Source organism: Pseudopipra pipra, chromosome 4, assembly GCF_036250125.1.
Source record: "Pseudopipra pipra isolate bDixPip1 chromosome 4, bDixPip1.hap1, whole genome shotgun sequence".
In the NCBI taxonomy this organism is placed as follows: Eukaryota; Metazoa; Chordata; class Aves; order Passeriformes; family Pipridae; genus Pseudopipra; species Pseudopipra pipra.
In genome coordinates this window covers 21,927,685-23,081,117 of record NC_087552.1, presented here as the reverse complement: position 1 = coordinate 23,081,117, position 1,153,433 = coordinate 21,927,685, and the positions used below count along the sequence as shown (strand labels likewise).

General features: G+C 38.3%; 6 protein-coding genes and 5 long non-coding RNA genes across 33 annotated transcripts; 4 read left to right on the top strand and 7 right to left on the bottom strand.

The window, feature by feature from the left end:
* Positions 1 to 19,052: 19,052 nt before the first annotated feature.
* PDLIM5 (PDZ and LIM domain 5) lies at positions 19,053 to 145,700 on the bottom strand. Of its 12 annotated transcripts, none has more exons than XM_064651929.1 (14): positions 145,587 to 145,700; positions 142,636 to 142,772; positions 104,050 to 104,201; positions 74,559 to 74,601; positions 72,885 to 73,309; positions 68,293 to 68,310; positions 67,830 to 68,002; positions 66,410 to 66,446; positions 46,111 to 46,289; positions 34,392 to 34,566; positions 28,177 to 28,357; positions 27,028 to 27,148; positions 22,910 to 23,025; positions 19,053 to 22,274 (listed from the first exon to the last, which is right to left on the bottom strand). In XM_064651929.1, the coding sequence occupies exons 2-14, from the start codon at positions 142,729 to 142,731 to the stop codon at positions 22,185 to 22,187; spliced, it is 1,806 nt and encodes a 601-aa protein (XP_064507999.1). In that variant the 5' UTR covers positions 142,732 to 142,772; positions 145,587 to 145,700; the 3' UTR covers positions 19,053 to 22,184. The 12 variants fall into 12 exon arrangements, with proteins under 12 accessions (XP_064507999.1, XP_064508000.1, XP_064507998.1 ...); XM_064651930.1 differs by lacking the exon at positions 145,587 to 145,700 and adding an exon at positions 144,366 to 144,483 and having other exon boundaries at positions 142,636 to 142,771; XM_064651928.1 differs by lacking the exon at positions 145,587 to 145,700 and adding an exon at positions 143,456 to 143,583 and having other exon boundaries at positions 142,636 to 142,771.
* A 28,772-nt stretch (positions 145,701 to 174,472) lies between these two features.
* On the bottom strand, positions 174,473 to 219,768 carry LOC135412924 (melanopsin-like). 3 transcript variants are annotated; one of them, XM_064651927.1, is made up of 13 exons: positions 219,297 to 219,768; positions 218,637 to 218,817; positions 216,918 to 217,668; positions 213,155 to 213,335; positions 196,881 to 197,023; positions 194,460 to 194,593; positions 192,751 to 192,954; positions 192,150 to 192,321; positions 189,818 to 189,973; positions 189,071 to 189,178; positions 184,523 to 184,697; positions 180,565 to 180,714; positions 174,473 to 177,908 (listed from the first exon to the last, which is right to left on the bottom strand). In XM_064651927.1, exons 5-13 carry the CDS (start codon positions 197,012 to 197,014, stop codon positions 177,528 to 177,530), a joined length of 1,614 nt encoding a protein of 537 aa, XP_064507997.1. In that variant the 5' UTR covers positions 197,015 to 197,023; positions 213,155 to 213,335; positions 216,918 to 217,668; positions 218,637 to 218,817; positions 219,297 to 219,768; the 3' UTR covers positions 174,473 to 177,527. The 3 variants fall into 3 exon arrangements, 2 of the variants coding, with proteins under 2 accessions (XP_064507997.1, XP_064507996.1); XR_010430032.1 differs by lacking the exons at positions 213,155 to 213,335; positions 216,918 to 217,668; positions 218,637 to 218,817; positions 219,297 to 219,768 and adding exons at positions 179,943 to 180,029; positions 212,327 to 212,664 and having other exon boundaries at positions 177,820 to 177,908; XM_064651926.1 differs by lacking the exons at positions 213,155 to 213,335; positions 216,918 to 217,668; positions 218,637 to 218,817; positions 219,297 to 219,768 and adding an exon at positions 212,327 to 212,664.
* Positions 219,769 to 222,381: 2,613 nt separating this feature from the next.
* On the bottom strand, positions 222,382 to 249,459 carry LOC135412922 (uncharacterized). 2 transcript variants are annotated; one of them, XR_010430028.1, is made up of 9 exons: positions 249,179 to 249,459; positions 241,100 to 249,070; positions 239,713 to 240,154; positions 233,445 to 234,403; positions 232,041 to 232,101; positions 231,814 to 231,948; positions 229,832 to 229,982; positions 225,396 to 225,497; positions 222,382 to 224,394 (listed from the first exon to the last, which is right to left on the bottom strand). It is a non-coding gene; the product is annotated as an uncharacterized LOC135412922 (long non-coding RNA). The 2 variants fall into 2 exon arrangements; XR_010430029.1 differs by lacking the exons at positions 232,041 to 232,101; positions 249,179 to 249,459 and having other exon boundaries at positions 241,100 to 242,356.
* Positions 242,419 to 271,612, top strand: HPGDS (hematopoietic prostaglandin D synthase). 2 transcript variants are annotated; one of them, XM_064651924.1, is made up of 6 exons: positions 242,419 to 242,519; positions 253,986 to 254,127; positions 264,601 to 264,693; positions 267,237 to 267,346; positions 270,518 to 270,616; positions 271,266 to 271,612. In XM_064651924.1, the coding sequence occupies exons 2-6, from the start codon at positions 253,995 to 253,997 to the stop codon at positions 271,428 to 271,430; spliced, it is 600 nt and encodes a 199-aa protein (XP_064507994.1). In that variant the 5' UTR covers positions 242,419 to 242,519; positions 253,986 to 253,994; the 3' UTR covers positions 271,431 to 271,612. The 2 variants fall into 2 exon arrangements, with proteins under 2 accessions (XP_064507994.1, XP_064507995.1); XM_064651925.1 differs by lacking the exon at positions 242,419 to 242,519 and adding an exon at positions 243,080 to 243,098.
* Positions 249,473 to 263,020, bottom strand: LOC135412923 (uncharacterized). The gene is made up of 3 exons (XR_010430030.1): positions 262,474 to 263,020; positions 250,802 to 250,907; positions 249,473 to 250,214 (listed from the first exon to the last, which is right to left on the bottom strand). It is a non-coding gene; the product is annotated as an uncharacterized LOC135412923 (long non-coding RNA).
* Positions 271,613 to 274,196: 2,584 nt separating the features above from the next.
* On the bottom strand, positions 274,197 to 316,685 carry SMARCAD1 (SWI/SNF-related, matrix-associated actin-dependent regulator of chromatin, subfamily a, containing DEAD/H box 1). 2 transcript variants are annotated; one of them, XM_064651922.1, is made up of 23 exons: positions 316,405 to 316,685; positions 308,593 to 308,767; positions 305,218 to 305,395; positions 302,143 to 302,206; positions 297,586 to 297,674; positions 295,552 to 295,641; positions 294,841 to 294,922; positions 292,996 to 293,384; positions 287,049 to 287,251; positions 285,890 to 285,980; positions 284,616 to 284,715; positions 283,021 to 283,080; positions 282,740 to 282,815; positions 282,174 to 282,309; positions 281,026 to 281,163; positions 280,625 to 280,720; positions 279,640 to 279,757; positions 279,261 to 279,382; positions 277,912 to 278,100; positions 276,936 to 277,054; positions 275,861 to 276,043; positions 275,077 to 275,186; positions 274,197 to 274,760 (listed from the first exon to the last, which is right to left on the bottom strand). In XM_064651922.1, exons 1-23 carry the CDS (start codon positions 316,601 to 316,603, stop codon positions 274,699 to 274,701), a joined length of 3,069 nt encoding a protein of 1,022 aa, XP_064507992.1. In that variant the 5' UTR covers positions 316,604 to 316,685; the 3' UTR covers positions 274,197 to 274,698. The 2 variants fall into 2 exon arrangements, with proteins under 2 accessions (XP_064507992.1, XP_064507993.1); XM_064651923.1 differs by lacking the exons at positions 294,841 to 294,922; positions 297,586 to 297,674; positions 302,143 to 302,206; ... (1 more) ...; positions 308,593 to 308,767; positions 316,405 to 316,685 and having other exon boundaries at positions 295,552 to 295,616.
* A 538-nt stretch (positions 316,686 to 317,223) lies between these two features.
* Positions 317,224 to 329,264, top strand: LOC135412918 (uncharacterized). Of its 3 annotated transcripts, XR_010430027.1 has the most exons (3): positions 317,224 to 318,953; positions 325,249 to 325,326; positions 326,162 to 326,456. It is a non-coding gene; the product is annotated as an uncharacterized LOC135412918 (long non-coding RNA). The 3 variants fall into 3 exon arrangements; XR_010430025.1 differs by lacking the exons at positions 325,249 to 325,326; positions 326,162 to 326,456 and adding an exon at positions 328,596 to 329,264; XR_010430024.1 differs by having other exon boundaries at positions 325,249 to 326,456.
* A 69,815-nt stretch (positions 329,265 to 399,079) lies between these two features.
* Positions 399,080 to 404,085, top strand: LOC135412917 (uncharacterized). The gene is made up of 3 exons (XR_010430023.1): positions 399,080 to 399,652; positions 401,312 to 401,434; positions 403,812 to 404,085. It is a non-coding gene; the product is annotated as an uncharacterized LOC135412917 (long non-coding RNA).
* Positions 404,086 to 410,217: 6,132 nt separating this feature from the next.
* Positions 410,218 to 411,941, bottom strand: ATOH1 (atonal bHLH transcription factor 1). Its single transcript, XM_064651921.1, has one exon. The coding sequence runs from the start codon at positions 411,831 to 411,833 to the stop codon at positions 410,964 to 410,966; it is 870 nt and encodes a 289-aa protein (XP_064507991.1). The 5' UTR covers positions 411,834 to 411,941; the 3' UTR covers positions 410,218 to 410,963.
* Positions 411,942 to 412,201: 260 nt separating this feature from the next.
* LOC135412915 (uncharacterized) lies at positions 412,202 to 415,992 on the top strand. Of its 2 annotated transcripts, none has more exons than XR_010430021.1 (3): positions 412,202 to 412,492; positions 413,538 to 413,630; positions 414,462 to 415,992. It is a non-coding gene; the product is annotated as an uncharacterized LOC135412915 (long non-coding RNA). The 2 variants fall into 2 exon arrangements; XR_010430022.1 differs by having other exon boundaries at positions 412,203 to 412,486.
* Positions 415,993 to 425,354: 9,362 nt separating this feature from the next.
* Positions 425,355 to 1,121,307, bottom strand: GRID2 (glutamate ionotropic receptor delta type subunit 2). 4 transcript variants are annotated; one of them, XR_010430019.1, is made up of 17 exons: positions 1,121,207 to 1,121,307; positions 980,731 to 980,886; positions 715,495 to 715,779; positions 698,018 to 698,223; positions 648,255 to 648,308; positions 640,194 to 640,367; positions 634,997 to 635,158; positions 626,286 to 626,405; positions 572,737 to 572,838; positions 559,424 to 559,621; positions 551,978 to 552,290; positions 530,686 to 530,824; positions 519,282 to 519,477; positions 494,427 to 494,593; positions 432,081 to 432,321; positions 430,115 to 430,510; positions 427,986 to 428,077 (listed from the first exon to the last, which is right to left on the bottom strand). XR_010430019.1 is itself a non-coding variant. In XM_064651918.1 (16 exons), the coding sequence occupies exons 1-16, from the start codon at positions 1,121,292 to 1,121,294 to the stop codon at positions 427,655 to 427,657; spliced, it is 3,024 nt and encodes a 1,007-aa protein (XP_064507988.1). In that variant the 5' UTR covers positions 1,121,295 to 1,121,307; the 3' UTR covers positions 425,355 to 427,654. The 4 variants fall into 4 exon arrangements, 2 of the variants coding, with proteins under 2 accessions (XP_064507988.1, XP_064507989.1); XM_064651918.1 differs by lacking the exon at positions 430,115 to 430,510 and having other exon boundaries at positions 425,355 to 428,077; XR_010430018.1 differs by lacking the exon at positions 430,115 to 430,510 and having other exon boundaries at positions 428,012 to 428,077; positions 430,915 to 432,321.
* Positions 1,121,308 to 1,153,433: the final 32,126 nt, after the last annotated feature.

The following is a 1,153,433-nucleotide window of genomic DNA, read 5'->3' as shown; positions in this document are numbered from 1 at the left end:
CAGTGTATGTCAAAACTGGTGCACACTGCATGGGGTGACATGCTTGCAGTCATATATGGTATATACTTGCATGTGGTAGGGAACACGAGCCAGGCTATGGAACTCTTGTGTCATATGGCTTTTTCTGCTCCACTTTATGTCTCTTACCTGCTAAATTAGATTGAAATAAATTCAGTTATTAATGAGCAATATTAGCATATGGCCTTCAAAACAATTCAAAGTACCTTTTACAGCATGCCCTATGTCTCAAGGCAAGAAGTAACCCACTCCTAGCATGGAATTTAGCATCCAAACATCTCCTCTTGCTTTTCCATTTGTGATGAAATTGCTGGCTGCAGTTTATATAATGTACAATATTTATTCCCCCATTCCCTCATGTCTCCTAACCTGAGTTTGTTCAACTTGCTCTTGACAGTCTTGACAATTGGAGTTATCTGAAACAAAAACTCTGAGCTCCCCTAATAAACAGAGTGGGAATCAGCAGAGGCTTATAAAACCCTAGTAGTTACTACATACATATCCAACCATCTAATGCAGTATGTACCAGTATCACATTTAGATCCCTCAATACTGGTTTTCCATCGGAAAAATCATGGCCCATACATATTTTAAACAATGATTACTATTACTAAATTTTATTAGTTCATCTAAAAGCCAAAGAAATTTTGTCTTCTAAGTGGCTTCCTTGTGGTCGTCAAGTCATGAAGGATCTAATTTCACATTAGTGGAATGTGGAGAATTTCTGAAAGGTGGAAAAGTATTAAGCACAGATGTTCTTCCATTCATTGTCCTCAAGTCAAGGCATATAATATATTAGTCAGTTTTGGAAAACATCTTGCCAACTGTTGATGTACAAGACAAACCTGCAGATAATTTAGTGAGGATTGTAAATGGGTCTGTCTGTAGTCAATCTGGGACACTAACATCTGCTTGAAGAATTTTTAAAAAACAATGGTATACAAAGCTAAGGGTTAATTTACATCTTCCTCTCTAAAATGCAGGAATGGAGTAAGGAGAAAGACCTTTTCTTCTCACCACTGTCACACCCATGGGACATAAAGATATCTGTCCCAGGATATGATCCAGGAACAGATTCCATAAATAGAGCTAGACAACTAGGGACACAGTGAAGGACTTTGGCAAAGCCCCATAGGTTAATGAGCTAGAACCAGTACCTCACCACAGAGTGAGAGACTTTAGGGTGTCAGGGGGTGCTGGAGTGAAAGCAGCTGAGACCCAACAGAATGAGGAAGCAGAGGGTGGAGTAGTCTCAACCCACCCATAATTCTTTACTTAAAAGGTAGTTATCTTAAGTAGGACCCCTGTCATTCAATAATCAAAGATGGATGCAGAGGAAAGAAAGGCCCACCTATGGATTGAAGGACTCACTCTTGCAACTTGCCCAAGGTCTGGTTGCTGTGACTACACAAATGACCTGGGATAATGAGATGAGAACTCAAGAATCTTCATGCATCTCATCTGGGCCAGTGATTATGGAATTATTATTTTTATTTTGCTCAGAGACAAATTAAACCAAAACAAAAGATACAGATTATAGCATAGGCTCTAGGATGCTTTTCAGAGATATAACATTCTGACCTTTGATTCTCTTCGGTATGGGAAGAAACGTCCTCTCGCTTGCTGAATAATCTGACTAGGATGCTATTACAAAAATGATGGCCTTTGCTCTTCCTCTATGTTTTAGAGGCAGTGGCAGCTGTGACTTCATTTTGTGAGGAACCTAATCCTATCAGTATGTATTAGGCACTTTTTGAGAATGCAAAACCACTAGTGGGGCACTGTTTTTATTTGTCTTTTTGTTTGGTTTGGGGTTTTTTTTCCTTTTCTAAGGGAATCACTATTTATGGGAGTAGGTACCATCACTGTTAGCAAAACCTGCCAGCTCTATTCAGACTTGCATGCCCCTTTGAAACAGCTTGCACAGCCAACTCTTATGCTTCATTTTGGGGACACCTATGCTACAAGATCAATTGTTCCTGATGACTTCAGGGGAAAAAAACCCCACTGTTTAAAGATCTTGGTGTGTTTTACTTCCATGCTAACAGCTGGGTTTCTTATTCCTATGAAGAGTAGGGTGAAATGTTCAGAGGTACAACCCTAAGCACCTAGAGAACACAACACCAAGCAGGAAAGCTCCTAGAGACAGCAGGTACCTCCAGAGCCAAGTTGCAGCTTAGCCAGCTTTTTCAGAGCAGTTTTGAATGGAGGTTCCTAAGCTGTTTAATAGCCTTTACCACTGCACTTCTTGCTGGTAGCAGTAGCAGACAGATGGTTTTTGTGAATTATTATTAAAAAAAAAAAAAAAACAACAGAAAACATGTCATGTCAGTTTTCATAGAAGTTCTTTCCAAGTTTCTGAAGCATACAACAGTTGGCACCCCCATGAGCATTACCACCTGTAACTTCTTTTTCATTATGCCAGCAGTGAGATTGAAAACCCAGACTATAGTCTCAAAGCCCCTCATCAAATGAAGGGACCTCATCCATTAGCTTGGAACAGCGGTCACCCTTGGTACATTAAAGAGGAGCTGTGTAATGTGTTTTAGCAGTACATCAGAGTCTGCCCACAGTGCAAGAGTGTGTAAATGGAGAAACCAGACTAATACTGACAATAGCTATGACTATTCTCAGAGAGGATAGTCCTGAGTTGAACTTAGGCAGGAAAGGACTACCATGACAGTGTGGTTGCACCAGGACAAATGTTTTCCCAATCATTCTTAAGGTGGGGGAGGCCAGTTTTTTATCACATCCCCTCCAGAGTTCATTACATCTGGTTTTGGTTTTATTAAATTCATGATGCCTTTATTGCCAGAAATCCAGTCTTATAGTGATGGTTATATAGTGGTCACCAATGCATGCTTGTAGCAAGGAATTCTGTATCTCGGGAGATGCATCTGCTACTCATTCCTAGGCAGTCATCTGATGCTGCTAGATTATATAATGAATTTGGATCTGGCAAGAATGAACAAGAATCCTATAACAAAACTGGAAACCTGTTTCACATACTCAAAACAGGCAAGAATGATGGAAAGAAACTTTTGAAATTGAACTTCACACATTCCGGTTGTGAAGCTTGGCAGACTGTCAAGAGACTGAGTGGAGACTCTGGTCTGGGAAAAGGGAGTACCCTGTCACAGCAAACTCCACAACATCACAGCTGATAGCCAATGGCACAGACTCCTAATTGAAATAAGGCTCTCAGTCATGCATTAAAATGACTGTTTGTGAGATGACAGATTCCAAATGTCAGCAAGAACCTGATTGCTTCTTTCACTTGTCCGAGCAGAGACTGGCTCTTCAGCAGCAGCACATGACTTTTTGGACTGGCAGTTAAACAGTCAGCAAAAGTTGATATGCTCTGATTTATGAACCATCATATTCCACACTGTGGATCCCAAGCATGCAAGGATGGGCAAGGATTATAGATATTCTCGAGGCAGGGAAACCAATGACAAACAGGAGGAGCTTCTGACCTGCTTCTTGGCTGTGCGCTGCCCCACAGCTCTATGGGAAATCCAGTCCTTTGGCAAAGCTACTCCAGAGGGGTGGTTTGACTAAAGATGTGAAGAGTAAATCCTTAGCAATGAAAAAAGTAGTTGATGCTGCGCTTACTCCTCTCCCATCAGTTTAGGATATCATATAACATGAGTATCTGACTGCAATCTCGTTATTTTCGCAGCAGTTTCTTCCAGAACAGATGCACAAGTGATACTTCACTGTGCAAGTGAAGTGGCCTCCTACACATTTTACCTTCACTTCTAACTTCTTGGGTATCTATATATGTATGTATTTATCTGTATGATAAATATGCATGTTCACAAATTCTATATATTCTTCATCTATATTCATAACACACACCAACAATTCTGGAATTATTTCTTTGTGCAACAGAAGGCATCTAAAATGTAATGGATATATCTTGACCATTTTGTTTCAACAGAATGGAACCATATTCAGTAAGACCAGGCCAGTAGTGAATATATCTTTTACGCTGGTCCCTTTCTAAGCACTGGACCTTTTTAGCAAATTATCCCACATTTGGGAATAGCACTAAACTTGAAATCACTGAGCTATGTAATATAGTTGCTGTATTTATTATTCTGATGGAGCATTGGATTCGACCACTGATCTTACTAGCACCTCTGTGTTCTCTATATGGTAAGAGAGAGGCTGAAAAAGTCTGAGGTCAAACCATGCATCTGCTGGTTTTCTCCATATGCAGAGCTCCAGCTTCTCAGCACTGTTTGAGAGGAGGACTTGTAGCCTACAGAATAACAGTGCTGTTGGCCTCTTGCTATGTCTTCTTTGCCAAAAAAAAAAAATCCTTACAAAGTACATATAGTGGTGAAAAAGAGATTCCAAATAGATTCCAAATACTGAGGAGCTTGTTGCTGTAGCTGCCCCCTCGACTATTGAAAGGTAAAGCTCAGCACAGCTCAGAAATGAAATCTGACTCTGAGTTGTTATATCCATGAACCATTTCTTTCTATGGAGCTGTGCAACAGACTGGAACTCAGGCAGTAAAACTGCTTGCGTTGCCACCCACCAGGTGTCTAGAAGGTGGTCTACTATGCTCACATTCACTGAATTTGTAAGACTACTATACTTAGAAAAGTCAGATAGTGATACCTGACTCCTGCATAGAAACAACCAACATTTCAGTGCAACTCCTTATGGATTTTATAATCAAATCATAATTACTGATCAATCCTCTTAAAAAATCTACATTGACTCAAGTACAAATCAGAATATTTAATTGGCAGAATTAAAAACACAAAATCAAATAGATAATGGTGCAAACAGAAACACAGACAAGAGATATGATTTTAGTGACTAATATGTTGCCGCTATTTTCAACTCAAAGACCAAATACATACTATTTTCCCCTTTGCAGCATATGAGAAAATCCCGATTCTATGCACTTGAATTTTCATCAGTTTCATATAAAACAGTTCACTTGCATTTCTCACATAATGGTAAAAGTAAGGCTAAGCTATTCAGCAAATGACTGTCACTTCCTGAGTCTGACCCTTCAGTCTCATCTCAAACTGTGTCCCATTACAACTAAGATGGTGAAGTGTCTGAGAAGTGATGGATCAATCCCTTAACTGTTCAAAGAAAAACTATATTTTCCTTATTGCATTTGTGAAAAAAAATGTGAAAACCAGATTTTGAGTAATTTAAAAGTTGCCAAACCAATTTCTTTTAAACTTAACTAAAGCAAATAATGATTGGCACCTTACTGGGACATTTGTATCAGGACACCCACTGGGAATTAAGTTCTATGTCCAGAATGTAAGCCCCTAAATATATGGGCACATAATGGAAGGATTGATACATCTTTAATGATGACAGTGCCAAGGTAATAAAACCTAACACCACAATGTTACCTCTTTATACCAAAAATACACAGAAATAAACAAATACAACATGCTGAGAAATTATACAGAAACTCTGTTAAACATTTTAAAGGGTAATAAAAATGCCCTTGGCCCATTAAATGTACTCTACTGACTATACGAGCCAGTGCCAAAAAGTACCAAAGCTTTTACACAGAGAAAGAAATAAAAGAAAAAGGTCCAAGAACTTGGTAGTGTATGTTCTCGCTGAATAATAAAATGAATGTGCTGGGCATAACCCAGGAAAAAGCATATGGGCCTTTTCATCTTACAGAAACACAGGCACACACATATATACATGCACATATTATTACTGATATATATGTGTGTGTGTATATATGTATATATTTATACTCACAAGAACACTTGATATGGGCGTAAGAACCCTGGCATATGATATTTTGCCAGGAATACGATACAATCAACCAGCATTTTACCCAAATCTATTTAAAAATGCAATTCTTTTGACTTTCCCTACAATTTAAAACTTCAGAGTACCTTCTAAAGTTACTTTAAGAAACCTGAATCACCTATAAAAAAATCTTTTCCCTTTTCTCTATTATTTTTACGTCTAGCACTTCGGCAAGTTTCTGCCCAGATGCAAAGAAGTGTCTCAGTCCCAAAAGCGATTTCTGAGCAATGAAAAGTCCTGAGATATTGATTTTTTTCCAGTTCTGCAAATGACAGACACTTAGAAACAAGTATTTCTTATTTTATTTCAGAACTTATTTATGGCTAAAAAAAATTACATATATTAACATCTGTATCAACGTGTATTTCTCTGTCTCTTGTGCAGCAAATATATAAGACAAAATCCTAATCCCAAAACCAACCATGAAAATGACACCTATTGTAAATTCCTTCTCAAAAGTAAACTTTTTATTCTAGAGTATATTCTATACCTAAACCTAGGTCTACCTCTTTCTAAACTGCAACACTTTGGGCTTTAATACTATACATATCTCTAGTTGCAGTAATGAACATTTCGACCCTTGTGATTGTATTTGCTCCGGTATCTCTTCATGTGGCCAGAAGAGACAGGACAGGCCCTGAGCATTAACTAATAATAGGAAAACAATATGAATCAAAATCATACTTACTTTCAAGCTTCCTAGGTCATCTTCTCTGCTTCGCATCCTCCTTGAAAAGATTGTTTATCTTTTATCAAAATTTCAGATGCCCTACTAAATGAAAATAACAACCAACAATGTGCCAAACTCTCTGTCACATATGAATTACAGTCCATTAGGTTTAACCTCTTGGAGGATGACAAAGGGCTCTTCTGATATATTATTCTCAAGTCAGCTGCCTTTTTAAGGATCCAAAAGACATAAAGCATCTCCTGGAGCCACTCTAACTTAGTTTGGATGCTTTTAGTATCAGAATTATAAAATAAATCAGTATCATGAAATAAGAGGACTTGGGTAACACTGTGTAGGTGAAGGGGAAATTGATGACTTGCTTAGAAAAATCCAAAGACAAAAGAAACACACATGAAGATTTTCACTTTGCTATTTGAAACAACCACAAAGGTTGAGAAGTCAGACTGGGATTACTCCTGTGACTGTATACACTCCTCTCTTTGTGCAGGAACAGTAATTTAATCTATTTACAGTGACTTCTACCATGACCTCTGGAAGGCGTCACAATAAACTCAGAATGGATCTATGAAAAACATGTTTGAAAAATTCATATCTAACCACATGACAAAAAGTTTGGCTTCCTGCTTGAAACAGATGGAAGAGATTTCACATAAAGCCCATGTAGTTTCATTTTCTTGTGTTCAAACCGAAAACAGCTGAGGTCTAAGTGACTTTGAATCACTAAATAGTCATTTTTTCCCTTTACTTAATTTCATTTTTCTCTTGCTGTTGAATTTATGCATCTTTCAGCTGCTAAGCTAATATATGGCATGTTACCTTTGTGGAGTTTTCAATGAACATTGCTATGTAGGACTGGAGTCATGTCAAAACAAGTTGTATGCACACATGGAGGCAAGAATAAGCATCTCTCCTAAGCTTATACAGCTTCGGCCAATTGAAACAATATTTTCCTGAAGAATTTGAAATGCTATAAATGACATAAATGTAAGGTTTCAGATTCAGTCTCTTATACATCCGTTTTTCTTCAGGTATATTATTGGAAATGTGTAAGTAATAATAACACAAAGTAATTGACAGGAAAAAGAATGGTAAAATATGGATTAGCAGCCCAGATACTGTCTTATCAGCCAAACCAAGAATAAGAATAAAGACATGAGTAAGAATGTCATAAATAACATTTGGCAGCTGGCATAAATCATAGGTGGGATGAATGAGGTGCACCTAGAATTATTCCAGATTGGGTCTTCTGCTTTAGCAATAACTGAAGAGCTCATAATGTTGGTTGTGCAATAACACACATAGCACAACCTACTGAGCTAATATAGCTCACACTACCCTGTTAATTCATTTGCCAAGCTACTCAGTCATTAACTGCTCTTGTGTTTCGTCATTTATTTAACTTCCACATTTTGTAATATTTTCATTTGCACCTAAGATCATAGAAGGCTATTAATGAAATGGAAGGTTGTTTGATATGATATTGTCAGCTACATTTCCTGGAAAGTGTGCAAAATTATATGTGAATTCAGTTAAGTCCTTGCTTTCCATCAAGAAGAGCATTTCTTGCACACAAACACAAAAAATTTTGCCTAAAAGTGTGAAATAAAAGTCATCCTCCTTTGTCTTCTTGATAAGATCACAGGATAATTTAATTTGGAAGGGACCTGAGTAGGTATCTAGCCTAACCCCCTGCTCCAAGTGGGGTCACACCAAGTTGATCAAGGTTTTCTTCAAATGGGACTCAAAAACCTGAAAGAATAGAGATTACACAACCTCTCTGGGCAACACAACATTCCAATAAGCTAGAAATTCTTTTAATACAATGCAATAAATTTCGTGGGCAAATCCATAAGTCATGATCTTTTCAAGATGTACATCCTCTTACTATATTTCCCTAAAAGTAAGAGAATTAAAAAGAACTAAAAAACATTCCCCTCTCAGGTCTTCTATTTTTCACACATTTGATTTTTTTATTAGTTGAACTCTATACAAACTATCAATGTGAGGCTTTTCTTATTTATGATCCAAAATACACATTTTTGAAAATGAGTAGGGTTTGTTTTTTTTTTTTTCAAATGAAAGATATTTCTCTCATCAGTTCAATGTGAATTTATCTGAAACTGCTGTGATTGCACACACTGGTTCCAGATGTACCTCTATTTGCCCACAGTGTGTGATAGCAATAATAAGAGCACCAGCCTGGTGCCTGCACCAAGACTGTTGCTCTCCCTGTGGCCCACTGTAAATGAATACAATTGCTCAGCTGCCATTTCCCGTAATCTTGAAAGCAAAGCTCAGCTAGACCATGACTGTTCAGATGTTACCAGAAAGATCACATAATTTCAATTCTTTCTGCTACAAGAGACTTAGTCTGCCCATGATAGTGTTTTCAGTTTCTCCCCAAGGATAGTAGAAAAGGACCTGATTAGGGCCATGAAACTTCTGCTGGTTGCAGAGGAGTTTTTAAGAAAGGTCCTGCTAGTTGGCTATTTTTATTTTCTGGCATCATTAGATGTCTGGAAAAATGCCCTGAAAAATTGAGTCCAAGCACATTGACTTCAAAAATTGTTATATATTAACCAGAAATTTCCTCTTTCCCCACCTACTTTTAAAATTTTTAATAGTGGAATATATCGAAACATGTAGAGAACTGTAAAATAGCCAAGTAGACTTACATAAAACTCACTGAAATTATCCATTCTGCAGTGGAATAAATCAGAGGAAATATCAGCTAGGAAAGAGGATATCCAAAGAAAGTGACTGCAAATTGCTAGTTAAAATTGAAGTGCAATATCCCTTTCAATTCCCATTTTTCTATTCTCAAATAGCCACAGTTAATTGGTGTGCTTTCAGAAAGACTCACATTAAATTCATTTTACTCTATAGAAACAAACAAACACACAAGTCATACTTTTCCTTGAACCAGCACAGGATGTTTGCAGGCTGCTTACTTCAAGGGCGGATTTGTCCTTCGGTGTTGCATTCAAATGCAGTCACTTCAAGTTTGGTAACAAGTATCTCCTGGCAGATGTGACAAGTTTTGAAACGTATGACAAACCTCATTCATCTGCCAGATCACTGCCCCCCGAATTTTATAGTCCAGCATCTTTTGTCTGTGGGGAGGAAGGGAGTGGAGTGCCTCAAAGATGAGGGCAAAGTTGGAAACTGTGATCAGAGCCCAAATGTTCTGGCATGTGTTACAAGTACAGGGAATTGAAATGATATTTCTGAGAACTCCCATTACCGTTTATAACTATGTATTCCAAGAAAACTCCCAATATAGTAGCCATCACGAACAAAGACTGCAGGGTATAAGCCACAGATGAGCTAACCTTTCTGTCTTTTGGGGCATATTTTCTTTGGCCGGGAGCTGCAGGCAGGGACAGCTGCCCTGATGCAAGGTGCAGGAGGCACTGGTGGTGAAGGGGGAGGAATGGCTGGCTCCTGCATTGCCTCAGAGAACAGGGCACAGCTGAGAGCACAGGACTGAAGCGTTCATCAATGACACAGCAACCATAATTGGGCTGCTCCCACCTGCCCCACTTCCATAGTTTGTAACGTTCAGCAAGGGTGGGAACACTCTGGCAATACAATTAATGAGGTCTTGGCTTCAGCTTCGACTGCCCAGGTAGGCTGTGGTACAGAGTGGACATGCTCCTTTTTGGCTCATTTTCTGCCCAAGGACAGGTAGACAGGGAGCCCAAAGAGACTCTGCACACATCCCGACCACCTCTCTTGTTCCAGTTTCTCAATGTTAGCATTTCAGAAATAAAAAAAACATGGTAGTCCTAGCCCTGCTGATAATCCCAGCACCCAGCAAGCAGCAGTGCAGCAGTCACTTTTAACTGCTCCCCTCGAAATACTCACCAAGTCTGAGTTTTGGCTTCACTGGCATTTGACTAATCATATCAAAGTCCTTACCTACGCTTTCGGTTCTATTTTTATTTCCTCCTGTAATATTAGCTTCAGATGTCACTGTTTTGCTTACTTTTTCATTAAAGACTTTGACATTTCGAAGCCACTTTACATTTCCTATCTTGGCAATATTCAAAGAAAGACTACACAGATGGGCAAATAATCATATTGAGATCTGAGGTAGCGCTTCTCTTCATCTTGGTCCACTTGGGTAAACTCACACCACATGCCAGTGTGAACTATTCTTGTAACAAGGGCTGTAAATCCCTGCTGAAACTTATTTAGGAAGGGTAATTTTGGCTATGCATAAGTGCCATACATTAAATATATTACAGGTGAAATCTGATGGGAAGGGCTCTGACATTTGCAAGTTAGACAGACGGTACATATTAGAGAGGCTCCAAATTCTGAGCAAATGTAAGATAATATAATTTTATATAGTAATTTTACCTGCAGCCTCTTCAGAAAGAAACACCAAACCCCTTTCAATTCTATGGTCTCCAGCCTTTACAATTAAATAATTTCCATTCAGTTATTCCTAGATATTCCATGTGCAAATGCACTGTAATGTTATCTCATTTCTGAAGAGGTGTTTGGAAGGCTTGGACAGTATCTGTAACATGAGCTGTGCAATGATACAAACATTTACTGTCTCCTCTGCCTTTTACAAGGCACTGCATGTATCTTCTTTGTGCTTTTCCCAGGGAGAAGGAAAGCTTGGAGCACCACAAAACAGCAATGGCAGCCTGAACTATCCCCAAAATGCAGGCATTGACAAATGGGATGGGGCTGATCCTACCTTGCATGGACATGAATTAGGAACCACAGTTATAGAACCAAGTTTCTTTGCAGATTTCCATGTCCTTCTTGGCCGTCTTGCAAAGATTTTACGCCAAAACTGGCAGGTTATCCCAGCAAGCTCTGGGATGTCTATTTTGTTAGAGTTATTTGCCACTGAATTAAGTTTCTCTATAAACCTTTTATTTCTTATTGTGCTCTAGTGTATTGGGGGCACCTGAGATTCACTTGTAAAACTGCAGGCAGCGGGTTTCTTGCACACAGTGTAATTCTCACATGGAGTTTTAAAAGTTATAGCCAACTCTCCCACATGAAGGTGGTCTAATTCCTGACAGGCTGCTTGGCCCTATCTGCACACAAACTGTTTTGACACATTGTACTCCTTTCCACGGCACTGCCTTTGGCTCCTCTGTGGAGCTCGGCACTGCATAAGGCAAACCACACCTGCCACGGGCAGATGGATGAACAAAGCTGAGGATGTGATGCACGTGATGCATGGAAACCCTCTCCAGCTCGAGCAGGGAAACTGCCAAAACACAAGGGTCTTTAAGATATCCCCTAGAAAAACATCTGCTGTTTGCTTATAAGAAGATGAAGTGGTTACTAGCAGTTGCAGCCACCTAGGCCAAGCCCAGTGGCGATTGCACAGTGCCCCTCTCTGCTGCTGCTGTGTCTGCACCAGAGATCAACCTGACCAGCTTCAGATGGCCTGTTTTCTCTTCACAGCATCTGTAACATTTATTGCCCCCTCTAGTTCCAGCATAAATCTCCCTTAGCTTGAATCTGCCCAGTTCAGAGACGTGTTTTAGGTTTGACATCTTAAACCCCCGTGCAACAAGAATTGAGAGGTCACTGCTGTTTACTTGAAGATAGCTTTGTTACTCCACAAAGGGTGCATGGGATGTAGGTAAAGACTTGGGAAGCAGCAGGATAACACAGTCCCAAAGACTGCAGCTATATTTAGCTATGCAAACACATAATGTCAAATACTAAATAAGTCCATGGTCTGGAACCAAAAATTGCCATTTGCTGGGTCTCAGACAGCCATAAATTTCAGAAGATTCATGCTGGAACTAAATGCATGTAAGTAATTGTACTGATCCAAGATCACTTAAACTTGTTACTGTCCTCAAATTCAGCCATGCAGAGTAATAATAATGTTATGAATCATTTTGATAAAACCCATCTTCTACTCACAGTGACAAATGCAGGGAGCTTAGAAAGTGTGCAGATTGCCTGGATCTGCAAGGAAGAGAAGTAGCCTGCTCAATTTCAAAACAATAATAATTTAAAAAAAAAAGTTAGGAATATAAACATTGATAAACTTGCCTTACAACTATTATTTTACAGATGGCTGTGACAGACTGCTTGAAGCCTAATAAAACAGTTATCTTCAAGGGGACTCCTCGACATGTTTAAGAGGAAGCACGTGCTTCAGAGCTTTGTTGTATTCAAGGCATGTTGTCTTCATAACAAGCATTTTGCTACCTGCAGTCTCTGCCTTATTCCAACGGGCATTTCCCTCTGTCCAGATGCCAGGCCAAAAGGCTGGGAGTGCTGTAGCAGAGCTCCTCTGGCTGGAGACAATGACCAAGAATGAGAGAAGGGCTGCACGTTGCATTTTATGTTCGACACCTTTATGAGGCAAAGCAGAACATTTTCTATTTTTGCATGCATCTGCAGAGTGTTATCCATAAGACAACTATAACAAAAGAAAGAAAATTCAGAACCAGATTGATTGGAATTAATACAAAATAAACAGTTTGTTTAATATCTTGGGCTAATTTATCGTCGGACAAAAGTGAACCAAATGCTTTCGTCTAAGATGGGGAGTGTGGTGGAGATTAGGAAAAAAGGAAAATCTTTAGCTTACCTCACCTGAAAGCAATCTCCTGTTTGAGCTTGTTTGGCTTGAACTGCCTGCACCGGTCTGAACCGATCCGAACCAGTTTGAACCGGTCCGAACTGGTCCGAACAGGTCTGAGTCGGTTGGAACCGGTCGGAACTGGTCTGAACCGGTACCATTCTTCTAGATGGACAGGAACTTCAAAGAGGGCAGCACTGACAAAATCCCAAAGGGGAGATCAGGCTGCGTATCCTCACGGAGTTACCAGTCTCCAGCTGATATAGAGTAGGATAGGAAAATCTATGCACTGGGCTAATGCTGGATAATGTACATAACACCACAAGAAGCAAGGATTTGTTTATCCACGAGCTACAACAAAAAGCTTCCAGAAATTTGTCAGCTTCCCGAGCAGCTGAACGCCCCTTGCACTGGGGCATGCTTTACTCTGGTACTCAGTGCCTCATTGAACAGCAGTTTAGACAGCATTTGGAGAAGAGCAGCTCCAACTTTCCCCACAGCAGTAGGCAATTAATTTTAATGATTAGGTGAGGTTTTGCAATCTATTTCATTCCCTTCAAGTTATGGTACTGCACCAGTGCTGCAGCAGTTCAAGGTGCATTCTGTTCTCATAGACCCCCAGAGCTGCTCTGCAAAATCTGAGTGGCCTTAAGCAGATGTGGCCATGCCAGGAGCTGGAAGAAGTACAGAGAAGAAAAGCCCTGGGGGAATTTGAGAGAGGGCTGCTACCTACAGACAGGATGGGATGGTGGAATTTGAAGCAGCAGCCAGCACTGGTAAAGTTAAACAAATCTCACTTCAGCCCCAGATCAGATGATGACAAAAGAGGGTTTGTTTGTGCTCCCACGTACATCATGAAGATGAAAGAAGCTATTTGACCTCAAAGAAAATGCTGGGAGAAGAAAAATGCACACAATTTGGTGATGAATATAAATGTAAAATAGCGGGGGAGAGAAAAGTCCCCTCCCACGAGGCTGTAAGGTCTGTGCACCCTTTAGGTCCCCCTTAGGAGCATCTTCAGCTCCTGCCTGCTGTTTTACCTTGGCATCCCCCAATCATCCCCCTTTTTCAGATCACACACTCCCGAGTCTCTGACAAGAAACAACTGACAAAACGGCCTGACTTGCACAAGCTCTTGGCCTTTTTCTAAAACTGTTTCTTACTGTCACTTCCTCTTTCCTCCTGTCACCATGACTCAAGTCCTGCAGCTCCACTGCAGCTCTCTTCTGTCTCTACAGTAACTGAAAGCACAACTAAAAATTGCTGCTTAACACACTTTTTCTCCCTTCCAGGAATAAGACAGGAGCTTAGTGTATATCATGGGAAGACATAAAGGACAGGACAGAAAACATTGTTACTATTAAAAAAACCTGATTTGGACTACCAATTTCCATCCTTGTTGACTTTGCATCAAACAATAGCATGCGAGATTTATATAAAATTTTGCAGCTTTATTGTAGTATCATTTTACTCCCACTGATATACACCGATTTATTTCAGAGAAAGTCCAACCTATATTCTTCTCCAGACACCACTTGTCAGAATTTCCCAGTAATCCTCTACTGATGGTCAGCGAGTACAACATATGGAAAAAACAGTCACACAGCAAATTAACTTCATTGCAGTTGTTTAAAGCCAAGTATAAGTCCACAATTGGACCCCAGGTAAACATTAAGTTGTTCTATTTTATACCTTACCTGCCTCCCACAGGCACAGATTGAGAACGTACAGAGAAGAGCAGGCCATATATAAACTAACTAAATAAATAAATAAATCCCACCCTATGAAATGTAATTTATTGTTTGCACACAGTGGGAGAGAGTGATCACTTTAAGTGTCATGATCAACACTTCCAATAATGAAAGTGAATTTGAAAAAAATCGGAAACATCTGAGCAATTCTCAATCCAACTTTAAAAAGCACTTTGAAGGTTTTACATAAATTGAAGGAACACTGCTAGGACAACAAACATAAATGGCAAGAAATGCTGAAGAACTCTTATGTGAGTAAAACCCACAGAGAGTACCTCAACTTAGTGCAAATACCAATAGTTTGTCTTTCATGCAGAGCCAAATTATTTATGAATTCACCATCCTTTTTATTCTCAGAGAATGTTGATCCAAGCACAGGATGAATACAAATCTTTTATGTTCTATTTGAGTAGAAATATATAACAATTTCATCAGATTTCACCAAATCAGCAAGGTGTGAGAGCAGGCAGATTAGTATCAGGGAAAGATTTTCCCTTTCTTATATAACCTGTTTTGGTTCATTCAGAGACACTAAACATCTGAGGTTTGAGTAATGAAATATACAGTTAGAAAGCAGACTTATTTCTTGTAGTCTGTTCCTGTCTCTGGGTAACATGGTACTCATCTGTTTCATTAATTTCCAAATGAGAGCATACCTTCAAGTAGATTTGTGACACATAATGGAAATCCTGCTAAAACCAAGGACCAAATCCTTAGTTTAATTATGATCTTACTCACTGGACAAATGTAAGCATGAATTTAATGTAGCTTTGATACCAGGCATGTTTTTTTATTTGGAGAGGAATAAGTTGAAATCAGTGAGGCTGTATCTGCTCAGGGTATCAATGATTTTGGCCCTACACTTGTTTTTATGTGTTTCCTTTTGCTTAATGGATTTCAAGGGAAATAAAGACTTTATGTGCGATATAATTACTGTTTTGGTCTAGTATCTCGAGTTATTTTTCCAGCGGAAACTTCTGGGTGGGAAAACTTGACACTTTGGAAAGAGTGCCAAAATTTAGCGCAAGTTTATATTTACCAAAGGAACATTTGACATTTCGTTGATGCATCACAAAGAGAAATAAGGGACACACCTGACAGGATTATCTTGTACTGAAATCCTTTAAAACAAACAATGGTACTGCTGAGCAGTAAGAAAAAGCAAAGCAAAGGCATGAGTACTGAAAAGGAAACAACTGTGATCCTATGGAAAGTGTGAATATTACTCAGAGCACAATGACACAATCCTTATTTTTACAGTATAGGAGAAACCTTCTAAAGCATACCCAAAATACTGGATATTTTTAAATAGTTTAAAGTATTTCCAGTGTAAATACAAAAGTGCTTTATTACAACTTGCATACCCTACCATCTGAAATATTTAAAAAGAAAATCTTATGGAAAATATTTTATTCCAAATCTCCCGTGTAAATTTTAGTATGGTGATTTTAAATTTCTTGAGACATTTTTGCTTCCACTTCACCTTATTATAACATTCCATTCTCACACAACTTTCATGATATCCTTAAAAACAGAGAGTGGTTTTCTGTCCCCAAACTGCCATACACAAAATAGATTGGGGGTTATCAGAGATTTGCTCTATTTTCAGTTTCCTATCTATGCCAACCTCAACTTCATCATCATGGCAAATGATGATGAAAAAGACCATTAGGCAAAGCAATAAAGAGTAATATAAAAGCTCATTATAAGCCCAATTCATAAAATTACAAGCTGTAGCGTGCAGTATGCACAAGTAAAACTGAAAACCAAGTTCAAGCATACCAAATGAGATTATAAACTAGTTGTTGTTTTTCTGTCTGAGAAAAGCCATTCTTTAATGAGTTTGGAAACGCAGCTAAATATTTTCTTCCATAAATTCAAGAAAAAGCCATACCACTTTTGAGACTTCTGCTGGGCAGCTTTTTCTCCTCCCTCTTTTCCTCTTTTAAATTTTAAATACTGCATAGGAACCATTTGCTCTGTGAGGTTCCCATAGTTAGGACCAAACCTTCTCAGAGGAATTTTGGCACCTTATTAATTAGTTGGTTATGAGAAGGAGCTGCACTCTTTCAGTGACTCCTATTTTGCCATCAGTAAAGTGTGATCCCATAATAAATTTCCATCAAGCAAACTATTTCTGGTAATTCCCCCTAATTAACACCAGACTGCTAATAATAAATTAGGCTCTATGTGTTTTTGATATAACCAAGATCTTGTCTGAGCCCAAGATATTAACCAATGTCCCAAGAAAGTAAAACTTGAACCTAAATTAAGCCTTTGCTGGTAAAAGGATTTATATGCAATTTTGTGAGAAACCCTTTGAAGATCTCATACAGGGCATTTTGACCAGCAAATATTTTGAGTGACAGAGAGATTTGTTCTGTGCTGAGCAGTGAAAGTGGATTTATTGTGAAAACACACCATTGAGTTTTAAGCCTATAAATCTTACACTGGATTACAGCATCTTAATGAATGAATGACAGATCTCTTTTTTTCTTGTCGGTGCATTTTAATGTTACATGACGTTGTGATTGATAGAAACCAAACCTTTGCCATTAAAACGTCAAATGCAGACTTGATGCCTTTAAAAGTTTGGCTTCTGGAGCTTAATATACTGTTTGCAAATAGACTTGCATTTGTCTCATTCATAGCCTAAACACTGAAGGGGAGGCAAGTTTTCTGTAAAGCTGCCTCTAAATTTTATAGAGCTGTGTGCAGTGTTTTCCTTTGCTTGTGTCAATAAAGGTAGAAAACAACAGTGCATTGGCCTAGTTAAGAGACACTCAGCTAAGGAGATTCTTACCAGACTAGTATTATCATGAAGTAATTGGCCATGTTATAGTAGACAGTTAAGTATCCCACGATGAAAGTGGAGACTGCTGGGTGCCAAGGCTAAGTACAGTATCAGGGAATGCTTGCCAGAGTAGGCAGTATTTCCTTGGACAGTGTCAACTTAGGAAAAATATTAAACACTTCTAAACAAACATTGCAAATTATTCTAGATGGGCAGTAGAATGAACTAAAGATATCAAATAAATAGTAATTGGCCAAGATAGAGTTTTACACTGTTATATAGTCTACAGTAATCAATAGACTATTTACATCTTTAAATCCATCTTGAGAAAAGATGGAGAATCAGAGACTCACCAAGATTGGAAGGGACCTATAGAGATGGAGGACCTTGACTAGTCCAAGGGCTGTGTCCAGCTGGGTTTTGAGTATCTCCAAGTGCAGAGACTCCACAATCTCTCTAGGCAACCTGTGGCAGTGTTTGACCATCCTCACAGTTGTTCTGTCACTATCTACCACTGAACCAAGTCTGGCTCCATTTTCTTGACTCCCCTGTCCAGATATTTGTACACATGAAATTTCCCCTGAGCCCTCTCTTCTCCACGCTGAACAGTCCCAGCTCTCTCAGCCTCTCTTTGTATGAAAAATGCTTCATGCCCTTAATCATCTTCCTAGCTTTTTACTCAAGTACAGCCATGTCGCCTGTACGGATGAGACCAGCAGAGGACTTGGGTCTCCAGATGTGTCTCACCAAGGTTGAGCAGAGAAGGATCACCTTCTCCAATCCACTGTCAATGCTCTGCCTAATGGACCTCAGGAGGCTGGTGGCCTTCCTTGTCACAAAGGGGATATCACTGGCTGGTGGTCACCTTGGTGTCCACCAGGACCCCCAGGTCCTTTTCTGTAAAACTCCATTCTAAAACCAAACCAAACCAAAACCAAAAAACCCAAAAAAACCCCAAAAACAACAAAAACCAAAACAAAAAACACAAAAAAACAAACAAACAAAAAAAAACCAAAAAAACACCCAAAAACCAACCCTGAAGAATGAGCAGCTCAGATGATATCTATTCCTGTATACAATCATGGCTTTCTTTTACTGACTATGATTCTGGACAAGAAAACATCCAACAATCACAAAATAACTGAGGACAGATAGATAATTTCAGGTTTTGAGTAGGGTTTATTTGCTTGTTATGTTTTTCAATCATAATTAAATTTGCAAATGTGAACAGCCAAAATTTGATGCCAAAGATTATTAAACACGAGTAAAAGAAATCACCGGGACTTAACAGCTAGTAGATCAGCATAAAATAATGTTTGCAAAGCAGCTCATATGGCCAGATGATGCAAGTAGCTCTGTGAAGAATTAGGTACATAATTGAACAGACCGATACACACTGAACCACAATTCAACTTTTGCTTTTATGTTTATTGCATGTTATATTAAGCATTTATATTTACACATAATCCTGAATTATTTAGTTACAATATGCTGAAACTGTCATTGTGAATCAATTATTCACTTACAAAGACCTTCCACCTTCAAACAGAGTTAAGCCCCATTCTCTTACAGGCAGTTTTGGAAGAAAAACAATTACTGACTGAAAATGCATGCAAAAAGCTACAGTAGTTATGTTACTAACACGTCTCTCCTGACTTTCTAACATTCCCTCAAAACATGAATGTTATACATGTGTTGTATGAAAAACACTTGGGAGTCTCACGAAATCCAACAGTGATGGAACTGTGCTGACTTCTGCTACGTCAAGTCTGCATTCAAATACACGTATATATGTATGTCTCTCAATGTACATGTATATGTGTGCATGTATAGAGAAAGTATATATAAACATGCACACATACACACACTCACACCCCAAAAGATTCTAGAGGTAAAGGCAGTCTTAAAAATAAAACAAAATACAAAGATACCAGGATGAAATAGTTCTAAATAAAAAAAAAAAGGTAATAAATATTCAGTGAGAAATATGGCATTATTATAAAGTGCTCTACTATAATCTCACTTATTAAAATAATGATAAAAATTATGTTCCTTTTAGTTGATTTATATAATTTGGTAAAGCCATTAAATATTCATTATGTATCAGTGACTCTATGCTTCCTTTTAAATTTTAAACAAACAGATAAAAGCAGAAATTAAAAGGCAAAGCAGCTACATGAAGCAGTTCTATTGAAGCCTTTCAGGCTTTTGTCCTCAAATTCATTAACAACTGAAAAATTTCAAACCCTAGAGCACATAGATTAAAAAATACAATTCCAATTAAAATTATGAAACTAAACAAAATTTAATTGGATTTTAAGGACAAACTTAAAAGTTTCTATCTTACATTAAAATAGCAAGGTTTGAATTGCAGAAATTACTGAAGGCCTTATCCTGTGCATTTCCATCCTCTTTCCTCACACATGTGCAATATAGCTCCACTGAAACCTAGTCTCCAGGTTTCATTTTTCCACATTCCACCTAATTTCAAAAGCAACCTGGCTTATATATTACTGTATTTTGTCCAGTCTGCTTCTACCCTTCTGATTTTCAGCCAAACTCACAGAAGGGTACATCAACGAGAGTGTAAACATTTTAAACAGCTTTATACCGTACCACTAAATTTCTTCTTATTTACAAACATTCACCAAATTTACCAAACTTCTTCTGTACCACCAGAACTTAAAAAAAGAAACATGGTAGTATTGAAGAAAAACAACTTCAGGAAATAAAGTGAAACAGCCCCACAATGTGAACCTGCCCTGCTGAATTAATAAGAAAGCCAAATATCTTTTCATATTCAAGTACAGCAATTTTGGTTTTCTTTCCTCCTCTTTTGCTGATGTTCCTCATTACAATTGCTTTAGTCAACCATGGTGATTTTTTGTGATTTTTCCCCATGGTTTTATGGATAAAACTGTCCTTTGTATCAAGACACCCTCCCCCCTCTGCCCCTCCTCCCAACAACAAGAACACTAAATGATTTTTTTTAATGTCTATTAGACAGAGTACTAAAGACTAACAATTCAGCCCTGATATCTCAGCTGAATAAAATAGCATGTAAATTCAGTTTCCTTCAGGAATCTGCTCTGATCCCAAGAGGACCCCCTTCTCTGTTGTGCAATTCTGCTGGAGCAAAATTCACCCTGTGCAGAGGGGCACCACCTTTTCCCTATCTGCTTACAGTTGCTCCATACCACTTAAGCCCTAATTTGAAGTTAAGTAGGGACTTAGCTGGTGCACAGGCCTTGTGCTGACTCTCTGTGTGGATGCAAAATTCATATTAAGCCACAGAATTGGCTGGTCTCCTGGCTCACAGTAAATGCATAATGACAGCATTGTCTCTCTGCTCCCTTCCAAGATCTGAGAGATACTGGGCTGCTTAACTCAATGTAGTATTATTCAACAATATATTCCCTACATCTCGAAGAAAAGAGAGAAATAAAACCCAAACTAATAAAAATCAAAACAGCTGAGCAAGAAAGTTAAATTTTCAGTATTTTACCTGGCACACCACCAATATACATATTCATGAGCTACATGGTAAAGAATGTACTGAGAGAAAAACAATGTCCTCATTTGCACTTCAGCAGTTGCCCTCATTCAATACCAGAATCTCACATTCTGGATATAAAACACTGTTACCTACAGATTCAGTGCAATTTCCCCTTTCCTTAAAGGAGAAAGGCACTTAAAGCTATCTAAAACCTGAACTGCAAACAGAAGAGTGTAAATCCCTCTTCCCTTAAGATCTGATCTGACATTTCCATCCTGTCAAACACACCTTCAGCAGCAGGATTTTTTGGCCAGTGTTCTGATAATACATGAGTTAAGGAAGAGCATCCCATTTATGTTTTCTTCTAAGTGGCATCTTCTAAACTATTCTTTTTCACCAGTATAGCCACTGGCCCACTTAACTGCTTTGTAAAAATCTCTGTCCCTTGCAAACCCATCAGAAATTTAACTGCAAAGGCACAGGTACATGTAGTTGTGCAGGAGGCTTTATGTATATGAATATCAGATAAAAATATTAGTTTCTGAATTATAAATTTTGTGTAACCTTTGCTTTGTGTCCCTTTTAATGGAGTTTAGCTGCAATATTTTTAGACACACTTTAAAAACATCACCGCAATAAAGCGATCTGGATTGCTGAATCCAATCTCCTTTTATTTGTTCAAGAGCAGCAAAACCAAGACTTCTAATATCAGGTATTTATTTTTATAGATACTTCACTTCTCATACTGAAACAGATATAAATGTGGTCATAAAATCATGAAACTAGTACAGTAATGTGCCAAGTGTAGAGGTAAAGGCACTCTAATTGTTTGGCTTGGGTGCAATTCCTGATTCCTCTCTTTTTATGAAGCAAAACCTTAATGATAAATGCTCTGAAAAATTAGTTTACAATACCTCTGAAAGTTTCCCCATCTCTCTTCTATTTTAGAAAAATTGTATATAAATAATTTTAACCGATTATTGAACACAGACATTTTAACCTTTCTGCTCAGTACATTTGTTACACACAATGAGCTCCAAGCATCAGATGTTGATAGAATGAGCGTGTTTCTTGCACAGTGGCTTGTCCTTCTTGGAGAAGAAAGTCTGGCCCTCCAAACTGTCACTACATACCTGAAATGGGATAAAAAAGAACAGATCACCCAATTCAGATGGATGAATTTCACCACAATTATTCAGAATGCCAAATCATGGTATTATTATACGCACAAATATATTAAAAGAATAAGAATTACCTTTTTCTTAAGGATACTCTTTTTGATGCAATACTAGTGGTTGGTAAGCATAACCTTTCTTTAAGACAACAGGTTTCTAACTGGGAGCAGAGTTAGATTCAGCATTAAAAAACAAAACAAACAAAACAAACCCAACCTAATCATTAAGATTAGGGTTGTTGGTTATTTTTTTTTTGGTCATACAATATTAGCAGGCAATACCTTGGCTACAGTGTCTTTATGTCAAAAGCACTCTTGCTACTTTGGAAACGCAGCCCATTCCTGTATGACCTTCAACACTTTCTCCAAAGAAGTAAACGTCATGGGTTAAATGCTAGGACACATGGCTGCAATCCAGGACAACTTCTCTTGGACCTGTGCCGAAGGCTTACAATAGCAACACACCTTCCAAATAACTTTTCGTTTGGGCCCAGGGGACTGAAAGAGGTTAGAGCTGTTAACTCCCATATTGGTCAGGTTAGCACAAGCACTGCTGCCACAGGTTTGTTTAAAATGTAGACTAGCTTTACTTACGGAGCATACAAAGCAGGTGTCGTGCCAAGTGTGGCCCAGAGCCTCAAGAAACCTGTCTCCAGCTTCAATGGGGAATTCACAGCCATGGCACATGGTACCAAAGAGGGCATAATAATCTGCAAAGAGATACAAACAGATTTTAAAGCATATGCAGAAAAGCAAGACTGACCCTTTGAAAACTTTGAAAGGCAATATCTTTATTACATTTAACAAAAAGTATCACTAAGGTGTCAGGATGGTTATTAGTAACCAGACTTTCTGAAGTGTATTTGCACCATTCATTTTTAAGCACTGGATTGACTTGGAGCCTCTGAAGGCTTCCTGGACTTAGCAGAGAAAAACTCCTCTAGGAGTATCAGGGAGCAGCAGGGACTAAAACAAATGGCACTGAACCGTTCGTATTTCTCAACCAAGCAGAGCTTCAAAAAGAGAGAGCAGAGCAGACTAAGAGAACAAAATACATGTATAAAACTGGGTGGGAGGCACTGACCACTCACCCCTATCCCCACAGTCTTGGTGTGTGACACTACTTTTGCCCCATCTCAAGGGCTGCAAGTCACTCCTTTGTTGCCCACCTGTGCAGGCCTAAATTTCACCTCAAGTTGTCTGGTCTTTTTCACTTATTTCAACTCTCAAACACCCCATTCTAGAAAGGAAACGTTTTATTCCTGCACAGAAGACAACAGCATTCGTGCTATAACGTGAGAGCATTTGGGATCAGCACACATCATGCAAACATTATGTCTTCGTAAGATGAACTACAGACTGACAGACATAATGAAGCTTTGGACTCCATCTACCAGTAAGTAAGTGTTACTACCATAGTAACACTCTGCTCTGACAGAGAAATTAGATGCCAGGGGTTGTTTTCAAAGGATATATAAGGAATGAGAAAAGGGGTAGAAGTGGATTTTGTTTCTCTCTAGATTATACAGATCTGCTACAGATCTGCTGAAGCTCTAGCGCTTACTGCAGCAGAGCCAGTGGAGGATTATAAAATGTGTCAAGCACAAGAGCAAAGTCCTGTTTTCGTTTAGTGAGACCGTGTTTTGTGTGATGATCTCCCTCAAAACGCACTATCACAGGAGACATATCAACAGGATAGGGAACACAAGTGCTCTGGAAAAGCAAAGCCCTCTGGCTGCCAGTGGCAAGAAGTTGCTTCACTGATCACCTTCATTAATCCATGCTACTGGGATGAGTTGCAAATGTTTAAGCAGAAGAAAGACCATAAAAATATCAAATGTTAGGTCACGCTTGTGCAAAACCCCTGAAGGACATGATCTCCTGACCATACTGTTTCAGGTCTTTGCCTTTGCGTTCACACAGAATCTTACTGATATTTTCCTGGTGCCAGGAGTTAAAGCCTTTTATAAGTTGGCCTGTGGTTTGTGTTGATAAGTTTATTCGCTTTTCTTTTGAAGAAAGGGCAATAGATAAGGCAGAATGAAGGACATCAGCTTTCTTTTGCTTTTGCATGCTTGAATTGCGATACCACAGAAGCCTTCCAAGTAAGACTTGTCATACAGTGACATATCAGTGCTTCCTGCATACTGCATTTTCAAAACTAGGTTACTAACTCTGCACTTAAAAAAAGTTCAAAGTTGTAGATATTTGGACTTTTAATTTAATTTTAGCCCTGACATCCAAACCCAGAACATTTTTCAGATTAAACACCCTTAATACTAATAGCTGATGCTGTTATAATTTCAAATACAGATTTAAAATTAGAACCCTCCTTTACACTAGGAAGCAGGAAAGTTGGAAATGACATTTACTCTTTATTTCTTTAAAATTATTCTTAGACTCATAACTCCAGCTGGACTGAAAATCTTTGAAGAATTAATATATCTCAAATTAACATCTAGTTAGAGAACCAGAGACATTACAAAGTATCGCTGCCAATAACACCTCACAGAACGTGTCTACATTAACTTGTGCTAGGAACTTTCTATCTTAGAAATAAACTCTGCAAGAAGTGTAGTATACTTGACATTTTATCACAGTTTTTCCTGGTCACAGTATTGAAATACGCACATTTGTGCACAGCAGTTGTAACAGTAGCACAAATCAATGCACCGCACGACATATGGATTATTTGGTGGCAGGAACAAGAACTGAACCTTAACAGAACAAACCCGGTCACAAGCTTTCCACCCAAAGGGGAGTTATTGATTCCTCCAGTACTATTTTTGAATCATCAAATGGTTCCAGGATTAGGGGCTTCAGATTGCTTCAGGATGAAATTTCACCATGCTGTCACATTGGAGGATGCTGCTCGTATACCCGTATCCTCTGCTGCTCCACGGATTCAATAGGAGCAACACGTTACCCTACTTGTGTCACCAAGTTAGCAATAACCTACTGTGTCCTTTTGTATCTGCCAACACCTCATTAAAGCTGCTCTGACAACAGAAATTTTGGATAAATTTTGCCTGCTTTCTTTATCCTTACAGCATCTAGCATTCTCCATGGCACCCACTGCAAACAACTGTGGGATCAGCCCAGAAGGAAATCTTAGTTCCAAAGAGGTCATTAGAATTTCATTGACCATTTCCTGGTCAATCCATTTCTACCTCTAGTTAAACTGTAATGCTCCTAAGAGTAGAAGGAAAACGATAAAAATGGTCCAACTGACAGTTCCAACACAGATGTAAACAGCATGCAGTGTGAAAGCAAATAATTTTGATACATTTTTGTCTCTTTTCCATTTTAAAAGGAATTGTTTTACAAATTATTTCTTTCTTTCCTAGGCCAGAGGGGTAGGAAAGCAAATTAGGAAATTGACATAAATAAAAACTGTTCATATTAATAATAATAGGTTGACAAGAAGCTCAACATGACTTGGCAATGTATGCTTGCAGCCCAGAAAGCCAAAAGTATCCTGGGCTACATCACAGGAGAAGTGGCCAGTAGACAAGGGAGGGGATTCTGCCCCATCTACTCTGCTCTGGTGAGACCCCACCTGGAGCCCTGCATCAAGCTACTGGGCTTCCAAGATAAGATGGACATGGACCTGCTGGAGCAAGTCCAGAGAAGGTCACAAAGATGCTCAGAGGGCTGGAGCACCTCTCCTATGAAGGAAGGCTGAGAGAGTTGAGGTTGTTCAGCCCAGCAAAGAGAAGGCTTCAGCAAGACCTTACAGCAGCCTTACAGTACCCGAAGTGAGCCTACAAGAAAGCTGTAGAGGGACTTTTCACAAGGGCATGTAGAAACAGGACAAGGAGGAATGGTTTTAAACTGAAAAAAAGCAGGTTTAGATTGGATATTAAGAAGAAATTCTTCACTGTGAGGCTGGTAAGGCACTGGAACAGGTTGCCCAGAGCAGCTGTGGATGACCCATCCCTGGAAGTATTCAAGGCCAGATTTGGTGGGGTTTTGAGCAACTTGATCGAGTGGAAGGTGTCCCTGCCCATGGCATGTGATATTGGAACTAGATGATCTTTAAGGTGCCTTTCAACCCAAACCACTCTATGATTCTATAAAAAAAGTTATAATTAGCTGGAAGTGCTAAAAAACGATCCAGAATCCCTCTGAACTTCTAAGCCACATCATTCATGTAATATTGCTCATCAGGCTTTCAAGTGCTATAATTGTTTCACCGTATTTTTCCTGACAGCCTGTTTGTTTTTTTTTTTTATCCCAAGTGTATGTACAACAGATGTTATCCTTGATCCTGCAGAAAACTACCTGGACAGACTGCTTTCTCTTGGAAGTCCCTCAGGCTGTGAATGAGGCTACACTGGCATTTGCTTGTGTTTAGTAAATAAGCAGATTTACATAAACTTCAGATTATTTTAAACCAGAAAGTCACGCTAAAATTAACACTCTGATGTATCACTGATACCTACAGCTGAGGGCTTAACAAGAAAAGGTAAAATCAGTGACATGCTGCTGTCAAAGCTGATGAAGAAATCCTCATCAACTTCTCCTGCTGCAAACCCAAAGTGTTGTCTACAGCAGTTGTTGCTACTTTGAATCGACATATCAAAGTTACATGAATCTGCTGGGGCACTTCTGATGTGAGGCTTGAGAAAAAGAATTTATTTTTTTCCCAGCCTTATTGATCTCTGCTTCCCCACACAGCTGCAGCAAACTTTGGTTATGTTGCTTCTTACCCGTCTCACAGTAGGGATCGCCATCTTCTAAGTGGAAGACATTATTGCGGATGGGGTTATGACAGGCCACACACACGAAGCAGGAAACGTGCCAAGTTTGTTTCAAAGCATTTATTACTTCCTGTGGGGATTAGAAAATGTGTTATGAACACATTATTTTGATGTGATGACTAGATTGTGGTAACCATGCCTCCACACTTGATTCATTTCAAGAATACTTTGTTTCCTACTGCTACTTTGAAAGTGGGTTGTGCACAAAAGTTCTGCGATGTTAAACTTAATGAGGTGCTTTATTTATGGTACATCTACTTATTTTTCATGAGCAATCTTTCGGGGTTTTTGGAAGGTTCGGCGTAGAGTTGGACCGGTTTAACAACTCATTTGTTCACTTATTTAATTTTAATTAGGGTCTCACCTACAACAGTCCCCTGAAATAAGAAAAGCAGCATCTCTGCTTTCTCCTGAAGTCTGTGAAGTTAATCAAAAGACATCACATAGAAAATTATGACTGCTCTGTGTTGTTTTGGAAGATGCTACAGTGCCAAATATGACTTGAGAATTGTGCTGCCAGAGCCCTGCATGACCCCAGTTACACAAGAATCCAGACACGTTGCTGTCTGCAGTAAAACAGCGGCCGATCAGCTGGCAGGCTCAAATTAGCAATATCAGTGCCGAGTAGGATAACACGTCTTTCTATCTGCATTACCACTGGGAATATTTCAGTACTACACATCTAGCCAACCACTGTGTTCTTCAATGCTCAGCTCAGCTAAGCAGATTATTTCTTTTTATTCCCCTCTGCCCCCATTCTGTCAAAAGCTGCCAACTAAAAGCATTTTGCTCAAGAAAATTTGGTAACCAGAAAATTTGGTAACCAGAAAATTTGGTTAACAGCTACAGAACAGCTTCATGAAAACAGGAGCTGAACTTGGAAGAGCCAAGGAGACTACAGCACCTTTTCTCAAAGAGGTTCAACATTAGAAGAGCCAAAACCATAATTTGTATGTGATGGGAGCTAAAAAGGTATGTTAAGAGTATGTTTGAAAGAATGCAGACTGGGACAGATAAAAGAGAATTTCATTGCAGAGACTCACTGAACACTGTTGTTATTGTTCCCACCAAAAAACGGGCCACTTGCTGGTCACTTACCCCAAGGATCTTCCTCTGGCACTTTGAACACTCAGGGGCAAAGAACTTCTCATAGCAGACCTCACAATACAGCATCCCTTTCTCTTCCACAAATCCAATGTAAGCCATGGAGGTTTTGCAATGGGCACAATTGAACTCCTCTGGATGCCATGACTTTCCCAAAGCCACCAAAAAGGGTCCTCTGATCGGAAAGAAGAGATATTGTCAGCAAATACTTCTAGATTGGCTCTGGCAAAAGCTGCTAATAGGCTTAATCTACAATACCTCTGAGTCATTACTACAAGTATATACCATTGTCTCTATATTCATCTGAAAATATATTCAGCACACTAACTTCTTTAATGACCATATTTACTTTAGTGAGGTATCTTCAAGGTCCCACTGACACTCAACCTTCCAGAATACAGGTTTCAGGTGAACTTTGTGGTTCAAGTTTATCTCCCTCACCAGAATTCCTGTTTTTTTCCAAGGCCAATAAAGATGTTATTCTTTCAAGAACTGCATCACTTTTTTCTGATCTAATACTTCACTGCAAAAAAGAAGTGTAAGGTACTAATATCACCACCTGCTGCTAGACATTTTTTTGGAAATCAAGTAAGCTACAAGAATGTTTTCGTGTAAGATTTTCATATGAACAAAGTAATAGCAATAAAGAAAAGAAAACAACAGGAAAAAAACAACAACAAACAAACCCCCCCAAAAAACACCTTGAAATTTGCTTATGTTGACTCCAAGATAGGAATACAAGCAGGGTGAGAACAGAGGGCACCTTCATTAAGGGTAGAAGATAATTATTTTTATTTCTCTTCTACAATTTCTCTGGTAACATTATGTATTTTTAATAGGATGAGAAGTCAAAAACAAGGGACTCAAACAGATTTAGGATAACTCAAAGGCCTTGTAAGATGATGAACATATATGTAATCTGAGACAGTTTCTTCTATTCACCTCTGATTATTGGAGAGAACACAGTGAAAAATGGCTCCTGGAGAGAGTAGCCTGTAGCCCTTTAAGGAGGAGCTGGGGCTGAGCACAGCTCTCCAGCCCCCTGCTCCCAGCGGATGCCTGAGCAGTGCAAACACTGACCTAACCCGATACCCTCCCTGCTCTACAAGCACCTTTTTACATCAATGCCCTTTCAGTTATGTACTGATCAAACAATACAAGCCCTTATGTACAACAAAGTGCTCTCAGTGCGCCGTGTCAGCACAGGCTAATTTAAGAGATTCATTAACACGGGGCTGACACCAAAAAGGCTCTCCCGGATCTAGGTAGTATTGAGTTTCTGGCCATCTGCACCGAAATGATAGGCTCAGTTAGCTCTGCAATGGAAAGCAAGTGTGCTAGCAACAGGAGGGGAAGGAATTTTTACATCTGCTGCATTTAGCTCTCCAGAGTTTACAGCTCTGACATGTTGAGGTTAGCCATTCAGGACAGTGCGCAGGACCCCAGACGGATGGGGAACAGCCTGGGAGTGCACCTACAGAGTTCCTTTCCCAAAGTCTCCAGACAGCTGTGGTTGTGCCCTGCACAATGTCTATGAGGTGTTCCATTAGCGGACTGGCTCCCTGTGCACACATGTCCAGAAGAACACTTCCTAAATACAATTTTACTTTCAATCAGGCTGTAGTTTAAACATGTCAAGCTGATACTGCAGCCTAATGATACCTGCAACCTAAAAGCTGCCCTAAAGCACGTGGAGAAAAGGAAAAAAAAAAACAAACCCAAACCAACACCTGCCACGTAAAATACACTAAAACATGATATTCAGAACTTGGAGGTGTTCCCAGTCTCAGCATAATTTTGCCATCAAAATGATAGTTTCCAGCAATGAAAGGTATTTATTTGCTGTATTAATTTGAAAAAGAGTTTAAAGTCCCAATTTGAGTAAAGAGGATGCATGCCCACACTCATGCAATGCGACAGGAAGTAGACAGGGGGATGAAATGTTAGGAAGATGGCTGCAGATGGCTTCAACATTCCTTCTCCATTTAAAAACAAATCCAATAAAAATCCCACATGCCTCCGTCAACCAGAACATATTTTTAAAAGTAGTGCTAAAAAACCATGCTCCTACCATCCACATGGGATATGAGATGACAGTTGGCTATGAATGTGCCTCTATCCCAGGCTACTTTGACATGTTAAGCATTTCTGAACAAACTTCTGACAATACATCTAGGCCGCATGAAATGAACTCACAGATGAAAACGAACTAGTCACTTATTTATTATTTTTTAAAAGGGATTTTATTTTAAAAGGGATTATATTTTAAAAAGGATTATTTATGAGAGTATTTACAGAATCTTATGCCCCAAAGGATCACTATGTACAGAAATTTGGTAATCACCTCAAACATCTGGGCTCTGCATGTAGCAACGATATTGGGAAAAACTGGAAGGAGAATTAACATACAGGGAATATAAGTGCAATTTCAATGTCTTTACACTTGTAGCTAAATATAACTTCATCGGTATGGTCGTGATGTATTATATTAGTATGCCAATAATCTAGTTTCTCATGTGGTTTGTATTATGATACCAAGTCGGAACTGAAATTTGGCGGTAGAGAGATCAAAAGGATTTCCACATCTGCCAGGTAGGCCAATCACTTTACATTTAACCATACAGCAGTCTATAGTCTTGGAATTGTGTTCCTCTCCTCACCTCAAAATGCCACAGTATACAATTTGTGTACAAGAGATGCTGAAGGGAAGCACCATTTGTACTTTTTCCCTTTTGCCTTTTGAAACAATTAAGCTTTATGAAAAGGTGGAAAGCCAAATCATCATTTACAAGCAGACATGCCAAAGAGTATGTTCTCAGTGGAGATCCAGTGAAAACACATTTGGACTTCAAAGAAAGAGCCAACTCTGCAGTGCAGAACTTGGTAAGACTGCCTGGGAACCAGAAGTCTTTATCAGGAAATGCCAGAAGTCTGCCAGACTGTCACAGCGAGCAGATCAAGAGAAATTTACTTTGCCTCCAGCTTTGATTCTACATGGAAAGAAAAGCTTACTTAATGTAGCTTTGGGAAAAAAAGGAACCTTCAGACAATCACTAAATGAATAATAAAAGACATATTAAAAAGTTATAAGGTGTCTCTATGAAAGGTTTTGCCTTGACCAGCCATGGTTATTCTATGCCCGAGTGTAAAGTAACCAACTCCAGAATGCATTTTGTTCTCAAAACAGATGTACAATGTAATGTCACTTGATCCTCCTCCTACCTTTTCATAGGTAATACTACCACTGAGGGCATGAAGTGTAATTATGCTAAAACTTGAATTAAAATGCCACTGCAATCTTCCAAATTCACTGTATGCTGTGAACATGAGGCATATTTGGCATTGATTAATGCACATCAACTCATCCTCCAATGGAAGAATGTTTGCTTTTAATAATCAAGTAGGCATTTAACATATGAAGAATTTAAACATCACCAGCAAATTACAAAGAAGTTAGACGTAGGTATCAGTTGCTACTCATGAAAAAGGTGTCACTTACAATAGGTAACAATGGCTTAAGTACTGTCAAGTAGGGCTCTGCAGTTTCTCCTCATGTATCCACTACAGAGTAACTGTTGCTCCATGGAACAATACACTCCCCTACTTACAGGGCAGCAGCTCATCTCTTTTTTAATGGTGATCGAAGCGGGAAAGTGGGGAGTAGCAGAGAGTGATTTAAAGGCCAAGAGGAGAGGCTGACTGCTCAGGAGTCATCTATAAGCTATGCTGTGAGACCCCACAGCACAGAGCATAAGCAAACCCTGCTAAACCACTGGTGCTGTAAAAGGCAATGAAGCCTCTTGCAGGAAAGATGCAGCACACAGTCAATTTTCTATGTTTGGTTTTAAACTAAAATAACTGTAACAAAAAGGAAAGTGAATGGTTGCTTGCATATTATTTACTAGACACAAATCCAAAGCCCAGGGAACAAAAAGGTCAGCATACTAGAGACAGAATTATTATACAGGCCAAGCTGTTCAAGGAATCAGATGAATCTCATCCCAAAAGTGTGTATACCTTTTTGATAGTAATTTTTCATTTTGCAAAAAGAAAAAAAAATGGATTAAGAAGCAAAGGTGCACTTGTATTGGGAAATTGTATAGATTTCTTCTATTGCTTCAAAGGGATTCTGATCATAGATTTTTATCTCTTCAACATATAGAAGTAGGAATAACTTCTCTGAAACATCACAGGTCCATTAGTAAAGAGTGTTCTAAAATTAACCCGGTATTAACTGAACTGGTAGTGAACTATCAGACAGAAACCTAATGGAAGCAAACAAGCTGGACTCAAATGAACCCTGGAGATCAAGTGATTTGTGTTAGCTGCTGCTTCTGATGTAGAATCCAATCCAGGGCTCAAGAGGGTAAAAAAGCCCATGGTGGAAAAGCTGATTTTGTATTATACTGAATGAAAATTATACAGCTTATAGAGTTCCTTATTTTTCAGAATTTATGTTTTCTAATAAAAAGGTCTCTTTCTTAAACCATGGTGAAACACGGGGCAGGATCTCGTATTTTGTCCACTGAAAACATGGGGCATAGATAAATAAACAACTATATACTTTAATGCATTACTTTCCCCTTGTAGTTCAACAATAAAAATGACTGAAAAAGCAAGAAGAAAATAATTTTAAAGAGTATATTTCTTCCAATAATCCTAGGAGATCTCTATTTTTGGGAAGAAATAAAAAGTGAAATAGATGAAAATCAGGATGATTTGCACATCGGCAATAAAAACAATTATAGCTCCCTGGATGAGACAATCACGACTAATTGTCAGAAATCACTGACTGAACAATGCAACCCAGATTCAATTCTTCCTCCATATGAAATTCTGACTAACAATAGGATATCTTGTGGGCTCAGCAAAATTTATTTAACTTAATGTCATTTGGCAAACTTGTGTTTGTGTTGCTTAAGATTTTCTACCCCTGTCATACAAGTCAAGGACAGTAGCTACCATAATATCCAAAGGCAGAGAGCCCATCAAAGACTTTGAAATCTAGTGGTGCAGGAAATTATTATTAATCCAATCCTAGTAACTGTTAAAACATCACTTCATGCTTTTCTTCTGTTATTCTTCTTCTTCTCAGGTAGAAATTATGATTTCTAAATCAACATTTTTGAATAGTCTTTATAGGACTATACACTCTGGTTTCCAATTAGGTAATATTCCCAATTCTACTGGAATGGGTGTATAAGTGAAAACGAAGTTGCTTGCTTTTGTTTAGTTTTACTTTTACTCTATAACACCCAGCTTTCTGATTCTCTGTAAAATGGGCTGTAAGACTGTGACTGTATACAGTTCACAATATTTTTCCTCCAAAGTATTCTCATTTTTGTTAGAGAAACCATGCATGAAAAAAAGTGTTCTGCCCTATTGAAATGAAGCCTTAAAATACTTGTGATTAAAGACTCAAAACCCATGAAAACAAGACAAAGCCCTGCTGTGAGAGAGCCTTCAGGATGAACAGGATCACAGAATCCTTTAGATGGGAAAAGACCTTTAAGATCATCGAGTCCAATCATTAACCCACCATTAAGCCATGTTTGTAAGTGCCATATCTACATGTCTTTTAAATATCTCCAGGGATGATGACTCCAACAATTCCCTGTTCAAGTGCTGGACAACCCTTTTGGTGAAGAAAGTTTTCCTAATATCCAATCTAAGCCTCCCCTGTCACATCCTGAGGCCATGTTATATCACTTGTTAACTGGGAGAAGAGACCGATCCCCACCTCACTACAACCTCCTTTCAGGTAGTTGTAGAGAGTGATAAGGTCTCCCCTGAGCCTCTTTTTATCCAAGCTGAACAACCCCAGCTCCTCCTAATCAGAGTTGCATTCCAGATCCTTCACAAGCTGCATTACCCTTCTCTGGACATGTTCCAGCACCTCAATGTCTTTGTTGTAGCGAGGAGCCCAAAACTGAACAACAGGATGCAAGGTGCAGTCTCAGCAATGCCAAATATAGATCAACACTCCCACCCAACTTGGTGTCACCTGCAAACTAACAGGTCATCTCAATCCCAGTGCAGAACATTGATAAAGATATTAAACAGGACTGGCTCCAATACTGAGCCCTGGGGAACACCACTAGTGACCGGCCGTCAACTGGATTTAGTTCTATTCATCACCCCTCTCTGAGCCTGGCCATAGAGCCAGTTTTGTACCCAGCAAAGACTGCACTCAGAAAAGAGGTACAAACCTGATGACTTGATTACAGTGTGCACACATGGGAGTACGCTTTCCCGCTGGAATATGCTCTGCTCTCTGAACCAACGTGTCTTGTTCATTTAGCTGAGGTGCTGTGTCAGGTTTTTCACTCGGGGCAGTTGTTCCAGGTGATTTAATACTGTTCGATGTCCATCCACTGGCAGGAACTGGGGAAAAAGTGCCAAAGCATTCAGAATACCATCTTTTAGTACCAAGTAAATTAATCTGAAATACAAGCAACAAGTAACATTTGCCTAACGTCTTTGTCCAATGTATACCCGCCTACTCAAATGGACAAATTAAAAAGCGCTCATTTCCCCCTCCTCTGCCATTAAGTTACAAAATCAGTCCTACCTACTTTATGAAACATCTGTGAAATAACACAGAATGCTTTTGGCTAACTTGTAGAAGTAGTGGACAAATTTCAGTATGATGAAGAAGTTAAGGAAAAGAATATACAACCTCTGAAAGCATTATTTTGCTTTAGATAGAAAAGTTGAAGCCAAGAATATCAGTGTATGAACAGAGGCAGGAGAGTATGACATACCTACTCAAAACATTTCTCACTGAGTGCAATAGATCATACATCATTACTAACAGGTTAAACAAGAGTACACATTAATACAACATGTACAGGAACTTAAAATAGAGTACTGTATAAGGAAAATATATTTCTAAATTAAAATTATACACTACTCTAGATCACTGGATTCTGCCAATCTAAAGCACTCCAAAGGTCATGTTCACATCCTCCTTATAGAAGTTATGACACAAATAAAACCCTGACATTTTCAGAAATGTACACAAGACACACTTCCATGTCTACTCAGGTTTTTAGAGTTGCAGAATAGACATAAGTTTTTGTGGAGTTCGAAAAATGCATTTACAAAAATGAAAGGTACAGATGATACTGTTGCCCAGGGTAATGAAGAAACAAACATTCCTCTGCTTTTCTTTCTCCTCTATTGACATATCTACCTTGGTAACGTACAAGCTACGGCAACAATAGTTTATGGGAGCAGTTATTCCTGTCAAGTGGAGATACCTTTTTCTTTTTCAAGTACGCTATAAAACCCCCCACATTTCCATAGCCTTTTGTTTGCAACCACAGGCAAAAGAAACCACGAGTGTTTACTCGGTGTCTTGGCTTTAGTGCAGCCTTGCCAAACCTTGTAAATCAAAAAGTGAAATTAAGATTTGAATGGAAACTCAGAGACAAACAACAAAGCAGTGACCGAGACATCAGACAGCGCAGGATGATGCTTCTGCTGCAAAGATGCAGCTCTCCAACACCAGGGTCAAGGCATCGGTATGTAGCTTTGCAAAAAAACTAGTTCGTGGAGCTGGTAATCTTTGTGCTATTCATCCTCTCTCATTCTTCCTATCATCTTGTACGGAAAAGATGAAAAATTCTTTCTCATTATCTCCATTAATGTAATGCTGATCAGCCTCTGTCCTACTGAAAAGTTGCAAATACCTTTCAGGCAAAACAATGCATTCCCTGCTCAAAAGTGGCATACTAATTCACAGAGAAGATGTGAATCTACAGAAAATCCAGCGGAAATGCCAATACTGTGTTATTTACAGAAGTAAGATAGCCAAGCACTACACAATTTAATCAAAACAATACCATGAAATTTAGTTTACAACCTCCTCCTCTACTCATGCACAGGCTGAGGCAACACAGCTGGAAGAGAACTCCTTTTTAAAACCAATACTTCTGTACTATAATTACGCTTGGTGTTAACCTGTTGATATGGGCTCAAAACCTACTTTTGCTTACTCTTTCTATGTATAAAGAAACAATATATTTATACACCTTTTTTTTGTTTAAATGGTTGGTTCATCAAATTTTCTCATACCAGGTCATTTCAACGCTGACATATTTTTGGATCCTTTTCAGAATCTGAAGCAGCAAAAAGTATAACAGTCCATCAGGGTTGATTTTTGTTTTTTTGTGGTTTTTTTTTTTTTTTTTTTTTTTTAATACAAGGCTATTCATTATATTTAATGTATAACTAATTAATTTGCAATGTCCTGAAAAAATAACATCTTAATCTTGAAACATTCAACATTTCTGAGTAGAAAGAATTTAGGAATAGAAGCACTTAATCTTGAACAAGTAACTCTGCTACTGTACTTCAGTTTATATGATAAATGCCTGCTAAGCTGAAAACCTAGGAACAGATAAAAATGAAAAAGGTGGCAGAATGGCTTTGAAGACATGAACAAAAGCGGTGTTGATTAATAGCACTTTCCTCCTCTGTCATCACACATGGCTTTCCAATTTTCAGATCCCATTTCATGAGAATACAGCAATACACACTAAAACCAAATCTGTTTGAAGACCGCTTTTGCCATAAATCAAATTGCAGCATTGCTAATTTCTGTTTTTCTACTGAATCCCAAAGCCCATTCAGACACATCAGCTAGCTTATTTGCACTGCGTTGTTAAAAAAAGTCTGTCTGCTTGCTTACAGTGGAAAAAAAAAGTACAAACATCACAATTGTTCCCTTTTCTTTGGTCTCATTACAGCTTTCATTAATGCTGTTTTTATGAATGATGCTTTTCTGATCACTAACTTCAAAGTTACTGCCGGCCAGGAGAAGAATTTCTCTATGTAAACCTTCTCTACAAAGCAGTTAGATCAGTCATTTCTGAGTTATTTAAAACACTAAAAAAGGAGAGAAGGAGATAGTCCATCATGTTAAAACAAAAATTCTCTTTTAAGCAAATTGTAATATAAACCACACAAATCAGTATCATGCTAAGCAAAAGCTGTGACCTAAGCAAAACCAAGCTGGGCATTTAGTGTTGAGGATCAGCAAAGGCAAATGGACCCACTCCACTTCCACCGAAAGCAGTGCACTGAAGCTCAGTGCCCAGACCTTCAGCAGATGTAGGACTCCTATGAGATCACAATGCCAACAGAGTAAGAAGAATAACAAATAAGCCCTAAGCCTTCAGATCATCCTGTATTTGCCAGAGTATTTCTGGGCACTGGACAAAAACTACGTTCTAAAAGGCTTTCTACTGCCATTTGTGAATTTCTGTCACTATCTGGTCTACTATGATGGGAACAATATCTAATGAATCACTGCAGATGTCATCAGCATCTGAGAACTAAGATAGAAGTTGCCTTCTGCCCAAAAACCCTTGGAAAGCAAGGACTCAAGTTTCTTTCCATTTAGATTGTAATTCCTAAAGACAAGTCTACTTCCATTGTCTTCAGATCCATACTCTGTAAAATACCTTCACATCTATTTCACTGCATTTATTATACTGGATTCTTTATAAACCTTCTACAGTTGTTCTCTAGATTTATTTTTCTTTCACCATAGATCACTATTCCTCTCTCACTGCTTGATTTGTCTCAGTCTTTTATCTTCCTTGTTCCATTCTGAACACCAGCAGGAGGACAGCTTTTATTGGCCACTTTTGTCTTTCCATAGCCCACAAACATCCCTTTAACACTTCAGTAATTTTACCAGAGGTTCATTACTTTCACTGCAGCCCACAGAGCATGTTTTTGTTTGTGGTGGCATTTTTGTTTAGTTGGTTTGCTTTTGATTTTAAAGCCCCCTACTATTAACTCCCTACTTAAATCTATATGAATTCTCAGTATTTTTTTCCAACAATACTCAACCTCTTGTAGCTAGAGAATTTCAAATATTAGGTCTGTTTTTTGTTTAGAATGAACACTGATTTTCCCCACCTATTTTTTATACTTAAACAGCAAGTTTAACAGTACTGGATGAGATGTTTTTACTGCAAACAGAGAGGAAGGAGACATTCTGTGAGTTCACATATTCTCTTCTTCTACTTTCTTTTCCCTATTCCCTTGGAAATCTTTCAAATTGAAACACAACCATTTGATTTAAAAACATCAGGCCCAGAAAACTGGTGCAGGTGGTTTTTTTTCTTGCAATGAGAAGATTTTACCAGGGCACATTAGTAGTGCCAAGGTAGGTCCAACTCATTACACTCAACCTAAGTGAAGACCTCTCTTGGCAATCAGTCTGAGCTCTCCTGTGGTTTGTGCTTTATACTTTGCTTTTTAAATTTTACATAAGTGATCAGCAGCTTTGTTCTCAAAGAATGCTAGGGAGATGTCCTCATATTCGAGATCTGTTGTGGTGCATGCACATTTTTAATTGTGAATAATGACTGCATGGGAGTGGGAAAGGAAACCACTCCAGCTTCCTCACGACACAATTTCACCCCGTATTTTCTGGTTTGGCACCTTTGCTGCTTGAAACAGAACAAAGCACAGCAACTTCTGTGGGTGGTCTGAAGATTTAAAATTATAATAATAAATATAGTTAATAAATGAAAGAAATAATTTATAAGAATTATACACCCCAGCAGGAGCTATTCTGACCCGAGTGCCAGAGAGGTTTGGGTTCTCTGCAAGTCATGAAAAGATCTCTGTGGCCAGATTTTGGAGTTTTGCAGGCTTCACTTCACATTCACTCTCTTTAATTAAACATTCTAAAGCAGTGTTGATTTGCACTAGAGTATTGTCATTACTGTTTTTTTTTTTCTAAAACAGAAAACACACTGTACCTGACCATTAACTTTCTACTTTATTAGGTTAAGTTTAGCAAACCCACGGTGTTTGCTTTCACTAAACTCCTTGGTATGGTTAGTTTAATATTTAACAGTCTTTTAGGCAAGGTAAAGAATTGGCTTTTTAAAATTTTTTTTAAAAATCCCAGTGTGACTTTGCCCTCAATAGTCTAACAATAGGCTGTTCCATCGCTGAGCACATGGATAACTGCAAACACTGGTGAAAGGTTTGGAAGACAAAGGGAGAAAGGCGGATACGCAGTGGTGCCAAAGTCACTTTGACAGAGGTTCTCCGGTGCGTAGCAACAATACAACAGCCTGAACTGTTTAACGCTCACTTAAACATAACATCAGACTTCATGTAATATCTATAAATAACAATGCTACTTTAAGCAGGGGGAGTGTCAGAACTTCATTTTAAAGTGTTCTAACTCAGTGATTTATACACTTCTATTAAACTACTGTATTATAAATGGAAAATATAGAGCTTCATACGTCCAATTTTCTGACTTCTCTTAATATATCTGTGGTGTAGGAAATCTTCCTGTTCCTTCCTTCCAAACCAAACATATGGCTGGATGAAGCAACGTGTCTGAAAAGCTCAGTTGTCAGCTCATTGCAGTAGCTGTATATAACATCCCATCCACTCCCAGGCCTGCAGGAAATCACACATGTTCAATGGAGAATGCTACAGGACAAGTAAGAGGTGAGAAAAAAACAAAAACAAACCCCACAAAAAAACCTGGAACCTCTGTGTTCCATAGTTGTTCCTTTGTTTCTTATGGAGTCTTGGAAACACGGTCATAGCTAAACTCCTTTCACTGATTAAAGGCAGAGCAGGAAGGATTAAATGATTAAACCATTATCATGTCTTTAAATGCCGGGTGAAAGCTGGTATGCACCCGTGGAAAATCAAAACAGGTGCCACCCCGGCCCAATTTCAACAACCCTTGCAAGTAGAGGGAATAGTTCCTGCGTTAGTAACCAGCCTTTCAACTGGAAAGGCTCTGGGTAAATGACTGTAAAGCATCTTAATTAAAATGAGTATGGTGGTTTTGGCTTGCTCAGTCTGTCTCCTTGTGATTTGTTACATCACATACCATCACAAATTTGGCACAACTGGCATTGCTTTTATCGAAAATGTGACTCAAGGAGAAAGAGAAAATGAAGACCTGTACAACAGTGTTTCATTTCTTTGGAGTGGCAGTTTAGAACCTCACTTGGTAGCATTCTGCAGATAAGATATTGCCTCCCTTGCAGTTAGCTCCTACTCTGACCTTGACAGCTTGACTATGCCTCCAGAGAGCATGTCTGTCCAGTTTCATGTAGATTACCTGCCAGTTTCATGAAGCTGATGTTTAACACTGAATACTGATAAGAATGCACTTACCAGAGGAATACCAACTTTTCATTTATGGAACAAATATTAGGCATAATTCTTGGATGTCATACACCTGTGCATCTGAACACATCACTCCTCTGAGTTGGTGCTAGCGAATGAAGAGGAACTAATCTGATGAGTCCATAGCAAGAGGCTAGTTGCTTTTTAACAAATCAAAGAAAACGAGCATCTAGTTTTGAAAGTCAGCGAATGTTCTCACTTGATGCATGTGAAATAACCACAGAGCTAAATAATCTCTTAATCTCTGTTTAAATGATTACATAAAGAAACATGCATCTGTCCGACTTGTGCAAACAATTCATTTAAGTGTGCAGCTTGGTGCAAGAGCAAATCAGCAAATTTAGTGAATTAGTGAATTTAGTAAAATCAAATCATAGGAAAATTGTCTGAGAAAATTTGTAACAGAAAGCTGAGTTCCTATTTAGCAGATCTTGTAGTGAGGTACACCAGGGTATAATGTCTCTAAAAAGTAGGTGGCACACTTCTGCATCATTACTATGGTCTGCCCCTTCTTAGAGATAGACGTTAAAGTTTTAGAAACATATTAATTTTTTTGCCATGTCTACAGGAGTTAAAATTTCATACTGACATCAAGGGTAACATTTGTAAATTACTCTGGTTTCACAATAGGTTTTGCTTGGCTAAGTGACTTCACATTACTTAACTTGTAAGAAGAAACTCTTGTGGTTTGCTGTCACATGATGCACAATCATTTAGATTAGATGAAAAATTAATAACAGTCCATAGACCAGAATCAGGAAGCTTTTGTGTTTTGACCTGTCAATCATAACACTTTTATGGACAAGGCTTTCTGCTTTCATAAATGGTAACTACACCATGAAGAAGCAATCTTTAACAACCTTTTTTGGTAAAAAATACTGGACCTTCTTATATTTTGGGACCGGTTTCCAGCAGAGGCCTTACCAACAATATAAGGATTTGCCTTAATGACTAGTAATGTTACTCCAGTTTCTTTGCCATGTGCAGACCACAGTCCTCAACGGGCAAGTAGCTTTTTGAACTCCAGTAATTAGTCCTGCCTTTAAATTCCTGTACTACAAAGGGAACAAATTAGTATATGAGGGCTCTAAAAACAAAATTGCAGAACTTAATGAAGAAGGTGATGCTGATACAATAGTTTAGTTGCCTTTTCCATGCAAAAGTATTCTCAAAGCTGATGGGCTTTGAGAATACTTACCTACTCAGAGTAGCCTGTAAGGTCAACAGAACTGATATAGAGGCTGGGGCAATTACAAACGAAACACAGAAAAGGAAAGGTGATGAGGACAGAGAGTGTTCAGTCCATCCCTTTATGGACCTTGAGCAAGGACTTACTGGCAGTACAAGCATTTTGTGGTAGCACAATATATCTCAGTGCCTTCCTCCCTCTCCCCATCTTCATACCTGATGGCCAAACTCCACAGTTTGGTACAGTCTAGATTTTTTCCCCATTTCCTTTAGGGAAGTAAGTAGCAGAATAAATAGCAAGGAAGGAGACAAAGACTCAAGAGTGTCAGTATATGTAGAGCAGGATGTCAAATCACACCTAAGAGCAGTCTTTTATTTTCTTCTGCTTTTAAAATTCTAATATTATTGGGGGAATGAGATATAAAAAAATAAAAAAAAAAATGCAGCAAGATAGTTAAAGATAACTCCAGAGGAGGTAAATGAAAGGGTACCAAATACACGAAAACAACTTCAAGGCAATAGCAGAATTTTTAAAACAAAGATGCCTGGGGAGCAATTTTTCTGTGCTTGCAGTCAGCTTCCAAGTGTGTTCCCTCTGCTGAAGGGAGCATGTGCTTAACACATGTGCTGGCTCAGGATTAGGCAACTGACAGTTGTGGGTATTGCAGGATATGCTGACATTCCTTAGCAGCTCTACTGGAAGGGGATTATATATCTCAGTGATATCAGCCTGAGAGAGACCCTGGGAATAAGGAAACTGTCACATGTCAGTAAATGGTCACTTAAAATGTAAGCTTTGAACACTTCTATTGCAAACCTTCCCCATCCCATCCTTGTAACTCAACTGCGAAGCCTAGGAGGAACGGAGGGCAGCAATTACAATGAAACCCTCCTTTCCAAGAAGCAAATCAGCCTTTCTGGCCACCAGCTGTAACAGCTCCCCATGGGACCCCTGCCATCCCACCAGACCCCAGCAAGCAAGCTGCCTGCACAGCACCTGTACTGGAAGGCAGGATGCAGTGCTGGCAGTGCTGTGCCTGGCACACAGTCTCTCTCGTCCCCACTGCCCCAGCAGTTCATCCTCCAACGACAGCATTTTGAAAATGTCAGGAAAGAGAAGGCAATTACATGTGAGAAATGTAACACTGCAAGTCCTGACCTCTTCTGACCATCACAGATCCTGCTACACTTCTTTCCATGACAACAATTCGTCTCGTGGACTTAACTCCAACTTGTGTAGCTGTGTTTGCTGGGCAATTATACTTTCTTAAATTATCCCGGCAGTTTCAATTAGCCTCGGTGCTATTCACTTCCTTTCAAGATGCCGTGAGTGTTAAAGCATGCTGACAAGCAGCTGTTATGTTTCACCCAAAAAGTGACTGCATGGCAGTGGCGAGTGAAAGCCATTCCTGTGCAAGCAACGTATCCTTGCCCAGGACTAGAAAATGCTTTGGGGTTCCTTGGGGGTAGTGATCAATGTTACATAAGTGTAGAGTAATAGTTATCAAAGAGTAGAATAACTCATTGCAATGTAGCTAGGATGCTCTGGGTAATTTCTTTTTTGTAATTTAATATAATCTTGTAAAAGCCTTCTGCTTTTGGTGGGTGAGTAGAGCTTCATAGCTCGAAAAAAATGAAGTGAGAACTATTATAAATTCTAGTCTGTACACTTAACACACAGCAACAGCCACAATTTTACTTATTTCAACAACAGAAAAAAATCAACAACACAGACAAGAGAGGCTGATAGCAAATGAATTATTTGGAAACCATTGTCCAGGCAGATACCACCCCTGCACTGTGTGCCTGCCCCACCTGCTCAACTCCTTGTGCACCCAGTGTGCCAGAGATCACACTTGTTTTGTTCATTTGTCAAGCTAGGCTTTTATCCTGCTTATCCAGCCTCTTACTCAAGCCTTAAAATACTGCATGAAGCAGTCATCCCTCATTTCCTCTACCAAACCACTAGGAATCCTGTAATATCAAGAATTTGTTCCAAAGAAGAATAAAACCTCTCTTACTTTCATAGTAGCAAAAAAAAAAAAAAAAAAAAAAAAAAAAAAAAAAAAAATAAAGCACCATGCTACTTTTAATAGAAAAAAAAAAAAAAACAACAAACAAAAAAGGGGTATTCTCTGATGGCCTATCCAAGAAAGGGAGATTCCAGCTAATAATCAAAAAGATGCTGTCTACCAAATGACATATCTGTGTAGTCAGACAACTTAATGAAATCACTGGTAATATTCATGCCACACAATCAATCAGCAGCTTACAGCTTCCCCAGACACCAACAAAATCCTGTGACATGCTTGCTTTGCTATGGAAACAACTTGATATTATATACAGTATTCATTAGAAGGGTGAGTGGTATCAGAGCTACAAAACTATACTCCCAATATACTTCTGCTACTAATAGCATATAATATACATTTACATAAGATTATATCTTCCTTCTAATTATTTCGTAAGGCAGACTTCAACTTGAAATCAAGGTGGTTTTTTGTCTAAAATTTTTTTCAATGTTTTCAATGCCTGTTTCTCCTACGGCTTTTATTTCTGCTTCCCCCAATATTTTCAGGGAGAGATAACAACTTTGTTTCTTCAGAAGTTAAGCAGTGCATCTCAGGACCCTACAGCAAGACAGCATAAAGCTGACATCCTCATGACCATTTCCTTCCACCAGCTTCTCTATCGATACGACTTTCCTAAACTTTCTGTAAGTTATTTTGGAACATAAAAATTCTCTGTCTGGCTTTCCCCCTCATTTACTTACTTGGTATCTCTAATGTGAAAAACATTTTTAAGTTTTTCACATTATCCAAGAGCATGGACATAGATTTTCAAAGTAGCATGGAATCAAGCACAGTTTAATTAGTCCCTTTAAATCTTTCTCTTTCTTGTGTACGTCTTAAAAAAAAAAAGTCTGTTTCAAACAACTGACTACTATTAATACTACAGTATGCTAGCAGGATTTAGCAGTGAAACACCTACCAATATACTGAAAATGGGTGTAGTACTACCAAAACCCCAAGCTGATAAGTGATTTCTGTGCAGGTAAAATAATTCATCACTTGGTGAGACAAAGTTATGTCAAACACGGAGCACAATCAGTGACTTAACAAAAATGCAGGACTATCATATTCCCACAAACATCTGTCTTACACACACACACTACCAAAAATGCAACTTCAAAAAGAGTTGGGGCTCTTGTTGTTGTTTTCTTTGGGGTTTTTACCCCTATAACGAACGATAGCTAACTCAAAGAAGTTAAACAATGCTAGAATTAAAGTGATCTAAATTTAAATATTAAATTAAAAAATTCTTTACCTTGCCCTTAAAAATACACTTGCTATTTGACAGGGAAGTACAGCAATGACAGTACATTGCCATCTTGAGGCTGGCTAGCAGAACTGCATGTCCCAACCAAAATACATTTATTTTTTTACCAACCACAACAGTAATTTAGCCAGAAGTACCAAAGCCATTATAAAACACATAGCATTAACACCCTATGTTTTTGCTTTATTTTTATGCCAGGAACTCTGTAGTTTCTTTTCAGGATTGGATATACTTTTAAAGGGGGAAAATCCTTAACAGTAGAACAAAAGCAAACAAACAAATAGACCTGTTTAGCATATTAGATCCTGTCAGAAAGAGAATCAAGACTATTCATCTCATATTAGCAAGAAAAATATGAAGTTAAAGCTTAATTAGTAATACAGATTTCCCAGATCCTTGGAAATTACTACTCAAGTTTAGTTCACCACCAAAGAGTGATTCAGACTAAAAGATTACTACTTCATGTAACATTACAAAAACACAGTTACACAGTTACACATTACACATCTTAATACAGATATGTTTATAACATAGGAGTGTTCATAAAGAAAACAGCACGCTTTCCAGACATAAGACTTTCTGGTGTGGGTTTAAAGGGGTAAGAATCACCAAGCTACATTCAAAAGTAGTACCTATGTAAATTGCCCTTGCAAGAACCTTTACACAAATCTCTGTAACACAAAGTGATGCAATAATCTGGCACCCTGCTCAAATAAAACCTACAGACGTCAAATACGTAAACACTCTAATGTTTTAGTCTTTTTTCTTTTATCTTTTTTTTTAAATTAACTTCTACTTCTGAAAAGATTGCTTCTTGGAAAACACATGTCTGTTGATATTCCCAACCCTGAAACAGCATGGACTATGGTTGAATTTACAGTCACACTGGAAGCACCAAGTTGAAGCTGTGAGGTGCATATATATATAATTGATTGGTATTAATGCTTTTAATAGAGGTCAGATACATCTGATTTTGCTTGTTTGTGAAACCAATTACATCTATGAGGCTACTTACAAGGGTTATTGGTTTACTAAAATAGTTACATTGGTTTTTCTTATCCTCTTTGTAAGGATAAGAAAAGTTTTGGCCTGTACTCAAAACCCACAAATGGCCATTTGAAGCCTGTTATTTTTACACCCAAGGTGAAGTATGTTTTCCTGAGCTATCCAGAGGTCTCTAAGCAAACAAGAAAAAGCCTCTTTGAAAGTTACCTGCTTGGTTTGGAGGCTGCCAGCCCTTGGCAGAACCCAGGGGTCCCACTGGTTTGAGGGCTGCAGCAGATGTGGTGTTGGCGGGAGCAGGTCTCGCATCCGCGTTGTCCTGGCAAGCAGGCACGCTCCTTGCTGGGGGGGTCGTAAAAGCAGCGGGCTGGGTGGCTTCCAGGGAATCACTGTTCAGAAATGAGGGAAGAATAAATAAAATGCCTCTTGCTAGAACAAGAGAATTTGTGAAATGGAGATGGGGAGAGATATTCCCTCACCCTGCTGCAACAAAGCAGCACCCACTGCTCTGTCATCACCAACAAACTGTTTTTTAACAACTGGACACTTGACACTTGAGTAATGTCTGCCAGAAGTCAATATAGTCAACTAAATCCCTTCACGATTTCCATTTAAAATAAGTAAATGTCAACATGATACAGGTTAAAGTAGAACCCTTGCTGTAAATTTAGTACACTCACACACATTTATACCTTTTTTTTCCCCTTGGAAACTAGGCAAATACTCATATAGGCAGATTATACTTGTACATCTTAATAAAAATCATCAATCTAAAAGTGACTGAATTAAATGTAATATTGTTCTATAGGCCAGTGCTGCCTCAAACAATTAAATATTTCAAAAGAGTTGTAAGTTTCTTTATTCATTAAACAACATGCACAATATTTTATGTTGTCTCTTTAGAGTAGTTTACAGCTGCTTTTATATTTTAAGGGATAGCAGAACTCTTTTAGCTCTTTAAAAACACACATGATGAAAACTGAACTTAATCACAATTCATGTAGAGTGTAAGTAGCCACTAATTATGCTGCCAACAGGAAAATTTTTCATTTCTCACTTGCTTTTGGGAAGCTGAAAAAAAATATTTTCATTTTAAATATTCAACGTAGAGGAATAATTGCTAATGAAGGTCATTTTCAAACTAAAAGGACCACAAAAACAGGAAATTAACTCAACAATGTTGCAAAATACAGCCCAAACCATTCCAAATACATATTTTGCACAATTTGAAAACCCATCAGTTAACACACTAGAAGCCTTGTATTCTTTCCTCTATTGAAGGAAAAGAAATTTACAGCACACGTGCACCACGCGTATTTCACTGGGGTCATTCACAGAATCATAGATTGTGCCAAGTTCATAAAGTAAAAATCCATGACCTATTTTTACTTTACAAGTGCTGCACATGTACAATATGGCCTTGCCCATACAACATGCAAGAACTTGAACACAACATGAGGCCAAAACACAAGTTCATAACCTTGATTTTTTTTGTCTCTAGATTTACAGGGTAAATAATTCACGTATTTCGAATCTTCTTCTGGGCAAGGGATAAAATATATTATTCACAGTTTAGAGAATATCTCTGGTCAGTTTAATGAGTAACAGCTATTGTGATTGTAGGCCTTTGGTACCAGAGGTATCTGTGTTGAACTTACACTGATGGATTTTCTATACAAAGTGTGCACAAGCCCAGTGAAGCACAAAGTGAGACCCTGCACTTTGTTATGTTCAGATGCTGAAAATTATTTAAAGACATTTGTATAGTGCAAATGGAGGCCCTGAAAGTACACATCAGTCTTCTTAAAGGCCTAGGATACAATTCTTTATTACAGCAGATTTTGAGGCAGTGGAGATACACTGCATAAAAGTGCTATTGCAGACTGAAAGAAAAAGGATAGGGAAACATCCTCTGATGTGAAGTATCAGCTCAGTAGTCAAAGATGACAAGGTAGTTTGGGATTGGCTTCCACTATGAAAAAAATTTGTCTGCAATTTCATAGTTACAGAAATGTCCTTCTGTACTGTTGAGTATATTTGACACATAACCCATCAAACCCTTTCCAGGCCAGAGCCCCACTGCAACTTTAAGAATTCCTCATTAACACTGCTGGTGCTAAAAAAAAAGAAAGTTTCCTCCTTCTCCATCCAAGAGACTCATCACTGTTTGCCAGATCGCTTTTTCAGTCTAGCACCTCTTTACTGACTTTGTCTGGAACACATAAATGATAAATAATACAAATCATCTATCATAAAAAAGGAAATCCTGCTGAGTCAGCAGCTGTCTTGTACAGAAGAGGCTCCTTGACAAGCAAAAATAGATGTAAGACAATCAAAAAGAGTACCCTGCAGGTAGAAGGTGGTGAGGAAGCAGACTGACCACATGTCCACAAGGTTGATTGTAATGCTGATTGGAAACTCACTATTGCTATTTTTGTGGTTTATTTCTAAGGCTTGTGAATGATGTGGCATGCTAGTTCATAATATATTCTGAGTTGGAAGGGATCCACAAGGATCATTGAGTCCAACTCTTAAGTGAATGGCCCATATACGGATCTCCTGAAGAGATTATTGGAGACACTTCATTTAGAAATTCAGTGAAATCCTAATGACCCCAAACTAAAAGACGACTATAAACCCAGGTATAAACTACCCGTGATTTTTTTTATCACCTCTGGCAGCTTATGTGCCAGGAGCCTATTTTGACAAAAAGCTTCTCAAGGGAAAATCTTGAAGCCTTTATTCTGACAGAGAGGATCATGCTGGCCTCAGGGCAAAACTTCTGATAGGTCTGGGACATCCTTTGTACCCTGTGTCTGGTTCTTTCAAGCAAGAGTTGAATAAACTCAGGCCGCCACCATATTTCTTGAATTACAGCCTCCAATCACAGTTGCCTGAGAGTGCACATGCAGTGTTCTCTGTAGAAAGATTTATCCATCTTTGTCTTCCTTTCAAAGACATGCTGCTCCTTTAGCAGAGTCTCCCTCATGAGAGGTTCAACCTTTGAAATGCTCAACTTCAAATTCATGCTGCAAAATTAATTCCTCAACATTTTACTTTATGTTCTTCTACACTAAGAAACACTCAAATTCCAATTATTTGTATCCATCTTTATAAATATAGCGAAGGATCTTTTCAGAAGCACACTTACCTTCTACAAAGTGGCTGTACAATACCCACAATTAGCTCCACTAATATTTTGTAACTCAGTAGGATATTGTAAAATGATGACCCAAGTTTCACTATCTAGAAACTACATGATTTGAAGAGACAAAAATATGTACTGAAATTCAAGGACATTAACAGGTTATGGAAGAGAGCTCCCATCTGCTTTTCAGTGCCATTACTAGGAAACCGAGGGAGGAATGGTAAACCTTATGTATTTACCAAGTTCCATGTGAGTACTTTCTCAGACTTTCCAGCTGACACTCACTGGTCAGGCTCAGGTCAAGAACATTTTGATATCAGAACACTTGTACTATTATTAATGACACACCTACCTTCTGTCTCTAGTATTAACATTTTAACTCTGTTTCATAACTCTGAACAACTCCTTCTCCAGCTGATGAATACTTACAGCAAATGTGAAAGTTTTCCATGATGAAAACTAATGCAACCAAGAGTCACATCCCTGCAAGACAACATTCCCTGCAAGGTGGGAATGCTCTGCTGTCAAGCTTTGGGCAAGGAGTTTTAGCAGTGCAAGAATGAAGGAATGGTGAAACATGAGTCTGATAGACTCAGTCTTGCATCCTGAAAACCTATGAGAAGTTTGATTAACAAGCTATAGGAAGATTAGTCAAAATAATTCTGGAAGTGAGTTGCAAGGGAAACAGATTGCAAAAACAGTCCCAGAAAGATTCATGGCAAAGAAGCAAGCCAAAGATGCCTCTCTATCTTTTACATATGCTAGCTTGCACATAACAGACACTGTTGTTCCATGGAGAACAACTCCTATCACACATTGCAGTCTTTTTCTATCAGAGTGAGTACATATATGGAAAACACAACTTTCTGGGGAGCCAGTCTGAAGCCTGGGGACACACATAGGGTTCCAGTGCCAGTGCAAACTTTATCTTGAGTTCACAAAAGGCTCCCTAGACTTACCCTCTCCTGATCAACAAAAACATTGTGGAAACTGGCAAAAAAAAAAAAAACTCTAGAAAAAGTAATAATTCCTCCTCCTGTGTGGGTGTACGTGGGTCCAGAGCACCCATGAAATAAGCACCAGTTTTTCAGAGACCACGTTGAACACATTTCAGAATATTTTAAGAAATTTGCACTGGAAAATCCTTCTGAATGTCTTTAGAGGTTTTGATGCTCTGCCTCTCCATCCCCCCACTCTTGCCCCGAAAAAGAAAAAAAAGGAAAGAGAAAAAAAAAAACAGAAAAGAAAAACTCATGGTCTGTGGCTATAGATGCCTAAACCTACCTCCATCCTTCTATTGAAACTCCTATATAATGCCACTCAGAATTTCTTCAACAAACTTTAGAAAAGCTAACTCAAGCTTCTCTCCCAAGCAGGTTCAAGAGAAAAACAAAACCAAGACACACACAATCAAAAAAAAGGGAAAAAAAATGGTTTCTGGTACAACCAAGCACAATATGATAGCCTTGATTCTGCTTTATGTCTTCTAAAGCCAAAATGGTTTAACAAAAATAAGACTTCCCTTGCACTACATATTGCTGCCTGATGGTTCTCTGTTAACCCCAAGCAGACAACGAGCATACTCTAGAAACCTGAACAAATGCCTTATAAATTATATACACAATGTTTTGCATAGCACTAAAGAGGGAAAAAATAAAAAAGGACTTTTTTAATACAAACTTTTCAAAAACATTTGTATTAATGAAACTTTGCACCTTCAAAGTAAGGAAAGGATGACTTATCTGCCATAAAAACCCTGTAAGTAAACTGTTGCACAAATGTTCCTCCAAAGCTTTGCAGCACAATATTTAAGCTTTGCTGCTTCAGTCATACAAATCATATGATGTATTTTGCCCAGTATTAAAATACATGATAGTTGTGCCTATATACAGGATACCAGAAAAAGGTAGGCATGAGAATTATGACAGAACTCTATGAACAGGGGAAATACACATGCCTTTTTTGCAAGGGTTTTCTGGTGTAACAGTAGAGAAATAGAAGATGACAAACACTGGTGCTGACCAGTGTTCCCACCCCTACTACAAATCCATGGTCTCAGTCAGAGTTTCCTTTTCATGCTAACCTAGCAGTGCTCCAGTAATATGCAAGAAAGAAGAAACGCAAAATAGAGAAACAAAAAGAAAGAGCAGAGAAATTCATCTGGGTGGAGGTTATTTCCATATCAAGTTACAGGGAGGGAGTATGTAACCCTTCTGTAAGCAGTGCTCTAACAGAAACAACTCAAAGTGTCTTTGAGAATAAGTTTCTCTCAGTTAACACCAGTGCTCATCTCACAAGGCCAAACTATCCTTTTTCTAAGGTAATTGTACGTGAAATAATATCAGGAAGATTAACCAAAAGTCATGTCAAAAACAAAAGCCATGTCAACACTCATTCTTGCTGGCATTTCCCAAAATTTCACAGTGCTTCTGCCTTGCAATTATTTTTAAGGCAATAAAATAAGAGCTCCAATTCTTAGACATGAAAGATATTACATCCATCATTTCCTTTCCTGCATATGTGTTGTTTGTTAAAAAACACAAAAGCTCCATAAACTTAAGGTTATCTCTATTGCCATCAGGATGAAACACTTAGCTTAGTGAAAGATTGCATGGCTGTTATAAATCCAAAAAAGGCCATTACTGAGGAGTCTGGTGGGGAAGAAAATGTGTGGATGTCCAGCACAATTTCAGGCCAGTTACTAAGTCAGAAAAAGGTCAAGTTCTCTGGCAGCTACCCAGTACAGAGCAGTTAAGATAGACGGCTTTTTGGAGCAGATGGTGAAGTGAGAGTGATAAAAGGGAAATATTTCTGGAGCAACCTTACTGCAGAACAAAATCAACACACAGTTTTTGTTATGGCTATAATCTTCTTGAGTTTTTCCCCAGAGATAATGCGAAGAAGCCCAAGCTACCTTGGTAAGATAGATTCATTACCTTTTCATGGAAGTTATACATAGAGCCAAAAAATACAAACTCCAAAGCAGTTTATTTACTTGGCTTTCTTGGTTAAGCCAACTTTTTCTTTGAACAAGACAGTCTACTATATACTGTCATATACTCATCTATTGATGAGTATATGGGACATTAGATTTCAGCTCTCCTTCTTTATCAACTGTTTAACTGTGGGAAGAAGTGAGCTGCCATTTAAAATAACATTTCGCATTACATTTGTGTACATATGTAATTAGATGGATTGTAATGCAAAGACATTTTAATACCTAGTTTCTCACACTTAACGGGTATATTTCTCTCAAATCTATTATTTTTTTCTGACATAATCGATTAGTGTTGCTTGATCTTTGTTGAAATTCAATGAGAAATTCACTGACACTACATTTATCTTCTTTTATGTCCTTTTCACATGTTTCTCAAGCCATACAATAAAGACCGTCCTCCTTTATTTACTAGGACGAGACAGCACAAAGCTTCATTTCTTTGGCTCCATCTACTGGTAACCTCTTCTTCCTTACCGGTGCTGGCAGCGTGGGACTAAGGATGAGAATATGGAAACCAGAAATAATTACCCTAATATGTTGTATGACATCTCCAGATCAACACCAGCTATCTTGGGAAAAATCCTTTTAAGAAAATGCAGTTTATGCATAACATTCTCCGGACTAACTATACTGCTACATCACATTTCCCAAATTTCAGGTCATAACCTATTTGAGGTGTCCCTAACAGCCTGAAAATTATGTCCTTCCTTTATGACATTATGAACCAGGGTAACCTGGCTATTGCAATGGCTTAAGAGAAAACTCATTTTTCACAAGTTTAAAAATTACCTTTAAAACCTCCTAATAATCCATGTTTGTTTATTTCAAGCAATTCAACCTGGATCCAATACTGATATGGTCTTTTAAGAAGGCTTATATGGTCTCTGTACTCCCAGTATACCTTCTGGCTCCCTGGCACATCTCTCTCCAGCTCTGTCAGTCGGAAGAGCAACACAGATTAAAACCCTCCAAAACTAGACTTTAACTATGGAAGAAGGAAAGAAGTTCTCTACTGTTTCCTGCCTTTCCCAACAGACAGTCCCATTTACTTGTAAGTGACAGCAACCAAATGGAGCCACTTTGGGAATCTCAGCTTTCTAGCAGGAGTGAGTGAGTGCATCTCCAAAGAAAAATCTTCAAAACAAGGACAATTTCTCCCCATATGGTGAGCAAATGATGGATAAACATAGAGAAGAAAGTTTCCATTCATGTAACAATCTGCCTTTACTTGCAGCTTATGCCATAAACAACACACATTAGTGAGTGAAGGAAGACAAAAAAGGGAAGTCAGAGAATTCATTTTCACCACCATTATTAGCTCTACTAAAGTATCATCAAATAAACATTACAGCTAAAGAACAAAGTCTTGCTGGCAGCACGGCCTGGGCTTCACCTGTAGTGCACAAACAGGTATCAGAACTCCTGGAGAGGTTTTCTCTTTTAATGAGTACCTAAAAAGGTTTTCTAGTAGGTATCATTCAGTGGCAAAAATAAAATTAGTATTCAAAGTTGTGATATATCAGAACAATTCTGTTAATATTCCTTTTTGTTCTTTCTGAAGTAGATATACCACAACATTAGAAAGTTTGATACAGCTTAAGACTGTTTGTGCCTAATAAACTTCTATTTCCCCTCCCCAAGGTTAGGGATACTTTAGCCTTTCCTAGTGACTGAGGTCACCTCGGAATTCATAAACAGGAGGAAAGAACTAATTCTTGTTACTCAGAAGAAGATTCTACATCAAGTGGATCTCAGCTCTACTTATAATTGGGCCTTATCTCTAGAAGAGTCTAACTCTAGTGAAAATGCAAATAAAATCCCACAAATTATTTCATCCTTAGCACAATTTAATACATACTGCCCTGTAAAATAACCAAATAGACTTCTGCCTTTGCAGCTTCCCACTTAAGCAAGAGTTAATGTAGCTGCGGTCAGGAAATGAGAACAAACAGTCCTGTGCACTGAACAGAATCAGCTCTGGAACAAAGGCCCTAGACAGCAAATAATTTTTAAAATAGTGATTTGCTGGACTGCATACCAGTTGTTTGATTTTATTCATTACAAGTGAGTTTTGAAAAATAGCAGCTCTTTGTTCCTGGAGCACCCTTGCAGCCCAACATGCCGCTTACTCACTCAAGGAAATGTTGCAAATAATTCACCCAGATAGATGTTTTAAGCCAGAATATCTTGTTTCTTCTCCAGCTGGCTATTTGGAGCAATGGTGCCTCCCTTGGAGGTTCACAACACAACACAAACAGCAACATGCATATTAGAAGGGCACTTGATGATGGTGAGGAAACCTTCACTTACTACGGTGGACTTGCACAAAAACCATCAGCAGGACCAGGGTGGAGCTTAGTTCTGCAAAGGGGTGAAATCAGTAGGATTTGGGGTTGGTGACCTCGTGTCAAAGACCAGAATAGGCACGCTGCTTCAAGTGTGCAGACAACAGAAACATGCATTGAAAGAGAAGATGGTTTCTTGTGAGTCCTAAGTGCCAACAGTGTACCACACTCGGACAATACCTCTTGCTCTTTGGCAACTCCAGAGCACTTAGGGACTTCCTGGAGGGTCCAATAGCCTGCAGAGGAGGCTTAGCGACAGGTGTGGTGAGCAGGGCATCCAAGAGCGAGTGGTAGACACCAGGTTCGGAGAGTCTAGCAAGTGTGTAAAAAGACCCCATAAACAAGCTAGGTGACCACACAAAGTTCGAGTTGGCTGGGACCATTGGAAACCCCAAAACCCTTAAGAAAAGCCAAGGATAAATGATGTAGGAATTATGCCTAAACAACAAGTCCACAAAGTGGACGTTGCACACTTCAGGAGATGCACAAGACATCCCACTACAGTGTGAGAAGAATTTACTTTTTTTTTTTTACCATTGATAAAGTAAAATAAAAAGTAATTGGGAAATAGTGTTTATTTAATCTTTTTCTTATCTTTTTTTAATTTTCTGGGTTTGTGTTTGCTTTATAATGTATATAATTTATTAGTACATTAGGATATCTATGTAATTTAAAACATAAATGTACACATTATTGCACAATCAAAAATATTTTACTGATATGAATGGATGATTGAAAAACTTGTCAAAATTTTTACTCTTAAGCAAGCCTTTATAAAAAGCAATACAGTAAAGACTTAGATGGAACTCAGAAAGTTGTTTTCAAGCATTGAAAAGTTCCTCGACAATACAGATTATTCTTTGTCACCCATGCAACACAAATGCTATTTACAGTTAATTTACTAACTGAACTGTAAAACAGGCGTCATGAGGAATAGAATGGTAGAATTACTCACCAAGGCTCAGAGTGACAGTCTGGAGGTGAGCTAAAAACAGGGCATGGGAGCCTTGGACATATTCTAATGACTTGCCCACCACACTAGTGTGAAAGAGCTGATTTCACAACCTTGCCAGGGATCAGTTATTCTTGTGTGAACTTGAACTCTCTTAAGCCAAGCTAAAAAACATTCCTTTTAAAGTTTATGTCTACCTGGCCCGGACAGCAAGAGCAGCAGACACAGTAGCAGCAGCCACACTCTTAATTTTTGATCTCTGCTTGAAAGGAGAAAGAACTGAGAGAGGAGTGGGTCCAAGGATCGGCAGACTTCTCGAGGAATTTTCCTGCAGTACTTTTGTAGCACAGAAGCTTTAAGCCAACAAAGGAGAAAACAGAGAAAGCAGGAAGATTGACAGAGACACAGTACAATATCAGACCACATTAATCACTGGAAAGTTACGTGATTGTAGGTTTCCAGCTCACAGAGATGTGAGGCAATGTATTAGCCACTTGAATACTAATATAGAAAACAGCAATTTTGATTTCAACCACAAATAAAACCTTCCCTCCACCACATGAGCATTTAGCATCTGTCAGCCTTCAAATTCCACATCCTAGACCCCGCCTTGCAACCCTGGGTCATTCCCACTGAACCAGGCCCCAGAACACTTCATGTGGATCCACATGAGTCTCCCTGGTATGGACAGAATGAGCCTTGAAGACAATTTATCTTCTCCTCTTTTTCATAATAAACAGTAAACATAGAAAACTTGGGAATATTTGCTGATTAGCTTCATCAGATCCTTTTTTAGCCACCTTTATCAAAACCAGCATGCCCCTCACCCCCTTTTCATTTTCCCTACTTATTATATGGGTGGAAATGAATGTAAACAGCCAAAAAAAATCTGAAAAAACTAGACTGGCACTAGACTGGCTTCAAGGTAAGTTCTACACTAGTGAATCTGTAACTCAGGTTTTTATTTTAAAATTTCAAGATTATCCACTGAATTGCTGTATATTTTTTAAAATAACTACAGAAATCAACGGAACACTCCGAACACTTACATAACTATATATCACTTTTCAGATTTAAATGCAAAACCAGTGCCTGAACACCTTGCTTACACCTAGTGTCTTCTGTAGATATACCTTAAAAGATTTACCTTGTATGACTTATAGACGATTTAGATTGAAAGCTTGAGATTTTATTGAAAGAATTTGCTTCGCAAGTAGGCAGAGATGCTTCATGCCTGCCCAAAAGCAGCAAGAGAAGAAAAGTTGTTAATCAAACACTTATTACACCTCTGGCAATGCTAACTAAAGCTCAGGTGGAATTAATTTAAGGATTTTTTTAAATGCCCTCCTTATCCATAAAAAAACAACAAAAAAACCCCCACTCAACCCCACCCCCAAAAACACAAAACAAAACAAGACCCCAAAAACCAGATATGATTTAATATCCTGTAGTGTTCATTATGGAGGGAAGCACTTTCTTTCACTACTGGTATGTCCCATCACTGCACAAGTTAATACCTGTATTCTCCTCCAAAAACTTCAGGCTATTTGACAATTTAAAAACACACACTCTGTAGCAAATATGACTAACCTTTGAAAGTCTGGTGAATAAGATGTGGAATATCAAAGCACCATGCATTATGCACACTGTGCCTTACCCCCAAAACCTTCTTCCACACTTGGACGCTATATATTCTCCTCATATCACCAACTTTTGCCAACAGAGTCCTTCTACCCGTGACTGCTTTTCCTCCTCCATCAAAGGTCTGCTTTAATTTTTAAATTATTTTTCTAACTTTTGCCTAAAAGCTACTTGAATTTCTAATTATTATGTAAATCGTCAGCAGGTCAGGAGACACCTGTAAGCTGTTCCATCATGACAGCATCATCATCAAAAAATCAGATGAAACTGTATGACTTTAACTAAAAGAGGAGAGATTTAAATTAGATATTAGGAAGCAATCCTTGTGAGGATGGTGAGACACTGGAACAGGTTGCCCAGAGAAGCTGTGGATTCCTCAACCCTGGAAATGTTCAAGGCCAGGTTGGATGGGAATTTGAGCAACATGGTCTAGTGGAAGGTGTCCCTGCCCACGGCACGGGGTGTTGGAACCAGATGATCTTAACAGTCTCTTCAAACCAAACTATTCTGTGCTTCACTGTATGTACAATTACAGTTTCTGATCATGCCTTCCTAACACAGGTGGGCTCGGATGTACCTGGCAAGAGCAGGAGGCAGCCCGAGGACCGTTTCCACACATGGGGTTGCAGAAGGCGGCCACCCCACTGGGTCAGCAGGCAGGGGGAACTCAGCAGTCTGCGTGGCCACAGCACACTTCATGGGGAGATGAGGTGCTTCATCAGCTGGCAAAAAGCTTGCTGCGCCTGGAGCAGGCAACTCCACAGCTATTTTCCTGGTTGATGTTAATTTCACAAGTAGTTATAGTGAGATGAAATATGGAGAAGAAATCTCTCATTTGATTAAAAATACAAAACAGCAATTGACAACTCTTTCTGCCTGGTGTTTTGCATCTTTTGTAAGAAGAATAAGTGAGTAGCAGGTGAGGGCTTTTTTTCCTTCTTTCCTGTGAAGCAAATACTCATTCCCTAGGAATCAGACAAAACTAATTTTTGGGGCACTTTCACAGCTGAAGTTTGACCACTTGTTTAACCACAAAACCAAACTATTTGGGTAGTTTAAAGCAGTTACTCAAAAGACAGCAAACTTGAACAACAGCAAGTTGTATATTAGAAACTCTACCTAGTGTAAGTAGATGACACTTTAGGCATTGTGGCTACTTGGCTGCTGGTATTTAAAATCTGAAAAATTGAATGGAGATGAGGTGTACGCTTGGGTAAGACTTCCAAAAGGTTCTCAAACAAAAGTTCTATGAAATAAAAGGAAGCAGAAGGACAAGTAGCATTCTCAAGAAAGCAATATTTCTCCCCATATTTTACTTCCTCTTGCTTGTCATCAAACCAAAACAACCATTAAAGACCTGACAGTTTTAGTTTGGTCACCCTTAGACCTCCTCTTCTCCCCAGCCTGATGCTAATTTTGCCAATTAAATGAGCAACTTCTGTCTTTGCAAACTCCCTTTTCCATGATGACTACAACTGAGGGAAGTTGTTTAGGAAAACTGATGCAGAAGTGTCAAACCTGTCAAAAAGGAGACCTATCTGAGTTGAAGAGACTACAGCAGCAGTTAACAATTCACGACAAAACAGGTGTATGCGCAGATTCTACCCTTTCCTGGAGTTGACCTCAAGCTCTCCAAAACTTCACACAGCATCGATATGAAATTTTGCAAGTCTTAAAAAGCGTCTTGAAGAAGATGAGGACAAGGCTGATAAGTAACACATGGTATATCCTCCAAAGGGAGAACAAGCTGACTCCAAGTCTTATTGAATACAAACTCGTTGTGTTTCCATTTTTCACTTGATTTGGCAGTAGCTAGAAAAGGACTAAGAAATTACTCTTGGAGTTTTCTGCAGAGAATATTCTTGGCTGTCCACTTGTCAGAAAGTACACAACAAAAATCAAGATCAGTACCTACTATCTAGTACTATGTCTTTGTATTTATATCAGGCATAATTGCATTAAAAGAAAATATGAAAGTAAGTCTGTATGACTGTAAAAAGCATGTATATAAAAAAGCAATCTAAAGACCTGCTAACATTGCATCTGCTTTACATTAGCTATGTGTTTTCTCAGGAAGTGCCAGATTCTGTGGTTTACATGGTCTAAGGTTGCCAGGATTACCTTTTAAGATGACTTTTTGCAGCTTTCTGGAAAGGCTGTAATTGCTCTTAAATATTTTAGTGCTAAACTTAGAGGAGGACACTGCATATATGAAATAGACTAATAATACACTACAAATTATAGTAGTTGGCTATATTGCTATGCTACTAGTTAAGGCTTTTAATAAAGAACTAAAACTACAATAAAAAAGCATTATGAGGTCTGCCTTATAAGCAGTGAACCTAACTTTAATCCAGTAATCAAATCCAGATCCTTCATACATTTCACAGCAAGCTTTCTCCTTCTTGGTGGTTTAGTAGTGGGTGGCACAAATCACAGAGCTTCAGCCAAGGAAAGATGGAGCCCATTAGGAAAATAAGGACCTATGCCAGTCACTGACAACAAATGCAAGGCTTCAGTGGCAAGAGAAATCTACTGACCTTAGTGCCTGACATGGCACTCACCAGTTGCTCCATACAGATTTCCAATAGCTGCCATTTTGTAAAAAAAGGGGGTTTGGAGATCAGATTTGATGTATTTCCCACCCAAAAGAGTGTTATAAAAGCAGTGACATCAGCTCAGTAACAAAACATTAACATCGAATATAGTTGCTTGTCTCATTTCAGGAGAGAATTAAGATTACACAGCTTTATCAAATAATTTATGTTCTCCTTCCCACACTCAATGCTAAACCTTTCCTCTACAGCTCTGCTCAAATTTCTGCCCTTCTTGAGCAGAAAATTCTTATAATCTACTTTTTTGACTATTTGTATAAATACTTTGGCTCTTGTCCTGAACCACCATGAACATATCTGTCCTTTCTGATTTCTCATTTTGAAGCTGCTCTCTGGTTAGGTTAATTTTGCCAAGTAATAAATTTAGAGCCACAGGTTTTGAGTGAGAGAAGTTTTAAATTTCCTTTTCCTGGACTCAGATGCAGAGCTAGGATTTAGAAAAGACTCCTTGGTGCTCAGAACACTATAGCTGTGGTATCTGCAAGGCATCCCTGCAGCTCAGTAGAATCATAGAATGATCTGGGTTGGAAAGATCATCTAATTCCAACCTCCTTGTTGTTGGCAGAGACATCTTTCACTAAACCAGGTTGATCAGAGCTGCATCCAATCTGGTCTTGTATACTTTCAGCAATGGCGCAAGTGGATGTAATCACACTAGAGTTTCATTGGTAGGCACGAAAATCAATTATTGAAGCAGTAATTTTTCCCCTGCCCTTTTCATCCCAGGTTTCCTGCTAAAATAAAAATCCTCACCAGGAGTATTGCCATACATCTTCTGCGTGTATTTTTCATCTTTGGTGATTTGAGAGAACGTGCTGCTGAAATATCACAACCAAATCTTCTTTACTGTATTGGTTCAAACCAAAGGTTACCATGAAGGTACCCACACCACCATCACCCACTATCCCTTCCTGCCCACTGTCATGTTAGCTCATGGAGGTACCTGCTTCTCCCAGACAACAAAAAAAGTCTTCAAAAGATGACCAAACAGACTTTTATTTTGATGTCAGGTTTCTCCTCACCTCTCAGCTAATTGAGACTACTGCTTTAAAGGTGAGACTGTCAATTCCAAATCTTAGTATTAGTTTTCTAGTTGCAGAAAGCCCACACAGGTGTAGGCAATAGTATATTCTTGTATGCTTTACAAAAGCATGAGTTTCTGTCTAGGGGCCTGGCAGGACCAGGCATCGTTAATTTAATTCTCATTTTTAAAGGAACAGCTTTGTTTTCAGTTTATAACTTTGTTCTTGTGCATGTTTAATGAACACTAGCTATCTGAAACTAAAAACCACTCCTGCACAATGAAACACAAACCTCCAGAAAATGTTATTCACCTTCAATAAGAGCATCATAACCCTTCAAATTACTGTCACTGTCTAATATTCATAGATGACCTCCAAACCACCACCAATCTTGCCAAGGTAAGCATCAGTAAAGCTATCCAATGCCAGTGACAGGAAATTTTACAGGTAATCCTGTAGTTTCTTTGATTGCATCATAGCACATCACAGTGTTATGAAATTAATAATCCACATTTTTCTATTTTTAAATTAATATTCACTTTTAAGTTGTTGAGACCACTGAAAAGCTACTCCATCCAAGTGATAGGGTGGGTACCCCCCAACAATGTACACACACTAAATATTGTGTCTTACTGTAACTGGTAACCATGAGACTGTTCATGAATTTCCTCAGCTTCATTTAATTTTTCTTCTTCCTCCTCCTACTATTTCCAGGAAAATCCCTAGTCACAGCAGATTAATGAAGTTTATTTTAAGTGAATGACAAACAACTGTCTCTCCTCCAAGACAGACAAATCCAGGCTAGAACATATAGATAGATTGCTACCTGAATCAACCCCACCCCCCCCCCAGTGAATAATTTACCTCCCAGGAGCTGCTGTGGCAATATGTTCAGAAAGTCTGGGAGAGGAGACACCGCCAGGGCAGGAATCTGCTATTGGCAAAAGAGCAGCTGCAGGTTCTGGTTTAGTACTGTTTTCACTCCAGTCAGACAAATAAAACCAAGTAAAGACACACAGAAAAAGAGATTTTTTAATCCACATTAAAATAGTATGCAGAACAGGAAACACTGTGCATGAAAGTGTTAGTATATTGAAAAAAAAGAAAAAAAAATCCAAACCAAAAAAAAACCCCAAAACCCAAAAACCAACCAACCAACCAAGCAAAAAACCCACCAGACTCCCCCCAAAACCACCAAAAAGACCATGGAGTTTTCAGTAAAATACAATTAGGGAGTATCATGCTTTCAGTGAAGGTTGAGTGTGTCCTGCTGCTTTTAAACTCAGAAAGCCAAGTAGTATTTTACAGCTTTATATGCTTTTTGCTACAACTTCCTTGGGGTGTTAGTTTTGTGAAGGTTAAACTATATGTTTCTCAATATTTTTCATATCCTTTCTTTTATTCAGTTGCGATAGGAAAAAACCCCAAATCTAGAAAATGTTGTCTTAAAGCTCTCTACTGGAAGAAAAGCATCTATCAGACATATCACTGTAATACACAAAAATAAAACAAACTACAATGTAGAGAGCAATCACAGCAACAAGTTTTGAACAGACTGAATTAGCCACAGGGGCAGGTATTGCTGCCGTGGTTTTTTTTCTTATATTAGCACGCAGAATCAATTATCTTAATCAAGTAGGGACCCTTAAGTGCTGAAAATTATTGAACACTTAGGAATGACCAGGGAGCAGACCTTGTAGGTGGTAAAAGCGTGGATGGAAATTCTGGTGTAGGTGGCATCTCCAAAGTCAGGGTAGCTATGGAGTTTTTATTCAAAGTAATACAGGTATCCTGGGCTCCTGCTCCAGCAGGTAGATCTGCATGTATGCTTTACATATATTTATGACATAGGGGAGAAAAAAATAAATACATGATTTATGACAGGTTGTTTCAGGACTGACCAAGAGTAGGACAAATATTTTCCAGCTACTATGGATTAACTAAACTACAAATCTGGAAAATCCAGACACATCTTCACTCAGGACAATGAATTGACTCTATGGTTTAAAGCCAAAACTAAATCTATACCTGGTTGCTCAAAAGGAGATGGCTAAAAGTGAATATGTAAAACAAATTTGGAAATACGGTGCTGCAGAAACAGAACTAATTAGTTACTAAAACACGTAAATAAACTTTATACAAAGGCCAGACACTGTCTTTCTAAGTTTTAAGTAACTGGTTTAAAAGCTGCAATTTACACATTTCAGTGAGGGCTTTCTAATTCTATTTCTTGTCCTTCAAGCTTTTCTCTGAAGAGAAAAATCTATTTTAGCCGCACAAAAATCCCTAGTAGTTTACAGTTTAAAAATAAACAATAATAAAAAACCACACAGAAAATCTCTCTTGGACAATGCCTGCCTGAAAAGCTGAATATTACTAAATTGGGATATTTTTCTGTAGATTACTGATGAAAGAGAAGTTTCAATTTCATTATCATATTCATACTGCTAGGAGATTTCTAAAATTTAAGCTTATTCATTTATATCAAAAACCATTCAGAATATTTTTTCAAAGATCAGATGTATGCCGGGAAACAGACATGAGCTAGGGCATGTCATTCACATGCAAATGAAAAAGTGGCCCACTGTTTTGGAAACAGTAACAGAAAGTCCAAAATTTAACACCAGTAACTGTTGTGCATGGGGATATCGGGTGAAGAAAAGACATCTTTAAAGCAGTAAATGAAATTAATTTCACCATTCATAAAACATTTTTGGAACTAGTGATTTTTTTTTTTATTATGAATTTATAGAAAACTAATAGTTTTAGTAGCCTTTCTCAAACTACTCCTGTATCGTCAAAAGACAGACTTTATCAGAGGTTTCTATTCTTTGGATTATTTAGAGAGGGTTTTTCTTCTATTTCTCCCTAAAGCAATTCACCCTTCGAGGGATAAGAGCTGGTGAGACAGACAAACATAATGGTAAGTTTAATAATGACATGAAAATATTCTCATTACCTAGAGACATCCCCAAAACATAGAAATACTTGAAGGTCAAACCATTCTGCCTTTAAGAAGAAACCTTTACAGAAAGTTTAAGTGATTACCTTTCATAGTTTTCATTGCATTGATGTTCTCTAAAACTCCCATCTGTCTTTCCATTCAAAAAGAAACTATAGAAACCCAGCAAAACAATTTTATACACTACTTCACATTCCTACTTTAATATGTGGTATTCTATCAAATGATTATATTGTGGTGTAAGTGCACTCAGTAACACACTTGGGTTTAGTAACACAGTACTCACTATCAAGTTATGTGATGCAGGGGAGGGCAGAAATCAAACTGATGGGCACTTCTCATCAAAACAGTCTTTAGTGAGATTTTTAAAGTGAATATTTTCTCCCACTGTCCCTAAGGAATTAACCCAAAAGGTGTGTAAGATGTGGTATCCCTTGGTCCATCATTACCAGGGCAAATCTAGTTGTACTTTATGCTGTGCATTGTTAGGCATGCACATTGGTGACTGTTAGTGTTAGATAACTTGGCTATTACCTGAAGTCTCCATTTTCTGTTTGTCTTTTCCTAAAGATAAAATGACAAATACCATAAGCTACTGCTGTACTGCATAGCAGCATAAACCCTCTGAAAAGGAAACACAGGTTTAATATGCTTCCAAAGGTCTCTACTCCTTTCAAGTTCCTAAGTTGTGCAAGAAAAAAACAATCCCCCCAAGTCAGCAGAAGCATCTGTTCACACGACTAATTCCAACAGAAGACCGTGTAGGTCAGCTGCATAAACACCAAACCAATTGCAATGGTTCTCACTGAGCAATTATGAAAGACTGGGCTTTTATATATGCTTTACAATTCACCTTTGAGGTCTGAAACATTAGTCGGTTCAATAAACACTGCAAAAGTCAAAAGAGAGTTTTATTTAGAAGAAGAATTACTCCTGTAGCCCCCCAAATGGGTCAATAATTTTATTGATTTCTGCAAGTCTCGTGTTGATTTTGACAACACAAACACATACCCCATTTTTAACATGATCAGGAACTCTAATCCTGTGATAGTTTTATACAATTCAGATTATTTCTAGTATGCAGCAGGGATTTAATTGTTTCTCTTCCTATAACCTGTGAAGGTGCAACGAAATTTCAGCTCCATGCATGAGAAGACTATCCAAGGAGTCCAAGAGACTCAAAAGAAAAACAGACAGAGCTAAGATAAAAGCAACTTTTATTAAAATACTCTTCAAGCTTCAGAATGCATAAATTAATGAATGTGTAGCTACTATAATACATTATTTTACAGGAGAACCATAGGGCTGTGAAGTTTTTATAAACACAAGAAAGCCTATAAGCTTCACTCTATAATAAATAAATACTACTGTCTTATCTTGTGTTGAAGCTCTTACAGGTACACAGCAACATTCTGCTCAATTATTCTTTTTTTTAAGTTTTCCAAAACATGAATATATTACTAGTCTAAGCAGCAGAATCCTTATATTGAGCTTTCACTTCAATTCACAACATTGGAATATATTTTTTTAATTTATTTTTTCTTTGCTTAAAAGCAGTCTGTCTTCTTGCTGTACTTTGTAAAACATTTACAACCACTCTAAAATTGACCTGCTAATCAAACCCAAAATAATTGTCCTGGTAAGTATGACAGCTTGAAATAAGTGCATACAGTTCCTCTTCATCTTCTTCCCCCAGCCCCAAAATCAAGGTAATACAATTTCTTATTCTTTTGTTCAAAATTTTCTGCTTTCTAACAGCCTACAGTAACTGAAACTCAGCAATGCAAATGACTCCTTTCAGGCAAAAAAAAAAAAAAAAATAACTGAAACAGCCATCTCCTCCCCCACGTTGGAAGATTCAGCCACCCAAGTTGTTCTGTTTTAAATATGTATTTTTTTGTCAACTAATGATTAGCACAAAAACATTTTCATCCCATTTTTTACACGTCAGTAGGAAAGTGTTAGAAAAGTATAGAAAAGGCTAGAATTTCTCTCGCAGAAAGGCTAGTGAAATAAGTTTTCTTTTTTCTCTCCTTTTTTTTTTTTTTTGCAAAGCAGATGGAAAAGAAGAAAAGAAGGAAGTGTTTGTGTTTTGCTTTTGCAACTTGGGTAAGATCACTGGACATTAAGAACACGTGCTGAGACTTCATGGTGCCAGTCACGTAATTTTGTATATTTGGGGCTAATGACGTGGCTGTGAACCTTTTCCCTGTGGAAAGAAGCGATAGAAGAAAAATAAGAAAGAAAGAAAGATTGTCTCAAGCAGTTTCACAAGTGAGCATGCAAACTCCATGCACTATTCCTATCACTTTGTTTTCCTCTCTGTCAAAAAGTTGGATCCAGTGTTAGTCAAAGTCTCGACTTTAAGAATGATTAGATTTAGCTGCTGATTGGTGCTCATTTTGAATAACACTTATTCCAAAGCAAGGAGACAGGTGACCCGCATTTGCAGTCCAGAACGACAGTATTTTCCAGCTATGCCTTGCAATCTGATGAACACTCGCAAATCAAAAACGCCTGGTTAGACTCAGGAAAAGGAAAACACATCAACAAGCTGACCTCATACAGACAACCAAATCAGTCCAAGCTTACAGAAAATCTCTGCACAAACTCCTGCACAAACTTTACTACTGGACTGCACCAACAGATTTAAAAAGGTTTGTCTCTGGAGAAAAAGATCTTGGTTTTTACATGCTGAAGTAAAAGGCAAAAAAGAAGCAATATTTTAAAAACATTGAGATGTCACACAAATGCACCAAACACTACAAGTTAAGAATTAAGACATGCAAAGTATTAAAGTAATAAAAATGTAAAACATCAACTCACTTAGTCTTCTTTGCAGCTTCATTTTCTGGTTCTTTCACTGAAATAAAACAGAAAATTTTTATTTTCTGAGGCACTAAATACACTGTACCACCACACTGAGATTCTCTCCTGTACCAACACATTCACCACAGGAAATTACAACAACACTTGTTAGGACTCTCTGATTCTAAATATGCCTCAATGAACATGAGTTATGTCTAAAACTTCAAGAGCCTCTTTCATAGTAGAATTGCTGAAAAGTGGCTCTGCTGGTCTCTGCCCTTTCCCTTGGCCCTCTCTCCATGCTGGTGTCAAGAAAGGTGATTTGAGAAGGTGAAGATGAATGGAAGTTGAGAGGCATTTCTTTTGGACAAACATCCAGTGGGTTTATATCAGGTGATAATCCAAGCATCTGTTTGCAGTTAGGCTATAACCCATCAAGGTTCTAGAGGTCTGCACAAGGAATAACGTAAATTCCCAGCCCTGATTTAAAGACTGGCAAATCTAGTTGCAGTTATTTTTTACAGCATTTGTAAACATGATAAATTCATCTGTACTGGATAACATGTTATTTGATGTTCAGGTCCACACTCTGCCTTTACAAGGACCAATGAAGAGAATGGAACATAGACAATGATCTGTTAATAGACTAGCACAATACAGTGCTAGAACAAAACAATCAGAAAACTGTCCAAATTCAGACTATTTATCACACATGGACAAGAATCTGTATTTGGGGACATGTTATCACTGGTTTCTAGAGACAGTGGATTTAATAAAATCTGCCCCCAGAGAAGGGGTCCAATTTCCTCAATGCCCTCTTTATTACAGCGTTAACTATGAAAAGCAGCATAATGAAATAATCACAAATCTCATCCAGTGAATTATAGCTGACAGCATAACATGAAATTGAAGTTCTACAATAAAATTATATGACTGGGAATGACCTTCTCCACATCACCTGTTCCAGTCCACCAATGCATGTAATCACACTAGCATAAGGAGAGGATGGAAACATAACCTCGGGATTAACTGAGGAACTATGGATTTGTGTTTCTGACTGGTTAAATCATTGCATTTCACATACTTTTGTATGCCTGACAAAGACTTTCTACATACCAGAAAACACTTAATTTTTTTAAGCATAAAATTTGAACGGGAATGTTGCCATTTTGATAATACAGGGGGGAAAAGAAACAACAAATACATATCTGTCAACATATTTAGGAGTAGAAGTGGAAATTTTAAGATTTACCTAGAATGTATTAATTCAACTTAATCAGGAATAGTGTCCAGTAATGTATCTATCCTGAGCTATTTAGCGATTGCAGGAGTTTTACAATAATATTTTCCTTTTAATACTTCCCCTCACCCCCAGCTTTTTAAACAGTTATCTGTCCAAGACCATTAACTTCTATTTCATTTAAACCAAGCCACTCACTATGATCGGTGCCCGTGATTTGGGCGAGGATGCGGAAGGAGCGGGACTGGGTGGTGCCTGTCCGGGGATGCCAGTCTTCCGTGTCTTCAATCAGGCGCTTCTTGCTGGCATCGCTGTGGGTGGGGGTGTGGTAAAACTCCGTGTAGGTATCCACGATGTGCTTCCGTGGGGGGCTGCGTCAAGCAGAAGAGACAGCAGTGAGCAAAAAGTTTGAGAGGCCACCTGGGTTTGGGTAGCTACAAAGACACGGGCAGAACTGTGACTTTTCACAGCGTTTAAAGGCAGCTTCTGTGTTTAAAGGCAGAAGTGCAGCAGTTCAGGCCCGCCTGAACACAGATTTAGTTCTCTGAACCAAACACAGCTTTATAATCACTCCAAGCTGAATGAAATATGTTTCGCTGATGGAACATTTGAAACAGTAAAAGACAGTATTATTGAGACATTTACATGTTTAAACTTTTACCGTTTTGGTGGGTTTTTCCTTGGTGATGACAGAGTAAGACAGCAAGAGAAAGTTTTCCACCATAAACAGGAAAAGGAGAAAAAGAAAACATGAAATAAAGTCAGAAAGGTGAAACAGAAGTGCAGCTAATTATTGTATTGAATTAGTTTTGAGAGAAAGGGGAATTAAAATCCAATTAATAGTGATATTCTCATTCTACCACTAAAACCACAGAACTCCCATACTTAAATGAAACTCACAGGGATTTCCTTACAGGGATGAGAGGGGAGTTTGCCTTGGTATAGCAGGGTAGTCTACCTTGTTCAGATCAGGTGCCCCTTGGCTGACAAGAGGTAAAGCACAGCTGTGTGCATGTGCAAGGGTCACACAGTACACACCAAGTCTTTTGCACTTGGCAAAGCCTGGATCAGAACCAGGCCATTTGAAAGCATAATGAGCACAATAAGGAGATACCCTCTTTGAAGGACAATAAAGTAGGGTGATTGTTTCACCTGGCAATTTTCCCTACAGTAATCTACATGCTATTATCTCTCCCTGCACTAGCAGACTTGCAAGGATTTTAAAGCTTTGGTTCCAGGAAGTGGTACAAATAACATGTAATGGCACTGATCAGTTTAGGAAAGGGAACAGAAGACTCGAACTATATAAGTTACTCCTAAATTCTACATTTGTTATTCCAAAGTATTCATCTTTAAGACCCTCTAAGTGTACGTTTACTTTTACATAATTTACAGGAGAAAAGCTGCGCAAAACTAGCTCCTAAAACATAAAACTTCCAATAATTATTAAAAACCAAAAGTTTTTAAACCAAAAACTCAACAGAATGTTAAAAGTCCCTTTTATTTTTGCTACTACTTCCTCTCTGTACTTTTAATGTCCATACTATTTCTGGTGAAGAAAGGTGGAAAATATGAGTGAAAATTATGTTAACTGTTAACAAGTTAACTGTTAACAAGTAAGAATTAGTTCCATTCAATGGAATGCATTAGTAAATACTTACAAGAATACTTAATTCTTGAAAGAATGTGGAAGATATGATACAAAATTATATCAAGACACTGAATTTATTGAAACACAGCATTATTGAGGTACATGTATCACACATCAAAGTTCCCATCAGAGAGAGAGGTACAGAAACAAAGACAGTGGTATGTCCAGGATGGAGAACAAAAAGTACATAGAAAAATTAAGTAAAGCATCTAAAGAGTTAATAGCAAAAAATAAAATCTAAAAATTAAAACAGTAGTTAAAGGTGTGGAATACATGAAAATGTAATTATTTACATGCAGTTTACTGCATTCTAGCAACTACCTCAGTGAAATAAGTAGTCTTTCACATTTGTTGAAAGTGATAGAAAGGAAAAATCCTGCTGACTTCTCTTGTGAATCCTACTGGTCCCCTCTTTAAGGCTTAAGAGTCTACTAGTAATTACTTACTGAGGCAACAAGGTGGTGCCAGAGACAAAGGAAAATTCAATGAGACAGGCTCTCCCTTAACTCAGCCTTGAGGCAAGGGGGGAAAGGCCAATAAAACCTTAATCATTTAACATCCTGATATGCAAAAATCACAGTATATGGATGCTAGTTTTATTTTTCCTGTATGAATTCAGAATCCAGTCCTTCATTCTACCGTTCTCAAAGCAATGTTATTTTTATACTGTATTTCACCATTTACTAGTTGTATTACCAACACCAATGAGCCATAAATGCACCAAGAATACGCAAACACCACACAAACGTTTTGTAGAATAAAAATAAGCTGCAAAATGTAGTACAGTGAAAAGCAAAATCACATCATGTCCAATGCAGACAAAATAATCTACTACACTAAGAAAAGCTGAAGCTGTTTTGCAAAATTTAAATATAAAACTCTGTAAGAGCTATAATTTTGCAAAACAAGAATACATGCTGGTTATTCCAACAGGAAAAATGACCATAATTCAAGTCCAGTGCTGTTGATACTAACTTTTTCGCTGCTGTTATCTGCAAGGGAAAAAAAGTATTTGATGTGTTAATTCATTCTTTGCTTCTCAAAATACTACAGGAGTTTCCAAATCCAAGCTCTGGTAAAGCCATATATCACATAAGTCAAACTTACAATCATCAAGAGAACCTACAAGGGAAAATTTTAACCTACCTGCACTTAAAATGAGTGAAGTCTATGAACACCTTACCTGTTTTAAGCAGCAGGCACATCTTCATGCAAGAGTCAGCAAGAAGGTCTTGATAAAAATGCAATTGCACACAGTCCAGTGAAGACAAATTACTTGCTTTCTAAGCTAGGACTAAACAAGGGAAACAAAACTTCCTTTCCCATCCTGAAGTGAAGTTAAATAGTTTATATCCTGAATGTGGTTTGAGGGAAGCCAAAGGAAGGGAGGAAACTGTGAGTACAACAAGGTGCTTGTCTGAAGAACGGCATTTGCTCAGCATTGCCATCTATGAACAAGATACAAATTGCTTTTTTTGTTTGTTTGTTTTGAGAAAACGTATCATGTAAAACACAGAAGCAAAATGGAATTTATTTCAGACTTCAGTGTTTCTGATATTTCATAGATGCCACTGATACAATTTTAAATGGGGATATAGTTTAACATTGCTGTAGAAATTTATTTTTTCTATATAAAACAGAGTAGTGTAGCAGTAGACTAATGCAATCTTAGTTGCTTTTGTCTGCTTGTTTTTGTTTCGTGCCTTAGGACTGCAAGACAGTTAGACAGCCCAAACACACTATTATAAGAAAGATTGCAAAGTAAAGTAGGTTTTTACAGCTCTAAAATGTTTTCAAGCTTTCCCAAACTAAATCTGCAAGGTTGACAGTGAGACAGGGATTTCTTCACCTCTCAGCTGTGATTATTCATCCTCTTTGTAGGTATTATTCATCCTCTAAGTAAGGTAGGGCACATATTAGTGCTTACCCAGTCATCCTATCTTGGTTGTGCCTGCAGCACTTCCTTTTAGGAGACCTACTTTTGTTGCTATTGTTCCTCTTTTTTAGTACTAATTGCTGGTTTTGAATACTCCTTACACAGTTATTTGTTAAAACACTATTCCTGGAAAGATAAGAGTCAGTTTGCTAAAGTGTATTCAACAATTCTACCAGCATTGAGCAAGTCCTTGGAATCTCTTGATTTCATACTTCATTCACTTCATACTTTCACTCACTTCTATGCAGAGTGGATTCCTGCCACCAGCTGTTTAAGAAAGGGCTGGAAGTTACCATGACTACAGTGTGATATAAAATGCATATGGACTGCATTTTATGAGTCCACATATGGAAAATATTCATATTAAAATATAAAGGGAATAGGTACCTAAAGAAGTTTAGAAGCTCAACTCAAACTGCAATTTATCCATTATTTTAGTTGACATGGATGTTTACCTTTATGTAGGGTTCTTCATATACTTTATATGCTGAGAGGCTATCAGAGGACAGAGGCACAAGGCCTACTCTTCCAGCCTCTTTCATTTGCGGGATGGCAAATAGTAACCACACCTTTTAGGTTTTTAGCCCAGGCTTTAAATCCTTAAGGCTGCAGAGAAACCTACAGCTCCTCTCCTGCCCTTTTTATGATGTGATTCAACCTACTGGACACTGCTGCTGGGAACAGAGGCCAGCTGGCATGGGACTGCTTGTGCTCAGCCTCCTTCTCTTCCCACAGCACAGCAGCCACTGGGATCCAGTCCCTGAGGTGCTGCAGCACCCAAACCCTGCCCTGGAATTTCTGGGAGAGATGAAGGCATCCCCAGCCAAAAACCTTACCGCAGGTCTGAGTTCCTAGGACTGCTGCTGAGCCCAATTTAACTTACTAATCTATTGTTTATTAGCCTATGTGCTATGCCAGGTATAGTATAAGCCTTTCATGCTGGCTTACAGTTCCTTGAATGTTCAGTCTCCAATATCCACTTTAACGTACACAATTATTTGAATATGGAAATTAATCAAATTTTAAATATGCACTGCTTTTTAAAGGTAAAGGTAAAATTTAAAGTCGAGGTATTTACATTATAGCACTGCGAAAAATCTGCTCAACCCTGACAACATCCTTGAATACATCTTAGAAAGTTTCTCCTGTGTTGTGCAGAGAAGTAATGAGACATCTGTCCCTTTGCCTCCCTTCTGGGACCTTTTTCCACCTTTTCTGCCAGGGCCACGGTTGGTCTTTCAGAGCATCTGATTCCCAGCCATCCTAGTACCCACTGACACTTCTTGACAGACTGCTCTGCATTTTTAAGTGCCTGCTGCTTTCAGTCACTGTATTGGGCGTCAAAATACACAGTAAGACATGGACACTGAAATTAATACCAGGCTTGCTGTAAGGTCCAGAACACATTGTGTAAAGCATTTTGTGGTCCTTGTTCAATTTAGCCATGACACTCTGCAAACTGATATATCACTCATGAGAAAAATCATCACCAAAAGTCCGGCTTGGCCCTCTGAAGCATCTCTTTTAAAATGCAAGTTCCTTCTGAGGGATTTGCTTCCGGCAGTTAAATGACTTCTCCGAGTTGTGTTTTACTCAGCCCTTAAACAAGCCCAGCTTTTTTCCTGTGAGGAGAGACCCTCACAGCAAAAAAAAAAATCCCACCTACCCATTTTGCTGTTTACTCTCCCCCTGGTTTTCTCTGAATCCTCGTCGTGGCCCCTCGGCTACATCCTGGGCGCCGTCACCGGCAGAGGCGCTCGGGGCAGCATTTTGCGCGGCGGGCTGCCATGGGACATTAACTGCAGGTTTAGCAGCGCTCGGCACAGGCGACCGCTGCTCAGGGTTAGGCTTGGTGTGAACATGCAGTCCGGGCGCGGCAAACGGGGCTGGGGCGGCAGCCGTCAGCGACGGAGCCGACGCCTGGGCCGGGGTGAATGCGGAGGACGGTGATGGGATGGAGGTGACTTTGGAGGAGGTTACAGCTCCAAACGGCCTTGGCGTCTTATTGTAAGCCACGCTCGCTGTGGCAGTGACTTTGGGTGCAACAGCAGAGGCAATGGGCACAGGCTTAACTACTTCAGTAGGTTCTCCCTATGTGAGATGAAAAACAAAAAAAGAAACACACAAAACCACGCCAAACGCATGCACATTCCTCAGCGGGGATTTTCACTGTTCTCAGAGGAGATAACCCACCTAGCGTGAAAAAGGGAAGCAGAGAAGCAAGCTTTATCAAGACTGAAGCCATAAAATGTATGGAAAAACAATCCAAGCCATGCATTTTAGGAAAGGAAACGATCCAAACATACACAATCAATATGAAATTCTGCGATGCTGACCCCTCTCATCATATCCAAACCAGACACCCCACAAATCAAATTCAAGAGAAACTGAAAAACCTCTCTATTGCAAAACCCAGTGGGTAACTCATGTGGAAAAAAACTACTGTTTTTTATAAAAATCCATATTCCATCTCTCAAACCCAATTTGAGATATGCATGTTCCCCATAGACGAATGGACTGTGCATGTGTACACACACACTATACATACTGATCTGTTGGTGAGATCCTTAAGAACAGAACTAGGGCACATCGGTGTTCCCCAATGTCTCCATATACCTTTGTCAGATTAATATATTCAAAAAACGCAGGTTTGGTTTCTGTGGGTTTTTTGTGCTGGGATCCACATTTTAACATTGTGGTTCCCAAACTGTGGCCTTTCAAGTCATGGTCAGCAGAACAGTCATATACTACACATTATTTATGGTCAGTGGAAAGGATTTTAAAGTACAGGCTATTTATAAGTATTTTCAAGGGAGGTTTGAAACTGTTGCATAGAACAAAACATTAGAAGAATTCAAGAACAAATAATTCTCCAGGGCTTTAAGGAAAGTGAGGAGACTTGTTCTCTGAAACTGTAGTATTTGGATAAGCTTCTTTCAAATACAAAGAAAGAACTTAGTGTCCATTAAAACAAACAAATCCCCAAAAACAAAGAAAAGAAATCACCACCAAAATAAAGCCTACTCTGTTTCTCTCTTAGGTACAGAGGGAAAAACATCAGAAATATCTTCCTAAAACAAATTTTCTGAGAGTTGGAAGATAACATTTATTCACTCTTTTTTGGGTTTTTTTGGATAATCATTTGCCAGGTCTTTCCATTTTCTTTAGGAGCAGAAAAAAAGATCCAAATGCTGCAATACTCTTAATGTAACACATGGAAAACAAGCATCTTATACTGAAAGGAAAGTTTGAATGACAGTGCTTATCAATAACAGAGTTGGATAGATGGATATCAGTTAGTGCCACATGCTACATTTCTTCATTGTGAGGATGAACATACCTTTGGCACATTAATAAGATCGGGTTTTTGTACAGAAGCCACTCTGGAAGAGGAAAAACAAACATTATTGTAAAACCCAAATTCTTTAATGTTTAAGCATTTCCCTGTTCCACCTCACCACGTCCATCCACAGATATACAAAATATTTAATTTTATTTCCTATAAATGAACTATTCAAGTTAAACCTAGAATACTGATGTTCACACAAAGAAAAGGAAAAACAAAACTGAATTAATTTGTCCAGATACAACGTTAAGAACTCTGGCATCTATCATCAAGTACTATTTGATTTATAAATTCATAATTCTCTATCACCAGTTAGGAGACTTCAGCTCCAATTTGCTTGCTATTTTCTATCCTTTCACAAGAAACTCTGTCAAATAACTCAAAAGCTCAGGTCAGATAAATTGCATTTTAAATAGTACATAACCTATATACAGGGTTAAAACAGAAAGCTTCCTTTTAGAACAAAAACAAAAACCCTTCTGAGGAACTTAGCAAGTTAAATAATACAGAAACTTTTTGCACCGTCTTTGGTTTTCAAAAGTAAGGTTAATGTCACTTGAATTCTACAGTAGATGGCAAAAAAATTTCTCCCAAACAATGGGCACATTGAAACTACTATGGGGTGGTGGGAAGGAAAGGAAGTATCACAATGGAAATGATTAAGTAGATAAAGAGTTGATAGATTTTGTTACACCTGAAGTGAAATGGCAATGTGTTACAGGTAAAAGACATCTTACTTGATCTAGCTTTTTTCGGATTTGAGTATACTTGTATGCAAAAATACACATGCACACACTAAATTAAAAATATATATTAAAAATATGATACATTAATGTTTTGCTTGAAAACATTGCTGCTGATACACTGGAGTGTTTTCATGCTGTTCTGATAAAAAGTGGGTTCTCGACACATTTCAAAACATTTCTGGCCATATTTGGTGCCTGCTCAGAGAAGCAGTCACCCTTAATGATCCAAGAACCACCAATCGTATCCTGCCTGAAATCACACAACCCTGATTTCCAATATGGCTTTTGAACAACTGGAAAACTGTAGCTGGATTCTGATTTCCAAAAGATAATTTGCTAGGGAGGTAAAAAGGTTCATTTAATTGGACATCAGCTAACAAAGGCTACAATTTTAAAAACATTTCTATTGTATAAACCAGCTTTTCAATTTTTACCAGGAGAACATGGAGAGCTAGTATTAGGCAGACTTGTTACCTTTAACCACTCCTTTTTTTAATTTTCTGTTTTGTCCTCTTTATTTTTTTCCCCTTCTTTTTACTATTTTGTTCACAATATTTACTCCTTTCCTGAGAGTCATTTGGCCCTCAGCGCTCATCAGATTCCAGCAACAGGAATCCTGCTGCAGGTTCAGTAGTTAACTTACAAAAAGCAAAATACATATAATCCAGATGCTACGTTGACAGGGAAAAAAAAAAAAAAAAAAAAGGAAAAAAATGCATAGCAGGAGAAGATCATCTTCTGCACTTTGGCTTCACCACTTGTGCATCGCTGCTGACACACATTATGTCCACATCAACAGCAATTCTCAACAGAGAGAGGGTTTTGTCCGCTCTGGGGAACAGGGCCATTCTCCCCTTTCCCACAGAGCGTGCAGCCTATGAAAAGCCTGACCTCCAGCCCTCCACAGCACTAGGGTGCATCATTAATCACTCCTAATTGCAGAGTTGTCAATTTGCAGCAACAAAAGCAACAAGGAGGAAAAAAAAATACCAATACATATGGAAACTTTTCTTTTTTTTTTAAGACCAGAGTTAGAAGGAAACGTGCATCTGGCTTCATATCTTACATATACGTTTTTTCCAATAAAGTAACTTGAAATGTTTTATGTATTAATTAAGTTGATCCAACAGGAAGATGTAGGAAGACATTTATTATTGAAGCCAACTACCGTATTTCACGCTTGAGAAAAAAGCTTCTCTTTGCTAATGCTGGGCCTTGAGTTTCAGTCTTATAAAAGGAACATACCTAATTTTTTTTTGTTTTTACAAAATAATCATATTTGAGTTTGCAATGGATGAGATTGCTCTGCATTCATCGGTACAGCACTGAGCAAAAATTATTTTAAACCGTTATTACCGGATGACCTGAAAACACACTTTTCAAAATTCATCTTCAAAAATGTCATACAAAAAGAAAAAGAAGGAAAGGGTGAAAAAAAGACTAGATAACCAAAATGTTCAAAATGTTCCTTTTAAACAGTGGAGGCAGACAACATAACGTTACTTTATTTCCCTCACAAACATACTTGAAACAAGGACATAAATTTGTGTGCCCCAGACATACTTCAAGCAGTTTAACTTGGCCTTGTTGACTTCAGACTATAATCAGACTAAAATCTGTGATTTATCCTGTATTGTAAAGAGAAAATGCTCACCCAGCAAACTGAGCCACTAAGATCATAATGTGAAAAATGCACAGTGGTTAGACAAGACAGTACAAAAGGAAATGCACACTTCAAGCTGAAAAGCAAAACACATCCAACACACACATTTAAGAAAATTCCTTCTTCGGGGCTATTTCCTTTAAGACTTTCATAGATACCACCAAATTGCATAGCCAAAAAATAATTAAACTGCAGCATCTTTTACATTTTGTAGCTGTTAGCACTTAATTTGCCACCTAGCAATTAAACATACTAGGATTTCATGCTGATTTGGTCCCATTGAACGTATGAATAACTGATGATAAAGGTTTTCCGAATGAGATGACACACTTGCCCTGTTACTACTTACTAAAAAAAGCAGTATAGCTTGAAGTATGATATTTTCTGAATGATTTAAAACTAGCAGTTCAGCATACTAGTTTATGCAATACTTTCAATAACATACAAAGAAAGCAAAGACATAAAAGCTCAGTATAAAGGCTTATTATAAACAACTCACACAAAAGACCTTGGCAAATGGTTACAGTATCAACCTTCATAGGAATTATTATAAACAATAAAACCAGATGCAGCAACCATCACTTACTAATATACTAATATTGAAAATAAAAGTGCACAAATTTTTTGCACAGGCTTCTACATCAAAGTCATTTATTCTTTCTGTGGAGGGGGCAGAGGGGGCAAAGCTATATTTAGCTTGTGTAAACAGGTCATTTCAACCAAACATGATAAAATTTGCTGTCTAAACATACCACAAGCTATTCCTCTCTGATGAATACTTTCATGACATTTAATGCAATTCAAAACATTCCAACTTCCAGCACAGCCTTATTAGGAAAATGAATTAGTCCACTCTTCACTGTAAGCAATATGCCCAGCAATAACTATTCATTCTTTAAATTCTCCTATTATTCATTCACTTTCCAAGTATTTCTCCCATTAAAAAAAAAAAAAAAAAGACACAAGCAATTTGACAGAACCCTTCTGTAATTACTAAAGCTAAAGCTACAGTTCTTCATGCTTCAGCAGGGAGTACACCATCTGCAGAGACTGATCATCAATGAAAACTCTGTTATCTTCATAATTAGCATTATGGAAGCAAGTTCAATGTAAGGCAGGACTTTTTTGGACAAATCTCAGCTGTCCTGTGTGTATAATCATGCAACAGAGGCCCAAACCCTCAGCCAGTAAATCCCTACATCTTCACTGAACCTAAAATCCAAAAGACATTTCAGAGTTGTCTCTTTTCTGAACTGCATTGAAAGCCCCATCATCCCCTGTCCTTCTGCTCCTAAGTCAAGGGACTATAATGTATTCATAGCTTAAAAGACTGATGCAAAAATCGATGGGAAATTCACAAGAAGGTAACTGTGCTTACATAAACTCCTCTGTAAACAAGAGGAGCACACAATACTGGTATTAACAGTGCAGTTTTCACATCTCTGTAACTTGAAGAATTGCCTAAACTCTGGTGTGAGATACAAGAAGCTGCAACACCTTCATTGAATTACAGAATCATCTCGGTTGGAAAAGATCTTAAAGACTGAGCCCAACCATAAACCTAACACTGTCAAGTCCACCAAATGAAGCCAAAGCTGAAAAATTTTCCACAAAACTTTATTTGTTGTTCTGAACTGAACCTTTCTAACAGAAGGATGGAAGAAAGGAAGGATTCCCTTCCTATTCCCCATCCTGTCCCTCTCATTTCAAAACTAACTCCTTTTTCATAGCTGATCAATCATCAGATTACAGGTTTTGGCAGCAGATGCTACACCCCTGAAGAGCCACTGGTCACATCTTCCTTCCCAAAACCTGATCTTTTAGTGGTTTTGCCATTGTAGTCTGCAGTTCTGTTGGTTAGCTTCATTTTATTTCTGGAGAACGCTCAGTAGACAGGGCAGGAAGCTAAATATGCCTTTCATAAATTAGCCAACTCATGGAATAAAGATGACAAGCAGAAGACATTTAACATATATAACAAGTCATGACTTTCACTAGGGGTTATCTGAATAATAATAAATGTAGACATAATTTAAAGCACAGAAAAAAGAATAATCAAAATATATGTATTTTTTTCCTTAAACACAAGCCCCTTCTTTATCACAGACATAATTAATTTTTTACCAACCTTGCTCTGACTCACAACAATAGAAAAACAAGAACATTGTTAAGCTTGCTTCTTGTTGCAATTTATACAGCATCCAAAATGGTTTCCTTACACACACTAATATAACATACAACTGCATTTCCCGCAGTTTTGTAGAAAGACACACTACCCCGGGCAACACCAGTCGGTAAATCAGCACCAGCAATCTTGCCAGGACATGCATCTGCAGCCTTGAGATTGCAAACCTGTCCACATCCCAACACATGGAAAAGCGGAGGTAGCAAAATTATCATTAAGTATGACTCAATGAAAATTGGAATCTGCTGCAGCCATTGCAAAAAAAGAGATGACTCTTTTTTTTCTGCCTAAAGAGATATAACAATGTTTTCAAATCTCTAGTCTGTCATCATACTTACCAACATCTCAACAGATGGCTGTCAACATTTTATTTCATCAGTCATTCTCTGTTTTCTAGTTTATTATTTTAGTTTACTTTTTGTTGAACATACCAAATTATGTCAAATAATGTTAATTACAATCAAACAATGCAAACATCAGTGCTGACTGCCTCCTTAGAGGAGCAAATGGCAATTTCAAACCAGTGATACAGGAGAGAAAAGATGGGATGCAAAATGGTACTTCAGATACGATACTTCTCCAGGAGTCTTGGTACTAACATCTCCCTCTGCAAACTAATTCTTACATTAAAAATGTATTCTTTCTCCTCTTACCCTACAAAACAGAGTCTGTTAACCCATGATAATTCAAATTCTCATGATTATTCAATACGACATATCAAATCAGGCTGGCAAATGGTCACTAGTGTGGTTCCATAGGGCTCCATTTTAGACTCAGTGCTCTTCAACATCTTCAAAAATGACTTGGATGCAGGACTTGAACGTATACTAGGTAAGTTTGCTGATGATATTAAACTGAGGGGACTTGGGGGTCCTGGTCAACAGCAAGTTGAATAGGAGTCAGTAATGCCCTGGCAGGAGAGCCAACCGTGTCCTGGGGGCATCAGGCAAAGCATCACCAGGTAGTCGAGGGATAGGATTGTCCTGCTCTGCTCTGCACTGGGAATATTGTGTGCAGTTTTGGGCACCACAGTATAAGAAAGATATAAAACTATAAGGGAGCATCTAAAGGAGGGATACAAAGACAGTGAAGGGCCTTTAGGGTAAGCCGTATGAGGAGCACTTGAGGTCACGTGGCTTATTCAGCCTGAAGAAAGGGAGACGGAGGGGAGGGGAGGTCTCATTGCAGGTACAACTTCCTCATGAGGGGAAATGGAGGGGCAGGCACTGATCTCTTGTCTGTGGTGACCAGTGACAGGACCCAAGGGAATACCATGAAAGTGTGCTAGGGGAGGTTTAGGTTGGATTATTAGGAAAAGGTTCTTCACCCAGAGGGTGGTTGAGTGCTGGAACAGGCTCCTCAGGGAAGAAGTCACAGAACCAAGACTGACAGAGTTCAAGGAGTGCTTGGACAATACTCTCAGGCACACAGTGTGATTCTTAGCATGATCCTATGCATGGCCAGGAGTTGGACTTTGATGATCCTTGTAGGTGTCTTTCAACTCAGGACATTCTATGATTCTATGATTAAAATGCAAACAGTGTGAGACACAGTAGTCTCATCATTATTAAAATACTGAAGGGTTTCTGTGGGTGCTCTGTTTGTATGTGAAATCTCAGAAAAGGATCTCTTCTGTCCCATGAACCACTTTAAACACGTAATAACTTTTGGGCTTGATGTACTTTGAGGAGGTATATTTAATGGAGTATTCTTGAGAATACTGGTATTTATGTCTTGTCAGAATAGTACATTGAGATAATATTTCATTAAATTCAGCCTGAGAATATTAGCTCGTGTGTCACTCTCAAAAAATTTCTACACTTTCAATAAGTTTAGAGGGGGAGAATTAATAGAATGTGCATGTTAGCATTTTACATTTGATATACACTACATAATACTTTCACATCCTCACACTGTGCACTCCCCCAGCACACCAGATTACAATGAAGCACTAGGTCAGGTGAAAGAAAGAAAAATTATGTTCTTGCTTTACTGTCTGTTTGATAGTTGGCCAAATCAAATTTAGGTCCCCCCTCTTTAGTTTAAATAAGGTTTGTGATATCATAATTATGTGTTAAAATAAACAGTGCTGATATTTTAGGAAAGAAAAAATCTGCCCTCTGCTTTGGTATTCCTACCCACAAAGGATTAGTTGTTTTTAAGACCTCCCAAAGACAACCACTGCTCATAGTCTCATTCCTGTGGTCTGTGGCAACCCTACCAAACGCATTTGTAAAGAGAATTTAAGTGCAGGCAGATAATATTTTATTCTACTACAGCAAAACCAAAAACCAAACAAAAAGCTAGGGAAAAAATACCAAGGAATTTATCTCACTTACCTTCTGGCTGTCAGAGGCTTTTAAAAACAAGTTTCTTGCTTCCATGAAGGAAGAAGGTTTAGAAACCTGGAGATCCCATGCATATGGTTAGCACTGGACTGGGAAGGCATGTCTGTACATACCTGCCCACAACTCCCCTGATTAGAGCCCAAGCAGGTAAAGCATCCCCAGTACCAAGTATGGATGATGCCTTACAATCCTGTAAGGCGGACTGCTGTCAGTTGTCCTAGAAAAGTTATAAACAGCCTATATACAAGTGGTAGCTTAGCGTTTCTAAATAATCGAGTTTGGTAAGCAGGACTCCCATCTTGTCATGGGGTGGCTTCTCACAAGCAACAGGAAAACTTCTGGCTTGTATATAAGACTTCCTTATACCTTGCCTTCAGTGCCAGAGATAATTTCTATCAGCTATGTCTTGCTATAAACTCGATTTTTTCTTTTCTTTAAGCTTCTCAAGCTGTCTTGCTAAGTAAGAGTATCCACATAACAGCTAAGTGCAAATAACAAGATAAAACAACTATATCCGGGCTTTTAATGAAGTATGATTTACACATTTGATTTTCTTTATGAGTGCTTATTAGATAGTAATTCTAACACAGCAAGCTACCTTTAAAAATAGCCATCTTAATGAAAAGCATAGGTCTAAATGACTTGCAGACCTAGTCCCTCCTCCAAAATTCTTAGGGGAAAAAAAAAAGAAAAAGGGCCCAGCTTCATGTTGACTTCAATCTGTCATCAAATCTAGGTTATAATTTAAAAGATTCAAAACTAAGCACTGAATTATTTTTTCCAGTTCTTTCCACAATATGGTGAGTAATGTTTAAATTACCTCCTTTGTTTAAAACATAGCCCAAAGAAACTTGAAAAGTGTAGTCATATCTATTTTAGCTGGAAATTCACCACAAACAGCTTCCCATCCCCAACATGTCCTTATTTGGTACTTTTATTTTTTTTTTCTCCTTAAGCATGTCCGTGGGAATGAGCATTTTTTTTTTTTCGAATGAAGAATCTGGCAATTTAGAGAGCCACATATTTTAGTCCTTATGGGAGCTAAGCACACCTCTCGTCTGTGAAGCAGCTCACCCATTCATTGCTTCCAAAAATTTTGAGGAGGTTAGTAAAAGTGTAGTTAACCAAACAAGACAAAAACTGTTTCTGAGGTGTCAGGCAGCAATAGCAGAGAAAAGCCCCATCCTTCACTAGGATCATCAGCATGGGAAGCAGTGTCACCCACCCAGACTCCAGAAGCACTGTCCCGGCATCTTTGGCCAAATCCCAGCTGCCTCCTAACACCTTCTGCTTCTTATTGACTTACAATGACAGGGGAACAATATGAGCAACCTAATCCTACAACTTCTGAATTTCCATCTGCTGTACATCATCCCAGCCATACCATGCGGACATGGAGAGAACCCACTGCAATTGTATGGTTGTCAGGAAAATTGTTGAGCCTGGGGCTGGTCAAGAAAAGCCAGGGACACCAATAAAGAAACATGATGCTAAATCTATTTAAAAGGATGAACTTGTGTTGGTTTTGTTATGGGTTTAATTATTTCCAATTAAGGTCAGGAATATCATTAAGGATTTGTCTGACTTCTCAGTGGGACCCACCACTAAACCAGCCAACTGTCTTTACTATTCAGCCCCTCACATACCTCTTTCCTCCCTCCCATGTCACCCCAGCAGCAAGAGTTGAATATCCATCCTTGAGGTGCATGAGCACAGGACCTGACTGGCAAACTGCCACAAAAACTACCACGGGCACTGCAGCCAGCACATAGCTGAACAAGTCTTCCTTGCAGGTGTATTTGAAGGGGCTCCCACAGGCTGTCTCCAAAGAGGACACCACCACAGGTGGTAGTGGCTCTGGACAGCAGAGCTGAAGCACCATAAATCACATGACAGAATTATTACAGGATCAATTTAATGACCATATACTTGCCAGAAGCTGTTAATTTTGCCACTACAGATCCTTGCTTTTGTTGCACCGTATCATTTCCATGTATTGTTTATATGGTTATATATTTAAGGTCACTGGCTTAGCAGCATGTATTGCAGGTCTAACATGCTAAGGAAAGCTATTTATGTCTCAACATGGCTGTCTACTATAGCTTTAGATATCTAACAACTTCAGTTTGGAGGTTTCCTTGTCTTCTTTCAACTGTTGCATCAAGACCTCAAGTTAGCCTGGCCAACAGGTCTCACCACACCTTTAAGGGAAAGGGAAGTCAAAGATCAACTGCCAGAGTATGAGCTGCACCTATAAATTGTTTTGTTTACTGCAAAAGCTAAGCAAGACAAATTGGAAAGCAGCAGTGATCTCAAATAGTTAATTTCTATAGTCAGTAAGCTGGCCAAGGAACCAATTATACTGGATACTAACACTGGTTAAGTAAAGGTGCATAAACCACAGTTCTATAATTCTTCTGTTGTTTGCAACAACTGTGAAAGAAGGGAAAAATTAATAATCCCATCTGCCTCCAACTGATCCAGCTAACAAGTTTTTCCTTCCCACAGTCTAGTTTTGGAAAAAGAACCTTTCATCCCCCTCAGCTCAAAATATTTAGAGGATAACATTCACAGCACACTTACAGCATATGAAGCAAGTAACTGCTTTTGTAGGCAACTAATCACTGATGCAAAACAGATGCAAAACATCTCATGGTCACAAAACCTGTTGGGATTTGTCACAATTCTGCAAACATTACTTTTGTTTTGCCCTATAGCCGAAGTAACGGAGCAATGTTTGACAGGCACAATATGTGTTTTTATTACCTCATGGGGTTTTGCGGTTTTGTGCCACAGAAATGACTTTCTACTGACAATACCCTGGAATTTTTCAAAGGCAGTAACTTTTCAAAAAAATTGATTGAAACAAGCCCTCAAAATGGTGCAGCAGTGAAAGTCAGCTATTAATTATAAGTTCAAGTCTGCAGATACCGCTTACCTTTTTATAAGCTGGTGTAACAGATACATATCTAGTTAAACTTGCAGTGATGGATCTCAATTTGTATTTAGCATTTTTTCAGACCTCTAGAATATCCTGTGTACCTGAAAACCTCTCTGCTTTTCCCAGCATTACCAAACATCCCATCTTTCTTATGCTGTTACACTTTCATGATGCTACTGCTATCTTTCAGGAAGACACTTATTTTCCAAACAGCCAGAAATTAATTTATTCTCATTTCACCCTTTACTAGAGGAAGGTAGTAAGAGTTAATGAGTCAGGGCACTACAGTTTTGATTCTCAACAGCTGAGAACTTGCATGGTAGAGGACAGGTTTTATTTAACCAGTGTCTCATTTTTTCCTGTGGGCTGATGCTTAGGAACAGTTTATCTAACAACACTTGTCAGTTCATGTATTTATTTGCCCTAGGTTTGTTTTTCTTTTTCTACTCTTTACATCCCACATGCACAGAGGTGCAAAATTAACTATCTGAAATTGAGAAACTAACCAGTTACCTGCATAGGTGCTAAATATTCACACTATTTATCCAGTTCAAGCTAACTAGAACTATTTTCAGTATATGAAGGGCATAGTCCATATTTAAACCACGTAAGCTTCTTTTAATCCATTTAGAGACAACTGTCCCTTGACAGATCACCACATATCCTTTTATAATTTAAGAATGCCTGCAAGTTAGCATCATAAACCATGCATGTTGGAGAGATGTGTTTTTCAAAGGAAAGCAACAGGTGTGGAACCCAGTCTGCATTTGAAAAACAAAAGTGTAAATAGAGACAAGCAACATCATTCCTGGCACACAAATAATGAAAAATGGACACAGATTGCTCAGTGGACTGAGATAAAATGGGCATCTCTAGGTACTTTATCAGATTTTGAGCCATATAGAACCCATAGTAGAGAGAATGATGAAAATTATTTCTTTCTCATTCTTAACCTTGCTTCTGTTATCCCAATGTTGTCAAGTTTCAAAAGAAGATTTTAAGTAAGTGCCATTAAGCGTGTCCCACAATCCAGATAATACCACATACAACCTCCCACATTTTTCTGAAAAGGGGGACAAAGGTTTCACTCTCAAATATATTCACATACTATTCAAATTCGCAGGCAAGGAGAGTAACATTTTCAGAAATGTTTAAACTTTCCAAAATGCAAGCTTTTCCATTTATCCAGACTTGGCCAGGAGCGCAGGAAGCACCGCTGCTGACGCATGACTGCCGAGCGACTGCCAAATCCCAAGGCTACTTCAGGTTCTGGCAAGTAAACCAACAGGGCTTTAAAAACTTTTTGATCAGAAATCTTTTGGACCTGGGTCAAATGGCTATTCTTCAAGCTCACAGTCTTTCTGGCAATCTCACAAAACTATTGAATTCAATGGACACTTGACTTAACACTAGCATTGGACACTCAAAAGCAGCAGAAATAAAGTTTTGCCTAACATTTGCAGGGAGTAATTGTTTTCTTGACTTTTTGATATCTTTCTAAAAACACTCATCTGTATGCAACTAGCATACAGAAGAAAAAAAAAAAGATCAGTGTCCCGAAGCACTACAAACAGTACAGTTATGCCAGTCTCAGGAAGCCTTTAATCAGGGTCTTTGTAAATTAGTAGCACAGTCAAAATCAGATCTGTGTTGCTGTTTAGGAAATTACAGTGCACACAACGCACATCAGACTTTCAAAGCAAAGCTCCTCATGCCAAGCACGAGCTTCCCCTGTATTTCCTACTCTGAGACCTTGACAGCTTTGCTCTTGGTCTCCTTTTTATAACATAACTTTCTACAGTTGAATCAGAGGCTGCCGAAAACTTCCTCTAATAAAAACCCCAAGGGAAAAACAAGACACAGGCAGCATGATGACAACAATGATGACAAGACTGGTTTCCATCACAATGAAAGAATTTCTTGAACTTCATGTTCCAGTCCTCAAATACTGACTGGCACAAAACATGCCCCAGCAACAGGCACAGAATAACATTAGCTGTTGCTAGCAATTATTTTTGGACCTGCGCACTGGCATGCTAGCAGAGGCTAGAGCACCCCCAGGATTCTCGTCACCATTTTGTAACTGGTTTGTTACCATGTTAGGCTGGGCATGAGCCCGCAATGTGCACTTGCAGCCCAGAAGGCCAATGGTATCTTGGGCTGTATCAAAAGCAAGTGTGGGCAGCAGGTTGAGGGAGGTGATTCTGTCCCTCTACTCTGCTCTGGTGAGACTCGACCCAGAACACTGCATCCAGCTCTGAGGTCCTCAGCGTATGAAAGGTGTGGATCTGTAGCAGCGAGTCCAGAGGAGGGCCACAAAGATGATCAACAGGCTGGAGCACCTCTCTTATCAGGAAAGGCTGAGATGGTTGGATTGTTCAGCCTGGAGAAGAGAAGGCCCTTGAGTGACCTTATTGTGGCCATTCGGCATTTGAATGGAGCCTACAAGAAAGATGGAGAGGAACTGTTTACAAGGGTACGTTGTGATAGGACAAGGGATAACTGCTTTAAACTGAAAAAGAGTAGTTTTAGACTGGATCTGAGGAAAAAATCTTTACTGTGAAAGTGGTGAGGCACTGGAACAGGTTGCCCAGAGAAGCTGTGGATGCCCCATCCCTGGAAGTCTTCAAGACCAGGTTGGATGGGGCTCAGAGTAACCTGGTCTAAGTGGTTTAGGCCCAGGAAAGGGAGGTAGTTGGAATTGGATCTTTCAGATCCCTTCCAAGCCAAGACATTCTATGATCCACAATACTGTGATAAGGTATTTCTGTAGCAGCACTGTATATTTCACAGATATAGCTAAAGCCTGTGGGGAGGCAGCACTGTACACACAAGCACTGTACAACTTTGTTACAGTGATGTTTGCTTGCTTGAGGCATAAGATTATTTTTGTATATGTCTATAAGCCTCCTTATATCAGGTGCTCCCTTGATAAAATATAATCAAGGACTGATTTTCTCAAATGATTGCAACCCAAATGAGTCTTTGTATCCCTAAAAAAGCATACAGATATACCCAGGAGTAATTTGGACCAAATACATGTATTTGGGGTGTGAAGGAGTTTCAACAGCTGCATTGTTCCGATGTAGCTGTTCACAATTACTGGCATACACTGTGAGGCACTTCTGATTACTGTGTGTTTAATCTATATATAAATGCATTATTTTGCTACTCAAAAGCTTGGCATTGAGATGGTATCTGCAAAGCTTCAAAACTGATGTCTGCCTGTGATGCCCCAGCTGGCTATTTCAAAGTGTGCCAACAGAATTAAAATATCACTAAAGATCATGGCACTCTGAGGTATCTGCGTTATTTTAAGAAGTGAAGATAAGCTGTGGCCAACTTCACATTGTTCCCTTAAATCTTTCACTCAATATATACAGACACAGCTTAAAATAAATACGCAAGGTCAATAGCATCACAATTTACATGCTAGCTAACAAGCCCCTGAACTTTCAAAAAGGTATTGTATGGGTTGCACAGGTTAAACCAGAAGTAGCTAGAAACGTTTCACTTCGGACTATGAATGGCAAATTGCCACCAGTCATACAGGAGAACCTACACACGCTTCCAAAGCTGTTAGCAAAAAAAAAAAAGTCTGCTATTTGAGAACAGATTTGGGGGAAACATTTCAGTTATTTACCTGAAATACAAGAACTTTGAAAACATTGGCTCGTTGACTGCAGAAAATATTAGTTACAAACAGTCAGAGCCTAACTTAATAATAAAAATTATTGTTATATGGATGCTGTTTTACTAAAAGATATTGTCTTGGTAAGCCATGAGGAGGAGTGCAACTCCATAGTCTACTACTTGAAGGGTTTTTTTCATGGGGAAAAAAAGAAGTCATGGGTCTCAGCTGCTTCCTACAACAGCATTTAGGCATGAAAATTGCACTTCTTGATTGATCTGTTTGGACAAAGATGAAAAGTTCAACTGTCCAGACATCTTTTCTTAATAACACATTTATGTTAAGGAGAGCAGTGGCCAATATAATTTTTCTTGGCCCAACTGCTATCTCCAAGAGGAAACATCCATGAACAAGGAGAAAAATATATCACTGATTTGTGAAAGACTTAAGATTTCTGCAGTCATTTGCAAAAATGAGAAAGCATTTCTTTACAGCCCTGAAAAATATTCTGTGTAGTTACACAAAGCTTGGGTTGGGTACCCTGGTTTGGAAACCAAGGTAGTGCTGGCTATCTTCTGGTCTCCACATGTGATATCCCACAGTCATCTTCACTCCAGCAGTCACATGCACAGAGCCTGACTTTTGGAGAGCTCTCACCAGGTTTGGTCCTTGCCTACCCAAGCTTTTCGTACAGGCTTGACCAGCCCCAGAAATACAGAGAGTTTGAAATGATTGTGACTACAAGAGCCCCCTAATCCCACACTGAAAGGTTTTCATATCTACCATCACAGAAATCTGATCATCTTCTGGGTCCCGCACAATTTTGCCCATTTCTGCCCATTTCTACCACTTTTTTCCTTTTGCCTCCCTGTCTGACCATAAGCAATCTACAGTGACCTAAAGCAGAGAATAGTATTAGACCAATAATTCCACACACTGTATTTCCATTTCCTTTTTTTTTACTCACACGTTTAGCAGCTATGTCTGACAAATCCTCTTTAGGAAGAGCAACTCAAAAGCAAACAAACAAAAAAGTCCCAAACAAACAAACACCACTCAGATTGATAGACAGGCAAGAAAAAAAAAAGAATGCTGAAAATGTCAAGAGGTAACAAATTGGTGACTTCTCACAAGAAGAGTTTTCCATGGAATTAAAAAATTACAAAACCAAACAGCAGGAACATGGTGAATCATGAGAAGGATCAGATGAATTCTTTGCATTTTTTAAGAATGAAATCATTTGGGCGAATTATACAATGAACAGGGTAGTCAAGAGTAAAAATCTAATGTTTGTAATAACTCCAGCTCACCCTCATACTTTCTTTTGGCCTCACCCACAGTGCGCAGCTATTCATGATATCTCATCTTAACAAAGAGTCATTTTCTAGTCCTAATGTATTGGAGGGAGAAAAAAAAAACACCACCTCAGCGAAGAAAAGCATAATGATCAAAATAATGATCAAAATGAAAAGAGTAGCTTTAAAATAAAAATTTGACATAAGATTATATCCTCAGACAAAGCCACATAAAAGTTACAACCTTCTTCATCTCTCTTTTGCAAAGAAAGAAAAGGAAAACAAAAGGAATAGTTTCACAGTGTCCTTTCTTCAGATCTTGATCAAAGATGTTCTCTATCTGCTAATTACTAGTTTATGGCAGAAATGGTTCAGGTCCAGCCCTGCAAAGTATTACATTTCTCCAGGAAGGCTGCTTAATGCCTCAGGCTCTATTATCTTTTATAGCAGATGAAGTCCTTCTCATTAAACAAAGAACTGTTTTTTCCCTCCACATTAGGAGAAATTCACAATTTTATAACCATATTTTATTTCAAAATATATTTGTTATTTCTACTATAAAAATAAACACATAAGTTTGGAATCCATCTTCCCTACCAAGATATGTCTACCAGATTAAACCATTAAACCAATTAATGATTTCTCCAACCTTCCCTTCACGCCCCTCACCGGCCTTAAATTATCAACAATAACATTGAATTGATATATCATTAATTTCAGCACTGGCATACTCCCTCCACTCACCTCTATGCATTCTGCACAACAGGATTTGTAAGCAGAATTTGTTCTTTTTCTGCTTGCAACAACTACATGGTGTGTCACAAAAATACTTTAATGGCTACTGTAAGTAAGGATCATTTCCTTTTGATTAAAATTAAAAAATACAGTGACCCATAGATTTTATTCATTGATTCATGACATCAGTTCTGAAATTTATGTCCCACAACCATACTCTCTTTATAAATAACTTATTCAACATTGCTCCTTTGTAGGCAGCTCCAAGAGATGCAAAACAAAAATATTAGTCCAAGCATTCACTTAATTATCACATTAATGGAGCAATCACCTATGGGTTAACAAGATTTTGTGGAAAATGACTGACCTGTCAAGTCATCACCTTCCTTCCAAGACTTGGAAAGGAGATAACTGGGAACTATTTTGGTCAAGGGTCTCCAAGATCAGTATTGACAGCAGGCACACTTAAAAATTTCAGTAATTTAGAGGCCTTGAATGGAAAATATTACACATTTTTGTGCTTGCAAAGACTGCTATATATTATACTTAGCTCAGTATGTGTATTTTAGTGACTCCATGTGTCACTGAAACTTATTGTCTGCTCATATGGAGTGGTTTTGTACCTAAAGGAAAAATAATCTGTTAGCAATCGAGAAGCATTAGTTACCTCTGAAGTCACTGTGCTCATTAAAACTTTGGCTTCCTAAACTTTGTAATATATTCTAAGAATGTATACTACATTCCATTTTTTGATAGAAGCTTCGGAGCTAGAAAGGTCAATAAACTGACTACCCTAGGTTTGGTCATTTTCCCTCCAAAAGACATTGAGTGTTAAAAGTCCCTCCCGCCAACAAAGCTCACATTATTTCTATAATTCATTCCCTTTTGCCAAGATGTTCTCTCTTACAGAGCAGCAATCAGTCATAGGTTAAAGCAAGCCCCTCAAAATAATTGCCATTCAGAAAACCCATTTGATTATTTGGTGAAGACTTTACTCTGAACAGAAAGCAACATCAAACACCAGCTTCAAAAGTCTTACATGCTGACATGAATTGTCTATAAGATTTGTGTCTCTGACAATGGCTTATAACCTCTCATATTGCATGGGTTTTTTTTTATTTTGGAAGATTTTGCCCTCAGGCACACCCACATAAAAATGACTTATCAAATCTTCATGGGGTTTTTTGTTTGTTTCGTTGGGGTTTTCCAAGTTGTATGAAAATTGTATCTTGGCAAGAGTTTAGAAATGCTAGGAAATTAAAGCTTGACAAAACTGTGGGAGAAAAAAACTCAGCAGACATCATAAAATTAGAAATTTAAGGCATTAAGAAGAATAGTGAAGATTCCAAAATATGAAAGCATATAAATCTGTTGTAAATTTAAATGTAAGAGAGATTGACATAACTTGCACATTTCATGCTAACAAACAGACTCTGCTCAGCTTAAACAGTCACAGGAATGCTGGAAAAAAGCTAAAGCATAAACTTGCATCAATGTTTTACAATGTATGCACCAAACACTTTGTTAGCATCAAGTATAATTAAGCCTAAACTGAGAAAATATGCAAGAACAAGAATAATTTACTGTATTTATAAAAGAAGCAGATGTCATTAAGTAAAAACAAACAAACAAATGTAGGTTCAGTTCTGGTTCACGCAGTCCCAAGTCCTTCACTGTAGCTGTGAGTTCTGTTTTGAGCATCTAAGCAAGTGAGGAAACCTGCCCTGTTTTTTAAATGGGCAAATTACTACCCAAAGTGTTCTTGAGATATTTCAATAACTTTTTTTTTCATTTCATCCCTGTAAATTTATTGCTATTTGTTTTGTTTTTAAATTCCCATGGACCAGAAGCAAAGGCAAGTCTTTGTCATCTCTTATCTTTGCAGAAGAGATGCTCACTCAGCGATATGAAGCCAACACTAACATCTGTGCCATGGATGTGCCACTTCTGCTAAAAGGTACACTGTCTTTACTTTAAACATTCCTCATTCTTTGAAATGTAATATTCTTACTGATAGTTGCTTCCCTGTTGCTTTGCCCCCTCTGCTCTCATCCATATCCAGATTCCCACTTCTCCCTGAAATTGGCAGGATCAAACACTTCCTTGTATTGACTAGTTGCCCCAGGGTTGGGGAGAGCAACAGGGAGTGGTGTCAGTTCACGTGGAAGTCAGAAGAGGATTGTGGAGCAAACACCAAACAAATGCAGAAGGTTAAAAGGGCAGTTCAAAACCTTTACAAAGTTGAGATGGGGTCTCTCAAATCTCCTTACTCATCACAGGAAGGAAGGGAGATTTTCTTTCCCGTGCACTTTTTGGGCAGAGACTCAAACTCAGAAGGACTCCACCAGAAGCACCATGAGGTCAGGAGAAAAGCGTGTCCTCTGTGCCTCTGTCCCAGCTGGGAGCCCAAGTCCTTTCAAGACCAGAAATTGCTGTATCTCCATGAATGAAAGAATATGCACATGAGCAACTGAAAAGACAATGCACTTTTTTTTTTTTTCTGATGGGAATAAGGATTCAGCTGTGACTAAACTGAAGTGTCAGATGAAAACTAAAGACCTCCTGTCTGAAGTCTCAGACCACAAAGTTGACAAAGGCTCAGATCTGGTACAGACTGTGCCAAAAGCTGAAAGGGTGCACAGAAAACTGTCTTCTTTTTTTCCTGAGCAGTTCACTATGGATTAGGTAAAAGTGGGGATATACTGTGCACCAAAGCTGGAGGAAAGTAATTGGGAAAAAACCAAACCAATCAGTGTGAGAAAATACTTTCTATCTACACACAGCACAAACACATTGATATTGTTAGCCTGTCTGGGATCAGAGTCCTGTTGATAGATACATGAAACAACGCCTATAAGACCCCAGTTTAATTATTAGTTACAAGTGTTTATGATAATCAAACCCACATCTCTGGGTGTAAGCACCCAAGTTCTCACCATGCAGGGGTTACTAAGGCATGGTTTACTTCTCACCACCCTCCTCCTCTGCTGAATCATCAGATACCAGCCACAATGGGTCTGGATACCAGACTAACAGGTTCACAGATCCAATACACTCCCCTTTAAGACAAAGCCATTTCTGCAGTTTTTCAATTCTCTTGTTATTGGTCAGGCTTAGTGTTCAGACCAAAACACATCCACTGAAACATATCCTATTCACTGTCAGGCCAAAACATGCCCTATTGGAAAAGGTGAGGCAGCGATGGAGATATTAAAAAAAAGAAAAAAAATCAATATATACACAGCTCTTTCTTAATCACCAGGCAAAGCTGAATTTTACTTCTAATACTGAGCTAACAGGAGCATTAGAAGATGAAAAATTCAGGTCTATTTTACCGGGTAGTGAAACGCTACTGTGTTTCATTTACTCAGTGTTTCATAACACCCAGGTGCACACCTTTCTTCTCATTTTATTTTGCTGTAGGAAACTTCACTTCAGGAAATGAAACCTATGTGCACTCTAAGACCTAAATATTATATAAGAGTGGAAAGCAGATATACATCATCAGCAAACTGTAAAAAGAAGTGCAACAATCAATATTTGACTACAGGGCTCTTAACAAAATTAGAGGATTTGAGGGAAGAACACAAATTTCATAAGGAACTAAAAAACCAACTGGTAATGGTCACACCTGATTTGTCATCATGATACTTTATTTTTCTTAGTATCTTCTACTGAATTCCTCAGAGCTTTCATGGTTATCAAGTAAGATCAGATTTGACTGTGTGAAAGGTAGATAAAGGTTATCTGCATAAAAAAAGAGGAAACTTCTAGTTTCAGGAAATAAAACATTAAAGCTGCAAAGCCAAGTCTGCTGCAAATCCAGACACGGAACTAAAAATTTAAAACCTATGTTTAACCACTAAATCAGTTCTGACAAATAAAGTAACACCTGAAATAGCAAGATCACTAATGGAAAACATTTTGCAAGTAATATAGCATCTTAAAATAGCTGTAATTAGCCATTGCATACAGCAGGTAGTATTACTAGGGAAATAAAAAAATATTTTGCTACATTATGCTGCAGTACTTGTGGAGTATCAGTGACTGTCACTGTGAATGCCATGGAAGTCCATTAGAAAATAAGGAAATGAAAGCCAGAATTGCATCAAAGGCCTCCTGGAGAATAATACTTCATTAAAATCACTTCAGATGAAACAAAATATAACAAAAACCTAAGAATATAACTTTTCTAATGGCTTGCTGTAACTCATTAAAGAAAAAAAAACACCCTACACTCCCCTGTGGGAATTAGTTATAAACGGGAGGAAAACAGTTACCAAAAGAGCTTCCTGAAACACAGCTATGAATGTTTCTCTCAGAATAACTAAAAAGCAGGACTTAGCCAGGAAATCACACTAAGAGCAAACAACATTGCCTTCCTATCAGTCTGCAAAATCTGAACTATACAATAGCTCAATTTCTACCCTTTTTTGAAACAAATCCAAACCAAACCCAAAACCCAATGCCCCCTCCTTCCTATCCCCAGAAACCAACAAGCCTTTCAGCAATTACCTGTGGGAAGAGAAAATGAAAATTAAAAAGTGCATGGATTGAACTTCTATGGCCACAACAGGTCTGGAAAATGGTGGTGTAGTCAAAGTACTTGGCATATAATGACTACAAAAAAGGTCAATTTGATATTGCACTGTCAGAGGAGAGAAACCACTTTCCACTCATGTAGAAACCTGGCACTTGTACCCCAAACAGTAGCTTTTTTGTACATCATGTAGGTATTGACAGTCAGCAAAATTAGCTCCTGTGGTTTTTAAGAGATTTTTTAGACTTCCATAATGAAGATTAGCTTAGTTGTGTTCCTGCATTCCTAAAATACATATTTAATGTTTGGGAAATAAATTCACTCCACTACTTGGAGGCATCTATGTTATTAAAGTTCACTTGCCCCTTCATCCCTCTTCAGTGTGGGGATGTTTGAGCATGTATCATGTGTTCTGCTTCCACCCTTCAATAGCAACGAAAAGGCTTTTCAACATTCAGAATGTAAATCAACTTAAGCAAAACTAACTTAAGGAGTTTGCAACCTGGAGATTGCTATTGGCAATGGTCAGACTCCTAGTAAACTGGTTACCACCTCAATTAACCTAGACATTTTTTGTACTAAATTTCAGCTTGGAAACGTTATTTCTTGCTTACAGTAAGAGCATATGAACTGAACAATGTGGAGTACAGTAAGCAATTCCCTGCTGCCCACAAAGGTACTCAACTCAGCTTTTTCTGAATTCTGTAAGACAGAAGAAAGCTACTGGTATTGCAAAAAGTTATTCTAAATCACAAGCACTAGTTTATCATTATCATGTCTTTTACCTATTAGAGCATTGCAAACTGGTCCTCACATCACATACTGAGGCATATTGTCCATCCAGCAAATGTCAAGATCAAGTAAGATTGTATAATTTCCAGACACTTCCTACTGAAATACACAATTTCAAGTAAAACATATTTGACTAAATCTTCACTGTTTGTTCCTGTCTTCACAGACAGAAATCAATCATGTCAAATCTCAGCTAGGATACAGATCAGTTTTATTTTAGTTTTATAAGAGTGAAAATAGGCTTCTAAACTACTGTACATCTAAACATCAAGCCAAAGCTATTACCTTCCTAATGATCTGCTTGTGTAAAACCACTTTTCAAACTCATATTTTTTTTGCACTGTAGTTTTTGATTTTAACAATTTAATCTCTGTTTTTTAGAAGTGTCATTGTACATCAGAGTGGTTTAATCTCTGTAGCAGAACTATAATGGAAGGCAAGTATTCTCTTATTTATCTTAAATACAGGAATTGAAGAATATAATAACAACAGATGATAAATATTTATTCTTTGGCTAGTCCCAACATATCATGGTTCAGGGCCTTACAACGAACATCTATAGGGTCAGCAAAATCACTCTGAAAAAAAAAATCTTTGCTTCCCTGTCTGAAAACAATCAATATTTTTAAGAAACAAACTAAGAGTTAAATTCAAAATTACTTTTTGCCATATTTGTCAGATGTCTGTGCTACACACCAACTTGTACAAAGCAATGGCACAGATATTTCTCAGTGGTTAAGACAAAAAAGAATTTCCCTGGTGGCAAACAAACTAAGAATAAAAATAAATTTAAGAAAAAAACCTCCAAACCAAACCCACATTAAATGTTTCTTCTTCAACCTTCCTTTGCTTAATTTTCTTTGCTTTATTGTTTTTTTCCTTCCTGAGGTGGTATTAACCATTTGGGGGAAAGAGAGGGGATGTAACTGAAGTTAAAGTAAAAAAAATCATCTTTAAACTTAAAGTTGAAGGAAACATTTTCATGTTCAGTAAATAACAATCTGCCTTTGGCACCTGCCATTGTCCACTATCTATATCTTCAACTGTACTTATGTTCCTATGGTACGTACTGCATCAACCTCAAGGAACTGCACAGCCTTTACAACTCTTCTGCAGCTCTAAAGATTCCCAGGAAAACCATAAGGTACACAATGTGAGGAAGGCAGCTATTGCTTAACTAGCTCTCAGCCACACCCATTTTCCTGGCAGATGGGTAGGTATGATTATGTACAAGTCACTGAACTCTGTTTTTACCCTGCAACCTTCCATTTTCATCCCAGCAACTCTCCTTTGAACTTCTAGGCAAGTCTTTAGTTTGTTGGATTCACTTAGCCGGAGCATGTTTTGTGGTTCAACTAATTGCTACCTGACATGCAGCAAAGTGCTACATGTAACCAGAGTTTGAATTTCAGCTGGAAGCAAGAGCTGTACCCTTTCATTTATTTAGTGTGTGGGCAGGCTTTCCAAAGGCATTGCTTAGCTAGCTAAACCTGTTCAGCTCCTAAATTAGGAGCAAAAGCTTTCTAACTTGCTTCCAATAGAAGCACATAGACTTATACAACAACCTTTGTATGCAAAAAAGAAACCAGCCTCATTCCTTAGCTTTGAATTCTTTGGACAATGTTTTAACTCAACACCGCTCAATTTCAGGAGGAGATAAAACAGGAGGACTTAAGATGACTCAGCTGACTGCATTGCAATGCACAGCACAAAAAGACCTTTCAGCTTTAGAAAAGCCCCCGTTAAGGTCAGAGGGTGTGAGCCTGCAAGGCTTCAGGTCAGCTGCCACCCTGCACCTTAGGAACCCACCAGCAGTCACAAGTCTCAGATGTGGTCTAGGAAGCCATCAGTCCATGCTCTGAGGAGAGAATGTGTTATGTAAGGCACCACCGACAGAGCCCAGAAAGCTGAAAACTGACAGGCTCCTGACCAGCAATGCCTCACCTCCAAGTTGACAGAGCTCACAAGAATTTGAAAAGCTTGCACAGAGTCCATGGTATTTACTTCAAAGAAACACCAGCTCAGAAACAGATTCTGCACCTTTGCAGGTTCAGAGCGGCTTCCTCAGTAGCACCCAATTACTGCACACCACGCAGCAGCGCTGGTCCTGCAGGTCAGGCCACTTCCAGGCCCCAAGGTCAGGCTGGTTCAGAGGTCGTAACAGGGACTGAAGAACAAGTCACCCCGTTCATTTAACCAAGAAACTCTGGGGGCCATATTAATTTCATTGCCTTATTACTTTTCTTTCTTGGTCATGCAGGCCCTGTTTAGCAGCCCTAGATGATATGGTTGTGGTTTTAATGGAGATTCTTTGATTTCCATATTTTTCTGTTATTGCATACCTGGATTTGTAACCTGAATGGTTCTTTGGAAACATGGAATTCCATACAAATAATATGATAAAAGAGCTCAGGAATTTTAATGTGCAAAGCAAGGCAGAGCTGTACCTGCATCCTTAAGCTGTTTGGATTCATTTCCCAAATGTCTACTGTTTTGAGCTTACAGACCACTGAAAACTTTGACAACTCATGTGGTTTTTTTCTGAAAAAAGTTCACTGGAAAACTTTGAGGCTTCAAGTTGCTGAAATTTGACAAGGAGGAGGCCACAACTGTTTTAAGATCAGCAGCAGAGCAGAAATCAGTTGTCTTCTATCGAAACTTTCAGAAAAAGTCTGTGGTCAATAACAATGTTCTACAGGAGTGTTTAAAGTCTCACAGGGGCTCCTGAGTGAGCTACCTGGAATAGCTGCCCCCTCAAAGCTTAGTGACATGGCTAAATAAAAAGTGAGCATCTGCTTGGGAGGCACTATTTTTCATCCAGTTTATTTTCAGACATAATTACTGAAAACTAGTATTAATGATTGAGAGTAACAAACTAGTATTGGGGAGTACACTGCCAAAGGTTTTGAATAGCAGTTAAACCACCAATATACAGTTTGGTTTTGTATTCCTTGCCATACAACCTCAATTGAGACAATTTTCTCTGTCTCAACTCCCTCAATTAAAAAGAGATTGTTTCCTTAATCATCCAACACTTAGTTTTGACATCCCTGAAAGAAGTGAAATAAGAATTAACATTACAAAAAGAATTACAGCAAAATAAAATGTTTTCAGATTTCAAAAAAATTACTCAGAAGCTGTAATGGCTTTCAACCAATTATTGTCTCTGTTCAACTTGCATAGGACAATTAAGCTTCTTTCATATGCTAGAGAAGCAAATCACTGAAGAATAGAACTAAAGTCAAAATACCTATGTAAGGGAAATGATGATGGCTAGTAAACTAAAGCTGGGAGAAAAACAAGACTTCCAAATGCATTCTTATCATAGCTTTCTTAAAGCTCATCCTTATATGGTTTATGGAAACAAAATATCCACCCCACGGAACCCATGACTCATAAAACTCAAAACATGAGTTTTAACCATCATCTGAAGTGAAGCCTGTATTGTTAATAGCTTGCAATCCTTTCTATACTTGTATTCTTCTGCTTGCTCCTCTTCTTTTTTCTTACAATAGCCTCTCCTGTCGTTTGATTTAGCATTTATACTTTTTTCTCACCTTTCTGTAGAGAAATTTAGACTTAAAAATTTTAGAACTTCTGATCCCCCTGTAACAGTGACTAAGGCTGGCTCTTCGGATCCATGGTGCCATTCCCTGCAATGCTGATTTTTATTTCTGAGAAATTAAATAGATTACTGCTAGCCTACACTATGGGAATATTTCAACACCTGAGTAGCAAAGGACTCAAGTTTCTTAAAACCTGGTCTACTTCAAGGTGCCTCACTTCCCCATCTACAAAATGGGAACAAGAGCATCCATTATGTCTATATAGTTTGTCAGAACACACACCCAAGAGCATGATTCTCAAAGCAATAAATGATAATATCATTATATTGTTTTCTAACAAAAGCAAAACTGGAACCAATCAAAAATAGTAAGAAAAAAGTATACTGAGCTAGTCTTACTGCTGGATTGGTTAACTTGAAAAACTATCTTAGAAAATAGAATTCAAATGATCCATAACATTTTTTCCCTATTATCCCACCTCAAATCATGAGCATTTCAGCTGTTCTTAAGCTAGAAATCTAGACTTCATGGTTTCTGAAAGAAAAAAACAGAAAGATGAGGGAGAAAAGTATGATAAATATTTGTACTCAAGCAGGCAGGTAAAATAAATGGCTTTTGAGTTTACCAAATGCAGAAGTCAGCCTTAAGGCTCATCTAAATTTTGCCTCTGAGTCCTGTCAACATGGACATCAAAAATGCCCATGAGGCCCAAGGCTCACCTGTGACACTTGGGCAACCCTATGCTTTAAAAAGGTTTAAGGGGGAAAAAGAATACAAAAAACCCCCCACCCAAATAAACCCCAAACCCATAGCCATCACTGAAATTCATCTACTGCTTTCTAACAGCCATGTTCCTCCACTGAAGAGCTGGAAGCAGAATGGTAGTAACTGCTCACTGACAGCTTACTGTACCCAAAAAGATTTCTGAAGCACATGATATAGTGGCAGAGAGGTAAACAACCTTGAGAATCCTCCTTTCACTTCCCAAGCCAAGTGATCTCAGCACCTGAATTTATTACGCAGTAAGACATTCCTTTACAAATCATACTATACCTGTGCAGATCTGTTTTACGAAATAGAGAGGTAAATAAGTTCTATATTATTATAATAAAAGCAAAACCAAAAACTCTCCATCTTTTTTGTTTTACTTTTATCCCTGTATTACTCACTGACACTTTTTCTAGAAGTTTCACAGGTATCATGATCTCATGCATCTGTAGAAATACACAATTCTTTATCTTTCTTACTTCCAAAGAATCATTAAGGCAAAAGTCTAGAGAAACAGTCCCCAAAAATAATATTTTAAAAATAGGTGGTGGCTCATAGCTGTTCAGAAACTTACAGATTTATTTATAAAAGTCCATGCTAAGTTCCTGAACTTGAAAATATATCTGAACTTGAAAAAGCAAGCATCTGGTTTCCATCTGTCCTCATGGGAACCAGGAATGGTTTTAGCTGAAAATAAAATATTGGGGTGCAAAAGAGCAAGATCTCAGGGAGGCAGGAATGAATAGAAAGAAAAATTCTGGGGGAGAAGGAGGGGAATCTATCAAGAAGCTAAAAATCACAGGTTACAAAATAAAAAGAACAGAAGAAAAACACACTCCATAATTTTGAGCCATATATAGTATGAAAAATGAGCAAATAACATGCCAAAAGTTAGAATTTCATTTCACAATTTAAAAAAAAGTATAACTTTAATACCAAACAGTGAAACTTGTTTACAGAACTAATCGATTTTAAAGACATGTACCTGAAAATACTTGCCAACATATGCAAATGTTAAGAACCTCCTACTGCATACATGGCTGGCAAGCACAATATCATCCATTTGTATTTAAGCAATCTCTGAGCAAAGTGGACTTGCAATGGTGACAGCTGCACTTCCAGTCCTTTTCTGAGGCACAGAACAATTCCATATTTAAAAAACAAGCTGCAATACTCTCTTATGCAGGACAAAGGGAAGCTTTTATTCACACTTCAAATATTTTGCCAGCATTCAGTCACAAAACATCTAAATTGGTTTTCCACAAGAGGTACATGCACATCTGCCTCCATAAATATACTACTTTAAACCTGTAAGCAAAGTTATTGAAGATACTGCTTTAAATATCCCTTCCAACCTCCCAGGCAAGCTACTTCTTGCCTCTTGTTTTGTTTGTCTTAATTGTATTTTTTCCGCTTTGCACATTAAGAATAGAAGAAGCCAAGTGAAAACCTGAATAGGTTAACTATCAAGTTAAAATATCTATAATAAAGAATCTGATCATAAAGAATATCCTCTCTCACCTGTGCCATGAAGACTCAGGAAGTTTCCTTCGTAGCTTTAAAAAGGTAAGGTGTTGTCATGCCCTGGCCACAGAATCTGTGTCAAATCATAACTGATCAAGAGTGAAGCAGGCATCCACAGATCAGTGCACAGCACTTCTTACAATTTATTGTGAATAAAAGTCACTTGGTTCTACCACAAAAATGTACCAAATTGAACTTATGGTTCCCACAACTAACTCGCTCAAACTGAGTTCTTTCACACCTTTGATAAACACCACATGGACATGCTCACAGTGCAAAAGCCATTACCTTAAGCCATAATGCTCTTCCATTTTTCTTGGACCTCAAAGTAACACCACTAACCATCTCATCATTGTGTTCTTTTAAAGCAACAGCAAACTAAGTATCTAAGAATTTATGTAGTCTTTCAACTTTCTTGCACTCTAGTTCAAGCTACCAGTAGACTATATGAAAGTAGATAAAATCTGAGAAGTGTAAAAACTAAAGACAATTAAAAGCAGTAATAACTTATCAGATTTCCCTATATGTGGCACCAGCCCGTATTTTGAAGGCCAATTTTGTTTCACATTGACAGCATCTCTTTAGTCTTGCATGTGAACAATAACAGCCTAAAATATTTTATTTAGTTCTGTTTTGATTTGGGAAAAGAGGCAGGAACAGAAGAATTTAAGTATGGAGAAACCTCAATATTAAAATGGCTTATCTTGCCACACTTTTTATACTCTTAAGCTGTCCTTCCCATGGGCAGCCAGCATCTCAAGTTAGCATGAGCCAGTCTGACTCCAAGAAGCATTTTCTTCCAAGCTATAAAGATCAAATAAGCAACCAAAGCAAATCTGTTAAACAGCAGAGCAAGGAAGTTTTCACAGGCAGAGGAGTCAGGGCAGCACTGTCTACAGCTTTGGTTTCTTGGGATCCAGGCAGAATTCAAAACAGCTGAGACCATGAGACTGCAAACCAGCAGAGCCACAAGACAGGACATCTATCCCACCCTCAGATGCTGGGACCAAGGCTATTCCTTTGATCTCTGTTAGTTTGATCCTGACTTAGTCTTCAGCTGTCAGGTAGCCAACAGCGGTGAGTCAGATGCTAGACTAGGTAGGAAGGGTGAGAACAGGAGGGGACTGGGCTAACCCATGATTAATTCGATTTTCAAACCACTCATCTCTGTACCCAACCAGAAGCAGCCTCAGACAAGTCATTGCCTGACCGAGACACACCTTCTATAACTTTCCTATATCTGATATTAACCCTGCCCATCCAATTATGGTGACAGGAGAAAGGGGGCCACCCCCTGCTCCCCTTCATTCCCAGCTGCTTCTGGAGTGACTCAGTGGGCTCCTGGAAAGTGTATTTCTAAACAACCTGCCTGTCTCATTGGGAGTCAGAAAAGCAAATGACATACTAGATACTAGAGCTGGTATAATACCTCTCTTTCATCAAGAAACTTTTAATGCCACCTTTACAAGTTTCGCTCCAGAAGATGCTCTAGGCACAAACCACACCACAAGATACTCCTTTCCTCAGAGACTGAGAAAAGGGAATCCCTTATTAAGGGTAGCTAAGGACAAAAGGACAGGACAACAAGAAAAACAAGAAACGACAAGCAGGGATGAACTGTAGACTCTTACAGAAGAAAGCACTCATACAACCATTCAAATACATGTCACTTAGGGCTGGGAACAGGCACCCCCACCCTGCAGAGATGGATGTTTGTCAGATCTACAACCATGTCACGTCTTCAACGCCAATAAACTCTCAGAGACACATAGTCTGTTCATTAAGGGCAGGATAATTTGCCACAAAAGACATAAGTAACTGGTAAAAAGATATGTTACGGACCTCAACCAACATCCATCAAGGAACTTTGCACTGCTAAAGGCAGGCACGAACAGCAATCATGGGGTATAGCTGCTGTTGTTTTCTTTGAAAACAAGAAAAGATGTTTCCCCCTATGTGATGGATTCAGAGGCCAATCCTCCTCCAAGATGTTAACCCATATCATTAAATCAAAATAGCAGTCTTCTAACAAAAGATAATATTTAGCCCTGGGAGACTTCTGAGAGCTTGAAGGAATTTCTTGCTTGTGCTGCTGCTCTTCCTGCTCCAGGTTCAATAACCCATATGTGAGCATCCTGTTCCCTTCTTCCAACACCTACCAAAACATAGTCCCAGGCTAACAGAGGTATGCTGGGATTGAATAAACTCTATGTTTCAGGAATAAGACTTGACCAAGATGTTACCTCTATAGCAGATTCTTCAACTAGCAAAGGGAGGCTGATACTTTGTGAAATGGTAGTATCACTTCAGGAAAGGTACCTCAGAGACTCTGAGTATTTTCATCCATTTAACTCAGGGTTTAACTGTTTAAATCCATCATTTTGTTTGCCAATAACAATGATGCTGTTGGACTTGACCCAAAAAAGAAATGCCCCTAGTTAGCTGGGACAGGTTAAAAAAAGCCTGAATAAGACCTCGTTTTGCTTAAACAAGTGAATTAAACAAAACTGAAGCTCAAAAGGAACTAGAAGAGATGACATAAGGTTAGAAAAGGTCTTTGTCAACTCACATAATTAACATCTAATGACTTTTCTAAAACACTATAAATCAAGACAGATTTCAGGGTATGGCAGCACATCTTTCAATCATTTCCACTTAATTCCATGTACTTTGGCAAACCACTTACATGTTTTTATTCTCCAAACAACAGTTACAATGATGATCAATTCTCTTTAAATAAAGGTATCTTACCTCTGCAGAGTCATGTTCAAATTGCCTGTACATGCCTTGATCTTGTTTTGTGCTTCTAGATGAGTCATCCCATCTGTGCTTATCCCGTCAATGGTGAGAACCACATCACCTATCCCCACATGTGCTCGGGCTGCTTTGCCTCCATCATTAAGCTGAAACATCACAAGAATGGTAAATGAGAAACTTGGATGGTTTATGTTTATATTGAACACAAAATCACAATATCTTATTCACAGTGCTGTTTCACAGAAAGAAAAAAAAAAAAAGATATCTTTTCTCCTTTGTGAGTCCTGTGAACATATCCCTGTGAAAACTGCTGCAATATTTAAAGGTACTCATTCTTATTTCACTTCAATGACAGGAAAAGTACTGCATAGTATTGCCTGTTTTTCAGAATCAAACTCCACTTTACTGGCTAGAAGCTATGGACATTCACTGAGACACAAGCAGGGACAGGAACTCACAGTCTCCTGCATGCCAAGTTCCAGTTGCTTTTCTCTTCATATATGAAATTTTTCTCACAAGAGGAGAAAGGCTGTAAACCAGCTTTTTCTATTCTAGATTTTCCACTTAAGTATCTTTTTGAAGTTCATTAATTTATTTATCTATAACTGGTCATGTGTGTGGAAGACTCCATTAATAGTGAAGATAACTTTTTCCTAGCTGCAACTACTAGAAAGTCAAAAGTTCAACATTACAGACTGACCAGTTACAGGATACTATTTTGCCTTTCTCTCTGTAGGTTTACAGCCCCCAGTGACCTGCAGTATATTCAGACAAGAATAAGAAAGGCCTCTTGAGCAGTTTGACTCTTTGATCGAGGTCATTGTCGTAGTTCAGCTCAACTGCCTTTGGTCCACTTGAATGAAACAGTCTTGCAACAGAAACCTTTGTAAAGTTCATATTATTGGCTCCAACTGAACAATAAATTAATATTTTCATATGATACCACTGATTTCGACTACCTTCATTCCCAAGAACAGATACAGAAATAAAGCGACACATGGTAAGATCTACGCACTGATTAGTAACCCTGTCTTCAACCTCCTAATCATTTTATAACTGGCTGCAAAGAGCAGTCCTGGATGGCGCAAATTCCCTCTTTTTTCCAGATGCATTTCCTATCTTGCAGTAGAGATGTTGTAGCTGCTGGTGCTGTACATACAAACCCACACAACTCAGTCATTTGCCTGCAAGCACGAGTCTGTTCCTTGAAGAAATCAGTGTTTCTAGGGAAATCCTGCAAACAGCAGAGCTGCTTCATTTCCAGAAGTGAAATTCACCATCGGGCCCAACTGTGCTATAGCACATGACTTGAGAACTGAAGTTGTTTAGCCTTGAGAAAAGAAGGCTGAGGGGAGATATTATCACTCTACAACTATCTGAAAGGAGGTTGTAGTGAGGTGGGAGTCAAGTCCCTCCTCCCAGGTAACAAAGGACAGGACAAGAGCAAAGGCTCTCAAGTTGCACTAGGGGAGGCATAGTTTGGATGTAAGGAAAAATTTCTTCATGGAAAGCACAGTCAACTATTGGAAGAGGCTGCCCAGAGAAGTTCCCCAGAAGTGTTCAAAAAATGTGTGGATATGGCAACTGAGGATATTGTTTAGTAGTGAACCTGGTGGTGGTGGTGCTAGGTTGATGGTTGGACTTGGTGGCCCTTAGAGGTCTTTTCCAACCTTAACAATTCTATGATTCTATAATTTCCCTGAGGTAGGCAGAAGGAAGGCTTTCCTTTCTGCTGTTTTTCACTGCCCCTGTTTTAGGTCATTCAGTAGGGACCAAGAAGTTTTGGTTCCTTGTTGTTCCTTTACAAAGTGCAGTCACCAGTCTCCACATCAATCACGTCAAGAAGAAATGAGGTCAAGTCTTGAAAATTGTCTATGGCAAAGAGGTAATAATGCATGAAACACTAGGGGCTCCGTCTTTGCATTTGTGCATGAATGGTTGTTTGACCAGGTAAACCTGTGGAAAGTGTCCCATCAGCCTACCTAATATGGTTAAGCCTTTCCTGAAATCCAGGAGACTGTGATACACAACAGCTGTGACATCTGTACTGGATGGCATCTGCAGACAAATACTTTAACTGAGAAAAAAGTATTGTGTAATGGTGCAAGACAAATGCAAACGCAAAACTCCAAAAATGTTACCATTTGACAACATATAGACTAAACCCAAGAAATTTCACATTCAGTGGATCACAGCTGCCATTTTTCAACATCAGTTCCATACTTGCTGATTGCAGTAGCAATCTCTAGCAGCTAAAAACAATAGACAAAATTCTAAGCAACATCAGCAAAATCCTTCCATTTGATGTTAGCCTGGTGAAAGGAGAGGCCTGAGATGCAGGAAGACTTGTCATATCTTCAGATTCAAAACAGCAGCCAGTCCCTCAGCATTACAAGTCAACATAGCAATTTTATCCAGAGTTGAAAACAGAGGGTGCAAACAAAGAAAAGTTAGCAGAGCAAGTCCCATGCAAGGAAGAAACATAAAAGACAAAGGAAAAAGGAGATGCTCTGATTTCAGAAAACCTTTTTGACTTGCTAAATTCATAAGAATTTCAAGTTTTATAGTGCATCCTTTTACAAAAGACTTCAACCAAGCCAAAATCCTTTCAAAATTTGGTGTTCACACCCAAATTCTGAGCTAAGAGAGCTGGTTACTATAAAACACTGATCAGGGAACCCCACAAGCATATAGAAAGCTATGACCAACATAGCTATTTATAGGAAAGCTCCTCAAACCTTTGGGTGAGGGGTGGAACCTGCCATAAACAGATCCCTAAAATGATATGTTATAGCATGCTGACATTTGCCAGCAAGGTCTGGAAAAGGGAAAGGAACGTAAGGGCACTAAAAGCTAAAGGTCAAATGGATCGCTGTGCTTTGTGATTCGGCTCCCCAGCTGAATAAAATTTAGCTCTCAGAACATGCTGAAATGCACATGATGCTGACATGTTGTAATTTGTGACGAAAAAAGAAAAAAAAAGCAACCTACATACAACTCAGAAGTAAGACTTCAAAAGCAGGCATCAGGGTAACTATTTTCATGGTGAGGTGGGATGCCTTATCATCCACAGAAGTGTAAATTAAAACAAATTTATTAATTTAAAAGAAAAGCCAAACATTTTTGTTTGATTCTAGTAGCCAACACATGACAATCCACAACTAACCATCTGACTCTCAAGAAGTCATTCCTAAACTGTTGCCTACAGGAAATGAAACTCTTTGCAAGCACGCATGGGAGATAGATATAAAATCATTTCAGCAAACCCCCAGGATGAAAATGCCTTAAAAATACAGCTGGAAATTGCACCTTGGAGATGAGGAAAAGAGCAGATAGGTCCTGAGAAGCATGATGAGTCCTTGGCTATGTCCATGAGTCCTGTCATACACACAGGGAATTGAATATGCCTTGCAGATGAGGCTGTCAGAGACATATCTGGACAAATTACTGGGCAAGAGTGTGAAGAACTGCACATGCAGAGGAATGCCACAGCAGTAATCTCCTTATCTAGGCACAGTGGATAAGACTTCTAAGTAACACCTACTGATTCTGAATAAGAGACCTGACTAACCAAGAGAGGTGAGGTTGATACTTCTAGGAAATCTCAGCCAGGGCATGAGTCTTCTCTGAAAGTACTGGCCAGCATCCTTAAAAGCTATAATGAAGCTACAAGGGCAGTTTTACCACAGATGCAACAGGAATATTATCACAAGAACAAGTATATAAAAATAAACAAACATCTACACTGAACACAGCTGGAGAAATCAGAACATTTGAAATAATTAAGGATATTTTCCAGACTGTAGACCCTGGGAGACTCAGTTTGGGCACTTCCTAGATGCTGCAACTGTGCATTGCCATTACAAACAATAAATTAATATATCTACTGGAGATTACATATGCAAAGCTGTGTACATATTTGCACCAAAACCGCATACATATTTGAAACAAAAACAAAAGAAAGATTCTACACATTCCTTGTCATAATGAAAACTAACTCAATTTATTTTTTTTCCACCTAGATTTTGAAAAAAACCAACAGATTCAGAAGATTTATAAATACCATTTCAAGTTTTCTTATATATTGTCACCTACATATTTATCTCAGTACTACTTTTGTACACCTTTTTTTTTTTGTCCTGTACAAGTTATTTTGTTCTTAAGCTGCAAGTTAACCCTATCTTAGTAACATTATCCTGCATCAGTCCCCCATAAAAGTACAGTACTACCTGGAAAAAAGGCACATCCTTAAAACATGCCTTTATTAAATGTGCCTGTGTCACCACATAGAATCAATACAACAGGATGTATGCGTAGAAGAGTACAGCATTAAAATTATAAAATGGGCTACCTGAGAATCCAACTAACCTCTAAGCACCACAAATATTCTACAAGTCCTTAATGGATCTGTTTTATTTCTGTATTTACAATATGATGCAAGTTTTTAAAATCAAGTATGAATTATGGCTACAAAATAAAGGAGACTTTTTTTCTTGATGTTACACCACAGACTTTAAAGCTAAATAATTGCCAAACCAGGAATGTTTCCTCCTACTTAATTTCATGTTTCTGTATCTCTGGGAAGCTCATTTGGAGACAGAAGGGGAGGCAAGCAGGAGAAACATTTCATGATCAGGCACCTGCTGAGACCAATCACTCCCACAGCCCCCAGCAGCAAACGACTTCTCTGCCCTCAGCAGCAATCAGCTTCACGGCTGAAAGCCAAAAGCCAGCCTATGCCATCCACAGATGCCCATGATGCTTTCTAACAAACATAAGTAAAATAACCCACCTAATATTAGATTTCAATTTTGTTTGGCCAAACAAAAAAAAACACAAACAAAACAAACAAACCCAAAAAATATGTTGTTCTTGTGGTTTTAAACATCAGAATTTCAAAAGTGCAAATATTGTCCAGAAGCACATTCCAAAATGGAGACAGAACAAAAGTAAAGCAGTCCTTGATCCAGGATGAGCTTCCAAAAGCAAGGTGTAAAAAATCAGCGTAGTTCGATAACTAAGGGTTTGAAAAGCAAACAGCTCAAAACACCCTGGAATGCAACTGTTTTATTGAGCTAAATTTTAGCCAGCCCACTATTTTGCTTTGCAATAACCAACAACTTTTTTACTTTTAAGCTTTAATGAGATATTTCAAAAGAGCCTTTCCAGGAAAATTGCATGTATGCACACTCATGTGCATCTATCTCTGAATCAATATAATTTGCAGCCTAATTAATTTCTAATTAACATATAACCATCTATTTTTCTCTCACATGACTAAGAAGAAAACTTGACAGGCAACTCTTCTTTGAGCCGTCATTATTTTGCTTTTATGCAGTAATGAATTACTTAAATTGCAGTTCCTCATAGGACAAAGGTCTATTTGACTAGAGATGGAAGCTGCCTTTTATCTTTTCCAAACTGTCTGCCTTGAATCAATCCTAGCTGCAACCAGCTTGTGTGATAGTGTATCACAACCACTTTCCCAAAGAAACTATTTTGTAGTCTGACAGTAAATAATGTTCCCCCCATTGCACAAGCATCCTTCAATATCATCTGCAACTTTCTTTCAGAATGTAACTCACTGAGCCTGATTTAAAACTCTCTGGGCTAGCTGACATCCCTCCAGCTTCATTTTTACCCTTTGAGCATTTGATAAGCAGTTGGCTATAGCAATTCAGTTTAAAGTCATGAATAATCAAAGCAGAAGGTAACCAGACTTTGTATCACTACTGCTCCTGCTTCTCCTTCAGTCTACATTCCTCCCAATAATAAAGTATTTTAAATAAGTAAAAAGCCAAACCACAACATACTCATTTAGAGAAAGAATATTACAAAAGAACTTTGCAGAATCGCAAAATAAGCAAAGAGGAAAACTCTTTTTTATCAAATAACACTCTGTCTTTTCACGGACATTCAAACCACTTTATCTCCTTGTTACTATACACTTTTTACTGATATTTACACTCATTACCTCTTACTACCTTGCTTATCCCTAGCCTCATTTCACCTGACCAAAGTACCACCTGGCACCGATAACCAGTATTTTAACAGCATCCTCTCAAACATATGTAGAGCTCAAAGTACACTAAAAAGCACCCCTTTGGTGAATTGTTGCAAGAGAAGAACACAGGCTTGCTCCAAAATAAAAGAGGGGACACCCTTATGCTGTACCTGTACCAACTGCATCACACAAACTGCACATGTCTGACCTGACTATTGAGGGGTTACCCCAGCACCTCACAGCCTGCAGAGGCAGCAGCATGGAACACTCAGGGCCAACACCTGAACACCACAAGCACAAATAGGGTAACACTGTGCTCCAGCATGATCTACCTTACAGGACGGCTCACCAAAGCCCTTCCTCACCTGCTTCCACGGTAGGAAGGAAGCAAAAACCCAACTTACACTCCAGACTCCTGATAGGTTTGGGACACTTAGGGTCCAGCTTACAACTTCTGCATGAGAGGGGGAAAAAAAAAAAAAGGCATAAGAGCACCTGCTCTTTGTGGCAAATAAGCTTCCTCTGCACTCAATGGAAACTGAGAGCTGTATCATGTTCCTCACAGCCTTTACAACAGCAATATTATTTGCATAGCCAACAGATTAGCCAGCCAGCCTTGATACTCACTTCCAAATCAAGAACATACATACCAGTTTTAAAGTCCAGATCAAATTTATATAGCTGAGTTATAAGAACTGTAATGACGGGTTTGCTGTGGAAAGCACTGACACAACCAGCTATAAAAAGAGGTTATGAGGCAGTCCTGCAAATAAGCTAAAGCTTTTCCCCAAACAAAGCAACGATCAAAGTTAGCTTAGGTCAAAAAACCTGTTTGATTACCAGAGTACTTTGCTATGTATCATCACCAGGAAACCCTGCCCTCGCCTCACTCCATGTGGCTGAATTCCCACTTGCTACGTTCATTCATTTCCCTCCTTTTTCTCCCCATAACGTGAAAGTTATTTTCAAACTGATTTATAAAGCTGTAACCTAAAGCATGCACAGCACAACAACGATAATCTTTAAAGATAACGTCTAAGGAAAAAAGTGTAAGGCAAAGTACCAACTATACTTCTTGGTCTGGCTGTGGACCCCAACAGCAAGTACTACCCCAGTCCTGGCAAGAGAGCCTGGCAATAGAGCTTCCCTTGCCTCCTGACCTGTCCTCCTAGGTTGTCCAGTTTGGATTCATCCCTTTCCCTCCATATGCAGCAGCTCCCTCACTATGATGCAGCAGTGGCTTAGTTGAAGCAGACCCAAAACAGCCTTTGTACTCATCATAGCCCATGGGAAAATGGGGAGTGCCCACAGGCATTCATTCATTTTTCCAGCAAAGAACTATAAAAACATCTCTCACATTTCATTCTCAGTTCTGACAACAGTAACCCTGACAACAACATGTATTTTAATGTCACTGAGCTCCGTATCCCTACTGTTCCAAACAAAAACCAGTACAAAGTTTGAGCTTTCCCTCTATGCAAACATGGCTGAGCACACCTGTGGGTTCACATTTCAGGAAAAAAACAAACGGTTTCAGCTCGCTTTCTTTTCTCCTTAAAATTTTTTTCTTAATATTTAATATTTATCTAATGCCTCCCACTCCACAAAAAAAAAAAAAAAAAAAAAAAGAAAAGAAACCCCAAACCAACGAACCAAACAAAAAATCAAAAACAAAACCAACCTAACTTGGTTTTGCACTTTAAATGATGTGCTGCATACATACACATCACTCACTCTATCCATCCTTGCATGCACTAAACATAGAGCTACACACCTATGAAGGAGTACAAGAGGACATTAACTACTTAACACAGAAGAGGCACCACATAGCTAGCATAAGTTACTCTTACACACAATTGGGTTGAGGCAGAAAAGGATCCAAAAAATATAAATTAGGTTTACAAAACAGGGTAACTGCACAATGTATAGGCCTTTTGAATATGTGCTCTTTTATTTTTCAATCAACTAAAGCTAAACAAATCAACATTAATGCCAGCAGCAGCCCTCAGCTTCCCTTGCTTGCCCCAGAACACGTTGTTAATAAGCAGGAACAGTTTCCACATGCTGATGCCAGAAGGGTTATTAACTGGTGCCATCTCTCACTTGTCATGGCTTGATTGGATCATGGTTTTGTTGCAGCTCTGCTCTTCCATGAGCAGGTTTAACCTTTGCTACCCCTCTCCCTTACAACAGTCCAAATGCTGCAGGATGTAAGGTAGAAGAAACAATTTCACAAAAGGTGCCTTCAGCTTTAATTTTTGACAGAACACCACTACCTCATGATTACTGCAAGCCCAGTAGCAGTTATTAGGAAGTACAATCCCTGCTTTTGAACTTGCTTCCTTGAAAAGGAAGTAGCTAACTACATATACAGCAATAAATTCTGATAAAATTCACCTCTTTTACATGTAGCTTAAACATTTTATCCAGGCACTAACATACAAAAAATGTGGAAATACCCACTGGAATTCAAAGGATTATTAAAATTCACACTCACATCAATGAGGAATAAAGAAACTATTCTGTTCAAGTGTAGCTCTATTGGCATTTAATAAGACTAAGCATCTGGTCTTGCTTTTTCAAGCCACTTGAAGCATTCAGGAGAACAAAGAGATGAAAAGATTGCAACCAAGATGAGATGGGTAATACTTCTTGAAGAACAAGATACAACTAACGTTCTGACTTGGAGACGAAATAATGTCACAATGCCAAAAAACAACTTGTCAAAAGGACTAAGGCAAAGTAATTCAGACATCATGGCTAAAATCATATTTGCAAGAAGAACATGGGCAAATCCAAAAAAATATATGCTTTTCAAACCCTTGAGTGATGGAAAACAATTTACAGTCAAGTGCCAGAATGTCTGAAGATATTTAAGACCTTAATTTAGAAGCTTTTACTAAGCACTCTCTCAAGGAGCTCAGCCATGTTCTCATGGTGCCAGCATGCCTTAAGAGCCCTATTTATTTTAACTGGCTGTCTTCTCTCGGACGATTATTCTTCTGTTCAGAGAGCTTACAGAACTAATCCAGGTTTCTCTCTGGGAGACTATATGCCAGTGAGTAAAAATTACTGCCTACTTAATTTTCTCAGAGAGACAGAAAATGGAATGAAGATGTGGCTAGAAACACAACACAAACTTTGTATGTCTGCTTTAGCTTTTAGGAGCTGCCTCTAGTCGTGGGGTTGGTTTTGGGGGTTTTTGAGAGGGTTTTTTGCATGGCCAACACAAATTAACTCCACAACTGAGGCACACTGAGTACTTGGGACTGCTGAAGAGGCATCACCTTATGAGCCACACTATTTGCATCAGAACAGAACTTTCAAGTGCCTGTCTGATTTGGAATAAACTGTTTGGAAAGTTACTTAGTAAGTTCTATTGCTGGGGCTTCCCAAACAAACCCAAAGCAAAGCAGAGTTAGTTTTCTCTAATGGAGCCGCAGTGTGAAGTGGCAAAAGGGACTGAGGTCTGCTACTTCCAAAGAAATTAATTTCCATACTGTAAAGGCCATACATATATCTGCAGCAAATAAAATGGTGTGCTTCCTCCCTTCCCAAACAGGGTTATTTTTATTCCTTTACAGATGATAAAATTAGTTCCACTAACTGAACATCCATCTCCTTAGTAATCTTAGTAGCCCAATGTGTCATCTTGTTTTCATAAGGTTTTCATGGTCTATGATTTAGTCCCTCTTAATGGGATACACCTTTTCTGTATCAAATGCAATCTACCCATGCTTGCTAGAACATCCAATTTAGAAATACAAATAGCATAATACATTATACTGTGTAATTTAAAGATAATCTGGTTTTTTTGCCTTTGAGTACCTCTCACAGGACAAAGAGCCTGGTACATGGCAGCAGTGAGAAGGAAATGCAACAAATGAAGCAATTCTACACATGAAAGCAAAGCAGAGAATTAAGTGGGGAGCATGAACCAAAAACTGATCTGACAAAAAAAATAACAGCCAGTGGCAAGAAAATGCTACTGCAAATTGAATCCTTCGTGATACATCAGCCATTGTCTCACTTCCCTTCTCCAGAAACCAGGCATGCAAAAAAAATTCTTGCTTCAAAGAATTGAGAAAATGACAAGCTGCACCATATAAGTAAAAAGAAAATGGAGGCAAGTTCAGACTGCAAGAATTGCTTATTGGCACAAACCATCTGTCCAGGGAGCACAACTCAATTGAATGCCATCTCAAACTGTCACTCTGCAAAAACTGTAGAAGTCCATTTTTGAGGTGAAACCGAAGCGCAGCAATAAGAGCCACCACATCCACTCCCCACAGAACATTTTGACACATTCAAGAGTCACATATTAAAAAAAAAAAAAAAAAAAAAGAGAGAAGAAGAAAAGAAAAGAGCCACTTCTGTTAGCATTATAACCAGCAGCTGAAAAGGCTGGAGATGGAGTTACACTTTCACCAGCTCTCCTTTGAGCATGCAGCTCAGCACTCAAGGAGGAAATGCAGAAGAAATGCATCAAGGTGCAGAAACTTCTCCATGCTACATCAATAGAGGCTTCATATTTTAAGTGTAAAGGCACTAAGGCTTATGCCATGAGCCTTTAGTAACATGGAATTAAAAGGCAATCTGAAACACATGAAAGATGACAACTCATTTCAGACAAATCAGCATGCTCTGAAGCGCATGGAAAGTAACAAACCGGTCATGGCTAATATGCTGATGGTACCAAGACCTTCATGAAAGCACAGTCCTATATATATGTGTCTTTAATGCAATGGAGAGAGAACCCCTCAGTCAAATGCAAACTTCTAGCACAAAGAAATAAAACAGAAACAGGAGACATGAGTAAATCCTAGTGGATACCTTGCCTTTTATAAGTCAAGGGAATATTACAGCAGACATTTATTTTAAGCCAGTCACATATTGGCTAAAACTCTAAAGTATGAAACACTGCAGAAAAAAAAAGTCCAATAAAAAGCCCTCAGAAAACAAGAAACACATTTTAAAGCAGTTGCACATTGTTTAATAGATTCATACAGCTGTTTTTAGCTAAGACAAAAATCTTTATCACAAGCTAATAAAGCTCATGAGAACATACAACAACTTCAAACTTAATTTTCCATTTTGAAATTACAGATCTATGTAAACACACACAATACACTGTTTTAGTCTGCTTGACTTTAAACATCACTTTCACATGATTTGTTTATACAGTTCCAGGTGTGGGGGGTTTACATATACATTTATTTATGTATATATGTAAAACACTGGATATAGTACTGTAGATGGTGATATAGACATATATTTTTTAAGTAAATACTTGCATAGAAATATTTATTTTTACACACCTCTATATAAATAAAAAGGCATCAGCTTTTTTTTTAGGCAGTGTACAACAAAAAGGAGTTTTCCAGAGCGAACAGGGAGCTATTCAGGACAGATACCCTGACCACAAAATAAAGACCCTCATTTTAAGTAGATTTTCCTTACCATTCGATTGCCAAGTGCATTGCAGACATGTAAGACTAAACATAAACCCAAGCAAAACTTCCTCACTATAGCTCCAGAGAGGAAAATGCCTGTGGTACTTGTTGCAGCTATGAACTTCAACTAAATTACTTGCTGATAAATTTTCACCATCTTCTGAGTTTCACTGCTGAGCGCCGCACTGCAACTAATTATAGTAACTTAAAGTCTAAGTTATGCTGCAATATGCTTTTTCTTACTAGGACATCTGGAGACCCAAAATCTACACACACAGCTAAACAATGAATAAAGTTGCTTATCAAATAGCTCTGAAAAAACAATGAAGAAAACTCGACCCTTCAAATTTACTTCCTGCAACAGTCTACCACTTGCTCTCAGCTTGACAATTTAGTGGAATGTGTCCGGCCATTCAAAGTCTGGACTTGCAGAGGAATCCTGTAATTAAGCCTGTTAGCCACGATAGCTCTCTGGTGAATTTTATTTTCTCTTTCCCTTTTTTTTCTCCTCTATATTTGTAGGCACATAGCCCTATACTACCAAAACTAAAATCAGGACATTTCAAAGTTAAGACACAGAAAAAGAAATCATCCCCAAAGGAAGCAGAGTTTACAATGAATATTATCACGTCTAAGGAAACAAAAACTTAAAAATTTTACAGTCTTAAATTTTGGGACTAAAACTAAGACTGCTCTAGCATTCTGAAAAAAAATCCTATATGCATTGGTGGTTACAGGCAAAGCTAGTAAACAAGGACAAGTTAAACAACAAAACACCAAAACACAATATGCAAAACTTCTTCAACTTGATCCAAGACAGATGGTATGGAAAGCCTGCAGATTGGGTTTTTTTCTATTCTTTTTGTTTGGTTGGTTTGTTGTGGGGTTTTTTTATGGTTTTGTTTGTTTGTTAATGGGGTTTTTAATGTTATTATTATTGCTGCTAATAGTACAACGTGTTGATCACTCACATAGGAATCACTGTCCTCCATGTAATTGACACTCTTCTCAGCCTCTGAGGTCTAGATACAGCCTCTTGAATGCTTTCAAAGCTACTTAAGAATAAAAGCCTGACCAACACACAAGGAGGAGGCTTTTGAAAGGCATGATGATACAGCTGACATGCTAAATCCATACAGTTCTTAGGCATGTCACTTCAGGTTTTTTTACTAAGTACCCAACAACAGCAACAAATTTTAGTGTAGGAAGACTCATTCTAGATTTCGGGTAATTTCTAGAAGTAAACTTATTGTTTGTAGAACTGCTGGAAATAAGACTTTGGAAGAATTTTATAAATAAAAAAATAAAATCAGTACTTGCCTTTTTTTTTCATCTTGCTTTTCATGAATTCTGCATCAACTATACCAAATGAAGAACAAAATTTCTGGCCCTTATAAATAATGCTCTTTTTGACCACTGTTTCGCTGAAAGCCACGATGACTTGTTCTTTTTGTCTTGCCCTACTGCCCTGAATGTTACTGAATTTTGTATACCTCAAGTTTGTGTAAGCCACTCATGAGCAAGGCTCTGGTGAAAGCTGGTAGTGTGAGTCATAACTTACCCTTTGGCAGAAGAAAGAAGACATTTTCAAACTTAAAAGGTATTCAGAATAAATCATATGGGATGTTCACTGCTGAAAGCTTATCCTCAAAAGAGATTCTCCACATCGGTCCAAATCCAAGAAAAAATATGCAACTAACACAGCATCTCGAAAGCAATGAAAATCTCTTCATCTACCAACTGAAAAAAGGAAATGGGTCTATCCATCCAAGAAATTTGCAGAGCAGGGCCGGAGAACTGTCCTGGCAGGGCTACTCTGCCTTCATTCTGCTTCCTACTTGAAGGATTACTACTGGGACTGCTGGCAAAACGAGTTGCTCCATGCAGGAGATGCCAGTGTCTATTGCCTAAGGTGGGGGGGAGACAGTAGAACAAGCCTTCACTGCCAGCCTCCACAGCAGCAACCCCTTCCCCTCAGCTCACAGCAAAATGCATCCCTCAGCTGTGACTAACATTCAAACATACAATTTAACAAGACACATCAGCCTATAACTCACTTCAGTGGGACGTACAATTTCACTGAGCAGCAGTGCATTGGATGTTTGCAAAATAGTTCCTCAAGACAACAGAAACCAACTTTTGGCTGCAAAACTTAGGTTGGGGGAGGGGAAGAACCCAACCAAGCAAAACCACCCCCATACACTGAGGTTAGACAGGGCATGCAAACAGTTTCCGAAATCACTGAGGCTCCACCTTTAGATTATGGGAACATTAAAAACAAAAGGCAGAAATATTACAGTCCTGTCTGTTCCCCTCTTCCCAAAACATTATCAGGCAGGATATGTTATGGGAAGGCCATCACAGAATTGAGCTGGTCACCAGAAACAGAACAATCTGATGGCTTCCCACCCAAAATCACCATTCAAGGCACATTTTATCAATCACCAAACAGCAATGGCATCCCCAAGCCTGCTTCTGCAGGTGGAAGGCAGGAATGACAACACACACGGAAGCAGAAAGTGAGACTTAACGTGCAGCCAGTGACCTTTGGTGAGCAATATTCTGGTGTCATATGAACTGGTGACATCAAAGGTTCACGTCACCCTGATCCGAAAATGCACTGTTTGCATATTTACTGCCTGTTTAACAAACAAATTTTAGGGGAAAGCCTTCTCCTCATAAATATATCATTTTTATTCAACCAGTTTCTAAAAGTCCAACAGGTTCAATGGAAAAATATAGAAGCTACAGAAAGATCTGAGCTCTTCACACAGCCATCCATCATGCCTGTCTTGAAATTAACAGCTTTATACGTTCCTCTCTAGTCACCTATTAGAAGGCATCAGATATCTTAAAATTACGCAACCTACCAAAGGAAGGTCCTAGATTTACAGCACATGTCCCTGAGTGGCTCTTCCAGAGACTGAATGGTCTGGAAGTATTTCATGCCTCTCACTAGTGTTCAGTTACAGCCCATAATGGCAATCCACTAAAGGGTCTGATTTTCCAGGGAGCACAGGGATGTTTTCTCTGTCTTCTAAATGGCAACTTAGCACAGTTATAGCAACCAAAATAAGTTTAGGTATGCTGAGAATATAGCATTTTCATATCTTAAATACTAACAAGAGCACACTGTGATAAGAATTTTGAATGAAAGAATTAGCACCAACATGGCCACAAAAAATATTAAGATCTATCCTTACTTGAATTTGATACTGAAATTATCTTAATATGCATAAATTCTCACTTTGAAGTTTTATTTCACTCACATAAAGAAATTCAAGCTAGCCTGGAAACTCCTATCACTTTCAGTAGGAGTCTTGCAATTGGTTATGGTTAGAAATGAATGCTGCACAGGAAATGCCTGCAAAATAGTTGGAGATGGCTTTTTTTCTTTTCCCTCCAGCTTTCCAATAAGATTGTCCTTAAACCTATTCAAACACTAACTGGAGAAGGATGCAATAGCTTTTTGGGCCCCACAGTATTTTGATCATTGTAAAATATGCTACCAGTCACTAACTCAAAAGCCACACGGGCACAAGAACTGAAGGAGGAGATGATCATCTTACACAACCTCTTCTTAAACAAAAATGAATAAGACACAAATAAAGTTACTATCTAGAAGTTTAACAGGGCCAATATTCCACTTTTGATACAACATAGCCTCTCTCAGGAGAGGTTTAGTGCTGCTTTTTCAGTTTAGAGATGAAGAACAAAGCAAACCATACTAGTGAGAGGGAACAATAAGCATAACCAAAGCTGGAAAATTAATTAAGTTGGAAACCTTGGAAGTAAAACATCTTCTCAGAAACATTTCCACTTATAAATGAGGTTAGGAGGAGACCAGGTTAGTGTGGCTTTATAGGTTTTTCTCTTCTCCCATCTACATAAGGACACCTGTGACCAGGCATTTAGGTCAAATGAAGACACTGAAGTTCCTCCTTACAACATGTATATTACTCAGAGCCTGAACTAACACAGCATTCATGGTTTAAGCCTGGAGTTCAGTCCTTTACCACAAGAAAACTCATGCAACTGGCAACCTCTGTTCCAAGAGAAGGATTTGAGGGAGTAAGTCACTGCAGAAATACAGAGTGCCTGAGCCTGGGCACCCTCCACGAGATCATGATGCCAAACTGCAGATTTCTGCAGAGAACTCTAGCTGATGTTATGTAAAGTTTGGGCCAGATATTAGCAAGATACTTGAGTGACAACACATCCATACAGATCTGATATTAACCAATTTGAAAACACGTTGCTGCACATACTCCTAAAGACTGGGAAAAAGTAGTATCCAAACCAGGATTAGTGTGTAGGTGAAGGGGAAAAATCAGCATCTAGCAAGTTTCCAAATAAATGCACACAGTGAACAGATGTGTAGGATGTTGGATATGGGCACTTCTGCACTCTTACTGGGATGCTCATTGACTGGAGCAGCAGTAACAGCGTCAGTCCTACTCTCCCTTGTCTGTATGAGCATGCATGTGAGCTTCCACTACTACTGCTGGCATACAAAGTCACTCATGCAGCAAGGAACGAGTATATGTTAGCCCAACCAAGAGCTACTGCCCAATTGCACCTTGAGTCAGAGTCGCAAAAATAATTCCCATCTCACTTTAGGACCAGTCACCCGGTTAGTTCAAGGTCTCTGTCCCAGGTGTTTTTCCCACTAGCTCCCAGATGTGGTTGGCATCCCTAGTAAAGCATCTTTCTCAAGGGGACAGGCCCTTGTTCATTCCCAGAAGCCAAGAGCCAAGCCACACTCAGTACCTCCTGGCATTTTGCCACCCAAGAGCACCTGGAGAACCTATCCCTCATTTATAGAAGCTTCTCAGTAACATGAATTTCACAAAGTATTTAATTACCTCTAAAGTGCTTCTCTTATTAACTAAAAAAACTAGATGTGCCAAGGGAGAGACCAGCACTTCCAGCTCTGTATTTTGTAGCAATGACTCATATTGAAGAGAACACTTAAGTTAACTGCTGAAGAAGTTACATTTCATGCCCTTGAGATGCCCAAGCAAACTGAGTTCACTCCTTCAGTCCGCTCTATTTAACTGGAATGAGGAAGCTCAAGCCCTTGAGAATTGGAAGCATATAAAATTCAAATGACAGCAACACAAGATGTGTACCAGGGAAGAGTTTCTACCACATTCCTGTTAAATTGAGGGGAAAAAAACCAACAACACAACTTTTCTGAATAAACAAAGCTTAAAGCAGAACATGATCTTTCTTCCTTTCCTTCTTCCAGACTAGTGCAAACAAAAATTAAAAGAAATACCAACCAGACATATGAAAATCCTGGTTGCATTCAAATGTCAATGCGTACAGTGATTAACCTGCCTGAGGTTACACCAGACCTCCCTGCTTCTCTATTACTATCACGAGCACTTCCTAAACACTAACCACAGTGCTCATGAACAAAAAATAGCTGTCATTCCTCCCCCTCTGGCAGAAGAAGACACGAGCATTCTGGTTTTCATCATCCTGAGGAGTAGAAGACTAATGTAAGCAACTCAACAGCAGAAGAGGCAGGTTGGAACAACAGCGATCAAGTACAATCCACTGAAAAACAAAATAACTTGTCACATCCAAAGACATCAAAGCCTGCTAATTACAGCTCAGAGAAGAGAGGGTGACACAGACCCTTCATGTAAAAGGGTGCACAAGAAGATACAGAAAACCAAGAGGCATTGGAGGAAGTAAATATTCGTTAAGTGAAGAATTACTATTCAGATGTGCAATATGCTGTGTAATATCTTCCTTTATATCACCTAATCTAACACAAGTAAGCAACAAGTGACAGTAACTTCCCAGCACAGGTGGGGAAACTTATGTCCCTGGGGCAGGATTACACAAACCTCACCAAAACAAAACAAGAACGTGCTCTAACTTCCAATTTGTATCATTAAACATGACATTTCAATAACACAATGCCCTGCAGCTACAGGTAGTTCTCCTGAAAATAAAACTTTTAGGATACACATATCCCTAACACTAATTGAAAAGCTGATGGTATTACCCACAAAAAATGAAAACAAAGTCTACTTCTCTGCTCTTTTAGCACAGCATGTGAATGGATAAGCAGCAGCAGTAGCACAGGGGCTGGGGGTGGTACATGGGAAATGGCAGGATTGAGGCAATACAGACTTAGGTCAGTGCTCAAGAGCATGCCTCAAGGTTATTGGAGATGGTGCTGAGGAGCTCTCCAACATAAAGCCAAAATTTGTCCTGCCAGAGGAAACACCCCAAGAACGAAAAAGAATTTTGAGAGACATTGTAAACCACGTAACTACACACTCTTGTGAAGGCAATCCCAGGCAAGCTCCTCTAAGTTTCTTGGACACATTGCATGAAGAAACTAATAGAATCATAGAATCATAGAATCATAGAATCGATTGGGTTGGAAAAGACCTCCGAGATCATCGAGTCCAACCCTTGGTCCAAATCCAGTCCATTTACTAGATCATGGCACTCAGTGCCACGTCCAATCTGCGTTTAAAAATCTCCAGGGATGGTGAATCCACCACCTCTCTGGGCAGCCCATTCCAATGCCTGATCACTCTCTCTGTAAAGAATTTTCTCCTGATATCCAACTTAAATTTCCCCTGGCGGAGCTTAAGCCCGTGCCCCCTTGTCCTATTGCTGAGTGCCTGAGAGAAGAGACCAACCCCCACCTGGCTAGAACTTCCCTTCAGGTAGTTATAGACGGTGATGAGGTCACCTCTGAGCCTCCTCTTCTCCAGGCTAAACAACCCCAGCTCCCTCAATACTAGTCACACAGGTCACCAACATTATCCCACAATGAAAAACATTTATATTTACTTTTCCAGCTAATATGAACTTTTATGGCTGATGGAATGATAGGTGGTTTCATGCTGCATAATTAAATATTCCTAAATACTATTTTCAAATTTTAAATAATGTTCAATTAACACATTTTAGTATGGTTGCCCAAAAAGTCTAATCTTGGTCAAATACTGTTTCCCCTGTAAGTACCATCTGGAAGTAAAAATAAAATCACCTTGGCTTAATTTAGTGCTACTAAAGACAGTAGGGTGGTAAGGAACAGGAATGAAATGGCTCTCAGCCATTTATCTACAGACAGACATCATGTAGGAAGTGAGAGCTTTGTCTTCAGAGTTGTGACTTAAATTTGGGTTAAAAACCAAAAAAACAACAAACCAACAACAACAAAGAAACTGAAACAAAACAAGTCTGATGAAAATAGAAATGGAAGAGTAAGTGATAGAGAAAATCCTCCAAAACGGACACAGGCACCCCAGAGCCTACGTGTTGAACAGTGTGCTCCAACTGCGGTGTGCTCTGCCCAGTGAGGGTCTAAACTTTCATCTAGTACTCAGGGGAGATGAATGCAAGTTATTTAAAACCATGGCACATCGAGCTGGCACGTCACTTCAACATGCTGCCTATAGATTATGTTACAGCTGTGCTTTATAATGAACCTTTGGCTTCATCTCCAGTTCTCTGGTGAAATGGAGCAGAGTGCCACTGCTTTGGGGTTTTAAGAATTACAGGAGTTAGTTAGTGCTTCTGCCAAATCCGGATGTCCAGAAGTATCCCAAAGGCAGTGAAAAATGCCATAGGTTCTTGGAAAAGGGTCTCACATTGAACAGAGCTAAACAAGCTGAGTTTGCAGCTGAATTTTACTATGTTTTATGGTCTCCTCATCCAATTTACAGCTCCAGTCTTCACTCTTTTCTAAATGTGAACAAAGGCCTCATTTTAATGCAGAAATAAAAAAAGTATTCAAAAGTATCCACCTGAAACATACTTAGCAAAAAAAAGAAGGGCTTGGGTGCTTTCCCAGGGCCAGCCTCAGCCAGCAATGCAAGAAAATGCAAGAGGTCAGAAGAGGCAGGGCAGGGAGAGTGCCAGTGCTGTGCCTGAAGGGCTGGGACTCCCACACCTGCGGCGTGCACGTGGCATGACGCACAGAAACCCAGGCCAGGCAGGAGGAGGGACAGGCTGTGCCAAAGCAATGGCATTACCTGCACACATACTTCACGTTAAAGGGCAATGTAAAAACAGAACAAAGCACTGAAACATTGCAGACCACTGCTGCTTCATGGGGTAGGTAACAACCACTGTGCTTTCATCAGGTACATGGAACGTAGCAGCCAAGAGGAGAAAAGAATAGGAGACTTTTGACACTTGTCTGTGTTATTTGACAGTGAAATTCATCCCTTCTTGTTGGAGACCACAGTGAGGGAAGGGCCTTGAAAACATATAAACCAGGTTGGTTTTCACTGCATATTCAAGCACAACTTAGCAATCAACATTTTTTGGTGGTGCTGCCAGGTAGAACGGTCAGGCCACAGCAAACCACTGCACGTATGAAGCTGCCCTACAGGACACAGCCTGAGCCACACCTTCCCCAGAAGGTGCCAATGCAGATACTGCTTTTCCTCAGAACAAATTTCCAGTCCTGGATCAAGAGTTGTGGTGGGTGCTTGTAGAGATTGAATCTACCCCAAACTGAACAGCAATTCTCAGCTATAATATGTAAATATATACTGCTCCTGAAGATTTTGGTGATAGGGCTGTGCTGAAAAATTTTTAAAGGCATGATGCCTGCAAGTATTTGTTATCACCTCTGTTTCAGAGCTGGTATGCATCAATAAAAACCTGGGCCTTGCATGACAGCTTTTCAGTGCCTGCTGGCAGCAGGTCAGATTATACTTTGAACGAACAAACTTAGTGTTGCAACATCTCTCGCCTCATCATTCTGCAGCACTAAAATAAAACATGCAGAGAGACGTGCACATACACATTTTTTATGTCTACACTAAAAACTAATAAACCTAAAAGCCTACTTATGTCAACATGACTCTCTTTAATCCTTGCAATAACTTACAAATTGGCTTTTCAAGAACTTCAAGACATTCTTGACTAAAGAAAAAAGCATCTTAAATCAAGTTTCAAAGTTCATTAATAATTCAAAGTATTTACTAAGGAGCAGCAACGTAAATTTTTCAGTGAACTGCTGATGAGGAAGAGCTCATTGAAAGACATCATCTCAAACTCCCCTTAAGGGTGTGACTGTTGTTGGTCTTTGCTTTTTTTTTTTTTTTTGGTAGCCTGTCTTAAGTAATCTAAGATATTTTTTTATTTTATTTTCCTTTTCCTGAAGCAAAAATATTTGAGTTCTGAGGAGAGCTCCAAGTCTTAGAAGAACTGGAGAAGAGAAACAAATTACAGTTTCAGCAGCATTCAAAACTAGCAGTTAAATGGAAGAACAAGGTACATTTGCAAGGAAAATACCACCACCTCATTTCAGCTTTGCTATAAAGGAAACAAGAAAAAAAATAGGGGAGAAGAAAAGTAGTAGAAGGTAAAATCATTATTATGATTGCTTACAGAAGGTGACCATTCCAGACCACGCATATGAATCCCAATACTTGCATGTTTGAGCGTTAAAAATTCACCACCTGTTTAGATATTAAGGCATGATGGACAGTGATGACTGGAATCAGGTATTTGCCCACAAACAACACAAAATTTCTCATGTGCCCTGAAGAAACAAAATATTCACTCAACAGCCAAATCAGCTCTATGCCATATTCTTCATTTGTCTGTAGGTTTCCGAAGCCAAAACACATTAATAAAAGCAAGCAAAATTCTCTAGAAAACCAAGGTTCTATTCATCACTTATGAAAATATTCATTTACTAGTATCAAAATACATTTTAACATGTCGAAGAAACAGGATTGTCTAAGCTTTTCTTTTCTCAGCAGTAACTCTTTGTAATCAGACTTCTGTTTGACCAGAATATTTATGAAACTCTTCTAGGATATACAGGAAACATCAACAGCATTGCAACAAATAAAGTGAAGCATTTAAAATTAAAGGTAGGTTTAGATTAGTTATTAGCAAAAAATTCTTCACTGTGACAGTGGCGAGACAGTGGAACAGGGTGTCCAGAGAAGTTGGGGCTGCCCAATCCCTGGAAGTGCTGAAGACCAGGTTTGATGGAGCTCTGAGCAATCTGGTCTAGTGGAAGGTGTCCCTGTCCACAGCAGGGGGGTTGGAACTAGATGATCTCTAAGATCCCTTGCAACCCAACCCATTCTATGATTCTATGATTTTTCTCAAGTTTCACTTCAGGTTAGGATAAATTCCCTTCCACAAATTCACATATTCCAAATTTGCTGCAGCATGCAAGTCTGGAGTGTCCCAGAAAGTACCCCAAAAAGCCTAGGGACAAGGCAGCATGCCAGTGGAGATCCATAATGCAGCAGAGATGGAAAGCATGAGCTCTATACTCAGAGACGATATACAGGAAATGCTCAAGTAAATTACTGTCAGGGTGAGCCAAAGGAGGAAAGTTCAGGGGGTATTAACATTTTTCTATCTGATGAAAAACAGACTACAAAAGGTATGAGAAACAGATTTGTCACTATACAGCTTTCCACACATATCCAGCTGCCAGCAATGCTAAATGGCACAATTCAAAAAGGAGGCATTGTGCCAACTGCCATATTCCTGTATATCAAGAGTGAACCAAATAAAGAAAGGAAAAGATATTAAGGTTAGAGTCTCTCTTAAGGGGAATGTATGAATTTAATTTTTTCCCCACAACTTGTTAGTTAAAAATCCAAAAGCTAGTTTAACTTACAATATAACTTTCTTGCACTGAAATCCAGTTTAAAAGTCAATGAATTAGACATGCAGATGGCCAATCAAAATTATGTCCCTCTGATAACTGTGTAGTACTGGGCTTACACAGTACAGCCTGTGTTCTGCTCTCAGTTAGTCATTTTAAACAACAGCATATGGAGACAGAAGGTACATATCCTAGGCATCATTCTTTCTCCTCTGCAAAAAGAGAAGTCACGAGTTTACTGTGCAGGTGACTGAGCACTGAAACAGATCACCCAGGGAGGTTGTGGAGTCTCCCTCATTGGAGATATTCAGGAACCGTCTGGACACAATCCTGTGCCATGTGCTCTGAGATGACCCTGCTGGAGCATGGAAGTTGGCTGAGATCCCCCACTGTAATCCCTTCCAACCTGATCCGTTCTGTGAATTCTTGAAAGATAAAGGAAACTCAAAAATTTCTTCACTGAAGGACCTGCTCCACATAGCATGGAAGTTTGGATTCAGCACAATCATGATGGACAAATTACAGAAATAAGTGTATCTATTCATCCTCTCATCTTTTTCACCTGGATATACTGCAGGCAGAAGAGGCCCACCACCCACTCCTTTCCATACACCGGTCTCAACCTCATTATTTCACTACTGCGCCGAACAGGGTACTGGGCAGCTTGTTCACACCTGCATGTTCAGCAATGGGAGAAAATAAATTAGCAGTTCAGTTCTGATTTTGAAGCATGGAGAGACCTTGTTCAGTGTTTCTGGTGAGTCACATCCAAGAAATTCACAAGGCCAATGCTCCCAGCTGCCCACTCCTCCCCACATTGCCAGAATTGACCCCACGGCATGGCAGGTGACATGCTGGCTCCTTGCCTGCAGCACCCCACATCCCAGTGTTCAATGAAGTCCTGAGCAGGAAATTCCCACCACATCCCCACTCCTCCATCCTTTAATGTTCTGGGCCCGCTGCAACTTGCAATGCCTCGTAAAAACTAGTAGAAATATACTTCCCCCAGATTGCAATCTGTCAGAGGATAATTCATTTACGAATTGGCTGAGTGAGTTTCAGGGCACCAGGGGCTTCCTGGCAGGCAGGAAGAATTATTCAATCATTCCACGCACTACCACCACCATCTCTTTTGCTTTGCCTATGCTGCCACCAGAAACTGGAGCCACCATTATTAATCAGCCCCCTTGCCCTACTTATTTTCGTAACACTGTCAAATTCTACCACACGTGCCACGTACTGTTTATTTCTGAAGATCCCTAGCAAGCCAGCTGCTCTGTAATTCACTTTCCTCTACCACATTTACATGAAACTGCATACACCATGTCCCAATAAAACAGCTTTTAGACAGTCAACAACACTCTGGTCACTATGTAATTGATTTAAATACTTGGATTTGATGCACCGTTTTCAGAAACTTGGAGATTTGACATGTTGTCTGTTTAATTATACACACAACCCAGATTATAAGAGATCTGTAAAAATTTGTTTTGGGAATTAGGAAAAAAAAAACGAACATGAGAAAAATATTTGGCCCAGCTCTGTGCCCTAAAGTCCTGAAATATTTACAATGCTACTTGACCAGCTAGCACTGCCACCCTCACACATTCAAAAACCATGAGTCAGGCCCTAGAAATAAGGAGTGTTTTTTAATCTCACAGTCCTAATGCCAAGATACACTCTGAGGTTTTGCTGGGTTTTCCAACTTACTTTTCTTGAGTCTTCAATGCAACACTGAAGGATTATTTTGGTGACTTAAACTGAATTCACATTTTGATACAAATACATGAATGCAAAGGACTGGGAGCTTAAAAGCAGTCCCTCCACAACAGTCCCCTCCCAAAAGTTCACAGTTACTCAAGAACAGCACCAGCAAGAGTAATTCTGGGTTCCTTCTATAATCTTGACTGAAGTGATCCTGGAAGGCCTGCTTTAGGAATATCACTCCAGAATGAAGGAAGACAAAAAGAGGTTAAAAAGGCAGACATGGGTGGTCCTGAGTAATGTCCAGCTGGGGTTACTAGTGCAGATCTCAAAGCAGTTCCTTCCTCCGTATGGGATGACTGGCAAAACAAACTTGGCTCTGTTGTGCTGCAGTGTGGCCCCACTGATTACTTAGATTTTGGCTCCATTTTAGTTCAAGCCTTTCAACAACTCAACCTTTACCCTTCTCCCCAGTGTGAAGAAAAGGAATGAGAAGATGGCCAAAGTGATATCTTCTGAGTGATTTTTAACCAACACTTTAAGACTCCATTTATTGATGAACAGCAATCAACCCGATGAAGTTGCTACTGTGTAGAGAAAGTTTAACATTATCACATTGTAACAGCCTCATGGGCACATGAAACCTAAACCCTCTGTGCTCTCATGAATCAAAATCACCTGAAGCTGCTGAGTGAAGAAAGCCGCTTGCATTGCCATGAACCTGGGAGAGAAGCAGGGGCCTTGTAGCAGGCTCCGAAAGACAGACCCACACACAGGGAAACAAGAAACTGAAACACACAGTTGAGTCAGTTGAGACTGAAGACCAGAAGCCACCTGTAGATCCGTTTTGTCACCTCATATGCAATGCCAGCCGCGGAATTTTCCCTGAAGAAGCTAGCAGTGTTTTTGGGCTTGAAACACAAAGCACGCATATGCTGCTAACAATGTCTATGGTTGTTCAGGAAGCCAGTGGTACCCAAGTGCTCACAAAAGAGCATAAAAGAACAGCTTGTTTCTTGATGCTGAAGCTTTTCCTGCAACTGTACCGATAACGCAAGAACTGCCATAAAGCCCTGATTTTCTGATTAAACAGAAACGCACTACTGTGCACAATAAACCCAGGACATACTACACTCTGGCAAGGATTGGCACAGTAAGGAAAAATGGGAAGAAAAAGGATGGTTACAGACTTACAGTACAGTACTAATGCACTTCAAAACAGAGGCAAGCTATCCCTGTAACTATTTACACCATCTGCTGTAGAGAGTCCAAAGCTCTTACCACTTGTGACTTGGAGCTCTCTGACAAACATACTAGTTTTTTAGTTTGGTATGGTTTTTTGATACCTAGTTTTTATTATTCCTTTTATTCCTATCCTATCATATTCTTTTTGAATCCTAAACTCTGTTAATGCCACAAGTAATAATGGTTCCTGAACTGCACTTCCCTTGAATAACTAACAGCAAAAACTCCTGCCAGACTTATTTCAGCAGTTAGAGAGAGGTTCTCAGGCTATGAAAATCAAGGGCAAAAACTTGAAGGCAGTACAAATTATGTTCTTGCAAAACTACCTTCCTCTTTCTGCTAAAAGAAAAACAGGTGACAAACTGAAAGACTCAAACCTATTTGGCAGAAACTCAAAAAAATGGCACTAGAAAGCCAACTATGATTCAATCTGAGTGGTTAGCTATCTCAAATGCTGAAGTGAGGTATTTCCTAATTGGTAATGACCATTGTTATGCACTATGTTTCCTAGAATTGATACTAATATTACATGAATGTCATTGCATTTAAGTCTAAACTATTTGCATGCTGCCCCTCTCAAGGTATGCTTCTCCTGAAGCACAGCAGTTACCCATTCCACAAAGCTCATGTTTATCCCCTTATTCTGGATAATATTTTTTTCATGAGGGATTCCCTCTTGTGAGGCCTCACCTCTCCCCCATATGCAGCCTCTCTCCAAGTTTTCAAGGTAATGAGTCCGTGCTGGAAGATAGAGGCTGACTTATACTAGGTAGTCATCATCAGGGCAAAGCAGGACAGGGGAATCTCTGCAAAACCTCATTTTGTACCCTGGGAATATGTTCCTTACTAAAGAGAGCAACAGAAGTCAGAAAGTAGGAATGGGAGAATTACTGAGCTAATCAAACAGGCATAGATTAGGATATGCAATAAAAAACCATGTATACATTGTGACAGAGGAGGCATTCAGAGTTACCAGAAGCACTGGAGGCACTCCATCCTGTTGATGAGGTCAGGAATCAGTTGATGTCAATGGCTACAGCATCCAAAGTTGTGTACTTACACCCATGTGTCTCCATCACTGTGCCAAAAGTGTGCCTTGCATTTGCAAGGAGGAAGCAGAGGGAGAAAACCCCAGCAGTTTAGCCTTCTGCAACAGCAGGAGGTTAAAAAGTAAAGCATCAACACCAACTGGTTTGCCCTAAATCCTTCCTTTGACTACTGTAATCAGAGCTTCCTGTGAGCAATTTCCAGTTATTTCATCCCACACCATCCAAGACAGTTATAAAATGGTCTGGGCTGTCAACTGCAACTGCTGCAGTTTTCATCAGGTCAGGTATCAAAACAAATTAATGTTATTTGAAGTTTTAATAATCAGCAGTTTCTACACTTTAAAGTTCAAGTGTAGATGTGTCAGTGGAAGAAAATACTCCCACAGAGCAGCTATTCAACTGGCCAGAGAGTATCACATTCCCTCTGACATAAGAGGGATAGTGATACTTTCATCCAGAGAGATATTGCAAGAATTCAAGCCTCCAAGGTTTAAGTGCACACCTCAAGAAAACCATCTTTTGGGTTTCACATTGAAAGCAAATTGCATTTCTAGACAGATACACAAAATTTATTTTCAGTCAAAAAAGCCTACTCATCTATATTTTGTTCATAAGCTCAATTATTTTAGTAAGTGGTTCAGGAGCAATAGTTTTACCAAGCTACACAGGAAAAGGACCTTCTCTGAGGTACTAAGCTGTAGCTTAAGTGTGCAGTAATTGCATACTGCAAAGAGAGAGAAGGGGATAGAGAATCTCTACAGCATTTCCAGACCACGAAGTAGTAAAGCCACCACACACCTAATATGCAAAGACTCCTTATCTCCAAATGAAACTACACCACTTGATGTTAGCCCTATAGTTTTAGTGATGAAGATTGACTGGCCAGTCAAAGGTCTGTTACTGTTTGAGCTCTCAGGATGTCATACAAACTTCTCTGCTAGTCAGTTCTCTTATTGCTTTCAATCGCTGGCTAATGCATCTTTGAGAGAAAGTTGAAAGTTGTCTGGGAATGGTCAGTTGTCTCCTCCAAGCAAGTCAATGCTTCTTTCCTTCTGGTAACAGTCTGAAGGCCAAAAACTGCAGGGTGCTGAGAGGTAATGTGCATCAACACAGGCCAAGCCTTAGGCAAGAGACATCTTATGGAAACAACCTGTATGCTTAAAATTACACTTCTGCTCAAGTGTTTTTGCAGTGCCAAGGCTTGGGTTCTCAGCATTTACAGGATTACACTCGATCTGCACAATACCGAATTAACTTAATTTAAAAATTGAATATGCTCTCAAAGGAGATTCATGTAAACCCCTGCTACAATGACTTTTGCTTATAGCCAGTTCTCACAATACGACAGCTGAAAAGTGGAGAGAATAGACTCTATTCGTAGTTGACAAAAGCTGTAATTTAATAAGCATTCAGTGACAGTTTTCACAGCTTAGTATGCTGACAGACATGTCCTAGCAAGTCTGGCTTCACCACTTCTAGCCTGTATTGTCCCCAGGTATCTGCCCCCACCACTGTGACAGCAGCCCCAGCTCCCGCCACCAAGCCTGTTGGGCCAAGTGAACCCCTGCTGCACCAGTCCCACCTACTGTCCCAGCTTAGGGCATGATGAAGGAAGAGTTCCATCTGTAAAGCTGGCTTTAAGCTCCATCATGAAGATGCACGCATAGGTTTTCTTCTGACAACCTTCTTCAGCCAGTGATTACTACTGTTTAAAGCCTTAAAAGCCTTCCATTTCCCTAAGTAAAAGCATTAGGCATTAAGTAAAGAAAATTAGAGCAGCACAGAAGGCATTGCTTAGATACAAGCAAGCTGAAGACAAACAATCCCATTAGTTTACCACTCCATGTCTTTCACAATGTGATGCTATGTCTAGAACCACAAAGAGAAGGGGTTGAAATAATTGTCAAAGTAGACACACATTACCCCCACCAAAAAAAAAAAACAAAACCAAAACAAACCCATACACCCCATCAATTCTGAACTCTTACATCACAGGAGAGAATGAAAAGTTTTGCTTACCAGCAGCATTGGACTCAGAACTACACCTGGCTTGTCATACATAAGACACACATTGTAAAGAAAAAACTCTAATAGCAGATGTACTATAAACTTTGAGACTGAGCTGCTCTGTCTGGCAGAGGAAGCATTTACACAGCAAAGCTGGCCTGTTCGATATTTTTTTAAGGGTACTGAACAAAATGTTATAGAGTTTCCATCAAGGTGATATAATCTTTTTTAATAATAAAAATGCATCTTTAAGTCTGCATTTTTTACATTTGCAGCATTTTGCCTTTGCCCTACAGAATTCTGTTTTAAAAATCTCAAATGGTATTGCTACCAATACCATCACCACACTTAAAAGAGACACTTTGATCATTTTCTCCACAGCCTGAAAGAATTTTGGGTGTAAGAATAGCTAAAGATCATCCAATTACATTCATAAATACAGAAGTTTAACAAACAGGGAGTTTTACCCTTCTGAAATTGATACAATCTACATTAATCCAGGCTTAGGATCTAAATCACTAGTCATGCCTTCAAAAGAACTATGAAATAATTAACACAAAATAAAAGTTTCTGTTGCCTTTCCGTGGTAAGTTCTTCACATTGTTCTATTACTTGTTAGGGGAAAAAACTAGATACTGTGTTAGGTCATTCCTTAATATAGACCAGGATAAGTCAAACTTCTTTCATATCCAGTTAACATGCAAACCATTTGACCTTTCCAACAGGACTACTAGAGATCTGGCAAGATCCACATTTTAGCCTATGGGACTTCACACAAGGCATTACATTTTACTTTAGGGCTTTGCTACAGCCACAGCTGACGGCAGTTGCAAGACTTCATATGTTAAAATACTTTCAACTATCTCTTGCTTTTACTTTACTAAGCTTAACTGTTTAAGCTGAAGTTTCCATTGAAAGACTAACTCAAAATGAGACGGTAACTATAAAATTAATCCAAAGTGGAAAAATATTATGGACTGTTCTACTTGAAATTTTCTAGCCTACAAGTCTCTGTGCTCTGTGGCTGCTTATTCAGTAGTTTTGGTGTAAAGTATAGTTTATTCCATTGGTGCAAAACTTACTAATCTGCTTTGAGGGTGTGCATCACAATACAGCCATCAACTTATAGGATGCTATTTTGGCCCCCTTTTACCTCTCTACTTGGGACAGCATACCTAAGAGACTACATAAAACTGCACTGGTGTCTTGAAGTGACAAAACATGAAAAGCTACCATGTGGGGGACACCACCCATTAAGTGACAGTGTTGAAAGGTGAGTGATGAATAAAGCAGATAAACTGGAAGAGACGGAGGGAACTCACGTCAACTCTTCTAAGAAAAGATAGTACATCTCTCTGCAAATTCAGCTTGGGGACCTTGTATAGTAAGGGAACCTGAAGAGGTACTTCTGTCATATTTTCACTACTGTTACTGGCCTGAAGACTTGAGTCATTCAAAGACTCAGGTAACACTGGCCTTAGCAGAGGCCTCCTTTCCTTTTGTCTTTATTCCTGTAACAGCCACCTCTAGAAGTAAACATACTTGATGGAACAATGGGCTGAGGTCAACTGTATGAGGTTCAACAAGGTCAAGTGCTGGGTTCTACACTTGGGTCACAACTATCCCATGTAGTGCTACAGGCTGGGGACAGAGTGGCTGGAGAGCAGCCAGGCAGAAAGGGACCTGGGGGTGCTAGTCAACAGCAGCTGAATATGAGCTAGTAGTGTGCCCAGGTAGCCAAGAAAGCCAATGGCATCCTGACTTGTATCAGGAATAATGTGGCCAGTAGGATTAGGGAAGGGTTCGTCCCCCCATACTCATCATTGGTGAGGCCACATCTTGAGTCCTGTGTTCAGTTTTGGGCCCCTCACTACAAGAAAGATATTAAGGTGCTAGAGCATGTCCAGAGAAGGGCAACAGAGCTGGTGAAGGGTCTGGAGCACAAGTCTTATGAGGAGCAGCTGAGGGAGCTGGGGTTGTTTAGCCTGGAGAAAGGAGGCTCAGGGGGACCTTATTGCTCTCTACAGGTATCTGAAAGGAGACTCTAGTGAGATGAGGGTCAGCTTCTTCTCCAAACAAACAAGCTATAGAACAAGAGGAAATGGCCTCAAGTTGCGCCAGGAGAGGTTTACACTGGGTATTAGGAAAAATTTCTTCACCAAAGGGGTTATCAAGCACTGAAACAGGCTGCTCAGGAAAGCGGTTGAGTCACCATTCCTGGAGATATTTAAAAGACATGTAGATGTGGACATGTCTACATGGTTTAGTGGTGGACTTGGCAGTGCTGGCTTAACAGTTGGATTTGATGATCCTATAGGTCTTTTCCAACCTAAGTGATTCTATTCCTCATATTTGTTTAAACAAATCTCAGCCTCAATTTTCATTCTTTATGACCACTGGCAGGAAGAATATCACCTTTCCCATATTTCTACTGCCTTAGGCATATGAGACAGTTTTCTCTCACACTTTCCCTTATATTGATAACATGAAATCTATTCTTAAAAAGTCAAAACAAATTTTAAAAAAAAAAAAAATCCCACAATGTTATCTCCTGGCTTCATACCAAAGCCAAACAAACAAACCTTTCAACACCATGTCTCTTCTCACAATGCCTTTTGATAGCCATCGGCCAATGAATAATGAGAAAAACAGTTACACTAAAAATAGCATCTCCAAATGGTGGGGAAGTCGACAGAAGCTGTCAGGCCTCCAGGGCCAGATACTTGCAAAGAAAACATGCCTATTTTTTTTGCAGTTACTATTCAATAAATGGTCCAGCTTTTTGGCCTCTGGAAGGACTGCCAATTTTGCATCTGCTCTGAACATCTAATCAGAGTTTATTTTTTCACTACATCTGTCTTTGAGAAATGGATCTTGCAAACAAATACTTTAGTTTTTCCATCATGAAATATTTAGCTTCTACTCCTCATACTGTAACTAAACTGTCACTTATAAGGGGAAAAAGAGGAACCAGCATTTTTTAATGTGAAAAGAATGTGCTCACACATCACATCAGATATCCCTCAGCTACAAGCTCTTTGGTTCCTTTTTCTCCCGGTACAGCCAGCTTCACTTTTGCGGGAATGACATCAGTAGAGGAACTATTTTTTAAAAGTTAGCTTCCTACTCAGTCTGAGGAGGCTGTCTGACAAATAAGGCCAGAAAGAGACAAGATGCAGACACTTTCCTTACGCCTTCTCTTCCCCACACCCTCCCTTCTTCCTAAGCACACTCCAGTGCTGGTCTTGTCTTGTTTTAAACTGCACAGCAGAATATACAAGGCAAGGAAAACAAATGGTATAGGAAAACATAGCCCTTTTCCCAATTTTCAGCACAAGGAGGTTTAACAGGAGTGGGAAAAGAAGCAATCGGGAAATTACATCCATACCAACTCATCTCTCTTTCCACCTTCAAATTAAACCGAGGTGCTCTCTAAAGGAGACTGTTGCCTGCGGGCAACTCTGCAAACTCCAAAGCACTAACTATCACTCTTAGGACTTTTAAAACACTTGCTCATATTAAGCCACTTGTGCAGCTGGGAGCTTTTTAATTATCCAGAGAAAAACCTCTGCTCCTTCAGGACTAAATACAGAGAGGATACAAACTTTGGCACTGGTAGCTCATTTGTCATTCTCAGTGTATTTTTCAGTAAACCACATCTTGTAAACAGAATTAAACAGACCAGAATAACACTTCTTGCTTGGTGTCTTGGCAAATCCCATTCATTTCATAAGCACTAATAGCTCCAGTAAAATAGAGCATTTGCTGCCCTAGGAGCAGCATCAATGGGTAAGTGCTGCACCGTCCGACAGTGTCTGACCCTGTGTCACGAAGTTACAGAATTACGGAACGGTTGGGGTTAGAAGGGATGTCTGGAGATCCTAGTTCAATCCTGCTACTACAGCAGGTTCACTTACAGCAGGCAGCAAAAGATTGTATCCAGGTGGGTTTTGAATATTTCAAGAGATGGAGACTCTACAACCTCTCTGGGCAGCCTAAGTGCTCTGTCACCCTTGAAGTAAAGATTTTTCTGACATTCAGATAGACCTGCCTGTGTTTCAGTTTGTGCCAGTTGCTCCTTGTCCTGGGCACTCCTGAAAAGAGTCTGACACCCATCCTCTTGACACCTGCCCTTAAAATATGTCTTCTCCAGGCTGAACAGGTCCAGCTCTCCCAGACTTTCCTCATAAAAGAGATGTTCCAGTCCCCTACTCATCTTCACAGCCCTCCATTGGATTCTCTCCAGTAGTTCCTTATCTTTCTTGTACTAAGGAGCTCAGAACTGGACACAATACTCCAGATGCAGCCTCACCAGGGCTGAGTAGAGGAGCAGGATCATCTCCCTCTTCCTAATGCACCCCAGGACACCACTGGCCGCCTCAGCCACAAGGACACACAGCTGACTCATGGACAGGTTGTTGTATACTGGGACCCCCAGGTCCTTCTCTGCAGAGCTGCCTTCCAGCAGGTCAGCCCCCAGCCTGTGCTGGTGCAGGGGGTTATTCTTCCCCAGATGAAGGGGAAGAACTTTGCTGAACTTCACTAGGTTCCTCTCTGCCCAACTCTCCAGCCTATCCAGGTCTCACTGAATGGCAGCACAGCACTTTGGGGTATCAAACAGTCTTCCCAGCTTTGTATCATCAGCAAACTTGCTGAAGGCACACTCTGTCCTTTCATCCAGGTCACTGATGAATAAGTTTAGCAGGATTGGATCCAGCACTGACCCCTAGGGAACACTGCTAACTACAGGCCTCTAACTGGACTCTGCACCACTGATCTCTGAGCTCTGCCATTCAGCCGGTTCTCAACCCACCTCAGTTGCCGTAGTTGAATAAGATTTCAGCTGTATTTTGTGCAGACCATCACAAATACAGCTGTATTTTGTGCAGACCATCACAAATACAGCTGTATTTTGTGCAAACTCAGTAATAAACCAAACCAGCACAGCAATGCCATCAGCTGCCAGTTAGGGCTTAGTAGCTCTCAGTAGCTTCCAGGACGAAGTGAAAGTTACTGACACAATTATCACTGGTCAGGTCAGCAGTTGTTCTAGTGTTTCTCTCTTATTTCACATGCCAGCTTGAAAGACAATTTCCCCAGCCCCCCATTAGAATAACTTTTTTCATACTTACACAAAATTTGATTTTACTGGAAATGACACATAATTCACACAAACACAAGAGCAAGAGACTCAGTCAGACTCTAATCAGTCAAAGCTGACATGCCCTACGTCCATTCAAAGCATCATTTTCCTTTATTCTCTTCTCACTATTTTCACAGATGTTAATGACTTTAAACAGCTTGCTTGGAAATATTAAGAAAGCCAGTGGCCAAACCCCTGAATAAGCAACCACAGTGCAAAACCAATCACAGATGCTTCATCCATGTGGACAACTTGCTGGGTAACCATGTACGTACATGGGCAAGAGGGAAAGCAGAAGAGACAACTCCTCTGCTAGTGACCTCCTGACACCAGCATAAAGAATGTCAGCAAGCTCATGTGGGATGAATATTGAGCAGCTGATGTGTTGTACTTTTATTCCTACTTCATCTCAAGGTGGGCTGCTCTTCCACCTACTCCATGGGTGTACTGCTTGCTGACAGATTTATTATGATGAGTCTTCCATCAACTATAAGATTGCAACTTCAACACAGAAAAACATACCTGAAACAGCTGAAATAATGAAAATTGAAAGCATGCAAAAATAAGGGTTATTTCTAAGGAGGAGAGTACTGGTTGTTTGTTTGGGGTTTTTTTAAGAAGCAAATGACCAGTGAAGCAGAAAGAAATGGCGGGGGGGGGGGGGGGGAGGGGGGGGAGGGGGCGGGGAACACACTGAAAGAAGTTGCAGGAGAAAAACTGAGCTGTCAGTCAGGCCAAGCATTTCAACATGGCAGTATTCCATTTAATTCCTACAGGAGAAGAAAGACAAATAGAGAAACACCTTCTGAAGGACAATAGCTAGAGTTGCCTGTTTTGAAGGAGAATAGCCGGAAGATTCAACAAGAAAGTAACTTTAAAATACAAGAAAAAATCCTAGGTATTTGCATTAGGTGGGAAAGTATACTGCATATAGGCTACATTACTGTTCAAACTATAGCTTTGTTTTAGTATTTCCTTGTTTCTAGTGGTAAACTTTGCCATAAAACAGAGAGAAGCACCATTTAGAGACTATACCACAAAAATTTTGATAAGCTACAAGCATATCAAACACATTTGGAACAAATATCCAAACCTCTCACAGATTATCCCAACATAATGAATACATCAACAATACTAAACACTATTTATTTCAATCTTCAGAGGACAGCAGTTTTGACAATTCTGATGCTAGTCATGCTTACTAAGTTTATTCTGGTTATGTTAATCAAGCATTGGGAACTAACCAAGTCCCAAAAAATTAAAGCAACCATAATATTAATCCAAACTATAATGAAGTGTGGATAGTTTTAAAAGCTACTGCATTGCACAGTTATAAATAACATAGATCATGTTGTAGATACCATTGACCCCAAATTCTGTAAATACAATATTTAGCAAGCCCAAGAGCTACTTCAAAAATCCTACCTAGTAGTATGTATGGAGTACCTTATTTCCAAAACTGCATTTCTTTTTTTTTTTCTACTGAATGAGAATAAACTCTTGTGCAAACAAATCTAGGAGGCAAAGTGTAGACCAACATTAGTCCCAAACTGAACATATTCCATGTCAGTTAAGATTTATCCCAGACTACAAATCTACATGGACATCACCAGATCCACTATTATTGGTAATCATGACCAAAAGTCTTTTTTTGACTCATCTGATGTTTAGCAGAATATCCTGAAACTTGTAAATAAATTTTGTTCAAAAATAATTGAGAAACAAGAAGGACCCATGATGTAATTCTCGCAGTGTAGCCAACACTCAGTGTTGGGACAATACGTCTCAAATCTACCAGATAAAGGTGAAGATGTGTATTAAGTAGCTGACTTTTCAGCCACCTGTGTTATTCAGAAGCAATCCATTCATTCATGTGACAACAATCACATTATGACAAATGTCATTTCACATGACTACATATATTACAGGGAAAAAGTCTGAATCTTAATCATTTCCTACAATGGTTACTTTACAGCTAGCAAATCATAACCCTTGCATGTCAGCAATTTGTTCTTATCTGCTCTAGCTCTCCTTTTTCTTTTTTTTTTTTTGTTTTTGCATCACAGCATAGGTCTTTAAGGAATGAGGAGAACAGTTGCTTCTTTAACACAAACCACCATGTGGAAAAAGTGAGAGCAGCAACTGAGAATAATCTAAGTTTGCATACCCTGGTTCTAGTAATTTCTACCTTCTTCACCGTGAGCTAAGTGCTCACAGTTTGCAATCTCTCCTTATACAAGTACCACCTCAGAATTAACTACCTGGAAGCCCTACAGTACAGTCACTTGCAGTGGCCTGAGCCACTTTAACACTTGGCTGTTAATAAAACTCAGCCCACCCTTTATTCCTGATTACTTTCAGAGCAACTTCCTTCCCTCCAGCCCTTCTTTCACGAGAGCCATACCGTCCATCACGCTCCCATCACTGCTCCCATACTGCTTCACCCTGTTGAAGTCCAGCCAGATACGTAACAAGTACCACCTGCATTTGTGTTGTACTGATATATACACACTAGCTGTATATACTTCATACATGTACATGTAACTGTGTGTATATATAGTATACACTTATACTGATAAAACTGTACTAACTATAAGGCTATATCCCCAACATCACACGTATCCCTTACAGTGAAATGTGCACAGCTGTTAAAGTATACAGATAACTTTAAAGCAGGCAGAGAGTTCTAGCAATTAACTGACATAGCCCTGCAAGAACTGCTGCTACTGGTTATGATGTTGCAACTAGTCTGCAATATACTAGCTTATGAAAAATCAAATGTTACTGCTATCCTTGCACTACTGTTACCCTGTTAGACATTAGCTAACCATAAGAATTTCATCTGAGAGCACAAAACAGGCTCCTTTTTCTTTACAGAGGGAACAAGGAATGCGCCCATTTAAACTGCATTCTGTACAAAGTCGAATAACTTACTAAAAACTTTCTCCAAGGAACCATGAGATCTTAATTTGTTCGAATCATCAGGGAAGAGATTAACTTTTCAGATAAACAGCTTTAGAAACCAGTGTATTATCTGTGCTTCATAAACTATACTTTATTTAAACTTAATTTCAAAAGTTTAAACTAAAGCAGGAAATTAGCCCTCAGTAACCCAGCCAGATTCATCTTCAGCATCTAGAGGACAAACTAAAAACAAAACAAAACCAAATAGTCCTCTTTGCCAAGGAACATAATTCTGCTGTCTCATTACTGTTTTGCTAAAATAATTTAATTAGCAGTCTTCGGATACAGGAAGGAATTTATGCTACATCAGGAAAAGAAGGGCTTGGGGGGGTGAATTGTACACACTGTTCTAGCATACCAGGAACATGGTGTTGAATTCTTCCAGCTATCGGGCCAAAGCTGGACTGGCATGCCAGAAGTAAGCACTTTTTTGATCCAAAGTAGGGGGGGTTAAAAAAAAAAAAAAAAAAAGGGCACCAGGCAGTCTAATACTTGCATACTCTGAACTGCGAGTAGGAAGAAACAGCTCACCTGAGGAGCAGTGCCAAGGTATAGTAAGTGAATTGGATATTGTGCTTCCCCCACCCATGCACAAATTAAAGTTCCAAAACCATACTGGTTCCCATCTTTCATTATGTTCTGCTCTTGTGGGCACTGACATTTGTCATTTGGGAATCCCATAACTGAGGCTTTTATAGGTAGCTATTTAGGCCAATTCCCCCAGGCTACTCCATGCAACAGCATATTTGATTCCTGCAATAAAGTTGTAGTCTAGGCTAATTTCAACATATGTTTCCTCTTTTAGATGGGAAGCCTGCTTACAGCAGGACTGCACTCCAGATCTCCAGAACAACAGAGGCCTCTACAAAAAAGTATTACTCTTTCCTGAAACTGGTTGTTTAGTATGGCTTACTGCCTGTAGTGCTTAATTTCTAGTCAGCATCACACACAAGGACCCTATGCAGACAAGGTCCTATGCTTTTGCAAATCTTTGTCATGAAAGCCCTTCTACCATCAAATCAGAAGAGAGCTATCTGCATGCCCAGTTCAAATTTCTCAGTAGTGTACAAGTAACAGCTACTCAACAAGAAACTGAGTTACAGTTTAGCTTGAAAGTCCCTGGAATTCAGGAATAAACTGCTTCTCAATCACTTTTTGTCTCAGATATCAACTGTACTTATCTGCACAGAGGAATCTCTGCAGCTCTCCAGTCCATTTTAGCCACATAAAAAGAATTTTGCAGAGCCAAACTGTATTTTATCCTCACCAACATAATCCATGGGTGGATAGGATAAGCCAAGTCTAAATGAATTGGCAGAGTTTGTATCGCTAGTTAAGATTAGCTAAAAATATCGCCATGATGCATAAACCCAAATAGAAACCTGCACCATCTATCAGAGCAGTATCAATTCTGCAGTCCCAACAGGTGTAAAAAATAATTCATCTTTGTCACTAAACTACATGAATATGTAGGAGGAAGAGAGCTGTTGACAGAGAAGGGGCATTTGTACACAAATTCAAATTTAAAGGCACCAGGGTACAGAGCCATCAGAAGCCAGTTTCTTCACCTAGAGATTTCCAATAATCCAAGAAGCTCAATACTGTAAAGTTTGTCCCTACATTTTACGTGCAAAGTGCTTCAGCCATCTGAGAAAGGCTTTGAAACTCAGCCCACACTGAAAGACAAGCCTTCCCTGAAAACATAGTTTTAAAGTAAAAAACTAGTGAGACAGTGCCTGGGTACAAGGATCATATTTGTTTTGACTTAGTTCCTCAAATCCTTTGAATACCAGTTCAGAGCACATACTCTATAAAACACTCATGAGAAACTGGCACGGGTTTCACTCAGGCACATATTGATGAACTGCTATTTACAACTACTGTCATTTAAGCACCTTTTTATTGCAAAGAGTAGGATTTGTAACAACAGACACAGAAGATCCTCAAGCAGCTAAGAGCTGCTGAACAAACAAGGGTAATAAAAGTGATTTTTTTCCCACTGCTTCCCATTTGAACACCACAGGCTCAGCCTCGCACAGTAAATTGCTTGCTTCCTGTCAGCCTCCAACTTCTGCATCTCTGTTTTCTGGATGGGAGCAGGGAAGGCAATTCAAGGGTAGTTTCTTTTGTTTGTTCCATAAACAAGTGCAGGTAAAACAACCATTTCAAATGAACCAGTCCTTCTTAGGATAATTTTCTTGGAGCCTTCATACAATAAGGATTTATTTTCCCAGCTCAAACCCCTCCTCCGACCCCCAACAGTCCTTCATGCCACCGGGCAAGTTGAGCCCCAGTCTCTGTAATTAATGGCTTTGTCTGAAGGTTGTGGTTTTGCCACAGCAAAACAGATACCCACATGCAGGAAAAGAAGTGAATGCACTTACTCGAGAAATAGACAGAGGGACATTGAAATCCTTGCCCCCTTGAAGTCTGAAACCCCAGGGAGCCGGCCCAACCAAAGACACGCTGTAGTTGCTCATGATGTTTAGTATTCAAGGACCAAATCCAAGGAACTGATGCCTGCAGAAGAGGATCAGAGTTTTAATTTAATGACGATAAAAACAAAAGGTACTGTTTGCCATTTTGAAAGCTCTCTTTCTTTGGCTGTATTCCCCTCCCCCAAAATCAGCCAAAAACCCTACACCAGGTCTGTCATTGTGCTTTTATTCCTCACATGTTTTCCTCCATAGCTTAGAAAGAAACATAACTAGGGAATGGGTAATATGGACTTGGAGAACTCACAGTGCCAAAATATTTGACAACTACTTCTTAGTAACAAAACAGTGTGTGTGGTGAAACTCACATAACATTAAAGCTCATCTTTAAAAAGAGTCAATATTGAGAGAAGCATGAATTGATATATTCCTTAAACCCGAGTATGGAAGACATTAGCACTACTGGCATATTCATTTCTAACAAAATTAATATCATATGCTGCCATGTCATCAGCTCAAAGCTTATTTCTAAATACAACAATGTCAAAACATCCCAACTTTGAAGTTAATCAGAAGAAAATAAAATCCCTGTGAGTTTTTTATTTTTATAGCATAGCTTCAAGTGGTAGAACAATGTCACAGACAAAACAGATATTAAAACCAACCCTCAAATGAAAGCTGTGAACTAAAGCAAAATATCCACAGCTGCAACTCAGTGCTAAGCAAAACCCATACATCTCCCTCTCTACAAATGTGGGCAACAAATTACCTTTAAAAGGCAACCGAGGCACTTAATTGCTGTTCAGCGTCAAAGATAAGGGCTTCAGTTTCACCTCAGATAAGCGATGTTACAATGACATCTTAGGTAGTGGATGCCGTCTATTTTTGTATAGTTGAAGCCAGGCAGGAGCACACCAGGGCGGGCTGGTGTAAGACTACACCGGGGCACAGCCAGATTCCATACTCGTATAGGGACATTTAAGGTGGACCTTCAGTCAAGCAGCAGCGAGTTGGCTGCAAACCCCACCATACTCTTCAAAGCCCGGTTTTAGGTGTTCATACACTGCAGGGCGAGGGGGGGGGGGAGCTGTGTCAGTTTTTTCTAGGTGGTGGATTTTTCTCAAACACAGCCCACCCTCAAGGACCATGAGAGTAGGGCTGTCACACAGCCCCCGCCGGCACAGGGATGTCACTCCCCAAGAAAGCCACCCATAACACACCTTTCTGGGTACACCTCCAATAGCAGCAGAAATCCACACTGCTCAGACTTCGTTCTAAATCAAACAGTGAACTTTATTCACATCGACGGCCACTCAGGTAACCAGAGCAGGGCTGCTGGCATTGGGCAGTACCAGATACATATTAGGAAGCAGAATTTGGAGCTTGTAACAGAGGTGCCTGTGTACCTGGGCCATTCCCAACCTGCCCCTGCCTGTTGGCATCCAGCAAAGGGATAGCTCTGACCCCAGGCACAGACTCAACACACCACTGAGCTCTCATGTGGCTAAAGAGGAAGAAAAGTCCCCACCAAGTCTGAGATAGGATTTTTAGGGGGCTTGCTCACCGCTAAAGTAAGAACTAAGTTTTTTAATTGCCCTGACCAAGGAACTAGTGTAAAAAGAGGATTTAAATTAGTCACAGATTTCTTTCTGCATAAGAATACAAATACTTTTCACTACCCTTAAATGAAATCCACTGCAGTGACAGGTCACTGTAAACTATGAGACTGCAGAAAAGCAAACCACATCTAGTGACCAGCACACATGCAGTTGTTCGGCACAGGCAGAAGGCTTTACCTGTCAGTTGAAACGAAAGCACTTGTTTGCTTGTTTGTTTTAAACTAAGTAACAGCTAGTTACAATTACAGACCCAGAAAAGAAATTGAATTATATTGGAAAGGATACTGTTCTTTTGCATTTGTGGCAACTAGAAATAGGAGACTGCATGCTGAAATACCGTGCATCACTCTCAGCATCACTCATTTTTCCTTTCTCATCCCCTTAATACTGACATGTCTGCATCTCTAGGCTTACAAATACACCAGGAAGGAACGGCAAACGAAGAAGATCCATTCAAAGTTTTATTTAACTAATTTCTTAAAATATGTCAGAGCAACAGCTAACACAGCTAACACAGCTAACAACCCACCAACCCCGCTTCACGTGGGGAGCATTGTGAAAACACACCAGCTAAGGGTCAAATTGTGCAACTCTCCTTTAGATGATCAAACGTTCGGTGGATCTACTTCTGGAAGGGTGAATTTCAAACTCCAGGCAGAAACGCCGGCCTGCACCACTGCCGGCCAGGACACAGAGCAGCAGGGACGCAGCAGTGCCCAGCGGGGCTCTCCCCCCCCCCCTCCCCCCGGGAAAAGTAGCTGTGCCGGAGGAAGGGTTGAGGGGCAGCGCTAGCACAAGCTCCTGTACTCTGCGGCACCCCCTTTGCACAACTCGCCGGGACGAGTTGCCCCAGGGCCACGGCAGGCTGGGGGGACCAGACACCCCACGCCACCCCCCCTAGGGCGCTCGGTCTCGGTTCCAGGCACTCCAGAGGCACCCCAGCGTGCAGCCCCACCTGTGCCACAAAGCCCGGGGACCGGGGCACACCAAAGCCCCACGCCCGAGCAGCCCTACGGGGACCTCAGCGCGCTCGGCTCAGGGCAAGGAGCCGCACCGGTGTCCCGCAGCTCGGGCTCCCCGAGGCGCTGCCCCGGGGCATCCCCGCCGGGCGCTCCGCAGCCGCCACCGACTGCGCGCCCCCGCTCACAAAAATAAAACGAAAAGAAAATAAGCACCGTGAAGCTTTAAAAACCGCGTCCAGCCTACCGACTTTTTGCTCAATCCCCCCTTTCCCTTCCTCCACCCCCACCCTGTTTTTTGCCGCCCCCGGCAGTCACTCACCGGCGGTGAGGCACAGCGCGGAGCGGCGAGGACACCCGGAGCGCGTCTCGTCTGGGAGGCGGCAGCTCCGTCCCCCCGGTCTTGTTTTCACTTCCGTCTCCCGCCGCTCCTCCCCTGGCCCGGCCCGGCCCAGCCCTGCCCGGCAGACACGGGATGGGACGGGACGGCGGAGCGGGGCAGGGGCCGGAAAGGCTCAGGGGCGCCGTTCCCCACTTCTATTGGGTTTTGGTTTTTTGATAGTAAAACGCTCGCTTTCACCCAGCTTTGCTTTACACACAAGTAGCTCAAGGCGCACCTGTGAAACGCAAGGGCGAGCGGGAAGGGGCTGATCCCCTTGTGCCGCTCCAGCTCCTGCTCCGAGGGAAGGGGCTGCTGTGCCGGGCAGAGAGGGGGGAAGCTGCTAGGGCAGCCTGCAGCAGAGCAGGAGACCTTGCAGAAAGAGGCAGTTTGGTTTATTTAATGGGGAGTAATGTGAGGGCTGACAGGGATGTCCTTGCCTCCTGAGTGTATCAAAGTGGGGAACAGCAGCGAGGCAGAAGAGCTGTTCAAGTTAACAAAAAACGCTGGCACAAGAACAAACAGGTATAGAGTAGCCATGGATAAATTCAGCTCAGAAATTAGAGGGGATCTGCCAGCAAGGAGGAAAGGAAGGTTTCTGGCATGACCTCTCCGTAGGAGTGAGTGCAAGAATTGAAACAGGTTCTAAGCTGATGCTTCATGAGATTATGTTATACAACTGTTTATTTAACACAGAGACAGTCCATTTGACAATCTTCAAGCCTGAAGCAGGGCAAGCTGGCTGGGAGAGCATGCTGCTGGGCTTGCCAGTGCCAGCCACGGCCACCACTTTGCAAGAAGTGGGAACAGAGCGAAGATGAAGCGACAGCACTTCTGTGTTGCGTTCAGCTGCACCTCACAGCTAGGTGAGGCTTGAGGTTCCTGCCGTACTTCATGTGCATCAGAAATCATTACAAGTAAAAACGGCTGTGAAAAAAATGTGCATGTGGTTAACAGTACCATTAGTTCTGCTGTGCCTTTTGCAACCGGACGTGCCTATCTCGTATTGGCCTTTTCAGCCACCAGCGCGCTTGTAGCAAACATGAGTAGAGCCCTCCCCAAATCTTCGTTCGTGAAGCCCAGCCATGATGAGTACCATTCAAAGGATTTCAGTCCCCTCTGCAAGCATGGATTTACTGGGGAGGAGTGCAGGAAGAAGCTTTAAATTCCATTTATCACCAGCCAACACAACACACAGTCCTCATAACGGATGGCCCCACCATTCCCCGCTGGCCCAAAAGCACTGTCCCTTGCTCCCTTTGTCACCTGCCCAGCTGAGAGGCTGTGTTTGGCCCTGCTGTGCCCATTTCACAGGCTAATCTGAGTGAGACCCCTCAGACTGGAGGTGTTGCTGGGTTAGGAGACACATGCCCTAGGTGCCTGGGTGTGCATGAAACCAGGCGATGTCCAGTCCTCTGAACCCCAGTTACGTCAACCATAACAAGGGTATTTTAACATTGTCCCACCTCATTGTGTGTCTTCTAAGTTGCCGTGACTAGGACAAATGCATCTCAAACAGTATCTCAAAAATAAAAGAATCTAAACCCCACACTACTGTAGCTGAACCACTCTTTCAGAAATCTTTCTTCTTTAGTCTGCTCTTTTTCTATTACATATCTCTAATCAGGCAAAACTGAAAATCCCCATTACATGCACAGACTGTCTCACATGATTTTAATTCATAGAGGTAAAAATTCCCCCAACACAGGGATTTTTCATTGTGTCACAAGGGCCTTAGGTCAGTCTCATGCTGTTTTATTTATTAGAGTAGAAAAAGCTCCAGGACCCCACTCCCAGTTGTGAATCACGTGACATTTCTAAGCTTGGGTAGCAATCTGCTTTCGGCTCACCGGAGCACACAGCCTGTGGCCATGCTTGATTTTGCACTTTGCCACTTCAGTGAAAAACATCCTTTTCCACTTCAGTTCTCCCAAAGCCTTCAGCTTTTCTTGTTGGTGGAGTAGGTTGCCCAAACTATCTGCACATGCAACATCTCAAGACACTGTTATGTTAACTCACCATGACTGAGGAAGAACTTGCAGGGAGACTTTTACTGGTTGGCATTGCAGCAGGTTTCACCCGTGGTGAGTCCTCATGCAATCTGCACCATCCCCACCCACTGCACCCAGGGCAGTGCCACTCCCAGTTCAAAGCTGGCAGTCTCGTCTTTAAGTCCGTCATCACTTTTCTGCGGCGTGATAAGAAATGAATCTGTTTTCCTTTGCCTCCAGAGACAGGGCACAGAAATAGAGGCAACTCATTAGTTCGAGTTCTCTCCATTCTTGGTCACTTTTCAAATATTCTCCTCTTTGAGAAAAAGCTTTTCATTAGAGCTGAATAGTGAAATAAGAGATAGTAAGTTGAGCAAGAAACCTCAGCAGCAGCTAGAACTGTGGCCTGCCTGTTCTTCCTACCACCACCAGATTTTAGACAGAGCTTGCATTTTTCCCTCTTAACAAGGAAGGAAGACGTCTGGAAATTAATTAAATGCAGTAGTCAGCTAGCCATGCAGATACAACCTATCTCTGAATTACTCAGGCACTTAAGTCTCGTTTAAATGCTAATGAAATGCCTTAGGTGCCAGATAATGGGCACTGCAAAACTGACAGAGAGTATCACCTGAGGTGGTGAAGTACAAAAAGGCGCTTGTAAATGGAAAAAGTAGCCTGTAAATTATGAACAGATTAACAATGCACAGTAGAACTATTCTCAATTAACCAGCACTTAATCTAACATCAGCTTTTTGTGTGTTAAGGCACTGAACTGCGAGCTGTGCTTTTTACTGCACTGCTACTTTCACTTTTGCTTTTCTTCCAGAGGTAAAGCTAATGCAAATATTTACACTCAGCATATAACTGGTGTTCAGCACAAAGTAACCCTCTCTCTAAAGAGGTTAATGTGAATATTATCTATAGCCTAACAGCTTATTTCCAGTTCCAAGACAGCTCTGTGGCCAAAAAATGAAAGAAATCAGATATTTTCTATGTGTTTCTGAGAAGCAGGGGCTGCAGCCAGCTTTTGGCAGGGCAAGCTGTTGCACTTTGGTCACAATGAAGCCCAAACTGCCTAATACTTGTATCACAGAAGGACTTTTATTTTTTCGTTTGTTTGGTCTTTTGTGGTTTTGTTGTTTGTTTGCTTTGGTCTGTTTTTCGTTTTCCTGTCCCTGTTTTGGAAAGGTACCCGGTGCTGAATGACATCTTCTCTCATACATCCTGTCCATCACAATAACTTCAGTTAGCCCAAAGACTTCCTTACATGGGAGGAGCCAGTGATGGGGCACAGAGTGACTGGCCAGAAGTTCAGGATTCACTCAGCTGGGCAGCTACACCCCCCCAGTTCACTTTGGGTTGGCTTTGTCAGCCAGAAAAAACCCCATGATCAAGTTTACTCTTACTTGTCACCTTCCCCCCCCCCCCCCCCCATCTTAGAACCCTATTCTCCCTCCAGATATGCTGACCACCTTCACTTTTCATCAGCCTGTTTTCCTACCAGGCATGTTTTCTTGCATTGCTGATTCTGTAAGCCGTCATCCTCTCTGACTATGGTTCACTCACTATATTGGTGATCAAGACAGTTTTTAAGTCTTTGACTTTCATCAGATTGAAAAGTTAGCAGCACTGGTCTTCTTGCTTTAGATAGTTAGCCACTAAAGCTCTTACTGTTATAAATGGATTTATTGTCTTTTTTGAACAATGATTTCTTCTTTTTTTTAGCCTATCAAGCCTTCTTTAATTTTTCTTTATTGTTCCTTTTCTTTGCAAAGAAAAAGTAATATTTACTAATACAATACTCCTTATTTATAGTGACTCTAGAATCTCAGTAAGTTGCGTAAACAAAGGAAATAAGTGTTTGTTATTACTGGACTCCTTTGTAGTGACTAAGTGGTCACATTGGATCCTAGTCATCCCAAGCTCTAAGCTAGAAAAATACGTTTTATTCCCTCCTTCTCTGGTAAAAGAAGGACCACCTATGTGTATGACACAGCCCATGCTACAGGTTAAACATTTCCTCCTTGTGAGTCCAAATCAATGAACCAGCAACTAAATCTTTTCATTCCAGGAAACATGAGAAGCCTTTTGAGGAACTCAGGGTTACATACTTATCACATTAAACATGGCCCATTTTGGGGACTGAAACCAATCTGAAGCTTCTCGGTACATCACAGTCTGAACAACTTCATCCTCAGCCCCACTGTGAAGCATTAGCCACATTTTACAGATGGTGACCAGAGGCAATAAACATTTATACATGCAAGGAATCAACTGTCAAAGAATTGAAACCAGTTCTTCCAAATTCTTGCACAGCTTCCTAACTACTGGATTACCCTACCTCAGGCTGACACAGCCCTTTCTGCTTCTTCAAATGCAGCAATACATGAGAAGGAAAAAAAAAAAAATCAGAGCCGAGCAAGTTACAGGAGTAATGCCTTCAATCATCCCTGCTCTTACCTCTTGAAGCGAGCTGCCTGCCTTAATTTGCTTTTTCCTTAATGGCAGGGAAAGGTTAATGCAGAAATCTGTGGCCTGGTGTGGTTTAATTACAGTCCATCAGCTGTGCAGGAAGAGCTTGTTGAGTGATGTCTTTGAGCTATGTTTGCCATTCACCATGAATACCAATTAAGTAGGGTTTGGCAGGTAGACAACCAAACTTTCAGAGTGATCCTTGCAGTTATTTATATTAATTAATGTCATGGGAGAAGAGGTGCAGCTTCACCTATAGGTTTCTGTGTAATATATTGCCTTAGCAAGGGAGGGAGCGGGTGCAAGCTGTGGCACGAAGAGCCTGGCAGGTCAGGAGCAGCCCGGCACATGGATTTGGACAGATGCCACAGGAGGGGTGCAGCAAGCTCCCCAGCGTTATTCCTACTGGCACCTCTAACTCACAAAAGCACAGCCTGTTTATAAGACAGGTCTGTTCTGCAGTTCAACACAGGCACTCAGCAGATGCCATTTGTGGCTCCCCCACCACAACCCCGCGTCATCTTCAAGTTCATGTAAGTGACCTGGTACAAAAATGAACGTAGTCAAAACTAGTGACATCCCAGTGTATAAGCAGGTCTAACAATGCATTTACAAGCACACAGAAATAAATAAAGAAAAAAAGAATCAACCTAGCTTTCCAGTTGTGTTGACTTAACTGACTTGAATTTAATAACACCTTAGGTAAATCCATATAAAAACCTGTGCACGCAGAGACCTTTGTAACCATGTCTAGAGCTATATTTCTCTGGGGAAAAAAAAAAAAACAAGCCAGGCATGAGAGCAGTAAGATCTGAGAACATGTCCAGGAGATCTTATTTTAGCTGCTGCCCACAAAAAATATTAAATGAACTAATAGCCATTCCCACAGTAAATAAAATACCTCTAATCTTTACTGACAGAGGAGAATGGGGAGAAAAAAAAGAAACAGCCACTAGAGAAGCTTATATTTATACATTTTAAGAATTTGAACCAAACTTGTACACACCAGTGACATATTTATGTGTGAATTATGTTACTATGATTTATTTGTGAAAACACCAGTTCCTTTTTGGCTTTGCAAGGTTGCCTTGCCACATAGATCTGGGTGTCACCACCAGAAGAATGAAACCTGTGTTGTGCTAATATTTTTGGCTGAAACACTGTACATAAATCAAGATGAGCAAGAGGGACAGAAGGGACCATAAGTACATAAGAGTGTCTTGCATCCCTAGTGGGCAGTCAGAAACTGCCACCTCTCTATGCCCTCCTTGGGTGGATCAAGGAGTCACACAAACTGATGTGTCATCAAGCCTGAGCCAGAGCCTTTCCCTCCTAAAATGCTACAGCATTTCTTCCCAATTGAATTTACATCTTAAAAGCTTTTCTGATCCCAGCTGTTCCAATCAGAAAGCTGTCCTCACCTCTGTTTGCTTTAATGGCCAGCAACCTGCATCTCATTTCCAGACTAAGTTTAGTCACATACAAGTTTAAATAGTTCTTATCCCTCACTGCTGTTTGACTCCTGGGTATTTTTAGAGGGAAACCATATCCTGTGTCAACCTTCATTTTCCTGAGCTGAATAAGTTGAAGTTGCCTTGCCTGCATTTGTAAGGAAAGATTGTGGCATTCCTGGTGATCTCAGTAGCCTTTCTTTACACCTGTTCAGATTTGTATTTTCCATGGTCATGAGACAACAAAATCATATATAATGTCCTAAGGACATGTTACTGATGTCATCTTCTGTTATAGATTTAGTGTTTCCACTGGAAACATCTTGATTAACACATCCCAGATTGACATTTCCCTCTCCAAAGAAAATCACATCAGTGCTCCGCAGGTACTAGGGAATTTCACAGTTGATTAATTCTTTTTTTCTATTTTTCTTCCATTTTCAGCTTACTGACAAATGATATCTGTATGTGTGCTTTTGTTATTTATGCTTCTGCATTTAACTTCATTACATTCTTGTTCTTCTGGTATTTTTCAGATATCTTCCCTCCTTATAGGGTCTCCCAGTTTTTGTCATCCACAAATGTCGTGAGCAAACTTGCAGTTTTTGTGCCTAGTTTAATGATGAAAACATTAGGCAGGAAAGATTCCAAGACCTTTTAATTTTTTAACCATATATTTATATAATTATATACATGAATGCATATAAACTGCCTTTCTGCCTGGTACTTTCTGTTGCAGGATTCTCTGGTTTTAGTCTTCCTGTTCATCTTGCATAAAAATTATGACCTTGAGCGGCATAAGGATTGAAACAGGACATCAGATGCTGTCCTAAAGCCCAGACGAATGGGATCTGACACATTCCTTTTGTTTATAATCACAGTGACGAAGACAGCTGTGAGGTTAGTCTGACACGAGCTGCCCTTGGCGAGCCCAAGAAGCCGTGCTGGGAGGAAAGTGCAGAAGTGCTGCAAGCACAGTCTGTAGAGATGTTCAGACCAGAGCCAGCAGGAGCCAAAGGCCACTCAGAGGTCTGAGTGAAGATGGAAACAGAGAGAGAGAGAGACAGTATTAAAACACTGAGACGTTTCACAATGTCTTAGACACAAAACTATCATGCCAATATGTGCAAGGCAGCAGAAGCAGAGAACTTAGCAGTGTCATAGAATCATAGACTAGTTTTGGTTGGAAGGGGCTTTGAAAGGTCATCTAGTCCAATCCCCCTCCAATGAGGAGGAACATCTTCAACTACCTCAGGTTGCCCAAGGCTCTGTTTGTTTCAAAACAGGACAGGAAACGAAAGATGGGGAAAGCAGTATTTTAGAGCTTCGTTTAAAGATGTTAAAGCAAAGGTAAAATACTCCCTTACACAATTTGAGAAAAGAAGAAAAAAAAAAAGAAAAAGCTGTTGTTGAAAGACAAGCATTTCTCACCCATGCTTCCTATCAGCAAGGTGGTCACCCAGCATGGATAAATCAAAACTGTGGATATCTGGGTTATTCTTTAAGAGCTTATTTACTATACCCACATACAGAAAAATGTATCAGCCATTTCTTGTAGAGGACAGACTATATATAAACAACTGCAAGTGAAGCAGGACCTAATGCAATTGGTTTTACATGCCTGTGCAGTCCACAGCATCTGTGCAGCTACAGGTGGGACATGTAGTCACATTAATCAATCTAGGGCTAAGCAGGAGCTGACAGTACTTTGGAGGAACATGAAGTGCCTGCAATGTATTAGCTGGGCACAGCCCTGCACTTTCCTTCTCTTTTTATGAGGACAACCTTCCAAAGCAAAGGAATACAATCCTCTTTCTCTAAGCTTTCATTTTAAAGAAAACATGACAGTGACAGAAGGGTGACATCAATCACCTTAGGCACAGGGTACATGTTGAATGCATGACACAGATGGCACAGCAGTAGCTGCAGTGTCTCTGCTATGTGACAGAAAAATGTATTAGAGAGTAGTTAAAGCAACAGCTAGAAAACTGGTGGAAGAAAAAACCAGTGAAAATAAGAGGGAGAAGAGTGAGAAGTTTCAACCACCACTTATTGCCTCTAAACTCATATTGTTTCTAAAAATACAAAAGTAGAAAGCTGGCAGGATGTGTTGATGCCAGAAAACTTTCAGCAAGTGAAGGGCCATGCTGGTGCCCAATATAACACTGAGCCTCCTGAGCTCGAGGATTGAATCTGACAGCCATGTCCTAAGCTACTGCTCAGCTCCACCTCAGCTTGACCAAAACTTCAAAGCCTATTAAAATCAAGTAGAAACTTTCTGTGGCTCCAGCTCCTAAGTTTAAAATTGGCACTGGACTTTGTCTCGCATTTCGCCTCTTCCCCAGCCCTGTAGCTCGATACCCCTTGTTAGCCTGCCCGGGATGGTTTCTGTCCATCTCTTTGGAGAACATTTGTCACTCAGGACTGCTCCAGCCCCTGCTTATTTTGCAGAGAAGGAATTTTGGCAGCAATTAGCTGAAGTGAGTTTCAGGACCTTCAGCCTGTTTGTTTGACCTCTGGAAGTAGGTGGCTAATTCAAGGACAATGGAAGCTGTCGTGTTACCTGTTTCCAACATGAAATCAATCAGGGGAGAGCGGGAGTGAAGTCAGCCTTTCTGTTTTGATAAGAGGATGGCCAGAGATCTCTGGAATGAGTGGAACTCCAGCAGCCACTCGGGCGCAGGGATGTCTGCTATTTATACACCCGGGGGTAGGGCTGGGGAACAAAGTGGTTCTTCTGCTCCCATTTTACTTTTATTTGCCTGAAACTGAAGGGGAAGGGCACAGCTCACAAGTTTTATCATTCAGAAGTATGCATGGACAGTTTTAAATTTTTTTCGTCCTTTATGATGAGAAACAAAATGTTACCAGTGTAGCATTGTATCACATATATATATAAACATATATATATTATTATTATGTGTCTAAATATTGTTTCAACTTTCAAAACTAGAGTATCTCTAAATACAACCTTTAAAAAAAAAGAAAAATTAATCCAATATCATGTGTAATAATGATGCACTTTGTCTGTGCTCCACATGTCAGCATACAGAAGACAGCTTCACTCAGGAACCAGTTGCCTTAATGACACAGAGGGACAGGGATATCAAAGCAGAACAGCTGAGAGAGACATGAGGCACACACCGGTTCAGATTTTATATGACAAAAGTCAAAGTAATGGTGTTTTGTAGAGTTTAATTCATGTGCAGAACTATGTCTGAAGCTCAGTTACACAAGTATTTGTGCTAAGCCTCATTGGAAGCAGACCCAAGTCATCCCAAAGTTTGGAATTTTTTAAACCGACTGGAGACATAACTTACACTCATTGCAGTGGTTTTCACCTTTGAGGAAGGGAGCAGTAGCACTTAATTCCATTTAAAAGTGCCCTTTGCCTATTGACAGAGAGAAGCTCCAAGAGAGTTGCATCCAATTCTCCAGTGCTAAATATGACAGAAAAGAGTCATTGGGAAAAGAAGCCCAGCACAAAACCCTCGGGAACACTAATTGCAAGCTTATTTTAAGCATCTTGCATGGTCTGAATAGTTTACAAGGCTGTTCCAGTTGCTGAGAAGTCAGAAGTCTTGGTAATAAAGACCCTTGGGAAACTGATCCATCAGTTTTACAAGTTTACAGTGTTGCTGGAAAAGTGCCAGTGAGCTGGTCCCTGGAAATGAATGAAATATTTCTGTATTACCTCATATAGCTTGCAACACTGTAGTAGCTGAGTAACTTGCAAGTGCTACTGCATTCATCATTGCAGTATCTGAATAATCCAGGGAAGTGGGAATATAAGCAGCTATAAAAATATTTCCACCTCTCTTTTGTGGGCAGGGTTTCCACCACTTCTAGCTCAGCAGGAAAACAAACATGTGGCAAAGGACACTTAGGAGCCATAGGAACTTTTCATTAATAGCTACATGACCTGTAACTTAGGCTTTCTCATAGATTATTGACATTATGTTATTTTTAACGTTAGCAGTCACTGGGTATGTATCTATGTTTTCAAACAAAAGCATGGCTCCAGCCCAGAGGCTCTTTGCAAAACAATTTGCTGCTCCTTCCCCCTCCACCTCCTCTTTTCCTTCCCTCTCCACCCAGAAAATTCACATCCAAATTCAGTTATCTCTGTTTAACCGACAGGAAGTGCCAAAGAAAAAAATAATTTATGATAGATTTAAGAAAATAATACATCATGTATGCAGTACATACACACCATAAAGCACTTTACAATGCCATAAGCCAAAATATGGGTTAGGAGGAGGCTAATCAGACTTATTTCAAAATACCTTGTTAGAAGAAAAAAAACATGAGAAGAGCTGATTGCAAACAGAGAACATTTTCCATGTCTTACCAAAAACTTTGCAAAAAAGTGCTCCTAACCAGCTCTATTTACGAGAGGAAAAACAGCATGAGAAATTACTTTTTTCCTTCTTGCACAAATCAGAACTTGACTGCTGAGAAACAATACACCCTGTCCTGCAGTGTTAACCTTAAAGCCTCGGGCACTCGGCTTGAAATGCCTCATAAAGCAAGCAACCCCTTCTGGAGAGAACCACCTCCTTATCTATTCAAAGAGAAAGGAAGAGGTAAAGGATGAGTGATGGCAGGAAACTCACATTTCATTCCAGTGACGAATTTTGACCAGCTTTTCATTCCTGTTGCTGGAGATGCAAGTCCTTAAGAGGACCACAAAGACAGGGATGAATGTACACAGCTCCTTGTAAGGAGTAGGGAAGCTCTTTTTGGCAAATAAATGTTTCCACTGTTGTTCAGTCATCAGGATCACCAGACAGAGGGTGTGGGCTTATGTTTTTTCTTGTTTTGGGCCTGTCTAGCCAGACTTTTGCATAACTTCCTCCAGCCTGTTCCACTGATCTTTGCAACGATTTGGGCAGTTCGTCTGCACAGTGTTCTGTCCGACCCGATCAGTGATGTCCTAGGAAATCAGCTGTGTCAGGAATACATTGATCCCTGTGTAGGTGCACAACCAGTCCAGGGGCTGGGGCAGGTAGGTCCCCATATCGTCAGGGACGGCTCTCATCACAAGAGCCAGCTAGTGGGGCTGAAACATAGTGGGCATGCCAAACCACGACTGCCAAAATTGCAGACATCTCTAGCAGGCAGGGACTGTGGTTGCTTGAGATGTCAGTAAAGTCTGACCTAAGAGCAAATGCCTGGGGAAAACGGTGAGCTTAACAGCCATATTATTGCAAGTCCAGAAATACGCAGGACTGTAAATAAGCTGTTCATATGATGGAGGTAGATATAGATGTAAATGAAAGACAGGATAAAATGAAGCACATTGGCAAAAAAACAGATGCTGTCAGACTCACTCCATAGCTCTCCTGGATACAAGAATCCCTTTGCTAGAACATAGAAATGAAGTAGATTTTATCTCCAAGAACTTCAGGAAAGCATCAGATCTAGGAGTGCTTAGGAAGCTATAAAACAAACTGCAGGAAATGGGGATGGCTACCAAAAAAAAAAAAAGAAAAAGAAAAAAGAAATAAAAAAAGTTGGTAAAAACCTCCCAAACCGGAAATTTCAAAGGAATGCACAAGTCTGTAACAGTGGTGAGAAGGGATGTATGGAGCTGCAGGAGGGCTTCTTGCACAGTTATTCAGGGTAAGTTTTGAAACACAAAGTATTATATGTCCCATTGGCTGTGCTAATGCAAAAAATCTGCTTTCTTCTTTTTGATGAAAAATAACCTTAAGGGGGTATTCCTAACCCAGAGAGAGGGTGGAATAAGTTAAGGACGGGTGTTGGCAGCCTTGCAAGACTGATATCTTGGACCAAACTTCAGAGCAGCTAGGATAAGGCATCCCCACTGATGCTTCTGGATAGCGTTTTGTCTGTTTACAAAAAAGTCTGGGGTATGAGCAGAGTAGGAAAGTGGTGAACAAGACTGTAACACAAGTTGCCTTGCTGTAGGAGAAGTCAAATTTAAAGAAAATGCATAAATAATTTTACATTATCATTTTGTCTTAAAAAATTGTGATATTGCACATAATCTTTGATCCTTGAAACATTTAGAATATCAGGAATAAATTATTAGTTTATGGCTTTTAGCTCTTGTTTTTGGAAAGTATAGATTTCTCTAGCTAAGGACAAAATACAGGATGTATCATTCCAGTAGTGATCATTCCTCATATGCAGTTTTATTCCAATGGCTACAAACCTGTCTTGACCCTAGCTAAGTTAAAAGGAAGAACTAAAACGAGCAGGAGTTTTAATAAAAGTAACATTGCATCAGGTACACAAACTTCCTGGAACAGCTAAAATTTACAAACGGAGTCATGGATTTTGGCAGAGCACTGGAATGTTTTGATGAGGTCTCTAAGGGTGTAAAGTGACTGAAAGACATGTATTTGATTATCTCTTGAATTTATAGAGGATTTGCTGGCTTGCAAAGAATTTTTAGGATGACTGGCATAAACAATTTGTGTAAGCTAATGGTGTTGGGATTTTATATACAATTCTATTTATATATAAACTGGGGGTAGTTTTGCTTCTTGATCTAAGCTCCTGCGTAGGCAGGGGATGTGAGTCTGCATTTGCTGCTTACATGTTCATTTGGACAGAACCACCCAGCAAATGCCAAAAGATCCCACAGCAGAAGGGCAGCATTCACCACAGACTCCCTGTAACTCCCACTATAGACTCCCTATAACTCACACTGTAGACTGCCAGAGACCCAGTGAACAACCACCATGACAATAACAAAATTGCTCTGCTGAGAAATGGCATAGGCCAGCAAGGAACCAAACAAGATTTATTAGCAGCCTTTATGTAATTGACACAGAAAACTTTGTGTACTCTCATTCTAATAATAGACTATCCAGTGACGAAAGGGGTTTAATGGAAAGATAACTGTAGACCCTTCGTGCTTTAAAAAGCATCTCGTAGTCTCTGAGTGACTATTTCTTTGCTTGTCCTCATCTTTCACTTCCACTCAAAGCTATGTTTTGGCCAGGTACATGTATGTCTGTTAATTATACAAGTCTTAGAGTAAAAGCAAGGAAAAAAGTATTGACTTTAAGATGTGAAGGGGTCTTGATGGAATTATTCTGCCAACGTTTAGTTATGAATCCTCTTCCAGGGAACAATATTCTCTTTCCAAGGTTTCACCACCAGTCCTAGTGGTGAAAAAAGCCCATCTGGTGAAAAAATGATTGAACAAAATCCTTTGTTTTCCCACAGGGTTTCTCAAAAAATGTATCTTGAGCACCTTTAAAGGTAGTTAACTGCTTTCTTCGCTCTGTGGATGAGTAAAGCTACCCATTAAGGAACAAGTCCAGCATATCTCAGCAGGAACAGAGGAATGACGACAAAGGAGTGAACACAAACATTTTCCACTTTAGAAGCAGGGATTGCTTACTATAAAAATGGCAAGAAAGAAGGATCATGCCATAGGGCTTTTAGTTTTTTTTAATTTTGTTTTTAAATGCTGGAGGAAGCAGTTTCACGAGGATGGAAACAACATATGGAGGGGAAGGGAAACAGACTGAAGATGGAGAAGCAAATGAGAATCAGAGAAACAAAACTTTTTACCTGTGTGCTGAATGTAGGGGTGGAAGAGAAGACATCGTGGGGTTTGTAGGTGAATTTGTTGCATTCACTCCACTGCCTGTTGCTCTCTAGCTGAGGCAGCTAAGTGAGAGACCACCCTGTCATTCCTGTAGATAGAGAGTTCAGAATAATAAAAATAAATAAATAAAAATTAAGTTTATTCCAGCTGAATTTAAAGGAGAAAAAAGCAACTGAGAAAAGGCTGAGGAAATGCATCCCATAGGTTCACAATACTTTTTGTGCATCTCTTGTTTTCAGAGAGATTTGAAAGGCCCATTAGTTAGTTAAGGACTATTTTGAGTGCTGAAACAGGCAGAGATGTGGTCAAAGAACTGAAAAAATGGCCAGCTCTACAACAAAGGATAAAATTTAAACAGTGAAGTGCGATTTTTTCCAATCCTTCCTCCAGAAACACTGACCTCCCTAAATTTACTTGGAGTTTATTTGCAGTCATCTTGAGAACCACATTGTCCACCTTCCCTCTGGCTTTGTGAAGCACAGTCAGTGCTCAGCAGTATGTGTGGCTGAGAATTACCACCCAGGGCCATTCAGGCTGGGAAAGTGAAGCAGACTCTGGAGAAAAATCTGTTTCTTCATCAGATGGGGAGATATTAGAAAATTTTTTTTCACTGTTAGGGTGGTCAGGCATTGGAATAGGTTGCCCAGGGAGGTGTGGAGTCACCTCACTGGTGTTTAAGAGGTGTCTGGATCTGGCACTGGGTGGTATGGTTTAGTGATTTAGAGGTTACAGTGGGAGTGCTGGGTGTATGGTTGGACTCAGTGATCTCAAAGGTCTCCTCCAACCTTGGTGATTCTACGATTTAATGAAAAACTGCTGTTCAGAAAGCATTTTAGTTAGGAAGTAGCTACAGAAACCAGATGCTAGCTGCAAAGCATGACACGGGATCATGTTAGCACTGTTCTATGTGGCGGTCTTTTTCCTAACAGAGTTGACTCAAAAACTGGTTCTCCACTTAACAGCAATAGAAAGCTATTTTATAATTTGCAACTCTCTGAGCCGTAGTTTGCCAATATCTATTTATGGCAGCATTCTCTCTCAAAGATGCTGCCATCTTCTCTGTTTACAGCTAATTCCTCAAGCATCACAATTTCCTGAATGGCTTCTTTGGTTTTTTTTTTCCAAGGGATAAGTGTATTCTTATATCCTGTCTAATCCAGGATTTGCAGCAGTAGCTGTGGGGATCTGGACTTGGCTATACGTCTACTTTTTAGACTCTGTAAAGTGAGTCTGCTTTAATTTCATAGATACTAAATTAGATTTTATCTTAAATGTAGGTCTTAGTTTTATAGATGCTGCCACTGAGCCACACTTCTTTTATAGTGGGGGTCTGAGATATTGCCAAAGCTGACAAGGGAGGCAAAAGGGTTTTCATCTAGCTCAGAATGCCCACACTTCTGTGAAATGTGATGTTATAGAGGTTTATGAACCTAAATTATGGCTAAACTCTGTGTGTGCCAGGATTTGCAAGTCTCTAAATGCCATTACAGCTGTCACCTGCAAGAAAGGAATTGAAGATTTGGAGCATCTGTGGTGAGTTTAATCCCTAAACACAAACAGATAAAAATCCCTCATTCCTAGAAGCGCAGAGAGTAAATCTCAAAAAAAAAAGAATATAAAAATTCTAGCTACCTATTATATATTGAAAAAGTCCCCACTTTTTCTCTTTAGTATTAATAATACACATATGTCAAGGAAAAGAAGCGGAAAATAGATAAAATTACTTTGCTCTTTTTGGAATTTGTCTCTTTCTGGCTGCCACCTCCATCATCGTGACTTTGGCACTGAAAATGACCAGGAGGGAGAGAAAAAGAGAAAGGATCATTGTCTAGAATGAAAGAAGTGGCTACCACTTTGCAGTCAAAAAAAGAATCCTTTTTCCTCTGGTCTTTGGAGGACTCAGTAGAGGACAGAGAAGTCATAGCAGAGACAGAAGGAGATTATTTTCCTGCTTGTGGAGTTTTAACCTCTTTGAGTGTTGTTGGGACAGCTTCAGCCTCTTACATTTGTCTCTGATCTCCTTGTAATTTTTATGTTTGTGGGTTTTTGTTTCATTTTTAAATAATTTTTTAGTGAGATTCCTGCCCTTTTTGGGGACAGAAAGTTTCTCTTGGACCAGGAGGCTGAGTTATGCACCAGGTGCACTGCTGTTCACATCTCAAAGACAGAAAACAGCTTCTATGAACAAGATAGTAATTCCCATTTTATTTCAGGGACACTACTGCAACAGGGAGAGATTTGTGTGGAGAGAAAGAGAAACAACAAGAGAGAGAAGAGACAAAAAAGGCCTCAATAAGATCTAACTGATAACTAAAAAACAAATAAAGGAAAAATTTTATTTCATTTGGTATTTTAATAATGTTTTCATTCTTCATAAAAGTAGGCTTTAAAAAAATAGCCTTCTATGCACTTAGAAATAAAGCCTCATCGTGGCATGATTTTCACTGGACAACCCGAAGTCTTGGCTAGACTTGTCTGAGACAGGGATTTCAGGGACTCTTCCTGGCTTTTCTATAAAAATGCATCAGGATCCTGGGCAGCTAGTCTATCAAAAGCATTGGCTGTCGGTTTTCAAATGCATGTTACTGCTGGAAAAATATACCTCACTGATGACACCTAGTGTTTTCCCATATCCCAGTAGAGAAGACTCCAACGGATACCTGAGATGTCTCTACTCCTACCCATGGCCCTGGGAGTAGAGTGCCAGTGGGCAAGGCTGCAGTTTATGCCCAGAGGCTCTCTTTTCCATGAAGAATAGCTACCGAAACCACTTTGCTGCCATCATAACAGCGGGGAAGAAGAGTAAACCTTAAGGAATTCACATATGCTGACAAAGCACAAAACCCCACTGAGATCAACTTTTGCCACTTTCCCAGCAACCTGCTAACAGGATGTTTGTGCAAGAAACATCCTTGCATAAAAACCAAATCACAGCCTTAGATACAGTAACATGCAAGTTCCAAGTTGACTACATTTCCTGTAAAACCATAATAGCCTCTGCTAATAAAAAACACTGGAGGTGCAAAAAGTGGTTTATACTGATCTTCAGTAGAAGAAATGGGCTTCTGGCTGTGGATGCAGGATGAGCAAAAGAACAGAAACTTCTCTTTTTACTAGTTTGAAAAAGCAGGTATAATGAATTGAACAGTGACCACTTTCAGCAGCAGATAACAACTGTGTTTCCTGACACAGCTATTCCTATTTAGCATTTGTACAATAGCACAGTGGAAAAAAAATCTGGACTCAGGCTTTTCAGCTGATGTGAAGAATTCAACATCAACATTAAAATATAAAGTCCAAAATCACAGCTAGGAAAATATGGATTGGGTGCAAGTCCATCATACAGGAATCCTGCTGTTTCCTGCCAAGTGACAAGTGGAAGGTTTTGCTGGATGTGAGGAGCATGGTGTAAAGAGTTAGACATCTTTGTTTCCATTTGCTCCCCTTTGGGTAGGCAGAAAACCAGCCAAAGCAACTGAGAGGATCATGAAAGAAAGAAAGACTGAATGAGTTTTCCCAAATCTCTTAATCCTCAGATACCAACTCAAACAAACAGGACTAGTCACATGTATTGCAAAAGGCCAGTACCCAGACTAATTCCTGCAGAGTTACAGACAGTGGATAAAGTTTTAAAAACTTTTTTTTTTTTTAAGCAGAAAACCAGAAAAACAACAAGTTTTTAAAGCATAAGAAAAGAACACTGAGACTAACCGAAAAGGGAGGAGAACAAAGTTGTATTTGCCATGCACTGTTGCACACAGAATCCTGTAAAATTCAGCCTCAGTCTACAGATACTGAAGTCGAATGGAGAAAGGTATAGAATTTACACTGGGAATGCAGATACTGAGAATAAATCAGCAGAGACATTTCAATAGAGGTACAAGGCTGGCAGAGCAATGCATTGGCACAGCCTCTGTTTAACAAATGAATCCTTAGGGCAGCATATTTCTGGGAAAGCTTTTGGTCATTCCTTTCTCACCACTCCCCTGCACCCCAAATGAAGCAATGACTGAGTTTTTACAGCCTGGCTGTGTCAGAGGGTTGACAGTCCTCCTGATTTAAAGCACAATTCACTAGGAGAAGTGTTTCTTTGAATTATAACCTCATGGCTTTCTATTTATTGCATCTCACTGATTTTCAGTTCAAGTGAACCGGAAAAAAAAATTACAAATAACTGAGCTAGATTGAGTTCTTTCTTGTTTACTCATCAATGGCAATTAACAACCCATAAGTCAAGCTCTGTCTTTTTCCATAGCTGAGCAAACCAAAGCTGAAAGGTTCAGTGTAGCTTTTCTACTTTTGCCTTTTAAATGAAAGAAATGCCTCCCTCCAGAGCTCCCTTCCCTTTAATGTACAGCTCCCCTTTGGCAGCCAGATGCCCTGGAGAAGCTCCAGGGTCTCCCCTGTCAGATACCAGAGAAGGGAGAAGGGGATGCCATGCCAGCTCATTTCTTGGTTATTGTAGAGAAAAGTGAACTTCAGGCACAATTTTAGTGAATGTATTTCCCTCTACTGTTTTTCTTCAGTTTAGCTCCCCAAACTGTCCTGTACACTTGAAATGCCCATTGTTCTTTCACTGTAGTCCTACTCTGCTAGCTATATATGTTGCATGGCAACATAAATCATTAATAACTCCATCAAAGTAGGTGAAACCATGCCAGTAGAAAAAAAAGAAAAAACAGTCCAATTTTCCCCCTATTAATCTGGCCCATGTGTTCTCCATTTTCTTTTCCATTAGGCAAACAGCCATTGAGTATTCAATGCTGTATATAATATATTGCAAAAACATAACCAGGCAGCTCAGTTCAGCTGCTCAAATCATACAAGGCCATCAGCATCTTAGGACTGTCTCTCAGTTTGCCCTTGAACAAACTCAAAGGGGGCTAAGATTTCATGGACCAGAACCAGAGCTAGACACAGAATTGGCTACAGAATTAATTTTTTTATTTTTTCTTTTATTCCATTTTTGCACAAAATAATTGAATGCAGAAAACTGTACTGAAGAGATTTTTTTTTTCCATCAAGGTAGAAAAGACTGAATTTTCTGTGCACTCTTTCCTCCTGCTCACCCCCTTCACTCTGTTACACCCAGAGATCCTTTTCCATCAGTTTGCTTTGTTATGCTGCAGCATTTCAAAATTTAGCTATGTGTAGGAAAGTATTGAAAAACAGCAAAAGGAAAAATGAAAAAAGGGAGAACTACCAGTGAACTGTTACCTTCAGTGAGGAAGCATGGAAACCAACAAAGAATGCATTTTAATATGTAAATACTTCCTTTAGAAGTATTTCATGAGAACTGTGAGACAAACAATCCATTTAAAACAAAGCTTTAACATGTTTAAGGAATCTCAGCCCTGCTTTCTCACAGGAAGCTGAACTCAAACTTTGACCTCCGGTTCCTCAGGCTCTCAGCTTTAGGTAACAGATGGAATCCTGGAGGGACTCTTGGAGCAATGTTTCCATTTTTACCAGTTAAAAATGGAAAATAAAGGGGCTCTGACAATCCCCAAGGAAGTATTACTTCTCTTTGGGCAATATACTTCTATTTATATATTTTTTTTGAATTTTTTTTTTTAAAAAGGGAGATTCACCCTGAAAGAGCACAGCACAGGACCAACAATTTGATTTCCACTTTTCCTTTCCTGTGCTTACTTTGCATTTAGGGTTCTTCTGCAGGTCAGAGCACATGAAACTAGGAATAGAGAGAGACAAGCACCACTTCAAAAAATATATGGTTTTAAAAGCTCAATTCCTCTTCAATTAGCACATAGCTCTTCTCTTGATAAACTCCCTTGTATCTCTGAACATAACCAATAGTGAGTTGCACTCTCTCCCACAAAAAAACACTGAAAGCAGTTAGTGGAAAAGTGAGTAACTATTATTAATATTTACATTTTTTGCACCTACTGCTTCAATAGCAACTTCTGCTGATATCCATTATCTTCTTGCAGCATCCATTATCTTCATACCTCACCCATTATTTTCTAGGCCACAAATAGTGATCAGACTGGGATTTTTTACTGCACTGAAGAATCAGCTCTTGATAGCAGGCAAGTAGCAGACAAAGAGAATGGCAGAATATCCTTTCTGTCTTTTTCTAGATTTTGTCTACCTCCTTCATCTGCCCTCCTAACCACTGCCAGCATGATTCCCATTGGTGTGATTGCAACCACATATTAACTCCAGCAAGAGTTTGGTAACAGCACCCTTCACCAAGACAGCCTTGGTGAAGCACATAAGTTACTGGGATGCAGAGCAACAACCAAGGAGTATTTTGATTAAAAGCTTAATTTGACTGTACGTGTCACAGTTACTGACCTATTAGTGGCTTCCCACATTACTATTAGTATTTCAAAGGTAAGGTTTCAAAGCCACGACAGAAAAAGGTATTATGTCCTTGTTTATAGGATTTAATACTTTTCAAGCTGCTTTTGTAGCAACAAGGATGTTAGAAGTAGTTCTGTACTTGTTGCTAGCTGCATCAAAAGTTATCATGACCTGTGATTTTGCAGAAGAAATTCAACTCACCTATCACCTGCAGCTCCAGTAATTGAAGGTGTCTTATTTTCACCTGGTAGCAAACACCAAGCATATCTGAGTCTAGATGTAAATAAATAATGCCAAGGTATAGTAAAAGTACCAAGGGCTGAAGGACAGACAGGAAAACAGTGCTAGAGATTTTTTCCAGGCCTCATAGTTGTGGCTTATGAATATTTAAGATTGGAAAAAGCACTACACCTGTTCAGTATATACCACACCAATAAATGTTGCTGAGGAACTCTGTAGATGCCTCTAGTACAACAGAAAAGGGGCTCAAATACAGATATGTACTGAAGATTTTCTCCTGGGAAAATGGCCTCGTAATGTCTTTAGCACCATTTTTGCTGGGCCTCGGGGAGATAATTCTAAGCTGGGAGAAAAAAGGAGTGAGGCACCGCACAAACCAAAGCCTCTGTAATCAGGGGAACAACAGAGGCTCCTGTGCCCCCAAGCTCTCCACGTGGCCTGCACTGAGTCATCACAGAGGGGCTGCCAGGGCAGTGTGGCTGGAACAAGCAACAGTCCACAGTAAAATGACCTACAGCATGCTGCTCAGCCAGAAGTCAGACAGAGCACCAGGGGGAAATCAGTCCACCCAACAAATTCTCCCTCATTGCATTAGTCAAGCATATATTTATATATATATGTGCTCCATTTGAAGCACTGGTAGAGACATCCATAGACTGCTGCCTGCTGCAGAGATATGTCTGCAATCACATTATCTGCCCCCTCAAATTTACCTGTTCTTTTGAATCCTTCTTTGCAGTGTATTTGAAGGATTTCTTACTTCACACATCTTGGTTTTTTTCACATTGAGATATTCCATTGTTTATTTCTTGTAGGATCTTGGGGAGGGGGAAAAAAGTGTTATCTAACTTAGAGCTCTTTCTTCAAAGCCTTCCTTTGCAGGAGTCCCCTCACAGCCCCAATTTAAGGGGAAGCAAAATCCTGGTGTTGCCTGATGTTAACTTGAGACACCTGCCATGGTAGCAAAGCTGAGCAGAAGAGTGAAAGAAAGGCTCAAGAGCTGAAACCAACTGTGAATTATTTTCCAAGTCACCCTGCTGTGCTAGTTTTAGGCAGTTCTCATCCTGCCTCCCTTTATTCTGCACTTCTTCCCTACTGTGTTCCTGCTCACTGTTCTCTTGTGTGCAAGTCTTCCAAGTTTCAGTCCATAATGCTAAAATTTTCTCTCTCACTTCTTGGTCCACACATTTCCTGCTTTAAATGCCAACACCTCGGTCTCTCCTCCCAAAAGCGTGTGCTTCTACTATAAAATGGCATTTAGCTATAGCATAGCTTTCAGTTCTGTTGCATATTCATCTTAAAAATTAATTTTAGAAGGCAATGATCCCTGCTACTTTTCCCCTGGACCAAGCTTTGCCAGACACTTTCTCGTTATGTCACTTGGATTCAATTTCATTTTCCTTCGGACTAAATATTGCCACAGATACTTAATACTTTCACTCTGCTATATAAAAATAGAGAGACCTTTCATCCACTTTTTTTTTTAAATTCTAACACTGTTCATGTGTAATACAACAGACAGCATTTCTGGTTTCTCCCCGAACTCTCAACTAATTGCTTGCATTTAGACAGCTGGAGTCTAGCCCTGTGTTATTAATGCAATGAGAAGTGTTTCCATTCAGCCCCATGCCTGGGAGCTGGATATAGCCTCTGCACACCTGAAATCCAAGAGCACCCTTGTGGCATGTGGCACAGGGCATTCTGGGAGCTGCAGGCCACTGCCTCGTTTTTAATGTATTTGTTTCCTCTGAGTGCTTTAGAGCAGTTCCATGAGAATAAAAAGTTATATTTATAAAAGATATCAGTACTTCAAATTGCAGTAACATATGTGGCTTTTTCCAGGAAAATGCTTCCTTGTCCATTGTCTATAAATCAGCCTCCTTGCTTTCACTGCCTCCCTCTTTTGCTGCTAGTGGAACTGGAAAGAAGGGTTTTTACTGGCAAAAAAACCCCCTGAAGTAGGTGTGGAGACACCCATGATGAACTTTGTGTAGAGAGAGGCTCAGTAGGACATAGCCAGGTGTTCAGGTATGATACAAAATCAATAAATTAATCACAAGGAATTGAAAAAAATACCTGAAATAGCCTTGATGTGCAAGGCAAGCAGCTAAACTGCAGGTCCTGCCTGCATGCGCCAGGCTACCTTTGCAGACAGCCACCTGACATATAGGTGAGTGCATTTTGGGTCATAGTGGTGCGAAAGCACCTGGGATGCATCACCTACAGGAGCTGAAGTTATTGGTGGAAAGGTTTTTTGGGTGCATTTTCTGTGTGAAACACTTTTCCTCAGTAGGGGTGGCAGCGGCGGGGTGGAGGCAATAAGCACAATGTTTGACAGTCTGCTCAAACACAAGTCCTGTTTCTCAGTGGAAAATGACCCTTTACTCACCCTATGAATTAGCCTGTAGGACTACACCAGATCCTGTGATATATAGCCACCCTACCAGCACCTAACTGGAAGCATTAGCCAGAAAGAACAGCATATGGAAAAGGGACGCTATAAAATAGCCTATTACTTCATGCAATGGATTCCAGGAAAACACGTTATACTTTGATTACGGACCTTAAGAGCGGGAACTGCAAGTACCGCACTTGAGATAAGGAGGAGGCCAGATGGACTTAAATAGCAAATCTTAGTATGACTCCTTATGTAATTATCAGCCCCCCATCACCATGAGGTCTGCATGTCTCAGGCAGCTAAAAATAGAGCAGTTTCCCCTGCCTTTCTCTCCTTCTAGCCTGTGGGAGGAAAGACCTTACTTAATCACTTGTGTTTGGGCGAGCCCTCTGAGCGCCCATGGGTCACACATGCTGAAGCAAAACTGGTCTCTCCCTAAGCTGCAGCAGACAGAAACAGGAAATATATTCACCCAAGGTTGTAGCTGACCTGAATGGATCAGAGCCTGCCCCTGGAAAGTGACACTTCTCTGTGTGCTGCTGCTCTGGGGAGAGGAATACCTCCTGCTGATATACACCATGCTTATAGTACTTACTTTTTGGATTTGCCGCTCCAAAAATAGACCAAGGGTTTTCCTCATGCACTCTGAGCCCAAGGGAGGTGATGTCTGCCTGCAGCAGTGACCCTGGCAGGACATGTTGCGCTCACGGAGGCAGGACAAGCACTGGGGATAATACTATTCCTCACACTTTCCCAGGGTAGTACAAGGACATTCAGGCAGAATGCTGTGTGTCCTCATCCTTATGCCACCATTAACTGTTTCCTTTCAAAGTCAAAGTAAGCATAATATTGATTTTCTAACAGCATTTTCTTCCAATGCGGACAACTCACAAGATGCTGGGATTTTCAGTGTCATTGCCAATGTTTGATAACTTTGAACTAGACATTTCAGTCACTATGCATAAAAGAAAATGTCCTGTAGGCTGGAATAGAAATGTAAGCTACACTTTTTCCAAATGGCTTATTAAAAAAGTTATATTCTTTGAGAGAGAAGACTTGGAAACCCAGTCCTTAGAAATACAACTTTTATATTAATTTCTGGTTACTGCCATAAAGCATGCCAGATTAAAGTGTGAGGATAATATTAATTCAGTGCCTGCTATTTATTCACGATTCCTGGAGTGATTCCCAAGCATATGTTTTTGTGACAATGCCAGTTGTGCATTTGAATAGGTCATTGAAATTCACCATATTACACAGGTAGAAATATTAAGTGGCAAAATCTGGATCCCAGTTGAGATCCAACATCTTACTTGTTGCATTATTTGGATCTAGGGGATTGTTTTGTATTTTTGATATAATACCTACAGCTGAAACCCAATTATTTTAGTTATTTTGACCACATGTTGCAGTCATGGATGGCAAAGTGTCTGATGTCTGGGCTTGGGCTGCAGAGAGGAGACTGCCACAACACTGCTACTGTCTGGGCACATCACACCTCCTCCCAGCCCCTGATTATGTTAAATGAGGATAATTACATTTTCTTCCCTCTCAGGAGAGCTGGGAGACAGCCTGTTGCTAAGTTATTCCTCACAGTGTTTGCCAATTGCTTAAACAGTCTGTAAATATTTTTGCGGATGCTCTGTAACTGCAAGTACATCACATTTCTGCTCCAAGTCTTTCAGACTTTTGCACAACTTCCCAGCACTGTTGTCAGAAGAGCAGACAGAGGGCAGGGACACACAAGGAGTGGGAGAGGAGGAGTCGAGGGTCCAGGGCAAGGACAAGGACAAATAACCCAGGACGTCCCCTTGGGATTAGCAACCAAAGTATCTTTGCCATTCACCTGTGGTATCCAGTGGTTTCACTGTGGTTCTGTGCCAATGGGATGGAGCTCCTGGATTCAGGTGAACAGAGTGGGACCCCTCAGCTGTGAGAGGAGATAATCAGTGGAGATCGTGTAGCCTCAGTGGGGCTCCAGGGAAGGTGCCCACCAGGCAGTGATCATCCGTTCTCTTGCACCCTGCAAGAACTGGAGGGCACTGAATGCAAAGCGAGGCTCTGTTTTGTGTAAATCACAATTAAATTGCAGAGCCCATGGGATGTTTTGGGGGTTAGGCTTTCACATGTATCCCAAGAGCAATTCCATAAATCCATGGAAGAAAAGAGGTCTGTGGAAGCTTATTAAATACAATTTCTAGTGCAGAATTGCCAACAGTTCTGGGAGAGCAGAGCAGGAAACTATTGGTACCAGTTTTGCTTCTCTTTGTAGTTACTTGTTGCTGGTCACTGTTGGAGACAAGATATTGACTCAACTGGACCTTTGTTCTGAGTCTGAATGATTTTGTTGCTATGTTTGGTTGTTGTTTGGTTTTTTGCTTTGTTTTTTTTTTTCATTTTTCTGAGAAAAAAACAATCTTGTTTCTATCTATTCAGGCTGGAGAGACAAACTTGAAAAGAAGGTCAAGACTTAGGAATATTCACTGTGGTAGTCCTTTGCTTTTTATGCAATTTCATGATGATTTTAGTCTGTCTTGTTTGAGTGTTTGTGATCACTCATCCTGAGCCTCACTGTGCCTGCTGGAGTCCAGGCCCAGATTTGAGGAGGACAATGGAGGGGACTTCTTTACTACCTTTTACCTTGACATGTCCATTGATTCTCACCTACCGACCAATTTTCTCCCTTTTATTTTCCTTGGATTATTGAAACTGCTGATTTTTCTGTAGCCTGTGGTATCAGAGTTTTCAGTATTTTAATACCAGTGATGTTCCAGAAGTGCGCAACAGCCTTTTCTGAAACAGAGGCGTGTGAAGAAGAGAGGTTCAAACCATCAGACTTTGTAGGGTGGTTAAAACCTACTCTTACACAAGTTTGGCAACAGCATCTCAGTCAAAATGGAAACATGCCATGGGAGTTTCTCTTCTGGGAATTTTAGTTGTTAATTCTTGCTGGACAGGAAGAGCTCACCCAAACACAAATGTCTTAGTGCATCAGCAGCACCAGAGTGTGGCAGGACAACTCAATCGCAAAGGAACATCTGCTAGGCACCTTCAGAATTGCTCAGAAGCTGCTCCAGGAAAAATCTTCACATGGGGAAATTAAATCCAGAGCAGCACAAACCCAAAACCTTTCTGAGGAAACATCCTATGCCAGTAGGGATGCATGCCAAGGCATCCATGAAAAAAAAAAAAAAAGAAGAAGAGAGAAAAGAAGAACAAAAATAAAAACCCCCAAAGTAGGCAAGATAGTAAAACTTTGGAAAACCATAGAAGCCCTTTTTTTCTTTTTTTTCCAAGTCCATTTCTCTTGGCTTTGCAGACTGGCACCTCTGGCAAACTAAAGTCTAAGAGGACAAGGCATGTAGGAGAAAGCCCCAGAGGCCTGTCAGGAGTTTCAACACTTGCTGCTGGACTCTGATGGAGCAAAATAAGGTCTTAATCTACACTGTGATTGTAAAGACAGCTTGGAGGAAAAGGCCATACCAGCTCAAATCCCTGCCCCAGAAAAGCATGCGGCTTTTAGGTAGCGTGATAATGAGTAAGAAAATAAAGCACAACGCAGGTTCAGCCCTGCCAGGCAGCTGAAGCTCAAGTTATTTCCACATTACAAAATACCTTAGGGGACAGGCAATTTTTCCACTGAAGTTTACAAAAAGGATAACAGAGATCCTACTGGTCTCTCGGCAAGTTTTCTCCTCAGCAAGTTGGAAGCAGTTACTTGCTCGATGGCTGTACATCGTCAGGAAATTTACTGCATTTCTCCAGCAGGACTCCTGCTTTATGCACTCTCCTGACAGTCACACGTGCACTTTTAAGAAATTTATTATTATTCTACTGGAGCAATCAGTGCCTGAGACTGGCCACTGATGGCTGTCACTGACACTTCACCTGAACATTCTATCTTTCTCCCCAGACACAAGTAAAGACAGCAATCATATCCCCCCGGGTTTTTTCTGCCGGGTTTAACAAGGTGAATGACATTTGCTCTTCTAAGAGAAACTTTTCATTCCTGTTTTCTCCATGTGTGGGTGCCCAGATGGTTGAGTCTTGTCATAGTGACCCAAGTGCGAAAAAGCTGCCATTGTCTCTGAGCTTGTTTCTTTTGGTTTGTCAATAGACGGGGCTAGACAAAAAGACCTGGGTATATTAATTGGTTGGATATAGCTTTTTGTATCTTTTATGAAGATTGAGTTGGCCATTTTACTGCACTCCTGGTGGCTCAGTAATTTCCACCCTAAGATGCTGTTTTCATTCGTTTTACGTTTACTGAACTCAAATGTGTTCAGTTTCACATTTTCCACACTTGTAGTCTGCTCTGGGCTGGATTTTTTTTCTCTGTCTCAGGAAATACGGGTCATTTGTTTCCAAGAACATGCCTGTGGAAAATTAGTTGTTAATGTTAAATACATCCATCTGTTCCTTTGAAGAGATTTGCCACCTGCTTACAGTGGAAAAGAACCTGAAATTTGGCAAGGAGAAACTCTAGGGAGACACCTTCTGCTGTCCCCATGAAAATCTACCCACACTTAGTTCCCTATAAATGTCTGGAAAATACCATTTTCATAGGCACACACCAGCACACATGTCTGACTGTTTCAAGGGGAACAGACCTGCTCCTTGGCATGGAGGGAGAGGTTTGCAGTGCATCACCCTAAGGACTGTGCACCACAGGTGATGGCAGCAGCCCATCTCCTCACCTGTTATTGCCTAGGTCTTTGGCTCATTCAGCCCAGAACAAGGTCCTGAAGATGACTAGGGTCTTCCAAAGCTTTGCTTTAGGGCGAAGAATGCATCTGACCTTTTAAATAAAAATGCCTACGATGACACATAACTATGAATAAAGAGGAAAAATGTTTCAGAACAAAAATAGTCAATATATTGTATAATATGCTATCCCCTATAGAAATTTCCTCTCAGGAGATTTTACCATGGAATATTGGCACCAGGATTGCTGGCATGCAGTTGTATCCTCATGGTGGCATATGAGAGAATTAGTAACAGCTTTTCATGTCCTGTTACAACCCGCAGCACTAACAAGTGCAACCCAAGTGTAACCCAGACACATCGTAAAACAAGTAAAATATAGGGACAGGCATCCCAATTCTTAATAAGCCAAAGTGTATGTTAATATAAGGGTAAATGTGAAATGAACAATAAAGGCATCCCAGCACCAAACTTCTCACTTAAATACTTGTCCATTCAAGGTGCAGACAAAACACTGACTGAGGCTATGGATATGATGCAAAGCAAGAAATAATCATCAGCTTGTGTCGAGATGATCTGAGAGGGACAACTGCACCTCAGCTGCTTCCACCTTGTTTGACTTCATCCTGCAGTTATCTGGTCCATGCACTTGCTGAACCAAAGCACTGTGGGCAGTTTTGTTTGCTCTTATCAGAGAAAGGAGTCCACTGCATAACACACACCTAAGTTTCTATCTCCCCACTAACTCGAATCGCTTTCATGCATTTGTGAAAGAACCAGACAAAAAATATCAAGGATAACCTGCACAAAGAAGCAGTAGAGAGTAGCTGTTAAAAAAAAAAAAAAAAAGGGTGAGGGAAGAGTAAGGAAAATTAAAAACAGGGTATTTTCCTTCCAGTATTTTCCAGTTTTGCACATTAAAAGATAAACTTTTTTCAAACAGCAGAGTGGAAGGGTTTTCTGATTCAAGTGTTCTCCTGAAAGGAGAAAATGGATGGGAACTGAATGAGCTTTCTAGAAGAACGTGGTATTAGATCTTGCTTCATACCAACCCAAGGCAGCAAGATTCATTAAGATTCAAATAAGTAAATTTTCTTATTTGAAAACTTTATCTAACCATTGATTTAACTATAAAAAAATACCATTGTCAGTGGTAAGAGAAAATGTTTACACTTCTAGTCTGGATTTTCTATTACTTATGGAAACTGGAACATATCCTATAACTGTGCTATAGAAAGATTTAGCAGAAAGAAACAATTGCTCATTAACTTTCATTTGGCTTTAGGACAAAGATCAAAGTCTGCCATCACAGTTCTAATGTATTGACTTTGGTTAATTTTTTTCAGTTTCGTTCATCTCATTCCTGACATCCCAGTTAAAGTCATTGTATTTCAAAAGCTGCTGAACAACTTCAGATTTTACCAAGTCAGTGAACTCTAATTTTGGATGTTCAGCACTCCAGTAGGTGAGTGCTTGGTTGCACGTGAGCGGTCTAAATGATTGAAAATAAAGTTATATTTTTACCTTATTATTAACTAAATCAGAGCATGGGTTTCAAAAACTTTGACTCAACTTTTTCATTCTTCCTCCTGGCTTCAAAAATAATGATTAAATAAGAAAAACAAACAATAGATAGTTTGGTTTAACTGCTCAGAATTTTTTATTCCATTTGAGTGAACCAATACATTCTTCTGTGAAATGGGAAGCAACAGTTATTATTGCACATTTTTGTGTTCCATCTATTCTAATGCAGCAACAGAGAAGTTTCCAAAATTTTTCTTCATTGTGGTAGTCAATTTAAGACACATTTACTCCGTGACCAATGTTTCTGCAAAAGTCTCACAGTGACTGTAGTAAGTCTATGTGATATTTCACACTTCATGTTTTATCTCTCTACTGCTATCTCATTTGGTATTTTAGCCTACATCAGTTTAAATAAGCAGTAATCTTGCCATTAGCTGCAGAAACAATGGTACTAATTGTGTATGACATTAACAGTATAAAAGTGAAACACTTCTTTGCACATGCCTCAAGCCTGCTAATTTTCTGAGACACACTAACAGTACCAACACACATGCAAGAAATCACTGGAAAGCTGTCTTGTAGGCTAACAAGTAGAATGTAAAATTTTGGATACTGAGGAGTTTGTTGACTATTTAGGTCTTCCTCTCCTGTCAAAAACTATGGCAATACCCTGCCTGCAGTTTTACCAGTACAAGTTTGTCATAACCTGAGTGCAAAATCTACTCCAGGACACACTTTTACATCATGGAACATCAAATGCATTTTCTATTGTTATTTAGAGTAATTTTACAACAGTAAAAATCAGGTCTAAGATTTGGAAGCCTTATAAAAACACTTGCTTCCTAACGTCTGGCTCAAGAAGAAAGGAGATACTGCAGCTGTGGATATTAAATGCACGTAGAAGTAATGTCACTACACAGCTGACAGAGGAAAAAAACCCAAATCAGAGATGGCAGGTTCAGAAAAAAAAAAAAAGAAAATAATCCAAGACGGTGGGACAATATGTTTACCCTAGGACTGAACCTGCTCTGTTTTCCCTTAAAATCATATTTAATTAATATTCGATTACTCATTGTTGCCAAAACTATGCAGTGGATGAAAGCCTGGCACCAAGGAGCTGCAAGTAAGCACCTCCCTGTCCAAGTCCCTGGAAGCTGTCCTGCACTGCCTGCTCACTGCTCTAGTCCTCAGATGGAGGAATTGCTTTTGGAAATGCTGACCTGATTGCAGATGACTTTGGCATGATTCCTGGCCCTGGCAGAAAACTCTGCACCCAGTGGGCACAGGCCTTGGCAGCCTGGCTGTGGGTACCCCAGCCTGGTGCTGCCCCAGCTGAGCCCTGGCCCTCCGGCACCATGCACCAGGGTTGCACACAGCAGCCACATATATAATGTGGTTCCACCACCCTTTTCTCCTCTTCTCTCAATGGTAAGGAAGTGTGTTGGCCTCATTTCTTATTATTTGAGTACCTCAAATAATAGCAGCATTAATAGTACTAGCATTGCATTAGGCAGTGTGTCTCAGCAAGTGTTTCAGCCCTCTCAAAAGTCTGCTGGCTGGCATCCTGCAAAGCCTCAGGTCTGCAAGTTTGGAGGCATTCTTCTCTCTCCTACACTGCTTTGGGTTTTATTTTTTTCTTTAGTGGCATTCCTGTCTAGCTTGTTGCAAACAAGATTTGTGATATTTTCTTTTGTAATGAAAAATAATTAAAAAAACCCCAAATGTCTGTGCTTTCCATCTGGTTTTTTTGCATTAGGAAAACAGGCAAAGAGAAATTACTTCTTGAGACCAGCCAGTGCATACAACAAACCTGGAAATGCTCTCAGTGATCTCTGCACAATCTAGGATACAAGGGAACAAACAGACTATAAACATTAACTCTCACTCTCTTGTTGAATGTCTGAATGCTATGAGACTCACTGGACCAAATATTTGCACTATTATATCCAGAGGAACACCTCCTGTCTACTAATATATACTGATATTATGTGGAGAACCATATAGTTCAACTTGTTGTCTACATTTGAAAATCAGAGACTGAAAGGGAAGATGTGGACAACATGGGAAAATGAGTAACAAAAGGAAGAATGCAGTTAGGAATAAAATGCTAGGAGAGTCTTGTGAGCCTGAGCCATAATGTGAAACACAGATAAAATGAGTGCAATTAGTAACCACAGTAATTCAGATGTGAGTGCAGATCCTGTAGGAAACACCATAGTAACTGTGGAGTTTTCTCCCAAGATGAGGTTTTACCCACTCAGAAGGCCTCTGGTAAGTGACCTGTAGAAGACATTTGCTGGGTAATTTTAGAGGAGATGAGAAGAATGTCCTCAATAGATAAGTGACATACAGCAGCCAAGGCTTTGTTATTGTCAATGACATGTCAAGCCAGCTGTGAACATTCACCCTTTCAATCACAGACTCATTAGGATCCATATGTATTTAATTAAGACTGTAGCTCTAAAGGTGCTCTAAATGTTTCTATGGTAGTGTATGTTTTAGCACGTAGTACCTTGCATTTTGACATTTAGGTGACCATGCTAATGTTGAGGTAAAATCCAAACTTCTAGCACTAAACTTCAAAAGTTCAGATGTTGGGAAGCAGTCACTTCCCACTTACATCATCAGTTTATCTCTTTATGTTTAGCAAACTACCTATTTAAAAAATGAAACATGGCCAAAAAAATGCTGAAAATTATTTAATTAAAATATAGTTCAGGTCACCTAGCCACCTGCCTTACTGCTGGGGCTAGTGAAAGCTGTGGTCTTGTGATGCTTCCCATCACTGTCCAGAAGACAGCTGCCAAAATAGGAATGCTGTTTCATGTGCAGATAGCAGAAACATTCAGCAGCTGACCCTGCTCTTGGTCATTTTCTCTTCTGCTGGCACCTTCATCAGTGGCAACAAATCAGAGCCTCATGAAGCAGGCAGCCTATCTGACTGATGCCACTCGATTACACTGCCAGATCTTCCACTGCTCATTTCCTGCAGCACAATGTGAAAGAAAGCCTGTTTCCATGCCTGAGCTGGTTTGGACAAAGATAAATCTGAAGGCTGCCTAGTGACTACCATATAAGCATACAAAAAAATCTGATGACCTAACCTACAAAGCTTCAGTTATTTGGTATAATTAAGTGGAGAAGATGCCAAGAAAATAATTGCCGGAAAGTTTTCTTTTGACAAATTTATGATAGAAATTTCTCAACAGCTTCAAGGAACTCCATGGATGAACTAAGTCCTTCCAAGTCCAGCAGATTGCCCTTTTTGTCATTAAAGTGGAATAATTCAGTCTCTTCCTCTTCTTCCCGAAATAGATTGCTCTCTGAGGTAGGAATGATGACGATGCGAGGGACTGCATTGCTAATGACAGAGTCCAGGACTCCATTAGCTTGACTTTCTTGAGTTGCCATCTGTGAAGTACTTGAGTCTCCTCTAGTGACACTGCTGCTATTCAAACCAACAGGCAGAGAAGCTGCTCGCAGGGAGCTGGTCACAAGTGCTGCAGGAGGGCTGTGTAGACCTGGCTGCCCAAGCACCTTCTCCAAACAGCTAGAGGAGAGCAAAACCTGGAGTGGAGACATAAGCTTTAGTGTTCTCATACACCGTATGACTGTGGAAACCAGTACTAGATACTCATTACCACTAGTCACTATTTGAGTCACCAGGCCTATTTTCTAAACACTTGAATTGTTAACTAGAGGGAAGATCACGATGTGCTAACATATACTGTTTGGAAAGCAGAGTGTTAAATGAAGCAAAAGAAGACATGCTCAAATTGAAGCAGAGGTCAAAAAACAAACAAACAAACAAACCACCACAAAGCAAACAAAAGAAGAAAAGCATATTTCTATATCTGACTTATTTTATTACTAAAAAAAGGGAATTACTCCATTTTTAACATGTCTCAGGGTACCAGACAATTACACTTTTCTCTCTTCTCACGGAAGAGATCTCAGATAAGACTCAAGTACACTGTGTTCTTTATTTTCATCATCCTTGTGACAATGCCTGTCATGATGACCCTAAAAAGCTCCTAGTACTGCCTCAGGGAAGTCCGTGGCTTTGCATTCACACTTTGGACAGTGTGAATGCTTCAACAAAGAAGCAGCAAACATCCACTTTGCTAACAATTTCTTATCTACCTATTTTGAGAGAATTCTGATTTCTAACTTGGCCCTGATGGCAACTTCCCTGATTCCTTTCCATAGCTCTTTGTGCACAGTATGCAAACAGTCCCATGCATTTTTATGCTCTGGAAAGCAAAAAGCCTGGGACACTGACTGGCTTCTTTTAAGGATGCAACTGTTCATTAAGGAGCCTTGATCTCAGTCAGCGAAAAGAATTCAGAGGTTTTTAGATGTTTTTGAGATAATCTTCTTAAAGGAAACAAATTATAAGATTATTTTCCTAAAAAAAAAAATATTTTGTTAAGTCAAAAAGGTGACCCTTCACTAAATTCACACTTGTATTTCTGCAGTTGAATATTTCTGGAAGTGCTGTAATTGGAATTCAGTCACAGAAAATCCAGTAATGCTATTAAAACCTTAAAACTAATATCTAAAGATATAGTGGGGCTTCTTTAGTGTTGGTTGGGTTTTTTTTAAGGATAAATGTGTGGTCTCACAGTGAAACACTTTAACTGACAAATAAATATTTATCCTGATAGTATGAATACTGACCTATTGCATTTAGCTAACACAAAAAAACCTTCATACCACACAGGAACCTCTGCTGAAAATATTAAGAAAAGCAAATGAGGCTTTGAACATTCAATTTAAATTAGCTCCTCTTCTGTTCAAGGATTATTTATCAAAGTAATTCAACAGATGTCTTTCAAAGGCAAAGTACAGCATACGAGCCTTCTTTTGGGCTACAAAATTGCTAAATTCCAGAGCACAGAAATATTTGTTTGATTGCTGAACAGTTTTATGCAGATTCACCTCAAATTTACTTCCCTTCTCCTTCCTTGTGCGACTGAAAGCCAGTGGTTCTCCAGAGCCAGGGGGAAGTATCTTGTCTTTGTGACTTGCCTACAACCTTGAACACACTGGACTACATAGCAGCAGAACTGGGTATTAGGCTTGAGCCCATGTTGCTTGCCACCACATTTGAAGCCACTGTTTTTCCATCAGTACTGTTCACAACAGTTTCAGGGAAAGAACAAGGTTTCCCAGGACTCGATCTTAATGAGACACATGGAAGAAGACAGGGTGGATACATGCGGGAACCAGGTTGTCGGACGGCTGGAAATTTCCAAAACAGCTCCTGCTTTAAACTGCACTGTCTCTAGATAATTACCATCAGAGCTGTAAGGCAGCACAGGGGACAGAGGCAGATATTGCAGCTGCCAAAGGTGTGGCTATTTGTAAGCCTATGTCTGTTAAAAATGCAGTGCTGATATGTGCTTGACCTTGTGCCACCCATATAAATACTCATTTCAAAACTGATGTTACAATCTGGCAGAAGCTGACTTGTGGGTGACCTGCTGCTCCCATCCCACTTCCACAGGGAATGGGGTGCTCCTCAACAATATGATGCCAAACCTCAGTGGTTTGGACAATGGGTGTGATGCATCCACAAAAGATGCTCTGAGTACTCACCGTCTCCTCTTTCAGTGAGGGAAGGGTGGCAGCTGCCAGACTCTCCCACACTTAGGGAGAAATGGGAGTTTCTTTCTTGTCTTCCCCCTCAACAAAAATAAAACATTTTAATGTACACTGAAAAGAAGAAAAAGGGTGGCTTCTATTACTTCAAACTCTGTTTTGCAGACTTAACTTTATTATGAAAGGAGGCTGCCACTATATAGACACAAGGGTCAGGATGAGAGGAACCAAAGCTGGGGTAGGTAAACAGATGAAGAGGCAAAGAACTCATCTTTTTACATTTGATGCTATTGATTATGCTTTAACGCAGCTTCAGAGCTATGAGCTGATGCTGGCTTTCCCAAAACAGGCTACATATCATTGGAAAAAGTTAATAAGGCATTCCTGGCATTCTCATTTGTCACACACATACCAAAAAAAAGAAAAAAAAAAAAGAAAAAAGAAAAAAAATAATAACAGCAAGGATGAAGAGGACATTGGAATCAGTATACCTAAAGCCTACAGAAGAAATAGATAAGGATATAAACATATAAAGACTGAATTATCATTCCAGAGATGATGCACTGCAGCAAGATTAACAATAAAATAGAGAGTCCTCAGCTGAGACTTTTTTCCATACCTTTTCGGCAGTTGCTGCATTGCAGCTGCAGCTCTTTGGGAGCAGGTCTCTCTTCTCTTGTCTCAGACTTGTTGAGAAGGAATGACTTCGGCGGGGCTTCAGTTTCTCATGACCAGGCTCCACAGCGTCAAGCTCTACATCGCTCCAAGTCTAATCACAAATTATGAAGGATTTCACACAGTTGCACCCTTTCTCAAATTCACTTACAGAAAATTAAAGCTGTTCTAACATAGGTCTCATACTCAAATCTCCCCTGGGGAGAGGCTTGGCTTTTAGTCTTGTCACTTACCCTGGATTATTTTGCTGAACAAAAAAAAAAAATCTTTTAAATAATGAAAAATTATTCGATCTCTTTTCACCATGATCTTTTTCACACCTTTTTATCTCATTGCTTGTGCTATGCTTATAGATGAAGAGCACCTGAATTCTAAAGATGGGAGCAAGTACAACCAATCTATTTAATATGTCTTATGGCATTCTACATGACTGGCACAAAACCGTGGACATGGACAGATCCAAACCCACATCTGTATATATGCCAGCAGAATATCCAGAACACCTGGGGCTTCTCAGTCCCCATGAGCTTGTTGATTAACCATCATCAGTGCATGGGAAACAACGGGTGGGCTCTGCACTAATTTTCTGAGAGCACGCCAGCAATGAAGCACAAACGTGACATTGCAAACATGCCATTCCATTTACAGGCTTGGGCAGAGGCCGTCCATCATCCCTTACTTTGTGGTGACTTTTTGATTGAGTATCAATGATGGGATCATTCCACTGTTTTCAACACCAGCTTTGAGATATGGATAGATAGATGACAGATAGACAGACAGACAGGGCTCCACACAAGTGGGAAGCTAGTGCATAATTCCTCTGCATCACCTTGCTCATGCATCTATGTGTTGCCACCTGTTTATTTCTCCTCACTTGCCAGATCAAACTGTAAATGCTACTTGATGTAATTTGTATATATGTTTGTTCCTTGCACTAACATGTACATAACACATAGAGGAAAGTGTTGGTGGCAACAGCTGTTGCTGGTGTCATTCTTGCCCATCAATATTTTATTTGAGCATTCCAAAATTTTTCTCAGTCCTGCTGTCATGCCAGTCATCAAGCTTAGCTTTTATTTCAGCAGCTGCTCTTTCAGCTAAAATCTGTACAGCTGCACTGAGATGTCAGTAGCCCCAAGGACAATTGCCTTTGACTGTGTCAACTTGGCACAACGCAGCTCTGGGCATCTCTAGCAGCACGTGTTTTAACTGAGACTCCTAAGCCAAAGTTGTGCCAAAAGCTGAGGTTTCTTATCCTCGTTATCCTGTCTCTTGAAGGAGCACCCCCAACCAAACACACACAGTAACCTGCTAACACGAACAAATTAAGTCCAAGTACTGACCAACGGTGAAGAAGAGAAAGCTTCTTGGATGAGGGCAGATGATGCAGCTGAAATTACTTCATTTGACATCAAACAAAGGAATAATGGGGAGAAAATTTGGGAATAAACTAAGTAAAGGAAAATCAAAAGGTAAAAGGGGCAAAAAAGATTGAAAATAAGAAAATGAGGAGTAACCCTGTTTTAAACTATGTCAACATATTTCCGTGTTGCTATGTGTACTACCTCAACCAGTGAATGAAACAGACATGTAAGACAAGTAGTCCCCTTGATTTCAAGGGAGATACAGATATGTGTGCACACTCTGTTTGCTCAAGCTGCTAAGCAATCCCAAACAAAATATACTCTTCTTTCTTTTAATGATAGGATATTGGCATGTTACATATACTAACCTCATATTGCAAGGTTAATGTGGGTATTTTACAGTTTATGAACAATTACAGTTGATACTCATCATTGTGAAATCAGTGGTCTGTGAATGGAATTAAATCAGCAGGACAGATTATCTCATTCTCCTTCACATTGCAATAGTAATATTAATGCATTTATTTATATATTCAAGAGCCATGACAAACACTAAATTTCATAGCCCATACAAAGTGAATCAGTTTTTTTCCTATCTCATTAAAGTCTTTTGCCCTAACATAGCAGGAACCAGACAAACATGAAAGTGCTCCCCATGGCCTTAAGATTATGAGAGCCTAGGTAAGCAAATCTGGGGATCCTTGTGCTATGCGCTGTGATACAGTAGTGTTGCACTCCACAAGAGTCTCATCACACACTTCAAATTGCTTGGGCTCAAATCTGAACAACAGTATGCTAAAAAAAGGCTTTGCCTAGGCTAAGAGAAGCCTTTCACTCTTCTATTTATTGTTTTAATTTAAAAGAAATTCTACAGTAGACATATTTCATAAAGTACTACAGCAAAAACTTGCCTCTTCTAGACAAAGACTCCTGTGAAGTAGCTCATCCGTTGCATGGTACTAAAACAACTTCTAATTTTGAGTGACACCCCATTTAGGAGATGTCATTATTTTAATTATAATCATTACTACCTGTCTGTAATACCATAACCTGTAGGATGTTTAGTGATAGTCAGGAATGCGGCTGTGACATGTGATATAATCACAAAGTGGAAGAGGATGCTTGTCCTCAGAGAGTTCACAGCTTCACAAACTGAATATCTGAGGCTAACCAGTGAAGTGCAATGTGTTACTTTAACTGGAAGCCTACCTGATATAGCCGTATGGTTAATGTGCAAGGGAGGGAGTTGAAGGAGTGCAAAGTAACCTCTCTTTTGTAACGAGGTAGATTTTGTTTCATTAGGGCTCAGGTACTGAGCCTTCCTTTCAGGCACTTAAACCCAGTGACCAGTGCATTTTTCACTCCAGTGTGTTTTAATGGCATCTGCCTGCCATCAAAGAGTTCAGAAATCTCCCTGTTGCTGTTACCCAAAATGACAACTTCCATTCTCCAGCAGAAAATTTGGTGCAAAATTACCTTGTCTGACAACAGTGCACTGTTCAAGCTGGTTTTCCTGATGGTCCTGAGTCCATTGCCAAATCAAAGACCCCAGTCTTCCCCAAAATACCAGACACAGTCACAATCTCACTGAAGCACAACTCCATGGCTTGACTCTCACCTTGAAAACACTGTCACGTGTAACCCAGGCCCATCCTCGCCCAGATTGCTGGCCCCAGGGGAGAGTCAAGAACTTGCCACTCAGCCTGTCACAGTGTTTTACACATTTGTGAGAGTTTACCAGAGGCAGCTGTTGTTCTGGGAGGTTTCTGATGCCCGAGCTGAGCAGGGGGCAGTACAGGTCCCCAGGACGGCCAGCCCCAGCCCGGACCCTGCCATGCCTGCCACCATCCCCCCAGAGCCACCTTCCCACCACCTCTGCAGGCAAGGCCGGCTTCTTGTGACAGAGAGGCAAGTGAGGTCATGCTGAGAGAGGCTGTGAAGAGTCCTAGGGGATTCTTTTATTTCTGTCTCACTCAGTCACCAGCCTTACTGACACTTGGGGTATGCTTCTTACAAAACACCCCACCATGCTCCAGGGACAGGAATCTTTCGCTCCTCATAGTTAAAACCCAGGGAAAGCAATAAAAAATTTCCCATCCTACACAAAATAGATTTCCTTTAAAATAATAAGACAGCTTTTGGATAGGTTTGAAGACTTTGGATGGGACACTGTTTTGTTGTCCTCCAGCCCAGTCAGATACTAAATTATAGGCAGTAGTTCCTGACACAGATAGTGTCTGACAATCATGCTTTTTAATTCACATAAAAGACTTAACCTGAACATCCTTGGTCCCATTATGCATCTGAACCATGCAGATATGCTGGCCTGGATGCTTTCTCTTATCATAAATCATCATGCATAAACTCCCAGAAATGCTTGGCAGAAATGACCTCACATGACCCCCAACATTTAGTTACACTCCCCTCCTCCCCCTTTTCCATTCTCTAATTTTGAATATGTATTTATAGAGTCACATATTTTGGGAGTCTGAGAAACATTATACTCACTTTCCTTTGTGGAAACAAGAAAAGACTTACAGCTTCTCCAGTAGAAATAGATGAAACACAAGTGCTCTTGGTCCTGCCAGCAAGAGATTGGTGGCTGGAGAGAGAGGTCCTGAATGATGACTCATTTATGGACCCTCTCAGGAGGTCATTCTTTGATATTCGTATTAGGAACCTCAAGCAGGGGACAGCATTGTGGATGGTTTTTCTGAAGGAAAAGTTGAGAATAAAAAAAACAACTGTCACATTGTTGACATGGCTTTGAAATTCATGTGGTAAAAGTACCATCTCTTTCCACCACCTAAATATGGCTCCTGTTTTGATTCACGGGGTCTTACAGATTACACATAAACATCATAGTATATCTAGTGGAAACTACTCAAAAGGCTGAAAAGAAAATAACAAGTGCTTCTAGTCATTGTATCAAAACACATATGGAAGAGCTGCATGGATAAGTAGTAAGAATTGAAAATACCTTGAAGAGCATGATTGTTTTTGATTTATTTAAAAGGTTAACCCAGAAAACTTTCAGAGTAGCTGGTACAAAGATCTTCACTGTGCAAAGGCGCAGAATGAGTAGAAAAAAGGGAAGGGGGAGAAGGCCAGAAGAATCAGATATTGTTACTTATTTGTATCACAACAGCTACGGTAAACTCCTATTGAAAATAGGAAAATACAAGCACAGATGAAAAGCATGATCTAGACCCCAAATCTTTTCTTATTCATTAAATAATAATCTCAGCCATGTTTGTGTGAGTTTACTTCTCATGGCCCCAGCGCTGGCCCGGTGCAGAAGAGCCCAAAAGCCTCCTCTGTGCAATGCCAGCTGGCAGGGTGATGCTAGCCAGAATGCTTCATTTGGTGTAACACCTCTCCAACACCTCCCCAACACCTCCCAATCCTTTATTTCAGCCCAAAAGATGAAGCTAATACTGGCACAAAACTAAATGAACAAGTCAAAAAGTGAGGCAGCAACAAGGCGTATGGGAAAGAACTGATGCAGGGGACTAGAGATAGATGGAGTATGTTGGTATATTGACTTTACACTGAGATGCAAGTCAAGCAGACGTATATTGTAAAATCTTTGCTTCTATAGTTACCAAGTTCATTGAATAACTAGCAAATTTTAAATCATCATTTCTATTCTCATAAAAGATCAAACGTTAAAATTTCAATACAGGATTCTGGAATCACAAGATGAGATCATTAGTTTGTAATCAAAAAAAGAAATCCACTGCCACCAAACCCAAATATTTGTCATCATCACCACTCTCAGTATACCAGACTTCTGCATCTCTTCCCTCTCTACCTTCAGAGGTAAGTGAATAGCAGCTCTGTGTCTACTCTGGAAACGAGGACTGAAGAAAGCTGTGTGCACCGTCATTCCTGATCCTGCCAAGATGCCTACTGGTGACCTGGCAGAGCCCCACTGAGCTGCTTGGGGGAGAAGGCTACTCACATGGTGCTGTATAAAAAAAGATAGTTAATGTTGTGCACAAAATAAAAAGTTCTGAGAAACAGCATGTGTTTACAGGACAAGAAAAAAGGCCAAGTTCCCGTAAGTTCCCTTTCATACTGAAGATCTCAGGCTGGTGCTGAAAAGAAGCTGCATCTTTTTTCCCCCCATGTGTTTCTTCTGCTTCTACCAGAGAAGCTGTAAGTCTGAGAAGCTGAACCTCTTCCCTCTGACACAGATGTAGCTTTTCATGTGTCATAGGCTACTTGGGCCTGTAAACTGTTTGATAAGTAAAAGCTAGTGTAAAACACATCACTCTGTTCATTAAGTGGGTCTTCATGCAGAGATCTCCTAATGCTGGAGGTTCAGGAAACATATGTCTGATGATGAATTTTTAAGGACACATATGAACATTGTCTTGAGGGACCAGAGTTTCAATTTTAGTAATATGTGGGAGGACTACTGAGGAACACTTTTTTGGCTGCAATGAAAGTGTGAATTTTGAAGGGAGTTTTAAATTCTATGTATGAAATACAAAATATGTATAAACTGATGTACTTATTTAATGATATTTTTATAATCTGAAATACAAGAGTCACCTAGTGTAAAATACAGTGTAAAAAACTTCTTGAGAAAATCAGTTTTTTCCACTTCTTGGGTGAAACAAAACTCATACCGACGACTAACCCTGCCATCTAGTGGCATTTATACGTTTATCACATTTACCTCCATGGCATCCCTGTGTTTTGTCAGAACTTTGGACACAGCATCACTTTGTAGTAGATAAGCTTTGAAAGACTTGCAAAAGATCTAGAGATTTGCTGAACAGCAGTTCTGTTACAAGTATTTCTCCTTTATATAATGCAGTATTTTTCACTGCCAGTGTTTCAAAAAAACATTACATACAGCTACGGGAAGAAATTGCACACTTTGAGTTCTATTTCCTATGTAAGGTACAGTTTCTTCTGAGGACATTACTGTGAGCTGTAAAGTTGAAAAAAAATACTTAGAAGCTCACTTAATGCTGGAAATAGGGCTGAGACACAATGGGGTTGTATCCCTTTCCTTATGTTAAACAAACAAACAAAAAAAACAACTGCAAAAACAACTCCACAGAAAACCTGTTTCTGCTGAATTTTTGGAAACCAAGTAAGTTAGTAGTTTTAACAGAAATTACTTATTTTGCCAGTAACGGGAACATACTTCTCAGCTGAAGCTGGGAGGACATTCCTAAATAATATTTGACTTCAAAAAAAGAAGTTCTAGCTTGCTTAGTGTCTGGGAGGTGCACAGTAAGTTTGTCCTTGTTCAGAACCATTCAGCAACTCTTCCCAAAGTACTTTGTAACTCCTTTTAGGACTACATGACTGAAAACACAATCATTTTTGTTCTATCCACACTATGCATGACTCCAGGTCCTGGATGGGTCGAAGAGTCACTGACCTTTCTGAAACACAAGGTGGTTCTTCCTCACACTCTCCCTAAATGTTGGGAAAGGCTGAGTTGATCTCTGGAGACTAACTTGGATGGTTTAGAGAAGTTATCAAAACATATTTTAATGGACCTTCTTCCACTTTCTAAAGAGAAAGGTTTCTGTTTTTTGGAGAAGTGTCTTTTATGGTGTATTATATTACCATTCTATTCACCTAATCTTGTAGGTTTCCCATCAGAGCAACACTATGGAAATCCTTTTTAACAAGGCATTGTTACATTTCTAATAACCTACTCCATGGGAACAAGTTACCTTTATACTCTCTATCCCTCACCTTACTGCATTCAGAGAACCTGGATAAAAAGCAGAATTCATACCTTTCAGCTCAGAAACTCATTCACAGGCTGTGAGAGGCTTGAGAAGGAAATAAAAAGGCAAGAAAAGTTGTCTAAGAATGCAGCTTATTGAGGCTGTTCTGGGTTGGCACAGTATTCTGTTTTAAAATATACAATAATTGATATCTGTAGTAATAAGTAGAATTGTAGTATAATTTGTCTATGTAGGCATAGTTTCAGAAATATTTCATACCTAAAAAAGACTAAAGTGTTTCAGAGAAGTGATCATTACATTTTGCATACTGAACACCATTAGTGTAAAACCTTAAGTTTTTTAAGTCGAAGTTAACATTTTTGAAAACAAGAAAGAGTGGAAAGCCTTTTCCTAAAATAACTAAATGAAACAAATATGAAAAAGCCTTCAGAAGAGATACTTCAGAAATGTTTGCTTTATTTTTTAAAGGCAAATACTTGTTGACTAACACTAGCAAGAGTCATGGCTAGGCTTCGCAAACGAAGATTTGGGAAGGCTCTATCCACATTTTTTGCAGGCATGCTGGTGGCTTATGAGGCCAATCCGTGACAGACATATCCGATTGCAAAAGGCACAGCAGAAAGACTCCTTAGATGGTGTATTCTGCAAGACACGGTTCTTTCTGCGTTGCCTTTTCTCCTCAAGGGTGATCCTGCATGCGTTCTCAAAGGAGACAGCTGCGTTATAGATGGTACTAGCAAGAGTATTAATGAAAAAATAGCCTTTTCTGTATATTTGCAGGGAACTCTTGTCTGCATTACTGGCTTACTACAGCTGTCACTATGCACAGAACTATGAAAATGCTGTTTGCTTCTCAGAAGGCTTCTCCTGAAGATTAGCAACTTCTTTAAATTAATACTGAAGTTAGTATAAAGAGAATAACTTAAATGCTTCAGAAGATCAAACCTCAAACACATGCATATATATCTTCTTAAATTGATGATGATGATGTGATTTTTGAGCCTCTCTGGTCGGCACCTTCTCTATGGAGAGCACTCTTTAGTGGCTATCCCTGACATGACGGAACCGGTCAGTCACGGTGTTGTGCAGCTCCACAGGATAGAGCAGGGCTGTGAGAGAGAAGAAAGGGACTGTTCTCTGTTGGCCACTCCTGAGGCCACATCAGGAGCTTCATGTGCAGTCCGGGCTGCCATGTACCTGGTGCATGTGGCATGGGGTCTGACTACCCAGATGCCATCCTGGGATGGTCATTGCAGGAACAGGCACTGCATGGGGTGAGGCTAAAGGAATGAGAGTAATTCATTCCTTGTAAAGCAACACATTTGAATGTACAATTACACACTTACCTATATATTTACTATACCTGTATCTTGGGTGAATTATTGCATATATGATGGGGTTGTAGACTGCAGAAGCTTTGGCAATAACTGCTGGCACAGATTTGGAATATGGTGTTAGGGTGTTGCCTCGACTAAAACAAAGCAAAAACATTACACACAGCTATGCCATGGATTAATACTATATTAGTAGAACATATTACTCCTTTTGGCTGGTTTTGTGCTGTTATTTCTTTTTATAAGAAATACCCCTGAAATGTTGATTCATTCAAATGCATTTTTTTTCAGATGAAAGGCTTGAATTTGACAACATGTACTTGGTTTCATTCATTTGGAGAAGATCAAACACATGCAAGTAGTTAGTTATCTACTTGAGGATGACTAGGAACACAAAGAATCACCTCCCCTGTTTCTACAATAGGCAAAAAAACCCCCCAAAACTCCCAGCAAAAGAACGCCCATTGTGGTCATCTGCGAAAAGTGAACGGTGATAAAAAAGAAAACAGAATCAAACCTAAAAATCTTCCAGCAGCAACATCTGTGCCACACAGTAATGTGCGTCAGTGACTCAGTTTCAAACACTGCAGAAGGAAGAGAGGACCAGAAGTGGTTTGAAACCAGTGTTTTCCTTTTGATTTTAAGCTCCCACAGTCAGTCAGGACCCTAATTATTTAGGACCCTTTCAAAATGGAGATCTGCTTCATGTGGGTGACAGTACTAACATATTTGCATTTCAGAATAACCTATGTTGTTTGGATTACTTTTCCACTTACCCTGCCCAGGCAATCAAGGTGACACAAGCATATGGAGACCAGGACAAGACAAACACAATGATGACCACGAAAGCAATTTTTGCCAGTTTCCACTCATTCTTCATAGACTGAGAGAGGTGGGAGTTCCGACTGCAGGACCCCAGCTTTTGAACATCTCTGTGAGAGGGGAAAAAATACCGATATTTCAGCAAGACAGTGAAAAAGCTAGGTGCAACATCTCTAATATGTTCTCAGCAATATGCAAAATGAAGTAGATTTCATATTTCCTTACTCTAATTCTTCTTTTGTCCTCTGATATTTAAAAACTCTAGAAGATAATTAATGTAGCAAAACAGTTGCAAGTGTTGTGTTTGCCTGTAAGACTGAGCCAGAACGCCTGGGACTACAGGATGGGACTGCACTGTCCTTACCTAATACAAGGAGGGTTTCAGGCTGCAAAGGTGCAGAAATTAGTACCTCTTGCCCTTTGTTGTTCTCAGAGGTGGAAGAAGCAAAGGCATAGCTGGATGGAAAAATCAAGCCTTACAGCTTTTCCTTTTCAAGGGAAGAACAGCTTGCAGAAAATCAAGTTCACAAGGTAACACATGCTGGGATACCCTGACAACTCTGCAGACCTTGTCCCAAACACTCAGGAGGACATTTTTACTTACCTGCAAATTTATTCACTGGAGAAGAGTATTTTCAGGGGGAAGTACAACATGCAGTCCTAACATTTTTGCCGAAAAACATCAAATCAAATTCTCTTCTCACATCAAACACTCCATTTTTATTTTAAAAAAGTTTGGTGTGGTTAAGCATTTTATATTGCTTAGCATAGAAATAACAATTTTTACATATCAGTGTTGGTAAATGGAGATATATTTCAGGCTGAAGACATTAATTACCAGCCAGCAGGGTAACAAACTTCTTCCTGTTGCACTGTGAACATAGAATAGAATCATGGAATGGTTTGGGTTGGAATGGACCTTAAAGATCATCTAGTTCCAATCCCCCTGCCGTGGGCAGGGACACCTTTCATTACACCAGTTTGCTCAAAGCTCCATCCAGGCGGACTTAAACTCTCCCAGGGATGGTGCAGCCACAGTTTCTCTGGGCAGCCTGTTCCAGTGCCTCACTACCCTCACACTCAAGAATTTTTCCTAATACCTAATCTTAATCTACTCTCTCTCAGCTTGAAGCCATTCCCCCTGTCCTGTCACTACACATTCTTGTAAAAATTCCCTGTCCAACTTTCCTGTACACTCCCTTCAGGTACTGGAAGACCATGATTAGGTCACCCCTAAGCCTTCTCATTTCCAGACTGAATAAACCCAGTTCTCTCAGCCTTTCCTCATAGGAGAGGTGTTCCACCCCTCTAATCATCTAAACTCATGAGTTTTCTGTATTTAGTTAGCAAAAGGCATAGAAAAATCTTATGTCCACTGTGCTTCACATGTGCGCAAGACACCATTGTTTTAAGGATGCATTCTTTGCTCCCTTGGTTGATCTCAAATATGTGTACACAAAGTGCAAAAAACAAGACAAGGCCAAAACTAGAGTTCAGTAAGAACTTCACTTAAGGCATACAGATAAATGTGCTTGGATAAACAGAATTTAGCATTATGTAGCCAAATGATTCAACAAGTGCCTGCAGACAGATGCAGAGAAAAGCCATCAGAGCTGCTGACACTGTGAGCAGCAGGAAGGATTTACAACACCAGCCATGTGCTCATTAGGAGAAAAATAACTGACAGGATGAAGTTACTTTGCAGATCTAACACCCTGTTGATTTTTCATTTAAAATATAGACCAAATTTTTTGTGGAAAAAAAAGTCCTAACAACCATAGCCAGATATTGTACATGTAGTTGTGATGCTTGAGTGAAGTACAAGGATTTCTGGGATGCCTGCCTTAAATAAAGCTGTCAAAAAATATGAAGACTGTTACGTTTACAGAACAGCTTGAAGGCAGAATGATGCCTCCGTTGCTACATGTTATTTATTATCCCTTGGGTCTGAAAACTGCTAAAATATACAGGGACAAAGTTTCTTGTAGTGTAAATCTGAAATACAAATAACTCAATCAAATTATCTGATGCACTATTAGTTACCACACTGGAATAAGATTAAAATCACCAGAGACTTCTTTTTCTGCTCCAAAATCCATACATCCATTCCAGATTTTAAATAGGCAAAAAGTATTTCTCCTGTTGCAGCTGCTAATGATCTATCACTACAGTTCCAAATTCAATTCAGATTAATTTTTGATTAAGATATTTCTCCAGTCAAAGAAATTGATAATATCTTCTAATACAAGAAAAGGGATATGTACTTCTTTCAGCTACATTGCTTACCTGCCAGTACGTCTTATGGCCAGGAACATAGATAAATAGCAAAGGAATATTATTATCAGGGGTATAAAAAACACACAGCAACATAAAATCATGGTGTAACTTCTGTTTGCAGGGGAGTAGGTTACATAGTCCCATGTACAGGATATCATCAAGCCTTCAGGCACATAGGAACCTGTGGAATACATGGAATACATTATTCGCACATACACCCAAAGTTAGCACAGTTGCTGATCCAACAACTAAGCCCTTAAAATAAAGCCTGTACTGTATCCGTAGCCTTCAAGAGCTATGCTGGCCATGTTATATGTGTGGTCTGAGAATGTGAGTGTGCACATGGAGAGGAGGTTCTGACTGCCAGACTCAGAAGCACACCTAATACTCCACCTGCAATTTGTTCTGCTTGAACACAGCCTGGGGGTAGGGGGGAAGAGGGTATCTGCAGTGCAGCAGGTGTTGATGTCTGGTACGACAACAAACCATCAGGCGGTGGCTAGGCATCAACCAAGAACTTGTGAGAAAACTCTTTTTTTTATATATCCCAAGCAAGACTAAGGCAGACCACACAGGGAACGCTAGAGGAGAGAGAGAGCAGACAACATACTCCACCCGAAGAGTGGAGCCAGGCTCCATCCTAGCGAGTAGAGCCACACGACGGCGATGACCTGTATGGTGCGTTTCTTTGAAGTCCACTGTATGGATTGCAGGGGCTTAGTGATCACAAGGTAGCGGTCAATAGAAATAGCCAACAAAGTCATCATTGAGGTTATTCCGAAGAGTGCGCCACAGAAAGCATACAAGTCACAGCCTGAAGCAGAAAATGGCAATGTCAGGGATTTTCTTGAAAAGACACACGTTTTCTCTCAGAGCCCGTCGTAATAAACCTCCCATTTTTTTCCTGGTTCAGGACTCCTCTCTCATTAGAAGAATTTCTTAGCCTCACAATTTCATAGTTATTGTTTATTAGAAAAACACAAATATAAATAAAATACAAATATATGTTTTTAAAAGGTCCTACTCCACTGCAGGCTGCAACTGGGAACCTTTTGTCAATGGAAAACTGCCTCAAAGAAAATCCAATCTAATTAAAGTTATACTTTCCTGGACTGCTGCCCAATATATTGATCTTAACAGGCTGCAGCAGACATCTGTCTGCCAATGACCAATGAGTGTTTCAAAAAATTACTTTGGTTAATGTGGCTTAAAAATACAGAAGTGGTTTAAATTTGATGACTAAAACAGCTGTAAAACAGCTCCAACTCCCATTTTTAATGGCAGTGCTTTTTAAAAGAACCAACATTTTTTACGTGAAAGAGATTTTTTTTACCTCTCTACATTCAGGCATTGCACTACCAGATGAAACTTGTAGAGTTACACTGTCCAGAATTTAGTTCAGAAACCTGTGTCAAAAGATCATCCATTTTTTGAAATGTTGCATTGCCCCATGTGGTTATAGACAAGAGCCTACTAGGAATGGCGGGCAGTCAAAATACCCAATTCAACCCTAAAATAGACTTCTGAAGTCTTTATAAGTAATCTGCAACTAAGGACGAAATCCCACTCAATCCAAATCAATTGCTTTGTTGTGTCAGCTTTGTGTCAGCACAATAATTTACACTGATTTTATCTAAGGGGATGAGCAAGACTAAAATCGAACTAAAGCAGAGTCCCTTCTGGAGTCCCTTCTGTGCTGCTAAAAAGTACATGGTTTCTAGGCTTGCTCCACTGTTATACAACCACTACTTTGTGTAAGTTTTCGCCCAATGATGTGTTGAGCAGAATCAATCAGAGTATCAAGCCTTCTGAGGTTCCTGCTATACTCACATTTCAGCTATAATTTGAGCATTTATCACCTTTTCTTTCTTGCAGTTGGCATGAAAGGAGCCTAAATTTGCAGAGTCCTCAACTGAGTATCGTTATTTATATCTTTTAATTAAATATGAGATTCCTAGAAGCATGCTAATGGATATCAACATACATTTCTAAATAAAAGGAGTAACTACACCTTAAACTAATACAAAAAAACTATTTACAACTTATTAAAACTTTTCTACCTACTTTCTCCCTTACAAGCTAAAGGGTAATACAATTACATGTTGATGTTGACTCCTTCCTTTCCAAAATATGTAAGATAAAAGAATCAAGCCTATAATACAAGACATGTGACATCATGCTGACTGATGATGTCAAGAACTGGGCTTGTAACTCGAGATTTGTGCTGCTGTCTCCACAGCACAAGCAAAGATTGTTATGGCAAAAACAGGCCAAAGACAGCATAGAGCTGGTGAGGTACAAATTAGTGATGAAAAGTACCTATATCTCCAAGTATCCATTTTCTGTGCAGGCTGTTGACAAAGCACATGGGTGCCTGAGAAGCCGACATCAGGAAGTCACTCACAGCTAAATTCATTATAAAGTAGTTTTGGGGTGTCCTCAGCTTCTTGTTGCTTAAAAACATGAGAAATACACGATTTCAAACAGACAAAGTGAAAAGTTAACTTTATAGCTTTGCTTACTAGCATAAACAAATACTGTCCAGGTTGGAATCGATGGTTACTTACAGTGAATCAATTGCTAATCATCAGTCAGCTAATACAGCCTCAGCTGCAGTCATTTCAAACTTATGAACTTATGACTGACAAGAGCAGGAGGGTTAAAATGGATTGTTTCCTCTTCAAACTGAGAAGAGTTTCAGCTGTATTGACAAATATGGATTTGTTCTGGAATAGAGCAGTTCCTTAGGAGTGCTGTAATATTGATTGTGTCTTGCACTGCACACGACCAGGATCTGAAGCAGGTTACTGAGCCAAAGGATCTGTTTTTGGTGATATTTTAAAAGATGCTGACCTGAAGAGTTGGCACATTACCACTAACTAAACGACCTTTTGCAAAGTGCTACCACACAAGCAGAGCATGCACTGAGATTTGGAAAAAGTACTTTTGCTCATACACATCTCATAAGAGAGAATGAAAGCTCTCAGCTGCAGATGAACAGGCAATATTAAATGCCATAATAAGGAGTGTGAAAGCAACAGTCTGCAAGCAAAGCTTATCCAAAGAAAACAAACATGACTTCCAGTTCTTTTACCAACATCTCACCACCTCATGCAGTCTCACTTTCTAGGGATATCTGGAGTAAAAACCTTCTTGGAAAGTTTCAGTGGGTATTCAGGATTACCCTTAGCTCTGTTTGAGAGGAATAAAGATACTGGTAACAAGATAAAGAACCTCTCACTTGTACTTGGAGTTGTTTGGTTGAATATGTTGTTGTTGCTCTAATTAAATATTGTGTCCAACTAGGAAAGTTAAATTAATTCGTGAGTTCAGCTCACCCAAATCCTCAACTGCCACTTTTGAGGGGATATAATGAGAAGGTGTAACATTGAACTAGTAGTCCCCCAGTGTGAACCGCTGTATTGGCTGTATCATGGAGTTAAAGGCTTTGATACCCGGAGTTTGAATTCAGCGCTTTTGCGAGTGTTAGGTACGTATAATACAAAAAGGGGTGACTTGGCATGCTCTGTGAGACACAGGGAGGAGGCAGAATTTTATAAATAATTTTGTTCTTGCAACCTTCAATAGTTTGAAATAATTGTTTCTTTTCCTAAAAAATGTCTCCTTCAGTGTAAGAAGGTGAACAACTGAGGGCTTTCTGATGTGCTTTGCAATAGCAGTATTTGCAGCTAACATGAATTTCTTTCCTCATGATGATAAACAAATACTGAAAAAGAAAGTGAGAAAGCCATCTCAATGCTATCAGATTCTTGGGTCTAATAACTGCCAGCAACTGGTTGAGAGAGGGTGCAGAGTTCACACCTTCCCAGGTGCTCAACTGCCAGTGCATATTTTCCTACTTTGAAAATTTAATGCTTTTTTTTACACCAGCTAAAACACACAAATTTCAAAAACGCAGAGCTTGTGCTGCATTTAAAAAATCATGAAGGTATCCACAGTTGCAGGGAATTTATTTTCTCCATTAAGTCATATTAGAAGCCAGTTATTCAAAATAACTAATTTATTTGTCTTTCAGAATAGGAAACTAACACTTGGTTCATAATCCCACTAGTGTCTCTAGCATTACAGGCCCCCTCTACATCAACATGCATAATGACAGCAAGCAGTGAACACGGAGGATTTTGAAATTCATCATCACATTGTGGGACAGAGGGTAGCTATTTTTTTTCCATGAGATTTTTGCAGTTACTAGCTGCAGTAACTTTGGCTGTCTGTTACTCTGCCAAGAGAGCACACAGACTGACAGAAATCCTATGATCTGCCTGAAGCAGGGAATACACTGGTGGCATGAGCTCATTTCATGTAGCACATTGATTCTTTGGTCCTTCCAGGACATCTGGGCTGCTGGGAGGAATGTCAGTGTTTGTCAAGTATTTCTGCAAATACTACAGGGTAAGCGTCTGCAACAGGGAGACTGTGATTTCTATCATTAAAAGTGCTGAACTGTTCTTTAAACTTTCAATTGGTTCTGTTTATAGAACAAGGTATTTATTTTCTCATTTTCTTTGATTCCTTAAAACATGAGGAATTCACACTAAGGTTATCAGTGATGCATGTGGATGTGTGTGTGTGTGCAGGGTTGCCTTCCTCTCATTCCCCTTCTCCATTTGTTTACATCAGCCTCTGCTTGAAGATTTAAACCAAGAAGAAAGCAATGCAGAAATCTGCACGCATGAACCTCAAGAGCAGTCAGGTTAAACACGAGAGGAATTTTTGTACCTGTAAAATGCGTAGAGAACTAGGAGGTTTCCGATGATGCCAATGGAGCCAATAATGAGAACACAAGTTCCTACAGTGTAAAGAACATGAGCAGGGATCTCTGTCTTGGTCACAGTATGTGGCTGGGTACTCATGTTCAAACCCTAGATGGAAAACAGAGGAAAGGGAAAGCTTAGCCCATTTGGGACACTTATTTCAGGGAACACATGCTCAGCCTGTTGAAGTAAGGCAGAGCATTTGCTTCCATGGTTCATGCAAATCGAATACGCACCTCTGAGTTCTTTTCAGATGCCCTGTAATCAAGTTTCCTCAAGTAACTTCTATTACTTCGACAGTAGATATTTATCTTAAGAAAAGAGCAACAGGGAAAACAGACTGGAAAAGACAACTAAGGAAATTATGATGATGATATGAAAAAGACTTGCTCTGGGTAACTGCCTCACTTTGGGGCACAGAGCTAGCTGACAACACAAACTGACAGCAAGGAATAACCTATCACACTTTGGCTTTATTAGGAGCAATGATATAAAATCCCACACTTACAAACATTAAATTTCCTGGGTCTTCCCAGGCTCACTATCCACTAACTTACAGTGCTGCAACACCTAAGAATTCCCCATGCAAAAGTTCAGAGATGAGAAGTAAAATGGTAGCAGTAACATTGCCTATGCAAGAACAAATACATTAAATAGTCTTGACACCTCTTTCACTGCCTGTATCTCCAGCACATGAATAAACTCTCTACACATTTTTTTTTAAAAATAAAATTCATATTTATCACTGGCTAAATTCAGCAGCAAGGCAGCCTACAGCTAATGCACTCAGCTCTCATTAGTATTATCAACGAGAAGAGTCAGAATTGCCTCATGGAGATTCTTATTTACCAAGTCAAAAGCAGCTAAGCCTTACACTTGTGGTCAGATCTGGATGGCTTGGTCAAAGATGTGGCACCTTGTCAAAGCAAGGGACCTGCTTCACTTCACCACATTTCACCGCTGTGTAGCTCAGCAACATACCATGTATGGGATAAGCCTGATTTTGTCCTCTGAGAGAACAGCTGGGTGACAGAACAGGTTCAAGATGATAACTACTGTCCCCCTGGTAATATTTAAGCATCCATTTTCAAAATTATGAGAACAGCCTTTTTTTTTTCCCTGTTGCTAGCTCCTAATCTTTCATACTGCTGCTTCTCTTTTCTGCCTTCTATTCCTCACTCATCTATGAAGTGCACACACTCCAGCTCCCTGCTTGTACAACAGTCTTAGCTGTGGGGATCATCTCCTCAACTCTGTGACCCCCCTGGGGCACTCCCTGGGGTGGTTGCATTAGGCAATAGAGAGGGCATGGTGAAATGCATTGCACCCCCTGAGTATCCACAAAGCAACGGGTCTGGGGCAGAAATCCTGACAGCAAAGCTCCCAGGACTGAAGTGATGTAGTAAATGGTACAAAAGCTATAGCTCCAAAGCCGAAAGCTACTTTCAAGCCTTCTCAGTTGTCTGACATGACAGGATGTCTACCCATGATAGGATGGCTACTGCCAACATGGCACTTCACCAGATATCTCATTGCTGTAAAAGTAGAAAGAAATGGAAGAGAGCATCTACTGGTGCTGGTTGCACTAGGGATCTGTGACTGTTAGTCCAGTGGTTAGATAGCAATAAAAAATGTCACGGTGAGTAGCATTTACCCTTGAAAAAGGTGTGAGAGGTAGTGTAAGAGCAGGCAGTGCATGGCGAGATGGCCCAGTGAGGAACACAGTCGTGGCTGTTTGGTGGCACCAGACAGAGCCAGCCCCATGCTTTCAGAGCATGCAAATTAACCACGCTAAATTCCTTTCCTCTTCTCTCAAACCCAATCTTCTTAGCAGCGTGTGTGTGCTAAATCGTAACCCTGCCTCATTTCTGGCAATGCATACCAAAGAGGCTAAACTGGGGAAAAGGGAAAAGGATCCTTTTTTTGCTTCCTTTCCAGCTTATCTGTTAGGATTTGCCCCTATATAGAGGTTTATTATATAGAGGAATATTATATAAATGTAATTCAGGACAAGTAGTACATGCCTGTCATACGCATGATACTTTGCTTCAACATATGGGAACTCACTGTTGCAGAAACTCATTTGAGAAATGGACTATGAATTTCACACCCAACGGTGTCTTGCCTTATCTCTCCGATGAAGAGAAGCTGACTTGGATATTTTGGCCTCGTGTATTCATTTACGGGTGGTGAGCTGTGTCAAAAGCTGAAAAATGTCTCATATGACACATTTGTAAACTCAGCTTACAGTTTGCTGGCAATATTAGATGAAATATATTGATGCTTACAGAGTGGAATTTGGAAGGCAATAAATACCAGGGATTACACAGAGCCTTCAATCTCAGTGAGAAGCTAAAGTGAGGGATGTTTAGATTACACAGGCTTTGGATCTTGCCTTCAGGGGAGTCCATAAAATACCACAGTCACTTTTGCTGCAATGTTAATAGCGGTAAGAATAAGTTTCACATCTGAATGGAAAGACAGCAACTCATTCACTCTGTCAGTGATACCAGAGGATGTGGCAGGCATCCAGCTGTTTGAAATGTGGCAAGATGATAAAGACCAAAAACCATTTTTAATGGTAATTGGAATCTGGAAAGACAAATGTGGATGTCTATGTGTGTATATATTTCAGTACAGAACCTCAACTTTGATACAAAATAATTTCATTAAACTAGTGGAAATTTTCTAAATAAAACTGGCTAAATTAGTACAAATACCTGTAGGTAATCAAGGAGAATTTACACCTCATTTTACTCACATAATGTATTTCACCAATTTGGTATAATTTCACAATAGAAAACTTTTAGAATAAAGATTTAAATACACTTAAGGTTGATAATTTAAAACCAAGTCTGGTGAAAAAATGCTGCTTTTCTAATATAGACCCATTCTCAATGCAGAATAACACACAGCTGGAGACAAGTAGCAGTATCATTGAGTCTTTAGACTATTCACTAAATTTAAGTTTTTTCTATTTTCCTACAATGTCACCTCTGAAAAGCTAGCTTTTTGGCAATTTTAATTAACAAGCTGTATGCTTCTTAATGTAAATATTTTACTGTATGGAGGTGAGGACCAGAAATATGAAAAAGAAATTCCAAGTTTGGTGACGAGCTCTAATGAGAAGCTGGTCTTTGTAGATATTCTTAAAAGCTGCTACCACCCTATGCATTTTTTTGTTGTTTTGTTTTTAGTTTCTCACAAGTAATAAAAATAAAATTAAGTTATAGGAGAATATTCCAAGTTGCTATGAGTCTTTTCAAGCCAGGAAAACCCAAATAACTATTACAAGTCTTTAACTTGAAAAGCAGGAGAGCAGCTAAGTACAGCAGGTTGCATTCACTAAGACACTCATGAGTCTTACTGGGTTATGTCTATATCAGCCTCTCTTAGCACCAAAATGATGTATGGTCAATGACAGCTGGCATAACTCAGTAAAAAATTAGTTAGCACTAGGGGAAAGGTCCTGCCTTTTAGACTTACCAAAGTACAGATTTTTAATCCATTGCATGCCCCACTGTCTAACTGCTAGAGTACATTGTGCAGTTATTCTTTGACTTTATACTTTAGACTAGTCATTTTCATTTTAGTAACAGCAAATTTAGACCCCTTGAGAATGTAACAAAAATTTAAAAAGTTTAAGAACATGTTGGGAGATGGTCCCTCAGCTTCAGCTGTTTCACAGTGCCATGGTAACGCACAGCTGACACCAATTGTGTCAATCTCAACCAATTATGTTTATGGATGCTCAGTATCAATGCAGCCATGTAAAGCAGAATGAAAAGCCTGTTCTGTATAAGCCACTGTCTTGCCCCTTCTCTTTAATGATGATAATGAAGGCATTACATTTTATTCAATGAATATACTGAATATTTAACAGGTGAAGTGAGTTTTCAAGGGCTCATGTGAGATATGTTACCTTTCCATTTTTCCCCCAGACTGGCTTTGCTGCCCTCCATTTGTGGTCCTGGGACAGAATCCCGAGCACGCTGCTGAAGATACATCCATTTCCTAAGTGAAGATTTTAAGGGCACCATCCAGAATGACCTGACTCTTTAACTCAAAAATGCAAATGTAAATAAGCAGCCCATGAAGATGCCAGTAATTGCAGCAGGGCCAGCTTCTGGCATACTTGCCGACCCTGTGCTCGCTTTGTTTGACTCCTTCTGAATTAATGCTACAATCACTTGCATTTTGACTCTATGAGATGTTGGACCTGACAACTCTCATAAAACATGATGTGGCCTTACCCTTATACACCAAGTGACTACAATATCAAAATGTTGTCACCTATGAGGCTGCTTGGAGGGCTTTCCTGGCAGGGTAACTATTAGATCTGCAGGCAAATGGAGGATAAAAAAATTAACAGTTGTCCCTTAAGTGTCTGGCAAAGGAAGCAGGCATCAGATATAAAAATAAACTCGGTCTATTTCTCCCAAAATAAAATGGAAAACTTGACAGATGAGGAAAATTATTCTATGAAAGCTTTTGTAACTTGATCTTGAGTGCTAAAACGATGTCCAAATAATTAGAAACATCTATTTCTACTTTCCAGCTGGAAAGATTAATAAAGGCTGCAATGCAGAAAACAAAATATTGTCATTAAAAAAGGAGGGCAAGGGCAGGTCCCCTTAAATGGGTAGGGGTAGAAAATAATGGACTGAATTTAGAAATAGTTGTATGATGTGCATTAGGTGAATGTAAGATTATCTAAAGCTTTATTTATACTCTGATTTTGCTCATGGGTGCAAGCTCATCTTGTGGAAATGATTTACACTGAAATGAGCTTAAGCAAGGGCTTGCTTACATGGGGGATTAATGTGCACTAACAAGGGAATGAATCAACAACATAGCCTCTCTGTGTTGAACTGCTATGTGGATTCTCAGTGTAGAAGTTTTATTTACTGTACAGAAAACTTGTCTATACAGTTACACCTACAAATTTTAAAGAAAAACAGTAAATAATACTTAGGCATGATGAGATAGGAGCAATCTGTGTGTGCTAGCTACCAGATAGTACTTGCCAAGTTCCTTGTAATTTCACTCATAGTCCATATAAGGGGTAATTTCAGTATGAAGCAGCACCTGGTTTGAAATTGCAACAAAATTTGGGAATTAATTAATATCTTGTACATATGAATATCTTGTACATAGGAACTCCTGAAGCAGCAAACAGAAGGTTGTTGCTATGTGGTGACTATAGTAGAACTAGTGATCATCGGATATATTTCAAACTATGATGCATTTTAAAATGAAGACTTGTGGAAAATATTCTTAATAAATTTGGGTATTAAAAAACCCCCAAACCAAATCAAAACAACAGCTATGCATGTTCCAGTTAACAGTACTGCCTTTCAACACCATACAGTAAGTTCAGATTAATTCAGTCCTCAGAAAGTCAAGTTAAACCGCGATCATCCACATGTGGAAATGTTACTTTTCTTGTCAGTCTCCAGGTGACAGCCTTCTTCCACAGCTCGTTCCAATCAGTTCACATGCCAAAGCAAGGAGCACTCAAACACGTATTTATAGTGTGCATTTAATCAAAATGAAAATTGGTTTAGCCAACAGACCTGTGAATTCAATGCAGTCCATCCAAAAGCGACAAAGGGGCACAGAAGCTGCCAGTGCTGTGTGCAACAGGACAAACAGCAAAGCCAGATGGATACCAAAGTCAGACATTTGCTCCAGACCTAGGCAGGTGTTCATCCAGGTTGAGATCATAAGTTTGTGCAAAAACCTTGAGAATTTTTTTCTACAATAAAATATGTATCTAGTTAATTCCATTCCAGCAATTTGCTTCTGGGCTGTTACTGAAATGAACAGCCAGTTGAAGAAAAAAATTAATATTTGATTTCAACACTGATTTGCGGTATGTATGCTTAAGACCTCATGTTCAGCACAGCCTCTGCTTTGACGAGATGCTTTCTTTCAGGCCCTTGATATCTGTGTTTAAACTTCTCACAAGCAATCTAATGACACATGGCTGGGGATGGTAGAAAAACCTCAAAAATACCCCAAAGAGAAAACCATCAAAATCTGATCAAGTTCTCAATACCATGAGAATAAACCGGATGGATACTCAACAAAGTAGGCATACTCAGATGTCTACATATTCAGACAATTGAGTCAATGTAAGCAAGGGATATTAATAACTCATATAATTTATAATTAATAAAATATTATATTAAAATCACGCACCTGAGAATCATACAGCAATCAGAAACAAACAATAAAAGTGAAAGTAATTTAAGTTTTAATATCAGTCTGCTAGTTATAAAGCTGTCTAAGTCATATTTTCAGCTCTGGAGACTTACATTATAAGAACCTTAAAATGTAAAGTCTATTCAGGAAAGCACAGAGACATTGGTTTCTATGTACATCTTCAGCCACACCACTGAAATCAGTGATAAAAGACACATTTGCTTCTCAGAGTACAAAAAACCAAAAAATACCACCAAGAACAAATATCAGCCCAGCTGAAAACAACCTGGCTCATGTTCCAGCTTGAGCACTATCTGCATAGCCTGGATAGGGGTTAGCAAACACGACACCTAACTCAAAGTTCTACAACTTATTCTACACAGTGTGCCTGCACAACGCAGCCTTGGGAGGAACACTGTGTTACTCACTGCCTTGTTTTTTGTGGGGAAGTACTGGCAACTAACTAGTACTCTTTTTTTTTCCCCCTTCCTGAATCCAAGTTACTATAATCAAACCTTGAGGCACTGGACTTTAATTTCAAGACCTGAAAATTTTAAGGCAAGACACCAAAGGCATGTTTGCCGAGAGCATTTCTTTTTCAATACTAGTTGTACTTGCATAATCCAGACAAGGTAGTACTAACCAGGTCTTCACAACATTTTCCTCTACAGAAATTTTAAGTTCTATTTAAACATATACAATTCTAGCCCAAGATCTAAAAGAACCAAATTCAACCATGACTGAAGAATTTTTGAAAAACAAGCAAATAGAAACCCACTACCGGAAGCTGTTAGTACTCAGTTGAGGGCTCAGTGCAACTTTCCCTTATTATCTCTCACAGGCTTGCATGCCAGCACAGACAGTTCCTTAATGTGACCCCTGAGACACTCACCATATTGTCCCCTTGGCCATAAACACCATCAAATTTATCTGGTGCTATGTCCAAGTGCACCTCAAATTACAACACCAGCTATGCACACTTAGGCAGGCAGCACTCTGAACACATCTAATCAATGCTGACACTGCATCAAAATTAGCTGGACTATCACAGTCCAGTGCATATTTGTTTGGCCATGAGGGAACAGACGACTGTTAGCACAGTGCAACAACAAAGCAGTGTGCAGAAATCTCAAGAGATATATTTTTAGAGCCTTAGAGCTTGTTAGAGAAAAACATGGGTGGTCAAAACATGATATAGTGGTTAATTCCTTCAATGTAATAAATTCATAGGTTATTTTTCTCCCTCTGAGTATTCTGCTGCTAACTGCAGTTCTTTAATAGTCACATGAAGTTCACCTAAAAAAAGAAATCCTGTTATTCTATGATTCTATGTTTGCTACTCGGTGGCAAAGGTGTTTTGAACTCACTAGCACTGTAACCCTTGGGGATAACATGGGCTCTTCACCTGAGCTGCTCTCCCTTCTCCACCTCATTTGAGCTCCTGTAGCTCATCATGGTCTGTTTTACTCACCCCAGGGTGCCAGACTACCACTGCTCCCATTTCACCAGCCACAGATTCCTCCGACAAGGATGCTCCTGCTCCAGCCTGCCCACCACGCATCAAAAGCCATTTCATCAGCTGCCACTGTTTGCTGACAACACAGTGTCACAGCATCCATCACCTGCCCAGATCAAACCCTCTCCCACTCCATCAGCCTCAGGCTTCAGGACGAGCAGCAGTGAACTCAGCTGCTGGGTGATGCTCACATGTTACTGGATTTAACAGAGGCACTGAAGAAATGTCTCTGTCCACAGATGTTGGCAACACAACTTGAAATTCTCATCTCTGTCAGTGGTTTCTGATCTCTGCTCTGAGCTTTCAAAGAGCTTGAACATATATTCTGGCTTCTGGGTATCTAGACTTTTATATTTTATTAAAAAAAATATTCTTCCTTACTGTTGATAGCTGAAAGTAAATCCTTCGCCAGCCACCTCTAGCTTTATGCACCTCATCTAGATGTGAGCAGTCTTTTCATTCCACTGTTCAGCTTCTCGGGGATACCTACTCACCTGCTGCAGAAGGTCTGTGGATCTGTGGAAATTGCTCTGAGAAGAGGGCCCTGCATTTTAAACACATACCATGAAAACATGTGCTTATTTTAAGGACTGTGAAAAAAACCCCTATCAGCTGACATTAGCTTTTCAAAGGGTGATTACAAAACGAAAACACACCTCAATAAATCAGTTAAGGCAAGATGTTATTAACTTATACTAATCCTATATAATCTTTCTACTGCTACTTTTTAAAAATACGTATAGCTAATAATTTTCATCAATGTAGTAATTTTGTTCCTGCTGGATTCCCTGCTCTATATTTATTCTGTCAGCTGTGAAGAAGTGTGGTGAATGATGAAGGAAGCACAAATGACAATAGTAGAATTACACTTCCCTCTCTAACTACATTACAATAAAGTTTGTTTACAATTTTTACTAGTTGAGCATAAAGAACTGCAGATTTAGCAAAGAATCCACCTCGCTCTATACATTTCACTATTTACAAACAAACTGATTCTTCTTCTGCAGGAAATATTCTTAACTGAAGGCCTGAAACTGGAGACATTCTAAACTAGGGTAATTTCCATATTTCAACAAGAAATTTTGCTCATGGATGATAGGGTGGGGGTGAAGGGCAATCAAACTTCTTGATGCCATTTGCTTCATTCCATCATGTACATTTGGGAACAGGAAAACTGCTAGAAGTAGTCAGATCAGAGGCCCACCATCTCCTGTGTCTTACACCCGATAGTATCTGGTAACAGAAGCTTTTAGGGGAAGAACATGGGGAATACAGCAAGGGAGCATTCTCAATCTGCCAACTTCAAGCAAATTTTTTATATTAGTATAAACGCTGTAGCATTTAGTTTCTGCTTAGATCAAAGAAATGTCTGATCACTCTAAGCTGAGGTTTATTCCATGTAATATCTGTTTGCTTCTGTTTAATATTCCTCTGTTCATGGAAGTGGGAATGTGCAGAAGGCAGAGCCAGACTCTTCCTGGAGGTGCACAGGGAATGAACAGAGGTAACACATGCAACTTGCAGCAGGCGAAGTGTTCAGTGAAATCCTGAAGCACAGAAACAGGGACCCAGAAGGGCTGCACAATCTCCATTCATAGAGCATTTCAAAATGTTGAAGTTAGCCCTGCTTGGAGCAGGTGATGGGACTTGACAACCACCATTCCAACCTAAAATATTCCATAATACCAGTAATAAAACCTCCAAAACATACAGTTAAAAAATAAAGGTTTAAGCCATAAGTGAAATGAAATATTATTTCAGTTCCTTGAGGACTGGTATCCTGTCTCAGTAAACTGAAAACCTTCCTACCTACCTTATTTTACTTTCAAAAGGAACTGGGAATGACATCCAGAGCCAAGTAAACCTAAGTATGTGTTTTGCACCCACAGACTCTAGACTAATTTCAATTGATAATCTCTATAGAGACCACATTTCCTGGATAGGAAGGCTGCAGTTAAGTGCTCCTCCTCATTTATAACTCTCTTTCCTACTGTGGCTTTAAATCCTGCACGAATAGAACGATTTCCAGAGGTTTTAGGCACTTCACACCTATTGATTGCACTGGTGGCAAAACACCTACTCTTCTCCTGTGGTGTTGAAAATACTCCCTAGTGTTTATCTGCACTGTTAGGTGTGTAAGCATCATGAAAACTTTGCTTTGAAATATTTTATGAATAATTTTAGAGGATTTAACTGGATCACTGATACAATGTTTAGTCCAACGGCCTAAATTTTAGTCTGAGAGATTCCCACTAGACATTCTACATAGTTCAGAATAAAGCACAGGTAATGGAGATAAAGGAGATGACTGGGAAGAGAAAGAAATTGAGTGAAATATATTCAAGATGACCCATCTCTGCAGCAAAAGGCAAGTCTTTATTGCCAAATGAAACCATTTGTCACTAGCACAACTTCCCTTAACTCTCTAAAACAAGAGTAAAACAAACTCTCATCTAGAAAGGAGATCATTGCTTTTCTAGTCACGTGGAGGGTGAAGCACTTATGAATTCCTTGTGGATTTAGCATTGCTAAAGGAACAAAGAGACCAATGTCAAATGAACAAGTGAAACCTGTGGTTCCACTTATCAATAGAATCTACTGCTGTACTGAAGACATTTCAAAGAGTGAAGCAACACTGGCAAACTAATAAGAAACTGCAATATAGGCATAATTAGAGACAAATTACGTCAATCAAAAGACTCCCAGATTTCTAAAACACTGAACTAATGAAGCATGCATTGACACATTTGGTGGGAATAGGTGTGTATAGTAAAAGTAATTCCTGTATCTCTCAAAAAACTTAATTATCTCATGGCAGTGCACATCTTGAAAGAAGAAACAATATCTCACACAAAAGCAACTACCTTTACTTTGGCTTGGAGAGGCATTAAGACAACTTTGCTATTGCAGTGAAGGAGCGTCATCCTTTCCCTCTCCACTGCTCTGTATAACACACTGAAAATAAGGATGATGTAGTTGTTTTAACGTGGTCTCTTGTTTTAATTCTGCAGACCACTTTTCAGGACTTTATAAAAGCTAACAGAAGTTTTAGCATATCTGTAATAGGAAACACCATCTTCCTCTCACCCTTGCCATAATCTTTGGATATGCAGTGGATTTGAAGCAACTTCTATCCTATACTGCTGTTGCAACATCAGCTTGGAACCATGATGAACTACCAGAAAAGAAAATCTCAGCACAAGGCAGCTTCTTTTTCTGGGTTAAGAAGAAATGTACCATTTTGCAAAAATTAACCTTTATTTTTAAAAGCTTCTAAACAAGTCAGCAAAGTAATATGCACCAGAGAATCTCACAAAACAAAAGTAAGTCTAACAAAGCCATGTGCCTGTCTCAAGTCATGTCCATCCATACTAGATTTAAGGTCACACTGGACCTTTCTCTGTCCACCCAGCTCCAGAAAATCATCACATTAAAGAGCGTCTCTCAATGCAAAAACGGGCGAGGGAAAAATTTGCTCACAACAACTATGGGGGTAAAAAAGAAGGATACTCAAGTTTTCTCCACAAGTAAAAGCCCACTGAACACAAATAGTCACTATTAGTTGCAAACTTGCACTGAACTTTACCAAAAGTTTATTGCTAGTTTTCTTGTGATCAAACACTAAACACTGAGCTATTAACAGCATGCAAAGCAATTTCACAGTAATTAATGCTGAACAAAACAATTCTATTACAAATGGGTTATAAGTTCTTTTAATTTCTTTTTTTTAATGTTTAGGTCTTTAAGGGTCTTGAAGCGTAATCCAGGACACCAGCAGCAGACTACTACCTCCTGTGCTGTGGAGGAGGGACCCCAAATACTAGGGGTTCTTGCAGCCCTCCAGCATTAGAGACAAACTGCCTTCCTCATCAGCTGCTTGAGGAATAACTGACTGGCACTTACCTATAGAACTGCCACTAGAGTTATCCAAAGCACCAGCATTAATCCAAGGTCTCCCTGGTGCTCTTGAAGGCACTGCTAACCTTCATTAGCTAATCCTCAGTTTTGATACAATGGTCTCTCCAGTGCCTGGAGGGAGGGGCCTTTTTACTACAGCAGTGGCATGGTGAGCTCAATACTGCAAGTTTCTAAGCCTTACTCTTTCCCTTTATCATAGTAAACTCAACTATATTATTTGAATATTAGTACAAGTTTCAGTATACAAATCGTAGCAAAAGAAATCAGATACATAAGAAACCATGCATATATTTTCATTCTCAACAAAAAGCAAGTAACTCATCGAACGCTAAAGTTATTGGTTGCAGAAAGTTCAGTGGAAGTACTTTGTCCTTTTTATAATTAAAACCCAAATAAATTTCCTTCTCACTCAAGTCCTTTTGCAGACATTGCTAAGTTAACAAGGCAAAAAGAAAGCATGCTCCTCCCTATTGCTCTATTAGTTCTAGATTACCTGTAGCTATTGAGACACTGACCATTTCATCATCCAGTCAGCAAGGGCTTAGTTTCACCTAGTCACTCATTTCATTGGCAGCACAGCTGTGCTGATGGCAGTCAGTTCAAGGTATCAGGCATATATCTCCACCTGGCATTCAAGTCTTCTAGTCTGCATCCTTTATTAAACTTCTGGTTTGCATTCTCCATTAAACTCAGCAGCCTCTCACAGTGCTCTGCCCATTTGCTCAGCAAGAATCAGAAAAGTCAATCTCCCTCTTTCCTCTGCTTTTCTGCTTAGGGGTATGTTTCAACTTTGCAAATGCTGTCAGACAAAGCTGCTAATACCATTCCCTGGGCTGCTCCCAGCAGGACAGCTGGTAACTCCAAGCTCAGACCTAACTGCAACAGGCTGCCCCAGAGGTGTACACAGTGATCCAGCTGCACAGCAGCCCAAGTCTGCACCTTTGAACCATGCCATGCATCCTCCATGTGTCACATCACACTTTCAGCTAGTGACTATCATCTGTATCAGGCATTTCTGACTGCTTAGTTATCTACTTGCTAAGCATGCTCTCAAGTCCCAGTGTCCACCAAAGCTGTATGCGAAGCTTGAAGAGTATCTTTTTATTTCAACATTTCCTAGAGTGGCTGCCCTTTCCACAGAATTTATAAAAGGTGTCTAGAGGCCATATTATTCAGTGCTTTAGTAGAGTGCAATTAGTTTGTGCAAGTCAGTTTGGTGGTTGCCTCTCAGCTGCATTATGAACAACTACTTCAATTCACTTGCACCTGTATACTAAGATTTCCTACTTTTCAAGGCTCAGAGAGCTTGACTTGTATTGCAGCTTCAGTGTCTTATAACTCCATGTTTCTTGCTAAGTTTGCATAACTTTGAAAAACTCCTGGGTACCTTGATACCAAAGGCAGAATCATCTCATCCAGTAACATCACTTTATCATGCTCTGGTGGTTCTGGAGTGTTACCAGCCTCATTTAAGCACCTGCAACAATATGCAGACACATATCTCTATTGTGGGCCCAGTCCGGAGTGTGCAATGAATTCTGCTTCCAACTCTGCTTAGGCAAGGGCTGTTGGAATAAGCAGACCATCTTCAGCAGCCACCTTCTCCCTGTGGATTGGCCCCCCAGATCATTGGAAATACAGGACATCCTGGGTGGGAGTGAAATTTGCAACCTCTGAAGGCACATACACACGTTTTTGCAAAGCTAAGTTTATAGTGTGAGAAAGTAATGCAGGATGTGAACTAGCTCAGAATTTGGTGAGTTATATACTGACAGGGAACAAAACTTGGATTTCCTCAGAAACTTCAGAGAAAATTTTACAGCAAAAATAATGCAAAGTGACATCATGATAAAGATTAAAAAGGCAAAATAAACTAAAAGTTAAGACCTTTAGCAGTGCCAGAACACTCTCAGTACAGTTAAATAATTTGGAGTTATGAGTTACATGCTCAACCTCCTGTTCACTTGCCATTTGTTTATTGCTTAAAATGACTCTATAAAAGGCTTGCCCAACTTTTTTGTGACTTATTCCAGGACAATGACCTGTTGCAATGAGACAAAATCCACAGTTTCCCTCCAAAGCTGAAGTTTCTCCCGTAACCTTTTCTCTTCCACTCTCCAGACTAGAAAGAGAAACAGATATTCTTGGTAGAATTCTTTGAATGATAGGACTGGACTGGCTAATAAAATAAGTCTAGGCAAGTTATCAAAGTTTCAGCAGTAAATTTTCTATCCTAAAATCTCTACAAAATATTGTAATGGTATAAGGTCAGGGTGTACAAGGATGGGGTTATATGAGGACAGAGGTACATAGTTTCTTCATATTTAGTTTGCTGACCTATCTCAGTCTTCTGGCCCAAATCATCATAACTAATTTGTAATGAACAAGAAAATCCTCTTTTCTTTATGAATGTGTTCAAATAATCCTAGCTAATTTTATAAACAATTGACAAGCCTCTCTACGGCACTTCATTTAGGTCACTTTGCATTACATTAATCAGCTCCACAAAAGCATAACAGCTCTGAAATCTGCTTTAGAACTTCATTAATATTTCCTTTTTCATCAAAATTTTCTTTCTATTATTGACCAGATCACAATATGGTTTAATCAACTAGAGCTTGATGATTCAACAAATTTAAGCAACCTCCTGTTACATCCTCCTCTCTATAACCAGTTTTTCCCATCAGCCAAACTCCAAATAGATCCTAAAATCTAAACAGCAGAAAGAAAATACATTTCCCTTTGGGAAGAGCTGGGTCAGATGCGTGCACACGCACACACACACACACACACACACACACACACACACACACACACACACACACACACACACACACATTCACTACATCAAAACACTTCAATGAGATTTTCCTTTTAAAGAAGAAGCAATTCATTTAAACCATTCCTTAGAAAACAAAGAAGAAGGGAAATGCTCCCTTCCATTCTCTCTGCCCAGCTCTCACTTTCTGAAGCCTTCCTCCTGACACGTACTTTTTGGGTTCAGCCGAAAGCATTTCCCTTCCCTCCGCACATCCGCTCTGTGCAGGGTTGCCGAGGCTGCGACTCATCCGAGGGATGCGCTTTTCTATATATATATTTTTGTATTTTTTTTCTTTTTGTTTTTTTTTATTCTTTCATATTTATTATCTTCTTTTTTTTTTTCTTTTTTTTATTTTTTCCCTTCTTTCTTTTATTTATTTATATATCTTTTATTTTTTTTTATTTTTCTATCTGACTTTTTTTTTCTTTTATTTTATATCTTTTTTTTCTTTTTTTTTTTTTTCTTTTTTTATTTTTTTTTTTTTCTCTTTTCTTCTTCTTATATTTTATTTTTTTTATTTTATCTTCTATTTTTTTTGTTTCATTTTTTTTTCTTTCTTTGACTTATGTATATATCTGTCTATATATGTGTAAAACCAGGGTTTAAAAAGCCGCTCGCAAGCCCCTCCTGGGCTGCCAGCCGGCCAGCCCCGGCAGCGTATCGAACCGCAGCGTGAGCCCCCAGCAAACCACACATCCCGTTGGTCAGCCTCACTGGCCGCACCACAACTGTTTCAAGTGCAAAAACATGGGTTTAAACCAACTAACCAACCGCACCCAAACCGAAAAAAAATAAGATAAAAAAAAAAAGATGGACACCCAGAGGAACTCTTTTCCGGGGCAGCCAAACCGGGTACCTCTGCCCAGCCCATCCCGAGCCCCCGAGGGTACTACCCCCGAGGCTGAGCATCCTTGGACAGTGAGTGCCCCGGGCTCTGCCTGCTCCGTACCTGCATCCCGCAGTCCCGACTAGGCAGCCTGGGCAGCCAGGGATGGAGGGCGCCGTCTGTGATTTCTCTTGTGGCCACTCGCGCCCGTGGCCTCTTATGCTTTTGCTGCGAGGAGCCTGGCTCTGCCTTCCTTCTCTGGAACCCCCCTTTAGGTGGCTGCAAACAGCAGCCGGGCATCCCCCGCCGCCCCCCCTTCCCTCGGCCTCTCCTGGCTGGTCAAACCCGGCTCCGGCTTTCTCTTTGCACGCCCTGTGCTCCATCCCCACGGCCCATGAGCACACCCATGGCTGGGTTAGGGCGGCTCTGCCCTACTGCACATGTGAGCAGCCACATGCCTAACTCATAGCTGGGTTTCTTGCAGGGCTGTCAAGGAACTGGGACAGGGTATAAAACAGATGCTTCCCAGCAACTCATTCTGGAGTTACCAAAGTTTCATTTGCAGAATATGCCTTGACATTCAAACATCTCCTGTTCACAGCAGTGAATGGGTCACAGGAATTTCTTACATCAACTTGTTGATGTCATACTTATAAAGCTGAGCATTTTGGAAGCACTGAAACATGATGGAAAGAGCAGGGATCTGACAACAGGCATGTTCTTTGAGAGCCTGGGCAGAAAGACATCAGAAAAATAGTTAAATTTCTACCTCTCTATATATTTTTTTTCAGTATATTAACAGTGTTTTTTACATACGTGGTTTCAGTGCCCCTTATAAAAGGCATGTATGGAGAGCATGTGTGAGACTAAGCTTTGTCCTGAGAAGAAAAAGTTCCAAGTAGTAGAGAGGGGAGTAGAAACAGCAATTAAAACACAATTCCAGGTACTTACATGGCCCTTTCATCTAGGATATGACAGTGGTCACAGCTTCTCAGGAGAATCTTAAAACTCTTTCTGCCCACAGATTAGATCCACCTGTTGACTTGGTCTCTTTGATCTGCTGATTACAGATATGTTTGCAAGTGAACTTCAGTTCTTTCCATTACTTTATATGCTTCAAGTTCAAATCCACCTAATGACACATACATTAGATATTGTTACAGTTATATACTTATTTTTTTCTTTTCTTTATTGCACCTCTCTATTGGTGCACATCTAATGATGTGGTCCATTGGATTATTCCTATTTCCCTTAAAAATATTATATTGATGTTCTAGATGTACCATGAGGCATAAAAATTTTGATTACCTTACAACTTTTTCCATAAAGATGGGCTTTATGAGGAAAATTTATACACAACTTTGGAGCTACTTTATACTTTATTTTCAGTTTCAGACCTTGTAGATTCCCATTTTTTGGCTGATAACATATTTTATCATTAATGTGCTTTAAGTTTTCTTAGAGGCAACAGAGGCCACATGAGAAATGATCAGACCTCTAACATCCACAGATGGGTTCCCTTTTTTCCTTTACTTACAGGAGTAAGTAAAATGCTGGAAATACTGCTCTTGGGAACAATCAGAGACCTGACAAACTGCTCAGATGTCTTTCTAAGGAGTTGTTTTCTTTGCTCGTGTTGTTGTTCACTCCCATGTCTGCAAGGTGGAGCTTAAACTTCTCTGAGGTCAGGCCACTACACACAATACCTCACAGAGCTGGACTCAAAATGAACCCTATTTTCTGTGCGATATTCTGATTAAAGCTAAGAATTGGATGCCAAGGGAAAGTTAAATGCCAACTAAAGCAAACTTCTTCAAGTTTCAGACTTGTTTAGACTGACAGGGGTTTGATCGACAGTTTTAGTTGGCTCCATGAATGACAGTATTTGAGTATAACTAAGCCTCCAGCTAGAGGTTTACTGGACTGCTGTCTCACACATCTCTCTTCCCTGCACTCACACCAAGATTAGTTCTTCATCAGGCCTTTCTATTTCAGCTGTTTGTAATTAATCCTAGGCCATGGGAAAATATAGTAAATCAAGCAAGTACAACCAAAGTATTTGGACTCACTGAGCTTTATGAACTGCGTGTGCTTAAACTCACTGTGTGTTTGAGTATAACCACTGAAAATCAACGTCTTAAAATTACTCACTGGAAACAGATCACTCAAGTAACTGGAGAAGCAGGTAAGGGAAAAAACTGCCTAACAAAGGTCAGATAAATGAGACAGTCAAGACCCTAGACTAAGACACTGATAGTAGTAGTTCAATGTAGAGAATTAAAGAAACCAACCAAACATTGAACAAAATGCAGGAAAGAAGTATATGTGGCTGTTTGGGTTTTTTTTTAAGAAAACGGAGCAAAATCATTTAGGATGAATAATAGCACTTTACGTTTCTATGACACCTTTCATCTCATAGGATCCCAAAGCAGTTGGCAAATTTAACAAATTGAAGGATGTTATCCACTGTACACTGAAATAATTTTATCTGTCACTACAGGCATTCTTGCTGGAGCAAAAATCAGTATCTGTTTAACAGGTTAGATCTGTTGTGACAAACACCATATCTAAGCAAAGCTACAAGGAGAGTATAATTGTCAACAGCTGGAACTAGTGCTGAATCCTGGATTAAGCAGTTGTTAGCAGAAGTCTGCTGGTATTTTTCCAGTTACCACCGGTGATGATGACTTTATCACAGATCTTGCAGACCTGCCATGCCCAGGGCAGGCTTTCTCATGACCCATCTCCTCAGGGCACCCGCCTCAGCATGAGATGCCTTCACATCCCATAGTCCCCTTCCTTGCAACACTTGAGTGTTACATTCACCAGACAGAGAGAAAGCAGAGATGGATTGTAAACATCCAGGCACAAAAACAGACCCAGTGGTCAATCAAGAGGTGCTGTACACTTTGAATCATAGAATAGTTTGAGTTGGAAGGAACCCTTAAAGGTCATCTAGTCCAAGCCCCATGCAATTAACAGGGACATCTTCGACTAGATCAGGTTGCTCAGAGCCCCGCCAACCTGATCTTGAATGTTTCCAGGGATTGGTCATTCACCAAGCTCTCTGGGCAACCTGTTCCTGTGTTTTTCCAACCCTTATTGCAAAAAACCTCTTTCTTCTGTGTAATCTAAACTGGCCACCTTTTAATTGACTTAAGCAGTCAAGGTCATCTTTCTTTCATTGCAATCTTAATTCTGGCAACACAGCAAGCTTCAAATATGTTTTGCATTAAGCAGACCACTCACATATGCTGCTTCCTAAGGCAAGGGTCTGACAACAGCCTTCCTGACCAGGTCCTTGGAAATCTCTGAACAGTAGAGTTTAGCCAAGCAGGCTACATTCAGTTACAGGCTACTATCTATAATGGCAAGGGGAGCAGAGTCACGCTGCAAAGCTCCTGCAGGCTACAGATTCAGTGGGATGGGAGTGAGTTTCATACTCCCCTTGTCTAAGAGTCATATCAGGGATCTCAGTCCTTTTTATGGCCAATTGTGGCCATACTTGTGGTCACCGATGCTATGATCACTGAAGAGTAAAAAATAAGGTGACCACAGCATGATTATTAAAATAAACTGAGGCCAAAACAACAAAAACTGGCAGAAAGAGATACACGTGGCCACTGAACTGGTACATTCTAGCTTTAAAAAGAAAAGAAATAGCATCCAAATCTCTTTCCAGATATGCTGTTTGACTAGGATACAATGTGTTAAAGATTGAAGAATCTACAGTCACATGCTCATTTTGGGATTGCACAGAGGCATGTTTGGAAATGTGGTTTGAGCTGTAGAATAAGGAACAGGGAAATAAAACGTGGGAACAGAATCATATGCCAATGAGCAAAATGGATTTATTCAGCAGTCCATATCTTTCACTGGTTTAAAAAAAAACTACAGGGTTGATCTGGGAATTAATCTCAGGACTGTCATAAACTGCAGTGCAAACACTCAATGTCATCCTGCTGAGCTTCTGACAACTCTGAAAAGTCTTGCATGTTTCACATGGCAGCTGACACATTTTAATTGCAAAGGAAAACAAAGTGTTAGTACGGGTCAGGCCAGCTTATCTTGTGAGTGAAACAACTGTAGAAACTTAAGGGCTTAGAAAAGCTCTCAAGAAATTCCCTGGTCAATTGCTTCTCAGATAGGGTTAGTCATCATGGAAAACCAACAGTTTTTCAAATACTGAGCACCTACATTATAATCTAAGTTTTAGGATATGAATGAAGTCATTAACATCAAGGTGTGGGTTAGACTCAATCACAGAATTAGAATGTGTATCTCTGTGCTACAGTGCTCATGAGGAACAAAGAAGACATGACAGTGCTCATTGAGGACACATCTTATGCACAGGTCATTTCACCAGCAAAAATGTAAATCTGTACAAGCTGGACCCTTTTCTTCTCCTCCCCCACTAACAGGGCATATGTTAACTACAATGGTGGGGTTTAATTATGCATTTGTCTTTTCTTTCTACTTCGCCTATCCCAAGCCTTCAGAAACCATTGCTTGCTATCACTGAGAGGAAGAAGCTGGAGGTACCTGAGGTGGTGGTCCCTGCTGGAACAGAGGCTTCAGCATAATTCCTATCCCCTTCTCCCAGCCCCTTCCTCTTCCCCCACAGAGGCTGATATCCCTCCTATTCCCTTATTTCACCAGCAGCAATGAGTTACCAGGACTCAGAAACAACTTTGCATTCCAGGCTCACCCTTACCTAGAGTCCTTTCCATGGAAAGAACAACTTAGTCAAGATCCACGTCTAATCTCATTCCTCAGGCGAAGACATTCATTTCCTCAGGTACAGAAAAGGATTTTTAGCCATGTCTTGTAGTCTTCATGGCCTTTGAAGCTCCTGCCTCCCAAGCACAGGGTTGTCAGCACCAAGCCACAGCCAAGGAGTGCTATCTCTGTTGGAGACACAAAATGGCAGGGGAAGAATAGCAAGTGTCAAAGGACTAGAAGGCAAGGGAAGAGGAATTCATAGTGCTCTGGGGACACAGGAGTACTGGCTCTTAGTTACCTCTTCTAGTGTACCCTCTGGAAAGGCTGTTTGAACAGGAATGGAAATGGACCTGTCCTGGAACAGGGACCTCAGACCAACATTTTGCTGCACCACCAATACTGTAAACTGACTTAAAATTATTGTTGTCTGATAAAATTTAAGTAACAAAATAGTAAACAAAATACAACCTTTTTAGTTTCAACCCTCATTTTAGTTGAAAAACATATTTCATGACACCAGAGTTTTCCATAGGAAAGACATTCTGATTTTTTACTGACCTGCAAGTTTTTCTCTGGCTTCATTCAATCACAAAGTTTTCTCCAACAGTTATGGAAAAACCCTAAAAGTCACAACTTTTGCTGTCAAAGTCATGGCAGTGACAGTCACACAGACATTTTTGTTGTTGTTATGCTGTTATCTTCCATACTGAAGTTTTCCATTTCTGGCCAAAGGTGACTTATTTCTATAAACAGAAACATTTTCACACTTTACATGCTTAAAACAAAATCTTTTTGTGTAAAAAGCCAGTCTGGAGAATTTCATCCTGGCAGCTGAATGCATCAGAGTCCTATCAATGCTTAGACAGGCTCTTGGTAATGAGGTTAAAAAAAAGAAATCCAAACTTGGTATTGGCTCCCTGACTCAAACACCCTTTTAAAACGAGACACACTGAAACAAGGAAGCTCTTATAGGTCTTCAGTTCCTATATGACAAAGGACAGAAGAATAAACTGGGATGTAAATTGACTATGACCAGCACGTCCTTGAAGAGCCAGAGGGACAACTGTTACAGTCCATGAGGAATACATGTTAGGCAATAGCCATGCTACTGCCCTGAACACTTAGCAGAAAGTGCTCTGCCCTGTTAAGCGTTGGCTCCAGGGGATCCCACAGAGCACCTAACACTGCTCTGATGGTCCCTGATGATGAGGTGACGTGGGCTCTGTGTGCACAAGGCAGCTCACAGGAAATGCTCTGCCATGTTCTAACTATGGCACTTTGCAGAGTGCAGCAATGGAAGCACGTGTGATGTGACCTTTTTGAGCTTAGCCCTACAGATGTCACCTCAGTGATCAAACACCAGTTCCAGCTCTGCAGGAACCTTCATTGTGATCTATTACTTATTTCTCTCAAACTGGGGGAACTAAAATCCAGGTCCCATTAAAATTAAGGGCATAAGATAGTAATACATTTCAGAAGATCTCAGGATGTACTGTGCTGCGAAAAACAATACATAACATTTTCTTCAGCCATCTTAGAGCAAATAATCCTCTGATTTGAATTGTTCTTCATAAAACATTGTTCTAAAACACAGGCCAAACCAGAATAAAATGAAATTAAACTAGAAACTCCTTTAAAAATTTGGTTTGAGTCTTGATTTTAACATCTTCAAAACTCAGTGTCAAATACCAAAACCATTGTTGATTCTTACCTTAGAAAACAGAAGCAAGAGTGTCCAGTAACTGAATTAGATGCATAATAATACATTTATCCTGAAATTAGAAGAAACTTGAATTTCATCTCTGCTTGAAAAATAAGCCATCAGTAATAAATAATACCTTCTGGATGACAATTTGAGGTCTGAATCTGAGATTGGTTTTCAAATGCAGGTGCTAAAAATAAAGAAAAATAAACTCAAATTATTTAATCTTTCTTTCAAATAGGATCTTCTGTGAGTTTTTTATCTTCAGGAATTTCAACTATCTTCCAGAAAAAAAAAAAAAAAAAAAAGAAACACTATTTGGAAGAACATCTTAGAAAAAGATTTAATACTTAAATACAGTTTTTTTCTAGAAGAAAGAGAAAAAAATTGTTACTCAAAACCGTGTTCTTCCCTTCCCTAAACAATCTCTAGTCTATAATTTCTTCTCTGTCACAAACTGAGCCCATTTCTCAGCTTTCTTGGCTTAATGCCACATGAGTTCCTGTAATCCCTATCCCATCTGGTGCAGAAGTCATCAGGAAGCATTTAGCTTCTTCAACAAAATAGATATTACTGAAAAAAATCCAGCACTTCACTGAAATGAAACATTTAAGATAAAACCCCTTGGCCTAAGAGCAGGGCATACAAATGAAAAGACCCAATGAGTACCACAAAGGAAGCTGGTATGGGACTCAGGTGTCTGGGCTTCTTTGACCAGCTGGTGTCCTCCTTTCCTTGGCAAGAGGTGTAAGCAAGAACAGCTACTTCCACATGTAGCTTCTTTCCCACAATTCCCACAGAAACCACAACACAAATGTACGTGTTTCCTGAAAAAAAAGAGAAAAAATGTTGCTTTGTCTAGAAATCATTAATGAAGAAAGCTTTGAAATAAGTTAGACTTTTTCCCACTAACACATAGCAAAAAAGGGACAGCTAGAATGTAAAAGCAGCTGTCTGCTCTAGGTACTTTCAGGAATGGATACTCTTCCTCAAAGCTCAAAATTGCAGAGCAGAGACAGAAGCAGATCAAATAAGATTAAAACAGCAGGCTAAAAGGAGATTTTTGTCAAGAGATGTGGTGAGTTACATAGGACTACTTTAAGAATCATTTCAAGTATAACTAGAAGAGTTTGTATTTCTTTTAAATATTTTAAATAGGGTGGGGTTTTTTAAAACCACAATTTTATGGAGAAATATTACAGAAAATTTTTCATTAGAGCTATAAGCAGGTCAGAATATATACCCTGAATTGCTGGGAGTGTCTGCATGAGCATATATGCATACACACACATATAAAAATTAATTTCAACTAAAAAAACATTTCCGAATACAGTGAACAATTCTCATTGCTGAATTTAAGTGTGTCTTTACTAATCATTTATTCTGGAAGCTGCAATTTTGAACTCTCCATCTGACTGCTCAGCTCAGAAGAAGGCTGGCCTACAGAAAAAAAGCATTTTTTGTTCTTTCAGAAGCATAAAAAGATGTTAGATTGTAAAGTAAGCTGTGCTACAGTTAAATTCAAGAAATATAGCTGCATAGGATAACAGATAAACAGCTTTTCCCAACAGTCTCAAGCATTCTCCCCATCTTTGTCCCAAGTGATACAAAGAAAAGGAACTAAATGTTTCTTTGTCAGAGATACACCCTGGCAGGAAGGCTCCTGGCTTTGAGGTTTAAACACCTTAGCAACAGCTATGCTTCTATCCAAACTAATTTCTAGATGAAAAGAGAGGAGTAGAACAATGAGAAACCAAAAAAACAGACATGAAAAAAATCTAGATTATCCAATTCTCTTTTGCCTACTCCATCAGTCAGAATGGTATATTGCCATTGAAGGAATGACTAAAAATGAATTCATTTTTATAATTGGAATACAAAACTACTAATCAAATTTGCTTCAGAGGAACCAAAACAGCCTGTTGCAGATTCTGTCAGGCAGGCAGCATATGTTTGTGAGCTCTTAGGTATGTTTAGTATTGCAGTATTTGTCCAGCCACACCATTAAGTTCAGTGTTGCAGCTCTACCAGAAAACAGCAGCTAATGCTGAGGAAACACCTCATGCAGCATCATAGCCACAGTGTAACTTCAGAATCCAGGGAGGGAAAAAATCCTGTGCTCAACTGGCAAGATCTGCCATAGTTGTTTTGTTATTAATAAAATAAAAAATTAAATTAAAAAGTCATTTCATCCATCTCAACTTTGTAGAGGCAAATTTAGATTTGGTATAATACACAGGAGAAACACTAAGATGTTTTTCAGCAAAAGCTGTTGATACAAATACAGTTTTGTTATTCTTCCTGTCAGTTTCTCCTTTACCCATTGGGACCTAAGTAACAAATCACTTTAATCATGGAACCAGATTCCACCGTTATATCTCAAACTTCATTTTGGCTTATATATTTGAAATATATAGTGAGAACTGAAGTTGATTTACAACACTGATATTCACACATGCATTAAAAACATAGCTTTATTGTATTTTCACATTGCTAATGAGAGCTATTTCTGGGCACAAATGACAAACAGAGCCTTTACTTTGAGACAATTGGCCTTTCTTGTTCTAACTCCTTCACTCTGATCACTTTTTCCCCACCTAATTTCCAGAATTAAAAGTCTGCCCAACACAGAGCTGTTCTTTGCAAGTCACAGAGTCACAGAATCAATTAGGTTGGAAAAGACCTCTGAGATCATAGAGTCCAACCTATGAATGAATGCCACCACCTTGTCAAATAGATCATGGCACTAAGTGCCACATCGTCTTTTCTTAAATACCTCCAGGGATGGTGACTCCACCACCTCCCTGGACAGCCCATTCCAATGCCCAATCACCCTTTCTGTGAAGAATTTCTTCCTAATGTCCAGCCTAAACCTCCCCTGCCACAGCTTAAGACCATGCCCTCTTGTCCTGCTGCTGGTTGCCTGGGAGAAGAGATCAACCCTCACCTGGCTACAACCTCCTGTCAGGTAATTGTAGAGAGTGATGAGGTCTCCCCTAAGCCTCCTCTTCTCCAGGCTGAACAACCTCAGCTCCCTCAGCTGCTCCTCACAGGACTCGTGCTCGAGTCCCTTCACCAGCCTTGTTGCTCTTCTCTGGACCTGCTCCAGCACCTCAATATCCTTCCTGAACTGAGGGGCCCAGAACTGGACACAGCACTCGAGGTGTGGCCTCACCAGTGCCAAGTACAGGGGAAGAATCACTTCCCTGGTCCTGTTGGCCACACTGTTCCTGATCCAGGCCAGGATACCATTGGCCTTCTCGGCCACCTGGGGACACTGCTGGCTTATATTCAGCCAGCTGTTGACCAGCACCCCCAGGCCTTTTTCTGCCAGACAGCTTTCCAGCCAATCTGCCCCCAGCCTGCATGGGGTTATTGTGGCCGAAATGTAGGACCTAGTACTTGGTCTTGTTGAACCTATACAAGTGCCCTTGGCCCATTGATCCAGCCTGTCCAAGTCCCTCTGCAGAGCCTTCCTGCCCTCCAGCAGATGGACACTTCAACCCAACTTAGTGCTAATGGTGGACTCAATCCCCTCATCCAGATCATCAGTAAAGATATTAAACAGGACTAGGCCCAACACTGATCCCTGGAGGACACCACTAGTGACCGGCTGCCAACTGGATGCAGCACCACTCACCACCACTCTCTGGGCCCAGCCCTCCAGACAGGTCCTGACACAGCACAGAGTGCCCCTGTCCAAGCCATGGGTTGCCAGCTTTTTCAGGAGGATGCTGTGGGAGACTGTGTCAAAGGCTTTGCTGAAGTCCAGGTAGACACATCCACAGCCCTCCCCTCATCCACCAGGCGGCTCACCTGATCATAAAGGGAGATCAGATTGGTCAGGTGGGACCTGGCCCTCCTAAATCCATGCTGGCTAGGCCTGATCTCCTGGTTGTCCTTTATGTGCCATGTGATTACACTCTAGATGATCTGCCCCACAACCTTGCTGAGCACAAAGGTCAGGTTGACAGGTCTGTAGAGTTCCCTGGATCCTCCTTCCAGCCCTTCTTGTGGATGGGCATCCCATTGGTCAACGCCTAGTCATCTGGGACCTCCCCTGTTATCCAGGACTAGTGATTAATGATGGAGAACAGCTTAGCAAGTTCTTCTGCCAGCTCCCTTTATCATTCTAGGATGAATCCCATCCTGTCCCATAGACTTGTGAGCATTAAGTGGCTCAGAAGGTCACTAACTACTTCCTCCTGCATTACAGGGGGTCCATTCTGCTCCCATCCCTTTCTACTAGTTCAGGAGGCCAGTTCTCCTGAGGATAACTGGTCTTAATGTTGAAGACTGAGGGAAAGAAGGGGTTAAGTATCTCAGACTTTTCTTTGTCTTTGGTGACTATATTCCCCCTCGCATCCAATAAAGAATGGAGATTTTCCTTGCCCCTCCTTTTGCTATTAATGTATTTATAGAAACACTTTTTGTTGTCCTTAATAGAAGTGGCCAGATTAAGTTCTAACTGAGCTTTCACCTCTCTCACCTTCTTTCTGCATGACCTAATGATATCCTTAAACACTTCCTGAGTTGCCTGCCCCTTTTCCCAAAGGTGGTACGCACTCATTTTTTCCCCTGAGTTCCTACAAAATCTCGTTGTTCAGCCAGGCCAGTCATCTTCCCCGGTGCCTTATCTTTTGGCACATAGAGACAGCCTGCTCCTGTGCCTTCAAGATTCCTTTCTTGAAGTATGTCCATCCATCTTGGACCCCTTTGTTTTTAAGGGCTGCTTCCCAAGGGACTTTCTGAGTCAGGGTCCTGAATAGCCCAAAATCTGCCCTCTAGAAGTCCAGGGTAAAAGTTTTGTTGACACCCCTCCTTACTTCATCGACTACTGAAAACTCCACCATCTACTGGTGTTTGTGTCCAAGATGGCCTCTGACCACATCTCCCACTAGCCCTTCTCCGTTTGTACACAGGCCGTCTAGTGGGACGCCAGCCCTGGTAGGCTCACTTATCAGCTGCAACAGAAAGTTATCTTCCACAAACTCCAGGAATCTCCTAGACTGCCTCCTCTACACTGTGTTGAGTTTCCAGCAGACATCCCACAGGTTAAAGTCTCCCGTAAGAGCAAGGGCTGTCAATTGTGAAACATCAGCCAGCCACTTATAGAATAATTCATCCATCTCTTCTTCCTGGTCGGGGCATCTGTAACAGACTCCAAAGAAACTCTTTTAAGAGCCGACTTTTCAGTGTAACAGGCACCTTCACCCCATCTGCCTCCAGGCAGCATTGCCTGAGATGCAGCTGAGGCTCTATCTTTTCCCTTTTCTAGTTTCTTTCAGCACCTCTCACTTCAGACTTCCCTGATCCTGTTTTGGTCTAACAGGAACATGACATGGTGAATAGAGCAGCACCATGCAGAATTGTACAGTCTCAATTTTAGCCATGTACCAGCTTGTTTTTATTTCATTTAAGAGGCCTCACTGGAGGCATGACAGTTTCATTACCATTGTAGTACTTTACAAACAATACATCAACCAAAGGATTAACTACATAAACATCCTGTTAAACTTGCTGTCATTATTTCATTGTGATCTGATGATAACTGCATAACTTATTGCTAATACTAATTATCAGTCTTGACAGATTTGGCACATATAACGATTTCTACAGTCCCTTCCCAGCATAGGCATTTTCCTGCTTCTTGATCACCACTGCTTTTGTGTTACTTGAAGAGCCTCCTGCTTTCTCCAGAGAATTTCATAACTCTTTCATCCAATCTCACAGCTGCTCAGCATCCACCTAATTGACATGACCACCTCTGGAAAGGAAATGTAAGGATGAGTTGATAAAATATTCTTCTGGACATGGTATTTCTCAGTAATGTCATACATGAAAAGACTGCAGGTAACATGCCCCTCAGAAAGAATTGAAAAGAAGAATTAAAGTCAAAGAAGAAGAGTTGAAAGCATCTCTTTTTTTCCATTGTGGAGAAAAAATTACAGCCACTCATCTGGTTTACTAGTTGTCTCATTAAAAGGTTTACTACACTCAAGACTCTGAATATGCAGAACTGGTTTTTTGTTTATAAAATGTAATTATTCTAAAGCATTTCTGTTTAAAAGAAGTAACTGATAATTTTAACTTTACAAATGCTGCTACAAAAATGTCTTCCAAAAAACTTTTGCCTTCAAGGTAGGAGAAGCATGTACACAGGCAACTTAGCCTGGGGTTTAGATTTAGTTTCCAAAACTATGGTTTTTTGGATGCTTATACTGAGAGGTAAATTTCATTATTAACTGAGGTTAAAAAAAGCTCTGCTAAACCTTCAGTGGTTTGGGGAAAAGGGTATTTGGTAGATTTTAGAGAAAAGTATAAAAGCAGAACTTCTGAGTGTGAGCATCCTAGCTAGTGCATATCCTTCAGATTTTATAGAAGGCAAAGTATTCCCAAAAACAGACCAACAGTTTCCATGAGTTTCTGGAATCTACGAGTTTGCCAATCAGATTTATTTTGTACCATTTAAAGGATGAAGTTAAGTTTGATTAAGAGCAAAGAAGTATCCATACATATATTTCTGATGTTGACTATATCAAACATTGGTTAAACCTTTAGAGTATTACTACTGCAGTAAAAGCCACATTTCTTAAAACATGCTAGCATACATAGATTTACACGACACTTCAAACTCTCAGGGTTCTTGCTTAGTACAGAGAGCAAGGAAAGTCTGTTAACAAAGCTAGTGTTGTTTCTGTTTGTAAGGTCTAGCATGAAATGGTATTACGTTCACAAAATTATATTCACCTACTGCTTTGCACTCACCCATAGCTCAAAACATGAATACAAAGCAGCATGACTCAGCTAAATATAATGGGTCTGTGATGATTCCACTGGGCTGTGAAGAACTGTTGAAATTTGATTAACCTGTGAAAAGGGAAAAGACAATGAGTTATGGAGATAGCACTTGCTTCTCTCATAGTAAAGTGTCTACCACATTATGATCTTAAAATAGTGCTACTATTTGGGAGAGACATTTCACAGAAGAATTGACACCTTACACACCCTTCAAAAACCATAGCTAGCCAGCTGACAGATACCCTCCCTTAGCAAACGGGCTGCTGAGACACTTCATATCCCAGGGTTAGTGCAACGTTCTTGTTCTCCAGTGGCAAAATCCCATTCAGCCTCACTTTAAAACCTGCTGGCAAATGAAGGATAAATCGCTCTAAGTTTAACACATCTAAAAATGTATTAGCATGCTAGAAATTATTTAAATGGACTTATGTTTGCAGCCATACTTGATTTTATGAGTACTTTTCCCCTTTGACCTGCCTGCTTAAGAACTCAAACTGTCTTCCAAAACATATTCTCAGATATTTTCTATGCCTCATCTCTTGCTTGTTTTCACATTTCCTACCCTGGTTAAAAATTTAAAAGATTTATTTCTGCTTCCTAGTTATAACTTAGAAAGTCAGCAATGCTATAAAAAAACCCCAGTATGATATTGCAGAGATGTATTAATATTACTCAACATTCAAAGGTTTGCTAAACCCAAGAACTCAGCAAAGACTTCTTCAATGTATTTACACAGAACTAACCAAGAGCTCCCTGCTTTCCAGGGAAGCACAGATTTTATGGGAAATTTACTGTATTAGACAAGTCTATTCAAAACAAACAAACAAACAAACAAACAGAATTTCATTTCAGCTTGGCTTGTACAGAAATTAGTGTATTTCATTTTGCTGAACTGACTGATATGACTCACTTCCTGGCAGTTAATAAAATAGAAAACTACTTTTCCCTTTGCCCCAGAACGAATATGTTGACTCCTGTTCTCATCCAGAGTTGATATTACAACTATCTCTCTGGTTGAACTGCTTTGGAGTCATAGAAAAGAAGGTGATTCACTAGAAAATTAATTTGGTAAGAGAAGAATATCTGTAAGATTTCTTTTTTTCAAGAGGATGCTTTTTCCCTCGGCCACCCCTGCAAAGCACTGAAAACGGGAAAATCTGGATAAGTTACGAAGTGCCTTGGGAGAAGTCGTGCATTTTACAAAATTTGAAGCATGAAAATATCTCGTTGACACTGAAAATACCTCTACATTGGTAAATTCTTGGCTTTTAAGAACTTTGATTCCCAGGAAAAGTCTTTGAAACAAGAGCATTTCATATCAGCAAAGCTCTTCATGCAAATACCAGACTTCCTTGTTCATGAGCAATTCCAAATCCTGCTTAGCTCTCATAATAGTCCCCTTCCATCTGAGAGACTTCTACAGCATGTATCAGATGAGTGTAGTTATTACTCTCCTAGAAATTCTTCTATTAACACTATCTGAAGAACATTTCTTCACCCAGGTCACTACTCAATGATACAACTGCAGTTTTCTGGAGGGGAGATATATTGGTCTATAAATCAAAGAAACCTTTTAAAGACATTTCTCGACTACATTCTGATTGTGCAAACACAAATCCATGGGGAACCAAATGGATACAAAATATCTCCCTGGCAGAGAAGCCTTGCCCTCTTAAATTCATCTTTCCAAGGTTGCCTGTTCCATGGAAAGCACCATAAAGAAAACAAAACCAAATCACACCACAGAGCAAAAGCAGCTAGGCATCTTGAATTTCTTTGGAAATTCTGTTCATTGAAATGATTTCAAACCAAAGAAATTTGTGACTCTACTGATGTTTAATATTTCTTCAAAGTACCCTCATGTGTTTACCCACAAGGAGACGATGGATTCACCATTCCAACTTGGCAAAGAACTTTTTCTGTGATCAAAAGGTAAAGCACCCATGAAAGTTTTTTGCAGTCCCTTTTTTCTGATATAAATCTGAAAACACCAAAACAACCACATCACTATTGCACTGATGACCCTTAAGACTGAGCTGTCACTCAAATACCACTTAGTAAAACCTGTCAAAATGTGCTATGGCCACTAAACTAAAACTAATGACTTCACCAGCAGCCCCTGGCCTCTAACAAGCAGAAAATAACATTGATCTTAATCAGATCAGACACCAGATTCACTCAACTCTATCTCAAAGTCTATTTGATTTCATGCTTCATTATAAAATCAATTAATTGCTTCATTGCCTAGTCATTTTATATGTTTCTTATGAGACATATTGTGTTGATATTCAAAAGATAGCAGGCATAGATATTTTGTATTAGCCACACACAGTAAGAGTGGAAAAGAGCATTATTTTTAAAAGATGCAGCATATATAAAACCAATGCCATGAACAAGTTCACCAGACCATGCAAAGCAGTGAGATCAATTGTACCGGCCAGGGGGTCTTTCCTGAGTGCCTAAAAGCCCTGCTTTCACAGGGGCTTCACAAACTGTGACAAGAAGGCAAGCCCTATTAACAAATCTGTCCCCAGCAGCACCTTTTGCCAGTGCACAAGCACTTCCCAGTAGAAGAGCTCAATCTCCTCAGAGCCGAAAGCTGAAACATTTTCAGTGCAGTGAGGCATTTTAGAAGCTGAAACTATACATGAAACACTAAGGTAATCAGCACAGACATGCTGGAGATGTGGAAAATTTAAGTCAAAATGAGGCTCTTTTGTGGCTTTGCAATAATAATTTCATTTTCCACGCAACACGTAAATTTGAGTGGATGTTTATGGAAAATGGGATCGTGCACTCAAGCATGAGTTTCCAAATGAAGTTGATTTTTAAGGAAGTTATTTATAGTTTATAAATAACTTTATCAAGCTTTTCAATTACATCTAGATTTTGTAGAGCACTTAACCATGATGCATTTCAGTTCATGATGCAGTTTCATGAATATATAACTAGAAACATTCCTTTCAGACAAATGGGATTCCAACATTAGCAATAAGAGAAGGAATTTGTTAAGATTCAACCCTACAAAAAGTATGTGTATATCTTTTCTACTGCAGATAGTATTTGCAATAGATGTGGGCTGGAAAACTGTTTTTCTGTTTTTTATATTAACTTTTGTCCCAGTTGCCATGCACATATTCCAAAGAGTACTTTGCCTTAGCTTTCCTGAAGAAGTGCTCCTATAACAAATGCTTGATTTTTTACCTTGGATTTAATTATGTGTGGTTTTATCCATTATTCCTTATGCTTATTCATTGATAATCTGTCATGTTCTCTTCTTCCGTGATTTACAAATATTCTTTGGAAGTGACATAATGACATTAACCCTGCCCTACTTTTGAGGTGTCAATAATTTATAGAAGCCTGTCTTGCAGCGCTTCTGAAACCATTCCTTATTCGTATCGAAGCTGTACAAGTTGCAGGCAGAGCTGAGTTTCACCCAGCACTATCCTGCTTTTGACACTGACCACCACTAATTCTTTCAAAGGACATTCACCAGGACTTACAAAAGGCAGATATGCAATAGCTTGCTGCCCGTAGAATGATTTTTTGCCCTATTAATTAGAAGTAGATTTAGATCTTCTCCCACGTTGTTATTTCATTTAATCAATATGATGGCAGCTTTTTGAGGTTGAATAATCTGTGAAAGCATATACTATTTTCTGGAGTCCCAAAGCCCTGAGTGTGTAGCAGGTCATGTCCAACCACCCTGGGACACCTGCAAAGGCAGTCCACTGCCTTTCTCATGCAGGACATCCGCTGCCAGTCAGTCTGACCAACACCACGAATCCAGCTTCAGTTTGGCGAGAACCCTGCTGGCAATGCAGGGGAATGACTGGAACTACAAGTAAATGACTGGCTTTCAGTAAGCTGAGTAATAGTTACCCAGAAGCCAAGTATGCTAGGGGAAATATTAATCTCAAAACATCTTATATTTTAGGTTTTCATCTGTCTTTTACACAGAAGCAGCCAAAATCCACAGTGCTTCACATTCTTCCTGATAGGTCCATGTCTGTTGGTCAGAGTCTCATTTCTATCCATTCCTGGAAAGTGATCCTGACATAAATGTTATAGTGCTTGAAGCTTCTTCAAGCTACTACTCTGTCTTCCTGTCCCAGCACAAAGCCCCAAGAGCTGCATTTAGTGGCACTGCTTAACTGTTGAGAAATTGCCTTAATCAAATCTGTCTGACTAATGAAAACTCCAAATGTGTAAGTTGAGGTCACATGTGGAGGACCATGTCTTGTGGCAGATATGCCCTTCTCAGTGGGGTGAGCACACTGCAGTGCTTGATTGCTGCTAGCCTGCCTTCGGAGGACACCTTGAATCAGCTCTCATACAGCTGCTGTTCTGACTCTCCAAGGGCCTGATATATTTGGCGTGTTGACTAAAGCCTTACTTACCATGTAGGAGTGGTATGTCAGGAGTGGGAGGCAGAAGAACTTCCATGACACAAGTGTTGGAAATGCCAGCTGGGAAGCATTGGAAAACAGGGTCTGAAGAAATTAATCTCACTCTGAACACTCGAGGCTAGATAAGCCAATTCCTTAGCTTCTGGAAGATGAAAACAATTATTCTTCTGGAATGAGGATAAGTAAACACTTGGACTCACCAAATTACTGATAGTTTCCATTGACTTGGGAGGGATTTGTTAATTTTTTTAAATTTAAACTACGTGCTACTTGAAGATTTTTTTTATTTGAATATCAATTTCCATTATTTCTCTGAGGCATAGAGGACTAATACAGCTCGATTACTTATTCAGCAGTCTTTGCTCTCTTTGCTTGACAGATACTTATCTCTAGGAATTAATACTTCTGGTGAATCAATTTACAGCAGCACTTTCATAAACTTTCATAAGTTAGGCTGATTATATCCAGTTCTCATAAGCTGAGAATCACATTTCCTCATGTATGTCATCCATAATAACACAGAACTTTGTTTCCAGGGTTCTGCCTTCACTATTACAGAATCAAAGAGTGATTCAGGACTCTCTAAATAACCCTCCCATCCTGTGACTAGGAAGAGAGTCACCAATTTCAAACTGAGAGAGGAGACCACTTTCAGGACAGTGCCCCAGACAGAAAGAGGAGAAAAAAATGTGAGAAAACGTCAGTGGTTTTAATATCCACGATCTGTCTTCTCTACTCAGTTTATTAAAAATTAACATCACCATTTGGCACTGCAAGGATGTGCTGTAGGAATAAGTGGGTTTAAGTCTAACATAATCATGAACAGGGCAGGTTGTTCTCACATTTCTGTTATATAGTGTTCAGAAGTCTTTTGTTTAGTGTGAAGAGCTCATACCAAGAGCTATAGAAATTTAGATTGTGCAATACCTTCCTGGAATAAGTCATAAATTTGTATAATTTACATAAGTATTACAATTTTGCACAGATGATAGCACAAGTCCAGAGTTTAAGGTTCTTGCTTCTGGTGAGTGTACCTTCACCAGCTCCAGTACACTTTTTTTTACTGTAAAGGTGGTAAAATAGAGAAAAGTGTTGCCCAGAGAGGTTGTGGAGATATTAAAAACCCAACTGGACATTGTCCTGAGCAACTGGCTCTTGCTGCCCCTGCTTAAGCAAGGGGGGCTTGACTAGATCTCAAGAGGTTCCTTCCAACCTAAACTACTCTTAAGACCATAATCTGCACCAGCAACACAAAAGAGTTATTTTATTACTGACTGCTACGTTCTTACACATGTAGCATCATTTTTTGGATCGTCTGTAGTTTTAATTGGGCTACAAGTAACTGCAAATAGATCCTATCGATTACCCTCTAGTTGGGTATAATGTGAGGAAATGAGGTCAAAGATAGCTTCAGCAATGGAACAAACACGTCATCGGCTTTAGTGGTCAGCTAAAGTGTGTGCAATCAAAGTCATACAAAGGGCAAATCCTCTTTCCAGCAACTTGCTGTACTAAAAGAGATAACCCTTGCCTTGTCTGTGATTACTTTCAGAATTCCTAAGTCTCTGCTTAGGAGTAAAAGGGTCTAGGTAAAACAAAGCTGGTGAGAAAGGTTGGGTTTTGGCTAAACTTTGAGGATGCAGCTAAAACTTTTTACCTTTATTTTTCCCCTGAAGAATGCAAATGCATTTTTGAGCCACTGAGTAACTAAATCAACAATGTACTTCTGCAAGTAACAAAATTCTACCTTGCTTTCAAACATGCACATAAAGGTACTCCTAGATAAACTCTTACTGTACTTTCTTTCCAGAGCACTGTGCTGTGTCTCATGCAGGGTCCTCAAGGCCCTTACCACTTCTGCTTTCTATCAGAATGTAACTGATCCATCTCAGGTTGGAAATAGAAACGTGACTCTTCAGCTTCTCCTGGGGATAGAAACCTCCACAGACAACTCAGAAAAGAGGGATCCTTACCTCACTAGCTAGAGTTCATCATCTGTGACTCTAGTAATTTCCTTTCTCATCAGAACAATCCTCGATCATGGTAAGAGATCAGCGGTACAAGGCATAGCCAGACAACAGTGTTCCTCTTGTTTTTACAGCAACTTCCTGGAATGAATTTATATCTTTAATTTCAGTTACTTTAACTCAACAGCTGTCAAAAACTTGCAAAATATTATATATCAAGAACACAAAGATACCTTTATTTCTTTAATACTGTGCTAAACAAGTCAGAAGAACTCTCCAATACTTTTGCTGCTTCTTTAGAGGAAAAACAGAAGTGTATTACTGAAAGTCTGTATAAAAGCAGAGTTTGGCTAAAAGAAAACTAAAAGAGACTTAGTAAGTTTACTGACATCTTAATGAAAGTGGAAATTTCCAAGCAGAAAGTGCTCAGCAGGGAGCACTTTTGTATGGACAAAAAGACATACATAGTGCAGTGAACCACATTCTGTAATGTTTCCTGCACATATCCTGCAGTGATAAGCAAACAGCGTTCATGGCTCCAGGACACTACACTTTTCACACGCAGCACAGAAGGAAGTGTTGCAGCATCATCTCATGTTAGGGAACACAGAAAACAGGGGAAGAGGATAAGGGGAAAATCTCATCTGAAAAGAGACAGCAGTACCTGAGCAAGTGCGCTCTCTCTCTCTCGGGCATACACCAAGCCTGCAAGCCTGCTTGCACACAGGCCAGGATTGTTTTTCAATTGTCTCAGCTCTCACTTAGCTTCGACTGTAGACTGTGACTCTCTGACTCCAGCCACTGACTGTGACTCTCACAACTCCATGAGGTGGGGTCTTCTGCCCTGTCTGAGCTACTACCATTTGCTTCACAATGGGAAAGAAGGAGCTCTTGCTATTTGTAGATCAGCTGGGACACTGAGATGGATGTGAGGCAAGGTTGGCTTGGGTAACTTCTAACAAACTCAGGAGACTACTTGGATAAGCAAAAACTCCCTGATCACTCATTTAGACAGCTCAGAAGACTGGTAAAGAGGTGAGAAAGCTGCCTGCAGGCAAGCTGTTGGACTGACAGCATGACATTTAAGGTTGGACTAGTACCTCTTTAGCTATGAAAATAGCCTGGTTCAGACCTACATCTGACATTCAACCCCACCCTAACAACACTGCCAGCTCCATGGGCCACTCCTCCTCTCTTCCTGCTGCTCTGTGAATCAGTGGAAACAAAGGGAGTACTGTCTGGATGGGAGAGTCACGACTTCCAGAAAAGCTGAGCAACAGAAAAGAATACAGATACATTATTTTGTCTCCATTTATCTCTTCTCAGTTTCTTACTGCACTTCTGCAGAAGTGCAGTGATTATTTAACATTTAGTGGGCAGAGGGGAGTCTCTATAGCTTCTGGGCTGCTGTATATTCACAATTTTGATGATTAGTATAAAATAGTATGTAAAACCTTGTGCCATGTAGTAAGACATTGCTACATAGGTCAGAACACCACAAGAATTTGCAGGTAAGAAATAAACTTAGTTATTGAAACAGTAAAATAAAAAAACATAATGGAGACAAGGACAACTTACACACGTATTTAACACTCTTGGAAAAAAATATCTATTTTTGCCAAGAAAAATACACTTACCAATAGAGACAATGTTGCAAAAGCCTTAAGATTACAGTAAATATTTTGGATAAGGATCAAAATACTTGTAGTTGAAGCAATTTATGTTTTCCTGCAATTTTATGAGGGTAGACAGAACGGTCCAAAATATGTTCAAATAAACTATTTTACATCACCATCCAAGTATTTTTCCTTCCTGCAATAGAAAATGATGAAAATATCAAAATTTACAACACTACAGAGCTTGGTCTTTTCAGATGATGCACTTGCAAATTTTTCATTTGTTTCGTTTTTTTATTCTGTTAACTAAGGACTTTCAAACACCACTTGCACCCAAACCCCGAACCATATCTGGTGAAATGCAAGTCATGCAAAACCTGTGCAGCAAGCATGAAAAGTGAACTGCTCTGCAAATACCACTGCAGTTTGTCACCAAGAATTTCTGTATTTTAAAACTAACAATGAAAAAAAGTGCTATAAATTTAAGGACAAAATATGTGTAATAACCCTTTACAGTCCTCACAGTCAGTATTTGCTGGATACACGAAGTCAGTTATAGGGCAGCATCTGTCAAAAACAGGAGGCTCTTCTAATTATCACTTCTTAAACATCTGCAGTTTATGGAAAAAAAAGGAGAAGAATGAATAATTGAAGAACACTCACCATTTGAAAGTCTTAATATTTCTCAGAGATTGTTATGCTATTCTGTACCTCCTGAAAAGAACACTGGAAGGAGGAGGGATGGCAGAAATAAGCATTTTCATAATACCATGATTGATGGAGGACCAAGAATTCAAAACCAAAAATCTCTTAGGAAAAACTCACCAAACAGGAATCTTAATCATTTCAGACTTCTGGAAGGGAAGCAGGTGGAATGTGGAACACATTTGGGTTTTGGCAAGGCAATAAAAATACTGATACTGACCTTGAAAAGCTCATCTCTGGAAAGCTGAATGCATTTCGTGCTATTTTCTGTTATCCTGAGGAGAAAAGGAAAAATTCAGGAATCTTGACAGGGTAAGCTCTGGTCTTCATATGAATTAAAGCTCAAATCACTGAAGTTGATGAATAACTTTACACGGATGGAAAAAAGTAATTGAATTGGTTTTATATAAGTTCATTTTACCCCAAAGTGACTTCTTGCAGCTATGTCACTTTGCTCAGTGCCATCTCTGCCCCTTTGTATCTGTGCCATTATGAGCAAATATCTCTGGTTACTTACTGCTGATGTACACATCTTGTCTACACAATAATACTTCCAAATATCTCCCCAGAGCTAAAATGAGCTTATTACCAGAAAAGATAGTATTACTTCCATATTGTCTCTACAGAACCAGTGCAAAGAGAAAGCATTTGAAGTTTTGCTCTGCTCTTTCATAATGACCATTATGTCTGGTTTTCATAGTGGGAACACAGAGTACAACTGCTGCTGGTAACTGCATTTGGACCCAGATCATCCTTTCATGCACCATGCTGGCATGGCTTTTTTATGCTCTCTGGCATCTGAGTAAAAATGCAAACACCCCTCTGTTCTCCAGAGCTGCAAGAGGAGAGTCTGAAGCCAAAGGCAACCCTGTCACTCTCCTGCAGAGCTTTTCCCAACTGATTCTCATTATAATCATGCCTGGTAATTGCTAATTTTTAATTATCTTTGCAGTTTACACCTGTCTAATATCAAACAAATGCTAGCTCCCTTCCCCTTCTGCTGCTATTTAAGCCACTACACAAAAGACACTGCTTTAATATTTAACCTCTGGGCCTACAACAACTACAGAGAAGCACAAGACAGAGATGAAGCAGTAAAATATTTGTAACTAGCTTTAGAAATGTCCTCCAGGTGTCTGCACCTAGCTCTGTGCTTCTTTGCATTCTATGGGCAAATTAGCACCGTAGCGGCCTACCAAACACAGTTACCTGTGACTTTGCACTCAGAGCTTCAAGCCATCAGAAGCAATTACCCTTGAAGGTGTGCCTGTAGGTCTTAACACAGCATTCACCCAAAAAAGGATGTGAGGGAAAGGCTGGGAGGCCAAGTGATTGCACCAAGGGGTGGGGCAGCACACCTTAGCTGAAGTCCCCGTGAGCCCCAGCCAGACAGACAGAAATATCACCTCATGCTGCATGTGGCTCACCACAGCACAGTCACCTCCTCTGGGAACACGGGTGATGAAGCTGCACATGGGCAAGAGCTGTCTGTCTGCGGCTTCAGAAGCCACTGAGCAGATGAATAGAGCAAAGAATAGAGGGGGCTAAACCCCTCTTACCTACCTGCTTTGCTTTTTCCATACCCGGTATAAATTCAGACAAAGAACACCTGAATAACTTCTGTTTAAGCACCTCAGACTATTGTTTAATTCAAAGAGGAAGAAGAACAGCTAACAATCCAAATATTTGTATTTTGGTCTTTGAGAAGCACAACAGGTAGAGTCCCTTTCTGCTTAAGTGTGAAAGAAAAAATGAATACGTTCCTTGCTCATAAATCCAAGGCAATTTTCTGTTCTCTTCTGTTAATTGTGCATTAACTTCCACGCTCAAGCTTCCCTTGTTTTTGAGTTCAAATTTGCTTCTGGTGCACAAAGATTTACCATTTCTTCCTCCTGTCTCTTCAGTAAGTTCTGAGAACTGCCTCCATCCCTTGATGCTAATGCTTCCTCAAAATTAACCCTTAATCAAAGGCATCTAGTGTTTCAGCTAAACAAGTTAATTCCTCACCTGGTATTTTCAATAGAGTTTTCTGATATATATTTTACTTCCTCTAACCTCCTTCACCATATCAATACCCTGGAGACACAGTGAGCTTTAGAGGTAGGCTAGCTATGGAACTGGCTAAGTTCTGTCATCTGGAAACAAATGCAAGCACTCCCCTATTGCATTTATGTTGGCTTTACCAGTACTGGTTTCCACTGTGATTAGAGCAGTTGGTGCTGGAAAGTCACTACTGGAGCCATGGGGAGGCCTTACATCTTTAAAAGCAGCATTCTGGTTTTCAGGCAGGGTGAAGTATTGAGCTTATGTGCTACGCAAGTCACCTGCGGCTCTTTTGTGTGGCAACATAACTAAGGCTTAGACACTGATCCTTTCGTCTTGCTCACTTTGACAGATCACTCCCATATACTTCCAGGAAAATAAGACTTCTCCTATAGCAAAACTCCAGAAAAGAAACAAAAAAATCCCACAACAACCAAGCAAACAACAAAACCACCACCAAAAAACCCCAAACCCACAAAGTCTTTACACCATGTTTTTCTTAATCCACCTTAGTTTTCTTGAGAGTGATTGTGACATCGAATGATTTGTTTTGTGGAATCAAAAAGCATGGCGTGAAGAGATTTTTTTTTTTTTAAGAACTCTCATATTTCAAACAATTGAAGTGAATATTTTCTCTTCCTTCAGCCTTTCAGTTCATATCTGGAACTGAAGTGTGCCCTCCCTGCCCAGGTCCTGTGCCTGCTCAGGACTCCCTGGGAGCTTCCTGATGAGACCAGACTTGTTCATGAGATGAAGGGGCTTCATGTTTTTAAGAGGGCTCTCCTTAGAAGCTTCTATTTACTTGTTAAGTAACACATTTGTGTGTTATCCCTTCTGAAACTGATGTGGATGGAATCAGGCAGACAGCACATGTTACATTACATTATGAGGCTTAACATTTCACTAATTGCATTGACCTCTTTCTGTGAATCACAGATTATCCCCTGCTCATAAAGCACATCTGATTCCTTTACATAGTTGTCCATGCAATGTGATACAATCACAAAGGCCCACAAGGGGATGAAACCTCGTGATTTATCTATCCAAATGTAAGCAGACAGCATCTCCAGTTTTCATCAATACTTTGTCCACATGAACAGGATGAGGAACAAAGCTCTCTTATTTTCTGCAACTTATACACAGATATTTATTTCTTAACTCTTACTTCTCTTTTAAACAGATATAACAAAACATGAATTGAAATAAGAAAAGCAGCTGATGGGCTCTGACTTGGGCACGTGGTTTTTCAATTCCATGAAAAGTTTCTGCAGGATGTAATGGGGAACAAAGCATCAGTATAGAGACCTCAAACGGGTATGAGTCAGCCATCTGCTGACATACCAAGGACCTCCATTCAGCATCTCTATGCTGAACTGCATCTTCTGAACGACGATGGGTCCTCTGGCTACTCATCAAGAATTTTTGCTGAAATGTCATGCATGCATGTAACTCCCTATGAGCTGGGAAGAGCATCATTGCTCCTCCTTACTCCATTGCACTAAGTCAGAGAAGCTATTAGGATAAATGCATTCTCCCTCATAACTAGGTTTTATTACTTTGGCCAATTTCTCATAAACAAAAGTGCTAAGATAAAGCAAATAGTCTGCTAGCTAGCTCAGGACTGAGCACAACTTACATGAAATGCTGAAGCAAATGCACCAGGAAAGGTAATTCCAAATGCTTCAACTAAACGAGCCATTACGGTCCTGCCAAAATTCTCAGTTGCAAAACCAGGACCCGAGACAAGAGCCCACTCAAGTTAGCACAAGTCCTTACGCTGGCTTCAGTGGACTTTGGATCAGGGTCTTTCATATAAAACCACCTGCACCTGTGAACTTTCCTATTTATGAGTAAAGCGAAAAGATCACTTCTGAACACAAAGAACTGTGTCTAACCGACTGCTCTTTATGGCTTTTGCTCTCCATGTAGTAATTTGAAGATGAATATTTCAGCTGATGCTTTTCACTCTCCTACGCACAAAATCTCCCTGCTGCCAGGAGCAGAGGAAAAAAAATGTTATTGGCTAAATTAAAACCCCAAAATTGCAGGCTTGTCTGTAGCTGATTGCTTCTCTAAGCTGCTCTGTTTCAAAAGGAAATCTCATTACTGCTTGTATAATGATCTTATTGATCATTAAACATTGCCTTTTACTAGAGCTACAGTAACACTAGAAGGATATTTGATTAAGAATGGATAATTTCTTTCAAATACATTCATGGCCCTTCTGCACACTTTTTACAAAATATCATAAACAGAGTAATGGAATATGCACGAGCAAAGCAAGCTGCACATGTAGGAACATGCTTGTTTTCTCATAGATGGTCTCTTTAAATATACTAAACCTTTTTTATGGTTATCTTTCAAATGAGGAAAAAAAAGCAATGAGAACACTAATAAAAAGTTCAAACGTGTCAACTTTTTAAAAAAAGAAATACTGGGTATTTTTAATTCTCTCACAGCACTTCTTTGATCAAAAGTATTTCTAAACTTAAGCTACAGAGGTCCAACATTAGGTCTGTCTGAAGGTGTCTTTTTCTGGCTGAATTTACTGCTTGCTAAAGGAGAAGGGAAATTGCTGAGCTCTATTACATATAAATGTAAAAGGCCAAGTGCCTTTGCTGCATTTGCAGGTCTAATATTTTACAGGCCTAATATCTGTCATGAAGGGGATTAAAAATTATGAAACTTGTAATTATTCACTTTCTTTATATTATCCTAAATGCTTAATTGCTCAAGTTTGTAACAGCAGCATAGCACTGTAATTTAAAAAAAAAAAGACAGGGATGGCATGCGGAAATGAGGAAATTTCTAAGGAAGGGAACACGATGACTATATCTAAATTTATAGTAAAACTTCTGACTTGAGTAGATTTATTCTCCTGGACACACAAATAGATGCATTAACTGTGAGTTACCAGTCTCAATAAGATGGTCATGTTTTGTGCAGTACAAAAGTCGACTCAACATAAAAGCCTGGTTGGAATTTCCCATCCAGGGAAAATCCTGCACCATGGTCATGTACTTACTCCCATATCAGCTCCTGTGAGCTGGGCTCTTGTTCCCAAAGCAAGACATCAGGAATCATAGATGTTTTTACTGGTGCACACAGTAAGCAAGCTATCTCACCACAGAGACGTACAACAAAACATAGGCAACAGCATGAGGTACTGCATCTTGTTTCAAATCTTCTGCTTAACTATTAATTCTGGGGTGCAAGGTGGAGCAGCAACTGTGGCAGAAGAAGTGGGGAAGATGTGGCCACAAGTCAATAGCCAGAGTGATCCACAACCCTTAGGGAATCACAGGGCAGGAGATCTGCCCTGCAGCGTGCTGATCCCCGAATAGCCTGGGAATGCTTTGAAAGGGACATCTGCCGAACTAAATCTTGGATTTAAATTTAATCCAAGTGACTTCCTCTGCATTTATCTAGGGCTTTTGAGCTGAGGGGAGAGCTGCTGTGCTGACCAAGAAAGGAGATGTATCATTTAGTTAATGTCTTTTCTTCCCTGGATAAAATACACAGAAAACATCCTTTCACTGACCTGGTGACTCCATGCAATTGCCAGACATGCCTGCAGAGCTGTCCACAGGGCTTGGCTGACCATGAGAAATCTGGATGTTGCTCCATGACCAAAGGGCAAATTGTCAAAAGGCAAACTGCTGAGTTGTGGGACACTTCACCACTCCTCCTATGAAAATGCCTCTGCCACGGCTTGTGGGAAAGGTGTCAGATATGAATGGATGTCTCTGCACCCAGGTTTTATACACACTTGTTTAATACATCATGATCTTGACTGGTTTGTTCTCCCAGCCCCGAAGTTTCCAGAAGCTGGACAGAGGTGAAAGACACTTAAGCAAAGAACCTTGTGCAACAGACTGGTACACAGTCCCAGCCTGACTGCTTACAACTGGCTGTTCAGAAAATTTTTCACGACAGCACCAGGAGTTGCAGGCCAAAAGGACAACAGTAGGGGATAGTTTAATCTGTAAGAAAACATCAACAGAGGAAACAAAGGTTAAATCATTTCAGTGTATCACTAACTCCATTATTTTAAACTTGTAGTATCACTTCCCATTTTAGAAAGCACAGGAATTTATTTGATCTTTCACATGTGCACTGAGCAGAATTTGGCAGAAAGGAAGAATTACTTTTTCTTTAGAAGAAACCTCCTGATATTGTACAGAGCTGCAGTCACCTAAGTAATAGGTGCTCCTGAGCACAGCCTCTGGAAATCCCACTGTTTGCCTAACCACACTCCCTGCCAGGCTCTCAGGTGCTCAGAGCAGCACTGTGGGGAAGGATTAACACCTGCCCATGATGCATGGCCTGAGCCCAACTTCCACCAGATGGAGGCTGAATTACCCATTCAAAATATGAAGTTAAAAATTTGATCCTTCCACCAGACAGGGGCTGAATTACCCACTTAAAACATGAGGTTAAAAATTTGGTCCCGGCACAGTCCTGCCGCAGATTGGAAATCTTTTCCTCCTGATCCACATTAAAGATTTCCTAAAGCAAAGGGAAAAAGGGTTTTTTGGTACCTTGTCAATCATTGAAGGTATAATTGTAGCACAAAGAAGTTCTTGTGCTCCATACCAACTCAATGGAAGGAAATTCTGGATTGAAGCTACAGTTTTAACTCATTAAATACCTCACATCGAAAGTAAAAGCTGGATTACCAATGTTTTTTACTAATGCATTACCATGTATCATCACTGGTAACCTTGCCAGGGTAGGAGTAAACTGCTGTCTGTTGAAAACAATTCCTGGAGAATACTTTCTGCTTCCCTTTCAGAAGGATGAGAACCAGATCCTACAACATACCACTGTGTTCTACACTCTGCTCCAACTTAAAATAAATAAAACTTCTTAGTGGCTCAAAATCTTGCAAACACCGGTAAAATAAATTTGTTTCAAATTCCATTTACCTGAGCATCATAAATACTCCTTCAGTTTTCTGCTAACAACATGAGGAAAATGTCTCAAACTGCTTCTCCGCAAGTGAAGGAACTGTTGTACCTGAAAGAGGTTGCTTATTCAACAATCAACATTTAAAAACTGGGAAAATATGGTATTAATTAGGCCACTTTAAACTTCCCTTTTTGTAATGTACTTGAAACCACCATTCCCAAGTTGACATGCTGGAGAAAAGGAATATTAAATCATAAGTCTGCAGCAAAGGTAAATCCAAAAGCATGGAATGCCACCCTTAAGGTAAGCCTCAGCAATTTAGCTCACTGCTCAGATTACACCAGTCCCAATTGGAAGACACTTTGGGGTTCTTTTTTTAAATTTTCTCTTAGCTATAAAGGCTGCTGGTGATTGAAAAGTCAGCTGTGGACATCAGGGAAAAACATGTATTACATGGAAACAAGTTGACCTGCGGTAAATGATTCATGGTGTGCGCTACAAGGATCTGGCATATCCTCATCCTAGGGGAGAGTGCTTTGGCCAGCACAGCTCCCTGCACCTGTGGAGAACACCCACAACTGTTTTTTCTAAAAGATGAATGAGGCCTCAGAACAGACTTGTGTAGTACATATCGGACCTTGCTCTTTAGCATCAGAAAGCTTGCTCCATTGCTGCTGCGTTCTGGTCATAAGCTCAGTGGAAAGCAAAGCACGGCAGCATTGAACGGCTTTGCTAATGCCAAAGTACAAATGAAAACAAACAGAAAAGCACAATATCCACAACAGATAAGAAGAAATAACATCACAGAGCCCTAACTTCTAATGTGCATTACTCACGGACAGAGCTTGCATGAATCCTCTTTACCCTTCTTCACTGATAACAAAAAAACCCAAAACAAAACAAAAAAACAAACCAACTTAAATCACACTTTGTTCTTTATGTAAAAGTGAGATTGCAGCTATTTAAGGCATTGTTCTGGAATTAGATCAGATATTGTGGGGCTTCACATGAGTTAGAAATAATCCAAGAAAGACATTTCTTGGCTTGTTCCACACTTCTTACATTTAGAAAAAACACCCATCGTCTGACTGAGCTCACCAGGGTCTGTGTTTTAATAATTATTATATATGTTTTTAAATGGCACTTTAAAGTATTTCTTGTCTTTAAACACAGGCTGAAAAACTCCAGCACACATTTTGTTGTATTAGTCCCAAAAGTCACCAACCTTGCTTGTTATCTGAGAAAATGATGAATTTGCTCTGTGTCTGCCTGTGTATGAGAGGGGGGAGAGAGTGAGTAATGAAGGCATACTTGTCATGGGGAGTGGTTTGCATATTAATAAACAGTGCTTGAGCATATAAAAGCCTTTTCCACCGAGGTCAGCCCTCAGAGGGACTCGTGTGCGCTGAGGAAGGGACCACGTATCACCGCACCAGAGTGAGTTCTGTTTCAGCTTCGCTAACTGCTGCAGCCTGGTTCCTCTCTTTCCCCCTTCTTCTTTTGATCCTACTCTGCCCTTCCTAGGGCTACTGTTATAGTGGCTGTGTGGGGGTTAGTTTTATCAGATTATGCTACATGTAGTGCAAGTACTGAGAGTATTTCATTTTTAGATTTTTGTTCAGTTTATTCAGCGTAAGTCTCTGAGTAGTACGATTGGCACAGAGAGGGATAACCAGGAGCACTACAGGGTGTCTGCAAGTATAACTCAAGTACCTCGCCCATATGTCTTCTTTGCTACTTACAGCATCTTTCAACTGCCTGCTTTACTTAAAACATCTGTACAATCACATGCACTGCTAAAATCAGACTTTACCAGAACTGCTTTCTAGAGACAAAAAGGCAGATCAGTAGCCTGTTGGTACATCAAGCCCCTGTTTCTCACCAGTGCTTTATGTAATCAGTACTGAGCTACTCTGGTAATCAGGCTGCGTGTCAGAGTACTTCCCAAAGAAAATACAACCTCATCAGCAAAAAGCTGGAGTGAGGAAGCTCTGGACATTCTTCAGGGAGTTTTCAGTAAGTGAAAAATGATTTTAAATCAATATTCCATTAGAGGTAAAGGCTGACTTATATGCATTCACTTACATAACCAAGTCAAAACTAGGCTAATGTCAGAGAAATTAGATGAATATTAAGCAGCACTAACCAATTCCTCTAGGTCATTTTTGTGCATTGTTCTGTTCATTTTCAAATTCCTGTATTTTGGTTCACCAATGGATTAACATAACCTAGTCCTAATTCCCACCATCATTCTCTAGAGGAAAAAAACTCCTGTGTCTGCTTCCACTGTCTGCATTTTTCTCCTTATCAAAACTCACAGATGTTTTTGCTGTTGATTTTTGTCTTTACTTCAAAATGATACTCTGAATAGCTGTTAAGAATTTTTTCCTTTAAATTCTAACTGCTGTAATTTGCCTGTGTCCATAATCCTCCTGCACACATTTCCTCTATTAAAAGCTATCTTTTGTTCACTGCTCATCTTAAACTATCCCAGTAAACAAACTATCTTTCCTGGGCTTCTGTACTCCTTAGAACTGTTTGTAAACACTAGTACTTTCATACTCAAAAGCTGCAACGTTTGTAAAGAAAACAAAACAAAAACCCCCATAGAGGTCTTTCGCAAGTTTACTTTTGTTTATTCTTCTGTTTTCTTTAATCCAAAATAGAATCCACCTCTCTCTAAAAATGGGTACATCCTGTAAATTATTCACCGCTGCAGATGCACACATGCCCAGGCACACAATCAAATCTATTTGGATAGAAATGAAACTGAAGCTCTCCAAATTTTAAGCTGAAAATGTACACAAAGTTATTCTTTGAGTTCTGGGCTTGTGCACAAGCAAGCATGTTAGCCAGTCACCTTCAGTGCAGCACACTCCTGTGCCACTGACCAACGCGCTGTGCTGCTCTAAGGGTTTGCTCTTAAGGTTTCTGTTTGCTGTCTGTCACACACAAACTTCTCCAGAGCAGTTAAAAACCAGAAGTAATTGAAGTCGGTGCTCACCTTCAAAACACCTTTGATCAAAATCTCACCAGAAAATAATTATACTGCCCAGGAGCCATTGACATACTGCTGGTGTTGGACTAGCAAGGGGCATGCCATGCCACTGAAAGCTATTCACACCAGCTGAAGACTTACATATGCTGCAAATCTCAAACAGGTGATTTTTTTTTTTTACCCTTTTGATAGCTAGTCCAAGAGGGGAAGAAAAATAAAAAGGGAAAGAAAAATCTGCCAAATCCCGCATATACATTTCAAAGGGCCACCATTTTGAAGAACCTTGCTTGTCTGGAGTCAATCTGCTAAAACTCCCCCCAGAAAAGCTACAACGATGAACTTGAAAAAACATGAAATGGCTAATTTTTTATCTTTTTAGCAGGAACTAAAAATGTTGCTGGAATGACTCAGTAAAGCATAAGCATGTAATGGAATAAGAGAGAAAACAAGGGCATTCAGGGGTACCAGACAGTCTTCGTATTATACTTTGGTTTTGGGTAGCAGATGGCAAAAGGAGAAGGCAAACAAAGAAAGGTATACAGAAAAATAATGGTTTGAGCTGTTTGGCAAGCTTTCTTTAGTTGATGTTTGACAACAGGAAAAAATAAATATGGGACACCAGCCTTCGTAATTGTGTGTCTCAGGTAAATGAGCACATTTTTTGAGGGGGTAGGGTACTCTGAGGCAGAGCAGGAACACATAGCAATGGGCACTGCCCCAGAGCCAGACTCTACCTGGTGTTTCCATCAACAAAGGTGAAATTAGCTGCAAACTGCTGCTCAGAAAGTACTTTCTTCTTAAGCATAGGGACACATAGGTTAGGGTTTTACATACCAAACAGGTGGTGACCGTAACTCGTGGAGTCTTGGATGTTTATCCCTTACGGCCAAATCTAGATGGTCTCCAGGTTTTAGGCTGAGTGTTGGGCAGAGCTGTAGGTCCCTGTTTCCCAGAGCTGGTCCTCTCGAGAAGATTGGCAATACCTGCAGAGCATTTTAGCAAGGTTCTGGGTCTCCTCAGGCTCACTCTACCTGAGAAAACAATTCCAAAATATCTGAAAATACTTGAAATCTCTGCCCTGGCCCACTGTGCTGGTGCCTCCTAGGCAGGGTGGCAATGTGCCAGACATCCCAGGGCAGAGCAGGAGGACACCAGGAATTTGTGAGCAGGGGACATAGTGGGGGGTGCTGGAGAACTCTACAAAGTGAATAAAACCTTGCCCAGTCAAACAAGCTACAGGGACCATACATCGTGCTTAAAAGCCTATCTAATTCTTTCTTTTACACCTGCAATTTTATTTTTGGTAAATTTTATAGTGGGTTCACGACATGCAACAGTTCAAGAGCAAAGTAGTTTAGACTAGCGGGGGAAGGATTTGATATTTGTACTTCCCCTTATACATATGCACCCACACATGCAGACAGGGCTGAGATAGAAAAAACCTTTTAAACATCCAAGGAAAGATGTTGGGCAACTAAGACAGTTTTTATACAAATTACTGTGCTGGACAAGCTTGCGAGCTTGGAAAATGGACATGAAATTATCCTGGCAAAACCAGCAGCTGCCTTTGGAGAGCCAACTAAACAACTTAATACACAGTAACGTCACTCACAATCAGGCTCTGTACTTTGTAGGAATATTGTGAAGTGGTGCTGATTCATCTGGAGCCTACAGAGACAGATGCAAGGCATGAATTTTACAGGAATGACTGGTGTTGGCAAGAATTAAGATTATTTAGGCTTTTGTTCTACCACAAGATGCCTCAGGGAATTCTTAAAACACCTGATGAGGAAATGAAGACTTAAACAGTTTCTCCTGAGAAATTATCCTAACCACTCCTTCGTCTGCATCTTTTCTGAGATCTCTCCTCTTGCAGTTTTATTTACCAGTGTTTCACAGTCTCAGGTGTGCAATTTATTCATCTGAAGTTCATCACAGCTTTGGAGGCTGCACAAAATAATTTCAAAAGTTATTTACATAAATCTGGGACAGAAGTAGATGCAAACCAAAAGAGTGAGGATCAGAGAGAAAGCAAAGTCACCACAGATGCTCAGGCCCTAAAAGAGCCTGGCAAGTCAGGCAGAAGGAGCACACTGACGAGGTGGCTGCGTGAATCCCTGTCTGTTACCACCTCCCTGCCTCCTTCTACCTGCTGACATGTAGGAGCTCCCTCACTCCAGTTCAAATTAATGGGGTGAACTTCAAATATCTCAGTTCTTATCAGTTTGACTGCAGTTGCCTGAGGAGCAATCACATGAAGGGCAGCAGCTACCAAGTCAGCTTGGAGAAACCCAGTGGGCCCAGTGGTGATCTCCTTCAACAGCCTTGACAGTGAACACCCATTCATTGTCCAGTCAGAGTGGACTCTCACTTTCAAAAAAATCCTCTCAGAATAAGTATTCTTCTTATCCTCCTCTACAAAAACTCCATAAAAAAAAAAGTGGGTTTTTTTCCTGTGTTCTTTAAGGATTTTTCTAGAGCTCTGATTTTTCATATCATCAAACCAAGCTTGGAGCTTCCTCAGACAGCTAATTTCTTTAATGTTTCATACAGCCCCTTCTCTTAAGCCCACATATTGACAGATCAGGCCTTGCTCACACAGCAGACTTTTATTCATCAGGTCACTTAACATACTCATAATCATTAGTCCCGCTCAATAATCCCAATGCTTTTAAACTTCTCATTTTGGGAGGCTGATTTCCCCCACAGGTCACAAATAAACAGCACACTAGGTAAAGACATGCAAAATCCTTCTAAAAAAAAATTATATGTATATATTCTTGAGGTCATGAAAAAATATCAGGCCACAACCATTATATCTGGAATTTGTTATTTCAAAACACAACCTGCATCAAATTGCATAAACATTTACTTCAATTGATTTGTGTACAGAAAAGGGTGTGTGGATTTTTTTCTCTTTTCTCTCGAAGGTCCAGATTGCTATGTGGCATAGAAAAATCAGAGATCAAATTAAAATGTTTATTTTCTATAACTAGTGTGGAGTGGGAAAAGAAACCATCAATTTTCAGAAAGAGAGTTTATGTCAAACTGACAGCTGACTGGAAATATTTAGAATTACTTGGAGTTTTTACTTGTATTCTCTGTTAAAACAGACTACTATAGAAATCTTACACTGGAAGATTTGTATTCTTCCATTAACCTGCCAATATTCTCGAATTCTTCTCCCCCAAAGGACAGGCAGAAAACGTCTTATTTTCTTTGCTAAAAAAAAGGGATTAATAAAAACATCTTTTAGAAGAAACCCCCCCCCCCAAATCATCAAATCCTTACTATTTTTAGATTTCAAAGGCTGAAAATATCACTTAAATCTCTAATATTTTTGATTCTGTGTTAGAAGCTGAATAAGTTTATGTTCAAGGAAAGGAAAATGAGCATTTTTTGCTGAGCAATAAGAGAGGACCGTCTGATTCTTTAATTCTCTGTTTCTCAGAGAATCCTAAAGTCATTAACTTCCCCAGTTAGGGAGCATATCACATACCTCTCAGTTTTTCCCAAGAAAAGCCAGCAGCTAATTGTCTTAGTGTTACTCACATCCAGATAAACAGCTTGGGTTAAGCCAGTGCATTTGCCAGGCAGATCTGTCAACCTTCCTCAAAAACGAGGAGTGACAAAGTGACTGACAACCATCCCATGGCTGGTTCTTGCTGGCATGAGCCAATTTCTCTGCGTCAAACTTTCCTCTCCAAAAAGCATCAATACATCACTATTTCTCTTTGTACTTTCAGCTCAAGATTTAGACAGAAAATATTAATATATAGAATAACTTTTCACCGAGGGAAAAAATTGAAGGCATTCCTGCAGCAACCAATTTGATCAGCAGCCAGGAGTAGAGCAGCACCACGTCTGCAGGCAGGGCAAGGCTGCTTCCCAGCTGGCTCTTGCCTTTTCAGCATTCTGACCATTATGTTAGGTTGGTTAGCTAAAAGGGAAGTCATGAAAAAATATCAGGCCACAACCATTGTATCTGGAATTTGTTATAGCTGTGGAAGCTTTTCTTTACTTGCCTTCTATAGTAACTATTTGAGTCTTGTCTCTCTGGTTCCTTCCTCTGAAATCTGAAAATTTAAAAAAAAATGAAGGCAGAAAGACTTGGACAGGCAAATTTTTTTTAAAATTGAGAAGGGAGAAAGCTGCTTTAATGTTCAGCTCTCCAATTACAGGGGTGAGGAATTCACATAAATGAGGACACTAAGCAAGACAGGCAAAATTGAACTTAATATTCCTAGTGTTTCTGAGGTGAAACAAGGCAGACTAAGTCAATTTCCTGGTTAAAAAAAATCTTTCTTTGTACTCTGTAAGTAACACAAACCTCCCCAACCCATAAGGATCAGAACCAAAAATCCATGCTTCATACATAGATAGGTCACTCCTGGATAATAATCTACAGAAAATCTCTCCTTCAATGCATAAAGACTATTTTGTCTGTATATACAGACATAGACCCAGCAAGCCCCTCTCCTTTCCTTTTCTAAATTGAGTTTCTTGATTGACATTAGCACTACTTGGCCCTGTCATTGGGAGTAAGAAAGACAGGGAATAGTTTTCCCTCTGAAATCCCAGTGTTACCATTAATGGAAAATATTCAGCTGATACCGGTTATAAGACTTCAAACTTTACATGTAGGACATCACAGAAATATATGAGTAAATGTCTGAATTGGGTGAAATTGCAATTCCCCCTCCACCCCAGTAGGATACCCAAATCAGGCTGTTGTGTCTGCATCTCTTCCAAACCTACTCATTAGATTTTCAGGTCAGCTTTGCAGAAACATCTCATAAAGAAGCAGAAAATGTTTTGAAAACAGCACTTAAAAAAAAAAAAAGTCCACAAAACTTTTCACCTTTAGCTAGTTTAGTGCTTAGAGAGGGCACAAACTCCACTTCACATTTCATAAAGCAAGATGTTTCTTGGCAGAAAGATACCTGTAGGCTTATGTGAGTGGAAGCGGATTTGTTGTTATATTTTCATCCTATAAAATAATGAAAATGGAATACATAATCAGTTCCAGCAACTCAAACAATTCAAATTGATATAACAGCTTAATCTTACAATAAAATAAACAGTAAAATAATCTTACAATACAATAAAGATATCCATTGACTCAGTCATCACTACTGAGTCACCATCATGGGCTGGTTGCAGTTCAAGAGAAGATGATGGCACTTGGCAGCTGAGACCTCCAGCTTCCCTTTTTTGGCAGGCCCCCAGCCAGGGCAGCATTGTGTCAGGTGCTAACTTCAATGCTTTCCATCAGCGACTCCTAAATTAATGAAGAACCCTCATGCTAAATAAATATAAATACAGGGCAATGCATCATCTCTTCCAGGCAGATAGAGTCCAAATTTTTAGAAGCACCCAGATGAACCTTAACCCAACCCTGCTGGTCTTACTTGTTAAAGTAAGACCAGCAGGGTTGGGCTTTCTTACACCCTCTAACAATGAAGAAGCCTTAAGGCATGAAAACCCTTAATTTCTTGCCATGCAAATTACAATTAAAGGGGACTTTGCACCACAAGCTCTTTGTCAGACTTTGGGTGGATGTGAACACATAGCTCAACTTAGCTGGTTTCTCTCCCTCCAGCCCCAGCTCAGGGAAAGTTCTCTCCTGTTTGTCACCTCAAATACTAATAACCTTATACAAGAAAACGTAATTAAGTGTGGCCCTTGGGTTTTTGTTTTGTTTTGTTTTGGGCTTTTTTTTGCATTTTTTTTTTTATGAATTCACATACTGAGTATCTGAATCCAGGTGTCTGTTATTAGCTGAAGAACATTTCCTTGAGGGCTGGATTTTCCGGAACAGAGAGGAAACAATGCTCCTCTACTAAGTCCAGTAGAATTTTGGTGCTTAATCTTATAAGGCAGCAGCTTAGGCTGGGCACATAGAATCAAATTCTGGATAGCAGAGGCTGCCTGTGCTGGGTTGCACGGGGCACACACGTGAAACTCATCCTGAGCAGTTCTCATTCTGCCAGCACTTTTTCTCTGCTCTACTAATGCTATCTGGAACTCAGCATTTTACTTCTCAGAGAATGATGCTGATTTCTTCCTGGGCTCTGTTTTTACACTCTAATCTTGCTTGAAGTTTTCAAATTGATTGTTCAGTCCTGCTTCAACTGGAATAAAAGCACCTCAAGTTTATCAGGTAATACAGTATCTCCATAAAGCCATGAACAGTTTTAAATTATTTGAAATCTGTCCTAAGGTGTCTTAGACACTTGTAACTCCACCCTGAATTTTCACGCATGAGTAACACAGAGGATGCCACCTTTTACACATATTTGACCTTCTCTCAGACTTCCCATTTGATTTTGTCACTGAGTGGCTCCAACAGTTGAATTTAATCATGAGATCCACTAATCTTCAGTTTAAAGGTATGTTAAAGCCAGTTAAGCTGGCTTTCAGAAAGTCAGTTTCAGAGGAAAGTTAGAAAATCAGCTAAGCGGGTCAACAACTTTAAAGTATTAAAGCTAATTTAATAGTGAATTTAAACCAATTGAGTTCATGGCTTTGAAAGCTGTATGCGATAGAACTGGGACTGAAATGCTGTCAGTGTATGGCAGGGGAGGTGTACAGGGGTGTCCCAGCTGTGCATTCATCAGTTAGAAAGTGAAGAAACACTGCTTAGATGGCAGGTTTATTGATGAAAGGTAAATCAGCCCCCTTCTGCATTTATACACACTTGGCTTTGCAGCAAACTCACCTGAAGAGATTTAATAGTGCTAAGCAGGTGGATAAATGCCTGCAAGTCTGGGCACTGAGGTCCACCCATCACCAACATCTTCCAGTATTTTTAAGCCATGACTAGCCTAAAAAAAGAGAAATAATTTTAGATAGTTTTAAAGATTTTACTGCTTCCCCCTGCCAAAAAAAAAGAAAAAACCAACCACAAAATAAACCTCAACCCCAGAGCATGAGCTCAAAGACCTCAAATAGACCTTTTTCCTCTGGAAATGACATTTTTCAATTATTCAATAATTCTGGATGTTTTTTGAATGGTTTTAATTTGTTTCTCATGATCCACTCCTTTATAAAACACACCTGGAAAATGAGGTAAAGGAGGACAAGGGAAAAAAACAAAACCAACTTACTTTGTATGTTTGGCAAAAAGCTATTCTTAACACTACCATTTCTTTCATTTAGAAGCTTGTCTATAACTGTTTAGGAAGCACTACTCCTGACATTTCACAATAAATACAAATAAAAAACAAAACCTACAAACATTTACAAAAAACATGCTTACAATAAAGCTATAAAGGCTTTTAAAATGTCAAGTATTTTTAGTAAACTCTTTGTAGGGTTGGTTTTGGTTTGGTTTTTTTTTTTGGTCTATGGATGGAAAAAAATTCATAAGGTTCAAAGTGACCACTACAAATATTTGATTACTCCTTACGGTGTGTTCATTAGAAATTTGTTTAGCTTTGCTTTAGACAATTCAAACAATAGTTTCCACTGCTTTCTTGACAGACCAGAATATTCCACAATCTACTATAAAGTCCAGAGAGACTTCCTGATCTTCAGCCAAAATTCCTGTTTCTTTACATCATCTCACTACTCCTGAATAGACAAGTCTTTGTATACAAAGTTCTCCCACAGTAGGAATTAGACTCTTTCAACACGCTCACCTACAGAAATGTTAGGCCTCAGTCATCTCCAGCCTGTTCTGTATACAGCAGTCTACTCCCTTCCTTGTGGTTGTACCTTAAAATCTATGATTCTGTGCTTTTAAAAGCCTTACAGCTGCCAACAACTTTTTGCTTACACAGGGCTAAGTGGGCCAGAGGTAGCCAAGATACTGGAGCCATGTGTGAGTGGTGTAATAAGTCCAGGGCACTGGAACTGCTACGGATGTTTATGAAAAAAGCTCTGTAGACACACCTAAAGAAGGGAAGCAGGCACTGGATTTTGTATGTTAAAGTTTGTATCCTCTGCAAATGTAGACTGAATCAGCAGTATTTGCTTGCCTCTAAAAAACCTGAAAAGAATCAAATGGGCTTTTTTCCCCTTTTACTCCCAAATCGCTGTCATGTCTAATTTGAATCTCAGATAACACATCTTCATTTTAAAATGTCATTCCTTGCTCTCAAGTGACCACACCAAATCAGAAGCAGGGACAAATGAGAAGAAAAAAAATGCCCACAATCTCATTCTCTCTTCTTACTTTGGCTTTGTAAACGTATAATCCAAACTTATCCTGCAAAAATACAGTATAATATTATATAAGCACAATAAAGCATAAAAAGTAATAAATCTGGGCACAAAATTTGAAAATATACTTCTGCCACTTACCTAAACCATGCAACTCATTTTGCCTGCAGCGTCCCTGTTTTATACAGTGCAAAGGAAAGCAGTTGACTTAAAACCCAATAATTATAGTGGTGTCTTTGTTTTGAAGCACTTGTGGATATCTCTCCATTAGCAACTCTCTGTCTCTGTTCTGGCTTCTCTACTGGGCCGTCAGATGTGAAAAGTCTCCTTTTACTAATAAAAGTAAGCCTGCTGTGGGTTGTAGGGGAACAGATAACTTTCACTTTTGGTATGATTTTTTTTTCTGCTTTCGTTACTCTGAGGAGAGAAAGCAGATGTTTTGGCTTTTGAGGAGCAAGTGGCAAAGGTAATTTGCTCCTTTCAATGTGAGTTAATGGCAAGCTTTCTCATTCTGAGCAAGAAGATTTTCCTTCTAAAGCCAAAGCTGATGATAGATCTGCCTTCAAGCATGTGTTTTCAAGAGAAGATGACTAAACACGTGGTTGTTTCTATTGCAAGGTTATATAGTAGCACTCATTCACTAAAAAAAGAAGAGTTCCCTTCCTGTCCTAGTGCAGATTATCTGTGTTGCATGCTATCTTACTAGCACTCTGATGGATATAAAAGAATGGTAAATGACATGCAAAGGCTACTTTAAGGCCAAAAGGAGAAAGGTTTTTGCTTTGGGTGAGGAGAGGGATGGTTGTTTTACTATCCTTTCCCCAGCACATTTACACCTCAGCTGAGCTCATAGTTCTCTCTTATTAAAGTGTGTGTAGAATTTAAATGCTTACTTTTGATTTAAAACAACCTTATATGTTCACCTTTCCTGAACCATTCTTGCTGTACAATCAAATTCCCAGATACTTTCTTTTGCTGCCTGTTACACTTAAAAACAAATAGAACCTTCCTGTTACACGAAGTAACAGTCTAACTAGAACTGAAGTAAAAAAACCCAAACCTCATGAAAACCTAACAAAGTAATTTCAAATTTTCTCCTGGTTTCTGTACAAGAAACTGAAAATTCGGTAATGATTCACTCAAAATAACACTGTAGACTGGTTTCCATAGCAAAATTTCTGTCTAAAATAATTTTGGTCAACTGCCTACACAACTAAGGTACTAATTAATGAGAAAAACCACAACAGTTTAGCATTTCTCATGATTTGGCCTTGGATGAAGGTCTCCACAAGCAACAGGGGCTGAGCAGGGCACGCTTGAACAAAACTGCTGCTCAGGACAGCAATTTTTCTGCTACAGTATATGACTTTATATTTGCACTCCGAAAAAAAACACTTTATAAAAATGGCCTGAGTTTGGAGTCACGAGAAAAATAAACGAAAGCTGAAAATTCCTAATATGTCTGTAAAAAAAAAAATCAAGCCATCTTTCTAGAGATCCATAAAGGAGGAACTGCAGGTTCAGCTGTCATTGTGCACGTCTGCACGCTGTGGATGAGAAATGCAGAACAAAAAGGTGTGGGTAATGCAATGATTGCAAAGTACAACACACTGTAGCTTGGTGTAATATTTCCTTTGCATTGTACAAGCCATGTCTGTTGAAAACAAGCGTAGGGTGTGCTTTGGTAAAAAGGAGTTGAGTTACTCCTGTCTAAAGCCACTCGGTGTCTCCCCTCCCAGGGAGCCAGCATGCCGCAGTATAAGCTGACTTACTTCAACCTGCGAGGGCGAGCAGAAATCAGCCGCTACCTGTTTGCCTACTCGGGCAAGAAGTATGAAGACCACAGAATAGAAGCAGCAGACTGGCCCAAAATCAAACCAAGTAAGTAGCACGGGTTCTTACATCCAAAGCTCCGCTAGAAATGCTGTCAAAAAGCAAAGCAATTTAAGAGGTATCTGTATGTTTCATGAGCAGAAATACACTTCATTTCTGGTTTTAATTAAGCCCATGGGAATTTTATGGTGATACAGCCAAAATGTCATTCCTGATGCCCTTGCAGAAGTCTGGATCCAAATCTTCAGACAATCTAAAATGACTTACTCGCTGTCATCCAGCTGGGCTTATACTCCTTATCAGTTCAGTATAGATTTTGTCTACCTAAAGATAGCTAAATGAGTGCTGGTCTTCTCAGCTTCTTTGGAGAATTTGGTCTCAAGGACCACACCTCAGCCTCCACACTGGGTTTTAGAAAGCCAAATTGGAAAGAAGTGTCAGGAAGAACACTCCTTGGTAACCAGAAAGGTTTTCAGAGAGGGAAAGTGATGAGAGAAAACACAAGAAATCAGTTGATAAAGCAAAGGAATAAAACAAAAGGATCAAAAGAAATGCTAGAAAATAATTGTTCCTATGAACAACCCCTACCAGCCTCAGAGTACCCTGCAGGCTATTGTACCCCATCCATTTAATGTTTTTTAGTTAAAGTAACCTCTTTTCAGCTATTAAAGGTATTAATTATTTCTGTTTATTAAATTAGCCTTAGTTCAAATGAAACAGATCTTGAGTTTGAAGACTGAGGGTGTGAAATCAGAGAAATCTGTGTTTTCATTTTGTGGATTAGGCCTGTGTTTTGCTACATGGGCTATGATTTTTCACATCCAGAATGAAGGATAATGCCTTTAGTTTACGGAAAAGGCACAATGAATGCACAAGGTGATTTCTACTAATTAAACAATGTTTGTTGATAGACTTTCACACCATTTAATAAGCCCAGCCAGCAGGCTACCAAATTCTTGTAGGGTCCAGTTAAATTTGTTTTTTCCTGTTTGCAGCGATGAACAACAAATACTCAAGCACCACTGTTCTCCAAGTGGCAGCTGAACCCTTCTGTAGTGCTCAAACCTAGAAAACACTGGCAAACTATCCACAGAGAATAAAGCAGTGGAAATGTACTGTTTTCAGTTAGGGATGACTGACTTTGGAAACCTTTTCTTATAAGAGCTTAAGCCTGTTGACATGTGGTATAGCTTATTTCTCTCCCACTATAATTCTCAGGGAAGCAGGGTAGAAGCTAAAAGTGAGACTAAGAATTCAGATGACCTGAGGAAAGCTCTGCATAGGCCTTTCATACATATTCACATGTATGCACACTCACTAATGTCCTGAAACAAAGTTGAGAATATAAGTAAAGCATAATTTTGTGTAGAGTCTTGCATACTTATTTTTAAGTAAGACAAATTAAAAAGACAAAGCATAATTAGTCAGTTAAAGGCTACAGAGGCATTTATATCCCAGGACAAGATGTTCTAATAGCAGATCTATCAGATAAGGTAAAAGCATTGCACCTCTCTTTGAATGTTGTTGATGTCCCCAATGTCTGAGCCAGCGCAAGAAACAGTGCAGCAAAATTCTTCCCATGCTTTTCTTCAGCACTCACACCATGAACCTCCCAGTGAAGCTTATGTGTACAGTACTTGTTCACTACAGTGTAAGCCCAGCTGCAGCACCATTGCCACCAAAACACTGGGAGCAGAGGCACCCTAGAAATCCTAAAGTATACAGTTTGTAACTGTATCTGCTGCATTATCAAATGGTGGTTAAGTTATTTAACCATGGGTTGTCTTTGTTTCCCTTTCTGTGATGCAAAAATTTGCTAGCAGGTTTACCAAGGGTTAATTAAGATTTTTCATTTTCTCTGCATAATGGCTTTTTGCAGCAGCCTCTATGACTGATCCCTGGAAGAAATTCCAAAGCAGATAAGAAGTTTAGTTAAATGTGGGGGCTGCTGCTCTCAGATTTGTGAAATCAGCTGTGTAAAATTTATGCTGGCCTAAGAGTTCTTTGAATTTCAGACTTCTGTAGAAATCCAGTTAGTCAGAGGATGGGAACTGGAATGCATTGTGCTAATTGACCAGGAAAACATACACCTACAAAGAAATAGTTGGATGCACGTCTGTAAGTGCTATTACATCTTATGCCAGGATATTAAACTTCAGCTCTGGAAGGCTCCCTGAATCCTAGCTCAAGCACCAATGGAATGGTGCCATCTGCCACTGGTGACATCTGCATTACATACAACATGCAGTTAAGAGGTTTGCCAACTAGAACAAGAGTAAAGGTTTCTTATATGTATAAAAATGTAATGCTGCTAAGGAAATTGTCTGGAGATCATGTAACTGATATCCACCTCCTCCTTTTTGAAGCAATAGTATTTCTCATAGTTACTCATGGTATTTCCAGACAAAGTATTCTCCTGCAGGCAAATCATTCAGTAAAACTCTGAATTAAAGGTAGCAACAGGGCTTTGGAGTAAACAGCCTTACACTGTTCAACAAGACCAATAGCCAGGGCCCCGTTCTGCCCCAGGTACTTAAACCCTAACTTTGCAGGCTGTGACTCAGCACAAGAAATGGTTGCCTCCCAGCTAGAGACTAGGTTGTACAGCACAGATGCAGCATTTGCCATATGAAAAAACAAGCCTTGCATTCTCTGGTATCCTGAATTTTCAAAATGTGCCTCGGCTGAGGCACGGGTTAAGGAGGAAAAAGCACCAGGTAACTGGATCCTTGCCAAAAAAGGTTCAGTTGCTGCTGTGTTCAAAAATAAACATGAAAATGAGAGGACCCATCAAACTCATTGCAAATACAAATGCACAGTTCACTGTGCTGAGAATTCTTCTACACTACTGTCATTTGTATTCTGTATTCAGATCTGTCTTATAAAGCTCAGGATTTTTGCCCCCCCATTTTTCCTGAACTAAGTCTACTTCAGAAAGAAAAAAAGTGGCAGATTTCAGCCAGTCATATCCTGGTGAAAACCAGAGTGTGGTCAGTGTTTAGCAATGATAAAGGGAATTACAGCTGCATTTGTTGTAATAGCAGTTAATGTAATAGCAATTTGGTACACCCCTTATTTTGCAGCCCTCAAAAGTCATTAAAATTGGTCCAATTAATGGAACTAATTACTTAATTGTATATTGAGGTGAGATTAAGAAATATCAGACAAATTGCTATGCTCAGTTGCATACACCATCTTTGTCTTTACCCCTTGCCTCTGAAAGATCTGGAACCAGTTTTGACTGCAGTCTGCAAGTAGAACCTGATGTCTCTCTTTTTAAAAGCCTCAAGTATGATGAAGCAAGATAAACAAAAAAATACTTAAGGAAGAAGTTTGGACAAGAAGAGCACTTCAGGTTTCTTGAGCTACTAAGGAACAAATTGAAGAATTCAAGTTTATCTAAGAGCACAAGGAGTCAAGTTTCTGACTGAGATCTGAGAGGATAAGTTTGCTTCAGGAGTTCTCACAAATTAAAGTCAGGTTTTGCAAACAAATACCAACCCAGCCAAATCATCATACCATATAAACCAGAAACTATTATCATTATTCTGAAGAAAAGAGTTTTGTAAAATTGACGGGAAAATTCGTGCATTGAGATTTATGTTCAGAAAGGGCATTTAGAAAGCAGGCTTGTGGCTGACGCAAGTTTAATTTTTGACCTGAACTGAAGAGTGTGGTGAGGTTTGTTGTTTGTTTTGGCATTTTTCATGTGGCTTCCACCAGGAAGCTGTAGTCTTAACATACCTTCAGGTAAATAAATAAGCCCTCCCTCCCGGAAATACTGTCCCACTTGATTTTGTTTACATCTAAGTGGTGCTTTTTTCCTGTAGAAAAGCAAGGTATATTATAAGAAATTATGTTATTTGCCTTATACAATCTGAAATTAAAATTTCTATAACTCGACATTTCTTTTTTTCTCTTCTGACTCTAATCAGATCATCTTTGGTAAAATTTCCAGTTCCTGATTTCAGGCAAGGACTGTAGTTTATAATATAAGCACTCTTAAGCAAACCAGTGTATAAGTAGTATTATTGTCCAGCTTTAGCACAGAATCTAAAAAAAACCAGACAAATATCAAGTAGCAGCTTTCCATAACCCTTCACTCTATATGGGTCAATAATTATTTAAACAAGTAAGCAAACTCATGCTGTACAGTTCCTTTTGAACAGACTTTGACTTGACCGTGCCACTATTTAAAGGGTAGTCAATTTAAGATCTGTAACAGATCTGTTCAAGATCTGTATTTCTACATAATGGGCTCCTCACCAAAAGCATCATAATGGGCTCCTCACCAAAAGTCATGACACAGCAGAAAATCCACTGTAAGGGTACACTTACCATTGCCTTGAGATATTGGGCTGGCAGGCAGTAGCAGCTTTTGATCTGTGGCTCCATCAAGGAATTTGAAGCAATGGCAATAACACAAACTTTATCATCTTAGCAAAGGATGCTTCCATTGCACTGATGGCTGTAAACATCCCATGAACTGTTTAGGAGGTGTAGAATGGTGCTTGAAAGGTCCTTAGGAAACTTGATAGACTAATTGCATTGAAAATACTTCTAAGATAAGAGATAAATCTTGAGAAGATAAATCTTGAGAAGCACCTAACTGCAGGCAAGAATTCCTCAGGGGAGCAGTTGTTCTGTATGCTGAGTGACTTGCTGCTATGTACCCCTAGCTAAGATGTACAAATAGCTATCTCTGGGTAAAAAGTAGGGCTTAGCAAGCACTTTCAAGGAGAATATGAGTTGTAATAGCTACAGCACTAAATCTAGGCTGAGGTTAATCAAAGCATCCTGCTGGTCATCCCTTTCTAAAAGCAACAGATTCTGGATATCCCCAGCTCCAGGCCAACCACTTCCCAGGGGTCTTGCTCCTCTACCAGCCTTACGAAAAATACATCATTCATATATTTCTTATTACAAGATGCAAAGTGTCTCATATATTTGTTTCTCATGACCCAACTTAAATACAAATGGAAAGGAAAAGTTGTTATCTTTAGTTTTCAAGGCAAAGAAGAACTTATTTTGACACAGATATGGTAGTAAAGGAGCATGACTGTGACTTTTATTTTGCCCCATATTTGACCAATCCAGCTGCCTTATTATTGAACCAATCTAAGCTGCTTGATTGCAAAACTATTAATTATTCAGCTTTTGAACAATAATCAAGTGCTTAAACACAGGCTGATTTGGATCAAAGCCATAGATGATTACAAGGTGGGCAGGACAAGTCATGTGGAAGAGCAGGTCAGCTCAGGGGAAATGGGGGAATCTGAACTCGTGACTGGGAGCAAAGATGAGGTAAGTCAGTATAAATGTGGGAAGGATAGAACAGAAATAAGGAGAAGAATAATAATGAAGTTAAGATGAGCGGAAAGGGAAGAAAGAGCTAAGGGAAGGAGAAAATTAAAAACTGTCTGTGTAGGGGAGAACAGCAGTGAGAAGCACAGCACAGCAGAGCACCAGCAGCCAACCAGCCCAGATACCAGACTTGGACAAAACTGCTCAGCTCTATGTTCTGTTTCCCCTCCCTGCCCTTGACAGAGAAACAGTCCCACACAAGCACCATCCACTGGGTTGTGCCCAGGAGGATGAGTGAGGAGCTTGTGTGTTCAAAACGTGAACTTGTGTGTTCTCCTTATGAACACTATTGAGAACCTATAGGCATGCCAGGATGGGAATTGTTATTATAGCTCTTAGGGACTTTTTGGGATGTCAAATTAAACAGATGCCCTTGCTTGTAACACACATCAAGCCTCACCTCACCAACTTAGCATCCAGCAGAGACACATATAAACACCACAGTTCTAGTCCTAAAAGCCAATCAAAACTAAAGTAATATAGAAAGAAATTAATCCAATTTCTAAACATGGCACAGATACTTCAGTGAGTCCTTCCTAAAATGAGAAGAGAGACTGCAGATCAGTCTGATGAATTTACACTCCCCATGAAAAAAACCTTGACAGAGGGCGAGTGTAAAGACTGTCAGAATGCAATGCAAAAAAAACAATAAATAACTGACATAATAGGAAAAGCAAGGATTTGCTGATAAGAGTTCAATTTAAAGAAGACTACAGGTTTAATTATTTAAACAGAATGCTTTTTAAAAACCCTGTTCCTCTTTTCAGTGAGGAAATTTACATTTCAATGTAAATTTGGAAACCAACACAAGCATTTATAGCGCCTTCTACTTCAGATGAGCAACAAAGCAAGAGGGAACTAAAAGGGCAAGGCCATATTTTGTGCATGCCTGAGAAATGACGCTGTTTGTACGATGACAGCAATAGGTTTTTCTGGTTTTCCTTAAAATTTATTTGCTCAAGTGGGAGTTGGAAACATTATAAGACAACACTGTTTTGAAAAACATGGAAAGGACATCCGTATGGATACACAAGGGTATAAACTGACGTAAGCACTAAACAGCCCCCTAACCGATCAGAGTCAAAGAAAAACTAGCAAAGTGACACGCACATCCTTCCAGTCTGCACTACTTTGGCTTAGCTGTTCATTTATAATTGCTCCCCAATACGTGTCGTTTCATGATGTGCCCCCATGACTCTGACTCTACCCAAATGAGATCCCTCTCACACACCAGCTTTTCCCATCCTCAACGAATGTAGGAGCCTGGAAGGAACTGCTCTGCTTATCTGGAGTTGCATCAACCATACCTTTCACCAAAATCATGAAAAATTTAACCAGTTTAGTACAATGTTTATACACACAGGCAATTCGGACATCCCCCAAGGCTCCTTGAACACGTAATGTCAATGAGCAGAGTAGGGCCAAAAGCACCACAGAAAGCTCAAAGCAAGGCACAGAAACCCATGTCCATGAGTCTATGGGTAATACTGCTTAGTACAGTGTTACCAGTACAGAAGCCAGACAGGTTTCTGCTGTAATTTGGAGCCCCAGAGAATATGGTCTGGATGTGGTTTTTGCTACAGGCAAGGCGTCCCGAGGCCACTTTGAGGTCATTTGTCAAACCCTGACCTTGCCTCCAGCAATTGAACTGTGTCCATTCACTGTGAAGGCTTTTTGCATCCTTCCTTAAGATGAACTGTGTGACACAAATCCATCTCCTTCTCTAGATGGAAAAGGAAGATTCCAGTTTTCACAGGGAATGCATTCCTGCCCACAACAGCCAAACTTATATATACAAAAAAATCTCCTGGGTTTGCTATGAGTTTATCAATATAGGAAGTTATTCTTTTAAGTTACAAAAGCAAAAAAATACTTTACTGCAGGTTCCTAAAAATTTTGGTGATTCCATGAATTTTTGATAATAATGTTTCAAATGCAAAGTTGGTTTTTTTCCCTAAATTTTTCCAGACCGAAAATGCAACTTTATAAGCCATTGTATCTACTCAGATATTGCGGATATGTACTATAAATATTTTCTGTCCCTTGACTTTTCCTTGTTATTTTCTTCAGCTGTAAAACTGCCTGAATATCTGCCGTACTTTCTGGTGTGCAAGAATAGCATGCCCTGCACACAAGAAGAAACAACAGATTTTTAAAATGAAAAAAATCACAAGGGTACTTTCTTCAGACCTCTCAGAATTGCACTCATTTACAACTTATTAACTCAATCATCAACAAAAGTCAGTGTAAATCATATACATACACTCTATCAGCAAGAAAAAAATCTGTTTATTTTCAAATCATAATTTTTCCCTTGTTCTTTATAAGAAAAAATTAAATAGCATAGGAAAGGAAGGAACATCTACTATGGCAATAGATATGCTGCCTCCTAACAAAAACTCCCCAAGTCTCATTATGAATCAAAGCATAAATCCTTTGGATATTTAAGGCTTGAGGGACAATGTGCAATAAAATCTGCTCTCATTTATTAATTTTAGAATTGCATTATGCATCAGGAAAGTGTATGTACACAAAACAAAGCTATATTTGTACATTTTTAATTGTAAACTCAGTTTCTTTTTCAGGGAAGAATAACCAAGTCTTAATGAAAGCAGCTCAGCACTGAGGAGGAAGACCTTTGTAGGCATTACTCATATTTTCAAGGAATGAATAGCAATTCCCTTGAATTCAGAAATTACCAGATCCCTGAGAAACAGAATATGAGAAATGACTACCATCCAGCTGATTTTGACACCATAATCCATGTTCTTCAAGTGTCAGAAAGACGCCTCCCCTGTGACCAAGGGTTTCTTAAAAAAAAAAATATATCCATAGAAACCATTTTTCTTGTACTGACCCACAAAGTGAAACATCAGTCAAAGCCAGGACTTTTAGACTTCCCCTGTATGTAAACACAGCAGAAAATGGTCTGTTTGGTTTCTAGATGAAGCAATCACCATTTCCCAACCTGAGTAGCGATCAGCGTGTTTTGACAGTTATTGCTACAGAGACTGGCTTAGTCATACTGACCTGACCAAAACTGCATCAGCTCCATGGCACTCCTCCTGGGGCCTCCAAAACAGGCTGATTAACTCCTTCAGGGGTGGCTGATATTGCTTCTGAGCTGGCTGCACTTGTGTGGTTACCTGTTATCTGTTGCCAGGCACTAGTGTACAGCCCCGTGTGGTCTGGGCGGATCTGAAGGTGGCCCCCACGCTGGCATGTCCAAGGGTCACACGCACTCTCATTCCTCTACTTGTGCCTGCCTGACAGATGTGCTGGTATCCTGCAAAAGCAAACATTATTACACAGCTCTTGCTTTGGAGGCAGCGATGCTCAGGGCACTCTGCACAATTAATCCACAGTGCAGCACCAAGGCTCTTCTCATTTTCACAGCCAGAGAGCTTTTCAGTTAAACATTAAGAGGTGCATCCTTTCCTCTTTAGATTCTCAATGACACAAAACATAGACTCGCCAGGATCTTGTTGCACTCCAGAAAATAAACATACGAAGTCTTCTATGCAACAAGTTTATTACTGTTTCAATAACAGCTAGCAGAGCAATCTTTCTCCCTGGGGGCAGCAGCTAGCGCTCATTGAGCTCTCTTGCTTCTGCTAGTCATCACCATCAAAATTTATACTGGCTTCCTAGTGTGCTGAACTTAGGGAAAAAAAAGGTATCATGAGTACTGTGTTCAGATGCAGCAAAAAAAAAAAAAAAGAGGCACAGAGAAGTCCTGTATGTCTTGTGCAACTGCCAAATTCATTTTGCAGATACAGATTTAACATCTAAGATCCCGTACCTAATGTGATTCACATACTGCATGCTAAACCACAGAGCCATGTGGCAGTGTTCATCATTTATGAAGTTGCTTTGATAAACAGTTACTAATGCATGAGGTTTCACTATTTTGCCCCTTTCACTAAGAACTAAAAATCCCCATGGAATGGAGGTGTCATTCCAGCTGTCCCGTACAGGCAGTTCTCCCGGGTTTTGAAAGCACCTTGCACGTTTCCAATAGTCAATGTTTTCACTTTTTCACTACCACCATTTTACATTACAATGAATTCTTAAGGTGAATATTTATTTACCTGAAGTGGAATCCAGATAAAAATCAGATACAAACCATTTAGTTATGATCAGCACTTGCAGTCACATACTTGGAATTTATAAAATAGCATCCTTTGAGATGCAGAGACTTACAGTTCCTCCAGTGAACAGCACCAGGTTCCCACAAGCAGATTCTCACTGCCCTAAACACAACCATTTTTCCCAGATTAATCTTTGCTCCAAGGTTCCAGCCCCACTTGATATCATGCCAGCAGTTTCTCCAAAACATAGCAAAACAGAATTCCAAGTTTTCACATAACTACCAAATTAATAACTGAAAAATAAGATTGATTTCTTATCTCAAACTGTCTCACAGACATCCATGACATCTGCTTAGTTTTTCTTTCCCTATATTTGAAGTCTGGAGGCTTCTTCCTCACAACTGATGGAAATTTTTTTGAATGTAAGCCAAGTCAAGTAAATTTGACTACCTTCTTAGCATTTGCAGTTCAGTGTGAAAGATATATTTGTCTCAGTGATGACTGTCAAATGAAATGTCTCATCACAATGTAAGTTCAGAAATGCAGATGCTTCCCTGAATCACTGCTTCTGGATTTTAAACAAGTGAAAATCAAAAAGCACCTTGTAGTCTTTACCCAATCTCTTACTTCATGCTCCAGCTGGATCCTGCACAAAGTTTTCAGTATTACTTTACTTAACCTTGGTGGTCACTCTTCTTGGGGTGGGGGGAAAGCAGGGAAGGAAAAACTAATATTCCTCTGAAAAATTTCCCTACATAAAGAATTCTGGAAGTATAGGAGCACATTCAGCCTCTTCAGCACAAGGCTAGGGCATAGGAAACGCAATGCCTGGTTTCTTTGCTATAGTTGCCTTCATACACTGCAATCTGGTTTACATCCTTACCCCTTACTTTTTTATTTTTAGTCCATGTATTTCCCTACAGAAACACTGTGAAACTGTTAAGTGCTATAACAATGCATACCCTCCGAGTGGTAAAAGTGCAGCTGTCAAAGACTCCCACTGTTAATGGCTATGATTTAACTTTTGGCTGTTTTTTTTTTTTCCTTTTTTACTTTCTCCTCCAAGCTATCCCGTTTGGCAAACTCCCTATTCTGGAAGTAGATGGAGTTATCATTCACCAGAGCCTGGCAATGGCAAGATACCTTGCCAGAGAATCAGGTAAGTTATTCAACTATTTTCTTTCTTTAATGCTCAGGAAAAAAAATACATCAGTAGTGAAAATAAAAACAAATCAACAACTTGGCAAGCCCAACCACGCAGAAGTCAACACCAGCATGGCAATCACGGTACTGGTGCTTTTTCCAGGTACAAACAGCTCATAGTTATCAGCCCATTGAGGCATCTGCAGTTTGCCAGTACCAAGTGCTGACCACAGGAATGCAGTGTACCACACAGGATGCTATCAGAGCTGCCACTCAAAAAAGCACTGAGGAGCACTGTGTGGTGGCATGGCCACTTTCAGCAGCCTTCCTTACCACAATTTGGTGACAACTGGGCTCACTGGGTTGGGACTGCTGTGGCAATCCTGATGAGATCTCAAGCTACGTTCCTTGCCATTTCAAGATCAGAAAGAAGAAATGGAGCAAGGCACACCCACTAGGGTGCTGTACAACAGGGTTTAGAGTCACTCAGATGTCATGTAGAAAGTAAAAAAGGAGACCAAAAAAAGGTTCAAAGTAGCAACCTGTAGTGTGAAATGCTATGACTTTCAGAGCTGAAGTCATGTGTTTGAGCTCTGAATTTGCACTGTAAGTGTGTATGCCTAAAGGAAAACTCAGAAATAATCTCTCCCATGTCTGATTGAGTTTCCACTCTGGATACAGTGCCTGGAGTTTGGGCTGACTTCTCCAGCCAATAAACTTTATTCGCCTGCCACTGCATGACAGAAAGTGCATACCTGTGGCCTCCCTAAGGCTCTCAGGGCAGTTTCCCCTGAAGTTAAACTTTGAGCTGCCAGGTTAACCAGAGAGATGACCAGGAGAAGGAGGTTTTGGAAGCATTAGAGATTATCACAGCAGGCAGAGCACTCTGAAGCAGATTTAGGCAACAATTCTGAGCTGGCAGAGAGATTAGAGCAGGTGGTGACATCACTTGCATCTTTAAATACCTACATGCTATGGAAGTACTCAACCAGTTAGATAAAGTGATATAAGACTTAGTAATGCAAGTAATCAAAGAGAGTAGCCAAGCTTTGCTTTAGGTCATCAAGCTCTCATTGAAAACCATCTGCAAATTTGGTCTGGCTGAAGGCAGATGTGCCCATGGTATGCTGAATGTCAGCAGATTGAAGAGGGGTGCTGGGTAGCAAGTACTATCCTACTTTTTTCACACTCTGAGCAAAGGGATGTAACCTGCCTTTCAAAATACCTCACATTTTTTAGTTCAGAGCATTATTCTTCTAGGCAATAGCACAACATATTTTCAAGCATGTCTGCAGTACTGTGTTCCTGCCAATTTCCTTCAGCCTTGATACAATCTACTCCTTGCAAGAGAAGAGAATGATGAGAGTCCACTTGGTAATGAAAAACAATGAGAAAGCCTGCCTCTCACCCACGCTTCCTTCCTCCCTGTCTCCTGCTGGGAGGCTGGAGTTGTGCTCCTTATACAGTCTGAAGTTCTGACTTCCGCATTCCCCTGACACCTTTTCCATCGACTTGCATTGGATACAAATGCTTGGGATCTGGAGCACACTCAGACCATGCTGTTCTCTTTTCAGTGTTAGTCATGCTGTCAGCTACAACAGAAAAAAAAAAAAAAACAAGCATAGAAGGGGAAAAATATATTTTCAACATCATAGTCAAAACTTGCTAGTTCTGCCATTAAGTTTGCATACATGTCACTGATACTTTAAGAAACGACATTTTTAGGTACCTGTCACCAACAACTCTTAATTGAAGGTTCCCAGAACTTGATTCCCAAAAGAAGAGGCACACCCCTCACCTTCAAAAGTAGAGTTTCCGTAAGGGAGATGACTTGGCAGAGGAAAGGTGTACAGTTTGTGGGAAGTAGAGCTTCCAGGTGAGGCTTAAAGAACAGAAAGGAAGAGAAGGATGACCTGAACCTGCAGAGGTGAAAGCATGAATGCACATCTGTGAAATGAAAGTGAGGGGGGAAAAAAGCATTAAGAGAACTGCAGGAAGGCCAAAGGACAACGGGGGGAAAGCAATTTGTAAACAAGATGAAGTATATCTAAGGTACCTGATTACAATGAAATAATTAAAAGCAAATGGAATGTCATGAGAATGTTCTCAATGGGGCTGAATGGGCAGGGTAGAGGGAAAGAGAAGCAGACTTTCATAGATGCTTCGAAGAATGCATTGATCAAAATGAAAAGACCATGAGATGGAGAATGACATTGAAATCTTGGATGGGGTAAGATTAGTGGACAGGAATTTGTGCTGACCCTCACTGAATGTGCTGGATGGTGGAAAGCAGAGGGGATAAAGAAACAATATTTAGGCTGTGGGCTGAGGTGATGGAAAGTACAACTCACTACATCAGATGGCTGTATGAAGCTGGAGAAGAAAAAAAGCGAAGGTAGATGAGATTGCACCTGGATGCAAGGAGTCAAATCCATGCTGTTAGCATAAAAAATCTTGGAGAATAGGTATTTTTATGAAAATATTCAGAGTTTACCTGGGGTATGAAAAGTTCCTGCTGACACTGTTCTTAAACTCCCTTTATATGCTTGCTTCCCACAGGTCTGGCAGGTCAGACGCCTGTGGAACAGGCACTAGCTGATGCCATTGTGGACACCATAGATGACTTCATGACACTGTTCCCTTGGGCAGAGAAAAACCAGGACGTGAGAGTAAGACAATCACTAATTTAAACAAAGATAGCACATAAGCCATGACTGATCATCTCCTCTGGAGACACTGAGGTGTTTCAGCCACTGGGTCCATCACCTACCTCAGCAAAGATGAGCTGGAGGAGCTCTCTGGTTCTTCCTAGAGGCTGATGCAGACAAAGCTGCCTGCTCTCTTCCCTGTCCTATTTCACCAGATTTTTCCATTCTTGGTGGAAAGGAGGCCATCATGATCTGCCTCTCACTGGTTCGCCTTGAATCAAGGACACCATATGTGTGTACACGAAACTGCTCTTCAAAAGGGGAAAGCAGGGACACTTCCACTCCAGCTGGCACTGTGCGAGGCCTTGCTCTTGTCACAAACCACCTAGGCTCAAATCTTTCTCTTTCTGCTAACTCACAGCCCCATCCCATCTTTTAGTACTTCTGCATTTTGATATCTTCCTGGTTTTCAATCAGTATCAGTCTTCCATAACATCCGCTGCCAGGACAACTGCTTTGCAGTGCCCAGAAAAGTATAGTCGCTGCTTAACAGGGGAGGTGGCACATCCCTCACTGTCACTGCAGCTGTCCTCTTCAGACTGCCATGGCCCACCTCAGCCCTTGGCAGTGCTCCTGCAAATACTGACAGCAGGCTAACACACTGCCATGGCTATTTTAACACACATTCATGGGCATGCCTTACAGCATTTGGGGCTTTTTTTGGCATTAGTCCAGTGCCTCTCATCAGAACCCCAAAGGAAAGCATGCAGATCAGCTGCTGGGGAAAGAGTGTGGTGGATGAGTCAACTCAGATGTTACAATGGCTCCACACAGCTCTGACCCAAGCAGATGACCTGATCTTTTTAGGGAAGTGGTAGTGTAACAACAGGTCCTCACCATGAACTACCTACCAGTGCAGTCACCTTCCATTTACTTAAAGGTAACGTTTCAGATCAACTAGGGTATTGTATTACAGAAACCATGGAGTACATAATGTTGCCCCAAACCAATAATTAATAAATACGTAAAAAAAAATGAAAATGCTCTGAAATCTAGTAGAAGAAAACCTGAAAGTGTGTTTAGAGGTTTAGTATTTAACAGCGTGAATTACTTACATTTCGTCGGAATTTCCTGAAGTTTCCTACTTTGGGCAGGATAAGTTGACTCATGAATTTTAATCATTTTGGAACAGCCACACTATTGCTCACGTAAGAGTGCAGAAGCAGCACTACTCCCACAGCACTGCTGCTTCTCCACGGGGAAACGCCCGTGGTAATGCCTGCGTGTGTCCCAGCTCATACTCAAGCACTTCTCCAAATCAAAGACCCAGATCATGTCACCAGTGATTAATTTAAAAGGGAAGAGAGTTGGCAGGCAACCCCTATCTGCCCATATGCACGTATACATGCAAGGTTGTGTGCTGGGGCCAAGGATGATCAAGAAATTTACTTTGCTGGACTCTCCCAATATTTTTCTCCCTGGTGGCTGTTCTCCCTCTCTCTTCTCAGGTCCACTGCCACCACCTTGTGGCAGAAGTGGTGTCTCACGGTCTCGCCAGGCCAGATTTAGGTCATTTACCCTTACTAAATAAAGTCAGAACACCTCCCCAGGCCTGACAAGTGCTTACAGGAACACAAATCCCTTAGAGAAAGGTGAAAGGATGTGCTATGCTATCTAGACAGTAGCAAAGACAAATTAAAGCAAGGTATAGGGAGCAGAGGTGGAAGCTGCCCATGGAAGCTCCCTTGGTTCCAGACACAGCCTCCCTTCACCTTACATTCCCCAAAAACACAGCTGGCATTGCCACAGCTTTGTCACGCACCGCTGCAGAGCTCCAGGGCTGAGACGAAAAGATTGTGCCACCCCAGAAGGGGGATCCCGGTCTTATCCTCACCAGCTTCTCAGCTTGACTGTGTACTCCTGTAGTTGGGGGAGGTCATTACCACCACTATCACATAACAGTTTAGGGTTTTCTTTGTGGAGTGGAAGGGTGGGGTGGAGGATGACTTACCTAAAAGAAAGGAAATACTGCAGCACAGAGTACAGATATGAGATTTCTGGACTGCAAACTTGTGGGTGATATTTGTAGTCACCTCAACCAGTTACTAAGTTCTTAACAGACAGCAGAAAATTCTGTCAAGTTTTCACTGGTGTCTGTAGAAAAACCATTTTTATTTCAGCCTGCATTTAGGTTTCTGTCTCTTCTAAATTTTATTCTTTTTTTCATTAACCTGAATTTCAAAGCTATAGAAATAATTCCATTCCTGTACACCAGTCCTTATTTAACCAAGCCTGAGTATGCTCCTCCAAAATTAGGCCAAGCACATTAACTGCACGAACTGTGCCACATGGGTTGACCAGATGATCACAACAGTCTGCACTCTTGTTTCCCTGCAAGTGAGAAGAGAAAACCAGAAACAGTTTCCCTCTCCAAAGGAAACAGTTTAACCCTTTAAAAGCAGCCTTAAAACTTTCTGCTATGGTGGAACAGCTAGCAGAGAACCACCACCATACATAACCTCATGCTTCAGCCATTAACATGCACATACTAAGGTCTGAGTCCTTTGATCCATACTTCATCCTTTAAAAACACGTTAGCCACCTCAAATCTTATTGTTGCAGAGACAATAAAAAGCAGAATAACCTGAACATTAAAGTTCAAAGATAAACCCGAGTAAAAGCTGAAAACCCAGGTTCTACATCTCACATGAGATGGGCTGGTAAGGACAGGTAACTGATCAGCATCTGATTGACAGCATGGAAAGACTGAGCTTAAGGAATTCTGGAAATCTGAAACTCTCTACACTAGAAAATATAACATTCAAGAGTCCCCCAAAAAATGACTGTGAGACATTGGGAATATATTTTGCAGCTGGATTCTTCCCAAATCTATGGCAGGGCTCCTGCCTTGCCATGGCTGGGTGACTGTTAGTACAGAAAAAGGAGCAGCGTCACCCCAGACATCATGTCTCAGCATTGAGGAGCTCTCAGGTTTTCATTAAAGGAGCAATAGGCTTTAAGTCATGGCTCAGTGAGCCATGAATGCCATGTTTTGGGCATCCAACTTTAATCTTTCACATTTCAGCTTCCTTTTTCACAAATACCCCCCCCCCCCCCCCCCCCAATATTCAGTTTTGTCAGCTGCTGTGCTTACACATTGGTTTGCATCTCTGCGTTTTGTTCTTCCTCCAGAAAAAAGCATTTGATGACATCCTCACCAACAAAGCACCTGAGTTACTGAAAGACTTGGATACATTCTTAGGGGATAAAAACTGGCTGGTAGGGAATTCTGTAAGTATAATTTTTGTTTCTCCCATTCCAATCAGGTTGCCAGAAAGTAACTGAATTTCTGTTTCATGCCAGCCCATGAAACAACTCTCCCACACATTTAACTCTTTATTCTTACCAACACACAATTGGTTGCTCAATTGCAAAGCGAAAATTGTTTTCCATACCATTGCAAAAGTGAGGCTCACCAGGACTAAGATCTGCATTTTCTAAACCAGTTCATAAGAATGTTGACACAAAACATTTTAAAAGCCTCTGTACTAGTGAACAGAAGCTCATTCTGTTTATAATCACTGACCAATTTATAAGGTAATATGAAAAAAACTTCTATAAAAACATAATATCCTTTTTTACCCAAAACTGTTTTAAACACTTTTCTGCAGCACAGTTTCAACAGGAAAAACTAATATTGTAATACTAGTAATATTTGTAGCAAGAGCTTTATTTTAATCAATATTTACTGAAGTCAAGCCTTGCATTACAACCTAATTACTACTCTATAATGATGGGCTTCAGAAAAAAAGCCAAATCAACAACTTAAGCAAAACAGATAAATCCACGTTTCATTTCTGCAGTTTTTTGAGAATACTAGCAGTTCCAGGTTTTGAGATAACCAACAAAAATTTACTGCTTTTTCTCCTACTTCCACTAGGTAACATGGGCCGATTTCTACTGGGATGTGTGCAGTACAACACTTCTGACCTGTAAACCTGACCTGGCAGACAAATACCCCAGGCTTTTGGCTCTCAAAGAGAGAGTGCAAGCACTTCCAGCTATTGCAGCCTGGATCCAGAAAAGACCGAAGACTGTAATGTAGATCAGCTGTTCAGAAAAACAGATACATGTTTAGTTTTCAATGAGACAAGCATCCTAAGTTATTAACTCCAGAATCATTTATGTTAACTTCAGATGGGTACGCTGCATCAAATCAAAACCTACCACTTTTTCTGGGGCGAATCTAAAATACTGATTTGGTAGAGTAATAAATACTGTTTTGAAGAGGTGTGGTTTCAATCACATTCCCCCTCTACTAATACAGTGCTTGATCAAACCAATTAATGTTTTAGCACTCTCAAATGGAGATGAATAAACCTTCTTGGAGAAGTGCAATCTCAACAATATTTTGACCACTTGGTCAATAAAATTCAAGAGACTATAGAAAGCGTTTGAGAAGCTTGAAGTTTATGCTCTGTTACTGAAACAAACCAACCGAAACCTCCAAAACAACCCAAAAAAGCAGCTGTTCAGCTGAGGTGGTGCCCACATCAGCACCAGTTTTCTGTAAGCACACCTGCTGCAACAGTAATCAACAGCTCAGTGTCTCTTTCAGTAAGTAGGAGACACAAATTGGGGGTTAGTGGTGGCAACCAGGTTTAGAACAAATGAAGAGTTCATTCTTCCAGGACTAGGGAAAAGGTGGGTGGAAGTCCTGACAATGTGGACGGTCGTAAGTGCAAGCAGTTTACACAAACTCAAGGGGAGTTTGTGTAAGTGTCCTCAAGTGCTTGCACGAGGACTACACTGTGTGATATAAGCAGATACACCACAACAAATCTGGGAAATCCTCTGGGCTGGAAATGGCCACTGCTGGGAAAGTATTTATCTTCATGCTTGCTTTTCCCTCCCACCATTTGTATTATTTCATTGAATCATGAGTGACACCAACCAACCACTAACAGTTCAGAGACAGGTAAGGTACTGGCAGAACAGAAAGCAAGAACCAATCTTTAGCTAATTCCATTGTGGCATCTTCACCTGCTTTGCAATTCCCTTGCACACTTTGTTCTGGCTCTTCACAGATTTTTCCTTCTTCAGCTCCCATCTCCTCTCTTCTTCAGCAACTGACCTCAGATCATGGTGGGTTTTGTTTTTTTCCCTCTGGACATCTTTCCCAATCACAGAATCATAGAATGGTTGAGGTTGAAGGGACCTCTGGAGGTCACCTGGTCCAACCCCTTGCTCAAGCAGGGTCACCTAGAGCCAGCTGCCCAGGACTGCATCCAGACAGCTTGTGATTACTCCAAGGGTGGTGACTCTACAATCTCTTGAGACCCTAAATTAAAGAGGGTAAAAATAGTTACAATAAATTAAAAAAGGCAGAAACACATATGAGCTTCATAGCACTTAAAGACAGATATTGATCCTGGGGGTCTACAGATATGATTGTTTGAGAAGTAACCACTGCTCAGCCAGACTACATTAACTGATTCCATATACATCCAAAATATCACAAAAACCACCCTAAGGGCAGGGATTTTATTTCAATTCACATCCAAACCAAACAGGTGAGAATATGCAAATACAATGGGCTAAGAGTTGGGTTAGCATCATGCTCGACAGAAACAGGCAACCTCATTAACTGTAGCATTAAACACCCGTGGTTGTCTGTTAAATCCCACTATCTAGTCCAAGAGAACCAGTGAAATTATAGGAGCATGGCAGACAAACTGATTCTTACCCATCTCCTTTCCCATATAATAAAGTATTTCTTCACTCTATTTCACCTGTGCATTTGGGAACATAAAGCACAGCACAGAATATCTGGAGGAAAAGCCAAGCGGTTTAGTTCAAACTTCGAAAACATTTTAAGGGATTTAATCTTTCATCCATTTTGAATTTGCAGAAATAATGCACAGTTGACCAAAACCACCCACAAAATACCCACAAAAATACCCACAGCCTTGACCAAATGAAAAAAAAAAAAAGCATGTCCAACTCACAGATCACCTCATTGGCTTATCACAAGCACAATATCTGAAAGACAGGCTGAAAAACTGAGCAATGATGGACTCCAGCTCCTCTTCCCTCCCTCTTCATAGAACACTGTTTAAGTGCCTTCAAAAGATGAAACAAGTGTCTTTTGACTGTGACAACCAGATCTAGCAAAGGGGTAACTAACTATCAAACCTATATTGCAACCAGAATGAATCTCAGATGCAATCCTCTGAGTGGTTCAGCCTGGTACAGATTTGCTGAGCTCTGCACAGACCATACAGCAGCTGAGGCTTTGACAGAGGGCAGGGGCAGTAAGAACTCCGCCATACTTTGCCTTCCCCCATTGCTTTTTAAAAAGCAGCAGTCTGAATCAACCACTCGAGTTCAAAAAAACAAAAAAAAAGTTTCTGTCTAGGGCAATGAACATGCTCCTCTCCTACCTCCTCAAATCACATCCTTGCTGGCAAATTATAAACTTCAGGTGGAAGCACACCTCATCATTGATACCCCTGAGGCTCTTCATTTCACTGAGATGAACTCGAAATTCATTGAAACTTCAAGAAGAGAGCAAGACAAACTTTGTGTTTAGAACACTTTGTTGTCAGAGTGCAGATCATGTATCTACAACAAGGACTGACAAAAAAAATTACAATTTGGAAAGTTCCATTTGGCAAGAATTCTGTTTATGCAATCAACATACTAACACCACTGTGATTAGAGTATAATGAAACATCAGTAATTAACCAGTGCTGGATAAAGCCAAGTCAGTTCAAATGGAACATTTCAGCAAGTTTGAAAGCTGTCTATTTGATTTATAACATGCAAGTTATCGTCCCCAACCTACCTCAAATAACCACAACCATGAAAATATTTTGTCAATCTATGGAATTTTATTGGAACAAGTTGATACAAAACCAGTACGGTACATCAAATGAACCCAAACAAGCAGAAACAAACAGACTCGAGCATTGTCAAATAAGGCACATATAAAAAAATCTACACATGGAATCCAGTGAAACAGACAGTTTTTATATATATATATATATTTAGAGGTAGAAATAATTACAAAAATACTGACAAATCTTAAGCTGTATCAGATTGGTTAAAACAATTACTATTTAGGTCCCCATTTTGAAAAGTGATCTGTAAAATAATGTTTATTCAGCATCTCTTGTTGGCCCATTTGGGCCATTTATGTTTTTAAGCATCCTAAGAATGCTATCAGTGTTAAAAATTTTCAATACCATGAGGAATACAATAAAGAAACTATAAAAAGTTATAAATGTTCATAAAACTCCTGGTCATCAGAAAGGTAAGAATCCTTGGGGTACAGCATCACCTTTCCTTGAATTTCACAACATATTTACATTTTAGAGACCCAACGAAGCTTTCAATAGTGTGGCTATATCTGCTGGAATGGTTCCTTCTTCTCCTGAGGAATAAAAACAAATATGAGTAGAGCTTAAAATATTTCATATAAACAGACAAAGGTCTACATTCCACAAGACTGTAAAAAAAAAAAAAAAGGAAATCCTCTGCTTAAAGGACTTTTTCACTGATTTCTGGGTCAGACTTACAGGGCACTTACTGTCAAATCGAATAATAATCAGCACAAATACATCTTTCTAATTTAACATAAAAAAAACAATAAAAGGCTTGTCTGCATCAAGAACCTTCTTTTTTCAGAATAATATTTTGCAGCAGCCCTAATTTACTTAAGGGGACATCATTATGTGCAAGACACCTACCTGCATCTGCTGCAGTCATATCCTGTTCTAACTTCAATTTCTGCTGGCTGATTTTGAGCATGGATTCTTCAATAGTCCCCTTACTGATTAGCTTTATGACTTTTACTTCTCTGAAAACCACAAAATAGGATAAATCCGTTTTTATATTTTCTTTGGATCAGTGCAAAAGGGAAGGATGCTACGCCTTTGCTGGCAGTGGTTTAAAGCAAGGATGAGGAAATGAATGAAAGGGCAATACAAAGAGCTCCTAGTTTTTCTCTCTGGAACAACTGTGCCCTGTACTGCCAGAAAACGAGTTTTCTCCTGCACTCTCAGCCACTGCAAAGTCTGGACAGTCACAAAAATCTCTATTCATACAAACAAGTCAAATTCCCCCTAATTCCATATTACAGCTGAAATACCTGTTATTAAACACATTCTGTGGTTTCACTCTTTATGATAGGGTGGCACTTAAAAGCTTAGAAGTCTCTTGAAGAGAACAGTTTGGCCAAACAGTCCCAAAGACTTCAGATCTGCCTTGAAACAGTTCCCAGTACCAGAAATTTGACAATTTTACAGAATTTGAATTGTAGAGAACTAGAAAAAGGAGGAGAGTGTAAATAAGATTTGGTCTGGCAGTTACATGTGCTAAGACAATTACAATTCCTCGCTGACATAAAACACAGAGCTAGTTTACACAAGTCTCTGCTTGAAATGGAATTTTTAGTCATAAAATTTTGTCCTTTTAGCCTCCTTTGAGAGTTTGCCTCCAAGAAAACCCAAGTATAACTAAAAGGAGTCGTACCTTGTCTGACCTACTCTATGGCATCGGTCTTCCGCTTGTTTATCATTGTATGGGTTGCAATCAATGTCATGAAGAATAACAACATTTGCTGAGGTCAGATTAATTCCCAAGCCACCAGCTTTGGTTGACAGAAGGAATACAAATATCTCCATATCTGTATTGAAATTATCTATTAGATGTATCCTGCAGAACACAAGACACCGTGCATCAGACCTTGGAAAAAACACCACACTGGCTCCAGAACTGAATACAGAAGTTTGGATGATGAAAGGACAGTGGCACTGCACAGCAGGTCAAAAGTACAGATGTTATACAGAAGGAAAAAGGGACCAACAGTCCTCAGCAGTGACCAGAGAAACATACTGAGTGACAGATCAATAGCAAGGAATGAAAAAAGGCTTAGAAAAAGATTTTTGATGTTCACAGAACACAAAGAGCAAGTTGGAGGATGGGAAGACAAGTATATGAAACAAATGGGGAGGCAAGGGATGAGTTTTGCTTCATGACTGTCTTCTGTAGTAACTGCAAGGACAGTAACAGACATCAGCTGTAAGGGGGAAGTAACACCATAGCAAGAATCAAATTTTTTTGAAAAGAAGAAAAAATCATCTAAAATATTTCTTTTTTTTTTTAGAATTCCTGCAACAACAAACATGCACGGCTCAAATACAAGAAAAGCATTGCAACATTTTCAGCTGTAAGGACAGACTAAATGGTTTGTCCTAGAGAAACAAAGGGGTTTATCTGGCTATTTTAACAGAAATATACTATACTTCCAAGGAATAGCTACAGGTAAACTTGTGTTATGGCATACTGTCACACAAACACACCGTGAACTGCTGAAGATACAAGCTTTCCATTTCAATGGGTAAGATTGTAACCTGACAACCTAAAACTCATCTTTCAGCCTCATCCCTGCTAAAGTGAACTGAAATACAACATTAAAGCCCTTCCACAGTCAATGCCCAGTGACCACATATTTCTATACATTGGAAAAGAAAAGTAAGGGGTTTAGGTTACCTCCCTTTCTCCAAAACACATTCATTTTTTCATCTTTGCAAAAAGAGTCACATACCGATCAGGTATCTGTGTTTTTCCATCCAACCTGATGTATCTATGTTGTCTGTGTTTTAGGAAAACTTCCAAGATATCCAGCATCATAGTAAACTGGCTAAACAACACAACTCGGTCACCCTGGAAATGACAACACAAAACAAAAGTTTCAGAACATGTCAGCTATGAACTACAGATATTCTTTATTAGTGCAAATAAGCGATTTTACTTTCACTGAAACCCTATTTTCCAAACCGAAAGACTAAGCTGAAATTCATCAAGTCAGGATGGACCTTCATGAAGATATCATATCCAGTATTTCTGCCACATTAACCCACTGTTTGTCAATGCAGTGATATTTTAGTTACTTTGTACTTAGGTGATTCAAGCAAATCACATATCAAATGCATAAATGACAGATCCACTCCATCCATAAACATCAAACTATTTTAATTAAAAACTTAAATTTAAATGATATTCTATATAATTTAGAGCAGTAACACGCTTTTGTCTGAAATAGATATACAGCACACACTTGTGTAAAGTCAGGATCTTCTCAAGCATTATGGTACATGCTTATTTGTAAAACAACCTTGTTTGAATCTCAGGGCAGGACTCTAAGTAGGGACCTCTTCTTACCTTTACACTGGCTTAACACATACGTGATTATTCTAAAATAACAAAATCTTATTCAATTGCTAAAAGAAGGTGAAGTTCATGGGGTGTGAAAATTACTCAAGATCCCATCTATTGATAAAGGAGTTAACTTGGATGAATATTCTGAAATATGCAAAAAGTGGGAAAGTTGTCTCTAAAGTGACATGCATACTCAGAACTACACATTAAAAGCTGTAAGTATTGTTTTGCCCATGCAATAAATCCTATTGTAATACACCACAGCAAAGCATAAGGGTTGTGTATACAGGCATTAATTTAACTAGCTATTTAGAGCAGCTCTTTAGATGGAGAGGAAAAGAAGTTTCAGCCATCTGTAATACCTTTTCTTTAAGGTCAGAGAGAATGCGTTCCAGTGCTCTAAACTTCCCAGAATCCAAGATCTGGTCCATGTCTAACTTGAAGTCACTGATGTGGGAATATTGCTTACAAAGCAAATGCAGCTCAAAATCTGTCATTACTGTCATATCTTCGAAGATAAGGTCAGGGTTAGCATCACAATGTGTGGGTTCCTGTTAGCAAAAAGGAAGGGAAATAATGCAATACACAATCTCACCAGAGAAGGAAAAAAACACACACAATAACATCCAGAATTTCTGAAAGAGCAAAGTAGCACACCAAGATGTGGACAAATGGCAGAGCATGGCTCATGCAAGCAACATAAGATGAATTCTGCAACCCCAGGTTTACAGTAGAGGATCATTACTTCACTGTTTAGCTTTTACAAGCACTTCTACTACCAAAAGCTAAGTAGTATATGCTCAACCTCCACAGCAATTACCTAGTTCCCATCAAGCCCTATGACCTTTACCCCTTTATCAGATCTCTTCCCCTCAAGACACACTCCCTAAAAGGGAGGTCCAATCCTTGGACAGATGGTAGAAGACATGGGAAGCCCAGCCCAAGATGTAGGCTGGGGTAGAGGGGTGTCATGCCTGGAAGAAAGAGGAAAACAAAAGCCACATCTGGAGTGTACGATGGTATGAGTAGGAATAAAAAGGGACAAAAATCCTTCATAAACCAATGGGTCTCTTCTTACCTTCCCTCAGCCGTGTCTGGCTTCACTTCAAAACAAAGCTGAAGAATATTCAAAGCCAGCTGCAACTTTCTTAGAGACCCTGCTGCACATTCAGATTCTTTTTTTTCATACTTTAGATAGAAGTAAAAATTTTTCCCAAACTCCTCAGGCATTAACTCCAGCCAAATTACAAAAAAAAAAAAAAATCCTCAACACTTCAGTACTTACATCTTCCTTACTTTAGTTGTGTACAGTCTAGCTTTCTTGCTACTCAGAACATTATTAAACTCAAGTGTCCACCCAACATTTTTTTTTCCTAAGCACTTAGGCTTTAAATTTTGGGGTGGAGGGAAGAGGTGTTAAGGGGGAGCTAATGAAAAGGAGATGACTGCAGACACACAACTGTTCTCTCCATTCTAATATCTGAGACAAAAATCAGTGCTAAACACAAACAGAGCTTGATTAGAGCACTGATAGATGCAGAGAAATAGAAAGCAGCAACATTTAATTAAGTTTTTGCAAAGACACACTTTCGACCAGAAGACTGACAATAAAACAAAAAACAAATCAAAGCCCAAAACAAAACAACTCTTATTTAAGTTGCATTAGAAATTCTGAGAAATTAAGGACTGCATCTGAATCTCATCCCCTTACCTTGAGCATAAGCATGGACATGGTCCTGAGCTTGTCAGTAGTATAATACTGACGATGCAAGAGAGGGTGATTAGCCATTTTTCTAAGTTGCATCATTGCATTTCCCATATCAGAGTTTTTCTCTGTAAACAAAGAAATAAGGTATATTTAGTAATAATACATAGATGCCTGATACATCTTTATCTGTCAGGAGAACTTTATTTGTAAGAACTGAATTTGAAATTTCACCTATTACCCAAACTTCAGACAAACTCATACAAGGATATAGTTAGTTTAAGAGAATCAGACATTTCTACAAAGCAAAGACTTTGCAGTCATGCTCAACAAATGCCTCAGCACGAAAAAAAATCCACCAAAAGGAAACAAGACCCTTACATACCATTACTTTTAATAGTTTTCTTGAGTCTGTTTAAGAGATCAAAATAGAGTTGTTCCTGTTTCTCAGACATGGCACATAATTCAATGAGATCTTTCTTGGGAGGTAGTTGTTTAAGGACCTGACAAAACAAAATCATACCAGATAAAACCTGTACTGCTATGGACAGTCAGTAATTCTGTATCAGTAATTCTGTACTATCTTACAAACCTGCTTTTAAGCTACTCTACTTATTCTCCCCATCCCAACTCCTTTCATTGGTTGCAACTTCACTAACTCGGTCAGCAACTTGACATATTCAAATCTTGATTTGGATTATACGTCAATCCCTACACCAAGCAACATGGTCTGCACACTCCAGAACTGCATGAAATAATATTACAATAATGGAATCTACTTCCCTGCTAATCAGAGTTACCTTCTTCAGGGCACTGACCACTGAAGTCTGCAAGCACAGATTAACATTTTTTCAGATCAGTAAATTTTCCCTTTCTTTTATAAATGCAATTCTAAAAAGAAGAATTTAAATAGGTTTTGGATTTTTGAATAAAAGAAACCTTTTGATGATGGCAAAATAACAGAAACCACACATTTCTAGTCATACATAAATACATGCACATTCACTCCTTAATCCCTGCAGTTAAAATGCCATTACTATAAAGTCACAAATGTTTTTGTGGTCAATGGGGAGGACTTTTCACTTCTTATCACTTAGTGCACTGAAACACTATTTGGTGATCTTTCCTAACTAAAATTCTCAACAGTAAATAGTCAGCAAATAACAAATATCAAAATACAAAGCTGCACCAGGTCACATTTTTACTTGCAAAAATGTGAAAAATGAAAGATAGCCCAAGTTTCTTGTTCTTGCTGATAAACAGCTAAAACTAGCACTACCAAAAATTTCACCTTATATTAAGCTGTTGGTCTCAAAGATTATCAGGCTTTTTGATAATACGAAACCATTATTTTAAAGATAAAATGTTACCTCATCTTTTACTCTTCTCAAGATGAATGGTTTTATTATCTGCTTTGCATGTGCAATTCTCTCCTTTTCATATACGCTTTGTTCTTCAGCGCTCTTCTAGGAAAATATTGCAAGAATTCAATTACAGTGTGAAGTTTTCAGTTGTGATACCACCACCTTAACTGTTCTAACTTGATGAAAAACCCAGCCAGAAGAGACATATTTAACATGACCATTAGTATTCTGAGATATCTTGTTATGACATATTTTACTTTAAATGGTTTATTTCATTGTTTCATTTTCTAGATTTTCATAATCCCATTACCTGTTTCCCTAAGACACCAATAAAACAGAAGTTATGCAGCAACCAGTCTTCTAGCAAAACAAGAGTTATTTTCAAGAAGAGAATACATGATACTTACTGTTTTTGAAGAGAACATTCTTCGAATTTCACTCGTGCTACTGCTGAACATATGTGGCATGACAAAATTCAAGAGGGACATCAATTCCAACAGATTATTTTGAACTGGAGTCCCCGTTAGCAGCAAGCGATTCTTGGCCTGTTTGTCCAAAGTGGAAAGAACAACAAGAAACATTAGTCAAACAGGCTAAAAGCTATTATTGGCAGAAACAACACAGCTATAGAGAAGTGAGAAAATGAGCTTGGTTTAAATTATAACTACTTAAAGTTACATATTTGGATCTCACAGAATAATTTCCTTGTTAAGTCAACAAAACTGTTTACAGATCTGTGGGGAACTGTGCACATAACAATTTAACATAATTCAAAAAAAAGCCTTCCTGGATTTATTTGGGTTCTTCTCAATTGTCCTGTTTAGGTTTTATTTTGGTTGCTGTTGTAGGGTTTTTTGTTGGTTTTGTTCCCCCCCCCTTAATGACTGTGCTTATTGTTGCTCCCACACTAAGTTCTCTGTTACTTATGCACAAGTTTTGAATTGCAAGTAAAAACCATAGTTTTAGTGCTTAAAGATCAGCTTCTTAAAAAGGTTATTGATGAAAACATCTTGAAAAATAAGTTGCAATAAGTGATATCAAGTTGGACATATTGGACAAATTGGACAAATGCTACAGTTCTAGAGCATAATAGTCAGAGAGCTGTACTCAAATTTTCTTTTTCAAAACACTGTTGACTCAGGCCACAAGCTACAAGAAAAAAGTGGTTTTATGCTAGCTTTTCTTGCACAGTCCTATCAGAGCAGGTCCTTAAATACAAGGTGTCAGCACAAGTAATGAGATTAGCATTTTTAAAGTCTTTACTACTATGGACTAAAATTGGGAAATTGCTTAATACTGAAACTCAACCACTACCATCATTGTACTGATGCTGCAGGAAATTTATGGCCTTTCTTTGAGAGCTTATCTCCTTGAAAGAGACCACAACGAAGGGTCCAGTCCTCAGACCACACCAATGCTTAAATTCACTTGCACATCGTTTGTCTAACATTATGTGTACATGTACTTTACAGTTAATATTCCATTTCCCTTCTGCTCATCACTACAGAACAGAAAAATCAGGAGTTGTCCCCCCTAACCCAACAAAACCTCTTACATTAATTGTCATAAGGTGCTGGTAGCGTACAGAGCTCATGTTCTTGAGCATATGACCTTCATCAAAAATGGCATAGTTAAGCTTCAACTTGCGGAACAGTCCTCGATCTTCTGAGCTACTAATTGCAGAGTTGTATCTGTCAGAGAAAAATATCACTTGCACTTAGCCTGTTTTTTTAAAATTGTTATCACAATCAAATCAAATTCTCTAAAATTGTTAAGAGTTATGGAGAGAATACATGAGGGACAGTGAAACTGCCTGGCAGTAACCAACCCTAAGGCAAGGCCATTTACTCCTGGTAAGTAATTACAGTGTACTTGATGAGCCAATGCTCTCTGTAACACTTTCCAAAAATCTGTGCAAATCTATTAAAATGTAAGATGTATCTGTCAGCATGTATAGAGAGTATTTAAAGCATCTATGACATAGTATCTTACACAATAATAAAACTCTAGTTAACCATTACCTAAAAACCAACTCCCAAAATTGTCTGTTTTGCTGTACCACTAGAGGTCATCAGGACCTTACTAAAGCTCACTTTTTTGTAGTTTTATAACAGCACTTACGTAGTTACGATTACATTGAAATCAACAACTTTATTAATAATGTCCACCCTGAGATGCTTCCTGTCTTCTAGAGATCCTACAAAAGGACAAAACAGAAGTACAATTACATAAATTTATATACATATAAAAATTAAAGACAGTACACGGAAATCATTCATCATTAAATGTGTGTATTTAAACAACTGTCTTAAAACAATGCTTCCATGAGCAATTAATCTTTTCTTCGGCTGACCACACAAGTAACTGTATCACTGGATTCACTCCTAAATTGGATTCCTCACCATAGTAAAAAAGGACGTTCAGTTCAGGACACCACAGATGAACTTCTCTTATCCAGTTATCTGCAAGACATCAGTAAAACAAAAACCAAGTCATTTACACCTTATTATGTCTTACATAACTTCACACCTCAGAATTAAAACAAACATCTGAGTTTAAAGCAAATCCCTTTAAATTCTCCTGAAGGTTAAGAAACATTTTGTCTCAATACTGGAAAACTGGAAATATATAAGAAACTGAACAACGCACAACTGGCCTTTTAGTAACTCTTGCTTAACGAGCTTGCACTTTAAACTTCTACAGAAACAGACCCTGCATGGTCTGTAACCACCACATAAAAATAATACAATGCTTAACTTTGCAGCTTGGTTTGTTCCCTAGACAGTTGATGCTTCAGAAAGCAAATCACTTTATTTGTCAGTACTTGCCTCCAGAAGTGTGTCATCAGGAGAGACAGTGCCTCTGGGAGCAGGCAAGGGAGCCCGACAACCCGACTCAGCTCCAGGTGTGCAGCCAGCAGAGTGGCCACGGGCAACATTGCTGTGCCCAAGGGGAAGCTGTTTGACAGCCAACACCAACCACCTCTGACCCCAAACCACAGCAGAAGGGGGTCTCAGGTAAATGCCATTTGGGTATGGGCTGGACCCAGATCAGGACTGAAGAGACACCTCCAGAAAAGTGTCAAGAAAGCTGCCAGCAGACCACTCTTCCCAGGGGTCCCAGAAGACTTAGGTCAACCTGCCACTATAATTCATAAGCCTCTAAGACTGATTTCACAAAAGCACCTTTGCTCACATATTTATGCACACCTTGGGTTTTAAGCAATATGCACTCTTAGGAGCTATGAAAGAAAAGGTGGGTTCTAGTGGACTTTGAAAGCACACTAAAAATGGCAATTTTGAACTGCAGTTGAACAAGCAGAAGCTTTTCTGATGCGTTAAAAGAAATTTTTGAAGCTCAGTATATTTAAGTATTTTATATTAAAACCAGCATTTACTAAATTCAACTTGCTACTTTCTCCTTTCTATAATCATTCAACAAAACCAAACTTAACTCCATCAATAACCAGTTTCTGCTCAGCCTCATCAGATTTGCTGACATATTTTATTCCACCATATTCTTTCTACTTTCAACTGAGGCCATAAAACAATCAGAACACACACCTAAAAGACAGTCAGCCTCATCATTTTAGGATTTTGATCTGCTTTGACAGATGCTGTGCAGCAAAGAGGAAAAAAGACACTGAATGTTTCAAATGTCATGAAACCTAACCCTAAGCACAGCCTGAAGAGTTGGAATTTCAGCCAATATTTGATAAGTAAAATTATTACTTTGCTACACAAGTTCAAATTCTAACAAGCAGCTTTATTTTTTGCAAAGCATACAGATCACTAAAAAAAAATTCCATGCTAGGTCTAATTAATTCAGAACAAACATGTCTTCAATATGGTTTGCATTCCAATTCAAGTTACTTAAGGAGTTGAATACCACCATAAGAAAATCAAGTTTTCTTTCATTAAATTATCTTTGCTGCAGTCTGTCCATGATTGCTTTTTTTTTTTTAAACAAAGAAATATTTTTGAAGCTTGCAACTTACCTAATGTTGAAGCTGGCACAACTATCAAATGGGGACCTCTATTGCCCTCTTGGTAGAGATAAGCTAGAAATGCAATAGCTTGAATTGTTTTTCCCAAGCCCTAAGAGAAAATAAATCCATTTAAACAAAACTTACAATCTGTAGAACATAATAGTGTTTTGTACACAGAAGACAATTATAGTGTAGCAAAGATTCAGTAAAGATTAGAAATCTGATTAGAAAATTTGTTCTGCTTAACCACACTTTTACAGAAGACAATTCCTCCTTATGTAGAACCTCAGTCAAACTCCATTATCATTTCAGCTTAATATTTGAGCATCAAAGATTCATCTTTTCCATTTATGAAGTTTTTCATTTTAGTGAAAATTCACCCCTCAAATCGTCTTCAAAAATTTACCTTCCTGAAACAATAAAAAAACTCGATGACTAGGAAAGTAAATGTTTATTTCCACTTGCATCAGCTGTACAAAGGTTATTCCAGCTATATCTGAGACGGAATTTAATATGGCAATCAGATTTCTTTAAGATAAGCCTACATTTCTACCAATACTCGCTTTCATGTTTTCTGTATCAGGCCTTTAAAAATTTATCTTATTTATCACAAAATAGGCACATTCTTACAAACATGAAACATACAGAAGTTGAGAAACACTGACTGATAGTGCAGCAAACCAATCCATTCATTCACGGTTCATCACAAGATGAAAGCAGCCAGGATTAAAAGCAACGGACAACACACTTAGCAGTGACATCACTAAGTTTTTTCTGTTGTACAGCTACTGGTGGTGTCAGCCTTCAACAGAACCTCAAACCCATGAGATGGTGAAATGCTGCTTCTGGAGAAGCGGAACAGAATTTAGTTTTTCCTGTACTGTTAACTACCTCTTTTGAAACTGGTGGAGAAATGTAGAAGATAAGGGCTCACTGCACTAAATGTTGGACAAGTAGAGTGAGTTGTATTTATGGGCAAGAAGCTATTAAAAGCATGGTTTGAGAACAACCTCCTGTGGTAGAAACTGTTTCCATTGTATTAGAAGACACCACGTGACTTGCAATTATGAGTGTCCATGAATCTTAGGCTACCTTTGACTTCCAAAATGAAAGTAAAAGCTCAGTCGCTTCTAAGCTTTTGGAGACACTGTTTGCAATTTAAGTTATATTAGTGAAAACAAAGTACTTATAATATGCTTGAGGCTTCTAGGGAAAGAAAGAATTTAACTAAGTACATTTTTGCAAACTTTAAATGATTCTTAAATAATCAGTTTCACACTTACCATTTCATCAGCCAATATGCCATTCAATCTGTGTTTATACAGCAGTGCTAACCAGTTCAAACCAATCTTCTGATATGGCTTCAGTTTCAAACTGTTAAAAAAAAAAAAAGTCAAGCTTGTTACCACCTTTTATTTGTTTCTCCATGAAACAGAACTTTACACTTATGGTAATCACAGAATGTCAAGTGTAGTAACATTGCCTATATTTTAATAGTCTAGATCTCCTTGTGTAGTGAAAAACAAAAACTTTATTTAATCAGTCACCTGAATACAAAGAGTATTTCCAAACTGAGTTTATCAGAATTTTCACAGATCTTAAATGATCAAAATGAGTAACACAATAAATACTTTTTCTCTAAAATCAGTGATACACAACCAGCTAAAAGCAGTTACAGAATTGTTAATTTTAAAAATACACAATAAATTAAGTGGCATTTAGCAGTTGCATCCATAAGTTTCTCTGTTATACCATTACTGGCTGTGTCAGCACCAAAGAAAAACCCAAACACACACAACCCACAAAACACACTCAACAGTAAGTCACCTAGTTCAGCATTTTTTGCCAAAAAAATATCACTAACAAGCTCCCTCCAGACAGTTCCTTCCTCTCAGGTTTTATTTTCATGTAGCTGAGAATTCTTTTGCTATTTTCCACTAACAGTCTAATTCAGGTTGCTACTTTGGCCACTTTTTTCCCCACTTCACCCCTATGCTTCCAAATCCTTAGGATAATCCCTCCTACCATATCCATTTCCATTCCTCCTAAATTCTCTCTTTATTCCTATCCATTTGGAGATTCTTACCAATTTACCTCTGTGAAATAAATCCTTTCCCCAGCACATCCCTGGTGCCACTCCCACTGGATATGAAGTTCCAGATTATTTTGTACATCTCAACTTCCTGACCAAGGTCTTTTGTCCAGCTGATAAACCTTCCAAGTTTGCTCAGATTCATTTCAATTTGGTATGTTTCAAATCTAAGATCCCCCATAACAGAAGCAGGTTTGTTTGGGCTTTTGTTTGAAATAAGTCGACAACTCATGATCCCTTTGCTCAAGGTTGACTTTTACATCCATTAAAAACTGGAGGAAGTAAAACAAGGTCTTCCAAGTACACCTTACCGTCCAACACCCTTGTCAGTATAAAAAAGGGAAAGATACCTCTGATTCAGAATGGAGGGCTGCTCTATGTTCCATCCACATCCTCCATCTCCAGTAATCCTGGTTACTTGTTTTGTCAGTTTATTTGAAATGTCTTCACATTTATTCATGAGCTTCAGAACCACGTCCCTCTCCTTCAGCAATATCTTGCAGTTCCACACTATATCTTCTGACAAACCAGCAGTCTTAGTCATTTTTGTAAACTGCAAAATAATAATAAAAAAAATTCTATGAACACTGATAATAGCAGCAAAAGTGCTACAGTGAAAATCCATGGCTGCTGCAGGCAGTAAGTAATTTAAGTAGGAGACAGCAACAGAATCCTGATCTCCTCTCAAAACTTCAAATACTCCTTACACACTTGACCCACTGCAAACTGTGGATCCACACTGAAGGTTATCATTAGAGTTCCCTGCACTGTAAAACCTGAAATCCTAAAAGATTCAAATTCACTGAAGAGTTTCTAATGAAAAACACAGGAGCATTAGACTCAAAATCTTCGGGGAGGGGGCAACATACAGCACAAAGCACGCTTTGAAGGCCAAGGCCCAGCAAAAGAACAAAACCCCAGAAGGAAGAAAAAATGCACTGAATATCATTAGATATCCTTTTAAGCACACTCTATTACATACTAAAGATTTAAGATGTAAGCATAATGTAGGCACCAAGGCAGACCAATGAACCTATAAAGTAAGTTATTAAATTTTGTTAGGAGTCTGTCTGGGGCTCAGTATTATTCAGGTCCAGTTCTAACTCTATCATGAATGGCACATTCAAACTGGACTTAGGCATACTGAAAAAAAGTGGTAAGAAGTTTCCTTAAACGATGCTGGGTTTTCTGCGGTCACCAAGTACTGACAGCACACAGAAGTCTTTCTTCCACCACTTGCTTCCTCCAATCCACACTAGTTACTTTTTATTTTCTTCCTCTAAACTTCAAATTGCCACTACAATATGGATATTCTCCATGTCAGAGCCAAGAAGTCTGAAGCTGTGTCAAAACAGGCCCTTCAGGCCCATGGATTTCTCCTGAATCCCATATAGTGCCATTTGCAGAAAGTGTAAAACCTACTAATAAATATATTTCTGCAGTAACTGGGATCATATTTGTAATTACAGCATTTTCATGCGTATCTATGCATATTTCACTATAAAGAACAGAAATATTCTTTTATTAATGGATTTAAAGAATTCTTATATTAAAATATAAGTAATTTCCAAACAAATTTTTCTTAAATTTTAAATCACGGATCTGTTAAAATTTAGCACAAAATTTCATATGCATATATCCTCCAAGAATTCCTTCCATAAAAAAAGGGGTTGCATGATCCATCTATTATGTAACTCATTGATATTGCCACACTGAAGAGTAAAAGACAGGTTTTTTAAGGTGAACTGTATAACGAGACCATGCTTTCATTAAAAAAAAACAAAGAAAAAAAAGGAGAAATGGAGTGAGGCAATTACAGTTTGGGGGTGAGGCGAGAGGTGTTTTGTGGTTTTTTCCATTTTAAACAAATCCCAGAAAATTTAGCTACACTCACAGGATAAGGAGAGCACATGTCAAACACCTGCAAAGAAGTTTTCTAAACAGACACTTCTATTTAGCAACAAAAAGAGAACACGGTTTTTAATAGGCGACTACAAAATTTCAAAATTTGTTTTGATGCCTAAAGCTCTGGTTGGCATGAATAGAAATCCTATAATCCATAAATAAAGGTGTGGAAAATTAAGCCATCTGCTACTAACAGAAATTGTATTGTTTCATGTCAGCACATTAACATTCAGCTCCAAGTTGCAACAAGAAAAACTTTAGCCACTGGTTTGCATGTGAAACACAGGGTGTTACCCTGTTGTACAGAACACAAAGCAGATCCATGGGTGGCCTTTGGTTTACTAGAGGTTATGACAGCTTCCCAAGTTCATTTTTTTTCAAATGAGGCCCAAAAATGTGAGACCATCACAGACAAGTGAACCCGTGAGCTCTCACAGCACACTCTGAACTGCCACACCAGCACACTCTGCTTGGGCCTTTACACCACTTGCAGGTGATGCAGGATTTCACTTTACTGCTTAAGGATGAAAGTCAGCCTCAGCCTCAATCAACTAACTCCAGTTCCACTTTAAGCAGTTTCCCATTTCTAACCTGATGCATTTGCTGCTCCCCCTTTCAGTTTGCTTTGGTGCAAGGTCCTTCTGGATTTTCGTCCAATTTGGTTTTTGTAGCAGTTTGTACACGTGCAGCCAAACAAAATGAGATAATAAAAAACCTGAATCTACCCTCCTCTGTATCTCCTCACTGCTCATACATTGCTGCAGTGTACGAAATGTGATGGACAAGTATGTCCATTTTTGTCTGCTCAGTTCTCCCATTCCCCTAATAGTGATATGCTATGTCAGAATTTCCATGTAACATATTGCATCAGTACATACAGTTTAACTTGTGTGTACTACAGACATTGTTTAAATCACAAAATCTTTAAAACCTAAACAGCTTATTTTGTGATGGAATAATACCGTGAATGAGGGAAATGAGGATATAGCAAATCTCACACAGATACATATGTTTTTAAACTAAAAGCAAATTAAAGTAGTTAACAGTTACACGCCTTAAAAATAAGAAACTAAATAGCACTAAACCCTCTCCAGTTCATTCCCTGCATTTACCAGAGGCAGCATGAAACTGCATTGGGCACCCTCAGCAGGCCAAGGAACAGACCACCACCCCAGACATCGAAAGCTCAGCTGAGCTCCTTCGTGAGCCAGTCTTGGCTCTCCCTTTGTTTCTTGGCACACACTGAACACAGGCAGGTACTGCCCTTACACGGCTATGTTTACAGCCTCTCTGCTGAGGAAACAGTGCTGAGTGCTGTGTTTTCCAACGCTGGTGCATTCCACAGCCTGGAAAAGAGAGCACTGTTAAATATAAGTTTTTTAGAGGAGTGAGGATGGGGAGGAAGGGCGATAGGTGTCCAGAAGCGCTTCCACCAAGGAAAGAAATCATGCTATCTGCTGGCCCACAATGTGTGCCAGTGGGGTATCACCTGGACCTCAAAGCAAATGGGAGAGAAAGGTGTGAAGCCAACAGAGGAGACTGAGGGGGGACCTCACAACTGTCTACAACTTCCTCACGAGGGGAAGCGAGGGGTAGGCACTGATCTCTTCTCCCTGGTGATCCGTGACAGGACACAAGGGAATGGCCTGAAGTTGTGTCAGGGGAGGTTTAGGATGGATATCAGAAAAAGGTTTTTCAGCCAGAAGGTGGCTGGGTGCTGGAACGGGCTCCCCAGGGAAGTGGTCACAGCACCAAGCCTGACAGAGTTCAGAAAGTGTCTGGACGATGCTCTCAGGCACATGGTGTGATACTTGGGGCTGTCCTATACAGGGCCAAGAGCTGGAATTTGATGATCCTTGTAGGTCCCTTCCAACTCAGGATATTCTACAACTCTATGAAAAGACCCACCAGGAAGGGAGGTATTTCCTAACATGTGGGTTTACTCCCTCATGTCCTGTAGCTGTTACAGAGCTGTAGAGCTGTATATAGACTATGAAGCCAGTACAGAGCAGGCCTGCACTGAGAGAGAAAAACATCGCTGAACACTGGCCCCTTGCATAAAAACTATGTAACATATGACATCACACCAACACATAGGGAGCTGAACTTTCCTATCCACTCTGTCCTTAGCCTGTTCTGAACCTTTGCTTCACCTTGCCCTCCACAGTCATCAACATTCTCAGTCCTCGTCCCCCCCTCTTCCTCCTGGCTCTCACAGCCACGCTTTCTGCTGACCACCCTTTAGTTTGTCTACCCCTGCATCCCCATCTGCTCTCCTTGTGTTCTAATCCCCTATTCCTGCAGCAGAGCTGCTCCTCAGGAGCTCCCATTTGACCATCACATCTCTTTCCTCCTCTCTCTCAGCTCCATGCCTGGGCATTGCAGAAGCACCTGGAGCCACCCTTCCAAACATTCTGTCTCAGAAAGCAATGTGCAATTTTAGGCTGTGAATATGATGAGTACGGAGAAAGGCAATCTCAGAACACAAATTTTTTTTCTCTGTATTTTAAGAGTTAAACATGTCTAAAATATCAGCTCCAAAGAAGAAGTATTTTGAAGCTCTCTAATTAGTTTCACAGGCTTGAAAATAATTTAAATCCATTAAAAAAAAATTAGACCAACTTAAAAAGGTTGTCTAGAATAAAAAAGACATTCTAACTCATGTTTTCCTGGAATAAAACACTTAATTTATAAATAAGTAGGCTTTAGTTTTAATCTCAGGCTGAGAGCCTTCATATCTTCCTTAATTCTAATAATGAACAAGTGGTAATAACTTCTAGTGCTTTACACTGTGTTACACAAGATACCATTAGAGTAAAGCAGACCATAAAAGTAAAGCCAATTTCTTTAATGCTATAACTGAACCAGATCTCTCTATTACTCTAACCACTCATTAATTGCTAGGAAAAATGTTGGGTTACTGAGCTACTGGATCTTTATAAACAATTAAATCCACACTGATACGAAACATCTGCTAAAATCTGCTGCAAACCACTTCTACTTTTTTTTGGCAAGTATTCACAATACTACATAAACATGTGGTTGCTGACAGCAGCAATCTTTATGAAAGACAAATTTTGAACGCAAACAGGCCCATGCAGCTTTTTTTACTGTTAAATATTTTACATAGAGAAAAGAAGAACAGCCCTGTAGCAAATATTTCTGCAAAGAATTAAGTTCAGGCAAAATCCAACAAGTTTAGAAAGGAATAGCTGTATGACAGATGTTCTGTGAGAAGCCAAAGGCTTGGGGCAAAACGGATTTCTTTTGCAGCATACCTGTAGCCTGTATTTTTTTTAAGTATCCTCCTCTTGTCTCCCCCTTCCCCTTGCAACACAACATACAAAGATCATTTTGTTTTCCTTAAAAAATCTGTTTAGTGTCTCTTGCTATTTTGTGGTAAAATATTTCACACACCGAATAATAAACGTTATTGTTTTACACATATGGAAGAATTTCACACATACATCAGTGGGGGAGGTTTTAAAACAAATACTGATGAAAAAACCACACCAATTACTCTGTAAGAGGGCCTGTGCACAGTTACTGCTTTAAAATCCAAACCACTAATAAATTAAATAAAGACAATCTGCCTTAACAGACTTCAAGTTTCTTACCAGAATATTGCTCTTATCACATTTGATGTTTTGCAGTTCACTGGAACTGTATGAAATGTGAAGGCAACAAACAAACTATGGGAAACATTTGAAAGTAACATCCCAGTGACAGTAGATAAGGTACTTACCAACAGGTATTGCTTTCCCTTCTGTGGTGGATTGTGGCTTAGCCTTCTGATGCTTTATCTTTTTATTAATAAAAACAGAGCAGCTCGCTCCACTAAAAATGGCTGCACTGCTTAGCCAGCAAAACCATGCTAGAGACTAAGCTGCAGTAGGTAAAAAAAAAAAAAAGAAAAAAAAAAGAAAAAGAGAGCGACCGTCCTTGCATGAAACTGAAAATATCCATGCTGGCTCCTTCAGTCATGGAGCTACCCTGGAAACTGCTGCTGCTATACAAGTGTCTGCAGTAAAGGTCCTGCCACGTTCTTCCCTCCTGCATCGGTTTTCAGCTACAAGAGCTCAGAACAGGCTAGCAAACACCTCCTTCCCAAGTGAAAGCTCTAATTTCTTCTTCTGCAGTGAAATCAACCAACTTTCTATGCTACAGAGTGAGTGACAGTAATGTCAGCCAATCAGCTTGAGTTTTCCAGAAAAATCACCCCTTAATTCATTCAAAATCAGGTCATATGACACTATTTGAAATGCTATTGGCTTAGGAGGAACATAGCATTTTAGCCTAATCAGGATAAGGCCACCCATCTAAGCCTCCCTAGGCTGAAGCCACCTTGATTCTAGGCAGGCTGGGGATAGGGAAAGAAGAATGCAGACCTACCAGAGCCTCCCAGCTGTTAAAGGGCCGGAGCGCGATTATCTTCTGAGCCTTTTTCTGAGAACACTGGGGGATCAGAGTCAGTTCACCCGGGGAAGCATCCTGCAGGAAGCTGAGGATTTTCGCTTTGTAGCCATCCTCCATCACTTCGTCGCCATCGCCGTAGTCCTCGTCGAGGGAGCTACCGCCGTCTTCGGAAGCCGACTCATCCTCCAAGTCTTGTGTTTCTCTTTTAGTATTCCAAATGCTCCTTTTGCTTTTGTCCTTTTTCTGAAAGCCATTCTGCTCTTTCTCGGGTTTCTGCTTTGTCTTCTCTTTACTCTCATCACTTGTGCTCTTGGTGGAGGCTTCGGTCAAGTCAGAAGTTTTTCTTCTGAGAGAAAATCCCATTTCTGTGCACGCAATATGGAAGGCAACAAGTCAATGCATACTGGTTAAGGGAGAATGAAAACCCACACTGTTCTTCCAATATAAAACCTATAAGACACAATTCTAGTATTTCATACACAAGAACTCAATAGCAGGTGTTTCTGAGAGAAAAGAAAAGCAAGTCTGTATAAAAAATGCAAGTCTGTATAAAACATGTCAGTAGATCCAACCGTTAGTATAAGATAAGCAATACTCATCTGTATAATGCTCAAATAGCAGAAGGCTTTAAGTAACTATCTTAAAATACAGATGATCGATGCTATGTAATATTTGTGAGCTTCAGAAGTAAGAGCAAACAGTTCAGAACTCTGATGTATCACAAGGATGAGATACTGGTCACACTGCACCCAACTGTGGAGATATTAATTCTGTTGATTCGACAAAACAAGCCTTCTTTCATTATGAAAATGATATATTTTTTCAATTTTAATGCATCGTAGTACAGTATTAGAGGTGGGACAATGAAAACATATACTTGTTAAGGAAACTCAAAGAATGATATATTTCTGCCCAAAATAACCCTACTGTCTTAAAATAAGACAGAAGTTATTTAACTGAACACGAGTAAGTAATTTTCTGAAGTGATTTGTGTGCATTTTTCTTCCCTCATGGGAAGAGAACAGTTGAATTTTCTCATCTGCCCAATCCCAGCTTGCTGCTGATTGATTCCAACCCTGATGTCTACCTTTTCAGAAGCAGCAGTAAGGAGACAACTTCATGCATACTGACAGCTCTCTCCACTTCCAACTAAGAACACTGCCCTACCCCAACTACACTTAAATAGCTGATACAGCAAAACATATATGTATCTGACAGCTGTTTTACACACTGAAAAGTACTCATTAAATAGTATTTGAGTTATAACTTGCAGATTTACTTGGAATGACTGTTTTTGCTCCCTGCCACATCTAAAGCATTGGTATTTACAAATGAGTTGTATAATTTAAGGCCTATTTCTAGTATTTTTCTCTCCAAGAATATATTTTAAAAGGACAAAATGGCATATGTCACTTGTCACCTATGCAGTTATTTGCAGTTACTGATCCAGAAATCAGAAATTTACAAATTACTCCAGTTAAAAAACAAACTTATTTTTAAACAAGCAGGAAGGGGGCAGGTGTCAGCTTTGACACATTTCAAAATACATTTTAAGACATACCCATAGGTAACTACAACTTTTTATGAATATCTGTATTAGCAGGGCAAAGACATTTATCTCTACTTACAGAGCAAAAGATCAAAATACAGAAAAATAGAGTTTCTATCTCTTATCCTGCCCACAATACTAATTTCAAGTATAAGTGCAAGTTTCCAGGCATGGTGCTGTCAGAACTGTCATTGCTGAACATTAGAAAATATTTGCATCACAAGTCTGTTTGTTTTGTCTTGGAATAAAATGGATTATAAATCTGTCTTTACCCTCATCATCTGCAAATATTGTCAGGGCCTCCAGTGCTTCATCATACACCCAGTTATGTTCCTGAAGTGCTTCTCTCAGTTCCTAGTAAAAAAATAAGACATTTTGTATTGTGGTAAGATAAGCATAAGCTAAATTTCTGTGCCTAACAACACTAGGCAAAGAAAACCCCTGTAAGTCAGACGATTCAAAATAAAGGAAATGCAAAACAGAAAACCCCTCAGTTTCTCCTTACACACTCAGTGTAGGCAGAGCTGCACTCCACTTCTGAAAAGTGTTAAGAATACACAAACAAGCTTTGCTTCCAACAATTTAAAGCACAGTATTGAAGGGCCCCGACCAGTTGCTGATGATCATCAGGTATTAAAAGTAATACAAAGTGCACAATGTATCTAGTGGTCCAGGGGAGAAGAATGTGTGCCAGAGGGAGGGATAATTTCTCCATGCATATTTATAAAAGGTCATCAAATTTAACTACGTCAGGTTGTCACAGGGACAGAAAAGAAGGATAAGAAGTTCCATATTGTCCCAACCACATCCAACTGCTCTCAGTTCAGGACAAGTTACATTCCAAAAGCAGCAAAGGCCTTCCTACCCTGGGCTCTTTTTGCAAGAGTGCTGCTGGTGTAAGAATTGTTTTATTCGGCCTATCAACAGCTGCAATTTTCTTAAAAAGTCAAAACGTGACATGCCATCAGGAAACAGGAGCTCACCTCCTTATCCAATCCAGGAAATATCTTTTGCAGCCTCTTCACAAGCATCTCTTGCCTCTCCCATTGTCTTTTGGGTTCTGAGTCATCAAGCTATGTTAAAAAAAGAAATCTATTAGGTTGAATATAAATTACAAGTATAGAAACAGAAGAAAACCTAATCAATATTGTTTATCCTTAAAGAGGTGCTCTAAATGACAAAACCAGTTAAGACGAATTTAAGTTGAAGTGATTCCTCATACCTAGTCAATGATCAAAATTAGACCAAAACTTTCATATGCATAGAAACTGCCTTCAGTCATGATAAACTGGCATTCTACTTTATAAGCACACACAGTGCAGGTTATATACAAAAATGTAAATAATTTAGAACTATCCAGTTTGTATTTCTTTAAAATCAAAAGTTATTAGTAATTCTGGATGACAGTTAAGGCAGAAGATGCCAAGGTTGATGGTCAGATTAGACTACCAAGCATGTAGTATTTAACCCACTAAAGCCTACAAACGTGTCAAACGGTGTGTTTATAGTGAGATTTATGGGTAAAAAAATCCCCAAATACTATGTCCCAGAGTCATGGAGTCACATCAAAAGCTGGCAAAAGTTTTCATCAACAGTAGCTTCACTAACCGCTACTACCAGCCTGCAAAATGGGAGTTGTCTTACAAACAAGTGCCAAAACTTCCACATGCCCTAAGCTGGTCTGTTTTGTATTCACCACAAAGAACTACACAAGTTTCTTCATAGAGCTTTGAATACAAAGTGGTTACAGATCTACTTATCTACAGCAGACATACCAACAGGTTTGATCAATATTTACTTTGCTGAATGATGCTATTTGCTGAAAGAGCACAGACCAGATCACCCAGAAGCACTCCGAGTAAGAGAGGACATTATTCCTTTCCTCAGCAAGCCTACAATGCCATTAAGAGTGCAGCTACAGTCCTTACAAAGCTGGCAAAGTATGTTCTAGTCTTAGGAACTAGAGCCAAAAGCAGGAGTAAGGAAAAACACCCTGCAAGTTGTCTCACTATAGTTGTCTATAATGAGTTCTAAAAACACATGATCCAGATTTGTTTTTTCCAATCCTTCCTCTTTTAATTGTAATAAAACTGTTAAGAACAGAAATCAAACTGCTGCATGAAACCAGGTTCAGTGAAGCCTTGTTTGCTAGGCTGGCTGGGTAATAATTCAGTAAATTCTCCTTTTATAACCTAACCCAGGGGCTTGGTGAGGAGGAAAAAACCCAATGCATATTTCTCTTTTCGGAAGAAGGGGACTTTATGCATAATATTATTTTTGCTTTAATGGAAAACTGCATTTTCTTTATTTGGTTCTGACTGAGGGCAATATTAGCCTAAATTTCAATACAAAACCAGTCACTCTCCACCAACCAGCCTCCAGTATTAACTGTGGAATTCCCTTTATCTACCATAGGTGTTTTTCAAGGATGTCTACTGGGGTGCCTGGGAGATGGCCTAAAGACAGCACTGTAGGACTGTGCAAATCTGCCAAATACCAACCTGAATGCACCAGGATCATGACATAGTTCCTATTTACTAGCAGAGGTCAAAGTAATCATTCCTTTAAATGTAACCAATTCGCTATTTTTAAAGATTTCCCTAAGTCATAGTTTCAAATATATACATAAGCAACATTTCCTCTATAACAAAGAGTAGCAACAGATATTAACTTCATCTCTTTGAGGAAACACAAGGAATGACCTGATCAGTCAAAGTGATTCCCTGTAATTCCCACTGACGCTCACAAAAACTGAATGGTACACAGCACCTCACATTCTGCTATCTGCCATCAAACACTTCCACCAAAGCAGGGAAGTGAGTACTGGGATACAAGTCCACTAGCACTGAGGAACAAAGCAGGTAAATCCATGTAGAATGGTAAGAATAAGAAAGTAGAAAAACCTCACTCAGATGGTAAGAACTGAATTTAAATGGATTTTCTGGTAAAAGACAGACCAAGTTAGGTAGTTCCATTCATTTTACAATGAACAGAGAGAAAAAAACCACAGTACTTACATAACTAGCTTTTGACTTCTTTGCAACTTGCTCCTTTCTGGTTTTGCAATCTGTGGGAGAATCTCTTACTTTCCTTTTACGAGAGGCAGCTTCGAAAAGAATTGAGACAGAAGAGAAGAATCAGTTACTTTCACTATGTTTACCCCAAAACAGTAGGATAATTACCAAGTACCAATACTGTAGTAGCTATTAATGACCTGCACAATGTGTTTATCAGTCTCCATAATAGTTTCCTACTATAGTCCACAGATACATTGACACTTGAAGCAAAGTAACTGCTTGAAAGTACATGTTTATTTACCTCTACATTTTCTTTAGTAGTCTGGCAATTAATCAAGCAGTTGCCTCTCATATACAACATCTGAAATAGCATTTTATTATACTTTTTTTAATAATTGCCCCATGTTTTTGCACATAAGTTGCGTAAAGGTATATCTGTCTGTTTTTATTCGAGCTCATATTTAATCCAGGCTGAATCCCATCTGTGTGTTGGAATTTGTACATCACTGAGAATTCTGAAGTGCTGATGACTGATTTCTGGCTCAGATGCACACCGAAGAGGTTACCAAACACTTGTTAACATTAAATCCAGATGTCTGAAAGAAAACTATGCATATTAAGTCTGTGATAAGGTTATTACTTATGAATAGTCCATATGAGCCATAACTTTCTGACTATCTTTGGGGCCTAGTGATTATCAAGAGATTATCATCTCAGCATTGAGACCTGCCCAGCCAGGTGCATTTTCAGACTGTGCACAGCTCACAAAGGCAAGAACACGTTACCACTGTTACTGCACATCACCTTTTCTTGAAGCAGCATTATCAGAACAAATCAGTAAAAATTCCTAGTCCATGATCTGAAATTGTACTGTGAGTTAAATCTTTTTTTGGAAGAGTAGCTGCCTGCAGAGCTTTCATGTCTTGATATCAGCATCTCTGGCCAAGCTCCCCTCCCAGTCTGCCACAAGAGATCAGTGAACAAGCACACACGCACACACAAAAAGCACACTTGTTCTCCAATCCAAAAGACTGTCTGGATGATCAAAATAGTTTTAGTTTGGAAAACTAAGTAGCCACATCTTTACACAAGAAGATATTCTGTGTAGAAATACTTTCAAAGAAATTTTCTGTCAGACTCATTCACTCCAATATCAGAGATGTGACATATAAATATTTAAAACATAAATCATTAAAACATTCCAAAGGCAGAAAAGTATATGCAATTCTTCCTTAAATGAAGGATCTAGCAAGAGATAGCAGAAAACACTATGATTTTTTTTCAAAGTCTCTGTATTTATATATGTAGGTAAAAATATCATGGAATCATAGAATGGCTTGGGTTGGAAGGGAGCTTAAAGATCATCCAGTTCCAACCCTCCTGCTGTGGGCAGGGACACCTTCCACTAGACCAGATTGCTCAGAGCTCCATCCAGTCTGGCCTTGAACACTTCCAGGGATATGGCATCCACAGCTTCTCTGGGCAATCTGTTCCAGTGCCTCACCACCCTGACAGTAAGGCATCTCTTCCTAACACCTAAGCTAAACTTACTCTCAATTTAAAGCCATTCTCCCTTGTCCCATCACTACATGCTCTTGTAAAAAGTCCCCCTCCATCTTTCCTGTACATTCCCTTCAGGTACTGGAAGGACGCAACACATACAAGAGGCAATTCAAAGAAAGCATCCAGAGAACATGCCAGGTGGATCTTTCTGCCCAAGACCTAATTTAAACAATATCACCAGGAAAAGACATGCTTTTAGCTTAAGTCTGGGAAATGTGTGATGTTCTTGACAGCAAAGCTGAGCTGTCAGGCTGCTGTTGGGTCAAGCACTAGAAGCCATTGGAGGCCTCATGCTATTACTGCTTATGCTTAATTAAAACTGCATTCAGGATGGACAATTCTGAATACAAACAGTGAGCCTGCAAACCTCTTTGCCCTTAAAAAAATACAAGGGCTCCACATAGGAGCATCTCAAAGACTTTCCTGCTTTTACGTCATGGGCTGAGCACTCAACAGCATTTGTCGTGAGCAATTTTAGAGGCAATTAAACTGTAACAAAGGATCTGGATAACCATGGTCTCAGGAACCTATCAACACAGAATTATTTTAAAATAACCTGCGGTCTTTTGAAACTCGTTTTCAAATGACAAAAAAAATGCCAACTCTCTTTAGACATTCACTTTGCAAAGTAGACTTAACTATTCCTTCCCGTGCTAAGGAAGCATACAGCTGAGGGGAAGAGGAAATTCTATTACTGTTAGATGGGAACCATTCCTGGAGTGGAGGCAGGGCACACCAGGCCCTCCAGAGGAATCCTTGTTCTCTCCATCAATTTTATAACTAATAACCAATGAGAAAAGTGAATTTTAGAGAAGCATTTCTAATTACTTCCACTAGTATTTGCTGCTACCTCTACCAAAAAAAAAAATCTTTATTCCTGTGACTTCCTCTGAAATTACATTTATGACTGCTCAAGAAGCAGTGAACATCAGACAGATTTACATGAGGCTTCAGCTCAGAAGCACCCTCAGTGATTTCATGGTTTTCAAGGTATACAGAAGACAGCACGAGAAACAGATCACAAGCAGCAGGTAATACTATAGCTTAATATCTTTCTTCATATACATTTTCAGTGTGTCACATCTAATCTTTGTACCTGTAAAAAGTCTGCAATGCTTCTTGTTTTAGCTATAAATATTGAATTCAAGCTATAAATACAAGTTTTTGTCTTTTTGAAAGGACAGAAAAATTCACGGATGTCTTGGTCAGACTTTTTTAGCAAAGCCATGCTTCACAAGACTGTATCTCACACCCTGACCTCTCGCACAGTCAACATTTCACAACAAGCAAAACATATCATAAATTGACACAGATAAGCAGATGTTCAGTAATGTCTCCATTTTTTAAAAACGTGTCCAAAATGAGGTGATTTATACTATCACTTTCAGGCATGCTTAGTCCTAACGAAATATTTTATACAACAGCTGTGATTAGTGAGAATTTTGCTGCCAAGATTTTTCTGTGGGCTAATATGGAAAGGATGTGAAACAACATTCTTAGATCAACAAAAAAAATGGCCAAAAGGCAAGGCCTACATACCAGAAATCAAAGTGTTTTAGTTCAAACACTGAACTGTGACAAAGTTTAAGGATATGTATTAGCCTAAATTGGTTTAATATTAATCAAAACTCTTGAAAAGTAATCATAGTCTCTTCCAGGAGGGTATTTTCCAGGAACAGAAGTACTCAGAAGTAGTATGCTTCTCAAAAATACGCCAGCATACAAGAAATCCCATCTATAGAATCTGGCCATGCACATATTGATAACCCCAAAACGTTGGTCTGGTTGGGTTGAAAAAAACCATCAAACAACACAAACACAAAAGCAATCTTTCACTAAAATTATCTTGAACGTTCTTAAAACTTTCTGATAATGGTTAAAAATCTTTGAATTTGTACATAAAAATCAGAAGATGAAAATATAGCAAGTACAACAGAGGGAATAGAATAAGCAAAAAATTTTGTACTTTAAAAAGGGAGTAAAACTGTTCTTCCTCAGCTTCCTAGATATGTTGCTTCCAAATCCATAGGATACCGCATGAAGACACGTGAACTGCTCAGAAAAACTAAAATAATCAAGAGTGATCAAAAATAGCTTTTTTCTGTTGTATCCATGAAGATCTCTCATGAAAACCATGGACAACTGAACTGTAAACAGATGGTGGTCTGCTTTTTAAAATGACATCAAAATTCATATCAACCTTCCCCTTCCCCCACCAATTTCAATAAATCAGTCTAAAAGATTAGTATAAGCCAAAAGATTTAATCCTGGACTTGGGTGATGTCAACAAACAAGTGAAGAATTATAACTCTTTACCACGTCTGATACTTTCAACACTTCCACATCATGTGTTGGGTGTTTTGTTTCAATACCAGTATGAGACTGCATAAATTCAGATGCAGAACAAACACCCTTAAATAAGCTCTAGGGGCTCAAAAGCATGGTTTGGGTGACATTTTGCTAGAGAACCTGTCTAATGTTTATAAATAACAGTTCTTATTCAGAATTACAAGCAAGTCTTGAAGTCAACCTGAACAGAAAACTGTGGTGGGCCTTGATACAAAAAATATCTAGTTAGGAATGGCTATATACTCTAGTGTATTTTTTCCATACTACCAGGTTGCTCACCTACAACATTCAGAATTACTACTGCTAACCCATCACTATTTGCCTCAAGTTCTGGGCAAAGAAGGAACCAGCAAGAACAGAAAACACTTAAGGACCCATATGTAAAGCAATCCTGAGCTTCACACAACAGATTTCCCTTTTTGGCCTAAATTATGGGCTCGGGTCCACATCCTCTTTTCATCTTTCCCCCTGCAAACCCTGTAACTTCAGTTTCCTGTTATCACAATAAACAAACAATAGTGTAACTTCTAGCACATAATTCACCACCCAAATGCTTCCCAATCAATTTTACAGAATTAGCTACAGCTTCTGAAGTTTAGGTTTTGTTTTAATTTGGGGTTTTTTTGGTTTTTTTCTTAAACATACCTTTGTCATTGAGCTTCAAACCAGCAGCTACTGCTTCCTCCATTGTGCATGACGTGTCTATCAACTGCAAAACAAAAAAAGTCAATTGAATACAGTTGAACAGAGGAAGACAACGCTGGATCAGCATGAATGAAATACACTTTAAAAAAGCCACCCCAAATACACATGTATTATGAAATCCAAGATCAAAATCAACAGGTATCACATAAGTTGTATTTGGAAACACTTTAAAACACATACTAGAAAACATTTTTAACACAATCTTATTTATTATCACTTTTTCCCTACTTCACAAACACACCATGATGATTTACTTTAAAGGCTTTTTTCAAAGACTATTTAGCGTGACTATCATAAAACAAGAGGATACAAAAAACTAGTTTATTAACTCATAAAATGTCTGTATACTGTTATGACACATTGCTCCATTTCCTGTAACACACATGAAACTTCCAACTTGCCTCAGTTTGTCTATACTTCCCTGGAGTCTTAGATTGTTTCTCCATCCACATATAATTTCAAAATAGATCCTTTTTACAAATTCTATGTTGATACTTTTAGAACGCTTTTTGCAAATGAGATAACTACAACAAAAGCAAATGGCCTAAAGGTTTCAGATATGAAAAAACCCACAAAAAATGAAGTTACAAGGAATCCTGATGTCCAGGAATTCCTGATGTTGTATCTGTCAACATTTGGAAACAGCATCTTACAATTCTGCTGTAAACATACAATTTCCTTTTCAAAAGGTTCATGATTTGTAGTAGCCTTCATCAGTTTGTCAGGTTTGTAAGGTTTGTCAGGACAGACTGTTCTAGATCCTTTAGATCAATAGATTTGCCTAATATTCCTCTGTCCTCCTTCAACACTGCAGCTTTATAACTGTGGATGAAAATTTGCACAGCCTCTATTTCCTACAAAAGTCCTGCTGATACAGGAGCTATCTCACATTCTCCTGAAAACAAACATCACCAGTACTACATACTGCTCAGTAGCTAAGTCACAAAACAGCAGTCAGACATGCCATGTATCATTTCTAGCTAGTTTTTAAGTGACAAAGAACTGTTATCTGCCTCTAGTTCAAATAAATTCTACACAGACAAAAATTGAAAAAAATACAGTCTGGACACATACAATATAAATTTTATTACAATGTTCAGGAGAAAAATTCCAAAACTGCTATTTGCAACCCTTTCCTAAAGTAAAGGAAGCCTAAATATACCACTTGATCCACTGGGAAACAAAACACTCAGCAAGGAGCACCAGGAAAACGTCTGTGTTTCTTTAATGCCATTTCAACAACCAGGAAATATAACAGATTAACTGAAAGACATTTAGCTTTGAAAACTAAGCTAGTGAAAACCTAGTTACATATCAGTACTGAAAAGTAGCCTTGTTAAAAATACATTTTACTGTACTGAAGGTATTTTACTGTAGTGAGTAAGCATAATGTTCTAGTAGATATGTACTGTACATTGGACAATGGCCAAGAGTACCTCACGTTCACATGTCAGCATAATTAGAATAAATGATAGTAAGCTGAAACTTATTCTTTTTCCCTTACTGGAAGTACTAAAGTCTTTGCATGTTAAATGTCACAAATGCAGGGGTGCAATGTTTCATCTACTGGAGAAGATGGCAATGATTTCACTCTTCTGCCTTTAATCAGTTAGCTGCACACCAGCAATGGCAGTTACCAATAGTTATCAACAAAACTAGCTATAATTAAGCTTAAGTGTCACAACGAGAAGAAATAATAGAAAAATGTTTTATACATTGAGGTTTGCTGTTGTTGAACTTACCCAAAGGTATTTATGTAAAGTGTCTGGGTATATATTCTGCTTTTTTATGTATCTAAGTGCCCGTGTATGTACTCACGTGTATATGGAAACATTATGTGGCTATACTTCCCCTAAAATACGTTCCTTTTATACACCCTTTTGATATCAACAAAACAAAATTAAGACTTGTATTGTGTTTGCATAGCAAGGTTTGATAGGAGGGTGGCTATAGGGGCGCCTTCTGTGAGGAGTTGCCAGAAGCTGCCCCCACGTCTGACAGAGCCAATGCCAGTTGGCTCCAAGACAAATCCTCCCCTGGCCGAGTCCCTCAGCGACAGTGGCAGCACCTTGGCAATAACAGAGGAAGGGGTGGGGGGAGCACAGGGGGACACATGCAGCAGGAGAGGAGGGAGAATTCATGAGAGAAACATCAAGGTCCGTGAAGGAGGGGGAGGGTGTGCTCCAGGCACCAGAACAGATCCCCCTGCAGCCTGTGGTGCAGACCATGGTGAGGCAGCTGTCTCCCTGCGGCCCATCGAGGTCCAAGGTGGAGCAGAGATCCACCTGCAGCCAGTGGAGGATCCCATGCCAGAGCAGGTGGGCATCGAAAGGAAGCTGTACCCTGTGGGATGCCCATGGTGGAAGCTGGCTCCTGGCAGGACCTGTGGACCCACAGAGAGAGGAGTCCATGCCAGAGCAGGTTTGCTAGCAGGACTTGTGACCCTGTGGAAGGGACCCGCACTGGAACAGTTTGTGGCTGAAGGCCTGTACCTTGTGGAGAGGGACCCACACCGGAGCAGGGGAAGAGTACAAGGAGTCCTCCCCCTGAGGAGGAAGGAGCAGTAGAGACAACATGTGATGAACTGATGGCAGTCCCCGTGCACTGTTCCCCTGTGTGGGGGGCAGGAGGCAGAGAAAAATCAGCAATAAAGTTAAGCCCAGGAATAAGGGAGGAATGGGGGGAAGGTGTTTTAAGATTTGAGTTCTATTATCCTAGTCTGATCTGATTGGTAATAAATCAATTTTCTACAAGTTGAGTCTGTTTTGCCCAGAACAGTAACTGGTGAGAGATCTTTCCCTTTCCATATCTTGATCCATGATCAAGATATGGAAAGATATCACTCTATTGTCTCTGCTGTCCAGTTCAGCAGAAGAATGACAGAGCAGCTTTGGTAGGCACCTGGCATCCAGACAGGGTCAACCACATGGTTGTTCTCTGTAATAAAGCCAGAGCCTTAGGAATACGGCCTATGAAACAGTCATCAAAATAAATCAAAGAACTGAGCATTATTACTTTTAGTAATTCTTGGTCACTTCTTTGGGGAAAAAGTTCCTTCAGTGTTTGCAGCTTTGAGTCTCTGATGTCTTCCTCTACATCCTTCTTCACAGCTGGCTGCTGATCCCCACCATTTACAAATGCCATCTTGGGCAGTTCATTTTCAGGCTCTTCATCATCATCAGACTGATCAGATCTACAATGTACAGGAGAAGAAAAAAAAGAATTAAAATTTATTTTTGCTTATGAATGTTTTACCCCACCAGAACATTGCTGTAAACTAAAACCAACAGAATTGCACAAAATGTGTTGAAATGCATTCAGTAACACTGAATCAACTTGTACCCAAAGTGGTATCTCTGTTCAGGACAAAGTAAGGCATGTATTAAGTACAATCTTCTGTTTGCAGTAAACACACTTCAACTTAGCTAAGGGAAGAAGAAAGGAGGAACAGATGAGGCAAATACCATGACTTACCCTAATACTGTGCTATAAAAGGTTAGTTGCCAATTTAGCAACAACCACCTGAATATATTTCATCATTTCAGCTACCTGACTTACATCAGTCTACCTCAATTTTGTCTCAAACAGTCTTGCTAGTGTTTATTTGCCCAACAGATAAACAGATGTGGATTAAAGATCTTTGCAAACACTTTCCAGATGCAGCATCAACTGTGTCCTAGTTCTCAGCTCTCTGAGAAAGAAAATTCAAAAGATCCTTATGCAGCATCTTAAACATACAAACATAGCAAGAGCCTTTCTGAAAAAAAACCCCCTGCATTTACTGGAAGAATTATTATGAGAGCTAACCTGCAGGAAAAGCAATTCTATGTATCTCTAACAATATTCAGTTGCACAGACAAGACTGAACAGAAGCACAGGTCTCCCATCCTTCTTCTTTCCATAGACACATAAGAATCTCCTTTTGTAATGAAAATTAATTTAACTGTATGGAGTTGGTCATTTCATAAGGATTTCACCATCAGAAAGGTTTGCCTGCAGGTGTCTCTATACCTTTAGTAAAAGACTAAAAATAAACCTGGTTTTCCTCACTATATCTTTCTTAAGCAGTTGCAACAGGCAGATTGCAACACAGTTCTGGAAAAAATAGTAACATGCCACTCACATAACAGATACACACAGCAAACTGTTCATCATGGAATCCCTTTCTCCCCATTCAAGAGGCATACACAGCTACGTGGGCTCTCTGTTGTGCCTCTTAAGAGTAAGAAAATAAGAAGAAATAACCGAAATTCTTCTTCAGTCCACCAAGCTGTCAAATTGCAAGCCTCAAAAGGTAAATCCCACTTCCACTTTAAAAAAAGTCTTAATGAAATGTCATATTAAAATTCTGTTGGCATATTTCTGATCTTTTTGCATTGATAGAGAAGAAGGTTTCTTTAAAAACTGCATTTAAAAAAAAACCAACAAAACAATCCAATGATTGATGAAAATACTAACATTGCAATTATCCTATCCATTCCTACTAGGGAATAACATCTAGATACTTGTCAACAAAGCCAGGGTTGCACACATCAAAAATCTCATCCTCTCTGCGATTAGTCACATTCTTATCAAGCATGAAGAAACACCCATTTAATTGCTAAACAACTCAGACCCACAAAACTTTGTGTTAGAATTCTGCTTTTAATTCAACAGTCCAGACAGTGACTCCGGCAAAAGTCTGCAGCACGCTTCCTTCTAGGAAAGACGTGCTTTCTACTTTAAACTTTCTGCTTTCTGTTCTATTCCTTGTTCAGAATGAGGGAAGCTGGGATACTTCACAAGAAGAAAAACAAACAAAAGAAATCACAAAACCCCCAAACACTAGGTAACACATGGACTAAAATGCACAATGCAAAGACACTCAAATGACCAATTAGCTGCAAAACTAGGCTAAATTCAGCACAAGCCAGAGCTCCTAAGCCTGGACAAATCCAAGCTAACTCCTGCCACACTCTCACTTTGTCTGTTAAATCAATCAGAACAGCCACTTGTGAGACAGCTTAGGGGGTTCCATACACAACAATTAGCATCTGAGACAACACACGGAGCCAAAGTGCCAGACACTGGGGTGCCTGCTGTAGAAGAGACTAGTGAGACACGCAGGAATACTGAAGAGTAGAAGAGGACGTAGATTTATGTTCATCAATCCCACTAGGAGTCACCTGGCTGTCTCTCTCACTCCCAGCAATTGCAATACAATATAGGAATAGCAAGCTGTGGCTCTGCAAGTTGGATCCTGCACAGCTTATCAGCATTGGTTCCACATGGTATGAAACCACTTGTCTTGCTCCCAGATGGGCTTGATCCCAGGAGCAGTGGGATATTTACACAGCACTGCACACAAGCCAATTTGGTGCATGCAACCACCTGGCCATATCTGCATCCTTGCACAACCTACCACTTAAACCACAGAGAGAAAGAGCAGCTCATTCTGATAACTACCTTTTTTTTCTCCTTCTCAAGCAGCTGCCCTAAATTGAAACTTCACGGGAGATGCATTAAAAAGAAAATTAGAAAAAACAAAGACTTTCAGAAAATAGCAGCAGGAAAAGGCATTATTTCATTTCTGCTAACAAGTCTCAGTAGCTCCAAGCTCTGTGTAGGACTGAAAATCTGACAAGAGACTACACCTGTTAAGGCTGTGATTACCATAAAAGTTTTCTGCAGACTAGTTCAACCAGACTATCAAAAAAGCAGGCTAAGCCATCTTGTTTTGCTTGGCACTGGAACATTTAAGGGGCACAGACAATTCCCACACAGACATGTAACTAGCAAGGGTTTCTTTAAACCATTCCAAATGGTTGCAGGTGTCTGTCTACATCTTGTCTCACCTGCCCTCTCCTTGCTGCCTTTTCAGCACGCACACAAGTGACTCCTGCACAGGGTCTCTTCCCTCCTAGCACATTCAGGAATACAAGTTTCCAAATCACTTATTAAAAAATGCTTTCACTAAGCATAGCAAACACAGTATGCAACTAATACGTAAGTTTACCTCAGGAACTGATACTATACACTGAAGCTCTACTTGCTCTCTTGTCCACTACAGTTTCATTAAAGAAAAAAAAAAAAAGTAAGGAACAAGCTAAAATCAATTCCAACAGTTTAAAATGAATTAAGCAAATATTTTATGGTTAAGCTTTCAAATTAAGAGGATTGCAGAGGAGCAAATGTACAAACTTAAAAATGCATAAACATCACAGAACTCCTCCCTCTAAGAAAATGTCTTAGCTGGATATTTGTTCCTTGAAAATCCAGTAGGGTTTAGTTAGAGGCAGGTAAATCACAAAGGAGTAAACCAGAACCTAAGGTACCCTCTGATTTTCATTCTGTATTTCAACTTAGAACAGCACATCAGGTTGCACAACAGAAGCCTGGTTTAAAGCGTACATTACGGCCACGTCTCTCCTCAGAGCCTTGTTTTCTTTCGCAGCACTGAAGTGTCTTGGTTCTTCATCTTCACTGTCTGAAGAAGTGTCTAGGAACTGCACCCCTCGCTGATGCTTGAAATAGGATTGTTTCTTTGTCCTCTGAGCTTCCGGAGTTTCTGGGATGGTGGGATACTCTGTGCAAGGCATTTCGAGAGGAGAAAAAACAGAAGGTAATAAATTTAAATATTTATTTGTACCTAAAACATCAGGTAGCTGTGATTTCTTCTGTAGATACAGCAGTCATTCAAATAGAACTCACATCCTTATGCATGTAAAATTCCTTTAAGCTGTATTCCTTACAGTGATAACTTACCTGGGAAAGGATCTTCAGCCCTCTTACATCAAACAAATAATTTTTATACTACAAAGTTTACGAGATCACATATTTTAGGTTAATAACTACTGATAAATACATATGTATTTTTGGAGAGAAATCCTCTGAACTACGTCCAGGATGATCAGGACATGGATAGAAACATAGGCATATGACCGAAGAAAGACTGATGCATGCTGTGCTGCACACAACAGCACAACAGAGAGCATTTTCTGTATGAAAGAAATCTTGAAGAAAATAAATTTAAAATAATTCACTGTGGCAGCATTGAATGGGTAAAAAGATAAATTCTAAAAGTACAAGCAATTTATTAACACAAGAAACTAACACGCTTGAAAGGGAAAGGCACCCAGTGAACTAAAACAAATATGATACCAAATGTTACAGAGTGCACTACTGAAAAGGAAGAAAATAACTCAAAGCTCCATAAAAATGGAGGTTAACAGTGGTTAAAGAGATGGGGGTGAGTGTAACTCAAACTTAGTATCTATGAGGAAATGTAAATAAGGGTTCAATGACTATTCAAAAAAGCAATCATTGAAGCCTTAAGACCTCTGGTTGTTAAAGAAACTTCCCTTTCGGACCATCCAGGAGCCACCCTGGCAGTCATTCTTACACCCTCTGAGCTGGGACTGAGGCCCCTTCATAGCTACACACCCCACACTCACAGTCAGACCATGTTTCCCACAACAGAATCCCAGACGTCCAGATCCTTAATATAATTTAATCACAGCACAATAACAGAGTAAAACAGCTCAAACTGGTGTCTCCAAGGAGGGACCCCAATCCTGGGCTTTTATATCCTCACAGTCCAAGGGTGGGGATGTCTGGAGTCATTGGCTTTGCTGTGTCCCTTGGTGTCCAGTCACCTGGCCAGTGCCAGAGTCCCCAAGCCCTTTGATAAGCAAAGGGTCAGCAGGTCACAGCCTCTTGCCTGGGGCTTCTGCCCTCCAGAGCTCCACCTGCAGCTCTCACTGCAGCTGTACACCGAGCTCCCCATACTGAATGGATTCCTCAAGAAGGTGACCTTAACTATGCATAGGAAAAACCTAGGATAAGGGGCAGGAGAGTCAGCTACAAAACTCCAGGCAAAGCTGTGTTTTAGTAGTACAACTGTCAGTGTAAGTCCTCATATAGAAGGATCTTAAATCCTCATAATGCAAATACAGCACCATAGGCATCCTCCCCCCTCTAAACACACTCATCCTTTCTTAAAACTCATGTGCCTATAAATCAAACACCAGTGGTGCTGCTAACTCTGGAACCACAATTTCTGCTGGAAATAAAGGTACTTTCTTCTGACTCCACTCATGCAGAAACCTGCCGAGTCAAATGACTACAGAGTGTAACATCAGTTTGCAGAGCTGATTTGTCAGGAGACACTAGACACAAATGAAGCTAGAATAAATTAATCTGATAATCAAATGCAGAAATGATCTACAGAGTGTCTAATTCCTTCATCTGTGATAAAAGGCCTCAATTTTAATTGAATTATCATAAAATTCTAAAGCTTTTCAATCACTTTCAAAACACAACAGATTTTTAGAAGAAGCATAAGTCTCACTTTGCAAAATTAATCTTGTTATCTTGAAAAGCCCATACATATGTAAATTCAGGAATGCTTAAAAATTATTAGTTCTGAAGCAGTAATAAATTGTCCCAAGACAGACCTCCCTGCATCCAAGACCAACATGTTGGCAGTAGAAGCTTCCTCAGTAGTACCTTCTTCTATCTGTCCATTTTGGAAGGAGATGTGTTGTCCTTGATGCAGTTGCTTCATCTGAAAACCATTTAACTTTTTAGATGAAGACAGGAGAAGAGCAAGAGAGACCGCTGGGAATGTTGTAAAGTTGGGTTAGCAGAGCAAGGGCTATCTCAATAGGACAGAAATACAAGATGCATAAAAAGATGTGAATGGAAATATCAAAACAGGTCTATAAAAAGCATGAGAAATTCACATCTATACTGAATTAACCATTTTCATGATCTTTGCCTTGTAGTTTAGACTTAATTCCCAACATGTTCCTCCTGCAAGTAGTATGACATGGAAATGACAGGTACCCATGACAACTTTGCTAAGAAGCATCTTTAGTGGATTTTAAAACAAAACAAAAACACAAGAAAATTTTACAAAAATAGTACGGTTTAAAAAATAATTTTATTCTTTACAGTATAAAGGTTTATATTTAAATAAAAAGAGTATTTACTGTTTCATTTGGTGATTTCTCATTTTATTTTTACTTTATTTAGCAATCACTGTCCAGTCTTCATGACAACTCCTAACTCCCATACCTGTAAAATGCTGAGTGGCCTGGGGAAAAAAAAAAAGTATTCTCACTCTCAAAAGATCCAGTACTTCCTTCTCCCCCTCCTCCACTGAACAGAATCCTTTATTAAGGGGGGGGAAAGCAGAAATCACCCATGTAATAAGTAGTCCTCATATTCAGAGCAAATTACAACCTTGTAAAGTAGTAAGAGATTTAAGTTATTGCCACAACATGTTATTATTGGAGGTAGAATTTTCTGATCCTAGGCAGTTAAAAAGAACTATTAAGGAATGCCTGCAATCATAAGACCGGTATTTGATTCTAAGGCCAGAAATAAGAACACACTGAAGCATTCCTACAAGTAGGCATTAACACCAAAACCCAACTACAATCCATTTTTGCTATCATAAGAAGAGAATACACTGCCCTGTAATTCTAAACACAACCTCCTACTCAAACCACCCGTCACACTCCGAGAAAGTCAGCACCTTCTCTCCCAAGTAATAACAAAAGAGAGGTAATACTTAGAGGCTTGCCACATTTACTAACACTGTCCAACAAACATTGTTGAATGGAAAGTAACTTCCGCCTAGTTTTGGATAGTATCAAGCATATGCTGCTCAAGTTTACAAGCTAAAAAATACTCCGTTTTCAAAGGAAAGCCTTTTTTATAGGCTAAAATAATCCTAAATAGCAATGTTACTTTAAGGGGCTTCTTGAACCTGCCCTTTAAAAATTATTACTTCAACATATCTTCCCACGAATCCTCAGAAACGTTCACTAGGTACTGCAGTCATCACTTTTTTCCAGAAATATTTTAAGTAGAATTATACTCTGTGAATTGAGACACAGGCAAAAGACAGCACTTCCTCAGACCATGAAAGAAATGACTACAGATGAGAACAAAAAAGTGCAGTCCCAGTGCAAGTGAACTCTCAGCATTATAACCTAAAAGTGCAGTCATTTGGGACTGCATATTCAAACAGCATGGACAGGATATCAACAAAGTCAACCATCAATAACAGAAATATATACTGTAGTTTAATTTAATCTACAACTTTTATTTCAATTCATTGTTGAAGCTTTGTAAGCATGCTTTTCAAGATGTGAATACAAATCTCATTTTGAAAATAATGACAGTAATTATTCTAATTTGTACAGTTCTAATAGAGTTCTGCTCTATTTCTACAATTGGAATAATTTCATTATTTAGTACACCAGACTATTTGCATAATTAAAAACATGAATGAAAATTAAGAAGATGCTTCACTGTTTTCTTAACAGACTAAGATCAACCAAACTATTGAGTAATACTAATTTTACAGAAAATTCTAGTAAGCCACTCCAATGCATTTTTCCAACTCTTTACAGATGTCTTTCAGATATAATTTGATAACTGTCCCCATAGCTGGTTTCTACCACTCAGTTACGTGGTGTTCATAATTACTGCCTACAACTTGCCTGCAAAGTCACTGCAAGCCTGTGCTATTTTGAATACACACAAGAGTACAAAGATGACCAATTCTTCTGGCCATCGTGCCACAAACTGGTTATTAAAGCGTAAGGTGTGTATGTTCAATACAAACCAACAACAAGCATTACATACAGACATACCAGGGGTACAGAACAATCTACCAATATTAGTTTGTTCTCGAAAACAAAACTAAAAAAAGTAGTTAAAAAGATAATGGTGTTTTAAGACACAACAGACATCACCTATTTTTTTCGAAGATGAATGAAATTAAGACAACCATATCTCTTTGTTAGATGCATATTTCAAGGCACTTGACAAAACAGAAATCTAAAGAAATCCCTAGGAAATTATATTGAACTATTTGTGCTCCTGAAGGAAAAAGTCTGATTTTAAAATTCGTTTTATATACACAATGGGATTACATGATACCAAAAGAAATAGGACAAAACCAAGTCCTCAGCTACTTAATAGTTTTTTGTTTGTGTAAGTGAAATAAAGGACACTCTTGTAATGAGTAAGCAATGGTAAAATTTACTCGTCAAAATATATATTGTACTTTTCATATATTATAGCTAATGCTTTGTTGGGACTGGGGAGTTGTAAGCTGTGGAATAGTTAACTGCTGTGTTACTATTGTAAGTTGACTATCCTGCAACTGGCAGTTCCCCTAGTTGGCAAGATAAAGTATTCTGCTTTGCTGAGCACATATATTATATCCTGTTTTTCTAAAAATATTGTCTAAGTGTACTCACTAAAAAAGGGAAGAAGAGAACAAGGATCAGGGGGTCAAAGACAAAGATGATAATTCTCATGGCTAGGCTTCGCGAACGAAGATTTGGGATGATAAAGAAGAGCCAAAAAGAACATCTGCATACCATTCCCATACCCAGCTCCAAGGACATCAGAGCTAATTAAAACTACTGATGGGAAGTACCTGGCAATTAAAATGGGCCTACAACAGAACCAACCAGAATGAAGCCCGCGAACTCAAGGCCAATGAAGAGCTAACAAGTGACTATGGGAGGGGAGTTGAAAAAGTATAAAAGTTACTGTTTGTCTCTATTGAGAAGAGCAGGGGTCTCTCCAGGCCGCCCAGCACACTGATTTGCTTATTTGCACTTTATATAAATCTTATAATAAAATTGCTGCTATATTTTGATTTGGTTTATTTACCTATAACACTCTCAAGACCTTGTTTCCCCAGTTTCTTGTACAGTTATTGTGTTAATCCACTTTGTTTGTCTTCAGAAGAAATACAAGTAATTGTTATCCTCACATGATTCACTGAGCATTAGGGCAAGTCATTTTTGGTTAACTTGGTGTAAACTCCTTCTTGTACAGAAGAACTCAATAGTCTGACTTGTTTGTGTATTTAGCAGTAGAGCACACAGTGCCATAAGCTTATCATGTCTGTACCTTTTCCATGACAATTCAACAACAACAACAAAAACAAAAAACCCAAACAAAAAACCACACCTGTCTGTTTTATTTGACCCAAAGCAAGAAAAAGTCTCTCTTCCTGACACTAGTTAGGAAACAAGAAGGGCAGGCATCTGCTAATCAAATCTTGTCTCCTCTATCACACCTAAGCGCCTCACAGCCTGCAGACAAAATTTGAGTATTTTATTTTTGGTTAACTTCTGTAGATGGAGAAAGTGTGATTTGATTTTCAAAACAGTTCTTAATTCTTTTAAATAGGTTACATAACAATGATGTGATAATAAGTGGGGGGAAAAAAGTCACTCAACCATTCCGTCTTCTTAAACACTCAGTAGCTGTGGAAGATGAAGTATTTCTAAATGCAAAGCACTACTACTTACATCTCTATTTTAAATGCTATTTAGTACCCTGGTTCCAGCATCTGCATCCATGGACTCTCACTTCAGTAGGACGCTTACTGTAACTTTACCTGCACTTGTACTCTACTGTGTTTTACTGTCAGCCACCACCATCTCCCGTGAGTTTCCCTCACAACTAGTCAGCCTTACACTACAGTTCATCTTTTAGGCTGCCCTTTATCCTTCATTATCTGGTATCTTAACTAATAAATTGGATATTGCATCCCTTCTCCTCCACTCCTGTTGAATCTAAGCCAAGGGACACCAGTATTTTGAAAAACAGCAAGCTCCAAAGTTTGTTGGCAGTTGTGGTCTAGCTACGTGCTTACACTGACAAAGTCCACAGGCATATTAAAGGAAGAAATATAATATTAAAATAAAATAAACCACTAAGACAAGCCACAAAACAAGCAACACCATCCCTTACTTCACAACTACAGTCACAGGTCAAGAATGGTCCCCGCACTCAGTAACTCCTAAACAGCACAAGACAGTGATTTATCGCAAACAGGAAGACAACACCTGTTCCAAAGGGCACTTCCTCAGAGTGCCCATTTTTCCATATAACCATTACAAAGCACACACATGCAGAAGCCAGAACTAACAGTTGCTTGCTTTTTCTGATAAAAGATTCTTTTGCTAGTGGACAGGCAACTCAACTTCAGACTGGCAACTCTCAAGCCAAGACTTAGAGGTTTTACATGTATTTTTTTTAAACATAAAACACCGATTGATATTTACTAATGTAAACACGAGAGCACTCCAGTCAACTGAAAACAACCAACGTGCACAAAACCAAAATTAATGGAAGGCTAAATATCCATCTACTATAATTCTGACTTGGCTCAGCTTTACAAGAGCAACGTCTCCTTGCATGTGAAAGGCTCTCTGTGATCACATAGATAAGGCATTATGATAAACTGCTTTCCACCAAGAGGAAGTCCTGTGCAAAACAAATGTAGTTAAACAACATCAAGGGATATTGTTCCATTTCTGAGTAAATGCACAGTCAGAGTCTGTCTGCTCTCTTCAATAAAACTTGTACTTGACCACCGTATCAGAAGTTATATAGACTGTCCGAGATGTATCGAATAATCAGTAGCAACGTCTGTTTTTCCAGTCTTACTCCTTCAGTAACAATGTGATTATGCAGTCAGCAACCATTTCAGTTGTTTATCAGGAATCCAAATGGGATCAGCACACCTCTACTGTACAAGCCAAAGGAAACAAATAAACTAAACGAGCAAGTTTTTCACATTTCCATGAAGACCCCAAGCTTCTGCCCAAAAAGAGGACGAACACTCTATGAAACTATTAACACACACAGCTTGTGAGAATCAGTAGCAGCTTTCTCAGTCCTTTACAAAACCAGGCCCAGTTGAAAAAACCCCTGTTTTTTTGTATTTTCAGTTTCTTCTGTGATATTCCATATCACCTTAGCCAAGGGCTCTACTGAAAAAGTTAAGTCTACAGTGTTGCACTTATCAAACAACTGAAAGCTACCTTTTTGTTTGAAAATCCTGAGATTTCAGTGTAAAATAAGTACCAGTAAAGAAAGTTAATATATAGGAAAACACAACATAACTTCAACATTTAATTTGAATGTTATTTACTCACTTAAAAAAAAAGTAATTTCAGAAGACTTGCCTGTAAATGCACAGGTTCAACTAGAGCAAACATTTTTACAAATGAATATATTTTGGTGGAAATTGTTGTGCACAGAAAAACACATCTGTAAAACAGGCAAAAAGAAAAGAAAAAAAAAAAGGACAAAAACCAAAACAAAAGACAATTATTTTATTTCTAGGAATTAAGTATTGACACTGCTCTGATGCTGCATGCAAAACACCTAACTCACCAGTTATCTCCGTCGCATCCGAAGCCGGGGTATCTGGCCTGTTGCTGTCATCTGTAGCTTCATCCTCCTCCCCTCCAGCGGCACCACCCGCGACAGCAGCATCAGATGCCTCCCCTGGGGCTGCTGGAGGGGACAGCGACTCCCGATCCGCGTCCTTCCTCTTCTCAAAGCGAAATCGGTCCAGATTGTAGAGACTCATATTCTTAACCTACCCCTCCAGTCCGCAGGAGAGGAGACGGGCTCGGCCGGGCAGCCTATGTGGGAAAACCCAGAGAGAGAGAGAGAGTCGGCAGGGCCCATCAGACACGCATCAGGAAAAAGCCGGCGAGGGGACCGGCCGGAGGATCCGGCCCTTCCACCGAAACGCGAGGCCCTCGGCGCTGTCAGGCAGCGGGGAGGCATCTGCCCACCCACCCACCCACCGCCCTCCCTCCTCCCCTCGCGGATCCCGGGCACCGCCGGCGGGCCCTGCACGCACCTGTCGCGCACCGCGGCCGACTCGGCGGAGCGCTGGGAGGTAGAGGCGGCGGGCGGCGGAGGCCCGGCCGTCCCCGGGGCAGGTGTTGCCCGGCCGGCGGGAGTGTGGAAGGGCGGGAGTGCGGGAAGGCCGGCAGCGCGGGCCGGGCTGGAACACTGCGCGCTCCCCTCAACAGCGGGGCGCGGGCATGCCGGCGCGCGGCGATGACGTCACCGCCCCGACCCCGCCAATCGCCTCGCGCGGACGGGGCGCGCGGGCGCGTGCGCCTTCGCGCGTTTTCCCTCGAGAGCGGCGCGAGCCGCTGCCCTCAGGGGTGGGGGCGCGAGCGGGAACCGGCGCCGTTTGGGGGATTTGGGTTTCCCGCAGCCTCACGGGGCTTCGCCGCTCCGACCGTGACAAAGCGGATTTGTACCTTCCAGCCCCCGGCACCGCACGAGTGCCCTTTTAATAGCACACCGTTGTGTATTCGCACCCTGCCTCCCCAGTCCGAAATTCAAAACTTTGGGTGGGGAACCGTGAATAAACCATTATAAAAGATCTGGAGCCCCAAAACACAGGATCATAGAATAATAAGATGTTTTGGGTTGGAAGGGACCTTAAAAGATCATGTATTTCCAACCCCTCTGCCGTGGGCAGGGACACCTTCCACTAGACCAGGTTGCTCAGAGCCCCATCCAACCTGGTCTTGAACATTTCAAAGGATGGGGCATCCACAGCTTCTCAGGACAACCTGTGCCAGTGCGTCACCAGCCTGACAGTAAAGAATCGTTTCCTAACATCTAATTTAAAACTACTCTCTTTCAGTTTGAAGTGGTTCCCTCTTGTCCTGTCACTACAAGCCCCTGTATAGTCCCTCTCCATTTTCTTATAGCTCCCTTCAGCTACTGGAAGGCTGCAATTAGGTCACCCTGAAGCCTTCTCTTCTGCAGGCTGAACAAACCCAATTCTCTCAGCACTTTTTAACAGGAGAGGTCTTCCATCCCTCTAGTCATCTTGGTGTCCCTCCTCTGGACTTGCTCCAACAGGTCAATGTCTTTCCTGCACTGAGGACCCCAGAGCTGGTTGCAGCACTCCAGGTAGGGTCTCACCAGAGGAGAGTAGAGGGAGAGAATCCCCTCCCTTGGCCTGCTGACTATGCTGCTTTTGATACAGCCCAAGACACAATTGGCTTTCTGGGCTCCAAGTGCACATTTCTGGGTCATGTCCAGCTTCTCATCCACAAGTCCTTCTCAGCAGGGCTGCTCTCATTCTGTTCATCCCCCAGCCTGTACTGATATCAGGGGTTGCCCCTAACCCTGGTGAAGCACATTGCATTTGGTCTTGTTGAACCTCATGAGAGTCCCATGGACCCACTTCTTGAGCTTGTCCAGATCTCTCTGGATGGCATCCTGTCCCCCAGGTGCGGATTTAGGGCAGTTTTCAGCTTAGGTTCCTCAACATGCTTCCAGGATTGTTCGCCTTTGGCAGGACAGATGGAAAAACATCTCCTTTTGAAGTCTTGGGTCAGGACCTGCTGCCAGTCTGGATTTCAGTTCATGCCGTGTGATGCCAGGGCACATGCAGCCAGGTCTGCACAGGCAGAGGGCCCTGAGGTTACCTGGCATTGCACAGAAAACCTTGCCAGGGCTGAAATGGTGGCCTTAAATATTGAAGTGGCAGAGAGGTACCGAAACTACCTTTACACACATGCCCTTCAAATACTAGCCACCTGTGAAATAAAGTGTTTCAAGGCCTGGCAGATATGAATAAGTATTATACCAGGGAGCCAGGTGCAGCAGCTATTAAAAACATTCTGCAGTGACTGTACTGGCTAACAGAAAAACAACCAAAAAAGCCACTTCCTCATCCATCGTGCCAGCCCTGTAGTGCTGGGCTCACAGACAGCTCCTTTACCGTTGATGTTATTTGCCTTTTAAATTTCAGCAACCCAAACTGCTGAGCGAGGATCGTGGCTGTGCTGTACGAAGTTGTGTGCCACTGTCAGCATAACTTATTTCCAGGCTGCATGGAGGCAGGGCTCACTGTGTTGTCTGACAAACTGGCTTCATCCTGAAAGCTGGAGGTGATCCAGGTACGTCCAGAAATGCCACCTATACATATGTTACCTCTACCTGGAAATTTCTTTGTATCCAAATCAGTTTCTATCACCAGCAGTTAGCAACTCTAGGGCTTGGCTACCTCCTACTAAATCATGATGATGATGATGATGATCAAGTTTGATTTTCTGAAGGTGACTCTCATGGGCATTGGTTGATGCTTTCTTTGGCACTGTGCATTTTACAACACGTCGTGGTGCTCAGTGGTGGCATTCACCCAGTACAAGCAACTAGTTCAACTCATTTGTGCCTGATTCCAATTCTCCCGCCTTTTCCATCAGGCAAATGGCAGGGAGAAGTGGTATGGGTTTCAAAAGGCTTTTCCATCTTGCACATTCGAGTAGTGTCTCCTCTTACTCCAGCCTCAGGAGTTTGTCATCAGGGTTTCCACTAAAGCAAGAAAATAAAACTCAGTACTGAGCAGGTAGGTAAGCTTTTAGGAGCAAAATGATTTGGAGGAACCATTTGACAAATCAATCTGCAGTGAAGATGCCTTGCCTCCAAATCAAATATTAATCTAACATTTGCATAACAGATGAGTTGAAAGTTGTTGGAATCTGCATTGTGCTAATCCCAAATTCAAAGAAGTGGCAGCTGAATGTGTAAATGGAAGAGAAGACAGATTTCCCCTGCAGAGGTGGATGCCAAGGCACAGGTGGATTTGCAGACTGGCTGGTGTCAGCACAGTGCAGTTCAGAGATCATCTGAGGTTATCCTCTGAGGCTATCCTCTGAGGAGGGAGTTTCCGGGCTAGACTCACTGTTAACATATGAAAAGGGCTTTCATGCAAACAGCAGGTCAGTCTGAAAATGGGACAGGGTTTTGCCTGTCAGAACACGCTCAGATTACTACCAACTTGAAATTCCACCCACTTAAAAGGCAAGTTACCCCCAAAATGGGAATAAAGCACCTTGTACGTACATCAGAAGTTAAGCTGGGTGAGGCCTCCTTTCACTTTGTCACTTGGATTTAGCTCCTTCCTGGGACTTGATAACCATCGCAAAGCTGGTGAGCTTCTTTGCAAAGCATTTCTGCTGCTGTTAGCACCTCTAATGTGCTTGTCTCACACAAACTTACAGAAACACATATAAGCATCTGAAGTTTAAGAACACTGACAAGACTTAGACCACTTTTTCCCATGAGGAGGGGATAACAAACTATACATGTGATAGATTCAAGTCACATTGTTTGACTGACTTCGAGGACACAGTCAAAACAGCGATGATAAATGTAGAGAAATATGGGCTGTGAAGCTGCAAAGCTGAAAGAGTAATATTAGAAAAGCTGAGAAAAGAACGATGAAACTGGAGAAAGGGGATCATATGCTCAGGTCCGTCTGCATTTGCGACTCAACAAAGCAGTCAGGAACACCAGTGTTGGGGGAAAAATAATAAGAAAAAGAGACATGAATTCCAGAAACTGGGAGAGAAAGCAAGTTCAAGATAAGAAAACAATGAAAATAAAAGGGGTTAAACTCAACACTCCAGAATATGTCAGATTTTAAAAGCATTGTGTTAACGGGAATTAGCATGAACTTAGAAAGTGCTGCAGCAGATTTTGTATTTTTACAGTGCTTTGAACTTGAAAAGACTAAGTAATTGGTAGATATTAGTATTATTAACAAGCTATCGTGAGTTCCTGGCAAGCAAGACAGGCGAAACATCTTTTTTGAGGTGCTAATGACACCATTAAGCTCCTGCTTACTGAAGAACAGACAGATTGCTGTCTGCTATTGTTTCGAAGGCTGATTTGTGAGACTTTTTGGAAGAATGGTAGCAGAAATTTGAAAAGAATCTATTTATATACAGAATTGCTTTTACATGCAACATTAGAGCTGTTAAATTTGACTTGTTTTTACTTAAGCTACAGTTCTGTTGCTATGCCAGTGATAGGGGAGCATACCAGATGGTATGTAGGACTTCTGAGATCATTGTGGAGGTTTATAGAGTAGTGATATATAATAATGGCTCAAACACAGAGAGAAGCAAAAGAAAACAACATCAGTTTGAAATTACTCATTTAGAAATTGATGCAAATTGAATTTGCATTATCTTTAGTAGAAGTAAATTCAGTTTTAAGAGTTTGATAATAGGAGTTAAAATATGTCAGGATAAGAAAAGCCACATTTTATGTGAAGTAGTGACAAAGTAGTAAAATTGTTGTTTATTAGTAAACAATGAGCCAAAGCAAAATGTGTCTGCAGCCATTCCTAACAAGTCTCTATTGTTTCAACTATTGTTCTTTTGCCTTTGATTCATGCCCTTTTTTCGCCCTGTCACTTCAAGAAATATTCGCGGGGGTGCTGCTTTGCATTAGGGGAAGGTCTCCATTGACTACAACAAGAGAACACACTGAAGTTTTACTGTGGTATAAAAGCAACAGAATCTGTGACATATATAGGTCCTTACAGCACATCTGCTGGGGCTTGCACGCAGATACTGTACAGCATAGGGGGAAGGTGTTTCTGCTTTGTTATAAATTCTGAGCAACAGTGGACAAGTGGTCAAATGCAGATGGGTTTTTACTCTATAATAATTATTATTATTATTAATAAATAATCATCTATTTAAGTGTTGAAACTAGTTCAGCTGCAGCCGAAAAAGCAATGAGAGTTGTACATAGTACATGACATTGCTGTAGCAACCTCACCATACCTAAATATATAAATATACAAACTATTTTGTTGTGTGAGCTGCACAGTGATCGCAGAGTAAAGCCTCAGGTCGGAACTGTCCCAGAGCTGCCTCTTTTCTCCTTTCCCCAAGGGGGTATTCCTTTTTATTGTCCATTGAATTGTCAGCTTCTTCTATTCAGCAGACAATAAAAAAGAACACCCTTCAGGGAAGAACAAGAGGATGAGACTGGTTTTGTAGTATGACTGATTTTGTATTGGTATTACTTTACACGAGTCTCATTTTTTGGTGTGTATGAAGATACTTTAAAAGTATCTACTGCAGTTCATGTTTTCTAGGAAAGTGTTATCCCAGTATCTTTTGGGTTTTTATCTGAGGTTATTTGAAATAGTTTATTTCAAGTGCTATTATTTCAAGATTAATCTTATGGAAAATATATATTCTTTTGTCTTACTTGTAAAAAAAAATCCACAGTTTACTTTTCTCTACATCTCTGAAGTAGTTAGTTGCTGTTTTTGTGTTTCTGTGTATTTGATTAAGAAACAAGAGAAACTTGAGTGTAGAATTTCAGACACTGTGCTCGTTACTCATTTCATTAATTTGGGTAAATACTGTCTCAAAAATGATGTTAAACATATTCAAAAATCTGACTAGCTCTCAAATGGCTGTGGCTTTTTAGAAACTATGCATCCATGATACTTCTGCTGGGGTTTTTAGTATATTGAGGTTAATCGTTTTCCAGCATGATGCTCCAGAAGAAATATGCAATATGATTCAGTACTTAATCATAGATTATATGGATTCTGCACCAGTAAAGATGGTGGTTATTTCTCCAGAGACTGAAATGGCAGCATGCTCAAGCCTGATATGCGCAACTTGCCACCCTTCCGAGCTGCACTGCCCTCCTCCTGCAAAAGCTCACGTGCATTTTAAGCAGTCCTGATCCTTTGTATGCCATTGTTTAACTTTGTAATTGCTCAGTGAGAAGGTAAACAACTCTATTTGGTAACAATAGAGTTAATGAAGCTTGGTTTCCTATTAATTGTGGTCTTTGCCGTTCAGCTCCTCCTTTCTCTCCCTTTTTAAGTCCTGAATGACACCCTCACCCAGCAAAGAAAGCTGCCTCCCCATAGCATGTGCTGTATTCTCTGAACAACCGATTGTGGAACAGAAAAGTTTTGCCTTGTTGTCTCTGAGTGTCACTTCCAAGGAATTTCTGCTTATCTTTCAAATTTGGTTGAAATGTGAGTGTTCATTTCAGAAGTTTTTGTGGGGATCAAGAGGAGAATTTGCCTGATTGGAAGCTTGTCCTTCTTAGGAAACTGGGCTAAATGTTGCAGCAGCCAAACAGAAGTAAATGTAACAGTAGTAAAAAAAAAAATCCAACATGGTAGTAAATTACAGTCATTTGAAGATGCCATGTTGAGTCTTGGGGAAAAGCCTGAAGGGCACTTCTGGACTGTTTAGGTGCTGAGAGTTTGCCTTAGGACTTAGTGCCTTGCAGGATCATGGTAATGTACTGAGGTTAGGAGTGCAAACTCAAGTATTTGCATTGTCGAGCTCACCTGGGCATCACCTCTGGCCTTTGTATGCAAGGTCTTGGAAGGGACACAGAGCAAGCTCATGCCTACACCAGCGGAGTTATTCTTTCACCAGGTGTCACCTACTAATGCTCCTGCATACTCAGATAGGCTTTCCTCATTGTTTCTGTATCTTGCTCTTCATATGTAATATGATTCTTATGAGCTTTCCTACACAGAGCAGGAATCACTCCTGACACATGCTAAATGTACTGATCGACAGGAATAATGCCCAATCTATTGCTGATTGCACAAAGAGTAGAAATCCACTAGTTATTTCCAAGAAATACTTTCTATTTATGAAATAAAATTTTGGAAGCATATATTTTATCAGAATATTGAAACATTTATAAATCTTTTCCTTAGAAAAATGTGAATCTTACTTATAAAGTGCTTTATATTTCCTCAGAGTCCATTCATGACCTTAAAATAATTAAACTATGTGCAGTACCAGCACTGGCGTTATTACTTAAATAAAGGATTCAGTCCAGGGGAAGCAAAAAAAAACCCAAGACTTTACTGCTTTCCATACCTGTTGGAGTCGCAATTTTATTGTGAGTGGCAGCTACAAAGATTGGTACCACTTCCATTTAATATACCTCTTAAAGGTGTGGACCTTATGATATTACAGTTGACATTTACTCTTGTTGTTCCAAGTAATGAAAGCAGGCTAGTCCAAACTAGCCTTGTAGGTTGCCTGGTGGAAAGCTTAGTTTCGTGAAACACGTTTAGATCTATGGTTTATACTAGAGGAGTTTCTTCTGCTCAGATCTGTTCCTCACAACACCCGCTGAATTGTAGATAAATCTGCCTAAGGCTGGAACACCAGTTTCATTGAAACAATCAGGGTGTTTCACATTTCATTCTGCTCCCACAGCAGATCATTCATGCAGAGTTCCCCACAGGACTGCAGACTATCTTTAGATTATTTAAAACATTCATGATAGTGCATAGTCAGGGCTGATCATCTACTGCCCAATTTGTCTTCCCTCAATACCCCTGATTTAGTGGCATCATACATCTTCTGAGCACTTAGAATCTACATTGGGTCAGAAAATGCTAGAAAGGGGAGCAGTAGTTGCTGTTTCTTTAATACTTAAGGAGTTACATACATTTGAAAAAAATGCAGCTTCATCAAAATCACTTTTGCCTGAACTCCTAAATATATGAAAGAAGGGACATAAGTATTTATTCCTATAAGTAGTTGCTGGTGTTATTAACTAATGAAATACATGGTATAGTAGTTAGCTTTGCCATTAATTTATAACAGCACGGTTCAGGAAGCACACTGGATTACATTTTGAAGATTATTCTAATGTTAAGATATTATTTTGCATGTTTTATATCATAGACATTTGCATTAAAAAAACTGCTGTAATAACTGAGGATGTTTCTTTTAATACAGATCAGTGGCTGACAAAACCTGCTATAATGGTTTCTAAACTCTTGGTTTGCTAGAAACTTGACATATCTTAAACCACCCCCCCCCGGCATGTGCTTAGGATTTGATTCCACCAGATGACCTCAGGAAGCTACTGCAGTGAGCTTAAGTTGCTCTTTGTAAAGTTGAGAATGGAGCCAGAATGAGACCCTTACAAAGGCTTTTTGGAGACACTTTTCTACATACCACCTTCATTTGCTAAGTTACATTGTAAAGAATGCCCAGAGTTTATTAGTCAGATACAGGTCTTCAGCAAGGCAGTTTCAATTGTTTATAAATACCTTTTAATTTCCATCTATACCATATTCAGAGTGTGTCATTACAAGGAGAACTACTAGTATGGTAAGGCTGTCAATAACAGCTCAAGGTCAATAGCTGATGACTGAAGAAATAACCATAACAAGCTTTAGAAACAATCTAGTCAGTGTAAGAACTGGGTTTCAAAGGTGATAGCAATCCTGTAGACATCAGTTTGCCAGTCCTCAGGACTTTGAAGGGATCTCAGGGTCAGAAGTGTATGAACATGTATCATTCTCAAGGATCTTGGATTGACCACCTGCAGCTGAGACCTCCCATATTATTTGCAAATCACAGATAAATCACTTTTTTGTTTCAGGGAACCATTTTGCAAGGAGCATAACCTTGAAAGTGCATGCCAAAAGGTATTTTTGTCCTTCTGAGCCAATTGAAACAGGTACATTTCCAGTGTGTGCTTGCATGCTTACTTTTTGGCTTACTGCTATCAGGCTACACTGCTGTAACGTAACTCCTATACTGTTGCATTTTTGACATTGTGTAGTACATAAACTGACAGAGTAAAAATGAACAGGAAATTAAAGTTCTTTGGCCCAGATTTCATATAACTGTCCCTGTAACTCATCAAAGCAATATCACAGGGACTTGCATAAATAAATACACATGAACAGATACATATTTGCACCAAACATTTTTACACTTTTTTTTTCAAATTGTATTTATAAAACCTGATCCACCTACTTTTTCCCCAGCTACTTTTGAGAGAGAGAAGGATGACAATTTTCTGTCCTATCTGTGTAGTGAGATTTTGTATTTACTCTAAGGTGAAAGATAATTTTCAGGGCTGTGACACAACCAGCTGAAGCTTGAAACACTTTCAATGAGAGAGATTTATTATGCCAATAAAATGCCAAGAAGTTGTAATCACTTAATGCACACCCACATGCTCGCCCCACACACACACCTAGGGAGAAACAACCAGCATGGATTTGTGAAAATCCAATGTCAAACCAATTTAACTTGTTTTGAAGCAGAGCAGGAAGGTTTATGAACATGGAGAAAACAGCAAACGTTATATATATTGACTTCAGTAAGGCTTTTTGCAGTGTGACCTTCTGACATATCAATAACTTGGGGTATCCTATGGCAGAAACACAATCCAGATTAAACACCAGAACTGATTAATGGCCCAATAGTGAGTGTTCAGCATAGAAGAATATATCATATGGGATGTGTTCTCATGGCTTTTGTCCAATCCTGTATTTACCATCCAGGTCAGGGGATGCAAACTGCATGTGCCCAGCCTGAAGATGACACCAAACAAAGACAGGACTGTAAGCATGCTGGAGGTCCTGCATTGAAATTAAGATTAAAATTCAAAGTGATCTTGCAAATTGAAGAACATGTTTGAAAAAAATTACATGTTATGCGATAGCAAAAATCACCATTCCACACAGGACAGACAGAAAATAGCCTACATAAACATTCTTCTGCAGAAGCAGAACAGGACATGCCACTATGAAGACTGGAAATGCCATGTATGTTTGTATTAAAACAGTACATCCCAAAGACTGCTCTTTTCTTTGAGTAGAACTGTTATATCCAGTGCTCACTAAGGCAAGGAAACTGTGTCCAGTTTGGGACACAGTTTGAAACATACAGCTTGTTTTATTGTGGTTGGAGATAGTTCAGAGAAGACCTCTGTTTATTCTCATTTCTCTAGATCATGGCCTTTAAGGGAAGGTTAAATAAATGGGACGTGTTGAATATAAAGAATACCAAGGAGAACATGTCTTCAAGTACACGTAAAGATACAGCAAGGAGGTAGAGAAACAGCTGTCCCCTATTTTCATGAAAAGCAGAACAAGTACTGATTGCATTAGGCTTAAGAAATTCTTTCAAACCATAGAGGTAATTAAACATGAGAGCATAACATCTGGTGAGGTTATGAATTCGTCATCATTAGAAACTTTTAAGAACCAGTTAGGCAAACATCTGTCAAAGCTGACATAGTTATAGTTGATCCTGCCTTTAGGCAGAGAAAGAACTGGATGATCTCCTGCAGCCTCTTCCAACTACATTTTAAAAATTACTATTTCTCTTTCTTTCTCTCTTTCCTTAGTATGCTTTTCCTGGTTCCTTAATCTGTCTTCTTGTGTCCAATTTTAATAAGAACAACAGGGGACAACTCAAAAAGTCATGCAGACCTCATAGAAGCTGTCCTTAATTTGGCCTTTTAATTAATTTTTACCATGTAAGACAAAAATATCACATGAATAATCACATGAAAATATCACAAGCCCATGCAGTTGATTTTAATACATTACAGTTTTCTTTGGTCAACATGTACATATGTCAAATGAGAAAAAATGATGTTTGAGCCTATTTACAGTGTGGGTTGTAATTAGACTACTAGGGATGTAACAAACTCCCAAATTCCCAGATCCTGCTTTTAAGGTAAGAACAAAAAGAAGGAAGAGGTAAATGTTGAATAAGGGACTGGTTCTCAAGCTATGATGAGCCAAACTACAGCTTCTGGAGATAGGTATTGTTGCCTCTAGGTACCTGCTGCTTCTTCCTGCCATGGTCTTTGCCTCTGTAGTGCAGGGATGAAAGGAAAAACAGCCCATGGCTGTGCAGGCGGAGTTCACAGCCCCTCACCATAACTGCAGCTGTTGCTGAGGTCAGATATTTACTGGTCTGCTCAGGGCTGGGGCTGGCAGGAGTTCTCTTATCCCAGCTGCCAACCCCACTTTGTGATGAACTTCAGAAGACGGACAGACAGACAACCATGGCCAGCATGGAAAACAGCAGTTTTCCTTCTCCTCCAGAAATCCTAGCAAAGCCAAGAGCTGTAGCATGGAGATCATCCAGCTAATGCATCTCTGGCCCCAGAGGTGGGAAATCAAGCTGACATAGCAATCCATACAGCAGGTATCAGCTGAGGGCCATGGCCCCATATAAACACAGTGTTGTCCCTGGTTTGTTCCTGGATCCTAAAAAGGTCCTTTTTTCACTGTGAGAATCAGCACAAAAGGAGCTTGGCACCACACAAAATTAATCTCCAGAGCTTTTCCAATTTCTAACTCTTTATATTCACCTCTTTTTGAAGGGCAGAGCAAAGCGGATGGTCAATAAGGGTTTCTGAAGACATGCTTCACATTTTAAGGCTTTGTTGAGATTTTCAGTTAAAACAGAATAAACCTTTTGGGATGAAAACAAATGTGCCTCTTAATTGGCATGACACATTGAAGAAAAATCAACACATTATGTTGCCTACATAGCATAAGCTATTTGCTAAGTATTCCCTAGCAAGTACTGTGATGCCTTATTTTCTAACTTTCTGATATGCTGACAGCTCAGTTTTCAAACACTCATGAAGTCATTACCATTTTTATAATTTCTGGCTTAGCTTTACCAAAAAAAATGATTTTCAAGTACATTCTCTCCTTTAAAAAGATCAAGAATAATAAAATACATATTCTTAGGCCTTTCTCTTTTCTATGGCTACTTGGTTAAAAAATCTAATTATGACAGAATTTTTTACCAGAGCGAGGCAGGCTCCATCATCTGCGTGTCAAGAATTTAATTACTGCTCCATTAATGTCTTGAGTGCCGCTCTGGAGAAATCTCTTGCCATTGCTATCGATAGCAAAGAACAAGTTCTGTGCTAAGTGCTGGCCCACTAACAATTTTCATTTTCCACAGAAGTCTGGTCGTCAGGCTCCTAAGGAGGGAAACCAGGAACAGGGATGCTGCCGATGTAGGAACGGAAGGAAGCTCATTCTCCTGGCCACCAGGGGGAGAAAACTGCCACTGGCATTTGTGAAGCACTCAAAATCAACTTAAAGACGCACCTATTTTCTTGCTAAGGCTTTTTGAGGCTTAGGTACATCAACTGTCTTACTGAATTAGTTATGAGAAAACTATTCATTTTAGTTTTTTTCTAAAGTACTGTAAACCCCCTAATGTAATACAATTTTATTAATTAACAAATATAATTTAATTATTACATGGATCATATTCTCTCCTTCTCTAAATGCTGCAAATTACCTTATTTTAAAATTAATCCTATTATTTTTAATAGGACTGAGTGCAAAGTAAGATACAACTTAACATGAGTAAGTACAGAAAAATACTGCTCTAAGTGAAAGGAACAAATCTATTCAAAGTAGCTATGCAACATGACATACTTGCTTCTTGGCCTCAAATAAACTCTGAATAAGAATAGGAAAGGAACATAATGCATATAAACGTTGACTTGATACTCAAAGAGAGTGATGTGAGTTAAAACTACTTTCAAAATGGAAGGAAAGAAGAAATGTAGGGGGGTCACATCTTGTTGGAACAACTAATGAAAATATATTTGAGATTAAATGACAATAATGTGAGTTCTTCCTGTAGTACCTTTTACAGATATTGTATCTCGTATCTCTCTTTCTGAGCAGGTTTTCAGCATGATTTCATGGAAAACATCTTTTATTCCATATGTTTGCATTCACTGTGGGGAAAATAACCCACAGAAAATGGGATGTATAGCACAAAAGCAAGTTCCACGATGGAACTATTTATAATAGAGCTCAACTTTTTAAGTAGCAGCTGGTCAGATTTAAGAGTTGCGATCAATTTTTTCCCATAATTAGGACTAGAGCTGACTACACCTTGCGGTCAGGCACACGAACTTAGAGTTAGGACCAGTTTTGGGGTGGTGTGTAGGTAGCCTCCAGCTCTACTAACCAAAAAGGCAGAAATGATGCAACAGCTAACTGTCCACTAGATGCCAGGCTTCCTTTGCGGAGCAGAGCAGTCGCTCCGGTTTTCTGCACGCTTTATACCGATGGCCCCTGCGATCCCTTTCTCGCTGATACTGTGGACAGAAGCTTTAGTGTTTAGCACCAAAACCTGATCCCGTTCAGGCTGCCTCCGGATTTATCTCTGTTATTTCCCACAAATTTCCAAGAGAGGCAAAATGCTTTTCAGGAGGACTGAAAATAGAAATTGTCTGTAAGAAGAATTGGGCATTTTCCATGTCCCTCTTTTCTGTACAAGCAGAAAGCTCCCAGTGAAGAGCATGGGATGAATTTTGTGATTGACATACTCAATCTGCAAACAAACCTAGTTGAACAATGGCAAGGAAGATTGCTGACTCTGCCTCCTGTGCTCCTGCTGCCGTCGTCAACAGGTAGGTGACCTCCAACCTCTGGCTGTCATCAAATAGGCCAACCAGTAGCTCAAAATATTGACTTTAAGCTACATTGGGGCAATATTTGCTTTCTGACTATCTTACTTCTGTATTTGAAAGAGGCTGCCAGAGTGCAAGCATCCCTCTGCGTGGGGGGAAAGGGAGATGGTGGGCAAATAGCCCTACCACCAGGAGCAGTACCTGGGGCAGGGCACACTCCATCTCTTGTGGTGGACCAGCCAGAGCACCAGCATGGGGCAGACTATGCTTCAGCAGGATTGCACACCTCTCCAGGAGGTCAGCAGCTGTTGACAGTGCTACCCCTGCATGCTGGCACAAATTCAGGCTTTTCTGTTGGGATTTGGGTTACTTCTAAAAAAATGGCATGGCTATTGGAAGACACACTGGCTCCAGTTTCTGAAGAGACCAAAGTTGTGTGGTGCTTGTGGTCTTACTAAATGGAGGGTCTGGTGCTCTGACTCCCTTATCATTAGAATCATAGAATGATTTAGGTTGGAAAAGACTACCAAGATCATTAAGTCCCACCATTAACCCAGCACTGCCATGTCCATCACTAAACCATGTCCACACAGCTTTTAGATACCTCCAGGGTGGTGACTCAATCACTTCCCTTGGCAGCCCGTTCCAATACTTGACAGTCCTTTCCATTAGGAATTTCTCGCTAATATCCAATCTTAGCCTTTCCTGGTACAACTTGAGGCCATTTCCTCTTATCCTATTGCTTGTCACTTGGAATGAGAGACCAACATCCACCTCGCTACAACCTCCTTTGAGGTAGTTGTAGAGAGCAATAAGGTCCCCCCTGAGCGTCCTTTTCTCCAGGTTAAACAACTCCAGTTACCTCAGTTGCTCTTCATAGGACTTACTCCAGACCCTTCGCCAGCTTTGTTGCCCTTCTCTGGACATGCTCCAGCACCTCAATGTCTTTCTTGTATTGAGGAGCCCAAAACTGAACACAGGATTTGAGGTGTGGCCTCACCAGTGCTGAATACAGGGGGATGATTCCTTTCTTAATCCTGCTGGCCACACTATTTGTCATAAGTTAGTTCAGCTCAGTTGTCTGCTGTAAGCAGGCACCTTAATTTCAAGGAACTGCTTGCAGGAGAAAATACCTGATTTGAGTAAGGGCCTCTGGCAACTTAGAAGCTACAATAGTTAAATTACCTATTTCTAACTTACAACATTAACTGTGCAAAAATTACTACCTATATTATTTAGAAAGCCCTTTCTTGAATTCAAAATAGGATAATGGATATGAAATCATTCTGGAAACCATAACAGACTAATTAATTTGAGAAAAATCACTAGTGGAAAATAATAACAAATGTTTGCTTCTGTCTAGCATAACATAATTGCTACTAACACAGTTTCATTAAAAAAAGAGACATTTCTTCATTCATTAAAGTCAACTTTTGTGAATGGACCAGTTTACAAGTATTCAGTATTCATATCCGTGTTTCTTCTCCCCACTCCCAGATTTTGCCTCTGACTCTGCAGGCCCTGTGTAGCTTTATGCCATGATTTGCAGAAAGCATCCTGCCTACCTCCTACAGACTCTGAACAGAGATCCAGGCACTCAAAGCTTTTGAGCAAATCCCTGAGTGTAGCAGTTCTCTGCTCACCTACCAGCTCTTCACGATAATCCTACCATACACTACTTGCTGGAAACAATTAGGAGGGATAGAATAGGGCACTCTGCCACTTTGCCTGTCATCGGCTTCCCTGTTGAGATCAAGTTGCATAAATGTTAATGGTCCAGCCTGTCTCATGCTCAGCATTGTCGCATCCCCGAGCCCAGCAAAACTTTGGTTTTGAGTCAGAGCAATCGACATACATGAAAGGATTGCTGCGGTGTTACAGTTTGTCAGCACCATAAGCTGGAGATTTATTTTAGAACTCAATTCTCCTTCTGAGTAAAAAGGAAAAATGATGAAATCGGTTACTTGTATCACATACAGGAGAAAATGTTATTCTCTAAACACGTTAGAGGAACCAGGCATGTTACACTGGGCAGATCCACGTAGATAGAGACATTTCTTTATTCATGTAACTCAGTGAGTGGTAAATGAGGCATGCTCACAGAAGTTATTTGGGATGGAAATGAGTCTAATTAGTCTATCCAAGTTAGGAATAGCACTGTGAGGCAAGTCTGGGGAAGATGGGAGTTAGCAACAGAAACAGCAGTGGAGAAACAGAGTTATGTGCTTTCCAAAGTTAACCAGGATATTTATTTGAGATTTCACCTGACAGAATAAACAATAGATAAGGGACAGTTCAAGCAGGCAAACATTTCTCGGAAACTAGTTTAAAAACATTCTTATTTTAATTGCAGTGCCTATAAGTACCCTACTACATATTCCTACCTTAGTTTTCAACTTCATAGTTTGTTGTACAGTAAACAGTAAAAAACAACTCAGTTACTTCAGAGCTTTCTCAATAGGGCAGGGGCAAATGTGCTCCAAACTTAAACATACTAATAAAAGTTGGTGTCTTCTAGGGGTTAGCAAGGGCATAACAGTGATTTTAAAATTAGCTGCTAGAATATGTACATGTATTTTATGTACTGACAAATCTTTTAATCTGCAAGAATCACATCTAGTAATGAATCGCATTCTTGGAGTGAATAATTCAGCCCTTGACGCCAACCTCTGAGGGAGAATATTGTGGTCATGGTGTCTGAACAGTGTGGTAGCTATGGCTACCTATATAATTCTTAGCAATGGAAAAAAAAGTGACAATGACATTAAATTTAATCAGGTTCCCCTTTTCTGTGGTTCCCACTGGGATGAGCCACTAGTGTCTTGCCTTAAATATTCAAAGCCTTCAAAGTTTGCATGTGTTCATATACTGGGACAATATCCTGCTAATACAGAACAATGGATCTGTCATGTATTTCTCCTGTGGGTAGCCGTAAGTCTGAATTTAGTTAGTATAGGGTATTATGATTGCTGCTTCTTTAGTGATTGTCTTTACATTAGTCTTCACTTAGAAGGAAGAAGAGCAGTAATGAAATGTAGCAAAAATACAATGAACTTGGCTATTTTGGTTTGGAAATATGGAGCAAAGGACTGTGTCTTCTTAAAAAGATTCAGCTTTATTTCCAGTCACACTTCATCTGATATGAATGAGCTGGTACTACATATCACATGGCTGAATACATTTGGGAAACATGACCTAACATATATTTAGGAAAGAGAGCTTAGAATCAAACTGGAGTAGTTGAATGCACAAATTCTTTGAATTCTCATTTGGTAAAATTCATTAATTCTTTTTGTGTTTTGTTGACAGAATTGTGAAAATGTGACTTTTATTAATGCTGACCAGTGCAGGAACTTACATTTGGATTTCTTAATCTACAGTAAGAGTCAGCAGTGAAAAGGTTGAAACTGACTTAAATATTTGTGAGTTTTGATTTGAAGTAGATATTTTAAAACACAGTCTTGAAAACGATTTATTTTGTTTATTTGAAAGTGGGAAAGGAAAATAAAGAGGTATTTGTTGCTGGTAATTTGGAGACAAAGTTTCACTGAAAGAAAATATGCCATGGTGAAAAGCTGGTGCCTATAACTCTTTAAGTTAAACAGATTTGATGGAAAATTTTCAGCTCAGTTTATATTTCTTTGAAGAGTCCCTGTGATTAGAAAATTACCAGATCTTTGATGATTTTATATTCTTCCTCTGACTTTTTGGTAGCTTAATGGTGTTTATCTCTGTTTGCATGGCATAGGAAACCCAGTCCTACTCTTAATACTTTCTCAGAGGATCAGAGCCACGATTTTGAAAGCATACCTAGTAAGGTGTGCCTTCTCTCACACACATACTCATAAATGAATACTAGTAAGTAAGTGAGCACACAAGCACCTGCCATTATGATTATGGCACCTGCCATTATTTGCACATGCAAACCAAAATACTAGAGAAGAGGTGAGTACCTCTGCACCCCACAGTCTTACAAACTATATTTCATTAAATAATGTGCAAATAGGACACCTATTTGTCACATTGGAACTCAAACTAAAGAAAATGCCACTCTCTTTTCCAGTACACTACATCATAAATGAAACAGGATGTCATCCACCTTTATTTATTTTTCCGGGTTATTGTACAGTTGTATATTTTCCTCATAAACTTGCAGCCTGAATGCTTCTCATAGTTGTGATGTAATACATGTGCAAAAACCCCCAACTTATTTCTCTTGCCCTTTCTTTGCTTTGTTCAGAACAGAATAAGGACCCATCTTTATTTTATTTGCTTTAGGTAATTTAACAATAAAGAGTTAGATGTATATTGGTCATGCAGCAAAGGCTACATACTTTTCCTTTTATTTTTACATCTTAAAATTCATTCCGTAGGGAAAAAAAGAATCCAAAATCTTATATGAGCCAGTGCAGTTTGTATCCTAGCTAGAAAATCAAGCTCCATAGTTTGACCAGGAGCATCAGTATCATCAGCTTCAGTCTCTGAAGCTGCAGCACACCAGGTATAATCTGAAGGTAGAACTAGACATTTAATTTTAATTGAAAATTACAACATCCTTTTAGACATAGTCTGTCCCTACAGGATCACAGAAATTCTTGCCCAAACATTAGCAAGAGTAGGACTGTCCATGTTCCCCAGACACACTTGCTTTCTCCACTTGGAGATTTTCTCCAGGTGGGATGCAAAGACTCTGGCCTTTTGTCTAGGTTTTTACAGGCTACCCCACTTAGCGTGAGCCTCTTGTTCTGAATGCAAATTTCACACCAGTGGCTTTTACACATGCACAGGCTGATGACACAGCATGTGTGCAGTAGTTACAGTTCTTCCTCAATTTAACACACACATGAAGGTCGGACATCTCAGGCTCCCCATGGGTGTGTGCTGCAGAGCACATGCCTCTATCTTGGATATGCCAGATAAAAATGGCAAATCTGCTCAAGACCTCTGGGTATCTTCAAGGATGAAGAGAGAAATGAATTCAGCCTGCTTCTCTGTTCCTCCTTGCTCATTACCCAGGTGTTCTTGATGATGGTTGCCCAGCCCTGCTGCATGTATACAGATTTTAGGTTGAGATCCATTCGCATTTTAATCCTATGTTTGATCCTGTTGTAGTAACATTGATTCAGGCTTTGAACAGAACTAGATAAATTTATGGTTTTGAACATCTATAGGGCTAGAAATCCAGTTTTAATTTTAAATTTTGCTTATAATTGTCCTTCAAACAAAACCAACCTCCCCTCTTTCTACCACTTCAAAAGCTTTGCTTTACAGATTGTATCATCATTGTATCATCATGATATGATGATGCCAGGAAAAAAGGCTTAGGAGAATAATAACCCTAAACCTGTTGACACCACAAAGTGATGTCTGGTCTAAGTAAGACCTAATAATGAGCTACATGTTAAGATATGGAATAATAGAACCAAGTCAGGAAAACTGGGGTTTACCCCTTGCTGAGTGAGACTTGTTAACTGGACAGTCAAGTGCAAGAGACAACATCTGCTTTGACAAAACAACTTCTGCATCTCCAAAAAAGTGACAACCAAACTTAATCTACTTAAAGAAGCACCAGATCTTTCTCTTAAACACAGCAGTAGCAAATACATGACTACTTGGTAGCACATTAAAGAGATCAGTAAATAAAGGGCTGGGACAGTTGGTTTAAAATTACCAGGCCCCCAAAACTGGCCACAGGCCTCCGACCTCTGTGCTGCACCAGGGTTTCCCCAGGAGCTCAGAGGTGTGAGGTGAGTCCGCTCAGTTTTCTGATCCACCCGAGGCCTGGGAAAAAAATTGCATTTCACATTTAATCTTGATACAAGTAGATGTGGTGTTTTCCTTTGTCTGTATTTTATGAATATTTGGAAACGTAACAGCTAGTCACTATGCCTTAAACAAATATTTTTGTTAGCATTTCCCCTGGAATAAGTAAAGGGTGAGTTCAAAGTAAATTACTATTAACAAAATAGTTCTTACCCAACCACATGGCAAGTCTACAAACTGGGACACCTAGATATGATAACTCCTGCTACTCTGTATGTTCTTAGATGTACCCAAACGATAAAAAGAAGTTTCCCCACAGAAATTGCATAAACTGGTTTGGAAGCAGATATATCTCAGAGGTTGAGAGGAACAAGAGTCATCAAAGGAAGTGGTAACAGCAGGAGGTTTCACCAATAGTTAGCAAGGTATGGGCACCACACCTGAACCACAGAGATGCTAAGAGGAATTAGCATAATCATTAATATATTTCATCAAAAAAACACTATTCTCTCTTGCCTAGACAGATCTCTTCACTGATGGCCAAAACACCACTCCTAACTGCCTAATGATCACTAATTGATAACTGGTTGTCACAGCTATAAATCTGAGAATGAATTTGTCCTAAAGGCTATTTAGCTTTGTTGGGTTTTTTTTCTGGCAGTAATGTATATGGGTGATAGTACACACTAATAGGCTTAGTTGCCATTTTAAATTGAAGGATATACCACCAATACCAGGAAACCAGCAAACTGCCAAAAGAACAAATGTACTGTAAGACAGAGTAGAAAAGCAGGTTGTGACAAAATACTGTGCTCGATACAGAGACAAAAATTCGAATATTGAAATATCGAAATATCGGTTTGAATTTTGTCAGAGATTCCTATAGCAACTGCTACAAAAAGCAAGAAAGTTATCATTTTCAGTTTTTCCTAAAAATTAGTACTGGGCCAAGAGAGAAGTGTCAGGGACATTTTTTCTTCCCTCTCCTCTTGAAAGCCAAGTCAGAATCTGAGCATTAATGCAAAAATTACTTCAGAGTTAAACTTCCTTTGTGCATTTAGGGAAACAATGATGTTGCCATCCTGCGTTTTCTTTCTGGTAACACAGTAAGATCTTAGTGCAGATTCCCAAGTAACTGCGTACTTTAAGGGATGTTTAAAGAACACACCTGTGAAAATGTTTAAACTATTTTAAAAGTATGGATAGTGGGATTCATTCTGCTATAGCATGATACCTAAACTTAAGTTTTGATGCATGTTCTACTTCCTGTGATTATGAAGAATGTTGCAGATGGTTCACTTATCTTCGTTTGACTTAAAATTACTCAGCTGACTGCTTCATTATCATAGCTTTAACTTCAAAGTCTTAAATGGGTCCAAGACTGAAATGAACATCAGTGTACATATATTTACACTCAAGAATCCGTGCACATCTGCGTAAGTATTCGGTCCCAGTATATCAGCTTCACTCCCAGCATTTTCACAAGAGGCACAAAATGTTTTAGATAAAATACCATTAAATGCTAAAACTGGCAAACGTGAGCCCCCAAGAGGTAAAAGCAAATGAGACGTACCCATAGCGACCACTTCCAAGGCACTGTAACAGAATTTAAAATAGTCACATCGTCAATAAAGCCATTTAAACCGGAGGGAAGACTGATCATCCCAAGATTTAGTAGGAGAGCTCTGTTACAAAATAACATTACCAATGAATGATAAAAACCCCAAACAAACCAAAAGGGCCTTTCCAGTCAAGGCAGCTAACAAGAGCCAAGGGACTTCTTCTTGACCACATGGTCAGAGAAGATATAGACTCAAGCAGAAATAAGGGACTGGATCCCCACTGTCCCACAGGAGCTGAGACACAGGATAAAATCACGTTACGTACAATAAAGACTTAAAATTATGTGGTTAATGGGCAGCAAATTAACACTCTTTTCTTAGACTGATAGTTCCTCCAGCCCTGTTGCAAAAAGCACACATGCCCTAGCTATCTTTTGTATTTTAGATGCATTCCCTTTTTCATGCAAAACTCAATCATGCAATCCTATTTGTGTATGATTAAAATAGTGGCTGATCAAAATTAAAAGCTCTTCCTTCAACTTTCTACATTAACCCCCGGGAAAACCACCTAACTCCCTTTCTGAGGTATAAAAATACTAACTAAAAATGATGCTGTTACAAAGTGAGGCTATGCAGGCTTAATTGAGGTGTGGGTTTTATTGCTTGATTTTCTGGATCCCTGTCATAGCTCTCCAGAGAGGGAGCAATATAATAAAAAGGGTAAGCTGATATGGCCCTTTAGAATAAGTCTCCTTAATTACTTTATGCATCCCTTCCATGGGATCGCCTCAGGGGAGCACACCCTGTTGTCAAACAGCAGGTTCTGTAATATAGGTATTAAACGGTGATTCCAAAGTGCACCAACTTGCGTGTGCCGGGCAGAGCCCAGCTGATCATTTATCAGCTCAGCACAGGGGTGATAAGGTTATTCATCACCCTGTGGCACAGCAAACTTAGTTGTAGCTGATTCTAAAACATGTTCCTGTGAATCAGTATAATATTTATGTTATTGAGTGTTGGAGCCATGTAAAGGCTGGAGCATGAGCTACAAATCCGAAGCTGTGAATGTCCTTCTGAGCTAATGATACCTCTGACCTGGTGCCAGGTGTGGCCCTGTTTAATATCTTATATCCCTTCAAAATGAGGAAGAGCTTTCCTGGGGTGCTGGGATATTATTGTTGTCACAAACTGAAACATACAGCACGACATCTTTGGTGCTCTCTTCTTGGGGAGGATTTGGTGACAAGCAAATATTCTACCTTTGTCATTGTGACAAAGACTCAGTGTTCTACCTATTGCGCTAAAATAAACCAGCCAAGTTGGCACAGTTGGGTTTCAGATTCCAGGGGACAGTGAGTCTCACTTGGGAGAAACTGTTTTTTATTTCACGGACTGAGTGACACAGACAGTATCAGCTGGAGACACATTGATTCTGTTTAGTTTTTCTGGTGTTTGTGAATTGGACTGTAAACTCTGCTTGCTTCAGAAGCCAGTCATTCTACAGCTTGGGGGATTGTGTAGCTTTCTAAGTCTCATTAGGTACCAAAGTCCCAAGCTTGCCATTGTGATGTGAGGAATTTTTAGCTGCTGCATTTGAACTAAAAGAATCTCTGAGAAATCAAGGAACACCTGAATCAGTTATGAACAATTAACACCATCACATTAATTAAGGGTCAAAGGGGGGAGGTATCTACAATATGTAACTTTAGAAGGGATATTACAGGCTAAGGATAATTTAATAACAGTTTACATGCTGCTTTATACAATTTGAATAGACGCCACAAACTCAACAAATAATTTACAAAAGCCAACCTCCCAAATAAAAACGCCACTGTCCTTCAGGAGGGTAACTGCTGGCCAATTAAGACTCTCATACGTACTTTTCCCCAGTGTGACTCTGTGCTAAAGGCCAGGAAGTAAAACTTGTAACTTTTCTTCTCAGTGTAATAACTGAGTAGATGACTGGTGGCTGGAATACATTTGCACTGCCCATTCCTGTCCGTGACCCTGCAAGACTAAGGTAGCCCTGATGGGAGGAGTGGATTCTGCACTCTGCTGCTGGGCAGCTGGTTGCAATCACCAACTTCCTTGACTTTGCACTAAATGTATTTTAAAGGGAAGTAAAAAAAGGTCTACCCTCTTCATGATGGATCCTTGTGAGACTGAACACAGCATCTCTATTTTTTTTTTCTCTTTGAGACTGAGAAAGTATTCCATGGGTGATTCTTTCTGGCTTTGGGAGAAAGGCAACTTAGAATTACAGCTTAAGATGACTTGATCAAGATTGGTGCTTGCATGATGGCAGAAAAATCTATGCCAACTGCTCCTGGAAGCCATAAATAACATTTTCACTTTCCAGTGAAGTAAGAAGGCAGAGCTGTGACTAAGCAATGAAAGAACCCTTCCTTAATTCTTGCAAACAGACATTTTGTGCCCCAGTATGTATGGCAGGTAACATTTTTGCAGCTTTCATAATTTGCTTCCTCACACCATAGTTCAGAATCAAATGTTCATACACTCCTTGCTCCTAAAAATACTTTCCTTTTTCCATATCTTATATACTTACAAGCACAAATTTAGTTGAGGAACAGGGAAAATTTTTCTTATAAGGATAAATAGAGAAAAGTAGCTTGCTAAAAAAGGTGAGCTAAAAAATTGCCAAGGACTCACCAAAATCCATAAGGATATTTTTTTTCTTATCTTGTAATAGCTTGTTGGTTTGCAAGTACATTCATCTTTCTTCCTTTATGTCACTACACATTACTGAAAATAAATGGGTTTTTTCCTATATTCAGAGTTATTATGAGCTAATTAAAATTTGCCCCATTAGGAATCTCTGATCTGTTCCTGTATTGGATTGATCCTGTAATAGAGCAGACACCCAAACAGTGTGGCATCTCATGTTATACCTATCACAGCCTTTGAACCTGCAACTTTGAAAAGAAGGGCTGATGTAGGAGTACAGAGAATCTCCGTCAGTCAGGTAAGATTACTGGTCCAAGGGATTTTGTTTTTTTTTAAGATGCATTGACTCTTTCTGACACACCTTAATGCTGTTTGCTTTTGCATGATGTCGAGGAAATTCTTCCCAGTAAATAATAAATACTTAGTGAGCCTCCCATAGATTAGCTACTTCAGCATGTGGATGCTTGAACATTCGAAAATGGAACAGGAAAGAAGGGGCTAAGTTTTCCCCCTAACAAAATCATGCATTTCAAAAGACAGCTTGGGTCACCAAAACTGGCAAACACAGAGCCTGTAACTTTCCTGACAATTCTTCTGGAGCCTTTCAACCCTTTTACCCCTGAAAGAGTCTCCCAAATTGCGCAGATTAATGTGAGAAATCCCGCAGCTGAGTTGCTCTGTGCGTGCAAACCCCGGAGGAGCAGGGGCACCTGACTGCTGCCTGCTGCCGACGTTGATGGATGTCCCCGAGCAGCGCCGGGTTCAAGTGCTGTGATTCCCGGCGCACAGACCGTGCGCTGCTCCGCTCTCAGATGCCGTACCAGGAGCTAATGTGGCGACAAGGCGCGCCAATCCCTAAGGCTCAGTGTCTGGTAGTTAGACTCATTACAATTAGTCAACTTGATATATTGTTTACAATTTACACCAAACAAGCTTGGGGCTAATTATGACTTAGCTAGTTTGTCTCTTTGATGTCAAGATCCTCTGCAGGAGGCCCAGCTACTGAACAGCAACTACGTTTAGTCTCAAGCCCAGGTACAGGGAATCAACACGGCCTTCAAATTCAACTGTAGCTATGTAAAGCCCTCAGACATTAAGAATTACATTAGCGCATCTGATAAACTTGCTGTAAATAGATTTATTTCTACATCCTCTTAAAACAGCTGTCCAGGAAAACAGCGATTAAGATTCACAGCTGTGAATTTCAGCCATTCCTTAGTGTGTTCAATCACAGGAAGAATCACACAAAATGCAATGAGAGACTTACAAATATTCCTTCATTGCACTGAAATTTATGGCTGCTTTTCTGGTTTAAGTTGTACTGTTGTGAAAGCTATAGCATAAAAGATAGATGGCTTGACCCACTCACATAGAATTCTAGGTTTACTTTACCACTGTGTTGCTAAAATAATATTGTATAAATGAAAGCTACATGATCAGACATGCCAATGTATTTAATCTACAGTTTCAAATTACAGAAATGAATTAGTAAAGTTTTTAAGGAAGTAACTAGATCTAGCCAGAAGTGAAATAAGAAAGTCAAGGGTTTCCAACAGAACACAGTACTCCTTCCATCGATGAGAAGAGCGAGTCACAAAAATCCCCTTTGCCATGGACACCACTGTCAGATCATTGACCTTGACTCACTCTCACCTTTGGCACTGGGTGCATAACTCACACTAGAACCAATTACCCCATCCACATGCCCACAGTGGAAAGAAATGCTATGGTAAGAAACGTCTCATATCATATAAGCTCTCTTAACAACTCCTACAACAAATTTGTAAATTTTATATCTTGGTAATAGCTTGGGGATTTTTACCCTAATTTTTTTTCAGCTTAACATAGGAAAAAGAGTGTCATACTCCTTTTAACTTGGTAGCAGTAACAAAGAAGCTGCAGCTAGGTTTCAACCAACGACTGTGGTGGTGAATCACGAGACAAAATAGCATTCCCTTTGTTCTTGTGTACTTGGATGAAGTCTGCCCTGCCTCTCACAGAAGCCAAAATGTATGTCTATCCCCGCAGTAAGGCGTTGTGCTGGAGTGTAAATTTATCCACTAATTTATGGTTTACAGTTCTAACTGCACTGGGATTATAGACAACTTTTAAAAACTATAACCAGAATTCTTATTTTCACAATACCTAACCTTGCAGAATCAGTTCTGAACAAATCTAGAAAAGATCTCAGGTCTGGCCTAAAAGGTGAGAACCTCTGGGTGACAAGTGTCACCAGTGTGGGGGATGGAGAGACTGAATTCAGTGGAAAAAATCACATATCTCTCCTTGAAAAGTTAAGTAAAAAGTAACAGTAATAACTGGGGATTTCCCAGTAAACTCTACTCTGTTACTGAACAGTAATTTTATCGATTAATACCTAAGCATTTGAAAAAATTGAAAGACAGGTGCAAACAAGTGTTAGAAAAAAACTCCAAATAGTCTGAATTTTACAGTATGTTCCCAGCCACTTTGTTGGTTTTTTTATCTTTATCTTTATTTTTCTGTAATTACAGCAAAATTTGTTTGACTACTGAGGCTAAATGAGGTTAATGGATGGCATAAAACTTGTGATCATGAAACCATTAAAATAAGAGTGGGTGATCAGACAAGATGATACCTACAAATGCCACTTTCCTTGTCTGCCTGCAAAAAACCACTTGTGAGTAGCACTGATGGGGGAGAATCACAGGTGGAGTCTCTGTAAAAAATACCATGCCTGAACAAAATCAACCCACTTTTGCAGACCTTGTTTTCAAAAGGTACTTCAGTTGTGGATTTATCCCTTCAAGTGTTAAAAGAAGAGATATGCCCCAAACTTGCAATCTGAAATTGGATGCAAACTTCTCCCACCATTTTAGACAGCCAGTCAGCTTATCCAGATATGGGCATTAATTGCGACTTTCAGACCCACAGTTTGCATTAATCTATCTCTGCTACACAGAGAAACCTGCAAATTGTCCTAACCAGCTTCCTCACAGGACTTGAGCGCAAAAAGAAAAAGGAGCTTTGTACTGGATCCCTTTGGGGAATTGTACAGTGAATCAAACTCTTTACGTAGACCAAACTGAAGCCCTCCTGAATCCTCACATGCATATCTGAGAGGATAACTGGAGTCACAGCAGTTATATCAATATGGAAAGAACTGTAATGGAAAATTTACTAGCTACAGATGGGATTTTCTGTTCCTTTTGAAGCTGAGGGACCATTGTGTGGCAGCTATGGCTACTGTTATCTGCTATGTTTATTCCTCTTGAAAATCTCTGACCTCTGCATTCCCTGTGTCATAAAAAGAACAAAGCAGTGAATATTGATTAATAAAACTCTTTGACTCTACTAGCAAAGCCATTACAAGCACTGGGTATTTGTTTGAGTTGAAGAGTATGTCCTCCAAGACTCAACACCTCTAGCTTCCACTCTTTTGACCCACAGGAACCTGCTTCTCTCTCTCTCAAGTGAATAAATTCACCTAGCCAGGTGGCAACAAAATTGTTTCCGTTCCTCCCACGATAGAAGGATAAAGATAAGGGAATGTTATAATGCCTTTATAACATGAAAACCAGTGGTCAATCTGAACCACCTGCAGGACAGTGATAAATGTCCCCTTGAAGTGCAGAGATCAAGTGCTGGGAGAGCAAGGTCAGATGCTTTACATGACATCTAATGTGACTGTCATTTCTCAGGCTCGGTAGCCGATGGAAATGTGGCGACAGGATGAACCAATCACTAAGGTACCATGTCTGGCATTTAAATAGAGTGCAGCAATTCCAGCAGTGCCAAATGATTAGAGATCTAATTGCCATTGTCTAATGAATCCTCTGCGGTGTGGTGTGCATGTTCAAAAAAGTATTAAGCTAAGTCCAGCAAGGTACTCTCACTAAAAATGAATTTTTAAAAGATTAAATTCTAGTTTTCTACTCCTAAATAGTCTCATGAATTAATAAAAGGTTTCATACAGGCATATCTATAAATAATGAATGACCATTTGGCTGTTTTATTGGGAATTACCTTTCTATATGTTCCAACATTTGGCTCTAGGGAAATACCACTCTCCGTATTAAATGCCCTTCCAAGATCATGAGAATTATAAAATTCAATTTTTTTGTTTAAAAATCATTATCAACTTCTTTTCTTTGAAAAGTATATCACCTTATGATTGTTTCAATGTACTAGTGACAGATAAAAGATATAAAGTATCTATTAACGGAGTGGAAAATATGATTTATTGGGAGACTGAAGACCTCCCCGTATTCAAGTTAAGGTGATTTGGTTACGTCCTCTGCACATCTCTGGTGGAACAGAAATTTCATGACAGATTGCTCTTCAGCTGATTTAACTCAGGCCATTACACCATCCTGTGGTGTCATATAACAAGTGTAACTTGGGTAAACTTGTCCACAAAATTAGATGCCCCTTTTTAAAATGGGATAGTAGCAAACCAGTCACACAGTTCCCAAAGACTGTCATGAACTTTCTGCTCCTGCTGATGTCTAAACACAGCATTTTCATTTTCTAGGAAGCTATGTTCTCTTTCAAAGAATTATGCACAAAGTCAGGCAGTCCAATGGGCTGTGTAATGCCAAGGAATCCTGCGAGCTACAGAGGTGTGATTCCCATCTGCTCATGTAACATAAACCTTTCCACTTAGATTCAGTTTTTGACACTGGCCTGTGCCACCTCCCCTTACAAAAAAAATGCTTTTCTCTAGAATCCTGATTTTGACTCGTTCCTATTCCTGAAAACTGAAAAAATCATGGGAACAACAACAAGCCTCATAAACTGAACATCCACTACAGAGGGGTTTTATCTGCCACTGAAGTCCACTTTCTTCGTAAATGGTGAGGTCTTCTAATGCCTCTCCACGCCACTTTCTGATCTCCTCCCAAAGGTCAGATCAAAGTGAAGAAATGTAGGCAGATAAAGTTGAATGCAGAGGGGTCTGAGCTTTTTTCAGGTCCTGTGATTGACAGCTAAGGCCTTGCACAGTGACAGTGTCACTTGAGAGACCCTACACTTTTTTTCCCAGGTTTTCTGCAGTCTCTGGTGTCACAGGGGGACAGCCCCCTGTGGTAATGCCAGGCTCCTCACTGTCAGAGGGCTAAGACCTGGACTAATTCATTGCGGTGCAGTTTAATTAAACTGCACCGGAGTTGTTTCCCTGGTAAAATAAGTGTGGGAAGAGAATGTGTGTCAAAAGAGACATGCCTCTTACTGTGTGTGCTTTATTGTTACACCACAGCTAATATATTGTGGGAATTCCCATGGAGTCAATGATAAACTATATTATCAAGCTCCATAAAATAGGCATTCTACTAGTGAGGGTTACTGTAGCCCACAATTCCATTAATCCTCCTAATTTATTATATTATAGCTGTATGTGAGGTCTCATAAATTTATTATGCCCCTTTCATCTTGATAAAAATGCTTGTTTCTCCTCTCAAATAAAAACACTTATTATTTGTTGTGTCTGTCTCTAAAAAATAAACGTATCAGCCACTTGCAAGAAAATATGATTATTGGCTGAGCAATGTAAACTGCACTTGACATGTCTTCTGCCATAAAATTAAAGAATTTTATTAAATCTTGCTTTCTGAGTACAAAAACCAGTATATGAAGGCCCATTGAATTTTTATTTGCTTTTGGTTTAGAGCATTACATTCTCTTTTATATATATATCTTTACAAGGTTTTGTAATTTAAAGCCACAGAACCTGCATCTGCCAGCTTTGCCTTTTATGAAGGCAATTTCTGAGACTCAGCATTACATACCTCTTGGAAATTGATATGGGTGGCAAATAAAATCATTCCCTCTTTTAGGACATTTCACAAGTAAAATATTTGCTAGGTTATGTCGCAGTAATCTACACTGAAACACTTGATATATGCTAATATACTATGCTAATGTACTGTGTTAGGTGAGTTTATACGACGAAAATAGCAAACTTTTCCCTTGGAGCTTGTGTCCCAGAAAAGGGGTCAAAATGGCCTTTGTCCTTCCCTGGGACTCAATGGGTGGGATAGAAAGCTTGCTTCAGCCATGGTCTACAGAGAGGAAGTCCTCTGTTATGTTCAAAGCAAAATATGAAGATGATCTTGATTTAGTGGAGTTTCATGATAAGCAATGTCAGGTTTGACTGGGGAATACAGGAAAGACTGTGCTGATTCAGTCCAAGGACCTCTCCAGGCCAATGTCTCTGATGGTGGCCAGAAGAAGGTGCCAGACTGAGAAAAGGGCAGAGTAAATGACACTTTCCCAGCTACTATCTCAGACTGCTTTCAGCTTAGATTTCTTGAGTGATGTGATTTGCCTTATTTGCTAATCCTCCAGGGATGTGTTTTTTGAACATTTCTTTGTTCTCCTCTTGAACCCATGTAAACTCCTTTAAATCCACAACATCTTTTGCCAAGGCATTCCAGGCAGCTTCTTCATCTTGGGGTGAAGAAACCATCTCCTTGCATTCATTTTAGCCTGATTCTTCCATGATCTGAGTGCCCTAGGTTTTATATTAGATGAAACAGCAAACAGCATATTCCTATGCATTCTTTCCATATTGCTCCTTGTTTTGTTGATCTCTGCTATCCTCCCACTGCATCCCCTCTGTTACAAGCTGAAGAGCCCAAGCCTGCTCAGTCATTTCCTTTCACAGCAGCCACTCCTTACACACCTACATTTTAAGAACAGGATTTCCTCACCCTCCTGTATCTTCGTCCTTTTTTGGATTCTACTCCTAGTTATCAAAGTAAATTACAAGCTTTGTTAGATCATGACCACCTACTAATCCAGCTCTCCTTGTAAATCGAGTGCAAGAAAAGTTCTTATGTCAGCTTTATCAAGTGGATAATCCCTCTTCTTACTCCTTACAACAAATAAGGCTACCAGGTTGGTCGATATTTGTGCACTCATTACTGTGGTGGTGTTTTTTCCCTGCATACTCGATGCGTTGCACTGTCTTTGTTCTAAGATGTGCTTCTGGCATCAAAGACTTTTGTCAATAACTTGCTGAAAGAATCTCTCCATGTGACCTCAATCAGACCTTAGATTTACACTCAAATACTGTAGAGAAACAATTAATAAGCCCCTTACTGCCTGCTCAAAGCTAAGAAACTGCAGAAATGGGGGCCCCAGTGTCGTATAAGATGTACTCAAAGCTAGAAGGTCTTTGTGAGGAGCTTGCAGGATCTCAGCATTAACCTGGCTCAGACTCAGATTACTCCAACAGGTCCTAGGCTTTCTGCCACAGTAGTCAGGAATAAACTAAAGCTGAAGTCACCTGAAGCACAGGGAGCCTATGCTCTTAGCCAGTGCTCTTTACACTGGAAATACCTACCACCCAAGGTACAGCCCAGGGCATTCACTATCAGGAAACATAGTACCAAAATGTGGTTCCAAATCCCAATTCAAAGATTTGGACATAGAGAAATTATACTGAAATCCTACTGAATAGGAGACTTCCAATACTTGGGATAGGACAGTCTAAATGAGTCAACTAAATGCAGATCTTCCCTAGGCCACATTACAATAAATGTCAAAACTAGCACATCCTGTGGATATATAAATTGTGAAAAGTTGCGAGTGTTAAAAATTACTTTTAAACATAAACAAAAAGGCTGACGGAAAAATTTGGAAGTGTTGTGATATGATCTTAAAGGAGGAATTGGAGCAAGGATAAGGCTAAGAAATGCTCTAGGGAGAAACTCTATGGTGAAAGAGGACTCAGTGTTATCTCAAAAACCACCCAAGTTTCTCTTTCAACACAGTTTCCAGTTCCAAGCTAGAAAAAGTCTATTATTTCAAAAAAACGTGAAACTGTTGGAAGCGTCTGATTTAGTGTAATTAACCACAATTCAAGAAATTAACATGAAGCAAATGGTTTCCTTGAGAAACTGGGAAGACAAAGAGTATTGTTTTCATAAAGGCATGAAAAATAAGGTATTTCCTAAGCATGCCTTTGCCGAGATCCTTGGGGAAGAAAATGATAGAGTGCAGCATCACAAGCTTGAGTAATTAGTGACAACAGAAACTGTGCTAAGAGAACAGCACCCAGTGTCCATGCAGGTGCTTACCCGGTTATGGTGGGTAGGAGGTGAAAAAGGCTCCTGTTGTCCAAGACAGTTGATATGCTTCGTCACCAAGGGGGAAAAAAAAATCTTTTCCCTCAAGCTGTTCAGAATAGCCTCATGAAAGTTGCTTTCTATAAATCTTTATGAAAGCCCTCAATGTGGAATGTTCGAGTCTGAGACAGGACTCTCTCATTTCCATGCTGATCTGCACTAGAGTGCATGTTTGGACAACACAACTAAAACTAACCACAATGGCATTTTCTTGAAAGTGACAGAAATACGAATAAGAAGAAAGAACTTTCAGCTATTAAACCAAGAACACATTATTAGTTCAACATTTAAACTCGTCAGCCACATTTCTGTTCCTACTTCTGGAACCAGAGTGAGACCTAACTTCCACAGCTGCAATAGGCACCACAAGAGAGAGAAACAGTTGTGGAAACCTGAAGTAGATCATAGGTTGGCTGTGCCATGAAATGTGATACTCTTTGTCTGTCTATCCACTCTTATTAAAATTTCAACAAACACTGTAAAGCTAAATTAGAGTGAGATCTTAAGCACAGAGCTGGTATGTCTTGGAATACTGCTTTGTAGAGAAACTCACTGTTCAAATGGGAACATTTCACACACACTTCCCCACCTTGACCCTTTCCTTTGTGTCAAAAGATGGTCTTTGTTCTTCAAAGATCACAAGTGATGATGTTATTGTGCCAAGTTGTTTTCTCAGTTAAGGACATCCTCCTCCAGTGTCAGGTATGGATTTCCACAAGCCAGCAGATTGTTCCCTACCTAAAGATGCCTGTTTTTTTCAAATGCACGTATCCACATCCTGCTTGTAATTACAAAAAAAGAAGAAAAAATCACTCTGAGCTGCTAATATGAGCTAGTTTCTCATTCTGAATTGCAGAAATTGCTCCTTTAACACTGAACAGTGTTCAGAAGCTGTTCCTTACACTGCAATCTTAAATTTGCAGTCCTATTTTCAGTATTTCGCTTAGTCATATTTAGCAGCCAGATGGTGAAAACAATAGAAGTCTTTAAACCTCTGTACCAATGGTATCCTCAAACACGAGCAATTTTGTTCTATACCATATTAAAGTGATCCACTTCATATAGGGAAACTGATCCCTCAGAATTACTGACACAAAAAGTGTGCTTCAAAATCAGTTTAGTGCAACAATCGTTACATACAGCCACAGTTTATGACTATTACCTTAACAGACTCTTAAGCAGTACGTATTTGCCATTTAGTTGGAGGACATGCCACTGTTTTCACAGAGAATACTTACTGCCTGTCTTTCTTTTTCTTTTCCTTTTTAAACTACATGAAATTTAATTTGATATTTTGACTTGCCAAAACCCAGTATTGAAACAGATTGAACCTGAATATGACATTTTATCCCATTTATCCTTTTAGCAGTATGCTAATAAAATTGAATAACATTTGCTGATTTTAATGGACATTGCCTGATTTGGGTGTGATTTGCGTTCCTCAAATGTTTTGAGATACCTGTGTGACTACTGCCATCACTGTATAGTGGCAGAGGAAATGGTCTTCACACAAATTGAGTCTTTGCATTTTTCTGCCTTAGTATATGAATGTAGAAAATCCTGTAGAAAATACTTGGCTTAATTTGAAAGCTGAGCTGCATCGGCTGGAGGAGCATATACACACTAGCCTGCCTTGGCTAACTTCTGCCACTGACAGAGTAAGTAACACTCCATTAGTCACAGAAAGAGGAGATATGCTCAGGAGAGAGCTTAGTGTGCACATAACCCAGTGCAAAGATAGGAATCAGATTCACACCAACAATATTTTGGTACCAACTGCCATTAATTGCAATAGAGGTGAGGCACTGAGGTAGTACATGGGTGTGGGTAGCAATACTTCTGTATTACAGTAAGATTAATGAATATGCAAAGACAGTAGCAAAACCACTGTGGGACAGTTTTCTAGGGGTCTAACATAAAAGGATAGGCTAGAGGGAGACTAGGACCATGTGGAGACTGAAGCTTTGTTTTCTCAGGAAGGAAGAAACAAAATTCAGTAGGATTTATCATGTACAGCTAGAAAACCACAGTTAATGATTTTCACATAGGTCAGCAAGAGAGCACAACCTCCCTCCCCCCTCCCATTTTTCACCAGTGTTTAACTCAGCTCACTGAAACCTGTACATTATTTTACTTATCAGAACAGGTCCTATTATTAGTTAAATAACTTCAGAAAATACATGGCATTCCATTTTGTAAGCCCCCCTAACTCTGTAGGCTCATAGGACCCAAACTGAAATTAGAGAAAAAAAAAAAGATTAATAAGATGTTCAGGGAATTAATCCATTCTTATCAGTAGGATGATTTGCTATAGTTGACTAAATTGGAATTAACCTGCCATACGAGACAATTGTCCTTAAACTGGAGTGGACAAGTATGAATCCATCACACAGTCTGTGCATCCTATCTTGTTGACACATTGAGAAACTAAAACAGCTACACATCTTGTCCAAGAACAGAAATGCACAACAAACTAATGAAGTTACCTCCAGCCCAGACAGCAATCTAAATCTCAAAGCTCACCTCATATACAAATGTTGGAAGAACTGATTTGAATCATGACCAGAAGGTTGACAGTGGAAGACACTGGGAGAAAAGTGAATGCTGACAAAGAGAACATTTCAGAGAAACAAGCAAGGTTTCTTGTCCTGGAAAGTAAAACTTCTGTTCTGAGTCTTTCATTTGGCTAAGCTCAGATGTAGCATAAGGGGAGAGAAGGGATTAGTGCAGGTTAATGGTACAACTTTTATATTGCTTTCTATTTGAAGTCCAGAAATTTAGTTGTGAAAAAAGATCAGAGGTTTACCTGACTTAGCAAGGAAACAGAGATTCAGGATAGAGAGGTGTGCAGGCAGGGAAAGGGTCCAAATGTGAGTTACTCTGACAAAGTTGAGAAACAGTGGGTTCATACAAAGTTCTTCCATGTTGATTGGCAGCAGTCCTGAATTGACAGCGTGTAGTGAGGCTTGAATTTAAATCGACTTCAATGACAGCAACTGGAAGAGGTTGTTCAATCTTAAAACAAAACAAAAATAAAGCCATTACTCTCTTTTATCTGCAGGAAAGTTCAGGGGAAAAAAAGGCATGAGAAAGCTATATAAAGTTGGTCAAGGTGAGGATGAAATAGAAACACAGGACACAGTTTCACAACCTGAGGGGGGACTTTGTTGGGCTTTGGTATTTTGCACTACTGCTGTAGCTTGCAAGTACTATTGTCATAGCTTAAACCTAGTGAACAGGTGAAGAAAATTTTGCCCCTGCCTTCCATTACTGTGGTGTGTTGACCTTGGATGGCTGACAGATACCCACCCAGCCACTCTCTAACTCCCCCTCCTCAACAGGACAGGGGGCAAAAATAAGATGGAAAATTTCATAGGTTGAGTTAAAGACGGTGAGAACTCTTGCCAGTTACCATCATGGGCAAATCAGAAGTGACTTGGGGAAAATTAATTCGATTTACTGCCAGTTAAAATAGACTTGGATGGTAAGAAACAAAGATGAAATTCGAACACCACCTTCTCTTCTCTTCATTTTCCCCAGCTCAACTTCACATCTTCATTCCTGACACCCCTACCTCCCCAGCTCTCCTCCCCAAACAGCAGAGATGGAAGGATCTGGGCAATTGTAGTTGGTTGATGGCGACACTTCTCTTCTGCTCCTTCCTCCGTTCACTTTTCCCCTGTTCCAGCGTGGGTTCTCCATGGGCCACAGTCCTGCAGGATAAACCTGCTCCAGCACGAGCCCTCCATGGGCTGCAGGGGGATCTCTGCTCCAGTGACTGCAGCACTGCCTCCTGCTCTATCTTTCATCATAATGCTTTCAGGGCTTCTTCTTGCACTGTTTTTCCTCACTTTGCCCTTTCTTAAATACATTTTCCCAGAACCACAGCTGTACCCTGCAGTAGGTCCATTGGAGCTGGCTGGCAATACCTGTTTCCAGCATGGGTCAGCCTCTGGCCTCACCCTGCAGAGGCCACCCCTGCAGCCTCCCACTGCCAGTGCCTGGGCACCTGTGCCCAATACTACTATGCCCAATACTGTTACTCATGAAATTTCATTGTTAAGGCCATAATTATAACTTAATTAAGTTATAATTAAGTAAACCAAACCAAAAAAAAGAAAACCCACCAAAACCAGCAACACCAAAACAACACAAAAATACCTCAAACAACATTTAAAGAGGGCATATGGCAAGGGACAGAAATCCATATATATATGTGATATGTAACAAACAACAACTAAAATTTGTCATATGCCAAAGGATGAAAATTCATACATGTGTGGTCTCCCTCCAGCACCTCCTGCTTTTCCCACGTGTGACTGCCTACACTCCAAATTCCTCCTAATAACCTTAAAAGGGATATGTTAACACATTTGCCATTGATAACTAACCGAGGCAAAGCAATTAAAAATTATACTGCAGATGACAACCCTGCCTCTTGGCATTCAAGGAGACCTCTCCCAAAGGCTTTTTAAAGGTTCCTGGTGAACCACAGTCTCAGTGTGGGAAAGAAGGACTCCCTGCTAATGATCTCTGTGCTTGCCCTCAGGCAGGATCCATTCCCATACTAGCTGCAAGCACAGCCTGCTCTGCAGTAACCCCAAATTCGAACACGCCTAACACAACCCAAGTCCCACCAGACATAAATTTTACTTTCACATCTCCAGCCTGCCGCCGGGGCTGGTAGGAGCCTTGTGTCTACACTGAGGATGTGCTTCCAGGGGGTGGTGACAGCTCTCAGAAGAAAGCAGTGACTGAAAGGGGAACATGTCAGGGGCCCTGTCTGACATGGACCTTAGCAGCATGGGAGAGGTTGCAGGGACGGCGGAGGGAGTCAGCGCAGCCTGGCAGGGGATGGGGCAGTCGGCATTAATTCTCACCCTTAGACAGAGCCTTCTACCAGCAGCTCAAAAAGGAAAACCAGAATCAAAAAGAAAAGTTTGCTTTTAAATCATAAGGGAAGTTTCAAGGTGTTAAAAAAAAATTGTCCACCATAAATAATGTAAATTACAATAAAGGAACATTTAAAATGGACTAAAGTTAATACATATTTCTGATCGAAATGAAAATTGTTTACCTCAAACTGCTCACGCACGAACTAGTATTTTTTGGTGTCGAGTTCACCTTCTGCCTTGACTGTTTATGTATTTTATTGATTTGTTTGAAAGTCTGGTTGGGGACTGTTAGGAATTTGGAGTAAAGCAGCGTGTTGTAGAGACCAGAAAGACAGTGTGTATGAAATAACCGAGTGCGCCTTTTAAAACCCCAGGAACTGTCTAAGAAATAACATGAACATTTTCAAAGATAAGTTTTCCATTTCCATAACTAAGAAATGCAAATTAAAATCAGAGAGTGCAGGCAGTGTATAGTTAAAAGCTGAGGCTCAGCTTTTATGCGTGGATTAACTTCAGCAGTTGTGATTGATTACCCGAGTCAGAGAGCAGTTTTGCTTCTGCTGTGAGCTAGCTTCATCACTTACAGAATTCATCTTTGCTTAAGTGAGAAAAATGCCAGTTCACAGGTAAGAGTTGAACCAACCCATACACACACTGGAAAGAAAACAGGCAGTGAATGTGTAGGCAATGTCAGCTTTCAGACAGGAGGACTTGAATTCCCAGGATTTCATGTTGCTCTGCCTGGTGTCACAGACAGAGCAGGCTGGTGGAGCAGTGGCTACAGAGATACACACTCCCACATTTGTCCCACAGACACAGCCTTGAATGGAGAAGTCTGAGTGCTATTCTTTTGTTCTTATTTTGCTGGGTTTGCTTTGGGGAAAAATAGCAATGCAGATCTAACATTCCAAGATAAAAACTATAGTACAAAACAGTAAATAAGGGCTGATGGTTTTCTCTGATTTGGTCTGAGAAAAAGGGGAGCTGGCAGTCATTTGAAAAAGTAATATCTTTCAGAGATGTTCTTTAAGAGTATTATTATGAATTGAACTCTAATGACTAGTGAAGAGTATTAAATGTAGGACTTATTCATCTTTAAAGAGTTCTTTAACTGTAGTAGCATAAATTTCAGTAAGTTTTAAGGTCAGCATATATTAGAAATATGCACTTATTATATCACAAAGTTCAATCAGAATTCAACAGGAGTTTGCCATGAAGCAAAACCACCAGTATTTTTAATGCAAATTTTTGGAAAATTAATTCTAAAACAGCTTCTAAAACACATATCTCACTTTTTTCATATGTGTAATCAAGCAGTGAACATCTTTATTAAGTGCAGAACACAGTCTTAATAGGGAAGCACTCTAAGCTAATCTGAATAAAACCCACATTAAAGCGTATTTCAGAGACATACTGAAAGTATAGGTCTGAGTGTAGCTCACATTGCCACATTCAGAAAGCCAAACTGAGTCCCAGTATAACCAGGCTGTAAGATCTGTGAACACTGCCAAGATAATATCTTAATGCTGTTGGGAATAAAGCATATCACCTATCAGCTATCATCTTTGGCCAGCACCTGGAATAAACCAAAATAGCTCTGCAAGGGGCTTCGTGAAAGCCTCCTCTGCCATAACACAGGGCAGGTGGCAGGAGAAGTTGCACAGCAGCCTGGAAATCTGTCTGGAAAAGAAGCAATTAAGAATAAGAAGCAGCTGTCAGTCACTGACTGTGCCATCAGGTCTTTCCTGAGCGTGCCTTAGTAGGCTGTACATGTCATAGCTGGCATCCTCAAATGTTTTGCTTGGCTACAGTCTTTTAGGAACAGAAATTCAACTAGGACAAAATCAGGGTCCATCCTGAATGAACAGGTATGGAAATACTGTCTCACAAGGGCCATTCTCAGAAGTTATAACGTGTGAATTCACATAAACATGATCCTTCATTGAAAAGGAGCTAACACAATTGCTGGCACAGACCATCTTGAGAAGGGAAGAGCTAAGAGGAGAAAGTTCTTCCAAAAAGAGGCTTACTCAGTCAAAAACCAAATCAAACCAACCAACCAAACAAAAAACCAGATTCACCAATCTAGCCACTTTGCAGACAGTTCCTATTGCAAGCCAAAATAAAAGTGAATTTTTAAAAATGTTACCAGAAAGAATTACAGGAGTGGTAATTCTGAGGGTTTGGGCTCCACAGATGTACCCTTCTTTTAGAGAAGTAAGGGAAGGGCTATTGGTGCTGTGGCAAAACTCGGTGCAGGTAACTCCATGCTGATTACTGTCCAGGTAGTGTCAGCTGGACCTCCATGACTACATGAGATCACAGTCCCTTTTACAGGGAGCTCCGGGAAAGATCTGTCTGAGTTAGTCTTGCAGGCACAGTTTATGATGCTCTATGAGGTCTTTCAGGTTCTCTAGCACATATATTGCAACTGCAGAGCAGATATTGTTAAAAGACAAGTAGTTATTTAGCAAAGTGTAATGTAGTAATCACTTGTTTTCCTTATAGATCACTTAGACTATAAAATAGAACTTTAGGCAAAAAGTATCATTTCTAGCTCAGTAGATGAGAAATATTTGTGGTACAAAGTGAATGTGGACCGCTGTCAAAGTGCAGTATTTTGTCCTGTCTTTTTAAAGATATCAGAGAGGAAAGTGCAAAGGAGCAATGCCCCTAAGGAAAGCTAGATAAACTCTGCTCATGTTGAAAAGAGCCTGGAATATAACATGGTACCAGCTTTCTGAGCCAATCTTTGTGTGAGGAAGTAAATGTTAAGGCTTGAAATGGGAAACTGAAAGAGGTCACTCTGCTTTTATTTTGCTTTTCCTTCATGTCAAACCAGCGGGTTGTGTGTTATACTCCTCACGGGTCACTGATAGCCTATCACAAAGCCTCTCTGTTTGGATACCATCCCTGAAACCTCACCAGCCAGCAGAGCAGAAACACTAAGGTAGAGCTACCGTCCAAAAAGCTTCCCAGCACAATAGCTGCTGCTGTCATGGTAGGACAATAAAGTGGATTTTATGCTGGTATATTTTTCTCATCATATGCATGACAGAAAGTCTAATGGGCCTTGCTAGTTTCTTAGTGGCTTTTAAGGCCCTATAAAATAGCCCACTATCGGTTTGATCTGTGTTCTCAAGATGTCTGCCTGAACATCAGAGAGCTCCAGCAGGAGTTATGTTTTTATTCCCCTAACCTTCATGGAAGAGATAAGATAATTAGCTGAGAAATTAGAGAGGGAAACTATTAGCATCATAGAAGTGAAACTGAAAACACTATGAGAATTTATAGATGGAGAAGACCTACCCAACCTACTACTCTCTAAGGTCTGGAGGGGTTTTGTTAACATACCTTTTATTTTCTAGGGGAAAGCAGTTCCTGCCAACACTCATGATAAGCTAGGAATTTTTTAACGTTGATGGAGAATGTTTAATATTTATCCTTCAATAGTCTACTTGCAGTTGGACCTCCAGCTTTATGGAGTTTAAAAAGGAGCCTATTTCTAGAGGACGAAAAGGATGAGCTTCAAAATTATTGGTGACAGAAGCTACAGAGATTTGGATAAACAAGCAGAAGGGGAAATGTTTCTCTTCTGACCAATAAATTGCATCTGGCCACAGAAGTCATACCCCTCTCCCTTCTTTCTAAGCAGTGTAGGACTGTGCTATGTCAATTTGCTTGGTGCCATCTCCTTTTGTGGGTCTGGTACATCCTCGTCATTATCCTGGATCCATTGTTACCCTTGATTCGTTATTTTTCCTCTCTCTCAGTCTTGGTTATATTGGGATGACCAACTGCAGCTGAGCCCACAGAAACAGTACTTCAGCAATAGAAGGCAGATGGATTGCATGATCTTTTTGCAGCATAACTTACAAACTTCATTCTTAGAAGACAAAGAGATTGATTTCTTCTGTTTCTGTTCACTCATTATTCAAAAGATGCAACTCTGAATATATCTTCTGCACAAACACACACTACTCTTTACCCAGATTCTGCCAGACTCCCTTGCAGTTAGGGATACCCTCCTTTGCAGAAATTTCCCACAGATGGAGAAAAGCTTTCCATGAAGTAAACCTCATATAATTTGGACACCTTTTGCAGAGTAAGAATGGTGGTCTGAACAATGCTGAAGTTTCGCAGACAACAGCTATGAAAGAGCTCACTTGAAACTTCAGACTTTGAAAACTCTCAGGTTCGGGTTAATGTCCACAGATTATTTCCATAACTGACATTTTTCCTACCTGAAATAAAGGCTGAAGAAAATGTTACACTGGGGTGGCATTTATGTTGCAGCAGCTTATATTTGGACCTTAAAGACTGATGGCAAAATATAGCTCTACCCTGCAAGCAAGTGCATCAAGATGATGAAGTTGTGCAGATAAAATACAGTCACATGGGTTTTGATGATACAAAGCAGAGAAAAACTGGACCAATGAAATTTCTGTCTTATCTTAAAAAAATGCAAAATTTAAGTTACATAGCCCCCATATTAAAAAAGTAGGCAAAACATGTACAGAATTAGGGAACGTCCACCAGATATTTCACACAAACTAATCATATATTTAGAAAGTCAGTTGCAAAACACTTCAAAATTTTAACTTCTTCCCTGAGAGATACGAAAACATCCTTGACTCTAAACACTGCAGAAATCAAGCTTGGTGGTAAAAAGAAACTGAGAGACAGGAGCAGACCTCATCTACCTAAAGTCATTTCTCTCAGAATTTTCACTCCTAGCTCTGACCACAGTTCTTTCTGACTGAGGAGATATCTTTCCTGTCACATCTCTTGACACATCTCTTTCCTGAATTACTTTACAGAAAGCTCCAGACTTCTAAGGGAGGTAGTACTACAGGACCTGCTCCAGGCTGCCCTAACAGCACTTCTTCATAACTATTCCTATGTTCCATTCTTGCTGCTGGAGTAGTTCTCTTTGTTTCTCTTCCCTGTCTCACAGCAGATGCATTCCCATAAGTAGATAAGTACCAAACTCATTCCCTTAAAGGAATTTAAGAGAACTACACTTCTGAATAACTTCTTTTTTCCCCAGTTTCTTTTCAGGAAACTTCCATACAATAAAATGAATGCAACAATCAATGCTGTGTCCCTTTCCACTTAATGTTCCTTTCAATACCTTCCCTTAGATATGTCAGGCTTCCTTGGTGCCAGTTCCTGGAGTTCCGCTTGCCTTCATATGGTCCCACAAATGCAAGTGACTATCAAGGGAGAAAAAGCTCCAGGACCCAGCTGACAGAGGGAAAGACGCTGTTTTGCTGCCATGGTGAATTTGACCACAGGGTACCCACATACCCACACCACTTCTGCTTCAGGTTGAATGCACATACAGCCACCCTAACTCTGTCACTGTGCACAAGACTACTCAGCTCAGGGAGGTAATTACACGTCCATTTTGTAGCTACATGATGGGAACTTCCTACATTACTGTATACAACAAACCCCTGCAGCAACTGCCAGGGCTCTCCCTGCAGTGCCATGAAACAGGGCACAGGCAGAGACCCAGGGAAGTGGAGACACAACTCAGTTTCTCCAAGGTCAGAAGGGATGAGTATGCATGACAGGCGGTTTTTCCTGTATATTACAGTGGTACCTGGCTCTTTCACAGACATCTGGGAACAACCTGACTTCTTGCACTTCCCGCCCCTCTCCTACGCATTGCAGTGTAAAGACATGGGTTTATGTGGCCCAATGTCCCACAATAGTCCCTTTGAAGAACATGGAAAAAAGTAGAAGTTAATAAAACTCTCTCAGTACCCTTTGAAAAGACAAAAAGGTTTTCAGCAACTATTAAGGAAATGTTTCTTTTGTTGATTAATACTTGCACTAAACACATATACATTTACATAAACATTTTGTATATTTACTATTGGTTTTGAGAAACATGATATGCATGTCACTGAGGTCAATAACATTTTAATTCTAAAGAATTTTTTTTTTTTTCAAAGCCACCTGGGAATGGTTAAAACAGGATATAGGGCTTTTATTCCTGCCTGCCTTCATGAAGTGAGCTCCATTCCCTGCTGTACACACGATAGTTGCTATGCATACAGATAGAGCCTTAACAATGCCATTCTGACATTTAAGTATTTCACGCTCTGTGCAGGACAGCCTGTTTGTATTTTTAAACTTAGTTCTTGGGCCAAATGCAAAGAGGCTACTGTGTGACTCTGGGCTTATCTTCTATGCTCCCATCTGAAAAGTTAATGCTTGGGTGTGTCGGGTATCATCTGGGGATTTAAGCAAGAGGCTTTTTGCAGTTAACCCAATCCCGTGACCTGCTCTGAATTACCTTTGATTTGAAGGCAGTTTCGTTAAGTACCAAACTGCCCCTTCCATTAATTGGAATCAAATTCTCCTGAAATGTGGGCACACAATAATTCCTATTTTACCTCCTTAATGGCTCTACACATACTCTGTTACACCTTAAAGCAAAGGTACTGGTAAGACACAGTTGGAGAAGGTTGTTTTGTTGTGTTCACCTTCTTGAATCTGGTTTTCTTTGCTGAATGTTTTCGAAGTATCAGCATCTATTTATCTATATGACAGTTGTCTATATGGAGATTAGTGCCTCCTTGCTAATAGTGCTTTCTCATCATTAAAGAAATAGTTTATTCATCACTGGTTTCTCTTACACTATGATCCAACTCATTTTTGTTCATCTTTCAGCTTCTGGAAAAACAGGGTAACAGGCATTAGCTTTGCCTCATTTCTCCTCATTAGGGATTGAGAAGTCGATATCCAACTTGTGTACAAAGTATGTTTGCATGCCTGGTTTGCAGGCTGAATAAAATCTGATATATTAAGTTATATAGTCCTCAGTCAAGAGCTCCAGTAGGTTCTTGTACTGATACCACAAAAGAACTGAGCAGGTAATAAAGGAAGAGTATCTTTATAGAAAATTGTACTAAATGGCATAGGTAGTGGCTAAGTTATCAGCTGGGTTTTAGACTCAGGAAGAGAGATCTGGGGGATTTTTCTGAAATGATTACTGGTTCAGTGACCCTGCCAGACAAGTATATTATCCCACCCTCAGTTGTTCTACACTATCCCTGTGTTAACACACAGGCAACTGTGGCTGCACTGACGTGACTTGTGCAATGCCCTACAGCATCCATGAGATCGACTATCCTTGTGGGTCCCTTCCAACACAGCATATTCTGTGATTCTGCAACTCTGCTACTACAGCCAGGATCTCCTTCTCTTGCGAGTCAGATTATTCCATTGCTCTGCCCCAGTGCCTCTTTATCTCTTGCCACAAACCGTTGCATTGTGCAGAACAGGCAGCTGGAGGATGATTTAAGAAGTTGTGCCTCAGAAAACAGACATATTTGATGCAAGTGGCAGTTACTATCAACAGTTTGCCAAGTTATAACTGTTTTATAAATCTGTACTTATGACAAGAATAAATAGGAACTGAAGAAAGAGCATCAACTGGAATTGTGCCTTGAAAGCTGGTGTGCTTCCAGACTCTCCATCCTTCGCTGTACCTGCTGATTTTGTCACTTTAAGAGACATGTGGCATATATGCCATCTCTTCCTTCTGCAGGCTGACTTGCCCACTTAGGGAACAGCGTGTATGATAGATATCCTATGTCTTACTTCCACTACTGATGCCAAGACAGAGGCTTCACAACAGAATCCCTTATGTTGACCTAGGGGACACATGGACATGTGTGCATACAGCAATTGTTATTATTTTGCCATTCTAATCATTCCTTGGGGACTAGTGTCTTGTGCTTATTTTCCTCTAGGTTTTTAAAAGCAGCCAGATTACTGGTTATGTTTAAGACACACATTGAATACAACTTTTGATAATTGAACAACACCTCTTGAAAATCCTGCTAGGAATTGTCCCCAGGGTATTTCCTTTGGGAGAACCTAACTCAGTTTTGGTGATTTAAAGGTTCTGCCTAGTTCTTTTAAATATTCCTTTGACGTTGTATTGCTCTGCTTGTAATAGATTGTTATTGCCCTATATTGAGTTTGCAGAGTGAAGGTAAATCTTTTGTGATGTGATTGTGCTACCCCAAACTCAATATTGTTCAGAGGTCCTTTATAACTCTCTGGTTTCACTGCAACAAGCGGGACAAATTTTCATTTTTACTCTTTTAGATTTTTATTCTCTGTTCTGAAACTCTAAGGGACTATATTTACAGGCAATGTCTAGTGCACTTATCATGAACTGAGAACTCAAATGCCACGGTGGGAGTACGGTTATTCCCCCACCCTGATTTACAATATACTTAGGAGAGAGAAGGCAAGAGAGACCATGTATGAGTTCTGGTATCCTACAATAGTATTCCTAATAGTGTACAACCCAAAAATGCTTCCAGTTCTGGTATTAAGTATATCATGGCAGCTCTTGCTTTAAAAATACACAATGTATACATTTTCATATAATATCACCAGCCTACTTCCCTATATTGGTACTATAGGTATAGGAACTGGCTACACACCACAAAAGCCTTGTAATGGTAATCAGTACACCAATAGTCAGCAATCACTAATCAAGTTATCAGCCATCAGTACACTATACAATATATAGCTATGCTTTTTCTATACTGGATCTATACATGCAAATGCATACAGAAACACACATACAGTGGAAAATTTGCTTACTTTTATGGCTGCCCAAATGTGTTTTTTGATGGCCCTTCCTAGATGGATGAGTGGAATTTTGCAAGCATGATGTCAGGTCCAGGCACATGATACACGTCAGGAAACCTTTCCTGTTTGATGTTTTGGACCCAAAATGTTTTGAAAGCATTCACAACCTCTGAGTGCACAAGTCTCTGGCACAGGTCTTGACTATCTTCCTAGGTTGCATGCACAGAGCCAGCAAGAGTAACTCCCCAGCTCCTGACTCAGATTGCCAAGAACTGTCTGGGTCAGAGAGCAGCCCTAAGACCAATTTTGAAGTAGTCTTTGCAATTGCATTTCAACAAGTGTGTATGACAACCCCACTTCAAGGGCACCATCCCTATGCTTGCTGTTGTTCATCACACCCCTTGTGTCCAGAAGTTTCCCTTCCTAATTTCCTCATAGAGGTTTAAATAAAACCAAGCAAAACATTAGAGACAGATCACATTTCTTAAATGAGTCAATTGACACCAAATTTCCTCTTATTTCTTTTCAGAATATTTGGGGGTTTAAAATTTTGTCAGAGAATTAGTGTATTTTTGCATGAGAATATTTTCATTTCATATTCTGCCAACTAGCTTCCTAGACAAAAAAAATAAATTAAAGACAATTCTGAGCTTATAGAGGGATCATTTTAAACATCAACTGTCCCCAAGGTCTTTCTGTTTCCCTAAATGCTTTGACTCCTTTTAATGTGCAGGTTTAATTTGGAAAGCCATGCAGACTGCAGAGAGTGTTTCTTATGAGGAAAAAAGGAGCATTCTCTTTTTCTCATCATTGTATTGGCAAAAAATATCTGTACTGCCTAAGGCTATTTAAGAGAGAGACTCAACATTTATACTGGTTAATAAAGCAAAGAAAGAAAATAGTTTGTCGCTATTGTATAGGTCTTCTTGTTTCATTTCAGTTTTCATTTGAGGAGTCTTTTTTTTTGTGTGTGCACATACTTCTAGAGAGGTAGGATTTCATTAGAAATGCTAAAGAAAACCAATCTTAATTAGTCTGAAACACATCAGTAAACCCAAGCTTGCTGGCTCAGAGTCGTGTAGTGTGAAAGACCGATACACTGGGGTCACTCATGGTGAGTTAGTGGTTTAGCAAGACTCCCATGAGTCTACCTCTCAAAACTATAAGCGGTCAGCAAGACAAAATAGCCTTGATCAGCATTCAAAGTCATGCCTCTCTGGACAGGATGGTTAGCTACAGTTTTCTGCCTACTAATGTTGCAATTATTCGTGGTTCCCTTTGTATCCTGGGTCTCTTATTCTAAAATGTTTGGCTCAAACCCTTTTCCCAGGTGAGTGCGCTTTGACTTTCTCTGAGTTAAAGGTCCTTTGTGAGATGTGGCTTTGACTCAGAGAACACGATCTCCAACCATTTTATAAGACACTTTGGGCTAAAATCAATTTCCAACCTTCAGGCAGACACCACATGGAGTACAGACAGTGCTGGCCAGGCCAAGAGATGTACCTGCAGTGTACCAAAAACCTTGGAGTGAACTAAGCTGAATTTCATTGAGACACTCAAAACGTTTAGAGCACAACAAAAAAGTTGTTGATTGTTTTTTGTTCCTCTCTTTTTTTTTTACATGCTCAGCTGAAAAACCGAGATTTCGTATTTGTTGGGAAACTTTTAAGAGACTAGAGAATGACATTCATCAGGAAACGAAGAAGCCAGTGGGCAGGGAAATCCCATGCTGGATGCAGTGAGGGTGTCTGGTTTGGCACTGTCCCACAGATGTTACAGAAGGGGATATTGTCCTCACTCAGACCAGTAACTTGGCCAGACTCAGTCCATTTCAAACACTGAGATTCCATTCCAACAAGAACAAGCCTCTTAAAAGTATCTTGAGGGTATATTTTCTCATTTGGTGACTTTCCTGTGGTCACAAAACTGAAGGTGTCTTGGGAAGGAGGATTAAAAGAGAGATTGCCAGATATTCACATGAATTTTGGAGCAGAGGCTTGAAAACAGAAGTTTCAAAGCTGTTCTCAAAAATTCTAGGTTCTGCAATAATGTGAACTGTGAGAAATGCCTGATATCAAATAAAAATATATCAACATTGTGAGACACAGAGCAGCACTGCAAAGCATTGGCAGCTGTAACCTAAACAGACCCATCTAAGATAAGCATCCACAAAACACCAAATGTGTTCCAATCCTACTTGTCTATTTCCTGAACAAAAGGAAATCTACTTGTCAAAAAAACCTAAAAATGTCCTTGCGTCCTGAAGAGTTTCTGCTTCCCCTAAGAGGGCAAAGGAAGAAAAGCCATGTTCTGGTGTCCCCGCTGACCTGACCAGAGGAACCACATAAACAACTCTGCAGAGACCTTAGGGGGCTGCCCAAATTACTGCAAGGAACAGGGTAAAAGTGCAAGATGCTGTTGGAGACAACCCCCAGCACAGCCCGGGAGAGTTAGGCTCCCGGGGAGGCAGGGAGAAAAAGGGCCCCAGGGCCAGTTTCGCCTATTTAGTAGTTTGGTTTTTTTTACTTCCGTATCTATGTGGAGATCTCTCTGGCTGATGTTTAGCTTTCTTTGTAGCGATTTTATCGCTGCTACATAACACATCCCAAGGCATTAACAAAAGAATAAAGCTTCTGGGACAACCCAACTGATCACCGGGCTCTGATATGCAGCGGTGCCATCATCTGTCTTTTCACCGAGAGCCTTGACTGAAAGCAATCTGGAAATAGGAGGCGAGGAGCCAGTGCCCAGTGACATTTCAGGGACCACAGGAGGAAGATCACCTAACGCACTTTGCTTTCTTATTGTTAGCTTTGTCTGATCTCGGAGTACAGGTGCTGGTAGGTGAGTTTTCCGAGGGTCACTCCCCTCTTCACACTCTGCATTAACTCCTTCACTGCCCTGTGGTGACAGCTCTCACACGCCCTATGTAGAGCACTTTGAGAAGTTATGTGGAAAATTGACAAAGAATTTAAAAAAATCTTTCAGTGGTAAAGAATTTGGAACGGAAAAGTACACTGAAAACAGGAAAAATTGTACTCTCAGTCTTCCTGGAGCCTGGCTCCTTTGGGTCACGTATGCGCACTAACGCTTAAGAGGTGTCGTCTGTTAAGGAAGATTGTAGCTTAATTTACACAAACCACAGTTTCTGAACCGTTAAATTATTCTTTCTGCAATGAATAGCAGAGTGACAAAATCAAGCATCATCTTTCCCTCTGTTGCAGGTCCTTTCCCTCTCTCGCCCATAATTTATGGGATCTGTTTTTCCAAAGAGTTAAACTAGGTGGTTCTCAGGGGTTTACAACAGGCATAACTATTCCTGAAAAACAATCTGATACATTCAACTTAGCAAGGCCCTGCTCTTTCCCTCTAATCTTTCAGCAGGACCCAAGGGAGGCTAAAGCTGAGATCAGCCTATTCTCCCCTCGAACTTTGATTCGCTATTAAATTCCGCCTAATGACGATGACTTTGCCATCTCACGTTCATCAGTGGGCTACGAGCAGAACAATGCGGGCCCAGGGGCGTATAGAGGGACATTGTTCCTGCCTCCTGGTTGCTCTGTTTGAGCAGCATCACGTGAAAATCCTCATACAGAAGGGACATGTAAAACCAGCAAGAAGTATTACTCTCCAGGGTGCAACGGTAACTCAAGTCATACCTTGTGCGTGGGCGTTTGTATTTATGTGATCTCCTGTTGAGTTTACAAAAACAACAACAAAACCTACAAAAGAATAATGCATAAGGAAATACCAGAGAACTTGGCGGAAGGTGACACGCAATGCTGTGATGGAGGAGTCTTGTTCATGTCCCCTGCTTGAGTGACTTACTGATCTGTGCTAAAATCCTACACCTCAATTTGTACATCTATGCATGGCAGAAAACAATTTTTATAGCTTTCTAAATCCCTGATTCCTGACTTCTTTACAAATAGCACAGCCTTTAGCAAGCCAGTGTGTTCCCCATCACTACTAAACACCACACAAAAATTCACATGCAGATTTCTATGCCATTTGACAAAAGTGCCCCAGCCAGGAACAACACTCATTACTCCAAATAGTAACTTGTTTTCTTTATTATCCTGAGAGCTTATAGATCTCTGTCTGAGATTGCCCAAGCAGATATTCACATATGAGTGTATATGTCGTGTGACATCCACAGGGTGCTGCAGCCCAAGCCACATGGATTGTGCCATGGGACTCTGTACACACAAGGTCAGCACACCTAGCAGCACTATCCCTGGGGTTAGGGGACAGCAAGAAGGTCAGGCAGGCGGCCAAAATCCTCTTCTCCATCTGCATTATTTCACCAGATACCAGCCCTACCATACTGTAATAAGCACAGCATTTCTCAGTAATTGTCCTTTTGTTTTCTACATCCCTATTCTGCATTTCCAAGGTTGTGTGTAGGCCATTACAGGTGCATACTGTAAGCAGTAAGAGCTGAATCTTCCATGTTACTTAAGTAGACACAAGGCAAGAAAACAACAAAAGCCTTGTGTTTTCTAAAACTGCTTCCCTCTTCACACACTGTGTAACTCTTTCACTGCTCTGCTTCAATAAATAACATTACACAAACATTATAAACTCTCTGGGGAAAAACCTGTGACTGGAAAGCTGTGGTCCATGCATGAAGAACTTTCCATGCTAGAAATTACTTGGGAACAAGGATTCTGTGTCTTTCCATCATTCCCTCAGCTGTCTCTTAAAATAACTGTACATCTTTAACAAATTCCATTTCATCATTTCATACATTTTTCTAAACCACTTTTGCAACTATATTAATTAGGTTAGTTTCCTATGCACTGAAGCATATACAGCCACTCAAACTAGGTGTTTTTTCGAGCTGATGCCTGAATATATTAGTTTGGGTTTTACCAATCAAGCCCAAAGAGTATCCACTGCAAACAGGAGTTGTGTGCCCTTTATTTATCTTCTTGCTTTTTTTGCACTAGCAAGGACATTTGTAACCATTCCATATAAGACATTCAACCCAAAGGAGTAGTTTATTACCCAACGACAGCAGCAAAGCAAAGTAGAAAGCAAGTGAAAGAAAACCTCTCTGCCACATATCACAAAGTGTTAGAAATTTTGAAGTTTCCCTGCAGGCATACACGTCATCCTGACTCAGGAACACAATATCTAAAGTCATGCTAGCATCAACATCACTTAGGGACAAAGAAATTCATTCCTCAGTGCAAAACTTAATCTGATTTTTCTCACAAAAACTGTTATGAGGTTTTCACTTGAGTCAATAGAATAAACAGACGCAGACATCGAATCTGATGCTTGACACAAATTTACTGAAAATCCAATCTTAGCAGATTTGCGAAAGTTTAATATACAGTAATTAATATCCAGAATAAGTCATCAGAAATAAGTGGTGAAAATAGAACATTATCCATATCACTAAAATAACCAAGGTTGAAGCTACCTGCTCATTTATGAAAGGACTTAACCTAGGCTCACACTTCATGAGGGCACTGAAATTTGTGTGCACTAGAACACAAAATACTGTCATGATATTACCCTAACACGGGAAGAGAAACAACTTCAGAAGCTAGCACTTCTTTTATTATTGACTAAAAGGTCTTTTAGTCCTTTTTCTGATTATACCAACAAAAGAACAAAGAAAGATCTAAGTACTGGCAAAGAATGTTTTAACCCATGTTCCCATCAAAGGGAAACAAATTACTCTGCCCTTATCTCTGAAAGGAGATCCAGTCTCAGAATAACTTGGCCTCCTGCGAGGATGTGCCCAGTACCAAAAAGGAGAGTTCCAGAGTGAAAAGAAAACCTTTTGGCTTTGTGATTATTTTTATTACCTGCTACATTCTTTTCCATATCAGGCACACACATGTTAGGATACATTTACTTAACTGGTCACAACTTATTTCCATTTTTAAGACAGTGAAAAATAAGCCTCAGCTCATTTGTGTGCATCTCTTAGCCATTTTGAAAGACAAACTATGGCCCTCCTGTGGGATTATCACTCAGGTTTATCCTTTGGTTTATCAACCAAAGGCCAGAACAGAGAGGGCGTGGGCTAGAGACTGCCAGGAGCAGCACCAGGAGCAGTGCCTCATCACAACCTGCCTTCAGAAGTGAAGTGCCCCTGTGAAACACCTTTGATTCTGTGGTTGCCATTTCGTTCTTCTATTTGCCTGGTTTCTCTGATCTTGTTTCACAAGACTGTTTTGTGCTCTGGAAGATGATGCAGTATGCTGAGCCACCTATCACACCTGCAGTCTTCGAATTCTAGCAATTTAAATTGGATATCAGGCAGCTCTGTTAAAGCAGTGGATCTGCAAACCTCACACAGGTGAGTCCCTGCCTGCAATGTGAGGAGTTACTTCCTCACCTTCCCTGGGACCAGAAAGTCCCACCCTCAATCCTAAAACACCCTGAGTTCTACCCCACACACCTTACCCCCAACAACTTTGTTGGTGGCCTATAAAGGATTTCACATAAAAAATTAAATTCCAGTATATCTTGTATCAAAGCAGCATCCTGTCGTGAATTCTGCTCAGTTCACACCACCTTGAGCCATGGTAACACACCTTGACTTGTCATTGTGGCAGAGGCAGAATTTGGTATTTCTTTACTACATACAAATATATAGACAAGAGCTACTTAGAGTAAATGGAGAAATGATTCCATAATGTCTAAAGCGAATCCACACTGTCTGCAATTACTCTGAAGCCAAGACAGGTAACAGAAACATGAAACCACATTGTTGGTCTATAGGAATCAATGTACATTTTAAGTGTAGATCACTTTTAAAAATGTCTTTGAACAAAATCTAACTGCTTTGGTCTAAAGTATTTAAAATATTTTTTTTCATTTTCTTTGTTTGTTTTGGCAGAAGTCTTTGCAATCAATAATTATTTCATAAAGCAAATGTTATTTCAGATAGAAGGTAAATTTCAAATCTCCAGCTGGCCTATTTGTCATAAAAATCTCAAAATCCTAAACTTTGGGTCAATTGTTCACTGTGCAAGAGAAGCAAAAAGACTGCTGTAATATCATGTTTTCTTCCATCTTTCACTCATCTTTCAAAACTCGGATGTGAATGGATTTTTCCCCTCTCAAAGCCTCTCCCCTTTAAATGCTTGTTGTCTCTACCACTGATCAAGTTTCTGAGAAATGACTTTATGTAAGAGATTGAGCAAGATAAAGTTGCCACATTTCGTTTTATCTTTTTGGTTGAATTATTAGGACTTAAAGTTGTGGTGACAAGACTGCTACCTTCTAATAGGCCTTGTTGCCATGGGAGTGGGCTTTTTGAAAAGAACAAGACCCACGGCCACCAAGACCTTTTTTGCTATTATTTCCATCCTCAGCCAATACAGAAATCCTTAGTCACAGACAGGAAAATGTGGTGTAGTATACACGTTAACACTTGCTGACAGTGAAAAACAAAAGGGGTGGAAACTAATACTGCAGAAAGCTGAATTGCATCACAGCCTACAAGCAAAAGCATTTCTCTTCTGTAAAAGAAATGCTTTGTGCATCCAAACAATTCCCTTGCTCTGGGTCTCTTCAGAGAAAAAAGGAGAGAAGGCTGTCAACGTACAGAGGAGGCATTTCAGAACTGATAGGAATTTATTTTCCTCTAGAAGAAGAAAACACCATGCAGAAAAACAGGCAAACAAGCAAAAAAATCTGCCAGTGGTCCCCCAGCTCTAGTGCCGGGCCACCACCTACACCTGGAGTGGGATTAGCCCCATGGAGAGGATTAACAGGGAAGGATTGCTGTTCATGCTTACAGGAAGACCTGCTTCTGCCATCCCCGCACAGAGAAATGTCTTCAGTCACATAGAGGATATTTAAAGCCCAGCTGTTTGACTCTGTCCAGAATCACCCATGGGAATACAAAGATCAGGGACAGATTGGAAAAATCTGGTACCTTTCTGTAGGCAAACATTGTCTGCACAAAGTTAAACCCTTGATGTCTGCACAAAGTTAAACCCTTGATTAAAGAGGTCTATCAGATAAAGCACTGACTGCAAACCAATTTTTGAGATTTAGTACGTTCTACATGGCTGAAAATTCTGAAATTTTTCTGTAGTTCAGCAAAGTACACTCCAGATTTCTGGTAAGAGAGGTGTAAACATAGGGTGGTGGCTGGTGAAAAGAGTTCACCTGTCTGACAGACATTCACTATTACTTCCTATGCCCAGAAATTAAAAAGAAAAATCAGTTTTATTAACACCTAAGAATTCTTCTTGAGGAATATACTAATTTAGCTGCAGTCTAAGCAAAAAAAAAAAAAAATTAGAAAGATACAAAAGGAGATCTCCATGTATTGTGTGAAGATAGTTATCCGTGCATTCCGGCTTTTATAAATACAACAAAAATCGTAAGTATATTCCACTCCTGAGGAATTTCCCATATCAAAAATGGGCATGTAAAAGCTCAAAAATACTTTTGAAAGAATGCATCAGTAGAAAATTTCAACACAGAAAGTGACAAACATGCATGCCCTTTCCTAAGAAGCTTATCTTTCTAGACTAAGGGTAAGAACAGAAATACACAAACAAATTGGCATGAAAGGGTACCTTAAATTGTAAAATGCATCTCATTTGGCAAAGCCAGGTTGCTCTCAAAAAATATTCTACTTGTTTTATCCAGTCAAGTTTTAAATTACGTACTTACTCCTCCCATGCATTGTCAGCACAGCTCTGAATATGGCATGTTTGTTTGAAAACAGATATCATGGCAAGAAAAGACTTAATTTTTTCCCCAAAACCACAAGTTAAAATCAAAATATTTCCCAAGGAAACCATCATATTGCACACCTTTATCAATTTTCTTATTCTTTCCAGCAGATTCCAAGAACGAGCAGTTGGACCACCCTCTCCTGAGCAGAGGTTTGCTGTACTGAGTCCAGCTAAAGCCCAGTGTAGAAGCAATGGGTAACAAATCACCTCTGCCTCTCATGTCTTCAAGGATGATTGCCTTGTTTGAAATTCAAATCCCACAATTGGGAAACAATATTCAAAACTGAACAAAATATAAAGAAAATATATTTTTTCCCCAAACTACGGTCCTTAGTTTCCCCAGTTTAAAGCAATAGCACCATGAAGAAAACTCTAATAAGCACCTTTACTTTACTATTGATTTTTGGAAGGTGAAAATTGTTTCATCAGTCTGAGATAACCTATCTGAAATGTGAAAACACCTTATTAAATTAGCTCAGTTAAAGCCAAGTTTATTCAAAAAATTTAAAAAAAAAGCAAGCTTCATTAATATAATTGCAGTGTGGCTCCTTAACCCTTAGCTCTGCCTATTTTTGCTAGTTGACAATGCTACTTCTTATCAGCAGGAAGGGATTTTTCTCTTTCCATGCCAGAAAATTTACTACCAAGTCCTCTGAAACTGATTTGTACACAGTGGCGTTACTCCAGTTTTCACTAGAAGAAATTCTTTAGGATGTCACCAAAGGACATAGTCCTGGAGAAGAGTTTAATCAGACAAAGTTACTGCTAACTGGTAGTTTGTTATAGGAACTCCGAGAATGTACAAATGTGCAGGTAAATGAAGCTGTTCCCTTGATATATCTGTGGATCTATACTAGTTTAGTTGCTCTGTGTAGAGCAAGTGTTTAGTTTAATACTCTGTCTTGAGCAGCCTTTATTTCCTATGAGAAAACAAACAGTTGCATTGAAATGAGAGACACATTTTTAATTGGAGAAGTGAGCAGCTGATATTACAGGTCAAGGTAGATGAATCAAAGCATCTCAGCAGCTCTGGAGAATGGGCCAGAGCACGTCTCCTGCAGCTGAGTCAGGAGGTGGACACGGGTGCTCCAGGGAAGAGATCCAGGGATCGCAAGAATCCATAAAAAAGGAGGTTTCTTTTCCTTTCTCTCCCCATTTCCTACTGCTAATCTGCAGTGCTTCTGCAACGCCCTCCTCCTCATCTCATGCATGGGATGCCCACCTTCAGTCAATGCCTTTTGCTCAAAGAGGTGCTTGTATTTACACCCCTACAAAATGTTCTCTTCATTCTCAGTGAGTCCAGTCCATCCCTCAGTCACCTTCAGGCATCTACCGAGTTTTTGGGAAAAGGGTTATTAAAGGGATTGGGACTCAGGGGAAAGAAATAGATACACTATTAAGTGAAGGGTTGGGACCAAAGGACTTTCTACTGCTGTATCCATAGGAAAATATATATGATAGCTGTTGATGTTCAGGATGAAACGTGAACTACTGGTATTGCTGTCAGCTATTATATATATGACAAATTCTTTACGACTGTAAATAGAGAGTTCATAATGAAACAGTGAGCTATCTCTGAATGCCTCATTAGTGTTTAACAAGTTTACATTTGGACTCAATGATTTTAAGGGTCTTTTCCAGACTAAATGATTCTGTGATTCTATTCTATGATTCTGTGAATACATTGTTTAATCAAAAAGTGCAAACAAAATAATTAGGCAAAATAATTCTGATGGCTGTCAGAATCTATTTTCAGAATATATTAAATATGCAAGCAAAATAAAGTCTCTCAGTAATGACAAAGCTCATAAAACATGAATAAGTCACTCAAAACATACTGAAGAAGGACACACATTTTAAGGATGAAGAGATTGCCTAGGAAACTGAGGACTGCACGGACCAGTAAGATATTCACTTTCTAAGGTATATCACAGTTCTCTACTTACTTTCCTTTTCTTCTAACTATAAAGATAAAATCAATTCATTTCCTGGAACATCTGTGCGAACAGTGTTATTTCTCATATACACAACATTGTTCTTCCTACTATTTCATATTAGAAATACTTACTAATATCAACAAAATGCCAGCAGTTTTCTCTAATCCTAAATTTCATAGACATCAATTTAATTTATGTAGGAGAAATGTCAAGTGCCCATGAGAGTGGACCTCCTGGGAAGCATTCAGAAATGTAGATGTAAGGCCCATGCCTGTTCCTATTTAATCACATACATCCTTAGAAGCAGAGACTTGAAACTGAGTAGGGGTATTCTCTTAATCATCAGTGTTTTTCAGACATGTATTTCAGAACTGTCTCCATTTTTAGTAGTCAACTTACACTTAGTATCTTTCTTCTAAGATAATTTCATAAGGATCTGGATACAGTGCTCTGTAAAGAATATTGTCAAGCAGACATCTCTATAAATACCACAGTAATAAGTTCAAATGATATTTCCAGCTATGCTCAGGTGCCTGAATATTTATACCAGACTCTTCCTAACTGACCTCAACTGCACCTCCTGTGCAAGTAAACAGCTAAACAGATCTGCATTTCCATCTTACCTCCTGCCTCAACATTCCTACAAGCACGTGTTTTTACACCAACTTTTTTCTTTTCTCTGAGGGGATGGTGTACTGGGGGGAAGCACAAATAAAAAGCCATGGTCTTTAAATTTGATTTGAAGGTGGCAAGTTTTGTGGTGGTTTTGATCTCCTCCAAGCATTCCATAATCGTGGGCCAAGTTGCCTAGAGATCTTTGTCTCCCACACTTCCAAGTCTCTCTGTTGTGGCTGACAGATCCATTGTTTTGGAAGCATGTAGCTGTCATGGGAGGTCATGATCTCCCAGGCGTGAGGCAGTCCCTTCCCTACTTTGGGTTGGGCTTTGAAGATAAAAATGGTAAATTTGAACTTGGGCACGAGTGAGTTTGATAGAAAGCCTTTCCTTGCGCTTCAAAGCTTGTGCCAGCAGGCAGTGGACATTGCAACAGCAAATTGCAGATTATGATGATTTTTATTAATATTATGTTTTAATAGCTGAAGTCAGCTAGGTCAGGGCCCATAGTGTCAGGGATAATGCAAACACATAGTGAGTGGCAGTCGCTTAGCCAAAGCACTTACATTTGACCTTTATATTCCTTCCAGTGCATCCCCTCATTTGTCACCAAAAAATGTCTGCAGTGACGTTGGTGTAATGTCAATGTGGTATGGCCTTATAAATTTAATCTGAGAATGAAATCTGGAAGTTCCTGAAAGTGAATCCCATGCAAACACTTTAGAAACATAGACATGAGGCTCACGCTTGATTCTATATGATAAAATTAAAGATAATCAGCACCAAACATGTTTACATTATACCTCTGGTATGGACGCTGTGCCTTCCTACATTATATCTGTAACATACCATTTTAGGGCATATCACTTCCCTCTGCAGAGGGGAGATAACATAAATATGAGTAGAGATATTTGCTACCACTAAACGGACAGGAACATGCTCAGGTGGTCCTGACTGAGCCCTTCCTAATATTTTTCTCAGGAACCAACCCTGCCGCGTGGTGTGCAACTTCAATTATTAGTTTTTTTTTTTCCTTCCCGCACTGATACTCTGTCATCTACGGGTACCAGCAGAGTGGATTAGAACTGCCTGTCAGCTTTCTCTGCCTGTGTGAGCTCACAAAATAGCCTGGGCTCATGGTGCGCTGGCCCTGCTCCTGCTCCTCTTGGCAGAGAATTAAGCTCCAGTTTCTGGCAGTGCATCCCCCTGGCACACAACAGATGTGGGGCTGCCCTCACCCCAGTGCAGTTGGACAGCCTAACAACAAGACTGGCCACGTGGTTGCCCAGCTTTTTCTGCTCTTACAGCGGAAGAGGAATAAAACATATTCATAGCGATGTATCAGTACATGTACAAAGGATTGCACAGTGCAACCAGGGCACTGGAGTAGAACATTGTAAAAGGGACAAAAAGAGCAACAAACAAATTCTACAAAGTTTAAGGCAAACATCTTTAAAAGAAACGAAGTTATGTTGCTCAAAACCCAGTTAATGCTGCCTGCACCCAACGTCACACACCTGCCTGCTCCCCAGCCTTCCCCAGTGGCTTGGGCTTTACTGAACTCTGACACTTGGGCATATAAACAGAGAGCCAGAACTGGGAAAAAGAAAGCTGCAAAAAAAAAAGCATTTGTGCTCCAATGTGCTCTGAGATACCTGAAGGAAGCTGCAAGACAACCTATCTACTGGCCTCTTTCACACTTGAGAGCCACTGGATCTTCGCTTTCAAAACAGAGTCCTCCAGTATCTACCTTCTTATGTTGAGGGTCACAGCTGGACACATTAATGAACCAACACTACCTAAAATGTAAATTACTGCTGGAAAGGCAACCTGTTGCAGGTCTGCTATCCTAACAGGCAAACCTCACCCTTCAGGGAGAGCTGGTGTGTCATACTGGTTGTGCAGGAGGCTGGCAACCTGCTGGCATGAGACGTCACTGCCCAGTACCATCACGGGCACACAGTGCACCTGTGACAGTCCTGCACCAGAGGGCACTTGGGAAAGAGCTGGTCACTAAAAACCCTTGGTATCCTCAACTGTGCCCTGAACAGCAGCATACAAAGACCAAATTCCCCCTTGGACAGGTAGCACTGCAGACTCACAAAGCAGCAGAGAACAGAGGCAGATGAGAACATTAAATTACAGTGGATAAAAACAGTCATCTCAAGGGTTAGTTTTGGTGAATTAGGAGGAAAGGAATGGCCTTGTTTGTCCCATGTTCACACATAAAAAGTTTTAATTAAATAAGATTCCAACCACTACCTATTTATATGGTTTACAAAATCCATACATAATTTGTCATTTAGAGATGGAAGGATTGTTAATCATATTAAAACTGGAACAAACAAGGTACTGAATCATTTGTCCTTACCAAGAAGATGTACCTAGCAGATGTTGTAGGTAGTACAAGGTGCTAAAGGAAGCCTTACTGAGACAACTAGAGCCTCCCAGGAGGTGCACTTGCTAAACTTCCCAAGATGCACACTCGTTCTTAACTGGAGGCGGGTTTTGTGGTGCTTCTTCTTGCCCAAGTGCATTTCTGCAGAGAGGGAGTTGCTCTCACAGAAGTCCAGAGCAGCCTTTTGCCCTCTCTGGGCAGTGTTTACAGGTCAGCATGCTTGTGATAGGGTACCTGTACCATGAGTGAACTGTCAAGCAGGAACCCCAACTGAAATACCCGTCAGCTGCTGGAACAGAGAATTTTGACTCAGGAGCAGACACTGTAGGTTTAGGTTTTAATTTCATAGAATTTAATAAAAAATACTATGGAAAGAATTAATGAAGACATGAAACCTTAAAAAGCCCAAATCATCTGCATTTCTTTTCAAGAGAAGGGGAATAACAGCTTGTGCCCAGCTTTGCTTGCAACACTATCCACCAGGCATGAATGGTACAATGTATCTGCTTTTTTTTCTTCTGTCTTTTTCTGCTTATACAGAACAGAAGCGTTAGTACTTGCAAGTACAGTGAGAAAAAAAAGAACTGCTGGCAAAAAATTAATATCTTACAAAGCTGAATTACTTAGTGCAAAAATTGTCATTCCCGTTAGCAATGTTATGATTTTTTAATTTCAACTAGATGATTATTTTTTAGATTAAAAAAAAAAAGGATTAGCAGTGAGTTTTAGATTTTAAAAATTAAAATTCATCTATTATTCAAGTAATTAATTACTTGATGAGTAATACTCCCTGGAAGCTGCTTCATTGCATTATCATTGTTTCTATTTTATAATCACATCTTCTCCTGCTGTTTTATGGCATGAGAAAATCAGGCAGCTTTAGTAAGTCCAGGGTCTAGAGTTTTCCAGGGATGGGAGAAGACAAGAATTATCATCCAGCATGAAAAAGGACCCTGAACACTGGGGAAGAGTTCACATATTAGTGGTTGAAGAGCATGGGGTAACTGTGGTGAAGAAGCAGGGAAAGGAAACCTGACTCTGAGGAGATGATGCCTTTTGTGATATCCTCATGAGCAAACAAAGGGACCAGGTCAGCAGGGAGAGCTCTCAGCTACAACTCCCAGTGACCCACTTGCTCCAGCAGGGCCTGAATTTGTTGACCTTCAGTGTCTAATTCAAATGTTAACTAAACATTTAGGCTGTGTGTGAGGAAGATGTTTGGAGGGCTTTGTGCTTTGAATTTTTATTTTGTCCGTTTATTCGGTTTGGTGTCTTTGGGCTTGTAGCACTAGTGAAGATCAATACTGACAGGTTGCAGTGCAAAAAAAAAGATAAATAAAAAAACAACTATTTTGAAGTGGAGACTGGGAAAGGGGAGTCTTTAACACTATGGGACAGGAGAAAACAGGAAAAAGTAGATCAAATCTCAACCATGATAGCCATAAATGACTCTCTTAGTCTCTGCTTTAGTTTAGTGTGCTTTAAATGCAAAAATAATTTTCATAGATAAAGTCAAGAAATGCTGATTATTTGAGAAGTAGGCTGGGACAAGAGGAAAGGAGCTCACCAGACAAAGTACAGTGGAGAGATTCAAAAAATAAATGAAAGAGAGAAAAGAAACTCAGAAGAGGGGGATTGGGACAGGTCTTCCAGCAGGACTGGTATTCTGAACATCAGGCTTTTCAGATGTTATCTTTTATGTATCTTTCAGTTTTTTTAAAGTAATTCTCTTATAGCCAAAAGGGCTTGGGAAGTTTCCATACCTAAAACTCAAAGCAGACAAAATGCTTTCTCCCTTTTAAATGGAGGGGAAAGTGATGCACAGGTGCAGTCATTTGTTCAAGGTCCCCCAAGGAAGTCACTGACAAAGTCAATTAACATCTTGTCCACTCAACCACAGTGCCCCGCAGAGAAGGCAATTCTACGTGATGTGGGTCAAATTCATTACATGAGCCATACCCACAGACATTTTAAGTCTGTTCCTCAAAAAGATGGATAAAGCACAGATAACTTTTTATTTCCAAGTATTCCAAAACTTCATCTTAGCTCAGAGCTTCATCTGGTGCCAGTGTTTCACCATCATGTGTTACATTTATGTAGATGTATGTATCACTCCATAAAATATACTGATGATGCAATATTTCTATTGTTAAGCTGTCAGTGAAATGTTGACCTTTGCTCTTTCTAAAACAAACTTTCTTGTCAATCAAAATCTTGTTACACATGGATATGACATTAGACCTGCGAATAACAATCTTGTTGATGGACAGCTCATCTGCAGCGACTCTCTTTAAATTGCCCAGAGTTTAAAGCCTTGAACAGTCAACTAACTACACTTCCCTCTAACCTGAGAGCTATACTTGAAAAGATACAATTAATGGTCATACAGATTGCAATTTTCACAATGCAAACAAGCAAGCTGAAGAGTTGTAAGCATCTGAGGCTACACCTGAAAAGTAAGGAAAAGAGAAAATATGCAAGAAAACAGAAGAAGATTTGGTACAGCTTTCTGCCGTCCCGCCTCCCCCAAGGATTCTGGTATTTTAAACTGGGAAATTCTAAAAAAATAGCTGATTTCTAAACCAAGAGAGTCAGTGATAAAAATCAGGATCATCTGGGGACTACTGCAACTTCCACCAGCTTGATGCAGTGACTGTAGAAGACCTCACACATTTTTTATCATAAAAGTAGTAAGGAGCTACCACCATTGCTTAACATGAGTTTTTACCACTCAACAGCCATGTATTTACAGACAAACTCCTTCACTTCAGGTCACAGGTTAATTTGGGTTGAAAGGGAGAGCAAAAGCTGCCTAGTCCAACCTCCTACTCAAATCAGGGTCAGCTAGGAGATCAGACCAGGTTATTTGGGACTTTGTCCAGTCGGATACTGAAAACCTATTCATTTTGGTTGAAAATTTTATCATTACTAGAGTATTTCCATGAACCACGACTTCTAAAGAACTCTGCCACTCCTGCCATTTATCAAATACGGACACCAAAAATTCCTGTGATAGAGAGAGGGAAAAAATCATTCATTCATCAGGATAAATCAGCGAGGATATGGTTGTTTGAGCCAATCATTATAGCTTCCAAGTAGACACCTGGTCACATTTTATGCCATTTTACTCATTCTGCTGCCGGAAGGACATCAAAAAGGCTTATCTGTTTCCTGCTATACCATTCATATGCTCCTATCCTTCCTGTAACTAGAAAGGCTTGAGATAACTTGCCAGCAATAATTCAGGCTTATCATCTTCCTTTAAAATCTCCAACACAGCAAAGCCTTGTAGGAATACTGAAGCAGTGGAACCTGCCCACACCACAGTTACCCAGCATCCAAAACTCCCCCACCTCCTGGCTGCTCCTGCCCAGCCAAAAAGATCCTGCCCTCTCCCATGCACCAGACACAGACAACTACAGCAGAAGAGAAAATTATATTGCTGCCAGTTTAATGCACTGAAATAGCTTAGGAGAAGAGCACTAAGCACTAGAGGTAAGCAGAACACCTTGCTCTGGTATCTATGGGAAGCTTTCAGCATCATTCAGTCACGCCCCAACCAACAGGACTCTGGGGAGAATAATTCTCAATAGACACAATATGGTGGAAAAGACCCAACATGTGTCAGATGCTGAATGATGCAGTAGCACCACACTTATTAAAGCACCCTATCAGACACTCATATCAACATCATTTATGTGTGCCAAGACTATTTAACCCCACAGCTTCTCTTGAAGCACTAAGGATTCCTTAGGGTGTGCTGGGATTAGGAACTGGGTTATTTCCTAATAATCCAAGAGGTCATAGTGTAGCTTTCCCTTCTGTTTTTGCTTTGTCTTTCTCACATATTCTCTTAGTTCTAACTATAGTTTCAAAGCTATGGAAAGGGAAAGCTTTAGATAGCAGAACTCAGCTTGCTGATTTGCTTTTCTCCCACTTCTGCCAGCTTTGCAAAGGTAACTGATTTTTTCTATGTTAATGTGACTTCCCTAGATATAGGGGAAAGACAACACTCCTTAGGTTTATATAGGAAGAATGAAAGTTCTTGGGCTCTCCAAAGAATAAAGGGTTTGGGTTTAGGAGAAGACTGTGAAGTTAAACCCCTTGCAGGAACTTGCTGAGTACAAGGATATCTCTGCCCTTGGTCAAAATCTGGAGTACAATGACTGGGGATTCTCTCAAATTGCTCAAGTTTTGACTCAATACGCACTTTTTGATGACTGCTAAGAAATTGGATTTTGGGGACAATTATTGTTATATTAGCGCAGTTTTTGTTGTATAAAGTACTAAAATTGAAAAGCTCTTTGACATTACCAGATCCATTCCTGCTTCTGTGCAAGGCAACAAAAGACATGTTCCATCCCCTACAACAAGAGCAGAATCAGATACAGCCAGGTGGCTTGCACGACAGGTTTCCACATACCTACCCCAAATGCTTAGCCATGGGGCTCCTCCAGGCACACCACTTCCCTTTCTGCAAACCCCTTCTCAAAAAAAAAAAAAAGTCTCATATCTCAGGCAAAAGAGAGTCTACATTATTCATCAGGGCCACACCACAGGCCCATATGATTTACAGATCCCGTAATTTAGAAGGCGGCAGTGAGCGGGGGGGAGGATTGAAAGTGGAATCAAGAAAGAAGGAAACATTATGCCTATTCTACATTTAGTAAGTATAATGCTGTAGAAATAATACTGTAAGAAGCAGTGCTTTGGTGTAACATCAGAGAAGATTCACTTCTACTAATTCAAAAAGTTTTGAACTGATGGAAGTTTCCAATGAGAGTTAAGAACTATACCCCACGAGGAATCCAAACAAACAAACAAAAAAAGTTGAATGCACAGAATGTCATACCTGAAATATTAAAGTTGTGTTGTTTTTATGGGTGTCGCTTTCAGATTTGGGAAATTACAGGCACCGTGATAAATATTTCAGGCAGCTGATTACAATGAAAAGTAATTAACCCAGCTACGACAACAGGTGTTGTATGGGGAAATGCTGGCTTTTATCATGAAGTTGTGGGTGCATGTGCTAAATGCATTCGTCATTTTCTCCTTTCTTTTATTCAGAGAATGCCCTGGGGAAAGTATTCTAGTGCCAGCATTTATAGGGTATAATGAAAACCCATTAAATATGTATCTGACTGCTAACAACTGTGTAGAGAAAGAATAACTTAACTATGGTTATGTAAGACTGTCCATTCAGCTGGCTCTGGTGGTGGTAGTAGTAGTCCTGTTTGATCTCATTTACTCTGTACTTAGCTGCTGCTTTTGAGTTGAGGGGAGAACTGTTATTTTTTGTGTCACTTTATTTCATTTTCTAATTAACAAATGCACAGAACAGTATTCAAAGTTCTGCTTGCTTTAACAGAAATAGTCAAAAATTACCATTAAGTATGAACATGGTTGTTGGTAAATAATTAGGAGAAAATGTTCAAAGTGAAAACAGCAGATGTTCAGAGAACTAACACACAGCACACACACAGGTTTGAACGATGTTACACTTGTTCGCTCAGAGCCCTCTCCTGACAGCCAGGCTCAGGCACAGACTCCAGAAATTGGGAAGGGAAGGTGCTGTAGCCACTGTGAGAACTGAATTCAGATTTTTTATTCTCTTTTCCTGCAGAAGTCACCCTTATGTAGAAAATGCCAACAGACATATTGCAACCTCCCCCCCCCCCCCAAATAATGCAAAATATATGCAGAATCTTCACTCTTCTGCTCCTATCTGCATTTGGAAGGAGACAAAGGAGCTGTGAGAGCCTGCTCTTCCTGGTTTCCTCTAACCTAATATAACCTCCCCAGGCTCTGAGAGTCTTGAACAAAAGATGAAATACATGTAAAAACCAGAGCAGACAAGACAGGTGAGCTGCTTCTGCAAAATGGCAGGGGAAAACCAACACTGGTTTTACTGACCCAAGCAAGTCTTCTCTTCCAGACAACAAGAACCACATTGCTTTTTTTGCAAGAGATGTCTTGGGATGCCTGGGCCAGTGCATGATTGGAAACTGGTCGGGAGAAGTAGTTTAGCACAGGGCTTACTCTGTGCATACTGACTCCTCACAGCCCCTGGGGAGAGGTAAGCTCTCAAGTCTTACATGAGGAAACACATACAGACTGTATTGGTGAGCTGCAAACTCTCTGAACTCATATACTTCGCATTTTCTTTCCCCTTCACAGGTTATTTCTCATTAGGACTATGCAGCAACGTGGAAAAGAAAATTATCAGTATAGATTCCTATCATTTTCCTCACCAATAATGAGCTTAGCTGTGTGCATTCCCTAAAGGAAAGGGCAAAGGAAATAACATTTATGATGGCACTTGTTATTTTTCTCCAGTAGGAAGAGATACAAGGGGTGTGTTTGCAAGGCGGGTTTGTTTGTCTAAAGATAAACAATTGTCTCTCTTAAGACAGTTTCATGATTTATGAGGGAAGACTTTTCAGCCTCTAAACATGCTCATAAAGTGCAATGTTCCTCCCGTCTGAGGCTGTGTGAGTTCAAAAGTCATCTCCCACTTGTGCAGAGATGGCTGCTGCCTCATAAACTGTGAATTTACGGGGAACAGGTTACATCCACTGACCCCCAGAGACAAAAGCTGAACCTGACACTGATTATTTAATATCTTACTGACAAATGCAACTTAGTGCAAAAAAAAAAAAAATCTAAATCTGGGCATTTTTAAGTCTGAGCTTTCAGGTTTGGATTGGACTTTAAAATTACGTTGTTTCATTTTGGGCTTTTTTTGTTAATGCCTGCTCTGTTATTTTCCATGATCAAATACAGACAGGAGCATTTTATTAGAAAGAAAAAAATAAAAGGATATTTTCCTTATTACAAATGTAAGGTGATTCAAAAAAAGCATCGAGTTCATATGAAATGACTATGACTACTTATGGTGGCTTTGAGAGTACAATTTGTCAAGTTGAAAAGAAAGAGCAGACAATATGAGGCAGGCAGAAAAGCTATTTGAGGGTAAAAGGCCTGTTGCCACTAGCAGCTTTGGGTTTCCATGTTAAGTACCTATCTTAAACCTGCTACCTAAACAGAGACAAGCAGCTTGCAATCCAAGTGCAAACACATTTATCTGTCAGAAGACTCTTCTTGGGAAGCCCATGCCTTGACATCTCGAGATTGACTGATAATTTTAATAAAGTCTGTTATCTGGCAGGGAGTTGTTTACCCCTGATATTCAGCCACACCGCATCGGCGCGTACGTGCACACGCACACCACTCATGTGCCAAAAACACGGTCATCTTCTGGCACCAGGAGTCCTTCCCTTGCAGAAATACCAGCCCCGTGCTCAGCATGTCCCGCCGTGCCATCAGCTCCCTAGCATGCCTGGGGCTGCCCCTGCTCACCGGACCGAGAGTCTTCCCAGCAAGCTGCTCTCCCACTATGAGGAGTGAGATACAGAATTGCAGGAGAGTAGCTCTCTTTTTGACCAGACCCAAACACTGGCACTGAAAGGGAAGGATGATGTTTCCTACAAAGGGCCTGGCTGCCCAGTGTTCCCCATGGCTAAGGCTGTTCTGTCACACTGAATGAGATCTTATGGACATTTCTGCCCAGAGGTTTCTGCACATCACCACATGAAGCTGACAGCCAGAAGGGCTGCTGAATATACTTGCTGTTCCTCTCCCAAAAACACATACCTAGAAATTAAACCCAACATAGAGCAAACTAATTACACTAAGAAAGCAAAGTAGTTGTAACTATAGGAAGTGCCAGGTAGCTGCTGAATAAATTCCATGGTCTGAAGCTAATAAAAGACAAGCTATTTAATGTCTTCAGGGATATCTTTCTCCCTGTTTTATAAAGGAAAAAATTACAAAAATTTCACCTAGGGCCTGTTTTAGTATCGTGCATGACATAATTTTGTTCACTTTTCCAATTTATGTTTGGAAAAACCACAATCACAAGTGGGATTTTTGGCAACAGCTTGAATAATAGCAAGGCTAAGCATCTTCAGTTGTAGTATCTCTTGTCATACATGCAAAAGCCCATGTGACTTGACCAAATTACATGGCACTGAAAAACTCTGCTTGCAGAAGTTCAAACTGTTGAACAGACACGCTCTCTGAGCTACTGAAAGGGTGCTGCATCCCTCGGCTCTAGGGACTAAATAATTCTGAAGAGGCTCCTCTGCAGCTGCAGCCCTGAGGAGGGGAGCTGAGGGATGGGACACAATGCTTGCTCACACTGATGCCTCTCAAAAAGCAGAGAGGATGGCAATGAGGACAGCTGGGACAGCAGTGATTGGAGAAGGGAAGCAGGTCAAGCACGGGAGGAGCTGGGCTGCTGCAAGGGCAAGCAGTGGGAGCATGAAGTCCTGGAAGATGGCTTTGGCTTCAAGAGCCTGAACACTTCCCTGGGGGCAGCAGAGACTTCTGAACCCTGAGAGAAGAATGGACTTCTAATCATCAGTAATAACAAACAGCAATAACAGTTTCCTTCCATCTTGAGACTTAGCTACTGTTTCCTGTGATTTGTTAGCTAAAGGCAGAGAAGGATCTAGTCTTGCTGATGGCCAACATAAATGTTAATGTGAAGATAGTAAACTAGAGCTCCTATTTCCTAACAACTTAGAAAGAAACAAATGTAGAAAACACAGTGATGGCATTTGAGGGTGCAACATCTCAAGCTAAAAATTCCAGAGGTACTAGACTTGCAGTTGCTGTTACAAGCATACTCTGCAATACCTCCTGTTAGCATGGACCATTCTCTTTTTTTTTTTTTTTTTTTGTATACAACAATTGCTTCATTTGATGCATTTGGGGAGCAAATCAGGATTGTGTGGCAAGGAAGGTTGTCACCTGTCTCAAGGGTTGCAGAAATCACAAGTGGTCTGGAAAGCCAGCAAGGGGTGGCAGAGTGGCCTTGCACTTTAGAGCAAGCACCAGAGACAGCCCTTCCTAAACTGTAGATCCATCCTCTACTAAAAAATACCTAACACTCAAGGGAAAGGAGTATGGCCAAATTCTTCACAGGTGGATGCCATTTCTCTCTCTCTTGGATAACCCTACTTCTGAAAAGCAGGCTAGCAACAGTGAAGCAGTGATAGCTGTGATACCTGCTACAGGACCATAAGTGTCTTGGACTGAACACTCCAAGCTGGTCCAAACTTCAGGCACAGTCTCATTATTTCTCTTCCTGCCTTCCCCTCCCCAAAAGAAAACCAACATCCCATCAGCCACTGCCTTACCCCAAAAAGGAGTCTTGAAGCTAAACTGGTATTTGTGAAACATTTGAGATACTGAAAAAAGCCTTGCAGAAAAAAAATTAAAAATCACAAATAAAATAACTGCTTTGTGTACAGAACAAGAGATAAATTGCATACAGTAAGAGGTCAACTGAACCATCCATTAATTAGGTCAGAACATACTCTCACAACAGCAGTTACCCAGCAATTTAACTAATTAACTAATATTTGTATCTTGTGCAGAAGAATTGCACTCTGTGATCATGTAATTTAAAATAAATCTCTTGAGCATTTAAAAACACTAAAACCTTAGGAAGTGAATCATCACAACAGTTAATCTGACACCATGTAACTTATGAAATCTTTGTCTTTCCACCTTTTACACTATTTATAAAATATGTCAGATAGTTAGTTTTTTGTACATGACTGAGTGTGCAGAATGTCCTATCAGAGGGGTGCATCAGCTTGACTCCCATACACAGTGGAGTTATATTGCTTCTGGGAACCACCTGCTAGAAGACTGCAGAACTGCAGGGTTTTTTTTTTCTTTAGAGTGTTTATAGACAGCAATTTATTTCTAAAGATATTTTCTAAAGAGACCGCTTTTGGGTTGGTTTTAACTAAATGAATAAAAAAACCCAAAATCACTTCCATTGGTCTAGACTTTACTTTTTATTATTCAGAAAAAATAAAAATCAACAAGTGGACAAACAATTCTTTTGTGACACAGACTCTAATTTAAACCTCATTTTAGCTAGGCAGAAGACAAGAATTTGTGCTACAAGCTGCTGAGAGATGCTGAAAGTGCAGCCTTGGCAAAATAAAGGTTTGAGGGAATCTATCTGTAGTATTATTTACAGACAGGACAGCTGTGCCGGTGACTGAAGTAAAACACCCTGACTAAATATAATCTGAAGCCAGAGATAAGTAAGTGTTTCAAAGCTGCGTCCCTACAAGAGGCACATGTTTAGCTTTTCATGCATCACAATGGATGTCCCACATGAACTTTTTTCTTCTTCAGGTTTCCTTCAGCCCCCGACTGTCCCTGTCACCCTGTGCCAGATGGGAAGTGAGAGCTAAGCCGATCCACCTCTTTGTGGTGGAAACCCCCCGAGCTTCGGCTACAGGTTACTGAAGCCTTCATGAAAAATTCAGAGCTGGTATAACAAGCTTGCTGAAAGTAAAATGCATGTCACATTATCCACCCTCCCTTTCTGCTAGCACTGAACTACCATCGCTGAGAGGTAGAAAACATGCCTGTAACTAACTTGTACAGGGATTTAGCAGCAAAAATAAGCATTAAACTCAGTCCTCTTTCCACTTTTTATTTTAGGAGTGAAGTTAATATAGTGTGGCAACTAAGGAGCGATAAAAGAACACAGAAAATTTATTTATAGAGACACACAGGGGAAGCAAACACTGAAAACTGCTAAGCTGCTTGAAAGATTGGGATGTGGAAGTAATTCGTGCCTTTCTCAATAATTAAGTCTTTGTCATTAGATGCCATTTATGAGTGGAAGCAAATTTGTGAAACTATTTCAGAGCTAAATTTAGTGCCTTTTAAAGGTGTTATTTGCTATAAGAGATCAAGCAAAACAGTTGAAAGCGTAATGGCCTGAGTAGAAATCAGCTTTGTAATTTGGCCCAACTTTCCTATTGGTGCTTTTGCCCTGCAAATACAAGAGGACACACACTCCCAGCACTTACTGTGGGTCAGTGTGCAAGCTTGTCCCAGCTGGCCAACACCCAAAATTCTTGAGATGGGCCATGGAAGCAATAGAAACACAGCACATGGTTTCATTCATTAAGAGACTGTGGGCTCAGTGAGGTGGGGAGCAGCCTTCTCCTCTCAGCCGACTGCCTGCCATGTTACCCCCCCCCACCCCGGGGTTGTTACTTCTTGTCTACATACTCTGTATGAGAGGATTTGTAGGAAAAAGCATAAATAAGAGTGATCGACCAGAGAGAGACCATATAGAGATATAACCAGATTTAACAAAGAAAAGAAAGGTCAAAGAAGGTGTACTCCCCCCAGTAAACAATGCTGGAAAACTGGTAAGAAGGGATGAGAAGGCTGAAGTACTCAACAACTTTTTTGCCTCAGTTTTCAATGGCAACCTCTCTTCCCACACCTCTCAAGTGGATGGAGAGTAGGATGGGGACTTGGGAAGTAAAGTCCCTCCCACTGTAAGATTGGGTTAATGACCGTCTGAGGACCTGAACGTACACAAATCTATGGGACCTGATGAGATGCATCCCAGAATCCTGAGGGAATTGGCTGATGTAGTTGCCGAGCCACTCTCCATGATGTTTGAAAAGTCTTGACAGTCAGGTGAAGTCCCAGGTGACTGGAAAAAGGGAAATATTGTACCCATCTTAAAAAAGGATAGAAAGGAGGACTCTGGGAACTACTGATCTGTTAGTTCTCTCTGCCTGAGAAGGCCATGGAACAGATCCTACTAGAAGCTATGCTAAAGTACATGGAGAATGGGGAGGTGATTTGGGATAGCCAGCACAGCTTCACCAAGGGCAAGTCTTACCCGACCAACCCAGTGGCCTTCTATGAGGGAGTCACTCCATCAGTGGACAAAAGAAGGGCTACAGATGTAATTTATCTGGACTTCCATAAAGCCTTTGACAGGGCCCCCCACAACATCCTTCTCTCTAAATTAGAGAGAGATGGATTTGAGGGGTGGATTGCTAGATGGATAAGAAATTGGTGGGACAGTCACATCCAGAGGGTAGTGGTCAATGTCTCAGAGTCCCAATGGACATCAGTGACAAATGCTATCCCTCAGGGGACTGTACTCAGACCAGTGTTATTTAATATCTTCATTGATGACACAGACAGTGGGATAAAGTGCACCCTCAGCAAATTTGCAGATGACACCAAGCTCGGTGGTATGGTTGTCACACCTGAAGGATGGGATGCTATCCAGAGGGACCTGAACAAGCCTGAGAAGTGGACCCATGGGAATGTCATGAGGTTTAACAAGGCCAAGTGTAAGGTGCTGCGTCTGGGTCAGGGCAATCCCCAGTATCAATACAGGCTGAGGGATGAACAGATCGAGAGCAGCCCTGCCAGGAAGGACTTGGGGGTGCTGGTGGATGAGAGGCTGGACATGACCCAGCAGTGTACGCTTGCAACTCAGAAAGCCAGTCATGTTCTGGGCTGCATCAAAAGTAGTGTGGCCAGCAGGCCAAGGGAGGTAATTCTCCCCTCTACTCCGCTCTGGTGAAACCCCACCTGGAGTTCTGCATCCAGCTCTGGGGTCCTCAGCACAGGAAAGACATTGACCTGCTAGAGCAAGTCCAGAGGAGGGACACCAAGATGATTAGAGGTATGGAGTATCTCTTCTATGAGGAAAAGCTGAGAGAATTGGGATTATTTAGCCTGAAAGAGAAGGCTTCGGGGTGACCTAATTGTGACTTCTCAATAGCTGAAGGGAGCCCACAAGAAAGATGGAGAGAGACCTTTAACAAGAGCATGCAGTGACAGGACAAGGGGGAATGGCTTGGACAAGGGGGAATGGCTTCAGACTGAAAGGGCATTGTTTCTTTCCTTAGCAAGGCTCCAATTTCCAATACTTGGTCCCATGTCTGTTTGTCACTCAATGATATCCTTCTCCAAACTAAAATTGAGCCAAGTATGTCTCTAGGTGGTATTTCTCTCTCACACAGTGGAGAAGAAAGCCAAATACAGCGGGAGCTTCATATGCTACCTCCAACTCTGTCTGCTGGGAGTGTCCCAGGACAGGCACTCACTCAGTTCGGTGTGGAAAGAGCAGCAGAGTCCCAACTCTGGTCTTTTGAAGAAAACACAGTTCCTCAAAGATGCAGTTTGTCCTTCACGCATGAAAATCTCATGGAAGTGAAGTGTAGGCAGAGAGATCTCTATGTTCTTTTCAACACTTGACTAAAATCTGTGCTTCTTTCAGCCCTGATGGCAACATGCATGGTTCATTTTGGGATAGGCACAGCAATTCATGGGGCTCAGGTACACTTCAGAGTCCTTGGAGTAATCAGATTCTGTTGAGCTGTTTCAGAAGTATTATCAAACTACAAGATTACAAGCAAAACAAAAGCCATACAGCATCTACATAATTTGAAAATTGATTATCAGAAAATAGCATTAGTAGCACTAACTGTTTAAATGAAAATCACATTAGAAGAGAAGAGAGAATAATCTCAGGGAAGTTTTAACGTTTGGCAAGGGCTTGACCCAAGTATGGCGGAGATACAGAAAAAAATTTAGCATCAAAACACAAACAAAATTTAACAATAAAATTCCTTCTCGCTGGGCATATAAGTTGTATTTCTAAACATTCATTAAGTATAAGACTCTGAGTCTAAGCATCATCTCATAAAACAGCTCCCACAACAGCATCCTCTAGGGCAGAATATGTATGATGAGGTTCAGGATCATGCTTCATCTCTTAAAGCCCTCTCCTGCTGAAAGCGTTATGCATTTTCACTCCTCACATCCCCTATGTTTTATGCTTTCCTTTGCTGCTTGTCATGTGAAAATATGGAAAAATTAGGACTCGTAGTCCTAATGCAGAATAATTTAAGGGAAACAAGAGTGCCACAAACTCACCTAACATACTTTTTATAGCACTGATATGGTAGCATGTTACCTTGAACCCTGGGGCTATTGGTGGAACCTAGAATTCCTGGTTTATATTTTATTTGTAGTTTGTAAAATTGAAGGGATGGTGGGAGTTAGGGTGGAGGGGACCCTTCTCCCATTCCTTCCCCATTAATTCCTTACAAGGGCTGGCATAGCAGACAGGAGGGACCCAGGAAGAAGTGGTTGCAGCTGCATGATGCCCTCAGCTTTTGCTGTCCAGAGAAGCAGAATTCAGTGGAAAGAGGTCATAGCAGTGGCTGGGCACACAGCAAACAGTGGATTTCAGTACCTCAGTATAAAACACAGGAGATGAGCATGCTGTGTGCAGCACACCCCAACTTCACAGCAGGGTAAGCAGTAGTCCCCTCGCTTGCTCTGATCCCTTTTCCCTTGGAAGCAAACATGGGTGCCTAGCTGGGCAACTGAGGTTCAAGATGCAGAGCTCCCCTGCTTCCTGAGCAGGGAGCGGCACCACCAGGCTGGGCAGCCCTTCGACCTGCTAGCTTCCCTCAGCCAAGCCAGGACACCACATGCAGCCCTAATAGGCACCCCAAACGCGATCTCTCTAACAGTTAAATTGTGCACGAGAAAACAGATTCCTGGAAAGCATCTCACTTACTTGTAGCATATACAGTCAACAAGTGCTGCTCCATGGCATTTATAGCAATTACTTTCTGTTGGAAAAACAGACCTTTGTCGTTATTAAAGAGCATTTGGATTAAGTCATAAGTACATGCTTGCTTGGGGAGTTTAGATAAGAGGTTTTAGGCTAAAAGAGTAGCTTGTGCAGATATGTTATTTCTAAATGTGTTTCTTGCTTTTTCAACTCCTTGTCGAGAAAACTTCAATGTAATAATTTCTGCTTGAGTACTCACTGATAGGATGCCACATAAGACTGCTGTGTACACTGAGAGCATGTAAGTAGTATCAGATACTGGAAAGAAAATCGCATGAAACAGAAACTCCTATAGCCACATCTGTCTTTCAAATCACTACTTCCTCCTCTTGCTAAACTCAGACTTAAAGAAAAAGCAAAATCCTAAGCATTTTTTGTCTTAATGAGCTCTGAGGTTTGTGACATGATTTTACTCCAACTTGACATAAAAAAATGCTTTCAACCGTTTCCCTAAGTTATGTCTTTTCTATTGATATTTTGTAAAACTCCAGCTTTGAATTCGTGTCCGTCATATCCTACTCTGTCGTCAAACACTGGTGCAATTACTTTAGTGGAAATGATTAATAATTTACTGGTGTTTTATTTTATGATATAGGAAGGCTTGCGACAGTTATTCATAACATTCAGGTTTGTTTGCTAAGGATTTTTTCCTTATTTTCCCCTATCTCTGTTATCTTACAACCTAATAGTCTACCTACCTGCCCTGGGTGCTCTTACACTCCTTCATTGTTTACAAAATGAATAATTAATGGTTGATAACCTGCAGCCAAATCCCTCCCTCCCTATTTCTCCTGCTTGGTCTATGCCATTTTCTAGTTTATTCCAGCAGCTTGGTTTACAGAACTTCATATCACTTACATGCTTGAAAGAGAGAAACAGGAGCAAATAAAATTGTAACAAGGTCAAAGTTCATGTTAACCTGAGCTATAATACTTTTGTAGGTCATTTTTGTAGCTTTTGTTATTTAGCAAAATTAAATATATCTAGACCTATCTTTATAAAGTAATACTAAAATGCACAGACCTTCTAAAGCACCAAGAAAATCACTGCAAATGCCTTGTCCAGTTTCTGAAGCACTTTTCCCATTTTCCAACACCAGTCTACATCATCCCTGCCCCTCAGGGCATCTTCCCAGCATCCACAAATGCCACTTGAATTCTCCAGCTCTCATGGCTCAGCAAAACACTCACTTCCACTTATCACTTGTATTATCATATTTTGTCAGTCAATGCACAAATGTCAAAAAATGATCTTTGCCCCAACCAGTGAGGGACAACTTACAAAGTCTATGAAGCAGAGCCATCTCATGGGCACACACAGCCCTCCGTGCAGGGACGAGCTTCCGCTTCCCTGCACAGCGACAAAAGTTGGGTCAGGGGATGCTCATTTTGACTTTCCTGTGATGGCCCTGACTTCTGAAGACTCATTTTTAATTTGATTTTCCAGCTCAGCATCTAAACTAAGACCTCACTGCCTTTTTGCTTTCATTAATTTGCTCTAGCAGTAATTTTGTTCAAGTCATTTGTGGGCATGAGGGTGCAGGTGCTCAGCTTGTCCTAGATGTGTTCCTCAACACCTGCACAAGGAAGCTGAAGCTACCCAAACTGCAGGTGAACAATAAAATACATAATTAAAAAAAAAAGTTCCTGTGATCCAGACTAGACATGCCATGAAATTCAAATACTTGGCACCTGATTTTCAAGTTGAAGTTGCACATATTTGTTTTGCCATCAGAGGCACCAAAACTTTGTAATCAGGAGCATTCAGATACCTGTGCTAGCAATGAGTGCACACCAGTCTAGTTTAAACCAACTGAAGTGGGCTTTTCCATGTGGAGTAGTGCTGATGAACTTCGTGTTGTTCACACACAATATCCATTCAGCTGGGTTTTTATGAACCAGAACAGTAAAGCATGTGCCCTTCTTTTTGCTGATGGTTCAAAAATTTAAGACAACACACTTTTACTGTTCTCTCACTAATACATTTCGTGCAAACAACTACAAAGCCTGTTGGAATTGATAACATGTATAGTATTAAATGCATCACATGCTGTAAACTTATCGATGGAACAGGATAAAATGAATTTGTGAAATGCAAAAGACGAAGTTAAAAACTATTAAAATGCATGTAAATCGTAAAAAATGGTAATTTACAGTTTATATTTTTTCATGGAAAAGTCAAATTCATGACTGCTAAATAATAAAGGACAACTCTCTCACAATTAATTTGGGTCCTGATCCTCTGTGATGCCCTTAGCAGAGGGCAGAATCAGATTTCTGGATATTAGCAGCCCTTTCACCAACACAATTAGTTACTGGTAAATCCTCTGCTTTTCAAGAGAAGGAAATTAGTCAAGCTGGCTGGAAGATAAATGCTTTGAGACTTGATTTTGTTCCAGTGCCCATGCTCTGGAAATTCAGAGAGGGACATGATTTTCAACATGCCACCTCCAAGTTTCTAAACCGAAATTTATTTTTCACAATGCCTGTGCAATGAGAGAAATGAGTTTCTGACAGCCTCTGCCCTGCAGAGTCCTAGGCTCTGGGCAGATTCATGCTTGGTGCAGACACTGCCACCGTGTCAAACCACTTTTCTTTCAGGCTCCCTCAGGATAACCCAAGACTCACAAATGCAGGGTAGGGAACGAAGCTCTTCAAAGGATTTCAGAACAAGCAACACTAGTCTAGTCCAGTCCAAGCACTATTTGTCTAGTCCAAATCCCAGATGCTAAAAAAAAAATTGGAGAAGAGGAAGGTAGATACACATGGGGGGGGGGAAGAGTAATGGTATCATCACGACAATAAAATAAATCAAAGAATAACATATTATTTAACGTAGTAAAGAATCAAAGTATTTTTGTTGGAAAATCTCATATTAAAAATATGCATAACTGCTTAATTTTCAATTAAACCCAAGAGCTAAACCTTTCAATTCTTTTCATTAAAAAATTAAATACTGACAAAACCACTTCTAAGAAATTTAATATGCTAATCCTCTCGAGAGACTTTTATAAAAGGATTTTTAGACTCATCAGTTAAACTGTTTCCACCAATGAGACCAGAAATACACAAAGGTGTTTTGAAAAATTATATCCACCTGTGTGTTGCAAGCAGGATTTGAGGCTATTTTTTGTATTCACGCTATTGCCAAAGTATCTGAGAAATAAAAAGAACCTATTAAGAAGCAAAGTAATTTTTTCCTTTTCTTTCTCTGACAAAAGTTTTACACAAAGGTTCAAGAGACAATTCTTTCTGTGTGTTTTATTTCAGCCATAAAATACACGTTATAGTAGTGCTGAAATGCTACAAGACACTTATGCTGTGCTCACATGGCTTTATGCCACCTAGCCAAGAGACATTGGTAAGGCAGTCAAGCACACACCCTGTCGTGTGTACTCAGTTTTTATTGCCCATTCAGAATGCATTGTTTTCGTCATTTTGAAATGGAACTGAACTCACTCCAAGAAACCCCCAACCTGGATAAAATTAAAGCCAAAATGCAAAGAAATCTGAACACCAACCTACTATGCTGGAAAAATATTCAGCTGGTTCATTGACTTTTCCATTGCCATGCTGTAACCTCCCTGTTACAAGGAGGACTAAACCTTTCAGAGCTAGTGATATCACAGGAAGCTGCTTCATGTAATATCCTTTTCTTAGGAACTACTTATCCTCTCTATTCAGACTGGAAGATGGCACACACACACAAAAACACGTGCAGCTACCTGAATTTTCAAATAGCCCAGCAATAGGCTGTGCTTAGTACCAAATGCTTGGTACACCACTCTGCTTGCCCTCCCAAACCCCCAGCTGCTAACTGAATAGGGGTCATTCGTCTAGGGGGCTTTTGAAACACCCCTTATGGCTGCATAGGAAAGGGCAGACACTCACTACAAACACCATTGTTTGGGGGCCCTCTAGTAGATGGTTCACACAGAGTTGTAGGAGCAGCCCTCTCAGTGGGCAGTTCCTGTGACAGAAGAAATTGCTGAGCTGGCAATTTAACAGTTGTGTCTGCTACAGAAATGGTAATGAAATAAAATCTTTTTTTAAGTGGAGGTCTGTCCCACATGACCCAACCAACAGAAAGGCTTCTGGAAATAAGTACTGTGCAGCATGAAAGGGAACCTCAAGGCACTGATCACATCAGTTCACCTGCTATAATTGGCTTTGGATACATTCATACATTGAGTACATAAATGATCACCAGACATTCAAAGCCAGGCCTTACCACCCTTATCTGAGTGATCACATTAGAGTCCCAAGTGAGACACCCATATGGCTCCAGCTATGTTTGTGTGAGCAGGGCTTTCCAGGACCTAAAGATGCCCATGTGAAACCACCAAAACTAGAAATACATGGCAAAACATCAAGCACCAATGTGTAACAAGCCAAGAGTGTTTTAAGAATGTTTTATAACATCAACAACAAGGGCTTTCCCTTCATGCATAGGATCCTTGTTTTAATTATGTTGGATAGGTTGTTTTAGTTTGGTTTATGGGCACATCCTGTGCACTCTTGCACAATTGAGCAATCCCATTCAATTCCAAAGGCTTACTTATGAGCATAAAGATGACTTACAGTAATAAAGAGCTCCACCCTTGTCGTTCCAGTGTTCACCTGCTTACGGATAATCTTATCATAATACAAACAATGAAAAAAAATACATTCAGATTCCGTTTTCAGCCATGCCTGAGCAAAGCACAAGTACCTAGAGAAGGATAAACAAGGATCCTCCCCCAGCTTCCAATTCCTGTACTGGTTCAAGCTGAGAGAAGGAGATTCAAACTACATTTCTTAGAAGGATGAAATGTTCTTGTTTCATTGTGTTTCAAAGACACACACTTCTGCCATTTTTTCATTCATAGCAATGAAAAACCTACTTTCAAATGCATTATAGTTTTGCAGGAATTGGGCTTTTTTTTAATCCTTGCTTTTGTTATATATTTTCAGTGGTTTTATTTCAACCAATGACAAGTTTCCATACCTGTCTTACTTTTTTTCCACACAGAAAATACCTCTGCCCTATGCAGGTTTTCATTCTGTTTGCTTCTTGTCGCTCTCAGATGGAGGCCTTGCTGCAGCAGAGGACAGATTAACATCCTGTGGGTAGAGCCAACTCAGAAGGAAACAGGTCTTTCCCTGCCCGTCACAAACTACTGGGAATTTTCCCTACACAGAGGTAATTCAGGGAGAGGCTCCTGCCAAGATAAATCCAATTGGGCTGTGTAAACGGAGAAAAGGACCAAAGACTATAAGGTCCAGAGAGAGGTTGCTTCCTTGTGATAAACTAAGCTAATAAATAAGTTTTTAAAAGACCAAGATCTGAAATGTTGAAAGCTTCAAAGAAGGATCAGGTTATGCAAAAATTTTGGGTGACATTTTGGGCACAAATATTACTTTGCATTGGCCAATTGCATCCTTGATTTAGGCTTCAAAGACTAATAAGAAGGAAATCCTTTTAAAGAAAGAAGGAAGAGAGTAAAGGCCTTGCCTATAATACAACAGCTTATCCCTGCCAGAGCAACAGACTACACTGGCATGCCAGAGCCAGATACGGAAACACTGGAAATGTCTGTCCCCTAGTTTGTGCCACCTGCTAAGTCTCCTAATTGATATGAGCTTACAGCAGAAAGCTGCTGTTTTGTATCAGCCAGCAGAGTGAGACATTGAAAAGAGCAAGTGGAGACTCATTTTTTTCTCTGGAAAAGGTGTGCTGAATTTTATGTTGATGCTTTGGGTCTATAACTCTGTACTCTGAAAATATGATCCATGCCACACACAAATAATTAATCACTAGTTACCAGTCCTGTCTGCTCATTGTATATCTCCTTCATGTGTGAAAAATCAGCCACTCAAAAGCTCAAGGGATTTACTTTGATATGGTACTTTTTTTTTTTTTTTGGATGAACAATGTTGCTAATTAAATCACCAATCCAGAGAGCTCTCAAGGAACAGCATTCCTGAAGAGCCAACAGTCCTCATGCACCTCAAATTCTCTGTTAAATTTTAGGTCTTTCACCACAAGAAAGACATTGAGGTGCTGGAATGTGTCTAGAGAAGAGCAACAAAGCTGGTGAAAGGTCTAGAGTAAGTCATATGAGGAGCAGCTGAGGGAGCTGGAGTTATTTAACCTGAAGAAAAGGAGACTCAAGGAGGAAACCTTATCGCTCTCTACAAAAAGGAGGCTGAAGCAAAATTGGGGTCAGTAAAAAGTGATGAGAGGAAGTGACATCATGTTACACCAGGGAGGTTTAGATTAGATATTAAGTAAAAAATTTTTACAGGAATTGTTGTCAAGCACAGACTGCCTAGGGAAGTGGTGGACACACCATCCCTGGAGGTGTTAAAAAAAATATGTGAATATATCACCTGTGGACATGGTTTAATGGTGAACATGGGGGTGGTGCTACATTGACAGTTGGGCTCTGTGTTCCAACCTTAATGTTTCTATGGCTGTATGATTTTTAGATTGATTCTTAGCACAGTTATTGCAAGAACTTTTTATATTTCATTCTGAGCATTTCTTCAGTATTTTGTTTCACATTAAAGCTCATAAGTTGAAATAGAGATTGGAACAATATTGTCTGTGTTCAGTTATATCATAATGAAAATCACCTTGCACAGTTTATACAAGTGAAAAATTGGTAGACCCCAGAAGAAATTACCACTGTGTCACCTGTGTAACAAGCCAAGATTCTATGCTTCATATATTACTCCGGTCTTATAGCTAAGAATGATATATAGATTAAAAATACACACTGCATTAAACAGGGCAGAGTGAAAAGGTTTTCACTGAGGTGTTTGGGGGGTTGTTTTTTTCTAAAGTCAATATTAGCAGGAAGGGACTAAACTAAGGGGAGGGAGGAGAAAGGGAAAAAGGGGGAAATTTTTTAAAAAGAAAAAAGTTTAAAAAAGAAAAAATAATAAAAAAAAGAGACATATTTAAAAAGTAGAGAGAAAACTGAAGAAAATAGGAAATAAAAGGAATAGCAACGACAAGCCCCCCTAAGGTCTCTGCCCGGGAGCCGCAGCTACCATGGACAGAGCCCGCGGTCGGTCCGGCTCCGCCCGGAGTGGCAGTGGCGGCGGGACCTGACGGGAACCGTCCCCGCATCCCATCGCGGTCCAGAGGTCCTGGGCCCGGGCAGAAATGGACCCACAGGACAACACTGCTCCGTGCAGAAGTTCCAGCCAGGCCGCCGGTGCCGGGAGCGGCGTCACACGCGGAGCGGCGCGTTTATGAGCTCTGCCTAAGGCGGTTTTATGGCGATGTCTGGCTTAGGTCGGACTTGCCTCTGTTGATTCAGGGCATCCTTCGGAACACCTGCCTCCGAGCAGTTACCGCGGCACTGTTAGGCGAGCGCAAGAGCCATGAAGTTCAGTTGCAATAAAATGTTAATAAAAGAGTTTATTGCCGGGTGTGTAAACCTAAAATTTTAAATTAATCAAGAGCAGCTCATAGGTAACTTCAAAGCCCATTTTTTAAAACATAACATTATCCTATCATTTACAACACAAAAGCTTTGTTAAATACATTTTGTTGGACAAAGTGCTCTTCCTGCAGAAGGGGAAATCATGACCCCTGATGGATTTTCATTTTGGGTATACAGTCTACTCAACACAGGAATTTCCTATTACCTATTTTGCAGCCCATTATCTCTGAAGAATGGCTGCCAGTAACACCTATTTTTCCTAGATAATGTGACGCTAAAGGGAAATCTGAATTTGGACACACTGCAGTACATACAGGGGAAAGGTATGCAATGCCATATAAGCATGGGATTAAGTGTTTGAGAGGAGAGAAAGAAACATTGAAAAAACCTTAAGAGAGCTTATAGAAAATATCCCAATTCCTTGATTTGTTTTAAAAACCTGGCTTTAGTAAAAATGTGAATTCATTTCAAAAGAAAAGCTGTTACACTTGATTGTGATAAATGTGAGCTCAGTAATGTACTTGAAAGCAAGAACATTGCTGAGGATGTTATTTCATGACACTACCTACATGCTTTGGAGACAGTGAAAAATTCTGAATGTATTTAGCTGGATAATGGGATATTAGCATGATTCTATTTAACATAGATAGGGTTTCAAAAGATATTTTTGACATTTCCTGGGAATTCCCCTAATTACTTAATGATGTGAAACCATCTACTGGTGTTTGACTATCAAGAATACATTTTTTTGTGTTCAAAAAAGAAAAAATAATTTGAGAAATTACAGTCTTCTTAATGATCTCAAGAAGAGCATGCAAATGGGCATAACTATCTTGTGTCTTGGGTTAGGGCAGGAAAGACTTTAAGCATGCAAATTAAGTTTATTTTTAAAGTGTTAGTCTGATACACTTTTTATCACCTGTTTGTTTTAGGTGTTCAGACCTTGACAGATAGGATGTTGTTATCTCCATATACCACCTTCTATTCCTATAACATACAAGCCAGCAACATTGATGGTTTTATGATAAGTGCCTAAGTGACATACAGATCAACATCTGGGATGCCTATAGGAAGCTTGAATTTAAATCCCATCTTTCCTCTTAGTCACTCCTCTGTTCTACTTTACTGGACAAGCGTCTCCAAGGACTCTGAGCCCATAGAAAAATACATTTTGACGTGTACTAGCTTAGTTGATCTTGGGCCTTGTGGCCCAAGACTTAAAACTTCAGCAATTATTTGGAATCTCATTCCATTTACAAAGTATGTTTTTTTCTGTGCTAGCTCATCCTGGTGAAGGCTGCTTAAAGAGACTGCCAGTAACAGTAATTACTGCACAAGCTCCTCCAGAAGGGCTACAACTACTGATGATAGAAACCACCAGCTCTACAGAACTGGCTGTGGAATGGTCACCACCAAGAAACCAAATGGTAAGACATTTGTATTTACTTTTGTAAGTCAAAGATACAACAGCATTTTTTCAAATCTAGTTAGAATATCCTTTTCCATGTGACATAAACTGAGGATGAAAAAAACACAGTCTTGATTTGCCAGTCTGACATTAAATGTATGGCCAAAAAGAACAATGGCACTCTGGCCTGTATCAAAAATAGTGTGGCCAGCAGGACCAGGGAAGTCATTGTCCCTCTGTACTTGGCACTGGTGAGGCTGAACCTTAAGCACTGTGTCCAGTTCTAGGCCCCTCACTTCAAGAACAACATTGAGGTGCTGGAGTGTGTCCAGAGAAGGGCAATGAAGCTGGTGAAGGGTCTAGAAAGTAAATCTGAAGTGATTGCCAAGAGATGCTGGTTTAACATACATAATAATACTTTAGGGTTTTTGGATCTGAGAAGGTAGCTGTTGTAGGATACTTTTGTGATACCACAGATTTTACTGGTAAACACTATCTTTTAATATATGTGCAATGGTGTTCAGTGAACTTACACTTAACATGGACAACCATCTGTGCATGTGAAAACAAGCATTTCAATCTATTCATAAAATGGGCATTAGTGTCCCAGGCCACGACGGAGGAGTTGGAACTAGATGATCTTTTAAAGTGCCTTCCAACCCCAGAATGCCTGTGTGTATTTAGAGGGGCAGCTCCTGCAATGCAGGTTGTGATCTTTGCTGTTGGCACATATACTCTTCATCGCTTACTCCATAGCCATGACATGTATGTAGTGGCCAGCCAAGCAGATTTAAGCAATGCTCTCATATTTCTTTTGATGTCAGGTCAGATTTCCTGGCCTTTCCAAAGACAAAGAGAGAAGCTGTTTCTCCCAAGCAACCTGTCCCGTTCTGTGCATGAATACAGCCCCAAATACACACGTTATGGTAATTAACTATCTCCTGGCTTTACTGTGTCTCTCGTCTTTTCCATTTGGGAAATGTCTGGTCAACTTCACTAGTCTATTCTTCTGGTTAAACCACTTCCATAATACAACCTAGATCGTGTTTCACTTCATACCACAATATTGAAGATGGTATTTTTTTTCCAAAGTGGTGAGATGTTCTTGATTAAATAACAGATTTACGCTGATGGAAAATTGACACACAGACACCCCTCTCCTATCTAGTAGTATGTTCTAAAAGATTAGCATTAAACTGTCACTCAAAATTTTCCTACTTATTGTGTAAAAAAAAAATTAAATATCTCTTTGAAAAATCAGAGGCCTGAAGTAATTTCCAGTAACATTTGATCAGAACTTTAGGATATTGGCTTCCAGTGAGGGCATTAGAACTCAGACAGTAGTTCAGCCATTCATTTTCAAATCTCAAAAATTCACAGAGGGGAAAATAAAAAGTGTAATGAAAGTATTGTTAAAGTGAGCATGTGGATAAAAATAGCAGAAATAAGTAAAACTTCTAATGCTATGTTTTCTATGATGTTTATTAGCTGATCCTTAGCTCACTAAACAGACTGATGTTGGTATTTTAGTAGAATTCTAAAAATCCTTTAAATGCACTGATTTTTTTGGCTTCCTTTTTTTCTGTAGGCATAATCATAAGATATGAAATTTATATGAGAAAAAAAATTAAAGCTGGTTAGGAACTTGCTTCCCCATGAAATTCATATTTTCCAATGGTTGATGGCTCAGTCCTCAAACAGTTGCAGAGTCTCCTAATGAAAATGCCCTGGCTTCCCCACAGACCAGTACCACAGCTGATCTAGAGCCATTCACAGACCATGAAGTTTATGTGATAGCAGTAAACTTGGCAGATATCATATCTTCAGACAAGATATCAGGACAAACAGGAGAGAATGGTAAGCAGTGGTTTGAATTTGTTTGATAAAAATTAAAAGAAAAATAAATTAGAATATATTCTTAATTTTTTTTTTCAGGCAAAAGAAAAGCTTAAATGGATCTTCTGACACTGCACTTCCAATAATTTTTCAAAAAGCTCCAAAAGCAAATATCTATAAACCTCTCAGTAAGGACCATATGCTGACAATGTTAATCTAATCAATGAAGAATCCTCAAAATCAGAAACTGAACTCAGAGGTAGAAAGAAAAATATGTAAAATCATGTGATGCTGCCCAATAGTAAAATAAAATGTTTCTTGCCCTAACTGAAGGGTTTTCTGAGTGTATCAATTTTCCTTCCAAAACATTAACACTCAAGTAATCTCATCAAAAAGCCGGGGATCTTAAAAACAAATTAACCAAAATGTGAAAACGCATTTAATTATCGGATGCAGTTTGCTTCATCTTACCATTAAGATTTGCAGGAAATGCAAATGGGCCATAGCATTGATCAGAATTGCCTCTAATTTTTCCTTTCAGCCAAATAGACACCTTGACGATGTTTTGCATTTACATTTCTCAAATCTGACTTTTTGAAAATCAAGAAGAGCCATCAAAATTGATATATTCAGGAAGAAATAAAAAAAGTTGTCATTTTTGATAATTTGTTGGGGTTTTATTTGAATAAACAAACCAAAGGTCTATCAAAGGAAGACATCAAGCTATTTGTTCCTAATGTTTCCTGCAGACCTTGGAGAGCCTTATTCAGTGTTGCCTGCCAACCCTCTGTATCAACCACGATCCTGCACCACCATCTATTTCAGGAATCTCCAGGTCAGATCCCTACAACAGCTCCACCAACGTTATCAAGGTGTGTAAGCGTAATAAGTACAACTCTAAAATGCACCAACAGATATCACTCCAGTATTTCAGTAAGAGGCCAAGTTTTCCTCTGCTGCTATGCACCCAATTGCCACAGAAACAACTGAAATCCTCTGAACACTCAGCAGCTTTTGAAAACCAAAAGTCTTACATTAGATGCTCATCCTTCATTTTTGTTCTTTCTATTTTGGGGAATAACTTCTTCTTGTTCCTGGTTTTAAGAACACTTGAAATTATGACCGCAGAGTCTCTACAGTAAATTTTGACCCACTGTTTTCAGCTGGGCCAGGATGATGCTCTTCTATTCACACTTCTTGATTAGTTGGAAAAATGAAAGGAAAACAAAGATAGAAGTATTCTTTCCAGATGTCACTTCCTCCGGGGGTGGGAATACTAGTGGAAAAACTATGAATTACTTTTTAAACTCCTGTTTAGCCTGAGATATACAGAGGTTAGTGTCTCTTACACACATCTCTGTAGTAGAACAGCCCCACACAGGCACAGACAGGGACCCTTCACCACAGGAGTGCATAAGGCTGGTTGTGCTCTGGGGCTGCCACCACCAAAAGCTCCGGTTGTGGAAGAGCTGCAGGTGCAGGCCTAGGAATACCTCTCAAGGGAGTGTCACCGAAGCATCACAGCAGCCTCAGGCAGGTGCATGGCAGTACTAGGAACTTCCTAGAACACTGCCAGTCCCTCACAGCTGCCTCAATTCCACTGGACCATGCCCCAGCCCCTGGAGCAGCCCAAACCTGCAGGCCAAGGCTGCGAAATTCCCATTAAAACCACAGCACAAATACTTCACACCTCTAAAGGAGCCCAGCTTAGAAGTGGTTTCATTGCAGATATACCTAGTGGTCTTTGTAGAATTAGCTAAACAAATAAAACTGCCTTTCCTCTAAAACTACATTACTCCTTCACCCTCAGCTTGGTATACTGTTCACTGCAGTTCCCCTGAGGGTGTCAGGGATGAGGTCAGCAGTCACAAGCAATAGCAGCATCTGAGTAAAGTAATACCATTACTTGCTAATCCCAAAGTTACAGCCAGCAATGTTCCTGAGCTTCTATGATCTTTCCCAACAGGCAAACTCTGGGAATCCAATGGAAGTTCATAGCCTTTCTTTCCCAGCTTCTACCCCCAGAGCACTAGACTTCTGTTTTTCAAGCCTTTTTAAACAAAAGGCTCTCAAGATATTCTGCAATGCCAAAAGGAAGCAACCAAATTGTAGGGCAGGGAAGAGGGTTGATTGGATGCTTTGCTAGCCAAGTAATAGAATCACAATCGATTTAATCCAGAAGTCCTTCCACAACCAGAGATGAACCACACAAAAATTTGCTATGAGAGTTTTTTTGCAAGACATTCTGGTAAGCAGTGAAACATAGCAATACAATTCAGGCTGTATTTATCACGGCTTCACCACAAACATTAAAGTACAGCTAATTTCAGAAAAACAACACATATTCTTCCTACCTGAGAGGTGATCAAGGATGGTACTGCATGTTCTGCATGCCAAACTGTGCCTTACAGTCTCACATGCCCTGGAGAACTACCTCAGGTTCATATTCTCACCCGCAGCAGAAAGGAAGTTCCAACAGGAACAATTTATGCAGTTTCAAACCTAATGAGGGAACAACCTATGAGTTGGGAGAATCATTTTCCTTGCAGAAGCCTGCATCCAGTTGCCATCCTTCCCAAGATGCTGCTCAGCTTTACCCCACAGCAGAAAACTCCACCTCTCCGTCCCTCTCAGCCCACTCAAAATAAAAGGCTACAGCTGGGGCAAGGTAACTGCTCTGCACCCTGCTTCCTCGGGCATTGGCAAAGGATGACCCTACCAATAGGCATGGTGAACCATCTGTGCAGGTGAAAAGCCAGTCCCTGATGAATATCCTTTGCTTCAAGCAAAGTCTTGCAACTGGAAATGTTTTTGAAGTAAATGGAAAAAAAGTGTGTGGTGCAAGAAGGTGTTGGCACACATCCTGCACTCATGCCCTGCCTTTGGTCTTGGGTTACTGTTGTCCACAGCAAATCACTTAACATTGCTGGGCCTCAGGTCTTTCTCCACAGATGGGGTAATACATTCCCAGGACACTGAGAGGCACCTTAGGGACTGAGAACCATATACGTAGTCCCCTATATGAGCTTTAGTCAAGCTCTCAGCTGTACTGTTTCTGTGGGATCGAGTCATAGTTATGACAGTCATACTACAAATCACCACAGCTTATTGAGAGTTGGAATTTTGGGGAATATTCATATAACACTGGCCCTCAGTTTAGCATTAGTACTTGCATGAGAAAAACATAATAATGTAATCAAATATGTGGCTCATATAAAACAAATACGACAGTAATACTTTTTCCCACAGCAACTGAAATCCAAAGCAGACAAGCTGTATGGAAGTGCTTAGCCCACTTTCCATTGCTTTTCAAAAGGGAGTACAAAAGAGCCCCGTGCCCACTCTGACAGAGGTCCCTGCTCCTCCTGCATCCTGGCTCTGCTCTGACCCTGTGGACAGTCTATTCCTGCTCCAACGGAAACCATCAACAGGACTTCTCCCAGCCCCTCCACCAGCAGTAACTCTGCCTGCAAAATACTTAAGTGAAAGAATTAGCTCTTATATGTAATAAATAAATACATAAATATATGTCCTCCCTCCTTTTTTGAAGGGGACTTCGACGAAATGATGTTGCAGGAGACATTATCATGCACGGTTCTTTCAGAAGCTGGGCTGGTGAATTTAACAAATGAATAAATAAATAAAAGACCGATCTCCTCGCACTGCTCCCAGGGAGAAGCAAGGGCGGCCCCAGCTGAGGGGGGCCGGTGCCCGCTGGCTGCCGGGGGAGTGGCGAGGGGCCGGGGTGTAGCTGCTAGTCGCCGATGCCGCCCCAGAGCCGGGAGCGAGCAGGATAAAAATGTTGACTGTAGATAAGCGATGTGCAGGTGGAGACTGAGGGCACGGCGGCGGCTCCGGCCGGTCCCCGAGGTTTGCTTTTGGGGTTTATAGGAAGCAGGTGCTGCCGCTCAACGGTCTCGGGCTTATTTCAACGTGTCCCCTGAACCAGGGTTCAGTCAGTGCACGTCGGCGGTGCAGCCATCTCCCGGCTTGGCAGAGTCCTGAGGGGAGGAAGGGCTTGCAGAGTCAAACGTTTTCCCTTGCCCGGGGCCGGAGCTCCGACAGCTCTGCTGGGTCGATGTCGGGACGCAAGCCAGAGCTGCCGGGGGACTGGGTGCAGGTTCGGCATCATCCCCGGGCTCACCGGCCCCGGACGGGGTAGAGGGACCGGCCACCCCCCGGCGTGTCCCGTCCCGGTGCGCCGCCAGCACAGCGATCACCGGCAGCGGCGACGGGTCCTGCGCTACCCACGAGTGTCGGAGTCCTACAGGCCGGGGGGCGACATGGTGTCCATCCCGTCCCGTCCCGACTCCCGCACCTGCCGGGCTCCGTTACTCTGAGTCAGAGGGATTTTGCAGCGCAGCGCAGTATTGCCCTACAGCCCGTACGTGATGCGCTGCTCGCTTCCCATCCTAGGCACCTCTTGTTCCTGACTGAATAAAACTGTGTTTCTGAGCAGCGGATGGGAACAAAAAAAACAACAAAACCCAAAACATCTTGAAACATAAAAATATCAGTGGGTGATTGGAGAAGAAATGATACGAGCTGACCCCATAGGATTGAGGGATTTGCTTGTCCCAAACAGGTCTTGTAAACACCAATCCGACAAGCCGAAGAGGGGTTTACCGTGCCGGTGGCTGGGTGTCCGGTTTCAGCGAGTCACGTACCATTAAAGAGGCACTTTTACAAGTTTGCGGCGAGGCGCCAAGGCATTCAAAGCTGCTCGCTCGGGAGGAAAACCCGCGGCAGTAGCTTGGGGAAAGGGTTAACCCGCTGGCCGCCCTGCCTGGGAAATGATGGTAAATTACCCGGCGCGTTCTCCTGGGGAAGAAATTAGACTTCAAAAGGGCTGGAGCCCTTCTGAATATATATCAAGCAGATGGGCTGATGCGCTGTCTCGCTGATGTGCAGTTGATTAACCGCCCCATAAAAGTGCTGCAGCCCCGCTCGCCCGCGGCGGGTGCGCGCCGCCGCCCGCCTCTCTGCCGGGCACCCCGGCGGCGGCAGCGCGCCTCTCTGGGGCTGCTGCTTCGGTGTAGAGCAGGGGAAAGCGGGTGGCCGCCACAAGACGTCGGAAAAGGAAGATAGGAAGAGGTCAGAGCGGGGAGAGCCGGAGGAAGAGAGGAAAAAAAAAGGAAAATATAAAAACTGGGGTGGAAATGGGATGAAATACAAAAAGAAATTTCTTCAGAAACGGAGGAGATTTGATCTCCCATCTTCAAACCTCACTTTCCGTGTCAGCACTACAGAGAGCCCATCCCCGCCTCGTCCCAAGCTCCCAACTCACGTCCCAGCGACCCGCCGCGCTACAGTGGGTGAGGCGGGTCGGCACCCCCCCACCCCAAGCAGCCTCGGTGAAACCGAGCTGGGGACGAAAAGCTGCGGGGAGCGGTAGAGGAGCTAAGCTCTCCCCGCTCTCGGCTGCAGGACGGGGCAGAGGCGGCCGCTCCGGCGCTGGCGCCCCGCGGGGAAGAGCTCGGCTGCGGCACCGGGCTGGGGGGCCCCGAGGGCTGAGGGGTGTCGCACCCACCACTGGAGCAGCTCAATAAAAACGCCTTCTCCCTCCTCCCGGTTCTAAGCGGGGAGGGAGAAAAGCACACGTCAGAAAGCCACCTATTGTAGCATTTAAATGCTTCACCGCTCAAACCGCCTTTGACACGCCTTGGCTGGGCTCCCGAAGGCATCCTAAGCCATTCGATAGTAGTTCAGAAGAGGCCTCTCTGTCTGCTCTGCTCTGTGCAGCCTGGAAATAGCCAGCGCCCGCAGCGGCAGCGCATCCCCCGCACATGGGCAGCTCACCCACCGCACAAGGGCAGCGCAGCCAGTGGAGCCGCGCTTCCTCCTACCCACTCCTGGTCGTGCAGCAGCTCTGGAAAACGTACTTAGAGAGTGTCCGCCTGAAGTTAACGGGGGATGGCGGCAGGGCAGCACATGGCTTCCCGAGGCCCGAACCCAGCTCTGGGTGCGCCCCGGCGGACACACAGCCCTGAGCAAAGCCGCGTTGCAAGGACTTGGCCGGAGTCAGACAACTTGCCCCCTTGTCCCCTGGGGTTCGCCGCCCCAGCCTGGGCGCTGCGGGGCTGGGTTGCCAGTGGAGAGGTTGCTCCCCACGCCGGGCCGGCAGGGTTCCCGCCTCACTCACGCACAAGCCGACCCCTCGCCACTCTCCCCTGCACTTTTCTCTACTGGACAGGCACGTCACGGGCAGATGCGACGGGGGGGGGACCGGACGCAAGGACGGCTCCTGCTGGGTACCAGGGTCCGTGCCCGTGGGTGGCATTGTCAGAGCTGGGGCCATCGCTGCCGGGGGCGCACAGCAGCACACGGGCCGGGAGGTGCCCGAAGCGGGGACGGGGCTGTGGGGCGGAAAGCTGCCTGGGCGTTTTTCTCTGCTCCCGCAGGGTAGGAAACGGAGGGTGTCTCCATCCCTGTGGCAGAGGCTCGGTCCCCTGTGAGCGTGTGCAAGGATGTGCACGCGTGTGCATGCCCGACCTCCGCGTGGGCTCGCCCGTCCCTCTGTGGGCGCCTGCCACTCCGCACTGTCGGAGCAGACACGCTGGCCCGTTCCTGGGTATCCTTTTCTCCTCTTTTGTCTCCCTTTCTTTGGCTTTGACTCTTTCAGGTGCCCCGGCGGTGCCCTCGCGTGCTGCTGGTTGCTGGGAGGTGGCGTGGCTGCCACTGCGCTGCTGTTGTGCGAGGGGAGGGAGGGAAGGGGGCTTGAATGCTGGCTGTTGTGCTCGGCTGGGATGGGGGCCGTCGAGGAGGAGGAGGCCGATGATGATGATGATGGAAGGGAGGGGGTGACGATGGAGCTCACCGCGGGCGCGCAGCTCCCTGGGGAGCCGCCTGAAAGGCCGCTGCGCTCACCAGCTGACAACGCGTGCTCTGCTCCAGACACGGCGCACCGCGGCCGGGAGCGAGGCCAGACCCCCTCCTCCGCCCTCCAGCCCCCCTCCTCCGCCCTCCAGCCCCCCTGTCCCCCGCATTGTCCGCCCCAAAGCATTGTCCGCCCGCTCTAATTAAGAAACACTGGCCCCACGGCTAGCTTCGGCCCCCCCCCCCCCCCCCCCCCCTCCGCGGTCCCTGCGCTTTTCTGGTCTCCCCTGGCCCGGTTTAACCCTTCCTCATCCTTCCCTTCCTCTTCCCTCCCCGAGGCCAGAGGTTGAGCAAACAGCAGCCAGAGAGCTGCAAGGCAGCGATGCGCCCCGGCCGTCGTGCCCCCCCCCGCCCCGTCACCGCCGCGCCTCGCCCCTCTCCGGCCCCCCGAAATCTCCGCCGCCGAAACGGCCGGACAGAGCCCCCACACCGGAGCCCGCGGTTGCGGTTCGTCCGGCTCAAAAAGGCAAGGGAGCCGCCGTGCGCCTCGCACAAAGGCGACCGCCTCCCCGAGCCCCCCCAGCCCCCGCAGTTGTTTCGCACACCCCAGAGGACAGTTAGCGTTCAGCCAAAATTTAACGCTCGGATAGTGCGCTTCTGACTCGCCCTTTTCAAATAAAAGCCCGTTTAAGATGATAAAACCCCACGAAGCAAACCGGGCGAAACTGCTTCCAGGGGCTGGTGCGCGTCCCCGCTCTTGTTAAAAAACTTTGCGGTAGTCTATACAAAACAAACACTGTCGCGAGCTCAATAAAGCGATTTATCCATCTTCATTACTTAAAGAAATGTTGTCTCTTTGTTTGTTTGGGAGATATTAAGCATGCTTAGCTTGCAACACATAGTTGATTCCTTTGCTAGTATCTTGGATACTTGGATCTGACTTTGGAAGGTAGGAGCTAATTGCTAATAATGGAGAGAAAGGAACCAGCCAGCATAGCGGGAGTGGCCTGGCATATGGGGAATGAGCGGTCTGAAATACTCAATATTCAAGTTTCCAAAATATTAATGAGATTATAGCAACCTGCAGCTATACGTTACAGCTTGTTAACGGAGTGTAAGAGAGGGGGGCTGCCAAGCGGTTGTTATGCAAACTCTATAGCTGAACCTTAAAATGGGAATGCGGCTGGGTAACCCTTTCAAAGAAGCGTTAAAAAAAAAAAAAAAAAGAAGAAGAAGGAAAAGCCCCTCAGACGGCGAGTGCTGCGCTGCGGCTGCGAGCACCAGCCGCGCCATGCGGTGCGCTCATCTGTCGGGGGAAGGGATCCGACAGAGAGAGCGGGGACGATTTTGCTGCGCTCTTTTCCACCACCTCGCGTGTTCGCAGCCGCAGAGGCAGCGCCCGGGACGGCTTGGCCGAGGGAGGGTGCTCGCACCCTTTCAACCCCTGGCAGGCACCCCCGGGACCCCTCCGCGGGGTGCTGCCCCGAGGTCACTCACGGCGGCGGCCGCCGCTTTACCCGCGCTGTGCACATACCCAGACCAAACCAAATAAACAAAACAACACTCCCAAAATTTGCGATATTTTGCTCCGCCGCATCACTCCTGTGCTAGGACCCCACGCGTGCCCCCGAAGATGTGAGACCGGCTTCCACAGCCCAGAAATCAATGCCCGTAAGAAACGGTGACCCTCCCCGATAAAGCAGTCTCTTTTTATGAAGGGAAATAGCCCTCCCAGTGAACTTTCCGCCCTGCGAGACCGTACGCCGCTTCGGCAGGTACGGGCGGTGATCGCGGGTGTTGACGGCGGGTAGGGCAGTGCGGCAGCCCGGGGTTATCGGAGGGGCAGGTGCCCTGTTTCTGGAGGGGAAAGCGACACCCTCATGGGCTTCGCTCCCGCAGGGGACGCTCACCCGGCCGCGCCTGGTTAACTGATCACCCCTTAGACACCCCCTTCCCAGGTGTCACCTGCTGAACTCAGCGGGACCCCGGCAGCGACACGGCTTCGGTTTAGCCCCGGGTCTGGTGTCATGGGCAGGCTGGGCAAAGCATCATTCCTCCCCCCCCCCCCCCCCCGGGTTTAACCCGAGCCCAATGGCCGTATCCTGATCCCCCGGTGACCCACTGCGCTGCTCGTGTGTCCTCCAAACCCTGCCGGCTTCCCCGCTCGCTCCTAACCCTTTCCGCCCGGCTTATCATGAGGCTCCGTGGGGGGATCCGCTCGTGTCCCCGACCGGGGGGGGGCAGGTGTAAGAAAGAATGATGTGACTCGAGCGGCGGTGCAGGGACAGGCGGCTACAGAGCAGCGCCAAGCCCCTCACCCTGCACTTGTTGTAATTATCCCAGTTCCGCTGGGAACGGCGGGACGGAGACTGGGGCACGGTCCCGGCGGCGCAGGCAGCGGAGGCAGCGCTGCTCCACGCGTGGCACAGCCCCCCCCGGCCCCGGGGCCGCCAGGTCCCTCTGCAGGCAGTCGGGGCGCCCCGCCGGCTCCCTGGAGCATCGCTCCGAGGCTCTGTCTGTACCTCTCAGTCCCGCTGCGGGGTTTGACACCATCCCGGATGGGGGAATGCGAGGGGAGAAGCTGAACCGGACCACGCTTTGAGGCTGGTTTTGTTTTGGTGTTTTGTTTTGTTTTGGGTTTTTTTCCCCACGTTTATTTGATCTCAAAAAAAAATTTAAAATTAAAATACATAAAACAATGGCAGCTGGCTTTGCTAAAATTAAAATAAACGAGTCTCGTCGTAGAAAAGAATTTTTAAAAAAGCAGAAATAATAGCAAACACTGCATAATAAATACGTTTCCTATTACCACAAAAGGAAAATAAAACGGACATAAAAGTTTGACACGACAAAGCTGTTTTCGTTTTTAGGAGAGTTCGGATTAAGTGGCTTAATTAAATATCGGTCTCCAATTGGCGGTTAGTAGCTTTCCTCTTGAGACTGCATCTCCAGCCGCTGATAAAGTGCTTGCGCCAAGTTTCCCCCCAAAAAGACGCCGAAATGGTGCTCTAAGGAAAATCCAAATTTTCTCCGCTATTTACAGGTCAAGGCGGTGCGTTATTGACTTTTTGTGTGTGTCTGTGTTTCCACAGCAGTACGACCCAGGGCAGAATCGGTGTCCTGGAAAACGGGGGTGTCAGGGCGGGTTCACGGCCGGGTGGGGATGGCGCCGGCGGCACCCCGGCACCCCCGGCAGCGGGGCCAGGCTTTCTCCTTGCGCATCACCTGCTCGCCGGCAGGGCAAGCCAGGCTCCGCGCTGCGAGGTGGCGTGTTGGCAGAAGGGAACGGCAACGACTTCTAGGCAAAAGAAACTTTTAAAGTGGTAACTAAAAATGGAAACAACCAACTGACCCTGACAGACAGGGCGGGTACAGTCACTCGCTAACAGCCATCTCTCCTGGACAGACCCAGGGGCTACCGGGGGTGGGAGACGAGGGGGTGAATTTCAAAGCGACCAAGGGGAGCTGACGCCGTCCGAGGCAGCACCGCGGCCAGCTGCTCACCCCACGGCGGAGTCTGTGCTTCTAGGGGCGGCCGCGGCCCCGGGGCGGCCGGGGGGTTGCGGGGGACGACCCCCCCCCGCCTTAGCTGGCCTCGTCCGAGTCGCTGTAGTGGGAGCGGGGCGAGAACTCCCCGTCGCTCCTGTGGGACCGGGGCGAAGTTTTGCTCCTCTCCTGCGGCGGCTGCCCGGACTGCGGCATGAGGAGGGCGGGGGAAGGGGCTCTCTGTCCCATCAGGGCGCCCTCCGCAAAGGAGGAGAAGTGCAGCGGGTCGAGCTGCACCGAGTAGCCCCCCGCGGCCGGCGGCGGGGGGAAGCGAGTCCTGCCGTGCCCGGGCGGCGACGCTCTGGGCGGCCCCGGCGGCGGCGCCGGCGGCCCGGGCGGCGCTCCTGCCCCGGCGGCGGCGCAAGGCGGCTCGAAGGGGGCCCCGCGGTGCTCGGCCTTGCCGGGGCCGTCGGGAGGGGCGGCGGGGCCGTGCAGCAGCTCGGCCAGGGCGCTGATGTAGATCTGCGCCATCTGCAGCGTCTCGTACTTGGAGAGCTTCTTGTCGTTGTTGAAGGAGGGGATGACATTGCGCAGCTGGTCGAAGGCGTGGTTCAGCCCGTGCATCCGCCGCCGCTCCCGCGCGTTGGCCGCCAGCCGCCGCTGCTTCTGCACGCCGCTCACCTGCGCCCGCAGCCCGGCACCGCCGCCGCCGCCCCGCGGCCGCCCGCCGCCCCGCGCCCCGCCGGGGCTGCCCCCGCCGGCCCGCGCCGCGCCGCCCTCCGCCGCCGCCTCCTCGTCCTCCGCGGGCAGGAGGTAGCGCGGCGAGGCGGCGGCGGGCAGGCGGGCGGCGCAGCACACGCCAAGCCACGAGCCCGGCGCGAAGCCGCCGCACCCGCCCGGCTCCGGCCCCGGCCCCGGCGGCGGCTCCGGCGGCGGGTCCCGGGCGCGCTCGGCCCAGGGGAGGCTCATGGCTCTAGCGCCGCGCGCACATGGGGCGGCGCGCGTGGCGCCCCGACGGCTCCGGTGTCGGAGCGCGCGCCGCGCCCCCCTTTAAGGAGCGGCACGCGCCGGGGTCCCCCCCCCGCCCCCTCTTCCCCCCCTTCCCTCCCCTCACCTCCCTCGCGCCCCACCCCTCCCGCCGCGCGCCCGTCACTCGCGCCGGTCGCGTGTCGGCGCGGCCAATGGAGCGCCCGCGCGCGGGGCCGGCGCGTGCGGGAAGCCAATGGCGCGCGCGGGGCGCGGGGGGGGGGGGGGGGGAGCGGAGGTTGCGGGGGGGGGGTAAGGGAGGGGTGATCCCGGGCCGGCGGCACGCGCGGCCACGCCCCGCCCCGCCCCGGCACGGCGCGCGCCGGGCGGGCGCCCCGCGCGCGGCCGTGCGGGACCTGGTGCGGGGGGAGCCCCGACGGCGCGGCCGCTCCGCACCGGGGAACCCAACACCCGCCGGCACCGTGCCCTGCCCGCCGCCTCCCCCCGCTGAGGATGCTCCGTCGCGCCGGCCAGGGGAAACATCCCTCTCCTTCCAGCCCCCGCTGGCCAAATCCCGGAGGCTCCGGTAAATGCCCTCCTTGGCCTCCCAGCGCCGGACAGCGGTAGCACTTGGTCCGCCTGCGACCCTGCCCGAGGTATCGGTAAGGGAGCGCTGCCCGCCCCGGGACGGCCGGCGTGCACGGGACCGGCCGCGAAGCCGCCGAGGGTGTGCCCTCGGTTTTAGAGCGTTAATCCCGGAGACGCGCGGGAAGCCCGCGTGGGACCCGGTAGCTGAGACACGCTGGCGTTTGCAGCCGGGACAGCACATTGCCCCCGGAGCTGCCACGTGTTCGGCAGGGTCCCGATCCCCCGCGAGCGAGTCCTTTTGTTGGGCCAACAATAGCTGCCCAAAGGTGGTGCAGAGGGAAATAGCTCCGTGCACGCATCTTAACTTCCCTTCCGCGCAGCCTCCCCTCCCGCCACCGCCGCCTGCCTGGAGAGGAGAAGTGGAGGTTTGCCCATGTGAATAGGCGTGTGGAGAACAAAGTGATGGGCACAGTATGAGGTAGATATGTTTTTTCAAAAGTGAATAACTCACGAGCCAAGGAGGGAGCGAGGGAGCCCAGCAGCTCAAAGCTGAGTGGCGGTGACATGGAATGAGCAGCCTCACTAGTTTAGGAAGCTGGCTGGGCACGCTTGGCGCATGGCCACCTTCCACAAACAACTGGATGTTTTTAGACAAACGGGACGCTGATGGTTTGCTTTCTTTAAAAACAAACTGAGGCAAGCCTTTGCTATTATTTTTTTCTTTTTTTTTGGCAGTTCTGTTTCAAAGGCAAAAGCTGCTGAACACCCCCAAACCAAATTATCAATTTCTAACCAAAATGAAAACGTTTACTTGGTAAGAAAGATGATAAGGAGCAGAAGTTAATACCTTGTTTCTGTATATTATCCACAAAGTTGCCAGACTATTTGTATCTAACAACAACTCTTATATACTCCTTTTGTATTACAACCCACACATAAATGCTTATATCACAAATGGAATAAAAAGTCCTCTGAACCTCTGAACGGTGCTGTTCGCCAGCTAAACACCCAGCCCTCCAGATTCTCTTTCAGTCTGCAGCAGGCACTGCGTGCTCTCTCACTGAGTCCCCGTGGCACAAGCAGGCTTTGCCAGCAGCCCTGTTGCACTCTCCTCCCCAGGGTTAAGCTTGAGCGTTCCCCTTTCGAGCGCCAGTTGCTGTGGCTGGGAGCTGCTCCATGCAAGGACCGCAGACCAAAGCTTGGAAATGAGAGGTAGCCTTGCTAAGCAATACCCATTGACACACATTTCCAGAAGCCTTACGAGCTCTCAGGCATGGGGAGAGCCATGATGGTGCAGCGTTGAAGTCTTAAACATCTCGCTCCAGGCTGATGGGCCATGGGGCTCTTGGGGCCTCCTTGACAGCAGGGCCCATCCTTCATCCCACAAGCCACCCAGTAGACCCTGGGCATAGAGAGGAGCAGCATCCCATTAGCATCTCATGTGGATGTGAGGTGACTGGTGCCCTGGAGGGGCCCTGGCCTCTGAGTACCCTGCACTGCTGGCTGGGCCAGAGCTGCTGTCAGGTGCTGGTGGGCTTCCCTTAGCAGTACTTCGGTGACTTCATGGAGCACTGGGGAGATCAGCCTAACACCCCAGCACGCTCTTTGGATGGTCAGCACGGCTGAGAAACACTACCAGCTGCTTATTTTTCAAGCGCATGTTTTGTGAGCGCGTGCACGCTTTGAAACTGGAGGCATCTGAGACTCACTCGAGAGTTTGCCTTTGAAAGGACACACACAAAAAGCTATTTTCCCCACCAACACCACTGCTCAGAGGGGGAAAAATGTTTCATTGAAATCCAGTGCTCTCCATATGCCTGTATCTGCTGTGCGCGCTCAGAGTCAAAGTCAAAGGCAAAGAGTGGTTTATGTCAGTGCTGGGTTTAGCTCTGCTCTCCCAGAATAAGATAAATGTAAGTGATGAAGAACTCCTGGGGCTGGCTGAACTCATTTTGTATTCAACACTGCCCGGCCCTTTTCTCTTCCCTTTCTCCCTCTCTTTGTATGTTCAAGCCTACTTGGGTTTCTTTTTTTCTTTTGTAGAAGTTGGTTCTTTTGAAGCAGTTCGAGGCACACCCTGCTGCAAAGGGGACTTCATGGGAGTCGGAAACACAGGCACACCGGTCTGAAACACTTACTGTACAATAGCAGGAATGTAGGAAGCCTTGAAAATGAATCTGCTCTCTCTAAGAAAGTGTCAAAGCTTTCAGAGGAAAACAAACTGAACTTATCCCTGTATCTTTATGCAGATTTCCCCTTGATGCTCCTTTCCTAATCCCGAGCCTGGTTAAGGGCTGAGGCAGTGGTCAGGCACATATTAGTGTTACAGAAAAATGGGTTACAAAAGGGGGGAGAACAGACTTACAAAAAGCCTCCTCTGTCATTACAGCCAGAGACATTTTGAAAGCACACAAAGCACATGGGTCAGTCCTCAGCTTAATTGTACTCAACAATCTAGGTGCTCATTCAATCCCATTTCAAGATCAGCTGGCTGCTCTGCAGGCATCACCACTGGTCAGGAAGTATTTTACTCCTTCTCTTCCCTTGCCCCACTTTCCCCACATTTTCTCCCATGTCCTTCCTTCCTTTTGAAAAGTAGGGGATGCACACAACCCTCTTTCTACCTCCCCTGGTCTTCAGGCAGTAAAATACACGAGTGGGTAGAGATCAGGTTGTGAGTCTCACTGAGATGAGGTAATCTATGCTGAATCTCAACCAAAACCTGGCCAGGCCTCCAGCAGGAGGAGGAAAATGGGATTCCTGCCCACTTGTGGCTGTCTTGCACCCTGGAATGCCCAATCCCATCTAGAAGCTACTACAGTGAGCAACAACAAACACATAAAGACAACATACAGCTGAATAATTCTCAGTCTCATCAACTGCATCATCAGAATAGTCACCCAAATAAAGTGTTCATATTTACATTATTCAGAGCAAGATTGCTTAAAGCAGAAGATGGTCCAGCAGCAAGTCTTTCTTAGTCTCCTCCTACGACCAGTGCCTGATGCTTTACTGTCAAATGTGTTTTAAGTAGACATTAGAAGTGATGACTGCAAGGAATGCAAAAGCCCAGGGAAATCACTGCAGACTTCAATGTTTCTGAAACCTGCCCCTTTCCACTCAGGACAACCAGGACCATGGTGCTGCTGAAGAGAATGTGCCCTCATTTCTGCAGAGTAATCTTCCTGGGCAGATCATTACGATTACCCAATGTCATTTGCTTCAACACTGAGGGTTGGTTAAACTAATTCCCATTTCTTGGTGACATTTACCCCCATAAATATCTAGTGCAGACTTAAGCTGTGGGGCTACCCCTGAGGACTCTTGCTGTTGTGTACAGTTAATTCTAGTGTAAGTACCTCCACTGCCTCCAAGAGAAATGCAAAGCATTGCTGTAACAATACCTACCTCCTGCAGTCATTGTAAGGCATAGTGAATTTGGCTTTGTAATATGGGAATCTTATCAATGGAATTTCTACCTACATACACTTTGCCTAGTTATTTAAATGGCTATAAGTGTTACCGAGACTTTAGTCTATGCTCATCTTTTAAAAATAAAAAGCTTCATATTCAAGGAAGTGTCACTCATAAAACAATTTTCCTTTGGTCACTTTGTTTTAAACACCTCCTTTTATTACCCTTGGCTTGTCAAGGAGGTTCCATTAAAATTGCTAAATGCCTTCAGTCCCACCAAAGTCTTGGAGAGTTCAGGCACTTCTCAGCTGTGTGACACTTTGAAAAACAGGCCTCCAGAAAAACCAAACCAAACCATCAAGGCTCACCACACAGGGTTTTACAGGGCTGTTGCCATGGTCTGATGCATACTGCCATGGCCCCAGACAATCAGAGGACCTTGTTGGGAAGATGGCAAGCAGTTTTCTCCTGTCCTACGCTGAAAAAATCTGACTGCAGAGGTCTGCATTGGCTTGGACACTGCTTCTGACAGGAACTGTAACCCAGAGTGTGGGCAATAGCTCAGACAAGCAGCTTTTGGATTAGGATGTGTATAACTAAGCAGAATCCAGAGCTAAGCTTTTGGAGGAAGAAGGGTTAATGACCGAAAAATATTTATACACTGCACAGAATTGGAAGCATTTCCTTGCAGTGAAAGACTGCTTTAATGTAATGGGAATACTAATATCAGACCCAAGGGATCTGCTTTTGTCGGAGGCTTTATACCTTCCCAATCCTTGAGCTCCTCACGTCTCTAACAGTAATGTTATTCCAGGTGTAGTTTGTTCGCCCATTGCAGCAGGAACAATTTTGCAGGGCTTGTGCGTGCTCACATGCACCACCCACAGGTCCATCATTTTAGTCACTCTTGAAATGAGCAGTAACAGAACACTAATGACCATCCCTACTTTATGAACAAGTGCTATCTAGCATGCTTTCATTACGCTGCTAGTTGGGATATTTTACTAATATAAATCACTTAGCCAAGAAAATGACCAGTGCCATCAACAGTTTTACAGCATACGAACAATACTTCATCTGCTTTAAGATCAGAGAATTAACATCAATCCATCCACAGAGATAAGACAACATATTCCCTTCAAATCACATCTGGTCACTTCCACTTGCTCTCACCGTCTCTTGCACAAGAGCCCAGGGAGTGTAAGTACTCCAGATTTGCTGGTACTAGATTTGGGTTTTTTAACTGATTGCTACAGCATTCCCTCCTTCACTCTCACTTTAGCCATCACACAAAGTACAGTTATAAAGGTTTGCTCTGGAAAAACATTCTAATCATAGGCTTGAGGTATAAACTAAAAAGTTAGCTTGAAGTCTCTCTGTGGCACAGTAATAACATATCGATGGACAAGTCAGGAAAAAACAACAGCTGATGTAAGCAAGAGGAAGAAAAGGAAAAAAACCAACATCTGAAACAGTCTGCCTTGCAACAGCAGCATTACTTCAGCAGTAACCTGGGAGCTTAGGGGAGCTGCTTCAATTGTACTGGGCCTTGATCATGTTCTCACATCCATCACCCACAAAGCTCTTGACAATTAGGCAGCCCTGTGCCTGAAGGAGGTTTCTTAGTTGTGGAAAAGCCAGCTCAGAATTTGAACCTTTCGAGGTCTCCTGAGGAGAGAAGGTCTCTAAAATGTAAATAGTAAATATTTACAGTTACACAAGCCAAAATAATGTGGAGAACAGCGGTCCCTCATAAGGGGAGAAAAGCAAGTGAATAGACCCAAGCTGGTGCTGCTCAGCAACTCAGAGGTATTTATCCACGAAAGAAAACACTTGTCAGCCAAGAAAAAATACTACCTTGCCATCCACGGGAAATCCTTCCATTTAATCCCTGACAGCAAAGAGCAAAGTGGCTTCTAGGAACTGTCCATTTCCAACACAGCAACAACAGAACTTTCAGGAACTACCCTTGTGAAAGGCTGTGAAAACAAACCCTTCTGAAGATATCTTCATCTGGTTCTCTACCTTGTAGATTAGGATGTCTTAAGAATTTTTACTTGCTAAAAACTAGAACCATTTTTTTTCATGGGGTTAAGACAGAAAGACATACACAAAAATTAAGCATTTAAGGGAATTAAGCTTTAGGGGCATGTCAAAATTCCAAGCTATGCAGAAGACTCTCTTCAGTCTATTAGCCAACAGACAGCTTCAGCACAGCATTGCTTGCAGTGTTCTCATCAGTGACAGTGTTCTCATCAGGTTTGTTCAAACACCAATGCTCAGTTGCAGTCCTGTAGCTCTTGGGAAGCAGTTCTCCTGTGACAGTAGGCTTCCTGACTGCAGCAAGATCCATACTTCTGGCATCTGGCATACCCATGATCTGCAGACCTGCTTGGTCTGGAGCTGGAGGGAGACTTGTAAGCATTTTTATTTTCCAGGCATGCAGGATGCTTTGAACTCCATAACAGTTTTAGAAACTCCCAAAGGGTGAAGCCTAGTGTTCATCTGCAGTGTGTAAAAGCTCCGTTGAGGCAGAAGGTGAGGCTAGACACAGCTGATGGTCTGCTGAGGCTTGGGACCTTCCATCAGGAACCCGCAGTTTTCAGTAGCCCAGGTGTATGGCTCTCACAGTCTGTGTGACAACCCCTACAGGGGTCACACAAGAGTTCAGTGTGAGAACCAGAGTTGTTCAGCTTTGGAAGGAGGGATGGTAGGAGTAACAGAAGTAACAAGCATCCCACCCTGCCTGGTTCATGAAGCAGAAAACCCCACAACTTGCTTCAGCACAGTTGTTGCATCCACACTATAAGAAATTATCTCTGCTGTAGGCCTGTGTGCCTTTGCATCCTGGTGAAAGCAAGGGGAGGTGACATCCATGGAAAGGCAGCACACAAGCAACGTCCAGCAAAAGCTGCTTTGCTTAATAAAAGCCTGGTGTCTCCACCAGGTCCTTGAGTGCCCTGCCACCGCCGTCTGGGATGGACACGAGGGCATTTCTCTCCTACCTCTCCCAGCTCGGGGCACCTGCCCTGGCAGTGGGCAGTGCTCGGTGGGCACCACTCGCCAGTCGGGCTCACACAGCCCACGCCACGCGGCTGAAGGTGCCCCGAAAAGCTTCTCCCCGGCGAGACGGCGGTGAGGCCACCACCCCGTCCCCTCGGGTGGGGTGTGCGCCCCGGGGCCGCCCCGCTGCCGGCAGCAGGTTGAATATTGTAGGTGTGGGCGATTAAAGTGTCGCCGGCACAATGGCGGTCTGTGTCCCATTCTCCACGCCCGGGCTCCTCTTTGGAAAGCGCACACAAGAGGTGACACGGCGCTGGCCCTCGCCATTATCCCGGCGGCATAGCGGCGCGGCCCGCCCCGTTTCCCGGGAAATGGGGCTCCTCCGGCCGCCGCGGGACCACCGCGGCCGCGCACGGCTCCGCGACACTCCCACCCCCGCACCGGGGGAGAGGGGCACGGCGACGGGGGACGAAAAGCCGCCGGCGGCGCCCCCGAGGCACTTGTCGGGGACAAGAGCCCCCCGGCCCCGGGCTGCTCCCAGGCCGATCCCCCCCTTCCCCCCCGCGTAGAGGCACCGGCGGCACCGAGCGGGCCGCGGGCGCCAGGGCTGTGCCGGAGCGGGAGGCGGTGCCGCAGCGCCACCGCCCGGGCGGCGCCCGGAACGGCAGCGCCTCCAGGGCAGGGCAGGGCCGGGCCGCCGGTCCCGCCGCCAAAGCCGTCCCGTGTCGCCGCTCCTTCACCGCGGCTCTTCCCGCCGGCTTCCCGCCTTTCCCCGCCCCTGCACCCCGGCTCCCTCCGCACAGATCCCCCGTGCGAGGCCGCCGGCAGCGGTGAGGAGCCGGATAGCGCCCTCGACGAGCAAACGCCGTGGATATCTGAGACAGAAGGTGTGCGCGAGATGGTGGATAGCTGTAAATTCAAGCCGGGCTAAGATACAAGGACAAATTTAGCCCCTTCAGTCTGTCATTGCCTCAACCAATCAATGTTTGAAAATTGAGCAGGTTAAAGCCAAAACTCGCCATAAAGGAAAAATCCAGCTAGGTGTTACACAACTGTATAAAAATAGTATGCTGTGTTCGGGGGCTTCAAACTCCAGCAGCAGAGTAATCAGTGCTAACAGTGGGTTTTTTCCTTATCCCCTTTCACTTGTTTGGTGGGGGTTTTGTTTGTTTTTGTTTGTTCGTTTGTTTTTAAATTTAATTTTATTTTTATTTTTGTCCATGCTTTAGCAAGTGACCACCATTTACTCAGGAATACGAAGCGTGGGGTAAAGGATGGAGATGTGCATGCAAATGCACCAAGCCTGATAGTTCCTTACATGGCTTCAACCCATGAAATAGAAATTCCTGTCTGTACTTCAGGTTGACTTCTATTTATACTCCAGCAAATTATTATATGGCATGGATAATAACTGTCTGGCTGTAATGCCATGGATAATAATCCACTGGCTGTAAGTTTTGGAAGGAAAGCTGCTTGTATGTGTCAATACTTATGGAATAAATGTTTAAGAGTATTTATGGATATGTTTTCCCTTTTCAAACAACTCATACAAGACACAACAGACTTAATATACATATGAATAGGCCTACATTTGTCAGATGATGTAGCACATCTTTAAAAGTGAAGATGACAGTGATATTTATTGAAAACAATAAACGTGTTTATGAAAAGTCAGATTTCCAGGTGTATCCCCTCTAGTTCTACCTATCTTTTATCTTGATGTAGGAAAAACAAAGATCCCTGTGTCCCAAATCAGCTATACCTTCTGTTTTGTATAGAGAGACTGACATGATAATTTTTAGTCACATAAAGGGGTTTAGGGAATTCTGTTTTGCTAGAGGGGGGGAAGTAAGAAAACTTCATCTGCAGTCTCCAAAACCTGGGGAAATATAAAACCAATCCAAGCAACAGCAGATATTATTCAGAAAGGTCTGTAAAAGTTAGAGCAAGACAAACCAGTCCAGTGTTGCCTGAGCACTATTTCATAAAGTAACATGCTTTTTTGTTACACTGCATCAATTTCTTGCTGTGTTAGCTGTCATGCCACAGAGACTACTCCTTAAAAATGCGTCAGATAGCATGAGTAGCAAGTAACCACATTATTTGCATTGTTCACAGTATTTGCTTTCTTTCTCCCGTTCCCCCGTGTGTAAGGAAAAGAATTAATTAGTAACAACATGGGTCAGCTGTGATTACTCTTACTGTGGTCCACAGTGAATATTCATATACAGGGAATATTCAAAACCAAACAAGACCTCCCCACTGTGTGTGTGAAGAAGCATGTCCCTGACCAGTGGGGGAGAAAGGCAAGCTTACCAGCGGTGGCAGGGCTACAATGCACTCACAGAGCTGCCCGCTCCTCCTATTTTTTCCCCTGGCATTTGACAGGGACATGAGCTAGACTTAAGAGTGAAGCAAATACAACACAAATGACCTACAAGAAGGTGGTTTTTTTCCAACTGTGCTTTTTAATTTCTAGCAGTTGTATAATATTAAGCACCTTCACACCAGACTCCCAGGAAAAATGCTCGCATCAGAATCTCCTCTCTGCTTCTGATTGTGCTGAGTAGGAAAAGAGGGTCTCTCTGCAATCAAGTAAGGGGAGTAAGTGACATCTCTGAGTCTTTATTTGAGTGGCAACAAAGTTAGATTCAGGTGGGGCATTTTCCTATATGTAGAAGGAGAGTATGGTATTTTCATCACGAGGCTGATTCTCGTGGATATTTGCAGATGGGGCTTTGATCCAGTTGATGATGCATCCCATGCATAATGAGTGAGAGAGCTAACAGGAAAGCTGCGGAATTAGAAGAGGCAGCTGAGAAGGAAGGGGCTGCTTTTCACCTCCTTGCTACACTTTTCTGGTGATGTCCCATCTATAGCTGTGTACCAGTGTAGGGGACTGGGGATACTGCACCCTGTGCAGCAATGCTGCTGCTGCAGCCCTGCAAGAAGGGGAAAGGCAGGCAAAGCTTGGCTGTCCTGTTGGGCAACCAGGTATGAACCCTCAAATTAAGTGGATGGGTGTGTCTGTGAGCATCTTTGCCAACAAACTCAATACAGCTGCCAGTTTTCATGCCCTGTGAGACCAAGTTTACTATGATGCCACATCATCTGCTGCAGGGGCCAGGAGAGCAACCTAGGGGAGCCCCTGCAGCTAGGTGGCTGCTTCAGGAGCTTGATGACTGTCTCATGCAGACATAAATGTGCATCGCCCAGGCCTTTTATTAATGGGTTTGACTTTAAACTCTTCATTTTGATTTGGTGGGTCAGTCTTTTAATGGATTATAGCTAGATTTGCAAATGAACAAAAAATTATCTTGCATTGAAAGAAATGTTGGCCTTCGTAGTGCTGATAGGAATAATTAGCTACAGAAGCACTGAGCTGTCATGTCGTGGTGAATGGGTGTCCTGAGCGTGCTGGCCTGCAGGTAGCTTTCTTTTTCCACTGGTGTGGCAGTTACTGATCCCAGCTATTTGTAGAAGGGCTCATATGGTCACTGTACTTGTTCATATATGCCCTACTTCAGGCAGCATGACCAGCACACCCAGGGAAAGCTCGCTGTGGGAGAATAACCTGGAGTACAAAGACCTCCTGCCCTGACATGTGGCGTCCTCCAGCTGCTGGTGGGATCACAAACCTGTCTGATAGGAGCTAGGGAAAAATACACAACCTACATCTCTGCCTCTATAGACCTGCTTATGAGCCTCAGGTGTGTACATAACAGCCCCTGCTCTTCTTAAGGGGCCAAAACTGGTCTGAAATGACTGCTGGGGCAGAAGGAACAGTGGTGAAAGTGTATCTCTGCCTGTGAGCAGGACAACCATTGCCCCTTCCTGCTGCCAGCCCAGCTGGGTGGTGTAACCCTCTCCTTGGCTCCCTGCTTGCATCTCAGCTAAAACCCCATCTCAGCATGTGGGGGAGGAAAGATTTATTTTTTCCCTTATATGAGTGTACTGGCTCTGAGATGCTGAATTCTTCCTCCTGCCTCAAATTTCCTGTGTGACATGGAGTACAGTAGTTAATGACTTGAGAGTTCAGTTTTCCAGCTGTAATGTTTTCCTTTCTTCTGACAAATGTTACAGAAATAGATTCTGTAGTACACACAAAGCATCACACTAGTGCAATGAATGGGAGTGAGGGGGGCAGATTTTGTAAGTTCTGAGAGATAATAAATTTATTTTTATAACTATACCTCTTGAAAAGTATTTTTTCGTTAATTAAATTCTTGAGTCTTGTAATTTTTGGTCACTGGTGCAATTTTTTTGGGTTAGCAATTTGTTCAGCTGTGAATCATTTTGCCTGTTCTGACCTTCCTTTGGAGGCATCTATTTCTGACCTCATGAACAATGCCTTGGGTGAGACATGGGAACCTGATAAATCGTGATGATGTCTTCACAGTTGTCCACTGCTCCTGATATGACATGTGCATGTGTGTGTTCATGTCACAGTGTTTATCAAAACCTTTGTCTATGATTCAAATTAAGGGATAGATACTTGGTTTTGACTTTTATTTCAAAATAGCTCTGCAGAGTGAAGATGCAACATGGATATTGGGACTGAGAGAAAAATGGTTAAAGCAGGGCTATGTTGGTATGATGCCTTTGTTGTTTTGAGGACTATTTTTTCATTAACTACAGCATAAGCCTGCACATGGGAAGCTGGTTTCCTTTTCGTGTCATTACCTTCATGCAGAGTTGAGAAATTAAACTTATCAGGGGCATTAACCTCCAGTAAACTGTATTGACCCAGCTACTGTGAGTGTTTGAAGAAAGGCAGCTTTATGCTCTCATTTCATAACATCCTATGGAAGTCAGAAATAAAAAGGTGCTTCTAAAAAATCTGATTTAGTTAGGGACACAATATGATCACTTTGTTTTGTGAAGACAAGACAGAAACACAGGAGACTTTGTCCTGGTCGTGCTGTGCTGTGTCAGTGACGGCTATAATCATTCACTTGATTGGCTCAGCAGGACTATTTATCTCCAGGTATTTCACCACTGGTCAATAGAAGCATCTTAATAAGTGATTTTTTGAAATCAGATAAAAATGTTTTCTTCCACTGCTCTCTTTTTGTTTGCAGCTGGTATCTCAGAATGGTCGTATGACTGCAATCACCATGTAAACAACTCATCTTTATACAGCTGGCTTGTATCTCCACTGGAGATACTGCAGCACACACGGCAGTCTTTAACACTATTACTTCACTGGATTTTTATTTAAAGAAAAGCAAGTGTCACATAGGGTTTGCCTTGATGTAGCCTATTACAGAGAGTCTGTATGTAGTGTCTGTAAAACCACCTAGCTCTAGAGAGGTGTGTCTGTGAGTGTAAATGACATGGGCAATGCCTCTGTTTAAGTGAATGACTTATGATACAGGCAAGACAACACTTTCCAAGGGGTTATGATTACTTTACAGATCAGCAGTAGTCTAAAACTAGGGCCCTGATCATGCAAGCGTCCTTGTGGTTAAGGGAATCCCTACTAGATGCGCTGTAAGGTGCATGAGGGCTTGTAGGGTCAGTGCCTCAGTTTGCCATAGCTCTGACTCATATAAAGTAATTAGAGCTTGTCTCTTGGTTGATTTTTTATGAAATAATAAAAGTAGCCTGATTATAAAAGCTTCTAGCATCCTGTGGCTAGGTGTTTAGTGCCCACATACTTACGAGCCTATTGGCATTATTACACAGGCACCTTTAAATTGTAACCTCAAGTCACTTTCAATAATCTAACTTCCTTTAGAGTTTTAAGTTATCTGTATTCAGATTTTTCTCATGTAGCAATGAATTGAGGACTCCTTCCAATGTACTTTTGAAACTATAAAATGAAATCCCCTGAATGCCTGCTAAGCTTAATAGAAAACTGTAAGAGGTCAAAAATATTATTTAAGTAAATAAAATACACTGAATGTAAAAAGCCAGCAGACAAATTTTGGATGCTGAAAGTTAAATTGTCATGGCTGATGTTATTGAAGTGATTCTGCACAGCTTGCTAATGACTAGGTCATTAAGGTTAACGTGTTAATGAAACTTAAAAATTGAGAAAGCCATCATGAATGAAATATGGGCTCCCTTCTCTCATGCAAAAACTTTTGTTGTAGGTAGTGTATGTCCAGCTCCAGAGCAAACTAACCTCTGTACAAATAAAGATGGCAGAATGTGATTCTATAAAAATAAATGGTGTGTTCCAAGAAAATGCCTACATTACACTAAAACAGATGAAGGTGGGATGGAGTATTTCTGCAAATCATGTCCCATACATGTTATTGCTGATGAACTCCAAAATCATTCTCCAAAATGCTGTTTGTAAATGTTTTCTGAAACCTAAGTCTGTCATTGATAAACGTGGTAAACCTTGGATGCTCTTCAATGAGCTGACTCACAGCAACCTGGCAAGCTCATCCCATCTCCATGGGCTAAATCCCCTTCAGTAACAGTGCAGCAAAAAAATTTATAAGTGGACACTTTGACCTAGGCTGAAAACCCTATAGCACTCAGCAATTAAACAGGAAGAAACACAAGTTTAGAAAACAATTTTATTAGACAAATTATTTAGACAAATTATACACAGAAAGCTCTGCCACTTGTAACTGAGGCCTCCAAAAAGTGTTTTGTGTATCTGTATAATAGGCAACACATCAAAATAGGCCTATTTTAAATATCGTACATGGTTAACAGGTTTTTTAATAGCTAAAATCACTGCAACATCTGGTATGTCCCTATGTAGCTCGTTGGAAAGAAATTTTCTCTTTTTTCTCTCTTTTTTTTTTTTTTTTTTTTTTTTTTTTTTTTACTCAGAAGTGTGGATGAGTTCATGAATGTTACAAGGGGGAAGCAAGTTGTGCATGCTTTTAGACACTTGCTACCCTGGAAACAAAATGGCCTTTTGCACGATAAGAATTCGTTCTGCCTTACACAGTAGACAATATTTGAAGATTTAGTACAAAAAACAGTGACAGTACAAGATGCTCCCCCAGAACAGAATTAGCATCAAAATAGAATAGATCTGAAGAATATACCTTTTAATTTATCCTAAAGCAAATCACATAGGCTGATTCCTATTAATCCTAGCCAAAGAATGAGTTAGATTAAAATATGTGTATGGTTGCATTTAAAAGAAAACCAAACCAAAAAACTCACAGGATAAACTGCTTGCTTTCTACTTAACCGCATTTTTAGTTTTAAGGATTACAAATTGAAAGCTCTTCCTACGTTTCTAACAGGTAACAGTGTTACTTAAAAAAGCTGGTGCCAAAGTGGGCACTGGTTTTGCTCTCACTGCTGTTCTTTTTCTTACTCTATACAGTTGGCACTAATGTAAAAAATACACAGCTCCTCTAAACCTAACTTAACATAGAAAGGGTTAAAATGAGCGCCTGTTCATATTTTTTTTTCCTTAGAACAATACATGATTATAATTAAGGCCACATCTGTATATCTCAAGGGCTTATTTTTTTTTCTCTACTAACACCATTATTGTATTGATCAACTGTACTGACTTGGAAAAGGATTTATTAACCTTTGATCTATGTTTAACTTCTCTAGAGCTATATTAGTTGTTCATGAGCATGGTATACCTAAGAGAGAGTTCCATTTGTCTAATTAATTAAAAGGAAAATTATCAAGATTAGCCTTATAGAATGCTCAATAGCCAATGCAAAACCTAACCAAAGGAGTTACATCTAGGTACAAACGTTAAATTGCCCCGGATGTTCTAATAAAAAAGTATAAAATATGCTCTGTTGGCAAACGATGCAAGTCAGAATAACATTAAAGCAACCCGTCTTTTCTAAATGAAAAGACACCCTGCACTGTACATCTCTCCTGTATACAACACATTTTTACTAAAGCTTTATTAAATGAATTGCAATAGCAACGGCTGCCATTTTATAGCTATATATACATGTATATATATATACACATACCTTTGTGTATATATGTATATATATATATGTATGAGATACTAATTTATTTAACACAACAGAGGCTTCTGCCATATGATACAGTTTACTGTACATAAGAAAAACTTTTAACACTGTACAATCAATAAAGGTCATATGCACTGTTGCAGTGCAAAAGTAGATTTAACTGTAGTCTTTACTGGCATAGTAATGGCTTTTTGTAATCCTACAAAATTGCATTCTTATATTATGGGGCCTGAATGATCTTTTAACTTCATTTGTTTTCCATTCTTTTTTTTTTTTTTCTTCTTTTGTCTTTTTGCCTTTTTTTTTTTAAATTTTTTCCATTTTTTGAACTGCAGGGTTTGCCTTTGGTCCACAGTTAAAAGGACACACAGCAGTGGAGCGCTGACCGGATGCAGCAGAGTACATGAAAAATACTTAAGTTATTGCAATTATAGTAAAAAAAGGTGGTGGGGGAGGAGGAGCAAATGCCCTTCTGTAAAGTAATCCTCAGGGTTTTTCTATGCATGAATCGCTGCACATTTCCTATATTTAAAGTATATGAAAAGCCTGAAGTAACCAAAACCTAACGCGGTGATAAACCAAAGAATAAGTGATTCAAGTAGTAAAGAGAATAAGGGGAGACAGAAGAGACCAGACTGAGAAAGCAGAGAAGAGGAGGAGGAAGAGTTGCTACTAATAATTCTGATTCTTAAATAAAATAAAGGAAAAAAACCCCAAACAACCCAAACAGAAAATAACCCTCAAACAAATAAAAAAAACCCCAAACCACAACCCTCAAAAACAAAAAATAAGGAAAAGAAGAAAGGTTACATCCATGTTAGTCCCACAATATTACAGCTGCTCCTTGCAAAGGGAGTCCTAAATAAGAAACAGTGAAGAAACTTGTTCTGGTGCTCAGATGGAGGTGCCTCGGTCTGGGTCACTACCAATATTCAGACCCAGAGTAGGAGTTGGTTGGTAAGGGATAGATGACATTGTTTTGATGGGGCTTCTGAAAAAGCCACCGTTGGGTGCCCTGTGCCTGAAAGGGCCAGTTCGGTGCTCGGGCACGCTGCCAAAGGAGAAACCCGAAGCGGCTTTAGCAGACAGAGTGCGGCTCAGAGTCTGGATCTGCTCTGGTATGAAGGTGGTTGTGGTGATGTGAGTGTTTCTGAAGTCACTGATTTGCTCCAGTGCCTGACGTGTGGGTAAAGTGTCAATGTCCAGCGGGGTCAAGTCAATCGATGAGGTGGAGAACTGTTTATGGGGACTGTCGTCGTCTGTGCAGAGGCTGTTCACACGCCTGTGGAGGTGCTCCAGGTCGATCTCCTTGTCGTCCTGGGGAATGAGAAAAACAAGAGGCACCACTCACCACCGCCGTTTGTGCTGCATTGAAGTTTCACAGGGTGATCAGAACGGCTCGGGAAGCACAATGCACAATTAACTAGAGCTGGCTGTTGGCTCACGGTGTCTCTGAATGTCACCAGCAAACACCCCGTCGCCTGAAGCCAGGGGGGTGAAGCCAAACCGAGGCAGACCCTTACACAACAGCTACCTTCAAACCCTGTATCCAAACAAAAAACCTCAAAGCACCACTGGTAGATTTTCAGGAAAAGCCAGGCTCGGAGCTAGGTGGGTTAGACTAGCAACAGCTGAATAACAGTAAACGGCATAATCTCAAATGCCTGGAATGATGCCAGTTCTTCAACTCCGCAAGGAGAACTAAATTTGGATGTCAATATGGGAGGCTCTGAGGGATCAGGTTGCCATCTTTGTCATCCTCTCAGGATTCAAGGAAGGGCTAGAAACATCTCAGGTTCCTTATTGCCTTTGTAATGTAAATTGCGGTATAGAAAAGCTGAACATACAGAGGAAAAATCCAGGTGCTGGTGACTCATTGACATCACACAGAAAGGAGTACACCAGCGGATTTTAAATTACAATGCCAACAGAGGGATTAATTATCTTCTTACCTACAAAGAAGCAGTTCCATCTATTCTGATGGAATTATACTTTTGTGGGTGAGAAGGCGGCCTGATTATTTATCACAATATATCATCGCTCCTCTTACCTCTGTCCCTTTTCCTTCTTAAATCTCTCCTCCCAGAGAACTCAATTAAACAGGTTTGTTTGTTATAATTGAGAATTTAAATGAACAGAAGTTAAAAAAGAGGAGGAAATCCCAGGTGACCCAGTAAATCACCTGTATTGCACATACATATTTCTACTTAACTGCAAAGCTTAATTCAAAGCAGCATTAAGTATACACGTACAGGGGTATTCCCTCAGTCTAGGTTGCACAGCTCATTCAGAACAAAAATCAATTTCAACTAACCTTAAAATTTACCTTAATCTCTGTGAAATTTACTGGCTCTTCCAGGCCACTAGAAATATCTCACACTCTAGGACCTCACAGAGGATAATTAGGCAGCTGATAGATGTGCACTGATGACTTCCAGCCTTGATTACTGAAATTCAATGACTGGCTTCATCCAGAGCTCCCTGAATCAATGGCAAAACTAGTATACCGAATGGGCTTGAGATCCCTCCTTTGTCTAGGAATGAAGTCAAGCACTCTGAAAAAGTCCACACCTAGAATAAACTGCAGGTGTTCATCTATTTAGCGAAGTGGATCACTGAACATTTGCACTGGTACCACGCCGAACACAGAGCCCAACTGGAAGGAGACTGAGAGGCCAGCTCCTCTCTGGGATTTTACCCTCCGAAGGCAAGGACAGGGAGGCAAACCAGGGGAAAAGGGGCAGGGAACAGGGCATCAGGGATCTCCCAGGGACTGGATGATCACTGACCACAGAGGCTTTGGTTTGAGCTCATCACGGGAAGGAAAAAATGCAGTGCTCATTTCTCGGACTTAGCTTTCTGTCTATAGTTTATTCACATGTGACATAGACATGGATGCACATAACAACCACACAGGTGACATCAAATCCAAACGCATTCACCAAACACTCTCTCCTAAAAAATTTGGAGCTGCATATGGATGCAGGAGAACTGGGGCCACATCAGAAAGCTAAAGAAATATACAGAGGCTCCATTAGCACGTGCAAGTCATGACTATGTCTCTGAGGGACAGTCCTAAATATTTTTCTCTTTTGCTTGGGTTTTGTTTGTTTGTTTTTAATTTTAAAAAAAACATACAAACACTTTGTAATTTAAAATACCAATTGGGAAAAGATTGGAATTTCATAATTTCTGAGCCTCTACAAGTTACTCAAAATAGTCCTCTTTCTTTTACAGAGATGCATTTGGGGCTAGGGTCAGACCAGTGAAAATATATAAGCGGTGATACTCTCCCATGCTTAGCCCACAACCCAATCTCCACCCAACTGATACACCAAAATGAGACCCACTCACAGTAAGATTGTGCATATCTCCATAATATGATCTTTCCTCTTCTCTCTTGTGTGATCAGTAGTGAAATATTCAGCAGTTTTCACATTTAAATTATCATCAGGCTTCAGAGTCAACATCCCATTGAGATTACTGGGGCGGTTCATACTTCTCTCAGAGCTACTGTTTAAGGCTGTCTGCAGACTCAGGCAGACATCATTGAATGGGTTACTTCTGGCACGCGACCGAAATGTTATCTTCGCAACCATAAGACAATTTTTTTCAGTGTAAATGCTTGCATTCTGGAGCACAAGATGGCAGCCACCAGGAAAAAGGGTTGGCTTGCTGACCACAAAGTGGCCCAATCTGACCCCCGATTCTGGACTAGTGGCCTGGAAGAGCCAATGGATTTCATGGAAGCTAAAATGAATTTTAAGAAAGTTAGTTAAGATGTATTTCTTGCTGAATGACCCCCACATCCAGGATAATGGGGACATTCAGCACATACGTCCATGTTAAACTCAGTTTTGAGCCAAGCTTTTCAATTTAGCGTTGAGATGCAATTTTAAATGCTAAACTAATGACCATATAGCAAAGATCAAGGAGGCCAAATTATACCATTTGTGGAAAGTATACACTTGAATTTCTCAGCATTTGAAAATTGAAATAGAAATTTTTTAGTTGTATAAAATATCTGTGTGGGTTTTTTTGTTTTCCTTTGTTATTGATTTTCCTGTTTTGCATCAGATAAATATGAAGTATGAAGTTCTGAATGTTTGGATGAACAACAATCAAGTAAATTTTAGGTTTTTAAAATAATTTACCAGTTGAAACTATATGGTTTCCACTCCTGAGAAACCCAATTTAAAGACTAGAGATTCCTTTTTTTTTTTCCTTTTAATAATGGTCCGGTCCAGATCTTGAACAAAAAAAAAAAAAAAAAAAAGCTTGGGAATTAAAACAGGCAAGAAAAGATTAAACGTATTTTAACATCAGTGCCAATGCTGTCTAATTAGGTAGGGTAATTAATCCTTTCCTAATATACAGCATTAGATTAGCAGGAATAAACACAATGGAGAAACTGCAGAGAAAGCAAGACCACTGCACACAAATTAACAGCAATACCCCACAAGCTACACAGATGTGCCTAAGCTACACAGACAGAAAAGCTATATTTGACAGTGTGTCATTAAAGCTCATATTTGGGTTCAGCTTTGGGTGTTGCTGCCAGGTTTATTTTAATAAATTGTTTTGTCCCTGATTTTTTTTTTAGTATTTTGTAGATGTAAATACTTAATTAAAAAGGTAAGAAATTTGGTATAAAGTTGCATAAGGCTCAGATGGCTGGTAAAGGGACAGGTAGGTTACCACAGGAAGGAAAGCATTACACATGCAGGTGTAGAAGCAAACTCATCTCAGATGTAAAATAACATATCTCCCTGTGGCCTCCGTCCAAGATTTTCTGAAACAAGTCTGTAGTAGATTTCAGAAATAAGCCTGGCCTGAACCTGAAAAATCTAATGTAGCCTTACTTCCCTGGACTTCAGATGCAATAATGAGAACTGAAGTTCATGGAAGTCTCAAGAGGTCAGTATTTCCGAAAATGGGGACAAGACTCAGCCATTGAGCTTAGGGGATATATTTTTCAAGAAGTAACCAAGAAACCTGGTGAGAATTAGCTGTCACCAATGGGAATAACGAACCAAATATTGATGTATTAATAATGTACTATTCTACAAGTAACAGATGTGTTTTACTCAGAATAGTTGCATATTTATACATCATCAACATATATTTATTTCCATTCAAATAATTTATTTCTAGAAAGAATAGCTTAAAAGGTTTTGAGGAACACAATTTATCTTAAAAAATCAGGAAGCTAATGAAGTATCTCAAAATTTGATTACCCACCCTCTCTAGTGCTACAAAGTCAAGGCAGCATTATTTAGGGTGCATGAAAATTCCCCAGGAGAAATGGAGGGTCTAATACCTCTTTTGATGGAACCCGGGAGCCTTTCCTTTTATTCCACCACGTTTCCAACATTGCAATGAAACAGGATAGGACAATCCCTGCAGCGAGGATGCAGAAAACACCTGCAAAACTTTTTATGTCCAGGGCACCTCCTTTCTGTTTGGTATCCACAGATGAGTAAAGATCACACTGACCGTTCTTCGGCCACCATTTATGCTTCAGTATGTCCATGTCGCCATTCTGCTGCAGCTCCAAAATCCTGGAGGGGAAAGCACAGAAGTCAGTGGTTACAGTGGGGCAGTGGACAGCGGCACCTGAGAGTGTGAGGATGGAATCTGACTACTTGCAACCTTCCCATATGTCTTCGAAAGCCAAGAAGCGGATGAACCCAGGCAGACTGATTTAGCCAGAAAAGAAAGCTTGAATATGGGGTTGCCTGTTAGACTGAGCACATAGATATCCATGTTCTACTCCAGATACAGGAAAGCACACACGACTCTCTCTTGTCTTCTTTTATCAACCTTAATGAAAAGGCTTTTCTTCATATACCGTATTTTCTTAATTGGCTTTCACTACAGACTATGTCAGTAGACTTTCGTAGTGCATTATATATTTGACAATATTTTGCATTTTAATCACTGGAGAAGAGACATTTCAATTAGAAAACCCCCCAACCAGAAGGAAAATACAGTCCAGATGGATCACAAGTTACACTTTATTGATCCTAACTGATCTAAATTGATCCTTATTAGGTTACCTACTTGCTGCTTTGGAGAGAGAGAGAGAACAAAGCCATCTTATTACAGTCAGTGGCGACCTAAACTAATCTTGCTTAACGTGAGAATGTGACCTGATGATAAGTGATTCCACAGGAAGGTTCCTTGCTGTGGAGTTCACTTGTCCTTGGACCTACATATCCAGCCCATGAAGATTTACTGGGCAGCTTGCAAGGACAATGCACTTAACTAGACTTCCTGTGGGATGAGCAGTTTGAGAAATGAGAATTTTATTTGTAAGAAGATTTTCATATTTAGTTCATTTATTCCTGAGGAGAGTGTTTTTTTTAAAAACATCCAGAAATGACTAGAGTAACAGCTGGGTGTCTCTGGTTATCCAAAATAAAAAATTCAGTGATCACATCTAAAAAGAATAAAACAGAGGGAATGTTTTCCTTTATATAATAAATTTGTTTTTCATTTCAGTGTTGGAAGACAAACAATTACTTGTGCAATCATTTGACACAGCATGCAAAGAAATCCAAGTGCACACAAAGCAGCAGAGGTCTGGGATGTTGCTGCCAGAGACTGTACTGCATCAGAGGGGGAAGAAAAGCTGTCCTACTGTCTCAGGGCTACCATAACAGCTCAATGCAGAGGTCTACATCATCAGCCTTGAAAGGGAGTTTGAATGCACCTTGGAAGCACAGAGCAACTGCTCTATACAGAATTTACTCAGTCCCCCATGCTGCTTGAATAGGCAGTTGTGTCAGTGAAGTCACCTAATTTTTTATGTCACATCCAAATGACCATATATTTATGCTGTGGTCCTACCAGGAATGGGAGACCTGACACAGCCACCAGTGGCTGAAATCTCAGCACAGCTCTGGAATGAGCTTCCACTTCCTACTGAGTAGTACAACTGGTGCCTGAGATCCTCACCTGTTCAGAGGGGAACTGCTTGTTCACCTCTGTGCTGTACCAAAGGGAACAGTGCCCTCAAGGAACAGATCACAGGCAATACACATGTCCTTGGAGATGCCAGAATCACCTTGTTCGTATAGCTTTGTGTTTATAAGAAGTGGGACAAATTCTGTGCAGTGCCTGCTGACACTACATCGCTGAAGGTCCAGCCCTGGAGAGGGGCAAACAAGGTCACAGTTGCCTGGGCTATATTTTGAATTCTCCCAAACTCAGAGCCAACTTGGGGAAACCTCATCCTGAAGCTTCCTGAGGCAGCAGGGATGTGTCAAGGGTGGGAGAATTCTCCATTCTGTTACAAGAGACAGAGTAGCTGTTATGAGACATCCATGTTCGGAGGAGCTTTGGAGGCATGTGGACCATACACAGGAGTGCTGTCATTGCTGCCTACAGCTGCCTATTGGGAGTGTGTAGAGAAGCTGAAGTTAGACCCAGTGACAGGAAGAGATGCAACTGGGATAAACCAGAAGATAAGAAATTCCAACTAGATAAGAGAAGAATAGGAGAGGTCAAACACTGGAACAGAGAATTTATGGCACCACCACCCTTGACAACATTCAAAGACCCACTGGGAAAGACCCAGAGCAAACTGACCTAACTGGACCTGCTCTGATCAGAGGGCTGGACTGGAGATCAGATTACTGCTCTGCAACTGCAAACACAGTCCATGCGCTACCCTCTATCCTGGCATACAATCCTTACAGAAAGAACTCACCATAATCCTGGTTCCTGCTGCCCTAGAATCCTGTAATAGGATTTAGGTGAGCATTTTGCCCAAATATGCCAGTCTGACAGGTTAGCAGGAGCAGATAGTAAGCACAAACAGAACCTTTTTGTATAAGTTCTTGTGGAATAACAGTAGATTAATTTTCAATGCCTAATCCAAACATACGTGGTTTTATATTTAGGAATTACTGTACTATCTACACAAGGCAGTAACAGAACAACATCCATGGGGCTTATTTCTTCCAGCAGTGGCTGTAATCCCTGAGCAGGACTATTTTCTCTGTTTTATTCAGTTAGGAATAGAATGAACTATCCAAATGATTGCTCTATTCTCATTAATTAAATGATTCTTCACTTGTCAGTATAATTCTTGATTACACAAGACATCTTTTTAACAAAAGACATTTGCATAAAAACACTGAGCTTTGGCTTGTTCTTTAATGGAGATTTATTCCTAATTGTACTCCTGGTAATTATTGGCAATTTTCTTTATGGATGTAACATATAGTTCAATTATTTAAAGGAAAACATAAAAAAAGCAGCAGAAACCAGCGATAGTAATGGTATCATTACACGGAAAAGCTTGAGAAGTCAAAAGCTTGTAGTAGTCAAAAGCCTTGTAAAACTGCAGCTTAAAACAGATGTTGAGGGATAAAATATATATCAACAGAAATGATAAGAGCACGAATATCTAACTCTATTAATGTGATGCAGAGAACAAGGAAGATCATGCTTCTCTTAGACTTCGCAAACACTTTGTTCTGGAATTCACCTGTATGCGGAACTAAAATAATAGTTAACATACTAAGAAGATTTAACACTTCTGACCTGTTCCTAGTTATGAAACTTCCTATTTTAGTAGCTCATTTTCATAAACAAAAATTGTACTTTAATGAAAATTCCAGGAAAAACACAGGAGGATGGGAGTATAGCACACGAGTACTGCTATCCCTGCGTGCTGCAGGAGCCTCCCACACGATGGCACTCTTTCCATAAAAATACGTGGTTTTGCGGCAGCTCCTGGTGGGTGCCCTGATACACTCTAATCAGATGTACCTGTTGGGTGGCAGACACTACAATCAGTTTGATATTTGATTTTCAAACTTAATAAGTGACTAAAGTAATAACGCATTAACTAAATGCTCTGAATGATAATGATGTTCTAATGCTATAATTCCAGCAAGTGCCTCTTTTTCCAAGTCCCAGATGTTTAAAACAACTTTTTCCTCGAGAGACTTGGCTCCTTTGAGCCTGCTGTATTGGTGCAGAGTAGTATTGCAACACGTAAGCCAGTAGAAAGAGTTGTGGAAAGTATTAAGTAGGGGGCAGGAGTTCCTGCTGTTTTGAAATACCACAGTCTCAAAAGGCTTACAAAAGAAGCCTATATATTGAAATAATCTGATTTGTCCAAAAAATACCATGATCTCTAAAACTTGCTTATGGATAGAGTGCAGATCTTAATATATTTTGCTTTAGCAGGCTAATGTTAGAGTAACATTTTTCAAGGCAATGACGTAAATTTATCGAGCTGCACAAAAGAAAATGTCTCCATGCAGTTTAATGGATTTGGCTCTGAATTCACAGTGCCAAGTGATGTCTAGAGGATAGAAACATAGAAAACTAAACTGCCTGTGGTTTCTAAATCTAACAGGGATGTGAACAAATCCTACTGAATCAATGGGAATAGGGCTGGATTCCACTCAGTAACTACATACTTCACTGCTGGCAGTGAAATGTAGTTACTCCTCCAAAATACCCACAGATAAAAAGCCCCCAACTTAATATGATAGCAAGGTGTCACAAATGCTACACACTTGAGACTTCTGTGACAACACTTTTTTGGATGCAATTTTATTATGAGCTATCAGTAGTGAGCAAAAGATGACAGGACACTTACAATGATATCAGAAATGCCAGTGCATGTTCTAGGATGTCAGAGGTTACTGAATATCAGCTTCCTGCACCAGGAACATGTTATCCAGAGGGATAACTTCACCATTGGCACTGATGGGGAAGAGGAGATGATGAGGTGCTATTCTGTCCCTAGTCAGAAGATCAGGGTGCAGTAGAGAGCAAATGCTCAGAGTTGTGTGATGAATGCCCACCGTCGAAAGGGGGAGAAAAAGTAAATTAAAAAAAAAAAGAAAAAAAAAAGAAGAAAAGAAGTGGCTATACTGGTATACCTTAGTGGGGTGTGCCTTGGGGGTCTGAGCCAAGGTCCCAGGCCTTGTGCTTGCTCCTAGGGGGCTCCTGGGAAACTGTTGTGGATTGCATTTGGGAGCACTTGGTACTTGCAGATGGGGCCAGGTGGTTACAAGACCTCTAGTAGCTTCTGCAGTGGTTAGCCAAGAGTCAAATCCCTCGGGCAAAACCTCTTCACTGGAGTTTTTCTAACAAAAATCTGGTATAAAGTTTTTGCAAAATTTGGTTTTCTCTTCAAATAAGATATAAAACGAAGCTTATTTGTAAGCATCCTTCAGTTATCAAAGTAGACAGGTAGGAACCCACAAGGAGAATTTGTGGTTTGTTTGTTTTTTTTTTTTATTTCAGTGAAGCAACTGCCTAATCTTATTCACTGCAATAACTGGAGTGATGCCAACTCCTATTGCATCTCCCATTGCATCTCCCAGAGCAAGCTTTAGGTTTTGGCAAAGCAGCTTTCACCAGTGCCACCTGGAAGGCTGGCTCAGGGCTTTGGTGCCAGAGAGGGATGGCTGCTGCCCAGCCTGGCTTGCTGCCTCCTGACAGGGAAAGAGGCAGTCCCAGACATGGGGAAGGAAATGGGAAATAAGAATGGAGACAGGGCAAATAGTAGACTCTTGGGGTCCTTTCCATCTCCTCCTCCACCAGTGGCACCTCATTATCTCACTGAGACCTGATGAGTTTTCATATTTTGCCCTTATCCTTGAGGCCTTGAGGGAGACACATGTTGATGCTCAAAGCCTTGACTTTTATGCTATAAATCATGTTTGCATCATATTTCAGCAGGAAAAGCATGTGTGGGAAGGTGGAGGGCAGAAGTCATTGTTCCCAGGTGAAAGAAAGAGGGGAGCAGTGCCAGTGCCTGCTCCTGGGTGGACTGAGGTGATGCTAGGAGAGCTTGCCAGATGAGCCAAACACCCAGAGGCAGAGAGATCATTGCTATTCCAGTCCTTTCTTTAACTACAGATCTTGATATCTGTGAGAATTTTTGGGTTTGAAGAGACTGTTTTCTGTGTGTGGATTTTTTTTAAGCCAGCTTTTTAATGAGCTGCCAATCACGGGCTCCATGAGAGGAAATTTTTCGTGCCAGCCAAATGCTGCCAGATTAGACGAAGCGGTGCTCCCTCTCCACCCATTCCCACCACTTAACCCAGCAAAAGAGTGCCCTTGGGTCCAGCTGCAAAGCCTGTTTTATGGCAGAGACTCCAAGCAGATTTAAACCCAACTAGCTTGTGGCCCATGAAGGCAGGCAGGTGGTTGTCTTCTGATCTGCCCTTCAGCAGTGCTCGGCATCACAGTGCTGTCACTAGGAAGTCAGTGCACAGAAACAAGGATAAGCATCTCACCTTCTAGAGATAGAAGAAGCAGCAGTAAACCAGAAGCTGCTGTTCAGCATTAAGGATTTGCATATCAAACAATATTAAAAGAGAGAAAGCAGTTGACCTTCTGTTTTGCTCAGCAACAAACCATTAGCTTCTAAAGATGCAGCACTCATGACTCAGATCCCATAAATTAGTATCACTTTGTTCAATTTAGTGAACTTCTTCTTACTTAAATCTTTTCGAACTTACATGGACACTCTCAAATACAGAGGGCTAACCTTAAAAGAAGTGGCATCTGCAGCAATAAGAAATGAGATATTAACTCTTTTATATGACTGGTGGAATTTTATGAGGACAGCTCTACAATAATTTTTTTCAAGCTGCACAGCTTTGCTGAGTACATACTAACAATTCAGAAACATAGATAAAGATGAAAATCAAGTTAATAAAGATCTTCTGCTTACTTTTTATATCGAAAAATAGAGGTGAGCTTTACTGGTCTTTCATTGTGAAGAACTTTTCTGCTCAGGAGAAAGCAGCAATAAAAGTATTAGTACCTATTTATAAATCCCAAATGACAAGAGAACATCTACAGACAGCTGCATAAATATCATGAGTTCATTAAGCTCAGTGCTGTTATGGTAAACACCAAATTAATTCATTATGGTGAGTCACGGTACACCGCCAACCTTATTAAAACAAAGAAATGTACTTTCAAGGTACATTGGTTCCCGTACACTACCCATATTCCAGTCCTCTTTTAGAAAATTACTTGAGAAATGATACTTACTAAGCTTTATAAAAAATTCAGTACTTCATGGCCACATGAACAGCCGGGACCTAATTTTTCTTTTGCTTTCATTACCATAAGCCAGAAGCAAGTGCAGGGACAGCTCATGGAGTCTGCAGAAGAGCAAAGCAGACTTTGATGCTCTCCCCTCAACTAGGACAGCTCTGTACTCACTCTCCCTGGTCTGCACCAGGAAAAGCGTCTTGCTAACTGCCCATGTTTCCAACACTGTCTCCAAGATTCAAAGATCAGGTGTGATGTGTGTGACTGCCATAGAATGGAGACAGTGTTCATTCCTAAAATTACACTTTCTTCAAACTATCCCCTACAGTAGTTCTTGTGAACACCAGAGGCAGTCAGAAATGATATTGTGGCTATATGTGAGTAGACTGTATGAATACACATATACAGCTTAAGGACTTGAGTTGCAGGTCCCAAGCAGTGTGTAAGTAAATCAGTAGCAACTTTCTCAACTGTAATAATTGATAATTTCACACAAAACCAAGAAACCTAAATGTCCAAAGTCATCAGGATTTTCATCATTAACTTACAGACAGCAGAGCCCAACATAGAGCACACCTGGGAACCCCAGCCCTTCTGGATAGGCTGTGAAAAAGGCATGGCATTTTTCTGAATCAGGATACCTAGACTAGCCCAAGATGGAAAGCTTGAAAAGTGCCTTTTCAGTCACCACATATTTCTTAGATGTCTTCTCCCCAAAATCTCACCTCACTGAACATTTCCTCCAGTGTCACTTGTCAGCTGACCCCTGCCTGAGCAGCCCTGTGGTTAACAAGCCATGTAAATAACCATTCTCCTGCTTAACAGCAGAAAGAAAACAGTTGAAAAAAACACTTTAGTTTGACTTTGTTATTGGTTTTTTTCCATGAGTGAGATGCAAACAGACAGTTATTAGGCTCAATTACTATTTCATCTAGTGCATTCTCAGATTTTTTTGGACACAAAGCAATAAATCAAACACTGAAAGTTTTCATTAAGAAAACATCAAAATGAAATACTAAAATATTTGTCTTTTAAGGAATTATTATTTAGTTAGATCATAGGGAATAACTTTAACTAATCTGTTTAGATCATCTGCTGATGTCCTGTCAGAAGGATAAATAAATCAGTTCACTGACCTAATGTAGCACTGAACGAACCCACAAGTCTTGTCTTCAGCTGAGAAGGAATTGCCTTAGAAATCAAATTATTAACATGATTAATCTTAAGAGTTGCAGTGACTAGTGAACTTCAATTTTTTTATGTTGTACATGTTTATGCCACCTTTAAAAGTCAAGCACTTATTATAGCTATGACAATATGGTATTTGCTAATATCAAAATTGGACTCCAGCGAATCGACAACAGGCAGAATGAAAGCAAGCCAAAGAGACGCAAGAGAGCTGAAAAGGTAAAGACAGTAAGTCCCACAGAGACCCAGAGCATATCTGCAGTCAGAAAGGCAACACCTTGGGTGGTCTTTGAAAATGTCAGCATCATCCTTAAGCACACTGTGATATTTGGGTTATTGGGTGCAGGAAAAGATCTTTCATTTTAGTGTAAGAACCTGGAAATTATTATCTTAGCTAGGAGTCATGCTTTGGGCAGTGCAAAGCCTCACACTATACAAACTACCTACATCCACATTTTGAGAAATACAAGACACATCAGTTACACTAAGTCCTGTTAACTGACAGTCTAGCATATCTCTTTTATGAAAGTAAGAGATCTAGGTGGCACTTGCATATTTGACATTTATTTGCTATATACCTAAGCAAAAATGACAAAAGATATTTTGTTATGATGGTTCTCTCAAAATATATAGCCAATGATTCTCTCATGTTTTAAACTGTTTGTACAGTGCTTCTAAGACAAAAAAAACTAAACCCAAAATCTTCAAAATTTTCTTTTTGATAGTGTTTAAATGCATGATTTACATAGCTTGATTTAAATATCATAATTTGGATTAGAAAGACCTCAAATCAATAGCTTAAAGCTATCTCCAAGGTGAACAGAATTGTTGATAGAATAGGAGAAGCTAGACAGATAAATACAGAGTCTGAAGATCAAATCACAGTAATATGCTTTGTGTCTGAAATTTGACATTTAAAAATATCTCAAATGCTTTTATCTTGGTCCTTGGTTACAGCTGTGAAAGCTTCCCAGATTCATTCCCATCCAGGGTTTTAAACACATTGAAGTTTGAAACCAGTACTTCTGTACATGAACACTGTAATAAACAACCTTGTAGATTAACATTATACTGAGGAGAGCCCTCTCCAGACAACCCTTTGGACAATGAAAGTGAAAATGTTTAAGATTATTGTATATTATTGCCTTAAAATATATTATTGCTTCAAAATTTAACTAATTACTTTGATTTGCACTCTCAAGCAAATCCATTTCATAGAGGAACCGTTTCTAGAGACACCTCCAAAATATGTTCTTTCTTTAAAGCCTATCTCAGATCATATAAATACTCTTCAAATATTTACATCAGTATAGTGCTATCTGGGGAAGCCTAAGGAATAGCCACAATTTTGCCTTAGAAAATTATGAGACCTTGCCAAATTTACTGGAGGCACTGAAGAGTGGATTGGACCACACTTAAAAAAAATAATATTTCTTATTTCACACCTTGAGGTTTGAGGAATTCTACTCCTGCTCTTCAGTCTAAACTTGTGTCACACCAGTCTTCTGACACAAGCCTGGCCCAAGTTACAAACAGATCTGCCTGAGATGGGTGCCCTGGATATATTATATTGCCTAGGGCACCTCGGCTGGTCTGGGGCTCACTCTGCCTACTTTCCCTTCTAATATGCATCAGGTAAGCCTTCCTCAAAGACATGAGATCATAAATTTCTCTACTTTGATGAGCATTCACATTTTTTAACATCCCTCCAAGGAGGGCTTTAGCCTGTCTTAAAAAGAAAATTATGAAAGACAAGACAGTACAACTTTGCAAGCAAGAAGCTGCCTGACTGCTGCGCTACGGTCGATCTGTGCACAGCACTAACCAATGCGCCGTGTTGCTGATCCCTTTTGTAACCACGTTGCTCTTATGTATGGGGAGATAAGGTAGGAACTGGTGTAGTTTCTCTTCTTCACCAGACTTAGCGATCACTTTCAATAACGCATCAGCGTGTCACGCTGACACCTCTGTGTATGCAGGTTTTGCACCAGCGGGAGAACATACTGGCAATCAAAGCACCTTTCTGTGCTCTTGCAGGGCTACCAGCAATGCAGAGAGATGAAGAAGCCTGGCAGAGAAACCCTGCTAGCTACTGGTGGTTATAAAAGTTAATAATTGATGATTTATTGCCCACCTTCCACTGCAGTGTGTGTCCTGGGGGGTTGCAGTCTACCTTGCATGATAGGAATCAGGGCTTTAAGCAGCACGGTGTTTACTCGAAGGACTCACACTACCTGAGATTTCCATGTTATGAAGAAGTGTCTCGATAAGAACCAAGTGCCATTCAATCCAGATAACAATCTGCAGGAGGACTGAGTGTTTTTTCTGTTAATAAAAGCATCTCCCTAGTAATGCTGCAATTTTTCAAGAGTCTGTGTTCTTGTCTCACAAACTTTGCCTAATCAGGTCCTCTGGTCCCTTCTGCATTGCAATAAGCAAGGGCTGTCTTCACCTGTTTGTGATGTTAATTTTTAAATTGATTTTATTTCTTCAGGATTTTAGTGCTTTGGAACAGTGCAGAACAATCCAAACCTACCATTACTTTTGCTGCTGAAGGAAGCAGAGCAGAAAGGAACCGGCGGGAGGATCTGAAGTTTCGCATTTCACCTCATACCTTTTTTCCCCTCAAATCTAGGCCCATATTATTCACACAAACTTGAGGGATGTCTGTTCTGTGCAAAACAAGTTTGTTAGACAAAACATGCAAGCCTATAAAGGCAGTAGAATACCTAAATCTTCTGTCAGAAATTTCAGCCCAGACAGAACTGCTTTTCTTTGCAACCGATCTATCCAGATCAAAACTGAGACTTTTACATAAAGTAGAATAATATTCAATTCTTGCCACCTACAAGGACATACCCCTCTAATGGCCTTTATTTCTAATATTTCATATTGGAGCATCCAAATTTTAGATTCAACAGCAAACATACAGAAGCATGTTAGAAATTATGTAACCATGAAAAGTTTCAAAGGATAATCTTAAAATTAATTCTTAAATTGAACATTAAAAAAAAAATCAGCTTCCTGACAGAGCAATATACAATCTAAATATTTTTTAAAACTCAGAATGATTTTGAAACATTTGATATTGTAATAAGACTTAGTGATTTTCATTATGAACCCTGTCTTCGTTCACTGCATATCTTGATTATCAAGTAAAACATGGTTAAATCAAGTAATTTTCTTACATTTTATTCTTAAAAGTAAGCAAAATTTCTGTATATAGTTTTTCAGTCTTGGAACTCCTAATTGTTTCTCAGTGTTTGAGAGGTTTCTATGTCTTTAGAGGTGTGGGATTTCCCCCCCTACCAATCTGTTGGTAACTGACCTGAACATTATCTTCTATTCAGCTCATGGGAATAGGAGAAAGGAAACATAAGCTTGCATAGCAATGACAGCAGACATCACTTGTATCCTAAAAGTGTTTTACAGCTTGACCAAGCAAATCTTCAATTACAGCAGATGCCTTGGAGCAAAAATCTTTCATAGTCAGCCAGACCAGATAATGGGCTCATTTGCCCTCTGTTATTGTACCTACCGTCACTTCTTTCATAAAATTATTAATCCTACTTGCAGTTTTGCAATTTCTACCATGGAAACCTCAGAGGAGGAACCTTGGGAACAAATAAATGATCCTTTCCCTCCTTCTCCCTTTACTCCCTCTCCAGCAGACACAGCTCATGAAGCAACTTTCCACAGGGACCACTGAGCTGCGTTTGCTCATTGTCTCATGACACTGTGCCACAGCTGACTGGCATGGTTCACTACTACTGACAGAGGGCAATGCCAGGATTTGCTGTGTAACATTAAAAAGCACATCCCATCGTTTTCCTGTGCACTGTGCCAGATAAACTGTGGTTGAAAGAAATAACCCCAGAAATAAAATGTGAGGAACTCCCAGGTGCTTTCTATCATCTTCCCTCTGCAGAATGCCAATGGCTTTATAGGAAATTTAACAATTTTATAGCATAGGTCAAAACCAAGCAACTTGGCACTGAGATTCAATTTGGATAAGCCCATGAGCCTGCTCAGTTGATCTGTGCATATCTTTTTCAAGACCAAGGACATGAGGGCAAATTCTGCAGCTCTTTTTCATACAACAGGGAAGTGAGCTCCTTTCTGCTGGCAGAGGCAGATCCGAGAGCTGGGTGAGGGCTCCTGTTGCTGTTATGCTGCTTGTTGCACAGCTCAGAGCATGGGGCAAGTTTGGTGAAATTCAGGTTCCATCATCCCTAGTAAGGAGAGTCAGATGTAGAGTAGGTGCAATCAGATGTAGAGTTTAGAGGAGAGACAAGAAAAGGGGAGACATATTAAAAAAAGTCACCCAAGTTTAGAGGAAGAATCAAGACCATGCCAACTTCTCTTGAAAAAGTTGTCTGGCAGAAGAGGTGGGAGCATGAATGGCGGGGTATTCTCAACCCTGATTTCCCAATTCCAGAAAGTAAAAGTTTATTTGTGGGAGGGCAAAGGAGGATATTAACAGGTTTTTATTTTTATCCAGCCAGTTCACCTTTCTCTACCTCTGTGTCAGACTGAAAATTAGGACTCCACCAAATGGCCCTGTCGCCATCCTGCAAATTCACAGCTGCAGAAGATGACACACAGTAAATCACTGTCCTCTCACTGAGAGCTGCCATAAATAATGCCACAGGAGTTTCCCCCCTGCAACCAGCAGCTGCCTGCAACTGCTGGGCACAAAGCTGTAATGCAGCCCCCAGGTAGGGAACAGAGAGAAGGTAAAACAGAACAGTCTGGAAAATAAGATCCTGGCATTTATCATCATGTTACTTGTAAGCTTTAAAAATATTTGTCTCTTCTACAGAATTTCTATATAAGTTGTCATAACTTCAGACAAATTTCAGGAATGCCCTATGTTAGTTTTTTAAACGTACCTAATCTTAAAAGATTTTCATTAACAACAAGTTTTACCACTCTGCCTGTACAGAGAAGAAAGCTGAGTCTGAGTCAGAGACCATGATCAAACCTTAGGTGTGGGGTGAAAGCAGTGGCTGAACCCAGTCCCTGCTTTCTCTGTTCCTTTTTGCAGTTGGTATATTTATTTGTTTTCCTAAGAGAAGTCTAGGGCAAAAGAGAAGGCAAGGAAAAGAGCAGTTTGGAAGGCTACACTGACAGGTAGAAAAGGCTGAAGACGTGAAAGTGCATTAGCCATGACTTCCCCAGCAAGCAGCTGGCTTACTCTATTGCTCAGTCTCTACATCAATGACAGCTTTGAAGGCTTGTGCTGCAGCATAGCCTCTCTCTCATAGGCATTTCCCAAACATAGGAACAACCTTAGGGTTACCAACAGGGCCAAGCTTTGGGCAGGACTGGCCCACAGGGAAACTCCAAAGCACTGATCTGTAGAGAACTGGAAGGGACATGGACTTCATGGCAGCTGGGCAATATCACAGCCCCTCTCCAGCTCTGGAGGGATTAGAGCAGCACCAGTGGGCAGGGACATAAGGGGGTGATGGAAGAAGGGATGAGATCCTTCTTTACATTGCCAGCAAAGCTGTAACATTTCCCTGCCCTTTACAGCACCACTCGGCATGTCAAAGCTCTGCACCATTTACACCTTGGATAACACACTATCCATAACTACCATTTCTTCACCTAATTTGGGTCAGACAAGCTCCAGGGGATACTTCTCTCCCTGGGAGCACTTCACTGAAGAGAGAGATCAAGGATATGTATTGCAGTACATCTCATGGACGTTACCTGCAGATGGGGGTAAATAGCTAAAATTCTAAGGTAATGTCAGATTCATTCCTATCCTGTTTGGGAAAAGTAGGAGCAGGGGCTTTTTCCTGTTCTGTAAATACATATTATATAAATACATAAATAAAGATATATTCAAACACTGACAATTGGTTAAAAAAAAATGCTAGGAACATTCAGATATGAAGATAAGGTTATGATTGACTGTGGAGATTATGATGATAGAGGGAGCTTTACATGGAGATTGTTGTGTGGATATTTGGGGTTGAGCATATTCCAATGCAATTTCATGTTGCTGTTTGTTTTTTTTGTTTTGCCTTTTTTAAAAAATTTTATTTTTTAGACTAGTTTCTAATTCTGATTTAAATTATAAACTAAGAAGACTAGTGTTGTTTTTTCTTCCAGTCCTCCCTTTTTGTTTGCATTTCAGATCAAACTGGATATTCTGATCCAGTTTCTCAGAGAGCAAGACACACGCTCAGGATGTGGGCAAACTGGGCTTCTATCCTGCTTGCCTAATTCAAAGCAGGGACTGGAAGTGAAATCACCTTTATAACAGGGATTATAAGGTAGAGAATTCATGACAGAGACAGCAGTAAGAGTCTCTTGCCCCTGCAAGTAAATCTCTAGCTTAGGAAGCTATTGCAGGGAGCAGGTAAATCAGATACAGGAACATGCCTGCATTAAGGAAATCTTAATGCAGACAGGTTGGAAAAAACTGATACTGAAGCTTAGGTTTTTTCTTTTTTTTTCCCCTTTGAAGCAGAATGTTGTTTTCCATGCAGCTCTTACAAAAACTGGAATTAAATACCCAGCACAGCATATCTCTGTTGGAAAGGGGCACCTTCAGCCGTACTGCTGTTGGACCAGAGCCTGCAGCAGCCACTCATCACCCTCTCTGGCAGATGCAGGACATGGATGCGAAAAGTCAAAGCTCACCCACGCTGCCTGTTTAAGAAAAGCTCTTTGTACCAGTTAGAAAGATTAGAGAAGGGCAACAGCAGCACTGCTGCTTTTCAGAAGCCAGAGCAAACCCTCTGACACCTACCTTCTCTCCATTCCCATCCCTTCAGATGAGCACAGTGCTGCAGCCAGAGAGATACCAACCAGCAACATGTTGAGCACGAGGCCCTGCCCGAACTGTGGGAATGAACCAACACCTGTTGCCCAAGGAGCCTGTAATCACAGCCTGTGACTTCTGATGGTGTAATTCCAATTACAGATGACTGGGATCAAAGAAAATGGAACTACCTGCAGAATAGGGCAGCAGAGATTTTCCCCTTGCTGGAAACAGAAGGCAGTGGGTAGGAGGCATATTTTGTTTTATTGCTACTGCTGGCAGTGAGGAAAGCCAGGCCACGCAGCCCAGCACAGAAAGTCTTTGCAGGCAAAATATACTGGCTAATTTTCTTCTTACACCTATTTTGCTTTAGAGCAGTAATGCCGACAAAACAGTTGGTTCTTGTTCACATCTACAAGAGAAGTCAAGTTTTACTTCTTTTCCTGATGGATAAGCTCCTTAAGACTGTGCACATATTTGCAAATTGAATTAATATTTAACATTGTATACTTGATTTTTTTTAACTTATTTTTACTGAAAGCTTTGAGTTTAACCAGGTTTTAAGTGAAGCCTTTTAGAGTTCAGAATGAAGTTCAAAGTTACTGCTTGTTCTTTGATTACTTTTCTTAAATAAACAAAGCAAAGAACAAATGCCAAGTGAAGACTCACCAGCTGATAGGGGAGTTCAGTAGAAATAGAGATTCACATTTAATTTTAAAATAATTTTTAGGACACACTGTGTTTGCGAGGGTTTTTTTGTGATTTTTGCTCAGAGGACACAAACCTGGTTTGCATTTGCGACTATTACCTGTCTTCCCAGTCCTGTGCATGGCCCTGGGGCTAGAAAGAGAAAAGTGGCCACAGTAACAGTGGGTTCTGGAATACCTGAGCTTTGCTTGTCTGCTTAGATTTTTAAGTCAGAAGAAGGGCTCTGCTTTCAAGGGACAGATTAAGATCATAGGCTTACTTGAAGTCTAAACACATGGAGAAATCTCCATGGCTCCTTGGACACACTGATCCTTTGCATTGGCAGCATGTTCAAGTCTCCTAATAAAGCCTTTTCACTAAAGTACGTGCTGAGAAAGGCCAAACAAAATTTCAGGTTTGCATTTTGTTAGCTGTTCACTACTTGCAGTCTGCCTTGCTGTGGGGTAGAACTGCCACAGTATCACTCTAAGATGCTTGAACACCAGAGAGGAAAATGAAAAATGAATTTCCTTTTCCTTAAATGTATTTCTTTTGAAAAGCCAGTATCTGTTTTTGGGTCTCCGATTCACAGCTTTGGGGTATGCAGTGTTTTAGACCACCACTACTTCTCTTCAGCTTGCAAATATGGGGGATGTAATACAGCCCTGTTTACCTCATAATATTAATTGCCTTCTGCTTTACAGATCACAGATTAAAAATGAGGCAAAATAGGTCATACACAAAGCTAAGAGAGGTTAGAAGACAAATGAGCTGAGGCTAAGACAAGCAATCCTATATGTAGGAAAGAGATGCAAAGATGGGACACGAGTGGAGACTGCAAATACCTGGCAGATAGCAGAGCAGCTATCAGGAGGTGATTGGGCTGGTAGAGATAATTGAGTGGCTGAGCTGAGACAGGATGTTTAATAAAGGCCCCCCACAACAGGGGAAGGAAATCCTGGTAGAGGACAGGAACCTTTGGCACTAATCCTGGAAAAATGTCCCTTACCTGAGGGAGATGTCCCCAGGTTGGGAGGCTGGGCACACTGTGGAGGCATGGTGCTTGCAGGGTCAACAGCAAATCTTTCCCTAACCAGGGCTCATGGACCCATGGACATCCAGTGTTTAATTCACTGTCAAGGAGATTTTGACCTTCTGTGCCTTATTGCAGCTGCTCTCCACAATTAAAGGTTTAGTGGAGGGGATGGGGTTGTCAAGCTGATTGACCTCATTCAGCTGGAGAGGGAATGGTGACAACATGGGTAAGTAGCCAAGGAAGGTAAATGGGATAATTTTAGTCTCCCTGCCTTCTATCACAGTAAATTATGTATGAGGGCTTTTATGGCAGTCTGATAAAAAACAGAGTTACCTGGTAAGTGGCACTGGAGAGACAGGTGCTCATGAGCTCCACAGAGACATGTAAAAATGGCACATAGCTTGTTAGTCACTGGGCCTTAAAATGTAATGAATTTAATTTCTTTTCATACTGACACAGAGCACATAACGTCAGTACATTATCTTCCAAGATGAGAATTTCAGGCAGTATTTTTCAAAGCAGCTAAATAACACAAGCATCTCAGGCTTTTGCAAAAATACACCATAGGTTTGGGCAATTTTACCTTTCTTGGCACATCATAAACAGGACCCAGTCTATCTCTAATCACTAGAACAAGCTCTGCCTGTCACTGAATCACTATTTTGTATGTCACTATATTGCAGCCAGTGGAGTGGCAGCATATTTGGGGAACAGAAGCACCTCAAAGGGGGTGCAACTAGATCACAGGGAGAACATGTTATAACGTTTCCTCATGTGCAGATGCTGTTTTAAGAGAGACGAACATTTCTTGTGCAAGAGTTTTTTGCTTTGGTATAATATGAGATCCCAGTACTGAGACCACCAGAGACATGAACATGGCCCTGTTAGAGCAGAGTAGCAGGCAAATTCCATCATCTTTATGGAGCATGCAATACTACATGTGGCAGCCAAGCAGCAAAGCTATTTTTCCCCTTGTAATTACTTACAACAGCTCCTCTTAACCTGTACAGCACAGTCCCCTCCCCATCCTACCCCACTGAAATGCTAAGAACAGCAAATGAGGTGTAAAGCCCTTACCTCACCTCAGGAGCCATCAAATATGATAAGGTACAACAGGCTCTTAATTAGGCTGCCATGGTTTATAGGAACAATTTAACACACACAGATCTTTCGAGAAGCTCTGAGAGAGAGGTCCCTGTCTCCTAGCGCTCATACAACATGAGCTCCAGGTAATTACTGACCTTGACAGAAAACACAGAACAACTGCCTATCTCCCTCCTGGTTACAAGGGGCAGGTGGGAAGAGCAGCCATAAGAAGCTGTACTGACAGCACCACATTTTCCTCCAACATACAGTACCCACCGTGCAGAGATAACAAGTAGCGCAGCCATAGCTATGTTGCTTAGCTCGTTGCCTTTATGGTTTGCATCTGACAAGACACTGGTTCAGAAAAGGTCCCAGCACAGATACTTCATTAAGAATGGAGACCATGGCCTTTCAAACATGGAGTCTTTCTTATTCGCTAGATTATTATCTGTTTCCACTGGGATAAGTTAAGCAAAAGCACCCTTCAGCTGACTCATTTCAGCACTCAACAGTTGCTCAGTTTTCCTTATGAGCACCTTCCAAAAGATTTTCTAATGTGTTTAATTTCAAAAACCTAATAGTAAAAAAAAAAAAAAAAAACTAGCTAGAAAAATAAAATAAAAGGCAACTATAGAAAAAATAAATGTCTTAATTACACAGCAGCTTTGTCCTAGAAAGATGTTTATTCTGAAAAAATCACATCAGCTGAAGTCACATAGAACAAAGCTGTTGCTTTGCATGTTCGGAAATTCATTAAGGGCATCTTAACATACTGGATGCCTAAGTGGCTCTGTCCAAGGAGACCTGCAGCAGATTCTGAAGATACTGCACTATTTTACACAGCTCATAGCCTAACAGAAACAGCATTAAAGCAGTTATCTGCTACATTTTTTCCTGCTGTATTGTAAATACTCAAATTCTTTATTAGGGTTATTGTTTTAGAAGAAGAAGAACTTGTCCTTTTCAGATTTTGCATAAAACTGTGCTTCTCCTGGGTGGGAGTCAAGCCTTGGAGAGCATCGGATTAGCTCTGAGACTTGAGGCCATCTCATAAAACTTAAAGGGGATACACAGGCTGGAAGATTCATGCAAGCCTTAAGCTGAAATCTTTACATGGGAGGTGTTTCTGATCGACAGTTGCTCTTGAAAGGTACAAGGGCAGTTTATAAAAGAGATATTCTTTTATAAAGATTGAAATGCACAATAATAGCTTTGAGGAACCCGTTGTCATGTATGTGATTAGAATGAGAAGATGTGACAGCTATGAAGATTCCTAAAAAACACTGAAGTGACTCAAAAATTGGAAGCTACTTGAAGATTCAGAGCACTTCACAGTCTGGAAAAGGCATTTTGTTGCCACCAGTTTAGTCTAGTAATCAACATTACCAGAAAGTTCTCAACTTCCAGCAGACTTTAGCTGGCAGAGAACACGCTTCATCCACTTGCTTGGATGTAGATGGGACAGAAAGGAACACCAGTGCTGAAGGGCAGAGCCACAACTTCCCAGGATTATCTGTAATATCCCAAACAGGAAGTTGGAGGTATTGTCTGACGTCACTACTCATTGCAGCTGAAAAGTATTTCTTGTTTGCCCCAGTAGCTCACAAAGACTTTCTGTCAAAATGAAGAGAGGGCTGAAGCACAGATCTGATGTTCTGGGGGTATATCTGTGGGAGGATGCTGGATGGATGGTCCCAATTTTGGTGCCAAAAGTACTCTTGAAGCTTTCCAAAGTGTCACTGTAGAGTGCCACAGAAGCAACTAAAGGAGGCCTAAAGTATATTTCCCAGCAGGCTTGTAGTCAGGCTTAGTGATCCACACTACTACATCTTTCTTAAATATCCAAGGAGCTAGGCTGAAGTATATCCCCTGTTGCACCACGAGAAGAAAGGATCCTTGCACAAAGGTGACCAAAGCTATCATCAGAAAGGCTGTCCAAAGAACAGCCTCATGGAAACATACTGGCAGCTTTCAGACTTGTGGAAGATCTGAAGTCGGGTCACCCTGCTCAGAAAAGCCTTTCCCAGCTGGCACACATGAAAGGCATGACCGTGGCACTGTCATGGGCATAGATCCCAACCAGAATCTCAAGCCACTCATCTCTGGCAGACCCTCAGAGATAACAGAAACAGGATTTCCACCTTCATGAGAGGCAGACAGAATTTCAGGTGCAGCACTGTGTTGAAAAAGTGCACCTCCTGAACCTAACAAGAAAAGTTAGGCCCTAAGGTGCTTTTCCACTCAATTTTCATTAATTAGGTTTTTCTCTCAGTGTCCCAATTCGAGTTCACAAGACAACTTATGACAAAGACATTTCCTTTTCTGTCAAGAATGCATCACCCACCGCGGACCCATTATTGATATGGACAAAGCATAATAAGATTTATTTCTGAACTTAAGCACCACTTGGTGAAGTAGTTGCAATTCTCTTAATTTATCTATGTAAAAAAAAAATGTATTAATTCACCTGCCTAACATCTGTTCAGGATTCTTTTTGATAAAAGCTATCTGTGGTGCAACATAAATAGGAAATCTAACTATTCCATGCAAATGTCAAGGCACTCTCTAAATATTGTGATCTTACACAACGCACAGTGTCAACTGTGACAATGAAGGCAGGATTTACTGCTCCTGGTAAAAATACATAAGCCACCATTAATTCAAGTGCTGCCAGAAGCTGATCTACTTTATGTAGAAATATTACACTCAAATGTGAATCCAAATTTGAGCTATGCAAGCTGAGCTTTCAGAAAATACTGGAAAATATATAGTGCTGCAATGTTAAAATAATGACTACAAATTGTATTTTCAGCACCCAGCTTGGCATATATAATTGCCAGTTTCGGAGAAGAGAGTTTGGGTCAATTTTTGATAATTTTAGTGCAATATTTTAGTCATATGGTGGCTTGTGTAACATCAGTTAAATGAGAATGCTCGTACTCGCAATTCCTCTTTTTGTTCAAATAGAGCTGCTCATACTTGCAATTCCCATTTTTGTTCATGCACTTGCAGTCATGGTTTTCTTGCAACATTTTTTTCCTAGGGATAGGTGTAATATTTTTGAATATTACCATCTGTAGAAGAGCTGGCTCCTTCTTAAAGATTCAGAAGTAATAACCAAGAAATACAGATTCAGTTCTTTACCAGGGAACAGCCATCCTGTGCTCTCATATAGGAGAGCCTGATTTGCAACCTTGTTGAAGAGGAGACAATGCAAAGTACAAATCGATCTTTTATTCTGTGCTGCCAGGGAAAAATACATTTCCACTACAAAAACCTAATTCCCTTCAGAGTTTCTATGTCCTCATTCAAATACAATGAACAACCAATAGGCTCTATCTACACTCCTGTCGTGATCCATAAATATCATTGTGGAAAGTGTTTCTGCAAAAAAACTTTGTCTTAGAGATACTGCAAAGCCTGATTCTCAACTCCAGAAAACTGGGTTCAAATCTTGGAAATTAAAATTAGGTCAGTATAATGTTGACATAAATTTCTTTCTTTCTGTTCAAGAAAAACTTAAAAAACCTATCTCCAAAATTGAGAAGACAGTCTCTTAAGTCATGAGTCAAGTCTGGTCATTCTTCCTTCGGTCAAAAATTTAAGTTTTAGCAATAAACAATGTTTATTTTGAAAAGTAAAACATGCCAACAAACAAAACAAAAAAGCGCTGTAAGAGACAGTGTCAAAGGCTTCAGTAAAGTCCAGGTAGACTACATCCACAGCCTTTCCCTCATCCATTAAGTAGGTCACCCTGTCATAGAAGGAGATCAGGTTGGTCAAGCAGGACCTGCCTTTCATAAACTCAGGCTGGCTGGGCCTGATCCACTGGTTGTCCTGCACATGCTGTGTAATGGCACCCAAGATGATCTGCTTCATGTTCAAAAGAAAAACATAAACCCAAGCTTTAACTCATGACTGAGTTCACCTGGCTTCAATTTCCAACCTTCAGATTTTGCTATGCTTTTCTAAATGAAAGCACCCTATTATCAATTTTTTTCTTCCCATGTAATCACACTATAATCACACCAGAACTGATCACCTTTTCCCTCTCATTTTGATAAACTGAATAGCTTGAGCTTCTGACATCTTTTATGATAATCATGGTTCTCAGATTTCAGACTGCTTATATAGTTCTGAATTTTTATGATGTATCTGTACCAGAAATGAACTTAGTATTAATGACCAATAAAAATACCACCAGTGTTGCATAGAGAAACAACAAGTCCTTTTTCCCTGCTCAATAGCATAAAACTTGCATATTCAATTCCTGTTATTTCTCCTCAGGACTCTCCATGTAATTAATTTTTCTATTACTTGTAATAGAAAAAGTTAATTTCATTTCTAAAAAAATATTTCATCTGGCCTAGAGTAAAATGCTTTATTATAGACTTAAGCACCTAAGAACTTCCATTTTTTTAAGTTGAAATAAAGAACAACTAGATTTAAAAGTATTTTTTAATAGAAGAATTTTTATTCGCATTTTTATGTCAATATTTATAATTCCTTTTTGGGCCAATTTCTGAATAAAAAAGAGGTTTATGTCACCATCCCAGTGTATTTTGTCTCCTTTTCCCTCTTGAAATCATCTCAACAATTTCACAATTTCTATGAGGACTAACTGCAAAACCAAGCCACAAGGACTACAAATGTCTCGTTTCTATGCACTTTATTCCACTTCAGAGTGAATCAAGTTAAATAAGAACACCAAAACTTTAGAGAAATAATCTTCACACACACACAGAGTCATTTAGATGAAGGTGCGTTGTAGCAACCTGAATGCAGGGCCCCCATACATGCCAAAAGAAAGGGGAGTGCACTCAAGGCAAGATGCAGTTTGGAGACACTTTATTAACCGTGATGCTAAGTTAGCACTGAGCTGGCTCGGGAAGCGAAGAAATACACCTGTTTGAAACATGAATACCACTGATTTGAAAATTTCAAAAATTATAAACACGGGACTCAGAAGTGTCATTTTATAGCTAATTTTCAGAGACCTAATACAAAAGCAGTCAATGCCGGAATAAGCCACCACACCTCACTGAACTATGTATTGCCTGAACAACAGCTGTGATACACTCCACCCTTATTCTGGAAAACAGTCTTAATATTGCTTTTTAAAAGGGTAATGAATGCAATAAAAGGTTCTCAGCCACTGCAAGAGCAATAGCAATATTAATGTAATTTGAAAAGATGGTCAAAACACTTTTCTAATGCTCATGAATCATCAGCTGCTTTTGCAATATAACTGCTGTGTTTGGAAATTGCATTTCCCCACTCATTCATATTATTCCAATCATTATTCCAGTCTGTCTGTTTTTTAAAGAGTCATCACATGTCCAAGAAACAGCAATCATGAGCCTTGAACGTGCTTTTATCCTGCTTTCATTACAGAGAGGGAAAATACAATTACAGGTGCCCCCTCTGAGCAAGAAAACCTGTCTTCCCTGACAAGCAGCTCTGCAATATGACCAGGAGCTGCTGATGGAGTTGCTATGGTTATAAAGAGGTCCTCTGTGGGAGACATCTTCACTTGTGCTTAGGTTTTGACAGAGACAGAGGAATGCTTGATGTGGAACGAAGGAAGGATAAAAAGAGCTTCATCCATTTTATTGATGTGAAAGTGGAGTTACACAACATCTGAAGTGTTTTTGGAGAAACCCCAAACTTTGTTCCAGACATACAGGGGATTTCCATACAGGCCAGAAGCAACAACCACACACAGAAATAAAACAAGGAGAAGTGGAGTAGTTCCCGACCTATGGATTTTCCTGCAATCTCATGCAAGAGGCCACTACACTCTGCACAGGGCAATGAGACTAAAAATAAACCTAATAGATGAGCAAATCCCTGGATGTGGCAAGGCCTAAGTGAGGGTTTGTGCCCCTGCACGAGAAGCACTAAAGGAAAACAGCATTTGGGCTTTTCATCCTAGCTGCTTCCACTTTTGTTCCTGAAACAGTGCCTCCTCATTAAAGCAGGCTGCTAACGAGAGGAAAGGCAGAGAGAAGCCAGGGAAGATGGAGGTAGCCTATGCTAATTGGGGCAGAATTTAAAGGAGTAAACTGCTGAGCATGAGTCTGCAGCACTTACAGACTGCTGAGGAGCCTGGTTAAATCATCAAACAATAAAACACCACTCTTTTTTTATCTCCCCATGCCTCTTTTCTGACCTTTGGGATGTAGCCCCTTGCATAACAGTCTTCCTCTCTTCCTGCACACTTTTTTCCATCCATCCTGCCAACTACAGTTGAGTTGGTGGATCATCTGAGATAGCATGGGAGGGGAAGCTACGCTCCACTTTGCCGTTTATTAAATTATTTGCTTTATCATATAAAATGTGTGAGTTTTCTTCCCTCTCCCCACATTCTCATCTTAGATCTTCAGAGCAGACCTTTCCATGGGAGAATGAGATTGGAGAACTTCATCTGATACAGCAAGAATATATACCCTTGTAAAAGGCAAAAATGAACCAAAATCTTTTTTCAAGATACTAAGAGATCTGAAACACCAACAAGCAAAAATCATTTTGAATGAAATCTTAGTGAAATAAAGAAGGCTGATCAGAACAGTTCAGAGTGTGAAAAATTGTGACTAATAAACAATATGAGTTCTGTTTTACTATCAAATATTATCACATTACAAAATCGATCCTGTGAATCACCCTTGATGATGGCAAGCAGACTCTGTGTTCAGAGCACCAAGTCTGTACTGTTCATAAATATTATTATGGCCAATAAACTCAAGGCAATGACAAGGGGGATGTAAAACCATTGAGGGTACCATACACTGCAGAGGTTGTAAAAAATGCTGTAAAAGTAAAATGATCTTTTATGAAATCTTTTGTTTGGGAGGAGCTTTGTATTTTAACAGGGCATTTAGCACACAGGATAGCTTTCCAAAAGCAGCAATCTCTCTGCCCTTAAATTGGATTTGAAGTCCTGTGTAGTCCCAAAATTACTTCATCCAAGAGGGCTGAAGATGGCCTCATCCCCATCTGAAGAAGCAGGATGTTCAGTGCTCACACAAAGATCAGCTCACCATCCCCTCTTCCCTGGTCTTTTACAGCTTTTATCACACTTGATGTAAGACATGCAGTAAAGACTCTAAGGTAGCCTTTTCTGCTCCAGTTTTGCTTTCAGCAAATGGGAACTCCAGTTTGCAAACCTGCTCTCTACCCAGCCGATGCCCAAAGCCAGCGTGAAGCTCCACTGCAGGCGCAGAGGCAGGAGCAGACCCCATGGTACAGTGCACCACGTGCAGGGTCACCACTGCTTGCAAAGGAGCTACTCCTGAGCTGCTCCTCAGGGTACGTTTGACAGCTCAGAGTCTGCGGATGGCCTATGGGACACATCCCCTCACTGGTACCAATCAATCCATAGTTAGCAAGGCAAGGCAGTGCGTGCCTTTCACTTGCAATGAATTCAAGCGAGAGTGCAGACTGCTAAGTCTGCCTGTAGTTTTCTATGTTCTCAGCTGAGACCAAACCTTCATTGCCTCACTCAAATATTTTTAATTCAAACATGCAGAAGTTTAGGAAAAAAAATATTATCTTCTTCAAAAAGCTCAACACACAAGTGTAAAAGCTCAGTATGGGAACGCAAAGTCTGACATCGAAGAAGCTACACACAAGCCAGCTAGAACTAAACCCCATCCCACTTTATCCCACGTAGCCAAAGGCAGTGGCAGCATAAGAGAGTTGTGTGGGGCCTGATGAGTCAACTGTTGTGCTGTGGCTTAGTACCACAGCTGATAACCAGGCTTTTACTGCTCTTTTCCTGCATCTGGAAGCACTCTGAGGTGTCCATAAAAATCAGAGTGGTGGGGGGTTTCTGAAGTGCATCCTACAAGATGAGGAAAAAATTTGGTCTTGACCTCTAGGGTGTTTCTTCATCTTAAGGCAAATACTAAAGGACCTCCAATGCCCTGACCAGAGTGGAGACAGCTCACATAAAGACACAGATATTATAAAACTCAGTTAAACTGCCTTCAGTTCAGGTATCAGGACTGACAGTATTGTGACTGAAGCAAGGGAATTTTAATATTAAAAAGCCAGAGACAGCATTTTCTCAGACTAGACAGACAGATGTTGATTATTTAAATGAAATAAAAATATATTGCTCACAAAATAAATTAATATTTTAGATAGCATTTGTCAACATATGCAATCATAAAGAAATACAATACGCTCTAGAGATTAAGTATGACTCTTGTGTAATGCCAAATGAGTACTTTGGGAGTTGTTTTTACATATTAGAGGTTTAAAACTTGCTCCTAAGAGCATTAGTATTTCCTTTGGAATAACACATTAACAGCAAATCCAGCAAAATCCTTCACAGTACACTGTAAAACACATCTAAAACAAACTCTACCCTTACCCACAGAGAGGTTCAATCTTAGGATAATTCCACACTCCTCATTCTTATTAAAAAATTTTTTTCAGATTGACATGAATTCAATCTGTATCATCTTTTCTATTGCAACACAGTCTCTCTATATTAGGACATCCAGACTCTAATCAAACACAAATGTTTGCTTAAGCCAATCAAGCTCTGTGTATTTTGTACTAAAGCCAGCATATCGTATCTAATTAACCCTTCTGCTTTCCTGGCTGTGTTGCCTGCATTGCACTGAACTGAGCACTAAACCCATGACAATGAAATTTAAGTAAAGAGCTCATGGGGGGAAAATTGCACTCCATTCACCTTAGCCTTCTGTCGCATAAGGTAGTAATATTTTTAATACGGCCTGTATTCCACCAAAATGCATCCCCAAAATACTTCTGCAACTGCACTGAGGGGGAGGAGGGCACCACTACTTCCATCCAAACAAGATTTGCAGAATCACACTATAGGATATAAGAGCAGTATTTGCTCCTGCAGGCACAGTAACTGAATTTCCAGGTTATAATTGGATGATGTGGCTTGCACCATCTCCAGAACCCCTTGATGGAATTACATCTGCCTGATAAATTATATAGTTTTCAGAACTGTGTTTTACACAGTGTGTGGAGCCCTGTGTCCTAATGTCTTGATGGGTATCATCTACCTTCTGCTCCTGACATCCCAAGAGAGGCTTAAAATAATATGAGCTGCCCTTTGCTCAGACATGAGGCAGAATGGGAATGCCCATGAGCTCACGGGAGCCTGCTCCTTGCCAAAGGGTCTTTCCTTTTGCAGACTGATGTTCATTCTCCCTCCTTGGGCTAATGAGAGAAACAGGAGTTGGTGGGGAAATGGGATGTCTGCTGTTGCCTACAACTCCTTTTCTTCCCACAGAAGAGCAGTACAAATCCACAAAGCATCAGCCACTGGGTTTTAATATGCTTGGTAAACTGCAAGCATGACCAGCATCAGGGACAGGCTGCTGAGTTTGGTTTGACCCTATAAGTCTTTGTTAAAGAATCCCAGTATTCTTTTACACCTGAAATTTTAATGTGTTGAAACAAAGTGGGAGTTAAGCAGGATTACATTTTGGCTTCCTCTGATGCCTTTAAGTAGAAGACAGTATATGCCAAGGGAGTGAATTTTAATCTTAGAATATAGAAGGAATTGAAAAATAACCTATATATAACTGCAGTAGTCCTAACGGCAGCCTAAGCCCCTGAGAACTGATGAAAAAACAGGGTCTGCCTTCCTCTATCTATCCCCTGACTAAAAGAGAATACGCGATGAGGTTGGACAGAGAATAAATGAATGAGAAAATAGTCATTTAGTATACTTATTTAATTAGTTCTTTCTGCTTCTAATGGTAATGTGGCAGAATACGAGACTGAACAGAACGAGGTAGCTGCCTATGGCATAATTAGGCCTTTTAAGGAGGGAGAAAAAGACATCAGTCTGCAAAGGCTGGTGGGGAAGGCAACTTCAGTGAGCACCCAATTTCCATAGCTGGAAACACACAGCTACTTTAATGAATGCCTCTGACAAAGCATTTAGTTTTTTTGTTTATAATTTTTAAATAAAACACAACTGTTACCCGTCAGTTGAAATACACTTATTAGGCTTTTCTTTGCATTTCTGGAGTACCCAAACCTGGGGCTCTCTGGCCCCGAACGTGTAAAAGATCACTTTAACACCTGAATGTTTTTAACAGGATGGTGAGTAAGAGCAGGTCAGCAAGAATGGAGGTCCCCAAAAGGAAGCATGGCACCAAACCTCCTTTCTCCTTCCCCTCCCCCTCCTTAGGGACAAAAATCACCACTTTGTACTCTGAGTGCCCTGGGAGCCGAGTGCTCTCGCTTTTCTAATACACAGCAAGGGGCATCCTAGCACACAGCCACATATGCCCCACTTCCAGCCCTCACTCAGATGATTTGGATACCAGTAGCTTGTATAACAAAGGTAGGGTAGGAAAAAAAGCTGACCTTGTAAAAGACGGTTGATAGATCTGCATGACATGTTTGACAAATACATCCATGTATCAGGACCAAACATGCCGTTAAAAATTCTGGTTACCATAAAGAATCAGCCTTAACTAAAACTCTTAAATTAAAAACACCATTTTGTGCAAAACATAAATATTTTTGTTGAGCCAAAATGTATAGGCATACTTATATATCCTCATCTCCAGGTGAAGTGTAACTATTATAACCCTACATCTGTAGCCTTATAATCTAGAGACACACATGAATTGATTTTTTAATGGATTTTTGGTCTCTCTAAAGAGTCCTGCCCCAAATGTCTTTGCTGAGACTTCCAATGTATCCAGGCCCCAGAGAGCTTCAGTGTCCATCTGTGACATATGCTGCAGCTTGGCAGAACTCTTTCCCTTTAACTAATCAAAGTTTTGCTCTAACCTACACTTGTGTGAGATGTAGGACAACTATTATCTTAAGTGCATCTCTGTGTATTTAATAGCCTAATTTAGGGTACAATAAATACACACAAGCAGAGATCAGGATCATATCTGGTAAGAAACTGCTCTGACTGAAATTGATAAACACCTAATTACTGATTTTAGTTGAAATTAGATTTAACTACCCAATAGGTCAGTAAAATTAGTATTTACTTGAAAATTACTGTAACTACTCCAAATTGTCACAAAGACTTGCATAACATTAATTCAGAGGATCAGATGAGGAATTAATGCCAAGACACTAACAAAAACCTAGAAAGTAGCATTAAAAAATATAGTCTGATGGTGACAATATTTATTGCTAATCCAATGACATTAAAGTTTATGTCTTTCTTAGTATTAATAAACTTGTATTTCCCTGAAATACGCTGATCCTTCAGTCTTATTTATCAGGTAGATAAGCATTTAATCAAATTTTTTTTTTTTTTTGCTTAGGCATGCTTTGCACAGCATTGCCCTTTCATCAGTTGCAAGCCTAACTATGCAATTAGGAGGTTTTTTCCTTCTCAAAAATTCAACTCAGCCTTGTACTTCGCAAGTTATCTTTATCTGGGGAGATAAATAACACCTCTACTTAACTTTTATGGTTAAACTTTCAAAGTTTGATGCTGTCGAGGTTATTCCTGGCAGGTGTTTGCCATCAGGCTTGCTCCTGTAGAGCAGGTACCTGGGTTTATCAGCCTGCAGGATTGCAGCTGGCCTCCCCAGCTGCTAATAAAGCACAACATCAGGCACCTCCACACTAACTTGCCCTGGTATCTCACCATCCAGGGCTTGGGCTTGGCATTTTCAGTCCAATTGGCACACAGATGAGAACTGCTGTGACCAGAGGCCGTGCACCTTCATGTAAACACAGGAGGTATTGGTTGAGCACCTGATGGTCTGACTACATACCAAAATCAGTCTCTCTGGGTCTCATAATGATGTCCACCACACCTGCATAGAAGACCCAGAACTGCACTGGCAGTAGTTTTCATTTTATCTTATGCATGCATTGCTTTGTATAAGCCTTGGTGCTGCTTCTGCAAATACCCTGCTATACCTGATTTTCAACATATAAAGTATAATATCTTTGGAGAAGAGAGAGACAGTTGATAACAACACTACTAACCCACTGAATGAATATCTTGCAAAAAATATTAGTGTCTGAAGTGACTTCCATTCCTTTAATCATACTAGTTAAGTTGGAACAGAAATTTTGCAATTTTCTAAGTGAGATTTGCTCACTGCTAAGAATGAAAGGTGACCACAGTTAACATCAGACTAGGCATTGCACCTTCTCAACGGTTTCTTTCTTACTGGAAGAAAATAGTCATGTTTTTCTGATCACGCTCCTCGGACAAGGAGCAGCTCTTTCCCTTTCAGATGGGTTTTACTTACGACGACATATTTAGTGTTATGTGTACCAAAGTGAACAAAGTTATAAGTAGGTTCTGGGGTTTTTTTAGTCAGGTACAAAGCATCACTTTAAAATTGCTGTGCCCAGCATCACTTTAAAATCAGAAAGGGTGAACATGGCAGTATTGTTTACAGGCATTTTTTTATCTAAGAGACCAGGATACTGGGGGTTTTTATAAGTGGAACTTTCAAATCTCAGCATTATATAAAAACTGAGATCTGCTGAATGAATTAATGGTTTTTTTACAATATCTATTCAGTGTATTTATTGTAAATGAATGTTTATGAACGACACAATATCAGTAAATTGAAGAGAAAAATTATTATTAGTGATCATTACGTTACCTCTTTTTTACTATTATTAAAATGATAACAAGTACTATGTGAAATAAATTAATACATAACATGTAAACATTTTTTTAAAAAATACATAATAGTTATTATTTACTATCAGCAGAAATAGATGCTATCAGTGTTGGGTTCACAGAAGTCAATGCAGAGCCATGATCTAACCCGAATCAATAAGACCCAGTAACTGGCAGCATCTTTCTGAATATGCAGCATTGATGCCAAACCAGTCTGATGGGAAAAGCACCCTAAAACTATTATTCTTTAAAAGGAATTTGGCCCATGGGTTTCATACAGTAGTATCTCCATTTCTTCTGTCCTTCCTTGTGTTTCCTGCTCTTGCTGCCTGCAAGAGCCTAGCAGTGCATGTGATGTGGCTGTTCAATAGACCAAAGTATGAAAAATACTTAATAATGACTTTTCTCTACCATGGTTAGCATGCATGAAATGAATGAGGCTTCCTGCACAAGGGATAAATCTATAACTAAATGTCAAAAACTATAACTCTCTCTGAAGGTAGCTTATTAAGGATTTGCTATGGTTCATTTTACAGTGACACTTCCATATTCAGGAGTGTCACAGTATAGAGGAGCAGCCTGGGATCAATTCATTCTGACATTAAAAAAAAAAAGAGAGAGATTAAAAAAAGGGGAAAGGAGGGAGAACAGAACTGGTATCTTACAAAGCATCTGGACTCATTCAAAGATAAAGAAGATTCAAGATTCATTATTGAGCCCCCCAGTCCCAATCAGACAGGCTCTGTGACACAGTCAGGGTGATTATAGCTCACCAGAGGAATGCATAGCAGTCCTAAAGCCCAATTTGCTTAAACAGCACGATATGGTTCTTCCTCCCAAATCACATATGAAAGCTTTATAGAAAAATAGCACGAATGAAATACACAGTATGCACATGACAGAAAAGACCAACAACAAAGCTGTTGGGAGGAAAGTAGACTATAGTAAACTAAGGTTTCTAATACTATTAGTTTTTAAAACCAATACTGGAAACAATGCAAGGTTTTGCTTAAATGTAATAGCAAAAAGCAGATCTAATTCTGCAAATTGAAAGACAGCAAGAACATAGGTTTGGGCTTAACAAGTGAAAAAAAAACCAAAACAACTGTTCTAGGGGCTGGCGAAAAAACTTCAGGTGAAAACTTCCCTTCTGGAACATGACATCTCTGTAGCAGTGTGACAGCCTCGCCAGAACACTGATGGGGAAAGCTTCCACACCACTAGAAGGGAAATGCCTGCCTATACTGCCTCCTCCAGCACACAAACTTGATCACTGTTTGTCATCATCTTCCATTTGGAAAATGAGGAATGGGCATTTAGAGAAGCTTTTAGACCTTTCTAGACAAAAAAATTGCAGTGGAGCCAGGCACAGCTCAAGGGAGCACCGTTTAGCTCGTTTGTTACCTCCGAACTGCTGCAGAGGAAAATGAGGAAAATGAAGGGGAAGCATGAAAAGTCTCAGTGTGTCCCTGCTGGCTCCGTCAGTCCCCAGGAATGTGTGGCAACAAATGGGTGGTTCTGAAGGCATTTATCTACGAATTTCCTCTCACAATAGCTGTCTGACAGCTTAGATGGGGCAGTTACCAAACTACCTGGGTGGTTATTGTCAAAGTACTCAATAAGAAGGAATAAGACAAGTTCTAGCAGCTCTGTGATATGCAGCAGTATTCCTGGGAACTACCACCTCTTCATTAGAAAAGTCTGAGGTCACCTTGTTTACCTTTCAGTACAAACTGGAGAAGAAAGCCTGAACCAGAGATATTTGCAATATATTTTGGCTTTGTTAAGCTCTCATACTTCTCTAGCTCTGGGGCAGTTTCCCCACTTACGTATCCTAGTTCCAAGTTTTTACATTGAGCTTTACACCCTAGTATTTGTAAATATTAATAATAATAATAAAAAAACCAGCTATCTCTTAATCCCTTTTATCTTTTGGGGTTATTTCTAACACCACATCAGAAATGAAACATATCTTCTAATGAATTAAAAGCACCAGCACTCCCAGATCTGTACATCTTTTATGGAGGTTGGTTGGTAAGAGACAGTTTATGAGAAAGAAAATTACTGCCTGGCCCAGAGCTTGGACTCTTGGGTTCTGCCTGCCTATAAATTTGCAGACTGTCCACAAGAAATAAAAACCACAGGGAGAAGAAATTGGGATGATCTTAAAGATTCATACAAGCAATGGTAATTGCAGACCACCCAACATACTTTTATGGTCTTGGGGGGGGATAATGTTATTAGTAAAAATGCACAGGTATTTCTAATAAACTAGCAATTTTCTCTTGGGTCCTCCAAGCCCATTGCCAGTGTCTCACCTCCATAGCTCTGGCTTTGGGTGTCAGTAAGGTTGGATGTGACCTGGAAAGGAGAGATGGTGCAGAGTTGGGAGGAGGCCACAAAGAAACAAATTTGGGGAGAAGTTAATAGCAAGGGGCTCTTCTCATCTCCTTTTAAAAAACTGTAAATATATGTAAATACGAGGAATATAAAGTCTGGTCATGCCACGAGAAGTTACCTCTGATTTCTAACGGGCAGCTTTTCACTCTCTCCATTGGAGAAGATGCCTCAAATGGATCACAGCGACATTACCCATGCAAGAACAGCTCAAATGCTGCTGATTTTTCTGTCCTTATGAAAATGAGCAAAATCTGATGTTAAAGAGTCATCTGACATTGCCAAGGTACTGCTGCTGCATCGAGTGCCAGTTTCGCAGATGCTTTATACTGTTTATTAACGAAGAGAGAAAGTTAAAATAGCTTGAATATTTTAAGCAATGAAAACAAGTCAACAACTCTCTACCGCAAATAAATACAGAGAGATCAAGTGAAAACAACAACAACAAATAATTAAAAGAAATCATTATTTTAAAAAGGATGTTTAGATGTGATGCTAAGGATTCTCCCAATTCTGGGGGAGAATCCCCATGTCCTCATGGAGGATGCTAGCATCTCTAGTGCCTGAGTACCTTGCTGCTTGGAGACTGTTGCTACTTGGACCATACTTAAAAGCTCTCTGTGTTTATTCTCGTCTGTGTAAGTACATTAACCTGGCTTCCCCTCTGGCAGCGTGCTGTCCTGCTTATTTGCTCTGTGCTCCTCGGTGGCTGGAGCTGACTGCTGGGTCATCAAAAGCAATGTGAAGGGCAGTGCTGGTTAGGGGATTGTCTCAAGCCCTGTGCTTTTTGCAAAACTCTTCCAAGTGCATCCCATCACAGCAGCAACTATACTCTCACCCAAGTCCTTAGAAAGAAGTGCTCAGAGAGGGATCATTGTGGTTTAATTGATGAGGGGGGTGTGAGCACTTCTAATGCCCTAATGCAGGATAAGAGTCTTCTTTAATAACTCTACTGATGTCAAAGAATGAGTCACATCAGAAAAGTTAATCACACCAGCACGTGCTTCAGGACAAAGCTGAAAAATGTTAGATAAATACTGCATTTTATAACCCTTCCACTTATGTTTTTTTTAGTGGCTATGGTCTATTATAGCACTTTTGCACATTTTTAATCACAGTTTTTGAGTACAGAGAAACAGGATATATAATTAAAATATATTACACATATACTACATTTCATATTAAAAGGATTAAAAAGACAGCTCTGATGCATGTAATGCAATAGTGGGTCTGTTCTCCCTCCAAGAGGTAAGGCAGGAGATTTTTGCTGGAAATTTCTGGATGGGAGATAGTTACATTTGCAAAGGAACAAACCGAGAAACTCTCTTCTCCTATCACCTGACATGATTTTCTGCCTGCTTTCGTCTGCCTGTTTTAGAAGAGAGGCTTTCTTGCTTGCATAGGGAAGAGATAATACCTCTTATTCAAAAAAGCTCTCATTTTAATCATATTAGCATTAATGAGCAGAAAAATTTGATATTCTAATGATGATACTAATTGCTTGCAGAGATCTCAGTACCTTCAAAGCATTTCATGAGAATGAGTAGAGTAATGCATAACTGTGCATGCCTTTTATCAACTCCAGTATTATTTGATGTTCATTAAATATTTTCTTGAATTAAAATGCATGGTACTTGATAACTGACAGCCTAGTTTTTTATAAGAATAGAAGCCACAGAAGTAGCTTTCTGTGATGGAAGAAAGTTTAATTTTCTCATCAGAAGAACAAAACATGTTTAGCTTAGCGTGTTTACTGTTTATCTTATTATTCCAGGGAGCACTGTATATTGCAGTTCTGTGTCTGTTTTTCAGAGGGACTGTGGATAAGTAGAGTTTATTAAACCCTGCTGAGGCAATCTGTTGTGTCTGTCTGTTTTAATGTTGTTATAAGTCAGTTAAGCATGTACCATACTTGTTAGCTGCATATATACTAATTTAATGTATTGATGGGCTGTCAGTACAAATACCTAATGAATATTAAAATACAAACTCAGATACAGAAATGCAAAGCAGAGCCAGCATGTGGTCAACATTTTGAGGGACAGGCAGAGAAAGGAAAAGACCAGAGTTCAGGGTAAATGACAGTAAACACTCATGAAATGAACCTGAAAACAAATCACTAGCAGCTTCCCAGGAAAGATGGAGGAAAATAATAATTAACGGTCTCAAAAACATGTGCTCTAAATATACACTGCGAACTTTGTCTTCTGCCAGCTGATTTCAATATAAATGAAACAAAGGGCGGTTAGAAGACCAGTATGCCAGTAAGACAAAGAGAACTAGAGAAGCCAGAATAAAGACACTGTACCAGGGGAGGCAGGGGAGGGGAGAAGGAAAAATCTCCCACTGTCTTTTCCATGATGCTAATTTTCTCTTGAACAATGACTCTAAAAATGGATAGCAGTCGATACTTTGCATGCTCCGCATAATATCGTCTTTCAGCAAAAGCATGTACGTACAAATCTCTTCTGCTTCAAGTGAATGTGGCAGGAGTTTGCTGGGCATGTTGCTCCCTATTAGATCATATTCAGAGTTGCAGCCAGCTGCTTGTTAGAGATTCAAAGCCTTGTGCACCATTCAGACCGAGCTCAGAGGCATGCTGTCTATCCTTCACAAGGTTTGAAGTGAAAAGCGAATTACAAAGAGAAAAACCCTTGGGCCAGAGGAGAAAATATCAAACCGCTGTGAGTGGGGAGGCAGTGGGATAGAGACATGTGAGCAGCCACAGGGCTGATGAAGCCAGGAGAAACAGCCCAAGTAATGCAGGATCTGTCTGGGGTTCGATTGCTGCTTCCTTCTCCCTGTCCCACCTCTACAAAATCATACAAGTGTCTCGAGGGTGACAGGGAACTGGCACATCTACCAGCTGTAGAAAAGGGAAGAAGGAAAGAGCAGTTAAATAGCAGGTGAGCAGGAGGGAACTCATGGTGGGCTACCATCTGGGAACACCTTGCCAGTGCAGCAGAGTCACTGGAAAGGGTCTGGTCCAAAAAGCTAGCTCCTGGTGGCTACCTCACAGGTGGAAAAGCCTGCGTGCACCGTCTGCTTCCTTCCTGTGGGATGGTGACCCACTGCCACCCATCCAGCAGGGATTGTAGGGATCTGCAGCATCCCGGGAATGAAGGGACTGCAATGGAGATGCTGCATACTCATCAGTGTGTGGGGACATGGGGAGGTGTTGGGAAATCTCTCACTCCACGGGCAACAAGGGAGATGCAAAGCTGAAGTGGTCTCCATCTGCAGTCAGTAGGGAGAGTGGTCAATTTTGATTTAGAGGTGAGTGACATTTCTCAGTGGAGGCCTTTATGCAGGACAAAATGAAGGGGGAACCTGCAAATTTATCTATGGCAGAGCTTTCTTAGTTTGCAGCCAACAGCTATGTTTATTGTTGGGGAGGAGAATACATCTTCATAGATCAAATGCATAAAGATCTGTCAAAATTTCAAGTGTTACATAAACACCCAGCAGAAAGACAGACAGCAAGACTGAAATGAAAATGAAAATCAGTGAAATTGTAAAGTTCTGTTAAGAATGCAAATTCTACATTACATTAAGTGTACACTTCCCTAGTGGCATCAGTCACTAAAAAGATTTAAAAATAATCAGATTTAAATACAACCTAATATGATCAAATACTTCACCTTATCGTTTGAGCTAGAAGGGCAAAGATATAGTTTTCTTTGACATCTTTGTGCTCCTCTTCCCTGGTTTCTTTTCAAATTACTTCAAATGACTTTAAATGTCCCCCTATAATGCTACGAGGTGTGAAAAGCTCTTTGCTTCCCTGTTCAGTTGGGTTCTGGCTGCTCCTCCTCCAGCCCAGGAGAGCAGCTGCAGTGGTGGCCATCAGAAATCTGTCTGAGGAACTGCAACTGGGTGGCAGGCTGGGATAGTAAAGCAGAGGAGGAAAGATTACCCTTAGCTTGGCAAGACGTACTTCATCACCTTTATTTTGTAGGCAAGAAATCTTGCTGGGTGAAGTGGTGCAGGCAGGGACATTCCTGCTAGTAGAGAAGAATAACCTGCTGGGAAACATCAGGAAGAAATTATTCTGTGGTCCACTGGCAAACATTGGGTAGATGATGCAAAACTCAACTACAGAGATCAGGCAAGGAGAAAGAGCATATGTTTTGAATCCAAGGGGAACTACATTTTGGGATGGGGAAGAGCAATAGTTGGCACTCATTAAAGTTTTCTTACTCAAACCAAAATATGTGTTGTGGAGAGCTCAGTGCAAAGCCACCACCAAAGTTTTAGTGAAGAAAAGCAGGATCTGGACAAGCACTAGCACCTAGGTCCAACCAATTTGTAAATCACCCTTCTCCGAATTTCCAGGGTTTTTTTTTTTTTATTTGCTTTCTGCCGTCAGAATAAGGCCTGGTACACAAAGGTAGATGTCAAGCAAACATTCAGTTCAGTTTAATAAGATAGAGTGTAAATAACACAGGCTCTACTTTTGACGTTCACTAAATATGACTGCATTATTCCTGTCTCTTGTGGTTTTTTTCATTGCTTCTGGCAGGAAAACATAGAAAGGCAGGAAATCACTTACTTTGAGGTAAAGGCTTTGCTTCTGTAATAACTCACTAAAGGTCTAATTCTGTTGAGATTGAAAGACTTTGGTAGAACAAAGGATGTTTAATTTAATCAAGTATTAAGGTCATGTGCAAAACAAAAAATAAAGAAAATTAAGATGAAATAAAATGGAACCCTTCCACTAAGAGGCTGAAGGCAAGACAAAGAAATAATAGTCTAACTGATGGCTTCATGGATGAATGGCTAGAAATATCTGCTATGCCCAGAAAATAACTGAAACATATGAAATCACCCTTTAAAACAGAAAACAGCTCCTGCTGCTGAAAATGGACAAACCCATAAAATGCTTCACTGCGCAGAACTGAGCAGTGGTGCAACTGCAAGAACAAGGCTGCAGTACCAATCAGCCCAAAACCAGGGAGGAGAGGAGGAATGCAGGCTCAGCTTCACATGCCTCCACTCTCGGGGAGGGATGGTGTCTGCAGCACACTAGCACAGCTCCCAGAAAGTGCAGCTAGAGGGAGAGAAGGCTGTGGCACTGCAGGGATGTGCTGAATGAGGCAGAATAAATCCCTGCTCAGGAGAAGCTGACCTGGTGAGCATGGGGAGGTGTAAGTGTGCCCACTGGGGCGAAACAATTCCAAATTCATGCAGCTGTCCACACATCTATCATCCAGGCACAGGGGCAAGGAAAGCGACCTCTTTTTCCTCGCTCAGTCATCTTAACAGGAAAAACAACCAAAAAAAAACCATCCTGAAAGCTTGGCTTAGCTAATATATGCAATCTGTACTTCCCACCAGTGTCACTCCTGTCTGCTGCCTGCTTCAGCCCTGCCACATGCCAGGCCCATTTGTCTTGCCTTGCTTTTACCTACATAGTAGGTGTAAGGGTTAGCTACTGTTTCAAATGCAGACTCAAGCATCATGTGCTGAGAGTTTTCAAGATATCCCTTTTTTCATTGCTCTGGCCTTGTGATTTCTGTGTTGCTTAAGGTCCAGAAAATAAAATAGTCTCTGGCACTGTCTTTGGAAGAATTGAAGAAATGGAAATGGATTGCAACTAAATTTCACATTTGAAGCTATGTAAAGTTAGTTCCAATCAGGCCATCACTTGGCAAAAATTAAGAGAAGGCCATCATTAGGCCTCATTTCAGCTGGTTTGAAATTAGTAACTACCTTTGTACAGAAAACAGATATTTTGCAGGGAATCAGAGATGACATTTTTACATGTGATGTATTTTGTGAGCCAAAGGAGTCTGCATATTGACAGTAAACATTATGCCAACAAAACTCTGTATGTTGGAATAATCTTCTGCCTTAATTGGGGGTGGTTTTCAACAGTGAGGATACTAAAGCTGAAGTAAGGCAACACATTTAAACTGCAGTAAGCAGAGCATTGGCAATGAGAAGTGTTTTTATTAACCACTAGCAGAAATCAGAGAGGAATAAACATAGCAGTGATCAGCACTGCCCTGGCTGAGAAGCCTTGATCTGGGATGAAGCAAGCAGGGAGGGAGGCAAAGTGACATTAGCCTATCACAAACCCTACATTATGGGGTCTCCAGGGTAGGAATGCTCCAGCTCACTCAGGGGCTTTGTTCTTGCAGGGATCTCATGCAGACCAGACCGAGGAGCAGTTGTAGGCTACAAATCTGCTGGCAGACCTTCCTGTGTGGTGACACCGGGGTTTCTTTGTAACTACAGTGACCAGTTGCATTTGCATGGGTTGGTTAGTTGTTCCCCACTTGCCTTTTTTCAAAAAGCTGGGAATTTGAGAAATTACAGAAAAGCCTATCTTATCTCAAGCCCAAAAAACACTGATACAGAGTAAAATCAGCAAGCTCTGTAAAATGCTGCAACTTGTTCAAATGAACATATCCCCATGCACAAGTGTATGTATTAGGAATAGAGCTGACAGTCATAAATCATGGCAACTCACTGTGCATACTGAAAGAGAAAAGAAAGCTGTCACTTTGGTGCTTGACAGTACAGTGATGGGCACTGTACAAATGGATAGCGCTCATCTAACATAAATTAGGTAGTTGTTGCCTAAAAGATTACCATTAGGGAGTACAATGCACTGAAACTTGGGTAAACCAATAATATAATATTTCCTGTAGCAAGAAAGACAGGAGTGCCATGGGAGAGTGAAATTTTTCTTATTAATGACTAGATAAAATACTTGATTCATTCCACTTTGAAAAAAACCCCAAGACAGCAGAAGCACAGGGAAATGCAGAGGACAGATGAAGCACTGGGAAAGACAGAGACAGATCTACTTTGTCAGTCAGGGAAACAAACTGAGTGATCTAACAAGCCTTTTCCATCTCCAGTTCCTGTTCCTATGTTAAGGACAGAATTTTCTTCAGTTTGAAGAACTGCCTCTGCCCCAGTCAAGGCAGTGTGGGAGAAAGCACACTAGGGGAAATTTCCTGGCCTCTTTCTTGGAGGGGTAAAGGCATGTGAATCTGCTAACCTGCACCCTCACCTCATCTCAGAGGGTCTCAGCTGCTATGGTTCTACCCAAGCACCAGCTCACCCTTTGCCACTCCAGATAAGGACCAAATTGGTCGCTTTTATGTTGTAAAAGAAATTTAATACAACCAGGAAAATCAATTTTATTTTATTTTGTTCCAAACAAGGATCTACTAGCTGACATGGATCATTAAGTAAAGTAGAATGAAAAAGTACTAGGAATGACTAAAAACCTATTTAACAGAGCAGCAGCACTACCTCTAAGGAATAACAACAAAAAGACAATGCAAAGTATGTAAGGTGGTGGATGACATTTTATGTTCATCTCATCATGCCAGCATACTCCAGCTATTCTGAAATTTGTTCACGTAAATAAAAAAGACAAACAGAACATACTGTGGCAATATGCAAATTGATGAGAGAAAATTAAATTCCGTGCAAGAGCGACGCTCAGCACTGTTAAGAAAGTCGACCCTTGGAATGTTTTTTATTATAATCTCTGTTCTACTAGGCTTTGAAATGTGGCTATTAAAAAAAAAAAAAAAGCTCCATAATAAGACTTGGCACACAGCACAACAAGATCTTAGCCCAAAAAAGAGTTGTTGATTTCCTTTCTTCTCTGGGTACAGACCAAGTCCTAAATTCACTTACATAATAAGAACATATAAATACATTTTCATTAGAGATGAATTAAGCATGACAGTTTGGCCTGTCTTACACATAAAAGAGAGAAAAGGAGATTGTTCCTCATTTAGAAATATACTGCCTTGTGCCACAAGGGCAGCTGGAACCTAAACATTGAAACCTGGCAACTGATTAATTGCTTAGGGTATTTAAACAAGTTCTGTAGCATACAGGATAGCTATCATTAAAAAACAGCATTTTCTTTCTTAAATCTCCCTATTATACTTCATCTGAATATGTAATCAGAACTGGCCTAAAGCTGTTGAAGCCTGTAAAGTTGTGAGATTTGTATTTCCACTGGGTCATGTGAGTAATTCAGCCCAAAGAGACGTTGCAGCACTGGGGTGGGATGTTGCTGAGACAGAAGAAGAGCCCCATAGATCCTTCCAGGTAGTACACCCTTGTTTAGTCTACTTTCCCAACAGGGACTTTTTGCAGGATCTGAAATTTTTCTTCCCAAAGAGAGGATGCTTGGGATGCTGGAACAAATCATAGAATCATAGAATTGTCTGGGTTGGAAAAGACCTCCAAGATCATCAAGTCCAACCCTTGATCCAACACTGCCATGGTTACTAGACCATGGCACTAAGTGCCACATCCAGTCTCATCTTAAAAACCTCCAGGGACAGTGAATCCACCACATCCCTGGGCAGTCCGTTCCAATGTCTGATTACTCTCTCTGTAAAAAACGTTTTCCTAATATTCAACCTAAACCTCCCCTGGCACAGTTTAAGACCATGCCCTCTTGTCCTCCTGGGAGAAGAGCCCAGCTCCCACCTGGCTACAAGCTCCTTTCAGGTAGTTGCAGATCTATGCCAAAAGGCAAAAAATCTTGAAGGAATAAGCAGAATAAGCAAACCAGGGAATAAAGTATTTTCTACAAACATCCCATTTGCAGGCTGACTTATACAAAAACTCTTGCTTTGAGATGACCAGAGCCTGAGTACTGCTAACTAGAAATGATTTGAGCATATTTATAGTCACTAAAGAAGTGGCTGTCAAAGACAAGTATCAATTTCAGCAAATACCTAGTTGCTTCAGTAACAAAGTGCACAAACGAAACCCCCCCAAAGTTGCTGCACTGGGATCTCATAGGGATCCAGCCAATGAGAATAGGTGAGAAAAGAGTTGCAAAATTCTGAATTATCCCTGCCTTTTATCCAGTCAGTCTGGAAGGTGATGTTTTAAAGCACTCTTTTAAAAAAGGGATAGAAATTAAAGCTAATTTTGCAGGACATATGGAAAAATTTAAATTCTGAGAAATTAAAATACAGTTCTCCTTTTTACAAATGTGACAGTGCACAATGTTAAATGCTTTCTACAGTTGCTCATGCATGATTACAAGAGATTGAAATAGCAGCTTTATGAGTTTCAATGAAAGCTAAAGGTGTCCAACCTGTGAGACTGCTTTGGTCTCTCTCCCTGCTTTTGGCAGGGATCGTACAAAAGCAGGAATTTTCTAGTAGGACTGTGTTGCTCAGTATATATAGCACAGACTTTTGAAAAACAAAGGAGAAAACCTCCTTCATTTGGTGAATTTGATTCCTGGCTATTGTCTCTCAACTTTGCCAATGGCTATTATATGCAGGTGTCCTTTATGTAATAGATCCCTCTAATACATTTTATTTCCTTGGCTCCCACCAACAGTTTCTAGAAAGAATGCACTGTTATTCACTTAAATTGGACAATTCAACAATAGTGGAGGGAATAATGGAGAGGAACCACAATTTCTCAAACTGATAATAACCTGCAGAGATATTTCACTTCTCATTTTTAAACCAAAACCTGACATTTCTCATTATTTCAGAGTGCAGACTACCTAATCCAGAAGTATATCTATCACAAGTAATTCAGGTACAGAACTGACATTGCAATTATTTTTACTAATACTACCCAAAAGTGAACTATGTCTCAATGATCACAGATCAAATCTCTCCTACAGATATAGCAGTATACCTGCATTGAAAACTTCAAATTATTGGAAAGAGAACATACAGTTGTCTATCCAAAGAAAATGTTTAGGGAAGAAAGGGTCCCTGTTTGACTCCATTTATTACTTTCCAATAGCCTATCCCTGTCAAATAACGACCATACTTTATATGTTATTTAAGATGTAAAAATCCATCAGAAAGCATAATAAATTTATCTCTCAAGCAGAAATAACAGTAGTACTAGTGCAAAATGATTGCAATAAAATTTCAATCCCTGGGAAATGCGCTGGAGTTTGGCTTTTGTTGGAGACTCAAAAGCATGTCTGGTTTTGCTAAAAGCTTCAGGACGTGGGTGAAGAGCACTGAGGCAATTTGGTTTTCATCTCGCAGCTCTTACATGAAACCAGTTTCCTGGTGGCAATCAAAAATACTACCTCTGACTATAAGAAAAAGAGAAAAATAGACTTCGTTCAACTTTTACCAAGGCTGTTCAGCATTTTTTTTGCAATGAAGTACAGTAAATCTCAGTGGCACCATAGAAAAATTCAAGATTCCTGTAATTGTCCTACTACAATGAATAATCAGAGACCAAACATTGTATTATTATCAGTTACATCTCTGATGCAATCTGCATTTATTATTCTCCAGGTTTGCAAAGAATAAAGACTTGCTTGGAAGAAATGCAAGCTTTAGTTTACAACAATGGCATTTTCTTCTGTGCTATCATTCCCTTTATGCTGAAGGTGTGTGGGTGTGAGAGTGAATGGAATTGAGCTCTCTCTCAAAAAAACCCACTGAATAACCAAATAATTTTTTTCTGAACTGGAATAATACATTTACATTAGGTCTTTTCCTACACATGTGAACAAACGGGTATTATTACATTGTTACTTAAGTACATGATGGAGATTTTTGTACTCTTTGGTCTTAGAGTAAAACCAAAAAAAAAAGGCAAAACCACACCTATATTTATGCCTACTATATTTATATTTTTGCCAAGGTTTAAGCAAAAAATATCTACCACATTTTGAGGGTTGGAGTGCACAGCTGATGAAGAACAGCTCACCATACCAGCTAGGCATTCATCTCTTGGACATGAATGAGGACAGCAAAGGTTGGGGTTAAATTGTGACTAACAAGCACTAGCACAATGAAGTTGCAAAATGGGCAAATGCTGTGCCAGAGTACATCAACCAAGGTATTTCTGATTAAAATTCTGGAAAGTACATGTGTGATCTCATCCAACACACTCTACACGACTGGCATTTACCCACTCTCAAGAAATCAGAACCAGTGAAGGTAAGAGATACAGGGATGAACAGGAGAACAGAGCTCTTATCCCAGGAGAATAAAAGCCTTACTGACATGCATGAAAAAGGAGAACTGAGAGTGAGAGAAGGCAGAAACAGAGAAGAGCAATGAGAGGGAAACACCAATATTAACAAAAGCTAACAGTTACACACTGGCTATGAAGAAATCTGGACTGTAAAGAAATGCTCCTGGGAGTAATAGGAAGAAGGAAAAGCTTCCCAGCAGGAACAGCACCAGCAAAACAACAGACATCCCCGATGAAAATGCTCAACTGAACAAAAATCCCCCAGACTGGTATTGAGATGGCTCCTGAGGAAGTTATAAAAGGACTCATATGGTGTGCTTGCCTATCCTAGCAGGATAATGGATTCGGTGACCCAGCAGATCCCTTTGATTCTTATGGTCATATAAAAGCAATAAAGCAAATTGCCTGTAGCTTTGTCACTTGGGTCATCTATCAGAAAAATGAAGATCTTGGACTGCGGATCTAAAACAAGCACCCCAGTGCAACAGTAACTGGTTTTGTCATGCCCCATTGGTGTTCCCCAATGGTATGAGAGACATGTGGATGAAGGACACCAGGCCTCTCAGCTCGTTGCTCCTCCCCCTCTCTGCTCTGTCCTCTGGACAGTGCCCCTTGGTGCTTCCCCCTCCGTGGGCCTGCCTGGGGAACCTGGTGTGGGGAACCTGGCTTGCCCAGCTGCAAACCCCAAGCCTAGCTCCCTGGACAGCCAAAATGGCAGAGGGATCTTTGCCCAAAGACCATATTAGAGGTCATTTGGAGCACCTAAGGGAAAGTAACCTCTGGAGACTCTAGTGCGGTGCAACAGCTGCCCATATCTGGCTTTTGAAAACAGTTTAACTTTCAGTGGCCTAGAGTAAGTGGTCTTTCTAAATAAAAATGGCTATGTAATATTAAGGAATCATAACTTTCTTATCGCCAACCAAGCTTACTTAAATATTATTATAAGTGAGCACATAAAGAGCTAAGTAAATAAGAAGTTATTTCAGACTTCCACAGGGGGTATTAATAATGATAACTTCACTGTGGTGAGACCCTGAAGACTCTACTGAAAAGTTAAGGTTTCCTCAGTAAAAATACACTTAAGGCTTCCTAATCCAATAGAAATCTATTTACAGCAACCCACTTTTAGTATGGAGGACTTGTAACACTATTACTCTAGCAATATTATTAGTGGGTAAAACACATATACTAGTGAGCTGAAGGTAGAATCCAAGTGTTTTATGGATGAAAGGTTCAGAGACCAGCCCTCCTTTCTGTAAGTATTCTGCACTCTTTACTGTGCTAATTTGTGATACTGGGAAGCAATTTCTTTCCTTTCACTCATTACATGTCCACAAAGGAATATAAGATTAACTCTCACTTCGCCAGCCCTATAAATACCTGTAATCTCAAACTGCTGTCTCTGGTACCTTTTGGTGATAATAATCCTCGATATACAATGTCAGCAGAACTGTGAAATTAAAGCACGTTACGGCAAAATGCCTTCCAACACTGTTAAAAAGTTTTGGCCTCCCACATGAAATGAATCATTACAGTATTATGTTTCCTTTTAGCTTTGCCGTCAGGTTCTCTGTACCAAAAAGCTGCTAAAGGGTTTTATAATGGCTCCTGTCACCTTGCACCCGACCGCCTCAGAAACACGTACTGCTGACTTCATCCACTGCTTTATCCATAATTTCATCGTAAACAACCCCAAGCCCATAAAAGCCACAGAAGAAAAATTCCCACTTTATTATCATATTGAACATGTCATGTTCTTGAAATAAACCAGCATCATGAGGCTTTAATCCTCTTTCAACTTCCCCTAAATGTCATCAATCAGAAAACTGTCAGCTCAAGAGTGACAAAAAACCTGCTTCCACTCCCCTGAGACTCTGGTGAAATGAATATTATTAGCCCATTTTTTCCTTTAAAGGGGACTGTAACAAAAGAGAGAAGCACTAAGAAATGCAGTCTCCAGCACAAGATCAATATTGATACATCCCCTGTTGAGAGTTTTAAAATGCTTCCCAACATATGGCAAAAACCTTTGAGGCTTTCCAAAGTGTGTGATTAAGAAAGGGGCTGGAAAAGTGGCTGTGTGACTTCAACAGGCATGTGAGAGATCCTCCTGGCCACAAAACTGAAACATGTTTGTGACAACCTGTGTGCAAAGAACCCTCTTTTCCCTCCATTATCAAAGCCAGACTCTCACTAGAGAAGTAGAGGATGATTGTCCAGACTTTTGCCAATCAATTAGCTAAAGATCCTTCTTCTCGTCTTTGTCTAAATATAAACTGACCATCAAGCAGCCTGGGACATTTCAAAACATCTCTGTTTGTGTCAAGTTGCTCAGCAAAATAATAAATTCATACCAAGATGTGCTAGAGACACAAATTTGTCCCGTTAGGAGTATCTGACTTGGAATGGCTGTGAAACATTTTCTCCAAATTTTGTCAGAACTGAATTTGATTTATGAAGCTATGAACTGAGAAAACTCAATACACACTTCTCCTTTCCAGACTTATTTTTCATGGAAGGGGTCATGTCATTTTAAGAAAAGATTCCAGAAGAGCATATTTGGATAGGTATATATTGTAATACTGCTCCAAGCCCCCACTCTACTAATTTTCTCTGTCACTGTTTTACAGCAAAGAGCATTGATAGATTACTCATTCTAGTATGTTTACATAATTTTCTTTATCTTGCATTTTCTCTGTCAATTTATGTCTATTTACAAAGACTTCAATTTCCTCAGTCAATATAGACAAAATTTCCAGGGGGTGAAGAGGTTTAATAGTTGAGGGTATGAAGCTTTCTATTTTGTATTTCTCATCTAGTAATGATAATCCATAACTCAGCAGTAATGGTATACTGTTATCATATGTGGATCTTCAAGCTTATGTGAAGAAATATTCAAAGTAAGTTTTGCCTCTGCTTCATAAAAAAAATAAATAAATAAACCAAAGGAACCCATCCATGGTAGAAGCGTCAACAGGCAGGCCCAATATTTAAAAGCACTGAGATGGAAATACCAGCCTGTAGGCATAATCCACAACATAACCCAGTCAGATGACAGGAGATGTGTGGTTAGTCTCCATTTCTGCCATCTTTTTTTCCCAGAGCACCAGGAATGCTGAGGCGAAGCATTGTGGAGAGGCTAAGGGACATTAAAAACAGTCCATGTTTTTCCAAATATCTTTTGGGGCTCCTTTGTAAACTATTTCCTTGTATAAAATGGCCAAACTGCATGCAAGATTGGCAGATGCATGACTACTATAGCAGCTTGAAGAATGACTTCATAGAGAATGACCCATTTCTTTCATCAATCATTTAAAATGTCACTGTGGTTCTTAAAAACCAAACCAGTAACATTCATCTAGAAGCTAATGTGGAAGACACAGAGGATCAGATATCGACTGAAGTCAAACCATCTACCAACCACTACAGCCCCAAAAATTTTGGTCCCTAAGCAGTATTAGTAACTGACATTTTATGCTTCTTTGAACTGCTACTTCTTCTGGCCATCAGCTTTCTTCCACTCCTCCAAGCACACAAGCTGCAACCATCTGACAGTAATTGCCATGACAACTGATGCTGGTCCCAAGAGTACAAAAGACAATACCGCCAGCAAAATTCAATAAGCAATGTAATGAAGTCAAACAGATCACAGGAAGTTAGCTGTGGTTTCATGGTATGGACAGCAAGCAATCTGGAGGACCCCTCAAGTGTCCCAGGGCTACCAATATGCACATATGCTGCTGAGGGTGACCTTAGTGGCCTGAATAGGATGGAGCGATGCAGCAAAGGAGCAAATTATAAGCTTGGAGGAGAAGGAGACAGCAGGGTGATGGTATTAAAATGAAGTGATTTGCAGACAGTGGGGCTGGAAAGGCCATTATAACACTTAATCTGGTCTACAAAGAATCTCACACTGATGTAGGAAAAGCCAGAGGAAGATTTTCAGAGCACAACTCAGGATTAAGCACTTTTCTCCCACACATTTTCAATTTCCTAAACTTTTAGCTTGCTGGCCTTTCCATCCCTGCCACAAAGTAATCATCTGAAGACAAAAAGTTATAAGAAAAGAAGAAGAGAGGGAGAAGAAGAGGGAGAAGGAGAGGGGGAGGGAGAAGGAAAGGCAGGAGAGGAGAGGAGCACCACTTGTTTTTATCTACTCAAGTTTTAATAACTAAGGAAATGCCTTAATTATAAGCACAGGTTAACTGCATGGCATCATTATAAGGCTGATTTGGAGTTGGCTGATGAATTAACTTCATCCCTTACCTTCAGGTTTCTTTGATGTGGAACTTTAATTCAGACTTTCATCATTTTGTAATGACTGACTCTGGAATTATTATAAGAATTCTTTTATATTTCTTTCTATCAAATAATAAGTTTCCACTTTCAACTTTAACAAAGATTTCAGTTTCTAATGACATTCAACTATCCAGTTGATACTAGCTAATTTAGCTAACTACAGTGTTAGTATGGAGCAGACAGGTAACTCAGGAGAAGTGGTGTGCTAAAAGCAGCAGTTCTGATTGACAAGGCCTTGAGCTATCTCCTCATAATTTTTAATTTGTTCCCTATTTTGAGTTAAAAAATAATCCCTGAATATCATATAATTTCCTCCTTTAAGCACAAATTACTCATTTCATTAAAATCAAGTCCAAAACCATTGCTAAATTACTATGAAAGAAAACTCAAGTTCAGAGCGGGTAATAAACCCCCAGCCAGGAAACAGGTCTCTAGAAAAAGGAATGTTGCAAGGAAAGCTTCCTGCAGCCCTGCTGTCAGAGCACTGTGACTCAAGGCAAGCACCACTACCGCCCAAATGAAGGTGATGCAGACTGCCAGAGAGAACAGCAAACAGAAATGAGGAACTTTTTCACCCAGATGCAATGTTTATATTAGTGCTGGCAGTATAGCAGGAGGCTCATGAAGTCCAGCATCAGGCCTATAGAGAAAAAGACTTCACTTTGTAGGCACACCAGGTATATTGCCATATCCATGAACAGTAAATCATCAGTTTTACCTGCAAGCACCACAAACTGCACTTTAAGAAGGCATTTCCAGATAGGAGCAAACTATCCTGTTTATCCAGCTCAATATATCAGTGCAGACCTGCAGCATTTTTCCTGCTGCATAAAGGAGATAACCCGCACCATTATTATTAAGATTCAGCCCTGTGATAATTTCAGCTGTATAGGATAGGCTAAATGTACATTAGTGATCCAAACTATGTAACATTTAAAAATTTCAGCAAGGAGTTTATCGTTGCCTAGGAAAGATGAAGGACTGGCATCTCTATTTTTTCCTCAATTCAGAAAAAGATACTAGTGGGTATACAATGCCTGTGGGGGATGAGAAAGCTTCTCTGTGAGCAAGAAATCTTCAGAATTGAACAGGAAATGCAGCACTGTGGGAATCATCTTGAATTCCAATAGGCTGAAAGGCACACAGCATGGTCTGCTACCAGTCCTGCCAGCCTAGGACAAAAGTTTCCTGGTGAGAGTCTCTTACCCAAGTTTTATTTCCAACACAAGCAAAAAGATGACAACAGTTCAGCCTCATGAACGGACAAACCACTTACACTTCATAGAAACAGGGGAAAAGAAAGGAAATAAAAAATCCTCACTTCTTCCCAATGAGCAACAGTACTGACCCCAAACAGCATTTTTGTTTTGGAGGTGGTTTTGATTGCACCTACACTTCTTGCTGAGCCCTCTCAGCACCTCCCAGACCCAGATGGTGCCCAGCCACTCTGTGGGTCGCTCCCTTGCACCCACCTGGTGCTTAACCCTGTGGGGCCCCACTGCAGACCACTACCCCTGTTTGGCAGTGCAGGGGACAGCAGGTTTCTACACAACACTGAAGCAGCTGAAAGGGCCTGTGTTAAATGAAGCAGCAGTAGGAAAACACTTTGGGCAGAAAAAGGAAAACAGCTGGTGGTGCCAAGGCACCAGGTAATTTGAAATAAAGCTGGCAGGAGGGAGAAGAAGGAAGCTGTGTCTGTGTGCAGCTCACAGCTGTGCGAGCTCTGCAGCCTGCTGCCTCCCTTAATCTCGGCTATTGCAGCTCTCCATGAAAGCAAAAAATCTACTTCTCCTAAACTCAGCCCTTAAAAACACTCTAACACCAAAACCCTGGATTTCTTCTATGAAAGAAGGCCTCAGAGCAAGTAAACTGGTAAGCCATGTGGCCTGCACTAGGAAAAGTTGAGAAAATGGGCAGAAAACAGCTGGCGGGAGAAGCAAGGGCTTTTTAGGCCATCCAAGTGATTTGAGTAGTCTCCTTGGATGTGTTGTTCATCCCCCCTGTGCCTAGTTTCCCATTGCAAGTTGGACTGATAGCCCCTTCACTTGTAAAGCAGGAGAGGGTATCGTTACACACTATTCTGCTCTGTGCTGCCAGCCCAGCTACACATGCAAATATTTCATTTTTGGGGTGAGAATAAAATATAACCACTGCTGACAGCAGAGCGACTTACTTATATATACAACCATGGATATATTTGTTCTTGCACTAAACACCTGTCAGTGATTCTTTCTAAAACTGCTTATTTTCAAGGAGTCTATTATGTTTAACCTAGTCCAAGATTGCTACTCTCAAAAAAATTAAAAATGACAATTGTAGTTGTTTCTAATTTAAGAGGGACATGAAGAAGATCAACAAACCTTCACTTCCTCTGGGCTTTAACGATGCTTCTTTTTTAATTTCCTCCAGATTTATATAAAATGGAAAAAGAACACAGGGGAATTTGGTGCTGTGGGTGAACCCTGATGGCTTTTTGAAAGCCCTGATTGCTGCCCAAGAGTGACTGTCAGAGCTGACATGTTTCTGTAGCTTTGCGTAGTACTTCACAGGCAAAAAAAGAAATGAACATAAATTCCCTGTTTCCTGGGGATGTTAATCTTGAGCCTCACATCTAAATTATTCCAAAGACATATTTATAGGATTAAATTCTCTCATCAGCTAAACCAGTATAAATCTGGAGTAATTCCATGATGTGAAGATCCACCGCTAATAAACTAAATCCCCCCTAACCCAAGGAAATTAATACAACCAAACAAAATTTAAAATAGAGTATTTATTTCTCAGCTAACTCAAGGCTCAGTTCTTCATTCTTTCTCTCACAGGTTGCTCTAGGAATACCCCAAGCAAAGCCAAAAATATCAGTCCTGGGCCAGGAACTTCTAATCCCTGCTCTCAAGGCTGCAAAACAGTGCTCACAACTCCTCTACTTTTCTGTCCAAATATTACTGTAATGGAGTTTGCTTGGGTTTTTTAATTAAAAAAAATTGAAATTTTAATTAAATAAACAACAGCTTATCCATCTTATTGGCTTTCTGTAGGACTCGGATGTCTTTGAGATACCAGTGACCTCTTTGGTCCTATATAGGCATTCCCACCTATGAAACTGCAGCCAATACAGTTATTTTTCCCTTCCGTGCTTGTTACAAGCTAAAACCTTTCTGCTATGGTGGGAGCAGCTGTACCATGTAGTTATCTACAAAGCCAGGTAGTTAGGTGGCAGCTTTTCTTCACTGCTTTGGAAATTCAGCTGTTGCACTATTCTTTCAGCTGAAGAAAAAACTAGCACATACAAGGAGAAAAACAATTTTAATTGCAATAAGCATAAAAGAATCATAACCTTTCCAAACAACTGGTTCAGTCCTAAACTGTAAGGGCTTTAAGTGAAGCTTCTGCATGCTATTAAGCATATGCAAGAGGGAAATGTGCTCATGTGCCATGACAAATTAACACCACCAGGACTTAATCAGGAGTGTAAGCACATGTTCAGGCTAGGCCAAAACCCCTTGTTACATTCTACTGTGACTATAATGGACTGATTATTAAAATCCTTCTATTGAGAATGATCATTAGAAGAATATGATAAAGTATTTGATTAAGAGAAAGTCCAAGTATGATGTACTTTTCTGACTCACAGGCAGCCGAGGGGAACCATTTTCAATACCTTGCATACGAACTTAAAAGACCAAACTTTTCCTAATGAATTCTCTTATATGGGGTCATAAATCCTGCCTTCCAATTCTCTTCTTCTCTAAAAAAAAAAAAAAGGCTGGTCATTTAAAGCATCTATTTCTGTTCATTTACTCTAATTTTATTCTGTTTTATCTATTGTTTTTTTGACAAATTTCAATATTCTGGTTCTGTATAAGACTTTTCCCTTAGTCAAGAACTGCAGTCTGTAATAACAGCAATCAAAGCAGTTCATTCTGACAAATGTATGTCAGGAAAGGACTGCTGTGACTTTGAAATATTGAAAGTGACTGATAACATAATGTGTGAAGCAGAATAAATGCATACAAATGGAAGTTTTAGCTGAGCAGTCCAAGTATGAACTAAATACAGTGTTAGAGCTCTGCCCTGAAAGCTCTCCATGCAGGTGATTACAAGGGCAAACTACTAAACGCATTTTGCAAGAGTGTTCTATGAATAAAGTGGCAAACACAGTTTTTCCTTGGCCATGTCATTCTTTTGTCTGCTTGCACACCATGTTGGAGTAGAAAACCTGGGTCTGGAAAGGCACTTGGTTTCTGGAAAGTCATCAAAGTTACGATGGCTGGGATCAGGGCCCTGCTTTACCTTGGGCTAACTTAACACAACTGGCACTAAAGTAGCATATAAAACACATTGTTGCACATTGTGCAACGAGTCTCTATTCAGCATATCCACCTGGTTCATGTCAGCAAATGCTTCTGTCTGTTTTGACGCTGCAAAAAAATACAGAGCCAAGGCGTGGTTGTTTGGGAGGTCGTTCTGAACCAAGTCTGTGGTAGAAATTAAGTCTGTTAAACGTTTCAAGGGAAATGGGGATCAGTTTGGCACAGCCTAGTTAAAGCACACCTGCTCCCTATGCCTGGGTTTTGATGTGCTGCAACCTCATACTCCTTGGTTTTGTTTGTGCCAGGACAAGCTGCAGCAGCTCTACTTCTCTGCCTGGGCAAGTCAGAGATTCTGTAACTCCTGCAACAGCAGGACAGCAGGATGTGTGCTCCAGATACCTACATCCCTGCTTCCCATGACTCAGACCTTTGGGGCTCTGGAATGTGATGCAGCCCAGCTGGGCCACGTGGTAACTGAAGCACACAGCACAGAAGTTTTCCACAGCCACTTACTGTTTACTCCATCCCAGACAAAAAACTTGACTCAAGCCTCTCTGACACCACCAAGTGTTTGAGATTTGGACAGAGGTCAGTCTTTCAGACTTTGTGATACCTTATCTCCAGACATTTTTTCCTCAAGGCTACTGAGGGCCCATATAATCAGAGAATAAAGGCTTCCCTACCCCATCTTCATCTTCCAACTAATCCAAACCTCTCTAACCACCACACTCAAACATACTGGTGACACTGTTGGGGAAACTGGCTCCTCCTCCCAGTTTTGTCCTGATTTCTCTGGGGAGCAACCTACCCCATGGGCTTGCTCTGAGACACAGCAGAAGGCTTCTCTGGGTAGTTTCCTTAGATTTTTCACTTTGTTAAGCTCCTCTCTGCATGGAGCTGAGCAATAAGGAAGGCTCCATTTATTCCCCCTCCATAATCACTGAGAAGCACTCAGCTCTTCAGTGTCTCCTCTCACTCCCTCTGTCACTGCAGTGAGCTTCCTTCTTCCTTACGTCCTATTTCAGCAAGGGGAGACAACTCTGCTAGAAAACCTGCTATCACTTTTGCTTGGCTCTACATTCTGGAGAATTTTCACACACTCTTTTTTCCTTTCCCTACTTCTGAACTCGACTGAAGTTGTAAAGCAAGGCTAGCACCTTCTTTGCCTACTGACAATTCAAGGATGGGTGACAAATAGAATCATAGAATCACAGAATATGCTGAGTTGGAAGCGACCCACAAAGATCATCAAGTTCAACCCCTGGCTCTGCACAGAACCATTCCAAAGAGTCATACCATGTGCCTGAGAGTATTATCCAAATGCTTGAACTCTGCCAGGCTTGGTGCTGTGACCACTTCCATGAGGAGCAGTACCAGCCACCCACTGGGTGAAGAAGCTTTTTCTAATATCCAACCTAAACCTTCCCTGACACAAATTCTGGCCATTCCCTCAGGTTCTGTGTTTTACAGCAGAGGAAATTTCTGCAGGCTGAGGTAGCTTCTGTTGCAGCAGTTTTATACTGCTCCAGTTGTCATACCATCAAGTTCACTATTTACTAGACTGTATTTCTCTTTACAAATAAGCTTTTTTTCCAGGCTTTTCATTTTTATCTGGAAAACAGGACTAGCTGAAAACAGGATGAGCATTATGGTCCAGCTAAATGTTAACTACCTTTTAAGCCAGCAAAAGGGGTTAGCAAAGACCTATTATTCTTTCCTCCTTTGCTACTCATCCTCATTTTAACTGAAATATGTTAGCCAGCATTTTGAGAACTTAGGTCAAGACTCAGGAATGGGGTAGGTGTGCTAAACATTTACTTGTGTTTATTATGGTTCTGTCATGACAGCTGCATGACTGGGTCCTTCCTATTTCCAGGGAAATCTCCGCATTCATTTTCTACCCCACTTTAAAGGCAATGCTGCTGCTCAACTGAGTCAGAGTGAGTAGTTAAACCTGTTCCTCTCAAGACTGATGCACACAAATGTAAGAGAAGGCAGCCAGAAAAGAAAAAATATACTAGGGACAGTGAGCATTAACAGCAAACCTAATCTCTTCTTTAGGAATTCATAAAAAAGCAAGTTCTTGGAGGGAAGCCACTTGATGAGACTTCTTTTAGCTTTACTGTCATCAGATTTATAACCAAGCAATTTCAAATTCTGCAGCCATGCACTTACTCACTCCATAAAACTTTAAAGCACACGAACAACTCAGCTTACAATAAATGTTTTTTCCACATAGTTGGATGAGCGACACTGTTTCCACTGATTGTACTGCACATGTGGCTGGGTAATATGTGACCATTTTACATGCCAAGTCTGAGGTGCCTAAGGCTAGAGAAGTAGATAGAAAGTAGTAAGAAATAGCTTGCAAAGTGATATCTACTGGGAGCTTAACACTTTACAATTATACTGTTTTCTTTGGGGTGGTTCATAGGTAATAATAGGGAATTAATATGAATAAACAGATTAATTGATTTGCCTTTCTGAAACTTTGAATGCGGTGTCCTTTCTGAAAGGGAGCATTGATTAGGAAAAAGAGAAGGCATGAAGCTTCCTTTTTCATGGCATTTCTTTTTTTGCATGCAGCAACTCCTTCACCACAGCAATGCTTGGGATGCAGAGATGCCTTCCCATGGTGAAGCAGGTGGGCAGCTCTTTGGTTCTCATAGTTCTATGCTGTGTGAATGCAAGAAGATCTAAAGCCTTTCCCTTATGATTTTCTTTCTCATGCTTCTTCTCAGTGCTGCTACTTCGTGATTCTTTAACTTACCCCATCAATTAATATTACAGTATATTTAAAAAGCCCAGTAATCTGCTCACTGCCTTTATATGTTTTCATTGATTAATTTTCCCTTATGTATATGTTATAAACTTCAGATCTGCTGGAGAATCCTTTAACCCATCTCATCGGTTTAATATCACAGCAGATTAAGAAGTTGCTAAAATCTTGTTTCTGTAGGTGTCTCCATCTTTTTCAACTTCTAATCATGAGTTTACTGTGAGACCTGCCAGCAGCAGATGAACACCATCAGGAATCAATAAAAACATTTTTCCTGTTCTCACAACATGATGTGTGGGAGCCACAGTTTCTCTACAGTCCTACAGCCAGCAGCCTCTGCTAGGAAGCAAGATGGGAACGGATAATAAAGCCAGGAAAAAATTCTGATGACAGCGCAGGAATCTTCAAAACCTGCAGCTCTGCATTAGGCAGCTAGTGGAGTAGGATGCAAAGGGACAACGTCAGATCACCTGGTCCTTGGGAAAAGCTATTAGCAATGTGCTCATACAGGATTACAGAACACTGTCAGCGTGGATCACATGGTTGTGGGCTTGGTAGAAAAAAGAATAGTGGTGGGACGAAAGCTTTCTGTTAGGCTTTTTTATGAAGTAATGGATGCCATTTTTAAAAATCAGAACGAAGCTACATCTGTTCTTATAACCCATTTGAGGTTACAGGTGTTCAGCCTGGATCCAGTGGCCTGGGATTGAGCTGTGAAGAATGTGACCACTCTGCAGCACCACGGAAGCAGGGAGCTGGCTGAGCAGCACTTTTTCAAGGTGAGTTTCCTGGCATGAAGGGCAATTGCAATTTGTCTTTGAGGACCTGGGTCAGCAAAACCAGAGATGGACGTGTTTTGAAACCTACGGCCTGGTGCAATTCCCAGTTTAGCTCTGTGAGTCTAACATAGACAGCAAAAAAATAAGGATAGACTGCGCTATTTAGGATGGTGTGGTAATGAAGATTTTTTTGTTTATAATCCTGCTTATCTGAGAAACTATCTTGTCATTATGTGCTACTCTACAGTTAAGGCTTTTATTAACAATTACTATATCTGAATCAAGTAAGACTGTGTTCTCGTGTCTGATTGCTCAGAAATCTGAAATTCTTTTTGGTTTTTTCCCCCTTTAATGTAATTTCAGTTATATGAACTTGTGACATGATCTAAAGGCAGACTCTCAGAATTAAACTCTTCTATTTAAATTCAGGAGTGTTCTTCAAGTCCGATAATGCTCCCAATTTGCAGAGTCTCTTAATTTTCTGGAATAATCAGAAAAAAAGTGCTTTGGGTAGAGATTTTACTAGTTTCTCTGACATTTTTCAGAATGTTATATATACAGCTCAGAATAGGATTTTGATTCTAAGCGAACTACCGAGGCAAAGCAAAGTTGAGCTTTTACTAAGAACTATTCTTAGTATTTATGATCACTGTATTTAATAATGAAAAATCCAATTAGACCATTATTGTCAGTCCCCTGCAGGGACAGGGTATAATCCAAACCTCTTATTTTCTCCGTAGCTGGTAAAAGATAAGTTAGAGAGTGAGGGGAACTTTATTGGGTTTTCATTAAAAGAAGATTAAAAAAAAAAAAGAGAGGGGGGAAATCTTCTCAAAGAAAGAGGTACATGGTCCCAAGGACAAAGAAAAAGAAGCCAAAGTAGTCAGGAAGGAAGTTATTTTCCTTATGTTGGAGTCTTTGGACACAAGTGACCTCCAAGACACAATGAAAATTTAAGGAGAGAGAATTAATAGCGAGGAGACAGGAAGAACACATATTTATGGCTCAGGGCAGGAACTTTCTAAGACTCAGGGTTTTGCTGATGAGATGTAAAAAGGACAGGAGAATATCCATACCATTTATTTAAAGCATATGGCTAATGAATTGCTTAGGGGCAGTCTGAAGCACCATGTGATGTCTCTGTTCTTTGCCTCCAAATTTTTGGATGTCTGAAAGTACAACACTTGCTACTAGTGAGGTGTCTTTAATCTGGCCATGAGGAAATCATTCCTTTTCCCCCCTAGGACAGAAAGATGTGACTGGCTTCTCTAGCAGCAGCACAAATTCTTTGTGACTTTTTGTGATGAATGTCAAATACAGTCTGAGGTTTCTGCATAAGCTATATGGTAGTTGTACCTTCCACACATTATGTCATCACATACCCCACCTCCCACAGTTGACCACCAGGAGGTATGCAACTGCTGCTGCTGCTTTTGTTGGCACACAGACCACTTGAAGTGTCAGTGAGCTTGTGCTTGGCTGAGATGGTGCATTTGCAGAAACACAACTGATGAACAACAAGTAGGAGTCCCACACTGTGCACTCTGAGGGAGATTTTTTTCATTTTTTTCCTTTTTTTTGGTGTATTATCACTGTTTCCTTCTATTTAAAAGTGAAGTCTTTGGGGCAGAACGCACATGGATACTCTTGGGATATGAGGAATGCAAAATAACTACGGCTTGATTTTTATGGTTTGGTTTTGGGTGTTGGCAGCTTCTAGTGACTTAAGTGAAAAGCTGGCTGCTGGCCTCTGCTGAGCATGAAATTAGTGTTTCCTCTCCCTCTGGCTCTAGCGTGCTGTGTGGCCAGGACCGTAGTGCAGCAGAAGAGAGTCAGCCAGCAGAGGAGGCAGGGACATGAACGGGATCCGAGTTCTTTGCTGCCACCCCTCCTTGACCTCCACCAAAAGCCAGCCACCAGCAGAGTGCCTGAGTCATTGCTGCAGCACTGTAGGAAGTGCAGACATCCTATGTAATACCATCAAAAGAGTTTGCAATTATATTTATACCTCCCAGGGGTGCAATGGAAGTTTTAAGGTTTAGGGCTGAAAAGAATTCTTAACAGGTGTCAAATTTAGCGTCAGCATAGAGTTCCTTGTGAACCAAATGACACACCCTTTTCAAGCTCTCCTAGGAAATTTGGCAGTTCCTATTATTACAGTCCCTGTCACTAGCTTGAAAGAAAAAAACTGACATGCTGCCTGGAGGCTGCTGGTGCTCAGAAGGTTAAGTCTTCATGGCAAAGAAAAGAGGACAGCAATCTACCTGAGCACACCAACTGGCTGCCTAGTGGCAGGGCCAGTTGTGTTTGTTAATGTCTGCAACAACATGAATGAAGTCATCAGGATGCTATGACAGGCCTATCTTTCAAATGTTACCCCGATTATTTTCTATATTATTTATGTTACAGACACACACCTATTTTCAGGATGGACTCGAAGTACCTGTTTTCAGAGAAAGCATTAGGCAGAGAATGGTCACAGGTGCCATGTGGGACCCAGCTGGCCACTTTGCCATCCCCATACAGCAAAAATCCAATCTCATTCTGCAGTCAGACCACTCACTGCTGCACATGTCTTTGAGAACTTTCTTTTTCACATGCAAAAACCCCATCTCTTCTAGATCAGAACAAAGACCAGTTTCATTACAGTGCTTTTGATTGGTTACTCTTCTCCTTCACTAAACTACAGCTGCACAAAATTCTTCCCTGAAGGCATATATAGATAATGCACTTTGAACAATAAAACTTTTATCATCCAAAAAATTTTGTTCATTCCCAAAATTTTAGATTTTCTCGAGTCTGAAAAGAATAATCCTGAACAGGGTTTCATCTCCTGTGGTATGTCTGGAATCAATTATTTAAAATTCCAGGAAAGGTACATGAAATTTCTAAGTGATACGCATTTTGCCACACTCTCAGCTAATATTTCATTGTAGCCAAACTTGTATTTGTAAGAATAACTCCAATTTTAAATTCAAATACATGAGAGTGCTCATGCTTCTCTCTGAAGGGTATAGTCAATACCTTATACTTGTAAAGTTATAAAAACAATATGAACCCATGCAAGCAAGTGTACCTCAATGACAGCACATTCCTGTATGATACTTGCTTAATTGCATCAATTTAAAATCAAGTATATATTGAACCTTTTGTGTTAATTTAACTGTAGCCTACACTAAGCATTTTCACTTTCTGGTTCCTTGGTAATTGGAGCCTCATTCCGTACTGGTACGACAGCATCCCGTGAAAATACACAGGCACAAGGTGGCAGCGGCGGTTTGAAGCTGGGAGCACGGGCTCTGCACTGTGCTTAGGGCACTGCAGCTTCTGTGCTTCTTCAGTGTGGTGGGTACCAGGCAACCAGGTGGTCATCAGCTGCAGTCCTACATCCCAAACATGGCTATTAGAACCATTACTGCAGCTTTGGTTCCCACTAAGTTCTTGGTTGCTTCAGGCTTCTTTTAGCATCTCACAGACTGCCTGGGGTATAAGGGAGCCCGCCATCACCATCAGTTGTGGGAGGAGATTATATCAGGGAATTTAATTTTTGCAATGCCCTGGATGTGTTTTGATGGCACCTCAGCATTTCAAACTGATCTCAGTCTTAATGCCTTTCTTAAGTAGCCTAACTGATGGATAAACTCCCATAAAGACTGAATACTTCACAGAGCAGGTGAATATTGTTGCAGTCCCCAAAGGCCACAGCATTTTACACGTGTTAATCCCCTGGAGAAAAACATAGAGCACATCTGAAACATAAAGTGCTTCTGAAAATCCCAAATGCCTAAACTTTACCACAGTGTTACCCTGACTGCAACTCACACCCCATAGCACTGGAGAGAAGGGGTGGGTGTTTACACTTCTCTCTCTCTTTTCCTGTTTCTCTAGGAATCACCTGAATGTTCAGAAAAGGTACTGAAAAGCATTAAACTCGTGCCCATGCTTTCTGTACAGAGAACAAAATTTCCTGTAAGCCTGCCAGACCTTTCACAGCTGCACCCCAGGGATTTAACACTGTGCAGCTTATGAGTTTATATGAAATTTCATAAAAGATAAGACCTGTATTTTCACATAAATATATTTATTTTGGGAAAGATCAAGAAATACCAATATATTTTAAACCAGTTCCCTGCTGCATTAAAGAATGTGAAATATTCAGGAGAACATTTGCTAATCCTATACAATGAAATCTATTTCCCTCTCTATTTAGCATGCAGGCTGCAGCTGCTGAAGGTTGTTCATCCTTTTCATCAGAAAGAAAAGTAAGGATGATGTGTAATAACCACATGATGTGTAAACTTAAGGAGCAGCATGGAAGGGTGTTTAGAACAAAATGTTGTAAGCTACCTTGTAAGCATGATTTCTCCTTCATATGCTTGTTATATTGTGTTTCACTGCTTCAAACTGTAAATTTATATTCATGGACATAATTAGAAGTGATATATAATATGCTCTCATCGTACAGAAATAAAAATATAAGCACAATAGCACATACATTTGCAGAATATATATCTATAAATTCTCCAGTAGGTAGTATACTCAAAGCAAATTCCAGTTTTTCTGTTCAACTATTACTCTTGCTAATGTAATGAGTTACTTTTTCACTAGTGCTAAGTTCTGCCTATCCTTCCAGATCCTCCTGTAGTCCAATATCTGACAAATAATCCCTTTCTTCATCTACCTGAACTCTGATAACTATAGCAGGAAATTGAAAATGAGTGCCTATGATTCCTGAGTCCACCAGGGGACAACATATGACCTCGGGAATTCATTTAAGTCTCCTGTTGCTATAGATTCCCTAAGCATTAAATGGAAATGGCATTTACTTTCCACTGAGAGGTGTTAATAGTTAAATATTGCTTCAAAGACCTTCAGATAAAAAGACCTATATATGTGCAAATTTTTATGCTTCTTCCTGCTTTCCTATAGCTTCAAGATATAATAATACACTGAAAAGCTGAAATTTTCTTATGAAATAAAATTGTACTTGGAAATGTCAGGCCTGCACAGACCAATGATCCAGAAGCTGCTAAAGGCAGTGTATCAGAAGTTGTAATCCAGCCTCTCCGGGTACTGAATACTGCGATGAATATATTCACTTACCAGAACCAGCCATAACCATTTTCCCCATATACCAAGAACTATAACCAGTATATAAAAATGTCAGGAGCAGTCTCTGAGGGTCAGTTTGGATACATCCACCCTGATTTGGAGAGCAGCAGTGGTGGGCATGAAGAATGCTCATCTGTGTGGGCATGAGCCATGACATGCCATGCCACTTGGCAATTTCACTGTATTTAGTATTAAAGACAAAGACTATAAAATTCCCCAGTGTCTTCAAATTTTTGTACTCAAGCTTACGTGGATAATGCTGTGAAGAGGATGACTTAACACCTTGACAAGCATCTGAGATCTCTAACAGCTGAAAGCATTTCTTAGAAAGATTACAGGAAGAAATTTTACTCCTTTGTTTTGTGTGGAGACCCCAAACAGTTCAGTGCCAGAGATTTTAAGTGAAGTCAGCCTGATCATAGCTGGAACATGAAAGTATTAAAGTATTAAAGTATTCAGTAAATATTGGCCTCTAATGTTCATTGTAAGATACAAAGCATATATATGTTTCATTGAAATTAAATTTTTCTATGATCCTGTGGACTTTTTTATTATGTTACTGCTATGCTAGCACAAAATTCAGCCATATCGCTCCCAGCATAGAACAGATTCAAAGAATTCACCTCTTCTCTGTTCATTCAGCATGTATAAGCAGAGAGTGATTCCTCTGAATCTGCATACTGTTACTTACCAGCCACTTTTCCCCCAGTTCACTCTATGGACTGAAGACAAAGGCAATAGTCCAAAGGAAGCTTATTTGTATCTTTACATGACAAACACACAGAAGAAATTCTATCACAGCAATAGTAAAATTTTGTTACATGCATCTAATGCAAATCAATATAAACTAGATTGAGAGACCAGATTCAGAATGAAAAAGGCTCATGAGATTAGCCCATGTCTTCTCCTAAATGCCAGACTGCAGATACTACACTTTTAAAAAGTTTGCTTGTTTTTTCATATTTCACACACATCCCGATTTAGGAATCAATACTATAGTGAAGCACAAATACTGTAAAGGCACAATACATGCAATGAAGTTAGTATTTCTGGTCCTAATAGAAACACAGTACCAGTATCATCTGTGGAGATGTCACTTTTGTAGCCCAACAGATCGATTTGTGTTGGGATAAGCATTTATGCTTTTGGGTACTAACAGGGGTCTTTCCACCAAAACATCAAATGTTTTTATTCATCTCCCTTGAGTTTTGCACATGAGGGTGCAAATTTACTTTTTTTTTCTTTAAGAAATGGCTTCTCTAACAGGAAGGTTTGAGTTATGGTGACTTTCTATGACAAATAAATCAACTCTTTCCTCATTTTCCTGCTAACAAAGTTCAGTTTCTCTCATTAATGTTTTTCAAAAGAAACAAGGACAATTCAAATAACAGCAACATGAAGTGTTTTTAATGCAGTTTCTAGAAAAGTGAATAATTCAATGTCTCAGAGAAAATGAATGTCTATGTAAAACATGAAGTGGACTACAAACACAAGATGTTTCTCCTTCACTGAAAATTAAATTAAAAGACAGGCCCAGAGCCAAGAGAAACTTTCTCTTAGGACCTACTCCTCTTACTCCAAACCCTTACCTTTGTGAGAAAGCATCTCGGTAGGGGCTGCCATGCTGCAGTGCGATCCCATATCCTCTGTCCGCAACAGTGTTCCCGACTGTGTAAAAAGAGCACTCTGCATCGTTGATGGCCACATACTCCAGCACTGCTGCATCCCAGACAAAGGCATAGTTTCCGTATTTCACCTGCAGTAAACAGAGGAAAAGCTCAGACTACGGGCTGTGAAGTCCAAAAGGAGGCCAGTGCGCCTGAAAACGTGACAGTTTCAGCACAGTCTGTTCTTTAAGGAAAGGGAAGTTTGGGTGCCCAGCTGCCGCCAGCAGAAAAAGTCGCACAGTCACTGGTGCCATGCAGTGCTTTGGTAGAGCACCTCACCTGAAACGGAAGAAACGTGACCTGATAACAACGTGCCATCAGTGAAACAGCGGCAGTGGAGGAAATCTGTGGACTGTGGAATCTGTTTCCTCTTCAGGGAACAAAGGAAACATCACGGTCCCTCCATCAATGCTAACTTCCACGTGAAACCCCCCACTGATTTTTCTTTGAGCCTTAAAAACAACCATTTAGATGGAAGGTAGGTTCAGTTATGCACATTGGGAGGGTAGGCATGGCTATCCAGATGGTTAGCCATGGTCCACATTTAGTCATGCTTCAAGTTGTGATAGACTTCATGAACACCTATTTGTCTTACGGATTCTGTGGGCAACATCACGCCAACTAGATTTTGGGGGGATTATTATTCTCAGCATGAAGTGTTTTCACATGTTTTCAAAGACTTTCATAGAGCAAGATCATGTAAACCATTTAAACTGTTTGACTAAGATAAATCCAAAGCTTTTAAAGTAACATTTTCCTAACCATTCACATTTGAAACAAATCCAATTTTTTTTAATTTAAATATATGTGATGTATATAAAATTTCAGCATTTATTCACAAACAAGCCTTTAAAAACAGAAATTCAGTCTAAACAAATTGTTCCCCATTTCAGTGAATTTCCGCTTTACAGTCAACTCATGTTTTTCTGAAAAGATAACTATCTCTAGCTGCTCTACCAGATCCAGATCTTTTATGAGTTTTCTGTTTTGTTGGTCTCTGTGTCAGACCTGAAGAATCACATTGCTTTTTTCCTGACCCTCTGCTTGGCTTCACTCAGTGCTTTCCCTATGCTGTATTAGCCAACTAAACTGTAAAACTAGGCTGAAGCCATTGACTTTTTACATCTAATGGGAATAAATACGTGACAGCTAAGTGAAAAGTAAACAAAACACAAAAAGGCCATGTGGGGCCAGGCAATCCAGAGAGAATTCAAAACCAAGTCAGCATATCAAAGTAAGCAATGTCAGTACATCATTTAGATTAGGCTTTGACAATGTAGATTATGTTTTTAAAGACTGTTTACATATAAAAGTTACTGAAGCAAGCCACACCGTCTGCTTGCTCACTAGATGTAGTGCACAAGGAACGATTGCTTTTGGGACACATTGCTTTTTACTGCAGGCCTGGCAAGGGAATATTTCCTATTTCCATCTGTAGGCATGGTAGGGGGAGGATTTGTGCAGATTTTGGAGCAGAAAGGGAGCCATATTATCTGTGGACTCCACACGACTTGCAGGATAAAGAAAATTCTTTTCAGAGTGCAGACACACACTGGATTGGGTCATTTTTAATCTTCGGGCTCTGAAAAGAGTCAAGAAGGGTTTTTCTTTCCTCCCTGTGGAGGTTTAGGTCTATCTAAACAGCCAGGGAATAGGGGATAAAAGTGAATTTGCAGTTAACAAACAATACAACTTGTATGCTTGTCTTACAGGCACTGCCACTCACAGAGCTCTTCCTAGCATGGGTTATTCTGATCTTCCTACAGCCACCACTTGACTAGGAAATAGCATGACTGAGAAAAAAGCCCTTCCTAGGAGAATTTAAAAGGATAATGACTCAGCCTGAAAAAGGATCATGATGTGCAGAGGACAAGGAAGGGAAATAGGAGACAAAAGCAGAAGATCAGAAATGGGGAAATGAATCCTGAAAAGGATCAGATGGATTTTCTGAACAAAAGAATTAAGAAAAAGTGGGCTTCAAAAAACAAGTAATTTTACATGTGGGAGATAACCTTTGAGGTGGTGGAAAGAGCAGAGGGTTATGTTTTGACACCTGCTTTTGTCCTAACCCACACTTTTAACATCCTAGTGTATTGAATTCATCTAAGTGCTTGTAAAGAGACTTATCAGCTGCTCAGCTGGTCAGGAAAAATTCTCTTGATTTGGCTGCCTTGCTGTAAAACAACTCACAATGAGAATATATAAAAGTGGTAAAAGCACTTACTGTCAATAATATCTGTGATGAAGTGGTATATATAAGATCCTTAGAGTAGACCTGATAATATCACAGTTCAGGTTCCCACGAAGATATTACTTTTCATAGATAAGATCACAGTAAGCCTCAGTTAAAGCGCATGGGGCACAAAAGAGATTGAAGAGTCAGAAGGGATCATTCCAGTCATCTACCTTCAACACATGGTTGCTCCATGCATTAAAATACATACTTTTTAGCATTTTTGCCTTATTCCTTTACAAATCTAAGGAATTCAAATCCATGGAACAAACCTAAGTTTGTAATCTTTGTAATCCTTGTAATCCCCCTCTTTATGGAACTACTTCTTGGTCTAACATTTTTTTGTTTCTAATCAATGTATTTATTTTCACTACTTATTTTTTTAATAGCTTTCTTACATCATTCCTAGGTATTTTTATTTTTGCAGTTCTAAATACTCACACTTTGATGTTGACACCTTTCAATTATTGATGGATCTTTCTATTACGTAGCTGGGCTGGATACAGCTTTCTTTAATCTTTCCTTGCAAATATCTATCAGTTCAGTCCTCCCATTAGCAGTGACACTATTTTTGAACTGTCTCCAATTCTCAATTTTTAAGTATGGGAAAAACACCTGTCTCACTAAGAGAGAATCATTTATCTGGCAGCTCTGGAGGTATGTGATTTTCCTTTTAGTATACTCTTCTGAGAATCATAGTCTAAACTGTCTGCCCATGGATCTTTCACACAGTTTAAAAGAGATTTTAGCTTAAAGAATTAAGAATAAAATTTTGCTAGAGTATAGCATATCTGGAACACTGCTGATATTTCAGTTTTATGCCTACAAATGAGTAGCTATACTGTGAGAAGGGGGGATGACGCTTTCTGCAAAATCACAAAGGAATTCTGGAACAAAGTGTCAATCAAAACTTATGTCCTTCTCTCTCTCCCTCTTAATATGGGAAGCACATATTTTGCAGTTTTCCAATAGCTATGCTGAAGACTTCTACTTTGGACCAGCAAAAATTCCAGCTCTGCATTATGAGAAGAAGTTAAGGAGCTTACATTCAGTCAATTATGGCGGCTAAATGAAAGCAAAATCTCCTTGGAGAAAGAAACAGTTCCTTGTAATACCTGTAACTCACTACTCTAAGAACTGCATTCCTGATTCTACATTTTCTCATCATTATATTGGCATTTTGTGTAGAGGTAATAACATTTCAGGATGGTGGCAAATCTGAATGCTGTTCACATATGACCATACAGCCCAGGATCACCAGGGAAGCATTTGTAGGAGGAGGGCATATTATCATTCAGCAGCAATCCCAGCTTTCCAGGCCATCAGGGCATGGAGAACTGACACTTTGGTCTCCTTCCCTGTGGCATCCCGCCTGTCAGTGTGGCAGAGCTAAAAAGATTTTTTGAGTATCTGATAACTACTGTCATAGGGGAAAAAAAAAAATCCAGGCAAAATTGAACCTTAGTTGTTCATCAGGGTATTTTGAACTCATGCACTACACTGGTCATTAAGTGAAACAGGGAGGTATGGTACTATACAGAAATGCTTAGTTTCACTTCACAGTTCTGTGAGCAATTTTGAAGGAGTTCCTGTAAAAAGAGTTGTTACACAGAATAAGGATCATCAACACATAGATGTTAAAACTATTTCTATAGGGCTGTTACATTTCTATTTTCTATCACTGAATATTTATAAAATTTTTATTTGCTGGAGTCTTGTCTGTAGATATTAGTTAAAATTTATCTTTGGTGATTCCACCAAAAACTAGTTGAGTTATACAAGAAAAACATTTAAAGCCATTAAACTGTTGCATATGCACGTATTTTATGCCAACACGGATGTGGGTAGTATTTCTTCTTGCAGCTAACCCATTCATGCAGAGTAGGCTGAATAATGTATTTGTGTACAATTCTGGCATTCTAAAAGCACATTTCTAGGTCTAGCAAATGATAAATTTCAGAAAAAATAATTGTAAATAAACAGAAACCAATTACTGCAATTTTTCATACTTAAATTCTTGGATAGTATCTTTTCTGTATTTTAAATTCTGTTATAAAAGAAATACAAAGAATCCTCATGAAAGAAAAAAATTACACAATAAATTTCAGGTTAAAAAGAGCTGGCAGTTATTTTTCCTGCAGAACTCTTTTAAATATTTCATGGTATATAAAATGTATTAACTGTTATAAAAACAACAGAACTTTTAAGGCCAGGGGAATCTCAAGTTTCAACTGATTGAAATGATAATAATTCTTTGGAAGAAAATCTGAAGATTATTAGATAATGCTGATGAAGCCCATGTTCTGAACATCCTGTGCCTATAGCCTGGAGACACAGTGATGATGCTTTTTCTACTCCTTCCCATCACGAGCCAGGTGCCATCCTTCCTCTCCAGCTGCTGTACACCTTTCACCTGCTCCATACAGCAGTTTGAGGGTCATATTCTCCAATACAGACCATTCCATTGCACTAACTCCCCAGGGGAAAAAAACGCCATTGAATGCTGCTAGCTAGACCTGTGCCCACCACTGAGGACCTGAGACTTGGGTACATATAAATACATAAATTAATTTTTTGACATATTCTTTGCATGTTTAGCAAGAGTGCTGTAGCTACAGCCTGCAGAGGGCTGTGCTCCATTCTACAAAACAGCCTTACCAAGGATGCCATTACATGAGGAATGAAGAAGAGGGAGGAAAATTGAATGAACTTTTGAAAAATGTATGAGAGCTAATATACATAACGTGAATATCATACTCCAAAATGGGAAAAGGCAAAGATACAATCGGTGGTGGAAGCTTAAATCTAGATTTTCACGTTGTCAGATGTTGGCAAACAGCTTGATGGCATTCACAAGAGAGGTTTTTCTCAGCAGAAGGAAATGGAAACACTTTGATCTCCATAATCCATTTCCAAGAGGCCAATGAAGTTGCTGTTTATGGACTGAAGCAGAAGTCAGATCTTCTGGCTTCAGAGAAATTCTCATTTGCTAATTTGTTTTTCTCAGGGGACAAAGGTTTCAAGTCTTGGTTTTTTTCACAAAGGGCATAAATTTAGCTAATTTCCATTTGGATCCCAGTGAAATACAATCTCACATTTCAGCTTCGTTGAATAGATCCCACTAATTCACACTTCTCACAAAAGTAATCTTTCTGTACACCCAAAGTACAATGTTGGAACTTCTTGCCTCACACTCCCTTGCAGTCCAGCACATGTGGTTTATCTGCATAACTTAAGAGTGAAATGCAGTCATGCACTCAGAGAATCTGAATCTGACCAACAGCTCTCTGCAGTGCATGACAGGAGCTGGATTCCCATGATGGTATTAGAGCACAGAATAAGAATTCATATATATATATAAAACTCTTCTCAGTCATCAAGACAAGCAGTTAATTAAATAATAATAATCCTCCCTCCCCCCTTTAGGATGTCATTTTGCAGAGTCTACAGAAAGTTATTTAAATTCAAGAGGCACTATTTGACAAACATTGAAAGTTATTCTTTGTACTTATTCAAACAGAAAAGTGTGGAATAGTTTCTAAAAGCATTATTGAGCTAGTGCCCAGGAGCGAACAGCAGCAGGAAATGAAACACTGGGAAGCTTAGGGGAAGAAAGAAGAGGTTAGAAATCCCAGCCTCATCTCCTCTTCAGTATGAAGTTTATCTTACATTACATTGTCATATCAGCTTGAATGGCATGTCTATTTGCTCCACATAAAACTTAATCAGGAAAAGCATTAATTCCTCATATGCAACCTGCCATCAACTTCTTGAGAAAAGTCTTATGATCACATGTTCACTTGTTACGCCGGGCAGACCTTGAATAATTTGTCCAGAATAAGAATTACCCAGCTATGAGAGCTTTGTAATGAGAGAGCACCTCTGTGTCAGAATTTTCCCAGCGCTCAGCATTTTGCCATTGCAATTAAATGGATCTTGGAAGTTACAAGACAGGAAATAACAAGCAGAGCAAAACAGTGGAGACCAATCGAAGGTGCATTTCTGAGGGTGGTGGGAGAATGAAACCAGCTGCTTCTTCAGGTGATCACAGCAAAGCGCTAAAAAAAGCAGCAGACCATAATGATCACTGACATGCAGCCAAACCAGAGGTTCTCTACCACAAACATTAATTTCAGATAGAAGAGAAACAAGAGGCAAAAAAAAAAAAAAAAAAAAAAACCAGAAAAAAGTCTCAGCAAAGCAGACCTTTGAAGGGTAAGGAAGCATTTTTTTTATGCCAGCTTCTCATTTATTTTACGACAACTAAGTGCTTCAGATAGTAATGCGTACTATTTTAAGGGTATCACTAGTGAAGGTCATATACAGAAATTATATGAAAGCACTTCAGGTTCCTCAGAAAATCAGATCTGTGGTAACCAAGTGGTAGTGTCTATAATGAGGCGAATTTAAACTAAATGTTGATAAAGTGAGTTCCCTCTTCTGACAAATTTTTGTGGCAGTTAATTCTCAATAAAAGAACATTTAAATGAGGAAATGTACATGGATCAATACTCTACAACTGGGTGAAAAAGTAAAATTTTGTGGATTAAACTACCATGAAAAAGTTTAACAGAGAATTTAGAGAAGCAGTATCCCTCTTTAAATTAAATCAATCCAGTATGACACTCACTGAAGGGTTCTTGTTCCATTCTTTAGAATAAAAGCAGAGTCAATCTAACTGCAATTCTTGGGCGTCATTCCTTACTCAAAGACACACTTACTGAATACCAACTGCAAGGATCAGAAAATCATTAAAAGTCAAAAAACTACTCATCAAAACCATTCATCATCTGAAAAAGAACTTTAACCAGAAGAAAAGTCTTTGCAAAACTACCAGCGAATCTGAAAAATCCTTCAGTAAAAGCTCATTGGAAATAATAGTTTCATTTTAGAAATTTACTTTAAAGAAACTGACTTATCTTTCAGTTTTTTATATTCCTTGTACATGAGCCCCGACTTTCATAGTGGTAATAGGATTCAGGATGTCCCACTACTCACACAAAAGAATTTAACTATCTTCTTTTGAACCATTGTACTCTTCTCTTTTTGATAAGCATCTCCTGCCCAGGTTTGGGTGGAGCAGACTGGTACAGCAAATCTAGACCCAGTATCCTGAAGCTCCACAAGAAATGGTTCCCAGCCCCTCTTTTTTTCCCCCTCTGAGATTACACTGCACAACAATTTAGCATGTTTCCCCTCAATCTGATACTTTGTAGGAGACAAGAAACACTAACTGCTGGTAACTTGCATCAGCCTGGGCTGGGGCATGAAGGAACAGGTTTGGATCAGGAGGCTCAGTGCTTCCACATCAGTTCGCTTTCATGTAGACTATGGTGGTCTCAAAATCTGCTTCTTCCTCTGGAAAACCTGCATGAAACCACCTATCATCTTCTTTAGCAGTGAATCTTCGCCTTAAGTGCAGCAGCGTGTGTGAAACAGACTTGTCACAGCTCCCTCAAGTTTTGGCCTTTCAGTGACACCTGGCATCCCCTTTTTCTGAGAGTTCAATAAGGGATATGACAGGGTGGTTCTAAGTATTTCTTTCAGAAGACTGTAAGTTCAGGTTTCTGCACAGACTGGTGCTGTGGACTGTTTCCATCAAAGCACTCTGGAGAAGCTCCACACAGGTACTTCTGGTTTACGGTATCTGCAGCTAAAGAAACCACTTTAAGCCTGATCAGGTCTTCTACAGGCAGGTCAGTCTCTCCTGACCATGCAGCCCAGAAGGCTGATGCTGCACCAATAAACACTCCTGTATCCCCAGGTCCTCTGCAGTTTAGGACCCATGGAAAACATTAGGAGCTGTGGGAGGGGGAAGAAGACCAGTGCAGTCTCAGTTTTTACTCAGTTCAGACTGCCTTCTTGCTATCACCATGCAGACAACTGAGATCACACAATAGAACAAATTGTCACATAAAGTACCTGTAAGTCTTAAAACCCAGCTTCTCTCTGCTGCTGCCCTCCTTGCAGCAAGCTTACAGCCCATTTTGTGCTCACAAACTAGGAAGTCAAATCCCTTGTGTAAGACAGTTAATACAGAGCCTACTGTTACAGTCATTCTCAATGCACAGCTAAGACTGTCAGGCAGAGCAAGTCCAGGTAAAGGAGCAGGCACTCAAGTTCTACATGTACAAAGGTAAATAAAGACATAAACAAGTATCCAGAAGGAATTTCAAGTTCAGACAGCACCCAAAACAGTGTAACATGCATCTGGGTACTTTCATGTCCAACTAAGGATTTTATATGTTTACTGTAACTCTAATTTCAGGTGACAGCTGGACTTCTGCATCCTTATAGAGTGAAATATTTACAGCCTTTGCCTTCAAGTGTACACAGACTAGTTAATCTCTGGCTACAGTCTGCACAGGCATTTCCACTTATCCAAGGCTGTAACATTCATTTTGCACACCTTTGTAAATAAAAATGAAGTGCAGGTCACAGAGTCCTATTATATCTGCTTCTAATTCATCCTGACCTGCCCACACCACAGCTCAAATGGCAGAAGTCAGTTTACAGTTGATAGAACTGAGAAACAGCCACCAAACATCAACTAAAAAAAATAAATTATTATTGTAAACCAGTCACTTGTGCTGGAGGAGTCATTCAGGACTCATATTTTTCACGAAAGATTTCTCATCCCTTCTTTCTCCTGAAGCAGGAATCAACAGAAATTCGTGGGCAGTACACTTGACACAAACTCAATAGAGGTAATGTTAAACACAAAAATTTTGCTTGATGAAGGTGATAAATTGAGCTGGATGGAAACTAGCTACCTTTCTGCACAAGGAATCTGAAGATTTTGAATTAAGGAAAAGTATCACAAATTTTGAGACCGAAAATAGTAAAGAAAATCCAAACTGGAGAATATTTTATTCCAAAAAGTTGACTTCAACCTGAATTACTTTCTCTGCAATGGATTAATATTTAAAAATGAAAAAAACCCCATATTTTGATCAAAAAGAGGTAATAATTCAATACAGAAATACACTATGAAGACATTTTGACAATTTTAGTGTCTTTAAAGCTAAACAGTGTTTTATAAAAATACTTCCATCATTACACAGCTTCAGTTTCAATTACTCTAATATTTCATAACTAATATTCAGTTATTCTAATGACAACCCACTCTGGTTTACTTATGTTTGTAGGTATCTTATAAAAATCTAAATACATAAAAATAGAATCATTAATACAATAAGCAACTGCATTTCCAACTTCACTCTAGATTTCCCACAAGTCTAATAAATTATGGAAACTTATGTCTCTTTATGTGTTGCTCCAGCCTCTCAGATTCAAACTTGGATAAAATACACACAGAAATCTGATTATATCATAAACAAGAATAGTTCTGTAGTAAACATACAATGCAATTAATTAGTCACCCAATCTTATTTATTTTCTTAATTTGAATTTGATGCCTATACCCTGTGTCACTGGTGTTCTTTTCAAAAATATAATACAATTGGGTTAAAACCAAGTACTTGTTCTAGCCTTACCACATTAATAAAAATGCCGAGGCATCTTTGAGATGAGTAATGAGAAAAGTGGAGTTAAAATATTTATGGAATGTAAACAATTTTAATCATGAAGATACAATGCAATCAGCTGATTTGCCTGCTCAAAATGAAGTAGCATTTCACCTACAATTAGGAACATCAACTGAGATTTTCTCAGTTAGACAATGCACTTGCAAATCAGGTATTTGTGCATGCAGTGTGGACAATTAAGTGCTCAGCTAATCATGTACATCAGTAAACATCTTATCGAGTGAATGAAATAATTTCATTAGTTAACACCAAACAACGGGAAAGGAAAATACAATAGCATCATAAAATCATGAACTCCATATTCTAGCACTTCATCCAATGTGTAGCAGGTATCACCTACGATCTGTGTGGGGATGGCTTGACGAAGGCCTCTACCTTGTTAGGAAATGTACTCTCATTCAGTGTTGTGTTATTTATTTTCCTGAAAAACAGACTGGACCTTGTCTATGTAAAGAACGAATATCTAAGTTGATGTTGCTTGTTAGTTACATTTATATCATTACCTAACTTAAAAATAACTTCTCTTACAGGACTCTACCATGAGAGGGATAGTACGTTGAACACATATATACTAAAAGTGGGGAAGAACTGCAGTTTTTCTCTGGCTTTCAAAAAATTAGAGAGAAGCTGGGGTACTTCATTGCACCTGGGAACATGTGAGCTGCCCGCACAGCAGCAAGGGTGGAGAAAGGCCTTAACTGACTGCCAGAGCAGAAAAATAATATTTTTTTCTATCCAGGTCTATATTATTTGCACACACTTCTTGTTCCTTCAGTATGGATTTTTAAATGGAAAACAATGAACACAATTTTCTTCTTCACTTGTTAAGGGAGATTATAAGGGATGCTACACAGCTTCTGACACATTGGTGATATATGCCTGACCAAGTTTTCAGGAGAAGTGCTGTATGCCTGCATCTGCACACACAGCCCACACAAACAGCTTTGCAGCTGTGCAGTGCTCTGTGTGCAGATACAGCTCCTTTCTGTGTTTAGTTATATTAAAACATCATACACAGTGCAACTGCACACACATGGGCTCTTCTTCTGAAAATATGATCCCTTAAGACACAAATGGAAAACATATTTCCTATGAATGGACATCTATGTCAAGTCCAATATAGCATCATTGTTGTTACACCATTAATGTTAAATTTTAGAAAAAGTTTAATTCACAAGATGTACACAAGAAAGCAGAGTAAATACAATGCCAGAAAAATATATTCTCCTTTATCTTATGTATGACATATCTATGAAGAACATATTTTATTGTAGCCGAAGAAGATAAAACCACAATTATATTTTCTCTTGTCTCTTTTAAAACTTCCTTTTAGTTGTGCTTATTCTTTTTGTTATATTTCAATTTATTTGGAGCTGAATAATGCAAGTCCAATGGGAATCTAAGGCCCAGTACAGGCATTTACACTTGACATCTAGTGAATAATTAATAGTCAGTTCAGTGGTCTTACTCTGTACCTACGTAGGGCACACATCAGACATTAGGTCTAGCAATGTATGAGCTGAATGAACTGAGATAAATCACAGACTGTAAAAATATGGCAACAGCATAATAAAAAATAAAGAAATCTACAAATTGAGAACAATATGATAAAGATGAGATCAAGACTGCAGTCACAGAATGTACATAAAACTTGTCATGGGGTGCTAGGAACACCTCGTAGCTTACAAATTATATAGAGTAGTAATAAATACAACATACAGAAAGCTGTATAGGATGTGTGCAATATAAATCCTGAAAGGATACAATACAATTTGACACAGTATCTGTCAAAAAGCGTACTATGTAAAACTCCATGGGGACTGAAGGCACTCCATCAGGCCTAGCACTAGCATTAGAAAGAAGTTCAAAACAAACCTTCTGCAAGTTTCTCTGCTATTGGATGTGATTTGCCTTTGTTCAGCTAGGAATGGATCTGGATGTTACACAATGTTATGTAAAGTAATTCTTGCTGTCATGAGATTTTCCCTTCATGTAATTCTGCTCATGAGGTCTGGAAAAGTTAAGTCAGCTCCTAAATTGGTGGATGGAAATACAAATTGAGGCAAAGTCTACCACTGACTGCTTTCAACGGATGCCAAATTTGAGCTAATGATTTCTCATGTTGGATGTAGGGAGAAATTACCTCTGAAGGTATGAGAAAGGGTGTGATAGATATGAGGCAGGGAAAACCTCCGATGGGATGTTCTAGAAAGGTGGAGAAGACAGCTGCTGAGAGGCTGAATAGGGAGATTCAAGATCTTGAAAAATGGGATGCCAGTTTGGGAAAGGAGAGGTACAGCAAGAAGCATAGTAAAATCCATCAGATACAAAGAATTTATGTGATCTTTAGCTATATGCTTGGCTGATGCTTCCACTCCACAAAATCAGTATAGTGTCTGATAATGTGAAGAGGCTCTCACCACCACAGGAGAGGATGTATTCAGAAGCATGATTCTCTAAATCAAGATCACTATTGGTATCTATACAGCCAAAAAAGAAAAATTAATACCCTGAGTATTTTCCACAATTGTGATTCACAAACATATGTTATATGTCATTATATTAGCCAGAATTTTGGTATGAGCTCTTTTGAATTACTTCTGGGTTTGCCTAGTTTTATTCTCTTCTGAAATCTCATATTGTTCTGTTCTCTTTGTTGTGTTCCATCTGCTGCTCACTTTGTTAAATCTAAAATGATTTAATGATTGCTCTAATCAAGAATAAGATACTGTTTAAAGAAAACCATCTCCTTCATTTAGCTTTCAGCACAACCATAGCAAAATCAAAGAGGTTCAATTTAATAATAGCATGATCTGAACGACTGAAAGCACTTTGCAAACATTCATTAACCGATGCTCACATTTTCCTTTTGTGAGAAAACATTCCTGCCTTTGCTGTTTACATCTGCCCAATCTGCACCTACAGTATTGTGTGTTGCCTCCTGACTATGCTGTGAACCACAATATTTGGACTCTGAGAGTCAAAAATTATTATTTGACATTATTTGAGCAAAATTTTAGCACTTGAGGCCAAAACCTATGAGTTTTTCTACTTTCACCCTGCTGATTCTCTCCCTTATCCTGACGTTGAGGGGAACAAGCAAGTGGCTGAGTAGGGCTTAGGGGTTGGCTGGGGTTAAACTGTGACAGTATTACAAAGAAATCCTGCTCTGAGGTCAGGGTGATAAAACAACACAATCTTCTGCTCTTTGATTGATGCTATGACCAGAACCCTTTGGTACTTACAGACTTTTATAATGCATCTGCTTATCTATCTACTGGGTTTTTCATTACAGATGCATTGTATTTTCCACCCATCTTGATACAGCCCCTGGGATGGATATCTCTCCGTCTCTTACATTCAGCAGGGAATGGGGTCTGTTTTATTTGATTAAATAGCTCTTCTGCAAACAGCCATAAACACCAATCAGCCCCCATACAGCGGGAAAGCTTTAGAGCTGGGAATGGTAAACAACTCTCTCCTGCCATTGTAATTCAGGAAGGGAGTTGTGCAGCCTATATAGAGTGGGTATTTTACGCAAAAAAATAGAAGAACGAAATGTGGATACAGCCTTGTTAAAATGCTTCTTAAAATACTCCACGTGGCACTTTAATCGTCTTTTCCCATAGCTTGGCTATTGAAAAGAAACTCATTTATTGTAGTCACATTTTCAAATCGGACAACTCTGCCACCTAATTCAAATGCAAAGAGGCATAAACTGCTTGATGGTAATTTAACTGTAGAGAATAAATGGTGGAAAAAAGCAATTATAATTAATCTTCAGCCTAAGGAAAGATTCTGCTTCTTTAACAGAAGAATTTTAGCTTTATTTTAGGTTGCCACACTTTAGGAAAGCCCACTTGCCTACCTGGTACACCTTCCTTATAACACTTTCAAGAAACTAATAAGATGAATTGATTGGAATAAATCAATAAAATTATATATTCCAACAAGATGCAATTTTACTAAAATGTTTCCTACTATGTATAATGAAATGACTGAGGACAATGTCAAAAAGCAGCCAGTAGCAAAAGCCTGTTCAGTCTCTAGTCTCCCAGACCAGGTATTTTCAGATAAGACAATAGACATCTCTCTGGCTCTACAACCTGTATGTACATTTAAATGCACATAGGTATTTAGAAGTACAGACCTAGAATTTGTAAACCAACCACCATTCTGGGGTAAAATTTTGGGTTCCTCTTCTGTATTTGAAAAATTAACCTTTTCTGTGCTTTATTGCTCTATGTGGTATCTTAAACTGCTCTGGACTTCCTCCTCTCTCATGTTTTGAGGCTAGGATGACTTTAAGGGCAATCATCTGTTTTAATTAAATTTTCCAATTCTTAGAGGCTTGATATTTATATATGTTAGAGACTAGAAAGGTTGATTTTCCTAAGTATTCTGCTAGTGGTTTTTAGTTTGCAGCTTAATTTTCCTGCACAGTTCTTATTACTTCACTAGTATTTAGTTGCCTACCAATATGTTTATTAATGTATTGACTATTTAAGGATGATATTCTAAAAATTTGCTATCTGAACTTGATCTATGAATCCCATTTCTTTTCTATGACTCCAGCTGTAAGAGTATTAGAATGAAAAAACTCTGAATCATTTCATGACAAACTATCAAATGTCTTACAGTGGAGACTCGCTACAGGTCTACTCACTGCAACTGCATTTGCCAGTCTCTGGAACAGACATTTTGTTTGTTTGGTAACAAGCTTTCTAAGAGAAATTATCTAAATCTATCAAAACTGTTTTATAAACAATTGGTATAGCAGCTCCAAAAACATGAAACAAGATCCCTCTGTTACCTCTTATGCCTCTCTCATGATTTTAGACTCACAGCCTCATAGTCAAAGTCATGCTTTAGGGCTGGAACTTAGGGCACATTTTATCAATCCCCTTTCTCATTATTTCTATTCATTTCTTTTTTCTGTTGCACATATCCTTTAAACAACCTTACATTCAATCCTATCATTTGCATTTGTTAATGCATCACAATATATTTTGGTATTATTAAAATATGTTAATACAAAAAAAAAAGATAGCTGGAAACATTTAAGTAAGAAAGTGAATACATTACCAAATTCTGTGCCTGGAGCAAGAGTATGCTCTCCTGTCTCCATCTATTGATCATTAGACAGAGTCTGCATTTCCCTCATCTGTGTGTGATACATCCCCAGAGCAGCACACCACATTATGAGTCTGCAACTGGGCTTCAAAGTGACAGTCAGAGTTTTTGGAACACTTCATCTGATTGCAAATGGAAAGTCACAGATTTCATTGCACAGACAAACAGCAAACAATGTAAGATGGAGATAACAAAGGGGATGTGTAACTGTGTAGAGAGGTGAAGGGTGGAAAGAAGAAAGGGTTCAAGAGCTGGGGAAAAGCTGGAGTAGCTGTTATCCAAACAGAAGGGACAGAGGGTCAAAAAGCAGAAACATGAAAAAGTAAGAGGGAGGAAACAAAGTGAAGTGAGAATTCAGAAGAACAAGCAGAGGTTGCTGGAGCAGCGTAGGAGTCTGTGTAGTCCCCAGACAGTCTCAGGAGGGTGGTGCTATTAATCTTCATGAACCTGGAAATGTTACAGAACCTCTGTAGGAAAAGTATGAAGTTAATGGAGATAAAATGGAGCAACAAGAGCTCATAGGACCAGAATAACAAATGCCTTATACCTTTCATGTCCCCTATAGCCAAACAAGAGTGCTCCAAATGCCAAACTACTCTTCTCTGTCAGGCATTTTATAGAGTTTTTCTTTCTTAGGATAACGAGAATGCAAAACGAGGTATCAGTGCATGGACATGTCCCTCTGCCATGGAAAGGGGTACAAGCCACAGAGAGGCATGATGAGGGAACTGCGAATTAATACTGCTTTTGTACGAGTGAGTTAATAAAAGCAGGGGGACAGAAGGAGAAGACCTAATCCAAATTTCTATTTCTTCCTGTGGCAGCAATTTTTGACAGATCTTTTCAATTGATTTTTTTAAAAAGGAATATGGGACTGGATTTCGGCACAAAAGAAAATGTATGGTTGTTAAACTGCACAAATTCCTTTGTCATCCTTCCACAGGAAAATGGCTACAAGAAGTGACCTGAAGAAGTAAATGAATTACTTCAAGTAGGACATTTTACTCACGCCAAGGTTTGCTTCCCTTTAGGTTGCACAGACATGGCCCATATCTGATGTTACCAGACTAGAAAAGCATATGTGTGGGAGTGTGTAACTTTCATCAGGAGTCTCTCTTGTTTAATAAAGAGCACTACTCAAAAATCCTAAGGATATATCCCTCCACAAGCTGCTGACACACGGGAGGAGATTCACTGCTCTGTTAACATCTCAGCACAGCATGCTCATCCCTCTCCAGTTTTTGGTCTGTTGGTCATAATCTTTTTCACCAAGGCGATGCCATAGGTGGAAGAGCTTAGGAAAGTAGTATGTACAATGTTAGCAACAGCATTAGAAGTAGATTTATGGGTTGGAAAAAGTAACAAGTAGCATAAGTGCCCAAATGACAACTGACACCTTACAAAATGGACCCCTCAGTACCTTTCTGCCCCAGAGAATCTGCGTCTCCCAAACCCCTCCTGGCCTCTGCAGCTGATCAACAGAAGGGGAAACATAATTTGGTTTTGGTTTTAATTGAGAGAGCAACATGCAGCAGAATTTCCATTTTGCTACAAATATACCTGTGAAGACATTTCCAGTTTTGTACTCTTAATCCTGTAACAGCACCCATGAGAGCTGTTTCTCTTTCAGACCTCTCCTGTGCTAATGCATAATAAATGCACTTATCACCTAGTAACTACTTTTAAACCTTTTCTTTTTCCAGTATTTGACAACAGCAATGCTCTGGTAGATCCAAATATGCACAAACTAAGCTACTCATTTGTAGGGATGAGTTCAGCATCCTTTTCTGTTTATACAATCCTTTAACAGATGCCTCCCTAATACTGAGTGTGATCAGCTGAGAAATATTCAGCAATAAATAATACTAGCAAAAAAATTTTCTTTAAGCATTATCCTGACATGCTCATGCTCAGCTTTTACAACTACTGCCTGAAAATGCACCCATTTTCTTAAATTATTTTCTAATTGTCAGTTTTCTTACTCCCTGCTACGTTCCAAAATTTTCCATCTCCTAAAAATCCTGGCTTCAGGACAGAGCTCAGAATTTCTACAATTAATCGCTTGCCAGTGCAAATGAAAGCAGCATCTATGCTGTTTATTTATTCAGAAATTTAAAGTCTCTCATATATAATGCTTGGGATTGCGGTATTCAGATGCGATAGGGCCATGGAAACAAATGGGGATGCACATGGTTCTGGCAGCAATTCCCAAAGTGCTCAGTGCCAGAAAAAGGCACAAGAAGATATAAGAGGGTTAAACTAAGCATTGCCAACTACAAAGTCCTCATACACGTAGCCACAAGCAGTTACTCCGCGTGCTGTGGTCTAGGTACACTTGCCATCAGAGTGTAGTGTTGTGTTCCTACCTGTCAGAAATATCCAAAGTTCTCCAGAAACTTACAGTGGCAGATACCCACACACAGAGCTGGTCTCTGGTCTCCTACTGTCAGGACAGGGATGCATGCCAGGTTTTTCACTCATAACTTCATCCTAATTAGTCCAGTTCTACAGAAGAGAAACGTCAAGTGAAATCTCCACTTAAAAAGGAATCAATTTTCCCCTCTGGACTGTTTTGCCATATAAAAAGATGACTACAGGGTTAGACGCAGACTAAGGTGTGAAGTAGTTAACTTTGTATTTGGCCATCAAGATGAAGGATTGGGACCCTCTGCGTGGGGCCCACCCCTTCCATTCCATGCTTACTACTCAAAGGGCTGTTAGCTATCCTTTTTCCAGCTGAAAAGCTGGACTCAGCTCTCTGCAAAATGCAATTCTACAGAATTGAAGCAAAATTAGTTCCTCAGAGCATATTTTGCTATTTCTTATTTTTATTGGCATTTCTAGTCATGGAATATGATCTTAGTTTGGTAGGTACTGTACAAAATAAGCCGACAAGAAAAATAGGCACTCCTGACCACTCTAGAGATGCAAACTGTCTGTCTTCAATAGCTAGGAAAGAAATTTGGGCACCTAAATTAGGCACCTCAAGTTACACAAGATAGGGGCCATTGACAGATCTAGGTGAAGCAAGGTTTTAAGAGAGAAATATCTTTGAACAGAGGAAGGGATATATCTGTGGGGAGAGCCCTAAATAACCAAGCTTTCAGGCCAACAAACATCTGAAAATGAGCAGAAAACTTCAAGATTAGAAAACTTCAAGATTAGAAAACTGTCTTTCAGACCAATGATGTTAATCCACAAGAGAATTCAAAAGAAATATGTAGGTGGCACCACTGAAGCTGGAGAAACTGAGAGATAATAAGGACCAATTGCTCAATAAAATCTTATTTTCTCCCTATCTTTTTATATTGTATTAGACTGTTTTAAACTTTAGTTCCCATGCTCATCTTTTGAAGTTAGGCTGTAGCTCTCCTCTCAGGATGAAGGCTGGAAAGTCAGACACAGAGAGGTTGTTTTTGGAGAAATACTCTTCATCTGATAATGGTGGTGTTCATTAATTTAGTTCATTCTGGGTTATAGTAGTTCTTAGGTTTCACATCACATCTATGCTAGTATTTAGATGACTATAGTGTGAGTTCTTCTCTCTCCTCTGGTTCGGCAGTTATAAAATAAACCAAAGGAAGGGAAAGAACATAAAGAAATAACAAAACAGCACTGCTCAGCTGATGGGTAGTGATCATAGTACGCCAGAGACCCAGTTGTCAAGGTTTTTGTTAGTGTAATAACAAAGAGGAGTGCTAAGGAGTTTGAAGAAAAGAGAAGACCACTGACTTGAGGGAAAACATACATTACAGAAGAGTCCTTGGAGAAAGCATAAAGATGCTTGCTTGAAAAAGGAGTTGCACTGGAAGCTCACACAAGTGATTTCCAATTCAGAAATGAGAAACCTACAGGGAGACTCAGAATCCACCATAAAAAGCCTTGAAAGCCAAGACAACTGGTTTTGGGTGTGGTTTTTTTTTTTTTTAAACCCAGTAGGATTTTCAATGGAACTAAATGCAGAAAGGGTGCTTTATAGAGGTCCCGGAAAATAACACTGAAAACTCCTGAACCAATGGACTGGAGGTCGTATGGGTAAACAGTAGACATGCTACAGAAAGGAAATTGGGAAAACTTCAATAGACACAGCAACAGAATGCCACAGAAAGAAAATTCGGAGGATGAAGTCAACTACTGTAGGTTTTATGTTGACCTAAATGAGTGGTCAGACATGAACAGACAGCAGAGGAAAACACACAAAGTTTATTTCAGATGAATGAAGTTCAGTTCAGTTTAAGAGAAGCAAAATTGCAAGTTGTCTCTGTGGAACCAATTTGTTTGGATTTAAGAATAGTCATGGATAAGCTACAGATAGAAAAGACCATGGTCTTGGATGTAGGGTGGCCCACAAAAATTTCAGAATGAGTCTGGAAAATTCTCCAAAAGAATAGAGAGATAAGAGAGAGAGCAAGCAAAGACAGTCAAAGAACGGCACAGCACCACAGCAGGACATGCGTCAGTGACATCTGAGGTTGTTACAGTGACTGGCAGGCATATGCAGACTGACCTTTGAACAGAAGTTATGAGTAACTTGGATGGCATTTCAGTGAGAGCAAAAAGGGTGAGGTACGTTCTGGAGCACGTAAGATGAAAAAGGAGAAGACGAACTCAGACAAACTTTCCTGAAAACTTTGGAGACAAAGGGAATACAGCCATAGTTGGATTGCTTAGTTGCTGGATGAATACATGTCCATGTAGATCCATTTCTTGATATGTAGGCCGACTCAAATTTTGACTTATGTATTCAGCTGAATAAAGCCCAGCTCTGCAGAAAATAACTTTTACAGGTGTTTTACTCAAGATAAAACCTGTGAAAACTCTCCAGAAAGTCAAAGTAAGATCAGACTTTAATATATGCTCAGGAGTGTTGGTGAGGGAGAACAACCTACCTTGAATTCTGAGAAAATGAGGTAGCAGGAAAAGAGTTTTATATTTCATTTTTAAAGCTATGCACAGAATCTTCTTCGTGTTCTGTTAACAGTCACAGACCAGTTATTATACCTCCAAAACACACTGACCTCCTCAGCCAACCCAGATAGCTATTAGCCTCTTGATATAGCCTGAAAGTAACACCACACTGCATTTGCAGTGCTTTCTGGTCAGGATTCTAATTTTTTACACTGCTGTAATTTTTTTTAAGCCCCATATATGGAAGCAAAGATACACAGGATTGCAGGAAAGAAAAATAAACAGCCAGACCACCCACAATAATAAAAGGCGAGGGCAGTAGGTGCACTTGTACCCCCAGGCATCTGTCAGCTCCAAATCATGGACTGTGCAGGAGACAGTAATTGGAAAATAGATGAATTGCACCTTCAGCTGTGGGACTGAACGTATCAAGTTCTTAGGGGTAGTTGTGAACCTTATTACTCGTAGAGCTGACACAGAACATCTCAGCTGCCCAAGAAGCATCACCTCCAGAGGCAGAGGGGAGCCAGGGAACAGTGTCTGGGTTGATAATTAGCTTGCTAACCAACAGCTGCATAGTGTAGCTGATCCTCTTGTGAATTAAGATGTACTGGAGTACTGTCCCAGCATTTTTATATGCTCTTCCTTTTTTGCTTCCTATCCCTATCTTAGCCACCGTCAAATTGCTGAATCATGGTACAGATCCAGTCTCCCAAAAGTCTGTCTTTGTTCTGTTTTTATTTCAGTGTCTTTTCATTGGGCTACTCCATGGTCAGAAATGTTCACAACAAAGATATATCAACTTCCATATGTTAAATAATTTTATGTGGTGTGATCAGTGTATCTGCCACAAGAATGGCAATTCTGATGACAATTCTGTGGGTATATCAGGATAATTAGTTAATTCAGGAGGTTTTTTGGCCCACCAAAATAAATCTTCATACTGTCGCTACTGTTGTAAACAAATTAAGAATGTCCATGTTTAGTTATTAATGATTCGTTCTAGCACAGAATCATAAATTGTTACTACCCCTTTCTTTCACGGAGGAATCACCTTAACAAAACTTTGCTATGGTCTATTCATAAGTAGTTTAAACAATATTTTACTATTACAGTATTTTCGTGAGGGTAAAAGTGCCATCCCCAGTGTCCAGGGAAAACAAATGGGCTCAGCAGTTGCAAGCACATTTCCACTGGCAGTGCAAGTAGGATCACAAGAAAATCCAAATCTCAAGACCAAATTCCTTTTGATGCTGTGTGCAAGTTGAAAAGGAAATACTATGAGCCTATGAGCAGTTTCTCTTAATGCAACATCTATAAGCATTATTTCACCTGACAGTCATTCACAAGTTTTCTACCAACTAAATATTTTGCAGATAGAGTTAAATAGGCAGAGGTTTCAAACACATTTGGATTTTGCCTGGGAAAGGAATTTTCCACTCTGTACTACTTAGAAAAATGAAGACGCTGTAGGCTATGGTATCATGTTCAGAGGAACAAGGTGGGTAGGATAGGGCATTAGGCACTATTATACTCCAGGGAAGAAAGAGCAGACAGGGGCACAAAAGAAGCGCTTCATTATATTTTAAATGGGAATAGTTCCAAGGATAGGAAAGCCTGTGGTGCTTGTAAAGGATTAAACAGGGTAATGTGCTTTTTAAAAAGACATAAAGAGGTATGTAATGTGATATGTTTAAGCCTAAATGATTTTTCTTGGAGTCCTCAATGAATGTTTAAGCAGGCATGACTTGGGCCTCTGTAAATCCTCTCTGAATAAATAACTTCTGCAAAAATAGAGTTTCCTTAGACAGAATGAGATGCATATTTCATAACCTATGCAAAAAAAGGAAAATCAATTTGAGACACATGAAACACTTAAGAATAATAAAGAAAATGGGAAGATAAAAGTGAATAATCCAAGCTTATATAAAAATACAGCTACTTCCCCAACCATTTTGATTTGACAGTGAAGGAAGACAACTGAATGAATGCTTCCCTACCTTAAACTCAGACCTTCAACCGCTTTTTGCTGGTTTTTGAGAAAGGAAGAGACAACAAATGAAAGAAAATACCTAAAGCACCTGTGCTTTTCAGGCTGTTTCTTTACTCTGCTCTGTCTTCAGGGTAAATCTACTCAGCTGCTCTCTAACCGGACCTGATGGTACATATAGCTGTTCATCATGGATGGAACAGGAGCACACACGGTGAGACATGTGCACCTGATTTATGAGAATAACAGGACCAGTAAATACCAAAATCTGAAAACTTACAGTGGCATGATCTTCCCATCCTATTCCTCTTGCCTGTCCTGCTCTCCTGCTAGGAAACACAGGTCAAAGCAGTAGATTGCCTGATGCGAAGTGGGACTATGCAATCATTGTCATTTGGCTGTACTGTATTTTCACTCACATGGGTACCATTCCCCATGAAGTCACTGGTACAGCAAGCACGCATTCCTGCTGAGTGAGAGGGGTGATGTGTTGAGTAAATCAGTGGTTGATCCCTCTCCCCTTCCCCCTGTTTATATATACATTAATACAATAGTGCCAGCTCCTCTGGAATTGTCAGAATAAAAGCAAGACAAAACTAAAGAACTATTATGCTTTAACAAAAAATTTTGGGGAAGGCTCTGCTGTGAAAGCTACTTGTAAACCCCATTTAACCTCTGAGATGGTGCAGCAGGGAGTGCTGTTAAAGCTGAGCATGTCCACTGCACTCAGACATCCTTTCAGGACACATCTTTTCCATGGTGGTCCCTCCTATCACAGTACATTCATGGTCATTAGTCAGCTGAGTGGAAATCCCTTTCCCTGTACCCATTTGGAAGCACTCTGTAAGTCTCTGCTCTCTCACTTGGCACTCCAGGAACATGTGCCAAGGTAATGGTACCACAGAGCTTGGACAAACTGCTGTTCAGTCATGCTTTAGGAAGGTAGAAACAAAATGAAACACAGAGGAAGACCAGTTGGTTTAGTTTGTCCAGAGTTATATTTAGCTTAATAGCTGTGATGTGGCCAGTTAAATTCATTAAAGACCCTGAAGAATATCATGAAGCATAGATATAGGCCTAGGAGGCCCATGAATTTCTTTCCTCTGAAATGTTTTCATTTTTTGAAGTGTGTTACAGAGATTATAATCTCTGCCTCTTATCAGCTACCTTTTAAAATATTAGTTTTCTTTGCCTAAGATTAGCTTTTAACATCACTTTCTTCATCCAGCTTTCTTCCTGAGCAGGCCAAATACAATCTCCCCAAAGCTTCTGTGTGAGCAGCAGCTGGCAAATAATCTTTTTCTGTGTCATGTCTTCCTGTAAACTGAAGGAAGGGGAGAAAATGCACACGTAGGTAAATGTGTATGTTCACTAGAATCAGGCCTAAGATGTCTGATTTTTTTGAACTGGAGGGTGGTTGGCTTCTTCACATGGCACAACTTAGTTTTTCAACATCATCACTTGCAGGTGCTTATTCCTGGGGAGCAGAAATCATGGGAAATTAAAGAACTTAGATATTTCTGGGTTTGTAGGTCTTAAGATAGCAAATGCTATATTTCCAGGAACAAGAAATCAAAGACTGTAATCTGGAATTACCTGCCAGCATGCTACACCATTTGTTTGGGTTTTTATCAGCTAAAAGCCTTTAGTCAGCACAGCTCTGTTTGATGTACTCTGTTTTTTGATTCTTCTGAAACCCTTTGTATAACTTGGGAAGGCAAACCAAAAGGAGGGTAGTTTTTTAAAATATATATATATATACAAAAGTCAAACCCTAGCTTTATCAGCCCCTTACAAACCAAGCTAAAATATGTTTTCTCAAAAAAAGCAATTTCCTCTAGCCTATAAATCTTCAGACTTTTTTTCTTGCTCTTTCAGCTCATGACTTTATCTAAAGGGGTTTCAAAAGTGCAGTTCCCCAGGGCCTCTCTTGCCTCTTCTTTTAAGCTGTTTAGTCCTCCAGAGGAGAAAATATGATCCTGGTTATCCAGAGGTTGGATCGGTGATTTTAGAACTCCAAAGAATCTTTGTTATTTTGTAGTTCTTTTATTATCAAGAGATCACCAGTGATTACATCATTCTTTTTAACACACTTTTTTCTCTTGTCTGTGTTCAGTGTGAAAATATCAGAAATTACAGGTTTTCCTGGCAAATGGATTTTGATGGAGACAAAAGGCAGAGTTTTTCTGGATTTTTAGAAGTCTCTAAATCAAGCTTATAAGAAGTAAGCACACAATTCATAGATATTTTGTCTAATCAATTTTCCCATTTTGAAGTTCAAAATAAAGTTAACAAAATATGATAATTTTTGATTTGATTTAAAAATCTGAATATAAAGATAAAATGGTAGGCAAAAAGTTTGTATACAGTCACTCATTATACTGAATATTCACTCTTATAATGAATCCTTTCATGGACTAGTGTTTCTATAAAAGCTGTAGCTGTCAAACAAAAATTGGGAAGGAGTTACTGAATTCACAAACATGTTTACAAAAATTGATTCCTACTCTCAAAGCCCACCACAGAAAGTGGCTGTGAGACTGTTCTTTAAAGCCAGATCATCTTTTTCTGCCTTCCTCTCTCAAAACAAACATGATTCATAGCTACAACTGAAAGCCAAGATTTTCAGCATCAAGAGTCTACAAAAATAAGATAATTAGTGTTCTAAGACCAGTGATCCTATTCCCATTTTGCATCCTGATAAATGCACTCATCTCCTATAAATACACCTATAAGTCCTTTTTTCGGCAAACAGTTGAGGTACTTACATTTTAAAATGCTGTTAAAAACAAGCTACACAGCTGAGAAGTCCCAATGCTCTGTGCTGATGCAAAGGACTTGCAGAAATAGGTACCAGGCACGATCTTTAGCTGGGTGCAAATGCATCTCTTATATTTAAAAGCAACAACTAAACAAATGTGGAGTCACACAGAGCATCTCCAATGGGAAGCAAAATGTAAGCATACCTTTTGAATACCTGCGGTCGACTCCACGACGTTGTTCTCTGAGCCATTACTTCTGTTAATCATCCTCCACATTTGGGAATACATGCCATCCCTCTCAAAAGGATTCATCCCTTTCACTCGGACGTGCTCATAGACTGCAGAGTCCAAGACAGTGCCATAAGGAATATCCGTCTGCCTCGAGAGATCCTGGAGAGACCTTAATTGTTGGTGAAGAAAAGAGACACAGGAGACTTGAAGCCACATTTTCAAGAGGAAGGAGCTGCAGGCAAGCAAAGGGCAATACATAGGAAGATAGCTGTCAAGACACCTTCTTTAGTTTTTTTTTTTAATTATTTTTCCTTTTCTTTTTTCTTGAAAGGTAAAGTGAGACTGAAAAAGGGGTGGAAAAAGTGAAAATGGATGGAAAGAGAAGAACAGAAAGAGTAAGAGGATCCTGTCAAATGCCAAGATCCTTTTGGCAGGGGCAAAGGAGAGAAAGGGAGCATTGCAGTTTCTCCAGCTGTATGCAGGAAGTTCAACAGAAGCTGGGTAACAGCCTACATGAGTACAGTGCAAACACAGACTCTGCTGCTGGGGAGCTGGAGTGTTGGCACTAGAACTCACCAAATCTAGCCCAAAGCACCTGTGCTGAGTAACTCTATGTGCTACTGGGTTACACCACGAAAGGCAGTTTTGTCGTGGTATTCCTGCACTGAACTGTGCATCCATCACATAGGTCACATCCTACATTATTTTCAGCAATTAGATTTCTGTTGTGGTTTCACAAACTGATTTTTCATCAAAGTTCATGTTATTTAGTCTAATAAATATGTTCTGCTTTACATGTTATCTAGTTTTACCATTCCTTGTAAACAAGAAAAATAATACAGTCTCTAAAGGATCACAACTGCAGTATTTTCAACCCTGATTTGGACTTAAAAAATGTATATTATAACCCTTTAAAGTCTCCTTACCTCTTGGCCTTTATTTTCCTGTCCTGTGGAATTCCTCTTCCATACCTTTGATTCTTTAATGGCATTCATTAAAGTTTCAAAATAACTACTGCCATATGTCTCCTGCCTAAAACCCATTAAAGCTTTCCCAGCACAAATTAACGGTATAAACTGCACAAATCTAGGGGTTGACACATAAGGACAAATCAAGGGGTAGAACACCATGTTAAAGAAGGCAATAGCAAACTGTAAAAGCTCATTGCAGACACAGAAAAGCAAACACAAATGTAGGAAACTCATCAAATTCCAAGTTGTGTTTCTGAAACATGTAAACATGGTCGCTAGTGAAAATGGCCCTGCAGGTGGAAAAAAAGGAATTATTGGGTGTTCTGGGGTTGGCACTGAAGAAAACAATAACCAAATCTCAAAAGATATTTATGTCTCTGAACAAAACAGAAAGCAGGAGAAGAAGAAATCAATAGAGCTCAATGGCAAGGGTTCAGAAGTTAGATAAGTAAAAAAGAAATCCTTTGAAATTCAGACATATGGTCTTAGAAAAACACTGAACAAGAACTAAATTCTAATCAGATAACATAGAGTAACTACAAGGAAGGGATAAATTTAATTTTGATGAGTAAATAACCAACAGTATTAACCCCCCGAAAATCTTCTCCTCTTTCTCCAACAGGATGACATTCCTCTTCAACAGCCATCCTGCAAACAATCAGGACACATATGGAATCATCAAAGATGAGATGGCAGTTGTAATGTGAATTTCCTGAAAGCAACTGTATTGGCCTTCTACTAGAGGACCAAGACATGCCTTTTTCTAGGAGGAAAAATATGAGACTTTAGTAGACTAAGGCATCAGGAAAATAAGTACTGCGGTTAATTTGTAATTGAAAAGTAAAAAATAAATTATCAAGTCCAGATAAACACCTATGAGTTCTGAAAGATTAAATATGAAATGGCTGAGCTGTTAGTAAAAATAGGAAACCTTGTTACAGCTGTGAGCGAAAGGGAAGCAGTAAATATTTTAAAAAGTGGCAATCAGGGGAATTGTGAAAGTAAACTACTTAGGTGATATTTTAGGTGATAAATTTAATAAATATAGTGAAATAAGTTTTGATACAATTTTAAAGATCAGTCCTGAAGCTTAGACATAGCCACCAGGCAGGTTTCTCCAGGGAAAGAAATTCAATCATCTATTACACTTTGAAATTACTAAAAAACCCCAAGAATTTCAAAAGGGCCTTCATCTCATCAGACAATATACAGATGGTGGAAGATGCTGGATAGTCTTCAAACGAGGAATTTAGAAACACTTCCTGGAAACTCTGGGTAGCATTAGAAATACTCAGCCAGAGTGGATGTGCTTGAGGGATTTCAAGGGTAACAAGAACAGCTTTTGCAGAACTAAAAGCCTAAACAAGGAAAGTGTGAAGCTGTTGATGGGGACAGCAGACACAGCTAAAGCTGAGGTGCTCAGTGCTTGCATTGCCTCACTCTTCCTCAGCAAGGTCCCCCAGCAAGGTCTCTGGGAATAGAGGCAGGGTTCAAGGGGGCAATGAACAACCAGCAGGAAGTGGTCAGGTAAATCCCAACCAGACAAGGCATGGATTGACTGGGATCACCACACCCACAGAAGCCTATGGGACCTGGCAGGCTGCATCAAAGTGTGCTGAGAGAGCTGGCCAATGTCCTTGCAGGGCCAGCTGCTTTGATTTTTGAAAGGTGAAGGAGATCCTTGGCTACTAGAGAAAGAAAATGTCCAGACTATATTCAAAAAGATGAAAGAGATGATTCATGGAATTATAGCTGGTCATCCAACATCATGGAGTAAGTCTCTTTAGGCCACATTTCTGAGCATATGAAGGAGAAGCAGCTGACTGGCCACGGTCTACATGGATTTACCAAAGCTAAGTCATGCCTGACCAACTTGGCTGCCTTCTACAGTAAAATTACTTTGTGGACAAGATGAGAAAAACACACATAGTTTACCTCAGCTTTATCAGGGCATTCAGTACTGGCTCCCAGTACTGAATCTAAATTCTTGAATATTCTTGAATCTAAATTAGGTCATTAGGTATGTCTGGGTGGGAAAACGGTTAAATTCCTGATTGGATAGTCACACTCACAGGGTAGCTCACATGGAGGCTGCTAACAGGTACCACAGAGGTCTAACCTGGGACATGTCTTTACCAATAACCTGGAGGAGGTAAGCAAGGACCCTCTTGTCAATTTTGCTGATGACATGACATTGAGGGACCAGCTGACTGCTCAAGAACAGGCTGCTGTTCAGATGGACCTAGAAAGGCTGGGGGAATGGGGTGTGAAATTCATCAAGGACAAATGCAAAGCCCTGCACCTAGGGGTGAATAACTCCCTGTAACAACCCAGGCTGGGGCACAGCTCTGCAGAAAGGCACCCCCATAGGCAGCAGTGGGCCTTGGTAAGAGCTTCGTTCTATTTTACCATTAGGCAAATTGTTGTGCAGAGTAGTGTATTACTGTTGTGTTGACTGTCTATCTGTCAAAAGCATCACTGATGAAAGGCACTAGATAAATAGAACATACATCCATTCTGTGTTACTGCTGCTGCTGCTGCCAATACACTCCTCTATCTGGCAGTGCTCAGAAGTGCAATGAACTGTCGCAGGATGCAAAATGTAATGTCCTGTGATTGTCGTGTTATTTGTCATACTAGAAAAGTATACAAAAAGTATTTATTGAGTCTCCAATTTCCAGTGACAACACCTACCAAAACTGCAATCATTACTTTACAAGTCTATGTATAGCCATATAATTTCTAGTATAATAAGCAACAGAGAATTTTTTGGATATATTATTGCTACGTGGTAAATAATTGATATGTGTAGCTGCTGCCACAAACCAGTATGGTTACAAACAGCACAAAAGAAAACCAGCTCCTCTGTATATTTTGTGGCTATAAAAGCAACTCTGCTATTTTCAGAAATGCAAACCAGCACAAGACATCAGCTGTCAGTCTTGAAGTGTACTACAGTCAGATATGGGAAACATATTGCAAACAGGCTGAGAAGCAAGAAAGAATGCTATCACACACAAAGGCACCACCAGCAGGGAAATAACAAGGAGAAGAATTATGTCAATGCCTTCAGGAAGGCATGTTGTAGTTGCCAAGCCTGGCATTAACTACAGTCTGCAGTTTCTCATGGTTAGATGTGCTATCCTAAAACACCGGATGCCTCTCAGCTGCCCTACTCTGCATCTTTACACAGTTGCAGGTGAAGCTCCATGCTGAGAAAATGATGGCAGGAGGACAAAAGCAAGACAACTATAAATGTAAACTCTATGGATGTGCTAAACACTGTTGTTGGTAGTAAACCTCAAGTTTTGGTTCACCTGACCATACACTGAGGAACAAGAAGTTTCAGAACCTTTGACATGTATATATGTATATTCTGCTGCATAAGCAAGCTGCAAAAGCAGTAAAGATCTATCACATCAGTGGCTCCCTCCCCTCACACAAACATGTAAAATGGGATCATAATATATATGACCTCCTTCAGATGCTGTTTTTTTTATAACCTGCAACTCTGCAGACTACTGGCGTGACATTCAGAACCTAGAAGCTATTGTACAGCAAAACAAAGAGAAATGACAAACTTTGACAGAACTAACAGAATTATTAAACCATCGAGGTTCCTTTACCGAAGAAAGAACTTTTATAGCTACTTTGCCTCCAGCCTGGTTTTATAAGTTACACATTGTTTGGAGTACCTCTATTCCTGTATTAAACAATTCATTCTCTTTTCAGACAAATGCATTTAGTGCATACACAAATCCTCAGCCTCACTATGTCACCCAATCTCACCACACAGCTGCCATACCAGATCTCAAAATAAGGAAAAAGTATTTGTCAAGCTGATTAATTCCTAGGGTACAGGGTATCGTTTGATGCCCAAATTCTGATACTGTTATCCCCACTGAAAGTTAGTTTTGTGATAGTTCTCCGTTGAGCTACCCGCAAAGCAAAACATACAACTAGTGCGAGTAAGAAAATTATAGTCCAACATTTTAAAACTTTTATCTCCTTGAATTTCTAATTTTGAAGCAATAAGGTGGCAGCCACTGATCTCTCCTCTGTGGTGAGCAGTGATAGGACCCAAGGGAATGGCCTGAAGTTGTGTCAGGGGAGGTTTAGGTTGGACACTAGGAAAGAGTTTTTCACCCAGAGGGTTGTTGGGCACTGGAACAGGCTCCCCAGGGAAGTGGTCACAGCACGAAGCCTGACAGAGTTCAATGACTGTCTGGATGATAATCTCGGGCACATGGTATGAATCTTAAGAACGGTCCTGTGAAGGGCTAAGGGTTGGACTCGATGATCTTTGTGGGTCCCTTCCAGCTCAGTATATTCTGTGATTCTGTGAATGATGAAAAAAACATAAAAAAGCAGATATACTTGAAAAAAAAGGTTATAAAATAAAATACCTTTAACTGAGTTTGTATAAAGACAAATTCTACTTCTAGGGAAGTGACCACACAGTCAGATCATAGTTCAGTTTATTTTTGGCTATCATTCATGCAGCATTTTGGGGAAAAATGTTATTTGTGGTCTTAATGGTATGTTTTTTTATCACTGCAACTACTGGGATAATGCAAATATTATTGCAATATCAATATTATCTCAAATTAACTAAGCTAATAGGACTATTCTGAGGATGATTTGAGTAATTTGAGGATGAATTATTAACAGATACATGTATTTTCCAGCATTTGTTGATCTTGTTTAGTATTCTGCACCTTAATTAGGCAGCAGTTTTCAGATCACTTTCATTTTATGGCTTAGAAAAAATTAATTATTTTGTAATTAAAAAAATTATCTCTGTTTCCAGCTAGAAGAGAAACATAGTAGGATTGGGATATGTTTCTTTCTCCAAAGCACACTCTCTTCTGTAAATTCAAATCCTAGACTCAGAATTGGTAACGTTCACATATGTCAGCCAAAAGCCTTAAAAAAATACACAAAAAATGTTGAAAAGCTAAAGGTCAGCTCCATAAAGAAATAACCAAATTTCTTTTTAGATGATTAAACACCACTGAGATCAGATACTTGGGCATCAACGTATCTTTGTAGATCTGGGTTATAGATCAATTTAGGCTAGCTGTGTTAGACTTCACTGTTGCACAGAGCTGTGTCTAAGAAGTAGTCACTAAATTTTAGGCAAAACATAACTGATGTCATGGCTTACACTGAAGTCTTTATTTATGAATAATTCAGATAAAGTTTTCCAGTTATTTTTTTATTTGCTGGTTTTATTGGTTGGTTGGGCTTTTTTCCTAGGACAGTAAGGATTAATTCGCAGGTAGACTTACGCTTAGGGAACAGGGCACATTAAGCCAAGAGATTTAACTGTTGGCAGGGACAGCTGTGGCAGAAAGTAGCAATAGGGCTTGCTAGCCAGGTTGAAGTTCTGGGTGAACCATGCTGAAGGAAAGATTAAAGAACATTCTGTTTTTCAGCATCAGGAAATATCTAATTATTGAGTTCTCATGTAACCCTTGTAGTCAGTTGCACTGAGCTGTTTAAAGCCTTGGGGACATCTTAGCTTCAAGTGAATCATGGTTTAGAAAAATGTCGTGAAAAGAATGACTGGGCAAGAAAGACAGGCTTTACCTCTATTCCTCTGTTATTTGGAGGCAGAGGTCTCACCTATCAAATAAGATATACTAGTTGTAACATGGAGAGCATTATGTGAACTTCTTGTTTTACAGAAGACACAAGATGCAGACTCTTCCCTTAACACGTACAATCTGAAGTCTTAAGCTTCCACACTTTTAGGAGGGGATTAAACTCAAAACCACCTAACATTGGCTTTTCATATGACAAATCGTTTGACTCCTCTGTCAACCCACTCCTCCAACCTTCCTGGAAAATTTCAGTGCCCATGAGAAGGTGGTGACACCCTCCTCTAAGCCAGAAAAAACAGTGCAGTAGTTTGAGTAAAATCAATCTCTGCCCATGGACTCTAATTCTGTCCTAAAGGAATCATAAAACACAATAATGTCAATAGTGGCTCACTGATTAAATTCACAGCATCAGCACCTATGAGAAATAGCTCACGACCTCCAAATTTATTTGGCATTTACCAAGGAAAGCCACTCTTAATTACTATTAATTAATGTTGCATTTGAGACAGTGATCTTAAGATTTAAGGAGAAGAGAAATTATGCTTTGCTTTGCTGCCACAATGTTTTGGCATTTGAAATGCTGAGTGTCTTGATTTAAATGTCATTTGCAATGTGGGTCAAGTGTGAACAAAAGATGCATCCAGGAACTACTTTACAACTTGAGTGCCTCTACTCTTAATATTGTGTATTGGTAGAAAATGAAAAGCTGAGCTCCTGAAGGTATTAAAAGTAGCTGTTAGTCTGGAAAAAGAGATTAATGTCCACTCTTTTCCTTCTAGTTCTTCTAAATCAATTTAAAAACTGTAACGATTTGATTCAAATTGAACACTGAAGCAGGGCACGAATGCCATCAAGTGAGGTTATACAGAAAAGATCTACTTCAAGACTCTCTAGGGAAAGGGTACATTTAACTAGTCCTCCCTAGTGCACTGACTAACAAAATTTTGCATGCTTTGCTTCTCAAAATAGAATTCTGGATACCATGAGGAACTGACTAGGAAGAATGACCCAGCCTTCATACCAGACAAGAAAGGGAAGCTGCAAAAGCTCTGAACACAAACTGGCTTCATATCCAAAAGTTGAAATGCAGTAACTACCAAAAAGTTTCACAGAAATGGAATATGCTGTGGACTGCTTGAATCCTCCTATCTTTGTAAAAGATATCACAAGGACCATACCTTCAACAACACACTGCAATATCTGGTGCTAGCTGGAAATCGGAAATGAAAACCTATTAACTACTTGTTATATCTGTGCAAACCTACTGACTTCAATTTCTTTCATTTTTCTGACTTCTCTGAAGCTGGCTGGATACTACTACAACCAGAATCTCGATTACTTTCTCCAAATGCTCATACTCATTTCCATTCTGGCCTTCAAGGCTCCCCAAGGTACAATTTGAACTGCTAAAAAAAAAAAAAAAGTGGAGCATCAGCTTTTTTCTTTATTGCTTATTCATGTTTTCCACTTTGCAGTAATTCAGCACGGTAAACAAACAGCTTCTCTCTTATGTGCTGGTTTTAGTTCCAATGTTGGCAGTTTTGTAAACTAAAGTTTTACACTCCTGCCATAGTTAGGATAACTTCATTCCCTAATGGATACTTAACACATTTAATTACTCTATTTTTGAGCTGAAAGCGCTGTTGAAAAATGTCTCTGTTCTTTCATTCCAGGAGCTCTCCAGCTGCAACATTTTCTACTGAATAAAACATTTTCAGTGACTTTGCCCATAAATAATACAGCACAAAGACCAATGTAGTCCCAACTGTACATAACAACCTCAGATTTCCACTGAGGGTTTTCTAGTGACATCATAATAAACTGCAAGAAAAAGCTGAAGATGTATTAAATTATAGTTTGGGTATATTTTATTCTTTTTTTTAGACATGATAAGAAAACACAGACATTTTTCAAAGTAATTTGAACATTTTTCTGGACTACTTCAAAATGAGAAGGGGCATGATTTTAAAACAGGATGCAGAGGCATATTTCTTTCTTGTAAGGACAAACTGAATGACTGAATATATCACTATTATTTATTTTGCATGTAAAAATTCTCATGCTTTTTTCTCCACAGTCCTTACTCAAATTTAAAGCTTTTTAAACTTAGAAAAACACCCAAAACCCCAACTTCCCTCAAAACCTCTTGCTCAGTGTCGACAAACATTGACACAGAATATCATTTTACTCCTCTATACATTTTGAAGGGATTGTAATTGAAACTACGGAGTCAAACAGTTGGGTTGTGTCAAAGTCCCCTGCAGCATTCCATGATCTCAAAGTCTGTTATTCAGAACAAAAAAGAAAATGATAACTTGTTTTCATTGTTTAATAATTTGCTGATGTGATTTTAGACTCATTTACATACCTCTGTCTTAGAGTATTTAGCCCTCTAATAGAGGAAAGTGTTGGGGTTGTTATCCCAGAAAGGAAGGGTAATGAAACAGCCATAGCAAATTTCCAGTTAGGAATGAATAAGGACTGATAAAGTCTGGGCGACTTGGGCCAAGGGACACTCAATAAGCAGGGAGAAAGGGTTCATGAAGTGCAAGAGGATGCTCCTAATGGGGAGAGTCAGGAGACAACCAGGCACTCAAAGTTAGGGACTGCTTCTGCTCTTGGTTCTGAACTTCATCTTCCAAATGAAACATGCAAATGAAACTTGTCTGCTATTGCAGATGTTTACTTGCCTATGTGCCATGAAAGCCTGGATTGGTTTTAGTATGTAGAAAATCCTCACCTAGAGGAAAAGTGCCTTGGTGTGAGCATGGTGACCAGCTGCCATGCAGTGCTTCTTGATCCTAACCTATGAATTCACAGTAGGCCAAGGCTCCCCCTACCCAGTCTGCAACAGTGACTTGCTGTCTCAAGGGGAATTTCAGAGAGGTTTGGAAAGTAGCTGAATTAGAGGCAGAAAGACCTTAGAGGATGATACACAGAAGTCAGGGACTTGAATCAACAACTGAGAAAACTGAATTTTCCCTAAAGCCACCATTGAGCCTGACTTGAAGGTCAGGTTCTTAGCTTTCTGGAGGAAGAAATACAGCAGAATGTGCCTCTTTTGCAAAGAAGGATATATGGGAAAGGCTAACTTTGTCACTCCAACATACTTTCATGGAGTTGTTGCCTCAAGATTAAAAACCTGCTATGAAGAAATGGCCAGCTGGCCCTTGGAGTGCTTGGCTAGCTAATGCTTCACTGTATTTTCTAGTCTCTGCTTTAAGCCAAGAGTGAGCATTTGAAGGTGGAGGAGGTCACTGGTGCATTGGGAGTGAGGATAACTCAGCATGCAGCTTTCTGAAGGAGAGGAGACTTGTCCTAGTTAGAGCAGCCGGGACCAGTTCATCACTGTGTGGGTGTAACCCAAACCCTGTATTCTATACCCTCTATGTCGTTTCCCAGAAACTGTTAACAATAGACCATTTGCAGCAGCTGCCCAGAGCACACCTGACCCCTCAGGCTATAAGCTGGGTGAGATAGGAGGATGTTCCTGTCCTCACACCAATGACTCAGGTGTGATAACTCCCCTCCAGGGAGTCATTAGCCTAAGGGGTCATGTTTGCTAATGGGCCACCAAGGATTCCAAAAATATCTCACGACTCACAATCACCCATTGTGGAACTCCCTGCCCCGGGGGAGGTACTGGACATTCCCACTCGAACCTGAGAGTATATAATCTTGGGGTTTTGGGACTTCAGGGCCCACTCGTCGGATCCAGAGGAGGACCAGAACTCAACCGGACTGCAACTATCACTCTTGAATGGACTGCGATCACCATCCTCAACCAGACTGCGACCAGCACTCTCACCAACAGGTCCTTCTTTTCCTTTTACTTTGGACTCAGGGGGACCATGTGGGGCTCAGCTCAGAACACCATTCTGTTTGTGCCCCAGGGCGCTGGGTTATACATCTGGGTTTTGAGGGTTAAAACTAATTGTTTGTCTGTATAATTGTATTTATTTGTATTATTTTTATTAAATTGTAATTCTGACTTATAATCTCTTTTGAGTTGGGTTCATTTCTCCTGCTGGTTTACCCTTAAATCAGCACAATACTGGAGTACAAAAGGTCAGAGAGAGGGTAGGAGGCCTAGAAAGATTCCTGTGATATGGAGAGATGGTCTGCAAAAAAGGACTGGAATGTATGACAGAAAGAGAGTTCACTGTAAGAGGGACAGGAAAAGACAAGGACACTCATGTTAGGGAGGCCTCAAGCAAAAGAACCAATAGATAAAAAAGAACAATGTGATCTGCTTGTGTGGTAAGAGAGCACCTGAGAGCAGAAGGAGCAAAGCTAACTAATGAGTGAGTTTTTTATGGTTTGTTAGTGCCAACACATCTTTGCCTTGGCAAGAATAGGTGAATTCAGCTTTGAGCTCTCCACGCATTGAAGAAGCATTGGGTTCTTCCTGACCAAAGTGTCAGAACACAAGTATTGTGGGATACGCCTGAATAGAAAGCATAGCTGGTATACACAGCAACAATTTATACTTTCCCATTTCGAGCACTAATACACTGGTTATCTCAAACTCAATTGCTTCTTTCAAAATACGTATGTGTGCATATATACATATGTATGTGTGCCACAGGGAAAAGTATCTGCTGGAGGCCAAAAATTTTGATCCTGAAAACAACGTGTCTCCAGGGAGACTGACAGTCTATGGTATATTGTTATTTTTCCAGCTTCTCAGGATGATAAAAATTTATTCCTTTTATCACATTTAAGTAGAACATTCATACCCCTCTACATGTATATTTATGTTCGCCCTCCTTTCCCTTGAATCATTCTTTATCAACTTACTGGATGGAGTTCTCAATGCGTGTGATGGTGAGGAAAGCTGCTAGGTTTGCTGTGTAGGAGGAGATGACAATCAAAGCAAAAAGCCACCAAGCTCCCATCATCAGTCGGGTTGCCAGGGTTGTGTATGGAACCTCTCCTCCTGTGGGAAAGAAGGAAAAGCAAGAGTTTTCATTTGACAGAAGGGAAACCCAGATCCTCATTTTTCATGCATTGCTCAGGAGAACTAGACTCCAGGGTCAACAGGGTAAAGCAGTTTACTAAAGTCTGGTGCAGGACTTGGAGCCACACTTTCTATCCAACAAAAGGACTGAAGGAAGCCCACACTGTCAGTTATCATTTCTGTATTTAATCTCTTTTGCTGTTGTGCCTTTAATTGCAATTCATTTGCCAGTCCTGTCCAGTAATGGAAATAGACTTCAAGATCTCAGAACAAAACCAGCAAAAGTAAATTCCTACAATGGTCTTTCCTTAGAGATCTTATCTAGAAACCTTAATTAAGTTTTTCTTTCATTCTGGGGAACATAAAGTTAAAAAACCCCATCAAAACACAATTACTTTTCACAGTTCTCTAGGCAGGCAGATGCTCATGAGAACCATATGTATGCGTACAACTTGCTGCAAGTGAACTTGGACATGCAGGAAAAAAAGTCCCATGTATTGAAGAAAAAAGCAAAAATTGTTTTGTATTCCCATAGTTGCTTTCCTTTAAAATCCTACTGCCATGAAAACAGAACATTAGCAGCAAATAAACCTGCCAGGATAAGCTGCATAGCACCGCTTGTGTGACCAGAGCCCAGTTAGGCAAGCCACGAAAAGCAGCATTTTTTATTCAAATAACTGCCCCAAAACACACAAGTTTGGAGTGTTTACAAGAGCTCTTTCAGTTAAAAACATATGAATCACAGATTTTTAGATGAAGGAAAATTAATTTTTTAAAAAATGAATTTAAAAATTATGCATGCAGCATAAGTTTTGTCACAGCTACAAGTAATTAGGGGAGACAGTGAATACAGCAAACACCCACAGTCAACTGCTCAAGATGTTCACCCTTTTCTTCTCCCTTGACACTCAGCAATTTGAAAAGTTGACATTACTTTTGAGGTAGCTTTCTCAGATGCAAAATGATGGTACAATACCTAGGATTTGCAAAGCAGTCTGTTACTGATTCAGTCCTCTGTAAGAAGTTTTTTTTTTTACTTATGTAATAACTCCTTCATGTTTCCCCAGCAAGTAGGTTTAAAGGGAATACAAATTACAATTATTCCCACTCCACAAACAAATAATTTTCAATTATATACAGAAAATAGATATTTAATAAATGTTATATATGAAGGATCATCTTACTTTTTTATCAGTTTGTCTTACCTACACAAAGCACTGGGAACTCTGCATCACCATTCAGATTTGAAGCTTATGTGCAGTTACTATATGTGAAGTAATAACTGACTCCACTCATTTATACTTTTGGTACTTAAACATTGAAATCCTTTGCCTTTTGAGAATTCCAGCATTGAAAGACAAAATCTATGTTAGATCAGCGCAGTTGGAAATTAATTTTCTTTTATTTCCAAGATGCCATGTAATTGTCTGAAATAAGAATCTACTGATCTGATTGGGAGATATTATTTCAGTATAAGGATTACTGAAGATGAACACTAACTTCAACATCTGAAGATTTGGTTTTCACTGCTGCATAAATTTTAAATTATTTTTAATAGATTATTTCTACTTTACAACAGTTTTTGCAATGTCTTTGGAATACGTAATTTAAAAATGATTTTTTTAATAAAATGAAAAGAGCAGACAGTTATATTCATTTATTAGAAAAGGCTGTTTGTCTTTTTAACTTTCAGGTGCCAATCCCTGCAGATAATCTTTACATTGAATTGAAATGGGTAGCGTGATTAAGAAGAAGCCAAAAATCTCCTGGACATCCTCGCATTTTTGTTTTTCAGCTTAATGAATAAAGCTCTAAATTGCCATATTTTTAAATTGAAAATAAATGTCAGAAAAGAGAGGACCATTGAAACTGACACACCTGCCTTCTGGTTTCCAAGTGAGGATACTGTGCAATAAATGAACATGAAAGCCATTACAGATCCCTAAGCTACAGCATTTCCTACTGTTCATACAGTGTAGCTTTCCCATACATCAGTAAGGTTGTTTCCCCTATTCACTGTTACTTTTTCCTTCTTTCCCCCATGTCAAAAGTAGACTTTAAAACCCATGAATGCCGGTTAGCCCAAGTGCTTTTAGCTCATCCAGGTGTTTGTGTAGTCTTGTTCTGAATTCAGTCATACCTCGTATATCAGAAGTCAATAAACGAAGCTTGAGGCCAAAACTTGTATCTGAGTACATGTACAGCAAACACATATCAAAATAATTCAGCACTCCTCTAAAAATCCTTGCACTGAGTCTTCTTAAACCACCATTTCTAAAGCAGGGCTGACACCACAACTGCATAAGTGCATGACTTGTAAGCTGTACAGGCAGGGTACTTCACCTTTTCCAGTGGAAGAAGGATAAACAAAAATCAAAGGAGATCTTTTACTGCCATGGTATCATTTCTTTGGTATCTATTAGGAGACAATGTGATACAGTCTTGTTCCATTGTACTGTTTGCTAAAACACTTCCTGCAACATGACAATTCACCTTAAGAAATCTCTTCACTCTCCCCAGTTTTGTTTCTGGGGACAAAGTTTCCAAAGTTTTCTTTCAGTCCAAATTTACATGTTTTCTCAGTGCAAAAGAGTACCAATTCACTCATGAGAGCAACAATCACTGTTTTTCCATGAACATTACCATGATAAAGAGCTACAGACCTAACAGACACTATTCTTGACTGTAAATGCAGAAGGGACACGCGTGCAAACCTCCCTGAGCTCTGCTTTCCTATATGTAGTATAATTTTTAGGTGCATCAACATCTTTATGGATGACAACATATTCCAGTTACAAGGGGCTATGCACAGCAAACACAGTGGGGGAGCCAAGAAAATGGAACAAATCTTTGCCTGTTATTTTATTTTGTATCACACCAGCAAAACTTAATAACCCCTAATGGCAAAGGGGACCACTTGGTGCCATGTAAACACACACTGATGACCAGAGTAAAATCTGTTCTATCATACCTCATTCCTATAGCAAAATTCATCAGTGGGAGTTAGTATACTGGCTGTGGTTACACTAAAAACATTACTGTTGTAGCATGCCAAGCAACACTTTAAAGTACTGAGCTCCACTCATGAAACCAGTGGAAATCAAAGAAGACAGTCAGCAGTCCTGGAGTTGCTTTGTCATCTTGAGAGAGAGATCTCAAATGAATACAGAAGCTATATTATTCTTTATCTTGGCCTTTCCAATATACTGGCAGAAGGGTTTAATGCAGCACAAAATGAACCTGTAGATCACCTATGTTGTGGCTACAGCTCTGAGTATAATTCATCTGACACTTGATGTGTGCTAATATCCCTTAAAAAATCTAATCTGCCTTTAAAATTTTCAGATTGCATATGCAGGAAGGAAAAGACACTTTCCAGAGTAAACTGAACTAGAAAAATCAATCTTCTTGGTAGTTTCCTGAAAAAGTTGAATTACTGTAGAAGTCAGAGTGAAAGAAATTACTTTTAGTCCTCCCAGGCTCACCTAATGCAGCTCTCCTTCATCAATCCTAGACTACTTAATGCTGGCCTACTTCAGATGACAGGCTTAGACTGCAACTTATAAATTTTTGTTTATTCCCATTTTTTTCCAAGTGCTTCAAGCTAAATAGAAGGCAAGAAAAATAATGCATTGTCTTGACAATGCAAACAATATAATGCATAATTATGACAGATTTAAATATCAGGAAAAACCCACCTTAGGAGATATAATGTGAACCTATACAACTCCCATACAGATTTTTAATATTTTTAAAATTATTCTCCCTCATTAGCAGTCAGTTTAAAAGTTTCTTCAAGTCAAAAATCACAAGAGAGGATTACAGGCAAGAAGGAGGGATGAAATCATGGGACAAATGGGCAAAATAGGGAAATTGAGGATCACATCCTGGAGATCTTGGTATTTCATAATTCTGGACTAAAACTGAAGAATTCAAAATGCATAGGCTCTTTCTCCAAACATCTTTTTCTCAGGATTTGTCAGTTGTTTGCTTGAAGAAAAACTGTGTTCATCTGCATAGTTCAGAACTGTAACAGTGTTTCAGATGGAAACGATAAAAATTCTCGTTTGTGGACAAAAATAAATGGTGCAATGTTTTTTGAAGCAGTTTCAGCTGCAGTTGGTAAATAAAAGGGTTCAAACCTGGTAGCAGCCATCTTGTTGAAAAGTGATGCAATTCTTGTTACTATTCAATTCAGGCAGTAAACATGCAAGGTAAGTTGTCTCCCTCTGATTTAATATCAGGTTAAGAACTTCATTGTGATTGCACAATACTTATAAATAAAATTCCTTTGCTTAACAGCTCAAAAATACTGTTTTTACTATTATTAAAGCAAATAGCTTGGCAACATAGAGCCCACAATGTTGAGATATTCTCAACAGAATTGATTATGAGAAATGAGCCTTTTGAAGATTAATTATTGAAATGTACTTTATAAACAACTACACATGCAGAGAAAACCCATAAATCACCATTATTCTATGTCCTGGATTTCATAACTAAACTAAATGATGTTTCTGAGGGGAATTGAAAGCTGGACTGGGAGTCTGCTGCAGCTACTCCCAGAGAAGGCTCTATCCTTCCACAGGAAGGACACTACACAAATCATGGCCTCTATTTGTGATAACCACAACTGCCAGGGAAATACCAGGGACTAGATTTTTATTATAGGTAAAACCCAATTTGTCACCAGTACTTACCATCAAGGCTACCTTACTATTCTCACTGTAAGAATGTATCTCAGTTATGAATAACCTTGTCAAATTTCAATCACCTAACCTGCAATATTCTCTGCAAGAGGTCTGGAGTGACCTGAATTTCTGTGTAAGGAGTTTTCCAGATAATTTAGAGAACCATGAAAAACACATTCATTGTGACTGTTTTGTTGAGGAGCTGTAATACTATCAAACTTGAAAGCAAGAATCTTGACTGTGCTTGGAAAAGGAAGGTGAAAAAATAATAGGGTGGGTTATCTGGGGACAAAGTTTGATTTTGCTTTTTCTTACAAAAAATTCTGTCCACATTCAGTGAATTATTGGCCTTTGGTAAAAAAACACAAAGGACTGGGAGTTGGCTGCAATTTAGCCTTCAGCTTGTTAGAACAGTCACATCAATTATGCTGTGCATCTGCAATTTCCATAAATAAAGAAGTGTAGACTTCTGTTGCAAATAGTTTAGATCAATGTACGTCTTCTGTTTTCTTTGTAAAATGGACATTAATAGAGAATGGGTGTAAGGGAAGTAGTTTGCATTAACAAAAAGGCAAAGGCATTTTATATTTCCACTATTTCTTGCTATGAGAAACCAAACCTAAAGTTTGACTGAGCTCTGTTATCTTTACAAAACTCTGCAAAGCAGAGCTCTTCAAAGGCAGAATCTTTCAGGGCATTAGCCATTGCTATTGTTCTGTTAAAAACTTCCTTGATAATATAAAATCTCTCCTGTTTTCAATTGGAAATTTTCAATTCAGTATAGGACAAAAAATACTTTACAGTCAACGAAGCCTATACCTATTTCTACCAGCTGTGAAAGAAATGCAGCTTCAAAGTTGTCAGAAAGTCTCTCATCATGAATTTTTCTTCCTTTCTTTTCATTTTTTTAATCCATATTTTCCCATTCTTCCTTGAACTATGCAGAATGTGTTAATTTCCATAACATTTAAGCTGGCATGTCATAACTTGAGTTTGTAATATTACATTTTGTGCTGAAGTTAACACCCATTGACCACAGCAGGCAGAACGTATTATTCTACAGGAGAATACAATCCCTTGAATTGTAATGCCTTCCAAATAAGCTTGTAAATCAGTGGCTGAATTCCCTATCCTTGCAAATATTGGCAGATTGCAGAGGATTGAGGCTGGGGAAGGAACTGATCATGAGGCAGGGCTGGCAGCCAGATTCTACAAGGTCTGGACAAGTTCGAGAGCCAGGTATTGCTTTTATTCAACCCACCACCTGTTCCTCTTCTAGCATTTTGTTTTTATTAAAATGTAGTGTTGTGTTTTGTTTCTTTTTTAAAATTATATATGAAAATAGACATCCAGATATTTTGTTTCACACATGAAATATTTCTACAGGTCTTAACTTCTTGAAGTGAACTGCATCTAGGTATTATAACTATACTTTGATAATACTCCAGATATATTAGGAATTGCTTTTTGGGTTCCTGGAAGGAGTAGGATTGAAAGGGAAACAATTTTTTTTTTTTTTTTTTTTTACTGAAGTGATTCTAAAAGTTTCCATCAAATCCCAAAGTTCAAGTAATTTTTTTTAATAAAATAGTAAAAGTCATGTGCAGTGGGGATTTGCATTGTCAAGATATTCTCACACATCAGTTTGCTAAAAATAAACGTGAAGTAAATCAGAAAAAAACAATTTCTAAAGAATGAAACAGTTAAAATGAAATATTTAGAAATGATCCTATTTTCTTCTATTTACAAAGAACCAACTTAGTGGAGCCTTTGTAAATTAATGAAAATTTAGATATTCATTAATCTTAAAATATGAAATATTAGATGAACTTTCGATGTCTATCTTCCTAGCAACAATTGATAGAGAAGAAATTTTCATATTCCTACTCCAACAGCAGCAGAGCTCTTCTGAGTTTATAGCTGGCCTATTCTTTTCACTGAACACAAGTCCTTCATATGTCACTGTGCTTAAGGCACAAACCAAACATATCCTAACTCTGTCTATAGTGAAAATCTCCTGTGTATTCTGTTTTTCATTTTCCAGCATTATTCTGTCTCTTCAAGTACTGTGCATTATAAAGCATTTTTCTCTATGCCACTGGTATACTTAACCATAGACATGCTTAATTCCTTTTTCTACAGCCTTCCTCTGCCTTTTCTGGATGATTTTGAGAAGGATTGTTGTTGCACTCATTGAGAAATGCTAATGTTTTGCATAAATATGTAACTTCAATACCAGACTATTTTAATGGTGATATCTTTTGGAACTGTTAAGTGTCTGTTTATATTTGTTAGGTCTTCCAAGTTGTTACATCTGTATTTTAAGATAGAATTAAAACTTGAATTAAAGGTTCAGTTTGATCTTTAGGTATACATTAGACTTTTTTGTCAGCTTTCTAAAACCTGACCAATGCTCCAAGACTCAAATCAACTCACAGATATCCTGAAAGCTACTCACGAAGCTCCCTTAAAATTTTGTTTTTTAAATTTGTCTGAATTTGCTGATTTGAAAATGTCTGATGTCGGTAGCTGCCATTTAACATTCACTACATGGAAAGTATTTAATTTGCTTTTCAAAAATACAGAAGAGATATATTTATTGCCTTTCTGGCATAACTATTTTGAATAGCATCACCTTCACCTAATGCACCAATGCCATTAAGGTTTCTTTAGCTCCTAGTAAAATTTTCAAAACCCTCCTTCCTGTTGTTGTCAGCTTTGACTCACCTCTGTGTACACTAGCTCCCCTTGTCATTTTCTTCTGAAGTCAGTAGCGTCTAACACTTTCGTGCAACATTCCTTTTTCTTTCAATATGCTCTCTATGTGCATCCCAGGTTCTTCAGCATGGGGAGCTTGAAACATACACCACTCAGATTGAATGCCCCTATTATACCTCACATTTTCCATTATGCATTACAGATATGCACTATGAGAGCCAATCATCCTCAACTCCAGTATAATTTCGTGGTCCACAACAGACATTGATTCCCACCTCGTTTTGTGCTCCAGCCATTAGCACACAGTCACAGAAAAAAGCGAAGATAAGTTCTTTCCAATCTCTCAACCTCTGGAATAACTAATGCCATTTTGACATAGTGACACTCTTCTTCCCCTTTTGCCCACCTCGTCCATCTGGCTTTCAGTATTTCAAAGTATCATATGTTCCCACTAGATTTCAGAAACACCATGAAGACCAAATCTATATTTATATGAGTTTAGCTGTTCGTGTTTATTAGTCAGATTTCTTACACTGGTCTATAGGCAATTAAAGAGTGTGTCGACTTTATCATTTGGTGTCCTGATTAATTTTCTTGCCCCTTAACGTCTTACTTCTGAACTAAACAATCACTCACTCTCTCCCATTTGTTTTTGTTAGTGTAATGATCCCCTGACTAATCTCATTACATTTGCTCCCTGCAAGATTGTTTCCTTTCAGCTGGGTGGGAAGCACTGTCCTCATTGCACTCCCAGAAGGGAAGCAATGATGCACAAAAGAAAGCTTTCCTCATTTATTTCTCCCCTTTATGTGACAGGGAGAAAATCCAAAACTATGAGTCCTCTCCTTCAGGCTTATTTCAAATCACTCCTAGTTATCTAAAATCTGTGAAGGAGTCTGAGAAGCTGCATCTTATACATGCTTAAAGATCCTTATCACCAACTCTGAATCCAGCTAACCTGAGGGTATATGCACAGCCTTGTGCAGGCAGATGCAGTCTTTCCCCAAACTCCTACCAAGGAGCTCCAGTCTGAAAGAGAGATTACCATGCTACCTTGTCACTCTCTGTTACTGATGGCCAGTAATCACCTCCAAGCTGTATTTCATATCTTGAAAACTCCCTCTGAAAATCCTGTGTTTGATAATGCTGTGCATCTGTTTGGATATGCCCCTGGCATTTGACTCACATACTGCGGCTCATTGCTCAGCTCTGTTTTCTCATTAATAGAAAGAGATTACCCATGCTGAGATTTCAAATGCTGGGACTAATCAAGGACTAGTGGTAATGCCACTAAGCCCTTATCAAGTTATGGCATCAGTGTACCCATCTCATAAATCTGGCCAGAAGGCCTTGACATGCTACTTGATGGACAAATACAAATATCCAAAAGATGGAGCAAATCACTACTCACAAACTATTCTGCCTGTAACACAGGGTCCTCAGTCATATTTAAAACTCTCCTCTTTGAAGCTAGAAAATGCTCTGGCATCAAGGAAAGGGCTAGAGCTACCCAGTGCAAACCATTTCAGCCTCCTACAGCATTGGCTCACCACTGGTTAGCGACCTACAGTGTTTATAAGTTGAGTCTCTGCTGCATCTATTGTCAAATTATTTTTCTATCAGTCTTCAAATACCCAGCCTGCTTAACCTGCTGTCTCTACTGCAACAGCTTCATTCTAGTGGCAGAGGGCTAATCATCTGGCCACCAGGCTCCCTTGTAAAATTCTGCCAAGATACAGCAGGAACTGTCAGACATCCTTGAGTAAAATTTTGTTTGAAAATTAATCTATCTGCAGAAGTCTGTCAGACACACCGTTTCACTACAAGCTTCCAATCACTTGTTTATGCAGAGCTCCCCTTTTCTCCCTGGGTCTAATTTATATACCACAGTAGTTAGTTAGAGGCACTGCAAAGATGAAAAATAGTTTGTGACAATAACACTCCTAAGGGCAAACCAAGGAGGGCATCCAGACAAGATACCTTCAGGTAAATGGGAGCTTTAACTTTAAAGGTCAGCTTTACCTTTGTCTTAACCCTCAGGTACTGAACACGCTCTTTCTATAATGTTCACCGTTTCCACTAAGCTGTGACTGGACCGTGCAGGATTCAGCCTCAGAATAATCTGGATAGACCTGCACTCTGTCTGCTACTACTTTTTGAAGCTGCTGTGTTTTTATAGCTGTAAAACTATTCCATAAACCAAACTCCTATTCCTCCTAAACATAATGATTCATGTTTGCAGAGAGGAAAGCAGAGTATGAAAACAGAGAAAATTTGTTTTATGGGAAAAGCAATAGCAAGTCAAACACAAAATCTAATGGACTTTCTTTAAGGCTATTTTAAGCAGAAATTCAAGCCTCTATTAAAAAGGAGAACAGTACAATGATGAAAATTTTAACTTGCTTTTTTCATTCAGAAATTTTTAGATAAAACTCAAACATTTAAATATATACCAAAAGTATAAAAAAGGGTCTAATAACTACATTCCAGTAGAAAGGGATCTAATGTGATAATGGAAAGTCTAAACTCTTTTCAGCTGAGCTGAGATTCCAATTTTCTGCATCACTAGCAATGATAATGTTACACAAACAGTGTTCAATCATTAAATTAATTCTCATTAAATCAATGTCCTTAAAGGCCAAACAGTCCTTTGATAATTACCTGATTAAAGTGATGTTAGCATAACATATTAGTTATAGTATATTTATAATTCCCTTCACAACAATAAATCATTTCTTTTCACCCATCTTGAAGAAATAGTGACAATAATGCAGGAGTTGGGAAAGGAAGCATGCCATAGCACCATGCAGGAAATGGCTGTGGTCTAGCTTCTCCTGGTATCTGTGATACTTCAATAACATACATTAATCAGATTTTCATTTCTATTAGGTAGTATTTACAGTATGAATCTTCAAAGTTATAAGAATTAATTCCTGGCTTTTAGGCCTAGACCAATAGCTTAAGGACTTATTTCAGATATTAGCAACTTTGCAGTGGTCAGATTACATCTTTCTGTGGAATTAGCAAAAGATGTTTACAACTGAAAATCAAAGTTTATAATAGATAAAAGTTACAAATAATAGTATGCACTAATTTAATGCCAATACACTATAGTGACTTGTGCAACATAATTACACAGATAGAGAAGGGATGGAGATATTTTACAGTGCTTCTAAAGTTCTGGAAAATGTATCATAAAGTATATTTTGTTTTTCCCTTATGTTGTCATTATAAAAGAGAAGTTATGATTGCAGCTAAAGTTTAAAAATGGAAGTATCTACTTGTATTAACTTAAGTTACTGAGAGCTCTTAGATGAACAATTACTAGACTTACACTACACATATCCAGATGCTGAAATATCCTACAAGTCTTGATATTTGAAAGTGCATGTTTTGATATCTGTAACTGTGACTACATTGGAACTGTGAGGCTTGCTATCCACCTCTAAAGAATCTGTCAGCTGAAATATATTGCATTAATGCTGCTGAAGTGCATTGGTTTATTGGAAGACTTAACAGGGTTTCAAATTTAATTTTTGAGTTACCAAACATGGTACCATTAAATTACATAATCATAAATAATTGTGTAATAAGCCTAGTCATTTTACCAACAGTTCTCTGCTAAAAAAAAATTCTGTGACCAGATCATTGTTTGTTGCCACTTTTACAACATAGGACAATAATTTTGCATGATATAATTACTCACACACCTGCAAACATGGAGATAAACACAGACTAGAGCTCAACATGCATGTGCAAGAAACACAAGGAGCTTCTGGGGATCCTGTTCTGCAGTGCTGTGATATGTGCTTTAAGGTTGCGCTTGACTGCGTGCCTGTATAAAGGCACTATTTGCAGCCACTGTGAATGCATCAAAGTGATATATGCTTGCTATTATTTTACAGGATATTGGCACTGGATCTTAACAAATAACCTTGCACGCTGACAGCATTTAGATTAGATTTCAAGAGATGCTGAGACCCAGTCTCTCAATTACTAATGGCTGTATTCAAATGCTCTGAAGCCTCAAACAATGAACCACAATTATCATCTGTGAAAAGTATTCGTAAGTGGCTAAGAAGCTCACTGTCACATACAGTTTGCATAGTGGTGGTCTTTCCATAGACTACTGACAGTGTTATACATAGTACCTTCAGGGACAGAAAAAAGAACTGTGCACAATGGACTGAAAACAGACCATCTGTAGATAAAATTAACATTAAGCTAAACAATGTCATTAATGAGGTATAAAAGTGTGGCTTTAGCTAAGAACCTGTCAGGGAGGACATTATGAATATGAGGGATAGAGTCCCCTTTGGCTGAAAATGAGCAACTACGAACCAAGCAAACAAAAAAATAATGCAGTGAGACCATAAGGACAAACAGTTATTCCAGTAAGGCCTCCATGTCTTTTGACAGGTACTTTTCCCCATAACCTTTTTACCTCTACATAATTCTGTGATCCCCCAAGATTTTGGGGGTGAAGGGAATTTAAAAGAAATTACATATTCAACAATAGGTTTTTGTTTGAACTTTCAAAGAATTATGAAATGTTTTATAAATCTGTTCTTCTAAGATTTCCAAGCATCCATCATCATAGAGTGACACCTGACTACTTCAGAGGCAAATGAATCACAGGCATCTTGGATACATTAGTTCAGTTTCCATGTCACTAATTCTAACCATCTTTTAATTTTCAGAGTGCTTCTCTGCAATGAACTCCTAACCTTATAGAATTCAATCATCACTAGTACAAGAGTTATAATTATTTTCCCAAATAACACATTTTAACGTTTAGACTAAAATTCCACTTCAGGTACTTCCTGTAATGTTGCCATCAAAGTGATCTGTAAAACTCAGATGACCTAAACTAGTATTATGATAGTGAAAACAGGACAGAATGAAAACCTCATCCTTTTAAGTTTCACAGAGAATAATGCTATAATGTCATTTATTGATGAAAATCATTAATACAAATGCTTATGTCTGAAAGGTGAATAACCTGCTTTCTACTGCAAATCAGCTATCACCCTGCTTAAGATCACAACTTAGATTTTTTAGAAGTGAAAAGCTACTTCAAAGGTGACTTTACAGGATAGCAAGGATTTTCATCTTTGGGGATATAGAAGTAAAAGAAGCCATTGTAAAAATGAAATACATGCTTATAGCTAAAAATGTTCTATTAGCAAGTATATCTAGGAATGAATAATGAACACCCCACTCAACAGATTTATTATCACTGTTCCTTAAAAGCCTGTTTGCAGAAGACTTTCTTTCCCCTTCATTGTTACCTTTACTCTGTCCTAGTGTGGGGGAAGAAGAATCTTCAGCCAAAATCATACGTGTTCCTTCATCTTACTTTTTGTCTGGTAGGTGAGGTATCACACATTTTTAACCCAACGCCATTTCTAACATCAAAAGCACTGAAAAAGTAAAGGCCTACTTTAAGATCTCTCCCTCCACTATTGAGAGTGGAAGAATAAAAATTAAGCAGCAGGAGGTTCCTACACCAGCGTGCTGCTATAATGAAGGTAATCCCCTTAATTTGTACGCTGGGAAGCTGACTAAATTAAAAAAAAAAAAACACAAATAAAAACCCCAATAGCTCTCATTTAGCTCTCATTTTCCCAGATTTGCTAAGACTCAACAATCAGAGAAATGAACAGGTTAGTTAAAAAGAAATAATCATTTGGTAGCATTATTTGTTTCCTTTCAATATTAATTTTGGTCTACTCCTTTTATGAAAATCTTAATATTACAAGAGGTCTGAGCTAAAAACCCTCAACTGCTGAAGAAGGGAGACTTTCCTGTCAGCAGCTTGAAAACCTCTTTGATGCTCCTGTCTTTAGAGCTTTCAGGCAATTTTCCTGGCACCTACCCACCAGCTGGTGTTATGAAGAAGATCCATATGGGTGGAAACAGCTATGGAACAGCTGTTGCAGAGGAGGGACTCCCCACGGAGCAGCAAAGCAACAGAAAACTACCATGGGTTCCCTTCAAAACTCATGTTCATCTGGTACCTTGGACGTCCTCAGCTGAAAAAGGCTGATCGGTTTGTGGATGAAACTGCTGTCATCCAAGCAGAGGGGGAGTATTTTTAATAAAGCTAAAACTAATTTCTCACTTCCTCCCTACCTTAAACAGCCAAGGTTGCCAATTGAAGCGTAAGCTTCCGTGCAGGAAGATCAAATAACAGGACAAGTAAGGCTTGCCTCTTCAGCTTCTAAATATCTTTGAGGATAAAAATGGGGGTTACAATCCTCCTCCATGCAAGCAACACTCCATTCCTGACTAAATTGCTCTTCCATGTTTCCTCAATGAAGTATATATTATACAAAGGTGAACCCTGAAAAGTCAAAATTGGTTACTTAACCTGAATCTAACTTATCCATTCTTTACCCAACTATAGCATAAAGTCATCTTAGAAGTTATAACAATTAGAGAAACTGTTCTGAGTAAAACTTTTGCCTTAGGATGCTTTTGAAAGAACACAGAATGATGGACAGATGCCACAGACATCTGATTCTACTTTCCTTTTGCCTCATTTGGTCTTGATTAACATTTATACTATAGCCAGACAGACATTACCTTCTCACAGTCAATTAATCAGGCTTGGAGCTAGTCCTGGGGAATTAAGGTGGTTTTTGGGCTTTTACACTGCCAATCATTCTCCACCTCTTCACAGAAGGTGTGTCAGACACAACATCTCTAAATATACTGCCTCATGTACCTGGTACTATTACTCAAGCAACGAGGCGCAGAGAAGATATAGAAATGCATTTTTTCAGATGCCTCTAAGAACTGCCTGAGTCTTAACTTCAAATTAGGGGAAAATCCAAGCATAACCCCTGGTTGTTTAACACAAGTGATATCATATTGCTGCAAACAAATGCCCACACTACTGAACATATTACTTGGAGCATGGTTATTCCTTGGAATTACATTTTCAAAAAGAGACAATCCAATAAACCTTTGAACGTACACAAAGCTACATCCAAGGTTTACAAATGTGTACTGTATACATGGCAACAACTCTCAGTATATGCTGTCAGCTCCAGTAATCACTTGTAGTTTCCAGACACATTTGAGACAAAGGACACAACTGCCAAAATTTACTCATTTTTTGATGGTGTCGAGAAGACTGGCCAAACCATTGAGAGATGCAGAAAAGGAACATGGGTACCCCAGGGCTGCAGTACAGAGAGATGACTGTAGGGAGGTACTAATACATGAGCCTAGATTTAATATAATAACATGAGAATTTGGGGGGTTCATATTTAAAGGTGGAGCTGTAATGTCACAAATATACCTGCTGGTGTATAGGGTTTGCTTCCTAACATGTTTGGTATCTGACTTTCATTTTTCCAGCTTAGTGCTGTGCATTTTAAGCTCAGCAAGTCTGTTCCCCTTGCTACAGGAATATGTCAAGGCTGGCATTGGCTTGAAAAGCAACTACAATTGTTAATTAATGAGACTGGTATTTAAGTTTTGCCTTATATCAGAAGATATAAAACACGTTTTTATGAAGCAAGATGGGTAATATCTCCATTTTACAACTGACAACAGATATCTAAGATATTAAATAAAGTTTCTATGGTCAGCCAGCAGATCAGGTGCAGAATCCAAATTAGGAATTAGGTCTTAGTCCTAAAGTCTTTATACTGGATCACTAGATCTTTTTTGATTTTCTAGACTTAAAAAAAACAACGAAACAAAACTAAAAGAAATCAGGCTTCACCACTAAATAACACATGTGAAGATATACTTGATTTCTAACACTATTTTTTAAAAATTATTTTAGAGTTTTTCTCTGAATATTAAATACACAGAGTTTGTTGTACAGTTAATTAAGAGAAAATGTCGCTAAGAAAATTGTCACAGCATAATGGTTTCCTGCTGATAGGGAATATGCCCAGAGCGAGATAAGCAAGATGGAGTAATTTATTAAGCAACAGCAGACTCCAGGCAGTGCATTTCAGGAGGATTATATCACACCTTGGGTGGTAATACAAGGAACAAGGCAGAATTCTGAGCAGTATTATAATGACTGAGAACTGCCAAGGCTTGGAGTCTGTTTTATTGCTCTTATGAAATGTAATTTAGGCAAAGCAAACAGTAAGATTTGCTCATTTACTGGGTATTATGAACATAATTGGCCATTACTTACACCACTGATGACCAATCAAAAACTCCAGTTGTGACCAGCATTTGAAACAAACCAAAACATAAGAGGATAAAAAAATGGTCTACCAGTGATGCTTTAATATAATCCACTTCATAACTTTCCTAGGTTAAGCAAGAATATTAAGATCTCTGAAGAAAATAATACTTTTTTGGGCAATACTTCAAGCACACATTATCCTATGGTCAAATTCTATTCATAAAATTATAATGAATGTTTGTTTTGTTTCAATTACAGAGAAGTGATTAAATCTTGAATGATTCAGCCATTTAAAAGGTATTTCCCTATATAGCAAAACAAAAAAAATAATCATCTCCCCGGTTCTCTTTCTTACAGACATTTCCAAGTGAAATAGAGCCTTACATCTTTACCTGCATAATCTAAAATCCTGCTAGGCTAGATCAGAAACACCTCCTCTTACAGAAAAATTCAAAGCAAAATGAGTAGAGTGGGATAAGAGATAGACTAAGTCTTTTACTGTGTCTTTCATATTAAATACAAAACATTGTAATTTTCTGTAACTTCATTACTTTGCCTGCATTCAGTTGAATTCTATTAAACTAAGTAAGCTTATCACTGTATTCTGAAGCAAAATTTGAGAGGCTCCTCTGAAAATAAAATCCTCTAGAACATTCTTCTTCAAGTTCTTGGTAAAAATTATGCAGCATTTCACCTGTCTCAAAAACTGATCTATTATACAAAAAGAGTTGGGAATAACTATATATTGAACTTCTGTTTCTTAAATCATAGGTTTTCTCCAGTAATGGTGAGAGCAGAGAGCTTCCTAGAGCATTTTGTGACAAGAGCCCCTAACAGGAGGCTAATAGAAAACCTTCAGGAGATTAAAATAGGTTCTCAGCAAGTATAAATTTTGCCATTGCAGTGAGTTGATTCAGGTAATACTGATGAAGATTTTAGTAAAGTTTTAGAAACCCCACGTTTCTTCTCCAAGACTGTTCCTTGGTTCCTGTTCATATGGCAGGTTCCCAATATTGGCAAGTTCTTGTTAGGGCAAAAGTTGAGGGAATAGCAACAATACCATGGCTGAAGAGAAGGCAAAATGTTGTTGTATAGAGTAGCACAAAAGTTAGAGCAAAGACTACATAATAAATCATTATTCATGTATCACTCAGACTCATTGAGGTAGGAAGGGATCTCTGAAGTCATCTTGTCCATGCACATCCTGCCCAAGCAGGGCCACCCAGAGCTGCTTTCCTAGGGTGGTGTCCAGATAGCTTTTGAGTAACTGCAAGGATAGAGACTCCACAACCTCATCAGACAGCATGCACCAGTGCATGGGGTTGTTCCTCCCCAGGGGCAGGACTTAGCGCTTCTCTTTGTTTAACTTTGTTGAATACATATTAACAGAAGCCCGTGAAGGAGACAGGTCAATGGAGAAGAGCAGGAGAAGCAGGACCTGTGGGGTTAATGAGTGATATGCAAGTAGAATGCTACATCAATGGTGACCACCAGCTGCAGTGTGAGACAAGCGGAGAAAAAAACCTGTGAGGAGGGGCTTGAGAAGCCACGGGGAAATATAGAGTGAGAGAGATAGGAAACCCACTTGAAAAGGAAACTGTAACAACACTTTCTGTCCAACTGACAATAGGTAATTGTCATAAGAAGTGAAATACAGAGCTTTAGCCACTTAGTTTTCTAGGATAAACAAGTGGAAAAGAACAAATTCAGAAGCCGTGACACTAAATTTCAACACAAGTATAATCCTCCACAGTCTGAATCTACAAATTTGCTTCATCCTTAGACATAAATAGACAAGTTGGAGATAACAGATATTGTCTGAACTACTCATGTCTGAATGAGTACTTCAGAGTCAGAAGCATTTGTTTTTAATGTAATCCACGGTAGCATGGCCAAGATCACCTAAAAGTCTCTGCCTTCTTAGTGGTCACAGTATATTGCAGATTCAGCGGGTATATTGGGTGGTAGGCCAAAGCATTTCAAAGCACTGGTCACTCTTTTTTTTTTTTTTTTTTTTTTTAAATGAAGGTCTGGAGTACAGAATAAAAAAAAAACACTTTGCAGTTTATACACTTTTATATTAATTGATCCTCCCCAGTTACATTGCAGCTTTATCCTCAAAATTGTCTCTTCTACTAAAAAAATCACATGTATCTTACAAAAGTAATGTATATTATTTTGAGCAATCTCTGTAATGATTGAACATCAAATATAAAGTGCAACTTAAAACATACATCTACAATACCAGAGTCTCAAAGATTGGTCATTGAAACATGAGGGGAAAAAAATGGAAGCCAAGTTCAAGACCTAAGTTTAAGTGATAGAAGTAGCAGTGACATTAGGTTTCACTCTACCTTTAAGGAAGCAACTAAAAATACTTAAATTTTGCAACTCAGTATGACAGTAATCACAGACCTGTCTTCAAAACCATTGGATTGATCTGTGTTGACTTTTGTCTATAGACAATGACACAGTATTTTTCTCTGGTGTTTCAAAAATTGCAAAAGGTTAAAACTTGTTAATAGAATTTGAACAGGACATCAGGGTAAAGGCTGAACAAAAATAAAAAGGGACACAGTGAGCTAAAGCTATTTGGTAACATATGCAGGTTTTAACTATTTCAGAAATAATGAGCAAAACATCCTTTTTGTAAAGAATTACTTGTATTGTTGCACCAGAGGTCTCTTTTGTCTTCAGAGCCATGGCAGGTCTGGAGCCAGTCTGTGTTCTTGCAAATTTTTCCTCTAGCTAAAGGAAAGGAAGAGCAGATGACACCAGAAAGCACTTGCTAGCTCCAAACAGAGAATCCAGAACTATCAAAGCACTTGGTTCATGCTGCTTTGTTTCTGTCAGCACAGGATATAAAAGCATCTTTGGCGGTATGTTTTGATAACAGAAATGAGTACCTTGTCATGCTTTAAATCAGCAGCTGAAAGGCTTCTTAAGTGAACGTGACAGTATTTGAAATGTCCCATGCTGCCACACTTAAGATATGCCAATCACAATTAATAGCAACAGATTTGGTATTCCAAAACAAATAAAACCTGCAGAGTTTTTCTGCTAAATGAAGAGCTGATGAGTGAAAACAGAGGCAAAATTACGACAATAGTCAGTTACCCTGTCAATGAAAATTACTTTCATTTGTCTGTATTCACAAGGGTTAGTAAACAATAATGCTTCAGCTAATATAGTTTTTGTTATATTCAAATTGAATGTGAAATACAGGCTGACATTATAAATGGATCTCTTACTCTTTTACACTGGATTTCTGAGATCTTCTAAGCTTTTATGTTTAAATCAGTCTGTTTCATACATTTTCATATCAATTGATTACTAAATGTCTTTCAATTTTCCTTCTAGAAAATTAAGGACAGTACTGGGTGTTGTTCGAAGGAGAGATGTATCTATAGCTTTCCGTCACTCAGGAGCCAAGGGAATGTTTTATATTATTCTAGTGGACTCTATAGAGATGTGTTGAAAATCCACTCAGTAGGGAGGTAAGATCTCTCTCTCTCTGTAAATAATTATTCTCACCCTCCAAGGTCTGTGAATTTCTTTTTCTGAAGTCCTACAACAGTTTCCGTGCTCCTAGATGCCATGTACCACCAGCAGGTTTTAATAATAATGAGTTGCACCTCATGTCCCTCTTACCACAAGAAGTGGATGCAGATTTCCTTAAATAAATTATTTTTATTTCCTTTTTTTCCTTTTCTACTGAATTCTGCTTTTTTTGTCACCTGATCCCACTTACTTTCATCTAACTTCTTCCTCAAGTTCATGCTGAATTCAAGGTTTCCCTCTAAGCCCTCCTTAAGCAGTCATTTTCATTGACTGGTCAAAAAACCCTTTTCTTTTTAAGCTGAGAATGTATTGAAGGGCTCCCTTATGGGCTACTAGTCTGGATCTATGACTTAGGCAACTTCAGGACACCAAGCAACACAGGCTTACTTGGATAAACATAAGGCAAACAATTTGGATAAGAATTCCTCAAATTGAAGTGTGTGATTAAACCAGTTTTGCCTCCTTTAAACCTTTCCTGGGCAGTCTCCTATAAAGCTTTTAGGGACTAATGTTGGGATTACAGCAGGGATGCTAAGGCTAATAAACCTACATAAAATGATTCGCATTCATGCAGTAAAGAAACTAATTCACAAGTTCTAACTTAACAGGAAGACAGATGTAAGGAGTCTCGTTCTGTAACAGACCAACTGCTGTCTCACAGTTGGATTCCCTAAACAGTTACACTGGGAATATTTTGGACAGAAAGAAAACTTTATAAACCCACCCACATACATTCAAAAAACTTCTATAGCTCTCAGTTGGCTCTTAAGTCTTTGGTTGTATTAAAAAAAAAATTCAAAACAAACATGAAACAATCTCTTCAGCTTTCCTCAGCTGGTTATCAGTGCTCAATGCAAGAGATAATTTCAGAAGTTTTGTCTCTAGGTTTATGTGAAAAGCCTCAGCTTCAGCTTTTCTTCCTTTTTTTGGACAGTGACATTAATTTAGCTTTTTTCCCCTTTTAGGAGTTTCATACTTGATTTTCATGGATACCTTTACCATTTACGGATGTCATCTGATTGTTTCGAACAGAGAACAATGTAATTCTAAAATTACATGTTGCCAGTGTTACATAAATATGATACCTTTACCTTTACCATTCCATCCAAATTCATGTTAAAATCAAAAAATAATCTGGGAGTTTTGAAGCTGCAATGGCCATGACTCTTTGTAGAGCAGATGCTCCGTGCAATTACAAATAGGTGTACCTGCAGTGCCAGTAGTGACTGATGAACAAAAACATGGATAAGCCAGAAGGCATTCGTTCTGTTTTGTTGTCAAGGTTTATTATCTAAATCTTCTTTGTTTTTATATTAAGCTGTGTTTTCTTATTCCATTTTGCATTACAACTCTAACTTGCAGACCAGAATTCTAAGCAGTATATACCCAGCCAAGATCTGAAGGCCCTGATGTATTTAGGACACATGTTTAAAGTTCTGCCAGAAGAAGTAGATTGTGAAGGACTTGGGAATATAAGTAGAATTGGGGAACACCCTGGGCTACACCAGATGCTAGAGAGGATTAAGAAAGCAGTCAGGAAGGCCAGAGAAGCTGGAGTCTAAACATTATAGAAGATAACTGAAATAAATCAGAAGCAGGATGAAAGAATATCAGGTACAATCAGACCATTTAGCAATGGTGACAAGTCTAATTCAAAATCCAAATGCTAGGGCATTTTCTATCTGACTGTGTAAGAACATAGCACTCATTAACAACGATAATTCTCCAGCAGATGATGAGAAATACCTTTTCTTTTTTTACCCAGAGAAAAATCACCTTTCTCTAATGACACAACAACAAATCACAACAAGCTAGCAGTAGTGCCCTGAACTTCTCATGATTCCCACACTTGGGCAGTGAAATATCTAGGAAACCTTTCAGCACAAGTGCTCCTGTTCCTTGTGGGCTGTGAGAGGGAGATAGGGAAAAGGAAGGTCTCTATAGCAATATGGAGGGTATATAGGTTTTCTCTTGGAGGCAGTCTCCCCCTCTGTCTCTTACCTTGTTGCACAAAGGATCCATACACAAACCACATGGAGTTGTAGAGAGTTGTAGATGTCATGGATCCCATCTGAAGGCGTGGGGGGTTGAGCCAATTCAAGAGGTAGACCAGTAGCCCTACTAAGAGCACAGTGCCAGCAATGCATGCCCACAGGGAGAGGTCAAATGGTGCCAAGCAGGCAAACATGTCCACTGTCTTCTCTGCCTTCCGAAGCAGCACGCCCACCGAGTAGTCCATGTAACGCGTTGTGAAGTCCACCACATTCTCCCTGTCCGGGGTGATGGTTAGGGCAGAGATCCCTATATCAGCTCTCTGAGGAGAGGGAGAGAGAACAACATGCATAAGTAGGAGCTACAGAAAAGATCTTTATTCCTCTGTGATTTAGCAGCTAAACTTACGGCTAAGCAGATGCCAAGATCAACGACTTCAGCATCATATATGTGAGCACAGAAACATGACTAAGGCTTGAACAGAATAGATATACCATGTGTCTCAGTTTCTGCAAGCAAACCTCACTTAGTGGACTCTGGCACATCAGCTATCCATGTTTTTATTTTCCAAGAAATCAAAATACTACAAATACAGGTAATACCTGAAGGAAATCCACTTTTGGTCATTTTTGTCACTCTGGCTTACTAAAGCCATCAATGCAACTGTTGCAAAAGGCAGATTTTGTGTATAACAGACCCAATCAGAGGAAATTAGTTGCCTGATAAAGCCATCTTGTATCCAATATTTTGATGATCTGATGATCATGACAAAGGGCTACTACACTAGGAGCACTTGAAATACCGTAAAACATCAATTTCGTCTGTAAAATCTAAAGTGCAGAAGAGCAGATACTGCATGCAGTTCCTTTACTATTTATTCCTCTATATCCTCCTGACAAGCAATTTCTCCAGCAATGCCAACCTGTCCTGCAGCTACCTTCGACTTGCTTTGTGCCACTTACATTTTTTGTGTAATTTAAAGAATCCATTTCTGATGAAAAGAGAATGAATAATATTCCTTGATCTAATCATAGTATTTCACAGCATGTATTAGATCTCTAGAGACACCAGGTACAATTACAGCAGGTGCTACTTTACTTTTCATGGGTACAATTAGAAGTGCAGTGAAAACAAGAAAGGTTATTTAAAGCAGACACATGGATACCATTTTAAAAAGCTCAAATACAGAGCAATAAGACTGTGAATTCTAGATATTTTAATATGAAAAAGAGTACTTAAAATATTTAAACTGCTACTACTGTGACTTAATTCCTTTTTGTTCTGCCTAAAGCAGTGTGGTCCTTTGGAAAGGGGTGAGGAGAGCAGAGAGGCTTGAAAGTCAAATTTTATTAACTCTCTTGAATGTCTTTCCTCTTGCCCAAAGAAGACAGAGATTACTAGTTCCTTAGAAATGTGATATGAAATACCGAGTGGGAAGGTATGGCGGCTAAAACTGATTAGAAAAATTTGTAAATTAACTGGGCCATTTTAATGTGATGCGCAGAACACTCTGCAGCCCGTAGTAAAAACATACTTCTAATCACAGTGCACATAAGATTTCAGTCTAAATGATGTTAATTTAAGTTTATATTGATTGTTCATTGGATTGAGAAAGTGGCAGGAGATAGCTGGAGGCCTGATGATTTGGACAAAAAAGTGTTTGAAAATATTGATTTGCTTAAAAGCTATGAATTACAGCTTCAGCTTTAATTTGTGGGTTATAAGTGTCATAAGTGAAGTTGTGCTGATGAGCACAGCTGAAAGTATGGCTTCATGAAGTCACTTCATGTCCCTTCCTAACACATTTTTGTGAGTGATGATTTAACTGTCCTTTGCCCATGGGCAGCAGCAAACTCAGTCAGTAATTAGAATTGTCCATGGAAACATTCAGGTTATTTGAGTCTCTCTATCCTCTCACGATAAAACTTCTGGTCAACGAGTGACTCTAGTGATTCACAGTATCTGCTAACTATCAAGTCTGAGCTCCAATGAGAAAACGTAAAGCAGTCAGCATTTGAACTGTTTTCCACAACTGTGACTATAAGTATGTTTTAAAATAATTTACAAATGTATAAGTCCAATAACTGTCAAACAGGAAATTATTATTGTATTTAATGAATAGCATTAGTTTGGGTTTTTTTCTGCTGAATGTATACCAAAAAGCAAAATGGGAATTCAGGGTTAAAAGAGGGCATATGGAAACAAAAAGTCCTAGACTTATCCTCTGCTCCTTAAGTTTAGCTGGGTGTCAATTATCAGCATGTTACTAAAATATTTCCCTACTGCATTAAGTTGCTAAATCAAGTTGCATTGTTGTAAGATGCTTAAAGATTCTCCACTGACAAGCAACATACACAAGACACTTTTACCAAATAATAGTTCACTGTATGACTAATAGAATTTTTTTCTGCTTCCTCCCCGTCTTTTACAGTGAAACATATTTTTTTCCCCTTAAAATACATTGACAAGCATTGCATGAAAAAAACAGACCATATGATATTTATGGAAATACGACTTCTAATTTGCATCTCTGGGAAGCAGTCTCTCTAAATTCCCTGGCGTTATGGTTCCACTCTGGTTATCAGCCAACTATGACAGTGGAACGATATCGTCCTAATGGAAATGTTGCATTTCCTTTGTTATATTGCAGCAACAATAGTGATATAATTATGTCTTGCTACTTTATATGTTACATATATAATTAAGGCTTTGAGATGACCTAATTGCAGCCTTCCGGTACCTGAAGGGAACCTACGAGAAAGATGGAGTGACAGGACAAGAGGGAATGGCTTCAAACTGAAAGAGAGTACTCCTCAGTAGTACTTCTTAGTACTCCTGTGTTCAGTTGTTAAAGAAAAAAAAGCTACGCTGAAATACGACAACTCATATTCTTAACTTACTAAATTGGGTCATAAACACCAGTGTACCAGAAAACTATATGTCTAGCACAAAACCAAGCTTAAGCTTCACTTGATATTTGATTTACTGATGGTGAGCATTCTTGATTACATATAGATTCTGTCAACTTGTTTCAAAATTGGAAGATGAAAAAAAATTAAATGCTTGTCATTAACATGTCACATTGGATCAGAGAAGACATCAGTCTGAAGAAGTAAAGGTTCACTTAGTGCTTCTGAGATAGAAAGGCAAATGCATGCAATTATGTCAATATTTAGATATAAACCTGCCAATCTGAATTATAAACATGTATAGCTCTTCACTCACTCAGTTTTTACAGTGCCAAAATCAACCAACTATCATATGTCTTACACGTTTCTCATGAATGAAACTATGACTTTTGAAATTGACTGAAAAAACAGCAGAGGGCATTGTTTTGCTCCGTGCGACCTGCTTAGGAATTTATATTTATCTTATTTAGCAGCCGTTCTCCTGTGGCCACTGTAGAGCAACATTACTAGGATCAGAAAATCCAAAAGAAATGACCAAATGGGTCTGATAGAATTGTTACTGGTGTCAGAGAACCAGCTCATCAGCAAAGCCTAGAAATTCCTGAAGTGTCCCTAAGCTACTGCTTAAGCAAGCACATCTCGTACACGTGGAAAACAATCTTCTGATGATTCCTGTAATTCATGATCAAGAACAGGGAAAATAAATGAATCTACTCTAAATTTCTCCTGTGAGGCCCTTCATTTTATCCATTTTCAATGTTAAATCAAGTTTCAACAAGTGCTAGAAGCAATAAACCGCAGTCCCACATGTTACACAATTACTAATACGGACATGCAAAAACTAATCAGAGAGACATTGTTACTCAAGTTAACACACATACATCCAAATAAAAATCTTTTTACTCAGATATTATTTTTTTCTTCTCACTTTGCCCTCTCAATATGCTTGCTTCCTTCTTATGCTACTCCTCTTACCAAGGTGCAATAGAAAAACAGCCTCATAAGAGGCTTCTACTTGGCTTTTTTCTGTTTGGATGGACCTAAGCGGAATCAGGAAGTTTTCCCTATGCTGTTTGCTTCCTGAGGGCTCCTCCCTGGAAAAAAATCCTAGCAACCAAGGTAGCATGGTGAAATGCAGAAAGTCCAGAGTCATGCTGGAAAGCCTACTGTTCTTTCCCAGAAGCAGCATTAGTGACTTCTGTTGCCTGTCACACAGGCTTATCCCTTAGGCAATGTGGAGAGAGGGCAACTAAAGGAATTACTGCGAAAAGACACAGATAATTAACAGTAAGAGAAAGATTTGTGGTAAAGTGCTGCTCCTTTGAGATGGTTTTAGCCTCTCTACAAAAAGCTGCTGCTCTCTGAGCTAATTCTGCTGGTGAGATGAAGCTCTACAGGATGCAGTGAGAGCCTTGGTCATTTGACAGGAGAGGGAAAAGAGCACCACGTGCTTCTCTCAAGAAGCATTTATTCTCTGAAGACGACCTGGTTCAGGTGCTTAGCAAACAGAAAGCTTTACACAGCAAGGCTACTTTCAGTTTATTTTGACAAGAAAAAGTGTATGGACCAAGTGTGTACCTAATATTGGTCTTGACAATCAAAGAAGGAGAGGCTTGAATCAGTTTCCAAGTTCAAATTAAAGACCAGTTGCTTTGTTCTACTGATTCCAGCTCCTACTTTAACAGCCAACAGAAACCTTGTCTTCCAAGCTGAAACAGAGCGAACTTGGCATAATGTCATGTCTGCAAAGCCAGCTGTAGATCCAGGGCATGTACTTGGCACAGCTGGGCTTCTACCCTGCCATCCAACTCAAGCAGGGCTGCTGCAAACAAGTTCAGCCCAGGACTGCTCTCACTGACAGTAGAGACTGCTGCATGCTGAAGATGGTTAATGCAAACAGTATATATGGACCCTGAACACAGAAATCATATGCTTGTTACAGAAATTGCTATTTCATATGGCACATCTGTAGCGGCCACAGACACCTTTCTCAATGAGATGCTCTCTACAATTGCCCTCTCAAGTACCTGAAAGAAGGTCGTAGTAAGGTGGGGGTCGATCTCTTCTCTAAAGTAACAAGCAATAGGACAAGAGGAAATGGCTTCAAGCTGTGCTAGGTTTAGATTGGGTTTTAGGAAAACTTTATTCATTGAAGAGATGAGCAAACATTGGAACAGGTTACTCAGGGAAATGGTTGAGTCACCCTCCCTGAAGGTATTTAAAAGGCAAGTAGATGTGGCACTTTGGGACATGATTTTGGGATGGACTTGGCAATGCTGGGTTAACAGTGGGACTGGATGACCTTAAAGGTCTTTTCTGATCTGAACGGTTCTATGATTCTATGCACACAAAAAGAGAAGGCAGCTATTTGCCATTACCTTGAGTGAGATTTGTCTTTTGTAGAACTCATTTCTGGCTGACACACTAACTAAAGAGCACTCCCACCGTTTCTGGAATTCCTCTACTTGTTGGCCAGACTATCTTGGTTGGGAAAACAAGGAAACACTGTGTTTCAAACAGGTTAGACCTTTCACTTAAAACTATTCTCTGCTCTTTTGCTTCCCCTTATAAAGTTGCCAAGCAGATAGATATTTGAGTTCTGGGAGCAGAACTCGGTTCACAGTAAATAAGAAAGCCGCCTTTAAAGAACAGCTTGCACTTGGTAAGGGGTAGATATACACTGGCTGCTCGCCCAGAGGTTGTCTTTTGCCTTTAGAGGGACAGAGAATGGGAGAGAAGGACACAGTGAACTTTACTGTTAATTAATTCTCTAAGGGTAAGGAAGATGAAAAATGATACAATGACATAGTATTGGGAAAACACAGTTTTTGAATTCCAAATGCAGTTCCATTAACTCTTCATACTTTGTAACCGTACAGAAAGATTTCATATTCATTAAGACTCATTTACAGAAAAATCAGACCAGATTACAGATTATAGCAAAATCAGACCAGACTGGTCAATCTGTTGCACTCATGACACTGATTTACAGATCTGGGTGGTTACCACCATAAGCAAGCTACTAGCATTATTTGAATCCCTACCTACCAAGGGGACAAGAATGCCATACATATTTTTCCAGTCAGCCGTTTCAGTTGTTACGAGTTTTGCCTTGTCAATCATTCATTGCAAATAAATAAAAAAAAACATTCTAGGTCCACTTTCCTTTCAAGAGCCATCTAGGACTAAGATGCCTCTTAGCCTGTAGACTCATACAGTGATCTGCTGAGTACTGTAGAGAGTAGAGTGTAGAATAACATCAGATTTAGGAGGAGAAAAAATGGTTAAAAATAAATCAGTGGGTCGTTGTGGTGTTACATCTCCTAATTAGATGAGGGATTTTTAGTTGTAAAGTTTAGAAGATGAAGGAAAATACACTTTTCTAAGTGTTTCCAGCTTACCATCTACACAATTACACAATTCCACCTTCCAGCTTCATAAGAACATAAGGAGATGGCAAAGGAAGTTTATTACTACAATGTAGATATATGAAATATGCCATGGGTAAAGATTCCTGCTGCTCAGGAAGGCAGAATAGGTTAAACTTATCACAGATTTTTAACCCATGGGGATAATAATTTTTTTTCTTTTTTTTTCTTTTTTTAATTTTCTTTTCCAGCATTTTGCTGACTTTCAGCTGGGTCCTGTATCTGACCGTTCTGCTCCTTACTGTTTGCTGTGCTTATCAATTAAATTCCGCCTGCAGGTTTGTAAAAACACTTCTATAACCAATGTATAAATTATTTACATGAATATCTACTGCAGTTATTTAAAGAATCAAAACAAATGTAGGTCTCTATAGTTGTAAAAGCTGCCTCTCCAGGTTAACTAAGAGCAAATAAAATACATATACTCATGGTACAAATGAGGCATCAGCAGAATAGAGTCTGCCTAACTTTTTCTCTCTCAATGGGAGAAACTGCAAGCAGACAGGATGTGAGGAGTGGGAAAAAAAAAAGGAAAAACATTGCATATGAATTTGATTTAATTTATTTATGACCTAATATTGAACATTTAATGTAAAATTAAGTAGACTAAATGGTTTATTAATGACAGAATAGAGAATATATTACTCTTGATTCAAACATCTACATAATCTGTTATTATGTATCAATAAAACATTTTCTGTTGATTATATACTTTATGCATTCATCACCCCAACATTTTTCTAAGTGTTATACATTATTTATGTAATGTATTGCTAATTACTGCAACACCAATTCTTCCTCTTTTGAACAGCCTCTTCAGCTCATTTGTGTTAGGTCTTGCCAAATTAATTAGGATGCTGTGCATCCCATTATTTGACTGCATTTAGAATTTACTTTGGTTGGAAAAAAGAGATTGCCTTGATTCTTATACAGTTACTAGCAAGTGCTATTTACAGCTTTTTCTTTACTGCTCAGTGCACACTGTGAAATGCTGGCAACATGCAATGTACAAAATGCTATCAATGACTCAGCTATCAATGGCTGATAGAAACACAATATACCATGTCTTGCTTAGCTTTATCACATGACCTTACTTAGTAAATTATTAATAACCTTACCTTAAATACCAGTTCTCCTATCAGTCCGTTCCATGACCCATCATCCTGAGGACTCCCATATTTGTGATCCGGTGCAACATAAATTTCATACTTAAAGCCGAGGTAAGTAGCCAAGGCTTCCAACACATCTATTGAGAAGCCCTGATACTTCTTGGGTTTTCCCAGAACATTTTCAGACACCATGACAAAAGGCTCTTCCTAAACAGAAAACAAAGTTGGAAACTGTTAATAGAGCAATTACATGCCACATTTGAGTGCTAAGGGTTTTTTTAAACTAAGGGAGGAACTATTCAAATATCATTTATACAAACCTTTCCTACAACACATTGTTAGCAGTGCTGCTCGCATTTTATGAAATGTTATTTTGTTATGGATGTACTTCAACAGAGAAATTTTATTCTCTATTATGTATTTCAGAAGTAAATCTTCTGCTGTAACTTTACAACTGAAATGCTCTTTTGTAATGCCTTCTGACCACACTTACAGTTGGTAGCACAGACATACACTCAATATTGGGCCATAAATATGGAGAATTCTACAGTGCTGCCATCTTCCACTGGCTGGGCAAACACTGTATGTAGCACAACCATTCATTCATGTTGTAAGGAACAAAAAACATGGCAAAAAGGAAATACAGAAGGACATTGCTCTTTTCCTCTACTGTAATCTGAATCTGAATCTAAGCCAGTTGACTTTAAACAGTTCTACCCAAAGAGAATCCATTTGATTAGTTTAGGGACAATCAATTATGGGAGCAAAGTTTGTCTATAAGAATGATTGGTGAATATATTTCCGAGAGATTATCATAATAAAGGATACAAATAGATACTGAAAGCTGTAATTCGTCAGTCAGATTTCCAAACAACATGCTTTTCTTTTTATTTTCCTCAAGATCTGTAATAGTTTTCTCTATTTTGTTGATAATATTTCTCATAAAATTTCCACCACTCTGTTATTTTTTCTATTGCATAATTATCCCTAGACACTCTCCTTCACTTCGTTTTAAAATGATACACAAAAAGAGATCATATTTCTAAGCACAAAAACATAAATTTGCCATGGGTGAATTTCACTTCTCTTTGGTCTTTATTTTCTCTGAAAACACATCTGATCAAAGTAGAGCAAAAGTATTGAATCTTCCCCAAAAGCATGAAGGCACCGTAACACTTAGGTGTTTTTTTTTTTTTTTAAATATGCTTCATTTCATCCTTTCAGTTCTTTACATGGTGCTGTAATTTTGTATGAGTTTATCAGAAACATCTATTCTGAGGTGAAAAAAGGTTAGTTCTGACTTGTCATGGGTACATGAAACTACTCCTTGACCACTTTATTCTAGTCTGCAAACCCCACAAACATACAGAAGAAAACAGAATTGATTTTTTTGCAGTATTTGCAGCCCAAACTTCAATTGCATCTCAAGTGGCATTTTTGTTGGTGTTTAAATTATTTATTTCTTTATTATTCTATTAATCATCTCTGTCGAAGACTTTGAAGCCAAAGTACTTTTCACAAATTTTTCACTAATACTACACCTCACTAATATTTTCAGTTTGTTGGAATGTCCTTCTATATGAACAGGTATCACTGAATTGCAGGCAGGATGTTCTCAGAATAAGACTGTACTGGAAGGATGTTCTTTTTTGACTGCAGGAAATACAGAAAAAAAACCAACCCCAAACCAACCCCAAACCAACCAACGAACCCCCGCCTCTGACCAAAAAAAAAACCAAAAAAACCCCCAAAAAACCCAAACAAAAAACCAGAAGGCGTGACTGTCTCAAGTTATTATTTCCTAGTTGTCAGATAGAATTGCTTTCTTTCATATTATCCAAGATCATTGAAATTGACTGAAAATGAAGGAGAGTAAATGCAAATTAATTTTTTAATTTTTCCAGTGCCCGGGTTCTAGGAACATCGAAGGAATTGAGACTAAGTTGATGAAAGCTTCTCCTAAATGAAAACACTGAATGAATTCAGCTTCGCTGATCACCTGAATGAGATATTCCATAAATATAGACTCCAAATTACTGGAAAGAAATGTTTCTGCAAAAAATAAATATAGTAGTTTATCAATCTAAACACACTATGCACAAAATTCTGAAGATTTGTATACAAAGGATATTTTAGAAGTTGATAATTTTCATATTAGAAAGGATTAATTTCTATCACTTCTGCGTTATTTAGAAAATAGTTGCTCATAAACTGATTTTCTATTCAGTTAGTTAAAAAGCAATTACTCATTTTACTGATGTAAAACACTGTTTAAAATGCAGTTTGCCACAACTAATACAGTCTTTTATTAAGCTATGTAATATTGTTTGCTGTTGAGAAATTTACCAAAAAAACCTCAATGTCCAGTGTTCTATATATAACGAAATATAAATAGTCAATCAACTTGATGCAAAGCAACTAACTTTCCAATTTCTGTTGAAGCTTGGAGCATAAAACTATTTAATCATATTCCAAACAAAACAAAACCAATCTACTGCTATGATTTCTTTTTGTGTGTGTGTGTAATTGTTTATATTTCTCAGAAGGCATCAAAAGACGACAAAAATATTTGTCTTGATTTTTCCCTCCATAAATGTTACAGGCTGAAACTATGCCAGTTGTCCTATTTTTTGCACTGGAAGGGTACTATGGGAGCTCCTACAGTTTTGCAAGATGGATGATCTGCCTCAATGGACCCCATAGGCATCTGATATATTTAGGGGGTGGTTTTGTATCCAACATCAATGGAGATCCTTTAAGAGAGGAGTTACTTTCATTCAACTTCACCTCCAACATGCCTCCTTGTCAACTGAACACAGCACTACTAGGCCCACGGTAAGTGCTCCTTCTCAAAATAGCTCCACAGTTATCGCTGTCTGGTTTGTTTTTGGGATCTAAGCTGTGCTGCCCTGACACGAAGGAGGATGGGTTTAAGACTCGATGGGTTTTACACAGTATTGTGGGTTAACCCTCGTGGACAGCTAAGCACCACACAGGCAATACTACCTTCAGCAAAATGCAAGTCAGCGGGAAACAGGTAAAGTTTATATTGGGTGAAGCTGTGCATATTGCCTTTTACAGCTGTAAGAGGACAAAGTTGGGTTTCAGAGGCGATTGTCCCCCCGAGCAAGAGAAACTGCAAAATGCTAGCAGACTAGCACATCTTAGGAAGGCTAAAGGCAGACCCAAGACTACGGTAACATGACATAAAAAAGGGAAAATGTTGGGAAAGATCACATGATAGTACAAGTAATTTGGAGAAGCAGCCCAAGAAAATGTTTGTCTCCATTCATTTGCTTATTATTACACGTTTTAAGGAAGAAGTCATACTTTAAGACTGACATAGGTTAACAACATGCTACATATTAAAACTATATAATTTAACATCCTCCTCCCATGTGAGCAACTAATTACCTTCTTAGGCAATAGCTCAAGTGATGCTTGGCTCTTTTATTCAAGTAATTCTACTACTCAGCCATTACAAATACTCAGTTTTTGTCAGGTGAGCTGGTCCAGACATGTCAGAGCCAGGACAAGTGCTGGAGTAAGACTGCAAAAGCAGAAGTAAGGGAAGCACAAATAATATACCCTTTATGGTATTGAGAATGATTAAGCAGCTCAGATATCTTACCCAAACCTATTTTCAGATATTGAACACAATATTATTTGAGCACATTTCACAGATTAGGGTTTATAACTGAACTACTTGTTGAGTAAGAAGAGTTATCACCACCATTTTCTACCTGCAGAACTGCAATGCACAGATTTCGTGACTTGCAGAGCTGAAAGTGACCTGAGGGGTCAGGGACAAATGCTTTAACCATAGACTCTTTTCCCTCTGTCTTATTTTAATTCATTAAAACATTTGTTCTTACATATGTATCTATGTTCTGGTGAACCATGAGTGTAAGAGCAGGAAAAACAATAGTGGAAAGCATGAAGAAGAAAGAACAAAGGAAGGGGATCCAAAAACGAGGTGTCTAGGCCCAGGGAGAGAAAAGTCTTCCTCTTGAAAGGACTTCTTGCCAGGGTAAAACTGCAAGTGGACAATAGAGATTTTAGGGTGCCCTAGTCCAGGGAGAAAGGATAGCAGGGAAACATAGGCACAAGAAGGAAGGTCACACGTCCAAACTCCAGCCCTCAACCCCTGTCCTGAACTTCACATAGTGGGAAGTAAGTGGTAGAGAATTTATTTTGTTTTATTTTAAATGTATCAGTGGAAATCAGAGATTGATAGTACAGAGCTTGGAGCAGTCTAGATTCAAGATAAGTAGAAAGAAATTCTGCACTTCATTGCTTTTTCCAACAAGATAAAGGGCTAACAGTTTTGCCTACTCAGGACTTAGGTTCTGGTGCATATACAAATGAAGTAATTCAAGGTTTGCTAGTGCTTCAAGAATCTAAGATTAGGAGTACAAAATATAGTTTTTATTTAGTCTGATGAAATTCACAGACATACCAATAATTTGGATAAAATAGCTGATCTGCAGTAATCTTTTTATATCCTTTACTAGACCACCTAATAAAGTTAAAAATAAGAAAGAACAGAAAAGCTTTTGGGCAGACAAGACCTTCATGTTTGAAAACAGACAGAGCAATACTGAAGCTAAATAGCAGAAAAGAACAATTAGGCTGAGTTTAACTTAGTTATGTTAATTAATTAGACAATCAAAGAGAAACATTTGTTTGTAGCTGTGCTACAGATGTGGATGATAAAGTCAAGCAATAAATTCAGGCCTCAGAGGTGGCAGTGAGGGAGAAAAAGAGAATGATTGCTCTTCAGGAGTTCAGGGATAACTTACATGTAGGGTAAATTATATCCCTAAATCCAGTGTCTCTATTTGGGATGATAAATTCAATAGAATAGTGACTTTAAATCCCAAGCTTTAATAGTAATCTTTTAATTCCTCAATGAAAATCAGGTTTAGGAGGTTCAGTGTTTTTGTATAGATTCTCTCTTTTTTGACAATTACAGAAAACTTTTTTTAAAGAACAGAAAAATCACCACTCAGACCTTAAACACAGCACCCTGGCTGAATATGTGAGAGGAACAAAAAGTTAAATTCAGCGGCCTGTTTACAACGAAGTGGTTGTCTTAGCCCAGCTGTTAATCATTTTATGTTTACGCCCCTTCATTAGGAGAGTACTGAATGGGCACCAAGGCAGATTTTCTCTGCAATTATGAGGGTGGATTCCATGGCTTTAAGTCGATACTTACTTCAGGATAGAAATTATATGGAGCTAGGACACACTGCTGTGTTGTACTCATTTATGAGGGTCTTATACTTGCTCTAAATATACAAATGCTAAAAAAAAAGCTAGAATGTACTTTACAAATGGAAAAGCAAAAGCAAAACAGAATGTTTTGAATTATTTTCCTGCTCAGCTGTATTCTCTTTGTCCCTTAGCACAGACAGAAAAACTTCCTAGCCAGAAGGCTTTACAGAAAATATTAAGTGAAGAAAAAGTTACTTGCATTTGAGGTCAGAGGAACTGATCGCTGCTGGGATTTACAACACAAACTGGAACCTTATATGCTTCTACTGTGTTTGGAAAAATACCATGTTCAGTTTGGGCCCCCCACATCAAGAAAGACATTGAGGTGCTGGAGCGTGTCCAGAGAAGGGCAACAGAGCTGGTGAAGGGTCTGGAGCACGAGTCCTACGAGGAGCAGCTGAGGGAGCTGGGGTTGTTCAGCCTGGAGAAAAGGAGGCTCAGGGGGACATTATCACTCTCTACAATGATCTGAAAGGAGGTTGTGGCAAGGTGGGCGTCAGCCTCTTCTCCCAAGAAACAAGAGGAAATGGCCTCAAATTGTACCAGGAGCAGATTGCATTGGATATCAGGAAAAATTTCTCCACTGAAAGGGTTGTCAAACATTGGAACAGGCTGCCCAGGGAAATGGTTGAGTCACCATCACTCAACCATTTAAAAGATGTAGATGTGGCACGTCAGGACTTGGTTTAGCAGAGGACTTGGCAATACTGAGTTAATGGTTGGGCCTGATGAACTCAGAGGTCTTTTCCAACATAAATGATTCTATGATTCTATGAAGAGAGTTTTGAAATTAGGTAATTATAGAGGTGGTTAGAATTCATAAAGCATATGAAAATGACCTCTGTGTCTACTCATCAGAAATTTCTGAACACACTGGAATATAATACTTTAATATTGACACTCTGTATTCATTAAATAGGATTCTGCATTCATTAAATTTTCCATTTTTCTCTACTGAAAATAGAGAGAGAGAAAAAAAACAGAAGCAAGAAACGAAGCTCACTTGTGGGCAAGACTGTCAATCTGAGCTTGACACTGACTCTAGAAACAGTGGACAGGCACATTAAATGATTTACATAGCCCAAGCAGAGCTTTGGCAATCTCAGGAAGTAAATAGTCATTGTGACACTTCAAAAATTCCTATTACCTGTAAAGGCTAAGAAACTGCTCCTAAAACTGAAATTCACTCTTATTACTAGATATCTCAACTCTCTTCCAATGGCTGATGGATGACTAAGCACAGTCATTATAACCAACAAGAAGTCTCATAAACCATAACCAAAACATTTTCAAGAACAGGATGCTATTGTAATGGTGTTAGCTTTAATCTCCTTCTCCTTGACTCATAAAATAATTACAGCTCCCTCCTTTTAAATATTAGCCATTTCGCATTTCCTTACCCAAAAGATTTCAGTGAACTATGCAGGCCCAAATACTTAATTTCCTCAAGTGCTTTATTGACCACTGTGTTGGGGATTTTCTTTGGATAAGAACAGCCCAACAGCTTGTTATTTTTTAATTGAACAGCAATGTACATAACTTCATGTTAGAATCAATGACCAAAATTTAATTAAAACATTTCACTCTCTCATTACAGAAATTCTCCCACTAGCAAGTTATAAAAGTTGCTGCAAAACACAACACAACCTCCTGTCCTTAATGACACTAAAGCAAAGATGAAGGTTTCAAATCTAAAAAGTCTTGCATAATTAAATACTACACATTCAATATACTGTTGTGCCAATGGGCTGTGTAACAGTATTGGCACCGAAAATCACTGTTCTCAGATCCTGTGCTTTTCAAACTGATTAGAAAGCCAGTTGTACTAACAGAAAAGTTGCTTTGTCTGCAGCAAGAAGCTAGTTCACATCCAAGAAACTGAATACAATATTGAGGGTATTTTACATGTGGCCTTTATCTACCAGTGTTCTTATGCACATGCATCACCTGTCACTTTTTTGGTGATAGTTTTAAGGTCATCTTCAACAAGACATGAAGTTTGTTCTTTCAGTGGCAATACTTTAAACAGTAGCTTTTTCTCCTGAATGAAATGGTAGTTTCTGACTTTATTATGCTCTTTAGTTTAGAGCTATTTAGAAGAAAAAAACAAAAAATGTTAGCCCCTCATTCCCAATTCCTCCCATTGCCCCGCAACGGGAATAAGACATCTTTCAAAGCGATCTATGGCAATGGTCTATTAAGATGCTGCCAAGCTTTGTGTATTGATTTTAATTCACAATAACTTAATTCAGGTAATAGCTCTTTCTGAACCATGATAGTTATATGATAGGAATATGGATTGAGATTGGAATTGATTGGAGTGTTTTAGAGTATGTCTGAACAGAACAATGGTAGCTTTAATGTAGCTAGTTCAGGTACTTGAATTAACAAGAGTGTAGTATGGGTATATTAACCTGCTGGGAGCTGCATTATACCTCTGCCAGCAGCCTTGTAAGAGGTCCTGTTCATAAGGAACACTGTCATGCAGTTCACCTCCTTTTCTGTCTTGCATAGTATGGAAGGATAATTACAATCAGAGTAAGAACTTCTTTCTTTTTAAAAGTCAGATTTCCTGTGTGTTCTGTGAACTATATGAATTGCTCTGGAGTACAAATATGCCCAGAGCAGAAGGGTAAGGGTCAGTGAGAAGATAAGAGCTAAGGAGCCCTGAGAGGTAGCCCTTGACATATAGATGAGTTAAAAACTAGTCCTATCAGGTTTTGCATTGCACCTACCTTGCTGTCAAGCTGTGTCCCCAGCCAGGTCCCAAAACACTTGAATTGCTTGATATTCACTTCATGTAGTACATAGTACCTGCTACTTTAAAAAAATGGATTGCACATAAACCAGCTATTAAAAAAGGCCTGTGCCTAGTCAAGAGCAATTTAAATTTGGCCCTTGTACAGGTGTAGTGGGGGGAAGAGTTGTAGAAAGACAGGCTCTGTCTGTATCAAGAAATATTAGTTTCTGCTGCTATAGTAATGATTTCAATTACAACTATTTTGAGGAAATCTCATCATAGTACAGTACCACTTGAGAAAAAAAAAATAAGTATTTTCCAAGAGAAACCCAAATTCAGATGTTTGCAGAGAAAAATTGAAAGGGAGTACTAGAGGGGGAGGAGGGTACCCACACCAAATTTCTGGCAAAGCAAGGAATACCTAATCAAGGCACACATTGCCCTGATAGGTCCTTGTGCACCAGTTAGGGTGCTCAGTTATCAACACTGAACAGTTACAAGGGAACAGTTTAAATGGCTCCTGTCCTCATTTTCTACTTAGTAAAGTAACCCTAAACAGGGGTGGCAATCCTCAGAAGAGAAGTAGGGCAGATGGCTGAGAATAGGATGCAATTCAGGAATCTTATTTTTTTCTATCTCTATTTATGGGTCATCATTTTCAGCCCAAGGAAGAAATGCACAAATTCCACTCCTCTCTGCTTCTTTGTTTTAATACTGTCACTTTCTCTACAATGATAAAACAAACTTTTTAGGAGGGCCTTTTTGCACTAGGACAAGAGGTAGGGTTTTAAACCAAAAGAAGGTAGATTCAGACCAGATATAAGTAAGAAATATTTTATAATGAAGGTGGTGAAACACTGGAACAGGTTGCCCAGAGAGGTGGTGGATGCCCCATCCCTGGAAACATTCAAGATCAGGTCGGATGGAGCTCTGAGAAACTTGGCCTATTTGAAGACTCCCCTGCTCATCATGCGGCTTTTCTGACATTCAAACTCCAGTGCATAAATCAAAAAAGGATTTATCCCTTTCAGGTAAATGAGTGAAATATGTGTGCACAAAACACATACCACATACCACAACTGATGAAGACAGCCAGGTAATGTTTCTTAACCTTACCACCTCCTGAGGCATTTCTGCTGCCGTAAGAAAGTCACTATGGGGCACTATAGTCCAATATACCAATAAGGATGATAACACAGAGCAATATGTAATTAAATTAAAATTATTTTTCTTAAAAGATTATAGGCACTGGTTCAGAGAAAGCACATCCTGATGGGATGAAAAAGTCTTTACAGAAGTCTACACCATTCAGTTGTGAAAATGGGGAATGGGATCAGGACTACATGAGAAAAGTGATCACCAAAAAAAAGGGAGAAAGTAGAAGAGGCATATCTATATTCTACACTATTATAAAATATTTATTCAATATTTTATGAGGTATCCTGCACATAATCTTTGCTGCAGTTGATCTTTATTTTAAAGTCATTCACTGATGTTTTAGTCCTGCCATTTTTTATCCTTTATCACTTTTTGAGTGTTTGTTCCTCTGTATATGCTTACATTGTCTTTTTTCGTCTTTCTTATGCCTGTCCTTTTCCCAATCACCCTGAAAGCTACTCCAGCTTCTTTTTTTTACTTTATTTAAACCAGAGTTGGAAGTCAAATCCCAAAACAATTTCAGCTTTTAAAACCAGGCCTCAGTTTCATAGCTTACTTTTCATCTTCTCTCTGAGTGGTAAGTTCAATAGAAAAAGGTACAAAAGATGCACACCGCCTGCCAGCTCATGTCCCTAAAGACATTGTCTGCTTTCAAGTTTCTTTTTTCCTAATCTGGGCAACAAATGCTCATGAATTTAATGCCAACTACTGAGAATTGAACTAGTCCACATATGATAACATTTTCCATGGTGCAAATGATGGTGGTTTTTGTTTCTTTCGGTTTTCTTTTTGCTATGCTTATATACCCTTTTGCCAGTCCTCTCATTACATCATGTCTCACTGTGCCCACCTGGAGTCAAAGGTACCAAAATGCAGCTTCATGCAAGTAACCTATAGGTAATAACTCTCAACAAATAGTGAATAGGGATGTATGGCGAAGAATAATTCAGCATGGTTTGCTATTATCTTTCTTTCCTTCACACTATCTGTATTTTTAGAACCCTCCAGATATGAAAATACATTCCTGGTTGGGAGCTGTATCAAATTTTCATGTAAAGTCACAAATATCTTTTGCACCATTAGGATATTATACTTTATGCCTTTTCAGAAAAGGCTCTGTACTTTTCAGTCAAGGTGTTAATGCTTTAAAATGGGTCAAACTTTTGCTGTTTTTGAACAACAGGGGATTTTTTAGAAACACGATTTTGCAAATACCTGCTGGCCTATTCATTGTCAAACAGGACAAATCTCATTCCATTTCTAATGGTTTATCATTCATATGAATAATTCATTAATTGTCACAGCTAGTAAAAGGATATTATGAGAATATCTGCTTTATTCTAGGTGTCTTTCAATAAAAGTGAACAGCTGAAAAAGAGGAAGATAAACTGAAATTACCAAAATGGATATATAGCTAAATTTTTTCTGGGCAATTGTTCATTCAAGACACTCTGAATTTGTTTGGAAGTATTATACTGACCTTTGATTGAGCTACATTTCAGAAACTCAGATTACATTTCAGAAATTCACCAGCAAGTCACTTGAACTCAAGAGCAACTTGTCAAACAGAAAGTTCAAACTTCAGCTGCATGTGTGGAAGCAGTCCAAGACAGAGACATCTGATATTTAAGTAAGAAAAAATAAACCTTTTCTAGAAGTGTGGAAAGTGCAATACTAATCCAACTCGGATTCAAATGTTGAATCACATGTAGACAAACATGACTATAGTTCCCCTCAGAATAAACCACACAGAAATATTTTTATTACTATTTATGCAAAGGGGAGAACTCATATTAACTGCAGAGGAGTCAGGATTCCTTGCCGAATGAAACCAGATGATTTCCAATTTGGGGCCATACTGTATTCTGTCATATTCACAAATAGATTATGTTTTGGATCTGCAGATATGTAGCCCATAATTACTAAATTTATCTAGGGAGATGGATGCGGATGATGGGAATTGTTCAGCACTTGCTTATTGAAAGACTGCTTTGGGAAATTAGTCACAATCATTTATCATTTCCAGATTCCAGAATGTTTCATTTCATAGTGAGTATAATGCAGTATAAACCCAGGTGTTGCAATTTGCTATCCTCTCAAAATCTACTGCAATTTTTAGAACAAGTCCTTCTCAACCTGAAGGCATAACAAAATGAAATTGGAAAAGAAGGGTTGCTACCCAGAAAGACATGAGAGATTTGAAGTGTTAACAAAAAAAATAACAAATTATTTTTAAGTTCTCAAATCTCAACGAAAAAGAAACCTATAGATATTCAAAGGTATTATCTGATTTTAACACAAGCCTTCCTGTTTCTCCAGATCAAAATCATACTGTTAGAAACCGGCAGAATTAATAACAATAACTAATCATTCATAGTCTGTATAGATTCTTGTAATAGAAATATACTGACTTAATTGAAGAACTGGGAGAAAGATGAAAAAGAAAGCATAATAAAGATAAACAGTAAAATAAAGTTAACTGGTGAAATCCCTCCTGTACTCATGTCAAAGGCAAAATCACACATCTTTATCACACAGGTAAAATATAAATCTTCAGTTTTGTCCAGTTTTGTCCTATCCAGCACATATAAAACTAGTGAGGAGACTGAGCTGCCATGTGCTTTGTGTTGAAATTAAAATGTTTGTCTTTATTATTAACATTAATATTTACTATATTAATACAGTATATTATTATTTATTATCCTATCAGCATAACTAATTACTTTTTTCTATCTTTGCAAGTTGCTAAATATTCATGCTATAATGACTTGAAAGAAGAATGCTCTCTGGCAACTAACTAAAATAACTGGGGATAAATCAGTAAGAGTGGAGAGAGAGGGAAGAAAAAGAACCAAAAAAATTCCAACATCCTAATTTGAATTTATTTTTCTATGCAACATCCGCAGATCATTTTTGTCAACAGTACATAATTATACTGAATCAATTAATATAAGTATCACGCAAAACAAAGACCAGCCACTGCCCCCATGATAGTATTTCGATGAACATGCAATGTTCACCCCTTACTACTTTTTCTGTGCATTCATCCCTCTTATTCGGTTGGTTTTTTGTTGTTGTGGTTTGGTTTGGTGTTGTTTTGGGGTTTTTGGAGTTTTTTGTTTATTTGTTTGTTTGGCTGGTTTGTTTTGTCTTGGAGATATTATCACAGGAAGTTCTTTAGTATACTAAATGCCATAAACAGACTAGGTACCCTGACAGATAATAGCTTTTAAAGGCCCATAAAATAACAGGAGGGGTACAAAACTGCTCTGGTGGTTTCACTTTCCATCCCTAACTGAGCCTCTTCCTTCATTGTGAATTGTCACCAATGCAAACCGTGAAAACTCGTCTTGTTCTTTATAAGCAAGCGGTCAGGCCCTCAGACACTGAACTGGAACTTAAAAACAGGAGCAGATAGTATCAAAAGGGAAATAACTCAATATAACCTTTACAGTTCTGCAGCCCTGAGTCAAATTTGTATTTGGGTATTGTTCTAAAGAGAGATAAAAATGTCTCGTATTAATTCCTTCTTCTTTGTTATGTTTTTCCACTCTAACAACTCCTTGAGCAACCTAAGTTTAAGGCAGGGAATACACTGGCCTCATAACATGAAGTGCTTTCCTCTTCTGGCAGACATTGTCTGTTCAGTTTTAAACCAAAAACTTTACTGCAGCTGCTAAATGCAGGATGTCCACAAAGGGGATGAACCTGGCTGAAGAAAAGCCAGGAGGAGACAGTAGATGTTTTACCAAACTTATGTTACTCACCTTAATTTGACCTTGAATATTTTCCAAGTGCAACAACTTGTTTGTAATTGGAATGGAATCATTTAGAGTTTCAGCTAGGTAACTTTAGCTAACAGGGCAGTTGAAGTTGCCCTTTATCAGTTCATACATTTGTGTTAACTAATTTAGAATGTATTTGTGGAAGAAACGGGTTCTAATGTGTTTGATTCACTCTGAAATGAGCTGTACTGAAAAATAATTGTATTTTGTGGAAAATGCTCCATTGTTCCAGTATTGATAAGCTTAAGTTGGACACTCCAACACCAACTAATTTCTTGGTAGAATGGTGTACTTAATAAAAAGATGAGGCAAGAGGAAGAAAATACATTCTTGCTAGTGCAGAAAGCTGAGGATCTCCTTACCAGCACTGTCACCACACGCAGAACCACTCCTCGCATGTTATTCTCCAACTTTCTGTCTGTTAGTGACCCATTCAGACCAGTGACAGGATTCCAGCAGCCGAGCTAAAAGAGAAAACATAAATAATTTCCTCATTGCCCATAAAAGTTTGCTAATCATTCCTCTTAGGTGGCTTTAAGCAGAAACATATGTAATAAACAGAACCACCCTCTGGAATCAAGGGGATGGAAAACAGGGAAGGGTTTGTGCGCAGATTAATATTTAAATTGAAAATTAAGCAATTAGAGATATCAGTTTGCACTTTTAAATACCCGTGTGCAATGGATGACAGTATCCAGGATTTGGGGTTATATGCATTGCTTTAGAACAGCTCAGGAAGGACTTCTACATTACTGAAAAACATTTAAAAAGTACTATGGCTATAACAATACTTCTACCTTACTTTCAGTTATACACTAATGAAAAAAATAATAGCTACCATAATTTTAGCATGCTGTCAGCTTCAGCCCATCTTTCCTAGTGGAACTCTGACAGAAGGAATTACACTAGTTTTAATTAAAGCTTATACTATTACTAATTGCTAATGAAACAGCAGTGATTTAAATCCAGGTTAAAAACCACATTTAAAGATGACTGAAAGAGCATCGGATAAGCACATCATAATATTGAGAAAGAAATGCAATAGATAATGCAGAAAAGAAATTCAGCTATGGCATTGTTTGCATTGGTGTTACAGTATTTCTTGGGCTTCTGTCAATGGAAGCTTTTGCTCAGGAATCTCTTTAACTAACTGTCTTTCAATCCGAGCTTAGTAGATAGTGACTTGTAATTTAGCTTTTCTGAAAACATAACTTGCCTACATTTTTATATGTTGGTAGATGCTTATCTTGGGTACAGAGAAAAAAATCCATCAATCACATATCCCTTAGCATCACATACAAACATAATCAGTTTTGGTTTTGAAATTCATTACCCCACACAGCTGGCCTGTACAATTACCAGTGTTAAATCCAAAATCCAAAAGAAAGAGAATGACTGACTTCAGAGGACTTTAAAGCAGAGTCTTAATTATGGCCAATGCCTGTGTAAAGCTGTTACACAGCCAAAGAAATAGACACCTGCAAGTACAAGTTCTTGCTCTGAATTGCCTTCTCCATGGACCTTGCATGAAGTCTTTCCAGGGATGCTCATCCTCTGACTCAGGTAGCTACCCTAAGCCTCTAAACCCAGGTGGTTTTCATGTCCCTATTTAAAGGAACAAAAGGTCTTGCTCCCTCTGAAAAACCAAGACTGACATCAGCAGGTTTCTGCTGGGTCCAGTGGCCTCTACTAAGACTACTCTCTTGGAGAATTCAATCCTGTAGAGAAATATAAACTGTAAAACACCTAAAACATTTATGCAATTTGACACAGAGTCACAGAAATGGCAATCTCAAACCATCTGAAAGGGTCTGTAAAGAAGGGTACTACCTTTGCTGACTGTGCTAGGACAGAAATTTACAGAAATCATTATTTTCAGTTCTTCATGTGAAAAGTCTCTCTATATGTGTTTCACAGATCTTTCAAAGTGAAACAGAAAACAAGGAACAAATTTTAAGTAAACATATTTAACAATTTCATAAATGGATAATTTGAAATATTTGTTTTCTTCAATACAGCCATTACTTTAGAGCAACTTCCAAATTTTTTAATTTCAATATGTTCATATAAATTCTTTGAAGATACCTCCTTAAGAAATGAGTGTGTCAAAAAGTATAGAACACAAGTTTTCTGCAATGATATAGAAGTTAGGTTTGGCTCAATGATCTCAAGGGTCTTTTCCAATTTAAATGATTCCATAATTCTATGTAACCCAGAAGAAGATGGCCTCAAAACAATGAAGTAATTTCTCTCTGCCATTTTCAGAAGCACTCAGAGCTGTCTTAATTCTTGCCATTTTGAAGACAAGGTTATACTACAGTCAGAGAATGAGCAAGGATAATGATGAGTAATAACTGAATCAAGGATCTACTGGGTTCAGAAAACCATCAGAAATCATTGAAAGCAGCAACAGGATACAAGGAGGAATAAAAGTATGAGGCATCATATTAATTACTCATCTTTCCAATACCTATTTCTAAATAAAAGCACAAATAATCACTTCTTGGTTTCCTCACTTCATGTTCCTATCTGATCACAAAGACCACCAACAAATCACACTAGCCATCTCTGCTTCCTCTGTACCTCCACGGTGTATCTGTTCACACATGTTCACAGTGGTATGGATGGACTGCTGACATGTTCCAGGTCCTCATCACTCCTCTGGCAGAGCAACACCTTGAGAAGAATAACCTAATTGCTGAAGTGTATTACCTGTAATAATGCAGTGAAATGTAGCAAATGTACTTGAAGTATGTGCACTGTACACTGTATGTGATGAACCACTGCCATCCTATAAAGCAAAGCATTTGACAGTCTATGTTTTCCACACTGAAAATATTGAAAACAGCATTCAAGTTCAGAAGAAAACTGCATTAAATTAATTTGGCGATTGTCATTCTTAGTCACACAAAGAAACTAATTAGAGCTTAGATCCAATTAGCATATCCAAATGTGCTGGATGTATAATTACTGCAGAAATGGTGCTGCTTTTGCCAGAATTAAAACCCTAGGAAGTTACTGAAGAGCCTTTGTATGCTTTTGAGGTTAAAGTCCATTTTTAATTATGTACATTATTGTGCACGTATTTATATAATTAAATTTTTAGCCCGACCTATTCTACCTTTTTAAAGATAAAAAACCCCACCAACATAAGTGATTCCTGGAAATTCAGCATGGCACTGATTTTCCTTTAAAAAGGCACTTTTTACTTTCAATTATTGTTCATTTAATTTTCCATTCAATTGTTCCTTTACACAGCACAGTCATGGCAAAGACAAATGTGCAGTGTCTTGCCAACAAAGTTGAAATTGATTTTGAGTGGGAGCTGCTTACTGTTATTGGGAGAAAACAAATCAACATTTATTGATGACAATTTGAGCTTGTCATTGCAGCATGGAGCAAATGTAACTATTGCTGAAGCAGCGAGATAGGGGTGATATGAAGCTATCTCTTCAGCTTTATGTCTCACTTAACTGCTTCTGCAAAACATTTGCTGCTTTTGCATTTTCTTTCTTTTTCTTTTGTCCTGTCTCTGATAGCTCAAATGAGAGAACAGATCAGACACTAACAGAATCTCACATTAACTCTGGTGGATTTCTGTCGATTGGTGATGGGAACTCTCTATTGGGCCCTGTGCTTGTCATCTTTATACCATATGAACTTTGTCATTTATAGTGCTTTGTACTTCTGTTGTCGTTTCTTTTATTTATTCTAATGACAACTTTCATTCTGCTAGATTTGATATAATGTGATGAAGATGGAAAAGTTGTCAGTCTTCTATTTCCTTTGATATCTACTTTACGATCTCTTTCTGGTCATCCCACCTCCCAGCCGGTTATCCCCACTGTCATCATTATTGGAATGGGCTTTGCTCTCCTGTTTTGCTGGCAGAGCCAAAAATTTACCTCTCTTCTTTATTAGAAATTTTTGCCTATATAAACAATGCATTAAGGAAGCTCTTCAATTTGTATATCAATATTAAAATAGGAAAAATCTATTTCATGTGTATTTGCAATTTCCAGGCACTGATTTATAGGGAACTTGGAATGCTAAAATCTATATTGCCTTTACGACAGAGCTTACAGACAGTTTTTCTCCCCTACTTCCTATGAAATCAGTGAACTCTGAAGAATAATTGAGAGCTTTTCCTTTCATTTCTGGCAGACTAAAAAGTAGATTAAAACTGTGTCAATTAATCAAGAAAAATAAATTGGCCTGGTATGATCACAGTTGAGGACAATCACAGAAAATAAGTAAAACCCAAATACTGATAAAAATGCATAACTTAAGTGCTTGTCACTACATCAAAGCATAGAGTGTTCTGTTACTTCAATTAATACAGGAAATGTACAGGAACCGGTTCATCCAGCATTGCAGTGCAACCACCTCTGAACTCAGACTGCATCACAGCAATACTACTAACAGTCAAGAGCAGAAAGCACTCTAGAGAAGCTGCAGTGGAAATCTGAAAGATAAAACAATGTTACATCTGCAATTGAAATCTATAAGGACACCGGGATTAGTGACTCCTTTTTCCTTTATTTCCCTGGCATTTAAAGAAACAAAACAAACAAACAAACAAATAAAACCCAAAAGAACAATATCTTGGGTTTAGTATGGGCAGCCTGACAAAACATTTCCAGTGGAAATGCCCACCACAGAGCACTGTTGAGGAGCTGTTCCATTAACAGCTTGTAGAGAGCTGGGTATTCACAGAAATACCAGCCTCCTTGCCACATATTCTTCACAAACTCCTTCCTCAATTTTCACCCAGGTCCAATCTGCTTTAAGAACTGACTTTTACCAAGATGTGACTTCAACAGAAGAAATGTGCGTCAATAATCCCCTTTTCCATCCCAAAGCATAATAATTCACACAAATGAAAAAGACACCACAAAGCTGTCATGAAACAGCACTCAGCTAGAAGATTCTGAATTCCCAGGGGTGTTGGGAAGACTCAAAATAGGATGCACAAAAAAAAAAAAAAAAAGATTAAAAAAAAAGGGTTTAGTCAAACTTCAAGCAGGACAACATAGAAATTGTTTTGCAAAGAGTATTTCTGATGCGTTTTGTCAGCTGTTGTTTAATAGGACCAAAAGTAACTGGGAAATCAGAGACTAAATCCTATTGATGAAAGACTATGTCCTACAGAAGAAACACTGTAAAAGACACCATTTAGTGGTCAATCTGATACGGTCAGTTATGTAAAATTTAGTCAGACACTCTGTCACCTGGCTAAAAAGTCCTTTCAGTTCAGCTCTCTAGCCAGCAAACAACAGTTGGTCAACCAAATCTGCAAAAATTCTGATGGCCAGAGATTTACTAAGGGTCTCTGCACCCTTGGACTTGATTAAAGAATCAAGGATCAGTTTTGTTCTTCACACCAATTTCCTAATACAATGGGTTAGCAAGAAAGCTTTCTGTGTTTAACTGCTACCTTCATTGGAGCCTAGGTAATAGTAAGCAAATAATAAGGTGTTAAAATCAATAGAAAATACAGTGTTCAACAAATTGGATAATGTATAGCAGCACTTGTTTCTCCTACATTCTTTGTGGTGAAATCTATATAGTTCTGTGCATTCAGTAATTATTTTGTACAGTATGTTTTATTGCTTTAATTTGTCTCTGGACTAGAAGGAATGCCTGCCCCTGGAGTTGCCCTGTTATTTTCAAGCTGTTAGGAGAATTTGAATACCCAAGTTTAGTTTTATATCCATAGGGCTAAGGGTTATATTGCAGCAGCCAAGGTGGGCTATTTGTTTTATTAACTGATCACAGACACAAGTGCAAGTGATCTAACCAAGAATTTCTTTCCTCAAAACCAAAGCACATGGCAGAATAAGGCTGCACAGAGTTAATAAAATATTTTGCTTTGGGCTCTGCCTAAATTTCCTTTTCTTATTGAACTGAAATAAAGAAGCTAATGGAAAGTTACCTGCTGGTAACCTGCTGTTTGTTTGCCTACTAGCTCCTGACTCAATGTTTTCTCAAGGACCCACATTGGTGCCAGAAGTTATAATTGGATGTTTTAGATCACTGACAAATGTTGAATATATGAGGAAAACAGGATAGACTCCATAGCTGTTCTCACACTGCATGCTCTGCTCACAAAGCTCATACTGAGTGCTTAGGCCAAGCTTCTAGAGGATCACTAATGGTATGATTTTTGAAATGTATAGTAAATCACCAGGTTTCAAAGAAAATGAACCATTTCCCCAAGCCAGTGGTGTTATTCTAATGATCTCTCACTTTTCCCCTGCTTCATCTCTAGCTTACTTTCTCTATTATTACTTTCCCTTTCATTTGAAATTTGGTGGTTTTAATTTATCATTTCCCACTTCTAAGTGTCATCTCTTTTATCTTTGGAAAATACCCCTTTTCCTTATTTAGTCCTCTCTGTGAATTCAGTGCTCCCAGCAGCTCCCTAACCTGTGGTTATCTTCCTCTTTCCTATATTGCCATTTTTCTGTGCACTCTGAGTGTACTTTCTTTCCTCTTTACTTTTTTTCCCCTTGATCTTCCTTGCTGTTTCCTGAGCCTTTTTAAATTTTTTTTTGGTTTTGTTTGTTTAGGGTTTGGGTTGGTCAAGGGACCTCACTTTTTACTTCATCCAGCTTTGACTCATCTTTCAAATCACTTTGGGTCTTTTCCCCATTCTCTTTACCCTTGGAACTCATTTTCTCTCAGTCAGTCCCCTCAGGAAAACTTCCCTCCAACTCCTCCTTCTCCTATTGTGTTATGAGGGAGATGGGACTTAACAAAATAAATTACTGTATAGTCATGCTTCTTTTGCTTTCACCTTTCATGTTTTTTTTTTGCACTCCTGTCCCCTGAAATCCTTACACAACTCTGAAGAAAAGGCCTAGAAGAGGATAATAATGAGTCAGATGGTGATCTCTTTTCCCACTGTCTCCATATTTCAGTTAAAGTCAAATACTCGGAAAAGCCTGTTCTTTGACCCAATACTGACCTCCCCCCTTTGGTATCAAAGTTCTTCATACTCCCAGAGTAAAACTCATAAATATCACTTTCATTTCACATTGAAACCTTGCTGTCTGAATTATTTCAGGGAAATTGATAATACCAAACAAGTTCAGGTTTATGTACAGTTTAAATACATCACTTTGATTTTTAATTGCAAATTCTTGTCTCCTTTCTCTTTAAGTATATTAAAGAGTTTAAAAGGATTTATTTTATCTAAGTCAGGTAACACCTGAAAAACCCCAAAAACCTTAAAATCAGGTTTTATAATTGAACTTGGTCCATTTTCCAACCACTACATCTTTATGAAATCAAAAAGAAAAATACTCCAGGTTACTATTCCAGTTTGTATTAGGTCACAATATATAAGCTTTTCGTATCATAGTAAATCCTTTCATCAAACCTATTCAATGACAAGCAATGAAAAATATTGTTTTCCACTGTGTTGCATGAAGCTCCCTTTCTACTGATAGCAAGAAAACACACACGGCACATTTCAGCTTCTCATCAGTTCCCTGGGAGTATACAAATATTCTTCAGCAGACTGCCAGCTTTCCCTTCAGCTTAGGAAGGTGCTTTTTCAGGATTTGAATTTTCAGAAAGGTTTGTCAAAGTGGAATATCAACAAACCCCATTTGCTGTTGCAGAGCTCAAAAATTCTGGGGGGAGCATTCCAGAACGAAATCAAAATTGCAAGAGTTTCACTTGGAGAGAAGTGAGTTTACGGAGCAGGATACTGGATAAACCCAGTCCAGTAAACCACATAAGTGAATCCTTCAGAGCAGAGTAAACTGAGCTATGCTGAATGCCCTGTTTCTGCAGCAGACTGCTGCCAGTGCTGAGCTCCTTGGGTACCTCCACACTGCATTGCAGTCAGCCCTGTGAGCACGTATTCTGAGAAGCACCTTGGCTTTTTTTTCTGCAATGAAATCTCCTTTCAATATAATCACTGAATTAGCAGTCTGAGAGTCAGTTTTTTAAGTAAATCCACATGGAGAATTGTGTACTGGATTCATCACTCTCCAAGAAAAAGAATAGCTCGTGTATAGTTCCACCCCAGGAGCTGCAATAGCAGAAGCAGTGGTACAAGTAGTGATTATACTAAAGCAATCTGTGTTTATTTTAAAGGCAGTTGACAGGGAACATGTGTTTAGGTATAGTATATGTGGGGCCCAATGAGGCTACAGAACATCTGGACTAATCTCAATGGCACCTCTTGAGCCCTATTTTTGAAGTGTAACAAGAATTGTCATACCATTGCTTGCACAGAAATGCATCAAGGAACTCTACATCTAGGTATCTTTTCATATGAAGTATGATGTTATGAAGTATAATTTTTTCAGGCATAGCATATGGGAATCTCCATTTTTCTTTGGCAGGCTAAAGGATTTTAAATGAAGCAATACTTCACCACTATTTACTCAAAGGTAGATTTGTTTAGTTAGTTAGCTACTGAATGCTCAATGACCAGTACTGCTGCTGTCATTTTCCTTATGAATGAAAAAAAGAGTTGCATTCACAGGAGTTGAGGAGAAGCCATATGAGGAGCAGCTGCAGTCACTTAGTTTGCTCAGCCTGGAAAAGAGAAGACTGAGGGGAGACCTTATTGCAGTCTACAGCTTCCTTGAGAGAGGAAGAAGAAGGGCAAGCACTGATCTCTTCTCTGTGGTGACCAGTGACAGGACATAAGGGAATGGCCCGAAGTTGTGTCATGGGAGGTTTAGGTTGGATATTAGAAGGTTCTTCACCCAGAGGGTGGTTGGGCACTGGAACAGGGTCCCCAGGGAAGTGGTCACAGCACCAAGCCTGACAGAGTTCAAGAAGTGTTTGGACAATTCTCTTGGGTGCATGGTGACACTTTTGGGGCTGTTCTGTGCAGTGCCAGGAGCTGGACTCAGTGATCCCTGTGGGTGCCTTCCAACTCAGCATATTCTGTGATTCTGTGACTTGGGGTAAAGGGTGGGAGATGTTCCTAGAATGCACACACCATAAAAATACATGTCCTGAAAACCTTGGAAATAGAACAACCTCATTTTATATTTTACTTACACTTAGCATCTTTGGCATTGCTACATAATTCTTAACTTCAACATGAAACACAAAATAAGAAAAAGACACAGAAAAACACCTTCTTTCCTTACTCAAGGCACTGATGTACTGACATGAAAACACTACCTCCAAATCCCAGATACAAAGTCAAAGAGTGGAAGCTGTGATAAGATAGTATTTTTATCCCAAAAGCTGTGGGCCCCTGTCTCCTCGACATGTTCAGCCTCTCATCACCAACATGACAAGCAAAGGAATTAGTATGTAGGAATTGTGAGAACATACACCAGTGTTCAGTAAAGACAATTTCTGTACCTCTAAGCATATTTATACCTGTCTAGAAACTGTTCAAAGTTACACAACATCAAAGTAGCTTACACTTTCTGTTGCTCAGCACAGCAGAGTTTGCCAGCTCCTTCTTAAAAGTAGTACAAAGAAAGATCTGACAAAAGTATCTCCTATTCATTCATGCTAGTGCAACATACCTCCCAAGCACAGGAGCTATAAAACAGTTGCTCACAAAGCATCAACATCAACAACTAAATATATACATATGAAAAAAAAAAAAAGAATAAAAAGGAAGAGAAAAAGAAATGTAGAAGCTGATGGAGCATGAGAAATTTGCATGAAAGGACAATTTAACTAATTTCCCGTTTAAATGTGCATATGTGAAGGCACTCTGGAGAGTGCCTAAAGAATGGAGAGCTTTGTTGAAAAGGGGCAAAGTTGTTACTCAAATATTGCTTTCAAGTGTCTCACTACAGAGAAACTAACACAACAATGCAGCAAGAGTAGCACTAGATGACAAACTGCTTTCCATTGATTCTCCACATTCACATGATGTTTAAATGGGAAACACAGAAGTAGAAACAATCTTTGCTTACACATAGATCAATACTCTGTTTCTAAAATCAAGGATTTATTCTCAGTGTTGGCAGAAAAAAAGAGGTCTGCTAAGTTGGATAAGTCACTTGATGATGGGTAGTAAATCAAAGCCTCATTTTGTCACTGATATGTTAGAAAATATTACTCCAGTATAACCCATGCTGACAGGGTGGGTAGCTAGAGAGTCACTAGCTTTCAGTGCATTATGGACCAGATATTACAAGTGATTTACTGGAACATATATTTTTGAGAGTTTGGTAGTAAAGAAAATAAGATTGTGGGGTGTTTTTTCCACTCTTTCAGCACAGAGCAGCTTTCTTAGGAATCAGAACTATCAAGGAAGAAATCAAAAAACTTAGCACAGCAGTGACCAAGCAGAATATTAGTACCAGGCCACAGCCGAGAACAAACAGCAGCTTCTTCTGAAGACTCTTTATTGACCATGATGCTTGAGGCAGTGGAGAACAGAAAGGTCAAGAATGAGTTTGAGGAGATGGTTGTGGCCAACAACCTGGATAACAAGAGATAACTTCTTCCCACTAAATTCAACTGCAATGAGAGCAGGTGTGTTCACCTAATGTCCTAAAGATCAGCACAGGGGCCAGGAGCATTGAGCACTGGGAAATCTTTGAGTTACTAGGTCATGGTCTGGTTCATATCAGGGGTCCCTCCCTCTATGGGGTCCAGATAACACTTTCTAAAATTTTTCCTGCAGATGATCTGCTGGAATACTTCCCTGTCAAGTGATCTAGCAATAAACTGTTACTGAAATTTCCTTTGTTCTAGAGGCCATGACAGAACTGCTATGCTGATAATGAAATGTTACACTGATAATGATCAAAAGCAGTTCTCTAACTACCAACACTATAACCTCACGTTCAGCATACACAATACATTCAGCTTCTTTCCTTTCTATATGCCACAGGGCGTTTGCTACATCATTAGGTAGCAGAAAGGCTGTCCCTAAATCAGCCCCATTCTCCTATGGCCATCTGATGATGCCTCCAGCGACTCTTCAGAGGCATCATCACCTCACCACCAGGAAAAGCGTAATTCTGATTGCCCACTGGTTTTTCCTGGGGGTGATGTTGTAGATCAATCACAGCTGAGAGTTGGCCTGTGCAAAACCTGTTTAAGATATCCATGTTACACTTGTGCACATTACACAGCATGCATGGCTTAAAGCAAGTTTGGAGCCCACTGTTTTTACTACTAATCAGTGTTCCACAGAAGAGGATCTAAACCCCAGAAGGGTCTGTTAGTAACCAGTTCAAAGGAGTCACACAGAATGGGTAATTCTGCATTAAAGAAACAGAGGCATGAGCGTGAGTAAATGTCGTATGCTGAAAGGAAATAAGGTTGGCAACTAAAGAAGGGCTCATATGAGTTCTATAACATTTTGCAAAAAAGTGACACATTTATATATGCCTATTATTTGCTACTGAAAAATTTTAAAAGCAACACAATAAAACAGCATTACAGCAGCAGGCTGTGTCTCTCTGGTGCATAAAAAACTTCTCTGAAAATTAGACACAAAGTTTCTAAAAAATTTTGGTAAAGTGGTAACAAATAAAATCCCTTCTGCTTTACCATCAGTTGGACAAAAACAAAGGTTAAAAAATTTTGATAAGGAAAAAGCTATGTTCTGCCCACCAAGACAAATATTTTTAGTAGATTGCTCTGGAGAAACTGAATGGTTGACAGCCTGAGTGATGTTATGAACTCATTGCTCCATGCAATGCAAGTATTTGCTCTTATTATGGTAAATAAGCTTGTTGGAACAATCCACATATCATAAACATTAAATAGCAAATGATATGCTGTAGAATACCTGAAGATTTAAATAAAAGATCCTTGCGGAAAATAGTAAACCATTAGTTTAAAATATGAATCGACACTTCTAATAAGCCCTCTCTAGAATAGCTGAATCACTAAAATACATTTTTATTACAAATGGAAATCACTGCTTTAATGACATTGGAATTTGCCACAAAAATAGATTAGCAATATATCTTAGTAATTAAAACTACAGAAACACATTATAAATCTGTCTTGCAAAGGATGAAAATTATATTTGGTAGTACACTATATTCCCACAATAGATCCTTTTTAGCATACACAATGCTGAAATTGTGTAAAGAAACTAAGAACTTTAAGTCACTGAGAACCTTCTTAGTTTGATATTGCAAAGATCCTTCTAAGGATCTATATTGGCATATATGGCAGTGATTATTTAACCAGCTAAGTAGTAATACTGTGCTTATAACTACAGTTTTTCTGGGATTTAATTTTAAGGGATAATACGTATTTTAAAATATGTATTTAAAAATCATCTTTCTATTTTAAAAGATCTACTACTTTTAAGAAAGGGAAAAATGTCTATCTTAATATTACATTAAGAAATCAGTAATTGGGTGCAAATTACCTTCTTGAGCACTTTACAGCTACTATATTTGCCCCAATCACTTGCTGCTTCCCACTTTCAGCAGCACCCACTTGATATGATTGTAAACTATCTGAGGTAGGAACTACATTACTGTATGCATTAGTTTCCTATATAATGGTGCTTTTTACTGTAATCATAATTAACATTAGAGACATAGCCGAAATCAAGTATTTTGTCCCCATTTTCTCCTGATTTTCAGCTCTACCTTGTTTACATTGCCTGTCTGATAGCTATCTGGCTGTTTCTCCTGTAAAGCCAATTACTGAGGGGCTGGAAATGTCCAAGCATTCTCTCTCAGTATGATCTATCTGTGAGTATGCCAGAGTCACAGCCTTTATGCTATGCTGATAAAAGTATATCAAGCTCCTTCCCATATGAGAAATTTCTTTCACTAAGAAAGTTGACTTAAAAATAATAATATCCCCTCAAATGTTAGACAGAGTCTAAAAAGAGAATCCTGGAGATTCCTGTTTCTCAACAGCCTCTGTGTACCACTGCATTATCTTCCAATGAACACTGAAAGCTTTTCTCTGGGGACACTAATCATCTTCCTAAGAGGAGGTCCTAAGGCCAACAGCTACACTAGAGAAGGTGTAAATATCTGCAAGACTAAAATTGCTTGTTTGAAAGCTGACTCTTGTGTGGACTACTCTTGTCTCCATTATAGTTTTGATAGAGAATTTTACTGGTTTTCATAAACTTACAAAGAAGACATTATTATTATAGTGCCAGATCTTAACACAAACTTCCCACAGTCATTTTTTGAATTTATTTTTTTATTTTTAATATCATGGTCTTTCACTGTCAGACTAACCTCCATCTTTGCAATCTCAGGTAATATGCTGTAAGTCTCCTGTTTCAGGCTAAAGAGAAAAAGGGGAAAAAAAAGCCAAAAGAGCCTATTATATGGTGTGGCATCTATCCATTGTCTAAAGCAGAGATGAAGGTTAATAGTCTGTCAGCATTAGTTCAGATTTAAACACTTTACTCTAGACACTTTCATTAACTGTGTTGACATAGCTATATATTACTCATTTAACCTGCACTTCATTGCACTCCTAATATGCAATCAGGTTTTGCAAATCTGAACCTGACTATAAGGCATTTGAGGCTGGAGTCTTGGCTGGTGTAAGACAGAGTATTTTAGTGAAAATTATCCTACTAGCCTATATGAGAATCCAACTCCATCTCTACACCTGCAAATAAAACTATATTTCTTCTTAGAATAGATCCTGAATATGTCTCCATTTTTAGTACAACACCTGGGAGTTATGCTCAGCTCACTTTTCATTGCATTAAAACACTCATTAAAATGAGAATTTGTACTGTTATAAGAAATATAAATTGCCTCTATGCAAGATGCACTAAAACTAAGTGAATAATTCATCTATTTTTATATACAAATTTATTCATGGAATAATATCCTATAATAGCTCCTTTATGGAGATTACAGGCAGTTTCTCCAAAGCATTCAATAATCAGAAAGCTATGCTGGTTTATTTGCCTGGACACATTACCCTTACAAACCATCTTTTTCTCGTGATTGGTCTGTCAGGTTTCTGGCATGAACATCTGCATTTATCAATTCAATTCTTACCAGCTTCACAACCCATGAAAATACAGACCACATACTTTCTAAAGAAAGTATCAACAGTAACTTAGAGTAAGCTTTACACAGCACATGATAGTCCTACTCTTAGTAACTATCATTCTGAGGTTTTAACGAATTTTAATTCCTTGAACAATCAGAAATAAGTCCCTAAGTAAACAAGCCATTGTAAGTTTGAGGCTGACACCAGAACATGTCTGGCTGTTTTGTGATTTTTTTAAAGATAGATTTGAAAATTCAGAATACTATATTAAACTATAAAATATTCACTACTGACCTTCTCCTTTAGCTAATGGGATTCATAATTTTCTCACTTCGGTAGCTAGGAAAATTTCCTCAATATGTCTTTCTGTTACTTCTTATATGCTCTTTCCCTGATGAAAACAAGGTTTAAGTCACTCCAAGAGGTCTATTCCTACCTTTAATGCACTGGCATTTTTTATTTCCACCTCCACAAATGTACATTAGGTTCATATCTCTTTTGAAAAGCACTCTCTAATCAGCCCAGCCTATTTCTGTGCTAGTTATCACTATGCTAAGAATGACTATGCTAAATAGATAAATTTAACATATAGAACATATATTATTTTGAATTGTATAGGCTTCTGTCTCCCTGCTCACATGTAAGTGTCATTGTAGCTTTGCTGGTGTAATTCTACGAACAGGACAGGCTTGTAAAGAGAAGTAATATCTTCTATGAGACCAAGAAATACAGCCAGGGGAGAGAGCAAGCTTTGAGCCCAGAAATCTAATGAAAGTCCTCTGAGACAAAAACCTTTCTTGTTTTTCTTCCAGCTGTATTATTTGGTCTTATAAAAGATATAACCTTTTCCCTGTAGGCCTGACTATTCTCGGCTATAATAGATTACTTAGGATGGAGATAGGTCAAAAAAGGAGTTGTAGAACAACAAATCAAAATGCCAAAAACACAGTTAAGGAAGGCAAAAGCATGGCATAGATAAACAGCAAAGTCCTTACATAGAATAGTCTGCCTGACAGTCCTGAAGATGGTCTCTTCAACCTCAACACCATGATAGGATTTCTTGCCAAGATTACTGCCTCTGGACCAAAACACAATGATCAGCCTTTTGGAGAGAGTGCACAGGTCAGTTGCTAATGGGCACACTGTCAGCTACCTGCAGAAAGCAGGCAGGAAACTGGATGCTACTCAAGTGATGTACTGTGCATCTAGGAGGTTTAAGGATATGATGGTACTGAAAGAAGGGCTCCTCATGCATATCTGTAGCAAAAGAAAGGCTATGGAAAGTACAGGCTTGCTGATCCATGGGCAGGGGACCCGGAGATAACAAGCATAGAAATAGATGAGGAACATGCTTTCTTTGCCTGAATCAAGGTTTGTTCCCAGGCTTTTCAGCTCCTGCATCTTTTGTCAGAGTCTGGGGGAATCAAGTACTACCCATGACACAGGAAAATCAATGAGGATATGCTTAAATAAAAAAATGAGTTCATGGGACTCATGGGATATAATTGATAGGGTTGAAGGAGATATAAAACTCTGATGTTTGAAAGGTCATAGTGAATGGGAAAAGGCAAACATCACACCTATCTTGAAAATGTAAAAGAAAGAGGACCCAGTGAAGCAGACTGGCCAACGCAACCTCAGTTCTTTGCGGGATTATGAAGCCCTTTCCATCCGAAGGTGATGCTCTCTGGGGATCAAGGCAGGACATTCTATCCATGTGCTTCACAGGCAGTTGATGCCTTTGAAATGGGAAAGCAAACTTCCATAAGTGAAGTGAAGAAAAATGGTGGAGATTTTAAAACCTCTCCTTCATCGAAGCAATTTCTATCTGTATCATACATCAAAACAATCTTCTTTTCCTGTAAGACTCTGATCCTTTAAATCCATCATATCAATTAATCCAGATTGCTCTTTATAGTAGACAAATCTGCAAGTTTTATCAATGATGGTTGTCTAGTTTCTTGAAGATTGATAACAATAATTAAAAGGAAAACAAGTCAATTTTCTTGAATATGAATACACCTCAGAATTATTAGCAGCTGTAATACACAATCATAGCATAAATTGATGTATTCCCAGAAAGACATACTAGATGGGGGTTTAATCAGAATTTATTAAGGTCACCCTACAATTTGTGCTGTGAAGCATCATTTTTTTGTTTGCTTGATTTGGCAATTTGAACTACACAGGGTGAAGATTTCCATACCAGAAGTCAGCTCAGGAAAAATAAACTATCATGAATCATACAAATGTATCATTTGAATTACACAAAGGTGGTGTTCAAATAAATTGGTAATTTTCTAATTTTTGAGTTGTAGTCAATCTTGGAAATGTTTTTAACTCCTTTTTATTTTTTAAGTGACAGTAGGAAGTGTTTTAGCATAACTTCTACTGAGTTTCCCTCCAATTTTTCTACTTGTTTAACACTTTCTAGCTGGAAGAGTTCCAGATTTTGTCTAGGACTGACTTTTTTTTTTAAACTAGGGCAAAATTTTTCCAACTCTGCAAAAGAAAGATTTCAGGAAAAAAATTCTCAAAATTAAAAAGAAAAACCTAAAGGTGTCATGACCTACTTTTAATGCTATTTGCAACAGGAAGCTCAATTCAGCAAGGAAACAAACAGTCTGTGAAAACTTTGCATGTGGTAGCTTAACCATTTCTGAGATAGGAAAACAACTCAGTTCACCATTTTCACTTTTATACCATCCTACAAGTCAAGTGTTACATGATCTTGGTAATATCTGGTTCAGACAATTTTTAAAATCTTACTAATATGCCTCTTCTTGACAGAATAAGACAGAAGTCCTAATTCACAGCTCAGAACACTAGAATTAGAGCTTTAGAATTTAACAGGCTTTTAAGAGATTGTTTTTAATCATTACACAAAAGGCATTTTTAAGAGAATTAGCACTAGCATTGAAAACCTGAAATTTCCCGTGGACCACATGAAGCTGTTTCTGACAGCTCAGATAATGGCTTGCTACTCATCAGTCATAAAAAAATAGTAACGCACAACACTGTTTTTCGGATTTGGTTTCTGCTGTTTCTTCTTTGATAAAATAATTCTTTGAACTTCAGGAATGGTTGTTTGTTCTTTAAAGAACTCTTTTTTTTTTAGTACAGCACAGGGTTCTCATGTAAAATACCTAAGGAAAAATGTCTCTTTGAATAGGATAAAATTGCCTGCTCTAAGGTAGGTTTGACTCAGTGACTTGCAATTTCTTGAGGCTTCAGGCTGGCTATTTTATTCTAACTCAAACTCTCCCTCTTTGAAATCAATCATAGATGCGTATCATAATTTGAATTAATACCTTAAAAAACAACAACACACTTTTCCTTAAGTGTAGAAGAACAAAAGGTAAGCCAAATTTTGACACTGAAGAAATAATATCTTTTCCATTCTTTAGCTAGTAGAGAAATCATATTAAAATTTCTTTTTCAAACAGTTGCCTTTCACTCAGGTCCCAAACCAAAGACTCTCATCAGGAACTGATGAAAGTCTACTGACTTCAGACAACTCTGGATCAGAATTCTTTGGCTTAGATGTTCAGCCCCATTTTTATTTTGCTCTTCTCAAGTTCTAAAGGAATGTGGCTGAAAAATTCACTGTGAATGAATTATCTCATGGAATGAACTGCCCCAGTTCCTCATGATTTGTTCATAGCTTTTAGGTATTGACAGAGTTAATAAAAAACAGAATATGGCAGAGCCTCAAACCATCAGTTCAGCTTTTCACTTATTTGACTGAATGTCTGAAACTCTATTATGTCATCTAATAGGAAAAGACTCTGTGGCACATCCTTGGCACAAGTATTTAGCAGAGAAATCCTATCCAAAGAGCAAAGATGGATGGACGACGTCAAGCCACCTCCACAGCCCCCAGCTCTGGGCTTTTTCATGGGTCTGGCAACAACACCAGCATTTCTAGCAGCCTATGGAGGCTACAAAACTACATGAAGTCAAACTAATATCTGAAAATAATGTTATTTTTGGAGTAACATATTGGTTTTAATTGCTGCATCTCTTAGTTTTAGCATTCCTAGACAAAACACATAAGAAAGACCTTCAGCATACTGCTAGAATTTAGAAAATGAGTTAATAAGCAATGAGAGAAAAATTCCATAAGAAAAAAACAGGTGTGCAGTGGGACCACAAAGGATAGGATTAGTTGCAATACAGAAATGCTCTCACCTGAATTTTTTTTGTTAACAATTCTATAAAACCTCCAGTTACTACAGCACTACAGCACAAGACCTGGATTCTAAAATCTGGAGTTTAATATCAGGCTTCTTGGATTTGCTTTTGCTCTTATGCCAAGCAGATTCATTTGGTATGCACTTGCTATTCACCTTCTCTGCAAAAGTTAAACAGCACGACGACGTCAACAACACAAAAAACCAAAACCCAAAAAACCCAGAAGATGACAGAAAATATACTGTGTGTCATTAGAATAATAAAATTCATTGCAGCTGCAGAAATCAGTATAGTCTGAGTTCACCTGCAACTGTTGAGAATGCATGGAGGAAAAGAAAAAAACCCAAACCAACTCTTCTGGCTCAGGGCCAGGATGCACAACACATAAATTAGCTAGTTCCCACAGATCTCTTCCTAAAGCTTGCTGCTGCCATATCAGTTACCTCCTTAATATTTATAGATAAAGGATGAAGTTAATGCAATTTACTATTTCTTCTTGCCTCTTTTCAATTACACAAGTACTTACTTGCGTACTTACTACAAGGAAAGTAAGTACAAGGGAACTGGATTCATAAAACTTGAGTTAAAAGTGGAGTTAGGATATTTCCTGTATTGAAGCTACTGTTGTCTTCCTCCAAAACATGGATAAGATGAACATCAAGCTTCTTCCATAGCACAGAAGATTCTGGACTTGGAATGCCTCTAGTCCCAAGTGGGATACGCAGGAGAATTTTAGAGTGATGCCGAACTTCCCACTGCCCCATATTCAACATCCTGTCCAAATGAGCAGAATCAGACACAAAGGCATATTTCTTGCAAAAAACTGCAAACACACAAAAAAGCCCCTAAGAAAAGACAATAAAAATAGATGAAGCTCCTGGACAGCCAGTTCTGGATCCAACTAAATATTTCAAAATTCCATATCTTTATGAAAGTTTTCATTATCTCCTTTGATCACCATCTGCCTTTCTATGACCCATTGTAAACCATAAAGGGTAGGTTATCACCAACATCGCATTAAAGAATCACTCTTCCCTCTCCATCTCACAATCCTACTTTTGAAACCATGGGACTATAATGAACCTCTTAAAATGTATATAGTCAAAGGTAAAAATATTGACAGCTGTGATGAGAAGAATGAATTTCCCTTTATCTAAAAGTTGTGGTTTTCAAGCTATATATATATATCTAAGAGGAATATAAATGTTGAATTTCTTCCTTGATGCAGTATTCACATAAGAACATCAAATCAACATGGTCAGTGCTGGTGAGAACTGTAGTACAACATAGAAAAAGTTTCAGCAATTCTTCTGTAGGGCTTCTTTTCACTCCAAGTGATCTTCAAACACAATTCAGTAGGAACACATCAGTAGTGATAAGGTTCACAAGAAAAGAAAAATTATAGAAAAAAATTCTAAAAAAAATTCTTAATGCTGTCTAGCACACAAAGATCAATCTCATTGCCAAAGATAAACTGAGTGATCTCTAATGACTGTCACCATTACCAGCAATTACATCATCTTGGTCTCTATTTAAGTCTTATTAAGGGATTCCACAATTTGAATGAGCACTGAACTTCATGCCTGAGTTCTCATTCCCTAAATTTGGATACATTAGCTACCTTACCTTATCAGGATGCTAAAAGTATAGTTTCGTAAGTTCACCATTCAAAAGAAAGAAACTTTTACAGATAGTGAAAACACACAAGTATTTGATAGATGACTACAGGCCTAAGTTTGAACGAAACAGTTCAGAATGACTCCCCAGAACTCACTTTTGTACCAAAATTTTCCATCTTTTTAAATATTTGTGACATTCTAGGACTCTCTTTGCCACAAAATCTGCCCTGAGCTGATTCCTAGAGAGTCAGAGCACCCCTTTTCTTCCCATATATATTGACTGTCTTCACTACCTTCCAGTACAAACTATCTCCTGTAAACCTGACTCGAGCAAACATTCACACAAGTACTGTTCATGGTCACTATATATAGCATTCATGACAACACCAAACATCCTTTTATAGCTTGTTTTGGTTACAACCCTGTGGCTCTCAAAGTTACACGGTTTATTAAGAGAAACTGAGAGGAGACCTCATTGCAGTCTACAGCTTCCACATGAGGGGGAGAGGCAAGCACTGATCTCTTCTCTCTGGTGACCAGTGACAGGATCGAGGGAATGGCCTGAAGTTGTGTTGGGTGATGTGTAGGGTAGATATCAGGAAAAGGTTCTTCACCCAGAGGGTGGTTGGGCCCTGGAAGAGGGTCCCCAGGAAAGTGGTGACAGCATCAAATCTGCCAGAGTTCAAGAAGCATTTGGACAATGCTCTCAGGCCCATGGTGTAGTTCTTGGGGCTGTCCTGTGCACGGCCAGGAGTTGGATTTCAATGATCATTGTGGGTACTGTCAAATTCAGAATATTAGATGATTCTATGTTATCTGTAGTGTGAGACTAGTTTAACTTCGATATTAAATAATGCAACAATACTTTAAAATGGTAAATCAAATCAAGATTTTGATAGAAATTTCAGTTCAGTGACTCAAACTGAAATGTGATGTAGATATGCTTAACTTATAAATTCCTGATCTACACAAGATGACATCTGAGACCAGGGAAATTTCTGAAAGTTCCCAAGGACAGTGGTAATTTTTGCAAGAAGTCAGATACCTTTCTTTGTAGAATTATGAAATCCCAAATAATATGCATTCTCAGAAATAACGATCCAGTGTGAAATATATCGTTTACATACTGAATTACCTGGGAGAATTCTGTGTGATCATCAAAGATTATTAATCATATCAAGCTGATTAATTTGAATGTAAAACCAAATAAATCTTAAGAATTTTAGACAGTGTTTTTATTTTAACACAGTGATATTGACTAAACTCTCTCCTATACACCCCCAAAAATGATAGTATTGATGGAGAAAAGTTCAGAGATCAATATGCACAAGACTAAATAAAATTATGATCTAGCATCAAATCAGCAGTTGTGAAAAAATTTTGACACCAGAAATACAAAGGAAATGTAGAATTGTAGAATCATAGAAATGAAAGACGAGTGAAAAAAGGAGGGGGGTTTAGTTCTTTTTTTTTTTTAATAATATGGATAAATCATTCAAATTACCTCGAACTCTATCCTGACTATATTTTTGACACATAACTGCTTTGTATGCTTAGAGTTGATAGTCTTACTTCAAAGTTTGATTTAAAAAGCAACCAGGATATAATGAGTTTATTTCTCTTTGGAACTTCTAAAAGGGGGTGGAGAAGAGTATTATTGTCATGTTTATTGAGACATTCTTCTTATTAGAGGTAAGTAATTTTTATGTAAATTACTAGCTTTGCTATTTATTACATTGTAGCATTATTATGATGATGTGTTTAGATACCTAATCAGTACTAATATTGTCATTATAATCATGACTGGGAGAAGAACTAAAGCTATGATTTGGTGAATTAAAATACAAGAAGGAGAAACCTCTGTTCCTCAATTATTTTGAGATGTCACTGTCAATCAAGTGCTGCCTTACAGTTCAGCATCTGCTGGAAATATTTTCCTTTCCACTCAGGATCAGCTGCAGCTCAACTACACCATATGTGAATTTTTAGATTTTCCTCATTCACATTCAGTAAATATTTCATTTATAAAATTAAGATGATTAAGACTCGCTCCAATTTCAAAAGGGTTATTTAAGGATGACAGTCAGTCACTAGTGGCTTGGACTGGATTCAAATGAGTGACGTAAATACGGGATTCTGTATATAGATTCTGTAATCTATTATCATTTCCTGAGCAAAGCACAGTGATGTTTTACATGTTCACATCAAGGAAAAACATGCAATTTGATCAAGCTGCAAGTGCAAACTTCTTGGCAGAGCCTGAGGGAAAGCTATGACAATAATAAAATGAATAGGCAGGTTGTCAAGAGAAGTGAAGGTATTTTCAACTGCAACATTTAAAAGAAAATCTTGCAGTGGAGAGGCTGAAAATATTGGCTACAACAGTGGCCATGGCTATTCTGGAGGTGAAGGATTACTTTCTGAACCTCAGACAAGCCATTATTAAATGACCTCAGATAAGAGTTAAATTCATTCATTTACTTAACTCTATTGTTGGCAGGGGAGCAAGTCCTAGTGATGTAAATTGGAATTGGAGCCATGACAATTTCTAGCATGAGTGTCTGACCCTAGAAGTATTTATTTTCCTTGAAAAAGATAGTTTATATATAAATGAGATGAATCTTCCCTGTTCTGTATAATTTGTCAATATGGGTGTTAATTTCACAAAGACTGAGTAATCTCTATTCTAGAATAACAAAAGGACTTGATCCCACCAACCCTTATTTGTTGCAGTAATCTTATTATGTTGGTGGGACTAGAGGAACAGAATAAAGGCTACTGTCATGAACATTTTCAGCTGGACACATCATATGATACCTTCCTTCATATAATTTCTTTGAAATGTTTCCTGGTCTTTCTCAATATAATGATTGATCCTAAAAGCTTAATGAAATACTAGGACATCTATTAAAAGTCAGATGTTCCATGGATTTTCAGGGGGGACTAGTATTTTTTGCAACTGCATATGAGTGTAGGTAAAAATATTATTTTATAGGGAAAATCTGATATAAAAACTACTGCTACCCTTTCTTCTCTTCATTACAGAAGGATTTATGCCTGAATGCAGAAAATATTATGGAGCTTAAACCTGTCACATAAAGAGTTTCTTGGGAGTATTTCCCCTCCTGAGAGTTCGAGATATAAATCCAGATTCTCTGATTTATTCCCACTCTTGACAGCACCGGCCTCAGTCTGGAGACGCGGCTTTTAAGGATTTGAAAAGACCCTTAAAACGTCTTTAAAAGTGAGAGCGCTAAATCCATTTCAAAGTGTCACAAGATCATAATTTAAAGTGTTTTCTCAGACACAACACTGAATTAAATCACTTTGCCTAAGAACTACCAAGAGAAAAATGTGCAGAAGATGAACAGCATAATTCATTTCCATTTTCATTTCACCTTCTCCTTAAAATATTTGAATGTATATTGTTTTCATTTTATTCTGACCTAATTAACATTGACTTACAGATTTTCAGTTGACTAACAAACAAATCCATCTGGATTGTAACATACATGCTGTGAGACACTTTTGAGAACGTTTTCTAACAGTATTTTTCCAAATAATTCTGTTTGTAATAAAGCCTCTAATAAAAGCAATGCATACTTTTGTGTGATAATGCATCCTGTGATATAAGTTTAAATTACCTAGAACTCATCTCAATATAAAGCTTAGAGGCATCTGTTCTGTTTTAACAATTGTTCTAAACCTCTGTGTTTGGGGCACTAATTTAACTGGTGAATTAGTTAACTTACTTAACAAAGCCTTGTCTGGCTTTGCTTTGCTTTGGTTATTTCAAATTCTTTTCTAACTTATCAATATTATTTATGTCCTTGGTTCTTTGACTCTATTCATTTTTTATATCCCTTACTCTTTCTTTTCTTACATCATGCTGTAATACAGACATAATCTCTCCAGCCTTGTAGAAAGCAGTGAATATTATTCAGGAACATAATAAAAGCACACAGTTGGGCTTGACTTCTATCTACCAAAATGCCGTGGATATCACTGGAATTTTAGCCTGTACTTAAAAATAAGAAAGTGTTAAAAGACTCAAGTGCTTTTCAGACTAGGATGATTAGAAAATGGTAACCTAGGAATCACAGCAGTAATAACATTTACCTGGATTCAAAAGCTAATTGCCGTAATTAAAAACAAAGCATTTCATCGGTTGGCTTTGGATAGAGGAGGGTCAACTTCTATCATACCAACAATATTAGAAATTAACAAGTACCTTCCAGAAAAATTTCTTTTTCATATTCTGAATGTCACTTCAATATTTGCAAGGTCATTTGCCAATGCTAAGACAGGTAGAGTAAGTGTCTGCCAGCCCCTTATGGTTGCTTGAAATATCTACAGAGCACAAGGCTGAAATGCAGGCAGATATATTAATGTTCTTCTAATACTTCTCCCTTGTCATCAACTACTGCTGTTGTCAGGAACAGGCTAAAGAGCTGGGTCGATTTTCAGTCTGACTTCATACAGCAGCTCTTATCTGACAAAACCAAAAACCTACATGCCATATCACAGAGCATTGCCAGAACACTGCTGATGCTCAAGCCTTATCTAACAATCTTATTTTGGAAACTAGCTTTATGCAGGATAGCAGGTACCACATAAACCTGCTTAGTCTACTGAGACTTCAACACAGTTTAAACAACTAAACACATGCTACATTATTTTTAGTAAGAATGAATTTAAGCATGGCCTTAACTCTTTGCCTGAACTTGGTCCTGTACATGTTTATTTCCAAAATCCATACTTGAAACTTAAATCTCCCATAAACAGTTGCGTGCCTTCAGAAACTATAAAACATGAAGCACATAACCCAACATCAGTTGTCTACTGAATGTTAAATCAAGCTCAAAAGCCCAAAGACAGTTTTAAATAAATTAAAAACAAATAAAAACTCCCTTTATTTATTTTCACTGATAAAAGTGAGTTGCCTCACCTTCTTTTCACTGAAAAAGCTGAGGGAAAAGCTCCTTCCCTTCTCTGTCCCCTCTCCCATCGCCTTCCCTTCACTCCACAAATAAATAAGTAGCACTTATTTCCTCTAATTTGCTGCACACCTCTCCAGTACACTGCTTTTACATATGCAGAACTTGAAATAGGGATTTATGAGCCACATTCTCTTTGACTGGAAAAAAGTTAAAAGGTTTTAAAAAACTAAGGGAACATGAGTATCTTGTAAAGGAGGATGTAGTTAGAACTTCCATGAGCCACACCTGCACAAAAATACAAGGGTGTAGAACTCTGTAGATCTTTAACTAAGATTTTTGTTTTGTTTTTGTTTGTTTGTTTTTGTTTGTGTTTTTTGTTTTGTTTTTCTTTTTTAAATTTGTTTTTCATTAAATGCGTTTTTATTTCTTTAAGGACTTACTATAATGCTGTCTTAGCAGGCAGCACATACCAAATTTGTGGTCTTCTCTTGTGTAGATGTAGGCTGTGGACACACATAAAGTAGATTTTATTTTCACACTTATAATTTGCAGGCTTTCAGATCTCTGTACCATTTAGTATTCCTGTTATTTTCTCAGAATATTTCTGAGCCAAGACACTTTTTTTTTTTAATCACAAGGAAATAGAGCCAGGAAATACAGCAAAAGCAACATTCTCATTTTCCAAGACAAAAGTTTCACAGAATGCAGATAAAAGTGCTCTTGATGTTTCCAAAATGCATGTTCCTTGACACTAATGTTTCAGCATCAACTGGTTAGAAAATAAAAATGAAAAATCTGAGGCTTCTAAAATGACTTAAAAAAATAATTGTTGACCAAAAGTCTATTTTAAAAAAACTCCTATCTTATTAAATTTTCGAGTAAGTGAAAAAAAATTACATACCGTGCCAGGTCATCAGGCAATTCAGTTACTCTGTTCTCTGCTAACTATAAACTACTTGGAAAGAAGAAAATAATGAAGAAAAAAATCCTAGGTTTATATCATACATTTCACAAACATAAGGCTATTTGATCATCATGTAAGAAAGTGAGGTACAAAATCATGGCACACAAAACCAGATTAAAAAATAAAAGAAATACAGATACAATTTAATTGCCATTCCTGAGACTTATACTTCTGTTATCTCCCTTTACAAGAAAGTGACTGATATCTCTTTGCAGATGGGTACGGAAGTGGCTAATAGGGAGTCTAGGCATTATTACTTTTATATAGGTGTCTTTCTCTTTATCCAATAAAATAACAAATTCAAATATTGCCCAATTTGATTGCACAAATGTAGTTATTTATATATTTTATTTGATTTTTGAGAAGACACTGAAGTAGATATCCTATACCGTATCTATATGAAACTGGATGTCAGCACTGCAACCCCCTTTTCCACCTCCTCTCAAAGGTAGCTTGCCTAAATTTCTTTAGGTGCAAGATTTTTCAGTTCACTTCATCGATTTATCTTTTTTCTAAGCAAACACTGATCTTTTCCTTCTACTCCCAGCCTTTCTCTGGAGGTGACATAGCCCTGTCCTTGGAAAAGTAAATGTTAATTTTAGCCAGAACCAGACAACCTGGCATTTCCCAATAAATGATTTAATCAAAAAGGCTTCTAATGCTAAAACTGCAATGACAAGTAAGTTGGTCATTAGTCTAGCTGTTTGCATTTTTCTTGCATTTCTTCTGCCAGGCATTTCAGATCAAGTTAAGAGGCCAGCAGCATTCCAGCAGCAATGCCAGTCAGTTCCAAGCTTGAGAAGAAACTACGAACTCCACCAGAAAATGAAAGGTCAGTCTTGAAATGCTATTGTTTGGAGAGAGTTAAAAGTATAATTTCCAGCACTACATTTCTGTGGACATACTTTAAACAGCACTGTGAGCTAACTATGCACTTACACTGGCTCTTACTGTTTTGAGCTACTATTTGACTAATTTTTGCTTTTTACTTTTGAACACAGATTGCTTCAGCATATCAGCAAGATTTTTTTTTTCTTTTTTGCAAGTGGGAGTAGACTATGTTTTGAACAATATGTAGAATAATGACCTAAGCACAGCAAAGGGGTTACAGGTAGGAGTGAAAAATCTCATCTCCAGAGCTTCGATATAGCTGGGTGCAAGCTTGTCTCACAGTACATCTGTGCATTAGGCTCACTCAAATGAGGAGACAGCTTCTGTGTCTAACACCCTCCCTGAATTGGTTGTCCACAAAAACATAAGGCAGTAATTTCTGAAGAAAAAAGTTTATTTTTTTTTCTGGTTTAGGTGGGTGGAGAACATCAACCTATTTTGCACAGCCTCCTAGAAACTCATCAAATGGTTGTAATTTCTGCAGTAGGTTCTGAGCCAGGATTTAACGACAGGCTGAAAGAAAAGCTCATGCTTGGGATTATCTGTCTCTAATATAAAATCCCAATGCACAAGGAAAATGTTTACGTGTGTTTCTTGGTTTCAGGCTGCCTCTTATTTAGTCAGTGTAAAAATTTGTGAAGCATCTGGCAGAAAATACTCTGAGCATTGTAAAAGGATAGATTTTACATTTATAGTACCAATAAACCTAAGACAAGTTTACACAAATGCAGTTCTATCTCTCAGTGAAGCACTTTTGTCCAAAACTATTTAAGGAAAATACATACAATTCTTCATCTACAGTCAGACAACTAAAAGTGCATTTACAGTAAATAGGCAACATAAGATGTTTAACAACAATCGAAAAAGAGGTCATAAAACCAACAGTTTCAGCTTCAGTGGAGAAAGAAACACTGCTTTCATGATCTGCCATGAAGCTTGGGGAGTTTCCTTTGCAAAAAAAGATGACTCAAAATGAAATACAAAGTAATTCGGACCACAGCTAAGACAGGAAAAGGTAGTGAGTGCAAAAGGAAAATGAGAGAAGAATATCAAGTATCAGTAATATCAAGTTTTGAATGTTGTGGTTTAAAGGGTGTGACTTCAGTCATTCTTAAACATTATGGTAAAAGCCTGCTGTCAAATATTGCACTTATTATTTATGTGAGTAGTTTCGCTGATTTCAACCACTGGAATAAATGAAGATAAACAAATGAATGAATATATATAAAAGGAGTTACACTTACACACCTACCTCTCATCATACTTTAGCATTTCTGATGTGTTACAACTCAATCTTAAAAATAAGAATTAGGGTCAAAAACCCCAATCAGTACTTCAAAATAATTTTAATGGAATCTTACATGAACGCACATGTCCATGCACATACACATACAGATATACTAATAAACATTTTTATGAACATGAGAAAGTCAAAGACCTGTACTTAGAAACAAGGCCACAGATTTCGAGTACGTACATTTCCAGTTACTCGAATTTCCACAATCAAGGTCTGATTTTTATAAACGTTCCATGAAGAGACAATATCAACTGAAATCAATGCCTCATTACATCAGTCTTTACTGGGTAAAATGATTCAATCACGTTACATCCAGAGAACAAAACACAGATATTTTTTACCTGTAAAAAAACACCCTAAAAATCTCTAGTGGTGTCCACAGATTTGTAGTTCTAATTTTATCTAGTATAAGCATGGAACAAGCAAGACACAGTGCATAGATCAAGTGAACTTGGGAATATGGTATCCACAGAGACAAATTTCTCCTACCTTTTTTCTACCCATGTCAATTAGGCGGAACTCACATCCAGGAAATAGGGAAAAGGAAGAGGCCAAGTTGTCAGTAACGAGAAGAAAAAGAAAGAGATAGAAAGATTATTCCCTACCTAAGCATTAAGGGAGGTAAAGAAGAAACAATTGAAGAAGGAACTGGAAGGCCACCTAACTTCACCATTTTTATAAGGCAAAGGTAATTGTAGCTATACAAACTTTTAAGACAGACCTTCGACTCGTATGAGCGTATCAAATCATCGTATTTCCATGCAATGTTTGCTAAGCAAACTACAAGTCACCATAAGGTTACAACATGATGCATTTTATTTTAAAGCTCTCTGTGATCTTACTGACTGAAGGGGTTGGCTTCTGGCTGTTAAAACTAGACACGTTTACTTTAAATACAAGTCAAGGGAGTTAGTGCATCCAGAGCTGTGCCTGGATGCACTGAGCAGTAAGAAAAAGAATTCTTTGTATTTTATCTACTTAGTTGTTTGTTTCAAGGGACTTTTCTCATGTAGTGTCAAATCTATAATAACTGTGTTATTTTCCTCCTGTGAGTTAATCCATTAGAAAAATCATGATCAAAATCATAATAGGCATAGTTCTTGTACAGCACAAAATTCATATCAGATGAATGGAAATGTCTATGTGAATCAGGCTTCTATATGAAAACACTTCAGTCAGGAACACAATACTTGATTTATTATAGTCCCATGGCACATGAGTAGCCCACAAATGTCATGTTACAATATTTAACAAAAGATATACTATTAAATAAAGTATTTGTGAATAAATCAGCAGTGATTTGTCTGCAATGTTTTAAGTATGAGCAAAGTATTTGGTTGCTGACTTTTTTCCTTTTGGTAAAGGATACAACTTCAAAATACATTTTTAAATCTTCAATTATGTTGCAAGTTGCAGGGTTTGTCATTGGCATTATTAGTCTGACATTTATCCCTTTTTTTGAATAGCTCTGCCTAATAAAATGTCCATATCTTTTTTTAACTACATAGCTTTCCTACACACTTGAGGCTTTAAATGCATTTTAAATATTAACAAAGCTTTCATTAAAATGCAGAAGCAGGGGTGGAGGAGCTACTAAAAAAGGCTTTACTCTGTCTCCTTTAGTTTTATGTGGAAGTACTAATCAAAACCTTCATTAATACTGTATGAATTCAGAGCCTTCACACAATTGGAAGGCACATTACTTTTTATTTACAATACTTTAAGATACTCCATTTAACAAAAAAATTAGGAGTTTGAGGATATTTATCCACACATAGAAAGCGGTATATTGCAGAACACACGTTCCAAACAAACTTCTGGATTTACAAAACAGAAAATTGAAATTCTGTAGGAGTCTCAAGCAGCATTTCCAAAAATCTGCATTTGATATAACAACTCCAGTTCTGCAAATGACTGATTATTGAGTGCTCAAGATTTATTGTTAACGTCTCCTTTTTTCCTTCCAAGATTGAGGGTGAAAAACATGCACTGTTCACAGACAGAAACATCCACAGCCTCCAGGAAACTGGTTAAGGTTAAACAGAATTATCAACTGTGCAGCTAAATACAGAATTATGGGGGAAAACAACATGCCTGTTACAGATTAAAATCAGAAATAGAAGAATCTGTCATAACATGTAAGAGAAAGTTCTTTTCTAGACAGTGTTAAAGAACAAAAATGATAAGAAAGAAACATTTTCATATTAGCAGGATATTACTAATATCCTGATATCTGTACTAATCTTCTGGGCTCTGTGCTGTTTGACATATTCATACAGAGTCAACAGAAGCTGATGAACAGCAGAGTGACAAAATTTGCTTATTGTGCTAAACAATTCAATTGAGTAAGCATAAAAATGGACGACAAAGAATTCAGATAGATCTCATGGTACTGAGTGACTGTGATACAACAACAGATGATGTTCAGTGTTGATAAATGTGAAGTAACGTACATTGTAAAGAACTATTTTAACTATAAGAGGACAAAAGAGGGGGGCTAGGTGGTGTCCCAGCTTTGCACTAATATCCAAACCTTAAAAGGCTTCAAAAACCATAAAGAAAAATCCACTTATCCAGATTCGTTAAACACAAAGGCACTATTTTAGTCTAAGAAGTCTTTAAAACTTGCACTGCTGGAAGGTGTGATAGTTTATGGGGGGAATGAAATGTTTTTATGTTCTTCCTTAGGCATTCTCCACCAGTCTTCAACAAAGTATATTGCACTAGAGGACCCTCTCAACCTCTTTTATCGTCTGAAATAGTTGCAGTCAAAATTAGACCTCTCTTATTTATTATCAAATACTACCATTACCTTTCTATGATAATAATATTGCTCTGAAAACACTAAAACAATATGTGCAAATACTCACACTTTCCCTTCCCCCCATTAATACAAATTTATTTATTCCTCTTTTGTACTGCTTTGCCTTCCATGCTTACAACCCTTGCATACCCAGACAGAAGCTTCACTAATTGAAAAAAGTTTTTCTTTGGACAACATTGGTTCTATTAGACCAGTCCAGCTCTACATATGAAGAAAAAGTCAGAAGTTAGTACTTTTGAAAAAATAAAGCCTGGAAAAATACTATTCTGTAGAAATAACTTCATTGAGATCAAAATTTCGCTTGTGGGTTCAAAGAGGTAGCTAAGAATTTCACTAAAAGGCTTTTCAGAATCTAAGGAAAGAGAAGACTTTAGATCAGACTTTAACTGGAGAAAAAAGATCACATAACAGACAATTTCTACAAGATAAGTAGAATGTAGCAAAACTTCCACGAAGCGGCTTAATGGGTTTTTTTCCCATATAGGACTTGTTAGTAAATTCTGGCTACGACATTTTAAATTCCAAGCAGCAACATAAACAGATAAATATGAAACCCAGAACTAATCTGTGAACTCCAGTCAATATTGTGGCTGTACTGAGCGAGCCAAATTATATAAGCAAGCATATTAAATTCATATTAATGGTTCACACAAATGATGTAGACTTTCCATTAGTCAGTATGTGAATTTTATAAACAGCATGTATTTCCCTCTGCTAGAAACTCACTAGAGCATTTTCATTATATGTATTACACTTAATGAAGTTGAAGGACTTTTTTAACATTTACTTTAAGTGTCATCATATGGGGATACAGAGCATTTAATTTGCAGTATTTTTATTTGTTTTTGTCGATTCTTTAAATACATAAAGTACAAAGATGATCTATATTTACACTGGGTGATGTAAGGCAGCTACTTAGCTCATGCCTTCTCCGGGACTTTTACTAAGAATCAGGTTTATGTAGTATGGGTTTCACTGCACTCAGATACTTTTCAGTTCAGAAATATATTTGTCTTCAAGATTACATTGTAAACACAATGATAAAATCTCCATCCCAGAAAACAAAAAAGAAACTAACTTCATAGTGCTTCCTCTTAAAAAAATGAGCTATTATGTTAGTGTGAATAAGACTAATAAGAGAAAATTTGGAATCTAATAAAATCTTTTAGATTTATATAATTTATTTTACAAAATATAAATGAAAATTTCCTACAAAAAAGCAGCACCACAGTCTATAATACTTGAAACACATTAAATCCACTTTGTGATTTCTAGATTATAGAGCTCTGTCTTCTAATGCAGGTGTCCAAGGTGGTAAATTTGCAGGCAGCAACTTTAAATTTTAGTGTAGGAATACATGGAAGTACCACACATGTGGAAAATTACACCGAAAATGTCTTTTAAAGTATGTTTGACTGTACAAAACATGTAGATTTTTTTCATTTGAGATTGTTTATGCAACCTTCAAATGAGAGGTTACTCTAATTCAAGATATACCCAATTCCTGATGTTGGGGGTGGAGGGGCTGTATTTCAAGAAAGGACAAGACAGAAAAGTACCTTAAATTTATTCTAATAAAACTACTCACATTCTGTAGATACAAAATAAAAAGGGTCTTGAGGAGATCACTTGTTTGAAGAAGCTAAACAACTTGTGGGGAACAATTAATGTCATGCTCCAGTTCAAGCTCCTCCCTTTACTTTGTTATGCCTGTCTGTTTTGAGTTAACTATTTGGGAAACCATTTCCTGGTGCCTTTCTAATTACACATCAGAGTCCTAGTGGTAATGAGCATACCAATTATGCACTTAAAAGCACTTCTGCGTTTAGTGACAGTCTGGCAGGCTGAGAAATGAAGTAAAAAGGAATGTGAAAGAGAGAGATGCAGTGCTAGGACTTAGGAAAGATGTATTACACCAAAATAGAGACAATTTCTTTCTTCACTCAGAATAAAAATACATACAAGTATATTCTTATGGTAAATAAACATCAAGAGCTAAAAACACCAAGGCTAAGAAATATGAAGAGATAATCCTACCTGTCTGTGCATGTTTAAATAAAACTGGTTGCAGACACTGATGAAGAAGCCATGATACACGTGGATCTGGTGCACCAAAGTTCATACTGTCAATTATGGGAAGCATAAAATCTATACTACCTAAGGAATTTCCAACCTCCCCTTTTTTTGAATCAAAGAACAAAAAGAAAATGTTTCCATTCCAGGCTGGTGTACTACCTGCACTTGATGCTGAGGATGTCACCTATACCATTTGATGTCTCCTCACCTCTGATACTGCTATGTAGATACTGATGCTCCTACTACTGTAGGACTTACAATTTTTCCAGTTTTCTCTCTATATACAGCAGATGTTTTGTCCTGTCTTTACAACCCATAAATGCCTTAGTTCTATAGCTGGCTTTCTTTGCCAGTTATCCAAGGCCTTACTATATGTCACCACAGACTTAACAGGTAACAGCTAATTATAAGGCAAGATAGTTCAGGCAATCAGCTCAGTTCCTTAAAAAGAATAAGAAAAAAAGACAATTTCTATTGAGGTGTTAAGCTGCATAGAAATTGTAGCGCAATAGAAGGACAATAGGATTGATTAGAAGCTATGATATGTTCACAGATCATGCTGGGAATCTCTGGTAAGCACAATGCATCTTTAATGCAAATCAATACAGACAGTCTGACGATGGCCCTTGAGAAAGGAAGTGCAATCAAGCCGCAGTTCCAAAGGACAGAGCTGGTCCAGCAGTGAGCACATGGGCTCTCTCTTCAAAGCATCTATGGGAATGAAGAATTCATCTGATAATTAGAGCAGTTCAAATGATTTTGTCTGTTAAGTAGACTGTGAAATTCAGGAAGGTACTCTGGGCTTTGCCTTATAATGCCACAATTACTCATTGACAGAGCACAGTAGCACCATTGTGGTGAGCCGCTAGCAAACATCAGCCACATGAGCTGCAGATAATGTATAATTTAAACAGACGATGTAAGGTTTTCCCCATATTGTCTTGAGAGCTTCAAAAACCCCCTTACAGATCCATGAAGTTTTGCAGTAGCTTTTTTAAAGGGAGAAGTTATAAAATGAAGGCACATATATACTTCCAACTCCCCCAGTCTTAGATGCTCAGCTGTAATCGTGTAGGCCCTGTTCACCAAAGAAGAGTAGGTGGGTAGTAATTTTTACATTTACTCATTTATTTCAATATGGTGCTCAGAGTTATTGGAATTGTAATTGAAAGGAAAAAATGAAGTATACTTCTCCCCTAACAACTACATTTCTGTCTGAAAACAATGATTTCTTAAAAGAATTTCACTGACATTTTAAATGCCACAAACTATATATAGGCACACAGACGGCAGCAAGCTCTACTCCTGCGGACCAAATGCAGGAGGAGATGAGAGGGCTGGCACCAGTCCTTACGAGGGATGGTCATGGCAATTAACTGACCCTATCCTTTTGTCCCCTTACCTGAGTGTGGTGGGGGACAGGAATCAGGAGGGCACCTCTGAGATCACTTCAGACAGGTCCAGTGTGAATAGTTCAAATCAATTTGTTGAGCCCAGGCCCTCATATCATGAAGAGATGTGCAACGAGTAGCACAATCCCCAAAGCCGCTCAAATGAACAGAAAGCTTTCTGGGACTGCACTGAGCCTGCTCTCTGTTTGCCACGTATCTTCACTGGAGGAAGCATGCAGGGAGAGAGCAAAGTTGATTATTACCTCAAGGGCTAAACCTTACTCCATATGATCTTTGACACCAGTGGCTACAGCTTCCCTTTGGTTTTTCCAACATACTATTCCACCTGGTGAAGCATCTGAAGATGTCAGTAAGTTAGACACTCAATGTCACAAGAAATCATGTTGCTACTAGAAAGTAAATTTTCTTTTAAGCAGGTACTTTTTTCAAATCCAAAGAAAACCAGACAAATAACCGAGAAATCATCGACTAATACATAGTACTTAAAATTCACATGAATAAATCATCCTTTAAGCTTAATTGAGCATACAGTTCTGAACATTTTGTTAAATGGATTAAATACCTGTAAAGTTGGAAAAATGGCTTAGATATTGTTACTTCTGCACCTAAATTTAGGAATGTAAATCTTTAATTGGCCATATAAATCTAAGTGCTTTCATCTTCCGAGATGCTTAAGACTCGTAGCTCCCTATAACTTTGTAAATTTAACTATCTAACTCCTACTAGGCAAAAACAACTCTCTGTGCTTCTAGTGTTTTCATCAAGTATATTTGTAGTTTGGGATGATATTTCCCTCTCTGAGGAACAATTATATAAATAAAATTAACATATAAGTGTTTATTCAATTACACACTTTAAAACACAGCTAAAATTGCTTTTACAGTGCACTGTTTAATCTAACAGTCTTACGGTTTAATGATTAATATACTTTATTTTTCTTTTTTTTAATTAGTGATTTGTTAGTTATATAAATATCCTACCACAAAAAAGAATGGGAATTTTGGCTATGTGGGCTTTCTTGTTTAGTGTGTATTTCACCATACCATTTCTAAAGTACCCTAAAGAGCCATACATGAAGATATACACCTAAAAGGAGTCTAACATATCTAAGTGTTTCAAGCAGTTTTTCTGAATTTTCTGTGGATAATTTAGTCTTGCTGGAATTTAAAAAAAAATTAAATTAAGCATTCCAGAAAAAAGTATGTGTACATATGTATCTATATAAATGCGTGTGAAGAACAATTCTACCTAGCCTACAGGAAAATAAAATCAGTTTACAGTAAAGAACATCTATCACAAAGAAAAACTCAAGCCAATAGAAAAATCAATCCAATGTGCAACAAAGAGAGCATGCAGTCTAACAAATCCACTAATGCTCAAACATCAGGAAGAAAATTTGAAGAGTAAAGACTAAGGAGTACTACATGGCAGAAAAAAACAAATCCGCAGCAAGATAGAAATGAGCATAGTAAATGATACCCAATCATGACCAGAGACCATAGTATGACACAAGAGCATAAAATAAAATCATCTCCTCATAAATCTGTTGTCAGGACTCATGGTAGCTCTAATGAACTGCTCCATCAAAGCCTAAAACCAAGAATAAAAGGCAAGTGACCCTCTTCTAATTCCCCATCCAAGTCACTTGGCTCATTACACACTTATATTAGAGTGATAAAAGTCTGTTGAGTGATTCATTCATTCGTCAGATTAAGAAGAAAATACAATTAGATGGCTTCCCTGAATTTGTCTATCTATCATCATGTTAGGGAGAGGCAAAAATAAGGAAAAAAATGATGACGAAAGTATTAAGAGTTAAGAATGTAAGGACAAATGGGCTGTAGGTTAAGAAGAAAAGAGAAACAAAGAGATAAAATGTCTCCCTGTAAAGCTATTAATCTCAGAAGTGAAACCCCAGGCACAATTTCCTACAACTGTCTTGGCATAATATAGTCATTATTGCTATAAAAAGTGTTGATGGCGATGCTCTGCATTTACTATCGGCACTTGGGAAGAGAGGAAATGGGATGACTTTCCATTTAAAGAGGGCTCAATGACAAAGGATAACAATAAAAACAAAGAAAGGCCAATAATGTGTGCTACTATCCACAAGCAACCCGTGAGTCTTTCGCAGACTTGAAGCAAGCGATCCCTTCTAGGAACTTAGGTACCCTCTGAAACAGAGATTTCCAAAAGATGTATGATCTCCAGAAGGGAAAAGTCCCAGGACTTTAGAAATAGATAGAACTGGAGTCAGAAGTCCATCTCACCTTTGGGGCATTCAGGATATCTGAACATCCTGTATTTGAGGCCAGGCAATCTATTTTCACACAGACAGCTCTGTTGCCTAGGGCTCTATAGGAAAACTGCAGGCCACCAGCTTTTGTGTGCATGCACCTATATGTACGTATGTATATGTCCATACATAGTAATGAGCTTCTGTATGAGCTTAAAATGAAATTTACCTCAGTCAAACATTTTTCTCAGCTATCCCAGTTCTTCCTAGTGTTCTGTGCTTTAAGAGAGGGATGCAATTTAAAGTCATTATAGCTATTTCTACATAAATAAGATAGACAAGTAAAATAAAATTACAAGCGGGCACTGCATTGGAAATTCATTAGTTGAATTACAGGGAAAAATCTGAGGGCAGTGGCAAAAGGCTACAAATAAATTTTTCTTCTCAGTTTTTCAACTTATTAGGAAGTCAGCAGGAAAAGTTGGACAGTGATCTTCTAACTGTAAAGGGGAGCAGAGCACATATCTGTATCAGCTTTTGGCATTTCACACTGACCACCTGAAATTGGAACACTTGGGTAAAATCAAAGCAAGAGAAGCAATTTGGAAAGACAGTAAATTCCCTTCCCACACTTCTCCCAAAACAGTGTTTCTTCCTCTAAACTCTTCTGTTCCCACATTGATGAGGACAAGTGAAAATGGACATCCTTGCTGTTGTATCACCCAGTGATACCAGAAACTAAAAATAAAAAGGAAAAGGTGTCTTGTCTTTCCACAATATTATTGAAGGGTTTCTCTCTACCACTCACCTTGATCTCCTCTGTGCCTCCCCTACACTCATGTCCCTAATTGACATCATATGACAGTCTAAAACTCACCTTCAAGAGGTCATGGGCCAGACTAGTCAAATCCCAGGTACGGACTATGTGGAGAAACGCATCAGCCAGCCAGATTTCTATTTTTAAGTTAAACCACTCACCTTTCTACTAATACAGAAATAGTCAGTAGAGAATTCTGACAAGCTGTGAGTCTGTCTCCTTTAAAAATGCAGTATGGGATGGGATGTATCCCACTAGACTGACTTGAAATAACAGCTGCACAAGAAAGAAGGCGAGGAACTGTGTGGCAGCCCCGAGGCACCCCACAACACTGTGTACCAAGACTCCTGCATCAAATACATTGCATTTTTATAATGTGTCATGATTCCTCTGTTCTGCTGTGTTGAAAGAGATATGATTGTCTCCCCTTTCAGTAAAGACACAGACAAAAAAATTAATAACCATCTCTCAACCCGATTCTTGAACTGGTTTTGCTCCTTCTAATTTCCTGTCAAAGTGTGTAGTCAGTTTGCAAGGTGACATTTGCAAAAGCTCCTTACACATTGATTGGCTAAACTGCTGGGAAGCTGAGAGAATTCATGTAAAGAACGACCTTCATTCATTATAAAGTCAGACCTGCTGATATTGCTGCATGCCAGAAAAGTCCAACTGCTCCCCACTCATTGCTCCGAGAGGGCCACTGATGGATGCAGATCACAAGCAGGACAGCAAACAATAGGCTGGATGATCTGCAGAGTTCCTGCCAACCCTCTGGTGAAAACTCAGGTTATAGTGCTGCCTACTGAATCCTAGACAGGAAAGGAAAAAAGCAATCTTTTCTTGGAAGATATCCTGCATAGTAACAAAGAGCAACTTGGAGGGTGATAGTGGCTTCAGGTGGTAAACATGCAGATCCCTTACCTTCAGCATGCTCTCCTTGTCTTTCCATCACGATTTACCTCCCTTTCAGCCTTTTCCTTGAAAGTTACTGCACTCTTGGTTAGTTCAAACTTTCTACCACTGACACGTCTATGCCTCCATCCTTTCAAACCAAACAGCTTGGGACAGGGCCACTTGTTGAATTTGCATTTGGTAAAGAAAAAGACATTGTTCTGTATAAAAACCCCATCTAACATAGATTAATAATTTTGCTACTCTACCAACAACAGCAATTTGTGTTTTAAGTATTTCTCAGTACAAAGAAGTATGTCCGTGCTTTGGAAACAGAACAGATGCTAAACTGCTTCCATGGCTCTGGACATGTACCGTATCTCTATTTTCTTTTACTTCTTTGGCTTGGAAAAACATGTTGGCAAAAGACAAGACATACTGGTTTATTTTTGCCCATTTACTTCTTTGTAAATATTATCATAACATAGACCTCCTGAAATATATAGCAAAACATAACTCATCAAAAAGATCCCTTTGGGAGTTGTAAGTTATATATACAAAATCTTTGGCATTTCTAAATTATAGTCCCTCCTGCAGCATAAATTCCCAGCCTTTCTGAACCAAAAATGCTATCATTGAGGGATTTGTTTGATTACTTTTAAGTAAAACACAGAATTGACTGAAGTTTAACTACACACCTTGATTTAATTTAATCAGATTTAATCATAGCATAGAAATCAAACCTCATGTTTTTGTGATGAGTTTCACAAAACTGTTCATAATAGCATGTGGTTAGAAACTCAGTTGTGGTTTACAGCTCCATGTACGACTTCCTTGTCCCCAAATACCAGGGATTAGTTCAGGGGTAACTCAGGGAGCTTGCAAATCTTGATCTTCTTTTCAGAGAGCTTTGGAAGAGGAAAGGTATTTATAAGTTTTGAAATGAAACTGTGAAATTAGCTAGCAAATATCCCCAGATACCTTCTGAGTTTTAAACTGCCTTTTAGAGCAGCACCTCCCTCTATGTATTTTAGAGGGAGATTAATAGTTGACACAGGCACCTGAATTAGCTGTCTAAAATTGATAGGTGTTAATATAATAGCGACTAGTTTATTATTCCTGCAGGCAATTAAAATGTCATTAACATTTTCACTGCCCATAAGACACACAGATTTTGTTTAAGTTGTTTTTTAAAAAATATTCCTATATAATTATGGAAAAGGATATATTGTTGTGATGTTTGCATAAGGTTGAATACATAAATAAATATTCCAACACACATATGTCCACACATCATAGATCAAACCAGTAAGCTCACTCACAAACAAGCTGAAATAAACAGTACAACCTTCACAACTTCATGGATGCTTAATTAATATATAATATCCAACTGGCTATGATGTGCTAGCAAAAAAAACCCCACTTGCAACAAAAGAAAAATCCTCTTTGCTCTCTAGTTAAGTTTTGTGAAAAAGAGGCCAGTTTTAACTATCACCAAGAGAGGGCAGTGACATATCTCAAATTATTAGAAGATCCCATACAGGAGCCATATACCTCTACAGCAAATGTTATAGCAAATAATCTCTGCAGACATTTAATTTTAAATTCTGTGGAGCATTCAGCTGATGTTGTATTATTTTAATTAACATCCTCCCACCCTTGAGTAAGTATACTGTTGTGTTTGGAACTAGAAAAAATAGAAAGAGATTATGGATAAAACTACGAGTCCTTACGAAATAAGATTTTTTTGTTCTGTTTTCAAACAGATTTTTCAAAGCAAAATATTAAAAAACACCTGCCTTCTACCAGGTTCACAGCAGTGTGTAAGCTTTGTTTTCAATTTTGACTGACTTCTCCAGAATGCGAGGACTTTACCACTTAGCTCTATCCCACACTTTCTATTCTTTCAAAACCCAAAATGGCAAGTTAGAGGGCTGCTTTTGTTCCCAAATCTTAATGATCTTTTTACAGGTGAGCCGTTGTACTATGCTGTTCAGGATGATTGATTTTTTTTAGGAAGTTAGTATGTCCTTTTTTTTTGCCTAAGGTTATTTCAGAACTATTGGGTTGAGAAGCTTAAATTGTCCTACTCCAAAACCTTTCAATAAAACATGTTATAAGTCTGTTATTTTTGGTCTCCAAAGAACTGCATCATCTTCAAGTCAATGGCCTCTTGCAATTCTGAGGCTACTGCTATCCCCAAAGTTCAAAAAATATAGTTAGCAAAAAGCCAGCACCTTTCTCTTTTTCACAGCCTTTCAACGGATAGATCTAATCCAGAGGAAAATATTTTGTCTTCTACACAAAGACTTTGGGATTTATGTTTAACAGGATTTAGGAGAATCAACACTGATGACAAAACCTGTCCAGTTTGGCACATGGTTATATATGATTGTATTTGCACTTTTCAAAAGGTATGAACAGGAGACAGGAGAGAAGGAAAAAGAGGGAGAGAGAAATACACTTCCACTTGATTTTATCTATGGTCTTTGAAGGTTTAGAGCAGTGTGAAGCCCCTCTTTTAAAATTGATTTAAATAGACCAAACATTTTTATATGGGCTTTTTCTTAATTTTTAAGGCAAATGGAATGAATAAGATAACAAAAAATAGAATAATGATGAAGACAAATATTTCTTTAACAAGATATAACATTCTCTGTTTTCTTTACTAATATTTTAATTTTCTCTTGCAGAAATGATTTGCTTCAATATGCTAGAGTGTCACAACAAACTAGAAAGCAGTTTCTAATGACTAATGGACTGACTGACAATGTAGATGTTATAAAGCTGTTAGAAAAGAGCTTAGAAGGAATATATAACTGGAACCAAAACACATTTGGAGGAATTGATCTGTAATAAATGTGGGTTATGGTGTTACATACCAAACACATTAAGGAAATGGGGATGTGGTACGCTATCAGAAAAAGTTTATCAGAATTTCTTATTAAGCTTCCTATCACGTTTTTCATCACACCACATACACACCCTCACATCCCCCATTGTAAAAGCAGCATAAAAATGTTCACCACAAAGTCAGTTTGATGTGAAATTCACTCCCCTTTGGACTGAAATGCTTCAGTTTGTACTGATACTAAAAATATTTGGATTCAGCATATCAATCCTTATTTAATGCAATCTGTTGATGTCCTACAGTCACAAAGCACATAAAGATTATATTCTCCTGTGGGAAGATATCCATCACTTAGTTTGTCTTATCACATTTGCTTTCCTGCAGACACAAAAGTGGCAAAGTTAAAAGCAAGCAGGGTGTAAGGTCTTCAGTAGTAAGGTTAGTAACAAGAGAGGACAATAACTTTCACACGCTGTTTAGTGTGCAATAAGACCCAAGGCCAAACAGAGAAATCAATTCAAGTATCCAGAATCAAGCATATCAAGATACTCATTATAACTTTACTGTAGACCAAACTTACTGTGAATTATTCCAGTCCTTTAAACGTATTAATTTGTGAACAAATTAATTTGTGAACAAATAGGTTACAAAAGATTGTGGAAGTACAATTTACCTTAGTCTATACTGACCAAAAGGCTATACTTCAAAATCTTTCTGCTAGCGACCAGATGCATTGACAATCCAAGTACTGTAGATTGAGCTTTGGATAAAATATTTCTATATATTATTACCATCACAGAACAGAGAGTCCACCTTATCAGTTCCTTGGTAACAGACTGCTACAGAAACAACATAAAATTCCATTCATGTGCCACTTTGTTTTCCAGATTGTAGTCCCATTCTGGAATAAACTTTGTGGAATTACACCCATCAACCCCCAACACTACCTAAAATCCACTGCGTCAACAAAACTCCTCTGACAATGAACTGGAACTACTCTCTAATGCAAAGCTTGGACTATCCCTCCTGTTGCTTCTTCTGAGCAGATTTTCTGGTGTGCAAATGAACTTTTCCTACATTTTATGCCATTGCCTACATCCCTGCAGCAAAGCATAGACATTCTCAGGTGTTATCTTTTGCTAATGAAACTTGACTTGTGACGCACTTTGCAAGCAAAGCAGGCTCCAGTGTCAGAAGCAGAACTTGCCATCTGTGGGGACAAAAATGAATGAAGCAGCAAGAAACATACCCACACCAGAAGGCCTGGATGGCTGGTCCAGGGATTGCAAGACAAGATAGAAAAAAAAGAGTTTATAATGTTGTTTAACCACTGTGGCATGAGTGGGACTGATACTCCCTTTAAGTAGTTAATAGATATTTTTTAAAGATGACATTAATTGACACTGTTTCAGTGGGTGGTAAGTGTGGTTTAATCATGGATATTTAAGTAGATCTTAATTAAAAGACTTATTTTCTTACTTTATGTTTATGTTAAATATTTGTCTCAAGTAATATAATATACAGCTTAAAATAACCTGACTAATGAGATCTTAGACACACACGTTCAATGGGGAAATCACACATTTTATCAGTAGTTAATAAATGTAGAGAGCTAAGAGTACCTGAGTACTAATTCAGAATACTAATGTTTAGAATACTAAAACATTTTAGAGCCAAACTGATACAAAACATCAACATCAAGGCTTTAATAAAACATATTATTTTTAAAAGCAATCATTTTATAATTCAGAATCAGTACAGGTGTATAGAAACTTCATACTGCATTAAAATATTCATAAAAAACACTTATGGCTCATTATTAAGGCACTCCATTAGAAGGCATACTTTAAATCAGACTTTTATGAGCTACAAATGCATTATTTATTACAAAAATGCCTTTAAAACAAACAAATAAACCCTCCCCCTAAAATAAAATCCAGCATTTCAGACTAATAAATTCAGAAGCAGGCTGGCTGAGCATGGATCAGGAAAATGCAGGAAAGATGAGACTAGATCTAAACTTCAGCAGGCACCACAAGGAAGCAAAGACAAGACAGAAGAACTACAAAGAGGCAAAGGAGCAGGTAAATGAATTGGAAGCACACAGAGCTGCTAAAGGTAATACACATGAAGGGTAGCATGACTAGCACAGGTGGGCAGGTGTGGCAGTAATAGGAAGAGAGGATTCTGGCAACATCTGCAATGACATTGTGATCATTGTGAAACAGTGAAGGGCCCAGACACAACAACCTGTATTTCCTCTTTCAGCCATGCCTTGGCTCCTAATCCCTGGGATTTTTCTTTGGCTTCTTTATCCACCTCTCCTAGGCAAAAATGTCAGATAAGTCCATGAAAAAAACAAGGGACTTTATTTCCAGTGGTTTAAGTGAGACTCCATTTCTTGTACCACGCATTTTACTCTCAAATTATGTTTCTGCTGTCTGCAGATATGTTAAAGTTTAATTTTAAATTGTAATGTTATCAGTTTCAATGTATTTTTAAACTCAAGTATATCACTTTTAATATATTATGCTACATTTTTCTAAGCCAAATAAAAAATTATTTACATACATGACCAAAATTATTTGAAGTCAAATTTCAACAGAAGATCATCTGCAATTTATCCCATGCTATCATTCTCTGTTTGCACAAGACAAATATTCTATCCACTACTATACTTCAGGAAGAAATGGCTGTAATATTTTCCATAGGTTTTGAGAAATTGAGAGAAGTAATGTTGGAAGTAATGATGACATTATTTTAAAACTGACATTTGCCACAGGTGCCAGACATACCTTGCCAAATTCCTTAAAACATGTTTTCCCCCATTTACTTCTAACCAAAGGAGTTTCACAAACCTTGTTAGTGCTTACAATTTCTTCATAAGCTTATTTTTTTTTAAGACAGATCTATCAAATGAAATTAATTCTGTCTATCAAAATGAAAATGTAAAGTATTTGAGACTTCATACATTTCACTTTTTCTATTACTCCTTCTGTGCATTTTTAAGCAGGAATAAACCATGACAGGAATATTTATTATTAAATTCTGTTGTAGCTTACCCTTTGATTAAGGCATTATATCATAATTTAGAACAGGCAAAATCTGAGCACTGTAATTTTAAGGCTGAATCATAAAAACCTTTCAACACTGAGAAAGAATTAAAAATATTGTGAAGTCATTGAAAGCTTCACCATCCTGATCTTTAGTATTTGTAAAGAACTCAAAAGGTACAAAGAGGTGTCCCCAACCAAATACACAGGGGTAACTTTTTATCTCTGGAACTCACTTTTAGTATTCTTTTAATTGCAGGGTACAGCTATAACCCCTTTATGGAAAACACATCTCAGCATTGCCATAAATGCAATATTGAGACAAAATGACACAGCGGTTCTACTCCTGATGTTCTTTTGGTAGATAAGAAAATTTAGCTGAAAACTTTTACTTTACAAATGACAACTTCTGCATAGTAAACTCTGCCACATTTTGAAATACATGATCTATTTAGTAGGAAACTACAGTACGTTAAGAACACAATACAACATCCAATTTGAAACCAAACAGATGCTTCTCTTTGTGTTCTGTAGCATCGCTATTTGTTTCTTATCAGTCTTAACAACAGCACAACAAATAAAGATTTACTGTACTTTCAACTGTGTTGTGCAAACAACAGTGGAATGGAATTTTCACAGTTCAACACATCATTTCTCCCCTTTCTCTTTAGCTAACCATTGTACCCACATGCATCTTGTGCTCCAACCAAAGCATCCACTCAAGCTGCTCTTCCTGGTGGTCACCACTCCTCTCATCAGGCGAGGGCTGATCCTTGACTCTTTGCTAACATAACCTTTTCTGACACTTGTTTATAGATGCCTACATCCTTCTGATGGATTTGGGAGCCTTTAGCAGCTTCGTGGATGTTTTCACATTTGTGTCTACTGTAAATCCACTCTCACAGCTCTGGAGGCTGAGGGTAGTAGATATTGCATATCTATCTATCTATCTATCTATCTAGATAGATAGATAACAGGTGCTCAGTGGAAATCTACAATCACAGTTTCCCAATTAGCTTATGACTTGCCTAGTTCCTCTAGATACCACAGTCTGCGAAGGGAGGACTAAAGAGATTAAATGTGTTTGGGTTCTCCCTCTTTTAGTAGAAAATTACACTGAATATTTTACAGCCACAGAGGCAAAGGTCACTGGGTTTACCACGGCTGCTTACCCCAGTGCAGGAAAATAGTGCCTACTACTGTCAACGAAGTATCATTCAGCATCATGCTCAATGAAATATAGTCTTTCCACAAGACAAATAAACAAACAAAAACCAACCAAAAAACCACCAAATCCCCCAAAAACCCACCAAATGCACAAAAAACCACATTCCCTCAAAAAAAAACCAAAAACAAACCAAACCCAAACAAAACACCAAACACTTAAACATAAAACCAAACGAACATTTGTCTCTGGAGCAGGTCCAGAGAAGAGCAATGAGGCTGGCGAAGGGACTCGAGCACAAGTCCTGTGAGGAGAGGCTGAGGGAGCTGGGGCTGTTTAGCCTGGAGAAGAGGAGGCTCAGGGGAGACCTCATCACTCTCTACAACTCCCTGAAAGGAGGTTGTAGCCAGTTGGGCATCGGTCTCTTCTTCCAGGCAACCAGCAGTAGGACAACAGGGCATGGTCTTAAGCTGTGCCAGGGGAGGTTTAGGTTGAATATTAGGAAAAACTTTTTTACAGAGACACTGGAATGGACTGCCCAGGGAGATGGTGAATTCACTGTCCCTGGAGGTTTTTAAGATGAGATTGGATGTGGCATTTAGTGCCATGGTCTAGTAACGACAATGGTGCTGGATCAAGGGGTTGGACTTGATGATGTCGGAGGTCTTTTCCAACCTGGTTGATTCTATGATACTCAGGAATATTCTGTGTCTAAAAAGAAACACTTTCATATTTTTCTGCTAATAGGCTAACTTGGAACAGAGAGATCTTACTGCTAAAGAAGGTAGTTCTGCCTACTTTAAAACTTGTATCAGCAAAGTTTAATTAATACGACTGTTCTAGGCCTTTCAGATGTACCACAGGGGCTCATCCAACATTTATCAGCCTACAAAACCACACAACCTTCAAGGAGAAGCCCTTCACAAAATGTGCAAACTAGAAACAATTTATTGAAAGGTTGGACCAGATCATCTTTGAAGCCCAACCTGGGCTGTTGTATAATTCTATGATTTATTATAGTGGGGAGACATGGTTCGCAGGACATAACAGGCCATATAATTGTGTCAGTATTGGTTTGTGGTTCTGGAAGAAAAAGGCAATTTATCAAATCTTGTGAAATGGCTCAGGTTGCCAAGAAGGCAAACATCATCCTGGCCTGTATTAGCAATATTAGGACCAGCAGAACCAGAGCAGTGATCAACCCCCCTGTACTCAGCATGGTGAGGCTGCACCTTGAATCCTGGGTTCAGTCTTGGCCTCTCACTACAAGAAAGACATTGAGGTGCAGGAGCATGACCAGAGACAGGCAACAAAGCTGGTGAAAGGTCTGGAGCACAAGTCTTATGAGGAGCTGAGGGGAAAAGGAGGCTCAGGGGTGCCTTGTCACTCTCTACAACGTCTGGAAGGAGGCTGTAGCAAGGTGGGGGTTTCTTCACTGAAAGGGTGGTCAAGAAATGGGACAGGCTGCCCAGGGATAGTGGAGTCACCATCTCTGGATGCAGTCAAAAAGTGTCTATATGTGCTGCTTAGAGACATGGAATAGTGGTGGGCTTGGCGTTGGATTTTATGACCTTAAAGGTCTTTTCCAACTTAAATGATCCTATGATTTTAAATTTGTGTAGATCTACTTCCATATGTTAGGGACTAAGATCTGCAATATAAACCTTAGATAGGTATTAGCCCTCCCATGGCTGTGCATTGAGCCCTTAATTCTGAGAACTGAATTCACCACCATCAAAAGCTAAAACTAAATGACCCATTTCGTACCACCATCTCTTCATGCTTCCTGTGTAAAGAAGCAGTTCAAGTTTTTACCATTCATCTCTCCTGTCTACATGGTTTTCTAATTACTAAGAATTTTTGACTAGAACACCCAATCTGCATCCAAATTTGGATGGAAATATTTAATTTCCTGAAGATGTAGTTATTATCTCCCTCTTCACATGATTAATTACCAACATACTCCCCTTCTTTTGGATTAATGGAGGGTTAAACACATTTATTACTTAGTCCTACTTCTGGAAAATGTATGTTTGTTCCAGTTAGAAGTAGTTGTGAAATGAAGCAATTTTCATCAGATGATAGACTTGATTGAAAACAAGCCAGCTATAAAGAGCAAAAGACAAGCATTGAAAACTTTAATTCTGAAAGGTACCTATAATTCATTGATACTGTCCACCTTAAAACAAGTAATTCCAGGATGAGCAAAGTGTTTTATCCTATTAATTTCAAGGATGATGAACCACATTCTTGAAGCAGCACCCACTGAGTACTTTTTTAAAGGTGAAGAGAAGTCCCTAATGGGATTTCCAAAATCGCATAGAAGCATTACTGCCTGAGAGGTCAATGAAGCATTAAGTCCATTCTTAAATCATACACAGCTCCTTCTGACATTATTCAAAATGTCAGTTTTGAGGCACTTCAAAGTTCCCAGGCACTTCAGATCTCTGAAGTGAGTTACAAAGCTAATTTTCTCAGCTGAAGCACTTCAGGATAAAAATTCACAACTTGCCATCCAGTTCTGCAGATCCATGTTCACCAGAAGGCTTTCATAGCTACTCAAGCAGAAGAAAAAGCCATATAACCATAGTAAAGGTATTTCAAAATCAGTCCAACCAATCATACTGAAAACTGCAAAGGGTTTTGCTGATATAAAGTTTGGAAAAACAAAAATGATCTAATCCCTTAGTCTGGTTGACCTGAGCCAACTACAAACAGCCGAGAGGAAGAGAACAACCCAAAAATGAAGGAAAAACATTTAATGGACACAAATCAAGTTTCACATGCTACATAAACATGACCAACATGCAAATCCAAATTTTCTTTCCCAATGTAGATATTAAAAAAGCCATGCTATTTCTGTTATTCAAAATTTTTCAGAAAATCTCTGCTATAAAAAAGAAAGGAATTAAGTTCTCTATCTTTCTTTGCTCTTATGCCCATTTTGAAGAACAGAATAATGACACAGGAGCCTCTGCGGTTAGGCAGTTGCCTGGCAGCATCAACAGAAAATAGGAATTGATGATATCATTCCCAGCTTATTTTTTTTTAATTATTATTAATTTTTGACTGATCTTTCTTAAGTTTCCATTGTCATAACAAGACACTAAAGGAAATTAAAAACATAGGCTTGAAAGTGGAAAATATTTCTCCTGTTCTTTGCTGTCAAGAAAACTATATTTTCTACAGGAGATGGGTAAAATGTAACCTCTTTTCCCAATGAACCAAAATTAATAAAAAACATGAAACTACATAATTTAAAAAGATTTGTCTCTCTCTGATGAAAGCAATCAGTCAAAATTGGCAGTTCCCAATGCACTGAAAACATTTTTCAGTAAGAACATTCTTATCAGTTTTGACAGGAATGGATATTTTGAGCAAAAGGGAGATGTGCTCATCCCTGATAAAACTGTGAAGAGAAATACTACAGAGCATCAAGGTCCCAAGGGGAATTTCTGTTTGACATCAATTCTTCTCCTCAGGGTTCCCTTTCTCCTCTTCTGCCACCCTGCATTTTCCCTTTGTCCCCACACTGTTCCCAATGCAGGAGCAAGCCCCTCTTCACTCCAGAGTGCTCAGAGGCTTGAAAGATTTTTTTGGGTTGAAATCCCTCCCCTAGCCCTGCAAATGTCACTGCTAAGAGCCATCCAACCTGTGTGCTGGGAACTGGATAAACCTGTATTTGAGTTGAATTCTAACAAAGACACTTAACCTTATTATTCTATACTGGGAAATCTGGACACCCACTTGTCTTACATCCTAAAATAATTCTAGTTTTTACAAGAGGTACTGCTATGCTCAAATGCCTGATCCACTGGAGCTCAGCAGACATGTCTGACTGTGCTGCTAACAAGACATAGGTGGGATAATACGTCTCTATTGCACTATGCTTGCCTTGGCTTTGTGGGCATTAGTCTGAAGTTTGAGTTCTGTGTCATTTTGCTCATACACCTGTATCCTGTGTCTCCTGTATTCCTGCTGGATATCCTGCTCCACAGGTGAAGAATTCAAGGGGAACGGATTGCTCATAATGTTGACTGTAGTCGCAACTGCTCTGCTATGCATTTATCAGTGATCACTAGAAGGAGGACTTTAACCCTGGTCTTTCACATTCCTGGGGCAGCATCCACCAAATTCATCTCTGGCTTCTTTGCACTTATGAACAAACTCATTCAGACAAAGAGCCCAGGGTCAGGGCAGGTAGCCGGACAGCCCAGCACCAGGACTTAGATTTCACTCCCCCTCCATCTGAATCAGAGAGTCCAAAACCTGATAAATTCTCCAGATGTTGGAGAATTTACACTATTGATTACTTTGAGTCAGTCTGCCTTTCTTTCCACAGCCTCAGATTTTAAAAGAAAATGCTCCATTCAAAAGCAGAGAGGGCATTTCTTCAAGACTTTTAAATTTTTTAAAATTCAGGAATACAATTATGGAGGGAGACTTTTTCCATTTTCCATTAGACTTGAACACGTATTTAGTTTGACTTTTAAGCTAAACAGAAGTACATTTTAAGTAAAGCACAGTTCTCTATTAACACTAGTTTTATTGTGATAACATGCAAATCCTCAACACTTTGCAGCCAAATTAAATTTCACTGAAATTTAACAAAAGATTTACAGAAGCTACCAGAAAGTAAAGAATCAGTCCCTGTATCTTAATCTATTGCATAGCACTAAATGAAGGAAGGAAATGGTACTCTTCAGCAGGCTTACAGCACAGTTTAAGCACTGTGCTCAACTGGAACAGCAGGTCTCAGTTCACCAAGGTATTTAATTGCCTCTTCATCTTTAGTACTAAGCAGTTTACTTCATTTCTAGCGGGCTGATTATGTATTTAAAGTTGGTTTAGAAAGAGTAGCATGGTAGCACTGTGCCAGGTCCATCTTTTCCATCAACACTAGAGGCAAGGCAGTCAGACACAGCAACATTTATTTTCAACTCACTAGAAAATACACCATCAATAATGTCTCTGTAAATTGCAAGGATATCTTTCAGTCACATCATAAATTACATGTCAGCCTTTAGAAACAACTACACAGATCACAGCTTAAAGTACCTGGTGCTGATACATATACATCTTTAAAATCACATTACACAGCTCTACCTTTGATCGTGATCACAAAGGGAACGGGTGAACCCATCATTTACCTCAAGTAGCTGACTGAGAAGCTAACAAAGAAGGAAATACTTTATGTGCTCGTGGTTATTAAATGGTGTTAGTAAGTGTCAGAAGAGCTGTATAACTTTCTCTTTTTACCTAATGAAACAAAAGGGAAATAAAGGATGCAAAAAATAAGTTTAAATTTTATAAGAAGAGACAGCAACTTCCGGAAGATCAAAATATATGCTTGGAACATATGTTGTTCCCTGATGCAAATGTAAGAAAAAAATTATATAGTGTATTACAAAGACACGCCAGTACTGTGATCAACAAGTGCTCTCAGATGAAGTGGAAGTAGCAATTATTTTACCAGAATGACAGCAAAAAGTGCAAAACAGCTTTCCCAACTCTGAACAAATAGAACAACTATGGAATGTTGCATATAACCCTTAATAATCTGTGAAATAAAAACCTGTATGCACTGACTCCACAGGGAAAGTCCTGCCATTTGCACTGGCAGAAGTAGAGGAACAATGCATCTGTGAGGCATTAAGGCCAGAGGCCTTCAACCCTGTTCACATGAAATGCTTTCTGCTACAGATGTGCCTTGGATTAAAATAGAAAACATTTCCTCCTAAAGACAATCAAATCAAAATGAGTTAGGACAACCATATAATCCTAATGGAAAAATGCAGGGGGCTCAAAGTGTCCGGGGTTACTCAGGTGCCCCACTCAGGCTACCTGTTTTTCTGCATGCTCACGGCTCTGTCCTTACCCCAAGACATCACTAGGTGCCTGGAATGCAAAGACAGCCTTGGCATGAACATCCTGGTGCAAAGAGCAATTGATGTGAGAGCCTGGTATGGTATCTTACTCCTCCACTGGGAGGAAACAACCTAAAACATCTTCAGAAGAGAAGAGAAACGTACAGGAGGTGGGTGTATGCTAATAGGGATATGGAGGCAGAGCAAAACGCACCACATCCTCAAACGTCCACAGGTCGTAGTAAAACAAGTGTGGGAGTGGGAATAAAGTCCTCTAAACTTCAAAAGGTTTAGCACAGAGCCTTTGAGGATGAACCCATCCTGAATTACAAGGAGCACTGGAAGTAACATGAGAACCACTTTATTTCTGCAGTGCTGTTTTCTACACCACTAAGATATAAGACAGTACTCTGAGCTATCAACTCCCTTTTGTTCACTTGTTTGTTGCATGGTTATTCACAGGAATGGCAGCTTTTATTTCAACAGTATAGATAAAAGTATTGCACTGAAATTTAAATGTCAAAGAATACATACTCAAATGTCAAGTACCAACAGACAAATGCCAACACAGAAATGTCAGAAATACACCCGTGTCTCCCACTGAATATAACTACATCTGCACAAATGCAAGTCACAGTATGATGTGTAAAAGCAAGAGTTTTTATTCAGTTCCTTAGGGACTGTAATACCACTGGTGTCAATAAAATCAGTATCTGGCAGCAATCTGAATGTATTACTCCAAGAACCCGACTCTGGCAACAAGTATAGACTACACGATCTATGGTCTGCAAGGTGATGGATAACATTTACAGTCATAATGGTGCAAAATTTCTATTTCAGGCAAATCCCACTCCTGAATTTGCTAACTCAATGCTAGATGACGGAGCCCTACACAATGAACTCTCACATGAATTCTCCCACTGCTTTCCAGGTATGACCTCAGCCCATGAAAGTTGAAGGAAGGGACTTAAAGACATTTTCTTCTAGATACATGGCTTAATTTGTCCAAATAAAGTAAACATAAACATGAATTCTTGGTGTATCCTAAACTATTTGCTTTTTTGAATCCTAGGAATATTCTGCACTTATTAATATAAGTGCAGAAGTATAAATGACTCCAGAACACAAGGAGAACTGACTTCAAGCAGGATTTGAACTCTTGAGAAACTTGAGTGCAAAGCTCTATTCTCTTTGACTAACTTCAAATCTACTTCCTTACAAAGACAGTGAATGTCTCTTTGTCCTGGAACTAACATAAAGAGTAAATAAGAAAGGTTCAAAAAGCCTGTTCCTACTATCCCATTGTCTTGCACAACTTATGTGTGCCCATGGTCATTAACATCTTTTCTAAAAGTAAACTGTATCATAGCTTAAATTAGTACCGCAATTCTAAATTCTACCATCAGAAAAGAGCTAGAAAAGCTAGGAAGTATTCTTGTGCGTCTATATTTCCAACACCTTTCTGTGAGTCTCTCTTTCTCTTCTATATTTTTGGGACTGGAAGAACATAATTTAGTGCTTCACTCAGGCATTCACCCAGACAGGCCTAAAGTCAAAAAAATCCCAGCCAAAGTCAACCCATAAGTAGCTGCTCAATGCATAGCATGGAAAGTAAATCAAGTCAAAATATGTTGAAACAAGCAGAACTTACAGGTAAGGGAATAAGGACTTATCCAACATTCTGGTCTCCTAAAGACTTTGTGCAGTACCTCCAAATATCAACAAGATCCAGTTCTGTTTAATTTCTAAGCATCTGTCAGGGTCTCTACTCAAGGTGACATAATTATAGGCACATGTGTACATTAGGGTATTGACAAGAGATAAAACAGCAGGAACAGAATAACAATTCCAATGAATAGCGGAGAAGAAATTTCAGTTTCAAGATGCTTTAGACTTCTTAGTTATCTCTTCCTTCTTTCACAGCACTTATCTGTTACTCCAGAAGCTATGCAGATAAATGAAGTACTTCATCATATAGTGACACTGACACACAGAATCAGTTTACAAATATTAAGAAAACTCTGCCATTTGCTTTCAGACAATCACTTCGGGTTCCTCACATATAAAACCCAGTATGATCTGATACACTTGGTATTTTTCAGGAAATCTGTCCTCAAAGGGAAGTTGTTCTTGGAAAATCCTATTAGTCTCTTATTTGCCTATAAAGTACCACATGATTTTTGCCATATCAGATGAGCAGTTGTTTAAAGTTAAGGATATGCATTGCAAACAGAGACTGGTTCCCATAATTTCTTACGCAGGACTTAAATTTAGTTATAGATTGGCAAAACTTAAATACCAAGAAAGAGTAATTTTGCTGGAGATGTATGCCATTCCCGGTAATAATTTAAGTCCAAGCATTTGGACTGTGTCTGGCAGGTGAATACACCATGTACTTATATACTGAAGAGACCACACAAATTTTATCTATGCTGCAACAGATTTTCTCTTTCCATATCCATGAATTTCATTCATCTAACAGGTACAGGAACCCACTTTGACCAGAAGTATCAGAGACCAATCTGGGTGCTCTAAACACAGTTCAATGTAAAATTCACTATTTTGGATATGGGTTGCAAGGGTTACAAAACAACAGCTTTCATGGGTCTTTTGGGACATTCAACCAGCAGCTTAACACATTACAAATGACATCTTGATCAACACAACCTACTCCAAGGTGCTTTTAAATAATAAAATAGACAGGTATCTCAAAGTTCAAGGCTTTTCTGCAGTTTCCCACTCCTTTAATGATACACAACATCATGTTATCTGCCACCAAATGCTTTTCTATTAACATGGAACACAAGAGAGGTTTTTAAAAAATCAGTGAAAATAATCTCTTGTTTGAATATATGTAACCTCACCTTGCGGATTCCTCTGCCAAGATCTTCTCCATAATTTGTCCCCAAAATTTCAAAATGCACATTGGGATTCCCCCCATTTTCGGCAAATTCCAGTTCTCCAGTCAAGCCATTCACTCCACCCTATTGGAAAAAAAGGAAAATGGAATGAAAACTCATGAGTGGGTAATTATAATAATCTTTTGTTTCTTGAGGGGATTTATGCACTAACTATGCAGAATAACTATGCAGAACTACCAGAACTAGGATAGTTTTCCAAAGACTATGTTTCCCTAAAAATTTCAAAGTTTAAATTGTTCCTGTATCATATAAGTTCTTTACAGAAGAATTAAACTCAGCAACATTAACCAGATGCCATACAAGCAGTAGTCTTACTCTTAGAATATCTGCACTCCAATTTTTGTTCTTTGACCCATCAGCATATATGTATTGACACTCTAGCCTCCAAAAATAAAAAACCATAAAATTTTGCAACTAATTCTAGTGAAAGCAAAGCTAGACACAGATATATAAAAGAAATTGCACCAAAAAAATTAAAATTGTTGATTTTTGCTTTATTCCCCCAAATAAAGGACTACCACATAAAGTCAGGATGAGTTTTAGATATATTTACATGCTTTTTGAGTTCATCATATGAGATTTGCACAAATGACGAAGGGCTTGTCTAGGTGAATGTAGTGATTTTTCTGTTTTCCTCCACAACTCTTCTCTACTACTGAGAATACATGATATGGGCAACAATGCAGCATATTTTCAAGCTTGCTTTAATTTTTTCACATTTTAGCTGGAAGGGGTTAAAACAGTACAGATGAAGCAGTGAATATTTCCTACAAAGAATTAGAGTTGAAAGGGCTATACACACCACAGCCATACTCAAAATATATTCCAGAGTTAATTCAACATGACATACATTTCATCTTTGTATAAGAACTCTGATGACCTGAACTGTAAAATCAACAGAACCACGTGAAATGCCTGTAATGAAAACCTTTACCCATAAAAAATTTCTTCAGTTTACAGATTCAGGGAAAATTAGATGTTTAACCCTCTCCTTCAAAAACTGTGAACAATATTTTAAGTATGTACAAAAAAAATATCTGCCTCCGGTGTAAAAGCATATGAAATTTATAGCTTTTCCTCCAAAACATAAGGCAAGAATTTTGCAGTTGTGATTGGTGTTTCGCCTAAGAGCTTTATTATTTAAACTGGAAAACTTGTAATATAAGGTACCTAGCTAAGATCATGAGCTTTGCTGAAACATGATTTTAAAAGCTCTATTCTTGTATCTTCAGTTTGGAAAAAATCCAGGAAGGAATACAAAATTTGCATCTCCATTGCAGATTGCTATGAACTAATAAAATGTTGTCATCCTTTTATAAAACATTACTATGATTATAACAAACATAATGAAATTGATCACTGAGATAATACTTTTAAAATTTACTAGAGACTACTAGTGACTCGTATTAACAGGAAACAACACAGAAATATTTCATGAAATGCCATTTACCGTTAAAACCAAGACAATACTTTATGTATGTAAATTTTTCATCCTTTTTAAAAAATATTTTCTATAATATTGACTTTTTTATTACATACGAGAACAAAATAATTTTAAAAGAAAGGAAAAAACACCCCAAAATCCTAAGTAAGAGTACATGTGCACAGTCTTTTGCAGGAAGACTCCAGGTCATTTCACGATTGGTGAGAACAAACCAGGCAAATTTGACACACATTGCTGTGGTTAGCATGACACTCAGGTTATTTATTATCTTGAGTAAAATCCTGTAATAACCACACCTTCATGGCTTTTAGATTGGGTTAGCACACCTCTGTCTGGTTCAGAGTAAAGAAACAGTGAGCTTTTGTTTACCTGCAAAATCACTTGAACCTATGCTTTGGTAAATAACTGCTTTTCACATATATAAACATTTCCCACTAACTTAAATTTGACTTCATCCTACTCATGAACCAGAAAGCAAAAGATGTTCCACATAACTTTTGCTCATATGGTCTTATCTGGCTTTTTGATTAATTAAAGTAGAATTTCATGTGACGTCAAAATGCCTGCAAAGCAGTACAGACCTGCAAGACTTAGGATGCCCAGCTAATTGCTCAAAGCCTTGATCTGGCCAACTTGCCCTCTTTGACACCATATATACACCTGTTCCCAGTCCTGCACCACTCTGACTCCTTAGCAGACACTGATTTTGTTATATTATACTTAATATTTCCTGCATTACTTCCTATTTTCCCCCACAACTTGTGGGTCTTAGGTAGGTAAGGTATGAAAGTTAATTAAACTCTTATAGACCACCATGATTTCAAGTGAGCCAAAAGCAGGACCTGGAAAAAGGAAGGGAAAACTCCGGAACGAAATGATAGAAGAAAGGAAATGTGCACAAAAAAATTTACAATGTCTTAACATAGATGCTTTGTAAAGTGGAAAATATAGAAAACAGAAATATAAAATATTGGATTTTCAATCTAAAAAATGAAAGTGATTTTATTTTCAAGATTGAGAGTGGTCTCAATAATTTAAGGAACATGAAGATAGAATGTAAATGATTTTTTGAGACTTGAGACAGCACTTTAAAATTTTTGTCAACTTTTTTATTATATTCTATAACCTTTGTCCTTATTTGAGCAAATATGATGAAAAAATAATTTAAAGAAGCATTTCACCTCAGTTATATTTGAAGTCATCAAATCCATTTCTTAAGAAAACAGGCTTTTTTGGAAATATATGTCCTCTTACATATAGTAGAGGCTAACAGACTTATCTAACATATTTTGGAATTTAATCTTTATCCAAAAATATTGTATAAGTTTATTTACCTATATTTGTAAATGGCTGCAACTGTTGGGGCAAGATACAAACTGTAAATTTGTTAGTTTTTATTTGTCTGGGATCCAGTGGTAACCATAACAACATCTTTTCTCATTTATCTATTCTGGAAATTCTATCATTCTTTGAAAATTTCTCACGTAGGAGTGTCATTGATCAGAGCTTCTTTTCCTAGACTTTACATCTGCAAATCATGTAATAAAAGCTCAGATTAGATGGGAATGCTCCTGGTTTGGGAAGAGCAGAGGCAGAAAGACGAAACAGTGAAGAACCACCCATATTACACCAACAACAATATTAAATTTACAGAAAATTTCTTGGAGGTCCTTATTTCTCTTCTCTACCTGGGACCTATCCTGTTGGACCTGTAGGCCATGCAATCCTCTTATTGTTCTCTCATCCTCATTGTCCCATACAGCCTTTTTACAAGGCTTACACAAATTTGGTTTATTGCTTTAGGGTTGACAGAGTGGGACAGCCTAGGAAGATTTTCAGGACACTGCTCCAATTTTTACACATAGCCTTTCACAGTGTGATCTCTCTGAAACACTTACTTGATTTATGGCATGTGTTTTATCCCTCTGCTAATGCATAGTGGAAGGAGATCACAGAGGAAATGACCATCTGTATGACAGCTACTGCTCCAGTAACTTCTTGATGAGATTTTTCCAAGTGATTTCAGTGTTAATTATGATAATGGGCAAGAGTAAAAGAAATTTTTCATTCCATTTAACTTACAGAAACAATGCTATTTTGTGGAAAATGAAGACACATTTGTTATATATCTCAAATTCCTCTAAGGTTGAGCTGCAACCATGAAATTTCTTGACACATATAAAACTGAACAGTGAAATGTCAGTTGTTAGGACAAAAATGTTTTACTTATGTTTCTGATCACTGCTCTGGGCTTTGCAGAGCTGTTATAAAGCCTGGCAATATAGTTAAAGCCTACTTGAGTCCCATCTAGACTGGCAAGATAAACTACAGTTTATATATGCTTAGGCACCACTACACTGTAAGTCCCTGAAGAAAGCACTATTTACCTAGCAGTCAGGACTTCACTTGGGAATGTCAGCTTGCCAATCATCAGCTATAAAATATTGTACTTTCTCTCACAGCTTCTGTTCAAACTTCCTCCTTTTTTCAACATATGGGTATTCTCAGAAAGTAGCTACTTTGCATTAAGGATAAAAAAAGTGTGGCTATAGGCAGGAAAAAATGCTATAAACACTAAATATGAGTTCTGGATCCCTTTCCCCACCCTCGACGTGGGGGAGCCCAGTTGTGGTTCCTTCTCCATCTGAAGAACCATTCCGACGTCTTGGTGGATGGGGAAAGGGGACTCCAGCGACAGGGTTTTTCAGGCCCCGAGCCTGGAGGGGAGAGGTGCTCCCCCCTCCCCCCACCACCCACGTGGCTCCATGGCAGGCACAGAGACAGCACACCGGGCATGGAGAGGAGGCAAGAGAGTGTTTATTGTTGGGAAGGGGTTTATAAAGCTTTTAGGAGGGTCAAAGGGGACCAATCACGAGTTTAGGGTCACACAAAATAAACCATCAGGTAAGGGGTTAACAGCCAATAGGAAGGGGTTAACAGGGGACCAATGGGACACCTCAGGACACCTTGTATGGGAGACAATAGCTTCACAGGGGGGTGTTGGGAAGAAGAAACACGTGTTTACAAAGAGACCACAAAGAGCCATCCTAAGACATGTTCAAACAAGTTTCTCATCAGACTTAGTGCTACATTTTATTATTGAAAAAATCTGATCTTGAGAACATTGTTGAGTTTTCAACTCAACGCACCATTTTTAGCTGCTAGCACAGACAGCCCAATCTACTATCTGACGAACAATTTGGAATCTTTTTTGCGAGTCACCACTGAATGTCACGACATTTCTGAGACCAGAACTAGTTGACAATTCCAACTATGATTCATGAAACAGCACAACGTACAGCTCGTTTCCCACAAAGGAATAGGCTGTATGATGCTGCTAGCACTAAAAATTTGCTGTTTGTCAGTGAGCTAAACAAGTGTGACTGGGAAGAGACCCAATATGTGTGAGAGAAGATATATGCAGAAACTTGATGTTGTTTTCCTGAGTTGATCTTCCACATAATCCTACTTACATTTATTCTCGGGCTATTCAGGAAGATTAATTTTTCCAACAGTAGAATTATTTTCTAGTGGTGTTTATTTCTATGACTGTGAAATAGCTTTACTGAGAAATAAACAAGTGAGCATGTGTTTGGAGATAGTTTGTATTACAGAAGTGAATTTAAACCAATTGCTAAAGCTGGCCAAATTCATTAGAAGGATTGTGTTTCCTGATGAATTTAACTATTTATTCTGTTCCAGAACGGGTAGAAACAGATATTAGATTTAAATAATTGTAGTGGGCTTAAAATGTTTTCTTTAGGCTCTGTCCAATCAGCTGAATCCACACAGAAAAAAAACATCTTTTGGAGTTTTTTGTAGAAATAGTGATGCACGACTCAAAAGTAACAAATGACAATAAGAACTGATTTAGACAGCTATTCTGCCATTTCAAGAAATGTCTGAAACTCTAATTCCCTCTCATTCCCTACTCTCTTCTATAGCTCATAAAGAGCTACCATTAAGAAACCAGTTTATTTATTTTTAACAACTGCTGCTGCAGGTAGAACATCAGCATTCCTTTCTCTTACTTCTTCAGTGTGTAGCTTTATAAAGATTTCCCAACTCTTTTCTTATTTCCCCCTCCAGAAATCAAAGAAAGATTTCCGAATGCAGCTAAAACACTGCCAGATATTCCTGTTTCTGGATCGTGAAATCTAAAAGACAGATATTTCTTCTATAGAAGTTTCTTCTAGAACTAGTTTTTTCCTGCTTGTTTTTAGCAGCAAAAGCTCAGTGGTGCTTCTGCTTTCCTGCTGCCAAGAGAACAACTACAGTTGCTGGTCCTCTCCTAAGGCAGGCAGGTTGGAATCAGACATCTCTTCCTTAATTCTTTTTCCTCCAGCACCATATTAGACTATAATTTGACTTCCAGTGAAACTACATTGAGATCATGGACAATTTGAGACAAGATGGTGATTTCAGCTCTACAATACAGATGACCATGAAGGGAGAATTAAGGTTGTGCAGAGGATGGAAGTTCTTTTTCCAGGATGCATTTAAAAAATTTCAAAATGTATCTTCATCCTGAACTATATGAGTTTCTTTTTATTATATTCCATTACACACACCTTTGAAACAGTGGTAATTTCAAAATGAAAATGCAGAACTTTTTATTCGGAAATTGGTAACTTTTTCCTATTTTTTTTTCAGCATTAAGGAAAACTGGTATGTTTTTGAGAAAAAAAGATCGTATTTCAGTTGGTTTTAGAAGATTCTCCAGAATGACAGAAGAAAAAAGATATATGAAGAAAAAGGCAAGATGAAAAACAGAAGCATTCTCAAGAAGAGATTAAATGTTTACTATTTTCCTCTTCATTAGTTTTTAATTTTACTGTTTTTCTGTTACCTCATCAGGCATTCCTCAATGCCAAATTTTTAATTTCAAAAGTAAACAATTGTGATCCTGCAGTTCCTCTACATAAGTGCTGTAGTGAAAGAAAAGGTAAAGTAGGCCACAAAACCAAAGGAGGATTCACGCTTTTGCGCAATTCCAGCTCTCAGCTGAAATCTTTAGCTTTCCTCTGCCTATGGATTGAAATGTTACTGACACACATGCACAGAGGAAATTTCTGTATTTCATTTGGATTAAATCTTGACTTTCCATTTTAGCATGTTACTTGAAATTCATCTCCATCAGCACAATGCAGTGTAAGGAGTATTTCAGTTATTCAATTTACACTAATAAAATAGTTTCTTATCAAAGCCATCTCATTGAAACAGCAGAGAAACCCAAAAGCAACAGGATGCAAGTGTGATGAGCTGCACATATCAGGAATTTCCTTGGCATTTGATTCATTTTTTTAGCAAATTAACAACAACTCAGGAATTTCCACTTGCTCCTGCCTTCTTGAATGTTTTCATATTTCTCCTAGCCATTTCCTTCCATGTTTCAGGGTTAATCTTCAACACAGTACAGCTCCTCTGTGAAAGGTCACAGAAGGAATTTGTTTTATTAATCACATCATTTTAGGATATGAGAATTGGAAAAAGATAAACTGGATACCTACGATGATGTGGCAAAGAATGGAATAAACTGAGATGCAGAGAGACCGTAAGGTGGTATGCTATATAAGAGAACAGGATCAGTCTTGCATCCACAAACAACAAAGAAAATAATCATAATACAAAAGAGTCAGCAGCCCTTTCCATGGTGTAGTACTCCTCCATTTAGAGATGCTAGCAGGGTTACCAGACTTTGCCTGAAACTCCAGCTCAGATAGTAAATTCTAATTCTAAAGTGGAAGTGGGTATTTTGACTTTTCCAGCTCAAGTATCGTATTTGGATTTGTTTAAATAGAAATAGTATTTAGTTTATTAATGAAAAAGTGTGCAATAGTATTTACAAAATCCAAGTTGAGAAGAGAAACAGCTTTGGCTGAAACATAGCTTAAAATACATCGGACTGCCAAATGTGAATTTGAAATTGCTCCGATAGGTTAAGAGCAATACAGTTTAGAGCCCCTTAAAGCCATATCCTGCCCCTAAAATAAGAAACATGTCCTGTATCATACTTGCAGTCTCATGACTTCAGACTGTTAGAATGGAAACTGGAAACAGACACCAAAGAAAGCTTTGAACTGTTATTTTGGAGTTAATGCAGATTAAACCAGCACTGGGTAAAATACAAGCAGTGCTCAAAGGAGCCTTACGTTTTGCCTGCATTATCATAATTTCTGGTCTAGCTAAATACCTAATGCAGAACGGCAACTTCTTGAGATAACATTATATTTTACATTACTTTTATGTCCTTTAGTGAAATCCATAAATAAAGCATAATTTTTCAATTTTTCTTTTTTTTTTTTTTTTTACTCTCCTGGGGTTTTTTTGTATTTACAATGTCAGCACTGCCAGCACTTTAAATGTAAGTATACATTACCAAGAAGTACGTGCAGACAAGTGGGAAGGCAGTTTTATGAAAGACATCAAAAACATAAGGAGAATGAGGTGAATAACTTACAGGGAAGCTTAAACTATGAGTCTGTGTATATCGACTAAATACTGACCTGGAAGGCTGTAATATTTGTCTGTAAGTATGTGGAGGCTGTAAATATCATGAAGAAAGGAAATAACTAAGAAAAATTATCTTTAAGGACTGAAGAACAGGAAAAGCATCTTGGGCAATGAGCACGATTAAGGTATGAAATAATAATCACAGGGAAGCAGCGAGAGTTTGACATTGAATAAAGCACTGTAGAGACAGTTACAGGAACAGTTCTGCAATGGCAGGATATTGCCTACATAAGTTGAGGTTTTCCTCACTCTCTTTTCTGTGATTTCACTATAGTAATGTCAAAAGCAGCACAACAGCAAATTCCACAGAACGTTGCCCAAGTGAAATTCTGCAATTTTTTCTTTCTTCTTTTACAAATAGTAAATTTATTTGCTTTTCTTCCTAACCTGTGACACTTTTTCAACAGTGACTCTTTTTCATCTGTGACACTTTTTCTTATTTCAACATCCTACTGGTTTGGTCGTTTTAGTAAACAAACTCATTGAATTTATTTCAATATGATTATTTATGACACAGAAAAAACCAAACAACCACCAAACAGCCAAAACCAAATAAAGACTAGTTTCATTCAGGAACTGTGAAAATATAAAAACTATACTGCTGTTACTGACAAGAGTAATATGTAATCCAGTAGGAAATACTGCTTATTGTGAGCATTTTAGAAATCAAAGATGAGGAAACACAGGGAAAAGGTACCTTCTTGATGGTTTCCAACATCGATCGTCCTCCTTGCCAGGGTTTAGAGTTCTTCCTGATGCAGGTGAGGCTGGCCATGCTGTGCCACTTCCTGTCCTCCAGCTTCTTATGAAAGGCATTTGCCAGCAGGAGGACAGTGTCATATATATACAGGTTTGAAATCTGTAAGGAGACAAAAAGGGAAGGATTAGCATTTTTATTTGTCTCCTGCCAGCAGCCAGAATTTATCATTTGTTTTGCCTCACCCATAATCCTCTGGTAATTAAACACCTTATTTGATATTAAGAAGAATCTGTAAGAGTCAAAATGCCATACCTTTGGGCTCTGGTAAAATCTGTATCTAGGGCCTGTAATGCTGGAAGTGATTTGCAGCAACCAGCTACACACACGAGAAGTACAGACAGCCCAATCACTGGCACAGCTCCACTTGCCAGATTTAAAGCCCTACTCATGAACGTAAACAGATTTTCTTTTATTTTAAACCAATTGCTTGCAAATTTCAATTTTTCAGTCACCAGATATTTGGACACCATTAAATTATCTTCAAGGCTGTTTTGTTCTTTTGAAAAACAGAAACTCAGAAAATTTAAAATCATTTAATTGTGTTTTTTTGCTCCTGATTTTTGTAGTCAATTCTGATTGAGGCAATTTCTGGCATGAAATATAATTCAGTGTGCAGAGTGCAATTGCATGTAGATTCTGCAATTTGTAGTGTTTCCTGTTGAAGTATTTGGCATTGGCTGCTAATTCCTCACAGGATAAAATTCTTACAGAGTAAATGCATATGTGTTTCACTGCAAGCATAGTTACATGCACACAGTATGAGGAAGTTCCAGTTTGGGATCAAAGACAGAACAGTTGAACCCAAGAAAAGATATCACTTGTGTGCCAGTTCCACTTACCCACGTACTATTTTTATATATGTACTTTTAAATGCCCACAGTACAAAGTCAGAAGCAAAAGATACAATTAAACGTAAAAGAACAAAAGCTCAGAATTCATGAACGCTTCTGAAACAAGTAATTTACAATATAGCTTTATATCAGTCTTTTCTGTCCTTAAATGGCAGAAACATTTAAGTTACTGACAGTATCATAAAAAAAACCCCTCAGCTGTCCTGAACGGAGGTTCTCTTCAAGAAAAATTATGTTCAGAAATGAAAAGGACCTTCAGGAATATTATTTTTAGATAACCTATTGGTCATTCGAAGTTATTGAGGGAAACTCAGTTTCCTCATCTGCCTGATAACGGGGTCTGTAGGGCATTTCTAGTGCCTGACAACAAATTAGTCAGTGGTAATTTGCTAACTGAGGCAAGGCTGCTGTGTTTTTTTCTCCATCAGTCACAGACAAGCCAAAAAACACTTTCTCGGATTTGTGGAATATGTTGACTGCTCTCTGTAAAGGTTTTTTTACACAGATACAGATGGTGTGTTCAAAATCTTTTAGCAGAAGGAAGCTTACAATAGAAAGTACATCAACTTTGTGGAGAATGCCCCTATTCTGCTGTTTAAATGTATCCAAAGACTGGGAAAGTCCCACCGCTGTTGGGAGGGGCTATATGGCAAACAAGCACAATAATGCTGAACATGTGAGACAATGATTGGCAAAGCCACACATCACCTTAAAAAACAGGAGGAAAAAAAAACCTAAGGGAAAAAAACCCTACCTCTCTTCCTGTCTAATTACTCTTTTCCATATAACCTACTTTTATGTTTTTATTTTCTTTTCTAAATTCTATCTTTATGCTGGTTTTGCTTGTGTCATCCACAACCTGCTCTATACTGTTCCTAGGAGGGTTATGTGACAGATTCCTTCCCTGCCGAGCATCCAGGAAAGAAGGAGTTTTTCTCCTTACCTGGCCAGCATTATTTCAGACATTTTGCCTTCCATATTTTGTCAAAGAATACCTAATTGTCTGCCGCTTTCCCTTCTGATAAACTCTCAGAATCCTCTATTACCTTTACAACTCTACATTATTAGTACCACAGATACACAGAACCTCTGATCCTTATTGCCCGTTTTCTTTAAATTATAATGATCCTTCATTCCATCTTTCTGGAAGACACTTCTTTATTCTTACTCAGGCTTCTCCAGTGACTCCAGTGGCTATGAACATTTCCATTTCAGTATTCACCCAGGAACAAATTTACTTCACACCTGCAGATGCATAGGCCAGGCATCACTGTGCATGACAGGATTAAAAACATGGACTGAGGACCTGGGTTCAGATTAATCAAGCACTTTTAAAACAACTTGGATGATTTGCCTGTGTATTGTAAACCTACAGAGAATTCAAAGCATTTCAGTTAAAACTATATTTCTCCAATGAAGTCAGTACTACAGGGACATTTGCTGGAATGGGGAGGAAAGGAATTATCACTGTGCGGTGAGGCAAGGTTTTTTTTACATAAGCCTTTGCCAAAGGGATAAAAACAGCCCTTTCAGGGGATTGCCAAAAGGAGAGAGAGGCAATAAGGTCACTAGCGAGACTAAATTGGTACATGAAGGGTTTCAGATGCCAAGTCATCATTTCCCAACAAACTGACACTGCTTTCAAGGTAGCTTCTGTAACCTACTGTCATGGGAATAGAAGACAATTGTCACAGTTTATGAGGAAGGATGCACTCACTAATCGAAGAGTAATATAGCTGGGCCTTCGTCAAGTATTAACAGGGCTCAGGAGGACAGAGTTCAGCAATTATTAAGCATTGTTATTCCTTCACTAATAGTTCAACTTAACATTTACAGCAATCAATCACTGATAATGCAATGATAAAGACACTACAATTAATTCCCGTTTCTCAAAATCACCCTTCCCTGTCACTACCAGAACTATGCTTCATTAGTAAATGTCCTGATGAACAGAGCAGGGTTGTAACTTAAAGTCACTTTACACCTTTATTAATTTCCCACATAAATTTACTGGGGCATTTAATGCATTGCCTCATATCCCTTACTGATCCTTTATTTATTCCAAGTCTCTTAGATGAGAGGGGGGGGACACTTGCATTACCAAGTAGTATTTAACTGCATAACCTTCTGTTGATGTAATTCAAAATTCAGAAGTGATTTTTTTGTTCCAGAGCATAGAAGAAAATTATTTAGCAATCAGATTAGGGATGAGTGATTAATCTGGATTAACAGTGGTCATTTTATGTATACCTATGATATTGCACATGTTTTTAGACAAAAAGGTTACGGTACTAAATACTTCTGTGAATCCAGTTTTTAACTTCCCACCTCCAAAACAATAAAAATTTATATAAGTAGTTTCAACTAGAAAAATTCCAGAGACACAATGAGGCATCTTCACCAAAATATTTTTTCAGTGTTTTAATAAAGATGCTGAAAAAAATTAATTATTCACACAGACTTTAGGGGGAGTAATTCAGAAAAAAATAAATCAAAAAATCCACCCTTATAATTTCCAGAGAATGTTTCTGATTAGTCACACTTCAATGTCATAAAAAAAAGAGCATTAGTAATTTCAATTTTAAACTGTTCCAACTCCCCATTGGATTAGAAACTAATTTATGATATTGTTGAGTAGAACAAAGAAGCAGCAAACAAATCCCACAGCTACTCAAAGGTCTGTGTATCATATGAAGACACAGGGGAAACTCTGTCAGAGTTTTCCTTCCTTTCAGTTTCTAATGTTGTCTCACTCAGCTAATAATGAAGCACAGCCATCTCAGGGAAAGGATGAAAAAAGCAAGTTAACTGTTTTTTGTGAAGAGTTAAGCCAGTAAAGTTTCCATCATTCCTTTGACACAAAACGTTACAAAAGCTTTCAATAGAAATATTATAGCTCTCCAAGTTATATCTTGATCATGAAGCACAGGTTAAGGCATGGGATCCTATCTAACACATTAAATGGAATTTGCCAATTTGTAGAGAAAAAATTTTGATTTCTTGAACTTATCTTTCCTTGAGTCAGTCAACTGTTAAAGTGAAAATGAAAATGAAGAGAAAGATAAATTAACATATGAAGCTTTCCATCAATACATGATTTTTGTTTTCTGCCTTGATGTAGTTAGTAACTGTTCACGAAAACTGCTCCTTGCAACCTCTAGTGCCTTCATGTAATCACACCCTTAGATTTAACACATTGTCTGTAGACTACCCAAGTTCCCCTTAGGACCATGCTGCCATAACAGCATGGCACAGCCTTAAAGGACTTCCTAAAAAGTCTCTAGAGATATCCAGTGCATCTATGGACCTTACACAGCCCTGTTTAAGAACTCTACTAGGACTGTGCAGTGTGCTACAGCCAAAGTTTTTCATGTCATCAGTTATTGTTTATTGGCCATGTTGTCCACAATTTGTAACAGACAAAGGCTCTTACAGCTAATCTGGAACAGGGCAAGACTATCCACACTTCTCCTTTTACACTTACATATTTTCATTCTAAGCAAAGACTCTTCAAAACCTCCCTATTTTTCTCCCATTGTTTTCTCTCACTCTTCCTCCACTGCTAAAAACAATCTTTCCACAGCTACAAAAATGAACACAGGAAAAAAACAAACCAAATGTCAAATCAACATGTTAAGCCAATTTCACACTCCTGATTTGCCATAGCTTTGTCATTATGAAGCCTAATGAGAGACAGAGGAATTTTTCTTGGAAAAACTGTGTGAAATCAGGAGGACAGTGACCATGATCCTGTTGCTGAATTCATGTGGTAATTAATTGGTACAACTGTGGTACAATTAATTGTAATTTGTGATTAACAACCCTGAAAATAAGGCCTCTTTGGAACTTAGATTTAGATGTATACACTAAGACACTTGAAATAGATGATGTGGGTGATCCCCAGGAAGACTTTCCTATTGACAACATATTTGGGGCTTAGAGGAAGCACAGCCACTCAGGAGACATTGACTACAGGGAGGAAATTCTTCTTGGTGAGATGACAAAAATTAAAATTTAGCAGGGCAACAAAATGAATACCCCACTACCTGGAGATCAGGTGGCTTTTTTGGATGTTTATTACTGTGGAGCGGGTAAGTTGTTCTCCATTGGCCACATTCACCCACCCTAACCCAAGTATTTCCTTGTCATGCCATAAGCCATTAAGCTACATGTCAGAGAGGACATGAAAAATAACATTAAGTTACACTAAGCCCCTGGGGAAAAACTTAGAACTTATCCAGAAAGACAGTTCCCAGGTGGGGATAGACTAGTATATGAACTACCTCCATGCTTTGGGAGAAAGGGTCCTTCGGATCACACAGTGATGAAGATATTCTGTGGTTGCCACGGAAACAGCGCTGACTTATGTTTTGGGGAACTGGAAATGTCTGTCGAATAATTGTTAATCTTCCAATTGACCTTCTCACCAGCTCCTGCACATCCACGTCATTTATTTCCTGAAAGATAAGGCAAGGGAGAGAATATGGATGAGAGTTAAAATTCAGTGACCACCAGATCAGAAACAAAAAAATAAACTGAGTGGAGCAAGAGGCCTGTGATTGATACACAGCTACTGTCAAGCTCTGCCAAAGCCTTGAAAACAATGAGTGCATGCTCATTAAAACAAGTGACATACCACCCCTAACTGCACAACTTTAAAGAGTACTGTGCCCAAACTTGTAGATGTAATTGAGCCTAGTTGTTTCATTTGGGATTTTCTCTGCCTCTCCTTTTACCCTTTTCTGATCTTTAATTTAAGAAGTGTTTCACAGCATCCTTGACAGATAATGTGTAAATCAGCAGGAATTCATACCATGATGTATTTCTAAGTGTAGCATTACTTAGGAGCTGTGAAGGTAGAGAGACTTTTTCAGGTCTTAAGTGTTCATTTCCTAGAAACAGAATATCAAGAACCTATAAACAATGTGTAAATTAGCAAACATGTAAGTTAGCCCATTTACCAAAAGGGCAAAGAAAATGCACAAGATCATTCTAGGTGCTTGTTTATAGCAAGACCTAATTTGAAAACAAATTTTTATTCCATAGGGAACCTATTAAGGCTTACAACAGAATACTCAGCTCCACAGACACATACTTTAAAGAAAAAATAACTAAGTAAATACATCAATATGTGAAATATTAAGCTTAAAATATTAACTCTAAGACAGGTTAGGGAAATCAGAAAAGCAGTTCTTTACATAGCATAAATTCCTGCAGCTTGGGAACACATTTTTTTACGCCATTGAATGATGAGCCCCTCAGGGAATGTGGAATAAGAGGAGCACAGGCAACAACAACTTACTCCAAATTTCACATAAGAACTTGAACTTTAGTTAAACTTTTTTTTTCCTAAAGACTTAAATAGAGTCAGCTGGTTACTTTCAAATTAATTCTGTGTCTGTATTTTTCTGTAAAATAGTAGGAATAATCTAAAATTTGTTCAGTCTTTTTAACCAAAATCTATTTTTCATCATGCTGAACTGTTTATTCATAATCTGTCTTAATGACAGAGGCTGATGCCCCAAACTTTCTAGACATTTAAAATTGTGGATATGCCCCCAGGAAGGGAGGTGCTCAAGGAGCTCCTATTAGCAGCCTGAATTTAACATTCCCTTTCATAAAGCCACAGTTATTTTTGATTCTCATTTGTGTATTTATAGCTTTTCATTTTTCAAAGGATACAGCACATCTGTTTTGTTATACCTGCTTTGTGTAATGAAATGCCATCATCTTTTTCTGTCTTTAGCTTTCTGATCTGTAATCATATTAAAGAATTTAGGAGACACCAGGAGATAGACTTGATCTCAAATTATGGAATCTTTCTATTGAAAAGGAAGCCAAGCTTTTTGAAAAGGCAGCACTCTGTGACAAGAGAGACAACAAGAGCTGTCTACATTAAGACAACTATCCCAGTTATTTTGGATTTTTTTTGCAGTTTCAGTATAATATCCTTCTGTTATTTTGAAGCAACTTCTTTGGACATATTGGTATTTGTTTGTTTCCTTTAAATTTTGGAAGAAAAACATTTGAGATGTAAATTTTAACTTCTACTCTCTTGACTACCATAAAAGTATTTTATTTGCCTTCACAGATTATCACAGTTTCTGAATTCATCTGTTATTAGTGTTCTTTATGAAATATAGTTTTTTTTGTAAAGAGAAATAAAACATAGCATCAGCTGTGTCCAGTGTAATATCTTGCATTGCTGGTCAATTAATTCTTAATGTACCACAGATAATGGTTTATGTCAGCTTAAGATGCCGTCTTTTCATTTAGCCTGTATCATTTCACTAGCTTCAAAGTAAAAAAAAAAAAATATAATGCTGTTTTAGCAAAATACATAACATGTTTTTTTTTTAAATACTTTCAATACAATCATAAAGGAGAGTTCAAGTAACTTCTTATCTTGATTTTAAATTATATCCTTTCTCAGAGGATTTGAAAAGTTTTTCTAGTTTCATTATATACCATGCCTAAACTGTAAACCCAAGATTATTAGACTCGTTCTAATAATGTAAAAACAGATACCTGCATGGCCACATTATATTTCCAAATATTACTTCAAAAGAGATTTTGACTTTCAATTCCTCAAACAATTATCTTTTCTACCTTAAAAGTATATTTATGTTTTCTGTAGTAAGCATGTTTTGGCGCATTTTAAACAGAGTGTTCTCATTTTAACCTTTAGGCTACTACCTCATATTTTTATACATCACCTGGGAAATAACAACAGAATTCAAACATCAGAGATATTTTTGTAGGGTTGCCAAGGAGGTATATACATTAATCTACAGATTAATGACAGCTATTATTTTAAATGCTGTGAATTCCACTGATTATATCATATATTCAGATTTTAGGTTAACAAAAAAGCAATGCCATGCAAACCCTAATTCACCATTAGTCATTTGCTATGTATTTCTTTGTAATTTTTTTAATACTTGGCATTGACTGAGTGACAAGCCTTTTATATAATGACTCTCCAATATCATCTCTCATTCTTGTATTTTGGATCTGACTTAAGAAAACTATATAAAGCAACTATTGTATGAGAGGAAACAATTTTCATTTGCACTTCAAAGGAGGATACAGTGTAATGATATAAGGATGGCAGATGATTTGTTACACAAGCATCAAATGTCAAAAAAAATTAGAAAGTTGGCCAAGTTGAACTGAGTTGGCACCTGTATAAATTTAGGCTAGGTTATGTGGGGTTGCTTTTTTTCTTTACATCAGAAGTTCAATATATAGTTCCAAGCCTTTCTTTTATTGGTCTGAACTTGGAATAAAATGGACACTGTCCTATCACAAATGCAACAAGGATAAAATTAGATGTACGTTTCATCAAAGTAGGAAAATAAATAAGAAAATAAATGCTGTTTTAAATTAATAACTCTTTGGAGATGAATTAGGGAAAGGGAACTGAAGAGGATCATCTTGATATATAAGGCAGGGACTCCAGTGGGAAACATGACAGGACACGTAATATATATTGCCATTCAGATTTGTCCCATTATTTTAAGATAAGCAGCCCAGGCAGAGACTTACTGTTCACCATAGGGCAATTGTACCTGTAGTGAGAGACATGAAGGGAAATAATTTATTTACATGCTCCTGTAATAAGCACCAAAGTAAGGCAGCAATAGCATTTATTATGGAAACAATTTTGGGCCAAGAGGATGATTCCAGTATTTATAATATAGTGGACTTGCCCTATTTTTCAGTGCATGCCAGGACTTCATCACATAAATTCATGACACTCAGAGAGGAGAGTGTTTCTTCCTCCTCCAAAAGCCAGCAGCAGTGAGCAGAAGGCAGAGCAGGAAAGGGTGGCCACTGCACACCCCCTTGGGGCCTCAGGGCTGCCACTGCCCATGCCATAGCACATTTGTGCTGTGCCCTTCCTGAATTTCTCAGCACCTTCCAAAGAGGAGCAGTTGAGGGAAAGGCATAACTAGAGGAAGCTCAAAGACAAGTAAAGGAAGATCTTGAACTGCATGATCACTTGCTTCATTATATCTCCCTTAGGTTTCTTGGCTCTGGGAAGGAGGGTGAATAAAACCTGATAGGACAATGAAATAAATTTTTAGGTTTCACAGAGAAAAAAAAAATCCAAGAGTTTGGAGAAAGCAGGGTTCAATCTGTCTGTCTGTTAGCTCTCACTATGCCAAGAGCTGGCATCTTGGTTGCCCACCTGTTCCAAAGAGGGTGTCACTGGACCCACTGACCCATTGCAAAAGGGTTCAAATGAAGCTCTAGTGTTACTATTAATCATTATCCATATGAAAAGGTAGAACTATGTGAGCTCCTGGAACTGAGCCATGATTTTAGGACCTGAACTAACTGCTCAAGCTTAAAACATAGTTATGCTCTATGCTGTTCTCCATGGTGGAGGGCAATACGGTGAAACACAATGGAACCATGTTGAATACATGGGCCAAGGACCAATCCTCTCCTAGGAAAAATGTTCTCATCAGAAAGTAGCCTTTGAATACAACCTTGTAGGTCCCCCAGTCCTCTCATGTGCTATGACTGGCAAACCAGTTAGATCTTTTTCTATAAACTGGTCTTTTAAAAAGAGTTCGGAGGTTTTTTTCATTCTTTCCTCAAAGAAAAGTTTTTCCAGACTCTGATGCCTGGTAATTAGAAACCTTTTATCAACTTTTGACCTCAGTTTGCCCATGGATAAATTGAAGTAATTTGTTCTTGTGTCAACCTTGTCCTCTAGACTTTGAGAATGATGCATTTATTCACACTTTGTATGTGTTTATAAACAGAGAGCACATCCTCTTTCAGTCTTTGTTTTCATAGCCTTATCAAGCCAACCTTTCCAGTCTCTTCTCACAAATCAGCTTTTCTGTGCCCTCACTCCATTCTCTTTTTAATAGAGCTGGTCATAGTTCTGCACATTATTGTAGATGAAACCCAACCAATCCTTTGTAAAGAAGCATTAATAGTTTCACCTCCTGTATGGTAACTGTAGGCATTGGAAAGTGTTTGGGGCTGACCTTGAGATAACAATGGTAACAGAGAACTGGTGGCAATCTTGGGTGTGGTAAGGTAATAATCTTGAGACTATTAAAATTGAGATTAATAACCTTGAAAGTTTTAACACAGGAAAATGTTTGAAAGAGGCATGACAGAAAATGAAAAAGAGGACATTTCTTTCATTTAAAAAGGGTAAAGGAAAGAGGTGATAATCATACAAATGCCCCTCCTTCAGTTCCACTAAATAAAATCACACTTGTGATTTAAGAAGAAATATAATTTTTCTATCCTGGGATTTTTGAAGCTATATTTACTATTGTGCAGAGGAAATGAAACAAGCAAAGACAGACAGACAGAGGGAGGGAGAGCGTGAGAAATCCATTCTCACATTTTGTTAAGACATATTTGATCATGACTACATTCAAATCTATGATTCCTGCAAATTTTAAATAAAGAGTTGCAACATCTGCTTTAAGGCCTTGAAGAAATAGGAACATTTATTTGGAGACTGTCTTCTCAGCTGACTACAATGACCAGAAGAGATTTGCATTATTTGCTGAGGGCTAATATGATGTGTTATGTTTTATGGGAACAAACCCCCTCCTCCCACATATACATTTCCATTATGATACACAGTCTTCAAGAAAATTTGCTGTATTACATAAAGTAGCAACTAATGGGACAATAAAATTTAAGGAACTCTTTGCAGGCATTATAGCATTAAGAGTGAGCAATTAAAATAACAGATGTTACCTCACAAAGCCTAAGCAGATTCCTGATCACAAAACTGAAGGTGGTATTTTCTTTTGTATTACTATAGTCGGTAAGTACGTTGTATTCCCTTGGCACAGTGATGGAAAAGGAAAAACAATTCCAGCTTATTTTGGTATCTCAATGCAAGGAATTATTTCATTCATATGTAGAATTTTGCAAAACAATGCATTTTCACTGTAATAAATCATTTTAGAATTTCAAATTAGGAGGCCAGAGAGGCAGTGCTACAGTTACTTAGTTGACAGTCTGATTTAGCCAATGCAGGCACTCGAACACGTCTAAGTTGCCACAAAAGATTCATATAAGCAACAAAATAGACAGAGCTCCAAGATCATTTCACAGTCATATGGAAGTATTGTGGTCATCAACAGGAAATGGACAACCACCTCAAATGGACTTGGATATAAAGATGGCTGTTTCACATTCCACAGAGTAAAGGCCCCACAAATCATGTATTTCCAAATCTTGCACTGCCAAATAGAGGCATTGCAATGTTGTTACTGATCTGGCAAAATGTTGCAATAAGCAAGTAATGTTACACAACAGTCATCATTCAGGAAATATGTACATTTCTGCTGCAATTTGAACATAGTGGTAAGGAAAAATTGGGCAAAACAGAAGTCCTTCTATATTATTACCTACCTATCTTATTTATTGCTAATGTCTGTGTCTGCAAAATATTGAGATTATTAGCACTTTTAAATAAAGTTTGAAAGTTACTTAAGTGGGAATATGTATTTAGGTCCAGAAGCAGATTAAGCTGAGATAGCACTAAACATATTCATTTTCTCTAAAACCAAAAACATGAACAACTGAATGAGATACAGAGATTTCAATGGCTATGGTTTACAGTACAGTTTGTCAGAATTAACTTAATCATGGCTTTTGCCTATTTCACATACAAGACTATAAAACTAAGAAGAGATGATGTACATTCCTCTGCATATATTATTCATCTCTCTTAGCTGTTGGGACTGCAGCCCGGAGAAAGAGTTTGGAGTGGAGAAGGCAGTTGAGTGGTAACCACTTTGATTGCTCTGCCATTTAATCTGCTGCAATGTGCAAATAACAATGCTTAGAAAGCAGATTTTTTCCCACAGAGACATTAGTTTCTGAATAAAAAGTGAAAAGAAAGTATGTATGCTAGGAATGGATCCTCGGTTTTATTTTCCTTTTTGAGGGTGAATGAGCTGAATCAGCTAAAAGCAAGCACCTTCTTTTGAACTTTTGGAAAGTAAATAACATTTAAAATGAAAAACCAATAGTAGTTGTTTTTTAATGTGAACAGCAAGCCAAAATCTGAGCTTTGCCTACGATTGCTGTCCAATCTACTGATACAGAGGATGGTTTTATAGTCAGTTAATGGTCTCTTTAAAATACTATGTGTTAAGTCTAAAGAGTATGGATGAACACTCTATTTCAAAATTCCACTCACTACAAGTGAATTCTAATTTAATCTGACATGGAAAAGAAAACATGTATGTTGTTCACATGACTGCCTGTAGATCAAAGCTGGGTTCTCAACCAGCAAAGCCCCACTCAGTGCTGGAAAACACACACAATACTGGTGAGGAGCAATGCAGGGCCCAAATTAATAATTTATGCTGGACCTGGTTTGTTTTCACAGCATTTTCGGAGACATATTTTACTCCAGGGAAAACTGGCCAAAAATCCACTGGTTTGGCACAGTATATTGATGAAAATTTAGTAAATAAGTATGAAAACAGAAGTGTACAGTAAATCCAGGCAGTAGACCTGGAATTTACACGCAATATCTCCAACCAATCTTTTATCCTGAGAATATTCAGGAGTTGCATTATCTACCTGTTAGGGGAGAGTTATTTATTCAGGAAATCCAGCTATTCTGGACCTAAATTGTATTTCAATAAACAAAAGAAAAAACTGAATACTGTCAAATCTAAGAACTGTATTGTTCAATGTTTTATATGCAAAAATATTTCACATATTGAGTTGTCATATTTTAGCTGACAAGTTTTCATGGAAGAACTTATCTCACAGTTTAAAAACAGGTTTTCAATTTAAATTTCTTTTTTCCCTTTATAAACATTCACATATGACCTAATCCAGAAGTCTACCAAAAAGCCTCTCACTAACATCAAGTGGTTTGGATATCAACCATGATGGAATTCTCGGGCAATTCTTAAAGAACAGTGAAATATGGGATTTTATTATTATTTTGATTATTAAGAAAAAATCATTAAGATATAAACAAAATTAAAGGAGTCCTCTAAAAAGATTACATATGAAAAAAAGACCTTTAAAAGATCCTATAAAAACAGTCAGCTCAAATATCAAATCTCAAGATACTCAGAAGCAAAGGGGATTTTCATTTTATTTTCCATTTATTCATTCAAGGACTTCCATTTAAAACAGGGAAGACAAAAGAGGAAAGTCCAAGAACTTGTCATTCTACTTTTATTAAGCAACATCTACTCCCTTAGAGTCCTTGAACTTTGTCATAGCTACTGCTTCCTGTTGGCAAAGTGAGAATCAGCATGAATATTGTCAGTAAGCCTGAAAACAGGATTCATGGTTCACAACAATGTTTGCTTGACAGTTACCTCATTTATAATGATCCAGTGACAGTCAAAAGCAACCAAATTAGTCTCCACGACCTGAAATAGAGAACAAACCAGCTATCAGTCAGCTTGTTGTGAAAGCCAGAAAAAAATTAAAAGGATGCTCTCTGCAAAAGACAAAAAACAAAGCACATGCTCTCTAGGACTTTTGCTATTGAACTGAGGACAGAGAACCTTTAGCACAATTCTGCAGAAGCATTTGTGTTATTGTTTGACTTGCCAATTAAACTTGGAAAATACAGTTCATTGCCGGCATCACAGAAGAGAATATGTTTCAGCTGACTGAAAAGCAAACAAAAACATTTTTGCCTTAGTACTGTGTGTTGAGAGGAAGCAACAGAGAGGAAGGTAGAAAATGAATATCAAGTAACTCTTGTTGGATTTCTGTATTTAAGGCCTTTCCAGTGTGTACCTACCCTGGAAGCCTATGAATCAAAAAAAACCAAAACAAACCCAAACCAACAAAATCCACACCACAAATGCTGGGGTTCATATAAGTGCAAAGAGCAGGAAGGAAATGGTTCTCCTGAGAAAAAGGGCTGTCACAGGGAATACGAACGATAGCCCGGCCCAGGTTTCATACACAGAAGGTGTCTCACCCTCTTCTCATGCACCTTTTCCTTGCCTTTGCTGAAAATTATTCCAGGATCTGCCTTTATGCTGAATGGAACATGTGCTTCCTAACTCATCTTTCACTCAGTCTGTTTCCTCCTTGAATCCACAAAAATGTTGTGGCAAGTCATGTTTGAATCGACTTTGCAGTGGAAATGAAGAGGTTAAAAATACATTTCTTCTCCTTTCAATAGCTAGGAAAGAAATCACTGACAGAAGGGAGGCCAGAAACAAACAAACAATGGAAAAGGCTGGACACCTTTAAATTCTTTTTCTAAATGAAAATGAATTAGCATTAATATGGAAATAGTTTTAAAACCAAATTAATCCCATTTTATTTGTATAGTCACTATGCTCATCTTGATTCACAATTCAAAACTACTGGATACTTAAAATTGTATTGAATCCCAGTAGAAAAAAAAGACAAAACAGAAACAAGGCTTGGGACTTATAATGTCCTAGTGCTGGGCTGTTATTACTTGGTCTATTGCACAGCAGTCATGTTTGGTTTTAATGATGACCAACACAAAGAGCACTTGCCAGGAATGATGGTGATTTATACTGTGCAATGTCCAAAGGAGAACAATTTAGCTGGCCACAAATCTTAAGAGCAGCAAAAGACCCCATGCTGATAACCTTCATTATTAATTCAAAAGCTGTTAGAATTGGGGTCACTGCTTGTTTAGCAGAATGATAAGCAAGACTGGAAATTCTGATCTGGAGAAACTGGGGGGAGTGGGAGAAGCAAGCAGTGTATGAACTGATTTCTTATTTGAAACTCTCAGCACTAATAAGAAATTATGGGGAATGAAACTCATAGCTGCTAATGTGCTTCTGGAAAATTTCAATATTATTAGCAGTAGGAATCAGGTTCCTCACTTTATGTGGAATTTAGACTCACTATTCAACAACAACATTATATTTTGTTGTGTTGCTTTGACATTTTCTCGCATTCTCCACAGTAGGCGTTCACACAGCACAGATAAAAGAACAGGATAGAAAGTGAGTAACTGTGATGGGAAGCATCACGACAGACTGAGCCAGGATGCTTGAACTGGAGTATGGCTGTTCTAATCAGATCTCTCATATCAAAGCAGTTGGAAGACAAATACACCCAGAAATCAAAAAAGGTTGAAAGTGGACAGAATAGTAACAGAGTTCTCAAGGGAACATTTGCTCCTTACATAAAGTTTCAAAACATAGAAAGTTTATCCCAATTACAACATAAACTGTGCCATTTAAATTTTCCATAAACCAGAACAAAACAAAATCTTACTGAAGCAGAAACCATTCTGCTAGTCAATCTACATACAGTTCGGCTAAAAGTGAGCAGAATAAAAAAAAAAAAAAAGAAAAAAAGGCAGCAGGGGTGACATATTTTCTGGTTTCTTGTCAGATTCCTAGCAACTTTGTCCCTTCTAACTTTTGGCTCCAGGATGTCCTGCTGGGAACGTCTGCCCTGCTGTAACTACTCTGCTCAAGATGAGGTCTCACAAGGTCCTGTGACTCCAAGGCAGCCTGCCTGAGTGACACCCTTGAGTCAAGTCTACCAGTGGTACTAAGGAAATTACAATGATAATTTTGTTCCACAAAGGGCTCCTAAGCTTTCTCTGCTCCAAAATGGCAGTCAATTGAAACTTCAGAATAAAGGAATCCACAAAATGAAAATTCACATTTTCTGTTCAATTTTTAATAACATGCTAAAAGTGGGCTAGATCACTTCTTTGTGCCTGAAGCTTCAACTGATCAGACTTTAATGCGCTGTATCTTTCATTAAAACTTTGGTTTTGGTTCATTTAGTTTCCTTATAAATATTTGGTTTGGAGTATCTGCCTTGCCCAGGCTCTCAGATTTCAATTACAAGGCCTTTTCAACAGAATATGGTTCTAATTGTCACTGGGTTTCTTAGGTACAGCTTAAGTCAGTCTCTGAAAGAGGCTGACTGTTCTCACAAGTCACTCTCATTATTTCAAACATCTCAGGCTACCTGTGACATCTTTATCACAATTTTCAAATAACAAGATGAAATGCACCCATTTTTTAGCTACAGCTGAAACTCCTCAGCAGAAAGATCATGTTTTATCCATTAAAATTTATGCATTCATGAATCTACTTAATATTAAAAATATTTTCAAAAAGCTTATGTCAAATTGAGATGAACTTGTAATGCACTCAGAGACACTCAAACTAATATATTCGAAGTTTAGATGGGCTACAATAGCCCCTGATTTAAAAATTTACTTCCCCTTTCTGTCTGCCAGAAGCTGCTTTTCGGTGTTTTCCTTAGCCCATCCACCCAAAGCTTGTTCTAGTATTGATAGATGTTGTTCAAAAAGATGACTGATGATGCCCTGAGAAAGTTGCTACATTTATTTTTTTCTACTTTTTTTTTTTTATTTCATCAAATAAAAAAAATATCCATTTACATCTGAACCAGGACTCAACATTTGACTGGGATTTCAAGGCCGTCTTTTCATCCTTGGGTCATTCAGTCTTAGCTGATGAAATCCTAGTCATAGTGATATCACTCACAAAAGAGCTGTTCATTTCAGCAGCATTAAGATGCTGCATCTTAGTCCCTTCCCTCTCAGCATCTCCTCTGCCAGGATGGTCTTTACTGTCCATTTAGTTGCCTCTAAAGTTGGCAGTGCCCATTTTGACTATGTTTATAAGAATTGCAGGGCAATATAATGTTATTACCATTAATAACCTTCCAATATTTTCCAGTTATTGTGTTTCTTATGTTTTTCAGTGTAGAAGATTGCACTGGCACATCCACTGTTTTACAGAAAATAAATAAACGCAAACCTTTAGTTTTGATGCTTGAAGGAAAAAGTCGCTCAATCCTAAAGTTTTCTTCAAACACTAAGAGTAATCATATGCATAATCTCACAGTCAGAAGATTGTCTTGGTCAGCAGCTATTAAGCACTAGTTTACAAGACTATATTAAATCAGATAAACACTCAAAACTATCTAAGCCAGCAGCAACACAACCTAGATCCAATTATTCATCAGTAAAGCAGTCATTCCTTGCACACAATAGGCCTTTACAGTCATGACACAGTGTTCCAGAATGACCTTGTCTATCTACTGTTTGCCATTCTGTTTACTCTAAAAAGCCATTGCATTTTCACTTGGAAGGGGTGATAACAAATTAGGTTAAAGTGAAAAACAAAAAAAGAGCACGTCTGGGTCTGCTTAAAATTGATCATAGCCTAAAAGTGCATATAGCACAGCTTCAACAGAGTATATAATGCAGTTGGGAAGAAGGTTTCTACGACTAATGTTCAGAATGATAGAACACATATTTTTTTTATCTGAGTGATGATCTTTTTTCTGGTTGAAATTCATATCTGCATGCATATTGACTGAGCTGGCATGAACTTGTGTTCTGTGCCAGGGAGAAATGCATGTACAGAGAATAATGCTTGCAAAAGCATAAGGGCAGTAATGAAAAAAAAATCTGAAATCCTGTAAATTAGAAGCAAGAAAACAATTTAATAGGGGCATGTAGGAAGTAGGGGCTTCAATGCAAGTTGCAGATTCATCTGCTGGTTCTGCTGACTCTGTGACAGGAAGCGGCACTGTTCTGTCCTGAAAGGTAAGGAACAGATTGGAAATTTCCATACAGGACAGAAGGCAGGTGAACCTGTTATTTATGCAGCTCACCTCTTAAGCTAAAACTGAGAAAAACTAGAGCATGTATTCATAATGAGGGCTGAACCACAAAATTCTATGCAGATATTAAATGAAGAGTTGACACTTTCCAAAACAAAGAAAAACATGCACATATTTGACAAATTCTCATTTCACACTTCCTGTAGGTGAAATCATACAAGAATGCAGCTCTGGGTTAGTAAACACACAAAGTTATAGGTCAGTGCAGAAAGCTTTCTAAAGCTAAGCATAGCCACTAGCTGGGAGAGGATTAGGAGACAGTAACATATACACCTACCCTGCTTTTACTGCTCCTTTAGGCATTCAAGTCGTCTTTGGATGTAGGACACTTTGGTCTAAGCTGAGATGGCTGCTTTTGTGCTTCTAAATATACATTACTTTCTTAATTGCAATGAATCAGATTGCCAATACCCAAAGGAAGCAGAAATTTATTAATTCTATACCAACCGTTGTGCAGTTCAGACTGCTTTTATTTACTGAAAGGGGAAAAATTTGAAAAGATCTCCCAAAAAAATCATTTTGTGCTTTTGAGATGCCATTTCTTCTGTGCCATTGAGTACCTTCATTGTCCAGGAACATACATAAGCAGAACTCCAGGATGAACTGGGGAGCTGCATTTCTGTCTAATGCCCATAGCAACTGACACATTCTTGTCTCAGACAACTAAATCAATGTCAGAGAACAAGTAGAGGACAGCCTATTAACCAACACCTTCAGAGAACTCTTTTTCTGAATGCAGCATTTTTTTAATCTTTAAAAGAAATTTAATCTTTAATTTTAATGCATTTTTAATCTATAGAATATTAGTATTCAATTATTTATAATGACATATCACATTACTAAGAATCAAAGCAGCAAGTTAGCAGGACAGTTCTAAAATACACCTTATGAAATTGTGGAAAAACTGAAAAAGAAAATCACTCTTTACTCACTCAACCACTGCTCAGACTGAGAGTTCACACTGGAGTATTTTAAAACATTGTGTCATTAGTTGCATAAATCCTGCAGCAAAGGCTACAGCCTGTCAAGTACGCAGAGCCATTCATACACAGTCACAGAAATCCACAGCAATAGATATAAAAGATCATTCTTAACATCTTTGTAACTTTAGAAATGTGTTCATGTCAAACTCCAGCAGTTCTCCTAACACCCTATTAAAATAAATCAAACTTATGCTTCATGGGGAAGGTGCTACACTTAGTCAAACACAGATGCTATTGAACTGATGAGCAAGAACATGGATGAAGCGGGAACTAATTTTCTTTTTCTAAAGATTTCAGCTACACACCGAGGGAGATTTTGCAGAGAGAAGAAAAATGCTGTCAAGATAACAAGTGATGAGCAAGGACAAATCATCTGTCATTGGCAGTAACTCCAGAACTTCTTTGGAAGACCCTGACAATTTATCAAAGCTCTTTCTATTGTTCACACTCAAACCTTCAAATCACCTAAATGCAAGACAATCTGAAGCAAATAAAGCAGTAGTAGTGCCAGCATGCAAGCTTTTCCCATCTGCAATAGTTAGCAAGAAAGAAAAACAGTTTCTTAGCACAAAGCACATGTAATTTAATGGAAAAATGACATCAAAAGTTCTCTACATCACTTCTTTCTTACAGATATGGGCCCACAGGTGTGGGCCAAAACTGCAAGATACACATCATAACCTTTATAAAGGAAACATAGAAAAACCGTTCTGCATTTTCAAAATTCACCACCACACATATGAAACTAGTCAGACAAGCCTTGAAATTACCTAATGAGGAGTAATGTTGCATGTATGAAAAGATCCTTACAAGATCAAGCCATCTCAAGTATCACCTGCTTGATATACAGAGGAGAGCTCCTGGGCTACAGTTTTATCTTTGCTACAGCTGGGACTGCTCTGCAACAAGCCACCCAGATGACATAACTCATTTGTCAAAATATTGAAGAAAAGTTTCTCCAACTAGAGTTGGAGAATTAACAGAAAATTTTCTGTTAATTTTCTGCTCCACCAGGAGCTGCAGTACTGACTGTGAATCTCCTTCTGCTGGACCACCACCACAGAGCAAACCACATTTTCCATTTGCTTTTAATCTTTAAAATCAGATGGCATTGTATAATCTGTAGTTCTAGAAATGGCTGATATTAAAACAATTTAGAAAGTGATTTAGAAAGTTAGCTTTCCCAAGAGTTGAGCTGGGACACCAACTCCCTGTTAACATTTTCCAAACATGATCTGTCTACAATATGTCCTATTTATGTAGTCTTGGAAGCTGAATTGCACTCTTTCCACTGGAAGACTGATAAAATGCTTTCATCCAATACCTCTAGAGATTTGTTGCCCATGTCTTTTCATAGACCAACCTCTTGAAGTTACCACTGCTGTTTTGCAAATGAACATATCCCTTAACCTAAGTTTCTCTCTGAGGGACACAGTAATTTGCTGATCACTAAGATATGATAAAAACCAGTCTTCCAGGACACACCTGAGAAAGCTGCTCCCCCTCCCCTCCCCTCCCAAAAAAAGACAACTCAACCCAAAACCCAACAACTAATCAAACAGAAGAAGTCAGAGGCCATTTCTTCATATTTCCTTTAACTCAAGAGATGGGATTTGACTAATTTGAGCACCTAGAGAAATCTTCTGTAGTATAGATGATTCCTCAAGCACTGGTAAGCAAAATATGAAAGCTAAAGTTGAAGATTATTTAACAGCTAATGTACAGGTAGTACTAAGAAAGTTAAGTGATAAACTAAAGACTACCTTAACTGATCTGAACTTTAGAAAGGTAAAAGCATGGAGTTGTGCTATTTAGTGTGTTGTACTGTGTTAAACACTACAGGACTTGTCCATGAAGATCCTTCAAGTTTGCTTGTTTGTTTGTTTTTACTTTTTTTTTCTTCTAGCTCTTAGTTCATTAAACTACCACCACTTTTTCAGGCTATCTGTACCATTTCTTCCTGCTGGCCCCACAGTAAGATCTTTCTGTGTCTCCGCTCTTAGCCTTTGAGCTTCTCAGTAGGGAAATCAGTTGCTGATTTATAAAGCTCATTGTTGGACACCAGAAACTAAAGCTCATAAAAATCTCTCTTCACTGTAGGCAATATTTTTGGAATCTAATTTTAATTGCTACCTATGTCCACTCTTGAGAGAGGAAAAAAAAACAAAACACACATGGCAATACTTATTTTTATTCTTCTGGAGAATAATCTCCTTCTGGGATTCCTTTCCCTGATGTTCCTTCTAAGCAAAGAAAAAAAAAATGCATTCGGTGAAACCTGACAGAGAAATCTCTGGGTCACTGGTCATCTATTTACAAAACATTAGAAAGCAAGCTTCAACAGCATTTTGAGGGGGAAAAATTGTCTTCTAGTCTCCTCCTAAGGATGGGTGATATGGCGCACAGAGCTTCATTTGTTCATCTCTTTCTTTTAAAAAGAAATAAATAGTTGAAGCACTTTATCAGTTTTCCACTTTTTTAGATTTATTATTACTAATTAATTAGTTTTATATTGACTTGGCTTGCCATCCTAACTACATATGAAACAAATCAAGCTTCACAGAAAACATTATTTTTCTTGGCTGATGATTTTAAGAGATGGAGGCAGTTCAAGTAGAAAAATCACCCCATGCTAAAGAAAAGAAGTCAACAGTTAAATGTTCACTAAAAGTAAATAAACATAGCATTAATACTTCAGTGATATTGACCATAAGCTAGTATTGAGAACACAAAACAAAACTACATTCCGTCTGTTAGAACTAGCCATTTTAAATTATTCATTTCCTTTATCATTGAGAAAAGTTAATAATGTGTTTACTTTATAGGAATTTAAACCCATGCATCCTCCTCTGAGGTCAGCCTGTACACTTTAGGTTTAAAACAATAACTGCAAATAATTTAAGTGTCTTTCATTTTAAGGATTATTTTATTCTTACGGTCAGTTTTCCTATTTCCAAATTTATGTTTTGATTTATATTCTGATTATCCTTGTGAAAAGTGTTTGTAATAGCTACTCTGGGAAAAAAAGAAAACAAAAAAAATCAACAAAAACCACAAACAACAAAAGCACCACAGATTTGTGGTTTGGCTTTAACTCAGAACCAAGAACACTTTATGCTACCTGCACAGGAATACAAGAAAGCAGAATAATAGTATTCTAAATGAACAATAATGGACCTTCCACGTAGAAACTGTTTATTTCAAAGTAACAAAGTGATTCAAACCATCATGTAAATGGAGAAATTCAGATTCATTACTGTTGAGTGGTTGCCTGTATCTGCCTATATTGTCAAGAACTAGTTTTTGTTCATAGTGATAATACTAAATTGATGCCTGAAGATCTCTTGCTCTTTATCTGTAAAAATTTTTTTTGTTTAGGTTTGGTTTTTTTTGTTTTTGTTTGTTTGTTTGTTTGTTTGTTTGTTTTTTGTCTAAGCTGAATTCCATTTGGAAATATGAAACCTAAGCAGAAAACTTGAGTATTGGGGTTGGACAGGGGCTTTGAATCAAACTGGTTCTCACCACCTTCGAAGGTGAAGAACCAAACACAGGAAGCCTAAATCTATGCTAAAGTATCAAAATTTCCTCATCTTTACAGTTTAAGAGCTGAAGTCAGAGATTTCTCCCAACTATGGTGTTTGTTTTAAACACCTCACCATCTCCCACACTCAAACACATTCAGGAGCTACCCTTTGAGTGAACTCACTCTAGATTGAAGGCTGTTGACAAGTCCTCCAACAGAGGGAAAATAATTGCCTTGCTGATTTCACTCTTTGTAACCAACTTTACCAAGGCCAAATCTCTACACAACAGCAAAAGCTGGAGACTAACAAAGCTTTTTCAGAGATTTACATTTACACTATCTGCACATGTAAATTATTTTTCCAAGCAGAATAAAAGGTTCAATTCCTAATTTTAACCTTTTACAGACTTTATAGGTAGCAGTTGGTTTATTCCAAGCCTTATGGACATGAAGAAAGCTTTCAACCCATTAATGTGACATGAGAAGCTCAAATAGTCATTAACTCTAGGCTTTAACTAAAAGGAATGCCAGTTTGACAACGGATCATTCTTAATGTACGCTTCAGGTAATTAGGCTGCTAGAGAAGAGAGCTTTGGAGGCTGCAGGAAAAAAGTACAGATGATAAAATGGTATCTGTCATAATTTCAGTGTATGCTCTTTTGGTAGCTCATATGGAAATATGCAAATTCATACATACTTCCTTTTTAAGCTTGTGGCCAATATGGAAACATACACATAATATATCTAATTGAGAATCATGATTAACCAAAGTTACCACTTTAGTAAGGCAGTGAACAGCTAAGATTGAAGAAAAATGCACTTGTGAGGCACCAGACTCCTTCCCAGTGTGCATTACTATGGGTTGACTGCACTCAGCAAAAGGACAATCGATTCAAATAAAACTTTTAAAGGAATCAAATAACAGTTGTAGTTTGAATAACCTTTCCCTTATCATCCATACTTGGTTGTATACCTTAGTAATTCTACAGATTGTAGTGAAGTTAGTTCTTCTTTACACCAGTTTAAATTGGAATAGTTAATTAGGATGGAAATCACTGTCAGAAGGAGGATGAAAAATATGGGGTTTGAGAAAAAACTTGAAGGAAGTGGAGAACAGTAATAGAACAGGGTGACTGATTAAGAAGGCTATTTGGTAATGTGAGCAAGTATTTTCAGACTGCTACTGCTTAAAAGCAAGCAAACAGAAAACCCAAAGACAAAACACTGGTTTTCTTAATAGCAGCCATTTGCCATAAAAAATCTTCATGTCCACCCCAGGCAGCAGCAATACAAATTAATAAAACTAAAAATACTGATTAAACTTAAAATAGTCAGTTTGGCCCACTTTTGTCAGTTGTTTTCTGATACTAGTTGTGGGTGCTGTTGTTTTGAAAGGTTTGAAAGAATTTTAAGAACTATTAAACATATAGATTGAATTTATATATCCAAACTGAAAACGCAAGCCTTAGTTCACCTTTTCCCTCTCTTTTTCCAAGAATATCAAGGGAACATGTTAGGGGCAGACTCTCTGAATTGCTCAGTATACAGAAGTTAGTCAGATTTTTATCAACAGGGCTGCAGAATGCTGAGTGCTTTTGAAAACTTGCCCATTCCACTCAGGTTTTTAAATATAAGTTGAGTGCCTTGAAAATCCAGCCCTGATTATGCTGGCAGCATGTTGTTTATTTTATTAGTGATATAGAAATATGGTTCCAAGTCCCTTTGCATCTGTTAGTAAACTGAAGATTTAGTCTGATTGCATATCAGTGAAAATGTTAAACATCATACACTGCAGAATATAACAGTGCTGCTCTTTTTTTCTTCTTCACTGTCTTCCTTAAAAGTGTTTGTTGCCAAGCATTAGATTGACATTACTGAAACAGAAAGTATTTCATTTTCCTATCACAGGGCATTATTAACGAAGGTCACTGTTCAAGTGAGAAAATATCACTAAAGCCATCAGCTCTTTTTGCTCTTCAGCTTTATGGTGGTGCTTCTCCTGTCATTTCACATATCTGTCAAGAACACCAGCAGCAGAGATTCAAGTGAGATAGCCCCCATTTCTGACTTGCACATAAACTTAGCATTCAACTCCTCTCCAAGTATGCAGGTTGAAAGTATTTTTCCTGGTAATAGGAGTTCAAGAATCAAGAGCAGTTTAATAGAGTTCTAACTGGCTGCAGGCTTGAAGATCCATATGAAAAAAATCCTCTCAAAAGCATGCATACCAAGACAAAATCTACTCTAAACATATTGAAAACATTCTGATCACCAAATTGCAATATCAAATGCGAAGCCCATCGGCCGTTTTGGCCTCTGTGCTTCAAAATGGATGAACAAAATGGATCACTCTTACTAAAGGTCCAAAGGCATTGCAGGCCCAGAAGATCTGCACAAGGACTCACTGAATCTTAGTCAGGGCATGGATCAAAACAGCAGCCTTTTCTTCATAATGGCTCTAAATTTTCCTAATAAAATATCTCTACATTTTGGGAAATTCTGCTATTACTTTGGAAAGTAGTTCACTTAGTCAACTACATGAACCTAAGCAATAAAGACTTTTAATATTACTATCATATTTTTGATAAACAATGTCTGTCCTAACATCAACCATGCAACACAGTTCAGATTAATCTTTTCCACCACAAACTGCTGGCCAGAAATCTGTCTGCCGACCTTTGATCTGAAATTCTTCATATATGTCATTGAAGGTTATTAAAAAAGTAATGTTCAAGGGAATACAAAGTACTTTCTTACCATGTTCCTCTAGCTGCTAATGGTTAAGCTAATAGAAGTGCAACAACCCAGCAGAAACTGATACAGGTTAAATTATATTTCAGCTCTATAAAGAAAGAAAATATGGACTTTTTTTCAGCATTTTCTGATGTTGGTTTAAAAACTGGTTCCATACAGCAATTGTCTAAAGAGCCCATGCAGCATCTATCTCCCAGGGGGGATACAAATATGACAGAATTACAGGCTCAAGCACACCTGAAACACAACTGGAACATCAGCTCAGTTTTAGTATGGGGCAGATTCTAACAGATTGAAAAGACCTTTATCAGTGAAAGAATAGCAGAGCAGGCCAACATGTGTTGATTCACAGAAAAAGATAAAACTTTCTAGCCATCAGGTATTGCTATTCCAAAACACTTCTGGTTCAAGTTATTAAAACAAAGTGAGGAAATACTACAGAAGAGACAGATGTTGCAATCATAAAAAAAAAAAAACAAAACACAAAATTATCAGCATTTAACATACACAGTGTAACTTGGGCCTTCTGTACAGTCCTTTAATAATTTATAGGGATTAAGTTGCTAAGAATTGTTTCTCAAATTTTCATTATAGAACAGTTGTCCATTTCTTTTGGCTTATTGAACAAAGAGGCTTAAATTAGATCCTTGCTATCATCTTTTAAAAATAAATTGGAAAGCTTTCATGGAGAAAAGTGAAAAGAATGGAAGAACTTTAAGAGGATTTGGGCATTCCAGAAAAGGAAAAATAGAATGCACTTTGTTAAAAATACAATTAGTTCTGCATTTTAATTTTGTAAAAGCAACGATAGCCTTAGTAAAATGAGCTATGTAGAAAAATGAAGACCTTTTTAACTTTTGTAAAAAGAAGTATTGAAGACCATTCTATCTAAACCCAGATTACTTTTTTTTAATGGAAAATAAGCCAAACCCATAATTTTTAATTGCCTTTATTCTAGTTTAGTTCAATAAACATCAGTAACTTGACTCATACTTGTGGTAACAGTTCCTCTAAAGTCAGTTGATGAAATTACTCATGTGAGGAAAATAAGTCATATGTATAAGAGTTTACTGACACAGGTACCTTGATGTAAATTATGACACATTACAGAACATCATAATTTTTCTAGAAATACATTTCTTTTTCCCACAGGTACTGTCAAACATCTTTTTACCTTTAAGCTCTGAATTTTTGTACCATTCTTTCAATCACCCTTTTGACTAACCTGAACCAGAACAGTGATAGATCTCTTCTGTTCTGACTATTAATATTATGGGCACATGGTCTTTGCTTTTTGACGGTGATAGAAGCAAACTGACAGAACCAATATCCAGACAATCCTTGAAGTGATACATGAGCTTTACACAAGAATGATCAACAAGATAGAGCACTATTCTCTTCAGACTGATTGATAGGAAAACCAAGTTGGCTGTATTTTCAGCTGGAAGCAAGTACATCAGAAGTCCTCTGTGGGCCTCCACATATATAGAGTACAAAGCTTATCCGGTTAGAAGAATGAAAATAAATTAAAAAGGAAGAAAGGCATAAAAATAAAAATCACAATATAGGAAGGTCATTTATTAACTATTATTCAGGAAGTAGAAGAAATACATAACTGTCATGAAGACCCAAGCAAAATTCTGAATGTGAGAATATAATTATGGCCCATCTGAAGTCCAATTAAATCCCAATTTACCTGAGACAGGTTGGCACAGCCCAGTAGAGCTGTGCCAAATGTCAGGAGACTTTCTGAGACATTTCCAAAGGTAAGTCAGGGATGGAATGGGATGGGGAAAAACCCTTCCCATGTGCCCCAGCCAGGAACTTCACACCTGTGAGCAATAAGGGAACGTGATCGCTGCACACTCCCATGCAATCAAACATAACTGCTTAGACACTGCTAAATAACTGCAACTGAATGCACTACTACAGCTACTTTTAGGGACACATTGCACTCCCTCTGTGTGCTTCATATATGGCACTGCCTACTGTGGCAATGCACACTTTCGTCCTTGTCAGCCCCAGATCTCTGCCTGGAGTCACCATACTTTTTTGACCTGCCAAGGCCATGTTTGATCTCCACCACTAAAGCACCACTAGGATGAGACAAAAAGATTCCAGAGACAGAGAAGTACTGCACCAGCAGAGCCTTTGCTGGATATTTTACTGCTTTTTCTGGGTATTGCCCTCCTATGTTTTTTTCAGCCTTCCTGGTTGCTGTCCCCCTCCTGAGTAAGAGGCCATCTCTCTGACTGTTACAGTAAGAGTAGACAGGGATGTTGTGATGCATTTGATCCCACTTCTTGCCACTTGGATAAGCAGTGCCTTTGTATCACATCTTTTTATGGTACTTCTTCTTATGTGCATACTAAGCATGTTGTCTAGAGGAATCAAGAGAATTATTAAAAAAAAATAATAATAAAAAAAAAAATCTAAAGTAAAATTTCATTGACAATCTACCAGAAATTCAGAGAAGAGAAAGGAAGAGACTTCTATAGTTTTGTGTTAATGTTAATGATAGACAGACAGGGATTAAACCTCAGTGAGAGAGACAAAAGCTCTAAGGAATCACGAGAAATTCCTGTTCAGATCATTTTCTACACTGACATCCTGGAAACATTAAAAACCTTCATTACTGCAATGTCTCATGCTTGCACCATAGGCTACAAACTACAGCTATCTGAAAACTAAACAGAATGATCTTATTTTCCTTGTCCTATAGCCCACAGTTCATGTATACATAAATGCATGCAGCACAAATTTATTCCTGTTTGTTTCATCTACCATGTCTGTTTGTATACACTGTCAGCTTTTCTGAGAGACCACAGATGTATCTCTGTACCTATGGAAATGTCCTTTACATGAGTTATAATCCAACCTCTAAAATTATTTCCCAAACCAGGCATTTTCCAGGATCCTGCAACAGTGAAAATTTTCTTCATAAACACCATAGAAAATTTATTCTACTGAAAAAGATTCTAACTTTGATCCATGACCCTCTGCACACGATAACATGTCTCTAAAATGGAAGAGAGGCCATCAAAATTGCTTATTGTGCATCTATTTCACTATCCCCTGGGCAAAAGAAGATAAAAGCAGAACAGCACCATATTTCTATCAAAACGTGAATCTTCCTGGATGTACGTTTCAATAGCTAATAGATTATCTTTTTTATATTTATTGCAATAAAAGATATTTTTATCACTATGGTTCTGCACTTGTATGATGTCTAACAATGGCATCCTGACACGTGAGTGAGCAATAACTGAAACGAATGAGGTACCTTCTCTAGTAAGAAGTTATCACTGTTCTTATGATTATACTTTGACATTTTAAAGAAACAACTATAATTTTGCCTTTACTTTGAGAACAAATGCAACAAAATCTTGGAAATAAATATGCATTACTATATTCCCCAACTACAAAATCAAGTCTGATGTGAGATTAGCAAGGATTAGAAGTGTCATGACAAAAACTACTGCTTTGATTCAGTGTGAGAAGGGATACATTGAAAAGAAAGAAAATTCATACTCCTTCACCCAATGAAATTAAAATAAGTGTTGCCATCTTGGAATATTTGATGTTCTAAGCACAAAATCTCGTTTTGGAAGCAACAGGCTATTAGTTACGTTCCTTTTGTAGTATTCCCTAATACACGTGCCAGGGCTCCCCACAGCCACCCACAGCTGTGTTTCACTTGTTGAAAGAGCATTTCAAGTACAAATGTATTTGGCATCACCAGCTGAAAAAAAGCACATGAACCTTTAGAGGTCTCTGAGGCTTGGTTCAGCCTGTGGATGTATGCTTCTTGTTTTTTGCAAGTGCATACATATTCAGGCAGGTGGAGGTACTGAAAACATAATGCTAGGTAACATCATATCTGTAAGCTGAGGTATCTACAAGTAAAAATACTGTGATCACATTTTTTTAATGCTCTTCCCCTGGTCCTAGGGAGATGTGGAAAACACAGGAAGGTGTCACACCATGCTGTCACATGAACGAGCTCATATTTCATGCGCAGCAAGTTCCCATCTGTTGTGCTTGAGAGAGGGCAGTGCTTTGCAGACATGCAGGTATGGTGAACGTGCACCAAACTTCCTGCATATTACCTGTGGATGGTCTTTTGTACTGGGGCAAAGAGCCTGGGCTTTACACCACTTACAACTGTTACAAGTCATTACTGAGACACAAAAAAAGGCTCTAAGTAGAGGTGTTAGTTTCCCACTGGTCACTTCAGATTCGGTCCCATTGTCCCCTTACCAATAAAGGCCCATACAAGTGGGAAAGAGCAAAAAGGATGTATGGCTCTACCATCCTTTCCAGGAGCCGCTAATTTTTAAAGGAACAATTATGAAATGTGCTACAACAGTTACATGGAATATAATGTAACAGGGAATTTTTTAATTAATTTTTAATACAATTCATCCTCAATGGGATTCTGATCCTAGACTCAGCTGAAAACCACATTACTAAAAATAAATGATAATCAAAAAAAACCAAAACAAAACCCAAAACCAAACAAAGGACTGGATTTTCTGTAACCAGTCTTCTACTTTGAAAAGCTAGAAACAAGATATTGTCTACAACTACTTGGGCAAAGCAGCAGCATTCTCAGTCATATTCACAATAGCAAAGGTAATATCACTGTTGCAGCTGAGCTGATGTGTACAGATGAGCACTTAAACATCATTCAGACCTTATTAATGCTGATTGAACGCTGTCTGAGGCCTGTTTATATTAAAGCAAGCATTGGTGCTAGAATGTACCTCCAAAAGTACTAAATCAGATAATAAATTGACCAACATTGATGCAATTGCAATCTGTTTTTCTTTATTTTAATCTGAAAAGCTTCCTTTATAATCTCAAGCATGTTAACTAGCTGTACTTTTACTATGTCTACTGTATAAGCATGGAGGAAACCTAAAAAAAGGCATAAGAAAAAGGATAAGAATGAAAATGACCAGAGAGTCATCATGCTGCCTCTGGATTAAAGGTACAGATTGCTGTTCTATATAAATGCTATTGAAATACCATTATTCAGTATCTATAGCAAGTGCTACTGACTACAGATAAGAAATAATACATCAAAAATAAATACCTGTTTTTAAAAATGTGAGCTGTAAAATGAAGCAAAAAAGACACCCTCCTAAAGGGTAGGAAACAAAGAACATTCCATGGATATTGAATTGCAGAGTACTGAGACTCAGACAACAAAAAACCTCAGAGAGAGAAGAATTATTTGCACTTTACATCTACTTGTCTTATTTCGCATTATGTTTCAATCTCAGGAAGGGAACACAAATCTTTTAAGTCTGCACCTTCTTTTTCAACCCTCTGTCTTCCTCTTTGCTCAAAATGATGACATAAATACAATAGAGAAAGGATACATGACCATATTAAATTTGGTCCCAAATTACATCCCTTATAAAGACGATTTTAAGAAGCTTTTATTAACACTAAAAAAAATTATGTTGTTTCCATGACAGCACAGAAAAACCTAGTAAAGGAGCTTATATTATGTATATTATTTATGAGAGCATCCAAAACTTACAAGTAAAGGATCTATGTTGGTTAGTGAGATAATGAAGCCAATATAAATTGATTTAGCTTTTGTCCTTAAATAACCTGGAAAACTGCTGTGTAATGTTCATTTAATCATTATCACAGTTCTTTGCCACAATACTGTGCTGTAAAATAGGTCCAAAAAGCTAATGTTTTCCTATCTGAAGTTCTGTTCTCCCCAAAAAAGAGCTAAGTCAGCAGCCCTCTGCCAATTTATACCTACTGATCTTTGACACCTAGACTTTAGGTAAGATTTTTTAAAAATCTTTTATTTATTTTATATTTTAGAAAGTACGTGCAAGAAAATGCTTCCCCTAAAACTCTTTTTGCTTCGTCAGTCCTAAAGTAGAAACAAACTGCTATCTACAGCCTAGGGACCTCTGACCCTGCTTCATGCAGTGGAAGCTGTTTTCAGCCAATTGCTGTTATTTGCCAGTGCTCTCCCCTCATTTCCAGAATAACGGGATGATATTAGTGATTTATTAGGGCAGAAGCACAACTTGCTCCTGGGAATGAAGAGGCATTGTCTCTAAAATAATAACATAATAACATAGAGATATTTAAAAAGACTTTTCCAAGTAATCTTAAAAGAAATAGAATTTCAGTGTGAAGGGCTCTTGTCTAACCTTGTTTTTGTAACTGTCATATTTCACCATGCTGAGAAACTCACCTTCCTTGTGTTATTTTGTCTTTTCTTCATAGATGAGTATCAATGCAAATGACTAAGAACAGAGAGTACTACAATGAATTGATTTCTTAAAGTGTCCCTGTAACTAAGGCAGGTAAGGCATGTAACAAATACTGACAAAGAAAAGTGAGACTCTACTAGCCTATTTAAAATAAATAAATCAAATAAATATTAAAATAAATAAAAAGTGGTCCTAGGCATAACATCCCCATGTGACCCTGTCTCATTTCCCAGTTTATCCACTTTCATGTAGAAGACACCAAAGTTCTGCAGTCTAATGCACTGAGACATGATGGTACAACATCACTCCTCCCCACCTCCTCATAAATCATGAAAACTTATTATTGTATTTAAATCTGATGACCTACAAATGCTCTGATAAAAACAGAGCAGCTTTCTTACAGTGACCACAATTAGTCTGAAGTTAAGACCCTAGACTGAATATGATATTCCCTGTGAACCATTTCTCAATAAGATTTGAAACTGGATGTGCAATTCAAATTCACTAACCAAACTCTCCGGCTGATGGATTGTGGGAAGTTGCACATCAGAGCCCAGAACAGTATCAATACACCAGTTTAAATCTTACAAAATAAATCAAGACTACACCTTCTCCTTCTGAGGACATTAATTAATGATGTACCATGGCAATGCTTGGAAGACACAAGGAGAACAGAGGTTTGTGCACAAGCTGTTTAAGACCTGATTTACTCGAAGTTATTCCATCCTTCCTATTCAATCACTTACTGTGCTAAACAAAGTCCTTGGGGTGAAGCATTTACAGTTAATTATGGAACTGCTATAATCTGTCTTGCTTTCAAATTAACAATTTATCATAGCGACAAATTAATTTTTTTTCAGCATATTAGCACATCAACCATAGTGCTAGCCTCATTTCACTCCCATTATTAAGACAGTTTTTTCTTTTAATTTGGTCAAAGCATGAAATTTTACAACCAGGTCTAAAATCAGCTATGAATAACTTACTGAGAAAATTTTACATTTCAAATACAAAATGAGTTACAGACATAAATGTAACCAAGACTAACCCACTGTACATAGTTCTCGTGATGAAACCTTTACCTCTCTGGATAATAGAGAAGGTTTGTTGTTTATTTCTTTCTCAGTAGCTACTTTCACACAACACTAGTGATTCCAATACACAGACAATTAACAGTTCCCCTAATAAAATGTTTCATTATTATTCGTTTCACAAACTCATTCCCTTCAAAATCTGTAGTGTTCACTATTCATAAAAAAATGCATCCATATATCCTTCTATTCAGGAGTTTGTCTAGGGCCATGAGCCAAAATGAGTTCCACACAGAATTCTAAATGAGTTGTATGCAGAGTCCTATACATACTCTATAGTTCCACTGAATTCTCATGGCAATTGGTAAATCTGCATATAATAAGTGGAGTTTTTAACCTTTCTGACAATTCAAATCAAAAAGAGAAGACAGCAAAGGCAGACAACCCCCTTGGCCCACAGCCTGAAACAAAACTCTATTAATTTCATATAATGACTTTTGCCTTGGCCTATTTGCTGTTTTATAATCACAGGCCTATTTTGTTGTTAAGCCCCTCTCTTATTTCCTCCAACCAGAATGCTGCACTGTCATGTCAAATTATATATATCCAAAATGAAAGTTCCATAACACCTTTAACACATATAAGTTTTCAAAGGGCATCTTAAATAAAACTACCTTCAAAACGAGAAATAAAAAAGTTTGATACACATATTTAGATAGTTCCAAAACCACAGGCAAGCATATGTGTGCTTGTGTGTACGTGCGCAAAACCACCTAGACATTACCTGGATTTTTAAGGTTAAAAGGCTGTCATGGTGCAGAGACTTTCCATTCTTTGCATTGTGTATGGAACCTGAAGTTGGCAGTAAATTAAGTACAAGACAAAGACAAGGAGACAAAAACAGGTCGTTGTCAAAACTCTCACCATAATGATAATATTTTCTGTTAAAAAAAAACCCCAAAATAAACTTCCAGTAACAAAGCAATTGGAAAACATTAGAGGATGGTCAGCACACTCTCAAATATCCAAGTTCCTTGCCCTCTCATCTAGCCTAAACAAAATCAAATATGAAAACACAGAAAAGAGGAAAGGAAGCAACAACTGACAAGAAATCAAGATATGGGACATCTGTGACACTGACCAACTAAAAAGGAGGAGGACCAGCTTCCCCCTATATCCTCTACTCACAAGTAATAATTCCTACAGCTTTGTTAATAAGCAATAATATTGTCAGACAGTACACAGTGACACATATGATTTCTAATTTATGGTGATGTTTACTAACTGCTAGATGCCTTTAATCACTGCAGTGATGCTCTCCCTCCACCTCAGAGCTGATGTTAAAAATAGACAGGCAAGCAAGGAAAGCTCAACAGAGGAGACGAGCACAATTTTGTGGCACCTCAAAGCTCCCTCTTGTACCTTCCAACCTCTGCTCTTTTCCTTCCCATTTTCTATTAGTTTCCCTTGCTGTGTGTTTCCTGAACTCCAGCGCAGCATAAAATCTCATTACCAAAATGTCAAGGCAATAACCGTATCTTTATATCTTTCCATTTTTTTTCCATGAAAAATATATACGCACTGAAGGTGTTATTATGGCTATATTATTTTATGTAATTAATAGCTCCAATTCAAGGTAGGAATCGATTATGCTCCATGTTCTGCAGTGCATACTGGAGAACTAGCAGTCCATATTACCTACAACATACATTACATATTCTATATCAAACATATAGTTGGTATTCAGAGGAGAAATATGGAAAGAACAGTATGGCTACCATGAAGTTACTTAAGAATCCTAAACCTTATCTAAATAATAGCAGGTACAATTCAAATGCTTAAGGATCTGTAAGTTTATTTGCTAGAATACACAGAGGTATGAAAACTCATTTCTTGTATTTTGCCTTAGACAGTTAACACAACTTGATGAAAGCCTGTAACAAGTCCTTTTTTTCCAGGAGAAAAGACACTTCTGGTGGTCAGTGGAAAGTTCTCGATCATTCCTCACACACACATACACATCCTACTGACTGCAATTCATTAAGCCTCCACAGACAGTCCCAACCTTTCTGTGATACTGCTAATTGACAATTATGAAACAGGAAGGATCCCATCTGACTGCTCCATCACAGTAACAACACCTGCCATGAACTCACCCTGTTCACCTGTCAGAAAGATCCTCCTAAAGTGCCTCCCCCATCCTACTTTGGTGAACAGGCAGAAGAACGGATTCAGGTTTAAAATGATCACAGAACTCTGTGTGCAATTTCTAAGCAATCGTTCCTTGTTGTAGCAACACGTGCTTGTGGGTGAGCAAGCAAAGACTGGGTTAGTCAAGCGTAAACGGAAGAGCAGATAAGGCCAGATCAGTATATATAGAGCTATACCAGATACATATATACACAAAGTCCCACCAACTTCTACTGTTTCATGAACAAAAGGCACTATGAGAAGTGAAGTATATCAAAAGCAGGAATCCAGAAATAGATATATCTGTCCACCTGGAATAAGTGAGAGGTTCTTCAAGTATTTCTCCTCTACTGCAGCTTTCAGTGGTGAAACAAGAGACAGAATACAGCCAATTTTCATGATCATTAGTCAGTTGATCAGACATCGGTAACAAAAGCATTTCAGGTACAGATTATTTTCTCTTGCTTTTTTCCAAGTAACGGATATGTCCCTGAATCCCCCTCAAAACAGGTTGCCTCACTCAGTGCAAGGAACCTACATACAATTGTACTTTGAAACACATGGACAGACCACTGTCAGTGAAGCATCTCTGCTGCCTCATGTGAACAAAGACAAAACAGCCAAACTGCTAATGAGGAGCAGCAATACTATTTTTCTGGATTGCTTTACAAATTATAGACAGAGGGCAAGTCCCTTCACCCTTTGAAAATGACAGAGTAAGCTCTACCTGTCAGACTAGGGCAAAGAGCCAGAGTACCAAATCTGTCATTCCTTATTTAAAAAAACTATGTAAACAAACCAGGATTAAACCCATATCTGAAGAATTTATTTTTTTTATTTTAAGACTTAAGGCTTGCCATGTTGAGATTGAAACACTTTTCTGTGCCAGACTACCTACCAACAAGTCCTTTAAGCAGTCTGAATTGCCACCACCCTCCCACAACCGCAAATATCAGTGTCAGGAAATGCTGCTCTTGAAGGTCTAGCCAGCAGCACTGTAATGTGAAAAAAAGAACAAGATGCCCCAGTGATCCACATGTCCTTTCAAGTCCATGGTTTCTTTTACTTTGTCTGCAAAAAAGGAACTGTTGCTGGCCCTCCAATGCAAAAATCCCTGGTACATGGCTCTGTTCCTCTGCGGGCTATAAGGTCCCACTGCCTCTGTGACATTCCTTTAGGGAATCGTGGCCCTCCCTTGGGAGGGCAAGGGGGAGCGAAGTCTCCGAGGCCTGCAGACTCAACTGTCTGCTCTCAGCACTGTTTGTATTTTCCAAGAATCAAATGTTGCATCAAATTTATTACGCTGAGCAGCTGAGCATCTCCTTTCTCTTCACTGAGTTAACAGCATCAGACACACAAGCCACTGCAGAGAGCAGCTCTCTTGGTGACTGATTTAAGTCTCTTGCTTTAGACATTACCTGGATTCTTAAGGTTAAAAGGCTGTCATGGTGCAGAGACTGTTCCATTCTTTGCATTGTGTATGGAACCTGAAGTTGGCAGTAAATTAAGTACAAGACAAAGACAAGGAGGGGGTTTTGACAATGACCTGTTGTCAAAACTCTCACCATAATAATAACCTTTTCTGTTAAAAAACTACCCAAAATAAACAAAACACACATACACCTGCACATTTATATTAAAACACTTCATTTTCTGTTATGGTCTTTAGAGATCTCAGAGCCTCATTCTCTCAGCTCACGCATTCCTAATAAGGCTGCTGATCCAATCCATATTAAAGCTAAATTGTTTTAAAATACCAGGAAAAAACACAGAACTGCAATCGGGGATAAAAATAAGTCGTACACTTTCAAAGGACTAGCAAAATTTCTGCCTCTAATGTATATTTATGAAAATTCAGCTCAATTCCCATTCTGTCCTGCCTCTTTCTTAATAGAGTTTGAATCATAAATGCCAGCAAGCAACAAAATAACTATTCTGAGAAACAAGGAGGAATCCTCTGTAGCAACAGTGATTTCTTTCACTTCACTGGCTCCTTAATTAACATTTTTTTTCTGAGTACCTATAGACTGTGTCTAGAAGAGTGTCGGAGAGAGTTTAAAATAAGCAATAGTAGAGCTGTTGTAACACCAGTTAATGAGGTGCTGTGAAGCCTACATGACCAAGTCCCACTGTCTGCAGTTAAAGTTTACAGGGATTTCTACAATCAGACCTTCTATTATTAGAAGCCATAAGGTATTAGAATTTTGAAGAAAGTAATACCATAAAAAATGGGTTTATTCTATTTAATCATGTGCTGCTTGTTTAAACTTTATTTTAAGGTCTGGGCACCTCAGAAGCCCTGTTGCCTGGTCAATTTAAAGCAATTGTGAAAGTCTGCTCCCATATTTCCAAAAACTTTAGCTCACTGATTCCTAGCTTTTGCACCGAAAGCAAGCTGGGAAGGACTTTTATAAAACACTTAGAAAGCTGAGTGGGAAAAACTACTGGATTTCAGAAAGGAGACTAGTATCAGTCTATATAATGTTCCACATAAGTATCAGAGGGAAAGAAGCAGTGTAACAGCACAAGTATTAGCTATAAATGATAAAAAGAGGAAGAAAGTTATTTAGAAAAGCAGTATTAAGAGAATTTTAAGAAAAGTTTGGAACTGACATTAAACTTCCACATAGGATGAGATAACTTCATGTGCACTTCCACTGGTAAAGTTGGTTTATGTACAGGCATTAGTTTCTCATATGTTCTAAGACTCAAATTTGTTTCCACAACCAAAATCCTAAACTGACCTAAAATTAAAGTTCCTTCCATTTTAAGATAAGTTGACCCAGTTCAGTGCAATGAAATAGCCAACCATGAACAAAAGTGAGGTCTAGGAAAATAAAAATTAGTGCAATTATACATTAAATTCTAGTAATAATAGGTTCAATATTTTTTTTAAAATCACAATAGATACTATGCCTCAGCACAGCTCTAAGAGTTAAACCTACAATATATGTATCTTCATCTTTGGTTTCATCAGAAACCTTTGCTTTCAGAGAGAATTAATTTGTAATAGAATAAAACATTCTACTCCAAGTGGAAAAGTGGATTGTAAAGCAATCATTCTGGAATAGCTTCTCTGGAACAACAGTACAGATTGAAAAATTCTATTTTTCTCTCACACAAACCACTACCTTCCTCCCTTACATTTTCAGTCTCAGCTGAGTAAAAGACATGGAATATGAAAGTTAAACTAAGCAAAGTGGCTTCAGATGTAAACGAGAGGAGGTAAAAATACAGAACTTGCCTCCTAAAAGTATTTCTCAATTTTAACTATGGCTATACAAATAGATAAGAAGGTTGTGGAAAAAAAGAGAAGACAAGAAAGAGTTGTAACTTCAGCAGGTTCTTGACAAATCTCAGAAAATTCCTTTGTCACTCAAAGAGACATTCAAAATGGTGAAAAGGGCACTTCAGTTAAAAAGAGAAGTTCATAGTTCTGTCAGGCATAATATCATATTATAGATCATAGATGTTTGACTACCTCTGAATTAGATCTCTAGCTTGTGCACTTTTTTTTCCAAGTTGTATCCTGAATTTTTCTCAGAAAAAACCTAAACAAACAAAACCTCAAAAATAAAAAAACAAACAAAAATCAACATCAAAAACCAAAACCAAACAAATAAACAGAACAAAAAGAAACAACACCCCCTCCCAAAACCACAAAAAACCAAAACCACTAAGCCCCCCCCCCCCCCCCCCGTTCTCTCCATCCTGATCATAATATAGAATCAACAAAGGGACAGTAAGAAATCAACCATATATAACTAGGATGGTAGCCTGAGTATGATGACAAAACAGAGCGCGCTCATTTCCCAGAACGAATAATCAGTTGGATTAGTATTCAAGGGGGTGGCCATATTTTCTAATTAAATTGTGAATGTTTTGCATACAACTGTTTCAAATGGTTTTGTGCAGCAACTCATTTATCAGTCTAGGTACTTTTCATTACTCTAATTCCACTGGTCTAGTATTTCAAAGTGATTCACTCCTACTCTCTCATGAGGTGTTTATTATATATATTTTAATTTCTGCTGATATTTTTAAGCATTGCCAATCTGGGTAATAATTTTAGCCATTGTTTAGCTTGGATGCTTGAAGTGTAGCCAGGAGATCTCGGAGGAAGATGCATTCATTTTGCCATTTCTCACTTGAAAATATTACAACCAAATATTTTTTAAATTATATTCAGAAGCTCTTGGTTTACTAGATAGAGAGAGTAATTCTTTCTCTTTGGTGAATGTAGAAAGTTGTTTGCATCACCTGAACTGAAATAAAGAAACCTCATGAAAACCTGTTAACTAATTTCTAAGGCCCTTATATTTATGCCATAATAATAATAATAATATAATTATTCAAAGCTTACCAGCAGTTAAAAACAACAATTATATAAACCTGATGTTCTGATTCGAATAAAAATCCATTATGTCCAAATCTGTGCAAAAGACTATTTTTCCCCCTGATATGTGGAACAATTCTGTAGATAAATTTTTTTAAATGTGTAAGAACAGGTTTAATTCAAAGAACAACAGAAATCCCAACTTTTTGAATGGCCATTTGCAACTGCATTGTCATCTTTATATCTTAGTACTCAAAATTATTTGAATGAAAAATGAAAAAGTAAGAGGTAGCGTCAGTCTTCTCAGGGTGTCTGGTTGATTGCTTGCTCAGTTCTTCCCTCTCCACTGCCCAACTTGCCAATAACTGAGCTTAAATTGTAAATCATAATAAAGCCAAGATGAAAACCTTTCCCAAGGGCAGAACATGTAGCTTCTGGCTGGTTTTTTTTTAGATTTTTTTTCATTGTTTTCTGTAATAGCAATATATGGTTGACCTGTATTCTTCAGAGAGGAAGCCAATTACATGTCTGACTTCTCCTAAATCTGTCTGCTGTGTTTGTGAGAAAAAATAGCAATGTATACATCACTACTCCATGCAAAGCTATTGCTTTAGTTGGCAATATATTGACTTTTTCAATAGTATAGATTCTATATAGTATAGTATCCTACTTTAGAATACTTACTACTGATATAATCTGTATTATAAAAATATAGGAGTCTTACTTAAAAGCATGTGTATTAATAATAATATCTCTGTAGCTTTCAGCTTGTAAAAGTTTCTTATGTGACTACTAGAAAGAGGATTCATTTCTTGGTGTGGATTTCTGTTCTGTTTTTTCCAAGGTACCATTAATGAAAACTTCTGGCAACATTCATTGCCAGTTTACAGGATTTGTTCAGGGTATTTAATATGTAAATATTATCAATAATGGTATAAATTTGGATTATACGCAGAAATAAAGTGCATAACCACTTAGCTTTTTACTTTTTTGTTTAACTACGCTTGCTAGAAGCAACAGAAAAACCAGTTAACCATATTACCTAACATAAACAGTCAGATTAGACAATCCACTGCTGTAGAGAATGGAAGACATACAGAAGAAAGAAGACAAGCACAGGATTCATTCTGAAGGGGCTGTTTCAGCTCACGGCCCTCTGTTCCTTGAGCACAGCCTAGATAAAAGAAGAAGAAAGGACCTCTGCACTTCTTTCTTCTCTCCCTTTAATGGGCACAGTTGCAATAGCATGACCTTTCCTTTGAGAGTATAAAAGACAGGAGGAAATTCCAATAGCTTATATACAGTACTTGATATCAATAAGAAACAAGTACTGTTTTAATTTCTAATCCAACTTACCCCCCAAAACAGCACACAACAAAACAAATAAAAAATAAAACCCTTTGAAAGTGATTATAACTTACTAGGAGTGTCTTAACTTGTTGTTTAGGCAAGGACAGCAGAGACTGCTCTACTCATCACAGGATTATACTTGTGTCTCATCTTCTGCAGTGTCTGAGCATGTCACAACCATCTCTTGTAGCAAACTGTGCTAGCTACAGTCAGATAAAAGAGGGGGAAGACCCAGAAGACCTCCCTCTTCCTCCTTAGCTCTTCACTGTAAGCAGCCACCTTGCAGATAAAGGCATTGCAGGGCTTTCCTTCACCTGGAACTTCTATTACTGCAGATCAGCATTTTCTTAAGACGAAAAGAGCATTACATAGAAACACAGTTAAGCTGCTAGCACTGTCTCTACCAGGCACTCAGGTCTGAACTCCTGCATTTCCTCTAAAATATTAAGCCTCTACCAAAAAGGCAGCTATCAATCTTCTACTTACTACTTTCTCAGAGGACTTTTCAATTCCTTACAGGAGCACGAGCCCTGTGTTCTTCCTGTACAAAACCAGAAACGGAAGCACAAGAGAAGTGCCAGAAAAGAGTTTAAGGATCTAATTATCCCAATTTTCTACTCGCTCTATAGTGTAGAAGCCATGCTACTCCAGAGGAAAGGAAGAGTTGGAAGGGATCTTTCCATACAAGTGCTGGACTTCTGGAAACACATTACAGACCTAGTGAAACACCTTCCCTTTTTGCAGCATTCTAGACTGAATCACCAAGTGAATATTTCAAATGCTTTTTACACTTTAGAAAATCAATTTCAGACACTAGGTTAATGAGACATTCCTCTGGGAGTTTAAGATGCTAGAAAAGTTCCTGAATTACAGTGTTGACTTAAGCTTGTTAAAACAGCTATTCAGTAACTTTCCAAAAAACAAATGATTGCACTAAGTCTTCTGGCTAGAAGAAACATTTACTGGTATATTTGGACTACCCACAAAATTCTGTCTGTTGAGTTTTCACAGTTTTTTTCCTGACTCTTCCAAATACTGCCTAAGAGTCTGAAGTAATAAAGATTGTATATCACTAAATTGCCTCATTTGAAGCACAAATCTGAAGCTTCAAAACATGCATAAGAAAAAGATGTCTGATAACTTATCACAAGACAAGTTATATTTCATGTTTGTATTATTCAAACACCTGAAAGTGAAATGTAAGACAAGGACGCTTTGCTAGAATGTAACACAGTTTTGGCATTAATCTTGATCTAGTTTCTTCTGCATGACAAAAAATTGTGACTGAGATCCTTAAGTCACTTATGTCAACAAACTTATTCAGTGGGAGGGTCTTGTCTTTGATGCATTTGGCTACAGTCCAATTTGAAATGACTCAAGCAAATGTCATTTAAGATCAATCTAACTTCCACATCTTCCATTACCCTTGAAAACAGAAGCCTGCTCCTGCATTTCACAACATTTAGCAGCTTTGTTATTAGGTCACTTTACCTGACTAAACTAATCTAAGTGGTAAAAATCAGTAAAAGGATCCTTTCTCGAATATGAACTTCAAAGAGACGAAGCTGTTGCAGTCACCAAGTTGTGATGAGACTTGGCCAGCCACCTTTACAGAGCAAGTCAGGTGTTGGAGTTTAGATTACTGACCCCTATAATAAATTCTGCAAGGGGTCATCATATATCTTCAAGGTTTCTTTTCTCTATTTTACTATTAAAAAAACCCACTTGTTTTCATGATAACAGAAGTTTTCAATTTTGCTTGGAAATAAATTTTAACTTCTGGTTTTACATAAGTCTGAAAGCCAGGTCTTGTAAATAGAAACATCAGCAGACCCTGAAATGCAGCAAAGCTATAATATATCTCTAATGACTTCATCTTGGCTAATGCAAGGTATTGCCAGTCAACAGAGGGTAAAATTTCATTCTGTTATTTATGCAATATGAATAAAAAAAATAAATTAGTTTTTTGCTCAATGGCATAAAATGAAAGTGCTGAATTTTAAAGCTCCCAAATCTCATGCGGATTTCACCTCAATTCAGACATTATACTGGTGTTTGGAAATATGAGCCTTTCTGTGAAATTTCCATAAAAATCCAATTTACCTACTTTATAATTTTAAAGGCTTAAACTATAGTGCATGGTTTGTGTTCTCTGTAGCCTTGAAACTGATTTGGTGTTTTTTCTAAGCTTTTGAATGATGCGACTTTTGAATAGTTTGTGACCTTCCTCCTCTCCTCCAAAAGTCTCTCTTTAAAATATTAATACTCAGAAATCAAGACAAAAAAAGAAAAAGCATGTATGTCTAACAAAGAGATGAGGACAGTAGATCACGGCTCTTAATATGAGAGAAAAATGCTCCTGGGAACAGCTTTAGAACACATATAGAAATAAAAAAATCTATCAAAGGAGCAAACATAGTAAAAAAGAGATTTTCCTTTCTTTTCTCTACGCTTTGGGACTTGCAGTTTCATTTCAAGATAGAGAAGCGATCTGGAGAGTGGGGGTGAATAATGGCACACTTATTAGGCAATGGAAAATAAATACAATAAATGAAATTGTGGTACAGTCCATTAAGTATAAAACCTTCTAATTACTCAACTGGATTCCCAAGTTCTCCCTTCTCTGAGAACACATTACTTTCCAAGACTATAACCCTTTCTGTAAATACGGATGAATATGTATTACAAGAATTAAGACTTATAAAATGTTCTGCTCCTGAAAAATGCCACTAAAATTTCCATTATATATACACTTCTTGGACCCAGAAGAGAGATTTAAAAACATGGAGGAATGGTGATCAAATTTTCTCTCTCTCTAAAATAATACAACTACTCAAAAATCCATTTAATCTGATCATAACATCAGGAATCCAAAGCCACATGCACTCTAATGGTATTTCTAAATGCTATTTTCATTAATTTCAGATTTTGCATCTGCAAAATATATTATGAACAATTATGAGCTTGCTCCACCCACGCACAGACCAGAATGAAAGTCAAGAGAAGCACACACTCCATATTAATATAACCTTCCTGTCAGCAGAGATAATTAAGTGATGTTCAGCCTTATAACATCTGAACATGGGCAGTTTCCTACTCGCTCTAACTGTGGGCAAAGAAAGCTCATGTTTGCCTAAAATGCATTCTATAGGCACAACGCATTGGAAATTCACCTGTCACCAGTCCCGCCCTAAAGACAAAGGCACCTGCACTGCAAAAATTGCTCTGTGTGTGTGAACTCACAGGTTTATGAGAATGCACTAGTTGTAATATGTTCTTTCCAGTAAAGTATCAGAACAATTTAATTTGACTTTCTCATTTCATCCACATCCTAACATCTTGATATTGTTATGGATTTAAACTTTCATGCCTATTTGTTGTTTTTCTAAAAATTATTAACATTACATTGTATTTATACTTTTAGTTATATTTAGTGTCACAAAAAGAAAATGCTTCAGGATTATTTCTTATCTGAACTTTACATTCCAAAAGAAACTTTCAAATAACAGCCTTTCATTGCAGCTCATTAAAATTCAGAGGTCTAAAGAATTATCTCTTCTGATTAAGCACTTTTACTGCTGAAGTTGAAAATATTGTCTTCTTTATATACACTTAAACACGTAATGGAACTCTATTTCAGATATTCTGAGTAATTTATAATGCAGATAACTGAACTTGCCTATTATTATTTGAGGAGCATCTTTTGTCTCTCCAGTTTGTGCCATCTCCACACATATTGTGCTGTTGCTTGATCAGGGTGCTGATGCAATAGTAGTAGTTTGAGCATCTATCCTTACAACTTGAGAGTTGTTGACCTACATTACAGGAATTTTCAATAGTGATTTTGTCATTAATATAACATATATTTATTCTACATTAAAATAATTAAATATGCCAAATAAAACACATGAGTATATATAATTCTATGAGATACCTAAGGCATATCTGATATTTTATGGACATAAAGCCAACATTTTTAAAAGAGTGTAGCCAAAGCAATACCTAAGCACACACTTGAGCACTAGCCCACCTGCTGGGATTCAAAAAGGTCTACATCATGTAAGTTTCTACCGAGGAAAAATGTGGATTAGAAATCAAAGGGAATTTTAAAAGTTTAACCTCCCTACAGGTCAGCAATAGATTTTCAGGGATCAATATAGATTTAATAACAACACTTTTAATGTTTAACATTTTCAAAAACTTAAACTGAATTTTGGCATGCATCTCAAGTCATTTTGTTTTCAGATTCCGAATCCAGATGATTTAGCCCAATCTATATGAATAGCTTAATGGAGTATTTCGATTTCATAACATTGGAAGCCTACCATGGGTATCTAAACTTAGATTCAAGGCTTAATTCCTTGTCTGCCTTGTAGACTAGCAGTTACCTTTAAGGACCGATAACACCAATACTGGAAACCTCACTGCTCTCTGAGTCACATGCAGGAATATATCTTGTTCTTTTTTGGTTCTGAAATTAAAAGAATAACTCGTCTTGATTTTCTTATTGCCATGTGAAAGCTTGTTCAATTAATTGCGTCTGACATTTTTTAATGAACCTTTTCCTACAGCTCTAAATCTTTTCTAAACTAATTATAAATAATGCACATAAAATCATATGAATGAGAGATGTGACAGAGGTCTTCATAATTTCTGACTTTGTAATCTGACTGACAGATTCTTCTAGGAACCTCAAGCACTGACCGGTAAACACTTAATTTTAATGATAATTTGCTGCCTCATTCTCCAAGGTTCTTTAAATTTGATGTCAAATTTCATTTGGAGTTACCGTATTTTTCCTCTACAACTTGAACCATAATATTTTTTTTACCTTCTCCTCCATGACACTACTCAGAGTAGACTACTCAGAGCAGTAGACCTGATCTCACACTTCAGTACTTCTTTAAGTGTCATGTTCAACACTTAGTAAATTTTAATTACTGTTGCAGTACAAATACGCGTAGGGCAAAGCACAGTTATTAGACTAACAATAAAGTAAGGTATGAACTAGTACTAATCTATATTAATCAAAACAAACATCGCTTTACATATGTTCACTATTTAGATTGTATATTTGTGTGATATCTAAGTAAATAAAAAAAGAAAAAAGAGCTCCAGCAACTTAGTGACAAGCAACGAGCTTCAGCACAGAAAAGTGCAGGAGAATACATGTGAGATATCACATATAGCCTGAGACCTGTCAGAGTAACCATCTCCATAACTATTTCAAACACACTTATGTACAAATCTCTCTTTGATATTATGCCATACTCACAAAAAAATTCTGAAAATTTGAAAAGAAATTTTCATTTAATTGTTCTCCAAATTCACCCTGGGGTGACAGAAAGCCAAAATCTGAAAGTCTCAGCTCCAGCCTAGAGATTATATATGTCTAATACAAGATGATGGGCACAATTTACTGTTGTAATTGTGAGGTCTTTCACTGGTTCAATGACCAAGACAAAGTAATTTGATACAAATCTGAGTTACCATATTTGAAACAATCGGAATCTCATGTTTGATGCTTTTATTTTCTGAGTAGCTGTATTACTCTTTCTTGCTCTCTTTTCCCCAACACCTCCAAAATCAGTTTCTACCATACAGCAAGAAAGCTGTTACAACAGCAATGCAAAACACTGGATTTCTTAGCTAAACTATTAATGCTTGTAAAATACTTTGAAAATGTAAAAAGTCATGGATATGAAAAGTAGTTTTATTAAAAATAATAAAATGGCAAGGAATACGGGTACTTCGTAATATATTTTCTTATTGTACATCTAATTGTTTCAAAAGAGACATACATTGCGAAATCACTGTGTAAAATGAAAACCTTCGTCAAGCTTGTTGCACAGGTAGAAAAACCAGTTCCAGTGTCACAGGACACAATAATCCAAACTATCTCTCTCCAAGACATGGCCATTGTCTCCATAACCTCCTGAGCTTAAGGGCTCCCCGTGTCAGACCCTAACTGGAACAAACTACTGCCAGAAGCAGCAGTCACTTCTTCAGTGTGAAAGGGCATAGGTTAACACAGCTTCAAGTTTGCAACAACAAAAGGAACTGTGTGCTCTCTTGTCACTGAATATCATGGAAGCACCTTCAGAAAAGTCAGTTCAACACCGTGTACTTGAGAGAAATATTTTTTGGTAAAGAAGCAGCCTGTTTTGAAGCTTCACATGCTACCTGAATGAGCTTTGCTGCCTTATGTTGTTCTCACTCTTTTTTGTTATGCATGACTTGGTATTCTTAATTGATATGTTAATTTCATGGTGTACTGTCCTATTGAAATAAACTGCTCTAATATTATCAAGACTGAGAAAACCTGAAAACACTTAATTGTTACTGAAAACAAAGGCACATTCTTTGAAAATAATTCCATAAACAGTTTGGGGAATATGTATGCATATAGGTAAATAATTTGTTCATGAAAATGAAAGATATTCCACTGCCCTAGTGGAAACTGCAGCGTGCGAGAAAATGGTCTTCTGCTTTGGTGTGTCATGTAGACTCAGGTGGCCTCTGATACTGACTTCCACCTCTGATCTCCCTCAGAGTGACTTTGGTATTTGAGATGGTAAGATTACTTCAGCATTGTTGAAGTTTACAAGTATAAATACCTGTCACATTTCCAGTGAGACTTAAGGTCCTTTAACATCTTACTACTCCTGAAAATTTTTCCCACAGTCTTGCTATGGCAGTTCCACCCTGTTCAGTGGATGGAAACAGTATAGCAAGTTTAACAAAGATGAAATAAATATAAGCTTCAAAAGTGTTAGATTTAAAGACTGTAATTAAATGATGCCCTAATATTCCACTCTACAAGAAACCTTTGTTTTTGATTAACCAAGGGAAAATGTTTATCCATCTATCACATAAAACAGTGTTCCTGACATTCGACGAGGAACTAATTGCTTTGGATAACCTGATCTTTGAAAATGAAAGATTTGTGGTTCCATCATCACCAAAGCTGGAAATGTCAAAGATAATTCTTCTGGGATGAAAAAGGGAAGGAACTGCAACCTGAGAGTCAGAGACGCATTGCTGCCTCTTTATAGGAATATACAAATATTGAAGAACACACTCATTTTTGGCAAATGTTAAAAGGGAGAGCACAAAAGGCTAATTTCCCTTTCCAGAGAATACATTACTCTGAAGGCCAACTGTGGAGGTAATGTTGCACTAGATAAATCAGAATGTATGCAACTATCTACAGGAGACTAACAATAGAAAGAAAGCCACACAAAACCAATGTGCTCAAACTGCAGAAAATTAAATGTTGTTACTTTTACCAATGGCTTGAGAAATTCTCTATGATAGCTTGGTTTATGAAGAAAAACTAGGATTTAATCCGAACAAGTATTTATCGCTTTTTTTCCCCTTTCATTTCAGTAATCACAGTAGATAGAAAGAAGACCTAGACAATAATTTTTCACCTCAGTGACTATGGCTGTAAAACAACACAAGAAATTAAATTATGATATGCACACTGAATAACAGTTTAACTCCAGATATGATGTTCTGATGTGTACAAATAAGGCAAACTCTGATTTAGACTGAAGTACTGAACCAAGTCTTAGAGCAGAGGTATTTTATCTCTCCTATGCTTTTACAATACCTAATGCCAGTAGGCTCTCAGCAAGACTAGTCTAAAAATACTACATATAAAATTGTAACATGTAGCATCTTCTGTAGCTAAAATTTGCCCCAGAGGAAACAGAGTTGACAGTGTATGCTCTCGGAATATGAGGACATAAGATCAGGTCAGGTACCAGTGAAATAAGTATCAATGAAAGAAAACATCAGGACATTACAGAACATGCAAGTTGCGTGGTGCAGTCATTATAACTGCACAGACTTACACATTCAGTATTACTCAGCTCCTTCAGACATCATTCTTTATGTTATAACATCTTTGAATGAATTAATTATGGGAACTGAAACCTCCTTTCACAATGGTAATCTGCTAGTTTTATTGGAATTCTGTTTCACTTTTAACTGTAATGGTCTTTGTCATATTTTGTTCTACATGTCTTTTTTTATCATCTTGTTTGTTTCCAAGGTTTTCAGTAATGATTTAGCTTGTGAGTGCCACACACATTTTAATAATTTGTTGTACTGACCAATTCATACTAGAGCTACATTAAATACTATTGCATGGCTTTATGACATCGAGAAGCACACTTCATAGTTCAAGTTTTAATTGGCTATACAGATGCAATAAAAAGGGCATTTCATTTATTTGAAGACTTTGAATGGAAAGTAATATTGTAGCTGTATTACATGAAAAGTGGAGTTAGAATCGTAGAGTCATATCACTAAAGCAAACATTGTAACAAAGCAAACAACTGAATAAGTGAAAGAGTTGTCATAAAGGCACTGCAACATGCAAGTAGGAACACAGAGGAAGGTAGAACCACAGCAGTCAGGAAATTATGAGACTATGGGATCTCAGCACAAATAAATTCTTAATAATAATGTGCACATTGCACAAGGAAGTCCTATAGGTTTAAACCCATCTCGGCACATGCCTTCTGAACACTAGTGTCTGAAGTGTAAAGGCAAGATAGATCCGTTAAGTAGGTAAGACAGAGCAATAGGTAGACAAGTGAATGAGGAATACCAAGAAGAAAGGGAATATTAGTCACCACAGCAGGCAGTTGTCTCAGCATAACAGCTGCCTGTACATTGTCAAGTTAATCATAGGAAAGGTGACAAAAGAGTTTGAAGGAAAGGTCAGAAGCTGAATAATGAATTGGTTTAGTGTGAATTAGTAGTGTCTTCTTTCCACATGCAAGGGAAAGCCATGGCAGAAGCAAGATCACTCAGAAGAAAGCAACGAACAATAATAAATGGGCAAAGTAAACAAGATCTGACATCTGAACACCATTTAAAATTCAAAAAAAGGCAGCATTCAATAATTCAAAAAAAGGCTGTGGGAAAAAGCAAAAGCTTTGTGTTCTACATCACTAAGAAGGCAGATCCAAGAACAGGAAGATGAGTAGAGCAACAAGATAGAAAAATAACCTTTCATCAGTATTTTTAACAGTTTCAAGCTGAGTGAGACTGTATTTATCAAGAGCAGAGAAAGAGATTTTGCAACTGTAAGAAAAACACTGTAGCTGCGTATCTTGTATTGAGAAAGTCTGTACCTCAGAGTTACTTCCTAGACAGAATCAGCTGTATTTAAACACTGGGCAGATGTGAAGATCCTGAGAAAAGGCAAAATTGAGCAATAAAGGATGGACAAGAATATTGCAGCTTGCCCAGAATAATCAAATAAACAAAGGTTAAAACTTTCTTAAGCTTGAAGAGATGTCTGAAAGACAGGGACTATGTTTAAGTTGCACAAAAATCCAGAAAGAAGGACCAGCAGTCATTAGCACAGAGCAGATCCTGAATTTATGTTCACAAACATAATTTTCCAGACATTACAGACCTAGAAAAGACAGCAGGAAATAGTTATGCCCTATTGCAAATCATCAGCATCCCTACTGCAAGAATCATCCATAGCATGAAAGCCTGGGTAAGAACTATTAATAAAGCTTATGGTAGTAATTTCTGAGAGACAAGAACTTACTGAGGTTGTTGACTAGTAACTATTGCCATCAAAATCTTAACAAGAAAGGAACTTCCCTTTCCATCCTAAACTATCATGTAGTGAAGTGAGGATGTGAATACATATTTATATCTTTGTTACCACTAATAAACAGGGAATCACCAGTATGGAAAAACATAATGCATATCACTAATGTAGATAAAATGAAACATCTTTGTGCAGAATGTGCACAAATGTGAAAGAAGAATCAAATGCTACACATGGAACAAAAGATATTAACAGCAATGGGTTGTGTCAAACAAATCCACCCTACAGCTATCATGGATAAAAGCTCCTTCAAAAATAAGCATCACTAAGAAAATCAGTTAAAAGTCATACAAAAGGAAACAGTGAAGACTTTCTGTGGAAAAAACCCCAACTAATTGTGAAAAAGTAGAAAGATGTTATTTATTTGCACAAATATTCTTTGGTGTGAAAAACATCTAATGCTCTATTTATCTTCAGTTCATCATCTGTCTTCTGCATCTAAATCATCACCACTAAGTGCTGCGTTTTCTAGCAAAAATGATGAAAAGTTCCTCGCTGAAAATCTGGTATTTTGTATAGCACATAATATTAAATCAAAATTGCAAAACCCATCAGGACGCAAGTAGAGGTGTGAGACTAAGCAAACTGCAGGATGAACTAAAGTCAACAAGGGAGAAGCGGCTGCAATGGGAATAGAACCATGAACTCTGAGGAGGTTATAGGGTTCTACGCCTTGATTCGAGGAATATGAAAACAAGCATCAAATTTTACAGGTGGATCAAACAAAGAAAACCAAAAATCCTCAAGCAACCAGAAGCTAAAAGTTGTAGTTTAGTGCTACTGAATGCAGTAGGTGTGACTGCCTCAAGCAAGCAAGAAATGTGCACACAAGGCAGAGCTCATCATCTTCAAATTCCAAGCACTTTGCTTGCAGCCAGATTGACTGAACTGGATACATTAAAAAAAAAAAAAAGAAAAAGTAGAATATTGGTAAAGTTTGGAGGGACATCATGAAGAAGTCATATCTCCACCCTAGTATGCTGTGTGCTACTAAGGAGGAAGGGCATCTCAAGTCATCAGAACATTAACTCCTGGCAAGGTAAAACTAAACAACCAACCAACCAATCAAAGAAAAAAACCAAAACCAGACCACAAATGGGACTTTGTGTGATGATCTGGTGATGCTCACACAAAGGAGAATCTGACTCAGCCTCCCCATGAAAAGCAGTATGTCATCATGAAAAATGATGATACAAAATAAGTGGAATACAAAATAACTGGGAGTTGCATGCTGACAGGCTTTCCACTCTAACAGTATGTGCTGAGCCCCACAGAGTGAGTGAGCTATTGGCTGTGGTCCATATGAGCACCAGCAACAAGCGGAGAGAAGGTAGTGATGTGCTGAAAGGGATCTATCCAAAGCAATAGGGAATCATACAGTAATCATCTAAGACTGAGAGTCGGCCAGTGATGGCAGTTAGAGATGAAGACGGATAAATTGTCTAGAACTCTACAAACTCTGTAGTCCTAAGAGAGTAACCAAAAGCTTCTTCAGAAGGAACAAGACCATAGCCATATTATATGTATGTTTTCATGCCAATCTTACAAAGACAAAAGGCAAGAAGGATGAAATGATACATCTGATTTTAAGTAACAATTGATATACAGGGCATCTCAAGAGTCTCGCCTAATGGAAGATTTACCAGGCTAAACATTAAAGGAATTTCATAATATACTGTGTTAAAGAAAAATTCAGTATACTAAGACTTACCTTAAAAAGAAGAGGTCAATATATACAGAACAGCAGTCAAAAGAATAAAATGCTCTTAAGTGGAAACTATATGAATTGCATTCAAGTATAAACTGTACAAACTATATAAACTGTTCTGAATGCAAGCAAACTCTGGAAATACATTTAATGCTAATCTTTCTATTTATTTCAATCCTCAACAGTCATTAATTTTCCTTGGCTTTCATTGTCTCTTTCCTCTTTCTCAATTCTTTCCTCAGTGGAGTGGGTCAATCAGAAAAGTAGCATTTCTCAGCAAGCAGTACTACCTGCCAGTCCTAGAAAGGGAAAAACAATTTTACCAGGCTAAAAACTGTATTTCCCACTCTTACTACATATTGGTATTTTTCAACTCAACAAACATAATCCTGTTGAATTTATTCTATAGTCCAAACAAAGTATTTGTTAAAACTGAAAGCAGCTCCAACACTCTCCTAGGGGAATTCTAGGACTCTATTCCTCTTCTCCCAGGCGAATGCTTTATGCACTTGAAACGTAACCCTTTCTCCTATTTTTTGTAACATACATTAGAAGTATAAAAAACCTTTAGCATATGCACCTTTTAAGTATTGTACAAACGTAACAAAACATTCCTTGAGCAAACTGTAACAGTTATACCTCAGGGAACATCACTGCATTGACAGAGAGACAGAAAGTATACTGTAAAGCCCTGTAGCTGCTTGTTATAACAGGGATAGTGAACAGAAATGACAATAGGAGATGAAGTTCTAATTTCAAAATAAAAACTCAGATAATTTCATATATTCTTAATACTGTTTTTGAAAATGAGTCTCTCAAAAAAGTAACAGAAATAATAATAAATATAAAATTTATTTTATAAATTTATAAAAGTATTTTATTTAATAGAATAAAAAAGTAGAAATAAAAATTTAAAAAAGTAACACAAAAGTACCGTAAGTTATCAGAACTGACCTTATATTTCATTAATAGTTCTTTCACTGCATTTCTGTACAATCAATACTTATACCTGCATATGTTATATGTAAGCTTTCTTGTGGTAAAATAGCTATAAGAAATCAGATATTAGTGTCCTTCCTTCTACCTACCCATTTACTTTTAGATCTCAGGCCTGAACAGACACTTTCATATTTCTTTCTTCGGTTGATCATTTCCCTTTGACAAAGGACAGAAGTGAGCTGATGGCAGTGATTTTTGGATCTGACAGCCGTCTTTAATGTGGTTCATCAAGTTTCCCATGGTTCATCTCCATAGGCAATGGCAAAGTTAGGGAATGTAGTCTGAGGGGTTTGTCTTTTCACACACTTCAGGTGTGATCAGCCAGCTGTGATGGGAAAGTGGCAGCACATTATGAGTTCTCTCGCCCTGTTCTGCCTCCTCTCTTGTTCAATGTGCATGTAGGGGATACAGCTGCACTTTAGCCTGCATAAGTCTGTCAGCTAGATTGAAGACAGCACTTAGCTTTCTGCGTCCTCTTTGAACACTGGTTTGACAGTCTGCTTGGATTCACTGTTGCAAGCCTAATTAGGATCCTCAGGAATGGGCAGGCTGGAAGATTAAAATGAAGATTGATTAAATGGACAATGAAAAAGTACTTTCAGTCCAAACTGAGCAGTTGCCTATATAGATACTTAAATGCCCTTCTATGGATGCCTTAACAGCAAAGGCAGTGATGTTCTCTCTGTACTGAAAGACCCATGCCTGCAATACAATGGTCTGAAATTTAAGGTGCTTGGCTTGGAAGTAAATTTAAAAGCTATGCAGGAGAACAACAGAATGAAAAAAAAAGGTCATGTAACTCTGTAGAGTATGTCGATATTTAAAAATCTGGTTTTATCCCAACTTGGAATGAAGTGCAAGAGTTTTGAAATTTCAAAAGTCTAGGCCCTCAGGTATTCTGTCTGACTATCTTGGAAACACAGATCATAGCAAACTTGGAAATTTTTGATGGAAAAAACCTCTTAGTTGGTTTCAGTCAGGATCTGACATCTTAAAGTCAATGAAGTTTCACCAACGTTTAACTAATTTACAAAACAGAAAATACAGGCTTTATTCCTTAAGTACTGATTCCAACAGGAGCATACTGCTGGCACGATTTCTGCACTACAGACACACTTTTTGGCTTACTTATGTGTCAGACAAACATGTGCAAAATAATGTATCAATAAAACATGATTTTATTTTATAATTATTAATTTCTACTCCCTAAAATTAAGGCAAACTGTTAAAAAACACAATAATCAATGAAACACAAATTAGATCCACATTTAAATTGCTACCCATGGCGGTGAGCCAAAGAATTAACAGGGGATATGAAATGTGGTATAATATACATTTTAAGTGTACATTTTAACCAGCGAGTGTATTTTGCAGGCTCTTTGTGCTGATCTGCAGAATATGGACAGGCTCTGTTACTTGCTTTTTCAGAACTAGCTAATGCTTTGAGCTCTAAGGTGCACAGTTCAAACCCAGCTGACAGTTATCACACGTTGGTTCTTCAAAGCTGCCCAGTTTAGAGTCTGGCAGACAACGACACTGATAAAGATCTGAGCATGCACGACCTACCCTCCAGATGACTGTCTAACTTCATCTGAGACCAAATCAAGAGGGCATTCAGAGAAACAGGTCTTCACTGGAAAGGTAAAAATGACTCAAATATTTTATAAATCACAGGATGGTTTACAGCCAGACTGACACACTGAATCACACACTCTGAAGGGGACTAGGAGCTACTGTACAGATCAGGTTTGAAGATCTCACATCAATTTGAACAGCTAAAGAGATGAAAAGTAATATTTTACATTTTATATAAAATATATATTTTATATAAAAGATATATTATCATTATCTTTAGTTATTATTTTATATATATCTTTTACATTTTATATTAAAGATATATTTTTATCTTTATAACATTAAGGGAATAGGGCATAAACTTCTACCTTTACTTTAGACAAAGTAGTGAGAGCTTCATCAGTGCAACTGGAATGCACTAATTTTCTATTACTTATACAGAAGAAATAATGGCTATTGGTTCCCATTTCAGTCTAACAGATGGACAAAGCAATTTAGATATTAATTGATTGTGAGCCAATTAATTGCCTTTCAGGGTTAGAAACATTCAACAGAGAGTTTTCATAGCAGCTAGGAAATCAGCCACATTTTAAGGAAACCAAGGTAAGCTAATGCAGTCACTATATCTCTATTTTCTGGTGGGAAGGAAGGAGGCAGAACAGTTCTGCCAATCAGGCAACATCACTTTGGAGGAAGAATTGGATTAGAAATTTGTCAGATCTTATCTGCACTATAAGCTAATCCTCTCTAGCTGTCATTTTATTTCAAAAAGAATCTCATCCCATGGCAGTCAATTGCATATTAGTTTTGCAGATGTTCAGAGAAGGCTTTTTGTAACATCTACATGAATCAGCCACCCTCAGTTATGTGGATAATATGTACTTTAACACACTGACTGTCTCTACCAAGGTGTACGAAATAGCTTTTTTTCATTGCTGTGCTTTATTTTGTTGCCTCTTTTTTTTTAATTTATTTACTCTGTTTGGCTGGTTGAAGCAATTTACTCTCTATGGGAAGACATTTGTCTCTCAAGAGGAACTCAACAAGAGCTGTTTACAGTGAAGCTATAAAAACAGAGAGGAAGGATAATCAGTAACCAAGATTATAACATTCAATTAAAATCACTGATATAACAACAGGAGAATATAAATAACTATCATAGCAATTTAAGAAAGCAGAACAAAGGAATAGCTGACACAAAGTGAAGAAGAAAAGAATTATTATAGTTTTAAAGATCATGGGAGGTCAACTTCTCAATTATTTGTTTTAGTTCAGAAAATAGCAGACCCAGCAAGTTCCCAAAGAAGAGAATGTCAATTATCAAGTCACTGAAAGCCATGAAGAGTAATAGAAAGAAATTACAGGAAAGCATAACCAAACAGTTATTTGTACAACAGTAAATATTATGAGATTCTCATGAAGTGCATAATACATCTTCTACTCTGTACTTAATCACTAAAGCTCCTCTTCTCTTAAACACACTAGCAGTTTAACTACTGATTTCAATAAAAACATTGGTCAAAGCTTATATATGTAGAGTTTTTTTCTTGTTTTATTATACTCCAAGATGAAGAATTTTATTGCATAACTACCAAAATTCTGATACTGTAAATATTTGTATTGATAACAAGATCAATTATAGTCGTACATATTGTCATGCATACATAATGAATGCATGGGCACTTTTTATCAACAAGTTTTAGTTTCATAAAAAAAATAATACATTACATCTTCTACTGCTGTCACTAAAGAGGTAGACCTTGTTCATATCTCGCAATTGCGCTATACTCTGGCAGAGGCTAGAAACCAACATCATGTGAATATCTGGCAGTAATATATGTCATACTGGCCTTGCACACAAACCTCAATGAGTGTCTCCTTATACCACCAACACCACAGTAAATGATGTAGAAGTGTAGAGAACCATGATACAATTCCTAGGGTATATTGGTATCACCAGGCTTGTAACATCAGGCAGGCTTTTGCTTCACTTTTCACATATGAGGCACGGCTGACTGAAAGATGAGTATACCCATATGCTGCTTTTCCTCAGCTACTGTTATTAGCAACCTTAATCAAAAAACAAAAGGAACATGAAGGCCAAAAGAAATGTGCCAGCTGAGCTCCAATCTACTAATATTCAACCTTACTTTTCAGTAACAGCAAGGTACAGCCTTAGTTCTAGAATTCATATCAGCGCAAAGGACCTGCAGACAGCTGCCAGCTCCTGCTCTTTTAGATGTAGACCCTCTGTGTTGGGATAGATTTCCCACAATGTTTTCTCTTCATTTTGGATAATAAACTAAATGACCTTAGTTACAGCAGGCACTGCATTCTTTCCCAAGAACTCCAACACTGCATCGCAAAACTGAATTTCACTGTACCTGAAAATACGAAACCAAAAAGGATTGCTTTAAGTTATAGTTCAGTAATGACAATATGATACAAATCCTTTGAAGCCAACTTATTTTACCAGTGAGACTTACTTTCCTCTTTCATTGTTTTGTAACTAAAATGTTATATCTTTGAATTTTCACCTTATGGTAAGCAAATGCATATGAAACCTAAACTAACTAAAAATTAAACTCTAATGTAAACTGAAATCTAAACTCTGTTCATTGGGCCTAGGAAAAAAAAACCATAATTTTCACATCCAGTCATTTAGCCATCATCTGGATGGCCTATATGCAAGAGCATAAAAAGGCAAGGAATTGGACAAAGCAGTAAACCAAGGCTATATTTCAGTTTGCAGCTATAAATTCTGTTCTTAATGCTGGTGAAAGACAGAAGATACATTTCATAACACTGTAATTAACAACAATAAATTACAATGGAGTATGCTGAATAGGATTTATTCCACCACAAACAATGGTGTAGAGAATGGACTTCAAAATGGCAATTATGCTCTACAGGAGGTCTAAAAATCTCAAACACTAAGGTGAGAAAGATGATCTTAAAGACTAGAGCATTCAGCTTACTTGTAAGAAAATCAAGCAGTCACTAACTGAAAAATCTGATTTTAGCCTCTGAAGACCATCACTCCTAGATAAAATCCAGTATAATCAACACACAAACATATGATAAAATTATAGGAAAAAGAGATAAAAATAGCAGTAGGTAAGTTCATATGTCTGCTGCCAATTCTTCATTTTCATCACTGCCAACTCTTCCCTTTAGTGACTTCAGAGTTGTATTTTATGCAAACAGGATTGTTTAAAAATTCCCAGAAATCATTAATAAACTTTCACAAAGACAATGCTGAAAAACTCAGAGGGAAATGACGCTGCATATCTGATGCATCATAAGCATCATGCATCAATATACATGATTAAAAAATTACTTTTTTATTACTATTAGGACAACTGGCTACCAGCTACTACCACATTCAGCAGTGCCCAGAAAATTATGATGTACATACAAATGTGACAAATCATCAAGCCTAATGGAAAATGGAACAGGTTTCCCATGAAACCTAGATATTTCTCCAGACCATCACTGCTAAGTTCAAGAGACAAATCCTTGCTCATCCAATCTCTATGTTGCCTTGACAAGAAGAAACTCTTCCAGTAGTAGAGTTTATTTGAAAACATAAAACTGAGGGTGGGTTTTACATGGTAAATGAATATTCTTTTACCATTGCAGAAAATATATGTATGTACACAAAGTAATGTTAGTTTTTATCTCCTATACACTATACACAGGTATGCAGACATATGCATGGCAGAAGAAGAAAAATCGAGCTTTCCTAAATCCCAACTTGATGCCTGTTCCTGAACATACCTGGGACTGGTAGCCTATGGCACACGTGCAAAAGGCAAACCAGCAGATCTTAAATGGAAGAGGATCAAAAGCTCAGCTTTACAACATTTTAAAGAGGCACCTGTGGCAAACAGTAACTAAGAGCTCCAAATTCACCTGTGCTGCAAAGAGAGGCAAGGTACTATGTATCACATGCAAATTAGGAGAAGTAGTAGATGATAATGTCTTCTGCAGGGTTAATTATGTGGACCTGATACTTGTTTGGAGTCTTCCACATATTCCTGGTATGTATGTTTGCTGTCCACACCTGAACAAAAACCGCTGCTATCTTCTGCCACTGGAAACTTCAGAATTTTTACTGCAGGTTTCAGTGGAAGTGGCAAACAGGTGCCTTGAATTCTTAGCTCCTATTTCCAGCTGCATTCACTTCACCTCATATCTGCATAGCATGTGTTTGACTAAATATAGGAACATTTTTCTTATCAATAAAAAGAAATAAAATAATAACCTACTTAATTTTTTCCTAACTTTCCTTAGAATGTATATAAAACCTAATGATCAAAATATCACAAAATAAGGTTTTAAAAAAAAAAAAGGAAAAGAAAAAAGAAAGAAAGACTAAGCTTCCATGAACTTTAGGCACACAAATGCTGAAAAAGCCTTTTGGAGAAGTTGAATAAACTTTCCTAATTCACAGTAAATAAGTTGCTTATCCCAGACTGCCTGGGATAGAAAAAAGGACTTTATTTGCAAAATCATGTGTGGTAGATTATACTAATGCTGAAAGCTAGATAACTTTAATTTTCTTTGAAAATAAATACAGAGAAATAAAACAACACCTATAGAAGTAAGTACAATAAGCATGTCTGCATACACACTTGGTCAACACACAGGAGTTGCTACAACTCTCAGATTTGGCAGCAGCTAGTTTTGTTGAATATACCTTTTAAATAATTATAACCCAGTTCTGTCATGCAGGCGTGAGCTTAACTTTAAATAGATGTTTAACAGTAAACATTTCCAATATCTCTAGCATGCTTGAAGTCTGGACATCGTGGGGTCCAGTAACTTCAAGTTTGTTGCAGAGTGGAACCTTTGCAAATAAATAGTTATTATTTGCATTTACACAAACCATATAGTGTACAGTGAGCTGAAGACTAGTACTCTCCAATCTCGGAACTGTCAATGCTCACTGCGTTGATGGCTTGAGATTGTCAAGCCCTCAAACAGCTTTGTTGGCTGATACACATCACCAGTGCTCCAAACTTTTCTTCCTAGATAAACGTCTGAATCTCAATGCTGCAGAAAAAAGTGTTTTCATCTCTCTCTGTAAGAGGCAACTACCCCTGCAACAGAAGCAAGAGAAGGGACCTCACCAGGGGCAGCAAGGTGTACAGTCATATCTGCTGAGTTTGCTGGGCTAGTAATCCCTCCACTGAGCGGCAGCTGGGGCAGCAGTGTCTTTAGCACTTAGACAAAGGCCTTCTAGACCTTACCTGTCAAAAATCCAGCAAAATCCCTGCCTGATACTAAGGCTCTTCCACATGTGGCCTACTGGATTTTCAATGTGTGAAGTCTTCTGCTAGTTGACTTAGTTTTTTTCTATAACTAAAAGGATGAATTAGTCCCTCCTTTGTAGTCCTGTTTTTAGCTCCTGAGTCTTTGGACAGAAGAACACATTCACATTTCTGAACACAGTTAATAAGGTAGTTTCCTTAGCTAAACAGAAATAAAACTGTATGCAAAGATGTACTGACAGCGTTTTGACCCAATTGAGGACACCTGGCTTGCAGCTTAAATTCTTGCTTCCCAAAGTCTTGCTTCCCAAACTTGCTTTGTTATCCCCAGAACCTCTATTGCATCTTGAGTTTCCTGGCTTGCTTCTCCTCCTAACCAGCCTTCTCACACTTGACTTTAGAAGTCCTTCCTTTGCAAGGCGGGCCCAACACAGGGGTGTATTCTCTTTTCTCTTTTCTACTGTTATTTTGAGATGCCTTCACGACAGGGCTCACATGGTGATAGAGACTTTCTTGGCCCAATGAGTTCCTGCTCTTTTGCTAAAGAACCAAGTGACTTTTTTATTTCTTTTTTTCCATTTTTTTTTCTGCCACTTGACCCCGGGTTTTTGTTGTCATGCTGAGCTGGCAAGGACATCTTATTTCTCTTACCTTATTTGGCTTTTCATATCCTGCAAGTTCATCACAGATCAGAAGAACACATGAGGAAAAAAAAAAAACCAAAACATCCCAAAATGTAAAGCAAAAAAAGTGACACGCAGTTCACATTAGTCACCAGGGCTAGCAGACAGCATAGCAAGTTTTGGTTCTAAAATGGTTTTTAGTAATCACTAAAGTTTCACTGGCAATATTTTGGTTCACCTGTGGGACCTGAGTGATTACTTGAGGGTAGAGAAAAACTGCATTCCTCTGAAAAAAACCTGAACAAGTCATCAGTATATCCCTGGCAAAGAATTTTCTGAGATGCTGCCACAAACTGATCTGGGGAGAGGTCCTAGTCTCTACTAGCTCCATACCTCCACACTCTTAGCCCCAGTGAATGTCACTATTTCAGCAGATTTTTTTTTTTCCTTCTGCTCTCCCATCCTCAGCTCAAAGCAACAAAGGACAATAGGGAATTCAGCTGCACCCTTCCTCTCACTTTACACGAATCCTTTAGCCAGTAAGGAGAGATGCCGTGATACTTGCTCCCAAGTCTTCCTGCCTTTCCATGTTGTATGGAAGGCAAATTAATACATAACAGTCTAACAGAAGGTGGGCTTTTATTTCCACAGCCAGAGAAGTGTATTTACTCTTTAATCTCCATTTTATTGAGTATGTAAGTATAGATATCTCTGCAAGCTCTAGAGATAGAAAAGCTGGAGAGAAAGAAAAATCTAACATAAAAAAGCAATACTGCTTTTTAAAAAAAAAAAAAAATCAATACAGAATTCCAAAGACTCCGAACAAAGATAAATTCTACACAAGCAAACTCCAGTTTACAGACTGCTTATTTACACAGCTCAGTGTCTGACTTCTTACCCTGGAATAGTTGTTACTTGCATAGTAATCAAGACCACGCTTACTACAGCTGTTGCAGAGTGAATGAACCCTCTTCTCAGCTAGACAATGAAGGGGTTCAGCCAAAACAGTCATCTAAGAAGGCACCAAGTAGTAGAGACTATGTGAGGTCTGGGGAGAGAAGCTGACAGCTGAATCCAACTAGGCAGCCAAAAGCATCTCCTGGGCAGAAAAGCCACAAAAACCCCAAAGGGCTTTTCTACATATGCAGTTTCTTCTGATTATCTTCATAAGGTTTACATGCTAAATCCACTAGGTTACACTAAATTTCCAAGCTAAACTACTCATGCACAAGGTATAGGCTTTGGAATAAGCATGCCCACACTTTAATTGTTTGGGAATTTTGTAACCCTTTGGCAGTCCATTGGTTTTTTAGTTTGTTTGCCCATACAGTACAGCTGCTGGTTCAACTCAAAATAACAGTTTTTGATATCCATTGGCAAAGCCATTCCAGGAAATTTCTCCTTGTGTAAAGACTTAACATTGGAGTACAGTCATGTACTTCATTCCTTGTTACTAACAGAAATAAAGTAAAGAGTAATCACACTATTTGAGTAACTCTTCCTATGAAGAGGCTCCTGCTGTCAGTTTACCAGGTACATACCATATTTCAAGTACATTCCTTTATCCTGGCAAAAACCTGATGGCACCTGATGTGAGACTCTCTGAACCCCATTCACACAAGAATATAATGATCTTTCCTAGTAGTCTTACAGAGTGCAGAAAATAAGAAATACTGTGAGTCTCTTTTTTTTCAGGATTTTTTGTTTTGGAATTAATTTTTTTTTTTTTGAGGGACAAAGATTGTGGATTTGGTTTAGTTGTTTGTTTTTTTTTTTTTTTTACTCTTTTTCCTTTCAATTTTGAGGGTTTTGAGTGGCCAATGCCAAAGTGAGAACTCTAAAATAAGTTCTCTACTTTATTGACAAGATATATGTGACAACTTCAAAAGATGACGACGACTTTGTTACTATACTCAAGGATGTAGAAATAAATTATAAAGAAAGTGCACTTTTTAAAAAAAAAAAAGTATGTTACTCCATAGGAACAATACAGGAATTTTTGTTTCACAAAGCTATTGTAATTAGAGCCCTGAACCATGCTGCTTTCAAGTTGAAATGTGAAATACCTTATAATGCCACTTGCCAAAATATAAAACACTTGTGACCTGGCTAATGAAAACACTGCAGAACGATGTAAACATGCCAACAAATTGTGTACATCTTATAAAGAACTAGACATTTGGATAGAGCAGCAAACCTTCATTACTCAGAATTAGCAAGCTTCAGTGTGTAATGAGGACAGTGAAATGCCTAGCCAAAAAACACAAGGGCAAAAAAATTTTGAAAAAGAAACTTATAAACCCATCTTCTAACTAATGTTCTTAAAATTCACTTGAGACATGTGCAGAGGTAGTTTTTAAGCTTTGACTTCTGAAGACCAAGGCAATAGAGAAGTATTGAAGAAAAGTAATGCAAGTTACAAACAGATTCAAAGAGAACTTACTGAAGAAAGAAAGTGTGTTTCAATGGAACAGAAAACAAGTAGATTTTTAAGCGCTGGTTGATGATGAAGAACATACACTCATGTAAAAAAAACACATTTGAAACAGCACAGTGCCGTGTATTAAGAATCATGCCACTGATTTCAAAAAATTACACACCTCATAGTCAAATGGGATATATGAGTCTTCTGTCTCTAAATTCCCAAGAGCCTTTTGAAAATCTGGTCCATATTGCTTGAAAACATGACTTTAGTCTATCATTTCGAATTCTTTATGCAAATCAAATCCTTCATCACCCTACTACTCCCAGTGGTAAATAAAAGATCATTATCAAACATTATTTTACATAAAAAACTAAATTCCAATTAGGTGAACAAATTTATCCACAAATATACATTATATATAGCTAAATCATAATAAAAATTTCAGTTGTAAAGAATTTTTTAGTGAGGGACACAATGAGAATGGAAATGGTAATAGAGGACCTACGAGGTTCAAACAGAAGTCTGAAGGCTAATTCTTCTGCATATTTCCTAAATGCTTTTGCTCATGCAGAAGGTTATAGTGTTCTGTATGCACATTGATGAGCACAAAAAACCACCCTTGCATGCTGATCTTTGAAGAGAGAATATTTTAACTTCTAACTTGGGCTCTGCATTTTGGGTTTTTTGTTTGATTAATTTTATGAAGTCAAATAAACTGAATCTTTTGACAAACAGCTGCAGTCTTGGTCAGCAAAACAAGAAGATAACTTCTTGTTAAAACACATACCTCTGTCAGGAATGATTTGGCTGTCGAAGGGTTCATTATGAGAATAGCCCGTCTCAGGGTATCCCGGTAGCGGTTCAGTTCTTCTATTCGCATAGTGGCAAAGAGCCCCGTGATCATTTTATTGATGTTGTTTTCTACTTTCTGCAATGCTACATCCATTCCCTGTTGAGATACTTTGTCTAAAAATTCTTGTATTCCACGGATATCTGGAAAAATCAGAAGGCAAACAAGATGTTAATTGGTACGCAAAAAAAAGACACAAATAACTGATCACACCCTCTCACAAGAAGTGTTTTGTCAGGTAGATCCCTACAGGCTTTCACTTAATATTCACTAGACCTCCTCCTGAGCTATGCTCATTGCATTTCTTTAAGTACTAAAACAGGAGAAAGATCACCTACTCTTCAAAAGAGCCACTAGAAAACAAACTTAAAAATACTTCTAGCAACTTTGCTAATTTGGTGATTTAATCATCATACTTTCTTCTAATCTTTCTTAAAGGACTTCCACACTGAAATCCATATAGAGAAGTGAAGCCATGGTGACCATCACATACAGTGCTTCCTTCCAGTGAGGGTTGTTGGAGGGCAGTTGAGGAGGAGAAAAGTAGGAAGGACACGGTTTTCTTTTGTGAAACTCAAAAATATGTTATCCACCGCTGTGCTGTGTAGCTCATGTATCTAAGTGAAGCTTGGGCTGTTCACTCATCAAGAAGTCTTAATGTTGTTCTAAATTTCACATCTATTTATGTCCTTCAAAAACAAAATAAAAGCCAGGTGTACAGTTGCAATGGTACTGCATGCTCTCATCTGAAAGTGCCTCTGCTGGCTGAATTTAACAACTTTTCCACAGCAAAATGCACTAGGAGAGCTTTCTGGCTTAATCTTGAGTTAATCCTTCTTTAAAAACAATGTAGGAAGAATTGATCAGTAGAATGCTAACTGTTTTCACTACCTAGTTTAAAATACCTATAACATCTACCAAACTTAAATGTCTGGGCACTCCTAACATTGTTATGCTGCTTCAAGCTGTTCCAAGACTTTGAAAGGACTTTTTCCAGCATTGAATTCCATAACAGTCAGCAAAAATCTTGATTTTTTTTTTCTCTGCCATTTTGAGAGACTTTATCTAAAACCTCTAACTTTAGGCTTAAAATTTAAAATCATTCAATGACTTCAGAAGTCAGATCAGGGTCTTCTAGACCTCAGGAAAATTGCTTCTGCCTCACTGAGTCCTCACTGTCTGACCCCGACTCACCACTGCAGTTTCTCAGTCTTTTTCCTGGAGCTAAGCCACTGCTTCCCTAATGTGACTCCTCTCTCTGGCAGTCACTCTGATCTGCTGTCCCAGAGGACACTCAGCAGGACATCCTTCCTTCCCTACTGGCATGCAAGCTTCCTGCACACCCAACTGATCTCATTTAAGGGAACAAGACACAGCCTTAGAGTCAACACAACAGACATTATGTGACAGAGACACTATGAGAAAAAAATAGAGAAAAAGGAAACCAGTAACTCAAAATAAACATGAATTTCTGAAGAAACATTTCTTTGAAAATAAAGGTTCCCCAGGTTTTGGAGGGTGTTTGTGGTTAAAATTAACAGAAAGTATTTCTCACATTAGGATACTAAATCCAGTCTCTCCTAGGTGCATAGTCTTAGATCCAATCTCTGAGGCATTGCAGTTCCTGCTCTGCTTCCCTCCTTCATCCCAGGTGCTCTATCAGTTCCTCGTCCCAATCACTCATTTTCCAGAGGAATGGTCAGACTTGAAGTTACAGGTAGATTATATGTCTTTCTTCATGAAACCTCTCATACTTGAGTAAACTTCCAATTAGACTTTCACAACTGCTTGGCTACTCAGATCTTTCATCCTGACAATAGGAAGATCTATTGTCTTCCCCTACTCCCAGCCCTTCTTAGGGGGGACGCAAAGTTGGGGAGACTCTATTTAATCCTAACATGGGATGAGTAAATATGGGATGAAGAATCTCAAAAGCATTCATACTACTGGAAGTACCTTAGATACAGTTCACACACGATGCCAGAGGACAGCAAAAGGCTAGAAAATCAGACTGAAAGCAGACTGGAAGGATGCCTAAGCATGTCAGACTCTAAGCCCTGGAAGAGATGTCACATAAATAGTCATGAAGTCTACCAGGAAAGGGCTCTTGGCTGGCCCTTAACGTGGTCTATTTTCAGGTGATACAAGTGACACCGTCCTCGCATACTGTGATAGCAGCTGAGGGGAACTCCATGACAAGCCACAGGAAACAGTAGGGCATGTGACTGTTTATCAGGATTGTGATAGCTACATTTTAATAGGGGTACACTGACAGTTGACAGCTTTCAGAGGAACTGAAGCCCATTTTAAGACCAGGGAAAATAATGAAAATCAATTCTTTGGAGAAAAATTTGTGAGGAAGTCTAAAATTTCTCTCTAGGCTGCTGCCTAGACTGCAGCACCCTCCATAGCCATCCAGAGAGCAGTGCTACAAACATTAGCTGTGGTCAGTCCTGCACATGTGAGGCGAACATGCCCAGGGGTCTGGGCTGCAGGGGAGAATTATTTAACTCCCCCCACAGCAAAGCACCAGCTACATGACAGATACACATGTGTGATGCACCCTTGAGAAGATTATGGAGGTGTCACATGTGGATTTAATATGGGAACTACAATGGTGAAAATATAAGATCAGTGTGACTACGGTGTAGCTAATGACCACAGCAGACAGACACTACATGGTCCAAAGGGAGCCTAGGAAGAATAATCCAGCATCCAGACCTGATGGACCTTCAGGGAAAAGCTCAAAATACCTGAGACAGGAATCTTTATGCTGACATTGCTGGGAAAACTGTACCAAAATTCAAGCATTCCTCTTTTCCAGTTCTAGGGAATACTCTTTTTACTGAGCTATACATTTGGGGATTTGATGGGGTCTGACATACCCCAAGTTTAAAGGTTCTGACAAACACAGGTCATTTTAGCATTTTACTTCAGGTTATGGCACAATAAAATAGAGAAGTTCTGGGTTGCACAGAAGTCTAGCAGCCCTATCGAGAAGATCTGAGGCTTAGACACTCACACTGCTTATTTTTGGCCACAAACAGTAGCATAAGGAAAACAAAGTTCAGTCTGCAGAGTAGACAAAATTTGCTGCCTGCATCACCAGCAGATATGTACTAACTAGAGAATATTACAGACAGCCATCCTCCTCCAGCACCAGAATACTGAGATGCTTCAAATTATAAAGAAGTAGTCATGCAAGAGCTTACAATCAAACAGTACACAAAAACAATTCAACAGAATTAGTCCTAGAAGTCAGACTGTCATAATCAGCAAGTTGGGTCTCCTGTCTAGACCTCTAAAATACCATGAACTGAAAAGAAATGGTATTTTAGGCATTTAGGCTATTTTAGACATTCATCACCAAAACCTCATTCTCTAGACACTGTCAAAATATCAGTATTACTAAACACTTGTAGGATAGTTTAACCATGAACAAAATACATGCATACCCTAAAAATAAAGTTCCATAAGAGAATCAGATACTAATTACAGCTTCTATTTAATATCTAAATCAGGAAAATTAGATTCAATCTAATCAGAGATGTTAGAATTTTTCTGGTGCTTTAAATACCAACAAGATTATTTGAAGTGCTACAAATATGCTTAGTTTTATGCAAATGATAAAATAACTTCTTTCTACTTTAACCCCTTCCTTCTAAAATTCCTGAGGCTCACCCACTGAAGATTACTGAACATGCAGACAAATTAAATAAAAAATGGGTGAAAGTGACCAGTTGAACTCAAAATTACTGAAACACAAGGAACACATGTAGATGGGATCTAGATACACTATCAAACTATCAGGGAAAAAACTTAGGCTAGGAAAGCCTTTTTAAAACTCAAATTCTATCTCATAAATTCTTATATTCTTCTCTGACACCAGAACAAAGTAAGCAGGAACCACTAAATGAAGACCTTTTTCAAAACAAGACCATAATTTCACTTGACTTGAATTTATAGACACACTGCATTTATTGACTGATACTATCCATAATCGATGTTGAACCAGAAGCCAGATTATGGGATCAAATGGCTTTCCTTGCCATGAATATCTGCAAATATAAACAATGAAACAATTTTATTGAAACCTCACTAAATGATGGGACATAAAGGACAGAGGTCCAGTATTACTCTATAGCTCTACATCTATTAGGTGACCACGCCTACAGTATTGTATCTGTGTGATATGTTTTTAGGAAAACACCACCATTCTAATGGTAAAGATACCAAATCAGGATTCATAAAACTTCTTCACTACTTCTGTCTTTGGCATTGATACAACACAAAAATATGGGCAGGAAATAAATACAGACTTCTTCGCTTATACCTCAACTTACCCACTAGAAGAATGGAGATATTGGTGATGCTCACCTGCTGCTATGAAACAGCAGAGAACACATAAAAACACCCTGCAATTTGAATGCTATTTAAATCATGATGGTACTTGCAATATTTCAGCAGCAAGTCACGAGCAATGATCATATTCAAAGCGTATGCCAAAGAACAGATGCTGCCACTGAATGGGCAGCATTATCTTTCCTGCGTGGATTGTCTGAAAGTGGCACATATCCACACTGAACTGTGGAATCATCTTTCTAATAGATAAACTCCTTCTGCAGAAAAATCTGGCAAGCAACCTGTGGCACAGATGGCTTTGCTGTGGAGACACAGGACTGTTCATGTCTGGAACACAGGTGTTTCACGCCCTGAGTTTGCTAGCCAACCTGTTGCCCAGCCAGAAGTCCCATTTCTATTTTCTATTTAGATCAGATGAGTCACAGTTATTGCCAGAAATGCAGAAGAGTTTCCCATTATCACCAGTATTGATTATTCTCCTTAGTGATGAAAGCCCAAGTTACCACATAGAGACAGACCAATCCTAAAGTTGCTATCTCGTCTTCCAGCTCAGTGTCACTACAGTGCTACATTTCCTGTTTTTCACTGTACAGCTATCACTTCCAGTGTTCACATGTGTGAACAAAAACAGAGTACCCCTCCACAGTCAGCCTCACCCATAGGGTTAAACCAGGCTGGAAATCTAAAAGAAACACTACCAAACATTCTCTTTATAACCAGAACTGTGTTCAGTTTAGGAGATTATGAGGTTGGTCTGGAAACACTAATAAACAAAGAACAAGGCAAGCAAAATTTATCAAGGACTGTGCTGGAAATGACCTTCCTTTTATATCCATACATAACCACGCCACCACAGGGCAGAGGTCTATAGGAAGGTCTTGTGGTCTGCACCACTGCTGTGCAGAAGGTCCAACACTGGGCACACCGGACCGGCTGCAGCCACAGCTGAGGTGCATGTGCAAAGCTTCATGCATAGGGGAGCACAAAGCCCACAGCCTCTGACGCTCTGACTGATGTATTCAAATGCAGGTACTCATCATAACACTACTCAAGCTGAGATCTGAATTCAAGTGACAGCTTCACCAAACATCATTACTGTGTCAGTTGCTGTGGACTCTGACCTAAGAAAGAATTTAGGAAACGAAGTATAAGTCACATTAAGCGCAAGCACCTAAACTCACACACCATCTTTTCATTTGATAGTGAAAAAAGCACAAAAAACAGGTATCTGAAATGCTGTTGCAGAGCATACTCAGAGTAAAGTGCCCTTCACAGACTACATGTCTAAATCTTCTTATACTACCCACCTGGCGGGAGCACTCAGACCTCACCTAACATAAACAGTAAGCACGATTTAATGGAAAGCTCAGCAGGTGTGTGGCAGAAAACTCACAGAGTCAGGTGATAGGGAAAAGGAGCCAGTATTTTCAGGAGATCAGGACAACTTAAAATCTGCAGCTTTCTTCCACACCAGATTACAGGAGAAATTGGGTCTTTGCTCTCTTTTCATTAAGGTTTCTACACTGTATATATGATAAACTTGGATCAAGGAGATTCCTGACTTCCATTACATGATCTTAACATTAAAAAAAATCAAATGTGGAAAGGGACCTGGGGGTCCTGGTCAATGACAAGTTGAATATGAGTCAGCAGTGCCCTGGCAGCCAGGAGGGCCAACCATGTCTGGGAAGGCATCAGGCAAAGCATCACCAGCCGGTCGAAGGAGGGGATTGTCCTGCTCTGCTCTGCACTGGTGTGGCCTTCTCTGTGCAGTTTTGGGTGCAACAATATAAGAAAGATATAAAGCTATTAAAGAGCTACAAATACAGTGAAGGGCCTTGAGGGGAAGGCACACAAGGAGTGGCTGAGGTCACTTGGTTTGTTCAGCCTGGAGGAGATTGAGGGGAGACCTCATTGCAGTCTACAGCTTCCTCACAAATGGAAGCAGAGATGCAAGTACTGATGTCTTCTCTCTTGTGACCAGTGACAGCATGAAGCTGTGTTAGGGGAGGTTTAGATTAGATATTAGGAGAAGGTTCTTCATCCATAAGGTTATTGGGTACTGGAAGAGGCTCCTCAGAGAAGTGGTCACAGCACCTAGATGGCCAGAATTCAAGCAGTGTTTGGACAACACTCTCAGGCACATGGTGTGATTCTCTGGGCTGTCCTGTGCAGGGCCAGGAATTGGACTTTCATGATCCTTGTGGATCCCTTTCAACTCAGGATATTCTGTGATTCTTCCACAAGGATTTTTTTGATCACTGGACCAGATGCTTCTCTCACTTCTTTGTTCCCTCTGACACCACATAATTTTCCTTTGCCATCTCTGTTTCTATACAGAGGGAGCAGGTCTCTTCCCATCTTGGGGAAAATCTAATGATCCTAGAACAAAATATGCTGGTTTTCAGGCATCCCATGCCAGGATGCATATGCAGTGAAGATTTGATAAGCTGTACAAAATGAACAACAATAAACTTATATGCTAAGTACCTCTTCTACCCTTATTAAAAATGAGATATCCCCAAGTAAAGCTCCTAAAAAAATTTAAGATCACAATATAATCAGGAGAAGAGAAAGATGGCACTATTCATGAATGATAATAAATTAAGCCATTCACCTCTGTCATTGTATTCCACCTAAATTACAAGGCATCACTCTGCACTTTTGTTATCTCCAACCTGGTTTACAGTCATTAGCTCATCCTTCCTCTGATGCCATTTTAGATCTGAAAACATTTTCTTCAGAGTATCTAGCTGATAAATACCAACTGATTCAGCTGTGGTAGCAAAGGTGAACGCACTGACATAAATATTCACTGGTTGATTTACACAAAAGACCATTTTGTCTGTACAGTTGAATGAGAAAAACCATTGTATAACAAATAACACTTCAAATTCTTATCAAGATAGCTTTACAGGTCTAGCACAGTGATTCTTCCTTACACGGTGATGGTTAACATGACAGCAACTATTAATTGTGGAAATGCACTGTACACAAGGCAGATGAGCAGCTTCAGCCGGACTCTGATGGTGCCACTGCTCTGTATAAAGAACTAAGCAAAGTGTTTGCATTCCTGTGCACATGTTGATATCTATTAACATAGTTAAGATCTAGACAGAGGAACACAACAATTTTGCATGATGATTCAATAATAGTACTTCATTTTACTTTTGCAGCAGTGGGATTCCCTCTCATTAGTCAGCCTATATGTCATTTGGTGAACTTCCAAATTAAAACGAACAAATTAAAAAAAAAAAAAACACAAAAAATCCAACTTCATAGTTCTTTCATATTGTCATTTGGGGACTGAGAGGGACCAGTTATGTGAGCTATTTCAGCTGGATGATCTAGCTTCAGAGAATATAGCAGTAGTTCAAACTCATTAGAAGTAAATCAAGTTCAAATGCTTAATGATATACAAAAATCTCATATTATCAGAATTTCTAGAACCTAACAAGTGGGGATGGCATTTCTTTAGGGAAACTGAAAATTTGTAAATGGTAAGAATGGCTGAGTTTTTCCCCACGTTTGCAATTTTCAAAAATTTCACACACAAAAAAAAAGACAACAAATTTTCTCAAATTTCTTAGTATCAGAAAAAGAAAAAATATACTTGTACACTTTTTTCCTTTTTGAAGATATTTCCATTTCCATCTGCATTATAAGCAAGTAACTTCAATTTTTGTTGTTTGATATGAACTATTTTGGTACCAGTGCAATGTCTATTTAATCCTTGTTTTAAATGTTCATTGAAATGTTATTTGCATTAACTACTTTTTGTTTCATACCATACATCGATTATTAGAAATTATCCTGTAAATACACAAAATATCAATGTTGAGGAAGAGATATCAACATTTGCAGTTTTCAAATCCTACTAGACTTCAGTTTCTAACTTTACTGATGATTGGCACAAGATGTTTCCTTTGAGTTTCTTTTTTTTTTTTTTTTAACTGGAAAGAAAGAGGAAAAAAGCAAAGGATAAAAAAGGTAAATAAAAATGAAGCTACAACTAATCCTTCAGAGTATCAGCTGTTACCTTAGCTTCTCAAAAATAGAAAGGAAGTCAGACTGTGATCACCCCTCAGTCATGGAGGTTGACATGGCAGTATTCTATAATCATGTACTTTTGACTGTGTAATCTGCTTTCTACCTTTTCATTCAATTTCCTTTTAACTACAGTTTGCATTAGAGATTTCCAAAAGGCTTCTAGGAGCTGTCTTTGAGTAAAACAGCCTCCTGCAAAGAAATAAATTTTCCCTGCCTAGTACCTTCAAATATGCCAAACTTGAAACATTGCACTTCGATCCTATACAACTCTTCATCAAAGATTTATACCTCTGCGTAGATAAATGCCTTTATTTAATAAGAAGTGTGTATATATACACTATATTTCTGTTTGTATGACACACCAACTCTACATGTTGGTTCTCATAAGCAACCCTTCGAAGCAGGTGGGGTAAGGAACAGCAAAGTGACTGTTCTTGCAAACTTCTTGGTGATAAACTAAGTGTGACTATATGACAGGCAAGAAAGTTGGAGCTGTTCAGCCTGGAGAAGAGAAGGTTGAGTGGAGACCTCATAGCAACCTTCCCATCATCTGAAGGGGGCTCACAAGGAAGCCAGAGGGGTACTCTTCATCAGAAACTGTAGTGACAGGACAAGGAGTAATTGGTTCAAAACAAAAGAGAGGAAATTTAGGTTAGATATACTATAATGGTGGTGAGGCATTGGCACAGGTTGCCCAGAGAAGCTGTAGATGCCCCATCCCTGGAAGTGTTCAAGGTCAGGTTGGATGGAGCTCTGAGCAACCTGGTCTAGTGGGAGGTGTCCCTATCCATGACAGGATCATTGGAATTAGATTATCATTAATGTCCCTTCCAACCCAAACCATTCTATGATTCTATTCTACAATTTGATATGTGTTATAAACTCCCTTAAGACAAATTGTTCTCTGACTGTGCATCAGTCTCTTCCTAAATAACACTTTTCAGCTGATTAAAAGTTTACAGTATAGCAACAAGAATATTTTATGAGTGAACTAGGCCTGTGAAGAACATAACCTACAAAATAAGATTTATGAACTCTGCGATAAATATTTCCAGCTTTTTCCTGTCTTTCTGTTTGGTCTTTTTCTTGACTGGTGTTAAAACTCTCCAAGAGAAGTTTTCTTTTCAATTTATGATACTACCTGACATTTACAGTGTTATTATACCTAATTCATCCTTTTTTTTTTCCAATGGTGATATAATTTCTTCAATTCAAAATGCAAAAAGTACTTTGCACAATAGTTTCCATATTTGATTACTGTTCAGTTATCTAGCTGCCAAAATATCAATTTACAAAGTCAATTTTGATACTTCTCAGAAGATAAAACAATGTGTTGAGAATTGAAAAATATTTAGCAAACAGTAGTAGATATCAGTACAAGCTTCAAGAATTCAAATATTCTTAAAATAAATCACGTTTCTTCTGGTGTTTGCAGACTGCATAAACAAATGCAATCTTGTACATCTGCAAAATCTCAAGCTAGTACCTCATTTACAGTTTACTGACTATACAGATAATACGGGAACATCTACTGTTTTATTTTGACCTCAGCTTACTAACTCAACGCAGATTTGTCAGGCCAAGCCTTTGAATACTTTATCCATTCCATCCTTTAAGACTGCAAAATAAGGGAGCCACAAACATTCTCTTGCCTTTCTACATATTCACTTATAGCTCCTGGAATACATCTCTCCAACCATTATACAGCTGAAAAGGAGAAGCATGTCCATTGTTCCACTAGAGAAATTTTATAGAATAATTCATAAGTTATCTCAGAAGCAGAATAATTTCAGGGTCAACCAAAATATATACTCAATTTCCAGTGGTAATGTCAATCAGCAAAAGCAACTTGTTACAGAAGTTCTCGCAAACAGCTGCTAACTTGCAATATAATTAGCTGACATAGTAAAGTTACACAGACGAAAAATACATGTGCCTTTCTTTATCTGAATGACATAATAAATACTAATGGGAAAAAAAAGTTCAATAATAAGCTTGAATTAATTATATGTTTATTGAGGCATAGTGAAGTAAATGAGTATGGGAAGTTGGCAAAGTGCCAGATGAGTAATAAACAGTTTTAAGACTGTCTGGAGACAGACTTGAGAATATTATAGTCATCAGGCAGCTGAAAACAGCCTCAGGGTAATTATAACCATTTGCAATCGATTAAAGAGAACACGATTCTTTTATGAGCCTTTATCAAACTTGCATTAAAACTTTACATGATTTGAAAATGTTATGGTTTCAAGCCCATTTATGCCAGTGGTCATCATATATTTATTTCTGGAAAATGTGTGTGCAGGAAAGTGTCAACAGGATTACTTACTCTATATGGGTTTTGAACAAAGTGCTAGAAATCCAGGGCCCACATGAACAGATGGGCATCATCCCACAATATCACTCCTCTTATGACATAGGAGGTAGCCTTTTTGCAAGTAGCTCAGCCTTTCAAGTTCCAGGTATAATCGCTTTTTTCATGGGATCTTTAAAGAACAGCACTCCAATTCCATAGCATTACACTAAATTTGTTTGAAAACCACCACCTTCCTGGGGTAGGGATGGGAATAATGCTCTGCATAGTTTCACAGGCCTCTTTGCTTTGGCTGAGTTCCTCAGCATTATAGATGTCACTGCTCTCCTTCTTGATATTCTATTTTATTTTGTGTCTTTCTCCAACATCTTCTCTCAGATTGAGCTTGAGATATCTTTTTAGAGACGAGGTAACTCATACCACTGCCTTCATCCTTTCCTGATGCAGAAATAATCGGAAACCCTGTATATGACGAATCACAGATTCACAGAATATTCTGAGTTGGAAGGGACCCACAAGGGTCATCAAGTCCAACTCATAAGTGAATGGCCTCTACAGGGATCAAACTCACAACCTTGGTATCATTAGCACTATGCTCTAACCAATCATTGCCAGCACAACCGCACCGTCTGCATCCGCTTCTCAGAAGGAGAAGAGGGCAGATCCATGAGGAAAGTTTCTTCAAGACAGATGGCCACTAAACTCTTTCTTACTGCTAAGCTCCCTTCCATTCCAGTCAAGTCTTTTCAATTACTTCTTCAACCTCTGTTTCCTATGGGAATGCCTCCTTTAGCCTCACAGAACAAATCCCCTTCTTAGCCTTCATGCTTGCTTTGTTTCTCTTCTTTACAAAGGTTAAAACTAAATTACCACCTAAGGGAATGGCAAATATCCATTGTCAAATATCTGTATTATAAGTAGGAAGGTCAAAAAACTGTAAGCAAAGATATCTTAGTCCTGGAATCAGTAAATACTGCATAAATCTCCAGTGATGGCTGTATATCAAAGACACACTGCGATGAAAGACACAGGGTTAAGGCCAGAAATTTGGACAAAGAAGAGGGGTTAAGAAATTATTTTTTAATATAAAATACATAAGGGTTTAAAAATGCTACTACTATCACTATAAAATAGAATAAGGATTAAGATAAAATAGAATAAGGATTAAGATAAAATTAATTCTCCAGAAAAAAACCCTTATTCCCTCAACCTTTCAAGAGAAAAAGTGCAGAATCTTTCTATCTGCTTTAGCAGCAACAAAACATGAAAAATAAATGTTTTCAAACAGCTAGACTTTCTGTCTTTCATCTTAGAAAAGCAGAGATACCTACAATGTAAATTGCACAAAATTCACAACTATGTTCTTGCAATGATTGACTGGTTACTTCATAAAGAATTTACTACTACAGAAAAGTATCTACATATTCCTGGAAAACAGAGTGAACTGTAAACTGCCTGAAGAGTAAAACATGAATTACAAAAGCTTGCCCCTTGTTGATACATCACAGAGATAAAAACCAACAATATCCTGGGATTCTAGGGCAATCACACTGCTTATATAGCCTGGGCTCACACATTCCAATCACAAATTACTATTTCATTCTGTGATTAATGTTCAAGGGTCTTTTTCATGTTAGTTTTTGAGTACCGACCATTGTTAAGTGCCAGTCTGCGGATGAGGTAGGATTTGCTGTTTCAACCTGCATTTTGCTTGCTTTGAACTTGAAACCCTAAAGGTGTAATAACTTGGCAAAGCTTGGTCAAAATGTTTACAGATGTCAGTGTCTCTCTTTACAAATCTAAATTTTGCAGTTTCCAAAGGTATAAGTTATACATTTATACCATCCAGTCTGAAAGTGCCTTCACTGAAAGGGTGATGATGGTCCTAAGGATGAGTTCAGTGATGTAGTGGAGGAATTTCCCACTCTCTACATCTACTTGTAAGGAGATGCACAGATACATTCTGCACAGTGATCCTACAGATTGAGCTGAGCAGTCAAGAATGAAATGAGTAGGAGCTAATTTGGCTGCTTAAATGAAGTAAATTTGGCTTGTACATAGTGTGTGGATAGTAATTTTAATAGCAGTTTGAGAAAGGCATCAGTCTACTGCATAATTTTGCTGCATTTCATGCCACCTACTCTTTATCTCTGCAAGAAGACTGTCTTTAATGGCATTTGAAGAAGTGCAGAAGCATTCTTGAATGCTTTTAATATCCTCATATTAAATTTTCTTAAACAAAATCAGATTTCATATCCTGGGCAGGCCTTAACTTGTTTTACTTGAAGGAACAAAACACACAATACAAGGGAACTAACTGAACTGAGACTTTGATCTAGGTCATCCCAGCAGAGAGCAAGGATGGGGGAAAAAAAGACTCATTCTGATTTTCAGAAGTTCATCTGAATTTATACACTAAAGGTAAAGATACAATTGTACTAAACAAAATACAAACAAACATTACCTAAGCCTGCTCAAGTTCCCTTTTCTTACATCTCACTCATTAATTGTTACTGTGTGTCAGCCTTACATTTGCTACTGGCAAGGCTCTAAAGATTACAGATTTACTAAAGTCTTCACTCAGATTAACTAAGTCAACAGTAGCAAAATATTTTTTTTCTATTATCAAGGTGTCTTTTGTTCTGTGTTAGAATAGTCAACCTACCTACAATTTTACTTGGGAAAAAAAAAATCAATTAAAAACTTACATGTCAATTATTTCAGAAATGCATTTCTATCTAATTTCTTCAACATCAAGATGGTTACAACCTAATGAAAGAACTGCTTCCTTCAAAGACTTAACTTTTTTTGTTGGTGAAGAACCTTTAAGCAGCTTGGAATTTTCTAACATTTAGAAAGTAGAATAGTAGTGTTAAAATGCTAAAACTGAATATACTAATCTACTTTATTCAAAATAAGAATTTGAGAGTTTTTATGGGGGATAACATTGGGGAAATACTTTCGGGCCTGAAGAAAGACACATTTCTATTATAAAAAACTCTGATAATGACAGGAATCTATGATAGATTGCAAGATAAAAATCAAAAGCAATTCAATTGATAGGATTAAAAAATGATGATATTGATAAATTGACACATAAATGGTTGCAGCCTATACTAAAGGTGCAAGGGAAATAGTTTAGCACAGTATGTACTTTGGACAAGATCCTAATTTTACTGTAGAAAAATTTATTTTTAATACAAAAGGTCCATTTTCTTTCACAGAGCAAAATTATTACTGGAAATAATTTCAGTAATACAACTAAAATATTTTAATTTAAAGCACTAAATTAAATCACTATACAAAATAATTTATCAGAAAGGAAGGTTCTGGAATTCTGGTGGTTGCTGGAACCAGTTGGTCCATCAGCGCTTTCATGTTTTCTAACTTACAAAAAAATGGCAGTGATGAGAAAAAAATAAAGGATTAACACATATCAGAATCTATATTCCATTACTCCTCAAGTATCATTAACTGCTATGGAAATATCACTTCAAGTTGTGATACACACCTTGAAAAGGAATGATCACCACATATGAAAAAATACCACCAGGGAAAGAAATTGTTATTTGCCTAAGTTTCAGTTTTGCAGCAGGATGTGCAAAACAAAACATATCAATAATCTCTTCCTATTATGAAATTAATTCTAATTTAAGTATTGAACTCCTACCTACTTTAGTGTTTAATACTAAATGTTATATTAAAATGTCTAATAGTCACTGCTGTAAGCAGTTAAACTGAGCAAAGCTTCCAACAAGATTTTTATTTTACGTCCCTATGAGCCGAGAAAAAAAATAAATCTCACACTGCAGCAGATCCTCTCAAGAAACTTGAGGAATGGGACTAGGATCTTCCAGAAGAAATTGCAACCACCCGCAGCTGCACTGACACTGGACTGGACAGATTACCCCTGGACTTCCACCCCATATCTGCATTAGCAGTTTTGACTCCTTACTAAAACAGGCACGGAAGCTAATGTTAATGTTCCCTTCCTCAGGGTCTCCTGGGATTCTTGGGCCAACTCTCTTTTATAAAATCCAAACTGATGTTGGAATTTTTGTTTTATTTTTAAAAATATTTCACATCTACAGACCCTTCTAAAGAATGGCTTTCTCAAACATCACAGAATCACAGAATATTTAGAGTTGGATGGGATTTCAGAACGTCATATTGTCCAACCTGCTGCTCAAAGCATAGTGAATACTGAATTTAGACTTCTTCACTCTGTAATCCATTAAAAAGTTATTCCAGCTCCTCTTTTCATGCCATTAATTTCTTTGCCCCTCCCTCTGTGCAAGTTCTTCTTCCGTCAATAGAGAATCCGGGAAAAGAAAATGTACAGTGGTAACATATGGGAAATGCATTCGGTTTATCAATAAAATAGCAGGAAAAGTGGAGGAAGTGACATAATTAGTTACTATTTATAACAATCTGGCAAAATTGGTCTCTAGGGGATGCTAAGAAAATAATGTCATCACATGTACAAGAAAAACACGTGTTTTCATAGATCAAAAGCCGAGTAAAAGAATTACAAACAGGCAAAACACAGTGTCAAGCCGGCTGATTTCTCCTGAAATAGGGTAGTGAAGAATTAGGGACGCATTCCAGTACTAGCAAGAAGAGGGAATGGGTCAGCAAACAACTCTCATGGCAATGGAAATAATGAGAGAGGCCTCAGGTGAGAGATGACGATCTGAAACTTCTCTCTCTTGTTCCTTATTGAAAGTGGAGGAGGAGATAGTCTAGGAAACCAGCAACACAGAATTTTACAAAGAACTGTAGGAAGCAAAAAAAGATTATAGAAATTGCTTGCTGCACTAGGATGGCTATTGAAATCAAGAATTTAATACAGTTTAAAGAAACGTACCATTGCACAGGTAATACCTCTATTCAGAGTTGCAGGTTAATTTATAATCAGGTTGCATTTAAAATCTTTCTATTTGTTGTATTAATCTCAAAATATGTACACCGCCCCCCCCCCAAAAAAAAAAAAACAAATCAACAAGCCAACCTCCTGAAAAATACCCAAACCATGCAATCAGTTAGAAAGTGGACAGACTGCTCAGTATATGCTACATGAAGAATTTTTTTTTTTACACCTTTTCTTGATGTATGTGATAGTAATCACTGATCAGGTAGCTTATTCATCTGTCTTGGTCAGTGGACATTACTTGTAGATTACTGAATTCAGAATGCCATAGAGGCTGGTAGAAAGACTTAATATTTGCCACATGTCACATCTAAGGATAATGTGTCACTGAATGAGCTACTGGTCTGAAACTCATTCCTTGAAGACAGGCATCTGTGTTATGTTAGTAACATAATTATTAAGTTCTTACCCAGAAATCAAGGACAAAATAACATGGTGTCTGAACTGCATTCTCAAATTAAATAATGAAACTTAAATAATTTAAACCCAGTATTTTAAAAAATAACTATTCAAAAATATTAATCATAATTTTTTTTGAGATTTTAACACTCAATGCATGCAAAAAATACCTTTTAGCTGAAAAGATTATAGTTGTCTTCATAGCTACCTGGTAGTTAAATACACAGACTCATAAGTTCTTAAAAAAAATACTCTCAGCTGCAAGCCTTTTCAATGTTTGTGTGTGTATGTGTATGTGTGTTCCTTATCCCATGGCTGGTGCTTTTAGGTGCTGCTTTGTTATTGAGAGGAATTGTCCTATTCATCATTTTCTATCCTTCTAATTTAAGAATTTATTATGTAGGCAGGGTACAAAAATCAATAACACCTGACCTGAATGAACCAGATATTACACACAGCAAATCGCTGAAGTGAGCATTCTTCCATAACTTAAAAATTTAACTTTGAAAATAACTTTTAAAGTGCTCATCCAAACCCATCATGATGACTTATGAATATTTGATGCATCTGAAGAAAACATGTCTGTTTTCAAAGCAATTTTCCATAGAAAAAAAGATCATTAAATTAGTTAGATAATGCACCTAAACTGGAAAAATCTGTCCAGTTCTCCTCTCAGCTGTAGAAAATATCTGTTCCAAAATTGGCTGAGTCACTGAGCTGGATGGTGCAGTCTTGTGACACTGCCATTTGTGTCACACTTACTCAATCACACAAAAACCATCAATTCAGCACCTTTCAGGCACACTGAAAGAACTCAAAAAAGAGGGACTGTTGTCTTCTCCAGGCCCCCTTCTCAAGTTCTTCACTCTACAGAACTTCTTTCGACAAGTTTTACATTTATGAATAGCAAGTCATTCTTGCCAAACCTCTGACCTACGTTCACCACCGCTTCAGCTTCTGGCCAGCAAATATATGCCAACAGAGATTCACCATGCAGTAAACAAATTCACAGAATGCAAGTCATACATGTTGCTTCTTGAATTGCCATCTTGTATTTCTATAGTCCAAAAAAATCAAGAGAACTTGCTAAAAACTTTTATGCTTCTCGTACACTGGCAGAATAGAAAGCTGGATAAGTTCTCCCTTTATCAGCTAACTCTAACAAAGACATTATAAATAAACCTGCAAATGTTAATGGATTTTAGAAATATATTTCTCTGAAGTACTGTGAAATGCTGCCAGAACCATAAATGTTCACAAGCAAAACATAATCTATTGGAAGACTATAAAGCTGTAATGTGACTCCTTTCAACAGAATGATGGATTTGACAAAAATCACCCTTCTAAATAAATACTTACCATAGTCATTATCGTAAAAAATAATGAATTTCTGCCAGGCATATTCTGTGACCACCCTCAAGATGACATCATTTAAGTAGACAGGGGGGCGGACGGAGAGTGTGTAGTCATCGTTGCGGTTGCTCCTGGTGAGCCCGCAGCCACTCCTTGGCGTTCCTGCTGTTGAGCGCTGGATGAAGAGGTGAGGGATGTGCATGGCATCTGCCAGTGACTGCAGGGATCCTGCTGAGGTGCAGCCAATGGAGCTGACAAGGGCCAGGATGCCTTGGTTCATCAGGTCACAGGCTGTAAGAAAACACAGCAATATTTCGAGTGAGAATGGTTCAGTGCACAGGGCCTATTTTGCTGTTGAAACACAGACACTGAGAGTTGAAACACCACAGGCTCCGTCAAGTACAATACGGATAAATCGAGTAATCCATACCTAAAATTCATCAAAATCACAAGGCTTGTCTATTCACTTCAAGGTATCTTGTGGTGAAAGCTGGAAGATTGATCTGTCTATCCTGTCCAAAAATGAATTCTCCCTTAAAAACAAGACTCACCACTGGCACTTCTCAGAAACATTAAGAACTGATTTCGGCTATGGAATTAACATGACCACCCAAGGAGAAAAGCACTCCTCAAAGTCTAGCACAACAGCTCCATGAATAGTATACAGAGAAAGCCTGAAGAAATAACAGCTCAGGCTTGCTGTCAACTTTTGAAGACAGCTGAATAGGATTATGTACATTAACTTGTCCATGGAAAAATCTCTTGTTACTTCTTTTTCTTTCAAAGACAAACACCCCTCCCCTTCCAAAAGCTAGTCTTATAAATAGCAAAATATTTTCAAAATTCAGTGAACAGTTTATCATATTAACTTTCCTCCCTTCCTTAAGAAAGGCATGAAGTTGACTATGAAAAAAATAACACCTTGTAACTAATGGTGGTTTTAATGAAGGCTGAGTTACAACAGACAGTCTGAAGTACAATACTAATGACATCTACGTTAATACTAAAGGTGTTTATCATGATTAATGTCAATGCAATCAGTAAATATCAAAGGAAGTAATAATTATTAGGTCTGTAATTTTGAAGGGTTATCCTGTGAAATAAAGCAGAGTCAAGTGTTTATTCTGGGTTTCTAGCAGACTGGAGAGCTCGAACGAAGAAACAACATGGACCTGTAGCATAATTCCCCAGAGCATAACTGAGGCTAAATTTTGAAACACTCAATTTGCCACTGGCAAAGTAACACAAGCAGTTAACCTGCATTTACACATGTAAATTAGGTAATGGGATGGTAAAGACTAATATGAATTTGCATATGAATATCTAATACTAAACTGTACAATTATTGATTTTTCAGGACTATTCTGCAACAGGTACAGGCAAAACCAAGAAACACCTGTGCGAATATATTCCCTTAACAATACGAAAGCATATTTGTAATGGGTTTGTTACCCTCCCTGGGAGGGAAAAGGAAGTAGATAGATTACCTGATTCATATTGTGCCAATAAGGTATTCCATACCATGTTATGTCAGCTCAGATATAAAAGAGACAAGAAGGAAGTGAGGTGTCTCTCTCTCTTCTTCCGGGATGGCTGCCCTGTAGACAGTTGTACCTGTCTGAGACATTGCTTCTCATGGGAAGTAGAATTTTACTATTAGTTTCCTTTGCCTGTGTGTTCATAGTGTTATTAGTTCTTTTCCTTTTCTCTGTGTAAATATAAAACTGCCTTTCTTGGTAAATCCCAAGTTTTCATGTTTTTTTTTTTCCATCTCCCCTTTTCCCTCGGGGGGGGTGGTGGGATTTGCGCAGCCTCGGTGGACACCTGGCATTCAGCCTAGTGCCAGACCTGTTGTCTCATATAATATGGCCCTTACTCACAGTGAATAACATCTTATTTAGCAAATACTGATTGATCTCAACGGGAATATTTACAGTGTGAGGAATGGAGTTCCACACTCAGGCCCATATGGAGATTGACTTTGAAGCCAAAGGATAGCACCAGAGGTCAAGACTGCAGAGAATCACCTTCTCCTAAAGCCAGTGTATTATTCTCATTGAGTTACAGAGATCTGGAACATGCAATGGCAGATTCCCAGGGCCTACTGATGCTGCTGCTGAGGCTCCATCCATTGTGAACACTTCTGAATTCTCTCATGCAGAGAGAATATGGGAGGGAGAGCATTCCCACAGAGAGTTTTCAAAGAGTTTTGGCTTACAGAGGTTGTTCCCTCTGTATCCACTCTGAACACTGCTTAGGTCTGGACTTAAGGTTAAAGGTAATATATTTTCCATAACCACAAGTATCCTTTTTCAGAAAAGTAACAAATATGATCGGTAACTGGACAAAAAAATTGTCAGAATCTCACAAGTTTCTAAAATTTGGAACATTTCAAAACAACCTTAATAGCTATTCATCTTTTATGCTGCTTGTTACAATCCTTTATCATCACTTCCCAAGAAGATAAAAGGTCTGTCAAGTTAATTTTTAGGAAGCTGCTGAATCTCTTTCTTGATATGGTTTTCCTGTACCAAGGGCTGCAATATCTAGGTTGCACATCCCAGTGAGAACGCTACTGCTTGAGAAACAAACTATTTTTTGTTGATATATTGCTAGATATTAACAGAACTGATCTGAATAAAATTGATGTCAGATTTTGCAAAAGCCTGCTTTTAATTAAAAAAAAAATTAAGTTCTTATGGCCCTGATGCCACCTGTTCAAATAAAATATGTAGTGTGACCCTCTGATCTCTCAAACATGACTTTTACAAATAAAGCAAAGTCAAACTGCATTAGAAAAATTGTTTGAAAAATCAATTTCCAGGCACACTTTCAGTCTCGGAATACCCAGTACACTCCCTATAATGCTGTGAAGTGGGAAACATGCTTTTTATGAAAATTGTTGTTGAAACATGAAGGGGAAGAAAACAGCATGGAACATCCAGCTCCACAGGGCCGAATGTTAATACTGGCAAACAAACTGAATAAAGGATTAAAATCTTTTCCCTTGACACTGTATCATATTTGTTACAATAGCCTCAGGACTGAAGTTGCCCGTGTGTCTCTTTCTTCCATGATATGCTTATGAGAATCATGTGTGCTGTATTGGGGCAATATGCATTTAATTATGCTCACAAAAAGACCTTACTCCTGTACACTTAGAGACTATTTAATACACAGAGAGTTAGCTGCTGGAGAAAGGACTGATATCTCAGAGGTTTTTCTAGAAAATGAGTGTGTGAGTTGAGAGTTCACCTCTGAGCCAGACTGACTGGATTATTCTTTGAATAAAAATATAATTACTACACTATATACACATTCAAAGTAAAGCCTATACAATATGTCAAACTATCATGTACAATATTCATATATTCCTCAGCCAAGCAGAACTTTTGTCATCTCCAGCAGAAGAGTTGATTGATAAAACCCATAAGACTTTGAACTGCATGTTCTCTTAAGCCTTTTCTCCCCTACATGTTTTCTTAAGCCTTTTCTCCCCTCACTAACAAAGGCTTTATTAAATCTTTTTCCTAGTGATCCAAATCTTTCAACTGTATCTTATCAATTAACTAAAAGCCATAACTCAAACATATTTGAAATTCTGGTTGCATTCCTCTCTTGAGTTTGAAATACACAAGTTCTGTTTCGCCCCATCTGTGTTAAGAAACTCACATACTCACATATACACACACACATATATATATGTATATACTGAAATGCTATCTTGGCATTCAAACCTCTGTTGCAATTTAATTTACAATGACCTCCCTAGAGGCTGTATTTCCAACCTGGTATTTAGTCTACTGCCAGTATGATCAAGGAGTATTATTTTGCTATCAACTAAAGAAATAAAAAGATTGCTGTGTCTGTAAAGTCCTCAGCCATGACAGTAAAAATGCCAAAATCAAATGGATTTGTACACAGCCCTATTTCAAATTTAACAAATAAAGATCAGAATATTAGTAAAGTGTTTATAAAATACTGATTCTTACTATAAGTTATATTTAAACATATGCTGTCCAGATATTAATTCATCCTCTTAAGCACCAGATAGCAGATGCTATTGACAATTGCATCTTCACCAATTAAAGGAATAAAACTGATCCCAGAATTTTGCACATTGCTTAGAGAGAATATCAAGAGTGCCTATAAACTAATTTAAAATGTTTCTCCATTGCATATATACATAGTACATACAGCACATGCTGGCGTGCACCAGGCATCATGTTTAACTCTTCAGCTTATCTTGTTTTTTTCAAAATGCAGTTACTGAATTTTCAACACTGGTGGGCCAATCGCCAGTAACAAAAAAAGCAATCTTTTAGAGTAAAATCTCTTGTTAGTTTGGCAGGCATTTAAAGAAAATAAAAAACGTAATTTTGTGTTTAGTATGCTATTTTTTTAAAATAAAGAGCACAGCCAATGCAATTTGAAATAAATAATTTACATCTAGGCTATCAGCTTCTACAAGCACTTCCAGCAAAGCAGAATTTAAATGGCTATGGTTACAAATGTGTGCTTAAAATGAGTTCTCTGTAAAATGGAAACAATGGTAGGTCCTTAAATAACTACTAGCTGTTATAATTTAGAAAGAAAAGAAAAAAAAATCTCTAAATACAAGCAAGTTAAAAACAGATGTAGGAATAAATAAGAAACACCAAAAAACTGAGCTACTGAGAATTAATTATTGCTATGAAAATGAGAATTTTCTTACTTATTCTCCCTTATTTTTCCTGAGACTAAGTCATAACACATCACGCTCATATACCAAAAATTGACAAGCCAAACAAAAAACAGTATAAAACCTCTGGAGACTTCTATAGCAGTCCAACTTTTTTCCCCACCTAAATTGCTGGTTAAACAAAGTCAGATTAACTCTTAACATTATGTTTTTTGAAAATGCTAAATGCTGTGCATAAAGAGTGAGTAGGATCCCTTTAAACAATCAAAGATGTATTCTACGGTCCTTTTCATCTTCTATAATTTAAAAACTACCAGCCTCCTTCCCAGAATTGTAGTGTTGTTTGATTGAGATGATGTTGAGTGAACAGAAATTTGATCTACACCCTGCTCCCAGAATTGTAGTCCCATGGGTTTGACTTGTACACCCCAATGTCATTCCCCTGGATGTCCTCTTCAAAGCAGACATAATTTCAATCTCACTGCTCCTGGAGGTTTTCTACATATTATCCACATACAGTAATGCTTCAAAGCTATTTATCTGAATGTGAAACTGGGAGAGAAAACCTCTCCTGACTGATATCTCTGGTTTGGGATGGAGAATGATGAGTTATAAACAGTTTGTTTCCTTGTGCATCTGCTCTGTGTTTTGAAAGTGCTCCAAGGACTTCGTCACCAGAAGAACTCCATACAAGTGGGCCAAATTAGCGTTTCTTTGATTTCTGTAGAAGGGGAGTACAGCCTTTTCACAAAAACATTTTTTAATCTTCATACTCTCTTTTGGACCCTGTGCAATGCACCACCAACTGAATCCATGTTCCCTGGAAGGATACTCAGATTCGTTTCCCTTTCCATCCAAATGGTCAGGAATCTACAATCTGGTCAGATGTCACGGAGAATAATCTAGTCCATAGGGTTTTCCCCATACATTAGCCATGAAGAGAGTATTAACTGATTTGTTATTGCATATCAGAAATTTATCATCCCTTCCATCACCCTACTTGCACTAATCCACATCCTAATCAGGATAAATAGCTGATTCAAGGGGCAAAATACAATTCCAGGTGACTTGAGCACCTATAAATGGATATAAGGCAATCAGAACTTCTATGTAGATTTGAAAATATAAGCTATTATTTCTTGTTTACTTTGAGAATATGCTGTTGGTTGCTCCTCAAATCCTTTCTTAGTTTCAGGGTGCTGATGAAGACTGAGGGATCATAGCGTGCAAATTCCTTCTTGCAAAGGGTAAGGAATAAGGTTCAAGTCTGCATTCCTTTCACTGAGAAGTTCTGCTCCCCCCTCATCAAATGGCCATGCCAGCAAAAATGCAATTTTCTTTTGTCTTTGTCACCTTTAAACAACACTCCCCAAAACTTTTATCAATTCATTGCAGAAAGATAATGTATTCACATAAAAACAGTCATGAAAACTGACAAGAAGTTTAAACAGATAAACTATAGGTCTTTCAGTTTGGTGTTCATAACCTCAGATACAAGAAGTAGAATGAAATGTGATTATAAGACCTATGATCAAGTGAGATTGGCCTCAAATTTTCAATAAATCTTTTTAGTCACTTTTGGATAGCAATTCTGCTATTGCAAATTATTTTTCCTTCATAACACAGTGGTTCATCCCTGACTTAGAACTGAATTATTTTGAGAAGAGTGACAGCACATTTTTAATATATCCTGAAAACCCTTCAGAAGGAAATGAGGATAAGACGGGGGAAGGGAGAATTATTGACTGGATTTTAAAGAATATTCTCCTCTGCAATGCAGATAAGAGAGTCTATCCTGTTCCTTTTCTTGGTAAGGTTATAGAATGCCACTTCATTTACATCTGCTCTGTAAACATTAGTCAATCTTCTCCTCCCGCCAATACATTACACACAATTCGGACTCCTAACAGTATTTTAAATTCACTTGTAATTAACCTTTAAGGGATTTTAGTTTGTCCTGACTGTAAAACAAACTTGTGTTTGAGACTTAACAGCTGTGCTTTCTAAGCCTTGGGATTTCTTTGGGAAAAATAATCCAAACTTCTCATATCTAACAGCAAAAAACTATTACCAGAAAGCGTATTTACATCTTTGTTGCACAAAACACCACAACCATTTTAGAATTTTTTGATATTGAAAAGCATTTTGTGAGAGTCTTTTCTGGGTCAGATTTCTTTATGGCAAAGTTAAATCCATCTCATTAAAACTTAATAACTCATCTGAGCCTTGAACAAATAAACTAGAAGTCTCACAAGTTTGGAGGGAAGTAAGATTTATAATAAAAGGTATTTTGACGACATCTCTTGCAGGATGCAATGAGAGAGCTTCAAAGTGGCACAGCTTGCAAAGGCTATCAAACAGAAGGCTCCACAAGTTCTCTTTTTAGACAAATGCCCTGATTTATTTACTTTTTCCTGCAAGCTCTTCTGTTCAATTCTACAGAGGCATAAAAAGGGTATGTCTTGCCAGATTACCACATCAGGCAGAGAAGCAGCAGTACAACTTATATTTTTTAAATCTGGTTTCACCTGGCACTCAAAAATTGTACCCAGGCTTTGTCTCAGAGAAGTAATGGTTCCTAGCCCTTCAAGAAGCCTCAACTTCTCTGAAAACCTTTTAAACCCCCCCCATCATTTTAAAGAAGTTACACAGTCACAAATCTTCAGCTGAAGACTGGCTTTAGCTGCCATCTCTGCTAGCATGTGAACATGAGCATACTCTCCAAAATTGCCATGCTTTCCAAAGTGTTTATGGTTGAGACATTAATAGAGGCCATAGTGCTGACAGGTCTGGAAAGTGGAGGCTGTGCCAGGCAGCACAGTTGTAGAAAGGTTTGATATGTGTGCTAATGGGTGAAGAGGCCATGGAAAGAAGGAAGTTACATCAATTAAAGTCAGGCAGTAAAATTCACTGGAGAAAAGTCTAGAGACACACCATAAAATTGACCTCCAGGATCCTGGCATTCCAACAGGGATGTCTATCTGAAAAGTTGATGCAACCTACTGGAAAATAAGAAATGTAAGGAAATGAAAGCATAGATTCCAAGAATGACTCGAGAATACCCTCTTTTATTTGTGCTGAACCCTCACTGACATAAGGCAGATCTCACCTATTGCCAGCATCCTCGCTCGAAGTGTTGCATGAGCAATTTCCATTCATCATTCAGCAAACTGAAAACTTTTCATTTCAAATGCAACCATTGGTAGATTACACTTGATTACCTAATTTATGATGAAGTGCATATTACCTTAGAAAGCTTCATAAAAGAAGCTTTGGCAAAATAAACACTTGAAGAAAAGTACAAAGATCAGTGTTTACAGAGTCATTGGGCTGTCTACTCTTTTATCTGGATCCGAATCAGGGGTCATTTACCGCCACCACCTGCGACTCCTAGAACACTTCATCAGTGCTGCCTCCATACAATCCTTAATATCCACTGGTCAGATTATGTGACCAATACATCTGTTCTAGAACAAGCAGTAATCACAAGCATTGAAGCCATGTTGCTGAGAACACAGCTGCGATGGGCAGGGCATGTCTCAAGGATGAAGGACCACCGCCTCCCTAAGATTGTGCTCTATGGTGAACTTGCTATGGCTGCCGCATGAGAGGAGCCACAAAGAGGAGATACAAGGACTCCCTGAAACATCTCAGCCTTGGCCATATTGATCAACATAACTGGTCTACTCCGGCCTCCAATCAGGAGGTCTGGAGACACACTATCTTTAACACTACTGATGCTTTTGAGAAAGCACGCAGGATCACTCTTGAGGAGAAAAGGCAATGCAGAAAGAATCGTGCCTTGCAGAATATACCATCTAAGGAGTCTTTCTGCTGTGCCTTTTGCAACCAAACATGCCTGTCTTGTATTGGCCTTTTTAGCCACCAGCGTGCTTGTAACAAATGTGGGTAGAGCCCTTCCCAAATCTTCGTTCACGAAGCCCAGCCATGATGAGTATACCATGCAACTTCCTCCATCCCTTACTTTGTTCCTCCACCCTTGCACTGTTGCTGAATCTTTTAATTTCCCTAACCAGCACTGTGTGAGAAGTTATTAAGCAGCACATACTGTCTGATACCCTTTCAATATCTAGCCTGTCTGCTGCAGAGCAGACAATTGCTGAATAGCAGTAATTATATGGAAACAAAGAGGCTGAGTCTTAAAGCAGCTTAATATAAAACTAAATACAACTTTATCTAAAGATAACATCCTGATAAAATCACAGGGATTTACTCTAGTTCTGTGTTCTCTGGAAGTCTGAGCAGAAACACTCGGGGAAAAAACATCAACAACAAAACTTGAGCATCAACATTTCTCATTTTATGAACTTGCTCAAAACAAGCCAGGGTAACTTCCTTGTTAAGAGAATAAAACACTGAACTTAATGCCATTTGACAAAAATTACAGTTTCTTTGCCCCCTGTAAGTAAAACTGTCAGCAAGTTTTCCCTTCCATCCTTTCTATTTTGATTCTAACTTTACCTTTCTATCTGCTTTTTTGTCCCCTGAGCATTGGTTTTCATCATCCTCCTATTGCCCATTCTCTTTCTCTCCTTAGAATCTGCTCCAGCCAAGCAAAGCAATTTGCTTTTCCTCTTTATGTTTCCTCCTACATCTCTTCTTTTTCAACTTCTTTTCCCCCACCTACTTCACCCCATCTCTTCTAATGTCAAGAAACAAGATCTAGAGGACTTGGCACTGGACTGAGAATCTGAAGACTCATATCCTGGTCCCACCTCTGCCATCACTTTGTCACAGCATTAATTTTAGATTAGTAATCTCATTTCCCTTGTGCTTTGGTGACTACGATACTTTGACACCTTTGTAAAACACTTTTGAATGATCTAAATACAAGATATTACATTTGTGTTCCCCTCAATCGTTTTTTTAAGGTTAGGAGGCCCATTTCTTAGCATAATTCACATTGCCAGACGTTCCTTTACATCTCCTCTTTTTTTCTGAATGCTCATGTTTCATAGCCCCCCTTTTCTTGCCCAAACTATTAATACAGAGACAACAGGCTCTGCTGGAGAGATGCAGTGTGAAGCACAATACCACAACCTAGTCCAGGGCAGACAAAAGAACACACAGCTGGTAGCATTAGTTTAATTGGAAGCCCTACAATGGCAAGAGCTGCCTGTGCTGCCCTGGATGAGCTTGGCATTCTTCCAAGCATAGATATTACTGAACAATACTGTTCAAAATAAGACCATCCCCCAAAGGAAGAAAAATCTGTGAACAGCAATCTGGGAGAGCTTTCTTTCCTACGGTGCAAACAGCAAAAATTCAGGGAATGCTCTCCTAAGGGGACAGTCAAGCAACTTTTTTTTTTTTTTTAATGTGACGCTGTAGACAGAATAAAGTCTTCTCATAACCTAAAAAAGGCACACATTTAATTCTAAGAAAATCCAACCCCTCCCCCCCAAAACACCCCAACAAAACCAAAACAACAAACAAAAGAATAGAACAATTTGAAGTACAAACAATACTAAGGCCAGATCTTGCATTTGCCACAAAAAAGGGAAACAGACTCTACATCAAGATAAAGAGCTTTGTACGGGAATAAGCAGAAGGCAAGGAAGACAGTACATCAGCTGCAAAAAATACATAGCTGCAAAAAACCTGAGAATTCTGTAGGAGTTCAGAACATCAGTTCCATTAGAAACTTAGCCACTCAAGAAAACCTCAGATGAGTCAAAACAACTATCACCATTATTATTTGCTAAGAATAGACATTGTGCTTATTTTGCTGACTGACACACAGAATATCAAGCGTGATAGGAACTAAAAAAAATAAACTACCTTTTATAGAACACTTTTTATTTGCAGCTCTGAAAATGCTCTGCAAAGATGCTCAACATCTTCATCTCCATTTCACAGAATAAAAAAACCAGATGTGCCAAGAGGAGTTTCTCGCCCAAGGTTAGAAAGCAAAGCAGGGAAATTGTTTTGCATGCCAAGCTTGAACATGCACAAAGGCTGAAAACAAAGTTCTTTGTTGCAACTTTTCATTGTTTGTTTTGTGCATTAGTGTGCCATTGAAAGCATTTTATGTTCTGAGGCCAATATAACTATGCTTTATAAAAAAGAAAGATGTTTGAAGGCAAAGCAAGGCTGCCTACAACAACAGGATAAAGTGATAAAGAGTTCCAGGTCCACAGCAAGCCCAAAGCACTGTTGATTACGAGAAATGGGGGGTTTGTGCCACAATATTGAGACACAAGCATGCATGTAATGGGGAGTGAAAGCAGTAAAAGAAAGCAGAGCTGTAGGTGGGACACAAAGTATTGACGGATAACACAAAACACTAGCAGACATGAAGAATGTATTATAAGCAAAAATATTCAATAAAGGATGAACATTTCACAAGGAAAATTACAGAATAAAGTGTCCAACTGAAGGGAAATTGTAAGGCATTGAGGTAAGAGTGGTGGCAGGACAGAACCATGCATGGAAAATTCAACTCTTGGGAAATAAACACTCATGATCAGGAGTTTTGAAAAAAAAAAAAAAAAGACATATACTTCTGTCAGAGGAGTCTAGCATCTCAACTCACATTACTTACAAACATTCTTAACATGGTTTCATACCTGATGTGGATGTGGAGTGCTATCGGTTCTAACAACCTCAGATAATCTACATATTCACTAACAACTATATAACATGTTGAAACCCAGAGCAACACATTTACAAAGGGCTGAAGGTTCAATGCTTACATGGTGACGTAAGAATTCAGAAATGTTAAAACAGTACTAGTGGAAAGCATGTGGGTAACAAAATAAGGAACACAAGTTTTTGCAAGGAACAGCAATAAAGGAATAAAAAGAATAAAGGTATGTAATCACAGCTTTGAGGTAATATAGAAGAATGTTACATATTAGTCGGTAAGTGATGAGGAGGTGAGATTTGCAGTTGGGAAGTTATAAATCCTTTTAGACATCAAGGAGCAGACTGCAGGTTGCTGCAATGTGGGAGTAATGGAAGAGAGCAGAAGATACAGCAAGGAGGCTGGTGACAGTGATACTGTATTGTATTTACTGTGCAAACAGTCAATACATTGACAAAGGTCTCAGTTAAAAGGGCACTGGGGAAAAATCAACTTGGTGCATGTTATAGACAAAGCAGCAGCTGGGCTTGGCAGCAGCTTCAGCATGTGAAGAGAAGGAGAGAGAAGACAAAATGTGCCTAAGTCTGAGAGTCTATTTTTGTTCTCTTACTCCAGGAATAATAATGGTGCAGTGTTCGTTTAGTGCCAGTTGCAAGCTTTTACTGAGATTGCTTTGACTGTAATGGCTGCAAGAGATGCCAGGAAAAGAAGGTAATGCAGCTTTTCTTTTCCCTTGACTTTTTCCAATGTCACAGAAAAAGAAATTTGCATAACTCTGAAATGGAAAATATACATTTTTGACAGGGAGCATTTGGGTAACACTAAACACTTAACCTTAATTGGAAGCAGTAGTTGTTCTAAACCATGCACACCATGGTAAAACAGGATTGAAAGGAGATTTAAAACCCATCTTGGACAACAGAGAGAGACGAATCCAAGAAAAACATGCCCAATCAATTATCAGAAATCAATTGACACAAATCCTATTTGCAATCAGAGGCAAAGCTTCCCTTTGCTTTTAAGTAGCATTTTAGAACTGTATCTCTCCCTTACAAACACAAAACCATGTTGGGAGTGAAAAAAAGTGGTCTCTGCTTCCAAAGCTGGAGCAGAAGTAGTTTTCCACAGCTTTATAGCACAAGACAGCAGTCCCATGTGCGGGAACACCACGTAGAGTGAAGCAGTAGAACTGCTGAGTCTACTCACTTGCTTTTCCCTGAAATGGAAGTTACAATTTTCTTCCTACATATCTTAAAAGCTTTTAATTGCTATTGGATCTAAGCATCAGTGCTCACTGTGTTGTTTCAGATACCAGTGACTTTATTCCTTCATTGAAGTCTTCACTCCTCTGGCTGCAGCATTTCCTGCATTTACTGATGTGATTTTTTGCTCCTTTCTCCAGCTCTTCCATGAAATGCGCTGACACTATAACTCTGCAAAACAGGAGTATTGACTCCACTACAGGATTCTGTCTTCTTGGCACATTTACACATTTTGCATTGGTATCACCTCTCAAGTTGCAAGCGAGTTGGCCTGTCAACACTGGATGTGAAAGAGAGGGGAACCAGGCTTACTGTGTGTATCATGAGCTCCTGGTTGTGGATTGCAAATAGTGTCATTCCCTTCAGCTTGTTTTTTCTATGCATTTAGCTTGCATAGCTTTAGGGATGCCCTAAAACTGGCAGTAAAACAGAGTACTACATACCACCTTCTCATCTGCACTACTAGAGATATCATGTCGTAGGAGAGTAAAGAGGAAAAAAAAAAAGAACTGACATGAACAGTATTCTTTTCATTCAGGTATCTCCAACACTTTATGAAAGCAAGGAAGTATCATTATTCCCATTTTGTCACAGTATCTGAAAGATATAACAGATTTAGCAGCACATCTAAAAAACTGAAGTAACAAAAAACAAGTCTGTTTTTCTGCCCAGTACTCAGATAAGAAGTAAAAGGCTGGTCCACATATATGTAAGTGTCACTTTTAATGCCTATTTGCTGTTTGAATCCTATGTGCACAACAGATAAAAGCTGAAGTTTCAGAAGTGTTTCCTTAGGACCAAGTAAAGCACAATTTTCTTAGTAACATGAGCACTGCCAAAGGACACTGTACTAAAGCCTATGTGGTCTTTCTGCCACTGGTCTGGTCTGATCAAAGCACAGACACTGCCTACCTTTCCTACTGCATCTCATTAGTGTGTTGCAAGAGACATTCCAGAGAAAAAAAAAGAAGGTCAGTTTTCAGAAATTTAATTACAGCTGACTTGCTGCCAAGAGTAAATAATTTGAAAATGCATTTTAAGACATGAGTTTGCATAATTCTAATACATTATTCCACTGTCTTTAAGTCTGTTTCTGCAGAACTTGCATAAAACAGGAGCTTTAAACTTAGCAAATAGCTCTGATCTCATTTCACCAGTTTTGAAAGGTGTGAAGTTTTCTGACTTTTCCCAGAGTTATGCCTGATCTTCACCTATGAATTAGTGAGGAGAGAGTCAAGTACACCTCAAGTTCTATACAATCAGTTATCTTCCCTTGTTAGCAGGGGAAGTTCAGACAGCTAAATACTAAGGTCCTTTTAGTTAGCCTGTATTTTTCATTCATTCTCTCCCCCTTGCTGCTTATTTTTAATTGCAACGTAGTGAATACACCAGAGATAATTTTTTAGCAGTTAGGTGCATGCATTTTCTTATTTGGTCAGTCTGCTGTACCCATGCACACAAATGTGTCTGTATACACAGAAAATACCACACAACTGTCTCAGTCATCTCCTTGTACGCAGCAATATTCTGCGACAAGATGCATGGGCCAAATGCAAAGCCAAGGGAAAAAGACAGGCTTCAACTTCAGGAACATTAGTCTCCACCATTTATGGAAGCTGCCTGCACTTCTAAACCTTTAAGACATCCAACCACAGAAAAACTCTAAGGTCAGTGCTTTGCAAAGCTTCAAGTGACACAGGAGAATATTTAGTAATAGTGCAAGAGATGATCCAAAGTGATTTTGCCCCAAAAACAGAAAATTAAAGCCTTGTTTAACTTGCAGTTGACATTTGAATTACTGCAGCTTTCATTACTTGTTATTTTGTCTGAAGGTAGTTGAGCAATGTCAAATACCACAGAATAAGATGACTTGCACACATATAAGGATTGTCAAATTACCACACTTCCCAAAGTAAGAAATAAAAGGGGAGAAGAGCAGGAAGGGGAAAAAGAAAATCTTCTTATTCTCAGTATCACTGTCATTCCTAGAGCAAAAACCAATCAGTGTTAAAATTCAGGGATGTCAAACAAAGATTGGTGAAGAAAAGCCTAATATCTTCATGCATCTCCAAGATTTGCAAACAGAAACTGATGGAGTATTCAAAACAGGAAAAAAACTCCCCACAACCAACAAACAAAACCAAAACAAAGAAATGACCCAGCCCTATTCTGAGACTTCCTCTATTTGAAAAATAAGGACAGAGTCCTGGAAATGCAGAAAAAAAGTCCTGTTTAAAGGGATTTTCTCAAAAGTTTCTTCCAGTGAGAAACAATTTTTTTCCTATCACCTCATATTTCTTGGACTGCTTTTTGCCAATTGGCACTTAGAGCATATCAAGGTTCTGAGTTTAAATGGCAATCTAGAATTGTGATTACAATTCCTTTAAATGCCTTGGGAATGCCTTCCAGGACTGGCATCATCACCATTTCTTATCCCAACTTCTTCTTGAAAGGTCTTGCTTCCCCAAGACTTTCTTCAAAAGAGAGGCAGGTATAGAGCCTTGAAGAGACCTATATGAAGTGCTTCAGCCTACTACCCATTTTTGACAAAATGGACGCCCACCTTCCCCAAGGGAACAAACTGCAGCCACAGTTTCAACACAGAGCTTGTGCATTAACCTCACTTCTGATGTTTACCATAAAGACAATTAGCTATATAGATATTCCTCTGCCTATACTGTGATATGGAATAGAGTCCTCAATGTGAAATTCCATGGACAAGCCTGAGAGCTCAGTTCCTTTTCATTTCCATGTAGAGATTCCTGGGAAGGTGTCCAGATCTACCACCCAAAGCTAGATTTGCAGACTTGACTGGAGAACAACAATGAAATATACCATAAAAACTCTCTGAGGTGGGAGGAAGTTTCAGGGGGCTGGAGACCTTAAGCCATCCTCTTATACCACCTTTTCTAGAATCCAATTCAGCTGTTTCTCAAAAACAACAAATGTGCTTTGCAGAAGGTTAGTTCTGAGAATACAATTCCCAGTCTGACATATCCGACTACTTTGTGATCATGAATACACTGAGATGTCACTGCATCGCATGTTTGTATCAGCTAAAGGACAGCTTTCTTCACATGCAAATTTTCTTATACCTGGGAGTATAACAGAAATAGAAACTCCTCTGGCTGCAGAATATGTAAACTGCCCACTGCCTTCAGTTACTGTCTTTTTGCTGTTAATAGAAGCTGGCACAGGCTCAGGGATTCACACTAGCATATCCTGCTGCAGAGTTAGGGACTGCTGCTATTTGTAAAGTGTCTCCTCCTTTCATGAAGGAAGACTGTAGCACATAATACTGTTTCAGCAGACTGATACCATTGTTTTATTTTTAATAGATACAACTGCAAGGGGAATTGTTAACAATACTGTTGGTATGAAAAATAGATTAGACAAAAAAATACATTTTATAGAGAACACTGATCACCTGAAGAATGATAAAATTGGTAAAGCAACTGTTTTAAAATACAGGCTACAACCACTTTCCTGGAGCTGAAGTTAAGAGGATTAGCAATTCTGCAAATCAGAAATCTGACCATTTCAAGAGAGGAGATTTTCAAACAGCACGTCCCTATGATGCTATGTAAGCCTGGATAAACTAGACCAGGAAAAACTCCACATGAAGACAGACAGCCTGACACTGAGGATGCAGATATCTGTGAGGGAGAAGGAACTGGTGGCTGCCAAGGATCACTTTTTATCTGACTTTGCCATTAGTTGCAGAAGGCCACACTTTTTTACACATTCAATTAAACACCAGTCAAGGGGCATTCCACCTTTCTAGATTTTATTATTTTCAGCGTACAACTTTGAAATACAGTACCACTTGGTTTTTCAAGATGGTATGAACAGGAAGTGGTCACTGAGAGATATACTATAAATTAATGGCAATTTAAACAAACCAAAGACCAGCTTTTACAAATCAAACTAAGTTAGCACATACCCAAAGCAATCTAAACTACAGGGAAAAAAGAATCCAACCAGTCCAATGCAGGCACATTGTGGCATGATATTTACTTTGTATGCCATGCATTTCCTCTGTAATATAGTATTAAAAGAAGGACTATTATAGTTCATAATAATTGTATTATTACTCTTACCAATTCAAATCAATCAATACAGATTTATTTAAGGGTATATGACAGAGACTGGAATTGAAAGTAAAGGTTGGATTTCATCTTTTTGGGAAATCTATCACTAACATTAGAGTTGTTTCAGGCAGGATGAGTAAAGTCCTCAAACAGACGGGCTGTTGAAGGATTTTAACTATCATATTACACAGTATGTTAGAAGACTTCAGAGAGGGCCTCAGCTTAACTCTTACCAGCATTTGTCTCTGCAAACAAAGGTCACCAGTTTTTCAAGGAGAAGGCTGCTGATGCCTTTAAATTCCAGAATTAAGTTGGTTCACCTGAATCTGGGCCCATAAACCCTTCTCTTTACCATATGCTCTGCCACAGTGCTAATTTACTATTCCTTCATGTGATATAGCCCTTGCAACAAAAGCAGATACTCAATGAGGGTCTGGAGTATTGGGAAAATTTTTTCTTTAATTATAAGGTTGCTGGAAACCACAATTGTTGTTGCAGTGCTCACTTGGAGAGACTTACCGCTTGAAATCCCTACAGACATAGTCAACACATTGCAATTAAAGCAATTGCTCAGCATGTGGAGGATTTAAACCCAGTTTTCTTCTTCACTTAATAACACCACCTCATGTGATCCTGATCCCAGGGAGACTGTTGTTACTCAGAGAGGAGTATTTTGGGTAGCGAGGTCCCAGCCTGCCTCTCTGACCATTTCACTTTGCATAGGCTGTTTAAACATGTAATGAAACATGGACTATAACCCAGGGGTCCAGCAGCCTGCTAGTCTCCTATCAGACACTCTGTCCTTATAATACAGTGATTACGAGAGATAGAAGTTGAAAACTTTTGAGGCAGAAAAGAATTTTTGCCTCCTATATCCTGACTGTGGGCACAAATCACTCAGCTATCATGTAAAAGAAGAAAATATCCTCCCTTAGGAATTCTGTGAACCGAGACTCTCACCTCCCTTGCTGCTTTTCGCAAAAACTTCAGACAAGACATTTTGCTTTGGATGCTTGTCAACTGGAATAATTTTTTTCTTATTTTATTCTTTTAATCTCCTCAGCAGTCAAATCAAGAAGTCTAATTGCACATAGGCATGAAATTCCACATTATCCAAGCAGTTCTTAGTAGACTGCTGAGATGATATATGGAACATCTAACCAGCAAGCATCTTAAAGGAAAGGAAGTACAGTTATGTCTATCTGAAATCTGCAAAAACCCCAACTGATAGAGAATCTTCAAATTCAGCAATATAAAGATTCCTGTGGTGATACTTTACATAGATATTGAAAGACAAATGTGTATTTTTTAATTTATTTAATTTAGGGTATGTGACATTATAAAAGTAAAACAAGTACACAACACGATTTGGTGTTTAACCAATATTTTGTGATTTTTTAGACTGACAGAAAGAATACACTTACGAGGAATTGTCTATGAAATTGTCAAGAGGGCTTATTTTGTGTCATCCAAATTAAAACCAACCAAACAAAACCCCTAAAATTCAACCCAACTAAAAACCTTCCAGGGAAACAGGAAATGTAAACAAGATAGTAAAATGTCTAAGCATAACCTATACACACACACACACATGCACAAAATCCCCCCAAAAAACAACCCACAAAAAAAAAACAAACAAAAAACTCCAAAGAAACAAACAAAAAATAGTAATACTTTAAGGATTATATCTTAAAATAAAACTCTTTAAAGCTTTTCTTGCCACCCCAAATATTCTCTTACAGAAACTAGGGACACATTGCTGCATACTAATTAATATATATATATACATATATATAAGAAAAGCCTTATTTTAGGCACTTACAGGAATCCATTTCATACTTCCTGTAAATCTGCTATGCTTTTATTCTTTGCTGAACTGAAATTTCTTGGCTTTTGTAGTTTATGAGACAGACATGCTTTTAAGCAGGGACCACAAATAAGTATACACAGCTTTATTCATGAGACAGTGATAACAGATATTGAACTTAGAGCTGCATGGGAGACAATTTACCTCAGCCACATTTTTGAGATTTCAGTAATCTCTACTCCTTTGCATCTGAGCAATACCAACATATCTAAAAGATTTGCTATCAAAAACATGAAAAACAAAAAAAACCCTTCAAACCTTGTCTATATTTAGTGAAAGAGTGCAGGGGAGAAAGGAAAAAAGTTAAAAGGATCAGTAAATATTTATTTTTATAGACTGAAAATACTGCACCATGAAAGACTGAACCAGGGTTGTCCCGCAGTAAGTTAGAAATAATATTCATGGCACTCATCTGAGATAAGGGTAAGCCAAAATTTGAGATGCTAATCGAAAAATCCCCAAAAATATAAAGAGAAGAACTATTCTACATCCTGTCAACATGTTAGCCTGTCTGGCTACTTGGGGCAAAAAGACTCCATTGAGGGCCTTCATAAGTATTTTTAAATAAGCTTGGCTGGACCATGCACAATAGCTCCATTTTTACATATAATGGAAAAAAGTGTCGGTGTAATTCCTGTTAGCAATAATTAATTTGTTTTAAGTGGATAAACTAGGGCAAATTCAAAGCTAGTATAAGCAAATAGAACTCCACGCTGTTATGGAATTGTTAAAAAAAAAAAAATCCATATGCTTTCATTTGCTCTCTTTTTCCTTGGTACCACTTTTCCTAGGGGAAAGCTGCCTTATCCCATTATACTTACTAGAAAGATAAGAAAACTAGCTAACCTACCTGATAGTACTGTTCTGTATCAATTGGGATATACTGTTCAGTACTCTGAGGTTAAGTAAAGCACTGTGTAACATCAGGAGAATCATATTAGATTGCTGGAGGCAACACTGCTTCGAATCCTAACAGAGAGGCTTCATCACTCCTGGTTATCCCTCAGGAAGCAGAAGATAAGGACATCAAGGTTGCTTTCCTCTTTACTTACTACACACAGGCCATTTCAGGTTGCTGGGTCAAGGAATAGGATCTAACCCTTCAGATCATCCTTAAAATGTCACATTTAATTAAAAACTTTCTTGTCCCCTTACTTCTTTGTCATCCTTTCATCAAAACCAAGCCTAGACATCAAACAGCACCTTTTTTCCTGCTGCCAAAACTAACGCTGGCACAAGGGATATTTATGTGTCTAAGTGGTTTGGGCATGTCCCTAGTCTAAATGTACTTATTTAAAAAACCTTACAAAAAGAAGCAGAAAATCAAACTTGATTTTTATTTTTTGCAATGATTCTTTAAATGATTGCAAGATACTGTCACTCTTATGACTTCATAACATCTTTACCAAGAACTTAAAAAGAGAATGTTTGTTAAAAACCCACACACCTAAACAACTTCAGTGGGTTGAGAAAAACATAAATAAGAAAAAAAGTGGAGCAGGGATGAAAATATTTATTTTTTTCCACTCCCTTTGGCATTTGTAGAGAGGCTTTGGAGGAATCAATATTCTCAGATTTATAAGGAAAGCAAGCAGGGGGCCCCAAATTTCATGGCCTTTACAGAAGCAGACTTACTGTTAGCTCCACTAAGGACATGTCAGATCATGATGACAGCCCACATCAGCAGCTACCCAAGAGCCATCACATTGACTAAATAGCCTGGAATAGGGGAACTGTGGGAATCATCAGCTGGAAAGTGCTAAGAAGCTGTCAAAAAAACAACCCTAAACCCAAAACACGTACACAAGACACTATGTTGTTTTTAGCCAGAAGTGAACATAGAAATAGGTCTTCTAGTAATAAATTATTTTTGGTACTACTGAGAAGCGATGTGCAAAGGCAATCTCACTAGATAACGTCCCCCTGCAGAGCAAATAGAGGCAGTAACTACTTTTGCTAGCTCACTGGCTATGCAGTGGTTAGCCATGATGTGCCAAGTTTGACTTCAGGAGCAAAATCTTCTCTGTAGGAAACAGTGACTGATGTTTGACCACAAGCACTATGGTAGCATTATCATAGAGAAAGCAAATAGCAGAGATATTGCATCCCTTCAAAAAGAAATCTGAAAGCTGCACTAATTTTCAGCTTATTTAAAAGAAAGAGGGGTTAAAAAAACAAACTGAGAACAACGTTCATGTAGATTAATATTATTTAGAAATGCTCTATTTGATCATCTGGGAAAATCTCACAAAAATAGCAACTTGTGAGAACGACTGTTGGCCCGAGTGCAGGCCAATCAATCCATTATAATTTAAGTGCAAGCTGCTCTGATAGAGACATTAGTTTCCTCCTACATTGCATTTGCCCATTTGGGGGGGGGGCGGGCATTGGAACCAGAGATCTCTAGGACTGGGACTGGCCAGTGACTACAGATATCAGAGACAACCTTGCTCATCAGATGCAAAGATTTGTCAAAATGTCCCATATTTACAGCACATGAGAAATGATCACTTTTCAGCATAAATGAGTTCCTAGGAGTAGGAGCATTTAGATTATGTATTCTCATAACATCTAGGATATAAGAAACTAAATTAAAAAAAAAATATTGCCAAGTCAAGACATACTAACTCTCATCAAAATGCAATTTTCAAACAGCACACCCCACCCACCAAGATGTGAAAAATATAATAGATTCCTTGCCAGAATGACAGACAAATATTTTTATTTTAAAAACGGAAATTTAAATTGGGGTTGGGGAGAGGAATTGAGAGGAATATAACCACGTAAACATACTTACTATCCAAAAAAACTTCACTAAAATCAAAGTGCAGAAAGAAACATCCACGTGCCCAGAAGAAGATGGCAGAATATCCCGCATTCATTAACAGCCAGCTTATGGCTTGCCAACTACCTGAACTTTTTCCAAATGCTTTAGCTAGTCGAAATTTGACTGCAGTCCATTTTGGCCACAAATTTAAAAATATGTCCTTCCGTTCATGTATAATGCAATCATTTTGCAAGTGCTAAAGCTAGGCATTGCAATTACAACATGCATTACTCAAGCATTTACATGCTCTATTTGGCTATTTTTATCACATTCATGCATGCAAACGTACATCTCAAATAATTCAGAACACATCCATTTCAATTCATTTAAAAAAACAGAAAATCTCTATGTTCGCTGCAAAAATCAGTACATCTAAGAGATTCCTTATTCAAAAACAGGAAACATTTATTTAAATGCCTTATTTTTAAGGCAATCTGTGTTTTTTCTTTAGCTTAACTGGCAGTCACAGAGTCACAGAATGGGTCAGGTTGGAAGGGACCACAGTGGGTCATCTGGTCCAACCTCCCTGCTCAAACAGGGTTGTCCTAGAGCACATGACACAGTATTGCATCCAGGCAGGTCTTGAATATTCCCAGTGAGGGAGAATCCACAGCCTCTCTGGGCAACCTGTTCCAGAGCTCAGCCACTACTTACCATAGCACAGTAGCGGTAAACATTCATGTTCATCATGTGCATTGTAACAAATCTCATTTAAGCAGAAGTCCGACATTTTCTAGTAGAAATGCTCAGCTTGCCACAGATCTCTTCCACATCAGTAATGAGTTTCAGCAGAGACAAATTATACTCTCTACAGTTTTTTTTCACTCATCTTCTCAATACCTATTTTCTTCAGTATTTCCTGCTGAGTATCCTTTAAAAGTTTAAATAATCTTTTGATATAACAGACAGGCTAGTGTTTCAATAAAATAAAACAACATGAAATCTTGTAGGACAAAAGCTCCAAATACTACTGGAGGAGGAAAAGAGGCATCAGCTGGCAAATAGGTGGGATGTCTATAACAAATCAAGTTATCTTAGCTTAAAGGCTTGGATAATTATTTATTGAAGACAGAGGCTGATTCCACCTTTAAACAATTTTCAACAGAAAGTATTTCTAGAGCTGAATCATGTTACTTTAGAATTAAATGTCTGTTAAAAGACATAAGTATGTCCCTGTAGAAAGCTATATTTTTTTTTTGCTTTATTCAGTCCTTATATGTACCTCTTTTGGGGTATGAAGATTTAATATTAGAAACCTGTTTTTCATATTTATACACCTCTACACCTCTCATTCCAACAGCTAATACTAAAATGTTTTGTTTCTAATTTGAAACATGATAGGAATTTCAAAGATTACAAAAACTCTGTAGAACTAATTTTGTGTATATTTTTACCTAGAGGTTAGATATTACATAAGATTATTTCCATTAGCCTATGTCTCTTTGTCATGCCTCATTTCAAAGAATATTTCTATCAGCTGGAAAATAAGCTTAAATGTACTGCAATGTACTTAAATGTACTTAAATGTACTTAAATGTGCTGCAATGTACCACAGAATAAGTCAAGTTGGAAAGGACCACTGTGGGTCCTCTGGTCCAACCTCCCTGCTCAAACAGGGTCATCCTAGAGCACATGGCACAGGATTGCGTCCGGATGGTTCTTGAATATTTCCAGTGAGGGAGAATCCACAACCTCTCTGGACAACTTGTTCCAGTGTGCAGTCACCTGCATAAGAAAAAAAGTTCTTCCTCATGTTCAGGTGGAACTTCCTGTGGATCAGTTTCTGCCCATTGCCTCTTGCCCTATTGCTTGGCACCATCAAGAGCCTGGATCTATCCTCTTGACACCCTCCCTTCAGATACAGACATTGATGAGGTCCCCTCTCAGTCATCTCTTCTTGAGCCTGAACAGGCTCAGCTCCCTCAGTGTGCCCTGGTAAGAGAGATGCTCCAGTCCCTTAATCATATTTGTTGCCCTCCACTGGACCAGCTCCAGGAGCTCCATGTACCAGAACCTGTAGAATACCTGTTAACCATGACACTAAAGCAAACAGCCACAACTCTTTTCATCCACATCAAACTTATTTAAAACCAGCTCTTACTTTTAACAGATAGTGTTTACCAAATACAGAGCAGGTTAGAAATACAGAAAAGACTGTAAACAGTATCCACGATCAAGCGGCTCTTCACTTGGGGCAAAGTATGGGTACAAAGGGCCAAATTTCCCTTCTGTGTGAATACTCACAGCTTGACTCATTGCATAATAACCTATTTCTCCATAGGTATTTGATTCAGAAAGAGAACTTTCCTACTTTGCTGATATCACTTCAGTTTGGTCCATGGCATATGTAGCCATGGAAATAATCACAATCTGGAAAGTATTTGGCTAGAGAGAGACTTGACAGACAAAACCAGATAGAAATTGGACAAATCAGCTGTTTAGAGTCATGTTTCTGTATTTGGACATTACAAATCTTGTAGCATTTCAGTAATAATAAATATAGTAACTTGCTGTACTATTATATACTGCTGCAAGATTTTACAATTATTTAACTTGGTGTTATTAATTATATTGTATAAACATATCGATTGTCACGAGAAACGCAGCATTTAGAAGAAGACGAAGATCCATGGAGAGAACTCAGTTCTACTGAAGCCAATGGCTAATGTATCCTCCTTTATAGCTCCTATGCCTATCAACAACCATCCTCTTCTTCTGTTTCCTTACTGACAGATTCAGAGTCCACTATTCCAAAGTACGTCTGAAATGCCAAAATCTGTATTCTGTTTCAATGACATCAGAAATTTGACTGAGTTGCACATTAATTATTAAGGGTAGGAGACTTTTGTAAACTGTCATTACTTCTGAATTGTAGTGGTAGCCCTTCCCTCTTTACATGGGTGTAATAAATACATATGTATTACACTAACACGTTAACATGTAGTATGCACTTGACATGTATGTATTATATAGAAGTTTCTGATGATTGATAAAAACAATGCAATGCATAATAAAACAGACAGGATGAGGTGCATTATCAGAACAGCCCTATGAAAAGTCAAGTCAGGTCTGAAAAACCCAAGATCACAGAATCACAGAACCATTTGGAATCATTTGGTTGGAAAGGACTTCCAAGATCTTCGAGTCCAATCTTTGACCAATCACCACCTTGTCAACTAGACCATAGCACTAAGTGCCATGTCCAGTCATTTCTTCGCCACCACCAGGGATGGTGACTCCTTACATCTTAACATAGTGTAAATCTTTCACTTAAGTAGAGTTTTTGATTGAATTTTTTATATTGAAGAACAGTAGTCCTGTCTATAATGAAAAAATTTACTTTATGGTATAAAACTATGAAATATAAGAAGTTCATGTGTATGTTAGTAATCCTTCCAATACTTTTTGGAACAGTAACTCACCTATCAAATAAAAATTTCTAAAATTTTGCCATCACTTTCCATCTCTGTTTCTTTTCCTCTCCCTCCTTCTACTTTTTTAATTAAAGCTTCTAAGGAACACTTATTGAAAGGTCTTTTATCCTCTTATTGCTTTTTTAATTCTGTACCTCAGTCCTTTTATACTCCTCCTTAATCATGAATGCAAATAAAATTCAAAGTGTAATCAGCAGCTGCCTAAGGAGAGAACTGAGCTTTGTTGCCACGGCAACAGTCAAGTCCTTGACCAGCGGAGGAATCACACCTACCTTTTTGCCTTATTTCTTACACCATCCCTCACCCCGTCTCGTTTCAAGTCACAGATGCTTCCCTGAACATGCCATATCTGACAACAAATATTTTCCTCTGATCTAATCACGAATGATCATCAACATGAAGTTCTTTTATATATAAAACCAACCACCAGCAGCAGTGGTTTGTGCATTGCTCCTCCACATTGAGCATCATCCTAGGACTCATGGGTATGAGGTAAAGATCCTGTTTGCCCACAGACAACCCAGATTCTGTATCTCAATAAAGAACACTTCCTCAATCAAAAACGCTATATTTTTTTCACTTCAACATGCAGAGTAACTACATTATCGCCTTCCTATTGAAAGTGTCTAGAAGGGTCTAATTGACCTGTCAAAATAAACTTAAAAGTCCCAAGACAGAGGAATACACACATGAATAGGAAAATTCACATGAACTCATGACTCCTTTTCTACTCTAATTGTCAAAGTATACAATCAATTACATTAATAGTACCCATCACATTTTAGGTGCAGCTAGCAAATAATGATGCTGCCAAAGTAACAGAGCACTAGTTTTCAGTCCAGTCATTAAGAGGAGATGAAACTAGACAGACATTCCTGCAGCATTATAAGGCAAATGTTTTTAATTTGAGAGAGAAGCTTCCAATTACAAGACACCAAAACATCTAGATCTTCTGTCTAGTGACTATTTCTTAGTAAAGAGCTCTCCGTGGTGCTGGATCATTACAGGAAAAATAATATCTACAAAATATCAAACATTATATTTACTATTTGGATGATTTCCAGGTCAACTGTTCTAACATTCTGCACTTCCAGCTGCTCACTGCTTTGATGAGGCTCTTGCTATACTTTGATACTTAGAGCACTTTGTCAGTGTAAACAGCTTAGTCCACTGTTTCCAACAGAGGAGTAAAAATGTGTTTGGATTATTACTGAAAAGCTCCAGACAGGGCTGTTTAAGATCCACTTTAGATAAACTACAAATATCTGAAGTGGAAGTATCTGATAATGATGGCTAGTTTTGTCTTATTTCTGTATTCTGCATCACAGCTGGAGCTTTTGCGCAGCATTTGATAAATGTCTGAATCTTACTTTTTTTTCGGTAAGTGCACTGGGACTCAACAAATTGTAAATATGCTTGAGACATTCAGCACTAATTAAACTTTTCAATAAATAAATAAGAAACACTGTAATTGCACAAACTCAGAGAGAATCCTCAGGGGACAGTCGTTGTCCCGACTGAGACAACTGGGTATTTATAGCACTTACATACATACATACACTAATATTTCAGCACAGAAAGCAAACGAAAGCAAATTAATAAATAAAAATTAATAATTATTTCCTTTTGTTAACCTTTATCTAGAAACTACATTAAATGGCCAAAGTCTAGAATTTCGTGCTTACTTGGTTAATTACACATTTACCCCTTGGCACTTGTTGAAAGCATCTTCATTAAGTGGAATTATAAGTTAAAATATCCCAATTAGGCCACAGTCATCTCCATTCGTGCTCATTATGCCAAATCAGTCTCATCAGAGATGTCCCAACTCTAGTAAAGTCTGTTCTAATGAAACAAAAGTAAATCACACAGGATGCCACTACATACCTTTGGTAGAAGGCAAAACTGAAATGCACCATGTTCCCCTGCCAAGTGAATTTCATTCTGAGACATTCCCAATTATATCTCTGGGAACAGAGAGAACCAGCTTCCTCCTTCTTTTTAAATTGAGATCTGACAATTAACTGTACACGACTATTTTTTTATACTATCTTTATTCCTCTTTCAATCATTTGAAAGCTGAGTACAAAACAGAGCACACTTGCAAGTAAGACAAAAAGGCAAGTCCTTGAACAGAACCACGTGCTTTCTAATGCTTCAAATAATTAACTGTGCCATATTAAGAAAGGCTTTTATGTATAAGCAAAGCTTGACATTTGAAGTGTTTGTTAAACTTTGGCTACATAAGGACAATGGAGCATAGTATGAGGTCTACGTTGTGGCTGTAGACAGTATTTTTCCAGCAATTTTAAATTCAGTTTGTTTTTTGAAACATCCATCACAGCAAGAAGACTTCAAGAGTCTATTTTGAACTTCTATCTTAGTTTCTGCAAAGAAGACAACAGAGAAACTGTCAGTAGAAGAATGCAATCAAAATGGGAGATAAATGAAAGATAAAACCCAAGAAAAATAAGATCAATCTGTGAAGAAATTGCTCTGCTATCCTGTTAGATTGACACTTGTTTTGGCATCAGGTCTTCCTGGCTTTATGCCAGATGCTTACTCCAAATAAAAATATGCATTGGTAAAAGACTACATGTAAATATGAGCAACAAACTAAATTATAATCTAGCAAATTCTTCTAACATTGCAACCTCTTATGGACAGCCAATGTCTTGATCACTCAAGACACATAGTAATAAAAAATTAAAGAAAATTAATTAAAGGGAATGAAAATAGACGGCCATTTGGGAAACAAAAAGGAATATTTGGGAATTACATAGAATGTATAACTTCATTTCTAGTTTCTCTGACTAGGTAGGATCCTCCAATGAAGGAAGCACAGACTATCAACAGTATAAAGGATGCCTTGATGTGGTCAGGTTTCCTTCTTTCTAGCAGACTAGTGGAGATGGAGAAAAAGGAAAATAGGTTGAAAACACATATTATCTTCCAGTTTTTATTTAAAAACAGTAGTGCATCAACCTCTCTATACATATTTGTTTTGCTCAGACAGGGTGAAGCTCGGAGGTCCAAACGCTATTAACATTGTGAAAAAAAAATAATAAATCCACCTAACTCAGGACAACTGGTAATCACAAAATAAATGAGGTCACTCTGCCTTTCTCTTACAGCCCATGATTATTTTATATCTAGAACATTAACATGACAAAACATGATGTCTGTACCTACAATTATGCCAACACTGCCTCTGGAGGACCTATGAGGTTCTTTTCTCTCTTACTGTTTACCATGCTGTGTATCTAAAATTCACGTCCTTTAATTACACTAATAGATTTTATCCAAAGGTTGTTACTGTTGCTCTTATTTTTTTTCCTGTCACTCCTGCTTAATGTATTATTTCAAAAGCAAACCCAAATGCTCATGTCTCTCTCCTAGGTATCAAATGTTAAATCAGGTTTGCTTGCAATCAGTTGCGAGCCTCTGTTAGCACCATACATTTTATGCTCTTGTGAGCAAGACATGTAGCGCACACCCAGCTCTTGCCATGTCTTTTACTGTTCTGATGCTGTACATTCCCTAAAACCAGTCTTGTGGGAGCACAGTGGAGTTACCTACTTCAAAAGAAAACTGAAGAGAAGCACATCACTAAATGCATTCTGGAAATCACCGGCAGCTCCAGTTGCGTGATAAAGACTAGTGATTCACTCATTCCCTCTGTACACAGTAGCTAGAAACTAAATCCCTTACAGTGGGTTGAATCCCAGCCCCATTGGTTTGAGGCACAGACAAGCTCCTGGGTTTTTCCATGGTCTGAGAAAAGGAGGTAGAAACACTATTATTTTTCATTTGAAGAAATTAGTTGGTCTCCTTGAGGAAGACCAACTTACACACCATTTAGCTACTGATATAGGAGCTAAACTTTTAAAAACTTAAGTTCTATGTGTAGAATAATATCCCTTTTCTTTGTTATCTACTTGCATAAAACAGATGTGAAAGATGGATTGTTCACTTCCCTCTAATATTTTTTTGTGTTCTGAAAACCTAAAGTCAATATGTAGGGCTGCTTTTAGAACAAACGTCTGGTTTTAATTTCTGTTAGTGCTATGCTATGGTATGGGAAATTTCTAGAAATTTGTCAAGACTATTTAATATGGCTGGAAGTAACGAACATACACAAAATGTGTATTCATTATTTGCTTTCTGTTTATTGAGATGGCAAGAGCTGAATCAAGAAAAAATATTTTATACTTTTTAAAAAATTTATTTTAGGGTTAATTGTATTGTGCCCTTTTCAGCTCACTTATATCTCATATAAATGTTTATTTCCATTTAGTCTGTTTTTTAAAAAAGGCTCTCCCTTTTCCCCTGTAGAATCTGATCAGAAAAATTCTCCATCTTGAATCAGAATATGAGGCAGGCTGTGAAGAAAAAACATAATTCAAAATAACATCAGAATGTAATAATTATAGCAAATGCACTTTAGTACACATTTGTCTAAGATATCAAAAGTCACCTCACCATTGTTTTATGTCTTCAATTTTAACTTCTGAAATAGTTTTGCTTTCCCTGTCAGTACCAAAATAAGCCAGTAACTCCTTTAATCTAATAGCCTTCAATTTTCCTCTTTAAATAAAATGTCACTTTAAAAGCAAAGACTAGTTTGATGAAAAATTATTTTGTTCTATTTTTCCTTTCTGATCAAGCATGTCTCTGCAATGTCAACATGAAATTATCTTCAATCTCCAGGAGTAATCTGAATTGAATGAATTGTTTTAAAAATAATGTATCTATTGTTCTGACTGTGAAATGTAAAGGAGGATGGTACAGTACTCAATTTTCCACTGCAAAAAAAATAGTGTTGCAAGGGTTTAGTTAATAAATAATTGTGATGTTATTTCAGACAGCATAAACCCAACTGCAAGGTCAAATTAAAACAAACAGGCAAACAAACAACCACAAACAAAAACTCACACTCCAAACACTCAACTTCAAATCTGCATTTTGCAACCATCTGACTAATTCAGAAAAATTACACCTCTCATTTCTCTCTTATGGCTGAAAGTTGCTTTGGTTTCAGACATCATTGCCACTTTCTCCTTCCCCAGAATTAAATAGGATGAAAATATATTGCACTCACTGTGACAAAGAGAGCTCATCATCAACACAAGCCATAACAATGTTAGAATGCCTAGTAAAGCAGTATGGGGTTTCATTGCCATTTCTGGGAATTCAGAGCTTCAATAAGTACAGCCAAGTGCAATGTAATCAGCTTAAGTAATTCTAGTTTAACAAGTCTAGTTCATTTAAATTAAGATTCTTCTAGTTACTTTTTAAAGTCAGAGTTGGAATTATTTGACATAAAAGTAGAGACTGGGGACACATCAGAATCATAAGACAAGTTTTGGATATTTAAATAGCTTTTATATACTCCACCAGTATTGCTAATATGTTTCATCCTGTGTTTGGATACTCTTAGAAGTGAAAGCTGTAATCTACATAGGGGGAAAACAAAGCAATTTATTTGTATCTTGTCTAATGTGCCTACAAAAACTGCTAGTATTTTTCCATAGTGGTTGTCTTTCTAGGTTTCATGTTTATATGCTTCAGCTGTTCTCTTTAATAACAAAGTTAGTCTCTTATTCAGGAAGCAATGCCTGAATATGAAATATTACAGATCAGATTGTTTTTAATGTAGATAAAAGGATGACAGAGTAAAATAAAAAAATAAGTTGCAGTATCTCCAATAAAGGAATTTGTAACTCAAAATCACTCTTTGCAGATAATGTTTCATTACAGCTATACTTGCTTTGTTTTAACCGGAAATTAAAGTGGTATTTAAGCAATAAAAGTAAAAATTTCATTACAAGTTAAAGAAGTTAGAAAAGAACAAACACTCTAATGATAAATCAAAGACATCTAGAGAATACACACTCTCCTTCACCAGTGGAGACATTTTAACTTTCATCCCATTAGCAAGTTTTCCTTTGCCTGAACAATTCCCCAAAAAGAGACATTCCAGAATATATAACTTCGTAACCAGTAGACTCATGTTAACAGCTATTTCCATAGAAAGGAGGAATTTTACATCTCTCCACTTAACCTGGAAGCATATAAGGAAGTTACCAGGCATAAACATAAACTAAATGTTATTTATAACAAATTGAGGCACACCAAAACAATCAAAGGACATAGAAGTGCATGAACTGCCACAGTACCACAGCCACTAACCAAACTGCAAAGAACAAGTGTAATTTTTTCACACCATGATGTATAAAGAAGTAAGTTCTGGTTCAACTGGCCCTGATCATTAGGCACTGACTTCAATGATGCTTTTTGAACTGTTTGAACTAACGTAGTTCTCTATGCAATATTCCTGATGCAGCAAAGCTTACATGTACCTATTAGGATGCTCTGCTGAATCAGGCCCTTTGAGCACTTACAGGCACTTAGAGCACTGATATATAAAATGAAAACAAGCATTTGAAGTTACAAAGCTAAATGTTACCTGGTATATTAAGAAAACAGAAACAAGAAAAAACCAAAACCACAACAGTAAAAACCAACCAACCAACTAAAAAACCATGCCAAAAGAAAACCAAACAAACCAACCAAACAAAAAAAATCCCAAAACAAACAAAGGAAAAACCTACAAACCACAAACCCCAAAACCCAACAAAACAAAGCCCAAACAACCAAAGGTAAATCTTTCAAATCACTAGAAAGATGATTTTCTTTCAGTCAAAACTGTTAACTGCTGCTGGAAGTTATGTAAATATTTAAGCATAATCAACTACTAGCCATAGAGTTCACAGCTGTAAACAATGCAGTGCTTTACAACACTTCAAATAGACCACTTTACATTTCTTTTATACTGTGTCTTATATACAAATTTACCTGTGCTCTTCTGCTACATGATGAAGACTCCAGCTCAGAGAGTTCTGCCTTCAACAACTCCACAAATATTTATTCATTAAATCTCCAGTGTACTAAGGCTTAATATACTGATTTCCCTTTTACCTACTAGCCTAATGGCCTCTGAAGTTTGTACCTCTAACCATTTCAGATGGTTCCCTTCAAATCATTTCCCACTCTGACTCTTGGCTCAGCTAACCAACTAGCATCTGCCTGTCAAAATGGTCATGCTAACATAAAGTGCTGTGCTCAAGGTTGATGAGCAACAGTTTCACCCAATTTGTGACCGAGTGATTTTCAGGTTTTATTTAATCAGTCAGTTGAGGTGAAAGATGACACTTCTAACTTTAACATTATGAATGCCTAAACTGTAAATCTTCCTCATCCCTTTAGAAACAGATCCAATCTCCATGGTTTTCCTCAAATGTGTGAACTATGCACTAGAGGAAAGAAGAAAAGCTTATCTTCTCAAACAACAAAACAAGTAGCAAACCTACTTAACAGATTTGACTTCTCTGAGTCAGAAATATCTTCTCTTAGGGTTGATGTAAGAATTTCTTTGGGTACCTGTTAGCCATCCTAAATCAACACCTTACTCAAAGGAAGGACACAACACACCTTCAAGTCAAAATGGTATTCACACTCATATTCTGTCAGACGAAATGTAAGCTTGCACAAGCCTAGTAAAACATCTGCAAGGTATCAACAGACAGCAAAGTGTTTGAGGTAGGAATGAATACCATGGAAATTACTGGTTGGCTGGATATTTTTTAGAAGACAGCCTGAAAACAGAAGCAGTTTGTAAACCCTTTGTAAACATTGATGCTATTATAAGTACAGTACTTAATGCTTTCGTAGTTTGTTTGATTTACAGATAAAAATGTTCTGCAGATTTCTCCAGCTGTGCTCCCTTCACAGATTGTGAGATGCAGCAATCTGTCTGAGAGCAGCTGTTAGTTCACATGTAGTTTTATTTGCATCAGTGTAAAATAGCAGCTTGCTAAATGAATAAAACATGCTTTCTCTTTGCCCTGTTCTGGTAGAAAGATTTATTTTTTTAATTTAGTTTTACATGGAAGAGCTTTATTTTTAAAGAAGATTTTTTTTTAAATGAAAAATTATTTTCCATTATGTATTTTAAGATTCTAAAAAGTCCATGTAGTCTTTTTGGAATGAATGCTATATCTTTTTGGTCTGAACAGAGATACCTGTGCAAATAGATTTTAAAATATGTTCAGTTAATACTTTGTTTGAAAGTCCATTTCCACAGCATTCATCAAAATGATCAAATGCACCGTACACTTTCACAGTTATATGCAGAAATGTGCCATATTCAATAGCAATGGTAATTACATAGTGCTTTGGAAGTTTTCAGACTATCAGTGGCTGATTCTAAATATCTAGGGAGATATTAATGATGATCCCTTATCTCACTGCCACAGATGCAAATCAGCATGCAACTTTGGTTGAAATAAGGAATCCATAGGAGACTGTGAGAGAGGCTATAAAAAGTTTAAACTCCACTTAAATTGGATTTATGCCCATCACATTCCAGAGGGACTGACCCTGACCTTCCATACTCAGTGATGTCTGTTAATAGACTCTTCCTGTATAAGACCACAGATCTCTGCTCTAGCTTCCCTAGGTTTTCAGTCTCTCCCATCAAACTCAGCTGGGAACAAGACTCCAGTTAGGAACAAAAGAGAAACACTCCAAACAGCAGCTCCAAACAGCTGTGGACCATTTTCTGTGCTTTGTCTGAATACTTTCAAGAAAGCTGTGTTTTCTAGAGAACACCTACCCTACTGGTGCCTTAATTTCTGTCTTCTTTCTCTCTTAGCTTTCTTTCTTAAGTCCGTCCTTTTATGATTTAGATAGATCATTTAAAGATGCTGCTTCATAGTTCTTCCTTCAGTTGTGGAATTATTTTTGGCCAACAACATATGGCTTTTTTTGTGCTGGGACGTTGTGGGATTTTTTTTTTTTGGGGGGGGGTGTTCTTTTTTTATTTTTTTACAGCCTTCTAGTACTTAAGTGAGTTTGTTTAAATATAACTTAAGACCATGCTTCTCCTCACAGCTGCTGCATGACAAGACCAGCTGAACTCAGATCATCTCCTTAAAACATCTAGAACGCTACCCGTTTGTGTTGCTCAAAAGAGCCTGAGAACTGAGGGCAAAATTAAAACATGACCTTTACTGCACACACATTTACCTTTCCTCTAAATGTTTTAAGAGGGCAGCAAGGAGGAACCATCCAACACATTTAATTTCAGACCCACCTCTTGAGAAACACCAGGGTCCAAGGAAAAAAAGATCAGTGTTTGTTTGACTGTTTCAGCAAACCTGCAGCCAAACATGAATGTCAGCATTTTATTCTTTTCTATATGAAATAAATCACAGCTTTATCTGATTCCATCAGGCACTGTCCAATGTTTCTTTTATTTGTTAAGATCTCTGTTCTACCTCTCAGATTGCAATTGCTCTGCCATTCATGAGATTACATCTTTACCAGCTAAAGCCTCACCAGCATTTACAATGGCTTCCAAATAGTTTCCACAGATACAGGGCACCAACCATTTGTCATTTTTCTGCAACAGCTGAACTCTCAGATCAATTACAAAGGGAAGCAGTGATAAAGTAAACAAGATATGTCACCAGTTTGGATTTCGGGAACTAGATTTTGCCACTCTGACAAACATCATTACTCTTCCCCCAGGGGGATATAACCAGGCTATTCATAAAACAAGACACCATCTGCACTGAACAAGGACTAAGGACCAGACTCTACATAGAATAAAATAATTTATGTTGAAGAAGACCTTTAAGATCACTGAGTCCAGCCATAAAACTAACATTGCCAAGCATATGTCTTCATATATCATACATGAATATGAATACATGAACATACATGAACATGAATACACCTATATAATCATATATCATGTGTATATATATATTTATAAATATATCATGCATGTCAGTCTCTTCTTCCAAACAGCAAGGGATAGGATAAGAGAAAATGACCTCAAGTTGCACCAGGGCAGGTTTAGTTTTGATATTAGAAAAAATTTCTCCACTGAAAGTGTTTCAAGCATTGGATCAGGCAGCCCAGAGAAGTGGTGGAGTCACTCTCCTTGGAGGTATTTAAAAGATGTGTAGATGTGGCACTTGGGGACATGGTTTAATGGTGAATTTTACAGTGCTGGATCCTAGAGGTCTTTTCCAATCTAAGCAGTTTTGTGATTCTCTGTACCATGATACACACACGGATCCCTCCAATTATTCAATTCCCATTCTTACTCTTCCTTCACATTCATACAAACCATGAAATACCTATTCAACACACTGGCTGGCTGTAGAGCCTTCCATCTTCACTTAAACCTTTGTCTCCAAACAGATTTTTGAATAGATTTTTAAAGAGGCATCAGCACACTACTCTGAAAAAGATTCTAGAGAATTTGGATTTCGTAATGGAATACAAATTGGATAAAACCACTAAGTTACTCCCCACTTCACTATCCAATGAGCAGACTTATCTGCTTTTTCCATATGCTTCTTCCCTCACAGACAACAGGGATTATAGCGAGATAAGCATTAAAAAAGCTTCATATTTCAAATTCACTTTAACTTGTTGCCTGAAAAAGTTCCTGAAGCAATGAGTCCCACTGCCAACTGACCACTCTTTGGTTTCTTTAGACACTCTGTGAGGTGATTTCATGGACTTTTCCCCATACAACCTCATGTGAGAAACAGGGAGTGGAGTGAACTGCTGAATAATTCTTCACGTTGTCTATACCTCTCATGATTTTCAATTAAACAATTCTATTCTTCTCAAGAATCCTATTTTATTTTACTCTCTGTAACTTTTTATTAAACTCTCTGTTTAATAAAACCTCTCAGTTTAATAACTGCAGAGTTCAGCTAATCTGAATTTCAGCTGATCATCTTTTTAATATTGGTTTGTTTGAAAAGTAAGCCACAAAGCCTTATGCAAACCTGACCACATTTGGATACTGCCACTATGGATTTCACATTCCTTTGCAATGTCTATAAAAAGGCTTTTCCCATTTAATTCCAGTGAACCTTAGACTAGTAGCAAAAAGTTGGTATATTCAGTCTTCTGTCCCTACACTGTTTCACAAGAGAAATACACTCTAAATTAAACATATAAGGTGCAAGGCTGAAATTGATAGAACAGCCTATTAACATTACTAAGAGCGATGGGAATAAAATATATTGGTAACTTTAGTCAAATAGTGAAGGACAGGCATGAATTAAAGCAATTGGAAGTGGTCAGTGAGTCAAATAAAACGAGATTACATATGAACATACATACTGAGTAAAAAGGCTGGAAGGCAGACAGAAAAACTAATACAAGTAAGCAAAGGTTAGCGTTACTCAGGGTAAAGATAAGTCTAATCTTTTTACCAAACCCCTTTCTCATCCATATTGCTGATTCTTTTTGCCATATTTTTCTACCTGCAACATTCAGAAAGCATGAGCTGTAGAAAGCAAACTGCAGTTCATCAAAGCTGACTAAAAGCCCAAAGCTCCTGTTTTCAGTTTTCATTGCAGTTTTCCAAGTAATTTCTTATTGTTATTAAAGACACAGCTGCTGAAATTAATTGAAAATTAGTTTTAAAAATACTCTTTATTCTTTGTTAGTTTTAAAAATACTCTTTATTCCCAAGCGTGCTTGGGAAACATAACATCCTCAAGAACCAGGCTGAAAGAGTTAACATATCCATTCCTACTCCATTTTTCAAAGAAAAGGCATTAATTTTTAATTTATTAGCTTTAAGAGAAATTAATAACAAGGTTTGAAATCAGGTAGAATTCAAAGTAACAAAAATCTTGTGGAAGCAGTTCACTGCATAAACTGACTGAAATTAGAGCTGAAGGCCACTTGAGTGGCTCAAGAGCTTTTTGTGCCCTCCAGTTCAGATTACAACATTGACACTGACTTCCAAACAAATTTAAACAAAAACTTTAATTCATTTGCTCTCACTTTCTTCCTGTGTATTATTATTCAGCAGCCAGTTCTATTTTGAAATTATATTCTTGCTAAAGAGCAGTGTGATTTCCTAAACTCTGAATAGCATTTAATAAAATAATGCATTAAATATATTCAAATTATCGGAAAAAAAAACCCAACAAAAAACCTAAAGCAAAGTAACCAACCAATCAACCAAAAAATCAACCACCAACCCCTCCATCTCCCAGCAAACCAAACAATTCCCAACTCTCAGTACCAGCCATGTGCCAAAATGTTCTGAAACAAGCAGACCTTTACTACAAAACTGGAGTTGCAGGATTTTCCCCCAACCTTGTTAGATCTCAGTGTGGGTCCCCATTGAAATCTCCATCTCTTTTATATCTGAAACAGCTTCTATGCCACTGACATCTCATCCATCATATTCCCCAGATCTCACAAGTGCATGATCCATGATTTGGAAAGGATGATGGAAAGGTAGATAAGGACCAGGAAAATACAGTGCTAAGTCAATATTTGCTGCTTCCTGCCTTCAAATATAATCTAAAACTCTTCCATCTTATACACTCCACTGAAAGATTAAAAAAAAAAAAAGCTATTCTGACAGCTTTTTTTTGGTAAAACTTTAAAGCTTCTAGCTATTGTGTCTGCAAGACTGGCAGTAGAGGAAAGTAAATGTCCTACAGAATTACTTACTGTCCCCCTTCCTATAATTATCAGGCAAAAAGAAATACATCAATAGGTACTGAAAGCCATCAATAGGTTCCCCCAAATAATTTCAACCAGAGAGAGAAGTGGCCCTATCTTGTACGTGTCACTGAGTACAGAAAAGCAGACTATTTTGACTTAGCACTGACAGAGCTACTGCTGCTTCTCCCTCCCTACAGGTTTTAGGAGAATATTTGTAGTTCAACAACGCACCCAGTAACCACATCCTTGGGGGAGTGTGTGTGTGTGAAACAGAGCTCCTCAGTTCTGAACTCAAATCTTAAACCCATGTCATAGGTCCAGGTTTGCTCCAAAGACGCCAAGTTAACATTTCCTCCTGCTGTAGCCTTTGCCATTTTTCTGCTGCAGCTAGAGTGTAAAGATCAATGTCAAAGGGAATACCTCAGCAAGCAAAGAGGAGATGATACTAGTTTCATTTCCAGTGGCAAGATTCTGCCATTCTGCATCAGAAATAATTGTGTCCTTTACTGGAGAAGACCACAAGGCCATACAAAAGCTTAAGCACAGTTTGTGGCAGAACTCTGTTTTGAGGCAAGGTCAGTGAGAGATATGCTACTGTACACACAGATATGCAGGTTCACAATATGCCATTTATATTATTTTGAAGGATTTCTTACAACTATACCCACAAATAGAGCATTTGTGCGTTTTGTTCTGTTTTTTTTTTCTATTAGAAACACTACACAGTAGTAATGCTACATTGCCACACACGGTGCAGAGTAAAAACAACTCAAATTTGCAAACTAAAAATCCATGTTCTCTCCCAAAGTTAATTTACTAAGATTCTCACAAATATTTCTGCTTTATAATTAAATGAAGTATAAAAATAATAATGACACCTGGCATAACTGCAGTGCTAAAATAATCCTGCTTCTGAGCAATGAACTGCTTGGCCATCAGCCAGATGTTACATTTTATCTAAATGCCCGTATTACAACACTTGACAATATCCCTGTGTACCACTTTCTTCCTTTTCTTTCTCAAATAGAACCAAAACTCTCAGAATGTTCCTGTGGTTGATCCCAATAGTTTAACATCAGCTTCACAGTTGTGACTGACTATATATTAAGCCTGGATCTCAGCCAACTTGAAATTATGTACAAAAAAGTGCCGTACATAGCAATAGGAAAATGAGACAAGCCCATGCTTTTTCACCACAGAATATAAGGTTACATATGCACCACTACATTTAATTACAATATAAATGACTTTCGCAGCTATAGCACAGCCTCCTTCTCCTCAAAGGATGTAGAGATAGAAGCAGAAGGTATCAAGCAATGGGCCTTGATATTATAATTAATTAACACCATACTCTAACCAACTGAGCTGGTGAAGCTGCTCTTTGCCTGCTGCTGACTTTAGAATATTTTTATCAAACCAGCTAATGTTTTTATTTGCCCAACATGGGATTTCTTAAGGAAGTTTTGTCTTCAGAAAATATAATTTCTGAAAAGATAGCTCACTGGAGTTTCCCATGCTCTTTACTCTGAGTGAAAATGAAAAACACTAGTTAACTTTTACTCTTTACCATTCAGTGAGTCTCACACCTCTGCTGTCACTAAAGCATGGGCTTGTTACTATCTGGGACTGCCACAGGTATTTAATTATGAAGCCTATATAAATGAAAACAGTCTTCTTTTCCCCCTCAAACTAGGATTATGACTATAAGAAATATGGAACACAGTAAACTTTTATCAGCAAAAGCAAGGAAAACATTTTCTCTTTCCCTCCTGAGTTATCCTTATAATTACGCTGAGTTTTAAAATAGCACAACTTATAAAAGGTAAAGTACACAATTACTGGTAACAGTCAAAGTAAAGTACACAATTACTGGTAACAGTCTATTTTATACACTGTTGTCCCCTTCTGATCTTTTTTGCTTCCCTAATACTTATAACAACATTAATTAATGCCCAGCCACCCACCAGCTGGTTAGAAAGCACATAAGGGAATCATTGCACCTATACTAAACTCAGTGCAACAGTTTAATAGCTGCAAGAGAGATGTCCAGCTGAGATACAACAGAAAAAAAAAAAAAAAAGGAAAAAAGAGAAAGAAAATTCCCTTCTGTGTTCCTCATGTTGCTGAGACAAGTGTTGCAGCTGCACATATATTGCCATCATCAAAATACAAATTTACAATACAAATGCAATACAACTGCATGTTATATAATTACACATCAGTTTAGTGATTTAAACATTTGAATATATGGTACTTTGTTAACTGTACTCTTGCTACTGACATACTCAGATTCTTGGCCTAGGAGACAGAATAGCCACAGGAGAGAAGGACTTTCCTCTGATATCCCCACTCTTTGCTCACCCAGGTTTGTGGGTCTGCAGCTCTGGCACATTAGGAGAAGATTTCAGAAAAATGTAGGAAATTCCAAATGGTCAACTCCACACATTACAAAACCAACAACAGCCTAGACTACCACCTTGTTTTCTACTCCAGTGTTGTATTTTGCAGACTAAGATAGTACTTTTCCTCTTTTCAGAATACACAACAGTTTTATGCAGCCCAAATGCATTGGTTGATTCTGGTCATGGTGAGATATGGACCACAATATATTTATTTTCTGAACACTTATTAAAAACTATTTTCTCATTTCAGAAACAAAAATCTAAGCTTTTTTTATCTAATATATCTCCTGTCATTTCTCATCTAAACCAACAACCTCCTCTAAGTTATTTTATTATCCAATTTTTTTTTCCCAAAAGAATTAAGTTCTTTCTTCAGTAATTCCAGAAAGCATAATACAATAATGCTTTTAATCTATTTTAAAGTATTATTCGCAATGAACTGTATGCTTTGCTTTTGAATACTCTAAACGATTATTACTATTTCTTTATATTGAAGACTTCAAAACCAATATGTTTTTTGTCAAATATGTAAAAGGAGATTAATTTCCCCATACTCCTTTCCTCCAGGCTAAACAACCTCAGCTCCCCCAACTGCTCCTCATAAGACTTGTGCTCCCGACCCTTTACCAGCTCCATTGCCCTTTTCTGGACATGCTTCAGCACCTCAAAGTTTTTCTTCTACTGAGGAGCCCAAAACTGTATTCAAGCTGCAGTCTCACCAGTGCTGAGTACAGGGAGATGATCACATTCCTGATCCTGCTGGCCAAACTGTTTCTGATACAGGACAGGGTGCTGTTGGCCTTCTTGGTCACCTGGGCACACTGCTGGCTCATCCTAGTATGTATCCATTTTCCCAGAGAGCTTATGAAAATAAAAATCCTTCTCAGAGTACTGATGACCTTTCTAGTGAAAATTATCTAGGCATTCCTACAGTTTACTTTCCAGTTTCTAGCAAGTTAATCATCTATAGGAGAACTTTTTAATCTAATATCTATATCTTTGAATATCATTGAAGAAAGTTCATCTTGAAGCTTTGTGGTTTTGTGTGTCGGAGGTCTTTTTTAACTATTTGAAAGTTGAGTACACATATGGAACCAAATAATACTTGCCTACCTGCTTAAAATATCTTTAAAGTATTTGAATCATATTAGTGATTTAAGTCTTCCCTCAACAAAAAGTCTATGGTAGCCAAACGGAGGTAGCAGTGTGACAGGACTCGAGAAAACCAGTGTGAAGCTGAATTAGGGCAGGTTTAGGCTGGATATCAGGAAAAGGTTTTTTTACCCAGAGGGTGGTTGAACACTGGCACAGGCTCCCCAGGAAGGTGGTCACAGCACCAAGGCTGACAAAGTTCAAGAAGCACTTGGACAATGCTCTCAGGGACATGGTGTGATTCTTGGGGTGTCCTGTGCAGGGCCAGGAGTTGGACTCGATGATCCTGATGGGTCCCTTCCAACTCAGCATATTCTGTGATTCTACTATTCTATAATACACGTGTCATACATGTCTCCCTCTTACAAAATACATAAACAAATATCATCACCTGAAGCAGTAACTTGCATTCAGAACATCCATGAATAAATATGATACTCATCCTTTCTTTGTGCACATACATTGTAACAGACTGTCAAATTGCCTGATTACATGCATAAAACATGCAAGTTTCATTTAACAGACAGAACAAGCAATGCTAACATATACAGTTATTTTACTTTTTGTATTTTTATCTTTATTGGTCAACAGGACTTCATCTAGCCAATATTTCCCAAGTTAAAAATTTTATACTTGGATTAAAAATCAACTGTCCCATAAAAGTTAAGGACTATTCCCTTGTCCTTATTTATTGCTTTCCTAGCTTACAGGCAGTGGAAATGTTCCTACTCCATTTAAATGCAGGAAAAGCAGGTTAGCTTATATTGCCATATAAAATCATTATTTAAGTGTTGGCTATGTGGGTAGAAAGTCACATGTGATCAGCATGGAGCTTCTCCATCAATAACTGTCAGATATTTTTTCTTTTGATTGTTTTATTTTTACTTTAAAACCAAAGATAATATGTACAATCTGAAAACAAAGAACAGCAAGGCCAGACAACATTAAGTAGCATTCTCTTGAGTTGGAGGAAAATGGTTTTGTATTGCATACAATCTAAACGAATGCATTATTGTAATAGTATCTCTCTTACACTGCCCACACTTTATAGAAGACATTGATAATCTGGAAAGATTCAAGATGTAAACTGATAAGAAATAATAAGAAAACTTGGAAACCAGTCAGTTCCTCAGTAAGATACTGAGAGAAGCTCCATGCCCTAATTTACTTGAACTATTGAGAATAAAAAAAATCTGTCTGTTTGCTCTCTAATATAGCTAGCAGATACAGGCAGAAAATTATTCAGTGAGACAAAACTTAAAAATAAGCAGCATTTTTGAGTAGATGAAAAAATGTAAAATGTAAATGTAAAAACTCTTAATTTAACAAAGACACAACAAACAATTTTAAGTGCAGGTTGAGAATAATAATACTCTATATAATGTGAATAACATAATTAGTTCAAGAGGGAACTTGGACTAAGCAGTGACATCTACTTATTAAAGTCAAACAATTCATCATTAAATGCTTACCTTCTGCAAATCTCTTATCATCTAAACAATTCAGAATATGCAGGTGAGCTAGAGTAAAACACCTCCTTCCCCTGAACCATTCAAAACTTTTTTAAGCAGCTCTCACATATTTCAGCAAACTAGAAGAAAAAATCTAGAAACATGTTCAACCTAATTTTGCAGTTGTTTGGAGTTTGTATTCAAATAAAAAAGAATAAAATCAGTAACTGCTTCAATATTAAGACACACACTGCACAAAAAAACCATCATCAACGATCAAGACCTTAGTAATATTGGTCAAGATACGTCAGTACTATCAGTACATAAAAACAACTCCTGATCCATCTGATCTATAGATTCTTTCTGTTGACGTTTTTCTATTCTGCTCAAAGGAATAGCCTGACTACATAACAGGGAGAAATTTTTTCACTATCTCCTTCTCAATATTTTTACAGCCAAAAGAAACTCGCTTCTAAGTTGGCACTCTTCTCATCTACTGAGGGTAAACAACAAAAATGCCACTGAACAGGACACACAGGAAAAAACCCCAATTTTACCTCAGACAATTATATTGACTATTCAGGAAGTGATTCACTGATAAAATAATTTCTTAAAGCAATGGCACAGTAAATAGTCTCCCCAGAAATCAGCTCCAAAATTATTCTGTACCTGTGATGGATGTATTCCATTTATCATCATCTGGACTAAACTGGCATTCCCATGTAGAGCTTTAGCACAGCTCAGGGAAGTGTCTCACTTTATCTGTCTGCCTCTGAAATCCTGGTACACTAACATAAACTTTCTAGACACATGAAAAATGGCAACCTGTAAACTACTCCATATAAAAGTCTACCAGTCTGTTCCTTCTCTGTGGAGGTGAGGACTATACCAAATACACAGAGGAACAGGGCATACGCAGTCAGGCCACCAGTAATTCTTGCAACTTTTCTGAGAAAGACATTCACAATAAAGACAAACTCAATCAGTGTGGTTATTCTCATGAGAGTTACACTGGTTCAGACCAACAAGACCACCCAGCCCAATGTCTTGTCTCCAACTGGCCATTAGCAGGCACTGAAGGAAGCGTAAGAACAGGGTAAGCAATTATGCCAGGTTGTACTGGTGGGAATGGGACTGGAGGATTGATACTTTTTGATTTATTTCAAGAAAAAAATGCCCTTATAAGAAGGTATCAAAATATGTACATAGTGGTGTTTGGTAATATGAAGCACTAAAAGTGACTGTGGTGTCAATGGTGCAAGTCGCACATTACCCAAATCATTCCATGTTCACTCTTACTTTTTGGCATGTATTTGTTGCCTGCTTGTATATCACAAATATAAGCATAGCAGAGCTCCATCAGAACAAAACAGCATGTCTGCCACATCAATTAAATATTAAGACAGCCTAATTACGATTCAAGGAGGTTATTAGCATGCTGCCATATCTGTTCCTCTTGCCTAGGTTGGGAGATGTCAGAATTGCAGCAAGCTGTGGAGTATCACACAGCAGTAGTCTCCAGCTTCTGAGTATCCTTCATCTACAGTGCTACAACTACTACCCTGTGTCACAGAACAGGTACTTCTGGTTAGATAGTGTGGAAATGCAGAGTTCTCAAAAACAAACAAATCAAGCATAAGCTCCATTTCTTCTTTTAAACTCTGCCAGCAAGCTGACATATATTTAGCATACATATACTGTTGTTGCTAACATTTACCTTTTCATATATTCTGTCCCTCCTTATGGAAATGCACTCTGGCCATCCTTTCACATAATTAACAACATTAGCCAAAGTGCAAATAACATTCCTCTACATGACATCATTTAAAAACAGGAATAAATTACCTCTTTAAGAGAGTAAAGGAATAACTATGGTTTATTGTAGGAATGTGTGCTTCAGTATTGCTTAACAATAAATACCTAAATACAGACTTTTCTACCTAAATAGAACCATACATCAACATCCCTCCAAAACTCACTACTTTCTCTGTCATGGGACTGGAGCAAATTTCAAAGCACATTATGCAGATGTCCTAATATCTTAAGCTGCATCACTAGAAAAGAAACCATTTTCAGTTTATTTTGGATAACAGGACATTTTTATATTTTAATGATGCAGATAAGCACAATGTTCCTTTTACTAATAGCCTTAAAGGACTAGTAAATAAATTCTCTTTGTATACCATCTCAAAGTCTGGATATGACAGTCTTTTGCCACAGATCCTATTCCTTCAATCCCTTTTCTAATACAGAAAAAAAGACTAAAAGCTAAGAAAGACTACAGAAGGTATCCAGCTTAAACAAACTAGCTTAGGCACCAGAACGATTTCAGTCATCAAAACCTTCAGCTCAGCACAGTAAGAAAAAAAAAAAAATGTTTAACTAACCTGCACAGAGTTCTATCTTTTCTATGCACAATTAGATCACTGAAAAGCTGTCATAGGTATTGCTAAAGCATATATTGGTATGGATACATCAGGAAGGCCTAAAGGAACATGTGGATAAGGTACTTTACACAGATGTCTTTTATCGTGAAGCCTACTGAATTTCCTAGCAGAGGAAAGCTATAGTGATTTTCCAAATTATTAGACTGAGTGTATCCAGAGAGGACTGATTCCAGCCCTCAGCAAACCTAAAGCCATCCAGGTCACCAAATCATAGTGCCATCTTTGCCCACTTCTAAGGTACATAGTAGAAAGGAAGGAGAAAAGGATGAAAAGTGAAATAGCTGAGCTAAAAAAAGGACAGAATCCTAATCTGAATTCTGATCCAACACACACTTGCCATTTGCTTCACAAGAAACAATACGAGATATGCCATGAGAAAATCATGAATTTAAATTACTATTGAGTTGCATTTTACACTGCAGTCAACCAGACTGCTTCCAGTAATTACATAATAGTAGCAATGAATACACTCTGATTTATTATACAATGATAAATCAAAAAAAGAGAAAAATATTTTGAATTACCCTTTAACTGAAACAACCAAATTCACTCATTTAATCAGTTGCCTCATATTAACAAGAGCATATCTATTGAATAGGACTTATATAAGTCAGAAAATTAACGGATAGAGGCAAAATCAACAGGATTACAATAAAAAAATCAATACAATAATATATGTAAAATTATTTTAAAAGTAATTTGATATTTTTCTTTAAGCAATTCAGGCAATATCAGAAAATACTAAGTATTTTGGTCACATTCCATTCTTTACTTGCTTGAATGTACAGCAAGTTATGGCACAGCATTACATTATGAAGTCTGTAAATAGTATTAGGATGGCAATGCCTTGGAATTACCCTAAGACAATCAATTCTCTTGTTTTTCAAAGCCCAGGAAAAGTTACGTGATATTTTCTTGAGGACTATGCCTCCTGAATAAACATTACAGCAATATCACAGCAGTTTTGTTAGTTTTGGTTTGTCTGCTTGTTTGTTTTTTTTTAACAGGTCAATTATGAATTTTTTGTTCCTGTAAATGCAGTTAAGTCCACTGCACAAGGAAGACACAGAAGACAACTTCTGACTATGTATAATCCATATCATGTTGTGTACTGAATGCAGTACTCTATATACAATTTTCTATTTAAAAAATCTGAAAAATATTTAGTTAAGAATTACTTAGCATTTGTATGGTAACAAAGCATCTTAAGTTCCCACTAAACACCACTTTACATGGTTTTGGCAAGTATTTTTGGAAGAAAATAATGTTTAAAGCTATTGTCAATGTGTCCAGATTCAGCAGTAACTAAGCACCTGATTATGCACTTTGATGAACATGAAGGCCATTCATTGCCTTTGGGTAGTGGTAACTTCACTCTCACAGAGTAAGAGGTGATACAGGCAGTTTTCCATGTAAAAAATCTGTGTTAGTACAGTTGCTCCTTTCTTTTGGTTTATAATCAATGTACTTGCCCTCTTCTTATTGTCATGGCAGTGATGTTTAAGGTAATATAAGGTTGGGAGCACATAAATATTATTCTGAGAAGTTGGTTGAGAGAGGAGGGTCTATTCAATAACTTCTATAATTTTATGGCTCTTGCTACAGTCACCTATTACTTTTCCTGGATTACATGGAAGACAACAAATGGAAGATGTCTTGTGAGTTCTATGAGTATTGTATCTAGGCATCTAGAGAGGAGATAAACTCCTTCTGGCTCATTATCACTTAAAGTCCATTGAAAAAATCTCCCTTTATCAAGGTGTACCTTTAACGCATCTTTAAAGTAAGATCATGAATCTTCGTGGTATAAATTGCACCAGCATCTCAAGTAAAATTAGATATATGAGCAAAGGCACTTTTTACTGTCTATGTGGTGATGTTCTTCTGATCTATAAACTTCATAAAAAATTATGTAAGGTCATAATGCCTGAAGTACAGACCAGAGCTCAGACTAAAAGTTGTAGGCTTATACTCTAAACAAGTTTCCACCATAGCTAATATGCAAACAACTTTGAAGAAGAATTAAAATTAACCCAGAAATATCTTAACAGTTTCTTTAATCAAGACACTCTCTTACTTGGTTAAATTTTGCTTGTAAAAAGCAATCAAAAATCCTTCTCATGAGAAGCAGTCCAGTTTGTGCTCCAGTGTCATTCAGAGTCCTTCTTAACTCAGTCATGATCTGGATATGAAAAATTTAAAACTCAAGGGATAGTTTATTACAAATAGAGTTGTTTGCAAATGCTCTGTGCAACAATACAAGGCCTCGGTGTGTTTTGAGCATATATTTTACTGGTTGATAATAGTCAGGGTTTAAAAATTTCAGTGGATACCCAAATATCAGTACGAGTGGCATTCCTTCTCAGTGCTACCTTTCCAGGTTTTCTCCAATATGCAAAAAAAAAAAAAAAAAAACCCAAAAAACAAAAACGCAATTGACCAATCAACTAAAAAATAATTGCATAATCCCATGTAGATCACCATCAAGAAGTCATGAGGAACTTTCAGTCTAACCTTTACTGTGATGAACACAAGATTTATCTTGTACACACTGATGACACAACTCAGGATATTTTTGGATATAGTTATATCTTAAACACTGCAATATTTACTGATTGCCTCCCTTTTTATTACCTTGGGCTTTATAAAAACCCAAGCCAATTAAAGGAACTAATTCAGTGAGTCTCAGTCACAGATAAAGTTTGGTTCATTTAAGTACAAATCAGATGCTTCAGTTTATGTTCACGCTAATAAAATTCAGATAAACTACCAAAGCTGTATCTAATATTGGACAGGATACAGTGTGAGCGGGAAAATAGAAATCCCAAATTGTCTAAGCTATATAAAAGCAAAAGGGGAAAAAGAAAAATTTTATCATCAGAAAACGCTACCAGCAGCAAAAGAAAACACATAAATATTCCCATCTAAACAGCATCCTTCCCTGTAGCCAGCCTGCAGAGGATGGCAATGCCATTCATTTTATAGTGCCCTAACATCATGTTTGAATTGTTTCTGTTCTACAGATATGGCAAATAAGTGTTAGAGACATTTATCATACTCTCAAACAAGATTTCCCTCCCTGTTAGACATGAACTGCATTTAACAATAAATGGGAATTTGGACAAGCCTGAGATGTTGGGTGAAAGAGCTGCCCTTGCTGCTAGATCTAAGAAATGCTCGAGAAGTTTCCCCACGACTGCCCCTTTGGGACTTGTGCCATAGCATAACTCGATATCAAGTGCTGACTCCACGAGAAGCACAACCCTACAAGTTGTGTGATTTCCTGTTAAAATAACTTCCTTAGTGATTGATTAAACACAGAGCAAAATCTGTCTGCTTTTACTTCTCTTTCTACAGCCTCACTTTATGTAGCACAAAAAAAAGCTTTATTGCTTTCTTCTTTCAGCAGAAGAACATAAAAGAATCTCCAAGCATGAGTTACCACCATGATGCAGACTAACTAAATTACATAAACATCATAACAAGAAGATAGTTTCCTGAGTTGAGACAACAATTATGTCAGCTTTAGCTATGGAAATTATAGTATGCATAATCTCATCCCTTTTATTTTTCAAAGGAAGTCAAACCACTGAAATTTATGTAATAGATTCAATTATTTTATTGAACAAGCTCCTATATTCATCTGTCTTGCTCGTAACAAAGTGACAACCATACTTTCCATTTCCGCTTTCAAAATTACAGTTACTGGAGGAATGAGTTGCAGTAGATGCAGCTATTATTGCCTCTTCAGCCCTCACTGTGGAGGAACTAAAAGCAAAAATCTGCTCACATACACAGTCAGCTTTATGCTCAGGTATGACTTTCTGAAGCAAGCAGGCACGGGCAGTACACAGAGGAAAAAAGAGACAATGCATATATTCAAAAGCTGTGCTATCATTTCACCGAGAGAACTGAAAGTATTTAATTTAAACAGAATATGAAATCATTCCAAATATTGTTTGGAAAATTAATACTGACAGGATAAAAGTGATCACATTTACTTAGCCCCATTTGCTGATATTTTTTTTTAAAACCACAGAGTAAAATGCAATTTAAAAATAAACTCTCTTTGAAATATGATTCTTGAAATGTTAAACATGACAGAGGCACATTAACCAGCAGCCTCAGTAGACTAGTCTGCATTTAAAGCCATTTAATTATATTAAAAAAAGATAACACAGTTTAGGATTGATATAAATACATCTCCAAACTGTTTGGACAATTCAACAGATATGTGGGTGTTACAAATATGCCCTCAGTTATCTACATAATTATACTTAAATTTCAACTTCTTTATTGCCATAGAATCAAAGGTGTAAGGAAATTTACAACCATATATGTTTACCACAGACTTTTCAACACTGATTATTTCTTTAAGGCTGGAATCATATGCAGATTTCAGCATAACTTTTTAAAGGAGAAGATGAGAGAATTCAGAATAATAACTGCAGATGGGATCTTGAAAATATATGCTGGAAAAGGGTAAACCAAAAGTCTAAATGTCAACAGAGAGGGATAAAATAAAAAGTACTCATAGTGTTCATCCTAAAACTACGTTTTAGTATATGGGATTGATGATGTTAAGTCCAGCTCCCTAATGTTTCTTCCTGGAAGGTTCACCATCTGTATGAACTTAACACAGAAAAAAGATTTTCTGTCTTTTTTGAAAAAGATCTTTTTCTTTCCCAATGTCCCTTCTTGTTTTAGACATCTTTCCACTGAGGATTGGTTGGATTGTATTTTAGTTATATAGAAAGCAGGAGAAAAGGCGGTTTCAGGGAGGATACTTAGTAGAAGAAACAGCCAGTATTGCATGCTTCTACTGAGTATTCTCCATGAACCTACTTCTTCTCCTGCTTTCCATACAGCTAAAATTCCTGTTTACTCCTTCATCAGTATAAACTGAGGTTATTGTAACTTCTCCCACCAGAGCCTTCTCTATTATCTCTGTTGCTCTGCCTGTTCAAATGAAATGTAATTGCGAACTTCAACTTCTCTGGAGTATAAGCAAGTCCAAACTTCAGCACCTATCTTTGGTTACTTTCCTTTAATCCATCTGGCCATTACTTGCTAAGTCCACTACAGATATTGCCTTCCTAACAACAGAAATTGCTTAATCTGGCCTATAATACTGCCTCATTTCTGTGTCCCCAGGCTCCTTACTACTTGGGATACTGCATCCACCGTTTCCGCCAAGCCAGCATCTTCTAGTTTTGGCCAGCTGCTTACACATTTGGCTGGATGATGGTAGCCAGAGAAGACAAATTAAGCTTTGTGTATTCTTCAAACAAGCCAAGAGAAAACTGAAATCTGCACAACAGCAGTACACACCACTTGACTAAATATTTCTGTCCTTAGAGTAAAAAGGTTTTTACAGTCACAAGAAAAACTTGTAACTCTTTGGGAAATACTGCTGAAATTGGTTTTCTACATAAAGCCTTATAAAGAACCATAACAACAGGCAAAGTTCAGCCCCTGTGGTAAGTAGCTGTCATTATTATTTTTTGCGTGTAGGAAAGATTTTTGTGTTAGCAGTTAAATATTCGTGTTACTGATGTCATTATTGTTTCTTGCTTGCTGCAATCAGATTAAAGGATTAAAGGAAGTTCTTATCTGATGTTGTCTTATTTTTTTTTAAGTAAGTTTCCACACAATTTGCCATAAACTAATAAATTAGCATCAAGAGAAAAAAAAAGGCATGCTTATTAGCCCCTACAAAATTGAGAAACGTATTTAAAAATCTTTTGTTGATCACCAGACCCTCATACACAGCAAGGCCAGAAATAATAAATCAAATTCTTTCATTTGACATAGGGATTGGAAGTTAGCATAGCAAATCTACCTCTTGGCAAGCATCCTCTTTTAGGTGCAACCAAAGTGTTCTGAAGTCAAAAGGGAGCAAGAAATGTGGAGAAAAAAATACATGGTGTAGGGGATGAACAGTGGGAAAATTAGGAAAAAGGTATCATGAAAGTGGGGTTGAAAGAGATGTGACAGTGAATTTAGGAAAGAACTGAGGTAAAGGAAGACACATATACTTTGGAGAGCAACTTATAGGAGACAGTACTGCAAAACAGCAAAGAAAAAATATACAGGGTATATATTGAAGAACAGTAGAACATGTGAAATCATGGCAATGGAAAACCTAGTAGCCAAAGCAACATCAGAAAGAAAGAATAAGAAAAAGAGTTGACATTCAGACAAGAAAAAATTAAGAAGAAATAGGGGCTGTTATACTGAAAACAAAAGACAATGAAACTATTGGAAACTGCCAGGAGGGGGGAAGAAGTAGCGTGGGAGAAAACGAGACACTGTAGAGACAATCTAGACTTTCACATTTAAATTGGTTCAATTACTTTTGAAAAGGAAAGTCATGGGCTTATTACTTTCAGCAAATGGAGGAAGAGTGGGGGAGAAGCTTTTCAGAGCAGGATAATTTTTAAATCTGAAGAACAGAAGATTCAATATTCTAGGAACAATTAGTATATTAATCATTTACTGCATCACACAAGAAGTAGAAACAGATAATCCTACTAAGTGAAGAATCCTATAAAACAACTGGGGAATCTAAGAATTTAATACAACACACTCAAAATCAATTCATCAGGCACAATGGCTGTTTGTTTATGTAAAATAATGTATCAAAAGCTTTATGAATTTTGGCTCAGGGGCTTGGAATATTTGATACTTGAAATTTTAATAGGTTTGAGAAAAGAAAACTCTCCAATGAATAGAGCTGTTTTATCTTACAGGCATCTCATAAACTGCTTAAATGGAATTTAAAATATATTAGCTATTAAAACTAAAACTGTTTTTAAAATGGACATATGATGAGTTTAGGGTTTAGTTTTCCCACAAGAATCTCAAATACCTCACAAAAGGATTGTATAAGATATATAATATGTCAGCTGCTTTTGTAGCTTTTACTAATCTATTTCTTAGCCATTAGAGAACTCTGCTCCTGAAGCATGCACTGCACCTTTACCATAATACCATCTCTGGGTGCCAAAGCATTTTTACTATGGGAGGAAGTGGTGATGCATGCAGAATTATTATATGGTTCAGTGAGCTGTGACACAAGGTACAATAGTAATACACTCAGGATCGAGCAGTGAATTTTAAGGTAAAGCCCAAATCTGAGGGCAGCTAAGAGCCTTATCACCACATCAAGGAGAGCTCTGAGTAGACGTGGGTGCACTGTTTGGAGGTCAGCCCCTGGCAATTGGAAGTGGTCAACCTGAAGTGATCCTCATCAAGTTTGACCTTTTGCTGCCAGGACGATGCATGCTTTGGGGATGGCTGGCCCACTGCTGCTGGAGTACAAAAAGAGACAACAGCCGCTCCTCCTGTCAAGATGAAGAGGTGACAAGATGCATCTGGCTGTGACAAAACTAAGAATTTTTATAGCAGCCTGAATGGTGCTGTGCTCCAGATTTGTGGCTAAAACAGCACTGATAACACACAAGTGTTTTGGCTATTGCTGAGCAGTGCTTGCAAAGCTTCGAGACTTTCTCTTTTTCCCACTCTGCCACCATGGTTAGCAGGCTGGACTGGGCAAGAAGTTGGGAGGGAATTCTCATGACCAAAACTGACAAAGGGAATCTCCATACTGTATTATGAAGTCATCAAAAAAAGTTCAAGAAAAGGTGGAGGAATTCAGGATGTTTGTAGGTATGATTGTTTTCCTAAACAACTCATTGTTAGGATCCACTTTCCAGGAAGTGACTGGACCATTGCCTGCAAATGGGAAGAAAGTAATAATTTCCTTATTTTGCTTTGCTTCCACACACAACTTTTGTTTTGTTTACTAAACCATCTTTTTCTTTATCTCTCAATCTTCTTGCCTCCTTTTTATTTACTCCCTGTCCTGTGGGAGCAGGGAGTAAATAGGCAGCTGGCTGGGTCCAACCTCCCTGAGGAACAATGGTTTGGTTTGTTTTCAGAGTTTTTCTCTCACAATATAGCTTGAAATTCAAATCAGGAACAACTTACTACTCCCCCCACAACCCCAATGAGAAATGCAGGAGCTTCTGTTATACCCAGATACTGCAGCACAAATACTGCAACAGGTTGATAATGATAATATAAAAACTCTTCCCCATTACAAAATTGTACATCACAAGGTGCATGATTGCACTTGGAAAAAAAGCTTTAGGACTTTGTAAATATGTTTAACTTTTCTGACCTATCAGTTTGACAGATATTTGACTACAAGAGCCAGAGGTAAAGAAAAAAAACATATTATTAGAACTTCTATTGGGTTGGCACAGTTCTGAAATATGATTCTGTGCTAGTCCAAGCTAAGGGCTCAGATTCCCCATAATCTATCTGGAATGCTAATTAATGCTGGAAACATATGAAGCCAGTTTAACATTTCTCCTGGGTGGACTTCCTCAGAGATAAGGATTACTACATCATCAGCCTCATATTTTGTATTGTATTTCTCGAAAATATGGCATCTTCTCAAAAATAAATATCAGCTCGCTGAGCTGCTGTGAACCAGTGCCATTTGCCTGCTGCTATTGTCCTAGGATAGGAAGATGATGAAACAGTGATTGGAACAACAGATCAACGTAGAAGATGAAACTCAGATGAAATCACCAGTTCTCATCTCCACAGTATGTGTGCATTGATCTTAAAACCTTAGATCTTTGATTTAAATCTGGAAAGCACTATAATTTCTAAATACAGCTGTCAGGAGACATCTGCCTGTCTTTGTTTTGAAGACAGTTGGTGTGGGAGACTAAATAACAAGAAAAAAATATAAAAGGAACAGAGCCCTCCAATATGATCGAGACTCAAATATTAATATTTTCAACTACAGGCTATTCTAATAAGCTATAATCAACACAGTCTTTATGAATCCTAGGAATGAAACAATGAGTAAAAGGGATAAGGAAGACCATAACACTATATATTTAGCATTAGTCTAAAGGAAGAGCTTAAATATGTAAATTATGCTGCTATTTTCGTTGGATCTTTTGTCATTGCTCCTTCAGTGAATGAGGACAGAAATGAGGAACTTCAAAAGAACAGATAATATCTGAAGAATGGACAAGCTGACAAAAGAGATTAGTGATGAGATGTGAGAGATCAGCCCAGACAGATAATCCTCAACATCTGTGTAAGAAATAAAAGAAAATGTGAAGGTTATGTATAGGATTACTTTTCCTGGCAAGAAGAGTCTGGAGGACAAGAGGGAAAAAAAAAGTTAACACTAAAGACACTTACCATAAAAAGGTAAGTATAAAAGTTAAACAGCAGTCACTGTTGCTTTATAAATTGGAAATCATAGGCTACATGAAGAGGGTTTATTACATGTGCGGTAAGAGTTCCATTCAAATATGGAAAATGCCATGAAGAAGAGGAGGAAAAATGAAATAAGAATGTCTACATCAGGATGCTGCTAATTTTCATTGTCCCTTAAAACTAGGCATCTCTCCAATTTACTAACTCTTGGCTGTATTTCATAGACATTTCCTGTTTTCATTTTTGCATGTTTTTCTCAATATGCTCTGGTGCTGACACTGACTTCTGGAATCAATTCCTTGGTACTATGTATAGGAGAATTTTCTACTTCTTAAGATTAGTATTTTAGGTTGTCTGCAGGCTTGTCCAGGCATCCTCAGTTAGGACATACATCTTTTATATACACTACGGTGTATACGTATACAGTTTACACTAAACACACAATTGTGTGAGCTAGAGGCCTATCAGAAACACATAGTTTCTGCTGTACAATGTGTTGGCTGCACAAAAGGTGATCATCAATTTCCTAACCTACATTCACATATCAGGGAAGTAATAGAACTTGCCCATTTTGCCACCACCACGTCACAGTCTCACATGCAGGATATATTAACTAGAGAGAAAGAGCCATGTCAAGTGAGCAAGACCCTTGGAAACCTTCCAATTCTGAACATGCTTAGCCCTTCAATTTGTATCAGTAATTTAAAGAAAGGTACGCAAATGAATTTGTGAGTCAATTCAGGAATTACTTTTTAGAAATTACGTGGGACTGTAATGCCTTTAACACTTTACCGAGAATAGCAAAAGTTTGATCTTAATGACTTACAGGAGCTATTTACATCTGGGAGCAGAGATTCTCATCAGTCCCAAGACAGAGCCCAATGACTGTTGCACAAGCCTTGCTCAAAACCCGTGTCATGTCATGTTACTAAACCATAAATTGTAATGCCTGCCTAACAGCTTTTTCTATAACTTACTGCATTAGTGATCTTAGCATGTGTGAAAGGTACTCATATACCTTGGTGAATGCTGCATTTTAAAATCCTGAATAGGTAATCAGTTTGATTATTTAGCATTACATCTCAGTAATACCCAAGTGCTTTGGAGTTTCTGGAAAAGTTTGCATGTGAAGAAACTTGTATGAGTGTTAGATGCAATGCATTAACTTGAAAATTTTCTTCTGGAAGAGTCTGTTCTGTAGTAACAATCAGATGCCACTGTATCATCCTATAGATATTATCTTTCACTTAATTGTTGTAAGAACAAGTTCACCAGACCATGAAAAACCCCTTTTGAGAAGCAGAAGTGATACAAATCAGTTTAGCACTAGTGATTGAGTAGAACTATACCAATTTACACCAGTTCAAAGCAATAATTTGTGCCTTTTGTTATCGCTGAAACTCATAACTGAAAAATAATTTTACACATATGCTTTAACCAACGAGGACCAGAATCATACTACATACAGCAGACAGAACTGACTGCTGCTTTACAAAGGGAAAGAGGAGGAAGAAAATCTAGAATTTAGAAACAGTTGTAAACCCTCTTTTGCTTCCATTCCAAAGGACTATTAAAATATTTAAAAAATGAATGTCTGAAATAAATACCATTGATCCACCTATAGCAAAAGCATTAAAATAAAATACAATGGCATCTAGAGTGCCCACCAATCATATTTTCAAGCAGTTACAAAGATTTACCTTTATGGATGGACAATCCCTGCCAGAATTCTTAGCACAGCAGGGTTAGAGAATAATACAGATGATTTGCTTCTTTTTTAAGCATTAAAACTTGTGCCTTGCCACACTGAGAACCCAAAACACACCTATAAAATGTATTATTGTTTCTCTAAAGGATCTTCTTTGTCTCAACAGGTAAGTACGTGGATAACATGGATTTAAATCCCTCTGACTGGTGTATCCCTTTTTCTTAGATTTCTGAAAACATAAAGATTGAACGTTACCCAGTATTACAGCACCAATTTGTTGGAGGTGTTATCTGTGACTGGAAGGGTTTGAAAATTTCATAATTATGGTTTCCAAACACATAAATAAAAGAACACAAAATGTCCGAAGTTTTTAGACAATCAGAAGCAAAGAGGATTCCTGTAGTCTGCTATATTGACATAGGTTCATACAGGTTTGCTATGTAATTGCCTATCTACGTGCTTTAATTCATAAATGAAAGGCTGTGTGTTTTCTACATGCTAATCATGAATCTCTTGATAAGTAAAATAATCAGAATATATAAAAATGTCTGTGAATAATGAAATTGACCGGAAAAAGGAAGTTAAGTTTGAAAATAATAGTTTTGCCTGAACCCCTCAGCAAATCATTTCTGTGCTTTTCATTTCTATCCAACTCTACTTTTTATTTAAATTGTTTTCTTGTGAGAACTTGAATATTATCTCACAAGGGTTTTTCACAATTCCAGTAGCTCTTTACTCCTATTCCTCCATAAACTTTCCTTTAAGAGTTATTATTAACCTCACTTTTTAATTTTTTTTTCCCCCAACGAATTCCCTCCATCCCTTACATAATCTTTTTGAGAACATTAGTGTTCCATGGTAAACATCATCAAAAAAGAACAAAAGGAAAATAATTAGAAATTCATTCTAGATACTCATTTTTGAGAGAGAAATACCATTGTATTATACTCTTATTTTATTTGGAAGAAAATAAGGATATCAGAGAGAGAGGATGAAAGCCTTTATACTTGTCAGTCTTGCTATACATGTGGAACTCTAGCAGTGTCATGACCTCAATTTCCCCACGATACTTCCATCAATAATACTAAGGATGTGGGCAGGGTTTTCAGCCTCTTCAGCTCTTTCTGTTAATTTGTCACTCTCCAAGTTCTGGAGCTAAGAAACTCCCAGGTTTTCTGCCTTCTATTCATATTTTATACAAAAAATCCCAAAGAAGTCAAAAAGCTGAATGAAGTTCAGCTGATTTTAATGTAAGGACAATGAAAGATAATTATCTAATTACAGCAAATTCAGTGGCATGTTCAGCAAAAGGTTTTAAATATATATCTGAAAGTAGAGACTTGTTGACCAAATACTAATTTCTGAAAATGTTCATCTGATGCAAATTACCCAGCATATGCATTTTCAATATTTGGAAAATACATTTACAATGAAGTAAAAATCTATTTTAAAACATGCATCAAAACTTCATCACCTTCTTTACAACTACATAAGCATATACCAACAGAGCATCCGATTTTACTTTGGTAATATCTCTGATATCTGTCATCTCCTATACTGAGGTACCACAGAGCTGTACATTTTTAATAATCTTTCTAGAATGTAACTTCAGATCTTCAAAGGTGTTTAGATACCCAATTTCCTTTGATTTAAATGATTACTTGACAGTTATACAATAAAACATGCTTGAGTATGAAAAAAAATTGTCATCTTTTCCTGGGAAATATTTAAATGTTTAAAATACACCTGCCATAACTACAACCAAGCAAAAAAACTGCTGTCATAGCTATATAGGAGGAAATTTTCAGCTGGTCAAGATGCTTTCTTTAATGAATTCAGTGGATTACTCAATTGGTCATTGATACCAGGGATCAATTTTGGGGTTAAAATGTCTTGGAGACTAGTTCAGGGAACATCTGGATAATCACTCCACTACCTGCCAGTCTTCCCTTCTCATCCGCCTTTACACAAGATGTCTTTCCCTTTCTCTCTTTCCCCAGTCACCTTTGTGTTACTCCTCTCCCCCTGGGTTATGCCCACACCAGGATGTGAAACTCCCCACTCCAGCTAGCAGTGTTAAGGGGTTATGAAATGTGCAGGGGTTAAGAAATTCCAGCAGCCACTCCCAATGCGTTTTTATTCAGCCCCCTGATTTTTGGAGACAAAATGAACTCATTGGATTACACTATGGTAAGTCATGTCAGTTGACTCAGTGCCTGAGGACACAGCGTCAGTGTCCTTTACATCTCTATCTATGTTGACACTATTTCTGCCTTCCCTGCTTCGTATTTCTCCCATTAATTCAGCTGTTACATATATGTGTCTTTCTAGGATAGGAAAGGGAAAGGAAAGGGTGAAGGTCTATGCTTGGGCTGCTGTATGACAGGCAGCACAGGTAAATTGAAAAAGAGTGGAAAGAGGAGGACTGAAAAGTACTAGAGGTGAGAGAAAAGGTCTTTCTGCTGACACTGGCAAAGAGATGACTAAGATTTCCTTGGAAAAGTCCCTCTGTTACCATACAGGACAGTGGCAGGTGCAAAGGGTTTGCCAAAGAAAACATACAGGTTTGGTTGATTGCTTGAAACATCCAAAACTTGTCTGCTCTGCCTTCAGCAACACAGTCAGTCTGCTGCTTCCTTAGTGCTATTGCTTATTTTGTCTGCTGTTTGGAACCAACCTTTCATAAATATGGACAACGATGTCAACAAAAATCTGAGGAATACAGGTAGGCTCAAATGGCAAATTCAGAAAAATTATTTCTTTTTTTTTTTTCCTTCCAGAAGCAAGTACTACTTATGAAATCACTTTGACTAGTCTCAGAAAGAAAGTGTCAACATCTGAATGATATAATGAACGAATATTAGATGAGAAAATTCAAAATGTACATTTGTCATATTGTCTTTCAGTTACATAAAAATTATGCCAATTGAATGTGAGCCTTTTAATGTATGATGAGTAGGGGAAAAACACTGTTTGAAAAGTTCCAAAATGCGCATTAGCACCAATTAGTCCTCTGTAATAGGATTAAAGAGCCACAGTTAAGGAGAATTTAAGCTTATTTCATAATGATTTATCCTTATACAGCATTCCTCTGAAGTGCAATTTCACCATCAACCTCTCAATTTCAGCCAAACCAACTCAAAGTAAATCTTTAGTAAACTAAAGTTCAGACTCTTTTTATGTGGCATATTATTTATATGCCTGAAAGAACGTACAAACTAATTGAAATTGTGCTATTGGAATCTGTGTAGGTGTGGAAACATAATGTTAGGAATGCACTTTCATAATGCAATGATGTATAGGTCCTGCTAGTTTCAATTAAACTTCAAGGAAAGTTTACAGAAGCTATTTTAATTGTATAAACCAGGACTAACACTTGTTCGTGGAGCAATATTCAGAAGTGGATCTAAGTAAGCCTAAGTAGGACCACATAAAGAATCTGAAAATTATCATTTATGTGGTTTTCCAGCCCTCAGTCATAAGTGAAATCAACTTGGGCTTCATATTCCCATGCACTTATTAATGATGCAGGTCATCTGATCCCATTGCCTAAGCTGGTATACAGGACAGAAAGCAGTACAGGGTGAACCACAGAAAAAACTCATGAAAACAATCCAGCTAGCAGAAATTGCTAAAACACACAGATAAAGCTAAAATGAGAAGAGCTGAGAATTACCTTCCACCATAATTTTAGGTTTTCTTATTTTATGGCTCAGGTGCATATAAATGAGTTTTTGAATAAGTGGAACTCATTGAAATATTTAGTCCAAGTCTTGAACTACTCTTGAACTATCTCAGTCTAAATTCAGCCTCAAAAGACTAGTGTATTATCAGAGTCTTCTATATAAAATACAGCAACTTTCAGAAAAACACCATCCTGGAATAATTTACTCAATGTTTATATGCTGTTTGGATTTTCCAGAAAAAGTTTGCAACAAGACGGAGGTACGAACCAAACATTCTCTTTTTAATCTGAACATACTCCCACAGCATTTATTTTAAGCAGATCTGATAAGTCATGTATTTAAAATATGCCCAAGCTACATAAATCTCTCTAAGACTTTGAGCAACAACATTATATCACAAGAACTGGGGTTTGGGTTTGGGTTTTTTTGAAGATTATGGGGAATAGCTACCTTGTTCTTCTACTTAATTATGGTAAAAGCATAAAAATACACCAATGGTTGAGGCAGCAATAAAAAAATCCCTTATATTTGGCTGTGCAACAGTTTTGAAAAAATTCCTGCTTGTTATATCGTAAGTAGCCACTGCATTTTCTGAAACAGAAAGTGCAATGCTTTCATATCTGGCTATATTCCAGTTTCAGTAATTGCATTCTACCTGCACAAATTGCATTGGCAGTTTTCATTAGGCATGATATTATTCTTTATTTCCAACCTTACATTGCTGCTATAGGGTATTAACACATAGTTTCAGTGCTTCAGCCAAGAAGCAGCCACATGCAGGAAGAAAAACCCCACATACTCGTAGTTTCTTTTTCATTCATCCATTCCCCGCTGTTCCCCAAACCACTGTTCTGTCTAAAATTAAGAAGCAGCTATGAAAACATTGCAGTAAGTTTCTAATTTTACACGCACCCCACCACCTTTTTTAAGGCTACAAGATAGCCTAAAAAAATTAATATTTTTTGATGGTTCTCAGACAATTGTGAGGTAGTTATAGTCTGTGTGCGTTTTGTTACTTTCTGGTTTTAATGTTTAGGTATTTGAGTAGCTTATGGTAAGCAGAATGAAAAATAAAAATGGTATTTCAACAGAATTTCATCCAAAACTAAATATTAAGAAAAAGAAATTGTCCCCTCTGTATAACATAAAACATAAGCCCAAGTCCTGATGCAGAACCAGAGAAAATCAACACCTGTGTTGATGGACTGAAAACAGTGGCAGTAAGGCCTCTCATATTCTAAAAGTTGGAAAACACTTTAAAGGTGTCTGAAATTATAGCCCTTTTAAATTAAAATCACAATTTCTGTCAGCAGAGACCTTGTATTCATAATTAGAGTTCCACTAACTAGTCAAAGAGCTGTTCTTTTAGCAACAGATTCCAATGTAGAATCTGTCCCAAGAGGGATCTTTCCGTTTATTTTGATATGCCTTTGCAGACTGATATTCATTTGCAAAGTTCTACATCAAGCCAGTTTATTTCCTTTCAGTTACAATACAGTTTCTTTTGCCCACAGTTTGAAAGTAAGCATTTATGAAACAATGTTTGTCAACTTTTTGAAGTCAATTAATTAAAAGAGTATGTAATTAGATATGAATTAGCATCTCTTTCAATATAATTGTTGAGAATAAAACTCTGAGGGGATTTGGTTCAGAAAAATAGTCTGTCATTATGTAGCAAAATTCAGATTTTGGTAAGAGTCAAGAAGGCAGTTTGGACTAAATTGTTGCAAAGAATGATTCCCTAGCTTGTTTTTTAGTACTTTGGGTTTGGGGTTTTTTTTCTTTCCTTTTAACTGTATAGCCTCAATGATGGAAGATGAAGTATGAAGGCAGTGTTATTAGCCCCATTTTGCAGCATCAGCAGCATAAATAAAACAGATAACTAAAAGATGGTGCTCAGTTGCACATTCTTCACTGCCTTTGTTCTGCCCGAAGTAGAAGTTAGATAACATATGGTATGTTCATCTTCATTTATCCAAATATCTTGTTGACATTCCATAAGTTAGACTCATGGAAGACATTTTTTATAATATCAGCCTTGATGAGTTAAAGACAGGAACAAATGTGTTCTCCCACGGCAGCACAGTTTTTCAGATCATCTACCACAATTCCATCATAAATAATATCCAGAAGAGGATCATTATTCTCTCTCCAAAATCATTAGACTAGAAGCTATACCCACAGTTACTGATCCTAGAAAAATATATCTTCACATATGAAACCAGTAATAGATTTGAGCAAGGAGGAGGGCACAGGAGTAGAGCTGCAAAGGACAGCTTATGCAGTGAAGTCAATAATTAAGACTTAGGCACTTTTTCTGGAAAAACAAACAAACAAAAGCACCCAAAATTGACTTCCATCTGGTCTTGGTTTTTTTTTTTTTCTTTTTTTTTAAGTCTTTTCAGCAACTTTATCAGATCAAACATAATGACTAAATATCCCTTGGAAGATATGATATTGATAAAAGAGCTCCATAATGACATGACATCAATAAGGTAACTCCCAGAGCTGAAATGAACAGCAAGTACATAACATGAATCCACACTGGCAAGGTTGTGGCTGCCCATTGTTTTGTTGGATAACTGAAGAATTTTTTTTTCTCTTAGTATTTTGAGGTTCTCTCATAGGTGCACTTTTCTTATTTACTACATTTGACAGTCAAGGCAGCCAAAGAAGCTGTAAATCCTCTCAGACAAATTTTTACCTCTGCCACTAACTCCTCAAGATTTCTACTAGACGGAGATGCCAGTGAAGAATGGTCATTACCATACCCAAGAAGCACAACTCTCCTTTCTGGAGACACCCCAAATATAACTCAAAGTGATGAACCTAGAGAACTTAATTGTATGACCTTACAAAGACTAGCTAAAATGTTTAAAGACTAGCAGAGAGATTGAGTATTACTGTGAAGGCTTGGTCCTCTTTTGCAAAACCAGAGCAACCATGGCATGTCGTTTTCTGGTCAAAACTAGAAATCAATTCTATTGATTACTTGAATTGGCTTAGTACAAGTGTATGATCAAAACTAAATCAAAAAAACAGGCGGAAAATACGCTTGCAAAGGAACACTATTTCACAGGTAGCAAGTCAGAGTTATGGTGGTATGAAAAGAAAGAGGATTAACAGCCTGAAGATCTTGATGACTTGGTTAGCAATCAGTTGCAGTACCATTTGATCTGCAAATCATTTTTAGCTCCCAGTTCCAAGGAGGCTTTCTTTGGGGTTTGCATCAAAGGTGATAATGAAAGAGGACAGCTCTCATATTCTAAAGGTTGGAAAACACTTTAAAGGTGTCTGAAGTTATAGCCCTTTTAAATTAAAATCACAATTTCTATCAGCAGAGATCTTGCATTCATAATTAGAGTTCCGCTAAGTAGTCAAAGAGCTGTTCTTTAGGAACAGATATACACTTTCTGTTTTTCTAAATCTTAAACCCAAATATAATGAAAAAACTGTACATTTAGACCCATGCTTTTCAAAGTTTTTACTGGAAAGAAAATAAAACTTTTTATCTTCTATTCATACAGCCAGTGCAAGTCTCCACAGCCTCTGCTTGACAGAGAAATCAGTATGACCAGGGTAACCAACCCACAATACAGCTGAAATGTCTGTTGTTATTAAATTCTAGTTTCTTCTTTTTTTTTTTTTTCTGATAAAACCTTTAAAGTGAGCAAAACTACAAATAAAAATCATCATCTTGCACAGGTGAATTCCCAAGGCTCAACTGCCTCCACTGCATTCAGAAAGGATGTGCATTTCCAACATTGCTCCAGTGGATGTCACTGGAACCTGAAATTTGTTTTATTGTGTTTAGTCTATTAAACAATTTAACTCCTAGTTTCCCTATGATATCCAAGCCATGATCTTGTGAGGTTATAGTAAATGACAGAACCATTCAAGTATTTTCAAGGGCAGTGTTTTGTGGTTGTTTAAATATTATGTCTGAGAATGATCACAGTCCATTGATTCCTTAAGTCAGGAATCACGGTTCTGAACAGAAAATGCTTTTACCATAGATACACATACTATTTCCAGGATTGTATGAATTCTTTGAAAGTAAAAAAATGAATGATGGTGACATATGGACTGCATAAAACAGGAACTGTTATTAACAGACAACATTTCTACATAAGTGAGATGAAGGAGCAACATGACAAAAAATAATGTTTAGGAAATGCTTCGACAGCAAAACTTGATGCAAAATCCCTCCCTATCAAAGAAATTTTAGGACACTGAGCACACAAATCAAATTTCACAATTAAAAAGTTACAATAAAACCCTCTTAATGTTCATATGAAATTTTAAAGCAAATACAAAATGTTTCTAGGAGATGTCTTTGTTTTCTTAGTATTCACTTCACATTCCTCACATAAATTAATGAATTTCACTGTCATTCCCTGAGATTGCCCAATTGTGTGAGATAGTAGGCAATATTAGGAACTCTCTCTTACTTCAGAACACAAAAAAATTGACCCTTTTTACAAATTGGGAATAACACACTTGCATCTTTCACTACAATTTCTCTCAATCTCATTTGCGTTTTATTTCATTTAAACCTCTAAGGCATACCATCTGCACTGCCAGCCTACACTCTAGATTTGATGTTTGTTGAGGTGAAGTTAAAAAATAAATCAAAGAGATATTCTAAACACTGAAATGTGATTAGCCTGATGCAAATACCTCTCTTCTTCTTCCAAGTCCTGATGTGATCTGACTCACTGCTCTTGAGGGTACTGGATTTGTAAAAAGTGAGTATTCAACCATTTCACTGTGCTTTTTTTTTGCCTCTTTTGGGTGCCTCTAGAAGGATTGGCCATTCTAAATCTGTAGTACTTTTGGTTTCTGGCCAAATACTAGCATACTCATTATCTCCCATGGCTTGCAATTAGAATATCTTTTTCCTCTTGGGGAAACTTAACCCTTGGCAATAGATGGAACTGGAGCACTTCCATGGCTTCCTGAAGGTAACTGACTGATCAGTCAACCCATGGCTTTATGAAATATCTGTAATCTTCAGAAGTTGTAAGCTTTATAAAGTTTTTTTCACCAACTCTTTCACTTATATTCAACAAAACAAAGCTACAGTAACCATAAGCAGAAGTCAAAATGAAAAGTTTCTCTGTCTCTGTCAGTTTAATCTTAATTAATAGTTTTGTTTTGAATTTATTAATGCAAACACATTTTCACTAGCTGACTGAAATGCTTTGCATCATTGTATAGTAATAATTTTAAAGATTACTAAAACAATTTTTTTCCATGTGACCATAGTAACGGTATGTAAGAAGAGTATGTTGATTTCAAAGCACATATGAATTCTTTGTGTACATTTAAGCTATTACTGTTTTCTGAGCTGTACTGGAGATATTGCAAGATTTTTTGAGACAACCTTCAGGCAACAGAAGAACTTTGGCCTGTTTAAGCCCATGTGTATCACTACATTTCTGTCCACTGCCTCTGTCAGTGTCCTAATAAGGAGACAATGGCCATCTGTTGGTGTAACAGCATCACCCAAGCGCTGCCCTACAACTGAGCAAGAGACATTGGGACTTGACTGCTGTACATGGATATAGGAGGAGATGCTCTTCATGGATACCATTTCTTACCAATTGAGAATATCAAACAGCACACACTAAAGTGTTCTGCTATCCCTCTTATCTAAATTAAAAAAGACATTATCTGGAAAACTGTCACAACAATGTTGCTCTCCCTAAATGCACAGAGCAAATCTCAACCCAGACAAGGGGTATCTCTTTATGTAGTCAAACACCACCTCTTTGTTTATGCAGCAGTAGGAAGCTGCTCACTCTTCTTATTTTTAAACTACCACATTGTATCTGACAGAAACTGAATTCCAATATATTCTGGCAAGAAAAAAATAATCAGAGGGATATAGAAGGGATAAATATACATAAAACGCACATTTTGTCTCACACCTGCCACCCTCAGATAAATAATATTTACTAACCATATTGATGCATATACATTTACTGTCTGCCACCATATAAGCTGAGAATCATGCAAGCAGCCATACAAACAATGACAGACTAAATTATTTTTCAACATAAAATAGTGAGAGCGCTTTATGCACTCGATATACTACAGATCAATTTAATTTCAAGAGTTCTATTAAGCATTGCTCTAATTGTACATCATTTAGAGTTGTTGATCTGTGAAGGGGGATAGTAGATGTCAAGTCATTGTGCTAGTAGCCATTCATTCAATTTATATTTTCAAAATAAAAATCATACACACCTCAAAAATCCTTACAAGCACAATAAAAGCGGCATCACAAAGCCATCTGTTTTAGGCCATGCAGAGCTCAGTAACAAAACAAATGTTGCATTTCGTTTTCAGATCCAGGCTTATTGATTATTTTATCTCCTGTGCTGCAGAGTATGCCAGAAGGTCCTGCTCTGGAGGCAAGTTGCAATGAAAAGAGACAAGAATTTTATTAGTGCTAGAAGACACATAGCTCTGCTTCAGGAAAAATTATACAGCTCTCCAATGGAAAAAAAATAATACAAATGAATGAGGCCTGACAAAAAGCAGAATAAAGCCTGCAGATGCCTTAAAATTGATATAGGATGAAAGGGATCTCACAGATAAGTGTAATGATGCCTAAGCCAATGACATTTCATTATTATCTCTCTGTAGTTGTCTAGGATAGCAGGTGAGTCCTTGATGCATTCTCTACCATGTCAATCACTGTTTTGCCAACCAAATTAGAGATGAATCACCCACAGGATCTGCAGAACAGTCTAGTGCAGCTACTTTTGAGACAACAGCTCCTTTTAACAAAGCAACACCTCCAGTAACATCATTACTGCCAGTTTTATTACCTGCTAACAGCACCTAGAGAATTCACTGCCTTTATACATCTACATTTTTTAACAGTTGCAAATGACACAAGGAAATGTTGAATACTCTGTGAGTGGGTGCTGTTTACAGCACTGTGATCTTTAAGAAGACATGGCAGAGTCAGTCCCTGCTTCACATATTTTCCGATAGAAGAAAATAATTTGTCTGGAGGTGCTTTGATCCACTGTTTTCCACTGACAGAAATATGTCTTCAACAGACATAGCTGGGTACTGCAAATGGACTAATGACCACTGAAACCCATCCAAGCATGCATCACCACTTGTGAAAGGGCAAAAATCAGTGTTGTCTCAGCTGGGAAAGAAAATGTATTTAAGTAAGAGAGTATATGTCCTTCATTCCCAAGTAAGAGTAAAGAAGGTTCCTGAATCCATCTGTTGTTCAAAGGTGATGGCTGGACATAAGGTCTAATTTTAGGAAACTTTGGTAAGTGACAAACACAGCTGTGCAACCCCAAATTTATCCATAAGTTAACATTTTCAAAATCTAGCTGTTTCCTTCTGGACCAATTTACTCAATGCTGACTCAGAACATTGGGTCTGTTTTTCACCTACTCTCTGCATAGAGTGATTTCATTTTTTACAAATTAATTTCTTCTCACTCCCCAAATTCTTAGATATCTTGGTGATTTAATTACTTACCTCTAGTAATAGCATATTAACATCAATCTGGTTCCCTGTCTCCCAGGGTTTTATACACCTTGATGACAGCCCCCTCATTCTAGACCCCCTAGAGATTCATAGATCAAATCTGGCTAATCTTTCATACCTAGCAGACTGTAAATTAGAGGTCTCTGTTGCAAACTCATCTCAGTAACATCCTTTTCATTATAAGGTCACTGGAAGTGCACAAATTGCTCCAAATGCAATTTTATGATTTCTTCAATTTGTTCCTAAATAATGTAAAATTGAATATAAGCATAATTGTTTAAAATTCTATATCAAGACTTGTCTCTTTTTTCTGCTTCTATGTAGTATTCTATGCAGACTGGGTTACCTACAAATATTATCTTAAAGTCTACATCTCTCTTCCTTTTCCTGTTATAGGATGTGTATTATTACTTTTGGGTCTTAGTTTCCTTGGCCCATAAACTTTCATGTCTCTAATGAATTAAAATAATCCAGTACTGCTTTGTGCACCAGTAGAAAGCAGTACTGGATTATTGTCATGGATTAGACACATAATGTATTTAAGGATACAACACAAATTCTGAGTTATCAGCATCAGAGAAAGTTTGGGTTTGCCAGTGGCACAATCTTTTTAACACCCTTCTCCAAGGTCATTTACATATGAGGTAAACACAATTGTTCCTAAAAATGAGTGATGTTGCCTGGAAATTCATGTAAAATTTACTGGCATTTGCCTATTAGAAGAAACAACAACCAAACCCCATATTTTAAAGCACTTGACATGTTTGTATTTGTATGGTTTGATTTCATTTTTTTGTAGCAGTCCATTTTTTATTACAGTAACAAACTTGAAATTTAGCTCATGAATACCACAAATATCATATGAAATAGTGCTATATTATAACAGCAGAGCTCTGTGCAGAGGCAAAAGAGGTTTTGCAGATAGCAGAACTGATTAGTAAAATTGTGATAAACTTTCTATAGAATCTTTTTATGATTGTTTAGATCTGACAGGAGGCATTTAATTCTGTATTAAATTCTACATAAGAGTTAAAATATTCAGGCAGATGTAAGAAGCATACTTTGACTTATAAGTGAAATGCCATTCATCAGCAATTATGCCCTTAATGAGTTCTGATTATTGTCAAAGCTTTCTAGCTTGTCAATGAAGGTATGCAAGAACTGATGTCTACAGGAAAACTTATGAATTCAAAAAACTCTCCAGAAAGCTATCAGTAAAATCTGCCTTGAGGATCTACCAATACTTTTTATGCACAGCTTCATGGGAATCTCCCAGTCTAGGGTCAGAGTAAATAATTCAAAGTGAATGCTACTATTTATCTTTTATGAAAATATTTGTAAACAGATCAGTTTCCCTGAATGTATTCATTACAACAGAGAACTGCAGTAAGCACAAACTCTTCTATTAATTTTAGTGGGCTCTGGATTAGATCCTATTTTAATTTCCTCTAAATGCATTTTAAGTAGTATTTTACTTGCTTAGAAACAAAAAGCTCATTTATAGAGCATTGAATATTTGCTGCTTGGTTTATTCGGGTATCACGTTGTTGCTCATGTCAACATGAATGACATGACACCATTCTTTCCCATTGGAGGAACACGATTCTAATCCTAATGAAAGTGAGCATGTAAAGGTAATGGGATATTTTAATCTCGAGAGAAAGGCTCGAGGATGAACTGGATTAGAGTGCTTCACAAAATTCCTACACCAAGTCAACGTTGCTTATCCCCAGAAAAAAACTATGTAAGTTATAGTTACATCACTATGCAACAGCATGCAATCTTTAAATTCAATTTCTCCTGCCCTTCATGGAGATTTGAAGAACAAAGAGGCAAAAATACAGAAGCAATGGTGAGACTATTTCCTTTCGGGGTGAACAGCATCAGAGCTCACACACAGAAATTTGGAGACCTCCTCCTTAAGCAACATCCCATGTGGAAAAAAGTATTAGATACTTACTGATTTTTTTCTTTACCACAAGCCTGTTTCTTACACAAATTATCAGTGTGCATGAAGTATCCACATTACAGTGAACAGAGGATTACTAATACCATGCTCATTTATAAACTTGAGGATGCTTTCGGGTTCCTGGCAAAATTTTTGGGTGTGCCTGCAGTATTCCAATGCCTGTACACTCTTTGGAGGAATGCATTTAGCATTCTAGTCTATGAGAACAGCTGCCTATGACAGCCTACTGGGAACATACACACAAGTATTCACCCACGGTCACAATGGATATACTGCAAAACTTTCTTCTCACTTACCTTAGTTCTGAATCAGAAAAATTCAGTGATCAAGTGCTTAACAACTCAGCAAAACAATTCTTCTCTCTATGCCCTCTTGAAAAATGTACAGAGACAGGAGTAAAGGTAGCATTAATTTATATAAACAAACAGAGTCTTGGTTATCCAAAACAAAGCTGCAAGCTGATCATATATCCACAAAGTAACATTTAAGATCATGTATTTTACTATCGAAATTCTGTTTCTTAAAGGTTAAAAAAACCTTCCTTTACTTTAGTTGTTAGAGCAATTTGCTTATCCTTTGTCATTCTCCTATAAGTGGAATTTGTCTCTAGATTTCAGAATTACCAACAGGTGTTGATATTGATTTTATCTTCTTTATGAGTGTGTCACATTTCATTTTGTAGCAGGACATTTTTTAATCCTTTCATCTAAAGTTCTTCTCCCCTTACCAACAATGAATTTGGATATACATATGACAGATAATCAATACTCTGCAAGCACTGGTCAATGCAAACTAAACTGCATAATGCTTCCTGAGTCACAATCCTGCAAATCTCAAAGCACCTGCAAAGAATCCAAATTCTTTATCTTAGTGGTTGCCTATAAAAGTCAGTTCATTTGAACTTTCCTGCAGATTTGAAGAAAAACTGTGCGGAGACTTTCAGGGAGCCGAAGCCTAATTGCACTGTACTCTCAGGACGCGATTGCTGAAGTGGAGTGTAGGAGTAGAGTAGCTTTTGTTAGTTTTATTTCCCAAATCACACCATCAGAGAAGCACAGCTAACATCCACTTGCATTTATAACTGCAGACTACATTTCATACTGGAAGCCAGTAACAGCAATAACAAGGGAAAGCATCACTAAATGGAGGTGGTTTGATTTTCCTCCAAAGCTGTGGTTCAGCCATATTCCATAGGTAGATGGACAAGATACAGACTGGTGCAGTGCTCTGCAGTTGGGTTGGCAGCAGCCAGCACTTCTTGAGTATATAGTTTAGTTTGTCTGGAATAACTGTACACAGATTTTTAGCACAAAACTATGAAGTGATTCAGAACTGTTCAGGAATCAAATGTGTACATATCCAGCATTTATGTCACAGGACCAAATCTGGGTAAATATACACAAGGGAACCATGGGGGGAAAGGGACAGAATGAATGAAGCCCCCTGGAGATTTTGCTCTTGCTCTAAGTATGAGAAATGAGCACATACTAAAAAGTGATAGTGGCAGAAGAAAACCGTGAGATAGGCAGGCAGCTCCTACAAATATGTTTCAAATTCAGCAACTCCTACTACATTTTGTGGATACTTTTTCAAATGTAGACTTACTGAAAAGTGTAAGAAATACCCTAGTGGCCCTACTCTTTTGATCTGTGATTGCTCTCCCCCATATGTAACTGCATATGTCAAGCCACCCCGTTTTTCTGACTGTTCCAGTAAGAAAATCTAAGTAGCAGCAGGTATCTGCAATCTGCCCATTCCCATTTCTCCTTCCCAGGCAACTCCACTCACTCACCAAGGAATACTGGACAGAGAGACTTCCCTACCCCTTCCTCATGATGTCTACTATGAACCTGTTGCCCACAGGTTTCCCTAATTCTCTGTGAACCTCCTACTCTTGTACTTTTGAACCTCCTACTCTGCATTTTCTGCTCTGGCAACAAAATCCGGAAGTTTAATACCACTGTTAAAGAAAATAAAGAAAAAAAAATACTTTCTCATCTACATTGTAAATGTGTTTCCCATAGTTTTGGCACAGGCAGCCTTGTTTTACTTCATGATTATGTTCATCTCAGTCATATGCTCAGCACAGCATTTTCTTCTTCAAATCAAGGAGACCCAGCATTTTTACTTTTCCTTCAATAGCTTATTTCTTATGGCAAGAAAATTGTTACTTGGCTTTTTCAGAACTATTAACAGCCTTGCCACATTCTCTCCATCTTGGTCCTGGCCCCAGAGTGTGTGTTTATCAGCAAAAGAGAAAATATTATGGTCTGAGACTCCTGATGGAAGAAGGTTTTTTTTTGCAGTCTGGTACAGCTCTGAAATATCAGATCTTTTTCTGATACTTTGGAAGGTAGGATGCGCAGCTTCACAAAGTAAATTAGAGTAATACTTTCTGCATTCATGAAATAAAGCATTTAAAAGTGAAATAAGCAGAATCACAGTTTCAAGAAATAATTATTATCCCTGGAGTAACTCCAAATCCTCGGGAGCTTTGTGCATTTCTCACGCATTCCAAAACAGGAAAAAAGGTGGATCTTAGTAATCCTGGTGAAGCTGAGGACTACAGAGAATAACTTGGTGAATTACATTATTAGTGTCAATGTTGATAAATACATTAAAATATTTTCACATTTTTGATGTCTCTGTAGATTTCCCTTTGGTATAATAGAGGGCTAAGCAGACACCGTATCTGTAGAAAACAAAGATTATGAAAGATACTTAAAGTTGATCAACATAACAACTGTGGGTCCTCTGGGACAAGTATCTATTATGGGGATAATACCTGAAATACATACACTTTAAGATTAATTTAGTACTTATAGAATATAAAACAAAACTTGATCTCAGAAGACCTTTTCAAGACCTCAGCACTACAACAGAAAGTATTTAATAAGTAAGAAATAAAAATAAATGTTAATTTTGAGAAGCTTTCAAAGCAAATAACTATGGGGACAGATCCAAAAAATAATTTAGGTGCTTACTCTGTCAAAATCAATGGATCCATTCAAATCTTGGCCTAAGTGTTATAATTTGGCAGTATCTCAAAAATATTTTATTTAATGTGAAATTACTGGTAGTATTTAATTGGTTGCTAATGTCACTGCAAACATTTCATGTAGTCAATTTACCAGTTTGTGAATTGAAACAAAGAAACACAAAAAAGGGTAATTTGGGAGAACTTTGTTTTGCAGGTTGTTAAAACTGGATACAAATTTCCTTAATTAAATCTATTAAATTATGAAGTTTTAATTGGTTATAGATAATCTTTCTTACAAATGTTGAAAGCACCCAAAACATATTACTCATATATGCATTCCTTAGCACAAACTTTATCCTAACTAATGACAACTCATGTAAGATTTTCTTTTCCCCTACTTTTCATTTCTAAAAAAGAATTGATATTCATTGCTCTTTCAAATTCAATATGATGACTTCTGAAAGTAACCTTACACAATACAACACAGAGGAGGTCATGCTGTTGTTTTTTTTCATTTCCATCCTCCACACAGACCCTTGGGCTTTACTTAATGAAACGTCCACTATCTCTCCCTGTGTTAGCCGAGGGTGATCTTGAATAAATTAATGACAGACACTTTCTGTAAGGAAATAAATAAAACTCCTGAAGGCTCCAGTACAAGATATAGTTGTATGCTTACCCCAGAAGAAATGGTTTGTTCCTTGCCAAGATTAAAATCCAAGAGTCCAGAAACAGAACAATTTTAAAACAGAGAAAAAAAACCCAAAATTACAAACTTCACAAACAAATCTTCAGCTCAGATTTTCCTCATAAGGACAGAAGTCTTTTTTACTTGTGCATTTTGCAAGCAATAAAAAGTTACTGGTTCTAAAAATAGCATTATTATTATTACAGACTTATATACATTCATCATGTCCATGAAGCAAACAGGACTATTGGTGACACAGCAGTTCTAAAACACCAATCCATATACTCTCTTGAGTAGACATAAAGGAATAGAAATAGGACTATGTTAAATTCCTTCACTAATTCCATTAATAATTTACAGAAATCTGACCTATTTATTAGACTGGAACATCACAGAAAAATGAAGTGTTGGACCATCAAAAAAGCAGAGGACCCATATCCAAATTGAAGACCATGAAGTTGCTATATTTTTATTTCATGTTTAACAGAAGCACACTGCTTTCTGCTCCCATTCCACCCCTCTACCACTGGGCTCAGCTGTGACCCAATTAAAGTTGAATATATGCTTTTTCAATACCCACAGGTTTGATGGCAGGTGCACATTCCAAAGTGCTAATATTCATGTTTTACGTATTTCTAATTCAGTTTAATTTCTATTTCTAATTTCAGTTTCTAATTCAGTTTCAAAATCATTTATAAATATACCATCTTTTCACTTTTGTTTGTTTGTTTTTTAAATGATTTTTTTTTTTTTTAGTAAAATTGGTAATGAAGAAAAGAAAACAGAAAAAATAGAAGAGAAAATAAAGATGAAAGAGGGACACTCTGGCCTTGATGATGTATATTTAGGAAGGAAAAGGCTGAGAGCAACAACTATGTCACTGCGGTCTCCTTTCCTGAGTCATCACTTCTTACTGAATACATTTGTATGGGATCATACCTCTGTTGTAGGGTGGGATTTTAATGCCTTATAGTCCATCACAATCTAAGTTGATTGAGGTACTACAAGAAGGTAGGATTTTACCCAGGAAGACAACCCCATATTATCTTTCATTTAGCTGGCACAAAGACAACAGCAAAGCCAGAGGTGTGGCCTTAACTGCATCACCGACCGGCCAGGTACTTTAGGCTAGAGACTACCAGAATCTGTGCTCTTCCACTGCTCTCTTGGCAGACTAAAAAAAGGACTATGTAGTCTCACATAGGGTAATCATACATTCATTTACTAGCTAGACAAATCCTCCAAACTCAAAAAAAACCCCAATTGCAAGAGAAATGGACATCTTTGCCTCAGCCATGCGCTGTCTTTCCAAATGCAAAATGAGCCATATGCACCCAGAACCAGTGACAAATGGATGATCCATTATCTAAAAAGCCTGTAGAGTCTGAAATTGTAAGACTGTGTATTGTAAAAAAGGGAAACACTTTTTATAAGTCGTATACATGACGGACATCCTTTCCTTTCTTGAGGATTTAACACTTGCATTTTTACAGTTCATGATAATCACTACATTCACCAGTTCTGGATAACCTTTCAGACCTCTGCCTCCAAACTGAGGCAAAGCCTCAATAATTATCCCTACAGACTAGATAGTCTAAAGCTACTTATAATAACAAAATAATAGCAAATGTCTGCTGTTCATATAAATCTATACTTTTGCAAGGTAATATGTAAGTCTGGGATTGGTATCCCAACTGTAGCAATATCCTGGTGTATCTGTACTATCTCTCTGGTCAGCATTCACCTTGCTGACAAAGTTTTGTTCAAGGTGAGTGGCACAGTACAGATGCCAGTGTTTCAGAGCTCAACAACATGTTTTGACTACAGGCCCTTGCTGTGCCGAACAGAAAGTCACTAGGTCATTTTCTAGCATTTAAGGTGTTTGTATAGATCAAAAGCTTGTTGACCAAATCAGTCCTGTGATATAAAAAAAACAAACAAAAAAATCCTCTAAGACTCAATAGTGGGAAACTGTGAGCTGCTGTTCTGTATGTAAACAAGATCCATGACATATAAAAAACTGTCCTGAAAGTAGAGGGGTAATGGAAATAAGCCAAGTGACACTTCAAACCTCTCATTTTTACCTCTATTTTGGTAGTCTCAAAGTATGAATTGAAAGTAAACTTGTGTGAAAAGTATATTTCAGGCAGCCCCTGATTTAATTGTAATGTTTAGACATACGGTAAAATGCAGCTCTAACTTAGAAGTGAGGTTCATATGTAAATAAAGCTTCAGTAATCTCCTACAGACTAGCTGACAAATAAAATAATGAAATTGAAATAGTATCAGTGTTAATACAAACAAACTTAGCAAGGGTGTATACAGTAAAATGTTTCAATGTAGTATCTTCACACATAAACTGAGATCAGTTCACCATTGTCTCAAAATAAACAGAAAGGAGGGCAGAAGGTGGAATTGTAAAGAAATAAAGGCATTTAGCACTGAATTGTTTCATGCAAAGCGGGAAACAGCTTCTTGCTGGAAGAAATACTTTTGTGAAACACAGATGCCATGCTGTTTGTCTAATGACAAAGCAGTTGAACCAGAAAGATGGATGGATTCTCACTGGCATTTCCTGCTGACCACGTTAAGTACCATAGCTGAGAGATTTTTAGACTTTCCTGGAATTACTTTCCATAAGACTTGATTGAATTAAATGTGCTCTATGCAAATGCCTGTACATAATGAAAACTTGAATCAGTAAAAAGGTTTTTCCTTGCACTCACTCAAACCACAATAAACATAGCTACATCACCTAAAATACAGAAACAGTGCTTGCACAAAGACTTCATGGTGGATAATAACCTTTCTGTGCTTTGTCAGAAGTTTCAGGCGCTTTTTGATTTCACCCTGAATTACAGAGGAAATGAGGTTGAGTTTCCACATTACTCACAGTGCAATCAATTATAATACTTTGTATTAAAGCAACTCTCTCTACAAATGCTCATCACTACCCTGCAACATGATGCAGACATGCTAATTTCATTAGTACATTTTGAAGCCTCAGTTACACATCTTGCAATGCAGTCCTCCAAATGAGCTACTGTCAGATTTGCCTAAAATTGTCAAGAGAACAATCAAAGGCAACTTAGCTATTATAAATCTTAAAGAGGATTGAAAGATACACTGGGACTACCGCACTGCTGAGGTCTTCACCCAGCCAGCAACCCCTCTTCTCCCCACAAACTACAAAAAAATCCAGTGTAGCTTAAATGGAAATAAGCTTCACTCACCACTTTGCAGCTAACTCAGCAGCTAAAGTAAAAATGCAGAAAATTATCTCAAAGGAATTTCAGAGAAGAAAGCATTTGATCGCTGTCATTGTTAGACTGTCAAGACTATTGTTCTCAGAATACTTTAGCCTCACTCAATTGTACCTTTCTGTGTTAGTTGTAAAGTTCAAATTATTTTCTTTTATAGCTGTACTAGCCTATGCAGCCCTTTGCAAAGCAATGGAGCTGTGTAGATGAACTTCACTGATTTACATCATTTCAGAATTTGACTCAAAAGATTTTATGTACCATGCTGAGATCGGATATGTAACATCTATACCAGAGCATCTAGGATTTGATTGCAATATAATGAAGAGTCATTTAAGTAATTACTTTTGCATAAATTACTCTATGCTGGTACATTCCAATCTATAATTGCAGCACATTACAAGCACCATGGTTACTAATCAAGGGGAGAAAGGAATTTGAGACCTGGAAAGAGCAAGAGAAATTAGGTAGAGCTAATGTATGGTTAGACTAAAGAACACATTATTTATCTTGACAAGTAGTATGCATATAAGCAGGAAGGTAAGAAAAAGGATCAAAAAGTGACATACCTACCTATCCCATTTCAGGTAACACATATTTCCATGTGTCACAGATTATATAAACAAAGTGACTAGATTAGATCAATATAATAAAGTCCCTCATCATGGTTTAAATAAAACGATAAATCAAGATGCAAACATCGCCATATTCTCCAATTCCATAAAAATCCAATGTCCTTAAATGAAATTGTTCCATTCATTAGAGAAAACCCTGTGTTACAGATGTAGCAGCCTCACGGCCTTCCTGTGTTTTAGGAAAGGAGTCTTTGGCCACAGCAAAGTCCTTATGCTGATTTCCAGTTTCAGAGGAAACCACTACAAAGGCCCCCTGGCAAATGCATGAGAGTAGCATGAAGTAGAGCGCTGGTAACCTGAGGGGAAGCCCACCCATTTTCCAGACAGAATGGGAACAATAGCAGTTGCTGACTTCTGAGGCATATTTGCAAGCTTTTTATGATCCTGGCCCAAATAGCGTGTTTTTCAGTCAAAGCAGTTTTGACTGGTACTCAATTTTTGTTAGGAATACTTGGCACAGCGGCTTTCTTATGAAACTAAATGTCTTGTGACAGTAAGCATAGCATGATGGAGGGGGCCTGGCAGAGACATCGAATGATCTTTGGCCCTCATATAGATGTGACATTTCCAGAAAAAGCATTTTATGAGATAAGCCACTAGGGAACAATCCTTCAATAGATGGCTACAGCTATGTTCTTCTGGCAAAGATAAGCTTATGAGAACATAAACACAGGTTAGGAGGATACCTTCTGCAAAGCAAAGTAGAAATGGAAAAATAGGATGGGAGAACCGTTAAAGGGGAGTTATATGTGGACTGAATGACTCCTGAGGTGTTACCACACTAAGAACTGCCCTTAGCACTTATCCTGGTAAAGTACCGGCACTACCCACCAAGCTCAGCTGTCCCACTATCCATATATCACCATTATCACAAATAATTATTGCATACAGACTCTATTAAAGGCAGAGTGGAATTTGATGTAAAAATAGGAAAATTAAGAACAAAAGGAGGCTAACACGATACACCGACATTTTCAAAACAGCACAACTCTAGATGGTTTTCTTCGACAAACTTCATTTGCAGTTCTGTCTCATATAAAAGTATACAAAGTTACAGAGTCTGTAACTTTGCAAACTATGAAAAATAACACATGGAACATCATATCATGACACTGATAACACCTTCAGCCACTACCAGAAAAAAATCATTACCATATATTCAGGAAGCCAGGTCAAAGTCTGAACCGCTTTCCTATAATGTGGAATGAAAAGAGATGCAAAGTTTCTGCATAAGGCATGGAGAGAGTAATTACTAATTAAAAGACATAATTAATGAATACAACACAGAGTGAGGAATACAGGAAAGGAGAGCTTTTTTTTCCCCCCTCTTCTCCTTACAGGTTGTGTTGGTGGGCTATGCTGTCAAGCAATCTCAAGTTAAAGCTAACAAAGTCTTCTGTGTGGGAATAGATTTATATACACATATCACACACATAGCTACATAAACACATATGCCCAAGACAAGCTAATCCCTTTAATGAATCCAGCCCACAACAGACTAATCATTACAAATTTTCTTTTTATTAGAAGTTATATTCAGTTGCAGAAACACAATGCAATCTCACTTGTAAAGTACGGCAAGCTTTAGCCCTTTTGAACCTGAAAATAAGGCCTATTTATTTTCTCTCTAACTTTCAAGTCTCTTTGGGCCCACATTTTAAATCTTCCTGATGTTAATTTCTGCAGCTTAATTATGCTACCATGATTCTTCACTCCCACTAGACATATAGTGCACAAACCTATTGAGGATATATCAATTCCTGGCAAGCCCTCTTGGCAAAGGAGTGATCCTTCCCTCTTCACAGAGCCATTTTGAATATTAAGACTATGCACAGAAACACTAATGGGATGTTATGGGATGGTTAGAATTTGCTAGAAGCCTCCTTTGAAGCCTGAGTCAGGTTTTGAGCTTGGCCTTTTCCTTGAGATAAGCAAAAGCACAACAGAAAGATGCAGAAGAAACAAGAGAAAATTACAAGGATGAAAAAATATTTTATCAGAGTAACACTCTAAACCTCTACCACTCTAAAACTATTCTGAACAGATGGGTAAAGGTGTATCAAGCCAAAGGTGTTGCTTTAGGTGAAAACTGCATTAGATGTAGAAGTTTCTGCTGCTCAGTAGTACTACAAGTTGCACAAAAACTGCCTTGCAATATACTTTTAATTCTGAACCCTGCTGGCTAATATTATGTGCATTGGGTCTGCAGAATTTTCAGGCTAGGATTAGACTAAATATTTGAACAATGTAACCCAGCTGATGTCATAACCTATATGAGATGAAGGAATTTTCATCCAGAAGGTAAATAAGTAAATGAGATAGTGACAAAAATGAAAGTTCATTAAGCAAGTAATGGTTCTCCAATCATTATTCCATCTTTTAAAATTATTTGTATAAAGACAGACTTCTTATATAAAGACAGACTTCTGAAAATAAAGAAATTAATTTAGACAGGCAGTCATGGAACCTTAGCTTTACCCTCTACTCTCAAAAATTAGTGATAAACAGTGTTAAGGTGAGGTTTGTTTTGGGGTTTTTTTGCAAGCTTCCCAGATGTATTCATTGTTACATGTATTTATATATATATAAAATCATGAGTAATCAGTTGCAACTAGCTTAAAAATAACCTAATCCTAGAAATCAGGCTGGTCATGATCAGTGAAAATCATCACTGAGATATATATATATATCTCCCAACAGCGCCGTCTATGATATAGAAAATTCCTGAGAAATACAGCATTGAATACTTAGATTGTGCTAGTTATCATGCAGAGAAGGTTGTCAGCAGTTGAACGGGAAAAAAACCAAATCAAGAATCCCAAATTTTACTAACAGAAAAACCCTTGCTTTCTTTCTTCTTCCAATGAAAAACACAGTCCAACACTAATAATATTGTTTCAGAAATATCAAATTCACTTATTTAACAGAGGCATTTAAGCAGTTAAATCAGTCATGGAAACTGTTAATTGACCAAAAGGATGTCTCATCTCTTTGTTTGTGCTGAATTATGGGATCTTCTGCAAACAAATAAAAATAAATTAGACATTATGTGGACTAGATATACTGCAGTTACAGGAAGAGCGGTATTTGCCCTATAAATTGCTGCAGCACTATTTCCTTCATTCCAATTAGCTAATCACTGGCTAAACAAGATGAAGTCCTGATAGTATGGCTAACTTACTAAGGCATTAAAAAACTTGTTATTGCTAAGATGTCAAAAGAAGGACAAAATTATTTTCAGTTGGCATTTGTCTTTCAGTGGTGGCAGAAAAAAAATGCTGAATTTTCTCTCAAAACCAATTTCAACTTCCAGATTATGCCACAACATATTGTTGCCTATACAGTATCTATTGTTTTCAATATCCACAATGAGCCACAAATGCTTTTTAGCTACAGATGTTAAGGGTATCTAAGATTTCATTTTAGAAGAGCACAGAAAACAAGCTAAGGTGTTTCACCTCTGTCTCCCTAGAGAACAACTAGGCTGCATGTCATCTCTGCTCATCTCAGTTGTGAGCAGATTTTAATACACTGTCCATATTACACCTAGGACACAGCTTCAGTGGCCATGCAAAATAAATGTCTGGGCTTTTCTGATTTATACTATATTTTTATATTATATTTATATGCTCTATTACTACTATAATAGTCTGGTCTGACCTACACAAGGATATATGAACTGCCAATGTTAGGTGAACAGAACAGATCAGGGAGCAGCAACATTCCCCCATCTTGTCTGCATTACTCACTTGGATTCAGCATGTGACTTCTTGAATAAATCACAATATCCAGCGTATGTGGTATATTATTTTTTCCAGCTCTTATTATTAACAATGATGGGTGTTTTATTTAAAATAAGCTCATGGAGTACTCAGAGAGAAAGCCATGAATTAGATTCAAAGTACTTGGTTTCTCACTAAAACAGAGATTTGAATTTTTATCAGAGAACAGGAAGATTCATCATCTAACTCTGAGAAGGAGGATTGAAGTTTTACTTACACACTGAGGCACACAGTCAGACCCCAGAGCTATCACATGGGTATTTTAAAATGCAACACTGCTAGAAATTGTATCATAATAAGTCAGTATAAAGTATATTCTTTAGAAATATCATGCTGGGAATAACTCAATTCCTCAGGTTCTCCAGTCCCAGCTGGTTGAAGATTACCACATAGTGAAAAGGCTTGCTGGAGATTTTGTTGGGGTGCTGCCAGTTTAAGTTCTGGTGCAACGAGAGGTGTTCTTCACTATGAGGAAATTGAGGACAAGAAGCAGCACCTGATGTGATCATCAGCTGCCAACCTATCTGCTCTGATTCCTCAGCAGCATGTGAGGTTTGAGCAAAGAGGAGAGTTTTATACAAAATGCAAGCTCTAGTCACTGGAAGGAGATGGGCTTGTCAAAAGAAGAAAAGCAGATGCAAAATACTGACTTATCTGTACAACTCCAACTAGAAAACACAGCTATATAGAAGTGGCATGGGAGCAAGAAAGGAAAGAGAAGGAAGAGAAAATGAAGAAAGGCAGTGCAAAAAGGGAAGAAGAGTGACAAAGATCACTGCAAGGGAGACCTTTTAAACATCTAGGACCCTCATATGACCTGTATGTTTGAAATCTACACATGGCTTTAGATCTAATAGACTGGAAACACGTGACTCATGACACTTCTTTCACCTCTGTGCATGGCGACATGGAGCAGATGAGTGCAAAGATCTGAGTGACTGGGCTTTGCACAGGCAACCAACCGCTGAAGATGCAAGAATACAAAGATGAGAACTTAAACAGCCACAGGAAAAGCAAACCAGATCACAATCAAAACATCATGTCTGAGGTATCTATCATGGTTTAATGTGCCAAAGTTGTAACAACTCTATTAATCAGTCTAATCGGATTCCAAACTAGAAATACTTCCTAAAAAAAATTTATAAATGTTAAGGCAAGTTTCTTGTTGAAAATTGTAAGGACTTAACACCAAAAAGAGAGAGTCTATGTTGCAAAGAGAGTATGAAAATATTTATGATTCCCAGTTGAAGATCATGTTTAATGAAGCCAGTAAAAATGCAAAACTGTTTCCCGACTTCAAACTCTCCAAGACATTTGAATAAACTTATGTCAAGAACAGCCTGCTTTCAACAATTACTAATACAATCCATTTCACTCCAGTCTTGGAAACGGGCGTTTCAGACTTTTATGGCCATATTTTCCAAGTCATATACACTTTATGCTACAAACACATCTGTTTGAAATTAACTCATGAACATGATTATTTAAAGTGTGCAATAAAGTCAAATGGTCTAGCTGGCCATATGCTAACAACAGAACTGTACACCTGCCCTCAACTTCACTATATCAAACTACAAAAGCCTGGGGAAGTTTGGCTTTTTTCTGGTTTTATTTTTTCCCCCTGCATTTGTACACCACTGACTTACAAAACATAACAAACTTTGGGTCTGAGATAAATGTTTTCTTACATGGTTTTTAGCACGTGGAGAATACTATTAGGCAGGGCTTGCTTTTCAAAGCAACTCTGACAAATAATTGCCAGCATGCACTTAAATGTGTGTCAATCACAACGAACCTTAAAGTCTGTAAAAATGTAGAAACCATTCATTGTGTAATTTTATGTGACACTACTCATGATTCACAGGGAAAAAATAAAACAAAAAACCAAAACAACCAATGCCAGAAAAGCTATATCTTGTAATGGTCTGCTACCCAGTTACAATTAATCAAATGCAACTATGTGTGCTATCAAATATTTATGTTGATGTTTCATGTCTCCATGCTGCTCTTAATTAATTTATCAGCAATATTCTTTAGAAATGCTGGTGCTATGCTCAAGAGCTTTGTTCACCTTTTACTACTGAACACCACATTCCTAAAAACATTAGGAAGCAAGTTTGATGTCTGACAAAATACATGAAACACACTTAAAAATTTTGAAATCCCAGTGTTACCTGTGAAGTGAGAGAATGAACTACAGAATCTTTGGGGATATTATTAAAAAATAAATAAATAAAATGACAGTATCACAGGAGGTACTTATCAATATTTACATTATATTTATCAATTGAATAAGAAATATTTTTTCCTTCAAAGTACAAATGGAATCTTATTATTTCACAAGCATAGAAGGCTACCAGGAATCATATCCAGATGTTTGGTATTTTAGATACTGCATGATATCATACTGAAACAGATTATGTAAATTGATTTTTTGGTATAAAATGAGATGCCCCTTGCCTGACTTTAAACATACTCTCACATTATCATTCAGAAATGAGATCCAGACAAAGCCCAGGACACACAATAATTAGAATGTAAACACACTGCTAGTGTATCTGCCGAACCTTCAACTACTGTTGGTTAAAACCAGAGTTCAAGTCCCTTAGGTAATGGTCCTTGGGGTTTTTTTTGTCCTTGAATTTGTCTAACGGCTTAGGATTTTTTTTTAAAACCTATATAAACTTTATACATCTAATCTACATAATTTGACAAGAAGATTCACAATGTAAATATTTCTTGTGTGAAGAAGTACCTAGGGTTTTTTGTGCAAGACATACTTGTGTGCAAGTTAAGTAAGTTTTTGGCTCTTATTTACAGCATTCTTAACATGCAACTAAGCCAAATAACAGTAGTTGAGATAATTTTGGTTAATTCTATTCTGGAGAACATATCACTATAAACTACAACTACTTAGAGACTATAGTTAATACCTGGAGCTGAATTGTGTGATAACAGCAAATTTTCTTTTTAAAACTAAGACCGAGGAGGATCTTTTGTTTGAAATGATAGCTAATGTATGTGAAAGATAAATCATAATATTTAGCTTACATCAAAATAAATCTAGAAGAAACAGTAGATTGTAATTATCATTGACATTCTGGGGGGACCTGATCCTTTCATGTTACAAAAAGCCACATATCTACAAAGCTGATGTCTTGTATAGCTACACACTCTCAGGTGTTATGCTGTAATGAGGACAGACTTATTTAATATTCATTACTCTTCTTGTTGTTTGCTCAGTAGAGAGGGTATTTGAACTCTAAAGTGTTCAAATGGACTTTACAGACTAATTTCCCCTGGGTAGTCTTTTTATTGAAATTCCTATAAATTGATACCAAATCAAGGGAATAAAAGGGGATGGGAAGAAATAAACAGTTGCAAAGCTTGCTAATGTTCATGAACAGAAGAGTATTTTCTTTTCTGAGAGCACTGAAATTTCAGACATCAGAAGATTATTTGAATTTTAGCCCTAAATTAATTTTATCAGATGGTGTTTTCTTCTTACATTTGCACAGGTGAGAAAAAGACCAACTTTTAAATTACCAGTTTCCTTAACAGAAACAAAATGCACATTTACGAATGAGTTACTCTGTTACAAAACATGAAAAATTTGGAAACAGAAGGCGGTCCTGGCCTTGTACTGACCTCACAGATACAGAAGATTTCTGACAAAAGATCATCTACTGAATGAAGTGAAGTAGTGCAACAGGTTGCCTCTGGCAGTGACCAGTAGCTCATGATTTATAACAAAGTATATAAAACCATAATGCATTTAGCCATACACACACTGGTGTGCAGACAGGAAGGTTGGTTGTTCTTTTCTTTAAAATTGGTTCTTGCATCAATCGGCTCATATTCTCTAACATATGATTTGTTTATTCTTACTTTCACATAAGCAACAACACAAATATCTTGGATGTGGTGGCCTGGAACCCATTTAGAAGACAAATTCTTCACTAATACAAGAACAACACAACACAGAAAAATTAAAATTGTAATCAACTGCAAAGGCAACAAACCAACAGAGCAATATACCACCTTGAACAGATAATAGAGTAATACTTTGAAAGGCTTTCATGGTTATCTTAGTCTGATGGTCTTATGATTGTTCTTATCTTTCAAATTTTTCTTCTATTGTTCCATAATCCATCATTACCTTTGAAAAACAATTTCTCAGCATTTATAATGCTCCTGCAAGCAGAAATGCTTTTCTTTGTTGCCTAAGATTAATTTTTTTACCCTACCAAGATAATCAGTTAGACAGAAGTCAAAGTTCTCTAAACAATCATGGTGAGCCAACAGGAAAAGGCAAAATTGAAGGCAGGGCTGAGGCCACCTCATCAATGTGTTTAGTAGGCAGAAGTTCAAAGTACTATATAGAAGAGACTCATCTAACTAAATGATTAAATTTCTAACTGTTATTATTAATGTTGAAACTCCTGAAATGACTTGTAGACAGTTTTTATCCCTAGATTTCCAAATGATGTAATGGATAATGTCGGAGCACACTTAACAGCACCTCCATAGTTGATTACATACAGCTCTTTACCATCCATTACCGCTCAAATCTTGCAGTAAAAACCAACAAAAACATACAAATAAAACCCAACAAGAAATTAAGCAAAAAAGCCAACTGCCTAGGGTTGTAGCCTTTGAGGGAAAAGCTGAGGCACGTCTATCTTACTTTAACACTGTCTTTTTTTATGGAGTGAGACACCACACTTCCCCTTGCTCCTTTGCCTTCTCCCATTGTCTGGTTGGGCTACATGTTCCTGCAATGTATTTGTGTGATGTCTGCCTGGAGAAATGATATCCCAGTATTCTCCAGAGCTCTGCTACCTTCCTTTGACCCTTTACTTGTTCATCATGCTTTGCTAGTGATTCCAAAACTTGGCTGTGATTTATAACAGCAAAATAGCAAGTCTGGGAACTGAGCTTTGATATGAATTAAAAAAAGTTATTTATCAAGCTTCACTAGCCTGAGAAAACCCACGAGAGCTAGCTCTTGTGTAATACTTGCCCTACAATCAGAACACAGAGTCAGATCTATAGTGATGTTGTCAACTCACACTATTTCTTTAGAGGACTATTGATAAAATTTTTCATTTTCACAGAAGGACTATGAATATTTTTGTTTGGTTTTTTTTTCAACTTCTATTGCCGTGGTGAAGTTGAGAAAGTAGTTCTGATCCCAGGCTGTAATCTTTAATAAAAATCCTGCAGAAATGGATTTCAGAGTTGTGTGAGACATTACACAGAGGTTAAAGGGGTTTAGTAATTTAAACTAGTCATTCACCTACATGATATTACAAATATGTTTGCTCTCCACAAATTTCGACTGAGATTTGTGCATAAAATGCATAAAATACACTGGTAGATGTCTTTTTACTTATCAATATCTCTATTGCTCATTCCACTTTCATGTAAGCATTTCTCAAAACTGCCCCAATGACTGAGCCATCAGTGTCTCACTTTTCAAAGGAGACTTCAAAAGAAGTTCTCAAAACATCATAACAGAATTTTGTCCCAAAACACCACTAAATTTAAATCTGAGCTGGTTATTGACCATCTTTCAGTCTGGTCTTAGACAATTAGAAACATATGTGTTCACCTGCCCTACATGCTTAGTCATGGACTAGAAAGCCATGATCTGACATGCTTACAGAATGGTCAGTAGTGCACAAGACTGACTCTGAAAGCCTTACAGATGAGCATGCAATAATACTATTAAGCCCTTGCTAAGAAGAGCAGCTTAGCCACACCTCTTTCATGGCACAGTTTCCAGCTCCTGAGGTATCTCAGAGAATAGCCCACATTAGCTAGCAGTAAGGTCAGAAAGCACCAGCCTGAGGAGTGACCCAGTCGACAGTGTCTACACTTCCCATGTTTCAGGCAGGGGTTAACTCGGAGCTGTGCTGGGCCTGGGGACTGTGTGCCCTGTAATCAAAGGGCTAGATCTGCCAGCTGAAAGTTGCTTGAAAGAAATTGAGTCAAGTTCATTCAAAATTTACTTCTCTAGGAGGTGGATGGGGATGATCAGAAGATGGGATTCAAAAGCTAAATCCCCATCCAAATGGAAAACTCAACAGTGTCTGGCTCCCAATTTCCTCCACTGCTCAACACAACCATGCCCATGTCCTTTAAAAAACAAACAAAAAACCCCTTAAGTTTTCCGCATTCTGCAGTAGATTTACAATTCACATTGATTTTGAAGGATAACCAATTACCAAACAAGTCAAGTCCATCTACACAAGCTGTAGTTGATGTAGTATGGATCCTCTTAAGATTATGGTGGATGGTCAAAAATGTTGAAACTCACATATAACTAATTATTTGAAGCTGGCAGGACTACTGAAAACATGCAAAATGAATCACTTCCTTGTCTGTAGGACCAAGGAAAAGGTTTAGACTTTTCAGTAAAGTTTTTTATATTTGATCCAAGTTCAACACAATGGCCACAAATCCACAAATACCTCAACAGTATGAAGTCCTCTGGTGAGAAAAGTTGCGCTTCTGGAAAGCAATCATGAAACAGGGCTATGGGAACTATGACCCATAAATTAGATGTCACTGACTTTATCCAGTAGAAATCCTTCAACATAGGAGTGTATCACTGCTGGAGCAATTACTTTTCAATGCTTTGTTGGGGATGTTTTGGTCCTTTTAAGTAATTTTTTAACCCAGCAGAGTCACATTAACTCTGAGTGCTGGTTCTGTTGGAGCTTGTCCAATTGTAAGCTGAAATTCCCTGACCTCTGAGGCACAGAGAAGACCTGATAACATAATCTGCACTGATCACTTTTCCTAATTCAGCCCGTTTGGTTTTTTTCCCCTTCATTTTCTAAAAAACGACCACAGTGTGTGTAACAGACAATTTCAGACTCTATAAATTAACCTGGCTTGACCTCCAAAAGAGAAAAATGTTTTAAAGGGAGAAGGAGTAATTATTTAGCTTTTTGTCTATGCTGCCTGTCAATTTGCATAGTATTATCTGTAATGTTTTGCAAACCTCTTTTTTTGGAGGTCATCTTATCTTGTTAAATCTGTCACAGGGCTGCCTCCATATCAGACTTAGGCAACACATTTGCATGACACAAGTCCCCAGCAATGGTGATAAATGTGTTTGTTTCTGGCAGTCCGACCACGCATATGCTTATTATGTACGTATGCGTGCATTTACATTATTTAATCAGCTTCAGAAAGGAAAAAGAGGTCTCAGGCACCCAAGATATAGTTGGCTTTTGTATGTACTTACAGTCTGCTTGTGATAGTTGTAAGCAAGCATTATTTGCTAGCTGATCCAGAAAGATCATGAACTTCTTAGGGATCCGACACCTTTAGTATTGTCGCTGTTTATTTACAGAGACCTATCCATGCAGATGGAATACCAATAGTATCTTTACCCTGCCTAAAACGCTCCAACTGGAAAGTAAAACACAGTAAGTGACATCAAGTTCAGGGGAAGACAAATGTTGATAGCTGCACTTTTTGTACTAGAAATTTCCTTTGGCTAACAAAATACATGAAACTAGTAAGAGGATTGTGCACAACTCAGCTGCTTTTATAAAGTGTGAAAGATTGAATTAATTTTCACTTTAGGAATCTAGTCCACTGGCTACCAGGACCACAAGGAATTGAGAGGAAAGTCTACAGGCAGAGGTCAATCCTGCAAACCCACACAGACTGGAAAAAGAAGTTTCAGGCACATCCAGGATTAAACAAGGCAATTTAAAAAACCCAAACAAAACAACGAACAAAAAATACCCTCACGAACAAAACAGCTGTTATTCACAATTTGGCAATTAAAAGGTAAATTGCAAGCAAGTCATTTATTCTCCTGCGTATGAGAAAAAGGAGCATGTGTATCTCGGCATTTCATAAAACCCAAAGCTAGTATCAAATAACCTGTTTTAAGAACAGCATAAGTCCATAAACTGTATCAGTTATCCTAAACATTTGCATACTCAGAAGATACCTCTGAGTCACAAGTTGCAGCTTGAAGAATGACTTGACTCTGAAGGCAGTAATAAGTTACCAAACTCTGTAGATTATTTTTAATCATTTTCCTTTTCAAATCAAGACCTGCCATCAAGTAAGAACTTATGGAAATTTAAAGGAAAACAAAATTAAGACCTCAGGTTTCCATGTTACCATATTGGAAAACCTGTTAATAGCAGAAGTTACAACAATGATTAACACAAAACACTACCTACGAAAATCTTCCCTGAAAATATTACTTTCCCTTATAAGTAGCAGCATGAATATTTACATAATTTATACTTAATTGGAGCAAAACTGTTAATTTCAACGGATTTCCACATATTTTCACAGTCGACACATCTAACACATTTAACAGTTGATTCAAATCTACTTTTTCAATCTGCATAATAGGTTTCAATAGGATAAAAATCACAGCTAATCATTAATTTTTATGAAACAAAATGACTTTCACTCTATTTCTAACATAAAGTTATTTTAAGTAATGTGGTAATATAATAAAAAAAGAATTTTGACCCTTATTGTAAAAGTAAATGTTTAGTTTTCAATAACAATTTGACAGGAATCTTACAAACATAATAGACTTTTAAAAAGAAGTTCCTCAGATAGTATCTGGCACAAATTGCCAGAAAGAGAAGGTGATCACAAGCACACTACTCCTGGTGAGCTGATGTGCCAAAGGTTGTAATGGAATCCGATTCCCTGCTCTCTCATTATCCAAGTACAACATTAATTTGTGTTGCAAGATTAGCATACTGTAGACCAAGACAGAGGCATGTTCTGGTTATTTTCATACAGATAATATACTGTAATAAGTACAGACTGGAAATCAATCTTTTTTTCACTTATAGAGGCCACTGTATTTCTACTTGTACAGCACAAGGAGATGTATTTTCAAAAGGGAACTGGGAGATACAGATCATCCACAAATTCTGTTAAATGTTAAGATACGACATCCCTCTGAGCACTTTGAAAATTGCCCACATCGAGTGTTTCTACCTCTAAAATGAGAAGTTAAAATTACAGTTTCCAGTATGGCTATCAACCTTTTTCCCTTGATTATGACTACAAATGTCTAAAATTTCTAGATGCATTCTCTTAAGTGAAAAAATAAATATTCATTGGTCTGAATATACTGGTAAAGGGAAACATATAGCACCTATCATTTGTTAAGAAAAATATTTATTTATATATATATACTTATCACATGTTGGACTATGCAGCATATTGTTTATCACTGCTATTTCTGTTAAAAAATAATCCAACATATTCAGTACTAAGTCATAAATTCCAAGCCTTCCTTAACCTTACAGATGGTTATTATGCTAATATTGACACAGATTGTCGCTTAACAGTACTTTCTATCTTCGCAATATTTTAGAAATTAAACATCACAAGAGAAGAAACTCTTGAACCAGAGTCTGTACCTCTTATCCTCATTAAGGTTCAAAGTGACAGAGGAAATGAATGGGTAAATTTGCCAAAAAATTCAAGTCTTAGTATTGTTTAGGAGAGAACAACTTCTGTTTGCTATGAGTAAACTTTTGTGTCCAGTTTCATTACAAAAAGGCTGTTGCACTTTCCTCTCAAAAGAAGGTAAGCAAAGAAGTCTTAACAGTAATGACAATGTAATGATACTAAGCGGACATTTTTTTAAAAAAGAATACCAACTAGGAAAAAGAATATAAGTACTTACCATTCATTTAATGAACTCTTTTGGAAAGAGCTATTTAAGCAAAATTAGTGGGGTTTTTACACAGTAACATTGAAGCAATCACGTAATTTTGCACGAATATAAAAACAAATTGGAGTACTGCCATAGCTCCAGAAAGACTACTGTTTGTCTCATGGAGGGTCTTCTGTCTTGCAAAGTGTCATCAACTTACTATTCAAATTAATTAACCCTCCAGGCAAGAAATTCACCTCAAAGGAGAGAATGAGGGGTGGAAGGGGGGAAGATAGTTGTGATGGGGGGAAACAGTTTTTCCCCCTGCAGTTATAAAATGGTAAAGCTCCAGGGGGTAGTGACCCTGGAAGTTTGGAAGTTTTATCCAATGAACGCTTCTGCGAAATGTAAACATACCACAAGCAAACAGAAGAGAAGCTTAGTTGTAGTTTAGTTGTAGAAGTGGTAGCCATGTTCTGACACCACTAGGAAGAGGTTCGGAGCCCCTTAGAGCCTCTGGGGCCCCCCAGCCCCTGGCAGCGGGGGGCTGCGGAGACTTGGAACAGCGTAATGCTGGGCTAGGTACCTGTGGCTCAAAGCTAAAAAAGTCTTCTCCCCCGTGAGTGAGCAGAGACAGAGCAGTGGCAGAAGCAGCATCCAGAAACGGTGGCAGGGAGCCAGAAAAGATAAGACCAAGCAGCAACAAAGGCATGCAGCACCGCAGAGAGAACTCCTGGAAGGGGAGAGAGGACAAGAACGAGAGCCAGGAGCAGAGGGAGCAGAGTTGAGCTCTACACAGAGTTTTGGGGGTAAGAACTGAACCAGACCCCCCAAAACTCCTTTGAGACACCTCTTAAGTTGGGGTAGTGGACTCCTACTGGATGGAAGTCCTAAAATACAACATGCAGCACCTGAGAGAGAGGAACTGAGAAGCTCAAAGACGTCCTGAAGCTGGACCGGGACAGAGAAGGAATGTGGGGGGGTTGACTTTGCCCCTCCTCGCTGCTGCTGACAAGCCTAGCAGCCTGAGACAGAGCACAGGAGCTCTGGTAGAACTCTTGAGGCAAAGGCTTGCAACTGAATGCTGCCCAAGATGTTCTGACTCAGGGGTGAACCCCCCTGGGGAAGGGACTGTCACGAAGATGCTCTTGCATTTCGTGATATGCCTGTGGTGAAGCGAGTTTTGTCCCTGCTGGCAGTCCACAGGTGAGGCCTTTGCTTGGAGTCAAAGGAGAGCCAAGGGGGGTGAAAGGAGACCCCCTTGTGTCTTGAAGACCCATGTTTGGAGACGACAGGCCAAGGGGCTTGGAGACCCCCTTGTGTGTATTGAGAAGAGATTCAGCTACAATCCAGTTACAGCTGCTGCATAGAGACAGAGAGACCTGCTGCCTTAGAGACATTGCTGCTCTGAAGAAGGGATCTTTCCTTCTTCCCTCCTGAACTTTTATTTGGAGGGGAGAAGAGATCTGATCCATTGTAAATACTTATGTCATGGTAGAGATAGTTGAGATGGTGTGTATAATGTATTATAATATTTATGTGTACAGTCATTGTAATATATATTCTCTTTCCCGCATTCTGAGTCTCGTGTTTTGTCTGGAAAAAAATCATCCCACATTAGGTTGAGATGTGGGAGGGAGCTTAGACTAGGGAATTAGACTTTTTGGAGCTCTCAAACCATGACAATAGTACACATGATTAAAGAGGCATGCCATACTTTATTTGAAATATCCCTATACCTTTAAATAAGATCCAATTGACAAACAACTTGATCCAAAACTTTGATCACATACAAAGATAATTTTTTGATCTGATCTGCTCAGGAACACTTGCAGGACAATTATCTTTGGACTTATACCTTGGAGCAATTTAGGACATTGATTAAAGAGAGAAAAAAAGTCTTCAGTGTTAAGTCTTGTCTATGGAAAACTGGACTGTAAACTAACATAGCTGTGAGCAAGACAGAACTTTGCACCCAGACACGCTTCTTTTCCTCCCACAAAGAAGTTAGGTGAGGTTGAAGAATGTGTAACGGAGATGGAAAAACACTGAGCTGTAGGAGAGATGGAGCTGGTAACATTTTTTGGTAACATTATCATTCTCTCAGACATTTAGTTATTCCTAAAATTCTGCTTATATCTGAATTAACCTACTCCAGTAAATAAACTTGATAACAATCCTATAATAATAAAAAAGCCTAAAAGGTAGAAAAAAATCCCTCAAGTCTTCCATTTGTCAGACTATTACAGAACTGATTCCTAGAGTAGGCTTATGAGCCACAAGCAGAGAAGGGACAGACTATATTTTTTAAAAATTTTGCTTATGTTACAGGTTAAAATATACAGCATCTCAATTTCAAGGTCCCCAAGGAGACAAGGAAAAAACATGTTCCACTTTCAATCACACAGATATAAAAGTACTGGAAAATGTAAACTCCAAGAAAACTTCAAGGAGGTAATCTTTGGATGATGATGTGAAAATCATTTTGACAGAGATCTCAGTTTCCTAACCTGCTACACTGGGAGTGACATAAGTTGACAAAGTATGTTCCTTTGTGATTTTGAGAACATTGCAACTTCATAAAGAGGTCAGGAAGCACTAGAGAAATCACAGACTTTGTTATTGATCAGGTTGGTGAAGATGCTACCAAAATTAAACTGGAACTGTGAAAGATTTATGCCCAATTTCCAATAACTATTTGTCTACTACAGAGTAGTTCCATGGGATTCAACCTACATTGGCTCAGACAGACAAAGTTACTTAGTCATTCCAGAAATATACCACAGTCCATACATAAATCTGTAAGAGGATCATATAAAATAAGTGAATAATTGAATGAAGAGTCAATTTTTTACCAGATGACTTCACAATGACAAAACTAGGTACTGTAAGAAAGGAGCAAGAAAAGCAAGAACCCCTACACACATTTAAATATTACAAGAAGAAACCCAAACCTTACTTCAAATTACTCTGAGATTAAAGAAAAAGTTTAATTAACTTCACAAATATTTGTGCTGATTCAGGCTAGCTGCGATCCTTCAGGGGAGAACAGGCTGATGAATGTATTACTAACCTCCGGGCTCATGTGTGCTTAGTGAAGAGCAAAAGGTTGCATTTTCAGAAGGGCACAGCCGTGGCAGGGAGAAGGGAAAGTCTTAGCAAAGACACGTGCTGGTAGTTGTCTTAGTGTGACAGAGAAAGGATTTCAGAGATGGGAAATGCCCATACTGAACTCCATGGAGCTGGACACTATCTCTCTTTCTCTATTTTATGTATTCAATATATCTACGGTTGGATGAGAAATTAATGGTCTTTTCCTACCTAAATGATTTTATGATTCTAAACATACTGTTCAGCATGAAGTACATATATCTCACTATACAAAGGTGCCTCTGAACACAAGCCACTTTTGAGTGCTTGTGACAATTCACTTCTGGATTCTGGGAAAATGCCCTGATGCTGTAGGCTCGCATATAACAATATTCGTTTACATGTACCATGTGTATATTATTTTTTACTATGCATATAAGTCCTATTACCCTAAGAGAATACATAATTCTGTACTCCTTAGCATATTCTGTTTCCCTCTGAAGCTCAAATATGGGGGCAGGGGGTGTGGGGTACGGCACAGAGGGAAATCTAGTCTTGGTTATTTCCATCACTGTAAAAAAAAAATCAGCAGCAGGATACTTTGCAAAACAAACTGTCCCTGTAAAATTCCTGCCTACTGCAAATTCAATTGGAGGCCTAAGCTTTGAATAAGCTTCTCAATTTCTAAGATGCTTCTTTGGAAAGCTGCCGCATATCAGTTTTCAAACCTGCGTGAGACATACAAACTGTTTATTTTTATTTTTCATGTCAAGATTATTGAATTATTCAAATCTGAAAATACATACCAGCAAGATACTCTTGCTTCTTCACTGTGCTGTTTAATCATTTACCAAAGACATTTGATGCTGGAAGTTGTTGATGCTACCAATTAGATGGTGCTTCCATGTCTTAATTCTACCCTCCCAGAAAGCTCTCCAAGAGTCTAACTGCCTACATCCTTTCCAAAGACTTTTGGAACCCTCTCCCATTGCTAAGACACTCTAAAATGTTAAACATATGTAAGTGGTCCAGGTCCTTCTTTAATATTTCTCCCACAACTTATCAGTTTTGTGCAGCATAGGCCAGGAAAAAACAGTGTCCCAGAGCTCTGTGTGGGTTTCTCCTCTTCTTGTCCCATAATCTCAAATTTCCTCAAGTATCAGGATCCCTTATTTACTATTGTTACTTGATGCTCTGGGCTACTCAACATCATTCTTTTATCATAGCATTCTTAATTATTTCCTTTCTATATAAAAATATGTTTTTTAAATTTATATTTAAATATGAAAAGTTGAACGCTAGTAATGATAAACTAAAAGTAGCAGTGGCTTTCACTAGTTCAATCTTGTTCTGTATCTAGAGTCAATTTTATGGGTGGTGGAATGTGCTATTTCCCCGAATGAATGGCAGATCTCCAGGATGAGCCCCTGTTCGTTTTTTGGCTAAATTAATCTTTATATGCCTTCATATGCAAAGATAACTATAATGCACTGAAGATGACTTCCAATTCACAAAAACACAGATGTCTGACTTTGTATCAGACAGGGACGAAATCATCTCCAAGGGGAAATGCATATTTCCACAGCATAACACATTCAAGGCTCTTCAGCATTCAAGTAAAACCGACATTTGCTTCAGCAAAGTGCTGCAAATTCCGGGGAGCATGTCTTTTTGGCAGACCCCTATGATGAAATACAGAGCTTTACAGGATGACACTTGGATATCATTGGTGTGTAAGAGCACCCGCTGGGCAATTCTCGTTAAGATCTTTGTCTACTTTATATCAGTAGCTGATATAACAAATTTTATATGGCGTATGTGCAATACAGAGTTGCAGCTCGCTGAACATTCAGCTTGTAGCAAGTGTAGCATGTCAATAATCCATGTTACTCTGAGTGGAGCATCAACGGATTAAAACATTCCCCAATTACGCCATGCAGCACAATAGACTATAACAGCTGTGAAGGAGCCATTGTGTCACTAGTAAGTGTTTTGTCATGGTCTGTCAGAGAATACTAAGGAAAATTCAAGTCTGTAGATTGCTGGTAAGATAAAATGAAACAGCTCATTCAAATATATATAAAATCTCCTTGTCAGAGATTTACATGCAAAATTCCCCTTATGGGAATTAGCTCTATGAATCCCATACACACTTATGACAGCAGGATAGACCCTTGAGACAGTATAGCAACAAAATATTTGGAAATTTGTTATTGAAAGAACATTGAGAACTTACTAGTAGGTAGGCTTGTTGTTTTTCATGGGTTCTTTTCTTTGAATGAAATAGCAAGCTGTTTTTAATCCTTTTGTGATCAAACACCCAAAAGGCACTGCTATTTATCTTGCAACACTTCAACCAAATAACTTCCTCCTCCCTGCCCTCCCAAGACCTCCTTTGAAAAGCATCTATACTCCTAAACCTCTCATGCTCCTTCCAAGTATAAAAGAGAACATTAGTAAACAGGTATATACAAAGGTTTTTAACAAGTTAATTCTCAGGTCTTCCAGCAATGAGAGTATTTCCTGACACAGAAAACAGGACTGGCGGAGTCACCCTACAACAGCAAAACACACTCATGACATCAGTGCAAGCAATACTATCAGCATCAGGTTTATAGGAAGTCCAGGGTGACTGTGCACGTTGTAGCTTGTAGCCTTTAACTATTCCTGCAAAAGGAAGATATTGAGAGCTAGGGCATGTGAAAAATACCAAAGCAGAACCCAAAGTCGTTCCTGCAACACCTGTAAACTCTCTAAGGTTACCACTGCAATGGGACACAACAACACCTGTTACAGGTAAATATCATTCCAGGGAAGAATTCGGCAATATTTAGATTTATCTTTTTGTCTTGTCTTTGTTGTTTCAGATACAAGAAAACCAGCTGTAAACAAGTCTTTTATATGAGAAAATACTGGGTTAGTTCTTGAAGACCTTGTTCATACTGCCTCCCTTTCAATTTGTTCCTTAATATACTAATCTACTATGTTGTTTCATATCATCACAAGACTCCAATAAGACTTAAAAAAACATATGACATCTCTAATGTAATTTTTCCTCTCCTTTAAACAGATGGTCCCACATTACAGCCCACTCTGTTTAGATTCACACAAAACCTAAATAAATCTTGGGCATCATACTCACTTCAAATAGCACCCAGTCTTAAGACAAACTGAGCTAAGGTAAGATATCTTTAGTGTGCTGCTGTATATGAGATACAGCATGGCAGGGAATTTTTACCAAGTCTGTAACTCACACTGGGTTGGAACTAACACTGGGTGTTTTGCTTTGGGCACCCATTACTACAGGCTTGTGTTTCCTTTCAAAAAAGTTTGTTGCTAAGTCTTCCCATTAAATTTTATGCAAACCAAACACAAATATGTCACCTCATTTCAACTTGTACATTTTTGATTCATGAGAACAATGGAAAAAAGAAAGTTAGTTGCCACGAGCAGTCTGACAACGTCAGACTGTCAGAAAACACATTAAATTGGAAGTTTGTATAGTTTCTGGCCTCACATAACAAAGCAGAGAACAGCTTTGGCCGCAGGGCCATTCTAATACAGAAAGATGTGTTTTAATAATGGATGCAAAGTATTTTATCAGCACAGCAAGGAGGGATGAGGGTGGGAAGATGATGAATGACTTAAAATTCTGCAGGGGGTTTCTACTGATGTAGTTGTTTAGAAAGACGCCATGCTCTGTCACACTGCTTTCCCTTTCTCCAGGCTATAATGAATTGAGTGCAGCTAGGGAATCATAACCTCATGCAAGAGCACGGCATGGTCTTATCTATCTTTAAGATCTAGTGCTTTACTATCTTCAGTCATGTGGCATCAGCTCAGAAGATTAATTTCTTCAAAAGAACCAAGTCAGAGTCTAGACCCTTTGCCTGCAAGAAATGCTGTTTAGATTAGCAATCACAACACGACCTTTTCACTACATTCAGAGACAGAGTCTATTAGTATATACCAGATTTGTTTCAGATTCTTTACATGCATTGCAAAACACCAGGACCTTTTCGTTAACTACCTCGATACTAAATATTCAAGGGACTAATTACCTATAATTACTGCTCTTGAACAAGATCAACTACACCCACCTTATATGCTTTTGTTCAAAGACTTCCTTCTTTCGATTTAACAACTAAGGTGTACTTGTCTCTTTTGCAGTTTATTTCATGGCAGTGTTCTACCTAGTGCCTAACCTAGATATTGACCCTTAATATCAGCATTAAAAGCAGTTGAACTTATATGTATGTACATATTCTATTTAAGACCAATTCACATCGCTGTCAGTGATCCGAGAAATGCACATTCACGTTTCACTTTCTTTATTACCCAACTAAACTAACAAAATAAAAGCCAAAACTTCTAAAAGAAATGCCTACAAGTTGGATGTGAAAATTTGAACCTCATTATTCTTTTATATGTAGCCTGCACTTATGGAATATGGGGATGCTTACACCATTTTAGAATCAACACTTTTGTATTTACTGTACAACAAAAGTCACAAGGGTTTGGATTGTTTTTCCCCCTTTTTTCCTCTGAGAGCAGCTAAAGAAATACACAAACCAGAATGCTGTGTTTCAACAACACGTATTTCTGTTTTATATCGCAGGCAGTAAAAGGGTGGACTTTAACCCTGATTTCAAAAGAACCATTGTACATTTTTTCCAGCTTACTTTTTGCTCATCATTTCTTAAGAAAAGAGTACTTCACTAGTTTTTAGTAAGGCTATTCCATAGATGTTCCAAGGATAGAACTGAAAAGACCCAAGAGAAATTAACTTCGGAACATGTAACCAAAGAAACAGTTTCACATATAGCACCTTGGAGCATGTCACTTTTAAATGACGCATGCAACATTCCTAATAAATAACAAACTGCAAATGCTGAGGCTAAAGCATACAGGTATTAGATAAAACATGAAATCAGAGTGGAAAAAAGGAGTAGTTGGTCTTTAGCAGGGAGTAAACCACAGGAACACCAAGTGTTGCTTGCATACAACATGTATCAGGTGTCAGGGACTTCACAGAGCACACGCTGAATGCTAATACTGCTGTCATTATATGGTGTCCATTCAGCTGCAAGTTGAGGCAAAATAGCAGAACCTGAGTCACAAACCACAACCCTCATTGAAAATGACACATAAAAGATCAAGGAGGTCACAATCATAGAAGAAAGTTTAACAATATTTGAGACAGAATGATATAAAATTAAACTGGATTTTGACTTCAAGACCTGGAAACTACAGTAAAAGCTGCATTACAAGCAGGTTAGAGGCAGAGAAGAGCTGTAACACAGCCTGAGCCAGCAATGCTGCTTGCACAAATGAGCGTAGTTCCCAGTCTTTCACTCCAGCTGGGAATCTGACTCCTGGCCTTTCTGAAGGCAGGAGATTCAGCCCATTATGTCCTTTGTACATTTATCTTGCAGAAAGTGCATGAACAACACAGAATCTCTAGTAGCAGGTTATGCTTTTGAGGGTCTAAACAGCTACATGGCCAGCCATGTATTCTCTGACTGAATACATTGTGTTTAACTGGATTTGAATACAGTGGAGGAGGCAGCATCATTTCTATTGAACTGTTAAAGGGCGCTTATCGCAATTTTTAGGAAAATACATGCTTATATTAGATTTCAGAGAGTAAAAGGATGTGTTCACAAAGGGCACATTTATTAAAGGAGACCTAATTGCATACTTGACCTTATGTACATGCTGTTTTAATGGCAAATAAAAATATGCCAAGCATTTTATATTTTTCAGAACAAGGGTCAAACACAACAGAAAAATCAAACTCTAAACACAGAGAAACCTTTTCTTTTTTCCTTGTTTCTTCATGGCTAAAACAACCTCTGGATGCCCTCAGATTAAAATATCTGCATACTAATAAATAAAATATTTTACAGAAGAGGAGCCCTGCTCTCTGCAGTCCCAGTTGTCCCACCCACCACTCTGCATATATATTGCATTCTCATGCATCTCAGTGGCAAAACAACTGTCCTTAGAACTAGTGGGCAATATTTGGTAAAAACTATGTTATAGTTAAACTGTTTGCACCTTCCTATCTCCATGTTGTTGAATTTCCTATGAAACCTTGCCTTTCCTACCAGTGCATGGCAAAGCAACATGCCACACTGAAGGAAATCATTTCCAGTTAACCACTATGCCTCTCAGTTACTGCTAAAATCACAGGGGCTACAAGAACCTAAATTGTCCTTCAAGGCTTTGGAAGGAGAGAATACATGATTATGTATTGAAAAATCCTTTTTGAGGATAAAAAGAAACAAAACAAAGCAACACCTACATTCACTCAAGAACAGAAAACTGAATTGGGAGAAAAATCACAACATTGATCTCTCCTCTGTTTGAACCTGATCATCATAATCATGTACCAGGGAGCCAACTCATCAGTCTCAGAGTCACTCTGCTGGTCTTAGAAGTCCTCAATAAACTAGTCCTCAGGGAAATGAAGGGGATAAAACTCGGCCCACAGTCATGTCCATCTCCATTCAAAAACAAGTGAAAAGGGTGGGTATTTAAGAGGAAACCTACCTGTACCAGGTACCAGAATTTTCCTCCCACTGTAAGAGGGGAGGATATGAACTGCTTATTTATGGATTAGATACTGTGTGATTCTTGTTCTGTGAGCAAAAATCATGTCAGTAACCAAACAGAAGTGAAAACAAAAATTATGTGGACAAAGAACCTCTGAAGCATCAGCAACTGTAATCCAAGACGAAACTGGCAACGTGTCTTCCTGGTTTAACAATCAGCAGTTCCTTGGGAAGAAGAAACTTGTTACATTGGTGCACAGTAGCTCCTGACAACCTGGGTTAAAAAAGCCTGCATATAATCCAAAGCAGACACTCACAGAAGATGGGGAACTGGCACATGCATATCTGGATATTCAATCCAACAAAGAAGTCATTAGGATTGTTCCAATTTCTTACCACATGCTAAAGATTTATACCAAACCTGGGACTTAATCCCAGAAGATATTTGACTTACTGAAGAATTTGGAAAAGAAGAAACATAAAAGCTACCAAAACAATAAACACATTTTTTTGCTGTATTCCCTCTATTTGCACTCTCTGCTTGTGCATGGGTTGTACGTGGGTCTCAACAGTAAGAGCTCTGTGTGAATGTGTGATTGTAAACTCTCCTGAGACTGGCAGACACTGAGCAGGTGTGTGCTTTGCATGCCTCCTCCTCTGTTAACACAGAAAAACCTAGAGGCAAAGTGACATATTTGCCACAGTCAGACATTAGAATTATAAAATAAGTAGGCATTTGAATACTAGCAAAATAACTAAAGATCCCACCTGTTTTTCCAAGTGAATATTAACTATGTTTCTTCCTGTGAGAATGCCAATGTACTAAAAATAATACTTTCTTGCCTCTTGCAACACTGGCAGCAGATATACAGACTGAAATTCCAGTATGTGACAGAAATTGTATTTTTGTATTCTCAGAGGTGTGAAAGTATGGAAAACAGTAAGAATCACAAGGTAATATAACATACCGATAATATTTGAGCCTAAAATAGTGTTTCGTATTGTGAAAATAATGCACAAACGTTACTTAATTCTAGGAGCATTTTAAGAAACAACTACATATTTTTCTTTAGAAAGAGAATTGTGCTTTTGAAGTCAGACAAAGACACCCAGACTTCAACTTATGTCTTTTTAAATCTCTCAGTCAGTTGTGTATTAACCAATACCATACATTTATTCTATCTTGTATTTTGAGACTTCACAGGGAAGGAAAGATTTACTTGCTTTTATCAGCCAGTCAGTTGGGCTTGATTTTTTTTAAAGGATTATCTGTAATTTGCATTTATTCTTTCATATTTTATCAGCAGTGTTAGTCAACTCTTCTATCCTGTCTACTTGCCCTTCAAAGTTTACTATGAATGAATGAGCAGCTCATTTATTTAAAAAATAAACAAACAAACAATGGACGATTCCCAAAATGGGGAGGCAAGGAAAGTCTATGTTAATGATCCATGCATTATTTTTCACTTTATGAAACCAGGCCAAACTATGCATTAAGATCCAATGAAAGCTGAAGGTGAAAAACAGACGAGGCAGTTTAAAATATTGTAAGGTTTCTACCACTGTGAAAGGACACAAGAAGAATACGGAACAGCAAAAGGAGATTAAGAAAGAAATTACTTAAGGAAAGAATAATTAAAAGGTTGATATGTGCCAAGGCTGGAATTGCAGCTTATCTGAACAGTCTTAAGCTCCTATAAGTAAGCAACCAGGCAAACAAACAAAATCTACTTCTGTTGATTTCCTAATCACCTAACTGAAAGAAATCTGTTCACTCTCTGAAAGTTCACTTAATAGTGGAATGGGTACTTTGTAGTTTTTAGGTGTATTTTAAAAAATCCTGGAGGTATAGGAGTAACTCTGAACATGGATGGAACACAGAGTGTAATATGATCTGAATGGAGGATGACTGTAAGCAACTAGTTTCAGACACTGCAGGGATGGATGACTGAAGTTGGACATTTCTCAGAATCTTAGGGGTCTCCAAAAAGATAATCAGCAACAGGAGGAAAACTTCATTTCTCCCTCCTTCATCTCCATTAATGCTTCATTCAAAATAAAACTCAAAGGTAAACCAACACTTCAGCCTGCTAAAAAATGCTATGATTTCAAACTGAGCTCATTAACTGAATCCTCTGAGGGCAACTAAACAGAACCTGTAACCATGTGGATAAGCTACCTGAGTTGATGTCTAATTTAATAGCCAGTGTAGCCCTCCTTCCAGGGGTCAGGCTGAACTGTGGATCTGATTTTGAGGAATTGCAGCATTTCATAGTCAAGAAAGTGGAAGCAATACTGGGAGCAACTGAAATCCCCACTCCAGAGGGGAAAAAAAAAAAGCTTCCAGGTTGACATGTTACCATTTATGAAATACTTAGCTACACTATATCTGCACTTTCTAATGAAATTCAAGTACTAAAAAAGAAAAGTACTGTCAATTTATCCCTCCACTAAGTGTTGCTTCATAAGGTTTTTTTATTCTCTAAATGTTTTCCACTTACTTAGTTCCAGACTCTGCTGCTAATACCTACATTTTGAATTTTGTCTCACAGTAGGGTGCATCAGCATCAACAGAAACAGGACAACTAAACTGTCCTTATAATGAATGCTTTGCAGTATTGCATTTTAAAAGCTTGTCTGTTCTCTTACCAAATTTCAAAGTACACTCTAAAGGAGTTATAATTTTATTGTGGTTTTCTCCCATGAAAAAAAATTGTTTTTTACACTAAAAAAAAACCCTTTCCATACACTTTCTGTACCTATTCATAGAAAGCTTTCAAAAGAAACCTTTTTCTCAGTGACAGTTACAGAAATCAGTATATAACACATGATTTTTTAAGATCATAAACATAACTAGGAATGTCTTTTTTTTCCCCAGTGGTAAACTTTTATTTAAGTCTAGCTCAGAGAATTCTAGGAATATTTTAATTAAAGCCTACTCTGTGTTACAAGATGTCTTACATGTAAATTCAAGGATAACTGCTGAAAGTAGGAAAATATGCTGTAGAATATCTTTGATGCTTAAACAGTCAATAAGGGTACAAGTCTCTTTAAGCTATTTAATTGTAAATTGCAAAAACTGCTTAATATCATTGCTATATATAGTAAGTTGTTTCATGCATAAATATGTCAAGGTCATTTGGTGCCATTCCTAAGAAGCCATTTCAGTATGAATGTTATTAATTGGAGGATTAATCAGTCATACAGCAATGCTTAAGCAACTTCTTCACAAACATTGCAAATTCCAGGGTCACCTCTCCAAATATTTAAAAAGGACGATGACTTCTTTCTCCAATTTATAAATCTCACAAGGACACTAAGGCTAGTCCCACCCATCCATTTATGAGGAATTTCTTCCTCTACAGAGGAAACAACATCATAATTTTCAAGCAACAAATAAAACAGTGTCTCTTACTAACACTGTCTGTTCTCAATGTTATTTTTTGCCTGTTACTTATCAGAAGCCCTTACTATGATTTCATAAATTGAGTACATTCTCCAATATCCACTACAGCTTATCCATGACAAACTAAAAAGAATCAACTGTGGAAAAGCAAGTGTGGAAAAGCAATTTAAACAGTATATCATTTCCAGGTGAATAGTCTCTATAAATTTTTAAAATAAACAAAATTATAACTAATTACGGACAATAAAAAAACAAATAGTAACTAAAGTAACGAAAGATGCATTACTGATAAATTTAAGAAATCACTGAAACTTGACCTACCCTTTATGTTTTGCTAGTATTTAATGATTTTTAGGAAAAAACACAAACAAACAAATGAGCAAAGCCCAAAAAAACCCCAAAGTCAAACCCAGGTGCATAATGTGAACAGAAGTCCCTAGAAAAAGAATGAGAACCTTAGGACTTAAAAACTATTTTATTCCCACTTCTACCAGAAATAATTCAACTTTCTATTCCTTTCTAAAGGCCACTAAGATTGGAAGAATAAAACCAGCACAGATGTTAATCACTGGTGTTAACTTCCAAATCCTATGTACTGAGTTAACACACTCCAAAAGATAAAATGTAATCCAAAAGAAATTACTGCTCTGGTTACTGACTAGGGTTTGTGTACATCTCTTTTTAAAGACTGATAAAATTTTTCAGCTTTCACTTTACATTGGGACAGCTGATAATACTCTGGGAAGGGAATAGCTTTTGGGCCAGAGATAATGAAAAAAAAATGGAAGCAGTTTTTAAGCTGTTGATACTGCATTTTTAGAAACTAATAAGAGAAATTTTACCAGATTTTATAATTATTTTTTCCTAACCACAGTCACTGAAGACTAAAACTATTTAGAGTGAAATGAATAAGCTTTGAATTAACACTAAAATGAGAAATTAGGATGTAATTGAGGTAAAATCTGAAAAGATATGTATTTTAAATTTTTGAAATTCATCAAAAGCCTATTTTCTTTCCCAATTTCTACGTACGCAAAATAGAGATGAACAAAATAATTTTAGGTCAAATAACAAGAAGAGGTGCTCTACATTTTAAAGCACAGAAAAAATCAGCACATATTAGAAATTAGTTATTCAATGATTGTCTATTCTATTGCTATTTTAAACACCATTCATTGAAACACCATTAATCTGTTTGGTTTTTTTACTCTCAGTAGAACGACCTTCTCAAGCTAAAAAGCTTGATTCAACTGTTTAGAGATTGCAATGAAGCCCATACAAGTTCATATTGTTCCATTATGCCATTAGGCCTAAGGTTGGTTCCTTTGAAAATACTAAATCACAGGCTTTCAGCTCACTGAGAATTGAGTCATTAGGTAATATGCACTGTTCATGAACACTGGCAGCATCCACCTATATGGAATACAAAACCCCTTAAGAAATTAAATAGGTGTAATAATAACAGTCATACTTTCACACAGAATTTTATAGACACACCTGTATTTGAAACTGTTACTTCCCATCCATTTTTCTTCCACTGTTTATTTTTTCCTGTAACACCACAACACACCTTCAATACACACATATTTACAGAGGCTTTATCTTCCAAAACAGTCTATTTCTGCTCCCCTCTCTTCCACCCTGTATCTATCACAAATGAAAATCCATGACTCTTCTCTAGGTGGCTTTAAATAACCTCCCCCTTTCCCTTCATGCAGCTGAGGAGAAGCTAAAAGGTAAGAAAACAAAGCATCAATTCCTACCATCAGATACAGCTGGTAAGTCAGTCTTTTCATGTTAAGGCTCTACATAAAATGGGGCAACTTGCCTAAGCTTATGCTGTGACATTTTCTAGGCAGGAAGATCTAGTACATGTGTAAACTAATGATTACCTAGATATGACAAGTGCTCCAGAAACTGTCTTTGGTTTTAAGATTGCAACTGTTTTTCAAAATCCACTCCTGAGTTCGATGTAGTAATTCATGTGCTATATTAGAGAGAAACTTCACCACGCACAGTTTTACCTAAAAGAGAACTGATATTGGCAGGATAAGTCTGCTCTTTTTGGACTGCTTTAATACATGACATCATGACATAAAGTGCCTTTTCACTCAGAGATGGGTTTGTTTGGGTTTTTTCCCCCTGCCCATTTCACATCTACTTTTTATCATACTTGATGAGCCACAGCAAGACAGACAACTTAGATAAATTGGATCATAGCCAGTAAAACCCATCTCACAGCTGCTCTCTACCTCTGCAACAGAAACATCCTTCATCATAAGATCTGTTAAAATAAGCTGTCAATAAAAATTCCCTGCATTTATCTGGGAAAGAGTTGCTGGTAGAAAAGGCCAGTGCAATAAAACTAGAGATAGCCATTGCATCAGCCAGCATTCAGTGAAGAAACAGAATCAAATCACTCCTTTACATTTAATTAGGATTAGGTAGAAGAAAATACAAGGCCAAATATTCACTGTTTGTAAATCACCTGAGCTCCACTAACCTTTACACCTACTGACATCCACTAAAAATACAAGTGTCTTTCTCTGGAAATGAAATGCTATATGCACTGATCTGGAAGAGAGAGGAAGGTGTTTATACAGTTATTAACATCCTGTACATCCAATGTTTTCCTTGCAGTGCAGTGCCATGTACACTAGCCTACCCTGAGCAGATTAGCAACTTCTAAACTGAAAATGCCAGCCCCCAGTCCTTCATGTGGTATCTAGCTTAACTGCAGGCAAGAAGCTGTACTACCTGAGCTATGCTACTGCTGGGTAGGCAACAGCACACTATTTCTCTATGCACTGCACAGATAAAGGAATAACCTTAACAGTTAGTCTTGTTGCAAAACCGCTAATAAAGTAATTTTACATGTGATGGAAATAAGGCAGTGAGACAGTAATTAAATGGTCCAGCCACGGGCAGAGCCAAAAGTAGAAAAGAGATTTTCAATTCCCAATCTGTTGCTGTCACTTCTAGACCATATTTTCATCTTCTTAATTGTCCACTATTGATCCCTGTATAGAGCTCCTTTCAAACTCCATATATCTTAAGCAGAAAAGACACCACCAGCTGATCTTTATTGGCATGAAGGCACTCCATTGTCTTGGACTGATCTACTAAGAACAAAACAAGGTTCAAAACAATCCAGCCCAAGGCATTACAGCTGAGGAAAGAGTGATTCATCTTCTATTCTTCCAAGGTTTCACAATACTACTTTTTGCTTACAGAAAATTACTAATCAGAATTTCTAGAATTGCATCACAACTGCTTAGACGAGAGCTAGGAAGATGCAAATAAAATACACTCAAAGTGCTAGTTACAAAAAGAGATTCTTTCAGAACTTCAAAGCACCTCGTTGTCCTACATAAGCTTATGAAGTCTCAAGATTCAAGTAACTTACCCCCTCCACAGAAGTCCTGTTCAAATTGGGTGGACATAGGAGATCTGGTTCTTTAAAATAAGTGCACAGAGCTGCATCTCTCTGTTTAAAATTAAGTATCAGTGAAGTCCTCAAAATCAAATTTAAAGAATACTGAAGTGTGTACATGCCTCACAGGCTCCTTATCAAGGGATGACAATCATTCAGATGCCACAGAGGATTAGTTTTATTAGTACCCAGCTTCATACCATACCTCTCCAAGAGCCTGGACAAGAGGGGACACTGCATTAGCTAAGAATGTCTGCTGCCCCTCACTGAAGACTGTGGAACCTAGCGAAACATGAGTGCTTTTTATCAGTTAGGTTGTTTGTAGAAGAAAGTTTTCACTTCTCAAATTAGCTGCTAACTGAAGGCACATGATAGTCACATGATAGTCTGAAAACAGATTTTAATGTTTGAGGTTTGACTGCAAAGATGTCATGGATTACATTGGTCAGTGTTATTTCCCACTGCCAATGGTTAAGTGGGCTCGCACAGAATATTAAACTCAGGTTCTCCACTTTTCATTGGAGTGAGTTGAAGCTGTGGCTCCCACTGTAACCATCTGGCTATTTCATAGGCTTGAGTAAGGTGCTTGGTGCTCCTGATTTCTCCCACTGACAGTGTCCTTAAAAAAATGGACCCGAATATTTTAAAGCAAAAGGACTGCAAGTCAGCCAATAATCTTCCTTTCTTTTTAAAGTGACCATGGATTTGGCCTCTGCATTTGTCTTTGGGCATCGTGTTCACTTAGAGATGAAACACGGCAACCCACTCACAGTGCACAACCTCCGCATATTTCTTTCTGAAGAGCTTCAGTATAACTTGTTTTTATTTACCATGAATTCCTTTTTCTAATCATTGATCTGAATCCTTCCCTCTATACATAATCCTTACTCAAAGAGACAAAGTTCCAGTGCTTTCTTATTGTGCATTTTATTCTTGCACTGTAAATCAATGTATTTTGCTTTAAGGCATTTTCCTTCACATTCTTTTAACGAGAAATGAGTTGACTGTTCATCAGTAGCTGTGGGATACAGCAAAGAGAGAGCAAAATGAACTGCAGGGCTATGCACTGCTTCCTTTGGGAATGAGGGAACTAATCCAATAAAAGACTTGCACATCTTTTATCTAACTTTCCAAAGACTGGATCACAGAGCAAAAACAACATTCAGGGTACTCTATCCTGGAAATGGGCAGATTTCATTATTCCACTGACACTACAAACTGAGCAAGAAATGGCCTGAAGTCTTCAGACTGATCATACAACTGCCAAAATTTCACCAACAGAAGTACATTGAAAATGGTGTCAATCCCTGCCATACTGCAGCTTCCATCACGTGAAGCACTCTGAAATTAGATAGTCTACCAGTCACAGCAAAGCTGTGTTAAGGCACCTACCTATTCCCTCTTTGCCCAACACTATGTAATGTTCATTCTTTTAGTTTCACAGTGAAACACAGCAAAGAGTGGAACAGGCAGCAGTGATGCTCTCCCTACTCTTCTTGCATGAGCAATAGCCAAGTGTTGGGAATTCACAGTGAGGAAAGGATAGCTCTTGGATCATATCTTTAGCTAGAGGTATGGTTAACTGTGTACCTACCAAGGGAAAAACGACCCATGCAGCCCACTGAATAAGGAGCTAGGAGGTGCAGCACAGTAAATCAAAGTTTGCAAAGTAGAGGAAGTAGTGCAACTTCATAATTGAGAACTCACATGAAAGAAGTTATCCTGATCCCTTTTCCCTGGACTGCCCAGATGCATCATCCAACAACTAACAAGTTGAAAAGTGTAGATCTGGCAAGCCTAAAGCAAAGCCAGAAAAGGAGTCAGGCCCCCAGGTGCTAAAAATCAAGCACTGGTCAGTATATCAGTGCTCATTTCCCAGGAATAACATTCTGTCCTACAATACCTCTAAAGCCCTTCAAGCCTCTTCTCCACTCATCTGAGTGAGATCAATTCAGTTCCATGCTTACTTTCCAGAAGCCTCTTAATAATGACATAACTCGATGTCCATTTTTTGCCAGTAAAAATTTGATGGAATTTTTAAATAAATTTTAGAAATAGCTTGCTGGAAAATAATGTTATGCCTTTGAACTCTACATCATTTACACCAAATTCCTTTCATTATGTATATGCTTTCTACTTTGTAATTGAAACAACTTTAAAAGTAGTCTGCTGGCTTTTATACTCAAGCCTTCTAAATTATTTTCTTTCATGAGAAATAACAGCCTTTCATTTATATAGCATTGTCATATGTGAATTTTCATGTTAAAGAGGAATAATTTTGCACAAATGCACAGGTATTTTTGGCCACAGAACCAATACACAAAGTCATTAAGTTTTCATACTGAAATTTGGTGTGTACCAAAAATGCTGATGAAGATATTATGAGTTCTTATACTGCTAAAAAGAGATTAGGAAGTTTTACTTTAGGCAGAGAGAACACTCAGTAGTCTCTTGAACTATCCAGCTTCAGCTGATTCTTTGACTGCTGTACCCCTGTGAACAGTATTTCCAGCATTACATTTCCTTATGTTTCCACCATTACATTTGCCTTATGGTTGAAATTTCGTTGAAGTTATGATTACACATAAATACGTGTGTGTCTGTGTTTATTACTAGAAATAGTAGAAGGTAGCATGAGCCACCTTCTGTATTAGCTGCAGAAAAATAAATTTTGTTCCTCATGCTGATACCTTCAGGGACTCATAAAAACAGTATCTCTTGCTGATCACAGGCAAACATATAATAAAGAGAATGCATAATTGTGGGTGTCCATGCCACAATTTTATCTTATATATAAAGATGAAAAAACGATGATCCATAAATATAAAAAACCAAAGCAAACAAACAAAAATATTAAGACTGTAGTAAATGCTACTTTGGAAATAAAAAGGGTACAAGAAACATTACAGAAGTATCACCTTTACTCTAACATAGGTAATCTAGTAGAACCTATTATTGCAACAAGAGAAGTTTTTTATTTGACTACGTAATTTTACACCAGAAAGGCTCACGAACATATCAGTTTCACTGGACTTTTTTTCACTGAAGATTTTTTTTCCAGCTCAGAGAAAAGAACAAGTAATGCAGTACTACTAGGGTTTGAAGAGTTTCTGAGTTATTCTCTTAAATTCCTGTATGCCTTATTAAAGTCAATAAATTAATGGACATTACAGGCTAGGTAATCGTACTCTACTGACTTCCACCTACTGTAGCTAGCTAGCCTAAGCTTCCTACAGGGCACTATATTTATTGGACCTCTATGACAATGTCCTTTCCAATTTTTCACCTGTACTACTTCTTTGAAAAAAAAATTTAAAAATCAACTTTTTTTGGCTTTATTTTTGGCCTACCTCTACTGGATCTGGCTGGGATGGAGTTCATTTTATTCATAGCAGCACCTATGGTGCTGTCAAAGTTCTGTGACTAGAACAAGGCTGTAACATGCTAATGTTTTAATTCTTGTTGAACAGTGCTTGCACAGCATCAAGGCTTTCTCTGCTTCTCACTCTGGTCTCTCAGTGAACAGAATCAGTGTTGTGCAAGAGGTTGAGATGGGGCACAACCAGGCATACGGTCCAAATCAACCAAAGAGATATCCCATGCCCTATAACATTATGCTCAGCAAAAGAGGCAAGTTACCCATCTTTTTCTTGAGAACTGGCTGGGCATTGGTCTCCTCAAGGGAGGCAGTCAGTGACTGATTGCTTTTGCATCACTCATATTTTGTTTTCTTTCTCTTTTCTTCTACTTCTTCACTTATTACATATTCTTTATCTCAACTCACACTTGATTTTACTCTTCCTTTTCTCTTTCCCCCATCCCCCTGCAAGGGTGGGGGATGAGGGGAGGGCAGGCTAAGGGCAGCGGGCAAGCAGCTCTGTGGTGCTTAGCTGCCTACTGGGATTAACCCTCAACACCACCGTAGTTGAAACGAAAAAATTGTTTCCCGCTCATGTCTGCTGCCTGAAACTTCAGTCAGAAGAGAGTGAAGGATTTGCCTGTTCAAAACTGTCACAGCATGTGAGAGAGAAGAAGAATAAAATGGTGAGTGGTATTCTCAGTACCACCAAGAGTAGCAGACTTAGATATGCAATGAATAACTGACTACTGCTGCTGCACATTTTGAAATGACATCTATTTCTGTGTGAAGACACAAAGACACAGGAAATTTCCCTATTTTGTCTAGTGGCTTATGTCACCACCAAGTTAAGAAATCATCATCATTGTATCTTTTGAATTTACCTGTCTTTACCCCTACACTCTTACTTTTCCTTATGTTTTCCTCTTCTAAGTAGAAAAATATATCCTGTATTTTTCTTGAGATGATGTTTATGCTTTGTACTTCCATACTTACCTCTCTATTTCCTTAAAAACTTCCACCAAATAAAACAACAACAAAACAAAAAACCAACAACAAAAATAAACTCTGGTGATATTTATTTTATCACTAAATATATTTCTCTTATTCCTTCAACCTTTCTTTGTATCTCACTTTTGAAGTTAGAGATAAAGGCATCATTAGACTAGTTGCCACAAATTCAATGCAATGATTCAAAATACGGGTCAGATGCCCAAAGTGATACACAAAAAATATTGGTAATTCAGTATTTCAAAAGGACAGTTTCCCAGAGGATTCCTAAGTATTTTAAAGAGCTCTGAAGGAAAACTTCCAGAAACTCTAACCTCTTTAGATTGGTTTATTAGATGACATCCCAAAATTTCTGATGACTTTCAAACAGCTCCATAATACTATATTGATGGGAAAAATCACAGAGAGGTAGGCAGATTAAAAAATGGCCCTGTATATTAGACAGTGATTTATACTTACAGATCCTTGAATCTTTTCACATACTGTGAATCTTTTCACTTCACTGTGCCTTATCTTCACACATGTTGTAACATTATATATAGGTAGTGAGGCGCCACACGTCTGCGTTCAAGAACATTCAACGTGAAAATACTCTTTGCTATCATTTCAGTATTAAGAAGATTCAGTATTTTTGATCTCCTAAAATGAGACCAGAAGTTGGTGTGAACTGGCTGTGGTACTTCAGGGACTTTTGTAACCTGAGAGCAAAGTGTTTCAGCCCATTCAAATTTCAGAGCTTCACATGAAACAACAGCAGTGTATCCCACTGCTCTCTCCCCAGTGCTGAAACAGCCTTCAAAAGCAACACAGTTTTTTTGGTAAGAATTCTCAGGGATTACATCAATAGTTTATATCTTAGCCTCTTCTAATCATCTTGTAATGTTCGACAGGGATGGAAATTTTCTACTTGTACATTGTAAAAACTCGCACTCAAATTACAAGCAGTAGAGCCTACTAGCAATAAACTATATTAAATACCTTCTGCTTAGGCATAATGAATTATACTTTCAGAGACAGACAATGCAAAGGGCTTCCTGTAATTGTTTCACTGATAAAAAAGGTTCCACTCATAAAATGGATAAGACTAAACTGAGAAGGAGGTAGCTTAAAGATTCAAGTAAAGAATTCTTTCCAAGGGAGATTCACCACCAATAAACCATTACTATTATCTGTTATTTGTGACTTGCAAAACAGTGATTTTACCAACAGATCAGTTTACTGATCTGAAACTAAACCTTCTTCACTCTTGAAGTCAGAAACGCATTTTTAAATGAACTGTACCTTATGTGTGTTTCTCTAAAAACCTCTTTCAAAACAAAGGAGGGAAAGATTTGACTGGATAAATGATTCTGTTACCCAAGAACAAACACAACACAAAGCTATTATATTATCTTGCCTACACAGCACAGTATAACATTTTCCTTCTATACAATAGCATACTCTGCATTTACAGAACAGAGATATTATATGTTATGACAGAACTGTTTTATCCTGTTCAAAAAATGACATGCATCAATGGGAAAATATCAGAAGAGCACAGGGAGAAGATTTTTTATTATTACAGACATAGTAGTCTATCGTAAATTAGCGAGGCCATTATAAGCCAGAACACCAATATGTGCTCCCTGACAGGAGCCCATTTCAGAAGCTAGTGACATTTTGATTAATGCTATATAATAGCACTACATTTTACATGCTATATATCTTTAGAAAAGGATTATGCCTTGGACAAGATTTCACCTTAGTTCTTGCCAGATGACATTAAGAAGCTGGGATATACCTCAGTTAAACGTTTGATTATGGTTTCTAATTGCTGCTCAAATAAAGACAAAGAACAAAAAGTGTAATAACTGCTTTTTGGAATAAAGGGTTTCTTATTTTTATACCATGTCAATAAATGCACAAAAAACATTCAGTGAGCTAGAGGCATTAATAAGAGATAATATGTTTTCAGAAGTTAAAACAATCCAGTTGATTGCATTAAGCACGGCTTGGATTTGCAAATTTTCTTAGATGTTTTTTGCTGGGAACTGTGTCATAGGTGATCGGTTTCTGTAATGGCTTCATTGTTTCATACAAAAGCAAGTCAAAGCCTTATTAGAAAAGCTGCAGCAGGGATCTGAGATGTAACACTACTGAGTCACAAATACACCGTGTGTTTTGTAATGCTTGCATTAAATTTGGGATTACTAATCTGTTTCTAAATGTGGCTGAGTTTGAGCTGCAGAGATAGTCGTTAAAAACAGGTAGAAAACAAGACATAGATGCTATGTTTTAAATAATATAGAAAGAAATATTTAAAAAGAGATTTCATATTTACCTGACACACCTCAGGGAAGGAGTTCCTATACATTCAATCCCACATTAGGAATAACTGACAAGGAATAAGAAACAATGTGCCCAATGCCACATAAAAATTGTAACTTAACGAAAGGAGGCAGATGTAGAACTTCATAATTCATCTGCCTTCAACTTCCTAAATCAGGTCCTTGATCATGCAACAACACTTGCACCAATCTCATCCTCACAGCTGCCCTTCCCACCTCTCTGTCTGAATGCTAGAAAGGCAAGATAAAAAACCAACTAAACAAGTGTTTTCATTATATGGGTAATCTGCTAAAGTCCAGGAGGAAAATCTAATTTATTTTCAGTAAAAAAGAAGAAAACATTATATGTTTTAAAATAATACAGCTTTCACATGCCTGTTGCCAGCAGCCAGGGTAAGGCACTCTGAAGAAGGTGAGACACTTCTGTGGGTTTTTGATTCCAGTGAAGCCAGCGAGACAGGTTAGTGCACCAGCAGTGAAACTCAGCAGGCCTGCACAATTTTTTATTTGGCTTCTTTACTTTTAAGTCAACTTGGTTGATCAGTTTTGAGAGAAAAGATGCTTTTATAAAGTGTGTTTTGTTCAATTGGCAGATACAGTTGTATTTGAGACACACAGATTGTGGGCTATGTTCAGAGATTGTAAACAGGATATGTCAGGGTCTGTAAACCTTGAAAATTTGTGTGTCAGTAAGAACTTCCTGAAAAGTGAGAAATAACAATCAACTCTCCTTCAAGACCAATTCCCAGCCATACGATGTGGATGGCTGTGAACATCTCACCCAGTACGCACCATTTCCCTTACCAAGGACCATAGGAAAAAATATAAACAAAGAAATTAATTTCAACTGGTAAGCAAAGTACTGTCTTAGGAAGGCTGAATTTAGACATATGATGGCATGCACACTCACAGTGCTCCTTTTAACTGTGGTTTTGTTTGAAATACATTTGTTATTGTTTTTTGGGACTTTACAGTGGCTCAAGACTTCAATTTCTTTACAGCTTTCCCCAATGATATTGCCCTCAGGCTCACAATGGTGTTCTCCCTCCTTACAACTTCTGCAGTTAGACCAAATTGCTTATGCTGGGTCAGCCCAAGCCTGTGTATTTTATTGTCTCCTGGGTGAATAGTGTCAGACAAGGAGAGATTAATGTATTATCACACAGCTTTTGATTTAAAATTAGCTTACCTATTGAATCTCTTTCAACTGGCCTTTTGAAAAGGATAATATATGCAAACCACTGAGCAAAGATGTCTCCTCTGGCATTGATTGAAATAAAAGAACAGTTTTGCTCGAAGAGGATTCCCTTACTGACCTTTCTTTCACTCAAGACTTTCACCTGCAAATTTTGGTAACCTGAAGCAAACCTCTAACCTATAGTCATTAACCTCGTGAACCAAAGAAGGGTGCAACTTGGCAAGAGAAATACCTATTTTACACTTTCCTTCCACCAGTAAATCCCTCATTTTGTTTAATTTTCCAATCACTGTTCATTTATGCCTTACAAGCTAATCTCTCCACTCACAAAAGAAATAATTAAAAGATTGCATTCATATACAATTAATGTTCAAATTGATTGTGAGTGGAAGTCAGTTTTTGCTTTGACTTAATTATGTAAATGAACACCAGAAAGAGTCAGAAAGGTGAAGACCACAGGGTTTGATATAGGAGCATGTTGGCTTAACCCAGCTGAGTTTCTTTCTGCTTTGATGCACCCATACAGAGAATTGATAATTATTTGACAATGAAAAGTCTGTATTAATCCCATTACAGCCCATACTACATGACTATGTAGACAAGAATACTATATACTAGGAATGAACACTATACAAACAACTCAAACCATATAAAATTATTGTATCACACCAGAAAGGACTGGTAATTAAATTTGCATAGAATCACGTTAAAATCTTACTGATATCGTATGCCCATGACAATATACCTGCTTTTACAAAAATAAAAGGAAAAGCTCTATGTTGTATCCTCTACTTTTGCTGTACAGCTATGTTGATAATTTTGGTGATGAATGTTTCCTACTGGCAAGTGATTTAGGGCCAAAATTAACACTAGGCATGATAAAAATATTAAATGAAAATAGGATTTTTAGAATGCCCTTAAAAAATAAGAAGGGCAAAGAGTGGAGAAGTATGAGCTACAGCATATTTAAGATCTTACTGAAACTTTCTTCAGACTCTAGCTAATGTTCAAGAGCAAGTACATTTACTACTCCCTCAGTTGCCAGCATTATTGTAGCTGTTTCTCATTGAAGCTACAGAAATCAGAAAGTGCATCATTAGGGGATATCAGCAGGAAATCTCTTTCCCACAGTGAAACTCTTCTATTTCCTTTGATAGACTGAGATTCTGAAAAAAGAAAGCTTGCCATTGCTGACTCTTCAAATGCACAGCAGAAGTGAAGGCGTTTTGCTCAAAAAGCAAAGCCCCACAACATTTTTTTTCCAAGTACTTGAGGATGGACTGAATGCTTACAATACAGCTGTGAAAGATTCATGCTTGCTTCAGTCATGGTGAGCTTGCAGGATTCAAAGGCCCTTGGGCCTTAAAAGACCATCAAAAATACTGGTTAGGAAAGGATTTTGTTACTTGGAAAACAGAGCTCCCAGATTCACAAGTTGCTCAAAGTAAGATAGCATAAAAATCTACCCCCACTTCGCAGTATCTGCCATGTTTTTTCAGTAGATAAAACTGTTTTTGCTTCAAGCAGATATACTACTAACAAGTTTGAAGTTTGAGATGTTTTATCACATGGTGTGAAGTAGGCTGTAGCATTTTTAATGGAACAGCTGATTTTAGAGGGTACACAGTATTTCCTTTTTATCACAGCCTGTAAGTGATAGGAAGCTCATCTTTAGTTTTAAAACCTGTTTTACTGTGATATTTTTCAATTATTTTTTTTAAATCTTTCATTTCCAGCATTTTTATAATTATGTGTTTCAAGATGAATATGAATTACCATATGGTTTAAAATGCAGCAATTTTGCATGAGGCACACCTGGTTAAGTTCGGATAATGGCATTTTTGTCTGCATCATATTCAGTGTTTAACTTGTAATCAAAAACTAGTACGTATCCCACAAAATTCTTGATGAGCTGTAAATGAACCTCCATCAATCCACAACCCTAAAGTAAAATCCACTTTCTTGCTCCAACAGTTTTACATGTGCCACCCTATGTGAGGGTAGTAAACTGGTGATACGCCCTATAAGGGTCAAGTTCTTCATGCTAACTATCTTTGAGGCTCAGCATCTGACTTTAGGAACCAAAAACCTAGTACTTGCATGCAAAAGTGTCTGTGATACTGTTTTCTCAGTTTGAACCCACAGTTTTTATGGACATACAAATTTCCTCATCAAGAATGTCTAAAGACCTATGTACAGCAGATCCGCTCAGATTTTAGCTCTCTTGGTAAGTCTTACACACCAGGTTATAAGAAATCTTCTGCCCAGATGCTTATATGCCAAGGCATCTAAAAGTGCCTAAAACTGTTACAAAAATCATACCACATTACAAGACACTTTGTTACTGCACTTCCATATTTGCCATCCTGAACAGCACGGTGCTATTACTGCATAGGGCCAGTTAGAATTCATAAATTATATGCCACTGCGCTTACTTCCTGTGAGTAGCTCAGCACGCACCTGACACAAGCTCACAACACCCAATTAAGTGCAAAGTAGAGTACCAGAAACACAGTGGAAAAAAAGACATCTTTGCAATAATAACTTATTGGTAGCAGGATCTTGGTCTAAAAAGTCTGCAAAAGTCTAAACTGGTCCCTCAGTGCACTTTTTTCTTGACATGGAACAAGTGCCTGAGAAACACTGCAAAATTCAAGGAGACAGAGAGAAAGAGGTGACCTGACACAGGAAGAAAAGGAAGAACCCAGAGCCCACGCCATTCATCCCACCTCTATGGAGGGCAAAGCAATGAGAAACCTGCTGGCCTCTTCCTAGGGATAAGGCTTTATCTATTGGGCTACAGTCATGCACTTTCACAGCATGAATGCCTTAACTGGAAGGCATGCTACTCACGTTTCTCAAAAATTATTAAATGAAGTAGATACACTAGTCTGCAGCAAAAAACTGTGTTGTTCCTAAGGATCTAAGCACAGATGAAAGAGTAAAACTTGATTTAAAATTTTTCATTATGCCGGAATAACCCCTATGTATCCCAAGATCCCTTTATAAGTGAATATATAATCAAGAATTTACCAACAAAATTTTATCAGGTCATCTATTTCCCTACAAACTATTTTCTTCAAGCTGAAAGAATAAAAGTAAAACTAAACACAAGAAGCCTTAACCTGTTTATCTGTACAACAACTGGATAGTCTCTGCCAAATTTGTGTGCTTACCTTTGAAATGAAAAATAGAAAGGGGGAAACATGAAATATTAGAGGAAGTCTCAGTGCATTTATGCTGTCTATACTCTAAGTGAAGCAGCACCTAAATTCCTAGCCATATGCCAACCCACTCAAGTAACAGTTTCACCAATATCATTCTCATGAGAAACGTTTTGCGGGACTGGAGGTGCTCCAGTGCAAATACCTAAGTAAAGATGAAGAAGATCTATCTCTACAGGGAAAGCTCCTCTTCATAAAGGAAAAAGTTAGAGAGCTAAATTTTAATGCTATTTTCATATTTAAATTACTATCAAAAAAAGAATACTTTGTATTTTTATAACACCTAATTTATAGGAATTTCAAAACATTCTGCACACATGAATAAATTCCACTTCTTACCTCCCATGAAGTGTGAGAAAATTACCCCCATGTTAACAGGTAGAAGCTTAAATTTTTGAGATTAAGCTATTTACTATGGATTACAAAAAAAGAATAAGGAGGAGACACAACAAATGCTATAACCCTCTCAGCTTCTCTTCTCCCTACTATTCAACACTCAACACTATGCTTCCCAGAGAAATTTAAAAATATAACTATATTTAAAAAAAAATAAAATTAAACTTTATATTTGCTCTCAACATTGAAAGAAATATCCCTCTGACATAAAAGTGAATGCACAGCTTTAGTGAAAAGGAAAGGATAAGTCAGCATGTTCTCAAGGTCTTCTCCCAGCTGCATAGTTCATTTGTCTTCAAAATATTCTTCCAGCATAACTGATTCCAAATCATCCCATCTGATAAACAACAAACTGTTCTATTTCTTTTCACTGGGAACACTGAAGCACAAATGTCACACAAGCTTATGCAAAGGTACCTGAGGGCTCACTGCGAAACACGGAATTAGCTAGAGATGAACAAATATATTTATTTGTTTTGAAGGTATAAGTGAAAAATAGTTAAAGCAGTTTTATGTGTGTGTCTATCTGGGTTTCTTTTTTTTATCTATTGCTGTAGTGGGGGAAAAAGGCAAAAAATGAAAAAATAAATATTCCTCCTTACATGAAATTAAATGACACTACATTTCAGATACTAGAATTGCTAATAAATTTGACTTTTTTCAACACAAAAAATTAATAACAGATTGTATGTTATTGGGTTTTTTTAAATTGAAAACAATTTTGTAAAAAACATTGTATTTTAAAACATTTCTGCTACCTTGACTCTAGTTTGAAGTCTGTCCAAACTAAACTTAAAGATCCAACTTTCAGACACCACCTCCAGTGACTATACTTATCAAGGAGGTAAGAGGGCCACTGAGTAAATAGCCTCCTATCATAGCTCAAAAGCCACCTGTACTTACTCCATAATTCCCTTCTGAGGGCTATAGCCTCTGGTGTTCAAATCAACTGACCCTGCCATGTGCTTCGAAAACCTTTACCTGTGTTTTTCTGACATGATTTCTGTATCAGGGAATCAAGTAGCTAAGAAAAAAACCTTAATGAATCATGCCTGTTACATACAGCTGTGAAAAGAGAACTGGCTCCAGGGTTGCAGATGTTATGGTGTGGGCTAAAGCTGATCTGGAAATCACACACATGCACACACACACACATACACACATTCTAGTTAAATACTTTCCATTTCTTCTGACAATAGTAAATACATGGATAGCCAAAAGGAACAAAGATAATCCAAAGAGATCACACCCTTATCATATCAATTTTCTGTTGGAAGAAATTGCAGGAGGTATAGATTTCCAAGACTGGATCAAAAAAGGCAGAAATACGACTGAGATGTGCAACAACCATATAAGCCAGAAAAGTCAAGTTGTTAGTTACAAAACTGGTAAGATCAAATGGAAGGATTTTTTAGCTATGGAAGTCAGCCTAATCACAGGATTTCAGGAATGCTCCTCAAAATATTTTACTGGCCATTTCCTTTATAACCAAGCTGGGGTATATAGTCTGTGTGGCCCTTTATAACTTTGGTTAATATGCTTCAAAAATTTCAGCTGGATTCCACCTGAGTTTATGTGCAAAAATAATACTAACATGAAAGCTCTCTTCTGAAGAAGCACAATAATTGTGAACCTCTTTAAGAAGGCCATACCAGGGCCAAAGGGTCAAGTTTCAACTGCATTAATCAAACACCAAGGAAGCAAGAGACATTGGTGAATTTTGCTCCTAAATCTATCATCATATACACACATTACTTTCTCAGAAGTAGATAAACGAGTAGGTTTCAGTGTGTCAGAGGTAATATTCAGGTTGTCATGAGTGGTTGTGGATTGAGCTCAGAAATGAGATACTATTGATCGAGAAATTTTAAAATATCAAAACCTTAGAGAGAATATATATAGTGAATTATTTCCATGCATCTAAAATAGCATCTCTGTTTGTTGTAAAACAACAATTTTGCTTGATATTTACTCAGGACATAATTATCCTCATTTACTATATGAGCCTGGGCAGATGAAACAAAAAAGCACAGTTCTACCAATTCTAGTACCAAAGCTTGTTTTCCACTAATTTGGAGTATTGCATTTTCTCATACAATGTATTGCTCTGCATCCACCACTACCCCGTATCTGTTCCAGCCCAGGAACAAAAAGTAGACAGAATCTATCCTTGGGGAAGGCATTCCTACTTGGGATACAGAGCTGATGAAACCATCCTGCACTACACAAGCTTCCTAGTAGTAGTAGGATTTGGGACTTTGTAGGGGGGAGAGGCTGTTTGAGGGACTTAGGTCAGCCACTGGCCGTGATCCATTGTGGTGCAAGAATCCCACAGCCCACCTGAGCTGTGCACCCATCAGTGCAAAGGCTCCACATATCAAGGTGTGAAACACTACCCGAAACCCCTTGTCGGTGCTCATTCTGGGATCTATTCCCTCTTCCTACAAGAGAGATGTTAATCCTGGAAGAGAATTCAGGACAATATTTCTTAAGGAAAGTCAGAACATTTGCCCACACATTTTTCTAAAAGGTGACTGCACAGGACCTTAAACCCCAACGTCATCATCACCAACCAGCTGCTGGACACAGTGTTTCAAGCGGCGTTGACACATGGGAAACAGACTTTGTTTTTTTGAGAAACTGCTTTTTCTACAGAGGCTGATACTTTAGTTCAGGCCTAAAAGCTATTTATCTTCAAGCTAACACAGCAAATCCCAAACAGCAAAGAAAATTCAACAAGTGGAAAGGGAGTAGCATGGGTACACAAAGACCCCAGTCCCACAGAACCCACCGGTTTCACAAGGCTTTAAAGAATTTCTTATTTTCACTGTTGTCTTAACAACAGACAAACTCAACTATCACCCATCTAATGTGTTTCCCTCTTATTTATCATCTGTAAGCCAGACTGTCCTTTGAGGTCCAAGGTAAATGAAAACACACTTACTGCCCAGTTTGTATCAGTGCTAAAGCTCTATAGTTTCACTGGAACAATATAATAATATTGTTAATTTCCTAGTGGTTTGGGATTTGTGCTTTTCTTTAAACCTCGATTGGAAACTATGTGTTTGAAAACCTTAGTTATTTCACCCTTCATAGGAATAATTCTGGGAAGTTCTATAGCCACTATGGTACAGCATTAATGATTTATCAGTCTTTTTCCTTTCTATTTTTTACCCCCTTAATGAAAAGAAAAAATATGCATTTAAGTGTTCTCTGATTCAGGATCTACTTTACTAATGCAAGACAAAGTGTAGCTCAAAAAAAACCCCAAAACATGATACATGTAGGTTTGCAGTTTTTGAATGGTCTGTACTTCAAGATACATAGTGTAGAATACACTTCCTGTGTATCAAGTTACAGTACCTGAATTTCTCAAAACACAGCAGGGGTGCTTGTTTCTTGTCTGCTTAAATACATTTCAGATCATTCTAAGTATTTAATAACAAGATACAATGGGCAAAAGCAGAAAAAGCTGTATAAATATTTTAATAGAGTACCATTTTTATTCACTTCACTTTTGAAACTGCTTTTTTTAGCAGGTGGGAGGCCTTAACTTCCCTCATTTTAAGGGTAAATTATAATTAAACCTGTCATTTACATATGAGAGTAAACCAAGGATATTTTGGTAGGGAAGATACAGTTCTGACAGCTAGGTGTTCCTTGAAACACTTCACTTGTTTTCACTTTCATAACCTACAGCCTACAAAACAGATACATGAGAAAAAAAATGCCATCACTATAATTAGTGAGAAAGGGTTTCATTCTTCATGAATCTTAGCCCTATTCTGCACGAGATGACATCAAGTGCCTCAAGAACTGCATCATGCCAGCAGTCCTCAGCAAACTGATGTCACGTGTGTGTTGATACCACTCACCACTATTCTGGAAGGCATCAGCACCCTTAAGGAGTGGGATCTTGATGCAAATAGGAAGATGATTTTCTGCGTAGCAGTGGCAGGGGTGGAGAAGAACAGCAACATTACTATTGCATTCCGCTCTCCTTATGGTTTATGCAAAGAGGAATGGCATTTTCTTTGCAAAATATAAACAGTCAGTCAATTTCAGGAAAAGTAATTAAGCCTCATCTAGCTGCCAGTCGTGTTTGTTTCTGGACAAATATTTCAAATCAGTTGTGTTTTGTAAATGGGTAATGATGGTTTGGGGGGGGGGGGGGATGCTTTTCTTCATCTAATCCCCCCAGAATTTCTATATAAAATGAGCTACAGAACTCTGCAACAAGCTTTCTAACGAATGCTTCCAATACGTCGAGGGAAAAAAAAAGCCAAACCAAACCTGCTACATCTCATGAATTCAGATATGAAGACTTCCTAGAAAAGGCTTTCATTTCAGATTCATGAGATGCTTTATGAAACAAAGGCTTTCAAAATTTCTTTTGCATGATCCCAGTTTGTAAGACGAAGCTATAGGAATGAGCAAAAGGGCTGCTGAATAGGTTAAGAGAATAGCTAAGAACATCCTTTGCTCACCATCCTGACTTGTCATAATATGTCATTGCTTTAGGAGAAAGAAGACAAAACAAATCATGTCTGGTTGCATTGTTGATATGATTTTAACCTCAGGATAAACATCTGGACCAACTCTCAGCATCATTACGATTTGCTGTCTCTATTATCCCAGAATCCACAGTTCTGGAGTAAGACCACAGTAATGCTTAACCACTGGGTGTTGACAAAACAAAAAGGCTGTCTCTTTCCCAAAAAACTACAGATATTTGAACAAAAGGACAGAAAATATAAAAAAGCCCCAAACAATAAAAAACCTCAATGGCATAATACAAATGAGAATGGTATAGCGGCACTCCTTCTATTGTCTCCTTTTAAATAATCATTTGCATCCTTTCATGTCTCTTCCTAGTACACAGAAAGGCACTTCTAGTTGAGGAGGGTCTTTAGGAAGCCTTCTGAAATAGCATAAATTTTACTGTAACTTCTACCACACAGAAAGAGCCTATTAACCACATCTGTAGGCAAAACCCCTTGAGAAACACCTGAATCCTGAAAGAATGAATGTCCCTGACAAACCAGGAATGTACCCATTACCTCTCCCAGCAGGCGAAACCAAGACACAAACCTAAAGCAGACACTCGAATGCCAGAAATTTTCCTCACTCTCTAAATGTTCATTAAACAAACCTTTGCTAAATTTTTCAAATCAAAAGCTGAACAGCCTGCCTGAAGTGTTTCTTCTGCTGAGCGTAATTACTGAGCACATTTACAATGTGTTATAACTGTGACTTCAGCACATTATCACCATTAGGTTTAAAATGTAATCTAATGTTATAGTAGAATTTGCTCTTATATTTTATCTATGTGATTATCACAAAAACTAAAGAGAAACTGTAACTAAAAACTATGCAACTCCTTTAACATAATTTGAAACTGACCACTAACACAGAGGAGCCCCCTGGCATAACAGAGGCTTCAGCATTAGACTCAGACTAAAGAGTGGAGGGGCAGAAAGTCTGTGCCAGCCTCTACATTAGCCACATGGATAGCTATTTGCCTTCCTACATTCAGGGAGAAGGAATTTCTCAAAAGCATCCATGATTTTTACAATAAGTCCTATTTTGAAATAATTGCTCCATTGTAACAGCAGAGATTTATCTTTACCGATACAAGGTATATTATACTAGCTCTTCCTCTTATGAAAGAGATTCTTGATTTGTTTTGGGAGTTGGGAGGTAGGAGTGGTTTTTTTAAAGGTTTTTCTGAGCCTTAAAAAATATTCATTTTTCCACCTTTTCAAGCTAGAAGACAATGAGATCATATTTTGTGTTTTAGAAGTCCATAAGCCTTCCTTTGGAAAATCATTAAGTTTATGCACAAGCATTGAACAGTACCAGTTGACAAGTTTATTGTCAAAAAACTTGTTTTCCCCCTAGCAGGTCCAGCATAAGACTGCATGTACAAGGCAGTCATTAAGTGAACCGGAATTCAACTGAATTACAAGGAAACTTGTGAATCCAAGTACTGGTATAAATTCTTATCATTATTATAAAATTTCTGCATCACTGACTTCCTGAACTATTTAAAAAAAGAAAAAAATTTACTTCTTCCCTGTCCCTCATTTCACCTACACACAGGACAAGCATCTTTTCTCTGGCACAAGAAGGGGTATGCCAAATTATTTGAACTGGCAACTCAGTTTTAACAAGTTTTCTTGTGAAATTGGGATCACAGGACCAGACACTTCATCTTAAAGAATGATGATATGTCATCATCAACACAACTTAGAGTGAAGGAAAGCATTCAAATGACTATTCTGTTTAGATGTATGCATTTCTCATGATATTTAAAATGAAGACCAATTGATTTCAGAACTTTCACAAAATTTGCAATTGGGATATAATGAGAAGCAAAGAGAAATACTGATCTTTGAGATCTAGGAAGGTAAGATCCACACCAGTGAAAGATTTGTGAGTCTCTGAGTTGTGGTTAGCACTTCACAGGAAGTCTAGCACCAAACAAGCTTCCCCAGTTAACTAAGAGGGACCCTGCAGGGAAACGTTCCTATTTGCTGCCTCTGTCCTGGATAGAAATCAGCTCACCCATGCCACTACATCATACATCACAATCTCATTTCAAACCACATTATTTCTCCAGCTCACAAAAAAGTCTAAAAGGGAAAACAGGAGAACATGAACTAAGTAATATTGACAGGTTCAAATTAATAGACTAAAGTTTTATGAGGATTGTAAATCAGAGTCATTCATACTTTGAAGGCATCTGACAAATATTTCAGACCTCCAAAAAGAACACTTGAAGAGATTAATCAGCTGAAACATCGTTGTGAGTCCTGAATACAAACTGATCATTATATACAGTGGCAGGGGGTATCTTCCTCTATGTCTGTAAACACACACTTCCACTGATATTAACGGAGAGAAGAACAGTCTAATTAGTGTTGTATATTTATCTATTTATCTTTTTAGTCTTGGGATTTCTTGAATAAATTTAATTAAACTGTGCCTGTGCTTTCATGCTTTGAGAACTTGCCATGGGTGGGTTGAAATGTGCATACTTGATAGTCTGTTCCATTTGCTTAGCAGTCTTGGAGGGAGGAGGGGAAAAAAAAAAAAACCTGTGAAAGAAAGCATGTCCGCTGAGTCACTTTGACTAAAACCTGCATTTCTGCTTCACTCAAAATTTACATAAAATCATTAAACTTGCTCATCTGATTATAAAAGGACAAAAACTGATTTTAATTCCAATAATCTGGTCACTTCACATTAGCACTATATATAGAGGACACGATGACACCATTTTTTCCCTTTCTTTGGTGTTTTGCAATGTAAAGTAGGTTATGTACCTCTGCATAGGTCTGTAATATATCAGTACTAGCTAACAAGCTGAAAGCCTACTATGACCTTGACAAGCAGGTAAGAATATACAACACAGTTTTTAATTCAATGTTATCTAATTGCTGACTCTTTTTTCTGGAACAGTCATTATTTCTCTGTTTGTCACATTTTTTTCACTGTGAATTCCAAAGTGGGTAATCTCATGACTGAAGTGCTTATTTGGGCCTAAAAACTGAGGATAAAATCTAGGTCCTGCTATAGTTGAAGTGAGTTTTGTCACTGACTTCAAAAGTGTTATAATTTCACCTTGGGAAATTTAAATTCCTTGCCTGGTGAATGGTGTGTATGTTTTCCATGAATACCCAATTCTGTCAGCTCTGAAATACTAAGTATAAGGGGATGCTGCAGCAAAAGTACAGCAGAAAAACAGTATCTAGTTTTGACAGAAACAGATCTGCATAGAGGACTTGAATGAAAGGCCAAATATGAGGAGTATAAGGAATAAAAAGGGGAGAAAATAGAAAGGTTGTAACATCAGCAATTTACTTGACTATCAGCTTCACATATGCCTTGTAAGTGCACTGCATGTGAAGACCGATACCACTTCATGAGCTGGTGAATTCTGCTACAAAAGTCTATAAATTTGGTGTTTGGTTAAGATTCCTTTCATCAGTGAAAGCCACAGGGAACCCAGAAAAACAGTTTTAATTACTACCACATTTCTGATCATCTATAATTTCAGGTAAATAGTATTGCAATATTTTGAAACTTTACCTCACATAATATTTTTCAGTTTGCTGGAAATGTTCATATAGAAAAGGCTCTGAAAAAGAAATCCCTAAGTAAGAAACAGAACCATACTTTTATCCAAAAGTCAGAAGTACTCAACCCAGATATGCAACACCAAAGTTTAAGCTATTCTTTCGCTTTATAGTATTTGGACCAAAGTCTTCCATCAATTTAGGTTTGATTGCAGTAAAAACTAACTAATATTCTTATAGTCATGCTCATTAACCTGCAGACTATAGATTCATGTAGAAGAGGCAATACAAGAGTGGAAAGCAAGCTAACCGCACATTCATCAACACAAATCACTTACATTTAGTGAGTTACTTAGTTTTCCCTAATTTCACTTATGTCAACCAGCTCAGCAATCTTAGCAGAAGGTCAACCAAATTCTATATGCAAGGATCATGTATGATAGACAAAGGTGCTTATTTCCTTCTTCTGTCCTCAAATTCAGCTGAACTATTATATTTACACATCCCAATGGCAAGACCTTTTGTGAGACAACACACGTTTCTGCCCATACAGATAACTAAAGACCTAGAGCACACTATATGCAAACACAGAATAAAATTGTGCAACAAATCATTGCACTGCATTCTTGCAGATGTAAATTATAACCACCTCTTCTTTCACCTTGTTGAGAGGAGCAAGGACACCCCCCTGGAGCCTGCTCCTTTGCAGAAGTACAGACAATCCTGATCTCCAGGCACAGTGATCACACAGCTTTCTCTGGATATGCTCTTATCAGACTCAGACATTTCTCACATATCTGTGCAACTTAGATAAAACTATCCCACAAGAACTGTTTTCCCTGTGGAAAGGTGCTGCACCCAATATCCATTCATCTCTGCATTGCTATAATTAATGCTAAGCTCCAAATTGGATTAGCCACGTAAGGCAGCTCCATACACAAGTTAATAGGATCTCTCTGCTAAGAACGCTCTTACCAATATGCAATTACTGTAACCAGGTATTAATCTAATGGTGTTAATCTGTCAGATTCTAAAATTTAAAGCACACTGCTGTAACATTTTAATAAAATTAAAAAGTAATTTCTCCCCTTTACTAAAATATGTGTACTAAGTTTTTTTAATATATACATATATATATATATCACAGCAATGGCTATGTGGAAAACAAACAAAAAAGCCAAATCAGCTAGGACTTGGGACTTCCATTGCTACATTAGTCAAACAGTGATGCTGACAATTTTGTTTGGGGTTTTTTTTGCCTATTAGGTAGACCAATGCATCCAACCCACTACATTGAACATAAGTTTCTACCAATTCTTCTAAATTCCTTTAAAACCAACTACTAGAAATAATAGTGATTACTATCATAATCCATTGTGGAATACCAAAGAGAACCCCTGTTCATTATTTAAAACTTTTCTCTCCTAGTCTCTTTTATCCAAATGACAAATACAGTCTGCCAAAGAAGAAATGGCAAATTACTAAAATAGAATTAACAACAAGTATAAAATAGACCACAACTTGTATCAGACATATGTACTGTATAAGAAACGAACTAACCAAATACTTATGATTTCTGTTTGTTCGTTCACTTTTAGCATAACAAGTCATGAGCTTGCTAAGCACTTACACCATCTTGGGTACAGGGAGCTAGTACATCAAGACACAGTTAGCTGAGCACAAAAGAAAAAACAACGATCCATTAAAATTTGCATTCTGGATAGCACAATTATCTCTTAAAAAAAACATTATCTTCTGAATATCCCTCCCAAGGTAAAAAATAAAAAAAAACAACAAAAGGTAACAAGAGATCATTTGTGATGGATTTCACATTTCCGAATGAATGCTGTTTCTGTGTTTGTTTCCAACTGTACTCCCTCAGCTCAGCTCTGAGTAGGAATGAAACTAGATGCACTCTGCCAGGGACAGCAGTTGTGGGCTCATCTCATAACTCCTGTGGGCTCCACACTCAGGACCTTTTGGAGAGATCCACTGCAACATTGTGGGTACTTATCAGACTCGGGGGGATAGCCAGGACCCCGCTGCCTCTGGGGCAGTGGTGCTGCTGCTGCTGGCTGGTGCTGGAGAGTCAGATGCAGAGAAATTGGTCACAGCTGTAAGTAAGCCAGATCACAGTGCAAGGTTTACACACGCTAGTATGGGTAAGGCATTCAGCTTGTTCTGAAACAGAAAGAGCTTTTAACTAAGCATAGAATCAAAACACTGATCTTCTCAAGAGCCTGAGAGATAAAGGAGAAACCAGTTAGGGGTAGAACAGTGGATGTCACCTTAGCTATGTCGTCATGAGTTTTCTGTTAACATTAAGCATGAGAAAGAGGCATATTACAAAACAAAAACTGGACTACAATTACCAAAGCATAAAACAATAGTGTGAAGCTGATGTAAAAGCCAGAAATTTGAGGCACAAAATCAGATGCAAACAGAAAGAGATATCAAGGGGAAAAAGAAATCACAATAAGCATAAGGAACTAATTTAAGTAACATCAACTTCAAATGTGTAAGACAGAGAAAGAAAAGAGCATGATAGGGGTTATGTAGAAAAGTTTCGAGTCCATCTCATGCAGCTAAGATAAAGACACCTTTGCCAGGCATTTAAAGAACTCTCAAAAGCACTCTATAAGAGAAACAGGGAAACAGTAGAAAACAAAAAAAATATCTTTAAAAGCCAGCAGCATGAAGGAGCACAATTGTGTGGCAAATGTATGAGTCCACATAGATTCAGAAGTTTTTGAGGTACATTCTCAGCGTGGTGGGGCACAACTAATACTTCCTGGCTGCCAATTACTTAGTTAATATGGTTTTAGTGTTTCTTGACCTGAGCTGTTGTATTCACTTCAGCACTTACTTTTCTAGTATGGACTTACTGACTGAGAACTCTTCTCAAGCTGGAAGCAGAAACCTGTATTCCAGTGCATAGCACCTATGTCCTACAACTCTTTAAATAGACTCTACTCATAGAGTCTACATTTTATTTGCCCTATGAAAAATAAATAATTTGATAAAGACTTCAAAATTAATAATATAGTAATATAGTAATAAACATAATATTAAGCAGCTTAAGTGCTAATAAAATGTTAGATAATGTTATATGCTACTGAATTTCAGAAGAAGTAGTCCTAACTTTCTATTCCATGGCTAAGATTTAAAAATTGTAAATAAAACATTATCATGTCACTAGAAGTCTGAGGTACAAATTATCAGTCCACTAATTTCTCCTTGTACAACACAAGCTATAAAAAAGCACAATTGTAAGACTACTACTTGTTAGTCCACCTTTTCTGACACCTCACATAAACCTGGTTTACAGTAACAAGAAAAACCCTTAAACTGACAAAACTCCAGATCACTCACTTGTCCACTAATAACGCTCAAGTAAATCCTCCTGAGAGCTTCTACATGCCTGTCTTCATGTGCTATAGCTCACACTGCTTGTATAATAATATAAAAAAAAGTGCTGTTATATATTTTTAAAGGCCCAATAAACAAATTCTTCCATCTCTCAATACATCCCAGAGGTCTTTGTTTCATTTTATACTTCCTTGGCTAACATAGCAGGTTGAAAGTGCACTACGTTTAAAAAATATAACTACACAAACTTACATAAAATATAAGTCCATAAACTTATGTTCTAAATAATCTAGTGAATTTTAATTAAATATAACTACTATTTACTCAGGATCAAGAAAACAAAGACCTTCTTTCTTTGATTACACTTTGAAAAGAAACATAACAGAAGAGGTACCACAAGGGGATTGCCACATTTGTCCATCAAACATAGATCTGACATAGAAAAGAGAATTTATAAAATTTCCTCTCCTACACATCAGCCTTTACTGAACAGTTTTTACCCTTCTTTCTATCACTTAATAATTGGAGAGCTTATATCTTCTTTTAGACCATTGTTACAAAGCAGGGCCACTGAGATACCCACATTTAACATATCCACTCACACACGTTTATAAAACATCAATCGTTGTAGGATGAATGAATAAACTGTAATGCCAGCAGAAGTTCTCTGAGCTTGAGATGACTTGCTGTCTGCAACAGAAGAGGTCAATGGTTCAGAAATCTTTTCCTAACCCTTCTACAATCCCAAAGCACCCTGCATAAGAAGAGAGTGGCAATCTGCTACACTTGTCAGTGTTTGAAGGTTTCATTTTATCTTTTGTTCCTTATCCAGGCTAAAAGGCAAGCAATGGAAAGAGAGATGACTATATGTCTAATGATTTTCCAACCTAAAAATCTAGGCTTACAAGTGCTGTGTAAAGTTATCCTTTCTAAATAAATCTGCATTTTTTCCCCATCTAGAATTCAATTTCAATTTTTCTTATGTCTATTGACGTAAGAAGTTACACAAATCTTGACAAAATTAATACATCAACTTTGGCTGTATTGGGAAAGTATTATAGCGATAATGGGTTAGACTATTGTACACGTCCTCCCAGCTGCAGCACCCTGGAAATATTCTGTACCTCACCTGCTGTTATACCAATGAATCACACTTGTAATCTGTTGGAACTTAATATCTCCAATCTATGTAAATATTAAACATGATATATTCACTTGCTAGAGCCACCAAACAAGGTAGCAGTGTAGGTTTGCCTTTTATCTTTTTCCCCGCTTGGTAAAGGAGCAGATTTGAAAAGTAGCCCATGGAAGTATGAAACACAAGACTACAAAAACCTATTAGCTTCACCAAAAGAACTTTCTATTGTGTGGTAAAGAACAGCTGGGAACAGATTTCTATTACATATGCAACTTAAATTGGCCAGGTTTCTCTCTATGATTATGGTACAGATAACACGACCTGCAGACTGGGGCCACTAAGAGAAGACGTTTTCACTCTGATTTGATCCCCAGAACCTCCTCAGCTAACAGGAAGATTCATACACCACAGTATCAGACAGGCAAGTTATTTATGTAACACTGTCATGCTTCAGAACTTTAAGTGTTCCTCCCTGGACATACCAGGATATATGCAGGTACATAAGGGCACCTATTCCCAATGTCACATTATTTTTAGGCCTCTCCTGGTGGCCATAATACCCAAGGAAACCTTAACCAAGAGCCCATTTACTGCTGGGTTCCTAAGAGGTACATCATCAGATGCTGGGAAGCGCCCCCAGTACCAAGCCCTTGCAGGACTTCTCTGCCTGATCAGTTAAAAGCCCCTTTCCTTCTTGTACATCACAAATATACCACATGAAGAGCACTTCTCTTCTGACCTACTTTTTAACCAGTCTACAAAGCGAAAGAGGCCTGTTTGTATCCTTCTCCCTCATATCCTTCCAAACATGCAGACAAAAATAACATCTCCTAAAAGCATAGGACACCTTGCAATGCCTTGGCCCATGTGAGCCTGTGTCAGGGCGAGCACTCTTTTCTAACACAAGTCTCCCTTGATGGACTTCCTGAGAGGTCCCCTCCTCACGCATACACCTTCTCCAGTCTTTCTGCACTCACCACATTGGTAGCTCAGGGCCACAAAGAAGGTGCTGGAGGAGGAATGGGAATATAGGAGCACAGCTACAAGCCTGCCCACATATTCATCACAGGGTCTGTGTACAGCCTTACCTATATGCTGCCCAAAGCAGAGATGCGCAGAATTCTGGAGATACAGTCACTCAGAGACATGCAAATGTAAAATACCAGCTGTTCAGCTGCCAGGCAAGAAGCACTTGGAAAGCTGGGGGTATTTGAAGCCCATGATGTTTTGCAGTTTCTGCTTTAACATGTGGCAAGACAAATCCTGCTTGCAGCTCCTAAACTTAGGCCTTTTATAGTCCCAGCTGCCATGCTAAGTCTATGTTGGAAGCTCCTGCAATTGCAAAGTCCCATTGGGGGCCACCACACTTGCACATAGGGCAGTAAATCCAGAAAACATTTTATAAACCACAGAAACACTTCCTTGTCAGGTATAAAAAATATCTTTTTAAGTGCAAGCAAGCAATACTGGCCTTGCAAAGGGACTAACTGACCTTGAAAGAAATTCTACAATCAGCAGCACTGCATGGATTTACCCATCCACTGAGAGAACAAACAAAAAAACAAAGACAAAAGAGAACATTTATAAAATGTTTAGGCCCTTTGCAATGACACTGGTATATTTTACTCAGAGCACAGTCCAATCATATAAATGAAATTATTTTCTACCTTTCTTAATGTGGTCAGTATTATTCTACAAGAGAAAACTTAGTTAGAGAAAGAGATCCCTCAAGATCTTTCCAGATGTACTTCTATACTAGAGATTATTTCCATGGAAGCACAGATAATTCAGGAAAAGAATGTAAGTACAAACCATGTCTGTCTTGACCCTTATAGAAAGTTGAAAAACAGAGTATTTTTCAGTAAGACTGATAGTCTGAAAGACCATCTAACAATGCCAAAAAAACCCCTTAAGTTACTAGGCTGCCCTCCTTGTCTTTTTCAGTCCTGGCATCCAAATTACAAGCTGTTGCACATTACATTCCAAAATATGAGCCTTGCTCTCGGAACATGTTTGTTATGAGATTATTTATCCCTGCTCAGATGTGTGTGTGGCATCATGACAAGCCATGATCAAACATGTGAACTCAGATTCAGCAGTTCAGAGTATTTGGGACAGTCTGTGAGCAAGCAGAGTTGTGGCAGAACAGGAAATGATGGCTGATTTCCCAGTCCTGACTACTGGTAGATAGATACCCATGCCGTTACGTCCCAGTTTACACGCTGAAAGATCTCAACCTCCAGCTACCACTCCAGAAGGGCATGGCAATCTTTTAGGACCTATGTTATTGCCCCCTTTTGTACCCTAGACAGTCCAAGATATTCTCTGAAGCATTTCCAATCTGGGATGTAGCTCTCCACCTCTTATTTCCAGATTAAAGTCCACTCTAAGCCAAAACAAGGAAGGAGCACACAATAAGGAGACACTACTTTTTCTGCAGTCTCATCCCGCAATACAGTGAAAAGAGATAACAAGGTCAGCACAAATTCTTGCTCTTAATATGCAAATTTTCTGAAAGAAAAAAGATTTTAAAAGGCTGTCACTCCTTAAGCAGGTCATCAGTATGTTTTTAAATCTTTTTTAAACTATATGCCATCCTGAAGACACAATCACTTATGTGAAGTCTGGGGCAGGGAACAACCCTTGTATAGTCACTGCCTCTTAACTTTATTCTGCAGTCCTCTTCCAGGATGCCTCACCTAGATTCAACTCATTCATAATATAAGGTGATCAAAAAATGGATTCACTGACATGCTGCTCCTACCTACTCCCTAAGGGAGTGGGTTCCTTAATAGAGACTGTTGACATGGGCCTTCCCTCTACATTCAGGGTGAAAAAAAAGGTGAACCCTTGTAGCTCACTGTGGATTCCTTATGGCTACCTTACAGCTCTAGAGAAGAGCTGGTGAAAGCACCATGGCAGCTGCCGGTCCACAGACAGACTGAGGCACACTATCCTGAGAAAGAGCCTTTCCTCTGTCCACTTGACATTTCTAAGGCTGTCTAAGGACCTGGTTAAGGGAAGCTTGCCATTCTGCAGATATGCAAGATGTTTGACCAGTTTTTTACAGACATACTTATATTCCTGAAGTATGCTGTGCTTCCTTTCCTTCTCTCTTCTCGTCTCAAATATATGCTTTTTCCACATTTTAGATTGCAGCCTCTTTGTCAACGCCCTTGTGGATCTCTGCAAGAGGATTACCTCCATGAACAGTTGTTATTACTTCAGAATAGACTTCCTTGACGTTTCATGTGGCTTTATGGATATCTCTGTTAAAACTGCTTTGCATGTATACACTATATTGAAAGGAAGGCATAGACCTCCCTGAGCTTTGGCCAGAGCAACTCTCCAAAGCAGCATGCCGTGCATGGATACATCCCAGCAGCAGTGGGAGATGGATGGTGTGGACCATGCCATATGTCCCTTAGAGAGATGTGTTGGCAGAATTGGGTCATTCCAAGTGGGTCCCTGTGAGGTGCGAGTCAGCCAAACTGCCTTCACACACCTTAGAGGGTGGGTGCTCCTGAGGTTTCACCCACACATGTCAGATGGGGCACCCTACTGGCATTACTAGGCACTAGTCAGGGAAAGGAATCCCTAGGGAAGCCTATCAGTATGTACCAACATGCCCACAAACACCTGAAGTTATAATAGACACACTTTCAAGACTTGTGGATGGTAATGACTGATACGAATCCATAGATGCTTTTATAGTGTTCCCTAAAACAATAACTGCCCAGCAGAAAGAGTCAAAGGGCTGTTTCTTTGGCATTTTCCCAAGACGTTGATTATGAGCATGGGATGAACTCTCATGTCCAATAATGAACAGAGGTTCACCAGCTACACGTTATTTTTTTAAATGGTTCTTTACTATCCAAAGATGTTAGTCAATAAATATTCTAAGCTGACAGTGTAATAGTTAACTGGAAAATGAGAATTTTTCATGCTCCTATATGCCATTAAAAATTTCAGTTAGCCTATATACCTTTAAAAGAAAATAAAGAAAATTCAGTGTATACTGTGTATCTACAGATGGCAAATGTGTAACTCTTATTTTTCAATACCATAAGCACTGAACTTCAATCAGTTTTCCAGTGACTTGCTGTCTAACACTTCTGGGATAAATTATGAAAGTTGTCTTCTGTAACAAGATAGTAGTGCTCATACAAAAGGGTGTGCAATGGAAACTACAGAAGAAACTGATCTACCCAAGCACTGCGTGTATTTATTCAGATTGATTTATTAGTTTTAATTAATCTAAGCTCAAAAACATCCTGAGCACTCACAACATATTTGAAATGACTTTCGTTACAAAATAAAACATTATTTCAGGTCAGTTTCTCTTGAGATTTGTCAAAATAGTTTTATGGCCTCATCAAGACTCTTAGCTTCACTCAAAATTAAGTTAAAAAGAAATATCTGAACGCAGGTATGTTGTACAAGTCATATCAAAATTTCAGGAAATTCTCATACTGAAATTTGTCAAAGATATTAAATTTAACATATCTTTTCTTGCAAAAGTACCACAGGGTTTAAAATGGTCTGCTCAGTTCTTTAGCTTGACTTCTGCCTGTAAACACAACAGCAAAATAGCACAACACTTTAAAGCCTTATTACAGTATAAAATAAACAGGAAAAGAACACCTCACATTATTTCTAACAGTGCCTATGTCAATACCAGAAGTCACAGCTAAACCTTGTTAAGCTTATGAAATCCCATAGAAGCACTACACTGATTAGTAGTAGTAAATACAGTTATTCTGTATACCAAAATACCCAGAAGTACTTTGATTTACCTAAATTAATTCAGGTTCGATAACATCAAAGCTTCAGGTCATTTAGATGGTTATACATGGTTTCTGTCTAAGGTTTTAAGCAGTATTAAAGATTTAATATACAAGCTGCGGTTCTTTTGCCTTTTTTACTCTCCCATACCAGCTCCCTGGTCACTGTAGGTCACCAGCAATTCAATGTCCATGTATCGACACAAGATTTATTTAATTAATTAAACTACAGACTTTTTAACATAAGAAAAAACTCCCACCATTAACTGCAAACGAGTGAATCAATACTATTTTTTCCCCAGAGAGCTTTTTACTATTACTCTACTTGTCTACCACTTGACATGGCGATTACCCTCAGGAATTATGAGACAAAAAGGTAAATCACTTCAGTTCAATAGACAATTCGCATTACATGGAACAATAATTTGTACTTCAGCACATATGAAATCTCTTACCTCTAGGCTTTTCCTCCCCCATTTTCCAGTTAAACACAAGATACGGACTATGAAAATGTGAGTCAAAACTGTGCTTTTAGGATCAAATATTTACAGTCCAGCTATAAAATTTACAATATGGAGAACTTCCCTGTAAGGTATTTAATATTATTGATCCCAGTGATGTCTTTAAGCAGTATTCTCTGTCCCTTCCTATGTTCTCTGTTGCAGTTGGAAGTTGATGGTATCATTCTCAGCTTCAACTCCTCTTTTAAATGCAAAGAGATACTATCAGGTGTGTTAAGCAGATGTTGCTTAATATGATGTGCAGCTGTCATCAAACATTAGCTTCAAGCATACAGAAAAAAATGCATTTACTCATTCTGCAGAATAGCACTAAATAAGTTAAACAGGGATAATTTCAGGTATCCTGATGCCACAGGCAGGTGAAAAGGAGAAGAAAGGGGTGGAGCAGAGCAGAGAAAGGCAGAGAACAGCAGAGAAAAGGGCATAAAATAAGGGAAAGGGAACTGGGTGTCTGGACTATAGTTATGGTTTTGTAACACGGGGGAGAGCAGGGCAGAGAAGGTTGAAGAAAGTGAAGAAGGACAGAGAAGGGCAGAAAAGGGCTAAGAGTGGTGTGTAGAGATGGGTAGGCAGAGACCAAGGAGGCAAAAGGGGCGGAAAGGGGTCAGTGAAGAGCAGGAAAGGTCAAAGAATGTAAAAAATGAGCAGAACAGAGAAGAGCAGGGTAGAGTACTACAAGGAAGAGGAAAGAAGGGGAAAAAAATGGACAACGAAGGGTGATAAACGAAGGCAGAAAAGAAAGGCAGGGAAGAAGAGTGGAGACTGGCAGAGGCAAAAGAAGGGCAGAGAAAATAACAGAAGGTTCGAGAAGATCAGAATTCAAAAAACTTCAAAGAAGGTCAAAGAAGGTTGAAGAAGCTCACTTTCCCATATTGGCACTACTCAGGCACGTACTAAGGAAATTCATCCTGTGATTGAACAGAGTTGCTTAAGGATTCATGATCAGCACAGTGAACCTCACTTTCCTCAATAATATACATGTGTATATGGATTTTTCAATCTGAATGGGAAACATAGGAGTTTTGCTCTCCTCTTTTCCTTCCCCACTCCTTTTTGATCTGGGAACAGAAAATTCCAATCTACTCTGCCCTGTCACAGCAAACAATTTCCAAACCATCTGCCATCTAATAAAACAACTCATCTAGACAAATCCTAACTCAGGCAACAAATCTGATATTGTACTTGAAGTCACCATAAGTATTAACAACCTGCCATATATATAAAATAAAATATTTCACAATCAAAAGGCCTACACTAAACCAATATTAAGGATGTAATGCCAAGTACTCAAATCCTAGGCAAAGCACCTGTCTTCAGTTCTCTCTACACTATCAGTTTTTAATTTCATAAAGGCACTTTTTATTCCCCTCCTGTGGGATGAGTGCTTCATTCAGTGTGTAGTGTGAGGCCATCCGACACAAATGAAACAGGGCTGAGCAGTGAAAGTCGCTGCCATGCCTCATTTGTTTCAATGCTGCAAGGAGTTAATAAATGGAGCTGGAGACAGACGGAAGAGAAATGAGCGTTTGATAGTGAAGACAATTGAATGTTACTCTGGAGAACTGTATTCCAACACCACCTCTACCATCGAGTCCACTGTGATGCTGGGCAAACATTTCACAGATGGCTACTAATTGGCTGTCTTTCTCATTTCCTCCATGCTCAGTGGGCAACACCTGAGGCCAGATTTACAGAAGAACTAAGCATTCAAACTGCAACTGTACTTGACAGAAGAGGCTTTCTGAATGGGAACACTACCATAGAAACTTGATGCTTCTGAAAATTCAGATAATGCTTCTTCCACCAAACGTTTCCTTGACAGTTTTTGTCATAATATCTTGAAGAGTCAATAGAGAGTAAAATAGAGATAAGGCAACAACTTTCTTTTGGGTATGGTTAAGATAAATTCATTAAAGTTTATACACCACTTCAAGACCATAGCCATCAATTACAAAATTCCCACTACAACACCGATGATGACGATGTAGAGTATTTAATGAGAAGCTGCAATGAAGTGCATTTAATATAACATTCAGCTTATACATTGGGAAGGACTAAAAGTATAAATACATGCACCAAACAACTGACAATTTCCTCACTATGTAAGACTTCTGAGAAAATAGCACATGACCCCACAGAAAAATCTGTTTTACAATAGAACTATATACAAAAGGGTAATGGATTACTGATAGAAGGCAATTTTAATGTTGGTATCTCCTATCTTTGTAATATTTGATTTTTGCAATACTAACATTCTTATTTTCTGACACAATTTCTACTTACATGAGTGCACATACATTATAGAAAGATTTCTGTCAAATTTCATAAGTTTGAAATAGTTGCCTTGACAACTAAATTTAAGCAGATCCACTGGCTGCTATCTTGGCCCTTTCTTTCTGAAGCTGTTTTGAAATTTAGCTTTTCAATACTTCTCAATATCCTTTTGCTCTGAAAATGAAAATATACCACAGAGTGCAGCAATAAGTCTCCAACGAGATTATAGGCAATTTCTGTCCATTGTTGTTATACATGCCATAAATCAGGCTGTCTGACAATAAAAGTCACACTGGTTTCCTTTTCTCACTTAATCCGTTTTAAGAATTATTTCTGCAATTAGCCATAACCCGAATTCATGCTCAGGAAAAAGGTATGGGACTTTTATCTCTATTTTTCAAACTTTGTGACTGAATTCTGGGGTTTTTTGTCTTTACAGTTTGTGCATGCTGTCTTTCTACACCAGCGATCAATAATTTCAAGACGAATGTTTCACAGTAGGGCTTATCCTGATCCTGTTGATGCACTAGTGGCTATACCTTGACCTTCCCCTTTTCCTTTTATAATCAAATCAAAAATTGGAGCCACCTCAAGGCTGCTCTAAATTGTGCTCAAGCGCAGTAAAGGAAACAAAGCCCTGCCGGACTCTGAGATTTACTCTAGATGAATTTTTTTCCCTCTCCCTGCTCCCCATCATGTCATCTGACACTACTTTCATATTGCAGGCTGCAAAGAGGAGTGAAATAAGACAGCTCTCCTGGCATGATGCCACCAAGGGATTTTCTTCCCTCCAGCACAGTCCCTGGGCAGTAAGCTGTGCCAGCTGCCCTGCTGCTCTGATCTGCAGGAACAGTGCAAACCAGAGTGGAAGAAGACAGAAGATCTAGGCCATGATATCTTTTCAAAGAAAATAATTATTCCCATTCTGCGTTTTGTACTCAGGATGTTTCAGATTAAAGCTTTTTTAAAATGGTAGCTCTCAGGTTGAGGAAAATAAAGATAGTTTTATATTCTCTTGTCTTTGCCTACAGTAGGCTAAAGTTCAGGGACTTAGAGCCCTCAAGTCAGTGGGCAAGTGTAAGTGGATAACAAACACAGATTTGCAAGACTTGTTTAAGCACTTGTCAATGTACCACCAGCAGCAAGAAATACCATGAACAGTTCCCTCATCTAAGGTAGTTTTTGAATGCTTCTGTAAAGAACTTTTCTCCCGTAGAAAGAGAATCACGGTTATTTACATACTGTTTATGTCAAAATAATTACATTTGCAGGCTATTTCAAATGGTATCAGGAAACTTCTATTAAAAACTCAACAATCTAAATTTCCACTGATAATGGTATTCACCAAGTGACAGTTTCAGAAGCACTGTATGAAGAACTGTCAGTTTTCATTTCAGTTTTGCATTAGAAGGATGCATTTGGAATGATAAACTGTAAATTACAGCAAACTAGAACAAAATTTCATAAATATTAGTTGCATTAACCAAAGCATAATTCTGACATACTGAATACAAGACAATAAATCAAACTCAGCTCCAATTAAGATCATCTACTAACCAAAGAGCTGCCATTTTCAGAAATGGGGATTACTTTTGAAGTTTTGAATTAGAATTCAAAATGAAGTTTTAGCATGTGGTGTGTCATGAGGAAAAGGAAATCCTTGTGGCTTGGATACACTGTGAAAGGGAAGCCCACATGGCTAAGAAACACTGAGCAATGCTATTAAGATAAAGTTTATGCATATTTAAACTTCAATTCAAATCAATTCCATGTGATTTCATATCTGTGGCTTGAAGTATTTCTCATTATGCCCTTCTGCCTTTTGACAAACTTGTGCTTAACTGAAGTTATGCACTAAGTGAGAATTTGATAGACTGCCATACTGTCCGTGGAGGTCCATATTTGTCAGTGGCAATGCTGGAGAAAAAAGCCATCAAGCAGACATATGTATTTCATTCTGAAAGGCGAAACTTCAGTAAGAGGCAAACAATACTACATGGGATTATGAGTTTGCCTTTGATATCTGCCTAACTCCCTACACAACTAGAGACCAAAAGCCATATAGAAGAAAGCTGCCTTTAGACATAGCCCTTTTTTTAAACTAAAGGGCAGGATCTGTACATTTGGATTCATTTCCCATCCAAAGTGAATAATAAAAATGCAAAAAATAAAAATCCAGGACTGTACTTAAGTATCAGTTATTTTAAGATGATTATCTCCAAAGGAAAATAGAATGATAGATGTACTGGCAACAAGTCTTCCCCAGACTTCCACACACTTTTAGTGAAAGTGACAGCAGATCACCAGCTTCACGATTCCATCTGCACCATTCTAGATTCTTTTATAAACTTCTTAGAGAGAGAAACAAACGGAAGTGCTGTGCTCATCTACCAAACCTACTAGCCTGTGCCACAGGTTTCCATAATACAGTGCCTGATCTCCTTTATTTACCACTGGAGTTTTGTACTGGAGTTTGTTGGTTTTTTTCTTTTAATTATAAATATACTTAATTTTAGCTTATTGCTCATGTTTGTAACAACAGACTTTGATCCACGTCATGTATGTTTATGTTTCACCAATGAGAACAGGGCAAAACTATCTCAGCCATTACACCACATACATTACCTTTAATGTAGCAGTGTTGCTACAGCTATAACTCCTCTAGCGCTAGCTTGTCTTCATTTACCTAGAATTCAAAATTTTATTCTGAACCCATATTTTAAAATAAGACCCTGAACTTTCCTCATAGCTTTCCACATCTAGAAATGTAGTGCTGTATCATCTTTAAGTATTTCTGCCTGGCTACATGAAGGATTTATCTAAATTCCTTCTGGCTGTTAAAATCTTGGAGTAACAACTTCCCATGATATTATTTCCTTTTATGATGAGCTTCCATCCTACAAAGATAAATGGGGCATACAAGAAATTGAGGCCAGACATGCACGCAATCAAATGATAATTGTCTTTGCATGTACTACAGTTCTCATTGAGTCACAGTTCTTTCCCAGATGAAAACTGCCCTTCTCAGGACAGAGGTTATTTCTGAGGCTTCACACCATGCTAACACGCTCTTACCACTTTTCTTCTCTTGCTCCAGTCACTGGAAAAGGGAGCTGTTAGGCAAAACAAGCCCAGACAAGGAGAGAATATGAGCATATGAAGAGACTTTGCATCCAGCTATGCCCCCTCGATTGCTCAGCACTTCATATTATTTCTCCCTAATATGTTTTGCTTTCTGACCAGAAGACTAGAAGTCTACAGTTCAACCTTGAAGTTTTTTGTTAGAGTAAAACAGAACCTAACACTTAAAAAAATAAAGTCACACACAAGAACAAATTACTTCAGGTTCAGAAGGATGCTGCGGTGTTATATACTTTAAATGCAATATGACGCCAAACCAGCCTATCTTCATAGTGCTAGATACTACTTAGACATATTTTAATGTAACCCTTCTGGATCAACTTTCATTATGTTTATTCACCAAAACATTACTTCCAGCCAGTGAATTTTCACTACAAAATACCACTTTCCAATATGCTCTCTACACCAAACAATAAACTATTAACTAAGCACTAATCAGCACAAGCTAAAAAGAAGGTAACGAAAAAATATGCTGTATGTGGTGTCTTAGCATTGCCATTTTTGAGTCTTCACACACTTCTGGACAGGAGTATTGACCTGCTGGAAGGTAGGAAGGCTCTGCAGAGGGATCTGGACAGGCGGGATTGATGGACCAAGGCAAATTGTATGAAGCTTAAAAAGGTCAAGAGCCAGGTCCTGCACCTGGGTAAAAACAACCCCATGCAGTGCTACAGGCTTGGGGACAGAGTGCCTGGAAAGTTGCCTGGGGGAAAAGGACCTGGGCTTGCTGGTCAAACAGCCAGCTGAACATGAGCCAGCCGTGTGCCCAGGTGGCCAAGAAGGCCAATGGCATCCTGGTTTGTATTAGTAATAGTGTGGCCAGCAGGACCAAGTCTGTGGTTGTCCCTCTGTACTCAGCATTGGTAAGGCTCCACCTTGAATCCTGTGTTCAGTTTTGGGCCCCACATGACAAGAAATACATTGAGGTTCTGGAGCTCATCCAGAGAAGGGCAAGGGACCTCTGGAAGGGTCTGGAGCACAAGTCCTTTCAGGAGAAGCCAAGGAAGCCCTGAGAAAAATAAGATTAGGGGGGACATTATTGCTGGCTACAGCTACCTGAAAGAAGGTTGTAAAGAAGTGAGTTTCAGTCTCTTCTCCCAGGTAACAAGGAAGAAGATGAGAATATGGCCTCAAGTTCCACCAGGGGAGATTTAAATTGGTTGCCAAGAAAAAATTTCTTCACCAAAAGGGTAATCAAGAATTGGAACGGGGGCAGCCCAGGGAAATGGTGGAGTCACCATTCCTGGAGGTATTTAAAAGACATGTAAATGTGATCCTTGTGGACATGGTTTAGTGGTGGACTTGGCAATGCTGGGTTAAAGGTTGGACTCTATGATCTAAAAGGTCTTTTCCAAGGTAAATTATTACATGATTTTAACCATAAACCTACGTGCTCTCCTCTCTAGGTTCCCATATTTGCTACACAGAAAGTACACAACACTTGAATATAAGCTCTGTCGACAAGATTTCACCACGCTAGAATTAACAGAATTTCCAGAGCAGATAGAAACAATAAAGCTTGACAACATTTTTTATTTATTTTGAGTTTGCATCCTCAGGAAGTGAGGCGTAACAATATTTATGTCGATATTTCGTATTCCATGTTTGTTCAGACTCAAGAAATCAGGTTTCCCTGGCAACCTCTATTGTTTTGCCTCCACAAGTTGCTTTAGTCTACCATCACCTTGGCACCTGTGACACAGTGCAGCCAGTACGGCTGGGACAGAGCCGCTACCTGCAACAGCCGCTGACCTTCCGCAAGCTGTAGAGCCCATCACCAAAGGACCGAGGCTCTGAAGTCTGACCTGGTCTCCTTGGTGGAAGCCCGATTAATTTTCACAGATCTTTCCCACAGCTTCAGGTTGTCAAACCACACAGCATCAGCCTGGGTTAAATTGCCTCCAAAGAGACAGCAGCTACAGACCAGGTCTCTGATACAGCTGGCAGTCCGCTTAAATGAACTGATATTCAAGAGCTGAAGGGAGGGAATTAGAGAAAGTGACAGACAGACACAGGGTGAAGTCTTTGCTTCCAGAGGGATTGCCATAATGTGTCTGAGCAGGTGGCAACAATGAGAAGAAAAACCTATAAGAAGAATATGAACTTCATTTCTACCTCAAGTTGTTAATAGTAGCTGAGGCACACACCCTTTCACAGCTGAACTGGCATTTGAATTGATCAGTATTGACAGCTTGTTTACTTGGAAGATATCAAGAACTAGAAGTGCTCACCAAGTAGCTTAAGCTTCTTCTTTTCAATACAGTGAGGGGGAGGCTAGCTCCTTACACTCTGCTGCTGTAAGAGGAAAAGAAAACCTTTTACTTTCTGGTTTTGCATTGAATTTAGAAAATTTGACTTGCTAATCTTTTATATGTTGGCATTCTTTCATCTTCTTGAGAGATAAATATTTTTAATCAGGCAATTCCCTTCAGGACAACAATGATTCAAATTATACTGATGAATGATATCAATCAGTTATTAGGCATGAAAATGTGTATGTCAAACTCTAACAATGTTTATACTAACAAAAGTGCAAAGCTCTTTTCCCCTTCTTAAGAAAACCCAAACCTCTAATAGTTTTTTATACACTCAAGAGGGCTTTTTTTCTTCAAATGGTAGGATAAATCCAGCAGCTAACTAGTGAGTCCTGTTTGCAGTAGGACATTATTAAATGTTCTAATTAATCAAATTAATGGGAGATACCATGCTGCATCCCTGCAGATACATAGAAGATGTTTTCAAAGGCTGCTTTTTAAAATGGAAAATTAATATTAAATAGCACTGCTGACTTTAAAAGCCCTAGACATGATTGTCTTTTCTTCCTCATTATTTTGCCAGATATCTATCTTGACTCGGACAGCATCTGACTTTTAAGGATTTTAAATGATCAGGAGATCAGGGCTTCTCCAATGGGAGTTCAAGCAAAGAGCTCTACCTCTCTCTGTCCTTCATCCTAGGAGCTCATCACTCAGCTTCTTCATGCAGTAAGGGAATGATTGGGCCACACCATGACATTTTCATTGGCAAACACTATGCCATGCAAATCAGTGTCCCAGGGCATCTTAGCTATATGTGGCTATTTTATAAACTAGCTAGGAATTTGTAGTAGGGGGCTGCAGAAAATGGTGTAATGAGGAAACAGTGACTCCAGGCAGAATGGGAGGGTATAATCAAAGGCCTTACTTGTAGAGACCCATATACCAGCAGAAGAATCATTATATAGCCCGAGCATATGCCTTGTTTGCCTTTAGCTTGCTCCTGTGGAGACACATAGGGGCAGCTCTCAGCAGATTTCAGTGACTACTGAACAAACTCAGCTGATGAATTTGTAATGGAGGAACCCGTATATAGTTCTGACCTAGTCCATGTGTGATCTAGGATTGTGCACAACACAATCTATATACCTTGTCTTACCTTTAGATTAAGCAGCATATCTATATGCAACATTCCTCTAAGCGGCAGCAGTAAAGATGAATATGTTTGTTTACTTTTAAGAAAATCCAATGAAACGTCCAAAGACCACAATGCTGACAAACCTCATGATGGACAGGATCTACACAGCATAATCAACAGGATTCTTTTAATGTTGAGATAGTCAAGGTTCCAAGCATTATAAGGGATGTAAGCTTACTCTCACATTTCCCACTAGTTCTCTTAGTATCAGAAAGGACACAAGATTGCTTTCACCTTTTATACTTCCATTCTTTATGCAATAAAACTCAATCAGCCTCAAGTCTCTTTGCCTTACTTACTGATATCCCAGAAGAACCTGCACAGCCTTTGAGAACAAAAGAATTCATGATGTGGATCAGGTTATCCATATGTTTCTGTCAGCTTATTTCCTTAAGTTAGGAGTTAAAAAAAACCCAGAACCACAAGTCTCATTAACCAAACCATTTGTTCTGGATAATTCAAAGATCTGTAGTACAGAGCTGGAAAAAATACACTGCAAAATCAAGTACCAGACTTGTTTGTTTCAGTTGTGCTCAACATAGTCTGCTTTATTCATAGCAACAACATTAGAAGTCTGACCTAAGAAGTCACTTGCACTTCACCTGCTGTTTACAGAAGACTTGGCCCTCCCCACCTCCACAGTCACAAGTAAGAGTGAAATGCTCCATGAAAACCACTTTGACCACTGCCATTATTTTAAGCTCCCTCTCAAGAGAAAAAAAATCTGAATGTTAGATCTCCAGCATTCAAAAAAAGGAAGACATCTTAATTGGTGTTCACAATAGGATCTCAGTAGATAATGAAAACAGCAGGAATCTACAAAAGAAATGACATTCTGAAAATAAGTCAGGAAGTACATTCAATATCCAAACAACTCCCTACACGAGGATGATAGAGGACAAATAATGCTTATCTAGATTAATTTACAGTAAAATTTATTCATTTCATAACCAGAAAATTCTTATCAGTACTAAGCAGTATAAACACCTAAAGCACCGGAAGATGCAGCTGCAAATTATGGCATAATGTCTTCTTTACAGCTGATTTCTTTGTCATTATGGAACTAAGCATATTATTTAGCTGCTGGATGCAGGAGTCATTTTTACAAAACAATATTTATTTTATGTGGAATACATCTGGTGCTGAAGATAAAAATGCAATATACGAAATATACATATGAAGATATTTTGCTTAAGTTAACACAGTCATTTGAAACATCTTACCTTCATTAAAAAAACAAAAAAACCCAAAACAAAGCAGCCCAACCAAACAAGAACTTCCAAGTTCAATTCTCTGTGCAAAAGAGATGTTTGTTAAGAGGGTTTTCCACAAACCACGAATTAGAAAGTGTTGTTCAAAGGAATGTATTTGGCACAGAAAAGCAGTAAAGATGACTACCCAAATTTCTTACTTGGAAACATTTTAACCTAGAAGTACCAATCCTGTGCATAAAGTTCATTTCCCAGAAGTGGGTAAATGCCTAATCCAAATTGATTCTGGCCAATATTTCATGCTTTAATCAACAAATATATGTGGCAGAGAGCTATCTTGGGAAATTAAAAAAAAAAAAAAAGCAAAACATAACAAAACATGGGTCCTGATCCAATGCCATGAAGGATACTCATTAATGCAGCAACAGATGGTTAATCTGTAGACTTAAAATATGTCAACTTCATTTAATTAAAAGTCAACATTATTATAATATTACCATCATGAAATCAGGTTCTGACAACATGCTAAATTTTATTGCTGTTTTACTTTTAAACAGAAACTTTTTGATGAGGAACAACACATTCACCACTTCTGTGAACATTCACATGTCTCAATAAACACAGAGCAACTTTTCCTGTGGGCTCCCTCCTGCAGTGGCTTTGCCACACAGAGCAGGATGTTGATACCTCTGCTCCTGCATTCAGCAACATTTCAGGCTGCAGCAGGTTCTGGAGCCAACATAGCTATGGTACTACTGCTATACAAGCTTGCCAGTTTTGTGTCAGATTGAAGAGCTCAGTCATCACCCTGTAATTTGCAGTGTAAATACACAGCAGTGTGTCTAACTGTAAGTGAGGTGTAACTTGCTGTAGGGGTATCAGTAGCTGGCTGAAGTTATTTGTAAGGAACTCAACACAAGGATGCACCTGACATCAGGTAATATTCATTCTTTAGCATCACATGCCACCAAAGTAAACTGGCACTGAGGCAGAAGGGGTAACTACTAGAGTTGGCTGTTAGCACCAGATAGAGTAGTCGTTACAAAACACCACACCACCAAAGTTATCCTGATCTCAAGTCCATTATATGACTTAGTTTTGCCTGAAGCTTCTCAAATATTTCATTAAGGAACCTCAATTCAAACCCTAACGTTTCTGGATTTAAAATCCCAGATGGTAGGGACTGTACCTTTGGGAGACATCAGCCGGAGCTGCACTGCACTGCTGCTCTGCAGGAGTTTTTTCTCAAAAACCTCTTCTCCTAGCAGAGAAGACTCCAGATTTTAATGGGAGAAGAGCACAAACTGCAGGACCCAACAAAGAGCAAGCACTTGACATCCACCGGTACCAGAAAAGAAAGAAATCACATCCTGATGGGCAAGCCCTGGTGACAACTTGTTTGAAAACCCTGCTATGAAAGTGCCAGGGAAACAGATGGGCAAACTCCCATCTGGTTATGGACTACTTCTATGCTCTGGGGTTTGGTGCAGACCCAGTTCTGTTAATAATATGAAATACTATCTTACTGGCTTGGATTAATTTGTCCCAACAATAAGAAAATAAATACAATACTTTTACCTGGAGGAAAAAAAAGTTAAAAAAAAAAAGACTAACAAAAAAGCACCAAAGAACTATCATAACTATAATAAACATTATACTGAAGTATAATGCCCCATATGTCACTGACCTACAACATAAAGTGTAAGCAACTGCAGCACCAGGGCATACTGGCTCAGAGGTCAGAGTATGAGAGCTTTTCTTGTTCCAAGAAAACACCTATAGGCAGTCTTTTAAAACCATTACAAGTGTGTGGACTGCAGAGAGATCGTGAAAAAAAAACCAGACTGGTGTTTTGCTGTATGTTCCCAGATGTCAAACAGGGAGCTAAATTCCTGACAGTAGCATCTGCATAATTACCCAGCAGCCATCTAACCCTTCACTAGCCCCTTTGGACAGTTTCACAGCTGCTGCAGTTCTGAGCAGCGGGGTTGGACCAGGGGTCAGAGAGGAGGACAGAGACAATCACACAGATGCCCTGGTTGGAAACAAGCATGTTTGTAGCTTTGTTTTGTAGCTCCTAAGCACACCTCTTATCTGAATGCAGTGTCTGAATTCAATAAACAGAGCAGGCAAACACATGGGGACAAATTCATCACTGGTCTAGTAGGAAGGTGTAGAATGACGATGAATAATACAGTATTTACTTACATGTGCCTCAAGGTATTAAAGAATGCTAAGCAGAACTTGGTAAGTGCTAGCAAAACTTGGTAGATCCTACCTTCTTATTTACATACTAATAACTCTGCCTTTACCTCCAGAGTTTTGGAACTTACTCCTTTGATTCACAGAATGGTGACAGACACGTTTTTAGAAATATCAATATAAAAAAATGCACTAAATTCTTTGCAGCTGAAAGCATAAATGGGCTGCAGCATTGTCTTAGCAGTTTGTAGTGCTTCTTATTTTAATTAGAAACTAGATCAACCACTCCAGATGCCTATCCCAAATCTGGATGCCACAAGAATTAAATATATAGATGGTAAAAGGGCAGGCACCAGCAGATGCTGTTATTACAAACCAAGCAGGAAGGCAGAAGCCTCAGAGAGCTGATGCATTCCTGACTCCTATTTCCCATATGTAACTTGGTCAAGTTTGCTGTTAACAGGTGTAGAAATATGGCTATGCAAAAGAAGCAACCTCTTAGGTAACCACATTATAATCCACTTGAATCTGCAGAACAGTGTAGAGATTTCTGCTGTTGTCAGTGGACACAAAAACATCAGTGGAAACCCAATGTACAGATCTATAGACAAAATATAGGTCTAAACCAAAACCGATTTTAACAACCCCATCCTGCAGTCCCAGAACTCCTATAAAAGAGTGGAATTCAATTGGGTTGAACTGTGAGAGAAACATACTTTCTGATAGAAAAATATGCAGTGGACCATAATCTCTCTACTGTAGGTTGTGTGCTAAATAGCAGAGAATTTCAGTAAAAGAAATGCCTTGCTAGGTATAGACAGGTGTTCCACCTCACCTTTTCCTGATAGTCTAAGTAGTAAACCTTAGTGAACACTAATTAGAAGTAATACTTCTGTTTGCCCAAATAAAGTATTTGTGGACATAAAACTTTCTTCTTTTTTGTAACTGAATTTTGAACACTGATTTACTTCAGTGTAAGAAATTATCAGCAATTTTAATAGTTTTTTTTTTGTCAATGTAATGAAAAAAAATCATTTTCATATAGACAGCAGGTGTTTATACCAAAACCTTACTGAGATCAACTACCTTAGTAACTCATGTCTGTTGGAGATACATGATGTTTAAAGACTTTCTCAAAGCCAAGAATAAGACCCCAAGGACATGTCCAGCATAGAGACATTTTACAGAAGCAAAACATTTCAGTTCCCAGAGCACCTCGGGATACATCCCAAGTATGTCACTAAGTCAAAAAAAGAAGAGAGTAATCACAGGAAAACATGAAACGCTTACAACATGATCTAAAGGTCACTGGGATCAAAGGAGACACTCATAATAAGTTTAGCAAAGTTTCTCACTTGACCACAGTCACTCAGAAAAGGAAATCAGGAAGAGGTTCAAAGAACTAACAATAAATACATACAAATAGTTGAAATATTCAGTACAGCATAGTGGTAAAGTGGTAATACACTATCATTCTCATAGTATGTTTTATTAAAGTGAGAATGAGCGAGTATTAAACTCTCTCAATTCCAATAAATTCTAAGGATGACAAAAAGAGATCATATTCAAAGATAAAACATATGCTGATTACCTGATATTTTTAGATATCACAAACTTCACTTTCTAGTTCAAGTCACTTATTTTAATCCTAACTAAAAATAGCAGACTTGCCAATTGCTCTGCTAGCCTGACAAGTAGTCTAGACATGGTTAGATAATAGCATTCACCTTAGACAGTCCCCTCTGAGGTATTAAACATTTGTTAATGGTTTAATAAATTCCAGTCAAATAGTGCTTTATGACAGTCATGTCAGTTAATAAATTCCAAGATGTTTATAACTACAAAGACCAGCTTTGTCCTCAGACACCTGAATTAGCATATATTATGAGCATACAGATGTTATTGACATATGGAATAGAAAAACAATTGATTGAAACATATTGCAAAATTCTCTTCATGCTTCCACAAACACAGGCAAGTAACAGTTACATTTGCTATGACAGATACTCTAACGAGCAAATAAACATCATGATATTTTCTGCCCTTCCAACAAACTTCAGTTTTGCAAAAACATTTTAAATTTTCCCATTATTCAGCATTATGCAATCCTCACGTGTGAACAGCTTTGATGAGAGGCAATTCTCAGTAGCATTTAGACACAAGTCCACCACACGTTCCTCTTCATCTTGGAGTATTTTCTGAAACAGTCCCTCTTTTCCTCAAAATCCATATATCCTTAGTTTTCAAGAATACTTACTTTCTCAAACTAACACAGTATCTCTGAATAACACAACTCATTTTACAAGACAAAGTACATTTTCTTACAAGTACACCAATCCACACAGTAAAGAAATTTTTCACGTTACTGAAAAATATTTAAAGAATATATGCTATTTCCAGGATATGTATTTATCTAAGCCTTGTCCTTCAGCTTTCTCATAATATTTCAAACCATCATTGCCTGGCAATCTATTTACCAACAAGGAAGGAAATAATGCCTCTATGTGACTCAGCAGCATGCTAACACAACCATATCTAAATATATGCTGCCCCTAAACCTGCAAAAAAGCATCTGTATTGGCTGATAAGAAATCTATACAATTGTTAGGTCACAGATCATTCTACCTCAATGTTTCAGTTTGTGGCAGTAAACCCTGACAAGCTTTAGCGATAACAAATGCTCTCCTGCTCCTACGATAAAAGGTTTAATATTGCCAAACACATTTATTCAGCCTTCTTTACTCCCCAACACAAAGCGTGAAAAACAGCAGACTGTACAGTATGGCTACTATCAATGAGCATATGGGCCTCCATTTAAGAAGGATAAATTGATTCCCTGCTGATTGCTTGGAGAAATATAATTGGTGTCCAGCTTCTGTAGCTACTGCAGAACATCTGGGTTTCCCCTACCTCTCTTTTTTATCAACACGAGAAGGACAAAAACTCCCTTCTGTTCAATGAGTCTGCAGAAAGGAGAACATTGCTGCTGTTCTTGGACAGGAAGATTATTGATTCTAACCTGATAAAAGTTTTGATTAGGATGGTTCCCATCTATTCCAGAACAGCAAGGTAGGGAAATTAATCCACTGGCAGTTAAACCAAGAAAAGAAATGTCATAAGTGATTTCCGATACAATATTTTTCAACTTTTGTACCTGGACATTAATCAAGAGATCTAATCACAGCACTTTCTGTTTAGAAGGTCAAAGTCAACGAACTAGTACAGTACTTGGGACGGGCAGGAGTTGGCTTTCAATGTGATAAAAGTTCACTTGTCTAAGACAGACAGGGCAGAGATGTTTTACCCTTTTCATAAAAGCTCTTTCAAAATATCTGCAAATGCTTCAGGATCCAAAATACCAACTTACTAACTGGTTCACGAATTAAAGGCTCATAGCTGAAAAGAGATAGTCAGTTCCACAGGTATTACATTTCTCAGACTATCACTGTACAGTTAATGATTATTACTTCTCCTTTTTGACATTTCATTAATTCTTTGTCCAAGAGTAACAGCATGAATCAAAGCATCTGAGGAGTCACATCACCTTGCTGGAAGTCTGTAACATGGTAACTCGGTATGGAGAGAAATAACATGCAGTTTCATGAAGCCTGGCACATGTGGCCACGCTCAGGTCCTACAAACTTCAGTCGTATCAATGCCAGGAGAAAAGGCTGGCCTATGGTTTGGTGTAAAGCTGGCCACAGCTTCTAAAAGCCAAGAATTGTATCCAAAATAATTAATTGCAAATAGTCAGGAAAGAAGCTCCATACACCCGAAATAATGAGTCTATCACCCTTGGGAGCACTCAAAGACAGTTCTACACTTCTGAATTTTTCCAAGCAAACCATCAGACAACACAAGTAGAGAATTCCTACCTTTTGGATGCTAGTATGAACCAAAAGACTGACCCTATGGGTCATGACCCCATTTGACAGATAAAGACTATCTTCATTGGAGAGCTGCTAGCTTAGGCATGCATAGTAAGTGTACAGAAGCAGGAATGCTGCAAGCCTGGAGATACACATCATCAGGGTGGAATAATTCAGGGCAAGCTGCTTCAACCATAATACGAAGAAAACACTGATGTGCCTCCCCCTGCTGAGATCAAGGCTGCTTAGAGCCCTATCCAGACACTATACCAACAAAGCAGGTTTTGACCTCACTGTGAAGGGCAAGTAATGCTGTGAAGATAATACCTTCCTCCTTCCCCGGAAATTTTCTTTGTGGAAGCAAAAAGACAGTTTTCCCCTTTATGCAGTGTCCTACTGCATGGTACCCCGAGGTCAGCATGCCAGACATGCTCTGGATATAAATGGCCTGATTTTTCTTGCCACTTCTCCCTCCTCCCCCTGTCGTGCTTCAGAAGTTCAGTAATAATAACAACACTAAAACAGAGAGTAAAATATCTTCTAGAAGACGGTTTAGACACATTTTAAATACTTATGGCTAGAGAAGCTGAGGGTAGACCTTATTGCTTTTTGCAACTACCTGAACAGAGACTGTAGTGAGGTGGGGTTGGTCTCTTCTCCCATGTAACAAGCAATAGGATGACAGGAAATGGCCTCAAGTTGCCCCAGAGAAGGCTTAGTTGGATATCAGGAAAAATTTCTTCACTGGAAAGGGTTATCAAGCATTGGAACAGGTTGCCCAGAGAAGTGGTCGAGTCACCATCCCTGGAGGTATTTAAAAGACGTGTAGATGTGGCACATAGTTTAGCAGTGGGCTTGGCAGTGCTGGGTTAATTGTCAATGATCTAAGGGGTCTTTTCCAGCCTAAATGATTATGAGACTACCATCTCAAATTCATCTCTGCAGCTCCCAGGTTCCCTCCTTTCCATCAGCGTCATCCTGTGTTTCTCCATACCACTACCTCTGCTCCATAATGAATCCTACAGGGCCAGGTATTCCCTTCCCTTCAGGGTTCCGTGCTTCTGCTCCTACTTTGGCCAGATGCTACTCTCCCCTCAGATCTCCATCTCTCTTATCCTTCACCTTCTCCACTTTCTATCACTCCTTGCTCTTCTTCAGAACTGCCTCAGCACCACCCTTCTCAAAGCACTCAGTAACAACTACATTGACAAAACATAAGCAATTAATAATAATTAATAATGTATCTAGGTTTGCAATATCTCTCAGGTGTTAGCTGACGCCTAACCGGATCTTTTCCCTCAGCAACTCCCTCACTATAAAACACAAAATTTACTTGCATGTATCTTTGTTCTTGCTTCCAAGTTAGCTACATGCAAATGTAAATTCATAGATGCTGGTGCAGGTTTCTGAATTTTGAGATTCTTTTTTTCCTGGAACATATCTCTCTGGATGAACAAACCCTCAAGACAAACCCCTTCAGAATAACTAGCAGTTACTTCCTATGGCATTTGGTTAAGGTAAGTTAAGCAGTTTTAGTTGTTCTATTGCAACTCTGTCTTGTTTGCCGTTTAATGGCTTTAGTTTTGGGGTTTTTTTGCATGGCTTTTCTTTTCCTCCAGTATTACTCAGCTCAAGAATTTTAAGAGAGAAAACAAAATTGACAATTCCTAAATGTCCCTGTTACCAAATGAGAGAGAGTTTTACTGTCACAAACACAGAACCAAGACTCTCCAGATCTTCAGGAAAAGGAGCAACTCCACTTTGGTATGTGTTTTGAGGATGATCATGGGAAATCTATGCAACAAAGCTGTAACGGAGACATTTTCTCAGGTACATAACTAATGATTGGACACAGATACTGAATGAACAGCAGTTTTCCAGATCTTATGCATCTAAGTTACCAGATGTCATGCACCGGAGTTACCAGCCAGAACTAGCAAATGCATGCTTAACTGAGAACACACACATTTAATGTCTTTCCCACAAAGAGCACAAAACATTTTCCTTATCTTAAAGCAATCACTGTTGCTCATAAATAGGACTGAGAATGCATACAAGCATAGGTGTAACCATGCAGAGTTACAGATCTTATTTAGGCACTATGAGACTGATCTCAAATTCCTGGTGAATGCTTTTTCAGCGCAGAAAAACTGTAAAGGGTCAGAGATCCTTGCATTATCAGATAACTCTTCCAGTTCAATACATAAATGTACTAATCATCCATCACCTCTAAGCTGAAGATGTTGAGCACTTCTGGGAGGAGAGCGAAGTGGAGAAGTCTCCTGTAAACTTAGTAATGAAAGTAATGAGGGCAAATGCCTCCAAATCCACCTGGAGGAAGAGATACTTAAAAATGTATATTTTCTTATATTCTGAAATGGCTTTTAGTTCTCCCATGTATTACCTCTGAAGGTAGAAATTCAATACTAAAGAGATGGCATCAACATATCCTGTACTTCCCTGAAGTTTAGCAATCTAACAAACAAATACAACTAATGCAGAAAACAGTTAAGAACTGGACAAATCACTGACAACATAAATTGTAAGTTATTTGGTTCTCATGTATTACTCCTTAGGTAAAACCCCCATGAATATATAATGTAGGTGATACTTTTGGGGCTTTTCTACATAGGATAACTTTCTATATAAATAGGTAAAGACATTAGTGTGTACCAGACTATTCCCTTATAACTGCTTTTTTCTTCTAAGGATTCTTACTGGAATTGGAAAGCATCTCTACAATGAAGTAAACAACTAAGAATGTCTACAATGAGCACAACCACAGGCTAACTAGTGGAACTACAAATTTACCTCCAATTTGTTTGGCTGTAGTCATCCTTCTCCAGCTAGAGAGAAAAGGAAAAAAAAACCAAAATTTGTCCAAATGCCATCACAAACCAGGAAAAGCTACCACACTTCTATTTAAAAAAAAAAAAATCTCACAGGGATGAATATATGGAAACTGAGTTGTTTTCATCATATTCTCAGACCATGGAGAATTTCAGGGATGATACTTCTGAAAGCCATAGTTGATATTTAGCAGGAATTCCACGTGATTTTGGAATAAACTGATGAATATTTTCATGATTACTGTCAGTCAGAAGTATTTCTGTAAGTAGAGACAATATTTTCTGCTAATACAGTTATCGGATGAAGATGGAGGAGAGGTAGTTGAAAACAGGAGACGAACCAAGGCTATACTGAAAGCACAAAGACTCTTACTCTAAACACATTGGGTACCGCATTTTGCAACTTAACCACCTAGAGAGGAACTGAACAGCAATTCAATCAGTTTTATTTTCTCATCAACTTCTTAGTTTACTTCCAAAATACATCTAGTCACGTGCAAACAACAAGCTAAACACTTTACTAAACAATGCCAAGTTCTTAAAGGCATTATCAGAGAAGTACATCCCTTTGGATGCTTTTTTAAGAAAAACACATGTATCAATAGAATGCTTTTTGATTTGTACCACAGTACCCAATTCTGGCATGTTGCCCTTGTTGCCACTGGCAGTGTGAAGGACTTTTACTCTATCTAGAGATCTAATGCACAGTGCAACAAGAAAGCAAGGACAACACACCAAAGATTTCCTAACATCTAAGAACTCTTGATGAAAGACAGGTTTTCTTTACTGTGTCCATGCCTTTGTGCTCAATTCCAAGACCTCCACTTATGTCTAAGAAGGAAAAAAAAAAAATTACCAGAGACAAGATTCCCTCTCCCTGAGGTAATTTCTGGAAGTGATTTTATTTAATTCATTGCATTAACTGAGCAATAGATCCCATTTTTAATAAAGTGCAGAGTCATTCTTGTTAAATCAAGAACTATTTCCTATACCAAGACTATTATCTGCAGTGCCTCTGGTTGGTGTCAGACATCTTTAAACAATATTTATCAAACCAAATGGTTGAGTGAAGCTTCAGTTTTTGTTCTCAATTTGTTCTTTTTCTGCCAGTTCGGTAACAAAAAAAACCAACCAACCAACCAACCAACCAAACAACCAATCAACCCAGATTTTCTCTTTTTTCTTTTGCAGCATCAAACATTTCCATAAGATGTATTATGAAACATACCTGGAGTCTTTACAATAACTCTGAGCTGTTTTATGTCTCTAAATCAAACTAAGGAAACTCATTAGAGCTTTTCAAAGACTGTGAGAACAGTTCTTCAAAGAAGCATCAGTAAATTCTAAATATACATATGCTTACTTCAAAAATTCTCAGTTGAACAGGAAATGGATCTTCAGAAATACTTCAGGATCTAAGCAATGTCAAGAAAAGACAAGAAACAAGAAAAAGCAGAGAGGAGCTTTTTCTAAGAACTGATGGGGAATCAGATGGAGCAATGCAAAATGTTCAGAATGAGGCCAAATGCCCAGGGAGGAGAGAGCTGCTCTTCCAGAGGTGAGATAAAGGCTAAAATTACCTGGTAGGACTTGGGCATCCTAAGTCCAGATGGTTAGTTTTCTCTGCACTGTAATGATGTAGAGGTGACAGAGGCCTCCTATGATAGATTTGCTACTCTCCTATCAAGTTCAGTAGCACCTACCTGTACAGTCCTGATATGGAATTGCAGTGCTACATTGGTGTCACACAATTAAACTATCCCTAAACAGACAACCTAAGGCATTAGGGTTTGAGGGTCTTGGAGGTTTATGTGCTGTTGTTTTTACTTGTAGGATTTTTTTTGTACATGGTTTTACTTAATCATTCTCAATATTACAATGCCTCCTCAGCCTATTTTCAATTAAACTAATATTAGCTCTGTGACATTCCCTCTTTACAGCAGCATGTGCACTGCAACAGGATCCATTCACAACCTCTGGCTCTTTCCAGGCTTAGATTTTCAAACCACTACTCATTTTAGTGTTCCTCATAAAGCAAATCCTGAAGTGAAACTGTGTTTCCCAATAGAGGTAAGTCATGTTAGAACAACTTAATGATAGCCATTCCCCTAAATTAAAAAAAAAAAAAAAAAAAAAAAGAAAAGAGGGGGGGGAAATGTCTCTTCACAACTGCAGTAAATACAGATGTTACATAGAATCATAGCCTCACAATGCTGTCAGACAGCTTTCTTACCATCCTCAAGAAGACAATGTCAGGGCCCATTAATGGGCCTATAGGGGCGAAGCCCCTGTAATAGGTCACATATGAACTCTTCCTTCACTGACAGTGGGTCGATGTTTGCATAAGCTTGGGTTTTTGTTCCCAAGGCCTGGGGCCCAACAGTGCTGGTAAAGCCACAGGTGAAGAAAGTGTTGAAAACCTTTGCCTCTTCAGTGTTGTTGATGACTAATTCACCTCTCCGGTTTAACATCAGGCCAATATTTCCTTTCTTTTTTTTGCTTTTGTTTACATAACTGAAGAACCCTTTATCGTGGTTTTTGATACCTCTAGCCAATTTGAACTGAGCTTTTGCTTTTCTAACTGCATCTCTGCATGCCTTGGTAATGCTCTTGTAGTTTTCAACAGGTATTTTTCTGCTTTTTCATCTCTGGAACACTTCTCTTTGTTTTGAGTAGAGTCAGAAGGTCACAGTTAAGCTAAGGAAGTATCTTTCTCCTCCTACTTCCCTTACCTTTAAAGGGGATGAAATGTTTTTGTGCTTCTAGGGGAGTGTTCTTGAAAAACTCCCAGCACTCACTAGTCCCTTTATCTCCATGGAAGCTTCCCATGGAATCCCTCCCAACTGAGCTCTGAGCAAGCTGAGTTTCCTCTTCTAAAAATCTAAAACCTTTGTCTTAGCACTAGCCTTCAGAGTGCTCAGCAGCATCCTAAACTCCACAGTATTGTGATCACTGCAGCCAAGTCTATAATTAAATGAAATATTACTAAGCAGGTTTTCTTGGTTTATGAGTAATGAGTCCAGCAGTGCCTCATTCCTGGTTGGCACATCTAACATTTGTGTGAGCAAGCAGTCCTCTATGCATTCCAGAAACTTGATGGATGATGTGTGAGCTGCTGCACCGTTCTTCGAACAAATGTCTGTGTAGGTGAAGTCACCCATAAGAACCAGATTATGTTGATCCAAAGCTGGTTTAAGTGACATAAATATTGCTTTGCTGTCTTTATCATCTTGGTTTGAAAGTCAGTAGCAGATGCCTACTGTAAGATTCCCCTATGAGACAACTCCTCTGATCCTGACCCAGAGGCATTCTATAGTGCTGGAATTAGCATAGTTCACTTCCATACACTGAAGATTATCCTTAAGAAAGAGCACAATGACTCTTTTTCCCTGCCTGTTTTTGCAAAACAGCTTATAGCCATCCACTATGATCCTCCAGTCATGTCAGTTGTCCCCCTATGTTTCATTTATTCCTACGATATCATAACTTTCAGACTGGATATGAAGCTGCTTTTTGTTCCCCAGGCTGTGTGCATTGGTACACATAAACTTGGGGTGTTTGGTCTTCTGTTTCTCAACCTGGGAAGCAGCTAAGGAACATTTGTCAGTGCTCTGGTTAGCCTGGCTTATTCCCCAGTTGGTTAACTTTGGACCACATCCCCCAACTTATTGAGGGAAAGAACCCTTATTACACAGCCACATTACAAGTAGCTGCCTGCAAACACAAAAGTGACCAAACAGCCTAGCTGACACTTCACTGAGGGGGATCAGTTTCCAGGACTTTGATCATATTCTGATGGGAAGTAAAATACTTGCACAACAAGCTGTTCCAACTTACACATGTGAAAGTAGTGAAAGTAGTCAAATTTCATCTTACAGCAAGAAGAAAGATACAAAAGACCCAACTGTAATGCTGCTTTTAATACCCAGGAAAGTGGAGGAGTTTCCAAATTTCCATGTATGCAAATCAGAAAATTACATCAAAACTGAGGCTGACTTTGAGCTGACAATTAACTGTCAATTGTTTCCTATTATTATTTCATCCCATCCTTTGCAAATAGCTCAATAAATCATATTATCCTGCTGTATAAAAAATACACCTGCCATGAATTTTCACATCCCATATATTGGAAATTGAATGTCTTCTCATACAAGAAAGAAGGTGTATGCGTGAGTACAGCTGCAAGTACTTAATCTCAATTAACTTTACACAATTCATAGTTTATATGATTTTCTTCCTCCCATACTCATTATAACCGATTCCTTTCCCTTCAACTTTATTTTGCCACATTTTTCATCCAACACCTCTATCTATCCCTCTTGGGACTACAGCATATACTGAAATACAGTCTGGGCTCTGCAGCACTGTATTCTGAGTCACACAAAGCCTTTGTATCTTTAAAACACTGAGGGTGGAGGAGCATGTACCAGAGAATATGAAATCTCAGGGATGTATAAACAAGTACAGATGATTTACTGCCAAAGATTTACTGACCTACTAGAAGGCACTCTAAATAGAAGTGATAGCTATATAGATGGAGAACTGGTGGTCCTCCACATCTGGCCCAGCTGTCAAGTTCACCACACATGCACACAGCTTCTGTTAAAAAGCAATTCAAATTCATGAGCCTAGAGTTCAAATCCATCTTGTACTTACCTGAATGAAGCTTTCTCCTTTTTGTGACCTCCAGCGATTGGGAATAAACCAACAGTTTCAAAGATGGGACATTGTCCAAACCCAAAGGAAGTCAAAGAGGATCCTTCCAGGCCCAGTGCAGGTACTATCTGTGATGTCCAGAAGTAGCAAGCATGGTGTAAATACTAACAGCATAGGCTCCAAAGTTAACAGCAGTTTTGATACCCATTTCAGAAGTGTGTGATAAAATCCCACAGATGCTATTGCAATCCAAAAAATTCAAGAACAGCATAGCCTCTTGAGTTGTTATTATTACTATTATTAATGATTGATCACCCAAAATACATTGTAGTGAATAGAAAATCACTTGAGCAGCTTTTCATGCACATGTATTTATGTATTTAAAATTTCTACAGATCTACCAGTGTCAAATCATATTATGCTATACTGCAAACTCAGGAAATTCCAATACTGGCACAGGCGATGCAGTTAAATATTCCAGTAAAAATCTGTTGTTGATCATGAGTACAGGGCTACTGAAGCTTTTTTAAGCTTTTAACATGAAATACAGGCTCAGCTACTATGTAGTTAAAAATAACGGTTGTGTTTCTAGCTACAGCCAATGTATTAATGCAACTATTTTACACATACACAAAAAGCAGACACAAACTGATGTTTTTGCTTAGGTAAGTTACTCTAGTAATTCCACTTCTTGATTATGGCCAGCTAGGAAACACTAAATTCAGTCCAAACTCTGCTGTTAATGATCACTCAATGGCTATGGTACTTCCCATGATGCTTTCAGCAATTAGGTGCCTGGTCTCAAATAGCAACATGTAAAAATAACAGTATCAGGGCCCTGCTCAGATTCTGCCTGGAAACTTTTACTCTTAAAAGATTTCCCATTAGTGAAAGATTTGGCCAAGCAGGAAGATGACGCACTACTGGCCACCCGCACAAGAGCCCGAAAAAGAAAGATGATTGCATGCTAGGTGCAAAAGAAGACATAAATCTGAACTCATCTGAGTTAGCCAATTGCCAAAAAGTAAATAGCAGGTCCTTTGTTCAGCCTTAGCAGGCCCTAACAGAGGCAGAGACATCTGTGTTACAAGCACATGGTCCTGTAATACACAAGAGACCAGCGAGACTATTCTTTCCTGATGGACAAGGACTAATCATACACCCCTCCACAGCATCAGGAAAACAAAGAAGCTGCCCGGAGCAGGTGTTCCTCTGCTACATCACCTAGCAGGTGAGCTTTAGTTCTTAGCGTCTACAATTAGCAGACTCAGAAAGCTCTTGACACCTGACTAAGAAAACACATTACAGATACCAGATTGCCAGACCATGACCTTGGAAAGGACGGGAAGAACACTTCAAATTCAGCTGCATGCATCTCCTTCTTCCCCTCTTCATATTTCCCTTCCATGCCACACACCCTCACCCTCCTGCCCCAAAGGATTTTTTTCAATATCTTCATCATCTTGGGCGATCACCTTATATCCATGTACTAAATGCAATTAATGTAGTATGCTCAATTAAATTTATGTCAATCATATTGTCAAAATAAAACTACAACCTTAACACCTGTGTCTGTATCATCTTCCTCTGTGTATCTAAGCTAATAAATCCATGGTCATTTCAACCAGGAAGTCTCTCTCTATGTTTTCCTTAAATTAACATTGAGAATCTCAACTTCTCACATACACTTAATTTTGCCTTGTAAAACCCTCTCGGAAATGTTCAAGGGAATCTCCCATCGCCTGCTTGCATACTGAAAGGAATTCTGCAGCAAGTTAATTACCTAGGAGGCCCTCTATCACACTACCCTAACCAGACAGATATACGCATAAACACACCAACACGCACACACATACATCAGCTACTGGGAAAATCATTTAAACTGCTTCATCTTTTAAAATGACTTAATTTCTTTTGGTGAAGGAAACTGTATGAATCGCTGCTGTAAGCCCATTGACAGAATGCTTAGCTGACACTTGCTCAATTGAATAAAATAGAGACCAATAGAAGTTGAAAGTAGAATAATAAAGAACATAATTGTCTGAAGTCCTTTTTTCTTAGTCCTCCTAAATCAGAGCAGCACAAAGGTTTCTGTTGCTCCAATTTGTCTACCAAACTATCAGATCCATCTGAGACCATTTTAAGCTGTGCATTGTTATGCTCCACAGACAAATGAAGAGTTGGTAGCTGGAAACAAACAGCCATAAATCTTTATATTAAGTTCCTAGAGTCATTTCATTTTAAGTTGTTTATCAGTTCTAGCATGAGGACTCAATTATCTACTAAGCATTTTCCTATTCCTTATAGGCATACTGTGCTCAGGACTCTCTTTGAAGCTTCCCAGACGAATGTTATGTGGAAGATGCAAGCAAGAAAGCAGGAAAAAAATATATGGACCTGAGTCTGCCCAAAGACTTCTAAATGCTCATGTTCTGAAATATGAAGCAGAAAGCTTAGAGATATATATTGCTTCTGGCAGTATTGCTTCATTAAAAATAAGTCACAAAAGTGAAACAGGATCAATGATTTCTTACTGAAAAACAGGCCTTAAACATTAACTTGTCAGACCCTCTACTGAAAACCTCACCTTTAAAATTTCTGCACTGTACATAAACAAAGCTTGGCTTCTGTCTGAAGTGTAAAACTAGGTAGGGCTACATGAAAGTCCAACCCTCCCAGCAGGAGTTTTTTTGGGTGTTTTTTGTTGTTCATCCTTAGGTCTATCAGTTTGCTTACTTATTGTCTTCACTCAATATATTTCCACTTCATTGGATTCCTACCACAACTTTTAACTCAAGGAAAAGCCCTTCATCTTTGCACATGGTATTTCTCTTTGTCCATTGTTCTATTTAGTTTTATATATTCAACTGAAACCCCTTCAACAAGTTGCATTTTTTGGCTCCAGAGTACAACAGATTTGTATTCAGTCACTGAGTTAATTCTAATAACACAAGAATAAATTCTGCTTTAAACGTGCCCTACCCCTGCAATGAACACAGCACTAGCCTAAAATTACAGAAGTCGAAGAAGCTTTGACAAAGGACTTAGAAAGAATACCAGTGCCCTGCAGCATTTATCACATTTGTTCAGTACCTTTCTCTCCATCTGCAGCTCTGCCACAATCACCTACCACTAGTTTTATGATCACATCTATTCAAAATCTTTATCATAAGTTTTTCTTTCCTCATCTTGGTCTTAGTCCCATTCTGATAAGACTTTCATATTCTTTTATGGCAAAGTGTTATTGTTTCATCATGATTCTGTTACAAAACTGTTAAAGGAACTCAAAAATTCTACTTCTAATTCAAAACCAAACCAAAACACAAAAACTTCTCCTCTTGAAGCTTTTGTATTTTCCCTGAATGCCCAGTGATATTTCCATATTTTGTTCATTCTACTCTGTTTTTGTTTTCAGTTCTAAAAAAGGAGATACCATGCGTAGTTGCCTAGTTTCTACCTGAATTTTTCTTTTTCTGAGCTGCACCACGCAGTGATACTTTAACAAAAATTTTGAATTTATACACCAAAAAAAAAATATTTCTCCTTTACTCCTTTAGAACAAATCTGACCATCTGCCCATTTCAAATAATACCATTCTTCATAGCAGTAAAATTAATAGGGTAAAATAATTTAAGCATTTTAAAATAACAATGAGGCCCAGAGCATTCACTTTTGTTGCTCACCGAGTATTTTTACCATGCTGTAAATAAAACATTGGTTTCCATATAAATTGACATTCGTCTTTAAGAAAATGTAATTATCTCCCTCTTTTGACTGGATTATTCTTCTCGATAAATTTAATAATTTAAAATGTCATACACATTTTAGCAATGATGTCTTGAAAAGGTTTATTACTGCATAAGGTTTCATTTCAACGAGGACATTCATTAGAGACAGAAAGAAACAAAGGAAAAGGAGTTAGGTTAAAAAGGACATGAAAGAATCTATTATCCAAAAAACATGAGGGCGGATTGAACTCACTTATACTAGGCATATAAATTTCAAAGTAGAAAATGTGATGTCCAGTGATACATATTTTATAAGTATCTTCTTAAATAAGGTGAATTTTCAGCCAAAAAAACCCTGAAATCAAAATGCAAAACAAAATGAAATGAGAGAAAGGAAATAAACCAAATAGGAAAACAATTAATCTCCTGAGGATCTGCTGAAACCATGGATTTAAGACTTCATATTGAAGGTCAGAATAAAAATCAGGTTGGATTAACAGATGTTAAAACAAATAATTTGAACTGAGAAACTATAAAAGAAATACAGTCTGAAATAACAAAATACATCTCCCATAAACTTCATGCACATTTTTTGGGAAATACCAATTAATTTTATCCTATCTGGAATTGGTCTTGAAACAATAGCAAAAGAAATTGTAGACAACACAAAATACTTTGAGAATAATCAGTAATGGCATGCTTCATCCTTGAAACTGTATCCTTAACATAATTGAGAAGCAAGTGAATAAGAAATGAGAATGCAATCAGATTTCAGTCTTGATTCACATTTTTACATTTTAGGTTGTCCTACCTGTACATTACCAAGGAAGGAAAGATAAGGAAGCACGTGATACAATGTGCTGACAAAGGGGTTTAGATTTTTGGTTTTGTTCAGGTTTTGAGGGTTTTTTAGGGTTTTATTTTCTCTTTAATTACCTAGAACCCTTGCTGGAGTTGCCTTGGTGGATTGGGTGGGTTAAAGAGCGTGTCGCCAACCCTCTCCTGTGTCAGTTCATTCTGGCATGTGCAAAGAGACTGTACCAGCAGTACATAGACAGCTTAAAATTATAAAGCTATTATATATTCATGACTGCACATGCAAGACAGCAAGTTTAAGACTTGCTGGGCTACTCACTACCCTGATAAAAGAATCAAAGAATTTTTGCCAGCCAGGCAGACCCAGGCTTAGAGGAGAGGGGTCAGTCTCTGGAGCTCCGTGGAGCAGATACCCTCTGCGACCAAGATGCCACCCCTCCATCACCTCTGCTGGCACCAAGGACCGGGTTGGCTCACAGCTATATCTGCTGACCTCCAACCATCTTCTCCATTTTTTAAGTTTATTTCCTTAATACTTTTCCACATTAACTCTTCTCCTCCCAGATTCCTTGAGGTATTAACAGTCCTTGTCTCTACAATTCTGACTCTGCCTTTAATTTTATCCCTTTTACTTATTATTTTTCTTACAGGCTCTCTCAGAGCTTTTTCTCATAAATCCACAATTTTATCAGAAGTCTGAGGCCCAGTTATGTATCTGGGATGTGTTGGAGCAAGACTTTGGATCCCTGGAAGACATAAGCAGAACTGGGTAGTTCAGAAGGCAGTCACGGGCAGAGGGGGTTACAGTGTACAGAGAAATCAATACCAGGAGTAAAATGTTTTGCTGCAAATGTCTAGATCCAGCCCAAGGCAGAAATAAAAATACCTCAGGTGTTGCACTGTGGGAAAAAAAAAAAAAACCAACAAACCAACAAAACAAAATTACACTAAACAAGCAAACACACAACACAAAACAAACAAAAACTCCATCCAACAGTTAAAATAGTTAAACACTGCTTATGCTCATGTTTGGAGATCACGCTTGATCTTCAAACTTCAGCATTTATTAAGTTATGAAACTTTCTTGCTAAAGTAACTTGCCACAAAGGACTGATATTCTCCTCCCCAGTACTTGACGACTTCTGCCCTTCAACTATTTCAGTATAATATCAAAACTTACAATGTTGTTTGTAACCTTGCCCTGATTGTTTATCACTGAAAAAGTAACCTCAGAAATATTTTCTAGTACTTACTTAACCCAGATGTTAGTGAAAGAGTTAAATACAAGGACCATAGAAGAGCATTTTTCTTCCTTCCTTATGACACCATCCTCTGTTAAAAATTGGTTAAATCTTTAGAGCATCTGGTTGGATTTGTTTGAAATCATATTTCTTTTCTCTTGTGATTTAATCTTTACTTTAATCTTTAGCATTCCATTGCCCTTTGTCCTGTAAACCCACTTATCACTGCAAACCAAAGCTCTTTGGGTGCCCTCACATGCTGTGCCATAAATACCATTTCTTAATAGGTACACAGGATACTTTGGTTCTTCTTATTTAGACAGAAAAAGTCTAATTCTATGCTTTAATATATTTAATATGCTTTAATATTTCATGTAGAAGTACCTCATTTCTATATTTTCTGGGATGAAAGGGTGAACAATCTAAAGACTGAAATGCAGAAAACAAATATATATCATCTGGATAAATAAAAAATTACATTTTCTTCTTAAAGAAGCACATCCTAGTTCTTTATTGGCTTCTTGCAATTTTTTTTTCAGAAAGCAGGAAGAACCTTTTTCACCATGAGATCAGCTTCTAAGTTTCTTAACTGTACGCACAGATCCTCTGATGCAAAGTTAAACCAGTTTACCCACTTAAACATACACAACTTGAGATGTGTAATCTCTTCAACGGCAATTAAGAAACTATGTAAATATAACATGAGTCAAAAAAATTTGGCTTTCCAGACAGAAATTATCTTCTCTTTATTTTCAACTTGAACTTCAGAGCTTAAAAACCTTTAGTAATGAGAAATATTTTTTTTCTATAAGACTAATTGAAAGATTAAAAAGTTGCATTGACAAAAGTGACAGAAACACTTCAAGATTCAGAATAGCAACACACCTTTTTAAAAGCTACCCTGTCTGTGAATTTTATTACATAACTGATGAGATTGCTGCTATGTTCAACACGTGCTCAAGAGTTTTCCTAAATCTTGGCAGTAATTTATTTATTTTAACCTCTGTCATATTACTTGTTCAATAGCAGAGGGATTTCATTTTTTTATCATATTAGCAGCCCTTTCAGAACAAACATTTAAAAAATATATGTAATTATTTCCCAAAATGCCTGTAATTTTGTTCTGATTCTCTTTGGGACCACTGCATGAGTGAATTAAAATTATATATCACAGCTATACTTGCAAACCTACAATTAGTATTTCAATTTTTAAAATAGTCTAGAGAGGTTTTTCATAACTCAGATTTATTATCATTGCTACAGAAGGATGGAAATTTCCAGCTTCACTGACCATTATTCTGTAACAAATATCCCCAAATGACCCATCAAAGTAACCTTCCAAACCATTTTGGGGTCACAGTTTCTCAGAGAGTAGGGCTATATGGATCTTATTTCTGTATAGTTTATGAACACAAAGGAGAAGAGAGTATATGGTCTCATTTTTTGTTGCTCTTGAAATTCAGAAACACTGAAGTTTAACTTAATGTTGTTAAGTTCTCACCTAAAACCTCCCAAGCAGCAAAACTGACCAGTCAACCTCACTGGCAGCACCTCAGTGCTTCCCTTGCTATTGCTATTACCCCATATGGTTTGAGAAAGGAAAGTCAGCCTTTGTGCCTTATAGTAGGACAGAATATAATATATTTTAAAACTGGGCTTATTTAGGTAAATAAATTCTTTTGTTTGAGGGTCAGAGCACTAAAACACTGTTGGCAAGTAACACTTGTTTAGCTGTTCTTCCATCAAAAAAGTTCTATAATAGGAAGAATTCAGTTGCTGGAAAGGATAATAATGATTTCTAAATTGCAACAATATGAAAACAACTGCAAGAAAAGTTTTCACAATTACCATTTTACAGATGCAGCTGATAACTTTCAAGTTTGAGACCATAATACAACACTCATACCACAAAGGAGCTGAAATTTCCCTTACAAGTGATGAGTACCAAAATGTATTTTGACAAACTCTTATAATTCCTGATCCATTATGTGTCTAGTAGATGATCCAATTGAACAGACAATAATTCACCTGTGTTACTGTAAGCAGACTCTGGTATCTTGTTACACATTTAACCCCACACTGGGTTAAAATCATATGTTTGCATATTGTACCTCAGTCACTTTTAAAGAACAAAAAACAGGTCAATTTGTGAAGAAAATCTGTTTCTGTCTTTAGCCTAATGCCATGATTCACAACCATTCACAAAGATAGGAAAAGCTATTATCACACAATTTGGAGGTTTAGTAGTTTTTTAAACATAACTTTTTCAAAGTTATGTTAGGGGGTTTTCCCCATTGACTCCTAACATTTCCAAAAGACACCATTTCCTATTTGGAGCAGCAGAAGAAATAGAAGAAGTAGCAGAAGACAGAAAATGTTTCTTTTTTTCCCATTAACAGGCCTGTCTCAATTAACACTGATCACTCCACTTCTATAGATTCCTGAGGCTCACACAGCTGGAAATATCAATAAACGTTGAGAACACAGAGATAGACCAATGAAGAGAATTCAAATTTGTGAAGCTGAGTATCACCCATGCCCATCTCCTGCCTCATCTCCAGGGAAGGCTTAGGGGACTCTGAAACAAGATCAGCAACAGTAAACACGCAATCAGTTACTGCCCTATGGCAGCCAAAAATAAATCAAGGAAAACAAAATCTAGTTCCCTAAAGGCCAGGTTCACAAAGAAATATAGAGATGTAAACAGGATTTCTATATTTCTCAAGTCAAGTTAAAGAATCAGTAGAATCTAAGCTCCACTACCAGGAGGAGATGCAGAGAACATCAGGTTCAGAAAGTCCGTAACCTTCTGCCAGAGTCAGTACTTGAACTGCTTTCTACACAAAAAAACCATTAGAATGGCACTCTTCTCCCTTAAAATATCTAATAACAGTTGGAAGAGGACTCATACCACATATGATACACAAAGATTCAGTTTCCTCCTCAAGCTTTCAGTCTTCTCCCATCAATCTCAGGAATACATCACTATGAACTTTTTAAATTACTCACTCTCCAAAACAGAACTGCAGATTCCATAGGCCATTTGAAGTGTCCGTGGTCATCCAGACTTTGTCGCTGTCTTATGGTATCTGTAAGTATGCTGGGGTGCCCATTGATACAGATTAATTTGTGATGGTAGTGTCTGTTTTAGCTTTTCTAATGAGACCTCTTCCTTTTCAAAGACATTTTTCTTCTGAGATTAAGTAGCTGACATACTAGACTTTCACAGCAGTTACTTATTGGGGAGCAGGACTTTAAGGATTTTTTTTTCCTGTTTTCTACTGATAACATAACTGAAAACAAAATAACTTTCCTTTTTAATTTTAAAATTAAACTCAAATTGTTTCTCCTTTATTTCTGTGATGATGTCAACATGTTTCATTTTCACATGCTTACATTTAGTTTATATGACAAAGCCCTTAACACTGTTAATTTTATCTCATTATGTAAAAGCCAATGCTATTCACATGGTTCCACTTCTGAAACTTTCAGTACAGCATTTTAATGACACATTCATAATTTTATGAGTGTCATAGTTGGCAGCAAATCATACAAATGACAAGAAAATATGAGGCATTCTTGTCTGTCTTTCAGCTCAGTTTTTACCATAGCATTACCAGCTCTGGGAAATAGACCTACCTCTTACTTTAGTTCTTAAAACTGCATCTCATATTTTGTCTTTTCAGAAAAAAAAAAAAAAGCCAATAATTCAGGCAGAAGTTCTCTTAATAGCAAGCACATGCCCTGTTTCTACAGATTTTTTTTTTAAAAAAACAACCAAACCAGCTGTAAGTGCACCCTGTAAATGCAGATTCTCAAGATGAAAGTTCAGACACACCAGTAGAGTCAATAGGCTTTGGAATTTAATCAATGATGTCTTCCATGAGTGGCAAACTGAATAATTGCAGGTGCCCTCCTGTAGTCAAAAACATCATTTGCAGATTCATTTCAGCCTTCACTGGAATAACATAGCAAGTAAATCTCCATCAAGTCACTCAGCAACCCTTTCCAACTTTTTTTAGCCCTTGCAGCTCCAGGTGAAAGAAATAATTTAACAACAAAGCACTCCATCTGACTGGGAAATCATTGCCTCATTGATTTTTTTATCACTTCATAATATCACACCAATATTTCTTAAAGAAAATTTACTAAGCCTTGGAAGAGCCCAGAGTGCACTGGGCTCAGCCAGGTGTGGAATTCTATTGACATCTTGTGTGTTTCAGGTTCAGATTAGGGAGACTTATTTTTCTAAATAAGATAACCCCTCACAGAAAGTAATTATGATCTCATTTTGTGAGTCTCACATCATACACAAGTCATTCTATTTTGTGATCCCCATATCCTTTATACTTTAATCTTTGCCCAGCAAAATTTCCACTGTAACAGGTTTCCCAGGCTTTTCAAGCCTGAACTAGCAGCTTATACAGGTATGGAAAAAAAATGTCAGCTTTACTTTGGAAACTGAACCGCACATCCTCTTACAACTTTACTTTTCCTCTCTTCAGTCAGTCCAACTCAATACTAATTCATACAGTATCCTGTCTCTATGGGACTTTGTTTTCAAAAGTCACAAAACTACTGAAGGCCTCAAAATTACTTAGCCATTTGTCATAGTAGTGCCTAGTAGATCTCCCAATGGAAATCTTGAGCAGGAAGCCACTGAGCAGAGGAGGAATTCAGGCTAAATAGGATTGAAATCTATTGTAATCAACTTCAAGAGTGCAAATTCTCTTGCTCTCTAGTTATCAGAAATGAAATGACACCATTTTTTAAATCATTAGAAGGTATTCAGCCACGGCTGTCTAACAGACTACTTCCAAGCAAAATGGTAACTTGTTACTGCCCTATACTGTCAAAGACACTTCCAAAAGTCTGCTTTCCAGGAAGCCTGAGTGACTCTCATTCCTCTCAGCTCCTTTAACAGATTTGTTAAGAGCTCATTCCTTTTATTACTCTGTTCTTAATTAAGAGGGTCTGTGCTATTGAAACAAGTTAGTGTGGGAAGTTTGGATTTACAGCTAAACTACCTCCCTGCTGGAAAACATTATATTCTGGGTAACTAATTGCCTCCAGTTCTGCTACTAGGAATTTATTTCTTTTACCTCTGATAAAGAAAAGAAATCCAAAAGAAAATACCACATGAAAAAAGTATCATGAAAACATACTACAGAAGGACCCAAAATTCCACTGAGAAACACTAATAAAAATCCGCAGTGAATTTCAAAATTGTTTCAGTTACTTAAAACTATAGACAAACATATGTATATGTCTGTCTATCCAAAGTTATTAATACTCCTCATCTAGAACCTGTATGTTAGCTAACAAAGCTGAAGCATTTGTATACAACTAAATTAATTTAAAATACACAAACACATAGAACAGTTTGCTCAGGAATATGCACTTTTGAGAAAGCAGAGAGAAGTTTTTAATTATTCAGAAACAATAAAAGTTATATTAAAAACTTGACTGTATCAATTTAAGGAATGCATTCTGACAACAATGATTAATTTTCAGATTGCTCCCAGTAAGCCAAACAAATTACATTTTGGACATTTACCAGAACAGTTTCTACAAAAGATTACTGTCCCTTTAGAATAACTCATTCATAATTGTCATTATCATCCCACTAATACAAAATTGCCAGTCTCTTGACTATTCTCCTCTTAATGCTTCAAGGGTTCCCTGAAAATCCAACATTATAATCCGTTTGCTTGAAATGGGTTTTTCTGCTTAAGGTTTGTCCAAAAGATTGTGAAAATAAGATCAGAAAAATGCTATCTAAGCTCTCTAATAAAATCATACTTCCATGTTTCTCATGACAGCCTACAGAAGCACTGTATTAGATTTTAACCTATCGAGTATCCAGTAAGGTTACCAAAGTAAACAACCACTATCGTCATGTGTTAATTTGCAACTACTCTTCCTTTCTTGTAAAATTAATGAGAGATAAAGGCTCAGTGGCCCTCCTCTCTCACCTTACCTTGATAGAAAGCAATTTTCTTCACGTTTCTGGATCTGATAAACATCTAATAATGAAAACACTCATTTGTTCTGAGCTGGTTTTTTAACTGGGAAGGAGTACATACAACCAGCCCAATTAGAATAAAAAAGATTGTGTTAAAATCTCAATACAAGTGCAACATTAATAATAAGCACATACTGACAACACGTAGAGTAGCAGTTCCCATGGCAACCATACGTCTCACTGCACATCTAATAAAGTAGGGCCTTTCCTCACATCAGTGCCAAAAGTGTAGATAACTTGCCAACCCCTTGTGTAGTATGTATTTATATGGGTGTATTTGTATCCTCTAACATATTAGTATGAATCTTACTAACTACAACTGATGCCATAGTTATTCTCTCCCCCACGATCACTGAAAAAAGCCACTATGGAAAATTGTTTATCACGTTATACACCATTTCTCAAATATTTTGACATGCTTGTCATGACTGTGTGACCTTCAAACATCAGATACTCTTTAAACATCCCCTGATGCTAGTTAAAAGGGTCAGAGTCAAGATTTCACAGTAGCTGCTAATGCTGCATGCAGTGTCCTCTTTGCAAATGCAGCTTCATGGTTCATACTCTATTTATGTTCCTAAGAACCTCCCTGCTTTCTCTTGTCAATTTATTTTCCCTTTGACACAACAGTATTTCAATTTAATCAAAAAACCTATGTCTCTCAAGTCTCTCCCCATTCACTCTGGTAGCCCAGACCTCGCTCTTGGGATGAGAACTTTTCAGGTTTGCCACTCTATCCTCATTTCACTGATAAATTTTTGCTTTCTCTATAGCTGTCACCCCTCCCCAATGCCCTTTCCAGTCTGCTATGTGCACATGTCCTCTTGAGCAATATATAAAACAGTTTGAGGACTAGAAAGAACTCTTTGAACATGTGTAAAAGTCTACAGTACCCTTACTGACCCAGTCCACAGTCAGCCACACAGACTTGACTAGTACGTTCTGGATGACCAGCAAATCCCAAGCATTGCAGAACTTCAGTCGAGATGTTCACTCAAAACTGCACGCTTTCATCACATTTATTATAACCTCTCCTGTCTACAAGCCCAAACTAGAATTTAGGAGTAATGTACTTTAGACCCATCAAGAACTGAAAATGTGAGATCATCAGAAAATAAACAGCTCCAAAACCAGCAGAACACTTTCCTCCATAAGTATAAAGCTGAACAAGTCGATTCCCATGGGAAAGACCTCAAAACTCATTCCAGCCACTGGCCTGAAAACAAGCAGCAATAACACTAACACTTTGGATAAACACATGCTGTGGATCTTCACAGTTCTGAACACTCATTAATGTGTTCTCAAAAAGCATTAAGATACAGAAGTATGACTAACCTTCGATGAGATTAGGAAACAAGTATGTATGAATTTTTGACTTTTCAAACTTAGAATTGCAGCCTTCAGTCAACTGAGATGGAAGAAGTCTTTTAGGAGACATTGGAAGACAGATTTATATAAAAACCAGTGCAAATCATCACTACTAACAACAGTACTCTTAAGAAGTTGAAAATGACAATTTATAAACCATACCACATCATACAAAAAAGGGAACAAAATGACACGGAGTGAGTTCAACTCAAAGAATTTAGAGAATGAATTGTGGAAGTTATCCACACAAAATACACATGATGACAAAAATCTTACTGGGTTTCTGAAATGAATAAAAAAGGAAGCGATTCCAAACAAGGAAGGATAACAGAATTAGGAAAGTAAATTTTGAGAAAAACAAAGATAAGTTTTTCCATCTACTACTAAAGAGCTTCATGTATGGCACATAAAAGATAACATAAATATAATGCAGTTGTGCTTATAATTTAGCTGTATTTCTAGTATAGCAGAATATGTACACTAGGAATATATTGAGAGATATTACCAAAATGTATATACTGCATAAAACAACACTTGAAACCAGATTTTTACCCTCATTATATTTACTTTCCTTTTTGTAATCCATTCTCCTGATTTCTTTTTTTTTAATTTCATTAATTTCTTTCTTACCTTTCTTCTCTGTGTAATTTTCCCCATTTTCTGCTAATTTTTTCTATTCTGTTATCTTATTTGTTTAATTTCTTACACATTAACCAGGTAAAAACACTTGGAAAAGAAATAATGATACAAGATGTTCTTGTAGTGAATGTCATAGGAGGATTACAAAGCTGTTCTTTAAATTTAATTAAACTAAACAACTTTCCTCTGTCTGCTGCAAAAGATTACAGTAGAGAGTTTCAAGATGGAAAATCTGAAACCTAGAGAAGATAGGGTCTGTTCATGGTTCCTGAAAAACACCTCAAATTTGATGTGTTAATTTGGGCTGTCGATGCCTCAGAATTTCCAGTATTCTTGTAGCCTAACAGGTATAGAAAAGGCAGCCATGCCAGACTACTCTACAAACCAAATGCCAGAACTAATTCTGAGTTAGAGGGTCCCAGTTCAATACCAGAATTGACAAACTACGTAGGATACACATCATATATTAAGGGTAATGTTCTCTAAGAAGAAGACTTGTAAGAGCATCATGCCCTGAGGACTGCCAGTCAGGTACAGGTACAGGAGGGAGAGCTTAATATGGAAAGTTCTGCTGCTTATTTCACACTTAGTCATACCTGCACAGTCACAGTGACCTGAACAACAGCTTGGCTGGCACGTTACAGTCTAGAAAGCTGAGAACTTATCATTACAGATACAATTAGAAGTGGAAATAAGATTTGTAGACATTCAAATACGTTTGATCCAAACACTTGATCTGGGAATTTCTCCATATTCTCCACACCTATTTTAGTTTATTTTATATTAATTCAGCTAAAAAAAACCCTCTAACTGCAGCAACACAGCATGTACTTTTTGGATTAACTGAGGGATGTATTTTCAAACAGGAAAGTGGAGATCTATTGAATCTATAGAAACTGGTGAAGAGCTTTCTACACTATGGAACAAACAATTACTTACCTCTTTGAATATTCTAATAGTCCTCTGTAAATGTGGAAAACAATTTTGACTCATCTAGGAAATACAAAGAATTCACATAAGAACCACAACTGAACCCATGGTTGATTTCAAAATTAAAAACTGGTATGTCTTCTTTCCCTGACCTTTGTATTCTATTGCCATGTCTTATAGCATCTTGATTAATGTCATTCATAAATGAAGGAAGGAACCATGTCTATAAGCAAGAGTCATATCTTGTAAGGGCAGTATGTTTGACTTTCAAGCAAAAGCAAAACAGAGCTTTGCTTTTTCTCTCTAATTAGCCCATTGATTTTCCAGAAAATATCATTCATCTAGTTCCATCCTGTCCATGTCCTCTTAGCCAGAATTGTAATTAAAAAGCCAGTTCCCTCAGGTACTGGTAAAATTAAATGGAATTTGGGATCTCACAACACAGGACATTTTCCAAAGCTAGTAGATAACAAAGAGATGTTAATGTTGATGCTCTGAACTTTATGGATCGAATTAATTCCTAAGGTAGCTGTGTGGAAGTCATGGTAATTTTCCCCAAGAGCAGACTTACAGAAAATACAGGACTGCCTTAGTGTTTATTATTTCCTGAATTGCAAGCCAATGGCTGACATACTGCAGGTTTAAAATTCTGAAACTTTTGAAATGGGTATTTGTCGCTCTGAAAGAAGAAAACACCATTTATTGCTCCAATAAATATGTCATTATTATGGCCTCTATCAAGAATCTAATTAATATAATCAGCTATAACAATGTACAATCTGAAATACATTTTCTTAGCCTTTATTATGATGCTTAAAATTTCTTAACAGAAGTGAGAAAAGACAGGAGCACGGACAAAAAATTAGCATTAATACTATTAAATTTAAGGGATATGGGGGGGGGACATGACTGTCTAAATTCACATATTAAGTTTTTGATTACCTTGAAAGTAATATGGTACCTGAAGCAAAAGGCCAAGTTATAGTTAATGTAACTCATGTTCACTATTGACTGTCAAATTTGTAAGGTTCATGTTTCCTGGAATCCAATTGATATTTCATTGCAATGCTTTCTTCTTTGATGTTAAATATTAATGCATTTAGTCTCCCAAAGTTTGCAGTCAAGGGCAGAAACCCTTAGTGATATCTCATAATAAGCTGCAACATATGCTAAGAGGAAAATAAGAGCATTTAGTAGATTTCTATCGCCTATAATCTGGGTCCCTTACATGCTTACCCTATCTGATATAGGGTTGTCTGACATGGAGCAGAAAAAGTGAACACCATGTTACAAAAACTACTGCACCAGTGATGCACGTGACAGCTTTATAATATTTTTTGGCATTTTTCTTCATTCCTTTCTTAATGCAGCCTAATGTTTTTTACAGTTCCTGAACACTAAGCAGACATTTTTACTGCAGTGTTGATAATGATGCCTAACTTCTGGAGAATCCAGGAGGTCCCTGACTAGATAGCTTTGATCAGACCTTCTAAATGCATCAGAGCTTTTTAATTATTATTTTTGAGCTATTTAAAGTATATCAGCAAAACAATTTTCAGATATTGTAGCTCTTTCCACAAATATTCAAGATACAGCCTGAATAAAAAGACTGTTTCAAGAGATTTTCAGAGCTGCTTAAAATTTCATTTTCAGCTCTCAGAAGTTGAATAAGTACACAATCATTCATTTATGATTTGATAAAAGTGTTTCAACTAAATATCATTCCAACATCTTTATGTGTAGATTTCAGTGTAGTGTCTACCACGTCTCACTCTGACTGCTCACTGTATTACAGCTCACTGATGCCTCTCCTTACAGCTCATTTTTAGTAAAATTATGTGTACTGCAATTAGATGCCCAAGTTCATATGTCCACATCCTTTCTGGTGCTCTGCTTTCCATTTCCTGTGATTCCTTCTTTCCATCGGTACGAGCTGCTTGCTCATCTAGAGACTGAAAATATTTAGTGCCACATCCTTTCCAGTTTGCACCAAGATTTCTGAGTGTATTTTGGCAATGTCATCACAGGATCTGTTACATTTGTGCCAAACATGAACTATATGCACATTACGCAGCATTTCACAGGTAATACGTTAGAAAGCAGTAAAATTGGTAATTTATGTCATTCTTAAAAGGAGTTAAAAGTATAGTTTTAGGTGCTACATCTGCTATAAATGAGAAAAGCAACACTACAGGCACCGGCTAACAGTTTTTTATGATATACAACAAACTATGAAATCCAAAGAAATACGTGTACAGAATCTCTCTCAGCATTTACACTAGTTTTACTAAGATAATATTTTTCCTTAGTTCTCTAATTTAGGAGAAGTCCCTGTTTTAAAAGAAAAGGTTTAAATATGGTAAAAACTGCCTGAATAATTGACAGGCATCCTTTGACTGTGTCCAGGGGCAGCAGGAGCATCTGGAAAAGTGGAAGTCAAAGAGCATTGGTTACATTAGAGGATTTTTAAACTAAACTGACTTACAAAACTAAGTGGATTTTAATTTCAGATTGCTATAAAGAAAGGCAGCAAAGTCTTTCAGAACTGTGCAATTCATGTCACTTTCTCTCTGCCTGACGTACATTAATTGGGTATTAGCCAAGGGAAGAGTACACAACACTTTAACCTAGTGTCAGTAATAGCCAAAGCAGGGTTCCTATGCTTTGCCAGTGAAAGTTGCTGCTAAGAAAAAACTGCAAAGAACACTAATAACCTATGAACATACTTATTTTCTCTTACATGTATCACAACCCTTAATGTACCTACCATAGGACAGAGAAAAACTGTTGCAGGGTAAAAGGGCAGAGAGGAAAGTACAGGTCCAAGGAAACAATGCAAAAGTAAAATACTGGTCTCAGTGGTGTTAATTTAATGCTTTTCTGCCTCTAATAGGATCGATTCATTTCACTGTAGTAAGTTTGCAAGACTGAAAGAGTTACGAATTCATCCCTTCCTAGCTTCTCAGTATGTAATATACACATGTATATTTTTCATTTCAGTGATTTTCAATCACAACATTTTGCTCTTTGTCTTATTTTTTTGAAATCTGATATATAATACATAGCTTGCAGCTAAATATTTTTCTATAATATGATTTGCTAACAGTCTTTTCAACAGAGCTTTTCCATTGCTTCTGCTCAAGGAAGAATATTTTGCCTCAAAAATCTTTTTTTTGGTCTGCTATTGGAATGGTCACCATAGAAAAGAAATCTGAAAATGAAGAGACTTCCAAAACAAAGAATATTAAGAAATACAGTTGAATATTTAGATATTATATGACAAGACACATCTTAATGTCATATTTACATAATCTGTCTGTAGATAAAGGTAGTAAAAGTCATCTTTTATCTGAACTTTTTATTGACCTTCAAGCAGTGATGTAAAAACAGTAAAAACTTCATGGCATTATTAAAATGAAGGTGAGCTGAATGCATAAAACCTTGTGATAATCAGTTACTGCAAAAAAACATTCAGTATCAGGCTTCTGGCTAATATTTACCTAAACTTTTTCCCCTATCTCAGTATATTTAGATTACTGATGGCTGAATGCCCTTCTGAAGAGGACCCTACTTCTTGCTTGGCCTTAAAGCTCTTTAAGAATTGAGGTAAATATTTATTCTTGGAGTAATTCTATGAATAAGTATGATTTGAACTATTTACTTGTGACACCAGTAAACTTCACTGCAGCCTAAGAGTATTTTATCACTGGATATCTTCAAAAAAGGTTGAACCTAGGAAAGTGATACACCCTGATGGTAAAACCTTTGACTGTCAGCATTCTGCACCACTCTTAAAGGTACATGTTGGTCTGTAGGCTGCATGACCGTATATTTGTGAGCATAAATCTAATCTATTCCAAGAAAAAAGTAAATCTCCCTAACAAATTCTTCACCAAGAACAGACTAAAGCTATGGGAAAGACAAATCTGTCTGCCAAATGGAATAAAATTTTTCTAGCGCAAACTTCATTTTATTTATATAAAGTCTATAAATCTTGTCCTACAGGGAAATCCAACAAGGATTAGACTATTACTCTCTTGAAAAAGTAATGTCATAAATGTACAAGAATGGAAGAAGCATCAGCTTGGAGACACTATCAGTACCACTCTCAGAGCAAGGAATTATTTTACCATAATAAAATAGCACTGGATAAACAACAACGTCAGTGGATTATTATTTTGGGTAGGCAGAACACTGAGAGACTGAGGATTAATTAATATGAGCTAAATTAGTGCACCATGTACAGGTTTTTGTTAAACATTGCTTATGTCAAATCTCTCCTCTTAAAAAGAACAAAACTCACAAAAAACAAATTGTTTTTGTGCTTATAGCAGTAGATTGAGAAGAGAAGGCAATCTTATCCTTCTTAGTCTTATCACACTTTTGCCAGTAAAACATCTGCTAAATTTGCAGCATAAAAGAAGTCCATCGATAATGTTTTGTTGAACTCCTTAAGTTAGTAAGCTTATTGTTTATAAATTGTCTAAAATAGTATAAGTCACTAACTGATCACCAGTGAGCACTCAGTCTGCAAAATTACTGTGACTCTTTCTTATCATACATATTGCTGCACTGACAATATCTGGGCCGGTCAATATTGAAAGCATATTCTAGTATTACCATTACCACCTCATTCAGAAAAAACAGGAGGATGTTCTCCACTCATGATGGTGATAACACCTAACATAGCCTCTTGAGCTGCTTTTGCATTTTTATATGATGTACCATAAAAATCCCTGATCACCTGGGACGGCACCCCTGCAAAGTGACCCTTAGGTCATACCCCTTAGGTTTTCTGTGAAAGGCAACCTGTGTGCAACAGCAGCAGAAATGGAGGGTTTGTGCACATAGCGGAATCAGGACACTGCTGGATGCACAGCTGGACTCAGATCAGTGGGAAATAATTTGTGAAATGCTCTGAAATACACAGTGCAAATGTCTTCCAACTTCTCTTTCTCTCGAGTAAATATCCCAGAAACATATAATTGCTTAACAACAAAAATCATCTGATAACTATATTACATTCCAAACCCATTTATAAGTACTTGTGAAGACTCTGCAGATATGTGAGATTGACTGGGAAGATAAGGCAAAAAAAGTATAAAAATAAGTGAAGTAATTTTGATATCCCATTATAGCTACATTTTATGGGTATTATAGATACACACATTAATGGAACTGTGTTCTTTCTTTAGGTTAACAATATCCTCTCTCTTAGCTAAACTGTTAGGCATTTGGACTGTACAACAATACATTCTTGTACAGTAAAATATTCCAATACTAATGCAGTATCCCTGTTTGTTTTCTGATATCTATGGAGGAAAAATAAACTCCCAGAAGAGAACAAAAACAGTAACTCATTTCACCAAGGTCATAATCTACAAGGGTTTTAAATATAAACCTGCTCTGAGGTCTGCAGCACTAAGCACAATGGCTATCTGGCCTTGAATTAAACAGCTTATACATCCAGCAATTGAGCTGATAAACCAGACATGATTACAAAAAAAAAAGAGGGCTAACTAGCTTCTAGCTCTAATATAATACAAAAAGCATGAGAGAAAAAAAAGTATAATTTCTATTGTTTTTAATGAACCTGTAGCAAAAGTTGAAAATGTAAAATTTGGTGTGATTGCATATGTGAGATGGAGAGACCAGTTCAGATAACTGAGGAACACCACAGACCACAAATTAATTATTTTTTCTGAAATTTAAGAAGTTCAGCTTAGACATTTTTTCCCCTTGACTGATTTTCCCAAGAGAATTGAAATTTGAAGAGAGAAAATGATAAACATGATCGAAGAATTCAGCATTGACACTTATTTGATCTGGTGCTGAGAATAGGCTGCTTTTGAAGGGGCTGTGTAATTTCCCATATAAAAGGATAGAGAATGAGCAAAATGAGAAGCATACAGTTCTTAATATGTTTTTCCTTCCAGAGTATGAGAGGATTCAGCCCTTGTAGACACTTATAAATACCCTGTTTAAAATGAAAATACTAAACAACACTGATCACCACCAACCTAGCAATACCAAGAAAGAAGTGAAAAAGCAGCTCAAAGTGCACAGGGGAGATAGAAAACTCAGGCTGAAAGGGTCACTGAGAACCAGACTGTAGGTTATGAACTAATCTTTGAAGATTCAAATGCACCCTCTAACTCAGGCAAATAGATTATCATTATCTACTCTAGATATTTGTTTCTTATTGAGAAGCTCCATTCCTTGCAGCATATATTTTAATCTTTTCCAGAAACGTATCTTCATGCTTCCATTGGTTTCAAAGAGAGCTACTGTACATTATGCACGACTTATATAGGAAAACTCCATAACTAAATGTTCATTGCTACCACTTGTATGGGTTGCTGCTAACAATATAGAAATTTTCTTTTGTTTATTTTTCTTAGGTCTCAGATTAGCTTGCCACATTCCAATCGAACAACCACATGTGGACCTCAGCCATGGAAAAGGGGGAAAAAGCCCCAGTATTACTGACTATATTACGATCTGTTAAGAATATCAAAGTGCATAAGTTTCTTAAGGTGAACTTCTGATAAAAGCTGACAGAGGTCACTTTCTGTTTGGATTGTGAAATGATGTTACTTTAGCAGTGACCTTGCAAACGCACTTTACTAACAACGTATGCTGGGAAAGAGAATATGCTTGACTAGTTTTTCTTCTTTGATTTCTATCATGTTCGTTTTAAACTTGAGGAGGCCATGTGCTTTAGCATACATTGTTTCTATTTTCCCACTGCCATTCTCCTAAATATCACTACTTTTGGCAGTACCAGGCTCCTCCCATTTCCTTCAAAGTCAGAGGTGCTGTTTGCTGTATGAGAAAGCAGTAAACACAACTTCTCAGCATTCGCGCAGTTGAAGTGCTGACTGCTGTGAGATGCCAGGTAAATCACTCAGGCTCCTCCCTGTCTCATGCTCTCCACCCACACAATGGCAATAATTCTCTGTACCTGGTTCAAGTGCCACAGAGATTAAGTAGGATTTATTGGGAATGGCCTTTTTGTTCCAAGGACAAAATTAGCTCTGCATCTTAAACTGACATTTTGGTTGATTAGGGGGCTTTGTCGCACTGCTGTGAGCTGCTATTAAGTATGTGCTTTAATACAATTCTAATGTGAAGTGTACCAAATTTGCTGTCATTTCATCAGTAAGAAGCATGCAACAGCTTCAGTCACTGCAATCCTCTAGCTTCAAAGAGCAATTTGGCAGTCCATGGGAAAGAAGGGACAATATTCTTGCGTGTGTATGAAACAGCTGCCTTTTTGATGTTTCCCCGAGGGAATGAATGGAGCACATGAGTTCTTGAACGTACACATGCTCCACTGACCCAACCAACAGCAGAGATTTTTTTATTTCTAAATTTAACTTTTGCTTTAAATGTTAATTCAATGTTTTTCTACTGCATGTAAGAACAGTTTCATTTTTTACAGAACCTTAAGTATGGATACCTATTTCCTTAGAATAAGACCATTTAAAAATGGCTCTGCCAAAGAACAGTATTGACCCAAAAAACACATAAGACCAGCAGATATAGGGGGAAAAAAACCCACAGAAGCAGAAAAACTAAGGAATAAACAACAGATAAACAGCACCACAAAAAGTGCATCATAAAGGCTTTCTTTCCTAAACAAGGAGAGATAAAAATAGGCTAAAAAGAAAAATTTTTCAAAAGAAATGTATAGCATTTGGGCTTTTTTTAAATGTGTAAGTAAAATTCAGGTGTACTCTGCTGATTGGTGATACTAATTCAGAACACACAGGAAACAAATGGCTTGTATCCAAAATAAAATGAAATATAAGTGTTACCTCTTGGCAAAAAAATCACAATGTAGTCTAGAAAAAAAACATGCTAATTCACTCTGAGAATGGTATGCCAAATTAAAATAGTTACTTTCTGGTATCGTTATGATGAGACAGGAATCTAATGTCTCCATAACATTATAGAACAGTGATAAGCTTTATTGGCAAAGCTTCCACTATGTTTACTGTAAAATTGTCAGTTTGTTCTTTTCTGGAGATAGCAAGACAGTTTGTGTATGATTCAAAGACACACAACCTTTGACTGATAACTTATTGTATTAGTTTTGGTGAGTTTTTCTTTAAGGAACAGACAGTGTTCTGATGCTATCGAGCTTTTCTCTCCCCCCTGCAAGACAATCAAAATACTTTTCACTATGGAAACAAAACTGATAAAGTCAAAACACACTTTTAAATTACATTATCCAGTTCCAGATACAATAAAGGGGGAGAAAGGTGATAAATACATCATAATTCACAACAACATCGTTCAAATTTAAATTGCCTAAATTAATCTGCTGAAATGTATACTAGCTTATACATGGTCCTTTAAGCCATGGTATGACTTTAAAAAGCAGTTATAAGAAAAGAGAGCTTTGAGGTAAGTTTTGTGTGGAGTAATTAATTATCTATAATTTCACTTTCTTTGCATGACTGGCTCTATAAAGTTTGGCTAATGCAGTTATAGCTATATTTCTCAAATTAGTTCTTAATTTCCAAACGGACCACCCACCACTTTGTTACTATGATTTAGTACAGCTAATAAATAAGATGACAAGCTACTCGGAGCAGGAGTCACCTTATTATTTGTGTAAAACCTGGGCACAATAATAACAATAAAAAAAGAAAAAAAAAATTATCTATTCATCTCGGTCTGTTCAGATGAGCCAGTAAGAACTGTGGTCTTGTGCAGACTTTTATTTTCAAAGCTTCAAATATTCCCAAGGTTCAATGTATATTAAGAAATTAAACTGGAGCTGTTTGATTGTGGATGAAATGAGGTTCGGTTATTAATCATGCTACAAAAAATAGACAGTGTGCGAATTCCTGGTCAGATAACTAGTCTGAGGCTTTGGAGTAGAATAGAGCAATGATGAACAGTTGTGTAGAATTGTAGCTGCAACTTTAAGTGACTTTTAGTGCTTACTGATAACCAGAATTGCCACCCAAATTACACATTACCACTGAGCAGTTCAATATGCCTACGATCTGCTTGACAGTTATTTCAACACGTCTACAAATTATTACGTGAATTCAGATATTTTTAATTCTAAACAGTGAAATAAATTTTGTGATATGAAAATCTTACAGCCATAATACTACTAGGTGGCTCTCAAGCACTTTTCCTTTCTCAATCTCAAAATATATTAAAAATAAGTCTAAGTTTTGAAACGTCATCATTATTCTTTTTAGTAGCTTTCAGCAGTAGGGCGACATCCAGTCAAAAACTAGGAGTCAGCATTGGTTTATATAAGGAGGACAGCTATATATGGAATATGTCTGAAAATAGCCAATCACCATAAAAAAACCACCATCAGAAAGGCACCTACAGATACACATACAGGATGGGGATCCAAGGAGATCCTGGTGTTCCTCTTTCCAGCTTTCATCAACTTAAAGAATCCACAGTAATGTAAGGACAGTGTAAAACATCAGCAGTTGATGTAAATAACTGAAACAAAGAATCAATTAGATTGGAAAAGACCTCTGAAATCATCCAGTCAGATTATCCATTGCCCATTAAGTAGCTATGCAGGCAATGTATAGAGAGCATCTCCACTAGGGGAGAAAATGTCTTCCTGCACTCCACTCAAACTCTGCCAGACTCTGCACAAAAGGGCCCCACCTTGCCTCAAGTCAGGCTGGGTCTCCTTGTGCCTGGATCACTTCAGACAAAAGGTAATGGAGTGAATCTTTCTTGCTGCATTCAATATATAAAAGGAAACCTCCTCTATGCAGGTATTTCTAAAAGTTTTGCAGTAAACTCAAGCTATAACTTGGAACCACTAAAAAGCACCTGTAAAGGCAGACTTACAGATCTGTTTACTTCATAGGTTTTGATGCTGAGTGCTCTAAAACCATGCCATAAAACTGAGCTCACCTCACCATTATATCCCCCACAACTTCTAATGTAAAAACTAGAAGGCAGCGAAGAATACTTGGCCTTCTTAGCAGGAGTTTTGCCAACGTCCACCACTTATATCCAACACAGTTTTCCTCCCCTAACATAATGGTGTTACAGTCTTGCCCTCCTCCAGATCCATTATACTTGAATATTGTTAATGGTTACTTGGGCTACAAGCAATTTTTCTGAGTACTTTCAATGACTAATAGTTAAAGTGACATAAGAATCACAGAATCACAGAATATGCTGAGTTGCAAGAGCCCCACAAGGATCATCGAGTCCAACACCTAACCCTGCCCAGGACCATCCCCAAGATAAGCATTGTCCAAATGCTTCTTGAACTCTTGGTGCTGTGACCACTTCTCTGGGGAGCCTGTTCCATTGCCCAATCACTCTCTGGGTGAAGAATCCTTTTCTAATACTCCCCACATATTAGCCATTCAATTTTAAAGTTGTCAGGTACGATGTGAGATATCACAACTCATGTATTTAGATGACAGCTAAGCAAACAGAAGATTAACATGATGTGCCAGTGTTTAAAGCAACAAGACAAAGAGGACACAAAAAATTTTACATTTTTTCAAAAATAAAAACATGAAAAGGACATACGTTAATATCTCTGTGTACAGTTTACAAGAACACGTGATTTGACTAAGGGGTTTTTTTAAAAGAGTGAGAAAAGATGCAAGTTTCAGTGGGAGGTGGAGTTCCCCAACAACTGAAAGTCAAGCCTTTAATTTTCAAATTATCAGCATTTTTTTTTGAAAAAATTAGTTATGTTTTAAAATCTAGAATTTTTTTTCAAACACAGTCATCATGTTTAAATTTTCAACTCCCTTTTCCAGTCCTCTTCTCTCATCAATTATATTTTCTTCTATTTTCCTACTTTACAGAGAAGACTACTTTGAGGCCACTTATGCACCTGGACTGCAAGGAACTGCTCAGAGTCCTACTGTAAGGAGGTTCAAATGAATAGTCATTTTAATCTGTGGATGTAAAATAGGCCAGTGCTGTTTAAAGTGACAAATTTAGGCCTCGATTCTGCAGAAGAATTACGCAGATGCCTAACTTGACACACGAGTAGTCCCTTTGCTTGAATTTATTGTAAGGCTAAGAAGACTTTTCAGTGGCTTAGGGTTTCAAATTCCATTTCCAAATTTGTCTTACGCACTTTATTAAAAGACTTTATAGTTTTGAAAACAGAACTTAGTCTTGGTTGTCATTTCAGTGCTTATATTTTATGCTAACTGAAAATATATTGTACAGTACCTTCAATTCATTTTTCATGTCTACAAATGTAAAGGAATGAATTCTTAATACAACAGCTCTTTGGAAAGAGACTGCCTGCTGCAATAAATAACACCTAAAATCAGTGACAGTTGTATGTTGTTTAAAATGAGTGCTGCTTTTTTGTCATCTCTGTCTATAATTTTCAGGCTTTGGCCATTCACTTGGGAAAAACTTGGGGGTTGTCTTACAGACAAGGCTGTGTTCTCAGGTTCACAATTAATAAGACAATTAAATTAAACACACTGTAAAAGTCCCAAAATTTAATATTCAAGAAGTGGGTGAATTAAAGTAGGTAGGGAAAAATAGATATATGTATGTTGTTAAGCTCTTATAAACATCATATTGTCAAAGATCTAGGATATCTCAGGCATTTCTGGGCCCAGTAAAGCAAAAAAGGCTTAACAATTATATGTACTTGAATGCAATTTCAATTCTCTGTGGCACTTTTACTGTGGATTATATGTTTAGAGATTAAATACATAAGGCAGTGCAAAAATTTAGAAACACTCATAATGATTTCTGCCAAAGGTCCATTTACTCAGTGTGCTGACTGTGATGTGCAAAGATGCAAGTACTGGAAAACTGATACCTCCCCTCAGCACATCCCATTGCTTTTGAAAATCAAAGATTTAGAGGTCTCAAGAGCAAACATCATGTAAGTAATCTACACCTGGAGAGTTTAAAAATTTCACGTGATAGACAGAGGACAAAGAGTCAGATTCTGCAGCATTTATGTGAATATTTCTTTACCTCAATGAGTTTTGTGATGCCCACAGAAATTCTGGAAATTGAATTTCCTGAAATCAATGCCATTAAATTATCTAAAAACCTGATAAACCTCCAGAAACTTGATAAACCTGAAATACCGACTTCCAGACTGTACATGCATTTTGGCACTCCTCATTATAGAAAGCTTATACCACAAAGAGATTATACTATTTTGTTACACGCAAGATGAGCAATGACACCTCATTCTCACAAAAAAAAAAAAAAAATAAAATAAAAAAAAAAAAATAAAAATTAAGTTTAAAATTTATATCAAAACCAATAATGCTGCCATAGTGAATTAATTCACTGGAAATTCTTTTCAACTTCCAGTTGTCTTTTTGCTGCATTATGAAGGTCGAGGCATCTTCGTTGATGCAGCAAACCATACTGTAAAAATGACAATGTGAAGGCTAAAACGTACCAAACATTTGCCATGCCAACATGTCCCTAATGAAAATCCCTTCCACTTCATGAACTGGACAAACTGTATGCTTCATTAAGTCACAGACAGCACACTCATTAAAGATCAATGGCATCTTCCAAATGCATTTTGTTTTGCTTTAGTCCTAACATATGGTCATAATAATGCATCTAACAGTAAGCTTGAGCACTGATTTTTAATGAAAAATAATGTTCAGACTGGCCCACATAATTTGCTTTTATGTTTCTGACCTTGTTCTGAAATGAATCCCCATCGTTCCAAAACATTCTCATTCCAGGTTCTCAGTTCTCTTGCCAAGAAAGGCAGATGTCATGTTTGTAACTTACAACATCCCTATTTAAATCGTACTCCTTCATATAATGCTGGTGTATGTTTTGCCTTCCTAGATACACACCAACTTCTAAAGAAGAAAAAAAAGAGATCCAAAGCATTACCTGTCTACTAAAGCCAGTGATAACAAGGCACATATTCCTCACAGAGGCACGCCAGGCTTCTGTCTAGTGTGAGAAATGTTGTCATTTGAGGGACATACTACATCAGCCTATTTTACCATCTGTGTAGGAGCTCCATGAGCCCAGAAATTATCACAGTGAAGAGTGATCAAAGGTTTGGCAACTATACTGACATATTTCATTTTTGAATGGAAAAAAAAGTCTCACCACATTCACTACTAAAGCACTGCAAAGAACAAACTCATACATTGGGGTTTTCCTCCAGGTATAATGGCCTGAAAGGACAAATTCTCAGCTTACACTTTCACTTCTGTTTTCATCACCTTTGCTAATTATATATACAGGCAATGTCAATCCTTTCTCCTCCCATTTTCTTCTCTGGTATCCACTTGAAGATGAATGCTAATATGCATACAATCAAAGTAAGAGTAATACAGCTGTGAGACATTGAGTACACTGTTTTAAGTTGCATTTGGAGTCTGCACACAATATTGTAATTCATGGATGAGTTGGAACAGACACTTGTTTAAGTTTCTCCAGGCTTTATCCAAGTTCTAGGCTTATAATCATATTTCTCTTGGGGTAGAATCACACACATTTTTGTTTTTTTCACACTGGATTAAACCACCTTTTCAGTTATCTAGCTTTTAATCAGTCTTTAGGTATTACTTAACCTTCTATTGAATAATTATTAGAATTTAAACAATTGCCTTCCTTTGTGAAGGTGCTGGCTTCTAGAAGAAAAAATTAACAAGGGTATGTTTTTATTCCACATTAGATTAGTTGAATATTACTCTATCCTGAAGTACTCACTGAGTCCATAAATGCTTGCTCTCTCGAGCCTTAACCGTAACTTTGGCTTTAACTAAAGTTCTCCAGTCCATATCTACACCACAGCGTGCATACATTCCTTTAGGCTTTGCTCAATAAATTTACCTCCTAGATTTTTAATTTCTCAGTCTCCAATCCTGATTCAAAAATATTTTTGCTCCTTCACTACAATTAGGATCCAGTACTTTGGTAAGTCCTACAGCAAAGAGGGTGCTTTGGTCACTGATTTCTCATACTCCAATAATAAGCATAATTCTCTATTTAACTGGAGTTCATTGGCCATACTTCTGCATCAAAATAAAGTTGCGCAATCTGCTTTCATATTCATATTCATCTTATGTGACCTTCATGTAACTATTTTAAAACTTTTCTTTCTGTAACCCTGATGCAAGTTTAACAGAATGGCAGCAAACCAAAATAACACCAAAAGTAAGAGCTGTATTTTCTGTCATTTGTGTTATTCCCTGAGACACTTCAAAAATCTGCAATAAACTGAGTTTTCAATCCTCTGTTCCCAAAATCTAACCTGACTTCTAGTATTAACTAGTCAACACAACTAGCAACAAGTAGTCCTGTAGGTCTTCCTTTTACATTCTTGACAGTATCATTCAGTTCTTACTTTCCAAACCACTTACATGAACTGGAAATTTGAAACAGAGCAATGCCTCCTACTTTTCTTACACAGCAAAAGCAGAAGTCATTGTTCCTCCTTATACCAGTACTTGTTCAAAATCTGGGGCACTGGCACAGGACAATAAGAAATAGAATGCTTATATCCTGATTTCTGGAATCTTCCTCCTAACTGGAACCTAATCCTAGTTTTTATCATAGTTGAAGGCATCTTAATTTTACAGAAGCACACACTGAAACTACTGTTGCACCAGTAGTGTTCCACCTGGTATCAAATCTAATTTTAGCTCCGTAAGCCAAAAGAAAACTAATAAACAGAGGTCTTTAGCACAGTTTTCTCAAACCAGCCCTAACCTTTATTTTAGTTATAGTCTAATGATGCATGTGAACATGAGAACCAAAGCATCCTTCAGATGCTAACCACCTCCTTTAATCCTAGTAAGTTTGCAAGACCCTTCAATAGACCTGTCCAGTATCTGAATTCCCAAATTCAGTTTCTAATCCCAGGTTTAAGCATCATATAATGATCCACCAATACAAGTATTAAAAATACTCAGCAGTCCTTTGCAGAAGAGCATAATCTCTGTTCTGTTGATTTTTTAAATATATCAATGACAGGTCCAAAGAGTAAAAAGAGAAGTTACTCCGTCTTCCTTCATTCAAAGAGATTTCTAAGAGTCCTTTCATAACACAATGACACTAAGAAGAGCATCATAAGAAAAGAAGAAAATGAGGATTAAACCTGCTCCAAATTTCCAGTGTTTTAACTAGCTAAACAGCTTTTCTTTTGTTACTGATTTTTTTTCTACAAGGTACATGCCTGTATTTAACATTTTATTACATGTCATTAACATTGAAAACTGGAACTGAAGTTTCTATCAAAGTCAAATGAATTAACACTAATTCAAGGAAGAGGAATTTTCAATTAAATTCCAATACTTCATTTTTACAGTTTGATTTCAAGCTTACATGTCTCAATAGTACAAAACAGACAGGATATATCAATCACTTTATGCTTTTATGATGAATTAATATTTGAGTAGAAAAATCCTTCAGCAGTATAAGTCCAAACTCAGATTGTCTGGATTGTCTGGAGTTCACATATGGGAAGTGGCTCAGATATTTTGCTCAATTTTAAGTTCTGTTTGAAAAACTTTGTTTCTTCTACCTAACTATGTCTTAGAAAGCTGCCACTTTTCATGTACAGGTGTCTTTTTAGCAGTGTCGTCATCATTTGCAAAGCAGTTCAGAACTGGGGGGGCAGAGAGGCACTATGCATATTTAAGTTGTTATTATCACATTTTGTAAAATTTATTCTTGACAAGGGCTCTTCTATGGTTTTAATATCTTATTTTTCTATTTTCTCTCAATTTGTACTCACTTCCCTAATCCTTCAGCTGTCTAAAGGGTTTTCTAAGCGGTTGCAGCCACTGAGTATTGTGACATTCCTTTACATTTTCCTACAGCTTATGCTCAGCTTCATTCACTTTGTTGCTCTTACAATTTTGTTAGCCTTATTTAAAGATGCACTTGTTTTAGACCTTAGAGTGATCTACCTGCTGAGATAACAGTTATTATTACCTGTAAGGGGAAAATGTATTTTGAAAGAAATGGAAAACACATGTTAGTGGAGAAGCTTTTATATCAGCAATTAAATAACATCTCAATTAAAGTGGCAGATTTGCAACTAAACTGAAAGGTTTCTTAAAATTGACACTTTTGAGAGCATCAACACAGCACAATTACTTAACTTGCTGTAAAGGAATGTAATTCCTGTAGGAATGAACAATACTGTAGCAGCCAAAAGTCCATTCACTTCATTATTTTAGTAGAGCTCAAAAGGAACATTTTCCCCTCATATTCTCTTTCATACTCATTTAACAAAGACACACTTTGTAAATGTAAATGTGTTTCTTTTATTAACTGTTGAGTGAGATCTTGGTGAAGCCAACCATGAAGCCAATTCTTCAGTTCAACAGGAGGAAACACAACTTATAAAAAAGCAAAGATGACTATTGCTGAAACATCCTCATTCTGAGACAGAAGTTTTTAAGGAGAGTGTTTTCGATCAGTTTAAAAAGAAACAAGTATTAGCACATACAACTGCCCTGACAGCAGCTGGCTGTCAGTGAGATTACTGGTACACACAAGATACCCAGCACTGGTTGCATACAAATGGTACCAACATACCTAAATCCAAGGCAATTTTTCAGTCATAATTACTGAAACTATTTGTGCACTTCAGGTTAAGCACACATTTAATCGCTGTTGCTATACTAGACTCATAATTTGTGAACTGCTCTGTACCCACCTAGGATTAAAGATACACCCTAATTGCAAAATATACTAATACCAGTGGTAAAAAATATTCTTGCATTATTCACATATTGCATAAATAGTATATGTATAATTTCACTGCAATCAATGGAAATCACATATTTCCATATCACATACTAAATGCTGAGGTTGATTACCCTTATATTTAATTTCTAGTAATCAGCATGAGCCAAGTGGGGCTTTAATATTACATGGAAATTTACATCAAATTTTCTTTTCCTTTTATTTTTTCCTCTTTTTTTTTGTCTTAAGAGAAAAAAACAAATGCAGATAGGGTCAGAAATAGGTGTTCATGCATAACACACACAATAACTGCTTAGAAAATGGCAGTATGTGTTTTAAAACCACTTAAATGTTGCTATTTAAAAATATTTCAACAGAAAGCTTTGTCTTTCCTTTTGGAGATGTCTCTTGAGCAAAGGTAAAATCACTTAGTAACCTTTTTAACTCCATTTATTTCTAAAGGTCAATAGAAATAGTTTTTTATCTTTCCCAGAGTTCAAAAAACTAAAAGAAACTTCGCATTTTTTTTATATTGGAGAAAATTACAGAATAAAATCATATCATCACCTGGTAAGTATGTTACCTCAGTACAGATTTTTTATTTTATACTAACAGTCCTAACACTGCATGTAAATTTTATTGCACAGATATATTATTCAAAATGAAAAACAGAGTGAAATTAAAATATTTTTCTAGCATATTAGCAAAATATTTCTGACCTTTCAAATGAAATTTTCTGAAAGAAAATTTCAAGAGGCATGACAGTGCCAAATTCTCAAAATACTATCAAACAACTGACAACTCTCACTTAACCGAGGTGACACCTAGAAGCAACTAGCTAGAATATAGAGTAATTCAACACTGACTTTTCATATTTAGCAATCTGTTTGATCAGGGTTGGGAGTTTTTTCTGTTTATTTGGCTTTTCTTGGGGAGAATGGGAAATTGCACTAGCTGTGTAGGCAGGAGAATTAAAGCAGTGTTCTATACAACCTTCTAATTCTACAGGAAAATAAAGAAGCTGGGTTTATTCTTTGCACTTTCTTTTCAAAATGAAGTGCTAGCTATTATGCCATACTCAGTGAAAAATATTAGCATCTCTCTTAATACATCCAGATCTTCCTTTTCATTGAACTGATTCCCATTTATTGCAATAGTACAACAGAAACAAAAAATCAGGTCCTGGTTGGAACTTTTTTAATTTATTGTTTTTGTGCAAGCTTAAAATCTGCACACATATTAAAAAAAAAAAAAAAAAAAAAAAAAAAAGAGGTTAAATCAACTGAATTTAATCAATTCTGAGGTCACAGTTATTAAACATCAATTATGAAACGTCAATAGTTTAAGAAGCTAGAGGGTACTTGTGGATTAGAAGCACAGAGCTGGAAGGCCAATCAAAAATAACAAGATTGTAGGATGGATTTCAAATCAAGCAAGCTTACATGGCATATGAGATCATACAATCTGTTTCAGGTTTATGAGGCAACATGAAAAACAAGTCAATGGGTAATCTGTGGAGAAAGCAAACTGAAGTCATTGGTATCGTGTCTACTGTTGACAGTGTAAAATGCATTTAACATAGGGGAAGAAGATAAGCTTCACCACTTAAGACAGAGAGGGTAAGGATAAACTGAAGCCTGTGGAAGGAACTCAAAGGAAAAATATGATATGTTCGCACCATGAGAACCTGACAACCTAATACAAAGATCATGAAAAATGGTATACATTCATATTTTTCTACTGAAGCCAAAAAGACCATTTACTTTCTTCTCTCACTGACTTGCAGAAAATACGTTAAAGACATATGAGATAAGGATTATCTAATTATCTCTTTGAAATTGAACTATCATGAAATTCTGAATTTAGATCCAGAGCTCTGGATTAATTCTAACTTTCAAATTATTACTTCTTGAAACACTCTTCTCATTTAATAATAGCAATTGATGAATAAAAAAAATAATAAAAAAGAGAATGTTATTAGGGAATACTATTCTAAGTTATGTCAGAAATTGTTTTAGGCTAACTGAACATTTCAAATATTCAAATTAAAGTAGCAAATGAGGAAAAAAATTAGGCAGCTTTTCTTTGGGATTTCTCATTTTTAATCAAGACTCCAAAACTAACTTTATACAAAATAGTTCATACCATTCTGATTTAGATGAAAAAGGGTAAAAGAAAAAGGGGGGAACTCATAAATCCACAAACATTTTCTTCAAGAGGCAACTTGGAAGGAAAAGGCAGAAATAGCAGATAGAACATGACAAAAATCAGAAACACCTTTTGAAAAAAAAATAAAATACTTGCTTCATGAAGCAACATGATACTCAAATTCATCTATTTTGACATTTTCACTTGTCAGACCACTACAGTTCATCATAGCTTTCACAGTCTGTCATGTGAATTTTGAAGGGGATTTCCAAGACCTAAAAGTCTGCAGAAGACATTTCAGAAGAGAAATGTTTTCTATAAGGAAACACCTTTTCATAGCAAATAAAGAGCAAAGTATTGCAAAATATATCCCAATCTTTATCTTTCTGTACCACTTAGGGTGGGGAAGGAGGTCGAGGAATCCGGGATGAAGGACCTGGGAAAGAGAGAGGAGGTATTTTTTTAATTTTTGGTTTTGTTTGTTACTCACCAGACCTATTTTAATTGACAATAAATTAAATTAATTTTTGCAAAGGTGAGTATATTTTCTCATGACAGTAACTCATAAGACTCCTCTTTATGTCAACCTTTCCATCTTATTTTCTCCAGCTGTTCCATCAAGAAAGGGGAGTGACAGGGTGGCTGGGTGGGCATCTGGACAACTCACCAGTTACAGAGGCTCTAATAACAGGTATAAGAAGAGTGCAGTCAGCAACAAAATATTCAGGATGTACCTTAATATGTAATCCTAAAGCTAAATATCACAGGAAAGTGATGATGAGAGAAAAGATGCCTACATTTTTAATGCCTTCTCCACCCAAGTTTCCTGGAATCTGAAGTGACTCAATGTCAGAAGGCATCATATCAGAACATGTGGTTGGTGCTGAAGGATTGGACGATGCTAATTTCTGTTTAGCATTAATAGTTCCACAGGTAAGGAGATGTCAGGTCAGGTTTGCAGGCCTACATGTTACCTACATGAGAGCACCTTGTTCTGAGAGTTCCTATGTGAAATTTCCATTTCTGTGTTGCTTAGAAAGACACTGATTTCCTTATGGTGCTTCAGTGTCTACTGCCACAAAGCACAACGGGAAAAGCATAAGACAGGACCAATATGTATTCTAAGTTAGGTTATTATTCAGAGGTCTAAAATTATATTCACAAATGCAGAACAGTTGTACTCTTTTAATGACACATCTTACTAAAAAGTAATAATATCAAAACAGATTTATGATCATGTGAGATAATTAATTAGGAAGGCTAGATCTTTTTATAGTCTCTTTTACATTTATCAATGTTAAAATGATTGCATAACATGCATTGGATTTTAAAATACCAAGCACAAATGCAAATCAACTCTTTGATCAGCGTATCACTACGTTGTATTGCCATAAAAGCTGTTGTCTTATAATATGCCTTTTGCTCCTTTTGTTAGTGCTAGAGAATTACCTTCCTGAAAGAGACTGAACTGAATTAGCACTCAGCCAGTGAAGTCTGAAACTTACTCTCATGAAGAGAGAACAGCATTTTAGAGTTCAGGTGCACTGAATATGCCTGAAATGAGAATTCTCTCTTGATTTTCTGCTCCTCCCTATGCTGTAGACAAGATTCTAACCAAGCATTTGCAGATTTCTTTCTGAAAAATAGAGAAGAAAACAAGTATGGGAAGGAAGTGGTTTTGCTTGGGTAGATCACCAAGAGAAAACCCAGGCACTTTTGCTTTTACAATGGATATTGCATTCATCACCTCAGAAGTTAAGCATTCAATTCTTACTCTCACTGGAAGAAGACAGAAAAATTGAGCATTTTGAATCATGTTCTGTTCAGTGGAAATGATGCACATCAAGAAGAAACACAAGGCTTTCTTCTCAAGTATAGAAAAAAAGAGTCCTTTTACTGTTACGATCAACTCAGTCTCAACAGAAACAGTGACAATTCCACTTAGTCTGATTTCTGTCTGAATAGTTTGTTGATTTTGAAGACAAATGCAAAAGAAAAGCAGTAATTAAGATTTAGAAGTGTTCTTTGTTTCTTTATCCAGTTGGATATCTTGAGTTTATTTAAATCTCTAAGAATATTAACAAAGGCAATGACTAATACACAAGAAATAAAGAGCTACAAGTAAGATCTAGAAGTGTACAGTCAAAATTCTATACTCAGAATTACCTCAGATATGAATCTGAGAAATAAGGGTCTGAAATGACTAAAAAATAAGTGAGACCAGAATTCATCCAGTTGCTTTGAAAATTAATTCATGGATATAAACTTTATTAGTAGTTCCACACAACTCTAGATTTCCTTCCCTTATGTTATTTATTCTTACCTATTTTCTTCTCTAAAAATACATTTCACAACTGGGTATAACCAATAGAAAATTCAGCTTGTAGTACTGATACTGAATACTGACATAAAATACTCATTATTACACTCTATAATCACAACACTTTTTATGGTGAGTTAGTGTCTAAAACTCAATTTTTATTTTGAAATTTTTCATCCAAATTCCAGCAAGAATATGAATCACAAACAGAAGAAACAGCTAGTAGAAAGTAGGTTACAATGGTTCTTAACATAAAAAATGTGTCAGATGTTGAGTGAAACTTGTCCAAAGTTTTCATATAATTCTGAGATATTGAAACTTTCATAGAAAGCAGAGGTGTAGAAAGGACAGTAGTCAAACTCTTCAATACTGTTCAGAAGGAATATAATTCTTTCATTTTGCATGGGGAAAGTAAGGGGGATGGCATCTAGAGAAGAAATGCTTCCTCATGGTTATTCAGATTTGTTATTTGAGATAACTGGGCTTGTGACCAAATGCCTTTTGAGTCCAGTAACAAAACCATAAACTCAGTAGGAGACCAGAGACAGGAAGATCATGAATGCCTTGTCCAGATTATATAGGAAAAGTAGGCCAGAATTCCCACTGAATGTAACTGAATAATTCCCTCCATGCATGTAACTGGAGGACCCTGGTGGGAATGCAGCAGATATAGTCTGTTCCAAACAAGTGACAAATACAGTTTGAATAACTGTTGTTAACATCATGAGCTCTGTTCAAGAAACCTCCAGAAATTTAGCACACAATTGTCAACAATAGTCTGCTGAGTTAGACATTTTCCTGTTTTCTATGATATAGCGCCACTGTAACAGTCTCCTTGGCATATTCTTACTGCTTTAAACATTACAAGCAAAGGGGAAAAAAAAATTAAATACAATGTACTGGTTTCCCAGTCAAATCCTATTACCTGGAAACATAAATTTATATTTTGAGCATGTTTTTTTCTTTCTTATCTCCATTTTCTCATTTTGCAGCACTAAAAGTAGCTTCAGGGTGCTTTAATATTTAATTCCATTGAGAACCCTTCAATGCTTACATCTAGTTTTGTAAACTTAATAAAAAAAATTAAACAGAAATATTGCAAATACCATTACTACTGCTTCAACATAGAGAAAGATCAAAAGAGAGAACACATGCATACATACCTCATCCAATATAGTTTTTGATGCTGAGTTACCAAAAATAATACTGCCTCTTACGGTATTTTAGCAATTTATTTTATATTAAACTTTGACACAAGACAACATATCTGTACAGCTGAGAATCAGGTCACACCAACAGAGCAATTGGGATGCATCTAATACATTATATATATATTTTTAATTTTTTTATAAGAGATTTTGAAGAACCCAAGAACATTCTTTAGTCCAGGGGAATTCCATTGAATGTTTTACCAGATTTGAAATGAGAGTTTATCCTCCATTGTCAGTGCTCTGAATAAGGTTACACCAAGAAATCTCCAATGAACATAAATTTCTTAAGTGTGAGGATCATGAGTAGCCAAGAGTGTTTGGAATTGTTTAGCTGGAAAAGTTGCTGGGAATAACTTTACTTTAAATCGTGAATTTTGTGCCTGATTACTGATCTCAGTTAATAAAAAAAATGAACTTATTCTGTGGTTATTCTGAAATGGCAGCAATAAAAAATGACTGAATGCACTTTTTAAGGGAAAGTTGCATATATTTTATACACCAATTATGTCAAAATATTTAACTGCAGAATTGTTTTACCTTCTTCAAAACAAATTTAGACTACACATTAGCTTCCCTACAAGTCTATTTTATTTTTTTGAACGTATCACACCTCTGTGACATTAGTTTTAAAACAGCAACTCCGTAAGGTTGAACTTTTTTCAACAAGTTTTATGGGGTTGAATCCCTCAGTTCACCATCACTTCCTTTTTTTTCCTTTGCCTTTCAGACTTAGTCAAGCTATTCACACTTCCCTTTAGAAAAGTAGGCAGAAAATTTTAAAAAAAAAATTACAGGAGAAAAAAAGATATTTACGTTGTTGTGTCTGAAGTTAAGAGGAAGGCCAGTGTTTTGTTCGTTGTTTTGGCCTTAAAGGTAATATATTTAGTCCTTCCCCTCCCTAATCAAAGTAAAGACTAGCAAATTGTAATAATACTCCAAGAATTACATCAGTAACTAGGGTTGTTTTATACTGGCAGCATTAGAAGGGAGCTTGCTATTCAAGCCTGGTTCTAAGAAACTGTACTCAGATTAAGATTTTTTCCCTTGAGCTGGAAGTAGGAGTGTATACTTTTTCAAACATATTCAGGAAATTTTTTTTAGGAAAAAGATTGTTTTTCAAGACTTGATTATAGTAAAAAATGCCTATTGAATTTGTAGATATCAGTTTAGTTTGGTAAAGTCTTTTCACAGCATATAAGCAAACCTTTATTTGGTGCCTATACTGATTTTTTTTCTGAATTTTAAAATATTTCACTCTTGGGTTTTGTCTTCTAAGTTTTAAGAACATATTAAATCAATTTTCCTGTGATTGAGGGTGCAATCATCAGCTAAGAAAATTAGTTAACAAAAATATTCAGCAGCCTGCAGGCAAAATATTTTGAATAAAACAAAAATAAAGTTTGATAATATACAGACAAGCACTATACACGGTTCTCTATGAGCCTTCTCCAGCACATTCAGAGAAAAGAATGGCTGAAAGGATGTTAGAAATGCTAAGAAAACTTTATGCTCAAATTTCTCTAACTTCTAATAAATTCAATTTATTTCAACAAATTGCTGTCTTGCAATGCAATACAACCACACTGAGGACAATGCTAATGCTCATCAGAAAACTGTTTTCCTTTAAATCAGAGCAAAGACATATAAAGCCTAGCAAAGATACACATGGCATAGAAAAAGCTTCTAAACTTAGATAGATGTCAAGAAAGGCACACCTAAGAAAGAACTAACAATTGAAACAGAATCAATTTCATGTTTTCATCACAGACCTTAAATTTCTCCCTGATTTAACAATCTAAAGGTTGTACACACTGTAACTGATACAAAATAACGCTTGCCTTTAATGCCAAATCTTGTAAGATTTTGAAGTTTAAAATATGGTTCGTTTTTCAAATGTGAATGTCAAAGCAAACCTGAGTGGGTTTGAAAGAATCAATTCAATAAATGAATACAACTTCAACATTAACCTTAAGGATGAAATTTCAGCAACGTTTGTAAGAGTGAATACAATTTTATTAACTGGTATAATTTATGTATTTGTTCTTTTTCTCACTTCATAGCAAAGCAATAGTAAGGGCTAAAGCAGTATGTCCATACAAGTATTTGGAAGCAGAAAAGTTATCTTGCAATGGAGCTTATGTATCTCAAGCTTTTTCTTTCAAGTCATATCTGTATTTTTTCCTCATTAAATATGACAGCACAGCAAAGCTTTGAACATAAAAATTGTCGTAACTAGAACTGCCCACACTACAGATAACTTCAGGAACAGACAGGTGTTTGGAAATATGGTTATGAGATACTTCTGTCTCTCTGGGAGACTTAAGCCTACTTTAAAAGTCTTACCTACACGTTACTATGAAAACAATCAGCTTTTTTGACTCCCAAGTATTTTACAGAAAGGAAAAAATTGTATCAGTGAAAACAACCTGGAGTCATTTATCCTGTAAATCACAGAGTTTATCAAGAAGTAAATGAACAATGAAAGAAAAAGAAAAAGGAAGAAAAGGGGCAAAAATTATGTATTTTTTTTGAGATCTATGTTTGCTTAAGTGTAAAAAAACACCAGAAACCTTTGAAATCACATGATATTACTGGGAACTCCACAAGCACAGACTTCAAGAGCAGGGGCTGAGCTAGCACAGGAAGGTCTAACTATGCAAGCCACAGGAATATGGAAGCTACAGAAAACAAATGATCAGCGCATACAGAAGATCTCCTGGGTGGCACTTTGACACTGGAAAAACCAAAAGCAGAGCAGCATGATGCTGTTTCTGTAGCTGAGCTTTTGCCTGTGCAACATCACTGTGCTGAACTGCACTGAGCGCAGGCCAAAGTGATTTAAATGCCAAACTGCTGAGCTTTCAACCCCATTTGCAGTGCCCCTGGGGACCACAGCTCCTAACTGAGCTGCACCTGGGGAAAACACTCTCTTCCGTCAGCACTCCCTGACTAAATAATAAGGAAAAGGGATCTGCCTTCTTTGAGCACAGAGTGAGTTGGCTGCTCCTCTGAGATGTATCTTAAAAGAATCTTTGCAGTCTTGACATTTCATTCTGGGATTCCTACAGCATCCCTTCTGTCTGAAAACATCCCCCTCCCATAAAAGAAGACAGAAATATAGAAAAGATATTAACAAAAATGATAAGAACGTAGAATATTTCCTCCATTCACCATTTCTCTAAGTGTGACTCTTCCTCTTATCCTCTTTGTACCTAAGACAGCTTTCCATGAATTTTCTTAGATGACCTTCCTATTCCAAGACTTGAAGATGGTAATTGATTGAGAGGAGATAATGGGATGAGGACTGGTATTTCAGCTTCCTTAGGAATCTCATATTCTTATTTCCAGAAATAAGATAGCCAGTAGATGACCTCCTAAATACATACTCAGCAGTAAAAATAATAGGACTGACTTTCAAGTATAGAGTGACTTAACCCATGTGCTGTGGAATGTTCAACTCTTCAGTGTCATTCTATTTACTTATTTTTTCTTTTAAAATCTCAGTTAACACTGCGCTTACCATCATTCCTCACAAATACCCACAGGATGAAGACCACAATCATCCTTGTTTATTGGCCAGACTTCAACAGGTCCACCAGGTTTCCAGATTCTCATTTACACATGGAGTCCACATGGTAGGAGAAGGAAAAGTTGTGACCAGGTCCCACATTTCTTTCATGGATACAGGCAGGTAGAAGAGGCTTGGAGCTGAATTTTGTCTTGTAATGAGGAACAAACACATCTAAAGACTAGAAAGCTCTCTTGGGTTCAAAATTACAGGCACAGTCAGAGAAAGAAAGGATACACTTCAAAGCTAATTGAAGTAATTAGTGGTACTTTGAAGACAATAAACTGTATTTAGCAAGATTTAAAAAATGATTAATGAAGTGGTCAACACATTGACTTCCCAGGTTGTTTGGTGTTTGTTTACTAAACAGGATGTGACCATTTGCCATGGAAAATTAAATTTTCCAGAATAGCACACTTTAATTGAAAATTTATTTTTCTATTTAGCATCATCTACTGCATCTACTGTTTATTGCATGCTTTCAGTAATAAATTCCTAATTGCAGCAATTCTAATACAAGTGATACAAATTTTAGATAGAATGAGACAAATTAATATAGCTTCACTGCTGAGTGCACCAGTGTTAAGTGTCATTCCTGGTATCTACTTCTGTGAGCTAAAAATACGCATCACACTGAAACATACATTGTATTTTTTCATTTTTTAATAGAATCCATGCATAGACTGGGGACAAAAAGATGAAGAATAAGAAACCACTGTTCAAAAAGCTGTATTGAATGTCTTCAGCTAGTCTGTAAATCTTTTGTAAATATTCTCTTACAGACAAAGAATTTGAACTGGCTGATGTAATGGATTAATTTGCTTCAGCAACCACATGGTTCCAGACACAATCCATCTAAAACATAATTAAAATACATTTGGTAGATTTGAGGCTAAGCTTTTTGAGAACAACAGATTACATTAGAAAGATTTTAATGAGGCCAAGGCTGATTACATCCTTGCTTCCTCTTTTGGATAGGGACTGGGGAATCCTCTGAATGAAGCTAACATACCATTTACCAACTAGAAGTATATGGAAAATAGGAAGAAAAGGACTAAAATAATCATGGGGTCTTTTGAGTTTTTAGTACCATAAAATGAACATGTTTAGCTTGTATTGACTTCACTAGAAGAAAAGCAAGTGGCTGTTATGTATCACTATCACCAGAGCACTATTATCTATGTATTATTCCTGTAACACTTCCACAAAATACTGCCATTTTCATATTATGTCAGGCATGTTTTAGTATGCATCATCCTCCACAGACTAACTAAATGCTAAGTACTCGGTGAAATAAAAAGTGTTTGGGTAGAAATGTGCCACACTTCTGAAGTAATTTACATGAATTAGAATTCACATTAGCAATGTTAAATACTCTCTGATACCTCTAGATGAAAAGCATTGAGTCTTCTGTGGGAGGACAGGATGCTTTTATAATTATCAAAACTAATTGAGGAAGACAGAGGTAAGGTCCTCCTCAAAACACAAATGTTGTGGGTTCAATTCCCAGCCTTGTAAAATATTTTCTATTTCTTTCACTTTAGGCAAATTAGACAAAATTTCTCTAATGTCTTTGGCAGATCTGGGAATGTAGCAATACTCAATATTTATTTTGTGTCTGCAAACTGGAGATAATTTTTTTATTTCCTAATATGCTATATAGATGCATTCATTAACATTTGGGATACATCCCACGCTAAGGTGGCAGAGATCATATTACTAATCTCAGTGTTAATGATCTAACACTTATAAATTTCAAAACAATCACCTGAATAAATGTCCAGACATTCAAAAGGATTTATCACCTTAGGGTTCCTGTTACAGACATCTTGCCAGCCCCTCCGTTCACCCACCACTAGAAACAAAGGCCATTGGTTTTGGCCTCAAACTATGAAGTCAGAAGGCTATGTTCTTTTTTTAAGATCCTTTCCTGAGCCATCTACATTTCCCAGAGAGGAAAGGTGAAATAGACTATCTGGAATAGAAGATTTCCTCCTGTCATCTTCCTTTAAAACCCACAGGAAAAATGCAGACAGTCACAAGCAGTGAGCCAGGACTTCACAAATTCTGAGGTGTTTTAACAATATCATCAGTTTACCAGGCTCACTGGCTCACTGTAACAGTTTGATTCCCTATTAGGATAACTTCATAGCAAGATTAACATTGCCCAGTGTTCACCTGACCATTTAAACTTCCCCACTGTCACTTCGCACAATCCCTCGAAACCTGCAGCTACTGCAGCCTCTTCAGTATATGATTATAGATTTCTAAGATACTACATAATTACTACTTAGCATCCAGTGTTGCACCTAGTTACTATTTTATTTCAAAATTTTATTGCAAAAATACCTTTCATAAATCACTTAGGTAAACTGTCTAATGTTATGTACAAAAAGTGTAATACTGTGCTCCACCTTAAACATTTACTCCATAATTCTGTTGCAAATCACCACAATGATATTGGCATAATACTTTGCATTTTAAAACTGAAGCAATCTTTACAACAATAAGATATAGATGAACATGCAGACAATAGCTCTTATGGCTGATTGAAAGATTAAATGTTTATTGTTGTGGTTAAAAAAAAAAGCTAAAGAAGTTTACTGAGCTTATCTGCAAGCAGATCATAACCAAGGGAATGTATTTCTCAATATTAATTTATTAGATGCCTAAAATTAGGCATAACCAGACACACACATGCTGCAGAAGAATAAATAAGCTTACACATTGACCCCAATTAGAACTGGAAACTCTTTAGGAGTATCTTTCAGGTTAAACCTAAAATATCTCAAAATACTGTGAATTTTTTGCAATATTTCTCAAGAAATAAGATTAATAAGGTTGAATAAATTGTAAAATATCCCAACAGATTACAAGAGTTATGAATTGCAAAGGTCTTCAAATACGAAGATATATTCTAACAACCATACACACACCTAACGCCAGTTGTAAAAAATTTGAGCCAGAGCGCATGATGTGCATGCAAAGTCTGTGTCGGTGAACCCAGAATCACTCAGCATAAAACTAAAGACAAGGAAGCAAATTCAGAGCGACCCACACATGACACAATCACACAGAAAAACAGACTGTTTTTCAGATAGGCACACGCTTGCCTGGTGTGCACTGACAGCTGACCAAAGGAGCAAGACTGCAGTTAGCAATGCCTGAGCCCGAGGAAATAACCTGTTCAAACACTCCGGGCATTCCAGCTCAGGTTCAGGGCTGTGCTTACCACATTCACATAGCCTGGGGGTAGCTCAGAGCACAGGCTGTGGGAACTCCTGTCTCTGTGCAAAGCTGTGGTAGCACAGATATGAATAAAGAGGTGTTGCAGAAAGAACTGAGCAAAACAAGAGAGCAACACACAGGTCAGATCGTGAAAGAAGGAAGGCCAAAAGAATCAATTACTAGCACTCCATCAGCAAACCATTATGCACATCCTTTGTTTTTCTGCCATGATCACCCAAAATTTCTTTATTCAACAGATTACGTCCTTAAGATCTGCCTTATTTTTAGGCATGCCATGCTATACAGAATTAACTCAATTTTTAAAAAATGCAAGAGCAACTAATATGATGGGAATTTTCCTATTAAACATTAAAGCTTTCCTTTACTATAAATAATTTATATTTTAAAATGTTGCCTAATATTTTTAGTACTGAAATTCCACAGCCACAAAGACTTAAAGTTATATTGTAAATGTAGAGGATCCTTTCAATTCAAGTTGCTCAGAGAAATTCCGTCTATCCTCTTTCATTTAATTGGTGATTCAAATACTAAAGTCACTTATTTTCCTTTTGGGGAATCTCATGTGCAAAGGGTTTCTAACAATGCAGAAGTGTTTAAAATAAAATAATAACAGGAAGGTTATTTTTTACTGGAATTAACATATCTTTGAGGAAAGCTAAGCAACTCAAATGAGTATGATTTAAGGGCTCAAGTCAGTACATAAAGAATAATTCTCAAAATTTTTTATTTTATTAATTCAGAAGATGTATTCTCCAGTTTTCACTTCATTAGGCTATTTACATTTCATAATTCCTTTCATCTTTATATTTTAATTAAATAACATTCAAATTTGCTTGATTCCTAATAGCTCTTTATGAATGGGAGGATTCAGGCTCTTGCAAGATGAAACATGCAAAACTTGTCCTATGGTTCCACTGATCCAACGTGTCATTGTATGAAACAAATCAAACCACACTAGCCCTTAATTTCAGTCTTTCTTAGCACCATGAGCATTTGATACTGCATCAGCTCAAGAATCTTCATTCTCAACATGGCAAAAGGGTATGACACTTTTCTGAATGTGCAAGATGTGCAACATTAAAATAAAGCAATATATAACATATAGAGCAATATGAAAAGTGAAATATTGGAGAAAATATGGCAAGTATGCATAGTCCAGTGACATTAAAAAAGTCACACTCACTTCTACTTCATTTTCATTACCTATTTTCCCCTTTGATTTTTCTCTGCATATGTATACTGAGACATATATATTTAAATCTCTTTGTTTCCAAACTCTCTATCAGTTTCAACTATGTACTTCTAGTTCAGTGAGGCACTCAAGAAATAGAAAACATTTTTTATTTGAAAAATTTGCAAAGATCTTTTGTTTCAAATACAAAAATTTAAATACAAAATTGCTTAATGGGCGATTGACAGCTTTGCTGACATCCCAGAGAACACAAATCAGCAGTTGCCTCTCTACATTTCACCTCAGTGACACTTTCACATGTGACACATTCTCCTGAGCAATTTATGCCAAGCCTACACAAAGAAAAATAAATCTAAAAAATTGCTGAGATTACTTCAAAGGCTGCTAAGTACTATTGCCTGTATTTTCAGTAGCAGTTTGGCTCAAAGGAAGTGATGTATCATTCAGGACCTCTCACTATGGCCATCAGTACTCCCAGAGTTATTTAGCCAGATCCAAATGATGGCTGTTTGTTCTTTCTTTAAATAGTATTACTAACAAGGTAAATACACAGTGCAAGTTAAAAAGGGGCTAAAATGGAGCACCCATCCATTAGCAAATCTGATCTCTACAAAAGGAATAGCTCCTAGTTTTCTTTCAAGAAATTGAATATAATGTTTCAAGTCTATTTCCTTTAAAAGTAGAGAATTACATTTTGCAACTTCTGTTGATAATAGAATAAGACAGATAAAGGAGAGCTATAAGGAACTGCTCACATAATTAAAGTTTTTCATAAATAATCCCTGTTTGCTATGCAGCTGAATTCTCCTACAAAGTCTGAAAGGGAATTATATGCCTTCTACTGAGCACTGTGGGAGGTTTAAGAAAGCTACACAGGGTGTTATTCTTCATTCAACTTCAGAGGTGTTATGAATTGTTTGTATAGAACCCTATTATATATATATATAAAAGAGGTTATATATCTAATTTATCATATTGGTTTTTTGTTCCTTAGAATTATTTGATGGAAAAATCTTAGTATTTGAGACTATTACTCTTTATATGGACTTATTTTGACACAAGCAGTTTTTCAGTGAAAATCCTCTTTGCTGATAAATGAGGCTTAGCAGTTTGAGATGACGAGCGAAGCCCCACTATTCTTGTGCTGTAAGAGTCTCCACTGCTCAGCATGAAAAGGTTATGGAAGTTCCCAAGCATTCATGAAGATATTTTCTTGAATAAAATAAAAAGAGCAAAGCCATACTGCTAAGCAGAAATGCCAATCATCCACGCTCACCTGGAATATATCCCAAGCCAAGGTCCTGAGCAGTCAATTTAGGCTGCACTTGAAGCTACATCTTCAAGAGAGGACAGCATCCTAGCTGCTGTGTTGCTGCAGGGATGGATTTTTCCCTCTGCCTGGCATTATCACAAATAATGAAACATTAAATAATGTCACTCACCTACAGCACAGGACTGCAAGGCTCAAACTATCTAATGAGTAGTTAATTAGTAATACAACGTGGCACACTTACAAATGAGAGGATTTCAAAGAAGACAAACAGGAATGTGGCATATTCAATATGAAGGTTTGAATCAGGAAGGATGGGCATTTGCATCCTGGCTTTCTGGCACTTTCGCACCTTTACTTTGATGAGAAGTCTTAACACTGCCGAAACTGGCTGGAGTGTTCCTACAGAAAACTTTGTTTTGGCAAACCTGCCTGACTTTAGAAGGAGAAGCAACATTTTTGTTTTTTTTTTCCTTAACTTATTTCAAACATTGTTGGTAATTTGAACTGCAAGAGTTCGATAGTTTCCAAGATGATAAAAAGGAGATACACACTTCAGATTGACACAAACAACTATCAGTTCACTTAAAAAACTTAAACAGAAAACTAACTGAATCTGAGAAGAATCTCAAATGAACATAAAGCAAGTTTGCTGCCCAAATAACAAAAAAACCATAAAGCAGGTCTAGCCTGAAGACCAGAGATATCACATCTTCCTGGAGAACGCAAAAGATTTGAGAAGTATATAAGTAAGCAGAGGGGGTGCTCCTGAACAGCAGCTTGATCAGCAGTTGACAGCTAGTTCTCACGAGTATCAACATGGTATCTAATGGAAAGTAAGATATAAAGACTAAAGAGAACACATACATGGTGCCAATAAAAGGTTTTCTATTTAAGGTTTTGGAAACAACATCAAATCTAGTACACAGAAGGCCACTGATATGCCTCTTGTGCCAATGGCACGAGACAGGTAATTTCTGTAATTTTTTTTTCACTTTTTTTTTTTTAAAGACTATGTGGGAATTGCACATTCTCATAAAATAAATACAGCTTCGTTTATTTCCTCCCCACTTTGCACCCCATTCTTCATGGAAATTCTTACCACATAGACTTTTAATGGTAACTGAGAGGGAAAAAAAAATCAGAATTCACAACTATCTCTTTTTCTGATAAACGCCCAGCTTATCTTAGAAAATATTATTTGTCCTCCTGTCTGATACACATTTGTTTCCCTGTGCAGAGAGAAGATCTATCTTGGAATTGTACAATGCATATAACCAATTCCTCATGAAGTGATTTTTAATCGAAGGGGAAAAGCCACATTTACAGCATTCAACTGTTTTTGTAAGGAGACTCTGCTTCTTTTCATTGCATAATCTCTGTGCACACATTTAAGCTCTTTATGATATGAAATGAATACGTTGTGTCACTTTAAAAATCTATCACTGGGAAATGGGTAATGTAAAAACACAACAGGCAAGCAGCGTGCTGTAATGGAATAAGCAATACCCAGAGAATGCACTATTCTGAATTCCCCAGCATTTTACTAGCATCAGTTCACAAGAGCTTATCTCTTGCCCTGCATTAATCAAGGCCTCTGAGATTGACTATGTAGAGCATACTGATAACAACAACAATAATAAAAAAGGTTTGGTGCTCGGTCCCATGTTTGGTGTTGTACTTTTCTGACAAGTATGACACTCTCTATTTCCCATGATGATTGGGGTTAAATAACCAATAATAGATGCAACTTCCAATGCACTGCTAGAACTGTTCAACCATAAAATAAACACTGCTTAGCACGTTTTAAATAAATACTAAAGAATTAGAGAGCACATGGTAGAAACATTAATCTCATAATCCTCCTAGTGTGTCTGCTGTTTATGTGAACACAGACAGGTGGTTCAGGCTGGGGATGATGGCTGCCATCAGCTCCAGCCTTGAAATACAGTCAGGTCCTAACTTGAAAAAACAATGAATAATCACATTCTGCCTGAAGCTGTTGGATCTGGCCTGGTTGTTCAGAATAGGCTGTGAACGGATGAAGGTGAGATGTGCGTAAGACCAGCCTGAATACATAACAAATAAAAGACGCAGCTAGAACCCCTTATAAAGAGAATAAGCATCTTCCTGCTTTCTGTGCGGACAGGTGTCAAATGCACAACTGATGCTATATCGAGATTTCAGCCTATAAGACATTGACACAGTACAATTTCATTAATAGCTATTTTTTACAAACCACAAGTGCTGCTGTTTTGCACCTCTTTCTGTAGAGCATAAGCAGCTCCTTGGTGTGACATACCAAAACCACGTGTCCCTAAAACTCGACATGCAGTAGTCAAGTTGACAAGCAAATCAAAATCAAAATGTCATAAACCAAATGTATGTTTTGATCTTTATTTTGAACATGATGTTCATGACAAACTAATTTTCTTTCATTTAAAATAATGGCAAACTGTGAATGCAACATAAATCAGATTTGTATTGAAATTAAATATCAAGACTTCTGAGGTCTTCTCTGACCCATTAGCTATAGTTTATTAAAATACTGGATGTGCTGTGCACAAATGTATACAGGACAAAAAGGTACAGCTGATTTTGGGTTTTTTTTTTTTGCTTGACACTAGCAGAGTGTACCGCAGATCAGAAAATGCAATCTCTAAAATGATTTAGGTCTGGGTGATTTTATGTCATTAACATATTATAACCAGAGCTCAGAGGCTATCTTTGAACTGGAAGCATTATTTCCAACTAAATAGAAAGTGACATCCCTTAGTTTCAAAGAGAAATTAATTCCTTCCATAAGGAATCTAATTCCACTTCTACCTGTCAACTCCACAGTATTTGGTTTCTTTTATTTTTTCAGTCAAGATTTCTACAGTAGGACTAGTAGATTTTTTTTATTATTATTTATTTAACGAATCCCCAAATTAGATGCTAGCACACTGTGGAAAGATTGTTGCATGGGCTAGCTCATTTTGACAGCTGGTTTCTGCTAGCTACAGCAAATAATGATGGTAGGAGAGTAACTAGGGTGAATCAGAGCAGAACTGGTCCAACACGGAAAGTCCTAGTCACTGTCAAATCCAGAAGGAAATACAAAATTAAACCATTAGATATTTTATTTTTATTTAAGAGAGAAATTTTTTCCTTACTCTTACACAACTGCACTTATACTATTCATAACCATAGCTTCATTTAATTTATAAATTTCCAATTTCATGATTAATTTCTCTAATCCCTCTCTATTCTGTTTGTTTGTTGTTTTGTTTTTTTTAATCTAATGGCAGAACAACAAACAGGAGTGGGATGAAGGGAAAGAAACAGAGGACAACTTATTTAGGGTTCTCTTTCAAACTGAGTTCTAGGATGTGGATAAGAAAGGAGCAAAGAAAGCATTGATAGTGGGGGGAATGCAGTGGAAACTAAGAAGTCAGTGTAAGCTTTTAAGCTATGAAGTCTACAATCTTTTCTCTACTGAATCTAGCACTGCTTTCTCTTTCCATCAATACTGTTCTTTCAAATCCGCACTGTCTCTCCTTCAACATGATTTTGCTCAAACCTTCCACTGTCTGGAAAATTTGGGTCAAGCTTTCAAATGCATTTTTTAAAAATCATGCAGCTTTCTCCATATCCCTTGCCAACTCTCCAAAAGCACAGGAAAAAGCCAAAAATTATGAATCTCTATGTCATTTTGCAGAGGTATTGAGCCCCTTTTCAGATACAAAGAAAATTAATATTATGGCATTAACAGCATCATTTTACAGCAATTTTAAATTTTTTCCTTCTTTTTTTCTTTTCGTCCTTACTGTTATTTCATCCCTAATGAAATAACATAGTTCTATGTGGGGAATAATTATGATTTTTCAATTAACTTTCCAGAGTTAACGAGATAAGGTTTGAATATGATTCTCATAACAAACAGATTGATTTATTGTTAACATACCAGAACACCAAAACATGAGCCAAGTCTTACGGACTCGGGAATATTCTGTGTTTAACATTAGTTTATTTTGATAAAACTAACTACTGCAGCCTGTGTCATAGGATCAAACAGTGCATGAGCCCAGCAATGGGTGAACTTGGTCATAACAAGTACATTGAAGTCAGTATCTTGCATACAGGAAAAAGTAAATTACGTTCCCCAAGAGTTTCTCTGTGCTCACCTGCTTTGAGATTCATTAAGTGATTCTAAGACTGTTTACTTTTTACAAAGCCTCCCATGTAAATACAGCACTGCCTAGGACAAACAGTGGCTAAAGAGAAGGGGAAGGAGGAACCATGCTAGGGGCACTCCCAACACTGAGCATCTGAGAAGTGCATCTCAAAGGTGAAGGCTGTTTGTGACTGAAGCATTTAATTGCAAAGATCAACAGCACAGTTTCTGCATTTTTTTTTCTGAAAGGATACTTTGTGTCAAGAAGTGCCCAAAAAATTCAACTAAACCTTCCTATGCATCATACAACTAAATGAAATATGCCATAGTCTCTCCCAGTTCTCTTTGACAAAAGTGACTGACTTTTCCAGAAATACTTGGAATAGTATTTTGACAGGCAAAAAGTGCTGAAATCTTACTGATGCAAAAAATCAGTAAATACAGGAGTGCATCTTTGCTTCTTGTTCAGAATCTGTGATTCTCAGTACTGCTTTGAACGAAATCCTCATTTCTGCAATCTGAAACCATTTGGAAAGCCTGGGTTTTACTTGTCTCCTATTTCTTACATGCATCCCGAGGGACTCTGAAATAGTCTGAACCAAAGCCTCTGCTTCAAATTTAACTACTAAACACTGTAACACTTCAAAGTAAATTTCAAAGAGAGTGAGCTTCAGGCATGTACACGTGAGCTCTCACTAACTAATACAGAGCTCAGAATATTTCGGAAATGACAAGACATATCTTCTGTCTGATTTAAGATTCAGTTTTACTGTTGTAATAACAAAACAAGGACTTAAAGAAGTATTTCAGGAAGATGGAAGGAAGATGCAAAAAGTGGATGTGAGTGATGTGGCAGCACTAGGTCTCACAATCCCAGTTGATCTAGTGAAGCCCAAACCGCTGCTCAGCCCCAATATTAAGGGAAAAAAGAGAAAACTCCACCAGTTTCAAGGCCACCAGCCTCTACATTGAACAAGGTGAGCACAGTTTTGCTCTCAATATACAGAGATCCCTCACCCATCAGCTGAAGCATGGCTATGGACATGTTGCATTAAAGAACAGATGCCAGCAATTAGCACAAACAAGTCCTATTTAATTAAAGTAATTTTTAATACTATTATCATTATCACTATAATGGAAGGAATGAATGGGGATGAAAATGCTTAATAGTTTAGAAAACATATTGAAATAAATAGTTTTCCCATTTCTTTGCCAACCATATTTCAAATTGAAATATTATATACTGGAATGCTCTTCACAGCATGTGTGGAAGAGAAGGTTAAGTAATATACAGGGGCATAATTACAAATCCATACCTGTTTACTACAATGATAACAGTAGGATTTTCATACTGTCTACTGCTACCACTAAGCCTGAAGTAGAAATGTGACTTCATACTACCAAAAAAAAAATACTGTAAGCAAAAGTAACAGAATCATTTTAATAATTTGAAGCTGTCTATTTCACTGTTACAGGAAACATAAGGATAAATAACTAAAATAAAATACAATACAATAAATAAAATACAATAATTTGTTCTATGAATAGATCAAGATAAGATTTACTTCCCCCCTTTTTTTTTTAATAAAGTGAGAAAGCTGGAGTGAAAAGGCAGTGTCACAGTCTTGTGTGTTAGGACTTCACCACAAAGATCACAAAGGAATACCTCCTCTAGAAATAGGTTCAGATCTTCAGCAAGACATGTTGTATGCCTTCCTGCCCTGTGTACCTCTGAAACATCAAGCATTAGCCCTTGGTGCAAGTGGGATCATGTCTTGAACAGGCCAGTTGCTTTACCTTGTAGAGCAAGTCACATAGCTTCTCCAGTGGAGAAGAGCAAAAAGAGCATTTAAAAAGAATAAACTCCAAACAACAAAAATACAACCAAAACCACAAGCAAACCAAACCAAAAAAAGCCCTAAGCAACAACCAAAAACCAACCACAAACATGAACTAAAAAGCAGCTGCCTGAAAAGTGACATTACACTTGCTAGGTTGTAAATACCTCTGTTAGTTCTATTTCCAAGAAGAAATGAAAGCAGCAATGATGCAGGAAATTATTGGAACTTGGAAAAGTGAAAGGGTAAGAAAAATTGGCACTGCAAAACAGAAAGACTCAGGGAGGTAAAAAAGTAGTCTTGGAATTTAGGTCATAGATGATGTTCACCACTAAACCCTCCAAGACAGAGAACTGTATCATCAGTGCCTGGTTCCTAAGGCTTCAGGATACCAAGGAGAAGTCTCACTTGGAAAGGTTGAAAGTAAAAAGCTGAAGAAGCTCAACTGGGTTGATATCTAGATTTGGAAGACAAATTTAAGTTGCCTGAATTATAGCCTGTTTACTTCTATTCTGAGTGGATATTAGTACAAGTAAAATATTTTATCATTATTAGTCTGAACAGTGAGCTTTACACAAATATTTCTTGAGTGTACAATCAAACAAATTTTCAACAGACACTTGATTTTCTTAAGTTATATTTGATACAAAACTCTAAGTTTGATACAGATTTTCTTAGATCAAGACAATTATGTGGAGCTTCCTTTATAATAATTTCTAAGCTTTGCAATTTTTTTTCCTTTACTTTCAGAATTCACTTCCTTGGGCTCACCTCAAATTTTAGAAATCTATCCAACATATTGAGGTTTTTTCAATTCTGCCTTTTTTACAGAAAAGGTGCAGCCTGTAGATGTGTATTTCAATACAGCAAATAAACCATAATCTTAGTAGACACAGATAATAAAATTTCAAAGCAATGGTGGTGTGTGACAATGGGAAAAGACAGAGGAAAATTTTCACTTCCTCATAAGTAACAAACTTTTTAGGCTAAGCTCTTCTATTAAAGTAGCCTTTACATAACTACTAACTTGCAAACTGGTCATTTCCAATATACATAGTTCCAGCATTTTTAATCCTCTTGTACTAGCTGAGAGCCTTTCCCGAGTCCATATCAGACTGCAAACACAGGAAAAAAAAGGACAGTGTCTGCCCTAAAGACCTGCCAGTCCAAATACAAGGCATAAGACAACTAGTGGAGAGGAGCCAGGTAGTCAGCGTGTCAGGCACACCAGTCGCCTGACTGCTGTCAAGCTTCTCCTAGAGACAAAGGATGTATCAAGGATACATATAAGTTGGTGGATGGTTCTGTGTGTCAATGCAAGTGCTTCCCAAGCTAAAATGAGGAAGCATACCAGCATATTACCGTGGGGGACAAAACCCTTACCTTGCTGTCTGTCTGAAACAGGACACAATGGTGTTATGTCACACAAACAATGCACAAGGCTGGGAAAGGCCTTCAGCATCATTGACAGAAAAAATAAATACATTATTCTGATGCGACAGAGAAAGGGAGGGCCATGAGGGAGGTTAGGTGAGAGCAGGCAAAATGTTCCAAGTCACAGGCTAAGAAAAATATTTGGGCAGTAGATGTGAGTAGATGGGGATTAGAAAATATGTCATCTGCCAATACCAGAAAATAGAATATTGGGATGTGAAATGTTAGGACTTTTAGATTTGCACATGACTAGCAAAAGCTGTATGTTAGAGCTCTCATGTAAAAATAAAATCACATAAGAAGGAAGCAGATGCTGGGACATAAAAGGTAATCAAAACTGAGATGAGATCAAGGTTATAGGCCAAAAAATAGTAAAGAGATGATACTGCCCATAGCGACTAGGAGGGCTGTAGCCTGCACTAATGGAAAGGAGATAAAGAGCTCTGCTTTAGTCCCTTTGAAATGACAACCAATGGCAGGTGAAAATTAAACATTTCCTGAAGACAACATCACTGTTAGAAAGGATACGAAGAAACAACCAACACTGCTACCAATGTGTTAATTGTTTCTTACAAAAATACCTTTCAAAGACGGAAGCTGTAATAGAAGCTGCTGATACCTCAACTACTAGCTGGACCATTAATGACAAAGGAGGGTAAGCTTTCTCTTGCAATTTTTTTTATGGGGACCAAAGGTGTGCAAAGCAGTTCATGCCCACACCTGCTTTAACTTAGATACACTTCCTTCATGTTTTCAAAACACCACAATATCTCCAAGCTCCTTCTCCACCTGAAGGAGGCAGGGTGCAGCATCCTTATCATGCTTTCAAAAGAGTCAAGGACATCAACTACTTCTGTGTGATATGAAGTTAGTCTCAGGGATTCTGACTACAGTATCCAAAAGCACTGCCCCACCCTGATCCTCAGGAAAAGATGGCATTAATTCTGTGAATCCAAGCAAACTTGAGAACACCATAAATGTAATTTAGCAAATAATGGTTGTAAATACCATAAAAACAAAGAGACCTGAGGCAGTTAGATAACAGATTTTAAAAGCTGAATAAATTAAACAAATGGCAGCCCCACAGACTGTTTTTCTTAGACTTTAGACTTCATCTCTACAAAACACTAAACAAAACAAAACAGAAAAAAAGAAGAGAAGGAGAAGAGGAGACACTTCCTGTTATGCCTTTCAGTTCAGTCAAGCAAAGGTTATCTTAATCAAACTCTCCTTTTGGGAAATATGTGAGGATTACACTGTGTGTAACAATGGATTGAAAAGGGGGAGGGATAAGATGGAAAAATGATAGACAGGTTGGATTAATGCATTCACAAGGGGAAGAGAGCAAGTGCCTAACTACAGTTCTGACTCCAGATAATGCTTAATTTCCCTTGATGTGAGTTTAAAAGAAACCTCTCTTCACAAGCCATATGAAATCAAATGTTCATACAGATTCTACCAAAAGTGCTTGTAAAGCCTAGTTAAAAAAAAAAAAAAAAAACAACCAAAAAACATTAAGAGCTTGGGAATTAAACATTAATTTTCAAACACCAAAAGAACAAAACATCATGCTTTTAAACCCACACAATTTTGTGCATCTCTAAACACACACCCACACTGTTCTGTACATACAGGAAATTCTCATTAAATTAAATTCGAGCCCATTTGTGGAGCTTGCAAAGGTACCCCAAACAAAGCGAAAGGTATTTTGGAAAGTTCATGAACAATTGAGGAACAACAGAATAAGTTGTCTTAAGTGTTGCCAAAGTGCAATAATGTTAATTTTGAAACCGTAAGAGATATTTTAACCAATATGTTTCCAACTAACTACAGCACAAGCCACACTGCCATCCTGAAACTAGATGTTGGTGTTTCTGTCTATACATAAGTACAAGATGGCATTCTAAACACATGAATCTAGGCATTTGTCTTATCATCACAGGTAATTACGATACACTTGCTACAACACTTCTGCTTTATCTTCCCACACAAAGAGAAAGGATCCTTCTCTTTTTCATCATTGCAAGACATTTTCAAAGGTACCTTTTCACAGCATGGGGCTAAAGCAGTTACTTTCACAATGTGCTCAATTCTTTGGAAACAATTTGAAAATCACAAGTGGGTTTTGAAAAAAAAATCTTTAATAAAATATTTCATCAGAATATGAATAGGAAGAAAGGCTCTGCATTTCAAATATTCCTTAAGCAGGGAGAGATTTAAGGTCAACCACAAGCACCACTTAAGAGTCTAGGCTTTTATTTCCTTCATGTGTATTTTTTTGCCAGCAATTACTGTTTCTTCATTATCATTTCAAGCATGGCCCAGTATTCTTCCCCTTCTTATGACTTATTTGCTCCTTCTTAACTTAACAAGGACATTTGATAAGAAAAGCAATGCAATTGCATTTAGTCAGACTGACCAAAAATCTTTGCAGTTACATTTGACCATTGGACCGCCCACCCTCTCCCACATACTCAAAAACCACACAACCTGCACCAACACACCTGGCGATGTACAGAAGAAAATTCACATTGTCTCAGTGCCAGGCAGTATGTGTGAATATTTACAGGTTTTTATTTCAACACAGTTACTTTGTTAAAGCCATTCTGATTTTCAGTATCAGACCAGTTACCTGTATCTTCCAAGATTTATTTGCTCTAATGTCTGGCAGGATATTGTACTGAGAAAAGATACTTAGGAGCCACTCAATGAATAGGAGAGAGTTTAGATGCAAGATAACCAAATAATAGGACAACTGTAAGGCAGATCACTAACATTCCCAAGTGAGACTCACTTAGTACCATCAGTTCAAATAAGCAGAAATAATAAAAATAGATAATAGATAATAATAGAAATTATTATCATTACTGGCATTTAATACCTGTGAAAGAATAAACCTTGCTTTAGATGGAAAGTGTAACAAATGGATTAATTATCTGTTTTGAAAATGAAGGTATACAGTCTTTGATTGCAATGAAATCTTTAAGGGTCCCAAATTACTTGAGAGTAAAGTCGCTAAAGCTCCCTACTACTGAACCTTTCTGGACTAAGATGTAAGTCTTTGGGACTAAGCAGATATACCTGAAAACATTAAGAGCCTAAGGCATAAATCACAGATATTTGGAAAAGAACTGACCAAAGACAGCAGCAAGAGGCCCAAGACTGAAATCTTAAACCCAAACTAAAATTCCGAAAGGGTCATTTTTATGTTCCCTCATATTCCTAAACTGAACTGATTTTGGAAGCATCTTTTTCCGAAGTGTGGTAAAGGGCTATTTTGTTTGGTGTTTTGGACTATAAAATACTGTAGCTAGTGTAACACTCAACGAGACAGCAATAAACCTGCTCCACCAGGACGCATAAACCAAGCCCATAGTTTGCAGGACAACAAAAGCAAACTAGTGATTTTAGCTCTGCTCTTATGTACAAAATCAGCAGTTCCAAACAGTTACAAATACTCATATTGACTGAAAATAACAGGACAGCACAGGTGTAAGTGGAGGGCAATCATACAAAGAAAAATATAATTTAAGGACAGCAACATCATTAAAGTTGCAGCACAGCCTGATTTACAGTTCCCAGAGGTACTATGCAGGGCTGGCAGTTTAGGAAACATATATTGGTACTGTCACTTGAGAATAATTTATAAAATATCACTGAAATACAGAAATTAAATACTAAGATGTCGTGGTTACAGATCCACTGCTCAGTCTTGGACTTTCGTTCTTTAAATACAGCACTGATTAAAGGAAAGGCTTGCACACGGGGATGCAAGAGGACAACAGGAGAACAAGAAGTTCCTAACACAGAAATTATGTTTGGATTTTGCCAGATTCAAGAGGCTTTAAAGCTAATTTAATGTTTCTTTCCATCTGTCTTTAAAACATATGGGAACATCAGAAATTAATGACCTCCCAGCAGCACTGGTGAGCCAAGGTGGCCTTTTTCATACATCTTTAAAACCAATATAGGCTGTATTAAAACTGGTTTCCTCTGTAACAAGAAGAAATCTGAGAGGAACAGCAAAGGAACATAAAACACTGTAAGATGACTTAAGCATCATCGTTATAACAGTTTTTGTCATTCTTTATTACCTCTCCAAAGACTGCGGAAGATGACAAAGCTTTCAGAAAACAAATCAAGAATAATACCAAGGATAAATTAAATTTTGAATTTACTGCTAGGCATAACCATGAAGCATTAACAATGTACAAAATTGCATTCAAAGTTATGAAGAACATGACCAATCTCCAGTGTTTTTTAAAGAAATTAGGCAATAATTTTATTCTAAGTGAATGTTCCAGAGGGTAAATGACTTCTGCAGTGCAATAAACGATACAGCAAATTGAGGAGTATATTTTAAAAGCAGGAGCAATTTTCCTTCCATAACCTTCACTTGAAAGAACATTATTGCTATTTTATTAAATGGATTAAATGAAAAATAAATTAGAAGACATTTTATGGGGTTTAAATACACTTAATATCACAGTAAGATACATGAATTTAAATGGCAACTTTCTAAATTATACTGCATTGAAAGCACAGAATATACAGAACATTTCAAAGAAATAGTCAAGCAACAGGACAGGACATTCACTATTTTTGCCTAAAGGACCCATGAATGATATCAAAGATCTATCTCCGCTTATGCAACTTATTGTTCAAAATTTTGCTTCATATAAATCCAAGATTTTGGCAAGTTATTGTGCCCCTGCTAACAAAACTGTAGTAAAATCAAATATCTTCAGGACACACTGTCTGCACAATGCATGTTTGGGGGAAAGTGTTAGGTAAATTTTGCATGTCAACCTGATGCATTTCCCAGCCAAGGGAAAGAACATGCTACTGATGTGCCAAAAGGTTGCTAAGCAAAGTTATTTTCTTAATACTAGAAGAGAGATTGGGTTGTCAGAAAATATGGAAGGAGTTTTTGATGCTACAAGATGTTCTACAACATACCACAAAATAATTACTGGAATAGATCTTATATTGAAGCTGCACAAAAGCACAGCAACTTGTGATTTTTTTTTTTGCCAAGGTTTAGTGGGAACGTGAAAACTAAAGACTTGTTTCCTTGCAAGAACAATGTCTGTCATGTTTACCTAAGTTGTAGGTAACTTGGGTATTTATGTTTCCATTGATTTAGTTTATTTTCATAATGTAGTTAATAGCCTTATAAGAAATGGCCAAAAAGTATGGGTCTCTCCACTAAACCTAACCCTAAAAGGAAGCTGTTGCCTTATGCAGAAAAAGAAAAGCCAGTGGTGGAAGGGAAAGCATTGTCACTGCCCAGTATTATTTGTCATTGGCCTGTACTTGAAGCACTGAGGATTTTCGGAGCTGTTACATGGCTGTAAGCTGACTCTGGAATGGTTGCAGAGGTTGATGGCAAAGCTAGGAGCCTTTGGGTGAAGAACTGCATGGCCAGGCACAGTTTGCCTTTAGCACGTATGAATATGGAGTGCAGTGTCACGGTGTTTTACTATCTCACATCGTACTCACTGCACTTCTTTACAAACCTACACTAAGATGTATTCTGCTCCTTTTTTATATGCTGGCAGTTCAAGACTGCCTCTTTACTCCTGTTTATGAATTTTCTTGGCTGAAAGTTTTCATATGATGCTTTGAGAAGTTGCATAAATGTAAATATTTATTACTTGAGCTACACACAGTGAAAAAGCATATGCAGAACCATGTTCAGAAATACTCATTGCTGTTGAAAAGGCTGTAACTCTGACTACTCCTAGCATTTTTCCTCGACAGTGCTATCAGTTTCTTGGTCTCCCCCATCAGGATATTCCGACTATTTTTGGCATAATCGCAATTTTGGAAAAGGATGTAGATCTTCACCCTTTTATGCAGACTGAAAGCGATCCTTTTTTTACATAGAGAATGTTTTCTCAGTATTTAAGTACCAAAGAAAAATGTTCACAGCTATAAAAACAAAAGAAACCAACCAAATTAAAAAAAAAAAAAAAAAATCCAACAGCACAACATGCTTAGCCTAATTTTAAGGGAAAAGCATGGGGACACTTCTGCTCTTTCCACTTTTCCCCATTATTTTGATTTCACTCTCTAATGCATTCTCAAAAAAAAAAATATTGCAACACCTGCTGGGGAACAGAGGAGTACCACCACCAAGAAGTAACTCTAGGAAGGTTTCTGTAGCCCTTTGACACCACTAACAAAAAGCTATCACTCATGGGCTGAGCTCCAATACCTGAAGTAGAGCCCTTTGCTGCAAAGTCAAATAGTACCTTTGGAGAAGAAACAAGAGCAGAAAGTTAGGCAAACTTTATTACCACTTCTTTCAGCCTAAAATCTCTTGAGATATGATGATATTCAAACAGGCTGACTGAATCTGACAGAAATCTCTTCATCTCTTCATAGGTCTATCCCAGACCTTTTGAGCTAATACATTTGAGGCCCAGATGTTCCTGTGGTACAAATATAAGTAATATCTAGAATATTTTTAAGACTTCCTCAGACTCCTAGTTCAGAAAAGTGAATTACCAGTAATAGTTTCAAAGCTCAAGCTATTTAAAATCTCCACTGGGTTAACTAAACCACTTTCCAATTTCACTGATAGAGTCTTCATATGACTCTTCCTCGTAAATCAAAAATTGCTCCAAATCTTTCAGAGTTTAGACATGATCTGTGCTTCACAAATGTATTTTAAACATGCTTTCAAAACTGTCACAATACTTTCCAAGTTAAGGACATAAATCATACACATGTCAGGAAGAAGATATATTCTCAATCTTACATTTGTAAAGTATAAGCATAAGGTATTTCAAGATATGTGCACATTTTTTTAATTGGTATTTGCTTTTTAAAATTTCAAGAGAGAAAGTTAGGACTAAAACAAGAAGGCTTGAGTATAAATAGTTCTTTGCATATGAATGCAACAAGCTGTCCCCTGTTCCACAGAATCTCCATGGTCTGCTGTGCCAAGGGCAGCTTTCCCAACGCTGAGACAGAGTTTATGGTGGCACATGTCTCATTCTTGTTTTCCAAATTAATCTGGCATAGTGAGCAAAGGATACAGTCTGAGAGGGGGGGAAAAAAAAAAGCAACTTTCTAAGGCAGTTTTTTAATACGTAAGTAACTGTTGGTTTGTCTGTTAGGTTTTTTATTCGTGTGCCTTGCTTTTCTATGCACTCTGTCTTTTTCTCCAATAAATCTTCTCTTTGGGTATAAATCTTGCCTATGATTCATAAAAGCTATTAGTTAAGAAATTATGGCCAAACTGAGTGGCACTTGCAGAAAATTGATATAATTTATTTATTGACAGCTGTAAAGCAATACTTTGAAACTGTAAAGTGATCTTAAATCACAGTCTTATTTTCTTATGGTCAACTTTGTCATTTCTCTCTTCTCCTCATAGTTTTTAGTCCTAACTACTTCATTTTTGTTTTAAAGGTACTAAACAACCAGATGGCCCATTCATAGGCAAAGGCAGTTAAGCACAGAACAAATCATGACAGCTCATTTCTGACTGGGGACCTTTGGAACTATCACAAACTGAAATATCACTACCAGCATAAAAGAGATAAAAGGACCTTCCACAAAAACAACCAACCAAAAAACCACCAAAGCCAAACAAACTAACCAAAAAGCTTAAACCCTTGTTCCTTCCAGATAAAAATGGTTACAGAAAACCTACAAGCTGTTGAAGTTATGTGAATAGCACATCTGGTGTACTTCCTCAAAAACAAATGAATGCAGGTAAACAAATTGTATTTTTTTTTCACTAATTTATATCAGGTTCTTGAAGCCAAAATTGAGCAGGTATTCCCATTCTAAATGGCAATAATTGAATATGCCACCATAATGATACTTAGCTCTCTGAATAGAAGAAATGCCTTCTTAATAACATCTTCACCCGAAATGTATACCCATGAAAATGGCAAAATTAAATTTTAAAAAGTTCTCCAGAAACTGGGATATGGTTTATCAGGTATTTATTAAAGTAAGTTATTTAGAGTCATAAATGCAGTAACAAATATGGTTCTGTGCTATAACAGTGGCAAGTGGGCTGAGATGCATCAGAGGAGAAATAAGCAATAACCAAGATGTTGCACGAAAAGTCATTTGCTTTGTCATTCAATAGCTATCTGTTTTGAAAACAAAACCCTATTAAAAGATCACTTATATTCCAACTTGATTGATGATTTGTCACTTTTGCTACCCTTTTACTGAGCAGCAGACCGATAAATAGAGAGTGACTTTGAGTGACAGCAAACCCAGAATTTCAAGTAAATTAGAGGAAAATAATCTGTATGGATAAGAGTCAAAACAAATACCAAAGTTTGATTTTTTTTTTCCTCTTCTGCAAATTTGGGATGTAATTTAATTTTGTAATGACAGCTTTGAACTCAACCATCTGCCTTTTTTCTGTTTTCCTCATTTTTCTTACATTTCCATGTAGACTATTAGACTCATGTTCCTAGGAGTCAACAGCAAAGACTAGATTTACTGAGGGGTGACTCTCTCCTGTCTGAAAATGAAGATGTACAGGTCATAGCACCGAGTCAGGTGAACCTGAGCAACTGTCTGCAATAGTGTAGTTCAATAAAGGAGCTTGGAAGTGCATAGATAAGCAAATACTGAGTAGGCTTAGGAGGGTCCCAGTATCTCTTCATCTGTCACTGAATCAGATGGGCCTTGCCTGGCCATTCATACTTCAGAAAAATTGTTGAAGACTGAAGTAGCTTCAAAAGGCAACCTCTATCCCTGAGCCTAAAAAGATAGGAATGCATGACATAAAAAGGTGCATCCATCTGTTTTACTGATCTAAAGGAACATGAAGAAGTGACTTGATTACAGTCTTTAAGAAATACATGAAGCAGAAAAATTTGATAATGGAACAATCACAAATGAATGGCCAAAACCTGAAGTAAGATTAATAAAGTCTTAAAATAAGGAGGATATTTTTAACACTGGAGGCAATGAACCACTGAAGCACCTTATCATGGACTGACATCAGCTCTTCAGCATTAGAAACATTAACATTAAGCTTGGTGCTTTCCAAAAAGCACAGATCTATAGTTCAGCAACAGCTTGTTGAAGAAAGGTCCCTAGTTAGACAGTAATAATGACTTATAACAACCTGCAACACTAAATCAAGAGAAATGATGAGGGGGTACAGGAGGAGAAACAACTGGAGTGAAAGGGTCTCAATTAATTTACAGTCCTGTACACTGAAACTTCATGGCAGAGCAGATGAAATAAATTCAATTTTCAGCAGATAATATAAACAAATCGTTATAGTATCCACTTATTAACTGTTTTATTTGAATGCATTTCAAATTCAGGGGCCTCCCCTGAATGGTTCTTATTCAGTTAAAAAAAAAAAGAAAGGTAGCTTAATTAAATCCTACAAACTCAAGAATTTGAATTGACAAAGAAGGCCAAAACCAACATGTGTTGTCAAGGCAACAAGGGCCAAGAATTGTCTTTGATATCTGTTAGACCTGACAGTTGATAATATTAAGCTTCATTTATACAGCATGCATCTAGGGGTAATTTTAATTTATAATGAGAAGTGAAAGAATGCCTATAAGCAAAGACAAAATCTCATGTTTTAGAAATGTGATGTAATTTTTAGTTTGATTTTTACTTATGCCAATCAAGTAATATTGAATATAACCCCTGGATGTTGGTGTCAGATTCAACACAACACTGGTAAGGAAGTGTTATCTCTAAGGGCCCAATTTAATTTCTAGCAGTTTAGGGTATGATAAATGTTGGAAGCTAAGCAAAAATGGAATTCCCTCCAGCAAACTCAGTCAGATAGTTTATTACAGCATTAATAACAACATCTTTGTCATGTAATTAGAAAGTAAAATGCAGACAGGTATTTGGAAAACATACCTTCATGAGCAACTCCGTTTCTAAAAAAAAAAAAGGCAGAAGAAAAGGTAATACAATACAGAAAAAAGAGAAGAGGTATTATTCTAATTTGTGCAAGCACTAGAGCAAGCTAGAAATAAATTCAAAGATACAGAACTACAGACATTTGAAATGTGCTTCTGTAGACTGGAAGATAAGATTTAACCCAGAACATTACAATGGGGGGGGGCGAGGACAGAGCAGGGAAAGGAAAGTAAAAGGACAAAATTACTCTTTAAGGCAGAATGTTTGCAACAGAGTCCTGGAGCATTCACTAACTCTATTTTTCTTGCTGTGAGACATATCAGTAGTGCTAGACAGCAAATGCTCCTGCTTTTACTAACTATTCATTGCTAAAACATCTAACTAGAATAAGCACAAACCTTCAGCTGCATAGTTGTCAGAGAACTGTTTTTCCTCTCCGCCAATTTCCTCTTTACTTTAGCAGAAAAGGATGACTGACAAAGGAACTGATATTAATCTCTCTAGCAATTCCCTTTTCCAGTTGGTTTGGAACATAAGAAAAGTATCGTAAGAATTCAAGAACAGGTGAATAAAATAAATCCCTTTATTACTATACAGATTCATCTGTATCCAGATGTTCTTGAACTCCCTCAGGCTACAGTTGCTTCTTAAGAGACTACAGATTAAAACTAGTTCCCTAAAGCTTTTCTACTGAAGTTTTTGTTACTTTATAGCTGTAATTACAGTTTCCACAGCTCATCTTCAGAGAAACAGTTTGGAATTTACATACTACTTCATTAGAAAATGAAGGTTGACTGAATTCCCTTTTATCATAAAGCACATTCAGACCCTAACACATCTGTCATGCAGTTCTGCGAGATATCTGTTTCAGTTCCCAGAGACCTGGTCCCCAGCTGGATGGAGAAGGTGCACTCCTCCATGATCACCGCATATTTTCCCCATATCTTTTACTTTTCTACTCACAGAGTAAAGTGCCCAATTCTAAAAGTAACTAACTTCATAACCCTGTGGTGGATTTCTCCTTGCCTGGCTGCCAGATGCTCACCCAGATGCTCTCTCACTCACCCTCCTCAACAGGACAGGGGGAGAAAGTGTGATGAAAAAGCTTTTGGGTTGAGATAGACAGGGAGAACTGAACAGTTACCATCATAGGTAGAAAAGACATGACTTGAGGAGGATTAATTTAATTTATTGCTAATTAAAACTAGACTAGGATGGTGAGAAACAAAGACAAAACAAGTCTACAAGACACCTACACCCAATACACAACTTCAAGGCAAAACATCAAAGAAAGCACAGTGTCTGCATGTCAGAAATAGTCATCGGTCTGTGTTTGTTTGGATGTGACATTTCAACAATCACTGAGCATCCCATCTCAGCTAAATGACAAAATCCAGAAGCTATTTGCCGTAATTGCAATGCTCTTGGTCTTCAGCTTTTGTAAAATGGTTGCATACATATGTATTGCAAACAATAAAGAGCAAACCACAATTGCTCTCCTGAGCACACTAGTGAGGAGAAAAAGCTGTAGAAACTGGAGTCTCCTGAAGTCCAAAAAAAGGGAAATTTTCTATCCCGTTGGTTGAGCATTTGGGAACAGTGGAAACCAGCACCAGTGCAGTGAGTGAAAAGTTATGTCCATACAGCCAAAAGTTTGAAGCCTAAATATCTCTACTTGAAAAAGTTCCATATACAGTTTTGGGAACAAAAAAAACCCCAAAAATACATAAAAGGTGGACAACGGCCTTTCATATAGAGCACTCTGTAAAACAACTTATGGAAAACTAGAATACATTATTAAACATAAGTAAGTCATGACCCATTAGAGAAGAAAAAACACGTGAAAGTCAACTTGAGAGAGATGATTAATTTCTATGAAGTAAACTGAACCTCTGAAAATTGATATAGTTCTAATTAAAAGTCCAGAGGAATGAATCAATTATGTTTCTAGCCTGGCCATTAGTTCTTCTCTGTGCTTTTCTTATTGGATCTGATTGCCAGTGCTATCCATGTAAGAAGCTTCATTATTTTGTTGTTTTAGTAAAGTAGTGTGAAGATTAACTGCCCTTTCCATGCTACTGAAAGAATATTAAATGATCAAAATAAACCTGAAGTTGAAAGTTAAAAGCATGTAAACTTATAAAAGACTAATATCACAATACATGAAAGAAAATTACTAGCACCAACTATGCTTTTCTTAAAACCATGCAGCATCCTGGAATTGCATTTAATTAACTGAGCACAGCTATCTACAGTATCACTAACACTTCACTTCCATAACTGTGTTTTACGAGATAGAAAATAAGAAAAAATTAAAACAGAACTGTCTATACAAGATCAAAGATCTGCTTTGTATATTCATGTCTTTGGAACACCTTTGGTCTGCTTAGGTCATAATTAGTACACCTGTATATCCTAAGACCTCACTTTCAACCAAAAACTACATGCACGTAGATTTTCTAACTGACTCTTTACAACTTGATCCTTTACAGTTTACAGATGAATTTCTGATCCTTCTTGCTTCATGTAACTATGAAGTACACTTACATATTTTTTGCAGAAGATATGTTAGGTAGATAGCAAGTTTTGTTCCCTTGGAAATTCTTTGCAGAGAAAATGAGATGAGAAAAAAACCCCTGGAAATTAACTATGCAAAAAAAAAAAAAAGCCTTTTTTTTCCAGGCTAAATATGCAAGCAGATGTGCATTCAAAAACAAATTAGCCAACTTCATGGAAGACCATCCAGGCCTGCAAAGCATAAAGAAACAGCTATAGCAAGAAGGTGAGAGGACAAACCAAATGAAGTACTCACCTATTCATCTCCTAAAGAACTGCCACTACTAGTCATGTTGTTGTATTTAGCAAATTCTCTAAATTTTCTTGGTTTCTTTTAGCATTAAAAAATTACATTTGAACATGTTTGAACCCTCAAACTTCAGCTCTGAAACCTCATAATACACATTAAACTACAAAGAAAAACTGCAGTCACATAAAAGAATAACTGATACGAAGATGAAGGAAAGCAAAACACAGCAGAAAGAACTGAGAATACTTTTCTTTGCATCTTTTATCAAGAATATAGAGGGAAGGCATCTTCTTTAAAAATCTTTGCTAGTCACATCGAATTAATACCTGAGCATCATACGACAAACTATTCTGCAGTTTAAGAACTATGAGAAAAGAAAATTCATCATATACCCAGCTCAAACTTCTACTGCCTCCAGCTGTGACCGTGAATTACAATTACTGGTCTTTCCTGCAAGTAGAAGAGAAAAAGCCTATTTCATATTCTTTTACAGTGTGTAATACCTAATGTATGTAGAGAAAAAGAAAAAAAAGAAAAAAAAAAGAGGCCATCTCTCAGTCTCATTCCTCAAATAAAATTTTATTTTTGCACTTGTTTTCCTAAAATATATTTTTCTTACCTGCTTTGACCCAATCATTGCTCTTGTATGGTCTTGCTTTTTTTCTTGCTAAGACAACAAATGGCTATAATAGATAGTCAAAACCATGCATAGTCAAGACCATATATCATAATGCTAAATACATTTCCACTTTATTGATATTTTCTCTTTTGCATCCAGTGAACTATCCTTTTCCCTGCATCTCTGCTTATTCTTTTTATTCCTTGGGATGTTTTAAGTAAAAATAACTAAGGAAAAGTCCAGTTCTAATAAAATGACAGAAAGCTTTGCCATCAAACTTAATATAATCATGAAATGGCTGTTGGTGAATAATAGCTGTGTACCTTCTTATCCCTAGCATATTATTCAGTCTTCACAGGATAACCAATATTTCTAGATTTTTGCTGATTTCCTGGTGCATTTATATTTTCCTGCAGATGTAGAATCTCTTGATGTGATGACCACTATCTGTTTTATTTTAAATTTGTCTTTTACTAAAAATGGACGTGTATTGTAATAAGGTTATGTAATAACGTAGCACATTGAGAGCACATATTAGGGAGAAATTGTTTTGTCCTGTTTCTGCACATCAGGTCATGATGAAGCTTCTGCGAAGAGCAACTATTTCCTTGGGGCTGAGATGCAAGGAGAGTGAAGAGAGGGAAGGAAGAAGAATGACTGGGAAAGGGAGCTTACCAAAAGTACACAAGTCCAGACAGCAAAAATGGTTGAGAGAAGTGAGAGACAGGCCTCAGAGGTGGTGGATAAAAGTATTTTTCTGGAGACCCAGAAGAGAACACAAAGAGTGTTCTCTAGCCACAGAATCACTGGATTAAAAACTAAGTCTGAAAGAAAGGATGTGGTTGTACCAGGGAAAGAACGTAAAAACTGCAAATGGAGAGAAGTCAGGGAGAGTAAAATTTGTCAACTTTTAACACCAGTTTTAGTTTAGATGGCTGTTTTGAGGTTTTTTTTTCTGCTTCAAAATATTAATTGCTACAATTTATACTCAAGACAAGTCTGGCTTTTGGATTTAAAGCTATTTTTGTCTTTGTTTTGTTATTTTTTGGGAACACTTGCTACAGAGAAGAGTTTAGGCATATCCACATAGAAGATATAGCTGACTCAGTCTCATCCCACCTACAGAACGCCTAATATTTGTGAGACTTTTCTATCACACGACATGAACCCATGAGCTCTCATCTGAAGACTGAGAAGCTTTATTAGCCACACACAAACTTGCACTTCTGCTTTCACCCTCTCTTCCCTACCACAACTCTGCCAAGAAGCCTCCTAAATCACAATTCTTCCATGAAGAAATTTGCAGTCATGTTTTTAAAATTTATGATGTATGCTCATTGGAGAGTTAATTTTCTAAAAATGGGTTTGTATACAGTAAGTTTTAATTTCTAAGACACTTCCCCTATTCTGCTTAGTTCTACTGTCCTTGATGACTTACTGTTATTAAGCAGAACTCCCTGGATCTTTCCTGCAGGCAATGCTTGATCTCTCTCATAATTTCAGCAATAGTACCAACTTATTTTGCATAATTAAAAAACTGTTCTAGTTTATCAAGCACGTGGATGAAATCTGAATTTATATGCTTTTATACAGAGGTGTTCTCTAGAACCTTATTTGGGCTTCAAGAAATTCAGTCTGAAACATTATCCCCCTCGCATTTTGTAAGTATTCTTCACTATTTGGTAAATATACAATTACACAAAATACATCAAATAATTCTTTGGTAAGCTTAGTTGATTTTTCTCTGCTAAATAATAAATAAATGCTAAATAAATGAAGTGTTTTTCAATAAGAGGAGAGGACAGGTGTATACAAATACAGAACTGCTTTATTTGTAATCTCTTTTATAATGTCTCTGAAACATTAATTAGTGTATTATTTAGCTGCTGCCCACATCCATTCATCTTTCAGATTGATCCATGCCAGTTTTTTAAGAAAACTTTGTCCTTTTAACCTTTCCCTGCCTTCCAGAAGGCTTGCTGTTATACTGCAGAGTTCCTGCGATATGAAAACTTTCAAAAATTAAGGTTATTTACTGTCATCTAAAAGCTCTCCAAACACCAAAACCCATTCCAGATACCCACTGTCCACCTAATCCTCTTTCAGTCAGTGTGCTAAGCAGTTGAAAATACCTTCTGAGAAAGGAACAAAATCCAGGAATCAGTCTGTGAAAAAAGTAGGTAGAGAAAACATCTTGGTAGCAGCAACTAGTCACTATATTTATATATCTGTAAGAGAAGCTGAGGGAAACCATTACAAGAATGAATAGACTCCTGCAAACTCTGGACTGAGACGTCAACATGGGACTGTTCCTCTACAGTTTTTGCCAACTAAATATTCCCAAATGGTAATGTCACTTGCATGTGCAGCTTTAATAGAAGGAACTGATGAAACCTCTTATAATTCAAATATTAATCTAATCAAAAATTCCATTAACAAAGACTGTTGGAGTGGTGGTGTATTACAGATTAATCAGAATTCATTACAACTCTCTCCTGTGGTGCTAATGATTCACTGGTCTTTCAGTAGAAAACTGAGGGATATCTCTAGCAGCTTATAGGATTTGACTAAGAAAAAAAATATAGTAGCACTTGCTCATTCTTCAAAACACTAGCAAAAAATATTCCATCTTTCAAGGGAAATACCATACTGAGAAATAAGCATGTTCATAGGACATATCAGTGTGATCACACACTAAAAGAAAAGCAGATGTTTTAATCACTGAATGCTCTTAAAAATTCAGAACTCACTCAATACCCTTGGTAGTCTCACAAAAATTGTAATCATACCAGAAATCAGCAAAAAAGAAAGGGGGCAGTAGGAAAGTAGAAATGTGCAAGTTCAGTTTTTGAGTCCCGGTGTTTAGCTAAATTGTGGACGGAAGCAACACTGAGCATATACAGTTTGCATCTAGAGGGTTTAGGGGAGCAAGTTCTTTTTCTCTGAGGCAACACGTGTTTGGCTGCAGTGGTATACTTTCAATAATAGGAGGCATTTAACACGAGTTGCAACCTGAAGAATTTTCTGCAATCTAATTTACAGTTCTTGAAGGCACAAGTTCTTTGCACAAGAATAGGCAACAGATGCCCTACAGACTGCCACGATTTTTGCCATTTTTTTGTTTGCTTGTTTGTTTTTACTTCAGAAAGTGTCAACTATGCCGTAAAACTAGATAATGTTTTGTGGCTGATGATACAAGTTGTGGTATGTACAGGTACTATTCCAGAGTAATGGTGACAGTGACATGAATAAAGGTAATTTGATCTTCCCTGAAAATGCATTACAGCAAAAATGGAATGATAACATGAATCAATGCTATATTCAATTTTCAACAACAAGAATATAGACAACTGTATCTGTTATCTTTCCTTTTTTCTTCTCCATCCATAAATATTTACACTTTTAAATGTTACCTTCTGGTACGTGCAAAAATAGAAAATAAATAGCATATCAGACAAGAAAATGCACATTCTTTAGGCTTTACCCAAGGGCAACATGAAATACAGGCAAGGACCTAAATTACTGATCTCTAGAAGACATAACAGGATACCTGTTTTTTTAATCTTCCATCGACATACATCTGTCAGTTGCATGGAATGATGTAGAAAATACAGTTTTATAGGACATACTCTGCAGCTGCCATATCAAAGTTGACGCTGAAAATGTCACTGAATGAGAAAAGGCCAGATTTTACGTTCAGATGATATGCAACACGCAGCATGGCCTGTCACATGTAATTCTTCTTTGCTTTCATAAACACAACTCTTCTTGTGACATCAATTTAACATACAAGCTGAGGAATGAGGGAATTTATAGATGCTAATGGGGTCTAGCCGAAGAACAGACTAGGATGGCCTGGTACGTCTTTCCCAACCCCGAGTTCTCAAATTTTTGAACCATTTCACTGTATTTCAACTTGTATGTGAGTAAGAGAGGAAGAGAAAGAACATGGGATATCTTAAGTAAACTGAGTTTAACCTTAAGCAAAGATGTGGCTGAAAATAACCTACATCAATCTTACATTTAAGAGACAGAATCATACCCAATTAATTTTAATTAAGTTATTCCATTAGCACTGATTTTCTTTGACACTTCAGAGCATGACCTCCTCTCCACTATGGGTTAGCAGCAAGGCTGAGCTTCCATCATAACAAACTACCTCACTTAAACTTCATTACATTGTTGCACTAATGGAGTGGAAAGGATAAAGAGAGCATCTTGCACATCTTCTGCCAATATCTCTGCCCTCAGAGAGGCACTCTGCTAGTTCACAAGCTCATATATGCGCTAGAAAGATGCTGTTGTCTGCTACAATACCTTCAGCATAAACTTCTATATCCCGCATAACTTACTTCTATCATAATATGGCCACAGCAAGCACAAATTAGCAGATCATTTTTTGTTCTTCCCTTTCAGCTGGCTTTATTCTAACCCACAGATAGCAATTCCTATTCCACTGTTATCCCATGTTCCTCTCCTTCCCACTCCAAACTTTTTCCCTTCCTTGTCTTGAGTTAATATTTTAAAACATTTTGAAGTTAGAGTTTTAAAAAATACAAATATACTCCCCTTCTCTTGTCATCATGAAACACATACACAGAACAGAAGGCAGTAGCCTTCACATTGTGTCCTACAGGCAAAAGAAACATTCATTTGCAGGAGAAAAAGCATGTTTCTACCTCAAGTTTCAATATCCAATTTACTGACACCTGAGATGACAACTAAGAGGAAATATATTTGAAATATATTTACCCAAAGCAGTGGCAGCTAATTCAGACACTAAAAGGGTCCATAGATTTTAACAAGATCTCATAGAGGAAGACAGCACTTCCTAGAGCCTAGTACCTAATGTAACATTTTATAGCTCAGTCTAGAGGTAGCTGAAGTCTAAAAAGAGAGATTGCTTTAGACCCCTGTGGACCTCCAGAGGGAATTTCATTTCATCATGTGAATACTAAGCTTTAAATAGCAGAAAGTGCAATTTTGAAGATTTTGCATTTTTAAAAACAGTATCCAAAAGGTAAATTATTGGCAGAACTTAATATTAAAGCCCTGGAGACTCTTTAAAGCCATTTCTCCTAAGAAATGAGCCAAAACCTCTTGAATTATCAGAGGTGTCAAATCTGATTTTGGTAGAAACTCTCCACAGATCATTTCATTAAATCATTTGATCACTGGCTATTAAATAAAAAAGGAAACAATTTTGCAGGAGAGCAGAGAGGGGAAAATAGCTATAATTAAGTATAGCAATTTAAAGTTGCATTCTTCACACACCATTACGATCATTAGAAACCTTCGAATATGCTAGCAAAGTCACATGCTAGAAATGGTGAATAAGGAAAAGAGGATACAGAGTTTGTTTGAAGAAGTTCAGCAAAGTTCATTTACGCCCACAACTATCTGAATTGCTTGCTTAGCTTCACATTTGGAAATAATGAAAACAAAAGTGTTTTTACAGGTGTATCAGTGGCCATCTCTCTGTATTTCTCTATCACTATTTAGTTTGGGATTATTGAAAAAAGTACAAAAAAACATTTAGGATTTTGATTCATCTTCTGTTTGATACAAATTGTGTTCTACCCTCCTTTATAAGAACTTGATCCAATTTCAAATAATTTATATTATTTGTACATATATTAACAAATTGAAATGGAATTCATACTTTTATGCCATGACCTTGTTTTCCATTATACAACTGTAGGTCTCAGAGGGCAGAGACAAAGCATCAATATGCCTGCTACATTTTCAGCAATAAAAACTGGAGAGAGATGAGGGAGAAGAAAAAGAGAATTCTGCTGTGTGCATGAAGGGAAAAGAAAGGTGACTGTCATGCAGAGAAAAGGAGATTACAAATTTGCTAAAATGAATAATTTACCATTACACAAAAATGCATTCAAAGAAGTTTTTCCTTAGGTAAATCTTAAAAGCCATGCAGAAACTGCATTTTTTAAGTTTTCATAAACACGGAGTTTGCCAGACTGCACGAGGCTATTGGTCTATCAAACCAGCAAGCCAATGTCCGAGACTTCAGGGAGCTCAATCAGGAAGCATCTACCCAATTGCTTCAGATGATTGTTATTTTCTTCTAGTATCTATTATGCATCCTAAAAGATAGGGTTTGCTTATTTTTTCTTGGTATGTGGAACTAAAAGTGTTATTGAACATTAAAAGAAGTCCTTCTATTACAGCCTGATTCTGTTTTGCCTGTTTCCATTGCTGCAAAGCACAGGAGAACAAAGAAGACTCTACTAAATGGATGATGACAACTTCTGTCTTCACCAGACCTTTAAAAGATCATCGAAAATAAAGCAAAAGCCCTGTAACACATCCCATTGTACACTGTCATCTGTTATAGAAAATGTCTCCACACATGTTGAGGTTATTAATTTTTTCAAGTATAAAGACTGAAAGTCCAAGGCAGTTTTAAGAATCATCCATGCCTTAGATCTTACCTATGCACATGTAAGGAAAACCTCTTAACCTCCTATCCCAGGAAGTAGGGATCTCATACCAACTAAATAAATGAATATGATTCCTCATGTCAGAAACATTTTGCAGGATTGCAGTCCCATCCAGAACGTAGTAACTCTCAGCATAATATGGAGATTTTCTTAAATTATTTTTTAAAAGCTAAAAAAGAGCTACTATAAATTACTTTTCTATAAGCCTAGAATTCACTGCCAGCAGGAAGACCTCTGTTGTGCACCCTAGTGCACCAGGGAGTGCTGAAGCTGCGACTCCTGAAACTGCTCTGTGCAAGAAGTTTCACAAGAGAGCTGACGCAACAAGCTGCTGTTTATGAAAAGAAGTAGTTATTGAAACCCAGTCTCATGGCCTCTGACTCACAAATCTATTTTCACTGAACAGGAGACTTGCTTCTTTTTGGCTGGGTCTGTTTTGTCCTAAACTGGTAAACTGAACTGGCTTGCCAAGCAAGTAAGTAACCAACAGAGATCATTTATGGTGAGAAAAAGCATGTGGTCAGGTGTGGAGGGAGGGAAGGAGGAAGTTGCAGCCTTACTTGCACCTTAAACAACTATTTCAGTCCCAGCATGCCCAGGCCTGACTGTGATAACAGAGAACCACCTTCTCAGGTAAGAATCACCTCCTCAAATACACCTGAGGAACAAAGACTGCGAGATCTACTGGCAGTTTCTGCATTTGTCTACACTTGTACAAATAGATAGCCACCAAGCTCAGGGGTATTTTTACATCCCTTCTTCACAATTTTAACAACAACACAAGTATATAACAAACTGCTCTGGTCCATTCTGGAAGAGAATACTAAATATAATTTTTAACAAATCAACCAATAGATTTTATGACAAACATGCAAAGCTTGAACACTAGAAATATGCAATACAGAGATCCTGATCTAGGTGACTTGGCTGATGATCAAGCTACCATTTATTCCTTCTTAGGTATTGGAAGAGGACAAAAAACCAACAGCAATCAATCAATATAAGCATTGTGCTTAGTTTGAGATATTTTAAAATTTTTACCTACGAGACAATAAACAATCACCACAATTAAGGAACCCATCTTGAGTCTTGGCAAACTTTTTCTGTGGGGAATTCACTCATCTGCTTAAAGCCCAATAGTGCAACTTCCCACAAGCAAAAGCTCTGGGAATATGCCTTTAGAGCATCAGATTCCAACACAGATTCAATTTCACAGCTGCTGGCCTAAGGCATAGGGCTGTAATGTCATCTTTGCAATTTTTTCACATTTTAAAGACTTCCTGGTCTGTGCCACCATCACACTTTTGCCAGATAAGGCATACATCTGGACAGTCTACTGAATCATTCCTCTTAGTCCTGGTTTGTTTTAAATCCATCAGAGAAAAAGAGGAAATACATGCAATGACCTGCTCTTATTTAGTTGTTTCTCACTTTTAGTTCATAGTTTCTATTTAGCTTGTTAAGACTGACAGATGACAAGCTCTCACCACAGCATCTAATCATAGATCTAAATAGTGTTTGGGGCAGAAAAATGAAATGAAGGTTGTGATATGAGAAGGATGAGATTGAAACTTCTTGACCTCTGATCCTTTAAGCTGAAGAGTGATGTGTCCTGTAAATTTCAAGCCAAGGAACATAAAAGGAAAAAATGTGTCCTGCCATCTTGGTCTAATCATGCATAGTTAGGTGTTCCTAGCCATCAGCACTTTAGCATACTTGACTAGTGATGTATGAAGTAGGCCACCCTTAGAAATTGGTTTTCTTGCCCTGTGTCCGGAACTAGTGTAACCACAGGCCATAAATACTTAGGCTGTTCAATATCCTCTTACTTGTATTTTTTTAGAATGATTTATTCATGTAACCAGGTTAAAATTGCAGCTGTGGTTCAGATTGGGGATTGAAAAGCTGTCTGGCTTCAAGGCACTTGGGAGTTATTACCCATTTAGACTACAGGCAGAACAAGCCCTGTAGCCTGATTTGCTGACATTTGTCCAAAAACGTTTCAGCACTGCTGTGTTAATCGACTGGCCTTGATCTGGGCAGGGGACAGAACACAGATTTACTCCCCTATTTCACCATAATCTCAAATCCTACTTCCATCCTCTTTTGGACCACTTAAAATCTGTCACCAGGAATAATTATTGATACTGAAATGAAATGCTCCTGTTGATTCTGCTACCCAAAAGGTTCCAGGTATTGTGGTTCATTGAAACTAGCCATTAACAACAAAGTACAGTAAAATAAAGTTTCTAAGATAACAATCCTGTTTTCAGAGGGCCAGCTATTGGCCTCAAGTTGACCCTAGAAGAAACAAAAGATATTGCAATAAAAAGGAGATGCCTGCTTCAAGCTTTCCTAAATTTTCCTAATTTTCAGCCACATCACATCAAGAGCAGAATTGCACTGAAATTTTGATAATTTTCAGATTATATTCCAAAAAGTGACTTGCCTATCTCCCTGACACAGTCGTGTCACCACAGAGCCAATTTTGAAAGTAGAATTACTCATACAATTCATGGAAACATACTGGCATAGTATCTTGATTATATCCCCTCATTTCACCTACTGGACTCAGAGCATTGCAAAAGGCCACCTAGAAAGTGAATAAAAATATATCTTCTTTTCTAAATAGAAAGACAATTTTGAGTCTTAATACCTGCAAGATAATATTATTAGCTGAGCTGGAACAGTTGGGACAACAGTCTCAGGAATAGCATACTTAAAGGAGCTGGAAAATCAAAGGACATTCAGATTGGTTATCCAACATAAGTTGCTTTCACTCCTGCTTTAAGATTGGATGAACAACAGCCTATCCCTTTCCTGCCAGTGATAACAGAGTAGCAACCAAGATGTAGTGAAATTATTTTATAAATACAGGCCTACCAGCTTTGTTCATAGTTCAGTTTTCAACTCAACATGGATCTCATATGTGATAAAACACTTTACTAAGTAACCTGTTAGTGCAAGTGTGAAAAAATGCAAAAAGCAAAAGGCAACCTGACATGAAAAAGTATGCTGAAAGACCCTTTACACCCAATTGCCTGGGTGCTGGGATAGGCATCCTGACAAGCACTTTGGATCTATATCATTTCTCCTGCTGTCACCACTTCCCTATTGCTGACAGATGCAATCGGCATTCCTGAAGAGCAGATAATTTTTCAACACCATGGACACCATAGGCTACACTCAAGTTGTGCATAAGTGGAAAGAATGGGGGCATAATCTGCTTTATTTTGTAGAAATATTGCTTCTACCTCAGTTTACTTCCCTGATACTGAGCTGGCTAACTGTACAAATTGTAACAGAGGAGGGGAAAGATGATTCCATCAGAAAATGATTTCTGAAATATTCTGTTTAACAGACCTGAGATTGTAAATTTTTGCCAAGCTCTAAATCTGGTGACTGATACCTCCTTTACGTAAACACAACATAGGGAAAGGCACCTGGGAGAATTTTCTCTGCCTCCTTGTAGCTTGTTTAATTTACTTAGCATCATATCTTAAACTGTGATTGCAGAGCTTATCTGCAAGTATCCTAGCACTACCCTCCTGCTTGAAGTGTGGGTCTGTAGGTCTTTCCAAAGGTTAAATTTTCTCCCTTCATTCTGAATGTATCTGATCAAAGAAGCTATTTTAAGTCTCTTTAATGAGATATTGGTCAAAGGTCTTTTTGCTGCTGTAGGAACTAGGAAGCTGAAGCTCTGAGATCTGCCTACAATGGAAGAGTTAGCTTTAAAATAACAAATTCAAATAACTGTGATGGGACAGAATGTTTTCAACAATATTAATTCAGTACCAAGCAGTTCTCAGACGTTCTGTTGAGCTTCAACCTCACACAATCTTCAGTATCAGTATGCTCTGTGCATAGTGGGGTAACAGACTTTTTCTTTGTAGAAAGAAGGGGAAAAAAATGCAAGTACTTCTGTCAGCTGAAGGATGCAATGGATACAGAGGGATGGGACAAAAAACATGTTGTTGTGCCAGAGCAGTGGGAAAAAAAACCCTGCACTCTGGAAAGGGCACGTGTGAGTGCACAAAACTGCGATCTGGCCAGAGCACCAAGAGAAACACTGGGTGGGACCAGAGCTCATCATACTCTGTCCAAAAACCTGGTTAAACTTCACAATACCTACAAATGCAAAAATACCAGCTCGCAGTTGACCACCTTCTCCTCATGCCCGAGGTAGCAAACACAAACATTATTCACAAATCTCCTGCAAATATATAGGGCTTTGTGCTGGACATAATGGGGCTTCCATTCATGTTATGAGGAACACTTGGCTGGACAGTCTCAGAGAAAGTCTGTGTATGTGGAGATAAAAAGAATATTAAACACTGCAGTAAAACACAAACATTTCCAACTATTTGGAAAGTGTTTCCAATCACTTGAATATAGAACAAATTTTAGAAAAGAAATAAAAAAAAAAAAATTGAACCACCCATCCCATGACCAATCTCACCAACTGGAAAGCAAAGTTTATCACACAGATGATTGAATGCCAAGTTTGCTTTTGCATGAAAAGAAAAGTACAGTAGGATTTTCAAGTGTTCAGCACAAGAATGCCTAGGAACCCTGAACTAATATTGATTATTTCTGTCAGCAACCAGATTCAAAACTTCTTAGCTCCTCTATAACTTCAGGCTGTACCTTTCTGTCCTTTACAGTTTTAGCCACGTACAGAGTATCTGGTGCCTTTGAGCCAGAATGGTCATTATACACACAACATCTCCATTATAAACAAAGGTAATTTGCTGCATGGTGCTAGGGGAAAAAGGTAATTAGAAATTTACCCCTCAGTATGAGATTCACTATACATACAGCTGTAGGAGCTGGGAACTAAGAAAAAATGATCAGTACCCATTGTCTTCTGATCTGAAAATCTGGAACTAACATTTTCATCCATCATATACTTGACAGGGATATAAATGTGTTTTATTTACATATATATATATGAGATATATATCTGCTATTTATTGTGTTAAGAGTAAGAAATTTGGCAGAAGACAAACCCCTTGCATTTCAGCTGGTGTCCAGAGTTCAGAGGGGCTGGCTGGGCTTAATTTCTGATTACAAGAAATTCAGAATAAGGCTGCTAGTGTTCAATAGGAAATTCCACGAGCACGGATTCATAAATAGGGCAGTTTTCCATTTCAAAGCTACAGGTCTAGTCGCATTGCATAAGAACCTGTGTGATCACAGATCCACAAGTAGTGAGATTAACCAATCCAACATCATAGGTCTGGTCACATTTAGTAAGAACCTTGAGATTACAAAGTGACTAATAGTACAGTTTATTGAAGCAACAGAAATGAGTTTCAGAATTGCCCTTGATAATTGCACTAGCTGTGATAGAGCTCTAACAATAACAATAATATTGTGTTAACCTGGCTACTAATAGTAATCTTATGAAGAAACTTACAAAGTAGGTGTCCCTGCTTGGGAGGAGGGAGAGAAGAGTAGTTTATCGACTGTCTCTGAGGTCTTTTGGGTCTTCCTCCTAACTAGGTGATATTTCTACCCTTCTTACATACAGCCCAATCTTATCCTTCTCCTTCTATGTTATGTATAATACGTTCTGAGCAGAGTTGAGTACTGTATATGGTAGCATGTACTTCATTAAGCTTATTAGCATATACAGGGTGTGCTTCTAATATAAGTGACAGTGAATAAGGCAAAAGTTACATTTTTTGCCATGGTTTCCTTCAGTCATGTGACTTTGTTCTATGCTGTTCATCAGAGCTAAAACAGGACCATCAAGACCTCATCATTCAGCCAACTCAATTTTTCTTGTCATCATCTATGCAGATCTCCGTCTGCAAAGATAACATAGAGGGCACAGGGGATAGGCTATGGATAGTAAGCCGTAGACCTTGCCTATCTCCTTGCTTGTCATCCTACAGTTATTACAGCAGCCTCTAATTGCTTCTTACATCTTTTTAAGGACAGGAACAAATTCAAATAGTATCCTAATACATAGGATAGATAAATAAGTCACTTTACTAATTTATTTGATAGCAAAAGCCTATCAAGGTCTTTGTTGCTTTGCTGGTTGCAAAGCAAACTAATCTAAAGTCTATACACAGACTGCCAAATAGGAAAGGTAATGAGAATCTACAAGACACACAGTGGACAAAGACAGTGCTTTACCTTCCTGGCTCTTACACCAGATTGGTTTTTTTTCCCTTTTGAAGAAACTGTGATTTTTTTGAGTGAGAAGGAAGGAAGCAAAATCACCACTTAACTAGATTAAATGAGCCTTTGCTTTTCCCATTCAGCAATTTCTTTCACTGTGATAACTTGGTTAGCAATACATCTCACAGTCTACATGATATTTGTGCTGTTCTAAATGATTTTTTTTTAATGTAATACCTTTCTTATTTTCCCAGCCTAAGCAACATAGTTAATAAAAGATATAAGAGAAAAATAAGGGATACAGACAACATAGGAGGAAAAAAAAAATAGAAAGAAAAAATTCTTGACTTTTTGATATGGTACATAAACTATAGCTTCTTGGTCATCATATCACATTAAAAAGATTCTATTCAATATACAGTACATATAAGTATGCATACTTATCTCTTAAGAAGCTATGTTGCTGATTTTCAAAGGCCTAACTCCCATTCCAATGTCCTCATAGAATATTAGCAGAAATTGGTAACCTAAATACCTTACTGAATTGAGACTTTATCATTAAGCTCAGCAAATATCTATTTGTTATAGTACAATATAGATATATTCTACAATACAACAAAGTTATCTGAATCATGACACCGATTTTACTTTTCTTAATGTGGCTGAGAACAGTTAAAGATTTTCCTGTTTTAAATAATAACAATATTTTTCCTTTATCACTTACATTTCTTAAGGAAAGCGGGCAAGAAACAAATAATGACAAGAAAAGATAATTTTACGATACTTAACCTTTTAAAGTACCCTCTTGAAAATTTCATTTTTTTATATTACATCCCCAAGGAGAGAGATTAGTACTAATTGAGAGTAATATTACTGCACCAATTCCTAGAAAAAAATTACATAGCCTTGGTTCAAAACTAAGAGAAACTCACTCACACCATATAGAGTAGATATACTCTCAAAAGAAAGAATCTTTTTGTCTCAGGCCTCTCATATCCATGGTACAGGGTTATGTCTACTTCTGCCAAACACAGTGTTCATTCCTATTGTCATTTTTATATATATCAATTCTATTTTGCTTTTGCCCTAACTACACTCAAAAAGTTTATAGAATGTATTACCAAAGGTAAACTGAATTTAATGAATTATTTTGACTTAGCCATGGGGCTCAGAGTGCTCATCCTGTCTCTCATGTCCCATCAGTGTTCATAACAATATCACTGTTCTCCTTTTGGAAGACACAGACCTTATCTGAAATTACTTCAGATAAAAATTAAATCCTACTTGTCAGATATAGCAGATATTTTTCCACTGGATGTGTTTCTCATCTTTGATATTTCCACCTTGGTTGAACAGGGGCTGATTTTCTCCTGATTAACATCTGTGTATGGTGCTTCACAAATTATGCCAAATGGATTGAAAAATACTGTTGTTTTAATCTGGTTTTTTTAGTGTTTGTTATTTTTAATGTTTCCCATCCAGATTTTGCAATTTATGAATTTTGAAAGGTTTCGGAGAGAGATTGATTTCTTTTTAATCTGATTGGCCTCAGCGATCTCACATAAATTAATCTAATGTTCCCTTGTTTTATTGTGGGGAGATGCATGTAAGTTATGCAAGTCAGTGGATAACCACAGCCCTGCAGATGGCAGAATTAAGGGTATAAATGGCTAAAGAAGCCATAGACGTATTTCTTTTCAATCATAGAGCAAACATAAACTAAATTTAAAAGATTTTTAGTTGGGATTTGGATTATACAGCACAACTATAAAAATCTGAATTTCCAAACCTGCATACTGCTCAAATGAACAAAATCTCTTATCTTAAAATAGGACCCTCTCTAGCTGGGATGCAGACAATGCTGCTATTTTATTGTATATTTGGTTAGAATTCGCAAAATGAAAAAATTCCCATAATGATATGAAAAGTTCATATGAAATGATGGTAAATAATGATTGGTAAATTAAAAAATATACAAACTGATGAAAAGGACCATGAAGAAATAGCAACTGCTCCACTGGTTTGTGAGAAAAACATGAAAACACTTAAAACCCCAAACAAAACAAACTTTTACCATTCTTCCAAGAAAAGAACAGTTTATGATCGAATGAGAAGCCAACACTGGAAATAATAATGAATTTTTCCACAAGTTTAAATTGTAGTTAGTTTAGATTCAAATACACATGCTGAAAAAAAAAAAAAAGGCAATTTGTTCAAGGTCTAATGACAGATTAGGCCACTGTATAATTCAAAAGGAACAGAAGCTTCTGATTATTAACTTTGCCATATTCAGCAATTACCAACAGTTTGGAAAACCTAAGAAACTATTTCTGCTGACACTATTTACTTTTTCTATCACAAGGAAATTGTATTTTATTGACTTGACCAAGGCCACACAAGGAATAGAAGTGGACTGCTTCATCCCTATTTTTCCTCTATCTGAAGTTAAATGAGCAAACTAAAACAGAAAATAGTCATAACAAACACCAACTTTCTGAGTGTGTGTGTAATTTTGTGCTCACAAAAACATTCAACTGAAAGTAAATACTATTACAATACTTTTACAGACAAATTTTGCAATGCACCGCATGCTATTCTGTACACTTTTCCAAACCTGATGAAAATCTGTCTCTAACTAAGGATGTTTCATAGCAATGAGGCCAGATACAGAACTTATCAAATAGAAGAAGAAACAGAAGCAAACACTGTTTCTTCTTAGCATCTTTTCAAATATGTCAAAAAGTCATAACCAAAATTTACATGTATCTCCTCTATGCCTCTGGAGAAAAAAAAAAAAAGTAAAATCCAGCAAACCCTAAACTTACTCAAAACCAAAGCACAGTTTCAGCCTCTTTGTATCAGAAGAACAATATGAAAACAATTCTTTCTCTACATGGTTCACTGGCTACTCCATGCTATTGGAAGATTTCTAATACAGATTGGATCTCAACTATTTTTGGGATACATCACCCTATATTACAAATGCTGTTTCCCTTGCAAGAATCACAAAAGATTTTGTATGAAATCAGAGACTTGCCTCTGGTTGTAGTGAATGAAAGAAAACTAGGCTTTATACCCTTTGAGTGTGGGGCTTTGCAAGGGCACACATAACTGCCAGAATACTCATTAACCAGTGATGAAAAGAAGATCCACAGAAACACAGGTGCTTTTCTGCTACCTCACTGTGAAATCTGGCATGAGCTTCAACAATATTGAAATTTCCAGTGCCAACACCTACAAAAATAAAATTAAGTCTAAATCCTTCTACTACACAGGTGTGAAGTTCTGAAAGTCCTGGTACACTCAAAAAAATTCTCTTTTTACCACAAAAATAAGCAAGTAATAAAATGACATAAAACATAAAACAATAAAAGCAGCTTTTTAACCATTTTGAAGTGTCATAATTTTGCTTGTACACTAGGTTGATGAGCAGAAGTTGAGATTCTCACTATACTCGGAGCCGCACCATTAACATAAAAATGTATGACATCTATAAAAGTTAATAGGCATAACGCTAAAAGCTGCCAAGTATAAGAGCAGAATAAAAATAAAAGCTTTTGCCTTCAGAATCCCTGTAAATGTGAAATCCATACCCATCTGAGCACTGTGCCCTATGTTATTTTGTTCCAAATATAACACTGCCAGAATGTTATTTAAGTAGTGCTGTGAGCGCTCATTACATTTTAAAAACACAGCTACTCTTCAATAGACAACCTAACAAACAAACAAACAAAAAAGAATACAAAACAGACATATCACAAAGGGATTTCAAGTCACACACCAAACTGGGAGTGAGTAAGTCTTCCCACTTTAAGTACTGCTGTTAGCTTGGTTAAATGAAGTCTGGCATCATACATTATCTTTATTCATGCTTCTAGACTGATGACAATACGCAATAAAGAAGAAATCCAGCAAGTCCATTAACAAAGGTTTTCTTATTACCCTCCCAAATTGTGGAATAGTTGATGTCTGTAGTCTTTCAGCTCCTCCAGCAAGATCTGATGCCTCAGAAGAAGGTATAAATTGCTCTCCAATTGACCTACTCATCTGTATGTAGATATTATCTCACTGGAATATATGGAAGATCAATAACAATAGAAATTGGATTTTATGCATGTTTATCTCATTTCACAATTAAGCCTCAATTGTTCTACATGCCTGTAACAGTGCTTGATGCTGCCTCTGACAAGAAATATAAAACATAAGCCTAAGCCTGTGTTTAATTAAGAAACCCCTGCATTCCAAAATAGATGGCTGCAGACTTATAAAATCACCATGAAAACTTATCAGTGCAGATGCAAGACTCATTGTTTCCACTTATAATGATTATGAGAGAAAAGGATTATCATTTTAACAAAAAATAAGACAATGAGAATAAGCACACACACATTAACATCACAAACAAGTTTGATGGGGTAGGCTGAGTAGAATTGTATAATATTCCTAATAAAATATTCGTTGGATTCCCTAGTATGTATTAGTGGAGCAGGACATTAGTGGATGAAACATGAGAGTTGACCTTGTGGTCAGGCAAAAATGTTTTCTATTTCATGTCCCTGTTACTAATCCAGAAATATTGTTCTCCTGGAACCATTAACAAATTCCTCTCAGATTATTATACTGCAAGAAAAAAAAAGAAGAAACTGGTTTTTACATGTCAGTAAAGCCCATGGGATCTGCTTCTTCCTGCACAGCTTTTCTTATTAAAAAGGAGCTCAAATACAAACTATCCTCACATGGTACAAAAAAAAAAAAAATACTGTTCAGGGATCAGTTTGTCTAAGTCAATATCCATCCACCTACAGATGAAAGCAAAGACACTACTTGCTAGTATACAGTAATGCTTTACAGTTCTTATTCTAGCTAATCACATATGGTGTTGGACAAGACGATCTCAGGTTATCCATTCAACTAGATTGGGTTTGAGTCAACAAACATTGGAAGTTCAGAGCAGGCATCAAGAACCAGAGCTTGGAGGAAAAAGACATGGAGCCATACAGCAGCTTGTGGGAACTTGGCAGTGAAAGCTCTGCTCGATAACCACAAAGCTTCAAAAGGAAGTACAGGAAGCTATATGCAGCAAATACAGGTGTTTCCTAGCAATTCTGCTACTGGATGCCTGCAGAGCTGAGGCATCTATCTGTGCAATGCTTTGGAAGGAGTTCTTGATTTGGCACCACATTGGTTTGATGGAATAAAAAAATTTACCTCCTCCCCAATAATTCCAATTTCAGCAGCATGGCATTTACCTATATCAGGACATTGGACATTTATATCTCATCGGAGGGAAGACAGACATTACGTGTAGATTTTGAAAGTGAAAATACAATAAACATTCTGAAGAGTTTCTTATCGGTCATAATTTCATACTTCCTCTTCCTTCCATTGGTGGAATCAAGACATGAATGCCAATACTTCTTCCTTCATTCCTTCCATCTGTCTAAAAAAATGGCTATGTCATAGCTCTTCTCTTCTCTCTCTCTTTAGGCAGAATATTTGAGATCTTTTCTGTTTTCAGCAACTCTTAGTACCTTCAGATGCTTTCCTTGTGCTGGGAGGTATACATGTACCAAGTTGAATGTAAAGTCTTCCTACAACCAGGTAGAGCAATGAATGAAGTGATGAGATGAAACAGTCAGTTCCTTCCACGTAGGAGTATCATGAGGCAAGAAGGTATCATAAAATATGTCCTTCTAGTCTAAAACTGTTGCACTGGAAGAGTGAGGTAACACAAAGTTGCCTGCAGTTACATTTAATGACATCCTGAATGTCACTCAGAGAAAGTTGCTACACATCTCAAGCTTTGGGTTCATTTCTTTCTCAGGAGTGTGGAGCTTATTTGTTATGTGGATCTACAGCAAATGCACAGCAGAACTACTGATATGGGAAACTGTCATCTCATATCCTACAATTACTTACAGAAATAAATTAATTCCTCTTACTTTGTGCTGAGCTCACCCAAATTAGTTTCAAAGGTACCTAGGTGAATAACAGTGTTGGGCACTTCAGTAACTTTCCAGGTACAGAAACCCAACCTGTTGAATCACACTGTTGTGATCTGCAAGCATCAATGGGGCAAAACCTACTACCACAGAAAAAAATTATGAACTCCCTCCTCTTGGAGCTAACCTATTGCCACACACTCTGCATCAAAGCCAACAAGCCAAATGTCAGTTCCTCTCCTCTCCATCCCATCATTGTTTCTCATTTTCCAGTTTGGCCCATTAACATATTAGTATAGTAAAACTCCTAGCTGGAAAAACAGTTTAAAGCACTACTGATGCGCAATAGATAGCTACATAATGTCTTTAAACACATGCCAAACACTGCAAAATGTTGCTAAGCCTCCTGTTTGCTGTAATCTTACATTTTATTTATATACATCGTGGAGTATAAATACATGCTTATATCTTGAACCAAAACACATAAATAAAATATGCAAAAGAAAAGACAAATTGATTGGTGATAAGATTATTTGGATATCTTCAAGGACATGGTGCTTTCTAGATGTTATAGTTTTTTAAATAAAGTTTCTTGCTTTAAGAGCTTCTGCTTGAGATTTTACAGCATTTGCTTGTAAAAATGTTTCTAAATTACAAAATCTCCTGTAAAACTGTATTTGCACTCTTCCTTTATAACTAAGCAGTGTAATCTCAGGAGAAAAAACCTGTATCACAACTGAAAGAGTCTAACAGTGGCTGCCTTTCACCAAAATACCATGTAGGACTCCGGTGATTGTTTTAAACTTGATCATGACTTCCACTAATACCATTTTATAAACCAGTGGTTCAGACCTGGAATCATTCTTCCATTATAAATAAAAAAACCCTTTGCAAAACCATACTCTGCATGGTATCCTTCAGCCCTCTTGCTGTACAGTAAAATTAAAAATAAAAGAAAGAAAGGCACATTTAAAGCAGAATTGTGTCTGTTAACCCTGGAGTCAAATTTCCACAATTGCTTGTTTGGGAACTGTGTTCTCATTTAGCCAGTGGATGCTCTTCACAGGGCTCCCAGCGCTACGGAGGAGTTGTCTGAAGGAAGTTTTGTGTTCTGAAGTTACTTGGTGGAAGCATCCTGCTCTTCCTTCAGAACCCTGCACTGCAGCATACACTAATGAATTACACACTCTAAAAGCACTAGTTCATCACATAAAAAATTACAAGTGTCACATAGCATAAAAGAAACGAAAATAAATTTGTCATCCCTTGATTTTTTTACTTCATATTTTTAAATAGGTAATTGCACTGTATATGCTATAATAATAGAATTTGCAACAGGCCTTGGTAAATTGTTAGCAGAGAAAAATACATCACACTGTGTGGTAATGTCTTGCAAAGACAAATATTCTTATGGGAAAGAAAAGAGAGAGTGATGAGCAGAAGAAATTACAACCAAACAAGCAGTAAAAATTCAGCAACTTTGAAAAGAGACCAGTGACTCAGAAAACAGCCACATTTTGGAGACAGCTTTGACTGGAGTTCATCACTAATGCACCTGTAGTAATAATTTTAACGATTGCTGGTAAGTGGGATAACACAGAAGTCCTAATGCAATTCCCAATCAATTTTCTCTCCTCTCTTTCTACTTTAATCTGGACTTTAAAATTAATGCTGCAGATCTGTATTTTATTAATCGAAAGAATAATTGAAAGAATTTAAAAGCCTGGCAGACAAATTTCAGACAAGTTTTCTTCTCTAAAGCCAAATACTCAACTTGACTCAACTTTCTACAACAGATAGATAGGTGAACAGGGAGGCCTCTGAGTGCTTTCCTGGCATGTTGCCATTAACTGAACAGCAGATGGTAATTAATAACCTTTATCTAAAGAATAATTCATACAGGATTAAACTGCTTACAAATGATATCGCTTGATGCTGCTGAAATTATTTTGATGTAATTTTAAATTGATGCTTTCAATGAAGTCGTTCCCTGACCCATACTATGTGTATATTTTGGCTTACAAGAAGAAGGTAGGAGGTGCAAGGATATTTGATCTGGTGAGTCACAACACACCCACCTCTTTTTTTGGTGATTCTTGTGCCAAGTACATTACAGAGTTAAGCAGACTAAAATCTGTCTAAAAAAGAGAAAGTTAATGAACAAAATGTCAAGCTCCTGAACATTGAACAGAACATCTTCATCAACTTCAGATAAGTAATAATGAGTATATTCATAATTTTGGCTTCCAAATGGTAAAAAATATACGAGAAGGACAAAAATAATAACCAACATGTATCACTGTGGGAACAGGCAGGAGAGTAATCTTAGAAAGATTAACCCACTTCAGGTAAAAAATTTGGCTATTTTCATATCCACGTTGTAATGGATGTCATCAACTTCACACTAAGAAAACACTGCATTTCAAGAACACTTCAAAAGAATGAGAGAAACAAAACAGAAGCTTTAGAGAAACAAAGAAAAGAGCACAAGATATGCTTAAGGTGCTAGTCTGAAACTATAAATTGGAATGAAGATGTAGAAAGGCTTGGAAGAGGAAAGCAGACACAGTGCCTCAGTCTGTATGCAGTTCAGTACTAGGACACCAGCTTTGCTGACATACACCTTTTTGAGAAAACGAAGTCTTAGATCTACCACCAGTGTTATAAGTAGCATTAAAAAGCCAACACTCAGCCATATTGAAGAAACACTAAAACTAGTAACTAGTACCTTTTTTTGAGTGAACACTATTTTGGCAACAACAGCTTGATAAAAAATGAATGGTACAATTACACACGACAGATAAATATCATTTTGGACCAACTTAAATTGATTAAAGAGATGTTTTTATCTGAGTTTGTACTCAGAAAAGTTTGCATGGTTGAAAATATTATCACCTTAGCATCTAATTTGGAGAATGCAGATCCTTTTACTTAATAGAATTGTCCCCATCTCTAAGTTGGAAACAATGTAGCAAAAGGCATACATTAGCCATCAGAAATCCTGTGGTGTTCCTGTCTCATCTTTTGTGGTATCTTTCATAACACACAATCTACACATGTAAAAAATGCTGTCTTAAACTCCAGATCATGCAGGCAGACCTTGGATTAGGAGAGATAAACTTCACTATCACAAACTTTATGTACTCCCTTTCAGTACAAGTGATTTTTTTGTTCCTCCATTTGTAAGGTACACAAGTAAAATTATAACCTCAACCATTCCCAGTGGCAGAGAAATTAAAGAAAGCTTTCAGCAGTGTTTAACATGCCTTGGTAGCCTCTATTCATCCCTTTAGGTTTTGTTTCTCCTCCTGCAAACATTTCAAATTAAATGAACAGGCAACACTGAGGCAGCTGCACAGCTATAACTCCCTGCTACTTCGTGGGTGTGTGACAGTTCAGTACAGGTGAGCTCTTGACTGGTACACTTGTTTAAGGCTTTGTAAGATTTCCCAATGAAGCCATTTCTGAGCATCTCATTATTGCCCTACAACCAATTAAATTACCACGTTCAGCGCTGCTGAAGTTATCTTTCACCTCTGAAAACACTAAAAATGCAAATTAAATATACATTGTATTAACTGAATAAAACATGAAGCTCTCTTGCCCTCTTACAATAATGCAGAGCAAGGAGTAAAAGGTGAACCAGGCAATAAACTTCAGCTTGGCTACTCTGTATTCAGAGTTTTAGTTGGAATAAACAGATCTAATTTGTTTGTACAGCTATTCAAAACAACCAGAACGTGATGCCACAGGAAGTGGGTGAATGCAATAGAACACATTCATGATGCTCAGGGATGTCTAATTCTTCCTGCTCAGGTACAGTGCCCTTCAAGTCACAGCAATTACCATCCTCTGAAACCTGTCCTCTACCCTATCCCTGGATTTCTCAATCCTCCAACAACATGCATTATTCTAAATGGCACTCACAAGAGCCTCCAAAACTTGAAAATGGTAAGTGGCATTAGCTCAGTTTGGGGAAAATTTCTCTTGTCTACTTGAACATCTGCACTGTATTATCATAGCCTTGCTTTTTCTGATGGATCATCATCATCACACAATGGGCACAGCCGTTCAGAACAGCCCAGGTCCTGATGCTGCAGACAGAAAAGAAGGCTGGGCTGCTGCAAGCAGAGACAGTGGAGAAAAAGCAGCACTACCATTCATAAATGAATGTATTTTTAGTATAGTTTTAAAGCATTTTATGGAAACAATCTAATTTGCCAAGGAGAAATGCTTCCAAATCAGTAAAGCTAAATGCCTATAATCCAAGAATCCTAAAAGTTAGCTGAGGAAATAATTGCTAATATGCTGGTACTAATTTTTAAAATAAAGATTGAAATAGAGGAGATTTTTTGCAACACTAAAAATATTACTATTCGATACCTATAAGCCTCTCACTGTGGTATCAGCCATACAAAGAGAATAATGATAAACTATAGAGAATCAGAGAACAGGCTATAATTGGTACCAATCAGTCTGATAATTGTATAAGGTTGAGCTAAAGTGCAGGTACCCTCACGTGGAAATATATATTTTGTAATCTACTTTAGAAAATTTCAAAATATGTCTTTGTATGAAGTGCTGGAGAGGCAAAGTGCCTGGAGAGGCAAGACTGCATGAAAAGACAGCTATGCCTAGAGCAGCTCCTAGGTAAGCTCACAAGGCAGTTTGTCTATTATGAAATCTTATGCAAGTTTTTTATTCTGCAGAAAATAAAATGCTGATCAAAACCTCGTATAGGTAGAGAACCAAGTAAAACACCAAGACAAAAGAATGGAAAATTCCACATCAAGGAGCACTCCAAAGTTTCCTTCTGCTCTCTCCTTACTCTCTTCCATCTTCTCCAAACTAGGTAAGTTGTTTACACATACGCAAATATTAAGCAACAAGAAAATCAAAGCAAAGTATTCTAAACACAAAAGGATTTTTTCTATGTTCTCCTACACATTACGGTCAAACTCTGTCTCCAAGTATTTTGAGTAGTTTGTAGTCTTAACTTTGAACAGCTTAGGTTCTACCTGTATGGAAATTTGTTCCAAAAGATATGTTCAAAAGATTAGATCAGAAATAGTTATTTCTCTTTGAATTCATATCCCTGCTTATCACAAATAAATTTCTCTGGGTACAAAGTACGCTTCGAGCCACTTTGGCCCATTCTAGATTTCTTGTTAACAGTCCATATGATCATAGCCCTGCAGATCTGTAACGAGGAGGTCTGCCATAGGGAACCCAGCCAAGGATCATGCGCTCCTTCCAAATTTAGTGATGTCCAGAGCACAGTAATCAGAAAAACAAAACTCGATTCAACTATTTCAAGAGGCAGCCTGAAAACACCAAAGGTAAACCCCATAAAGCAGACCATTTAAGTTTACACTTAAATATTTAAGTTTACACTTAAATATTTCTCTCTATGTAATTCTATCCTGAGAGTCGAAATATGAAATTACATTATTATAGTTATATTAATCTGTAGGTAAACAATTTATTAAATAATCAGATTGCAGACAAGTTGCCAGAAGCAGGTAAACATTTCAAAGTTCCCTTTCATCCAAGTGTACCATACAACCTGGGAATCATATTTTACTTTTCCAAAAGTCTGATACTTCCAAAACTGCAATTTATTCTTTCAAGATATATATTCCACCTGCCAGATGTAACGACTCTGCATGACAGATACATCTGCCAAGTGATTTTTATGCCAGGTAGAGCTTTAGGAAATGTCTATTTCAAATGCTCAAGTTGCTGCTACAATGATAGGTTTAATGGAAAAAATTATTGATGCATTTGAAGATGACATCATGTATACTTTTGTAGCCTTGGTAACAATAAGAATTTTATCACAAGTTAATATTCTGTATGTACTCACACACATGTCTATCCAAAACTATTATTTTGGTGGTGCTGTTTTTCTTTTCTCAATTGCAGTAAATTTTTTTCCATTAATGCATTGCTAGTTATAAGTAACAAGAATTTATAGACATGGCAGATTTGAAGACAAATCTGCAGATCCTTTATTAGCTGAAAAATGCAAACCCATTCCTTTTTTGCAATGTCACTGTTCAGGTTTTCTGCAGAGTCCAACAGAGGTTACAGGCATGGCTGTCCACTCAATTTCTGTTTTGAAAGTGAGAGCTAGAGAATTAGGCTTAAACCCTTCATATATCTTTCTGTGATCTATACACCAATTAAAAGTGTATAACCCAACCTCATGGGAGATAGCTTTTCAACTGTTTTAACAGAATTTGAGAGTCTTGAATAGAAATTGAAAGGGGAAAAAAAAAAAGAAGAGATATCCTGGATTAGTCAGCAACACTTGAAAATTTTTCAACTCATGACAAGTAAGTGCATTTCATATTTTTCTAAAGGTTTCATTTTCTGTTACAAAAGAACCAGATAAACAAATACATTTTTAGACCCTGTAATGATATAATTTACTCTTGCTTGATAAATATTTACAGTTAAAATAAATGTGGTTAATTTTGCATAAGTTCTTCTGTGCGTCACAACTGAGGCCCTCAGAGGCTGCAAGCCTTTCTTCTTCAGATTCCAAAAGAAAGAAACAGCACAGATTTTTTTTTTGTGTGCAAGAGTGTTTCTCCAGCTTTTCTGTATTCTTTATAGAATACAGCTCCCTCCAAGAGATAACTATTTAGGACTAAACTTCTTTGACTTAATTGAAAAGTCTGTTAACCCCTTCAGCAGCCACACACATTCACCCTAATGCTTCTAAAGTTCTCCAACTTTGCAAAATCTGAACAGTGGATATGTGTAAAGACTTACACTTATCTTTTGAAATCAAAATAGCCATCCTAATTCACCTCAAAAAACACAGCAATTTGAAAAGTTAAAGAAAGTAATCATTTCCTAGATAAGAGAACCTTCATTCACCCTGTAATCCTGCAGCTGAGTAAAAAGTAGAGATCTCCCGTGATGCAGAGATCTCACCAAAAATTGCATTAAAAAGATTTTTTGTTTCAAGTTGGGATGTTTGTTCCTCAAAAACATACAAGCCCTCTTATATAAGTAAGTCTTGCAATGAAACCTGTACTGCTTCCCAAGTGGCACCATATCACCAGTAATGTCCAAAATCTGAGGAAGTTACAGGAAAAGTCTTCATGCCATTTTTATTGTGATACAGTCAATAAACACTTAAACACCTACATTTTTGTTTACTTGGCTCCTGCATCTCCTAGAAAGCATGAAAAAAGTCACCATGAACTTTTTGCATTTGTCCTTTGGATAGTTTATCAAAATCTCCAGCATTAACACCACTGCATTCTAACATGTATGATATCAAGCTTGTTTGGAAGGGCATGAACAAATCTTTAAATATTGCTTTCACATTCTTCACTTTGTAGTACCTCTCACTATTTTCCTACACATCAGTGGCACACTTCAGCCTGCCAATTTGTGAGAAAGAAATCTTCTCTGAAAAAATATGATAGCAGTTTGTCTCTTGCTACATTGCTTCTGTCGGTTTCCGATAGACTTTTCTTAAATTTCCTATATTTCAATTAATTTTACTAAGCTTGAACACGTCTTTGCATTGTGAAGAATCTGAATTTAAGTGTGAAATAAATTTTACTGAGCAGTGACACACACCAGGATCCTGTGCAGCAAGGAAACTTTGCAAAATACACAAGACACTAAGTTACCTAATATCCTAATATAATCTAATATGTTAATGTGATTTTAATTCTATTTTCAGCCTTGACTTCAAATAAAATCACTGCAACAGCCCCGTTGTTGAGTCCACCGATTTTTTACATGTAATGTTTTCCAGCTTGCTATTGTACAACTGATCACATTTGAGTTATCAGACGGATTTGCTGAGCCTGATGCTTCCAAGCATTAGTCACCATACCAATTTGCTGAAGGGATACACGAGGATAATTAAGTCCAACTCCTGAAGCCAATGAAAAGACAATGAGGAGGGTTCAACAAGAGTTGGTCCCTGTATTGAACACTATTACATATGAAAAATAAAAGGGACAAGCTCTCAAGTCACTATTAGTGATGGTGATAGGCTCAAATTTTCTTCCTTCCTCAAATTCACTTCCCATTAATACAAGAGAAAAGTGTGACCTTGCAGTATGTTTGTTCACAGCAAGTTTTTCCTCAATAACAGCATTTTGCAATAACAAAATATGGTCTATAAAATCGCAAAGTGCACAAGCTGAAAGCACAGAGTATAAACACATAGGAAAACAGATTTCAAAATACCAAGTAGCAAAAAAAGAGATAAAAGAAAAATCTGGAATTTAAGACTCCCTGATAGATTATACCTTTATCTGGAACCAACTCTTAAAAGGTGACAATTTTTAAAGTAACAAACACTGCAAAATAATGAAATTTTATTCTTATTAAATAGAAGCTTCAGAAAATAATTTGAAGTTTAAAAACCAATACCCTGATGTGTTAACTAGTTTTAATAATGTCCTTAATATTAACAGAAGAGTGCAAAAAGGATTCTACCATTCTAATGCTTTGGGAAGCTGCTGATTTTGGTTGCCCATTTCCAGTTTGAAAGGATAGTTTTTCAAGGTGCATTCCTTACAAAATTGCAGAACATAAACTTGTTGATAGGCTAGAGCAAGCAATCATGCATTTCAAAGTCATCCCAACTGTAGCAGCAACTGACATCATATTATATAAGGAACAAAGTCCAAAATTGTTTTTTGAGGAATAGGTCGTGTCAGAGCTTAAGTATCAGCAGTTCCCAAAGGAGGCTCCTGATTCCATGTGCACTCCTCCAGTACCTGTTCTGGCTAGAAATAGAAGCTGATCCAGTACATTCACTATGGGAACCACCTAGAGCTTGCACAAGGAACATCTGCTGATTTACAGAAGTTTCTAACTTTCTCATAAAGTTAGATTGCACATGGAATTAATGTCTGAAGAGCAAAAAATCACAGAGAGGAGAAATATAGGTGAACTGGCAGATGTGTTACGTGCATAAACCTATTTTGGGACTTGACAGACAAGCTCAATTTAGAAAATCCTGAGTTACAATCCTGGCATGGTCAAAAACACTTAATAGGTATATTTCAGTTTTAAAAGTGATATGAGTTTTGAAACTAGTTGTGCTCAAATTCAAAGGAATCCTAGGATTACTGAACTTGCTATAAACAAGCATCTTAATACATTGCCTTTCTTGCCAAGTTTATTGAAAGAAGGAGGAACAGAGACTAGCCACAGCTGGCCTCGCTTTTTACATCCACAATTAATTTTTATATGTGAAAACCAATTCTTAAAGAATTTTGATGTTATGTAACAGATTGTAACACATCATAACATGTCAAATTGTCTTTATGGCACTTTGTCTGTGAAGAATCAGAACCTAACTCAAACAAGACTGACTGACCTAAAGGCTCAGCTGAGAGAAGGTTTAAGTAGTACTTTGCATGAAGTATGACTGCTTATTCTCCCTTCCGATAAAAAAACCCTTCACAATAAATTTTAATGGTAGATTTCCAGACATGAATCCTATGCAGAGAGAAAGAAACAGTGTTAGAGAAATTCTCCATAGTGTATTGCAATATAAACAGTAAAATTATTACTGCCTCCAAAGCTCTTCAAAAAAGAAATTTTGATTATTTTCAAATACTGAAAAAAAAAAAGGCATGCTTTATGCTTAAAAACTTGTGACTTGAGCCATGCAATTACTGTGCATGGGGCCTCCCTGGATGTTGACCTTCTTTTAAAATGTTAATCCTCCAAATAATGAAATTCAATGAAAACATGTCCCAACTGCAGAATTCCCGGTAACTGTCAATATAATGCTGTTATATGCTATTGATAGATATAATTTAAGTATTAAGAAAGACGTCGTTGTTACTAGCAAAGACTACAAAGAAATTCTTGCTTCCTGTAACATAGGAAAATTTTTTTCTGAATAGTTTGATTTTTTTTCCTCTAGGAAAAGATAGAACAGTACATATTTTAATGTCATGTAAACTAACACAGCAAGTAACATTACCTAAAAACATTTTCTTAAGTCTGTTTTCAGAGGTTTGTTTTACACTCAGTACTATTCCAAATCAAGGTAAATGTGTTTGACTAACCCAACTGAGTTAGGTACTACTTGCTCCTATGCTGCATATGTCTAGACTCTCTCCTGCTCTCATCACAGGAAGCAGTTTCTACTCTATGATGTGTGGAACTCAACAAGCCAAGCACACAGAAGAATATGATCTTGGCTCACCGTCTGATACATCAGTGCCAAATTAAGATAAAGTGAAAAATATACTTAAGAGACAGAAAATATCAGAAAGGCGAGATAACCAAGCAAAAGTTGTATTATTTCTTCATCCATACCAATTTACTCTCTTTTCCTTTCTACTATAAGAGAATTAGGATTAGTAAAGACCTCAGGGAGAAACTAAACTTTCATGTTTTAAGTAGAACTACTGAGCCTTTTTACAAGTGTCTTGAAAAGTCCATCTTTTTGCATCACCTCTCTCTTCAGATCGCACCCATTAAAGAGCACATTAGCTTTTACAACCCATGCAATTTATTTTTTTTTTTAAAATTCCTTCTGGTAAGTCTGAATGGATTCCATCTTCTTGAAACATTCGTCTTCTCTGTTCAGGAAACAAAGTTTTGGCACCCTTTTTCACTGCAATGGCATTTCAGAGTTGCATAAGTCTCTTCTCCCAAGGCAGTTGGTTTTTTGGCCTATTAATGACCATATACTTTCAGCCTCTGTCATCCAACATTACAGCAAGCTGCACCTGGAATGGGGAGTTCCCGCTTCCTTCCTGTGCCCTTAGCAAGGGCTGGCTATCACAGGGCTTGCCACTGAGCCATAGCTTGGTACTAAAGAGACATAACATTTTTGAAAATGAAAGCTTGCTGGCTTCCTTTCCTGCACCAGGTCACGAAGGGATAGGTTGAACATAAATTGTTTACCTGTAACACGAAACTGCAATTTCTAAGTACAGCTCTCTGGTACTCTGATGACCAAAGCCCTGTACATCATAACCCTCTTGTCATGAAACACAGTGTCAGAAGCCAAACCTCTGTAGGCTTTTACTTATTTAGCTGTGTTTTGTGGTCTGGCACTCTGGAAGATTCGTTGTGATTTCAAACTTTTTTCCAGATATCACAGGGCACAGCCATGACCTGAAGCCATATTTTCTGCTTCCAGCAATAGCAGAGGAGCTACAGCCACCTGGCTCATTTGGACAACCAGAGGTGCAGAATGTGAAAATGCTGCTACGATCTACAAGTTTCTGGAGAAAATATGCCCTTAAAGTAAACAAAATAATGAATACCAGCTGCCAAAGAAAATTAAGTCACTGATTTGGGACTGTTTAAGTATTTTCCTGCTCAGGAAAGTCTTTAAGCAGGTGCTTAATTTCCACATGAAGTTAAGCCCCACGTGTTAATGCTTTATACCCTTACATAAAGATCCCAAGCCCAAACTCCCTCCTGTGTGTCAACAGCACATGAACGGCTCTGCAAGGCTCCCGTGTCTATTCCAGGCTCAGAGTAAATGTTTTCTGATTACCATCAACACTACCTGTTTCATCTCCCCCCTGCGAGTGCTACACTTATCGGCTGCATCCTTCAGAGTAGCTTGGCTCTCCTCAATCTCTTCCAGACTGCACAATGAAGAATTTCAAAAGATTGGGTTTTAAGGATAAAAATAAGTTTCAGAAAAGCCAATAATCACAGAAACTAAAGGCCCACCGAGAGTCAAAATGAACGAGCATTAAATCCCATAGCAGCCATCCTTTCAGAAAAATAACATGAAAGGTTATGATTTTCTGATATGATTAGTGTTTTAATAAAACTCTTCCTAGTTTCAAAATCTGTCCTTGTAACTGTGCTCTTTTACTCAGATAATTTTTCGTAAATTGATATTTAGTCAAAATTACTTGGTAGTGCACAATATAAAGGGTCTAAGTAACAGGGAACCAGGCTAAAATATAATTAATTTCCCCATCTAAGAGAATGACCTTCATAATTCACTTCAGGCTTCACCTCCAGAGTTGTCATGGCTCATTTCCTCATTACCAAAATTAGATTTTAAAACACTACTGTCCTCCATAAAGTACACTTTGTCTCTGATTATACAGCGAGAGAGAGAACTACATTTAAAATTATTTGCAGCACATAAATACCCAATTGCCTCAAATACAGGTCAGAATACAATGCTCAAAGAGTTAAGAGATTATAACAAAAATAGCTTGTAAATGAAACAGAAAGGAATGAAGAAGTGCAAGGAAGGCTCAAAGGGGAGAATTAAATTAAGAAATTAATTAATTAAAATTAAATTAATTAGCTATATTGACTTTTAGATAAGCACTGATACAGATAGATACATCAAATATGGATCTGTAAGCAGTTGGACCCATATTTGTACCTAAACTGTAAGGTGAAATAAAGACCTAGTGACTTTTGCATCATTCAGAGAAATTTAGTCAGGAGAAAAAAAGCAAAATCTTCAACTGACACTATTTTACAAGAGAACTTGGGGGACTCCACAGAGCAGAAAACAGCTGAATGCAGCAATTCATTGCTTGGTACTTGCCACAACCTGCTGCAAGCTTGCAGGCTGTGAGGCCTGTCTAGGAATATACATGTCTGGTTGGACGGTGATGATTGACTGCTGTAGTGATTTTACTGGACATTGCTTCACAGAAAGATGAGAAGGAAATCCAGATAGGGTATCCATTACTTATTTAAGGAGACTACTTTGGGGCAATAACAGCCCAGGGTGCTAGTTAAATAATTGGCATCTAGGAAGATGAGGCATCCCTCATTTACTTTGTGTCAATGCTTCTGTTTGTTAAAATACCCCCAAAACCTTCAGGCACAGTGGCTTTAAACAATTAAATGTACTACTGATATTATTTAATCACATCACAATTTGCATAGCTCTCTTAAAAGTAAACTGCTAGCAGTGTGTCAGGGTACATTAACACAGCAGAGTGAAGCACCGTGTTTAATGTATGAAAACACACACTGGGCACTTATGAACTGCAAGGGGAAATATGTCTATTGCAAAATCAGAAATGATCCAATCTAAAGTGTAAGTATTGCAGAATATCAGCCTGTCTACCTATTCATGATAAAATTCACTCTGCACCTCACCATCAAAAGGTATTACACTTGTCCAGTTGTTTATTCATTTATTTGATTCACCTTTTTAAAAGAAGTTAGAGGTTAATAGCCTGCCTCAGGGTCACATGCTTAAGCAACAGACTGGGAAGGAAATTCTTTCAAGCTTATTAAAATTCCTGTCTGTCATTTGAAAGTGGAAGCTCTGATAAAAACCATCAAAATCTGCCATAAAAATTAAGTTGAGCCAAACTTTGGCAACTGACAATGGGAAATGGCACCAGTGTTAGGAAAATCACTCCTCCTGTTTTCAAGTCATGTGAAAGCAGAAGGGGAAAAAAGGACTGCAGAAAGGTAGTATGGTAGGTAATGTCAACTCTGAAACACCATAACCTTGGTTTGATGTGTGACTCTATGTAAACACCTTCAGCCCTGCCGTTGCATTTGAATGCTGCAATGCAGCCAGGTATAACAGTGGGATGCTACTGGGTTTCCTGGTCACCTGAAAAAAGTGGTTTCCATAGAAACACTAGTATTCTTTCCTTTAAACACAACAAAGGCACACAGTGTTCATAAAATGTACATTCAGTGGATTTTAGGCACTCTGTGGGACACCATGAATAAAAGCAACTAAAAGGTGGCAGGATCTTGCCCTAGCCTGCACTGTAGTTAGCCTCTTTCTTGCCCACTTAGGCTCAGTGATCATACCTCAACTGCCCTAACATCTTATATATTAACTTTTTTTAGATCTGCTATCTGCAAATACTACAGACTGTCAAGACTTGCACCTCTTTTCCTCAAACCGTGTTTCTCACATTGCTTAAGCTACCCTGGAGAAGGCCAATCTTGATGGACCGATTCGTTTATTTTTTTATTTTAATTTACGTGGATTTGAAGGAGCTTTTTGGAGATGAATATAAAGTTTGGGGGTTTTTTTATCTTCAAGTATCTGAAAGCCTAGTTCAGCTTACAGCTGCCAGAGTTAGCTTTCAAACTGGAAACAAAGATAATGGAAGTTGTCTTGAACTGAAGAAAACATTACTACAGCAAGAATTAGAGAACTGGAAAACACCGGAGCTCAAAATTCAAAGGCTGGAGAGCAATGGAAGTCTTGCAATTACTGTATCTGCTGTACCACTATGAGGTACAATAGACAATAAATCTGACCTCCTCTTACAGCTTGCAGCATGCTCTGGGTAGATTACTTCCAGGCAAAGGAAGGTCACAATAGCTTTCAAATTGATGTGGAAAATGTGTTAAATATGCATCCTGCTAATCTTAAACTAAGCCTCTATTACTTGTCCCTTTTCTAGTTCAATCAGTGCTCAATCCTCCCTTCTCCCTGATCTTCTCCCTGATCTTCTCCCATGCAACCCGTCTTCCCAACTGTCATGATTTTATCACCAGTGTTGCAAGATCTTTTTTCTTAAGCTGTCAACACTTGGACTCCCATGGTGTATTTCTGCAAATTGGAGATCTGATTGATTTTGTGGGGTTAGCAAGACTTAAATGAGAACAAAGCCTGTGTAAGAGTGCCAGGCTTCTCACCCTGCACTTCGAGAACAGGGCACAGTGCCACAACTGCTGGTACATTATGTGGATGCACAGAGGACAGGTAATTCAAAAAAATCTCCTACCATATTTTCTGAAGTACTCATCATACAAGCAATTTGCAATTGCAAACATTTCCAGCAGTTTCTGATTTTATGTTTGAGTTTTATATCATTATTGAAATGCTTCTCCTCCTCTTCTCCCTTAACTTTTTATGGTTCAAATCCTACTTGAATTTTTTTTCCCCCCTCAGTATATCTTTTCACATCAAAATCCATTTTATTGGGACATAAGAAAGCAAATCGGGAATGAAATGGAAGGGCAGTGAAGAAGTGCAACTCGGTAAAGGTTTAATCTCAAAGTGAACATGTACTGGTTAATAAACAGCACAAGGAAAGCTGAGAAATTTGAAGAAATAAGTGACACAAAGTGAAAGTAAGTTTAGCAGTCCATGAAATCTGTGGATTTAAACAGGTTTCTACAGTGATCAGAGAAATGGGAAAGGACAATCTTATTACATTCCTCTAGTCCCAAAGGCCAAGGCAGATGTATCCATCAGGTCGTAATTTCTGACCATAAAACTTTGCTTGAATAAAATCCTGCATGTGACCTTCATACATATTGCTGCCCTACAAACCTCTGCTACTCTACAGCTGAATCCCATTTAGTTATGACTCACTGCCTTATTTACTTCACTGATCACAATAAGCTTTCAAAAGCCATTACGAAGGCTCAAGTTGGTGTCTGTAAGCATACTCTGGTGACTAACCTGAATGACAAAAAGGTTGGTTTAAAAAAAAAAAAAAGAAAGAAAAATAAGCTTCACATATATGTGATTGCAATAGGAAAATGTGTCAAAAAAGTGGATTTCAAAAAGCATCAGTCAAACCTATTTGTCATGTATTATAGGTAGGTTATAGAAGAAAACATTGCATTACTATGGAGTAATGCAAGTAATTCAAGATCAGTAAAAATGTCATATTGTCAAAAAAAAAAAGGAGGCAGGAGAAAAGAGTAAGATAAAAAAATATCAGCACTAAATGAAAAGAAAGTGTTTGCCATGAGGTTTAAAATATCGTCAATGGATCTCCAAGAACAATATACATCTTAGGACATGGGTCCTGCTGAGCTCTGACTACCCTCCAGATGCTGTGGATGCCCCGAGCACTGTAAACTCCTGCAGAGTTTGATCTATAACTCCTGGTGTGAAAGTGGAAATAGCAACATGAGGGCTGTAGAAACTGTGCTGCCCAAGGAGGCAGATTCACACAAACCAAATTATTACCTCTGGTTCAAGTTACCAAAGCTGCCCCTTCCCTCCCCTTGCCACAAAAATGCACAGGCTATTTCATATTTTATACTAGCCATTCAGCAAATGTGTGATCATATTACTAATGATAAACTAAGAATTGGAGGAAATGGCAGGCTTTGAACCATAAAATTTAAGCTTTAATTATTAGTGTATTGAAGTAAGCACAAGAATAATAAAAGCAAGAGGAAGATGAGAGAACAGGACGATTTTCTGACAAACAAGAAAAACAGTGTTATATTTATTTCAATCAAATTTCCCAGTGAAAGGAAAAACAGTCCATTAGAAAAAAATATAGAAACAAGACTCTTATAAAAAATAATTTCAGTGTAAGTATATTTAAAACTCAAAACCTTTGGAAGGCCAATCCTACTCCTATTTAAATACTGCTGTAAATTGAAATCTCACAGGAAAAGAAGTAAAGTTTATACTAATATGTATTATTGTCAATAGTATGGATCTGGCACCATAATTCCTTGTTTCATAGTGCCAAATTACTGACTTGCTATCATGCAAAAACTGACTATCCCTACTTCCTTCAATAACTATACAGAGAAAACTTAAATTCCTGCTTTCCCTTTGTGGTACCCAACACGGGCACAGCATAAAAAGGCCAGCCACGATATTCTTCCTCTATCAGCAAGCACACAAATATTTTGAGACATTCATAGAAGAGTACTTTGAACATTATGAAGTGTTTTGTACTGAAGAAAGAAAGGTAGAGAGGGAGGAACATGCCGTGTTGGACATTTCCACAGGTGTGTGTTACTGTGACATCTCAGAGCTGGGCTGCAGCTTCCACGAGGTGCACCACCTACATGCTTCAGCCACCCTTCTCAGCCACTCTCTTCTTCTGCAAACACTCCCCTGTGTGTGTCAGGCTGGAGCTATGTACATCTGGCAATACACTTCACTGGTCTTCACTCTGACCTACCAACTGGGCTTATCCTGGACTTCCCTCCATGGGTTCCCACGCTAGTCCATGTTGTTGACATGGAAGCATGAATCACACAATAAAACATCTGCATCACACCCACTGTTGGCCCTTTCTGACAGAACATGTACCAAAGGGAAGAACAGTTTCCCTAACTTAAAGAATTTTGCCTCTTATTTCTGTGCACTAAAACATGCCTATAAATTGCCCCTGAGGGCACTTTCAGTGATATTATGGGGCATGTCATTCACAGGTCTTCAGGGTAAAACCACTCAGCTCTGTTATAGTATCATCACTCCAATCAGAACTGTTAATGAGATGCCCTAAGGTACAAATGGAAGACATTTAAGGGCACCATAATAATTTATAAAAACAGATTCAGAGGGAAGAACACAGTACCACACAGCAACTGATCCTCTTGTATTGTTTATCTTTACATCCCCAAATCATTATGAAGTGTCTGAGTGTTTATGTTTAAATTGTTTGGGAATTACTTGCTAATTTTGCTAATTTAATGAAATAAAAGAAATACTGCATGCTATCCATTAGTGGATCATTATGAAAAATAACTTTTTAAGTATTTCCTCCGTGTCTTGTTTTGTGAGGTTTTTGCTCATGTCTTGTTTTTTTGAAATTCACAGTCCTAGGCAAATTTTTTAACCTTCTCTATTGACCAAAACAGGTAGGTTTAAACAAATTTAGACCCATTTAAAGTTATTGCTATAGGTTTAATGCTTTAAATTAGCATTTTACCAAGCATTAAAAGATGTTTTCTCACAGGTTCTTCTGTAGTTTAGACGATATGAAAAAAGTCAAAACATTAAAAAAACCCCCAGATATTGTGAACTAAAAGAAAAATGTCAAGTCGTTTATATAAAATAATTAAAACAAATAGTAGAATATAATAATAAATAAATAGTATAATTTTGTGAACATTAGGCTCTGCTTGATAGGAGAGTACCTCAGACTCAACATTTTTATGATTCCAAAGAAGGGTTCATGCTTGCATGAAAAAGGCAAGTTGGAGGATACTGAATGTCATGCACATTTAAAAACATGAGATTTAGCCTTGTTCTAGTATTTCTTTTAGAAACAGAAGACAAAAATGGCCTGAGTGTTTAAACGAACTTTTTCTCTGGAGCTTAGTACAGCGCATTTTTGCTAAGTGTTTGTCCCAGGTATAAACAATGTGACAAAAGTTAGAGTGGTCCCCTTTCCTGCTACTAACACTTGTAAGAAATGCAATTGAGAGCAAGAGACAAGTGATATAAAGATAGAGTGCAAAGAAGAAAGGCAGGAAACTGGTGCAAAGTAATTTTAACATTACACTGCAGCTTATGCCTTTGTTCAGTTAAATCAAAAGAAAATACATTAACTGCGGTAAAATAACTCAAAAAGCAAAATTTCACAGATACACACATGCAAAAGACAGAACCTTTGTTTTTCACTCAAATTATTCCAAACAAAACACAGGGCACTTACAAGACAGTGAATATGATGCTTGCTAGGCATGTAGCTGTATTTGACCATGTATTTACAAAAAACCAGTTTTTAATGGAAAGTAATTTCTTGAATTCTTCAATATCATAACAGACCTTTCACCCCCACACAGATGGTAATGAAATTTATGTCAAACCTGCTCCATTCACATTTCAAATGTTGACCATACCAAGATATTTTCAACAATGACTAATATAACTTTTGCACAAAATAAGTAATTGAATATTGAAGTATCAGGCTATAAAGTCCTTTGGAATGTTCTACTTTACTAGACACTCCTACTTTCTTTAAGTTAGAAGTAAAAAAGATGCTAATAACATCATTTTGTGGAATAATCTGCAACTAATCTACCACAATGATAAAGGAAATTAATTGCTAAATTTCAGTGTTAATCAATGCTAAGCACATGGCATCAGATGCCATTATCTCTCCTGGATGAATTGGGAAAAAAAACAAAAAACAAAACACACCAAAACCAACAAACCTTAAATAGCAACAGTGCAGAAAGTATCTTTAAAAAGTTTAGTTCACTTTTCCCCTCTGAATTCTAAAAGTATCAGATAGTTTCAATTTTCATATTAGCCTTATCTGACTGAAAGAGATTGAATTGATTCTAAGTGGAATACTTTCAAAATCACGGTTTTTTCGGCATCAGCCTCATCAAGCACAGACTGCAATCGTTCCCATTAGACAGGTCTATCCACTTGTAAAGTTTAACAGAACAAAATAATTACTGAATTCTCAAAAATTAAGGAAGTCATTGGTAAAAAACACTGTCATATAAGCATTATAACCCTTCTCATTAGCACTCTCATGTCAAGAGTCTTTTGAAGCCAAACTGGTATCAACCTCTGATTTCACAAATAGTGGAGTAACTATATGCATATTTCCCTTAAATCTCAAGTGTCAATATAGAGCCAATAAGGACATGGAAAATCATCAAAATTTTGTTTTGTTGTTAAGAAAAGTCTAATAATATACCTACATTAAGCATCTTCTGCATCTCAGACAAAAGTTAGTATGTCGGAACAGCAAAGAAATAACAAATGTTTACAAACCAAATTTGAACCCATACTTCTAAAGACTTCTCACAGCTGTCTTTCCAGACAACTGCTTGGTCATACCAGTGATTTACTAATCCAGCTCAAAGGGATTTCAAATATTCTGTTACCATCCTACATCCTATCATCACAGGAGCCCAAAGCAACATTGTCACCCCTTGTCCAATAATTGGGGAATGACAAAGGACAGACTGAGTACAAAATCATATAAGACACAGGCAACTTTCTGAGTGATCAGATTATCTCTAATCCCTCCTTTAAAATTGGTAACTTTTTCAGGTGTGTGGGCTGAAAAGGTTATCCACACAACGACTTTTGTTTTCCAAATAAGTGCCATTAACTGCATGACATTAAACCAAAATGTAGTAGGAAGAAGTCATTGGCTTGACAATAACTCCTAAGAGGCCTGCAAGAAGGGAAAGATGTAGGCAAAAACACTTCTTTCCCACATTCCAACAGCCTATACTTACAAAATGGATAAATGACTTTATAGCTTTAAGTCACTAGACCTACACAGACCAAAGCAGCTAAATCCAAAATTAAATGCAATATTTTATATTTCATAGAAAAACAAGCCAACAACAATTACAAATTCTCACAAAACTAGGAAGCTATCAGGGTAGTATTTTGCAAGTCACTGCAGAAACAACAACAGGAAATCTCTTTAGTTGTCCTACCTTCTTGAACCGCCTGAAAAGGATTGTTGCCATCCACAAACGTCACTGAACATGTGATTTTCTCTGTTTGTAAGATTTCATCATTCTGGTTGAGATCAGCAACTGCCATTCGAAATACTTCCTCATCTTTTTTGGCAGATTCATCAAAAATTGCCCCTGTGAGGGAAAAAAAAAAAGACCAAAATCACATTGCACCTTTCACCTGCAGTATCCCAATGGATTAATCATAAGCACTTGATATTTTATGCTACAACATCATCCCTTCACTCACTCCTGAAGAGCAGTTACCTCTTCAGGAAGCTACTTCACAATATACAGAATTTCTTCATTTTGACATACTTTAAAACATAAATTGAAGGGAAACATTTATATCATGCGAGACTAAGCCTAAAATGGTAGCAGCACTGGGAAAATGATGTAGAATTGACACCCATGATCAACAGACACGTCAGCCATCAATGTAGACTATTTCAGGTGTAAGACCTGTCGGATTTGTAAAACAACTTTGAGTCAACTCAAAGTCAGTAAGTTAAGTTTAAATGGTTAATTAAAGTAAGTTCCACCTTCATAAATCTGACAGAAAGTGACTGTTCTGCCTATTTCTCCACAGCATTTAAGCAGAACATTGTAAACATGGAACAATTAAACTCAAGAGGAGCTGGAAAGTGAGAGTGCCCAACCCTCAGACAACCAGTTCTTCAGGTATCTTGAAAAGAACTCCAAGACTTATCCAGAGATTTTAGCTCTTTTTAAATCTTTCTTTAAACTATAGTGTTACTTTTAGCATCATTAGTTGCCTATTATTTTACATTTGCTTCTTGTATGAATTATTTATGTAGAGATGGTTCAAATTACACTGTTACAGTCTCATGAAGAATGCTAGATTGTTTAAAACCTTAAAATCAAGGCTATTAAATTTTCAAGCACCTCTAAAGCTTTCATTTTCAGGTAGTAGATTAAAGACACAGAAGAGATGCTTCAAAAACAGACTTTTGAAAACTGTGATTTATTCTTGAGTGTCTGTTGTCAGTACAAAACTCAACTAAGGCAGTGTACGTGTTGAGGCAGACAAAGATAACAGAAAATGCTGATCACTGATGATTTCAGATAAACACCTGCAATCGGTGCTGAAAAGAACTACAAAAGATTCATTTACAGGAAATGGCTACTTTAAGATAAATAAACTTCATACACAGTGTTTACTGTGCTTTTCCCACTGACCTCTGACACTCATTTCCCTGCCAGCACCACTCATCCTCCATGAGCATCATCTCTTCCTACAATCTGACCGCTTTGACTCCAGCATTTTCCCTCCTGAAGCTGCTACCATCTGGAACAGCTGTTCTTTACCTCTCCACCTCATTCACCTGTCATCTCTGTGCAAATCTCAGCTGAAAACATTCATTTTTCTCTCATGTCCCCATTTCAATTTCCCTTGTTTTATTTAGCTCCATAAAGCAAAGCTGCACATGGCAGAGAATACACTTGGTATTCAAGATGCTGCAAACTGTGTCTTCTCCACAAAGACAGCTATTTGTGTATCCAGGGTACAAGAGACTTTGTCCAATACATAACTTAAAACATGTTTCTAACCTCATGGAACTCAAACCGAACCCACACATTTTGGAGTTACACCTATACTGATGATAGTGACCTAGACCAGCAAACATTCGAAGGAACAAATTTACGTGGCTACTAAGTACCAAGGGTAAAATTAAGAAAAAAAATTGGAAAATAATTAGAGTAATTAGTCTATCTCTGTAGACTAATTCTGTAACAAATGCTATACTGTAAAGAAATGAACATGCACAGATTTCATGCACATGCACAGGGCAGCTGTCGACCGTGTTGCAGAACAGCATGGCAAAACAAAGACTTTTCAGACAACACTGCAGAGAACAGCTTCTTATTCCACAGATGGGAAGTGTCATCTTAAGCATGGCTTTGTCCCCAAAATAATTCAGGTCATTTATTGAGTAGAGGATATAGAAAAGTCTCAGGTATCTAGTTTTCTTTTCCATATGTCATCACAAAAATCCCCTTCTACCCCATAGCCCTTCCACTGGCCAGCAGATGGCAGCTCCCAAGATGATGTTGGACTGGGGAATGCATTAAGTTTCTCAACAGATGAACCTTCTTGAGAATCTTTCTGTTTCTTTCACACGCAGATATTCCTAATAAATACCTATGGTTTTTTCTCCCATTTCTCAGTCTGAAACAAATCCTATCTCTAACAGCATCTGAACATATAAGGAACTGGATTAGATGAAACTCCATGCTGTCTTCACACTCTCTCTCACTTTAGTACAATTTCTCCACTTTTGCTCTGATCACTGCTTATTTCATTTATGGTTCCATGTTTCAGATGCCAATTTCAAAATACCTTCTATTACCAATACTGTATCTGACATTTTAAAGAAAATACCTTACACAAACACTATGTTACACATGCTCTAGTGTAGGAGTACTCCATAGGTAAAACAAATAAATATATAGGTGAATTGCAAAAAAAAAAAGTTCTTATCATAGGTCCTGCCTGAGTATCCTAGCAGGAATTAGACTGTCTTCTGTCAGAAACTCAGGCTTTATTCATTAGAGTATCTAATTTGGTTACACAAAAAGCCTTTTAAGATATAATAAAGATTACACTGTTCCTTTCAGGAGATGGCAGTGCATAGCAGCACATGCATTACACTTCAAACAGTGATAGGATAAATTCTATTACATAATTGATTCTCAAATTTTAATTTCAGTTGTTAAATAAAATTGGAAAACTAAAACCAAAAGAAAACCAGGACAAAAAAACCTCCCTGATTAATTTTCAAATTTTCCCTTTTTTCATATATAAAATTTTATGTCCCTCTTTCAGCTGCATTCCATGTCTCTAACTTACAGGGCTCGGAGGAAGGGACATCATTTTTGGTTTTTTTCCTAAAAGAAAAACCATTTCAATGAAAAGTTGAAAGGCATTGTCTGGATTGTGTTAACACTGCCGGAATATTTTCCTTTCATTGTGGTTTCAGGAACTATCCTCTGATTGACGGGGGTGATCTTTCTATTCTGAAATAGGCATATCAAAATTTTTACATCTAGCTCAATACACAGCCTTTAACTAAAGCTTAACTTTAACATTATGTATGAGGTATGATTTTCTTTTGTTGCTGAGGCCTGAAATCACACTGAAGTTTTTATGTGTATTCTTTTAAATACAGTCATTTAACCAAGTCAAACAACCCCAAATAAAGGGTATCAGACTCAAACATTATTTCCACAGTGAGACCTATATGCTTTCTCATATCTTCATGTAGAGCTGCAAACTTATTTGGAGTACTCGCCTAAAAGGAACCCTTCTGGCTATAAGAAAAATTGTTTCAGAAAGTAATAAACAGCTGAGGAGAAAAAGCAAATTATTCCTACATATACTGTAAGACACTCGCTGTCTAGAAAAACGATGCAACAACACTATTTAGAAAGGAAGAAATTCTTCAAAATTATACAAAAGTAGATGCTGTTCATTTCGCTTCCACTCCCACTGCTCACCTCAGCTGGAACTGGCCTCACACTAAACGTGTCATTTCTAACTATAATCAAGGAGGATTCCTATGATTGCATCAGGAGCCGACATGCTGACACAGCAACTACTCTGCACCAGTTTCCCCCTCCTGTTTTATTAGCATGTCATTAGTTTCAGTTTTATTTCAGAATCTGGATGAGGACAGCACAAACGTAATTCTCTACTGGCTTTTTAAAAAACCCTCAGCACATCAATAACGTCCTGTGGCTTAGCAGAGAATTCTTTGCATTTAGCTATCTCATTTGCACTCAGCCATGTTATCAGAAATCTGTTGATTTAAGTTAATATAGGCCAAATCAGACAAATGTTCAATAAGTTCAAATACTGGTAACATCATTGAAAAGGCTTTTCAAAGATCCCTTGGCCTACTGACCCATACACACAAAAAATAGAATCCAAATTAGATGTCAGCTATTTCTAGAGTGATTTCCACAGTCTAGTGGAATCAGCCCAGAAAATGTAAAAATGGGAGAGAAATGCGTCATGACTGCAAGGATGAAGCGAGAAAAGATTTAAACTAATGTTCATCTTTCTATTGACTAAGAAAGGACAAAGTTCACTGCTTGCAGTGTTCTCAAGTATTATAATTTTATTACCTATGAAAGTATGACATTTCTGGACCTCAGTGGCCCATATTAGTCTCTGAAAATTAAGTACCTCATTTCAAAGGGGAGGAAGAGTACATGGATTAAATGCCATTGTGAATTGAGGTCACAGTTCAGTTTCAGCACGTGTTTGATTTTTACTTTCTAACATTGCACACACATACCTCACCAATAAAAGCCATATGCACTTTGCCCAGTTATTTCCTAGTTCACAAGACCAGGAATTTTTTGAGAGAAAAGGAAGAAACTGGGGAAATGTATATGTAGGAACTTTTTGAGGCACTATCTCATGTTCTCAGCAGCTGCTGATTCTATGAAAATTCTTCGTCCCACTGATATTGCCAACCTGTTCCAGTGACTGAATACAATTCCACTGTATTTTCCCAACTGCAGCTACTGAATTATTATTCTGAATGAGAAACTTTACACAGCAGCTGGGAGAAGGGTGGCCATGCTATTAATGCTCAGAATTGGAAGCTGAGAGTTTTGACTTCTCATGGCAAATCTCATCTGAGATGTCCTTCAGATCCATGAGCACATTGCCCCAGGTATAGCTCCTCTGTATGAAATAACGTTAGGAGACTAATTTCTGGGTGCCTAAATCAATAAGATTGGTATTTGAGATCCTCAGATACATTGTAGAGTAAAATCTCATGTTATTTCCAGGCCATGTGAGTGTCTGCTTGGGGAAATTTGTATAAAATCCATTCATTTTTAACTATAATGGCAAATGCCTAGCTCTACCACATACTATGATATCTGATTTAATGAATATATGTGTATATAACAGGGATTTGACGTGTTTGAGAGAGAGGTTGCCCTAATGTAGGAATTTAGTAAGTCACACACATAGGTCACATGACCTTCCCTTGCTCATGCAGTTCCCATTACCATGGTATTCACTATGCACTAAAACAGCTGGATCTTAAATTTCATTGTGACACATTTAGAGCTGCTGTTAAGTTTCTCTGTTGACTGATAGGCAGTTGAGTACGTACAGTCACATCTTGATTTTGTCAACAAAAGGAAAACAGCATGCTTTGCCTTTCTCTTTTAAGTTGACTGAGTTTTAGAAACCCTTTAGAAACAGCACAGTAAGCTTAATTTTGTCACTGCAGTACAAAGAGAGTTGAAGTCGTCCACCTCCTCTGTATCAGGAAGGAGTTCCCAGCAGATGTGTCCTCAGCCACCTTGCACGTCACACTGCAGACGCCAAGCACGGCGCAGGGCTTGGCCGCTGAGCCCCCCAGCCCTCGGGGACCACGGCTGGCTCACCCGGGGCCAGCGTGGGGCTTTAGCTCAGGGCAGAGCCAATCCTTTGCATCTCAAATCGTCAGCCTCATGTGTTTGCTCCCCAGAGGCTCCCTACCCTGCACCACAGGGATCTTGGCATCTGAGTGCATCTAGGTCAAGCTGAAATTTTTGAAAACACTACTTGTTTGTTCATTTTAATTTTGCAAGACTTTCACAGCTCCCATGATGATGGTGAAAGAGACAGCAGGGTAGGCTGAGGAGCACCTGCACTAGCTCCTACTGCAGAGGACATGATGTCCCCCTGCACACCAAGCTGTAAAGGTTAGATTTCTCTTTCTACTTTATATATCTCTTCTATAAGCACACTAAAGACATTGAGCAATACATTAGCACATATCTTCTGCTATTTATCATCAGATACATAAAGCTTCACAGAAGGTATTTGCCAACACTAAATCTACATACACATATGGAAGTTCTACTTATGAATTTAAGCAGTACAGATGAGACCAGAAAACCTTCACTACAGTTTCTGGATTACCACTGATGCGAGATTACTCAAGTAAAAGATGTGTCAGGCCTATTGTCATTTTTTTAATGGACTTTTGTCCATTAAAAGCAGACTTTTGTCTGCTTCTGATAGAGAAGGGTGGATGTTTTTCCAGACCATGAGCAATGTCAGTTTCCCTGAGATCAATGACCATACATCACATATGACTGCATACAGGTTGCTGCTATCTCCAAAACACATTCTTTAAACAATCACTTTCCAGGTAGTAATAAAAAAGCAAAGTTATTAAATACAAGGTAGAAAATCCCAAGCACCCCAAAACAAACCTCTCTGCATTATTTTCTAGGGAAGTCACCCTCCCTGCAAATCTTGCAATCTAGTTTTGCAATCTGGTGGACATATACAAATTATTCATTACTGGTATTTAATGAATTAGAGAAGATATACTTTTTTAATGGATGCAACAATTAAATCAGAGGTTAAAGAGCTGAATTGGAGAATGAAAGAGTTTTCCCTATTCACATCCAATTTTAGCAAATGCTTTGAATGTACAAACCTAACTTTAGGCCTATGACTAATCAATCTCAAGCCACATCTTGAAATGAGACTCTGCTGACCTTAATAGAGTGCTGCCAACTTTGTATGGCACCACTTACTCAACCACAGCAGAAGACATCTCCATTCAGTTTGGGAGCTACATCATAAAAGTACACAGTCCCTTTCTGTTCCTTTTGTAAGTACTTAACCCCATTCTCAATGCAGCTAAACAACTGGAATGCCATGTAAATGATACAGCAACTCCTTCCCTTTGTTGCTTTTCAGTTTCTAACTTTAAACATTTGAAAAAAAAAAAAAAAAAAAGCTGTGAGTGAGGAATTTTATGGTGTTTCAATCTGGCAGTTGCTAGAGGCAAAGTCTGTTTAAAATACAGAGAAAGTCAGAAAAGTGCAGTTATCATCGAAACACAGAAAAGACTCTCCATTCTTCTGCTGAAGCATGGTTGTTTTTTAGTGTCCCAATCTCACGGTAAAACAACCAATACAGTTCTGCTTGGTTTTGAAAACTGATATTTGTTTTAAATTTTTTGACTTGAGGGGGGTATCCGACTGTATTGCATGTTTGTTTTTTTTTTTCTCTCTAGAGTATACCACCAAGTTTTGGAAGTATTAAGATGGCTTAACAGGTTGACTAAGTAAATAAAGACTGCTCTTTAGTCTTCTGAATAGATTTACATACAATGAGAGCCAATGTTTCAGGTAAAGTATGTCAAACCTATTAATTATAAAGCAACACAGAATTTCTAAGAAAGCTGAAACACACAAGCCTGAAGGTATAGAATCAATTGCCTTTGTGCTGCCTTAATTTAATTTAATTTTAATATTATTAGAGACAGTCTGGGGCCAGTTCACGTGCACACAATAAGTTCTAAAGTTCTGTGGAGCTCAGGAAATGTTGAAAATTACTGTTCTGACAGTTTGTAGTACGAGTACAGTTTGCATATTGGATTTTTTTTTCCTCCATGTATTTCTATTGCAACATTGTGGATACACATAAGTGTCATTGGGAATTCTGTTCACACTTGGAAAGAATAGGCTAAGATCTTATCCCCCTTATTTACACACTCTGTTGGGCCCATATGCACAAGCACAAACTCTTTCCAATCACCGTTGAATTATTTTAAGTTCATCCTGACAAATATTTCTATTGTTCTCCAGTTCTAAAACATCATTTTACACTTATACTTAATACAGCAAATGGTACAATTTGTCAAAATCATCTGCTGAGTCTTGTTAATCTAATTTAAATAACAGCTGTCATTTGCCAATCCCTTTTTGTGATGTGTTATTGTTGGTTAGAAAGTAGAAGGAAGAGGAGGACAGGGAGAAGAAGGCAAAACATTGATGTCCTACCAGGACATGCATTTCATAGAATCACAGAATATTCTGAGTTGGAAGAGACTCACAAGAATCATTTAAGTTCAGCTTCTGGCCCTGCACAGGACAGCCCCATGATTCACACCATGTGCCATTTATTCAGGTGCACTTTTTTCTATGCAACATATAATTAAAGGCATCTAAAAAGTCAATTCTAGAAAATCTCCTAGTAAATAATAAAGTCCCTTCTCAATTGCTCTACATTCTCATTTACTTAAGTGATTCTTAAGCAGAAAAGGAAAGTAAAAACTCCTATATCTAAGGAATAACAATTGAATACATCTTGCTTTTCTTTTTTAGACCCAACTAATTGAACACACAAATTACAGAGCCACAAAGAATTTGTTCCTGCAGATTGAAAAGTACTGCACAAGCACCTGTTGTCACACAGGAGACTGCTAACTACTTTGGTAAATGCAGCAGGACACAATACTATCACATATAAGCAATACATTTTATACACAATGTACCTCTCACAGCATAAGAATTAAGATATCTTCTGTGCACTGCTCCACTATAAACTTGATGGGGTGATTAACTACAGTGATAATATCGTCACGTTCATTATGCAACAAATGAGCTGATAACAATGAGAAGCTTTTCATGATTTCTATCATATACATAACTATCAAGTTAGAGTCTAGCTGTGAAAAGCATCTGGTTTGCTAGATATTCTTGCCAAATTATTATCCCATACAGAAAAAGTTCATGTGATGATCATAAATTTGCTGAATAGTATCTGCATTCTTGAAAAAAAAATTTAAAAAACAACCTTGTAATGTATTTTCAGAGCTTGCTTAAACGCTGGTTTAGAGCCAGAGCAAACACCAATTCCATACACTATTTCATAACTTTTATTAGCCCCTACCTGTTAATGGAAGAACATCTCTACAAAACAGTGTCAACCAGGATGACTGCATCCTATAAAATCTCCTATACTGTTAAGAATTTGTCATTGCCTATTGTCTTCCACTCTCATACTTGTTGCTCTGCCGTGTGCAAATCTGCTTTGTAATTTTTGAAAGACAAACTAATGCTTTAATTAATCAAATGATGCAGACTGCTAGGTAGAGATGAAGGGAAGACTACTGCCAAACCATTTCTTTATGACGCGAAGCAGCTGCAGCACCTTACTCCTCTAGCAGCTGAACTTTGTGGAGAATGAGACTACCAATATGGTAGAGATGTTGTTAAAACACAAACATATGCCTACATACACACACACAGACGTGAAAGTGCAAAGATTACAGTGTGAGATTTTTCTGGAGGGCATTTTTCTGCTTTTTCCTTCTTATTTCACTTTGAAATTTCACAAGCCTTTTGCTGGAAATAGTTTTAATCACTTCATGCAGTACAGCAGCCTGGCTTACAACACTAAAAGAGAGGGGTTGACACTAAAGATTGCCATTGGGAGGGTATTAAAGAAATAAGAGGTTATTTCTTGAATACCACACAGTATATGAATTCAGCCTCCTATTCACTGTAAAAAAATAAGACAGAGATGCTGAGTCAGCATGCCATAGACTCACAGAACGGTTTGGGTTGGAAGGATCTTTAAAGGCCATAGGTAGGGACACCTTTCCGTAGATCAGGTTGCTCAAAGCCCTGTAAACCCAACCTTGATCATATCCACTGATGGGGCGTCCACAACATATCTGGGTATCGTTGAGAAAAACAGATAGATACCCACTAAACATATTGTTTTTAAAAATCTGGTACAACGTCTAGTGATATGAATGTCAAGGTCAAGAATTAAATAAGAGGTAAGAAAACAGTGATGAGAAACTGCTATGTGTCTTACTGAAAATGCAAAGGTAGACTCTGAAATTAAACCTTTTCCTTAACAGCTTCTCTATTCTGCTGGAGGAGAGGCATTCAGCAAATTTACACACAAACATGGTATTTCAATGGAAATGGGAGAAACCAAACAAAATAGTCTCAGAGTCATGTAGCCCATTTTCTTGCCAAGGTAGGAAAGGATGGTCTTGTTGAATGCAATTTACATTCCAGTTGAAAATTAACGTATGTAACTTCTTCCACTCTTTTTTCACAGAGGATAACAAATCTGGAAGAAATCAGTTTCTGATTTCAACACAAAAACCATATACAAAATTGCCCCAAGAAACAGCCACTTTCCAAAACTGGTACAAATGACCCTGTTTATACTAACATGTTTCTTATTGACTTCTAGGAACAGATTTTGCTGAACTAGTGTTGTTCCCCCTAATTATAAAATTTTTATTCTATCATTTTGGTAAAAGGACAACTTATGGTGCTCTGAAATTTTCTTCCCAAATATTCAGGACTATGGGTTCAAAATGCCTTCATGATCAAGGATGTAGAATACTTAAATTCCTTGTAATTTTTATTAGAAGATGGTGCAATATCGTCTTTATAGTTCTTCCAGTTTGAGAACATAATTTCTACTTTCTCAATTCATAATCTACACATGTATAAAAAACAGAAAGAAAATATCTATGAGATAAGCTGATTTGAAGTTTTTATTTCAAAAATTTCACTCAATAAATTCCAGTAATGATGTTTCTATTTTGGAATGGGCAAAATAAGAAGTGGAGAATAAGAAAAGCTTCATGTCATTCTATACGAGACACTAAAATATGACCAAAAAGTCCTGTTTTCAATTCCTTCAATTCTCTGCTGCAATTTAACTTCACCCTTTGTTTTAGTAACCCTAGAGCTCTTCAGTAATATAAAGCTCTTTGAAAATTATGGTGCTGTCATATGAAATGCCTCTGAATTTACATTTCCCAAAGCCTCACTGCAAGTCAATTAAATATTGTCGAGTTCTTCTAAAGAGTAGTTTCCAGGTTGCAATAAATGATTAAAAAAAAAAAAATTACAGACAAGACATGACAGAAGCTCTGTGAGAAATGAAGAACAACTGTTTCTTCCATTGGATTCCATAGTGTCAACCTCCAGGTCTATAGTTGCTATAAACTTAAATCATCCCAAGATCACAAACATTTTTGAGAAACTAGCCCCGACCTTTGATTTTTTTTAATGAAACCTGGAGCTATATATTTGGTTTAAGTTATCACCTGTCAAGAGTAACTTATAAAAAGCCATATGCAAATGAATAATTACATTCTCATTTTAGAGATTAAGCAATATTCAGCAGAGGTACAGTGACTTGTTCAGACACTCTAGAATTAGTTGCCCATCGAAATTAGAAGAATCTAATAAAAAACTGATTATTCAAAGTAACTGTCTTTATTTCAATCACTTAACACATACAAGCTTGGAACACTGTTAAACACTATTAAAATAACAGTAAGTGTGCTATTATTATAGATCCCACTTATCTGAAAATTTCATCAAAAAAGAGGCTTGGTTTGTTTTTGGGGGTTGGAGAGTTTTAGAAGGGGAAGTTCTGAGTTTTGGGTTGATTTATTGGGTTTTTTTAGCATTTTTTTCAAGTGAAGTAGCTGTAAACTGAAGGTGATGAAGACATGTTTAGTGTCTTCAAAACAATAATAATTTGAACAGACTTGATACCCAGTAACTTATGCAAAGACTTTCTTTTAAATTTTAAGATTAGGAAAATTTAGATTAGGAAAAAATGCAAGCTAGAAAGTGGAAAAAGATAAAATTAAACAGCAAAAAAACCCCCCACCCAACCAAGAAAAAATATTGTGCCATTTACCATATTAAAATTTAAACATGCAATGTAGAGACTGGAATGTGAATTAAAAAAATTCCAGAAGTGATACTTGTGGAGGGATAAAACTTTTTCTTATTACTGCATCATCTCTACTGAACAATTTCAGTATATGAGGAGCCACCCAAAGTGAAAGAGAAGCATTTTGTCAGCAGTCAGTTCCAACCAGTAGATCATTTTTAGAAAATTTTCCCATTAGTTTACAAAAGTGATAAAGAGAGAAAAAGCAAAACTCCCGCTACAATAAAAAATATGCTTTGTTTTTAGCAAAGCACTACTATAATCTAAAATAGTTGCTCCTACTAACATTTTGGGAACTAATATCAAGGCTTTGTTTTCCTTTTGTCAGCAGAACAGTACCTGTAAACAATGTGTGTTTTATTTTCTGTCACATTTTGTAAGTACCCGAATAATAAATGCACAGGGAAACCTAGGCAAGGAGAATAACCTTCATGCTACTCTTCTTATGGTCACTTTTAGTATTAGCAACTCTCCCAGCTCACTAGTTTAAGAAAAACATTTCTTATAATCTACTTCTGCAAATTTGAGAAAACAACCCACGTAATCACTGTATATAGGAAATGGGAACATTAAAGGAAATTAGAAAATCATTCTACAAAGCAAAAAGACATGTTATGATCAACCCTAACACCTAAAATCTGCTCTCTTTTGTGCTTATATACTTCACTGAATATATTTAGTTCTATTTTCCAGTCACTTCTGCCTCAGTCAAGTCCTGTTATGGTTTGGGAAAAGATGAGTAAATGTAGCTTGTAGGAGGCGTGTCCAAGGCACGAGGGACGTGCTGGGGCAGAGGAGGCCAAAAGAGCATGTGTCTAAATGGATAACCCTATTGGTTAGAAGGTCACGTAGTTTTAGGGGATAAAAGGAAGCGCCGAATTTGAAATAAATCTTTGTTCTCCACCTCACAAAGAGCGTGCATCCTTCTTTATAATATAAAGGCTTAGTGACACGTGGTTCCTACAGTAGCTCACATTGACTTTGCCTGCAGACTTGTCACGTGACTAGACATAAAGCTTTAAAACTTGTCTACTGGTTTTGAATCTCATTATTGCTCTATCACCTAACTATTACATTTTAATTAATTACTGTATTATTACCAATTAATACAGAATACTTTGAGTATATTGTGGCACATTTTATCTGGGAAAATGTTGAATTAATTTGTCAAATTACTCTACAGGACTATGCCAGAATTCCCCCTAATACAGATGCTTCTTTCACCCATAACTCCTGTTACTTGTCTTCCTAACCAGAGGTTAGTAAAACCCCTGCAAAATTAAGCACTGCTACAGGGATTCCCCAGCAGACCGTGCCAAACACAGTTGGTTTCTTAGAAGATTTTATTTTAAATCTATTTCTTGCTTGGAAAGAGGCCAACAAGAGAAGAGGATATCTAGATATTCTATATTTAACAGCAATGGAAAAGGCATTTCTAAGAATTAGAACTCAGCGGCAGGCATGACTCCAAATTCCTAACTTTTAAAAACAGGTACTGCTCTACTGAGGTCATGATTTTCCATTCTAGATTATCACTGTACAATAATTTACTGTTTATAACAAAGTGGAGTTTACTGTAAGATAAAATTCCTGAGGAATAGGAAAACTATACTGTCCAGGATTTCAGAATTACATATATGTTGCATAACAACAGAATGTATATACTAAACTAGCCCTTAATGAAGGGTAATATTTACAGAAAAAAAATGGGACTACAGCAAGTATTCACATCCAGATCTCCTCTTCCCTATCCTATGTTCCAGACAAAATGGAATGTGAGTTCTGTGAACGAAATTCAACTTCCTCCCTCTTGAGGAAAAAACTTCAACCTCAAAACCTGTCAATATTCTACAAAGAAAAAGTATTATTCATCGAATTGACAAGGCAAGCAGAAGGTATTGCCCTGATACTTGGTCTGCGAAGGATTTTCTTTCAGTATGACTCTTCCAGCCTCTAATCATCCCAGTGAAACATCTCCTGGCAGTTCCTTTTACAGATTGAAGAGAAAGAAGCCTTGCAAAGCATCTTACACACCACTCAAACACAAGCATTTCCACTTTTCTCTCTTTTTTTTCTTTTTTCCTTCACATACAGAGAACACTTTTCCTCTTTGGTCTTAGAAATAGAATGCCAAAACAAGATTATCTGAAGCATAAGGTAAAATTTACATCAGGCATCATCCTACATAATCTTCCCATGTTTCTCTTCCTGTCCCTCCTTCACTTTAATGGGCTTTGTATCAATCAACTTTGAATTTTTTTCTGGACAATAAAATGGCTTCACCAGTGCTACAAATACGTCTGCTGCAGAGTACCAGGATGCTGCAATGGTGGCTGGAACATTTTCATGGGACACAGTTTAAACTCCCGAGAAGGACTAAAATTGAGCAGACATCTTGAGCACTTTTTACAAGTTCTTTGCTAATACCCTAGAATACAAGAGGAAATATCAGGACTGCCCCATTCCACCATGTTTCACACACAATGGAGTTCATGCATCTGATTCCTGTAGATTTGGGGCTGTAAATCCCAAAGGACATCCATACTATAGTTCTCTGCTTTCCACAACTGAAGAAAGAGCTAGGTTTGAAAGCACACCTTTGTCATCAGCTATGCTTACAGAAGCCAAGATATATTCTGGCTGAAGTTTCAGCTTTCCTCTTTGGTCATCTCAGAAAAAAACAAACAAAACACAGTCATATTTGTGTTTCCGATCTAAGCCACAGTAGCTGATTCAAGTTTGATGCCTGGGTAACTTTTGGACCTGTTGATTCTATAAAGCTGGCCATCCCACCTTATACAAACTGGCTTTGGAATAGTTACCTATCCTCAGAAGCTTTCAATTTCTACTTCTGCTTATCTTACTTCTCTGTTTCTGAATATATAGAGAAAACCAGGAAGATGACTATTACTCAAGCTTGAAAACATGACTTACCATACTTTGCTTCTGTAATTACTTAAAAAAAAATTAAAATCCCTCAATACTACTTTACGTAAGGTGGAAGTCCCCTCTTCTGTCTGTGCAGGGTATATAAATAAAAACATCGCTCCAAAAGGTCATATTGTTATATTTACAGTCTGCAATAAGCCATCCTGCAATATGAAATTCATGGTACCTTTGATTAAAAAATAAAAATGCATATAGAAGCTCACAGAAGGGGAACACTATAGAATTATCATCTCATGCATATGCACTCTAAAAGAAAGTTAAAAAGGAAAAGAACATGGTTTCCTAAAGAGAAATGGCACATCACATTTCTGAAGTGAAAGCAGAGCCTTCTAAAAGTATAATAAAAATTGGTCAGGTAGAAGTCATTTGGGTTTTATAAGCTCTATCCTACAACGTAGAAGAATGACAAAGCTAATGAAGACTAACTATTCCATTATAATTCTTCAGTGGTAGCATATACAGTATGTATGAATCTATGTCTCAAGCTTCATTTTTCAGAGATGGTTATAGGCCCCAGAGAACAAAGACCCAAAAGTAAAAAAGTAGCAAAACTCGAAAAGGCTTGTGGAATCAGCTCTGCTTTTTAAAGTAAACACTTATGTTACTGAGTCATTATAAAACTTTAACAACTAAATTTCCACAAATAAAATCTTCCAACTTCCTCTTCCATATGACTGCATAAGAGTTCTTTTACCATACTACAATATAGATTTGCATATTACTTGCGTGGGTTTTTTTTTTACTTGTTCTTTTTATATTACGCTACTTTATTCTCAGGAATATGCAGAGGAGTTAGAGAGAATTCCAGGAAAACAATAATAGCTGAACACACATTAAGAAATTGGAAAATTTATATGCACTAAGATCATCAAATAATTATTAAACAGTCATAAATCCCTGCTTAAATCAAAAAGGGGAAATATTTCCTAATGAACTCTCATAATGACATTATTTTTTCTAAGAATCCAGAAGTAAAGAGATATCCATGCACCTTTCATGAAGTGTCTGCATTTTGTAGTTGTGTTTCCAAAAATCTTCAACTCTCATTTTATTAATAAATAAATCTGCTTTTGAAAATATCCAGTATATCCTTAGCTTCTTTTTGTAGCCTTTTCACTAACAAATACTATATTCAGGTTTTAGCAACCATATCAAAATCTTACTATCGTCTTCTGAAAGTAAAGGGGAGTGGAACCAAATCTCAGTGGCTGGGTGTTGGCTCTGCCGCAAAGCATATAAGTACCAGATTACCTTCAGATACTGAAAATAGTATCTGTGGTTTAAAAGATGTTATTACCATTTCAATAAAAAGAGAGCCTGTAAAAGCAGGGGGGTTTTAAGCAGCAAGCAGAAAAGCAATCATGATAATCACTGCAGAGAGGCTAACCTGCCTTTCACCTACTTAAAATGTTCATGTACTGAAACAGTCTTGGTAGGGATATAATAAAGCGTTTCTTTGAGAAAGTAGAACTAATTTTCTGAAAGATTATTTGTGACACATTTCCTGAGAAAACTGAAAAACTCTGTGGGTTTCAGGAAGAGCTTGACACTTGGCCCACATTCTTCAATAGATTATCAACGCATGCAGGACTACTCAATATCTCTGCACAGCTCAAGCACATATCTTAAAACAAGACCATTCAAAAACAGCTTCTCACCAAGTACTGCAAACTCAATGCTGGTAGGTACAGAAATTCAACAGACAGAAAGGTTTCTATCAGCCATGGCAAACAAATGTTAAGAGCAGCTCTTACTCCACGGAGCAACGAATCACCAGAAGATACAGACAGAAACCCTTCACCAGGAATCCTCCTATATCCATCGGTTTAGACTATTCTATAAATTAATTCAATATATTTCTATATACATATTTGAATATATAGTGAATATATTTTCTTTTTTAATCTCAAATTCTACGAACAGAAATCAGTGTGAAAAGAGCAGCTCCAGAAGATGCAGATGAGGTTTCAAAATAAGTTGCAGAAATGGCAAGCAGGTTACTAAAAAAGCTTTGCATTACTTCCCGTGGATTTGCAGTGGGTTGAAGGCATTATCCAGACAACCTGAAGTGGCCACAGCCATTTTGCAACAGAATGCTATTGTGCAAGTAAAGTACTGTGCTGAAGTACTACAAATATAGAGTAATTCCATGTTCACTTTTTACATGCAATTTTCAAGTGTCTCTCTTGATGAATTAAAGGGCTTGGAAGGTTGTCACTCTACTTAAAGGAAAGTGTGGCACAGGCTGCACATCAGCTGCAAGGTAAACACGTTCTTGGATAACAGGTGATCATGTGCCACCCTAGGACTCAGTGTAGCTGAGGTAATTTAAACCAGAAAAACAGCATTTATTGGGTGCAGACAGTGTTTTTCCTACACATTTCACCAGGGTCAAATACTGTGCTGCGCAGAACATGAGAAAAGCTTACCCAGTCAACAGACACTAGGCTGATTTATATAACAAGCCTCTCTCATGCATGCATATTATTATTCAGCATCACAACTATTAAGTTACCAGATCTGTTAAAGCTGCTCACTAATCAAAAACCCACCACAACCACCCATTTGCAGATGAAGAAAATAGTGTCAAGGAAATTTCTCTTTATATTGTGTGAGGAAGTGACACTTCCTGCAGCTTTGCTGCCTTTGAGAGGCAGGCATGCCAAGCACTGACAGGAGAATGAATAGAGCCAGTCATGCTAAACATGCATCCTATTGTTTTGGGCTGTGTCGGTCAGATCCACTGTCAACACATTTTCTGTTTCTCCCTCTGCCTCCCCCCACCACCATCTTTTGTTGCTGTTGTTGGCAACTTATACTCATCCCATTGGATTCAAGAAGAATATGCTCCTAACCACGCTGCATCTGCCAGAGCCGCTCTTTTAAGAAACACATGCACGTCTACTTTATTTTTTTTTCCCCCCAAAAGGACTCCAAAAACAACCCCTTAGGAATCAGGAAATGTTTTTCCCCTTTTGAAGTTAAACCAGTCTCTTGGTAAAATTCACTGCATTGCCTCCTCGCTACAAGGACAACAGTTTCAAAAGAAAGTGCTGGCTGAGGGGTCACCTCTAAAATGCACGCACATGTACATGGACATGCACATGTACATGGACACACATCAATGTGCATCTCTTCTTATTGCTTTACGATGATGAGGTTTTGAGGGGAGCAGTGTCACAAAATATAATCATGCTTTTCTTAAAGACAGGCAATAACTCAGCCTAAGCCAGCTCTCTGCGGGTAGAAAGAGCTCATATTGGATTAGAAACCTCAACATGGGACACGCAAGTTGGGATTCAAACATGGGCAAAGTCTGAATGCACGGCAGGTGTTTGAGACAATTCATATTCTACCTAATGAAAAATTGCAGTTTTATTACATTTTTTTTCAGATAAAAAGTAATGTTTTAAGATGTTTAAGATAAAATTTAATTTAGTAAACGCTAATAAAGACTGTTTTATCTTGCAGAAAGATTTATAAATTACAAGGGGAATAAAGAAAGGAAAAAAAAATATCATCCTACAGGGAAATATTTTACCTGCAGTGTCACAAACAGCTGCATTTCCTGAAAAAAACACTGTCTGGGACTTCAGTCAAGTCTGGACCTTTTCCAGATGTTTACCAGTAGGAAAAAAAAAAGTGAGTAAAGCATCCCTCAAAAAAGCATGAAGCCTAATACAAATTCAGCTTTAGAACTTATGGAGCAAGGACAGTGACTTGCAAGACCTTAAAAGTCAAGAAGGAAGCTTGATTTTGTTTACTTTTCAAAAGATATTAAACTGGCAATTAGTCTTGTGTTTATAGAACAATAATAAAATGTAGGCACACTGTAAACTGTTTCCTTTCAGGCTTTCCCTTTGGGAAAGCAACACATTTGTCAGCATAGGGAATGCCATCTCCTGCCCTTCCCTGTGGCCAAGTAAGAACCTGCCTGAAGACATGCTTATACCACAGCCACTAAGAATGAAATCAAAAGATGATAAAAAGATAAGTTGCCAGGGTTCTGGCCTACACATGTTTGAAAGAAGACTGAAACTACAACCTACAGGGATAGGCTGTCAAAGCAATAGATGGCAGAAAGTCATCCTGCTAGACAAAATAGGAAAGATTGCAATGTCTATTTTTTATCAATCACACAAACTGCATCACATCACTCTTTTTAACCCTCAAGCTTCAGGAAGAAGAGGATAGGCTTTGCTGGGTTACTGCAATGAAAGAGAATCAAGAAATAAATGATGTTAGGGAGACCGGGATCAAAAAAAAAACAAAACAAAACAACGCAATACCAAAACAAACAAAACAAAACAGAGGCCTATCTGTCTGTTTCAGGAAAGCTTGGGTACCTGCAGAAAACAGAAAACATTTTCTAAGCTGCAAGATCTCTTAAAAGTGACATCCAGAAGTTGAATAAACAACACAGCTTCTCATAGGAGGAGGGAGGGAAAGAGATGGTCACTTAAGGTTAGAGAACATAACGGGCTACCCTTGCTCAGCAGGTTATGCATTAAAAGGCTTTCAGACCTTATTCCTGCTTCCCAACCTTATGCTGATTCCAATGGCACCACTGAAGTATGTAAAATTTACTAGGTTATTTAATCCCATTTTACTTCAAACTCTAGAAATTCATGAATAGGGAAAAATGAAATGGCTTGCCAAGACTGAGTTCTTTGACAAGTGTTTTGAGTAGTATTAAAAGACTGGACAGTGCATTCTGCATTGATGGTGGCACAGGGCAAATGACGAAAACAATAACCCAAAACCTCAAACAAACAAATAACAAAACCTCTATGTATTTTTAAAGGTTTTTTGAGCAAAATATCCTGAAATTTCTGGATTACACCATCTGCAGAGTTTGGAAACAAAAGAACAACTTCCCCTTGGCAAGTTTTCACACCCACATGCTTGAACATTAACTTGCTAAATGGGTAACAGGACTGATTACAAAATACCACCGTTTTCATCCTGTGGGAAATGTCTCTGAAAGAAAGTTATGTGACCTCAGACTACAACACAATCAAGTATGGATACTCTGAAAAGGTCTCCTTAATTTCTTCTTTAATCTTGATTTTCACTGTTCTGTTCACTAATCCCTGGATCCTTTCTTGCATTCTCTCTTCTCACCTCGTTTTCCCTTTCAGCCTTAGCTCCAATTTTTTTCTCTGCTCCATTTACCACACTATCTCCCATATATTCCTAACTTAATCTGCTTATTTTTGTATTCCCTTACAGTGCCTCTCAGAAATACGTTTTTAAATCATACCTATAAGGCCTAGTCTGCCCTTCAAATATAAATACAATGCTTAAAAATGAGATAGGAAAAAAGAAACAAAATAAGTCTAATCACTTTTATATGTTTTCTACTTTCCATCCATTTACTCACAGTTGCACATTTAGAGTGACTTCTTTAAAATAAAGCTATTTAAAAGAAATTGGGAATTTGGTTTCTCCAGTTTCCAACTGTATCATTACCTCTAGTATAGAGTTGCATATCTATTTATTTTCCATGACAAATGCTAATTGCTGGGTTCCTACCTACAATTCACTTTCTTGCAACCTAAACACAAACAAGAAAGTGGAGAATTAAATGGAGATTACTAGACAGGAGTGCAAATGTTAAGAGAAAACTATCCTTATAAGTCAACTCAATTCAGAAGCCTACCTCAGATTTAAATCAATATAATTAAATTATCATTGGCTGCTTGCAAATGCAAATAAGAGCAGAACAGGTCACCCTTTATATTTTGGCCATATTTTTGGAAGAAAAAAAATAATTTTTCCAAAGGCTTCTGATAACAGTCGTTTTCCAATCTCACATAAATTGTATAAAGATAGGTACATGAAGAACTGTGCAACATTTTGATACTACAGTAGCTTGGGCTGCTTATCACCCACCTATTACCACTGGAGCACTAAGGTGGAATTTGACCTCAGATTTGTCTAGTGACAAAGAAAATCAGTAATATCTATCTTGCAAGGGAATAAAAAAGAATCTATCAAAGTGAGAATTCAGAAAGTCAAGAAACCTTAGTCTGGATTGCTTTCTGGTACAGTTCCTTACTCTTATCATTCAATATCTAAAATCAAAAAAGCTTTAGCATAGTTACCAGTTTTCTTTTTCAGAAATGCACCAGGCTAGACTTGTCCCATATATTAATTTCTAGTGATTGCAAACTTGCCATTTTATCGGGAGAAGATTTTTACCTCTGACAATTACTGTTATGACATCCAGCAGCATTGCTAATCTGATATTAAATGTTAGCTCAGCTATTCCAATATTAGGTATTAATAATTAAATTAGTTGTCAAAAATTTTATATAAAGACTAAGTAATGTGCAGTATAAGTTTTTACTTATTCTAGAAGGATTTAAAAGTAACATTTGGCATTACACTCAGTTGGCTTTATTTAAATAGAAGTACTACAGTAAGACTGAAATCAAACAATCCCAAGTGCAACAGCAAAAATTTCTATCTTTTCACTGATATGCTGTTACGTCAGAGATATTGTTTTCCTGAGAACAACAGTGTAATTACAATATGCAGTGAAGAGCATCTGGAATCTAAAAATCAACTTATGCCTGTGTAAAGACATCCATTAGCTTCACTGGGCATTGAATCAGGCTGTTGCTGCAGATCGGTCAGTGTAATGCTCCTCGATGTGCCAGACATTAATGAAGTTAACACGGGAAAGAACAGCACACAGCAAACAGCTGACGATAAAATCACCCAAAGCACTCACCTACCACTGAAGCCTGCCCATCAGACACAATTTTAAAAGTTTCTGAAAAGCTTTCAGACTCCAGACAATATTCTGTTGCTGTCATTAGAAACGTATGCGTTGACTTTTCTCAATCCATTAAAGGTTAGTAGCCATAGTTATTTCTGGTTACTGAGGCAGTATTCTGGCACTGCTTTACAGTGATTCCAAGTGGGGATTTTTCATCCGAAGTTTATGAAGTTTCATTCTCTGCTTTCTAAAGAATCAAAGTCACAATAGGACAGATCTTTACCATGTCCTTACCCACTCCTCCAGCATACACAACCTGAAACTCTTTCTTTGCTCTGCCCCATGTCTGACAGCTGTGAACAGACTCAGGGTTTTTTTTCATAGTAAGAAAGGATACATGGTCTTACTAAAATCAGAATTGCTCTGATTTCTAAAATGAGGCATGCCCTTGTACACTGGTAGTATTTTTAGAAGGCATTTGAGATGTGCTCCATTCACTTTTCCTGTATGAGATTCTGGGTATTCAGCACCTCTAACTATTTGATCAATACAGCATGCTAAACATTTTCTTTGTCAAAGACTCCTTAGAGCTAGCACACTCAAGTCAGTTAAGATCAACATAAGTAATTCTAATGTGAAAGATTTCTTGCAGAGTATACTTTTTAGAAACTTCCATTTTTTACACAGCTATCTTCCAGCAAGGACTAAATTACAAAAATTTAATCTCTTTCATTTGATTTAGGCACATTTTTCACTCTTCTCTTGCTTTGATTTACCTTATCTCTGTTTCCAGCCAAGACTGAGTAGTTACAAGAGATGTATTTCTGTTCAACTGCAGTGCAAGCTCACTGCTGCTTTGATCCCCCTAAGTCAGGTCTTCCAAGACAGATTCTGGGGAATACTTCCACAGTATTAGGGCTTTTATCCTTTTTGCATCATTGTCAAGAGTAAGTGTGCCAATATTAAGACCATCTCTTACTTAAAAATTTACTTCATCATTTAAAGGAAACACAGAACATCTGAAACAAATCAGTAGGTGTTCAGATAGAAAGACCCTGGGTAAAAGATGTTACTGAACATAAAGACTTGGCATCTTTGGAGAACTTCTTTCTTGTCTGAGAAACACCGAGTCGAATGCTTGCAAGATTTGTTCTTGCATCAGTAGGTCATGGACAGGTTTCAAGGTACTGAAAGCAAGGTTTCTCCACTCAGAAGAATTAGGGGTCAAGGCTATAGATGCAGACACCCACCAGTTCCAAAAAAAGGGCTCATAGATTAGAGGAATGTATAGGTGAAGGAAATCGGCCAGGAGTCAATTTGGATGTTGACAGTGAATAAACTCTGCAACCATTCAAATTGTCAAGCACACAGAATAAGTACTAGTAAAAAGCTAGGCAAGCTTCTGATGGTACCTCCTCTTTAGTAGGAAGGTTTCTGTTTGAACCCTGACTGTCTTCTATATGCAGTTTTTATCACCATCAGTTTCTTATCAAAATTGAAACATCTTTCAATTAGCTGATTTCTGCAGAAAACACTAATTTTGGTATTTTATATTTTTGTTTACTCTAAATGAAGGCCAACCCGATGCTAACTGTAGTTTACCAAGCCTCAAATGACTCAGATTGTGAATTGCTGTGGGTTAGAAATATATTTCTGCTCTCATTGTACAACTATATTCCCTTTGTATGGAACAGAATGAGACTGAGACTTGCAAGGCCTCTGCATTAAGGTGAGCAAGTACAACCTCAACTGACAGCACATCATTCTCTATTCAGTAAATCCCAAAGATGCTTTGGGATTCTGAAACTGCAGTCTAAATTAAAGGGTTTGCCTTCTAGCTCAGGAAATAAAGGTTCATGTTTACAAAGGGGCCAACAGTTATCTCTTTTCAGATGACCAGCTCAAGGAACATTTCTACAGTTTGAAGATGTATTAAACTTTGGTCATAGATACTCATTTACAAACATACTGTATTGAATGGATTTTCTTCAGTTAAAATAGGATGATGTTCAACACGCTACATCAACTGATTAGTTTTTTCTCTATCAGCATTTTTAGATAGTTATTCCTTTATTCCTTACATTAACTTTCTGAATTGCACATATAGATCCTTCTACTGAAATTGCTACACCTCTTTTTTAGTTAGGGAGTCAGCTTTCATTCTCACTGCTATATTACTATTTTAAACAACACAGCAAGGGAAATAAAACACACAAAATTGCATTTGTAAGAACACAACAAAATTGGCAGGGTGACCCTGAATCAGAGGCAGTTTCTGAAACCACTGTGAAATTGATCTTTTTGACAATGACAAGATTTTGAACTGTCAACATCCCTTTAAGGTACTACTTTCCACCAGTAAACAGCTGTTAGAGAGGTACAAAGAAAGAATTATATATCTTAAATTAATGCCATAGTAAAGTTAAAAGGGGAGTCAAATTTAAAAGAAAAACAACAGCTAAGCACAAGTAATATGTCATTTGCTGGACTAATGAAAGTAGAAATATTTAAGCATTCACCATTTTTCTTTATTGGGTTTGGTTAATGTTGAATGACTTAATTTATATCCAAGACAGGAAAAGCTTTGCCACATAGTAGTAGAACACATTTTTTTCATAAGCTTCAGAGAAGGTAATTTTCTTGGACTATATAATCCCCCATTTCTGTTTTAACAGTATAAAAAATTAAAATATTGTCAGAAATAATTAGACTACTACTGAGCTATCTAAATACTCAAGGATTTTAAGTTATAACTTGTGTGATCAGATAGACTATATTGTTGATGGTTTACTTTAATCCAAATAAAAATGAAACACACAAATTGATGTCAATTATTCAGGTATTAGAGATACGTCCTTTGAGTTCAGTTGTTCATACTGGTTTTGTATAATAAACTCAAAATAATACACAGTCAGATTCTGCTGTTCTTCAACCACATAAAACGTATAATGGCTATCTTTTCCTACAGAATATTTTCAAAATATCAAGTTACTGTTATCCACTTACAATAAAGTGAGTACCTCATTTATGATATCTAACCATACAGGATTTCAGCTTCCATTTGAAAGAATAAACCTAAAAATATAAAATAATAATCAGTTAAAAGTGTAGCCAGAAGACCTGCACTTCACACCCAGGAGTTAACCAAACCACAGCATTTCAGGGCAGCTCACCAACGGATAAAGCAGAGGTTTGTCAACAGGTTACAGCATGGAAAATTCACAGCAATTCAATTTTCCCTAATATGCTTTATTAATGAAGTAAAAAGGCATTTATTTTCAAGTTTACTGTGCTGTTCAGGGCATGGATCTTTCCCATTAAAATCTAATTCAGACAAGAGTAAAGCAAACATCTGCTACCTGACAAACACAAAATACCAGCAACAAAACTCAGCTAATTCTGCATTGCAGAATTCATGCAGATTCCAGGAGGGGAAAACTGCAGGATCCTCTCAGATATAATTAGCTCTTCAAAGGGTGCATATGTCAATAAAAAGGAGGTTTATAGAAAAATCTATAGTAAAAGGCTTATAGAATTCGGTTCAAACTGTAATGAGGATGTGGTTTTGCTCACCCTACAGCCCACATGAATATGTAAATCCTCACCATAACACACAAAAACAGTTTAAGAATGGCTGTGGCTGGATTATCCACATCATGAATAGCCTTCTCCCTAAGGATACTCCTAAATATGCTTCACTGGGAAGCCAATGTCAGAATGCTGGTATATGATCATATTAAAAATAAAACCAACCAAACAAAAACCTATGAAAAAAACCACCCAAAGCACTTGTCAGTCAAACCAGAAAGAACTTGGGCACTCATCTTATGCAAGCACTGCCATGACTGCTAATGGTCTGAGAAAGCGTTTCTTCTCAGTGCTCTATCTCTTGAATGCTCTTGTCACTTGGTTCAAGAACAGATCAACAATGCAACTCTGCATGGGTACTGCATTTAATATTACAGCTGACAGACAACAACACTGACCCCTAGAGACGGGCCTGGAGGGCAGATGGGCCTTTTCTAAAATACAAAAGAGCTATTTCATTGCATGTGCAAGCAGTCCTGCTGTCAAGTTCTCTCTTCTAATTGCCTGCCATGGTGTGTTAGAACCAGAACCCTTAAAAGTGCATTGAATATAAAAGTATTTATGTCTGGGGCATGTACAGCTTCAGGTAATGTACAGCCATGGTCAGCTTGACCCTAAACTACCCATCTCTCTGATCAATTCTTTTTCTCTACATTTTTGCCAACTAACAAAATAGATGTGGCATTGAAAGAAGACCATCGTATCATAAGTATACACTAGCATATACTTTCTTAAAGTTAAAAATACATGTCTCTCAAAACTCTTCAGGTGAGAATAGAAATCTCATTTTAGGAAGGCCAAATCTTCAGCTGGTTCTACCAGCTTGCTGTTGAGTTGCTGCACTGATACTAGATATTATGCTCTAAACAAACAACATGAAAAATCAGAAAATTCCAATAATAAAGGTCATCTTTAAGTCAGGCTACATAAACAGCAGACAAATCTCTTTCTCTCTTTTCTCTCTTCCTCAACAAAAATGGCTCATCATTGATACCAGTAAGAGATTAAAGATGATAGCCATCTGCTACAATAGGTAAAATTTGAACATCTGTTCAGGTTAACAGTCAGGTGGGTTTGATGGGTCACAAAGAAATTCCTTGAAAGGGTAGTTTACATGCATCGATTAAAGAGGGAAACTGGAACAACTTGGTTTAAGAATCAGCTAGTGATTTTTGTCTGAGAAGCCTGAAACCTAGATAAGCAAGAAAGGAAAGAAAAAGCAATATAGACTTTAAACGACAGGAGACTCTAACACCAAACACAAATAATTAAAAACATAAATGCAACAGTCTGCATGTATTTAATTCCTATCTTATTAAAGGTATTAACATAAAGAAACTCTTTGTGAGGACATGAATCATGAAGTAAAGATGCCTATATCCTAGATAAACTTATGTAGTTTTGTAATTATGGTGTCTAACTGGTACCAAATATTACTATAATGAATTCTCACCTTCAAAGCTCAAAACTAGAGATGTCTAAGGCAGCAAGACAAACATCTGTTGCCTGAACATTAAGCAAAATTTGGTCTTGATGCCTGAACATTACCTTCTAAGCAGAAATAAATGATCCAAAATGAAAAATAAAAAATTAGAACCAGGCTCTCCTTTGCATAGAAATTCTTCTACAAATCTGCATTAATTCTGCATGAATATGGTAAAATCCTACCCTGTGGCTGTTTTCTGTGGGATTGTGCAAAAAAACAACAGGGTAATAAAAGGATTGCTGGAACTCTGTAGCATGGGAGTGCTAAAAGACCAGAGCTGTCTAAGGGGACTAGAAATAGAAAAATGCTTTTTGCTGCTGTTCAGAGACAAGCTGTGGCCCTTGTACTTGCTTCCCGATCCAAACAAAATGATGCTTGCCCCTGTCATAATTGGAACTGTAAAGCTCAAAATAAACTTCCTATTTAGCTGGCTCCTTTATGTCAACAGCTTTCATGGGGATAAGGAACACCATTAGGGAAAAAACTAAAAATTCTATTGTAGTGCACTGGGCTTTGCAGGTGAGACAACTTGCTTATTCCTGAAGAATCATTAGCACGGTTGGGCACAACTATATTATAACAACAACAAATAAAAAAAATCACATCCAAACCTTCAAGTAGGAAAAAAAGGTGCTGTTGGTGAGGGGCCAAAAACTTTAAATACCAGAGACCTTGATGATACTCCTACTACTACAGAAGGAAATAAAAGTCAAAGAGTTATAACTGAGATCTATTTTCTTAGCTCCTTCAGCAAAATGTCAGCAACCTGACTCAAATGACAGTGACTGTTAAACCTTTCTTTAAGGAATAGTTTAAAGAGTCAGTGTGATACAAACAGGACTCTCATGTTTTCTATACAGATACTCATTGCTTTTCTACTGTACAGGTTTGTTGGATTTTTTTTCTCTTGTGTATTGGCTTGAGTTTTTTGTGTGGTGTTTTTTTTCCTTTCCCATTCATTTTCAGTATGACAGTCTAAATTCACTGACAGTCTAAATTTCAGATTGAAGAAAATAGTGAGAATGTTCCTGAGAGCTTTCAAAAAATTCTTACAGAATAGATAAAATAATGTCGCCATAAAGCTGCGTCTTGAAGCTCATTTCTTCCTGACCCTAACACAGCTGGGAGATGATCTCCTATTCTCTTGCAAAAATGGACAGAGAAAAACAATTTCTGAAGATCACAAAGAACATTTGAAAAAGCTAGAAAGCCTGCAACTATCCCAGAGCTGACATGAAGCTCCTGCACCTGGCAGTGTCAAGGAAAGTTCCCCTGTCTGAGCATCCAGGAGGCACCCTGGCAGTCACTCTCACATCCTCTGAGCTGGGACCGAGGCCCCTTTGCAGCTACACATCTCACACTCACAGTCAAATCAGGTTTCCCATGGTAAAGTCTCAGACTCCTTAAAATAATTTAATCATGGTGCAATAACTAAATAAAAAAAATAGCAGCTTGAGTTGGGTGCCTCTGAGTAGGGACCTGAAACAAAGGAATCTCTGGGCTTTTATACCCTCGCAAGATAAGTGCAGCAGTCTGGAGTCATTGGCTCCTGCCATGTCTCCTGTCTGGTCACCTGGCTGGACCACAGGTTCTGGGGTTCTTCTATGTTCATGGCCTCTTGCCTCCGGCTCCTGCTCCTCAGAGCTCAATCTGCAGCTGCACACCAAGCTACCTGCACTAAATATATTCCTCAACAGAAAGAGCAACACAGAAGAGAGGCATACAGAGACACCGGCACCTGCAGCTTCCGCACCCAGGAGACAAACTTCAGTTTGTCTGGATACAAACCTGAACATCCTCCAGTAGCCCCACAGATTATAAAGGGCCTGGATTCTGCCAAAGTGTTATGGCAGCCATGCGCCCACCTCAATGCCCCAGATGCTCTGTTTCATGACAAGAGGCCAGAAGGGAGCTGGCATAACATCCAGAGTCTGACAGTGAAGCCTTCCCGCAAGCCATGATGCAAGTACTCAATGATTTTTAATGACCCTGGCTGCACTAACCTGAAAATCCAACAATAGTTTTGAAATAACAACCAGATATTATCTGCTAAGACCACCTGAAAGCAACAGTACATTGGATTTCATTCTTGACATGAGAAACAGTGACATACAAATAGTAACATCTGCTCTGACTAGCTTAGTTGTATCTATAGCACTCTCCTGCTGTGTCTCAAAGTATTTCAAAGAACATATTTTCCCCAAACAGTGCCAGTCCTTCAGATTTAATGCCTTTGTTTGGACAACGATCAGTCAAGAAAAACTTCTGAAGCACAGGATGAAAATTCCGGTTGAGACAGAGCTAAACACTCAGACCTGATTTGGAGCTGGGTCCTTCACATCTCAAGAGAACGTGATATTCTCTACTGGCTACCTCAAAATGCTTTCACTTATTATTTTCATCCAATTTGGACTGACAAGAAATACTAAAATAAGGAAGTTTTTAATGAATAAAAATGCCTGATTCTTGTCCACCCTGTCTTTAGGAACTCTGTGGGCTAAGTTTGCTTAGTGCAGGTTTAACCTTGATGGTATCTGCAAGCCAAGAAAATCTCTTGGCAAAAATCTCCCCGTTTTTTTTACACAGACGCAGATATGTGATATGCAGAAGTCGGAAGTGATTTATATCTTTTTATATTTTACAGTGAGTCAATAATTAGTGTCTCTGGAAAGGCCTCTTAAAAAATAATTCTGTATTATTTTTTTTCCTCAGAAGAATAAGCATTGGAAATCTTTTAAGAATTCTGTCTTCAGAACTATGAAGTAGTGATATTTGATTTAATAAGCAAGAAAGTGACTTTTGTTCAGGTTTTTCTTAAATATTCTGTTTTGGTGAACACATTTAACTCAGACATCTGGCAGAGCAGTTGGAAGGAAATCCTTGTGATTAAGGGCCAAAGGAGATATGAGCACTGGGAAGATCTCCAGCAAAAGAACTGACAAAACTGGTAAGGGAAAAAAAAATAAAAATCTAAACCTTCTATGCTTACATGATAAAGAAGAAGAACCAAAAAAAAAAGAAAAAAGAAAAAAAGAATACAGCATAGGAACTCTACATTCCATTCCTTGTGTTTCAAGTTATTTTTAGCTCTAATTTATTTTTTTTTCCAAACAAGTTTTATCCCTGGTCTTTGGATTCAGATCAGGCTTAATGCTATCACAGGACAGTGCAGCCCTAAGGACATGGTGGTACATGGTAACACACTTTTCCTTTCCCTTTGAAAGAATGGCAGGAAACAAAACTGGCTCAGCCTTTAAGTGTTTTTCTACATGCATCACTCTAGGGCTGTGTGCCTCCTAGGATGAGCTGTTAAAAGCAAGTAGTGTCTGCTCCTACAACTGTATTCCATTAAGGCATTTAGTGCTGTCAGAAATTAAAGTCAGAGTCAACAGTCAAACACACTGTATGCAAATGCGAACCTGAACTCTTCAACCCAGCTGTATTTCAGACCATGAGGAGGATGCTGCAGCAACTTAGCTGAACTACACTTTGGAAAACCTCATGATTATCTCTTGTTCAATTTAATTCATAGTTACTTCTATTAATAATTAAAAAAAATAATGAAACCAAAACCAAATAGCTCTAAGAAAGCAGTAGGAAACTGCTTTTAACTGCTCACTCCCACAGTTGTATTTCATCTTTTAGAGCTGTCTTTAAAACTCTTTGACAGCTCAGTTCTAGACTTGATAAGTTTCTAAGAGCTAACTGTTCAACTTGTTCCCAAGATTTCAAACTGCTCATTAAAACTGGATGGCTATAGGCAACAATGAAACTAAAAGAACACACTACAATCTGGTTGCTTCAGGAAAACCAAGACATCTTAAAAGAAACTCAAATCCACTCATGCTTGAGAAAGAAAATGGTTCTTCCTGAAGAAAATTTCACAGCATCACAGAATGTGCTGAGTTGGAAGGGACTCATAGGGGTCATCAAGTCCAACCCTTAGCCCTGCACAGGAGTCACACCATGGGCCTGAGAGTATCATCCAAATGCTTCTTGAACTCTGTCAGGGTTGGTGCTGTGATCACTTCCCTGGGGAGTCTGTTCCAGTGCCCAACCACCCTCTGGGTGGAGAACCTTTGTCTAGTATCCAACTTAAACCTACTCTGACACAACTTCAGGCCATTCCCTCAGGTTCTGTCTCAAGCTCTCAAGTTTTTCTACCCCTATCCCATGCTTCTCACTGTATTTGCTTTCCATTTTTAGAGAAAAAAAAAATAAATCTCAGAGCAGTAACCAGGAGCAGCTAAGAGAAACTGATCAGTGCATATTTCATAAGGAAGCTTTGGAAATTTCTTCCAGATGTCATGTTGCCTGCACTTACCATGTTGAAAAGCTCATATTTGACTTGGCCTGTTTTTCTGTTCTGGAAGTATAATGGCACAGTGTAAAGGCAGACATGAAACATTTTCATCATTTGTCTGGGTTTTTTTTTTAATTACTGAACTAATGTCCCGTGTTCTAAATGAGCCCTCACATTATTTTTGAAATTTACACAACTTCTTCCTGTAAACAGTGATTACCACAACAGACAGATAGATAGAGATATGTTGATATAATAACTAAAATCTATATCTGAGTGCAGAGACAGAGACTAGAAACATGAGAAGGGAAACAAAGAGGCAAGCAACATATCAGTCAACTATTCCAATAGACTTTAACCAATGGAGCAGGCTTCACTGAGGTTTTGCCCACAATACAATATACATAACCACAAGATCAAAAAGACACTGGACTTATTTTGAGTTTTGAGGCCCAGATATGTTTGACGGCCCTGAAGCAGGAAGAAAACTTTCCTCTGCACTTTAATTAGCTCAGACATCTCCGTTGTCTCAGCACTCAGCCAAAAGCAGCTACGAATGAAAAATACATTAAACTGAGAAGCTGTCAGCTAATTTGCATCAAATTATGCAATGGAACATTATCTGAGGTCTTGAGCATCGTGGTGGTCACCCTATGAAAAGCTGAAGGGACTGAAGTAACTACAGAGAATGAGGCAGGAAGGGGGAGAAACAAATAGACAACACAAATGTTTCAAGCACTAACAAATCTTCCATGCTGCAAATGAGAACCCAACCATTCCTAATGACTGGTCAACAAGAAGCAAAAGGTGATAACATGAGCTTTTGATAAGCAGAATAGAAGAAAAATTCCGAGGGAAGAAATAGACAAAACTGTGTCTTGAAAGCAAGAAGGGTGTGTGGTCCAACATCTCTCTTCTTTAGAGAAGAGTTTCTGAACAGTTCCTCAAATTTACACTAACATTTATATGCACTTATTTCCTTAAAGGTGTATTAAAATGTTCACATAAAACTCTACAAAAATTGTCTGAGAAAACTGTCAACAAAATTGAATTTGAACAAATTCAACCAGCATAGCAATAAACATTGGTCATTAGCTTAGCTATAATGATTTCTGCTGTAGATTTTAAATAGGTACATTTTATTTCATATTTCAATGGCATAATAAAACACTGTGAGCTACACTAGATATGAATTGTACAAATACTGAGCTTTTGGTTCAGTGTGGTTTGCTCAAACGGAATTAGCTCCTCAGATTTAGTATATGACTGCACGAAAGGGCCTTTTCTTATTTCTGGTTTCTCTCTCAGCATGCTCTTATAAGAACTCATATTTACTAATTTATTTCATTTTATACTTTTAATTGTGGTTTCTGCCAGTATGAGGAAATTAACAGATAACTTTATAACAAAATTTTTCAGGCCTCTGGGCTCTTCAGAACACCTGGAGAGCAATCAGAAATAATATCTAAAGAAAACTTACATAGAGAATGAAAAAAATAATCAGAATACCTAGTATACTTTATATATTATTACCACTTTAAAGAGACTCATTCTATTTTAATGTCACTGCATTTGCATTAAAAAACAACTTCCTCAGAGAATGTGCTATTAAGAAATGCAACCCAAGGGGTACCATTACAATATAAAATAAAATAGAATCTGATTTACCTGGGGATTGAAAATAGCTCTCAAGTTTAAGCCAAGATTCTTCTCCTATAAAGCTGTATCTTAATTCTGACAGTTTTCTCTATTTGATGGTTCACCAAACAATTTTATAATGCCTGTTCAAAGAGCAGTCCGCAAAAGTTTTCGTTTCCTTTCTCTACACAGGGCTCCTTTCCCCTTGCAACTGGCTTATTCCAGGGCCAGAACATAACATACTAGAAAATCTTAACTGAAACCTATGTCTTAATTGAAAGCTATAAGCTCTGTAGGTCACCTATGTCACTAGCTTACTAAAACCCACCGTCTCAAAAAACCTACCCTAAAACCACCAACAAAACACCAGAAAACACCAGCATTATTTAGCCTGTAGGTTTATCTGGTATCTAGTAACCACAAACTTTTCATTATGTTAATGAAGAAAAGAAAAATTACAATATCAGCAAGCCAACCACCTTCTGAGCAATTAATACTAAATGGAAATCACCCACATACTAAAGTATCTTTGCTCTGGAACGATTGTTGTATTTAGAAGAATGGGGAAAATACAACAGTGAACTATTTGTAATTTATTTATAGTCTTTAGATTTATTTTGTCCTGAAACTTGTCAGTAGATTTAATGTCTCAGAGTTTGTTCACAATATCTTACATGGCTCAACCAAACCATATTCTGGGCCAAAATTTTTACTTCCTTCCTCTTTATAGAATGGTCTGCACTCCAAAAATGAATTTTATTTTGCACAGAAAGTAATAAAGATATTTATATCTCTTTATCATTCTAATAAAATATAGTTTTAAAATCCTCAAATCTTCCATGTTGAAAACCTGACACTTAAAAATCAGATAAACACAGTGTACGGGGTCTAGCAGCGCAAGAGACGTTCTTAGGCAGCATTGATAGAGCCCTCTCCACTAAACATCCTCCAGAATGGCAAATATTAGACTATCTATTCCTCAAAGCACATTGCACTTCTCATCAAAACAGAAGTCCTGGCAATTAGAGATACTGAAGTAGCCCTTTATTCTCTCAAGAATTCAATAATATTGCAAAACAGGCCACATTCATCATCACTAGATTTTTAACTTTCTACAGTATACTGCTGTTTGCACTGGTCCATATCTACATTTGAAGGATGGTACAAAATGAAGACAAATTTCACGGGTTTTTTGTCACAATGCTAAAAGGTCCACTGCTTTTTTTTAATTGCATACAAATTCTAACATTTAAATTAATGTAAAATGTGAAGAGAATACAAAATAAGTTGCATAAATGTACACATGCCAAAAAAACTGAGACACTCATAGCTGTTGCCTCTTTACACAGGTAGAAAAACTGGGCATACTTTATGTATATACTGTATAGTTATAATCTTAACTAAGAAGAGAAACAGAAACAATTAATGAACTGCACATATGACAGTTCACAAGAAAAGCCATCTTGACAATTTTAATTATCAGACAGCGAATATCATGGAAAAAGATAAAATTGAGAATATATAAGCAGTAAAGACCTAATGATAATCAATAACATCTCACAATATGTAAAGCTAAGTACTATCACTAATTTTACAGACACTGTGCTGTTAGATTGACAAACTGTTCTTGAGAAAGTTACAGTGACTGTTCACCTGTGACTTTGATGTTTCTAGAAGCTTCCACAGTCCCAGAAATATCATAAATAGAACCATTAATTTGAAATGTAGACCCTAAGCACTTGCATAATTCACAGATATTGGTTCATTACCTAGACCTCGATTCACATTAAAATTGAAACCTCTTTTCCATAAGTAGAACTTCACCAAGTGAACTAAAGGTCAATTCTCTTGATTTAAAAACACAGGGTTTGTTTGGGTTTTTTTCCTTATAACTAAGTGAGTACAGGAAAGTTCAGTTCAAAGCAATATCAAATTAGCCTCTACCTAGAAAGTCTTCATTTTATCTGCAGGAAAAAAAAAAAAAAAAAACAACCCACAAGTTATTCATCTAGAAACTCATTAGACATGATTATGTATCTACAGCGTTCAACTAGTAATATCTGAATGCATAGAATGGCACTCATATGCCAAATCACCAGTTAACTGCATCCAACAGATTGATAAATTTCACTTTCTCCCTCTCTCATTATTCCTGGAAGTTGACCTGCATGTTGAATTGTGCATACTAAACCTAGTAAGCTTATTTTATCTTGTAAAGGTCAGGCAAGTACTCAAATGGGTATGAAAATTTAAAACACTGCATTAGTGCATTTCATTTTCTCAATTTATAATCCTCATGACTGATTTAGTACTATTTAAGAGTTACAAAGAATATATTCATGAGACTGAAAATATCTATTAGGTTTGGATGACAGACTATGGTTCAGCAGTCGTTATTTGATTTTTTCCCCCTTCTTTATGCTGGCCTTGTCTCAGACATTTTAGTTTGCATTTTGAAAAAGTACTTAGCCCTAAGCATGACAGCACAGAGTTCAGCACACTGTACATGATGCATTAAAATTACAAATCTGTTAATTTTATGTGCATGCTACACAGTTGTGACAAAGAATAACTAGAAAACAAAAAAATAGATTAGCTGCAGTATCGGCTTGAAAAAAGTCAGAGGACACTATCCTGAGATTAAAATATGTTACATTAGCCTGGACATCTCTGCTAAACCTCTCTTTCCATCACCAGAGACAAGTTACTAAAAAAAAGACAAAAGAAAAAAAAAAAAGAGAAAAGTTATGATTTGCCAAAGATCATAAAACACATATGTGGCTCAGTAGGGAACTGAGGAACTCCAATGCCAATCTAAAGCCATGAATCAACAGTACCTTCTGGGTATGCATTCACAAGTGAATGTGTTGCACACACACACACAAAAAAAAAAAATTAAAAAAAATACTTAATTTGGGTATTTGATAATTTTCTTCAAGAACCAGCACAGTTTGCCCTTGATACTGAGAGTATGCTACACATACATATGCAGTTCGTTGTCAAATGAAATAATAAATAAATTGACAGATTCAAATTCATATGATTGTAGAATCATAGAATATTATGAGTTGGAAGGGAGCCATGAAGATCACCTAGGCCAACTCCTGGCCCTGCACAGGGCACCCCAAGAATCACACCATGTGCTTGAGAGCTTCTTCAACTCACACAGCCTTGGTGCTGTGGCCACTGCCCTGGAGAGCCTGTTCCAGTGCTCACCCCCCTTTGGGTGAAAAAACTTTCTGAAAGCCAACCTAAACCTCCCTTGACTCAGCTTCTGCCATTTCCCCAAGTTCTGCCACCAGAGAGAAGAGATCAGTGCCTGCCCCTCCTCTTCCCCTCCCGAGGAAGTTGTAGACTGCAATGAGGTCTCCCCTCAGTCTCCTCTCCCCCAGGCTGAACAGACCAAGTGACCTCACCAAGTGACCTCATATGGCTTCACGTCAAGGCCCTTTACCACCCTCACAGCCTTCCTTTGGTGCTGTCTAATAGCTTATTGTCTTTTCTTAATATCGTGATGCCCAAAACTACGATCTTCAAAGGCAGATGATCACAGAATCATAGAACGGTTTGTGTTGGAAGGAACCTTAAAATCACATAGTTCCAACCCCCCTCTACAATCATCAGCTATTTGGTAACGTTAGTTCCTTAAATCACTTACATTATCTAAGAACCAAGTTTTCTGGTCCTGTTTTTCTGTGACAATGTCAGGATGTTGCAACCTTGACTGAGCAACTAATACAGAATTGTGCTGGCACAAAATGGCATGGAAAGGTGCCATGCAACTGTAAGCCGGAAGCATCCTTTTATCAAGGAAACTAAAATGCAAAGAATATGAATTCTCTGAAGGAGAACCAAAGCAAATTAAGTAAAGCCTGGCAGCTTGTACCTTAGTGAAGCATGCTAAATTTATACAGTAGGTGGAGACACCTCTCCCACAGAGCAAAGCAGAACTCAAGTAGCATGAAGCAGCCATGATCAGTGTCACTTCCAATTCAAGTGCCAAGCTAACCAAAGGCTATGAAGAAGGAAGTAATAGTCCTAATTCAGGCCATGATTTATTTTACTTCACTGTTAATTCTTTTAATATTTTAATGCTCTCAGTATCTACTTGGTATTTCAGTTTATCAGTGTCTACTTCTGAATCCTTCAAGGTAACTCAAAAAGAGCATCAGGTTCAGCAAATAAATTATGCATCCCTTCATTTTTATACTTTCTGTAGATTCCTTTTGTTTTTAAAAGTTGCAGTGATATAAAACAAGAGATGATATTGTAATTAATTTCACAGAAGAAAGAATCACAGTTCTCAAAATAAAGCTGGAAAAATTCACCCTAAACCCTGAAAATGCAGCATATTGTGGTTCTTTCTACAGGAAAGGTGGGATAATTTTAAACACATTTAATTTATTTTACTTCCAACCAATTGACTGGACGATATCAGAGGCTACCCCGAACACAATCTACAGTTAAAAATATAAAACAGTGTAAAAGTGTCTGTCTCAGATGTCTTTCAATGACTGTCCCAACTCCCCAAAAATTAAGCAAAAATTACCTGCCTATATAAATACATCCTCTCTTTGAAATTAAAAGACAGCTGAAAAGTCATTATTATTGTGTTTTTAAAGCTGAGCATACAAAACAAAAATACAGTGAAAAATGTAGAGTTGCAACTGTGGAACAAGAAACTGAAATGTAGCTCCTGAGGAAGCAATAAAGTTGCTTCAGTGGTGAAACCATAGAATGGTTAGGGTTAGGAGACAAGCACGAAAGAAAACACAAGGCAAACAAAGTATACTTGCCAGTTACATGTTAGCAATACAAGACAAGGTTGCCCGTAAGTGTGACTTCTTAGCCATTCTAAAGTCTGTGAACCTTCTTTAAGTGGAAAATATTCAAAGAGTATGACACAACTGAGCAGCTTGGCTATGCAAGATGCACATGCAAGTAACTAAATCCTCAGATGCCTGTTGGAATATATGCAGATCTCATGCAACAATTATGATCATAATTTTCCCTGAGCAAAAGAGACAGATTCTTATATGTAAATGCAGAACTAACAGAAATCAAGTACGACCTGGTCAAAAAAAAATTCCCAACACTTCCGATATCTAAAAAGAGTCATTGGGAGCCTGCAGAAGATTCTTACTCTGCTTTTTATATCCCCTGTTCTAGCTCACACAAAACTATTGTTCATCCCTTCAGAAGACCAGCATTACTATTTTGAGAAGGTAAGCAACAATTTAGTTCCTCCCTTCACAAATCAAAATTTGTCCCACACTCATCCATGGCAAGACTCCCATTGTCAGTGGTATCAGGATCCAAAATCACACCTTTGCTGTTCGTCCTCCAGTGACCTGAGTTGGTGCTAGAGTTACCAGCTATGAGAGAGGAGCCCTAAGACTGCTGATTTTCTTTGACCTTTTTTTTTAAATCATACTGGTTGAGTTATCTAGCAATAGGTCTTAAAGTAAAGTAAAAAAAAAAAAAAAATTTAAAAGCCCAAATAGTGAAACACTGACCAGTAATCCAGATTCCCTACTCATCTACACAATAGTTCTTCTGGGTGCTCTCCTGGTTGAGAGCAAAAGCACAGGAAGAAGAAATCCCCTATGGTCATTTAAATTGCAAGAGCCTTATTATGACTTAGCAAATGAAAGATCCTAATCTTCAAAATGGGCTTGCCAACAAAAGCTATCTTGAATTCTGCCTTCCAAAGGAGAAGGCACCAAAAGTAATTTGAAAGCTTTAAAGGTTTATTCCTACTGGAAAATCCATTTAAACAAACATTCAGGTAGAATTTCCTTAGTGCAAAAGATGCTTCTGAAAACTTTAAAAATAGCTATAGGGTTTTTAGCCTCCTGAGGTCAGTCTTCCCTGCACAGTGACTGCCAATCTCAGTACCAGTCTTTGGATCTGTCAAACTTAAAGGACTGCTTGAGAAATGTTCTGCCAAGTGGAAAATATTTCTCTTGCAACACTGATAAACATTAGCAAAACATAAAAATCAGTTATCTTTACTCCAACAATTTAAATATAAAAAATTTAACAGAGAAAGACAGACATCCATAACATGAATGATATCCACCACTGGTCTATGGCTAATTACTGCAAAAGGTTCCCCCAGCCATTAGCATATCCAAAGCTTATTACAAGAATTGAAGTATCCAGAATGTGAACATAAGTCCTTGAGAGACAACAGGAGAAATGTCGTGCCTAAATGACCACATGAATGAAGGTTGTTGTAAAACAAAGTTTACCATGTTTCACATATGCCTTTCAAAAGCAGATAACTGGGATGAGTGCCAAAACAAAACAAATTAATTTACCAAAAGATATATCATTTCTATAGTAGGTTCATACTTAAATGCTAGAAAAAAGGCAACATAACCTCCTTCTTCTTCACAACTTTTCCAAAAATCCTCCCTAATAGGTTTACTCAGTTTTGGGGTCAGATCCTTATAAACTACAGAACTGACATTTTTGAAAAAAATTTATAAGGAATTATCTTAGATATTCTCAAAAAAAAAATTAAAAAATGTAATTTTATATCCTTTGGGACTGTGATTCCTGTATCTTAATGGAATCACAGAGAACTATTGATAAATACTGTAAACAAGCATAATCATCATATAAAAATATTGCATTGGCATAATTTACAGTTTTCTCTTTTTGAAAGTAACTTGTGAGGCTACTAAAGAACTCATCATATCACATGTACTAGGCAAACTTTCCTACATGGAAGCATGGCATGACATTACTTTTTTCTTTGCAAACTCATATCAGCTTAATCTTGTTTTTTAGGTTCTTAAGAACTGGTTGTTTGCTACTTTTCTCTACCCTCTTTTCAACTCTCGGAGTAAGGAAAGAAAGACTGTTCTATCAGTCACGCTTGCTTTTCCTCTTTTGAAAGATTAATTACTGTGTTTGCCCTTCTTCAGCCTTCTGGGGCCAACCCATACTCTATGAGCTCTCAAAGATAAACACTACCAGTTTCTGAGCCATTGATCCAGTTAGTTCCTGAGGGATTGTAGGTAAACCTCATCAGACCTAGATGACTTAAACACAGTGAGATGAGACAAATATTCCCTGATTCATGCTTTTCCTGTTCTGGTCTATGTTCTCATCCTATACTTGATTTTATTATGTTAAATTTTTATAAGTAACTTTTTTTTAAAAGGCCTGAAATACAGAATAGACCACTTTAGCTTCATTTGAAATATTAATTATTTTCTCTTCCTCAAAAAACTGATTTATGGTTTTTCTTTTGTTTTCTTTTCACACCTAATAGGGTGAACAGAACATTTTTATGGCCTTTTATTCACTGGAATTTAATCCATCTTTTTAATTTTTTCTCTACATGTTTGTATCACCATTTTATTGGTGCCATTGCCAAGACAGCACAATTACCACTGACAATACTTTTCTGATTTTAGGAAGCTCTGACAAAAATATATTTTTCTCTTATTAGACTTCATATCTGCATTCTACATCAAAGTAATTCCGTGTTGTGGTTTTGATATTACCTCTTTAAGGAACCTTTCCTGAGACCCTTATCCCTTAAATGACTACTTCTATCTAATAATTTCATAATTTGATGGAAATCTACCTTTCCATGCTCATTGCCTCCAATTTTCTGCTATCATTCCTTCTTTTTCTTATAATCAGAGAGATGATACTCACTGGACCAAGTGATCCTTTGAAGTATTATGTTTCTATGGTGTTTTCAGAACAGTTTCATCCTAATGGCTTTCTGCTTTCAAACTGAGCTCTGCTCTCACTATTTGTTAGAATCAAGTGTGAAATTGTTGTTCCCTTAGTTATTTTCTCCACCTTAGCAGGTCACCTTTGTTTGCTGAAAATATGGATAAAATGAAATTTATTTCAAGGTGTTTCAGCAAACACTGATTCTTTTTGCAAAATAGTTACTTTGATCACAGCTGTACACATCAACTATTCTCCTGTGTAGAAATCTATTATGATAAGTTTCCATTTAATATTTAAATGCCTTTATTTTTTAAAATAATTCCCTAAAACTGTTTGATAAGGAGCCAGCTTTAGAGTTAAATCTGCCTTCACAGTATGTAGTAATTGACAACATAAGTTGTCAATTTAAGGAAATCATAGAAAAATGGTTGGGGGAAAGCTGTATAACTTCTTACTAAAAACTGTGGGAATCCTCCCAGCATTCAACATAGTGGCAATTTCCATGAATACATCAGCTCAATCAGTTCTTCAGATAGAAATTTTTCAGATAAACTGTTTTCTGTGATTGATCTCCAGAATACTGGAAAATAAACAGTGTTCAACCAACAGCATATTTATCATTACCATTTCCAACATCCACAAAGAGGAAATGGGAACTCTTCAGCTAACATACAAAAATGGCATTACTAGTCTTCTATTTTTATGGTGTTAGCTGAAACAAAAAATGCTATAAGGCCCCAGGTGCAAATGCAACCTTGCCATACCTTGCTTCAACATTGCCCTACATTGAAGGCCAATAAAATGAAGCACTTCTTGAATTTCAAAATTCTTTGGCAACTATTCAAAAAATTCTCAAGGACATAAAATCTATGATACTTGGTGTTCAAGATTTAACAATGAGTTCTTGTTTGAGTAATTTTGTCACAGCGTGTAGTGTATGAAAAAAGGCAATTGTCTAGAAATAAGTGTATTTTTTCTATTACACTCTAGAGATGTATCAGAATTCATCTGTGCATTATTAGCTGCAAGTAAAAGTGCATTGTTAAAGTTCATATGTATAATACTTTTTCAAATATTTCTAAGCATTTCACTGCTCAACTGATACTGTTTGATCAACCTCTTGCAATTGAATAATAACAAGCAACTATGAGAATTATTTTACTGTAATCATGGACTGAGGCAGTACAGAACACTATCTTCCTTCCAGTCACATCTTCAATGTGTTTTTTCCTAAACTTGCATAGACTGTGAATAGTGCAGAGCATCACCCTTTCTGGCTACTTAAACTAGGTCTAGTGTAAGAAAAACGCAGTCCATGTGCATCTACTACACCACAAAATAACAACAGTAAAATAAAATTTTTCAAACATAAACAAATTAGGCCTGAATTAAACATTACATAAGGAAAACTGAAAAAGTTTAAATACACTTCATGGGAAAACTTGATTAGAAATAGTGGATGCAGTCTGAACAAGCATGCTTTTGCTACCACCTATTTTGTTGGATTTCTATTATCAGAACTTGCATTCCAAGTGTTTAAATTACAGTTCTTCCATGTCAGTGCCACAGTCTTCTACAGAGAAAAGACTGGGATGGGAGTGTCATACTTCACTGAGCAAGAAACATCTCTCTGGTGCATTTTGGGTCAAGCATTATTAAAATGTAATCTATTGTTTCAATTCACTGTTCCTTTCATTGCATGAATCGCTGTTATGTTGATAAGAAAACGCATTTGAAGAAAAGCAGTAGTGACTCCCCAGATGACATCTAGAAGATTTCATTCTGCAGGAAACAGACTGTTCTCAACAGACCACAGACGAGCCTACAGCTCTGACACGTTAAGTCTTTTGCATCTTTTTTTTGGCTAGAAGTAATGCACAAAGGCAACAGAAAAAAAAAAAAAAAAGTAAAAAATTAATACAGGTTCAGTTTTTTACGCTACTCAAGCGGTAGAAACTTCTATCATGGGTGAATAAATCTGATGATACAAATACCACAGGACACAGCAGACCTGCTATCAATTTCACAATATTGTTGGGGTAAAGGGAGAGATTATAGTGTATGTAAGGATGGAAAGAAATTAGAAGAAATTATATATCTCTGACAGAATAACATTTTGATTATTCCAGCTAAAGACGAGTTCTTGAAAGTTACTTGGCACATTAACTATGATGTTATGGTAGCCCTTCATCCTTTGAAACTAAAAGAACCTTTAGGAATACAAAATCCAAACAAAATCCTCATAAAAATCAAACAAAATAGCCCCCAACCAACAAAAATAAAAAAAAAACCACAAGAGAAGCAAAGCTCCTTCCACAGTTCTTAAAAAAAAAAAACAAACAAAAATCAACAACAACAACAAAAACCAAACACCAAAAACAAAACAAAAGCTAAACAAAAAAACCACCCTCCTCAGACCATTTTTGAGAAGGTTGGGGGTTTTTTATTTGTTAATATCATATTTTCTTTGCTAATCCAAGAAATTCAGAAGATGAATCCTGAAAAGAAGACATTACTAATGATTGATGTAATTAACAGTAGACAATAATCACAGAAGATAATAATCACACAAGCCTCTGTAGTTGGATTTCAACTGCTAGACAAGCCCTTACTGAGGTATGATAATTTCAGCTAAGAAAGACTGTTTTCTATGACTAATCTCATTAGCTTCACTGGGAATAAAAACGATGCTAAACTTTATAGATCACTGACTAATGCTAGACAACATACAAGAAATTGTTTGACCTGTTAGCACTCATAATAAAGAAACCATTTCCCCTAAGGACCTAGAATTTCTGTGTAAAAATTCAGTGCTGAGGTTTCCTAGTTAATGTTTATAAAATATGTTGAGGTCTGGGATGGGAGCCACTACAGAAACCCAACATAAATTCCTATGATAGAAGAAGAGGTAAACACACTAAAAAGCAAGCCTCTAATCTTGAAAGAAGTAGTGTCATATGAGCTCTTAATTGTTTACCATAATTATAAACTCATGAATCCTTAAAAGATTACTGTCCCATTGGGTGCAGCATATTTTCTATAACAGAAGATGAAAAATTACAAATTAGGTAATATTTTTTGCAGAACACAATTTACATATTACAATGGTCACAAACTCAACATAAGCAAATGCTGTTATGTTTTTACAGAGAAAGATAAATATCACACTGGGATGTACAGAGTACAGTTTAGCCTATAAAAGACTTCAATTAATTTTTTTACTCTGCAGTGCTCTCAAGGAAGCTGCAGGAGTGGGTTACAAAGCAAAAAGAAAAAAAAAAATCAAACAAGAAAAAGAAAATCTCCCCACACTGTCACATTATTTACTGATTCCTTCTCTGACCTATGGCAGCTTGAACGCTACTTGAGTTCATCCCTCCCAGGGATGGATGCCTGGCTTGAAGATTGAAATGAGTGTTTTTCCTCATTTTTCTGAAACAGTGTATAGGCTGGATCTCTGTAACCACTTGGAAGATGACAAGGGACACAGAGGGGGAGACCCCATCCCACTGTTCTCTCACCATGACCACAGCATAAAGCTTTGGTCCGACTTGCTTTAATTTGTACTTGCACTGCCATGCACTTGAAGCACACAGATTCTCTGAAAACAGTATTAATCCTGAGAAAAGCAAAATAGCCATTGTGTGAAAGAAAGCTTCCCTGACTTCTGAAGGGAAGAGTAAGGCGTTTCCACCAGGTTTTAAGAAAATTCAAATTGTATTCGCCTCACTCTATCTTTTGATTTGGATTTATTTCTGATCATCTTGCTTTATCTACCTAACATAAAAATGTAACAAATTTTGTGTTAGAATTCAGGGGGAATGACTGCCTAACCTCCCCTGGTCATTTCCAATCCTATTAATTATGATTTTACAAAATAAAGTCTACTTTGGGGCAAGGATACAGAGAGATCATGAAACATTCCTTTGCTAGGTATTGACAGAACGGCCCAGGACCATAAGACTGAAAATAACTACTCTGTACTCCAAAACCAGAATGACTCATAGCATGTCTCCCTTACCCTGAAATTACTCCCAGGGAAAATCCATTGGAGATAAAATTATTCACACAATCCAAATACTGACAGAATATTTACGAAAGACTTAGAGAGCCCTTAAAACATCCAAGACTAACATTTGATCATTTGATCTGATTAAAGATGAAAAAGCTTCCACAACAGTCATATTTTCCCAGTACCATGAAGATATTTCAAAGCAAGAAAAGAGCTAATCTTAATTTTCATATGACTATTCAAGGCTTGCAATTATCACATCTAGGATTTATACTGGAAAAATCAGATACTTTCAATTAGTAATAATCCAATTCAACTGATAATGTTCTCATTTTTCTATCTAAAAAACTCAAAACCAAAAACCAAAACCACAAACTTGGTCAAAAAATAATCTAGACAATATTTCTCACATTTTCCTTTGTATAGGTAATGTCTGAAAGGGAAATCCTCAGAAAATTTTTAGAGAGGGAATATTAAGGCAAACAGCAGATGTGTGAAAAGTGGAGGTTACAAGGGAAAGTATTTTATCACAGTTGCTACTAGCAACTGCTATATTGTTTCACACAGTGTATAAAAATGCTCTGTTTTACCTTTAAATACCTTCTATAAATATTAACTTTTGTATTATAGTCTTTACTACCCTTTTACCTTCAAGGGTAAAACTGAGAAAGCAAAGAAACACACTGGGAGCTTATATTGTTAATTCTTCAATTTCCTATTTCATCCTTGGAACATATTTCTTCCTTCTTCCCCAAATATTTTGATGAGAAGGCATAGTTCAACACAATAATCCTAAGGAAAAGTAAATGATTCCTACAGACACCAAAAACAACCTCATCACTAAACAACTTTGACATCTTTTACTTTCTTTATCTTGAATTTCCAAGTTTCAAACAAAATTGGCATGTGAAAAAAACATCCTCAGTAATTCAAGAGTTCCTTAGCAATTTTGAAAAGTTGAGTAAAAAACAAAATCATTTAGCATTGGGCTAAAAATAACCATTTTGACAGCTCAAAACCAATTGTTTTATGTTAATCTGGTCTGTTTTGCTTTCAGAAAACGCAAAAATATTTGTTAAGTAAAATAATGAAATTTGAAAATCACATAGCTCTATGTCATAAATAAACAACACAGAAAGGGAAGAAAGCATTTGGGATTAACAATTTACTGAATTCATTTAATAGGAATTAATTTCCTGCTTTATTTTTTAAAAATGCATTTTTTGCAGCACAAGTAATTTTGTAGTCACTTATTACACAGTTCCATTAGTACACTCAGTGCAATTTGGCCACAGTTCAAGGAAAATACTCCTTTACGCCCAAAATGCTGCACTACCTCTTCTATTTGCATTGCAAAAATTCTTCCCATCTTGTTTTAAGTGGAAGAGCAGAAACAAGGGTTAGACATTTCTACAGGATAGGTGAAATTCATCATTATTCTATGTTCATGTCAACATCCTGCTAGACCTCTCATTTTCAGAGTCCTGCTTAATGACACAGATAACAGCAATTACTTATTTCCTTTCTGGTCAGTAGCCTTTTGACACAATGGACAACATGGAACTTTTCTAGTTATGCAGAAAAAGGCTAATTGTTGCTGCTAAAAAGCTTTTTAGTTTTGAAATACCTATTCCTGCCAAATTTTTATGTCACATTTGTCTTCTGCAGAAGCTGGAATGTAGTATCATGGGCACAGATCATGGTGTGAGGTATAAAAATAAGACCCCACAACTCAACAATCAAAAAGACTTGGCTCCCTCCCTTACTGTTTTTCTAGCCTGGCACCAGGGCCTCATAGGCTTTGTTGCACACTCAGACACCTCAGTAGCCAGAACAGCTTGTGACAATTGGATAACACGTGAAAGCACTTGCTCCCAAAGTGTAAGAGCCTCAGCAAATAAGAAGCTGAAAAATTTATATAGTTGAAGTACAATTTTTGACATTTGTTTATCTCCACTGTTATTCCCCCATGCTGTCTTCAAGAGTTCATTACCAAATCTCTGTTCTCAGCCCTCCCACCAAAGAACACACCAATATATAATGGAGCAGCATATGCACCAACATAACAAATAACGTGCTTCTCAATTCAGAAGAGTTGTCTCTGAAGACTGTTTATTTTGAAGGAAATTCTAAGCATGGAAATAATTGGGTTACAAATGTTTTCAGTAGAGGAAGTGGTAATGGTTTGTCATAAACCAAATTGAAAACACACAACAGTGAAATTTATGTATCTCAAGGAAGGTTCAAACCAGAAGATAAACATATCAGCCCTTTTTCTGATGCTTCTGATATCCCATGAATATGCATATTTACATAATGCACACTTAAAACAGTTACCAGTAATTGAGTATAGTAATAACTTCCCAGTTGGAGTATAAGAAAAAAAAATCCTAATGTCTAAGATTTCTCAGCACTCCACTTATTTTCAAAGGTTACCCAACTGAAATCACTAGAGCCTTGCCTCTGATTTCCATTCAACTAGGCTGAACTACTGGAGTCTTAGTCACTAAAAGCTTTTTCTTTTTGTTTCTTCTGCCACTAGATTAAACTATGATGTAGACCTGCTTTCTGAGTTGCATTTTGGGATGAGTCACACACACAGTTCTACTTCTTTAGCTTCAGTTAACAAATCACACCAGAGTGCTAATTAGTGAGAAGATGACTTATATTGACAGGCAAATATCAGTCTAATTACTAATGATGAGAAAAGAACTACAGAAAATACCCTTGTGGTTTAACTGTAACACCGTCACTGATGAATAATATAAATCCTATTTAACTATATGAAAAAGTTGTGAACAGAGTATTCTCCAGCTCCTCTTTTAATAAAAGCAATCTCTACAACCTCTTTTACAGACTAGACTCTTCTGTAATTTCCTCCTCTGTCTTCAAAGCCACAGAAAAGGCTGAGTCACCCTGCCCCCTGTTCAGTAACTGTGCCTTAATCTCTCCTCTGATGTTTCAGTGGTATCTACACATCACATTTTACACACCCATTGAGGTTTTCTTAAATGTCTCTGAGCTCTGACTGTGCCCATTCCCCAGTCCCAGATTAGTTTTCCCCATATGTGAGGCAGGTTGTATCCAGTAATGAGAGTGAAAGTTTTTTTTTAAATATATGCTGCAACTGAACAAATTTGTAGGGAGAAGGATCAGAGATTAACCAACTCAGGCATAAAATATTGTAGCAAACTGCAAACTTGTATTTGACCCCAGCCTAAAGCCCACTTATTTCCAGATGATTCTAGAAAACTATGTCCCAACACTCTTACAATTGGCTAGAAATGGCTCAATAGTAGATTAATAAGAATTTATAAAAAGCTTGGAAAACAGAAAAGCAGATAAATCAGATTTTCCACATTTTACTTTGCTTTTTTGAAGTTAATGAACGATGAAAATAGATTGATCCATTTATCCACTAATTTTATTTTTCAGGTTCTCAAACAGATGAACACTTCTGTATTATCTGGATCTCAAACACTCTAGGCAAAGATTTTAAAAAGCTAAACAGTGCTTCTTTATAAGACTCTGTAGTAGGAGTTGTTTGCCTATTTATGAAGTCCTTACCATTCTTGGCTTAATGTCATGTCATTACTGTTTTACATAACGACATTTCAGGAAAAACCTGACCACATCAGCCCCACTGCAAGAAATACTAAGGCAGAGTCGTATAGTTTCATTTCTTGCTCTGCAGACACATTTGTTTCATTAGCAACCTCCATTCAGAATCTTAATTCCTCTCACCATCCACCTACAACAAACAGGATGTCCATCCAACACCACTGAACACCTAGGAACCAACTTCACAGCAATGATTTTCTGCTGTCAGTGTTACAATAATTCTGCCCTGCTGCTATTATTGGGTTTTATGAATACCTTGAGAGAGCACTTGTGCATGAAAAAAAAAAACTTATCTAGTTAGAAATTCAGTATCGTGTCAAAGATACAGTTTCAGGGATGATCACAACACCAAGGTGACTAGTTAGAACTGCAAGGAGTCACATCAGGAGAGATACAGAGTCCTCAAGCAATTATACTTAATGGCCACTTAGGAAAAAGTTAAGGAAATGCAACCCTGTTTAAGTGCAAGAGTTAGAATTAAATAGCCATGTGTGACTTCTGGTGCATAGGGCTATACTCAAAAGAAAAAAAGAATGTGCTTTGAACAAGAAAGAAAAAAGAAAAAGGAAAAAAAGAGAAGAAAGAAAAACAGGCATTGACATGAGACATGAATAACACTCTAAAGCTCTTCAGTACTCAGGTAAATGCAATTTAAAAATTTCCTCAACAATAAGAAGACAGGTGTTGAAAGAAACTTTACAAGAAACTACTGAGAAGTTGCTAAAACTGTTTGGCATGTGTCTCACCTCTGACAATTTTAAAGTTCTTCTGCTAAACTAAAAAGATGCTAGAGTCATCTTTTGCCTTCTAACTTTCTAACTCCATATAACTTGGTGGGTTTTAATAACTGAAGTTGTAGGGGAGGTTAGGCTTGTTGCTTGGAAAATTAGGTGAAGTTGTTAATGTTTGACAGATTTCTTTTTAATCCTTTAGAGAGAAATATAAAATTCAATACAATGAAAGAAAATAGGATGATGACTACCACTGATACTCCTTTTTTTGGAATAAAAAATTAAATTGTTTCAAAGAATTGTAAAGAACTCCATCATGCCAAAAAAAGCTGTTCTGGAAGAAATTATTTTCAAAGATGATCTACTTCATTCTAACTCTTCCATAGGGAGTTGGTCATGGATAAGATAGTAAAACTCTTCATTTTCTGGGACAGTATCCCAACTCCAGCATTCACATTTTTAATTAGGTCTTTCAAGTGACTGCTTCATTTTAGTTCTGCGGTCGCATTTTCACGTACACAGATATCAAGTAAGTATATTTCCTTCTTTTGTACTTGGAATTATTCTCTTGGTCCCAGGAACCCTAAATGCACAACACTTCTGCTCCCCTAAACTAAAGCACTCTGCCTCCATCTCAGCCCTGTCATACTTGGAAAAACTACTGTGTAGTGTGCTTCCTATGCACACTACATAGGATTACACTACATAAATTACTCTTTTCACCCAAAGGCCTGACTTAATAATCACTTCTTTCAACATCCCTTTCTCCTTTTTAGCATGAGGGATAACATTCTCAATGCACACAGATTAATACTCAATTACTTATTCAGATGTAGATCGAAAAGGTCTACAATGTAGAGAAAGAAAGAGCTAGAAGGCAGAGGCCAGCCTTATTAACTATGAATGACTATATATTTCTAAATTTTATTGCTCTTCTGGTCTCTTTCCACGGAGTAGAAAGTCCTAAATCTAGTCCTAAAACTACAGATTGTTTTGTGATTCCATTTGCATGACAAAAAATACAAAGATAAATGAGCTTACACTTGTTTTTCCACGGTCAGATGACATGTCTCTAGTTTTCTGTACCTTGTAGTCTTCACAAGAAGATTTCACTCCTCATGCTGTGCAGGCTCTATTTAGCAGCCAGACTTTCACACATCCACCATCCCCTATAAGCCCAGAAGTGGAATGAGCCATTTAATTGGGCTCTTATTACTTGGCTGATTCACAGCTTACTAATGATCTGCACATTGAAAGGAGAATCCAAATATTGCAAGAGGAATAGCAATGACATTGTGTTTTATGAGACTATTCAGAAGTGCCTCTCATGTACATAACTCAAAAGTCCCTAAATCTTTGATGCTAGCTATACTGCCTGCTACTTTCTTTAATAATAATGGGGAATAATACCTTAAAACCATTTTCTAATGAATGGAACTAACCAATTATCTATAACTGTAGATAGATACTACTGGCTTTACTGGTTTTCCCTGGAATTTGGGGCCTGGATGTCAGAACACACTAACAGAAATAAAGCATGATTTTATCTCGCTTTACTTAAGTGAAAGATAAGAATCAAACCTATTATCTGATAAAGGGATTAATAATTTTCTAAACAGGTATCCTACACAACACCTACACTTAGCATTTCTGAGCTCTTGTGGGTAGCAGACATCACTTATTCAGATTACATTTTTACCAATCCCTTAGCCAGAAGGTTTTGGTTAAAGGCATATATCAAGCAATAAAAATATTTTGGTTCATATATACATATATTTGATTTATATAGACAAGTATACACATACAGAAAGGTGCACATTCTCACACACACACAATCTTTTTGCCAGAAGTGTGCTTAGAAAACAAACCAAAAAGTAAAATTAAATACGCAATTTTAGTAAGTCCTTTATTTGCTTTATTACTATTTTTTAAAATTAATTCCCATGAAAATAAGTCGCACCAGTTCCGTTGACAGTTCACAGAACCTTCCAGATCACAGAATATACGGAGTTGGAAGGGACCCTCATGGATCATCAAGTCCAACTGTTAAGCAAATAGCCCATACTGGGATTGAACCTGCAAATTTGGCATTATTAGCACTGTGCTCTAACCAACTGAGCTAATTGCAGTTATCCTATTGTGTACCTGTCACAGAGTATAGAAGTTTTTTTAACTGTAAAGAAAGTCATCCTAAGAACACAATCACCAAGAAAAACAAAACAAACAAGCAAATAAACACACATTGCCAAAATTAGATCTAGATGTCTAGAATGAGCCCTGAGGTTGCTGAAATTAGGAGTCTGCAGCATGCATCAATGAACTGCAGATCTACACTGTAACAAGTGCTATATATATATATATTTTCCAGGATACTGTCTCTCCTCTTAGTTGTCACTGCACTACTACAAACAGGCTGTGGAGTGTACCTATGTTGTACAAGTATTTGCAGACTCAATTATATTTGATATGTCGACAAGTCTTCAGTGCTCATTCAGGAAAATATTCACCACCAATTTACCATCTAACTTTCCTTTCCTAAAAAATAAGGAAATAGTAGGTTGAGGAAATAAACTCTTCTTGGCAATGTACTTGAACATTGCCACTGCAAACTAATGACATCTAAGCAGCATGTAACACTTATGCTTCATATGATAGGAAAAGAAAAACCCACAGTAATAACAAAAAGCCAAATGAGTCTGTGTAAAAGCTTTGGTGACAGGTACAAGCACTGCACTGAAACATCCACTTTAAAATTTGTGAGGTTTTTTTTCTTCCTATTTTTTTTTCTTGAGAGTTAGAGAATTAGGTTAGTGAGTACAGTAAAAGCCAGCCAGTAAAGAAAAGCTAGGCGTGTGCAATGAGGCAGAACCATCTCAACATCCCCTGTGTAGAATTAGCATATATTCACTTAATGTGCATCAACTACTTGGTCACTTCTTTCCAATTTCTATAGGCAGTCAGGTGTCTTTACCTCATCTACTTTGGATTGTCTCAAACTAGCAGGACTTCCTTTACTGAAAATAAACTACCAAGGATGACATGGCTTACCAAATTTCTCTGTCCTGAGATTAAGCTGCAGATAAACTTTTGGGATCCATTATTATACTGGATACCTAAACTTAACTCAGTCTTGAGATTCTATAGCTGAAATAGGTTTAAAAACTAGCGATCATCTTAATTTCTGCAGTTCTGTGACTGTGGTTGACAAGGCTAAATGCAACACTAAGAAAGGCTGACACCTGCCCTGAGTAGATGGCTCATAAGAAGAAAATTATGCCAAGTAACTAGTAAAAAGCATTCTTCATTACCTTAGAAGACTGCTTTCACAGCTTTGGGAGGTCTGAAGACCATTAAAATGTTTGATAAGATTTAACACTTCTTCACTATTGATGCTTGGTCAATTGTGGCACAGAGCTGTAATTTCTTCTTACTAAAAAGCACCTGGGCAGACAATCTTCAAATCACTTTGTTTTACTTCCCTCTTGCCTCTTTCAGCAACTTTGACATCAGAGAGGCAATGCTGTTCAAACACATGCCAGCTCTGAAGACACCTATTAGAAATGTATGCTTCAATTTCACCACAGAAACCTGACCAGAGAAACCAAGGTGTGGGAGCCAACAGCAGAACATCTGTACACTTAGACAACTATTTGAAATCCCACCACCACTGTAGGACTGGCCTGAAGTAACTCTTTCATTCACTTTCAGTGGAAGGTCTGTGACACAATAGGCTACTTACAGCTACCATAAAATAATCTATGAAATGGCTTCAATTATGTGACTAAAACCATATCTTTGAATACACTCGTGGTAAATGTACTACAGTTTGAGAAAAAACAGCTTTCTCCTCCCTCTGACTGTGAGAGAACTACTAACTCTAGCAGGAATCCTTTACATGTAAATGACACAATCCATTACTGCTGAAAAAAACCCTAAAGTATGGAGTCAAGCACAATACTGATGTCTAAGAACCTTTAACTGTTCTTCCTACAGTAGGAGCTTTTCAAATCATGTGTCACGTTCTCTCATTGCCAAGATGGCAAGCTGTTTTGCTGCTGTTGCTCTTCCAGATCATCAACAGAAAAGCTGAGATTTAAGTTCCCTTAGGCTTAAACACACAAATTGCTCTTTCTGTTGGCTGTCAGAACTCTCCTGGCTCAGCCACATTTATAACTCTGCTGGTTTTGGCTGGGGTAGAGTTAATTTTCCCTCCATGTTCTTCTCCCAGGTGGGTGATATACAAGGGAAATTCAGAGCTTCCTACTTGGAATTACTGTTATAAGACACAGTCATTACACAGTCAATTTTATACCAAAAGATATACCAATACCTTTCTGAGAATCCAAATAACTCTAAGGAGTGCTGAATATAGAGAGTCTACCTTTCCACTGCTTGAAAAGTCCTCAGTCCTCACATGAAATGATCTGCAGTTCCCTTGCACACATGTTATAGTAGAAAATCAGTCCCCCAAGCTGGTTTCTGAGTCTTGTCTCAAAGACCAAGCTGCTTCTAGGTTCTTCCCTCCAAAGGCCTTCCATATTTTCTTTCCCTAGATCTCAGCTTTAACACACTGTAACACACTTCTATTAGCCATGCCCACAAATACTTCCATCAAAGGAAAGAAACATTAATATAAAATGGTGAGGATCTGAAAAACGGTTTCAGTTCCTACCTTTGTCTGAAGTACAAAACCAAGAGAAAAAAACTACACTTCTTGCCAGAAGTTCCATGTGTCATTTATGCTACATGGTTACAATTGCTAAAGAGCCCAGCAGCATAAAAATAAGTCTAGTAAACTTGCCTTTCTGTGAGTTTGTATTATTTACAATAAGTGCCAAGGGGATGGGATTCTAGCAAGCTCTTTAAACAGTTTGGCCATGGGCTCTGCCAGTTGATAACAGTGAAAGAAGTTTGAGAGTGTTGGAGGAATTACATTGACTTGAAAATTGCTTTGAGGCCTTAGTGCTTTGATGAAAGATATCCAAGAGGAGCCAGTAGTTACGTAAGGCACAGATTAAAAAATTGCTTTCAGTATTTTTACCTTGGCAATATAGGTGTCTGGATCAATCCACAATGGGAAAAAGCTTTCAAAATAATTTAACTCCTCTGGAAATTTCTACAAAACCATACAGTAAGATCAAATTCAGGAACATAAAGATACTATTGGAATTCATTTTCTTTATCAAAGTAAAGTGATTTTAGGTTGTCTATAATATATATAAAGTAATTTAAAAAAAAAAATCAGAAACCTCACACAGCAGGATGTCAGCAGGCCTCAGAAATGATACTTTATAACTCACAAAAATAATTTGACCACTTTGGGATGGAAATAAGATGTTTTCCTGTCAGAGAACAAAAATTATCTCATTTATCCTTGGTTATCTTTTTTTCCCCAATGCAAAATAGTTTTTATTATTATTATTGGTCATGTTTACAAAGTTATGGTCATATTGTAGCACTTGACTAACACAGCATTACATGAAGTGCGCTTGAAATAATTTTCTTATTTTTGGGGGAGTCCCCTAATAGAGGATTGAATGCACAAGGTCCACACAATAAAGAGATGAACAACAAACAAATGGAAGAGGAATGCAAGGGATACAGCCCCTCTAATAACAGATATATATGTTTTGAGGTATTCTACCAGTGAGTTGCAACTCACTTTTAATCCATTGTTTTTCTTTTTATTACCATGGAACAGACCAGTTGCTATTGAATTAAGGTAAATAAAACCCTTTGACATCATAATTACCTTTCTATTTTTACAGTTACAACATATATCATCATACATTCTCAGATTCTATTCTGTACACATCTCACTGTGCATTTTATAAAGACACTTTAGTAAATCGTGATCCCTTCCCATGGGATTGTTCTGTGTTTTTCCAAATACAAGAATACTGATAAGTACAGATTCTTAAAAGGATAAACCTATGATGCTCTAGAAGTTAGGTATTAAAAAAAAAAAAAAAAAAAAAAAAGAAAAAAAAAAGGAAAACAAGCACAGGTCAGAATTTGAGGCTAGCCTTTGCAAGAGAAACAGCTGGTAGTAGAGGGGTAGGGGAATGAGAATTCTGACTTGACATTTATTTTTTAAGTGTCCTTTAGACCTAGTTACCATCAAGGGTGAACTATACTAATACAAGCAGTAACAGTTCCTGCCACAGATCGGGGTCATAAAACAGGACAGTCAAGCAATAATCAAACTTAGAGAAAGCTGAGAAGTTTAAAATCAGAGTCCATTTCTGATAAAATCATTGTTTCTGCAGCAAAACCAACACACAGAATGGGAAGAGCCAGGTGGGGAGGGAGAAGACAAAATTATTCACATGCTGCTTTTATTTATTCTTCAGAGAGCACTGCAGCTGCAGGGAATCCTGAGTAGATGTTCACTTCCAGAATTAATGTTATGTAGAAAGAACAAACATGAAATTGCTCATTCTCCGTTTTGCTGCTTTTGTTGCTAATATAAATCCTTTATATACCTCACTGCATGCAGCCATCATTCTTTTAAGTACCTGACAAACCACTAAGCATAATACCCTATCCTTCACTGAAAATAGCTCAATAAAATAAGTGACAACAGTTGTTTTGTAAGTATAGTCATCAAATTAACAAAACGCTTTTTTTTCAGGAAATCCACTATTTAAGAGGAGAGAAGCAGGCAGGCATAACTGTACATAGCCATCTATTTGGGACAATTAAATATTTTTATGAGTGACTCATTTCTATTCATACTTAAGTGCACATTGTACAGATGGAGCAATCCATTGATACTCAAATCTTTGTATGTTAACATCATGCATTCTTTTCAACTAGATTAGAATTCAAGTCAGTGAATCATACACAAAACAGGTAATTAGTAATGGAGGATGACTATTCACATGGGTAGTTAATAGGGACTCCCTGTCCTTCAGAGGAAGGATTCCCACAAACTATAGTTTATTTTTTCACAATAACTACTCTACCTGAAAAAACACACCACCAACCCAAATACAAAGCCCAGGTAGACTACTAAGGCAAGGGGTAGCAAGGTAGACCATGTGCAAGCGAAATTTCTTTTTTTTATTTTTTTTTAACCAGGTCTCACTATCAGCACCTCATCTACCCTTACAGCACCACTGCTCTCTGCCTTTTTTTTTTGTTCCCCTCCTTTAATATTTGAATTCTTCCTGCAATGGATTGTTGTCTTTTGTGTAAGCAGATCTGAATATAGCACATTTTAGGCACAATGAGAAACTAGAAATCAATGGTGATGACTCTGTGAAACTCAAAAATGCTCTTGTTTAAAGAGTGTACTTCTATAAGACACTACATTTGCCATATTTTACTTCTCAGTAATGCTACTTTGTTGGTTCAAGAGATTTCTGCAAAATCATTACCTATGTGTCAGACACTAAGTAGAATTGAACCCTAATTTCTGTTCTGAGGTTTAATTCTGTCCAAAACAGTCATCATGTATGAGATGATTAGAACTGATCCTACTCATACAAGGGTACCTGGACACATTATATAGATATTCTTTATGGTTAAATATAGAGTCCATAGCAGAACAATTTGTGTAACCCTGATTCTATAGGAATAAGAGGAGAAAAAAAAAAAAAAAGAAAAGAAAAGGAAGCGCATACTGCGGAGATACTACTCCTTACTATTTTAACTACTAATTCCTTACTCAAAGTTATGAAGTGGCACTGGCATTGTGGCATTACACAAGCAGTGCACTAGGAAAGTTAACCAGCACAAATAAGGACTCAAAGAAGTTCAAAGAAACAAAAACCTAATATTGTGTGCCATAACAGAATAATAATTGTCTCTTGATTTAAAATAGTAGTAAGACCCACTATGGGAGGAAATGCTTGAGTCCATGTAGAACTCTAACAATTATTAAGACTCTAACAACTCTAAGACCATGCAGAGCTAGACAACTGGTACCACAAACGTAAGGCCAGAGACCAAAAGCATGAAGTATAGCACATGAGAAAGAAACAAATCTCAGAAAATAAAGAAAATAAAATTAAGAAGCAACAGTAAAAAAAAAACTAGGAAAAAGTCTGGAAGAGACTGTTCGTGTATTTTAAGACAAACACTTCTGGGAAATGCTGGCTGATATCAGCAAAGAAGCTCCCCCTCATTTGATTTCACAGGATCACTGAATAGTTTTGGTTGGAAGGGACCTTTTAAACATCAGCCAGTCAAACCTCCCTTCAATGAGCAGGGAAATCTTCAACGAGATCAGGTTGTTCAGAGCCCCATCCAACCTGACCTTGAATGTTTGCAGGTATGGGGCACCTACCACCTCTCTGGACAACCTGCTCCAGTGTTTTACCACGTTCATTGTAAAAAACTTTCTTACATTTAAGCTAAATCGACTACTTCGGTTTAAAACCATTACCCCCTGCCCTATCATAACAGGTCTTGCTAAAAAGTTTGCCCCCATCATTCCTATAGGGCCCCATCAAGTTCTGAAAGAGTGCTGTAAGGTCTTCCTAGAGCCTTCTCTTCTCTAGTTTGAACAAGCTGAGTTCTCTCAGCATTTCCTCATAGGAGAGGATTTAACCAATAATTGCTTTAATGATCTGAGGTGAATTCACTAATGCAAGCAGAGATTGGATTTCACATATCTGTTGTACTTAACCAGAATTGTATCAGGAGGTACCTGCTTTCATCAGCAATTTCTCCTCACTGAAACAATTCTCAGATAATGTAACTAGGCTCTTTGCTTGGGATTTTTTATTGTACATAGAAAACAGTCATGCAAGGGGATATAGTCTGCCTTTGTTAGGCTGCAGTGATGCTAAGGCCTGTCAGTCTTGCTTTGGTACTAGAAAGACAGTACTCAGAGGAGATGGGAAAACTCTTAGATTCCAGTATGAAATTTTCCATGTAAAAAATAATATCTTAAAAAGTATCCTTTGCAGTAAAGGAACACCTTTAAATTCTTAAGTCTGCTTCAGATACCCCAGAAGTTCAGTTGCCTTCTCTCAAAACTATAACACAGTGAAATAATGAAAGCTTCAATGTGTATAGCCACAGTGTCTGGTACTGGAAGCAGAATTTCCAGTTATTTATGTTCAGTTATATTTCCAGTCCAGAAGAACCAGATTTCAGTTATCTACTGAAAAAGCTTATTCCTTCAGCCCAATATTATTAAAGGCTTCTGACAAATGGCAGGACAATGTGATTTTTTTGTGTTATATAAAAAAATATACTAGGTACATGAAATGATTTTTGCTGGATATCATTTACTCAAAGAACAGCTTATTGTTACCTAAAGAAACTCAGCTGGCAGAAACTACCCCATCAGCTTCTCAGCTAAGTCCACTTTGATAACTGCAGTTTGAGGACTGCTATGAAGACTGATGCAAACCTAAGACACAATGACCCTGTATTCATGCATGACCAAGCATCCCTTCACATACTCCCACTCCACCTTTACAGTTTTAGTGAAAAATCCTATATTACAAGCATTGCTCTCAGAAGATTTGGACAGAGATGACCAAATAGAACCCTGGGGGTGTAGCATGCAGCACTGCATCAATTTGAAAGTCCTTTTGGCTCATCCCTTTCTGTGGTCCAACAGAGACATAGAGAGGGATTTTAGAAGTGGTTGCACTTTTCACTGAAGTTTCCATATTTCAAATGAAGGTGTTAAAATATTCCTCAAATAGATTGAGTTTAAGAAATAAAATAAATAAATAAATAAATAAATAAATAAAAGAGGAAAAAGCCACACAGACCCCCATGTGTTAACAATCAGTATCTAACAAGACACAGAATACATGCAGGTGCATGTGCACTTTTATTATCCATATGTGAATTCTACCTACATGAGTTCAGACTAAGTATCTTGCAGAGAGAAGAAAATGGAAGAGAATACACGCACAGTGAGGGTGGGGAGGAAATGTTTGCTTACTTCTGCATAAAAACATTCCATAAGTCTCTTCCTTTCTGGTCTCAAGGGATTTATCAAAAATTCAAAATTCCAAAAGAAAATATTAGACTTACTATTGTCTCAAAACTTTTCTCTGTCTCCTGGTTTCAACCCTAGTAAAAAGCAACCTTTCTTACTATGAATCTTGAAAAATAATTATCAACATATTGACATTTTACAAATATCTTGTTTGTGTTCTTCTCTTAAATATTTCACTTATGTATTTTTATCTAAGTAGCCTCAGTACTATTTCCTTAAGGAAAAGAGACATTACGATTGACCAAGACCTTGTCACTTTAGGAAGCAAAAATGTTTCCATGCACCTGCTTTTCCCTTAATACAGTAAAGTCATGGCTTCCACAACAAACCTCTAATCTAATACATATAGATATTTCTTTCAGAAATTACACTTGCTATCAGGCTGCATTTTTTCATTTACAAAGACAAAAATGGTAATTTTATATTCCTTAAACACAGTAGCTCATTTTGTATTTTGCAAGGATTTTTTTCTTTTGGTTTTATTTTAGCTCATCCTACTTTTTAAGTCCCCATAATCTCAGCACATCTGCAAACTATTAGCACATTTTTCAAACTTGAAGTTCAGACCAAACTCCATTAAAACCATCACCTTTTTATTTCAGATCTTGGCAGCTTATCTTTTTATCTTCTACCTGGCTCTTTATTATATTGTTCATCTTTTCAGCATGAAAAGATCCCTTGCCACACCACTTTCTCACAGAACCCTACTTTTTTTTTTCCTTTTGCTGTGCAGCTGAGTTAATTCAACCCTAATTTCACATGGACTACAATTCATTATTTCATTGGTTACATTTATAACTTGAAATACTTTTTAAAATAACAGAAACAACAATATATGTAAATAGCAGAGAGTCTTTAAAAGTTTATATTTAAAATCCTATTTAAAAGTAAAACACTATTTCATCCTGCACCGAGGAACTGGTGTCAGTCACCACAATTTCATTGGTATTCATTCTGGGTCACGAAACAGGGAAGAATTGCAGACAGGAGAAGTAGTATACGGTTTGCATGCAAAGTCAAACTGCTCCACTGCAAGGTTAAACAAAGATAATTTTAGAAGCCATTCACAGTAATGTATCTATGCAGGTTTTCTGGCCTAAGTGAAAACTTGGAATAAAAAACCCCCAAAGATAAAACAAAACAAAAAACCCCAACAAAAAACCAAAAAAAAAAAAAAAACCAACCAAACAAACAAACAAAAAAAAAAACACAATCAGGCAGACAGCCCCCACCACAACAAACAAAAAACACCCAAATAAACAAAACCCCCAAACCAAATAAAAAACAAAACAAAACCCCCAAACCAAACAAAAACAAAACAAAACCCCCAAAACAAACAAAAAACAAAACAAAACCCCCAAAACAAACAAAAAACAAAACAAAACCCCCAAAACAAACAAAAAACAAAACAAAACCCCCAAAACAAACAAACAAAAAACTAAACAAAACCCACACCACAACCTTTGAAAGATAGGAAAAATATTAAAATAAATAGAGGGTCCTGGGTTACTTTCAGCAAAGGAAAGAGGACTTTTCACTATCCACATACAAATGAAGCAGCCAACAGCTTAAACGCTCAATATGAGAGCTTTTCATAAGATTAGTCTTTTTAAAACAGCATTTTATTATGGTTCACTTATCAATATAGACAGGTTCACAAATACCAGTTCTTTTATATATTTAGATATATAAATCAACCCAGAAAAAACAGTGTCTCTCTCGGCCCACATACATTCTTTCAAGAAAAGAGAAGCTGGAGCAAGTAAATATTTCTTTTTTTCCTTTCTCAGTATTGCCAAATTCTGTTGCCTAGTCAGCCATAATACATCTACATATGTATACCTCCACGGAATGCAAGATTCAAACCACTTCTTCCAACCTGGACTGGCATTTTAACAAATCACCAAATTTCCATCATGCTGCTGCTGTTGTCTTCCAAACTGTTATTTCTGCTGAGATAAAGGACTAGAACTTGTCACTGAACCTTACTATCTCTATATATATATCCTGGAATATATCTTCAGCAATGATGATCCTACCACTTCTAGGTACTTTAGCCATTTTTCAAATGTAGATAATATGCAACACTTGAACAAACTCTTTTTTGTGCTGCAAGTATAAACATCACTAATATCCTCAGATCAAAGACTGCACACACACACACACACAAGGCAGTGTCCCTGGAATCACAGTTGGGAAGAAGCCTTTACAAAATTGCTAAAATATTTTAATAATGTGTATACCACCACATTCATTCCTATTTACCTCAAGTACTAGAAACATAAGGTTGCAGGAATCTGTTCTGCAGCTTCCACTGACTACACTAAGAGTGAAGCAGAGCAAGACGCACCATTTCAATGCAGGAGAATGTGGTATTGCACTTGGCTTGGCATTTTTGCTGAAATCAGCAGGCAGACCACAATCTGCCCTCTGGTTCACATCATCACCCTTAATGTTACCTTATTCTGTGATGAAGCAAACATCAGTGTTCAAAGCAAGACTCTAGCACTAAATTTTCACACAGGCTTACACCAGCTGCTTTTTCAATGGTGTGTTTGAGAAACATCTTCAAAAGCAGTTGAACAGACCACAGCTTGGGGGTCATTAGTTTTCTCCACATCCAAATAACATGAATTTTTAAAAAAAAAAAAAATTACTGTCAAGTATCTTATTTCATTTAAATAGTTACAAAACTATGATGTGAAAAAGCGCAAATCATATTTTTAAGAACTAAATCAAGGGGTTTTTTATCAAAAAGGAAGAAGCAAAAACTTCTACAACTTGGTATTCTCACATTCAGCAATGTATTTCAAAAAACAAAAACACCCCAGTAATATTTTCTCATGTTTAACAACTTTTTAGAATAAATTCATCATACGAGAATGCTGAATGTCTCAACACAGCCACAGAACAGTGAACAATAAGTAACAATCAAACCTTGCAAAAATTATTTTTTTTAATTAAAAAACCCAAACAAACAAAAAACCACCCCACCAAACCAAACGAAACCCAGCATCAAAACCTGAAGGCCTGGATTTTTCTCTCTTGGTAAAAGTACATTTACAACAACTTGAACTCTCTGCAACTTTAACTGCTCCAACCTGCAGTCCAAACGCAACTCCAAAATCTTGAATAAATGAAGACTATAGCCATGAAGAATACTTTTTCATGTTGTGGTCATCCTTTTTGTGATATAGGAATGAGACAGTCCTACTGTTTCCATAATATGACTCTGTGATGATAATATATCCACAGAACGAAGGACAGAAAGCCAGCATCTAACAAGAATTTGATCCAGTTAACCAAAGTGTCATAGAGGCTTACATAATTTGGAAGAACTTTTGATGGTTTAATCCTTCTATTTTAATGAAGCTTTACCCTTGAGATGTTACTTAAAATCTGATTTGGCATTGGATCAAAAAGTACTCTGCTAATGCAGAATAACTTCCATATACTGGAGTAGGAATTTCCTTGATACATTTTACATGAAATGGACAGAGATATATACTTTTGACATTCTCCACAGAACAGAAAAAAATGCATTTTACATTTATTTTTTTAAAAGGAATGAATCATCCCATTTTCACTGGATGCAAAGTGAGGATAGGTAAACAGGTCATGCTATTAAAAACTCAAAAAGTTCCTTGAACGGTATATAACCACTAATTTTAGGCTGGTTTTAAAAAAAGAGACCACACTGTATATCTAGATTTTCTAAGAGGACCAGCATTCTTCAAGAGTTATGATAATATATGTGTGAATGAACAGGTGTCTGCCTACTAGAAGTTGGTATATTTCTAGTAGGCAGACTAGAAGTTGTCATATTTCCAGTTTTCCAGCAACAGATAATTCTATTTGACGGTACTTCTTCAAGCTCCAGAGCTGGGAGTTTTCCATATGATTTTTTTTTTCTTTAAAGATGGAGGTTAACGGAAGCCAAGGTTTTCATTCACACACCAATTTAAGTTTAAGAGAAGCATGAACTGAGAGATCATCGTAATGGGTTTAAAAAGAAAATTAAAATTAAAATGTAGCTTTTCAGACTGCACATTTGGAAAGATAGTGTGTGCTAGTTTTGCATCCATGGACGCATCTAAAATAGTCATAGGTATTACCATAAAATAATTTGCAAAACCTTTAAAACTGGGATAGGCTAATAATCACAGTGGCAGACCAATTCCCTTTATTTATTATAAGATGACCTCCTATTCCTACCCATCAGTGGAAAGACTGAAACAAGAATCCAACAAGCAGCTTTTCTAGGAACTTGCTTCTCATAGGATATCCCAATGCTTTCGTGCTTTCTTTGTTTTTGACTCAAACAACAGTAAAAAAATTCCCATTAAATACTATTTTGAAAATATTTGGGGCTTTTTTGACTACTGAAACATGAATATATGTTGTATTTCAGTCAGTAAAACTGCTGTCCCTTCTGTATATTTACTATCCATTTCATTCTAAAATTTTTACTAAAACAACTTAATTTCATTTTAGTCTGGATATTCTACATGTACCAGCATTACAATATGAAAGGTTTTATCAAAGGAAATTATCTATCTTTTTTCTCTAAATACAGCTTCAAGACTCATTTGAATTTTTTTTCCTACTGAAAATTGATGAAATTAGATTCACACAAATAAAGCAATTTTTTAGATGAATTATCTCTGAAAAGAAACTAATCAGTTTAAAAATCTGATTCAGTTTTAGGTGTCATGTGCCTGCTATGGAAACAACACTGAATTTTTTTGCCTGCCAGTGTTACACCCACACAGTGCCAAAGATCAGAAGAGCAGCATCACCCTGTAGACTTCCAAGCATAACAAGGGCCTTCACTGGAGAGAAAAAGCAACCTGGCAGTTGAAGAGCACACAGCTTTAGATCAAAAGTAACTAGAGGGCAAAAGAAGGAATATAAAGAAGGCAAAAAACCCGCACACCTGAAAAACCTACATTGTAGGTGTCTCCAACTTCCTTAAATTAGTTGGAAATGCATTGAATGCTGACAGGAAGAGCAGAAGCTTACTGTGTTTAATTAAAGCACGGTACAATAAGTTTGTTAAAGTAAAGATTCTGAGACATTTCAATAAAAATTCCAACTGTCTCTACATAACTTTTGTTTTCATCTATCATTCTAATATCATTCCAACGACTTTGCAAGATGGACTTTTGAAGTCAAAAAAGGACACATATTTAAGCTGTGACCCTAACTTTATGTCTCAGTAATACAATTTCTTCTCATGCTACTGGGAAGGACATCTTTGCCTTCATACAGAGTGTAGTAATTTCTAACTCCCAATCACTAAATAATGAGGTGGCAGAACAGAAGCAGCAGAAAAGACTAGTAAATTGGACCATGTATTCAACTCCAGTCTCAGCATACACAGGTGGAAATAGACCTCTATTGCTCCCTTCTGGTTCATTCAATCAGCTTCCTCTATAGGTTCGTTTTATTGTTTTTCACAGCTGCAAAAGTTGAAACATACTAAGACCAAAAGAATCTAAGACTCCTCAGAGGCTTTTAAATGGAATTTTGGGGTGAGTCATCACTAGAAAGATGATCCACCAAAGCAAAGAGATGGATTAGACCTGTTGGCTAAATAGAAGCAAAATTTTCTGATGTCCTCAAATTTCACAACTTCATTCAGTGCCATGTAACTTGAGGGGAACTTTAAAAAGATTTTGACTAAGATAGCTAGATATAACTGAAAAGATACTTTGTATGTAATTAATTATCAAAAACTATTCACTGTGAAAGAGGAAATACTAAGAGTTTCATTCCGTTGCAATTTGAAAGTCAGCCCACCTTTCCAAAATTGGTTATGAAAAACTTTGAATAATTTTCACTTGCTGTATTCCACCTCATTTCTTCAACAACAACCTTAAAATTATTAAAAGCTACTGTTTCTAGACTCATTTAACATACCAATAAAATGCTAGTTTCATATAAACATCAGTAATACTGAAGTCTGCTCTATGAGGTACCTATGTTGAGCTAACCTAGACTAAGCAGTGAATCCACTATCCTTCTTGAATTTTTCTACAGACAGAACAGGAAAAGTAGTCACCTCTCAAAAACCATGTAATGGAACATTATCCATTCCTGATGAGAGTACTTTTTTTTTTTTAAGTAACTATTATTAAGGGAAAAAACCCCAACAACAACAGCAACAAAACCAACCAAGTAAACAAAAGCTCCCCCACTCCAAAAAAAACCAATCCCCCCCAAGAAAACCCCTCCCCCACTCACTCAAAAAAAAAATCCCAACCTAAACTATGAACACTGACAAGTTTCTACCATGGAGTTAACAACAGCAGCTCAAGCTGTTCCCTAAGCTCCAGAGACAGATGTCTGATGAGGTTACTCACCTGTTAAGGGATCCTCTCTTTTAGTAAAGAATACCTTTTAGGAAAGAACATCCATCACTGCTGTTATTGTGTCAACAACATTTATATTAAAAACACAACAATGGAAAAAAGCAAGGTCATTCCTCTGAGTCAACAAACTCCCAAATGACTCATATATATTTTCATGACAGAATTAATATGATTGCTTACTTGTTGCTAAATAGAAATCTGCAAAATGACAATAAGAATGAACAGATATAAGTTTTGCTAATGCAACTTTGTACCACACTAATGCACTCCTTTGAATGGTATTTTTTTTTAACATACATGCATTTATTGCAAGACCTTATGGATTTTGCACATATACCCATATAGTCACTTCTGCAAAAAATACAACTGGTATTTATATAAGAAGCAAACATGGAAAGTTTTCTATACAAGTGTTAGTGTGCTTTGTTTGAAAAGTAAAGAGGTTAGGAAATACCAAAATCATAAATGACTGTACCCTCTACATGTCAACAAAAGGAACTGGCATGACTAGACAGGTCAACCTAAAGCAATTCTTGGTCAGAGAAGCATTGCCTCAACTCAGACTTCAGTCTCATTTAGACTGGAGATTTGTTCTTTGGTAAGTTTATGCTACAATCCTAAATGTGAAAATACTAACTAGTATTAGTGAACTAAAGTGAAATCCTAAGCTTAGTTTCTCCCATGGAAAATGCCTTACACGACTCACATGGACAAGGTTGTCAGATGGTAAATTTCGGCTCTATGGCTGCTCTGAGAATTGCACAAAGAGCCAGTGCCACATGATGCTTGGTTCTTTCTTCTGAAAGACCATCTAAAAAAACTACCAGAATCCTTCTCTCAGTAATTTGCCAGCTGACTTTAAAATTCACACTGTTTTTGGGCAGTGAGAAATTTTAAACGATTTAAGAGAAAACTATAGACAGTTAATCTATTCCCTGGGGAAATCTGAAATAAAATTGCTACTAATTAATCAATTATAACTGAAATTTATAAATATTTTCCACAATTTAAGACTTTTGAAGACAATGATGGATTGTAGATCCAAACAACCTACAGCAATCTCTCAGTTATTATTTACATTACAACTAATATCACAGTATTTAACAAAATATTTTAAAGTGCATAATAGCCTCTAGGCTCTCTTCAAAATTTTACTTGTTTCAGTTATAAACTGTGACAAAAAAATCATGGCAACATACTTGCAAATAAGTATTAAGGGTAAATGTGCACTGAATTTACCGAAAATTGTCAGTTTCACTTATGTGGACTTGTACTACATTATTTCACTCCTTCCTGTTATTTCATTTCTTCTTCCTTACAAAATTGTCTATGCAAGTATAAACTCAATGTAATTTTCCTCTTTTTTTAGAGTTATTATTACTCTGCACATACTTAGCAGTTTCCTCTCTCCATTAATATCAGAGTAAATACCTCAACTTCAACGCATGAGATGGAGAGATCTAAAACACATTTTCATTTCTGATACAACATTGAGTTTAGCCTTCCATGAATTAAAAGACTTCATTTAAGCACAGTGCTTCTAACAAGGCCCTGTTGACTTCAAGCTATTTATGTTAGTCACCAAAAATCACATCACACCCTGAAGATATAAGGGTTTCTCTCTATGCATTGGTGTAATCAATCTTTGCTTTCCTACTTCTCTTCAGATTCCTGCTACTTCTAAGTTGCAAACATAATCCACAAGTTTCCCTTTCGTAATCTACAGTAGGAAATATTTCAGCAGCAACTGGTAACTACAAACGGTCTCTTTTCATCCCTTTTCAAATACTTTCAGTATGCAGTATAATGTCCTCAAAAGGGCTCAGAGTGGAAAGAACTGAGTAAACTAGAGAAGCAGCATGAATCACAAAATCAGTCAAATATTCTAAACTATGAATATGGAGGACTGCACCCAAGACCTATTGGCATTCCCAAGCAGAAGCCTTACACAAACCCCAAGAGCTTCTACCACTGGTTGTTGTACTCCCGATGGTAACTCCACAGCAGCAGAAAACCTGTTCCAGAGTAGCAGATCTGCAATTCAGTGATCCTTTTCACGTAAAACTAATAACAATCCACTTTAAAAGCCTTTTGGCATTATATACAGAGACAGTGTGATACATATATTAAGGTCTCAATAAAGTCCTTAGAGATTTAAATGAATACCCTACTCCAGTACACAATCCTGTTGACTAACTACTACACTAGGAAGCGATAATTCTAATTTAGCATACTACAATTTCTGTCCAGGTAAAATAAGAAATTGTTGGGAAAGAAACTACTCCAATTCCAGAAAGAATAAATGTCAAATCCTTGCCTTCTCATCTAATAGAAATACAGGGCTCTAACATGCAACCTTTTTCCTTTTGCTCTAGATCTCTTTTATCCGCTCCTGATGAGCTTCAGTAAACCATTTTGAAAAACATTTTCCTTTGAAACATCAATAGCCCTACAATGATAATAGTTCTATCAAGGAAGATATTTGACATAGCAGTTGAAAAGGAAAAAAAACCCCATACATCAAAAAACAAACAGCCCACACCCCAAAAAATCCCATAAGCAAACGAGGGAAATTGTAGAGAAAGGCAAAAAAAATATCAAACTTCATTTTGTTGACACTGACCATCACTTTCCCTGATAAAAAAATGAAAACCACAAGGTTTCCAAGTGCCCCTGAGGAAACTTATTTCACAGCTACCATAATTTGCCATCTGTAGCTTCCTTCTTTAATGAAGTCTTTAGAATAGACTTCATTGCAGATGAGTAGGAACTGTTAATTCTTCATTGTGGGGGTTTTGACAACTTGTGCAAGCTCTTCTAAATTAGAATTTTTTGAATATTAAAATGTAGGTTTATTCTTTCCTATATGAATCATTACACTCTGTTTGTTAGCCTGTTAGGAAGAACATATCAGTTGCACTTTGAAAGCTGCAGATCTTATTACTATCTAATGATACATTCAAACAATCTGCTAACACTGAACACCCAGAACTTCACATTCAGTTCTACAATAATATAGGCATGACTGATGTTTCATATATTCTATTGTTCACATTATTAGATGAGATAAATTCAAACAAATATAGAAAAGATTATCTTAAAATTACTACATGGTGCTTCTGTATTTTGGCAATCAGGATTAAAAGCATCACTTAATGCTTTATTGAATTATGCAAAAAACATCCCCAAAACTACTGAAATAGCAAAAAATCCCACTTGACAGGTAAAATATATTACAAAAATTATTCACCTGCAATCATTTCTAAGTCCTACTTGCTTTCAAAATAAGCATCTGCATCAACATGATGCTGAGCCAAGATCTATGTTCATTGCTTTGTCACCTTAACCTTTCATTCTCCATCTGTCTCATTCATCACTTTCAGTCTTTCATGACCTACACAAGGAGATCTTTGAGGAATATCCTGTAGATAATACAGCAAACTAAAATGCATAATAAGGTACACAAGCAAAATATGAAAAGGTGATATTGAAAATGGCATGTTTTAATATGTTTGTCATTTAACTGTTGAAGTCATGGTGACTTTCCCTTTATTTCCACAATTATGATCATCAACACATTTGTGACAGCCCTCATTTTGTACCTGCGTCTCATTTACCTACAGTATCGTCCTTATCCTCAGACTTAACAGTCTGTTAAATCTACAGGTTATACAAAATCATAAAATAACATGGAAGAAGAACTGCTTCCTACACAAAACCATTGATATACTATATGGTCACCATGCCCTCAAGATATCAATTAAAGAAATAAAACAGGTAAGCAGCTAAAACATTAAATACCCTGCTTTCCATCCCTCAGTTCTTCTTTTCAGTCTCACCAACACCTTTTTCGTTTCCCTACCCCCATCTATATATTTCAAGTCTTACCTCCTCCTGCACCAGTGATCATGCTTTATGAAGGCTTAAACTAAAACCTGCACGGTTGTGTATATATTTATGGTCCAAGTTAAAGCTATATACTGGCTCTTTAGGAGAAAGAGTGGTTTGTCAGACTAGCATAATGGAGGTTGAGAATAGCACCATAAACATGGAGTAAAATGGGAAATGGAAAAACTCATCAAGTTGCACAGTCCCAGTGTGTGAGATATCCAGTCACAGCTATACAAATAACAAAAATTAAGTGGAAAAATACAAAGAGTAGCAAGTGTTTTTGAAAAAAAAAATAAGGCTAACCCTAGAAAGCAGTAGCCCCATATTAGAAACACACCTATTTTCTTCTTTTAATTAAAGTTGTATGTTTATGCAGACAGACGATATCTTCCAACCACTTCTTATTTACAATTACAGTAATACAGTCTAATAGCCAGTCAAATATGAACCATAAAATATTCAAAAAGTAAATAGTTCCATGTAAAATCTTAAGCACTTTCATTTAATCACAGTTTTCTTGATTTATGATCAAGATAGTAAGATGTACTTTCACTGTTATCTGTACTATACTAATGGAAATGTAATTTACCAAAACACTAAATATACTATCAAAGTTCAAAACAGTCTTGTAAAATATCATATCAGAAGCAATCTTTTATCTGTGCCATGTTTTTAGATACACTATGTATAATGAGATAATTTATAAAGTTCTAGTTTTATAGTCTCTTTTCTTATCAGTATTTTCATTTACATTAGTAAGTAAACCTGAACTTTCAGCAAGATGTTACCTTTTTGACACCATATGCTTGAATTCCAATTAGTGCCATGTGAATAAGAACATACATTTTTTTTTTCCCCTCATCAGCTACAATGAGAGAACACCTTGTGACATGAAGGGCTTGAGAAACCCAGAGCAAAATTCAGCTAGACTTAAAAAGAACTTACTATGACTGAGTAAAAAATACTCTAAGTTCACATTAAGTGTATTTAAGTCTCAATGTTAACTTAAGTTGTGCAGAAGATCATTTGAGGAAAAGTACAGAAGAAATCGTTTAGGTCAATTACTCTTTCAAAGATGCAATCCTGAGAACAACTGCATTCTGCAAAATAGTAACTTCCCCAAACTCTTACTGATGCTTGAAAGTTTTAACATTCTATTGCCTTTCCTGTAAAATCTTCAGCTTAGTGTATATATAGGACATATTATTAGTGTGAAATTTATAGACATTTTGTAGAGAGAATTTAGATGCAATTTAGGATTATGCAATAACAAAAAAGTTTAAAAAAATCAAATATTAAAATAATGTTTTATAAAAATCAAAGCAATTAACAAAATCAGGGAAAAATCAGAAACAATTCTCTCCAGTGTTGTAACCAAGTTTCAACATAAAACCAAGAAAAAAAAAATTCCTTCTTATTTTTTCCTTTCAAGTGAAAACCTTTCCTGCAGGAGAAAAAGTAATATATACCCAAGCAAAAAGAGCTACTTCCATTATAAAGAGCAGTGAAAATAACTGTGACTTCTATGGAAGGAATTTCTATAATTATTTCCCCCTTTCAATGTTAACGGATTTTCTTGTTCTGGAGTATTTTCTTCTCAACAGTTTTCCTTCACAAACCCTCTCAGTTCACAAGTCACGTCAAATAACAAAATTTCCCATTTTGTATAGCAAACTCCAAATAGATCTATAAATCAAGATCTATGCAAATAAAATTTGAGCTTTTCACAACTGTAAAATAGTAATAAATTGGGTAAAACTCTATATTAGCTTTTCCCAAGCTCACTATTTGTAATAAAGACAGCCAAGTTAGAACTATGACAAAGTGGAAGTAGAAGTAGATATACATATTTGACAGGAATATGTTTGGAAGATTTTTAAAAGATTCAATTAACCTAAAGTTGATCATCTCCCAGTTCAAAAATAATCAAGAAATACTTTCATGCTTTGGCATCAAAAAAAAAAAAAAAAAGAAAAAAATCACCAATCTGCCCTCAACCTCTGTATTGTCATAAGGAGTACCCCTAGCACACTTTAAGTATAGATACAGAAATTTTCTCAACAAAGAAACCAGAACAGATCATAAAAAGAAAATCAGGCAGCAACTGCCACCAGTTGAGGTAGCAGGCATTGAGGTATTGAGGCATTTTTGTTCAGTAGGCCAGACCTTTTGTAAGGATTCAATCATGCTAATTGTCAAGTACATCCTGCAGGGCTGAGTACCCACAGTGCTGTCTGGATTTGGGCCTCTTAACTGCAATGCTGCTCTCTGCCCGATCCAGAAATACATGACTGTGCAAGACCAGCGTATACAAAGGGTGTATGAAAAGCATGAGAATCCAAGGAGAAAGACTTGGGAGTCCCGGTGGACAAGAAGATCAACGTGAGCCACAATGTGCTCTTGAAGCAAAGGATTCTGGGCTGCATCATGTACAACACTGCCAGCAGGTCAAGAGAAGTAAGAGTCTTCCTCTCTGCTCAGCACTGACGAAGCCACAGCTGGAGTGCTGGGTCCAGTTCTGCACTCCCCAGTACAAGAGAGACATTGACAGATACAGAAGAGTGTTCAATAAAGAACTTCTAGAGAAGACTCAGGGCCATATTTTGGATGCATGTATCTCTCTCTCTCTCTCTCTCTCTATATATATATATATATATATATGTACATATATATATATATATGGCTTTGGGCAGTGAAAGAATGGAGCCAGACTCTCCTCAGCGATATCCAGACTAAGGACCGAAAGCAATCTGTACAAATTGAAATATAGAAAACCTCATTCAAACTTAAGAAATCACTTATTCCCTGTGAGGGTGGTTGAAATCTCTGGGGAGAAGTTGCCCAGAGAAGTAATGGAGTCTCTATCCTTGGTCATATTCAAAACACAATGGGACACGCACCTGAGAAATCAGCTCTAACTGGTCCTGCTATGAGCAGGGTGTTGGACTAGACAACCTCCAGAGGCACCTTCTAACAACAACCATTCTTTTACTCTGCATGATATTTTGAAATCAAAAAAAAATTAGGGACTTCAGATGCTATTCTTTACAGCCTTGTATTTTTATATTTCTGGACTGAGGAGTAATTTTTTAAAAAATCAAACCCTACAGGATTAATAGTCTATAAACTTTGCTTGCAGATTTTTGTATGCTCTTTAATAAGATACCTTGTAAAATTCTCCCTATACTTTCACATGCATCAAAAGTACTAAGCACCATAATTTTAAGGTTCTGATGTTAACAGATGCCATTCCTTTCTCGCCTCAACAGGGAAACAGTATGTTAATCAATCACTCCTATTTCCATCTCTAGAAAAACAGTGACTACTAACAGAAGAGAGTGCATCAGCTGGTTTTACCTTTGACACAAAGTACTTTGTTGGACTTTAAAAGGCAAGCTTGGCTTTGAGTCACTTGGCTGCTCTTGGCCTTTTTTACTAACAGTGACACTTTGGCAATTTTGTCTCAGAAAGCTTCTACAAGCCAGAAATTGGTTCAAAGCATAAGGTCAATTAAATACAACATGTATACAAGGATATAAACAGTAATTGAAGTGTCCTATAAGCAAGACAATCTCTGGAATATGGAGGGTGGGGAATTGTGGAATAAAGAAAAAAGTGTACCCAGCATTGGTATTTTTAGCTTTACACTCCCAGAGCTGGAATTCTCATCCACTGAAATGGAATAGAGATAAAGATTTCTCCCTTCACAAGGTCCCACTTAATGAAATCAATTATATTTTGTTTATTCCTGTAATATACATTGCTATTTGTTTCCTGTTTCAACACAAATAGGACTACTTGCTTTAAAAAAAAAATAATCTGCAGAGTCAAAGGAGAAGGAATGGGGGAAAAGTGCTAAGAAATTACACACATTTTCCAATCTGTCAAAAATATAGCTTTTAATTTGTAAATGCCAATATGTACAAAAATATCTAACTAGGAAGAGCATAAACACAAGCTTGTTATGGATAATGAACTGAAATTGCCCACTGTGTAAATAGGAAAATACTGCTGAGTCAATACATTGTTGGTAGAGCGAATAACACGTCCTCCTCACTTACTCAACATTTTAAAGCTCTCAGAAAAAGACTATCCAGTAAACCAAAGTCAATTTAGACATACAGACTCACAGGTAAGTGATAGTTATCGTGAGCTGTGTCTAAGGATTCTGAATTAACTCCTGACCTCAAATTTGATTCAAACCATAATCCTTTACAAGTCCATTTGAAAGCATCTTTTCTCCTCCTGAGTGGGTTTAAAAAGTGCCCTCTAAAATGATAAAAAAACCCAAAACCACTTTAGATCAAATAGGAGAAAATAGTCAGAAATCAGGATACAGTAAGAAACCCAAGCACTACAGTCATTGCAGGTAGGATTTTCTCTTTCAAAAAGAATAGCACTCATTTTGTGACTAAGGGACTGTTCCATCTTCAGAGAGTCCTACGTTAGCAGTGAGTAGTTCTGCGAACATCAGTGCCTCCAGGATGATTTGGCCACTTACGTGGAAGCCTTAGATCCTTCTGTCTATCCAATCAGTAGTTTTCCTCACTCCCCCTCTCCTTTTTTTTTTTTCCCCATTCTTTTGAATGACAGCAAACATATGCAGATGGATCTTCCTTTCAAAATATTCTGCTCCTCTTCAACAGAGGAACTCCCAGCTAAATAGGCCATTCCTAGAGTTCAAGGCAGGCTAACACTCGGACAAAGTTCTGCATGATCTAACCTATTCCTGAATGGCTATTGTTATAACTTTTGCCACCACTATAAAGTAAAAAGTAAATTAAGACTCACTGACCGTGTTATGCAAGGCAGATCAGCTACTTTAACGATAGCACAGAGTCCATCACAAGTGCCTTGTACCATGTCTGTACAGTCTCCAATAAAGACAGAAGAGACAGAAGGCAAACAAGAGTGGTTAAACACAGTAGCACCAAGATTTCCAAACGTGCAAGGAAACCTAGGCACATATTTCTGTAAACAAATCTAACACTTCAAGAGGTATTGATCACTCTAGCTACAAAAAAAGCATCTCTGACATTCTCTGAATGGAACAGAAAAAGTCAAAAAAAAAAAAACAAAAAACAAGAGGTTATGCTAATGACTGCTGAGGTCAAGTGGAAATTTGAGAATAACTGTAATTTGTAGAAGATGCTAAAAATGGTACTCAGCATGAATGACTTAAGAACTGTACAAAAAGTGAAGTTTTTATTGCCAGTGACAATCACATTCTCCAAATGTTGCCTAAGTGTCCCACAGTGCCAACTAGAAACTGCTCATTTTTCTGTTGGTTTTCTATATTTGAATAACCTTGACTTGCATAAAGGTGTGTTTTTTCATCTCAGTCAATGCCATAATTTATTTTTCTGTATTACCCTATACCTCAAGCCCCATACTTGGAAGCCATTGAAGAACATAAACATTGCATTGGGAATCAAGGTTCAATACTCTGCTTAGTTTTAAAGCAAGAAGAGGCCATAGTTCTACTACTTGTTCACTAGAGGTGACAGAAGGAATGTCATACCTTGACAACTTGATGGGAAGAAAAAAAAATGAAATTGAGAAATACAAGCAGAATCTTTGTTAAAGGTAGATAAAGGAACCTGTGACAAGGTACAAGTCTCTTAATTTGCAAGTGAATGTCTTATCAACCAAGACATTTTTCTCCCTCCTCGGAGTGATAATACTTAATACACAGTACTGAAAAAAAAAATCTTTTACAGTTAATGCATAATACTGTATTAAATTTAAAGAAAATATATATGTGGTATGTCTCAGCATCATCACACAATAGCATTGCAACCCTGTCCCAAGCACAGAGAAAAATTGGATGACTTCCTGAGACTTTTTCTGGTCTACCTTTCCATGTTTTTTTTGGTGAAAATAGGTTGCAAGACACAAAGTACAAATTAATTAAACAATACATTATTGTTACACAGATAAATATAGCATGAAGAACCTCACAAAATTCAACAAAGGCAAAGCAAAGTCCTGCATCTGTGACAGACCGACCCATTCCACCAGTACTGTTAGGCCTAGAGTGCCTGGTTAGGAGACCTATAGACAAGGATCCAGGTGTCCCTGTGGATGTTTAGCTAAAGATGAGTCAGCACAGGACTCTGGAATAAATGAAGGCTGGTAGGCTATTTGGCTATAGCAAGAAAGGCTGAGGTAAACTTGAGCAAATGCACTGGAAGGCAATCAAGATGGTCAGGGGCTGCAGAAAACAGGATTTGACAAAACAGGATTTGTTCAGCCTTGAAGAAAGAGGGCTCCAAGGGACTTAATGGCCGAGCCCCAGTAGTACCAGGAGGCTACTGAGAAAACAGAGCCAGGTTATTGATGGTGGTGCACAGTGGAAGGTTGAAAGACACGCCTGTGTGTGGTTCCAGCTGGATAAAGGGGCCCAGGGGAAGGGTTTCATGATGAGGGCAACGAAGCATCAGAATCCAGAGAGGCTATGGAATCTCCATCCTCAGAGGCTTTTCAGCCTTGGACAGCATGTTCTGAATTTAAGGCTGACTCTGCTTTGAGCAGGACCTTGGACTAGGTACCTCCTCAGATATCTTCTGACCTGAGTGATTCTGCAATTCTACACCATAAAACCAAAGAGATACAAAGAAACTCCTGAGATAGAACAGCAAGAAAATGCTTTCTGCATGATTATTTATATAATCCTTGTACTGCTAATGAAGCTGTCTTTTCAAATGTCTGAACAACTGATTTGAGGACTAATGTATTTGACTATGCTACCATCAAATTAGGAGAAGAAAGTTGCTCATTTCTCTATCATTATTTAGTTTGGAAAGGCAATTTAGCAAAAAGCATCATTAATTTTGTATGAAGAATACAAACATCTGAATCACCAGCAAATACAAGCAGTAGGTTAAACAACCTCCTAACTCCTGCTAACTCTCACATGCTATGGTCCCTCCAGGAAATAAACAGTCTAACATACAAATACATCTCCTTACTTGAAAGGCCAGTAAAACAGCAAGTAAACTGAAGAGAGGAAACAAGTAATCTACATACGTTTATTTCATCCCAAACTGTGACATTTTGGTTTTCTGGGATGCTGGAAGGAATAGATAGGAATAAAAGACAGGAAGTAAATTTTGAAATGTTCATTATATCTAAAACTGGTTTTCACCTCTTTCTAATATTTAGCTCCAACCACTACAACAGTGATATTTCTAGAGCTGCTTCCTGTACCGCACAAGTCAACACCATATTCAAGAATTCCCTAGAGCACATATGTGGATATTCTGCAGGAATATAACACAACCCTTCCTATTTAAATTCAAAAATACTAAGGTTGTTCTCAAACTTTAACTATCACTGACATGAGTTATTCCTGAAAGACAACAAATAATTTCAGGGGGGGAGGGGGTCCCCAGTGCTTTAGGGTTAGTTATATGTGATATACATTAATTCAAACAATGATATTCTATATGCAGCCAATAATTTATCATCAAAAACAAAACAATATAGTTCACAGAAGTATAAATGAGTGCCTTGTCCTGACACTGTCTCTCCTGCAGCAAAACACACAAATGCACTGATTTACATGCTGTGATAATCATATTGACTTCAAATAACCTCACTATTTTTGCTGTCCTGAAAGTCTCACTTTTCAAGGAATCATCCAAGGGATCAACAATTCTCAAAGATGAAAAAGAAACAAAACAAAACAACAAAAACAAACAAGAAAGAAACCTAAAATTCAAAACATCTTCTCTGACACCTGATGAACACTATTCCCATCAGAAATCAAAAGATAGCGTGTAACTGGCACAGCTCTTGCATTAAAAGGAGACTGAAGCACAGCAGCTAAAAGATGTCACAATACCATTAAGTTTGCTTGGTGAAAAGGAAAATTTTTAAAAAAATTAAATTCATGTTAACAATCATTCTTGCATCACTTCCATAAAATATTACCATTTCTAACACAAAAAATGACTCTCTGGTAACAACTTTCACTTCAAGGCAACAAATGCAATTCTTATGAATATTCTCTTGGAAAAATGCCCCCAATTCCTTAGAAGATAAATATAATTCTTTTGCTGACCCAAACACCAATGTTCCTTTTCTCAAAAGGAATAAAAGACTAAGCTCATTGCCCTACAGTTTAAGGCACTTCAGCATGAAAAATCAATTAGGCTGTTCATGCACTTAAAATTAGGTAGTTGTTTAAACAGTGCTGAATTAGATGCAAAAAAGAGGTAAAAGTGAGAACAAAAGTCTCACTTTCACTGTAGCACAATGTGCCTACTTACATATTAGTTAGGACTACTTATTTTCTAGGCTGTGGGTGCTACTCAGAGAAAATTTTCCCCAGAGATCTCTTGGCAGTGACTGTGAGAGCCACCTTTCTTTATTCAGTATTTATTTCCCCCTCTTCTGCTGGGCAAGTAATGAAGAATACTGATTTCCAGTAAGCTTTATCAAAAAGCAATCAAAAGCTCAGCATTGTTATCAAAAGCAAAATTGCATTGATTAAATAGAAAAATCATTATAATATAAACCTGATAGACATGTAATTGTAACTTCTTTTTTCTGTACTGAGCAGTAAAAAAAAAAAAAGACAAAGATCTGTTAACAAAAGAAAAATAAGAGATTGAAGAAATATAGGCAAAACTACAATTTATTTTTGAAAATGGTATTTGAAAGTGCCAGTCAGAACAGGCTTTTCATTCTCAAAATATAGTAGGTGTCACATTCAAGGTACCACCAAACAAAATTAACTGCACTGCACATTAACTTAGCTTAACTCTGTTCTTAATCCAACTGGAACTCTGCTGGCAAATTTCTTTGTTTTGAAAATTTCATATATAAAACTGAAGATGTAGGAAGAGCTTTGAGCAAAGAGTTTTCTAAGGACAGGTTACAGCAAAATAGAATTGAATTTTTAGTCAACATGTCTCATAACCAAAATATTTCATTAAGCTCATGTATTGCACTAATTGAACAGCTCTGAGAACAGGTATTTGATACTTGATATTTTTCAGATACCTTTTAGGAAAAAAAGGTAACTTTTTCACACATTGTATAAAAGCATCAGTGAATGCTTCTTCTCCATGTCTTTAGGGAACTGTGACCACCACATGATAAATCATAAGAGCTAGACCAAACGAGTACTGGCTTGAACTCCAAAGCATGTTCTCAGCATTGTGCTAACGCCTATGCCAAGTCGTAAGACCAAGTCCGGAAAAGACAACTAACTTGGGATTGAAAGCAGTACCAAACTGGCTCATTTGGGTGACTGTGGCTTATTAAAGAGCAGTGGAGAAGTCCTTCTTGCCTTAAGAAAAAAAAAAAAAAACCAACTTAAAAAAACCCTGTAGGTAAAGTGCGTGAACTCAAATTGAATGCCTAAACCAAAATGGGAGAGATTCTTTTTGAGGTGACTCAGGAAAGGTAAAAAGACCAAACTGGGCCAAAAGAGCCTTGGGTAAGAACTTAATTCAGCTGTACTCTAGGTAGTGATTTTAATTATACTGTTGAGGTAAATTATACAGTCAGAGGATGGGCACAAATGGCAAATTTGGCATCAGAACAATGTTTCTGGCACAGGCAGGGAAGGCAGAGAAAGTAGTAGCACGAAAAAGCAAATAAGCTTGGCTTAAATACCCTTCCAAAGTGCCAAGGCCAAATATATCTTTTGTGAAAGTGCCTCCATATTCTTACTAATTTAAACACCAGCTGTGCCATTTCCCAAAGTGCTCAGATTCCATCGATACAGTATTTTGGTCACACAGATTACAGAACAATAGCTGAAGTGCTTTACATGCCCTTGGTATAAGTCAACAGCCGCTGTCCCCCTAGGACTTACTCTGCCTTCACAAATAACGGTACAACTAGGGATGAAACTAAGCTCATCTAAGTTCACACTTTACAGTAAACAGGTAAGTAAACTACATATCAATACATTCATTTCAAGAAACAGTTTGGATTCAGACCCAAATACCTCCTCTGAACATACACAACAGAGTCAAGCATCTGCTTATACATGCTAACATAACAGCTAGCACTTTTGGTAGGGGTGACCTCCATTTTTATTCACATGTACACAACATGGACAGTATAAGGTCTTTTGCTAGGGAAAGAAAAGGGGATTTACATACTGAACTGATGCTTTGAGGTATTTGATTTTGTTTTTTTCCCTGAGAGTTGCCTCCCTCTGCTGCCTTCACCAAAGGACTTATCTCTCAGACAGTGAAATAAATAGGAATGAAATTCACTTACCATAAATAAGTTGTGACAATGCTCATATAAGTGAGCTGACTCAGAGATGTATTCGTATTACATCTTCCTCCCTTCTACACCGGTAGCAACTGTATCCTCACAGAGGAGTCACCAGAAAAAAACCTAAACCTTACCCCAGAGTTCCACTATTTCTACAAAGCAGAAATTGCTTTACGAGGCCTTAATGAGAAACTGGTGTGTACCATTTGACCAGCTGTTTCCATCACCTTCCCGCTTCAGGCAGCAACATTCACTTTTTAAACTCTCTCTTACCTTCTGAAGAGGAGTTGGAAATAAGTTATAGCAGGGAGTTGCCCTCAGAGAGGCCTTTTTACCACCACATGCCATCCATCAGGTAAGATGAAGCTCAGCTGCTGTGATTTTACCAGTTACAGAAAATTTCCACACGATTACAAATACTGTTCTGTTCTTCACAAAGCAAGCCATGTTACTGTCTTTGATTGTAAGGTGGATACATTCCTGCAGCAGTGAAGCGGATAGGAATGGTGTAAGGTAATTTTACACTAGGTAACATTCATCAGAAAACTGTTAACATAGATGACAGCCTCCAACTCTCTTGTTAATTACTTGACTGTAAAACTTAAAGAGCTTTAAGTTGACGAGTGTTCTCAATGGAACAGGCATAATTAATTCCCTAGGAAGGGAAAATAAACAACATTTTAAAAAATGCGTACTTCTATGTACAATGTAAATTACGTTTTCCACATTTCTACCTCTTCCTTCCTGTCCCCTCATGGAATAGAAAAAATCCACAAGACTTATATTAGCATTTTAATGGTACAAAAAATGTAGAAGTTAACTTTTCAAGGCTTAAATGACAGCAAATATGAACTATGAAACAATATTTAGAACTAAGAAAAATATTATAATAGGGGAAGATCTGTAACTATTGTTGAAATAGAGTATCTTTGTTGAATAGAGTTTCTTAATGTGAGACCATTTTCTATTATTACTAAATAGTTAGTCTTTACTAACTATTAAAAACCAGACAAAACAGAACAGGAAAATGAACAAAATTGTATCTTTTTTTTCCTCCAAGATTTCTAAGTGGCAAGACACAACAATGTAAATAAAGAAGTTACTGGAAATGGAATTGATAAAAGCATCAGTATTTTTAGAGATGCTGTGAGAAAAACACAATGCATGGTTTCTGTTAGCAAACTAGTGACACTGGATTTTCTTTTAGATAGCAAATGGATATTTGAAGAATAATACAGCGGCTTAAGTAAGATATTAAGGCCTAAGTTTCCCTTAATTCCCTTATTGTTTGTGCTGTGTTTTTTTGTTAAGGACAAATCAAAAAAAAATGGTTATGCTTAACTTTTTCTATAATAAGGTGTGAGAGAAAAGTATTCTTCAGGCTTTATATGGGAAGAAAAAAGTACTGTCAATTTTTCTTCCTCTTCCCTAATTTTCTTCTCCTAGTTTATAATGTAGTGTATTGACAAATGGAAATAAGAAACTGTCCTATTTCTTTCTCTTCTCTACCATCTTCAGAAAAGAGCCTGAATTTTTTAGGAGCCTCACCACATTAAGTGGAAGAAACTATCTATTTCCCTCCTGCACATTTACCCATTTAAATTTGCAAGACACGATCAACTGAGTTTGGAAATCTCATTGGGGTTTCAGTCTATTGTCAAGCTTAGATTTTCAGTCATGACTGAGCTCCTGAGTCCTGGTTGCCTGATTTCCCACGCTTACAAACCAGTCAGTCAACCATCTCGCTCTGAGACAATTTTACTCTGGACTCTATTTCCCACATGCAGTATGGGTAAGATTACACCTCATTTGACCCCCCCATGCACATCTGGTATTAAGGAAACTCTCCTATCTGACCATTCCAGAACCACTCTGGCAGCCACACTTCCACCTCCAGAGCTTTTCACTGCTGGGACCAAGGCCCCTTCACAGCAGGTGGTTCCAGTGAGCCAATGGGTGCCCTGGTTGGCTCCTACATACACCTCACTCACAAAGTGAGACAAGTTTTCCTTACTGGATCATCCCCTAGCTTCCCATAGCAGAGTCTAAGACCTCTGGCTACTTTTAATAATGTTATCATGGTGCAACAACTAAATAACATGCTGGTGACTCTGAGGAGGGACCCTAAACTAAGGGCTACCTGCACTTTTATACTCTCACAGTCTCTGTGTGTGATAGTATGGGATCTGCCAGCTGAGACATCGGATCCTGCTGTGACTCTGAGTGTCCGTTCACCTGGTGGGTGCTACAGGTCCCCCTGCCCTTTTAGGTGCAAAGGGTTGGCAGTTTACAGCCTCTTGCCTTGGGCTCCAGACCCCCAGAGCTCAACCTGCAGCTTGCACTGCAGCTGCATCCCAAGCTACCTGCACCAAATTCTTCAACAACTGGAACATTTTTTTCCGACACTTTCCCAGTGTGCTCTGTGCCTTCAGTCACTCTCATGCATCTTTATACCAAGTCCCAAAGCACATAACACCTGCCCTTGTTCTCCTTCCTTAAAAACACAAATTTATTGGACTGCAACAGAGGCTTCACATTGTTTCAGATAGTCTGTAGCAAAACCAAACAAAAAAAAACCACTCAAAGATGACCAGGAACAAACATTATGATAAAGGGATGTTGAGATTACATGGGATGAACTCCATAGTTTTCACTCTGCTGCAGAACAGATAAGGACAAAAGCAACTCTGCATCTGGTTTGAGAGTCAGCCATAGTGTGGAGTCAGTCAAAGGTGACAGTAACAGCTGAAGTTCATTTCATTAAGAACGAAGGCAACAAATTATTACCAGACTAGGAAATCCCTACTGCATTTTCCACAGTTAGTAAACTTTAGCTTTTTCAGTCTCAAAGGGTCAAAAATTAAGGTTGAACCGTTAGTAGTTATAAGGCAACAAAAGCAGTTTGGATCCCTCAGCTGCTCCTAATAAGGTATTACAATAGGTTATCTAAAACTCATAGTAATTTGCAGGAGATGATACTGGTTTGGGATGACAGCTGGCCTCACAAAAGCTTTGTTTCATCTTGATGCTCTTTCACCCATAACTTGCTGGCAGACAGAACAAGACAAAGATGCTGATGAATACAAAGGGCAAACAGAAAATGATCCTCCTTCCTTTGTGTCTTTGAATCTTCTTCCTCAGGCTGTTCTTGTGACATATTGTGTGTTCCAAACATCAAAGTTCTTTAGAGGCCTGCAATGACAATTTTGAGACAGAAAATACAAAACTAGCACAAGTAGAATGTAAGAAGTATGTCTTTGCCCTTCTGCATATTTTTCCCCAAAGCTTTCAGGTGTGCCAATGCTGCATGTCATGAAGCACTATATTGAATGTCACGGTGTATGACAGTTATATAATTTTCATATTTGGGATAGTTGCTGTATCTGTGGCATAAAGTCCTTTTTTTTGTTTTAAAATCAATATACATATAATACTAATTTTGAATAAAGATGCTTATTTACATGAAATGCTGTGAACAGCATACATATCCTGATGCACAGAAAATCAGTATAAAAGTTGCTGTTCAGAAAGTGTAGTTAACTGATTATAGCTGGAGCTTAACTTTAGGACTCCTGGATTATTTTCCAAGCTGTGCCACTGTTTATTTTACAACTGGAGTCTACGGTACTTTATAATATTACAAAGAATCCTGAGGCACAACTAACAGTTACAGCATAATTTAAGACCCCAGGTGAAAGGCATATTTATCAGTATGACAGTTAAAATTTGCTAGTTAAAAAAAAAAAAAAAAAAACAAAACCAACCAAACAAACAAAAAGAAAAGTCATTAGTGGCATAAAAATTCAGGATGTGACATGACCTGGGCTTATTGTTTTTGATGAAAGTCTTCTCAACCACGCCATGTGAAGATCTGCCCATGACATTTGGAAATGTATGTTAATAATTTTTCACAGATTCATAGAATAATTCAGGTCCAAAGGGATCCTAGCAGGTCATCTGGTCTGAACTCCTGCCCAAAGCAGGGTTAGCTATTCTTTAATCCTTCATAAAAAGCCATTAATCATTCCCTCAGAGTTAAGTTATCAAGAGCATCGCAAATTGTTTAGTAACCTGATTACAGTGATGAATTAATCAAGCCTGAATTTTGCTAATCCAATTACAATACTCTCAAAGAACTCAACGCACATTTGGACATGCAGTGCAGTTACTAATGATTCAGGGCAATTCATAATTCATTTTGAAGATAAAGACAGTGTGGTTTATTTAGCACTGCCTCTGCTACGAGAGTGTAGACATAGGCATTCTCTGTTAAGGAGCCAAAGAGTTTAACACTGCATATTAATTGTATATAGTGAGAGAGAATGCTTACAACAGATCTTCTATGGAAGAGAAGCCAGAGCTCAAGAAGCCATCAGGAAGGGGGAATATTACTACAGATCTGAGAGTGAGGGTGCAGTTCACTAGAGGCAGCTCATGCTTTATAGGCTGGGGCACATGAGTCACAAACAGCACAACCGGTCACAACAGCTCTTTAATACAGAGCTGGTAGAGAGCAGCCTTTCCTGGAAAACAAGGAGAATCATGTAGAATATATTTCCTCCATTCACTTTAGGAATGGCTATGAATGACAATCTCTTTCATTTTAGCTAACGTGTATGTTTTTGGGGATGAAGAACCACAATAGGAAGAGAACTGAAACTATCATCTTGTCTGACTGACCACAGAATTTGATCCATGCAAAGCTTCTTACCTCAATGTCATATATCTCGTAAGATCCGCAGTATTCTGGTGTTTCAGGGAGACATTATTATTAGAAGAGAAACTTATGAAGACGCAGCTTCTGTCAAATTCTTGCATCTACTTACAAGTTAACATACATTATATCTTTGCCTAGTCAAATTCCTCTGACAAGACTCTTCAGCTGGCATAAATTGCCACTGCCCCATTGCCGATTTATGCATCTCAAATTATTAGGTCTATCAGAATCTAAGTCATGTTTTCACCAATATTTTAATGTACTGTGTATATAAAATTGCTTTTGTTCTTCAAAAGAAAAGAAAAAGGCAACACACATACACTACTGGGATGATAAACAACCACTTATTTGAAGTGGCATTTAAATTTACTCTCTAATCCTGCAACCACTGGGGAAGTAAACAATTGTGACCTGATCACAAAAGCAACTACGAATATATGTATCTCAGTCTAAAGGGAATACACCTAAAGGAAGTACACTTATTTACCATGCATATTTCATATCAACTGGCATTTTTGTACAGAGAGGAACTGAAATATTTGTCAAATTTTATTTGCCAAAAACATGAGTAAAAAACCACCCAGCATTAAGATATGATACAGAGTTGCAATAAAATCTGCAGCTATATGTAGGGGGAAAGTTTAATGCATACTAGCTAAGATACAGAGCAGGTGACAGAGAAGTAAGCCAAAAATAGACCTGGAGAGTGGGTATGTGGGTGTGTGTTTTCACTGGTTAAGCCTGAGAATTAGCCCTGGAGTTAGCCTGAGAATTCTTCCCAAAGCCATACAGAAGGCCTCAAGTGCATCTAGTTAAAGTCTCCTTTTAAAATTCTTACCATTGATATCTCTTGAGAGGTTTTTTTCACAGTTACATATGTTGATTTCTCTCTCCTTTCCTTTTGTGAGACACACCCCCATCCCCTACTTTAGCTCTCCTCTTTTTCTAAGTCTGTGCTTGCCTCTCTGGGTATGTGGCCTTCAGTGACAACACATTGAATCTGAAGTATCTTTATTTAAATAATAATATTTTAAATTATACTGTACTTCATAATAAAGCCACAACCACCTGCTGTTTTGCTTCTGCTCCTGGGATGTTTACAATTAACCAGAGCATAATGCTATAATGTCATCCCACTCCTAAATTCAAGGATGTGTGAAATGAGCAGAGAGGAATGCACTCCAGTGCATGTATTATATGCTCCCCAGTCCCCCAGTTTAAGAAGGCTATATTCAAAATCCTCTGCTGTAATACTAACATGATTAAATGACTATATTTAAAGCCTATAAGTTTATAAACTGTACTGAAATAATTTGTGTAGAAATTATACCATTGCTCTTCCCAAGAGCAAAACTTATCACAATCTATCATGACAAAACAGTGTTTTTCATTCTTTATACAATGGAATCGATCTTGTTAATACTCTAAGCAGGTAAATGTTATATATTTCACATATATCAAATACAATTGAAGAGTGGAGACAAAGCAAAAATATCACTTTCTGTGTCTGTAGAGTTCCACCAGGCGAACAATTGAGCAGTACTTTGATTGACTGGGGCACTTTGACCAAAATTTGCACTTTCTCATCTAACATAATAAATCAAAGTATATTTTAGGTCATGCCCAGATCCATTAATGTAAGTATACTTGCAGCTTTATGCACCATTCATAAAATATCCCCATAAAGCTAGTCACAGTGGTGGCTCCTTTGCATAGTCATTCTGCCCTTGCAGACTGGGTCTTGTACAGTTATAATTAAATTCAATCAGCACTAATTTATCTTGTATTTTAGCCAAAATTATTATGCTGAGATAGGCTGGAAGTAGCTGTAGGACTTTCTTTATTCAGTTATTACAGGAATTGCATTTGTTTCCAATAACTAATAAATGGAAGTCAATACAGCTATAGGACAATACAGTGGCAATGATGCCAAGATATCTAGATTAAAACCACTTCCAGATAGAAGTAAAAAAGGCACTTAAGAGAGGTGGAAATACAGATTTTCAGTTTAAATGTACCATTAACAAATTCGACTTTTCATTAACAAGGGCCAAACCAAAGACTTTCAAGTTGTCTCTTAATACCAGAAAGGAAAGGATTTGTCAGCACAATATATAAAGGTCACATTGTGTAAGCTTTAGATATATAGCAGTCAGGCACATTCTAAAAGGGAATAAATAAGTTAAAACAAGCTGGTATCAAATAAATATCAAATTAAACAAAATTAAACCATTATTTTGAAATTACAAGTAGTCTTGACTTCAGAAGTCCTTTGCCTGGCTCTTCTTTTCAATCACGCCAAAACAAATTAATGAAGAAGTAAAGACAACTGCACATAAAAAAAATAAAAATGCACATAACTAAATACTTCACAATTTCATCATGTAAAGATAAATTGAGTTGTATTAAATCATCTAATGCTATTGCTATTTTGCTGTACACCCAAAATACCTCCAGGGATACAGACTTATTTTTCAGCATTTCTATTATTGTTCTCCATGGAGCTATAATGATTTATATGAGGATCTAACCCTGTTTTCTTTCCTTAAACCAATCCAACATTTCACATTAAATCCATTTTGCAGAACATCTGTTTAATCTTCATTATTAATACATGATCATCACAGATCATTCTGTTATCTTCTGTAAAAAACTAGGATCATGAAAGAAACAGCTTATTTATGAGAATTTCAACATCATAAGTACATTCTGTCCTTCCCAAATCATAACAATTTTTTTAACCAGATGACCAGTTTCCTGAATCATATTATATTGTAATAATATCTGAGGTAATTTTGCCTCTGAAATTGGTGTTCAGGAACTGTTAAGTGTGATTAAACTTACAGTGCAATGTTGTCTTGGTTCAGGTGAAAAAAACCACACCTTTCTCTAAAGCTACTATAAGGCAGAAAAAAATTAATTTCAAAGAATGCTCTACCACTAATGCATAACGTTTACCTCATTATGCTAACAATACCTTTCAAAAGAGTTCACCAAAAAAAAAAATAGGTCAAAAGAACGAGAGGAAGGGACAAAGAAGTCTTTCTCTATTAAAACCACATAACACTACATTAAAGTTGGGCAACTCTACATAGCATCATGGATATTACATATATTTAGTGGATGCATCCAAGTGATGCAAATTGTAAACTACAGCTGAACACAGTTAAAGAAATAGTGTCTTTGGCGACAGAATCTCCTGTAGCAGCAAAAATACTCAAAAAGTGAGTATTTCCCAAAGAGATCCCATAGCCTTAACCATTTAAGTAGGCCCTGTACTTATCAGTCTATGCTGCTTGGCAGTAGTGTCACAAGTACTAGAAAATCTAGTTGAATATTTGCCTCCTCAGACAAAAAACCTTTCAAAAATTGCTCTTTTGAGTTTCACCTACTTTTTCTCTCCAGATTGTGGGGAAGGGCTTCCAGTTCAAAAAAAATAAGAAAGAGTAGAAAGCCATAACTAGACAACCATACCTAATGGAAATAATTCAAAGTTTCAGTCAAAAACTTCACATCTTTTTTAGAATAGGAAAAGCAAATTTTAATACAGCCTCTAACATTTTGGATAAAGTCTTAACTATGACAGCAGCTTCACATCAAGGACATATCACAAAATACTTTTAGTGATTTATCTATTAACTTTTACAAACTATTTTAATTATTTTGAAATTTTTTTCTACTGAGTGATTTTTTTTGTTAATAAGGGAAATACAAATGTTGAGTAGTTGTTCTACTACACAATAATGTGTATGAAAATACATCTAGAAATACATGACTGAAGTGCATTTAATGTTTATATTAATTTTAAATGTGCAATGGAGATGTCTTCCAATCAGCATAAATATCAATATAGAATATATACATAAAAGTATGTATATAAAATTTAAGTTGCTTTACATCAAAGAGAATAATGATCACTGAGAGACTGGTTTGATATAAAGGGTTGTTTTTCAGAGTAATACTAATTCTTTTTTTAATATCACAATAGAGGAAATGGAAGTCTTAATCTACTGCACAATACCACAAACAAATTAGTATGGTTGGGCCTCAGTTCTTATTTTTTGCCTTCAGACACAAAATGAAAGAATCTTGAATTTCAGGATTAAAACAGAAGTGTTTTGTCTCCTGTCTAGAAATAAACATCCTAGAGCTCTCCGATGGTGACAGGAGAGTGTGAACAACTTTACATGCATTTTGGATTGCCAACAGATTTTTGCACATGCTTTTCCATTGTAGCTTGTGCATCTGGCCAAAAGCATCATCTTGTTTTCTGTTATCCTTCAGCCCTTTCCACCTAACTCTGGGATATCAAGCAGTACCCTGACCTTGCCATATTCTACTTACAGAAACTTCTGTCCATTCTAGGTCCAACTGTCCAAAGCTGGGGAGAGAAGTCTCGCTACCTCCCACAATAAATATATATTAAGGACTACTCAAAGAATAAATAACAGGCTATAACTCTATATTTTGTACTGCATTTGGGATACTAGAAATAATATTATTTTTATAACTGCAGTTATTTTAGGTAAAATTTTGAATCTTAATGTTTTTCAGTCAGTGCTACCAGTGCTTTCAGTGGAGGGCAAAAACAATTTCTAAAGCTAATAATTAAAAATTTACTTATTGCCAGTCACCTAGGAATTAGGTTACTTAAAGTAGTAAGAATTTTGTTGCTTTGTTGCATTAATAACTCTTGGTAGTTAATGTTAGCAAAACATAAAGTTGTTGGGGATTTTTTCCTTCACATAAAACCCCTAACACTCTTTCTTTTCTGGAAAAAAGGCCAATACTGTCACTGCCCTGCGGAGGCCCAGCAAGGACCCAGAACAAGCACAGTTTCTGGTATTTATGCATTTAGCTTCAAAATATAACTGTGTCTTATCAACAACATCTACCTACAGCTATTAATCTGCTAGTTATCTGCATTGTTGTCACAGTGGCCCTGTTTTTCTTTTTTCTGTAAATAAACATCAGCATAATATCTCAGTCTTTCTAGGCAACGCACTGAACAGGCAAGTAGACTTGGAGGAAAACTTCACAATTATTTGCATCACCCTAAGATAAAAGTAGAGCTTCACCAAGTATCAAATTTGTTGAATATGGAAATAGTTACCTCAAACATACATGTGTGATTCTTACAGCTTTGGTCAATTCACTGGTGACGCCTCCTCTGTACTGTAGTTTCTATTACTCTGATGAGGCAGTGTCACCCAGGAGACATTTAATACTTTCTTCATTTCTTAGAGACACCCAGGGAATGTTTTTGAAGTGGTTTACCCAAAAGTAAAAATAAGATACAGAATTTCACTGTTTTAACCAGATATTTAAAAGCACACATTTTATTCCAGTTTTATGTCTATTTTATTGCTGACTGTGGAAAGTAAATTTCTTGCACCACAACAGAATGATTCTACCTGTATCTTACCAACTGTCAATGGACTTTTGTTTTCCTTTAGGCTCTACTAACCTGCTCGTTAGGAAAAAACACTATACAAAATTAACTATTAAATATGTCTTGAAATTGAGTTTCAAGTTTCAAAACTCTCTGATGGTCTACTGCAAAATATAATTTCCCATCTGACAAAGAAACCAAGTGTCCCTATTCCAGGAAATGCAGTTTGGCCATAACTTTTATTCCCTCAAAAATGTGCAATTTACATTCTTTCAATTTAAAAAGGCCACCATAAAAGGTGTCACATTTATAAAAGCTGTTTCAATAAAAATTTACTTTCACACTATATTTTAAAATTAATTTGACCTTGAATTCTAAATTTCATAAAGGTGAATATACTACACTTCTTTCTAGATGACCATTTTAAAGTATATAGAGAAATCTGACAGCACATCTACTGCATTTGAGACCACAAATTAGGACACTTGGCAAGGAAAGATGTGGTCTACCCCTGTTTCTAGAAAGGTATACACTATGGTTTTGAGTATGCTACTTTAATTCCCTTAAAAACAACTACACTTTTTTAAAAGTTAATTGAAAGCTTAATGGACTTGCATTTCTGGCTTCCCAAGATGGCAGAAGACAAACCAATTATTACCTATAATTATGCCAATAAGGGGGAGGATCTGAATCCCTCAAAAGGAGGATTTTAACGCCAATCTTGCAAATAAAAGTATAAGCTACATGTCAACACAGAGTAGCAAAGCTAAGATCATCAAATACTAGCTGAATTACAAAAAAAAAAAAAAAAGAAAAAACTGAAATAAAATCATCTTTTTGTATTTCTTGTAGCACGTGACTCTTGAGACAGAGATCAGTGGGCCAACATCTTTTCTTCAAGGATCACCAGATTTGCACTCTGAAGTGTTTTTCTCTGCTCAGACACTTAGACTTACTAGCTATCAGCTACATTCACATAATTTCTTTTTTGTACAGAAATCATATATAATGTACTGCAAGTCCTCACATGCCCTTTTCTCCTTGCTATAGTCTTGCAAATCACTGAGACATTCTTCATAGTTAATCAGTTATCTCCCTATCCACTAAATGTAACATTTTATGCCCTTAGTTTTGTAATTGCTCTCGTGGTTTTGTCCTCAGCTGAAAGACACCTTCTCAGTGAGTTTTTCACATTTCAGTTGTCTCAAACTATTGGTAGTGCATGAAGCTATTTACGAGAACGAGCACCTGCAAAGTGACTGAAGTGATTTTAGACTTAAATTTCTATGGCTGACTTCTAAGATATATCTGACAATCTATCTCTCTTGGGAAGAAGAAGAGAAGCACTCTGTAGGAGTTAGGATTTTTCTCTGCATTCTTTTATACAGCCTGACAAAACCACAGCATTTTGTCCTGTATTCTCAAAAAAAGCACTAATTGTAAAAAACCAGTCATTAGCAACAGATGACTAAGGAAAAATACCTGTCATTTGAACACCTATTAAGCTGGTTTTTAATTCCTATTAGAAAGAGCAAGGCATCCGTAAAGATGGGAAGGTTTTTGGTTGAGCACAATGCCTGTTTTCAAATATACTGCCCTTCTTATTAGCACCTGTGTTTTCAGTTTGAATGTATGCTATATTAGGTGTTTTCATACATTTTTTATCTAAATGGTGTATGTGAAAAGCATGGGAAGATATTCACGAGGCTTACAAAAGTATATAAATAAATACGCTACAGTATACACACTTTTTTCCTTAAATATTTTCTTCATAGTGCTCTCAGGGTTATCTGTTTGCACTTTATGAACAGAAGTATTTTAGTCCACTATAAACATGCACAATAAATATTCTATGAGAGTACTTTCAAATGTAGGGCAGATTCTAAAATGTACAAAGAGCTCTACATTGGTTGTATCAATTCAGGAAATACTAGATGGAATATTTTATGCTTATCTTCTTTCTCAATATAATTATGACTTTACTATATCTGTTGTAGTCTGTTCAAATGGGAGAAAGAATCTTTGGAGCAGGACTAACACTTCCTCAAATGTGCAGAAAGAAATGGGAAGTTGAGATCAGCACAGAGACTCCATCAAGAACATCTAAGTGTTCCAGTTTCCCACTCTGTAAAGACTTGTATGGGAGCATTATTTTCTACACATGTGCAGATTTCTCTGTAAATATCTGAGCTTCTCACATACTTGAACATAAGCTTGACGTGAATCTTTCCAGGACCGGGATCTTTTCCAGCTCATACTAACTTCAACGAGAATTAGTTTATCTATCCTTCAGGATATCCCTCAGTCTAAAAAAAAGCATGTTAACATAATTACACTAAAGATAAGAATAGATCAGTTAGAAGTATCAATAAAATTGGGGCTATTTCAAATACCACAGCATCGACATTTTCTTACAAATCCATAAACTGAGAATTCCCTGGCTTTCATGTTAACTTTTCTTCCTAGTTTATGTGCTCGCAAATGCAGAAAGATATAACTTCTCCATTTTCAGTTAATAAATTTTGCACATCAATATAATACCAATATAAGAAGGAAATAAACATCACCACTTTTAAAAAAAGGCATGCCAGCAGTCCATTTTCCTCTACTCTTTGAATTACCTAGGACATTACAGAAATTCATTGCTCCTCCCTTACTGTGAGACAATATTATGGTACAAATTTAGACTGTGAAGACAGTCTGCAAATTGAGAGACAATAATCTTTAAGACTGTTGCTATGTCATAAATAGAGGAGGAATTTCATGGTTTGTTTTGTGGGGGGTTTTTTGGGTTTTGATTGGATTTTTTTTTTTTTTTTGAGAGCCAGAGAAAAATGTCAATACTGGTTTTATTTTAGAATCAAGAGCTCTTTATTAGTGGGCAAAAAGAAACTGTACTTCTTAAATAACATGTTTAAAGGCAATGGGCTGAGACTGTCAGCTATTTCTTCATATCAGCAAAGAATCCCACTGTCATCACTGAGACCATTTAGAAACAAAGAATCCCACAGTCTACCATGGATGATATTATTTCTTGCTAAATAAGCAAAGCTCTTAACAGAGATGGCACTTAGATTTGTCATCTGAGTTTCTAGAAAAATTGAGGAGGAAATTGAGGTTAGAAGATTAAGAGTGTTCAAAAACGTCTTCTCTAAAATGATGGGATAATCCTAAAGCTTATAAAATAAGCTAATACAGTAATCCTAAATTATTACTAAACAGAGATTTATTGAGTGGGGTCATAATGCAAGTTTGATTTCATTATATTACTACAAACTGCTCATGACTCAGTTCTAGCTGAGAAGTTCACAATAAGATCAAGTGCAAGGTGATATTCAAAGCCTTTGAGATCAGAAATTTCCTATAAAGAGCAGTCATCTCCACACTCTTCTCTATAATAAACCTATAGACTTGTGCTTTGGTGAGATCCCATCTGGACAAACTCCTTTTCTCACACAGAGAAACAGTCCAGAATTTCTGAACTACATTGCTTCACTGCTGTAGTCCTTGAAACGCAGCCAGAGTCTGATCCAGTGGCCTTTGAAGCAGATAGCCTGGCCTTCATGGCCAATACAGAGCTGTGACCATTGAAGTGTCCCTCCCTGTTACTCTAATTTGGTATCTGCATGAAAACATCTGACTGTCCTGTTAGATCTTTGATTTCAAGCCAGGGCTTTGCCTATATTGCCAAGTGTCACCCCTTTCCCACAGATTTCTTTTGCATACGTGCATGTATACACACACACAATTTAAAATACTCTATTCACAGATGTCGGAAGAGGTAATTGGCTTTCTGTCAATCTTAGTAGAAGCAAAAGAGTTAAGCATATCTAAAAAAGCAAGACGAGCAGTTCTGCAGCTACAGTATAGGGAATTTTCTGAAAGAGACAAATTCTAAAAAGCTTTGCTGAATTTAGCACTACTAGTCTCCTTTCAGTTAGTAAGTTTAAAAAAATAATATAATATTTTTGATTCATTATACTCAAGGCTTTTCTCTCCACAAATAGGACATTATCAATTTTTAAAAGAAAAATCACACTCCTGTCTGCATATTTGGTGTCTTACTTGCAAGAAAAAAGCATGAAGAAACACAGTTGTTTTGCTTACTGAGTTTAAAATATTTTCTTTATCCTCCAAGGAGTGTATTTTCTTTGTGCATGATTACTAAACTTTCTTTTTAGACCTGAACAAAGTTGAAAATTACAGAGCTCAGACATTCTGTCATCCTCTTTCAATTGGATTGCATGGTCTTGTAGAGAATCAGCAGCGGTATTACATTTGTAATTTTAAAATAGCTTCTCTATACTGATTTTCCTACTGATCAGAAGACATAAATTACTTGGAAGAAAACAGAAAAACTGGGTGATAAGTTTTGCTGCAATCAATGTCTCTAATATGTATGAGAATGGGACATCATTTCACCAAAACAATCCATCTGTGAAGTATGCTAAGGGATGACTGCGTTTGGATACAGCAATTAATCACCACATTATTTATAGCACTTCAGAAGCAGCTTACAGTACATTAATCAGGGATAACTTCTGCTTAATGAACAGAGCTGCCAAAACCACCAAACAAGACCATAAAAAACTGAATTGAGAAAGAAAGTATTAGCAAAAGACCGGCAATGATGAAATATTCAAAGCTCCTCTTCAGCAAAGTTCTTCTCCCAGTTTCTCTTCCTACACCACCCATAAGCAACAAATTCCATCTACAAACAACTATGTGACTATATTGGGAGCATCAGATACTCATGAGTAAAAAGAAAACAAAGCAACAAAAAGTCAACTGCATCAGTTTTAGTGCACTGCCATGCACACAGCCACGTGGCTGCGGAAGACACTGGAAATGAAGATTCAACTTATTTATTTATTTTAAAATAAATAAATTTCCTTTGTGTAATTAGGACCACTAGAGTGAGAAGACACATGGATCACGCCTCCATTTATTGTCTCTGCTACAGCGTGGACACTGTTAGAAGTAAAGAAAAGGTGTAGTATGGGGTTTGCTATTTAATCAGCTTTTCAAATCATGGCTCGATGGAAATCTCTTTATTATGTAGAGGCTCACAAAATAAAATCCTGTTTTCCAGAAGTGTGAAAGTGTAACTCTCCTATTCAAAGTACTTGAAAAGAAGTTTAGCAATTAAAACTAAGTAAAACATTAGTAAGATATGGGGAACATGAGTAATTTGCACGTTAGGCATATGCAAATTAAAAATAAGATCTGGTTTAAAGGCATAAAGAACTTCATAAAATTACATGGCTATTAAAAGTAGCTTATATGCTAAGAAGTATTCTGATTTACATAAGCAAATTTATTTCAATTACTACATGCAAATGGTAATTATATTAAGTAAAAACAAATTTTTATTGAAAGCACATCTCATTATAGAAAACATTAATGAATCTTTCAAGTTTGGGTCTTCCATAAGAAGACATGATGAATAAAATATAGAAAAAAATGTTTTTATTATTCAACACACAGTTTAACTATGAAAGTTTAACTATGAAGCAACTGTAATTAGGTTTTGTTAGTCTTCTTTTTTAGCATAGTGTCTATAGACCTCCAAAGAACTTAAGATTTCCACTGGAAGTAACAGTGACGTGCTTATTGTTACTTGTCATATTTTAACATTCTGTAATAAAAATACTCTTTTTTCACTGTTGAAGCTGTGTCTGGCCTTATAAGGATATCTAAATCTATTACTAGCCTAACATTTTACATGTATAAAGGCAGGTACACGTAGGAACTAATGTTTAGTCTAAGAGCATTCACAGAAGTCTTCATGAAACTGTCACTTGACACCACAACATGCATGCACAAACCCCACTTCAATGCGTATGTTTGTGTGTATATTGTGTTTATGAAATGGAAAAAAATCAAATGGTCTGAAATGAAACTGGAACCCTCTCCATAGCAGACGTGTTTGAAGAAAGATCTATCAAGTGATGTGAAATAAATTATTTCTGCGTCACATAGCTGAAAGAAAAGGAATCATAGTACCTATAAATAACACAAAAAGCCCAGCAACAAATTCCTTTGCAAAATACAGATCTACACAAATACCACTCCAGGCTCTCATTGTGTCCCTCCTGGTTAAAAGTTGTTTGTCTAACAGTAGAATTTGGGGCAGTATAAAAGAACGTTGCCAGTGCTTTTGTTATTCACACAGTTATCACTTTCTAAATGGGTCTTGAAGTGCTTTTTTCTTGTTGTACTGGTAACAAAGATTGCCATGAGGTCACTCAAAACACAGCTGAAGGGCTCAAATTAAATATTCATCTTACCTGGTAATGGTAACATCTCCAGCCACATCACGTCAAGTTATTCTGGAAAACGATACTGCCCTCCCAGCATCTGTGTTATGCTGAGCTCACTGAGCTTTCTCCTGACAAATCAAATGCATTTGGGATCAATGGGGCCTGGGGTGAGGGGAAGGAACCCTGTATAGTTAGGTAAAAAAGGTATGAAGAAATACTGTTTACACTATTTTGTCTCATTACTGTTTAAGTGAAACTATCAATCAAGAGGCCTATACATTACTATACAATTATATCAGCACTTTGTTATGTTTTGTTAGTATTCATCAAATGCAGGAGGCAGCATGTGAGCGTGTATGGTAGCATTTCTTCTCAATGATACAGAACAATAAAACACTAGGATAGTCAATTCTCAGCAGCACTGTGCAGATGGTATACATTCTTCAAACAGGTGTGGGGACATAAAACGTGCCTCTATCTTTGCCCAATGACAGTTTGCTAAAACAAATTGCTTAAAGTAAAAGAAACAAAATCTAAAGTGGATGAAGCAACTTGATTATTCTTCAGACATCAAAGACTCATAGTGATTTAAATGGTATTCTAGCATGTACTAAAAATGGCAGATCAATCTCCAAGGAATCTCAGAATTCCTACCTAAAATGAACCCAGTTTTGCTATATCCTGATGAACGCTTTATGATGAAACCAAATACCATCCATCTGAAGTCACTATTTCAACAAAAATTGCATCAGACCACAGAATCACAAATACAAACAAACCCCTGAATATCTCTAAAATGCATTGTAGAATATACCTTTCCTTTCTTTTCTGCCAAAGTCTTTTTATCACTGATAACTGCTCTTAGACAGGCAATGTTCTTTCACCACTGATAAGTCTCCTAGAGGGACAGACTATGCCAGACAGATAAAACTGATGCAGATAAGTACCATGAGCATTTCATAGAACTATAAATAAAAAGGTTTCTAGAAATGAATGATAACAAAAGTAACACTGCAAGCCCAATGAAAAACCTCTAAACACAATGAGAGAGAGAGTTACACAGACAATGGGAAACATACAAACAAATAGGACAGACAGAAAAGGCTCCATGTGTAGAAGAACAGCATTCTGCTTTGAATCAGAATGCATTTAAAAAGCAATATCAGAAAACTCAATCAGGCAAGACATAAGCTCTCTGTAAGCATATCCAAGTCAAATCAATTTACCATACTGAACCACAAAATCAGGCCTAAAACTGCGACTATTATGAAGGCCTATCTGACAAAATAGCAGTCCCTAAATGGTCTTGCAAAAAGTTCTGTATGACACAGAAATTAATTACCTGCAAACCAAATGACAAGGCATCAGCTTTCATTAACAGCTTCAGAGACATCTTAAAGTCAACAGGAGAATGCTGCTGATCTCATTCCTAAAAAAGGGGCAGATTATCTCCTTATCACATACCAGCTGTGAAAAAAGAAACAATCCTTCGGACAGCCAGTGAAAAAAAGAAGAGAGATACAGGTTTGCATATCTCAAAGAAAACAAACTCACTGAACCTCCCTAGGTCCTAGAACACCTGCAGGCACTCACATAGATAGATAACTACCAACTACCAGGCAACTTTGTCAAGCTGACCCAAAATCACTATCACAGTCCATTTGAATGACAGGTAAGACAGTACGACTTAAGCTTCTGAGAGAACTCCCTTTAGAATAAAAAATTATTGTGAAATGTTTATTCCTCATTCAAACCTTGAGACCCCAGGGTTACTTGCATTTTCACATGTAATCCAATTAGTAAGATTGAGACTAAGCTAATTGCAGCAGAAAAAAACCCAACACCAATCATCAGGCAAACCTTGTGGTTTCTGTGGTTTCACACTTTTTCTTTAATACCTGTCCAACAGATAATACAGGATTTTCATTCTGAACCAGCTCCCACTGCAGCAGGATAAATAAATAACAGAACTACTCAGGAGTCATATGCAATGCATTCTGCATAGAGTACTAGGTTGGAAATTAAACCATGCATGCTGGTAATCAAAAGAATCAGCTTTCAAAGGGAAGGTAATTCTCTTTATATCTAAAGGACACAAATAGATCTAGCAAATCTGTACCCCACAAAATCTTTGTGTTTCACTAGCAGATGTTGGAAAGCAATCAACATGAATTAGTAGCATTCATGAAACTGATATTTTACTAGATAATTTCTGGTTTGTATGAAATGTGTAATTGTGAAGTTTTTTGCATGTCTAAATTAACTAGACATTGGAAATAACTGTACTAAGGATTAAACAGTGATTTGCACAAAAAAGTTCTTGGTAAGCAAAACATTCTCTTCCCTGCTTCTTTTATTAGCTATGTCTTTGAGCATAACTTCAGCACTCCTTTGAAAGCACTGCATTTATCAGCCTTAATTTTATGTCCCAGTCTACTGTAAAAATGTCACCTCTTACTCAATGGCCTTTCCTCAGCCTCTCTGTAATAAACTCTTTGGGAAGATTTTAACATAATTTCATCCACTGAAGAATTTGTTTTTAAAGAACATTCAGTAGTGGAGATCATAGAAATTCATTTCTATTTTCTTTTGCTTGGATACCTGGAAGATTTTGAAGTTTCAGTTGTTCCTCACTATGCTAACAAGCCAAACTGATTGTGCTCTGACCAAAAGAAGAAACAAATGAATAGGAGAACAAAACAACATAAAACCAAAATAGTATATATACTACTGATGTAAGAGAGGTCTGTGACAAGACCAGGAATGAAGTTCCAATATGGGCTCTGCAAATCTACTAAGCTAGCGGATGATTCTTATTTCATTATCATACATGTGAGAAAACAGTTATGGACTGAAGAGACTTTCACTGTACTTGAATTTACATCTCAACACAGCTCTGATTCTCTTTCTATGAGCACAATAGCTTACAAACATATGTAGATAAATTTCTTGTACTTTAAAAATATTCAATCAATCTAATATTTCCGATATTGTTATGCACACAATATACGTGAATGTTCAACTGTCTTCCTTTGCCATTCTCTTGTGGGTTTTTTGTCACTCCTTTCCTAAACAATAAGAGTGATACTCAGCATTGGTGTCAAATTCTTTCTTGCTCTTTCAGCCACCTGCAGTTTCTACCAGCTCTGCTCACTCCTCTTCCTCTGTCTTCACCCTTTCTCATACAGCACATCCACACCTTCCTATTCTTCATCGTTATTATTTTCTTCCTTTCATCATGAAGCTACACTTTGTCGCTCCTTTTCCATACTTGTGCCATCATTCTAAAGCTCCTTACATTCAGTGATTGCTGCTTAGGAGCTTTCTTGATCAGTGGTAGTATATTTAGGTTTAACAGCCTTCTGAAATCTCTTTCTCTGCTTTCGTGCATTTGCTTCTTCAGATCCAGAAAAAACATTCAGCATCCTTAATACCCAATGGCACAGTTTTGCTCACTTTAATTATGTCTTCTGAGGAGCATCTTCTCTTGCTTGTTTTGAGACTGCTTTCTGCTAGCTTCCCTTGATGTGCCATTGTTCTTGCACAGAAAGAAATTGTAAATAATTATTCTCTGATCATCTTCCCTCAATTTTACAATGATTTCTGGATTCCTGTAATATACCTTTTGGTCATATCTTTTTTTTTTCTAATCTGAAGAGTCCTTGATTATTCAATTGTTACTTAGGATAAAATATTTTTTTAATAAACTCATCATTCTTCTTTTTCTTACCTTTGCAAGTACTAATATATCCATCCAAGACAAACTTCAAGACATGGACTATGAATGTATAAAAAGCCATAAAAAATGTCTCAGGTCTTTTTCCACTCTTTTCCCAATAATTTCTAATGGCCTAGAATTATTCATGGCAGCACCTATATCTCATTCTTAAAAAGCAGTAATTAATTGCTTGGCCATCATTGTGTATGATTGCAACTGGGATTTTTTCCTAACTTCATTTGCACCTCCTCACATTTACTTAGACTGAATTTCATCCGCTTTTTTGCAGCTCTTAGAAGTTGCCTCTTCTCTTTTTTATCTTGACTAGCTTGGCAATCTCACAGGAATTCATTATTAGTCACTATAAACCCTTTTTTCCAGAATATTCAGACCCCAGTGCAAAATCCTATGACTGAACCCTAACACCTACCCTATCGTTTTGTGTTTTGTTGGTCTGAGTTTGTTTTTATTTTAAAGAATTTCTCCATGTTGTGTGCCTCTCAATTTCTCTCATGGCTAGTTAGTTTTTCCTATAGTTTTGGTGAGAAATCTTTTCAAATACTTTCTGGAAACCTAAGTAGACTGTATCAACAGGACTACTCCAGCTCCCACAGTGAATTTTAACAGTGAGGAAAGACTAAACAAGCAATGTTGAGTCTTTCCCCAAGCTATCATACGTATTTATATGTCCAGTTACTGTTCCTTGTTATAGTTTCTATCAATTTGGTGAATGCAGGCTTAGTGGTTAGTAGTTCCCTGGATACTCTCAAGAAACCATTTTATAGCTTGGCATTGCATTAATCTTTCTCCAACTCTTTTATACCAAGGAATAGGCAAGAGGCAACACAATACAGTTCAATTTTACTATTTCACCCCTAATGGTCCTCTAGAACTCTTGGGTAAATGCCACTGGGATCAGATATTTTTAACCAATATTTACTGTTTATTTTGTCAGTTTACTCTGCTGCCTCTTATACAGAGTTTCATTCTCTAATGAACTCCCCAAAAAAAAATTCACCATGTGGGAATCTGACCAGTGTATTTTGCATTTGCATTGTTACTGCAACAAATCCTTTTTATGCTTCAACTTCTTATACTGTGATGATCCACTGGCCTTACAAACTACCTGACAGGCACCCCACAATTCATGAGTTTGAAAAAAGTCTTCAAAAGTTCTTCCTCTATCTTGTATGTTCTGCCTTACAGTTTTTACATTTAACCTAACAGATTTTACATTCTTCTTTTATTTTTGAGATATTCTGTGAAGAACATTTACATATTCGATGGTTTCTCTAATCTCAGTATTTAATGATGATGCTTTTTAACCTTGGTCTTTCTACAGTGCTTTAATGCATTATTTTTTTTAGCTTCCAATATAGTGGCTTGAAACCATATCCACGTCATCTGTTAAGATGATTTTTTAGCTGCCTCTATCAGTTTCTTTTTAACAAGCATCCTCATTTTTCTAAAACTCACATTTGTGGAATTGAGAACTGCTGTATTGGTTCTTCTGATTCTTGTTCCTGACAGGATGTTGAATTTAAGCACATGGTTACAGAATGTACTTTGGTAATAACATTGTGTCAATAAACAGCCCCTCTATTGATTCTCCAATTACCTTCCTCAATGAAAAGTAAATTATGGTGTCTAAAAGTTGAGTTTGACTTGACAGCTACTACCCAATTGACATAGGGAGGCCACAATCATGGTGAGCTGAAAAAACATATTTCTTTTATGTTTCCTGGCAAGTGTCTCTGGCCTCTCCTGGTATGTCATGTTCATTGATCAAGCACTTATAAACATTATTAGATAGATAGATAGATAGATATAGATAGATAGATACATATATAGATATATAGATATAAACAGAAATTCAGTAGGGATTCTTAATTGCTCCCTGACATAATTAATTTGTTGATCTCATATAACTTTGCATTTCATTTACTACATAGCACTTTTTCTCCATACATGACAAACCTTTCCTATATTACCTGGTTAATATACCAGTACCCCTTTTCCTTCCAGAAAATTCCCAGTATTCTTTTTATAGCAATAGGCTAAATTAAAGCTAGGCATCCTATAAAATCCAGGTATTATGAAGATTACAGCCTAACCCTTAAAATTCTTCATATTTAGAGAATACGGTATTGGCAAATTCAATACCTTAGATGTTGGAAGATTCCAGAAATAAGCCTGTCTAAACAAGCTCTCCCTGACATCCTTGTATGCATATGGCATATTCTCTATTTACATTCAAATATTGTATTTCTACAGGACAACTCTTCTGTTCAAAGCAGGGTATGGATATTACTCGATTGATCGTTATTCATCTCTTGTTTCCACATTCACCACCCAGACTGTAATCCCACAGTGTATTTACTGGACACGATCCAAACCCTGTGCTGAATACAGAATTATTACTTTCCTCATGGGCCTTCAATAGTTCTCTTATTCTATTATCTTACTGTGCTCCTCTTTTAAACAAACATAATTAATCTAGCTTCGTAACTCTCCTGTAAAACAAGGTGGTCCATATTATACACAAAGAACAGAGGGGCAGCAATTAAAGGCAAAATTGTCCACGAGTCAATTAATTTACCTTGTTAATTAGAAAGCAATATCTTAAAACCCACTCAATATCCCTATGAAACACATTTCCAATGATATGACTAACACTATAACCACTTCTCAAGTAAGATATCATGTATATCATGGGGATAGCTGGGAAGCCAGAAAAGAACAAGGATAAAACATTAAATTTGAGTAACTTGCTGCGTATTCAGCAAATATTGGTTCTCTACAGCAAACATTCCTAGTCTATTTTGATTTCTATTCAATTCTCACTTTTTCCATGTGCCTTGCAACAATTAAAGAATATATGCAACTTTACTTAGTTCCCATAGCAGTTTGACGTGCATAGTCATAAAAGAAAAAACAAAAACAAAACAAAAAAAACCCAACCCAACCAACCAACCAAACAGAAAAACCAACAAACATCCCCCACTCCAAAAGAACAAACCAAAAGACATCTGATCATATAATTAGAGTATAAGCTTACAAAATAACTGTTAATAAGCACACTGTGATTGTCTGTGTGGACACTGTAGAAGAATGTGAGATGTCTACACAGGAGATGTTTCCACACAGTGGAAAAGTCTGTTAGGGACAACAGGTTGGGTATGAAAATAGTTCACAGAGATCTCAAAGAAATACAGTAGAGAAACTTTCTTCCAGGTAAACAAGGAAGACTTTTTTCAGCCCTTTAAATCCACCCATCTGCCTGCCTGGATACCGTATCTGCCTTTTCAGAATTTCAGATAAGCTCCAACAAAGAGTACTTAAGAAGCTGGGATAAAATTCTCTCATTTCAGATTTCAGCGATTAGCAAAATAATGTGTAGCAGCATTGAAGACAGGCTATAGATAAGCTAGAGGAGATGCAGGACGATAATCCACAGGTACATAAAAGGCTGCTAACAAAGAGGATGGGAATAGTCTGTTTTCCATGTTCATTAATGGATTCCACTTGCAGCAAGAACAATGCATATTAAACATAATGGAAACTTTCAAACAGTGAAAAGAGTAACAGACTGCGACAAATTGCCTGGTGAGGATGTGGAAAGTCTGTAATTAGAACAGGCAAGACAGATATCTGCTTGGAACGATACACATAAAATTACTTGGGGTAAGAATATTACCTCTTGAGGCCCATTCCAGTCCTAGTTTTCCACTTTTCTTTACACTCCATAACATCATTAAAAAATTAAAACTATTTTTCTAAAATTCTCTCTGTATGGAACGTATATTTAAAAGAATTCACCTCCTCCAGTAGCCAGTATAAAATTGCAGTGATTATTCAATAGGAAATGAAAAAAGAATATTTCATGTTTCCCTATGCTAGTTTATATCAACTGAAATACTGAGAATCTTAGAAATGCTTCCACTTTTATGGGTAACAACAAATGGAAAAGCCCCCTGTGCACACAGACATCAAGTAGCTGCATATATACAAAATGATACATGCAAAAGTCAAAGTGCAGTGACACTACAGCATGCATCTAAAAGTTGATTGCCTGATTCAAATATGTCTCATCTGCCTCTGACTATTGAAAAAAAAGAAAAGGGGAGGGAGGCAGTGGGGAATCAGTAGGTAATAGTGGCAATTTTTCACTCAGACAAATGTAATCCAATATGACAATTATAAATTCCTTGTCACTGTTATAACCACCTGAGAACTTTTTTCCTCTAGCAAGTATCTATCTAGGTCCAATTTATCTTTTAAACAAAGGCAATTAAACTAGTGCTGAAGAAGAGATAGTGTTCCTCATGCTGTCACTTCAGTATCCCAGTCTCCTCAGGGCTCATTTCAAAGATGTGCCACAGTAACCTTCACAGACCTCTGACATATGAGAGTTCAAATGTACACTGATATCTGATTCACTAGGTCTCTTCTGATCTGAATTCACTACCTACACCACAGCAATGAGCTCAGGCCCAAGATTGACTGAGACTACTCCTGAAGCTGCAGCTCTAGTAGACTGCAGGCAAATCAGCCCCAGGAATTGGAGCAGAGGACAGACAGCTCATTTCTCCAGTATTTTTCCCAGATTTATCGGAAGAGGACAAGAGAATAGCAAAGCAACCTTCATGACAAGAATAAAAAAGGGAAACAGGACATCAGGAGGGATATGGGGGAATAAGGGGAAAATGGGGGGAAAGTGTCACAGAGTCACAGACATAGGTAGGTAAGAAAAGTGATTAAAGAAGGAAACCAGCAGTGGGAGGATAAGGGAAAGGGGATAATGTCTAAAATTGAAGGCAAATATACTTGGGGAAAGACATCCAGAATGGCCCTATGAGGAAACTGGGACTTCAACAGTAGCAGAGTAAGCAGGAATAAAATAACATTTTGTATGAGAATTAGGACAAACAGGAATATGAAAATGTTAGGATATCAGACAATGTAGTAAATTTGGACAGCAGGAGTCTGCATTTGTTTTGCAAGAAATTTGAGGAGTAGAAGAAAAGGGGAAGAAATTGAATTGATATAAAAGAAAACAACAACGTTCTGAACTAAACCTAGGGCTGTTGAGAAGCTGAGATGATGGTGCAATTGGACAATAAAACAGGAATGAGACAATTATGTCTAGATTTGGATCCAGAGAACAAGGAGAGGGGAACAGGAATCTCATATTGAAAATGAGAAGAAGGGTGGGGGATGGGGAGGTGCAGGAAGAAAAAAAACTAACTCATACAATGGCACAAGGGAGAGAGTCTTGTTGGCAAGAAGCTTAAGTAGTGAAAACAAGATCTCTGTAAGTAAAGAGAAAGAGCCTAGAACAAAGAAAGGGAAAAAGTGGAATCAAACACGGGAATAATCTGGAGTAAATGGAGTATATTCCACATCAGAGCCTGGAATGCAACCAAAGAATCCCCAGTCTTGCCAACACTCTGCTGTCAGCAATCACCTATGAATCCCATCTGAGAAAAACCCACATATAGTGAGCTTTCACAGATAGTCAGCAAATGCTTGCTCTCATTTTCTGGTTGCCTGCCTGCAGACCCTTGGGTCTGACTTGCAAAAGTGCTAAGCACTCGCAACAGTGAGTGAAGCGGTGTGAAAATAAATTCATTAGTACCTGTGATGTACTCAGATACTATGGCAATGAGAGCCATGCTGAAGCTCATGAGAATATGAGTAATTGTGACTTGATAAAGATTTTAAATTGAGTGCTATAAATAAGATATAGGGATATACACTGAACATCAAGGTAAAAGCAAAGTATCAAAATTGCTCACAGAGGGAACCCATTTGGTGTATCTAAAGCACCACGAGGTAGAAGATGTGTAAAACAAAGATTACTAATGTAGGTACACAAGGAGAATATTTGTTTAGCATAGTGAATGTCTTGACTTTTGAAGCTATATTGGCTGATTAGTTTTATTCATGTCAATGTCATCCAAATATTCCACTCACAAGTAACTGGTATGACCTCATCCAATCTACACCTAAAGTGCAGTTCCTGTCTTGCAAAATTACTAGTATGGGTAATAAATTAAAGTCAACAGGTCGTTTGGTGATGTCTTCCACCAACATGACTTCAATTCCACTCTTAGTTCCGCTTAAAGTAGTAATACAAAATGCTTTTCTCAAATTTGTAAATATCCTAAAAAGGATAGTGTTTATTGGCCCGTTACAACTTAATACACATTAAAAAATAAAAGTAAACAATTACTAGAGCATTTTAAAACAATGAAGTGATAGTTTTAAAAGTGTTGGAGAGGGTTTATTCTGCTAATACTACCTGATTCCTTTTTTCACTGTTGTCAATTTGGCTAACTATCAAGACCAGCATCATACTCACACTTCCTGAGGCTACTCAAATTCATAAAGTTTCTCCCATATTTTTTTTCTAGACTAGGGCTCAGGGCAGTTTAAATTTTTACTTTCTTCAGTGCTAATTTTATTTTCTTTTTGTATTACAGCCAGTTCACCGTACTAGTTTCCAAATACTGGTACAATTACTGTTGCATGACAGTTTTCCAGTAAATAAAGATTTATCTGGTTTAACAACTAAGTCAAAGATTAAAGTCAGCTTTAAGTCAGATGGAAGGGACTAATGGTTCAGCCCAAACCCAGAAGACAGATATTTAGTGTTCCCCAAAAGCAGGATGTACTGAGTTGAACAATTTACATTTACCAGCTTAGAAGAAATCTCCATCTGATTTCCCAAATACAAAATAGGTTGAAATGTAAGTTTGATGTAAAACCAATTCCTTCACTTTCAAAAATTCAACCTCTTGATTTGGCATGGAGACAAAGATGCACAAAATCATTCACTGCTGACTCGACTGAATCATGAACGATTTAGATCCTTATCAGGATCAGCATTTTCTCAAGCTACAGTCAAGGCCTATTAGTTTTTCATATTATTGGATAATTTTTTATCTGTTTGACAGGACTGCTTACATCAAATATTCCTGTAAAAGAAGTAAGTCATGTGCTATTTTTATAGCACTGGAAATTTTTACTTGCACATTGGAGACACCTTAGAAAACAACTTAAACTCATCTTAGAAAAAAACTGGAACTCCTGTGATCATCAAAAATGCTGAATAAATGTAATTTTCCTAAAAGCTTATGTAGCATCTGCATATGGGCAAAAAACAGGCCTACAAGAGATGTGTCTTCCTGCTACTTCCAAAATGCTAAATTTCTTCCTACTAGATAAAAGCTTTTAACACTTTAAAACTTGTTATTCTCTAACAAAGCAGTCATTGCAACCATACATAAGGATTTGGGTTTTTTCTTGAAGTAGAACAAAGATGAAGGCTCTCATGGGAATGTTCTATGCAGTAATTTTCACTCCGGACGTGTGAGAAAGTTCAAATAAGATATGAAAGGAGCTCTACCTGAAAGCTTTTTAAAATTCCATTTTTTCAGCGCTTCTCGGTTATCCACAATAATACTCCTATTCATATTGCAGTAGCATGCAGTGACTCCTGATGAGGACCAGGACCCAAATTAACATCAATATTATTTCAGATCTTTTAAATTTCATTTAATAAAACATACACTAAGCTTGGTATCTATTAAAGGTGTCATCTAGCAATCCACGTCTCAAATGTGCACACAGTTAAACAGAGAGATCAGTAGTAACCTTGGAAGCCACGAGTGATACCTTTGCACGCCAGTCCCCTGTCATCTGTGACACACATGCATCATGAATGTTCTCATTTTTGAGACTTTAGTCCAATTCTCTAAGCTGTTTTGTCATTTTCTTCTTGTTTAGACCAGTGATAAGAATGAACGGGAAGAAGTAGGGAAAAAGACCACTGTTCTGAAGATATCTAGTAGATTTAAACAGCAATATCATGTTATCTGCATCTGACCTGCAGCTTTACCCCACCTGCTGAGAGCTGGAAAGAACAGATGAAACACAAAACACATTCTCTCATGATATGGCTGGCCATGTCCCCAAAGATTTTCTTAAATCCCCACAGGAAATTCAAAATGAAAGCAAACAATGAAGAAATGTTTGAAAATAAAAGTTCTAATGTCATACTTCAAATCATAAAAGGAATATGACTGATCAGAAAACATTTGTAAAATTAAAAATAAATAAATAAACTTATTTTCACTCCTGGTGGAGGAAGGAGGCCCTGACGGAAAAGGAAGATAAACGACAAAACAAATTAGAATTTGAAAAACAACAAGATTTACCACAATATGTTTGTTTTCTATTTTAATCTGCTGCATTAAAAGGGATCAGGATTCGGAATTTCACACTTATTTATCACCTGGTTAAACAACATTTAGTAACACAGCACTAGGGAGCTGCTGTGCCACTGAGCAGAACATAGACTAATTCTACCCTGATCAAGCAGCAGTCATTGCATCTCCATATCATTAGGTTACCCTTAGAGAGATATCCCAGTACTGAGGCTATTCTAATTAAGTTTGTTGTTGTGAGTAAGTGAAACGTGGTGCACAGTAATTCCAGCATTTCTGTGGCAGAACTATACAGCATTTCAACAGGTATGAAAAAAAACCATTTGTTTTTAACATGAAAGCTTAATACAGCTCTGGTGTAGAGCAATTTAAGAAGAAACATTCCAGATTTGCATCTTCAAATCTGCCTTCAGAAAGCCAGGACTGAAGTCAGCTGACAACCTTTAAGGCTTAATTGAAAAGAAAGCCTGTCAGTAGCTTTCAGTCTCATTTTGCTTCTGGGTAAGAGACTCAGTTTTAATTTGTTGTGCAAGATGAGCATGAAAAGGTAAGACTCGGTCACCTAGTGAGTCACCACACAAAATAAATGACTAATGGGTCTATCTGCATTTGACAGATTGAGGTTCAAATCCCACTGCTCCTTCAGGAAAGGCAGATCTACTGCTTGGAGGAACAGGGGTTCATAGCACAGGTTATGCAGATAAGTTTAAAAAAATAAAAAAAAAAGGCCAGCCACTTCCTACATGCTGCCTCTAGAAAGTTCCTGTTAACTTTGTTTATCAAGAAAACATGATTACTGTGTGTGCAGTCATCTGCCTCCCTACAAACTCTTGCACTGACATCCTTTTAATTCTGATGACGTGACTCCTCTCTGCCTCCTCCATTGACCATCCCTTGCACAGTACAGATTACATTTTTTTCATTATGCCTCCCTGCTTGCCTATATGTGTTCTCCTATTTGCTTTTCCTCAAACATTAAACCAGTCTGTTCATTCACAGTATCATCTCACTTTTGCTTTTCACTCAAATTTTGACTTCATCAAAATACATTACATTCTTTAAATCCCCTCTGAGAAAGTTTTGCTTATCATATAGACTGACAGCTATTTGTTAAAACCAAAGTAGTTTCCAGAGGTTGTCTACTTAATTTCCTTGCAACTTCATTCCAGTACTAAAGCATTATGCCCAAGTTACAAGCAGAAGAGAAAAAGAAAAAAAATGGAAAAAGAAAAAAAGGAAAAAGAAAAAAGCAATACGCAAACAACAATAAAACAAACAAACAAACAAAAAAATATCAAAACCCAACATCCCTCAAAACCCCCAAAAGCAAATGTTTGGAAGGCCTGTAGAAGTCCAGAGAACCAGCAATCACACCAGTTTCCAAACCTGGTGTTCAGGCCATTTTACGCATTCTGCCAAATGGAAATATTTTGTGTGCATACAAACCAGTCAGTTGTAAACTCCCCACAACTGCCACAGTTGTTTTCTGCTGATCTACAGGAAATAAACATCTCAGACATGTTTTTAAAAAGTTGCTCATTTTTAACAGAAGCAACTGGAATATACAGGTTAATTAAGATCACAAAATGGATGAGGTTGGGAGACAACCCTCTGCTCAAGCAGAGCCACTTGGAACTGGCTGTCCAGGACCCTATCCCTAGACTAAGGTGTAGGCCATCTCTCCTTCTAGCAGAGATGCTTTTCCTCAGCTTTGTAAAGTAGAACCTGTCTCTTCTGAGTAGTCCTCAGAAAGTGTCCCATGGTCATAAACCCCAAAAACTAACCATTAATATTTTCCTTCAGAGTGAATGAGAAAACAAAGGCAATAAAACAACCCAAGCACAGGTCTAGCCACCTTGTTCAGATGGACAGTTTACTTAGACACCTACTAGAAAGTTTAAGTTAGATAAAATAAATCAGCAAGGAGCTTAGAAAACTAGCAGAATAGCTTGTTCTCTCTTCCTTGTAAAATTCTTTCAATTAGGGAGCCATGTATAGTTCTTGTTCCTTCAGTGTTCAAGCCAGAACCCTCTAGTGTCAGTGTCTACCTATTACATCAGCTCTGATTGAAAGTACTTTGTTATAGTTTGCTTTGAAGTTGGTAATATTTTCTTTTAGATGTCAACCTCGCTGCAGCAGTTGAGGACACTGCTATGACAGGATCACAGAGTTAAACATTTGAAACCAACTGGAGCCTTTTGTTTGTTCTGAAAAGAAGCGGAGCAGTGCTGAATAACATTTCCAAGAGAAATCATCACCCAACTGCACCTGCATTAGCAGCTTGTGGGGAGGAAGACAACCAGAACGCAGGGAGGAAAATTACAGCTAATAGCTAAGAGGAAGAAATGGATTGATGAGTTACGCTTTTGTTTCACTGCCCGTAAAGGCGGCCTGAGACTAATTTATTCTAAAACAGCAAGTGTTTTTGTTTAATTAGATGCTTAGATTTAGATACTGATTACACAGATCTTTGTGATTTGTTTTTATTTAATTTGCTGGATATTTCAAAGATGTGACCAACAAGATGCTGTTCTACTCCTCCAAGTGGAGACAAAGTAGTGAATTCGTAACAGAGACAGCTTCTTTGTTGTAATTTTTTTTTCCCAACCTGGAGCTTTAATTAAACAATATGAAAAATTACAAAAGATTAAAATTTTATTCTTTTCACAGTTATTCAAGTGTTACTTGAATAACATCTTTATTTCAATGCTTTGTTAGTCAGTTGTACTACTTTCAGTGCAAATGAGTAACAATGACCTCTACTCCAAGAAGCTTACAAAGGATAAAACTATAGATAACAGTTGGATGTAACTGAAGTACAAAAATGCAAGTGGTATATCAGAGTTACACAGTCAATCAGTTTCACAGTACATCAAGGTCTGAATTTTTAATTAAAAAAAAAAAAAAAGGAAATCAGACCTTTCTTGGATATCACAGATCCAAACAGTGCAGAAATTCATTGGTGGCAAGAAAAAGTTGATTCTGCAGCACCAGAACACGCATAATATATATCTGCAGGTGTATGCCTAAACTAAGAACATGAATTCCCACCTGCCAATTCCACTGACCTGAATAGGCACCATAATCCAGACCTTTGTATAGCTTTGCTCATATTTAGATTTCTGAACTCTTTCAAGGCTAGTAACTTCTTCATTCTACCTTGTACAGTGAAGTTATGTTACTAGTTGATAATAAAGAGAAGTCAATATGATACCAAATGCCACTGGGAAGGAGAATTCAGTTTGAGAAGTCAACTTTACAGACTCAGGGGTCTCCATCTGACAAGGCTGAAAGGCTCATCAGCCTCAGGGAACTGTCCAAAGCAAGGCAGATTTGGCCCTGACAAATAGCAGAAATTCTGACACTGCAGAGGACTAGATAGATGCCTGTGGAAATGTCACTGGCATCAAATTAGGAAAAGGTGTTCAGCTTGCTGGACATTAGCAATTGTGCTCCAAGACCCTACTATACTGGCTTTTTGTTTTGCTCAGATCTGTAGTCAACTTTGGTCAAGTAGTACAAAATATCCAAATTAATGCTTCAGTACCTATTGACAGACTCCACAAGGACTGTCAAAACAACGAAGAAAATATGCTACTCCACCATCTGAAGTTCCCATGCATGTCCCTTCCTTCTTTCTACACAAAAAAGTCATCATGCAGCACTGAATTCACCCTCCATTCCCCATGTCGGTGTTTCATTTGAACTCAAGCAGCTATACTGAAAGGAAAGTTATTGACACAGACTGCAGTATTAGCATCCTTTTTTTTTCCGGAAAGAGATGCATTAAACAGACTCATCAAAGCTTGAAGAATTGTTTAAATCAGATACTCCAGCTTTACCAAATTAAAACAAACAAAAAACCCTCAAAACACTGTTAGCAGTAATTACTTCCCAGCTTTTTAATGGCAAATGGTTTATAAACTAAAATAGTAAAACCAGATTAAAAAAAAAATCATGTCTGGACAATCACAAAACCTCTATTTCCTAAATCCCTTCTTCCCCACTATTTCATTCATTTGTCATACTGGCTTGTAAAGCACTGCACTCTTCTTGACCTGCCTGCAGGAGAACATCGGTTTGAAGGTACAGTTTCCATGATTTGACTGTGAAGGACATGCCCCTTCCAGTCACAGCATCCCTGAGCTTCTGTCAAAATAATCTCTTTCTTTATTATTTGATGCTGACATTCCAGAAAACATTACTTGAGAAAAAAAAAAGGCAAACACACACATGTACACATGCTTGGGAGATGGACCGGGGTGGATAGACATATCTGAGGAAATCAAAAGAGCACAATAACCTTCCATAGCAATGAAGTCTGCAGCAGAGCACCATTATAAAACTGATTAAGCTTCATGTGAGGAGCAAATGATGTATGTACAGTTTAAAATTACTTTTGAGAGCCTTAATGGACAAAGTAAGTTATTGGAAAAACAGCATCTCTCAAAGCGCATGTGTCTAGTTCCCCACGTGCAAACATCTCTGTTGGCACCAACATCTGTTCAGAGTACATGCAGCTTTGCCTTTCTTTCACCTCTGACAATCCAGGCAATAGCATGTAGAAGCAATGCCCATATTAGTGGTGCTTAATTGATATTGAGAACCACTGATTAGAAAGGGTCGTAAGGTGTTTTGGAGTTAAACAGCTACCTCCATCTTCTCTGTAAGATTAGAAGACAGTATTTTGATATTGTCTTTCCTACTTGCTCATTTTTTGTTACAAATAATTCAGGTAATATTAGCAACTAATCTCAGTTTTGCCTTTGTGGAGTTTTTCTTAGAGTAATGTTTCTGTGACTGCCTACAAAGCTGACTAATCCAGTCTCAGAGTATCTCAGTATCTGTCTGGATGTAACTGCCTACATCCAGCTGTTGTCTCATCCTGTATTCAGGATGTAGCACCTGTAGGTGCTTTGGAATTTCACGTTATCTTTGTTCTTTTTCAGTTGAGAAGTAACACAGCAGTACTCCTGGTAAAGACCAGATGTTTCTCCACGTGCTATAGTACTGCTGCTAGTTCCCAGTACCTACAACTGTTCGTTCACTGGTTTAATAGCATTCTGTAGAGTTAGTCCAGATTTCTCATACTGCAAGAGTAATTAACAAGCCCAATATCCATATTGTCAGACCAAGTCTGGGTTCCATACAAATCCACTCAAGTTATGGTTTAGTTTCCACTGTTTTCATGCAACCATCCTGATTTAAGAATAAAATCTTCATCTATGTGTGAGCACAATCATACTGTAGCTATAGAAAAATTTAAGCTCACTCCATCTGTCAGAAGCAACATCTGTCAAAAGCAGAACAAAATATGAGATACCAGTAAGTGTAGCTGAAAATTCTCAACTGTCCTAAGTTTCTGTGACTGCAGCTTGTACAAATTGGTTCAAACTACTTCCCTGAGTATCCTTTAATGGTTAGCTGCTGCTGCAGGAGAAGGCTACAGAGACCAGACAAACAAGAACTAACTTGGATAGGCATAAGGCACCATGTTTCTGCTCTCTGAATTCAGAAGCCGAGGAGCATTCTGGAAATGATGTTATGAAGTGCGAGCATTAGCATTAGCATACAGAAATGCTAATTTTCACTCTCAGTAACTTGCTAAGTATTTCATAGAGCTTACAATCTCTCATATGCACAATTCTTAAAAGTACTTAAGAATACTAAAAAAAATATTATCAGTGGCAAAATAATAACAACAGCTAAGATCACGCCAGCATAGTAGTCACACTTTCATGAGTCCCTGGAAATGTCAACAGTCATTACCTCAGTTTTCAATGCAGAGTTAAGGTCTTATAGGACAAAATGTCTATTGATTAAGATTATTACTGAAGAAGGGTTTGGTAATGAACATAATGCAGTCATTTTTCTCCTTAAATCCCTAAAACTTGATCAACATATAGAGATGTTTGTTTATCCGAGACCACAATTCTTTCCTATTACATAGTCCATAAACTTTCTCTTTTAATTCTATGATTTTTATTCTTAGTTCTTCTTAACTTCTTCCTTTTTCATGTATGATTTGTATTATTATATTTTTATAAGACAAACGACGGCAAATAACACATTATATGCTTTCCTAAATTATTTAGTCCGTATTATATATATAAACTTCTGTACATATGAAGTATATATCAGTAGTGACTCATTAGTCTTTTAGTTAAAAAGGATGTCCAAAAAAAAAATCTATCCCATTCAGCTTCATCATAAAAAGAAGACCCAAAACATATAATTGGATAATAAATCAGCACCACTTCTCCCAGAAATGAAACCATAGGGCAGCCAGGCTGTTGAGGCATTATAACATATCCCCAGGTATGATGTTTTCTGCTCAGGCTGAGTTGCGCATGCCAGTCTCTGAGGCTGTGTGAATAGCCAGGGAAAGCCTCACTGATAGCTGTTGATGGTTTGAGGTGTCAGATTTAGTGCTAGCATGAGTTCCATTCACAGTAACACAGGAGGGAAATATGATTCAGAAAAATATGGCTCAGGTTGTAAAGCTTTGGTGGCATTAGACAACACACTTCTCAAGGTAGCAGCCTCCCTGGTTTCAGTTCAGACCAATAAGCTCAACTACATCTCCTCCTTTTATCTTAAAAAAAGATGCTTAGATTGCATTGTGTTCCCAGATTCTGGCCCACAATCACTACTTTTGAATATATTCTTCCAAATGGTTGGAAGTTTCTTCCCTTATGGGATGATCTATTTTATTACACAGATCTTAGTGGGTTAGCAACAAACTCTTATTCTATTAATGCAATAAACTGTAAGCTCCTCAACTGTAGGATTACAAATTACCCAGTCCCTGATCTTATTACGAAATTCCTCTGTAGAAGTGTCAATGAAACAAAGGAGAAATACCAGTTCTCTGATACATTACAAAAGCCAGGCAGTTAAGAGTTTGTCCAGAAGGGGGCAAAATCCAAAAAGGGCAAACTGTTTTCATCTGTGCAGTGTTCCCTTAACTCAGTGATTGTAGAAGAGGAAGTAAAAAGAAGCTTGTTTTCATTATAGCAAGCAAGAAACAAAAGGGGAACAGAAGTTAAGGTTTCTGTTCATTTGTGCATGCATCTTTGAAACTCCAGTATAAAGGTCAAAGGTGCTTTATTCAGACAGAGGGAATTCTGGCATGGGGAACATAGCCACATAAACAAATTAGATGAAGAGAACAAAATAATGCACCTAGAAGGTTTATAAGAGAAATGGCTTGTTAAGATGAAACCAGAGAACATGACTAGTTCTTACAAATACCTTTACTAAGGACAACTGTATCCATTTTATTGTTCACCAACATGTAATTTGCTTCTAAATAAAGCAAAATTTAGCGCTCTAAAATAACGCTAGATTATGTGTTTTTAAGCAGATGCTACAGGAGTACTCACCAGAAAGCATAAGTATTCTGCCTCTCATAATGTGCAACTGATATAATTTCTGCACAAGCCCATATGTCTCCTGATTTTGAAGTTCAAATATAAACTATTCTGCACCTATTCAACAGAAACAATAAAACTGCATATTTAGATGAGTGCCTCTAAGTATTCCTAATACTAATTCCTAATTCTAATAATTCCTAATTCCAGTACTAGTACTGGAAATATCTGCAACTGTGTGCTTACCCAAGAGTCTCTCACCAACTCAGAGGACAAAACATAACATAGTAAAACACCATTACCCTGTGTTTTGCAAACTGCCCAACAGCCAAATCCTGAGGCACTGCTGCTAGGCTTTGAGACCAGTTAAGGTGAATTTATTGTGGGCCATTTAATATTATAAGAAAATCCTACCAAACCAGGAGATGCTGTTGAAGGGACTGTCACACACCTTCAGAACTGAATATATGGATCAATATGCATTACTCTGGTTTGATATAAATCAATATGGCATGCAGGAAAGTTATATGCTTTATACTTCCTAATCTATAGGGAGTCTTGTTTCATGCAGCATCAAATGAATGTTATAATAGTGTTTGATTTCCTTAGCTATCAATTGATTACATGTAAGTAGTCCTCCACCAGCTTTTTGTTCACACAAAGAATTCTAAGTAGTGATTTACTATGGTGTTCCAGTGGGGACAGCAAAACTCTGTACAAAGAGAAAGGATTCTTGGCAAAATATTTAAGCTTTAATCACACTTGCTTCTAGTTGCCACATGGAGAAATACATGCAATACAATAAAATAACAATGCAAAATTGTACAAGTGTGACATTGCATTCATCCTCTGGCATTGAATGCAACCCTGAAAGATCCCCACCTTGACAGGACAAGCTGAAACACAGAATCCTGTAAGAAACTGCCACTCACTAGACAAAGAACACCAGCTCATGGTATGACCTGCCTGCTGAGAATCCAGCTATAAATATGAGCTTGCTTTGTCAATCCTTCAGGCTGGGAAGAGGCTGCTGACGGCTGTGCCAGAGGGGCTCCCATTACCCCAACAGGCAGTGTCACCTCCTGTTGCTGGAAACACCTACTTCTTTCTGCAGCATTGAAAGAGCAGTGATCAAGAGCAGAGGCTCAAGAATTTGTTGCTGCTTAGTATGGAACAAATTCTTACTTGCTGATTATCGGTTATTGTTAATCCCAAGTGAGTATGTGTGAGAGAACTGGTCCTTTCACCGTGGAACTCATGACCCAAGCCACAAATCATTAAAGGTGGTGTGACAGCAAGTCGCTCAGAGCCTTGTCATTCTTACACTAAGCAGCACTGGTGAGATTCAGTATGCTTTCTAAGTGACATTGTATGGTTCAGGCAGTTTCAAGTCTCTGAAAAGTCTTTCACCCCCAGCATGGGACCATCCTCTGAAAAGTGGTCATGTTTGTAGGGTTAGCTACCACTGTGACAACAGTAAATGTTACTGTCGCCGTTACTCAAGCTTCACTTACACCACCCGCCCACTGAAATTCATCGACTCTGGTTTATTCACTTCTGACATGCAAGAAGTTCTTAGCAAACCTTGACCAGACAAATTCTGAAAAAAGCAGTTTGAAGTTGTCTGTCTTCTTCCATACCATTTCCACACACCTAACGGTGCCCTTGGCCAGGAATTTTAGCTTGGTGGGATTATTTAGTTTTTACTTTACATCAGCAAACATGGCACAAAATGATAAAAGCAGCTGCATGTTACTTTTCCTCCTCTCAAAAGGGGTGTACCCAGAAACAAACAGCACTGTACAGAAACAAAGCAAAATACAGCCTTGCTGAATGGAAAAAATCAATAGCCTTCATATACTTCATGCTTTTTATACACAGTAAATTTAATTTCCTGTTTAATTCAGCAGAATCTGTTTGCTTTCTTCTCAACTGGTTCATCAATCCATGGCACTTGCAATGCACCAGAGTCTGCAGTTTAAAGAAAAAAGCAACATGATGCATATAAAGCACTTTTTAAAAAAATTAAATATATACATAATTATAGAAAAGGTATTTATTTTGGTTTTGTGTTTAAATTTGTAATCACATTAAATTCAATTTTCACATCAGCAAATTGAAAATCTTTGAAGTTCTCTGAGAAGTGTTCTGCATGCCCCAGTCTGTTCCAAAATCGATACAGCTGAGCATTAAGCTGAGAGACAAGAGAGATCATATTTCTTAAACTGATGAAAACTACACTAGAAAAGGACTGTTTTAAGAAGAGACAATACATAGCCTTTTGGAGACCCTCTGCTAAAACCTAGTGTCTAAAAACAAATACAAAATGATCTGTATATTTCCTATGTGTAGTCACTTTTGTTTGTCTAACTGTGTTAGTGGTATGAGAACTTTCTAAAGAACATCAGTAATAATGCAAGAATACTCTTAGGAGAAGTTTGAAGAGGTGGAATAAAGACTTTTTTTTTCCCCCCAGGATGGAGGTATATTACTTTTATTCAAAGACTGATATATGTAAAATACATACTTGCAGTTAAAATTACAACACAACAGAAACAAAAACCCTTAAACTTCTGGTAACTGAAAATATACATTCATTTCTTGTAATTAACCCAAATAATTTTTCTGTAAATAATGAATGAAAATTTCTCACAGTTCTATGATGCTGGAACCGCAGGAAAAATTTTTAGTTACAGATTCTTTTCCATAAGGACTGTGAAAGACACAGCTTGATTAATCTTTTCTAAGACCAGAAATGAACACAAAGAATCAGCCCCAGCCTCCTCATTTAGGTCCTAGGCCATCAGATCAACATCAGCTTAGTCAATAAGACACCAGTGGAAAGGACTATTCTGACCAAGAATGTTCATCACCACCAAGTAATTCAAGTTAAGTCCTTTTCTCTGTGGTTCCCCTGAATTTGTGGGGCTAGTAAATAGATTACTAAAGTTATTGTTATTTTTTAACGAGAAGGTTAGCATTATCATTTATATTTCAAGTGACTTCTTGTCACTTAATTTTATCAGAGCTGTATTCACTTCTGTCTCTGCTGAACTGAAGGACTGGGTTAGCTGGTCATCCAAGCTGAATTAATGCATATTTCTCCCTACATGCCAGTGGTACCACCACAACTTCTTGCATAAAGGTCAACAGTTAACAGCTGCAGCTGGAAACAAAATGACAAGGAACATCGATTCCTCCGACACTTGGTGGCTAAGGGGATACTGAACTCTGATGAGCAGCTGAGCCAAGTGTCTCCATCTTAAAGCACTGTAACCATTTGGTGACTAACCTGGTAATGATTCAGTGAGTTTGTATGTACACATAAAAAGAGAAGGAGAGTTTGTGATTTGGCACATGCTGTGTACACTGAAGCCATTTCGTTGCAGAAGCATTCATGAAATATGCATGAGGAGTTTAATTTGATTTTCAAAAAGTTCAAAATTCCACTGATTTTCTAGCAAGTTACCTCAAAGCTGTGGCCCTCAAAGAAACTAACTGAGCCAAGAAATTATTCTGAAGAAACTGGATGCTTTCTTCAGCTTAAGAACACATCGAGATAACTCGCTTCTTCAGTCTGTAGCTACAATTTACTCTAAGAGCAACAATTCTCCTTGGAAAACATCACGATGGAGTGAAAAGGCATCAGTGCTCTGGCACCTGTGATTAAAAAGAATGTGATATAATACAGAGGGCTGTATACAGGAGGGAGAGAATAACCAGAACCCTTATGGTTTTTCTTTGTTTATGCTTCAGAAAAATCCTTTGAAGGCCATCACTTACCAGACCGTAAAAATAGTTTTCCTACTAGAAAACAAAAAGCCCAAATGACTTGAAGTTTTTCAAACCAGCAGCTGGAAATCAAGAGGCCATGGAGTCTGATTTAGATGCTGTGAAAGCCTATTTTGCTCACATTTGACTGCAAGCAGACCAGAAGCTATCACAAGCAGCAAACACCGCTGCAAACAAGTACTTGAATGCAATTATATTCATATTTTGACAATAGTGAATGAATAAATATATTACTTGTATTCATCACTCATTCTCCACATCAACCTCATGTATGGTAAAACACACAAATCAAGTAAACAATTCTGCAAATTGTATTTGTCTTTTTGCTTTTCATATGCTTAAATTCTTTTGCCTTTTACAGGCATCAGCTGCACAGTAGTATGGGGATTAGGAAAACCACAGAACAGTTCTCTGCAGTGTTTTAAGAGATGTTTCTAAGCACAAGAGCTAGCACAAAAAGAAATGTCCTACTGAAGGTAAGTGTCTGAATCATAATCTGAATTCTCCAACTCTTTAAGTGTTTTTCAATTGCTAAAGATGTACATGTTGATGGAAATACATCACCTAATGAGTTTCCAGCTACTTTGACTGGTCCATCAGCCCTGTTAGCAGAAGTGTGTTCCTTTCTCTTTTTCACATTGCTAATGTGCTAATGGTTAAAATTTATCTTCCTCCAGCACAACCCTGACCAGCTAATCTAACAACTCACAGTATAACTCCAGAGTGGTTCAAAATGCTAAAATATATAGGCTAGGACACTCATTAGCTTTCTCTTCAGAGTTCAGGGAATATGTTTTTCCTACCTCTTTACAGAGCAAAGAAACCCACATCTTTTTTCTCATTCATAACAAAGTCAACGGGCAAAGTTGACACAGTGGTTTGAGGGAAATTTTGAGAACTGGTGTGTTTCAGAAACCAAATTACTTGCTTCCTACAGAACTGAATAGGTCTAGTTTGAGAATATCAGCAAAACATTACTAAAGTCAGTAGGCTACAGAAAAACAACAATATTTACTTACAGGAGGCCAAGTTACCTGCTACCATTAACATCTACCTGCTAATATTACGTACGCACCCCTCCCCCCCTAAAAATGAGCACTATGTTTAATTGATAAACAGAGTTTATATCTGACTGTCCCTTTTGATAGGTAGCTATGGATTTAAAGAACAATCAATGCACTGTATTTCTTCCCTCTTGTCTTAATTATTGTTCTACATAGTTACAAATGATGAATAAGGAAGAGGAAAATAAGAAGGCAAATTAATTCCTTAATCTATTCAGAAAACACTGTAGGATTATACAAACAAATACAGAGTTACCCACAGAAGAGGAGCTATATATGCATACTGAAACAGAAGGAAAAATAATTGGTATATAAGCAAAAATAAACATTAGTAACCAGAAGGAATTGTTTGTCTTCTACAATAACAACAGCCTTAACATCACCAATTAAGATAGCAGATATCCATATAGCCAAAGTACTCAGCTGTCAGTCTGGGTTGAGGCATCATTATTAAACACCACGGTACAAAAAAAATAAAATAAAGTCTTACAAGGAAGTTTTCATTCAGCTGTAAAAATAACCAATGTCCACCAATGTAATTTCTTTGTCTTGAATAAAAAGAAAAGAGTAAGCTGTGGGATTTTTTTTTCTTTAGATATAATTGGTTTCAAGTTTTACATTAGTATGTGGGTAAGAGATGGTTCTGTAACCATGAAATTCTTCAAATAATTATTTTCAGTTGTTGAAATAAAAGCAATAGTCCATTTTCAGTAACGGTGCAAGTAAATTGTCTCTCTGAATACTGCTGGAAGAACAAAACAGTAAAAGTAAGTAGCTGCATGTGACTGTGTAAGTAAATATGTGTATGAACAGTCTAGAAAGAATTCCCACTGCCGCACTAAAACATTTTATATATATGCTTTCATCACCTTGTCAAGATCTGGCAATACCACCTTAGTTACATAGTACAGATTTTATCATTCAGAGGAAAGAGAACATTCTGAGTGTGCCTCAAAGTGACATGGTAAAGCTCAGGGCACGGGCTTTTCTTTGTTTGTTTTTAAGCTCCAGATACTGCTTATCTGTTCAGGATGCTCTAACCTTTCAAGGTTCCCTTATAAAGCCTAGTAATTGCAAAATAATATTCTGAAGATAGTGATGGAGCCAGTAACATTCACTGTTGTTCACACAATAAAATGAGTGAAATGCACAATGTCACACCAAAATTAGTGGCAACGTCAAAAAAACCATCAGAGCCTCCCAAGTGCAAGTCAAGTGCTTTAGCCACGGCATTATTCTTACATCTCAAGAGCATTGCTAATCTAACATTTTTGCTGAGAAAATATTCCTAAAGCTGAAGTTCTACAGTGTGTGTTAACATTTCTCCCTAATAATATTTTAAACAGGATTTGACTAATCCAGCTAGCATAATAAACAATGCAAATCTTCCTAAAATGTGAATTCATACTTAACAGTTAAGACTTACAATTGTTGGGTAATGTTAAAAAATTCCTGCTTTTACACAGCTGGCCTGACGTGAAATATCATTAAAATATTCATTATTTCAAAAAGACTTCCAGATGAAGGCTCTGAATGACTTTAAAAAGACGTGTGAATTGTGTGAACTTCTCAGGGCTTATTCAAATTTATTCCCTTCAAATATCTGAAGTATACAATGCTGCAAATCTGTTGACTTCTGTGTACAAAAAGGGAATACATATATGACATGCTTTATACTTGTACCCCTCAGCTACCTGTATGAGGCAAATACAGATCGATAAGGGAAAGAAAGTTACGGGGAGTTTGCTGCCCTTAAGAGACATAACTGGAGATACTGACACATGCACATTAGGATAGCCAAATGAGGAGGATGAAAGCCACATTACAGAAAATCCACATAAAAAAAGGAGGGCAGAAGGACACCCTTCAGAACATAGCAGTGGATGCTATCTGAATCTCAGAAAAGGTGAAGCTGACCAAGTGATGGCACACAAGTATGGATATGCAGAGAAAACACTTTTCTTGGATGCAAAATGTTCAGTGGAACAAGACACAATATTTTCTTCTCTGCTCATGAAACACGGCTCACCTTTTTTTTTGATACCTATGTCAACTTTTAGCTCTGTGTTTGTTTTTTTCCTCAAAAAAAATCTGAAAATTTAACATAAGCAATGACTTTGCTAATGATTTTTATCAGTTGATGGAAATCAGTTGATCACTAGGATTGTTCTAGATGTTGTACATATTTTGCAGACTGTACATCAATTCAGTGATGCCCTCCTTTCAAAACACACACAATGTTTGTAGAAAGGTATTCTGTTAACTATTATAGCATTTTCTATATAATATTTCCAATGGGAAAGTTGTTCCCAAAAATACCTTAGTGTTTCATGACAGCACCTTGGTAAGAAGAAAGGTGTGAAATGAAAGAAGCTTGTAAAGCCCACCTAAAGTATACACAGTATTTCAAAAACAGATGTGCACTTCTCTGCCCTAACACTTGCTTTGCCTTGTAGAATATATAACAGTGTTTTAGTTAGCCCACTATTTGGTGGATTTACAATGGCAAAGTATTGTATGTCAGAGAAAAAATAATAATTAAAAAAAAATCAAACAACAAAAAACAAATAAATGATTCTCTGGTACTTCAGTAAATCATTTAAAATTTTCAGGTTTAAGTTTTCAAAATGGATATTCCAGATTCTATTTGAAAGTATTGCAGCAAATGCAAAATAGAGCAATTTCTTCAGATAACATGTTTATCTGCAACAGCAGATAAGAATATTTAAAAAAAAGAAATGGGTCATTTCCCATTCGAGTAGAGATGCACTTACAGTGCCATTTGAAACACTGTCATAACTACCTTTATACAAGCCAGAGCTTGACTGCTTTCATAAATACTCATATATATTTGAGACCTGTATCCAAAGCCCCAATTTCTGCCCATAACAGTAGCAATCCACATCAGCACTTTTCACCCTCCAGTAAAACTAAGTGAACAGTCCAACTCCATCACTCACAATCATCTTGGAAGCACATCAAAGAATAAGCTCATTGCTTGTATCCAAATTTTGCATTCCTGAAATAGAATAGCTTGTTCTAGTCATTGATGCAAAAAATACATTTTTAAAATTAACAGTTGTACAGTAAACTTCAAAGCTCTTAGCTGAAATGGTATAACTTTCATTGGCCGTGCAGATACAATGCAGCACGAGACAGAGCTCTACCCGAAGATCCCAAACACAGCAGGCAAGACTAAATGCGTTCAGTAAGGAGATACAACTATCCACACGGAAAAGAGAGGTTCGACAGGTCAAGACAACAGCTGAATAGGGTGCAACACTAGCTCATAAGAAGCCCTGATGATTTCATTTTGACAGTTCACACGCTTCAATCATTGTGTTTTCCTTGAGTTCAAAAAAGAGTCCAAACGTGAATCCAAAATAATTCTAATCTTATTCCTTAACTATAAAACTGATTTTTGTCTCCTTTCCTGTTAGTGAAAATAAGAACGGAATAGGATACATATAGGAGTTGCCCTGGACAGACAAGAGTGTGGACCAATGGTCCATCTTGTTCCGTCTTTAGTAGCTGACAGCAATCAGTGTTTCAGAAAGGCATTAAGCCCACTGAAAATTAATTAGCTTCTAAATAAGGGGTTTGCCTCTTGAGACAAAAATACTTAAAGCAGTACAAAAGATTATAATAATAGAAATAATGTGACAGTGGCGATCCCACCTATGTTTAAATCTGAAACATGAAGATTTCCATAATCAGTCTCCTTCGATTGACGCACACATGAATACTCCACATGTATTACTTAAAGGCTGCCTATGAGTACTGGCAGCTACTAATGCCTTTAAACAACAAAAGGCAAGGAAGTAGTTGATGGAAGGAAAAGAAGAGAATAAAAGGACAAGAAAGAATTACATAAACATAGAAGACGCGATCCAAAGTCCAATAAAGCCAATGGAATGATTCATATTGATTTCAGAAGTCATGCAAGACAGAGTCTGAAAAGGCAGAGAACAGACTTCAGACCCAATGGTAGACATGTTATTTCTCCAAATGTTCTACAACAAAGGACAGGAAGTTTAAAATAATCATCTGGCAGAAGAGAGTTATAGTCCATTTTGTTTCCTTTTAAATGGCTTTGACAGCTTTTTCTGACACGTGATATAGAAAATATTTTCTTTTTTTTTCCCCACCATATCTCCTAAAAGGTAATATCCACACACACTCAAGCCTATCAGACTGCCTTAGTGGCCACACTACCATAGCCCTTGGGGATGATGAAAATAATATCAGCTATAAATTACATGCCCTTCTTGAAAAAGTGGCAGTCAGTGAGTACTTTGAAAATCTTAGCCCTTCACCATGTTCCAGTTAGAAATGAGAAAAAGCAAAATGTTCAGCGGTCTTTATCCTGATGACCATTCCAGTAGGAGCTATTACCTAGAAAACTATTAATACAAGAATAAAGCTCCATTCAAACCCAGAAACATGTTCAAATGCACACTATGGTTTAGCTTGCTCAGCAGGTAAGATGAGACGATGATATGTTCTTTCAGATCTTTACACAATAGGAAAAACTTAAAGTCTGAGAATATTTCAAGGCTATATTCAGTCAGTAGCATCAGTGGTCTGCAAAGACATTGTTTTGCATGACATAAAAACAAATGTATCAAAAATCCTTTGTTGTGTCACTGCATAAACTTCTTGGCTGCACAATTTATGCTTATCGGTTAGAAAAAAAATTGAACTTCTCTATCTGTTCTTTATTTTTTATTGCATATAACAGCAGCTGAATACAGACTGTACGTTGAACAGAAGACTACGGAAAAGTGAGTTTGGTACTGTGCCCAGCCAAGTTAGCCCTAGGACCCAAACCAATGCCATTTAAAGGCATTGTAGTATACTACAGAACAAGCAAGAACCTAAAAATCCTATTTTACAAGGAGCAGACTGATGAATAAGCAATTTAACAAGGTTTTTAATATGTATTTTGGCTCCAAAAATTGTGTTGTGCTAATAAATATAATCTGTCAGCACAGATGGGGGAAAATAAGAAGCAATAGAAGCAGAAATATTTCCCAAATAGTTTCAGGCTAAAACTGTTATTGAAACTTTCCTTTGCCTTGCTGGTAACATGAATACAAGTGCGTTGTCCTGGGGCATGAGAACAAGTAAATGAAGCTTATGAGAAACAAGACGGCAACATTACAGAAACTTCACCACAGACTGCTTTTTACTATGTACACAGACAACAAGTCAAACTGGTCCACGATCCCAAGTACAACATGGATACTAATCAATCCTATTGAATGAATAGCACCAAGGTACACTTCTCTTGCCATTTAGCTACGAATTTCAGTGACAGCTCTTGCCTTAAAGCTGTTGCCTCAGAAACTTCTCCATTTCCTTCCTACCATTATGCCAGATCTCAACATAAATACACTTGCATGCCAGCCCACAAACACATTATCTTAAAGGTCTGGATCTCCATAAACAAGGGTACCGTTTGCAACATAGGTATTGTGATGATAAATGCTATTGTATATATCAAATTCAGCCTGGAGGGACTGGGCAAGATGTGGCGACAGACAACCAATTGCTGTAAGTACCTGCTAAGTGGCAGAAAACTCTCCAGTTGCTTGGCTTCTACCCTTGGCATTTCAGGAGCACAAGAAACTGCTGGCGTGCAGGTAAAGACTTCATTGTCACCTGGAAGTGGTTTCTGTGTCATGAAAATAAGGGCAAACACGGGACTGGACAAGATGAACTTACTGAGAATGAGATAGGTAGACAGCTACGTACACAAAACAGGATAGTCAGGGTGACCAGGAGCATGTCCAAGTTTATTTGGTTACAAGGTAATTAAAGAAGAGCAACTTTACACCCACCCAGTTAAGAGCTGGTTTAGCTACCATGAGTGGCTCCACAGAAAACTGTATCAGGATATTCCTGAGCTAACTTACTTTCAGTTTTGTGTCATTTAGGTCCCCAACACTTTCAGTCAGGCTGTTCTACCTTTTGGCATACATGCTTTTTAAAAGACACTTGCTTATTTAGAAATAGAGGTAGGTACTGATGAGGGTTCACTGTAAGGACTGTATTTCTGAACACTTCTAAATTCTTCTTTTTAAATCTCACAAAGCACCTTTCTGCAGTTTTAAGGAAATGTTTAGACCCGATGATTCTAAAGGAAGAAGCAGAAACCAAATATGTGCTTTGCATAGCACTTTACCATTTTAATACTCAATCATGGAGGCAAGAACACATGATGAGTTGGCACCAAACCACTTCCTCCCTTGCCCCTTTCTCTTTGGTTGTACTAGTAAAAGCACTTCCTTCCCTTGCTCCTGGTGAAATCCATATCAGTCTTTGTCAAGATGCTGGGAATGAGAGGGATCAATAAAAAGGTATCTATCTGCTAGAAATTGTTGTGAGTCCTTTCAAAAATAAGGGATTCGTGAGATGGAGACTGGCAGACCTATTACAATCTGCCTCTTAATGAAGTTCAGTTGCTGCTCGTGTATGCTTTGAATCTGTCAGTATTGAAACAGTTTTTAAGAGTCAAGATAAACATTTACATATGAGGAGAGAAGCAGTGAAAATTATGTGGGAATACATCCGGCTTCATTCTCACACAAGTTCCCATGCTATAGACCTGGTAGAGATTACTCAGCACCCAGCCATGAAAAATGGAGGTCCCTCAAAGGGGCAGGTTTCTTGACTGACAACTGTGGACTGGCAAATTCTATTTCATCAGCCTATTATTCACTATAAACATGTGGAAAATCCATCTGTTCTTATTTCTCTGTATACACCAGATATGAAAGGAAACAAAAGCCTGTCTAAGCAAAAAGCAAGAGCATGACAGGAATACTCTCAAGACCTTATTCTCACAGTACAAACAATCTCTGTTCCCCATGCCTCCCATAGATGTTTGCTAACACAATAGAAGGTGGCTCTCTGTACACCCTCTCTCACATCAGATAAACCAAAATACCTCTCAGTGATAGTACAAGACAATGCAGTTGCTTGGATTGAGCAACAGACAGCCAAGAAATCTTTCATTTACATTACTGGATTTACAGTGACTAGTCTCAAGGAAGTAACTTTATGGGTAACCAGCCTGTCTACGTGAAAAACAAGGAAAGCAGTATGGGTTTCTGAGGGGCAGTTTGGAAGAGGTGAAGATCTTTACACCTAAAGTAACAAGGGAAAGACCTGACTCCTCAAACGCACAGTTAGTTCCAGTTGTACTTCCAACACGGAAAAAATAATACAAAATAACAATACAAGGTAGAACTGGTTTATAATTCAGGAAAATTTGTCTTAGCGTGTCTCAGCTGCATGGACCACATAGCTGTTGTACCAATAGGCATATGTACACACACACAGTACCTGTACCTCAGCAAGAAATATTGATGAAAATTATTTCAGCTAAAATCGTATGAGATATGATCTACTTCTGTGCAGAGCAAGTTAAGAGCATTAGTTACAATCCATCCAAGACTGTGAATAAATGAAACTCAGTGAATCTTTTTTAGGAGAGGGAAGAGAAAGACACAAAAAAACCTTCTCTTTGGTCACTTTTTTCCTTTTCTTCTCAACTGGAATTTTTAGAAAATGCATCTTTTAATATGGATTTCCAAAATCCTTCCTAAACTAGACAATCCAACAGCTACATGTAGTCCATCATTACTAGATTTCTCTTCTTACTTCCTTCTTTAAATATTGCGCAAGATTTAGCTATTTGTTACTATGAGTAAAGCAGCTTTATTACTGTCACAGAGAGCATTTCCTAACAGACACTAGAAAGTTACGTAGGCTTTTGGAATAGTTTCAAAACTGATCTGACCCTCTTCTTACTAGAACCTGAATTACTTCTGCATATTCAGCTGAGAGAAGTCTAGGGATGGAGATGTTCTGCTACCAAGAACATTTCCAGCTGCAGATCATACTCTTAAGTGCAGAGCAACTTTCACATGGAGAAAGGCCTGAGTGTTGAGGTGGTGTTCAAAACCTTATAGCAACACTAAGCAAAGAAGTGCCTCTTAGTCCACCGAAGTCAAATCATAAGGAATGAAGCTTTTTAAATATCCATGGTAAGCACACTCCCTTGGTATTTTATTGCACAAATTGTATTTGTAGTTACCACTGAATTGTAGCTATGATGTGAATGAGAAGTGGTTGTAAAGAAAAAGGATTCTGCTGCACAACTGGGGACCAAGCTGGAAATTGTTAGAAACAGGCATCACTCCAGTCATATACCACAAATATTTACTCCTTTATGTGAGCTGAGAATGTGACACAAAATCTCTAGTAGTCAGTGGGCCTCACAAGGAGTTTGTGACTCCCTGAACTAAAATACTAATTTAGTTAGATTTTTTTTTCACACCGTGACTCCTCTGCTCTTTCTGGGAATTGTGGAGATTTTTTAAATAGTACTAATTCTCACTACCAGATGGTAGTAGCACTTTGTCAGAGCATTATTACATTTAAGTTAACACTTGGAATTTTAATGCAATGGTTCCAAGACTTGCTTCTCAAACCCCTCCATAAAAGAGCCATTTCAAAGCTTACATCTATGACTGCTGTCAGCCACTGGATTCAAACCATTCTGAGAAGTGGCCTTTGAAACAGCAGTATTAAAAAATGATAAAATACCTTCAAATTCAAAATGGTCAGGGGGAATTTGTGAAATGAACCGCAAGCAGTAATCTCCGTTGTATTACTAAAGCAATGCTAACAACAAAATACATCTCCATGGCACTTGCTCCTGAACCTGTTTCAGAAAACCTAAATGCTGGTTATGTTTGCTTACTCATTGCAGATGCCTGGAGGTGAGAGGAAAAGAAAACGGCACATGCTTGTTCTGAAGAGAGGATTAGGCAGAATGAAGGGATGTGGTACTGGGGATGATTTAACAGCTTCCAAAGCACTGACAATTTCAATATTCTATTTGTTACTCCAAGTTAGTGCTACAAAATGACACAAGGACCTTGTTTATAGAAAGTTAGCCTCTCTCCTCTCTCTTTCATGTTCTGGATGGAAGTCTATAAACCTAGTATTTTCTGAAAAGACTTGTACTCCTTACTTGACACAACACAAAGAGCCAGTTAATTCTAGCCTCAGGGACATTTGGCAGTCTTACAAAAAATGGGGGGGGAAATGTATCCCTTTTAAAAAAATGCTAAAATAATCCAAACCCACAGTCCTTTAATGAACAGACATTTTTATTTTTTCTTAACAACTAAATCCTGCTGAAGAAGATTTTCAGCAATGGCAAATTTCAAATGCTGTCATTATCTACCTTCCCCAAGGAAGTATTTACCTCCTTCTCCGTACATCATTCAGGTCTGTTATTTGAGATCATTGATCTCAAACAAAAAAATATTTTAAAAACTATTAACTCCAATTCTTAATGTGTCTCATTTATAGGAAACACAGGTCAGCTTTTGGTGCAGCCTTCTACTTGGGAGTTTTGGAAAGAGGGTTGACAGCTGTGCTTAGCAGTGGCGAGAGTTGGTTGAGTGGTGAAGGGGTACAGGAAACACTTGGAGGGGGCCGAGTGATGGGACAGTCTAGCTTTGTAAGAGTACAGGATCATTTTAGAGAACAGCAGGTAAGAAACACAAGCTTTGCTGCTTTGGATGGGGGTTGGATGAGGTTGATGTTGACAGAAAACCAGATTCTAAGCTAAACAGGCCAAACGAGGACATATGCACAAGATAACTGTGAAAGCAGATCCACTCACCACTCTGGAACTGCACTGAAGAGAGGTTTAACTTCTAAAGCAAGCTATGCAGCTATCTGAGATGAGGAGAAAGCTAGTGCTCTCCTCCTCATTTCTTGAAAGACACAGCAGGCTTTGAATCCAGAAGGACACTGCATTATTTACCCTTTCCTTCCTTCCTAAATTAGGTCAACAGTCAATGGAGCAGAAGCTGTGGCCATGTGCATCCGTTCCTCCTACTCGCCAACCATAGAAGCTGCGTTTACAAGGAGGAATAGTACAGACCAGCCTATAAAATAAACTGCTGCACATAGGAAGCAAAGGAAGATTATTCAGAGGGACAATGCTAAGCCACAGGAAGGTACAATACACTTGGAGCTATCCTGGGAGCAGAGGAGTGGAAGTCGATGCTTCAGTACTCATTGTTTCTATCTGTGTGCAACGGTATTAAACAATACATAGATAAAATGGATCTCACTTTTCTGCAAAGTAATCAGGTACAATTATGAGCTAAAAAATCCCAAAATATTAAGATCTACCACACAAATTAAATGCTTTACAGTAAAACTGTAGAGGCTAGACAGGGAGAAACAATCCCTTTTCTAATCTATAATTTAGTTTCTCTAAAACTTAATATTATCTTCTAGATATATTGTTCTCAAAGTATTGTTTGCATTATATTAATAATCTTTTCAGTAATATTTGTGTCATTCCAGTGCCTTGCTCCTCTGGATTTCTCAGCTTTTCTCATACCCATAGATATACGTCTCCTTCACAAGGACTGTCCCAAATATTTAAAGCCCAGTCTGCAAACCACATAAGTGTAACATTACCTGTTATTCCCTGAAAGTATCCCATAGTCTTATAAAGCTAGACTGGTCCATCACTCAGGTTAACCCCTTCCAAATGTTTCCTGAACCCCCTTCACCAGCCAACCAACTCGCGCCACTGCTAAGCACAACCGTCCACCTCCTTTCCAAAATTCCCAGGTAGAAGGCATCACCAGAATCCTCCCCAGAGTAGTCCTGCCCCCAGAGCCTCCCTGTGGCAATGAATCCCATGCCGATGCCTTGTTTCTTGCTGACTCATGCTGCCCTTTACCTGCAAACTCCTGCTCTCCTCATAGCTAGAAACAGCATCAGTGATGTCCCTCGGACATCACCTTCCCTGATGGTGACACCAAGCACAACTGATCACTCCCCATCTAGCATATAGATTATATACAGGACATGCTTTTTTCCTGTCCACTCCCCTCAGCCATTTTATTTGATATATGCCCTATACTCTTTGTAGCACTGTCAAATATGAGAGAACTTTTTCAAGTAAATGGGCATTTCTCATGTATCTCCAGAATGAAGCCCAGTTTTGTAACAGGAGAGCTGCTCCAAGGAGTTGAAAAATCATTCCTCTAGATTGTTTCAATAATTTTTCAGTAATATTTCCATAAGACTCTAGAAACTCCATAAGGCTACCTAATGAGGTTGCAGATGCTTTCAGAATCACTATGTTTAAATCTCTTTTTAAAAAAACAGGGAATTTTGCAACATACATTGTTCCGCTATCCCAAAAAAGGCTCTTTACTTCCTATCTAGTCTTCCAAAACTGTACCATGAAATATTTCTCCAAACAAATGAGACAGAGTGACAGCATGCATGTGTACTAGATAAAGCCAGAGAGTAATATGGTGGCAGCTGACGAGACAGTGACTGTTTTTATTTTGCCAATTTAACCAATGTTATTGGTAATAAAGTATCGTAGGTAATGATCATACATGTTGGCCTTCATTTTCTGTCAATTCTTTCACCTCACAGCCCCAGACCAGGAAGCTCTGACATCAGCCACACCATGTCTGCCCTGACAGGATGTCTCTTTAGACGTATCTACCTGCTTTCAACTCTTTGTACCCAGTGATCATTCACAAACATGAATGAGTGAATCTGTCTCTCAAAAGACACCACAAGACTTGCAACTTTGTCTCCAGCTGTATAAACTGTCTTGAGTCGCAGAGAGATCCAAGCCCTCTCTTTCACTTCACCCTCAAATCTCCTGACAGCCAACTTTTTGTTTCATATTTGTACAGCTTCTAGCACAGTGAGGTGCCATTTCACGATGTGTATTCGCGTTATGACTTCCTGCCTGTAAGCAAAAAAACTTCCCAAATCTCTGTGTTGGTACTTAGGGTGAAAATCAGTGCCATCCCAAATTAAAGAAAAATCCAGTCAAATAATTTTAAAAAAGAATAATCCTTCTGATTACTGAAAAAGTGCGTTTATACATTGTATATGCATGCATTTATACATACCCCAGTGCTCGTTATTAACCTGTAGCCTGGAACTGGAAATTAAAGTAGTACATGAGTAGTAAATTTTTGAAGATATTTATAGCAAATATATTAGTGGATAAACTGCAATACTGCTTTGGTTCTATATGTTCACAAAAGGGACAGCTGAAGGAAGATTACATTCAAGAACTATAACCAACTTTTGAAGGTATATTTATCTCAAAAGAGGTCAAATAAGCAGAATTCCACATAAATAAAACCAGTTTTATCTGTCCAAATTTGTGTTATGGTGACTTTTTTAACTTTTTTGTTCCAGGACATTAAAAACAGATATTTAAGACCACAGAACATAGTGACAATTACAACTTCTTGCCATGAGCTTGGAATACGAGAGAGAAAAAATGAACAGAAATAGTAAAAGGGAGAAATACATGTATTTTAATATGACTAATAATAGCTATCTCCTTTCACTTGCATTGAACACACATACTGTCCACTGGCTACGCAGTCCCTGTACTCTACAGTGGTTTCATTGAGCAAGAACTGAACCTTTTCTACTGTCTCTTTCCCTTTAACAGTTCTCCAGTACATGAAATGATTTTAAAATATTTCTCAAATGCTTAAGCTGAACACTATAAAGACTGCAGGAAGGCAAAGGATATACAAAAAGAAACATCCTTGCTTAATACTGTTTGGTCTGGAGATACCCCCACAATGGTGCTTTCAGCCAGGTAACTTTTAATACTGATTGCAATCAGCCGGGTAACTGCAGTAGTGTTGCCACCTGAGGAAGACAATCAACATCTTCAAAACATCCCAATGTCTCAGGAACCTAAGCTTGACTGCAAGCCAGTCAGACGAGCTCCCGCATGCTTCAAAAGCAAGGCAAGTTACTGTCTGTCATCAGGTCTGGGTCCTAAACACAGGGTTTGAGCGTAGTCCTAAGGCAGGGAAATCTGCCCTGTGCAAGTTTTCATTTCTCTCTTTAAAACTGGGTTTGTAAGATTGTTATATCTGTGTACGTTAAAATTAGGCACAGCAAATCCAGGCCTGGCATTCAGGTCTGCTTCTATGATATCCTCTGCTCTCTCCAGAGCTCTCATCTGGAGCTACTTTCCACAGCACTGGAGTGGCACTATTTGATTTTGATTTATCACAAGTGAATTATTATAATGAAATCACCAATGCGATTTAAGCCTCTGAGAAAGATATGGTTGGAGTAACAAAAAATTGTTCTGCAAAACAAGCAATTATTGTTAGGTTCAGTGAATATTGGCCTTAGCAATCCAACTGATTATAGAAAGTTAATGTTTTAAAAGGCAATGAAAAAATAAGAAATTAAATCCTTTAAATCTGCGTGAAAGACTCCAAGAGGAATTTTACGGTTATTTTCACTGCATATTTTATTAGATATGTGATATTTTATTCATGGGTAAAGCAAATATAACAATTAGGAATAATTAGCATTTCAGCACAGAGTGTTATCTAATACATTAAAATACACATATAATTCTTCATTTAAATTCTGTATCCTCACATTTTCCCCTTTCTGGTTCAGAACTTTTCCATTTAGCATAGCATTTACAGGAATATTATAGAGTTCCCAAAGAAATAGACAGAACTACTGGCTTTTGCCTTTGATATCTTATTTTCCTCCCCTTCTTGCATTTTTACTCATTTTCTTTTCCAATTTCCTCTTGAACTTAGCTTGCCAGATGAATCCAGCATAACTTGCAGAAAACTTTTTCTCTTACATCTTTTCTTTTCCATTCTACTCCCTCGCCATTCCAAAACTAATGTGTGCAATGGAAATCCACTTTAAATCTAACCCTACTCTTACAAATCCATCAGTTTACAGTTGACTAAATCTAGAGTAATTGTCTCTGTACCACCTCTTCCATCATAACTTCAATGCTACACAGAAATGCTGTAGTTACTGTATTATCCTCTCTCATTAAGTAAGTGTCACTTTTTATTATGCCTTTTCTATTTTTTTTCTTTTTTTTTTTAATGCAGCACTTACAGCTCACAGAACAACCCTTCCCTGAGCTTTTGTGGTTAGTCCCAGACCAAAGCAGAAAGAAGTTTCTCCAGCTGAAGTGCACTCTGTGGTACAATACAGAACACGAAATACCTCCTTCTCTGAATTAAGTATATTATCACTGAAACTAGGACATAAATTCTGAGCCTTACAAAATTACAGCACTGCACAATTTCAAAGCCCATTCCCCTGCCAAGTTTCATAACTGTCATCCAAACACCAGCACATTTCATTTACTAACCTTCAATTTCAGTCTGTGTCCTCCCTGTTATACAGATCAGTTACAACTCTCCAAGTCACATAAACCATTATTAATTATAGTCGTTGCAGGCACAAGAGAATCTTTCCCTTACTCCATCAGGTCTCTCAATTGCTTGGCCAACAATAACCAGAAACCAAAGCCTGACTCCTGTAATGAAGAACAGCAGAGGAAACTGCCACGACAGTGCTCATGGGAAGAGATTGAAGGACAGAAAGATACAGCAAGAAAGAAACCTTCTTCTCAATCACTCTTTCTCTTAAGTGGTTCCATTTTAGTATCAATGTTTAAATGACTACATCAAGAATACACAATTACATTCTACCTTTGTAGTGAGAGACAACAGCACCTCCTCTTTTCCATGTGGTACTTCAAATGCACAAGCCAGCTAAGAACTGTGTCCAGAAGGCTTTGCCCGGACTTCTTTACCCAGTGTTGAGGATGGATTAACTAGCATTGCATCACACTTATCTAGCACATATTTAGCACATATTCCATGCCACGCATCATATTCCAGCAGCTCAGTATTGTACCTTTTCCAATATAGCCTATCAGCCTAGATGAGCAAGGAAGGCATGATCAACACTACCCTGAAAAAGGCCAATGTAGCTCATTGTGATAACTACCCCAAGCAACAGCACAGCTCATAATTGCTAGCAAACACAGTAGATGGTGCAAGAATATAATGTAACACCACTGAAGAAAAGGAACTGCATCTGTACCCAGGAAGCCCAGTAGGAAGCCAATTGCTAGGCAGCCAATCTAGGGTACAGAATGCCCCAAAGAAACACGAGCTTTCATGACCAGCTCCCAACCACTATGTCAGTTTGCCAGCAAACCTGCATGTTATGCGTTACTGTTGGGCTGTGACAGTCATACTTGCCTCGTGGCATTTCTAGATAACACAAATTATTATCTCTGGGGCTCTCAGAGATGGGTGTCAGCATGACCAGAGCCATGAACTGGACTGTAAGGTCTATAGGATGCATAGGTGTGTAGCTGTTCAGGTTTTGACACATATGCCAAGCCTGAATCTGAAATCAAGTTTTTATTCCAATTTCACCATCTTAGATAACTCACTCCTTCTGATATTTAAATCTAATTGGGGAAAAAAAAAAGTGAAACTGAATTTGCAGATGCTGAAAGGTATCCAGATTTGCCTCATTACCAGTGTATCACCTGAAGTCAACCTTTTGCACATACCAAGCTATCACGTATAGTAACATACTTACATTTTTTCAAAGTTTGGTTAATTTCTTATAATTGCTCAAAATACGGACAATTTTTGAATACTATTTCCTTTTCTTATTGTTTACTTGTAAGTCCAAGCAGAAATGGTAATTGTCCGTGTCTAATAAGTTTTTTAAACATTGAAGATATAAAACAATGTTTGGAGAGAGTGTAGATTAAAACTGTTACCATGCTGTCACATAAACCCGGGTAATCAAGAAAATTAACTAGAAACTGATAGCTAAATAGAACTACTCTTTCACATAAACTATTTTTAAAACCATTCATACTGTGTTGGGGGAAAAAAAAAAAAAAAAAGAAAAGAAAGAAACCAAGCAGTGGAGTAGTGAGAAAGAGTAAAACCTCAAAAGGCAAAAGCCTCCAATAAATTTAAACCAAAAACAGGCTGTCATGGCAGATTATAGATAGCTATATATCAAATGGAAGAAAATGATGTAAGTTCAAGTTTATATCTAGGGAGTAACCTAATGGCTTACAAAAGTCATCTCTTGCCAATACCACTTGCTTTACAGGACCAGGGAGTGGAAGAGAACCATACTTAGTGCCTTTGTTCATTAAGTTAAATGAACCTTAGTTGGTAGGTTTATGTAGTCACAGTCTTAAAAGATTTTTCTCCAGTGTGTTTTTTCAAAGATGGCACTGTGAGAATAAAGGCTCTGTGCATCCATAAGTAGTGATATAAAAGCACACAGCAGCAGCAGTGATTGTCATGTCAGACATTTGTTAGGGCACCACTTGAAAATGGATGGTTGGTTTTTTTACTCTGTCTTTATCAAGGACAAAGAACCTGATATAACACTAAGAGTTATTTAAGAACATGAAAAGGAGCCGCCTGCTGCAGTCAGCAATCCACCGGCTCAGTTTAAAATCTTCTGAAGTCAACTGAACAACTCACCTGGATCATGACAGACTCTGGATCAGGCCCTGATGATGACTAAGAAACACTCTAGAAAGCAGTGACACCTAATGGCAAACATGCCTTTGGATGATGGCATGCAAAGTCACCCCTCTTTAGCTACACAGTAAGTACACACATTACAGGGACTGAAACGCTATCAGAAGTCTCATCACCTGGGAAAGCATTTGAGAAATAACGCACATGGAAACAGAGTGTGTGTCACACATGCTGAGCATTTAAGTAGAACATAGTTACTAATAGAATCCACTGGCTGCTGAGCCACAGTGCACTGTATTCCAGCTCTTCATTCGTATGTATGTTTAAAATAAGCAAGAAATCTTGGAAAATTATAGGGCAGGGAAAACTGGGACCTGAATGCTCCTCTGTGGACACTATAGGTACACAGAGATTTATTTTTTTTTAAAAAATCTGTTTTGCTTGCTTGTCCTGTGCTTTACCTATATATGTGAGAGCACAGTAACGAACAGTTAGTGACATACGCTACAAACCTTCTAATGAGGCTTTACCAACAGCACAGTAAATTAAATTCCTATTATCGATGCACAACACAATGCAAGCCAAGCTGCACTGTAGCACATCAGCTTACAAAAATAAATGTGGACATGCACACCACCAAGTAAGGAGACTCCCTTTCCCCTATAAAAAAAATTATGTTTTAAAGACACTACTAATATCAACAGAAGAAACAAGTAACAGACCCTATGTTAGAACTGCCTTGATATTATTATCTGTGGTACAGAAGAGCTTAAAGATATGAACAAAAACTCAGGACACAGCAATGCTGGGAACTTGTCCAACACAAGGAATGCAGCAGTCCTGGCCTACAAAGTCTAAAAGCTCTGAGGAGTAAGGTAAGAACAGAACTAATTTTCTCTCTCAGGGAAAAAAAAAGTATATATAAATATATATTAAAACCAGAGGAAAAAATATATGTAGAAGCATATATAATACATATAGCTATATATATTATATTATATATATTTCTGAACTTGCCATTGAAAAGCTAAGGGCAGTACAGAACTGACTGCATAAAACTGAAGTTACTGATAAACAAAAAACAATTTGAAGTAATCAGGGGGCCTGAACTAGGTGAATCAGCTTTGAAAAATACTTAAGTGTATATTTTCAGCAAAACTTTTGTACAATACTATGTGACTGCTGCCCTAGGTGATTTTGCAGTACCTAACACACCCATCTGCACCTATGCTTCTACAGGCACAATAGGAAATCCATATGCACATGCAGATGTGTTACTATGTACATGTCAAGGGAAAATACTGAGCACAAAGTAGAAAATATAAAAGCATGAGACTATCAGCTGTAGAGGATACAAAGCATACGCAAATTGTGCAGTTGACAAGGAGTGCCACCTAATCCCTGCTTAATTAAAACACTGTTCTAAACTCCTGTTTAGGGAGTGAGGAGTGTGGGACGACTGATGTATGAAGAAAATATCAGGCAGCGTGGCTAATCTCAAAGACTTGGGAGCTTTCAAGCTACATAAATCAGAGCGACTTTTTGAATAGCCTCATAAAACACAGAATCATTGCCATTCCACTCACGACTTTCAGATTCTTCCTACAGCATACAGATCATTAGGAAACTTCTAAGCAATCAAGTAATGTGGGACTGATGAAATTACTCAATCAATGCACGGGCTGAGAGAAGCAGCATAATACAGAATGGCACAGTTTTGACATGGTAACCCTGCCCCTTTCTTTTTTATATAGGGGTAACGAAAATTACAGTGCAGTCGATTCATTTCAACATTTTCACAAGAGTGCTTAATGTAGTCCTTCTGAACTGCCAGTTCCCATTTACAATAGCAGGGCAGCAGAAACGTACAGACTATAAGCAGCTCTACCGATGTTTAAAATATGATACAGGGAAATGCTTTTTTTTTAAATGTGCACACTTGCATACACACAGACCTCCTCTAATGATCAAAAGCAGAAGCTATAAACAGAAGACATAAATATGAAAATGCACTATCATAGATAGATACCAGCCACCATATCCCTCCCACTGCCATCACCAGGTCGTTAATGTCTACTCACTAAACTGTAATATTTTTTGGCATTGTCTAAGAGATGACTGATAACATACTTTGATATAGAAAACATCTCTTTACAGGAAATACATAAAACATAGGCAAGCAAGAGTTTCTGCATTATATCAAAAAAAGTATGTGCTATTAGAAAAAGGCTATGCACAGGTAAGGTGTTATTTCTTATGACCATCTGCCCCTCCCAAGCATGGGAAAATATTTTTCCACTTGAATATCTTAAAACTGCAGAAGGAGAACAAGATAATACTTTTATTCTGTCTGTTGCCTAAGGCATCACTACCACCTCTGGTAGTATTTCGTTTCCCCTGAACTGAGAATTTTGGTTTTATGAGTTCTTCTGTAGGTAATTTGTTCATAGAGTACCCTGTTACTGCTTTTGCTAACTCAGTTAAATACATACATTTTATTAGTTATGTCTAAATATTTTATACATAAGTTTACTTAGTACAAGTAGAAGAAAACAGAAGGAGGTTAGAATACCAGGTCACAAAATACAGTGGTGTTACTAGGGGCCAAAATTTCATCTGTGAGCTGTACAAGTTGGAATACTTAGCTATGTACCCATTTATTGCTAAAACAGTTCTAATTTCAGGTCATCTAGTTTCAGTGTGTTCATTTTAGCAGATTTAAAGCTCTGTGTAACAATTTTATATTTTGCCATTTTCACGGCAACATAAACTAGTCAATAAAAAGAGCTAATTCCCTTGTCAACTGTACTAATTGTCTCTCAAGACAAATTAATTGTGTGAGAAGCAACTATTTCAGTTTTGATGGGTTTTTTCCCTGCTTTCAATGAGGATTTACTGTGTTGATGCATTTAATCACTAACAGCATTATTAAAAAAAACGCGTTAAAATGTGTTGCATTCCTCATATAAAACCAAGTAAGACAAATTTTCATTAACTCGAGGAGAGAAAAGCTATCATCTCCCTTCACGTTAGTGCAAAGGCACACAGCTTGCCCAGCAGCGCTCCTTTAGCCAGGAGGATGGGTGACAGGGGATTGCAAAGAAACTCATCTGCTACACAGTCAAAATTTCCCCCCAAATCCTAAGATGTGATCGCTTGTTACCAGCTCTTAAGAAAGAAATCGTAAGACATAACTGTCTCCTAGTGTCGCTTTAACAGTCTACAACTGGGAAGAATTAAAAAAGTCATTCTCCCTTTAAAAGGAGGGCACAGAGCGCTGCCTCCCCAGTGCAATATTTGCCGCTCCAGTCACACACAGCTATAAGGACTGACCCCTATAAAGTTGCGGTACCCAAGGGCAGCGGTGGCTCGTGGCCTCGGGGACAGGGAGGACTACACGAAGGGCTGGCTCATCTGTGCCCAAATATCGGTGTCCTGCAGGAAACCTCCTGACGGCCGGGCTTTCCAAACGCTCTTCCCGCTTCCCCTTTTCACAGAAACCCGCTACGGATCCGCACGACAAGCACCGGCAGACATATTTATAAAGCCAACCCCTGGGGGAGCGGCAGCTGCCCCACGGCCGGGGCCAGCACCGCCCCGGGGACCTCTCCAAAACCCCGGCGGGACCCTGCCCCCAAATGCACCTTCCCCGGGGCAGCGCGGCGCCGGCCGCCCGCCCGCCCCCGCTCCGCCTGCGTGCGGTGCCTGCAGATGGGCGAGCGGCAGCGAGGGAAGCGCCCTCCTCTCCTCTCCTCTCCCCCTCTCCCTCCCCTCACATCCCCGGCCGGCGCAGGGGGGCGACCCGCTCTCGCCAGTCGCGGGAACAAAACGCCGCTCGGCAGCGGGGCTCGGCGCTTCCCAGGGATGAGCCCGCCGAGGGAGCGCTGCCGTGCCGGAGATGGCTCAGGATAACGGGGAGCGAGGGGGGCATGGGCGCCCTGTCTCCGGCTGGGAGCGCGGGCAGCGCCGTGCTCGGGCATCCCCCGAGCTGCCCCGCCGCCTGTGCCGGCCGTCCCCCTTCCCCCGCCGGCCGAGGGGGAGGCCGCTGCCTTTCTCGCGGGTGCCGCGGCCCCGGGAGGCGCTCACCGAGCCGGCGGGGTGGCGGCCCGGGAAGGGGGTGCCGGGCGGCCAGAGCCCCCCGCCCCCGCGGCCGCCCTCCCGCCCACGGCAGGGGAAGCGCTCACGTTGCCCAACCACCTGTTCCGCCGCGGGAGAGGAAGGCGGGATGGAGGGGTGTGAAGGAAGGGGAAGGGAAAAGGGGCGGCGGGGGTGGGGGTTGCGTGGCTGTCACGGTGGTATGGGAAATACGGGGATGCTTGGGGTCTTCCCCGGCCGAGGGCTAGCCGGGGCAGGCGGAAGGCAGGCTGGAGCTGAGGGTCTTCGGGGAGGGACCGGGAAAGTGCCTGAGCCCTGACCCCCCCGCCCCGATCATCAGCCTCATCAAAACCTCAAGGTCTAAAGCACGCACATACCCCGCCGACAAGAAACCTTTACACAGCGCGGTAGGGGGAAAAGAGGACGCCTGAGAACGTGGTGGAAAGCAATTATAAGAGGGGAGCAAACAATAAAAAAAGGAAGCGAGCAAGGGATAAAGAAGCGCGGGGGCTGCGGGGGGAGGGGGGAAAGCCTGCCAAGAGAGGGAAGGTTGCAAAGGAGAGCTGGAAAAGTGTCCAGCAGCACCAGCAGGCGCAGCACCCCCTTACCGATATGAATGATTGAATCTGCAATCGCCGCTTTCCAGGTTCGAGTCCAACAGACGGACACGACCAGGATGAGGGAGAAAACTTCCATCTCCTCCGGAGGTCCAGGCTTTGTAACAACAAATCTCTTCACCAAGCGGTGCCGCCGCGGAGGACAGCGCAGCGCCGAAAGCCCAAGAGTTTGAGATGCCGCCGGAGGAGCGTGTAAATCCCGGTGGTTGGCGCAGAGCCGCGGCTGGGCAGGGAGCGAGCCCGGGGCTCCGAGCGCTTCTCTCCTCGGCGAAACCCCGCGTCACTTCAGGGGGCTCCTGGGCAGCACCAGAATTGCTGGGAGCGCCGGCAGCAAATCCATCCAGCCCGGGCGCCGCCGCGGGCAGCAGACGCCTCTGCTGGTCAGACAATCCCCATCCTTCCGCCGGGTCCAGGGATCCGCTCGGTCCCGCTGCTGCACAGCAACTTCCAACCCACACCACGCACACGCTCACACACACACACACATACACACAGGCACAGACACGCAAACACGAGCAGACACGCACAAACCCCCTTGGCCAGAGAAGCCCCAGGAGCCCGCAGCAAATAGCTCGCCTTCAGCGAGGTGGGAGGAGCGGGCGACTGGGAGAGCAGGCGATCCCGCTTCCAGCAGCCAGATTCCTGCAGGAAAAGCCCCCCCGGAGGCCAAAAAACAAAGTGAACTTCAAGGTAATGCAGATAGTAATGCAGAGATTTCCCCCCACCCTTCGCTTAGAAAAATCGCTTCCCACAACTGGAGGAAAAAAAATAAATCTGCCAATGGAGCCCAGCGTGCTGTCTCTGTCGCGCAAGGTGGTGGTTGGACAGGGCAGGAGCGAGAGGAGGAGTACCCGGAGCGAGTCAGAGGAAAGCAGATGATGGTCTGCAGGTTGCTTTTGGAGCTCGCTTTGCTGGTGGGATGCAGAGAGAGCTGGCAGCTCCAGCACCAGCCAGCACGTTGCCTAGAAATGGATCACCTAGGAGAAGGAGAGAGAGCGAGAGATAAGTGCTATCAGCCAGAGAGGGAGAAACAGAGAGAGCGAGCGAGAGCGCTTCTCTCTAATAACCACCTCCTCCCCCTATCTGCAAAACAAGGGAGAAACAAAATAGAACCCTCATCTCCCTTGAAATCTTCAGCTGGGACTGAGGAACAGACATAGGCAGGAGTGCATGCAGCCTAAAAATACACTGGGGGGAGGGGGGAGAGAAAAGATCTTTTTGAAGTGTTATGCTCAGCTTAAAAAAAAAAAAAAACCAAACCACCCCATTTATTTAACCTTGTAACTCCACTGCAGGTATCAAGTTCAAAGCTAGATGGGCACTTTTGCATCTCAGTCTTTGACAACTGAGTCAGGGACGTTACTTGAAGGGGAAAAGGAAAAAAATCAGGGACACCTGGTCTCGAGGGGGAAATGAAGACCTAAAAGTCTATTAATATTACTTTAATTATCTGTGTTCTTGATGGAATTTTCACAATTCTTTAAAGCAATGAATTGGATTTTTTTTCTTCCTCTCTCTTTAGGTAATGGAGAAATTTCTATGGGAAACATTTACAGCACACTTTTCATGCTCAGAGTTCTATGAATTCATTAACCGATTAATCCTCAGACTTCTCGTGCTGTAGTTAAATACATTATCCCCATTACGCAGACAGAGAATTGTACAGAGAGGTTAAGTATGTTTCTATAAACCAGCCTAAATCCCCACTTTATGTCTTATTACACTTTCTTCTGACTTTGATTTTTCTAGTCACACTACAGACAGGAAGCAGAAGTCAAAGAATTGCTCCAACACAGCAGTTATATCCTAAACTCACACAAGTCCTGGTAGTCAACCAGAGGTTGACCAACCCATTTTCTTCAGAAAGAACGTCTTTTGAAGGAATTTTCTTAGTTATAGTACTTCTAAGTTCATCATATCTGACTTGCATATTTCTCCTGTTTCTCCTGACTTGCACGTGTCTTCTTTCAGCCATGGAACTAGTTAGCAAGCACAGTTGCATACCTAAAAAATTTAAGAATTTAGTTCAAGAGGGAGAAATAAGACTTTTAAGAAAGTATAAACTATGGCAAGATAATTGAATCTATTAAAAAAAACCAACTAAAACAAGTAAACAAAACTTACACTACCAACAAAAAGCATCAGCAGCGATTGCAACTTTGCTTACGTCCACGTTGGCAGGTGAGTACTTCCCTAAAAATGGTAACACTCAAAAGGCTTCAAGTCAGACCCAAAGCACAAGGCAGAGCTCTTCTTTTCACTGGCTAGAATGAGCTCTCTTTCTTCTAAGAGCTGTAACAAATCACAACTAAAATTGCTTTAAGAGGCAAAAGGCAAGGTACATAAAGACAACAATAGATGATGAGCAATGTGAAGCAAAAATCTCACAAATTATATCACTCACATGCTGCATTTGTCCATATCCTCTGTGCAAGTCAGATGTTATCGATAAGAACAAACAGTAAAAAAAGATAATTTTTCCTATAAATGACAATTTATGCACAGTATCAGTGAATGTAATGGGCATTAATTTTACAACTAATAAATTCTGATTCATCTGAAAAACTTTTGGAGCTGTTTGAGTCATTATTACTTCTTCACAAAAGAACAGAGTTCACAAGAAATGTTAATTCACTTCTTTGGGGGGCATGTCAGAGCAGTACTCTTTAATAATGTACAATGCACAGTAGGCAGAATAGGAAATGTAATGGAAACCTTTGGAAAATTGTAACTTTTTAATCCTCAATTTAGATAATACTAAGAATTTTGACACCTTATCTGGGAACCAGCTATCCTTACTGACTTTTTAAGGCATCCGGTACCCTGAACTGGCCACACACATGAATGGAATTTTTTCTTGTAAGTTTGTAGACACATTTAACAGAATACAAGAGACAACCAAGAGTTTGTAGCTCACAAATACCCTGTAACTAATAAAAAAAAATTATTTTTGATTGGTAAAGAACACCACGTGAAAATTTGAGAGGAAAAAGACTGAAGAAAATGTAAAAAGTAAATTCAAATAACACTACTTTAAATAATGAACACATTATTGACTTTATACACATCCACCACAGAGATAAAGTAATTTTCACTTCCTTGCTTCCATTCTCTTTAAATCTTATTAATTAAAAGCAGAAACTGATATCATCCATTTAGGTAGACTGAAAAAAAAATCTTATGCTTTGTGGTTAGTTCAAGGTATCAGAGAAAAATGTTGAAAAGGGATAATATTCTTTTCTATTAAATAAATGCTAAACATTTGCTGAAAGTTTAAGCTAGGGAAAAAAAGAGAATCCCACAGATTTTAGCCATACTTCTCTTCCTTCACTATAACCTCCCTCTCAACATGTCCCCAGTTACATCAACATCACTTCAGCTACACCATTAACATCCGTGGGAGAAGTACCACCATCGACCAACCATTGTTTCTTAACAACAGGGAGTAGTCGTCTTCTTTCTAGTAGTCTAACTAAAACGTGGTTAATGGTAGATGTACCTTATGTTTCCACTGGTCAGCTTTTACAGTGTTGCACATTAATGCAACTCCTAGAGGAGCTGCAAAGAAAGGATGTTCTTGTAAAACAGATACAGTAGGGGAAAAAAAGTCCATCTAATGTTTATTTCCTCATATCCACATATAACACACTGCTACCTTAACCAAGTCAGCCTGGGACCTGAGCTTCTATCTACAGAGGAGAAATAACTAAATATGAAAGTTTCACATGCTTTTCAGTCATCTAAAGCCTTAATTTTGTCAATGCTATGACCCTTTTCCCATCTGGTTGGCCATACAAACAGATCTGACCATGCAGAGGTCAACTTTTGATTTGTTTAATTCTAAGTCCAAGGAGATCCTTCAGGTATTTGAAGAAATTAACAAAGTGATAAGGCAGGCACACTGACAACCTTCAGTTTTGAGAGATAAAGAGAGCAGCTAAGCCTTACTAATACAGTCCTAAATTACATAGGAAGTATTACCATTCTCACACATGAGCATTAAACATACCTCTTGCACTTTAAATTTGATATTTTATTTTCAGGTGCACTGCCTAAACTTTAAAAAATCTTTAATGAAATGAAATCAAGTTACACTCTAGGTTATTCCGGCATTCCATTTGCTCCAACACCTTTTTCATGAAGGCCTGTAAGTTATAACTTCAGAGGAAAAAAAATCCCCAACCAACCATTATGCACTCATCTGACTGTTCTGCACTGTGCATAGTGGGAAAGGGAGACAGGAGAAATTCTCTCCTGACCCTACTAAGCCATCACTTCCTGTCAATTAACATTTTTACCTTAGCTTGCATAGTTAATGAAGCTTGTTATCAGACACAGAGTTATGCTAAAAATAAATAAAACAGGAAAAAACCTAACTGAGCATTAAACTTGGTGACTTTCTGTAACAGTGAATTCCAGCAGTGCCAACTGGCTGTGAAAACTAACATTTCTTTTACTTGCTTCTAACTTATTCCACTGTCTTTCATAAGATGATTCAATATTATTGCATTAAGAGGTGGGATTAAAAAGAATTGATTATCTGTTACAGGAGAGAACCATCAATCAGAAAAAACATGACAGTCATACTGAAACTGTTACTGGTGCCACCTGAACATGGGAGAAAGGCCAGGAAGGCCCACCTACCATTGCTAAGATTGGTTTCTATCTCTGGAATTTTAATACAATTTGTTGGCATTTTAACTGCATCCACTTCTTCTTCTTCTTAGAGTCTTTGTGTGTAATTTTCTAAGTGAACGCTCCTGACAGAAAAATGAACAATAATTCTGCGAATCTCCACGTTTATTCAATGGCCATACAGAAGCACATGCGTTTTTGTCTCTCTTCAGATGATATTGGAAGTTCTGATTTGTCACCAAATAGTAACATTATGGATGAAACTGAGAACCCTGTAACATCCTCAATAGTACAGCTCTAGAAAAAGCAAGCAGAATTGGCAACCAGATCAGTGTAGGCAGCTCCCTGGAGAGAGCCATTTCAGTGGGCACAGGATCTCCCCGTAAGGACACCATTCCCAGATCATATCCTAACTTATGTGAGTCCAAAAAAAAGTTATCATTAATATTATTTCTTGCTACTTATGTTTATTATGATGCAGGCTCTGAGAAGATCTGCCTAAATTAAAAACTTGGTGTACTCAAGGCTGGACAGATAAATATTTCATGATAGTAAGACAACCAACCATGGGCCTCCACCCCCTAGTTTATGTAGGACAACATGTTCCACTTGACAATGCTATTTCAACTTAAATAACAGAGTTTCCCCCATTTTAAAAACACACACTGACAAATATCCCTCACCTTGCATTGCTATATTTTTTAAAAACGCATTGTAAAAGCACTGATAAAGAGCAACTGACTGTACTCAGCGCTGGTGAGGCCACACCTCGAGTACTGTGTCCAGTTCTGGGCCCCTCAGTTCAGGAAGGATACTGAGGTGCTGGAGCAGGTCCAGAGGAGGGCAACTAGGCTGGTGAAGGGACTCAAGCACAAATCCTATGAGGAGAGGCTGAGGGAGCTGGGGTTGTTCAGCCTGGAGGAGGCTCAGGGGAGACCTCATCACTCTCTACAACTACGTGAAAGGAGGTTGTATCCAGGTGGGGGTTGATCTCTTTTCCCAGGCAACTATCAGCAAGACAAGAGGGCATGGTCTCAAGTTGTGCCAGGGAGGTTTAGGTTAGATATTAGAAAGAATTTCTTCACAGAGAGACAGACATTGTCTGTGGTCAGACATTGAAATGGGCTGCCCAGGGAAGTAGTGGATTCTCCATCCCTGTAGATTTTTAAAAAGAGATTAGATGTGGCACTTAGTGCCATGGTCTAGTAACCGCAGCGGTCGTGGATCAAGGGTTGGACTTGATCTCTGAGGTCCCTTCCAACCCAGCTGATTCTATGATTCTATGATTCCATGACTGACAGACCTACCAAGAGACCATGTGCCACAGACAAGTGTTCCTCTGCCACTGAGCTGGTATCCAGACTGTTGGGGGTCGCTGCTCACTCAAAGAGGTTACTTCAGCTCAGATGTCTACTCAGTCTTTGCTTTACCTGGCATAGCTTCAAACAAGAAGTCAATTGGGAGGGCTTTAATTAAGAGGACATCTGTCCATTAGGAAATAGGCTTGCTTTGGTGACCACCAAATAACTTTTGAATGAAAGCTTTAGCCTAATGCCAACTTTCAGGTTGTTCTCTGTACTATGAGACAGGTCCAGGTTAATAGGACCATTCCAATTCTAAGACTCCATCTGTCCTATAACACTTTGAGTGAAATATTCACTCTTGGGCCTCTGTCATTCCTTTTGAATAATGGGGGTAATCTTGCCTTTACTTAGCAGAATAGTTTGAGAACTAAATCTGTTCATTTTCAAATGTAAAGTATTATATTCTTTTTCCATTCTCCTTCACTCAGTTTCTGCGTAGTTTAAATATGTGAATGTGTGTGTATCTGCAAGAGTGTGTGTGTGTGTTTATGCACATGCAGATAGATAAATAGATAGAAAGTATTTTCATTTGGCCATTTTAGAAATAAACAGAACATTAAATATTTACTACATTTCAACAGACAGTCCATGTTATGGCCTTGAATACCTTATCACAAAGGAATGCATAGCAAAGCACAATCAAGAGTTATTCTGCTGGGCTGAAGAATTTTTAAAAAAGTATTGTTGCAGTATATATCAAGGATTTCAAAGCTTTCTGTTTTTTAAAAACTACAATACGATTGAGTTTGAGAGTTTGTGTCTTATCCTTTAACCTCACTACACAAAACTCAGAAAGTGGTTATGATGTAAAGTCAACCCTCAGAGCAACCAGCATTATCAGAGTGATTTAGCAGGGACTGCTGCTGAGTTAGATTTATTTTACCTCCATTTAAACTCATGTTATAGATCTCCTGTGTTGCCTGAGCCATCCTGTTTTGTACCTTGCTTCAAAGCTATTATGCTACTGGAGGGACGAAGTCACAGAGCCTAAGAGCTCTTGGGCATGGTCTGAACCGAAAAAAGACTTGAGAAAACAAAAGAGAAAAAAAAGTGGTGTCAGACCGTTAATTTCACTGGCACTAGAGAGAATGTGATGCTCTGAGGTATATAGATATGTAACATCTTTTCAATCTTATCTATGTTAAAAGGAAATCAGAGAATAAATTCTCATTCTCTTGCTGCTTCTTCCCAGTGAGTATTACGTATTAATCCAAATTCTTCTAATGCCAAATCCTTTCTGTCTCTCTAATCACCCAGCTAGTTGTCCTCCTTCAACTTTGACAATCTCACTCAAACTCCCTGTTATTCACCACTTTGCAGAGTTGTCCTCCAGGTCTTTCCTGGTTCCTCCTGAAGATGCCTTACTGTATCTCAACGTGGTATATATACAGTTTCCCTTTTATCTCTTGCTGGCATTCCTTTCCTTCCTCCTCCTATTATTCCCTATACTTCACAGTCGTGGCCTTTGCCGCTATCTTCCCTTTAGCCCTTCTTTCCTTTCCCTTCAAGAACTATAGAAGGGTCAAAGAGATGCACGGCACTTTCTGTCAAAGCCATCTTACAGTTAAGCTGATTGAAAAGCAAGTCACAAATGGAGAAGAATGCCCATAGGAGAATCAAGAGAAGAAGGGAATATGCTGACAACTGTAGCCACAGCTACGGTTTCTACCTGTGGATCTTCTATTGGCAGCAGGAGTGGAGTCACTTTCAGCAAACACTTGGACAGGTCTAAGAACTTGGGTAGGGTATGAATGGCAGTGTGAATGCAGAGATAGCATTCCTAGCGTTTGGCAGAGGACACGTGTGTTCGCTGACTGATGTCTGTCCATCTTACTCCTGCCTCTTCTCCCAGTACTGGTTAATTACTTTAGACTCATTCTAGACACAGGCTAGAAGCTACCAAGATGGAGAACCACCAGGCCAAATACACCAGTCACTGTAGAAGGTGTACACAGAGGAGAAGTCAGGAAGGCTGGAAAACTATCTTTGAGAACTCAACATGTTATAGTGGAGAGAAATCTGTAGGAAAGCTTTGATGAAAGACAGCAGAGAGATGGCAGAGCACAGTGAAGTCACAGTTCAGATCCAAGTAGCTCTTCATTTAGCCTTTTAGTGTCACACAGCTGAAGGACTCAGACTATTCTGGGTACTATATGGAGTGAAAAAGCCAAGAGCAAACCATTTTAACTGGTCTCATTCTATATCTTTGCTGCTGATAAGAGAGGAGACAGTTTCAACTGTGACAGTAAAAGAAAGGCCAGTTAGAAGTCATCACTCAACCAGAAATGCCACATGCTGTTTGCTTTGTATAATGCAAGACCGGTTATCAGCTGAGTCTTTTCTACTGCAGGTGGTAGAAGAGATAATCGGAAAAGCATAGCATTGGAAAACAGAATTATTTTTGCTCTGTGAGCCCATGGTTCAAGCAGGGGAAATCCTGGTGAACTAGATTCTTTTACCTATTTGGAAAAGTTAGTAGGAGGCCTGTTAAATTTGGCGGTTTAACAAAACTATGACTCAATTATTTGTGAAAGACAAATAGTACAGACATTGCTCATTATTTAAAACTATAGTTAAGCTGACAACTGCAAAGCTCTACATATTTTTCCATTTCATCTTTATTTAGTAGTAATCATTAGTATTATGGTAGTGTTACATTGGGAATTCCAGAAAGACTATGATTTCATTGTGGTAGGTACAACACAGAAGGCATAGCAAAACAGTCCTCAGCACAATACAGTACACTCTGATTACATAAGAAAAAGAAGAGTGAGGAAGGGAAACAAAAAAAGCAAGCATATTCCCAAGGTCCTATGTAACAAAATCTGAAGCAGAATTTGGATTTCCCAAGTTGCAGTATAGGAAACTCCCCACCAAAACAATCCACTCTCTCTCCTGGTTCATTTGAACACCATCTGGACTCATGCTGCAGAAGCAGCAGCATGAGAAAAAATTACTTTCACCTGCAAATTTAAACATGTTTTTGGTAACAGGATCCCAGAAACATTTGATAAGTTCTCATAACACAAGATTTGAACTATAGTGTGCACTACTTCTTGTGTGCTGGCTTTTAATAAATTCTGAGTACAAAATAGATTTCATATCTTGCCTAACATTTAGTATCCAGTACAATAATTGGTGCTGGATTTTTCCAACAAATAAAACATTAACTGAACCAATGAGGATCCAGGTAGAGAAGGATGACTGCTGAATTTGAGAACTGTGTAAGTCACCACTTTTTATGTGAAGAGTAAAATAATTCTCCATGCCAGAAGGCACTAATTAGTCATTACATAGTTGGATATTAGTATGTCTAGTAGTCTCTGAAAGAATTCTCACTTCATAATGAGAGAAATATGTTTCCATATCTAAGAGTCTTTATCCATTCTTTATGTTTTCATACTGTTACTTTTGGTAATAATTCCTCACCTTTCCTTCATTCCCTTCTCCCCAAAAGACATACTAAATCAAGGTAGCTGAAATAACCTATTTGAAATTTCTTGCTTTGATGCATTAAACATAATTTCCTTCTCTCTGTGTTTTCATCATAACAAACAGCATCATTATACTTGACATTTACCTTTTTCCACAGTATTTCTGTCATAAATTAAGAAAGAACCATTAGATCTGATGACATGGCAAGGGAGAAAGTACCTAAATAACATGATAAATTATTTGTGGCAATTTTTATGATAATTCAATTTTGTCTGTTCAGTACCTAAAATTAAAATAAACAACCTATTTTTCTCAGTTGGACTGGCTCCTACAAGTACTTTTCACATAATATTTACCCTGTATAACCATCCCAACAGGACAGGAAAGGCTATACAACTCTGAAGTGCTACTATTTCAATGCAAGCCAGTCAGAAAGACTTAATTTCAAAAACCCTTTTGAAAACATACAATTCTAATAAAACCCTACAATACATGGGGGAAAAAAGAGAACATAAAGTAAAATTACCTTCCTATTATGACCTACTTTTCATTGATGCCTACTTCATTTGCTTAGAATTACTAACAATTTTGAAAAGCAAAAACTGCATTTTCTATTTTGACTAGGTTAAACATTTTCTACACATCAGTGAAGTCATGCTGATAAATTGAAACAATTCCTATTAGCATGACTGCAAAATGTGTTTTGGATAACTCCAGATATTGAATGTTCATGCATCACCCCCATTGCACACACACAAAAATTCTACAGTATCTGTTTATATTACACACTTTCCACATATTACTCTTCTCCATGTTCTTTAATGTCTTTTTTCCTGTCTAATGTTTACTCTTCTGTCTCTTTTTCATCAACTTAAGTCACAAAAAATAAGCAGATGGTCAGTATACATTTAGGTGATTAATAAAGTATAAGATATTTCTGTGCACCTACCTGCTTGGTGAAACACTGGGAATAAATTCACCACTAGGGGTGATAATCAAGCACCCCGTTCCACTGTCCTTTACCTTTCAAGTTTGTGATCTATTCTGAAAAGGCAAGCAGTAACAATAATTTAGCTTTTTTAAGTGTTACTCGCACATAATAATTTCTACATTCCAGTATTTAAGAATATGACCACCCTCCTGCCCCAGAAGTTCCTCCATAAAGTCTCATTTTATTCTCCAGAAAATAAAATATTGACAGTAGTAGTAGTGAATGGCTCCATAACATTCAGTACTTCCAAATGTCATTTGGCTATGGAAAAAGGGGGGTGTGTCCAATAAACAGAATGCTTGCCTATGTTACACTATAACAACACAGCAAGGTCTGAAAGAAAATGCTGAGCACTTTATGTACCTTAAAAAAACCCACCCACCTTCTAATTACTGTATTAGACAATCCACCAAGTAGTGTAACAGTGAAAGTGCACATAAATTATTCTTGTAGATAAGCAACTACACGTTTTACGGTCCTCCTTGCTTGCAGAAATCTGAATGGACTTCTACTGACACATGAACTACTTATTTGAAAAGCTATAAGCCCGAGTATCTGTGGCCAGATGGCATGCTTCTCTTGAGTATCAAAAAATTATTCAAGTTCTGTAAGTTCCACTTCACTGAAGATCTGCTGTAAATTCCGTGTTATTCCCCACTTTTATTCTTTTTCATTTATACAGACGTGGTGACAGATTTACACAACTACATGGAGTTTTAGTCCTTTAATATAAATTGCTCCTCAAGCAATTGCAGGGAAGTGTAGTGGGATTGTGTAAACAGTAAAGGACAGGTGATAGTGTTATGCACATCAGACTCTTGCCCTTGACCTCTACAAGCTAATTGATGAGCTGCAGTCGCAGACTTTCAGTTGTCACTCTTGCAAAGTGAATTCCATACTGACAGAGGAAGAACTCAATGAGGGGAAACAATAACTGCATTAAATCTCATTTAAAACATTTTTGACAAGTGAATCTTGGCACAAAGTGGAAAGCAGTAAATCACCTCGAGGGTTTAAAACTCTGAACGTATCCAGAAACTTGTGTTAGCATCATGACTTGGTTACCCAACTCCCTTTTAAATTAGTTAAAGTCTCAACTAAATCAAGGCTAAACACATCTGCTAAACTCTCTGCTTCAGAGAGTTTCAATCAAATCAGAGACTTTTCCCATATACAGAAAGCAGAACACGCAAATGCAAGTTTAAAGGACTGGGGTTTAATTGCATATGATTCGTCTATCAGTTCCCCATGGCATTTTTGTACCTCTGTACTTAAAAAAATGAAGCAGAAAAATCAGTAATCCATAGGAACTGCAATGTCTCCTTTTTGAATGTTAAACAGAGAAAAAAATAGTACTTTAATAGATGACAGAGCATTAGCAACTTTATTAAACACATTGTCAGAAGGATTCTTCTACCCCCAACTTGGAGTGAAACTACCAGGCACAATACAAAGCAGAAGTAGTCTGATTTCAGACTCGAGCATTTGTTCCTTTGTAAATGAAAGCTATTTTGCAAGAAGATATCAAAGTTTGACTTGAACTTCACCTTTAGTAACACTTCTAATTACTATATTTAAGCTCAACAGGCAAAACTGAGTTAAAGCACTGAATTAAGCACTTTAGACTAATTATCTCTGTCTTCTATCAAGCTAGATATAAAATGAGAATTATCTATATAAAAAAAATCAGACTTCTAGTAGAATGAACTGCAAGCTGATTTTTTGGGTCTACTCAGGGGAACAGAAATAAGGGAATGATCGCTCCTGTTTGCTAGAAAGTCACCTTTAAAGAAAGAAGGAAAAAGAAGTCTCTAAGGACTTATCACAAAAGCATCCAGAGGAAGAAAAACTAGTTTCATATGCAGCAATATGATATGCTTGTAACATTTTTGATTAAGGGGGACGTGGGGGACAGATCACAATATGTCCTTCTTCTCCTGGATGACCTTTTGTTATCCAAATTCGCGTATAGAACAATACAGATCTATTGATAAGGACTGAAGCAGGAGGCAACTCTTATATACCCATGTGAAATAATACTAAACGAATGTGAATTTTGTTAGTTTTCTGTGGCGTGAAAAGCAATAAATGGGACTTGTCTAAGACCAGCGTGCATTTGAATATTTGGTTGGAGTTTTGCCATCAATTTAATCTCCCTTAAAAAAAACAAACAAAAAAACCCCAAACAAGAACCCCACAAAACACACAAACCCAAAACAAGCAAAAAAACCCAAACAAACAAAAAACCCCAAACACTAAGGAAACAAAAAAACCTCAGAAGTAGCAGTATCATCATGTATTAAGCTGTGAGGCAGCACAGTAGCTGAAACTTGAATCTCTGTACATCAGGTGAGTGGCTGAATTGTTACACTATAAATAAGGTCTGGCTGAATGGTGGTCAGATCTCTCATGTCATGGTTTTATGAATGGGGACCTGGGCAGAATGGAAACATTTGCCTTCCCTAAATAACCAAATCACTGGCAGGACAGAGATCTCATACACATCTAGGACTAGAGCCCAACACAGCAATTGATGTGGGTAAAAATGCACCACTAGGAACTCAGAGGTACTCCTTGGTACAGCAATTTAAACAATGCACCTGAGCTTCTCCTGACAGAGCTGTCCCACTTTCTATAAATAATGCTCTAGCTAAGGGAGACTGACTCTCTGCTTAAGCCATTCTCACATATGATTTAATTTGGACTTTTTACTTTTGTTGTCAATGGCCCTGTCCATAAAAGTAGGAGCTATAGTGAAGTTTTTTGGGTTTTGGTTTGTTTGTTGAGGTTTTTTTGTTGTTGTTGTTGAGGATGCACCTGGTAAGCTTTAAGATTAATTACAGGAAGGGGCTGATCTAAAAAACTTGAATACATCTATGAAATAAATTACTTATATTCCATGTATGTAATAAATGGCTCCATGATTTTTTTGAAGGTGTTCGACTGAATTTGCCATAGCAGAGGGAGCCAGTGGGACTAAAACTGTTCCACGTTTTCAACTTTGGTTTTGAAAGTGCTGAGAGGCATAAGGTAAAAGACAAAGATGTGCACCATTCTTTGTTAAAAAAACCAAAAACAAAAACACAAAACAAAAAAACCACCACCAACAAAAAAAACCAAAAACCAACAAAAATAAAACAAAAAAAAAAAAAAAAGAAAAAAAAAAAGAAAAAAAAAAGAAAAAAAAAAGAAAAAAAAAAAAAGAAAAACCCCAAACCAAGAAATATATATAAAAAAAAAAGAGAATGAAAAATTATAAGATGAAAGCATCAATGGTATGGTCAGCAGGTCTTTGTAAGAGTTTGCAGTAGAAGTCAGTATACGTAGGAGAGCCCATCCCCAACTTGACAAATTCCCAGCAGGTCATAACCATTAAAAGGAAAGCCAGTATATAACATACAGGATTCTTCCTGAACTCCAGCCTAATATCAAAGCAACTAACCTTTTTTTCAGCTCCTTTTAGTACATCTAAAGGAGGGACAAGAACGCTTTATGTGTGGGAAATTGCCAGGGAGACAGAGAAACAGGGTCAGTATTTAGCAACAAGTAACACTCCCCACTGCTCTTGGCTGTTTGTAGAATTTCTACCCCTTGGTGGAAGTCAGTCTGAAAAATCTTTAGAGAGAAAAATCTGAACAATGGTGCTATAGGCAGAGTTAATGGTCTGCTATGAAAAACAGTCTAAAACTCTTAATAAAGATCAAGTGTTAATGATGTACAATAGTTGTCGGGCAATTTTTGGTTGTTTAATTTCTAGCCAAAATATTGTGCTTATGCATCCTCGGGCACCTGAACCTTTCTACACATTTACAAAATATGGGACTTGGCCTCACGTAAGGGAAGGGAGAATCCCTCCAAAACATCTCATCTGGTCAGCAACATTTTTGATACCAGGTGATCGCACAGGAGACCTTCAACTCTCCAGTTTTCAGGGAAACACTCTGCTTCAGAATTTCTAATGGACAGTTCTAGTCCACATCATCTCAGAATTTCACACACTATATGTGAAAACCACCTTTGTACAATAAGTTTCCATGCTCTTTATAATAGAGCCTGCTCAGCATAGTGAGCCATCTTTTTATCATACCGGTACACAACAGCCAGCACAGTGGCGTAAAAGACAAGGTAAGTTACTTGGTTGAGTTTTGCCTGTGTGATTAGGAAACTTCAAACATACTCACATGCATACAAAGAATTTGCTTTCCAATTATGTCACGTTTCATGATTTCGTTGTGGAGCAGAGTTAAAAAGGAGGCAAAAAGAGCGCCTACAGTTGATAAACAAATACACACGTATATATTTCCCTCCAAGTCATTATTTATATGGACTTTGGATTTAAATTTACATGTATACTGATACTGCATATTTGAAAGTGGGTCTGAGGTTTCCCTAAAAATAAAACCTATTCCCAAAGTACAAAACTATTTCAGTTTAGAGTATTAGCACTAAACCTTACGAAACTTCTGACATTAAGATAACTTTACCTGCATTATTTTCATATATGTTACATAATATAAGCATGATTTGTTATTTTTTTAGAATTTACCCAGGTCATTCTGTATACATTGAAGTAATTTTCAGTTCTTGCTAAAAGTTACATTAATACTTGCTTTATTTCTATGCTTGGTGCCTTGGATATTTACATGACACAATGTTATATTGTCTGGCTAGGGAACCAAGCACAGCCCATTTCCTTTGTAGTGCAAAACCTGAAAGTTCCTTGAAAGTTGCAGTAATTCTGAGAGTCCATCAAGACCTCTCAAATAAAACTTCTAAAAGTCAAATATGTGCTTATATTGGTTTGAACTAAAGAAGTTCCCAAAAGGACAGGAGAGCAAAGCTACAGACTGTTATACCAGCAGTGAAGTCCTTCCTCTCAACATTTCAATGACTTCTATTTACTTTCAAAAAGGCATGTAAATATTAGTTTTATTGCACATCTTACATATCTCCCAAAATAGTAAAGAAAGTAAAGAAAAGTAAAGAAAAGTAAAGAAAAGTAAAGAAAAGTAAAGAAAAGTAAAGAAAAGTAAAGAAAAGTAAAGAAAAGTAAAGAAAAGTAAAGAAAAGTAAAGAAAAGTAAAGAAAAGTAAAGAAAAGTAAAGAAAAGTAAAGAAAAGTAAAGAAAAGTAAAGAAAAGTAAAGAAAAGTAAAGAAAAGTAAAGAAAAGTAAAGAAAAGTAAAGAAAAGTAAAGAAAAGTAAAGAAAAGTAAAGAAAAAATATAGAAAAATCTCAGATAAAGTTGTGAGCGTTATTTTTTCATAAGTTAATAAATATTTTTTTAATTTTAACTTTTAAACACTTTAAACTTTTTAAATTTCAACACAAAGATATATATACATATAAATGTATATGAACACACATATTTCAGCAATCACATTTTTGTTGAAGTCTGGTTTGTTTCCAATATACAAAACGTGTTAACATGGTCTGCCATGAAAGACAAGATTTAAATTTTTACTTTACGCTTTTATGAATTCCTAAAAATACTAGAGTGTTTATTTCATCTACAGACTTGAATTAGAACACCAACCAAACATTTTCATTAACAATAAAGAGAAAGTTGGTAGTTAAAAACCAGAACTTGATGTCTGTATCCTGGAAAGGTGCAACATATATACAGGTGATGGGATACTCCTGAAGTATTTAATTTCTCTAAGAGAAATGTCTTATTTCAGCTGCTCTTTCACATCATGGAAGTTAACAATCATGTTAAATAAATGTATAATATCAATCAAACAGCATATAGAAAAAGTATGACTTCTCTTCCTGGTCTCTTTCTCTCAGCCCAGACATTTCCCTGAAGGCTTTTCCTCTCATCAGACTAAATTTGCTGAGTTGGTCACATACTTATCTCAGTGCTTATAATTTTGGCTGAAACACAAATAAACTCTGGTCAACAGCAAATTAACATCAGGAACATGGATGAATCAAAGGTCTGCAAATCTTTGAGATCACTTTGAGAGCTGGGGAAAAGAACATGCTCATTTGATGAAAACAATCAAAGAGGTAATTATGTATCAATTTATTCTTGCTTTACAAATTTAGTAGGTATGTGCGTACCCTCATCAAAATTTAAATCTGCTCAATAGGATCTAACAGATATATTTTTAGATATTCTTTAGGTTTGTCTTTTATGTCTAGCAATGTTACTTTGATTACCAAGAATACTCATAAGTAGGTGTGCAACCCTGAAAATTATGAGGATCCGTATTTTGCTAATGTAATACTCTACTGACATTTTAACAACTCATCTAGATACATCAGACTGTTTCCACATCATTTGTTCACTTTCAGACATTTCGAATTTCTTTCAGCTGATATATTCATTTCACTCAAAGCTGTCAATTTGTGATGTTCCTTGAGTGCATAAAATTTCTGTAGCAATTAAATCATATATTTTTACCTTCCATTTTTTAAATACATACCTTGAAAGCTCACTCCTCCTCATCTGGTATTCACTTAGTCTCTGAAAGGTATATGTTTAAACTTTGTGCTTTTTCCAAATATTAATTCCATACCTAATTAAAATATCTCAAGTTGCCACAGTCAGTCAACATTTAAAATAGATTCACCACTAGAGGAGTTTCTTCCTTAACTGCCCCTACAGAGTCAGGAAAATACCTGATTTTTCAGATAGATCTGAATAATCCAAAGGATTAACATAGAGTCATTTATTGTAGGTTCATAATGTTCTCTGGGTTGTGGATCTCTTGCTAGGGAACCAGAACAGACTTTTGCTTTAAAAAGACAGTACTTCTAACACATCCCAAGCCTGTCCAAGCAGTTTTCATTTCTGTATACAGAGCCCAAGCTCCTCTTAGTTTTTTGTCTGAAACATTTCTTTGTAGTCTTTTCCCAGTGTCCCACAGATGGTTCAGAAAGCCAAATAGCGTTCACAAGAGCTCAGATAGCTTCACCAGCTTTGCTTGCTACTGCCTCATTTACCTCAGTTAAAGTTTCCTTTTTCTAGTCATCAGATGTCCCATACTGACTCTTCTTCTATGAAGTTATGTTAATTTTTTAATTGTTCCCCACTATTCTTCAAGATAAAAAAGATGGCTCTTTTCTCTTTTTGTCTTCTGTTGACTCTACAGACACTTAAAAAACATTTCTTCAATGCTTTGAGAGTTGCATGAGAATACTAGCTTTGGCATATCTGAAGATTACTTGTGCACTAAATATGCAAAACTGAATTTCTACATCCAATTTCTTCTGTTACATAAAAGGCTTGGAAAGGCTTATTTGAAGAGGCACTACAGAACTATGTTTTGTCTTGGCCATTCTGAGATTAAGTGGAGATTTCTGGGAAAGATCTGTTAAAACTACTGATTTTGAACTCAGGTAACATAAGCTCAGCTCAATGAACACACACATATCATGCAGTATCATTGTTATTGCAGCAGTGAGCTCACATCATGAATCTGGATTTCACTTGCACTGATCATGGAATCATAGAAACAGAATAGTTTAGTTTGGAGGGGACCTTAGAGATCATCTAATTCCAACCCCCCCTGCCACTGTCAGGGGGACCTTCAGTAGACCAGGTTGCTCAGAGCCCCACACAGCCTGGCTTTGAACACTTCCAGGGACGTTATGCTCACAGCTTCTCTGGGCAACCTATTCCAGTGCCTCACCACTCTCACAGAGAAGAATTTCTTCCTAATATCCATTCTAAAACTACTTTCAGTTTGAAGCCGTTCCCTCTCGTCCTTTCACTAAACGCCCTTGTAAAAAGTCCCTCTCCATCTTTCTTGTGAGCTCTCCTCGAGTACTGGAAGGCTGCAATTAGGACACACTGAAGCCTTCCCTTTCCCAGGCTAAACAATCCCAACCTTTCCTTATCGGATAGGTTTTTCCAGTCAGTTGGGACTTCACCTGACTGCCATGACTTTTCAAATATCATGGACAGTGGCCTGGCAACTACGTCAGCCAATTCCCTCAGAACACTGGGATGCATTTCATTGGGTCCCACAAACTTATGGACATTCAGGTTCCTCAGATGGTCCTGATCTTTACTTAGAGCAGCAATCACTTAGCTGCCCCAGTGCACTAATCCTGATCCACTGATGCTATATGCTCAGTCAACATGAGAAAAAACAGTATAAAACCTGGTAAATCAATACATTTTTAGCACATGTTGTAAATAGAAAGATAAAATAAAATGGGCCAGAGTGGTTTCTAACTAACCTCTCTTTACCTGTAGCCTCAAGCAAATGGCTGCTTTCTCTAAATAGCATAAGTAGAAGAAAATACAAGAAATGGAAAAATATTTTCACAAGCTTGTTTATGAACTTTCAAAAGTCTAAGGTCAAGAGATTTCCCATGCCTTTCCTTATCTCCTTGTACAACTATTCAGTTAAAAAAAAAAAAGTCCAAAGTAAAGCTTGAGTTTAGCAGGTTTTCCAACTTTTATGTAATAAGTTCAATTTATCTTTGTAAGTTACACTCCATTATGTAAACAATAATGAATTTTTAATAATTTTCTATAGGAAGAGATTTGCTAAGTGAAAATTTACCATAAGCAAATATCACAGCTCTCACTTCTTTGGCCAGGCATTGACATTTGCTTGTTTCTCATGAACTGCAATTTGCCTCTGTGTTTACAGTCAGATCGTTTTGTCATCTAGTATCAGAACAAGACTGAGCACTTTTAATTGTTCAGTATGTCACATTTCAGATTGCTATGACACCAGAGTAGGACTCTGAACTCTATGCTCTCTTCTCATGTGTACCTGAAAGCTGGAAACTCTTCTAATCAGCTACACTTTTCCCTTCTTTTTATTTCCAGCCATGACATGACAAAAATGTCAAAGAAAGTATATTTTAGAAGTTAAAGAGTAAATACATGCAAATTCTACACATTTTCCCTCTTTAAAATATTGTTATGCAAATTATTTTTTATCTGAAATATGAGTAGTTTTTCTCCTTCCCCACACTCTACATATATATATATACTGCTGAACTTTCAGTGTGGGCAGTGACCATTACCAGCAGTTCAAGATATATGTCACTTTTCAAGGGACTGTAACCCGTAGTTGACAATTTTGAAAATAACACATTTTATCGAGTAGTACAGATTCAAACTAAGTTAGAATATGACCAAATATTTTTAGGGTATTTTCAGCACTTTGTGTTTATTTCACATTAGAAATAACAAAAAAAACCCCAAAACCAAACAAACAAAAAACCAAAACAAAACCAAACAACTAAAAACATTGTTCCTATGAAACTATAACACTTTTCAGGTTAAAATAGAGAAAGAAGCAGGCACAGAAACTAACCTGATCAGATTCATAAAAATGGGAAAAATGAGTACTCCAAAGAATTTGCTTTAGAGCAGGGTGTACAGGAACAGCCACTGAAGGACAGGCCCTGCCACAAGGCTTAAATGCATAAACAGCTGTAGGCAGTACAGATACAAACAGTTCTGCAACTCACATTAAAGTGGTAAGGTTTGCATTTATAAACAGATGCATCTCAGTACCTCGTATCTCAGACCTCTGGTATATTTACTTCGTGTTATGAAGTAGTATTTCAGCCTAGTACTTAACACTATCTAAACAGATGACATTAAGATCCCTGTTCGTGTGATCCATGAACAGATAGGTCCACTGATGCTATGTTAGGTTATTTGATTAATGCTTCAATCAACAGACTATCTGTAAACACTAGGACATAAAAATTATAGAAAATATTTCCTTTAATTATTCTTGTTTTCCCTTCCTCTGGCAATGAAACTTCAATTTATGGAAAATTTCAATTTACATGGAAATTAGAAAATTTCAGATCTCATCAATCTGTCATAGATCTTCCAGGAAGAGCAATAGAATCTGATTTTATGTGTGCTTCTTGTGAAAACACCTTTGTGAAAACAACACTGGGAATTCTGTGGGCAGGGTTTTTCCACTGACTTCCATATAAAATATTTATTATCTATAAAAATTTTGGCACAGTGAGCTTCCTGAGCTCAGATGCTCCTTTCCATCAGCTTCTGCTCATGAAACACATTAACACAAGTGAAAGAGGGTTTGCAGACCCAGAGGTACATCTGCAAAACCCTCTCTGGCTTCAGCTCATACACTCAGTTACTCATGTACATACCTATTAGTCTTAAATAGTTTTGGATCTGAAGCCCAGGGGAATAATCCAAAAAGATTTGGGTTGCTCAGGAAAAGTTTGGGGAAGCAACAAGCCTGCGGGCTTTCTCTGACTACAGACAATACATAAAAAGGAAGGAAGGCAGTCTGACAGTTAAATATAAGATCTTCTTGCAGTGCTGTAAGACAGATTTTATGTTACAGATGAGTATACGTTAAACAGGAAGAATGAAAAAAAAAACCCAAAACAAGTGAAATATAATGAACACAGAATCCTACAAAACAAGTATATGAATAGCTCATATTTTACCTGGAGTGACAATTTAAAAAGACATATCTTTTTCATCTCTTGACAAGACCTCACCGTATAAATCTAACATTAAAATGTTTGTAGAATTTTATTTACAGTGATCAGAACACTATGCAAGTTCACCCAGCAGTTATATCTTTCAACAATCAAATTATAGGTCACCAGGTCCAAAGGCTTTTATCTATTCTCTTGGTTTGTGAAGAAATATTGGGAGATTATTTTGCTCTGTGTATTTCAGTAACAGATTCTGTTTAACGTCAATGTAGTGGGAAACTACATGAAAAAAATCTGGGTTCTACTCTTTATTCAAACTACTGGTATTTTCATATATGTCATTTTCTATTGGTCACAGAGATAAGGATTTTTACTGGGATTTTGCTCCTAAATCACTGGAACATTAAAGAACAATAATTCTTATATACTACCTCTTACCCTTGCAGGTGCATTCTATGCTTCAAAATGTGGTCAAACAACAGACTGTGAACCCACTGCTTTACTCCAGAGCTGAAGGAGTCTCTTACCACAAGGTACGCACCATTCATCAACACAGAATTTCAAAATCTCAGGAAAGCACATGACTCCAATTTCTTGGTGGCTCTCATGATTGATTTTATGTCAACCTTACAAGATCTGCTAGTAATCCCATGCAGCAAATCCCTTCTTAGCATTACTCTATTTTTCCTCAGCTATACTGAAAACCCCATGAACTGAGCTGCACCAAGAGAGATATCACTGACATTTAGGGTAGACCTTGGAAAAAGGACACCTCAGTGTTCCTGAGTAAAGACAGTGCCTTTTATTCCCTGTATATGTATCTGAGAAAAACATTGTGACCCTCAAAATTTTTAAGCAAATATACCTTTCAGTATTATTGCTAATTATTTGCATTTGAGGCATTCATCTGGCATGTCAAGGCCAGAGACAAAAACTCATGCTTTGATAAATGTATTAGTATTTAAACAAAATAGGGTCTCTGCAATTAGAGCAATGGCATTTGTCCTGCAGCTGAAAAGCACATCTCTGGGGTAGTGTTGTGCAATCTAAAGGTGGGACCTGCCAGGGCATTCCAGTCATTTTCATGGTAACGTTTGGTAGCACCATGGGAAAAGCACCCATTAAATTCAAAAGCTGTATCACCCCATGAATGACAGCATAGCCATGCAAGGAGTAAGATCCCGCTTGATATTCATCGCCTTGTAACTCATGACAGATTTGAATATTTTATGGTTCAGCCACATATATAAACCATTGAATGCAGGGGGCTGAATGGCAAAAATGTAGTTTAGGATATGCATCCTGGTCTCCTTCATACAGACTGCATTATAGATAAACTAGTCCTGCCCTTCCGGATTTTAGACCACAGGTATGAACCACTGATATTGGGTTACATTACAGTTATGTTCATAGCACAACTTCACTTCCAGTCTTCACATTCATGAAGTTTTTCTACACAGGCACTAGATGTTTCACAAACAAGCACAGTCAAACAAGCAATTTCTTTTTCAATAGGTAGAGTGTTGTGCCTTCGTAAGCACTTCCCAGACCTACACAGCAGACTTCAGCTGGGACACCTTACCCTTGCCTCCAAAATCACTCAACAACCATGAAAAAAACAGAACTGGCAAATACCTTCCCAACATCCTTAACACCATAATAATGTTAATCATGTAAAAGAAGGACACAAGGCTTCCAATATTCAAGATTGTTCCTAGGCTTAAAAATATCACAGCCCTTTTTTCCTCTCAAATATGAAGATGTAGCATTTGCTCAGACAAGGGGAGGTCACAGCCTTCCTATGCACTGTTTCTCATACAGCTCTTTTGCACTGCATCTGTGAGATCCCTCAATGCTGCAAGTGCGGCAAGACTCCAGCAAAACAGATTGTCACTGTTATTTTTCTCAATTAAATTTTTGTCAGCAGTTCTGGGATGGGGGATGAACTGCATTTTGCATCCCCTGACCCCAACAGCTTTTGACAGCCAGGAAGAAAGTTCAATCAAAACATAGTTCTCTCTTACTTTGCTAGAGAGTACTGACCCAGTGTAGAACTTCCACCGTGACCTTAAGATGTAAATTAATAGCTGAAGAATATAAAGAGTCACACGAGCTGACAGTTTCAAGATGGACTTGAGTCACCATGCTCAAACAGGTGGTGTAAGGGATCAAAAACATGCTCTACACCCTAAAGAAATATTTCATAATCTTCACATAGCAATACCTGATTTGTCATACACACCTGTATTCTGTTAGCCCCAAATCACTGGATCAGCCGTTCCTACTGCTGAACATGCTTTACATAAACCTGTGTAGGATGGTCCGAACAGTAGCTTCTATCTTGCTCAGGACAGCACCAACAGTTGTCAAAAAAAGCCCAAATTAAGTGCTTGGAAGTCTGAACTCGTAAGTAAAGGGGAGAGAAAAAGCTAAGAATCAGTTGTACAATGATTCTTCCAACAGAAGGGCCAGAAATGCAACTGATACTCCCATTCTACAATCACAAGAGAGAAAGTGTTTCTGTCCTCAGATACAGCGCCCAGACTTGTGCAACTGCAAAAACTGCAGGAAAATCCTTTATGCTTCTGGAACAGATAATTTTCAGCTACTCTACAGAGATGATTTATGAAGAGTCTGGTGATTTCTGGGATCTGCTAGAAGCCTGAATAGGTCTTAATCTGAATAATTTAGCTGATGAATTCTAAGATGAAAATTCAATAAAGGTTTACTGAAGTTCAACCTAAAATAGATTGAAAAAAAAGCCAAAAAACGGTGGTTTTGATAATGCACTGCTGCACTTCAATATAAAGACTGTACTTACACTGTTGCTTGCTTTGTCTGTTTAGTGACTAATCAGAATAGTTTAGTTGGAAAGGACCTCTGGAGATCATTTGCTCAAACCTGGCTCTTGAAACTGGGCTAATGGCATATTATTTCTCTATATTTTAAGCATTACTTAGGCTTTAGGTGAGCAAACAGGAAAAGGCAGTCTCAGAGACCTGCCTTTTCTTAACAAACACATTCCTCATTTTATCAATATTAATAGATTAAATATTTTACTGAATTGGAACAACACACCATAGAGACCTAGTGTTTCTGTGTCATAGAAATACACATTTCTCTTTACTCCCATTGAAATTAAAAGCAATTCTTATGTCCTGCTTTACATATGAGAACAGATACAGGTCAATGTGAAAGTAAGGTGATCTCTAAACATAAGAAAGGTGGCCTCTACTTGTAACCATCCCCATGTGGAACAGATATTCCATTTTTAGTTTATGGTCCCTTAATAAACAGAAGAAACCAACATCTGCTATGCTTCTTGAAACAGTGGAATATCTGGATTTATCTCCACTGTCTAGGAAAATGGGGTTTTGTGTCTGGAATGTGACATTGTCTTAAACAGCTCTACTCTCAGTCTCCACTCAAACTATGATGATAGCCTAGTTAATTTAAAGTTTCAGCCTCAGCTGATAGGGCTGAATGACCCATCACTTAAAAAAAAAAAAGGTAGACATTTATCTGCAGTTTGATAAATTTTCTTAGGAAGTCTTTGTGTAGCTCATTCTTTTTGTAAATGACGGAGTTGAAAGTTATCATTGATATTTTAGGTTGGAAAGAATTTTAGTTGTTTTCGTATTAAAAGATTTTTTTAAATTATCATTTTGCTAGAAAACAACAGTTACCAACACCTTAATCTCAAGTTCCCCATTTCTGCCCTGTTAATTGGACCCATGGCACTGTTTATTCAGGCGGATAAAGTACAGCATATCCTTTGGCAAATTTGAGCCCTTTGACTTACACAAGCAAGTAAATGAGAATCTTCCTTTTAACTACATGTCCTAGTTTTCATAGAATCGTAGAATGACTTGGGTTGAACAGGACCTTAAACACCAACTCATTTCAAGCCCACACCCCACCCTCCCCCTCCCCCCATGAGCACTTTTGACTGGAATATAATTAATTTTCTTCCTAGTAGCTGGTACAGTGCTGGGTTTCACATTTGGTATGACAATAACGTTGATAATACACTGATATTTTAGTTATTGCTCAGTAGTGCTTACCCTAAAAAAAGGGCTTTTTGACTTCCCATGCTCTAGCAGTGAGCAGGAACACAGAAAGCTGGGAAGGAGCATGGCCAGGACAGCTGAATCAAACTGGCCGAAGGGATATCCATATCAAAGAGCATCATGAGTTGCTCAGGAGCCACTGATCACTGCTGGGGGTCAGACTGGGAATCGGTCAGCAAGGGGCAAGCAATTATATTGGGCATCTTAGGTTTTATTACTCTCTCTCCATTAAAATTATCATTAGTACTACTAGCACATTTTGTTTCAGTTAATAAGCTGTTCTTATCTCAGATCCTGAGTTTTACTTTTTTTTTTTCCTGATTTTTCTCCTCTGAGCAGTTGCACAGTACTTGGTTGCCAGCTGGGGTTAAACCTCACTATAGTAAGCTTCTGTTCAAACATCTTATTTTAAAGACTTTTCAGACTGAAAAATGACATAATTTAAAAGAGATTACTAGCTACCCACTCAGTGATACACCACCATGTTGCATGCTACCTTTCACTATTTTAAAAACAAAAACAAAATAGTCAAGAAATACACACCACGTGCACGAACACCCAGACACAAAAAGGAGAAGTGAGGACAAAATACACTACACAGATTTGTTCCTGCACTGGTGACTTCAGTATTCTACATAGACAGTGAGCAAAGTTAAGAGCTGCTCTCTGTAGGACTTCCGTAAAGGGAATTTTTCTCACAAGGGAATTAAACAAAAATGAAGTCACAATGCCACAGGGTTTTGCTGGTCATAATGGAGCAAAGATTACTTCACAGACTTACATAATAGAATAAATAGTCTTTTGAGAAAAAGAATGTCTGCTGACATAAAGGACTGACTGACATAATTGCATAATTAGGATTCCACTTGAATGATGGGAAAAAACACATCAGAATCTACTACCAAGTAGAGATTTTTTTCTCCTCTTTGTATAGTAAAATAATTATATAAGTGAAGTTCTTGCCTCAAGGATGATACCGAGGTGCTTTTCAAATAAGCTTACAAATAAGTACTGGCCAAAGCAAAATTACTTCCAAAGGTCAAGAACCACCCTGTCTGCCATCAGTGTAAATACTTTTTGAACCTAAACTAATATGGTGTCTTCGTAATATAAAGAATATGGAGTAAGTGCCCTTCTAAAGGTGAGGGGACAGAAACCCCCGTACCATACAGGAAAACATTTTAATGATGGATTCTTTGTCCAGGATGTTGGCAGATGCTACCAATTTAAGTGTTTCACAAACAAAATTATTCCAAATTATTTCTCTCACTCAGTATTTTAAATGAAAAAAAAATGGAGGTGGTTGATTCTTGAGTATACTAGCCTATATCTGCATAAGCAATAACTCTATGTTTATTTCAATATGTCACAAAGCAACAAGAAAGACATTAAAACATCCGAACATCAAACTGAAATATTATTCTTGTTTTCTAGAAAATTCTGTATATTAAAGTCTTGCATTCTTATTGAAGTTGCAGTAGCACTTAGGAAATAGTTCTAGCCACCAAATCAGAATCTGCATTTCCATCTAGACCCTTTTCAAGTTTCTGAATACCTGTCTGTCACAAAATTGCACTACATCTTTCCTTCTGCAGGATTCACTTCCCTTGGAGGGATTTTTCCAGACCGCATTACTTAGAATTAGAATTGCAAGCATCAGACACACTCAAATCTCTGTTTTAAGGCTACAACACGTTGAGTTCAGTGAGATTTGTGGTTGCTCATCTATTTCTGGAATCAGGTCTTTAAACGCAAGGGTCATGTCTACTCATACAACAGTACTTTAATTATCCTATTTATTAATATTATCATTTAATGTAAAACAACAATAAATTAGTTTATGCAGGTTAGAGGTATTAAATTATATTCTATATTAAGTTACTCCATTTACTGTATTTTTCAGTTCTTCCATTCTTGAGAAATTGTTTTATTCTGTACACCTGCAAATGGAGAAATCTTATTTTTACTTTTGTTCTCTGTCGTAATAATAGTACTTAAGGTACATGATTAAGCATCCTCTAGAATATTTCAGCTATTATTTTCATTCTTTTCTGCTTTAGGTGTTTTCTTGTAATTCTTCAGTAAACCCTTATGGACAGACTAATATGGTAAGCAAACTTCTGACTAGAATATGTATAGAATATTCCAATTTAGCCAGCAATCTTTAATATACCTGTTCTCTTCAGCTTTCAAAATATATGTATTCCCAAATACCTTTTAAAATTGTAAAGCCAGCTCAACTGCGGATTCAGCAATCATGTGTCGGAATTTTTCCTCTCCTATTTTGCATAGTTATAATTACACCTTTTGGCTTCTTGTATACAAATTGCTTGTTGTGTTTTTATATTACAAACAAACTGAAGATATTCTGTTTCCATGAACCGTAGTTAATCACGTGAAAAGATAAGTGTCTCTCCTAGAAACAGCTGTATGGTACTATAAACAGAATTTGAGAAAACCTATGCGTTCTGATATACACCTGTAATAGGTAAAGTTAGCATGATGTATGGAATATTAACTTGATCATTTCCTGCCAGCTAGATACTTTTCTTAACCATATAATTTTTAGCTCGAGACAACAGCATAAAATTAGCATTATTTTCTTTTGGGAACAAGATTTTTGGCACATTCCCATTAAATCTATGATTGCTGGAGCATTCACTTGACAGATTATAAACTACTGCTCATTAGAAGTTACATTGTTTCAGAGATATAACTGTTACAAAAGTTTTAAAATATTTTCTTTTGCTTAGAAATACAGAAGTAATATTTCATGATTTTCCTTGAATCCTAAAGTGACTTCACCTGAAAGAGATGATAAACTTAACAAGTCAAAGTGAAACTATTAAGAAACTTTTCAGTTCTGATTAGAGGGAATGAAAACAAAACCTCAGATATACCAATTGCACAACTCTCACCATCTCAGTCTTTAGTAAAGATAGCTGGAAGGCATTTTGATTGCTCACATACCTTCTATATTCTTTAAAATACAGAGACAACTAACCTACTGCTGCACAACCCTGTGCAGAACTTTAAACTGCCAAATTTTTCAAAGGCAGAATTTTTTTTTTATATGTATGTGCATAATTTTTTTAAGCTTTGTAAAAGAAATAAAAAAAAAAAGGAAAAAAGGAAGACATATTCAAAGTAACTGGGAAGGATCACCCTGAAATGTGGTCAATGTGGTCTACTAGGATTTTTAAAAGGATGATGACATGGGACTCACATGCCATTAGGAGTATTGCTCAGCTGCCAGTCAGAAAGAACCAGATTGTTTTTTCTCCAGTTAAATGTATCTTGATAACTCTGCAAGTTAGTCTGCAACTTTGAAATGGAAATTAAACTTTGAAATGTATTTCTAAGACAAAGGCTGCAATGAATTATCCTTTTTTAACTTGACTAATTAGCTGTACTTCCCCTGAGAGCCTCGTTAGTAGCTTCTTTTAACTTCAATGTCACCCTTTCATAGTGACACCACCGATCCACATACAAACCCATTATCACAAGTAGGCTCTTGTTTCAATGATTAGTACAAAGAAAGAGAGGGAATAAACAAGAAACAGGAGTATTAGCTTGACAGGTATAATAAATTAGAAGAGTCTTAAAAATAAAAATTACATGTGTCAGCAGAGATGAATCCTAAAACTTTTTAACAATAGGACTTGGAATATAAATACCTTATCTTTCACTTGCTGATATATGAGAACAATATGTATTTATACAAATATATGTATTTATTATGCATTGCCCTGAAAGCAACAAAAAAATATTCTTTTGCACTTTGTCAAGAACAGTACCACATGCTGTCCTAATCTAGTAACACTTTTTTTTCTGTTATTACCTTTCCAAAGGGTCAATAGTTTCTTTCATATACATTTATCATGTTCACTTATCTATGCAGATCCTTTCCTACAAAGTATACCTCTAATTTATGTTTAGGGTTTTCCCTCTCAAAATATATTTTGATGAGAATAAGTATCTTTAAGGTTCAGAAACTAACATATGCTTTTGTAACCACTGCAGTTAATCGATGCTTTGATTTTCTCTTCTATTTGGTGAAATTAACATATATTATGCATCTAAGTCAGCTATAAAAACACTCTGGTGTACAGTAATTTGTTATTTCCAAATACACGAAGTAATCTACAAAAATCCTATCCAATTAATCAGTAAGAACTGGTAATTTATTCACTTATTCCTTTACTCTCCAACTGTTGGGGATCTATTACTAATCTATTACATGTGTCATTTTAATCACACACTAGTTCTGTATTTTGAGAAGATTACTTAACTTCACATAAGGGGCTGGAACTACTGCTTTAATGCAAATTGCCCTGTAAACAAAGAAAAATTTGAATACCTCAGTTTCTCTAACTCCATTTGTCCCCAGGAGGGACAGAACAGAAATAATTTCTTCTCATCCATGGAAAGGCATGCCTACCTCCTGCTGTGAGCAGGCACTGCAGTTAGATTTTCTTCTGCTTTCCATTCCCCCTTCAACCTATTTACTCTTCAGTCAAGAAGCTGGAAAACTAGAAGAGGCTTTCTACAATCTGACTGGAGTCACAGAGGTGGCTGGGATAACCCTAGTGCCCACTCCTTACCCTTCTTTACCTCTAACAGGAGCAGAGATAGTCTGTCCTTAACCATTAATGCTATTCTACCCACAGACTCAATTTTCATCTTTTAGAAGCAGTCTCACTAGCAAAATATATTGAAGCATAGAATATTTCAGCTGTACGAGGGTTTGTATTGGTCACTAGTAGCATAAAGACCTGAGTCAGGATTATTGTGCCTGATGGTTTTTAAGACTCAAGCAGGGTGAAGCTGTGAATCAGATTCACAGGGTATTAATTTTGAAGGAATTCCCAACTCCTGTGTAACATCAAAGAATAAAGAAGTGTTTGAGATTTCAGAAAGAAACTGGATGCCTTTCTGTAAGTTGGCGTATTTCAAATTTAATAGATAGATAGATAGATAGATAAAGAGTGTTAAGCAGTTTCAATGGGGCAAAATGAGCAAGTGTCTTGAAGTGTAAGAACTAAAACCTAATTGCATCTTGTGATGAAAAATGCACTCCATTGCTGTTTTGTTGCCAATATCTTCAGTTCGTTTTTCCCATCCCACTCAGGTTTCCAGCGGGTCTGTTCAACTTGTCACCTCTGAGCACTGCCTCCTTGAAGAATTCCAGAAGAAAAGGGGCTAATGGGCATGTTTCAAACACCATAGCTAGGTGGCTCTGCAGACAATCAAGGATCGTTGGCAATAACAGACAAGAATTGTTGGTAGTAATGCTCCATGGGAAAGAACAAGATGTGGCTGGAGAAGGGGACCATGTGGAGGTAGGACAGCACTTTTCCAGGACAAACATCCTTGTTCTTTTTCCTGGAGCTAAGCACCACACAGTACAGTGCAATGCAGGAATGAGGCCAAGAAGTGGGCATGGAATGTAGGAGAGGACCAAGACCACTCAAGACCCCCAAGGCCTAACAACCCATTTCCAGAAAGGTCCAAAAGAATGATCTGTGTATGATAACCGATTTGCACAGAAGGCAAGAAACCTCTCTATAAAATGTGAGGTACTCACTCCAAGCCTGGATGCACACATCAGGACCTCAGACATCCCAGCGGCTGGACCGACACTGGAACCAGGACTACTGATCCCTCTTTCTTTTTTTCTTTGTTTTAGCAAGAGTAATCAAGCATATAGTAAAGAAGACAGTATGTGAACATGTGGGAGTAAATATGTGAAAAGCAATAAACAGCGTGGGTTTGTTGAAAACCTCGTAGGTCATGCCAAGAGAATCTAATAGCTGCTTTGTGCACGTTTATTTCTGATTTTGCTTTAAAGCAGAAGCAGCAGATCCTGCAAACTGAGCTGGGTGTGGATTGGACCATGAGAACATTACAGGTCAAGAATATATTATCAGAGCTTACTGACATTACCTTATGGCATCCAAAATGCAATTCAAGTGTAATACAGTGTAACATGCTCTAACCACTGAGTAGTACTGCATATGTTTCAGTGACCAATACACCCTTAAAAAAAAAAAAAAGACTGAAAAACAGCAAACCAAATATAAGTATTATTTTAGCAAAGATCAAAAATGCCCTAACAAAATCCAACTTATTGCATCTCTTACCTTCTCTCTGCACAAACAACTAAATATGGAATGTAAAACAAAGTTCATTTAGCATGACTCAATAGAAATGTCAGAAACTCATGCTGTTTACCATTTAGACAATTTTTCAGTCTGAATTTTTACATGCTGCCAGGTACAGAAATGGCTTTTGTCACCAAGAAGGTATAATTGCTTGCCTAACATACAGCTCACTTACATTGAGATGCAGTGATAAAGAATAATGCATCCAACTAAAACTGAAAAATAAGTTGTAAGCAGTTAGACTCCAAAGAAGGTTCTGAAAATCTCCCTCGACTAGAGAATTTTGATGAAAAATGCTTGATTCCTTCTATTTTCAGAAGTGGTGAGTACTTCAAGATTAACACTCAGTAGAAAGTATCAGAAAGTTACATGTTATTTAGGGATTTTTATCTCCAGCACATGGTCAGGAAATCACATCTTTCACAGCAGATTTGTCTTAGTGATTTTTACTTTTTATATACAAGCATTAAAAAAAAAACTACTCTCCTTTGTTTGGTTTTATCAAACAAGGTATAAGGACTTAGATTTGCACAACGGTGCAGTCTGTTGCCTTCTAAAAATGGTAGTAATGATTCACTGAGCAATATCCAACTAGACTGAGACAAAGAAATACACTTATTTAAGTAATTACAACTGGAATACTACTGTAGTGAAGTGTTAGTGTAGCATTATAGGAAAAAACAGCTATTTGTGGAATTATTAAGTATTTACTGATTGTATTGCCTGGTCGCCTATATATCTCCTACAGGGACACCAGAAATACACTGGGTATTGTTTGTGCTTTATGAAGAAGGATGAAATGCATACAAAAGTGTTTTCCAAGATTGCCACCAAATACAGTTCAACAAAGTATAGCCTATAGTTAAAAATGTAAATTTTAAAGCAAAAGTATCAATCCAAGAATAATCAAGCACTGAAAAATGTATCTTTAACATTTAGTCCAAATTTATGAGGAAAAAAAAACAATGCATGGACCACATTATCATGACAAAAATCTAGAAGAGTCCCCCTGCAACATGTTAGTTGTATATGCTGTAGGCATGCTGTACATAATATATTTATGAACATATCCTTCTCATCTCATCTGTTTTAAAAGGAGCGCTCTGAGTAGCATGGAGAGAGAATCCAAATGAGATTAACCAATCCCATTAAAA

What these genes read in the sequence shown, in the direction of transcription:
- PDLIM5 (XM_064651929.1), bottom strand. Translation starts at nt 142,731, where the DNA reads ATGAGCAACTACAGCGTGTCTTTGGTTGGGCCGGCTCCCTGGGGTTTC. An exon ending in TTGAACATGACTCTGCAGAG is followed by an intron (nt 74,602 to 104,049) that starts GTAAGATACCTT and finishes TTCCTCTTCCAG; the next exon opens with AGTGGCTTCTGTACAAAAAC. An exon ending in GCAGCCTCCAAACCAAGCAG is followed by an intron (nt 34,567 to 46,110) that starts GTAACTTTCAAA and finishes CTTTTTCCCCAG; the next exon opens with TTCCTGCCAGTGGATGGACA.
- HPGDS (XM_064651924.1), top strand. Translation starts at nt 253,995, where the DNA reads ATGCCGCAGTATAAGCTGACTTACTTCAACCTGCGAGGGCGAGCAGAA. An exon ending in ATACCTTGCCAGAGAATCAG is followed by an intron (nt 264,694 to 267,236) that starts GTAAGTTATTCA and finishes TGCTTCCCACAG; the next exon opens with GTCTGGCAGGTCAGACGCCT. An exon ending in ACTGGCTGGTAGGGAATTCT is followed by an intron (nt 270,617 to 271,265) that starts GTAAGTATAATT and finishes TACTTCCACTAG; the next exon opens with GTAACATGGGCCGATTTCTA.
- ATOH1 (XM_064651921.1), bottom strand. Translation starts at nt 411,833, where the DNA reads ATGAGCCTCCCCTGGGCCGAGCGCGCCCGGGACCCGCCGCCGGAGCCG.
- LOC135412924 (XM_064651926.1), bottom strand. Translation starts at nt 212,503, where the DNA reads ATGCCCGGCTGCTGTTTGCAGCCACCTAAAGGGGGGTTCCAGAGAAGG. An exon ending in ATGGATACTTGGAGATATAG is followed by an intron (nt 192,955 to 194,459) that starts GTACTTTTCATC and finishes TTTCTGCTTCAG; the next exon opens with GCTGTGACTTGTATGCTTTC. An exon ending in GGCTCCACTCTTCGGGTGGA is followed by an intron (nt 192,322 to 192,750) that starts GTATGTTGTCTG and finishes TGTATTCCACAG; the next exon opens with GTTCCTATGTGCCTGAAGGC.
- GRID2 (XM_064651918.1), bottom strand. Translation starts at nt 1,121,294, where the DNA reads ATGGAAGTTTTCTCCCTCATCCTGGTCGTGTCCGTCTGTTGGACTCGA. An exon ending in AGATTCAATCATTCATATCG is followed by an intron (nt 980,887 to 1,121,206) that starts GTAAGGGGGTGC and finishes TTTCCCTCACAG; the next exon opens with GGGCAATTTTTGATGAATCT. An exon ending in CGAGATGCTTTCTCACAAAG is followed by an intron (nt 432,322 to 494,426) that starts GTAAGGGTTTGG and finishes TTTCCCCTCCAG; the next exon opens with GATTTTGGAGCTGCAGCAGA.
- SMARCAD1 (XM_064651922.1), bottom strand. Translation starts at nt 316,603, where the DNA reads ATGAGTCTCTACAATCTGGACCGATTTCGCTTTGAGAAGAGGAAGGAC. An exon ending in TGAGAAGAGTAAAAGATGAG is followed by an intron (nt 279,758 to 280,624) that starts GTAACATTTTAT and finishes TTGTTTTGTCAG; the next exon opens with GTCCTTAAACAACTACCTCC. An exon ending in GAAAACTATTAAAAGTAATG is followed by an intron (nt 279,383 to 279,639) that starts GTATGTAAGGGT and finishes CTTTGTTTACAG; the next exon opens with AGAAAAACTCTGATATGGGA.